At 37.1% G+C, this 1,153,433-nt stretch overlaps 1 long non-coding RNA gene, 1 other non-coding gene and 2 pseudogenes across 2 annotated transcripts; 1 reads left to right on the top strand and 3 right to left on the bottom strand.

Moving 5' to 3' along the window:
• Positions 1-57,659: 57,659 nt before the first annotated feature.
• On the bottom strand, positions 57,660-57,757 carry LOC112129758 (U6 spliceosomal RNA; annotated as a pseudogene).
• A 12,946-nt stretch (positions 57,758-70,703) lies between these two features.
• Positions 70,704-70,763, top strand: LOC112129775 (U7 small nuclear RNA). Its single transcript, XR_002912128.1, has one exon. It is a non-coding gene; the product is annotated as a U7 small nuclear RNA (small nuclear RNA).
• A 986,632-nt stretch (positions 70,764-1,057,395) lies between these two features.
• Positions 1,057,396-1,074,793, bottom strand: LOC129051101 (uncharacterized). Its single transcript, XR_008515149.1, has 2 exons — positions 1,072,754-1,074,793; positions 1,057,396-1,058,128 (listed from the first exon to the last, which is right to left on the bottom strand). It is a non-coding gene; the product is annotated as an uncharacterized LOC129051101 (long non-coding RNA).
• Positions 1,074,794-1,121,439: 46,646 nt separating this feature from the next.
• Positions 1,121,440-1,122,551, bottom strand: LOC100451417 (calmodulin-1-like; annotated as a pseudogene).
• Between the last annotated feature and the right edge of the window lie 30,882 nt (positions 1,122,552-1,153,433).

Genomic DNA, 1,153,433 nt, shown 5'->3' with positions numbered 1-1,153,433 from the left:
GTCTCCAGTTACTCTTTCAGTTAAGGCAAGTGATGTCTTCTGGTGTCCCCTAATTTATAGGAATTTAAAATCCCGCAGAATAAAAGGAAGTGTCCTGGGATATTGTCTTCTCTTAGAGTTAATTTCCAAAGAGAGATTCTGCCTCTCCCGTACCAGATTTCCAAATCCAAAGCCTAGAAGAGATTATAAAGGTAATTTAGTTCAAGGAGCTCTTAGTGAGCAAGTTCATCTTAGAACTAGTGTGAGGATGATTTCAGGAAAAGCCATAAATGAGGGAATGCAATGTCCAGTCTTCAGCATCCCATCTAATGGGAGAAGACTTCCTGAATACAGTATCTTCCTTTATTAAGGAATTTTCTGTATTTATGGGATGCATGTACACTTGTGTTTTCTCTATCTTAGATGCCTGGGTAGAACATGATTCAGTTAAGCAAAAAAAAAAAAAAACTGAAAACAACAAACAACATCCCTAAGACTTACTTCTAATTTTTCCACTCTGTCCTTTCCAATATGTCCTGTTGATTTTGAGGAAAAAAAAAATATCCTAGCTAATATTCATGGATCTCTTACCATTTCCTTTGATCTGAGCTAAGGCCTTTCCAGGCAATATCTACTCTAAATTTCTTTCAAACCTGTCTTCTCATCATCCTGCATTCCAATCCTTAGTGTCCTCTGCCTCGGGACAATTATACTAATTTTGGAATGGGTCATTCTTCTGCCCAAAATCTTTTTCTAAAATATATAAAATATATATCCATGACTATGTAAATATTTACATTTAAATATTATATTTAAATCAATATATAAATATAAACAGCATAGATTTTTAAATAGTATGCAGAAGTAAAAATTGTTAGCTGTTTCTCAGTATTCTAAAGAATAAATTCCAAAATACTCATTAGCCCATTCAGCACCCCACAATCCAGAGCCAGCCTGATCTTCTAGTCTCATTTTCTCTTCTAACACTAACACAAACCTTCAGGTAATGGTCTGGCAACAAGCAGATGGATCACTTTTTCAACACCATTTTGCATACTTTAAAAAATTATTTTCTTTCATCTGGAACATTTTTTATGCCCTCTTTTCTACGTGTCCAAATCCTTACTTCACCTCCAAATATGTTTTAAGTATCACCTTTCTCTCTTTTATATTTTCATAGCGCTTATACTTTTATTAAATACATTAATCAGATATTGTTACATCTTTTGTGGGGCCCAGTACAAAATGAAAAATGCAGGGCCTTTGTTCAAAAACTATTAAGAATTTCAAGATGGTGGCATCGGAGCATTAAACGAAGTATGAGCATGTGGTCCTATCTGGCTGCACAGGTCAGACGCCCAGAAGACAACCCTGGCGAAAAAATAAAAATAAAAATAGAAAGAACACTTATGTTTTAACTAACAGAACATCTAACATGGATTGGGTTAACAGTATTTGTTAGTGAAATTGAACAGTCCAAAATTGGGACTGGCTCCAGGCACAACTGAGTACAGGATCCTATCCCAGGCTCTAAGTTTTGTTGCCCCCACAGTGGGGCAGATTTTCCTGTGCTGTTCTCATGATAGTGAGTAAGTCTCATGAGATTTGATGGTTTTATGAAGGGGTGTTTCCCTGCACTTCTCTCTTGCCTACTGCCATATAAGACATGACTTTGCTCCTCATTCACCTTCAGCCATGATTGTGAGGCCTCCCCAGCCACATGGAACTGTGATCCCATTAAACCTGGTTTTCTTTATAAAGTACCCAGTCTTAGGTATTTCTTTATTAGCAGTGTAGAAACAGACTAATACACTCCCTCTCTGTGATACAAAATAGCCACATTAACTACAGACCTCACAGTCATTTTCAGGTTGCTCTCTTTTCTATTAATTAACTCATAGATAGGTTTATTTTGAATAGAATGAATTAGCCCCAGAGTGTTTTTTGTTGTTCATTCTACTGAGTATTTGTTTTGCTCACATTTTGGAATATTGTATATCAGCTCATCTTGAATGAACATTTTTTTCCTCTCTTGTTTTTACATTTTCTGCCCTATTGGTTGTACTGTTCTTTCTGCCTGTATTTCAATATTCCTAGATTAGTGCTGGGACTTCTATTGTCATCTTCCACCAGTTTATCAATTAGGCTAAGTTTAACGGTTTGACTGATAAATTACAGTATTTCAGTGGCTTAATGCAACAGAAATTCAGCTCTCCTTTCAGCAACAGTCTAACGTAAGTGTGTCTCATCAGAAGACAACCTTCCATACAGGAGTTCAGGGCCTCACAATCCTTTCATCTTGTAAATGTTTGCCATCTCTCATGGTCTCAGAATCTTCTGATGGCAGATGGGAAACAAAGGGATGAGAAGCACAGCAAGATCCTAATCACCGTGTATTGCAAGGGAGACACATCACTTTGGTTGACGTTGCATTGGCAAGAACTGGTCTCCTGGCCCCACTAGGATTCAAGAAGAATTGGGAAGTATGTCTTACTGGCTATGCATCTACTTTTCAGGGACAATTTTTTTTTTTTTTTTTTTTTGAGAGGGAGTCTTGCTCTGTCACCCAGGCTGGAGTTCAGTGGCACAATCTTGGCTCACTGAAACCTCCGCCTCCTGGGTTCAAGCGATTCTCCTGCCTCAGCCTCCTGAGTAGTTGAGATTACAAGTGCCCAACAGCATACCCAGCTAATTTTTGTATTTTTAATAGAGATGGGGGTTTCACCATGTTGGTCAGGCTGGTCTTGAATTCCTGACCTCAAATGATCCACCTGCCTCTGCCTCCCAAAATGCTGGGATTACAGGCATGAGCAACCGCACCCAGCCTCGGGGACAATTTCTTTCCACTTTTTTTGGTCATAGAATTCTAAAGGCTCTTCGACCCTGGTAGTAGCAATTGCTCTTTCTGCCTTTTTTTTCAGGGCCAAGGGAGCCTTGAGTGGTCCCAGATTTCCTGCAGTGAGTCTGGCTCCTTACTGTTTACTTCTCTGGGGGGACTGTTGATCTTTGACTTTACATGATGCAAACTCTAGGCCTTTTCCTCTTGAATCTGAACTCTAGTTTAAGTGCATGCTCTGTTCTTACTGATGAGAATTAGGTCTTAACCCTAGTCATTGAAGTCAGGAGAATGAGATTCATTAATTAGCTCAGAGCAATCACGGCCCATCCCTGAAGCCGAAACCAAGATCAATTTCATCCAAACCAGATGGTTTGAGGGTTTAAGGGGTAATGACGATGATTTTCCCAAGAAACACTAGGGTGAAACAAATGGATGCTAAGCCTCAAAAACAACCTGACCACTCTTATCATTTGCCTAGGTCTATCTGAATTATCTCTGATTGTTGATGTTCCTCATAAGCTTTCTCTGTTTATAAACCATGTCCTGTTCATATTTGGATCCTATGACACCTGGCATTGAGAACTGTAACATAGTAAGAATTCAGGGAAATATTTGTCCAATTGAATTACAACCATTGGAAAGAGATGATGGAGGCCGGGAATGGTGGCTCACGCCTGTAATCACAGCACTTTGGGAAGCAGAGGCCGGAGGATCAAGAGGTCAGGAGTTTGAGACTGTCCTGGCCAACTGGCCAACATGGTGAAACCTCATCTCTGCTAAAAATACAAAAATTAGCTGGGTGTGGTGGCATGTGCCTGTAATCCTAGCTACTTGGGAGGCTGAGGCAGGAGAATGGCTTGAACCTGGGAGGCGGAGGTTGCAGTGAGCTGAGGTCTCGCCACGGCACTCCAGCCTGGTGACAGAGCGAGACTCTGTTTCAAAAAAAAAAAAAAAAAGAAAGAAAAGAAAGAGATGATGGAAGTGGGCAGGCTCTGGTACACTTAGGCTTCCATTAGTGCACATAACGCAGCTATGTGTCTTACCTTTTTTACTTTGGAGTGTAAATGATTATTTTCCTGTTTTCCCATCCAGGATCATTCTAGGCACATTTTTCCATCTTGAACTTCTCATGTAAGGAACTAAACTCACAATAAAGACTGCCTGATCAAAGGAACTTCTAAGCATGCCTTCATCAGGAAAGACCACACTAGGAGTGGTGGTATTCAGCTGAATAAAGTGGGAAGGAATAATAGGAGCAGAATTCCTGCCAAACTAGCTATTCATTGTGCAGTAAAGATGACATTGGCACTATGACAGCCTATCAAAAATGTCATGAGTCCAACCAGAAAATATTTGATTTGGTTTCTGGAGACTCAAACGCCACTGATTAGGATTTGCTCATTGGTGTTTTATTCATCCTCATTGCTACTGAAAACAGTTGGCAATTCATTTGAGGATCCTTTACATATGGCCTGAAGTATATGTGGCATTTAATTGAAAAACCACCAAATAAAGGCTTTTGGGCCATGTAAAGGGGCCACGTGGGTGCCAACTCTGAGCTATACGCCTTCATGGTTTTACCCTAAGTGAATTTTGATTCATGGAGATTCCTGTAATTGAAAAATCATTCTTGCCACATTCCCACAGTAGGCACCTCCAGCCTCTGCTGGCTGGAGCCCCATCAAGGGGGCTAAGGGCAGGGATTTCTGGCTCTAATATTTTCTCCATTAACTTACCAATTTAGGAGACAAAACTCACTCTAAAATTTTATCTCTTATCTGTCAGGAAGAGCAGGAGCTGAGTTTCCTCCCTTGTTTAAAGGAAATCATTGAAGAAGGGAAAGAAGGAAGGAAAGATGGGAGGACGGAAGAAAGGAAGGAAGGAAGGAAGTAATTCCTTGATTCTCTGAAATCTGTTTACATTATCAAGTCACATAATGGGGAGAAATGTCTGAACAGTACATTTGAAAAATTATCTAAATGTTTAACTTTTTATCTGAGCACCTGTATCAGAAGGCTCCCTCATTTATCATCCCATCCTCAAATCCTTCAAAAATTTTTAAAAAGAAATAAAAAGACGTCTTTCTTCTAAAAGCAAATGTGTTCTACGCTACTGGGTTAAAGATCTCAAGAGACCACCTTGACTCCATCTATAAGAGCGCTTCTGTTACTTAAGCCCCTGAGACAGATGGTAAACATTGGTAGTGCATGTACAAAGGATGACAAAAGACAATTCCTCATCTCCCCCTCCAAGTGTAGGACTTGATTTTCAATTTCTTCTTATGGACAAAAACTGTCTGTATCACAGTAAGGAGAGGGAGGAGGGTTGGGAGAGGAGGCTGGAAAAAACTAGCAAAGGGAAAAAAAAATTGGAGAGCCAGCCTGGCACCAAAAATATAATTTAGTGTGCAGGTATTTGATTTGATAGAAAACCTGCATTGATTTAAAAAAATAGGTTCTTGACAAGGTTGTAATTCATTGAGAGAGGCCAAGCCCGCAGCTTAAGTTTGACATCCCCCTCCAACCTAAACCATAACTGGTTTTAGGTGATCCCCTGTGAGGGTAGCATGTTGCAGCTGGCAAAAAAATAAACACTCCAGAGCCCTGTGCTAACAGAATTTTTTTTTTCCTTTTTTTTTTTTTTTTGATTTATGCCACAAGCTAAGGAAAACAGTTACATATTTGTGAGTCCCGGTTTTGTTTGGCCTTTGCAAGCTTGCAAGGACTGGTGTCCTGCTGAGGGAGGGAGACACTGCAAAGGCTGTAGCAGGCAGGAACACAGTGGGTAGCTCACTGGACAAGGCAGCGAGTAGGGAAGTGAAGGGGGCGGGTGGATGATGATAAAGGGAGAGACACGGTTGCTAAAAGGTTTGATTGGCCAGTTTCCTTTTCCTTTCTTTGCCTTAAGGCCACTTGAATCTCAGGTGAAAGGCAAATTCCTTCCGAGATAGAAACTTGAAAATGATTAGCCATCCTTGTTTTCCCCAAGCAGGATCATTCTTTTCCTAGAGCACGGTCAATTGGGAGTTTCCCTCCTTTTTTGATTTCCTGCATGGCACGGTCAACTCAAGCTTGGCAAATGCAAATGGGAACAAGTGAGGAGGGCTTACTTTCCTTCTTCATTGTCTGAGTGGTTCAAACTGTGCCAAGAAAAGGCCATTGTCATATCAGTGTTCTTCTCAGGCTGATACATGGCTCACTTGGTCCTCATTTTGCAGAGCATGTAGGGAGTTTAGAAGCTGATACGGTCTGGCTTTGTGTCTCCACTCAAATCTCTCCTTGAACTGTAGTAATCCCCATGTGTTGTGGGAGGGACCTGATGGGGTGTAATTGAATGACGGGGGTGGGTTTTTCCTGTGCTATTCTCATGATAGTGAATAAGTCTCATGAAATCTGATGGTTTTTTAAGGGGTTTCCCCTTTCACTTGGCTCTCATTTTCTCTTGCCTGCCACCATGTAAGACATGTCTTTCACCTTCCACTATGATTGTGAGGCCTCCCCAGCCATGTGGAACTGTGAATCCATTGAACATCTCTTTCTTTATAAATTATCCAGGCTTGGGTATGTCTTTATTAGCAGCATGAAAACAGACTAATACAAAAGCCCAGCAAGGTTAATTAGCTCAGGGTCCCAAGCTCAAGGACCCAAGGACCAGGTCTAAGGTTTAGGTCCTGGTTTGTCCATCTAGTTGACTTTACACTTGAACACATGCCCATCCCTACTCCCATTTAAAGAATTAAAGAAACAATTGTTAAATGGAATGAGGTACCCTGGACTGGATCCTGGGACAGAATGAGGACGTATATACAAAACTGGTAAAATTCAAGTAAGGACAGCTTTTTAATCAATAGTAATATATCAGTGTTGGGTTTTTATAATTTGGACAATTATCAGCATAATGTAAGATGATAACTGTAGAGGAAATTGTGCAAGGGGTACACAAGATAACTCTGTACTATATTTTCAATTATTTTTATAAATCTAAAATTATTTTTAAAATATTTACTTTTTAAAAGATATAATTACAAAAAAAAAAAAAGCATTTTAGCACTTTTGTCCAGGTTTGTATTAGAACACATCCCCCAGATGGACTCCGTGAGGATCATGCAATTTGCTACTTACTCCCAACAACTGAAATGGTCTTTCTTCTCTCAAACAAAAACTGGGAGGTCCAAACAGAAGGATTTTGACACCCCTAAAGAGATCTTCTAGGGGGTGAAGGTCTTTCAGGGAGTGGAGGGATGCAGGTGGGTGCTCGCTTTATCATTTTTATCTTTAGAGAAGAAAATTTATATTTTGTATATGTATCCAGATTTACAGATGGGGAAATTAAGAGGTTGGTTGCATATCTTTATTTCTTTCAGGGCCAGAAGATTAGTAATGATTAGCCTTGAGTGAATACTATCTTAACCCCAGTGTTTCTTGAAAAAAACATAAATAAGATCTTTCCCCAGGAGCATGTAGCACAACTTTTGAGAGTCGACTGCAGTCATGGCTTACCACCCACGTACTTGCCAAAACCTCTAAATTACTTACATTATTACATCATCCTTCTTTGTGTATGTGCTTGTTGCATTGCATAAATATACCCTCTCTAGCTGGCTTCTTTAATCTTTTCTATCCGCAGCATATATCACTAAAAAAATGACTTCACAGGAGACAAATTATTCCATAATAATGTGCAGAATCATTTGAATCACATTTGGTCTCCATGACAATATGAAAATATAAATGTCTGCTGCATGAAAATGAATAGAAAACTGTGTTATGGTGGTGTTAAAAAACATGAAGTTAATTCAATACTTCAACCAGATTTTTTTTTTTTTTACCACTTTGTTCCCATAAGTACATGATGCAACCTTACTGCCTTTTAAAGTACACACATAGACAGGAAAATGGATATTTTTTCCATCCTATTTGTCTCCTTTTCAGACACAACCACTGATTCACCAGTCTCCGGACAGGCAGCAGCAGCAGCAGGGGCGCCTGTGAACCTGAGTATAGTAAAATTCTAGTATAACAGTGTGTTGAATGTTTACTTTGGCGATGCTGCCCTCTCAAATCCCCCTTTCAACTAGTATTTTAAAATGTGGAAAGACATTAAAATGGAGATAAATTCAAAGCTCTTTCTGAAAGTGAGCGTCTCTTATGCTGAGAATTCTGAACTCTGTCCTCTCTGCTCCATTCAAATTCTCTTCATTTTCATAATTAGCATGGCATGAAAGTTCAAGCTACTACCTGCCTTTTGGCAACTAGCAATTTAACTCTGAAGTAAAAGAGAAAATGGAGGTCAAATACCCTTTTATAACCACTCTTTTTTCATTGCTGACATTTATAATTGGTCCTATGGAAAAAAATAATGGAATTAACTGGAGTTTATCATTGGTCCTTCATAAAGTGTAATATAACTAAGAGCTTAGGTTCTGGAATCAAGCAGCAATTCAACGGAATCCCTAGCCAGCACATTACCGGAGCAAATCAATTGCTCCACTTTCTCCTCTTTCTCTCAGTTTCTTTATATGTAAAATAGGTCTAATAGTAGCAGTAATACAATAGCAGAATTAAATGAGATAATTCATATAAAGCACCTGCTGCAGAGCTCCATAGGCAATATAGGTGCACATGAATTTACCAGGAGATGATTACTAATGCTGTTGAGATTAGTCACTTTTTATTCCCTTAAGTCATACCTACCAGTCAGTGGAGAATAAAAAACTGTCTGTTCTCACAGAGTTTTTATTCTAGTGATGGAGATGGACCAATAAAAAATAAGTCAATATATAATTTTTTCAGTTGGTAAGTGCTATAAAGAAAAATAAACAGAGGTAAGGACTACCGGGTAGGAAATGGTATTTTAGGTAGCATCGCCAGGGAAGAACTTTTTGAGGAGGTGACAGTTGAGTAGAAACCTGCTCAAAGTAAAGGACATCAAGCCAGGTGGATATCTTGCAGGATTATTCTAAGCAGAAGGAACAGAGCATCAAAGCCCACTGAGGAGTGTGGTTGGTAGGTTTATGGAGCATCAAAGGGTCCTCTGTGGCTGGAGCAGATTAAAAGTTGGGAGAGCCGGAGGAGATAAAGTCAGAGGGTGGCACATGTAGACCTGGTGAGCCCTGTGAATGACTTTGGGCCATATTGAGAAAGAAATGGAGGAAGCCATCTAAGGGCTTTGAGCAATGCAGGGATAAGATCCAAATTACATGAATTTAAATCTAAGCAGGGACTGGGGTGAGTGGAAACAGGAAGAACAATGGTAGGACTTTGGCTTCAGTCTAGAAGAGGGCTAATCATGGCTGGGTCTAGGGACCAGTAGACGAGTCAGCAAGGAGTGATCTCATTTGACATTTTCTTTTTTGGGGGAAGAAACAACAGTTTTTGGTTTTGAATCAGATGCTTACTCCCTCTACCTTTATGAGTTACTTTCTTTTAAGTCCTTGTTCAACCTCAGTCAATGAATACTTTCAGGTGACTCAAAACAATCTTATATTTCTCTGGAACCTGTAGTAGAAAGCACAGGTATGCCCCCTTCCAGAATGTGGCTTTTACTAGCAGGGGGTAGCAAGGTTTTAGAAATCAGTGAGTACCAAGGTTGAGGGTCTCCTTTGCCTTTTAGTAACTAAGTGAACTTGGTGAATTAGACGGCAGTAATCATACCAGGTGACATGGTTTCGCTGTGTCCTCACCCAAATCTCATCTTGAATTGTAGCTCCCATAATTCCCACATGTTGTGGGAGCAACCTGGTGGGAGATAATTGAATCATGGGGGTGATTTCTCCCGTTCTGTTTTCATGGTAGTAAGTCTTAAGAGACCTAATGGTTTTATAAGGGGAACCCCCTTTTGCTTGGTTCTCATTCTTTCTTGCTGCCGCCATGTAAGAAGTGCCTTTCACCTTCCACCATGATTGTGAGGCCTCCACAGCCACATGGAACTGTGAGTCCATTGAACCTCTTTTTCTTTATAAATTACCCAGTCTCAGGTATGTCTTTCTCAGCAGCGTGAAAATGGAATAATATACCAGGCAACATCTATTCCACAAAGCATTCATAAGACACTCTGCTAAGCCTGTTATTTTTAATTAACTTGTATTACTATTCCCACAGAGCTTGATGAGATAGGTACCAAATACATTATCTCCACTTTCCAGGCGCAGAAACTGAGGTATAGTGAAGTTCTGTGACTGGCCTAATGTTCTGCAGATAGTAAGTGGCAGAGTATGATTTGTATATCACTGTCTGGCACCAGCCTCCACAATCTTAGGAGTCCGTTTTACTGCCTATAATCCCATGTGTTTCCCTTCAAAAAGTTGTAAGGATGGCATGAGGCAAGTGATGTAATGGGTTTATTTAATATTGATACTATTGTAGCTATCCAATAGACGTTTGTTCCATTTTCCCTCCCCTCTTTAAAATACAGTAATCACGTGACCTCTTTCCTTAGAAATAGGTTCTAAATTTTGGTGGGTCAAGAAGTAGTTTTTACAACTAAGATATGGTCAGAATTCCAAGAGTTGGCCTTCCATTTCTCCTTCCTATGAGGGTGAGAGGGTGATGTGTGTACAGTTCTAAGGGTGACTTTCCAGAGATCTGACAATGACTCAAATGTCAGGAGATAGACAGGACCCTGAAGTCACCACCCATGAGCAGAAATCCCTCACCTGAGTTGGCTGTGCTCATAATACCATCATAAGAGTCTCAGAGAGGGCACTTTTTAAAATCAAATGAGTAACTAATATAAATACACCAAAGAAAAATGGAAATAGTTGTTTATATAACAGTGATAGAAGAAAAGACCTGGAAAAAAATCTTAAAAGTTGTAATTGAATTAGGAAAAAGAAGCAGTGTTACCATCCTTCCCATAGGTAACCTTCCCTAAAGGAAAGATCTGAATATTTGGAAGAAGTGAGTCCTAAAGGGGATTCATCCATCTACCCCTGCTTGCTCTTTCCTGTAGCGCAATTTCCACATTGAAAGAGGACTTCTCCTCATTTTTGTCACTCTGTTGAGAGATTCATCATTGCTGCTTTCCCAAAAAACATAAATACCAAGGTGAGCATTCTTATTCTTTCCATTTTCCTTGAATAAAATATCTTTTTTTCTTTTGGATTTTAATTTGTTTGTTGTTTCTCAAGTCTCTTTCATCATCTGTGAAGGACTCCAAATGCTTCTTGTTCCACTGAACAAAAAAAACAAATATGGCCCTATCACCCCCATCAATCCTGCCTTCTACATCTTCGCATTTGTACGAGAGTTTTCTCTCTCCTTGCTAGTATGGTCTCCCCCTACACACGGAGGGTGTGAGTTAACAAGGAAAAAGTGATAGAGAAGATGAAAGAATAGCTCTTGTTGTAGTTCTTACTTTAAAAAATACAAAAAATAACCAAGCAACCAAATAAACAAAAACATCTTTTCCTTCTTTCATCATTCCAACACAGCCTCATTGAGCTGCTAGAGTCTTCTGTCACTTGGCATTTTTCATCAAGATTACAGGTTTTAAAAAAATTTAAACATGAGAGAATGATAAGATTTATTATTGTTAGAAAAATTGAATAGACTACATCATTAGGTTATGAAGATAAGTTAAGAAAGAAACAGTGAGGTCTCATGAAAGCGAGAAAAAAGCAGAGAAAAATGAGATTCTGATGGAAAGCAGGAGGTAATCTGGAGGCTCTTCAGGGAGAGGGATACGTTAAAATGCTGATTATGTTCAGAATTAGTGCCCAGCAAATGTTATCTACTGTTATTTAGCAAGCACTTCCATTTGTCATAGAACATAATTTATAGTTGGTATGTCTTCTAGAGACCTCAATAAACTCAATACATTTAATTAAGTTTTAACACTGTGGGTATTGAATGAATGTGAGAATCTACTAAGACTGGACTTGGATGTCCTAGTTTTAGCTGGGTTACATAATTCTTTTTTTAAAGTACTATTTTTTCCTTTTCTTATGCATTCCTTTTTCTTTTTTAGCCTAGAAGCATCTTATTTTGCTTGTTTACTGTCTGTGCAATTGTTTGTGAAGAAATTACATGAAAGGACCAAACATGATGATTTAGAAGCAAGATTCTGATTTCCTACTTGGTTGTCTATTTTTGCTCATTCATTTATCTATACATTTAACAGATATTTACTGGCTACTCAAAAGTGATAAACACATCATTTTTAGCCTAATGGATTTGACTGTCTAGTAGGAGCCAGGGGAAGCATAATAAACACTTAAATACATAAATAAATCCTTAGTGTACTAAATACTGTGAAGGAAAGAGTGTGCAGGCACAGTAAGTGTGAGAATGAGGGAAGAATATTCATAGCCTGACTAGGCAGTACCCCTCCAAGGAGCTGACATTTAAACTCAGAACTAAAAGATGGAAAAGTACCAACTATGCCCCGAGTGAAGAATAGATTCAAGCATTGAGTCATGAAAAATATATGGCAAATTGTGGAAACTGGAAAGAGAAGTGTGACTGGGGCGGAGTGAGCAATGGAAGATCTTCCCACAAAGATTCAGGAAATAAATGGAGCAGATTAGGTAAGATGGTATATACTAGACAATACACATCATTTGTTTTCTAAAGTGGGACACTTTCAAGAGTGATGGCAAATGTCAGGACAAACACCAGTTGGCACTATCTCAAGCAAACTAGGAAGTATGACCTGTTAAAGGATCTTGGATTTTGTTTGAACTGTAATGGGAAATCATGGCTGGATTTTCCATTACTTTCCAAAGGTTATGCTGTACATACCCAATAAAAACTCATATATTTGTTGACTCAAAGTTGTGTATTGGAATGCACACAGCTGTGCTCTTCAAAATAGTCCAAAGTTGAAAGCTAGCAGAATATCTTAAAGAATGGGTGGATAATTTCTGGTGTGTTTTGGCAGCAGAATACTACCCAGCAATGAGAATTGAACAAGCTATAACTACTTGCAAAAATATGAATAAGACTAGTCACAAAAATACTTAATGTTTATAAAGTATAAACATAAACACAAAAATTGTATGTGATGCTTCAGGTCAGGAAAAGTGGCTACTTTTAGGGAGAACTACAACTAGGGTCCTATTAAAATTCTGTCTTTTTATTTGGATGTTATATGGGTGTGTTTGTGAAAATCTTTAGTTGTACACTTACTATATATGTACTTTTCTGTATACAGATTTTGCTATACTTAAAAGAAGCAATATATGTTTCCTACCGTATAGAGAACACAGTAAAAGAGGTTAAGAGTAGAGAGTGTCTCAATTTTTACCCATTTATTGTAATTTATTTCTGAGATGTGTTTGATATACAAGAAACATTTTATTCTATAGCAGGGTTTGTGCACCACAGCACTATTGACATTTGTGCCGGATAATCTTTTGTTGTTGTTGGTGGTGGTGGTTGTAGTGGTGGCAGCAAGTAGGATGTTTAGTAGTGTCGCTGGCCTCCACCCACTAGTTATCAGTAGCATTTCCTGCCCTCAGTCTCAACAATCAAATATGTCTTCTAACATTGCCTCATGTCCCTGGAGGCATAAAATTACCCCCATTTGAGAATCACTGAACTGCAGCAATAACAATTTCTGACATTTATTGAGTGCTTACTATGTGCCAGTTTCTTTTCTAAGGGTGTTGCATTTATTCACACATTTTCTTTATCAACATCCCTAAAAACTGTGCCTCATTTTCTTTGTTTCCCAGAGGAGGAAACTGAAGTCCAAATATTTTAAGCATATTTCGCAAGATCCTGTAACTAGTTAGTAGATGACAAAGCCAGGATTTATACCCAGACAGTCCATAGTGTATGTTCTTAGCCAACGCATTTTCCTGCCTTTTGCCTCTTTACCTAACACATGACCAGTGCTGCGTAGGTCATGCTCAGATTAGAGGGATATGCCAAGACCTTCTGATTTCCATGGTGATGTGTCTTCAAACCTGTTCATTCTTTAAAGTTATACAAAGTTAGGATTCATATTTTTAAAAAGTACTATGAGAATCAAGCTTCAAAACCAAGTATTAGTGTGACTCATGGGTTACAACTTAATAAAACTTCAAGAGCTCACAGAGACCAATGTGATTATGGGACAAATTATTCCAGTTATTTAAACAGAGGGGAAATATACTTATGTTTTACAGTTGCCTTGAGTTATATATAAAACCAGCTTCTGGACCTTTAATTACAGACAAAGGCAGAACCAGTATGAGAGCCTCATGAATAAAGCAGTGCCATCCACATCGGAAAAGGCACTTCTATAGCCTCCAGATTCAATGAAAAGCCCTCCCTTTGAAGCATACTCTCTCTCAGATTTGTGCTTAAGGGTTTTTTTTTTTTTTTTTTTCTGTTGCTAAGTAAATATTATCTGGAGTGCATGATATAGTTTGGATATGTGTTCCCACCCAAATTTCGTGTCGAATTGTAATCGCCAATGTCGGAGGTGGGGGCCTGGCGGGAGGTGACTGGATCATGGGGGTGGATTTCTCATGAATGATTTAGCACCATCCCTTTTTGTACTGTCCTTGCAATAGTGAGTGAGTTTTCTTGCGATCTGGTTGTTTAACAGTGTGTGGCATCTCCCCCGTTGCTCTCTCACTTGCTCTTGCTCTGGCCGTGTGACTGTGTCTTCTCCCTCTTCACCTTCCACCAGGATTGTAAGTTTCTTGAGGACTCCCCAGAAGCTCAGAAGATGCCAGCATCATGTTTCCTGTACAGCCTGTGGAACCATGGGCCAATTAAAACTCTTTTTTTCATACATTACCCAGTTTCAGGTATTTCTTTATAGAAATGCAAGAATTGACTAATACAATGCAAGAGAAACAAATATTAAAAACTCTGCATTAAATAAGCAGTATAAATAGAATAATCATGAACAAATATCACCGAATTCTGCTCTCATATATGTTACAAACTTACTTTTTATGAGAAAGTTGGTTATATATTTCACTTACCATGCCTCGGTTGTCCTATGTATTCCTGAGAACTGCAATGCTGCCTCTATTATTGTTTTCTTCCTGTGTGCTGGTCTTCTCAATGCAGACAAATTGTGTTTGAAAAGTTGGTAAGTTAGTTGCTTAGAACTGAAAGGCATACTAAAATAGAAATTTTACAATAAATGGTGTTTAGATTCCCTGACCAGCCACTAAATGCCTCAAAGAAAAAAAGAAAAAGAAAAAAATAGAAAGAGGAGGAAGAGTAAGCATCTCATAAGTTATTGGCATTATTTGTTCTAGTAAGCATTCATGTGTAAATGTGCAAATATACATATACAGTTACATATGTGTGTATGTATTACACACACCTACACACTACATATATTCCTATTGAGACCTGATCCTGTAATTTAAAATTATTGAATGCGTGTGAAAAATGCCATTTTAAAGCTTTGGTTTTTGCAGTTTTTATTGTTGGTAGTATTTTTGGTTTTTCTCCTGGCTGAGGAAGTTGAAATTAATCATTGAGGAAATATGCATCTTTGTTTTTGGAAAAGACACTTTAAGGACTTTTTAAAATATCTCACGGTAAAGAAATATTCTTATTCAGAAGGGAAAGATTGAAAGCAATATGGAGTTAAACTTTTCTCGAAATTACATAAAGTTTGTCTTGCTTGGAGGTGAACACAAAACTCTGCCAAGTGTTTCATTTTAAGAATTAGTATTTTTTTCAGTAGGAATTAAGGAAATGGAAATTAGTTTCCTATAAGAAGAGACAAGCTCAAGGATACCTTTTCTCTGAGGTGAGCACTTTGGGGGTGAATAAGAGATCAGGAGAGAAGCTGTCAAAGTGTGGTTGCCAGATCAACATCATCAAAATCACTTAAGAACTTGTTAGAATTGTGGACTCTCAGGCCTTATTCAAAGAATCAGCATTTTCACAAAATGTCCAAAGACATGTATGCACAGTAACATTTAGAAGGAACCAGCACAAAGGATTTTCTGTGTAGTAGAGATTGGCCTATGGAGTTCAACAACAGTCATATCTAGGATCCATTCTTTTTAAGGTTTACCTTGTGTCTTTGATTTGTGCTGCTGAAACAGAATACCAGAGACTGAGTAATTTATAAAAGACAGAGACTTAGTTCTCACAGTTCTGGTGACTGTGAAGTTCGAAGTCCCAGTGTCTGCTTCTAGCAAGGAACTTCTTTCTGTATCTTCCAATGATGGAAGATGAAATAGCACAGGTATTTGAGAGAGAGCAACAGGAGGGTGTTGAACTTATTCTTTTATGAGGAACCCACTCCTGCAATAAAGGCATAGTCCGTTCATGAGGGCAGAGCCTTCATGACCTAATCATCTCTTAAAGGTCCCACCTCTCAATACTGTTGCATTGGGGATTAAGTTTCCAACACATGAACTTTGTGGGATGCTTTCAAACCATAGTATTCTTCCCCTGGCCCCCAAAATTTATGTTTTTCTCACATGCAAAATACATTAATTCCATCCTAATAGCTCCAAAATGTTAACTTGTTTCAGTACCAACTCAAAAGTCCAAAGTCTAGAGTCTCATCTAAATCAGATATGAAGGAGACGCAAGGCACAATGCATCCTGAGATAAATTCCTCTCCAGCTGTGAGCCTGTAAGATTAGCAAGTTACATGCATTCAAAATACAATGATGAGAGAGGCATAAGATAGACATTTCTATTCTTTTTTTTTTTTATTTTTGAGACAAAATCTTGCTCTGTCGCCCAGGCTGGAGTGCAGTGGTGCAATCTTGGCTCACTGCAAGCTCCGCCTTCCAGGTTCAAGTGATTCTTCTGCCTCAGCTTCCCAAGTAGCTGGGACTACAGGCGCCCACCACCACGCCTGGCTAATGTTTTTCTATTTAGTAGAGATGGGGTTTCACCATGTTAGCCAGGATGGTCTCAATCTCCTGACTTCGTGATCCACCCGCCTTGGCCTCCCAAAGTGCTGGGATTACAGGTATGAGCCACTGCGCCTGGCCGACATCTCTATTTTTAAAAGGAGAAATATGCAAGAAGAAAGGGATGACTTGTCCCAAGTAAGTCCAAAAATCAACAGAGAAAACAATGTTAAGTCTTAAGGCTGGAGAATTTTCTCCTTTGACTCTATGCCTTGTGTGCTGGGCACACTGGGGTGGCAGCTGTACCCCCAAGGTCTCAAGCAGTCTTTCCCCTATGGCTTCGATGGGTTCAGTCCATGGAACAGCTCTCAAAGGTTGGAGTCTCGTACTTGCAGCCTTCCCAGGCTGGAGTTGCACACTGTTGGTCCTACTTCTGGTGTCTCAGGAGCTGCCCCATTCCTATGGCTCTGCCAGGCTTTGTCCCAGTGGAGGTTCTTTGTGGTGGCCCTGCTCCTGCAACAAGTCTCTGCCTGAATCACTGAGCTGTCCCATACATACACTTGAAGTTTAGTGTGAGGCTGCCATGGCCCCACAGCTTGTTCGGTCCATATGTCTGCAAAGCTAGCACCATGTGGATGCTAATGACATGGATGTCACCAAGGCTTATCACTTTCACCTTCCAGAGCTGTGGCAGGAGCCACATCTGGGCCTGTTTGAGCAACAGCTGGGGCAGCTGAGGAGCATGGTGCTGGAATGTGGGGAGCAGAGTCACAAACAAACCCTGGACAGTGAATGCTGAGGTCCATGGGCACCTCTCTGATAACCTGGCCTTCAGGGTCTTAGCTTGCCTTGAAGATCTCTGAAATTCCTTTACGTTTATTTATTCATAGTCTTTATGGATAGAGCCTGGCTTCATTCTATCCATATTAATCCCTTTGGTAAGGCGTCACTTAGCAACACCCTTAATATTCTCTCTTGAGCACACTTTTTGAGTTTTTTCACGGCGAAACTGAGAGTTTTCCAATTATTTCTATTTTGTATTCCTTTTAATTATAAATTCTATCTCTAAATCATTTCTGTTTTATCTCTTTTTACTGTAAGTGCCCAAAAGAAGCCATATTGTACCTTGAATGCTTTGCTGCTTAGATATTTCTTATGCCGGATATCCTAGTTCATTGCACTTAAGCTCTGCTTCCACAAAGTCCTAGGACTTGAACACAATTCCACCAAGTTATTTTCAGGTGTATAATGAAACTGGCTTTTACTCCAGTTTCCAATATCTTGTTCCTCATTTCCATCTGAGGCCTCATCAGAATGGCCTTTACCATCTATATTTCTACCAACATTTGATCTTGACCGCTTAAGTAATCTCTAAGATTTGGGCTCTCTCTCTCTCTCTTTTCTTCTGAGCCCTCACCAGAATTTTCCTTAATACTCCACTCATGGTAATACAGAGTTTTTCAACTTCTTACAGCTTCTACCCATTAGCTGGTTAGTTCCAAAGCTACTTCCACATTTCTAGGTATTTGTTACAGCAAGAGCCCCACTTCCTGGTTTCAATTGTTTGTATTGGTCTGTTTTATGCTGCCATAACAGAACACCAAAGAATAGCAATTTCTAAATAATAGAAATGTATTTCTTATAGTTATTGAGGCTAGGAAGTCCAAGGCTGAGGAGCCCACATCTGGAGACACCTTCTTGCTGTGTCATTCCATGGCAGAAGATGGAAGGGCAAGAAAGCATGTGAGAGAGAAATAAAGAGAGAGAGAGAGGAGAGAGAGAGAGAGAGAGAGAAAGAGGACATGGCCTGAACTCATCCTTTTATCAGGAACCTGCTCCTGTGATAACTAACCCACCCCTGCAATAAAGGCATTAATCCACTCATGAGGGAAGAGCCCTAATTACCTCTTAAAGCTTCCACCTCTCGACACTGTTGCATTGAGGATGCATTTTTCCAACATATAAACTTTGGGGGACATATTCAAACCATAGCATCTAGTTTGTAAATTTTCTGTGTTCTGTTATTTTTCAGGTCTTTAACTCCATGAGGAATTAAGAGGAAGGCCTCACCCATGCTTGAAAAATAACTGCTTCTAGTGAGCATTGTTGGTTCCTATCCAAACATTTTCACTTCCTAACAAGTCTGAGATTCACCTTTGTTCACACCTTCTCAACACAGCCAGCACCTTTTGGGTAAACATAAACCTACCTTAGCTTAAGTGGTGGGTCCTGATTGGTTAAACCATTGAGGATATATTATCAATTGGCCATGGCCATTGGTTCAAGGTTGGATATGTAACTTAAGCCAACCAGTCAGGGCGAGTCTTGGTACTGTACTTTTGAATTCTGGATCAGACACATTCTTTCTCCTGTTTAACAAGAATGAAGAAACACATGGCCTTATTTATATTAGGAGATTTTCATGACCATGGGGTCTGGAAGTGGAAATGGAGGGGAGTCAGACTTAGATAAAGCCAATGTCATGAAGGCAGAGTAAGGCAGTAGAAAAAAGTATGTACTTGGTGACACCTTCTAACTATCAGTTCATGAATGCTAAAGCCCTCCCTATAGATGAACTTTCTGTTATGGAAGTCAACAAATCCCTTTTATTATGTAAGCCAGTTTGAGATAAGTTTTCTTTCACCCACAGCATGAGGAGTCTTAGAGACACAATTGTATAGAAAGAGTGGCATTAGCATGATTGAACATCTATGCTTGAAATACTAAGAAACAGCTTAAAAAGCGTAAACTAGCTGCCTGACTTCAGGGAAGTGGCTGGCTAACTCCAGGAGGCTGGCTGATTGGTTTGTGTAATGCATACACATTTCTTAGAAAGACTATTAAGACTATTTTGGAAGGGCAACTTGTAAAAGGCAAATTTGAACAGAAAGAAAACCCAAAATTCAATCAACCAACTTACCTTCCTTCCTTCCTTCCTTCCTTCCTTCCTTCCTGTTTTCTTTTCCTTTCTTTCTTTCCTTACTTTTTTTAATCACTAAAAGGATCTGTTGTCTTTGAAGGCTAGAGATAGCTGAAAAAGTTAGCTCATATAATGTGAGTGTTACCTTGACTATAGAGTATTTGGTACATGTAAGGGAATGAATAATATTTCAGTTCATCTAATTCCCCTGACCCCTATACCCCATTACCACTTCAACAACACTGAGGAAAAAAAAAAAAAAAAAAAAAGGTTAGTGAGAATAACTACAGTTTCTACTGCTGCAATTGTTCCCAAGGCAGTAACCACTACTCACGGTCTCTTTCCTCCATTACTCTTTCTAGGCTTCTTTCCCCTTCTCTAGCATTTTGGATGATCTGGGTTCTTGCCTGGTAGGGTAACCTAGCTCCTCATCCTGGAGGCCTCTCAGTAACTGAGGTTCTGTGTGTGTGTGTGTGTGTCTGTGTGTCTGTGTGTGTGTTTCTTTTCTTTTCTTTTTTTTTTTTAAGGTGCTTCTCTACTTACAGTTAAAACCTGGACATGGGGATACCAAGAAATGTCCCAGTGGTGCACATATTCTTCCCAGGCCCTATTGTGCAGCAATGGTTTACTTCCTCATGAGTGTGAATTTCTGTGCCTGCTGACTTACTGTCATGAAGATTCCAAAATTTTAGCTTTAATTTTAGCAGAATTCTTACTTTGTTCCCTGCTGGCAGCATCCTCCACTCTGAACCCCAGGACTTCTAGATCATAGAGCCTGAAGTTGCAGGGACGGAAAATACAACACATTCTCCAAATGCATCACTGGTCATGAGTATGAATGAGGACAATCCTTCTTCCCTTGATTCTCAAACTTACGTGTGCTACCTATTGGGAACATAGCAGCACTACATATGAACCATTGGTTTAAGATGTGTGATATATACTTCAATCTAAGGGTTAGTTCCCCATCTTCACAGTGTGTCATCTCCCAGTCAGAGCCTGGGCTAAAATTTCAAGAGGCTATTCTTTCAAACTAGCAGTTTCTAGATGGTGTGGTATATGGCAGGACCGATGAATCCCATGGTCATGTGCTCATTGCCATGTTTTATTTGTTGTAAAGCAGGTCTCTTGTCTGATGTGATGTCATGTAGGAGTCCATGCTGGTAGATCAGATACTCGATGAGACCTGGAAGAATGGCGATGGCTGAAGTACTGCATGCAGAAAATGCAAATCCATAACCACAATATGAGTCAACCCAAACCAAGATGAAATATTGTCCATTCCAAGATGTTACCAAATGGCTGACTGGCATTTGGCAGTAGGGAGGGTAGGCCATAGTCCTAGTCTGTATTGCTCATAGGTCAGCCCTCTACCAGTAGTAGGCTAGGTGAGAAAAAAATCTTTGCTGTTGAGCCTATGCATAGACTCCATCTAAGACACCATAGATGCTCTGCACACAAGTCCATTGCTTAAGCACTGAGATGTCCAAGGGCAGAGGCTAGCTAATATCTACTGGCTGGGTCATTCTGTCAACTTAGTTATTTTTTTCACAGTGGTCTTTGTGCCTTGTCCGACATTCATGCAAAAATGCAAAGATTCTCACTCTTTGTGTTCATTACCATTTGGTCATCCACATGCCTCCTTGCCAGCACTCTTGTCTTCAATCTTCCACACTTTCCAGGTTCCTATCCAACCACCCAAGCCATTTATGACTGCCCTGCCCATGAGACTATGTGTATTCTTATTTCAGGCCTTTTTTTTTTTTTTTGAGACAGTTTCACTCTTGTTGCCCTGGCTGGAGTGCTGTGACACAATCTCAGTTCACTGCCAACTCCACTTCCCAGTTCAAGTGATTCTCCTGCCTCAGCCTCCTGAGTAGCTGAGATTACAGGCACCTGCCACTACACCTGGCTAATTTTTGTATTTTTAGTAGAGACGGAGTTTCACCATGTTGGCCAGGCTGGTCTAGAACTGACCGTAGGTGATCCACATGTCTTGGCCTCCCAAACTGCTGGGATTACAGGTGTGAGCCACCACACCCGGCCATTTCTGGCCATTTTAAAATTCACACAAAGTGAATGACCAAGTGCCCCATTCAAAATTCTGCTCATGAGGAAGGTTTTGCCTTCATCACTATCCTTTAGGGTCACCTCTAAGTGAGACTATAGTCCATTTTTTTATTGATATTGACATACTTAGCCAACTCTTCTGTTATTTGTGTCTGCTGATTTTACTTAAAGGGATTTGCCTTTATATGAGCTTGGCGATATTGATTCTGAGATCACTGGTAGAATTTCATCTCTGTGGCCTAATTGGATATGCCTAAATTGGATATGTTTCCTCCAGAGATTAGTTGATTTTGGCGGTATTAAAAAGTCTCTGCTGAACTGCAGAGTCTCAGCTCATCATCAGAGTTCCAGCTTCAACTTTCTGGTCTCTGTTACCAGAAAGGGGGTCCCAATTCAGACCCCAAAAGAGGGTTCTTGGATTACATGCAAGAAAGAATTCAAGGCCAGTCCATAGAGTAAAGTGAAAGCAAGTTCATTGAGAAAGTAAAGGAATAAAGAGAATGGCTGCTCCATAGACAGAGCCACCCCGAGGGGTGTTGGTTGCCCATTTTTATGGTTATTTCTCGATTATATGCTAAACAAGGGATGGAATATTTATACCTCCCCTGTTTGGACCATATAGGGTAACTTCTGATGTTGCCTTGGCATTTGTAAACTGTCATGGTGCTGGTGGGAGTGTAGCAGTGAGGATGACCAGAGGTCACTCTAGTGGTCATCTTAGTTTTGGTGGGTTTTGGCCAGCTTCTTTACTGGAGCCTGTTTTATCAGCAAGGTCTTTATGATCTATATCTTATGCTGACCTCCAGTCTTTTCCTGTGACTTAGAATGCCTTAGCTTACTGGGAATGCAGCCCAGCAGGCTTTGCCTTATTTCACCCAGCCTCTATTCAAGATGGAGTTGCTCTGATTCAAATGCCTTCGACAACTCTGTAGCTGGTTCAAGCTCAGGGTTCTAATGGCAGTATGAAGCTTGGCTTTTGCCTCCAGGGTAATCCTTTCACCTTCTGTTCTAGATCCAGTCCATACTTTTTGTGAAACTATCAATGTCTCCAAGAGTGAGTCTTATCTAGAGTTTTGGTGTTCCGCAGTGAAAAGATCTACAGAGCAGTGGTTCTCCCAGCACGCAGCTGGAGATCTGAGAACCTGCTGACTGCCTCCTCAAGTGGGTTCCTGACCCCTGACCCCCGAGCAGCCTAACTGGGAGGCATCCCCCAGCAGGGGCAGACTGACACCTCACACGGCCGGCCAGGTACTCCAACAGACCTGCAGCTGAGGGTTCTGTCTGTTAGAAGGAAAACTAACAGAAAGGACATCCACACCAAAAACCCATCGTACATCACCATCATCAAAGACCAAAAGTAGATAAAACCACAAAGATGGGGAAAAAACAGAGCAGAAAAACTGGAAACTCTAAAAACCAGAGTACCTCTCCTCCTCCAAAGGAACGCAGTTCCTCACCAGCAACGGAACAAAGCTGGACGGAGAATGACTTTGACGAGCTGAGAGAAGAAGGCTTCAGACGATCAAATTACTCCGAGCTACGGGAGGATATTCAAAGCAAAGGCAAAGAAGTTGAAAACTTTGAAAAAAATTTAGAAGAATGTATAACTAGAATAACCAATACAGAGAAGTGCTTAAAGGAGCTGATGGAGCTGAAAATCAAGGCTCGAGAACTACGTGAAGAATGCAGAAGCCTCAGGAGCCGATGCGACCAAATGGAAGAAAGGGTATCAGCCCTGGAAGATGAAATGAATGAAATGAAGCGAGAAGAGAAGTTTAGAGAAAAAAGAATAAAAAGAAACGAGCAAAGCCTCCAAGAAATGTGGGACTATGTGAAAAGACCAAATCTACGTCTGATTGGTGTACCTGAAAGTGACGGGGAGAATGGAAACAAGTTGGAAAACACTCTGCAGGATATTATCCAGGAGAACTTCCCCAATCTAGCAAGGCAGGCCAACATTCAGATTCAGGAAATACAGAGAACGCCACAAAGATACTCCTCGAGAAGAGCAACTCCAAGACACATAATTGTCAGATTCACCAAAGTTGAAATGAAGGAAAAAATGTTAAGGGCAGCCAGAGAGAAAGGTCGGGTTACCATCAAAGGGAAGCCCATCAGACTAACAGCGGATCTCTCGGCAGAAACCCTACAAGCCAGAAGAGAGTGGGGGCCAATATTCAACATTCTTAAAGAAAAGAATTTTCAACCCAGAATTTCATATCCTGCCAAACTAAGCTTCATAAGTGAAGGAGAAATAAAATACTTTACAGACAAGCAAATGCTGAGAGATTTTGTCACCACCAGGCCTGCCCTAAAAGAGCTCCTGAAGGAAGTGCTCAACATGGAAAGGCACAACCGGTACCAGCCACTGCAAAATCATACCGAAATGTAAAGACCATCGAGACTAGGAAGAGACTGCATCAACTAACGAGAAAAATATCCAGCTAACATCATAATGACAGGATCAGATTCACACATAACAATATTAACTTTAAATGTAAATGGACTAAATGCTCCAATTAAAAGACACAGACTGGCAAATTGGATAAAGACTCAAGACCCATCAGTGTGCTGTATTCAGGAAACCCATCTCACGTGCAGAGACACACATAGGCTCAAAATAAAAGGATGGAGGAAGATCTACCAAGCAAATGGAAAACAAAAAAAGGCAGGGGTTGCAATCCTAGTCTCTGATAAAACAGACTTTAAACCAACAAAGATCAAAAGAGACAAAGAAGGCCATTACATAATGGTAAAGGGATTAATTCAACAAGAAGAGCTAACTATCCTAAATATATATGCACCCAATACAGGAGCACCCAGATTCATAAAGCAAGTCCTGAGTGACCTACAAAGAGACTTAGACTCCCACACATTAATAATGGGAGACTTTAACACCCCACTGTCAACATTAGACAGATCAACGAGACAGAAAGTCAACAAGGATACCCAGGAATTGAACTCAGCTCTGCACCAAGCAGACCTAATAGACATCTACAGAACTCTCCACCCCAAATCAACAGAATATACATTTTTTTCAGCACCACACCACACCTATTCCAAAATTGACCATATACTTGGAAGTAAAGATCTCCTCAATAAATGTAAAAGAACAGAAATTATAACAAACTGTCTCTCAGATCACAGTGCAATCAAGCTAGAACTCAGGATTAAGAATCTCACTCAAAACCGCTCAACTACGTGGAAACTGAACAACCTGCTCCTGAATGACTACTGGGTACATAACGAAATGAAGGCAGAAATAAAGATGTTCTTTGAAACCAATGAGAACAAAGACACAACATACCAGAATCTCTGGGATGCATTCAAAGCAGTGTGTAGAGGGAAATTTATAGCACTAAATGCCCACAAGAGAAAGCAGGAAAGATCCAAAATTGACACCCTAACATCACAATTAAAAGAACTAGAAAAGCAAGAGCAAACACATTCAAAAGCTAGCAGAAGGCAAGAAATAACTAAAATCAGAGCAGAACAGAAGGAAATAGAGACACAAAAAACCCTTCAAAAAATCAATGAATCCAGGAGCTGGTTTTTTGAAAGGATCAACAAAATTGATAGACCGCTAGCAAGATTAATAAAGAAAAAAAGAGAGAAGAATCAAATAGATGCAATAAAAAATGATAAAGGGGATATCACCACCGATCCCACAGAAATACAAACTACCATCAGAGAATATTACAAACACCTCTATGCAAATAAACTAGAAAATCTAGAAGAAATGGATAAATTCCTCAACACATACACTCTCCCAAGACTAAACCAGGAAGAAGTTGAATCTCTGAATAGACCAATAACAGGAGCTGAAATTGTGGCAATAATCAATAGCTTACCAACCAAAAAAAGTCCAGGACCAGATGGGTTCACAGCCGAATTCTACCAGAGGTACAAGGAGGAGCTGGTACCATTCCTTCTGAAACTATTCCAATCAATAGAAAAAGAGGGAATCCTCCCTAACTCATTTTATGAGGCCAGCATCATCCTGATACCAAAGCCTGGCAGAGACACAACAAAAAAAGAGAATTTTAGACCAATATCCTTGATGAACATTGATGCAAAAATCCTCAATAAGATACTGGCAAACAGAATCCAGCAGCACATCAAAAAGCTTATCCACCATGATCAAGCGGGCTTCATCCCTGGGATGCAAGGCTGGTTCAATATACGCAAATCAATAAATGTAATCCAGCATATAAACAGAACCAAAGACAAAAACCACATGATTATCTCAATAGATGCAGAAAAGGCCTTTGACAAAATTCAACAACCCTTCATGCTAAAAACTCTCAATAAATTAGGAATTGATGGGACGTATCTCAAAATAATAAGAGCTATTTATGACAAACCCACAGCCAATATCGTACTGAATGGGCAAAAACTGGAAGCATTCCCTTTGAAAACTGGCACAAGACAGGGATGCCCTCTCTCGCCACTTCTATTCAACATAGTGTTGGAAGTTCTGGCCAGGGCAATTAGGCAGGAGAAGGAAATCAAGGGTATTCAATTAGGAAAAGAGGAAGTCAAATTGTCCTTGTTTGCAGATGACATGATAGTATATCTAGAAAACCCCATTGTCTCAGCCCAAAATCTCCTTAAGCTGATAAGCAACTTCAGCAAAGTCTCAGGATACAAAATCAATGTGCAAAAATCACAAGCATTCTTATACATCAATAACAGACAAACAGAGAGCCAAATCATGAGTGAACTCCCATTCACAATTGCTTCAAAGAGAATAAAATACCTAGGAATCCAACTTACAAGGGATGTGAAAGACCTCTTCAAGGAGAACTACAAACCACTGCTCAAGGAAATAAAAGAGGATACAAACAAATGGAAGAACATTCCATGCTCATGGGTAGGAAGAATCAATATCATGAAAATGGCCATCCTTCCCAAGGTAATTTACAGATTCAATGCCATCCCCATCAAGCTACCAATGACTTTCTTCACAGAATTGGAAAAAACTACTTTAAAGTTCATATGGAACCAAAAAAGAGCCCGCATCGCCAAGTCAATCCTAAGCCAAAAGAACAAAGCTGGAGGCATCACACTACCTGACTTCAAACTATACTACAAGGCTACAGTAACCAAAACAGCATGGTACTGGTACCAAAACAGAGATATAGATCAATGGAACAGAACAGAGCCGTCAGAAATAACGCCACATATCTACAAGTATCTGATCTTTGACAAACCTGACAAAAACAAGAAATGGGGAAAGGATTCCCTATTTAATAAATGGTGCTGGGAAAACTGGCTAGCCATATGTAGAAAGCTGAAACTGGATCCCTTCCTTACACCTTATACAAAAATCAATTCAAGATGGATTAAAGACTTAAATGTTAGACCTAAAACCATAAAAACCCTAGAAGAAAACCTAGGCATTACCATTCAGGACATAGGCATGGGCAAGGACTTCATGTCTAAAACACCAAAAGCAATGGCAACAAAAGCCAAAATTGACAAATGGGATCTAATTAAACTAAAGAGCTTCTGCACAGCAAAGGAAACTACCATCAGAGTGAACAGGCAACCTACAAAATGGGAGAAAATTTTCGCAACCTACTCATCTGACAAAGGGCTAATATCCAGAATCTACAATGAACTCCAACAAATTTACAAGAAAAAAACAAACAACCCCATCAACAAGTGGGCGAAGGACATGAACAGACACTTCTCAAAAGAAGACATTTATGCAGCCAAAAAACACATGAAAAAATGCTCACCATCACTGGCCATCAGAGAAATGCAAATCAAAACCACAATGAGATACCATCTCACACCAGTTAGAATGGCAATCATGAAAAAGTCAGGAAACAACAGGTGCTGGAGAGGATGTGGAGAAATAGGAACACTTTTACACTGTTGGTGGGACTGTAAACTAGTTCAACCCTTGTGGAAGTCAGTGTGGCGATTCCTCAGGGATCTAGAACTAGAAATTCCATTCGACCCAGCCATCCCATTACTGGGTATATACCCAAAGGACTATAAATCATGCTGCTATAAAGACACATGCACACGTATGTTTATTGCCGCATTATTCACAATAGCAAAGACTTGGAACCAACCCAAATGTCCAACAATGATAGACTGGATTAAGAAAATGTGGCACATATACACCATGGAATACTATGCAGCCATAAAAAATGATGAGTTCACGTCCTTTGTAGGGACATGGATGAAACTGGAAATCATCATTCTCAGTAAACTATCGCAAGAACAAAAAACCAAACACCGCATATTCTCACTCATAGGTGGGAATTGAACAATGAGAACACATGGACACAGGAAGGGGAACATCACACTTTGGGGACTGTTGTGGGGTGGGGGGAGGGGGGAGGGATAGCATTGGGAGATATACCTAATGCTAGATGACAAGTTGGTGGGTGCAGCGCGCCAGCATGGCACATGTATACATATGTAACTTACCTGCACATTGCGCACATGTACCATAAAACCTAAAGTATAATAATGATAATAATAATAATAATAATAAAAGAAAAAAAAAAGTTACAAATAAAAAAAATATTATTATTTTATTAAAAAAAAAAAAAAAAAAAAAAAGAAAAGATCTACAGAGAACTTCAATTAGCATAACAGCAAAAGGAGTGCATTTAAATTTCTAGAGGATAGGCTGGTGTGCGTGGTGGCTCACACCTGTAATCTCAGCATTTTGGGAGGCCAAGGCAGGCAGATCACCTGAGGTAGGGAGTTCCAGAGCAGCCTGACCAACATGGAGAAACCCCGTCTCTACTAAAAATACAAAATTAGCCAGGCGTAGTGGCACATGCCTGTAATCCCAGCTACTTGGGAGGCTGAGGCAGGAGAAATGCTTGAACTCGGGAGGCGGAGGTTGCAGTGAGCTAAGATCACGCCATTGCACTCCAGCCTGGGCAAAAAGAGTGAAACTCTGTCTAAAAAAAAAAAAAATTCTAGAGGATAATTTTGATTGTCATTGAAATAGGTCTATTTCTAAAAGAACAGCCATCATAGGAGATTTAATACTGAAAGAAGTCACTGTTTTCTCTGCAATAGTGTAATAATAGTTCATTTTGTATGCTTTGCATACATTTTCTCATTTAGTCCTCACAAGACTCTTATAAAAAGCTGCATTGCTATTTTTTTAGTAGAGATGGGATTTCACCATGTTGGCCAGGCTGGTCTCAAACTCCTGACCTCAGGTGATCCACCTGCCTTGGCTTCCCAAAGTTCTGAGATTACAGGCATGGGCCACTGTGCCTGGCCATTTCAGGCCACTTTAAAATTCATACAAAGTGAATGACCAAGTGCCCCAGGCAAAATTCTGTCCATTATGAGGGCTTTCCCTTCACCACAGTCCTTTAGGGCAACCTCTAAGTGAGGCTATAGCCCATTTTTTATTGGACTTTTATTGAACTGCTGATTCTAGGTGAGGAACTGGAAACACAGAGAAATCATGTAGTTGGTCAAATGCCACATGACTAACAAATGGTGGACCTGGGCTTTAAACTTAGGTATCCTGACTTCAGAGTTCAGGCCATCCTTCTCTTACTTCAACACATACACATGCCGGCTTTCCCAGTACTCGGATATGAAAAAAAAATGGCATTGGAAAAGACAAGGCCAGAGTCGTCTTAACTGAAGGTGGTATTATTTTATACCATGCATTTAGAACAATCAGATATTTGAATTGCTATAAAAGTTCACTCTGACTATTGATTCATCCATTGCCCCTAGCAATTCCCCAGACCCTCCATTTTAGTATTTCAATTCTTAGGTAAATTTAAACTACATTGAGTGTTACTTAAGTTACTAAAATGTACTGAAATCTTAAATGCACCAAATGTGTCCAGTTTCTACCTCATCTTGTATTCTTACTGCAACCTTTTTAAAAAACACCCCTAACTTACCTTTTAATCTGCATTTTAAAATTTAAAAACAGCTGCAAAGAAAAGAAATAAGAAAAAGCATGAGGTGAGAAAAACAATTATTTTAACAAAAAATATTTTGGATATGAATATTGCAACACCCAGGATAATGATGATGATGATAGAATACTATATCCAAAGGAATAATTTTGGATAGCATCCACTCCAAAGAAATAGCACATACAGCTTTGTTGCCTTGCTCTGAAATAATCAGGAAAGCAGTGTCGGGAAATATTCTAATCTCTCTTCACTATGTTGGTATATTATCAATTTTCTCAATTTTAATTGTTACCCTGTGCCAAAAAATGTTTTTGGCAATGGTTCACCCTCAATCTATGCCAAAAAATCACTGCTGGTGGATAATAATAAAAGGAGGTAGTTGACAGTATAAAGCTGAATATGAAAGAAAGGCTGGGTGTGGTAGCTCATGCCTGTAATCCTAACACTTTGGTAGGCCAACACAGGCAGATCAGTTGAGGCCAGGGGTTCGAGACAACCTGGCCAACATGGTGTAAACCACCCCCGCAACAGTGCCCCCCAACGTCTTTACCGAAAATACAAAAATTAGCCAGGTGTGTTGACGTGCACCTCTTATTTCAGCTACTCAGTAAGTTGAGGCATGAGAATTGCTTGAACCCGAGAGGCAGAGATTGCAGTGAGCCGAGATTGTGCCACTGTACTCCAGCCTGGGTGACAGTGAGTCTCTCTCGAAAAGAAAGAAAGAGAGAAAGAGAGAGAGAGAGTGAGAAAGAGAAATAAAAAGAAAGAAAGAAAGGAAAGAAGGAAAAGAAAAGGAAAGAAAGAAAAGAGAGAGAAGTTAATAAGAAGCAAAATATATTTTGTATACTTGGCTAAAAGAGCAGAATGTCAAGCCACCGGAAATCTGTAGTGATTTTGTAATGTCTGTGGTCTGAAGTAAAATTGTTTATGAAGTTTCTACTAAAGGCACAGCTTTCCACCTTCAGCCACAAGAGGATCTGTGCATTGTTTGTATCTCTTCTGTGGGACACTTTTCCTGACACTTTTGATTCCTCGACTGGTATTTGTATTCCACACTGTAAGCTTTCAACATAGTTTTATAGAACCACTGGACAGCTGGGGGCCAGGTGGGTGGAACAACTCAAACAAATGTTAAACCACCATGACTTAACAGCAAAAAGAAAGCAAAATATCTACAAAAGTAACCAGACCTAGACACGTGGTAAATACTTTCCAGCAATATGTTAAAAAAAAAAAAAAGAAAGAAAGAAAAGAAAAAAATAATGAAAGAAAAACTTTTCCAGAAATCAGTAATTTAAAATGACACTACTGCCTTCATTAAGCTTAACTTAGATTTGAGTTGGAAAGCTGTTGCAACGTGCAAAATGATGGAAAAATATATATGTTTGAAAATCTCAGCAAGAGTAATTTTAAGCCTTCTCTTGAAATTGTGTGAACTTGGAAGAACACAGAAATACATAGATCTAGAAAATGAAATGAAAGCAGTTACGGAACTGTGCCCTAATTTTCCATGCTGAATAGCACTCATGCACACACAAACACACACACACAAACACACACACACACACAATCACTCACTCACATAAAATGGAATAAACTAAGTATACAGTGGGGAAATATATGAACTACTTACCTATGTTTTAGCAATTAAAGGTGTAATACAAAAAACCTTGAGGGAGAATTTGATATTTGTCTTGTGGTCCTTTAAGCAAAAGTATTTTTAATTTTTCTTTTCTTTTTTTTTTTTTTAATGTACAGAGAACTAGCTATAAAAGTAGTACGGTTTTTTGGTCACTGTCTTCTTAAGGAAACCATAACAAGCATGATTGAACAAAGAATAAACTTCAAAGTCTTGCTGTTTGGTAGGAAGTGCTTTTGAACAAAAATTATAAACTTTTGTCAATGAAACCTTTGTGGGAAATCATGAGTGCCTTTCTCCCACCTCTTGTCAACGTCATTAAAATTAAAGGAGCTTTCTCTACCATACAAAAGAATACCAGCACTCAGAAGAGTCTTGTCCTAACAAACCCTCCCTTTGCCCCAAGCATTGTCCTGGCACCGAGTTGAGAAGTGATTTTGTAATATATCACAAATAAAGACACATACATTGACTCCCCCCAACCTACATTTCCTTTTCTTTCTTTTATTTATTTTTTAATCTGTACAGTCCTGTCCTTTAACAGATCTCTAGGAAATTTCTAAAGCAAGGTATTGTAGCGAATGCATGACAGTTGGAAAATAAAAATAAGTTTACATAAGACAATTGCATTTGTCCAGGGCAGTTCATTGTTTCTTCAGCCCTTTTTCACAGGAGCAGAAAATGAATCTATCTTCTGGAATTAGGGGAAAAAAGCATCTCCCACCCCTTTCTCCACCTTTTAGATCCCAGTTGGAATACCCACCGAACAAATCAGATTGGTCAGAAAAAGACCAGACTGGTAGCAGAAACATTCTATTTTGTGGTAGACTGTAGTGCTATTTACGTTGCCTCCAAACTCAGCCTCTCTAGGGCTATATTTGAGGGTTAGAAGAAATAGTTTAGACCAGAGAGGTTTGGCATTAGTCGCCTCATGAAAATATAGAAGGATAAGTGTAAGGAAGTTTGGTTAGGTAGCTATCCACTTCAACTAAAATCTTAACTTGATAAATATCTGTAACGAGGGCAAATCATTAATTTGAACCTGAAGCCAGCATAATTATCATTTCTGTTTCATTTCCCCTTATGATAGTTTACCCCTGAAATATTTTTCCTTCAATTACAGGTTGTTTTGGTCTCCACTGATGGAAATGAGGGTCTACGTTTCACCCTTGACTTGTCAAAACAAAGTTGATGGTATTTTGCAATTATCAGTAATTTTTTTACCTAGGTTTTTAGCCATATATTAGGCAAAGAGTGGGCACAGAACACAAGTCCTATTTTTTGTGCCTTGGTATAAAGACAGTTTTTAATGCAGGAAGTGCGAAGGAGGGCTACTCATGCTGAAGTGGGCACAGTGACTTATGTTTGGAGTAACTGAAAAACGAGAAGGTAACTTACAAGGTGCAACTTGACAATTGACCACCCTGGTGGGGTGAGTTCTTATACATACGGGACCATCCCCTTTCCCCTCACACCCACTCAGCTTTAGATAGTCATGAGACACCTGTAGCAAAGAAGACCACAGTGAACCCTTTATGGAAGAATTAGTCCCAGCCCAGATAATTTTGTCTGCTTAAGTTATAGCTACAGGGTTTTGATCTTCCAGACGGTGATGACGTTGCCACCAAAGGAGACTTTTCTAAAAACCATAATGACTTTGTTTTCCATTGCTTTTCATCATACTTGCCGCTTTCAAGTTTTATTGAGAGCATTTCACCAAATAAGAACAAAAAGAAGTTGTGGAAATTAATCAATTGACCAATAGCATCTTAATGAATTAGTGTAGCACTAAGAAATGACTCCAACTTTGTACACAACAAAATCCAACACTTGTTTACCATGCTAGCTTTGAAAGAATACTAACGATAAGAGAACACTTGACAAAAATAAGCTTTCCCCCTCTGTCTTATAGATATTTATTCCAGGAAAAAGTTGTTGTTGTTGGTGGTGGTGTGTGTGTGTGTGTGTGTGTGTGTGTGTTTTGAAACAGGCTCTTGCTTTGTCACCCAGGATGGAGTGCAGTAGTGCAATCACTGCTCATTGCAGCCTCAACCTCCTGGGCTCAAGCAATCCTCCCGCCTTGGCCTCCCAAAGTGCTAGGATTACAGGAACAAGCTACCACACCCAGTCCAGGAGAAAGTTTTAACTTGCAAAATAACTAGATCTACTTAGAGCAGCCTTAAACTACTTTATTTCAGTAAGTAAAAGTGTCTGAAGAAAGGTGTAACCTGGTGACATGAGTTCATCTTCCTCCAGTTGAAAGAATTAAGATGTTCCAAATTCTTAATTCTATTATTAGACTATATGTAGGCCAGGGAGGAGGAGATTTATGGTGCCTGCTTTTCTTAATCTCCCATGTTTAGTGAAATACTTAAAAATGCCAAGGCATTTAATCATCATATATTGACTTAAGCCTCAGAGTGTTCTTCTAAGAGGGTTTTAGTTCAAAAAGCCTACCTTAAGCACAGGTCTAGACTGAGTAACATGTTTGGCTGAGAAAATCAAGTTCATGGGTGTCAATCCCTAACTCTGACATTCAAAAGCTTACTTCCTATCTCCACCCAAAACTTTTCCAAACTTCACTTAGCAAGCAGTAGGTACAGGCAAGTAGCATGTTTTCACCTATCAGGATTTTCGAAATTTAATTTAATTCAACCCCACCAAAATCTTTTCATCTAATACTTTATTATTAAATGGCATTTAATAATGAAATATAAATACTTTGAAAATATTTCCAGAGTTGACGTGAATTGTTTTCTCCTGCAGGAATCTGTCTAGTTTTTGTAAATTACTTGTTAATGATCATTTTAAAAAATTTTAATGAGAGTAGAAATATTGATGTCTGGTATATTCTGTCAGTCCCTAAATCATTCCTTCTCTAAATTATTTATCTGAGACAGTCCATTACTGTTTATTTGCTTCCTATTAGTGGTTAAGCTTATGATTTTTGATACCTATGATTTAATTATTGTAGGTTATTAAGGCTCCAAGCAAATATGTATGCTTTTCCTGAATCTAAAGTTCAGAAGTCCTTATTTCCTTAGAGTAACATAGTCACAAGAGTTTAGCCATTACCTAAAATAATTATCTTATTTTATATGTGAAGAAATAGGTATCCAGAGATATTAAAGGCTTCCTCAAGGTCAGATATTGGAGAGTGATTCAGTAACAAGAAATGGATCTTTCCTCTCTGCCACCCAGCCAGAAAGATCAGCATGAAAAGGAAGACATTTGCATAGCAGGAGATCAAATTCAGCCTTCCCTGCCTAGAAAGGGCAGTTGGAATGACTAAAGATCAGATGTGTTTTCAGCCTGTTTTGGCATCTGTCCTCTCCAAAATCTGTACAAGTGAGTACATACTGGGTTTTGCATAGCTGGCTCCTGTTTTCTTGCTAATTTTTTCATCTGTAGGCAAACATAATGTAAGAGACCTAATTTCAAATGAAGACTGACAGCAGGCTCCTGGATTCAAACTCGACTTCCGATCAGGTCTATCATTTTCCGAAGTAGACAGTAATGTTTCGCTTGCTCCATTTCCATGTTTACTAGGACACAACATTGTTCCACTTGGTTGCATCAGAAAATATGGGGAGAGTTCTAAAATTGACCTTCCCACATGATCACAGAACTCTGCTCTATCACCAGGGAGTTTACCAGCAAAACAATCTCAAATAAAGTCTGGGATGCCACTAGCAACTGCAGAAAAGTGAACCAATTTCCAAATTGAGATGGGAAGGTTTTGATTATGTTTCAATGAATGTATATATGAATATACATGAATACTGCAATATCATATCTTTTTTTTTTTTTGTATTCCCATGGAAAGTATTGGTTTCAAAAATGCTTGGTGTAAGCAGAAGCATCGCTCACTTCTCTTAGTACCATTGAGACATTTGGCAGCGAGGTGGGATTTGTCTTGGCACCCTCCCTTCTCTTTTGGTGCCTCTCCTTCCCTTTCCCAGGCATTTCATTCCTCACCCCATCAGGTTTTAATCTTGCTCTCATTTTTCAACTACTTCCCTTTAGGTGTTTGTGATCATGGCTTAAAGCGTTCTGACTCCCAGAGGCATTCATATAGAGGTTTTAGAATTTTAATATGGGGCTTAGAAACCTAAAAAGCCATCAGAAAATAAATTATCTGATGACTCCAGGACCAAGCAATGGGAGGAAATCTATGGGTAGGCAGCCCTTAAGCGTTTCTGGGTGCCCCCCAGGTCACAGATATCTGGGCTGCCTGTTCATAAGTTTGGCCCTGGCTTCATATGATGACCTCTAGAATATCTAGGGGGTAGGGGAGCTGTGAATAAGGGTTTCTCCTCCAAAAGAATGGATAGGGCCTGGACCAAAAGAGCAGAAATGTACAAAGTTTTGCTTTTTAAAAAATTAATACATAATATTTTACGTATCTATGAGGGTACATGTAAGTATTTATTACATGCATAGAGTGTGTTATGATCAAGTCAGGGTATTTGGGGTATCCATCACCTTAAGTATTTCTTTTCTTTTTTTTTTTTTTTTTTTTTTAAGACAGGGTCTCACTCTGTCAGTGTGATCTTGGCTCACTGCAACCTCCACCTCCTGGCTCAAGCTGTCTTCCCACCTCAGCCTCCCGAGTAGCTGAAACTACAGGAGTGTGCCACTATGCCCAGCTAATTTTTGCAATTTTTGTAGAGATGGGATTTTACCATGTTGCCCAGGCTGGTCTCCAACTCCTAAACTCAAGCAGTCCGCCTGCCAGGGCCTCCCAAAGTGCTGGGATTACAGGCATAAACCACTGCACCAGGCCTATTTATCATTTCTATGTGTTGGGAACATTTCAAGTGCTCTCTTTAGCTACTTTATAACATACAAAACGTTGTTGCTAACTGCAGTCATCCTACTCTGCTGTGGAACATTAGAACTTACACCTCCTATTTAACTGTATGTTTGTAGCCAATAACCAACCTCTCTTCATCCCCCCTTCCACACACACACCCTTCCCAGCCTCTGGTATCTATCATTCTATTCTCTACTTCCATGAGATTGAACAACTTGAATCATTGTTCTCTTGGGAGAAACCTTCGATTGTTAATACATTAAAAAATAAAATAGTTATATCTTTTCCTACCATAAACTGAAAGAGAAGAGCGGAAGTTTGAGATAGCTTCATAAAAAACAAACAGACAAAAACACACTATAGTACATACTCTCTCTCTTGCTCACTCAAAATCTTATTGTACTGTACCATGGGTAACAGAAACTGCAAAGCAAATCTGAAGATAAAAGGGAGACCTGCTGAACCTCAATTTCTGGAATTAACTGTATTTTGGAACAGGATGGGTGAATTATACTTGAAAATTACAAGCTTCTAAAAAATTTATTGTTAATGCTAATTGCTGCTTTAAACCTTCCTGAGTTACTTGCTACAAAGGCACATAGGATATGTAACATTTTAACCTGGCATGGGAGTTACGGTTCCTCCATTTTTTTTTCTTATTTTCTAATACTTTGGAAGTAATTTTTTTTAATTCCTGAAGTTACATCACAGTAGTTAGATGAGAAAGCATTTCATGAAGTAACTTGGTTTCACCGAGTTTTAAGTTCTCATCATTTCTCATCATACACTTGGTCTGAAAACGGGGACAGCTTTGCATTTAAGCAATGGAGGCAATGGTAAAATAATACCCTCTGGTTTGTACAAATGTCAAATGCAAAGCCCTGGAAATTTGTGGAGCTTTACTGTATCTGGCCTTAAACTCTACTTGTCATGGAAAGCTCTAATAAGAAATAGAACTCATTTTAAGAATGGGCCATGACCTGAATAATCAAAAGAAACTAACTGGATGTCTTAAATTCTCCAAAAAGGAGATTCTCCCCTTTAATTATCTCACCTTCTTTCCTTCTATTTTATTGCTATAAGTCTCTTGATTTATTAAAAATCCATGATGCTTTTAGATTTTATGTAAATAGTAGTTGCAAAAAAGTCATTTCTAACAGAAGAGGCATTATTCATTTTCTCAGGGGAAAAAATAACAACCACTCATTAAACCATGACATCAAATCTAGACTGTCAATGGGATTATTCAAAGCTATACAATGCTTCTTGGTGACTCTTATTTCTATTATTACTGCAATTATTTTTCATTCACAAATGAACTGCAATAGTGAAATACTAGTATAATTCTCCATGACAAAAAAAAAAAAAAAAAAATCTTGGTGACAGCAGTTTTAGTGGTATGAGCCTTGTATCCAAGTTCGGTCTCATGAGTAACCAGGTAAGACAGACCTAATTGCCAACTGTCAGATGAGGACATATACTCCATTAAAATGCCAAAAGAGGTATTTTTAAACATTCTAAACTTGAATTCTGAGGATGATATTGGTAAAATATGAGAAAAGTCCTTCTAAATAAATATTTCAGCCTAGGAACATGAATGATCCAAAAGAAAGATATTGATACCTTTTTTAAAACCACTACAGTGAAATTCTTAACAGGTTTCTTTGTGTTTTTTAATATTTTTCACATTTAAATTTATGTTTGGAGTTTCTTATGCATGTGACAATAGAATATATTCAAGATAAAGTAAAAATGAAAACACACTTAGAAAAAGGTGTGAAATCTGTAGTTTCATATATTCTGAGAATTACACTATCATTATATTTATCTGACAGGGTATTTGACTGTCAAATATTTTGTTGAATAAAATTATATGTATTTCACCTGATCTGTACTTTTTATTTTACTAAAGTATGAAATGAAGTTTCTTTCGATGATTTATTCTTTAGGGCCCTTGTTAACTTCTAGTGGTGATCATACTCTTTCTGTCTATAAACCCTGTGATTACCTGTTTCTGAATTTCTCAAAGGAGAGACATTCTGATTCTACCATGCATTTGTCAGAAGTCATTGAGTCTCTTCTGACAAGTGAAAATAGATCTGACTTATGGCTCCTGTTCTTCATGATTACAAACATTTCTGATAATTGTCTTGAAATGGATCACATCTTTGTATATTACAGAGCATCTTGTTCCAGATATTTTGGAAGTCACTTATGCAAATAGTTATTTTATTTCTATTTTCTACCTTGGATATGGGCTTCAATGTCTCCTGTAGGCCAAATGGCCTCCTTTTGAGAATAACTGACATGTTGTACTTGTATAGGTATAAACATTTTCTGGAAAAATATACAAGAAACTGTAAGTGATTTCTTCTGTAAAATGGCGAAAGGATATCAGCAACTTTTATGTTATACGAAGGTTTTACCTAATGTGTATATTATTTTAATATACTCATGAATACATTCAAAATATGTGTGTGTGTGTGTGTATGTATACACACACACACACACACACACACACACACACATGCTCTCTCAAGTCATTCTGGGCATTAAGTACCCAGAAATTAGTAAATTTTTCTAGTTGTCCTTGATTATAATTCCTTCCTCATACTTTTTTCCTAATTCTCTTTTTCTTTTCAGTCTTGTGAAAAAAAATTCAATGCTACCACATTGATTTCTTTCCTTCCCATGTCCTTGCCATTATTATGACTGGTTACTGCAGGATAAAGATTTCTCTCTTTGTCTGGAACTCGATTGCCTGCCCCTTCCCTCTGTCTTTCTCTGCCGCCAATTATTACTCATTACCCAGTCTCTAAATCTGGGATCATGCCCACATTTTCACAAAGCTTTTAAAATGTACCTTTCTAATCTATAGTGCTCGTTCAAATTTGCAGTGCTTCTTGAAGCTTGAGACCTAGTGGAGTTCAACTAAAATGCCATTAACTTGGACATAGTGGAGCTTTCAGCGGGTGACAGTCAGTAAAATAGCAGCTTCTACTGAAAACAGAACCTGGCAGCTGGGGAATCCCAGAGTAGCAATCCTCATGTCTAAAAATGGTTCCGATATTCCATTTAAAGCGTGTATATTTTTATTTAGAAAATATTTATTTAGCTGTCAGAAACACTTCAAGTAATCACTACTCTTTAAAAGGGCTGGAGTCTGGTTACACCCTCAGACATCATCAGAGCTCTCTGGTTTTTCAAAGCTGAGTATAATGAGCTATAGTTGAAGAACCCTTTATAGTTTCCCATGTGGAATTTTCTTGTCACCTACTGTATACACAACAGGAATCTCTAAATCCTTTGCATCTTCTAAGGTTCTATTCTTGATTTGTCGGCACCCCCTTATCTTTCACAGTAAACAGAGACACGCCTTCAACAAGGAAAAGCAGAGAAGATCAAGGGAACTCAGTGACTCAGTTTAATCTCCTTATGTACCCAGACTGAAAGATTTCAGCAACTACCCAGTCAGACATCTCTTAATGGAGGAAATTAGAGAGCCCCGATAAGATAAGGAGGAGGAGGTAGTAACTGATTAGCTGCAAGGACCTCAGGAAGCGACTGACCATGAGAAAAATCAATGGACATTTTGTTTGGTTCTGTTTCTAAAGCAAGTGGCAACCAAGAGAGCATTTGGAATCAAAGCTAAATCAATAGTCTAGGAAAAGAAATCTAGGTCAGGGGGATTCATAATTGACTAAGCAAACTCAAACCATGACCTAGCTAATCTTTCATTTGCTTCTCTGCCTTCTTTCCTGCTCTCTTAACTTTTTGACTTCATCTTAGAAATTATGTCTTCCAGATATCTGCATTGAATGGGTCTACCTGGAATGATGACACACACACACTCACACATGTATGTGCGTACACACGGTAACACATGGTAATGTAGATTACTAGGTACAAAAATACACACACATATATTTATTTTCCCATCACTTTGGCTCTTGTTTTTATATTTGAGGATTCATTTTACTCAATGGTTTTTCAGGGGTTGCTAATTAATGCTTGTGTTGCAAGCGCTGAATCCTATTCCATTATGCTCTCCTGCCATTCACCATTCCTTATCAAGTCTCTTCATCCTCTCCTATAAATCCTCTGTTCTTCCAATATGTGCATTCACACGTTTACTTTTGCCACAACCAGTGCAGGGTTCTACAATCATAGTATGTGATTAAAACATTCACAGTCTACTGAAATTTATGAAGAATATTGGGCACATAATAATAAAGATGAAAACCCCAGGGATGTGTGGTCGCTAGATCACTCAGTGATCCTTATCCATAAACTGTGATACTATATGCCCTCAGATTCATCAACTACCTCAAATAGCAACATTTCTGAAATCCTTACACCTAGATTGCAATAAGAAAAAAAAGGGATGATGTTTCTCATTTACATCTTATTGTGAGAGTATGGAAATAAAACATAAATATGACTCTCATGAAAAATGAAGAATTGTAAAGTCTAGGTCTAGGCAGGACTTGGTTTAAAACTTATTACCCCTCTTTTTTAAAGATCAATCAGATCATTATTTTTTATGTGGGCATGAATTTGCCGAATAATTTTAGCATAAATTATTTGGTAATTCTCAGGAAAAAGTTGAACTTAAAGAACTCAGTGGAGAAATTTATATTATTTACATTTGTCATTGCATTGCTGAAGACCTGCTAATATATCACTTATTTTGGTGCAATGGACCATTGTATGTAAAAGCTCCTAAGGAAGAAGCTCTCTTGACATTTGCAAAACTTGTTTTCTCTCTGAGACGCTGATCATGCTCAGCTAGAGCTGATTTTAAGTTGATTGATATGAAAAGATGCTCTCTAGCTCCATTCTAAGGTCTCCTCAGAGTACAACTGAGAAGGTCTGTACTTCCCAGAGTAGGACTCGCCTCTTACAAAACTTGGAAAACATTTATTTTATGTTTCAGAGAAACACTAAGTTGAATGAAGCTGTTGATAAAGAAACTGGCCATCTAAACAGTTTAGGTGGTTTATTCCATCTCTATTGGCTACTTTGAAGTATTATATAACCTCTTGGTGATCTGGAAAAGTGATACAAAGAGAAATGCTGGCTAGCCAATGTTAATTTTTGTTCAAAACAGTGAGTCATATACACTGAGATTTCCTCTTTGGGCTGTTTATTCTTGGCATATTGTCTGAGTCTCAATAATTTGATGCAATAATTCCTACTTAGAATGTGGAAAAATGCCTTCCTGGGGTTTACGGAGACCTCCGTTTGTCTTGATTGTTCCTGTTGGAGGGTCTGCTTTGGATGCATTTGGAGGAATAAGTAATCTCATCGGTGGCTACCTGGTGAGGCTGCTTGGTTTTCTTTTTCTCCCCTTTTTACCACCTCTCCATGACATGTATCAACACATTGGCTCATCTGCTATTATTCTAAGAAACAGTTTCTCATCTGTGTTTTCTCATACACTGACCATCCGATTCAGAAGAAGTTCAGAGGTGACCTTCAACTAGAGAAGGCATGAGAGAGGAGGGAAAGGGGAGATGCTGTTAAAAGGTACAAAGTTTTAGTGGTTAGACAGGAGGAAGAAGTTTTAGTGCTCTATTGCTCAGTATGGTAACCATAGTTAATAATAATGTATTGTACATGTCAACATTGCTAAAAGAGCAGATTTCAGATATTATCGCCACAAAAAGCAATAAACGAGGTGATGGATATGTTAATTAGCTTGATTTTAGATATAATAAAACTTCACATTGTACCCCATAAATATATACAATTGTAATTTGTCAATTTTAAAGAGGAAAAAGTGGCCAGGCATGGTGGCTCACGCCTGTAATCCCAGCACTTTGGGAGGCTGAGGCGGACAGATCACAAGGTCAGGAGTTCCAGACCAGCCTGGCCAATGTGGTGAAACCCCGTCTCCACTAAAAATAGAAAAATTAGCTTGGCGTGGTGGCAGGTGCCTGTAGTCCCAGCTGCTCAGGAGGCTGAGGCAGGAGGATCGCTTGAACCCGGGAGGCGGAGGTTGCAGTGAGCTGAGATCACACCATTGTACTCCATTCTGGGTGACAAAGTGAGACTCCATCTCAAAAAAAAAAAAAAAGCTCAGTTGCTCACAGAACTGGGACTATAATAATCTCTCATGTAAAGGACAATTCATCATTTCCTTTCCTGCAAGGAAAACATGAGATACATGTAAACTATTTTCCTGTGTTTAGCCTTTCATGATTTCAAGGGTGTCCTTGGATCTTCAAGACTATAGTCTTGAAGTCTTGATATGCTATATCATCATGCCATCTGCTTATAAGATGAAACTATTTACAAAGTAAGTCACCAACAGGCATCTGGACTGCATTTCTCATCTCTGGACAACCCTGTTCCAATAACCCTGGGCATTAACAAAGCATCGTGGTTGATAAGGTGTGGCATAGGCTATGGAGTCAAGCAGACCTTAACTCAAGTCCAGGTTTTGCAACTCACTAATGTATCAGTTTGGGCCCCTCTCCTCCAACTCATCTGTGAATCTCTTATGAGAACTGAAAGCAATATAAGGCACCTAAGCAAAGGACCTGGCACAGTGAAAGTGGACCACACAGATTTGCAATTACTGTTGTACAGTTAAAAGTCAGTTTGTTGCTGGGAAGACAGTATGATGGTTCCTAAAAAGAAAAAAAATTAAACATAGAATTACCATATGATCCAGAAATTCCACTCCTAAACATATACCCAAAAGAATTGAGGGCAGAGAGTCAAATAGATACTGGGACATCCGTGTGTATAGCAGTATTATTCACAATAGCCCAAAGCTGAAATCCACCCAAATGTCTATTGACAATGAACAAATAAACAAAATATGGCTTATACATACAATGGAATTCCATTCAGCCTTAAAAAGGAATAAAATTCTGACACATGCTACACCACGAATGAACCTTGATGACACCATGCTAAGTTAAATAAGCCAGAGGCAAAAGAACAAATACTGTATGATTCTACCTACATGAGGTGCCTAGAGTAGTCAGATTCATAGAGACATGAAGTAGAATGTTGGTTATCAGGGGCTGAGGGGATGGGGAATAGGGAGTTAGTGCTTAATGGGTAGAGTTGCTGTTTGAGCTGATAAGTCTGGAGATGCATGGTGGTGCCAATTGCACATTGCGAATCTATTTAATGCCACTGAACTGTATATAAAACTGGTTAAAATGATACATTTCATGTTGTATATATTTCTCACAATAAAACTGTTTTTTTCCTTAAAAGTCACTTTGTTAGTCATTTGTAGTCAAAAAAGCTTATTCTTCCAACCTACAGAGGTCCTCACATATCCCATACTTGTCATGATGATGATGATGTTGATGATGATGTTATGGATTCTTAGTTCCTTTTAATTTCTGTTTTGTAGAACTGTAGAAATATAAAGTTGGGGCAGAGGGGAAGAAGTGTATTAGTCTGTGTGATATTGTGGAATGCATATTTGGTCTTCATTCCCATTTCCTGGGATACAACTCCTAAAATCCTTGGGATCTCCAAAGTGCTGCCTTTTGTGTACCTTTGGTCTGATAGGTTCAGGATGGGGCTGGTCACCAGAAAGACCAAGGCAGGATCAGAGGGTTGGGACTTTCAGCCCCACCCACCACCCAACCTCTAGAGAGGGGAGAGGGTCTGAAGGTCAAGTTGATCACCAGTGGCCAATGATATAATGAATCATGCCCATGTAATGAAGCTCTCATAAAAATCTAAGAGGACAGGGTTGGGAAGGCTTCTGGATAGCTGAACAGTTGGAGGCTGACAGGAAGGTAAAGAAGAATTCATGCATGTGCTGGGGGAGTGGCGTACCACAATTCCACCAGACAGCACTTGGGAAGCTTCCATACCTTGCCCCATGTATCTCTTCCTCTGGCTGTTCATTCGTGTCTTTTTTTGTTTTTGTTTTGAGACGGAGTCTTGCTCTGTTGCCCAGGCTGGAGTACAATGGTGTGATCTCGGCTCACTGCCACCTCTGCTTCCTGGGTTCAAGCGATTCTCCTGCCTCAGCCTCCCGAGTAGCTGGGATTACAGTCGCATGCCACCACACCTGGCTGTTTTTTTTTTTGTATTTTAGTAGAGACGGGGTTTCACCATGTTGCCCAGGCTGGTATCGAACTCCTGAGCTCAGGCAATCCACCTGCCTTGGCCTCCCAAAGTGCTATTATTACAGGCGTGAGCCACCGCCCCCAGCGCCATTCGTGTCCTTTAAAATATCCTTCATAATAAACCTGTAATCGTGTTAACCTGAGTTCTATGAGCCGCCCTGGCAAATTAACCCAAAGAAGGGCTTGTGGGAAACCCGGTGAAGCCAGTCAGTCAGAAGTTCCAGAGGCCCAGACTTGTGACTGGGCGAGAGGAGGAAAGTGGTCCTGTGAGACTGTACCCTCATCTTGTGGGATCTGATGCTGTCTTCAGGAAGATGGTGTTGGAGCTGAATTGGAGAATACCCAGCTGGTGTCTGCTGCTTGGTGTTAGGGGAAAATCCCCCACACCTTTGATCATAAAAGTCTTCTTCTGTGTTGATGATCTTTGTGGTGGTGAAGCAGTGTCATTGTCTGGAGTAAATACCGGAGGTTCATTGTCTCACGCCAAGGGAATTGAGGACGCCTACACACACAAGAAGTGAGTTTAGGAGCAGAGGTTAAATAGGCAACAGAGACGGAAAGGAGAACAGCTCTCTCTCTTGCCACAGAGAAGGGCGCCTGAAAGAGAATTCTGGCCTGCAGCAGAGTGCACTGGAGTTTAGTCAGGCTTGAGGAGGTGGTGGCTGATTTACAAAGGGCCCAAAGATTGGTTGGACCAGGTGTGACCTTTATAACCCAAACGGCAGCTGGCTGCCCCACCCTCATCCTCTTATTAGGCAAGTCCGCTTACCACTTGCCTGTCGCCATGTTGTCTGCTCCCTACTTTACACATAGGAAGATGGAGCCGCCATTTTGAACATGCCTAGTCACAGGTAGCCTTATCCTATTGGCATAACTGCCAGCATTCAGCCGTGTAAGCTTCCAGCTTGCTTGTCTCTGTCTGTGGCTCGATTTTACAGGCTGCTCTTTGTTAGAAAAGAAAATGATTTGGGTAATGCTTTTCATTAAAAGGAAGACCTAACCGAGGACTTCCCTACCTTCACTATCTGCCTAAATAATTTCTTTTTAACTCCTATGTCAGTGGTGTGAGAGCAGAGGAAACACACAGTTAGAAAGAGCTTTCCTGAAACAGTTGGCTTAGCTCCGTAAACAAATACCACAGACAGAATGGACTTAAACAACAGGAATTTATTTTCTCACAGTTTTGGAGGCTGGGTGTCCAAGATCAAGCTGGCAGCAGAGGTGGTTTCCTTTGATTGCCACAGGGAAGTATCTAGTCCAAGTCTCTTTCCTCAGCCTGCAGATGGCCACACTGTTGCTGCCTTTTACAACATGATCGTTTCTTCATGCACACACATCTGGTGTCTCTCCATGTGTCCCACTGTCCTCTTCTTATAATGACACCAATTCAGATTGGATTAAGAAACACCCTAATGGCCTTATTTTAATTTAATAATTTTTATTTTTGCCAGGAATTAAACTTTTTATTTGTACAATTCAGATTTTATGAGAACAGCATAGAGATGCCCAGACACATAGATATATTATAAATAAAATATGTATATGTAAAATGAACCAGCCCTTTCTTCTTCCTGCCCCACCTCTTTGTGTCTATCCCCAACCCCAATCCAAAACAAGTTGGGCTCCTGGTTGTAGTTCCCTGAGTGCTAAAATAAAATTTCCTGTCTCCAAATACAGTCACATTTTGACATACGAGGAGTTAGGACTTCAACCTCCTGTAGGAATTTTGGGAGAAATCTGCTTTAGATCATAACAGGGGGGTGGTAATAAGAACATGTATTTTGTATAACTTGTATTTAAAAAATAAATTTAGGCCAGGTGCATTGGCTCATGCCTGTAATCCCAGCACTTTGGGAGGCCGAGGTGGGCAGATCACCGAGGCCAGGAGTTCGAGATAAGACTCGCCAACATGATGAAACCCTATCTCTACTAAAAATACAAAATTTATCTGGGCGCGGTGGTGCATGCTACTCGGGAGGCTGAGGCAGGAGAATCGCTTGAACCTGGGAGGTGGAGGTTGCAGTGAGCTAAAATCGCACCACCGCACTCCAGCCTGGATGACAGAGCAAGACTGCGTCTCAAAAATAAATAAAAAATCAATTCAGTTTTTTACAGTTATTTTTATTTTTCAACAAGAATTACTGAGAGTCTACTGTATCCCAGGCATTTTTCTAGGTTCTGGAACCACAGCGATGAACAAGGCAATTATTTAGTAAGAGAGAAACGTACAATCTACCAATGAATAAAAATATGTAATTCTATGCGGTGATACATGGTATGCAAACAATTAACAAATGGCCACGGTGCTCCTGGTAGAATGGGGGGAGAGTGACAATTAGATAATGAAATCTAGGAAGAGCTCTCTGAAAAAGGGATGTTTTAGTAGTCGGAAAAGAAATGAGGTGGCAGATTTGCCCATATCTAAAACAAGATTACAGAGTCAAAGAACAGCAAGAAGGAAGTCTCCGAGGAAGGATAAGCTTGACACGCTCAAGGGATGGAAAGAAAGTGAATGTGAGTGGACCAGTCTGCAAAGAGAAAAATGGTTGGAGATGAGGAGTTAACAGGGGCCAGATCATGTCGAATCTTGAAGGCTATGAGATAGATTTTCAGTTGATTTGTGTTTTATTCTAAATACAATGTAAGGTATTAGGGGGAATTACAGAGGAGCAACATAATCTGATTTAAATTTTTAATAGATGACATAACTAGACTTTTGAACAAGTATGACTGGTAACAAAATCTATCTTTATACATTATTCTCAGTTTATTTTATTTTCATTTTTTATTTTTAGATAAGGTCTAACTCTGTCACCTAGGCTGGAGTGCGGTGGCACAATCAGGGCTCACTGCAGCCTCAACCTCCTGGGCTCAAGTGATTCTCCTGCCTCAGCCTCCCATATAGCTGGGAACATAGGCATGGGCCACCACACTTGGCTAGTTATTTTTTCTTTTATGTTCTATAGAGACAAAGTCTCATTTTGTTGCTCAGGCTGATCTTGAACTCCTGGACTCAGGCAATCCTCCTGTCTCAGCCTCCCAAAGTGTTGGTATTACAGATGTGAGCCACCGCGCCAGGCCAATTTGCACCATCTTTTTAAAGCCTAGTCAATGGGAATAGTTTTACCCTCATCCTGGAGGAAAACTCTGGCAGGCCACAACTTTCCTGCTCACTGTTTAGTAATAGACAGTTCTATAATTACCTTAAATTGCAAACAGAGTTTCACTTCAGGAAAGCGTCCAGCCCTGTGTAATAATCCAAATCCCAATTTTGACTGAGTGTTCATTTCTATTCTGTCTCCCAGTGCTGACACCATATGGGAAGCTGAACTGGAAAAGAAACAAAATTGACTTATCTCCCCTAACCTGCCACCTCCACATAGCTATGGCAGGTGGATGAGACTTGGTTGGGTGGCTTTGAATTCTCTGGGTCTTAAACAGGGACTTTTTCTCATGAGATACTGTTGTGTTTCCTATATTTCCTATGATAAAGATATTTACACTTCTATTCCTGGTAATCTTTGGACATTCTTGCCAGGCTCCTGGGCATCTGGAAGTCCATATCTGGGTTCTTTCTGCTGAAGGTTTCTTTTTTTCCCTGGAAACTCTATTGGACAAGAGGCAAAGACCCAAACTCTTTTTCTCTTGGACTTTTGCTCAGAATGAGTGAGGGAGATGCAAGATCCTTGCAGCAAGGTGTTTGGGTTTTCTTTTGAAAAACTACACGTGAGGATTTGTCTCACACTCGCTTTGGTACCTGATGTTAATGTCTCAGCAACATTACATCAGAATGTTGTAACATTACATCTGAACATTCTGATGTAATGTTCTGAACATTACATCAGAAACAGAGAGTCTATTTCTTACATATGTCGTATGACTCCAGCTGCTGTGTGAAGACTGCTCCGTATAGGAACAAGAGTGGAAGGAGAAAGACAGGTGGACAGCATTAGCAGTTTGGGTGAGACACAGTGACTGCTTGGAAGGAGACGGTGATGAATAGAAATATTTGGGATGTCTTGAGGATAGAGCTGTAAAAACATATATCGACTTGTCTATTGAGAATGGTCAGTGAGAAAGAGAAATGAAAGCTGACTTTGAACTTCTTGGCTTAAGTCAGCAAACAGAAAAAATAAATATCATTTTCTGAGAAGCATGAAACTGCAGAATATAGCATCTAGGGTGTGGAAGAGGGTGTGTGAAAAAAAGATTCATGAATCAATTGTTCTGTGTATTTTAAGTTTTAGAGTTGGATTTATGAGTTTAGAGTTCAGGGAAGGTTCAGGACTAGAGCTATAAATTTTGAACTCATCAGCAGATAGATGATTTTTAAATCCATAGGATTGAATGAGATTACTTAGGGAAAAAAAGTGTATTTAGCAAAGAGGAGAGGTTCTATGGCTGAGTCCTTTGGACTCTGATGTTTAGAGTTGGATAAGACACAGTGTAGTGAGGGTCATAGAAGGAGAAGATATGTTCATTGTGTTCAGAGAGATGAATAAAGTTATAAGTGAGTGTGGCATATGGAACCCGCCAAAGTCCAGTAGAGAGAGGCCAGGTGATTTGTTTTTGGATTTGGCAAGGAGTTGTTAGTGATCTTGATAACAGTGGTTTCACAGCCGTGTAAAAGCAAATGTGATGGGTGTGGCCTAAAGACAGAGAGAGAAAACAGAACCGTGTGTGTTGAGTCAATTGCACATTTTATCATTATTTTCTTTATTTTTATCCATACTCCTGATAAAAAATGTTAAATAAGAAAGGTTAAAAAAAAAAAACCAAGTAAAAGAACTGTAGGGTCTGTTATCTTCCCTCCTAGGTGGCAACAAATAAAGTTTCATTATATTGTCAATACTTTTTGCCTTCGTGATGAAAACAACCAAGTGCTAAGAAAGAATTCTGGCAAAATTATTTGAAGTCCTTGCTACAGCAGGACTTCTTTTGTTTTGTGTTTCTTTTTTTAAAAAAAATAATTAATAGCTCTGTACATCTATTAGAATGATAAAATCTGAAGTACTAACAATACCAAATACTAGTGAGGATTTGGAGCAATGGAAGCTCTCATTTGTTTCTAGTGGGAATGCAAAATGGTATCACCACTTTGGAAGACAGTTTGGCAGTTTCCTGCAAGACTAAATATACTCTTGTCCTATGAACCAACAACTGCACTCCTTGGCATTAAGGCAAATAAGTTGGAAACTTATATCCATATAAAAACCTATACTCTGATGTTCATAGCAGCTTTATTCATAATTGCCAAAACTTAAAAGCAACTAAGGTGTCTCTCGGTAGGAAGGTGGATAAATAAACTGTGGTACATCAAGACGATGGAATATTATTCAATACTGAAAATAAATGAAGTATCAAGTCATGAAAAGACATGGAAAACATTTAAGCACATATTATTAAATGAAAGAATCTAAGGTGAAAGGCTACATACCATATGATTCCAACTAGATGACATTCTGGAAAAGGCAAAACTATACAGACAGTAAAAAGGTCAGTCGTTGCAAGGGGTGAGAAGGCATATCCAGGTAAACAGGTGGAGTGTGGAAGATATTTAGGGCAGTGAGGACTATGCTGGTTTATAATATAATGGTATAATAATGGTGGATACATGTCATTATACGTTTTTCCATATCCAGAGAATGTACAACACAAAGTGAATTATAATGTAAACTGTGGAATTTGGGTGTTAATAGTGCATCAGTGTATTAGTACATCTGCTCATCAATTGTTACAAATGTTCCACTCTGATGGAGGTTGTTGATAATAGGGTAGGCTATGCCTACAAGGGGGCAAGGGGCAAATGGAGACTTCTCTATACTTACCTTTAGTTTTGTTGTGGACCTAAAACTGCTCTGAAAAATGAAGACTATTAAAAATAATCAGTAGTATTTAAATAATTAGTAGTTGGAGCAAATACTCAGATTACTGAAATATAAGCATTCATTCTGGGCTTGCTAAATTTTAGGAGTAAATGACTGTATACTGTTCCAGCAATTTCATTAAAATGGCTCATTTCTTTTTACTCAAATTAGTGATTTCAGCATACATTAAACCTTAGTGCAGAAAACCTTTTTCCTTTTTAAACAACTTTCTCAATCATCCCACACTGACAAATAATCAGAATTAAGTCACAATTATTTTGAGTTGAAATGTTTGCAGTTATTATAAATGATAATGATGCAGAACCTTTTGAAATATAGAAAGTAACTTTAAGTCAAAAAACATTAAAAAGAAGACATGATTGTCACTGTAAAATATACCAAACTGGGCAACAATTTGCAAAAACTGAAAAGTGAAAATCAATTTTAGAGTGGTGAGATTTCTTTTTCCTTCTCTGTTCCAAAGCAATTTTAATTGATTTTGCTTCCATTGGAAAGTAGTTTTAGTCACTTTCTTGTTAAAAAGGAGTTCATCGTTACGAAAAATTTGGAATATCTGCACGTTTTTATATGATTCTCAGTGCACCAGACACCTATACCTCACGTGGCATGCTTGTTCTTCCTGATACCATTTCTTCTGAGATAATCTGTTTACTAATTGATTTTACTTATTTCTGCAGAACACAGAAGCCATAGCATACATTTTATGTTCAGTGACTCAAGAAATGGCTTAATCGGCCGGGCGCAGTGGCTCACGCCTGTAATCCCAGAACTTTGGGAGGCCGAGATGGGCGGATCACGAGGTCAGGAGGTTGAGACCATCCTGGGTAACACAGTGAAACCCCGTCTCTACTAAAAATACAAAAAAATTAGCCGGGCGTAGTGGCAGGCACCTGTAAGTTCCAGCTACTCCGGAGGCTGAGGCAGGAGAATGGCGTGAACCCGGGAGGCGGAGCTTGCAGTGAGCCAGGATCGCGCCACTGCACTCCAGCCTGGGCGACTGAACGAGACTGCGTCATAAAAAAAAAAAAAAAAAAGAAAAAAGAAATGGCTTAATCATTGCATTCACATATTTGGAGTCCATCGCAGGGTTTCTTTTTCTCTGAGTAAAGACAGTGTGTATATACATATATATTTATATGTCTAATATAAAGATTATTTTATATATACTGAAATATACTCCATTTCAGATAGAAAGTGCCATAGATATATATATATATAGAGAGAGAGAGAGAGAGAGAGCCATATATGTGTGTGTGTGTGTGTGTGTATATATATATATAAAGAGAGAGACAGAGAGATCAATATCTATCTATACAGATATCTATATATTTCCGAAGTACTTTGGGGAAATCCACTCTTAAAGGGTGTCTTTGTGCTGCTATAACAAAATGCCACATACTGGGTAATTTTAAAACAATTAAAATGGATTTCTCACAGTTCTAGACACTGGGTGGTCCGAGATCAAGGAACTAGCTTTTGGTCTCTGGTAAGGGCCCTCTTGCTGTGTTTCACAGGAGAGAATGACGAAGAGCAAGAGGGCCAAACCATGTGTGAAGCCTTCCTTATAAAGGCCTTGATCTTATTTACCAGGGCACTTCCCTTATGACCCAATCACCACCCAAAGACCACACTTCTTGAGACATTTACATTGCAGACTGAGTTTCAGCATGAATATTGGAGGGGACACCATCATTCAAACCACAGCAAAGGGAGTTAGGGATTCTGCAGATGATATCTTCCATCCTTGTTGCATTATCCAAACTCCTCTAGTACTTATCCATGACTCCTAGAATTATTTGCTTCTGCTCCCTTCATTTTCTGTGCTCCAGCTCTGCAAACACGCTTGGCTTCCTTCAAACACATCATATGTTTTTTTCCTAAAAGCCTAAGTGCTCTTCCTGCTGCCTGAAAGACTCCCTGGCTAGTCATTGCCTTGGCCAACACGTATTCAGTGTTCAATATCCAGCTAAAAGCCAACTTCTTAAGTAAGTTTCCCAGACCCTACTGTAGTCAATTAATTATCTGTCCTTTTTAATATCCACTTTTAGATTTAAGCTCTGTGCAGGCTGGTTTGTGTATTGTTGCATTCCAAGGGCCTTGCACAATGCCTGTCATATAGTAGGTGTTCAATAATTATTTATTGAACCAACAGTCAGCGCCAAGCACTCAGACATACTGCCTAGAGAGGTCACAGCAAGAAAATTGACAGGCTCACCATTGTTTCCCGTTATCTATGCTCAGGATCTTTGCAGCTATACTCAATCACACATGCATTGGAAATTAATTTTCTTAGCACTTACTGTTTGAAATCAAGATCTAAACATATACACTACTAAAGTTCTGCTTTTGAAAAGTCATTTCCCAGGTAGAATTTTCTTCACAAATTGACCATTGCTGAGTCTAATAAAAATAATTTATCTATTTTGGAGTTCAGCTTATAAAAGTTTCTGAAATCCAACAGATTTCAGCCATTTCTCGAATACTACAGATGTCTTGCTTTAAAAAAATTACAACACCATATGTGCCCTGTTCCCCTGAGTATGTTTCAGGGAAGTTTTAGCAGTTAAAATAGGTTTTTTCTTTCTTTTGAAACCTAGCATGTGGATTTAGTGCCTATTAAAGTGAGAGAACCGAGCATGGTGGCTTGATTTAGGATTTGAAAAGGAAGCTACACTAAAAGCTTCCCTTCAGATCTCTGCCAAGAGCCCTTCCCGGAACAATTCTCATGCTGAAAATTGTTGATATATCCCTTGGATATATTGTTGTCCGTCTTTTTGCCATGTGGTCACGTAGGCGTGTGGAAGCTCAGGCCATCATTATTCCTTTCAAGAGGGCTGTGTTCAAATGCTATGCCAAATAAGAGCCTATTGAAAAGACAGATATGTTTACTATTTGAATCATTCATTCTCTATTTCCATGACACAAACCCTCTGAAACTACTAAACGCAAGCCTTTAATTTTTAAAAATCCAAATTGTGTGGCAGAGTACACCCAACTCTTAAAAACATAAACCCAGTAGCCACAGACATGTCGTTGTACAAACAAACCTATGTGTGAAGTCTGACACTGCCTGGCTGCTCCATGTAACTAAGACAATATCCCCCTGAAAATGACCTCAATTAGTCCCTGTTGAGGAAAACATTACTCTAATTGTTTTTCATGACATCAGCATTTATTAGCTAGAGATGAAACATTTTCCCAAACAGTTTAAAAAATATATTCAGAGAGAATGCTAAAAATAATGATGATATTTGATCTTCTGGTACTGTTGGACAAAAATATCCAAGGACGCAATACCAAAACAAGACTCAGGAGAGGCCAGGCTCTGCGGCTGCAATGAGGCCCTTGTTCATGGGATGCTTACAGTCCCTGCTTTTGCGTGACTATGAAGGAGGGTTAAAAGATCTCACCAAGGACCTAGCACTAGAATTATGGGGTACATCATTCCAAACCAGGGGTTGGCAAACCACGTGCCCACAGGCCAAATCTGGCCCACTGCCATTGTTTATAAATAAAGTTTTATTAGAACACCACCCCACTACATTGACAATATAGGCATTGTCAGTGGCTGCTTTTGCACTACAATGGTCGTTGAGTAGATGAGAGAGAGACTGCTTGGTCTCGCAAACCCGAAAATATTTGTTCATCTGCCCCTTTACGGAAACAGTTCATTGACCCCATTTCTAGATTAAGAATGGCCCGCCTTTCAAACTATGTTCTTGGGTCATTGAGTTCTAGTCTCCTTGTTATGAGGTAAAAAAGTGGTAGCTCACATGAGGTGGAGTGGAGATGAAGAAGCTCATCCAGATGTATTAAAGAGGAAAGCGTGGATATGGAGATGGTGGTAACCACTATAAATGCCACCAAAAATTGCCTCATGGATTATTTTTGATATATATAGGGATCAACAACGAGGCTAAGATAGTTGGTATATACAGTATGGATTGTGGGTAAAAAGAGACATGGTTAAAAAAAATAGGTTAGTGAGTCAAGAACATCTGCTGCCCATCCATCCTTATTTGACTCTCCTTCCTTTGTCCTGCACCATGGCTGTTCGCCACCCAATCAAGATTCATCTCCATTACCATGGTAACAAGTTGGGGACACTGCTTTTTAAAGTTATTCTAATTCCCTGGTACATGTAATACAGGCATTTTACCTTTTATAACTTCACCACTTAAGGACTGCCTAAGATTTTAATAGCCTAGGATTCCTTCCTATCTTTTTCTGCATGCATGTATGTATGTATTTACCTAAACAGAGTAGTATATTTAGGAGTCAAGTTTTACTACGTTAATATACGTTGGACATTCAACAGCTTTAAAATTAATCTTCTATATCATTTATATTCACAAAATGTAGATGGTTTTGCAGGGAAAATTTTAGATATAGGGACACTAATTTTTGTGTATATAACCCCAAAAGATATTATCAAAGTTTTCAATATTTTTAAATGGGCGGTTCAAAGTCTAATTATATGACATTAATATAAAATGATCAAAGATGGTGAAGAATGAGGCTGCCATTTACTGATCATAGGTAAACTATTTAGCCTTCCTTAATTTCAGTTCCTCTGCCTAACTCAGCATTGTATACCAGTTAACAGTTGGCTATTCCCTATATGCAAAATATTTGCTGTACACAAATAAATGAGACAATTGATGTAACATGCTTGGAATAAAGTGAAAGATGTTAACATACTATTATTAGCTATATTTTATTACAATTATCAGGTCATTTTCACAACTCTGAAGTCAGCCATATGACAAGAAAAGAACTTCAGGATATTTGCCACGTAATTTTGCGTCAGTCTAAATGGAACATTTCCCACCAAAAGTGAAAATAGCTCAGTCTGGCATTTCTCTGGGTTGGGAAGGAAAAAAACAATCATTTGTCAAAGACACTATTTTATGAGGATTTAACTGGGCACAAATTGAATTTGTGGCTTGGCCAGGGAAAGAAATATTTGCAAAACATCTCAAAGATGACAGTGATATCCACATTGCCACTGGTAGCAGTTTAAAAATGATAACATTATGCTGCCACATATTTCTGAGAAAATAGTAAATATTTTAGGGACAATTTTCATATTCAATACATTTCTCCTTCACTGAAAATTCTTGAATCTTTCAGAAGCATGTTAACTCTTTCACAGTGCCATGTAGGAAATTCTTTCTCTACAAAATTAAATGGTATTCAATAGCAAAACTCTGATTTTTTTTTTCTGCTTCCAGTTTGAGGCTTGAATGAGCCTCTCAAATGCTTCATTCCAATGTCATATTAAGTTTGTCTTTAAAGAGATCTTCCTTGTCGAAAACAGTATACTTAGTAAAGTTCAATAATTAAAATGAAGGTGTATTTTCTTTGACTTACGTCGTAAATTATGTGTGTATGAGAGAAAATATAGACTGAAAAAGATATCTGTTGCTATTTCTACTATTAGTGAGATGTGCACAACTGAGGCCAAAATTGAACAAAACTTTATAATTATTCTAGTCAAGTTCAAATGAAGGTTGCTCAGGGGAGTGCCATCTAAGTGGATCTTAATTTACCGGAACTGGTTTCCTCAGTCCTTTTGTTCTCATGATATTTAGTGTGTGGTCCATTCACAGTGATTGGACAATACAATATTTTGAAATAATCCATCACACAGATGTGTGCCAAGATGTATTTGAAATGCATAGGACACTTCCTAGAAAAAACAAAAGGTGTTTTGTACAGATGACATCTGACCACATATCAACTTTGATATGCATCCAAGTAGATCCAACAACATTGCCTACTTTCTCCTAAACCTTTGGAGATGAATATTCTTCCTTTTTTAAAGAAGCATAAATGAAAGTGTTTTCCTCGTCTTAACAATACCTGCTACAACATGGATGGACCTCAAACACATTATGCTAAATGAAAAAAATAAAAAGGCAGATGCAAAAGGCCACATATGACCCAAGTTTATTTATATAAAATATCTGGAATAGGCAGATCTGTAGAGACATAAAATAGATTAGTGTTTGCCTGAAGCTGGGGGTAGGAGCAAAAATTGACCAGAAAGGTTTATGAGGAATCTTTTTTGTGTGGGTGGGGGAACAATGAAAATGTCCTAAAATTGGACTGTTGTGATGGTTGCATAATAGTGTACATTTACTAAAAATAAATTGTACTTTAATAAAGCTATTTAGGAAAAGGACCTGATATTTATTAAGTACTTACCTGAGCCAGGAACAATACTAGGCATTTTAGCTATTCAATTTAATACCCCAAACAACCATCTTCAACAGGCTGTTTTCTCCCTACAAGAAAATGGAGCTCAGAGAGCCATTTTGCCCATGGTCTCACAGAAAACTGAGAGGCAGAGACAATATTTCAACTTGGATGTGCCCGTGTCCAATGTTGTAGTTTGCATTTAAGACTCAGTTCTGTGGCATAGGAAAAAGCAGGTAGTAAACTGGTTTCGGAATTCAGTTTAGTGTATATTGAGTGGCTACTCTATGTTTGGCATTTTGGCACCTTTGGGAGAGAGAAGTTTTAAAAGAGATACATGATGGCTTCTGCCCGTAATGAATCAGCACTTTGGAAGAATAGGAAACAATTAAAAAGTGCCACAAAACCAGTAAGTGCTGCTGGAGATCAGAGGATAAAGGTCATTGTCAGTGGCAGGGGTAGTTAGTAAAGAAGTGACATTTGTAAAGGAGATGCCTAATTTGTGGCACAGAAATACAGGCTAAGGGCTGACCCGTGGAGGAACAGAACCAAATCAAAGCCAGGTCAAAGTCAAATCAAAGGTGGCAGCAAAGTGTGCTGGGACAAGTGAAACCAAAAAAGATTTATTAGATAGAATATCTGGTGGTGACTACATTGGAAGGAGGGACTGGAGAAAGACAGATCAAGTAGGAATGTATTACAGAAAAGAGGTAGCAGGGTATTTGACTCCATGAGAACAAACAGTAAAATCATAGGTATTTTTCCAATATAGGAAAGGCAGGCTAAATATTTATTATTTTATATCAATTTATTCAATTTGGTTCTTTTCATACCCTGCAAGAGAGGCACCTAATTGATAGGAAAACTGAGTCTTAGAAATTAATGTGATTTGCCCAATATCACACACAGCTGAGGCTGAAGACTTTGCCTCTTAACTCCAAATCTAGGGCACTTTATAGCTAGTGTTATAAAATCAAAGGTCTCTAGGAGTCAGGCTGGCATTGTAAATGAGAGAAGCTTATTAGGTAAAGGGGGAAAAAAAGTGGTGTAAACATGATGAGAAATGGCCACTGACATTTTACCTTATTTTCCAGGAGTAATAGGGAATAGTGGAGACTCTGGCAAGCGCCTCATTTTAGAGGGAAATTGCTAGCCATTTCCAAAAGGAGAAGCTTTAGATTTTCAATTGTGAAAGCCAAAAAATGTAGGAGTCATTCTTGACTTTTTGCTTTTTCTCTCTAAAGCCAAGTCCTGGACGCTCTGTCTTCAAAAATATAACCAAAATGTGATCAATTCCTTACAATGCTTTCACTAACTCCAAGCCATCATCATGTCTTTCACTTAAAATATTGCAATGTCCTCCCAGCTATGCTCCCTAATCTTACTCTTGATTATCAAGAGCTTCTCAGACTTCATTTTGCAGCTTTATCAAAAGGCACCTTGAAAAAAGTGAAAATGCCAGCCATAGACTGGGAGGAAATATATATTTTTATTTATTGATTTATTTTAAAGGAACACTTCACAGATTTGGATATCATCCTTGCACAGGGGCCATACTAATCTTCTGTGTATTTTTTCTTTTCTTTTTTTTTTTTTAAATATTTCAATAGGTTTTTAGAGAACAGGTAGTATTTGGTTACATAAATAAGTTTCTTATTGGTGATTTCTGAAATTTTGGTGCATCCATCACCAGAGGAGTGTACAGTGTACCCAATTTGTAGTCTTTTAACCCCACCCTTTCCCCTGAGTCCCCAAAGTCCAATGTATCGTTCTTAGGCCTTTGCATCCTCATAGCCTAGCTCCCACATATGAGTGAGAACATAGGGTTTGATTTTCCATTCCTGAGTTACTTCACTTAGAATAACAGTCTCCAATTCCATCCAGGTTGTTGCGAATGCCGTTATTTCTTTCCTTTTTATGGCTGAGTAGTATTTTATGGCATATGTATATATCACATTTTCTTTTTTTATTATTATACTTCAAGATCTAGGGTACATGTGCACAATGTGCAGGTTTGTTACATAGGTATACATGTGCCATGTTGGTATGCTGCACCCATCAAGTCATCATTTACATTAGGTATTTCTTCTAATGCTATCCCTCCCCCAGTCCCCCACCCCCCGAAAGGCCCTGGTGTGTGATGTTCCCCACCCTGTGTTCATGTGTTCTCATTGTTAAACTCCCACTTATGAGTGAGAACATAATATACCACATTTTCTTTATCTCATTGTTTGATGGGCATTTTGGGCTGGTTCCATATTTTTGCAATTGCAAATTGTGCTGCTATAAACATGTGCGTGCAAGTATCTTTTTCGTATAATGACTTCTTTTCCTTTGGGTAGATAGTAATGGAATTGCTGGATCAAATGGTAGAGCTACTTTTAGATCTTTAAGGACTCTCCACACTGTTTTCCATAGTGGTTGTACTAGTTTATATTCCCACCAACAGTGTAAAAGTGTTCGCTTTTCATGGTATCCATGCCAACATCTGTTATTTTTAAATTTGTTTATTATGGCCATTCTTGCAGAGGTGAGGTGGTATCACATTGTGGTTTTGATTTGCATTTCCCTGATCATTAGTGATGCTGAGCATTTTTCCATATGCCTATTGGCCATTTGTATATCTTCTTTTGGGAATTGTCTATTCATGTCCTTAGCCCATTTTTTGATGGCGTTGTTTGTTTTGTGTTGCTGGTTTGTTTGAGTTCTTTGTAGCTTTTGGATATTAGTCCTTTGTCTGATATATAGATTGTGAACATTTTCCCCCTCTCTGTGGGTTGTCTGTCAACTCTGCTGATGATTTCTTTTGTTGTGCAGAAGCTTTTTTAATTAAGTCCCATCCATTTATCTTTTGTTGCATTTGCTTTTGAGTTATTGTTCATGAAGTCTTTGCCTAAGCCAATGTCTAGAAGGGTTTTTCTGATGTCATCTTCTAGAATCTTTGTGGTTTCAGGTCTTAGACTTAAGTCTTTGATCCATCTTGAGTTGATTTTTTATAAGGTGAGAGATAAGAATCCAGTTTCATTCTTCTACTCGTGGCTCACCAGTTATCCCAGCACTAGTTGTTGAATTGAGTGTCCATTCCCTGTTTCGTTTTCATTTGCTTTGTCAAAGATTAGTTGCCTGTAAGTATTTGGCTTTATCTCTGGGTTTTCTCTTCTGTTTCATTGGTCTGTGTGCCTATTTTTATACCATACTCTTTTTGGTGACTATGGTCTTATAGTATAGTATGAAGTTGGGTAACGTGATGCCTCCAGATTTGTTCTTTTTCCTTAGTCTTGGCTATGTGGACTCTTTTTGGTTCCATATAAATATTAGGATTGTTTTTTCTAGTTCTGTGAAGAATGATGTTAGTATTTTGACAGGAATTGCATTGAGTTTGTAGATTGCTTTTGGCAGTATGGTGATTTTTACAATATTGATTCTACCCATCCATGAGCATGGGATGTGTTTCCATATGTTTGTGTCATCTATGATTTCTTTCAGGCGTGTTTTGTAGTTTTCCTTATAGAGGTCTTTCATGTCCTTGGTTAGGTATATTCCCAAGTATTTTATTTTATTTTATTTTATTTTATTTTATTTTATTTGCAGATATTGTGAAAGGGGTTGAGTTCTTAATTTGATTCTCAGCTTTGTCGCTGTTGGTGTGTAGCAGAGCTACTTATTTGTGTGCATTAACTTTGTATCTGAAAACTTTGCTGAATTCATTTGCCAGCTCTAGGAGCTTTATGGATAAGTCTTTAGGATGTTCTTGGTATTCAATCATATCAGCAATCAGAGACAGTTTGACTTCCTCTTTACCAACTTGGATGCTCTTTTATTTCTTCTTCTTGTCTGATTGCGCTGGTTAGGACTTCCAGTACTGTGTTGAACAGAAGTGGTGAAATGGGCTTCCTTGTCTTGTTCCAGTTCTCAGGGGGTATGCTTTCAACTTTTCCCCATTCAGTATAATGTTGGCTGTGGGTTTGTCATGGATGGCTTTTATTACCTTAATAAATGCTTATTTTGCTGAGGGTTTTAATCATAAAGGGATGTTGGATTTTGTCAAATGCTTTTTCTGCATCTATTGAGCTGATCATGTGATTTTTTTGTTTGTAATTCTGTTTATGTGCTCTATCACATTTATTGACTTTATCCCTGCATCCCTGGTATGAAACCCACTTGAACATAGTGGATTATCTTTTTGATATGCTATTGGATTTGGTTTGCTAGTATTTTGTTGAGGATTTTTCATCTGTGTTCATCAGGGATATTGGTCTGCCATTTTCTTTTTTGTTGTTGTTGTCATGTCCTTCCCTGATTGTGATATTAGGCTGATACTGGCTTCATAGAATGATTTAGGGGGGAATTCCCTCTTTCTCCATCTTTTGGAATATTGTCAGTAGGATTGGTACCAATTCTTTTTTGAATGTCTGATATAATTCAGCTGCGAATCCATCTGGTCCTGGACTTTTCTTCGTTGGCATTTTTTTTTTTTTTTTGAGATGGAATTTTGCTTTTGTTGCACAGGCTGGAGTGCAATGATGTCATCTCAGCTCACTGCAACCTCTGCCTCCCGGGTTCAAGTGATTCTTCTGCTTCAGCCTCCTGGGTAGCTAGGATTACAGGTGTCTGCCACCACCCCCAGCTAATTTTTTGTATTTTTAGTAGAGACAAGGTTTCACCATGTTGGTTAGGCTGATCTCGAACTCCTGACCTCAGGTGATCCACCTGCTTTAGCCTCCCAAAGTGCTGGGATTACAGGTGTGAGCCACCATGCCTGGCCTTGTTGGCAATTTTTAAATTACCATTTCAATCTCACTGCTTGTTATTGGTCTGTTCAGAGATTCTATATCTTCCTGGTTTAATCTAGGAGGGTTGCATATTTCCAGGAGTTTATCCATCTCCTCTAGGTTTTCTAGTCTATGCACATAAAGGTGTTCATAGTAGCCTTGAATTATCTTTTGTATTTCTGTGGTATCGGTTACAATATCTCCCATGTCATTTGAGAGAGCTTATTGGGATCTTTTCTCTTGGTTAATCTCGCTAATGATCTACCAATTTTATTTATCTTTTCAAAGAACCAGCTTTTTGTTTCATTTATCTTTTGTGGTTTTTTGTTTGTTTGTTTGTTTCAATTTCATTTAGTTCTGGTCTGATCTTTGTTATTTCTTTTCTTCTGCTGAGTTTGGGTTTGGATTGTTCTTGTTTCTTCAGTTCCATGAGGTATGACCTTAGATTGTGTATTTGTGCTCTTTCAGACTTTTTGATGTAGGCATTTAATGCTATGAACTTTCATCTTAGCACTGCTTTTGCTGTATCCCAGAGGTTTTGATAGATTGTGTCACTATTATTGTTCAGTTCAAAGAATTTTTAAATTTCCATCTTGCCTTCATTGTTGACCCAATGATCATTCAGGAACAGGTTATTTAATTTCCATGTATTTGCATGGTTTTGAGGGTTCCTTTTGGAGTTGATTTCCAATTTTATTCCACTGTAGCCTGAGAGAATACTTGATATAATTTTGATTTTCTTAAATTTACTGCAACTTGTTTTGTGGCCTATCGTATGGTCTATTGTGGAGACTCTTCCATGTGCTGATGTAATAGAATGTACATTCCACAGTTGTTGGGTAGAATGTTCTGTAAATGTCTGTTAAGTCCGTTTGTTGTAGGGGGCAGTTGAAGTCCATTGTTTCTTTGTTGACTTTCTGTTTTGATGACCTGTCCAGTGCTATCACTGGAGCACTAAAGTCCCCCACTAATATTGTGTTGCCATCTATCTCATTTCCTAGGTTTAGTAGTAATTTTTTATAAATTTGGGAGCTCCAGTGTTAGGTGAATATACATTTAGAATTGTGATATTTTTCCTGTTGGACTAGTCTTTTTGTCATTATACAATGTCCCTCTTTGTCTTTTTAAATTGCCGTTGCTTTACAGTTTGTTTTGTCTGATATAAGAACAGCTACTCCTGTTCACTTTTGGTGTCTGTTCACATGGAATATGTTTTTCCACCCCTTTACCTTAAGTTTATGTGAGTCCTTATGTGTTAGGTGACTATCCTGAAGACAGCAGAAACTTGGTGAATTCTTATCCAACCAATGAATTTCTCAGGTGCTCTTTAAACTTCTTATATTTGGATGTCTAGATTTCTAGCAAGGCCAGGGAAGTTTTCCTCAATTATTCCCTCAAATATGTTTTCCAAATATGTTTGCTGCCATTCTGTATCTTCTAAGTGGAACATTTAGGCCATTTACATTCAATGTTAGTATTGAGGTGCAAAGAGTACTATTCTATTCACTGTGTTATTTGTTGCCTGAATACCTTTTTTTTTTAAATTGTGTTATTGTTATATAGGCCCCATGAGATTTATGCTTTAAGGTTCTATTTTTTTATTGTGTTATTGTTATATAGGTCCTGTGAGATTTATGCTTTAAGGTTCTATTTTAGTGTATGTTGAGGATTTGTTTCAAGATTTAGAGCTCCTTTTATCAGTTCTTGTAGTGCTGGTTGGTAGTAGCAAATTCTCTCAGCATTTATTTGTCTGGAAAAGACTATCCTTCCTTCACTTATGAAGCTTAGTGTTGCTGGAAACAAAATTCTTGGCTGATCATTGTTTTGCTTCAAGAGGCTAAAAATAGGACCCCAATCTCTTCTAGCTTGTAGGGTTTTTGCTGAGAAATCTACTGTTAATATGATAGATTTTCCTTGATAGGTTACCTTATGCTTTTGCCTCACAGCTGTTAAGATTCTTTCCTTCATCTTGACTTTAGATAACCTGATGACTATATGCCTAGGTGATAATCTTTTTGCAATGAATTTCTCAGGTGTTCTTTGAGCTTCTTGTGTTTGGATGTCTAGCTCTCCAGAAAGGCTGGGGAAGTTTTTCTCAATTATTCCCTCAAACATGTTTTCCAAACTTTTAGATTTCTCTGCTTCTTCAGGAACACCAATTACTCTTAGACTTCGACGTTTAACATTTAACATAGTCCCAAACTTCTTGCAGGTTTTGTTCATTTTTTAAAATTCTTTTTTCTTTGTCTTTGGCAAATTGGGTTAATGGGAAAGCCTTGTCTTTGAGCGCTGAGGTTCTTTCTTCTGCTTGTTCGATTCTATTGCTGAGAATTTCCAGTGCATTTTACATTTCCCTAAGTGTGTCCTTGATTTCCAGACATTGTGGTTGTTTTTTACTTATACTGCTTGTTTCACTGGAGCATTTTCCTTTCATATTCTGTATCATGTTTTTGATTTCTTTAAGTTGCACTTCACCTTTCTCCAGTGCCTCCTTGATTAGCTTACTAATCAACTATCTGAATTCTTTTTCTGGCAATCCAGAGATTTCTTCTTGGTTTGGATCCATTGCTGGTGAGCTGGTATGATCTTTTGGGGGTGTCGAAGAACCTTGCTTTGTCATATTACCAGAATTGTTTTTCTGGTTCCTTCTCATTTGGGTAGACTATGTTAGAGGGAAGATCTGGGATTCAAGTGCTGCTGTTCAGATTCTTTTGTCCTATGGGGTGCTCTTTTTGATGTAGTGTTCTCCCCCTTCCCCTAGGAATGGGGCTTCTTGGGAGCCGAACTGTAGTAATTGTTTTTGCTCTTCTGGGTCTCACCACCCAGTGGAGCTACCAGGCTCCGCACTGGTAGTGGGGAGTGTCTGCAAAGAGTCTTGTTATGTGATCCATCTTCAGGTCTTTCAGCCGTGGAACCAGCACCTCTTCTGGTGGAGGTAGCAGGGGAGTGAAGTGGACTCTGTGAGGGTCCTTGGTTGTTTTTTGTTTAGTGTGTTGGTTTTGTGTTGGTTGGTCTCCAGCCAGGAGGTGGCGCTTTCAAGAATGCATCAGCCGTGGTCCTATAGGTAGGATGTAAACTTGCCCTATGGCCACCTGGTTAAGTATTCAGGTTTCTCAGGTGGTGGGCAGGGCCATAGAACTCTTTTGTCTTCAGCTATGTGGCGGAGGTGCAGGGAGGCGGATGAAGGTGGAAGAGAAAGACCACCAGGCAGGGGCAGACATAAGCATGGCTGAGCTCAGCCTCTCCTTGGGCAGAGCTTGCTGTGGCTGCTGTGGGGGATGGGTTCTCTGTCCAATGGAGTTGTATTTCCAGGGCTATTATGGCTGCCTCTGCTGAGTCATACAGGTTTCCAGGGAAGTGGGGAAAAGCTAGCAGTCACAGGCCTCACCCCATTCCCATGCAGCCCTCGATCCTAAAGGCTGGTCTCACTCCCACCATGCCCCTGCAACAGCACCAAGTCTATTTCCAGGCAGCCAGTGACCAGGGCTGAGAACTTGCCCAGACCGCGAGCCTCCCCTTTGTGAAAGCAGGCAGACTCAGTTTTTCGGTATCTCAGGGAGCCTGCAGCGATGATCCAGTTCTTCAAAGGGTCTGTGGATTCTCTTGGCTTTCCTCGTTTTTCCTCTGGTAGTTCTTGGAGCAAAAGTTCACGGTGTGAGTCTCTACACATTGCTGTGTCTGTCTGAGCAGGAGCTGCAAGCTGGTTCTGCCTCCTGTCCACCATCTTCTTTTCTGTATCATTTCAATTTTAGTATATGTGCTACTGAAGCAAGCATGAGGAAATATTTTTAGTATATGAATTCAAAGAAGAAATAGCCAGAATTTATAGATTTAAAAAGCCCCATTACTCAATAATAATAAAAGATAAACAACCCAATTAAAAATGTAGACTGGGCGTGGTGGCTTATGCCTGTAATCTCAGCACTTTGGGAGGCCGAGGCGGGTAGATCACTTGAAGTCAGGAGTTTGAGACCAGCATGGCCATCACGGAGAAACCCATCTCTACTAAAAATACAAAAATTAGTCTGGCGTGGTGGCGTGTGCCTGTAGTCCCAGCTACTCGGGGGGCTGAGGCAGGAGAATCGCTTGAATCCAGGAGGCAGAGGTTGCTGTGAGCCGAGATTGTGCTGCTGCACTCCAGCCTGGGTGACAGAGTGAGACCCTGTCTCAAAAAAAAAAAAAAAAAAAAGAAAAAAAAAATATATACACATATACGTATATATATATGTATATGTATATACGTATATATATGTATATATGTGTGTGTATATATATATACACACACACACACACACACACACATATATGTATGTATAGGCAAAAGGTTGAACAAGTCCTTCACACTTAAGATATCCAACAGCCCAAAGCATATCAAAAACATTATTAAGAAAATGCAAATTAAAACCACACTGAGCTACCACTGCACACCCATCAGCATGATAATTTATAACTCAGGAAAAATATTTGCATAATGTATTTTCTATTGTTTAAAAAAATGACAGATTACGCAACTGAAAACAATATATTTATTATCTCATAATTTCTGTGTGGCAGGAGTTTGAACATAGTTTAGCTGGATTTTCTGCTTTAGGATCTCTTACAATGCTGGAGTCAATATTTCAGCCAGGGCTGGAATGCTCTCTGAAAGCTGATGTGGAAGGGACCTGCCTTTAAGCTCACATGGTATTTGGCAGAACCGAGTTTCTCTAGGCATGCTGGGTTATGAGCTTCAGTCACCCTTAATTCCTTGCATGTTGACCTCTCCAGCACAGAAGCTTGCTTCATGAAGTATGCAGGCCAACAAGAAAATAGAACCTACTAGCAAGATTTAAGATACAACTTTATGTCACCTAAACATGGTGGTAGTGACATCTCATCCCTTTTTCCCACCATTGATTAGAAACGAGTCATAGTCTCACTGGCACTCAAGGGAAGGGGATAGATTGCCCAAGGGTATGAATACAAGGGGGCGAGGATTGTTACGAATCATCTTAGGAACTGCCTACGGCCACAAGGTTTGACAAAGGACTCATATCTAGAATAGTAATGAACTTCTCCACTCAATACAGCTCAATTAAAATATAGAGAAAAGACTGGGAAGGGATTTCTCAAAGAAGATATCTCATAGTCAATAAGCATATGAAGAAGTGTTGTACATTATTAGTCATTAAGGAAATTCAAATGAAAACCACAAAGAGGTTCTACTACACACCCACCAGAATGGCTAAATTTAAGCGACTGACAATACCAACTATTGTCAAAGAAGTAGAGTGACTAGATCTCTCCTTCTAGCTCGTGGGAAAGTAAAATGGCCCAACCACATTGGAAAACACTTTGGCAATTTCTAATAAAGTTAAACACACACCTACCCATGACCCAACCGTTCCACTCATAGGTATTTCTTCTCTAAGAGAAATGAATACTGTACTTGTGTTCACATACATACACACACACAAACACACACACACACTTGAGTTATTATAACTACAAACTAGAAAATGCCAAATGTCCATCAATAGGAGAATATAATTTACAAAATAGTGTATTTATATGAAACACTACACAGCAATTTTTAAGAATAGGCTACTGATAAATACAACAAGAATGAATTTCAAAAAACAGTATACTGAGTAAAAGAAGCCAGAAACAAACAAAATTCATACTGAATAATTTCATTTTTATGAAATTCAAGAGCAAGATATTTTATATATAGTGATGGAAGTCAGAAAAGTTGTTATCTCTAGGAGGGTTTGAGAGAGGGTTTTTGATTCAGAAGGAGCACGTGGAAATTTTCTGGGTGTGATGGAAATAAATGTTCTCTATATTCATCTGGGTAGCAGTTGTGCAGATGTGTGCATAGGTAAATAGTCACTTAAGATGTGTACATTTTCCTGTAAGTATATTTTAGCTCAAAGATTAAAACAGATTGGGAAACATACTTTGACGTGCTTTCAAATCACCTGGAGATCTGGTTAAAATGCACATTCTGATGTAGTAGGCCTGGAATAGGCTTGAGATTTTGCATTATTAACCAGACGCCAGGTGATATTGATGCTTCTGGTAATGCTGGCTCTGTTTGTAGCAAGGTCCTGAAATCTATCTGTCACTGTTTCAGCTATAATTGCTGCATAGGAAACAACCCATACTCAGTGGAGTAAAATAATTATTGTATTATGCTAAAGATTTTGTGGGTCAGCGAATTGAACAGGGCACAACAGGGATGATCTGTCTTTTCTTTGAGGTGCCACAGTATCTAAAGCCTCAGCTGGGAAGAGTCAAATGCTGGGACCTGAAAGCTGGGGCTGGGATCACTTGAATGTGTCTTCCTCACTCACCTGGCTGGCACCTGGGCTGGAAGCATGTGAGTGTTAGAACAACTCCCTGGGGTGACCACAGGAGGCCTTTCTATGGCCTTAGCTACCTTATTTGAAGACTCGGGGGTCTAAACATGAATGCTCTGAATTAATTTTTAAAGAAAGAAAGAGAGAAAGAGAGAGAGAAAGAGAGGGAGGGAGGGAGGGAAGAGAGAAAAGAAAGGGGGAAGAAAAGAAAGGAAAGGAAGGGAGGAAGAAAGGAAGGAGGGAGGAAACAAAGAGAAAGAAGAAGGGAAAGATGAAAGGAAGGAAGAAAAGAGAGAGGAAAGAGAAAGAGAAGAAAGAGAGAAAGAGAAGAAAGGAAAGGAGAGAAGAAAGGAAGGAAAAAAGGAGAGAAGAAAGAGAAAGGAAAGGAGGTAAGGATGGAAAGAAGGAAGGAAGAAAAGAAAGAGGAGAGAGAGAAGGAAGAAGAGAAGGAAGGAAGGAAAGAGGAAGAGAAGAGGAGAAATGGAAGGAAGGAAGGGAAGAAGGGAGGGAAGGAGGGGAAAGAAAGAAAGAGAAAAAGAGAGAGAAAGAAAGAAAGAGAAAGTAAGTTGCCTTGCCTTTTCTGACCTAGCCTTGACAATCACTGAAAGTCTCAAAATTCCCCAGATTTGAGTGAGAGGACACAGATTTTACTTTCCAATGAGAGACATGTCAGGGACACATTGTAGAAAAATATGTGGGATGAGAAACATTTTTATGGCCCTACTTGGAAAATACAACTTTCCACCTCCACAGAGCCTTAACATAAGTCTGATCAAGTTATGTATCTTCTCAAAATCCTGGACTGCCTTCCTATTTCACTCAATAAATCCCCAAACCTTTCCCAAAGCCTGTAAAGATCCAAATGATTGGGCTGGGGCTGCTTCTGTGTCTTTTGCCTGTTCTGATGTCACTTATCAGAGTATTTCCTAAGTACTCAAGGTAAAATAGATGCTCTGTCACTCTGTCATCAGTGCCTCATGTGTTTTTCCTTTTGTTATTTGTATGTTTATTTTTTCCCCACTTAGAAGGTAAGCTTCAGGAGAACAGCGACTTTTTTCTTGCTTGTTGTTGTATTAGAATGAAGAACCATGCCTAGAATACAATAAGTACTCAATATATTTGTCCAGTGAATGAATGAATGGTGCTATTTATTGGTATAGCAATCCTAGTTACTAATCTGTTGACTTCTACTTATGATAAATGAGGTTAATATTTCTGCTTCTCCATCCCCCCAACAGACACTTTTCTTCTCCCATTCTCTTAATGTATTTATATAACAACTTATTATTGTTGTTATTACATGCTTCTGATGTGTTATTTTCAACTTGAGGGTAGATCAGAATTGACTGCAAGGCTTGTTAAAATTCAAAACTGCTGGGCCCTAACCCAGAGAGTTTTTGATTTGGTAGTTCCGGGGTGAGCCTGAGAATTTTCATTTTAATGAGTTCCCAGGTGATGATGCTGATGACAACTATTTGTAATGTTAAAATAATATAAACACTCAAACCTAATGTAAATACTGACATTGACACTGAGCTTTTGGCATTTTTGTTTTTGTTGTTTTTGTTCCCTGATTTTCATATTGATTTGTTTTGTTTTGGCCTCTGAGTTTCATCTTGGAAGCTTTATTCAGAAGAAGCTTGGTGATTCCTGGGTGTACATATATAATTAGGACTGAGACACTAGATAACATATAGAAAAGTCTGTGTGTTTGGTGTTTTTCTATATAGTGATTGGGTGTCATCTTGGATTAAGTTCTCCGAAAGCAAGTGCTAAGGGAGAATTATTATGGAAGTGATCTATTAAGCAAACACCATTGTGATATTGTTAAGAATGGGATTAGCATGGCAGACAAAAGGAAGAAGGCAAGGAAGAGTAAGATTCCAGGCAAAATCCCAACTCCAGTCCAAAGCTACAGGGAAACTGTGGGGTAGGGTATATGAGCTAGGCTCTCACACACCCTCTTGAGTCAGTCACTGGTTAAGTGTCATCTGAGGAGAAGGATAACTCTCAGACATCTTTAGTTCTCTCTTTGGCATACAGGACAAAGAGGCTCCAGTAGGAAAAGTGCCCTTCAAATAGAGTCCCAGGTGCTAGCTCTTAGAAGCAAAAGCACACAAAGGATTGGGGACAGGTTCCCTGATATGATAAAGAGAATCTGAAAGACCTGAAGATGGTGGGGTTGGTAGAGGGACACCAACAATGTTGGCTGCAGAGGTGCTGGGAGGTTTTCTTTGGGGAGTTCTGTAGGAATTTTGTCTGGGTAACAGTGGGGCTATTGGACAGGGGCACATGTTTTGTAGGTCACAGTGCAGACTTCCCCTTAGTCCTACTGTCCTCTATTGTGTCCAGAGTCCTAGAGTGTAGAGACTCATTGGTTCAATTTTTCCACCAAACAAATCTCTTATCTCCTGCTGGGTATTGCCTGGGTTTAGTGGCTTTAGTCAGAATTCAGCAGTTCAATAACTCAGTGGTTTTGAGGAGATAATAGGAAAACCTCTCCAACTCCAGAGGATATTGAGGGGATGAGAAAAAAAAAAACTGGTATTAGTGAGAGCCCTGGCATAGATCATCTTTGACTCACCCAGCAGGGCAAAAGGCCCATGTGTTAAGTGAAACAAGCTTAACAAAAACTGAGGCTCGAAAGTGAGGAAATCCTAATCCACGGCTTCATCCAGTTGTGACATGAACCCGGACCTGAACTTTTCCAGCCATAGTCACCCTATTTTTTTTTAACCTGAAAATCTATTTCAGAGCCACAAAAGGTCAACTTAGGTGCCAATCATATTTAGAGATTCTACTGTGGTATATGAAGAATAAATCAGGAACTTAATCAATGATGGTTATATTTTTAGTCTGGCCATGTTAAAGATTGAAAACATAACTATTTCCTACACAGGAAGGTTGTTACTCAGATTCTTCTATGAGATGCAAAGCTCTGATTGTCTTTGAAGGTTTATTTTCTTAACTTGACATTATTGACTTCTTATATGAAAAAGCCACTTATCCCAATATCTGGAAATTCTACTAGTTGATATTATTATTCCTTAAAATCGTTAACATAATTTGTTCATTTAACAAAAGGATATAATGGGCTTGAATTTGAACGAAAGATATGTATTAGACAGACAGATTAATGTTATTGATACAGCAGTTTGCCATATTGAAAAGTATGAAGATATGAACCAAAGTTACCAGCTATAAAATTTGGACAATTTGCTTGTGTACAAAATAGAAATAACAATACCTAGCTTACAATACAGTTAAACAAGACAATATCTGTAAAGCGTGATGTAGTGCATAGCACGTTGTAGATTTTTAACAAGTTTCAGTTCCCTTCTCTCCATTTGCCCCAAATCTGTCAGAGCACTAATCTCTAACCATCTCTACGCTCTGATACAAAGTTCCCTGTGAAAAGCATTATACAAAGTATTTGGTAACAGCTCTTTTAGAATTTGTCTAGCAAGTTTTCTAGTCTGTACCTGAAAGCCTCAATTAAAAAAGGAACAAAGTATTTAATTACCTCATAGTTCTATAAGAAATTAAGTATTATTAAATATCATATAATATTCATAGCTGTTTTTATCCTTTTGTGTAATCCCAGCAATTGGAATAAGTATAGTGCAGTCAATACAACTACAAGAACACTTAACAGGGTTTAAATAATAACTTCGACATTTTAGGAAATAGTTACTAATACAAGATAAATTTTCTTTTAAAAATTAGACCACATTTAATAATGAGGATGTGATCATCCTATTTTGGGGGGAATTTATGAAAAACAAAATGATGAAATTACCCTTTTCTGCATATGTCTGTTGCTTTACGTTGTCTTTCCTCTCTGCGTCCTCCGTGCTGTATAGCATTGGGAAAGCTAGAGAGAACCAGGCAGCTGGGAGGATGGAACCATCTTCCCACTCTTAGAAATCACCTTTCACATCTGTGGGGACTCAAAGTAAAAGAAAAATGAAAACCCCAGAATCAACAGCAAGTCGTCACTCAGCAATCCTAAGGGAGTTTTCACAGCATGAGAGGGAAGGAAAGGATAGTAGACAAAATAGCCAGTGAGTGATGATGAAGAACAAAGGGAGGGTTAAGGGATTACTGACCTCAAATAGAGAGTTGGTTGAATGAAGAAAGGGCACAATTCAGAGTTTAAGATGTCTGACAGTAGAACTGCTAGTTGTCCCATGCATTACTACTTTTTTAAAAATAATATTTTTTCTTGATAACAAAAGTATGAAAGGTTTTATTACAAAATATAAAACAATGCAATAAAAAAACACAGAACGCAACCATCATTGCCACCCCCCATTTTGTATACTTCTTGCCCTAGTATTTTCTATCAGCCAGTTGGGAAACAGGAAGACAGGCAGGAAACAGAAGACCTGCTTACGTTAGGAAAATCAAAAATGAAAACATGAGATGGTTTGCTTTCAAAGGAACTCATTGCAAAGGTGTAGCTGAATGTAAGGGATCCAGAAGTGGAAAGGCTGTCAGCCAAAGAGATGAGGGGAAGGTTATAGGAAGCTAGAAAGCATCATATGGAACAGGATGCTTTGTGGAAGCATTAAGCCCTCCGACTTTCAGAGACACTGCCAGCGTAAGACACTCTCTCACGGGGAGAGAATCAAGATTATAAATACCTTGACCTCTCATTTATCTTTCCCCAGTTTTCTATGGGGCCTCTGCATTGGCGGGACTCAGCAGTAAGCCAGAGGACATGGAAACCCATTAAGGTTATCCTGTGAGTTTGAGGGAGTCTCCAAGACCACCTTCCATTCAAAAAAAAATTGCTAAAAGTACTCACAGACTGCAGCACAACTGTAATACTTTCGGTTATGGTTTATTACACTAAAGGATGCAGGTCAAAATTAGCAAAGGGAAGAGGCACAGAGGCACATAGAACAAAGTTGAGAAGGGGCCTGGGGTAGAGATTCCAGGTGTCCTCTCCTAGTGGCGTCATGTAGATGGCATTAACTACTTCTAGCAATGATGTGTGACAATATACAGATAAATTACCAAAGAAGAAAGCTCACTTGAGCGTTGGTGTCCAGAGTTTATATTAAGAATTGGCCACTTTTATATACATGACTGCTGTGTGGTTGAACTCAGTCACTAGTGACTCCAGACGTTGAGCTGTTACTGTGGCCCGCCCTATAGCACTATTACCATAAACACTCTGGCATGTCCCTATCACCCCCAGGTAAACAAAGGCATTCTTATCAGGGAGGACATTCCAAGTGCTTAGAGATGACCTCCCAAGAGTTAGGAGGAAAGGGACAAATCTTTCTTTGCACAGAGTTAAATCTTTACTGCACACACTAATATAATCCAGCAAGACTGGCTGCCTACCTAAGTTATAGGGCCCAGTGCAAATAAAAAATTACAGCACCTATTCAAAAATTATTACAATTTCAGGAAAGTGACAAGAGAGCGTTAAACCAAGAGTGAGAGCCTTCTGAGCATGGGGACTTGTGAACAACTGCACAGTTTATGTGCTCAGGGAACCAGCCTTGCAGGTCAGCATCTGCTGTGGTTTGGATATGTTTTGTTTGGCCCTGCCAAGTCTCATGTTGAAATGTTATCCCCAGTGTCAGAGGTGGGGGCCAGGTAGGGGGTGTATGGGTCATGGAAGCAGATCCCTCATGAATGGCTTGGTGCCAGTCTCATGGGAATGAATGAGTTTTCACTCTTAGTTCCTGTAGGAACTGGTTGTTTAAAAGAGCCAGGCACCTCCTCCTCTCTCTCTCTTCCTCTCTGTCGCCATGTGATCTCTGCGCGTGCTTGCTCCCATTCACTTCTGCCATGAGTGGAAGCAGCTTGAGGGCCTCCCCAGAAGCACCATGATTCTTGCACAGCCTGCAGAACTGTGAGAAACATACATCTCTTTTCTTTCTAAATTACTCAGTTTCAGGTATTCCTTTATAGCAACACAAATAAACTAAGACAACCTCCATCAGGCAGAGACCAGTGAGGATGAGAATGGAAAAGTTATACGGGGAGTAGGACAAATGGAAGCTATCTTACTCACCTAGATGATACATACACGTGGTTTTTGAAATTTTTCTGCTATGGAACTTTAAACATATACAAAATAGAACAATAGACTTGGTGTGGTGGCTCACGCCTGTAATCCTAGCACTTTGGGAGGCTGAGGCAGAAGAATCACGAGCCCAGGAGTTGGAGGCCATCCTGGGCAACATAGTGAGACCTTGTCTCTACAAAAAAATTTAAAAATTGGCAAGGCATAGTGGTGCACGCCTGTGGTCCCAGCTACTTGGGAGGCTGAGATGAGAGGATTGCATGAGCCTAGGAATTTGACACTGTAGTGAGCTATTATCATGCCACTTCACTCCAGCCTGGGTGACAGAGTAAGACTTTGCCAAAAAAAAAAGACTTAAAAAATAGAACAATAGTATACCCAATGTACCCATCATCTAGTTTATAAATTATCAACTCATAGCCAGTCTTTTATTCATCTGTACTTCTACCTACTTATTCACCTCATATTTCCAAACAAATCCCAGACTCTTGATTGTTTTAGTCTATAAATATATGTCTTCCAAAAGATAAAAGATAAGAACCACTTTGAAAAACATATGAGCAATCGTGTTCTGAAACCTAGAAAACAATAAAAATATATATATTTTAATATAACCATAGATTTTGAGTATTTTTCATGAATTTGAAAACCATCTAAAACCTCATACTTAGGGACCGCATACTATTTCATTTATTTATTTATTTATTTATTTGCATTTAAGCCACTTCCTTTAAGACCATATTTTAAATAATGCTACGATAACATCTTTTGATTGCATCTAAGGATACTTCCTTAGCATAGATATCTTGAATGGGAAATTGACTCAAGGGACATTGATACATATTTTAAAATTGCTTTCTGGATACCAATTTAAGAAAAAATTTGGGTTAGTCTCTTTGTGGTTCCATTTATTTGCTAATTGGGCATATCTGCACTCATTTATTTGGTGCTAAGTGCTATAGGGGATTGCACAGGGTGAAGGAATAAGCCCCTGCTTTTGAAACATTTATAATCTATTAAGGTAGACAAACTACATCCACAAATAGCAGTATAGTAAGCAAATTTTCTATGAACCACCAGGAAGAAATAGGAAATTATTCTAGGGATTTCGAGAGATTAAAAACCTTTCCAGCTAGAATTATTAACATGGTTGTTGCAAGGGTCAAACATACACTATATATCAAAGCAAGTTGAAAAAATGAAAATATATTCACATGTGTTAGATCTATTTGGTAAACAGCTACCTGAGTTTAGAATCCTTATTTTTTTTTTAACTTTCATCTTTTCAATTAATAGAAAAAAAGTAAAATACTCAAAGGAGCTTGCTGTTTTGCTTCCAAAGGGCAAGCCAGTGACCCAAATAAAAAACATATATGCTCAAGGAACAACAGAAATGGTGTAAAGGCTATGTGATATGGTTTGGCACTGTGTCCCCACCCAAATCTCATCTTGAATTTTAATCCTAATGTGTCAAGGGAGGGACCTTGTCAGAGGTCATTGGATTTTGGGTAGGCAGTTTCTCCTATGCTGTTCTCATGATAGTGAGTTCTCACAAGATCTGATGGTTTAAAAGTGGCACTTCCCCCTTAACTCTCTCTCTCCTGTCACCATGTAAGACATGTCTTGTTTCCCTTCACCTTCTGTCATGATTGTAAGTTTCCTGAGGCCTCCCCAGCCATGGAGAACTGTGAGTCAATCAAACCTCTTTTCTTCATAAATTATCCAATCTCAGGTAGTATCTTTATAGCAGTGTGAGAATGGACTAATATACTATGTCTGACTGCTCTTATCTACAAATTTAGCCCCAGAAGTTAAGCAAATATAAGCAAGCCAAATAATAATAATAAGCTATTTTCTGTTACAATGACATTATGTGTGTGTTTAACTGAACAGATCACTTCTCATAGTTGTTTGGGCATTTTTACCACCTTTTCAATTGCATACAAATTGATGCTTATGGAAAAATACAGAATAACAGTGATGCAAGGCAAGCGAGTCCCAAAATTGGAGCTTAGCCCAGGAGGGTTCTTGGCTTTGCCCAGGAAACAATTCAAGGGCAAGCTGGTGGTGTTAGACAGCAGCTTTGATTGAAGCAGCAGAGCACAGCAGCAGTAGAGATCCTGCTCCTTGTGGAGGAGGGCTACCCCATTGACAGGGCGCCCAGAGTAGCAGCTCAGAGGCGGTACTGTAGTCATATTTGTACCCACTTTTAATTACATGCAAATTAAGTGGCAGATTATCCAGAAATTTCTAAAAAACAGGTGGTAATTTCTGGGTGTTGCCATGGAAAGGGGTGGCAACTCCTAGGTGTTGCCATAGCAATGGTAAACTGTCATGGTGCTGATGGGCATGTCCTAGGGAGAAGTGTTTTCAGAGCCTCTTCCCTGTTTCAGCCGGTCTTCAATCTTGTCTTGTGTCAAGTCTGACCTCATACCTCAACAGGTTGAGAATAAATAAAAAATTTCAGCTAGTAAAGTCTTAGGTGCATTTCTGCTCACAGAGAAAAATTCCAATACATGTGAAGACTGATGATGTGAAATCTGTCTCATTTCTGATAACATTTACTGAAGAAAATTTGGTTCCCCAGGAATCTTTTAAGAGACCTCAATCACATCCTTTTCCTTCCAAATTCTTAGAAGATAATACTTAAATACTTCCCATAGCTAGAGAAAACAGACACAGCTCACAAGACATCGTGGAGTTTAACAGTTGTTAATAAATAGTGATGGAGATAAATAATTAAATTTTTTCTTAAAGAAAATGGACAGATCCCACCAGAATACTGAATTTATTCATTGGGAGGTAATTTTATGTGCCACTGAATGTGGGAAAAGAAACCCTCCAACTGATTCAATCTACCAGTCTCTGGCTTGTTGTTTCGTCTTATCCATATTTCTTTTTGTAAAAAAAAATTCTGTTGATTTTTATATAGTTTTATTAAGATATAATTCATGTGCTATGCAATCCATCCATTCAAAGCACACAAGTCAATAGTTTTTAGTATATTTGTAGAGCTGTGCAGTCATCCATATTACCTTTATGATTATTATTATCCCCAACTACAGGTTAATGAAGTTACTGTTGCCTCCACGATTTAAAAAAAACATGCTTCTTCTAATAAATCAAAAATTCGCAGGCAATATAATACATACGATTCCCTGGCATCGTGAAAAAGAGGTCACTGGACAGCAGAGCATTTTGACAAAACCATCTTGATATCCTTCAATTTAGCTGTTGTACTGCACTGATTATTGTTAGAGTAGCATTTTATTTTAAAGGATAACATTGCAACATCAAATTTTAACCTATTAACCTCTTACAATGACCTGGCAGGGGGCCCATGGTAACACTACAATAGCAATCTGTTTACAATAATTTTATTTTCCTGAAATAAACATAAAAGGCAGCCAAAGCTCTATAGCCTCAGTTTCTTGAGAAGCCAACAGCTGTGATGAAGCTGTTTGATACTTATGTTTGTTTTATTTTGTAATGGGACTTTAATAGAAAACATGAGATAATCTTTATTACCAGACTTTGCAAGAGTTTATATTAGTAGGATTGTGTTTATTTGTTTCTATTTGTTTCTGTTGTTTTTTTGTTATCATACTTGTATGAGAGCTTGTATGCTTGTGAGGCTGTGTGAGTCCATGTGTGTTTTTAAAGATGTCATTTTAAGAGACTTGGGATGTGACAGAAGAAGGTTAGTTATGGAATGAGTCCAAACAGCATGGAGAAAAGGTGAAAATAGTTTTGGTCTTTACCAGGAATAACAGCTACAATTTTAAAAAAATGCAACACTTGAATTTTACCTCCTTGAGAAAGGTATTTTAATCCTTAAACAACATTTTCCTCACATACTCATACATATTAAAAAATATATCTCCATTTAAAAATATTATCCCTGATTTAACTGAAGTAGAGCATCTTAATGTTTTGTTATAAGTATCCAAATTAGTCCTAGGATAATTCTGAAAAATTTTCAAATATGTTAATCCTTTATAAATTGCTAACACTTTGATCGTTTGTAAATTAAACAAAGTAAATTCACTTCTTAAACTAAACTTGATGGATCCATTATAAAGTTTCCTGTTGCATGACATATATATACACATGCACATATACATACATAATTTATAATATATGTAATTAAAACTCAATTTTATTTTAAAATTTAAATTAAAAAATTAAATGGTACATATATATATTTCCTAGTTGTTCTGAAAAAGAATCTATATGTTTATCTATGAATAACCTAAGTGGAGTTGGAGCATGTGCCAGAATCTCTAAATTCAATATAATGCTTACTAGCATGGTAAACCTGCTTTTATGAAATGGTGCAGGCTTCTTAAATTTCACACTTTCCTTATTTCTGCAAAACGATGTATTTCTCTTTATTACATATAGCAAATGCAACCTAAAATGGAAGATGTGACTTCAAAGTTTGGATGTTAAAATGAACATTGCATAAATTGGCTTTATTTGATATTTTGCCTCCTCCTTGAAACTACTTCCATGCCAGGCCTTTCCTCCTCCCTCATTGTGGTAGATTAATTGCATTAATGGTTGTAATCCACTGACCCTCTTTGTTTCTGTGTCCTTGCCCAGTTCTGGTCAGGGGCTGGCCAGGTGACTTGCTTTGGTCAATTAGGTGATTGGAGTCACATCAGGGCAAGCAGAAGCATGAAGTGATGTGTACACGTTTTCTCTCGTGTGCTTGCACTTCTTCCACTGACATAAAAAAAGTGTTCCAAGCTAGAGGATGAGAGATCTATGTGATAGAGCCAGCTTGCCACAGCTGAGGCCATCACAGGTCAATCAGTAGTCAACTGACCCCCAGAAATTTGACAGCTCAGTCAAAAATCAGCAGAGGCACCTAGACAACAAAACCAGTCTTGTGAGCAACAAACACTTATTGCTGTATCCGTCTGAGGTTTTGTGGATGCTAGTGATTGAGCAGTATCATGGCACTAGAACAATACTGACATTCTAACCTAAGGCACTGTTTCAAGAAATTGATTGTATTCGCAACTTACACAACTTGGCCAATACTTACCTTTGTGCAATCTGAGCCTTTAGAAAAAGGTCTTTACCTCTCAGATCTTTAATTTCCTCATCTATAAAATAAAATAACTGAACCACATCAGCTTCATGGTCACTTGTACATCTGTATTATTTGATTGATTGATTTTAAAGGTGATGATTTATTTTAAATGTGCCTTTAGATTCCTTATGCAAAAGTAAATTTATAGTTCTATATTGCTGGCACATTCCTGAGCTATTTGGGGAAATTTTTTTTTTCTCCACTAAAACTTACTTACCCAGAGCTTCCCAACCCCAATGCCCATCGTACACTCCCACCACTATAGACAGAGAGGCGGTATTAGTGGTGGTTAATCTTGATTCCTCTAGAGAAAAACATCTTTTCTTCATTGCCCAGCTTAGAACTGTGTAAACTTGGGCAAGTCACATCGGGTCTCACTGTCTTCATCAGGGAATGCTGGTACTTACCTCAGTGGTTTGCTTTAAAAAAGTGAATGAGCTCATCTGTTTTATTTAATACATGCATTAAGAATTTATAATGGTGCCTGGAACACCTAATATAATTACAGTTTAGCTATTGGAATAGTGATCCTTCCAATTCCCCTGGCTTAAAGATTTTGCTTAGGAACTGAAATAGCTTCATGTCTGAGTAGGAAGTGTGCATTTTTCATAGGACCACATTTAGAGGAGCATGATCAAGACTGGAGGCCTGTTTTCACCAGGAATGATACCGTGAGGCACAAATAAATCACACACTATTATTACCCACTTTGAGAGCTGCCATAGCAGATTTTAAAAGAGCCACTGTCAAATCTCTCCTATGTCAGAAGGAGGCAGTCTGACATAGTTCAAAGAACAAAGAAAACCAGAAGTTGAAAGATCTAGGTTTTATTTCTAGTTATACATTTATTTCTGTTTAGTTAGATATTGCTAGTTATACCCCTTACTGATTTGCAATGGACTCTGATGTGCCTTTGGACAAATCACTGAATCTCATCGAATTGCTATTTTACCGTCTATAAAAATGGAAATAAGTAAGCTGTTGTAAAAATCCCATTGAGATATTGATAATATGCTTCTCCAGTCTGCCAGCCCTGTGCTTCTTAAACCCAGTGGCCTTGGAATTATTAGAGTGCGTTGTAAAAATACAGCTTCCACCAGAGTTAAATTTAGTCTCTCTATATTGTAGAGGTAAGTAAACCTGCATTTTTAACAAGATAATTAGAATGTGGTTTATGGACCACACTTTGGGACTCACTTTTCTGCTTCCTTTCTTTGCTAATTGGAAATATGAATGACATCTGCCATTCCTTGTCTGACATGGTAATAGGCTGATCCAAAAAGATGATGGCTGAGAAGGAGGCACTTTGAGTACAGTAAAGCCCTAGAAACATTCATTACTCTTCTTGTTAAATAAATGCTAAATGCCCCGAAGCTCCCCGGGTCATGCTGACTCCTTAAGCAATAGGGCTTCAGGATGTCTCTAAGCAGAGTTTGTGAGCTGATGAATGGATTCTTATATTGATCTCAGGAGGCTACATGGGAATGAGACTAAAGGTGGCACCAGGCTGTCTAAAAGAACACACTTTTCCTACTGGATTTGTGTTTGACCTCCTCTGCATGGACCATCTCTTTGGATGCTCATAACCACCATGTTATATAAGAACAGCGTCTTGTCGGTGTTTGATTCCAATCTGCTTTCAAATACCTGGGTCCTTTGTATTTCCTTCTGGGAAGGGAAAAATCAAACAAATCAGGAAGCTACTGCTTTGGAGCCTAGGACACTTTCAAAGATTTCTAGGGTGCTACAGGGTTTCATCCTGGCGAACATGGGTCAATTTTAATCACATAGGTCAGGATGAAGCTTGTATGGATAAAATAACACCATACAAATGGTAATGCTAACCCTTCATATAGCTGAGTTGTGGATAACAAAGGCAAGTGAGGCATCTGAGGTTCTTGGATGAGGATGCTTCTTCGCCTCTTAACTTTTTTCCCCTTATCTCTGTTTTCTTCTCTTCACCTTTCTCGTTCTCTGTAATTCTCATTTGTGTCATCAACTTTGTCTTCCTGTCGTTACTTTTTCTTTGTTTTCAGCTCTCCTATTCTTTCCTTTCTTCTTACCATTTATTTTGTCTCCGGTAGACCTGCCTCACTCTTCATTCCATCTCTCACGCCCCCTCCGTTCTCCTGCTCACCCCCTCCCCCACCAACTCTCAGAACTCCACACTGATTTTACAACTCCCCTGACAGGTCTGAAGTTTATTGAAGGGTGAGGGAGGGCACGTCCAGCCTCAGGTTGGGGAAGGGGTGGTGGTTTCCTCCGTGGGGTTCCCCAGTCATCGCGAAAAGGGCAGACAGCTTTCTGGCTCCCGTCTGTCGAATCCCAATCAGAGGTCCGTGTGCTGCTGTGGGTGTCTAAAAGCCACCTTTGGGCATAAAGGATAATAAAAACCTTCAGTCAGACATTCGAGGCAGTGTTCCAAACTGCTAGCTGCCAACTCCCCAGTTAAGAGAGGTCTGGCTCCAGGCCTCTCAAATTAACCCCTTTCCCTCCAGATCTCCACGGAGAGATTTCTGCTATGATGCCTAGCACTGAAGGAGGGAAAAAAGTGAGAAAGTGTGTCGATGAAAGAGAACTTCAGGCAGAATCCAGATTTCAGTGTTGCAACATTTTATTCCGTTTGGACAACGTGTGCTTCACTAAACAAGATGTTGTGAAAGGAGGGTGGTCAATGTGTTTGAAAGAAAAACATTGAAGGGTGGGACGCAGCTTTGCCTAGCTTTTTAAGAGCCATGAGCTGCTTGATATTTTTGGCTTGGAATATATATATGAGCGTGTGTGTGTGTGTGTGGGTGGGTGGGTGGGTGGGTGCGCGCGCGCGTGTGGTTTTTTTTTTCTTTTTAAAAATATGAGGTATTAGGCTCTCTCCCAAAGCATATTCAAGTGAGGCTGCCTCTAAGCCACATACCTCTATTAGGGAAACTTGTCTTGCAAAAAAGGACAAATAAATAAATAAAAAGGAAGGAAGGAAGGAAAGGGACTCCCTTCCTCTGACACACTCACCTACATCCTGGTGGCATTGTGGCTTATTGTCCTCTGTCTACCTCTCTATCTAGAAAGTAGCTTAAGTAGATAGGCTTTGGAATGCTTATGCCTGGGTCAGTGGATTCACTCCACAGCAAAAACCTTAAACATTAAATTTTAAACCTTAAATGTGGATAAGGTCATCCCTATCCATGAGTTCTGCATTCCTGGATTCAAGCAACCATGGATCAAAACTATTTTTAAAAATTGTGCCTCTACCAAACATGTCCAGACATTTTTTTTCTTGTCATTATTCCCTAAACAATACAGTATAACAACTATTTATATAAAATTTACATGGTATTAGGTATTACAAGTAATCCAGAGATGACTTAAAATATACAGGAGGGTGTGCATAGGTAATATGCAAATATTACACCATTTTGTATCTTAAGTCACCATAGATTTTAGTATCTATAGGAGGTTCTGGAACCAATCCTTCATCCATACCAAGGGATGGCTTTATATGGTTAAAAAAAAACTCAGGCCAAAACAGATAGGATATGAGACAGAATGGCAGACATATAAGACTCAGAATTCACACAATGTTCCATTGGTGTTTCCATCTGCCTAATGGCCTGAGTTTGAATATTAGCTCTGCAAGATGTTGGCCCTATTGTTTAATTTCCATTTCTTTACTGGTTAAATGAGGATAACAGTAGAAACGACCTCTCAGGGTTGTAATAAAGACTAACTGAGATAAAATGTGAACATTTTCACCAAGTATCTGACACAAATTAGTTCTCATAAACAACAGTTATTAAATGCTATTTATTATTAATATTATTATCATGATTAGCACAATAACTGTTCTCAGGTCCCTCAGAGGCCTATTGCTGGAGAATGGAAGAACAATTTCACTCCAAGACCATTCCAGGTTGTAGTTTGATAAGCATCCTCCAGCTTAGAAGAAACATATTTAAGTCCAGTCAACTGCCCACCATCCCTCCAGTATTTTGACAGATTCTCTCTAGATACCAACTTTCAATGAAGAAATTAACTCATCTTTAAAATAGCTTCTGCTTTCAGGGAATCAATATTCAGGGTGATTACAGAGGAAGCTCTCAATGGAGATTTTGGTACAATTTGAAACAAATTCTTGTCTCAGGTTAAATTTAGACAATCACTACCCATTAATGGTTACCATAAGCTAGGTTTTAGCTATCAAAAGAAGCATACCTTTGCACAAAAATATGTTTTAATCACCATTCAAAAGAAGATATAGGACTTAAGAATTTAAGTTGAAAATAAGGTAATTTTAAAAGAGACCTGTCTATTTTGGAATAAATTATTCTAACATAAAATCCTCAGAACTACCTTTGTAGCAATATCTTAAAAATTGCCTAAAGAATGAGAATATTAAAGATTTATCTCCTTATAAATCCTTAGCTAATTAAAAAATAATTTTAATTTTAATCTAGTTTATGACCATTGTACTCCTACTCTCAAATGTCCAAGACCTTTAACCTTTAAGCTACAACTGGACTTCCCTCTTTGATTCTGAGGCAATGTCTTTGGGTCTCTTAACTATCCTTTGCCTTGTCAATGCCATCTGTTTTCATAAGAAAATGGTGATTTTATAAAAACATCCACATTTAGGTGTTACCCTTCTTAGTTTTCCATTTGTACATTAGTAAGAGTTTTCATAGACATAACACCTTATCTTAACGAATTTTAAAAGTGGGAGTGTCTAATATCAAATTGAGAAAAAAAATAGACATTTGTTGCAGAGACTTCTAGTTGGTAACACAGAATATTTAACCGGGAATCTTGGTGCTTATCTTTAAGACTACATTCACCAGCCTGCTGTGACGCTCAGTAAATCCAGATGACTAGGTTTTCATCAATGAAGTGTAGCAGAATTGCTTCCTCCAAATGGAATTGTCCCCTCTTTCTTGATGCCTGGAATGTGAATACAGAGGATGCATCTCTAGCATACACCTTGGAGTTCAGCAACATGATAAATGTGTTTATATCAATTATCTGTTATAGCATAACAAACCTCTCCAAACTTACTAATGTAAAAATCACATCTATTTTATAATGTGTGAGGGTTCTGGGGGTCAGGAATTCAAATAGAGCACAGTGGGATGGCTTGTCTTTGACCTATAAAGCTTTATAATGGCTGGGGTTTAAACTGTGAAGTCTTGAATGACTGAGCACTGGAATTACTTGGAGGGTTCTTTAATTAAATGTCCAGTTCACTAAGATGATTTTGAGGCTGGGCTCAGCGAGGACAGTCAACCAGAACATCTACGCATGGGCTGTCCATGTGCTGGGGCTTCTCACAGTGCTAGAGATTCTGAGAGTAGGTACTTCAAGAAAACCAGGCAAAGCTACACGGTCTTTAATGACCTAACTTTGGAAATCACACAGCATTCTGTCTGCTCCACTCTACTGCTTACATGCAAATCACTGAGGCCAGCTCAGATTCAAGAGGACGGATGACTTTTCCCCACCTCTTTACTGGAAATGAGCAAAGTTGTATGCAGAAGAGCATGTGGTGTGGGAATCACCTGTTGTAGTCATCACTGGACACTTCAATGTGCCACCAGGGTGGAACAAAATGATAGGAATGTGGGCCTCTGATAACACTGCAGAGTCACCATAACTGCCCTAAACTGCTAACTCACTGTGTGTGTGTGTGTGTGTGTGTGTGTGTGGTGTGGGTGTGTGTGGGTGTGTAACATAAAGACAGTGAGAGAGACTTTTATCCTATTTAAACTGTTGTTATTTTTATTTTATATAATATGTAGGCAAACCAAATGCTAACTAATAACAGTGGTCACCGACCTCAGATTTTACCACATCAATAATCCATTCAGGTACAGCATCGGCTCAAACATCAACTACCAAGGAAATTAATGTAAATTAGCAGGCAAAATTCAACACCAAATCCATTGCAGTCATTAGACTAATAGCCTTTGCTTTTGCTCCACTGATTCCATTTTTTAAAAAATTTCAGATATTTATCTTAGTGGAGAGCAGTAACTTCTCTGCTGAAATGGCTTGGTGGTATTTCCCATCCAGGGGTGTTGCTGATGGTGTACCAGCACGTTCTGATCCCATTTTTGGAGCTGGAACAATCTAAACTTGTATAGAGAAAGTCTTCATGGGTTTTTGTTGGCATCGGAGAAGTCTAATTACACACACCCAAATACACAAGAGAGAAATGGAAGGCTTTTCCCCATTGACTTGGAAAAGTTGGTGGTTTTGACCTGCAGTGCTTGAATGAGAGATCCAGGCTAATTATGGGATTTTATGTTTAAACGGTTATTTTTCTACAGAACACTCATAGCACATTTGTAAGTTTAATTTTCTTTTGGATCTGTGCTTTTCATGGACTGTCTGCACAGAATTTTTTCGATTTAAGAAGGCACATCAGCTTTTATTCATCAAGAATGGCCTTATGAATGATATGTTTGTATTCTTAGGTAAAATAAAAAGATTGTTCTGGAATTATTTTTAAAGTTATTTTGTAGTTGATTATATCTGTTTTATTCCGTGCCCCTAAAGATAACCAACTTCTTTGTTTGAATCACTTCTACTATTACACCTTCCTTTATAGGTTTCATGAGGTCTGGCACCTGCTTTATTTTATTAAGTGATATTTTTCTAGCATTTTGCACAGTAAATATAGCTGATACTTAATATAAATAAATAAATAATGAGGTCTTGTCATTATTGTTACCAGTCTTCCTATTTAAACTCATAGTAGATCTAGTTTACTCTTGTGTTATAGTGAATTTATATAAATTATCTCAGTGTTTTAGCGAAGAGATAAATATCATTGACATTCTACCTATCAGATCTAGAATAATTGTGACATATTTGATACTCTGATATATTTTTAATTGATTATTAGATCTGAGGAAGAAGCATTAGAGAATCTCCACATTCTATTAACATAGGGAATGGAAATTTTAAATATCTTTCCAAACTAGGGTATGTCATTTTTTTCTAAGTCACAAAGGGGCTCACTCTGCAAGTGGCAGGATTACTGTCCCTGAAATCAACATGAAGGGGGGAAAAAAAACAACAGGAAAAACTGACAATATGCAGTATGCAATCCCATTTCATCCCTCCTCTCTTCTTGTCTTCTCTTCTTTTCTCTTCCTTCCCATAACTCCCTTTTGCTTACTTTATTTAACCTTTCTTCCTTATATTCTTTTATTTTCCTTCTAGAATTACGAAAAAGCTTTTATTTTCTTCTTTTAAAAAACATAACACAAAAGACATTTTCAGAGTAATGAGTGAAGACCATTCAGAAGTATATTGACTAAAAAGTGAAAATTCTTCCCCACCGTGCTCCATTTCCCAATCCCACTCCTCTCTTAGGGGTAACCACTTTTAAGAGTTGGTTGTGCATTTTTCCAGATATCTCCTTTTGCATTTACATAAATATATGTTAGGTGGGAATGGTTTTCGGAAAGAGAAATCAGAAGGGAATTATAGGGATATTCATTGTAAAGAAGGAGGCAGCATCCAGTTGAGTTAGTATAGATCAACAAGATTTTTAAAAAGACAATTAAAACAAGAGTAGAAAACCTCCAGGGAATAGTTTGCATTCTTTTAACTACATATGTTAGGACAGAAAAAAGCAATCAAAGGATTTGACCAAATAGAGTAAAACGCTTGGGAAAGCCACCATCTGCATAATCCATTCCCCTTTGGTCTAGCTTTGAGTCTTTCAGTTTACAGTAATCGCAGCATTCTAGTTAGATAAACCGCATACAAATGCAGTGAACGATAACTGGATGTGGGTGCAGCCACAGACTCTGGTTATCACATTCCTTTCTTTCCCTTCATCCTTCTCACAGAAATTTCAACCAGTAAAAATTTTTATTATTAGGGGATGGAGAATCCTACCCCACTCTCCAAAGGAAATAATGTTATGTGATAATCTTCCCACTTCTTGCATATCCCTGAGCAGGTTAAAAGGAATTCATGGTCAAAATCAGGCAGAGATCACCAGAGGAGTGTCTGTGTTACAGGACTGCCTTTGCTCATGAGCCACAATTTTTGAATAAAAAATTGTCGGCTCTATTTTCATAAAATTAAAAATTGGTTACCTCAGAGAACTAGATGATTTAGAAACATAATTGTTCTAATTCCATGTATATTTGGTAATTTGTGGCAGGAGTCTTCAGCTAAAATGAGCAAGGGAATCTCATTCTACTGAAAATGGTTAATTATATTTTGTTAATGTAAAAATATGCCTACACTTTTGTTCACAGACACAAGCTTATGCAGATAGGTAACAGAAAACCCCGACCACAATTTCTTTGTCTTCCTGAGGTAATATGTTAGTTTTAACATACAACAACCATGACCTTAATTGTAAATGAAGATGAATATCTATATCTATGTACATAAATGGGTAGATAAGTATATTTATATAAATAGAGATATAGATAGAGGTAGATGAATGAGATAGAGATAAGTATACAGAGAGATGCTCAGATTTATGATAGATGAAGAGATAGATAATAGAAATGGTCTGTCTACTGGAGAAATAAATTTTTAAATATACTTCTTCCACACTTGGGATTTTTCCTTTTGATTTTTTAATCTCTCAATATAAATTTTCAACTACAAAGAAACTGTTAAAGAAAGGTCCCCATTTTATAGCTTGATACAATGATATCAGCCAGGATATATTTTTAGAAAGCTTTATTGAAAAGGTGATTCGAGGCCAGGCGCGGTGGCTCACGCCGGTAATCCCAGCACTTTGGGAGGCCAAGGCGGGTTGATCACGAGGTCAGGAGATCGAGACCATCCTGGCTAACATGGTGAAACCCCGTCTCTACTAATAATACAAAAAATTAGCCAGGCGCGGTGGCAGGTGCCTGTAGTCCCAGCTACTTGGGAGGCTGAGGCAGGAGAATGGCGTGAACCCACGAGGCGGAGTTTGCAGTGAGCTGAGATTGTGCCACTGCACTCCAGTCTGGGCGACAGAGGGAGACTCCGTCTCAAAAAAAAAGAAAAGGTGATTGGGGAAATTATCACTAATCTCCCATAAATGTGCCAGGCACTATGCCTGTGTGTGTCATATGTCCTGTCTATCCAATCCACTTACTGTTGGGTGGAAATTATTAATATTCTTTTACCAGAGAGTAAATTATTATTCTGTGACTTAAATTAACTTGCCAAGGTCATGCGCTAACAAGTGACAGAACAGGATTTGAAATCAGGACTTTGTGTCACCAATGTTTGTGCCTTTTTTCACACCGTGCCTTGAAAGAGTCTTAACACAGAATCAAACAAAACAGAAAACAATAGGTCTGAGTGTCCAAAATGCATGATACTGTGACCCGAAAGTTATGAGATAACCTAAAACTAGGAGGAATCGTCACATTCAAGAGAACTTACAATCTGAATTGCATCTTGTTAATTTAAAACACAAACAAGACCAAGTATGTCATATGAATATTTAGGGAATAAAATGAGATAAATATATTCTGAGGAGGAAATGAGGACACACAAATGGCCAAATGCTTCTTTATACCTACTTCGAATTCCCTCAGCCTAACATACTTCCTGGGCCTTCTTGTCCTCACAAAATAATAGGCATTCATTATCGTATTTTGAAAGCCAGATATGATGGAAGGGCATGTTTGGATCTGAGTGATACATTGTACCAGTGACACTCATGTGCCACTTTTGATTATCTCAGTCTCCTGTGTCTAAGGAATTGTTTTGAAGCACAGATTTCATCCAGAAGATAACATGCAAAGCCCAGTGCTGGCCTCTATCACTTTATGAAGCAGTGGCTCGCTTGGTAATGGACCATCTTGAGTTTGATTCGCATCAGTTCCTGCTTCACTTCTTGTTGCTTTCACTCCACCATCCTAGATTACCCCTCCCAAACAAGCATTAAGCTCTTAATATTTGCCTCAGGCTGTATTTTCTGTGGAACTGGGGCCAAGTAGAAGACTCTCTAGAAGAGAGGTTTCTTGATCTATAAATTCATAGAATATGAAACAAACTTGTGGAAATTATAGTGTAATGTGGTCATTTTATAAATGAGGACATTGAAAAAGTTAAGGCTTTGACATCTTGCTCAAAGTCAAAGGACTTGAACCCCAAATCTCCTTGATTCCAATTCTAACGTATTTTATGCCATGTCTAAATGTGTTGCATCAGAATCACTTGGTGGTTTCACTTAGGGTAATTTAATTTCCTGTACCTGAATATTACCCCAGGAATCTTGAAACAAAATGGAGCGGGTGGGGGGCGCCTTAGTCTTTATTTTTATCAGGAACTCATGTTGATCCCAATAAATACTAATCTTCAGAGACAGTAGTCCAATGAGAAACATATCAAAAGTGAAACAAATAATATAAAGCAATTTTATGAATGAAAATCCCATGTAAAAACATATTTCATTTTGTAGGGTCCCCACTCATGTAAAAACTCACAATTTCTAATTACATGTGGCTTATTTAGAAAGGTAGCATTTTCAGTGTAACATAACTCTAGGTTCTCACATGAATGTGATGCATTATGCTGATGTTCTTTTAAAATGGCAAAGAGTATCTCACACCAGTTAGAATGGTGGTCATTAAAAAGTCAGGAAACAACAGATGCTGGAGAGGATGTGGGGAAATAGGAATGCCTTTACACTGTTGGTGGGAGTGTAAATTAATTCAACCATTGTGGAAGAGAGTGTGGTGATTCCTCAAGGACCTAGAACCAGAAATACCATTTGACCCAGCCATCCCATTACTGGGTATATACCCAAAGGATTATAAATCATTCTACTACAAAGACACAAGCACGTGTATGTTTATTGCAGCACTGTTCACAATAGCAAAGACTTGGAACTAACCCAAATGACCATCAGTGATAGACTGGATAAAGGAAATGTGGCACATACACACCATGGAATACTATACAGCCATAAAAAGGATGAGTTTATGTCCTTTGCAGGGACGTGGATGAAGCTGGAAACCATCATTCTCAACAAACTAACACAAGAACAGAAAACCAAACACCACATGTTCTCACTCATAAGTGGGAGTTGAACAATGAGAACACATGGATACAGGGAGGGGAACATCACACACTGGGACCTGTTGGTGGGTGGGGGGCTAGGAAAGGGATAGCATTAGGAGAAATACCTAATGTAGATGATGGGTTGATGGGTGCAGCAACCACAATGGCACATGTATACCCATGTAACAAACCTGCACATTCTGCACATGTACCCCAGAACTTAAAGTATAATAAAAAAAAGAAAGTGGAAAAGAGCAGAACAATTGCATTCAGAAAGCACAGAGTACTTCATAAACTACTGCCAACCTTCATTAAGCATATTCTTTTTTAAAAGACATTGAAATACTTGATATGAAGGATAGTAAGTGAGAATAAATATTTCATGGGAGTCTACCAGGGATTTAATTATTTATAATCTCCAAGTAGCATGGTAATAATCATAGAGTATCAAGAGCAAAGCCAAACTTACATCTATACTATGAATATTTAAGGCTAACAAAGCTGATTTTGGTGACCTACTTCCATAGTAGGGACCAGTTATATTGTAATGAACTGTGAAGATCTGAGATCTTTTTCCTGCTCACAAGCTTGTAAGTTAGCTTACAAACTAGGTGCTGGTTGAAAGCATCCAACTCTTGGGTCAGAGATGAAAGATAGTTCATTACTCACAGCAATAATAGTAGCCATAGTACCAGCATTTTTGCACAGGCTCTCTGAGCTCCGATTCCCATAAGGCGTCATAAAGAGGGCCAGATAACACCTACACACAGTGGACCCTTTTACAGGGGAAGAATTCTGAGCTTAGGGACTCTGAATCTTTTCTAATGAGCAGTAAGCATGCCTGCCTTTTACTTTAGTGGGAGACATTGTCTTTATTATACCAGATATTACCCATAGCTGCCTATTGCTCCAGAGAGAGACATCTTACACTTCAAGTTTGTTTTCTGTACAGGCATCCTTGAAAAGATAGTCCAGAACAGAGGGCAGTTAGTGACTCTGCTTGCAAGACATGAAAGAATGTGAGAGACCTATGGAGAATTGTCTCTCAACACACATTCTCTTTGATAATGATACAGCTGCTTTATCATTCCATAAGATGATTCTTTCATCATGCAAATAAGTATTCAAAAGATCACCTTTCAAGACATGCCATAGTTCTTTCAAGCCCCAGAATGCATTTCAGCAAACTAATGAGAGTAAGGAGAAAAAGTTGCTGTTCTTCTAAAGATAGTACTCTGAAGGGAGAAAAGGAAAACTTTATTGTTTCCATAGTTATTTTGTTAAGGGTCCATTTTTTCCTTTCTTCATCTCTCCATAAAATAATGGAACAAGAGCTGTAATTCTGATACCATGGACAATAAAGAGCTTAGCAGACAAAAGCAGTGAAGAATCACAGTAAAGCTGAGTTGTGAAATCAGACAAAACTGCTCAAATTTAATCTCTGATTCTTATGTGGTGTGAGTTACTAAGCTTGTTAATACTCAGGTTCATCAACTTTATTACAAAGATGACAATATCTACTTTATAGGATTATGTGGATTATGTATGGAAAATGTTTATTGAAATGCATCACATCTGATGCTCGTAGTTGGTAATATTCATGGAAACATGTAAAGAATTTCATTTCTTCATGGAGCGGATTGGAAGTGGCCTCACCAACGTGTCTTCCATAACGCAGATAAAAAAATAGAAATATGGAAAGTTTGAAGGGACTGTGTGATATTGCACTGGGGTAAAAGTCTTTGCAACTGCTTGGGTCTGCTTAGACCACACATACACCTTATTTAGTTTTTCCGTGATAAATTATTTTTATAACAAGGACTGTTGTGTGACTTCAATCCATACCTACTATTCATACCAATGTGGGAGAGCAACTCAAGGGAACCAGTGGGGAACGTGTGAGCACGAGCCAGCACAACAGGATGCTAAATCAATCAAAGAGTTAATAGTAGTCAGTTCTAATTAACCAGATTTTAAAGACCTTGTTTAAAAAAAAATATTCAAGTGTAGCAGCCTGAAGTTGGAGACTCAAATCTCTCGAGATATAGGTACCTCAAGGTAAGGTCTGTTTTTACTTGTGTTAAAAATTTAAAAAGAGAGAATTCAATTTTCCCCAAACAGTTGTCATTTTATTTTCTATGCGTTTACGCTTTTACTCTTAACCACTGATATATATGCTCTTAAATGACAGTGTGTTTCTTTTATCTTACATAAGGCTGCAGTTGATTGAGTCTGCGGGCATCTGCAATTCCTGTCTAGGAGGTTTTATTCCTATTCCCTCACATTAATGTATTTGTAGGTGGATGAGTTTGTATCTTTATGTGCGTATCATGGTTTTAGTAGCAGTAGGAAGAAGGGTGTGTGTATGTGTGTTGCAACTGTCCACCTCCTGCTAGTTGAGACTTTAGCTACGTAGAGTAGGAGGATTTTTGGCACACTTTCCTCTAAAGAAAACACAGTCTGATTTGAGGAGTGCCTACCTCTTACAAGGCCTCGATTGTGTGAGAATGCCAAAAAAGAAACAAATGCAGTTTAATTGCGTCGGATGCTTAGTGACTAGTTCACAAATCTTTTATTTGTTTTTAGAAGTGCTGCAGTGGCACTAAAATTTGTGTGTGCTCAGGGAGATGCAGACGTAACTTACAGTAGGACTTAGAAGCCAGCATAATTACCTGGGCTCCTGTCAACCTAATAAACTAATAGAGGGCTTGAATAAAATCAGGAAAGGGCAAGGATTTAAGAAACTTAAAGAATGAGACTAGACATTGAGTCCTGTTAAATTTTCTTTATGTATGTATTTGAGAGGCCAATGGTCCCATGGAATATGAATTATACATTTCAAATTTGAAAACATTTAAGCTCTATGTAGGAGTTTAAATATTTGTTTAAGGTTTTGGAACCAACGTACCACTCTTACATTTAAGTTTAAGGTTTTGGAACCAACGTACCACTCTTACGTTTTATTTCAGTCACATGGGAGGCTCAAGGACACCTCTCCTACATAAAAAGAAGAGGCTAGAGTTTTCTCACCATGCATAAACACTGAGAAGAAAAGTCTTCTTCGTAGAATGTCCTTGTCCACTTACAGATAACTGGGCACACGTGTCATTTGTTTTATGTCTATAACCCAGGAAAACCTTGGAAAACCCTAACAAAATGTAATAGCTGTGAATAGCTACTGAAAAGGGTCTTTTAATAATTCGAAGAATTTACTTAGTGAGTATATTTACTAAACTAGGAAGCTTAGAACACATTTCCTATCTGATAAAATCAGCCTTTTATACTTGAGATTTTATTTAAAAATTTTAGGATAATACCTTTAGAACTATTTAGTGTTGGAACCATGATTTCTGAACTACAGACTGCAAGGAAGGCCTTTGAGAAATGTTTACATTCCAGTAGGAGAAAAGAATGGATCAATTACTAACTATGTAAATGTACGCACGTGTATAAGTTAATCTAAACATAAACTTGTGATTGTTCTTCTGACTTGCACTTTCCATATAACTAATAACCAAATTTAGTAAATATGAGTCATTTGTTCTACACAGAATATAATGAGTCTATTTAGAATGAGATTCTTAAAGCCATTTGTATAACTGACATTGTGACTGTGGTATATTTTTGTCTTTCTCCATTTCCCTTTTTAATAATAACATCATTTATCCAATCATCCATTCATTCAATAACATTTAAGTGCTTAGTATATTCCAGGAAATATGCTCTGTGTTGGAAATAAAAATAAGACCAGGATGTAGTCCTTTCCTCAAAAATGTCAATGATTAACAGGAGACTCTGATGTATAAATAAATTAAAACACAATGCAAAAAATGATATAAATAAGAACGTGTTCAATGTTTAATGGAAATTCAGAGACAAGATTTCACTCAACCATGGTAGAAATTGGAACTCTCACAATGGAGATGACATTTGGGTTGGATCTTGAGTTACCAGGGCAAGTTTGCCAGATGAAGAATGGAGAAAAATGTGTTAGACTTATAAAATAGGCAAAGTTCACTATAAATTCACTTCATTATAAAATGCTCCAAACAGAATCACTTAAGTTGGATTTAAACAACTCCTATTATATAGTTCCATGTTATAATTTTAGACAGCGGTTTCCTATTTGACACCTCCCTTCTTTGGCACAGTATACTCTTGAAGCCTACATATTTCTGATTCTGTTGTCCTGCCTGGAGAATTTTGTGTGTGTGTGAAGTTCCTTGAAGATGCATGGCCATGCCTGATTTGATTTGCGTCTCTCATACCCACTACCATGCCACCATTATAGCAGGTGCTAAGAAATAATATGTCCAGTAAAGACATAAAGGAATAATTGTTATGGCTCTCAAAATCCCATATAGGTGAGGTCTAGGAATGAAAAACGGATTAGAAGTGTGGTTAGGGGAGTTGTTGTAGAGCTTTTTGCTTAGCAATCATGCTGATTTTACATAGGCTGTGGCTTTAGGGGACGGGAACTGGTGAAAATCTAATACCCTTCTGTAGCCACACTTTGGCTTTGCCATTGGGATAAACAAAAGATTGAGTTAATAAACAGGCATGACTTCCTTTTTATTTTTAAAATATAGAATCTAGAAGTAGGGTCTGTCAAAGCCTAAGATAAATGAGAAGTAATGAAAAGGTTTTCATCAACGCCCAGTGAATGAGTGGAAAGCTAAATGCAAAATGGCAAATTGTGAATACTGCCTGGTATCATTTGCTATGAAGCTATCTGAAGCCCTTTGATTAATCCCTTCATTCTATGACTGTGCATGGGACAAATCAAATGTTCTTGTCACCAAGCAGGGCAGAGAGAGGCTGACCCATCCAGCCAATTTAGTCAATCTAAAGTACACTTGAAGTCTAGATTTTGGCCAAAGTAGTAAGTGAAAATATCCAGGATAAAAATCATATATAGAAAAGAAGTTTTTCATCTGAATTTCATGTAACATCATAGATCACTAAAGCAAAAGGAATTTTAAAATCTAATTTGCTTTTCACAAGGGATTGGGAAACCTGGCAGGATTTTGGGTTCTTCGAGTGTCTTGAGTTATTTCTCAAATATTTTGGGTTCAATAAAATCCAAAATGCATTTTGCCCTGAGCACTTTTCCCCTTAATTTTGAAACCCATGTGTAATCTAAAGGAAATGTAATCCATATGTTTCTGATTCATTTACACTTAACTCATCAAAATATTTTTCTAGGAGCTATTTGATGTTGAAGAAGCATTTTGAGACTTTTTAATAAGCTTTTTAACTGCCCCCCCACCTTAAAACAGAAGGCCATGTTTTGCCAAGGTGAAAAAAGCCCCAATACCAAAATATTTGGGTTCAATTCCAAACTCTCTGAACCACAGAACTTAAGATAGATTCTCAACGTATCCAGTTTTTTCTTCTATCCCATTTTCTGGGGCTGGTTGAGCATGTAAAATTCAGCAGCATTGCTTAAGAGGAAAATGGGACTCCTGTGACTTTACCACAGAATGAAGAGGAAGGATTAAAACAGTGAGCTAACAAAGTTGTGATGTTAATACAAAAACAAAAACAAAAAATAATAAAGGTTAGCTTTCATGGGCCATTGCTTCAGTTATAGGGGGACATGCAGGATTGAGGCAAGCAACTTGTTTCATCTAGGATCATAGTCAAGATTGCCTAGCTGCCATATTTTTGTTGTCGCTGTTTTGGAAGCCAAGTGGAAAATTATAAATGACTTTTTCAAATGTTCCCCAATATAAACTAAATTTCCTAATGAACTGATTTTTGCTATATAGGGGTCCTGTACTCCAAATTCTCCATCACCATTCTTAGTTGCAATGCTTGCAAATCTGGAGTTTTATACTTTCACATTCAAAGCTCACCATATTTCTAGCCCAAGGTGCTCTCTGTGTTAATGTCCACTGGTCTCCAGCACAACCATGACTTCAAAACAATCAGACCATGTGCCATTCCTTCAGCAAATGTTAAGTTTTGCTGGATTTGCTCATGCCATGTTCACCGTCTTCATTTCCACCGTATACATATATAGAAGCTTCCTCTGATCACCACAGGCAGAAGCATTGCTTCTTTTGACTTCATTGTTCCTGATCACAGTTTCTCAACTGTGACATTATTGAGCAACTGGACATTTTGAACAATTGTTCTTTTTTATCTGGACATTCTACCTGTTTGTCCTGTGCCTTGTAAGATTCAGTGTATATACCCAAAGGATTATAAATCATTCTACTATAAATACATATGCATGTGTATATTTATTGCAGCACTGTTTACAATAGCAAAGACTTGGAACCAACCCAAATGCCCATCAATGATAGACTGGATAAAGAAAATGTGGCACATATACACCATGAAATACTATGCAGCCACAAAAAGGATGAGTTTATGTCCTTTGCAGGTACATGGATGAAGCTGGAAACCATCATTCTCAGCAAACTAACACAAGAACAGAAAACTAAACACTGCATGTTCTCACTCATAAGTGGGAGCTGAACAATGGGAACACATGGACACAGGGCGGGGAATATCACACACCAGGGCCTGTTGGGGGGTGGGGGTCTAGGGGAGGGAGAGCATTAGGAGAAATACTTAATGTAGATGATGGGTATGGGTGCAGCAAAACACCATGGCACGTGTATACCTATGTAACAAACCTGCACATTCTACACATGTACTCCAGAACTTATAATAATAATAAAAAAGATTCAGCATCTTTTGCCCTTTCCATCCTCCTGTTTCCAGTAGCACTGTTACAGCAATTGACGATGCCTCCAGATATTGCCGAGTGTCCCTGGGGAGGGGAATAAAATTGCCCCCAGCTGAGAACCACTGCACTAGAACTTTACTGATACCACCTTTTTGGACAATCATAAGTTTGCCTTATATGTACATGCATATATTGGTATATATTTTAAGCTTCTGGGAGACGGGGAGAGTATCATGCTCAACTTTTTATTCAGAACAGTGCGTTCATCAGTGATTTGTATAATCTCTGTTTTTTAGGTTCAATATTTGTTAAATAAAATGCTAAAGTTAAAATACTTAGTCTAATTCTGTTTTCTGCTGGAGTGTAACCAAGCTCTGCTAGAATGTACCCCTGCCTCCGTAAAGCTCCTCTCTATATCTCTGTTTTGCAGTCATTATCTTTTTTTTTTTAACATTTATTTTAGGTCCTGGGTACACATTAAGATTTGTTACATAGGAAAACTCATCTCAAGACGGGGTTGTTGTACAGATTATTTCATCACCCAGGTATTAAGCCTGGTACCCAATTGTTATTTTTCCTGCACCTCCCCTCCTCCTATCCAGAACTTTTAAGTACACCCCAGTGTCTGTTGTTCCCTTCTTTGTGTTCATGAGTTCTCATCATTTAGCTCCCACTTCTAAGTGAGAACATACTGTATTTGGTTTTATGTTCCTGCATTAGTTTGCTAAGGATACATACGCACGCAAATGTTCATTGCAGGAGTTTTCGCAAAAGTAAAGACATGGAATCAACCTAAATGACCATCAATGACAGAGTGGATAAAGAAAATGTAGCACGTATACACCATTGAATACTATGTAGCCATAAAAAGAATGAGATCATGTTTTTTTGCGGGAACATGGATGGAGCTGCAGTCATTGTCTTAAACCCGACTGTTTCAGGCCTTGGTTATCGTAAAATAACCACTCTATGGACTTCTTTCCTCCCAGCTCTTCTGCAGTAAAGGAAAGAGAAGTATAATACATATTTTTTTTCCAATGAGAAGTTAAAATCTAAGTGATTTGGAAACACCTATGACAGTATGTAAATGAAAGTTAGAGAGTAAGATGGAAGTTATTAGTAAGGTTTTCAGATCCGGCAAAATAAAATGCAGGATAACCAGTTAAATTTGAATTTTAGATAAAGAACGAACACTTTTGTTCATACAAGGTATATCCCCTGCAATATTTAGGATATACATATGCTAAAGTTATTCATTGTTTATCTGAAATTTAAATTAAACAGCATTTGTATTTTATTTGGCAACCCTAGTTATCAGTGTAGGGATTCCAGGAAGGGCTGAAATAACCATAGCAAGGTATAGGGACAGGAAATGCCATGATTTGTTTACATAAATTAGAGATGGGTCAGTCTTTAGAGGAGGATGTATATTAGAGAATACCGTAAATATGATTGCCTCTGGAGGGTGGAGGCATTTGATAAAGTTGTATGATACAGATTCATTTACATTTGAAGGAGAAAAATATAGGAACGACTTTTCTCACCTCCTGTTCTCACTATCCATCCTTTCTCATGTGTTAATCTCCCCAGGTGAAATTCCCACAGTCTCTAGACACCTTATTTACATCTGCATGTAACATATTTTCAGTTGTTTATTACCTCTATATCACCCCCCTTTTCAGCTTTATTAAGATATAATTGGCAAACTAAAATTGTGTATATTTATAGTATACAATGTGATGTTCTGAGAGAGATATAGATGCATATACACATGCATAGATATTTAATCAGAAGTGATTAACATATTTATCACTTCATATACCTATCTTTTTATGATAAGAACATTAGAATGCTTAAGATCTCTCTGAACAATTTTTAAATCTACAATGCATTATTTTAAGTATAAGGAATGACACCAGTATCAACAACCACAAGCACCAAATACATCTGTTCTCCAATAAAAGGATCTGAGGCTCCTTGGAGAAATGACTCTTTCTAAGGTGGGGGCAAAAAATGAGCCTAAAGCATCTCATCGTATCAGAAAACAAGAAGTGCTTTTGTAGAATGGAAAAATAGAGATAAAAGCCAGCCAAAGAGCTCCCCATGTCCAAAGCTGGAACAAATTGGGCAACAGAATGAATAACATCATTGGATTGTAACTCAAAGTATGAAATATTCATGATTCCACATTGATATAAATACATGATTGAATAAATAAATAAGTGGGGGAGAGTAGAACTTTCTCCCTTGCAGGAGAATTCTAAATAAATCATGTAGACACTCTGCCCTCAAAAAAGTAGAGCATCACACCCCAATTTTTTAATGTGGGCTGAGCATAATGACTTCATTCCAAAGAGTTCAATGTGGAAAGAGGGGGAAGGGGAGTAACTTTATAGTAAGAAAACTTGAAAGACTCTACAATTAAAACCAGCAGTGCTAATTCATGTTAACAATGTGTACCCTTGATGTAATGTAGTGAAAATGATAATTTACCCCTGTGATTTTCCCTTCCCAAACCCCCAGTCCTATCATGAGGCAAATGTCAGAAGGATATTCCACAGAATACCTGGCAAGTATCAAACTGCCAAGGTCGTCAAAAATGAGGAAAGTCCAAGACATTGTTACAACCAAGAGGAGCCTAGAGATTTAGGATGACTCAACGTAATATGGTGCTATAGATGGGATCCTAGAAAAGAAAGAAAAAAACCTAAGGGAATCAGAATAAAATGTGGAGTTAAGTTAATAATAGTGTAACAACATTGGTTCATTAGTTTTGATCAATGTTCCATGCTAAGGTAAGATGGTAACATTTGCAGAAACCTGGTATGGGGTCTATGGGAGTTCTCTATGCTATCTCAGCAACTTTTCTATAAATGTAAAAGCTGTTACAAAATAAAAATTTATTTTTGAGAGTTAGCAAGCAAATGAGTGAGTGAAAGAGACTGTAAGAAAGACTGAGTAGTGAGGCAGTGAGGCAGGAAGAAAACCAAGAGGAGTAGGTACGATCAGGGAAGACAGTGTTTGGGGATGAGAAAATGATCAAACCTGTCAAGTTCTGTCAAGAGATTTGTTAAGATGAGAAATGATGATTGCTCCCTGGGTTTATCTGAGAAGGGCTTATTTGTCAGAATGATTTCAGTTAAAAAAGACAAACATTTACTTTCAACTCTTTTCAAGCAAAAAGAGCACTTGAGTGGAGTGTTCAAGAAGTTACTCAGGTCCAAAGGAAGATCTGTAAAATGCAGGGCAACCCAAGGACTGGAAATTGAAACTCACCTGGCCTCCTGCTCCCCACATCAGTGTCTGTGTGGCAGGGAATGAGGCCACAGGCTGCTATGGAGTCACATCCTCCGAATCACTCAGGATGGAGCTGGGACTGGTTCAATCACTGTAGCCAGAGTTTCATAAGTAGCTCACTTTGGGTCATCTTATCTCTACATTCAGGGGACCAAGGGTCTGTTAATGAAATCTGGAATAAAGTGTTTAGGGTAATAGTAATGAGAAAAGATTAATTATCACAGGCGGTTATAATCCAATACTGTGTTGTTCATTTCATTGCCCAATTTGTTCCAGGTATTGCCACAGGTGGCTCTTTGGCGGGCTCCTATCTTCGCTTTTTAAAAAGCACTTTCTTACTTTGTGATACTACAAAATGCTTTAGGCTCATCTATATTCCCTGTCTCAGCCCTAGAAACAGTCATTTCTCCAAACCCTAGTACCTTTGATTGGAGAAAAGATTTAGAAAGTAAGATCTGTGTGGTGCGTGTGGTTGTTGATACTTGTGCCATTGCCTCCAGATGCTCTCAGCTAACAGAGCAAGGAAATATATGTATGTATCCTCACCTATGTACATATATATATTTTTGTATCCATGCATCTGTATCTATATTAAGCTCAAATTAGTTCATACCAAAGTTTCCAACTTGAATCCATTGCTACATGGGTTATTCTATTCACCTCCCTTTGCTTGTCTGTAACCTCCCACTGCAACTGTGAATAACCCGGTTCCCACCATTCATCACTCATATCTTAATTTTTCAATTTCAGTATACATGTTTAATAGTTTCAGAATTGCTTACGTGTATTCTTGTGGGGAACAACTTTATCAACTAGAGTATAATACTTATGTACAGTTCCCTTTGCTTTTATTCTTATGGATTCCATTCATTTCCAGATTATTACACTAGCACCTTTTCCTCAAATCCTTCAGTGAAGTTGTTCCATGCACTTTTTATTTATTCATTTATTTATTTTATTTTTTATATATTTTTAAAATTTTACTTTAAGTTCAGGGATACAAGTGCAAAATGTGTACTTTTTTACAGAAGTATATATGTGCCATGGTGGTTTGCTGCACCTATCAACCTGTCATCTAGGTTTTAAGCCCTGCATGCATTAGTTATTGTCCTAATGGTCTCTCTCCTCTTGCCCCCTACCTCCTGACTTGTCCTGGTGTGGTATGTATTGTTGTTCTCCCTGTGTTCATGATACACACTTTTTAATGCAGTTATGTTTTTTTGTAACAATCTGCATTTCATCCTGGGATCCATGACCTCTTAAATCCATTTCCAACAACAACAATAAAACTGCCAGTGCAGTATTTTGAAGGCAAAGGGGAAATGGGTTAAATTACTCCTTTTTTTCAATTTACATGCACTAAGCTTGGCTTTTTCTATAATAGAATTCTAAGAGATTTGAAAAATTCAATTGTCATGAATTTACCATTACAGAATTACACAGAATAGTGTCACCATCCTAAGGAACCCCCTGTGCTTAACTTGTCTCATATTCTCTGCTGGATTCTTCTCTTCTAGTACTCTAAATGTTGTAATGGCCCTAGGCTCATTCCTTGAAGCCCTTCTCTACCTTGTCAATACTTACTCCCTTGGTGACCTAATTTAGACTCAGATCTTTAAATGCTATCTGTATTTTGATGACTCCAAATTTTATACATCTAACCCCAATCTTTTCCATTTCTCCTCAAATTCAGTCTTGCATGCCTAATGGGCATTTAAAACTTTGCAGGCCTGAAATGAAATTCTTCATATCTACACTCTCATTCCAGGTACCAAATCCATAAGACCATCATCTATCTTCTTTAATGCCTCAGTAGTCTTCTAATTTGTTTCTGGCATTCACATTTCTCTTGTAAAACCTATTCTATATAGCAGCCAGTGTTATCTTTATGAAAACATAAATCAATTCATGTCTTACAATATTCAAGCCATCCAATAGCTTTCATCACATTTAGAATAGAATAAAATACCAAATACTTACCATAATCTTCAGGACTCTGTGATTTGGCCTTTGATTTCCTCTTCAAGCTCATCTCCTATGACTCTTCCCTTCCCTCAGTATGTCCTTGTTAACAGTGTTTACTTTGCTGTTTTTCAAACATACTGAGCACATTCTCATACTCACTTCAAAGCACCTATGCACCTGTTATTCTCTCTCTTTGAATACTCCATTCCCTAAGTTTTCACATGCCTTTTTCTCTCTCTTTATTAGTTCTCAGGACAAATGCACCCTCTTCAGTGAGATTTTCCTGGAAAAAAAAATGCATGTGTGTGTGTGTCTCTGTGTGTGTGTGTGTGTGTGTGTGTGTGTGTGTGTGTGTGTGTGGAAAGAGAGAAGTTGAGGGCGGGGAGAGAGAGAGAGAGAGGCAGAGCCAGAGAGAGAGAGAGAGAGTTTATTTACCTGAATCCCGCATTAGAAGTAAATATTTCAAAGGCAGAGACTTTGTCTCCCTTGTCTACCAATATGGTTTGGCTGTATCCCCACCCAAATCTCATCTTGAACTGTAACTCCCATAGTCCTTACATGTCATGGGAGGGTCCCAGTGGGAGTTAATTGAATCGTGGGGGCTGGTTTTTCCCATGCTATTCTCATGACAGTGAATAAGTCTCACGAGATCTGATGGTTTTATAAAAGGGCAGTTCCCCTGCACACACTCTCTTGCCTGCCACCATGTAAGATGTGCCTTTTCTCTTCCTTCACCTTCCACCATGATCATGAGGTCTACCTAGCCATGTGGAACTGTGAGTCCATTAAACCTTCTTTATAAATTACCCTGTCTTTATTAGCAGCATGAGAATGGACTAATACATCCACTATTGAATTCCCTGCCCTTAGAAACTCAAAGAAAGTTTTTTAACAGTTTAAAAATTGGTTGACATTGATAATTCATGAGTCAAGTCTAAACTTGTACACTGCTTTTGAAGACATTGATCAGTAAATTTCATCTGGCTTCCTGTGTTTTTTCTTAGTTCTAACATACCTCTTCTTTCATAATCAAGATTTCTTCATACTATCTCCCACTATCTCATTTCTTTGCTCAACATGAAAAAGGAACTCTGTCTCTCTCTTTATCTCTCTCTCCCTCTCTGTTAAGCCCAGATCCATTCTTATATCAGGAATCAGTCCATCCTTCCTTCAGAAATCAGTTCCAGCTTCACAAACCAAGGGCTTTGCTGTTTGGTTAAAGCTGATCCATTGCTTCCCTGTTCTGAATCCTCATAGTAACCAAGTTTGAAGCAATACTCCAACTGTTTGCTTTTATTTTATTTTAACATCTCTTTCTGGTTTCATGGGCATAATTTTTATCTCTCTGACTAAACTGTAATATTCTTAACCACAAAGAGAGCTTATAAAAATATTTTTATATCTCCCATGGTGACTGCCATGCTTCTGGGCATACAGCAAATGATCAAGAAATACCTTTTGGTTTTAATTCAATTAGCATAGAGGGAAAACAATTTAGAAAATAATATGTAATTTGTATCAAATGTTCACAAGCTTCTTAAATCAATTTGTAGCAAAAACTGGTCCGAAGATTAACCCTTTTTACTTCAAAGTTTTCTTTCAACTCAAAGCATAAACAATTTCTGAAGACAGTTATGGGGTATGGTCTTTAAAGATCACGGTGCACTGATTATCCTCAGCCTAAGCAACTAAAATGACAATCACATTCAATACTGTCCTGAGTACCAACTGTATTTTCTGGCCATTGTGTTAAGTAATTTTAAATGTATTGTTTCATTTACTCCATGCATCCTATAGACATGCTTTTCATTTTTCTTTTAAATAAGAAAATTAAGGATAAGGAAGTTCAAATAAGCTAGCCAAAGGCACACACTGAGGAATAATGACATTGGGATTATAACTTAGGTTAATCTGATTCCAAAATCTACATTCTTTACCATTGAGTTCGTTTCCATTTTGTAGCACTGATGATCAAAGGAAAGTAAAAAGTACTCCCTAACTCTTACATACAATTTGATTGAAAGTTATTGAGTGAAAAATGAAAACAAGTTGAACTCAAGGGTTCTCCCATAAGAATTTCTTATCACTCACTTTCCACAAATACAGCCCTGACATCTTTTATTTTACTTATCTCTTGCTTTTTTTGTTTGTTTGTTTGTTTGAGATGGAGTTTTCGCTCTTACTGCTCAGGCTGGAGTGCAGTGGTGTGATCTTGGCTCACTGCAACCTCTGCCTCCCAGGTTCAAGCAGTTCTCCTGCCTCAGCCTCCTGAATAGCTGGGATTACAGGCACGTGCCACCACACCCAGCTAATTTTTTGTATTTTTAGTAGAGACAGGATTTCTCCATGTTGGTCAGTCTGGTCTCGAATTCCCAACCTCAGGTGATCTGCCCGCCTTGGCCACCCAAAGTGCTGAGATTACAGGTGTAAGCCACTGTGCCCGCCCTTCACTTGCTATTTTTTAAAAAGGCTTTGATGTAAGGTATATTGATTCTACTTTTTCCTCCGTATTCTCACTGCTTCTATTATCACATTCTCAGATTTCTTTTTTCTTGCCTATGTTATTAAAATATCCTACTAACTTCCCTGGCCACCTTCAGTATCTCTCTACTTAATACACCAACATACCCTATAAAGAATAACCACATTAAGGATACTTTTCAGTAGTACATTTCATTGTTAAAAAAATCAATGACTTCCTCTGACAACTGCTGATAAAACATGATCTGGTATTTTCAGATTTCTTTAGGTTTCTGAATTTGTCATCTTTGACTAGAATATTACTGGGATATGTTTATTCAGCTACTATTTATATTTGATTACTTTTCATTTTTTGGTTCCCCAGAGAAGTTAGTACACTGCCGGCACTAGCAAATGCTCAGGAAACACTTACCAAATGGACAAGTGTAACACTGAAAATTTAGGATGATTTTTTCGGATTTGAAAAATACTACCTCCTGTTAAGTAAACTGCAACTCTTTGATTTACTGATAATATAAACCTGTGGTCCAGTTAGAAAAGAAAGTATTCTAGTCTTAATTTCTGATTGTCTAGAAGGAATCTACTTGAGATTCTTGAAGATTCTTCAACATAATTGCTGATACTTCAGAAAATGGTGAAAATAACACATATAATATTCAATTATTGCATTCATATTCTTCATACCCTCTCACTCTCTACTTGTGGTCTTCCCCCAGTGATGACTACCAGATCTAACTAAGGAGGAAAAATTAACCCTGGAAAGGAAGTGTATTGATCTTTTTGAAATTCTCGATTTTAAATGACATTCAAAGGAAAACACATACATTTAAGGGTTTGACACTTCACACAGGAAGATAATTTCACTGACAGGTTTATTCGTGTAGAGAATGAGGATATTTAATGATGGAACACAATTCCACTATGATTAGAAGCATTTGGTATTTCATTTAGCCCCAAATAAATTTCAAATTTGAAACACTTCATTTAGCAGGATATTAATCCCTTAAGACTGGAAAGGAGAGCTAGTGTGAGCAAAACTTTACAGAATGGATCAAGTTAAAAACACACATGCACCCATATACACACACACGTCTGCAATGCCTATGGGAATGGAGACAGCTATGAATGGCTACAGAAGTCGTCCCCGGCTCTGTGCTTATAAGTTTATTGGTATTGTATCCACTTATCCACTTGCTTCGAATAGAGCAGAACACATTGCAATGAATAATTATTTAATCAAGTAATTGCTTTATGCCTCCAACACCACTCCTCTAAAAATCGTGCTGGAAAAAAAAGGACCAGCAAATATGTAAACTGGAACTGATTAGGAGATTAAGTTTCACTAAAAAAAAATTAAAAATTGGAATAAAAACAGCCTGCAAATCCCTCTAAGCCAAGCCCTGTCTCTGAATTACAACACCAGCGCCTGTCGGCTGTGATAATTTCACTTCATTAAGTTCCAGATATAAATAGAGAGACTTTTTTTTTCCATACACCACTTTAAATAAGCATGGACTGAAAACACAGGGGTTATTGATCCACTCAGCTGTTTGTTATTGGGTCTTTGGTCTTGCTTTATTGTTGCATTAGAAACTCAAACACCTATTTCGTGAAGCCAGGGACAATTCACCTCTGTGGAACCATTTTAAAGCTATTGTTTCCATTGCCAAAAAATATTAAAAGAATAAAACTCATCAAGTATGCTACATACTGAAATGCAAAACAGACATGCATGTGCTCTGCATGTAAAGAATGCTGAGATGAGAAATTAAAAAGAGAACAAGTACCAGTGTTTCAGGCACTAGTATCAGTTTGACTATCTTATGCAATGAGATCGTGTAAAATACAGTATTTTTCTGGGATGTTTCTTTTCTCTAAATCAAAGGTTTACATACTATAGATTTTTCAGGTAATGTATAAACCAAGTTTTTTAAACTAACTCTATTTTTTCTTCCCTCAAAACTTTCAAAGAATGATTTTTTTACATGACATACCACGTGGAATACCACTAATTACAATCTTAAAAAGAGAATCTTGGGGCAAAAAGCAAACAAATTCAGAGAACAACAAGAAGTATGGTTTTTTATAGTTTAAGGCTGGGGTCAGCAAACTTTTTCTGTAAAGAAAGCAAAATCAAGAATATTATGTTGGTACTTCTATAACCTTTTCAAATGTGACCCTTTATAAAATGTAAAAGCTATTCTTAGGTTGCAAGGCTTATAAAAACAGGTGGTATGCTGAATTTGGCCTGTGGGCTATAGTTTGCCTACCCCTGGCTTAAGGTATACAAAGATATTGTGCTTTATCATTTTATATATTTATCTGTGGGTTCAAACCTGGTCACTGATTGAGTATGAACATTTAATATGTTTCAACTTTAACCATTTATCTCAGAAAACTCAGGTTTGAAAACATTTTAAGTCATGAAGGAAAATGACTGCAAGGTCTTAACCTAAAGTCAATGGGCATTTGTCTGTATAATGAAACAACTTGGCATCACTTGATACCCACAGACATGATTGGCCAGCTGAGGTTGGCAGCAACCTAGGAGTGAATAACAGAAGGAGACTGTAGATCAACTCTGAGGAGAAAAGTCTGAGTCTTGGGGTGGAGGTTTGAAAGGTGTTGTTCAGGGCCTGACAGAGCTTGTACCTGACTCAAGTCAGTTCGTTCTGTAAATCTCTTATTTTATGAGCATCAGTTTAAAAAACAGTTTCAAGGTGTCAACACCCAAGGACAAGATGTTTCAGGGAATTATTAGGAAGGATCTGTGAGTTAATCAGCCCAGGTTTGTATTGGTCAAGTGGTTATTATGTCCTAGAATTTTATGAAATTAATGAAAATGAACTATGATGCTATTTGTCTTTATATTATATTCCTATAATCACTAATGTTTGGTTAGTTTAGATGGGGGGATAAAACACTTAGGCAGATTTTTATCCTAGTTATGTCTAAACTTTATTAGACAAAAGACAATAAAGAATTAACCTTATTCCAAATTACCAACATTCAAAGATCTTGGAGAAAGTTGCATCAGTGTTTGAAAACATAGCTCCTATAGGCAGCTGCAGAATGTATACTGTAAGTGTCTAAAGGAAGAATGACCCTACCAAAGAAACAGGTAGTATAGAGCTATAGTCCCCTGATTCTGAACCAAGGACCCTGAGGGAGCTATGACAATAACAGCAAGACTTCTGATAATGTATGTGTTCAAAGCACTTCTTATAGACTAATTGTATGGTATACATTTGCCTGGCCTTTAAAACACACACACACACGCACTCACACACACACACATTCTTGCTGATGTAATTGTTAAGATACCATTGATGTCAAATAATTGTCTAATTATAAAAATAATTTATATTGAGTGCCTACTCTACACCGGGCACTGTTGAACATGTTTTATAGGCATTATGCCATTTAATTATCACAGTATTCCAAGAGGTAAATACTATTTCCAAGGTTTGAGGACAAAGAACAGTCAAGGAGAATAAAGAATGGGATGTGTATTAATGTTCACATTGAATTTCCCACAAAGAAGAGAGTCTTTTTTAATGGGCAAGAGAATGTTGGTCTTTTTGGTGGGTTATGTGCATTGCAGAAGGAGAGTTTAAAAGCTGTGACTCATTTGACTGTAAGACACAGCTTTGTAAGCCAGTCTGTAGGTAGCTTCCTAATATGGCTTGCCCATGACAGCAGAATGCCTTGTATTCTTTTCTCTGAAAATTTCTGTGCCATAGTGATACAACACACACACTCACACACACACACACACACAAACACACACACATATGCAATTTTTTTATTGGCTTATATATCTTATGTTTTTGAATCTTTTTTCCCAGAGGTTAATAATTTTGTTTCTACTGATGGGTTTACATTTTGGATTTGGAAAAATAGGTAATTAGATTTTGGAATTTATTCACTAACTCATGAGCCCCTGGCATCCTCTAGGTCAGTACTGACTGTTAACAATAATGCAGGCCACATGTGATTTCAAATGTTCTAGCAGCCATATTAAAGAATAGAAAAACATTAGTGCAATTAGTTTCAAAAATATGTTTTATTTTATCCCAAATATCATCATTTCAGTGAGATATTTTACTTTTTTGTGCCGAGTCTTTAAAATATGGTGTGTATTTTACACTTACAGCACATCTCAATTCAGGTGTTAAATTTCCTTGAAAATACTAGGTCTGTATTTTCATTCCACAAAATGTACTGTTGAAAAACACATTCACATACCCAAGCTGTTTTCTCATAACCGAATCAAGTATTAGACATGAAATTAAGATAAAATAAAATTTAAAATTCAGCTTATTCATTATATTGAATGTATTTGAAGTGTTCAATAGCCCCCTGAGGCCAGGGACTATGAAACTGGACACTGCAGCTCTAGATAACCATTTTTATATTTTTATTATATATTTATTTATTTATTGACACAGAGTCTCGCTGTGTCACCCAGGCTGGAGTGCAGTGGCATTATCTTGGCTCATTGCAACCTCCACCTCCTGGGTTCAAGGGATTCTCCTGCCTCAGCCTCCCAAGTAGCTGGGACTACAGGCACCTGCCACCACGCCTGGCTAATATTTTTCTTTGTATTTTTAGTAGAGACGGGTTTTCACTATGTTGGCCAGGCTGGTCTTGAACTCCTGACTTCGTGATCCTCCCGCCTTGGCCTCCCACAGTACTGGGATTAAAGGCGTGAGCCACCATTCCCAGCGTGGATAACCATTTTAAAACCCTGGCTTTGGATCAGAATCACCTGTAAAGCTTATTGAACATACATATAGTAAGTAGGGGTGAAGAAAGAGCTGACATGAGTTAAGCACTTCTATGCTGGGGACTATACTAAATGTTTTAGTTTTATTGATTATTAGTATCATCATTTTACAGATAAGAAAAATGAGGCACCAAAGGGTTATGTAATTTGCTCAAGGGTACATCACTAAGAAGTGACAGAGGCCCTCCAAAGCCTGTGGTCTTACTCTACTACATACGGTCCCATGCTGTTCTACATGCAGTCTAGAGGTTCTAGTAACTCACAGAAGCAATGATTCACTGTGTCTTGAGTGACATCCTGATGTTTGTATTTTCTATATGACTCACAGCTGATTATAGTGTACATTGCCATTCTATATGACACCACTGTCAGCTTTCTTAAAAACTGAGTAAGGGGTAATAAATATTGACTTAATTTAAATATACTATCCTTCAAAAACTTTTTTTTTAAATTCAACTTTAAGTTCTGGGTTACACGTACAGAACGTGCAGTTTTGTTACATAGGTATACACGTGTCACGGTGGTTTGCAGCATCCATCAACCCGTCTTTTGTTGAGGATCTAAGCATGGTCATTCAAAATAAAAATCATTTGTACCTGGCTGTATATTTGGTGAAATAATAATGCAGACTCAAGGTCTGGTCTTTATTGTTGTATTTGATGAAGTTTCTAATAATTCTCAAAAAGGTTAACTAAATCCTAAAGCAGTTTTAACAACTAATTTCATACTTTTAAGAATCCAGTGCTTCCAGACTATTTTGCAGAAACCATTTAGAAGAAATTGTCTCTGAGTTATGCATTTAGAGGGTAAGATGAAATAACAAACAATAATTTTAAAAAATGAAATTTAAAATGCAGTTTGCTGAGGTGGGCAGATCATGAGGTCAGGAGTTTGAGACCAGCCTGGCCAACATGGTGCAACCCCGTCTCTACTAAAAATACAAGAAATTAGTTGGGCATGGTGGCAGGTGCCTGTAATCCCACCTACTCAAGAGGCTGAGACAGGAGAATCCCTTGAACCCGGGAGGTGGAGGTTGCAGTGAGCTGAGACCGCTCTACTGCACTCCAGCCTGGGTAACAGAGCAAGACTCTGTCTCAAAAAAAAAAAAAAAAAATCTCAGTGTGCTGGCCATGAAAAACTGCTAGATTTGCTTGAAGTTGAGGTCTGTGAATTAAGAACACAACTTTCATTTATTCAGCAACAATTGGAAAGTGCATGTGTTTCCATGGAGATAAGTAAGCCATTTCCTTTCCCACATTAGAAGCACAGGCCTTTCTACCAAGTCTGATTTCCGTCCCTTCACCCACGAGTTTGGTAAGGTTGGGAAGTTTGATCCTAGGAGCTGGCATGGCTCCAGGCAGAACAATAAAAAAAGACATAAATCCTGGGGAAAAGAGGTTAACACCGGTGGGAGGTGTGAAGGTGGAGAGTTGAAATATGGCTACCACTGCACATCTGCAGCATACAGAGCATGCTGAAGTAGAAAGAGCACATCTTAAAGAAAATGTATGTACAACCAATGGTATTCGTAGCACACATGTCAACATGTGTGCTGCTACTAAGGGATCATAGCCCAGTGGCATTCCTGGACTATTGTAGATAATTCCTCATCCTCAATTTTATTATTTCAAGGTGTTATTTACTCAGTTACTCATTGAGTGTTTTGTTCATTCCTTTAGCAACCATTTACTAAGGGCATGCTAAGTGCAAGCAATCACATTAGATTATAGGGTAGAGTAGGGAGTGTGAAGAAGATCCAAAATTGTGTGGGACATGAACCTTACTATGAAGTAGAGAGGCAAAATAAGGCATGGCCAGAAAGAACCATCATATGAGATAGATATTTACAAATGCTAGAAGATTTCAGGTAAAGTGCTCTGAAAATGGGTATGAGTTCATATTTCATTTTGAAATCGAATACAAATAAATCACATGGATAGAAACATTTATTCTATGTTTATTCCATCCTCCCAAAAAAGAGTGATTGACTTGTAAAATTAATTGGCATCCAAAGTGGAATTGCCAAGGATTGAGTTTCCAGAATACTGAAAATGTTAATTAGGATGATTAACTGGCATTCGGATCATTTGCACTAATTAGCACCTCCCAGAATCTGAACTACCAACTGTAGACTCCAGCTTCTTAACTCTGCCATGCCAATATATGAACAACCTGTTAGGCACCTGCTTAGAGTTACCATGATCGACTATGCCAACACAAGGGAAAGGAAGTGGAAAATAGACTAGATTTTTAGATAAAGATATATGTGTGTATTACATATATATTTATATTTTTTTCAGATATATTGTTTCTTGAATTATTTAGAATTTAAAGAATCAACAACCAATTTTTTTTTTTTTTTTTGAGATGGAGTTTTGCTTTTGTCACCCAGGCTGGAGTGCAATGGCACCATCTCCTGCCACTGCAACCTCCGCCTCCTGGGTTCAAGCAATTCTCCAGCCTCAGCCTCCCAAGTAGCTGTGATTACAGGCACCCTCCACCACGCCCAGCTAATTTTTGTTTGTTTGTTTGTTTTTTAGTAGAGACGGAGTTTCCCCATGTTGGCCAGGCTGGTCTCGAGAGTCCCTAACCTCAGGTGATCCACTCGCCTTGGCCTCCCAAAGTGCTGGAATTTCAGGCATGAGCCACTGCGCTCAGCCAACAACCAATTTTTAAATGATCACTTCATTTAATATAGCTTCCTTCAGGTTTCTAGTCTCCCTAGTCCCAGATTTCATCAAATAACATTAAAATTTAAGAAGCTAAAGCAGTGTCTTTTTTCTTTTCTTTTCTTTGTTTCTTTTTCTTTTCTCCTTTTTCCCATTCCTTTTCTTTCCCTCCTCTCTTTTGTACTTTCAGGACCATTGCTAATGAGAGGACTTGGAACTTTTGAATAAAGGACTGATGTGAATTAATCCACTAATGGGGAGGGGGATTGCATTTAGTTTTTAATTATACCATCAAATATTCTAAATCTCCAAATTTAGTAACTTCCAGAATTATTGATAAAAGATGAATTTTATCTGCACCATCACTTATATTTTCCAACTGAATCAGAGTTACTGCTCAGGGTTAGTATAGGTCACTGGGATTGCAGGTATGAACCAAGAGATGTTCAGAGCCACTTAGGAAGCCTTTCGAAAGGGTTATCAAATAGAGTGAAGTTCCTGTATTCACAGCTCTTTGCTTATCTTTATAGCATACTCATTTTCTAATTTGTTGGTTGTATGATGTCAGAGATTGAGACTAGGGCTAGTTCATTTTGAGATGTGATCCTAAGATGCCTGAAGGAGAGGCAGGGATGAATAAAGGGGAAAGAGAGGAAGCTGATTCCTACTGGACCAAATGGAACTTGATCTCATGAGGTGGCCCTCTAAGCAGCTGCATAGAAAGGGATCAAAACCTGAGCGACAGAAGAGAGGAATGTCTCTGTTGATTCCCTTCTCCCATTTGTGGAGTTGTCATATGGGGTGTTCATTTGCATATCCTGGTTCCTGCCTGTGTCACCACGGCTGAGCACATTGCTCAGACATCTCACAGTGCACAGAGGAGAAATCCTAGGGAAGAAAATGAAGCTTAGTTGATGCAGGTACAAGAACATCTGCAAATAACTGGCTCCATAAGGCTGGAGTAAAACAATAGGCCAAGAGGGCATGAAGCCGAGCATAACAGGTACTGCAACACCCACAGCTATCTCCATTGGGACGATGAAGATTTTCCAAGGGCCAGGGCACGTCTCATTCATCTCTGTGTACTTTTCACGATCCTTGCCCAATGTTTTGCATGTAGGAAGTGTTCAAAATACATTTATTCAATTGAATTGTTCCTCTGACATTTTGGGGAAATGCTGGGTTTGTCCCTCACTGTGTCTAGTTATGCCTACATGTTATTTTAACATATTTGTCCACATTTCATTAATTTATTCATCCATTTGAATCTTACTGAATCTATGAGAAAGGAACAGTTGTTTGCAGATGTCCTGGTACCTGCATCAACTAACCTTGGAACACATTGGGATCACAAAGCAAGAAGAAAGGGTCTTTATTCTCAAAATTACATAAAACAGAAAGGCACACACTTAAACAAGTCTTAACCAAAATAATTAACTAAACTGATACGTGCTACTGAGCATATGAAACCTCGTGTGGGGTTAATGAACAATTGTACGTATCAGGTATCATTAAGGCTGAGCCCTGAAAGCTCAGTAGAGGTTGCTCTAGTTCCAATGCAGATTCAGCATAAAACCATAAACCAATTCCCTTCTCTGGATTTTATGGGACAAAAATTAAGCTTAGTTTCTAGAAAAGAAACACAGACCCTGGGATGCCTTTGTGAATACATATTGCTGCTGCAGGATACATTTCTGTAGATTTTTTTTCAAAGTATGACAGGATTCACTCATGAGATATTAAATTATGTTTCTTTTTGTTGTAGCAGATTTGAAAGGATAAAAAATGTAATATTTTTCCTTTTCCCCATGGGTCTGAATGCCAAGTCTTTATATTATTGTTTGAATATCTTGACTCACTCCTGGGGATTTTAACACTTGTTTGTTTCAATAACAGAAGTGAGCAGGCACCTGGAACACATCCTCAGGCCCAGGATTCTCTTTGGAGCCGAGGATAACTGAGCTGGATCCATCTGGGTTGGTCACTAAGAGAGCAGGCATGAGGCTGGTGCTGGAGGTGACTTAGCCCAGGTTGCAGACCCCAAAATGGGGAGGAACAGGATGGCCAGTTATGTAAGTGGTAGAGACATGTCTACTGCACTCCTGCTATGCAGCATCTTGAAAACTGGGAGGATTTCTAATAAAGTTGCCTGTGAACGCTGGGGTCCGCAAGTACAGCCCACTTTGGATTTTGTTTCTCAAAGATTCCCATGATGGACCCAGACTGCTGGTCCTTTCCCATAGTTTTTTCTGCGCTATGGATCACTCCAGGACTTTTATACTACCCTAGAGAGGTAACAGGGCTCCTCTATGGTGACCAGTGCCATTTACTTTCTATCCTTTTAAGAGGAGCTTGAAGGAGAGATAATTTCATGTGGAAAAATCAGAAAAGGCCATTTCTGCCACTTGAGGGCTGTAGAGCAAATTCAAAGCTGCTGCATTAGAACTGAACCATGAAGTCCATTTTGTTTTTGGCTCTGTTAATCAAAGTTGTACTTTTCTTCATCATTTTACAGCCAACCCTTGAACGACACTGGTTTGAATTGAACAAGTCAACTTATCTGTGGATTTTTTTTTCCAATGAATACAGTCGGCCCTCCCTATCCATGGGTTCTGCCTCTGCAACCAACATGGATGCAAAAATACAGTATTCGCTGGATACAAAACCCACAGATATGACTTTTGCTAGAACCAACTGTGGAACTTGAGTATGCAGGGTCCTGAAAACAATTCCCTGAGGATACGGAGGGAGACTGTATTAAGATATGGATTATTTACCATTCATTCTCCCAAAGCGACAGTAATTAGAAGCACCTGATCATGTTCATTACTCCAATAAGCAGAGGTAAATAACCAACTCCTCTTCCTAACATCTATTTGTTACTTCCTGTGCGTGGGAAGTCAGAAGGGAAAGAGTCTCACTATGGACATCATTACCATTTCATCTTCATTATGCCTAGTACAGTTCCTTGCATGTAGCACCATTCAATAGCTGTTTATTAAATGTAGAACGAATCAGTTTATGGAACCAATTGACACTGACAAATGGAAACATGTTTCATTATCTTTGAGGAAAGAAAACACCACCTTCTCCTGACCGTAACTCACAGTCGCTTCCTACTTTCCTTCTTCCTGCCTCATGCAAGGTAGATCCTCAGAAAATTAAAGCCTGAACGTGGGTATGTACCCTTTATTTCCAGGAAGAAACAGGTGAAAAAGGTGAAAGGAAAGGACAAAAAAGAGAAAGAAGAAGAAAATAGGCTGAACCAGGAATGGAGATAGCTTCTGGGAGCTGGCTTTTTCTATCCCAAATGGACTAATAACAACACGAGCAATAGCTTTCTTGAACCCTTATTGAGCCAGAATTTGTTTTAAAATCTTTATATTATTAACTCACTAACCCCTGACAGCAACCCTTTGAGGTATGTAATATTATTATCCCCATCTGATAGATGAAAAAACTGAGCCACAGAGAAGTTGGACACCTCTTTCATGACTACACCATTAGAAAGATTTCATACTGGGATACGTGAAATCAAATACGGCACCATTGTCCATGCTCATAACACCACATTGTGCTGTCTGTCTGCAGAGCAGCACTGTCATTCGGTTCATCAGGTGCATAGTTTGTGCTGGTCACATTACCTATGCCTATTCTATTTAGTCATACCTATTTTATTTAGTCATCAAAACAATGCTTTGAAATAGTTTTTTTATTCCTATTTCAATGATGGGGACGTTGAGACTCAGAAAAAGGATGTGCGTTCTCTATGATTTTCCCCTCTTGTAAGTGGCACACTGGAATTCAAGCTCAGGCTGTCTTATGGCCAAACCCCTGTTCTTTCTCTGTGCCCCAGTGCCTCTTTATGAAAGTACAACAAAATGCCTTCTAATCTATATCTAACTTTATGGGAAGAACTAAAGATCCCCACTACGGCAGTTCAGCTTGCAGTGTTTTAGCTCAAAGTGAGGAATCTTTGGGAATTTTGTTTCTGACTGCCTTTTGGTTCTAGATTTCTGAGAAGTAGACTTATCTCCCTCTTATTGTCTACCATGCATCAACAACCACAATTATCTTGAGTTCATTTAGTCATTCAACTTATTTCCAATATGGGGGGTTAAAATGTATCACTGTTAGCTTTTATATGCAAGCATTTATATTATGGTCATCTGTTAGAAAAACAAGACAAAATTCTTCTTTAGCCCAAGACTGATTCAGAAGATAGGACTTCTGAGTAAAATAGTAAGATTTTTAAAAATTTAAGTATTAAAAAATGTAAGTCTACATTCACACATTTACAGATTACCATTGTACTTCAAATGTTCTTTTCCTTAAAAGCAAATGTGATAAATGGTTTCATTATTATTCCAGTTTAGAAATAGGCATCTACAGAAATCACATTTTAATATATTCCAGATTAGACTGCATGGTATATTTGTAATAAGGACTTGTTTCCAACATTAGTTGGCAGATCACGCATATGAACAATTATCCAAATAGCTATTAGGATATGATTGCACTCATTTCCAGGCAAAGCAAAGTTGCCAGAACGAAGCCTGGCTGCTGGTTGGATTTTGGTTTGACTTTTGGAGAAAGCCACAAGAATTTGTCAGTCATCTTGGCTGTAAGGGAGTCTCCCTGTCTTGAGGCTAGTCTCCTTCCTACTTGAAAATGAGGCAAATGTGTTTCTCTTTTGTTTTATTTTTACAGTTTTACATGATCTAAGAAAAAACAAAGGAAAGGAAAGAGAGGAAAAGAGAGGAGGGCTAGTCTTGCACGGGAAAGTAAAATGAAACATCAAGATTGCAAAGAAGTGAAAGGCTTAAATTAATGGTGTTCTAGGGAAGTGTGGGTACAATGAACACACCTCCATAGCTATGCATAGAGCGTTTTGTGGATATGCTCCATAGTTATATCTCTGCAGAGAGGTCCACGCTTAGTGGAATTTGTAGAATGGATGCCAAAAAGAAATGGTGTTTATAGAAATGGAGAATCAAACTTTTTCCTGTTGCCCATTCATTATGCTTGTGCATAGTTTGGCACTTGGGGACCCTGCTAGTTAATCTGGTCCAACACTTTAACCTAAGAACAGTGACTCCCTTAGACGAGGTGAAGAAAAGCTCCCTTTGTGCTAAGATCTAGGGCTGGTGGAAAGATTATTTAGAAAGCCCATGTGCTGCATAGGAGTGGGGTGATCCCTCCCACAGCTGCATGATGATGGAGGTTTATGACAGGTCTCAAATTCCACTCATCAACCACCAAAACCACTGTCCCTGCCCCAGCTGGAAAGGTCACTGTTCTTCAGACATGGGGATAGGGAAGGGATAAAAGGGCAGAGCAAAAACATTTTTTTCTTTTGATTTAAATTTATTGAAGTCCATCTTGCTGATGACCTCTCCAGTGTACTTTTGATAGTTTGAGTCTGGAAAAGCATGTTATCTGAAAGAATCATCTTTAATGAAAAGGAAATACCATGCACTCAGAGAGGGTTTTTTTTTTTTCCCCCTGACATAAATGAAATGAGGTCATTTTGCTTTGCATAGAATCTAAGGGTCTCCAATAGCCTTCTAGTTGAGACTCTTGCTTCCAGAGACGATTATCAAAGTTAAAATATGTAGCATGGTTGATCAATAGTGAATTTTGTATTCCATTTTGTGTGATTTCTACTAATGCCCTACCTGTCCAGACATTGGAATTTAGAGTGTCAACAGAAGGAAGTCAAGGGATCCTCCCAGACCATTCAATAAATGTCAGATGAAAATGACTATAAACTTATATTCTAACTGTATATTTTCATCTAACATTTATTGAATACTTACCATGTGCTCAAGTACTAAGTTTTACAAACAAATGATCTCTTAGTGCTCACAGTGATACGTTTTGGAAAGCAGGATGATCATCTCCCTTATATAGATAGGGAAATAGGGTATCAGAGAGGTTCAATAGCTTGTCTAAGTGCATAAGGAGATTATGGATGATCTGGAAGCAGACTTAGGCATAGAAACACCTAGTTCAGAGCTATATGGGCTTCTCATAGTTTAATAATGTGGAATGATATACACTTTGAGGAAAATTGAATATACATTATCCTATAAGAATCTCAAAGTAACTGGTTTGGATATACATCATAGAAAGCAGCACCATGACTAAATGGAGACCCTCTGGCTCGAAAATCGAAATGCGCAATTTTGTTACTCTACTATAGTTGTTGTAGCCATCTTCCTTCAGGACCAGAGTATAAGAACATAGGTAAGGATTCCAGAGTGGTTTGAAAAATAGTAATTGCCTCAAAAGGCTTTGGTTCATTTTGTGAAGAGGCAGCTAAGGCCAGAGGTTTTCTGTTTTGTTTCCCTGGAAGAATGAGATGACAGCTATTGAGAAAACAAAGTTATTAGAGGACAATACTAACTTCAAGGAAAAAAAAAAGTCATGTGGTGGATATCCTCCGAGTGAAAGTATACTGAATTTTTTTCTTTCTTTTACGTCTCTTGCTTCCCAAACACCATGAGGTTCCCAGCATTTATATTTTCTTGCAAAAATATAAAACCATCTAATAAAATCTTTATAAATAAAATATTTTGAAAAAAAGTTATATAAAATTAGCAAAATTAGGTTTTCATGACAAGCTTGTCTTAAAAAAAAAGAAAATCTTACCCCAGAGCTCCTTTGTGGCAATCAAAGTTTAAGATAGAAGACATAATAAATCCCTGAGCCCTAACTCTTTTATAGGATTACATCAAATGTTACCAATCATTACATTTCTCTAGAATCTTTTTATTTTTTTCTTTCAAAAATTTCAACCTTGGCCTGGCATTATCTACATTTTCACTGTCAACTAGAGGAAAGGCATTGGGTTCTGCCTGCCCCATGCCCCATGCCCCATTCTTTGCTGACATTTGAAAAATCTCATAGTCATAGGAAGCTTATGTGACTCTCAAGGTCAAAGATATAATAAGCTATAAAGAGAATACACCCTCCTGTTTTATATAAATTCTTCTTAAAATCTGCAATTGCCTGGGGTATAATGATATTCAGCCTGTACTTTCCTTTCTGCTTTGTAACTGCTGCTGAAATTAAACTTGGAAAATAGAGGGAAAAGATTGATATTGTCAGTCATTGGGGTTTGCTTTTGACATTCCTCAAATAATGGGATGTATATGGTTATGCAGAAAGCAGATTGATTTTTCACAATTTTCCCACAGAGGTAATGCGGAACAACAGACTGGAGAAAATTCCATGGTTTCATTGGGGGAACTATTTGCAACACAACTGAAGAAGAAAACAAACTCAAACCATCTTTTTGTGCAATTTTCCTTTCAATATTTTTAAGTAAGAAATTTGTTAACCAATTTGTTTTTATTCCTGTGAGTTTCAGGAATTTGGGAAAATGTTCAGTTTTGTAGAAAGGTTACAGAAAGTCTACCAGTTGGGTGAATCACAGGTGATAACAGTTAAAACAATGGTGATGGTAAAGGAATTTGTGTAATGATTTTCTTCTAAAGATTTAAGATTTATGTTTTAGAATTTCCTTCCCCCCCGCTCCCCCAATTTCTCTCTTCTCTGCCTCCCTACATCTCAGCAGAGGCCAATTAATAATATCAATATATTACTGACATTGAAATAGAGCCAGAGGCCGGGCGTGGTGGCTCACACCTGCAATCCCAGCACTTTGGGAGGCCAAGGCAGGCGGATCATGAGGTCAGGAGATTGAGACCATCCTGGCTAACACGGTGAAACCCCGTCTCTACTAAAAATACAAAAAGATTAGCTGGGCATGGTGGCAGATGCCTGTAGTCCCAGCTACTCAGGAGGCTGAGGCAGGAGAATGGCGTGAACCCGGGAGGTGGAGCTTGCAGTGAGCTGAGATCGTGCCACTGCACTCCAGCCTGGGCAACAGAGTGAGGCTCTGTCTCAAAAAAAAAAAAAGAGCCAGAAATATTGGGGTGTATGCCTAATATCAAACTATTGGTAGTGACAATGCTAGAATCCCTTCTATTTCAACTCACACAGGCTTTTATTGGTACTAAAGAATGGATTGTACCCATTAATTCAATTTCCTATTTCTTTGAAATATCCCCGTCAACTCAGTTGGTTTACAGCATGGTGCTAATGCAGCCAAGGTTACTGGCTTGACCTCTAAATGGTATCTTTAGCTTTGCATTTAGGAAGCTTCATTTTTTTTCTAACTCCAGACAATCAACTTGCCCAGTTTCTTTTGTGATCTGGGTATAGATGGTTCATAGAAAATCAATTTTCACCACTGAAAAAATGAATTCATAGAAACAGTGTCACTAAAATAATCAGCCAAAATTAATGAGTGCTTCCTTTTTTAAATTAACAAACTTTCTTTTTTTCCCACTGAGTAGCTCTGTCTGTATCTCTTATTTCTAGTACAGGAAGAGAATTGTACCTCATTGCCCCAGATCTCTGGGGCTTAGCCTAGCAGAACCAAGAAATCTCAATAAAGAGGTAGTTGTAAAGGTACTGTGTAAATGTAGTTCTGGGCTACTCACAATTTCTAGTTTCAGACTGGGGTGGTCCTCACCATAAGCCCTGCAAAGACTGGGAGCTGAGGATTCTGAAAAATATGAACAACAGAACCTGGTTCATGTGTATACATCGCCCCATTAGAAATTATGAGTCTCATCTTAAATGCACACTTCCCATTTCAGCATCCTGCCTCTCCAAGTGCGTTGCCTTTTCCCAAGGCATGAAAAGTCTTCACATCATTTGTGGCCTCGAAAGAGTTCCAAAGATTTCCACAAGTCTGGTACTCCCAGGTATGCTGTCCCATACTCTGAACAAGAAACATACCTGGAAGAAGGTTGGAGTCACAATGACCTATTTACAATGAGCTTGTGATTAACTGTCCATAGAGGAAGTAGTGTAAATACATTATTGAGAAATCATTGGTCAGTCTATGAGACTTCTAGAGAAGGCAGTTAGAAGGCGATGCTCTGAGTCATATAAACTAATTAGAAAGTCATATAAACTAATTTTTAAAAAATCTGCTAATTCCTCCACCAACTAATTGTGGAGATATTGTTGCACTTAGAACTCCTCTTAGAACTTCCTGCTTCTGATTTGGACATATCCTTCTCTTCGTCTTGGCAAAACCTACTTGGATAACATTTTCTCATGGGGCTATACTCAGCCAGCTTTCATCTTGGCAACTCATTGAAATGCTCAGCTAGCAACTGTGTTTTCCTCCTAAGTGAATCCATTTTAAGTTGAACTTTCTAGAGAAAACAAAGGATTTTTAAAAAACCAACAAATTATCAATGGATAGAAATTTAGAGTCTCAGCAAACTATCACAAGGACAGAAAACCAAACACCGCATGTTCTCACTCATAGGTGGGAGTTGAACAGTGAGAACACATGGACACAGCGAGGGGAAAATCACACACCAGGGCCTATTGGGAGGTGGGGGACTGGGGGAGGGATAGCATTAGGAGAAATACCTAATATAAATGACGAGTTGATGGGTGCAGCAAATCAACATGGCACATGTATACCTATGTAACAAACCTGCACGTTGTGCACATGTACCCCAGAACTTAAAGTATAATAAAAATAAATTTAAAAAAAGAACTCAGAGAATATATGTTGAAGGTGGAAAAATCTTTTTGGGGAGGACCCTGTTTTTTTTGAGACAGAGTCTCTCTCTGTCACCAGGCTGGAGTGCAGTGGCCTAATCTTGGCTCACTGCAACTTCTGCCTCCCAGGTTCAAGAGATTCTCCTGCCTCAGCCTCCTGAGTAGCTGTGATGACAGGCGCACGCCACCATGCCCAGCTAATTTTTGTGTTTTTAGTAGAGATGGGGTTTCACCATGTTGGCCAGGATGGTCTCGATCTCTTGATCTCCTGATCCACCCGCCTTGGCCTCCCAAAGTGCTGGGATTACAGGCGCGAGCCACCATGCCCTGCCAGAAAGGACTCTTAAATTCAGATCATACCAGGTGAAATCGATGTTGTCTCCTACGATTATTCATAAAGCAAGTTCTGTCCACAAACATGCTTGAATTTAAGAAGTTGTTTTAAGGTTGATCACTTTTGAGGGAAAAGTAACTGTTGGCTCTGAGGTCCCTAGGTAGATTGCTCTTCACAATATTTGAAGATAGTTTCAGAAGGGGTTTAGGTTCAGACCCACTTCTTCTGCTTAGAAAACGTCTCCAATATCTTATTCCTAGAGCAGACATGGATTGTCTAGTTTTTCTATTGCTTTGCTGGCAAGTCAGCCAAGTGAGTACATTATTTCATAGTAAAATAAACTTTTCCTTTTTTGTTCCATGGGAAATTACTCAGTTTTTAGTACAGACGTGTCACCCTCACATTTCTCTGAGATTTGCTTCCCTTTATAATTGTGGATCCTGCCGTGTTTAACAGTGATCAAAAGTTACAGAAGCCTGGTTTTTATTTCTCTTCTTTTGTTACTTCCTAATCTCCAATTTCATTTATTTCCCTTCTCCCCTTCCCATCTGTCCAAAGCCCACTAACTATAGTGACTTAGAGTTTTACTCCCATAGATGCACCATGAATGGGTTTGGTGAACGAGATACTTACTCTGTTTTATTGGATTTAGTTTTTCATGAAAAATAGAAATGATCATTTATCCAGTTGTAGAAACACACACCCTTTTTTTGTAGCCTTCAGGAAAACCAAACAACCATTTTGGTATTTTCCCATTTTGAAGGCATGTCAAATTTGCAAGTAACCAGTGCCACAGAAAATTACCTCTAGCAAATCTCTGCCCTTGTACTTCACAGTTCCATAGACAGAAAGAAAAAGAGAAACTGAATTCTTAAAGAACTACCTTGGATGTTTCTTGTAGGTGCTCCGTCATTATTTGCTGTTTTTAATTCTTGTGGCGGTTGAATAAAATGCCCTGCTTTAGATGTTTGATTAATATTTCTCCTTTAGCAAACTGCTTTACACTTAAGATTTTAGATAGATGATGCCATTGACTTTCTCCTTTTTTTTTTTTTTTCCCCGGATGAGTCTCGCTGTTGTCCATGCTGGAGTCCAGTGGTGCGATCTCAGCTCACTGCAACCTCCGTTTCCTGGGTTCAAGCGATTCTCCTGCCTCAGCCTCCTGAGTAGCTGGGATTACAGGTGCCTGCTATCATGCCTGACTAATTTTTGTATTTTTAGTAGATAATTCACCATGTTGGCCAGGCTGGTCTTGAACTCCTGACCTCAGGTGATCTGCCCATCTTAGCCTCCCAAATTGCTGGGATTACAGGCGTGAGCCACTGTGCCTGGCCAGCTGTCCCATTTTTAAAGCATGTGATGGTCATAAAAAGAGCAAGTCAATGGCTTGTTAAAAATATTGATAGGTGCAGCAAACCACCATGGCACATGTATACCTATGTAACAAACCTGCATGTTCTGCATATGTATCCCAGAACTTAAAGTAAAATTAAAAATATGTATATATCTCTGCATTTATCCATTAAAAAATAATATTAAAACAAACAAAAGCCAAAGCAATAGGTTAGTAATACCTGGGTGCCCAGCTAGTTTAGATAACTAGAGGCATACACTAATTGAAGCAAGTTTTGGGGTCAATGTCTCCACGAAGCAGTTAAGTTGAATCTATTCTACTAACACAGCAAATAAGCATTACTCTGAAAATCCATCTTGCTTATACCTGTTATTAATCATTAGAAGTAGTGGTAAGTTTAACTAAATGCTGCAAACCATGCCCCACTATGCCAAATCAAAAAGCAATTCCAATTATGTAGCCTAATGATGATGAATGCAAAGTATCACTGTTGCATATGAAATAAGCATACTGTCAAATAGGTTTCACAGTTTAAATACCTATTGTATGCAATTTCAGAATGCATCAATGTTTCCTTGCAAGCCCATGAGTGGTTCAAAGACAATGTCTTTCATGTATGACTGGTAGATTTAATTGCATTGACTCGTAGATATGAAAGCCCCTTTCTGTATGCTGAATATATGTGCTTAATTAATACTAAAGAGAGATAACAATCCAACACAGTGCTTATGGAGCATGCTGGAATTTCTAATTAATGTACTGGGACACTCAAGAAAGTTAAAAACACAGGGCCTGGCACAGTGGCTCACGCCTGTAATACCAGCACTTTGGGAGGCTGAGGTGGTTAGATGATGAGGTCAGCAGTTTGAGACAAGCCTGACCAACATGGTGAAACCCCATCTCTATTAAAAATACAAAAAAATTAGATGGGCGTGGTGGTAGGTGCCTGTAATCCCAGTGACTTGGGAGGCTGAGGCAGGAGAAACGCTTGAAACTGAAAGGCGGAAGTTGCAGTGAGCCGAGGTTGTGCCACTGCACTCTAGCCTGGGCAATAAGAGCAAAACTCCATCTCAAAAAAAAAAAGAAAGTTAAAAACATATAAATGATCTACCATCGTAGGCAAACTTGTTAAAAGAAATGTATAAGTGTATTTTGGAGGAATGGCTGCATTGGGCCTCCCTCTGTGAAGATTGTTTGAGTAATTGGAAAAGTATGACAGAACTATACTGAACAAGAGACAAACCTGTTTGGAAAAAGAGGAGCCCAGAAGTGTTACTATATCATCCTCAACACCAGGAGTTTTCAAACTTCCTTCATTTCTTATAAGCTGTGGAAACCCTGCCCTTAGGAAGGCAAATACAGCCCGAGTTCCCATCCCAGCTCTTCGCTAGCTGTATCTTACTAAATCACTAAGTATCACTTGTTGCCATTTGCAAAATGGAGAGGATGACAGCAATGCCTGTAACACAGGGTTCTGTGCTTTCCAAAGAGATATCATACTTGAATTACTTAGTAGTGTCATCCACACAGGTGCTCAATAAATATAAATAATTAGAATTAAAAATAGAACTACACATGATTCAGGAATCCCACTACTCAGTGTATATTCAAAAGAAATGAAGTCAGTATGTAGAAGAGATATCTGAACCCTCGTGTTTGTTGCAGCACTATTCACAATAGCCAAGATATGGAATTAATGTGTGTCCATCAACAGATGAATGGGTTTAAAAAATGTGGTATATATACACAATGGAGTACTATTCAGCCATAAAAATAAAGGAAATTCTGTCATTTTTAACAACATGGGTGAACCTGGAGAACATTATGTTAAGTGAAGTAAGCCAGGCACACAAAAGCCAATACCATGTGATCTCACTCATGTGTGGAATCTAAAATAGTTGATGTTATAGAAGAAAAGAGTAGAATGGAAGTGACCAGACACTGGGATGGTTGAGAGCAGTGGTTGAGGAAATGTTTGTGAAAAAATAGGAAATTACAAAATTAGGCAGAAAAAAATAAGTTCAAGAGATCTATTGTACAGCATGGTAACTACAGCTAATGGCAATTAATAGTATTCTTGAAAAATGCTAAGAGAATGAATGTTACATGTTCTAACTACAAAAATGGTGACTATGTGAAGTAATATATATGTTAACTAGCTAGGTTTACCCATTTCACAATGTATGTATACTTCAAAACATCATGTTGTACACAACAAATACATTTTTTTCTGTCAATAAATAAATAATAAATATTTTTTGAAGAATGGAATGAGAATAAACAACACTTGTAGATTGTGAACATGACAACAATCCACAAGATTCAGCTAGAATTTATTAAATAATGGTACATGCCCTGTCTTATCTTCAGGCCACATTATTGCCTTCAAAAAAAAACCAAGAATACTAAATGCCAAAATAAAAAATAAAAGATTATTTATGAAGCTTATCACTGCCTGGCAAGTTTCCATATAGTAGCTAATGAGGACATGAGTAAGTAATTCATTATCCTGCTTGTTAAGTGTGAAATGTTTACCATTTTAATTTGGTTAGTTCTTCCTTTGGTCCAGTGGCTCCACAAATTAATGAGTGCTGCCACTGGTTGTAACTTGTGTCCACCAACTGAATGAAGGTAAATCATTCATTAAGGTATGAGAATAAAACAGATGATGAGTTGATATGGCATCCCTTACTGGCTTCAGAAGCTGAGTGTTGGCAGTTAATAGAGGAAATTTAAAAAGTGTATAGGATCAACTTTTAGAATGTTCAATTAATTAAAATAATATATTGTAAAGCTCAACATCATTCTTGGCACAGACTGAACACCTAACAGATATCATCATCACCATCAATATCATCTCTATGGCTGTCATCATTCAACTGTACCCCACCTGAGTCAAATAGTGTTTTCTTCCCAACAATCCAGAATTCCAAGTTATGTCTATTCAAAAAAAAATGAATGAAGCCTATTTATATGACACCCACACAAATAGACAAGCCATTTCATGACTAGTGTGGCTAAAATCTTTTTTGGACAAATAAACACTGATTTCACCTAGAATTTCAAGTTTTTATAAGATTTAAAAAATGTTTTCTAAGACACAGTGAACTTCATTATATTTCATTATCTTTCTGAATTTCCACACTACACATTTTACAATGAATAAAGTGAGAGGTTGGGATGGCTTTCCTGAAGCAGGATGGAAGAGGTATAGAAAAATGAGGAAATGAATCTAGGGTTGTCAGGTCTGAGGTGTGGTTTGACTCCTATTCTGCCAGTCTCTAATACTTTGGGGGGATTTCTGAAGAGCCAGAGATGATGGTGTAGTGAGGATCTGAAGAGATAGATGATTGATAGATAGATAGATAGATAGATAGATAGATAGATAGATAGATAGATAGATAGACAGATATATACATACATACATAGATGAACAGATAGACAAACAGACTGACAATAGGTAGACCAAAAGATAGAGATAAGTAGATAGAAAGACATAGACTTAGATATATTTATAGAATATCTGCAGTGTCCATTTTATTTTCCTATCGTAGCTCCAGCTAATGCATGAGACTAGCACTTGACAGGTAGAAAAATGAGATAAAACTATCTTAGCACACCAGAAAAGAAAGTTGCTGCTACATTTTGCATTCAGGTGACCGCCAAAATATCTCAAAGACAGAACCCAGAGAAGAGTGTGATGTTTTCATTCTTATGGCACCTTACATTAAGTTCTTAGTCAGATATGCTTTAAACTAAAACAGGAGTAATGTTAGTGGTTATCTGTATTCACTGTGCACTGAAAGCTGTTAAACAAACTGGGTGAGATTTCTTGGCTTGAGGTTGGTGTCATTTCTCCAAGTCCAAGCTTTATTTCCAGAGGCTCATGGTTTTGAATCCCAGTCTGGAGCTGGCATTCTAATTTACCCTCGGCCTGCCACAGCTAAATTGAATTTGCTGTTTCTGGACTCAAGTGCTGAACAAGATCCTGGTGCCTCAGGTAGGGGATGTTTGACAAGAGAGGAAGAAAACTCTGTCTGCTGTCGGCTTTGCTCAGAGAATGGAATCACCCGTTAATATGTGGTGGAACTACAGTGCAGGCATTGAACTCCTGTATGTGACATGTTAATGCACGAGTGTTTAATTTCTTCTATGGAAAAGCAAAGTATATTTCCTTCCATAAGTTTGTCCAAATAGAGCAGATATAAAGTACTAATGGTAAGGTCATAGAATTAGCCCTCCTACATTTCTGGCACCTTGGCAATTTACATTGCTCATGGTTTCCAGTAGATTCCTGAAAACACCCTTTTAGTCAATTTTACATAAATGATGACAGAATAATCATAAATGTAAATTAGGAACAGCATCACAGTCCTTCAAAGGGTAAACATTTAAAAGGTAACTAGTGTATAACATATTTTAAAAACAATCTGCTCTCAGTGGATTGTAAAATAAACCATGGGGGAAATACTGTAGTGAGTGCAGACTGACATATCTTTTCCCCAGATCATTTTCAAAATTAGGTTTGAAATCTTCTGGTTCCTCCTTTCTTTGCTGTCTGCCAAACAATGCCTATATCCCTGTTTTGCCCAGTCTAACTCAATGAAACTCTACAAGATTTTCTTGAACCTCTCTCCATGCCCAAACATTCTTAATATGGGTAGTTCCTACAAATCTCCCCACTAGTGTTCAATGTTTTTCGTTTGATTTTATCCAAGGTAAGATTCAACTATGCCTCTCCCCATCCTCTCTGCTCACCCTGGTGAACTTTGCATAAGAACTTTCACGTATTTTGTAGTGTGAATATGAGATATGGGAGCAGGTTTTTGATGGTGTGGAGTAGAGGAGAAGGGTCAGAATGGAAGGAGGGAGTTGAGGGTGGGGAACAAAGAAGCACACAGTGCCATTTTGCTTATGGCCAGTCATTTTGGGGCTCCATTTGGGAATGAAAAAGACTTAAGTTTTTTTCCTCCTCATTGATAGGGACTACTTATTATTTATATCCCTAGGTAATCCTAAACATTACTGCTTTAAAAGACAGATAATCATCTCTCCTTTAGTTAATCCAGTTTGTACATTTTCATTGGCTGTAACTGAAATAGAAAGATACTGCGTAGGAAGACTATGCATTTGTTTAATATTCTAAATTTTTGTTTTTGCCAGAACTGACTAGGAAGGATTAGATAGGAGCCATTTAATTAGGCAGAGTTACACTAGTTTCTGTTTAATATAAAACATAAAACAATCTTTATTTTATCCTTAGAAGAATTTGATCATTGATTGATAAGGGAGAGAGAAAATCAAGCATTTGGGGAACAAAATGTTTCATAGTCAATACAAATAAATGCATTATAATTAGTTTATCCTTCAGTTTTTAGGGAGTACTAGGGATGTACAAGGGATGCTCAGACTCATGTAATGTGAATACAATGGTGGAACATTTTTCTTATAATTTATTATTAAATTCACCCGTAGTATAGTTGGCCTGACTCTACAGAAATTGTAGTCATATACATTATAGAAGAGCCAAAGGCAGATAAAACGATTATCTAACCCAAGTTTCATTACCCAGTGGTTCCCATTACTGTCCATTTCTTTATACTCTCTGTCTCAGAAATTTTCCCATTCCAGAGTTTTAAACTCTTATTTCAGCATGGAAGACTCTTGGATAAAGCTTGTTTCCAACTTCTCTTGAACTTCAGACCTACATTTACAACGACGCTCTAGACATTTCAATAAAAATGTCCCTTTTTTCCAGCTCTTGTGAACCACAAGTCAGCATTTTTACCCATTATCTAATTGGTGGATTAGACCCAGTTATCAGTACATGTATGTCCTCGGTGAAAAATATCTTAAAATTACAGCATTTGTTATCATTTGAATAGAACTGGTAATTCATTGTAGAGTTTTGATACCAGCATTCTGTCAAAATGGACTCATTTATAGGTTTTATTTCAATTCCCACAATTATTCAGTTGACAAATTTTGTTATCTCTTCCAAAAGAAGCAATTTACTTGATTTTTCTCTTCATTACAGCATCGAAACTTATCTAAAATAGCTTCCAATGCGAACTGCTTTTGTTTCTATTCTTTGGGACATTCAGTTAGCATTTTGTTAGGCACCATTTTTATGATGTCGTTTCAACTTAAAAAATATAACTTAGAATTGTATTATCTTAAAATGTGATCTTATTTCTCCCCTTTGATGTTAGGAGCTTTTATGAATTTCGATCAAGCTGAAGACATCGTGTAGCTCAAATGCGTCCTTTCATCTTGAAACCACTGATTTCACTGAAATCAGTTGCTGATTTAGTGTTAATTGAACCAAATGAGGGTTTATATATTCTTGTTGATATGCTTGTTAACATAATTAGTTGACATTTAAGAAAAAATAGACTGGTGAGAAAGAGTCATCTTGAACAATTTGACTAAGAACGAGGTGAAGATTCCACAGTCTAATAAAATATGGTGTAAAAAAAAGCCATGCTTAGCTATTGCCGCATGAAATTTCTCTTTCGTCTTCAAGTGACTGTTAGACAACATCAGATAAACTGAAATTACTTTTGAACATTTTACCCAGGATTTTTCTAAAAAATTCATTGCCTGAGGTAGTATAGATCTCATTCTGCTTTAGCAGAAATATCTGTGAGATGCTCACAAATTACCCTTCACTTCTGTTTTCCATTCACCTCTGTTTTCTGTTCACCTCTGTACCATTTACCTCTGTACCATTTAATTCTGTTCCCTGAAGAAATCAGCTCACTCAGATAGATACTGTCCCATCAAGAGCACTGAAAAGAATCTAAGGGGAAAAATAGGAAAGAAATCAATTTTTGAAGTTCCTTTTAACCCTACTGTTTTGAGCATTGGTTCTCAAGTTTGGCTAGGATACAAAGATTCATATGTTAATATGTGTTTTTAAATTATTCATTAAAGTACTGAAAACAAATATTATCGTAATGGAAGTTTTAATAAAAGTGGAAAAATTGAATATATCTCAGAAGGCACAGTTAAATACTGCAAGATTTTCTCCAGAAAGATGCAGCTGTACAGTGCTGTGAATCATAGCTGTGTGAGGCTTATCTGCAGAAAAGCAGAGCCAATGGTTTTGGTTATTTTAATACACATGTTATCCCCACCTACAATACTTGTTTAAGACTCATAATTCCCACCTTGCCCTACAATTATGTTGTGCAGACTGTTCTAAAACAGGAGGCACTGCCATTAAAATGTGCACTATGCTTTGGTTCTGCTGAAAATACTAAATGCTTGTGGGCAATCTTAGTGACCACATGCTGAGGCTAGTTACAGAAATTCTCATTCTAGGTGACTGTGTGGCAAATGTACTCTCATGAAACACAAGCACAATTTGGAGTTCCATGTGTTATCCAAGCAAGGACATCCCATAGGCTCCTCAATGACTAACTTAAAAGTGTGAGATGCCATCTGCTGGAAATTGATAATATGGACTATGATATTCTGCAATAATACTTAGGCTTTGTCTATCAGCCAGACAACATTGATGATCTTTGTATTTATGTTCTCCTTCCCCTACTTCAGAAGAATGATGTATACATAGGGTTATTGAACTACTTAGGAAACTTCCTGTATCTCTTTCTTCTAAACAATCTTTCACTCTAAGATATCAATTTAATGTAATGTTAGTTTTTAGGTTGGGAGAGGCTGATGGAAGGAAGAGTAAATATAAGCCATACCCAGTCTATACTCAATGATAAGATACATCTTAATTTCAGAAATGTTAAAATAGGAAAATTTTTACCTTAGCATTTCAGAAAATTAGATACTACAATAGTAACGTTCAACTTACATTAATCATGAGCACAGTTGACACATTCAGCATTACATCATGTAACGTACATCAAATGTAAACACGCTGAATGTTTGCAATTTGGTCAATTAAATAGGGATAATATGTGATGGTGTTTGAGAATGTCTCGCTTATATAGCGCTTACCACTATGATGTAGATATTTGGAGAATTTACAAGTGATCAGACATTATAGTCAACATAGGTCTTGAAATGAGTTAGCCATTCCAAGAACATTCTGTAGTATTAGAATATAGACTGACAAATTCCACATGTGCTTGACACATAGTAGGTGGTTAATAAATACTGACTGACACAGGGGCTCAAAGTTAGTTCTGAGCTGATGGGTCTATTGAGCTTATGGGTTGTTGTTGACCCTTTGGGAGTCTGATATGTGTATTGTTTTAGTTCATTTCTTTATTTGAACAAATACATTGATGCTTTGGAATCTGTTTTGGAATGATGGTGTACCTCATTTTGCTTTTTTGATAATTAAAATTATCAGAAATGTCTTTATTTCTTAAAATGTACCAAATTAAAGGTAACCTACCCATGTAGGTTATCTTATTGGTCAAAGTACACAGATGGCACAACATCCAATTGATGGTTGGGCAAGTCCTCATGATTTACCTGAAAACTATAGAGTTAATGTCATTTAGCTCATGTAAAATAATTCTATTCAAATGATAACATAACTTAATGCTGTAATTTTAAGATATTTTTCACCCAGGAAATACATGTACTGATAACTGGGTCTCATCCAACATATTATAATTGGGTCTGTTTTGAGTCTATTTTAAAAATTTCTATCGATTCTATTTGCAGGCAAATTTGCGAACCAATGCTCAAAACTGTAGGTCTAAAAAGAACTTCAGAAATGGATTTTTTTTTTTTCTATTTTTCACCTTAAGGGATGCTTTTCAGTGTTCTTGTTGGGCCAATCTTTATCTCAGTGGGCTCATTTCTCAGGAAAACAGAAAGAAATGGTACAGAAGTGAACAGAAAACAGAGATGAATGAAAAATAGAGGTGAATGGTAAACAGCTGGGAAGGACAGTTTGTGAGCATGTCACAGATATTTTTGCTGAAACAGAATGAAATCTATGTTAGCTTGGGCTATTGAATCTCTTAGAAAAAGATGAGCAAGGCCGGGCGCAGTGGCTCACACCTATAATCCTATAATCCTAGTACTTTGGGAGGCCAAGGCCGGCGGATCACCTGAGGTCAGGAGTTCGAGACCAGCCTGACCAACATGGAGAAACCCCTTCTACTAAAAATACAAAATTAGCCAGGTGTGGTAGGGCATGCCTGCGATCCCAGCCACTTGGGAAGCTGAGGCAAGAGAATCGCTTGAATCCAGGAGGTGGAGGTTGCAGCAAGCCGAGATCATGCTGTTGCACTCCAGCCTGGACAACAAGAGCAAAAAAACTCCATCTAAACAAAAAAAAGAAAAGAAAAAGATGAGAAAAATGGTCAAAAGTAATTGCAGTTTATCTCTTCTGTATTGTAAAACCTCCAAGTCCCCCAAAAGCTTCTTGATTCTAGGTATAAATCACTATATTAAATTGTAGAAATGTGTGTGTGTATGTGAGTATACACATACTTCTCTTTCTCTATTGCTATATGTTTGTGTGTATATACATATATATGTAATTATATATTATGTTTACATTTATATTTATTCATTTTATACATTTTAAATTTTTTTAAAATTCTTGTGGGTACACATTTATTCATTTTTAATATGAGTCACTTGGCCTACTTTTCAAGTTATACTTGATTTTAGTCTCCTGTATATCACAATAATACATTAGCACTTTTTTCCTTTCTTTTTTTTTTTTGAGACAGAGTCTCATTCTGTTGCCCAGGCTGGAGTGCAATGGCATGATCTTGGCTCACTGCCACCTCCACCTCCCAGATTCAAGCAATTCTCCTGCCTCAGCCTCTCAAGTAGCTGGGATTACAGGTGCCCACCACCACGCCTGGCTAATTTTTGTATTTTTAGTAGAGACGGGGTTTCACCATATTGGCCAGACTGGTCTCGAACCCCTGACCGCAGATGATCCACCTACCTCGGTCTCCCAAAGTCCTGGGGTTGCACGCATGAGCTACCATGCCCTGCCCAGCACTTTTTTCAAGACTATTTTTAGAGCAGTTTTAGATTCACCTCAAAAGAAAGAGGAAAGTACAGAGATCTCCCATATGCTCCCTGCCCCCTAATGTCAACATCCTGCACCAGTATTGTACATTTGTAGAATACTTGAAAGTTTAATATTAACTGTAGTAAATAGTTACAATTTATTTGTTATTCTTTATCCTTTTCTTCAAACTAGTAGAAGTGTTAGCTGCTTAAAGTAAATCAGTCTGAGACAAAGAGGCTTTTTAATAGAAGGCACAGAAGAGGAAGCAAAAAATGTTTTTACTATTCCTTCTAGTTGCTAGATAACTCAACATCAAACCTTATTCCATTTTTCAGAAACTGATTCCATCATCTAAATGGCTAGGTGCAGGCATGCCTGTATTCATTGAGGAAGCCATACTTATATGTAGTTAAACGATTCTTTTGCCATTGTGATATAAAATAGCACTTAATATTCCTTTATAACATTCCCTTATTGCTGTTGGAGTTTGATAAATGGTAGCACTTAGAAATTTGTCTTTCTTGTTTTTCTGTTCTAGTAACCTTAACCGTCTTGGGTCTCAAAGCTAATTCCTCTAGGATGTTTTTCTTCACCTTTATGATAGCTATAAGAGGATGCCAGATTTTTATGTTCCTTAGCCTCCCTGGGTTGTTTCTGCTCCTCAGAAAGGCCTTGATTTGCTACCTTTACCATGTGTGGATGTCCATAGAGAAAAATCATGTGTCTTTATTACATCCCACTGGAAGCTACCTGAGACTCTGTCTCTTACTCTTCACCCAGAGACAGTCTGTACTGCACGAGCTCACCCGTCTCTTTATTAAGACAACATAAGAGGTGGCACTGACAGTTTTTCTCTTCCCCGTGAGCATGGCTGAAATCAAGACTAGAGACTGACAGCTCTTCTCACTGCTTGTGGTTCAACTTGAAACCACAAGGTTCAGAGGCACATGGTTTCCATTCAGTGTCTTTCTCCAGCTAACGCGAACCATTTGTTCAAGCAACTTTGGTGTCTGTTTGAGAATAAGAGATCTGCCTCGATACTCCCCAGACAGTCAAATAAATTCTCTTGGCTTCAAGACAAATTCAGAAAATTCTGCCCAACAATGGCATGTGGTTCAGTTTTTTCGTTTATTTTTGCAACATATGAAGGAACGACCAATAGCGTCCTTGAAAAATCTGAAAATGCCAATCACAAAAGTGGCAAATTAGAGAACCGTTTATTATGGCAAGTTACTATATTACATTTAGAAAAAATGAGAATAAAATAATATGTCAAACAGGAAATAGAATTAGAGGCCTTCCAGAAGCAGAATACCTGTGACTGATATTTTTTCCCCTACTTTTAATTCTCCCATTTAGTTGCATTGAGGGTAAATACTATTCATCAATTTTGAGGGGCAAGGGGAAATCTGAGAAAAGAGTATGTTATTATCTATTCATTTCCAAGATGTGTCTCATTAATCTTTTTACTGTCATGCTGCTGTTTGAAACAATCTATTTGCTTAATTCAAGCCTTTGTTCTGATAGGCCCAAAGCCCATGGCCATTACATTTTTTGCTTGAAACTACTGGGAATGGGAGAAAAGGTGATTGCGTTATAGTTGTAGTAAGATGTAAACATTTATTCCAAGGTATTTTACATTCTTTTTCCCTATTGTAGATTTAAAAGTTGACATTTATAATTAGTTTTTTGTTGTTGTTGTTGTTGTTTTTAAGCATCATTTTAATCTTTTGACACTAAAAATAGCATCGGAAAATACCTAGGAATCAATAATGATAGCCAAATGTTCATATCCAAATGTGGGAATTTGGGATCGTTATTCAAAGATAAACACTTGCTCCACTAAAATATCAACCCAACAATCTAGATTTTAATCCCAGCCACCACTCAATATAGCTATAGTATGCTATGCTTTCACATTTAGTATTTAATTCAACTCAGCAAGTGTCTAATAGGCTCTGGCGGGAGACACAAAGGAAGTTGCTGTCTTAGTCCATTTTGTGCTGCTATAACAGAATACCACAGACTGGGTAATTTATAAAGACTAGAAATGTATTTGGCTCATGATTGTTTTCCTACAGGCTGGGAAAACCAAGAGCATGGTGCCAGCATATGGCCAAGGTCATCCCATGGCGAAGGGCAGAAAGTGAAAGCCAGCATGAGAGGGAGGGAGCAGGAGAGCGAGAAAAGAAGGAATGGGGGGGACAAACTTTTTCTTTTATTAGGAGCTCACTCCTGCAATAACTAACCTACTTCTGAAATGATGGCATTAATCCACTCATGACAGCAGAGCTCTCATGGCCTAATCATTTCTTAAAGGATCTGCCCCCTAATACTGTTACATTGGCAATTAAATTTTAACATGATTTTTGGAGGGGACATTCAAACCATAGAAATGTCTTACTCTCTAAAGGCAGCAAATAGCATAAGTGTGTAAACAATGATCTATGTTGGAAACATTCTAAGTGTTTCCATTACAAACGTAATGGAAAACACGAAACACTTTGTCTTCACAGAAGAGGGGACATTTGAACTGAGACTTGGATGTAAAAGTTCTGGTGAGATAGTTACGGCAGAGTTTTTTGTTTATTTGTTTGTTTTTAAAGAATTTATAAAAATGAAGGATGTGTGACTTTCCTAAGAACACATAGGTCATTTGAAGACCTGGGCCAAGATTAATGATAATTAGTGCTATCTCTGTCTTTACTTTCCCCACAATACTGATGCAGTGTCAACAAAGGCTGCATCATACTCATACTCCAGAAGCTAGACAGGCCTTTGATTTAGAAGGTAAGGCACAGGAGAAATCAATTTAAATTTGGATCAATGTTAACATTAGAGATGTTAAAGGGCAATTACGTCTTTATTGTTATGATTCAGTAAATATTCAACTGAAAATGCTTTTCTTTCTTTTCCTTTCTTTTTTATTGTGGTAAGAACACTCAACATGAGACCTACAGTCTTTATAGATTTTTAAATCTACAATACAGTATTGTTATCTATAAGCACAATGTTGTACAGCAGATCTTTTTTTAAAAAAACAATTGACAGGCCTGGCGTGGTGGCTCACGCCTATAATCCCAACATTTTGGGAGGCCAAGGCAGGTGGATCACCTGAGGTCAGGAGTTCAGGACCAGCCTGGCCAACATGGTGAAACCCTATCTCTACTAAAAGTATAAAAATTAGCTGGGCATGGTGGCAGGCACCTGTAATCCCAGCTACTTGGGAGGCTGAGGCAGGAGAGTCACTTGAACCTGGGAGACTGATGTTGCAGTGAGCCCAGATTGTGCCATTGCACTACAGCCTGGGTGACAAGAGCAAAACTCCATTTCAAAATTATTTAATTAATTAATTAAATAAAAATAAATTTTAAAAAATTGAAAAATTTGCTTGATGTTTTTAATTATGTGTACGTTGTGGAATGGCTCAGTTGAGCTAATTAACATGCATTACCTCACATTCTTACCATTTTTTGTGGTGAGAACACCTAAAATCTACTCTTAGCGATTTTCAAAATACATTGCATTGTTATTAACTATAGTCACCATGTTGTACAATAGACCTCTTGACATTATTCCTCGTATCTAACTCAAATGTATTTTTTGATACAGCAGATCATTAGAATTTATTCATCTTGCGTGACTGAAATTATATATCCCTTGATTAACATTTCTCCATTTCCCTCTGCCCCCAATCTCTGGCAACCACAACTGTCTTCTTTGTTTCTATGAATTAGACTATTTTTGATACCTCATGTAAGTGGAATCTTGCAGTATTAGTCTTTGCATGACTTGCTTGTTTGACTTAGCATAATGCCCCCAAGCTTCATATTGTTGCCTGTATTAGTCCATTCTCACGCTGCTAACAAAGACGTACTCAAGACTAGGTAATTTATAAAGGAAAGAGGTTTAATTGACTCAGTTTAGCTTGGCTGGGAGGCCTCAGGAAACTTACAATCATGGCAGGAGCAGAAGCAAACACATCCTTCACATGGAGGCAGGAAGAGGTGCAGAGCGAAGTGGTGGAAAAGCCCCTTATGAAACCATCAAATCTTGTGAGAACTCACTCACTATCATGAGAACAGCATGGAGGTAACCGCCCCCATGATTCAATTACCTCCCACCAGGTCCCTCCTACAACACGTGGAGATTATGAGAACTGTAGTTCAAGATGAGATTTGGGTGGCGACACAGCCAAACCATATCAGGCATTTGCAAGATTTTCTTGTTTTTGTTGTTGTTGTTGTTGTTGTTGTTGTTTTAGGCTGAATAATCTATTGAATGTATTTTCCACATTTTTAAAAATCCATGAGCATTCAGGCAGTTTCCATGGCTTGGCTATTGTGATAGTGCTGCAATGAACATGTGACATCTTAATTATGTGTGTGTGTTTGTGTGTCTGTATGTGTCTGTGTGTGTATATATATATAAAATGAAAGAGAGATTCATGTGTTGATTAATGAGAAACATTCTAAGAAATGCATTGTTAGGTAATTTCATCATTGCATGACCATCATAGAGTGCACTTACGCAAACCTAGGTGGTATAGCATGCTGCTCACCAAGGCTATATGGCTCACCCAAAGATATTGCTCCTGGACTACAAACCTGTATAGCATGTTACTGTATTGAATACTGTAGGCAACTGTAACACAATGGCAAATAAATATATGTATATCTAAACATAGAAAAGATGGCATAATAATAGATTTAAATATGGCATAAAAGACTTAAAGAATTACTTACTTACCATGGATAGAGCTTGCCAGACTGAAAGTTATTCTGAGGAAGTCAGTGAGTGAGTGGTGAGTGAATGTGAATGCGTAGGACATTACAGTACACTACTGTAGCCTTTTTAAGCACTGTACACTTAGGCTACACAAAAAATAAAAATATGATCTTATGATGGCTACAACATCACTAGGGGATTGGAATTTTTTAGCTCTAACATAATCTTATGAAACCACCATTGTATATATGGTCCATCATTGACCAAAACATCATTATTCTGCATATGACTGTATATGTGTGGTGTGTGTGTGTGTAATTTTTTAAATTTACTAGGCAACTATTGTAATTATTATAACTGCTTCACATATACTATGTCCTTTAAAGTTCCATTACAGCTCTATGTGGATGATTTTTCCCATTTTACAGAGGGGAGCTTAAGGCCCAGAGCTGCTAAGTAACTTGTTCAAGAACATGCATCAAACACTAGTAAAGCCAGCAGTTGTACTTAGAAAGTCTGATGCCTTAACTTCGTCACAACACAGCTTGCATTCTTTTCCTTATGTATGCATTAACCAACGTACGCCATGATTAGGGATGGCTGTTAAGCTCGAAAAAAGGAGAAGATGTGAAGAGTGAGATTTGAATCATATAAGTAAATCTCCATAAATTTGGCTTTTTTAGGTAAAGTGCATTTTCTGAGGTATAACTGATATTGGGCAAATATTCCTTACTTCTTGGGAACAATACAGCATTTTGTGTCCATGCTCTTTGTGATATGATGTAAATTCATGGTGGTAAATTGGGGCTTCTATATTAGTCGGTCACAACAATTTAGTGACTGAGCTTATAAACCCAATATAGGGTAAGTAATATGCATATAGAGGCTTGTCATTAAGAAAGCATTCTTCTGTTAGTTGATCTTTGAAGTGTCATGTCTTAAGTATATCCATATAACAAAGAACACAATATACTAAACCAGTTTAAGTTAAAAAAGAAAAAACAAACTTTTCTGCTATGTGTCTCTATCTCCTAGTTAGGAATAAGTGACCATAAAATCCCCGAAAGTGTGAAACCACAATATATTTCCCTGTTCTATCATTAAAAGCTATTTGCAACATAAGTGGGAATCAGAAGCAGAGGGCTTGGGGAAGGGAGAGTAGCTTTAAGATTATATATAAGGAATTATTTCCCAGCAAGGATTGGTTCTGGGAATTTTGGTTGCTTGTTCTTTAACTGTTATGGGAATCTTGAAGAGACTTCTAATGTTACAACCTCTTAAATTTCTATATAGTACTGTATCATTTATATTAGCAAAATTGAGTTCATAACATCAGAGGCTGATGTCACAAAGTTAATGAAGTGAGTCTGAGACATTGGGAGATGGATATACTGTAGGTACAGTATCAGGAAAACTAACTTGGCAACCTCATAACTAAATGGAAGTACAGATTTAACTTTTATGTCTGTTGTTTAAGCCCGTTGGCCAGGCATCAAGACTAGCATTGGGCTGAGCTGTTCACCAGAGTTTCCAAAGTGTACTGAGTCAGTCTGCTGTAAATGTAAAATCTTTAAGAGTAGAAGCTTGGAAGTGCAAAACTTTTAGACTGTGCAGTGAATTAAGATGGCTAAACTCTGGGGATGATTTTAATGAGAAAAAAAGGCAAATAGAGAAACACCTAATTGGGAATAATTTTGCGTGTGTGAAATATGAAGAGGATATGGGGACATGGGGTGTGTTTATGTACACAGCAAAGTTTGGAGAAAGAAAAGCTTGTTGAATTCAAAGTTCTGTTTATTTTTGACACAGCTGCTTTGCAATCAGTCATTAATCTAGCGTTTTGCTTAATTATGGTAGAAATGTTTTTAAAGAGATTTAAAATGTAAGCAGAGTCATTAAAAGGTTAGGGTGGTAATGGATTTGAATTAAAGGAAGCACTTTTACTCTTTCAGCAACAACATATATAATCTATGATATAGAAACATACTAGCAAATAAGGGACAACACCTGAGAACAGTAATTTGCATTCACCTATACTGCCTAGTATTTTATAAGTATAAAGGTGTTTTAAAATATAATTTTAAGTTCAGCTAAAACAAGAATTTGAAGACTCATTAAGGAATACTTAATGAATTAAGTATAGATTTCAGTAGTTAGTGATTTTACACTGGATACCTCTTATTTATATGAGTATATTTAAGTCATAAAGTAAAGTTGGTATTTTAACTCATGAAATTACACAGCCTCACAGGTATCAAGAGACTTAGTGGGTTGGGTTTTTGTGTTTGCAAGATACTGGTATCCATAGTCTAAATTGAAACAATCCACTGGAGAAGAAAAAGGGGAAAGCATTGCTCAGTGGGAAGTGATGCAAAGCCTTCTGGAAATCCACAAGCTGAAGACGCTTGCCCAATGGAGAACAATTGAAGGAGGTAAAGAGCATTGGAATCAATGTAAGATGGTGATATAATTTATTTTATAACAATTTATATAATATCTCACATTTAGTGCACTCTCCTGTGTGTAGGCATTGTTCTAAGCACTCTAGCTCATTAACTCAGTTAATTTCCTCCAATACTCTAGGGATAAGTATAATTTTTATCTCTGTTTAAGAGATGAGCTGACTTGAAGAATAGAAGGAATAAGTACTCAGCTAAGTAACAGATGTGAGAATTGAAATCAAGACACACTATGTTACAGATGGAAGACTTCAAATGCTCAACATCTGGTAAATGTCTAGTTTCGCTGAAACCAGAATATCTTATATAGTCGCGATTTTCCTTGTAGATTTTATTTTGCTTAAAATGAAGGACTCATGGGTGGAAGCATGAGTTGTACTCAATTTTTATCAGCAAAGGGGAAAAAAGACACACAAATGATGGGAACCTGAAGGAGAGAAAAACAAAACAAAACACAAATGCTATCCACAGCCAAAATGATAAAGAAAAGCATCGATGTGAATATCCAGATAAGACCCCTAGACTTATTAAAGTGGATAAAATATAAACATTAAAATACATAGAGGTTCCCATGAACATTTCTGAAAAGCAGTTCAGCTCAGAAGTTGATAAGTTCTTACAAAACACTATATATACCTTTCAGAAGAAAAGCAAAGGGTAAGAGTAAGCAATTCTCTCCGACTAGCTACAGTATCTAATAAACCCCCAAATGAAACATCATGGCCAGGGAAGTTATCATATAATTTATAGTACACCTAGACAAAAATTGAGTCAACCTTTCTTAAGAGGAGGTGTTTGTCAGTTTTACATTTTTCAAACTAGCAAAGTCTTAACTGTGGTAGTAACGTGCATTGCCATTAACCCAAGTATATACAAATATTTACAGAGGATGTATTAAGTTGAAGCTTGACCAAAGAATATTCTGGAATGGCAACAATGTAAGTTTTACTATATAGTTATTTAGACATTAACAATATACTTTGTTTATTGGGGTTCACATATCAGTTCTTTCTGTGAAGCTGGAGATGATATTTAATCTGCATGGGAGGGTAAATAATCATCTCTCTTCTGGTCTCGTCTAGATTCTTCTTCCGGGTTCCCTTTCCTCATCCCCTACCCTTCTCTTACCCCTTACTATTACTCCTGGACCATCTTCTTTTTGATTCAAGGCCTCTGTTATAATTGCAAATTTTATTTTTATTTATTTATTTTTTTGAGATGGAATCTCCCTCTGCCACCCAGCCTGGAGTACAATGGCGTGAATTTGGCTCACTGCAACCTCTGCTGCTGGGTTTAAGCGATTCTCCTGCCTCAGCCTCCCTAGTAGCTGGGACTAGAGGTGTCCGCCACCACGCCCGGCTAATTTTTGTATTTTTAGTAGAGATGGGGTTCCGTCATGTTGGCCAGGCTGGTCTCGAACTCCTGACCTCAGGTGATCCACCAGCCTTGGCCTCCCAAAGTGCTGGGATTAAGGGCTTGAGCCACTGCGCCCAGCACAAAATATTCTTAAAGTTTGCTTGTACACATTCTCAAAGTCTGTTGTTTAAGTACTCTGCATTTATTAACAGTTTCCCAAGGCAGACTTTCTTGCTAGCTGGCTTTTTGACTCATTATCTGGGAAAGGGCATAAAGTTGTAGATCTAATTTTTTTCCTCTGTGTATCTGGAGCATTCTATCTTATATTATCTCTGTTTTTGATGTTTGGTGTGCTACGGTAATGCCTCAGAATTAAGTTCGCTTTTGTTTGGAGAATTATTTCTTGCTTGGAGAACAAACTGAAAAAAAAAAAAATCACCCTGAAAAAAAAAAATCCCTCATGAAGTAGATCCATGACCCTTTCAATATAACACTGCTGAATACTTATCTCTACTGATGCATACAATTTTGGAAGAGAAAACTTTTAATTTTTTAATGTTAAAAAGTTTTTGATCTCTTTAGAAGAAAGCTTGCTTTAACCTATTGCTGATGATGAGGGAATGAAACAGACTCTTTCATACTGTACTGACAGACTGTCAATGGCAGAAAAAAAAATCCTTTTGGAAAGCCATTTGGCAACATTTGTAAAGACTCTAAGGATGTCCATCTTTCTTGACCCTTTAATGTCACTTCTGGGAATTTATCCTGAGGAAATAATATTAAATACAGAAAAGCTTCATTTAACAAATCAGAGTAATGTTATTTAACATGGCATCCTCACTGAGAAAGAAAACACCATAAGCATTCAATAGTGTGAGAATGGTTGAACGTAAGGTACAATCACAATGAACCATTATGATTAAAAAATTTATATTAACACAAAAAATTTTGGTATAAGGTTTGGGAGAAGGTAATTATGAATTATATATTTAGTATGATCATCAGTATGTAAAATACACATAGAAAGAAGAGCTACTGTGACATTCATCATGAATTTAGACGGTTGCTTTTGGGAAACGGAATAAGGGTGATTTCTTGTATTTTGTGTTTAGCACCATGTCAATAGCAAGTATATTCCATTTAAATAGGGAGTAAAAAAAGCAAGTTCAATTTTTTTAAAAAGTCTTTCTGAGTAAGACTTTTAAGGCCAACTCCCAAAAGGATTTTTTTTTTTTGGTGGTTTTTTTGTTTGTTTGTTTGTTTTGTTTTGTTTTCCTGGGGAGAAAGCAAATTGACTAAAAGGATTTTTGAACAGTGGTGATTAGAAAGCAGTAGCTCCATGAGGCAGCTTTATAAAGACTGACTTGACCTACAGGACTTTGGGGAGAGATGACCTTGAACACCCCAGACAACATTAAACTCCAGGTTACAGCTGACTGGAATCCTGAGGTTTTATTGGCCAAGAGCCAGTCTGCAGCCTGCTCTAACCACCCTAGTATTTTATAACATTGTAAAGACTGTATTGTTCGAAACAGTTCAAAATTTTACACACAACCTGGCAGTCATCCAAAGCCATTTCCAATGGGCCAAAACTATCAGCAGCCACCCACCTCCTTGGCCATGGCTGCCTGATTAATGATGTTCCACCAACAGGGTCCTCCATTAGGACATCTATGCTAGGAAGCCCCAGGACAAATATGCTCTTTGAGACTTGTAAATTGTCTATACATTTTGCAGCTGATTTTTTTTAAACATAGATGGAACGTTAGAAAGTAGAGGTCTGGTGTGGTATGGCTTGAATTGGCTGAATGCAGCACGCTTTAATTCAATAAAAAAGCAAAGGATGCTCTTTGTCACAGACACTGTTCTTGCTTCAGGATATTTGTTACGGCATATAGCCTTTCTAAGCTACTCAAGTTCCACCTCCTCACCCCTTCCCTTTTTTTTTTCCATTCCTCCCTTATCCAGACTTATGGTTTATTTACCTTGTGGGCTAAGAACTAAAGTTTTTAAGAAGCAAACGTAATATTAAATATTCTTCATTGATACTTTCATTTTTGAATGAATAATTTACACATTACTAAGTGTGTGTTAGTCCTTTAAATCAGAACCTTATTTAGGTAACTATGTGGCAGTTCTGTTCTAAGCATTTTACATACATTAACTCAGGTAATCTTTGCAACAAACCTAGTTTGTTACAAACAACCTGGTAGTTATTACTGTTAGCCTCATTTTAGAGATAAGAAAATGCAGGCAAAGAATGGTGAAGAATGTTACCCAAATTTATTCACGTGGTTTGTAATTGATAGAGCTAGAAAATGAGCCAGAGTGGAGAGAACATCTATGTGATTAACCACAACTCTGTTATGCAGCATCTTGTGACTTTCAGTCTCAAATTTTCAAAAGCCTCAAATTTTTCTAACAACCTTCATCAGTGATAGTTAGAATTTTTATGTTCAATATGTACTCAATAGGCCTTTACTAGTTCGTTACGATAGAAAGTCAAAGATAGAAATCACTCATTGAGAAAGAAATTTTGCCAAAGTGTAGTTTAGAGGAGACAGTCTGTCTTCAGACTCTGATACTAGTTTTCTAATCTCTCTGGGGGACACAATCGCTTTGTTTGTTTGTTTATTCTTCTGACTTAGAATATATCTCGTCTTAGTTTCTCAAATTAGTTTTAGTCTAAATGCTACAGAAACTATCAGAAACACATTTATCATTACCATTCATTACATGAAACTTTGTTTCACTTCTAGTAATGTTATTTATTAGGTTGAGCTTGTAAAAATGAAGGAAAGAGAGCTGACTCATTCCCGTGCACTATCTGGGGAGTGGGAAGTGAAAGAAGATTTTACCAATGCCCACTGAGACGTTCCAATCATCTCTGTCAATAGCTTTCTTTCAGTTATATAAAGCTTGACTATGCATTCTTTTAAGCCAAATTGCAGTGTATGACCAAAAAAAAAAAAAAAAAAAGATAACCACCAGGTTCACAAGGAGCATGACCTACCACCATAAAAGGCCCGTATGAACCCTTTATTTTAACTGATATGCAATTGATATGCAAAAATTCACTTTTTTGTTTGTAACATAGTTAACATAATTCCTATATGGAGACATTGTCTTAAGGGTTAGGAATAATACTTGCAGAGTACTTAATGCACTGTCTGGATAAAAGGTAGTGAGTATTTGTGTGTGTGTGTGTGTGTGTGTGTGTGTGTGAATTTCCTTTATCATCAGCCCTATGAAGATGAGGATACAATGATATCTCAAGAGGTAACAGGTACCATAAGTGAAGACAACATTGAGTATGGAATGTTAGTGTTATAGATACTGTCATTAATAATAAAATGAACAACAGTAGAAGTAGGAATATTATACATTGTAGTACCACTCCTTTGAAAAGCTCAGATTTCACAGGCCTGAGGGAAACCATGGTATAGCTTGAAAAAAAAAGTGTTACTTCACTTCTTTTAGAAAGTATTTTGTATTCTGTTTTCCCCTACACTCTTATGCAAGTAAACCATGTTGCTGATGGAGATGAAATGAGGATTAAGGCCTATAGGCAGAATTTTATTGCTGAAGGCTTATACACATTGAAATATAGTAGAGTCTTTTAAGATACTCTGAGTATGGAAGGGATTATCCCAACATTCTTCAAATGTTGATGTGGTACCAGCTCTGTAGAAACAGGCCAGAATTAATGTTACAAGTGCAGACATAAGATAGTAACTCTAAACCTCTATTAACAATCCCTCATATTGTTTCAGGGCTACCATTACAAGCCAGTTAGGAAACCAAGCTTCAATTTTGGTGGCTGGTGTGATTTGTAAGTTGTTTTTCCATAGTGATTATTTTGTCAGGTTAAACCTTACTGCTCAGAAATTTCTGTGCCATAAGCTTGAATGCATCTCGATGTGTTTGCTTGTGCTAGATCAGGGATCACCACTCACTAAATGAAAATCTTTTTGTTATAGATGGAGCGTGAGCAAGAAGCTTACCCACTTGTTTGGATAAAGAACACTTTGAACATTTGCTTATTACAGCCGTCTCAAAACATTAGGGTGGGAGTTAAGTCCACAATTTTGTTTTAAATTAAGTGCTCCTAAAAACCGTGAGACTAATAGCACCAACTAAAGCCAGTTATTTTTCTGGCAAGCAATATGTGAGTTTCCCCTCATTGCTAAGCCAGTAAAATTCAGCACTACTGTGGCAATTTTCCTACTGTTCCAGTTATTGAACTGTGTCTATACAGTACCAAAATAGCTAGATGAAAGGTAAAAACTTCAGTTAGTCATTGGGATGTTGCCAAATAGTAGAACATGCTGTATTATAAGTTATCAAGATGTTTCATTATATTTTCCTCCTTTTACTGTATATCCTGGCACTGTGTAAATGCCAATTTAAACCTCAATCCTAAGGACATTTCATGAATCCATAACACTCAGGGTGAAATAATAGAAAGAACATCAGTTATCTGTTCAAAAAGAGTAATGTCAATGCAGATCTTTGTTTTATTCCTTTTATTTTACACTAAAATTATTTCCTGTTTTGAGTTTGCCAAAAACCATGTATTTTAGATTTCAATCTCTACCTCGCACTTTCTTTAAGCAGCCTACCATATAATTATTTATCCATTTAAGATAGTCAGCTCTCAAAGGATAGAATATGTCCATCGATAATAACAAACGTGTTGAATATTTAGTACATTTCAAGCACTATGCTAGATGGCTAGACATATCACAAAATGAGATATAGTTCCTACTTTCTAGGGATATATTCCATTGGAGAGAACGTACTTATACATATGACTAATAGATGAATTTTAAAATAGAATCGTATTTTCTAAAATAATAAACAAGAATTGCTATTAAATATACCGACAACCTCATGGAATGTGGCAGAAACTCAAAGACTTTGCTAAAGATGTGAGACCGAAGCTGGATTTTACAGGAAACAGGGGACCTTGGCTAGTAAAGAAGAAAACAGAGGACCTTCCAGCCAAAGGGAAGAGTAAGGTGAGGTTGTAGAATGACCATTCATCTTAGTCTGCCAGTGTTAGTATTGATAGTCCTGTGGTCCAGGAAACCTTTCAATCCTAGGCAAACTAGGAGGGTTGATCACCCTACTAGGTAGTGAGTAACAGGACAAGTTCAAGAAACAATGAACAGGTTAAATTGGAAGACTTTTGTTAGGTGGAAATGGAAGAATAAATTGGAAAGAAGTGGTTCAGGCCATATGTGAAGGACATATGGCTCTCATATTGAGGCATTTGAAACTCATTCTACATTCAACAGAGAAAATTGCAAATGATTTTTTATAAGGGTTTCTGAAATCCATGAAGAATTCTTATTGAGAAGCCAGCTAAATTATAGTATGTTAATGTATTTAATTAATGCACTTATTTAACAAATATTTACTGAGCACCTATTATATACTGTTAATTGTTGTAGGCATTTGAATGCAGGAGTAAGAAAAAATTTTTGTTTTCATGGTGCGTACATTTCTGCAGTGGGAATACAACTAACACAGGATTACATAATGATACCTCAGTATAATGCAGAAAAATGAAGTAAGATGAAAGATAGGAAGTGATGGGCAACACAGTACTTTAGAGTACACCGAAAAATACCTCTTTGATAAGGTAGCATTTGAGTAGGGGCCTGAATGCAATAGAGGGATAAGTCATGTGGATAATCATAACTGTGTTTCAGTTAGAAGGAAGGTATGCACAAAGGTCCAAAGGTGGGAATATGTTATATGTGTTTGAAAAACACCAAGAGGGGACCTGTGTCAGCAGAAAAACAAGTGAGGGGAAGAGTGGTAAGCCATTTGGCACTTGTGGTATCCAAATTATTCAGGTCTATAGGCTTTGAGAACTTTTGTTTGATTTTCAGTGAGACTGGGCAGTGAGCAGATTGGAGGCTATTTCATTATTAGCAATGTGCTGGAAGAGAACTCTAGAATAGAAGGTAAGGGTGGATAGTATATTATAAACAGAATGTTAGTACAATATATTTGCAAGAAGGAATTAATTTATGAAACAATGAAACAAGACTATACTTCCAATGAGAAAACATATTACATACTCCAATGGCCCACCCACTGGGGGGGGGTGAAAAATTACTTTATTAAAATGAAGAAGCCAAAATGGTTGCCTATCTTATTAATATCTTTGTAAAAAGCTTTCCAGTCAGATAGGGTACAAAAGTCCAAGAACAACTAATTCTTATATGTTTAAAAAGTTAAGCTGAAAATATTAAATTTATTTTGAATCACTAGGTGATTTTTATTTAATATATCAGAGTGATAGCCACTCCATATTGCAGATTTTGTGTGTTTGATTTTTATCTGGGGAGATTTTAATTAGAACATGAAATTGGGTTTTGTCGAATGCTTTTTCTGCGTTGATTGTTATGATCATGTACATTTTTCATCCTTAGTTTGTTAATAGGGTGTGTTACAGTGATTGGCTTTAAAATATTGAACCAGCCTCACATACCTGGTATATGCCATATTTGATAATGGTGTACAATTCCTTTTATACATTGCTGACTTCTATTTGTTAATATTTTGTTAAGGATTTTTGCATATATTCATGACAGATGTTGGTGCTTAGTTTTCTTTTCTCTTCTTCTTCTTCTCCTTCTTTCTCTCTCCTTCTTCATGATTGTCTTTGTCTATGTTGGTGTCAAGATAATCCTAACCTCATTAAAGCAATTGAGAAAGGTTTCCTCCACTTCTTTTCTGAATAGACTGTGTAGAATTGGTATTAATTCTTCTTTTAAAAGTTTGGTAGAATTGACAAGTAAAACAATTTGGGCCTGGAGATTTCCTTATTTTTTTCCTTAGGAATTTAAAAATCATACATCCATTTTCTTTAACAGTTATGGAGCTACCAAAATATCAAAATTATCTTTTTCATAGTGGCGAATTGTTATAGTTGGTGTTTATTGTAATTTGTGTTTTTTGAGGCATTAACCTATTTCATCTAAGTCATCAAATGTACACAATTGTTCATAGTTTCCCCTCATTATGTTTATAATGTCTGCAGGGTTTGTAGTGATATCTCCTAACTCATTTTTCAGATTAGTAACTTTTGTCTTTTCATCTTGCAAGTCAAAAATGCAGCCGAGAGAATCTTTACTCAATGAATCACTGGTGCTTAAAGTTGAAAACCTTGTGTTTGGCCAGACATGGTGGCTCATGCTTGTAATCCCAGCACTTTGGGAGGCCAAGCTGGGTAGATATCTTAAGGTTAGGAGTTCGAGACCAGCCTGGCCAACATGGTGAAATCCTGTCTCTACTAAAAATAAAAAAATTAGCCAGGCATGGTAGTGAGTGCCTTTAATCCCAGCTACTCAGGAGGTTGAGGCAGGAGAATAGCTTGAACCTGGGAGGCAGAGATTGCAGTGAGCTGAGACTACACCACTGCACTCCAGCCTGGGTGACAGAGAAAGATTCTATCTAAAAAACAAAACAAAACAAAACAAAACAAAAAAAACTTCTGTTTGTGTATCACTTTCACACCAGTGTAATGTTGAAATATCATAAACTGAACCATTATTAAGTCATGGATAACTTGTATTTTCATTTTCATTCAGTTCATTGTATATTTTTCCTTTGAGATTTCCTTCTTCACATTTAGATTCCTTAGAAATGTATTGTTTAGTTTGCAATAATGTACATTTTGCAACTGTTGGTGGAGTTTTTTTTATAAGCATTGATTAGACACTGTTGGTTGATGGTGTCTTTATATTTCCTTGCTGATTTCTTTTTAATTGCAGTATGAATTGTTGAGAGGGGTGTTAATATTTTCCATTAAAGTGTAAATTGCTCTGTTTTTCCATTTTAATTTTTTCAGTTTGAGATTCACATATTTTGCAGCTCTGTTGTCTGCTGCGTATACATTTAAGATTGTTATGTTTTATTGGTTTATTGGTTTATTGAACCTCCTATCATTATACAGTTCCCTTTCTATCTTAGATTTATTTCTTTATCTGATATCAATATAGCAGTCCTTTGTTTCCATTAATATTTGCATAATATATATTTTTCTTTTATTACTGTTAACTTGCCCATAGTCTTAGATTTAGATTGTTTTTTTTTTTCTGTAGACAGTAAATGACTGTGTCATTTTTTTTAAATTTTATCATTATTATACTTTAAGTTTTAGGGTACATGTGCACAACGTGCAGGTTTGTTACATATGTATACATGTGCCATGTTGGTGTGCTGCACCCATTACCTCGTCATTTAGCATTAGGTATATCTCCTAAAGCTATCCCTCCCCCCTACCCCCACCCCACAACAGTCCGCAGAGTGTGATGTTCCCCTTCCTGTGTCCACGTGTTTTCATTGTTCAATTCCCACCTATGAGTGAGAACATGCAGTGTTTGGTTTTTTGTCCTTGCGATCGTTTGCCGAGAATGATGGTTTCCAGTTTCATCCATGTCCCCACAAAGGACATGAACTCATCATTCTTTATGGCTGCATAGTATTCCATGGTGTATATGTGCCACATTTTCTTAATCTAGTCTATCGTTGTTGGACATTTGGGTTGGTTCCAAGTCTTTGCTATTGTGAATAGTGCCGCTATAAACATACATGTGCATGTGTCTTTATAGCAGCATGGTTTATAATCCTTTGGGTATATACCCAGTAATGGGATGGCTGGGTCAAATGGTATTTCTAGTTCTAGATCCCTGAGGAATCGCCACACTGACTTCCACAATGGTTGAACTAGTTTACAGTCCCACCAACAGTGTAAAAGTGTTCCTATTTCTCCACATCCTCTCCAGCACCTGTTGTTTCCTGACTTTTTAATGATCGCCATTCTAACTGGTGTGAGATGGTATCTCATTGTGGTTTTGATTTGCATTTCTCTGATGGTCAGTGATGATGAGCATTTTTTCATGTGTTTTTTGGCTGCATAATGTCTTCTTTTGAGAAGTGTCTGTTCATATCCTTCACCCACTTTTTGATGGGGTTGTTTGTTTTTTTCTTGTAAATTTGTTGGAGTTCATTGTAGAGTCTGGATATTAGCCCTTTGTCAGATGAGTAGGTTGCAAAAATTTTCTCCCATTCTGTAGGTTGCCTGTTCACTCTGATGGTAGTTTCTTTTGCTGTGCAGAAGCTCTTTAGTTTAATTAGATCCCATTTGTCAATTTTGGCTTTTGTTGCCATTGCTTTTGGTGATTTAGACATGAAGTCCTTGCCCATGCCTATGTCCTGAATGGTATTGCCTAGGTTTTCTTCTAGGGTTTTTATGGTTTTAGGTCTAACATGTAAGTCTTTAATCCATCTTGAATTAATTTTTGTATATTGTGTAAGGAAGGGATCCAGTTTCAGCTTTCTACATATTGCTAGCCAGTTTTCCCAGCACCATTTATTAAATAGGGAATCCTTTCCCCATTGCTTGTTTTTGTCAGGTTTGTCAAAGATCAGATAGTTGTAGATATGCAGCATTATTTCTGAGGGCTCTGTTCTGTTCCATTAGTCTATATCTCTGTTTTGGTACCAGTACCATGCTGTTTTGGTTACTGTAGCCTTGTAGTATAGTTTGAAGTCAGGTAGCGTGATGCCTCCCACTTTGTTCTTTTTTGGCTTAGGATTGACTTCTCAATGCAGTCTCTTTTTTGGTTCCATATGAACTTTAAAGTAGTTTTTTCCAATTCTGTGAAGAAAGTCATTGGTAGCTTGATGGGGATGGCATTCAATCTATAAATTACCTTGGGCAGTATGGCCATTTTCACGATATTGATTCTTCCTACCCACGAGCATGGAATGTTCTTCCATTTGTTTGTATCCTCTTTTATTTCATTGAGCAGTGGTTTGTAGTTCTCCTTGAAGAGGTCCTTCACATCACTTGTAAGTTGGATTCCTAAGTATTTTATTCTCTTTGAAGCAATTGTGAACGGGAGTTCACTCATGATTTGGCTCTCTGTTTGTCTGTTATTGGTGTATAAGAATGCTTGTGATTTTTGTACATTGATTTTGTATCCTGAGACTTTGCTGAAGTTGCTTATCAGTTTGAGGAGATTTTGGGCTGAGACGGTGGGGTTTTCTAGATATACAATCATGTCATCTGCAAACAGGGACAATTTGACTTCTTCTTTTCCTAATTGAATACCCATTATTTCCTTCTCCTGCCTGATTGCCCTGGCCAGAACTTCCAACACGACATTGAATAGGAGTGGTGAGAGAGGGCATCCCTGTCTTGTGCCAGTTTTCAAAAGGAATGCTTCCAGTTTTTGCCCATTCAGTATGATATTGGCTGTGGGTTTGTCATAGATAGCTCTTATTATTTTGAGATACGTCCCATCAATACCTAATTCATTGAGAGTTTTTAGCATGAAGGTTGTTGAATTTTGTCAAAGGCCTTTTCTGCATCTATTGAGATAATCATGTGGTTTTTGTCTTTGGTTCTGTTTATGTGCTGGGTTACATTTACTGATTTGTGTATATTGAACCAGCCTTGCATCCCAGGGATGAAGCCCACTTGATCATGGTGGATAAGCTTTTTGATGTGCTGCTGTATTCTGTTTGCCAGTATTTTATTGATGATTTTTGCATCGATGTTCCTCAAGGATATTGGTCTAAAGTTTTCTTTTTTGGTTGTGTCTCTGCCCAGCTTTGGTATCAGGATGATGCTGGCCTCATAAAATGAGTTAGGGAGGATTCCCTCTTTTTCTATTGATTGGAATAGTTTCAGAAGGATTGGTACCAGTTCCTCTTTGTACCTCTGGTAGAATTCGGCTGTGAATCCATCTGGTCCTGGACTTTTTTTGGTTGGTAAGCTATTGATTATTGCCTCAATTTCAGAGCCTGTTATTGGTCTATTCAGAGATTCAACTTCTTCCTGGTTTAGTCTTGGGAGGATGTATGTGTCGAGGAATTTATCCGTTTCTTCTAGATTTTCTAGTTTATTTGTATAGAGGTGTTTATAGTATTCTCTGATGGTAGTTTGTATTTCTGTGGGATCAGTGGTGATATCCCCTTTATCATTTTTTATTGCATCTATTTGATTCTTCTCTCTTTTCTTCTTTACTAGTCTTGCTAGCGGTCTATCAATTTTGTTGATCCTTTCAAAAAACCAGCTCCTGGATTCATTAATTTTTTGAAGGGTTTTTTGTATCTCTATTTCCTTCAGTTCTGCTCTGATCTTAGTTATTTCTTGCCTTCTGCTAGCTTTTGAATGTGGTTGCTCTTGCTTTTCTAGTTCTTTTAATTGCGATGTTAGGGTGTCAATTTTGGATCTTTCCTGCTTTCTCTTGTGGGCATTTAGTGCTATAAATTTCCCTCTGCACACTACTTTGAATGTGTCCCAGAGATTCTGGTATGTTGTGTCTTTGTTTTTGTTGGTTTCAAAGAACATATTTATTTCTGCCTTAATTTCATTATTTACCCAGTAGTCATTCAGGAGCAGGTTGTTCAGTTTCCATGTAGTTGAGCGGTTTTGAGTGAGTTTCTTAATCCTGAGTTCTAGTTTGATTGCCCTGTGGTCTGAGAGACAGTTTGTTATAATTTCTGTTCTTTTACATTTGCTGAGGAGAGCTTTACTTCCAAGTATGTGGTCAATTTTGGAATAGGTGTGGTGTGGTGCTGAAAAGAATGTATATTCTGTTGATTTGGGGTGGAGAGTTCTGTAGATGTCTATTAGGTCTGCTTGGTGCAGAGCTGAGTTCAATTCCTGGGTATCCTTGTTAACTTTCTGTCTCATTGATCTGTCTAATGTTGACAGTGGGGTGTTAAAGTCTCCCATTATTAATGTGTGGGAGTCTAAGTCTCTTTGTAGGTCACTCAGGACTTGCTTTATGAATCTGGGTGCTCCTGTATTGGCTGCATATATATTTAGGATAGTTAGCTCTTCTTGTTGAATTAATCCCTTTACCATTATGTAATGGCCTTCTTTGTCTCTTTTGATCTTTGTTGGTTTAAAGTCTGTTTTATCAGAGACTAGGATTGCAACCCCTGCCTTTTTTTGATTTCCGTTTGCTTGGTAGATCTTCCTCCATCCCTTTATTTTGAGCCTATGTGTGTCTCTGCATGTGAGATGGGTTTCCTGAATGCAGCACACTGATGGGTCTTGAGTCTTTATCCAATTTGCCAGTCTGTGTCTTTTAATTGAAGCATTTAGCCCATTTACATTTAAAGTTAATATTGTTATATGTGAATCTGATCCTGTCATTATGATGTTAGCTGGTTATTTTGCTCGTTAGTTGATGCAGTTTCTTCCTAGCCTTGATAGTCTTTACAATTTGGCATGTTTTTGCAGTGGCTGGTACCGGTTGTTCCTTTCCATGTTTAGGGCTTCCTTCAGGAGCTCTTTTAGGGCAGGCCTGGTGGTGACAGAATCCCTCAGCATTTGCTTGTCTGTAAAGGATTTTATTTCTCCTTCACTTATGAAGCTTAGTTTGGCTGGATATGAAATTCTGGGTTGAAAATTCTTTTCTTTAAGGATGTTGAATATTGGTCCCCACTCTGGCTTGTAGAGTTTCTGCCGAGAGATCAGTTGTTAGTCTGATGGGCTTCCTTTTGTGGGTACCCCAACCTTTCTTTCTGGCTGCCCTTAACATTTTTTCCTTCATTTCAACTTTGGTGAATCTGACAATTATGTGTCTTGGAGTTGCTCTTCTCGAGGAGTATCTTTGTGGTATTCTCTGTGTTTCCTGAATTTGAATGTTGGCCTGCCTTGCTAGATTGGGGAAGTTCTCCTGGATAATATCCTGCAGAGTGTTTTCCAACTTGGTTCCATTCTCCCCATCACTTTCAGGTACACCAATCAGACGTAGATTTGGTCTTTTCACATAGTCCCACATTTCTTGGAGGCTTTGTTCATTTCTTTTTATTCTTTTTTCTCTAAACTTCTCTTCTCGCTTCATTTCATTCATTTCGTTTCCCATCACTGATACCCTTTCTTCCAGTTGATCACATCGGCTACTGAGGCTTCTGCATTCATCACGTAGCTCTCGTGCCTTGGTTTTCAGCTCCATCAGGTCCTTTAAGGACTTCTCTGCATTGGTTATTCTAGTTATCCATTCGTCTAATTTTTTTTCAAAGCTTTTAACTTCTTTGCCATTGGTTCTAATTTCCTCCTGTAGCTTGGAGTAGTTTGATCATCTGAAGCCTTCTTCTCTCAACTTGTCAAAGTCATTCTCTGTCCAGCTTTGTTCTATTGCTGGTGAGGATCTGCGTTCCTTTGGAGGAGGAGAGGCGCTCTGATTTTTAGAGTTTCCAGTTTTTCTGCTGTGTTTTTTCCCATCTTTGTGATTTTATCTACCTTTGGTCTTTGATGATGGTGACGTACAGATGGGTTTTTGGTGTGGATGTCCTTTCTGTTTGTTAGTTTTCCTTCTAACAGACAGGACCTTCAGCTGCAGGTCTGTTGGAGTTTGCTAGAGGTCCACTCCAGACCCTGTTTGCCTGGGTTTCAGCAGTGGTGGCTGCAGAAGAGCGGATATTGGTGAACCGCAGATGCTGCTGCCTGATCATCCCTCTGGAAGTTTTGTCTCAGAGGAGTTACCCGGCCATGTGAGGTGTCAGTCTGCCCCTACTGGGGGGTGCCTCCCAGTTAGGCTACTCGGGGGTCAGGGACCCACTTGAGGAGGCAGTCTGCCCGTTCTCAGATCTCAAGCTGCGTGCTGGGAGAACCACTACTCTCTTCAAAGCTCAGTTGGAAATGCAGAAATCACCCATCTTCTGCATAGCTTAGGCTGGGAGCTGTAGACCGGAGCTGTTCCTATTCAGCCATCCTGGCTCCTCCAATTGTGTCATTTTTATTAATCTACTCTGTCAATTTTCATCTTTTGATTGGTGTATGTCTTAGTCCATTTTGTGTTATTATAACAGAGTATTCAAGACTGGGTAATTTAGAAACAATAGAGGTTTATTTGGTTCATGGTTCTGGAGGCTGGAAAGTCCAAGAGCATGGCATTAGCATCTGATGAAAGCCTTCATATTGGGTCATCCCATAGCAGAAGTTATCTTGTGATAACTTACCCGTTCCTGTGATAATCACATTAATCTATTCCTGAGGGTAGAGCCTTCATAACCTAATCACCTCTTTAAGACCCACCTCCCAACACTGTTACATTATGGATTAAGTTTCCAAACATGAACTTTAGATGACACACTAAACCACAGCAGTATATTTAGATCATTTGCGTTTAAAGTAATTATTAATATGTTAGAGCTTCATCCTGTCATTTAATGTTTTTTTTTTTATCTGTTTGAGCTCTCTGTTTTTTGTTTTGTTGTTTTCTTATTTCTGGCCTCTTGTGGTTTTCTCGAATATTTTTTAGAATTCATTTTTTGTTCATTTGTAGTGGTTTTGAGTACATTTCTTTGTGGAAACTCTTTAGAGATTCCTCTAGATATCGAATTATATATATGTAACTTATCACAGTTTACTGGTTGTGATTTTACCAGTTCAAGTGAGGAGTAGAAATCCTGTCTCCCTTTAAATTGTTTTATCCTGTTCTGCTTATAATCATCCTAAATACTTTCTCTCTGTATATTTAGAACTACATGAGACAATGTTATAAATTTTACTTCAACAGTCAGATAATTTATATATCACAGAAAGAAAAGGAAAGTGTATTGTATTTACCCATTTTTTAATTGTGTTGTTTCTTTTTTACTCATGTCCTAAGATTCTTACTTATATTTTGTTGTTGTTGTTGTTTTGCTTAATGAACTCTCTTGACCCATTATTTTAGAGTAGGTCTGCTGGTGACAAGTTCTCTTCATCTTTTTTCATCTGAGAATGTGTAGATTTCCCCTTCATTCCCAGAGGATGTTTTTTTCTGGGCATAAGACTCTGGGTTAATAGCTCTTTACTTGAAAAATGGTGTGCTACTTCCTTCTGGCCTCCATGGTTTCTGATGAGAAATCCACCGTCCTTTCACATTTTTTCTTTTATGGGTAAGATATAATTTCTCTCTTATTGCTTTTATGATTTTTTTTCTGCACCTTTGGCTTTCAGAAGTTTAATTATATCTGTCCTGGATCTTGTTTTTTGATCCACTTTGAAAATCTCCTTCTTATAATTGATGTATTTAAACCATTGACATTGAAAGTGATTGCTAATATAGTTGGATTGACAGCTACCATATTTGTTACTGTTTTCTAATTGTTGCCCTTTTTCTTTGTTCCCTTTTATGTCTTTTACTCTTTTTCTGCATTTCATGGTTTGAACTGAACATTTTAATGTGACTCCATTTTCACTCTTTCCTTAGCATGTCAGTTATTCTTTTTTTTTCTTTATACCTTTTTTTAGTGGGTGCCCTAAAGTTTGCTATATACATTTACAACTACTGCTTCATGTATAGTATGAATATCTTACAATAACAAAAAATTGTAATTACTCCGTCTTGTCCCTTGTATCATTGATGTCATTCATATAAATACATATGTGTTTATGAATAAATAGATCTATACATATATGCATAGGTACATAAACATCTGTAATTGAATATATTATTGCTATTATTATTTTGAACAAGGTATTATTTGTTAGATCAATTAAGAATAAGAAAAAACATTTTTATTTGCTTATTTTTTCTTTGATGTTCTTCTTTTCTTTGTATAGATCTGTTTCTAGCCTGCATAATCTTCTTTCTCTAAAGAACTTCTTGTAAAATTTCTTGCAAAGCAGGTCTACTGGCAATAAATTCTCAATTTTTGTTCATCTCAGAACCTTTCTTTCTCCTTCACTTAAAAAAATAATTCTATAGAGTACCTAATTCTAAGTTGGTAGCTTCTTTCTCTCAACACTTTAACTATCTAACTCCACTCTCTCCTTACTTGTATGGTTAGTGAAGAAAGGCTGGATATAATTCCTATCTTGTCCCTCTCTCGTTGGGAGGGGCAGGAGTGCCTTGCTATTGCTTCATTCATGACCTCTACTGACACTACAGGGTGGAGGATGGACCAATTTTTGCCAGGCAATGATGAAAATCTTGAGTCTTTATTAGGCCTTCTTTTGACGTCCCCAGTGGGGAATGGGAGGAGTACGTTTCATTACTATTCTTTCAGAGTAGAAGTCCAGGCTCTCTATGTGTTCTCCCCTGACACCAAGGGGAAGGCAAGACTTAGGACTGCCTGATGGAGATGAAACTCTTGGTCTCCTACTCAACTTTCTTTGACGTCACCCCAGAAAAAGATCTGGGCTCCGTAATTACATCCAGGTTGAAGTTTAGGCTTCCCACCTGTCTTTGCTTGTGAGACTAGGGGCAGAGGCCTATTATTTTCTGTGGGTTTTTGCTGGAATATAATAGCTATCGTCTAAAGGTGGGTTTTTTTTTCTGGGTAGGTTGCCCCTTTCTTGGGCTTTTGGCTAGAGAGAGTGGGCTTTATTTTGGCTTCTTTTGCCTGTATTCATTGGCATTTCTGGATTGCTAGCTTCTTTAGCCCAAAGTCTGGGACATATGAGACACAAAGAAATGCGAGGGAACTCACTTCTTTCTGGTTTCTTGGGTCCTAAGTTTCATAGCCAGTCTGCCTTTATCTCTCTACCTTTCAGAGTCTTCTCATGCTTGCATTATATATAATGTGCAGGATTTTTCATTGAGCTTAGAAGGAAAAATAAAAAGTACATTCAGTCCATCTCAGAAGTGGAAATCTCTTTTGTCCGTTTGGATCCAGAGATACATGAACAAAAATATTGAATTGTGTTATTATATAGATATTGTTAAATTTGAGACTAGAAAAATATCTTCTAGTCTCACATCTTCAAATTTTACTTCCTCAAATTCTCAAATCCTGACACCTATCCCAAATTTATGTACCACAGATACAAATATCTGATAGACATATTTACCTAGATGACCCTTCACCACCTGAAAGGCATCACAGTTAAATAGGATAAACATCTAAAACTGAGCTCAGTATTTCCTTTCTATCTTCAGATCACAGTGATTTATTTTCTTGATATTTCATTTTCTGTTCTTAGTGCCACTCTTCCACCACCCACCCAGGCTCAAAAGTCAGATCTGCTCTTGGTCATGCCTCTCCCACTCATCTCCAGTCTACTTCTATTATATGATCAAATCTCAGTCATACCCCCCTTGAATTTCTCCTTACACTTATGCATGGCTTTATATTTATACTGCCACCACATTAGTTAAGATTCTTTGTCATCTAAATATTTATGTCACTCTCAGGTACCTGTTCTGATTCACTTTACAACATATGAGCCTTCGTAAGTCAAATAATCAATCAGTGCCCTTCTTATCTCCAAATGTTTAATTGTTTTGATCTTTTGAGGATCATTAATAAAAAACTCTCCTGCAAAGAGAAGAGTTTCTCTGATCCTAGTAGCTATAGGAGAGCACCACTGCTGACCATAATTCTGAAAGACACAGTCCCAAACGCCGTAATTCCAAATGTTGCGATTCCAAAAGATTAAAATCTCTAACATCTAAATTCCGTAATATCTAAAACCTCAAGAATCACAATCTCAAATTGTTAAAATTTCAAATATCAAAATCCTGAAAGCCAAATTATAAGGAAGGGTTTATTGAGGTTGTAACTGTATGTAGGATAGTGGCTTCATATTGGTTGCGTCGTAGTAAGCAGAAGTGTTGCTTTCTTATTGTCCTTTTTTGCATTTGGTGGAAAAGTCAGATGAGTAAATTGGCCACAATGGCAATGACAAAAACATCAGCTTAAAAATGTGTCACTTGTCTACACTGACATTCTTTCAGTTGATAAAAATCCAGGCGCTTTTAATGAATTAAAGCCACATTTGCCTGAAGAAGTCAGCAAAGTCACTGACTGGTTAGAAAATAATTATGTCCACAGTAGGATAAAAAGGTTTTAACACAATTTTTGCTGTTTGATTACTTGTACTGTTTCTGCCAAATTTGGGGTCTCTATATGAGTACGTGGGAAATGGATTTCTGCATACCCCAAACTACATAGAACCGTGACACAGAAGACAGGAAAATTTAATGGGGAATGCTTATGTTGGTATATATTGAATTGTAGAAGAATTTCATAAAGAATAGCGTCATGTAGAAAATGAATGTGAATATATTCTCCCAGGAAAGCCATGCCCTAAAAGATAAAAAGCAGCTATTCATTGCAATGCAAGACTTATTAATCATAGTTAATGATTATCAAGGCCGGCCAGCTCTTAGGGACTACCTTCATGAAATTGTTCATAATCTATCCCTGTGATATGCATTTACATATGTCAAATTTTATTTTTAGCCAGTTTTAGGGGTTTTGTTTTGTTTTGTTTTTTTCCTTTTATCCCCTGCTATGTTAAGTTGTTAGCATTATTTTGTATAACTTTTATGCTATGTATTTCATTTTCACACCATTTCCAATACTGGAGGTATATATTTTGTAAAGACTCTTGAGAGTTCTAAATCATTTATTCTTTTTTTGGCAAATTTAACTCCATAAAAGTACAGTAAGAGAACACTGACTTTGTGTGTAAGCCTTGTGCACGTATGTAAAAACATTGCCACATGTTAGATAAATGAAGAGATGTCCTTTTTGTACATCTGCATTTGTGAAAAACAAAATTTCTTGAGATCTTGGCTCTTTGAGCAACTGCATATGCAATGATGACCTATCTTTTTTTTTTAATTGATCTTGTCAAGAGACTTAGGATGTCTATCATGATATCTCAGATGATCACAATTATAAAGCTGGGGGCACATAATTAACAACCGTAATGATAGGTGTTTATACATTTTGCTCTGAGTTAATAAATAAGACAAAAGAAAATAATTTGCAAAGTTTTTCTTTCTTTGTTTCCTGTCGTTTCTGTCTCTTTAGTCTCTTTAAAGTGATAATAGTCAACCCAAAAGATTTACAAATATATTAAACTACATGACAGGATATTTATCAAATGAATAAAATGCCCTCCCATTTCCCAAATGCCCATCAATGATAGACCTTATCCCAAATGAATGAAGAAAATGTGGCACATATACACCGTGGAATACTATGCAGCCATAAAAAAGGATGAGTTCATGTCCTTTGCGGGAACATGGATGAAGCTGGAAACCATCATTCTCAGCAAATAACACAGGCACAGAAAACCAAACACTGCATGTTCTCACTGATAAGTGGGAGTTGAACAATGAGAACACATGGACACGGGAGGGGAACATCACACACCAGGGCTTGTTGTGGGGTGAGGGTGTAGAGAAGGCATAGCATTAGGAGAAGTAATGTAGATGACGGGTTGATGGGTGCAGCAAACCACCATGGCACGTGTATACCTATGTAACAAACCTACACATTCTGCATATGTATCCCAGAACTTAAAGTATAAATTAAAAAAATTGCCTAATAGAAATGAGAAAGGCAAAATATAAAAATATCTCTTCTTTCATCAGTGAAAAGGGCAAGTATATTTCTGTCCCTCTAAGGTATGAATGGAGCATGAAGTCTGAGATGATATAATCAGTGACAAAGAACATCATCATCATCATCATCCAACTCACTGGGTTCCAAGTTGTCTCTAGGCAACCACAATATAGCCACATTAATATATCAATCCAAATATGTAATTTTAGAAGAGCACATAACCTTTAAAGAGAGTAGCAGACAAGGTTTTTGCTCAACAGTGACTCATCTTAGTAGATGACTTCTTTTTTGGATTCAACCAAGGAACTCTGAGTAAGTTTGCTTTGCCACGTCCCAAAGAAACCAGGGGTAATTCTCCTTCAGCCTTTGCTGTGAACAGACACTATCAGGTCACCTAAGAAATAGCAATTTGTGGGTTCCTGCTTTACGCAATGATGATCTTGGCTTGCGCAACCCAAATAGAATGTGCCCCAACTCATGAAGTCAAGGCAATGTGGTAAACAGAACCTGTGCCAGCAGGACATCATTTCAGCACCCCCTGGCATATAAAGCATGTTTGGGCAGGGGCATACACATCATAAACTCTATTTTGGTATGGACAACCTGGGAACTCAATGATGACTATGACATAGAACCATTAGCTTCATAGAGACAGCCTCTGATGTTAAAGCAATCCACTTATTAAACTTCTGAAAAGTCTCTGGAACAAATTATTTTAAGACATGAGCAATGTTTAAAACCATCTAGAAACAAAGTAGATGTAAAGTTTTAGATGAAGGGGCTTAAATAAAGCATTTTTATGATATTGTCATTGTGGCGATGATGGTTGGCTTCCAATACAAGGTCTCCTCCACAGTCCTGTCCACTTCCATAAAATCTACCTAAAAATATCCAGAATTGCCTTTCAGGTGTCGATAAACTCTTGCAATATTTGGTACTCTGCTACTGGATATTGCTTTGTAACAATTAGAATTATTTGACTTTATGGTTTTCCCTTAAGGCCCAGATGAAGTATCTTGAAGGTTTAAGAGAAAATGTGAGCTTCTTTCCTCAAGCACGTCCACAGGATATATTTCTATTGAGCACACTCCAGTGTGGCTTCTAACAATATAACTAAATGGCCATAACCTGAAATACAACACATATATGTATGTGTATATATATCTATGTATAAATATATATATCCCTAACACTTTAATAAACTAGCATTTGACCTATCACATTATAAACTAGTTTGCCATAGTAATAATTTAATGCCTACATTTTGTAGAAAACTTTTCAATTAATATTGAGTGCTCAAGGGCAGGGCCAATGAATGACCTTTAAATCTGTTGTACTTAATACCACGCCAGACACATAAAAATGCTCAATAAATGCTTGTTTAAATTGGTTTGACACTGTGCTAGGCCCTTAGGAAAACCAGGTGGTTGCAAATTGCTGACTACCTTAGTTCACAAAATGTAGTTGTACTTGGGGTTTTCTAATACTTGTATAGATTGGATTTAATTACTAGCTACCTTCAGCTCTTTCAGACTCTGTTTTGCATGATTTCTTGATTTCTTCAGAAAGTTCACAACCTCAGATAATTTGGCTAAAGGGTAGTATATTTAGGGGACATTAACATGTTAAAAATCAACAAAATGACGTGGTCTTTTAAACATCATTGTTATTTTGAAAAATATTGAGAAATGTGAAGTCAAGAGCAAGTAAAGAGAGAATAGTAGTTTCGCAGAACCATTCATCATTTTTTATCCCTACCTTTGGCCCAAAGTCATTGGACAGGCATCTCTATCCAGTCATTCCTATGCATTGCACATTGTCCTTGCAGTCTAAGAGCTGTTTTTTGACCAAAAAAAAAAAACAAAAAACAAAAAACACAGTGGATTGTGGATCTCATCTGTTCACATAGTTACATGCAAGAAATATGAACTTAGACACTCAGACTTTGTACCTTGGGTCTTTTTATGCTTTGATTCTCAGCTTTCTGTCTTCAGAGCGGCTTTTTAAAGATAATATTACATCTCTAGGGCCTAGTTCATCCTAACATTAGCTTGTGATGGATAAAACAAATGTGAGATCTTATAATAAATAAATAGCACCATTTCATATGAACCAGAACACTAAGAGATCTAAATACAAAATACAATATGCTCAGAAACATGGGGCCATAACTGCAGACTTAAAAGACGTGCCACAATGAGTTCAGGAATATGATTTAGCAAATGATCCACACCCAAAGGCATTTAAAATAGAGAACTTTTTTTGCTAAAGCAATTTCTAATTGGTGATTTAGATTTGTAAAGAATGCATATGATTTTGTGGAGTCCCACACTGGATCCCACAAAGTAAGTCTGCTAATTAGGTGAAAATATTTTTACCATACTTGACAAACATATGTATTCATATTTTTATATACAGTAGTAATAGCTGGTACCCATGTGTTATTATAGTCTTTAATGGCATTCTGTTTCAGAATAAGTAAAAATGTTGAGATTATGAGGCACTTAAATTTTTAACCACTATCATTCACATTTATAAAATGATATTAAAACCTCATTCATCCACAGGATCACAAGGGAATGAAAGGAAAATAATAAGCTTTCTAAATAGCTGAAGGTTATCTCTTTTGGTGAATTTTATTTAGATTTCAGGATACTTTGAATTGAAACCCTAAAATGTATAAAATCCTTTTCTGTTCTTCTTAAGATGTGTTCTGGACCACGTATATATGCCTTCATCTTTGGGTTAAGTATCTTTGTAATATTTAGGCCAGTGAGGAAAGAAAGAAAGTTCAGTTACCTTGTGTTACAACACAGCATGCTGGTTACATGTGGGTTTATTATTACTTTATTCATTTAAAGTACACTATCTTGTGTACAAAACTGATTTTAATACAAATAGTGCCTACCTTACTGGTTGATGTGAGAGTGAAATAAAAATATCAACATGCAGTGAACCTGGTATATGCTCAATAAATATTAGCTAATTTAACTGCATATTTGTCACAGGCAGGGTTCCCTGGGAAGTGTCCTAAAGATGGGGTTTAGTGTGCAGCATGTGTTATATATATAAATATATATATAGTCTATATATATAGTCTAAAAATATATATACATATATATCCTTTAAATATTCATATATATTCATATATTTATATATATTCATATATTTTTATATACATATATTTTTATATAAATTCATATATTTTTATATATTCATATATATTTATATATATTCATATATATTTATATATATTCATATATATTTATATATTCATATATATTTATATCTATTCATATCTATTCATATATATTCATGTGTATTTATGTATATTCATATATATTCATGTGTATTTATGTATATTCATATATATATTCATATATATATTCATATATATATTCATATATATATTCATATATATATTCATATATATTCATATATATATTCATATATATTCATATATATTCATATATATTCATATATATTCATATATATTCATATATATTCATCTATATGTTCATATATATTTATATATATTCATCTATATATTCATATATTTATATATATTCATCTATATATTCATATATATTTATATATTCATCTATAATTCATATATATTTATATATTCATATGTATATTTATATATTCATATATATTTATATACGTTCATATATATTTGTTTATATATATGTTCATATATATATTCCTATATATATATGTATATATATTTTTTTAAGACAGAGTCTTGCTCTGTCACCCAGGCTGGAGTGCAGTGGTGCATGATCTCGGCTCATGGCAACCTCTGCCTCCTGGGCTCAAGTGATTCTCCTGCCTCAGCCTCCCAAGTAGCTGGATTACAGGCATGTGCCATGCCCAGCTAATTTTTGTATTTTTAGTAGAGATGGGGTTTCGCCATGTTGGTTGACCTGGTCTTGAACTCCTGACCTCAAGTGATCCTGAAGTGGCCTCCCAAAGTGCTGGGATTACAGGCATTGGCCGCCACACCTGGCCTAATAACATTTTTAAAAATCAAAATTAATGCAAAAAATTCCAAGATGAAAAAATATCCAAATTTTAAATAAAGACAGACATTTGTTTGTGTGATGGACCTGTAATGGCAATAGTCATTTCCAAACCGCCGGGTATTGAGTCCCTACCGGGAAGGTTTATGACAGTTGACAGTCGTGTGCAAATAAATTGAGCAATGCAGGACTCTATTTACAGTCTTAAGATTTGGGTTCATTTTGTCTATCTTTTTCACTTAGTTTAAAATATGAGAGGCTATTTTGGTAAGTGTATATGGGGGCAGACATTTTTCCTTTTGCTTTAGGCTCCAATGTGGCTACACAGGGTATTGCTGAGAGTCTGAGCCTATGCCAGCAGCATTCCAGCTTCTGAGTCAACAAGTTCATCATTGAAACAAGATCTGGGAAGCCCATTAGCATGTCCTCTACAACTTCCTATCATCTGAAAGATTGACAATATCATTCAACAGTGAAGTTTTGATTTATAGTAAATAATAAATATAATTGGTTCTAGATTTCAAAATTTATTCCATTTAAAACAGTGACCAAACTTGTTTATCATTTAGCCATGTCATTTTTTAATATATTTGATATGGCTTGATGTTCGCTTTAGGTGATAAATTAGTTTCCCTTTAAAAAAATTGATTGAATGTATGTTAATCACTTAGTGGTCTCTCAGAATTTCAGTTTTCTGCTTTGTAAAATGAAGAAACTATACTAGGTAACTTTTAAAGTCTTACTCTACAACTTTCAGTTTTAACTATTTTATTACTTACTTTTTTTTTTTTTTTTGGACAAGTCTCTCTCTGTTGCCCAGTCTAGAGTGCAATGGTGTGAACATGGGTCATTGCAATTTCAACTCCAGGGCTCAAGCAATCTTTTCATCTCAGCCTACAGAGTACCTGGGACCACAGGCACATACCATCATGCCTGGTTGATATTTTGTTTTATTTTTTGTAGAGATGGGGTCTTGCCATCTTTCTCAGGATGGTCTTTAACTTTAGGGCTCAAGTGATCCTCCCAACACAGCCTTGCTACTTACATTTTTGGAGGTATGCAAAGGTCATCCTTCATGGACAGAAATTCTTTTCTGTCATCGTGAACCCAGCGAAGAATTCATAACTGAACTTCATAGAATTGTTTACTACCCCAAATGTCCCCAAACCATCACACATTATGAATTACTGCTGTTTATTTTAGTTCTCTTATGATAGGGTCATCTGGATATCAACTGTTATTAACTGGTGGAATAATTACTCCTAACTCTAATGATCTTCCCCACTGATCTACCTTACTTTCTTCCAAAGGTCTTGAGATTGGTTAATCAGCTTCTTATAATTGCCTACAAATGTGTTCACTAAAGAGGTAAGAGACTTCTGGAGGGGAAAAAGATTCAAATGAGTTCTGAAACAGTAACTTACTAATATCCTCCCAGAAATGTACACAGTGAAGCAACAAATTAAAGCCCCTAAGAGAGAAATTAAGTGGCAAACAGACCTGTTAAAATTTTGTTTAGTCTTTCATTTTCTGTGTGTTTTCTCCAAGTGGATTCTTTGCTAAATGAACACCTATTATCACACACATCGAGAGAATCTAGTATAAAGTGAAAATATATAACATTTGAGGGAGGGATGTGGAGGCTCTAATTTGAGTGAAGTATATGAAATTCATTGTGCAAAGAGTCATCTTTACTCCATATTTATTGTATTTGCTTAGGATCATTGAGATGACCTGAAAGTTAGCCTCCAGTTTTGTAAAATACACAGGACTCAACTGTCAATTTTATTATAAAAAGCTAAAGTATGAAAATTGGATTAGCAACAATTGGTGACTAATGCTTCTTGTATTACTTGTGTAATCTGTGCTTGTCAGAATTGAATACCCATCAACAATAATTGCTGTTTTTAATTTCACTTGCCTCAAAATATCATCCTATAACTATGAATGTGTTGACTCCATTTGTTCCCATTCCCTAATCTGAAGAAGAGGAAAAATGGTTGATTTCACAAGTGGTTTTAGAAGGAAGTGCAAGAGTTAACTGATGAACAGTATTGAGTTTGTTTGTAGAACTTGTCCTACTAATTACTGTGCCTGAGTAGAATGCTTTGCAGAGAGACAGGCAAGCAACAGAGACATACACATACACACACCGACATACACACGCTTGCATACACACACATATACAAGGAAAGTGTCACAGGGTAATGTCCACCAAGCAAATCATATTTGGGAGCCCACTGTTGTGACTTCACAGTCACATCATATTCTATTGTATGACTGTTCAAAACATGATGTATGGAGTATGTTTTTTAGCCTTGGGTAATTCACCTTTTCTTTAAATACTCATGTCACATTTGTGCTGTTGCCAATGCTTCTCAGACCCTCCAGATGAGGTAAGAAAATAATTACAATAGATAAAAATTTTTCTGTTTTATACAAATAATTTATTGTGGGGAAAGTTACAAAATTAAATATGTATGTATTTCTTTATCAGTCAAATACTCATTTCATAGACCAAAGCACTTGGGTAGACATATATGAATGGGATTGTACTTGAACATAGTAATTTTTTTTTCTGTAAGGGGACACTTTAAGCACTGTGGTTTTAAAAAGCTAAAGCCTGAGCTAAAAATACCCTACTATATTAATAGGAGTCTATTGGCTATACTTAGGAATTCACTGATGCCAAAATAGTTCACCAAAATGCCACAGTGCGTTGCAAGAGAAAATAATAATTAGAACTCAATGAGCAACATAAGTCCTACATTTAACTGGAAATAAATTTTATTTATAAATTGGAAAATCTACATGAAATATATATTATTTAACATTGGACTATTTTTAAAAAATAATTCATTTGTTTACTTATTTGTTTGCTAGGAGCATAAAATCAGAATTTGAATGATATACTTTGCATTCGTGAGTTGTACAGTAGAAACCATTAAGTAAGTTAACAGTGGAATTCCTATGTCATATATATTTAGGTGCACATATAATATATACATGTATGTGTATATCCATATACACATTTATATGCATATATGTATATATATAAAATCCTGTAGCTTGTTTTATCCAAAATGACCTTTCAATAAAAATATGAAAGTCCTGGCATGATAATTAGTTCAAATTAATATCATGCCAAGTGAAAATAGGCAAATTTACTCAATTACTACAGGCTGACCTTTAATTATTCTGATTATTTCTTGTTACTCTCTGAAGTACCCTATTCACTGAAGCAAATTTTACTAAGTTGAAATCATCATTTAAATCTCATTCATATAAATTTAATTTATGCCTGAATCAATTTCTTCCTACTACGCCCAACCCCGCCAAAAAAAAGTTATTGAATAGAGTCATTTTACTTACTTGCTTTTTTGTCATTTGGGCAATAAAATTAATACAGCAGTTGTACTTTGAATTATTAAAGCCCTTCTCAACAGACTGATCTTTTCAACATCGCAGATATGTGTAGAGTCCTGGGCTCACAGTTTTGGGTTCTGTCAAAAAGATGGGAGCCCAGTCTGAGTGTTCCCGTCCTTTTATGCCAGGGCCCTCAATGAATCTCATCCAATCTGGGTCATCTGAAATGATTTATAATAAAACTGACTATATACATGTGGGCAGAGTTTGGAGAAACCATCAAGAGAAATTGCAGTTCCATGGAGCTAGTTGATATAATAGTTAGAAGTCATTTCTGTAACCAAGAGAAAGACATTTTATAAAGAGATTCTTCAGATAACATCAGTAGCTATCTGAGTCACCAGCAAGGAGGGAGCTGGTGAGATAAATATTAAAACCCCACTTTCTTCCCTCCTTCAAATCTCTTGTCAAGGTCTCCCATTGGTTGAACCCACTGGAAGCCAGAGGTCATGGGGACCACTGTTACAATCCTTACAGGTCAGCCTTTCTGGACACAGAATAGGGGGTCGGGGGCAAAGAGAGAAAGCATACTGGGAGTGGAGGGAAGCAAAAGCTATCTAGCATATACAATTATATTTCACTGAATTTTATTAGAAATTCATCCAGAGATGGGCTGAAACTCTTTTGGAAATACAGACTAATCCTTTTGAATCCAGTTTTCACTGAATCGCTTTGTACAGGTAGTAGGAATGTGGATAATGATGGAAGAAAGGGAGATAAAATACTCTAATGGAGGCTTAGTAGCACTTTGAGAGTTTTGAAAAAGTTTCCAATAAATAGCATTATTTATTGGAAATGAAATACAAAATTTTACTCTACCAACCAAGAAACATCATCTTTATAAAGTATTTTTACCCAGTAGAGAATGTGCTCTTGACTGCAGCTCAAATGGAGAACTGGCTCAGCTTTCTTTCACCCAGATGTCCTTGAATCACCTTCACCTCTTGGACTAAAAGTTTCTTTATCTAAAAGTAGATAATACAGAAATCACCTTCATTTCTTCAGAAACTTTTTGGGGAGTAAGTGAGACAATAAATAAGGCAGCAAGTAATATCCTGCAAAGGCTATACAATTTAATGAAAGTTGGTAGACTAGTGAGTGATCCTTACTAGTAAAATACAAAGAAAAAAATCTTTCTTCCTCAAACCTTGGAAGGAAGGTTCGCTCCCATGAATCTTTTTACTTGATTTGAATTTTTCAAGAAAGACCAACATATAAGCTGAAAACAAGAAAGGTGAAGACAGGCCCTCCTGCCATTACACAGTTTCCAAAGTCCCAGTTGTAAAATATGATAATAAGTTATTAATCAATCTTTGTTTATCTTAATGAGATAGCTATTCTCTGTGGGGTTTGTTCATACTGTACAGGAAAAATCCTTCAGAATCTCCCACATGAAGGTTGCAAGTGCAAATAATGGCCAATATTTGTGGAATTTTCTTCTTGGCCAGTTATAAATTTCCTCTGGCTTTAAAGAGCATGAAGTCTTTACAGAAGGTGTCAACAGTGATTTATTATAAGCTGAGTTAATTCTCTCTCAATTTAAAAACCTTGCATACGACATAATCACTTTCTTTCCCACCCCCACCGAGGGAGCTGCTTATTCCACGATTCTCAAGACAGCTTCATCCAGACACTGGTCATGGTGAAATTTCAACTGTTTTCTTTGGAAATTTTTTTGTTGTGGAGGATGGGGCATGGAGTATAATTAGCAAGTATGGTGCTCACCCAAGAAAGCTTCAATATGAGAAAAACTAGGTGTATGTATGTGTGTGTGTGCATGTGTGTGTGTGCTATGAATATATTAATATGTTAATAACTCTCTGTGTACCTGTATGAAACAGGAAAGCTTATCAGCAGCAGAGCAGTGAGAGGCCATACATAAACTCAGCTTTCTGTGATGCTTAGCACTAGTTAGACCTTGACTTTATCGGGTTTGTTGTGCTCTTACTTCTTCTGGGCTCATAAACTGAATAGAGGGAATCCAGAAAAGGGTCAGAGATGAGCTCAGATAACTTCAAAATTGGAAAGTGAGACCCAAAAAGCAGTATCTACGTAGTAGCAAATGTGGAGAGAAGAGAGAGACCTAGCTGGAGGTCGTGAAAACATCTTTAACCACATGAACTTCCTAGACACTAGTGATCTTGTCTCCTCCAGTTCTTCTAGAGATAATTAAATAGAAGTTGAGCATTTAAGACACAGTTGTTATGGCTTAGTTGTTGGTATTGGGGGTAATGAGTACTCCTAAACTGCTCTTCTTAGGATTGTGATCCTTGTACTACAAAGCTTAATAATTATGCTCTGGACCATTTTAATCTGTAACAAGACAAAAATGATGATTCATCCCAATCTTCATTCTGCACCATTTAAGATGCTCAGTATATAACCTGCTTCAACCCAGATATCTATAGGATTCTGTATTTATTTGAGGATATCTATGTTTAGAAATAAAAGACATGTTCTCCTCTATGTATTTCTATAACATTCATTCAATACCAGGCAGTTTTTCTCTTTCCTTCTGAAAACTTTCTGATTTATATGGACACTAGTTTTTTTCTCAGCATCACCTGACTACTTCACTGCAGAAGGAAATAGCAATATGAGAAAAATAACACTCCTGATGTGATAAAAAAAAAACCATTACAAATACTTAAGGCATTTTCAACAACAAAAAAGAAAACCATTGAAGGCTTAGCAAATGATAGAACATGCACGTCTCTATCTCAAGCCAGCAGTGTTACTGTATATATTGGAATGTTTAAGCAGGGACATGTTATAAGAGTGCATTTAAAGCAGGGTTTCTCATTCTCAACACTATTGGCTGTTTGGGCTGGGTTATTCCATGTTGTTGGGCGAGGGTGTCCTTTGAACTGTGGGATGTTTAGCAGCATTCTTGACCTCTAATCAGTAAATGATAATCGCCTACCCTCACCCCACCTACACTCCATGCCTTCACCTCGCTCTCCAGGTTATGACAACCACAGATGTTTCCAGACATGGCCAAATGCCCTTTGTGAGGCAAAAAGGCCCTCATTTGAGAACTAATGATCTAAGTAGACAACACTAACTACTCTTATTTTGTGACTAAAATAAAATAGAAAATTTGGGGCCCTAGGTCATGATGATATATTTTTTTGCCTTGAAACCTTTGCATCAGCAGTTATAATTATCATTAGTATTCGGTAGGCACAATGAAAAGCCCCCAAGAATCTGGATGTGAGGGAACTAAGATTTTTTCCTTAGAGAGTTAAACCCTAATATGAATGCACAGATATGCAGTCACATAGCTGTTTAATTTCCATCATTCCAGGCAGAAAGTCCTTAGCAATTCTCCATTAAATGAAAGCCTGATTTAGAACCTTGAAAGAAGTTTCTAAATTCAGAAAACTGACTGAAACTATTTCTAGCACATGTTGTATCTGGACATCTATAGACGTGTCTTGTGTACAAAAACCTATTGGGAGGATCTTTTAAACTTCTTCCCCACTATGCCAATTTCAGGCTGGCAACAAGATTTGCAAAGAAAATTGACTTTAAACAACATATACGAAAGCCTTTTCTACATCTATTGAGACCATCATGTGGTTTTTGTTTTTTGTTTTGTTTATGTGATGAATCACATTTACTAATCTGTATATGTTGAACCAACCTTGCATTCCAGGCATAAAGCCTACTTGATCATGGCGGATTAGCTTTTTTATGTACTGCTGGATTAAGTTTGCTAGTATTTTGTTGGGAATTTTTGCATCTATGTTCTTCAAGAATATTGGCCTGAATTTAAAAATTTTCTTTTTGTTGTTGTTGTTGTGTCTTTGCCAGGTTTTGGTGTCAGGATGATGCTGGCCTCATGTAATTAGTTAGGGAGGTGTCCCTTCTCAATTTGTTAGAATAGTTTCAGTAGGAATGGTACCAGCTCTTTTTTATACATGTGGCAGAATTCAGCGGTGAACCATCCGGTCCTGGGCTTTTTTTGGTTGGCAGGTTTTTTATTACTGATTCAATTTTGAAGTTTGTTATTGGTCTTTTTAGGGATTCAATTTCTTGCAGGTTCGGCCTCAGGAGGTTCTATATGTCCAGTAATTTATATTTTTCTTCTGGGTTTTTAAACTTTGTGTGCAGAGAGGTATTCATAATAGTCTCTGATGGTGTTTTGTTTTGTTTTGTTTTGTTTTCCTGTGGGGTCAGTGGTAATGTCTCCTTTGTGATTTCTGATTAAATTTATTTGGATATTTCCTCTTTTTTTGCTTTATTAGTCCAGCTAACTATCTATCTTATTTTCAAAAAATCAACTCCTGGATTCATTGATTTTTTTTGTATGGTTTTTCATGTCTCAATTTAGTTTAGCTTTGATTTAGATTATTTCTTGTCTTCTGCTAGCTTTGAGGTTGGTTTGCTCTTGTTTCTCTAGTTCCTCTAGTTTCAATGTTAGATTGTTAATTTGAGATCTTTCTAACTTTTCAATTTGAATGTTTAGTGGTATAAACTTCCCTCTTATCACTGCTTTGTCTGTATTCCAGAGATTCTGATATGTTGTATCTTTGTTTTCATTGATTTCAAAGAATTTCTTGGTTTATGTCCTAATTTATTTGCCCAATAGTCATTCAGGAGCAGATTGTTTAACTTCCATGTCATTATACTGAGTTGAGTGATTTTCTTAGTATTGATTTCTATTTTTATTGCACTGTGGCCTGACACTGCTGGTAGGAATGTAAGTTAGTTCAGCCATTGTGGAAAGCAGTGTGGCAGTTCCTCAAAGAACTTAAAGCAGAATTACCGTTCAACTCAGCAGTCCCATTATTGTGTACATACCCAGAGGAATGTAAATCATTCTACCATAAAGAGACATTCATGCGTGTGTTTATCACAGCATTATTTGCAATAGGAAAGACACTGAATCAATCTAAATGCCCATCATCAGTAGATTGGATAAAGAAAATGTGAGGCATATACACCATGGAATACCATGCAGCCATAAAAAAGAATGAGATCATGTTCTTTGCAGCAACGTGAATGGAGCTCGAGGCCATAATCCAAAGGAAGCTAACACTGGAACAGAAAACCAAATACCACATGTTCTCCCTTATAAGTGGGAATGAAACAACAAAACCACATGGACACAAAGAGGGGACCAACAGCCACCAGGGCCTACTCAAGGGTGGAGGGTGGGAGAAGAGAGAGGATCAAAAACTACCTATAGAGTAGTATGCTTATCACCTGTGTAATCTTTACACCAAATACCCAAACACACAGTTTACCTATATAACAAACCTGCATATGTACCCACAAACAGAAAATAAAAGTTATTTTTTAAAAAGTATACAATGTTGAAGCTTAGCATAAACCCGCCTAAACAGGTATATTTTGACATCTTAATTCCACGTCTGATTTCCTTTCATTCTCAGCTTAAATGTATGCTCTACTAGAAACTGTTTCATCAATAAATTGAAACTTGCTCCTTTCCATGTATTCATCATCTCTAGGAGTGATTCTTTTACTCCAATTCCCTTCATTATGTAATTATGGATCCCAGTATTTTCACAGCCTTATTGAGCCATAACAATCACTTCTAATACTGCTTCTACCAGTTTTAAACTTGATCTCTTACCATGTCTTACCTTTTGATCAATTGTCTCCATTTCCTAATGGCTTGGGTCTGGGAAGTCCAAATATTCCCCTAGAAATTAGCAACAGTAAATTTTAATCCTAGATTTCAAAAGTAGGGGCAGTCTTTACCACAGTGGTGGGATTCGGGGATTAAAGCAGAACAAATGGCATTGGATGTTTCTTTATTCCAAAATAATAAATATATGATCCAAAATGCATGAAATATTTCTCTCCAAATACATTATATAACTAAACAGAGACCACAGCCTAACCATTGTGTTGAATAAAAAAAGATTGCTGTATGTGTGCTCCTGGCATTGCTTCATCAGAAAGAACCATGGCTGAATAAGACAATGTGGATGCCCCTCCTTCTCTGACTTTACAGCCAGAGAGTTACTACTCACATTTTGTAGTTGCCAGAACTTTTCTGCTTAAATCAAAATTAGCTTTGTTACAAATAAGAGAAAGCACTCATTATGTCTTAGGCTAAAAAGGAAATGTGGAAACATGCAAGGGTATTTCATATAACCCAAGACAGGAAGCACCAGAACTGGAGGAAGTCTTCCAAATGGTAGATGCTCCTTCCCTATGTCCAGTTGTGGCTCTGTGCAGGATATCTTCCTTTGGTCCTCCAGGTCTACTCTTTCCTCCTCTTCTCGCAGCTGTCTGCCCCTGGAGCATAATCTATATGAATGCCATCACATGGCTTTCATGCCCTCTGGGTTCTGGTTAGATTCAGCCAATGGAGAGGCTTGGCAGATTAGTGATGATGAGCAGAGTGAGAGTGGAGTATTTGGCACCCTTCTGTAGGTTCCTATCAATTGATTACTTCCCTTAACCACAGACCTATTTTCCTGATCCATATGCAGTTTCATATCATGAATTATTAGAATCTTGCATTTCTCATTACAGCTACTACTCCTTCCACTTATCCTGCTAACTAAGCCCTCCTTAAATTAGCTGTATGTGAGTGCGGCATCTGTTTCCTTCTTGGACCCTAATTGACATACTGATAGAAACTCTTCTCTTTATCTCTATCTCTGTGATTACTGACTCTCTCTAACTCTCTCTCTCTCTGTATGTGTGTGTGTGTGTGTGTGTGTATGTGTCTGTCTCTCTCTCTCTTTTTGTCATTACCCCTCTCCATCACTTTTCTCTATTCTCGTAGATGGAGGAGAAAGAATATCACTTTAGCTCCTTTATATCTTCCCAGTTCTTGTGCCAACAGGACTCAACTGTAATAGCAATAATTAATGGTTTTTTTTTTTTTTTAGTATAGCCCATTCCCTTTTTCTAAACTTAAAATGTATTCTCTCATTAATCCCAACAATAAACCACTAGTTCTATTACCACGTAAATTCACAGATGACAACATTGAGGCATAGAGAAATTGAATAACTTAATTATTCAATAATTAAGTCACGTAATGCACATAACGAGAGGAAGAACCTGAATTCTAACCTAGGCAGACATATTTCAGAATATATATTCTTAACTACCATTTTTGGCAGTTTGATATTTAACTTGGACCATCTTGGGTTGAATGGTCAATATTTATTACTCAACTTGACAATGATGGGTTGATGAGGGGGCAAGACACCATGATTTACTTTCCAATGAGTCGGGCCTTTGGGAGAAAACTTCCTGAATGGGGTACTAGACAAAACAGTAAAATTGACTAAAACATTTCTTATATTTCACTAGCCTGGGTATGTTATCCATACTTTTTCATATCCCTTGAAAAAGTTCCCAAAGAAAATGTGTATTCTGTATCATTGTTTTTAGTGCCTAGTATGGTGCTTCATACATAGTAGATGGCCAATAAATATTTGTTGAATGAATAAATAAGTATAAATACAAATATATGCGTAATGGTATCTCTTGTATACATGTCTTTAACCATTTTCTCCCTCCGGTGATAATGGATATATTATGAAAGTTATATCACAGAATGTGAGAATATTTTATTAATTTCTCCATGTTAGGTAAAATCCAAGTTTCAGTATAGAAGAAGATGATGCGCAGTTAGGAATTATGGCATTGCCACCCTAAGATTCTTATTTTGGATCAAATCTGGAAGTCATAATAAATGCAAGACTGCACAATTATCAACAAGGTAAGATTTTTCAAAAGTGTTGAAACTGTGCAGACTTGTTCTCTCATCTTCCAAGAAAAGATGTTTATATCAACTTAAAGTGAGATGAAAATGCCCCATATTAACGTGTATTATAATGAGGACATTACTAACATTTTAGCCACCAGTAATTAACCAAAGATATTGGGGAGGCAGTAGAGATGGGTGTCCTTAGTGATGGGAGTAAAAATCGGTGGTGGTGGATATTATTGTACCATTTAAAAGGCAGGTCCTCTGTGCTCCTGGGACCCTGGCTGGAGTAGTGGCCCATGCCAAGTTTTTTAAGTAAAGAAGGCCACATGGTAGTTGAGTGAAATTTGATGTTTTGCTTAGTTGTCTCAGACATGTTTACTTTAGTAAAGGGTTATGGAAAGGTTGAATCAATAAACACTTTCTTTTCAGTCAGCAGACTTGCCACGGACATCAGTAGTCATGCTTAAAATGAAACTGGTATTTCTCCATGAATGGAGCCCTTCCTTGTTTCCGTGGAGAAAATGAGATACCATAGATGCTAAGGATCCAGCTAGAGACTTTGATACTTTTCATTTGATTCCACATAAGATTTTGAGAAGCTGGTAAATGAGAACACAAAGAATGAGGTTGTTTTCTGGTCTTTACAGTCATTTTCAATAAGAAATAATAACTGTATTGTGTAAATATTTTATTATTTATATCCACTAACTTGTTCACTGTATCAAAACAAATGAGGATAATTTCTGTAATCTTATAGCCCTAGCTCAAAAATGGATTTTAGGTCTTTTGTTCTAGTTTTACTTTAATCTTTCCATATAGAAAGCCTTTATAAACGAGCACATTTAATTCTCCCTGATAGCATTGTCTTGCCACATGTTTCTAGTAAAAATAACGTGAAAATAGATAAACAAACTAGGAATTTGGAGCCTTAAAAATAGCCATAAAAATAAAAAAAAGATGAAAGAATAAATTTTTTCTGCAAATGCAACTATTAGACAATGAAGATAAATTGGTGAAATGAAATATATTTTTCAAATTTTTCACTTTCCTACTTTCCCAGATTTACCTAATTGATTATGCTGACTGAGTAAAAAGTTCATTTATGTAACCTTAATTCTGAACGTCATATATAAACACATGACAGGCTTGGAATACTCTTGTCTTTTGTGGGCATGACTGGCTGCTGTAATGTACATGCATAACAAAGCCACTGAACAGGGAAGTTGAAAACAATATGATTTTATGGTGTTTGCAGTTTGTTTTTAAAGAACTTTACTTCTTATTATACCTTTGACATCTAGTCACCATTATTAGCCTGAGAGCTTGGTTTTCGGCAGACAAAAGCTTTCAGACATCTTCTTGGACCTAGTTCAACTTGACTATAATAAGGTGTTTATTTAATTTCTTCCCCTGTTTTGCTTATCGGGTACCCACAAAACACAGGTGCAGATCAAGTGCTATAGTTTTCCCCCTTGTTCTTGAAATGGAAGAAAATTATGAGGAAGTATTTAGTGAATTGGAGAAGGCCCAAAAGCTGGCAGGAAAGCTGGGCCATGACACCCAGATTATCATTGCCAGTGAAACCAACCTTGGTGGAATCATCTCATTTGTGCTCCAGAGTTAGACGGCAAAGGCAGTGAAGGCAGAAGAGCCTGGTTATGGACCAGAGATGAATTGGAGGTGTCTGATTCAGGATATGCAGAAAATCCAACAGCTCTGTTCTATCAATATGAAGAAGAGACCAAGATGTTGCTGAAGGAAATATCCTAGCCACTTGGAATGATGCTATCAGAAGAAGTAAAAAAATGATCCTGTATTGCACATTTGAAGTAGGATATTAAGTACAGTAAGAGTGAATAAGTTGCGAATACATTTACAATTTAGTTTTGTAAGCAAATGGTGTTCTCATGATAATTTTTGTGGTTCTTTTAATATTTAATTTTACTTTTCACATTTAATTTTTCTTAGTATTGGTGACAAATTGTCATAAACAATCAACGTTTTAGTCTGGTCTTTCTTTTTAGCCTTTCCACTGTCTTTTTCTCCATGTCACTTTATGAACAGAGGCTGCAGTTTTGAGGGGCTTGGAAAGTTGATGATAATAACCTGGCTGAGGGGCTATAAATAAAAATAATCCTGGAAAGATGAATGTGCAAAGATGTTTATGACAACCTGATAGTGAAAAATTGGAAATGTTTTAAAGTTGAATTGCTGGAGATATGTCAAATAAATCATAGTACAGTTAAATAGAGCAACACTCCGCAGCTATTTAAAACAGTGAGGTACAGCAACAGGCATAGATATGGGAATACACTTAAATCACATTTTAATTTAGCATAGGTTTGAGCATTTTTGAAAAAAAAATAACCAAAATGTTTATAGTATCACATTTCCTAGTGGTAGAATTATGAGTGACTACAAAACTGGCCACAGATTCTTCCAATGTGCATCCTTCTATCAGATATTGGAATCTATTTCTCTGCTCCTTGAATCTGGGTTGCCCATGTGAATGGCTTTTCCAATAGACTATTGACACCAGGGACACAATCAGAGGCTTGAAAAGGGCTTGTACATTGGAACTTGCCTTCTTGCTTCTCCTGGGAACCCTGCTACTGCCACCATGAGAATGCAGCTGGACAAGCCTAATGGATAATGAGACACTTATGGACCAGCCACCTCTAAACAGTCCCCAGAAATGGAGTCACCTAACTTTATGGCAGTAGAAAAATCTCTCAAGTGAGTCCAGCCTAAATTTCTGACCTATGGAAAAGCAAGCTAAATAAATAGTTGCTATTATTTTAAGCCATAAAATTTTGGGATGGTGTGTTATGCAGCAAAACTAATGAAATGCCTATATGTGTGCATGTGTGTTTGAGTGTTTATGTGCATACACATGTTTCTGAAAGGATATAAACCAAAATGTTAGGAATATTTTTCCATTATCCTAGGTAGTGAAATTATGGGTAAATTTCATTCTTCTCTATCTGGGCTTTCTACCTCCCTCCTTCAATAATCAGAGTTTACCCATGTGATTAAAAACAAACAGGTTTTCTTTTTTTTAAAGAAAAAACCTAAAATTGGAACAATTGCCTTAGGAAAAGGAAGATTGATGAACATCGTTGTTTTTTTAAGTATTTCCAAAATGCTTTTTCTTGATAGTCTTATTATATGCTGGCAGATGTTATTGTTTAAAGCATAGGAAAAAATAGATGCTGAGCCTACAGTAGTGCCAATTAAGTTTCTCTCTATGTCTACGTCTCTTTGTCTCTTTGCCTTCTTTACAACAATGAGAAAAATAAAAAACTAAGATGCCTAACACAAATGATGTTTTATAAGTGTCGAAGCTCATATTTCTCATGCTTTGGTTTTGAGCAATCATTTATTAAACATAAAACAAAAGTGAGAAAGAGTGAAAATGAAAAACTATTTGATGCCTGATGGGCTTGATACCAGAATGATAACATAGGTGACTGGAGAAGGTAATGCAACATGAGGTGATATGGTTTAGATCTGTGTCCCCACCCAAATCCCATGTTCAATCATAATCCCCTATGTTAGAGGTGGGGCCTGGTAGAAGGTGATTGTATCATGGGGGTGGATCCTTCATGAATGGTTTAGCACCATCCCCTCAGTGCTGTTCTTATGACGGTGAGTGAGTGACTTCTGACGAGATCTGATTGTTTAAAAGTGTGAGGCACTTCCCCCCTCTCTCTCTTCCTCCTTCCCCGGCCATGTAAGATACCTGCTTTCCCTTTGCCTTTTGCCATGTTTGTAAGTTTCCTGAGGACGCCCCAGAAGCAGAAACCACTATACTTCCTATACAGCCTGCAGAACCATGAGCCAATTAATCCTCTCTTCTTTCTAAATTACCCAGTCTCAGGTATTTCTTTATATTTAGCAGCGTGAGAATAGACTAATACACTAGGCAATGGGTTAAGTGGTGAAAGGAATTTTCAGAGGCAGAAGGGACACTTGCCAGATAAGAACTGGGTAGACTTCTTTTGCACTAGGCCTTGAAAATGGATGTAAAGCTTATTACACTCATCACATTTTTAAAGGATGAGAGAGAATAAAGAAACCACAACAGAAACTCCAAGTGGCCTACCAGTGAACCACAAATATCTTCTGAGTGAATAAGTATTCACTTTTATACTTTACATAATCAGACTGTGTTTTTAAAATTCCCTGAAGATTTGCTATCTCATTCTTCTTGCCAGCTTGACTTGTATCTTGAATGTCCAATTGCTACTTTATAGGCTGGATTATCAGCTCGTTGAGGAATAGTCCCTTCCCAAGGTAATTTTGAACAGATTTCTTCACTTCTGTCTGAACCCTGTTTTTGTATTATCCATGAGGCTTAATCTTCAATTTATATGGAATATGTAGACTATTTCTTTCAGAGTTTAGGAATGCACACTTACCAGGTGCAGGAGGCTGAGTCATTTGCAAAAAGATTGAGCCTAACAGAGAACATCCAATAATTATTGTGTGGATAAGAGCTGAGAGCAAATCTAGCCTGTGTGGTTGGTTTTTCAAATCCTATTCTTAAATCTCGCAGTTAACATTTCTACTTCTTATTTTGGTTATTAGGCCAGTATTTGGGGGTTGGAGTATAGGTTCATTGAGCCAACTACTGTATGCTGTTCTGCTGGGAACATCTTGAAGATTTCATTGCATATACCTCTTATGTCACGGTGTTTGTTTTTCAAACAATTTGACATTTTAAGCCTTCAGCAGCCTGGAAAGTTTACTTTCCAGATGCAATTTCTCTGAACGCCAATTTCCATGTGGTCAATTTCTGCCCCCCTTTCAAACTGTGGGACAAATCCAAATCCCTAGCTGACCATGCTGACTGTCTCTGAAATGCAATTGCCTATCAGGATTTCACCCAGAGACCGCCAAATACAGTTTTCCACAAACTCACCTAGCCAGGCTGGTGGTGTCTGAAGGCTCAGCCAACAGTGAAACCTCACTTATTTTCTTACTGGTACCAAGTCTTTTTATTCCCCCTAAATGTCATATAGGATCCATCTTCTTATGCTGGCACATCAATCTTTTAGTTCTTGGTTTATTTCTTTTGAACATGGAAAATACTAACTTACTACAAGAGATATCTCCCATGCTGTAGACGATAGGTTTCTGGAATCATATACTTCATGTTATTGTTGTTGTTGTCATTTTCTCATGATTTTCAAAGACATTCTTTTTCCTATACTGCTTGCTAATAAGGGAAATTTAATTTAGAACTAGGTGAACAACGAAGTCAAATTTACTCAGATGCAAAATGAGCATAACATAGTATGTGCTGAAAATGTGTAGAGAAAGAAAGTAGATTATTGGTTGCTTGGAGCTGGAAGTGAGAATTTACCTTGATTATGAAGGTCATGCGTGATCTTACCAGGGTGATGAAAATGTTCTAAAACCATATATTATGGTGATGGTTGTACACAGTGCAGTAAATTTGCTAAAATCATTAAGTCGTACATTTAAAATGGGTAAATGTTTAGGTATATACATTATACCTTAATAAAATCATTTAATAAAGGGAAAGTTGTACCTGCATAAGATTCTTTTGATAATTAATCAAAATTGTCTATGGAAAATATCTTCTGGGCTTTAACAAGTACCCCGTAATCTTAACCAAAATCAGTACCATCTTAATAGTAATAAAAGTCATAAAAGTACTGATAGTCCATAAAAGTCAACTCATTTTCAAGATTCCTCTCGCCCTTTGGCAACTATACTTCACACACGCATACTCACACTTACACATACCTTGACCTGTAGATGTGATTCATTTAGGTGCTCTTGGAGTTTAACTTGTTCTCAGCTGTCATCTCGGTTATCTGCTTTCTTATCACACAGTCTAGCACCAAAAGTCTATTATTGAAATAAAAAGGCTTCAATTTCTTCCTTTTAAACTGTGATGGTTAATATTGTATCAACTTGATTGGACCGAAGGATGCAAAGTATTTTTCCTGGGTGTGTTTGTGAGGGTGTTGTCAAAAAAGATTAACATTTGAGTCAGCGGACTGGGAAAGGCAGACCCACCCTCATCAGTCAGGGTGGGCACCATCTAATCAGCTGCCAGTGCAGCCAGGATACAAGCAGACAGAGGAACGTGGAAGGATTAGACTGGCTTAGCCTTCCGGCCTCCATTTTTATCCCGTGCTGGATGCTTCCTGCCCTTGAACATTTGACTCCAAGTTCTTCAACTTGGTCCAAGGGACTCTTGGACCTTCAACCACAGACTGAAGGCTGCACTGTCAGCTTCCCTACTTTTGGGGTTTTGGGACTCAGGCTGTCTTCCTTGGTCCTCAGCTTGCAGATGACCTATTGTGGGACCTCACCTTGTGATCATCTGAGTCAATACTCCTTAATACACTCCCCCTTAGATATACATCTATCCTGTTAGTTCTGTCCCTCTAGAGAACTCTGACTAATACGTAAACCAAATCTTATCTCTTCAAGAATTGTGTATGATTTTTGCTAGACTCAGTCACCATTTTACCAACATACTTCCAAAAGATGAGCGGCCCCTCTAGGTTATTTTTCTCACACTCAAAACTTCAAAGATTTTCATAGCTTTAAACTCCACAAATGCAAAAGTGGATTTCTCTTCATTTCACCTATCCCAATGTTTATTAATATTTTTTTTTCTCCAGAGACCTCAGAATTATCCTTGACTTATTTCTTGCTCCTGACTTACAGAAAGTCCCACAAACCCATTAAGTTTGCTCTTGAATAACTCTCTGTCTCCCTTTTGACTCCTTCCCCACTCTGTTTTTTTAACATCTTATGTAAGGGTGATAGTGAGAAGAAAACACTAATTTCATTGCTCTACCAATTTTGTCTACTATATCCTGATTCTCTTGCCAGATTAATGCTCCTAAATGACAGATTTTTGTCATCTTTCTTCTTCTCATAAACCTTACTTATTCAGTATTGTACTCAATCTACATTTATTAAAAAATGTTAAATCTAAAAACAAAGTCTGAAAACCCTCTCTTTCTCTCTCTTTCTCTGTGTGTGTGTGTGTGTGAGAGAGTGTGTGTGTGTGTGTTAGTGTGCAGGTATACAATATTTCATCCCTCCCTCAAAACTCCGAGTTCACCATAGTGAGGTAGAGAACCTGAGACATCTGTGGTAAAGAAACGCTTTACACGCAGTTTCATACAGAATTTATTGCAGTGTTTTGAACACAGAATACTTTAAAAGCATCTTCAGAATCATCTTGTGCAGGACTGTAGAGTGAAATATTAGGCTAAAAAATATTATCTAGGCGGGGCATGGTGGCTCATGCCTGTAATCCCAGCACTTTGGGAGGCCGAGGCGGGCAGATCACTTGAGGTCAGGTGTTCAAGACCAGCCTGGTTAACATGGTGAAACCCTGTCTCTACTAAAAATATAAAAATTATCCAGATCTGGTGGCGGGTGCCTGTAATCCCAGATGCTTGGAATGTTGAGACAAGAGAATCACTTGAACCCAGGTGGTGGAGGCTGCAGTGAGCAGAGATCATGCCACTGCACTCCAGCCTGGGCAACAGAGTGAGACTCCATCTCATACCACCAAATAAATTATCTAAATATGAGACTCAGTAGGTGAAGAAAATGATTAATTTGACTTTTCTGTATCCCAAGGTGGAAGAATTTTGGTTCACCTCATTCAAATTTGCCCCTGTCCCTGACAGGTTTAAGTCTTTCATGCTTATTCAGCTTGGTTGCATATTTTTTGGAAATTTTATTTCCTTCTCATCTTTTGTGTCCTTGAATCATTTCAGGACATTTCCCTGAGGAGATGGCTATGACGGTAGAACTTACAAGACTTCAGTGGACATAAGGTAAGTATTTTTTCAAATGATTGTTCAAAATTGATTTTTCAAAATGATTGTTCAAAAATGAGCCCAGGTAATCATGCCGGAGTGTGGTAATACAAATACAGAAAATTTGATTTTTCACCAGAGATCCACTCACTTTTTCTAGGTTGGCTACAAGTAACTTAAATTTTAGTTAAGTTAAAATTTAACTTAAATGTCTGCTCTACACCCATTCATATTATGAAGGTAGCATCAATTGTGTAAATACGTGCAGCCAAGGCCAGGTATTGGCCAGATCACTGATGGAATAAAATGATGTCTCACACTGAAAGCAAGACATCATTACTACTTAATCTTTCTAGGAAAACAGTGTCACACAAAAACATTTGAATCTATAATTGGCATCTTTAAAGATGCTTGCCATCTGGACCTCACTCGGTTTAATTAGTCATTGCAGGGTGGCGGTTCTCTTGTAAAAACCTTGCACTCCATTAACCTTGACTTTTCACACATTGACATTTCAAGCCCCTTCTTTGCTTTCATATGGTGGAGTGGACACGTTGCCATTTAATACGAGTCCACCTCGGGGTTCATGAGCCAGACGCTTGTTATTTGGCAAGGCCACTCAGCCCAAGTCTATAAATTCTGGCAGCCAGGAAAGGTTGCAGGCAGCTAAAAATGGCAAGAGAGCAGGAGTCATGGGATTCACCCCACCCTTCCTTTAGAGATTTCCAAATAGCATGGTGAGCAAGGATTGGGAAGGGTAGCCGAGAGAAATAACACATAGTAATGAACCTGAATAAAACCTAAGAGTGATTCATGCACTAAGGCAATTTTATTCAGCTGTGGCCAGCTACTCCAAGATGGATCATTTAGAAATTTCTGTAGCTGAGACATTTTAGACTAGTATACCATTTTTTTTTAACCGTTTAAGTGAAGTACTGTTAAACTTGGGGATAAGGAAATAAGGTTTCCTATATTTCAGGACAGTCTGTAACATTCAATATTGTCCTTCTTATCATTTTCGATTCCCTTTGGTGATTGATTATTTTCTGCAGGTAGATGTCAGGACAATAACCATGGTTGTTCAATAGAATATCTGTACCTGTTTTACACAGTGTTTTTGTTTGTTTCTTTGTTTTTAGTTGGAAGCTATGTAGTGGAAATGACCATATGATATGGTAAGAATGATGTCAAGGTAGTTACAGAAAGATCAACAGTCTTGCCTTTTGTGGTCCAAGGAGAATCTCTATTTGTAGATTGTAAGGATTCTCTTGGGCCTTATTGAAACAAAAAATGTTTTCTCTTATTCTTGTCTTCTAACACTTCATTTCTAACATTATTTCTATGTTTTATTACCACATTTATCATCATGCCTAGTTATTAAGGCAAGCTATGTCTTCTTATAGGACATTGAATCATTTCATTACATTTTTCCTTATTTTATTCCTTTAATAACCACTTATTATGCTAGACTTCTGACAATAATCAAAGTTAGAAAATTTAAGTTTTAAATTTTAACTCTATTCACTGAATCCTGTATATGGAATAACGTCAATAGAGACAGTTGCCAGTTAGCAATAGCGTGGTAGAAATTAAATTTGCTAATGTATGCACAGGATGCCTTTTTGCGATAGTTCTCCAGTGTGCATGGTTAAACCTATCAGTATCCCTAAACATAGCTATCATGCTGGGCATAGATGCAGCTCTAGCAATAACATATTAACTAACCAGTTGATTAATTAGTTCTAGTGTGGTAGCCAGTTGGGATATTTTAGAACTGAAAAAATAAATATACCATGGACCTCCTCAAACAGGCTCCATGCATTATTTAAATCAAGAGGCTAACTACTGCCATGCACTAATGGAATATGATCACTAAGGCAATATGTTCCATCTTTATTTTGTGGACATAATGGCCATGCTTGTGTACATTATGAGGTATAAGTACCTGAAGGAGGGTCACCAAGCAGCTAGGGAGAAGCATGTGAGCATTGGGTGGCTTGGAGTATGGACTTAAGTGAAACTGCAATCAAACCCTAAGATTATTAGAAAGTATTGACACCAAAACCTCTTTACAACTCTTTACAGAGTCTGTATATTTTTATAGCAGTAGACTATGAAGGCACTTTACTTTCAATTTTATACCAGTTATCTGTTGTCACAATAATACTACATAGCAAATCATATCAAATCTGTGTGGCAAAAGACGATAAGAATTTTCAAAATCCTGAGTCTTGGAGTTGGTGGTTTAGTTGGGCTGGACTCACCTGGCTGGATCCCTGGTCTCAGACGGGATCACTTTCATATGTGGCAGTTAAATGACTGTCAGCCAGGGCTGAGATAGCTACTGGGCCTGTTTGCTCAATCTCTAGCAGGAGAGCCAGACATGTTTTTATGGCAAAGGTAGAAAAAGTAGAAGTGCACATGACCTCTTGTGGCCTAGGCTCAGAACTAGTGAACCATCACTTCTATAGCGTTCTATTGACTGAAACATGTCACAGATTCAGAGTGAGCAAATAGAATCTATAGATGTCACCTATTAAAGAAAGAAATTGCAAAATTACATGACAAAGAGTGTGGGAACAACATGGAGTAAAGAACTGTGGCTGATAATTATATGTGTTTATTCTTTATCAGAAATACTTTTATCAGAAAATCTTAATTGTCTCCAACTGTAATTTATTAGGATGTCAAGCTACAGGTAGACATATAAGATGTCGAAAATATAGAATTGGAAAACTTATTAAAGAGGTATCTGTAGAATTGACATACAATTCTGCTCATAGAAAGGGAGAAGAATGCCTTTTCTTAGCTCAATATAGTAAATTCTGCGCCACTTAACAGTAAAATATCAATCAATTTTGGAGATGCCTGGTATCATTTCTAAGAAGAATTGCGAATGTATGCTATGTTAGAACCATGTTCTGGCAGAAGGCTTCCTCTAACCTTGTTGTCCTTTGCTCATTCTCTATTTTTTTTAACATCCTACATTGTTTTCCTTAAAGCAAATTCCTGGTAGGACAAGTAGAGAAACGATCAGTCAATGGGAAACTGGGCTAACTTTTTCTATCAGCCATGAAATATTTTTCAGTGATATAGCTGCAATTTAAAAAGTTGAACATGATGCATGAGTTAACCATATTCTAAGTATTTTATACTAAAGACACCACACCCACTGGAGAAAATCGATTTCAAATATGCGGAGTCTATTGATTATAAACAAGTGAAGTAAGGGCAAAATTTTCCTCAGAATAATTTACAAACACATTTTTATGAAATATTTTATAAAACAATGAGAATAAAGTAAATTACCTTCACAAGTAGGTAAGTAATTGTCCCTGTTTGCCCAGGGCTGAGGGTTTTCAGACACATGGGACTTTCAGGGCTAAAACTTGAAATGTTTTGGGCAGACTGATCGTCAGTCACCCTATTCACAGTATGACTTTTGGAAGAATAGTTAATAATTTAATATTTTGCATGGGTCAAACAAGTTTGATTAAACTGGGTATTAAAGGTATCTATATATCTTTTGCAAATATAGTAGTTTTATTTCATTTTATATGGACAGTTCTAAATTATTCTACTTTACTTTGTTGCCCAAGGTACAAAGTGCAATACAGCATCTTTTACTTACAGGAATATTGACTAAAGGAATAAAAATAAATACTTTGGTAGATAAATGACAGAAATAAGACGTTATTATCTTTAGTAATTAAAAAACTCAATCTAACACATCTATTTTTGTTTTATTCTATGTCAAATAGGGAAATTGTGCTGAAAGATTTCTAAGATGCTTTTGCTATGATGTTCTATAACTCTAAGCTTATATTAAAATGTATTCTCTATTAGAGGAAAAGGTACTTAAGAATTCAGACTCAGTTTTAAAGAGTTAAATAGCACTGCAAAATGTTGCTATTTTAACAGAACATTTTAAACCAACTAAGTGTACTAACTACTGTTATTGTTTATTTTCTTTCTAGTCTAGAGATTTTTTTTTTCATTTTAATCTGCCAGAAGGGACCTTCAGGATTTGAGCCTTAACATTGTTCCTAAGACTTGAATTTATTTTTTAATTAGGGTTAAAATAAAAATAAATGTTCACTTTCTAGAGCTATGCAAGTTTGGGGAAAAAAAGAAACTTCCTCATCTGAAAAGATTTAATGGTAATCTATGCTGTAAAAGAGCATTTTGAAAAATATAAAACAAAGAGCTTTCAAAGTGGTCAAAGGCTAATGTAAAGTGATATATTTCAGACCGGAGAGATGGTGTAACTTACTCCTGTCACTGCTGCCTGTTTATTGTGTTTGTCTGGTTGGCCTGGCAACCAGCTCATGCCATTTCACTCATTTTATAACGTTCCTGTAAATGTTAGGTAGGCCTGGATTTATTATACACTGTCAACACCTAAAATGGAACCCACTGCTTAACGTACTTTATTTGGCTGGATGCCCCTGCCTCCTTGAAAAAAAATCGTGTGTGTGCGTGCGTGCGTGTATGTGTGTGTGTGTTAAAAAAAAAAAAAAAATCTGTAGTGCATCCAAAAGAAATGTAGCCCAGGCAAAATTGAAGTTGGGTGGCATGGGCTGTGTCAAATGAGCACTTGAGCCCAGGAGCCGTTGTGTTGTTGGCTGGGAACATCTGACTCACAATATTTGTGTCTTGGGTTTACAGGGACAGAGGACCAAAGCCATGTTTATTGCTGAATTTATCATCCCCAAAGAAACCAGATGGCAATCACTGTTGTCCAGAAAGGCCTCTGAGCCATTGGAGGGTGAATCATAAGACTATTAGAAGTTGGACAGATTTCTTTTCTTCTTATTAACATGCTAGTTTCTTCTACTTTATGACAAGGCAGTTTTGATGGAGGCTCAAGAGATACAGTCCTGGAAAGGCTGCATTTTGGATAGCCTTCATTAACTTTATATAAACTATTGAGATGATAGCTGGAGCATTAAGGCAGAACCGATAAGAAGCACCAATCTGATTTAGAAATATTAAAGTGAAATGTGGTCCTCAAGCCAAAACCAGTGACGGCCAACTCAGCCCAGCAGTAATGAAAATCACAGACAGGTACCTCTGTTGCTTTGCTCTTGGTCAATCACACATTGAATTAGTGTCCTATTCATTTATTACCCTGTAGGCAGAAGGGGTTGGCTGTTAGCTAGAGTGGACATTTGCTGATAGCTCTGTTCAGTACAAGTGAACAAGTCATTGAATTTAATAATCTTTTTGGCTACCCTAGGATCAATATGGTCATTCAGTCTATTCCCCTGTCACTGTGCATTTTAAACAGGATGATTGTGTGTCTAAGTCAAATAGAAAGTTTGATGGAAATTGTGACACCCTCTTGTTAGGCTTTGCTTGAGGTAATAGTTTTCCAATTTCCTTCCTAGTTGTGCATCTAATCATTATTTAAACATCAGAACAAATGAAAAAGATTCTAAGGAGAAAAATTACCACAAGCATTCAGGCAATTTGAAACCAAAGCTGTTCCAGGTAATTGTTTATTTTTATTAGTTGAATAATTATTCTGACATTGCTCAATATAGTTTGAGATTATAAATCATCTTCTAGAAGAACAGCTTAAAGCTGATTATATCAATTGATTAAACTGCATTTTACTCCCATCCCCACATCCAGCTTACATGTTTTATGAATTACATAGTGAAGGCAAGTTTTTCCTACAAAAGAACATTTTTCCCTCTAATCTCCAGTCTCCAAACCTAATGAACGTGGCATAAACTTTCTGAAGAAAAATTGGAAAATTTGTTTTTAGAGCTCAAAAGAGTATGTGTGCCCTTTGACCCAAGACAAATAGACTTTAGGGAATTATCTTAAGGGAAAAGTAATAATGTGTGTATGTCTCATATGTATGATATATGTATGTATGTATTTGTAATATATGAACCTATTTTACTATTCCATACATCAAGTAGGTTTGTCAAAGTATTAATTACCTTAGACATATATAGAGAGATTTCTCTTTTTACTTATTCATATGATGTGTGATACTAAGTTTTTACTATAAGTCTAGTTTAAATTATTGGGATACACCTTGCTTGTTCATGGTCATTGGTTATTTACATGAGGACATAAATCTTTGGCATTTGTTTTCACTAATGTATCCCATAACCCAGAATGGTAGCTCATAGTACGTGCTCAATGAACATTTGCTGAATGTGTGAATATTGACTAAATTTCCAAGAAATGCCCATTCATGAATGGATAAAATATCATCTTGTATAAAGTGAATTTTTATATAGATCATACATAGTTCGATCACATAAATTTCTATTGTAAAATTCAAAAGTTTTGTTTTGCTTTATTTGACCATATTGGCCTTGCAGCTGTTTTTTGTTTGTTTGTTTGTTTCTTTTTGAGACGGAGTCTTGCTGCGTTGCCAGGCTGGAGTGCAGTGGCGCGATCTCGGCTCATTGCAACCTTCACCTCCTGGGTTCAAGCGATTCTTGTGCCTCAGCCTCCCAAGTAGCTGGGATTACAGGCACACACCACCACGCACAGTGAATTTTTTTTTGTCTTTTTAGTAGAGACGGGGTTTCACCATGCTGGCCAAGATGGTCTTGATCTCCTGACCCTGCGATCCGCCCACCTCAGCCTCCCAAAGTGCTGGGATTACAGGCATGAGCCACCGTGCCTGGCCATGGCTGTTTCTTTTAAATCCTTGGCCCACCCTCACCTTTAGTCTAATGCATTGTTCCCCGTCTGACTGGGATACTGTACTTCTGGATATCCACATAGTTAACCCACTTCCTTCATTTCTGCATCTTGTCAAGGAAGCCTCCCTTGACCACACTATTTGAAATTGTAAGTTCTTCCACCCAAACCTCCAGGCCTTTCTTACCATCCTCTATTTTTTCCATACAATGTATCACTTTCAAGGCCTTTATTTAATGGACTTACTAGTTGATTGTTTGCTCTCTATCTGATTTTATTCTATTTTTATATTGCCCACATTGAGAACAGTATGTGGTATATCATAGATGCTTAATAAATATTTACTGAACAAATAAGTTTTGGAAAAAATACTATAAGTATTGACTGGTATTGTAAAGCATAAGAAAAATGAAAAAGGTCTGTCAACAGAAAACTAGTTTAAATATTGGTTCTAATAGTAACGTGACTTTGGACAAATTATTTAAACATTCTCAACCTCGTTTCTCTAATGCCCACAATACAAATAACAATCCTCACTGCATAGAATTCTTGTAAGCATGAAATAAGGTAAATGGATGCCCACCGTCCAGTGTAATGTCTTGTGCAGAGAAGACACACAATATATACAAATTAATTTTTACTCAACATGTAATAACATTACATTTAATTCCTTTAAAAATGTCATACTTGGGGCTGGGCGTGGTGGCTCACTCCTGTAATCCCAGCACTTTGGGAGGCCAAGACAGGCGGATTGCCTGAGCTCAGGAGTTCACGACCAGCCTGGGCAACACGGTGAAATCCCGTCTCTTCTAAAATACAAAAAAAACTGGGCATGGCGGTGTGTGTCTCTAGTCTCTAGCTACTCAGGAGGCTGAGGCAGGAGAATCACTTGAACCTGGGAGGCAGAGGTTGCAGTGAGCAGAGGTCATACCACTGCACTCCAGCCTGGGCAACAGAGCGAGACTTCATCAAAAAAAAAAGTCATACTTGGAAGAAAAGCATAGCATATAAATTAATAAAAAGTTATAAATGGGAATGTACAGTAATCAGATAAGACATTTTCATACATTAATATGAGAGAAGATCCCTACATATCCTGAGAGATCCATGGAATATGACTGATCCCCATCACACGTTATTGTTTCAAGTATTTGAGGCTAACTGGCTTGTTTTCTCAACCTTAAACAATCCTATGAATTCGAATTTATTCTCCAAGTAATTTTCCCTTTAAGTTATTCACCATTCTGGCCAAACATTACCTGTTTTGTATCCTTCTAAAAATCATGGACATCAAGTGTCATTTGAATAATCTTGCATGTGCAAAAATTTAAAATCAAGCAATCAATCAAAGTTATATAACTCCTTCCCCTTTCCGGGTGGAGATGCAATTTATCCTAAGTACAACAATATTACCGATTCTTTCTGAAAGCTCATATGATGGCATTGAAAATACGTTCACTTTAAGAAAGAGTCTCGGAAGGCTGAGACAGGAGATTCACTTGAACCCGGGAGGCACTGAGCCGAGATCACGCCACTGCACTCCAGCCTGGGAGACAGAGCGATATTCCGTCTCATAAAAAAAGAAAAGAAAAAAAAAAAAAAAGAGAGAGAGAGAGAATCTCATTACATCCTATCTTATCTGCTGGCCCATTCCATTTTGGTTCTTTGTAATTTCTTCAATAAACATGATAAAGAAATTTCTGCAGCTCTGCATTAATGACCACCTATATAATGAGATCAAATCTTAATTGTTGGTGACAAACAGAGTAAACATATGGGTAGTTTGTTTAGGCTTTATTTTGAAATGACTAAATAGCCTGCGAAAACAAAGTTTAACAGGCTCATAAAAGTATGCCGTCTACATAACTAACGTGGACTTTGTTTTTATGTTGCCTATTACAGACTGTAAACAGTAACAGTGGAGTCTATCTTTTATTCCACACTGCTGTAAAATGTTCTGGCTGTGACAACATATATACTAAACACACTTTGCAAAGATGTTGCATTTATTTTTGTATTTAAATGAAAGCAATACACTTAAAAATGTAAGATACAGATAAACTTACATTTGAAATGTACTGGAAATAAAATGGAGAGGAGTTCTAGATTCATAAATACATTGCTACTATATACGGGAACATTCTTGCACTAAAATTTGCATGTTTCAATTTGCTCTTTAATCGGTCTATACACCGAAAATCTGACAGCACAGTGGCAGGGCCGTGTCAAGGGAGTCGTGACTGCTCCTTTTAAATGACCTCACAATTTGCTCACTGGTTTTGGGTAATTGGAACAATTTGCTTGGAGAAACCTGTGAGGAATCAGATGTTAATTGACTTTGTCTTTCTTAATCAGCCCCTCAAAAAACAGGCCTCATTTTCCTGACTGTTTCTTAAGCTGTGTGCTGTGTCCCGTGACACAGTCAAAAGAAAACACACAGGCAGTTGCCTTGGTATCAACTGGCCAAATCTGATTATGACTCTAACTCTGAATGGAGAGATTCCAGGCATTAGCAGAGGGGTTTTTAAAAAATACTCATAAATGTGAAATGATACTAAAAAAGTGATTCTATGATTTACTTACAAGGCAGTAAAAAGGTAACACACATTTAAAATCAGGGTTCAAAACATATTTCGGTTCCATTACTGTGATCTGGAACCATTCAAATATAATATTGAGCTCAAGTTATTTGAAAGACCCTTCTGTTTGAGTCTTTTAGATCATGCTGTGTATCAGAATTAAGCAAGTTTGATATACCTTGTCACTTGACAATAGCTTCCAAATTTCTGCTTTCCCTTTTTGTCCTGCCCCTCTCAAAGCCCAAAGAACAGAGTTAAAGACGTTCTACATTGTCTAGAGTCTAGTAGATAGGTAGATCACTTCTTTTAGGCCAATCCTACAATTAATATTCTTCATTTTTCCGAACCCGTAATGCTAAAAACCCAAGAGGTTTGGTGAAGGATGAAGACAGGAGAACAGGGGAAAATATAGACTAGTTTAAATAATACTGTTTTTTATTCTAAAATAAGTAGGTTATTTTGCATATATCAGCCAATATCCCTTACAGAATTTATTTCATGTAATTTTCATCTTTCTCATGTGAGACAGTTACTATTTTATCTTTCCCGTGTAAATCCCACTTCGGCCACTCAGTAGATCCAAGTCTCGGGGCAGCTGCCTTAGTCTCTCTCTGTCTCAGGTACTTTTAATTCGTATTGTACAGTTAGGTGAATTTACGAATTTCGAGATGTTAAACAACCCTTTCATTACTAGATTAAATCTAGTTTGATGGTAGCGTAATCTCTGTTATGCAACGTCAGATCCAGATGGGTAGTACTTTCTTTGAATTTTTGCATCCAAGTTCATGAATAAATAACTTTTTCCTTTCTTTTCTCCTTCCTTTACTTTTCTTACATGACTTTAAGATCGAGATTATATGGGATTTGTGGCGTGAGTTGAGATTTAGGCTATTCTTTGGAAGATTTGAGTAAGAGTGGTATCATCTTCTACTTGAAATTTTGGGAAAATTTACAAAACACCTTTTTCTTGGTATTCTCTTTGTGAGAATATTTTAATATGTACCAATTTTAAAGTCTAATTATAAGGCTTTTCCAGATAGTCTCCTTAAGTACTAATATTTACAAAATTATCCATTTTATCTAATTCTCAAATTTATTGAAAAAGAGTTGTCGTTTGCATATTCTTCTTAAAATTTCCATTGTATTTATATTTATGCATTATTTCTATTTATAATTATTATTTTTGATTGATCTTGAATTCATACAACAATGTGACAACCTTGTAAGGACCTGATATCCTCCAATTTACATGCTATCAATTTCCTGTGTTTTACTACCGTCCTTTAGAAATCACTTATTTTTATAAATGGTAGCATTAGTATTATTGCATCTAACCAGATACTGTTTGTTTAGATTTAATACATGTTCACCTTTTTAAAAAATATATATTTGTTTTTACATCTTGAATTTCCTCCTAGAAATATTTTTCTTCTCCTTGAAGTATATTTTTAATTTAGTCTATTAGTGGAAAATTTGTTTTCTTATCTGCAAATATTATTTTATCCTTGTTTCTTAAAGATGGATTAATTTAGTAGAGTATTCCAGTCTGATGGGTACTTTCTCAATCAGTTTATTTTGAAGATTCCCCTGATTTCTGACCTCTATGGTTGCTTTTAAGAAATCTGCTCTTGGGCTAATTCTCTTTTTTTTTTCTCTCTCTCTCTTCGCCAATTGTGCTACAAATTTACGATTTTAAATTTTGTTTAATTTAGGGAAGCTCATCTATAATTAAGGGTGCATTTTACTTTCCTTCTCTATTGATTAGTAAGAAACATGCCATTGTTGAATAACAACAAAGAAACAACTTAAACCCCTGTGAAAAAATAATGATTACATGCCTTGTTTAATTTTATATAACTAGATATTAAATACGTATTTAGTATAGTGTATATATACACACATACATATATGTATCTTAACTATTTTTACTATATCATATTTACTTAAACAAATAAATAGTGGAAATCATAAATAGCTTTAAAATACCTGGTGCTGTGGTGGATGTACTTATTTGGGGGTTTCTGTAGTTTAATATTATGCCCAGAAGAATTTTTAAAATATCGTCACCCTCTTGTAATGCTGTATGAACAGGCCATTAAAACACTTTTGAGCCACAGCCAAGTTTTGTGCAACAGGGTTGGGATACTCTCAATAAGTATTTGTGAGTTGGGTGCTTAACTCAATCAAACCTCACCACTTGGTATGGCTGTCCATGACATTCCTCTGCTGTTTATCCAGCATAGTAACTAGTTGTAGAATTCAGTAAAGAAGGGCATGGAAACTTCAGAGGAAGTTCAAAGAAACAAAATGATGATTAAAGGCTTAGAAAATCAGACCTCTGAGAAAAGCTAAAATGAGCTGGGTTTATACAGCCTGAAGAATGAGTAATTGAAGAGATATTTAATAATAGTTCTCAAATTGATCAGGAAACTTAATTAATAATGATGGTGACTGAGAGTCCCCTGCCCCATGAAGCACAGTCAGGGAATATAGCTTGTGAGTTCAGCACGGGGATATCATTTAACCATAGTGAATTGTCTAATGGTAACAATTGTTTAATATGTTAATTAAATTCAGGGCTGGCTCAGAGACCCCCTTTCTGTAGTTTTATGTGAGCCACCATCCCTAATTCCCAAACAGAATAAACTAGGTTTCTCTAGTACTTTGTATATCACCATTATAGCAATAGCTGCAATTCTACAAATACCCCATGAACAATTTAGTGTGGCACATCCTAGAATTTGTTTCCTTATAATAAGTGCCTTGCAACCAGAAGGTACTTAATAGACTGTTACTACATTGAGTTGAGTGGATTTGGAATTACTCTACGAGTGTTATAACTACTGTGCACCACATGTCATGGGAGACTGATCTACCGTTTGAAGCTGGAGCTTTACAAAGTCTTCATAAAAGAGTTGGCAATTGGTGGAAAGGCAAATTAGTAAAACCACTAAGAAAAACAGTATGGAGATTCCTTAAAGAACTAAAATTAAAACTACCATTCAATCCAGAAATCCCGCTACTGGATATCTACCCAAAGGAAAAGAAGGCCGTATATGAAAAAGACCCATGTACATGCATATTCATAGCAGCACAGTTCACAATTGCAAAGATATGGAACCAACCTATGTGCCCATCAACCAAGTGGATAAAGAAAATGTGGTATATATACACCATGGAATACTACTCAGCCATCAACATTCTCAACAAGAATGAAATAATATCTTTTGCAGCAACTCGGATGGAGCTGGGGGCCATTATTCTAAGTGAAGTAACTCAGGAATGGAAAACTAAGTATTGTATGTTCTCACTTATAAGTAGGAGCTAAGCTATAAGGATGCAAAGGAATAAGAATGATTTATTAAACTTCGGGGACTCAGGGGAGGGGGGAAGGTTGGGAGGGGAGTGAGGAATAGAAGACTACATAGTGGGTACAGTGTACATTGCTTGCGTGACAGGTGCACTAAATTCTCAGAGATCACTGCTAAATAACTTACCCGTGTAAACAAAAACCACCTGTACCCCCAAAACCACTGAAATGTTTAAAAAAGAGTTGACATTGAATTGATTATAAAAGGATGAAATATGATATTTTCTTAAAATTAATGAATAAAAGTTATTGGACTGGGCACAGTGGCTCAGCTCTTTGGAAGCTGAAGCGGGCAGATCACCTGAGGTCAGGAGTTTCAGACCAGCCTGACCAACATGGTGAAACCCTGTCTGTACTAAAAATACAAAAAAATAGCCAGGCATGGTGGTGGGCCCCTGTAATCCCAGCTACTCAGGAGGCTGAAGCAGGAGAATCACTTGAACCCTGGAGGCACAGGTTGCAGTGAGCCAAGATTGCGCCACTGCACGATCCACTCCAGCCTGTGAAAGAGTGAGAGTTCATTCAAAAAAAAGTTAATGGAGGGATAGTAAGAGTGGTCAGAGAGAATAGACTGAAAAGTGGACAGGCCTTCCCGGGGATGACCATGTCCATGGAGAAGTAATGGAATATGAGACCGGACAGCAAGGACATGATTATGAAGAAATGTGTCAGGCTAAGGAGTTCGAATACTATGATTCTCATGAATATTTCCCAAAATATGTATGTTATTTAAAATATTCAATCTGAGAAATGTTAATAATGTTTACATAAATAAAAAAAAAAAAACAGGTTTCGTGTTCAACTAATTTGAGACATGAGTGTGTTAAGTAAAATGAACCAGATTTTTCTATTGGGAGATTTCTTCAAGTCATTGTTATGCTAATGAGCATTGTGAATTTTTTTTAAGAGGCTAGGGCAGGCAGTCATTGCAAAATGTATTTAATCACGTGACCCTTTTGTTGTTGAACTCACCACCAGCTTGTTTCACACGGATAAACGCAAGGCAGAGACTCTGAAGATAAATAACAATGATCAAAATGATGCTTAAAGAAGGTTGATCTACTGGTGGAATGCAGGGCCACTTGGATGGAAAAAGAGTCCAGTTACAAGGATCCTGCAAGTGAACATGCATGAAAGGACAATGTGTTTGAATTAGGGTCTTGCAAAGGACAAGCAAGAAGGGCTTGGATGGGAAAGATATATAAAAGGATTGAACAGAGTTAGCAAGTGACTGGGTTAAGCTGTAGGAAGCCAAGAGAATGAAAAATAACTCCAAAATTTTGAGCCTGAGTGGCCGGAAGAATGGTGGTACCATTGACAGAAAGAGGGAATCTAGCCAGCGAATACATTTAGTTATGTGTTTGAGGTGATAGCAGGGAATTAACAACAACATTTCACAGACTCACAGGGTCATAAAAGACCTCACAGGGCTTCCAGTTCATTTTCCTGTAGGCTAGTAAGCCCTCGGTTAACTTACCTCAACTGGTCATGGACCTTTTATACATTATTCTCTGAAAAAACAGGGATTGTACAATATTGCCTTGGGTAAGATTTTGTCATGTCCTCTAAACTAACATAATTTTCTGCAATTACTCAAGGTCTTCTGTTTGTTACTTACAGTAATTTCTGCTTTATTCAGGATGAAGAGTTGTTACTTTTCACATACAAACTTTGGATTGAAATTGGAGGCAGTTATAATTTTTCTCTCTTCTCCCTCTTTCTGGAATCATGGAATTTCTCAGTCCTTTCATAAGTTGTCATTGATAGTTGTAGTGATTAAAAGCTGAGTCATATAGAGATCATATTATGAATAACATACTGAATAGCCTAATAAATGGAAATCTGTTGGAAACCAACACTGAGAATGTAAGTGCTCCTCTTAATTTAGGAAATTCACACCATTTCATTAGAGTTTTACAAAAATATATTCCATATCTTTGTCAATGGTGATCTAGAGACTAAAGGTTTCTAGACAGATTAATAACAGATATCTTTCTCATAAAGTATAGTACTCACAGACATCTAATATATTTAATGATGAGATCTTCTGGGCTCACATACATAATATGTGAAATAATTATATAATCAATTTCATTTTTAAAAAATGTTCTAAGTGTTACTGAACACTAACCACATGAAATAACAATAATAGGATTAAGTAAATTAGACGGTTAAATGTTTTATACCTGCCTACAAGGTTTACTATTTTAAAGTACAACTTTGAATCACATGTGTCCCCAAATTGACTAGAAAGTTTGTTGAAACTGGCCAAATTGAAATCGAACACTTAGCATCACCAAAGATAACACATAAAGAAAATGCAAAAGATAGGACTTAATTCCCTACTTGAATATTCAGTCAGTATTTAAGATTTTGAAATAAATCATCATTATAAAATGTGTATATAGTTTGGAGTTGTTTGAAGAAATTATCATTTTTTTATTAAAAGGAGGGGACTATCTTAGTAATTTCCATGACTTCAGGGATAGGATCCATAGCCACCTTAGACCTACACCTAAGTGCACATTTTGCACTTGGAATCTTTTCTGGTCCTCTCTCCTTTCCTTCCTATTGCAGCAATGCTGGATCTGCCAAAGGTAACTCAGTTTTATCCAGAACTAGAACCAGTAAAAGAGAGCATTGTTGGATGCAGCTGGAGGAATGCTATCTGATATGTCTGTGAGCACATTAAACCTTAGAAACCTGAGAAAGCATCATGCTTCAACTTTCCACCTTTTCTCAATAATGGGCGACCCACGCGTTTAACTGGACTTTGTACCTGGTTTCTGGCTTTTATTGCCTTCCGCTTTTGGCCTGAGACCTATTCCTGAAACCTCATCTCATCATTCAAGGTTCTGAAACTCTTGATTGGTGCCCACCATACTCTTTTCTACCAAGGCAATCTGTGTCTTCTATCCTTTTTATCAACTCATAGGGATTGTCTTGGTTTAAAACTTTCATATACTGAACTCAGAAAATCAGTTCAGTAACACAATAGGGTGTCTATAGTTAATAATAATTTATTCTATATTTTTAAATAACTAAAAGGATAGAATTGGGATGTTCCTAACACAAAGAAATGATAAATACTTGAGGTGATGGATACTCCAATTTCTCTGATTTGATTATGGCATGTACCCTATAAATACGTAGAATGATTAGTTATCTATTATAATAAATTTTTTTTTTTTTTTGAGACAGAGTCCTCGCTCTGTCATCCAGGCTGGAGTGCAGTGGCGTGATCTCGGCTCACTGCAAGCTCCGCCTCCCAGCTTCATGCCATTCTCCTCTCTCCACCTCCAGAGTAGCTAGGACTACAGGCGCCGGCCACCACACCCAGCTAATTTTTTTGTATTTTTAGTAGAGACGGGGTTTCACTGTGTTAGCCAGGATGGTCTCGATCTCCTGACCTCGTGATCCACCCGCCTCGTGATCCCTCCCAAAGTGCTGGGATTACAGGCTTGAGCCACCGCGCCCCCTTCCAAAAGTTGGTCCCTTCCAAAAGGCACTGTGGTGAAGCCTACCATATCCACTCAGATGGACTGTGTTCCTTAATTCAATTATCCTGTTATTGGAGACCCACCATGAGGCTATTAAATATGAAAGTCAGCCAAGTTCAAATTCAAGTAGTTTGTATTGGCCAGGTGCAGTGGCTCACACCTGTAATCCCAGCACTTTGGGAGGCCGAGGTGGGAGGATCACCTGAGGTCAGGAGTTTGACACCAGCCTGATAAACATGGTAAAACCCCGTCTCTACTAAAAATACAAAAATTAGCTGGACGTGGTGGCATTTGCCTGTAGTCCCAGCTACTCGGGAGGCTGGGACAGGAAAATTGCTTGAACCTGGGAGGTGGAGGTTGTAATGAGCCAAGATCATGCCACTGCACTCCAACCTGGGCGACAGGGCAAGACTCCATCTAAAAAAAAAAAAAAATAGCTAGAAGAGAAAAATTCGCATTCCCAATACGAAGAAGTGATAAATATTTAAGGCAATGGGTACCCCAATTACTTGATTTGATAATTAAAATTTGTATGCTGGTATCAAAATATCGCATGTACCGTATAAATACGTGCAACTATTTTGTATCCATAAAAATTTTAAAAATATGTAAAAATCGAGGTTGTTTGGTCTAATGTATATTCTAGATCTTTCCTCATCATAGGAAAAGAGAACACTGGAAGGCTGAATTACATTATAATCTTCAAGAGTTGTACTTCTGTTTTAAGAAATAATATGCCTTAGTGGCAACAAAACATTAGAAAAAAATACCCTTACACTCTGGCTCTCTGTGGTGTCCAGATTTATAACTTTGGTTCCAAGATTTTGATTTTCTAATCTGACATTCTTTTATAGTACAAATATCACACAAAGACATTCTGGAGAATGGCAGAAAAGTGAGCGAAGCCAGAAAAACAACACTTCAAAAGGTCTGTGGAGGTAAATGATAGAGAAAACTGAAAGCTACAGAGTGCGTGTGATTACCAAGAGAGTATTTGGCATCTTGCCATTCTGGAGGCAGAGTGAGAAATGGACCCAGGCAGGTCTGCCCTGCAAAGTCTTGGTGGGACACCTTAACTCTGGGTCCAGATGACAGAGCAGTTCCTTTGAAAGTTAACTAGAAGAAAACCATGCCCTTTTTTCCTTGCAGAAAGATTTTTAGCTCAGCAGTTTTCTACAGTATAAAAATCACCATGTACCGTATGTGCTTACGGGCACACACACACACACACACACACACACACACTCTGTGAAGCACACCATGCTATTGCACTTAAATCCCCTCTGATTAAGCCAGTCCAGTGACACAGAAAAATGCTACTAAATTAACTCAATTGACGAGCAAAACCCATTAAGAACTCAACAGACAGAAAATGATGCATTTTTTTCATCAGCTTGCTCCATATCACCACTGTCTCTCCTCATTTTTTCCCCATGTCTGTAGTTTAAATGAGAATCTTTCTTTCTTTATATAAGAAAGGGGTAAAATAAAAAGTTTTAGGAAAAAGTCAGTTTGTTGGCAAAAACCAACAAGACTTCTGCAATACCAGGGCCAGCCTTTGCATAAGCTCTTTCTTGTGCCCAGAAACATGTAAAAGAACAGAAATCTCTAACAGAGTCCAATCCTGGGTGAATAAATGAAGCCCTTTTCCCAGAGGGTTAGCATAAAGGGTGGCAAGAAGGGAAGACGAAAGGTTTGCTACCGTGAGAATGTTAGGTTGGGCGATATTTTAAGACTTTGGAAAGTGTGAAGAAAGACTGTTTTTTCCATTTCTTCTCCTTTTCTCTCCTACTCTGTTATTTCTCCTTTCCATTGCTTTGGGTTTGGGGGAACAATATAAACATTTAACGATACAGATGTTGCAGTCTTGAAAGTTAGTGCTCAGCAGATGTTACGCTTTTACGAAATTTATCTAGGGAAAAAAGACAAAGATCACCTCACAGACAAAGCTGGACCTGAATATCTGTGGTGAATTTTAAGAGAAGTTTCTGATTAATTCGTCTGTGTCAACATATTTGAATTTTTAAGTGTCGACAGTGTTCTTCAGTTTTAACTTTGACTAATGGGTAAATTGCAGACAGTAATGTGTTACTGGAAAATAGTATGGAAAATTAAGTCTTTTTTTTTTTCAAATTAAATCCTGTTTCTCTATTAGCTCACTTTATTATTTATGAGATGGTTTATCTTTTATGTCTTTTATCATTATTTATCCCTACTTGGCATTGACCACTAACAATCCAAGAGTAAACCATTCTATCTGTTTCTACCCTCTCCATCCCAAGTTGATCTATAAGAAAGTTCTTATATATACTAAAAGCAAACAAATAAAAACTAGGAATCCAGCAGAGAATATTTGGCCAGAAGAGTCATTTTGTGGTGATGAAAGATTCTTTATTTGCTCACAGTTTAGACTTTAATACACTCTCAATTAAGTATTTGAGCTTTTTTTAAAAAATATCTTCCTGAAGGTTTTATAATAAAATCTGATGATGAAAATATCATTGAACTTAATTCTTCACCCTCTAACTCCAAGATCGAAGTAACAGGAAGAAAAAGTATTCTAAAGCACTTAAAGGAGTTGTAATATTTTTAAAAATTGTATTCTCTGTTGTATTTGCTCTTCCAATTTAAACCTCGCTCTTATAGTTTGTTTTACATCATGATTTTTAAATTATTGTTATTATTAATGTCTGAGGAGCTGCTTAGCAGATCTGTAACTGAGACTTGCTTTTAGTAGACACGTGTCCTGGTGGCCTTGTTTTGGTATTCATAAATATTACAGCCAGACTTTTAATAGACATTCTAAACGAAAATAGAACTCAACTGCTAAAATTTAATTTTCTGGGTAAAATAAAAGAAGTAGCAAGAGACTAAAACATTGGCTGGGGCTTGGGGTTCATTTGGGGAGCTCCCATAGGCTATATATCACCATGTGTGGCTTTCATTTTCTTAGTGCAAATTGATTTAATGTGCAACATTATTAGATTAATCAAGTCCCTTTGGAAGAAATGATCTCGCCAAACAGATTTTGTTTAACTCTCTTCCTCTGCTCCACTCTGACCTTGGCAGTAGTTTTTGATCATTAAGAGAAGAATGGGAAAATGGCTAGGGCTGTAGCCATCAACGTCCCCTATTCTTAGTAAGGAAACAAGTCTCTATCCACCTTTACCCGTAAAAAGTTGAAGATTTCCCTGAAAAGCCATATGCTTCATGAATTCTAGGAATGATTCATTGCTCCCTTTTGTTTTCTAAATTGGATTTCTTCTCTATATATTCAGCAATAATACAGTTGGAAATCTTGCTCATTCTTGCACTCATTAACCTCAACAATCAGTTCCTCTTCAAGTTTAGACACCGAAAAACGCCTGTTTATCCAGATAAATTTTTATTTTTATTTTTGTAACAGACAGATAAACCTATATAACCAATCACTCCCTGTTTACATTGAGAGAGAGTAAACGAAGGGCAAATTCTAGTTTTATTTCTTGACAACTGTCCCTACAGTGTAGTGCCTAAAAATGCAGCCTTTGGAGCCAGACTGCCTAGGTTCAAAACCCAGCTTCTTCAGTAACTAGCTAAGAGCTCTTAGGCAAGTTAGTCAACCCTTCTGTGCCTCAGTTTCCTTGTTTATAAAAGGGGAGTAATATGGCAACTTCATTGGATGGTATGAGGATTAAATAAGTTAATATATGTACAATACTCAAATGAGCACCCAACAAATGGTAAGACTATTATTATTGTAGAACTTCATTTCATCAACTTTTCATCTTTTTTCATGTTATTTACACCTATCTTAATACTATAGGTTGCCTTAAACTTATCTTGAATGGAGATTTGATTGCCTGAATTATCTTAACACATAAGTATTAATCTATTAAAACAATCAAATGGCAAATTTTAGCATGTAAAATTTGAAATGATAGAAAATCATAGAGAAAAAATGAAATAAAAATCACCTATAATTCCACTGAGTAGAAATAGGATTTTAGCTTTTTGTATATATATTTATTTTAACCTCTTTATCAAATATTTTATTGTAGGATTTAAATTATATATCCTGATTTTTTTCACTTACAATATATCAAAACTTTCTTTAGTCATTAAATAGTCTTCAAAAACATGTTTTTATGGTCTTCAAATTTCTTTATATAAATGTACCTTTCATATGTTTAACAAGAAGATATTCACTGTAAGTGAATTACTAACAAAAACAAATCAAAGTTGCAACTTCCAGTGAGAAAATTATGTGGCATAATATACCTATAAACTGAGTCAAATGAACACTTCTTCAGTATCAGGTTTCCTTTTTTATAATGCTCTAAGTGGTTGTGAAAACAAAAATGAGTGCCATCAACTGCCTCGGACTCTCCAAATCATCAGGTTCTCAAGCTTCTGGTCACTTATTTTTTCTCCACTCCTGATAGAATTTTATATTGAGCAAACCTTGCTCATAAGAACAGATGCTTATATGTCCAAAGACAGCACAATGCCGAATTGCTTAAGGCTGAGTTTTCCCTGCCATTTACAGTTTCCAGGGGAAAAAAAAAAAAAAGAAAAAATCTCATCACTGTGGCTGAACTGTCTTTTATTTCTCAAAATATAGACTAGCAGTCTTGAAGGTGGTGTTCATCTCTTCTGCCTATACTGCATTGGCCAGAATGCAGTTACAAAGAGACAGGGCTTAGCTGTTGGCCCGGGAGATGACAGAAGTGGTGTGATAGGCATTTAGCAGAGTCTCCGTGGCAAGAATGAGGCATTTTCTATGCAAATGATATACAGTGCAGTCTATTCCCAGGAAGTGGAATTATATATTTTACATTTCATTCTCCATTTGAGGAGCAAAAACAGGAATGAGACAGAAATAAGGATGGGGATATTTCTATGGTGAACTGTTATATATTTGACATTTCTATGGGCTGGTTTTGGTTTCTTTCTTTACATATTTATCTGTTTGGAATTCCACTTTATTTTTCAATTTTACTTCCTGAAAAAGAGTTTTAGATCACTTCCTCAGAAACAAGATACTAGTGCATTTTCTGTATGATCCCAAACTTGTAGATTTCCTGGAATTTATATTGAAAATCCTCTACATTTAGTGTTAGATGAAATACAGGTTGGTCTTATCCAAGCAAATGATTTATCAACCTATTGATGAACTAAGTATAAGAGCACATTTATTCTTTAAAGGAAATGAAGGAAAGATAATTTCTGAGAATATAAGAATAAATTAAAAATTGTTCACTCATCAAAGGACATTTGTTTTAGATGATACTTCTTTATTGTAAAGTTGAGTAAATTAAATAAAGAGTTCAGAATAACCTAAAGGTTTATAATTATTAATAGTTTATATGTGAACTCTGCTTCTTACTTTAAAAGGCAATTGTTTCTTGCAGATTGTAGAAGGGATAAAGAAGTCTGTATATATAATCTATTTTTCTTTATTTTTCTTTTTCCTGGATGATATAGCGTGTAATTCGTGATCTAAGGAACAACTGAAAAGTCTAGCTGTCTGTTTTCTGGCCTCTCAGGTTAAAATTAAGGTCTCTAACATTGCTTTCATGAAGGGTGTTGTTATGTTTTCTGAGGTGAGGCAGGGGAAGAAGTGGTGGACGGTTAATATTTCAAAAAGGTAGCAATTACCTGATAACAGAAAGCGGCGTGGGCTGTGTCTTGTTACCGCTCATTTCAGAGGTGCCAAATCTGCTGTGGACATCATCGTCATTATAGCTTCAGTTGGCTGAGGTCACCTTGGTTCATGTGTTTTATACATTGGTAGCCTTCTCCTTATTACTTGCCAAACAAACCTTTTTATTTTTGCACACGTTTATGTTGATTTTGTGGTTTCTGAAATTGGATTCTGGCTCCTGGAGGCCCGAGTTTCCACAGCAACTGGAGGCCTTATCTGCTACTGGTTTTTGGCAGGCAGACAACCAGGTCTTTCAGTTTACTTTGGAATTTTTTTTTTTTTTTTTTTTTTTTTTGCTTTTTTCTTTAAAAAAAAAAAAAAAAAACTTTTTCGTCTTCTCTCTTATTTTTCCTACACCCTGTCATTTAAGCATCACATAATTAATTGCGTACATCCTGTGCCACATGCAATTGCTACAGCTTTGAAGTCCCAATAGATCATTTTATAGAGCAGTGGGTGCCATTTTAAAGAAAAAAAAAAAAAAAAAAAAGAAAAGCAAAGCAAAGGCCTGGCGCCAGGACATGGCTGTGTGGATTTGAACGTATCCTTCTCCAGGTATGATAAAGAAACCCATGCACCTTCTGTTTGTTTTTCTGCATTTCCTTTCCAAATGGCCTTTTCAATATATAGGAAAGACCTCAGGACTGAGTTTGTTATTTTTCTCTCTGGAGCTAATTCCTTTTCCAAAACCAGCACGAACTGCCTCATTTGGTGCTGAGGTGAGGTTTGCTTTTTTTCTTTCAAATTTGGAAAAAAAAAAAAAACAACGGTCTGATTTAGCATCATGTCATTTAGTGGCTGCTACTGACCCAACGTGAACGGAAAAAACAACAGCCCAATAAGAAAAAAAGTGCCAAGCCTCTTATTTAGACACTATTAAAGTTTAACAACAATAAATGACCTCATCATCTTCATCTTCTTAATGTTTTTAAAAATATATGTACAATTATTTTTTTCAGTGAAAAGAATAGATTTATTAACACAAACTTTCAGCATCTTTTTGGAAAAGATACACTCTTTAGAAGGCAGAAAATGTATAGGTTTTGAGAAAAACATAGAGTCTTTTGTTGAAAGTTTAGTTAGCCTTCACTTTTCTTTACAGAGAGAAAAATGTATGGATATATTTTATTGGCAGTTTTGGTGTCTTCTTAAGGGAAAATCACCCTAACAATGATCTGTCTAGAAAAATAAAGTGAGTCCCATTTTCTTCATAAAGTAAATGTTGCCAGATTCTTTTATTGGTAGACATAAACATTTAACATAGCTAGAATTTAATATTCAGTATGTCTACATTTTTGTTTTAGTATCTTCTTTTTTATATTAGCATTTAAAGAATCTTTTCCTCTGTGTAGATTCTGGATTACTAGCTCTTTGTCAGATACAGAGATTACAAAAATTTTCTCCCATTCTGTAGGTTGCCTGTTCACTCTGATGATAGTTTCTTTTGCTGTGCAGAAGCTCTTTAGTTTCATTACATCCCATTTGTTAATTTTGGCTTTTGTTGCCATTGCTTTTGGTGTTTTAGTCATGAAGCCTTTGCCCATGCCTATGTCCTGAATGATATTGCCTAGGTTTTCTTCTAGGGTTTTTGTGGTTTTAGGTCTTACGTTTCTATTTCATGGAATAGAAAATTCCATGCTCATAGCATGAGATGCTCACCCTGTATGCTCATAGCATGGGATGCTCACCCCCTGTGCTCATGGCATGGGATGCTCACCCTGTATTCTCATAGCCTGGGATGCTTATCCTCTATGCTCATAGCCTGGGATGCTCACCCCGTATTCTCATAGCGTGGGATGCTCACCCTCTATGCTCATGGCATGGGATGCTCTCCCCATATGCTCATAGCATGGGATGCTCACCACCTATGCTCATGGCACGGGATACTCTCCCCATATTCTCATAGTGTGGGATGCTCTCCCCATATGCTCATGGCAGGGGATGCTCACCCTGTATGCTCGTAGCATGGGATGTTCACCCTCCATGCTCATAGCATGAGATGCTCTCCCTGTATGCTCATAGCATGGGATGCTCTCCCCATATTCTCATAGCGTGGGATGTTCATCCTCTATGCTCATGGCATGGGATGCTCATAGCATGAGATGGTCACCTCGTATGCTCATGGCATGGGATGCTCTCCCCATATGCTCATAGCATGGGATGCTGTGCTCTCCCTGTATGCTCATAGCATGAGATGGTCTCCCTGTATGCTCGTAGCCTATGGTGATTCCATGGGCAGACTCCTTTACTCCCTTTTTTGAAAATTTTTAAACATTTTCCTTATCCAAACTTATTTGCCCACTGTCTCATTTTCTCAGGGAATTGCTTCTTTTTTCCAGAGAAAATATAACAAACAGATTATTACTTAATAGCAGTTGGCATTTGACAAGTTATTAAAATTCTCGGGAGGAGCCAAGATGGCCGAATAGGAACAGCTCCAGTCTACAGCTCCCAGCGTGAGCGACGCAGAACACGGGTGATTTCTGCATTTCCAGCTGAGGTACTGAGTTCATCTCACTAGGGAGTGCCAGACAGTGGGCGCAGGTCAGTGGGTGAGTGCACCGTGCGCCAGCCGAAGCAGGGGCGAGGCATTGCCTCACTCAGGAAGTGCAAGGGGTCAGGGAGTTCCCTTTCCAGGGGTGACAGATGGCACCTGGAAAATTGGGCCACTCCCACCCGAATACTGTGCTTTTCTGACGGGTTTAGGAAATGGTGCACCAGGAGATTATAGCCCGCACCTGGCTCAGAGGGTCCTACGCCCACGGAGTCTCGCTGATTGCTAGCACAGCAGTCTGAGATCAAACAGCAAGGCGGCAGCGAGGCTGGGGGAGGGGCGCCCGCCATTGCCCAGGCTCGCTTAGGTAAACAAAGCAGCCTGGAAGCTTGAACTGGGTGGAGCCCACCACAACTCAAGGAGGCCTGCCTGCCTCTGTAGGCTCCACCTCTGGGGGCAGGGCACAGACAAACAAAAAGACAGCAGTAACCTCTGCAGACTTAAATGTCCCTGTCTGACAGCTTTGAGAAGAGCAGTGGTTCTCCCAGCATGCAGCTGGAGATCTGAGAACGGGCAGACTGCCTCCTCAAGTGGGTCCTTGAGCCCTGACCCCTGAGCAGCCTAACTGGGAGGCACCCCCCAGCAGGGGCAGACTGACACCTCACATGGCCGGCTGGGTACTCCAACAGACCTGCAGCTGAGGGTCCTGTCTGTTAGAAGGAAAACTAACAAACAGAAAGGACATCCACACCAAAAACCCATCTGTACATCACCATCATCAAAGACCAAAAGTAGATAAAACCACAAAGATGGGGAAAAAGCAGAGCAGAAAAACTGGAAACTCTAAAAAGCAGAGTGCCTCTCCTCCTCCAAAGGAACGCAGTTCCTCACCAGCAACGGAACAAAGCTGGACGGAGAATGACTTTGATGAGCTGAGAGAAGAAGGCTTCAGACGATCAAATTACTCCAAGCTACAGGAGGCTATTCAAACCAAAGGCAAAGAAGTTGAAAACATTGAAAAAAATTTAGAAGAATGTATAACTAGAATAACCAATACAGAGAAGTGCTTAAAGGAGCTGATGCAGCTGAAAACCAAGGCTCGAGAACTACGTGAAGAATGCAGAAGCCTCAGGAGCCGATGCGATCAAATGGAAGAAAGGGTATCAGCGATGGAAGATGAAATGAATGAAATGAAGCGAGAAGGGAAGTTTAGAGAAAAAAGAATAAAAAGAAATGAGCAAAGCCTCCAAGAAATGTGGGACTATGTGAAAAGACCAAATCTACGTCTGATTGGTGTACCTGAAAGTGACGGGGAGAATGGAACCAAGTTGGAAAACACTCTGCAGGATATTTTCCAGGAGAACTTCCCCAATCTAGCAAGGCAGGCCAACATTCAGATTCAGGAAATACAGAGAACGCCACAAAGATACTCCTCAAGAAGAGCAACTCCAAGACACATAATTGTCAGATTCACCAAAGTTGAAATGAAGGAAAAAATGTTAAGGGCAGCCAGAGAGAAAGGTCGGGTTACCCTCAAAGGGAAGCCCATCAGACTAACAGCGGATCTCTCGGCAGAAACCCTACAAGCCAGAAGAGAGTGGGGGCCAATATTCAACATTCTTAAAGAAAAGAATTTTCAACCCAGAATTTCATATCCAGCCAAACTAAGCTTCATAAGTGAAGGACAAATAAAATACTTTACAGACAAGCGAATGCTGAGAGATTTTGTCACCACCAGGCCTGCCCTAAAAGAGCTCCTGAAGGAAGCCCTAAACATGGAAAGGCACAACCGGTACCAGCCACTGCAAAATCATGCCAAAATGTAAAGACCATCGAGACTAGGAAGAGACTGCATCAACTAACGAGCAAAATAACCAGCTAACATCATAATGACAAGATCAAATTCACACATAACAATATTAACTTTAAATGTAAATGGACTAAATGCTCCAATTAAAAGACACAGACTGGCAAATTGGATAAAGACTCAAGACCCATCAGTGTGCTGTATTCAGGAAACCCATCTCACGTGCAGAGACACACATAGGCTCAAAATAAAAGGATGGAGGAAGATCTACCAAGCAAACAGAAAACAAAAAAAGGCAGGGGTTGCAATCCTAGTCTCTGATAAAACAGACTTTAAACCAACAAAGATCAAAAGAGACAAAGAAGGCCATTACATAATGGTAAAGGGATTAATTCAACAAGAAGAGCTAACTATCCTAAATATATATGCACCCAATACAGGAGCACCCAGATTCATAAAGCAAGTCCTGAGTGACCTACAAAGAGACTTAGACTCCCACACATTAATAATGGGAGACTTTAACACCCCACTGTCAACATTAGACAGAGCAACGAGACAGAAAGTCAACAAGGATACCCAGGAATTGAACTCAGCTCTGCACCAAGCGGACCTAATAGACATCTACAGAACTCTCCACCCCAAATCAACAGAATATACATTTTTTTGAGCACCACACCACACCTATTCCAAAATTGACCACATAGTTGGAAGTAAAGCTCTCCTCAGTAAATGTAAAAGAACAGAAATTATAACAAACTGTCTCTCAGATCACAGTGCAATCAAGCTAGAACTCAGGATTAAGAATCTCACTCAAAACCGCTCAACTACATGGAAACTGAACAACCTGCTCCTGAATGACTACTGGGTACATAACGAAATGAAGGCAGAAATAAAGATGTTATTTGAAACCAATGAGAACCAAGACACAACATACCAGAATCTCTGGGATGCATTCAAAGCAGTGTATAGAGGGAAATTTATAGCACTAAATGCCCATAAAAGAAAGCAGGAAAGATCCAAAATTGACACCCTAACATCACAATTAAAAGAACTAGAAAAGCAAGAGTAAACACATTCAAAAGCTAGCAGAAGGCAAGAAATAACTAAAATCAGAGCAGAACTGAAGGAAATAGAGACACAAAAAAACCCTTCAAAAAATTAATGAATCCAGGAGCTGGTTTTTTGAAAGGATCAACAAAATTGATAGACTGCTAACAAGATTAATAAAGAAAAAAAGAGAGAAGAATCAAATAGATGCAATAAAAAATGATAAAGGGGATATCACCACCGATCCCACAGAAATACAAACTACCATCAGAGAATACTACAAACACCTCTATGCAAATAAACTAGAAAATCTAGAAGAAATGGATAAATTCCTCAACACATACACCCTCCCAAGACTAAACCAGGAAGAAGTTGAATCTCTGAATAGACCAATAACAGGAGCTGAAATTGTGGCAATAATCAATAGCTTACCAACCAAAAAAAGTCCAGGACCAGATGGGTTCACAGCCGAATTCTACCAGAGGTACAAGGAGGAACTGGTACCATTCCTTCTGAAACTATTCCAATCAATAGAAAAAGAGGGAATCCTCCCTAACTCATTTTATGAGGCCAGCATCATCCTGATACCAAAGCCGGGCAGAGACACAACCAAAAAAGAGAATTTTAGACCAATATCCTTGACGAACATTGATGCAAAAATCCTCAATAAAATACTGGCAAACCGAATCCAGCAGCACATCAAAAAGCTTATCCACCATGATCAAGTGGGCTTCATCCCTGGGATGCAAGGCTGGTTCAATATACACAAATCAATAAATGTAATCCAGCATATAAACAGAACCAAAGACAAAAACCACATGATTATCTCAATAGATGCAGAAAAGGCCTTTGACAAAATTCAACAACCCTTCATGCTAAAAACTCTCAATAAATTAGGTATTGATGGGACATATCTCAAAATAATAAGAGCTATCTATGACAAACCCACAGCCAATATCATACTGAATGGGCAAAAACTGGAAGCATTCCCTTTGAAAACTGGCACAAGACAGGGATGCCCTCTCTCACCACTTCTATTCAACATAGTGTTGGAAGTTCTGGCCAGGGCAATTAGGCAGGAGAAGGAAATAAAGGTATTCAATTAGGAAAAGAGGAAGTCAAATTGTCCCTGTTTGCAGACGACATGATTGTATATCTAGAAAACCCCATTGTCTCAGTCCAAAATCTCCTTAAGCTGATAAGCAACTTCAGCAAAGTCTCAGGATACAAAATCAATGTACAAAAATCACAAGCATTCTTATACACCAATAACAGACAAACAGAGAGCCAAATCATGAGTGAACTCCCATTCTCAATTGCTTCAAAGAGAATAAAATACCTAGGAATCCAACTTACAAGGGATGTGAAGGACCTCTTCAAGGAGAACTACAAACCACTGCTCAAGGAAATAAAAGAGGATATAAACAAATGGAAGAACATTCCATGCTCATGGGTAGAAAGAATCAATATCATGAAAATGGCCATACTGCCCAAGGTAATTTATAGATTCAATGCCATCCCCATCAAGCTACCAATGACTTTCTTCACAGAATTGGAAAAAAATACTTTAAAGTTCATATGGAACCAAAAAAGAGCCCGCATCGCCAAGTCAATCCTAAGCCAAAAGAACAAAGCTGGAGGCATCACACTACCTGACTTCAAACTATACTACAAGGCTACAGTAACCAAAACAGCATGGTACTGGTACCAAAACAGAGATATAGATCAATGGAACAGAACAGAGCCGTCAGAAATAATGCCACATATCTACAACTATCTGATCTTTGACAAACCTGAGAAAAACAAGAAATGGGGAAAGGATTCCCTATTTAATAAATGGTGCTGGGAAAACTGGCTAGCCATATGGAGAAAGCTGAAACTGGATCCCTTCCTTACCTTATACAAAAATCAGTTCAAGATGGATTAAAGATTTAAACTTTAGACCTAAAACCATAAAAACCCTAGAAGAAAACCTAGGCATTACCATTCAGGACATAGGCATGGGCAAGGACTTCATGTCTAAAACACCAAAAGCAATGGCAACAAAAGCCAAAATTGACAAATAGGATCTAATTAAACTAAAGAGCTTCTGCACAGCAAAAGAAACTACCATCAGAGTGAACAGGCAACCTGCAGAATGGGAGAAAATTTTTGCAACCTACTCATCTGACAAAGGGCTAATATCTAGAATCTACAATGAACTCCAACAAATTTACAAGAAAAAAACAAACAACCGCATCAAAAAGTGGGCGAAGGACATGAACAGACACTTCTCAAAAGAAGACATTTATGCAGCCAAAAAACACATGAAAAAATGCTCACCATCACTGGCCATCAGAGAAATGCAAATCAAAACCACAATGAGATACCATCTCACACCAGTTAGAATGGCAATCATTAAAAAGTCAGGAAACAACAGGTGCTGGAGAGAATGTGGAGAAATAGGAACACTTTTACACTGTTGGTGGGACTGTAGACTAGTTCAACGCTTGTGGAAGTCAGTGTGGCAATTCCTCAGGGATCTAGAACTAGAAATTCCATTTGACCCAGCCATCCCATTACTGGGTATATACCCAAAGGACTATAAATCATGCTGCTATAAAGACACATGCACATGCATGTTTATTGCGGCATTATTCACAATAGCAAAGACTTGGAACCAAGCCAAATGTCCAACAATGATAGACTGGATTAAGAAAATGTGGCACATATACACCATGGAATACTATGCAGCCATAAAAAATGATGAGTTCATGTCCTCTGTAGGGACATGGATGAAATTGGAGATCATCATTCTCAGTAAACTATCGCAAGAACAAAAAACCAAACACCGCATATTCTCTCTCATAGGTGGGAATTGAACAGTGAGAACACATGGACACAGGAAGGGGAACATCACACTTCGGGGACTGTTGTGGGGTGGGGGGAGGGGGGAGGGATAGCATTGGGAGATATACCTAATGCTAGATGACGAGTTAGTGGGTGCAGCGCACCAGCATGGCACATGTATACATATGTAACTAACCTGCACATTGCGCACATGTACCATAAAACCTAAAGTATAATAATAATAAAATAAATAAATCAATAAATAAAATAAAATTCTCAGAGCCTCAGTCTTCTTTCTATAAATGGAAAGAAATAATGGATCATACTTCAGAGGGCTCTTCTGAACATTGATTATCTTAATGCTCATAAAGTGTGTGGAGTATTGCCTAGAACATCATTTGTGATAGTTAAATATTCAGAGGAACACTGATGAAGTTATTTTTAAGAGTTAAATACTTATATTTCCTGAATATACCTCAGACATCATTATAAATACACTACCTTCCATCTATTGCTGATAACAACCCTAGAGACTAGTAAGTTCTATTACTTAATCAGCTATTATTATTATTATTATTATGTATCACATTTCTAAAAATCATTTTAACCTAGATAATGGCCTAATGTTAGAATTCAGGCTTTATGACAAAGCCCAATAGACATAAACATTATAAACACATAACACAAATATGCCATCACCCAATGGACACCTACCAATTTCCAGTTATAGTATAGCATATATCAGCTATGTATCAATCAATTCAAGAGACCCCAGAAAAATGAGGATGCATAAAATAACAATAATCCTTTGCCATCAGATTATCTATTTTCTAGAGACAGAAAATTATGGAAGAGTAAAGGAGGGTCAGGGAATTGTAAAGACAATAGTAACATGGCTTAATAAGTGTTACAACCTAATAGTTGCAGGATATGATGGGCAACTGGAGTCTTTCTGGATCAGGGAAAGCTTAAAGGAGAATAGGATGCCTAAGCAGAAACCAGAAATGCAAATAAAAATTACCCAGGTCAGAACTGGGGAAGATGTTTCAGGTAAAGAAACTAGGATTTCTAAATCCTCCAATCCCAGATATAAGGGAGTAGAACACTTTGGTTAGTTCAAAAGGGCTAGAACAGAGACGGTAGGAAGGGACTGGTAGTCAGCGAGGCAGCGAGCTATGTAAGGAAGGTTCATGTATCCCAAGCTACAGGGACCCATTTAATCTGTTAAACAAGAGGAAACCATGATCAAGTTTGTATTTTGGAGATTAATCAACAAAGGATGTTTTGAAAGAAGAAAGTTCTAGAGGCATGGAAAACAGGCATAAAGGAAAATAATCCAAGAGAGACAAAATAAAGGTAAGACTCAACTAGGAAGGAGGCTGTGGAGAAAGAGGAAAGAAATGTATAAATGTTAAGAACGATTTGGGAAGTATCATGGTGCTCATTAGAGATGAGAGAGCAAAGAATCTGATGGCTTAGAGTCTTCGTTGAGTTATGTTTATTCTATTGACATTAGGGATGATTTTCAGAATCCTATTAGATAATCCATACCAATATCGATTTGATTAAACCAAATACCACCTTAAAATATAAGGTAAGAAGCTAAAGAACTGTCTATAAAGTAGCACTTCCACTTTATTAATGACAGAGAAGTAGGAATTCTATTTTGTTAGGAGCTAAGAAAAGAATTTGACATTCCATATTAAGAGGCGCTTTTGATGTGAAAATATGGAAACATAACTGTTTTATTCCATTTTCACACTGGTAATTTATAAAAGAAAGAAGTTTAGTTGACTCATAGTTCCACATGGCTGGGAAGGCCTCAGGAAACTTACAATCATGGTTGAAGGGAAAATGGGCACCTTCTCACAAGGCGGCACGAGAGAAAAGAGAAAAGCCCAGGGGAAACTGGTATTTACCAAACCATTAGATCTCATATAAGACTCACTCACTATCATGAGAACAGCATGGGGGAAACCACCCCCATGATCCAATCACCTCCCACTGGGTCCTTCCCCCAACAGCTGGGGATTACGATTCCAGATGAGATTTGGGTGGGAACACAAAGCCAAACCATATCGATAACCTACCTCGAGCAAATATAGATGTTTGATTTTTAACCAATATACAAAACAGTTAACTGCTTTTTATCCTTGTCTTTATTAAATCACTTAGAAGAGGGAAGATCAGGGATGGTGTCAAGTTTTAGCATCATGTCTGATACCATAATTTATAAGAGGTTAATGGATTCAAATTTGGGTTATCAAATAATTTTCTATTCAAAATGGGGCACTTTGAAGTGAGAATGCATGCAATTAATAGTAATACCAGGGCAATAGATACAGACACAGTAATATATATGATCGTCCTAGTGGGTGTTTTTCATAGTATATAAAGTAAGATAACATTTTTAAGTTTTTCAATATCCGTGATGGTTAATTGTATATGTGAACCTGACTGGGCCACAGGGTGCCAAGATATTCTATTAAACATTATTTCTGGGTGTGTCTGTGAGGGTATTTCTGGATGAGATTAACATTTGAACTGGCAGACTGAATAAAGCAGATTGTGCTCCAGAGTGTGGGTGGGGCCTCATGCAATCTGCTGAAGGCCTGAAAAGAATGAAAGGCAGAGTCAGAAAAAATTCCCTCTCTCTGTCTGGGACGTTAGACTTCTCTTGACTTTGGGCTCAGACTTGGTTTGGAACTGACCTCATTGGCTCTCTTACTTCCTAGGCCTTTGAACTGGGACTGGAACTATCCTATTGACTCTCCTGGGTCTGGATTTCTCAGCCTCCATAATCACATGAGTAATTTCTTATAATAAATATCTTTCTATTCATTGTATTGGTTTTGTCTCTCTGAAGAACACTGACCAATTCAACATCCTCCCTGGCACCTAATAAGTACTCTCTAAATATTATATGAATCAAAATAGCTGCCACAAAGTATTTGCATCTCTGTTGGATATAATCTTAAGAGTGGAATTACTGGGTTACAGAATAGGTGAATATTTGACACCATAAGAGGCTGATAAAAATTTTCTGAAATAATTGTACCATTTTAAATTCTCAGCAGCACTGCATGAGAGTTCTATTTTCTCCATATCCTTGCCACACTTGGCTTTATCTGTCTTATCAATTTTAATGGGTGTATAGTAATGTCTCAATGTTGTTATAATTTGCATTTTGTGGGTGATGACCACTTTCATATGCTAATTGGTTATTCCAATAACTTTTATATTAAAATTATCGGCTTTGGAATGAAATAGATTGAAGTAAAATCTCTGCCTTTAACCTTCTCATTTATAAAACAGAAATAGTGCTTGTGTTTATCTCATAGTTTTCTTGTTAGAGTTAATTTAGTAAATGTAAAATGTCTAGAACCTAACCCATGGGAACCTGGCAAAAAATACTAGCTATGATTATTATTATTAAACCAAGAACCAAGGATAAAATATATTTAACCAGTAGAAATACCATTAAACAAGAACCCTATGGATATAGTTTCTGGAACAGATATTAATGACTTGCATTTGTTCTTATTTCTAGAAATAGAGAATAAAACCATGAGCTCTGAAGACATCAGGCAAATACCTCTGGTTTGCTTTCCCAGACAGCTACTTCCTGACTTTTTAACTTCGAGCAAAGTACTTAACCAAATTACTTAACTCTAGTTTCTTTCTATATAAAATGGGAAAAAAGAATCTAGCCCAGGAGGTTGTGAAAATTAAATGAGATCATCCATATAAATCACTTGAAAAAGAGCTTATCTTTTGGTAATTTTAGCACGCATTTTTTTATATGCTTACTAAATACATATTAAGCCCCGTGTTAAGAATCAGGGACATGGTATTCAAATTTATACAGTCAATTAATTCTTAATTTCTCTCTGCCTCTCACTCTCCAATCCTATTAGCTATGCCTCTAAAATATATACCAACTCCAGCAATTTCCCTCCATCTTCACGCTTTTTCTTGATTTCAGCCAACATTTTATTTCACCAAATGACTAGAATAACCTGAAAAATTTCCTGTTTTTTTCCATTTGGGGGCCTCAACAGTTCATCCACGTACTTAAAATTCTCCAATGTCTTTCTTTTGCCCTTGGCTTAAAAGCTCAAACTCTTGTCAAAAAGACCTCTGGGATCTAGTTCCTTGACTCCTTTTTCACTTCATCTTATTCTATTCTCTTTTTCTAAAATCATCTTCTTCTATACTCTCTTTTTAAAAATCATCTTATTCTTTTATCTCCTTTTTAAATCATCTTGTTCTATTCTGTCCTTTTTAAATAATCACATTTGTTTTGTTTTGTTCCTCTAATATACTAAACACATTCCAGACTTGGGGATTTCACACTTTCTATTTCCTCTGAAGCCCTCTTCTCTGAAATTCACACCTGCCTGACCCTTTCACATGAATCATATCTCAGAAGAAACATTGCCACCTTAGCAAGGGCTTCCACAAATATCTCATATAAGGTAGTACCCCTCAATCCCTTGCCTCTCCCTTACCTGCTAAAGTTATGAAAAGAGCATAGCTAACACATCTTGGGGTGTGATCTCTTCTCATTTCTATTACTTTGGCAAAAGCCATTCATATCAAGGAGTAAGTACATGTCAATTACTTGTATTCACCAGATACATTGGTGATTGATTGGGGGGGGGGTGTGTGTGTGTATTACACTTCTACATTTATGGACTTTCCAACCACTAAGTAAGGTCAGTATTACAAGGTATATCAGTGGGATTCGATTTTATTAACTTTGGCATATGGATGGTTAGCATGTGGCCATATGTTTCTCACAAAATATAACATAATCTGAGCATTATAACTAAACAACACACAACGTTGCAATAATTTCTTCCCAGCAACAGTCCATATCCCATTTCTTTCTCAGAGGGTCTGCTTTCATTTCTGTTTCCACCCAAGGTTCACTTGTCTCTAGCAACACCTCTTTTTTTTAAAAAAACAACCTGGAAATATGGGGTGTTATCCTGAGGCTGAAATATTCCATATTTTTTCTTCCACGAAACACTGATTGGCAACAATCTGTGATTGTCTCTCTTTTCCAACCTAGCCTTGAGCCAGGATCAAAATCTTCATGAATAATTCGCAAATAATTAAATTCTTTAGGTTTTGTTCTTATTCACAGGAGCAGAGTAATTTTGGTCTCCTTATGGATTAGATTATCCATAAAGGTTATAATTTAAGCAGTCTCTTTTCAAATGTGATTCCTTTGAATGTGTGGACTGATAGGACTCTGGGCAGAACAGGGTCTTGTTTTCTCTGTAAATAAAAACCTATGAAATTTCAACAAGTCAGCCCTTTTATGCCACACGGAGAGATTGATGACAAACCACATCATATTTCACCTTAATACAACAAGTCCAAAATCACAAATGCACTTTCTTAAAACACTGATTTACTTTTTATTCAGAGCTTATGAGATGTTAGATGACAAGTAAGTTATCTCCTGAATGAGTTCAACCTTCACAAAGGACAATTTTTTGGTGTAAATTATTGTTTTTTAAAATCTTCCAATAGAGAGAACATTTTCAAAATAAACTTTACTAATTTACATTAAAGCAAAAATAACATAGACAGTCAATTATCTACCTGTGTATACACCACTACTCACACATATTAATACAAACATTTGCATTGTGCCTCTTCAGAATCACACATAGAGAAAAACAAAAGCAAAGACAAAGAGTTTAAAATATAAGGGCAGATAAGCAGATAATTACATTACAAAGGCGATATTATTAGCAAATTCATAATATCAGGTTTGAAAAGGATCTATGTTTCTTTTTCTATAGTAGCGTATTAGTTTCTTCTCACATTGCTATGAAGAAATACCCAAGACCAGATAATTTTTAAAGGAAAGAGATTTGGTTGACTCACGGTTCTGCAGGGCTGAGGAGACCTCAGGAAACTTACAATCATGGCAGAAGGCAAAGAAGCAGGCACCTTCTTTACAGGGTGGCAGGACAAAGTGAGTACAAGCAGCAGAAATGCCAGAGGCTTATAAAACCGTCAGGTCTCATGAGACTCACTCATTATCACGAGAACAGCATGGGTGAAACTAACCCCATGATCCGATTACCTCCACCTGGTCCCACCCTTGACACGTGGGGATTATGGAGGCTACAGTTTGAGCTGGGATTTGGATGGGGACACAGAGCCAAACCATACCAAGTAGTGTTTTAATTTGTGTTGTCAGACCTAAACAGCTGCCAGTAATGTGTCCTGCTTTAATCAACCACTCATGACCTTAAAAAAAGGACCTACACTTTTATCAAGTCATTAAGCCTTTACCAAACCTATGTATTCACAGACTCTACCAATATTTTTACCAACTGACACCTATAATCAAAGTAAAGTTCTGAAACTGCTATCTAGGATAGTTTTATCTTTTCCATGTTTTTGAAATTAAATTATTAATCTTGGAATATTAGTGAATCATGGTTCTGGATAAAATATCTCTGTGAAGAGTTATCTTTACAGCGAATGTAGGCTTTAAGGTACTTCTAAACAAAATATATCCCTCATTGTCCTGCCAAAGTTCTCCAAGTTTCTACTTCTTTTCTACCATCCTTTTCTGTTCAAGTATCATATCAAATGATAACAGAAGAGTTCCACTGATGTCCTAGCATGAATGCTTTTATCAGATTAGTTAAATCTGAGGAAAGAAGAACACTGAAGAAGTTTAATATGGGGTAGAGATGCTCTGATTACAAAGAAAGTGATTCTGCAACTAGAAAATCCTGGAGTCTGACAGCTGACAGGGCCAGGGTTTAGACACAGATGCTGATGTATATGCTATAGACATAGATATAGGTGCAGACATAAATGCAGACATTAATATATATAAGAGAAGGAGTGTGTGTGTTTGTGTGTGAGAGTGTGTGTGTGCATAGGTGTGAGTGTGTGCATTTGTGTGTGTTGGGTGGTGGTAAGAAAATGGTGGAAATTAACAACTATAGCAATTTCTGCCTAGCAAGGAGACCAAAAAGAATCTACAAAATTAAAAAATACATCGACATACTTTGCTCTCCTGCCAAGTCTATTAGATGGAGTTCGGCTTTCTTTAGAAACAAACAAATCATAGAATTATTATTGTGATTCTGGGTTGTAACTATTACGACGGGATTAAAAACATTTTCCTGGGGTCTATTACATTTCTTGTTTTCATTCTACATGAATACTTTCTAGAACGTCTTCTGAACTTTTTTAAATGAACTCTAAATTTTATAAAAACGTTTGCCTCATATTTTCTTAAAATGTACTAACATTTTGAATTTTTTGAGAAAAATAATGTTCCACAGAAAACTAAAGGTAAATAAATGTCCAAGAAAATATAATCTATTTCCCATAAAGCTGCTCTTTTCTTATGTGCCCAGGGAATATTAGTAGTGAGCTCATAAAGTTTGGAGCCTCACTGACTGAATTTGAATCCAGGATTTGCCATTTGCTAGTAATGTGAATGTTAGACAAGTGATATTATTTCCACATGCCTCGATTTTCTTATGTGCTTTAGGGATATAATGGCAATACCTATTTCATAGGAACTGTTATTATGATAAACTGAGTTAATATTTGTAAACTGCTTGCCATAGTTCCTCCTATACAATGAGGGCTACTTCAATGTTTGTTAAATAAATCACAGCATGTTCTAGGCCCTCAGAGCAAGAAAATCGAAATCTGATCATTCTTTCTAGATTTTTCATTCTAAATTATCTCCCATATCGAATGGAAGTAGCTGTCACACTTTTCCTTCTCCATTTCACTTCTATTGCTTTAGATCAGGCTTCATTATTTCTCGTGTATAGTATTAAAATCATCTTTTTCTTTTCTTTCTTTTTTTTTTTTTAGACAGCCTCATTCTATCACCCTGGCTGGAGCTCAGTGATGCAACCTTGGCTCACTGCAACCTCCTACTCCCGGGTTCAAGCCATTCTCCTGCCAAAGCATCCCAAGTAGCTGGGATTTACAGGCAAGTGCCACCATAGCTGGCTAATATTTGTATTTTTAGTAGAGACAGGGTTTTACCATGTTGGCCAGGCTGGCCTCGAACTCCTGACCTCAAGTGATCCACCCTCCTTGGCCTCCAAAACCGTCTTCTAATAGGGCTTTCAGTCTCCAACCTCACCCACCTCAGTTGTTAATAGTCCTGCCACCAGTGTGCTCTTTCCATGAAAAAACATCTAACCATATAAAGTTGATTCCATCTTGGCCAATAGCATATCCCTGACTCTTAGCACGGGGCAAGGTATGTGTTAGTAAGCATGCAACACATGCTTGCTACAATTACCAAAAGATAAGCTTTTTTCTAAGTGATTTATATGGATGACCTCATTAATTCTCACAATCTCATGGGCTAGATTCTATCATTTTCCACATTTTATGTAGAAAAAAAGTAAAGTGATTTGGTTAAGTATTTGCTCAATGTTGAACAGTCAGGAAAGCAAATCAGAGGTAGTTTGCTTCTGACTTCTTCAGAGCTCATGCTTTTATTTTCTATTTTTGGAAATAAGAATAAATGCAAGCCATTAGCATATTATTCACTTGACAATGTCTAAAGCCACTTTTGGCTTCCATAGCTTGGTAGGTGCTACTGTTATCTAGTGGGTAGAAGCCAAGGATGCTGCTAAACATCTTTAATGCACAGGACATTTCTAATGGCAAAGAATGATTGGACCCCAAATGTCAGTGGTTCTTAGGTTGAGAAACCTTCGTCTGTTAAAGTGAATCTCTGAGACACCAAGAAACAGTCTCTAAGAAGGCACGTTATCAATGCTGTCTCATTATCTGCCATTCAGTGTTTTTCCTGACTCACTTATTTTTTATTTGTGATACGTTGTGAACATCAAGTAACCAACTAAATGTCTAATATCTAGAAAAATCATATTTGGGCCGGGCGTGATGGCTCACGCCTGTAATCACAGTACTTTGGGAGGCCGAGGAGGGTGGATCACGAGGTCAGGAGTTCAAGACCAGCCTGGCCAAGACGGTGAAACCCTGTCTCTACTAAAAATACAAAAAAAATAGCTGGGTGTGGTGGCAGGCACCTGTAATCCCAGCTACTCGGGAGGCTGAGGCAGGAGAATCGCTTGAACCTGGGAGGTGGAGGTTGCAGTGAGCCGAGATCATGCCACTGCGCTCCAGCCTGGGTGACAGAGCAAGACTCTGTCTCAAAAAATAGAAAAATTGTATTTGGCTCTTCATGACTTTCAGAAACAAGTCAGCTTTTGAATACATTCTCAGAATTATTTTGTCCAGTGTTCTGATGAATTAAGGAATGGGTTAATATTGTGTGGACCCCGAGTGTATTTCAGTCCCCAAAACTGTATTTGTTTTGTTCCTGAAATTGCTTTGTGACTAATATTCTCAGATATTGGAGCCCAAAGTTGTAAACAGAGCATGGAAGTTTTTTAAAGTGCATATAATCGAACATTTTTCAAAAATTGAAATCCTTGATCGCCCAGAGTAGTCTAATCTGGGACCCCCACCTGAAGACTGTCTTGTTATTATAGAAAAGCCTTGTAGGAAAGGTAGTGAGATGGAGGTTTTACTCAAACATTCTGCGGAATACTAATGTGAGTCAAAGGAAGGAAAGATCTGTGTTGTGCTTCTTCCCTACCCCACCTCCCCACCTCACCGAAAAGAAGGGAGACTAAAAAGCAATAAAGCAGAAGGCATTTCCTACAGGTAGCCTTAAATCATTCAACACAGAGGTCTTCAGGGAGCTACCCGGTTCCTCTTTCCCTTCCAGAATGAGCTTTTTGGCTAAATACTCCTCATCCGATGCTCAGTGTCTTCACCTGGCTCTCCAAGGGTTTTCATACAGACTTGTCCTGGCATAACAGCATCCCCACTTCGTCAGAAATGGGTCTTGACCCATGCATCACATTCAAAGACTCTTTCAATTGCTCCCCAGTGGCGGAGGCTGAGGGCTCTGTTTTGCTTGTGATAATGTGCTAATCTCCAAGACCCAACATAAATTCTCTTCTTGCATTGTCATTTGTCAAAGTCGCAATAAGGGGCTGGGGGAAAAAGGAGCGGGAAAGGAGAGGGAGGAAAGTAATGACAGAAAGAAAACTTAGCCTTAGTTTTGTTTTCCCTCGTGCAGAACTTTCCCCTCCAGTCTTCTTAATCTGTAAAACATCTGATGGTGAAGAGAGGGCATGGCAAACACAAATAAATAAATAATCCTCCATGATTCTCCCTTATGGTTTTGTGTTGGGTCAACATTTTAGACAGTTAGTTAAATATAAGCAGGAATGAAGATAATTTACACAGAAGTCCCAAAATGGATGCTTGAAGCTTTGCGAACCTGCGTTCTCCACTCATCATTTGCTCCAATACTATCAAGCTGAGAGTCACATGGTTGTGTGAGGATACTCCATAAGCAACAGTTCAACAAATCTGATATCACATATATGCCTCTAATGACTGGTGCTTTCCTTATGATTTGCCTTTTACAAGTTATCCTGGGTTTGCTACTACAAAAATATTTAGGATAATGATGCTAAACAAGGTAGTGTTTTCTCTCATTGGTGTTAAAACTGAAAAAAAAAAAGAAAAAAGAACAAATGTGAGATTTTCGTTGTTGTTGTTGAACAGCTTTATTAAGGCATATTTTATACACCATAAAGTTTAGAAATTTTAAGTTTGCAATTCAATGATTTTAGTAAATCTATAAAATTCTGCAAGCATCACTACAGTCTAACTGTAACATGTCCATCATCGCCATGAGATCCCTTGTGTCCCTTTGCACCCACTTCTCCTTTCCACTGCCCTTCCCAGGCAACCACTAACTTACTGTCTCCGTAGATTCACATTTTCTGAATATTTCATAGAAATGGAATCATGCGCTAAATACTCTTTTGTGTCTAGCTTCTTTCATTTCGCATAATGATTTTAAGGCTCATCTATGTTGTTGCATGTATGAAGTAAACAAATGAAGTAAAAAGGTACTTCATTCCTTTTTAAATTAACAAATAGTATTTTATCATAATACCTATCATGCTTAGCCATTCATCAGTGGTTGGGAATTTGGGATAAATTTGTTTTGTAAAACATATGCAATGGCAATGTGTCAACATGATATTAAATCAGAGGGCTTGTTTAAAGAAAAACACGTTTAAGCTGCTGAGGCAGAAATTGTTCACTGCGGAAGCCAGCAATCCCTCACCTCCATTCTTGGCCTGTGGGTGGAGGTTTCTCTGCATATACATTTCCAAGAAACCCAAAATACTTACAGTTTAGTTAGTGCACAGTGAAAACTAAGGACAGTCCTAGCTCACAGTCCCAGCTCAGGGTTGTTGGCACCAAATATCAGTGATACGACCAAAGTCTGTTTGGCAAACTTTACATGGCAAATATTCTCTTACTGCCTGTTCAACACTCTTCTGGGAGTTCTAAGAGTATTACATAAATAAAAGAAAGGGATTCCAATCAAATTTGAAGCCAACCAAATAGAACTCAGGAAGTTCTATGCTTAAGACATCATTTTTAGTACACTTAGAAACCAGACAGTTTGTCATTTATTCTAACAACAAACATTATTGTGATAAAAACAGCTTGCTCTAGATTCCCAACACAGAACTTCTGATGGCATAAAATGATTATTACAAGTGTTGAAATTTGTATTATTAATATTACATTAATATTTCTAATATTGAGATACAGGCATCACTGAAAGACAATATACCTTCTCAACTGTACTGGGTTAAGAACGTCTCTTCACTGGAGTAGTGAGTCTGTGACTACAGGAAGCTGCTTCTGGAAAGATGATTCTATTTCTCTTCATATATTCATAGAGACAACAGACAAAAAATTATATTTTTTTTATTCTTAATCCATGGAGAAGTCCTTTAATGTCCAAGTGACATCAGGTGTTTTAGTACAGAGAAAAAGGATCAAACTCAATTTCATTACATACTGAAAAGGCCAAGAATAGAAATAACCCTGATATCATGGTCCTTGAAGTCAATTCTGCTTCCAAGTCCCTGATACTCCTACTATTAATAACACTTACATTAATTTTCTCTTATGGAAACATTGAGAATTCAAGCCTTAATATCTAGAAGTTGCCACTGCAAAGACAGATGTGCCAGGATTATTTCTGTTTTGTTGCCCAGGCTGAGTGTAGTGGTGTGATCTCGGCTCCCTGCAACCTCTGCCTCCTGGGTTCAAGTGATTCTCGTCCCTCAGCCTCCAGAGTAGCTGGGATTACAGGCCTGCACCACCATGCCTGGCTAATTTTTGTATTTTTAGTAGAAACAGGATTTCGCCATGTTGGCCAGGCTGATCTCGAACTCCTTGCCTCCAGTGATCAGCCCACCTTGGCCCCCCAATGTTTTGGGATTACAAGCGTGAGCCACTGTGCCTGGCCATGACAGGATTGTCTTTGACCCTGTCTGATGGAGTTTTATAAAGAGTGGAAAAGTAAAAATAAATGTTTTCTATGTAATTTAGTCTCTATTGGCTCTTTTAATCCTCACTAGTGTTGCATAATTTTTTTATGTAATTTTTTTGTAGGCCAAATATTTACTCCAGTCTGGTTAAAAAACAACCTTTTTAATCACTGATTGGTTTCAGGCATAATATACTATTGAGTGTACAGTGCTCCTTTTTTTGCTAAGAAAGCATGGGAAGCTGCTATTTGCATCTCTTCCTATGTCTTCTACTTAACCATGTTTGTATGCATCATATTACCACAGTGGAAACCCAGTTTGTGAAACATAATTTAGTTTATACCATTAAATGGATGGTTTTGTAGCTCCTGTTGGCAATACCAGAGCTTCCAATAATGAACAAAAAGGCAGCACAAAACTTTGAAGTCAGCTAACCTAGGCAGTCAACGTCTCTCTAGCAGGAACCTTTGTTACATTTTGTCATTTGATATATGGCTGTTATGCACATAAATGTGATATTTGATGTTGGTTAGTTCCTCTCTATTGAGGAAACACAGTTCTATTTTCTAATTCTTAACAACCACGGATGCTTTATCATCAGAGCTGAGCTGAGCACATGGTATCTTAAATCATGGTGTGAAATCGAGCCTTGGCCCTGACGGCTTGCCATGTATCAGCTTGGCGGGCACAACTCCTTGCCTTTGGCCTCATTTTTCAGGGGCCAATGTGCCAATAAGATTTTTACCTCAGGTAATGATTCAAAAGAAAAGCCTAATCATGTTAATGGGATGGGCGACATCTTAGGGGGAAAAATAACAAAATTAAAGTTGATTTTAACCTGCAATGAAAAACAAGCCATGGGGTGTTTCCATGTGAAATCTTGGATGTCATACAACGGATGAAGGGAAAACAACCAAAAGCCAGGGAGGAAAACGGGAGGAGGGAAGAAGGAAAGTTTGCTTGAGTCATTTTCGGCCAAGTCTGCTTCTAACTAAAGGTTCATGGAATGGGTTTAGAATTTCAAAATGCTGTGAACAATCAGCTACACTTGGTGTCAGGGCCTTGAGAAGAAAACCCTTAGAAAGAATCCTTCCTTCTTATTCCTTAGCCTATCTTAAAGGTCAAGTAATCATATCAACAATATTTGAAAAAAAAAGTCACTTCCCTTATTTTTTTTTCTGTTGTAATAAATAAATCACTTACTTCGTGGCAAAGAACCTAAAGAGAGAGACAGGAGTCCAGTGTTGAGGTCTGCAATGTGATTTTTGTGGTCATTAGAAACATAACTTTTCTTTTAAAAAGGAGGAAAAATTGAAAGAAATAGAAACAGAGAGGGAAGAGGAGAAAGGAGAGAAGAGAGTAACAAAGACGGTAAGAGAGGGAAGAGAATAGATTGGGAAGAAGTGAGAACGTGAGGAAGGAAAAGAATAAATAACGTGGAAAAAGAAGCCACCAATACTGTTTCTAGATGTATTATTTTTCCCTTTCATTTTGACTGCTATAGGGGAAAGTGTGCAAAATTATTTTTCTCTCCTTGGTGTAGAGTACAGAACAAGGTGTCTTCTGTCAAATGACTGATTTGTGAAATGCAGAAGAAAAGAATGCAGAGACAGAAGAGTGTTTGTTGAACTAATTTTACAATCAATAAATTAATATTTTTAGTTCTTTGGGATCCAACCAATTCAACTTTGGAAAATGGAAGACTTTAGGTTTTAATTCACTTACACTACAAGGAAAATCTCTCTTTGGTGATTTTATTTTACATTTTATTTCTAATTTTATGATGCGATTTTCTGTTGAATTGGCATGTCTTACAATGCTTGCTATGGAAAACACTTGGTGGAAATGCAAGGAGATTTGCCTGTTCTTATTATGCCTCCCATAAACTATTCATAGAGGGAAGCTTCTGCTGAATTCACTTCGTGATTCATAAACTCCACAACACAGCTGGTAGCCTATGCTTGCCGACAGGCGTCAATGTTTTATCACCCAGAATTCTACACATGTGTTCTTTGGATCCCCTTTCTCTGGTTCTCATTTTGACCTTTCCCCTAAGTGAGTTTGAATTTTAATTTCCTTAATTCTAATCTGGTTCCATGCAATTAATCGCATTCATCATAAGAATTCTCTAAACGGACCCCTTAAGTTTGTATCATTGCTACGAGAAAGTGTGCTTTGTTCTTTACCTATGAACTGTGTTCACTTTGTGTGCAGAGATATAGAAAAAAAAATCCAGCTACTTCTTTAGAAATCAGCTGTCATCTGTGATAAACCATTGAAAAGCCTTTTATTTTGGCAGACTGAAACAATTATGAATCTACGATGGCTATCCTTTCCTTGGTTTTGGTCTTTCTTGATATGATTTGCATGGAGACCTTTTGCCTTAGTAGCCCATCTGTTCTTACTGCTTATTCCCCACTGAAGTCAAGCTTAATGAAGAATGGCTCTCCATAGGTTCATAAGTTTGATTTGCATAGCCATTCGGAGTTTGAATATCCATCAGAATTTCTCTGGCCTGGAAATCAGGTTAGAAATATCAGGAGACTGTGTTCTCATTTCTCGTGGGAGGTTTCTCTAAGTTTCTCTCTCTCTCTCTCTCTCTCCAGTCCAGCTAGAAATAAATTACAAGAAATATCTCTTCTTTCTCCTTTATTTCTTTCATTGGAGTTATCACTCTTGGATGAGACTTGTTTAAACATTTAACTTGATTAACCTGATTATAAATGTGTTAGAACTTATTAAGTGCTGTCAAATACAGTCAAATATTGACTTTGAGTATCATTTGAGGTCAGTTTTATTCCACTTATTTTGGCCTTACTTTTTTTGGAAATGCAAACAAAATAAATTTAAGTTATCAAAGAAGTCCTTTATGTCTACATAACCAATTGTCTTAGAAAAAACAATTAGAAAGGCAAGTCATGATTTTACTAGGTATTCAAAACCTTGGATAGGGTATTCTTCTCTAGCTCTCTTCCTGAAAAATTAAACCAAAAGTATTGTGGGAATTTTGAGGACTGATTTATGAGTTTATAGACACAGAGGCTATGATTTTCCAGAAAAGTCCTTGTTAGGCTAGGTATTATTTGGAACCACGATAGGTCATTCGAGTTATTTTTTGTTGGTTTGTTTTGGCTTTCTCTTACACTAACTTGGGACTACAAGACTGATTGATGGTTTTTAAGAAAAACTAAACTCTTTTTAGTTTTTTGTGTTAGTGATTAACTTTTTTCTGCATGTAAGTATAGGACTTAAAGAACCCATAGGAAGTTCATTATGATTCATCAGGAGTGAAAATTCAGCATTTTTGTGTTAAAGATTAGCAATAAATTTTAAAAGCAATCATTACATCAATGTATATGTTTTGATTAATAATAATGCTAGGCTAGGTGCTATGGCTTACGCTTGTAATTTCAGCATTTTGGGAGGTCAAGGTGGGACAATTGCTTGAGGCCAAGTGATTGAGACCAGCCTGGACAACATAGCAAGACCCCAACTCTACAAAAAATTAAAATATTAGACAGGTGCAATGCTGCATGCTTGTAGTCCTAGCTACTCGGGAGGCTGAGATGGGAAGAAGATGAGCCCAGGAGTTTTAGGTTACAGTGAACTATGATTGCCCCACTGCACTCCATCCTGGCCAACAGAGTAAGACACTGTCTTAAATAATAATAATAATAATGCTAAATGTTAGTTCTGATATTATGATTATATTTAGTAAAATTAAGAGTGATAAAATGATCAAAGTAAATTGTATAAAAATTTTATCATTATTATTATTTTTGAGATGGAATTTCGCTCTAGTCACCCAGGTTGGAGTGCAGTGGTGTGATCTTGGCTGACTGCAACCTCCACCTCTAGAGTTCAAGCGATTCTCCTGCCTCAGCCTCTCAAGTAGCTGGGATTACAGGCACCTGCCACCACACCCAGCTAATTTTTGTATTTTTAGGAGAGACAGGGCTTCATCATGTTGGCCAGGCTGGTCTTGAACTCCTGATGTCAGGTGGTCCACCCACCTCAGTCTCCCAAAGTGCTGGGATAAAGTATAAAGAAATAATTCAATTTTCCTAAATGGATAAACAACAACGACAACAACAAAACTCAAAACAAAACAAACACAAAACAACAAAAAATTTTGTTTTCCAAAACCCCTTCTCACCTTGGTTCTGTCTTGCCCCTCAAGCTAAATAATGTCACTACAGAATTATTTTCAAATAAGCTTTTCTTCACACACTAAAATAGAGAACTGTCCTTTGTCCTTGATTTATTATTAATTTTGAAGGAAGAGTGCTCTAGAATAGCTGCCTTGTTAGGGCTCTAGATGAAAGAAAGTAAATAAGTACACTAAAAATTGCCCTGAGGATATCTTTGTCTGGTTTCAGACAAAAGCACGTGTTCTGTGTATTTTCTTAAAAGTAATTTACTTAAACAAATTATGTAAATGTACTGAATTACATGTTTACATAGTAAATTAAATGATAATACTCAAATTCCCAGATAAGATGTTAATTGCAGCCTCTAAAATATAATTTAAAATAATTATTTTCTCTATTTAATAATTATTATCAAATTATATGGTGCATGCTCTATCTCATATAACAGGAAAAGTAAAACTTAAATATTGCTAAACAACAACCAAAAAGTATCGTATCCAAATAGCCCTTATAACTTTGTAACACAGGAGCAGTTTCATTCTGTTAGAAGATGGTAGTACCTTAAACTGACAAAAACTCAAATAATGTTATGAATTTTGTTTTTGTTTTTATTTTGTAATCATCTATAAGAAAACTCTTAACTTTTTTTTACAGCCCATTAAAGATGTGTTACATTTATAGTCATCAAATGGTTAAAGAACACTAATAATACAGAATAAGTAAGCTATAAGGAGCTGAATTTTGGTATAACACACCAAATTGAAATAAGAAGATATTTGTAAAAACCAGGGGTGTCTTGTCTTTTGGCTTCCCTGGGCCGTGTTAGAAGGAGTTTTGTTTTGGGCCACACATAAAATACACTAACACTAGCAATAGCTGATGAGCACAAAAAAAAAAAAGAAAAAGTCACAAAAGAATCTCATAATGTTTGGTTTTTTGTCCTTGCGATAGTTTACTGAGAATGATGATTTCCAATTTCATCCATGTCCCTACAAAGGACATGAACTCATCATTTTTTACGGCTACATAGTATTCCATGGTGAATATGTGCCACATTTTCTTAAAAACCAAACACCGCATGTTCTCACTCATAGGTGGGAATTGAACAATGAGAACACATGGACACAGGAAGGGGAACATCACACTCTGGGGACTGTTGTGGGGTGGGGGGAGGGGGGAGGGATAGCATTAGGAGATATACCTAATGCTAAATGGCGAGTTAATGGGTGCAGCACACCAGCATGGCACATGTATACATATGTAACTAACCTGCACATTGTGCACGTGTACCCTAAAGCTTAAAGTATAATAATAATAAAATTAAAAAAAAAAGAATCTCATAATGTTTTAAGAAAGTTTACGAATTTGTGTTGTGTCACATTCAAAGCTGTCCTGGGTCACATGCAGCCCATGGGCTATGAGTTGGACAAGCTTGGTATAAACCTAGATACTGGGGACTAGTGTTTGTACTGGGTTCTGAAATAGCATACCTTAAGCAACTTTGTGGCTGAAGTCCATTAGTATTTTTTCTTTTTTTTTTTTTTTTTTTTGAGATGGAGTCGCTCTGTCGCTGAGGCTGGAGTGCAGTGGCACGATTTCGGCTCACCACAACCTCCACCTCCCGGGTTCAAGAGATCCTCCTGCCTCAGCCTCCTGAGTAGGTGGGATTACAGGCATGCACCACCACACCCGGCTAATTTTGTATTTTTAGTAGAGACGGGGTTTCTCCATTTTGGTCAGGCTGGTCTCGAACTCCCGACCTCAGGAGATCCGCCCACCTCAGCCTCCCAAAGTGCTGGGATTACAGGCGTGAGCCACCGCACCCAGCCTAGTATTATTTTAGGCATAATAGTCTTGCTTTCCCCTGACCTTAAAAGAGATAGCTTAATGTTCCGATGTGGCAATATTTCCTCAATTAAATGCTTAATTTAATGAAGTCTCCTTAAAAATTAGTTAATTTATAAGGAGTTAATTTATCATCTAGAGTTACAACTCATATCTAAGAGAGCTAATATTATTTTTTTCAAAACTCACTGTTTTATCAATGGATTTCACTCTACACAGTAAGTAAAGAATATATTTTGTCAACTGTTAAAAAATTCTCCTCTGTCTATATTGCACATCTCTTTAGCTTTATAAACACATGCTTCATTCCAACATTTGTATGGCCAGCATTGCAGAAGCAAATTGACTGGAAATGTGTAATCGCCTTTTGTCCTGCATAAAATCTGTGTGCTCATTAGGTGTGAGAGATAACTGAGCAACCACACCACATATGGGAAGAAAGAAGCATACACACACTTTCCACATTCTGACATGTCCTCATGAACTGGGAACGGGCTCTAGGAAAAGAGTGAAGACAGAAAAATAGTTCCCCATGGAAGAAGTTAAGAATTTCTCTAATAACAGAATGAGTGAGCAAATCAAGAGAACCACAGCTCTGCTACTGTTTAAGAGACTGTAGATAACAATGTAAACACTTCAGGGAAAGAACCATTTATTTCCTCTATTATCTTACTGGGTAACAGTTGTAGTTTGGTGCAGTTAACAGGAGTCCTTTCAAACAGCTTATTTTTTTTCTTGCATTCTGTGTCTCTTAATCAATGAAAGGAATTTACTATATTTCTCTCAGTGAATAAACTGAATTTTAAAAATGTTAAATACTTCCTGATAAGAACCTTAGAAAGTTACAATTCAGGAAAAATGGACTATCTTCTTTCCTGGGAATATTTATTTTGAGAAGACACTGACAAGCAAATATGCATGTTACTTATTTGAAGGAAGAAAAGGAGCTTTTCTCTTTGAGTTATGGATCCCAGGTTTAGCTTTGAATTTTATCAAAACTCATAAGCCATAGTGTGCCTAAAACAGACATCATGTTGGTTAATGAATAGTTCCTGAATCTGGGAATCAATGGACATTAATTAGAGTCCCATTCAACTGCTAACAAGTTAAAAGTCTTTCGATACATTATTTAATCTGTTTAAGCATCATTTTAATAACATGAAGAAGAAAGCAAATCTCAGAGATGAAGTGTATACAATATATATGATATATAATATATAATATAAAAAGACAAAGCTATTTTGAAAAGTTAAAATGCCTATATCTATAATCTATGTGCAGAGTATTACAGGTTTCTAAACCTGTAATACTTTAGAAATCTAAGACAGTAATCCATAAATGTGTTTATATTCTTCATCTTTATGTAGACAAAGCTTTTCCTCATTTGGGTGAATTTCACTACCATATAATGCAAGACACGTAAAATTCATGCCATAAATACATTGTATATTGCACAGGAAAATTTACTTTCATTTTTAACTGAAAAATATTAAAATAAAATCATATACTTATTAGACAGATTCGTAAACCCCAGGATTTCAATATATCTGTTGGCCTAATAATTACAATAAGAAAAAAAGCTGTAATCTATTTATCCCACTGGCCCTATCTAGCCCACCCAATGATTATAGCAGATGTGAATTAAATATAGATATATTTGCAATTAGAGTGAAAGACGACACTGACCATATATGAACACAGACCTGCCAGCTTCATAAACGTTAATGCCATAATAGTCTCAATTTTGCAGTCACCATTGCTGGGATAACATTCGTTTGCTGTCAGCACTCCTATGTTAAAACAAATTAGCTAGATGATTAATGAATATCAAAATCAGCATGTGGATTCTCTGTGCTGAAGTCTTACTCAGTGTGAAATCCACTGGTTTCCAACTTAGTGAGATAATTTCTGGATCAAAATAATTCCCCTATGAACCTCGGAAGCATGTGGAAAAATGCTTCCAACCAACCATGGAATTGCATGGGATTGCTGGGCAGAGTAAGCCCTTTTCTTCATAACAGAGGTGAGGGTTTTATTGTTGTTCCTGTGATGTTTTTCAGACAAAACAGAAAGGGGTTAGTTCATCAAAAAATAAGCAGATTCAATACAGAGTTAAAAAAAAAAAAAAAGCCTGAAGAACAAAAACTGTAATCTTATAGAATGTTTTTCGAACAAATCATATTATGGGCTTTATTAAGAGCTAAAGGCAAAAGTTCATGGATGCCCCGTTACCCCACTTCAACTTGCCAAAAGCCAAAGCCTTTTCGTTTTTTTGTTTTGTTTTATTTTTTTTGACACGGAGTTTTCTTCTTGTTGCCCAGGCTGGAGTGCAATGGCATGATCTTGGCTCACCACAACCTCTGCCTCCCGGGTTCAAGCGATTCTCCTGCCTCAGCCTCCCATGTAGCTGGGATTACAGGTGCACACCACCACGCCTGGCTAATTTTGTATTTTTAGTAGAGACAGAATTTCTCCGTGTTGGCCAGGCTGGTCTCGAACTCCTGACCTCAGGTGATCCACCCGCCTCAGCCTCCCAAAGTGCTGGGATTACAGGCGTGAGCCACCGTGCCCAGCCAAAGCCAAGCCTTTTCAATGTTCTTCTTTGAAACCAATTAGCATCCAGAGATACAATCTAAAAAGGCAAATAAAATTAGCTTTGAGATAAGATTCATAAGCCTATATTATCCACATTTATTAAATAGACATACACACATATATGTATATGTATGTGTGCATATACAAAGTTTTATACATATCAATAGTATATACATAATTATAAAATTATATATAAAAATAAAATTATATATAACTATAACTTTGTTTCATATGTATAAACTTTGTATATGTACACATACATATACATATATAACCATATATATAACTTGTTATATGTTATTACATAAACATCTACATAAACATTGTTTTATATATGTATATAAAACATTTTTATATATATAACATTGTTTTATATGTATATATAAAACATTGTTTTATATATATACATATATACATTTGTATATACATATATATACATATGTATATACATATGTATATATACGTATATATAAAACAATGTTTTTTTATATATATAAAGTTTTTTATATATGTACAGACACACACACAAAATTGGTTAAGATTATCCATCAGATTTCTCTACTATGATTACTGTATTTCCTTTTACAATAAATAAGTATATTGTGGAAAAATAATTTGAGACTATGCATATATCCTGTTTCTCATAATTTTCCTATTATTTTTAGCATCTATTAATGATTCTTGCTTGTAACAATTGTTATGTGTGTACACACTAAATGCTGGTTTTATATTTCCAACGTTCCTTCTATGTTTATTAACTGGAGTTCTAGGGTAATTAAGAGCTTTTCTTTTTCCCTTGGTTATTTATACGTTCAATTATTTATATTAGTTTGAACTTACCAATATTTATTGCATGGGTTATAATCCATCACTATTTATTTTGTTGTTCATAATGCCCCACATTCTACCATTGGGAGCTCCCTCCAGTTGGCTCCTGTGTCATTAGACATGCCTCTAAAATTCTTTGAAAACCTCTGTATTTTTCAGCCCCAGAAGACATTCCAGGTTCATCTTACACTTTCCCTATCCCACTCCCTGCTCCAAGGAGTCTTGGTCCATTTTACTTGAAAATGATATTTAAAAACCAAGACTTGGACTTTAGGTATTTAAAAACCAAGACTTGGGTCTTTGACATACTCCTTGGTCCTGGGATATGACTGTTTTGAGGCCCTCTTAGTTGGTGGAGCTAGGAAATATGTGTGTGTACATGCATATTTGTCTATCTGTCTAGATTTTTTAAAAAAATTCATACACCTCTGATTTCAGTCCAACACCACAAGGTTTATTCTTGCCTTCCCAACTTTCCTTACTTATAACTTATTTCTCCAACAGTATGAAACCTGGCTCCCGTGTTCCACAACAAATTTACCTATTTTTCTGAATCCTACAATACATATAAAATAACTTTTGTCTTACTGACTTGTTTACTAACTTCAGTACAATATTTGCACAAACTTCTTTTGTCTTTAGCCTTACAGTACAGGTACTAGTTACTGAAGTTAGTTCTCTTCTTCCCACCACATTCATTGTGGTTATGTCATTTATTAGTAACAGAGTTATAGGCTCATTTGTTACTGTTTGCATTCCATTTGGGATTCTTCCAAAAAATATGGTTGGTTTTATTTGTTGATTCATTGGGTATGTATATACAAAAAGGCATACTCAGAGAAATGTCACTTTTTTGTCATCTCTAACGCCCTCTCCCTAGATCCCAATCTTTCCGTGCTGTTTAAACCCACCCTCTTCAGGTGATCAGATAAGAATGTTAAAATAGTGATTAAAGCACTCAAGAAATTAAATGACAAAATGGTGAATATCAGCACAGACTGGAAGTTCTACCCAGAGCAGAAGAAGTCATTATTCGAAAAAGATACTTGCACACACATGTTTGTAGCAGCTCAATTCACAAATGCAAAATCATGGAACCAACCCAAATGCCCATCAATCAACGAGTGGATAAAGAAAATGTGATATATAAATATATATACATAAATATATGATGGAATATATATATACACATATATATATGATGGAATACTACTCAGCCATAAAGAGGAATGAATTAACAGCATTTGCAATGACCTGGGTGAGATTAGAGACTATTATTCCAAGTGAAGTAACTCAGGAATGGAAAACCAAACATTGTATGTTCTCACTGATATGTGGGAGCTAAGCTATGAGGACGCAAAGGCATAAGAATGATACAATAGACTTTGGGGATTTGGGGGGAGGAGTGGGAGGGGGTGAGGGGTAAAAGATGACAAATATGGTGTGGTATATACTGGTCGGGTGAAGGATGCACCAGGATCTCACAAATCTCCACTAAAGAACTTACTCATGTAACCAAATACCACCTGTACCCCAATAACTTAAGGAAAAATAAAATTTTTTTAAAAAGAATTAAATGGGATTATCAAACCAAAAGATAGAAAAATTGAAATTAAGAATTCAAAGGCTGAAGGGGTTTCACTACTGATTAGGCTGTTGAAATTGTGAAACATCATTGTTTCTGTCCAAACAATGATGTTAGATAAACTAAAGATTCCTCTTCTTTAATGACATTGAAGGTCTGTAGACACAATGAGGTCTAAATGATTGATGTTGCAGATCACAGCAAGCTCTTTCCAGCTGAGGAATGCCCAGCAGTCATTTTCATGTGAGGGGAAGGAGTAGTTGTCCTCTCTGGTGGCATGTGTGTGCCCTGCAAAAGCCCCTTGGAGTAAGACCTGTTGATGCAGCAGTTGGGAATGCTGTCAGATGACAAATTTTGGCTGTTAATCCCTTTAGGGTATGCTTCAGCTGCAGAAAGCCAACTCGCCCAAAAGCATGCTTTTCTTGGGGTTGTCCATATCCAATGACTGAGACATTTTGGCCCAACCCAGGAAAATTGTGACTGGCCATTTTATTCTAGAACTCTTTGTGGGGTTGGTTGAGGCTATTGGGTCTGCATTGTAGGTTGACTTCCCTTTCTGCCTAAATCTGCTTTTTCCCTCTCCCTTCCAGGGACGTTGGTTTCTAATAAACATTCTATCCATTAGACTGTCTCAGAGATTGCTGCCTGGGGAACTTCACCTGTGGCAGTTAATGCCTGGAGTGTCCAAGAAAGTGAATATTCAAGTCAGGTTTTGGAGCTCAATTGCCTTCTTCCCAGGTGGCAGTGAGGACCCTATCCTTGGTGATATGTGGCACGTAGCTTGTGGCACAAGGTGACAGTCCAGTTGTGAAAACTTTCACTAGTGATGAATGCTGATGGTACACACAGAAGGGAAAGTTCTAGCTGGTGAAATGCATCAGCCAGCCTTTGAAAGGTCCAGAGAAATAGTAACTAAAAAGACAATGGTTGGGAGGCCAAGGTGGGCAGATCATATGAGGTCAGAAGTTCGAGACCTCATGGCCAACATGATGAAACCCCATATCTACTAACAATACAAAAAAAAAACCCAGGCATAGTGGTGGGCACCTGTTATCCCAGCTACTTAGGAGGCTGAGGAAGGAGAATCACTTGGACTTTGGAGGTGGAGGTTGCAATGAGCTGAGATCGTGCCACTGCACTCCAGCCTGGGTGACAAGAGTGAAACTCCTTCTCAATAAATAAATAAATAAATAAATAAATAAATAAATAAATAATAAATAAAATAAAAAAAAAAGAAAGGGGATTAGATGCCTGTTGCTAAACTTTAGAAAAAGATAAGGAAAGACTAAAAGCAGTTAACTGGCAATTGAAAGACCAGTGTAAACATCAGGGTATTTTTTTGTAGGAAGCAAGGAGGCTCTGCCAAGTGGCCTGCAGTGAAAGTGCAGAGAAAGCTGAAGATGGGGCCCAGGACTTAATCATCAGAGGAGCAGAGCTCCTAAGATTAAACTTCCAGCCATGCAGGCTTGCAATGCCAAGGTCAGAAGAACGAGACACTGACACATGGGATGAGATATCTATGTTAAAAACCCTGAACCCTGAAAACCTTAAATATGTACATTTCCCTGAAAGTTCTGGGCCTTCAGAAGGGGCCCATCCTTCCCCATCAAGATCCCCTTCCCTTGTAGACAATCCAAAGGCCTCTCCCTTGTGAGGCAGGGATGTGGCTGAGGATCCGACCGCTCCCTCCTCCCTTGCCATTAGGCCTATCACTAGGGAGAGGTCACAGGATGTCTTAGGCTGAAAATACAGACAATACAGGGCCTAAAAATGGAGGAAAAGGCCTATACCACAAAGGATTGCCATTCCCAGAGAGTGCGTTCTGGCAGGAGCCAGGGGCGCATGTGTGGGGCTGGATTCTGAGTGTGCTTGACAAGGGGAGTTCTGAGCATAAGACTGGATAAGGGAGAGTTTATAATTTATTTGCACTCTCCCAAGATACAGAATGTACTACCCTGCAAAGACTCCTAGAAGCATGGACAAAATGATGGCCTGCACCTCCTCACTTCCCTAGGCTAACTGAAGGAAAATGCCAGAACTACTGTAGCAGACAGTGGAGGAAGGGCTAAAGAATTCAGGGTACAGGGCTTGCTGGAGTGGATATATTATGTAAGGATAAGAAACTCAACAGATGATCATGTCGGATGTAAGGTATGGAAGTTCTGCTATTTACTGAGGTCATCAGGAATGCACTGCATCACTAAGAAACTCAGCAGTGTCCCCTCTGCAGACCAGGGCTGGTGGGAAGCCATTATAGAAAGAGGCATGGCTAGCATTGGGGATGATTGGGAAGCCATTATAGAAAGAGGCATGGCTAGCATTGGGGATGATTAGGCTCTAGAAAGATAGATGCCAGGTCAGAAGCCTGGTGCATGGTACCATAATGAGAGATAAGGTTGAAGGAGCTGTTCCCGACTGTATATGAAGAAGCAGATTTTAGCAGCTCAAGAGTAGACTCCAGTGAACCTGGAGATGTGACGTCCAGATTCCCTTTCAAAGAAGCACTGTTGCTCCAGTTGTTGGGAGCACTGTCAACCCTCTAGAAGTTGCTTCAGCTACAGAGTCACCTTGCCCTTCCCAAAGCAGCCACATTTTATGACTGACTGAGGCAGGAGTATAAAGGTCTGGGCATTTTTGCACGATGTAGGAAAAATCTAACAGGCATTTCAGTTTCATAGCTCTCTGTGTGGCTTGCTGAGGCAGTTGGGCTTGTATTGCGTCTCGACTTCTCCTTCTGCCCAGTCCTGCATTCCATCCTCTTGTACTAGGTTGAATGGTCCCTATCCCCCAATCCCCCCAAAAATGTAAACTCACTTCCTAATCCCTAGAACCTGTGAATGTCAACTTGTTTGGACAAAGGGTCTTTACAAACATGACAAAGTTAAGAATTTGAGGTGAAATGATCCTGGATTATCTGGGTGGGCCCTAAATCCAATGATACGTTCTTATGAAAGACACATATGAGAGAGACATTCAGGGAAAAGAGCAGGCCATGTGAAGGCAGAGATTGAAGTAGCAGCCACAGGTCAAGGAATGGTGGTAGCCAGCAGAACCTGAAAGTGGCAAGGCACGGAGTGTTCCCCAGAGCCTTTGGAGGGAGAGCAGATCCTGTCACACCTTGATTTCTGACTTCTGGCCTCCAGATCCATAAGACAATAAATGTCTGGGGTTTTTTGTTGTTGCTGTTGTTTCTTTGTTTGTTTTGAGGCAGTTTCGCTTTTGTTGCCCAGGTTGGATTGCAATGGCACGATCTGAGCTCACTGCAACCTCCACCTCCCAGGTTCAAGCAATTCTCCTGCCTTAGCCTCGGAGTAGCTGGGATTATAGGCATGCTCCACCACACCTGGCTAATTTTGTATTTTTAGTAGAAACGGGGTTTCTCCATGTTGGTCAGGCTGGTCTCAAACTCCCGACCTCAGGTGTTCTGCCCACCTTGGCCTCCCAAAGTGCTGAGATTACAGGTGTGAGCCACTGCATTTGGCCCAAATGTCTGTTGTCTTAAGCCACCTGGTTTGCAGTACTTTGCTGCAGCAGTCCCAGGACACTAACACACCTCCCTCCACAGGTACGAGCCCAAGGGCACGTCCAATGAACATACTGCACGCGGGCTCCATCTCAGAGCCTGCTTCCCAAGAACTCGGCCTGTGGCATGGGTGGGGCAGTGGCCAGCCACAGTCACAGAGATTTTTCCATAATGAGAAGACACTTGTTGAAGGTTTACCCTAGCTGGAATGACAAGAGAGAATCTGGAAGGTACCAGGGTAGGTAGAATAGTAGCACCTCAAGGATATCCAGGTTCAAATCCATGAAACTTTTGAATATGTTAGGTGCCATGGCAAAGGGGAATTTAGGTTGTTGATGGAATTAAGGCAACTCATCAGCTGACCTTAAAATGCAGAGATTATTCTAGTTAATTCAGTGTAATAACACAGGTCCTTAAAGGTTGAAGAGAGAATTAGACAGCACTAGAGAGATGGCAGTATGAGGACTCACGTTGACATTGTCGGCTCTGAGGAATAAGGTAGGGGCCATCAGGAATGCAGCTCTAGAAGCTGGAAAAAGCAAGGAAATGGATTTTCCCTCAGAGCCTCCAGAAACAAGTGCACCCTGCTGACATCTTGATCCTAGTCCAGTGAAATCTCCATCAGGCTTTTGATCTACCAAAGTCCAAGATAATGAATCTGTGTTGTATTAAGCCACGAAGTTTATGGTAACTTGTTATAGCAGCCAGAGGAACTGGCTCTGTAAAGCTAGCCCCAAATGTAAAGCTAGACCCTCCAGATTCAACCATTTTTTCCTACTTTTTCTGAGTTAGTGGTGATTAGAGCTATCTCTTAGTCTCACTGTGCTTGTGTCATGGACTGGAGAGGTCAGACTTCACCTCCAAAACACTTGAAACTAAAAGATAACTCGAGTTAATTGAATCAGAACCCCAAATACAACCCAGATGACATCCTGAGGAGATCAAACAGATGAACTCCTGGGGAAGCTGGAAAGGAGAAATACATTTTATAGTCTTTAGTAGCTTGGTGAAACATTTGCAGAGCCCTGATGGAGGAATGGGCCTGACCTCACTCTCAAGAGAACCAGTTCTGAGCTGGAACTAACCAAAGCTGCTACTGATCCACTACCCAGCTTAACTCCTAGTGAGATAGAAGAGATCACCCCTTCACTTTAGCTGTTTGACAAAAAAAGGTGTACCATTTTGGGGAAAATTGTTATTTGATTCAGTCTCTTCTCTTTTGTCCGTAATATATATCATAAATTATAAAAAGTATAAGACATATGAAGAAGCAGGAAAATGTTATCTATAATTTAGTTTAAAAAAGCATCCATAGAAGCAGACCTACAGATGCAGATGACATAGATTTTGAAATTAGAGACATGACCTTTAATAATCTCTTTTCTTAGAGAGATATTTAGGAAATAATCTCTTATTTATTTGAAGCTTGTAATTCCCTCAGTTTTTTTTCACCTATCAGAGTGACAAAAAATCCAAAATCTTGACAAGATTGGCAAGATTGTAAGGCAACAGGCACTTTCATACATTGCTGGTTGAGATATAAAATGCTATCTCATGGAGGACAATTTGGCAATACTGAGCTAAACTACTAATGCATGTATTTTTTTTTTTACCTGTGGATTTCACATTTAAGAATATACCCTGAAGACACATGTTTAACAATGTGGAAAAGCATATGCAAAAGTTATTCATTGCAGTATTGTCATTGTAAAATATTGTAAACTACCTAAAGTGTAGAATGAAAAAGACTGCTTTCACTGGCCAAGTCTGAGATAATTTAAGCATTAAGGTAGATAAGAAGAATAATAGTTGGTAGAATAAACTATGGTACATTCATACTATGGGGTACTATTAACTGATTTAAAAAATGAGAAACATCGCTATGAACTGAAAGGGAGATGTTTCCAGAATTTATTTTAAAGTGAAAAATGAAGAAGAACATCTGCAGTATGCTACCTTTTGTGAGAGAAAGAACAGAAAAAAAGAAAAAGTACACATATCTGTATAATTTTGTAAAAAGAAACAGAAGACTGATAATATACAAATGAATGAAACTGGTTACTAATTAGGGAAGGAGATGAAAGGGTAGGGTTGCAGGGGAGGGGAGGAAATGATGTTTCTCTAAGTATATCTTTCTATACAATTTTGACTTTTAATTGTATGCTCATCCTTTACATATCCAATAAAATGAAATTACAAGGGTGGGGGAAAACCCCAAACTAAATGCAAACAGTAACAAGTGAACTTCATGGCTTTCAATGAGTAAAGTAACTTCCCTAAAGAACTTAAAAATTATTTTTATTGTGGTAAAATATACATAACGTAAAGCATATCATTGTAACCATTTTAAATCTGTATCTATTGAAAGATTTTTCTTTTTTAAGAGACAGGGTCAAGGGGGCTGGCAAGATGGTCAAATAGGAATAGCTTCAGTCTGCAGCTCCCAGTGAGATCAACATAGAAGGTGGGTGATTTCTGCATTTCTAACTGAGGTACCCAGCTCATCTCACTGGGACTGGTTAGACAGTGGGTGCAGCCCACGGAGGGCAAGCTGAAGCAGGGTGGGGTGTCGCTTCACCCGGGAAGTGCAAGGGGTTGGGGAACTCCCTCCCCTAGCCAAGAGAAGCCATGAGGGACTGTGCAGTGAGGAACGGTGCATTCCGGCCCAGAAACTGTACTTTTCCCATGGTCTTTGCAACTTGCAGACCAGGAGATTCCCTTGGGTGCCTACACCACCAGGGCCCTGGGTTTCAAGCACAAAACTGGGCAGCCATTTGGGCAGACACTGAGCTAGCTGCAGGAGTATTTTTTCATACCCCAGTGGTGCCTGGAATGCCAGGGAGACACAACTATTCACTCGCCTGGAAAGGGGGCTGAAGCCAGGGAGCCAAGTGGTCTAGCTCAGCAGACCCCACCTCCATGGAGCCCAGCAAGCTAAGATCCACTGGCTTGAAATTCTCGCTGCCAGCACAGCCGTCTGAAGTCGACCTGGGACACTCAAGCTTGGTGGCAGGAGGGGCGTCCACTACTACTGAGGCTTGAGTAGGCGGTTTTCCTCTCACAGTGTAAACAAAGCCACTGGGAAGTTTGGACTGGGCAGAACCCACCACAGCACCACAAAGCTGCTGTAGCTAGGCTGCCTCTCTAGATTCCTCCTCTCTGGGCAGGGCATCTCTGAAAGAAAAGCAGCATCCCCAGTCAGGGGCTTATAGATAAAATTCCCATCTCCCTGGGACAGAGCACCTGGGGGAGGGGGCGGCTGTGGGGGCAGCTTCAGCAGACTTAAACGTTCCTGCCTGCCAGCTCTGAAGAGAGTAACGGATCTCCCAGCACAGCACTTGAGCTCTGTTAAGGGACAGACTGCCTCCTCAAGTGGGGCCCTGACCCCCATGCCTCCTGACTGGGAGACACCCCCCAGCAGGGGTCGACAGACACCTCATACAGGAGAGTTCTGGCTGGCATCTGGCAGGTGCCCCTCTAGGACAAAGCTTCCAGAGGAAGGAACAGGCTGCAATCTTTGCTGTTCTGCAGCCTCTGCTGGTGATACCCAGGCAAACAGGGTCTGGAGTGGACCTCCAGCAAACTTCAGCAGACCTGCAGCAGAGGGGCCTGACTGTTAGAAGGAAAATTAACAAACAGAAAGGAATAGCATCAACATCAACAAAAAGAACATCTGCACAAAAACCCCATCTGAAGGTCACCAGCATCAAAGACAAAAGGTAGATAAATCCCACGAAGATGAGGAGTCCAGCAATTCTAAACAAGCCTGGGCAACATGGCAAAATCCTGTCTCTACAAAAACATACAAAAATTAGCCAGGCATGGTGGTATGCACCTGTAGTCCCAGCTACTTGAGAGGCTGAGGCAGAAGGATTGCTTGAGCCTGGGAGGTAGAGGTTGTAGTGAGCCGAGATCCTGCCACTGCACTCCAGCCTAGGTGACAGAGCAAGATCCTGTCTCAAAAAAAAAAAAAAAAAAAAAAAAAGTTATACATACATACAAATATTAAACTCATTCACACCTACTAACAGTACATGCCACACTGAATGTGTACTTTAGCTGTATCAATGTTATAATATTATGTAACATTACTACACCTCATTAAATATCTCATATTGCTTGTTCTGACACATTATTTTACACCCAGTATTTTCACTCAATTTAGCCTAAAAAGTGGAGGTAAAAGATAATTTCATTTCTTTTAGGCTTGTGTTTATCTGTTATAAAAACCTGGTAAATTAATAAGTAAGAAGAAAACATAGTGTATCTGTTTTTTAATTCCTGGATTAGCTTTCCATCTATTTTATTTTTAGGCTGGAGGGCAGTGGCAGCATCTTGGTTCACTGCAACCTCCGCCTCCCAGGTTGAAGCCATTCTCCTTCCTCAGCCTCCCGAATAGCTGGGATTACAGGTGCTCACCGCCATGCCCAGCTAATTTTTGTGTTTTTAGTAGAGACGGGGTTTCACCATGTTATTTGTTTTTTTTTAAAAAAAAATCAGTGCATACTCATTGTAGTAGATAAAACCATCTCATTGCAATATTGCCTTCTTAAATATTGCTCCTGGTAACTATACCCTGGTGCCTATTAGGTGGCAATGATGTTTGGGCTAAAATCTCAATGGTGTCACGAGTGAAATCAGATAAGAAAGACGTGTGTATTTTCTCTGCTAATGAAATACCCTAAATACTTAGACCCTTTTCATCACACTGTCTCCATTAATAAACAGAAAATATGCATATGTCCGGCTGTTCCTTTACACTTTCTTCTTTATTGCATTTTACTTTTTAAACATCTATCTTTTACTACTTCCTAGATCACATACCTGAATGGAATCAGAGCAAAATTCAACCACAAGTCACTGGCATCTATAATCAAAATATACCTCTAGAGGTTTCTTGTTTGTTTTTCTATCTGTACATATGTGGTCTAGAGGCTTGTGGTATTTAAAAGCATATATGGGTAAAATACCCAGCTCAATAATTTTTGCAAAAACATCTCTTTATTCCAGAAAATACATTCAGCTCTATACATGAGGCAATCTATTCGCATAAATGTTTTGCTTCATCCACAAACACATATTGCAAATAAACAAAAACATATTTAAAAAACATAAAATTCATCAGCAATGGTGAACATCCTAGATCGGGCATGATGTGAAGAATCAGTTTTTATTATTAACTGAATTATGTGAATTCTGAGTCCTCTCTCACTGTCAGAACCCTCTAGAGTATTTAAAAAAATAGAAATATGCTTTTTAATGAGGACAACCAGCATTTCTGCAATCATAGCACAGTGTAATAGTTTGAATGGTAATGCCAGCATATCTATATCCTAGTGAGAAAATAAGATGTAAGCCACTTATTTAGATAGCTAGTGTAATATGATCAACTCCAATATATATATATATCTTTTTTGCTAGAGGGAAATCAAGTTCCTGTTAATCTTCTTTCAAGGCATAAAGAATGAAGAGAAAAATAGTCTCCCTAAGACATTAAAATTTTAAATCATATTTAGTAGGTTCTACTGTATTTGAAATGCCATATTCTCCCTTCCCACACTTCACTTGAAGTTAGGAAATAGATTTACAATTTTCAGTGTTTATTAAACTAATACTGGTCAAAGTTAAACACATTCTTTGTAAAATATAAGTCCCTGGTTCCTTCTGAGTGATTACATAAAGAACTCTTTGGCCCTTTTAAGACATTAGCTTCCATTGTAGCAAAGGTTTTACTTCTCAAGGCCACTAAAGTATAGATTGACTGTTCAGTGGATCTTAAGCCAAATTAGTTTTAATTTCTATTTTATCTTAAAGTGTACACATCCAGAATGTTGTATAGGAGCATCCCTTATAACACTCCCACCACACACATACACACACACTCAACCCCACACACACCAAACCTGCTATACCTAAGAAGTAGCCACAATCCAGTGTTTTTCCTCCCACATTTTCAGTGTTCAGCTAGGTCTCTGAGACTTTCCTGATTTCCACTACACACCTTCCTCATTTCAGCTTGTTTCTGATTTGGAGACACCACAAAATCTTGGGAGAACCTTGTTTGTGTACAGGATTTAGTACTATTTTGCTAGCATTCTTTTCCTATCAACCAAGACACGTTCATTCTGACAAATGCCACCATCCCAACTTAAAGTACGTAAAATGTTGTTATTGTTGAAATTTGTTTCCTTTAAAACAATATTTTACTGTAATTTAGGCAAACAATAAATATGCCTCCTCCCAAGAGTAACACACCAAAGTTATGCACAGAAGAAAACTTATGATATTCTCCTCGGACTCTCTGTCTGTTTCACACCCTCTCTTCCTATAGTCTGTGCTACCTGTGCCTTAATTTACACATGGGTCCTTAGGAACTGGTGCTTGAGAGTGCCTTTTAATATTTTTTATCTTAATTAATCACATTTTTACATCAAGAAAACCTAAAGTTGCCAAGAAAAAGCAGAATTTAAAAGGTTATGAGGTCTGCAAAGGTCTTAACTAACTTCAGACCTTAGGAGAGATTAGATATTTTTTTAAAATTTTATTATTATACTTTATGTTTTAGGGTACATGCGCACAACGTGCAAGTTTGTTACATATGTATACATGTGCCATGTTGGTGTGCTGCACCCATTAACTCATCATTTAGCATTAGGTATATCTCCTAATGCTATCCCTCTCCCCTCCCCCCACCCCACAACAGTCCCTGGTGTGTGATGTTCCCCTTCCTGTGTCCATGTGTTCTCATTGTTCAATTCCCACCTATGGGTGAGAACATGTGGTGTTTGGTTTTTTGTCCTTGCGATAGTTTGCTGAGAATGATGGTTTCCAGTTTCAACCATGTCCCTACAAAGGACGTAAACTCATCATTTTTTATGGCTGCATAGTATTCCACGGTGTATATGTGCCACATTTTCTTTACAGAATATTGCCAAATTCCAGTAGAGAAAGTGTTTTTGTTGAACTGTCTGATCACATAGAATGTGCAGGGATTTCAACATTAGCTATAAGTTAAATGAGCAGTTAGACAAAATTCTTGAGAATAGTGTTTATCTCTGTTTCCTGACTTTGTTACTTCGAGCACAGTACTTTCTCTCTGTGGTTAGGATTTGTCTCTTACCAAAATATAGAGCAGGACTAGATAAACTACAAAGACTTTTCTAACACTAAGACTCCATAATACTATAATTTACTTTCAGCATAGGCATATATACGACTATACATGCTGCTTACCCAAATGACTAATGACATAGTAAATGCTGATATAATCTGGTTTGTTGCCTGGATTTGGAAATATGATTGGTCTATCACAATATATTAGGTATCTAGATCGTACAATTTATGTGGACATACTCATATAGCTTAGTTTTATTTTAAAGCAGATGTTAGTCAATTCTCAATACTATTGGGAGTACATGTCCCATCCTAAAGAGGAAGCTGAATTAAATGACAAAGCAGCTTTCTTGATTAGTACGGTTCCCACATGACACCAAAGAAACCTCCTCCACTCTGTTTATTTGGACTGGAATAGTCTCACTAAAGTCAGAAATGCCTGAAACTGTGTGCTTGCTCTTGAATGGTCAGTTTTTTTGAGTAAAAACTATTTCCCATGCATTATATTTCACTCAGTGACTTGCATGCATTGAGTGTGTTTTGAATCAGAAACTTTCTCAGAATAACTACGATGTTTTTAAATTTCATTAAATGAGTATCATTATTTTAATGTTGAGTTGGAAACCTGAGTTTTAGAAATATTAGGAACCTACATTAAGGCCATGCAGCCATAGAATGGTTGAGCCGGAATTTGACACTTAATCCTGGGTTTCCTCTATCTCACTACACTACCTTTAGACACACAGAGGCTGACAGTCTTCTTTGCTCACCAGGTAGAGACTAACAGTCATGTTCTTCAGTTGAGCTTACCAGACTAACTCCACTTGAGGGACACGCACGCACACACACACACACGTATGCACACACACACATGCAACAAGCAAATTTGTTTATCTTTCAACCCATCTGGAAACACCATGTTATAAGTAAAAGAGAGTTATCAAAAGTTACTAAAGATGTGTCTTGCAATAAATCCCTTTAAAATCAAAAGTGTTTTTATTGAATTCTGTGTTGCGCACATTGAACAACATTAGAGCCATTCTTCAGTGCAGTTAGCTTTTTTGGTGTTGCAAAAGTATGTTTTAAAGAAGAACCATTTGGAAACTTTTATTAAAGCAAAGCAAGCAAGACTGGAAATTGAGGGGAAGCAGGTTGCAATGTTGACGTAGAAAGGTATCACATGTAAGCTCATTTACTTTTTATTTGTTTTAATATTTGCTTATCGCAAAATCTGGAATAATGGGGCTTTGAGGTCCTATGCTAAGGAAATAGAATGAAATTAGAGTGCATTGTGTCAGGGGCACACATTGCCAGCCTCACCAGGAAAGGCAAAGGAATCTGAGAAACCTCAGGACAATTAAACTTTGATTTCCACATCCTTACTGACAATGTGCTACTTACCTGCTATGGGAGTTACGGCTCTTGTCATATCACTGCTCCTATAGAAAGGGAATGGACCAGATGTATGCAATTTAATAAGTTTACATAGGTAACTACTTGGTTATTGATGGCTGGGTGGTGCTGTGTCATTTTGGATAATGAAAAAGCTTGCATTATAAATTAAGGTAAGAAAGAAAGTTTGGATGCATAAGGTAGTAAAAAGAGATTGAACTTTTTTTTGGCATTTATTGAGTTAATTGTGTTTTTTCCCCTTAACATACCCTGAATAGTTATATAATATAAAAAGCTCTTTTTCATATCCCTCAGTGTGTGTTGGGACTCCACATATAGAATACCCCCACCCCCTGCAAAAAAAAATTTAGTCGGTGCCAAAATCTACATTTTCATTTGGCGAACTAGTTAAATCTATTCATAATCTGGTGCCTGAATCAAATTTCAGAGCCGACTAGACTGCCTTGGCTCCTGGTTTCTGTTGCTCGACCTGTCTCCAACTGAATTTAGCTATGATGTTACATCTTTAGCTGTAGAAAATTTCTAATAAGGGTGGCCTGTTTTCCTTTGCCACTGAAGGGTTCATACACAAGATTCAGCATTTCCGAGCAGGGGCCCAGTTGGAGCCATCATGAAGCATTCTTTGGAAAGAAACTCCCTGTTTCTTTAACTTTTTCCCCTTTTTTTTCCCCTCTAAATGTTCACTTTAACGGCTCTAACACTACATAAAACTTATATACTATATAGTGAACAAATTGTATAGAGAGTGTTGTCAGGAATTATGAGAGAAAGCATGAGGATCCAAGGAACTCGTTGTGAAATTGTGCAGGATTTTTATGTTTGTAACACAGGAAGTGCAGGTGAAGACCGATCAGGAGCGAGTTGGGGTGTCCTGTTATCTAGAATGCGAGTAACTTTTTCCTCAAGAAAGATTCAGATGAAGACGGAAAGAGAAGCCAAGTAGAGAAGAGGAAGAAGATTGGAACATCAGTTGCCAGAATACAATGCATTTGGAGACTTAGTTAAAATGAGAAAATAATGAATGGATTGTTGAACATTAAGAGGGTTACTGTAGATCTCAGTTTACTGCAGACAGTCCAAATATGGTATTGTTATCCTGTCTGGTTTATATATTGGAGATAGATCACATGATCACCCTACACGTTGGTCCTCTAGGAAGCCCATGATAAGTACCTATGTTCATGTATTTTTTATCTGATCATAAGAAATATTGGTGAGGTTTTTTTTCTCAAAGCAATGGGAAGGTTTGTTATTCCAGGAAAATATCAAACAGAATGTCACATCACTATTTGTTTAAATACTATTGTGGAATTCTGTTTACCATCATGTTAGACATAGTTATTAGAAATCAAAAGTTGGCAAGATAATAAATGTTTTGGTCTCTGTCACAGTTACCGAACTTGGCCAAAGCAGCTACCAAAAGCAGCCACAGATAATATGTTAACAAATAGGCATAGCTATGTTGCAATAAAACTGTATTTATGGCAGCACAGTGGCTCATGCCTGTAATGTCAGCACTTTGGGAGGCCAAGGTGGGAGGACTACTTGAGCCCAGGAGTTTGAGACCAGCCTAAGTAACATAGTATGATCTTGTCACTACAAAAATTTTTTTTAAAAATTAGCTGAGCGTGGTGGCACAGATGTGTAGTCCCATCTACTTGGAAGGCTGAGGTGGGAGGATCGCTTGAGCCCAGGAGGTCGAGGCTGCAGTGAACTATCATTGTGCCACTGCACTTCAGCCTAGGTGATGGAGTGAGATACTCTCTCTCAAAACAAAACTTTATGTACAAAAAGGATTGGCCAGGTATGGTGGCTCACGCCTGTAATCCCAGCACTTTGGGAGGCCAAGGCTGGTGGATCACCTGAGGTCGAGAGTTCGAGATCAGCCTGACCAACATGGAGAAACCCCATCTCTACTAAAAATACAGAATTAGCCAGGCATGGTGGTGTGTGCCTGTTATCCCAGCTACTTGGGAGGCTGAGGCAGGAGAATCGCTTGAACCCAGGAGGCGGAGGTTGCAGTGAGCTGAGATCGCACCATTGCACACCAGCCTGGGCAAGAAGAGCAAAGTTCTGTCTCAAAAAACAAACAAAAAAAATTACAGGCCATATTTGGCTCGTGGACTATACATTGCTGACCTTTGATTTAGAAGAACATTTAAGGTCATGAGAATATGTTGAGGATATATTGATAACTGCAAAAGCAGACTGTAATGCAATATGAACTATGTTGTTAGTATGTTTATATGAAAAAAACTAAATAACCCACAGTAGCCTAATATATTAACAGAGATTTCCTAGGGTTGTGAAATCACTAGTGATTTAGCTGTGCCTGTGTGTACCCACATAATTTTCTCAGCTTTCTGGGTGTTTAGCGCTGAGAGTTTTTTAACTCTTGTACTAAGGATAAGGGGGGCAAGGAGGGTATGGAAAAGTACCCCAGGTCATATTGTCACTGTTGTGTGCTGATTATCTCTAGACCATGTTGTTATACCTAAGTGTGTAAAAATAGGCACCCAGGTAGGGGATTCAGGCTCCAGCTTTAGCCATCTGGGGTCCTGATACTGTAATTTAACCCCTTCTTGTCTCAGTGTCTTCTTCAGTCTAAGAGGATAATAAAACTTTGTTCATGGAGTGCTCATGAAGACTGGGCTGCTCTATGTAAAGTTTCTAGAATAGTTTCTGACACATATTCAATGAATACAATTCTTTTTATAACCTGTACTGGATAAGAGTATCTCATATTCCTCTCACTGAAGGTTTTAGTGGTTTCCTGCATACATTTTGTAAAAACTTTGATTTTCCCAATTGATAACCATTAAAGAGATACCAACCATGTGTTGTTATTTGTTGATGTTATTAGTATTTCAAATTCTCATAAAGTTGGCCTGGTAATAACACTGAAAGAAAAAAAACAACCAACAGAAACAGACTAATTCTCTATTGTTTATATAATGACATAAATCTTAAATAGCTAAACTTTGAAGGAAGACATCCATGGAGTACTAAATAATACACTCTTAGTATGATTTCCGTTTTAGTACATGCCATGGCTAACTTTTTGTGTCAAAATGACTTGGGCCAAGAGGTGCCCAGATTAAACATCTGCCGGTGTGTCTATGAGGATATTTTCAGATGAGATCAGCTTCTGAATCAGTGGACCCGGTAAAATAAGATTGCTCTCTTCAGTGCAAGTGGGCTTCATCCAATCCATTGGGGATCTGGACAGAGCAAAAGGCAGAGGAAGGAGGAAGACACTTTTTTTGTTGTTTTGTTTTTGTTTTTGTTTTTTGTTTCTTTTCTGCCTTACTGCTTGAGATAGAACATCTCATCTCACTTTCTTCTGCCCTCAGACTGGGATTCGTACCATGAGCTCCTGCCTTTGGACTTCAGTTGAATTACACCACCAGCTTTCCTAGGTTTCTGGCTTGCAGATGGCAGATTATGGAACTGCTCTGCCTCCATCACCATGGGAACCAATTTTTCATAATAATCTCTCTCAATCTCTCTCTCTCTCTCTCTCTCTGTCTCTGTCTCTCTGTCTCTACCCTCCCCTCATTGGTTCTGTTTCTCTGGAGAACTCTGATTAATATAGCACACTTATTAAAAATGTTTTCTAAATGCTATTTTATAGCAAACCTATCACCTTCCTGAGGATTGTAGCCTATGTGAGACTTTTTCACTATATTCCCATATCTGCAATGCCTGGGATCTTACCCTATAAAAAGTTGGAAAGGAGCACACTTTTTTCCCTTATATAACCACAAATATGTACCAGTAAACCTACTAAGAAATTGCTTTCATATTTTGAGCGATGATTTTTTTTCCCTCTTACAGTTTCTCTACAAATATTGTCAGAGAAAGTGCATTAGCACCGCAAAAAGTAGAAATAGTAACCATTTTCTGCTGTATGCAGCAAATGAGTGCGACGCAGAATACTGGGAGTGAAATAAGTGATAGAAAAGTGAACAGTGGTTAAGAAAAGCAGATTCTTATTTGCCAAGGTTAGAATCTCTGCAGCGAGGATAACCCTTATAGAAGAGATTTTTGAACTTTTCTGTTTTGGTATTTTTTTTAAAAAAGTCATTACATTTTTTCTTGCTCATTTTTTCTGATAAAGCTTTTTTAAGCCTTCTCATGGCATTTCTCACATTTACTCTTTTTTGTTACAATTTTTTTCTTTGTAAAATGCCACGTCATTGGTGTGAATCCTTTGGTCAACCTAAACCCTAAGGGCTATAGTAAAAGGTCATAAATGATTCTTCCTGCCAATAAAATTTAAGTTAATTTTCTATAAATTAAGTATCCTTGCTGCCTTTTCTATTCTCAGCCACATTCCTACTTTCCATGTAATTGTCGTTTTCTTCCTCTTTAACATCCTAGTTGGAAATCTTTTGGGTGTTCTCTTTTTCTAAAATCATCACTGTAATAATATTGGTATCTTATATTAGATGAAGAGAGCAAGGGTTTGTGTCTGTCTTGCTCATAATTGTTTCTGCTATGCCCATTGCCTAGCATATGGCACGTTACAGATGCTTGATATAGTTTGGATGCAAATCTCATGTTGAAGTGTAACCTTCGATGTTGGAGGTGAGCCTAGTGGGAAGTGTTTGGGTCATGGGGATGGATGTTTTATGAATGACTTGGTGCCATCGCCATGGTAACGAGTGAGTTCTTGCTCTAGTAGTTCATTTGAGAGCTGGTTGTTTAAAGGAGCCTGGCACCTCCTTCTCCCTCTTGCTCCCTCTCTCACCATGTGACACGCCTGCTCCCCCTTCACCTTCTACCATGATTGTAAGCTTCCTCAGGCCTCACCAGAAGCCAAGTACAGGCCAGCACCATGCTTCCTACACAACCTGCGTAACTGTGAGCCAAATAAGCCTTTTTTAATTTATAAATTACCCAGCCTCCAGTATTCCCTTATCTGCAAAACAGGCTAATACAGTGCTCAATAAATATTTATGAAATAGGCTACACTGAAAAATAACCTTTAAAAACTCATTTATTCTGGCTTAATAATCATTAGGAAATATTATTTAGGTCAGCAGTATTGTTTAGACATCCCAGAATGGCCATCAATTACTGTAAGTTTCTCAATTAATTTGACAGTAAGAATTTTTTGATGAAAAACACAAAAGCAAACCATAAAAACACATTAAAAAAGAAAAAAAGAAGCTGACTATACCGTTTTCTAACTAAATGTGGTAGTCTCTTCCCAAGTTTTTTTTTTATTATTTGTTTTAATGAAAAGAATGGCTGGAATACTAGTGTAACTATAAAGATGACTGATATTGAGGGTTTACATAATGTTTTCACCTGTCCATCTCTGACTGACAGAAAGAAACATCAAATAAATAATCCACATGTAATGAAACAGAGATACATTATTTTTCTTAAATGTTCTTATCCGAACTTCTGGTTGTTTCACTAGGGTCCTAGGGAAATCCAACAGTTCTAGTAAAATGTGGAGCTGAGGAAAAGGAGAGAAGAATATGCATTTATAGTTATGGCTGCTTTTTAAGTAAATCTTCTGTTCCCTTTTTAGAAAATGTAATGAAGGGCAGAGGGCCAGGGAGTGACACTATCTCCATATCCCTCATGGTGCGGGTCCAACATCACCATTTGACAAAGCATTACTTAATTTCTTTAATTCTTTTCTCTGTTTAGCACCCTGCCCTTGCCTGTTGTTTGCTGTTATTCAAATACTATTATAGCTATTCGTGTAAAAGCCTGTCTCCTCTACCAGAACATCAGCTCTATGAGGGCAGGGACAGTCACTTTAATTTTCTATTCAGAGTACTTAGCAAATTACAACATAAATCTCCTTTGAATAAATTCAGCTGTGTAAATCACATGCAACATAGGATTTCCATATATTGAAGTGATCTGTGCAAGTGTCAGTTGAAACACCTGCAGCTGTCCTCTTCTATGACAAGGCAAATCTGTGCTCCTCATAGAAGTAGTTGGCACACTGTGTTTTGACATGGTACCCCATGCCCACATGAACCTCATCTAGGTTTTAAGGTTTGTGTGTCAGCAGGTGGACGCCTATCATATCCCACACACTACCTCCTGACTTTGTATCATGTCCAATGTGGTTATAGTGATCCCAGGAGCAGCCTCACCTGGCTCTCACGTCTTGCTCTCCAGGAACCTACTTAATTTTCTACCAAGAGGACATCTACCTAAATGCCATCTTGGAAATGTGTGTTTACAGAGTTTGGACATGAATTCCTTGGTTGTTTGATGCAGTTTTCAAAGACTCTGGGTCTTCTGAGGCCATTTTTCTCACCTGGAGATGTCAACCATTCTACCCCATGAGCAAAGTTGTCTTTGCTGTTTGTTTCACACAGTTGATACAACACAGCCCCAATCTAGAAGACAAGAAAGGCCCATAGTCCAAACCCAATTTTTACTAATTTAAGCACATTTAACCTGGAGAGAAAGCCAAGAGGCTGGATTGGTTGGGGTCATTTATTCTGCCAAGTTTGGGTGGGTTTGCACTAGCTGAGTGTTCAGTGCCAACCCTGATCAGTATGAACTGGCACAGTAAATTAAGCTACCACACCTTTAATGAACTTAATTCCCTTATTTTGACAGAGTTCCCATTTCCAGTGATTCACTTTACATTTTAGACACTTCTCCTATAGGTGTTTGCCAAAGGCCCTTACTGGCAGCCAAACACTGAATTAGTTAGAAACTAGAGCGAAAAACCATCAAAATCATCATTGCATGTTCTGTAAGCCAATTTTGAACCTTAGCTATTCGGGGTCGGAAGCACTTAGGGTAAGTTTTGAATACTTGCCCCATGTCTTTTCTATTTTTCAAGATTCCATTGCATTTTGTAAGATTCAGGATCCGGGGCTTTGGTCAGGGACGGTGAAGAGTATCAGATCTGCACAGACTCAGCACACTAGGCATTTACCAACGCTAAATACCATCATCAAGAGTTTGACTCTACTGAAAGAGAAGGAAACAGGAGTTATTTGGAGAAAGCAGGTTTGCCAGAATTAGAAGGAGGTACATTTATTCTCAACCATTTGTCTATAATTACAAAATATTTTCGTTTTTGAGGATTAATGAGAGTTGAGGAAATTATCTCAGTTTCTCATTGAGTTTACACAAGAGAGATAGTAATGAGTAACATGATTTCTGTGTACCAGCAGGGTGCCAAGTGTTTTAAAAGCAAGGCCTACATTAACCCTTACAATTTAGTCAAGGTCGAACAGCTATTAAGTGTTAGAACTGAGACTGAAGTTTATATTTATCTGGTTCTGAAACCCATGCCCTTAAATGCTACTCCGGAAGTCATCACACTTTTCATGGTAAGGGCCAGTTAGTAAGTCTTTTAGGATTTGTGGGCCTGGTGTGCTGTGGAAAACACATAGTTCTGCAGTTACAGCACATGGCAGCAGCCATAGCTAATTTGTGAATAAATGAATGTGGTTGTTCCAATAAAACTTTATTTGCAAGAACAGGTGTTAAGCCAGAATGGTCTCATGGATCACAGTTTGCTGACCCCTGTTCCAGTCTATACTCTAAACTTGATGTTTCTCGAAATGTTTCCTTTTCTTTCAACAATTTCTGGAGTACTAGATCATAGAATATTGCATTTCATTAGAGACTGTCTTTCCTGTCCTTTCATTCATTCATCAAATATTTATTGATTACTAATTTAAAATATATATAAATCAATCCCTAAAATTTTCCCTCACTCATTTTGTGTTTTTTTTTCTTAATCGATTGTTTTATCCATCCTTTCTTTCTTGAGAGTACATCAGACTTTCTGTTACCTGCCCTATGCTGCCAAAATTTCAGATTATCAAAAACCTTTTCTCCTTCTTTTTTAAAAAAAACTCACTTTGAGTTTAAGACATTAGGTGACCTTCTTTTGATATAAAGCAGCCAGTCACCTTCCCTTAGATTTCTTCTCAGGTTGTGTATAATCAGCAGTTTGAGAATCTGTAATGGATTTTCCAGGAGGCAACTCTGATGAAAATGTCAACTTTCTAAACAAAGACAGTTGTCAGAACGTTCTTTCAGAAATCCAGGTTATTCACTATTTTCGTCATGTTGAGCTTTCAGCTCTTCAATAGTAAGGGGGCATTGCCACCTGGTGGAAAAAAATATTGAGGGGGTTAGATGGTCACCTGGGGAAAACATGGATAAGCACACTCGACATGAATTGGAGAATTTTATCCTGGAAACATCATTTCAGTGTCGAATGATAGGAAAACAGACCTCTTCCATGTTCAGAACCTAAAACAGTTAAATGAAAGAAAACACAGTTAACAACTGCGTTTAAATGGATACAGGTAATCTTTTTCTAGAATAAAATGACTTGAAAGGTTGTATGTTATTTCTAGTTATTAAAACTCCCCTGGAGCCATTTCTTCCTCATTTATAGAATTTTCCACTCTTTTTCTGTAATTTTCAATTACTTCTTTTACATGGTGTTTTTTGTTGTTGTTGTTGTTGTTCCTATTCTCAGTAATGCTCAGGTTGTCTTCGAGCTACTTTTTAAACTTTTATTCTTCATTAGTGACCTGTATCCGCTGTCCCTAAGTTGTATCTGCCTACTTGCTGTCAAGCACTCTAAAATCTCTCCTTTATTTCTCATTGTCTTCCTAAATCTGCTCTCCAAAGTGTTAAATTTGATTTACTCACGTGGCTGTCTTCAATCCTTATGCTCACTGACCTCTTCATGACCTCAACGTCATCCTCAAAATTCTTCCTTGGTTTCCAGCTGTGTGGTTTCCTAGTTGGATTCTTTCTGCTCTCATCGTTCCTTCTGTATTCATTGAATATGATCACTTTCTCTCTTTGCCTGGCTTTTTATCTGTGAGTCTTAAAGCTAAAACTGTTGCCATCGGATCTGTCTTGTTCATAGTCTCACTTCCTGGATGCATTCATTGATTCTCATGGCTTCCAATAAACATCAGATTACACAAATATCTGCTTTCCTAGGCCTGTCCCTGGACTAACTTTTCTCCCATTCCTATTTTTTTCAGAGGTACCCCAAATTCAGCATGCCCTCACATCAGCTGAAACCCCATCTTACCCAAACTGGGGAGAATGTATTTCTTATCATAATATTATTATTTCCCAATTCCTTCATTTAAATGAAGCCATGCTTTTCGTACTATCTTATGTTAGAAATCTTAGAGCAAGTAAAAAATATCCTCTGCTTTACTGTTTTTATTTCAGTCTGGCATCATGGGTTCTCTTTGCTTTTTTTATTTTTAAATTTTGTGGTTGCATAGTAGGTATATCTATTTACGGGGTACATGAGATGTTTTGATACAGGCATAAAAAGTGAAATAAGCACATCATGGAGAATAGGGTATCCATCCTTGTAAGCATTTATCCTTTGAGTTGTAAACAATCCAGTTACACTCAAGTTTTTTTTTAATGTAGAATTAAGTTATTCTTGACTATAGTCACCATGTTGTGCTATCAAATAGTAGGTCTCTTTTCTTCTTTAGGAGGTTTTATCTTGAGTGTAAACTTCATGAGTAGAAAAGCCTCCCCTCTTTTACTCACCATTGTCTCCTAGCACCCAGCACACAGTTTGGAATATTATACATGGTTAATAAATATTCGCAGATAAATAAGTGGACACATGTCCTCTAACCTTTCTGTTTTCTATTGCCACTGCCAGCTTCTGTGTCCTGATTCTTTTTGCTTCATCCCAGGATACAGGAACATTCTTTAGACTTGTAGCCCTCTACTTTGACTATTCATCAAAATCACATAGGCAGCTCATTAAATACTCAGTTTCCGAGGCCCCATTTCCAAATATTATGATTCAGTAGGACTGGAATCTGGATATTAAACAAGCACAATACTGAACTCATAGTCCTGGATCTTCTCATTCTCTTCTATCTTATTTTGTTCTTATAAACTTCTATGCAAACAGTAGCATTCCATTATAGTCAGTTTACACCCACATTTTCCTCTTTGGCTTTCATTCTTATTGGTCTTCATTTCTCAAACAACCTGGATGCTTCTCAGGATCAGAATTAGACCTGTTTTCAGAGTCCCAGATTTATTTCCTAGCTCCTTAATCTCTTAAGTCATATCTATATCCTGTGGTTTCTGTGACGATCAAATGAGGTAATTCTTTAATGAAATTGACTTGTAAATGCAAACAGTCAGGATGCTTGTCAATTAGGCTGTTGTTTAGGTATTTTGTAACTATTGTAACTACAACAATAGCTACCATGTACCTGCAAGATTATAAATTCAGTGGAATGGTTCTCTTTCATTCCAGAACTCCCTGATGTAGCGTATCCTTTATACCTTTTCTAAAACATCAATTAGTGCTTCTTGGAGCATCACAGGTGGACCAATACCTGAGTATGGAATTTTGTTTGTTGCCTCTGAAAGAGTAAATGTGCAGACAAGACTTTGGAGAAATAAAGCTGATGAAAGCTAATATAGGTTTGTTTTTTACAAAACTAATTTCTATTCAATAGAAGAATGATTGCTGCATTGAGAAACAGAGTGTTCCTCCCTGTATGAAGTAAGCGTCTTAGAAAGGACACGGATGTTGCACACTAATTTCTTAGATTATGAAGTAGTAAATTCATGGAGATCACATGGTTTTTTCACCACTGTATTCTCTAAGTCTGGCTTATAGAAGAAGCTTGATAAACATCTATTGGTTGAGAAATCCAGTCTTCAGTTACGAAATCTTAATCATATGAAAATCTTTCGATGTCTTGCTTTTCATCCTCGTTCTTTTCCAGGGCTATCTATTCCCTACTTTTTTTCTTAATCACATAATCCTATTGCCAGGTAACAATTTACAGTTGCAAAGTGGAAAGCTAATTATAATGAGCTTAAGCTGGCCACATAGCCGTCCTTGGAGGCTTCATTTTATTCTAAACTCTCCAGTGGCTGGAGGTTGCCATGTGACTAAATTTTTACTGATGGAATGTGTTCCAAGTAACTAGAGCTGTGGTCAGCACAAATTGGTGTTCAAATATTGGTTGAATGAATACAGAAACAAGTAGAATGAAAAAAAAGTGAAGTGTGTAACTTCTGCCTCTCGAGGCTGTCTTGTTGAGACTTTGATCCAGCTTTGAACATGCAGATGATCACAGGGCAGAGATTTGCAAACTTTTTCTGTAAAAGGTCAAATAGTGAATATTTTAGAGGCCATAAGGTCACTGAGGTACTCAGCTCTGCTGTTGTAGCATCAAAGGAGTCACAGACAATACAAGAACAACTAGATGTGGCAGTGTTCCAATAAAACTTTATATACAAAAACAGACAGCAGGATGAATTTGAGCTTTGGTTGCAGTTTGCCGACACCTGCTCAAGGGGATAGTGGGTGAATAAAAGACGGAAAAAAGTGGAGTACAGGACAAACCTCATACAGCCAAGCCATCCCATCAACCTGAGCTGCCCAACTCAGAGAAGTGATATAGAGGAGAAATAAATATCTCTCTTTTTTTTATTTTTTGAGATAGAGTCTGGCTCTGTTGCCCAGGCTGGAGTGTGGTGGCGCAATCTCGGCTCACTGCAACCTCTGCCTCCCAGGTTCATGTGATTCTCCTGCCTTAGCCTCCTGAGTAGCTGAGATTACAGGCATGTGCCACCACGCGCGGCTAATTTTTGTATTTTTAGTAGAGATGGGATTTCACCATATTGGTCAGGCTGGTCTCGAACTCCTGACCTCGTGATCCACCTGCCTCGGCCTCCCAAAGTTCTGGGATTACAAGCGTGAGCCACTGCACCGGCCAATATCTCTCTTCTTTAAGTCACTGTATATTGATTTTTTTTGTTATAGCAAAGCTGATTAACCAATGCATACAGGATACATTAAAATGAAGGGCTAACTAAATTCATTGTTTATTATGTTTTATAATTATTATTCTTACTATTATTATTTTAAGCCCATAATACTCCTGGGATAAATTGCCTATGATTAAACATCTGAAGTAGCCACTGCAGGGGCAGGGACACTCAAACCCTATATTGTAGTATTTGATTAACTTACTTTAGTTATTATCACATTCCAATGAATGGGACATTTTAATTCTATTTTGGCAGATGAGACAACAAAGGATGAGATACTTTCAATATCTCATCTAAGATCATAGAACCAGAATGTCTTGAGACTAGGATGTCAACTCAATCCCATCTGATTCCAAAGCCTTTGCTTAACATGGGTAGCTTTGCTACTATTTTGTTTGGATACATGCATTTATTAATATTTTCAGGCCTACTGCAGACTTGAAGGGAAATCCAAGTACCAGGTGTTCTTTATGTTCACCAAATACAAAGTATCTGTAATAATATATAAGCAACCCTTTATCTGGTGTTCATGTCATTTGTACCAGCCTACTAAAGGGTTCACAAAAAGAGATGAGAAATTGTGAGTGCACTGTTCCTGCACTGTCCAGAATGATGGCCCTTGGCCGTATGTGGCTATTCAAATTAATTGAAATTATTTTTAAAAACTCAGTTTTGCTCCAAAATTTCAGCTCCTCAGTTTCACTAACCACATTTAATGTCCTCACTAGCCATCTGTGATGAGTGGACACCACTTTGCACAATGCAGATTATAGGATGTTGCCTCATTAAAGAACATTCCACTGGACAGCACGGCTTTCTCCTCTTTCACTAGATTTGACTCTTTTGGTTTCTATGTAAATTCAGGATCTCACTACTTGACCTTCGGGGCACCCAGATGGTCATTCCATTCGCAGCATCCAGAGGAAGCTGCCCCTGCCTCCAGTTGCCTTGATTTAGTTCCCCCATGGCCCCTTCCGTTTTTTCTTTTTGTGCTCCTCATCCTCATGGCCCTGGCACTTATGTGTTAGAGTTGTCATTCCTTCAGCACTAATTACTTCCCAGCAGGATGGAGCCAGGGTCATCAGTGGTGTAAAAGCAGAAAGAATGAGAAGGAAAAAGAGTCAAGACAATGTGTGGAATCTGCCCTCAGAGTGTGGAATCTGCAAACCAACTGAATGTTCGCACTGTCCATACGAACAATCATCTTAAGTTATTATGCTCAGAGAATGTTTGTATCTCTTTACTATCCCTGCTAGGACCCAGAAGGAAGGGAAAATGTGAAAAACATCCAGCTACCTCAATCTTTAATATTATATGCTTGTGTATATGGTTGTCTTTGTGTGTGTGTGTGTGTGTGTGTGTGTGCATGCACACACGTGTGTTTTCCTGCCCTATAGGGAATGGGAAAGCCCAGCTTAACAGCAAATACTCATCAGCTACACCTGGTCACTCACATAGTGCTTAATTAGTTACAGTGTAGAAAATAAAAAGTGTGGATTTATGCAATGTTTTTGTTAAGGTTGAGCTCACTTTTATTATGGAAACACAACCTCCAGAGTTTATGAAAGTGAAGCTTATGAAAAACACCAATACTTGTTTGAACAGGCTGAGCAACTATGATACCCCTGGTAGCATCCATAATTGTGAACTGAACTTGATTCTGTGCTCTTGGCTGCTAACAGTGTAAAGAATCCTAAAGGCAATTCTAAATGCTTGGCTCACGTATAAGATGCTGGGCTGCTCCTCCCAGTGATATTTCATTAATGAGCCCAGTGGGCTAACCCAGATCAGCACATAGGTTCCTACTATCCATCTCTTATCTTCAGGAATAGGCATTCCAAAGACAAAGACTCATACAGAGATTAGAATTTGTACAGTTCCTTGTTACGGGATTTTTGAGCAGAAAAACACATTTTGGGAAATTTAGCCCCATATTAGAAATCTTGGGACCTTTAAAGTGTTCATCACACAGGCAGGGATTTGGAAGAGTCTGCGGCCTCTTATTTATATCAAGAACTGGTCCAAGGTGTGCTTTGTGATTTGAATGTTTAATGAAATAATTGTTATTTGCCTTCCGGGGTGAGAATTTACTTTCTTTGATTCTCCTTTGGAGTTCTTCGGATTAAGATAAGCTCAAATATTGACAGAACTGGAACTGAGATTAAGGACATATAAAATACATTAGTGCTATACCAAAGGAAGAAGAAGAAAAACCAAAGTGCCTCTCCCACAGCAAATAAGGGCAGCAAAGATTAACAAAATACTGCTGAATTTTACTCCTGTATATGATGAAATGGATTAAGTTTACAGTGGTCTACAGAACAGTATGGATTCTTCACCTTGACACCCCCAAGAACAAACTACAGTATTAGCAGAACTCCCTTTGTATTCATTTTGACTATTTTCTTTTTGGTGTGTATCATAATCTGATGCATAATGAAAACCAGCTGTTGTCCCTCGGCGAAAAAGAGGAAAGGCTCGGTCAAATATTCTAAAAGCAGAGTAGGCAGAGAGTCCACAGCCTAGGATGTCACTTATTAAGTCACTTAAAGAAAGATGGAATTTGATGAGATGGAGGAGAGAAAAGAGTGAATATATTGATACCCTTGTCATCAGAGAATAAATTATCCATGTGCACTGTATATTATTTAAGTCTTCTGATTTTTCTCAGTCAAGTGTTGCATGTTTTGTTAGCTGATTTTCAGATTTATCACAGTTTGCCAAAAAGAAATCTTATTTGTGATAGAAGCAGGATTCAGGATTCAAATGATGACTAATTATTGACAGGGGTAAATAGAGAATTATATGTTTCCAGTTAATATAAATTAATATGTTTAATGTAAGGGAAGGACAGAGAAAAGGGGAGTTCCTATTTCCTCTCATAAAATATTTACTATTCAGGTCCTCACCGGTTCTACCAGTCAAATATTTACTGTCAAAGTCCAGAAGCAAGGTGAGGCATGTGGCCATTCACAGTGCTATGGGCTAAGCTGGCCAGACTGAAGTCAGATCCCCTAAATTTTAGTCTTTGTTTGACATTCTGGCTCTCTGTGTCCATGGAAAAATAGATCACTGAAAAATTTTCTGTCCGCCAATGAGTTATTAAGCAGAAATTAAATGTTTTATAAAGGCTCTTGAAAAACTATGCATGTATATTTGAGGCCTTCAAAAGTCTATGATAAAAGCATGATGGAATTGTTCACTTGGAATTCTTCTTTCATTTACTTATCGAAATCACATTGACATTGCAAAACCTATCTATTCAGCATCTTCAATATCACCTTGGAGTACAGCAAAAATAGATAATGTAGCTTTAAACGTTGTTCAATTTTAGAATATTTTTACCATTCTCCGTATAAAGGTCACATTCATTTTAGAGTTTAAGGTACACTTTCTCCAACAAGCAAATTGTATGATTTACTCGATGAGTTCATGTGGAATCCTAAAGCTCCCCCTTGATTCCTTCTAATGGATAGAAGTGTGAGGGGAAGGAGAAGAGTAGGAATGTGTAAGATAGCATGGGATGAGCTAGGCGTGGCAGCTCATGCCTGTAATCTCAGCACTTTGGGAGGCCAAGGTGGATGGATCACTTGCGGTCAGGAGTTCATGACCAGCCTGGCCAACATGGTGAAACCCCGTCTCTACTACCAAAAAAAAAAAAAAAAAAAAAAAAAAAGCTGGGTGCAGTGGTGCATGCCTGTAGTCCCAGCTTCTTGGGAGGCTGAGGCAGGAGAATTGCTTGAATCCCAGAGGTGGAGGTTGCAGTGAGCCGAGATCATGCCACTGCACTCCAGCCTGGACAACAGAGGGAGAGTCCATCTCAAAAAAAAAAAACAAAAGTTAGCACGGGATGACAATATTAAAAGTGCAGAAAGAGATTCTTCTCTGGCCTTGTGCTGTTTTCATCCATTTCATTCTACCTTCATTTTCATAATCAATTCACATCTAATTTTTTTACATCTAATGTCTTTCTTTCTATAACTGTCCAAAGTAAGCAAATGTGTGCTGTTTGTTGCAACAGGATTGACATGTCTGAAATGACTCTCCTTTCAACACTTCCTAAAGATTTGCGACCTGAGTCAACTTCTTAATAAACTGACCAAAACACCTAACTAGAATCCATCTATTCCTCTGAGGGGTATAAACAAAGCCTTTTTGGAAAGAATATATCGGTTCCGTTACTTCTGTTGGGTAAATGGGAGTTTTTCTCCTGAACATTTCTCTTCTGTTTTAGTGTTTTCAACTGCAGCAATGCGCTAAACAGAGAAAATCCATTCTCAGGACTTTCTGGGATTTGGGTCAAATGTCCCTTGGTTGTCATTCTAATCCTAAGGTTCTTTAAACAAAAGAGCTTTGTCTCAAAACATGGATCAGTTATTTCCTAAATTGGGTGAATAGCTTACCTTAGCTAAGACAGGAAGCCACTTTATTAATGGCATTCAGGACAAATCCACAGCATTAAAACATTTGATATTGCACATAAATACAAATGAGAAATAAATCTGGCTGAGAACAAGGAAAATGCCTATGTCCAATCTCTCTTAAATTCCTTAAAGTTAGGAAAACTATTTCTCCTGATGCTCCAGGTTTTTATAATGTTCTTTGACTTTTTTTTAATTCGTTACATTGTTTTTATTAAAAGCCTATGTCTTAAATACTCCACGTTCTACTTAACTTTTCATTGCGCAATAGCTGCTTGGAGGAATTGTTTTTTTAAAAAAACTCACCAAAAGACATGAATAAAATAATGAAAATATACCTTAGCAAGATTTTTGTAAATTCTGGTTGCTCATACTTCTTGTTACAACACTGACTTATTTCCACTGGGGATATTGGGCTGGAGAGACTTCAAATATCTCCTTGTTTCAGGAACACTGGGAAGGACTGAAAAATAAACAACATTCCCTCAAAGTTAAGCTGTACATTTATCTCTAAGCATTTTCCCATATTCATAGCTTGTTCAGATAAGGAAGCCCAAAATAATGATTTTTTTTTTAAAGACAAGAATTCAATGAAGGGCAGTCCTCTGGTCTTCTGGCCAATGGTGATTCCAATATGGTGCACTGCAGTAATTCCCAAAGTGTGTTTGCAGTTCACCTTGTATGACTTTCTATGCTCTTGTGCACCTTGGAACTCCTGAATCTTCAAGAAAAAATGGCCAGAGGTTCAGTAATTTTAACAAGCTCTTCGTATTATTGTTATGCCTGCCAAATTTTGAGAACCATCGAACTACATAAAAACATACCAAAACACAATTGCAAGCAAAAGCATAAAATAAAGCTTAAGGCATAAAATAAGAAAATAATAAACGTGACTATTTCAAAGTTAAAAAAGTTGTGTAACCACAGATATCATAAGCAAAGTTAAACCATAATATACAAGCAATAAGAGATTAGTATTCAGTATAAAGACCAAAAAGTCAATGAGAAAAATGGCAAATAACTCAGGAGAAAAATTAAGCAAAATATTTGAAAAAGCTTTTCAAAAACTAAACCCAAATATTTAAAGAATGGGAAAAGATGCTCAGTTTCATTGGTAATCAGGGAAATACAAATCAAATTAAAGTAAAATGCCATCTGTGAAACTGCAAAAATTAGGAAGTGTGCTATTACCACTTGTGATCAGAGAGATAGGTAAACAGGAATTTTGATAAAACTCTTAAGGATATTTTAGAACATTTGCTGGAAGGTATGTGGTAATAACTACCAAAACTAAAAATGTGCATGTCTTATAACCCAGAAAGTCTATTTCTATGTATATAATTTATTTTTTAAAAAAACCAACAAAAAACAAAACTCTGAGCCATGTGCAAAACGATGCATGCATGAGGATATTCATGATAGCTCTGACTGCAATTGCCCTAAGTCAGAAATGACCTAAAAGTTCATTAAAGGGAAGAAGGTAAATAAAATATGGGATTTTTATGTGACAGAGTAATGAATAACACTCAAACGAGCTAGAGCCATATGTGTCAGGATGGATCATTTTTAAGAACTAAATTGACATCCTAGGCAACATGGTGAAACCCCATCTCGGGGGGAGGGATAGCATTGGGAGATATACCTAATGCTAGATGACGAGTTGGTGGGTGCAGCGCACCAGCATGGCACATGTATACATATGTAACTTACCTGCACGTTGCGCACATGTACCATAGAGCCTAAAGTATAATAATAATAATAATAATAATAATAATAATAATAATAATAATAATAAAAAGAAAAAAAAAACTGTAAAAAAAAAAAAAAAAAGAAAAATCAAAAAATTAGCCAGGTGTGGTGTCATGTGCCTGTAGTCCCAGATACTGGGAAACTGAAGTGGGAGGGTCACTTGAGCCAAGGAGGTCAAGGCTGCAGTGAGCCGTGATTGTGTCAATGCACTCCAGCCTGGGCAACAGAGCCAGACTCTGTCAAAACAAAACAAAACACTAAATTGAGTGGGAAAAAAAAAAACAAACTAAGAAGAAATGAGTATTTTCTTATTTATGTAAAAGTTAAAGCACAACATGTGTGGGTACATGCACCCATGCAGACCTGAGTAAAGGCACCAAAATGTTAGTATTTTCCACGTAAACAGTAAGGTTGTACATCAAATTCACCATAGCAGTTGCTTCTGGAGAGGGAATGAGAAATGGGGCACAGGAGGGTACTTTAATTTTGAAATATTATAAATAATGAAGTAATACTAGCATGCATTTATTTGCTAATTACATTATGTATAGTATTCCATTTAATTTCATAACAAGTCTATGGGGTAATACTATTAACATCCCTTTTTTACTTTTTTCAAATGTTTTATTTTTGTAGCAGTACACACACAAACACATTTTAAATCTAAAGCTGATTTGGAATAAAACTTTACAGTTTTTATTATTTATGTATATTTCTCTATTTTTGTTTTTATTTTTAACATATATAAGATTGCCTTACAATGCTGATGCATTTCTTCTATTAAAAACACCACCACCACCTAGGTTTTCTCCTCTGCTTCACCTCATGTGCACTATTTCTTACTTACCTTCTTACCCCTACCCCCATTCTCACAAAAAAATCTTTTTATTCTAGGGACAATTCATTTTCATACCTCACATGCCAATTATCTAATGGAACTTAACTCTTTCTAATCTGATTTGGCAATACAGACAAAAATTAAATTCTTCTAATGTTTCAAAAGATACCCAAAGCAATACTTTACTATTCCTCTGCAAATCTCCAAAGTTAATAGACACTAATATGCATCTCTACTCTGTGTCTGCTTTTTAGCAGGTCTCTTAAAAAGAAAATAACATAAATTAGGTTTAATTTCCTAAGCCATGTTATCAGGAGTCACCACTTTTCACTTAAGAGGAATCCCTATATCATATTCGCAAAATGACATATCTGTTCAAATAGATAAACCCTATGGAAGACTTAGTTGGATTCTATTGGGAATAGGATGATTCATTTTACACTGCACGATTGGAAAGATCATTACATAAAACATGGTTGGCTAGTTATCATATTGGGTGAGATTTGAGGTTGCATGACTGGCAAGAAAACTCTATTCCGTCTGAACTTTTCAAAGACAGTCACAGAGCTGCAACTCTCTATACTGAACATGTTTCTGAAATACTGATTGGATTGTAGACAGGCTCAATAAAAATAAGAATTTGAAGTAATAATAAAAAAGTGCCTTTTTTGTTTGTTTGTTTTTGTTTTTGAGATGGAGTTTCGCTCTTGTTTGTCCAGGCTGGAGTGCAATGGTGCGATCTCGGCTCACTGCAAGCTCCGCCTCCTGGGTTCAAGCGATTCTCCTGCCTCAGCCTCCTGAGTAGCTGGGATTACAGGTGCACGCCACCACACCCAGCTAATTTTGTATTTTTAGTAGAGATAGGGTTTCACCAAAAATAATTTCAACTTTTAGATTCAGGGGTACATGTGCAGGTTTGTTAACATGAATATATTGTGTGATTCTGCAGTTTAGGGTACAAATGATCCCTCACCCAGGTACTGAGCATAGTATCCAATAAGTAGTTTTTCAACCCTTGCTCCCTTCCTTCTCTCTTTGGGTGGTTCTCAGTGTCTACTGTTACCATCTTTATGTCCATGAGTATCCTATGTTTAGCTCCCACTTATAAGTGAGAACATACAGTATTTGGTTTTCCATTCCTGCATTAATTTGCTTAAGATAATGACCTCCAGCTGCATCCATGTTACTGCAAAGGAAATGATTTCGTTCTTTTTTATGGCTCGTAGTTTTACATAATGTATATGTACCGCTTTTTTTTTTTTATCCAATTAACTATTGATGGGAGCTTAGGTTGATTCCACATTTTTGCTATTGTAAATAGTGCTGTGACAAATATTCAAATACATGTGTCTTTTTGGTAGAACAATTTCTTTTCTTTTGGATATATACCCAATAATGGGTGTTACTGGGTCAAATCGTAGTTCTGTTTTAAGTTCTTTGAGAAATCTCCAAAATGCTTTCCACAGTGGCTGAACTAGTTTACATTCCCACCAACCATGTATAAGCACTCCTTTTCCTCCACACCTTGCCAACATCTGTTGTTTTTTGACTTTTTAGTAATTGCCATTCTGACTGGTATAAGATAACATCTCATTGTGGTTTTGATTTGCATTCTTCTGATCATTAATGATGTTCAGCCTTTTTCATATGTTTTTTGGCCATTTGTATGTCTTCTTTTGAGAAGTGTCTGTTCATGTCTTTTGCCCACTTTTTAATGGAGTTATTTGCTTTTTGCTTCTTGAATTGTTTACGTTTCTTACAAATTCTGGATATTAGATCTTTATTGGATGCGTAGTTTGTGAATATATTTTCCCATTCTGTAGGTTGTCTGTTCACTCTTTGGCTAGTTTCTTTTGCTGTGCAGAAGATCTTTAGTTTAATTAGGTCCCATTTTTCAATTTTTGTTTTTGTTGCCATTGCTTTTGGGGACTTAGTCATAAATTTTTTTCCAAGACAGATACCCAGAATGGTGTTTCCTAGTTATTCTTCTAAGATTCTTATAGTTTGAGATCTTACATTTAAATCTTTCATCGTTTTGAGTTAATTTTTGTACATGGTAAAGGGTATGGGTCCAGTTATTCTTCTGCATACAGCTAGCCAGCTGTCCCAGCAACATTTATTGAATAGGGAGTTCTTTGCTCATTGCCTAAAAAATAACTTCTTTTCAATACAGACAAGTATTTTGTGCTATATGATAAATTGATTTTGACCTAATTTCTTCCCAAACTTCAAAAAGACAATTTTAATAAATTTCCAAGCAGTGATGCATAATTACCCTCTATAATAACAGGAAACAGAAAAGATATGGATGTATCGAGGCTTGCAGCTCCCTATCACTCTGGATTATAGTCAATGCTGGTCTAAGTAAAGAAAGGCAACTGCTTTCTCCAATGCAGAGAAAACCCAGCCAGCTTTTAGTTACCATTTACTGAAATCAGGCATTATGATATACACACACCTGTGCATACACACAAATGTTTGTGCATGTATGTATATGTGTATATGTACATACCTATATGCATGAATATATGTGTATGTGTGTATTCATATTATTTTAATTCTCCCCAGGTATGCTTTATATCTCTCTTTTTACAGATGAAGAACAATGAGGCTCAAAAGTTTGAGTTCACAGAGATCACAAAGCTTAGTAAGCAACAAAAGGAGAGTTGAAACTGGGTCTGTCTGACTCCGTAGCCTATTTTATCCTGTACATTAGATACATTCATGCATTATGTCACTACCTAAGACATAAAAAATGCATGCAAGCGTATGATCAAGAGAACAAGCAAGAATTGTGAGATAGATTGAGAGAGATTTTTAACCTAAACCCCTTATTTAGTATTTCTGCCATGAAAGAAGTAAGCTAATAAATTTTTCAGAAGAATATTGTAAACATGGCTGTACTCATCACTGATTCAATAAAAGCCAAGCTCCGCAATTAATCTGGCCTAGCTTCTTTCTTTCTGCCTATCCCGAGAGCTCCATTTACTCTCAAAACTTTGTTCCAACAGATGAATGCTGATTTTTTTATTTCAATTTTTCTCCCATTCAAAATGTCTTTGTTCTTCTTTCAATCTTGTAACCCATTATTAGAATAAAAATTCTTCCATAAGACAAGAAGACATCAAGACTTCCTCGCCTTCACATAATATCTAGTATTTGTATATGTCTTGAGGGCTAATGAAATGCTCTCTTCAAGAATGCTCTATTTCTCAACTTACAGAGCCTACTCTATAACAGCCATTCATCCTTCTTATCCTTTCCTATTAGTTGTTCTTTGCTTTTGAATCTGATCACTGAATCCTATTATGGAAATTACTGACCACTTTGAATGTCTTAATCCCTGGAGGCTGGTCAACTCCTCCCAACATTCAACAGGAAGGAGAAATGCACAAAGAAAGAAATCTGAGAGCCTCTACATTTTTTCGACTCTCTTTGGAGTACTACAGATGTATCACTTTGCAAGCAAAAATCAAATGTCCCAGGTCCCTATATTAGCTTTGCTAGGGGAGTTGGTGCAGTCTATTCTGTACACCCACATCATATTCTAGCTCATAACAATCCAAATATGTGTAGTGTTGAAAGAATAATTGGTTTTTCCGCGGTGCTGTTTTCCAAATACTTTTTGTTTCTGTGAAAAAATCTAATGGGTATTTATGCAGATAAGTACCCATAGCTTTGCTAATTTCTCTCCAAACATGAAGCAATTCTTTTAAGGAGGCACTGCCCTACTGTTGCTGTGGATTCAAAACTCAGGTCAGGTGTGTTAAGTTTAACATATTGCCTAAAAGCTGCAGCAGATTGCTGCAGAGGTGATGAAAGACGGTCCAAGTTCTCATAAGAGGCAAACGCACATGGAGAATTAAGTTGCACACAACATGCAACTGAAGTTGCCTCCATTCATGGGACTCATCAAACTTGTGTGATCCCTATTCTTCATGTATTTATTTTTAACTCTGGTAGGCAAGATTAACAACGTAATTATACTACTTAAAAAATAGAGTTTATTTTAAAGATACATGTGGGTCAGAACTACAAAACCAACTCTCCATCTCTTCTCAGTTTGGATGATCTCTCTTTATGCTATCTCAATTGCTTTTAGTGTGCCTGTTCCGTCTTCATCTTAATACATGGTGGCTGATTGTCTCTATTCCTTCTATGCAACTCCCAGAAAAAGTTAACCTTACTGTTGTTCTAGCTTAGCATTACCCCACTTTGTCAGTTCTCTATGCATTTTGGCTATCTCCTGGGCTTTCCTAGGGCCAGATACCTGTCTTCCCAGTATGACCAGTAGCCAGTTCTGTGCAATTTTTTTTTGTTGTTACACTTTTAATTCTGGGGTACATGTGCAGAATGTGCAGGTTTGTTACACAGGTATACACGTGCCATGGTTGTTTGCTGCACCCAACAAATCAACCCATCATCTACATTAGGTATTTCTCCTAATGCTATCCCTCCCCCAGTCCCCCACCCCCCAACAGGCCCCGGTGTGTGATGTTCCCCTCCCTGTGTCTGTGTGTTCTCATTGTTCAACTCCCCAGTTGCAGCACTGTTCACAATAGCAAAGACTTGGAACCAACCCAAATGCCCAGCAATTTTTTAAAGTGCAAATTTAAAAGTAAAAGTCCAGTTCCCATTTGCATAAAACATAAAAACATAAAAAAAGTTGAGTAATGATATAAATGGTTTATGTTCCTGATCACATTCTCTTTTCACCTCTCCCACTTTTTTTACTCCCACCGAATGTGTTCTTAACAATGACTGAAATGTCTAATCATTCAACTTCTCTTTCCTCTAGGCCTTCTGGCCCTCCTAAGTCTCATGTGGCTGTTCCCAGCTGTGATCCAGAGACACGTATTTCAAACATGCTATCATATCACCAGAAGTCTTCATTTATTTCATCTCTCCCTCCCTTGATTATCTCATTTCAGTTTACTGACAAAATGAAATCCATCCATTATGAAATATTTTTATGTATCTCCTCTCCATCTGAGAATTTCTTTCTTAAACCAACTAGTCTTTTCTAGTTCTTATTTTTTAGTTTATGTTTCTTATTTTAAATATACATATGCCTTAATGTTTTTTAAAACCAACCTTTAGCTTGGCCATAATCTCTTTTTTTCCTAATAACTACAAGTTACACTCTATTCGATTACCTCCTATTAGTTTCTACATAACTTTTCTCTTACAGACTTCTTCTGCTAAGTGTACACACATGTTCTAGTCTAACTAATTCCTCACATCTATTAGAGTTTAAAAAATCCTTCCTGGCGGGGCACGGTGGCTCACATCTGTAATCCCAGCACTTTGAGAGGCCGAGGCGAGCAGATCACAAGGTCAAGAGATCGAGATCATCCTGGCCAACATGGTGAAACCCCGCCTCTACTAAAAATACAAAAATTAGCTGGGTGTGGTGGCACACGCCTGTAGTCTCAGCTACTCGGGAGGCTGAGGCAGGAGAATGGCTTGAACCCAGGAGGCGGAGGTTGCAGTGAGCTGAGATCGCGCCACTGCACTCCAGCCTGGGTGACAGAGTGAGACTCCATCTCAAAAAAAAAAAAAAAAAAAGTCACATTTCTTTCTTAGCCTTTAAATCCAAGTCATCTATTATCTGCCTCTGACGTAAGTTCTCAGAATCCTGTCCCATTAGATCTTACCATGTAAGTGCATTTTTGCTATGCTGGAAATTTTGTAAGGCTGAACACAACATTCACTTTCTCATTCTGGAAATATGCTGATCTTTCAGCCGGAAAGTCCTTCATCTCGATTTATAAAATTCTCTCCACTTTTCAACGCTCAGATTGATAGCCAGTTCCATTTTTATACTACAGTCATGCAGTGAATAATGATGTCTTGGTCAATGATGGACTGCATATGTGACAGTGGTAGTATAAAATTATAATACCATACTTTTACTGTACCTTTTTTATGTTTAGATACACGAATACTTAGGTTTGTAGCTTAGGAGCGATAGGCTACACCACATAGCCTAGGTGTATAGTAGGCTGTACCATCTAGATTTGTGTAGGTACATTCTATGATGTTTCCAAATCATGAAATCACCTAACAATGCATTTCTCAGAATATATGTATATCACCATCATTGAGGAATGCATGACTATGGTTGTATCTTCAGTGCTAACAAAAATAACCAGGAAACTGAGGACTGCTCAATCCTTTTCTCACAATAAGGAAAAATATGGTAGGAATATCAATAAGCCTCAGACCCATTAGGATTTGGAGATAGGTCTATATCAGCAGCCTGTTTGAAGGTAGAAAGGACAGGCATTTTCATTTCATAACTAGGGCATTACCTATGTGAAAACCATTTTTTCCCCTATGTCAAGTCTTACGAAACATAGATTTCTTCATCTTCCTGTAGTGGGCTCATTTTTGCTCCTGAATCAGACCTCCTGATTCCCCAGGCACTTCATAAAGGCTTTCGTCTCTTTAATTTCAATCAGCTTTCAATTCTAAGATATGGATATTGTCTTTGTTTCTCTCTACCCAGGTTTTACAGAATTCTGGAAATTAGCCTAAATTGTTAGTAATGTTATAGTCTTTAAATTGCAGTCTCAAAAACTTGACCCCATTGACTGGGTTGATGATATGGTTTGAACGTTTGTCCCCCTCAAATCTCATGTTTAAATGTAATCCCCATTGTTGAAGGTAGGGCGTGGTGCGAGGTGTTTGGGTCATGGGGGCAGATTCCTCATGAATGCCTTGGTGCCCACCTCATGATAATGTGTGAGTTCTCACTCTGAGTTTATAGGAGATCTAGCTGTGTAAAAGAGTGCGGCACCTGCCCCAGCTCTCTCCTTCTCGCCATGTGATATGCCGGATGCCCCTTTGCCTTCCACCATGATTGAAAGCTTCCTGAAGCCTCACCAGAAACAGATGCCTGCATCAGGCTTCATGTACAGACTGCAGGGCCATGAGCCAAAATAAGCCTCTTTTCTTTAAAAATTACCCAATCTCAGATATTCCTTTATGGCAATGCAAGCAGACTAACACAGTTGAATTGTCTCCCAAAATTCGCATCCACATGGAACCTCAACTGCGATCTTACTTGGAAATAGGGCCTTTGCTGATGTAATTAGTTAAGATGAGGTAATCCTAGGCCCTAAATCAGTGGCTGGTATCCTCATAAGAAGGCCATATGAAATGAAGGGAGACACAGGGAAGAATGCCTTGTGAAGATGGAGGCAGAGATTGGAGTTACGTGTTTATAAAGCCAAGTAACACCACGGATTGATGTCAACTACCAAAATCTAGGAAAGAGACATGGTACAGATTCTTCCTGCAGCCACCTTGGTTTTGAACTTCTAGCCTTTGGAACTGTATGGAATTTTTTTTTTTTTTTAATTTAAGCCACCCACTTAATCCATGGCATCAAAGACTTGACACCTAGATTAAATCAGAACACATCTTCTGCAATCTTGTTTGAGTTGTGTGTGTGTGCGTGTGTGTGTGTGTGTGTGTGTGTGTTTAATTCCTGACACATGCCAGAAGGTTGCAACCTTGAACCTTTGGTAATAGACTGAGTAAAATTCTCTGAGAGCCTGGTTTCCTATCCAGCTTCTCTTTCTCACTGCAGAGTTCTTATTTCCTATGTCAGAATGACCCTCAAACTATTCCAGGAGAATATTTATCTGAAGCTTTTATGAAATTCAATTTGGACATCAAAAGCCTGTTCCTTTATTGTCAAACCTCTTGATCAAAACACATTTTTCTGCCTGTTGTAACTTCGTAGTACCCTCTGCCTCCATTATATCATGATCTGCCTTAAGCTGGAGCTAGTAGCCCCAAAATTTTGCACACGCCTGCCTGTACCCCCAATAAAAAAGCCTGATTAAACTCTTATAGGCAAACACCAGCCTTCATTCATATTTGTCTGCAACACAATGCCTTCACTAATAAAGTCATTCAATACCCATGTATTTGCAGCACACATTATAACAGGAACATTTCAAAGTACTTAATAGGTGTTTGGTCAACATGCCTTGGATCAAAATGAATGATATCTAAAGCTTTCCTTTTCTTCATTTTAGCCTGTTGAAAAATGAGCCTAGACTCACTTTACTTTAGTTTAGCTACCCTTCTGGTTAAATTATTTGATATCAGATACCGCTGACATCCCTTCTTTTTCTTTGAAACAGGAAACATGCCAAGAATACGTTAATCTAAACCCATGATGTTTCTACATCTCAAAGAACAGAGAGAAAAGGAAATTGGAGAGAGGCCAGAAGTGACCAACTCTATTCCCTCATTTCTGTGTTATACTCCCTTTGTCTAATCTGCCCTACCCTACCAGGTGGTTTAAGAATTTTATCCTTTCTCCAGACTAGAAGAGGAAGTGGGGGCCGGAATTAGGTGTATACAAATTGTTGGAAAGCCTTTCTGTGGATTTGGAGGGCTGAAGTAGAGTATCATTTTTATAAAGCAGCCCAAGCCTCTAATCTGAGCAGCAAGATTCACACTCATTCTCTGGCATGAGTCCTATCAGGAGGATCACTGAAACCAAGGCTGTAGAAATAAATAATTAATCTCTCCACACAAAGAGGCTAGTAAACAATATTCAATACGTGAATACTGAGTTCTGCCAAGAGGAAGAAGCATATAAACCAGGCGACTGCTGAACGCATTGCCAAAAAGGGAGACTTAACGCATCATTCACTAAAGCTTTCCAAAAACTAAATCAGATCCAAGAACAGACAAACTCCTGCAGAATGACAGTGGTGGAGAAATTGACCTCCCAGCGTTGCAGACTTACATCAGTTTTTCTGATGTTCTTAGTTATATCAGATTCCTTCCAGAATCTTCTAAATACATCAGACGGTCAGACACAACCCCAGACCCTAATAAAAAACCCCGATGCTGGCCTACAGATCTGCGATTTAATGAACTTTCTCCATGATTCTGGTACACGTCCTCATAGAAGAACCACTTAGTACTTCTACCTGGCTCATATTTCTTCCACTATTTACTAAATGTCAACCTTAGGCTAATTTCTTAAATCCGTGTCCAAGGGTTTCTTTAAATGAAGATAATATTACCTTATCATCAATCTATTGTGAGAATTGGGTAAAAGGGTGCATGCAGAGGACCAGGCAGTATAGATGTCACACTGTAAGTGCTTAATACGTGTCTCAGCTTATTATTCTGCAAGAGAAGTTAACTGCTTAATAGATTGTGTAGATATCAAGTGCCCCTCGTGGCACTTTAATCAAAAAAATCTGTTGTTAATTCCTATTGTAAACCTCAATTGCTACATCAGCCAGCTCTTCAAAGGGATAAATATGACATTATTATTTTCTAAATGACTTGTATTTTCTAAATGCTCTTAGAGTGTTTGATCCCCAGGAAGCTATCATCATTAATGATTTCATGAGTATACTGAGTGTAATGTTTAGGTGTAAAGGAAGTGAAAAGTAAACATGAATGCTTCTTTGCTCTTCAAAGATGAAGGTTCTGAGATCAAAGAGCCTGAGTGATGTGACCACATCCCTAAAGATGGTGCCAAATGCTGCCCTACTGATAAGGCTGCTGAGGGAACCATGCACCTGTGTTCTTCTCTTAATACTTACTCTGGGTCTCTGTTGACAAGGAACGTTTTGAAGTTTCTAAGAATTATTTAATAACCCTAATAGTCATTGTTTCTTTAGTGACTCAAGCCTACACCTGTAATGCTCAGGTTTTTCTTTCTTTTTTCAATCAGGGAACATAATTTTTTTTTCTAGTAGTCTCCTAAATAACAGATTGTATAATAAAAAAGGAGAAACTTTCTAAAGAAGGAAGCTATCTGCACTGCTCTGCTGAACTCTAAGCCACCTCTGCTACTAAAACAGATAGTAGCCCCTGTTGGGGTCTCTGGAGCAGGGAAACCCAAGCTGTCATGGAGCATGTATTCAGTAAACAAAGAGGATTCTACAACTTTTGTTTTTCTGGCTAGGTGACTTCAGCCCATCAAAGACAAAGCTAAAATAAAATAATCTGAACGATCACTCTCTATATTCATTTTTTACAAATAGATTTTATTTTTATGGCAATTTTAGGTTCAAAGCATAATTGAGCAGAAAGTACAGAGAGTTCCTATATATCCCCTACTCCTAAACAGCAACAGCCTCCCCCACTATCAATATCACACCCCAGAGTGGTACCTGTGTTGCAATCAATGAACCTACATCGACACATCATCATCAACCGAAAGTCCACAGTTTACATTAAGATTCACTCTTGGTGGTGTACATTCTATGGATTTTCACAAATGCATTTATTTCACAAATGTAAATGACATTTATTTAATATTGTAAATATATTGTTATCTACAATCTAGATACCATTGTCGTGTCACATAGAATAGTTTCACAGCCTTAAACATTCTCTGTGCCCTGCCCATCCATTCTTTCTCCTCATTAACCTCTGGCAACCACTGATCTTACTGACACCATATTTTGTCTTTTCCAGAATGTAATATAGCTAAAAACATTCAGGATGTGGCCTTTTCGGATTGGCTTCTATCACTTAGTAATTATGCATTTAAGGTTCTTTCATGCCTTTTCATAGCTTGATCGCTCATTTCTTTTTGGTACTGAATAATATCTCCATTGTCTGGATGTATTGTAGTTTATCCACTCACCTACTACTCTATTCAGTTTTTCTTTCTTTTTCTTCTTCTCCTTTTTGGTTTTTTGTTTTTTAGAAACAGATTGCCTAATAATGCCAAATGCTACTCTACTGATAAGACTGCTGAGATCTAGATTGTAGATAACAACCTATCTACAATAGTATATAAATGTCATCATGCATTTGTCAAAATCCATAGAATGTACAACACCAGGAGTGAACTCAATGTAAACATGCCTCACTCTGTTGCCCAGGCTGGAATGCAGTGGCACAACCTTGGCTCGCTGCAACCTCAAACTCCTGGGCTCAACCGATCCTCCCACCTCAGCCTCCTGAATAGGTGGAACTACAGGAAGGAGCCATCATGCCCAGCTAATTGTGTTTTAATTTTTTGTAGAGACAGGGTCTCACTATGTTGCCCAAGCTAGTCTCAAACTCCTGGGCTTAAGCAATTCTCCTGCCACTGCCTCCCAAAGTGCTGGGATTACAGGTGTGAGCCACCATGCCTGGTCCTCTATTCAGTTTTAATGCTTAAAATTCTCTTCTCTTTTTCCTCCACTGCTAGGTTTATTAAATTTTGCTTTGCCTTATGTGGTGACTGTGAGAGTCCTGACTCGAAGCTCTTGTGACAGGGAACATTATTGATTGACAGCTATCTTGATCCAACCCTGTGTTTGTATGGAGGTGATGTTGCTGTGGGCTGCCTTCAGCCAATGACTGTGCACAGAAGGGGCTAAGGGACTGATTCCTACCAATAGTAGGGCTCTACAGAGGGTGACTTTTGTGTGAGAACTTCACAGTGGCTTGGCCAAAACTTTCTTGAAACTGAACTGAGGTAGAGACCCTTCTTGCCCAATTCTTCTTCCATTCTTGTCTCCTTCCACAGATATCAGACCTGTTTTGAAATTGGAAAGCTCACCCTACATTCATCTGCTTACTTCTACTATAAAGCTCTTGTATATCTAATCTTATCTTGCTTTATGCTTCTCAGGGCACCTGAACTCACCTAGGTACAATAATTTGGTCTGTCTCTGCAAAAGAACAAATACTTTTCAACATCATAGATTCCATAGACTAGTGTTTCAGCAACTTTATTGTATATACTAGTTGCTAGGAGTCTTGTTAAAATATAGAATCTGATTCAATCAGGATGAGGAATGGCCTGAGTTCCTAACAAGCTCCAAAGTGATGTTGATGTTGCTTGTCCTTGCACCACACTTCGAATAACAGGATTCTAGAAATGTAAAGTTCCTGTATTATAAATTATTCCTTTTGCTCCAGATACTTCAGTTTAAAAGCAATATCCTTAAAATGTTAGTTTCAAGCAAATCTTTTAATAAACCAGGGGAGATATCTAACTGAAGTTATCATCGTGAACGCTTTCACACCTAATCGAAAACTTTTGCCTAGACAAATTTACTGGGCTTAAGGTAACATATTGTATTTCAAAACATAAGGAATAAGTCCTTACTGTAAATAGACACAAGTCCTTGGAAAATTTAATCACAATAGGGATTAGAACAATTTTTCTATCCCCCTTAAAACACACACACACACACACACACACACACACACACACAGAGACAAACATACACACTAAACCTCCCTTTCTTCCATTTTTTATTATACTTTAAGTTCTGGGATACATGTGCAGAATGTGCAGGTTTGTTACATAGGTATACACATGCCATGGTGGTTTGCTGCACCCATCAACCTGTCGTCTACATTAGGTATTTCTCCTGACGCCATACCTCCTCTAGCCCCCCACCCACTGACAGGCCCCGGTGTGTGATGTTCCCCCTCCCTGTCTCCATGTGTCTCATTGTTCAACTCCCACTTACCAGGTGTTTGGTTTTCTGTTCCTGTGTTAGTTTGCTGAGAACGATGGTTTCCAGCTTCATCCACGTCCCTGCAAAGGGCATGAACTCATCTGCTTTTATGGCTGCATAGTATTTCATGGTGTATATGTGCCACATTTTCTTTATCCAGTCTATCATTGACGGGCATTTGGGTTGGTTCCAAGTCTTTGCTATTATGAACAGTGCTGCAATAAACATACATGTGCATGTGTCTTTATAGTAGAATGATTTGTAACCCTTTAGGTACGTACCCAGTAATGGGATTGCTAGGTCAAATGGTATTTCTGGATCCTTGAGGAATCGCCACACTGTCTTCCATAATGGTTGAACTAATTTACACTCCCACTAACAGTGTAAAAGTGTTTCTATCTCTCCACATCCTCTCCAGCATCTGTTGTTTCCTGACTTTTTAATGATCGCCATTCTAACTAGTGTGAGATGGGATTTCATTGTGGTTTTGATTTGCATTTCTCTACTGACCAGTGACAGTGAGTTTTTTCCATATGTTTGTTGGCCACACAAATGTCTTCTTTTGAGAAGTGTCTGTTCATATCCTTTGCCCACTTTTTGATGGGTTTGTTTGCTTTTTTCTTGTAAATTTGTTTAAATTCTTTGTAGATTCTGTATATTAGCCATTTGTCAGATGGATAGATTGCAAAAAATTTCTCCCATTCTGGAGGTTGCCTGTTCACTCTGATGATAGTTTATTTTACTGTGCAGGAGCTCTTTAGTTTAGTTAGATCTCATTTGTCAATTTTGGCTTCTGTTGCCATTGCTTTTGGTGTTTTAGTCATGAAGTTTTTGCCCATGCCTATGTCTTGAATGGTATTGCCTAGGTTTTCTTCTAGGGTTTTTATGGTTTTAGGTCTTATGTTTAAGCCTTTAATCCATCTTAAGTTAATTTTTGTATAAGGTGTAAGGAAGGGGTCCAGTTCCAGTTTTCTGCATATGGCTAGCCAGTTTTCCCAACACCATTTGTTAAATAGAAAATCCTTTCCCCATTGCTTGTTTTTGTCAGGTTTGTCAAAGATCAGATGGTTGTAGATGGGTAGTGTTATTTCTAAGGCCTCTGTTCTGTTCCATTGGTCTATATATCTGTTTTGGTACCAGTACCATGCTGTTTTGGTTACTGTAGCCTTGTAGTGTAGTTTGAAGTCAGGTAACATGATGCCTCCAGCTTTGTTCTTTTTGCTTAGGATTGTCTTGGCTATACGGGCTCTTTATTGGTTCCATATGAAATTTAAAGTAGTTTTTTCTAATTCTGTGAAGAAAGTTAGTGGTAGCTTGATGGGGATTGCACTGAATCTATAAATTACTTTGGGCAGTATGGCCATTTTCACGATATTGATTCTTCCTACCCATGAGCATGGAATGTTTTTTTTTTTTTCCATTTGTTTGTGTCCTCTCCTATTTCCTTGAGCAGTGGTTTGTAGTTCTCCTTTCTTGCTTTCCGGTGGTCTTTGTATCAGCTTGTTGGAAATGAGACTGTGGAAAGCAATGTCATTTAGAAATAATTAATACATTTGCTCATAATTTCTAAATCCTCACATTAGCTGTGAGAGGGTGGGGCATTTTGTTTCCTATAAGAGCTTTCACAAAGCAACTTATTGCCATCCTTTGATGAAGGTGTATTTTACAGGCCTTATCTTATAACTTTCCCAGGTCTGAATAGTCCAAATTCCAGATTTAAATAGGTTTTAAGAAATAGTTGAACTATGCAATATTTTTTCATAAAACTTTTTTCATCTTCCTAGTAATTACGGTTGTTTTATTTTCACTGTTTTATTTTTCTATGCTATCAATTTGGTTAAAGTTTGGTTCCATGGTAAATATATAGAAATCCAAATTAAGAGAATGTTCATATGTCATTCTTTGAATATCATGATGCATGCCACAAACACTATGCCAGAATTTCACCGTCACATATATGTTCACATGGCCTACATAACTTTCCTTTTACCATGAATTATTTCATCAGGAAAAAAATCTCATTTGCTGATCATGTGCAGGGAGATATGTCAACATTTATTAATTTAATCACCAAATACATAATATTTGAAGATAAGTTTATTTGAAAAAAAATTCCATAAAATTATATTAAAATATGATATTTTCTCAAAGGAAAATGATTAAAAAGTATTCATCACCAGATGTCTCTAGAAAGTATTTAGTAGTAATAGTAGTGCTGTCCAATAAATATATAATGTAGCCCACATGCGTAACTTTAAATGTTCTTAGAGCCAAATATTTTTCAAAAGTAAAAAAGGAACAAGCAATGTTAATTTTAATAATGTGTTACTTAACCCAATATATAAAAATATTATCATTTAAACATGTAATCCATATAAAAATTACTCATCAGCTATTTTACGTTCTTATTTTTTTATATTACATCTTTGAAGTTGGCTGTGTGTCTCATACTTACAGGATGTCTCACTGTGAATCAGTCACATTTTGAGTGTGTTATTTAACCCAATATATAAAAATATTATCTTTTAAAAATGTAATCAACATAAAAATCACTGATAAGCTATTTTACATTTTTTTTTTTTGAATTACATCTTCAAAGTCAGCTGTGTATCTCATACTTGTAGGATGTCTCACTGTGAGTCTGTCACATTTTGAGTGCTCAGAAACCACACTTGACTAGTGGCAACTGTATTCAGCAGTGGAAATCTAACAAATGAGATAAGGAAAAGTAAGAAAACCAGAAAAAAAAAGTCAATAATGAGTTAGATCATGACAAAAATTATAGCGATGATAGCAAGACTGTATGTATGTATATATATGTGTGTGTGTGTGTGTGTGTGTCAATATATGGATATATGACATTTGTGACTATTTTTAAGGCTAGAAGAATAAGAAGACAAAGAGAACACAGTCATCAATATTACAACGTTAAGCTACAAAATACAATTATGCTTACATTGGATAAAATACTTTCTATGATTTATTATTCTTTTTGGAAAGAATTTATCTTCCCTGCCATCATGAACATGTGTTTGTAGATCTAATTGAAAGTGCAATTTAGAACATAACAGCAAGTATTTTTTGAGCATGCACTTTGGGCTTAGCACTAGGTTAGAGTTGTGGGAATTTCCAAAACATCAACACATTTCCTATCCAGCAGGTGTGATGTATTGGAAGCAGTCAGAGAAGGCTAGATTTGAATCCTTATGATCAAATTGCTACCTTCTCTAAACTTCATTTATTTCCATAAAATAGGTGTAATAATACTTATATCACAGTGTATGGTATTTATTAAATGAATGCAATGCCTATCTCACAAAATTGACCTTATGGAAACAAGCTGCTTTTTATCTCCATGACTCTATTTGATAGTAGATTTTCATCTACTTTGTGCAGGAAAGATAATGTCTCAAGTACTTCTCAAGCAAGTCAAGACAGCCTTTAATGTAAAGCTTAAATATGTAAGGTATAATAACAGACCCATAGAAGTTTAGAGAATAACAATTGAAGATTATCCAAAGGGAAAGGCGTTTGAATTTTCTTTCATCATCATAAAAATTTAAGGAATAAAATTTGGGGAAGAAAAGATGAGGGGAAGAAAATTCTAGAGAAGAGGATCAAGGCAATAGCTATGCAAGTAGTGGGTGTGGTAGGGTAACCAACTAGGCCAATTTGCTTAGTACAGAGGAGGTCCCCAGAGTGCAGGACTTTCAGTGCTAAAACCCAGACAGTCCTTGGAAAATTGGGATGTTTGGTCACCCTAGCACAAGGTAAAAAGTTTAGTAGGTGCATTGGTAAAGAGAATGAAGAAGCTCAGCTTGATGGAGCAAGGTTTTGATGGGTCTTGAAATACATGTAGGGCAATGTGAAAAACACTAGGGTGTATTGGCCAAACAGATTTAACAAATGTGGAAGAAAAAAATGGTCTATGCATCAAGAGAATTGAGTCTTAGTTCTGGTTTTGCCACCAACTCTGATTCCCCCTCAACTTTTACATCTGGGGACTCATTTTTTTTTCACCTGTAAATAAGGAGGTTGGAGCAGATGACCACCGTAGCCTTGGGTGGCTGGAATCGGTTGTGATTCTACAGATGGCAACAAAGCTCTAATATCCAGAATCTGTAAGGAACTTAAACAAATTTACAAGCAAAAAAACAAAACCCCATTGAACAGTAGGCAAAGGACATGAACAGACACTTTTCCAAAGAAGACACACATGGCCAACGCGTATATAAAAAAACTCTCAATATTGCTAGTCATTAGAGAAAAGCAAATTGAAACCACAATGAGAAACCATCTCACACCCGTCAGAATGGCTATTATTAAAAAGTCAGAAAAATAACACAGGCTGATGAGCTTGCGGAGAAAATGGAATGCTTATACACTGCAGGTGGCAATGGAAATTACTTCAGCCATTGTGGAAAACAGCTTGGCAATTTCTCAAAGAACTAAAACAGAATTACTATGCTACCTAGCAATCCCATTATTGGATATGTACCCAAAGGGATGTATATCATTCTACCTTAAATGTACATGTGCACGTATGCTTATCACAGCACTATTCACAATAGCAAAGACATGGAGTCAACTTAAATGTCCATCAATGGTAGATTGCATTAAAAAACTATGGTACATATACACCATGGAATACTATGCAGCCATAAATAACAAGATAATGTCCTCTGCAGGAACATGGGTAAAGCTGGAGATCATTATCCTAAGCAAACTGACACAGGAACGGACAACCAAATACTGAATGTTCTCACTTTTAAGTGAGAGTTAAACTTTGAATACAAATGGGCACAAAGAAGGGAACAATGGCCACCAGGGCCTACTTGAGGGTGGAGGGTGGGAGGAAGGTGAGGATTGAAAAAGTACATATCCTGTACTATGCTTATTACCTGGGTGACAAAATAATCTGTACCCCAAAACCCTGCACCAGGCAATTTACCTAAATAAGAAACCTGTACATGTACCCCTGAATCTAAAATAAATGTTTTAAAAAGCATCATATTATACACCATAAATATATAGAAGTTTTGGCAATTGAAAAATAAATAATTTATAAAACAGAAGAAATTAAAATAAAATGAAATAGTTACTTCTAGAACAACAAAAAAGGAGCCATCGAAGACTTTCACCATACTGGTGGTCCAAGAAGAAAAGCTGTATATTTAGGTGAGAACACTAGAGTATCATTGCTTTCCCTATCATCTTGGAAGCTTTTTCATACATTTCTCCAGCACTATAACTTGAAAGTCTCCTAGCAATACAGATTGATAACATGTACTCCCGTTTCTTCCATGAATAGCAGTAAAAAACTGTAGGCAGTGGGTTCCTGAATTCTCTAGGGAGAAGTGTCCAAAATCCAGTTAAATTGAAGCTACTTGTTCATTACTTTCAGAACATTAAGGACATTAAGATATAATTATTTCCAAGAATTCAGAAAAAAGATGGCAGAGTAGAATACATCCATGAGCACTTTCCTTGAAAACACACTTTTATGAGTTACTGCCATACTAACAGAACCATCATGCTAGAATTTTGTGTCACTTTCAAAAGGCTGTTTTGACTTCGGAAACTGGAAAGAGAGAAAGAATGATCAAGATGGGAAATGAGGGTGACAACTAGAGACAGACTCTCTAGAGCTAAATAACTCAGTTTTTATCTCATCTGAGTTCACTTCCTTGACTTCTATAAATAGAATAGATTATAAGACTTTTAGCTACTATCTCTTAAGAAGCTTATCTGTTGACTTCCTAGATCTCATTGGCAGAAATACTACTCTAAATTTAGCATTTATAAACATTAATTTAGCCAATATACATTTAGTGCTAGAACTTAATTTCTTGTCAGAATAAAAGTATCATTATAAATTGTCATGGAAGAAAGAGAAAATAGTAATAATGCTTTGGAAAGTTCAACAATGAGAGTAGTCATGCAAAAGAGTGATTGCTCCTGCTCTCCATGTTTAAGGGAAAAAGAAGGAACATCTTAATTACACTAATGGCTTAATTTTTTTCATGTAATTACAAGTTTAAAGTTTTTCTTTGCTGCTAATTTTGTATGAAATATATTTGTGCTAAATATTGCCTTACCATATACCTAGAGATGTTTATTTACACAGATGCAGGATATTTTAATTTAGGGGGAGGGGGTCATTGAAACCAGAACCCAAAGCCAACTGCTCTTCAATTCCAATGGTAATTTGTGGCTTTTCTTAGATTTAGTGGTTACAAAGGAGCCTTAGACTCTGTTGATCATAACCGATACTACACCGCTATTTTATATGAAATTTAAAAAAACAGAGTTCTTACTCTCGTAACCCATTAAATATTTTAGCTCACTTTAAGTGGGTAGAGCAATGGCGGCAAGGAAGAGGTGGGTGGAGGGAATCTGGGTGGTATCACACAAGTGAAACCAAATTTCCACAGAAGGGAACTACTTGTCCAGTTTCTTTATCTTAGCCAAGAAAACAAACTTGGGTCTGCATATAAAATAAAATAAGGTAGTAATAAAATAAATTAGGCAATGAGCCAAGTTTAGAATTCATTTTCTTCTTGTTTTATTTCCATGCGAACATCTATGCAGAAATATTTACTTGTATATATAACATATTTAATTGTATATGTAACATATTGTATATAAATATTGTATATAACAATATTTAATTGTATATGTAACATAATTTATTTAATGAAGTATATGTAAGTTTCTGCAAACAGCGACATTCATACAGATGCTTTTCATGTCACAAATCATAAAAAAAGAAATATTGATCAAGAATAAGGGAATGGGCTCGGAAATATAAACTTTCAGGATGTTTGAAAGTCTCATTTGAATGATATCCTAGCGATGAGATCTTTCATACATTATCTTCACTCTCCTCCACAACTAGCTGAGTGTTCTATGAAAATAAGAAAAACATAAACAGAAAAATCTCAAAATAGTGTCAGTTTATATTCTGACTGAAAAGGAACTAGGTGAAAAAAGGCCAAGAAAGTAAGTCTTAGATAGGTGACATATGTGGGGAAAGAAAATTCCCTTTTATTGCAATGACAGCTTAATCAAGGGCTTGATCATTAAGATTAAATTTTTCAATTTAAATTGAGAAATTTCAATTTAAAATTTTAACTATGGAGCACAGTTTTCTATGAAATATTATCTGAAAGAGCAGTGGCAAGTTTAATTTCATACAAAAGTCTTAAATGTCTATGAATGTTCAGCATTTTTCTATAGAATCCCTAGTAGAGACTTGGAAACTTCTGTGACTTCTTTCAGATGAGGATTCAGACAGTATGAATATGACAACATTTTATCAGATTTTGTTTTCAGGCTGATATAACTGGTATCATATTTTAACTTCCCTTAAAGAAATCATATCTTTGACTCCATGGCTGAAGTATTCAGAAGCTGCATGGCTAATTTTTTGGCTGAAAGAATCATACTCGATTTCATTTATTTTCGTTCAGTGTACAGAAAACATTTCTTGCCATAGTTCTGTCACTAGCTTTCCCCACTTAGCTAAGAAGGAAAAATAACATATTGTTATAACTGGCATATAGCTGTAGCTTTTTTAGAACTCCAAATATTAATTAGACTTGACTAAAACACAAGAGTTCCTGAAATGAAAATTTTGTTGGAGTCGAGGCAACAAAAAGGTTAAAGAGTTAATAAGCATTAAGATTTAAAATAGCCCAGGACAGAATTTCTAAAATGCTATAAAATATTTAAAATTATATGTTTAAAACCTATTGCTTAAAATCAGTATGTTGAAGAGTTATCTGCACCCCATTCTCATCACAGCACTGTTCACAATAGCCAAGACATAGAACCAACCTAAATGTCTATCAATAGACAAATGGATAAAGAAAATGTGGTGTATATACATAATGGAATACTAGTCAGCCATCAAATAATGAAATCCTGTCATTCATGGCAACATGGATGAGCTTGGAGAACATTACGTTAAATCAAATGAGTCAGGCAGAGAAAGACAAATACTGAATGTTCTCACTTATACATGGTAGCTTAAAAAAAGTTATGTTCATAAAATTAGAAAGTAGAATTGTGATTATTAGAGGCTGGAAAAAAGAGAGGTGTTGGGGTGTTGTGGGGGCGGGGGGATAGAGAAAGGATGGTTAACTGATACAAAATTACAGCTAGACAGGAGAAATAAATTCTGGTGTTCTATAGCACTGTGGAATGACTCTAGTTAACAATAATTTATGGTATCATTTCAAACAGCTAGAAGAGAATTCTGAATGTTCTCAACACGAAGAAAGGATAAATGTTTTAGGTGATAGATATGCTAATCAATCATTACACATTGTATACATATATCAAAATATCACTCTGTACCTCCTAAATATGTGCAATTATTATGTGTCAATTAAAAAAATTAAAGATCCGAGCAACCAAAAAATGTTAAGTAGTATGATATCACTATGGTAACCAGTGAGCATGAAAAAAACCTACCTACTTCAACTGTATCCTTTACACATAACTACAGAATGGAGAGTAATCATATTGAGAAAAAAATGGAGAAATGAAATTTCATATAATTATACAATTGCTTGGGCCAAACACGGTATACTGCTTGATAATCAAAAATGACATGTACAGAATATTTAAATGTTGGGTATAAAACTCTCTCTAAAATAGAAAATAAAGTCTGATTGTACGTTGATAATATTCAGCAACATATAAATGAGCCTGTAATTACACGTTTGTTTCTAAAAGTTCCTCTTACTGAATATCAATATTACTGTGTTAGACCCTTTACAATGAAAATCAAACACATAATTCCTATGCTAGAAAGGGATGTTCTAAAATTACTCTTCCATTAACTGATGCCCTAAAATGATAAAGGGTAGGGGTAGACATGCAGAATTATTAAAACACATCAAGAGTAATAGCAAAGAAATTTCTATTTCTTTGGTATAATGCAAATTTCTATTTCGTGGTAAAATGCAAATTATTCTCTTTGAAATCAGGTAGGGAAAGGAAGTCCATCACAACCACATTTGTTTAACATTTTTAGTACAGTACAAGTAAGACAAGTTGGAAATATGCAAGGTATACAAATTAGAAAAAACTACAGAACTGTCTTTCACACACATATGTCCAAAAATATAGATGAGAAAATTTACTAGGAGTAATTGAGCTTAGCAGGTTTGCAAGATTTAAGATTCATGTGCAAAACCCAATTGCATTTCTAGCCACTAGAAACAGAGAATGAGAGAGTTATGGAAAACTTACCCTATTTACCTAAAAACCTATAATTATTCAATCAAAAGATGCAGAAGACCTTTAATATTAAATTTTAAAACTTTATTGAAAAAAGCTAACTAAAAAGAGAGTGAGGAAAACTTAATACTGTAAAGATTTCAAGTTCCCCTGGATATATACAAGATATTTTCAGTCAAAATTTCAACAAGTTTCTTCATAAAATGTGACAATCTGACTCAATGGCATTGAAAAAAGAATCGAGTAACAATAATGACACAATAGGAAAAGGAATAAGTGTTTGTCATGCAAGACATATAAATTTATCATAAAGCTACATTATTTAAGTGTAAATTTTTTTTTACAGTACATTATTTATGTGTAAAGGATACCGTTGAAGTAGGTGGGTTATTTTTTCATGCTTACCGGTTGCCATGGTGATATCATACTACTTAACTTTTTGTGGTTGCTCGGATCTTTAATTTTTTTTGAATGACACATAATAATTGTACATATTTAGGAGATACAGAGTGATATTTTGATATATATATACAGTGTGTAATGATTGATTAGCATATCTATCACCTAAACATTTATCCTTTCTTTGTGTTGAGAAAATTCAGAATTCTCTTCTAATTGTTTGAAACGATACAATAAATTATTGTTAACTAGAGTCTTATTAAGTAGGGTTTGGGGAAATGGTTGGTTTACATCTGCTTTAGCCTGTCTCAGAGCGCATAGCCTTTTGCAGTTCTATATTGATGGGGGAAGTTCTATTTGACTTTTTACCTTCAGCAGCCTTTGGGCTTTGACTTCTGACTCAGTTCTGACTTCTGACCCTTCTCAGTTTGACTTCTGACCCTTCCCTGCCCCCTTGTGGTTGCCAAAGCTAGAGGCCAAGTTTGCCAACATAGGTAAATACCATCAGCACTGCATTCCAGTGCTTTGTTGATATTATCTTAGTTCTATCTTCCCTGTGAATTTTGGCACAGTCACTCCTTAATATCTTGACAGCACGGCAATGTGCTGACATATTGTATTAGCCTGTTTTCATGCTGCTAATAAAGACATACCCAAGACTGGGTAATTTATAAAGGAAAAGCTTTAATTGACTCTCAGCTCCACATGGCTGGGGGGGTGTGGGGGAGCCTCACAATCACGGTGGAAGGCAAATGAGGAGCAAAGTCATGTCTTACATGGCAGCAGGCAAGAGGGCACGTGTAGGGGAACTGCCGTTTTATAGAACCATCAGATCCCCTGAGACTTACGCACTATCATGAGAACAGCACGGGAGAAAAACCCGCCCCCATGATTCAACTGCCTCCCACCAGCTCCCTCCCATGGGGATTGTTACAATTCAAGGTGAGATTTGGGTGAGGACACAGAGCCAAACTATATCCCATATGTTTCAGCAATGGAGCAACTAGAGTGAAGAAACAAACCAACTTATATATGGAATCATGATATTTGACAAAGACGACCTGGCCAATTACTGGGAGAAGGAGGAATTAGTCAATAGACAGCACTAAGCAATTGGCTTCCCGTATGAAAAATAACAAAACGGTATTTCTATTCTATGCCATATGTAAAATGTTGTAGTAGAAAGATTAAAGATTTAAATGTGGACTTCCATTTTAGTATTAATAGGCTATGTTGTTGAGACCAAATCACTCCCTGAAAGCAACTAATGAAGCAGAAAAACTACTTTAGTTGTCATTGAAAACAGAACAGCAATGATAAGATAATAAGGAGTGACACTGACAAAATTAATGGAGAAGCAGGAGCCAAGACAGCTAAGCAAAGCACCAGGACACAGGAACCACTTTTTTCCTGATGGCGATTGCATGCATTGGTAAACTTGGTCTCTAACTTTGGCAACCACTAGGGGGCAGGTAAAGGATATTAACTGGGTTCGATGTCAAGGCCCAGTAGCCTTCCCACTGCCCCCAATAGGAAGTCAAATAGGGAAATTTCTCACATCAATATGGAACCTCCCAGGCTATACAATGTGGAGCAGCACTAAACAGATGTAAGCCAGCTCTTTCCCACCCCCTAGGGAACTGAATAGATCACCTTGGTCAGGAAGAATGGGGTGCTTGTTATCCAAAAGAAAAAAAAGAAATTCAAAAAAATTCCTGCAATAATGTTGCCATGGGTTGACTCTCACAGAACTTTGCAATCCAGCTTCTAGATACCAAGGTGGAGAAGGGACCTTAAGCTGTGCATTTAGCTTGAAGCTTTCTGGGGCTACAGTGTCCCCAGGTGCAGAGCAGAAGCAAATGCAAATCCTTATCCATGTGGTATCTGAGTTCAAATTTTTAAAAACGTTCTTCTCCCATAAGACATTACTTGCCTCTACCCAAAACTTTATGTGACAAGTACAAGAATTTAAGGCATTTGTAAAGTGCTTGGTAGTCCATTTAGATGTGCTACCTGGAGGCAGTGCACAGCCTGGACAACTTTGTACTGCATCCCTAAAGTAAAATCTCATCCTATTTCTCAAGAATGCCCACAAATTGTGTTTAAAGGACAAAATAAGGTGCTATTTTGAAATTTAAATATAACCAATAATCGTGACTAGGTAAATAAACTAAATGTTTCAGTTAAAAGTCAGAGATAATCAGGCCAGATTATAAACATAAATAAATTACATATTGTTTTCAAGGCATATACTTTAAGAACACATAAAGGTTTAAAATAAAGGGGAGAAATATGTACATAAATAGCAAAAAATAACAGAAATAGACTAACTTGTTTTTATATTAGTAACACTTTTTGTGTTAAAGAGAGTCACTTTACAAAGACACAAGCTTCACTTTGCCAGGAAAAAGACAATGTAACCAGTTTAAATGATTATGGCTTAAATGACATAGATTTAAGATACATTAAAACCAAATTAAACATAGATAAAATACATATTATTTACAATTGCATCAAAAGCTGGAAGTACTAAGGAACAGATCTAACAAAAGTGTAAAATATCTCTAAGAAAAAATATAGAACTACTGAGAAATTTAAATAAATAAATAAATAAATGGGATGACAGACAATGTTCATGGAGTGAAACCTTAATATTGTAAAGATTTCAACTCCTCAATCTGATCTCTAGATTAATTCAATCCCGGTAAAAATCCTAATGATTTTCCCATTGGTAGGCCTTGACAAGTAGATTCTAGAATTCACATAAAAGTGAAACAAATTGTAAATAGACACAAACTCTAATAAGAATCGTTAGATAACTTTCTCTTCCTGTTATTAAGCTTTATTTTGAAGCTATAGTGATTAAAACAATGCAGAATTTGTGCAGATAGATATGTAGATAAATGCAAAAATTTGTGATAACCCAGAAATAGACCATATTGTATACACTCATTGTATGACAGTGGTGGTACTGCATAGTTAGGTTAAAAAGTACACATTTTAAAACATTTCGTATTTTAATTTAATTAAAAATTATTTTATTTCATTTTTATTTTTAATTATTGATTCTAGACTTTCAGAAATGTTGCAATATTAGTACTTTTCTAAATAGCCTTCACCTAGATTATCCAAACATTAAACTTTTTAACATACACACCCACACATACACACACACACACACACACACACACTGAACAAAATAAAGATACAAAAGGATGTGCAGAATAGGACTCCATTCATATAAAGTCTAAAGACAGATAAAATTGAACTCAATTTCTGAAAGGTAAGTAGATAAAACAATAGAGGAAAAAAAGAAAATGATTCTCATCAAAGTCAGGATAGCAGTTACCTCAAAGAGGCTGATTATCATCAAAGTCAATATAGCAATCACCTCAAACAGGTGAAGCTATCATAGAAGAGGTATGGGTGATTTTTTTTTTCTTCGAGTGCAGGTAATATTTTATTTCTTTAATTAGATGATGTGGCTTACTTTACTGCACATATATGTTCAATTCATTTTTTCATGTAAAACACATTTCACCATAAAATTTTTAAAAACATTTAAACCAGAAAGAGTGGAACTTGAAACAAAAGGTAACTTTAGTTTTATCAATTCTATAACAATTTAGTTTTATCAATTACTTTAACAAGTAATTCTTTAATACTGGTAAGTTCTACTTTATTAAAAATTTCTTCGGTGAATACCATTCTTAAGATTTTACAAGAACCCTTCTGGCCTGAATTTCGGTGGTACAGTACCCCTTTGTCATGTTATTTATTCATTAATAAACAATTTGTTGCTTGGCTAAATAAGTCAAAAAATACATAATGCAGTTTTTGGCCTGGAGAAATTTACAAATAAACACAATGTTAATTGATTATTAATTCATTAATAAGAAACTAATTAAAGGTAGGACCTAAAGTACAGCCACTAAATCTTCACCAGGCCACTCACCAACCTGCTGACTTTTGTACCCAAATACTTTACCCTCTTGAAAATGGAGGGGAATTATTTACACTCCTGTCTAAAGTCTACCCCATCTAACCTGTGCTACAAGAGCATTACTCAGCAATTATTTCCTTTGGCTACTATATTATCAATTTTTTCTTTCAATCAGAGTCATGCTCATCATAAATCAAACATTTTGTTATTTCTTGCATCCTAAAAAAGCCCTACATATCAAAATTCCAGGAAAATAATCATTGTATTTAATTTTTATCATTTCACATCTTTTAACACTCACTTCAACCAGGCTTTTGCTCTCAGCCCTCCACCAGAACTTCTCCTGTAAAGGTCCGCAGGGACTCAGTGTTGCTAATATCCATGATTAATGATTAGTCCTCATCTTATTTGATCTGTCACCATGCATTTGACCCGGTTGATCACCCTTCATCCTGGAAACACTTGCTTTGTTTGGCTTCCATGATGTCACTCTACCTTGTTTCTTACCTACTTTATTGCCTTCTCATTCTCAATTTCCTTTACTACATCTTTTCATTCCCCTCAATGAAGCGATGTCGTTCGTCTGGGGTAATACCTGAGGTTCGTTGTCCCACGGCCGTGTAAGTTTAATAGGTGAAAGAAAGAGAAGAGCTCTCTGTGCAGACAGGGGTCCCAGAGAAAATGAATTGCTGCTTCTGCAGTGAAATGCAGAAGGTTTTATAGACGAGCTTGAGGAGGCGGTGTTTGATTTACATAGGGCATAAAAGATTGGTCGGACCAGGTGTGCCATTGCCATTTGCATAGCCCGTCAAGAAGCTGGCCACCCCACCCTAATCTTTTATTATGCAGATATGTTCTCTACCTGACCAGCATCATGTTGCCTACCTCTTTACTGTACACGAGGCGACAAAGAAAAGGGAATAAGGGGCCTCCACGTTGAACATACCTGGCTTCCAGGTAGCCCTTTTCTGTTGGCACAACTGCCAGCATTTCCCCCATGCAAGCTTCCGGCTTCCTTATCTATGTTTGCAGCTCGATTTTTCAGGATGCTGTTTGTTAAAAAAAGAAATGATTTGGCCGGGCACAGTGGCTCACGCCTGTAATCCCAGCACTTTGGGAGGCCGAGGCGAGCGGATTGCCTGAGTTCAGGAGTTCGTGACCAGCCTGGGCAACATGGTGAAACCCTGTCTCCACTAAAATACAAAATTTAGCGGGGCGTGGCTGCATGCACCTGTAGTCCCAGCCACTCGGGAGGTTGAGGCAGGAGAATTGCTTGAACCCGGGAGGTGGAGGTTGCAGTGAGCCGAGATCAGGCCACTGCAGTCCAGCCTGGGCGACAGAGTGAGACTCTGTCTCTCAAAAAAAAAAAAAAAAAAAAAGAAAGAAAGAAAAGAAAAAGAAATGATTTGGGGGCTGCTTTTTGTTAGAAGGGAAATTCCGCCAAGGACTCTCTTACCCTCACTATCTGCCTAAATAATTTCTTTTTAGCTCCTGTATCATCAGTTTCTAAACATTGGATGGGTATGTCCCAGAATTCATGGTTATTTTTTTTCTACCTACTTACACTTAATGTCTTGGTGATTTCATCCAGTAGCATGGTTTTAAATCACACCTACATGCTAAGGATGAGCACATTTTTACATTTTCAGCCCAGGATGCGCCACTGAATCCCAGACCTCCGTTTGGATGTCTACTAAACAGAATTACTGAGATTTCTCCAGTAGCGTCCTACCGTCTCACCATCTCAGCCAAATCAAAACTACATCCTTCAAATACCTTCATGTCTTTCTTAATCCCTCCCTTTCTCACACCCCATATCGAATTTGTCAGTATATGCTGTCAACATTTTCTACTCTCTCTAAACAGTACTTACATAATATTTTCTTGGATTATTTCAGTCGACTCTACCTCCAAATTTCTCTCCTTGCTTCTTTTATTCTCCCCTAGAGTCTGATCTCAATACTGCAACTGGTAGGATGTTTCTAAAACAGATTACGCCTCTTCTCATCTCAAAACCCTCAAAATGATTTCACACTTCACTCAGAGTAAAAGCCAGTCTTTTGTTTGTTTGTTTGTTTTGCTTTCATTTTGTTTTGTTTTGGTTTTTAAACTTTTATTAAGTTCAGGGGTACAAGTGCAGGTTTGTTACATAGGTAAACTTGCGTCATGAGGGTTTGTTGTACAGAAGCCTAGTACCCTTTAGTTATTTTACCCGATCTTCTCCCTCCTCCCACCCTCCACTCTCCGAAAGACCCCAGTGTGTGTCACTCTCCTCAATGTGTCCATGTGCTCTCATCATTTAGCTCCCACTTATAAGTAAGAACATGTGGTATTTGTTTTTATGCTTCTGCGTTAGTTTGCTAAGGATAATGAAAAGTCAGTCTTAAACAGCCTACTAAGGATCTATGATCTCGGCTCTGAAGTCGTTTCCCACTTGCTCGCTTTAGTAGAGCCAAGCAGACATATAACTCTTTGCTGCTTGGAGCACAGGCATGACGCCTCCTTAACACCTTTGCACTTCCTCCTCCCTGGCCTGAAATATTTTTCTCCCACATTTCTGTGTGGTTCATTCTCTTGTCGTTCTTGTTTAAATATCAACTTCTCAGGGAAGCAACCTGTTGTAACATTGTGAGTCTCCACTCCCAGTACTCACAATCTTCCATATCCTGCTCTATTGTATCCCTGAACACTGACCAAGATATAACACACAGTATCATTTCCTTATTCACTGTTAGTTGTTCCACCGTTAAATGTATCTGTTATTTTCACTGATGTTTCCCCAGCTCCTAGAAGAATGTCCAACATGTAGAAGATGCTTAAGATATAGTTCAATTAATTAATTGTATTGCTTTATATAAACTGTAAGGCCTTTAAAGTTTGGAGATGGGAGAGACAAGTATTAGGCAGAGGAGTTAAAGAGTTTTGAACGTATACAATTCCTGCTTGCACTTAACATGCCATATGTGGTTGAAATCAAGCAGAAAGAAAAACACCCACATTGGATGGATGGGATGAAAAATAGGCAGAGTTTAGAAGAAACCGTCTTCCTTCAGAATAAGATTTATGGTTTCTAGGCAGGCCCTCATCACCATTTTGGGGTATAAAATAAGAACTTTTTTTTAACTAAGATTCTGATTCTCCAAGAATACTTTTCCTTCCTAAGGTTCTCTTGCCATGATAAATCAAAGACTATGAACAGATTAGCTGTGGCTGAGAAGCCTAGTTGTCTACCTGTATCTGGGACTTTTTTCTTCTACAATAATAACACCTTACTATTTGACTAGACACATGGCCCCCTTAAGTAGTAGCTATAGTTACATTCTCCCTGGAAACTAGGTGCAGTGATTAAGTTCTGGCCAATGGAATATAAGGAAAATTGTGTGTGAGACTTCTAGGACACACCATTAAGGTGTAGGGGCATGCCCTTCTGCTCACTTTTTCAGCATCATGCTGCTTGGAATGCAAAGTGGTAGCTGGGGCTTAAGGAGCCATCCCCGACTATGAGGTATTAGTCCATTATGAAAAATGGCAGGGCAACACAATGGAAAATTCTAGGGTCTCGAATAATTGAGAAGCTGCCAAACCAGCCTCAGGCTTTACTTTTGTGAGAGCAAGAAATAAACCTCTGTGTTTAGGCCACTGGTAATTGGGTTTTCTGACATTTGCTGTTATCACTAAAATTGCTATCTGCTTATCGCTAAAATAGAAGGTAGTAATATTTATTATCACTAAAATCTCTAGTTATCCTAAAAATGGAATTTCTTCTCTCAGATGTCATATAATAATATAAAGCCACTAGTAAAACCCAGTTACTAGCAAAGCTGAGAGAACATTGAACTTGGAGTCCTGGCAGGCTTAGAAACCTCCCACTCTTCCAGTATTAACCCTTCAGTTGATAGATTTTAGAGAGGTTGGGGTGGTCCTATGGGCATGACCAGACTGGCTGGGCCAGGCAAGGAGTTTTCAGGGAACTTGGAGAAGGGGGTCTTTGTCAACCAGTCTAGAAGGTTTCAGTATCTTAGCAACTTGAATGTCTGTGAAAGTAAGGATCATTTCACTGTCAACTTCCTCTTCCTCTAATAATAATGCCATGCAAGTGAAGTAGGAATTCATCTCCTTTGACTTTTATTTATGTGATTTCGGTAGAAGTAATCCCACTCTAGGAACAGGGTGGAATACATGACACTAGGTAAAATCAGTCAGAAAACCCAATTGCTGAATCGATCTCAAGGTCAGTAAATTAAAAACCCAGTAAATAGAAGACACATTATCACTGCTAAAGAAGCACGATCTATGGCCATTTATATTCAATGTTTTAGTGATATAAGCTTGGGACTGCAGGAGTCATAAGTAGAGCTTGAGAATGAAGCCAACACAGTAGAAAGAATACCATTCAGTGCTGAGATGCTGGGTGCCAGTGACAGCTTCTGAATCCTGAATTCAGCCATACCTGAAACTAGGAACTATCTATAGACTTTTAAATATTCAAAATAATAATTTCTCTCTTTCCTCTTAATCTAGGTTGCATTGATTTTCTGCAAATTTGTAACTGAACCATTCCTACCTGGTATAATGTGCAAGAATTTTAACCTTCAGATGCATCAGAAAAGAGCATTCTAGATAGAGAATAGAATGGGCACAGATGCAGAAATGTGGGCATTATTTTTGTAAAAAAGAAAAATCTTGTAGATAGCTGGTAGTAGTTTGAAGAACAAATTAAGACAGGAAAAATTACAGACAACAATATAAATGAAAACACTACTGAAATATTTTAGTTGAGTTGATGATGAGGCTATAAATTAGATAAATGGCAAGTAGAGCCACCATAAGTTGAGATAGATGACGGGAACAAGCTTAGTATGTTATTAAGGGCATGGGAGTTTTACTGTAGCTGGTGTTTAAACCCAGTGATTTCAGTTTCCCATTTCTCTGCTTTGACTACCCAACAACAACTTCCTCTAATGTAGAGAAATATCTGCCACAGAAGGATATCCTATCCTATCCTAAGGAAGATGTGCAGATGTATCACACATCAAGAGTTGGTCATTAAGTCAGTCTGCTACAAAAGCACTTCATTACTGCCACGTAGAGAAGAGATGAGAGAGAAATGGAAAGGGAAAATTTAAAGTTTAATAGAATAATTAAAAATTCACTAAATAATTAGAAGATTAAAAAAGACAAAGAGAAGAAAATGAGGACGGAAAAGTGAAAGACTGACCAAGATGGTTCAACCTCCAAGAAGTGGTATGGGGCCCAATGAGAAATGAAAATGTAGGCTTTTTAAAAAAAATAATGTAAATTTCAAGGTGGCAAGAGCAGAACATTAAATAAATCACAGGGCCCTTGTAAGTGCAAGACCCTATGGATGGCACAGGTTGCCCAACCATGACGTGGCCCTTGTCCAGAAATGGACTGGATGAAGGCAGTTTTTCTTCAATAAATCTTCTGATACATAAATAAAACTTGTTTTGAAAAAAATCCTGAAGTTATTTCCTTGGCATGATCAAACTGCCGTTTGCTAGTTCAATTATGAGAAAGGAGAAGGGTTGTTTTTAAAAAACAAAAACAAAACTTGTTTATGAGAAAAGATACAATAATTCTTTATTTTACTCTACCTACAAATTGCAGCTGACCACCCTGTATTCAATAATAAAACCCCTCATATTTAGCTCCTTAAACTGTCTAACCTCAAATCTGCCATTTGGGCTATGCACTAACAAAAGCCAAAATTGACAAATGGGATCTAATTAAACTAAAGAGCTTCTGCACAGCAAAAGAAACTACCACCAGAGTGAACAGGCAACCTACAAAATGGGAGAAAATTTTCGCAACCTACTCATCTGACAAAGGACTAATATCCAGAATCTACAATGAACTCCAACAAATTTACAAGAAAAAAACAAACAACCCCATCAAAAAGTGGGCGAAGGACATGAACAGACACTTCTCAAAAGAAGACATTTATGCAGCCAAAAAACACATGAAAAAATGCTCACCATCACTGGCCATCAGAGAAATGCAAATCAAAACCACAATGAGATACCATCTCACACCAGTTAGAATGGCAATCTTAAAAAGTCAGGAAACAACAGGTGCTGGAGAGGATGTGGAGAAACAGGAACACTTTTACACTGTTGGTGGGACTGTAAACTAGTTCAACCCTTGTGGAAGTCAGTGTGGCGATTCCTCAGGGATCTAGAACTAGAAATTCCATTTGACCCAGCCATCCCATTACTGAGTATATACCCAAAGGATTGTAAATCATGCTGCTACAAAGACACATGCACACGTATGTTTATTGCGGCACTATTCACAATAGCAAAGACTTGGAACCAACCCAAATGTCCAACAATGATAGACTGGATTAAGAGAATGTGGCACATATACACCATGGAATACTATGCAGCCATAAAAAATGATGAGCTCATGTCCTTTGTAGGGACGTGGATGAAACTGGAAATCATCATTCTCAGTAAACTATCGCAAGAACAAAAAACCAAACACTGCATATTCTCACTCATAGGTGGGAAGTGAACAATGAGAACACATGGACACAGGAAGGGGAACATCACACTCTGGGGACTGTTGTGGGGTGAGAGGAGGGGGGAGGGATAGCATTGGGAGATGTACCTAAAGTATAATAATAATAAATAAATAAAAAGAAAAAAATGATATTTTGAAATGGTTGAAGACTCACAAGAAAAAAAACAAAACAAAACAAAACAAAAACAAATTATGCCTAGTCATAAAAAGGTGGGTACTGACTATTCATTTAACCAACAATCTTGGGAACAGGAGGGAAGGAAAGAAAAGACATGCCTGTTGAGGAATGAGTGCCAGAGTTAATTCCTTGTCAGCTCTAGAAGAAAGTGGAACTATAATACATAAAGTTAAAAATAAAGATGGACATAGAAGCATTTTCTTTAGAAATATACAGATCAATACCATTAGAAACAGCTAAAGTGGCTGCATCTGTTGAGTAGGAATTAAAGGTGAGGGCAAGCAGGGCAAGAAACAGCTGTTTTTCATTATAATCTTTTAGTACTATTCAACTTTTAAAAACTTTTTATTGTGAATTATAACATACACACAGAAAGCTGCATAAAACACATTTGGACAGTTTAACAATATAATAAATGTTTGTGCAACCACCACCCAGGTCAAAAAGTAGAACATTGCCAGCCCCTGAAAGCACCCTCAACCCCTAAACCATCTACTCTCTCTGAGCAAAACCTCCTTCCAACCTTTAAAGCTGATATTAATATGACTTCTGTAATAATAATTTTTGCATTTATTTATATTTTTATCACTTACGTATGCATACCTCAATGATATAGGTTAGCTTTTTGTGGTTTTGACTTTGAATTTTTGAGTGTGCATAGACTTTACTTAAATAAAATTTAAAATTTTTAATGTAATATTTTGCTCCTATGAGTACGAGAACCACCTCCACTATAAAGAATTATTGAGTACACTGGCTTTCCCACATTGATATTTTCATATGAAAAAGGTATTATTACTCATTTCTTCCAGACGCTTGTAAATGTACCTTTACCTTGGAACTGTAAGAAATGGCCACAGATTACACAAGGAGTATTTATATTTCCATAGCATTAATGACCAAGGCATGTTTTTAATATTGCATATGTAAAGCTGTGCTAAAATACAGTTTTAACAATAATTTCAATGAGCCATACATCATTAAAAGGAAAAGAAGACTCTATGACTTGAAGAAAGAATAATGACGAAGACAGGTCACTTAATAAAAAAAAAAAGAATAGCATTTAATATTTAGGTCCATACCACAAATCTGGTATTTTAAAACAGTGGTTTCCTCCTAGAGCAAGTATCAGAGTTGACTTTGTCCATTTAAAAGCAATTCCCGTAAATGCTATCCTCTTCACCATAGAAAGTAAATTGGAATGTCGGATATGGAGAAGTGGTAATAAGCATAGATATTCTAACAAACAAACAATAGATAATTCCACGGCAATATCAACAGACTTTTCAGCCCATCTTATTGTAATGTATTCATTCCTCATCTTAATATACTATCCCAGAGCAGAAGTGTGTTATTGATTTAGGAGGGGAAAAAAGACACTCCCAACATCTTGTTCTACCCCTGGCTTCTTTTCCTATCTTTTTCTGACTTGCTGAATGCCTCAACTGTGTGAACTGAAAGTTTCTCATTTCAGACTTGGTAGAATCTGCTCACTCCATTTCCAACTCTGGCCCTCTTACCTGCATTGGGCTTCAGTGGCTTAGTATTATAAGGTGAACCACTTCATTGCTACCACTTCTCCACCTAGCCAAAATGTGTTCATTGGAACGTATTCTGGATTGTGGAACAAAATGTAACAGGACATAGTCCTGCCATTAGTGGAGGCCAGAGATGTAGAGAAAGAGCCAGCTTGGCTGCGTCAAGGGTGAGTCCTCTTACTGTGGCTAGGGAGGAGCTTTGTCTCGCGGTCAGAGCACAGGCTGGGAGCCATGACTCATGGAGTCAGTTCCTGACTCCCCTCTGACTCACTTCATGACGTTGAGCGAGTCCCTCTACCTTTCTGGGTCTCATTGGCCCCATTTTGTCTAGTTCTTCTGGTCTCCCTGAGATTGCAGACATTTGCATTAATTTATAATTGTGCTAAATACAGTTTTAACAATAATTTCAATGAGCCATATGTCATTAAAAGGAAAAGAAGATTCTATGACTTGAAGAAAAAATAATGATGAAGACAGGTCACTTGATTAAAAAAAAAAAAAGAATAGCATTTAATATTTAGGTCCATATCACAAATCTCGTATTTTAAAACAGTGGTTTCCTCCTAGAGCAAGTATCAGAGTTGACTTTTGTCCATTTGAAAGCAATTCCTGTAAATACCATCCTCTTCACCACAGAGAGTAAATTAGAATGTTGGGCAATTGTATTAAATTGAACCCTTCAGGAGAGCCATTTCAGAAGAAATACTGGTTCTGAGAATCAAGGGAGTTATTTGAGTCAGGGTGTGGAAATAGAGATACTAAGTGACTACTAACCTGTGTGTGTTTGCTAGTTTTTCTTTTTGCTTTTTGAGGTCTACCTAATTTACTTCCACCGGTCAGTGCTACTTAAGGCTACTTGGTGACTTTCACTTAAGGCACATTGTTGATTAAGTTGTGCCTGCAGGCTGGCCGGATACCTCCGTGACCATCTCATTGCCTATCAAAAAAGGATCAAGCTAAGATTCAAGGCCTTCCACACTGAGATCCTAGTCGACTTTCCCTGTTTTATATCCTCTACTCTTTTATGTGTATTTTATGACCTAGATGAGCTGATCTCTTAGCTATTTTTCAAATAAGTAGTATGCCATGAAAGCAAAGACTTTGTTTTATTTGACCTCATAGTCTGGGATTCAACACAATACCTTGTGGATTGTCATTGGTTAATAGATGTTGGGTAAATGAGTAAATGAATGCACAAGTGAATAAATGGATGGATTCAGTTTCCTCCACCCCAAATGTCTTTAAAATATAAATACTACCTGTGTTTTACGGCCCATCTCAAATGACACATCCTCCACAAAGCCTTCCTTGACTCTTCTGTGGGAAATGGCTTTCCCTCCTTTTTTACACCACTTTATCTGCTCTGGTTACATAATGCCATATATTCAATTTACTTTTATATATCATAGCACCCATACCAAAGTCCCTTTAAGGGAAAGAACAAAATGTTTTTAACGTTGTGCTTTCACTAGTAGCATTTTAATAATTATAGTCATATACTGCATAATGGTATTGTGGCCAACCACAGACCATATATATGACAGTGTTTCCATAAGATAATAATTAAACTGAAAAACCCCTTTGGCCTAGTGACATTGTAGCCATCCTAAGGTCCTAGTGGCAATGCATTGCTCATGTATTTGTAGTGATGCTGGTGTAAACAGACCCACTGTGCTGCCAGTTGTGCAAAAGTGTAGCACATACAGTTATATGCAATACTTCATACTTGATAATGATAATAAATGACTATTGTATTAGTCTGTTCTCATGCTGCTAATAAAGACATATGGGAGACTGGCTAATTTATACAGGAAAGAGGTTTAATGGACTCACAGTTCCACATGGCTGGGGAGACCTCACAATCATGGCGGGAGGCAAAGAGGAGCGAAGTCACATCTTACACGGTGGCAGGCAAGAGCACGTGTCCAGGGAAACTCCCGTTTATAAAACCATCATATCTCATGAGACTTATTCACTATCATGAGAACAGCATGGGAAAGACCGGTCCCCATGATTCAATTACCTTTCACTGGGTCCCTTTCATGACAAGTGGGGATTATGGAAACTACAATTCAAGATGAGATTTGCGGTGGACGGGGGACAGAGCCAAACCATAACAACTATGTTATTGATTTATGTATTTACTATACTATACTTTTTATTGTTATTTTAAGGTATACTCCTTCAACTTATAAACAAATAATATTAACTGTAAAATAGCCTCAGATAGGTTCTTATGGATGTATTCCAGAAGAAGGCATTGTTATCGTAGATGACAGCTCCTTGTGTGCTGTTGCCCCTGAAGACCTTCTAGTGGGACAAGATCCAGAGGTAGAAGACAGTGATGATCCTGACCCTGTGTAGGACTAGGTTGATATGTAGATTTGTGTCTTAGTTTTTAGTTTAAAAAGTTAAAAAATTAAATATTAAAAAAAGCTTATAGAATAAGGATATAAAAAAAGAAAATATTTTTGATCACTGTGCAGTATATTTGTGCTTTAAACTAAGGGTTTATAAAAGGGTCAAGAAGTTTTTTAAAAAAGTACAAGTTTATAAAGCAAAATAGTTACAGCAAGTTAAAGTTAATTTATTACTGAAGAAAAGTTTTTATATAAATTTAGTATAGCCTACAGTGTATGGCATTTATAAAGTCTACAGTAGTGCACAGAAATGCCCTAGGCCTTCAAATTCACTTACCATTCACTCACCAACTCACCCAGGGCAACCTCCAGCCCTGCAAGCTCCATTCATGACAAATGCCTTATACAAGTGTACTATTTTTTTTATCTTTTATACCATACTTTTACTGTACCTGTTCTATGTTTAGATATACAAATATGTATCATCGTGTTACAATTACCTGTAGTATTCAGTAGAGTAACATGCTGTACAGATTTGTAGCCTAGGAGCCATAAGCTGTACCATATAACCTAGGTGTGTAGTAGGCTGCACCATGTAGGTTTATGTAAACTCTGATGTTCACACAATAGCAAAATTGCCTAACAACATGTTTCTCATAACGTTTCTCTGTTGTTAGTCAACATATGACTGTATTCTTTGAATCAAGCATGTGTTTGCGTATGAACACTTATGCCTTGAAAATCCTATACCCCTCCCCTTGCTTTTTAGCAATTATTCTTCATCTCTTGATATCATTTGTAATTTGGGAGCTCTGAGATGTAAAGTCAAGGGTTTCTACTCTGTCAAAGAAGGAAATAGGCCCAGAGCTCTAGCCTTTAGACACAAGATTTCTTTGGGTCAAAAGTTTTGGGATGAAGAAATTTAATTTAAATGTATTACTGAAAACACAATGCACTTTTGGCATCTTGAACAGGCTGGTGTTTGTTTTCTTGGAAGTCATTAAGAAATTTGTATTTTTTACTGATTTTCATTCTTTTGATATATCCATTTGCTGTATTTTAGGGCCTAAATTTTCCTAACTAAATTAGTAGTAAAAATCATAGACTCAAAAGAGGCCTTAGAGATTACACACTCTGATCCTTTCATATAACAGAGGAGGAAATTGAGATTCTGGGATAGAATTGGCTTGCTCCAAACAATGTAAAGTGAATGAGAAAAACTCAGCTAACGATCTCATTCTTCTGGACAAGAAAGCAAGACAAACCACAAGACTCGTCAGCTGCTTTCTTACTCATGATGTGCCCTTGATCTTTGGTGTTTTCTTTTCTATTTTCTTAATTTGAGGGATTAAAAATTAGTCTTTTGGTTTTAGCAGTGCTCCTGTGGGGGTCTAAAGCCTGTAGTCCTAACGCTTCTCATATCCATTAGAAAAACACTGTCAGATGGAGTCAGTGAGCATATTCCAGCTCTAGTTCAAAAGCTGGGCAATAAATGAGAAAAGCAACAGTGTGAGTTTTGACTTTCTTGGAAGGCTCATGGTATCTCGGGCCAGATTTGCATCCTTCGTAACTCCACAAGGGAACTCCCAGAAGACATATATTTTCTTTCCTTGACAAATGTCTCAAATTAAAGAGCAACAAAGGAAAATGGCTGAAGCACCAAGGGTGTGATATTTTAAGAGATTTAACTCGGTCTTTGGCTCTTCTGAGCTAAATAGGTCACAGCTCTCCATCGGGAGAACATTTGTCGATCAGTTTGTATAACAGTAGGGCTCCAAGGGCACTGCTAACGGGGTCATCTATTTATCTGAGGTTTAGTGATGAAATAGATGGATTTTCTCTCCACCCTAATTCATTTTTTAAAAAACGTTTCCACTATCTTTTACTTTTCCCCATGGTAGATGATCCTCTTAAGGGAAGCTCAGTGGAGAAGGTCAAACTCCTAGCATTGATGTATGTTCACATTACTCATGTCCAGGAAAGATAAATCTTGTAGGCAATTCATAGAGCAGAGTGAAGACAATTAAGTGAATCAAATGGCATGCTTATTAGCCCTCAAGGCTATGACATTGGAAAAGAGCTCCTTTTTTTCTGTCTCCCAAATAAGGTGCATTAATATTCTTACTCACTGCTATAATATACTCTTATTAGAATAGAAGTTACTACATCTAAAATGCTAAAGTTCTGTAGAGGCACTGTTTCCACAGAGTCTTTTTGTCTACATGAGCAAGAATGGTGATATATTTCATTTAAGGTTACATTATATTTTCATTGCTACTTTTCTGCAAGTGCTGAAAGGATGCTGAATCTGAATGCAAACATGTTGTGTTGAATATAAATTCTAATAATTTTAGATAGGTGTTGAGAGGACTAGTGCAGGGATTTAAAATCTGATGAATGATAATGTGACTGATCTGATGTCAAAGATTACAAGTGAAGTATTTAAAAACGACAAAAAGGTGTCCTTTGCTTCAGGACTTTTTTTTGAACTACCAAGGGACTTTACTCATTTGCCTTGATTTATTCAGTATATGTAATGAGGGTCCACTACCTTCTTTGTGGTTTTTTAGTTCAGTGTTTATTTCTCATTCCCAAGTCCACATCATTCTAGTTAAGAGTCTAATTAAAATGTGGCTAGTATTGATCTTTTCATTTGCAATATTTCTTCACATAATAAGTACCACTAGTTCAGCTCTCTGCCTCTCACATATTTACCCACCTTCCAAAATGCCAAAAGTGATGCAATATACAAAAATAATCATAGCAAACCTTTATAGCATTATACGGCAGACATGAGTAAAAATATTTTCCACCATGAACCCCAAAATTCTTAGTTCTATAACCCCATTCTATTGTGAGTCTCTTCCTATGATTGGCAGAAATGAAGCCAAGTAATTTGGTACAAATAATGGGACAGGGACAGGTTAAAAGTTTGCTCAAAAGCAAAGAAATAATGAGTGAAAGTGCTAGGATTTGAACCCAGACCTTCGATCTCCACAATCTATTCCCCTAACCCTACACTCTGCTGCCTCTCATGAAGAATTAACTTCTTGGTGATAATAGAGTTCAGATACTTCACTGCACTTTCCTAAGTATATTAGGAATAATAATCACTGGATTATTATAAGAAATTTAAAACATTACATTAGTAACAACATGATATTATACTGAACAGGATAGACCCAAAGTATTTCTAAAATTTATTTTTGATAACGCTTTTTCACATTTGGTTGAAAGATGCTTTATCAAGCTGGAAAAATGCCTAATCACAGGCAATTTATAAGCTAGAAAAGGAAAGTCCAATATTACTAATAAGATATAACATGATCACATGCATAGGATATAGCGATAATATTCTCTAATAACTTCATGTGTTATTGTTTTCTCAAGGCAATCATGTATATATCTTATAATAATTACAAGTCCAATTATTGTTGTTTTCTCAAAAATAGTCATGTCTATAATGCATGCTTTCTAAGAATCTAGACCATTCTACTTTTAGCAAAAGGGGAATTGAAGAAACAGTAGTTTGGAACATATCCTATGCTATCTTCTATAAAGTGAAAGCTTAAAATGTTCTACTATTTTAAATGATAATAAATCAACCCAGATGGAGACCACTATTTGTTATATTTGGAATTAATAATAATAAAACTAAATATTACCTTCTGCAATATTCAGAGTGGAATTTAATGGAAATAAAATGATCCTGTGAAGTTTGATTTTTCTACTTTGTACATTGTCATATTTTTGGAAAGGAGATCTCTGTAAGATTACATTACTTGAAAAGTTGAAATAACTGCATTCAAGTGTAAATCAGACTATTTTTCCTGGAGCTAATATCACCTCTGTGGCCTAGTTTTACCTCTGCAGCCTTTTAAAAAATGCACTCAGCCACAGTCTGCTTAAATTAAAGAAAGAAAAAGGAATTTTTTCTTTCTGCCTAAATTTGAAAACAGGCTTACTTGCAATAAGAAAGAAGGGACTTTTACACATTAGTAATGTCCTTCAAAATAGCGGGAAGTTGTCAACGTAAAGAAGAAAACTGGAAAAAGAAGTGAGGGGAAGTTGTTTTTACATCAACGACATTCTTCAGTTTAAACAAAAATACAGTAGAGTTTTTAACCAGAGAACAGCTATCTTTCTTCCCAATATACTTTACGAATTAAAGAATAAACTTATTTGTCTCTCCATTTCAGTATTTCACGGGAACCTTTTAAAAACTAAACATGCATCACCGCTGTTGAAGGAAACCCTTAACTCCCTCTGGTGTTCAGCAGTCCCCATGTAACAGAAGGCATTTATTTTGTAATTTACTGAGACACTGCACTCTGCAAAACTGGACCAAAAGACGGACCTCAAGCTGCAGTCGCTGCTGAGCTCCTGAAGCAACATACCTGAGCTATATTTGGAAATTTCTGTGTAGACAAAACAATGTGCTCTTGGAGGGGAGGGTGTAATGAGGAGTGCAGGAGGCATTATCTGGTTTCACAGTCTATCGTGATCAGATCAACCGAATAATTGCCCATTATTTTCTTTGTAGCCTAGAGCCCAAGGCCGATGTATTTACTTTCAAAGTGAAATGAAGAATTGAGGATAAGTCAGCTCCCCAATGACTTTGTTCCTCATCCATCTCCATTCCAACATGTTTTTAACTTCCCAAATTGCAGTAACCTTAATGAGAGAGCTAGGCCTGAGCACAAAATTGAATTTCTTGACTTCATTTGTGATATAATTAGGAGTGGCTCTGTACTCTTTAAGTAAGGCATTATAATGGCATACAGCCAATGTGTGTGTGTGTGTGTGTGTGTGTTTGTGTGTGTGTGTAGGGATGTGAGTATTTGCATTCTATGTGCACAGGCATCCATGGCAAGGTGGTGGTGGAAATCAACATCTTGGAATGGGAAACTCTAACAGCCGGAATGATAGCAGCAATAACTTTGGTGTGAAACAAATCATTTTAATGTGTGTCATGTCAGATAAATGTGGTAAATTTTAGATTTGATTTAAAATAATTTCTGGGACTTCCATCTCGAACATTCCTCAAATGTTTGTGTTTTTGTTCATCCCCCCAACTTCCAAAATTCTAGAACAGGTCCCAACATCAGTAACTTTCACAAATGGGACCATCTCCAACCCGGTTTATAGCTTCTTTTATAGCTTCCCCTATGCAATCCATCTTCCACAATGCCATCTGAGTGTTCTCCTCAAAGAAAACTCTGGTCAAGTCTTTCTCCTGCTTGAAAACCCTACAGGGGCATCCTATCATCCACAGGAAATTCCCAAGATTCTGTGACCTGGCCTCTACTCACTTTCCCACCTTCACCTTGCTCACTACTTTATAAGGACAAATCACTGGTAAATTGCCCAGATGTGTACCCTGGTCTATTCCCTTCTTCATTGCATGTCACGTTTGCCCTCCTCTTCAAGTTCTCTGTAATCCAACACGTGTCAGCACCTCCATTCTTAGCCTTTCCATTGAAACTGAGCTTGTTCTCCAGCTCCTACAGAGAATGTTTTCTGACTCTGGAGCTGTCACTCATCTGTGCTTCCGCAGGGCACTACGTGTGTTTATCACAGCATCAAACATATTAGATTGAAGTCAACAAGTATATACACCATGTGTATATATGTATATATAACATATATATACCATGTTTATATTCATATATGTGTATAAACATATATGTTGAGTGAAATAAATCATATACAGTATGTGTCTGTACCTATATATTTTATATATGTGTACACACTTATATGTAACATATATACAGTACACCATGTTTATATACATATGTGTAAATATATTGTACATACAAATATATACATATATCCTATGTATATACATATACATATCATTCATATATATGTAACATACACACACACACACACACACACACACACAAATATGTAGCTTATATTTCTGGGACCTTTCCCTGGGACTAGTGGTATATCAAAGGCATGACATAAATTTTGTAAAGAAATTTCTGTACCATTGACAGCTCCACTAACTCTTTGACACTTGCTGGATAATTCTTCAGCTTAATGAGCCCTCTATGTCAGATATCCCTGCAGGGACCACTTAACGTTTACTTTTGCTCTAGGCTAAAAACAGTATGTTTGAAGAAAAACAATAACATGACTTTCCCCTTGAAATTTTTATTTGGTTAAATTTTATAGTTTCCAGACTGTTTTGAATGACTGAAACAGCCACTAAATAAGTGTACATTTTTGTATAAAATTGAGGGTGATTATAACAGATTCTATAGTCACGAGGAACTATATATGTTGGATTAAAAGTAGAATAGAAGCTAAAATTCACAGCAGGAAGAACAATTATCAAATTCATGAGTCAGTTCAACTACAGTTGAAATACATGTCTCTTAAGACTGTCTTTTCGAGAAAGAAGTTGTTATGATTCTGATTCTAATTGACTCTTGAAGGATGATCATTTATTATTTTAAGTAAGACCTTATGTCTTGAAGGTAGTTTAGGACATAAAAATGCTGACTTAGTCTAGTTCCCTGCTGTGAAAGGCAAAATTAGTGAAATTCAAACATGAGGTCACCATTTTATCCTAAGCACGATAACTTAGATGAAAGCAAAGAGATAAAATTAATCTTGGCAGCATAATAATAAATAAAACCTTGTTAACGAATTGACTTCCTTTCTCCAGCTGCTGACGTGAACTTCAAAACAGCCTACAATCATATATGTGCGTCTTATCTGGAACTTAAGTAGGGTGGTTTATTCAATAAATATTTACTGAATATCTGCTAGACTTTCTTTTAGGTTTTTAGGATATAGATGTGGAAGAGGAAAACTAGGACTTCGAGGATTTCATATTTTAGTGGGAAAGGAAAATGGTGGACTCAATAATTGAAATGCAGTGATATCAATGATAACTTTATAAAATGTAGTATGAAAAAGCAGATTAGAAAAATCAGATTCAGCATAAGAGTATCAGGAAGGCGCTCTGGAAAAGATCCTTGTACATTTGAATCTCATTAACTTGTAGAAATGAATATTTTATCTATGTATATACACTTATATGTAACATGTAACATATATACAGTACACCATGTTTATATACATATATGTATAAATGTATTTGTACATACAGATATATAAATATATCTTATGTATATACATATACATATAATTCATGTATAGATAACATACACACACACATATATATGTAGCTTATATTTCTGGGACTCATGCAGAGAATATGGGAAGAGGTTCCAGAAAGAGACAATGCAAGCCCCAAATGTTGAGAAACCCCTTAGAATATGGCACATTCAAGAAATGTCAGTCATGCAGAGAATGTGAGAAGAGGTTCCAGGAAGGGACAAAGCAAGACTAAAATGTTGAGAGACCCCCTTAGAATATGACACATTCAAGAAACGTCAACTCTATAGCTAGAATATTGGATGTTTCATAAGATAAGAGGAGGAGATGAAGTCATAGAAATAGGCAGATGTTAAATGATAGATGCAATGTTATACTGAGTAGTTTTGACATGATTGTGTCTAGGGAACAACAGAAGTATTGCACGCGATAAAAATAATAGGATCATATTTATATTTCTTAACAGCAGTTTGGTGTGATAATCGAATTTACATTAGCAAAAAGAGGCAATTGCATTATTCTGGAGAAGAAATAATGAGGACAATAAATATTAATATAGAGAAGGGACTAGATACGGGAGTCATCTAAAAGTAGATACACACACTACTTCTGTGTGTTTGTGTGTGTGTATGTGTTTGTGTGTGTGTGTGTGTGTGTGTAGGGCTGTGAGCATTTGCATTGTATGTGCACGGGAGTGCATGGTAGGGTGGTGGTGGAAGTCGACATCTTGGAATGAGAAACTCTAACAGCCTGAATGATAGCAGCAATGTGTTGGGTGTGAAACAAATCATGTTACTGTGTTTCATGTCAGATAAATGTTGTAAAATTTAGATTTTATTTAAAGTAATTTCTCAGACATCCATCTCAAACATTTCTTAAATGTGTGTGTTTCTCTTTATTCCAACTTCCAAAATTCTAGAACAGGTCCCAACATCAGTAACTTCCACAAGTGGGACCATCTCCAACCTGGTTTATAGCTTCTTTTATAGCTTCCCCCATGCAATCCATCTTCCACAATGCCATCTGAGTGTTCTCCTCAAACAAAACTCTGGCCATGTCTTTCTCCTGCTTGAAAACCCTACAGGGGCATCCTATCATCCACAAGCAAAACCCAAGGCTCTGTGGCCTGAGAGCCTCATGGTATATGAAGTGGTGATAATGAAGAAGAAATTGTCCCAGATTTCTGGCTTAGGAGGTTTTCTGTATGTTAATGCCATTTCCACAAGCTTAGGAATAAAAGGAATCAGATTTAAAGAGGCAGGAGAAGTAAGAGTGACTGAGTTATAGACATGTTGAGGTTCAGTTACTCTGGGGACTTTCAGTTGACCAAGTTGGTAGAAAGAATAGATACAGTAGCTTAAATTTGGGACAAGAGTATGGGCATATCAGTACTAGTTGAAGTCATGGATGTGGGAATCATTCTAGAAAGACATGTAGAATAAAGCATTCTACTTTAACCATGTGGGACAATGGAGAAAAAGCACAAAATTGTCACCTTCTGCAAAGGGCTTATATTGGTCTGTTCTTACACTATAAAGATACTACCCAAGACTGGGTAATTTAAAAAGGAAGGAGGTTTAATTGGCTCACAGTTCCACATGGCTGGGGAGGCCTCAGGAAATTTAACAACCATGATGAAAGGCAAAGAGGAAGCAAGGCACTTTCTTCACATGGTAGCAGGAGTGAGAAGAGTGCAAGCACAGAAAGCTGCCACTTTTAAAACCATCAGATCTCATGAGACTCACTCACTATCATGAGAACAGCACAGGGGAAACCACTCCCCATAATCCAATCACCTTCCATCAGATTCCTCCATTGATACATGGGAATGACAATTCATGATGAGATTTGGTTAGGGACACAAAGTCTAACCATATCAGGCCTCAAGTGCCAAAGGAAAAACATCATTGACTTAAACAAATAAGTCATTGTTAAATTGAAAATAGTATTTTAACACACTTGTTGTAGATGAACCCAAGATTAAGAGGTTGTATTAGTCCATTCTCATGTTGCTAATAAAGACATACCTGAGACTGGGTAATTTATAAAAGAAAGAGGTTTAATGGACTTACAGTTTCACATGGCTGGGGAGGCCTCACCATCATGGCGGAAGGTGAAGAAAGAGCAAAGGCACGTCTTACATGGAGGCAGGCAAGAGAGCATGCGCAGGGGAACTCCCCTTTATAAAACCATCAGATCTTGTGAGACTTATTCACTATCACGAGAATAGCACGGGAAAAACCTGCCCCCGTCATTCAATTACCTCCCACTGGGTCCCTCCCATGACACCTGGGGATTATTATAATTTAAGGTGAGATTTGGGTGGGGACACAGAGCTAAACCATATCAGAGGTTGAGAAGAGAATTGAATGAGATTAGAAGGTCAACAAGTTTTGATGCTTTGTAATGACATAATTATATGGCAGCGGGATGAGCCTACAGAAAAACAGAGGATCTATAGACCAGGTTGTGAAGGGGCATCATACTTGAAAAGGAGGAGAACTTTATTCTTATCTGACGTAAAGTGGAAAGTGGAGATTCCAATATGTTTTTAATTAGAGGTGGATATAATTTGAGGTTGTTCTCATCAGCTGTCTTCTATTTCTTCAGCAAAGTAGGAAGATAAATCATTTGCTAATATAAGAGTAAATAGTGAGACAAATGAACTGAAAGAGAAATGGATTATCTAGGGAAATAAATTGCTGAGCAAAGTAGATTGGCTACTAGCACAACTGAAGCTTCAACCTCCTGCCTTATTGTTCAGCCGTCCTCTTGAACTTCCTCCTTTCCCTGTTTCTCCCCTTGTGCTTTGTTCCTCTTAGAGGCAAAAGAAAAAAAAAGAAAACAAATAGCAAAAAATAAATAACTCTTTCCATTTCCTCATGTAGAATAAATTAGCCTTTCCAAGATGTTGGACCATGGCCAGCACATGCAGTGACCTGCCTAGAGCTTTGAAACACATGAAATTATGTATTTTCTTACCAAGTTCTTAAGCACTTCTTTGGTTCATTTGGATATTGATGAAGATAAAAGTTATAAATTTTTTTCCAATTAAATTTATATAAGAAGTTCTTTTAAATAAGATGTTAATCCCTTCCTGATGCTATCATTATCTTATCTTTTATTTTATACAAAAATCCATGGAAACATTATCCAAAATTTGTATATGTGAAATATACTTTTAGTTTCAATTGTTAGAAACCATTAAATGGAGATATTTTTACATTGATTTATCATGTCTTAACAGATGAGCAAACTGAGGTTCAATATCTAAAGACAATTCCCATTCTGATTTTATTTCTGAACTGATTTATTTTATTTTATTTTGTTTGGTTAGAGACAGAGTCTCACTCTGTCGTCCAGGCTGGAGTGAGTACAGTGGCACAAACATGGCTCACTGCAGCCTGGAACTCCTGGGCACAAATAATCCTCCCACCTCAGCCTCTCAAGTAGCTGGAACTACAGGTACCTGCCACCACACCAGGCTAATTTTATATTTTTTTATTTATTAATTTATTTTAGTAGAGACAAGATGATGCAACCTTGCCCCAGCTGGTCTTGAACTCCCGAGCTCAAGCTAGGCTCCTGCCTCAGTCTCCTGAAGTGCTGAGATTTCAAGTATGAGCCTCTGCACCTGGCCTAAATTGTTTTACTTTATAGATATTCTAATTCTGAAAATACAGTGAATTTATTATTATAATATGTCATACTATATATGCCTACAGTATTTGTATCATAATAAATTTTATTTAGATATTATGGACAATGAAACTAAACCATAAAAGATTGCCTGCAGCCAGGAAGGTGAAGGGGGTGATAAATTGGGGAAAGAGGAGTAGAAGCAATACAGAGGCTTTGACTTTAAAACAAAAGTTTTGTATCTTGGAACATATTTAACCTTAAGAAGAACCTGTTCACATTACAGGTACACTACTGTGAATACCTTTTTTTTTTTTTTTGAGATGGAGTCTTGCTCTGTTGCCCAGGCTGCAGTACAGTGGCACGATCTCAGCTCACTGCAACCTCCGCCTCCTGGATTCAAGCAATTCTCCTGCCTCAGCCTCCCGAGTAGCTAGGATTACAGGAGTGTGCCACCACGCCCAGCTAATTTTTTTTTTTTTTTTTTTTGTATTTTTAGTAGAGACAGGGTTTCACCGTGTTAGCCAGGGTGGTCTCAATCTCCTGACCTCGTGATCCACCCGCCTCGGCCTCCCAAAGTGCTGAAATTACAGGCGTGAGCCACCGCGCCCAGCCCACGAATACCTTTTAAAGTAGATAATTTTGTTTATCTGTGATTTAAGTTTATCTTTCAGCATGTTACTCAGAGCAGGTTATAAATTTATGACAAACTGAAGGTCAATCGTGACTATTTATTTTACTACTTTTCAAGTGCAAGGCAACCTCAAATATTAAGGCAAAAATAATGTGAAGATAGACAACATTGTTAATATTGGCTCCTCTTATTTTGAACTCCTGAGTCAGCTTTTATCAGGATCTCAAGATTGAAACAAAATTCCAAACTCTTCCTCCCTTTTTTCCTCAACTTCCCAAAAGAGAGAAATAATATACTCAGACGCCTTAGGTGAATCGCTTGCCAGCTCTACCTAGCAAATATAACTAGAGTGTAACATTAACTTTTTTCCTCCATAAATTACCCTTAAAGTATGCATACATTTGGTTGGCCATTTACATCCAAGAAACACCTTCTGTAGAGCGGTTCGTTTCAGCAAAGCTGCCAAGCTGGGGAAACAGAGGTATTATTCAAAGGCTTCAGGCCTCATGTACTGTCCTTTCACTATACTAACAGGAGAAAGCACAGCCTTGAAGAGGCAGATAAAGAAATTCAGAAGATCCAGAGACCGAGTTCACTGACCACATAGAAGCACCAAAACTTTCAGGAACCAAAAGTATAAGCCAATGAGAAAGTATTGAGAAATAATGGTTAAGGGAATTGGAGATGTATCAAAGCCAACGCATTTTTTTTTTTTCTGTATTTCACCATCGGCGTAAGAATTATGAAACTTGGCCTTAAATTATGCCTCTAAATATTTATGTGGCCCTAGCTACTTGGCTTCTTTGTGTCCCATTTTCCTTATTGCTAAAATGAAGAAGTTGTATAAAATGACTTCTAGTTATCTTCAATCTTTATTATTTAGAAGACATACTTTCTTAAATATCAGTTCAAGCTTATTTTTAAATATGAGTGAAAATGTTTCTAGTGATACGTATAAAAGCTACACACTAAATATTATTTGAGAAGTTTCTAAAGATACCTCAGTAATGTGCATTGGGAGAAAAAACCCGCCATTTTAAGAAAGTAAAAAAATAATAACAATTAAGAAAGTGCTTCTGATTTTAAGTTAAGCATAAAGAAGGTAAGACTTCACTTAATAAATAAAAAGGGAAGCTGTTCAGATTCTTTATTCAGCGTTCTTTTCACTTTATTACTTTAATTACATTTTACTACTTATAACCTGATTTATGGCTCTACTCAGCTGTGTATTTATTAATGCAGGAACTCAGCATTCCTCAGGGAATAGACCTATCTTTTGAACCACGCCAATACATCTGACACCCAAATCATCCCACTGGCTGGATCAAATGTAAATTCTAAAATTATACATGGACCGCAACCTGGAGATTTTCAAATTCTTTATCCACAGGTTACTTTTAGTTCTAGATTCTTCCTCCTAGAGGATAGTAAATGCCATTATCAATACTAAATTGTGATTACATTTTCTTCCCATGACACATTAATACTGGTATTATAGTCAATGGGTAATGAATCTAGTACATTGGCATAAATGGACTTAATAGTTTCTATTTTATTTTATTTATTTTATTTTGAGATAAGATCTTGCTCAATTGCCCAGGCTGAAATGCAGTGGCGTAATCATGACTTACTGCAGCCTCAACCTCCCAGGCTCAAGCAGTCCTCCCTCTTCAGCCTCCTGAGTAGCTAGGATAACACTCATGCACCACCGTGCCTGGCTAATTTTTTAATTTTTTTTTTTTGTAGAAATGGGGTCTCCCTGTGTTACCCAAGCTGGTCTCAAACTCCTAGATTCAAAGGATCTTTTTGCCTTGGCTTTCCAAAATGCTAGAATTACAGGCATGAGCCACACACCTGGCATAATAGTTTCTTTGCAGAAAACCTATGAAAATCATAAGCTGGTTTCTTACTTAAAACACAGACCTTAAAGAATCAATCAGGTTATATAATTTAAATTTTCTTATTTAATAATAAATGTTCATGAAACAACCCAAAATTCGTTCAGCACCCATAAGAAAGCCCAAATTATTCTTCCCATATCTACAGTTAGGAAGTAGAGGTATAGGTACCATAAGTATACTGAAAGATCCATTTTTTTCCTCCTACATGTGCAAATAATTGAGATTCTTGGATTCCTCTTTCAACTGTCTGATATTTAGTGGAAGACCACATTTCATGGTGTTTCTGTGGAGGTGGTGTCTCTGTGTTTGTATTCACGTAGATCAGTCTACAGAGGGTATGGATTGTCTTCAACTGCAGGTGATGTGAGTAAAAATGGCCATGATGCCTTCACACCCCATCTACATCATGGAATGAGATTTCCAGCAAGATCTCTGAGTAAATTTCACCCATCATGCCTTGGATGTGGAGTTTTACAATTGGTCTCATCATTTCTTTCCTTCCAATAACTGCTATATTCCATTTCCATCAGTCTATTCTTCCCATACTAAATAATATGAAAGTTTCTGATGACGTGTCAGCTACCCCCAAACAAATAACATCTGTGTGGACCACAGAACTCCACTGCCTGTCATCTCAATTGAACATGCAGTCTTGGAGTCACTTAGAAGAAATATTTAGAGGGCAGGGCACAGTAGTTTATGCCTGTAATCTCAGCACTTTGGGAGGGTGAGGCAGGTGGAGCTCTTGAGGTCAGGAGTTTGAGACCAGCCTGGGCAACATGGTGTGAAACCCTGTCTCTACAAAAAAAAAAAATAGCTGGTCATGGTGGTGCACACCTGTACTCCCAGATACTCAGGAGGGTGAGGTGGGAGGATGGCTTGAACCCAGGAGGCAGAGGTTGTAGTGAGGCCAGATTGCTGCACTGCACTCCAGCCTATGCGACAGAATTAGACTCTGTCAAAAAAAAAAAAAAAGAAAGAAAGAAAAAATGTTTAGAGAAGAGAAAGGAAGAAGGAAAAAAAGCACCAAAGGAATGAAATATAAGGAAGTTTCTCATTCCTCATAGTCTGTTGGCTTTTCCTTACATGTTTGTATGGCAGTTGCTGTGATTAGTCACTTAAAGCCATAAGTCCACGTTCACTGGCATTCCTTCCTGAGCATTAGGCTAAAATACTGAAAATTGAAACTCCCCATCAATGGGTGGTGTTTGGATTAAATTAGATAAGAAAGGAACTGGACAAATTATTCACTGAATCTCTTTCAATATGTATATAAATTCACTATTCTTCACTGTTTTGATTCTTTCAGATAATGAAATGTACTTTCAGAGGTTTCTTATCCCACATATTGATGTGTTCTTGCTTTAGCCACAATGGAGAGAGTCCTGAGGCTTAGAAAAGCATATGGCCCATAAGCAATGTTTTCTTTTCTGGATCATGTGACTGTCCTTGGTTCTTGTTTCTTCCCAGAGTCTTTAAGCCTAAAATTAAGAACTCAATCTTGGAGTGAATGACCAGAGCTGTTTTTTAATACCTAATTAAATTAGCATTTGATGAACATTTAATTGATTAATTAACATTATTTTAGTAACCTGCATTTTATGAGAATTACTTCTGAGAATTATGCTCAATCCCATATGAAACAATTCTTTAGTTATTAAATCAGTAGATTAGAATGTGAATCTCAAGCTACCTTGGTAAGCAAATCACAAAGACTTTTTTTTCCCTACAAAATCATTATGTGTCCTTCACAATCCAGCTTGTGTAAAAATTCTGCAATTATTACTGAGTTCTTTTCTTTTTCTATCCTAAGGGCTGAATATATACCTCTCCAAACAGAATATCTCACGCTGTATTATAACTATTTATTATCTGTCTCCTCCATAGATTCTGTGTAATTTCTTGAAGATAAAAATCTCGTATCAATGTTGGCATGTTCAGAACCCAGCCACATGTCTAGCACTTACAATTTTTGTCTGAAAAAAAAAATATTGGCATACCTCAAACTCCTTCTTTGGTTTTTTCTATACTACATGGTCATTATCATCATCTTCTTCATCAATATAATCAGCTTGATAGTTAAATAATTTTCAATAATATTTATTAAGCTTTTATGGTTTGCCATGAGCTATCTTTAGTGCTTAACTTAGTGTTATTCTGATTCAGATCTTTTCTATTCTCTTCTTCATCATGCTCTGTGCCCTGGGATTTTGACTTTTGCTGAAGGCATCAACCACACTCCCTTTGTTGGTTGGATTCTTTTGGCTTTAGTCAATGGGCAGTCACTGAAAAGGGTCTAAGGGTAGAGACAATAAGAGCAAATGTTTTTTCTCCTTCTTCTTCCTGTGTAGACACCAAGTCTCTCGCAGGAGCTTTGTACCTTCATGACTTAGCACCCCCTCTAGGGTGGTCCTTTTGCATGGTTCCGGTGTCCAGGTCTTCCATCTGATAGTTGCCTCTGACTCTATTTGATCTCTGTGTCCCTTGGGACGTAATAGCTTTCCATAATTGCTGAGTCTCTCCACACTTTCCTGTCCCTTCTCCCGCTTCCCTCACTGTATGTATTTCTTTAAAGTGTCTCCATTTTAAAGTTTGTAGGAAACTATAAACTCTGTTTCCTGACAAGAATCTGATGGATTAAAACTAAGTAATAATAAGTAAACATGCTGCAAAATATTTATAATAACAAATTAAAATTACATAAAATACAAACTATAGGTATATGTGCTATATGTATTCATTTATGTAACCTTATCAGGAAGATGCTGTTAGATTGAGCATTTTATGGTGAAGAGAATTGATACATAGCAGTGTTAAGTAATTTCCCTAAAGATGCACAAGACTATACTTGGCAAAGTCAGTGGCCAGTATACTAACCTATGTATATCTATTTTTTGACTCCAAGGATTCTCAGTCCCTATCTACTCTCCTATGATAAAGCCCTCTGGTCATTATTGATATTATTCATACCTTTTGACTACTTTACATTCTGAGTTCTGTCCCCTCTCCATTAGCATATGAATCTCCAGGGAAAAAAAAAAGTCATACTTTTCCAAGACCTTCCACTTCCTGGGTTTAGTAAATTGGACTATCATGAATTAGATATTTGGTTGTCTGTTATCAATGGCAATGAACTATTGATGGTTAAAAAAAAAATGTTTGGTAAGCTTAATTTGCCTCTATGCTAGCCAAGCAGGTCTGGCTATAAAGTTGGAGTATTTTTTTTTCAGCTGCTTTTTCTTACTCAGTGCACATGGGTTTGGCATTTATTTTTCCTCTCAGTGGGAACACTCAGAGCTGTGGGTGGCCTCTCTTGAAACCTCCTGTTCAAAATGAAGTTGAGGAGGAAGCATGGTGCTTTCTCAACAAAAAAGAGAACATCTGTTCTCTTCCATAGAGAATAAAAATATAGTGAGAATGGACCCAGGGAGAGTTCATTTGTCCCCGCCACCTCCTCAACTCACCAAGTCCATTTTTTTCCCCAAATCTAGTGGTCCCAAAGCAGACAGGGAGGCAGATTATCTGCCTTAAATCATATGCTCTTCCTGCCAGGTGGAGACACTTCGACATGGCATCATCAATTATTGGTCAGTGAAATTGTGTTTCTTTACTGTTTGGGATTTCCAAAGGAAATAAAGAACAATTTTATTTAGCTATTTGTCTTTCCACCTATCCTCCCTTCTCTGAGAAGGAGGATTCCCTCTTCTGTCCAAATTTAATTCTTCTTGCTGTGCTTTGCATCACCTCTCCTCAAACCTCTCTTTAACACTTCTCTTCAATCTTGTAATCAGAGCCACCAACATTTTCTTCTTCTAAACATAAAAATATTCTAAATATACCACTAAAATGGAAAAATATATATATGTCCATAAGTACTCCCATGACACCATATTACTCTTCTACAGCAAAACATTTTGAATGATGATTATTTACTTCCTCTCTGCAATGACTTAACTCCCGATTCACTTCTACCCGGCCATCAGCCTGACTCTGGAACAACCATGCCATGGTTCTCACAAAATTCTGGAGTGTGCTTTTTGACAAAATATCTAGTGGACACTTTTCTATTCTATTGTAACACAACTTTTCTACATGACTTGCCACTCTGGACTTTCTGCTTCTTGAAACTCCATCCTCCCTTGGATTTATTTATTTATTTATTTATTTTATTTTTATTTTTTTATTTTTTTATTTTTTTGAGGCAAAGTCTCTCTCTGTCACCCAGGCTGGAGTACAGTGGCACAATCTCGGCTCACAACCTCTGCCTCCCAGGCTCAAGTGATTCTCCTGCTTCAGCCTCCCTAGTAGCTGGGATTATAGGCACGCGCCACCATGCCCAGCTAATTTTTGTATTTTTAGTAGAGACGGGGTTTCACCATGTTGCCCAGGATGGTCTTGAACTCCTGACTTCGTGATCCACCCGCCTTGGCCTCCCAAAGCGCTGGGATTACAGGCGTGAACCACCGCACCTTGAATGCTATGACACCATTGCTTATGGTCATTTTCAAAACCTCTGTGGTCATTCTTAGTCTTTTCCATGAACAGTTCTTCACACTTGTCTGTTAAATGATAACAATCCTCAATGTTTCCTGAGCATAGTTAAGTTTCTTGCACTACAGAGTTTTGTGCTCAACAAATTTCTTGACACTTGAGAAGCTGCACAAATTAATACATTTGCACAAATTAGCGCATTAAACGTGTTCAAAGCTCATCTCAGCCTGTTTCCCAGAACAAATTTGCGCTGCTTCTCCAACCTTCCTTTCTCAAAAAATGATACAACCCTGTTTCAGCTGCACAGAATAGAAACCTGAGAGTCATGCTAAATTCTCCTTTTCCCTTACCTCCTTACCTAAATTACCCTTAAGCTGATGATGATGTCTATTAAATGTTCTAACATCCATCCCTTATTATGCCTCTCATGTGTTTCTGCTTTCGTTTCAATTCAAGCTTCTCTTGAATTTGTCAAGAGACTTTGCTTTTCCTTTTGGCTTCACTTATGCACTTCTACTCTGTCTTCTGGGTGTAATTAATGTGGTCTCTCCAAAATTTACATACACTGTTGGCATAAACTTGGAAAGCATTGAAATAGAGTCCATCATAGTATTTGATCTTTTGCTTCAACTCACAACGTCACCTTCCACCGTGTAGCTTAATAATTTCATGTGTCAAACTACCTATAGATGGCCTTAAACTACCAAACTACCTTTAAGATGTTTAAGATCTTTTAAGAAATGGTAGAAATGGCTAGAGTTGTAATTGGACCTGAGAAAGGGCAAATCATGAACTCTAAGCCAACTGTATTTGAGATTTGGTTATTGTTAATCATTTTTATCAGGCACGTGTAGCACCATCTAATTAAAACTGACAATTAACAAATATATATATATATATATATATATATATAGAAGTAGAGATATTAAATATTTTCAGCCAAAAAAATGTGTTGGCTGAAATAGTACAGCCTACCTATTTAAAAAAATATATATATATAGCCATCTCAAGTTACTTCTAAATCCAGGAGAAGGATGTCAATAAATATAGCCAAGTTTACATTCACCACATATGTTAATTGTGCACTGTAGCTTTATTCTCTGTTTTTGCATAAAGTGTAACTGAACCCTGGGTAGGTAGTTGTCAGGTATTTATTGAACACCTGAAAACTTAAATGCTCTCTAGATACCTTGTTCCTTAACTTCCTCTCTGGTGCGAGAAATACTTCCAGGTTGACAAGTAGGTGAAGGTTAAAGGCTGAGAAGAAATATCCCTTTAGGCAGAGAGGAAGTGAATGAGCTAGTCTTCTTTGAAATTCTGGAATAATTAGTGTTTCGTGCTCAGGATAACATATATGGCCAGGAATAGATTAGAGGTCATTTCCTCAGAAGGTGTTTATTGCAATCTATCTCCTTTATTAACACCAACTGCAATTTACTAAATAGCACTTGTATGGATGTCATATACAAATTACTTATTTTCCTAAAGACCTCATAAAGAGGAACAATTATTCCTATTTAATCCGTGAATCTCACCTAAGTTAGTTGGTAGAGCAGCTTACAGTTACTTAAACTAAATCCATTGTTAAAACAAGGTGGAAAGAGTAGATCACCAAAATGAACCATTTCTCTCATCATTTAGGGTCAGGGCTTTGGAATACAACCTATAGGAGAAGACTAAGTTAAATTTTAGAAGAAATTTATTGTTAGGTATCCATAAAAACAATATAGGGGAAAAAATGCTTCTTAGATGTCTTTCATTTGAGTTTTTAAAAATTACTTACCTCGGTTCTAAGCAAGACAAAGATGAATAAAACATAGTCCCTGTTTAAAAAAAAATAACAACTCTATTCTCAAACAAAGAACTCAAAGAAAAAAAAAAAGGAAAAGATAGTAATGGAATACTGGAGTTCAAAATGGAGGTAGATATCATCTATAGTTGGAGAAATTAGTCAAGTTTTATGGAGAATGTAGAATTTGAAAAACAAACAATGAAGAATGGGCAAAAAGTTGCAAAGAGATGGAGAAAAACAGACTTACCAATTACAGGAAAAAAATCTTCTATATAAGAATGATAATGAAGTCAGATCTTGGCAAGTAGGGTTTACAGGTCTGGAGTTGGAGGGGAAGATAGCTTGTGCTTGGAAGTGCTTGCCTCAAAAATTTTTATTCACCTTTCAACTGCCTGAGATGACTGAGTCCAGAACAGTCTTACGGCGCAGGCATCTCAAGCTTAGACCAAGACAAACGTGGGACATGATCCCTCAGCCTGTTATTTCCATTTGCAGCTGTCTGCTCTGCAACTTCCTTCTTCACCTGTGGGGTTGACCTGATGCCAGAAGAGCTCAGGGACTCATGAGTTTATATCACACTGAGGGTTGAGTCCTCATTCCAGAGGGGTGGTGGGCAAGCAAATCATCCTCTTGAAGGCACCATATTTCATTTATGGATCTGCATAAAAGTGGGCTGCCAGCATGATGCAAAGCACTGTTTTGTGCTTTCATATTAGACAGAGGCTGAGTTCAGAGCTCTAGGTCAACCGTCCATCATCGATCCTTAGTCTTGAGTCATATGTATAAGCCTAGATATCCACTCTCCCCTCCTGTCAGTGTTCCAACTGCAGTGGGACCTCCAGTCTGTAGCACCCAAGATCAGCAGGGGTGGTGATAAGCGTTCTTTACTCTGTGTGTCCCCTGTCACTGGCACCCAGGGTAAGCATGTCTACCTCCCTGCATGCCTTATGCCATGTGTTAGCATTCAATAAGTGGGCAGCCCTCTCTAAGCATCTAATTAGACAAGGCCCAATTAAACACATCAGGGTGGCAAGTGGGGTTTACAGGTCTGGGGTTGGAGGGGAAGATGTTTTGTGCTTTGGAGTGCTTGCCTCAAAATTTTTAATTCCCCTTTCAACAGCCTGAGATGACTGGTTCCAGAACTGTCTTATGGCATGGGCATCTCAAGCTTAGGCCAGGACTCACGTAGGACCTGTTCCCTGGGCCCTGTTATTTCTGTTTGCAACTGTCTCCTCTGCCACTTCCTACTTCACCTGTGGGGTTGACCTGATGTCCAAAGAGCTGTCAGGGAAGAACGTGATATGGAACTAGAATTGCCAACTCACCTTGTTCTTACATTAATGGAACAATATCAGGTATAGATATGATAAGAAATTCCAGTTGAGGAAGTAAAACAGTGCTCATAAAAGATATGGTCACTGAAAATAGGTGTTGGTCTATATACCAATTAGCACCAAGAGTCTTGCCCATAGTAATGGGGTCTCAGTAACGCCAGGAAGAAGTAAAGACGTAGGTTCTAGGAATAAAAGACAATGACAGATAGACAGTTCTAGCTAAGTGATTCAGTTCCTGGAGTAGGTGAAATCTAGAGCTACCACAAAGAACTAAGCAGGGAACCAAGCCAGGGACACAGCCAGCAAGAAAGACAAGAGTAGAGCTTTCAAGGTTAGAGCCAGAATGGCAACTTGGGTGACTTGATGGTGATACCTGGTTTATTTTATTATACCTCCTTTAACTTCTAGAGCCTAAGGTCAAAAATGGTTCTAGATGAAAAGATAGGGCTGGCTTTACACACAGAGGATGAGTAAGGAAAAAGAAATTTCCTCTATTACGAAGAGAAGACAGATAAAAAAACAAAGCAACGTCTGAGAGACCACATTTAAGTCACCAAAAGTAAATTCACGAGGCATGTCTGAGTATCACCACACATTTGAGAGTACACTTATTTAATGCTTAGAGAGGAAGGATGGATCATATTATAGAACTTTTATATATAGTACTTCCAAGATGTGAATTTGATAGGCAATGGAGAGATTTTTCTTTATAGCAAGAATTAAAAATCACCAATGACCCCCTTTTGATTCATCTCAGTGTTGGTGTAGATTGGGACAAAAAGAATTGGATATAAAGATTAAACCAAAACTTTTATGTCCAATTGATTTTGACAAATCTTCCAAAATAATTCAAAGGAAAAATGAGAGTTGTCTCTACAAATTGTAACTGAATGAACAATTAGATATTGACAAGAAAATAAAATTACCTTTTGCTTTCTCACCATATACAATTACAAGTTTGATACAGATCATGCTTCAAAGTAAAAAGTTGAAGCTATAAAGTTTATATAAGAGAGGTAAGAAAAGTTCACATTATTGAGGTAGGCAAATATTTCTTAGATACGACCTAGAAAGCATTAAGCAATGAAAATTTTATAAATTCAACTTCATCAAAATTAAAAGCATCTGCTCATCAAAAGACACTGTAAAAAATAGTGAACAGGCTAGCCACAGATGGGAGAAAATATCAGCCATACATATATATGACAAAGGACTTGTATTATTGTATCTGGAATATAAACACAATTCTAATAATGCAACAAAACAACCTACTTTTTAACAGTACATGAAGCACTTGAACAGACATTTCAAAAAGGAAAAGATACAAATTCCAATAAGCATACATACAAGTGCTTAACATTATTAGTTACCAAAGAAATGCAAGGTAAATCCACTAAAGATATCTCTACATGTCCATTTGAACGGCTAAGATAAAAAGTCGTACAACACCAAATGTTAGGGAGAATGAGAAGCAACCACAACTTTCTAATGTTCCTATAAGACTATAAAATGCAACAACCACCGTGGAAATCACTGGGACAGTTTCTCATGAAGTTATACACACCTAGTCTATGATCCAGCAATTCCATTTATAGGTAATTTACCCACAATAACAGAAAATATGTCTAACAAAAAACTTGTGCAGGAATATTCATAGGAGTTTTGTTTCTATTAGACAAAAACTGAAGACAGTCTAAATGTCCATCAAGAAAATGTTTAAACATGTTGCAGGCGTCTCATAATTAAATAGCACATGGCAATGAAAAAGAAATGGATGTCTAAAATATGCAGTAATACGGGTGAATCACACAGACATTATGCTGAGTTAAAGAAGCTTGATACAAATGAGCATATACTGTGTCATTTAATTTATATGAAATTCTAGAATAGGCAAAATTAATTTATGGCAAAAGAAATCATAAAAGCTTTTCCCTGTAGAAAGCCAATATGTGGGATTGGAGGCTAGGGATTACGGGGAAAGAGGTTTCACGAAGATGGTGGTGATGTTCTATTTTCTTCACTGGGATGTGGGTCACACGGGTGTATCATTTTGTCAAAGCTCATTGAACTTAAGATCTGTATATTTATTTCAGTGCATGTAAATTAAATCTCAATACAAAATTCAGGCCAGGCATGGTGGCTCATGAGTGTAATCCCAGCACTTTGGGAAGCTGAGGTGGGAGGATCACTTGAGGTCAGGAGTTCAACGCCAGCCTGGCCAACATGGTAAAGCCCTGTCTCTACTAAAAATACAAAATGCCAGGTGTGGTTATGCACACTTGTAATCCTAGCTACTTGGGAGGCTGAGGTGGGAGAATAGCTTGAACCCGGGAGGTGGAGATTGCAGTGAGCCAAGATCCAGCAGTTGCACTACACCCTGGGTGACAGTGCGAGACTCTGTTTCAAAGAAAAAAAAAAATTCAAAGAGAACCTATTTAAACTAAAAAATGTAGCAAATTATAGTAAGATGATTATAAAGCATTTTTCATAAGTTCTATATATTTGTATCTATGAACCTTTCAAAAATTTCTATTATTATTCATAACAGCTTACTTTCAACACTTCTTACAACTGATAAAAACACCTCAGGGACATGGCAATTGAGAAGCAGCAAATCTTGATAATGTAAGGTTTAAATATTCTCACTGTCTCTCTTCTTTTAATCTTTTCTCCCTTCCAGCTTGATGAGAGGTCTGAAAGAAATCAATTACGTGCCTTAATTCATCTCTTGGAATGTAAAGACAAATCACAGCCCACACAAAAATAAATAAATCTCAACTCTGTACAGGGTTTTTCTACGTTTGTGGCAAGGATTAAATCCTACAATGTACTCTAATGTTCCCAACCACTTGGACTAGGCTAAAAATTACTCCAGACTTTTAACACTGTCTTCTTAGGATGTGAAAAATTTCCACATTTACCAAGCCATTTCATGGACATTTGCTGTGCAAATTTGATGAATAGAGACAGCTCTCTGAATAACTGATACCCATATTTTTATAGCAATCAAATAACTTTAAAGGGAGTGTGCTCTAGAGGATATATATATATACATATATATGTATAGATATATAGATATATATATACACTCACACACACACACACACATATACATACAAAACAAACAGCAACAACAAAATTCTAAAACCAGAGTTTATGTAAATTGCTCTGCATTATACAAGTACTAAGGGGAAGTCTTACATTTAAAAACAGCTGTGCTTGAATATAAAACTAATTCCTGTTCTTAGAGTTACTTTGTTACAGTGAATAAATTGAAACAATAAAAATGTATTCATTCATTCACTCAACAAACACTTATTGAGTGCTTACTGAGTACTGTGTTCAGAGTTAAGACAAAAACTAATAAGCTATGACCCTTGCCTTCGATGAGCACCCAGTCTAGTGCAGACATAGATGAATAAATATTCAATATGTTATACTAGAGGCATAAATAAGGTGAAGTGGTGAAAAGACTAATCAATACTCAAGAGATGAACATGCACTTTCTGTAGAAAGATGCTTTTCTTTCTCGTTTTTTTTTTTTTTTTCAGGGTTATTTTCCACGAGGTGGGAATGTTTTCGATTAACAGGGAAGAACTGCACAGTTGTGTGCTGTTTTAGTGGTTGGAGTATGACATAAAGTGACAACCATAAGTTCAAAGTGTGTCTGGCTGTTTGCGGGAATCCCACCTCTAGAGAACTGGCATTTGAGTGTGAGATTACTCATCTGTATTAACTCTTTGGATAAACACTTTCTTGTTAAGTGTAACACAGGCTTTACATTTCCTGACAAAATTGTTTTCAAATTTAAACAGAGTATCTGAACTGGGGTTTATTTTGTAAGACGTATTTGGAAAGAGACAAGTTGCTTCAATACAGCCTTTTCTGCTGCCATTCAGGGTTTTGGGGGCAAAGCTACAGCCCAGAGGCTTGATCCTGAATCCTCAAGAAGAAGAGATCTTACCAGATTCCACGTGTTTTCCGTGGTATTACTGCATTGATGTTTCTGCAACTCCAGTGAGCTTAGTTATCTCTGGGTTGACTTGATTTTTTGCTTTGTGTATCGATTCTGAATGCCAAGCCGGGCTTTCTTCTGATTTCAATTTATTTGCAGCTGCATAGTTCTCTGGAGTAAGAGAATGAGTGCCCAAGGAAGACATAACTATAATAATAAACCTGGGGAACAACAGGGAGAAATCCTAACAAAAATCTAAACTATAACACACTCAACAGAAGATGAGAGAATTAATTTAGAGGATTACCACATCTAACCACCTGTTTCATCCCGTTGCAACTGGCACAAGAGAACTGGCATTTATTCAAATGTTTGTTTGCCATATTTCTTTAAAAGTTTAAGGCATATTTTTATTCTTGTTTTAGTAGATTCACCTATCCATTTACTAACAGTTGAATCTCTAAGGTACTATGTATGTTAGGTACTTTTAGAACTATAAACATTGTACATGTATATATTTTTAAATATCCCAGTAGCAGAAATTTCTGATGAGATTATAAACAAACAAACAAAAACTTCCTTCAAAATAAATAAGTACTTACCTACACACTCATTTTAAGATTGAGCAAACCTCTGTTGTTGAAGACCAGAAGAGGAAAAAAGACACATTTTCGTTCCCTTAGACATGCAAATGATCTTGGGAAAGATTGTCCATTTTATACTATTGGTGTAATAAAAGAGTTAAATTGTCATTTAAGCAATGAGTTTCTTCTAAGAAGTGTGAATATTATTAAATGGCAGAACTTTTGCATTTATAGGTATAAAGAGGAACAAATGGTTAATTGCAGCAACACTATCTTCTTGCCAGGCTGGTGTGTTGGCTATGCATAGGTGGACCTGGTTAAGAAAATGAAGTTATGAGTTCTAAAGGGACAAAACACTGCAGTGGGCTTTTGCTTTCCTTGGGCTTGAAATTCACGATGGGTCCAATCTTATGTAGATCTTGTGGAACAGAGAGGACCCAGCTTCATACATGTAGGTTTTCAGAAGAAAACAGGGCCTTGTCTAAGTGTCAAGAGCTATCGTGGATTTGTGCTCCTCATGAAACTTTTTACCATGAGATCTTGTATGGAACTCTCCATTTCAGGGTTCAACTTCATAGTACAAATATCTAATTAAAACCAAACCAATCCAACAAACAAGAAATGGAAAAAAACTTACAACTGACTTTTGACACACCTTGTTTTGGAATATACGTTCTAAGCAAGAACATCACCCTTTAACGAAGAAGGGAGTTTAGGGAGAGGTCAAGATATAGGAAAGGCCATGAGTTCTTTTGCCAAACTTCTTAAAGTTTTCAAACCAGCCAAGATTGTTTCTGGAGCAAGAAGTGATTCTTGTGACTCATGGGACCCCTGAATTCCTTTTGCTCCATGGGCTTCTCAGACAGCAGACACAGCTCCTATGTGAGGACCCTGAGAAGGGAGGAGCATTTCCTCATGAGCCATGCTCAGGTGGGGCCCCCGAGTAACAGACATTGCATAGAAGACTGACCACCATGACTGGCCAGTCCTTCAAGACATTTATTACTTTGTGTACTTTCCATGTGATTATTCACCTTTGCCCAGAAACTTAAAAGCCAGGAATGACTAAAAAGTGGCACATGACTCCACTATTTCAAAATCTATGAACCAGGTTGTTCCAAAAATTTCATCAACTTCACTTTTCTTCTCTTGTGTTTCTGGCAGTTAGCAATGGCAAAATCGTGGAAAAGACAAGGCTTTCCTCTAATGTGCCTGATTTGCTTGTACTGAGAAACTCATATTCCTTCTCTTTAGCCTTTCTACTATGTACCCTAATTCTGGATTTCCAGCTGAGCTCACCCATCCTAGAAAAGCTCAATGTTTTTGACTTTTCCAAGGTCCCTGCTCCTCACCTCTGAAACCTTAACTCTGAGTATTCCATTTCTGTTGATTCTTATAAACTTCTCTCTGCTGATGATTTGCTAGCTCATACCTTTAATTTGGGAAAGGATTTTTTTTTTCCAGTTTTAGGTAGTAATATCTTTTTTTAAAGTAAGATTTCTTAGGGAAAAAACATAATAACCACACAGTTACTTAGATATCTAAAGAACAGACTGGTTAAATCTCAGAGCAGAAGGGAGTTTGGGGAGCAAGTGAAAAAGTGAGTCCTTAGGTGGCATTCAACAATACGAATAAATGGCTAGCCACTAAAACTACACTCTCTCTTACTCTCATAGTAACTCTCTAAAGTTCAATGATTTACATTCAGTTTGGCTTATACACTCACACATTTAAACCTGGAGAATACAATGCTTCTATATTGTATAAGGTTTTGCAATGAATATGATGATTTGTGTAATTTAACATAAATAATACCTTTTTCAACAATACAATGTGCAGAATTGTATTATTTACATAATCATAAATATGTGTGCATTAAATTAGTTTTTTCCATTTAGTTTATTTAAGCACATAATAGAAGCAAGTTTTCTTATTGGTAGTATTCTTGTCATACAAAACAAATGCACTCAATTTTGTTTTCCTAGAGATGCAGGAAATACCTATTTGAATCTACTCACTCATCCAATTTTGAACCCTGTTATTTATCAGCACATTGTAGGTATGTGAGAAAAAAAATCAGAGGACCTGAATGCACAGGAGATCGTTGCTTTGCTGACCTCCAAAATTCTTAACCTATGCCTCTTTATAGATGAGTTAAGACACAATAGTTAATCATTTCATGACAGTTACCAAGCCAAGTTGATAGTATGTCTTGCTGCTTATCCATGAAAGAGGAGATTGTAATTGTATATAGGTCTCCAGGATACAACTGCTCCCATGTGTTAGCTAGCACTGAGCACCTGTGACTGATATTTGTGTAGAGGATGGGCTTAGAAAATGGGCCTCAGACTCAGCATTTGTGGCCCCTCTATAATCAGCTTTGCCTTTCCCTGACATATATCTAGGTGGCTTCAACATCCCTGGAAATGAGAAGCTAGACGATGAGACAGACAAGGTCCCTGATCTTATTCATCTTATAATCTATTCAGGGGAGAGAAGAATAAATGATGACAAAATTTTTAAAATGACTAAGGGAAGAATAAAAAAGAAAGATTTTAGATGATAGGTACTTTGTAGAGAGGTACAGAATAGTCAGGATTGTCACAGAAAGGCCACAATATCTACTGTGGATTTGAGGGCCAGCAGAGGCCATTGGGATATAGTGATACTTGAGCAGACCCCTGGTTGGCTACATGGAGTCCTGGACCATCAGTTGTAAGGCTATTTCAGATAGTGGGAAAGGCCAGTGCTGGGTCCTTTAGAAGCAGTCAGAGTTCAAGAGTGTAAGGAGCAAAAAGCCAATATGGAAAGGATGGCGGGGTAGGGACTTGTCATATGAAAGAGGCCAGATTACAGATAACTTTGAAAATCAATGTAAGAAATTCAGATTTCATTCTAAGTGGTATGGGAGGGTATCAGTGGGTGCTTAAGGGATGGAAGAATAAGAGATCATCTTCAGATATAATTTAGTCAGTTAACAAAAGCAAACAAAAAGAAAAGATGAATTATTATAGGAAAATTTCTTACCCTCTTTTCACTTAACGACTGACTATATGACAGGGCAGCCTCTTTTAGACCAATCTTCCCCAGTGGTATGCACCACATGGTGTGGATTCGTTAATTTTGTAGTCCATAATTAACTATTTTTTCTTGTCACTGTTATTTTGGCAGCTTCATTGAGGTATAGCTGGTATATAGAAAACCATATGTGTTTAATGTATACAATTTGATTAGTTTAGACATGGATACACCTGTGAAACCACTACCAAAATCAAGGTAAACATCTGTCACCTCCGAAAGTTTCCTTGTGCCCCTTTGGGATTTTGTTGCTCTGTGTGTGTGTGTGTGTGTGTGTGTGTGTGTGTGTGTGTGTGTTATGAAGACCTAACCTGAGATTCCTCGCTTTAACAAACATTTTTTATGTGCACAATACAGTATTGTTAACCGTGGCATCATGTTGCACAGCAGATTTCTAGAATTTACTCATCTTGCATAATTGAATCTTTATACCCATTGAACAATAACTCCCACAATCAACTGGTTTTTAATGGCTTAGTTAAATCACACCTATTTAAGTTATCTGTTAAAAATGTCACTCCTAAAAATAAATAGATGATATATTATAGACAGACAGGCAAACAGATGAACTAATGAATCATCCCTGGTTACTTCTCATTATAAAATTTAAATACTTAGAGGCATGACATAAAGATGAATAATATGAGTTGCCATTTCAGTGAATGTCTCACTTTGTATCTGTTGCTGTGACATGGTCATAAGAAAATCATAAATGAAAAAAATATTCAGACACATTTAAAGCAGAAACTGAAAGATATGTTGACCATTTCCTCTAGTTTTTTTAAAATTCAACTATCTATGGGATCTAAAAATTTAGTTTACATCCATAAGGAATACTGTTGTTATTCTAACCCCCAAAAACACAACATTGGTAAAACATTAAAGCTACAATATTTTCTTTATCTAAATGTTATTATGATTAGTAATAATTATCATTTACTCTCATTCAGAAAAGCAATTTGATTCTGAGCATGCCTAACTTAACATTCTTTTATGCTGTATGTTTCTTCTTTGCCATCAAAAGGAAGGACTGGATCATTTGCTCTCTAAATTTGGATATGAAAAATAATTTGAAAGAAAATATTTTTAAAACTCCAGGGAAACTAGTTTATATCAATAATCACAGATACTTTCCCTGAGTTTGAAATGAAGCAGTGCAGATCTAAGTGTATACATGAAAATCCAAGAATTATTACTAAGAAAACCTATTATTTTTCTCTCCTACTGTAGCAATTGGCTAAAATTAAATATTTGTTTGTTCAGTAATTTATTTAAAATCCACTAAAAAAAGGAACTTGGTTTTTAGAGCAAATTTTTGGTTTATTAAACAAACTTGCATCTGGCCACAAAGTTCTTTGTACCTGCTTAAGTACATTACCTTGAAAAGATGAAAAATGTTTCGTTTTTAGATATCCGTCCATCTAGGCAGAATTTAATGCAGTCTGAATTCTAAATTGTGAAATTTTTAACGTGGAAACGGTACTTACATTTTTGTCACAGATGCCACTGCATTAAGTTTTTGGTAAAAACTTTGAGGACACTTTTATGGCTCCGATGAGGATCGAAGATGCCAGTCTGTCAGTCACCCTGCCAATCAAATTTCATGTTTATGCCTGAGAATACAGATCTCTCCACTCCTGATCTCCGTGGAGATCCTTAAACCAGTCAGAGAAAGTGCTTTTGTCTTCATACTAAAATACTGAAGATTTATGGACTGATAGGTTTAATCCTCCAGAGAGGAGAGAGAGAGAGCCTCAATCCATCTGAATTATTTAAAACCATGAGTATCTCATGCACATGACAATTGGTTTGAAAAATTTAAATTACAATAGAAGGTGTTTGTCTGTAAAGAGATGAATTCAACCACAGATATTTGGGTTGCCTGGGAACAAAAGTCCAGAAAACCCAAGACCCTCGATGAAGAAAAGCTTTACCTTGCACTTTTTAAAAACAGTGCTTCTGAAGCTTTCAGGTCCATCTGACGTACTTGAAAATCTGGTTAAGTTACATATTCTTATTTAGTAAGTTTGGGTTGAGACTTGAGATTTTGTGTTTTTCAAAAGCTCTCAGGAGGTGTTGCTGCTGCTGGTCCATGGATCACACTTTAAATAGCAAGTTCTCAGAATAACAAATGCACTTCAGTATTGAAGATTTAGGGTAACACCGATCCTCAATAAAAAATAGACATCTTCATCTCTTATGGTAGATTTATTCTTAGTCAAGTAACAAACTTTTCCAGATAGGCATGGTGGCTCATACCTGTAATCCCAGCACTTTCAGAGGCCAAGGCCGGAGGATGGCTTCAGCTCAGGAGTTCAAGACCAGCCTGGGCAATATTGTCAGACCCTATTTCTACAAAAGATTTAAAAAGTTAGCAGGATGTGGTGACCTGAGCTTGTAGACCAAGCTACTCAGGGGGCTAAGGTGGGAGGATCCCTTGAGCCCAGGGGATCGAGGAGGCAGTGAGCCGTGGACCCACCACCGCACTCCAGGCTGGATGACACAGAGATACCCTGTTACAAAAACAAAAGGAACCCCTGGGACACTCAATTTACCCATGTAACAAGCCTGCACCAGTACCCCTTGAACCTAAAAAGAAACGTTGGAAGGAACAAATCAAAAACCTTTCCCCTGACAACCACTCAGACTGTAAGAAGCAGGCTAGAGAAAACCACACCTTTATTTCCTAGACTCAGCATCTTATCACAGTGACCCCATCTCCTAGCTCAGACTGTCTTCTTGTGTGTTCCAAGAATCTGGCTTAGAAAGTCATTGCAGATTCATGAACTCTCAACGTACCTACGCACATGAGCGGAAAAACCAGAGCGGGACCAGTATTTCTTCATGGGTTTGGGTACAAAAAGATACCTAATCAGTTAAACGCCAGATGCCTTTGTTACATTTTTTTTCTCAATTGTAACCAAACTCCATACTTACATGAACAACATTTTAATAAGGCGAACTAACATCAGCGCATCCTTCCATGGCAATACGGATCTCTCTATTGAACCTCAACCTGCCCATGAAACTATGTGCCAAAACTTTGGTTTCACAAAAGTGGAAACTTTTATCAAATTGCCAGGAGAAGATGGGGATTTGGGGGCACGGGGGGGAAGAACGTGAAAATTTCCATAATCAAATCCTGAAGAAAATAACTAAAGAGGGCCCATTCTCACTCAAATGCTACTCTCCCACTCAGTCCCCTCTCACAAGGGTTTACAAAGGGCCCTCTTTAATTTGTTGTGTATTTTGCTCCCAGGCATGAATTCCTATTACAAGAGCCAGCCAAGTACACAGCATCATCAATCGTTTCTTCTCTATAAATGCACCAAATTGTTAGAATTCTATCATAATTTTTGGTTTCTTCCCCATTTTGCCATAATACTCCCCATCCTATTCACATCTCCTTCCCAAACTCAAGTAATCTCTAAGTCAATGCTTTCAGTCCCGCTCCCCAGAATACTAGTATCTTCAACTGCGCTGCTGCTCAGCATTCTCTTCCCATGCTATCTAACGGCTACAAATAGGCTTGTCAGGGTGTCTGTCTCTCGCTGACCTGCTTCCATAGAAATCTGACGGAACTCTGTGGGAAGGTCGTGGGGGGAGCAGAAAGGCTGATTAAGCCATTGCTTGCATTGATTTAGTAGCCAGCAGCTTGAACCGATGCTTTATCAACTCTTAAATTCAAACCCTGGCTGGAAACTGAGTTATTCATCAAGAAGGATTAGAAAATGCAAAAGGTCTATAAATTTCACAGACTGATTCTTGTTATCTCCAGAGATTTTCCTGTCACTTAAAAATGATGTCTGGGGTACAATTTGCATCTAAAACGGCCTTGGAAAGAGGCAAAAGGCCAGCACTTCAAACTAATGAATCCTTAGGTTACAGAGAACTGCTCCCAGCCAAATAAAGCAAACCACATTTCTACCAAATTCCAATCGGACCCGACCCGAATCAATGACAAGCTTGCTAGTGGACTTGAGCTTCTTTCTTCCAGGAGGAATGCTAGTATTTTTTTTTCCACACAATTCACATTCATATTTAAGTAAAGGGAAAAGTAGTATATTGGAAACAGAAAAACAGGATGGCGTATCAAGAAAACATGGGTTTTAATGTCAGCGAGGCCACCAAATAGCTCTGTGATGGTAAAGGAGTCATTCCTTCTCTCTGGGCTTTCATTTTACTATTTATAAAATTAAATCTCTAGGGTTCATTCTGTATGGGCTGCATTTCACTATTTATAAAACTAAATATCCAAGGTTTATTCTGCACTGCTATTGAGCAAGTTCCTTTCCGTATTGTTACAAGGCAGTAACGGTGATTTTACAAAACAAGTAATGGCTAGTGATTTTTCTAATAAATTAGAATGTTCACTCTCCGTCCTACAGGGTAGGATGATAAATATTCAATGTTTTTAATCTCTTAAAAATATGTTCTTCTCATTCCCACCACAGATGATGTGATGGTTGTCACAAGTGTGAAATTGTTGCTTGTGGGTAATGCATCTACTGTGTGTGTGTATACATGGATGTATACATTTCCCAGATGAAGTTCTCTAAGTTGTATTTCTAAAAGAGAAAAGACATGCTCTATTCATTTTAAATTATTATTTGGATAAGATTCTATTAGATTCATGCAAAATGTGGGCCTGACTTTTGTATAGCCCAAATGAATACTTCTTTTGCTTAAAGATTCTGATAAGGATGCATTTACGGATAAGAAATATTGTTGCCTAGAGAGATTTTCAATATTTGAACAGAGAAAATAAATAACTAAAGCAAATGCTGCATGTGGAATAACCTAATAACATCACAGGGTACAAATCTTATATACACAGCTTCAAGAAATAGAGGGTTGCTATTTAAGTGAACATCTTATGAGTTATAACTTTGGATTGATTCCATTGACTTAATTTTTATCCCAATTCATGATTTGTAGGGAAACCTATACTGATATCCAATCTCATCACATGAAAGCCCAAAGCACTATAGAAAATGTACACATAATAGAGATTGTCATGTGAGGTCATTTGTAGGGCAAGTTATGTCACTGGGCATTTTCCAGTTGCAAAGAAGGGACACATTCCGGATAGAACATGAGTTTTTTAAAAGTGTCAAGAAAGATCAAAGAAGCTTAGTAATATTTTTTGCAACTAAATAGTGATTTGAGACACATTATTATCTTAATTAATCTGTCCCTACCCAATACCTAACTCATCATAAAAACCAAGGTGCAGAGCAGTGCCCCTTCTTAGACACAGCCTGTCAGAGACCTTAAGTCAAAGTAACATATAATCGTTTTGCATCTTTCCAAAGTCACCAATTTTTACCTCTTTTTGCCTGACCTGACTCAAATTATCTGCCCCTCTCAACTTTCCCACTAAAAGGACTTATTTTTTTGTACATGATAAATATGCTTTATAATCTTACTGAGTGATTGTCATTACTAATTTGCTTTTACAATCTATGTATTTGCTTGTAGAGTGCCATGTCATTACTGTATTTGCTAAAATCTAGAGTTTTGATATATAGTGTCAACAAACAACAATATGTCTAAGTAACCAATGGTCAGAGTATTTGTTGTTGCTGTTTTGGAGAGACAGAGATCTTGTTACCCAGGCTGGTCTGGAACTCCTGGCCTCAAGTGATCCTCCCACCTGGGCCTCCTGAAGTGTTGGAATTATAGGCATGAACCAACACACCTGGCCAGAGCTTTGCTGAATTCCACTCCTGGCCTCAAGCGATCCTCCCACCTGGACCTCCTAAAGTGTTGGAATTATAGGCATGAGCCATCACACCCAGCCAGAACTTTGCTGAATTCTCATCGGTTGAGTTCACAAGTGGTTCAATTACTCCAACCATGTGTTAAAGATGCTCATTCTCTATCTAGTAAGAAACTTGCAGTAACTATTCTTGCAGAGAAGCAATGTTCCCCATGTTTTATATTTTGCATACTATGTAAGACTTTCTAATTTTTTAAAATAAATATCTGACAATGTCCAGCTCAATAAACTCAGTAAATTTGCCATCCCAACTACTACATTTACCCTTAACATTAAAATACTGTATGAAGAGGGTAAACAATCTTTGAATGCAAATAATTCTTGAATTATTAAGTTAGGCTGAGGCTGTTGGTCTAGAGTAGGGCTTGACCTTTTAGTGCTCAAGGTAATGGTCTAATTCATCTTATTATAGAACCATTTCTGGTATATAGTATGTTTAGAGGTCAGAAAAGGTTAATCTGAGAATGTAGACTATAGTATTCGGACAAGACTAAAGAACATTTCAAAGTTGTTTTGGACTGCCGTAGTAACATTCCTGAAACATTTTCATTTTTACTGGAAGACAGAATAATTCTAGTGATGAAAGTGCAGTGCAGATAAGAAGGTAGAGTTAATATCTCAGTGTTTCCTTAAATTCCAAAATGTAAGCATCCACTTGGTCCACCTACCTTCCTGTTATTCTAATATGTTATTCTAAGATAAAGCAGTGGTTTGAGGATTGAAAATGTAAAATTCTGCAATTCTTCTTACGGCATTTAGTTTATAATAGTTTCTTTGGAAATAAAGGCTTTTCAGATCTGTAAAATGAAAACTTTTGTTTTTTACATATTACAATCTATATTTTAAAAAACACAGATGTCCAAAACTCATCTCAGACCCAGAATTTTCACCTCTCTAACAGTACCCTAATAGTACTCATCACATGCATTGAAATTTCACATAGTCTGTGTTTTCTTACTTCAGTTACGGAGAGTTAGTAAGCCTCTTTTCCATGGGTCCCTAACATGATGCAGAAATATCTATGGATTTTTTTATTGCATTTCATCATCAGTATTTGTTTTGTGTTCATGATTTCAACTAGAAGCACATTAACTGGGCTAGGACTCTTTCAGCAAATATTCACCTATGTATTCATTCAAGGATTTTCTAGGCCCCCTTCATCTTAGTTCTGGGAAATATTAGGTATTTAAATTATTATCAACAGAGTATCATCGTACCTGCCCCATTGCAACCATTTACCAAGGATTCCTTAAATGAATAAAGGAGAAAAATATATGCATTCCTCACTTGCCACAAGTGCTTTGTGGACAGCTGTTTGCTCCAGCATATTCAGTAGAAGGCCTGGCACATGATAGATTATTTTGAATATTTCTTGAATAATGTTGAATAAATGAAGAACAAATTAACTCAGAAACTTTCAAATCGAAAGCCCTATTTTTATCCTTGAAGAATTGGTCTTTCCTAATTTTCATTCTCTTTCTCCTTTTTCTTTTTCATTACCCTTGTTGTCCGTATCGTTTGTGTTGGCTTCATGCTCAGTATCAGCCTCATATTTATCAGCAAACATTCACTGAAGGCTTACCATTTTCTTCAATTAGAGTTTTTCAAATCAAATGTATTGATGTCATTGTCCCTGCTCTACTTTGCTATGAAAAGGAAGTGTCTGGTTACCATTGTAAATTCCATTGGGCATTTGATCGCTAACACATAACCCTGAACGTTTTCTCTCTGACCATTTCTCTGCTCTAAAGCAGATCATTAAATTGCTCCCAGGCAGAAAGAACGGGACCAGAACAGCAGGGCACTTTTGTAACAAGACCTTGTAAATTGAAAGCCCTAGATACTTTTCCTACTGTGAGAACCCGCTGAGACTGGTTCCTTTTAACATTGCATTAATAGGCCCTTCAGACCCACTTAATTAAAGACAGTATATCTAGGCAGACTTTCATCGCTTAGAAGGATCACGTGCATGGCAACTCTTAAAAACCAGCACTTATCTTTAAGGTCATTTTATTCTATTGAAACGTACGTCGGTCACATATTTTTGTTAGTTTCCACGTCTTCTGAAAAACATAGTTTCTATCTTACGTATAGGACCATGGACCTGGAATGGGCTGTATTAAGAAATCAATCATGCCCTTGAATTTATACATGTTTTTCCATAACAAAGTCAGATGTGAGGGCCTTCTAGCTGTGATTAACCAAGTCCATTTGTTAAATCCCTGCTGGTTAAAGGAAAGGCTTATAATTGCAAATATCATGGCCATACAGTTACAAACTGGGAGCCTGCTGGGAAATGCAGACCTTAATGTAGAGGTGTCATTAAAACCTCCAAGTCAGTCAAGGTAGTTAATCACTCAATTAGACTCTCATTATCATCTGCCCTGCATCAAAAAGGCTTCCCGCAGTCAAGGAGGGGTTGTAACCAGTCACTCTGACAGGTGATCCCCTCCTCAAATACAATGGCTACAATAGGCCTTGGAGGAGATATCAGCATGATGTGGCCTGTATCTAAGCTGAAACAGACGCCCATGGGAGTTTGGACAGCCCTAACTGAGGAGATCAAAGGCAGGGAAACAGCTGATCCCAGACTGGCTGGTGTCAGCCTGGTGTTTCCTCTGTCAAAGGCAGATGGAGAATCAACTTATTGATTGCTGGCCTTGGTGTTCGTCCTGGAATTAAAGGTCTGGCCTGGGGGAATATTCACGGGGAATGTCTGGCTTTAGAGGCCATGGTAGCACAGATATTAACAATCGCAAGCCCTTGCTTTGCAAAAAAAAAAACCTGCTCGAGAAAATTGGGGGTAAAATTAACATTTTCCCACCACACTGTGACAGGCAAAGAAGAGAAAAAAACAGCAATTGGTATAGCCCAGATCTATTGAAATATTTTCCAAATACAGAGTTGGTCTTTTAGGGTGGAATAATTTACTGGGGAGCCCAATAACTAATTGACGATTCCATGGGGCGATTAACATAATAAATGGAATGTTGTTGAATATGTAACCAACCATATTCTCCAAAATATTTAAGCCATGCTGAAATAGGGGTGTGTATATTGTCCTGACATAGTATTTTAACCTTTTTCCTAAAGAGTCAAATACACCAAAGTTAATTACTTAATGCAAGGAAAGTCTCCAAGGGAAAAGTACAGATGGATTTCAGGATATTCCAAAGGGAATTTGTCAAATTGGTCTTTATTTGTTACTAATTTTGGTAAGTCAAGTAAAAACTATCTTCTACTGCTACTATCTTGAAGATAAATTATCTTAAGGTTCGCAGGACAGTAGAGTAGAAAGGTGTGATCTTTTCCTTGCTATCACAAGGGTCACGGCCACACTTTTGTAACAAAAGACAGGTTAACAAGAGAAAAACATAACAAATTTTTTAATCAAGGTTTTATCTGACATGAGAACCTTCAGACATGAAGACTCAAAGACCCAAGGGAAAACAATCTATGTATATTTTATTTTTTATTTTTTAAGTATTGGTAATACTTTAGTGTTTAGAATGGCTATTTACCCTATATTCCTTTTTTAAAATTATACTTTAAGTTCAGGGATACATGTGCTCAACGTGCAGGTTTATTACTGAGGTATACATGTGCCATGGTGGTTTGCTGCAACTATCAACCTGTCATCCAGGTTTTAAGCCCCGCATGTACTAGGTATTTGTCCTAATGCTCTCCCTCCCCTTGCCCCCGACCCCCTGACAGGCCCCGGTGTGTGATGTTCCCCTCCCTGTGTTTGTGTGTTCTCATTGTTCAATTCCCACTTATGAGTGAGAACATGCGGTGTTTGGTTTTCTGTTCCTGTGTTAGTTTGCTGAGGATGATGGTTTCCAGCTTCATCCATGTCCCTGCAAAGGACATGAACTCATTATTTTTTATGGCTGCATAGTATTCCGTGGTGTATATGTGCCATATTTTATTTATCCAGTCCATCATTGATGGGCATTTGGGTTGGTTCCAAGTCTTTGCTATTGTAAATAGTGCTGCAGTAAATAAACGTGTGCGTATGTCTTTATAGTATAATGATTTATAATCCTTTGGGTATATACCCAGTAATGGGATTGCCGGGTCAAATGGTATCTTTATGTTTAGGTTTGATGCAGAATGGACAGTCCTGTGGAATTGTGATTGGACAAAAATGGAATGATCTAACAGGAATAGACTGAGAGGGGAAAGCAAGCAAGCCCTGTCTGTTCAGATTCTTTATGGCCTTTCTGTGTGACCTTCCCTCTTCCAGGTAGAGGGCAGAACCCCTTCTTCAATGATGGTCTCATCATCTACCTTCAGACAAGATAGGTGAGAGAATTTCTTATGGACAGCCCTTACAGAGAAAGGCAACAGAAGGTTAGAGCAATATTTCTAGGTTTTATGGCTGGCCCTGGGGGACAGGGGTTCTGATTTCTCTGACCTGCCTTGGGGAAAAGGAATTCTAGGTTTTTGGGCTGGCTTGAGAAAGGAAGGGAAACAGGAGAAAGAAGGGCAGGAGGAGGTCAGAACCAGACTTTGCTTCTGAGGCCCTTCCAATGTCCTTCAGTTCAAAGTTCTCATCATACCAAAGCGCCATGCTTTGGGGTATCATTTATTGATCCCTAACCGTACTTATTTATCCATTCAAAAAATGAGTTCTCTGCATGTGCTAAACCCCTGTAGTAATTAAATCACATTATTTCACCATTAATGAAGTTTATAATTTAACTTTTTAAAGATACACTTACAGAAACAGTTTCTCCGCTTCTTAACGTGAGTCTTTTTCCCATAGAATTTAACTCCGTAATGAACTATCCTGATAAACAGGCTCAGTTAGTTGCATTTTACCTTCCCTGCCTCCTTTAAGATAGTTTTTTTTCCAATAAGAACACATGGACACAGGAAGGGGAACATCACACTCTGGGGACTGTTGTGGGGTGGGGGGAGGGGGGAGGGATAGCATTAGGAGATATACCTAATGCTAAATGGCGAGTTAATGGGTACAGCACACCAGCATGGCACATGTATACATATGTAACTAACCTGCACATTGTGCACACGTACCCTAAAACTTAAAGTATAATAATAATTTTAAAAAAAGATAGTTTTTTTCCAAGTATTCCTTTAACACTTTCAATTATTTATGCTAAAAAATGTTTTTAAGAACATCTGTCAAACCAAGCACTCAAGGGATTCTTTTGCACGTGTGTTGTGTTTTGCAAAATAAAGCCTACTGTCAATAAATTTGGAAAATGCTAATTTGCTTTTAATGAACTTTCAATTTAGAATATCTTTAGAGTTACCAAAAAAAAAAAAAAAAAAGGAAAGATAGCACAGAGTGCCCTTATACCTCACATGCTGTTTCCTCTCTTATTAACATCTCACATTAGTATGGTATATTTGTCACCATTAATGAACCAACACTGATAGGTTACTGTTAACTAAAGTACATCGTTTATTCAGGTTTTTCTCACTTCTTACTGAAGTTATTCTTTTGATACTAGGATTCCATTCAATACATCATAACACATTTAATTATTATGACTCCTAAGGACCGTCTTGTCTGTGGCAGGTTCTTGGATCTTTTTTGTTTTTGATGACCTTGATAGTTTTGAGTATTACAGATGGTATTTTGTAGAATGCTGCTTTATTGGTATTTGTTGGAAATTTTTGTTTGTTTATTTAAATTATTAGACTGGGGTTACGAGTTTTGGGAGGAAGACCCCAGAGGTAAAGTGTCATTTACATTACACCATCTCAAGGATGCATCTTACCAACATAGCTTATCTCTGTGGATGTTAGCTTTGATTACCTGGGTGAGATAATGTTTGTCAGATTTCTCCGCCATAAAGTTATTCTTTTACCCCCTGTCTGTACTGTTCTCTTTACAGCAAAGTTAACATAGGCAGCCTAAACATAAGAAGTGAGGAGTTAGGCCGCACTTCCCTGAGGGCAGCGTATCTACATAAATTATTTGAAATCCTTCTGTGTGGGAGATTTGTCTATTCTCCTGCATTTATTTATGTATAAAATAATTAATTGATACCAGTATGCACTCATGGGTTTTTCTTTTATACTTTATGATACAGTCCAACACTATCAACTAGTATGTAGGATTTATAAAAAGTTCCTTCTGCCTTTGGTTTCATGGATTCAACTCATTTCCAAAATTAATTAATGAAGTCAGCACTTTTATCCTCCACCTTCTTGAGTAAGGTTGTTTCATACATTTGTAATTTATTCAGGTTACATTCTGGGATCCTGCAGCTTCCTAAAATAATTTCTTTAAGGATCATTATTTTGTAACACAGTAAGGTTACATTTTGGGATCCTCCAGCTTCCTAAAATAATTTCTTTAAGGATCATTATTTGTGCTGAAAAGGTCTGTGGATTTTCACAAACGTTTAGTGTGCTATGTCCACAATCACAATATTATACAGAATTGTTTCACGACCTTAAAAGTTGGAGTCTCAAAACTGAAGAACTTGGAGTCTGACATTTGAAGGCAGAAAGCATCCAGCACAGGACAAAGATATATATGTGTGTGTGTGTGTGTGTGTGTGTGTGTGTGTGTGTGTGTGTGTGTGTGTGTGTGTGTGTGTGTGTGGAGAGAGAGAGAGATATCTGTCCTATTCTGTCCCTCTAGAGAACCCTAATACACAAGTAAATTATGTACTTTTAGGTTTTCTTATAATCTCAGAGACATGTTATCTTTATTTCTGATAAATATTTAATTGTGAGAGTTACTGAAATTACTTTTTTTCTCTTTGAGAGTGGCAATTTTATTACTTTTCTCTAACAGCTGGTCAGTTAGCTTTCTATTTGTTTATTTTTAAATGACAGATAAAATTGTTTGCATTTATCATGTATAACATTGTTCTGAAGTATATGCATAAATACTTTAAAATTACTTTTATATATCCAGTATCCCATAGCTTCTTTTTATGTGGTAAAATGAATTTTTAATTGATTCAGTGTTTTTGCATAACATAGGATTTGCATTTAAAGTACAAAAATAAAAATAAAAAACAAAACACACAAGTCCTGTAATTGAGGAACTTATATTCTTATTGCAGAGAAAAAATATTTTCAGGTATTGATCAAATAATAGTTTCTAATAATGCATTAAATAATTGATAAAGACTGGAAAATGCTTCAGAATTTTGAAATATTACTTAACCAAAGAATTCTCTCTTTGAAACATTCAGACAAAAAAGCAAGGCAGAACCGCATTGGCTATAAAGGGTAGAAAATTGGGGACCTGCAAATTTGCCTTTACCCTCCTTTTTACCTCACTTCTCTCCCACCAATTGTGGCCCAAAATGTGATTCTAAGGTATATATAAGTCTTTGAGGAACTAATTCCCAAATCTCTGCCATCTATGGTATTTGGGGAAGGTATTGCGGAATGCAGACTAAGATGTTTTGGAAAGGCTCTATCAGAGTAGTTGAAATGTGTATTTTTACCTTAAGGTTTGAGTAGTATTTGGGTAGATGAGCAGATGAATCCAGAAATGCTTAGGAGTGAAACTGACAGTATTAGCAAAAGCAGGAAACATGAGTTTGGCAAAATATAATACAAATAGAAGACAATGCAAGATGCCTTGTTGAAGAAGCTTCATTACTGGGAATGCTGAACTGGAATTAAATTCTGGAGAATTCAAATGTAGTCAGTTTAAAATGGAAGAAATTCTTAAATTATCAAATACAATCTATATTTTAGATTGGTTAATCTAGTAGTGATTTGTAGTAATCATTAAAAATATGAGAGACTGGACATGGTGGCTCATGCCTGTAATCCCAGCACTTTGGGAGGCCAAGACAGGAGGATTGCTTGAGCCCAGGAGTTAGACACCCGCCTGGGGAATAGAGTGAGACCCAATCTCTACAAAATATTAAAAAAAAAAAAAATAGCTGGGCATGGTGGAACACACCTACAGTTCCAGCTACGTGGGAGGCTGAGGTGGGAGGACTCCTTCAGCCTGGAAAGATCAAGGCTGCAGTAAGCTGTGATGACACCACTGCACTCTGGCTGGGGCAACAGAACAAGACTAAGTCTCAAAAAATGAAAAAAAAGAAAAGAAATATAAAAGACTAGAACCCCAAATCCTCTGAGAAGAATGAATTGCGGATTTCTGTCGAGTTCCTAGCCAGCATTTCTTTCTTAGGGTTTTAACTGTCCACTATGCCATGTAATCCTGGGGTCACTTCAATTTTGTGACCTTTTCCTAAGGCCCGAATGAGACCCAAAACCGATCTATTAAGAAGCCCTATTCCTGTAGTCAGAATAATTTTAAGTTATGGACACATGCCCCATGCTATTCTCCCCTGGCAATATTCTGACATTGGAGACAACAATCTTTTACTTGCAATAGTGCTGAAAGAATAGGAAGACAAGCTGTTGGCCAGCCATGTTGAAGAAAGTTGTCCAGGCGTGGTTGCTCACGCCTGTAATCCCAACACTGTGGGAGGCCAAGGTGGGTGAATCACCCGAGGTCAGGAGTTCGAGACCAGCCTGGCCAACATGGTAAAACCCCATCTCTACTAAAAATAAAAACATAAAAAAATAAGAAATTAAGGGACATGGTGGCAGGTGCCTGTAATCCCAGCTACTCAGGAGGCTGAGGCAAGAAAATCGCTTGAACTCGGGAGGTGGAGGTTGCAGTGAGCTGAGATTGCACCATTGCACCCTAGCCTTGGCAACAAGAGTGGAACTCCATCTCAAAAAAAGAAAAAAGAAACTTAACAGTAGTGGGAGTGAATGAGGTTAATCCCTGAGATTATCCCACAGATGAAAAGAATAAAGAGAGAAAAAAACCTTGATGAAATAGTTGGGGTGTTGAGACCCAGCTGAGCCTGAAGTCATTCCATATCAATACTTTTTCTAAAAGCTGTTTTTAATTTTTATTTCTTTAACTAGTCTAAATTGGATTATGCCACCTTAAATTGGTTTGCTGGGTTTAGGCTGGTAACTGCAATAACAACCTAATAGTTATTTACTCAGCACCAACTCTGACAGCTACTGTAGTAGCAACTGTCAAATAATTTATTCTAAACTCATAATTTTATTTAAACTTTATAACACCCATCATAAAAACTAAATAAGATGTAATGTGTTTTTCTTCATTTATAAAAAAGGACAATAAAATCAAGAGAGCTTGAACAACTCCTCCAAATTTGCAAAACTAGTACCTCGAAATTCAGGGACATGAACCCATATCTGTGTGTAAGCAAATTCTATGAGTTTTTGAGAGTAGATGGTTTTGCCTCTGGGAAGCAGAAAGGAAAGTTGATCTAAGAGACTTTGTCAAGAACAGTAAATAAATGATGGGATCCAATGACTGCTGAACATGAAGAGTAAAAAAAAAAAAAAAAAAAAAAGAAGGTTTAGGAATCAAAGAAAATGACATTTAAATCGAAGACATTTAGAAAACTGAAAATCGAGTAGGCTTTTTGGAGAATAGGATGGGATCAATTCAATTTGAAATATGTGGAGTTTCAAGCAATGGTACAACATTTAGGCAGAAGTGGCCATCAGAAAGTAGAGACACAAGAGTGAAGTTCAAATGAACGTGAGAACTAAAGAAGAGCAGACTAATAACCTTGGTGTGGGGAAAGCAAACTTGTAAATTCACTGATCCCTTCTTATTGCTAGAGCTGGTGAGAAGGCTGTCTGTTGCCTTCTATGAGAACCTGGGGCAGCCGGTAGCTATTTCGCCACTGAATTCAGAACACCACTCTGCAATTGAAGATAATGAGGCAACACATAAACAGAGCTGATGGATGGAAGAGGAAGATGACTGTTCAGAAATGCTCAATTAAAAAGAAATCCAGTCCTGTGTTGCAATGTTTATTAAAATGCTGTGGAAACCACAGCTGAGAAGTCCAGGCAAATTTTAAGTAGTTGAACTCACTGAATAATTATAAGAGTCTCAGGCCTTTCTTCCCTTCCTTTATCCGTGCTGGCAAAGTACTCCAGGGCCACCTTATTCTACAGGTATTTTTTCCATAACGAACGAGGTTTCTTAGCACAATAATTTTAAGAGAAATATTTAGTAACTGGAAATTAAAAGTTTTTTTAAACTCTTAAAACTCTTATTTTAATATTTAAATATTTCTTGTCGAGGTTTTCTAATTTAAGAGCTTAGAATGGAAATTAATAAATGCTAATATTCCTCAAATGAATCCATTCAGTGGTTCATTTATTCATTCATTCTTTTCCTAAACTTGCATATTTGTGTGCTTTATGTAAAGATTTGATTAAAAATGTGTAATAATTTATGAAAATTTGTTAATTAACATATGATACATGTTAATATATAAAGAAAATATAATTAACAAATTTTGTTTTCCAATAAGTGAAATAAACAAGCATTTGCTCATAGCACGTTCTTACCTCAGTTGAAATTGAATCTACTACAGTTGTTGAAAGTAATGAAATTATCAACATGTAGGAAAAATGTCTTTACTCCCATAGCCCCAATTCAATACAATTAAAATAAAGGACATTGATAATAGACACTCAAAATCCAAGGTTATCTCATTTACAGTATTTGAATTCATTTATTTATGCTTCATGCATTAAAACCCCTAATAATAATATTTCTTTGCTTCCTTTTTTTTTTCTTTTTGGTACAGAAAGATGTACCTGTTGTAATTGAATGTGAGGAACTGTAAAGAATATGAATCTGTGAAGAGTCCTTCCCAACCCAGCCATAAAATACTAATTTTCAATTGGAATAGAAAAGTAAATACTATAAACTCTGTTCTAATGACATTTAAATAGATTTTAACTGAGTTATTTATTTAAAATATATACAAATGGCATTTCAACTATTCTACAGAAATCAATTTCAGTCACTCATTCACTTTTTCAATTTATAGCTGCCCATGATTGTTTGGTCTTCTCTCTTTAGTCCTTTTGCAAATGGCTTGTTTTGAAACATCTTCATTAACTTTTTAATGTACTTCTCTATCCATCTATTCAAAACAAAAGAAAATAGAACAATACCTTGCAAAGTTGGGAAACTTAATAACTTAGCAAACTACCTATCATATACCCTAGAATCTATCATGCAATTGTTAAATGATATTATCTTTAATAATAATTATTCTTAATAACAAGCACATTATACAAATTGAATAAAATGCCTGCACAGTGTCTGTGTGTTTATTTGGTCCTGGAATGCAGGGGTCAACATAAGCATCTGGGAAGAACCACTAGAACCGTGTCTGAAAGTATATACAGCAAGGCATGGCGGTTGAGAGCAAAGGTTTCAGATTTCAGCTGACTTGGTCTAAATGCTGTTTCTTCTGTTTACTGAGCTGGATGACAGTGGGCAGGTTGATCTTTCTGTACCCCATTTTCTTCATCTGTAAAACGGGCGATAATAATACCATCTCTTAAGGACTCTTAGAGGATTAAATTACTTAATATAGGTAAAATCCTTAGAAGAATAGCTGGCAGAGAATGAATGCTACATCACTATTTTTGAGTGCTTTTATATTAATGTGGCATTCTGAAAGTATCAAGTCATCTTCCTAATCATCATTATTTGCTCTTGGCTTATGACAGCAGAATATGTAAACCTTTTACCTTTAAAACTCCATCAGAGTTTGCCACTAACCATTATTTTTGTTTTCTCTCACTAATGGTAAGAAATACATGCTAAACGCAGTGGCCGTGGGAGTGCAGAAGGAGCACGGAGCTTGTTTTAAGCCAGGACTCCCTGCTGGAGTACATAGGAGAGGCCCAGACGGGGGCAGCTGTCGAGGCAGTGATGTATGACAAATGACTTGCTGCTGCAATGGATCATCAGAGGCTGGCTACACTGGTGACATGTCACAGTCATACATCATCAGAGCAGTGCCTGGCAGGAGCAGCAGCCTGAAAACCACCCTGCCCCATAAATTTTAATACAGCCAAATAAAAAAGCTGTACTTTTCTTTTCTTCTAAATTAAAGATTGACACTCAGGAAAGGAGGGACAGAGGACTCTTTCATATGACCAGGTTGCTTTCCAAGACCCCAGAGGCACTGAGGTCCTCTATTAATATGCACTGTCATCAATGCTCCACAATAAATGAAAAACAAAACAAAACAAAACCGAAACCCCAGGTACCTTAGTTCGACTCAACCAGACTGGACCCAATGTATGACTTCCTGGCACAGTCTGCCCTGTGAGGTAGAGACATCCTATATTAATCTATGGAAAATTGTTAGAAGCAGTGAGTTGCTTTGTTAACTGATTACTTGCCTATAGTCAGCCAATGAGAGTGCATTAAAGTTTGCTATAATCTGTGAGGCATGCTGAGCAGTTTAGATCTCAGTGGAGGTGGATATAGCTAGTCCACTAAACAGCTTTGATAAGTTTTTACCAAAATGGCAATTTCTTTACTAGGTTTTGGGATACAACTGTGAATAAAGCATTCCAGTAGCTTGCTTTTCAGTTGGGTTTAAGAGGAGATACTAAAAACGAACAAAAAATGAGTAAGATATGAATTCCAACTATTGACAAATAAAAATAGGGTGATAAAGAAATAAAAATAGGGTGATGAGATAGAGATCAGGTGTCCGCTTTAACTAAAGTGGTCAGGAAAGCCATCCCTAAAAAGGTTAGTTATGATTTGAGACCTCAATGATAAGAAGCAAACAGTCAAGGAAATTTCAGATAATGAAGTGCCCCAGGCAGAGGGATGGCAAATGCAAAGTCCTGAGACAATAATGGATGTGCCAAATTTAAGTCAGAAGGGAGACACTGTAGCATATGCATAACAAGCTTGGGAAGAATTGAGATAGTAGAGGACAGATGGGTAGACAAGTCTCAGTTCATCTAGTGCCTTGTAAGCCATACTGAGGAGTCTGGATAATCTGATTGTAAACAGAAGGATTTTTTTGTGTGTATGTGTTTTTGTTTGTTTTTTTGCTTTTTTGAGATGGAGTCTCAGTCTGTCACCCAGGCTGGAGTGCAATGGCGCTATCTAGGCTCACTGCAACCTCCACCTCCCAGGTTCAAGCAATTCTCCTGCCTCAGCCTCCTGAGTAGCTGAGACTACAGGCATGTGCCAGCACTTCCGGCTAATTTTTGTATTTTTAGTAGAGACGGGGTTTCACCTTGTTGGTCAGGATGATCTTTATCCCTTGACCTCGTGATCCACCCGCCTCGGCCTCACAAAGTGCTAGCATTACAGGTGTGAGCCACCATGCCCGGCCAATTAGAAGGTTTTAAGCAGGGTAAGGATGTGAGAACACTCCCAATTTGGAAAGAAAAAAAAAATTCTTGTTGCTATGTGAAGCGAATGTTGAGGTGGGTAGCATTGAAGGCAGCGGTAGCAAGACCAAAGGTGGAGAGACTTGTTAGAAAGCTTAACTAGCGTTAACTGGATAAGTCACAATAATCCAGGTAACAGATGATTGACCTTGTGCAGCAATTTTAGCAGTATGATGATAGAAAGTGTTTGGATTTACAAAATATTTTGGAGGCAGAGGCGATGTGACTCATTCATGGAGTAGATGTTTTGCACGACGAAGGGAACAGAACCAGGGAAATGTCTTTAGAGTCTACTTCTACATGACAAAGTGGTGGTAATGTTGTTTACTAAAATGTCTAAAAAACTTTGGAAGAATCTTCTGAGTGAAAATGAATATGTTGCTTTTTGATGGCATTCTGTTGAGATGGAAATTCAGTATCCTAGCAGAATTCTCAAGTACGTAGTCGGATAGAGGACTTTGGAGCTCAGGGGACAGGTCTGGAGATCAAAATTTGAGATTCTTTTTCCTGAGATTTAGGTAAAGCTGTAAAAGAGAGGAAGGCTTGAGGAGGGAGCTCTGGGACATTCTAATATGTTGAGGTTTGGTAAGGGAGAAGGGGCAAATAAAAGAGAGGAAGAAAGGGTGATAAGAAGAGGTAGAAAATCAAGCAAAGTGAGCGTTGGGGTTGAAAAAAACCTAGAGAACAAAGAGTTTCAGGAAGGAGGGACTGGTCATCTGCTCCTGGGCCACTGACACTAAAAGGTAATTTAGAATGAACATGGAGAATGAACATCATCTTCCAAAGGATGAATTTTGTCAGTAACATTATTATCAGAAATGTTTTTAGTGTGATGGTAATGAAAGTCCAATTGGCAAATCTGAGCACAGGAGAGAAGCTGAGGAAGTAGGAATCAGACTATAGACAACTCTTTGGATGGCCATTTCTAGCAAATGAAATGGAGAAATGGAATAGTAACTGAAGGTAGATGTTGGAGTTTATGAAATTTCTCTTAAAGGTGGGTGATATTAAGGCATATTTGAGTAAGGGAGGAGACCACCCCTCATATTGTCTTATGCCCAATTTCTGCCTCCAAAGAAAGAAGAAGTAAAAACTAAAAGGCAGAAATGAAATCCACAAGCAGATAGCCTGCTGCCACACCCTGGGCCTGGTAGTTAAAGATCGACCCCTGAACTAATCGGTTATGTTATCTATAGATTACAGACATTGTATAGAAAAGCACTGTGAAAATCCCTGTCCTGTTCTGTTCTAATTACCGGTGCATGCAGCCCCCAAGTCACGTACCCCCTGCTTGCTCAATCGATCACAACCCTTTCACACGGACCCACTTAGAGTTGTGAGCCCTTAAAAGGGACAGGAATTGCTGACTTGGGGAGCTTGGTTGTTGGAGATGTGAGTCTTGCCGAAGCTCCCGGCTGAATGAAGCCCTTCCTTCCTTAACTTGGTGTCTGAGGGGTTTTGTCTGCGACTTGTCCTGCTACATGAGTACTAATGTAAATGAACCATTAGAAGGTGAGACAGAAGTAAAAGGAGGGAGTTCTAGGAGTGAGGTCCTAACAAGGTATGAAAGTATGGATCCAGAGTATCCATGCTCTTAGATAAGAGCAGAGAAAGTTCATAGATTTTAAAGAGAGAGATGACACAACATGTGATACAGATGCAGGTAGTTTGGTGGATGTGGCAGTAATCAGATAAGGCACTGGATTGGATCTATTTTATTAAATATGAATCAAATTTTCAGCTGAGAATGAGAAAAATTTCAGGAAAGAGACAGTGGAGAAATGTCACCTTTGAGAAGGGAAAATAATTAGATTAAAATGCTAAAATTGTCTGGAAATGTGAGAGGCTTCTCTGGGATTTGTGGTTATGAATTTGTCATGTGTGTTACTTCAAAGAGTATTCAGATTTTCAGATCTAGGCATTGAGTAAATGATTGATTGGGTTAATTAGGGATAGATATTGCCAACATTTGACTGAAGCACAGAGGAGCATAGGAATTCAGAGTATATGCAAGGGACTGGTTATAGTACTAGACCATGGAGGATGGTTGTTTAAAAAGGGAAATGAAGACTCAGATGCAAAGGGATTTTATGCATAGAAAAAACATAATGCTTTTGATGGCTTGGAGGTATGGGTGAATCAGTCAATTTCTGGAGAGAGAGAAGCAGAGTAAGTGAACTGACTAGTAGTTGATGAATGGTCAAAGCAGCAGGGTTTGAAATTAAGATTTTAGAATTGGTGTAGTTACTGGTGATGAAAAGTCTTGAGTGACAATGTGAGTCAATGATTTTTTTAGTGAAATGAGAGAAGAAACATTGCAGAATCTAAAGAAGTGAAGGAATTGGTGGGCTGTTGGTGGTTCATTTAGATGGATATCAGAATTGTCAAGAATGATAGTAAACAAAGAGGTGAAAGGAAGACAGTAATTGAGATGAAAAATATCCACCTGCTAGGTCCTCCTGAATTCAGCACTCCCTACACCTGGGGCCCAGATGATTCCACAGGGCTATCTGTTCCACCCCACACTTGGAGAAAGGACTAAAAAGTGCTTCAAAGAAGGGAAGTTAGGAGCTAGGGCTCAAGCAGTTCCCTATCTGGGGTGTCATAGATGACACTTCTAAATCATTCCAAAGTGTGGAGGGCCTGAGGTCAGGGCTGGGATTACAGGTGTGCGCCACTATGCTTGGCTAATTTTTTTTGTATTTTTAGTAGAGATGGGGGTTTTACCATGTTGGCCAGGCTGGTCTTGAACTCCTGACCTCAGGTGATCTGCTCGCCTCAGCCTCCCAAAGTAGTGGGATTACAGGCGTGAGCCACCGCACCTGGCCAACATTTTAATTTTTTTCTTATGAGAGGGATCACAGTAGGTAAACATCTTTCCTTTCCCGTAAAACACTGGCTTAATTCCTAAAGCATCATTTGCAGACTAATTTATTTCATAGATTTTTGAACCCAATTTGTTTTCGATTGGCAGTATTTCTTTAGGAGAGATCGAGCAGAGAAAGAAAAAGAAATACACGTTTGGGTGAGTAACAGAATTAAGACACACTGGATCCTTTGATAGGTGAGGAGTAGGATTTGTTCAGAGCCAAATACCTCTAGAATTTTGAAAACAAAAAAAGAAACATTAAGGCATTCGAACCTTTTAACTGTGGAGTTGTAATTAATTTAGGACCATTAACATTACATGCGGAAACAACAAAATTCCCCCACAGCATCTCAGTTCTTCAGTGGAAGCATATCCAAAATAAATATTGCCCCTTGATACTGTACCATGAAATACATTTCTAAGAAATCCTTGGCACCTTTTCCCTGAATTTCCAACGTGGTCTGCTAAAGAAACTCTTCAGTGAAACCACATAGGTACTGCTTCAGAAAAAACAACGAAAAAAAAAAAATCCCTGAAACTGCAGCCCCAGAGTGTGTTTTCCAGTCAATTATGAGGATGTGTTAATGTGCTTTGTTTTTGTTTTTGTTTTTGTTTTTGAGACGGAGTCTTGCTCTATCGCCCAGGCTGGAGTGCAGTGGCAGGATCTCGGCTCACTGCAAGCTCCGCCTCCCAGGTTCATGCCATTCTCCTGCCTCAGCCTCCCAAGTAGCTGGGACTACAGGCGCCCGCCACCACGCCCGGCTAATTTTTTTTTGTATTTTTAGTAGAGACAGGGTTTCACCATGTTAGCCAGGATGGTCTCGACCTCCTGACCTCGTGATCCACCGACCTCGGCCTCCCAAAGTGCTAGGATTACAGGCGTGAGCCACCGCGCCCGGCCGATGTATTAATGTTTTTTATATTACTCAAAAGATATTTGCGATAGCATCCGTAGCAAAGGGATTTCTCCCAGTATTTTAGAAGTATTTTTCTAATGATACTGCGTCCTGATCTCTATTCTGTCTGTCTTTGTGTGTCTCTCCTTATGCTTCTCTGTCTTGCTCTCTATTTCCCTCTCTGTCTGTCTCTCCTCCTGTTCAGCCAGTGTCTACAGAATTTGGAAACAAGATATTTCTGCAAACCAAGCAACAGATTCACCCACATTTCAGGATTTTAGAGCATTTATCTTAGCGCTGGATTATGATGTCATTTAAATAAATTATTTAACAACACTGACTCCATTGTTTTTCTTTTAATTTTCGGCAGAGATATGAATTAGGAAAACATTATTTATGGTGGAAGGAATTATGCAGATAAATGGTAAAAAGCATATATTAAGCATATAGATATGTCCCTTTATTTAAAGGAAAATTTACAGATGTTTCAATATTATAATATAGACATAGACATAGAGAATCTGGGTATTTGTTAATGATTCATGGCTCATAGCTCTTATAGCCCTTTCTATAATGTTGGGGAATTTTAAGCCTTAGAAAACAGAATCTCTCTCCCTGACCGTCTCCCACTCTCTTTTCACCTGTTTCTTTTTCTCCCCATGGCAGGAATCTTCCCTTACCTTTCTATCTTGGAGCTGACCATAAAGAAATTATCTGACCCACCATGTCTGATTGAGGGTCATAAGACCCCCATTTCAGGAGAGGTCCTGCCCCATAGCCTAGAGGAAGGAACAATGCACAGAGGCCAAGAAGAATTGGAACAGACAGGACTTGCTGGGTTTCCCCACTCGGTCTGTTAGTGTAAGATCATGCTCTTTCTGTCCAATCATATTTCCACACAGTGGTCAATCATCCCTGTCCAATAAAGTCTCCATAAAAGGCCCAAGAAGGCAGGATTTGGGAGCCACGATTGCGCCGCTGCACTCCAGCCTGGGTGATAGAGGGAGGTTCCATCTCAAAAAAAAGAAAATTAAAATGTCAAAGTTGTCTCTATTATGCAAAGTGTCTTCACTCATAGAAGGGAAAGAAGGAGTGTCTTGTCTTCTTTATGACTAACCATGGCACTTTGTCTACTCTATGTCCTAAGGACACTGACAGTCATACACCAGACCTCACCTGATATTTTACATAGTCAACTATCAGTTATTCACACTAATGGGTAGGGGAAAAAAAAGGGTAGAGGTACAGGGGAGGGACACCACAGTTAACTCTAGAGAGAGAATACTTTTCAAATGGTTCCATTTGATTTTTGGAGTTTTTATTTGAATATGATGGTAGTGATGTGATATGTGGATTTTTTTTTTTCAGTTCTTAAAATAATCTAATGATTCATGTAATGAAGTTTGTTTATTTATTTATTCATTATTTCTTTTTCTTCTTCGTTTTTTTTTTTTTTTGGAGACAGAGTCTCTGTCGCCCAGGCTGGAGGGCAGTGACACTATCTTGGCTCACTGCAACCTCCACCTCCCAGGTTGAAGTGATTCTCCTGCCTCAGCCTCCTGAGTAGCTGGGACTACAGGCGCGTGCCACCAAGCCCGGCTAATTTTTTGTATTTTTAGTAAAGACAGGGTTTCACCACGTTAGCCAGGATGGTCTCGATCTCCTGACCTCATGATCTGCCCACCTCAACCTCCCAAAGTGCTGGAATTATAGGTGTGAGCCATCGCGCCCGGCCATGTAATGAAGTTTAATGAGGAAAAGTCACCTTTCTCATTTTGCCTTTATGCTTAGCTCTTCTCTTATTTCTGTAAAAGAAATTATTTATATATCACTTCTGAGATTGATTATTCCAAACCACCAACCTGAAGAGAAAAGCAGTCTTTTGCAAATGTTGCTGTTTTACACTTTCCCTAGGGCCAGAGATACTTATTTTGGCCTTTGAAAATTTTTCTACTCGCTAGTCTAACCTTAAGTAAATATCCCGTTTGTTTCCACAAACTGCATAATTAGCAGAACCAATGAAAATATTACTATGAATTTAAAAGCAAAATGTCCATGGATATTCTTTAATTCCAATAATCTGCTCCTAGGTCATTAAGAATTCCTTTATAATTCTTAATTCAAAAGTGGGTCATACACTTTGTACATACCAGTCTTCAAAACGAAAGTCATGGCACTGTTGGCAAAGGCTAGGGAATGTCTAGAAAAATAAGGAAACAGATCTCAGAGTTTCCATGTGAGGAGAGATAGATGATTAGTTATATTTCGTCTAGAAAGCAGGAAGACTATGGAGAAGTAATTGATTATTAACTTGAGAGTTGTATGAATAAGTGGAGACTTTTCTCAGTCTTTGGACAGTTATGACATATACTCTAATTTCTGGTTCTCCTGGAAAAGACTGCCCCATAGAGTAAAATTGAGAATTGTTTATCTCTGTAACCCTAGGACCTAGCCCAGTGCAATACACCTCTCATAATTATTGGGGATTTGAATAAAACTAAATGAATTAAATATTTATTGGGCTATATGATGACTCCAGGCATACTCTTAAAACTTGAGATTTGCCAACAGACAGGAGAGTGGTTAAAAAACTCAGAAAATATACTTATATTTCTCTGCAATTTTACACTTAATTCTAATGACAGTAATTATGACTTATTGAATATTTTATCCTACATTCAGCCCATTGCATACTTTATCCCCCAAATCCTTATAAATTAAAGGAAAAAAAGATAAGACAAGAGAACATTTATACACATTTAATATGTTAGAAAACTGAAGCTCAGAGAAGTTATGGAATGCATGCAGTTTCACATAGCTGAGATTTAAATCCAGATCCATCATCTTCCAAAGGCTGGACACTTTCCTTCATATTGTATCATGTTTACATCGATTCTCTTAATTATTTGGCTAAGGATGCTTAGAAGTCTTCTTCATTCCCACTATGTTAGTTTGAAATTGTTTTGGGTATGAAGCTTTGGTTCTGGTTATCTTCGGTAAACAGAATTACAATTTTGATAGTTTCATTTAGGTTGGTGCATACATAAGTGCAGTTTTTGCCATCCTTTTCATCACTATTTTTATAATTTTAATGTTCTATCTCATAAATTTTGCAATTTAATTTCAATGCGGTAAACTGGCAGGTCACAATGTATATTAAGTAAATGGCAGTTTATCAACAGAGGAGGGTTCTTTATTTCCCATAGCAGAAAACAAGTTCTCCTCCAGTCCAAGAATTTCAAATGTTAATCCCACTGTAGGACATGGAGATACTCATTGGTTGTACCCTATGTTGTGTCTAGGATCCTTCAAAAATTTTATTTTCCAAAGGACATTCCTCACCTTTGTTAATGTTTGTCCTACAGTGAGATTTCATTTGTTGTGTCTCTTCACGCTGTCGCCTGGGAGCCCATGAGCATCCTGCTGTAATGAGAACAAATACAGTTAAGATTATTTCCCCACTTTCGAAATTGAAAAATGTAGACCCAGTGAGTGTGAGTGCCTTCTCCATTCTTTAAGTAACTGTATATAAGAATGCTATTCCTAGAGATCTTCTAAGCTCTCGTCACTAAAATTGGAGGAGGACAGATATTTCTTTCCATGTTTTGATGCTTTATGGGGTTTTATAGCCTAAATTATCCATGTTGCTTAAAAATAAATCAATGCCAGCATATTAAAAACAAGAGGAGCTGCTTGTGGGGATAAAATGGACAGAATCTTTCTAGAGGACAATTGTGTAGTATTCATCAGAAGTCTTAACAAATAGTCACTTGGTCCTGCAATTCACAATCTAGGTTATACATTTTTAGAAATAACAGCAACAGGCCGGGCGCGGTGGCTCACACCTGTAATCCCAGCACTTTGGGAGGCCGAGGCAGGCAGATCACAAGGTCAGGAGCTCGAGGCCATCCTGGCCAACATGTTGAAACCCTGTCTATACTAAAAATACAAAAATTGGCTGGGCGTGGTGGTGCGTGTCTGTAATCCCAGCTACTCGAGAGGCTGAGGCAGGAGAATCGCTTGAACCAGGGAGTTGGAGGTTGCAGTGAGCCGAGATCGCGCCACTGCACTCCAGCCTGGAGAAAGAGTGAAGACTCCGTCTCAAACAAAAAAAGAAAAAAGGAAGAAAGAAATAACAGGAATAATATATACAGGCCTGTGCAGAAAAGCTACAAATCATGCTAAACAAAAATTTGAAATATCAGAAGTATAGCTAGTTAACTACATAATACTCATACTAAAGTCCATGTTATAGAGAAAAATATTTTTGTATATGACAAAATGCTCAGAATATAGAATTAACTTGAAAGGCTGTTTTATTTTTTATTTTTTTTGAGACAGTCTCACTGTGTCACCCAGGCTGGAGTGCATGGTGCAATCTCGGCTGACTGCAACCTCCCGGGTTCAAGCAATTCTCATGCCTCAGCCTCCAAGTAGTTGGGATTACAGGCAGGCATCACCACACCCAGCTTATTTTTGTATTTTTTGGTAGAGAAGGGGTTTCGCCATGTTGGCTCGGCTGGTCTCGAACTCCCGACCTCAGGTGATCGGCCCACCTTGGTCTCCCAGAGTGCTGGGATTACAACCATGAGCCACAGCATCAAGCCCCCTTATTTTTTTTAACCATTCACAGCAATATTTTAAATTTGGAAATGCATATTTTAAATTTGGAAATGCATATTTTAAATTTGGAAATGCATATTTTAAAGCAGCAATACAGAAGCATTCATGAAAAATGCATAATCTCTGAAAATTATAAAAACATTTCTGCTACCAACACATTTCTAAATACAAAACTGACAACCATATTTGTTACTTGTGTGTAGCGAGAGAAGTTCATTTCTAAAACAGATAAAATTGTCTTTAGGTGTGAATCGAATGAATAGCAATCTTCTTTTTAAAAAATTTCTTAGTCATTTGTAAGCACTAAACATGCAACAGCTTTAAAGAGGAGAGTCTGCAAAGGAACCAGGGTTGTCTAAGGGCATCCAGGTAAGCCAGAGCTGGGGGTACCTTTAGGTCATCATGTCAGGAGCAGAAGCACCTGCCTTGTGGATCCTGCTGCCATGGTTCTGATGTCCACCATGCCCAGGTCCATGGCATCCTCCCCTGCCACCACTGTCCTGGGCGGCCAGGGTCTCTAGAATTAATCTCCAGCTGAGACATTATATCAGAACATTATATCACTTGCTGGCTTCTGGAAATGATGGTCTACAATCAAATCTTCAGCATGAGCCTTTTCACTCTTTGGTTTATGAAGAACCAATTTCTTCCACTGCTCATCAGCACCTTCACGTGGTTTTTGGACATGAAATTCTACCTCCGCCCGGTCCTTATGTTGGACGGCCTTCCACTCACTCAAAGTCATCCCTTTGGAGCCTCTGCCTTTACCTCCTCAGCTTCATTCTCCTCCTTTTCAATGTCTGCCACTGCATGTTCTTCACCTTCAAGGGTTTTCTTAGTTATATTTGATTGATGCAAGTCACTGCAATGATAAGATAATTGTTTCTGAATGTAAATTTTGGGGACTCTGTTAATCCGTCTTTGACAGTTCCCCAGTTGTGACATCTGCCGCCTACATGTCTGTCCTGGTGCTTCAGGCCAGCTGTGTGGCTTGCACTGCTTTTATATCATACTCATGAGTGCCAGGAGAATCACACCCATCTCCCGGGCCACTCCACGCCCACCGCCCCCTCGACCTCTTCCAAGACCCCCATGGCCTCCACCAGGAAGGCCAGTAATCAGTCTATCAATGGGAAGTCACTAATCAACCTATCAGCTGAAGCTTCTCCTCCTTCCTTTTCTTCAAGTGGCTTTTCAAATCTTCGCTCATGAGGTGGTCACCTTTCTGGTCTTCTCTCAATTATTTTTCCATCCCTCTGAAGTTGTTGATCAGGCCTTCTTCTCAGGCATCTTACTCCCTCTCTCTTAAGTGACAGAGCAGCTGCGTCTCTTCTTTCTTGTCAATCATGATAATTCTTGTCAATCATGCAAATGTTAGGGGGCAGTGGGTTCTTGTTGTCTTTTGGGGCTCTTTTTATCTTTTTGAGACAGGGTCTTGCTCTGTCGCCCAGGCTGGAGTGCAGTGGCATGGTAATAGCTCACCGCAGCCTCAACCTCTTGGACTCAAGGATCCTTCCACTTCAGCCTCCCAAGTAGCTGGGACCACAAGCATGCACCACGATGCTTGGATAACTTTTTACATTTTTGTAGAAACGGGATCTTGCTTTGCTGCCCAGGCTAGTCTTGAACTCCTAGACTCAAGCAATCCTCCCACATCGACCTCTTAAAGCACCGGGATTATAGGCTTGCGCCACCACGGAAAGGCCTTTCTGTGACTTTTTAGGCAGCTGTGTCCCTGATGCCTTGGAGTTGGTCTCAGCTGTGGCCTGAGCTGCACTCTTGGCCCCAGGGCCTCCAACACCGCCCCTCAACAGCTTCTTTCTTCTTATTCTTTCCTACCTTCGGCACCTTGAGGGAGTCCAATTCATGGTCAAATAACTGGTCCAATTGGTGGGTGACCATGCCGCGGAAGCTTTCCTGTAAGGTCCTAGCCATGATGGGGGCTCTGTGGCATGTTCCTCCGGCTATTGTAACAGGCAGCCCTGAAAGACATTCGAAACAGATGATAGAGGATGATCCATTTTTAAGGACTAGGGAATATGTGAACGTGATCATGAGACTCATATGCATGTGAATATTTCCAACTGCTTTTAGCACTGATTTTTGAAGATGCTATTTTAGGTAATCTCCCAAATTCTATTTAAATCATATAATTACTTTTTAATCAGAAAAATAATGATAAATGCTCTATTGGGTCTGATTATAGCATTTAGTGACTTTCCTTGTAGAAACGAGAATCAGGTTGAGCAGCAGAAAAGCAAAAATAGGAATTACAATGGCATATCTTAGATGTGGGAGTCTGCACTTATGTCAGCACGGATAGTTGGCAATGTTCCAAAGCTTGGTGGCCATCTGAACACTAAACTAGAACTTCCCTCCTTTAGTGCCCTGGCAGCTTCTGTGATTGTCCTCTTTTCTTTTTTTCCCCCGTGCTTTTAGGGGCATTCCTTCTTATGGCCCTCCCTTTCTTCTTCTTTTTTTTTTTTTTTCCTTTTTCTTTCTTTTTTGAGACACAATTTTGCTCTTGTCGCGCAGGCTGCAGTGCAATGGCGCGATCTTGGCTCACCACAATCTCAGTCTCCCAGATTCAAGCAATTCTCCTGCCTCTGCCTCCCGAGTAGCTGGGATTACAGGCATGCGCCACCACGCCTGGCTAATTTTGTATTTTTAGTAGAGATGGGGTTTCTCCGTGTTGGTCAGGCTGGTCTCCAACTCCCGACCTCAGGTGATCCCTCCGCCTCGGCCTTCCAAAGTTCTGGGATTACAGACGTGAGCCACCGCTCCCAGCCGGCCCTCCCTTTCAAACTCAACATGCACCCTGATGTAGTTCAGATTATCCACTGGACCGCTTGTCCAGCTAAGGCCAAAGACATGGCTGGCCGTTGCCACATCTGTAAGCCTTTCCTGCATTAGAAGAGTCCAAAGAGTATAAAAAATCCTATTTGTGAAACTGTGTAAAGTTAGAGAAAGCTTTTGTTCACCTGAGTTGTATTGGATCCCACTTACATGAGGTCACATAGTGCCTTGTCATTACTGTACTACCTCAACGTGAATATTGTAATCTCATGTTCTCTATTCTAGAGCTATGAAGCACAAGAATTACACCACAGCTTCCTATTATCTGTAGTGAGCAAATTGTGTGGGTGGAAAACAGATGGAGTCAGAAAAATAGCTTATGATTTTTTTCCATAGGTTGATGATTTACTTTTTATTAATAAGTGTTCTTGTCTTGATTCAGACAGAAACTACAGCTTGTACTAGGACAATAAAAGCCCAATAGAATCCCAATCATATACACATTATGTTCATGGAACTTGGTCCCCAGTGTTTTTAGGATGATGAAAAATCCACATATGTACACATCAACAGCCCATAATGCAGCTCATGCTACAAAAATACTGCTGACTGGTAGTGTTTCCCGTATTTGCATGTCTTTGTAAGATGCAGAAAGAAAAATAAATAAATAGATAGATAAGAAGGTGCCTTCCATGCCACTACATTTGGCCATTCATGACTGTGTCTTCAGGCTTTTCCTGCCATAGGAGGGTCCAGAAAATACGGTAAATAAATAAGCAGAGGGAAATGCCTTCCCATGTCACAACTGCTACTCAGTTTACACACTGCAGCGGAAGACTCAATTTTGCATCTATCATTATTTTAACTGGCAGTTGCTTAGACAATTTTCCAGTTCTTATGAAAGAACTCAAATTATTTATGATGCTGACTCCCCACAATAGTTAATTCCTTAAAATGGCCCTATATAAGAATGGAACACAATTTTATTTTGTGAAGGAGAAAAAAAAAGAAGAAGGGAGCAGGAAAGACTTATATTAAATTTATAAATAAACTATAGAATCTTGGGATCCTGGTTATGCTGTGGCTCCTAAGTACATTTGGGTCACAGAAAAATTCAAATGAATAATATTGTTGCCAAAATTCACGTATCTTTCCTTACACTGAAGATGTTAGCAGTAATTCACCTTTACTGATTGACTTGACTATGTTAAAGTCAAAGAGAAAGGAGTAAAGATTATTCTTGTTCCATGTGGATGAAATTCTTCCGTTTTTTTCTAAGGATGATAAAGAAAACAGGGCTTCTTAGAAACTGAGTCCATCCCCAAAATGATATTGTATACAATGTGAAATCACCATTTTGAAATAGTTTGTTGCTTTTGTAGTGGTAGCAATGACAAATTAAAAACGTTAGAAAAGATATTTTCTCATATTCTGCTCTATAGCAATTAGCTGAATTAAGCCATAGTGTTGTTTGGCCTATGCTAGCCACATAAATATGCATAAAACTGGAATTAACCACACGTTCCTGTCTTGTCCATCCTTATCTTTCCTACTCTATATGAAAATTTATACTCTGGGTTAGTTTTTCTTGTTGCGCTGTTCAGCAAGGGTTTTTACCCCTCACTTCACAAAACGTGGAGAACTTTCAGATTTATGCAGTGCTATATTCTATTTGGTGGTGATTTATTTTTTCTCCTGTTATACTCTGGCTTCCAAAATTTTCAGGCAAAAATCTGTGCACATCCAAAACTGTGGATACCTAACTCATCTTTAAATGAAATTGAAAAAAAAAATAGCCTTCACCTTAAACCATTAGTTTTTGTAACAATGGGGACAAGTCAAATGAAGCTATTTATCTACTTCAAGGTAATACTGAAGTTTCACTTAATTCCTTTCCTTGTCTTCGTTCTCCTTTGAACCATGCCAGTAACTATTTAAGATCAACAAGACTCCATTCATAAGATCTGAAGCCATTTTGCTTTTACAATGCAAAACATAATTTTCTTTTCTTGAGACAGTGTCCCACTCTGTTGCCCATGCTGGAGTGCAATAGCATGGTCTCGGCTCACTGCAACCTCTGTCTCCTGGGTTCAAGCGATTCTTCTGCCTCAGCCTCCTGAGTAGCGAGGATTACATGTGTGTGCCACCACTCCCGGCTAATTTTGGTATTTTTAGTAGAAAAGGGGTTTCACTATGTTGGCTAGGCTGGTCTCGAACTCCTGTGCTGGGATTACAGGCATGAGCCACCACACTCGGCCTCGAACTCAATATTTTACTACACGATGAGAGAAAGTGGCCTGATCTGAACATGTTTCATGGCTGTTTTTCTTTGTTTGATGGCTTTTGCTCAGCTGGTTTTATAGGCAGTAGTTGTGGGTAGTGGGCATATATGTTAAATATGTAATAGCATATTTAAAGGTAATACTAATAAAGTGTTTGCAAAATTAATTATCTAACTCTTCCCACCCCCATACACTTCCTCATTCATTCTTATCTTCCCAAGAGTTTTGTTTTAGGATCATGGACACAGATAGGAAGAGTCCGTTTCTAAGCGTTTTAACTATCTTTACTCACTATAGTGTATCCTAGAGGTAGCCTATATGGAGACTCAGTTTTCCCATACATTGGTTTTCAGACTTGAAGTACTAGAGAGAATGCCATTGCAATGCATATATAAAATACATACCATAAAGCATCCCCAATACATCAGCAAAAGAAGACTGCTGTAACATGATTACATGTAACAATCACAGTTTGCCTGATTGCCTGCAGTAGCTTTCTTCTCTGTTCTCCCTGACTTCAGCCTCTTCCCGTTCCCAGGTTGTCCCACATGCTTCTTCCAGAACAAACCTCCCGGCGTCCTCGAGAATCCAACCTGAGTCTTAACTATGTCCGAGCATGTCATTTAAACTGGTGGAAAGTTGGGACAAAAAATTTATCTCTAAGTGGGCTTAGGAAGCCTCTTAGGAGAAACTTATATTGAGGGAAACAGAATTGAAAAGTAAAGCTTGATCAAATAGTAAAACCTGAGTTGTCAGAGAGATGATTCTGAGTTCAGCCAAGAGCCTACAGTTGTTCTACTGGACTTAATGCCTTCATCCAGAAGAGAGCTATGGACTTAAAGCTAGAAGAAATATTTTCCTATAAAAAGCCTGTATACTTGAAGGGCAAAATAACCATCACTTTGGTATCCTACAAACTGTGGATAACACAAAAGGATTAGGGTTGCTAGCCCTCATTTCTCTGCCACTTACAGCAGACTTTGGACCCAAAATATATTTCAGTGTATGGGTGGAAACATCTGTAGAGAATAAAGAATACTCTGCAGGAATTTTTCTGGACAGAAGTGCTGTCAGAGATAAGAAGGAGACACATACTGCCCCGCAGAGATGCACTGACATTCAATGAGGCACAGTTTCTATTTAACAAAAAAATTGTTATGGCTAATAGTAGGTATATATATTTACGGGGCACATGAGGTAATTTGATAGAGGAATACAATGCATAATAATCACATCAGGGTAAATGGGCTATCTATCACCTTAACTATTTATCACTTCTTTGTGTTACAAACATTCCAATTATACTTGCTTAGTTATTTTTAAATCTACAGTAAATTATTATTGACTGTAATCACCGTGTTGTGCTTCAAATACTAGATCTTCTTCATTCTATCTAACTCTATTTTTGTACCCATTAACTGTCCCCATTCCCCCCACCTCACAACCCTTCCCGGCCTCTGGTAAACACCATTCTATTCTCTGTCTCCATGAGTTCAGTGGTTTTAATTTTTAGCTCCCACCAATGAGAACGTGTGAAGGTTGGCTTTCTTTGCCTGGCTGATTTCACTTAACATAATGTCCTCCAGTTCCATCCATGTTGTTTCAAATGACAGGATCTCATTCTTTTTGTGGTTGAATAGTACTCCATTGTGTATATGTACCACATTTTCTTTATCCATTCATCTGTCAGTGGACACTTTGGTTGCTTCCACATTTTAGCTATTGTGAATAGTGCTGCAATAAACATGGGAGTAATGCACCTGATGTCATCTGATCTTGCTAGCTCAGCAGGGCCAGGCCTGGTTAGTACTTGGATGGGAGTGAGGCACAGTTTCTAGAAGGAAACTGTAGTACCTGCCTGACACCCACCAAGATACCGAGATAGTCTCAGCAAAGCATCCCTGGGCCCCTCCCTGTGGAGGTGGCAATACATGAGAAGCACTTCCTGGTGAATGACCAGAGTTATTAGTGAGCACGTGTGATAAACTCCCCAAGACTCTGAGAAAATATGTGAGGAAGCTTTAGATGGAGCTCAAGTATTGGGTGAGTGTATTAGTCCATTCTCACACTGCTATAAATAAATACATAAGGGTAATTTATAAGGAAAATAGGTTTACTTGGCTTACAATTCTGCAGGCTATACAGGAAGCATGGCTGGGGAGGCCTCAGGAAACTTACAGTCATGTCGGAACGTCAAGGGGAAGCAGGCCCATCTTCACATGCCCAGAGCAGGAGGAAGAAAGAGGGGAAGTGCTACGCACTTTTAAAAACCAGATCTTATGAGACCTCTACCATAAGAACAGCACTAAGGGGATGGTGCTAAACCATTAGAAACTGCCCTCACTAGCCAATCACCTCCCACCAGGCCCCACCTCCAACACTGGGGATTGCGGTTTGACAAGAGATTTAGGTGGGGTCACAGATCCAAACCATATCACTGAGTGTAAAGAAAAGGAGATAGGAAAATTTGCATTTAAAAAATTATAAAATATTTAATCTTATGGAAAAGCATACCCAATATCCACATAAAAGAGATGTTAAATTTTGGCATATTTGCTTCCTGTTCCAATTTTACTTTTTAATGTTTATTTTTAAATAAATAAAACACTAGAGCTGTATCTCCTATTCCCTTCTACTTCCCTGTAGGTAATTACCATCGAGGAGTTGATATATGTGAATCCATAAAGAATATTTAATTATTTTGTTTAAAAAATTTGATAATAGTTTACTACACACACTTTTATAACTGTTTTTATATTCACTTTAAAAAACATATTTGACCTATTTCTTTCACTTAAATTGTTAAACAGTATATCATCATTAGAATTCAAGACACTTAAATGTGTGCTATTACTGTTGATTTGAGCAAACTTACTCATGCAGATCTATGGTGCACTTACCATGTTCAAAATATTCCCAAAACTTCTACTGTTGTATATGTGTAGAGGCCAAACTTTCAGCCTGGCATTTAGATTTGCTCATAATGCCACCTGCAGGTTTTTATCCATTGTTTCTCTCTTCGCCTATGAATAGTAGACCAGGCTGGTGCCACTGAAATGGCCATTCCATGAACTTTTCTTCTGCTGTTTTTTTCTATTTGTATTTTATTTTATTTCAAGACAGAGTCTTGCCCTGTCACCCATGCTGGAGTACAGTGGCACAAGCATAACCCACTGTAGCCTTGAACTTCCAGGCTCAAGAAATCCTTCTGCCTCAGCCTTCCAAGTAGCTGGGACTACAGACTTGCATTACTGCGCCTGGTTAATTTTTTTTTTTTTTTTTTTTTTTTTTTTGAGATGGAGTCTTGCCGTGTCACCCAGGCTGGAGTGCAATGGCATGATGTCGGCTCACTGCAACCTCTGCCTCCCTGGTTCATGCAATTCTCTGCCTCAGCCTCCCGAGTAGCTGGGATTGCAGGTGCCCGCCACCATGCCTGGCTAATTTTTGAATTTTTAGTAGAGATGGGGTTTCATCATCTTGGCTAGGCTGGTCTTGAACTCCTGACCTCGTGTTCCATCCACCTCAGCCTCCCAAAGTGTTGGGATTACAGGCGTGAGCCACCGCACCTGGCCGGCTAATTCTTTTAATAGAGACAAGGTCTTGCTATGCTGCAAGGCTGTGTTTTTTTCTAAAATCCTTCCTTCTGCTTGGGATACCTACTTCTACTCCCCACCCCAAACCAACACCACTATCCATTTGCTGAATCACAATTCAATATTTGAAGCCCAGATTTTCACATTTTTTTTCCCAGTCCCCAGTTGGATTTTATCTTTCTCTCCTCTGTATTTTCATATTTTATCTTTATTAGAAATTTGTTATGCCTGGCCTTATACTTCAGTTATGACACCTGTAAGCCTTCCCAGATTCTAATCTCTGGATCATCCTTAGATCCTTTTACAAAATAAGCATTAAATAAATACTTAATTAAATTGAAAGGGGGCTGTACCCCCAATCTGAAAGTAGCCTTTGTGTTCCTTAAAACTCAGAAGCTGATGATTGAATTATTTATGACATCAGCCATCCTCTCTAAAATAAAGTTGTACAAGAATGCCAAGGAAGCCAGCTGAAAAGTGTTTCAGTCAAAAACATCACAGGATATTGTTGATGGTAAGAGACAACAAGCAGGAGAGAACCCATTTTCTATTCCTGAATTAGACTGGTATACACTGGTGTGTGTGTGTGTGTATGTGTGTGTGTGTATGCATGCACGCACCCATGTTACGACACTCCTTGCTTGGTCAAACACTTCAGTGCGACTATGAGTAATTCACATGGTAAGATATGATTTTGCCCTAGATAGAGCTGCTTGAGTCAGAGTCAAACCTTTTTGGAGGAGGGGAAATCTTGGATTGAGAGCGTGACTGACACAGGCACCCATCCTTGTCTCTGCTCCAGATTACAGGAATCTCTGGTAAGAGCCAAAGCCTGTTATACCATTAGAAAGAAAATCACTCGACTCCCCCAGTCTTTTGCGTCCAATTTATGTCCAATTTGCAGACTTTCAACATTGCAACCTCACAGTTCATAAAATCAAACTCAGCCTGGGCTAAGTCTCCAGGTAATGGATTTAGGATCACGGGAGGTGTTACCTGCAGTTCATGATGGGTAACTTTCTTGTTAACTAAAGTCCCTTTAGCTAAATGAGTTCCAGGTTTTAGTCTCCCCTCTCTCTTTTTTTTTTTTGGCAGGGATTTTTGGGATGGGGGTGGGGCAGGCGTAGAATTTTATTAGGCTGCGCGTGGAGAGCTTTTCATTGAAAAGGCAACAGGAAAAAAAATTGGGATAAGCCAGTCTTTGTATAAACGGAAGGTGGTGAAAGGAAGGCTGTGTGTAGGGGCTAGGGGATCAACCCTCCGGCTCCACTTGGCTACATAGGGACTCCGGGAGACAGCCTGGTGCTCAGAGCGGAGCCTGGGTATTTCCGCAGGTAACTGCAGCTCTGCAGGGAGGGCCCAGGGAGAGAGAAACCGCAGATGCAAGGGGGCTGGGGGAACTTGGTGGGGATACTAGCATCTCTTGTCCACTTCTCTCTGTCCCTGTTCTTAGCAACAAATTCTCTTTCCTCCACTTGCCTTCGGGGAGTTCTAATCATTAGCCAATTGTTGAAAGCAGGTCAATTTAATATTCTAGGTGGGTGTCTGAGCATGTGTCTGAATATACATCGCACACATAAACATATGTATGTGCACACACTAACGATTTAAGGATCTGTTCCAGAAGCCTAAAGGGAAATATCCCTTCCAAGATTAATGGTTCTTCAACTGTCAGTTTCAGTAGTTGGGTTAATTTGATGTCTATGTTTTTAAAACACTCATTTATGGAGTCACTCCATTTAAAAGGCTAATGAAATGCTATTTAATTTGGGCCTTCTGTCATCCCTTAAGCCAAGATCAGCTACTTCTATATTTTGCTTATTTTAAAAATCATTTCCCTTATAAAAATCACATTGCAGCTTGTATTTCATCTCTTCCCTATATGTACACATCTCTTAAACTGGTCACATAGCTTCCTGTTCTATATACCTGGTTTTTCCCCCCTGCAGCTTTCCTGTTAATTAATTAATTTTTCTATTTTTATTTTTATTTTTTTTCTGAAGCTATCAAGCAATCATTTCTTTCTGAAGCTTCTTGATATCTTTTCTGATCTCTTATTATATTATCCTTTTAGATAGAGCTCAGACCACTACGTTGGAGAAAGAATGAGTATTTTACTTAATTTAGTGGACAGATAATTTATTTATGCTTACACAACTATAGTTCCTAGTCTTGGAATTTTCAGAAAAAGAGTTAAGTGGTTAGTTCCACCATTGGCCTTTGGTTGTATATATGGAAACTGCTCCATCATTACCCACAGTTGTTTGCAAATCATAGATTTTCCTATCATAGAGGGATTGTAGTCATGTAGGGCAGAGTTGATATTTTATTCGTTGTTTATTTCAAGACTAACAAATGAGGGCCTATTATGACATTATGGTTTTATGGTATTGTTTCCTGTGCTAGAATTGTATATATATGTATATATATACATACACATTCCACACATAAACATATGTATGTATACTCACTAATGATTTAAGGATCGTTAGTATGTGCACATACATATGTTTAAGGATCTGATATACATATATATATATATATATATATACACCTCACAATCTTTTTTTTAATGGGGAGAGGTTCTTATGATACTATTCTTGTCTCACGTCTCTTGTCAAAGTTTAATGCAGAAAAAAACCCAACTATTTTTCTATTAATATTTCAAAATTTCTGCATAAGTTCACTTAACTTTCCCAATGTTGTAGAAACATTTATCACACAAGTTTGAGAAAAGGCTTTGAGATAACACCCTAGAACACCTTGGAAATATGTGTAACAAAGATTCTGGCACCTCCATTTATCAACATGAATTGAGTCACCTGGGAAAATCATTCAACAAACCAACCATAGAATGACCTTGATGACTGGTTGGAATCTTCTCATGCTGGTGTTGTTTCTCTCTTTTGTGTGGGTGCATGCAAGGGCAGGTCTTCTCTTGATCTACATTTGGAAGCTGTTCTTTGCTCTCCCTGGCTCGTGGCAGGTTCCGCGGGGACGAAGATAGACCTATTAGCTCAATGCCTTGGGTCTGGAAAATAAGCAAGTTTTGTTTCAAAAATTACCACCGTGGAAGGCCTCAATTTCAATGTCCCAATCTGTGAATGTGATGAAAAGAGAAGCTGAAGAACTTATTGGAAAATTTAAGTCGCTTCTTAGCTATGTGCCCTTTGAAAATTAAACTGCTCACTCAGAACTTGGACTCCAGACTCCTGTTTTTTGGTTTGTGTCAGGCATCTGGAGGGAAGCTTTGAGCCAAATGTGGTGTCCTGGGTGGGAAAGGTGGTTAACCTGAACCCCAAACACCTTTCCCTGCCACATGCTCCTGGGTGTCTTAGAGTTTGCCTTTTAAAACCAAGCGTCAGAGAATGTCTACAAGATGAGGTTAGGACAATTATATGGTGGCAGTAGTATCCTATTTTTAAAAAAAGATGGAGAGCCTCTAGGTGTTCAGGGTTTGGCAAACAAACTTAACAAAATATTTTAGATTTGGAAATGTGGAGGACACTCTGTCCCAAGGGTACTTGACTTTTATTTCTGTTAACAAATTTTAACATGAACTTAAAAATTATTGCTTTTAATTCACCAAAGCTATATTTGTTCAGAAATGTATTAGAAAAATAAATATTAGAAAAGAGGAAGCAAGATTATCCGTAGTTAGAGTTAACATGATTGTCTTTAAAAAAAAAAAAAAAGCAAGAGAATCAAGGAGACATAACTAAAAGTAACAAGTATAAGTAGTCGATGGCTAGCTATAACAACAATATAGACACATCAATTGTTTTCCTAAAAATCAAGGTTAACCCTGAATTGAATTTGGGATTAGTCATTCACCAGCTGAAGAAATATTCTCCGCCTTTTGGTGTCTACTTCTTTATCTGTAAATAGAAGTTAATAATATTTCCCATGTCAAACAATTGTTGTGAAAAGCAATTGAAATCGGAAAAATAAAGCATTCAACAATGTACCTCCCATGGGAGTGCCTATTAAACATAAACTATTAGTTTTAAGTAGTTAGAAAATAAAATTAAAATTATCCTATTCAAAACTGCCAATCAAATATTTTTAGAAAAAGCTTTAAAAGATTTATGGGGGAAAAAAAAAGGTGGCACTGATTTAAAAAAAACATTATTTTTTACTATAGGATATGAGGTTTACTTCTACTAATGAAATGACATGCTATGTTTCTAAATTGTGAGACTCAATATTGTAATGACATCCATGTCGACATGTATATACCAGCCATTGATTGAGTGCTTAGTGTCTACTATGTATCAGCCACGTATGATGATTTTATATGTGTTTGTGTGTGTATATGTACGCATATGTGTGCGTATATCTCACTCACTATGCATATTAACTTGAAGAAGGAATTATTTTGCTCATTTCATAAAAGAGGATATTAGGGCTCGAAGAAAAAAAAACATGACTCCTTACAGCTGGTAATTGGATAAAAGTTTATAATTAATTTCTAATCTGAAAAACTAATAGGACTTTGAAATTGCCAAAGTAGTTCAAAGTTAACTGGGAAAAATACATTTATGAAAGCAGCCTAGGGTTGTTTGAAAACAATAACATAAGTAAAATGGTCTTACCAGATACTAAAATATGTAATAAAACCATGAAAGGATATATAACTGGTATAGAATAGAAGAAATAAATAGAAATGAGAATAAATGATGATTTATTCCTTAGCTAGGGTTTACTCTAAAATCAGAGGCTGAGATAAAGGCTTGAATCCAGATAGCTTCTGGCATGTAGGGAATTATTCCAAAGAATAAGAGCAGGGAACTTGGAAGACGGGAACAAGAAAAGAGGAAAATGCAATCTTAAGATGTCTTACTTAACTGATAACTCAATGGAAAACTGGGGCTTGGTCTCACTAATGACACTCTAAGGAGCCATGTAGCATACATCTTCTCCATTGGGGAACAGAAGAGTGGTGTATTAAGTCTCCTGTACAACATTGGTCTGGGATTGCCTTTGATCAAAGGTATTAATTCACTTGCACTTCTAGATTTGTGCGTGTGTCATAGTGGCTGAGTGGTTTCACCAATAATCCTACAATTGTGGCAGAAAAAGAGCTGGGGCTGAAAGGGAGAGATTTCTGTTTTCAGCCAAGAGAAGTTGCCATTCCTATTACAGTCAGCTGCCTTTTCAGCTCAGAAGATGAGCTGAAAAGATGTTATTGTTATGTGGCAAGAGTGGTATTTGATAAAGTTATATGGTTTGTAGTAAAAGTAGTATTTCAAATACTGAAAAACATTGTTTTATTTGAATATAAAATTAGAAATTTAGTTAGAATAGGAATAAAAAATAATTGAAGTCACATAAAGTTAACTTTCATGTTAAATAATTTAAATGGTAGAAAGTAAAAATACAAAAGGATTAGAAGAAAATACTGGTGTATAGTTTTTTTGTTTGCTCATCTGATTGTTTTAGTTTTAGTTTTTAAATAATCTTAGGAACAGAACAGACTATCTAGCCATAATATTTATGATCAAAAACCATGTGTGAAAATATTATAACTCATTCAAAATGTATTTAAATAGTTAATCCAAAACAATTTTTACTCTTCAAAAGTTGCTTTCTTTTTCCAACTAGTCTCATTAAGTTAAGTAAACATATCTAAATTTTGACTATTTTGTTGCCAAGTGCTCACATAAACTCTCTGTACCAATATACTATGTGTAGTATTGTGTGTACAAGTAGTTAGTATCTAAAGAACATATGATCCAAGAGGAATCTAGACTACTCTTAAATATATATCTTAAATCTAGAAGAATTTTTTAAAAAATCAAAGTCAAGTTTGTATTCACAATGTATTAGATTTGTAAATCTGTAAGTAAAATATTGTTGGCCGGGAGTGGTGGCTCACGTCTGTAATCCCAGCACTTTGGGAGGCCGAGGCAGGTGGATCACGAGGTCAGGAGATCGAGACCATCCTGGCTAACACGGTGAAACCCTGTCTCTACTGAAAATACAAAAAAAATTAGCCAGGCATGGTGGTGGGCACCTGTAGTCCTAGCTACTCGGGAGGCTGAGGCAGGAGAATGGCGTGAACCCAGGAGGCAGAGCTTGCAGTGAGCCAAGATCGCGCCACTGCACTCCAGCCTGGGCAACTGAGCAAGACTCCGTCTCAAAAAAAAAAAAATTGTTGCATTTTAAAATTCACCCCCTCAGTTTCACCACTATTTGTATTTTTTAAAAATATAGTCATTTGAGACATTTATTTTTCTGACAAAGATGGCGAAACTGTGATTTAGTTGTAAGGCCTACGTATGCAAAAATAAATTTTAAAAAGTGGAAAGCTCAGGCAATCAATCAATGATCACCATCACCTCTAATTCCCATATCTGATTATGTGCCACCCAAAGCCTTTTGGTCAAAGTTATAAACATATTTGATTAGTTCACCATTTAGCTTTTATCATTTGATGCAATTTATGTTTAGAAGATTGCTTGATTAGTATAGGTGTAGCATAAATACACCTATCTTATCACCTATCACATAGTGATTAAGCACTTTGTAATTGAACTGTTTTTAAAGTATTCTCCACTGAGCAATGAATTTGAAATTTTCTAATTCAGATTCAAAGTTATAAACATATTTGATTAGTTCACCATTTAGCTTTTATCATTTGATGCAATTTATGTTTAGAAGATTGCTTGATTAGTATAGGTGTAGCATAGATAAACCTATCTTATCACCTATCACATAGTGATTAAGCACTTTGTAATTGAACTGTTTTTAAAGTATTCTCCATTGAGCAATGAATTTGAAATTTTCTAATTCAGATTCAAATATTTTTCTTCAACCTCTTGTCCCCCACTACAATCTCATTTTTACAATCAATATAAATTAGAAAATTAAATTCTAGCTTTAAGTCTTCTCAAAGACACTTTAAGTTGCAAGCCAAGATCCAAACAAAAGCAATTTTATACTGTGTCATTTGGCAGAAGAATGCATATAAAAGAGAAATGGCCCTAGCGATGGGCCAAACACTGAGAAATTCCCCAAATAGCATATGTATGGCAGCTTTTTAAAAATTTTCCTAATGTCTTTCTTCATTCAGCTAAGTTTTGTAGCCATGTTTTTCTGAAATGAATTTTATAGTAAATGGGACTGAAGGCCTTTACTTGTGCTCTGTCTCTGTCTTGCTTTTAATCAACTTGGAGGATGATCAAATACATGTGAAGAGTAACCTATCCCAAAACAACTGAAAAATTAGGTGAGAAGAAAAATGGGCCGCAAATTGGTTATCTAGGGCAGCATAAATCCAAAGAAACTTACTTTTTGAATTTTTCAGGTTTCAGACAGAAAGAAAACATGATTTTGGACACAATTTATGATGCTTTTCTTCATGGACCATGAAGGGGGATCTCCTTAGGAAATCATCAACAGCTAGAATTTGTTCTGGCTTGTTTTTCTTTTTCCTTCCAGCTTGTCACGTTCTTTATAATTATTATTTTTTTTTTGCTTACTACTATGCAAAGACTTGAATGTGCAATGCTGTCATACTTTCCACTGAGCTTCAAAGAAACAAAGCAGAATGAAGCTTGTTGTAAACTTTTATTTCCATCTTCTGCTTTATGTAACCTTATTTTAGTAGCTCCAGTAAAATGTAACCACATTAACCAACACTTAATTTGGGCTAAATGATGAAAGAAAGCCAATAATAGCTTAGAAACAAACAAATTCTGAAAATACATGTCTGCCTCTATATCAGATGTTGTCAGGTCACAAATTATTGAAATTATAACACTTGCTGTATAATATGTAAACACACTATGGTGGTGGTATAAATTCAATGCTCCTTAAATATAATAGGCATATGTGTTTTGTTTGTATTAACATTTATTTATCAACCAACAACTACATTGTTGGCAAGTCACTTCAGAATACCCTATATTTGTTTAGTGTTTTACAACATATAAAATGATTTTATAGCAGTTGTTTTATCTGATTCTAATAATTGTCCATGATATGTCATGTTCAAAGCCTGGTAGTGTTGGAGCTATAAATTGATCCTAGCTCCTGTGATTCCTGATCCATAGCATTTCTGGAGTATTCAGGTACCAGATATGTTTATGCTACAAGTAATATACATTGTTGCACTTTACCTATTTAATTGCATGTAGTCAATAACTATTTGTTTAAAATAAGAGCCTGGAATTTTAGCAAATTAATGAAAAAACTAGCATGTGCCAAGGACCTACTATATACCAGGATGTGTTATTTCCGTTCCCATTATGTATTGCTGTGTGACAAACCTTCTACAAACTTAGTGATTTAAAATGATAACTATTCTATTTATGTACTCATGATTCTGCTATTTGGTCACTATTTTGCAAACATAACTTGTTTGCTTCAATGAGATCAGCTGGAATGGCTTAAGGATATGCTTTAAAGATGGCTTCAACTTTCAACAGCAGGTTGATACTGACTGTTCCCTGGGACTCAGCTGTGTCTGTGGCCCAGTAGCTTTGGTTCATACTTATGTCTGGCTTGCTTGGTTCTTCTCCCTTAAATCTCTCTGTGTGGCTAGCTTGGGTTTCCTTACAGGATTGGAATTATCAGGAAGGTTGACTTCCAAAAAGCCAGAAGAGAAGCTTCTTAAGGCTTAGGCTCCAAACTGGAACAGGGTCACTGCTGCTGCCTTCCCTTGACTAATGTGATTCAAAAGGATCTCCAAATTCAGGGGGAAAGGGCAATACCAGAGTGTGGATAACAGGAGTTGTGTTTTCCTTGTGAATATCAATGTATCATATAGAAACTTACACACAAATGTTCATAGTGGATTTATTTATTACACCCCCAAACTGGAAACTATCCAGATGTCCTTCAATGGATGGATTATTATTACTATTGAATATTACTCAACAATGAAAAGAAATGAGTGCAACACTTTGGATTAACCTTAAGGAAATAAGAACGATGAAAAAAAGCCAATCTCAAAAGGATACATACTGTATCATTCCATTTATATAACATAGTGAAATAACATTTCGTAAATATGAAGAACAAATCAGTTGTTTCCTGGGGCCAGAGGATTAAGAATGGAGATAAGTAGGCATGTCTATATAGGGGTAATGGGAAGAAACCTTGTGATAGTGGGAAGAAACCTGGCATAGTGGAATATCTTGATTGTGGTAGTGGTTATAGAAGCTACATGCAGGATAAAATTGCAAGGAGCTACACATACACACAAGTGCATGTATAACTAATAAAACAAGAATAAGTTCTGTGGATTGTACCACTGTCAATTTCCTAGTTGTTAAATTGCATTCTAGTTAGGCAAGGTGTAGACTTTGGGGGAGGCTGGGTGAAGGGTGCATAAAACCTCCTTGTGCATTTCTATGACTTCATGTAAATCTCAGTTTTTAAATTAAAAGCAAATTGGAAGAAGAAGAAGAAGAAGGAGAAGAAGATGGAGGAGGAGAAGGAAGGAGAAAAAGAAGGGAGGAGGAGGAGAAAGAGAAGGAAAATAAGGAGAAGGAGAATGAGAGAAAGAAGAGAAGGAAAAGGAAGAAGAGGAATAGGAGGATGAGGAGAAGGAAGAAGACAAAGAAGAAAAGAGGAAGAAAAAATAAGAAGAAAAGAAAAAAATAAAGAAGAGAAGAAGAAGAGAAGATGGAGAGGGAAGATGGAAGAAGGAAGGGAAGAAGAAGAATATCCTTGGGGTTAAAAAGAGGAAGGGGATGTGCAGCCAAAGGGCCTTGGCTCAACTCCGGGTATATTTTGTAAAGTGTACTTAGACTTTTTGTTTTAATTCAGGTATGGAGAGGCCAACAGATCAGGAGACAGTTGCCATTAAAAATATAGTTTGTTTCTCATAGTTCTCACAAGAAGGGACACTCCATACCATGTGCAGCTATATGGCGAAGCCCCAGGGTCAGTCAGGAGGCAGAAGGAGTATGGGGAAAGCATGGGCCCGAGCCTTTATTGTGATTTCCACAGAAAGGAAGGCTGAAGCAGGGGAAGCAGTTGAGCAGGCTTAGGATTGGAGAGTTTAAATAATTTCGGCAGGCCATGGGCTGTGAGAGTGGTCACTAGTTGTCCAGCACCTGCTGGGGTAATTTATGTCAGAGGGAATGTTGGCTTGATGTGTGAAAGTTTGATAAAGGAGGTAGTTAAATTATAGACTCTGGATTGATTTGTTTGCGTATCAAAGGTATGCACACAAGCAAGTTGTTTGCTGTCTCTAGTTACTAGCTAAGCTAGCCCTCTAAGGTGCAGTCCCTGTCTGGGTCTGCAAGGCTCCATCATGTGAAAGCAAAGTATTGAAAAAAAAAAAAATGATTGATACAGCATGCTACTTCCTAGTGGTCGTACCTCCAGACTGTTTTCGACTCTTAAGGCCTCAGTTTATCCCTCTTTATAATTTGCATAGTAATTGCACCTATCTCATAAAGTTGTCAAAAGGACTAAATACGAAATAAGCCACATAAAGCATTTACAAGAGTGCCCAGCATCCATTAAGCATTCAAATATGCTAATATTGTGCAATCTTGGATTCTTAATAAAACAATATTGGTACAATGGTGAGTTTGGAGGTTTCAATAAATCCTTGCTCAAATAATAATTTATATAACTTTTAATCCCATGTATAGACTTCTGTTCTCATGAAGCAAAACTCTTTTACTCTATCTCATTTCTATTTGAATGCTACTTATACTAAGCTTCAGGATAAGCTCCAGAAGACAATAAATTTTGGTAGTGAAGAAAATCTTAGTACTGTTGTAGGTTATAATGTGCATATAAAACAATTATTCCAAGATGGAAACGGATTTGGAAATTACCAACATAAAGTGCAATAAAAATACATATTCCAACTGTAATCATTAATGTCCTATGGTTTATCTCATGGAAAACACTAACCCTGATCTATGCTATATTTTGAGGAAATAGCTGATTTTCAGGTGCAATATACTCAGGCTACAAGAAAAAACCTGGCTATAGTCAAACATTTAGCTCATTTTCTTTGCATGAAAATAAATCACATTTTGTCAGCTAGAGAAGGTTAAAAGTCAATTGGTAAATGGATGGCTTCACCACTGATCTGTGGAACTTCACAGGGACATCCAGCTAACTATAACACCCCTCACCACTTCATAAATTTAAAACAATCCATAAATAACAACTTACTCCAAATTAGATGGAAGAATGACATTTCAGGAGGTGTGGAGATGAGAAAGATGGGCAGTTCTGTAAAATATGAGAGAGGTCCCATGAGAGATCTCATTAAGTATTGCTTAATTTCAATCAATGTGACAAGTTCGACACAGGCCTGATAAAAACCAAAGACTATAAATTGTCTAAGAAAATTAAGACACAAGTGATCCACTTAAATAATAGTCTAAAGTCAGGTAACTTTACTATAGTACTATATTTTCTGCAATATGGTATGCAATTAATTCTTCCTTAGATAAACAAACTGATTAAAATTTCATTAATGCCGACATTTCACAATAAACCTGGATCCAGCGAACCCCTTTCTTGTTGCTTATTTAAGTCCCTATAATTAATTCTAGATTTATGTCATTTACTGGTCAATGTTACAGTCACCTTACTAACTATTTAAGCAATTTGAAAGCTGTCGGAGCTCACAGGAGCCACTGAAGCAGTAGGTGAGAGCCCACAGTTTTAATCTGATCCTTATTTTGAGAAGTTTTATTTTCCCATGCTGTGGCATTTTCTTTTAGCCAAGTAATTAAATGTTATTGTCTTCATTTTATGTACAACAGTAATTCCAAGATTGGGTTTCCGTTGGACAGACGTGGCAGCACAATTTTGTCCAATACACAGCCTAGAAACATTTTTCCCCTTTTTAATTGTTTTCTCAGTTTCACCCCCAAAGCTATTTTGCCATAATTGATAAATCTAAACTGTGATATTACACAAAGGTCCTAAGAATTATTCACATAATTTGCTTACCCTAATTTGTGTTGTTACTTTCTTCTTTCAACAGGCATTTGTTGAGTTCCCCGAAAGTATTTCAGGGCCACACATAGAAGAGGCTTCCAAAATATCTTCCAGACCTTACATAATTTCCCATTAGCCAGGTAATGGAAGATGAGCAGCCAAATTCAAAACCTTACTCCACACCTGACCCTTGTGATGAGATGGAGTTTTCTTCCAACACTTTTGAACAGGCAGAACTTTCACCAAATTTAAACATTTGTTCATGTACATAAACAGTTTTAAGAATAGCCTTTTAGTAGGACCAAAACAGAAAAAATAAAAAAACATAGTCAGCTAATTTACATTTTTATCTCACATAGGTAGTGTGTTATTATGAATGAGGTGTTTTCAGAATCAGGTGCCCAGTATGTCCTCACTCTTTAAAACAAGTTGTGGGAGAAAACTATTCAGACTTTAAAAACCAGGGATTTGTATGACATCCAAGATCATAGAATATTGTAATTAGACAAGGTTCTCTAGGAACATGGTATTAGTCTGTACTCATGCTGCTGATAAAGACATACCCGAGACTCGGTAATTTACAAAGGAAAGAGGTTTGATTGACTCACAGTTCAGCATGGCTGGGGAGGCCTCAGGAAACTTACAAACATGGCAGAAGGGGAAGCAAACACGTCCTTCTTCACATGGCAGCAGCAAGGAGAAGTGCCAAGAAAAAGGAGGAAGAGCCCCTTATAAAATCATCAGATCTCGTGATAACTCACTCACTATCTTGAGAACAGCATGAGGGTAACCGCCCCCATGATTCAATTACCTCCCACCGGGTCCATCCCATGACACATGGGGATTATGGGAACAACAATTCAAGATGAGACTTTGGTAGGGACACAGCCAAACCATATCAAACATTAAGAAGCTAGAAATGACTACTTTCATTTTCAGTTCATTAGCTTGGACATCAAAGCCTTCCATTATCTGTCGAGAACTAATTTGAACAAAATAAACATTTTGCTCTAGCCAGATGCACAGTTCCCCCATATGCTACGACTTGCATAATTTGTTTGTTTTGCTTCCTAGTCTCAATTATTTTCCCAATTATTCATTCATTAACCAAATTTTTTATATGTTAGAGACTTAATACTAAATCTTCATCATTCTTTTTTCTCTTCTACTTTTTTTAGTTCAAAGCTTTTCTTGATACTCTTCTTCACAGAAGTCTCTTACTAATAGTAGTCATAATAACAATAAAACACTTGATTGTGTGTGATTAAATATGCCTTCCGGTTTTCCTGTATAGATTGGCTTTCAACTACCAGGAGATTGAAACTCATTTTGAAATAAGAACCATGTATCATATTGTGATATTTTTTCCCTTAGAAGCTTACCAAATACTAGGCAGAAAGTAGCTTACAGATATGTACTATTGATTTGTGCACCCATCTCATTGCCTTTTCCCAGGACATAACATCCCTTATAGCAGTGCTAAAAGTCAGTTTTAAAAATAAATGTAAATATACTGTAAGAGAATTACACAAATTTTTTTAAAAAGATATCCATTTAGCAATATTTATGCATGTTTCCTAGGCATTTGAAAAACAAAACCAAGGGCCGGGCGCGGTGGCTCATACCTGTAATCCTAGCACTTTGGGAGTCGGAGGTGGGCGGATCACTAGGTCAGGAGATCGAGACCATCCTGGCTAAAACAGTGAAACCCTGTCTCTACTAAAAATACAAAAAATTAGCTGGGCATGATGGCCGCACCTGTAGTCCCGGCTACTCAGGAGGCTGAGGCAGGAGAATCACTTGAACCTAGGAGGCAGAGGTTGCAGTGAGCTGAGATCACAACACTGCACTCCAGCCTGGGCGACAGAGCAAGACTCTATCTCAAAAAAAAAAAAAAACCCAAAAAATAGTTGTTACAGAATCATGAAAAAATCTTGCGTCTGTTGCAATATCATCAGCAAACTGCATCCACTTTACCTGTCAAGGTTTTCCGTATTCTCCACATCTCAAAATCATTCAATGTTTGAGGACAAATATTTAATGTAGAATAAAATCATTCTGAAATTTTTTAGTTAGATCTGGGGTCAAATCCTACAGCCTTGCTATTTAAAAGATGTGCCACCTTGATGGTGCCATCTTTGTTAAAGGGCACTCACAGTTTACCTTAAATGGAGACCATATTGCTTCCCACAGGGAGTAGTGTTGAAGTCTAAACGGAAATAAGGATTTGCTTTTCTTCTTCAAGCATTACCCTTGTATTATGGTACTTTTTGAAGTAGAGAGCTTAGGGAGAAACATGTGCACACAAACAACGATGGCCTTTCAACTCATTCCTTCCATTCTTTATGCAAAACTTTCATTTCTTTCTTACAGAGCTGTTTTTGTTTTGTTTTGTTTTGTTTTGTTTTGAGAGGGAGTCTCACTCTGTCACCCAGGCTGGTGTGCAGTGGCCCAATCTCGGCCCACTGCAAACTCCACCTCCCGGGTTCCAGCGATTCTCCTGCATCAGCCTCTCAAGTAGCTGGGATTACAGGCGTGCGCCACGACGCCTGGCTAATTTTTCTATTTTTAGTAGAGTAAAAAATTTTCTATTTTTAGTTGGCCAGGCTGGTCATGAACTCCTGACCTCAAGTGTTCCTCCTACCTCGGCCTCCCAAAGTGTTGGGATTACAGGCGTGAGCCACTGTGCCTGGCCAGAGTTGTATTTTTATCTTCCTTTCATCTCCTGCAATAGACAGTCTCAGACATGTGTGCTTCTTTCTTTCTGTCTCCAAATCTTATCTCAAAGGTTTTTTTTTCTCCTCAATTTCTGCCTCTCCACACCTGTTCCATCCCATCTTTGAGGTTAAGATCATTCTTCCATGATTATTAGGTCCTGTTAGACTGTTTCCTTTCTCTGAAGAATTTCATTGTCACTCAGGCTGAGGTTATATGTGTCAGAGGCATTTGAACCAAAGTAACTTCATCTTGAATAGGGGCTGGGTATAATGAGTCTAAGGTCTTAGTCATGAATTCTTTGCCTAGGCCAATGTCCAGAAGAGATTTTCCTAGGTTATCTTCTATAATTTTTATGGCATTGGGTCTTATACTTAAGTATTTGACCCATCTTGGGTTGATTTTTTAAATATGATGAGAGATAGGGATCCAGTTTCATTCTTCTACATGTGGCTATCCAGTTTTCCCAGCACCATGTATTAAATAGGGTATCCTTTCCTCAATTCATGTTTTGTATGCTTTTTTGAAGATCTGTTGCTTTTAAATATTCGACTTTATTTCTGGGTTCTTTATTCTGTTTCATTGGTCTATGTGTCTAGTTTTATATCAGTATCATGCTGTTTTGGTAATTATAGCCTTATAATTTGAAGTCTGGTAATGTGATGCCTCTAGATTTGTTCGTTTTTAGAAGGAAATAATGTCTTTTGCAGCAACATGGATAGAACTGGAGGTCATTAGTCTAAGTAAAGAAACGCAAGAATGAAAAAACAAATACCACTTATTCTTACTTATAAGTGGGAGCAAAGCTACGGCTACGCAAACGCATATAGAGTGATATAATGGGCTTTGGGTCTCCAGGGTGGGGGAGAGGTTAAGAGCGGGGTGAGGGATAAAAAAACTGCATATTGGGTACAATGTACACTCCAGTGATGGGTACACTAAAATCTCAGACTTCACCACTATACAGTTCATCCATGTAATCAAAAACCACTTGTACTCCAAAAGCTATTGAAATAAAGATAAATATTAATTTTAAAAAATGAGGCTGAAACCTACTGGGCTGTGTTCCCAGGAATTTAGGCATTCTTAATCACAGGATAAGATAGGAGGTCAACGGGACTGGTTCCACAGGATACAGATCACAAAGACCTCGCTGATAAAACAGGGTGTGATAAAGAAGGCAGCCAAAACCCACCAGAACCAAGATGGCAACAAAAACAACCTCTGGTTGTCCTCGCTACTCATTATACGCTAATTATAATATATTTGCATGCTAAAAGATACTCCTGCCAGCATCATGACAGTTTACAAATGCCATGGCAACGTCCAGAAGTTACCGTATATAGTCTAAAAAGAAGAGGAGTCCTCAGCTCCTGGAACTCCACACCCCTTTCTCAGAAAACTCATGAATAACCCACCCCTTGTTTAGCATATAATGAAGAAATAACCACACTATACTCGGTCATGCAGCTCATGCCACTGCTCTGTCTTTGGAGTAGCCATCCTTTTATTTCTTTACTTTCCTAATAAACTTGCTTTCACTTGACTCTGTGGACTCGGCCCAAATTCTTGCTTGCTCAAGATTGGAGAAACTTCTCTTGGGGTCTGGATCAGGACCCTTTTCTGGTAACACATGTTCTATAATAGTTAGAGATGCTCTTTTGTGTATGATTGACTACTCATGCCACAAGCATATCACTGAACCTTAAAAAATGATAAGTGCTTCTCGGGTGAGACTCAGAGGTTTTTATTTTTGTTCTCTTTTTTTTTTTTTTAAATGTAGTCTTCCAATGTACATAAATTTTGTAGGCTAGGAATTCATGATACAACCAGAGGGAAGTATTTTCTATTCATTATTTATTCTTATCTCACTTTGTTCTAAAAAGGATTTTAGGTGGCTTCCACGAGAGTGTATCTGAAACTATAGTATAACAAATTATTTTATAATGAATAGCTTTGCATTGTACACTTACACAATGCCATTATATCATGTTCATTCTGTTTAACCTCATGACATCCTATGTGTTAAGAGGCTATATGTCATAGGTTAGAAAAAATTGATTTTGCTCTAAAGTAATAAGTTTTCTTTCCTGTACTGCCTCCCCAATATGCCTCTCATTACTTAGGAAGAACATTTTGCTGTTACTCTAAGCCAGTATTTTAATCGAAGCATCTTTGAGACACTGATCGCCAGTTTAATGAATACACAGAATCTGATTATTTGGGGAGACAAGCGGATTGATGGTGGAGTTGTGATCACAGAACGGTAGTATATCTTAGATGCTTGTCTGCAATATTCCTAATGTATTCCATTTTGAATTTCATGTGGATTGAAGGGAGATGATATTTTTAATAGTGAAAACAAATAGAAAATGAAATTCTGTAAGGAATGGTCAACTGGTTTACATTTGAACTGGTGTTTCTCTCTTTTCAGACTGCACTTGGGATTAAAACAGGTTGATCCACCCTATCATTATGTACAACAGCCAATAACTTCAGAGTTCTCGGAAATAGTGATAATGTAAAAATATATCTACCCAAAATGGGAACTTAGGATTTATTAAGCGGCTTAACTTTGTTGGCATTGATAAATGAGCCTTTCTAAAAAAAGATTTTTTTTTTTAAACTTGTTTCCTAAGTAAGCCAGCTGCAGATGGCTTTGGGGGTTTTTGCAGTGTCATTATGAGAAACCGTCTGTCTAGCTTTCTTTCAAAATCTCCCAAGCTCTGCCCAGGTGTTGAGATTTAAGGATGTGCCATTCCTTCCATCAGCTGCACAGGATGGACTCTCACCCACACTGTCAGCACCTTGTGAACAAGAGAAGGCCCTCTTTGTATACTTCCTCAAGGCACTTCAGTTGGCTATCTCATTCTGTTTCAAATTAACATCAGTGGTAATTTCCGCTGGTTATGCTGTGTAAAAGGAACTCAATATCCTTCAACTGTTCTTTGCTTGCAGGGCACCATGGGAGGCTGTTAAGATATGCAAATTGTGTTGTCTCAATGTACTCTCATGGGTAGTTTTTTTTTCCCCTTCTTCTTAGCAAACCAAAAGGAAATGTTAGAGTTTGGCTCTTAATCCTGGAGGGAAAAAGAACAGTGACTGCAGGTTGTCCCTTTGAATCTTCTGTCAAGGACAGATCATTCCATAATGTAGAATGTTACATTTGGGGAAAGTGGTTTTATGTATTGGGGGGACACGTAAAAAAATAATAAAATTACTAAAGACATCTTTAAACATATTGTGAATTTGTTACTATTGTTTACATATATGCCAATTATTTTGGTAGAAAATGACATTTTTCTAGAGCTTGAATTTCGCAAACATGATCTTGTAGGGGATAAAAAAAAATCTTTTTCTTACGTATTACAAGGTTTATGGTTGAGACCTCTACAACAAAAGACAGTTTAACAAAAGAAAAGCATACACATTTATTTAATAGAATAAATTTTATTTATTTTTTAATGATGTGGGAAACTTCATAAGGAAATGAAGATCTCCCCAAATAGATAAATTTGTATAAGTATTTTTATGCTTAGGTTTGATGAAGAGTGAAATATGATTGGAGGAGAAAACGACATGATCTAATGGTAATAAACTGGGGGTGGTAGGGAGAGATTTAGGAAGGCCTTTTTATTCAGATTCTTCTCTGGGTCTCTGTGTCTTAAGAGAGAAATTTCTTTCATCCAGGTGTAGAGAGAGTACCCCTGGAATGAGGCTCTTATGACCTGCTTCAGTGGAGAATGGCAAGGGGAAGGTGAGATGGCCTTCCTGTTTCTGTTGTTTTCTCAAATGTCAAGGTGCCATATTTTGGAGTAGCCTGTCCTAGGCCCCTTAATCTTCAAGTAGCTTTAAATCACTGTGGTGAACAATCAAGACTTAACACCCTGACCTTAATAGTTAAAAATATAATAGGGTTCAAGACTGGCCCAAGTTCAAGTTTTTTATTCTATTGATTATGTGATCTAAGTTACTTAAAATCTCAAAGTTTCAGTTTTCCTATCTCTATACTCAAGAAATTTGATACCTAGTTAATGATATTATTATAAGTCTAACACAAGGTGATGTTTCTGTCCCAAGGTCATCATGCATTTTAGGAAGGCTTTTATCGTTGTTATTTAATTGCTTTGGGAAAAATAGTTGATTGAATATTCCACATTCTTAGCATTATTTGATAACATTTAATGACATATTTCTGCATCATGGATCTGATCAATTGCATCTGAATTAATTCCATTAACCTGTCATATATTATCAGTAGATTAACTTTTTATATAGTATTTAAATAAGCACAATAATTATGTTTATGCTATAGTGATGTTACAGATGTTACAGTAGGTAGCTAGTCAGACATTAGCAGAGCAGGAGAGGGCTCCCACACCACACACATACCAGGAATGTCAGGTGCCATCAGGTGATGGTCAGGTGGTTGTTAACTGTCTCTCTAAAATACTAATTTGTTGCAACCAGATCCAGGGAAAAGCAGTCTCCCAGTAGATAGAAAAAATCAAAGCTGGTAATCAGTAGCTTCCAGGGAAGATCTCAGGAGTTGGGCCAGTGGGCTCAAGCATGAGATTAAGAGGCAAAATGGTGAAGTTTAACTGGTATATGACCTTCTAGGGACATTTGACCAGTAAGGGAAGAATGCCTCAAGTGAGCATGCATACAGTTCCAGAAAACACACTGTGCATGCTCCCCTCCCAGGTGCTGGCAGGCCACTGCACATGCAGACAGCCCACACCAAGGGAAGAATCATGGAGACAGGACCCTGGGAGTATGCAAATGTGTAAAACCCAAAGTCAAATGTCAAACGGTGCACTTGATCTCTCAAGTCACCCATCTGGCCCTCTTCCAAGTGTACTTTACCTCCTTTCATTCCTGCTCTAAAGCTTTTTAATAAACTTTCACTCCTGTTCTGAAACTTGCCTCAGTCTCTCCTCTGCCTTATGCCCCTCAGTTGAGATTCCTAATATGGTTTGGCTCTGTGTCCCCACCCAAATCTCATCTTGTAGTTCCCATAATTCCCACGTATTGTGGGAGGAACCTGGTGGGAGATGATTGAATCGTGGAGGCAGGTCTTTTCTGTGCTGTTCTCATGATAGTGAATAAGTCTCATGACATCTAACTGCTTTAAAATGGGAGTTTGTCTGCACAAGCTCTCTCTTTACCTGCCACTATCCATGTAAGATGTGACTTGCTCCTCCTTGCCTTCTGCCATGATTGTGAGGCCTCTGTAGCCACTTGGAAGTATGAGTCCAATTAAACCCCTTTGTTTTGTAAATTGCTCAGTCTCAGGTATATCTTTATCAGTGGTGTGAAAATGGACTATTACAATTCCAATCTTTTTGTCCAAGTTAGAATGCTCCTTTGCAGCTTTCCCAGGCCTTGCATTTTGAAATAAAAGCTATGCTAATGGTGCTTTTATTGGTTTTCTTCACAGTAGTCTGTAGGTCTTCTTTTTTCTTCTTTTTTTTTTTTTTTTGAGATGGAGTCTTGTTCTGTCTCCCAGGCTGGAGTGCAATGGCACGATCTCAGCTCACTGCAACCTCTGCCTCCCGGGTTCAAGTAATCCTCCCACATCAGCCTCCTGAGTAGCTGGGATTACAGGCACTCGCCACCATGCCCGGCTAATTTTTGTATTTTTGTAAAGACTGGGTCTCACCATGTTGACCAGGCTGGTCTTGAATTCCTGACCTCAGGTGATCTGCCTGTCTCAGCCTCCCAAAGTGCTGAGATTACAGGTGTGAGCCACCATGCCCAGCTGGTTTTCTTTTTGTTAAGTTTGCGAAATACCCTATACAAGAAGTAGAATATCTTATACTTTATTATCTATCATTGTTTTGAGAGTAATCATCTGCAAGAACAATAACAAATTATAATTACTGATTTTTAAAAAGCAAACTATCTCAGGCAAATATTCATAAATCAGATTGATTTTAGACTCTGGGAGATGACAACTTTACAATTAAGTTTTAGAAATCCCTGTAGCAAAATCTCTCAGTTCAATACGTGCTTTCCTTAAAAGTAAAATGTGTAACCGGTGACACCATTCTTGAATAAAATAAGGTCTGATGTGGAAACAAAATGGGTAAACCAAAGCAACCTAAGCCTAACCCTTGGGGATCAGTTTAGGAGAGACTTGGAGATGTTACAAGTCAAAGAAGCTGCAGTCCAAAGCCATCCAATATGGCGGGTCATCCAAATGCAGCCAGCCTCCTAATTTTTGTACGGCTTATAAGTTAAGAACGGTTTTTTTACATTTCTAAATAGTTGGAAGAAACATGAAAAGAAAAAAATTATATTTTGTGGCATGTGAATATTATATGAAATTCAAAATTCAGTATCCACGAATAAGTTTAATTGGAACACAGCCACATCTATTTGTTTATTTGAGTGAGTGGCTGCTTTTGCCTTACAATAGCAGAGCTCAGTAGTTTTAAAGAGACCATATGGCTTACAAAGCAGAACATATTTACTGTTTGGTCATTTACAGAAAAAAAATTGGCTGACTCCAACTATAGACCAATGGAACTTATATATAGAGCCATTCCAGTACTGTTTACAAAGTTAGTTTTCATTTGTTTGTTTTGATGACATAAGAAAGTTCTTGTATTATAGAGTTCAGAAAATAAAAGGAGCATGGGAAAGAATATGCAGTGTAATATTGATATATAAAATCAAAAATGAGTAAATTACTTAAAAAATACACTTGAATGTTAATAGTACCTGACTTAAGATTGAAATTACACACATTCTCCCTCTTCCACAGGCTTTTCTTCCAATACTTATAAACTAGAAAATCAGAGGAAAGGTGATGAAAACACTTTAAAATGAAACTGATTTGTATGACAGTCTGTTCAATTGTTTCTACACTTTGGTTCTGGTATTTTGAACAAGAAATGTGCATTTAATAACTATTTTCTGCTAATTAATGCTCTAAAGACCACATCCAATTAACTCTCTCTAAAAAATAACTCTTCACTTATTAGAATGAATTTAATAAAAATCAAATTATAGTCTAGTTCTAGTATATGTTTATATCTTATGAGCAAAGTGAATACTGAGATGTTACTGTTATTTTGCTAACCTGGGAAAAGAAATGCTAATGAATTAGTTACAAAATGTAAATCCGGATGTGGAGGGTAGTTATTGCAGTTAAAGAATACATTTTAAGATCAAGTGATTTATTTGTGACTGTTTCTTTATGTATGAAGAAAATCCATTTATATAAATATCAATTTTGTGGTAAGAATTTTCCATTGTTAATGTTTTTTAAAAGGAAAAGGAAAAACAAATGTCTAAATCTTTGCTATAATTCAAGTAAACTCAGAATGATATAGTTCCAGCAGATGTTTACCTATATAAAATAAAATACGGAGATGTGTACGCAGATTGATAAAGATGTGCACATATGTGCATATGTTCAAGGCCAGGTAACTCCACAGATTTATGTATGATGAATTAAAGTTAAAAGAATTGTGCCTTATATATTTGTTTTTCTGATCAAGAGTTGCATTGTCAGTAATTTTGCAAATGGCTATCCAGAGACAACATTTATTATTGGTTACGCTGATGTATTAGGCTATTTTGGTCATTCTTCATTTATAAAGCATTTGTTTGCCTTCATTTTCTCGTGGCAGACTGAGACAAATAGAAACAGGCTTTGATATCATTATAAAGCAAAGTATTTTTCCAAGAAAAAATCAGAACTTTAGAAAGTCAAGTAAGAAATGATTGAGTCTAACAAAAGCTGATCCTTCTTCCAAAAAAATCAGTGGTGATTGCAGACAGCAATTACCAGTATCAATTATTGTTCTTTCACATTCTCTTTACAATATTGCTGTTTATTATTGTTGTGTTTGTTTGTTTGTTTGTTTTTTGCAATTCAAGAACCCAGTGTCCTGGCTGACAAGAAAATATGCCAAAAAATGCAATAAATAGTTGTTTGAATGCTCACTCACTGCAGATAACTCAAAAAAAGATGAACTGTATGAATGAGAGTATCAAATCACATTAGGCCATGCACCTATGTTTTAAAGGAAATCATTAGCTTGTGAAAATAACACACTAAAAGGTTAATTTTGTTTTTTCTTCATCTTATTAGACTAGAGAGAGATAAAGCAGGATATGCAGGGGAGAAAAAGTCATATCTTTTCCTCACTCATCACAAGGTTCACGGCTGAGACCCCATAACAAAAGGCAGGCTGACAAGAAAAAATCACACAAATTTATGTCATAGAAATTTTATTTCACATGGGAGGCTTCATAAATGAAGACTCAAAGACATAAGGAAAAATTGTACTTTTATGGACAGTTATGCAAAGTATCATTGGAGAATAAAAGGGTGTATGCTAATGAAAACAAACTTTGGGGAGCTTAGCAAGTCCTGATTATTCCCATCCTTCTTGGCATCTCTGTGTGACATTTCTTCCATGGAAGTAGAGATCAGGGCATCTGACACATGAGGGTTTTTAGGGTATTACAGTAGGTAGCTTGTCAGATATGAGCAGGGCAGAAAAGGCCCCCTCCACTCCAGGAATGTCAGGCGACCCTCAGGTGATGGTCAGGCTATTGTTAAGTTGTCTCTCTAGAATAATAATTGGTCGCAGCCAGCACCAGGAAAAGGCAGTCTCCAAATACACAGAAACAACTGAAATTGATGGTCAACATCTTCCTGAAAAGATCTCAGCAGTTAAGCAAGTGGGCTCAAGCATGTGCACTAAGAGGCAAAATGGTAGAGTTTAACTGGTATATGACCTTCCCCTAAGAGCACATGACTGGTAAGAGAAAAATGCCTCAAGTGAGCGTTTGCACAATTTCAGTAAACACACTGTGCCTGTGGACCCTCCCAAGTGCTGGCAGGCCACTGTACATGTGGGCAGCCCACCCCAAGGGAAGAATCAGGGGAGAAGTAATGCAACCCTGGAAGCATAGCAGCATATAAGACCCCAAGGCAAAGGTCAAACCATGCACTTGATCCTTCAAGTTGCCCACTTGGCCCTCATCTACTTTACTTATTTCATTCCTGCTCTAAATTTTTAATAAACTTTCACTCTTATTCTAAAACTTGCCTTGATCTCTCACTCTGCCTTATGCCCCTTGGTCGAATTCTTTCCTCTGAGGAGGCAAGAGCTGAGGTTGCTGCAGACCTGTACAGACTCACTGCTGGTAACAACAGGAGAAGGAAGAAGGCCAGATGGACATCTTCCTAGGTTTTTTGGCCTGCTTTGGGGAGAAAGGTGGAGGTAAGCTGAGAGTGGCCTTCCTGCTTCTGCTGTTTTCTCAAATACCAAGGTGCCATATTTTGGGGTAGCTTTTCCTGCACCTCTTCAGATACATGTGACCATATTCCTTTTGTGTTCTGAGGACACTCTTTTTCTCTGAACTTGAATAACAACCTCAGAATTTCCAACAATCAACCCAATCAGCCATGACTATCAGTTGAAGTCAGCCTAAGAGATGGAAGAGATCCTTGAATTGGAGGTGAGCTCCTCAGAGGCCAGGCTTATGTTGCAACCATCCTTTTATCTGCAGAAGGGGTATTCCTAACAAGAAGAGCTAACACTTAGGCAGTGCTTACTATGTATGTACCAGGCACTTTTCAAAGAGCTGTCATTTATAACTCGTTTATGCCTCAGCAAAAACCAGATGGGACTAGGGACTATAATGCCTATTTCACAAATGAAATCACAGGCTCCACAAGGAGTGGTAATATGCTCAAGGCATGGCTGTGAAGTGAGACAATGAGAATTCAAACCACAGTAGCCTGGCTCTAGTGCCTGGGACTACTCACTGCATCACACAGCCTCTGCTGAACATGGTAGCTGTGTCTTAATCATTGAAAGATTCAGCCAACCTTCCTTCCTTTCTTTCTTCCCTCCTTCCTTCCTTCCTTCCTTCCTCCCTCCCTCCTCTTCCTTTCCTCCCTCCCTCTACTTCCTTCTCTCCCTCCCTCCTTCCTTCCTTGCTCCCTCCCTCCCTTCCTCCCCCCTTCCACCTTCTTCCCTCCTTCCACCCTCTCTTCCTTCCTTTCTTCTTCCCTCCATCTTCTTCCTTTCTCCCATCCCCCATCCTTCTTTTTTTCTTCCTTCCTCCCTCCTTTACTTCCTTTCCTCCTTCCTCTTTCCTTCCCTTCCTTCCTTCCTTCCTCCCTCCCTCCCTTCCTTTTTTCCTTCCTTCTTCCCTCCATCTCTCCCTCTCTTCTTTTCTTCCTTCCTTCCTTACTCCCTGATATGGTTTAGCTGTGTCTCCACCCAAATCTCACCCTGAATTGTAATAATCTCCATGTGTCAAGGGCAGGGCCAGGTGGAGATAATTAAATCATGGGGGCAGTTTCCCCCATGCGGTTCTTGTGGTAGTCAATAAGTCTCACGAAATCTGATGGTTTTGTAAATGAGAGTTCCCCTGCACAAGCTCCCTTGCCAGCCACCATGTAAGACATGCCTTGGTTCCTCTTTTGCCTTCCACCATGATTGTGAGGCCTCCCCAGCCATATGGAACTGTGAATCCATTAAACCTCTTTTTCTTTAAAAATTACCCAGTGTCAGGTATGTTTTTATTAGCAGTAAGAATGAACTAATTCCCTCCCACCCTTCCTTCTTTTTCTTTTTCTTTCTTTCTTTCTTTCTCTCTTTCTTTCTTTTTCTTTCTTTCTTTCTTTCTTTTTTTCTTCTTTCTTTCCCTTCCTTCCTTCCCTCCCTCATTCCCTCCTTCCTTTTCTCGTTTAATGGAAGAAAGGCATGTTTAAGACAAAGTGCCCAGAATCATAAAAATTGTAATGTAGCCCTGGTTGCTGATGGGAGGAAATAACTATCAATCTACCTCCTCTCAGCTTCTCCTAACAAGTCATGTTAGTACCCGAATCTAGGAGAAAAAGCAACCTTTTTGGTCTTATTAATAACTGAATCTAAGAAAACAGCAGCTTTTTTGGTAAAATAGTCTCCTTTATTTAATGCTAAAGATGATTGAAAAACTTTTCATATTTCTCTGGTTTCTTATTCTGGGAGCAACCCAGAAATTGTCTGTTTTCTATGAATAGTTATTCTATTAAATAAATGAGAATAACAGATACTAGTAGCAACATATGTAACAATATATCTGAGTGTTGCAAAATATAACTCTGATTTTGTTCAGGGGAAAAAGTTATTATTTCTTTTCAGCCTTTCATGTGATTATTTTAAGTAGCTTTTATTGTTAATAACTTTAATTGTTAAAATAAGAACAGTTTTGATTACTTGCTATATAATGCTAAATTCACTGAAATTTAGTGCAAAAATAATGGCAACTACAAAAGATGTAGCTACTAAATCTTGACCTACTAAATCTTTAGCCTTCCAGAAATTCTCATACATAACATCATTAAGAGTATGGGCTTTGGAATTTGACAGACTAGAACCTCTATATTTGTGACATCCACTAGAGTAGCCACAAGACACATAGGGTGTTTAAATTTAAATTTAAATCAATCAAAACCAAATAAGGTTAGAAATTCAGGTCTGCAGTCACACCAGCCACATTTTAAGTGCTCAATAGTCACGTATAGATACTGGCTCCCATATGAGAAAGAGTGGTTATAGAATATTTCCATCATCACTGCAAGTCCTATTGGAGTAATATCAGAGGTGAACACACATTTTCTGTGAAGAGCCAGAGAGTAAACATTTTAGGTTTTGTGAGCCATATGGTCTTTCTTTTGCAACTACTCAACTCTGCCATTGTAACTTGAAAGCAACCATAGACAAATGTGTAAACAAATTGGGTGTGGCTTTACAAAAATTGGCAGTGACCTGTATTTGGCTCCAAGGTGTAGTGTGTCTAAACCACATCATGCAAGCAGGGCACTAAGCCCTGTATTGGACACACAGTAAACATTCTATACTAATCTTTTTATTGTAAGTTTTTTAAAATAAGAAAATAACTATGAAGTCAGAAAGAAACTAAAAGTCCAAGTTTTTGTAAATACAACTTAGTGTGTTCCAGAAACATACCAGTAATTAATTAGACATGATACTGCAACAAACAAGCAAGCAAACAAACCCTGAAATGTATTTATTGGCATGGAAAGATGTTACTGATCCCTCTGTATACTTTAACAATAATATGTAGGTTATAGGTGTAGTTTGCTTAAAAGAGGACAGGAACACATATATTAATAGTTGCACGTTTTGATGTACTGACATATATGTTTCAATGTCATTTTCTGGTTTATTTATGTTTTTTTAATTTTTTCTACATATAATCTCTGTTACTTTTATAATCAGGTGAAAGAACTAACCGAATAAAAGTAACTGGAGTTTTGGTCTTCTTGCAATTCGTTCCTAGTATCAGTAAGGGAACTGCACTGAGTGAGCTCTGGTCTCACTGGAGCATAGCATTGTCTAGTTCTATTTAGTCTGTTTCTATATACATATTTTATAAACATCATTGGTATGAGACAAAATAATAATAGTGTGAAGGTGGCCAACCATGAAAATCTTGAATAATTTAGGGATACGGTTTAATGGACTGCTGGATTGTTTATGACTTCAAGATAATCATTGGAACTTAGGGGAAAACCTCATAGATAAAAATATCTCTTTTTCTCATTAATATTACCTTCTTTCCATAAATTCAAAAAAAGAGAAATATTTTCCCTCTGTGGACCATGTTCCATCTTTATCAATAACGGGTATGCACATATTATACCGGGGCTTAAGCTATACAAAACCTATGAAACAAACAAACTTCATGTTCCCTGATAATTTATTATTTGAGAAAATGTCTACAACATGTTAGTAGGTATAAAACTAGACTCATTCACTATTCAGATTGGGGTTATAATACAGACAAAACATGCAGGTATGAAATTGAATTTTTAAATTTACATTACAGAGTTTTTTTTAATAAAAACAGATATAAACATATTATGTATGTATATATACCCATGCACACGCTAAAAATACATAGAAAACATTTAAATGTGTATTAAGTAAATGCACAAATAGTGAATTTGAAATGTACCATAAAGATAAATAATTCGGTAAAAATATTTAGTGCACCAGGAAATACAGCATAATCAGAAGTTCTGGCAATACAGAAATCAAACAAAACCTTTTTTTTTTTTCTTTTCTGTTTTTGGAGCTACAGCATGCCAAGAATGATTTAACAATTTTTTTCTACTGAAAATATATGATTTTTTTAATTTTGGTAACCTGATTCCTTTAGTCTGAATTGTTATGAAATTTATCACAAAGGCAAGTATTTAAATAAGTGAAATGTCTATATTTTTATAGTCAAAATTCTTAAGTTAGTGCCTATAATTTTTATACTAAAAAAATTCTGTTAGAGTATAGGTCAGTGTGTATAAGAAAGGGAAACCTGTTTCCCTTTTCGGTTGAGAAAATTTCATTTGGGTAATGGTGTGATTTTCCATCTGCGGCGGTTGTGCAGGCATTAGCCAAGGAGCCTTATAGGAAAAGACGAGATGTTAAGTTTCACCTCAAGATACATTTACAAGTCCTGTTTGGCAGCATTTTCTCTGAGAACAAGCTATGCTATATATTTCAGAGAAATTGAAACCATATGTTGACACCTAAAAATTTTGAGAAGTACCACTGGAGTTTGCAAGAAAACATATAAATATAATCAAATCGTTGTAGAATATGTCTACTTGGACTAACTATAATACCACACTTGTTTTTTGAGAAGCTGTATTAGTGATGTCTTAATGCTTTTAGCTGTAAAACACAGTGATCTAGTTGAAACTGACTGTTTGAGTTAATATTAAACCCTTCATCTTATATTTCTAAATTGAAATGAAAAGATTTAATAGTACCTGCTTCAATTTTAGTAATAATTATGTTTCCTTGCTGATACTTGGCATATAAGGCTTTCCTGTCAAAAGACTGGGGTCTTGGAACAAGATTTAGGCCAAAATGAAGCTTCAGTAAGAAAACACTATTTGGGGCATATTTAGGCTGACAGCTATTTGATGAACTACTACTGTATAGCCATTCTGCTTTCTCCAGTACTGAGGGAAATCACTTTTGTCCACAAATATTGAAAAACAACACACCCAAGGCACTGAATTAAATCTTAAAGGTGGGCAGACATCTTTAAGGACAGACACGTGACCCAGGTCACCTGTCACAATTAAATCTTAATTTAAAGTGAGGCATAGGACAATTCTTCCGCAGCTCCAGGAACGTACCTACTTAGAGGTACATAAAATCAAACATTGTAGAGTATTTCTCCCTTGAATAAAAACATCAATGACGTCCTTGCCATGGTAGGATTTTAGAATTCTATCCACATGGAAAGCATACAAGAGAACCATGGTTATGACTTTTTCTGTGTCAATTTGAATTGGAAATTGTGGGACAGGGACCCCAGGAATGGATGGCCATCATCAGCTGGCTGTGCTATCAGCTGGCTATCACTGTGCCTACAAGGGATCCCCCTTCTTCGTCTTCACCATTAAGTCTGCTCATCTCCAATCTCTTTGCTGCCAGCATCACAGCTGAGTGCCCTCAGTTTGCTATACTTCTGTGTGAATCTTTTCATTAGTGTTAGTTTACTGGACTATTTGAAATAAAAAATAAGGCAATTTTAAATGGGATTTTCAGAAGTTTCTCTTGCACACGTTTACTTTAAATTTTACCGTAGGAACAACCTATTTCTACCTGCAAATCTGGGCCACGTTGCCAATTTTCTGACCTTTGGAATGTCCTTTAATTATCTAGGGTTCTTCCATGTGTTTTAGTTTTGAGTGTGTGTGTGTGTGTGTTTTTCTTTGTTGTTGTTGGTGGTGGTGGTGGTAGTGGTGGTGGTGGGGTATGTATGTGGAACAAACCAAATATTTCTACTTCAATTCTTTGGAAAGGGGGAACTCCCCCATCTCAATCCCGACTCCCACACCATCACCTAACCTAAAGGGCAGTAAAATGTCTTAGTTTCTTCAGTGCAAAGTCACAAAGGGATTGCATTTCCTGAAATTTTATATACTTCTTTTTAATATGCTCATGAGAGAGAAGAGTACTCTCACCATATGGGAGTACACACACATGCACACACACCAAACATAAAGTTTGGACAAATAGTAACTATCTACATTTATTTGAGTACCTAGTATGTACCAGAGAAGTAACTAGGCATCAAATATATCTTATTTAAACCTAACTAAGATCCATGAAAGACATAATCCTCCTTTGATAGATGAGAACACTGAAAATTAAAAATTTAACTACATTGCTCACATTTCCAGAGTTAGAAGATGAGGCAGATCTATTTAAACGTGTAACTGACAACGAAGACTACACTTTCAGTTGTACTATGTATTGCCCAGATTTTACTTCTCGTAGTCCACAATGGCCTTGTAGATGTAAACGGCAGTTAGTTTTACTACCATAAATAGATAAATTCAACAAAAGGACAACATGATTTAAGGTACAGTAGCATAATTTGCAAGAAAGGAAGTAGACAAATGCAGATTCTAAATTGCCTTATTGTAAGGGTTCTTCATGCAAAGGGTTTCTTGAACATTTCAAATCCGTGGAACAGAATTACGAAAAATATTTGAGTATATAGGTGGACACTTTTTCTGGGGAGATGATCAATAGCTTTTATCAGATTATCTACGTGATTTATGGTGTATGTATATATGTATAAATCTTAAAGATCTAGATGGTGCACAGCGATACTCAAACTTTTATCCTAAAGCATTAGAGTTCCACTCTCTCTAGAAATAAGAAGACTCTTCATTCTTAAAGTAACTGCTTCTTATCCTTCTCTGTGTATATAGACTCCAAATGCTCCTCTGATCCCGCATAATGAAATTTCAAGTCATTTGCTGTATCCTTGGAGGTTATTTGATATTGGATCTGGCTTTACAAATGTGAAGGAAACCATTTAAGCTGGATATGTTTTCTTTATTCCTTTTGAGCTTTTTGTTTTATAGTATTGAAATAATATTTAATCATTGCCTTTACCCCTCTTGGAGACTTGGAAACTCTGGGCCTCTAGAACCTGACAGTTATTCTTGATCTTTTTGTGCCTGACGTTTTTGGTTGCCTTAATAGCACATTCATTAATCACTTGTTTCATTTCTTTCAGTCTTGGGATAAACTCAACTTTCACAGCTACTGTTCTAATTTGGCACATGTCCTTAGCTTCTGTATCAGTTTTGAGAAGTTAGGATGACCATCTTTCATTACAATTAGTGTGCATAACTTCCCTCTGTCAGTCAGAAGCTAACTCCCTACCCCACTTTTGGAGCTGCCCACTAAGTTAATTACTCTATAACAAAAACCAATAGCTTCTCAAATAGTTGCAATTCAGAAATTCCTCAAATATCCTAAGACCAGTAATCAAGGTGGCAGTTAACCAAAAACCTTTACCTAATTATCCCTAACTCCCTAATTTGTCCAAGGTGATATTTTTATAGGACTGTGGTATTATACTTTTGAAACCTAAATAATTTGTCATTTTAGTAGCAGATGAAATTTCCACCAAATAGCAAACCATTCAAGACTCACCAATAAATCAATGCATGTATCTTGCACTCTGTGATTTGCTTTACCAACTCATAAGCATGATATCTTACATTATTGATTCTCAATTAAAAACATCAACAAAACTTTATCCAAAGTAAAGTTGCATAGCACTCTTTTTTTTCAAACACAGTAAGGTATTTATTTTCCCAATAAATATTGGGTAAAGAATTTACCATTCTTTTTGTTTAAATTATTCGTAAAATGGGGTCAGTATTGGACTGTTTTGAAAATAATGCTCCCAGCTGGGCGCAGTGGCTTAAGTCTGTAATCCCAGCACTTTGGGAGGCTGAGGCAGGTGGATAACCAGAGGTCAGGAGTTCGAGACAAGCCTGGCCAACATGGTGAAACCCCATCACTACTAAAAATACAAAAATTAGCCTGGCATGGTGGGGGCATGCTTGTAATCCCAGCTACTCAGAAGGCTGAGTCAGGAGAATCGCTTGAACCTGGGAGGCAGAGGTTGCAGTGAGCTGAGATCATACCACTGCACACCAGCCTGGGCAACAAGAGCAAAACTCCATCTCAAAAAAAAAAGAAAAAAGGAAAGGAGAGGAGAGGAGAGGAGAGGGGAGGGGAGGGGAGGAAAGGAAGCTTCCTAAAGTCAGACTCGCATTTGAAATCATGACCCTCCTCTTAGAAGTTGAGCAAGGTTAGATAGTCGCCCAATTTTCTGTTGTTCATTTTCCTAATCTACAAAATAAGAATAATAATGATAATCCATACCCCAGAGGATTGTTGTGTCTTTAAAATGAGAAAACATATGCAACACACTTACAATCCTACTTATTGTATCATAATGAATTTAGCATATTTTATTTAGTATTACTACAATTCCTTTTTGCTAAATAAAAGTGGAAACTAAGAACCACAGAAATAATTAGACAAGTATCCAAAATCTGTTATACCTAACTAATTTTTTTTTTTTTTTTTTGAGACGGAGTCTCGCTCTGTCGCCCAGACTGGAGTGCGGTGGCGTGATCTCAGTGCACTGCCAGCTCTGCCTCTTGGGTTCACATCATTCTCCTGCTTCAGCCTCCCGAGTAGCTGGAACTATAGGCGCCCACCACCACGCCCAGCTAATTTTTTTGTATTTTTAGTAGAGACAGGGTTTCACCGTATTAGCCAGGATGGTCTCGATCTCCTGACCTCGTGATCCACCCGTCTCGGCCTCCCAAAGCACTGGGATTACAGGCGTGAGCATACCTAAATAATTTAATTTGGACAACAAGAAAAGAAAACAAACCAAACCAAAATAAAGACTAAGCATTGACCCAGATAATCTAGCAATAATAACTGAAAGGGTTAATAAGTAAAAAGTTAAAATATTATATGTAGATTTTTGTTTCTATAAATAAATATATACATATACTATGTATCTATAAATACATATATGTAGTTCTGTCTATACATCCAAATATATATCTGTAAATACATACATGTATTTCTTCTTTGAGCAATTCACAGTCTCAATTCTTTGAGTTATTTGAGTTGTTGTCACTCCAACTTACTCCTAGGTTAAAATCCTTAACCAAACTCCTGACCTGAAAAACATAAAAGAAAATTACAGAGCTGAATGTTGAGGTTGCTGAGACTAGAGCATTATTTTCCATCTCAAATAAAAAAAATGAAAGCATGGATGACATAAGAATTTATCCCCCGTTTGAGGCTTGATGCTTGTAGATTCCATTTTCATCCCCTGTGTAAGCAGATAATATATTTGAGATCGTGGTATTTTCAATTCCAATGACATAGATTAGCCCAATGACATATATTAGCCCATTGCCTAACTTCCTCCAAGGAAGTTAAATAATTCAGGGTCAGATCCTAAATTTAATATCTGAAGTTAATAATTACTGTGCTCTAGAATTTGTAAGCTCTAGGTCCTGTTATCTTAGGATTCCTTTTCTGAGTGGAAGTAGTATCCATATTCAATAAAGTGAGCTACTGTGCAGTGCCTTTGAAGAAGCTCATAAAACAGTGGGTTTAATTTGTCTGGGAAATAGAGATGAAAATGTGGTGCAGGTCCCTGATGGAAAATGTGGCTCCGTTATGCCGTGTTCCCACCAGATATCTTGGAAAATGGGCAATATTAACATAGCTCTCTGGAGTACGGCCAGAAAGAAACAGTGGATGTTCTCTTGTAAAAACCCTGAAAGCAGCAAGCAACCCATAAACAGTACGCAGACTGAGTCTGAAAATGGACCATTTTATGTTCCCTAATGGAAGGATAGCTTATTTGTTCATGGATTTATAGCAACAATGTGATGTCATCAAGTGATTTATGGCAAGAAACACAGCAAGTGTCAATATACAATGGGAGGTGGAAACATCCTATTCCCACCAAGAAGCTGGTCCCCATAGGAGGTTGTCTTTGCCTTAGGGTGGGGCGGATGTAGGAAAATGCAGATTGTTCGTGTTACTGGAAATGGGATGAAGGAGTGAGAGATTTACCGGAGCCATCCATCTTAGGAAAGGACTTGAGGAATATAAAATTAGTCTATTTAGAACATAGAAAGGACAATTACAAACCAGATCATCACTCTAATTCTTGACTCATCCAATGAGCAATGTTTAATGCTCCACGGGAAGGTGGAAAGGATACCTACAAAATCCAGGTACACATGTAGCAAATATTCACTTTCAATGGGAATGGGATACTGACAGTATGAACTGGTAGTAATGAAGTATGGCTTTATCTTATTTTTAAATTTGTATACAGTAAAATTTACTATTTTTGATAGTTATAAAAATTTGACAAAAATTAAAAATTATTTAACTGTCACCACAAACTAAACACATTTTCATGATCTCAAAAACTTCTCTAACCTAGTCCCTTTGCAGTTAATCCCTCTCCTCACCCTCAAACCCTTGCAGCCACTGATCGATTTCCAGAATGCCATTTAAATATAATCATATAGTGCATTGACCTCTAAGACTACATACTGTATGCATTTGAGATTCATCCATGTCATTGCATGCATCAATAGTTCATGTTTTCCATTACTGAGTAATATTCCATTGTATGGATGCGCTAGAGTTCATGTATCCATTGCCAGGCTGAAGGACATTTGAGTTGTTTCCAGTTCATGGTGATTTTAGTCAAGCCACTAACGCTATTCATTGTCCAGGTTTTAGTATGATGATAAATTTTCATTTCTCTTGAATAAATACTTAGGAACAGGTTTGCCAATTCATGTGGTAAGTATATAATTACTTTTATAAGGAACAGTCAAACTGTTTTTTTTTTTTTAAGTTGCTGTATGATTTTGCAACCCCACCAGCAATGCAGCCGAGTCCCAGTTCCTCTGCATCCTCACGCACTTGGTATTGCCAGGCATTCATGTTTGTTTATTTTTGTTTCTTGCAATTCTAATGTGTATGTAGTAGTATCTCATTGTGGCTTAATTTGCATTTCCTAATGACTCATTCTGTTAGTCATCTTTTCAGGTGCTTATTTGCAGTCCACATACCTTCTTTGAAGTGTTTGTTTAAAGTTTTTGCTCACTTTTTAATTGGATTGTCTGTTTTTTTATTATTGAGTTTATATATATTCTCTATGATGTCTCTATGGTGTGTTCTAAACACAAAGACTTGAAGGATTTATGATTTACAAATATTTTCTACCAGTCAGCGGCTTGTGCTTTTTTTTCACTTTTAGTTTTATTCAGATAACAGACATTTTTAATTTTGATACCCATTTTACCATTTTTTTCCATTTAATAGAATATGCTTTTGGTATACTATAAGAAACATTTTGCCTGGCCAAAGTTCACAAAGGATTTTTTCCTGTATTTTCTTCAGAAAGTTGTATACTTTCAGGGTTACACTTGGGTCAATGAACCATTATGATTTAATTTTTGTTTAAGGGTGAAGTGTGGGCTAATGATGTCCCAACAGCATTTGTTTGTATTGTTATTATAATGAGCCATTATGAGTTGATTTTTGTTTAAGGGTGAGGTGTGGGCTAAGGTTCATTTTAGTGCATATGATGTCCCAACAGCGTTTGTTGTTATTCCAACATCATTTGTTAAACGTACTATACTTTATGCATTGAACTGGATTTACAATTTTGTCAAAAACAATACATTTGTACTTGTTTGTTTATGAATTTTGTTCTGTTTCATTGATCCATATGTCTATTTTTCAAAAATGTGACATTGTCTTGATTAATGTACCATTATAGAAAGCACTGAAATAAGATACTATTGTCCAACTTTGCTCTTTTTCAAAATTGCTTTGGCTTTTCTATTTTCTTAACTTGTCATAGAAATTTAAGAATAAGATTAACTAAAATCTACAAAAATAATGTTGAAATTTTGAATCTATATGTAACAGAATATAGATGTCATTTGGAGGAGAGTTGATTTTTTAAACAGTAATGAGTCCTCTAATTTAAAATTATGGTATGTATTTCCATTCCATTTAAATTTATTTAATTTAAGAGTATGGCATATATTTCCATTTATTTGGGTCTTTGATGTCTTTCATTGTTTTAGAGTTTTCAGCATACTGCTTCTGTACATATTTGTTAGATTTATGTTTCCCAAGTCATTTTTTTAAATTGTTATCGTAAAAGGTACTTTTTAAAAATTTTCAATTTTGAAATGTTTCTTGCCAGTATATAGAAATCTAATTGATTTTTGTACACTCACTGCAACTTTGTGGCACTGCAAAAGTTACTTATTAATTTGACAAGTATCTATAGAATCCTTGGGGCTTTTTTGTGTAAATGATATTAGTTGCAAATAGTTTTATTTCTTCATTTCCTATATATGCGTATATATACACTTTTTTTTTTTTTTTTTTTTGAGACAGAGTCTCACTCTGTCTTCCAGGCTGGAGTGCAGTGGCACAATCTCGGCTCCCTGCAAGCTCGACTTCCCAGGTTCAAGCGATTCTCCTGCCTCAGCCTCCTGAGTAGCTGGGATTACAGACATGTGCCACTGTGCCTGGCTGATTTTTGCATGTTTAGTAGAGATGGGATTTCACCACATTGCCCGGGCTGGTCTTGAACTCCTGAGCTCAGGCAGTCTGCCCACCTTGGCCTCCCAAAGTGCTGGGAGTATAGGCATGAGCCACTGCACTCAGCCTATATTTCTTTCATTTCATTTTCTTGTGTTATTTCATTGGCTAGGACTTCCAATACAATGATGACTAGGAGTAGAAAGGGGGCACATGCTTTCCTTGTCCCTGATCTTAGAAGGAATACACACATGCTTTCATAATTAAATACAATGTTAGCTTATTTTTTTTAATTCCTATGTATGCCCTGTATCATGTGTAGGAAGTCCTCTAATATTCCCAGCTGGCTGAGAGTTATTATGGCAAGTAAATCTCAAGCCCTGTCAAATGCTATTTCTATTTTTCACATCTGTTGAGATTTTTTTTCTTTTATTCTGCTAATATGGTGAATTATACTGATTTTTGAAGGTTGAACCATCCTTGGATTCCTGAGATAAGTCTCACTTGATAGTATGCATATATTATATATATTATATGTTTTCTAAATGTTGAATTCAATTTGTGACATTTTATGGAGGATTATTCCATCTAGGTTCATAAGTGATACTGGTGTTTGGGCTTTCTGTCTTTTAATGCTTTTGTCTAGTTTTGGCATCAAAGTAATGGTAGCCTCATAAAATGAGCTGGGAACTGCTCCCTCCTATCCCATTTACTGGAAGATATTGTATAGTATTTGAGTTATTTCTTCCTTAAATGTTTGGTAGAATTTGCTAGTGAGACCTTCTAGGATCTGGAGGTTTTTTGTTTTTGTTTTTGAAAGATTTTAATTACAGATTTAATTTATTTAATAGCTATAATATTATTCTTTGGATAATTTATTTTTAAGTGAGTTTCAGTAGCTAATGTTTTCTTTAACAATTGATTGTTTTATAAGATTCTAGGATCCTTTGGATGGTAGGACACAACACAATGACACTAGGCATGTTAGATGAAAGGTATGCCTCTTTGTTACTTACAGCTCCAAATGACAGAAGGCTGCCAGGCAGGGCCACAAAAGGAATTGCTCCCAGGGACAGGGTAACAGTGAGCCAGAACAGTAGGTGTCACAGTAGGGGTCAGCTTAGTATGGTACATAAGGCCAAGTTAGCTAGGTTTCCTGGGCTTCCTGTGGATTGGATAATTTGAATTATTTCATAGGCTCCAGAGCATAGAGGGTGTTTCTAGTTGTTTGTTACCTGGCCCTGGAGTAATAAATAACAGGTGCACAGTAGCCAAGAGTGTTAGTGCCCAGTAAGGGAAATGGTTAGAGTATGGATTTAATCAGCTACTCAAGAGGGGAAATTAACTGTCCTGTAGCCAGGGCCTCAATGTGGGTCAAGTCAGTATTTTTTCAATAACTATTTTACATTGGTCCATTTCATCTGTCAAATTTATACATTAAAAATCTATTTTTATTTTTAAATTAATTTTTTTAAGAGACAGGGATTTTCTGTTTCACCCAGGTTGGAGTGCAATGGTGCCATTATAGCTCACTGTGGCCTCTACTCCTGGGCTCAAGTGATCCTCCTGCCTCAGCCTGCAAGTGAGGACTACAGGTGCATGCCACCATGCCTGGCTATTATTTTAAATCTTTTGTAAAGACAGTGTCTTTCTATGTTGCCCAGTCTGGCCACAAATTCCTAGCCTCAAGGAATCCTTCCTTCTCAGCCTCCCAAAATGCTGGGATTACAGGTATAAGCCACTGTGCCCAGCTGAGTTGTCCAATGTGTAAACATTAAGTCATCTGTGGTATACTTTTATTATCCCTTCGGTGTCTTTTTGATTTACAAGACTATAGTACAATCCGATCTTTTATTCTTGATATTTAAATTTACGTTCCTTCTTTTCTACTTTCTTACCACTCTGAATAGAATTTTATTAATCTTTTCAAAAATTTAGCTTTTCATTTGATTAATTTTCTCTCTTGCTTTTCTGTCTTAAAATTTAAAAGAAATTATCTCATTTATATTACATTCTTCTGCTTGTGTTTTTTCCAGTTTGCTCTTCTCTTTTCTGATTTCTGAGGATGGTAACTTAGATTTTTAACATTTTTAACATTTTTCTTTTTGTTCATGGAGCAATGGGGTCAGCTTAGTATGGCACATGGGGCCAGGTTAGCTAGGTTTCCAGGGCTTCCTGTGGACTGGATAATTTGAATTATTTCATAGGCTCCAGAGCATAGAGGGTATTCCTAGTTGTTTGTTACCCGGTCCTGGAGTAATAAAACACAGGTCTCATTGATTTCCTTTTAGAACAATTATATTCTAGGTACTTTTGAAAAAGAAATTCAGTTTCTACCACATAAAGAGTGAGGCACATATCAATAATACTTTATTGAACAGATACCTAGTTATGAGAGAAAGAATGGCAAAGCCCAATTCCAAAAATCAAGGAGAGCACCAAACCAAAAATGGAGTCACATGTGTCAACACTACAGCATCCTAGGGGCTCACTGGAGGTCTATAGCCCACCCGGAGGAAGAAGGTGTGGCTTTGGACCCACTGGACAGAGTTGATTCTGAGATTCGCACATAAGCCAAATATCTGGAAAGAATTTAATCCTTAGGAAATGAAAACACGCAAAACTCATCCACCAGTGCAAATTGGGACAGTAAACTTGCTGTCTCTCTGGTCAAATTATTCCATGAGAAATTAAAATTATACCAGTTAATAAATTTTATGATCCTTTCCCTAAAAAACAGAGCCTATTAATAAAAAAATTTGCTCAACATATGTCATTACAGAATTACAAATTAAAACAACAATGAAATACCACTATACACCTACTAGAATAAATCCAGAAAACTGACAATACTAAAAGTTGCAATAATGTAGAGCATCAGAATGCTCATTCTTGACTGGTGGGAATGCAAAATGGTACAGCCACTTTAACAAAAAGTTTGACAGTGACTCGGTCAATTTTTGTGTTGCTATAAAGAAATACCTGAGGCTGGGTAATTTGTTAAAAAAAGAGGTTCATATGGCTCACAGTTTTGCAGGCTGTACTAGAAGCATGGTGCCAGGATCTGCTTTTAAGCATCTGGAAACTTCCAGTCATGGCAGAAGGCAAAGGGTAGCTGGTATGTAGAGACCACATGGTGAGAGAAAAAACAAGAGAGAGAGAGGAGGTGGTGCAAGGCACTTTTCAACAACCAGTTCTCGCAGTGACTGAGCGTGAGAATTCACTCCTGCACAAATGAAGATGGCACCAAGCCATTCATGAGCGATCTGCACCCTTCCCAACTCAACACCACACACCAGGGCCTACTTTAACACTGGGGACCAAATTTCAACATGAAACATAGTGGGGCCAAGCCAACCATATCTAAACCATAGCGGACAGTTTGAATCCAAAGCTAAATACACTCTTACCTTATGACTCAGCAGTCAGGCTCCTTGGTATTTACACAGATTAGTTGAAAACGTATGTTCACACAAAAACCTGCACGTAGATATTTGTAGCAGCTTTATTTATAATTATTGCTAACTGGAAACCAGGATGCTCTTTAACAGGTGAATGAATACACAAACTGGGGTACATCCACATAATGGAATACTATTCATCAATAAAAAGAAATGAGCTATCAAGCCACCAAGACACATGGAAAAATCTTAAATACATATTGCTAAATGAAAGAAGTCAGTCTGAGAAGGCTACATAATATATAATTTCAACTCTAGACGTTTCTTGCCTTATGATAGAGTTATATCTCAATAAACCCATCAAAAGTTGAAAATGTTAAGTCAAAAATGCAATTCTTTTTTCTTTCTCTTTTGTTTGAGACAGTCTCACTCTGTCACCCAGGCTGCAGTGCAGTGGTATGATCCCGGCTCACTGCAACCTCTGCCTTCCAGATTCAGGCAATTCCTGTCACAGCCTCCTGAGTAGCTGGGATTACAGGCGCCTGCCACCACACCCGGCTAATTTTTGTATTTTTAGTAGCGTTGGGGTTTCACCATTTTGGCCAGGCTGGTCTTGAACTCCTGACCTCAAGTGATCCGCCCGTCTCGGCCTCCCAAAGTGCTGGGATTACAGGCGTGAGCCACCGCCCCTGGCCCCAAAATGCATTTCATACATCTAACCTACCAAACATCATAGCTTAGCCTAGTCTACCTTAAACATTCTCAGAATACTTAAATTAGCCTACAATTGGGCAAAATTATCTACCCCAAAGCCTATTTTATAATGAAGTGTTGAGTATCTCATGTAACTTATTGAATACACCACACTGTGCAGTATCGGTTGCTTACCCTCGTGATTGCACGGCTACCTGGCTGCTGAGGCTCACCGCTGCTAACCTGCATCACGAGAGTATTGTACCATACATCGCTAGCCTGAGAAAAGAACAAAATTCAAATTCTGAAGTGTAGTTTCTACTGAATGTGAATCACTTTTGCATTATTGTAAAGCTGAAAAAGGGTAAGTAGACCCATCGTAAGTCAGGAACTGTCTGTGTATGACATTCTGGATAGAATAATAAATCTAAAATTAGATTTTGAAAACTAGACATTTTCTAAGTTACACGGGGTTCAAATAAGAAATTTTTAATAGCATAAATAGAAAACAACTCATTCATTAAGTAATCAATAGATAAATTGTAGTGTACTTACAATGTGGGAAAATATCAATCACCAAAATTGATAAATTAACTAGATCAGGTTTACTCTTTGGGGCTTTTTTGGTCAAGATGTGAGTTGAAAAAAAAAAGATGGGAGTTGAGGATATTATGTAAATACTTATTTAACAAGAGAAAAAGCAAATTTCCACAAATTTGGGGTTAGTAAAATTCGAAATATAATCATAAAAATTGAAAGATTTTTGGTTTTTAGTTTGTTTTCTTGTTTATTTGTTTATAAGACAGGTCTACTAATGAGAATAAGATTTCCTTTTGGGGATACAATTTTATTAAGTTAGCATTTCTTATCATCAAATTGATTGCAAATTTTAAATTTTAAAAATACTTTCTGGACCTGAAATCTGTACAAAAACTAATGGTGGGTTAAATTTTGGCCTATGGACCACAGTTTGCCAATCTCTGAACGAGATCAATATGTATCAGCATGATATTGAGCGTAAACACATCTTGTCAAAGGAAGCATACATATTGGTGCCATTCATGCAAATTATTTAAAAATCAAAACATAACCGTTATTATTTACGGGTATGAATATGTAGTAAAGTATAATAACATGGATAGGAAGGACAGATATCAGCTTCAGAATTAGGGCTGAATGCAATTTCTCAGGTTAAACTAATGACTCTAACATTTCTATACCAGAATCCTCTTCTGGGTTTCAGATATTCACTTCAAACACTGCCTGCTGAGTATATCAACTGGGGTTGGCCACAGGAAATTTGAAAGGAATATATACAAAAATAAATGAATCATGTATCTCTTCCACCGCTTCCTGCCAAATTTTTCTTATTCCATCTTGCTTATCTTAATAAATACCACCAATGCCTTCTGAATTTTTGTAATCTGTTTTTTTCTCCCCAAATATTACTGTTATTAATATTTCCTAAATTCAGGTCCTCCTCCTCACTATTCTCTCTCTTGCTCTCTCTTTTATCTCTCTCTCTCTGTCTCTTTCTCCTCTCTCCTCTGCCTTCCCTCCTCCGTTACTAATATCAAAGAAGCCTCGTAATTTTTCTCTATGAAATAAACTTTTCAAAACTCAAATGTGATCCTATCATGCTAGTTCTCAAACTCTCTGATATCTCCTTACCCCAAATAGGATAGTACACAAACTCCTTGCCAGTCTTAAAAGACTTTAACTTTTCTTAACTTTTAAAAATAAAATTTCTAACTTTTAATTATTAACTTTTAACATCCCCCTCTACACACTCATCCAACCCTCACACAATTTACATTCCACAGTTGTAGTCTCAAAATTCCTATGATAACAAACCCCTATCAATAATACATTTTGAAATTATTCCTTGATACAATTTCATTTATTTAAAATATAAGCCTATCTGTATATTTATTCATAAGTACATTAATAAATACACACAAAATAAAAAATTTTAAATATAACCTGAATAAAATATACATACTTTAAAGGTTTATACCTTTAGTATTAAAAACACACACACATACACACACACACATATCCTCTTTTTGTTCTGATCAATACATTAGTATTAGCTAGAATAGAAATAATGTAATTTTATATATTTTGTTTTGTTATCTTAAATCAACACACAACAGTAATACATGTTTGTGGGGTACGTAGTAATATTTTGATACATAGAATGTATTATGATCAGATAGGTTAGTTAGTATATACATTATCTCAAACATTTATGATTTCTTTGTGTTGGGAACATTTGGTATCCTCCTTCTAGCTAACAATGTTTTTAATGGGACCAAGGTGATGGTGTCTGCTGCCATTTCTAACAAGTTATTTGCATTTGTGCACAGATGCTCTGCCTCCATCCTGCTAATAACAAAAGGACTCAGTGCTCTGGACTCAGTGCTCCTATTCAAGTGCAACTCCTGTTCCCATCCCTTCTCCCCTTATCAAGTCATACCTCAAGGAATTGCTTGTCCTCTTTCTAGATTGATGTTCTCCCTCTTTCTGCTGAATTATTTCCATAAGCATATACACATTCTGTAATATCTGCTCTTTGATAATCAAAACAAAAACATCCCTTGACTCCTGTATAGACCAATATCTCTACTCTTCTTTACTGCGAAGCTCCTCCAAGGAGTTTTCTGTACAGATTCTCTTTAGTCCTTCCTCTAGCTTGACCACTGCTCCACTGAAGTTGCACTTGCCAAGGTCACCAATGAACCCCATGTTTCTAAATCCATTGACCAGTTCTTAGTCCACATGGTATTGACCACCTAGCAGCCCTTGAAATGGTTGGCCATTTTCTCCTCATTGACATGTTTTCTTCATCTGACTTCCTGGAAAACCATTCTTTCAGTTTCTTCCAAACTCACTTTCTGATGCCTTGTCTACTTTTCTGGTTCTGTCTCTTCTCTCAGACCTCTCTAAATGACAGAATATACCAGCATCCAATAGGAAATTGAATCTGCACTTTTATCTTGGTTGATCTCATCCATGCTCATGACTTTCCGCCCGAATGTCAATGTACACAGTTACATCTCAAGCCTGGTCCTCTCCACTGGTCTCTAGATTATTCTGGAAAAATATTGACTCAGCACATCCACGTCTGTGTCTGTCAGGCATCTCATTGTTAACAGCTCCAGACAAAAGTCCATATTTCTGACCTCCATGACTTCTTCCTCATTTGTTGCCCTATCTGTAATTGGCAACTTTAATCTTCCCTTTGTTCAGTCTAAGAGCCTCAGGGAGATCGTTGACTTCTCTTTAGTTTCATAAACCATATCCTATCCATCCATAAATCTTTCTGACTGTACCCTCAAAACATCTTATGTGTGTTATGTGTCAATGTGGCTAGATTATGGCGTCCAGATGTTTTCTCAAACACCAGGGTAGGTGTTGCTGTGATAGTACCTTTGTAAAGATGTGATATTTAAATTAGTAGACTTTGAGTAAAGTAGACTGCTGTCCCCAGTGTGAGTGGGCTTCATCCAATCAGTTGAAAGCCTCAAGAAAAAAGACTGAGCACCCCCATAAAGAAGGAATTCTGCCTCCATACTGTCTTCAGACTTGAGAATGCACTATCAACTTTTGCAGGACAGTCTATCTGTGGATCCTTTGTAGGAATCATCTTGAGCCATGTGTCTATATGTCTGAAATCTGAGCAATGTCCTTTACTATCACTGCTGTCACTTTAGTCCAAGTCACCATCACCTCACATGTATTAATGCAATAGCCTGCTGTCTCTCTGCAGTCCCCACAGAATCTGTTGGTCACACAATACTCAGTCATTCACTTTTATAAGGTAAATCAGATATGTGTCTCCTCTGCTCAAAATTCTCTATCCCTATCACCACCACCACCACCATGCAATGGCCTACAAGTTTGTACATGACCTTACTTCACTCTCCTTTGTATTGAGTATCCATCTCTTCCCAGCAGGCTCAACTCCAGCCACATTGACCTCCTTGCATATCCTTGGACACATCAAGAACATTTATTTCTTATTCTCTCTGCTTGGAATGCTCTTCTCTGTACTGTCTGCATGGATAGTTCTCTCATATCCTTTAGGTCTCTGCTCTCAAAGCTTCTATTGATAGCAGATACCTTCCTACCCATTGCATTTCCTATTCTCTTTACTCTGCACATCACTGCAATTACCCTGATGTACGCACATTTGTGTATGCCGATTAAATTTTATTTTTCAAGCAAAAATGACAAATGAGATCTAATTAAAGAGCTTCTGCACAGCAAAAGAAAATATCAACAGAGTAAACAGACAACCTACAGAATGGGAAAAAATTTTTGCAAACTATGCATCTGACAGAGGTCTAATATCCAGAATTTATAAGGAATTAAACACATTTACAAGAAACAAACAAACAACCCCATTAAAAAGCAGGCAAAGGACATGAACAGATCCTTTTCAAAAGAAGACACACGTGTGGCCAACAAGCATATGAAAAAAAGGCTCGGCCGGGTGTGTTGGCTCACGCCTGTAATCCCAGCACTTATTTTGGGAGGCTGAGGTGGGCACATCACCTGAGGTGAGGAGTTTGAAACCAGCCTGGCCAACATGGCGAAACCCCGTTTCTACTAAAAGTGCAAAAATTAACTGGGTGTGGTGGCAGGCGCCTGTAATCTCAGCTGAACTCAGTAGGCTGAGGCAGGAGAATCATTTGAACCTGGGAGGCAGAGGTTGCAGTGAGCCGAGATTGCACCACTGTACTCCAGAATGGGCAACAAGAGCGAGACTCCATCTCAAAAAAAAAAAAAAAGCTCAACATCACTGATTATTAGAGAAATGCAAATCAAAACCATAATGAGATACCATCTAACACCAATCAGAATGACTATTAAAAAATTAAAAAAAAACAAAACAGATGCTGGTGAGGTGTGGAGAAAAAGGAACGCTTTTACAATACTGGTGGGAGTGTAAATTAGTTCAACCATTGTGGAAGACAGTGTGGTGATTCCTCAAAGACCTAAAGTCAGAAGCACTATTTGACCCGGCAATCTCATTACTGGGTATACACTCAAAGAAATATAAATCATTCTATTATAAAGACATATGGATTCACTGCAGCAGTATTCACAGTAACAAAGACGTGGAATCAACCTAAATGTCCATTCGATGATAGTCTGGTTAAAGAAAATGTGTTACATATACACCATAGAATACTATGCAGCCATAGAAAAGAACGAGATCATGTTTTTTGCAGGGACATGGATGAGCTAGAGGCCGTTATCCTTAGCAAATTAAGGCAGGAACAGAAAACCAGATAGCACATGTTCTCGCTTATCAGTTGGAGCTAAATGACGAGAACACATGGACGCATAGAGGGAAACTACACACACTAGGGCCTATAAGAGGGTGGAGGGTGGGAGGAAAGGGAGGATCAGGGAAAAATAACTAATGAGTAAGTACTAGGCTTACGCCTAGGTGATGAAATAATAAGTACAACAAACCCCCATAACATGTTTACCTATGTAACAAACCTGCACATCCTGCACACGTACCCCTGAATTTAAAATAAAAGTAAAAATAAGTAAATAAATTATTTTCTTCCTTAGAGGTGTGGTCTCACTATGTTGCCCAGGCTGGCCTTGAACTCCCAGGCTCAAGCAATTCTCCCACTTCAGCCAATTATTTATTTGCTTCTTGTTTATCTAGCACCCCCAGAACATAACCTCCACAATCCAGGAACTAATCTGTTTTGTTTGATGTTGTGTCCTCAGAACCTACAATGACATACCAACTTACAGAAGGAGCTTGACAGACTAGTTTCTTTCTTTACAAATGAATGAAGAGCAAATGAACACATGACAGCATAGATTAGTCCTGATTAGCTTCTTATGGTTTTTGACATGTAATATGCCTGTGATAGTTATTTTTATGTGTCAACTTGGCTAGACGATGGTGTCCAGATGTTTGGCCAAACACCAGGGTAGATGTTGCTGTGAGAGTACGTTTTATGCATGTGATTCATATTTAAATTAACTAGTAGACTTTGAGTGAAATAGAATACTCTCCCTAGTGTGAGTGGGCTTCATATAATCAGTTGAAAGCCTTAAGAAACAAGACTGAGGAGCCCCAGAAAAAAGGAATTCTTCTAGACTGTCTTCAAACACGACAATGCAGGCTCAACTTTTCCCTGGGTCTCCAGTCTGCCCTGTGGATTTCAGACTTGCTAGCCTCCACCATCATGTGAGCCAATTTCTTAAAATCTCTGTCTTTATGTAAGTGATTTGTACGGATGTGTGTGTGGGGGTGTGTGTTTGTGTGTGTAACCTACTTGTTCTGTTTCTCTGAGAACCCTGATTAATACAATGCTTGATGAAAACTTTGTGCTCAGAGTAAAGGCAGTTTGGGCTCTGTCATTCCTCTTTTGCTGATTCCTATATTCACTAGTAAATACAATAGTAGTAGAGGTGATAGCAACTGACCATAGCATGTACTATGTACTGTTCTAAGATGTACTGTTCTAAGAGGCTAACGTATGCTAGCCCATCTATATTAGTCTGTTCTGACACTGCTAATGTGGACATACCCAGGACTGGGTAATTTATAAAGGAAAGAGATTTAATGGACTCACAGTTCCACACAGCTGGGGAGCCCTCACAATCATGGTGGAAAGCAAAGGGGAAGCAAGACATGTCTTACATGGCTGCAGGCAAGAGAGCTTGTGCAGGGGAACTCCCATTTATAAAACTATCAGATCTCATGAAACTTATTCACTAAGACAATAAAAGTATGAGGGAAACCGCCCCTATGATTCAATTATCTCCACCTGGTCCTGCCCTTGACAAATGGGGATTATTATAATTCAAGATGAGAATTGGGTGGGGACACAGACAAATCATATCACCATCTAATCTCCACCACAATCCTTGAGAAATATGCCAATGTCTGATTTTAAACAGGAGGAAACAGAAACTCAGAGATGCGCACTGTTCAAGCATTCAAAAGTATATCTCATAAGCGGCAAAGGCAGGATTCTAGGCAAGATAGTCTATCTGTGGCTTTCTTGGAGGAATAATCTTAAGCCCTGTGTCCATTTTATGAGGGTCGCATTAGTTAAAAGCAGACAATATAATGTGTAGCTCTGCTTACACAAGCATATTTAATGACACAATGCTTTGCGGTTACTTGAAAGACAGTGGATGATGACACTTTTGCACGCGGGAGCCTACGTTCTTTCTTCCCTTAGGACACCATTCAGACTGCACATGATGTATAACTGACATGTACTCATGTCAACCTATAAATTATAACCACAAATGACAGGTGACTCGGGAAGATACTCATCTTCATCTCTATATTAAGTATCAGCAAGTTCATTGACTCATTTATAAATAAAATATAAACATGAATACATACTCTGTTTCTTCCTGCACTCCAATAGATTGTCCTGCTTACCCCTGTACTCTACTTGGGAGATCTTTGCTTAGACACACTGGTCCTTTTGTTCTCAGATGTGCCAAGTACTTTCTTACCTCCACACTCCTCCATAAGCTTTTCCCTCCAATAACCTTCCTTTCCTTCTTAACATTACACACCGGTTTGGAAAAATAAAACAAAATGTGAAAATTATAACTCTGTATGTGAGGATTCAGTTCAGCAGACCGATTCTAAACAGTTAACTAAATGTGAAACAGTTTCATGCCATATAACAACACTACTGTGGTCTTTTTATAGATAAACAGTGGTCAGATAATTCCTGTACCTCTCCAGCAGATGCAAATAAATTAGTATAGCTCAAAAGGAAATTCACAGTCTGCTAGGGAAGGCAGATCTTCATGTGTTGCAACATCTGTTTGTTTTTCTCTACACTCCTCTTGCAAAAATATATAACCTTGATATCAGAATTAGATTTGAGTCTGGGAATATATATAATTTTCTTCTAAAGCTTTGTTGAGTTTTATCAGAAAATAGTAGTCAAACTGGGTTATTCTTCACCATATAGTTCATCCTCCCCCAAATAGAATAAAACAAAATAAAATAAAACTGGGTGACGTCGTGAACATTTTAATAAATTTACTTAAATTACTTTGTAGATCATTTTAAAGGTTATTTCAAAATAAGCATTATTTCAAGAGACCAGCATAGTTTTTAGTAGTTTTGGCATTGCATTAATGATTAGTTTTAATATTATTTAAATTGTCAGACTAAATTCACCAGACACTGTCTAGTGTAGATTCCCCCCAGCAAGAATTTTCTATCAACACACTAAGTAATTGAAATGTATTGTCTTCTCCACAGAATCAAATGCTATACCGAATATATGAACAAGAGAGGTATATGACAGAATTAAAGCAGTCGTATATATATTTTTAATACAATCACAGCTCTGTTTGACACCTATTGTCCTTAACCACTTTTTAGAACTGTATGACTCCAGTGGACTCACATTTTTCACACCTTTATCTACTCCACAACAGGTGTCAGGGAAAGAGTAGAAGACAAGTGTGTGCCTTAAACCAAACTCATTTTTGGATGTCAAATTTGAGAAGGGGAAAGAGTGTAGAAATGGAGTTTATTCATTAAATTGAAACCACCTTTCCTCTTCCAATTAGAAACACCTTTTACTGTCAATCTCTTCACAGAATTACCTGCTACTATTGCATGTATAGGTTGCAGTTTAAAGAAAAACAACATAGACTAAAATATTAAGCCAAGAATAGCACTAACTGAATAGAAATTTTATTTTATTTTTTTGTAAGAAAATGCCTACAGGATGCTCAAAGGAGATATCAAAATGTTAATAGGTTTCCCATTTTTCCTGCCCTTAAAGATAAACAGAATCTATCCATGAATCAGATATTCTCATTTTGTTCTCATATTTCACATATGAAAAGTATGTATATATGTATACATACTTTTACTGATATATGTATAGTGATATATATAACATATATATTGTATATGTGCTTATATGTAATACATATTATATATATAAATGTTATATATAAACATCAGTTATATATATAACTGATATATAAACAAGTTTGAGTATGTAAGGTTTATAATTGAAGAAATAAAATTTCCCTTTTTTACCTATACTATATATATATATTTTTAAAAGTATTTGGACTTTTATTTTTATGTTGTAAATAGTATTATTTTCTTAACTTGAATTTTTTATTTAATTTTTTTCATAAGTTATTGGGGTACAGGTGGTATTTGGTTACATGAGTAAGTTCTTTAGTGGTGATTTGTGAGATTTTCGTACACCTATCACCTGGGCAGTGTATACTGAACCATATTTGTAGTCTTCTGTTCCTTGCCCTCCTCCCACTCTTACCCCCAAGTCCCCAAAGTCCATTGCTCCATTCTTATGCCTTTGCATCCTCATAGTTTAGCTCCCACATATCAGTGAGAACATACGATGTTTGGTTTTCCATTCCTGAGTTACTTCACTCAGAATAATAGTCTCCAATCTCATCCAGGTCACCGCAAATGCTGTTAATTCATTCCTTTTTATGGCTGTGTAGTATTCCATCGTGTGGAATGGAATACCACAGTTTCTTTACCCACTTGTTGATTAATGGGCATTTGGGCTGGTTCCAGGATTTTACAGTTGTGAATGGTGCTGCTACAAACGTGTGTGCAAGTATCTTTTTCTAATAATGACTTCTTTTCCTCTGGGTAGATACCTAGTAGTGGGATTGCTGGATCAAGTGGTAGTTCTACTTTTAGTTCTTGAAGGAATCTCCACACTGTTTTCCATAGTGGCTGTACGAGTTTACATTCCCACGAGCAGTGTAGAAGCATTCTCGGTTCACTACATCCACCCCAACATCTACAGTCTTTTGATTTTTTTTTTTTTGATTATGGCCGTTCTTGCAGGAATGAGGTGATATTGCATTGTGGTTTTGATTTGGATTTCTCTGATCATTAGTGATGTTGAGCATTTTTTCATATGTTTGTTGGCCATTTGTATATCTTCTTTAGAGAATTGTCTGTTCACGTCCTTAGCCCACGTTTTGATGGGATTGTTGGCTTTTTTCTTACTGATTTGTTTGAATTCATTATAGATTCTGGATATTAGTCCTTTGTCGGATGTACAGATTGTATAGATTGTCGGATGTATAGATGTATAGTGGGGAAGATTTTCTCCTACTCTGTGGGTTGTCTCTTTGCTCTGCTGACTGTTCTTTTTGCTGTGCAAAAGCTTTTTAGTTTAATTAGGTCCCAGCGATTTATCTTTGTTTTTTTTTTGCATTTGCTTTTGGGTTCTTGGTCATGAAATCCTTCCCTAAGCCAATGTCTAGAAGGATTTTTCCAATGTTATCTTCCAGAATTTGTATAGTTTCAGGTCTTAGGTTTAAGTCCTTAATCCATTTTGAGTTGATTTTTCTATAAGGTGAGAGATAAGGATCCAGTTTCATTCTTCCACGTGTGGCTAGCCAGTTATCCCAGCACCATTTGTTGAAAAGGCTGTGCTTTCCCCACTTTATGTTTTTGTTTGCTTTGTCAAAGATCAGTTGGCTGTAAATATTTGGGTTTATTTCTGGGTTCTCTATTCTGTTCCATTGATCTATGTTCTTATTTCTGTACCGGTATCACACTGTTTTGGTGACTATGACCTTATAGTATAGTATAGTTTGAAATCAGGTAGTGTAATGCCTCCAGATTTGTTCTTTTTGCTTAGTCTTGCTTTGGCTATGTGGGCTCTTTCTTGGTTCCACATGAATTTTAAAATTGTGTTTTCTAATTCTGTGAAGAATGTTGGTGGTACTTTGATGGGGATTGCATTGAATTTGTAGATTGCTTTTGGCAGTGTGGTCATCTTCACAATATTGATTCTACCCATCCATGAGCATGGGATGTGTTTCCATTTGTTCATGTTATCTACGTTTTCTTTCAGCAGTGTTTTGTAGTTTTCCTTGTAGAGGTCTTTTGACTCCTTGGTTAGGTATAATCCTGAGTTTCTTTTCTTCTTCTTCTTCTTTTTTTTTTTTTTTTTGCAGCTGTTGTAAAAGGGGTTCAGTTCTTGATTTGATTGTCTGTTTGGTTGCTGTTGGTGTGTAGAAGAGCTACTGATTTGTGTACATTAATCTTGTACCCAGAAACTTTGCTGAATTCTTTTATCAGTTTTAGGAACTTTCTGGAGGAGTCCTTAGGGTTCTCAAAGTGAACAATCATATCATCAACAAACAGTGACAGTTTGGCTTCCTCTTTACCGATTTGGATGGTCTTTATTTCTTTCTCTTATCTACTTGCTCTGGCTAGGACTTCCAGTACTACGTTGAAGAGTAGTGGTGACAGTGGGCATCCTTGTCTTGTTCCAGTTCCCAGAGGGAATGATTTCAACTTTTCCCCATTCAGTATTATGTTGAGTGTAGGTTTATCATAGATAGCTTTTATTACATTATGGTATGTCCCTTATATGCCGATTTTGCAGAGAGTTTTAATCATAAAGTGATGCTGGATTTTGTTGAATGCTTTTTCTGCATCTATTGAAATGATCGTGTGATTTTTGTTTTTAATTCTGTTTACGAGGTGTATCACATTTATTGACTTGCTCGTGTTAAACCATCCCCACCTCCCTGGCATGAAACCCACTTGATCATGGTGAATTATCTTTTTGATATGTTGTTGGATTCAGTTAGCTAGTATTTTGTTCAGGATTTTAGCATCTGTGTTCATCAAGGATATCAGTCTGTAATTTTCTTTTCTGGTTATGTCCTTGCCTGGTTTTGGTATTAGGGTGATGCTAGCTTCATAGAATGAATTAGGGAGAGTGCTTTCTTTCTCTATCTTGTGGAATAGTGTCAAAATGATTGGTACCAATTCTTCTTTGAATGGCTGCTAGAATTTTGCTGTGAATCCACCTGGTCTTGGATAGTTTTTTGGTTGGTACTTTTTAAATTAGCATTTCAATCTTGCTGCTTGTTATTGGTCCGTTCAAGGTATCTAATTCTTCTTGATTTAAGCTAGGAGGGTTGTATTTTTCCAGGAATTTATCCATCTCTTCTAGATTTTCTAGTTTATGTGCATAAAAGTGTTCACAGTAGCCTTGAATGACCTTTGTATTTCAGTGGTGTCAGTTGTAATATCTCTGTTTCATTTCTTAGTGAGGTTATTTGGGTTTTCTCTCTTCATTTCTTCGTTAATCTTACCAATGGTCTATTGATTTTATTTATCTTTTCAAAGAAACAGCTTTTTGTTTCATCTATCTTTTTTGTTTGTTTGTTTGTTTCAATTTCATTTAGTTCTGCTCTAATCTTGATTATTTCCTTTCTTCTGCTGGGTTTGGGTTTGCTTTGTTCTTGCTTCTCTAGTTCCTTGAGGTGTGACATTAGAGTGTCAGTTTGTGCTCTTTCAGTCTTTTTGATGTAGGCATTTAGGGCTATGAACTTTCCTTTTAGCACCGCTTTTGCTATATCCCAGAGGTTTTGATATGTTGTGTCATTATTGCCATTGAGTTCAGAGAATTTTTTAATTTCCATGTTGATTTCATTTTTGACCCAATGCTCATTCAGGAGCAGGTTATTTAATTTCCATGTATTTGCATGGTTTTGAAGGTTCCTTTTGGAGTTGATTTCCAGCTTTATTCCACTGTGGTCTGAGAGAGTGCTTGATATAATTTCAATTTTCTTAAAATTATTGAGGCTCATTTTATGACCTATCCTATGGTCTATCTTGGAGAAAGCTCCATGTGCTGTTGAATAGAATGTGTATTCTGCGGTTGTTGGATGAAATGTTTCGTATGTATCTTGTAAGTCCATTTGTCCCAAGGTACAGTTTAAATCCATTGTTTCTTTGTTGACTTTCTGTCTTGATGACCTTTCTAGTGCCGTCAGAGGAGTACTGAAGTCTCCCACTATTATTGTGTTGCTGTCTATCTCATTTCTTAGGTCTATTAGCAATTGTTTTATAAATGTGAGAGCTCCAGTATTAGGTGCATCTATGTTTAGGATTGTGATATTTTCCTGTTGAACAAGGCCTTTTAGCATTATATAATGTCCCTCTTTGTCTCTTTTAACTGCTGTTGCTTTAAAGTTTGTTTTGTCTGATATAAGAATAGCTACCCCTGTTCAATTTTGGTGTCCATTTGCATGAAATTCATTTTTCCACCACTTTACTTTAAGTTTATGTGAGTCCTTATTTGCTAGGTGAGTCTCTTGAAGGCAGCCAATGGTTGGTGAGTTCTTATCCGTTCTGTGGTTCTGTATATTTTAAGTGGAGCATTTAGGCCATTTACATTCAATGCTAGTATTGAAATTTGAGGTACTGTTGCATTCATCGTGCTCTTTGTTTCCTGTGTACTTTTGTTTATTTGGTTTTTTGTTTTTGCTTTTTAACTTGTGTTTTTGTTTTACAGGTCCTGTGTGATTTATGCTTTAAAGAAGTTCTGTTTTGATGTGTTTCCAGGATTTGTTTCAAGACTTAGAGCTCCTTTTAGCACTTCTTGTAGTGGTGGCTTGGTAATGGCGAATTCTCTCGGCATTTGTTTATCTGAAAAAGACTGTATCTTTCCTTCATATCTGATGCTTAGTTTTGCTGGATACAAAATTCTTGGCTGTCAATTGTTTTGTTTGAGGAGGCAGAAGATAGGGCCCCAATCCCTTCTAGCTTGTAGGGTTTCTGTTGAGAAATCTGCTGTTAATCTGATAGGTTTTCCTTTATAGCTTACCTGGTGCTTCTGCTTCACAGCTCTTAAGATTCTTTCCCTCATCTTACTTTGGATAACCTGATGACAATGTGCCTAGGTGAATATCTTTTTGCGATGAATTTCCAGGATGTTCTTTTTCCTTCTTGTGTTTTGATGTCTAGGTCTCTAGCAAAACCGGGAAAGTTTTCCTCAATTATTCCCCCAAATATGTTTTCCAAGATTTTAGAATTCTCTTCTTCCTCAGGAACACTGATTATTCTTAGGTTTGGTTGTTTAACATAATCTCAGACTTCTTGGAGGCTTTGTTCATATTTTTGTATTATTTTTTCTTTGTCTTTGTTGGATTGGGTTAATTTCAAGACCTTGTTTTTTTATATTACCAGGGTTGGTTTTCTGGTTCCTTCTCATTTGAGTAGGCTCTGTCAGAGGGAAGGTTTAGGGTTGAAGGCTGTTCAGATTCTTTTGTCCCACAGGGTTGTTCCCTTGATGTAGTACTCTCCCCATTTTCCTATGGATGTGGCTTCCGGAGAGCAGAACTGCAGTGATTATTGTCTCTCTTCTGGGTCTAGCTACCCAGTAAGTCTGCCTGGCTCTGGGCTGGTACCAGGGGTTGCCTGCACAGAGTCCTGTGATGTGAACCATCTATGGGTCTCTCAGCTGTGGACACCAGTGCCTGTTCCAGTGGAGGTGGCTGGGGCTTGGGGGTGGGGGGGGGTGGGGGATGGCGTGCAATGGACTCCGTGAGGGTTCTTAGCTTTGGTGGTTTAATGCACTATTTTTGTGCTGGTTGGCCTCCTGCCAGGAGGTGGCACTCTCCAGAGGGCATCAGCTGTGGTAGTATGGGGAGGAACCAGCAGTGGGTGGGGCCCTGGAGCTCCCAAAATTATATGTCCTTTGTCTTCTGCTACCAGGGTGGGTAGGAAAGGACCATCCAGGCGGGGGCGGGGCTAGGTGTGTCTGAGCTCAGTTTCTTCTTGGGCGCATCTTGCTGCGGCTGCTGTGAGGGCCAGGGGTGAGGTTCCCAGGTTACTGGAGTTATGTAGCTAGGAGGATTATGGCTGCCTCTGCTGAGTCATGCAGGTTGTCAGAGAAGTGGGGAAAGCCGGCAGTCACAGGCCTCGCCCAGCTCTCATGCAAACTGAAGGGCCGGTCTTGCTCCCACTGTGCCCCACACACACAACAGCCCCCCAGACCATTTCTAGGCGGAGAGAGATACAGCCTGGAAAACCTTCCCGAGACTACCTGTCTCCCAGGTGCGAAAGAAAAAGGCTTAGTTCTTCCCCCACCTGTGGAGTCTGCACACTGGATTTGTGCCCTCCCAAATCCTGTTCTGGCCGGGAGGCTTCTCACCCCGTTCAAATTGTTACAAAGTTCAGCTGGAGATTTCCTTCTCCCTGTGTACTTTCACTCCCTGCTCCTCTCCCGCTGGATCCCTGTGGTGCCAGGCAGGAATGGCCTGCAAGGCGACCCAGCCAGCTCCCAGGGCCTTTCTGCTGCTTCCTCTACTCATGTATTTCACTCAGCTCTCCAAATTGACTCAGCTCCAGGTAAAGTCAGAAACTTCTGCAAAGAGACCTTAAGCTTCTTCGGTGGGGATGTGTGTTTGGGAGAGGAAGGTCTCCCTTTCCCACTTCTGCAGTTGGGGCACTCACAGTTATGGGGGGAATCTTCCGGGTCCTGCAGGAGCAGTCTGCTCCCCTCAGAGGGTCTGTGGGTCCTCTTGGGATTGCTGGTTTGTTCTTGGAGTTGATCTGGAGCTAAAATTCACATTGCAAGCCCTCACCCGCTGCTCTGTCCAGAGCTGCAATCCAGTCCTGCCTCCTGCCCACCATGATACCCTGCCAGGTCGCCTATACTATATATTTAATCAAAGTTACAAAGACACTAAATGGAGGCGAACATCTTCAAAAGCCAAGATTATACAAATTAATAACTATAAAATATAGTTTTTAAATTTTGTTCGTGTTTAACATGGAATAGTAATTGCTGGAAGCTTGTGGTGTGGAAGTTCTTACCTTTAGTTTCACTCTAAAATCTCCTGATTTTAGATTTGGCTTTCCTTATGCACAAGATCTTAAAATGTTTATTAACTTATTTATGTTTAAGAATGATATATGTCATTTTTGAAATATAACAAATCTGTGTACTTTTATTATAAAGAAGCATTAGGGCACACCGTACTTCGGGTAGAATCTTCTCTATATGGTACCGGAAAGATGGGTACAAAATTAACATCACAAATGTGTCACAGGAATGTTTGAATATATCTAAGCTTAAATATCATAAAGATTTGAAATGATTAAATTATTCTTAAATTTGAATGTTTGACACAATCAACACTTTAAATCATTACATATCAACTACGCATTTGAATTCTTTTCCCTCAGTGTCCAAAACAAAGTACGTAGACATATTTCATTTAGTCTTCAAGTGAGTGCAGGACTTTATGAAAAACCCATAGAAGATTCATAAGAAGTACAGTGATAAAAAAGATAAAGAGCAGGATTTGAGAGAAAAACAAGAGGGTCTTAATTTTATTCAGAGAGAAGAAACAGAACGACCAAAAGAGGAATGAACTATTTTGTTGTTTATAGTTTCAAAAAAAGGTGATCTCTCTATACTGTCTCCATGGGGATGTTAGGTTTGTTACTAGGAAGAATTGTGTATGTGTTTATGTGTGTTCGTATATGGATGTGTTTGTCTGTGTCTGTGGGGTGTGAAGAATGCAGTCTTTCTTCTGTTGATCATATAATCCTCCTTGAAATTATGGATATGGACCAATTTACCATTAAAACTTTTCTCTGACTCTTACGGTAAAGAGAAAAGTGTGACATGGAAGGCGCTGTAAAATGTCCTTTGACAGAAGCCTGAGTGAAACGTATTCGGAACTGGGCCGGCAATGTAGACTGAAGCTATCTTCCTGGCCTGGCTCTACTGCTAGAATGCTAGAATTTTAAGAGAAAGGCAATATCCTCATCAGCACCAAGAAAAAGTGAAAATCATATAACATTGTCATGTTCTGTTTTGTCATTTAATGTAAAATAAAACACCTAAAATTAAAAACCCATATTTTCCTATGCAGCAATAGTTTATTTGTAGAAACTTTGACTATGTTCTAATACATTTGGAAAACTGTAAATCAGGGGGAATGATTGAAACCGTGGCATGGTTGATCCTGCTTCCACAGTGGTGCTTAGTCATCATTGTTCCGGAAAACAATGTATTTGGCTTTTGATTGTTTTAGATCTTTTACTTTTATTTCCTGAGAAATAGATGTATTGATATTGAAGCCAGCTAGTTGAATGATCTGTTTCTGGGCCAAAGGAAATGCAAAAGATTAAGTGCTGAAAGGTAGCTGTTGGGAAATTCAGAAGGTGAATTTTGCTCTTCTGTCAGTTGGCTGATACCAAGCTCACTTGATAATAAGAGCTCTTTAGAGGAACATAAATGTCAGTTTTGCGTCAGCTTGTAACCTGAGGAAAAGTGTGAAAGGGTAGCGCAGCCCTTCCCTCAATTTAAACTTTGTAAAGGGGCTTTTGACTGACTCCCCTTGGTTTGTGGTTTCTGGATCTAGTATTCCAGACCATTGAATGTTTTTTTGTGGGTGTTCAGGCCAAAAGAGACTTATCTGTAGACTCACACCCCCACCCTGTGGTTCTGGCCAACCAATGACGCTGGGTCAGAATGAGTCTCTTAATGGTAACATTTAGCCTATTTCAACACACTTCTCTTAAAGCAGCACGTTCAGCTTGTACTTGAACAGGGGCTTTATTACTTAACTTTTTTTTAAGAAAAATAATATTTATTTCTAAATCTGATAACTCATCTAAATTATTCTGGAATTATCATGGAAAAGTAGAAATAAGTAGTCATACTTTAAACAAGAAAGTTTCACTCATGGGCATCAAGTATTAAAACATTTGTTCAAATGAGAAATAATTCAGATTTAATTTTGAATTCTTAACTTTTATGTTTTCACTGAGGATACAGATCAAAATAATAAAGATAGAAATTAAAGCTAGTATACTAAAGATATAGTAAACTCAGATAGTTAAAGGAGGAAAAATAATATAATTTGTAGAATAATGTTGTAAGACTTAAATTCAGTTTTGGTTGATAATTTTGAATCTTCTTTTAGAATCATTCATTAATTCCAAATACCTTAGCCTATGACTACATTTTAAATTATTGGGGTTCAAATTAAAATGTATGGCAGTTTAATATTCTATTACCTTTCATTTAGAGGGAAGTCCTTTTAGAAGCTAACAAATTACACTGTAATTAAATTTTTAGAGCTAATCAATTAATCCCCTTAGCCGCCATTTGCTTAGTTTACCTGTTGAACTCAGTTGTATCACTTTTATTGAGGGAGCTAGGAATTTCTCCTCCATTGTTCTGACTCGTATCTGGAAGTAAAGAACCTTATTTTTTCTGATGAAGTCTTAACATTCCTAAAATGATTTCCTTTTCCATAAATCTCCCACAGCTCCAAGCCATCAATCACTAAGACCCTTGTCTTATGATAACCACAAGCAAGGTAATATTAATAAAACTGATATTGTAGGGAACAGGCTAGAAAGAAAGGCTGATGTGTTCAATAAGAATCTATTATACTGTGTACCACAATAGCAACCTTTGTTTTTGTTTAAATTATATTTTAAATCCTTGTGAATACAGGCAAAAGCAAATCCTAAATAAGTCGTAACACATAGTGTTCAATTTCTGCTCCTTTTTCTTTTCTTTCCTTCTGTTACCTCTTGGTCATTTCACTTCTCATTACCACCTTTGATTGAACCTCAACTTATGGAAAAGGGTGGCAGAGTGAAGTTCACTAGGCTCTCCTGCTCCTGCTAATGTAGCCCAGAAAGGAGAAAGTGAAGGGCAGGGAGTTGTAGCAGGGTGACAAGAAGGTTTCAGAGCCTATAGAGAGGCAGTATATCTTTGAATGCTTTCTTCCCAATGTGCCTTGATAACTAAGAACTAGGTTATGCTCAAATAAGCACATGCACATAACACTTTTGAGTGGTAAGTAAAAAGCTTTCATTGTTTATTTGTTAATAATTAATGGTTCATGGGAGAAGTGGCCTAGCATTGCCATGGTTTGAATGTGTCCTCTCCAAAATTCAGGTGTTGCCAACTTGAATATTAAGAGGTGGAGTTTTTAAGAGATAATTGGACCATGAGGGGTCCTCCCTGGTAAATGGGATTAAGATCCTTATCAAAGAGGCTTCACCCGGCATTCAGCCAGCTTACCCTTCTGCTCATTCACCACGTGAGGACACAGTGCCTCTTCCCTGCAGAGAATGCAGTATCAAAGCAATGCAGGATCAAGGTGCCATCTTGGAAGCAGAGAGCAGCTCTCCCTGTACAACTGAACCTGCTAGAAGTTTGCCCTTGGACTTTCCAGCCCATAGAACTGTGATACATACATTTCTGTTATTTATAAATTACCCAACCTGTGGCGTTTGGTTATGATAGCTAAAGAGAGAGTGAGACCAGCACCTATAGCATGCCTATATAGAATTCCCATATTTATCATCAAATTTGCATAGGCTTCCCTGTTCCATATCCATAATGCTCCCTGTTATTCTATGATAAGGAGATAGCCATCATTCCCTAGAGTTCACTTCCCTGGTTACGAACCTTAATATTTAGGTCATCCTTGACACTTTTCTTCTTTTCTCTCCCCTTGCCCATTCTCTACTATACTGAATGCATAATCAAGACCTACTGGTTTCTACCTTCTAATATCTCTTACAGATATCTACTTCTTCTCCAATCGCTTTCCTTAGGCTAAGCTGGAATCTGTCTTCTAAGTGACCAACATGTCTCCTAGGTCCATTTTACCATCTGGATTGTCAAATCTATGAAAATAGAAACCAAAGTTGTTTTTGATTCCTCTCTGAATCCCCGGAAACTTCCATAGGACCTGACATGTAGAAAGGGGAAAAATGTGTCAGTATGTATTGCCAATAATTTTTTTAAAGTAACTGGAGAAGATGATTATACCTTTAACTTTTAAATTTCTTTACCTACTAACACACACACACACACACACACACACACACACACATTTTTCTACAGACATACCATGTGGCATGTAGCTAAGAACTGCTGTAGACAGGTCTTGAGATCACAGGTCTTGAGATCACAGTCAACATACATTTCTTGAGATCTAATAGAAAATGTCCTCTCCCTCTTACATGCTTTACACAAAAGCTATTAAACAGCCCTGAAATGACCTGAAACAGGAAGCTTTGGTTCTAGCTACCTGTTTGTAGACTGTACAGTGGGTGGTTAGTGCCCAGCACAGTGCTTTGGGATGGTTAATGCCAGTGCAATCTGATAGTATGTTTACCATTTACTAGGTATGCACCCCTAGACAAATCACTTTGTCTTCCTGAAATTTGGTTATTTCTATTATAAAATTAGAATAAAAATACATAACTTCCAAGGTTTTCTGAGGGTTCAAGACAATATTAATAAAGTGCCCACCACGTTGCCTAGCACAGAGATGCCTAATAAATTTTAGTTGGACTTTTCAAATGACAATCTCTTTAAGTTACAAAATGACTTGTGCTCATCTTTCTGGCAAAAAGAGGTGTTGTGATTATGGGACATTTTTATGCTTCCAAAGGCCATTTACAACTATTCAAGAATCTGCTTAAATATAATGGAGAAATTGGCAGGACAGCTATTATTACTCTCAATTTTTCTAAAAATAAAGACCTAGAGACCCAAAGAATTGCACGAATTTCACAAGGTCATAGAGTGAGTTAGTAACTAAACTTGAAAATGGCCTTAGCCTTTGGGATTTCTCATCGGTTTTTGTCCCTGGTCCCCCAGTAACAAGAGTTTAGTTCATTCCAAAGATGCTTGAACTGTGGGTATAAATGTTTCAATGTACCAAGGCTTTTTGGAACTGTCAATGTTAAGCATATTTTAAGATACAATAAATATTCTGCAATTTCACTACCTGCTTAGCCTAGCCTTTCTATTTAAGGCTGCATTTGGTCCCACATTCATTTACTCATTAAAAGTTATAGAAACAAAACTATGTGTGAGGCACCATGAAGAGATACAAAGGTGTCCCGCTGTCAGTCAAGTGCCCTGCCTTCATTGACTCCTTATAGTCTAAGAATAAATCTGCTAAGATGACCAGCAGCCAACTGAGGGAAAAGACCACCATTAGAGGTTTTCCTTCCAGTAGAATCATCAACCCCCTGGAGATGGGAGATCAGCCTAAAGATACTAAAGACATAGCAATCCACCTTAACCCTATTCCATTTACTTAACCCTATTCCAGCAAATCACCAAATGGAGTGATCTTTTATAGAAGAAAAAAGGAAAAGAAAGGCTAGATAGAAATGAGATCCAGAAAATATTTCTGGGTGGTAGCATGCTGAAGTCCAGATGGAAATTTAGCATTAATTTGGCTAACACTATTTCACTCACAGCACATTTTCAACTATTTATTTTTGTACTGAGCCTCTCCTAGTAAGGTGGGTATCAAATGGAAATTTTTTTCTAATGTGGCATTTCAAATAATAACAATAATAATAAAATCCTGGATCAGGAGCACTTTTTCCATTAGATGCACAAGGAAGCAAAGCAGGAAGCTTGAATGGTCCTATATTTTTTGGCTAATTGAATCTGTTCACATAAATGACATCTCTCCATTTCTTCCTTTAAAACGTTTGTTTTTCTGTCCTTTTAAATGATTGGCTCCAACTTTGAGATGCTTGTTTCTTTAGTGTTGATACCCAAAAATGAATGCAGTCCTCTAATTTATACCGTGGGGGAAAGGAGAGCTGGAGTATGAGAAGTGGATTTTATCCGTCCCATGGTTACATATAGAAATTGATTTTCCAACCATACCAAATGATAAAGTCCATCTTTGATATATTCCTGTCTCACTGCTTTCCAGGTCTTAAGGCATCTGATCTCAGGTCAACTCCCCTTGGAGTGTAATTCAGAACACAGTCCCTTCCCTTTAGAGGTCTCATGCCACAGGGCATGGGTATGTTTTCTTTGGCTAGGACAGACCTTATGAAAGAAATTATTCTGCTGCCTAACTGACAGAGTTGGGCATGGGGTACAGAGGAATGGAGCCTCTCCCAGTGGCCCTTTGCCTGGAATTTGTCCTAAAAGCATGAAACTAAGCAGGATTTGTAGCAGACAGATGTGGATAATATATGCACTACCTTTCCATTCTGGTGTCTGTTTGCATGAGAATGATAAACTGCAGGATTTTAAATGTTGCCCTAGGTAATGGTGAAGTTGTGAACTCTTGGAGAGACGTGGTCCCAGATTTGATGGGAAAATTTATTATGGATGGATCTTCTGGCCAAAGAAACAAACAGAAAACCTCCAAAAAACAGACAGACAAAAAACTCTCATAGTGCCAGATCTGCTGGGGCAAGCTTTCTGAAGATAATAAGCTAAAGATGTTTAGTAGTCCATGAAAAGTATGTATGTGATAAGCAGACAGCAGTCAAATTTGGTGGCTGGTCAACACCGCTTGCTCTAAAACTACCTAAAAACTGGGGCTACTCAGCAGGCCAATGGTGTTTATTCAAATACCTCTTATTACCTGGGCCAACATCTTAACCTAGAATTATTGAAGAGTCCAAGAGTTTGTTTCTTTGGTTCTTTTTTGCTTGTTTCTTTTGGATGAGTTTCCAGGAACAATTACAGTGAAACTATTGTTGTGTAGTGAAAAGAACCCCTTCTTGAGTCATATGAGTTCTAGTCTGGCTCTGCCATTTTAATTGTAAGCAAATTGTTATCTTACATATAAAGTGAGAGAGATGATTTACATGACCTCCAGCTTACCTTTTCACTCTAAAACATTATAGCATCAGTGTCACCAGACTTATCATGGTGAGTCAAATGTAAAAGGTGAGTGTCTAAAATCAGCAATTTGTACCTCCATTGCCTGAAGTCTAGTGGTTTGTGGGAAATATATATTACTGATTACATTATAAGACATTCATTAATTTTTTTGGAATTTAAATTGGAGGTAAAACCTGGGAATTCAGCTGACCTCTTTCTTGCTCTCTGACTAGCACATTTCTTCTAAACCGAGAACTGAACTTCCCATTTGTACACGGCAGCCAGCTGAGGTTCCCAGCTTAGAGCAGGAATTGGCAAATCATGACCCTCAGGCCACATATAGCCTGCAACCACCTGTTTTTGTAAGACCGAAAGCTAAGAATGGTCTCCTCCATATATATTTTTCTCTATATTTTTAAATAGGTGAAAAAATATCAAAACAATAATAATATTGTACAACATGAAACATACATGAAATTCAAATCTCGGTGTCCTTGAATAAAGTTTTATTGGAACACAGCCACACTCATTTGTTTACTGTTATCTATGGATGTTTTCATACCACCACAACAGAATTGAGCAGTAGCATCAGAGACAGTATAGCTTGCAAAGCTGAACATTTTTACTGTCTATCTTATTATTAAAAAAAATTGCCAACCTCTGGTATGGAGGGAGAGTATGAGTTGTCAGAAATACATTAGGAAAGAGAGAAAAGAGAAATAATTACTAAGAAGAAAAACATAAAAGAGGAAAACAATAATGATCACTAAATTGTAATTTCAATAACGTTAGCCATATTTATGTGTAATATTACTAACATTTTGAAAATATAGGAAATATACTATTTTATTATTCCTAGGCCAAAAGAAAGTTATGAAGGAGTAAGATAAGTAAGATATTCTCTATTTTGCTGAAAGATAGCGAGGCCCAGAAAAGTTCAACGTGAATCACACAGCTAGTTAGCCCTCAGAGCCAAGACTATAATCCAGGCTCCTGAAGATTTATTCCAGTAGGCCTGATCTTACAACATACAACAGAAGAGGACTGGGGTGAGAGGGAAGGGTCATTCTGGGAAAACTGAATCAAAGCCTTACTAAAAGACTGAATTCTCACTCTTTTTACAGAATACACTTAAAACCTCAGGTTGACCATATCATCCCATATGTTGGTTCTATTAAAGGTCACACACACACAAATATATGTGTAAAACATTTATGTGATTCTAAAAGATTTACCATTATCCAAAAAACTGTTGACATACAAACCATTTAATTTAGACAACACCCTGTTTTCAATACCTACACAAATACTCAGTAATTTGGGCTATATTTTTATATTCTGTATAGTATGAAACAAAAAGGACAATAATGTTCAGATCTCAAGATTTATATCTTTGAACAAATGAGCAAATACCAAATTAAAAATAAAAACTAACTAAATAAGTTATATATCTAGCAAACTACAGTAATGCCAAAAACTGTCATTTCTGATCCCTACGTCTTGTGAGAAAGTAGCCAATAAATGCAGCCGCGGTCTCTCCCACCTCAGCAATCACCATCAACCCCAAATCCAGAGCAGCTGATACGATTTAGTGGCACAGGAAGAGACAAACATGTGGGAAAGCAAACCCTGAAAGTCAATTGGATTATAAAGTGGAGACTTTTGTGATAAAGGGGACTTAGTTTTACAGCTTAGTTGAGCACGAGTGGGGAGAAAAAAGAAAGAAGAAAAATCACTCTGGGTCTCTTTGCTTAAGTTATTTTGCAGATTTATTGAAGCATGCACGTGGTAGAAGATGACTTCCAGAAGTTAGAATTTTAGCTAAGCCATACTGTGGTGGCTGACTCTCCTGTGCAAACACGACCTCATGCTCTGGGCTCTGAGGTAATGTGAGGTAACTGTTTACACTCAGGAGCGCTTGACAATGTTAATTGCAGGATGCCTCTGGCCCGAGCTGGCATGGCACTCCTGGATCCTCCACTCTGATTAGAGACTTGTGAAATATAACACGTCTTGCCAGGTACATTCACATTTGGGTCAAGCCATTTTTACCAAGTAAAAAGAAGTGGGAAAGTATAGTGGAAATACACACGCACGCACGCGCACACACACACACACACACAGAGTAGGTCGTATTAGCCAATGCCGAGTCTACACAAGCCCACTTGATTAGATATTTTAACTGATCATGACATTCAAAATGATCAAGCCATCCTTCATGGGAGATGTAGCGTTTGGTTGGTTGCTCCTGGCTCTCCACTCTTTGCTGAGGTTAGTGTTTGCTATGGAACATGGAGCCTTGCTTATTGATAATTGGGAACACTTTATTAAATGCCAGTGTACTGGCAAGTTGAAGCAGCTTCACTAATTTCTTGGCCTCTTAATTTATAGCCAAAAAGTCAACAAACAGATCTGAGCTATGCCTACAAGAATCCAAAACAACCGGTGAATATTGTTTGATCCACTTCATCAGTTTGATCGAATTCACAGGTGGCTTAGTGAATCTGGGTAGAAATAGCCACAAGCTTAATTCATAGTAAAACAAAGCATGATCAATTTAAGTAATCCATTGGGAAAAATACAGTCAAGCACTTTGTTTGCTGGAAGGTCATGCTAAAGGGAAATCGCTGTTTACAAAATTTCATGCAGCCCTTTTTGGCTCTGTGTGATGCTGAGAATAAAGTCTTCCTCCCCTGGAATGTCTCAGCATTTCATTTAATACTCATATGTGGGCTAGATACTATCCATGTGTAAGAATTTTGTACTATTTTTCATTCCTTATTAACTTATAATTTTCTCGAAGTAAGGAATGATGATGCATTTTTGTATTACTTATGGCACAATGTCATCCACAGACTAGTTCCTCTAGAAATATGTGATAAAACAAATTAAAATGATTAATGATGGATAGGCAAAGTCTCTTACATATCTTGGGGCTCTTCTGTTGACAGTAATTAATTCAACTATGCTCATAGTAGAGATATCCTTTGTTATAAACATGGTCCTTGTCCTTTCAGGTATACAAATATAAATGGGACACACTTACCAGCTGCAGATAATTTAGGGGAAACCTATTATGAGAAAAAACGTTTTTAACAGAATGTAGAATAGGGTATATCTTATTAGGGAGGTCCAAACAAAGAAGAAGATTCAAAGAAGAAGCTTTGTCATTTAACTTGTTAATTAATTGCTTCTTCGTCTATTAAATATTTATTTTAGTCAATCACGAAAAACATCAATACATGATATTTGTTATCACCTATATAGTGTTTTGTGCTGTAAGCTACTATCAATACATTACAGGTATTAATTCATTAAATCCTCACGATAAATTGGTGAGGTATGTATTACTATCATCTCTATTAGACAGATAAAAAAACCTGGCGAACAGAGAGACGTTAAATAACTCGGGCAGTATCACACAGTACATAATTAGTGGAGCTGGAATTTGATCCCAGGCACTCTGGCTCACGGGTTGTCCTATTAACCAAAATACCGTGTTGACTTGACCCTTGCTCTTTTGGAGTTTATGATCTAGAACAGGGGATGGCAAACATTTCCCATAAAGGGCCAACTAGGAAATATTTTTGGCTTTTTTGGCCAGAGGGTCTCTGTTACTACTCCCAACTCTGCTGTTAAAGTAGGGCAGCCTCCCTAGATAGTGTGGAACCAAATGGGGCATACTGTGTTCTAATAAAACTTTATGTCTAAAAGCAATCAGCTGGTTGAATGGCGCCTGCAGGTTGCAGTTTCCTGACCCTAATCTAGAAGGAAAGAAGTATATAAGCAAGAAAACGCAGAAGGAGTTTACTAGTTGCAATAGGTGTGAGGTTGGGAATGGTCTGAGATAAGAAACCATGGGTCTAGCTAGCATGAGAGAGGAGAGAAGCTAGGCTGATAGAGTGTTCAGAGGAGGTCTCTCAGAAGCAATGGCCTTTAAATAGGGTTTAATGGTGAGCGCTCCAAGCAAGCAAAGAGGAGCCAAAGAAACACCATTCTGGATGGAGGGAATAATAAGATAAAGGCCACAGAGAAGTTAGAAAAATATTGGTGGGGCATTTTCTAAGAGTAAATGGTGTGAACACAAAAGAGAGTGGTGATGTCTTCCAAAAGCGCCAAGCAAGGCCACAGAGGGCCTTGCACACTGTAGCGAGGATGGATACTCCTAAGGGTTCTGGAAAGCCACTGAGGAATCCAAATAGGGCTCAAAAGCAAGGCAAATTGTAGATGTTTTTAAAGGGATAAAGTAGACTTCGGGCTTAGCCTAGGGGCCTAGGTGGAGTTTTGTTTCAACATTAGCTTATAATTTTATGTATAGAAAAGCTAAGGCAGGATATAATACTTTCCAAAAATTGAAACAAAATTATACCTGTTGATGTACTCTACTAAACTCTAAAATTTATCTTATATAATTCTATTTAACTCACCAACAAGAGGACTGCTAGATGCCAGGTGCTGTGCTAAACATTAATGCAAAAACATACATATCTCAAATAAGAGCTCTGTGTGTACTAGAGTTAAATAGGGGCATAGCCAATACAACGTTCATTACTCCCTAAGGGAGTTCAAATCTCAGCTGTGCAGCTTTAGCATATTATGCCTCAGACAGAACAGGATGATAATAAAATATGTGATTTAGAAAGTGAGGATGAGGAAAAAAGATGATATAGACAATGTGAAGTTCCTAGACTAAAAAATTAATGTTAGCTACTTTCATGAAGAGATGATATTTCATAATTATCCTTAAGAAAATATTAGGCATTCACTCTATCTACTAATGAGTACACACACACATATAATTTAATAAAACTAAAAACAGCAATGCATTGTTTGCTAAGCGACAAAACAAATTCTAAAGATGTTTTAAAGCTACAGGATTTCAAAGAAGGGGGAAACCAAAGAAAGCTTCTACAGTGAGGATCTTTTGAGCCCCTGCCTCCTCTGAGACCAGTGACTGTAAATAGCACTAAAGAGGCCAGTGTAGTTTGAGTTTTAAATTTATATTTTGGGAACTATTTGGAACTCAGCTTCTTTCAGATGTATCCTAAACTCACCAAGATTTTTCAGGCCAAGAAAGGGAATACGTAACCTAGGATTTGTACATTTGACCATATGCTGGCAGAATCCATCACAACAGTGTTTAGTATTAGAAAATAATTCAATAGAAGACAAGTCATGCGGATGCTACCCAAACCAACATCATCTATAATTATAACAAAAGAGTCTTAGAGTATAAATGTAATATCACATACAATTTTAGGAAGTAAGATATGGGGAAAAGGCTTAATATTTAGTAATAGATGGTAAATTCTGTAGCATAATTAGGTTTCTCATAAAATGCTTTATCAACATTTCATCTTATACATAAAATTATAATACCAAAGTAGAATGATGTTGCAAACACACATATATCATTAGAAGAGTAATTTTCTCTCTTGAGAGCTTCATAGCATAGAATAATCTGAAGAACAATAGCATATAGATATATTGAAATAAACTGCAAGAATGCCAAAAAATGAGACCTCAGTGGTATAAAATGAAATAAGAGCGATCAAGTTAAATTCATTTTGTTTTTAACGTGTACTTTGAGAATGGCACAGATTACAAAATAGAAACTTGAGAGTAATTTTTGTGGAGGATGTGTTTTGAATCTCATGTAATAAATACATAAAGAAAATTGCCACGAGTTGTGAAAATTATTTTCTTCATTTCAACCAGGAGCTTTGTTCTTTAAAATGATAATGTGGTGTTAAAGGTTTGATTGCAAAATGGCTGTGCTCTGGGGGCAGCTTCTGTGCTGCCTTTGCGGTTTCTGCTGATACAAATTTGATATTTTACAAATGCAGAATATGAAATATATTCCTAACATGTGTTTCATACACTTATAATACACCAAAATGTAAAACAGCATATGCTTGGGACATTTCTTGGCTGTGTGCTTAATGCACTATATCTGGAACCTGTTAAATGTTATTATAGAAATAATTGAAACATTTCGCACAGTTTCATGCAGTGAATTTTGCATGTTAAACTCATACTCCTTTCTTCAGTTATAGAGGACTTTACATGACTGATACACAAATGTTTCTATTAGAATCAGGAACATGGATATGGTATTTCTTTTTATGAACCAGTGTTAGGTAAACTTTGGCGGTAATTCAGACTTAATTTTGCCAACAACCACCTATCACTGAATAGATTCATGAAGAAAGGTTTTTCTACAAATGAATTATATTGAGAATAAGGATAGACACGATTTCTACTTTCACAATTTAAAAATGACATCCCTTATTCCTCTTAAATTCGTTTTTCTCCTTCTATTTCTTTGCTGAATGTTCTTTGTGTATCCTAGTATCACATCAGTATTTTCTCAGTAATAAGTTGTAATATTCAATCATTCACATATAACTTCTGCTTTAATTTTTTATGCCGAGTGTAATCAGTTTCTAGTATGATTTCTGGCTTCAATTTAAACAAATTGGAAGCTTGTAATTCCTATGGAGAATTCAGAAATGAATGGCCTGAGAGTTGATTCCTTTCTCTCGTTTTAATCCAAAATTACATTGAGTGCCCGATTAGGTTGCTGGCAGCTATGGAAAGATTTAGAAAGTCTGAAGTGATTCAATAATAGCTTTAAATTATTATTCATTATTATTACCTTTTTGAGACAGGGTATCACTCTGTCACCCAGGCTCTATTGCAGTGGCACGATCATGGTTCACTGGAGCTTCAACCTCCCCAGGCTCAGATGATTCTTCCCACGCACCCCCTCAGCCTCTGGAGTAGCTGGGATTACAGGTGCATGCCAACATGCCCGGCTAAATTTTATATATTTTTGAAGAGACAGTTTCACCATGTTACCCAGGCTAGTCTTGAACTCCTGGGCTCAAGCAATCTGCCTTAGCCTCCCAAAATGCTGGGATTACAGGCTTGAGCCACCGCACCCTGCCCAATATTAATTTTTTATTTCTGAGAACTGAATGCTACTATTATTTCTAGATCATTTAGAAACTATGTAAAATATGTTTTATCTGTCATTCTCACGACAAACAGCACCATTTATTTTACTGAATACCAATTGTTACCGCTAAAGTATGGTATGAGCCTATATGTACATTTCATTGATAGCAGGCCTCTCCACTTCGGTGGTTCTCCAGGTGGGGTCCCCAGACCACCATCAATATCATCGCTTGGGAACTTCTTAGAAATGCAAACTGACAGGCTCCCCTGGAGACCTACTGAAATGGAAACTGGGGATGAGGCTTGGTAGTCTTTGCTTTACCAGGCCCTCCAGATGATCCAGAAGCATGTTCAAGTTTGAAAAGCACTGCTCTAGAAGGATGGATCCATTTCATCAAGCACTGAGATGATGAGTTTCAACATTCTGCTAGAATCCTCTGTCCAATTACAAGGTCTATGACAGGTTGGAGGGAAAACATTTACATTAAAGTCAAATAGATCTACTAGAGATAGAATAGACAAAAGATAACCAGTCTCAGATTCTGGAAGAAATCTTCTTCTTGCTTTCCCTTGCCCTTGTCTGCATCCCATATTTCCTCTACCAAAATACACTCCCATAAGCGCACGCATGCACACACACACGCACACACAAACACACACACACTTACTTACCTACCCCTAAAAAAAAAAGATAACTTACCCATCCCCCACTTTCATTTAAGATTTTACATAAGACAATCAAGTATCTCAAGAAACAGAAATTTCATTTTCCAGCCAATGTGTGAATATTATCTGGGCCTCACAAAATGTTAGAGAGATTCACAAAAGGTAAGGATCTACTAATTACTTTTTTTTTTTTTTTTACCATGTTTAAGACCTAAAAGTAGGAATAATGAATTTCTTCAAACTTAAAATTGGCCAAATAATTAATTTGTATATTTAAATGTATAGTGGAACTTATGGATTAAAATGATTTGTTTTTATTATTAGAGGGTCTGAAGAATAAGGCATTGCATGAACCCACCTAGAGTTGTGCATATACCTATCTGACAGTTGTTAAAGGTAGTATCGTGTCGTGCCACATGTGGTTAAGAAAGGTGATTCTGAATCTGAATTTCACCACTTTTTAGTTTTGTGATCTACAGCAAATAACATAGACTGCTTGATTTTCTCTTTTCTCCACTACAACATGGAAATAATAAGAAAATCTACTTTATAGCATTGTTAGGCAAAAATAAACAAGATAGTGTTTATAATGCCTGGCACATAATACTTATTTAATAAATGTTAGCTATCACTAAGCTGAATTTTCACTGACCGTCTCTCTTGAGATCACATCCTCATCTTTATTTTATTTCCTTGATTAATGTGCCAAAACATTACTTTGGAAACACACAGCATAAAATTTCCTTTCCACTGAATTTTCAATAAATTATGCGCTTTCACTGTAATGATATGCATTTACTTTAATTCCTCCCTTTGAAAAAACTCCCTTAACATTTATATTAATGAGTCTTTTCAGTAGTTATGAGTCTGGACTGTGCTCTTCCAAAGAAGTTTCCTCATAAATTAGCATTAATTGATGTCCAGTTTTTGGAAAATGTTAGCACACATTATTTATGGCACGTTCTGTTCGTGTGGCGCCTCTTAATGTGAAAAAGAAAAAGTTTTCAAAGGAGGTTCAAATGCTGTTTCCTTTGCTTGCAAAATGGTGAAAGCCACGGGCTTTTCGTCTTTGGCAAACTTTCAGCAATATTTCTAGTTGAAGAGCATGTAAGTGATCTGAAGTCAAGGGCGAATTTGGGATCACTCTCAATGTCGTGGTTTTTTCCACATCCATTTTAAGCCTGCATGAGCTGTGGATGGTGTATCCAAGTGACAAAGACACATCCCTCCAATATTAATAAGAATGCCTTGTATCCAAAATGAAGCCACATTTCAGAAAGGTTGGCATCACTTCTACCAATCCTAGGGTATGATAAAAACACATCAGCACACAAATATATATTTGGTTTTATTCTTCATGGTATATCTATACTTGTGTGTAAATGGACTATTTGTACTTTTCTAAGCATTTTAATAGACTAGAAGGGGGAAGAAAGTAAGAATCCGTAAAAATAAAGTTGTAGTTTGATTTAATTCTATAGAAAAAAGTTAGTTATGTAATACTATAAGCAGAAATCTTCCTAAAAGTTGGGGGCTTTTTCTGAATGTTAAACATCATGGACTAATGGGTATTGGCTAAAGGTTGGTACAGATGTGCTAGAAAGCTGATCCTTAAAGATACAGGCAGTGGGTCATTAGGATCTAACACATAATGAATTCTCAATAATTTGTGTTTGTTATTTTCATTTTTCCTAGTCTTATGTGCTTGGTGATTTTCCTTTTGTGCCCTTTTCAATTCTGTGTATTCGCTGATTTTTGGTAACAAAGACTTAAGAAGGCTCTTGCTTACAGATAAATTCATTTTTCATTATAAGACAATATCGAACTAGTCACTTATCCTAATACAATCAACCACATAAATGTCAATCTATATTGGATTTTCTTGGGAGAAAATCAAGTTCAGCTGAAAGTATTTCCATAAAAATCTAGATTGATGTGATAAACATAGAATGTTATTTGCAGCAAATATAAACCCTGATCAGATGAAAAAGACAGGTCAAAAGACTTTTTATTTTTTATTTTTATTTATTTATTAATTTATTTATTTTGAGACAGAGTCTCACTCTGTCGCCCAGGCCAGAGTGCAGTGGTGCGATCTCAGCTCACTGCAACCTCTGCCTCCTGGGTTCAAGCGATTCTCCTGCCCCAGCCTCCTGAGTAGCTGCTACTACTTGGGAGGCCAAGGCAGGTGGATCATGAGGTCAGGAGTTCGAGACCAGCCTGGCCAATATGGTGAAACCCTGTCTCTACTAAAAATACCAAAGACTACTTTTGAAGTAAGTTCCATTGTAAGCCCAATCTTTGAATAATAAATGAGCCTACAAATAATTGTTTTCCTCTAAATAATTTGTATTTTTATTAAGGAGATGACATATACACAAGAAATGAGAAAAAACTAGAAATGCTGTAGAAGACACTACATAACTTGCTGCTTTGTTGTATTCATAACTATAGAAATTCCAAAGAGATATAAATATTTTTGGCAGTCCACAATTTTTTCAGGATTTGACTCAGAAGAGGGGCTGGTCCCAAAAATACATGACCCTTCCCAGAGTGGGTGCTACCAAAAAGATTATCTCAAAGTCAAAGAGGAAAAATAAACCATATTAACAGTAAGTCAATTATACTAACATAGAGAAAAAACAATTTCTGATGTGAAAACAAAGCAATTGGTTAGAAGCTTAGATAGATAAGCCAAACCCCGAAAGCGTGGATGGGCCAGAAATAAAAAGCCAATATGGGCCGGGCATGGTGGCTCATGCCAGTAATCCCAGCCCTTCGGGAGGCTGAGGTGAGAGGATCACCTGAGGCCAGGAGTTTGAGACCAGCCTGGCCAACATAGTGAAACTCTGACTCTACTAAAAATACAAAAATTAGCCAGATGTGGTGGCATGTGCTTGTAGTCCCAGCTACTTGGGAGGCTGAGGCAGGAGAATTACCTGAACCCAGGAGGTGGAGGTTATAGTGAGCCGAGATCGCACCACTGCACTCCAGCCTGGGTGACAGAGCAAGACTCTGTCTGGAAAAAAAAAAAAAAAAAGCCAATATGAGAAAAACAGAGGCTGGACTGAGGAACATACATGGTGAGCTGCAACGTGGAGTAGGTCCTCCACAATCTTCCCAGAGCTTAATTAAACAGTTATGTTGAGCCTTGCTGAGAGGATACAGAATTTCTGACATGTTTGTGGAAAAAATACTGTTTATAGGTCAGATTTTGTCAGTATCAAAGACTATCGAGGGTAAAAATGGAAATGTTGCAGACACAAAGATTTAGATTTGGATAGTGGTTCTGTCTCTGTTTACTATTTTGCAACGGATTGGGAGGCCATGCAGAGTTCTGGACCTTCTATGTTCTCATCTGTGAGACAGGATGAGTAACACAAACTTTGTAAAATTCTTCTGAGGGTTGGCAATGATGTATAGTTACCACAAGATCTAACACAAAATATATGGTTTTTTTTTCACATTTTCAAAACCTAATTTTTTTAAAAAAGGAGATTCATTTCATTTTAGGTTCAGAGGGTACATGTGCATGTTTGTTACATGGATATATTGCATACTGGTGGTGACTGGGCTTCGAATGTACCCATTATTCAAATATTGAACATTGTATCCAATAGGTAATCAAAATGTTCTTAGTAAATAATGGCTATTTTTATTGTTGTTATTATTATTATTGGCTCAACTTTCTATCCAGTCTTTAAATTCTCATGATAACATAAACATAATTTTACTTTCTAAGCAGTGCTTGAATAACAACTAGAAACTTTTTTTTACTGCCATAAGTCCCCACTCCATCTATTAGAAAAATTTTCTATTAAATTAAAATGTACTCAGGCTACAAATTTTCTGCATTAGTTTAACAATTGGTAAGAAATAAATCTATGGCTAGGCACAGTGACTCATGCCTATCATCTCAGTACTTTGGGAGGCCGAGGCAGGAGGATCACTTGAGCTCAGGAGTTCAAGGCCAGCCTGGGCTACATAGTGAGACCTTATCTCTACTAAAAAATAAAATAATAATAATTACCTGGGCAAGGTGGTGCACACCTGTAGTCCCAGCTACTCGGCAGGCTGAGGCAGGAGGATTGCTTGAGCCCAAGAGATGGAGGCTGCAGTGAGCTATGATCGTGCCACTGCACTCTAACCTTGGTGAGAGTGAGGCCCAGTCTCAAAACAAACAAACAAATAATCAATAAAAAACAGAAAGAAATAAGCCTAAAGTCTTTTTTACACAGTAGCATGTCCAAACTCTGCTTATACTTTTAAGTCTTTGCTTCTGTTTGGCTGTCTTAGCTACATATCACTGTCATCTCATACGCAGGGAACTAAGTGGTTGCTCTCTCTCTCTCTCTCTCTGAGAGTTTATTCTTCTATCTGGTAGAAGTAGTTTTGAAACAAAGTCTTGGTGTGACTTAACCAATCCAGAATAGATATAAGCAATTACTTGTCTTACCTCTGAATAATATCCTTCTAGTAAAAGATAGCCTAAATCACATTAGCTTTCAGACGGCCATATCACAGTATTGATGAAGGCATAGTGTCATCTTAAACCTCTTTCTAGGGGCTAATACATCAATCAATCAATTCTTCCACCATTTAAGATACATCAGTCTAGGGGCTAATATATCAGTCAATCAATTCTTCTGTTCATTTGAGAATGGTAAGTTTTGCTTTCCACATATTTCCAGAGTGAAAAGGCACTTTATTGAATCTACATAGATTTAAGAAACTGAGAGATTCCCTCTCCTACTAGGTTGATATAGTCCCAGATTCCCTGACAGTTGATATGTGAGCTGAGTAGTTACATTATTTTGTCTGTTTTTCATTTGGTTCTACCGAGCAGATCTTATTTGCATCATCTAAGCCCCCTCCTGAACCTAGAGAACAAAAAATTCACTACTTAATAAGAGAATGTAGAGACAGGCGGACTTAACGTGTTGTTTACATACTTCTGCTCTTTTAATTTGTTTTCTCCATGTTCTTCTTGCCTTTTATTTTCAGGTTCTATTTTCCCTTTAACCTTTATAACTAGCCAGGTAAGAAAAATTTAGTAATTTCAAATTTTATAAACTGCATTTCAACAGTAAACAAGAAACAGTGACCACATTCGTGTCATGTTCTAATAAGTATTAGGGTCTGACGTAGATTGGGGTTTTTCCTGACTGCTTTGGGAAGTACTGACGTTTCAGCAATCAGTCTTTACTTAATTTTTAAACTGATTTTCTAGATGTTCTGCACTCGACATTGAACATGAGGGTCATTGTATTCTCTATTAAATGACACGGTTAAAGCTTGAAGCAGAAATTTTTGACTGTAATCAGGCCTAAAGGAAATAGGGAAATTTATCCCAATGAATTGTATTCTTCTTCATTATCATAAAAGGTAAAGAATGTTGATAAAACATGCACATCTGATTACTCACAATTTATTATTCCTATGCTTAAAGACAGAATTTCTGTTAAAGTAGAAGATGCAAACCTCTCCTGGAGAGCTTCAGAAAACTTACATATTAAAAAGGCATTCATCTGCTAGTGATGAAATATTTTTCTAGCTGTGACTGTTCTATGGAACAATTGCTAAAAGCAATTAGAAGTAAAACATACGAGTAAAAACAAATAGTTATTGTCACCAAGGAGAAAGGATATATCCTATATATAGTTCAAGGTAATCATAAGTATTCAATTCATGATACTAATATTTTCAGGACCCAAATTTCTGATCCTTTTCAGAGATTTATTTCCCATGCCATTTAATAGTCCCATTGCCTGGAATCAAGTTCAATCCACAATGTCTAATCTAACAAAAATGTTAATGTAAAAGAAAAACTAACATTTTCCAAAGTGCTCATAGAAGACAGACTTCAACAATATTTCACTTATATTTATGATTACTTATAAACTTCTGGAAATAGTTTCCTCTGGATTTGATAATTTTCAAAAAATAACTAAACACCGAAACAGACGAAATTCTGAAAATGAATTAGGTAAAATTACTGAAGTGTGGGGTTAATTAGAGAAGGAGAAGTAACTCTGGGAATCTGAATCATAAGCTATTTCCAAAGTACGACTTTTCATTTCTTTTAGGAATATAATAGGAACAAGGAGCTGAGAGTATTACCAAGTAGGAACACTGCCAGATGTGCTTAGATAGATGGATAAAAAGTAGTTGTAAATAAAAGGGTGTACTAGCTACATAGAGGTAAATTTAGTTTTAAGAATTCTTGAAAAGTTTTGAAAATAAGAATCAAACATTTTATTCCATAAAATGTTTATTGTTACGATGACACACAATCCAATTCAATCCATTTTCACCATATTTTCAAGAGAGTGAAAAACAAGTAAGTTCTCACCAAAAATACATCTTTTTGTTTTGTTTTGTTTTTTGTTTAGATGGAGTCTCGCTCTGCCGCCCAGGCTGGAGTGCAGTGGTGCAGTCTTGGCTCACTGCAACCTCCGCCTCCCTGGTTCAAGCAGTTCTCCTGCGTCTGCCTCCAAGTAGCTGGCACTGCAGGCATGTGCCACCATGACCGGCTAATTTTTTTTTTTTTTTTTTTTTTTGTATTTTTAGTAGAGACAGGGTGTCACCATGTTAGCCAGGCTGGTCTCTATCTCCTGACCTCAGGTGATCCGCCCTCCTCGGCCTCCCAAAGTGCTGGGATTACAGGTGTGAGCCACTGCTCCCGGCCCTCAAAATACATTTTTATTCGGAAAAGCAAACTTACCAATAGCAGGATGTGCTGAACATACACATTTTATTGAAGGGTGAGCAAATGTGAGTAAACCAGGTCTCACTGAAAGAGCTAAAATCATGAAAAGAAGCATTTAATTGACATTTGGACTGTGGTCATGTAAGGTGTGATTTAACACAAAATTACTGCCATGTTTCCTGTCGTATCTTCTCCCATCCAGCATCTTAAATAGAACTCTTTCTTGCAGCATTTCATCTTACATGTGGTAGTCTATTGACCAACGTTTCTGAGAGCTGTGGTTAAACTCACGTTCTCTGGAAATTCTGGTAGCACCTTGCACAATCCTGGGTAATGTATTTTCTCTGTTTCCTCATCTGTTTAAGTATTAACTCATTTAACCCTCACAACTACGAGAATTTTTTCTCATAGAAAATTTTTTTCAAGTTGTGAGGATTAAATGAGTTAATGTTACAAAATTCTTAGAACAATGTGTGCCACATATTAAGTCCAAATTATCATTTGCCATGAGGCAAATAACCTAGAACAAGCACCCTCGTAGTCTTCCATTTATCCAATGCTCACTATTTGCAAAGTTCTGTGCTCTGCAAATACTTGTAGGAGAGATGCAGAATTTTATACAAACATTTTTATAATTTAAGGTGGTTTTTAATTTAGAAGAGGAGAAATCCTTTCTGCAAATGTCTGTAGAAAATGACTATGGGTTTTGTGTTTGGACAGTCAAAGGTTATTTAATGCAAGACAAGTTTAAGATCATGGAATTTAGTGGGCAAATCACACATATTCTTTGAGCACCTTCCTACTGTCAGGCACTGAGCTAGTAGGTGGCGGATAATGTAAAGATGACATTTTCTCATCTCAAGTTACACTTAGTAAAGCACACAGACCTATAAGCAAATAATTCTACCACAGTGATAAACTAGAATTGAGATATGCACGAGGGAGGATGGAGTGAATTATTTTGGCAGGGAGGAAAGCATTCAGACAAGGATCAGGAGGTGAAGAGAGTTGACCAGGTCTCCAGGAACAAATCCAAGGCAGTGATGGGCATGCTAGGTTGGTGACTCTTGCATACCATGGCCGGGAGGCATGGAAGTCACTGTGGTACACTTTGCACCTGTCAGTAGTCGAACATGGCAGACAGAAAATGAAGGGGTACAGAAGACATGCCTGTAAGTAGACATCTCTGTTCAGAATGATTATTTGTAATTCATATTTCAAATTACAGTAGATATGAGAAAATTATTGCGAAAGACTAGTAGAATAATTTTACCTGTAAGGCCAGAAGTAAATACAGAAGGATTCACCATTACTGCATACACACTAGGCACTATCACTTGAATCTGTCTTCACTGATCTTATTCAAATTCAGGCCTTAATGCTTCCTCAAAGATATTGCTTAAAAATAGGAATTCTTACAAATAAAGGTCTTCAAATATTATTCTCTTTTCTGAAGGAAGAGGTCTATGTGATTTTCTTTCAAGCCACTTTATTTTTGGCAAGATTTAGAGAAAAGCTCTCCTTTAAAAAATATGTTTTCCTTCCTAGAGGCACAATACTCAGACATGAGGAAATATCAGTCAAGAAGACAAAATAAACATGTAATTCATAAGTGCTTTAAGCCAACTAGAATGTATTAAATATTGTAATAAGCCTTAGTTCTTGTGTGCCTGTGCGAGAGAGAGACAGGAAGGAGGGGTGAGGGAGAGAAGGAGAGGAAAAAAAGGTGAGAAAGAAAGAGACAAAGAGGAAAAGGAAGAAAAAGAGGGAAGGAGAAAAGGAAGACAGGAAGAAAGGAAGGAAGGAAGGAAGGAAAAAGCAAGCAAGAAAGAAAGAGAGAAGGAAAGCAAGCAAGAAAGAAAAAGAAAGAAAGAAAAAAAGAAAGAAGGAAAGAAAGAAGGAAGGAAGGAAAAAGCAAGCAAGCAAGCAACAAAGAAAAGAAAGAAAGAAAAAAAGAAAAAGAAGAAAGAAGGAAAAAGGAAGGAAGGAGAAAGAAAGAAGAAAGAAAAAGAAAGAAGAGAGAGAGAAAGACAGAGAAAATCTACTGAAAGGTTTTGGTCTGTGAGGTGGATTATTGGGAATAGTTAGTCCCATTCTCTCCCAGACCATAGCAGGACAGTGTTAGTCAGCTCAGCCAACAAATCCCTCAGTGGGTTGAGGGTTGGCAGATGATCACTGCTTTAGGTTTTGCTCTGTGGTCTGACTCAAATCAAACCTATGTTAGCATGCATGTGTCTAGCCATAATGGAATCTACCATTAGTGCTGGTTCCACCCATAGCAAATGATATTCAAAACATTATCCCCAAATGGAAGACCTGAGATGAGATGGGAAATTGAATAAACTGCAAACCCTTCCTTATTCCAGGCAATTCTAAGTTCAACACGACCATTCCCATTAAAATCAGTCTTATTTGTAAGGTAACTAAGTGCTTAGAAATGTCTTTGGGGATACTTGGTATAATGCAGGTAACCAACCAAACCAAACAAAAACAAAAACCTCTAAAAAGCTATGCCAATAAAACCACAGCCTGCATTCATTTATCTCTTTAGAAAGTAGTTCACTTTCCTCAGAGAAAGGAATTTATTCTAGGACATAGAATGTATCTTGAATCTGAGCAGACGGTTCTGCTTGGCCATAAGAGGGATGGAGATTAATGCCAGTGAACCCTGATACATCCCACAGTTGAGAGATCATGCCTTACAGAGAAGGGCAAATGATATAATTTCTGTCTTATGAAGAACCCCACTTTATAAAAATAATAGCATACAGGCAGCAACATAGCTTAGTGGAGAGAGAACAGATTTTGGAATTGATTAGGCACAGGTTTATATTTCAGCTCTGTCATCAGAGCAGTCACCTAATCACACAGACATATTTTACTTTATTTTTTTAGAGACAGTGTCTTATTCTGTTGCCCAGAATGGGGTGCAGTGGTGCTATCATAGCTCGCTGTAATCTCGAACTCCCAGACTCAAGCGATCCTCCCAGCCCTGGAGTAGCTGAGGATACAGGTGTGTGCCACCACGTCTGGCTAATTTTTCTATTGTTTGTGGAGATGGGGTCCCACCACGTCACCCAGTCTTGAACTCCTAGGCCGAAGCAGTCTTCCTGCCTCGGCCTCCCAAAGTGCTAAGATTACAGGGTGAGTCACCGCATCCTGCTCACAAAGACAGATTTGAAAGACAAAACTTTTGTTAAGTGCCTATTAGAGTACTTGGCACATGGCAAACCCCAAATGCTAGTCATTTTTATACAAATCTAAAAAAATGATACAACATCAAAAATAATGATCCTATATAAACAGTATGTAGGAACTGATGCAGAGTAAAGAGAATGGGACTAATATAAAAGGCAAATTTCAATAAATTTCAGGAAATTAGCAAAGGCAAACTCAAAGGCAATAGGCAAAAATGTAAGGACCACCCACTCGCCACTCCTCTGCTTTCCCTAAGAATCTGCAGAATTATTGAGAGAAGATTTGCCCCTGCATGGAAAATGTCTTTCCCCCTAGTTTTATTTAAATGGAAAACAAAGATGACCTCCAAGGACCCTGCAGTTAGGTCAGCAAAGTGCTGAGGATGCCTCTGGCACATACTGCTGAATATGTAAATATGGAGGTTCCTAGCATGTGGTTGGCCACTAATTAGTTGTAATTATGTATGTTGACTTTATGTATGTGATGATGATTTAATTTCTGGAAGCTTCACTTTCCTTATCTGTAAAATGAGGAGAATGAGCAATGTGATCTAAATTCTCATTGTGCTCTGAGAAACAATGACTGTTATCAAGGATCAGAAAGGTAAATGATGAAGCAAAAAAATCATAGAGAGCGATGGAACAGGAGTCTGTAGATAGCAAAGGTGAAAATTATGCAGCTCCCAGTCAATTCCAGCACGATGCTAACCCTTGTAACATAGCGAAGTGCTGTTTTCCATTTGTCTATATATCCTTAGGCAATACTTGCTTATTTTAAGAAGCCCATTTTATCTTATACATTCTGTGTGCACATACAAGTACATATCATATTATGTGACCCTGAGGCCTACCTAAATGTATAGAACTTGTTCAGCTGGCAGGAAAAAAAATAATAAAAATATTCCCATTTGCTTTGTTTAAAAGATGTAGACATTTTTCTTTTATTTATTTGTTTTAATTCAAGAGAAAACCAGAAAATGTAGCCAGACAGTAGCTGTGTCTTTTGGCAGTAGAAATAATCTAATAAAAGCATCACATTTCAAAGGGGGAGGGGGAGACCCATCTCAGACATTAGTAACGTCATTTTAGCCCCAAATATATTTCATTCTGGGTTTATATTTTTTGGACTCTCACAGCTTATGATGATTTTATCCAAAGTTCATGCCACCAGAGTTGGAATTTTTAATACAAACATTTAGACCAGGCAGTGATTGGCAGTTCTGACTGTTAATACCCCGTAGTAGGTCTTCTACCATGGTCAGAAGTTAAGATTTATTTTGACAAGCTTTCTCTTGGTTTTGTAGACTAGAAGCTTTACAATGGCGGTTACCCCATGACTATATATCTGGCATAGGTTATTAGAATTCATAGCAAAATGGTAGACAGCCTTCTCCCATACAACCAGAGCCCGCAGATACTGGAACACGATATTAATGAAGTTATTTCCAGTTATTACCTTCTTTAATGGGTAGAATCTGGACATTGGATTTGAATTACAACCAGACAATAAGTGGCCATGAATGTCAGCCTCTCAATTTAAGAAGACTCCTGATTAAAAACAACAACAACAAAAACTGACTTTTTCCTAAGCTCGCTGTCAATTCCTCGTCTCCAAAAGAATCATTTGGTAGCTTTTTTCACACACACACACACAAAATTTACATAGATTTTGAATTAAGGCTGCTGAGATTTCTTCAAAAATTGCTAAGTTAGGGCCGGGCATGGTGGCTCACACCTGTAATCCCAGCACTTTGGGAGGCCAAGGTGGGCAGATCACCTGAGGTCAGCAGTTTCAGACCAGTCTGACCAACATGGTAAAACCCTGTCTCTTAAAAATACAATAATTAGCCAGGCTTGGTGGCGCACACCTGTAGTCCCAGTGATTGGGGAGGCTGAGACAGGAGAATCGCTTGAACCTGGGAGGCAGAGATTGAAGTGAGCTGCGATCGCATCACTGCATTCCAGCCTGGGCAACAGACTGTATCTCAAAGAAAGAAAAAAAAAATTGTTAAGTGAGGGTAATGTTTCTCAAAGTGATGATTTGAAGAGGCTTCATTAGTAGAATAATGGAGATTGTATAACAGATTGTTATGTATAGCAGGATGAAGAAAAGGGACCATATTATGATTCTTATAATAAGATTACTCACTCATTTTTTTAATGTATGGGGCTCTAGTCTTTAATAGTGTCTTCATGAAAAACACAATAAAGCTCAGAATATACATGCATTTAATATTCAATTAAATATTTAATATATTATATATTTAATACATATTCAATATATTATATATTTAATACATATTTAATATATACTTAATGTATAGATATTTAACTTAGTGATGACTTTGTCATTAGGCAAAAATCAATCTTTACTTCTTAGACATCCATCAAGATTGTGCTGATGACCGTTGGTGGTGTCCAGGGTCTTCTGAGGGATAAGCTAAGTCCAATAGAAGTTCTTGTGAGCGGAGGATCCTGGGCTGGTCCAAACATTGTGCCTAAATGATGATAAAATGAAGTGTCATTGGTGTTAATTCTACGACTATTGAGTGTTTATTACACAACAGATTGGCGTGCTATGCTTCATGAGACTAAGCATGTACTCTTTAAAAAAGGAATTATAAGAGAGATCTCAATGTGTTTAGACAAGGTAATCTTTATAGTTTGAAATAATCCTGAGATGTAGGATTCTGAAATCTTAATCAAGGAGATTCAATAAAATATGACTTTTATCTGCTTATCAGTAATCAGAATTGAATTGATTTCTTATTGATACAGGAAAAATCAAACAAGAATAATAGTCATTCAACAATTATTTTAAAAATATGTATTTGTGATGATTATTATTAGATTTTATCTTGATTGGATTGAAGAATGCCTAGATAGCTGGTAAAGTATTTTTTCTGAATGTATCTGTGAGGGTGTTGCCATTGATATGTGAGTTAGTGGACTGGGAGAGGAAGATCCACCCTCGATGTGGGTGACCACCATCCAATTGGCTGCCAGCATAGCTAGAACAAAGCAGGCAGAAGAAGGTGGGATAGCCTTGCTTGCTGAGTCTTCTGGCTTCCTTCTTTCTCCCATGCTGGGTGCTTCCTTCCATTCCTCCTGCCCTTGGACACCAGAATCCAGGTTCTTTGACCTTTGGACTCTGAGACTTGCACCAGTGGCTTGCTGGGGGCTCTCGACCCTTCAATCACAGGCTGAAATCTGCACTGTCAGCTTCCCTGGTTTGAGGCTTTTGGACTTAGACTGAGGCACTACCCACTTTCTTCCCCAGCTTGCAGATGGTCTATCATGGGACTTCACCTTATAATTGTGTGGTGAGCCAATTATCCCTAATAAACATATATTAGGAAGATAATATATAAGCAGTGACCTGAGCTGTACTTTGGGGCCTTTGAGCCAGGGCTGGAGCTGGAGCTGGAGCAGCTGGGATGCAAGGAGTGTCCTGGGGCTGTGCAGAGCAGTGGGCCCTGGGCCTAGGCCAAGAAACCATTCTTCCCTCCTAGGCCTCCAGGCCTGTGATGAGAGGGGCTGTTGGGAAGACCTCTGAATTGTCTATGAGTTCTGTCTCTCTGGAGAACCCTGACTAATACGGCATTGGTCATTTGTTTATGTGCAGACTCTGCCTGCTGCTGGGAATATATCAACAAATATAATAGACATTGCCTCTTCCTTTGTAGTATTTTTATATTTTATGTGGGGAAACCAAACATCAAGTCAGTAACAAATAAGACAATCACAGATTGTACAAAACTATAAATGACACAAATAAAATAATTCAATAGAGACCAAATGAGTAAGGCCAGCTAAAGATAGAATAAGAGACAGCTTTTCTAAGGAGGGTAAAAATGAGCTACCTATAAGATCTTGGAATTTAGCATTTGGAGTTCAAAGAGATGAAGCAACAAGTGAGCATTCACTTGGAATGAAAATATTTGATCTATTTGATCAAGAAAGCAGTGAGAACAGAGACAGAGCTTGATGGGGGAGGAGCGAGGAAATGGGGTGGTACAGATTAGAAAGGCAAGCAAAGACAAGCCATTCAAACTTTTTAGACCAATGTAAGACCTTCTTTTTTTTTTAATTGTACAATAAAGCCTTTGAACATCTTCAAACAGAAAAATGAAATGGCCTGAGTCTCAGTTTTAAAGGTTACTGTGGATGTAGAATGGGCCAAAGACAACAAAAATGGAAAGCAAGGAGATTCACAAGAGACCCCCATCCCTATCTGTGTTTAAATGATGGTAGCTTAGACTACAGTGCTACTAGTGCACTAATAAAGAAAATAATTGCAGATTTAGTACATATCAAAGAGATAGAATTAACAAAATTTTGATTAGATATAAGGGTAAGACTATGAATTAAATGAATGCTAGTTGCTTACTGTCGTAGCACAGAAGTTGAATGCTTGCTCACATGAAGTCTAATCAGCAGCTGTTATTAGTCTGTTCTTGCATTGCTATAAAGAAATAACTGAGACTGGACAATTTATAAAGAAAAGAGGTTTAATTGAATCATGGCTCTTCAGGCTCTACAGGAAGCATCGTGGCTTCTGCTTCTGGGGAGGCCTCAGGAAAATTCAAATCATGGTGGAAGGCAAAGGAGGAGTAAGGGTCTCACATGGCAGGAGCAGGAGCAAGAGCGAGAGACAGAGGGGAGGTGCCACACACTTTTAAACAACCAGATCTCCTGAGAACCCACTCACTATCATGAGAACAGCACCTAAGGGATGGTGCTAAACTATTTATAAGAATCCAGCCCTATGATCCAACCACCTCTCACAAGGCCTCTCCTCCAACATGGGAACTACCATTCAACATGAGATTTGGGAGGTGAAAAATACCCAAACTCTATTATTCCACCCCCACCCCTCCCAAATCTCATGTCTTTCTCACATTTCAAAATACAATCATGCCTTCCCAATAGTCCCCCAAAGTTTTAACTCCTTCTAGCATTAACTCAATAGTCCAGAGTCCAAAGTGTCATCTGAAATAAGGCAAATCCCTTTTACCTATGAGCCTGTAAAATATAAAACAAGTTAGTCACTTCCAAGATGCAATGGAGTTAGGTATTGGGTAATCATTTTCATTCCCAAAGAGAGAAATTGGTCAAAAGAAAGAAGCTACAGGCCCCAGCCAAGTTCAAAATCCAGCAGGGAAGTAATTAAATCTTAAAGCTCCAAAATAACCTTCTTTAACTTCATGTCCCATGTCCAGGGCACACTAGTGTGAGGGATGGTCTCCCAAGGCCTTGAGCAGCTCTTTCCCTGTGGCTTTGCAGGGTTTGGCTCCCAAAGCTGCTCTCATGGGCTGGAGTTGAGTCTCTGTTGATTTTCCAGGCACAGGGTGCAAATTGTCAGTGGATCTACCATTCCTTAGTCTGGAGGATAATGGCCCTCCTCTCACAGCTCCACTAGGCAGTGCCCCAGTGGGGACTCTGTGTGGGGTCTCCAACCCCAAATTTCCCCCTTTACTACCCTAGTAAAGGCTTTCCATGAGGTCTCCTCACCTGTAGCAGGTTTCTGCTTGGACACTCAGGCTTTTCTAGATGCTTTGACATCTAGGTGGAGACTCTGAATCCTCAACTTTTGCACTGTGTGCACCCACAGGCTTAACACCATGTGCAAGCCACCAAGGCTTATGGCTTGCACCCTCTGAAGCAGTGGCCTGAGCAGTACTTTGGCTCCTTTGAGCCAGGGCTGGAGCTGGAGCTGGAGCAGCTGGGATGCAAGGAACACTGTCCTGGGGCTGTGCAGAGCAGCGGGCCCTGGGCCTGGTGCAGGAAGCCATTCTTCCCTCCTAGGCCTCCAGGCCTGTGATGAGAGGGGCTGCTGGGAAGCTCTCTGAATTGCCTTCAAGGCCCTTTCCCTATTGTTTTGACTATCATCACTTGCCTCCTTTTTTGATTATGCAAATTTCTTTAGCAAATAGTTTCTCAACAGACTGCTTGAATTCCTCTCTCAAAAAAGCTTTTTCTTTCTCTCCCACATGGCCAGGCTACAAATTTTCTAAACTTTTATGCTCTGCTTCCCTTTGAAATATAAGCTCCAACTTCAAGTCATTCCTTTGATCTTGCATCTGATCGTAGGTTTTTAGAAGCAGCCAGGCAAAATCTTGAATACTGCAGCTTAGAAATTTCTTCTACCAAATACCCTAGGTCATCACTCTCAAGTTCAAACCTTCATAGATCCCTAGGACATGAACATAATGCAGCCAATTTCGTTGCTAATGAATAACAAAAGTGACCTTTACTCCAGTTCCCAATAAGTTCCTCATTTTCATCTGAGACCTTGTCAGCCCAAACTTCACTGTCACTTGATGTTGGTCACAACCATGTAACTAGTCTCCAAGAAGTTCTAAACATTCGCCCATCTTCCAGTCTTCTCCTGAGCCCTCCACACTCTTCCAGACTCTGCCTGTTACCCAATTCCAAAGTTGTTTCCACATTTTCAAGTATGTTTAGAGCAATGCCCCACTCCTTGATAACAATTTTCTGCATTAGTTTGTTCTCGCATTGCTATAAAGAAATACCCGAGACTGGGTAATTTATGAATAAAAGTGCTTTAACTGGCTCATGAATCTGCAGGCTGTACAGGAAGCATAGTGGCTTTGGCTTCTGGAGGAGGCCTCAGGAAGCTTCCAATCATGGTGCAAGGCAAAGGGGGAATAAGTATCTCACACTGCATGTGCAGGAGCAAGAGCAAGAGAGAGAGGGGAGGTGCCACATGCTTTTAAACAAAAAGATCTCCTGAGAACTCACTCACTGTCATGAGAACAGCACCAAGGGGATGGTGCTAAACCATTCATGATAATCCACCCCGATGATCCACCACCTCCCACCAACATTGGGGATTACAATTCAGCATAAGATTTGGGTGTGGATACATATCTAAACTATATCAGCAGTGGAGAGGAATAGGGTTCTATTTGAGTAGTAGCTTTGTTCCCAGTCATTCATGAGAGAGGGTCTGTTATTTTCAAAATAATGGTTTACAAAGTTATTTTGTATGTCAGCAGTCAACACCCAGCTGTAAGGCAGAGAAAGAGAACATAAAGAATGCACACCCCCTTTTTAAAAACTTTAGCCAAAATGTTTTGACCTACTTCACTTTTGCTTCCATATCTTTGGTAGAACTAGTCACTTGACCCTACCAAGATGCAAAGGGAGATGAAAAAAGTAGTTCTTGGTTGAACAGTTGTTCTCCGTAGCAACTTTGCACCACGGACTACAGAGCCATCTCTGCCATAACAACTGAAGAAACACCCATCACCATCTTCAGAATCATATATGTTTCTGATTTTAAAAATTGGGTTGCAAGTTTTTTATTTAAATTCAGTTTTGCCTGTAAATTAAAGCTGTATAATTTTCAGATTGGAGAAGGCATTTGTGTTAAAGAAGCAAACTCTGAACACTTACTTAGAGAGTGTTCTACGTAGGACTTCAGAATAATAATGTTCAATGCTGAGAATGTCAAGCTGTGCTGTTGTGAAGACATAATCCTAAACAAACTAACTTATTCATTTTTTATTGTAATTTATTAGATTGAAATAAATTGTATAAGTCCTAAGCCATCATACTTATTCAATGAGATATTTTTCACCATTTAAGTTGGCAAACTAGACTTCACATTATGTACCAAAATACAAGTATTATTTGCCCAGGATATCTCAATGCTTGATATCATTTGTCTACTGTTCCCTCTGTCCATTTTGCACTTAGATGACTTGAAAATTAACAGTGTAATTTCATCCAATTATAATCAGCTAGCCATTGACTAACAAGTTCTCCTTGGCTATCACATTCAGTATTTTACTTGTACATTGTTGAATATGTGACTAGGAAATAGGCAATAAAAATTGCACTTCTAAAAAGATAACTAAATGTTTATTCCTTACATCACTAACTTCAAGAGAGATATTATTGTCTAAACTATTTTTCTTCTTGTCCTAGGCTTGAAGTTTCATGTATATTAAGATTACTATAATAAGGCTTTCATTGCAGAAAAACTGAAACTTACCTATTAGTTTTTTATTATTGTCTTTGTCAGACATACTAGATTTTTCTACCAAATCCCAAAGCATTCAAATTTATACAAATTATTCATTTCCCAAAAAGGAGTTTTGACCTTATTAAGTATTGTTTTCATCTAAAGCTATTTCATAGTCCTAGGGTGTTCTATCAGACTGGTAAGAAGTTTAGAGTTTCTACTTCACTCATTGGAAAGAAACACATGTATTTATTCATTTTTTCAAACCAACGTGAATTAAAGCTGTGTCATTGATATGGTTTCGCTATGTCCCCACCCAAATCTCATCTTGAATTGTAGCTCCCATAATCCCCATGTGTTGTGGGAGGGACCTGGTGGGAAGTAATTGAATCATGGGGGTAGTTTTTCCCATGCTGTTCTCATGATAGTGCATAAGTCGCACGAGATCTGATGGCTTTCTAAAGGGCAGTTCCCCGGCACATGCTCTCTTGCCTGTGCCATGCAAGACACGTCTTTGCTCCTCCTTCTCCTTCCGCCATGATTGTGAGGCCTCCCCAGCCATGTGGACCTGTGAGTGCATTAAACCTGTTTTTCTTTATAAATCACCCAGTCTAGGATATTTCTTCATAGCAGTATGAAAATGGACTAATACAATTATATTTTTAAAAAGACTCTTTTAACACATAGAAAAAATGTACACACAAATAAAGTAAGGTGTGCAGAGTACTTAGCAGAGTTATTGGCTCTTAGCACTCAATCAAATAAATCAATCTTTTATAATAAAAATTATTTGTGTTATTAATCATAACAATAGTCAAATAATGAAAATAAGTATTTGCAATATTATATTTCTTATTGCCTTTATTAAAGTGAATAATGAAAAAGCTGCCTCTAGCCTCTAGTACACTTTTTTCGTGTGTGAAAAGGGCCCCATGTTTTAGGCAGACACATCTCCATTGTCACCTGGCTTATGGAAATGATATCACTTTTACATTACACAAAAATGAAATTCAATTAGCCAACTCATCCATATTTTGATAGAGGTAGAATCTTGTTTTCATCCTATTGTCCCAAGGCCCTTTGTAGATTTAGGTTGAACTTGCATAATACTGACATTAGCAATTAAGTGGCTGAGTCTACTAGTAACTAAGTGAACAGAATCATCAACTAGGTACAAAGTTGAGGTAGATATAATTTATGAGCATTAACAATCCCAGTGCTTTGGTTTTATGTAATTATTGAATCAACATCTATTTATTGAGCATCTGCTGTGCAGGAATGCTAGGGTATATGCTTGTGAGCAATGGTGAAAAACACAGACCCCATCCAAGATTTCAGGGTCCTAAATAACTTTAGTAGTTTTCAAGATGATATTGAAGAAAAAGTCCCTGAAAACTAGGATCAAATGCAGTAAGTGTTAGAGACAACTAATTCTCCCTTTGTGTCTTTCTGGAGAGCAATAAGTAAAATGTCCAAATTGTGAAGGCTTCATTTTCTGGCTATTGTGTGAGAGTGCTATATTTAGCAAATAAAAATACAGGACATCCAGTTAAATTTGAATTTCAGACGAACAACATTTTTTTGTGGTATATTGCATGTTATATTTGTATTTTATTTGGCAAATCTTTGCGGGGAGGAAAATCCTTTCCAAGCCAGTATGTTGCAACAGTAAACACTATGATGTTTTCCCAAGTTACAATTTAGAAAGAACATTTATATCAATTGTTTTAATGGGTGATTTCAAATCCTTACTGGTTAGAATTTTTTTTAGCATTAAAATATAAATGTGTTATGGGAGTGGATTTTTTAAGAAATACAATTTTTTAGATGATGAACTTGCTATTATAGCACCCATAGGCATGTTTGTAATAAACTTTCAAGGCATATAAATGATCTAATTTGTGAAAATATGTTTTTGATCTGTTGGGATTTGTTTCAAATATGGCCATTACCTCAATGTAACTGATTGGCCACCCAAACCTCATTCATTTCACAGCATGAAATGAAGTGATGATGGTCCCTGGAAAATACAGCATATACTTGAGACAGATTCATGAGCTAGCTATAGATGCTTATTCCCAGAGAGCAATCCATTGCTGGCTTCTGCTCAAAACGTGTAGGAATCTGTTCCACATCCTTCAAGGGTGTCCAATCTTTTGGCTTCCCTGGGCCACATGGGACGAAGAATTGTCTTGGGCCACACATAAAATACACTAACACTAACAATAGCTGATGAGCTATATATATATATATATATATACACATACACACACACACAAAATATATATTAACATATATAAATTATATTTATATATTGTGATATATATATCACGATATATATGTATCATGATATAGATATATGTATATATAGCAAAAAAAATCTCACAATGTTTTAAGAAAGTTTACAAATTTGTGTTGTGCTGCATTCAAAGCTATCCTGGACCCCATGCAGCCTGAGGGCTATGCGTTGGACAAGCTTGCTCTAGATTATCTTGTTGGAATCTGATGCCTCAGGTGGAATATCTACATAAAGATGACCCCTTTTCCTCCCAATCTACTTTGAAATAATTTTAAGGACATAGGAACATAATAGCTGCTATAAATTGCATGTCCACAATGTAGTCAGGGAAGTTAACTAAGTGGAAAAGAATATATAAAGGATATAAAACCTCTCATTGTTAATTGTAGCTGCAGATTACCCAATGGAAGGCTTACACCTGACTTATCAATACTTTTTTTCTAACCTATTCTATTGAAATAGTAAAACAAAACAACAACATGACTTCTAAAAATATTTCAAATAAAAATATCCTAATTCTGTTTTAAAGACAATTTCTCAAAACCTTTAAAATTAAGGTATAGTACATGTAACATAAAATTTACCATGTTAACCTTTTTTTTTTTTTTTTTTTTTTTTTTTTTTTTTTTTGAGATGGAGTCTCGCTGTGTCGCCAGGCTGGAGTGCAGTCGCACAATTTCGGCTTGTTGCAACCTCCGCCTCTGGGGTTCAAAAGGTTCTCCTGCCTCAGCCTCCCGAGTAGCTGGGACTACAGGTGTGCACCACCACACCTGGCTAATTTTTGTATTTTTAGTAGAGATTGGGTTTCACCATGTTGGCCAGGATGGTCTCAATCTCTTAACCTTGTGATCTGCCTGCCTCAGCCTCCCAAAGTGTTGGGATTACAGGCATGAGCGACGGCACCTGACCCATGTTAACCATTTTTAAGTGCACGTTGGCCTTAAGTACATTCACATTGTTGGGCTACCATGACCACTCTTCATCCACAGAACCCTTTCATCCTGCAAAACTGAAACTCTGTGCCTGTTATAGGACAATTCCTCTGCCTTCCTCCTGCTGGCAACCACCATTCTACTTTCTGTCCCTATGAATTTGACTATTTTAAGTACCTAATTTAAGTGGAGTCTGTCCTTTTGCAACTGGCTTATTTCACTTAGCATAGACCCCTAAAGGTTCATCCATGTTACAGTTTGTGTCAGAATTAACTTCTTTTTGAAGGCTGAATAATACTCCATTGTATGTATATACCACATTTTGTTTATCCATCCATCTGTTGTTGGATACTGCGTTGCTTGTATCTTTTCTCTGTTTGAGTACTTGCTTTCAATTCTTTCGGGCAAACACCCAGAAGTGGAATTGCTGGATTATATTGGTAATTTCATTATTAATATCTGAGGAACCACCATTCTGCTTTTTATAGTAGCTGCACCATTTTACATTCCCACCAGCAGTCACAAGATTTCTGATATTTCTGCATCGTCTCCAACACTTGTTATTTTGTGTTTATTTTATAGTAGACATCCTAATGGGTGTGAGATGATATCCCATTGTGGTTTTGATTTGCATTTCCTTAGTGATTAGTGATGTTGAGCATCTTTTCATGTGCACATTGGCCATCTGTATGTCTTCTTTGGAGAAATGTTTATGCAAATCCTTTGTCCATTTATTAATTCAGTTATTTGCTGATGTTGATTCGTAGGGGTTCTTTATGTATTCTGGATATTAATCCCTTATCAGGTATATCATTTGTCAATAGTTTTCCCATTCTTTTTTTTTTGAGATGGAGTCTCGCTCTGTCGCCCAGGCTGGAGTGCAGTGGCGTGATCTCGGCTCACTGCAAGCTCTGTCTCCCAGGTTTATGCCATTCTCCTGCCTCAGCCTCCTGAGTAACTGGGACTACAGACGCCCACCACCACACCTGGCTAATTTTTTGTATTTTTAATAGAGATGGGGTTTCACTGTGTTAGCCAGGATGGTCTCGATCTCCTGACCTCGTGATCCACCCTCCTCAGCCTCCCAAAGTGCTGGGATTACAGGCGTGAGCCACCGCACCCGGCCAATAGTTTTCCCATTCTATGTGTTGTCTTTCAATTCTGTTGATTGTGTCCTTTAATGCACGGAATTTTACAATTTTTATGTAGTCCAGTTCATCTGTTTCCTTCTGTTGCACATGCTTTTTCTGTCATATCCAATATATCATTACTAAATCCAAATGTATGAAGCTTTTCCCTTTTATGTTTTCTTCCACAAGTTTTATGCTTTTCAGTCTTACATTTAAGTCATGAATTTATTTTGAATTAATTTTTCTATGTAGTGTAAAGTCAAAATTTTTAAATCATGAATTTGAATTGACATTGAAAATCATTTAGTTCACAGATGGATTGGATTTCAACATTATTTAGCTTAATACCTGAACTAACAACTCAATTGCTTCTAAAATAATCTTAGAACATTCTCTCAACACTGGCTATGTCCTGCTTTTTCTTCAAATTTCATTTTAAGTATTATCTATTCTGTAAGTATTCCAGGACATCTTACTCTCCAACAAATACTCATCTCAAGAGGAAACGCCCAAACATCTCACCTTTGATCTCTTCTAAATTTCCAATCATAATGTACCGTGTTTTTTAGATGATTTTATTTTTTAGAGCAGTTTTAGGTTAACAGCGAAATTGAGAGGAGGAAGGTACAGAGATTTCTCATATACCACTGTCCTCTACATGTGCAGCTTATATTATCCCCATTATCAACATTCTTCACCAGAGTGGCACACTGGTTACAAGTGATGAGCCTAAACTGGCACACCCTAATCACTCAAAGTTCACTGTTTAAATTAGGATTCACTATTGGTGGTGTATATTCTATGGATCTGGAAAAATGTATGATAACATATATCTACCATTATCCTATTGTGCAAGTATTTTCACTGCCCCCTAAATCCTCCTGCTTCACCTGTTCATCACCGCCCCCCAACCTCTGGCAACCACTGATCTTTTCACTGTCTCCATAGTTTCTTCTTTTCCAGAATGTCATATAGTCTGAATTATCCAATATGTAGCCTTTTTAGACTTGCTTCCTTCATGTAATAATACATATTTAAGGTTCCTGTATGTCCTTATGGTTTGATAACTCATGTCTTTTTAGTGCTGAATAATATTTAATTGTCCACAGCTTATTTATCTACTTATTTGCTGAAGGATATTTTGGTTGCTTACACGTTTTGGAAATTATGAATAAGGCTGCTATAAACATACATGCACACGTTTTTGTGTGACCATATGTTTTCAACTCCTTTGAGTAAATACCAAGAAGTACACTTGCCAGATCATATAGTAAGAGTATGTTTAGTTTTGTAAGAAAGTGCCAAACTGGCAGGGCACAGTGGCTCATGCCCGTAATCACAGCACTTTGGAAAGCCGAGGCAAGAGGATCACTTGAACCCAGGAGTTTAAGACCAGCATGGGCAACATAGTGAAATGCCATCTATACTAAAAATAAAAATAAAATAGCCTGCTGTGTTGACATGTGCCTGTAGTTACAGCTGCTTGGGAGGCTGAGGTAGGAGGATAGCTTGAGCCCAGAAAGTCAAGGCTGCCGTGAGCCATAATTATGCCACTGCACTCCAGCCTGGGCAATAGAGTGAGACCCTGGGAAGGAAGGCAGGAAGGGGGAAGGGAGGGAGGGAGGGAGGGAGGGAGGGAGGAAGGAAACTGTCAAACTGTTTGCCAAAATGGCTACACAATTTTTATTCCCACCAGCAATGAATGAGAGCCCCTGTTGCTCCACATCCTCATAAGTATTTAGTATTGACAGTGTTAACCATTAATAGTTACGTAGTGGTATCAAATTGTTGTTTTAATTTTCATTTTTCCGATGACATATGATGTAGAGCACCTTTTCTATGCTTTTTGTCATCTGTGTAGCTTCTTTGGTGAAATATCTTTTAAAATTTTTGACCCATTTTTTCATCGGTTCGTTTCTTACTATTGGGTTTTTAGAGTTGTTTGTATATTTTGGATAGCAGTCCTTTGTCAGATATGTCTTTTCAAATATTTTCTCCCAGTTTGTGGATTGTCTTCTCATTCTCTTGACATTGTCTTTTGCAAAGGAGGAGTTTTTAATTTTAATGGAGTCCCCCTTATCAATTATTTCTTTCATGGATTCTGCCTTTGATGTCATATCTAAAATGTCATTGCCATAGCCAAGGTCATCTAGGTTTTCACCTAAGTTATCTTCCAGGAGTTTTATAGTGTTGCATTTTACATTTAGGCCCATGATATGTTTTGAGTTAATTTGTATAAAAGGAACAAGATCTGTGTCTAAATTCATTTTTTAAATGTAGATTTCATATACTTTACCTTTAATTCTCTTTGCCTTCCTAAAAATTTTAAACCTTTAGGCAAAGATTATATCTTATTTATCTTTATATTCCCCAATTCTATTCCAGAGTTCACAACCCAAATAAATGTATGATGGTGACCTTCTAGATGCCATACTTATAAAGTGTACTATTCAATTTTTGACTCAGTTAAATTATTAAAAAATTTCCTTCTCTTTAGTTAACACAGTATTCGTCCTTCTCTCTTAGATACCTACACAGATCATATAAAGTTCATCTTCTTTATAAGAGCCCTCCAATTATTTTAACAGAGCTATTTTCGTCTTGCCCAGTGTCAAATCTTCAGTTGCAAAACAAACATCTTCAGATCCTTTCCAGGCTCTTAATCAACCCTGTAATTCTCTTATGGATTTGTATGTTCAGAGTTGGGGGGAGTGACAAGTTATTTTCCTCGGAATTTTTAATGGTAAAAATACAGAAGCAAACATAAAATTCTGACAAATTCACACAAACTATTTGAAGTCACAAATTTAGAAAATTACTTCTGAACCAGAAGAAGGAGAATCCATATACAAAAGATGCATTTGCAACTATTTGAATTTTTTAAATGAACCCAATTAATATTTCATAGTTTGTAAATTTTTATTTTAGGTATGTGTAAAATAAAAATTATAACTTGTCCATATCTCTCAGGTCACTATCACCTTAGGTAGGTGTGCAACCTTCTTTGAAAATGTATGTTAATTTTCCCAAGAAATTAGCTCATTTTCATGATAGAAATTGATAAAATATTTGAAACCACCAATGTGGAGTCTCTCTATCCTTCTGTTAATTGCCTAAACCTAATGTATCATAATATCATTCTCCACTTTTCATTTTTATTTCATCTCTTTTCAGTCTTTCCATGTAACCTTAACATGTATATGTTTGTTCTCTGTGCTTATTGTGAACAAAATGCATAAGCAGTTAAAGAATTCCAGGTGAACTTAATTCAGCACTCATCTATTTACAGTTGTTTTTATTTGCTTTTTAAAATCTTACTGCTTTGGGAGGAAAAAATACCAACAAGCTCTAAGTTTGCAGTGACAAATGTAGACTTCATCTCAAATTCATGTATGGGTGACATTTGCATGTTGATTTCTTTGCCGCCCTAATGGTTAAATTTCAAAGCACATCTTTCCTTTTATCTTCAGCTGAATGAGACATCAAAATAAGGGCCAGATAAAGGCGGAAGTCCTTTGTCTGAAACTGCCCAGGCCTGGCCAGCTGTGATGAAAACTGTCTGATGTTTCACAGGCTTCTTGTCTGGCCTCAAGCTGGTATTTGCTTCTTTTATTTTGGAGGTTTTAAAGGAATATTGCATTCTAGCACACAGTGTCATAATGGACAATGGAAGGCCTGTGCATGGTGGTATCTGAATATATACATGTTAGATTATTTATTAGATAATAAGCCACTGGTCACACAGGGGATATGTGCCATATTTTATTATAATCATGACAATTTCTAAGGCCAAACTAATGTTTGGTTGTATCACAGTATCACAGCTAATGAGAGAGTCTCCTTTACTGATAAATCTAACCTTCATGTTTAATTTTCCAATGTAGGTAATGAGATCAAGTGCTTTGGTTTAGTGTGCTTATTTTTAAATATAAAATCGATTACTAGTAGCATCTGCAAATAGTATACTACGTGATGATAAGAAAGAGGGGTAGACAAACTGGAGTATGTTAAATTATATTTGGTCAATTTTTAATAAGAAATAATAGTGATTTGCTCTAAGCAGCAAGTAAATTAAGGCAGCTCACTTAAAAAAAAATCAAATAAGCCAGTGGTTGGCCATTAAGGTCATGAAGTATTTCCTTAGTTTTTTTTTTTTTTTTTTTTAACTTCATGTAAATATCTTCTTAATTTGGGGGATAGAATAGATATGTACAGGAGTAAAAGTGTGCTACAGTTATCTGAACCTGTAGCATTATTTATATTATAGTTCAACCTTTCTTAAGAGAAAAAAGCAATAATTATTTCAGAATATTTTGCTTTCTAAAATAGCAGAAGGGCAAGTACATATAATACATTATAAATTATCTTGAGTCCAAAATCGTTAAGATAACTTGACAATTGCGCATACTGGATCCTTAACTGTTTTTGGACCTCACTACTTGATGCTCCATTGATGAAATAAGGCTGACTCACTTCCTTAGGCCACAGTCTTGTGTTTTTCTCATGCTGAGAAGTCCAATCTACTTAGTGAGACCTCAAGACCTGGCACTCTGCCTCCAGTCCAACTTCCTGTTCCTTCCAGCCTGTCTAGTCACATACACAGCACACACATGTCACGTGGGACTGTCATTTCTTCTTCCCAGAACCTACCCTGTGCTCTTCCACCTCAGCACTTTTGCTCAAAATGTCTCCACAGATGGAGTATTCATCAGCCCCATTTTGTCTGTTACAATCCTGACTATTCTTTGCGTCCAACTGAACTGCCTGGTCCTTCATGAAGTTTGTCACAACCCTGCTTTCTTCTTCTTTATTTTATCATAGACTTGTTTGTGGTTCTTTCATATTATCATAGACTTGTTTGTGGTTCTTTCTTAGCAATAATTCACCAACATGGTGAAACCCTGTATCTACCTAAAAATACAAAAATTAGCCAGGTGTGGTGGTGGGCACCTGTAATCCCAGCTACTCAGAGGCTGGGGCAGGAGAATCTCTTGAACCCAGGAGGCGGAGGTTGCAGTGAGCCGAGATCGTGCCATTGCACTCCAGCCTGGGCAACAAGAGTGAAACTCTGTCTCAAAAAAAAAAAGAAAGAAAAAAAAAATAATGGCATTCACAGCAACCTGGATGGAGTTGGAGACCATTATTCTAAGTGAAGTAACTCAGGGATGAAAAACCAAACACAGTATGTTCTCTAATTGCTTTTTAATAATAGTCTACTAGGGCTCACTTGTACATTTTTCAGGATAACCATAAAAAGGTTTTGTTCTATGGGGCATATTTTGCATACATTTCATGGCAGAATCACTGCAAGCTTCATCCAGTGTCCCTAAAAATACTTTTACCTACCTGTGCTGAAGACTATTACAAAATTGATTAGTATCTTTGGTGCATAAACTGAAGTTTATACCATAATGTATGCTTTCAATCAATCAATTAAATTTATTTTAACATAGACTCTTCAGATTGAAGGAACATGAAAAAAAACCCTAGGATAATCATCTGCCTCCTCCTTCCCAAGTCTTATCAAATGGTTGTCCAACCCGTGCTTAAAATGTTGGTGCTCACTATATTTGAGGAACAATCTCTTGACCACATGATGTGAAGTTTTGCCTGTTATTCATTGGAAACGGCCTGGCAGAATTGGATTCCTCTACATCTTTCTATACACAAGATACTGGAATAATCTCCATCCCCATACTAAATGGAGGATGTCTGGGGGAGTGGGATTTTTTTTTTTCTTTGAGACAGATCTTGGCTCATTGCAACCTCTGCCTCCCAGTTTCAAGTGATTCTCTTGCCTCAGCCTCCCAAGTAGCTGGGATTACAGGCACCCACAACCACACCTGGTTAATTTTTGTATTTTTAAGTAGAGATGGGTTTTCACCATGTCGATCAGGCTGGTCTTGAACTCCCGACCTCAAGTGATCCGCCCGCCTCAGCTTCCCAAAGTGCTGGGATTACAGGTGTGAGCCACTGCATCCAGCCTATTTAGTTTCTTTTCATGACTGAGTAGTATTCCATGGTGTGTACGTATATATCACATTTTTAAAATTCACTTGTTGATTAATGAGCATTTGGGCTGGTTCCATGTTTTTGCAATTGTGAACTGTGCTGCTATAAACCTATCTGTGCAAGTGTCTTTTTCATATAATGACTTTTTTTCCTCTGGCTAGATACCCAGTAGTGGAATTGCTTGATCAAATGGTAAATCTACTTTTAATTCCTTAAGAAATCTTCATATTGTTTTCTACAGTGGTTGTACTAGTTTACATTTCCACCAGCAGTAAAAAAGTCTTCCCTTTTTACCACATCCATGCCAACATCTATTATTTTTTTATTTTTTGATTATAGTCATTCTTGGCATTTTCCTGATAATTAGTGATGTTGAACATTTTTTTATATAAGTGGGAACTAACCTATGAAGATGCAAAGGCATTAAGAATGATACAGTGGACCTTGGGGCTCAGGGGAAGGGTGGGAGGGGGTGAGGGATAAAAGACTACACACTGGGTACAGTGCGCAGTGCTCAGGTGATGGCTGCACCAAAATCTCAGAAATCTCCACTGAAGAACTTATCCACGTAACCAAACATCACCTGTATCGCAAAAACGATTGAAATAAAAAAGAAAAGAAAAGAAAGCACCTAGCACAGTGCCTATCACATAAGACAACCCCCCTACCCCCGAAAAAAAGGCCAGGTGCGGTGGCTCCCACCTGTAATCCCAGGATTTTGGGAGGCCAAGGCGGGCAGATCATGAGGTCAGGAGATGGACACCATCCTGGCCAACATGGTGAAATACCATCTCTACTCAAAATACAAAAAATTAGCTGGGTGTGGTGGCGTGCCCCTGTAGTCCCAGCTACTTGGCAGGCTGAGGCAGGAGAATCACTTGAACCCAGGAGGCAGAGCTTGCAGTGAGCCAAGATCACGCCACTGCACTCCAGCCTGGGTAACAGAGTGAGACTCCGTCTCAAAAAAATAAATAAATAAATAAAAATAAACAAACAGAGAAATTAAAGTTTGAATTTCAGTCTATGAATTACATCTTTTATTTTCTAGTATTGATTTTTGCTAATTAGAATGAGTCCTTATTAAATAAAACAGTTCCCCCAAGGAATACTGTACATCTTTACCATGCCTTTTAATCTTTCTCAACAAATAAATTGTATTTCTTTATGGTATTGCTTTTACTTTTACTTGCTAATATTTTTCATAGCAAATGCTTATGGAAATGGGAAGTTAATAAAACAGATTAGATTACAGTGAAAACAAAGGGTATTAGAAAAGCATCTTGATAGTACCTTATTTTGTTTGACTCATTATTAAGAACATAGAATTTTTAAAATTAGGAATATTAAAGAATATTCAATCAAATATCACATTTTAATAAAACATAATTTCTCAGGTTGTGTGTTCTACAGAAAGAGAAATGATGAGAGTATAAATTTTATTTTATTCTGGACTTTGATTAATTAAAGTCAGAAGTATAATATTTATATCTGATTAGTTAATGTAGTATCTGTGAAGTCCCTGAAACATATTTCTTTAAATATTAGATATCTGCTGAGAATTGTATCAATAGTATCCCTTCATAAGTATATTTTATTTTTCCCAAGTCTTCAAATAGTCGATGACACATCATATAAATTTGACTTAAGATCTTGCCTTGCTTCCTTCTCTCCCTCAGCAGAGAATATTGCACATGGTTATGTACATTTTCAAAAAAAGGAAGAGAGAGAGGTATAGAGGAGGAGGAGCTGCAGGTTAATATTCAACCCCCAAAATTTAAAGAACTATGACTTGAAAAATTAAATGTGTTTCTAGTTATTAATAACACCTAAGGGGTACAAGGATATCATAAGCATTGCTTGAAACTAAAATGTGTGAACTTGCTGATTTTTTATGCATCTGCTATATACTGAGTTTACCTAGTTTCCCAGCAGCCAATATAGTATGTAACCCACCCGTTTCATAAATCTTTTGCTGCATGGTAAATCTTCCCCAAATTTAGTGGATTATAGCAACATCACTTTATAATTTTTCATTATTCCATTTGTTGACAATCTAGATGATCTTTTGTTGGCATCCTTTGGGGTTGCTCATGATGCTGTGGTCATGTGACAGCTATGCTGGCACTCCAGTGTCCAAGATGGTCTCAATCAGCTGTCTGATTGTACTTGCTACCACTGTGGGTTTCTGGTTGTTCTCTATGTGACCTCTCATCTTCTAATAGACTGGACTGGGATTCTTCACAGTCTTGTGATCTCAGGGTTCCATCAGCTAAATCCTGGACTCGGTTCCATCAGCTAAATCCTGGACTCTAGAACTCTTATAACTTTACTTCTACCACATTTATTTATTAAAACAAGTCACAAGACCAGTTCAGATTCAAGGAGTCAGTAAAATAGACTCCACCTCATCGTAGGAAAAGGGGTAAAGACACTTAATGACGGTGTATAAAAACAGTGAGCTATGGTTTACTGAGGATCATTATGATGATTATCTACAGCAGTGCCATCTCTGGCCTCAATGAGTCCTACTCTCTCACACGTAAAATGCACTCACTCCTGCTTCTCAAGACCCCTTCAAATATCACCTAATCAACACCAGATTCAGGCTCTGAGTCTGGGATCTCATCACCTAAATCAGGTCCAGATGTGGATTACATGCCCCACACACTCAACCTACAACAGTGAGATGGAGACAAGTAACTGCAATAGACAATCCCACTCTGAAAACAGAACCAGGAGCTGCATAGTAAACACTGGTTGATATGGTTGATAACAATTCTCCTTTTCCGAAGTCAGGGAATAGTTTTTGATTAAGGCTGAATTATTCTCCCTGGAATCGATTCTCTAATCTATTCTTCTTCTTTATTCTTGGCTCTGTCCTCTCAGCCTGCTTCCTTTCCATAGAAAGTTGACAGCCCAGAGGCCTCTTCTCATTTTGAACTACCATTTAGTCTAAAACAATACAGCATGCTTAAACTTGGTGGGTTTCCTATGTATGAAATTATGTACCACTCTATTACATAAAGCCATGCCAAATTCATCCTAAAGCATGCCATTTTACATTTGGGAGCTGTTGGGAAATAATAGCCTTGAAATAGAAGCCCCTTTTTCTACCTGAGAGGTTCTAGGGAGCCCCACCTTAAACCTTTCTGAGATTTTCACAAGTGGTATTATGGACATACCCTTGAGCCAATCTTTTCTTAGGCATTTCTTAATTGACAGTATTTTACTGGCTGGAGAGAATACCCTGGGATTTCTCTATTTCTTCTAAATTATGCATATAAACCGAACTTCTTTTTTAGAGTGTTTTTTTTTTTTTTTTAAATATTAAAGGAGCCAACTGACACTTCATTTAGCCTGATATTCTCCTTGGTAAGATTTACAAGTTCATTAGGTGTATTTTCTATCTTCTGCTTTAATGTAGGATAAAACTATGTGAATTATTCTGCTGGTGTAGGACACAGGTTGCCTTTCCTGCAGCCTAAGATAATAATTTCCTCACTACTTTTCTTGCCTCCAGTAGCAGTCTCCCTGCTTCTCTTCCACTTGCCACTTGCCACCTGAGCTAAAAGATAATGCCAAATGGTTTAGGTTTTTTAAAGGCAACAACCCACTTCCAGGTATTAATTTCTGTTTCAGTTACCTTTTGCTGCATAAGAGATCACCTCGAAACTGAGTGACTTAAAACAATACTGATTTTTTATTTCTCATGATTCTGTACCTTAGCAATGTGGGAAGTTCTTCTGCTGGTTCTTCCTGAGATCACTCATGTGGCTGCAGTCTTTTGATGACTACACTCAAGCTGCAGGTTCTGACATGGTATCAATCAAAGTTTTTGCTATTTCATTTGGCTATGAGCAGGAGCTCCTTGGTTTTCCTATAGTTAACCTTCCATTCTCTATTAGGCTTGGATTAAATTTCACCTTATGGTGGTTTCAGGGTTTTAAAACAGTAAGGGACAAACCTGCAAAATCTGTTGAGATTCACACAAGACTTCTGCCACGTTATAATGGGTTAAGCAAGTCACAAAGCCAGTGAAGTGGATGATAAAATACAACTCAGATACTATGTCACATTACAAAGGTTCTGGGTACATGAAGATGGGATTTCTTAGAGGTCATGAGTATAACAATCTATCTGTCACTCTACCTTTCTCCTTCAAAGCACCTCTGAAAGTGTATGAAATTATGAATACTTTTTTAAAAGACTGCATTTTTAGAGCAGTTTTAGGTTGAGAACAAGATTGAGGGGACAATACAGAGATTCCCCTGCCCTCAAATATGCATAGCCTCCCCCATTATTAATATCCATCACCAAAGTGGAACATTGGTTACAATTGGTGAACCTACAATGATACATCATAATTACCCAAAGTCCATGGTTTACATTAGGGAGAATTCTGTGTGTTGTACATTCTATGAATTTGAATAAATGTATAATGACAAGTATCCATCATTATGGTACCATGCAAAGTATTTTCCCTGCCCTAAAAATCCTTTGTGCTTTGCCTGCTTACCACCTCCTCCGTCCTAAGCCCTGGCAAACACTGATCTTTTTACTGTCTTCATAGCTTTGCCTTCTCCAGAATGTCATATAGTCTGAATTATCCTGAACGTAGGCTTCTTTCACATAGTAATATGCATTTAAGGTTCCTCCATGTTTATTCATGGATTGATAACTCATTTCTTTATAGCATTGAATTATAATAATATACCATTGCCTGAGTGTATCACAGTTTGTTTATCCATTAAGGACATCTTGGTTGCTTCCAAGTTTTTGGCAATTATAAATGAAGTTGTTATAAATATTCATGTGCAAATTTTCTTGTGGACATACAATGACAATAATGTATATACCAAAGTTATTGGGTAAATACCAAGAGGCGTAATTGCTGGTTTATTGGGTAAGTATGTTTAATTTTTTAAGAAACTGCCAAACTCTATTCCAAAGTGCCTGTGCCATTTTGCATTGCCATCACAATGAATAAGAGTTCCTATTGCTCTGTATCTTTGCCTGCATTTTATATTGTCAGTACTGTAGGTTTGAGGCATTCTAATGGATGTGTAATGGTGTCTTTTTGTTGTTTTAATTTGCATTTTCCTGATGACATGTGATGTGGAACATCTTTTTATATGCTTTTTTTTGTCATCTATATATCTCCTATGGTGAAGTGTCTGTTAAGACCTTTGGCCCAGTTTTTAATTGAGGTTTTTTTTTTTATTATTATTGTTGAGTTGGTAAGAATTCTTTGTATACTTCAAATAGCAGTCCTTTATCAGATGTGTCTTTCGCAGATATTTTTTCCCAGTCTGTGGCTTGTCTTCTCCTTCCCTTGACATTGTCTTTTGCAGAGGAGGAGGTTTTAATTTTAATGAAGTCAAGCTTATCAATTATTTCTTTCATGGGTTGTGCCTTTTGTGTTGTATCCAAAAAGTCACCACCATATCTAAGGTCATCTAGGCTTTTTCCTATGCTAACCTCTAGGAGTTTTATAATGTATTTTACATTTATGTCTATGATCCATTTTTAGTTTTTTTTTTTTTTTTTTTTTTTTGGGGGGGGCAGGTTCTGGCTCTGTCATCCAGGCTGGAGTGCAGTGGCTTGATCTTGGCTTACTGCAACTTCTCCCAAGTAGCTGGGACTACCAGTGTACAGCATTGCAATGCCTGGCTAATTTCCGTATTTTTTGTAGAGAAGGAATTTTGCCATGTTGCCCAGGGTGGTCTCAAACTCCTGAGCTCCAGCAATCTGCCCGCCTCACCTCCCAAAGTGTCGAGATTACAGGCAGAAGCCACCACCCACCCCGGTTTAGTTAACTTTTTGAAGTATTACTTTTTAAAATTAACTGTGAGATTCTAGATCAGTGACACGATTGGCCCTGATTAATTTTGAAAATGAAAATAATTTCCTGATTGATTGACTTCAACATATCATTCACATATGTAGGATTATAGAGTTTTAGGACAGTGAAGGTAATAAGGTGATATCTAGCACAAATTCACTTCTTATTCTTGAATCCTTTCCATCATTTCACTGTGACTGTTTTTGCCCAGATCTGCAAGTGTCAACACTCTGCTGCTCTAAGAAATTTTCATCTGAGCCCACCTACTACTATTGTTCCTCTTGTTCCTGCTCCTCCTACTCCTCCCCCTCCTACTATGAAGCAGCAGCCTTTCCTCATTGCCTTTTATGCGCCAATTTCTTTTCATGCATTAGCTTTATTCAACAACTTCATAAAATATATATTATGATTAAACCCATGGATATGAGATTTAGAAACATCAAGAAGTAGGCTATAAATGTGGGCTTATCTATACTCAGTCTGAGTTCTCCCTACTTTCCCTAGAGAATATTATAAAAGTCTCTTGGATTATAAAGGAAGAATATGAGGAAAGCAGTTGACCAGAAAAAATAAGTATTTACTAAGCACCTGCAAATGTCAGACAGCGAAATACAGCACTTCAGTATAATGTCCATTTTGGTCTCAGTTTTCCAACTCACTCTACCTACTTTTGCCTCCTCCGTATGTCAAAATTATAAACCTTCCTTATCATGTCACACATAGTTTTCAATAAATGTTTATTTCTCATCCTTAACCCAGAAAACTCAGAGTTGAATATCTGTGTACTGTTTTTCCTCTTCATCATTTTCCACCTTTCCCCCCACCCCTCGATTATATAAGTGCAGCATGAGGCATTCAGATTTAGGAATTTATGAATATGACATTATATTTGTAATAGTTCTGACCTCTGGGTCTTAGGTTTGTTGTTGATGTTGTTGGTGCTGTTTTAAATCAGTATAGTTAGGTGTTTGGATCATCTTTTAGGAAAACTTCCAGGAAAGATGCCTTCAGGATCTGGGTTGGTACTTCTGGGACCAGCACTGGCAGCTTCTGCTTCTGAGTAGGAATGGAAAAGAGAACAGGTGATCAATGCAGAGGCCAGGGACAAGTCAGTGAACATAAATAACAAAGGAGGAAAGAAGAAGGAATGTAAACTGTCAAGGGGCATTATTTCTTTTTTTTTTTTTTTTTTGGTCCTCTTTCTCTTTTTTGTTAAAGAAAAGAAAAAAATCTTTCTGGCAGCTTTGTAGCACCATCTCAATCTCTTTGCATCTGCTGTTATGCTCACTCAGATTCAGGAAAGTCACACGTATCATTTTCAAAAGGCACAGAAAAGAAAATATTGCAAACTGACAGCCCTTTTAGGAAATCCACTTCGGACTTGGAATTTAAGACAAAGTGAAGTAGAGACTTACACAATCCTCCAGTGGATTTTGATTTGAATACTAAATCTCTTCAACACTGCATTTTCTCTGTAGTTACTTTGGATTTTGATTTGACTACTAAGGCTCTTCAATACTGCACTGCATTTTCTCTGTATAAAGCATGTGTGCGCACAGACACACACACACACACACACACACACACTCACACACAAAGAGGAGGAATGGCTCCAAGATCTCTTTATTTAACACTTTGCACCACTGCAGAGAATATTCAGGCAAAGAATACTGGGAAATAACGTGAGTTTCATTTTCATCTCCATCTCCATCTAGTGGTTCCTGCTGTGATCTGATGTGTGATCTGCTGTGATCAGGGTGCTGATGGGAAGAACAGTCCAGCACCCTGGAAGAAAGAGAAAGGATCTTCACAGCAGAAACCACTGTATGGAAATTAAAATGAAATTGGAATTCACATTATTTCCTAATGAATACTGGAAGCCTGATTTTTCTAAGGGCATCCGTTCTCCATTTTACTCTCCATGTGTAAACATTTGACATTTAAAACAATTGAAGAGGAAAGATCTAATTTTGAAATTTTCTCATGAAAATCTACCTTTTCTTCTTGCCTTTCCTAAAAAGAAAGTAACTATATAAAGGAGCTATGATAATAGAAGTTAGAAAAGCTAAAAATCCTTTGTATATTATAGTATTTCTATATCCTTGTTAAAATTTGGTTTCAGTAAATGAAAACATGACCATTCTATCCTACTGAGTTGTCTTGTCTTGAAGAATAAGCAGGTGACCCTGCGAGGCATGCAAAATGGAAACATATTCTACAATGGGAAAAAGAAAACGATACGGACACAGGTATCTCATGGGCCCCCAGGAAGTAACCTGTGGCACAAAGAATCAATTTTCTCTATTTCTGTCTCTGGGGCCTTATATACTCTCTTCTCTGCTTCATTTTGTTCATTGGTTTTTTTAAATCTCAAAAGAGCCTTCCCTTCTCTCAAATGCTGATTAGAGCCTTTGGAAGCTAATTTTAAATTCTCATAAATGAAATTCTGATGGTTCCGGCTCGAGCCAGATTTCTACTCTTGGTCCCCACAGCTATGGCTATGGGGAGATAGGGCCACACGACCTGATGTCCCTTCAGTGGGGAGGCAGATGGTCAGATGAAGAACTTTGGGCAGATTTTTTTCTAAAGGTAACAGAGTAAGAAAAAATATAATTGATGGAGGAAATAACTGATATTTCTGGTGCATATCACCTTTTATCTTTCCAGCTATATGTTTCGTTACCATCTTATTGCTGAGTAATAAACAACTCCAAAACGCATAGCATAAAACTACAATTGTTTATTTTTCATGTGTCCATGGGTCAGCCAGGGCAGTTTTGCTGTTCTGGGCCAGGCTTGGCCAATCTTGCCTGGGCTCATTCATGAAGCTGCTGCTAGTTGGCCAGCTGACTGGGGGCTTGCGGGTCTAGGATACCCTCACAGTAGATCCACTCATTTTCTACTCATGTGGCCCCTCATTCTCCAGCAGACTACCTGAGTGAGTTTACACTCATGGCAGAAGGCGTCTTAGGGAAGGACAGACAGAAAGAGAGAGAGAGTAAAACAAAGCACAGCCTCTTGAGGCCTAGTTTCAGAACTGGCATGATAATGTTTCAGAGCATTTCACTGGCCAAAGCATATCTCCAGGCCAGCTCTAATTCGAGCATTTCATTGGTCAAAGTGTATCATCTCCAGGCCAGCTCTAACTCCAGGTTGGAGAAATAGATTCCACTTCTTCCTGGGAGGGGCTGCAAAGTGACATCTCAAAGGGTGTTGTGGCTAGAGGGAGGTCATTAATTTGTGTCACCAATGCAATAATCTATAACACTTGCATCTTTATTTACGTCATCCACTTATCATTAAACCCCAAGCTATTCTCTCCTTTTAAGTTTTCTCTTCTTTCACAGGGGCCATGTCTTCTTGGATTCTCTTCAGGAAGCTAAAAGTTTTCCAGTTATTTTTCTTTTTTATAATCTTTTTAAGATACGTACACCTGCTAATATCTTCAGGATGATGTTTCTTTTATTTTATCCCACAATATTTACACTTTGTCTTTATTACTTCTTTAAATATAGTTTTTTTGTTCATTTATAGTATTGGTTAAGAGTATTTATTTATTTATTTGAGACGGAGTCTGTCACTGTTGCCCAGGCTGGAGCACAGTGGCGCAATCTCGGCTCACTGCAACCTCTGCCTCCCAGGTTCAAGCAATTCTCCTGCCTCAACCTCCTGAGTAGCCAGGATTACAGGCGCCCGCCACCATGCCCAGCTCATTTTTTGTACTTTTAGTAGAGACTGGGTTTCCCCATGTTGGCCAGGCTGGTCTCGAACTCCTGACTTCATGATTCGCCCGCCTCGGCCTCCCAGAGAGCTGGGATTATAGCCGTGAGCCACTGCTCCCAGCCAAGAGTAGAGTTTAATTAGAATTATACTGCCTGTGTTCAAATCATACCTTCACCACTTACTGCCTGTGTCACTTTCAGCAAATTACTTTGACTTAAATTCTCTTTGTCTCAGTCTCCTCATCAGTAAGATGGGAATAAGCATACCCACCTCATCGTGTTTTATGAAGGTAAAACGATTAACTATCAGCACCAAAAATAGTACCTGTCACATAGTAATTTTCAGTAACTGTTATTATTATGATTATTGTCATTATTATTTTATCAATCATCTTTAAGTGGACAAAAATATTTCCAGACTCAGTGCTTTGATTGAGCAGACTGGCCTTTGGCTTGCCATTTTTTTTTACTCAGCAAACTTTTCAGATCTGCAGCTGAAGAATTAGATCAGGGGTCCCAAACCCCAGAGCCACAGACTGGTACCAGTCTGTTTTGGGAACCAGGCTGGACAGCAGGAGGTGAGTGGTGGGTGAGCAAGCGAAGCTTCATCTGTATTTACAGCCCTCCCTATCGGTAACGTTACTGCCTGACCTCTGCCTCCTGTCAGATCAGCAGCCACATTAGATTCTCATAGGAGCGCAAACCCTATTGTGAACCGCACAGGTGAGGGATCTAGGTTGTGCGTTCCTTACGAGAATCTAACGCCTGATGATCTGTCACTGTCTCCCATCACCCATAGATGGGACCATCTAGTTGTAGGAAAACAAGCTCAGGGCTCCCACTGATTCTACATTATGGTGAGTTGTATAATTATTTCATTCTGTAGTACAATGTAACAATTATAGAAGTAAAGTGCATAATAAATGTAATGCACTGGAATCATCACGAAACCATCCCCCATCCCTGGTTCGTGCAGAAATTGTCTCCCATGAAATTGGTCCCTGGTGCCAAACAGGCTGGGGACTGCCGAGCTAGATACTGTGCAGAGATCCCAGCATCTTTTTATGATCAATTCAATTCCCATTCACCTTAGGCTGTGTCTTCTTAGGAGCTTTGTTACTGGGTCTACACTGTCAAGACTGCAGCATTCCACCTTGACTGCAGGTCTCTCTTGCCCTGGTTCTCTCTTATGCAGATTGCTTTGGGACTTTCAAATACTAGAACATACAGGATGAAGGCATCAAAGAGGGGAAAGGGGGAAGAGCATCACCTACAGAGATCCTTGATCAGAAGCAGGTCCTGCTTCTCTGCCAGGGTAATGTGGATCAGGTTTGGTGGCCTTCTATCATCTCTCATTCTGTCAAGGTTGCTCTATGTCACAAGATGGCACGCACACAGGGCACCAATTGGTTAATACACTCAGCCCTGTCTGACTTCCAATTATTGAAAATTCCTTCCAGATTCAGGCCTTGGGTTGTCTGTCAATCTTAGTTTATGGGGTCATAAATTTACATCTTTTCTGCCCTCACATAGTTCTTTTAGTGAGAGTTCGGGAGAGGCTTTGTCCAAGGCTTCTAGACAGAGGCCATTTTTAAACCAGAAACTTGGTTCACCTAATTGTCAAGTTTATTTGACTCTTGTTTTTATTCAACCTAAAAATTTGGATGTGAACATTATCCAGGAATAACTCCTTCTTAAGTAAATACAGTATGTTATTGAATAAGAAGCATATAGAATTTTAAACTAAGAATTCTAAGGTTTCCAGAAAACAGGTTACCCTCTCATGGAGTTTTCTTTTAGGGGTAAGTGACTTGTGACCCCCCCTAATGAAAACAAACTCTAAGATGTCAATGGTGATAGTTGGGTATTATTTTTGTTTAAGAATTTTAAATATCGTAGGTATAAGACTCTTGTAGCACAAGTAATATTAACTATTTGCACATCTCTGAATTATGGGTTTTTTCCCCCTTTTTAACAGGGGGGAGTTGGGGGGTTGATTCAAAGAAGAGGTGAAGAAATATATCTTCCTGTCTGAAAACAAAAAAATTCTAAAATAGATATTTTTAACTTGTGCAGTTTTTAGTTTCTAAATCTGTCACTAATATGGGAATCATTTTTGTGTGTGGCTGGCTGTTATTTATGAAAAAGTTGTATTTTATGAAATGTTGATTTTTCGAAATGTTCTTTGACAAGTTTCTTTGGAATACTGTTTATGCTGACTCTGTACTTTATTAAACGACACAGGAAGAGGTAACTTTATAGAAGGAAATACATCTGCAAAAAATGTTCATAAGTTGCTTAACCCTTAAAGAAATTAGAGCCAAAGTTAATTCTAATGCTTGCATTTAAATGAATAATAAAGTATAAATTCTTGCCTATTAAGAAATCTATTTGGTGGTCCCGGCTACCAGTATTTCCTTGTTGCAAACTGATAAACCTGAAAAAATAGATTTATTGAGGGATATATATTTGTTAATTCTGACTCTTAGAAACACGCTCATTTTCGTGTAGACAAACAAATGCTGATGGAATGATGAGTCCAACCAAATTCAGAGAGTTTTTTAGTCATATTTATAAAACCAACTACATATAAAATTGACTAAAAACAATACCATCACCACCAATGAAACCACGACCACCATCAATGAAAAGTAACCTGATGGTAAAATAAATTTTAACTTTTTTATGACTTGGTTCAACATTATAAAAACTCCCTGATATAAGCAGCTTAATAGAACTCCATCTCTGAAACAGAATTGGACAGGATCTAACAGTTTTATTTTTTTAAAGGATATAATTGTGTACATTTCTTACTTATTCATCCCATGAATATTTTCTAGGTGAGAACTATGCTCACTAGACTGTATTCTAGGAGCATCTTCAGTCAGGTCTCTATTACATGGGGTTAATTTGCTAATATTATTTCTCACTTCTACAGAAAAATTGTTAATCCATCTTTATGTACATTCAAAGTTTCTGTTCTCAAATAGAATTGTCTTTGTCTCTCTCTTTTATAATAATTACATTTAAAGTTTGTCTCCTATATGAAACTTCACTCTCATTAATTACCTTTACTACATTGCTACTTTAATTATTATTGCTTAGTGTTATCACATTTTCCAAGAATTATCCTAATTTCCATGAAACACAGCATAGCTTTGAAAGTTTATTTTAGATTATATTCTGCCATGGAAAATTTTTTTGACAGTATTCATATTTTCTGGGAAAAATGCATTTACATAGTTTGGAAACCATATGTGTATTTCTGGGAACAATAAGGGAGATATCTGAGATTGGAATGTGTTGGGAAATCTATACCATGTACTCACGTAATTATGGGGTTTGGTCAAACAGACCAAAGATACCGACTGGCCAAAAAGCTTTTAAACCTTCATATTATTTGTGTTGGGTACTGTTTGGAATCTGGTGAGAGAGGTTACAACTCCCGGAAGAACTAATTTTCAATGTGGATTTTATCTTAGAACAAAAAGTAAATTTTTATGGGTAATTTTTGGGCTGTAGAAATGTTTCAAACTCTTGCACTTCCTATTTTTACTCATCTAATCAAATAGTTTTTGGGTACTTACCATGTTCTATGTAATTTGCTGGGTACTGGAGATTTGATGATGGAGAAAACAGATACCCCTTCCCTAAAGAAGGCACTAACTTACCATGTGTCATTAAAATTCTTTCTTTGGTCTTGAATTTCTTTATAGAAAAAAAATGATCTATGAATTCCATACTTATCATGAAATTATGTCGAAGAGTAGGTAGTTTTAGAATAATTTATTGGAAGTGAGAAAGACAAGTTGTAGAAGGCAATGTTTGGAACTTAACGATTTACATCAGAAATAACACGTGTTAAAAAGTATGCGTAATTCTAACAGACTTAAAATAAATCTAAAAAAAAAAAAAACCCACAACACATAAATAATATATCAGGAATTCAATAAAACAGAAAAATGCTACATCAAATATCACTTGGATAATAGACAAGATCAACCCCCTCTCCATTCTGTTGGCATTTGTAAGGATGATCTGAAACCAAACAGACTGATAAAAGTTTGTGGCTAGCTTTCTCTGCTCTTCCTCTTCACCCCTCATTTGATTTTTTAATTCTATCCCAAACAAACGTGTAATTTTTCAAATACATTATTTTAATCATTGTTATTTAAATGGTCATTTTGAAACTAACATTTCTTAAACAATTTTAGTGCCTTTCTTACCTTTGTTCATATTCTTATCTAAACTCCAGAAACCATTAGCTATATTAGCTATATGATAGAAAATTTGAACATCATCTGTACGGAGAAAATGATTCCAAGGTCTTAGCTCAACAAAATGCTGCCCACATATAGAATTTCTGACTAGCATTTTAATCAATAGATAAGTATATTAACATATATGATCAGATGCATATACATTTCATTACAAAATAAGAAATGCAACTTAACCTGACGGATACGTAATATTTTTACATATACACATGCATACACACACACAGCAAAAACTTGCTGTGACTCCTTTTTTGGGGATTTGGGGTCTGTCACTTATATTGCTATGACTAAATCTTTAAATCAAGGTGGGGTGGCATTTTGGTGGTCAATGGCTGTGTGAAACTAAGCTTCTGTACATTAACAAATTGAGGCAATCTATAATAACACAATGGAACAATGATTTTTGTCCCATTTTTCTCAAAAAATAAAATGGTCTCATTTAGAAAGGATGAAGAAGAAAATGTAATTTAAAATTACCTGGATCATGATATTCTACATGCATATTTGCCACAGAAAAGCAATACTAGTTAGATGAATTAACATGATTTTCTTTGAGTCTCTCACCTTTTTCATTTGTGTTTGTGGGGTTTGGATGGCTCTCCTTGATATAAATTAGCTTTTTGTCTCCATGCCTCTAGGACGTTTCACTTTCTTTACGACCAAACTTGAAGCAAGTAGGATAAAGTATATGTCATAAAATATGCAATGACTTAACTGATTAGTGAGGTGATCTTTCCTAGTCCTGTGCCAATATATATTCAGAATAATAAATCCTATGTAACATCATGCATCACCAGCTTTACTTTGGTTTTCTTTGGTAAAACCAAGCATTTATACAGTAGAAAGATGGTTGAGAGAGTGTTTTTCTGTTACCATATTTTATCAGCAACCTTTTAATCTCTATTAGAGTTGATAATATGGGATTCATATTTAACTGGAATAGATAGATTATCAATTCATCTATGTTGGCCAGACTGGTCTCAGACTGGTCTCAAACTCCTGGCTTCAAGCAATCTATCTGCCTCAACCTCCCAAAGTGCTGAGATTAGGGGCATGAACCACCACACCTGGCCAAAGTTAATGATTTTGATCTTCTTTCTGTCAAGCACAAATCAAAATTGTTAATTATAAGCCAAATTGGCCAATTTAAATCAATCTTTCCTTTCTTTCTTTCTCTTTCTCTCTCTCTCTCTTTCTTTCTTTCTTTCTTCCATTTTCTACTCCCTAGAATAAAAATAATCATGGATTAGGCAAAAGGTCAAGAAGAAAGATAAGGGCTTGGATGTTTAGAAAACTATATTTTAAGATCTTTCAATTAGTTTAAAATTGATTATCTTTCTACTTTTCTAGTGAATACTAAATTTCTCATAAACACAAGACCTCTTAAAATATAAACAACAAAATGAAAGATAAAAATCTGTACGGTTTAGCTCTAATTTTCTAAAAATTAATTTTTATTATTTTTCATCTTACAAATATGTGCTACACTAGATGCTTTAGATTTTAATATAATTTCATAATTTCCCATATACTCTGTTCCAGACAGTTCCAACGTATAGGTCTGCGTAGCTAATTGCCTTTCTTGATTCCCTTTCAGATTTTCAAACAGTGTTTACAATTAATCATATTTTTTTTTTGTTACTTGTTTGTTCCACTTCTTTGCTTTTAATGTCCCTTCCTTAGATGTCTCAGCCAAGAAGTGTATCACATTGACACCGACTTAACTCATGACTGCAAGCTGGCCTTCCAATCCATTAGTGCCCTCCACAAGTCAAGTGTTGGACCACAGGAAATGAAAAAGTAGAGCTTTGGTTTACATATGTTGACGTGAACAACTCAGTTGCACCCGTTATGAGAGTAACTGCTCAGCTCATGATGAGTGAATAGGTCATCCAGCAAGAAACAGAAAACACAGAAATGGACCTTCTTTGGGAGCAGGGTAGCAAGGTGCTGACAGCTTAATGAATGACTTGTCTGTTATGACAGTAGGACACCTAGCAATGCCAAGAGCAAATATTTGAAAGAATATGCAATGCAGGAAATGTATGTATGTTCTATATATAGGACACTTAGATTGCCTGTATCACTAACAGATGGGCAGCATTTGAGAAATCTTATTTTATAATGTGCAACATCACTCCTGTCAGATACACTTTGAGATTTGGAGATTAATGGAGCATGGCACTCAGAGTAAAATGGGAATTCCATTGTATGTACTGAGGGATTGGGGGTTTTAGGGATAGATGAGCTCAACAGAGAATACTGTCCATATTTTTTACAGGTATAACTCTGATTTCATTTATAATTTAATAATAAACAGCTGCAGACGCCATGTCAGATGAAATACGTAAGTAGATAATTTTGTGATGTGTCTTTGGATAACATTAAATAGTGAAACCATGGCTAAAGGAGCCAAGTGATTAGATGGATGAGGAGTTTACTTTTTCTTTCTAAACCGAGAAATCTATCAACATCAATTTTGAAGGGCAATAAAATGAGTTAGCTTGCAAAAAATGATATTATTTATAAATGGACTCACTTTGGAGCTAAGACTCAGATAATTATAATTAAATCAACTGAGATAGGTGACTGAGAGATGGTTCTTTTAATTTATTTTCATTTTTATTTATTTATTTATTTTTGAGACGGAATCTCACTTTGTTGCCCAGGCTGGAGTGCAGTGGCACGATCTCGGCTTACTGCAACATCCGCCTCCTGGGTTCAAGCGATTCTCCTGTCTCAGCCTCCCCAGTAGCTGGGACTACAGGCGCGTGCCACTTAATTTTTTGTATTTTTAGTAGAGGCAGGGTTTCACTGTGTTTGCCAGGATGGTCTCCATCTCCTGACCTCGTAATCTGCCCTCCTTGGCCTCCCAAAGTGCGGAGATTACCGGAGTGAGCCACTGCGCCTGGCGGAGAGATGGTTCCTGAATAGATTCTGACACTCTTATTCACTCTGGAATGGTCTCTTGTAAATACATTTGTTAACCATAGTAAATAAGCATGGAGACAAAGTTAGGCCCATCATCTATTAGACATTAATGGCTATTTTGGAGTCTCGTGGTTAACAAACATATGTACTGTAGACTAGATTCTGAGATATTTCTTATTACAGAGGTCAAGAAGAGGATGGGTAACTGGTAAATACTTGAAACCCCCAGTTATTCATTGAAATTTCATGAGTGCTAACTCATTAGCCAGATCCTATCATAGACAAGCCTCTCTCTCTCCTCATCACTGTGTTCATCCCCACTCATCATTCATTAGTTTTTACTGGCAAATGGCTCAGTACCAGGTGCTTTGCTGCATGTCCTAGTGAATGGCATATTGCCTTTAGAAATGCTCTGTGTCAAAATTCTAAAAGAAAAAATATATGGATTACTGTTCTTAGCTTTCCATTCATTCTCTAGCAACTCTGTTAACATCATGGGCTTCTCAGAGCATGGCTGAGGAGGCATTTCTTCCAGCCACACAACAATTCCACAGAAATAAAGAAGGGCCCAAGCTAGTAAGATCTCACATGAAACTGGTAAAATATGGGTTTGCCACAGCTGTTAGGTCACTTTCTCTGTGCAGCCAGGTCTCAACATCTGGTGCAAACTACTTGGCTGAGGCAACAGAATGGTATCTGGCTTTCAAATCATCAAGGCACAATCACTTGGCCTCACGAAGTGATCTAATTAGATAAGAGATCTCAACACTATTGAAACATGGTTACTATGATGTTTGCAATATAATAGGTCTCTATAGTTCAGGCTAACTGGCCTCAGCCTAAAGGTTTATCTTTTGGTCGTTTTTTCAATATATGCCTTAAGTAAACTATCACAAAACTGACCACATAAATAAGCATAAAATAAATTTTATGTAAAAAATGTGGTTCTTCCTTTCTCACTGTGAGCCTTAACTCTCTGCAAGAAACAGCTCTGCCACAGCATTATCTCAGAGCCCCGCAATGGAGCCCTCCCTGACTCTTCACGTTATCCCTGTGGGTTTACCCGGTCGGTCCCTGGGCATTGTCAATTATTTATGAATATTGCCTCTCATTTCTATTCTCTCTGGTTTCATTCCAGGTCAGGTCTTCATAATCAGGGGCTTAATCAAAATTATATATGGTATATTTATTTAAACATTCTTGAAGACTCTTGTTAGAGAACATCATGGTATAAGTAAGTCTCTTGTTTGCAATTCAGCTGAATGAAGACTTAAGCCATATGTCTATATAGATAGATAAACACTATGGCAAGTGAGAGTCTGAGATGATAGGGCTATCCCATGATGAAAGGGTTTGTTGGCTCTCAAAAGATGGCAGCAGCATAGAGCTGGAAGTAGAGGTGTAATGTTAGAGACAGTGGTTCTCCCACAGTATACCCTGTAATAACAGTTGTAAATTATTCTTTTCTATTTGCCTCCCTTGGGTTGAGCCTGAACAAAAAAATTATAAATATATGAACACAGTCAAATGACAGGCAATATATTTTGCAACACTTATGGGAGGGAAAGAGCTAATTTTCTTAATTTAAAAAACTCATACAAGTCACTGAAATAAAACAAAATCATCCAGTAGAAATATGGCCAAGGCACAGGAACAGATAGCTCCCACGGATTTAAAGATAAGATAAATTGAACTCAAAGAGGAAAGTGTCCCAAATCAAAATTAAAACTATGCATTTTTATTTTCTTATAAATTAGTAAGGATCAGAAAGTGTAGTGTTAGAAGGTACACAACTATACTCACATGTTGCAGGGAATATAAACTTTTATGAAGTACAATTTGTCAAAAGTTAGTTATAAAAATTTAAATAGACATATTTTGGTAAAGAATTCCACTTGGCTATAGATTAGATGTGCATGGAAACATATGTACGAGAATGTATATGTATTTTTGCTTATGAGTTTAAAAGACTAAGAAACAACCTGAACATCCAGCAATAGGGGATTTCTAAATAACGGTAACTCCGTTGAATGAAATAGTATGCAGTTTCAGCTGTCAAAAAGAATAAGGAGGCTCTGTACATACCAAGACAAACTGACTTCCACGATAAGGTGAAAAATGCAAAATACAGAATAGTGTGTATAAAATTCAAGTTGTGTTAAAAAGGAAAGTTATTACCAATTTTAGCATATGCCCATATTATCCATGGATGTTTACACAAAAACTTGGTAATAGTGTGACTACATCTTGGGTGCAGAAGTAAAGGGCTAGAAGTCATTGGCAGAAAGAAAATATAATTTTCACTGAATACTTATTTGTTGCCTTTAAAATTTTCACCTTTGCATGTATTCATGTAACCTTTCAAAAAATTGAAATACACATGTACAATGCATGTATACTTATTTGTATATTTTATATATTAATATAGTGCATATTTATTACAAATTATATATGATAATATACAATTAATAAAATACATGTAAAATAAAAAACTCTCAGCCTTTTCCATGGTGTCATTTGGAGGTATCACAAAGTGTCTGATTCATGCTGGGAATAACGTGATAAAGGGAGGAGAATCACAAGCATGTGGAAATACCTTTCAGCTACAGTAGCTCTTGAGAGAACGGAACTCAATCGGCAGGACAAAGACCAGAAATTCACAGTCACATGGTGCTAGAGACGGCAAGCAGTAACCTGATAAGGTTATACATGTGGTGGTTTCATTTAAGCATTCTCAGAAACTGTAGTAGGAGAAAAACTTTTGTAATGTCTTTTCATGTTTTGCAGTTAAGCTAGATGAAGACTGAAATCATTGTTTACAATTAATTCTCGTATGCCCCATTTTGTAAACATTGCTGGAAATAAGTACTCTCCTAAAAGCAGGAGGCGCGGGCATGCTAAAATGAGGCTGGCTCAACAAAGGCCAACCAAGAATTTGGAGGGAACGGGGCTGTTGTGTTCCAGATGACAAGTCACATGTTGTCATCCAGTTTATCTAATTGTATAGTGCCCTCTGAGTTTGTGCCCCCTTATGTATGTTAAATTCTGTCTAATGATTCAGTCATATTGTTTTTCAAAATTCAAAATATCTTTATGTTTCTGTAAGGGTCTGTGCTTGACACATGTCCCTGCCTGTTGAAATGACCATTTTAAAATTCCCTTTTCTACAGTGCTCAGTATTAAGAAAAATGTGGAGAAACTGTACTGGCATACGATTTATCTATGTACAATTCACCTAAAGTTTAGGAAGAAAGGAATCTGATCAAAGAGAGTTACCATGAGATCTTGATGAACAATAACTGGGCAATTTCTTATTCTCTCAAATCTGGTTGGTCGGAAATTTATATCTAAGAGCAAATTATTAGTCTCTAACTGATAGAAACTTAAGTTATAGGAAATGATGTATCTTCTTGGTAAGAGGGGAACTGCTGCACTTGCTGTATTCTGCCGCTTGCCTGTAAAAATCATGATGGTAGAGATAGACGTTTTGATTCTCACTTGTTTTTATTTTTTGCTATTGATTTTGATTTCTGCCTTTCCTTCTTCCCTCTAGCTCTTTTCCTATTAAGAAAGAGGATTTAACCACAGATCTATTTCTCCCATTCTGTTAGTTTTCTACTTTGACCCAGTGATCATTATCATCTTGCTTCATTATAAAAAGGGAACAAAGAGAACTTTGTAAAAAGAAGGGCCAACCTCCCATAAATACCACTGTTTTTCAGGAAAGCTGCGTACACTGGATGGCTAGCAGGGGTCAGTTAATCAAGTTTCTCTGTAATGAGATCACAGATGTCTAACTATCCCAGCTACTCAGGAGGCTGAGGCAGGAGAGTTGCATGAACCCGGGAGGCGGAGGTTGCAGTGAGCAGAGATTGCACCGCTGCACTCCAGACTAAGCAACAGAGTGAGACTCCGTCTCAAAAAACAAAAAACAAAACAAAAAAAACTTCTTGTAACATGTTAGGATGCACTTTTCTGACCTTAGACTTAAAAGTATCATTGCAGAAAGCAAATCTTTTCCCTCTCTTTTCAGAATTCTGCTCCAATTCCTAGTCTCAAAATTAGTTTATACCAAATGCAGATGACAATTAGAATCTCCGCAGCATCTGGGGATTCAGCCGAACAACTTTCATGGCTACTGCTTTGAGTCATGAGCCCGACACACTCTGCTTTTGGTTATTTCTGCTCTCCTTTAGTTGTTTACTTTTTCTCATGTGCATAATCCCTTTCAGCAGGCTCCATTTCTATCCCACTCACCCTGGCTGCCGCACCTTCTAACCATTACACTGCACCCTTGGAAACCTCATTCCATCATCTACAATTGCCCTGCATCTTCAAAATTCTAGGAAAAGAGTGCCTTACTTTTTACGTTTCCCATTTATTTATTTATTTCCATAGAGAAAAGATCTCACTTTGTTGACCAGGCTCGTCTTGTACTCCTAGCCCCAAGTGATCATCTTGCTTTGGCCTCCCCAAGTGCTGGGATTACAGGCACGAGCCACCATGCCCGGTTTCCACTCCTTAACTTACATAATAGTAGCAACATCGTTTCTCTTTTATTGTCCTTTTATGTGAAGGCTACTCATTCTTTCAGGCCTCACATGCCATGGGACTGAGAAGCACTGTGGCAAATGTCCTAGCCCTCACGACCTTCTTCGGGCCATCTGTATTTCTGCAAATGCATTTCCCTCCCGTCCTCCACACCAACTCCTCCAAACTTCCACCACCTTCTCTGAGAAAACTCCGCCCCTTTCTCTCACCAGGTGTCTTGCCATTTGCTCACTCACCTCTTCAGCTTGCTGCCCGACTACTCACCAGAATGAATTGCTCTGTGCCCCTCCTCGTCGCTCTTGGAAGAAGTCAGTTCCTTTCTTCAAAATTATACTGATGATACATCCACCTTTGCTTTCCATCCCATTCCTTTCTGAATCAGAAAAAAACTCAGGAACTGGGTTTCTTTAGTAAAATGTCTCATTCCTGCATGCTTTCGCTTCTTCCTTAGCCTTTTGGCCTCTATCAGCTAAAAAAAAAACAACAAAACACCAAAAAAAAAAAAAATGAAACCGAACTCTTTCCCCCTACCTCTTTACACTTTCAGTCCCTGATTGAGCTAAAAATCTAGCATTGTCACTGGATTCCTGTGCCTCTTTATCCAAATCATTATTTATCCAGTTCTATAAACCAGTGCTTTTTAAATTTCAAAGTGCTTCTGATTTAGTTGGAGATTTTGCTGGAAAGCAGATCCTGATTTGCTTGGTCTGAAGTGTGGCCGAGTTTCTGCATTTCTAAGACGTTCTCAAGCACTGCGGCCACTACTACTCTACATATCACCCTTGAAGTGGGGATAAAAGAAAGATAGATGCCTCCAAAATACTTTGTAAGATTTTAAGAGCAATTTTCAAAAGAGTAACACGCATATATTTTTCATAAATTATATCCAATTACATTGAGAGAATGTTTTAATCCTAATACAGATAAAGCAATCACCATAATTATACTGATCACTTACTAGGTATTTCATTAAGTTATGGTATTTCATTAATCTAGATGAACAAAATGGGCTTTAAAGAGGTTAAACTGCAGGTCAAACTGACAAAAAAATAAAAATGGTTTGCATAACTATTGTTATAGTAATAAGAATCCATATGTCTTAAAATATTTTAAATTCATACTCCAGTTCCCCTTTTATTTGTCACCTTACTTCCCTATTTCCCTTTAATAATGTAACTTGACTTTAGAAATTAACTCTTTTGTTTTTAGAGAGAACAAACAATTTTCAGTTTCTCTAAAGAATAGTAATACAGTAAACAAAGCATTTAACTAGACAATATGCTAATAAATTAAAATATAATCACATTCTGAGGTCAGATTGATGAGGTTGGAATCATGGCTTTACCTCCTAATGTGTGATCAAATTACTTAACTTCTCTGTGCCTCAATTTTCTCATAAAATGTAAGTCAGTAATAAAACCTTCTCATAGGCTGTGATGAAATGAAATTAAACCTCTAAAACACTTATAAAATTAACTAACACATGGCAAGTGATTAATGCATGTGTGTAGTTATTATTATTACTATTATTATTACTAAGGCATTTTTAAAATTCTGCTCCTGGGATGGTGTCTGTGATTACCCTACTGGGACAGAAAAGCAAGATTTAGCCAAATGATCCATCATCTGGGTTTGTTAGTTTTGTCTGCAGACGGAGTCTGAAGAAATCCCTTGGTACTTGAAATTCTACAGACCAATTTCTCCCCCATCTCTAATCCTCTCCAAGAAGATACAGCAGTTAATGAATTAGCTTGATCTATCTCCTAAGCTGTACTGTCATCAGCAAATTACCCCAAAGAATATTATAAATGGACGTTACAAATTAGAAATCGTGTCCTTAAATTACTTCCTTCCTCCTTCCATTCTCTTATTTCAAAACCTTGCAAATCTACTACCAATCAACTTTGCTCAGTTGGACAAAATGTAATCAGGCATTTCTTATTTAGAATTGCATATGAAAAGCTATGTAGTAGGATTTGTAGATTTGTTTGCTAAGATTATCCAATGATTTCAACTGTAACAATTATTTAAAAAAAAAAAAACACCTGATCATCCTGCCGTCAGAGGATTATTATAGGATTAGAATCACTGATACTTTGAATCTCTGTGATTCTTACTGATTTCACTTACGATTTGCCTGAGTTGATGTAATTGGCAGACTCACATTTCTTTTCTACCTTACTGCTAAAGGGGATTCATATATGCACAAAATCATTTTTTATACTTACAAAGATATAAAGGTCATAGTGTCTACTAGCAAACTTGGAAGGTGATTTCCTTATACTGACAGATACGAAACAAGTTTGCATTTTCTTTTGACAAATGGTAAATTTACAAAACTGGGGCTGCCCTTGAAGTTAATGAAATAAAAGACTTTATTTTTTTCTATTAGGTGAGCCTCAGAAAGTTAAGTGTCTTGCCTAATATCACAGAGGGGCAGTTAGGGCAGAAACAGTAGATCAATGTTTGTTTTATATGGTTACATTGCTTCTGAATGAACCCCCAACACCCAACATTTAATTTGACTTCATTTTAGCAATCATTCACAATTTGGGATAAAATCAACATAGCAAAGAAATACATAATTACCACTGTCATTTAATTTTGATGAAAATGTGGTTTGCATTATTGTTTTGTCAGGGTGCATTTTGTTTACAGCTTTCTTAGTTCACTTAGGGCTGCCTATACAAATGTCTGCACAGGAAATATTCACACACAGCTATTGCTGCCCTGCTATGGCCTATGTTGGTTCAGATTCCAAATGTTTTCATCTATGTAAGTTTCCTTTCGATGAAACTGTGAAAAATGGAGGCTAAGTCTATTAAAGAAGGAAGAACACAGTCCTAGGCCATTACTGTCTTCCAGGAGTCCCAGTACAATAATTTCAGGGAATAGAGGAGAAAAAAAACAAAACCCACAAGAATAAAGAGAATGGGTCAGTAGACAATAAAGATAGAATGTCAGGGCATAAAAGTAAGATAGAGTAATGATAAATGACTTAGCAAGATAAAAAAAGCTGAATTTTGGTTTGCTACTGGGAAAAGCTATGAAGTAATCTCATGTTCATTGCAGAACTTCTCCTCAGATCTGAAATTGGAAACAAAAGAAATTCTGGAGAAGAGGGTAAAGGAAATATTACCACAGGGGAATTGGTTGACTATTTGAAAAGGAAGAAATAGTTTGATAACCAGATCCTCTTGCTAGTATGCACAGCCTAGAGATTGTAGAGTCAGTATTTCAGCTGAATATTGGAGATGCATTCGCTGGAGAGTAAATCAAATGGCCTCTAGCCTAGGAAACAACAGTAAAAGCTAACAGTCAGCAATGAGAGCATCATGTGGAAAAAAGGCATTGATTACACGTTTGTGACGTGAATGTTTAGATTCCCAGATTTCTACTCTACTTCCAGAATTCTGGCAACAAGTTCCCATCAGTCAGATTCAGCTACACAGCAAATGACCCAAAATGTAGTTGGTTAGAACAGTCATTGTATTTTACTTATGATTCTGTGGGTCAGCTGGGCAGTTCTTTTGAGAAAACATGTGGAATGTATGCAAGACAAATGTGGTGTTATTTTAAATTTTCAGAAAGCAAAGACATCTTGTGTGAATTAAAAATATGGTTACAAAGTGAAAACTTCAATAGACAACAAAATTGAAGAAAGCAACCAGAAAGTAGAATATACAAGTGCTGAATAATAGAAGAATGAAGAAAATAAAATTATAGCAATAATCTCTAGTTCCAGCTGCTAGATAGAGGGAATTTCAGAATGAAAAATAATGAAACAGAGAATGTTAGTATTTCAATTAAGACACAGACTGGGGCCAGTAAACCTTTTCTGTAAAGGACCAGATACTAAATATATTAGGGTTTATGAGACACATTTCATCTGTTGCATATTCTTTGTTTAGTGGTTTGCTTGCCTTTACAACCCTTTACAAATGTAAAACTATTTTTTAGATTACTGGCTATAAACAAATATGTTACAAACTAGATTTGGCCCTGATTGGGCAGTAATTTGACAACTGCTGGTATAGAGAATTACACAAGCTTTTCTCCTGCCAAAACAATAACAACAACAACAATAATAATATAAACTACAGGCATCTTCTATCTGTACATGCACAGAAATGTGAAGGAACTAAATATTACTGGAAGCTCTCTCCCAGGATAAGCAAAGATCAAAAGCTGCTCACCCATGTGAGACCATTGTCCAAGAACTGGGAAAATACCAGTAGAATACTGGGCCTGACAAAGGCAAAGGATGTCTGCTAGATCAAGGAAAGAACAATAGATATTTCAACAGCCATGCAGACCACCATGACCTGCTAGAACTCTGGAAGTCTTGAAATCAAAGCTACTTTTTTACCCACTGAATCTCTACCATGGAACTTTGGTGCATTATGGCGTATATGGAGAGCAAGCCTAGAGTTGGACTGGAAAGATGTAGAGATATTTCCATCTTATAATGTAAGAGCATGAGAAAAAGGTTTTAAAAAAGCAGTGAAAAGATGCTGCCTGACATTGACTGAGATGTTGCAATCTCAACCAGACATTGCTAATACTAGCAAGGCATTAAATTACTAGCACAAGTATGTTAAAGAAAATAGAGAAAAAATATATACAAAATGAAGGAAAGGATGGCTGGAAATGTCCAATAGAGAAAAGAAATTCATTTATTAGAAGGATCAAGTGAAAACTCTAAAACTGAAAAATATAATCCTTAAACATCATAGAATAAACTTAACAGACAACATACAGCCAAAGAAAGGACCAGTGAACTTAAAAATGGGTAAATAGAAAATGATCAAAGGTGAAAATAGGGAGAAAATGTATGTATTAAGAATAAAAATAAACAAAAAACAAAAATACCAGAACCAAGTGGGAGAGACATATAGGATAATAATAAACAGTATAACACACACGTAATTGAAGATCCAAAGGAAACAAAAAGAAAAAGAAGAGAGAGCTATTTTTTAAGTGTTATTTTATTTGTATAAATGTATGGGATACAAGTATAATTCTGTTGCATGGATATATTGTCTTGGTGAAGTCGAGCTATTAGTGTATCCATCACTGGTTGAATTGGCTTTGGTAAAGAATTTCCCAACACTCTTTAAACTCTTCATCTCAAAGATCCAAGAAGTTCAATGAATTCTGAATATAATACAAAACAACATCTAGGCTCATCATTGTGAAATGTCTGAAAAATATAATCTTAAAAGAAGGAGCAAAACAAGCACATTGCATTCAAGGAAAAAACCGTAAAGTTGACTGTTTTGCTCTATAAACGACACTATGAAAGCAAAAAGATAATGGAATAACATCTTTAAATTGCCGAAAGAATACAAAAAGCAAAAAACCCGGCAACTCTAGAAAAAAAATTCCTCAAAAATGGTGATAAAATATCTTAACACGTTTTGAAATTGAAAGAGAAACAGTACACCAGACATGATTCTACATTTTTTTAAGGGAAACTATTCATTAGAGGTTCTAAATGTACAGTTTTAAAAGAATATTTGTTTAAAAAAAAAAACAGCTTTAAAAGAAAAAGAAATTCAAGGAATAGTGAATCTAATATAGTGTGATAAAATAAGAACATCTTTAAAAAAGGAAGTAGAAACAAATCTGAATGGTTGATTTAGAAGTAGCCACTTTTGTGACGTTAAATGCTTATTCTTATGAAAAACTGTACATTTTACTCATTGTACTAAATCAAAATGGTAAAACCCCGTCTCTACTAAAAATACAAAGATTAGCCAGGCGTGGTGGGCACCTGCAATCCCAGCTACTCGGGAGGCTGAGGTAGGAGAACTGCTTGAACCCGGGAGGTGGAGGTTGCAGTGAGCCAAGATCATGCCACTGCACTCCAGCCTGGTGACAGAAAGTCCTCATTAGATTGTGAACCTCTTTGAACTCTCATTTTCCTATTTACATACTAAATGGAGACAAGTGAGCAAGTATTTTGACGATTTTGTATTCAAATTGACCTCATTCAAATTTGGAATAGGTACACTTGTATTCTAAGTTTAGAATTAGCCAGCTAATTGCCTCTTCATCATAACAAAGCAAGCCAAAATCTAGCCTCAATTTTGACATGGTGTTTCTTAGCAGTCCCTTTCCAACCCATCACTGGCTGTGTGGACTTCTTTAAGACACCTAAATATTTTCCATTCTTTAAAATCTCTACTTGGACTCCTTACATGAAAGAGTGCCCAAAGGAAGACAATTGTATTTTTGAACTCCAGAGGTAGTTCAGGAGAACCATTGCTAGAGTCAGCTCTTATGCTACCCTGATGGTTTTTTCAGTACAGGAGACACTGGTTTGGTCTCCAAAAGATGGTAAACAATACTTGATCTTTCTCAGTTTAGAGAACTACTGTCAATTCACAACCACTCATAAAAGTTATACGTAACATCAGTTCTATGTAATGGGCTGTTCATCTCCAATGAGAGCTTGACTTTGATGTACTTGGATGTACTGGCCTGGCTTTTGCTATGGTTTATATGAATTCTTATAAGAAATCAAAGGACTGGAGGTCATTTCCTTCTTGTAGCTTATGAAAGAACAGTTGGTTTTGCAGGAGATAAACCCAACATCTCTATACCTCTACTCACTCCTCTTCATGTTCTCGTCAAACCCCAACCTCATGTGATGACACAGATATCATCTACCAAAGATGCCCACACCTGCTCTCCAGTAGAGAAAAACCGCGCTCTATCTGGGCAGTCCTCAGCTACAAGCTTGTCTTATCTTCACACACCACCATCCTGACCCTGTGAGACAAGGACTATCAACAGTGCTGGGCACTGGTAAAGCCAGCATTCCCCTCTTGACTGATAACAGGGAGATGCATGAATTGGTCTTTTCAGCCAATCTCATGGTGTCCAGCCAGAGCTTATCTTCAGTATTAAGGAAGGAAAAGCTGAAGTTGGCTAAAAGCTTTTCTTTATTCTCTCTTGCCTTGATATTCTATAAGTCACCAGGGGAGCTAAATATTGCAAAATCCTGTCATGAAAGAGCAGGCTGATAAACTGAAAAATAAAAACAGATGTGGAGCAAAGAAGGCTTATGGACATTTGTTTCTTGCTTTGGACTGGTTCAAGTGCTGGGAATCTTTATTCCTACTCCCACTAAGAAAAATCTAATATTTCCTCTGCTCCTGACTATCACAATCCTTGGATAATTCACATCTTTGGATAATCACCTCTCCCACATTGAAGTCAAAATAAAGTGATGGGAAAATGCAAAATAAAAATAATAAGTGACATTTATTGCATGTGTATGTGCCAAACACTCTGCAGGCAGTATTTCATTTAAACAGGGAGAAAGCCTGCAGCTCATATTCTAAGGCCTGATGGCCTGGAGTCAAATCCTAGCTTTAGTGCTTACTAGCTGAGTGACCTTGAGCAAGTTACTCAACTCGTTTTTGTCTCAGTTTCCTTACCTGTGCAAGGAGAATAACAATACTTTTACCACCCACTTAAGGTTCTTGAATGGATTAAAAAGTTAATAATTAAAAATTGCTAAAAACAGTGTCTGCCATATTGTAAACCTTCAATATGAATAGACTGTTAATCTTATTATATGCAATGAAATTGGTAGTGTTATCAATCCTTATATTTTATATGAAGAACTAAATCCCAGCGAGATTAGGTCACACGTGAATTATTATGCAGAATTGGAATCAAAGCCCTCATCTGTTGGATTCCACAGCTCAAATACTTAACCATGATGCCATATAGTAGAACTTTCAAGGCAGTCGAAATGGAGATGCCACCAACCTATGAACACCACTGTGATTTCTACATATGTTAGGCAAATATATAATTCAGCCCCTAGTCTTGATGTTTTACTTTCACAGATTTGAATATGAATTCTACAGATTTCCCCTCAGCTTTCTATTTGCTACATGAAGACATGGCTGCTATTAGCACCCTAGGATATGAGGAATCAAAATGATGTCAGGGCCAGGTCTGGTGGCTCACACCTGTAATCTCAGCACTTTGGGAAGCCGAGATGGGTGGATTGCCTGAGGTCAGGAGTTCAAGACCAACCTGGCCAACATAGTGAAACCCCATCTCTACTAAAACTACAAAAGTTAGCCAGGCGTGGTGGCATGCACCTATAATCTCAGCCACTTGGGAGGCTGAGGCAGAAGAACTGTTGAACCCAGGGGTTCAGAGCTTGCAGTGAGCTGAGATCCCACCACTGTACTCCAGCCTGGGAGACAGAGCGAGACACCATCTGAAAAAAAAAAAAAAAATGCCACCAGTTTTGCAAAGGCACTAATATCTAAGTACCCTAAGAGTGGAGTGTTTATCACATGGAAGGACTAACTAGAAAAGGTGGATACTACATCATCATCACCCTGCTTCACCTGAGATTTATCATATCAAATTTTATTGGCTACAAGTTACAGAAGACCCAATTCATAATAATGGATTGATTATAAAGTGTTTATTATCTCACATGACAAGAATTTATAAGAACGGATGTTTCCAGGGTTCAGGTGATTTAGTAAGACAAGGATGTTATTTTCATCCTTTCCCCTCATCACATGTAGCTTATTTCCTCTTATCTCCAGCCCTGTCCTCATATGTGGCATGATGGCTATAAGATCAGTTTGATTTTTTTTTTTTTTTATTTTGAAACAGGGCCTTGCTCTGTTTCTCAGACTGGAGTACAGTGATGTGATCATAGCTCACTCCAGCCTTGAATTCCTGGGCTCGAGCCATCCTCCTGCCTTAGCTTCCCAAGTAGCTGGGATTACAGGCATGCACAACCACACTCAGCTAATTTTTAAAATTTTTGTAGAGACAAGGGTCTCACTCTGTTGCCCAGGCTAGTCTTGAACTCCTGAGTTCAAACTATCCTCCTGCCTCAGTCTCCCAAAGTGCTGGGATTACAGGTGTGAGCCATTGCGCCCAGCCTCAGATCGATTTTTAACTGAGCTCATGACCTCCCTTAAAATCAGCTTAGATGTGGGACTAATTTCTTACCACTGCTATATGAAAGTGGAATGTGCATCTTTCAGAAGGGCCCTTTCTTCCTACTTTCCTCCTTGCTGCTTTTTCTACCCTTGAGGGACAGCAGAACGGAAATCAGGAGACAGCCCGCATTCATCATGACAGGATCTACTATATCAACACTGAATTGCTTATTATTACATGAAGGAAAGTGACATTTTAATCTCATTTAAGCAACTGCTACTTGGATTCTCTTCTATTTGAATCTCAATCAGTATCCTACTGATAGTATCTCTGCTAGTTTCCCCAATAATCCACAGTCAGTATTGCAATTAGAATAATGACTTAAGGCCGGGTGCGGTGGCTCATGCCTGTAATTCCAGCACTTTGGGAGGCTAAGGCGGATGGATCACAAGGTCAGGAGTTCAAGACCAGCCTGGCCAATATGGTGAAACCCCATCTCTACTAAAAATACAAAAAAAATTAGCCGGGCATGGTGGAAGCACGCCTGTAATCCCAGCTACTCAGAAGGCTGAGGCAGGAGAATTGCTTAAACCCGGGAGGCAGAGGTTGTGGTGAGCTGAGATCATGCCACTGCACTCCAGCCTGGGTGACAGAGGGAGACTCCGTCTCAACAACAACAACAAAAAAATGACTTAAGTAGAAATCAATTAATTCCACTGTCCAATGGCTACCACCATTTTGACTGCACTTAGAATCCATAATCTGTCCCCTGCCTACTTTCTATACATGTCCTACCTACCCCTTGACTCTTACTGCATCTTGTCAGTCCTGACCTTCTTTCTGTTCTCCAGGAAAGAAAGCAAAAAGAAAAGGAAAGAAAAGAAAAGAAAAGGGAAGAGGAGAGGAGAGGAGAGGAAATAAAAGCAGAAAAGAAAAGAAAAGAAATATCATCCCCACTCTAGGAGTTTATGCTTCCTGTTCTTTCCCTCCGTCCTGTTTTCCCAAAAAGCTTTATATAATCATCTTCCTAATTCAGAACTGACCTCAGCCACCATCTTCTCAATAAGATCTTTCTTATTTCTTGATCACCCTTTCTCAATCACCCCTCATCATTACTCATAACACTGCTTTATTGCCTCATGGCTCTTAACTGTACCTGAAAGTTTCTTTTCTAGTTATTTGGTTATTTGTTATATTACATGTCTTCCACCATTAGAGTGTAAGCTCCAGGAAAACTAGGAGCTCATATACCTAGACATATCTGTCTTGTAAAAACACAGCTCAAAGTAGTTTGTATTTTGTCTAGCTCTTAGGTTAATTTTCTGGATTTATTTTCATGCCATTTCATAAGCATTCAGATTGCTGGAGGGTGCCTGTTAGCTGGAGTCTTATTACATAAATGATTTTGTGTTCCCCCTTTATATGTGACGAAGATTTCAAATAGACCACACTTAAGTTACTCTCGTAATAAAAAACTAAGAGAATTTTTAAATAAAACCATAAAGAAACTTAGAAGGATTGGGGGGGGTAAGGAGATAATTGGGAGAATAAACATCCAAAATGATGTCTAATTTGGTTGAAAATAACCAGGATCTACTGCATGACGCTGGGAAAAGATTACTGAAGCTCTTGACTCCTGGCCTGATTTGCAGTCTGACCTTAGGACGCCTGTTAAAATTCTCTGAAGTTGGATGGACACTTCCTAATAAATGCATTGAGAATCTTTAGATACAACAATTTCAAGTCAAGCTTGGAAGCCTTTTCTGTATGTTTTTAGTTATCTTTAAAAATTAAAAACAGCTCTGCCTGCACTTGTCTTGTTTCAGCATGGAAACATTCCCAGCAAGTGCTTGGATGAAACAAAATAATCATTTGGAACAGGACAATTGAAAAAATGAACTGTGCCTTTTAGCTGCTTGATGACAATCCAATTGTACTGATTTTTTAAAATTAATTTTTTTATTAAATCAGTTTACAATAATGTATTTTTTAAAATGTACTCTTTCCTTATTCATTTCGCATCTGTTTTTTCTTTTTTCTTTTTTTTTTTTGGTCCATATACTATGGATTTGGCAAGATGGAGCTATAGTTTCTGTATTTGGACGATGAACAGATAAAGAGATGTTCCATATAGAATGCAATGTTTGTTTTTGAAAATTTTACATACTTGCATTCAGTCCTACGATTATATAGATGTTTTCTGCCAGCTTTCTAATGTTTCAAGCCTATTTGCACTCTATTATTTTTCTCTAAGCAGACTTAACCTTAGAAACTGAATAATGACATCCTTCCTAGAAGAAAAAAAAGTTTCCTCAAATTACTTCAGAGGACTTCCGCTGATGTTTTATTTTCAAAAAACCTTGAGGCAAATAGCCACTTTCGAACTTTGCACTTTGCCCTCTGAGTTTCACAACCTGGAGAAAGATCAATACCAGAGTCAAAAGTGTCAGCAAAAATGAAAATGATATGCACAAATTGTTATTTATACAAGTCCCCTGATTTTGTTTACTGAGTTTAATATAAACTATGCCTTTTGATTAAAAGCAAATGTTCAAGTTCTCTGTAGGGACCTGCTGTTCTAGATGATTATATCTTGTAAGGAAAACTGCAAAGGGCAAGAATTAGCATAGAAAAGTAGATGGCTAGCAGGAATTCCTCTGGTATTAAATATACTAAATAGCAGAAGATAATGACTGAGCCATGTGGCTATGTGTGGCAGAAAAGAGGAGAGAATAATTACAACAGACATAATGCTCTATTTCTTAAGGCCTTCTGACATACATATTATTCAAAACTGTTGGTATAGTATACCAAAATTAATACAAATTATCATCCTTTTGCATTAGCTACTTTAAGTCTTGAAATTCACCACAAAATAAGACAATCAAATACGCACACAAAGATGTTATCTTTAGTGCTGTTGGCACTTTAGTTCTTAGAGAAATACTAAAATAAAAAGCCAAAAAAAAGAAAAAAATTAAATGATTTTTTTCATTTTTCATAGAATTTAATGAATCAGCTTAAAGTATTTTATGGGATATTTCTTTAAATGAGAAAACTATCATTGTATACAGATACGTGAGAAAACCAAGATACTAAAACTGCATACCCAAAGTGATTCATCATTTGTAAAATCTTTAAATTTTATGTAGATTAAAATATACAAATAAGCCTAGAAGAAAAGATACAAAATTAATGAGCTTTCTCTGGAGTTGGGCCTATATTTCTTATTTTCCTTATTATACATTTTTATTTTTTAAATGTTTCCTCAAAGTGTAAGCATTATTTTTGTCATTAAGAGATAATTGTCAAAATGGGTGCTATGCTGTTGATATTTATTTCTAGGCACAAAAAGGAAATGCTATTGAACTTATTAAGATTCTACATCTTTTATAGAATCTGACGAGGCATATGGCAATGAATTCCCTACTCGTTTGCTCCCTTTTGGGGTTTCCCACTACTAAGATAGCAAACCTTAACTACTTAAAAGTATTAATGAACATCTATGATGGACTGTCGTTTTAAAAAAGATTTAGCTTAAATTTTTTTGAATGATACATAATATACATTTATTTTTGGCTTTAGATAGTGCTAGGAATTTTAGAAGTTTGTAATTCTTGTCCTCAAGGAGTTTATACTCTTGCTGGGGAAAACAGACCTGCTGTATGAAGTATTTACAGAATAATTAATGGACAATTTGTGTGGTCCTAACCAATTGTGTGGTGAGGTTCCTGAGTTTATTCCTCTTCTCATATGAAGTTAATATGTAAGATAATGGCAGATATTTTGTGGAGTTAATTAAGAAGAACATATATAGTTAAGCCACAATCAAATTTATTAATGCTGTGTTTAGTGTAGCTCAAATTAATTTCTCTAAAATATGGGAAGTGAAATACATGCATCTTCTGTTTAATTTTAGCTCTCAGGGAATACAAATAAAAACATCCTGATTTTATCATTCAACAAATGTTTAAGATATTTCAATGAAGATAAAATGTTAAATCAAATAAAGATTAAAGCTCAGATGAGAGCTCTTTCAAACAACCTATTGTCAGTTTAGTGACTCGTATCCATCAGAGGAATGTTGTGAGCCATTAAAAAGAGTGTCTGTGCTTTGTAAGTGAATCTTCTGTGTCATGCCCTCAGGGCTTATGGTGATATGTTACCTTTGTATGAGTTCTAACTTAAAAACAAAATGGCACAAACAAAAACACCAAATAGTTTACGAATAGGGAGACAAAATTAAAATTAGTGGGGGAAAAAAGGCTCAATATCTGTAAGTAATTAAATATCACATTCGTTCTTTGGAATTTAGCAGCCAAGAGATCATGTTTCAGTCCATTAATTTGTTCTTTTATTGCTCACTGTAGGAAACAAAGAATGAAAACCAGTTTCCAGATTTCCATCTTAATTAATCCATAATATCCTGACCAGTAAAATAATCTTCCATTATCAAATTTCGACCAAAGATTGCGACTTTTCTGGTAAGGGTGCCAAGAAGAAATATTTCGAAATAAAACAATAAACAATAAAATGTAACTTGCACCTGGAATTGAAAAAACAACTATGGATTGACCAGCTGTGCAGAGTATAGCAAAGAATAATTGCCTTGTAACAATTTTATAATAAGATATCATCCATGTTACTGTGCATAGGATTTCAAAGGAAATGATAGTACATATATTTAGCACCCATTATAAATTAAATTGGTGCCTTAATCTTTGCTTAGTTGTCATATTTTACTCTGATTTTACATATATATAATATATGGAGATATATACATGTATATATGGAGATATATACATGTATATATGGATATATATACATGTATATATGGAGATTTTTACATATATATACTTTACAGATATATATTTATATATTTTACATACATATATGGAGATTTTACATATTTTATATATATATGTATATATATATATATATATATATGATTTGGCTGCCCAATATCTTAATAACAAGAAACAACAAAAAACTTAGTTTAATGCTTCTGTTTTCCTACATATAAACAATGTGTGATTATAAACATGCACTGAAGGCAATAATGCCCCTTTAACATGACCTTTAATTTACCTTTGCTTATACAGAAGTCATTTCCTATACCAAAGAATAAGTCAGCTGCAATACTGAATGTACAGCTGAAAATTCATTTCGTTTCTTTTAAATGAAATGGGCAACTGAGTATTCCCAAGAGTGATATTAATAGGTCACTTAAACATTAGGTGGCTGGGCTGCCCAGAAAAAGTGTTTCGGCATGGCTTCTTTTGTGAGTGCCTCATTTTTATAAACCATAATCTATTGTTCCTTTCCTTCAAGAAACTGGACAAAATGTCTATCATAGCTTAAAGAGATTTTCATATTTTATGTACTTTTGTTTACCATTTGTCCAATGTCACCATGAGTCTTAGGGTAAGAGAACAAAACAGAGTGCCGGAAATAAACCTTATGCAAAGCAGTTCAAAGGAAGGGCCCTGTAGTGCCTACTGCGGGGTACCAGTGAGCACTTCATTTCCCAGTATTGCTTTGCCTCTTACTAGTAAAGAAAGTTGCTTATAAAATAAACCACACACACTGACGGAACTCACAATTGGAACATTTAAATGATTATTTGCTTCTCTTTCTACCAGCTTGTAAAACATTATTTTCTTATTCTTCCTTAAATGGTCTTCGCTAATTACATACCATGACCCTTGCCCTCCAAGTGCCTTCATTTATGGCAGTGCATTCCTTTTCAGGGCAACACATTGGCCTGGTTTATAGGATGCTGCTACCAGGCCTTCCCTCCTGACTTTTACTTCGCTAGGTCATAAGTCTAACTCACCACACACAACCTAGCAAAATAATCCATTTTTTCAGCAGAGGTAGGTAACTCAATTGCATCCTGAGAAATAAGGCAAAATAATATGACTGATTATATGTGACTAGAATAATGCAAAATAATATATCCCTCTTTGGAATATCAACCATATCAATATAGAAATACTTTGGTGATTTCTTTCCTAAAAGACAGAAAATGAAAATAAAAATTCAACCTAGGAATTTATAATTGAATTACCATTGCGGAGCCATTTCTAGAGGGATTATAGAAATAAGATTTGAGTTGACTTCTTAAACAGTCTGCAGATTGGAAGTTTATAAACTGTTTTGAAATTTATAATCTCAGTTTTGTGTGATTCTAAACTGGCAATGACATTAGAGGATGGAAGTGAGATTCCATGTTAATCTAAGTGTACCGGGGTAAAACGTTGTTGAGATGATGTCGTACCTATCTTTCATTTACCTCAGACATAATACAAGATTGAAACTTTTTCAGTTGTATATTTGTCAAATTGTTGAATTCAGCACAACTTGGTTTTCAGGCTCTGAATATTGAATTGATTGAGACAAATTGACCAAATAGAGATTGCTATTAAAATATAACTATAAAATTGAATCATTCAGAAACAAACTAAACATTTCTATGCACAGGGCCATATTATTTTAACCATTATTGCTATCCCTCAAAGTTCTGGTAAATTTATCACAATTATTTATTGACTTCAAATGAAACTGTTTTAGGAAGTTGAACTATTCAGTTAATTACATAAGGCTCTTAATACATTTCCTATAGCTAGACATATCTACAGCATGAACATAAATACAAATTTTTGTCAATTGCTAAATGAAATAATTGTAGTTTTCATACAACTGTGACTGAGTAAGAAATATACAACAAAAGGGGAAGGTGTTTTTGGCATGCCGTTATATCTATATGTACCTAACATCATGTAAAACTACATAATGTGTGCCATTCTAATTCAATTTCTATTACAACCAGTACCTTTACTTAGAAAACTAGGATGCCTGAATTTCTGTGAAGTTAAATTTATTGAATCAAAGTGTTTTGTTTAAGCAGCAATATAATTAACTTAAAAGTATTTTCATTTAAGTATGTTAAAAATCTAGATTTAAACAAATAAGCATCTATAATTCATTTGAGTATCACTGTAACTTCATTAAAGAGTATATAGTTATATAAAATATTATGTATATTATAACTATTATACAAAAATATTTACATATGAAATTTACAACAATTTGATTTGCAAGCATATTTTCCACTTGAGCATTATATACATGTCAAATGCCTTCCCCATGTCCCCATGATATTTGACTTTATGTTGATATGGTGTTTTCATCAGTAACATTTTAACATGTGATGACTTCATAGTACAGGTGGAGCAATCTTTGCTGGCCATTTCCTTGAGGATAGTGTAGTAAGGGTGACAAGTGTTAAAATTCTGAGATACTTTTTCATATGATGGCTTGGGGTCCCTCTCCCCACCCATGTACCAGTGATGTGGGCTCTCAGAAAAGAGGCCATTTACTTGCCCTGTTGTCAGCGCATCTGGAGGCCTTGTCAAAACAATCTAATTTTACTCTGTAACTTTTTGACATTGGTATTTATTGCACCTGTCTTTGGGCATGATTTATGACCTGTCTGGTGAATATTTCTCCTCATGTTGGAGTTTACAATATGAGATAAGTGAAGCATTTAAAGGCCTTTGTGTGCTTCAAAATGGGAAATGGACATTTTGCACGCACAGCTCACCACCTTTCCTCTTTCCTCAACCTCATCGTCACCTCAAAAATGGCCACTGTGATACACCTTTCACTCAGTTCTTCAGAGAAAGAAGACAAAGATTATGTAAGACTACATTTTCCATAATCTATTTTGCAGAGGAATTATGCATCAATAAATTCTAATGAGTGGCAAGGAAATTCACCATGGGGGAGACAGTCAATGGAAAACATGTGTTTGTTGTAAGGAGAGCCCAGTGACCTTTTGTCTTTGTAATGGTATCCTGGCTGGGACTCATCAGTGTTTCTATGTGTCACCAGAAAACACACTTACCATTGGCAAAATTGCACATATTTTTAAAGCAGCCATTTTAATTAAATTGCTTAACTATGCTGTAATCAAGAAAACTTTCTTTCCTTGAGCCATCCCCTCTGGGTCTTGGTATTAGGTTACGATTGTTTAGCAATTCTTCTTAATCTCATAAAGCACGTGCCTCAGATGTTTTTTTTTCTATGTTCTCGTAAGAAAATGTTTTAAGTCCCTCAATTTCTACTCTCCAAAGTTCAAAAGAATGTGATCTACTTTAAGAAACTTCTCGAATTACTAATAAATTCTAATATTTCTGAAGAAAAATTTTGAGATATGTGACTAGAATCTGTTTCTGTGCCTCCTTCTTCAGGCCTGCAAACTCTTTCTTTTCTTTTAACACAGTGGAAACTAAATTATCTTGAAATAACATGAAATACGATTTATGTGTTTGTACAATTATACATTTTTTTACTTCAAATTAAGTAAAACAGATTAAAATTTACTGTGTTTTAATGATATTTTAAAAGAAAACATAGATTGCCCTGTCCTAAGCACTTTTATTTTTTTCCACCATCATCCTACCTAGAATGAAGACTCAACCTCAACCTTTCTGGAACTTTCCTGCCTGGCTATATACTTTCTTTTGAGTGACAAAAATCTGTCAAAATATTGTATATGCTTAATTTAAAATTGTTAGTATGTTCATTTCCAAGATGTCCCCAAGAGCTCACAATTTGTTTACTATATCACTATGTTATTTAAGTGTAGTCATAATTGGCACCAGCTTCTGTAGGTTACCTTTATTTTGATCAGATAGCACATATACACTTAAACATTTATTAATTTAAATGTGTTTCAAAAACTCATTACAGAAGCCTTCAAATAATAAGTGGGTTGAACTTCATTCACTCAATTTGATTTGAAAATTGAGAACTCTGACACTGTTTTAAATAGAAAACTCAATTTTCTGTACACTGGTAATTCAGACAAAAAATTATACCATTAAAAGAGAAGATAATTAATTATTGCCTTCTATGATAACTCCTTTTTTTTTTTTTTTTTTTTTTTTTTGGAGACAGAGTCTTGCTCTATCACCCAGGCTGGAGTACAGTGGCATGATCTCGGCTCACTGCAAGCTCCGCTTCCCAGGTTCATGCCATTCTCCTGCCTCAGCCTCCCGAGTAGCTGGGACTACAGGTGCCTGCCACCATGCCCAGCTAACTTTTTTTTTTATTTTTAGTAGAGACAGGGTTTTACCATGTTAGCCAGGATGGTCTTGATCTCCTTACCTCATTATCCACCCGCCTCGGCCTCCCAAAATGCTGGGATTACAGGTGTGAGCCACCACACCCAGCCGATAACTCCTTAAAGCTTCAGCAGTAGGGGGTGTATAAGCAATAGTCCTTGCAGCAAGGAATCCTGTATTCTGTGCCCTTCATATCTTTACTATCCACCTCTCAACAACAAACACCTCAAGTTTCTTAACATTTTTACCCAGAAATGATAATCTAACTCTTTAATCATTTTTGTTGTATTTCTCTCAATCCTCTCAAAATTCTCCATATCATTCAGTGGTGGTGGTGGTAGTAGCTGGACCCAAAAATGGAAAAACCTGCCAGGGTTGAGCATAGATGGACAATTACTTCACGGTTCCTACGTACAGCACTTATATATATATATCAATAACTTTGTAGCTGATACAGTGTTAATCTATCTTACAGACACATTCAGTGTGATGCCCCAATTTTCTTCTGGACACTTAAACATTAAGACTAGTCCCTACCATATTCTTGTGGTGCAACTATATTTTACTCCTGTGAAAAGTTCTGCAACATTTTCCTTTTCAGAAGATGAAGGACTTTGTTCCTTGGCAAATGCAAATGAGGAAGAGACACTATATTTGTCAACTATAATATGTTAATCACTGCAGTGAAATATATGCTATCCATTTTATGGTCAGCTCTTGCCATTTCTTGTTAGTCCATCTCCAATCCAGAAAACATAAGAAGTCCCTCTCCATGCAGTGATAGAATTTCCTTCTTGAATGTACTCATCTTTAACAAGTTGGACTCTGCCAATGTGTTGCCAAGCCAGTGACATCAGCACTGGCAGGACATAAAATTGAGATTAGAAGTGGCCCCATGACATCACCCTCTTGTTTCTATCGAACAGATGGTTTCTGTATATTGTGCAATTTTAGATCATTATTCATGGTTTGGGTCAGTATAATTCAGGAAGCCAAAAAACTGCCAAGAAAAATTGACCTGGAACCAGTTCAAAGACTTAAAATGATTTTATTGATTAGATGACTAAGTTTTCATTTTCCAGAAGAACATCGTGAATCATCAATATATGATAATACCTGAGTCATTTTGCATGCAGTGCAATGTTTAGAACTTCGAAACAAGATCATCTTTCAGGGGTTAACCTTAAAGAAATGTGATAATAAGATAGCTGAGGGACTTTGTTGGGTACAAATGAACGTGGGCCAGAACTATTGACTGAGGCAAGTGGTTTGTTTGAACTGGATGGTTATTTATTTTCACCTTATACTTGTGGACTTCACATCCTCCTCACAGCTCAGCTCAGAGATAGTAAAGAGGTATGTTTTAAACAAGCCAGACAGGAAGCTATTTTGTAAGGCCTTGTTCAGGCATTATACCAAAACAAGAAGATAAAGCATGATTTGGCTGGCTGAGAACTTGGAGAATAAAATCGTGTTCAAAACAAAACAAAACAAAACCTAAATGTGTTCAGAGAAAGCTTTACAAGAGACCATAAGTCTCATCTATTCTTTCTTTAAAAAACTGGAAGGAATTTTAGTAATAACACATTTAACACAGAGTAAATACTAGCTATTTTTTTAAAGATATATCTCATTATATTCATTAGATTATCACTGCCACAGGGCAAATCTCTTGCATGAGCTGTTGTGAATTTGTTCCTAAACAAATTCATTCTATGCCCAAACCTCTACCCATCTATGCCTCCATTCCATCCTGCTGCCTAAGTGCTGTTCCATGTCTTTGAACGTGTTACTATCTTACTTTAAATTAGTAAGACCGTTGTTGCCACCCACTTGAGTATAAATTTATGCATTAAGAAAATCAGGTCTTTTTTCTATTTCTGTGTGGATTTCTCCTTCCATCCTGTGATGGTGTATACCTGGCAAAGTTATGCACACTTTTCACAACCCTGTTTAACAAGCCTCTGTTAGGATAATTCACTCTTGACATCACAAGCAATGCAGCTTTATTAGAAGGCTGTAAATTATTAAACTCTCTGGATAGGGGCTTATTCCTTGTCTTTGTTCCTAAAGTTTAAAATTTATAACTGGGTATAAAAGATGAGCTCTTCCTACTACCCTATTGAGATTTAGGCTTCATGGTCTACATAACTGAGTTAACATATTGCTGTGTTTCATGTTCTATCATGATTTGCGTAGTTACATTCCTCCCCTCACTCCCTATGGTCAGAGCAGAGTTTTGTAATGACAGAAGCATTATAAGGAAGAGGAGGTGCTGGAGAGGTGGGAGTAGAGAAATACTTGGGATCCACTTTGGAGCTGTGTGACTGCCAAGATGTTATTTTCTACATTAGATTTTGAAATACACCATAATCATCTTCACATTTTGGGTGCCTACTGTAGTGCTAGGCACATATTCACTACCTAGTAAATGTTTGTGAAAAGAATGCTGAATTGGCATTTTCACGTTGTATTTAAGTGGGAAGGCTCCAGCTTTAGTCTGTCCAGGCTGATACATTTACAACTTCTGTGACATAAGGTATATTAGTCCATTCTCACACTGCTATAAAGATGCTACTTGAGACTGAGTAATTTGTAAACAAAAGAGGTTTCATTAACTCACAGCTCCACTTAGCTGGGGAGGCCTCAGGAAACTTACAATCATGGTGGAAAGCAAAGGGGAAGAAAGGTACGTCTTACATGGCAGCAGGAGAGAAAGAAAGAAGGAGCAAAGGGGAAGTGCCACACTTTAAAACCATCCGTTCTTGTGAGAATTCCGTCACTATCATGAGAGGAGAATGAGGGAAACTGCTCCCATGATCGAATCACCTCCCACCACATCTCTCCCTCCACACATGGGGATTGCAATTAGAGATGAGATTTGGGAGGGGGCACAAGGTAAAACCATATTCTTTCACCCCAGCCCCTCCCAAATCTCATGTTCTTCTCACATTTCAAAACAAAATCATGCCTTCACAACAGTCCCCCAAAGTCTCAACTCATTCCAGCATTAACTCAAAGACCAAGTCCAAAGTTTCATCCGAGACAAGGCAAGTCCCTTCTGCCTAGGATCCTGTAAAATCAAAAGCAAGCTAGTTACTTCCAAGATACAATGGGGGTACAGCTATTAGGTAAATGTTCCCATTCCAAATGGGAGAAATTGGCCAAAACAAAGGGGCCACGGACCCCATGCAAGTCCAAAACCTAGCAAGCCATTTCTTAAAGCTCCAAAATCATCTCCTCTGACTCCATGTCTCACATCCAGGGCACATTGATGCAAAGAGTGGGCTCCCATGGCCTTGGGCAACTCTGCCCCTGTGACTCTGCAGGATTCAGGCCCTGAAGCTGCTTTCACAGGCTGGTGTTGAGTGCCTGTGGCTTTTTCAGGTGCATGGTATAAGCTGTTGGTGTATCTACCTTTCTGGGGACTAGAGGGCAGTGGCCTTCTTCTCACAGCTGAGTGTGGGGGCTCCAACCCCACATTTCCCTTCCACACTGTTCTAGCAGAGGTGCTCCATGAGGGCTGTGCCCCTGAAGCAGACTTCTGCCTGGACATCTAGGCATGTATCCTCTGAAATCTAAGCAGAGATTCCCAAAGCTCAACTCTTGTCTTCTGCACACCTGCAGGCATAACACCACACGTAAGACACCAAGGCTTGGGGCTTGCACCCTCTGAAGCAATGGCCCGAGCTGTACCTTGGCCCCCTTTAGCCATGGCTGTAGCTGGAGTGGCTGGGACACAGGACACCAAGTCTGGAGGCTGCACAGGGCAGTGGGGCCATGGGCCTGGCCCACAGAACCATTTTTTTTCTCCTAAGCCTACAGGCCTCTGATGGGAGGGGCTGGCGTGAAGATCTCTGACATGCCTTGGAGACATTTTCCCCATTGTCTTGGCTATTAACATTCGGCTCCTTGTTACTTATGCAAATTTCTGCAGCTGATGGCTTGATTTCCTCCCCAGAAAATAGGTTTTCATTTTCTACCACATGGTCAGGCTGCAAATTTTCAAAACCTTTATGCTCTTCTTTCCTTTTAAACATAAGTTTCAATATCAAACCATCTCTTTGTGAATGCATATAACTGAATGCTTTCAGAATAAGCCAGGTAACCTCTTGAATGCTTTTCTGCTTAGAAATTTCTTCTGCCAGATACCCTAAATCATCTCTCTCAAGTTCAAACTTCCACATAACTCTAGGGAAGGGGTAAGTGACCTTTGATCTACTTCCCAATACGTTCCTCATCTCCAGCTGAGACCACCTCAGCCTGGACTTCATTATTCATATCACTATCAGCATTTTGGTCAAAACCATTCAACAAGTCTCCAGGAAGTTCCCAACTTTCCAGCATCTTCCTGTCTTCTTCTGAGCCTTCCAAACTGTTCTAGCCTCTGCCCGTTACCCAGTTCCAATATTGCTTAGACATTTTCAGGTATCTTTATAGAAATGCCCCAAACTCCGAATGACATGGTTTGGCTTTGTATCTCCACCCAAATCTCCTCTAGAATTGTAATCCTCACATGTTGAGTGAGGGACCTGGTGGGAGGTGATTGGATCATGGGGGTGGTTTTCCCCATGCTGTTTTCACTATAGTGAGGGAGTTCTCATGAGTTCTGATGATTTTAAAGTGTGGCACTTCTCCTTTCCTCCTTTTCTCCCTCCTGCAGCCATGTAAGGTGTGCCTTTCTTTTCCTTAGTCTTCCACCATAATTGTAAGCTTACAGCAGCCTCCCCAGCCATGCAGAACTGTAAGTCAATGAAAGCTCTTGTGTTTATAAATTACCTAGTCTCAGGTGGTACCTTTATAGCAGTGTGAGAAAGGACTAATACACATGGCAAGTCACTTATGCTAGCTAAACATCAGGCTCCTCATCTGCAATTTGAGAGAGTGTAGTATAATGAGTCACATTGACTGACTACATGTTAATCATAAGTTTGAGATCATTCTTGGTACTTTATGCATTTTAACTTATCTGATGTCTATATAAGTCCTAAGATGTAAGGGCTATCTTTTAAATCTACATTTACATATGAAAAAACTGAGGCTCAAGCAGGTGAAATGACTTGCCCAAGCTCAAGAGCTGAGGGGCAAACCCAGGCAGTATGCTTACAAAGATGGCATGTATGGATACTATGCCACATTGCCCAGTTGTTAGGTTTCAATGCAATGTAGATGTAAGTCACTTGACACATAATGCCGTCAAAAATATAAGTTCTTATTGTTGCTGAATTCCATCATCTACAATTGAAGATGCAAGACAAAATTCTCCCTAGACCCTGACTAGTTGCACCATTCTATATAAAACCTGTGGTAATGGTTACATTGTTATAGTAGCAATGACACAGGAAATAAAAGATTTGGCACAGTGATGGAGTCATCATTGAAGCTATTTTTCCTCCAATTTCTCTCAAAACTTATGCTATGAATAAATCACATGGTTTCTTTAAAGGTATTGATGGAGGCCAGGCACAGTGGCTCACGCCTGTAATCCCAGCACTTTGGGAGGCTGAGGCTGGTGGATCACGAGGTCAGGAGTTCAAGACCAGCCTGGCCAAGATGGTGAAACCCTATCTCTACTAAAAATACAAAAATTAGCTAGGCGATCACCTATAATCCCAGCTATTTGGGAGGCTGAGGCAGAGAAATGCTTGAACCAGGGAGGCAGAGGGTGCAGTGAGCTGAGATGGTGCCATTGCACTCCAGCCTGGGCAACAGAGTGAGACTCCATCTCAGGAAAAAAAAAAAAGATATTGATTGAAATGCCATGATTCTATTTATTATATATAAGTCTACGTGTATATATACATATATACACATGTGTATCTATATTATGTGTGTATATACACATTATATACACGTAGATACACGTGTGTGTGTATACACGTAGATACACGTGTGTGTGTATACACGTAGATACACGTGTGTGTGTATACACGTAGATACACGTGTGTATACACATATACATGTATATATAGATATACATATATGTATACATATATATCTGTATATGTGTATACACATATATCTGTGTATATACATATATCTGTATATACGTACACATATATATCTGTATATACGTACACATATATATCTGTATATACGTACACATATATATCTGTATATACGTACACATATATATCTGTATATACGTACACATATATATCTGTATATACGTACACATATATATCTGTATATACGTACACATATATATCTGTATATACGTACACATATATATCTGTATATATGTATGCAGATATACATACATACGTATACATGTATATACACACACATATATGTATATCTGCAACTGACTTATGTAATATTATACCTATTTTGAATATGCCTATAATAAGATAACCGTGAGCTAACAAGTAAGAAAGAAATTCTGTGCATCTAAAGCTTAATCACCCTATGTAAACCTTTCAGTTTTTGTATCATGTTATATTTTAAATCTCATTTCCAGGTCCTATTAGATAGAATATCTGGTGGTTACAGGAACCACTGAAAGTAAGAATATAGTTTTCTGTAGGAATGATGAAATATATCTTATATTACTTACATAAAGGAAGCTTCAATCATAGGTAATAATAGGTTCAGAAATGTTCGATTTTTTTTATTGCAACATGACACATCACCTTGTTTAACTCTAATGTACTCCAGCTATAATACACTGGCAACATTCTCTCACCAAGCAATCAAACAATTTACCACTTCAGTTCATCACTTACACACTTGCCTCCTCTCCCTACCTCCCACCTATCCAACCCCATGATGTAAGCAATAACAACATTACATTGAATTAAGCTCCAGAATGAAATCAGTATAAAAAGAAGAAAATGTTTTAAATGGTAGTGCTGATTGGGGAGAAGAGGACATAGGAATTCAAGTAGCTTATTTGGGTATTCTTTTTCCAAAGGCTCTCTTTGCTCTGAGGGGAACTGAACATATGTTTATTATTCAATTTGATTTTTTCCCCAGTTATGGCAGGAAGGACACTGTCTGGGCATGCCTCATCCCTCAGCCCTATTTCTCTGAACATTACCAGTATCACAGATAGTGTTAGAAGCAGTACCAAGAAATTTGTTTCCTGGGATTTTTTGTTTGTCTCTCTGGAATAGAGATCTTATCTATTTATGTATGCCTTTGCCCCTTCTTCCTTTATTATAATAATTATTATTATTTTTGAGACAGGGTCTCACCCTGTCACCCAGGCTGAAGTGCAGTGATGTGATCAGGGCTCACTGCAGCCTCAAACTCCTGGGCTCAAGCAATCCTCCCACCTTAGCCTCCCAAGTAGCTGGGGCTACAAGAACGTGCCTCCACATTTGGCTACATTTTTTATTTTTTTGTAGAGACTGGGATCTCGCTCTGTTGCCCAGGCTAGTCTTAAACTCCTGGGCTCAGCGTAGCCAACATGATGAAACCCCTTCTCTACTAAAAATACAAAAATTAGCCAGGCATGGTGGCACACACCTGTAATCCCAGCTACTCCAGAGGCTGAGGCAGGAGAATCTCTTGAACCAGGGAGGCAGAGGCTGCAGTGAGCCGCGATTGCACCACCACACTCCAGCCTGGGCAACAGAGCAAGACCCTGTCTCAAAAACAAAACAAAACCAAACCCTCCTGGGCTCAGGAGATCCTCTTGCCTTGGCCTTCCAAGGTGTTCAGGTTACAGACATGAGCCACTGTGCCTGGCTGACTCTCTCCCGCTTCTTTAAAACACTGTTTTCAGGATCGCATTTACATATATATAGGAATACTCCTCCTCCAGGATGATTCCTTAGGGACTTGGTCTTTGCCTTTGTATCTACTCTGGACCATTCCTAAACTTGTGTAACTAACTAAACACTGTTTCAAAATGTCCTTATTTCCTACTCACGTGGCATGTCTTTTTCAGTCTTCAAAAAAGGTAACAGACACTACATGAACACTGACTGATCTTTCTTCTTTGTTTCTGCAGAAATAGAAATGAAATCACCTAGCACTGGAAAAATGAAACAACTCTTAGCTGGTAACTTGGTTTGATGTACAAACAGGTGAGGAAAGAAAGAGAAACATTCAAAAAAAGTTTATCTGTGAATGACTTTTTTAGAATTCTTTACAAAAGATGATCTAAAGATTAAAATTGTATGCTTGAGGGAGATGGCTGTGTTTGTATATTACATTGACCCTGACTACTGACTGATAAGCTATTGTAGATCCTGCTTGCCATTAAATTTCACATTTTGAATCTGAAAAAAAAAAAAATAGGCTAAACGGAGGAGTGCTTTATGTCACATCTCCTGTAGATCAATGAATAAATAAACTGTAATACTTTCCTTCCAGGAGCCTAAAAAGGCCTTTTACATTCTAAAAACGACTTTTTAAGAGTCACTTGTCTGTAAGGATTCAAGGTTTCATTTGCATGGTCAAAGTAGAAAAATATTTTATTAGAGGGGGACCTTCTCAAATATATTCTCTATTTTCTCCTGTCCTCCAATTCATGCTAAAGTTATAAAGAGAACTGAAAAACAAAAGAAAACCAAACAGAACAACAACAAAACCCTCCTTTCTTCCTTCATCACTACCAACCGCAGCCAAAACATTGCAGTGAGGAAAATACCTGCAGCCTCTGGGAGCTTTGATAGAATCAAGACCAGTGAGATGTGCCAGGCCTTTTTCCTTTCTCCCAGATGGTGTCGTTTGCGACTTTCACATTTGGCTTTTAATGGACAAGCAAGAAAGCCTGCCAGTAAAGCAGTGAAGCAAACTAAGAAAACAAACAAACAAAAGCAATCACGCCCTAGACACGGAGGCCAATGACAGGTATGATTGATCAGGTGACCAGCTGGAAGCTGTCACCACCAGGTTGAGAGAAACAGGCAGAGTTTGGCATGTTTCACGGGCCAGAGATTATCATGGGGTATTAGGTAGTTAGCGTTCTTCGGCAAACAAAGAAATGGAAAGAATGGAGTTTGCTTTGCCTGGGCCACATAACTCAAAAGCAATACTTACCACATGATCCACCTGGTATAAAGGATACTTGCCTGGGTCACATGTCTCATAAGCAATGTTTACCACATGATTCACCTTACATAAAGGATAGTTGAAACTAAACATATCATATTTCCTCTTGGAAAAGCTTCCTAGAGAAATTCGTACTGTGCACCACTGTATTCCTCTTCTGTCTGTATTTTTGTGTTCAGAGACAGGCTGAATACTTTTTCCTTGCTAAAATAAGTATACATTTTGGCATGTAATAACCTCAGCAGCCATACAATCCATTGGGAAGCAACCTCAAGTTTAAATACTTAAATTCTAATTGTGGTGTAATTTCCTTGTTGCTTAACTGAGGAAAACAGAAGCCCTACTAATTCGATAGTCTTGAAACAAGTGGAATAATACCACATACACTTGATTTTAAGATGTCATGGATTATAAGGCTCACAGAAAGTTTTTGAAGAAATAACACCTTTTTGCACATTAAGTAAACATATTGATTTAAAAATTAATCTCATTCTTTAAAAAATATTAAAATGTGAATAAAAGGTACACATTGCAATTAAAGAAATAAGATCTACATGAAAATATTTTATAAACCACAAAGTGCTAGATACATGAAAGATATTACCAACAATTCAGTCTTAATGTGAGCGTGTTAATAATATGGAATTAATAATATCCTGCTTGCTGTAGACAGTAGCCTTCAATAACACAGTGTCTTCACACACACAAACAGAAACACATCAAGAACAGCATAAACTTAAGATCTTAGTGTACGTCAGCTCATGTATACTAAAAATGAAAATAATAAAAAAAAAACCCCTTACAAATTTTACTTCATCAGAATGCAAGTAAATATCAATTTAACAAACACATCCTGAAAGCCTCAACCTGATTCCATTTCAACCAACACACACATATTTGGTGAGTAAATTATTGATCGAACACATCCTATAATATTTATTCCTGGTTTTTGTTAAGCACCCAATTTGTATTTACAAATACAGTATTTGTTTTCAAAGAATTAGGATGAAACAGAAGATAATCAAATGACACTGTACGATTGACTAAGAGACAGATCATCAATATCTCCTCAGTATGGCCAAATTCTGGTATCTTGCCAAAATATTTTGGTAAAATACTGGGAAATAAAGCTACGTGCCTACATTACTGGTTCCCAAACTTGGCTCCTTCCAAGGATCCCCTGAAACAGATAAAACACATTCAGTGTTTCTCGTCTACCCTTGGAGACGCTGAAGCACTGTGTCCGAGTGGGGTCCCAGGATTTTCAATGTTTATCAGGTGATTCTAATGAGAGATGGAGACTGTTGTAGTAACAATTCACATTAACCTTCTAGACTCATTAGTAATGTAACAATATGGAAAAATGTTATTTTGAAGGAGAATGTATTTTTTTCTTTAATGTTGAAGAAATATTTGCTACATCACTTGGCAAGGGTGGGAGAAATGCTCATGGGAAATTTTTGAGGAAAAAAAGATGGTCCTGGGCTACATTCTAAGCTTATTCTTGCTGGGTAGGGTACATAAACTCAGAGCATGAGATAAATTATTATGGACAAAAGAGGAAATGTTTTAAAGATTGCAAATGGGAAGAAAATACGGGTAAAAGGAAAATGTTCTTAGTTTAGTGCCTTACCTGTACATATTTGCTAAATTTAGTAGTTATTGTTGTTGTTAGTATTATTACCCCTAACATCATATGTGGATAACAAAAGTCAGTAACATATTAGGGTCTAAAGATGTCATCAAAGGGACTGATCTAATGACTGGCAAAGTTCAAGGATCCTTAAACTCAGTGGCCATTGACCATGAACATGTACCATAAAGAAAGACTAAAACAGAAGCATTTCTTTAAATAATCTGTTGGAACAGCCAAATGTCTTTGTCAATTTAAAGTTGAATCAAAACTGTCCGGTATATCCCAAAACAATGATGAATCTTTGGAAATGCAAGCAGACATTTCAAAAGAAATGATTTCATACTTGATTGTCTTCAGGAAGCTAGAGTTAATGGTAATGTAATAATGCTTTCTTAAATGTCAAAGGATAAATAATTGACCCCCTTCGAATATTGCTACTTTCCTTCTGTTTTTCCCCAGTGATTGATATTCTTTAATCTATTTAATTATATTTTAAAATAAATTTTACATGCAATTTTTAAACTTTTATTTCATAAATTGCTAACCAGATTTTAGGTTCCAAAAACTCTAAAACAGTGTATTGAAAATGTAATCTTTGTAGAGTCAAGAATAATTAAAAAATTGCACTTTTACTGACCATTAACCAGGGGAAAGAAGTTCTTTTGGGATAAGGAGTGTTACTGAAAAAGGTCATGCTGCCTGTGACTTTTGTAGTTCACAGATTTCAGGTAACTGGTGCTCTGCAGTACGAGTGAAAAAAAATACTTGTTTTTAAGACAAGGTATGGAGCAAAATATTGTCAAAATAGTGTTTTTCAAGGTGTATTTATTTTTATTTTTAATGAAACAAAATTACTGCCAGCTGTGCTGTGTTCTCACTCAACCCATTACATTTTAATGAATCTTACAATAAGATGATTAATTCTACACTCTTGGAGACTTTTGGCTGAATGTTGTTGATTAAGCAATTACATTAATCCACTTCTGTTTGTTTTTTTGCAAGCCCAATGATGAAGGTAATTTTTCCCCCTGTGGAATAATCTCACTAGAATTATTAGGCATGTGTGAAAGGAGTTTTATACATGTTTCCAAGGGCTTCAGTTGCTATTATTAACCAATTTTAAGCTGCAAATTACAATCAACCTGTTTTATTCCAGCTGATAAAGTTCACAACATCAATTTGTTTAATTTCTGATCTTAGGCATTGACATTATACACTGGCGTTAAAATAATATCATAGTTTTTTGGCATGGAATAACTTACATAAAAACACAACAGAAATTGATCTACTATTTGACTTAGCAAAACATACACTTTTTTTTTTGCTTTCAAAAATGATTAAAATGTAGGGAATAATACAAATAAAGGTTTTAGAAATGTAGTAGAAAATGTTAGAAGTAGGATTATGGTTTAGAGTAGGTAGATCAGTTTGGGTGTTGGTTGGGGACCCCTGTGGGTTTGCAGAATTAGCAAGATATTTATTGTGGACCTGATAGGACAGGCAACAGGAGAGGTGTCTACCTGACATGGAGAGATACCGGAAGGTTTGGGTTATAAGAAATTTAATAGTGGAGATAACTGCCTCCGCATTTCTTGTGATGGCAAATGGTAGCACATACAAGAATCAGAATAGAGGTAACACAAATGATTGGATTATTTGATGCTTATTTTGCCTACCTTTTTTCTTCTTTTACTGTAGAAGATCAAAGATATGAATAGTTTTTTATTTCATGTAACTCGTTATATTAGGCTGCATCATACAAAAGAACCAATGTTCAATCATTTTTAATTAACTAAAATGGCAATTTATAGGGTTAAAAATAATAACTATACAAAGTAATTCTGTCATACAGGCTTATTGCCTTCTTACTTGGTTCTTCTTTTGTTGTTGCTGTTACAGGATAAAATGTATCAGCTTTTGAGAGTTCATTGATTTTCCTTTCCCCTTTTCTGACTACAGAGGACTCTGCCTTGAATGACTATTTGCTCTCGAGAAAGTTCAGGGCTTCTGTGATAGAGAATAAGGATAGAAATGGGAGAGAATAGGGAGAAAAAACAAAAACACCTCTCTGAATGTGAAACACAGATGTTTTATTTTAGTGAAGTTGAAGAGAAAAGTGAAGCTGAAGAGAAAATTGCACAAAGCACAGCTGCATTGTGCAAGAAAAATTATTTGTTGAAAGAAAAATAAATTTGATATTAGGCAGTTTTGCTAAGGATTATATATCCATTTTATTTCCTTAAAAAATATAGGTGAAGGGCTGGGCACGGTGGCTCACGCCTATAATCCCTGCACTTTGGGAGGCCGAGGCAGGTGGATCACAAGGCAGGAGATCGAGACCATCCTGGCTAACACAGTGAAACCCCATCTCTACTAAAAATACAAAAAATTAGCCGGGCATGGTGGCGTGTGCCTGTAGTCCCAGCTACTCAGGAGGCTGAGGCAGAAGAATGGCATGAACCCGGGAGGCGGAGCTTGCAGTGAGCTGAGATCACACCACTGCACTCCAGCCTGGGCGACAGAGTGAGACTCCGTCTCAAAAAAAAAAAAAACAGGTGAAGAATTTGGATTATACTAGCTTCAAAGCATGCACTTACTAAATTTGAAAGACATTTAATTATATATGCATGACATTATTCTTTTCTCCTTCTGTCTATAAAATTTTTTTTAGTTTGTCTAAATTTAAGGAATACAAGTGCGATTTTGTTACATGGAAATATTGCACAGAGGTGAAGTCTGGGTCTTTCATGTATTCATCACCCAGATAATATATATTAAATAATCTTATATAATTTAAAATAATGTAAAATTAAATTTTACATTGTATTATTCATATCTTATACACATGCTATTGCATGAAATACACATTCAAAAATACATATTACGACATAGGGGCTCAAAACTCACAGGCATGTCTAGTCCTAATTATGGACCTACTTGCAACATATGCTCTAAAATACATGTTATTTGACCCTCCTGTTTCTGGCAATAGCTTCTCATATTTCCTTTGAATTAAGAAAATTTCTGTTGATAAATTTCTTACATTCAAACCATTACATCCCATCACCTTAGCAAACTGTCTGTTAGACTTTACTATAAGACTTGGGAGAGTCCTTAAATTATATTATATTAATACATAATTAATAATAGCTACCCTTTTAATAGTTTATTCAATAAATATTTATTGGGCGGGTGCAGTGGCTCATGCCTGTAATCCCAGCACTCTGGAAGGTCGAGGTGTGCAGATCATGAGGTCAGGAGTTTGAAACCAGCCTGTCCAACATGGTGAAACCCCATCTCTGCTAAAAATACAAAAATTAGCTAGGCGTGGTAGCGGGCACCTGTAATCCCAGCTACTCAGGAAGCTGAGGCAGGAGAATTGCTTGAACCCAGGAGGCAGAGGTTGCAGTGAGCTGAGATTGCGTCACTGCACTCCAGCCTGGAGACAGAGCAAGACTCAGTCTCAAATAAATAAATAAATAAACATTTATTTATTATTTACTCTATCCTTAGCACTGTAACATGAGCTAAGAATTTTCCTACATATAGGAGAAAGGACAGTCCCTGCTTTTAGTGAGTTTTAATGACTTTCTTCTGGATTGAATAGGGTGAGGTCTTCAATATGCTTCACAGAGATAAACAAGAATGTATACTTACTAGCTACTGTGAAATGGGATGAAGTAGATTTTCCTATGACATACAATATCCTGAATACAGAAAGAATGATATGGGCGGAAGGAGGAAGATTTTCTTTCCACTGTACCTTAACAAAAATTGAACAGTTTAAAACATTTTCATTTTCCTTTTCTTTTGGGACTGCATTGGTGTGTTAGGCTGAATAAGAATTAGTCCTTTATTTTTCAATGAAAGTAATGAACATTCTTTCTCTGCAAAATAAATGGTTATATTCATAGGCATAGAATATGGGTAAGCCCCAAATTAGCTTTTCTGTTACCTCCCATTCTTTTGAGAATGAATAGAGGAGAGAGGGAAGTATTGGGTTGCTCATTCCCACGACTGGCAGGATGGGGCAGCACCTATCCTGGCAGAGGAAGAGTCACATGTTTAGAAAGATGGTTCCTGTCTCCTCTCGACTGACAAGGACCCTGACTTCTGTGACTGGGTTTCAGCAATTGCAACACATCACATTATGGCCATAGCATATGCCTTGCCTTTTCACTTAGGGCTGTCTCAGAAGTTCAGAAATTGGTACCATTTTCTTTTAAGACCTCCTGAACACAGTTCTCACTCTTTCTGGGTCCACAAACTATATCAATGATGAGCAAATAATTAAAAGTGTGTTTCCCAAAGCACTTAAGGGTGGCTGGACACTGAGAAGCACTTTAAAAACCACACCAGGAACGTTTCATATCTTATGTATATTTTAAACATAGCATGGGCATTGAATTTTTAAATTCAGAAATAGTGTATCATGCAGCTACACTCCAGAGTTCTATAAACTTTAAGTATCCTACTGGATAAATTGGTGACCAGAAAAAGAAAATTCCCCTACAAAGTGTCTTTGGATACATTGTTTCTACAACCTAAAATGAACATTGCAGCAGGGTGCACTTTTCAAGCCCATTTGTTATTATATTAATTATGACAAATTGATTATAGAAGATAGAATTTGAATTTACAGTTTTAACATAAAAAGAGATTTATTAGATTTATTTAAAAGGTACTGAGGAAACTCAATAATCTAAGCAAGCATTGAACATCCAGCCAAAATAAAGAGAAGCATTCAGCTGTTGCACCTTAGAAAAAAAAAAATAGGTCGAAGTACTTAAGTACTGTCAAAATACTCACTGTTCATCTCTAAGTATTAGCTGTGTTGATCTTTCTCCCTAGACTAACTTTCTCTATCTGGTAGACATGTTAGCCAAGAGTTCCTAAGTTTTATGTCTTATAAAGAAGTTTCTTATTTCCACGTTCCAAAGTTCCATTAAAGTGACTCATCAAGTCAACTGGAGTCAGATTGTACCTTATGTCGGATAAATATGATCAGTGCTGGAGTCATATAAAACATGAAAGGTAAGTCAGTAGAACCTCTAAGAACAAAATGAGTAAAAGAAATGCTGTCAGCAGAAGGATTTGTTGTTGCCTGAGTGAGGGAGAAGATATCTGGGCACTGACAAGAACCTCCCATTGGCTAGACCCAACTGGAAGCCAGGAGTTAAGAGAAAAGAGTGCACTGTATTCTGTCTGATACCTTGTGGTAGAGATTAGGAAAGAGAAGATAAAAGGGTCTGGGGTAAAGGGAGGCAGAGTAATTAGTTCCCATAGTCAATATGATATATATGTGAGATGGTTTGGCTATGTCCCCACCCAAATCTCATCTTGAATTGTGACTCCCATAATTTCCATGTGTTGTGGAAAGGAGCCAGTGGGAGATAATTGAATCATGGGGGCAGTTTCCCCCATACTGTTCTCATGGTAGTGAGTAAGTCTCATGAGATCTGATGGTTTTATAAGGGGAAACCCCTTTGCTTGGTTCTCGTTTTCCCTCATCTGCTGCCATGTAAGACGTGACTTTCGCCTTCTGCCATGATTCTGAGGCCTCCCCAGCCATGTGGAACTGTGAGTCCATTAAACCTCTTTTACTTTATAAATTACCCAGTTTCAGGTATGTTTTCATCAGCAGTGTGAAAATGGACTAATACAATATGGGAGACTTTTACCTATTAGACTAGAATTTGTTAACAATAATTGTTAACCTGGCCCCTTTCTGGCCCTATGATAGAGAGGATTATAAATGGAAAAAGACTCAAGAAGCTTCTTTTTTATAGTTAAAATTTATTCTAGTTGAACAAGGAGGAGTATTTTGAATGCCAGGTGCTATTAATGTCAGTGTTGGTATCGTTTATACCTGCTATTAATTTTAGTTTCCTCCACATTTCTACGGTTGTACACCAGTGACTTTTAGGTTAGTGTTCTGTCTCAAGAAAGCAATACTAGTGGATGGCCTGCTTGTTCCCTCCTATTCTACTGTTACCAACCCAGACTTTGAAAATATAGCATTTAACTCCATAGTGATTATTTTATTTAATCCAGTAGGAGTCATATTTTGGTCCTTTGCATTCTTAGAAAGGAAAGGTGAATTCCTTAAAGAATTAGGAAGAGAATACCATTCTCTTCCTGCACATAATTCAAAGGGCTTGCTGAATCATTGCAGTAATATTAGAACCTGTGAAAACCCCATTGGACATGAGAAGGTGTTGAAGGGATAGGAAAGGAGAAATGGACTTGAAAGGTTTCTTCCCATCTGGTGATTCCCCCAATGACCAAGCTAAAAGAGGACCGGGAAGAGAAAAGCCTCAAGTAATATTATGAGAGTCGTGTTTTCCACTCATGTTCAGGAAACCACTGAGACAAAAGACACCCAGCAGCAGCCACATGGCTCGGGGACTTGGAAAAACATGCTACTTCCTCTGTTGTTTCCTCACAATATTCGTGCCCTCTCTCAATTTGTTTTTGTAAGGAAATAATTAAAGATACAGATTTTTTTAAAAAGACTGACCAGTCGCTCTTTAAATGTTAAAAAAAAACCCTCTTTTTCAATGAAATTATTTCAGTGCTTTCTGTTTTGTTCTTCAGACAAAAAAAAAAAAAAATCAGTTTTCTTTATCTGGACACTAAAGAGAAGATTGGTTTACATCTCCTTAGAGGAAAATACCCAAGGAAACTTTTGCCAGCTTAATGCATTAGTCTGAGATTTTTATGTCATGTGGTTATGAGGTGTAAGGCTACTTTAAATCAAAGTACTCTTTCTTATGCCACTCTTGAGCTATATGAAAATACATGAATTTCATACTTCATATTTCTTATCTTCTAATCAGTTTTTTTTGTCAACTGCTACTTTTAACACAGTAAATGCTAAGAGTATTGAAAAGTAATATAATCTACATTGCAAGTTTATTAGGACTTCATTCTTTCTGTGAGTCAGCAGATCTCTGCATACATAACTCTTTTTTCATTAAAAACTATTAATAGAATACGAAGTGGCACCTCTTCAATAAAGCCACCAAAGATAAAACCTTACTAAAAATTTAGTAGGCATTGAGTATACTAAACTATTATATGTAGTACATATTCATGTAGTTGTAGGCAAGAAAAATAAAATTCTACAGATTTCATTGAGAGATAAGATTTTGTATCAGATTGAAAAACATAAAAGCTTCGCATGTTCTATATTTATTCCATCTAACTGCTGATCTCAAAGAATAGTAAAAACTCTAAGGTTTCTAATACAGAGGGAATTTTTGTTTGGTTTTCTTTGCCTCACACACAAAATATTATCCTTCATCATTGTAATATATATTGATCCATCATTTTAGAAAATAACATGAAAATACATTTTCTTTAGTCTTTCGTCTATTTTTGTTTTCTGATGAGAAATCTGCAGTCTCTCAAATAGCTGCTTTCTTATATGTAATTTGTCATCTCATTCCCCTCACCCACCCTTTAGCTACTTTCAATTTTTTTCTTTGTTTTTGATTTTCAGCAGTTTGGTTATGATTTACCTGCATATAGATTTTTAAAGTACATCTTATTTGGGGTTCGCTGAGCTTCTTCATTCTGTAAACTTTATTTTACCAAATTTTACTAAATTTGCAAAATTATCAGCCATTAATTCTTTAGGTATTTTTGTACTATATTGTTTCTTTTTTTTTTTAAACTTTGATGTCATAAATATTAGACTCTTAGAATTGTCTCACAGGTTCCCAAGGCTGGTTTTCTTTTTTTTTCCAAATATTTTTCTTTCTGTTTCTCAGACTGGATAATTTTTATTGATGTATTTCACTCTTTTCACAATTAACTCCATTTTGCTATTAATTTTAACATTTCAGTTATTTAAATTTCGATTATTTTTAGATTCTAATATTTCTATTTTTCATATCTTCTACATCTTTGCTGAGACTATCTTTCCATTCGTTTTAAGAGTATTTTCTCTACTTCCTGGAGCATGGTTATACTAAGCTTCATAAGTGAAGGAGAAATAAAATCCTTTACAGACAAGCAAATGCTGAGAGATTTTGTCACCACCAGGCCTGCCCTAAAAGAGCTCCTGAAGGAAGCACTAAACATGGAAAGGAACAACCGGTACCAGCCAATGCAAAAACATGCCAAATTGTAAAGACCATCGAGGCTAGAAAGAAACTGCATCAACTAACGAGCCAAATAACCAGCTAACATCATAATGACAGGATGAAATTCACACATAACAATATTAACCTTAAATGTAAATGGGCTAAATGCTCCAATTAAAAGACACAGACTGGCAAATTGGATAAAGAGTCAAGACTCATCAGTGTGCTGTATTCAGGAAACCCATCTCATGTGCAGAGACACACATAGGCTCAAAATAAAGGGATGGAGGAAGATCTACCAAGCAAATGGAAAACAAAAAAAGGCAGGGGTTGCAATCCTAGTCTCTGATAAAACAGACTTTAAACCAACAAAGATCAAAAGAGACAAAGAAGGCCATTACATAGTGGTAAAGGGATCAATTCAACAAGAAGAGCTAACTATCCTAAATATATATGCAGCCAATACAGGAGCACCCAGATTCATAAAGCAAGTCCTTAGAGACCTAGAAAGAGACTTAGACTCCCACACAATAATAATGCAAGACTTTAACACCCCACTGTCAACATTAGACAGATCAATGAGACAGAAAGTTAACAAGGATATCCAGGAACTGAACTCAGCTCTGCACCAAGCGGACCTAATAGACATCTACAGAACTCTCCACCCCAAATCAACAGAATATACATTCTTCTCAGCACCACACCACACTTATTCCAAAATTGATCACTTAGTTGGAAGGTTATAATAGTTGCTTTAAATTATTTTTCTAATGATTTCAACATTGGTGTTATCTGTTTATTTTCCTCAAAGTTATTGAGATTTTCCTGCTTCTTTATATGTCAAGTAATAGTGGATTGTATCCTTAAAAATTTTAATATTGTGGTAGGAGATTTTGAATCTTTTAAAAGTCCTATGGATTGTTTTAGCAAACAATCAACTCAAACAATCAGTTGGGTTCCACACGATGAGCTATAACCTATCCTTCAATATTGGTTCAGTTTCTAAAACCTCTACAGGACTCTTCAGTTGTTTTCCATGTGTGTACCAACTAGGAAGAAATCTGAGTCTTTTTAGTATTATCTCGACACTCTTGAGATTTTATTAATGCTTTTCGATTATTTTTCCATATTTTAGTTCTGATTGGATGATCTCCATTGATGTATCTTTGAGTTCACTGACTTTTCACTCTGTCATTTTAATTTTGCCATTGAGTCTATCTAGTGAATATTTAATTTTGATTATGTTGGTTTGACTTGTAACACCAAAAAATTGAGATGCTGATATGGTTTGGATGTTTTGTCCCCTCCAAGTCTCATGTTGAAATGTGACCTCCAATGTTGGAGGTGGGATTAGTGGGAGGTGTTTGGGTCATGGGGGCAGATCCCTCCTGAATGGCTTGGTGTTGTCCTTGTGGTAATGGGTGAATTCTCATTCTATGAGTTCACTTGAGATCTAGTCGTTTAGAAGAACCTGGCACCTCTTCCCTCTCTCTCTTGCTCCCTCGCTCATCATGTGACATGCTGGCTCGCCTTCATTTTCCATTATGATTAGAAGCTTCCTGAGGCCTCATCAGAAGCAAATGCTGGTGCCATGCTTCATGGACAGCCTGCAGAACTCTGAGCTGAATAAACCTGTTTTCTTTATAAATTACCCAGCCTCTGCTATTTCTTTATAGCAATGCAAATGGACAAATACGGCTTAAAAATATGACAATCAGAAAGTGAAAGGTAAACAATCCAAAACTTTAGGGACTCATATTCTGGGTGAAGTTTAAGGGTGCAAGTGTCTGAGTATATCAAAATATCTCCTCAAAGGTAAAGGAAAGTTTTCTGAAATTTTACTGCCTACGACTCAAAAAGATGGGTACTATATAGCGGAACATTTTGGAGTGGGATAAAAGAGCAAGATACAACACACTTGAGTACGCTAATCCAAAATATTTATCTCATTAACCTCCAAATACCATTTTGGTCATTTGTTTCCTGGGATCACTCCTCATATAAATTTATATAACAATCAGCACCCAGATGAGAAGTAGAAAGTGCACATGTTATTTAAACAGAGAAAATAAAGAATTGGATATTAATTGTTGAAGAACAGAAAGGACACAGAGAAAACACTAAGAAATCATGGGTGTATTAACAGTAGTAAGGAGTTGCCACCTCTATGACTAGGGGAACACTAGATGTGTTCCCACTTAACACTTGAAGAGTGGGACCCGGAGACCTCTGAGGATGGGTTGCTGCTCTGCTGCTAAGGATGCCACTAAACTTAGATTAGTGAGTTCAGTGCCATTGTGGGACTGACCTGAGACCTTGTGGGAGGAGGAGCTGGACAGTTAATGAGAAGGAGGCACATTGAAGCTGATCTGTAAGTGCTGGAAGATGGAAAACTGGATTAAACTTCTGCTAGTGGAATGGTTGCAGGGGCAAAGCCAGGGCGAAGCTGACAAGTAGAGAAAACAGAAAAAAAGCTAACAGGATGCTGGTGTAAAAAGGCAAGTCTCTTTTCATCTTCCAATCTTCCAGTTCACTTGTATTGGCAGAGCCTATTAAGGAGCCAGCTGCAGAGAAGGAATGTGGGTGGCAGAGATCTGCCTTTCCATTGCCAAATGAAGTAGAGAATTATAGACTTGGGTGAAAGGCACTAGCCCAGTAAATGGCACACTGTGTCATGACTACTCATGACAGCTTATATGTGAACAATTAACTTAGTTTCATAATATTGGCTGGGCGCGGTGGCTTAGGCCTATAATCCCAGCACTTTGGGAGGCCGAGGCAGGTAGATTATCTGAGGTCAGGAGCTTGAGACCAGCCTGGCTAACATGGTGAAACCCCGTCTCTACTAAAAATACAAAAATTAGCTGGGGATGGCGGCAGGTATGTGTAATCTCAGCTACTCTGGAGGCTGAGGCAGGAGAATTGCTTGAACCTGGGAGGTGGAGTTTGCAGTGAGCCAAGATCGTGTCATTGCACTCCAGCCTGGGCAACAAGAGTGAAACTCAGTCTCAATAATAATAATAATAATATTGTGTGTGTCCAGCTGAAGATGTAATTTTAAAATTAATACATTTAGGAAAATAAAAACAAACAGTAAAATAAGAAAAAAAACTGGCTGTTTTTGTCATTTGCCTCTCAAGTATTAGGTTGCTGAATTTAGAGTAATTGCATGTTTGATAGCTAAATTTTGGATTGAGAACAATTGTAGCAGGAAATTAATAGTGATCAAAGTAATTTTCCCAGAAAGTTGAACAGTGTTTTTCCTGTGGTGCCGTGTATTCCCTGGCAGGGTGCTACATGCCACATGGGTGCAAAATCAGGGGCTTACAGTGATAAATGTGAATCTCAGTGTGAAGGCTTGCCTACTCATGAGATAGAGTGTGTTATATTTTACTCCAGTACCAACAAATATACATTGAAAATATACATCTAAGAAGATGACCTAGATTTTGGACCTTACCTGAAAAGCACCTGGTAGACCAAGCCCATCTCATTGTTAAGGTAAAACACAACTAGAGGCTATGAATTATGTAGTTTTATTTATTCATTAATTGCTCTAATCCTCAGCTCGTTCAGTTGTAATGTATGTGTCTTCAAACTTGATATTTTGAATGTCAAGGGTTACTCCATCCTATGCCATCACTTTCATGTAATTCCTAAATTATGGAATATGTTTTTTCTTTGTTTTTAGGTATCCTTCTTTATTAATAACAGACCTTATTTTTGAGAGTCCCAAATTCAACACATTTCCTTGAAACTTTAGAGGTAGTTACACACATCTCTAAACTAGACATGACCATTACTCACTAACAGTATGAATAGTGGAGCCAGAACTTGGCTATTATGCCTCCAGATCAGACCTATAACCATTTTTCCTCTAATATATGATGAGTGTCCATTTCTAAGAGCTCTTCTACTCCCTCTGGCTTATCGTCTTGGTGTTGCCATCATTGTTACTTTTCCATTGATTTACTTAGGCCAAGAGAGCTTTTGCAGAATAAGGAAGATAATACTTTATTTCTCTCTTTTGGGTAAAGTCAAAGATGCCCTGGATTAGTGTTGCCTGGCCTCTGCACAGCATAAAGGCCAACTCTTTCATTTCAAACACATATAACCCATTCTCCCATTATGCATATGTACCTGCAGGGTGTCAAGGACATGGGGGAATGCCAATGTCTTCACATGCCATACAATCCCTCCACTGCTCAGAAAGACTCACTTATTCCATATGGCTAACACTTCAAACAAAACCGCTTGAGATTTTCATAGAAATTGCATTAAATTGGGAAATTATTTGCATACACTTCTGTTGTTTGTGCAGCCTAGGAATACACCGCTTTATTGTTTGTGGCTGGCTGGTAGGTTATACCCTTATAGGCTGCCTTGTTGGAACTACATTATGAAGGAAATCAACAGATTCCCTCTGATTGGGTTTATGCAAAGTCAGGGACAGCAAGAAATTAAAGACTGAGAGAAAGGGGAAGTCAGTGCATTTATTGCTTTGACTCCGTCACCCTTTGGGCACACCATTGGGTTGCCTCCATCATTCCACTGAAAGCCATAGCAGCTGTGGGTTTCTCCATGTGGATGCCTTCTCTATATTCTAGTAACCACTCCTAGGTGTAAATAGAAACGGTACCCTCTGCAACTCAATGTTATGGAGTATATGATCACACTTTGGTTGCCTTCATTCTTCACCCAGCAGCCATAAATCACACACAAGCTTAAAGCCTTCCACTGACTTCCGTTAAACTTAGAATAACATACACACCACAAACTACATCTACAAAGTGCAACCAGACTTGACTCATCCACCTTTCCAGACTCTCACTGCCACCATTTAAAGGCCTCATCCTGGTCTCTTAAAACCCAGCAATATCTGCTCCCGATTATATCCCCAACACCTTATCCCACTTTCCATTTCAGTTTCTACTTTCCAATGATTTTGTTTTTCTGCCATTTCCTTAAACACACTGAAACTTTTCTTGATGAAGAAAAGTTCATCCTTGCTATTACTACTTCCTAAATGCTCTTCCCTGTTTCTTTCCAAATTAGCTCATTCTCATCCTTCAGGTCTCTGCCCAGTAGTCACTGCCTCTGAAGGATCTTTCTGAACATCTTAAGTTGACCACCCCAATTATTTTTGATTATATCATCATCTTATTTTATTTCGTTTATGACATTACATAACAACCATAATCATTTTTCACTTATTTAGTGATGGTCTTCCCTAATGAGAATATAAGCTTCATTCATGCAATAATCTTGCTATTGGGGTTTACCATTGTAGCCTCGCAAAACAAACCTGGACTAATAGATGGCACTCAATACCTGTTTCTTGAGTGCAATTCTAGTATAATGTACTTTGCAATGAAAGGCATTTATCTCTCTTCAGCAAAAGTATGTGTTAGGTAGAAATCATTACTGATCCTCTCTACTCAAATTTTTCCATAACCACACTGCTCTCTAAGGTCTGTTATTTACAACCACACTTATTGTTTCTGCTTCCAGCTCCAGATGCTGATGTTGGGGTGAGGATTGTGATATAGTTTCGCTATGTCCTCACCCAAATCTCATCTTGAAATATAATTCCCATAATTCCCATTGTGGTGTGAGGGACCTGGTGGGAGATAATTAAATCATGGCAGCCGTTTCCCCCATACTGTTCTCATGGTAGTGAATAAGTCTCGTGAAATATAATGGTTTTATAATGGGTAACCGCTTTGGCTTGACTCTGACTCTTCTCTTGTCTGCCGCCAAGTGAGATGTGCATTTCGCCTTCTGCCATTATTGTGAGGCCACGTAGCACTGTAGGTCCATTAAACCTCTTTCTTTTGTAAATTTCCCAGTCTTGGTATCTTTATCAACAGTGTGAAAACAGACTAATACAGATGGGAAGTGGGCAAGCAGAGACTAGAGTGAAGTTCTTCTGGGATTTTTTTCCAGGTTGTGCCTTTACAGGTAAAGAATTAAACATTGCAGAAATCCCTTGATGTATCCAGTATAAATATAGTTCCCTCTCTTAGCTTAGAACCCTGAAGACATTATCTCTCCTATTTTTCTCTTCTATTGGTTTCATCTTTGGGTATCTGAAAGGGTTTATAGGCCTCTCTGCTGAAGCTATAACCCCATAATTCATCTGGAATATGAATACTGGGCACTCAATAGTTGTTTACTCAATAGCTGTTTGCAAAATTCAAATGGACAGAAATTTGTATTCTTACTTAAAACTTACCCCAGATATTTTCTGTGGCACATGCTTTTAGAAGGTTTTATTTGACAATTTTTAGGGTATTTGTATTAGTCAGTGTTCTCCAGAGGGACAGAACTAATAGGATGTATGTATATATGGAAGGGAGTTTATTAAGGAGAATTAACTCCCATGATCACAAGGCGAAGTCCCACGATAGGCCATCTGCAAGCTGAGGAAGAAAGAAGCCAGTAGTGGCTCAATCTGAGTCCAAAAGCCTCAAAAGTAGGAAGCTGACAGTGCAGCCTTCAGTCTGTGGTCCAAGGGCCAAGAGCCCCTGGCAAACCACTAGTGTAAGTTCAAGAGTCCAAAGACTGAAGAACCTGCAGTCTGATGTCCAAGGGCAGAAAGCATTCAGCACAGGAGAAAGATGAAAGCCAGCAGTCTCAGCAAACCAGCTTATCTCACCTTCTCATACCTGCTTTGTTCTAGCCCTGCTGGCAGCCAATTGGATGGTGCTCACTCACACTGAAGGTGAGTCTCCCTCTCCCAGTTCGCTGACTCAAATGTTAATCCACTCTGGCAACACCCTCACAGATACACCAGGAACAATACTTTATCAGCTATTTAGGCCTCCTTCAATCCAATCAAATTGACACCTAATATTAACATCACAGTATTCTATATCACTAGAGAAACATCAAACTAACTCTTATAACTAACTCCTAATCTATGAGCAATTTTGAGTTTAAGCATCAGAAAGCATCAGGATGATAATTAAGTCTCTAATTTTAATTTTAAAACATTTTATGTTTTAAAAAACTTAAATGTTTGACTTGTTCAGATTATAGGGATCCACAATTGCACTGGTGTATTTTCCGGGGATGGGCAAAGTGGCAGGGGATATGATACCTATTATTAAAGAGTAGCTTGCTCCCATGACTATTGTGTTCTTTTCCTTTTATTTGTTCCTCTGATATTTGACACAAATTAACAATTTTCTGATTGTTCAGAAAGAATGTATTTGTCAATATTTCAGTTATTTATAATAATCTATACATTCTTGTGAAGCAGTATTTAGTATACTTATCCATGTTGAAGGAAGCAAATGAATTTATATTTGACATCTCTATGAAAATGAAAGCATTGTCTGTAATAAAGTATTTGTACATAATTATATGTAAAATATTTGTATGTACTATTATATATAAAGTATTTATACATAATTATGTGTGTGTAAATGTATATGCATATACATATCTATTATTGTTAGGATCAAGTTCATTCTCAGCTAAGTCTGTGTTTAACTTTTCCAACAGGCCTCCACAATAATAAAATTGTCAAGCCATTTTTCCTTAACAATTACTGACTCCAGCTATAAATCCCTAAACTGGTCAATAACCTATAACCCAGCACCTTTCGAAATGGAATGTGGGATATTTATGCTCCCCCTGAGAATAGCTTGTATATAAAGTCCCAAACAGCAGAGTGTGCTGACCAGGACCACCATTCCTGAGCAATAACACAAACACAATAGCATCGGCGTCTTCCCTTCTGTCTTCCCTCCCCCACCTGTAACGTCTGAGACCACTTTTCTTGGAAGGCTTGAATCGCACCCAACTTAACATATTAGGTGCTAGCTTAGCACAGGCGGCACTAAACCACACCACAGCTCGTTAACCTTTAGACTATAAAAAAAGAAAAAAAAATCTTGCAGAAATGTCAGTTTTACTTTCCATTTCAATAACAGGGTTTAGGGTTAACAAAGAAAGAAAACACAAAACCTCAGACTGTGTGGTCATTATTATTAAGAATTGTTCATTTCATAATTAGTTTTTAAGTCATAAAGCATCTGAGGAAAATTAGCTTCTAATTGTACATTTTATTTAAAATTCATTATGTCAGGTTTTTCAAAAATATATTAGTCTAACTTAAATATAATGTAAAGTTGAGTAATCCCTTTACAATATACTGGAGATTTTTTCAAAAATATTAAGCACATATAAGACCATTTTCCTAATACGTTCTCTGACCATTAAACAAATATTTCTTAAGTGTTACGTGCTAGGCACAGCTTAAAAATCACTGAAATACAGTGGAGAATAAAACAGACAGAAGCTGCTGTCCTCAGGGTGCTTACATGCATTTTAGTGTTTTGCATCATCCTCTAATATATGCTTATATGTGTCTTTCCCTTCAGGATGAGGGTAAATTTGACAATGGTCAAAGTCCAAAATACGTGATTCCCATTCTGGTTTGTTTGACATATACCTCGTTTCAAAGAAAAAAATCATTTTGTACATTAAAGATTAAAGTATTTGTATTGTCCTAGAAGCACGAAGATAAGCAGCGAATATTGAGATATCTAAATGCTTCTCCCTACGTGTACTCTATCATGTGCCACACTGTCCCCAAGAGACAGGTCACAGACAGGAGGAGATATGTGCTCTAGAAAAATAAGTGTGTCAGCTCAGTAGCTCCAGACAGCAGTATATTGGAGGCCTTAACTAGTAGCAGAGTGTACACACATATGCATACACGGACATATATGTATGTATACACATATATACATATACATAATCTAAGTCACTGTGACAAGTCAGTGTTTATATATGTAAGTCAGTATATAGATTAACACAATTGATTATTACACAAAATGGGGGTTACAGGACCCAATCCCCTACACAGTCAAAAATCTGCATATAACTTTTGACTCTCCAAAACCTTGACTACTAGTAGCCTACTGTTAACTGGAAGCCTTACTGATAATATAAACAATTAACACATATTTTGTATGTTATATATTCTTACAATGAAGTAAGCTAGAGAAAAGAAAATGTTACTAAAAGAATTCTAAGAAAGAGAAAATATATTTATTATTCATTAAGTGGAAGTGGATCATCATAAAGGTCTTTGTCTTCATTGTCTTCATGTTGAGAAAGATGAGAAAGAAGAGGAGAGGTTGGGCTTGTGGTCTTCGGGGTGGCAGAGGCAGAAGAAAATCTGTGTAGAAGTGGACCCATGCAGTTCAAACCCGTGTTATTCAAGGGTCACCTGTATATACATCTCTCTCTCTCTGTATGTACATATACAGATATGTATACATGTATATGGAAAGAGAGAGAGAGAGAGAGAGAGAGTGTGTGTGTGTGTGTGTGTGTGTGTGTGTGTGTGGAGAGAGAGAGAGAAAGAGGGACAGAGAGCACTTATTACATATCAGGCACTGTGCTAATTGCTAAGGGTATTGGAAACATAAAAGGGCAGGGCTCACACCTGTAATCCCAGCACTTTGGGAGGCCAAGGTGGGCGGATCATGAGGTCAGGAGATCAAGACCATTCTGGCCAACATGGTGAAACACCGTCTGTAATAAAAATACAGAAATTAGCCAGGTGTGGTGGCATGCACCTGTAGTCCCAGCTACTCGGGAGGTTGAGGCAGGAGAATCACTTGAATCAGGAGGCAGAGGTTGTAGTGAGCCAAGATCACACCACTGCACTCCAGCCTGGCGACAAAGTGAGACTCTGTCTCAAAAAAATAAAAATAAAATAAAAAATAAAAATAAAAGAAGACAAGTCCCACAATTTTCACTCTAGTTGGGGAAGTGATAGTTATAGGTTAGGGTCCTGTGTTGATTATTATGGGAGGCTTAGACACATGGTTAGCTAAGAGAAGTCTTCTAAGAAAATAAAGCACCTGATTTGGATTAATTTTTTTGGCACCTACCATGTGCTAGGAGCCTGAATGAAATTTTAGTCTAATGTGCTTTGCAGTGGAAGGCAAATATTTTTTGTTCAACAAAGGCGTTGGTAATCAATAATGAATAACATGGTCATGGTTCTTGCCCGAAGGAGACAAAAGTATAGTGAGGAGATGAGACACTTTTAACTACAGAAAATTATACCTACATCTCAACCGTGGAGAGGCAGGCTTGGCCAAGTGCAGCATAGGTAGAGAAGTCCTGGCCGAGGGGGCAATTGAGCAAAGACTAAAGAACGGATAGAAATGGCAAGATTACACAGACTGAGCATAAATAATTTAGTGTTGCTAATGTGTAAACACAAGCAAAGAATGGAGAGATTTCCTGTATTCTTGAGAATTATTCTGTCATACATGTAAGAGAACCAGACTGAGAGTCAGAAGACCTGAGCTCTAGTTCCAGAAGAAAGATCTTGGGGAAGTCACCGCACGTTAATAATCTAGGCATTTCAGAATAATCTGGGGAGAGAATAATAGTTTTAAAATAAGTGTGGAGTATGCATGACTCCAGGGTCATCCCCTGCCCTTCAGTCCTGTCTCAACTGAAGCTTCTTTTCACTCACCTACTTGATATGACAAAAATGATGAAAACATTTATTGCTAACTTCAGGATGGTTGCAAAAAATGAATGAAATAATGAATGTGAAATTGTATTCAAATATTAATCAATAACGCTGTTGCTTAGAAATGGATATATAAAATAGACACCAAGATTTATCAAGATTTATACCGGGAAATTTAAATCTGCTTTATGGAGAAAGATAAAGCAGTTCTAATTAACATGTTCCAAAGCAATTCAAAATATCTATTGTGCTCTTGGCCACTGGATGTCTATTTAGATAGAAGGGTGCTTAGTGTTTTTGTCCAGGGTGGAAAAAAGAAATAGTATGCCCTTTAGAATTTTTTTTAGTCTTCTGGGATCTACTTTTTGTAATTGAGAGACCAAAAAAAAAAGACAGATATTTAAAACTTATCTTTGGAAAGGAAGATGAAATGTCATAATGTTGTCAGTTCTCCTAATAATAAGTGGTGTATCAGATGCAATCTTATTTGAAACTCAGTGGGATTTTTCTCATAATGTCATATATTTTTACTAAATTTTACTAATATGGAAAAAATAAGTAATTTAGTTTATCCAAGGTTATTCTAAAAGGATAAATGATAATATGTGTGTATATATACATAAAAATGAAAAACTAAGAGTAAATTAAAATGACCGTTTAGCCAATATATTCATCAGTAGCATCAGTAGCTTTCTAAGCTTTGAGATTGGCTTTGAAAACACTATATGAAAAAAAATGATGAAAATAGATTATATTTTTAAAATAACTAAAAATTTTGGTGAGAAAATGTCAAAATTCTGGGAATAAAGCAAATAATGGGTTGAGAAAAAATAATTGCATACATAGCAAATTTTATCTCCTTATATAAAAAATGTAAATGGCACCAATAATGATGTCACATTTTACCCTTATTAAAGTGACCAATTTAAAAAGTAAATTCCAACCAGGCAAAGGTACAGTTATACAGTATCTTCCTACATTATTTGAAGAGTATAAATTGCTATAGCCCTGTGGAAAGTAATTTGAAGTATGCAGTAAAAATAACAGTATTAATTGTTGTGATTTGGTAAACATTCTATGAATGTATCCTAAGGAAACAACTTAAAAGCAAAAGAAATTATACACATGAAGGCATTGATTACAACATTACTTGGAAATAAATGAGAACCAATCTCGTTTGCAAAAGTAGGATAATTCAAAAGCCAGGTAATGTAATTAAATAACAGTATAGTGCTTTTACTTAATGGTATTTTTTGTGAGCACTATTGGAATAATAATTAAAAGCTTTAGTGATAGGAAAATGCATACATAATTTACATGAGAAAGCAAAATTAAAAACTGTATATAGGCCGGGCACAGTGGCTTATGCCTATAATCCCACCAGTTTAGGAGGCAAGGCTGAGGTGGGTGGATCACCTGAGGTCAGGAGTTCAAGACCAGCCTGACCAACATGGTGAAACCCTATCTCAACTAAAAATACAAAATTAGCTGAGCATGGTGGCACATGCCTGTAAACCCAGCTACTTGGGAGGCTGAGACAGGAGAATCACTTGAACCTGGGAGGCGGAGGTTGCAGTGAGCCGAGATTGTGCCATTACACACCAGCCCGGGCAACAAGAGCGAAGCTCCATCTCAAAAACAAAACAAAACAAAACAACTGTATAAAGATACTATGATTGCACTTCAGTAAGGACAATAAATGCAATTAATAGAAATACTTCAAAAACTGGTTCTTAATAACACTAAAAAAATCAAATAAATAATTTTTAATAAAAAATCTGTAGAAAGGATGCATTATTTTGAAAACTAGTAAATAAAGAAAAGCATCAAACATTTATCTTGACACTTCTGTATAAAGTATACTTGGGGTAGCTAATAGTTGACATATTTTTATATAGGAGTGTTCTAGCTAATTTAAAAAATAAAACCAGGAATTCAAATCAGTCACTTGTGTGCCTTGAAGGACTTTGAGACCTATATCAGTTAAAGGACTTTCAGCTGTGAGGAACAGAACCAACAGTGGTTTTCTTGAGCAAAGATAAAACAAGTAGGAGATTGGAGGTTGAAAGAATTGATGGAAAGTTGGAAAACCAGGCTTAGAAAGTAACCCAGGCTACTTCAGACATCCAAGAAGCAGGAAGCCATTCAACTATCTTTTAGGAGTCACATTCTGACCAGGATTCTGAGGCTCTGTGACCCTGCTGCTTCTGCATATGAATTTTAACCTCTCTCCATCTCTGTCATACCTGTTCAAGATTCAAATCCTGGACATAAGCATCTACATTTTTGAGCCTAGAGGTCATGTGCACATATGTTTCTCTAGGAGAGTGGTTAAAACAAGGAAGGCTCTCATACTTCCTGATTCTGTAAAATGGAGAAGACAATGCCTTATGCCAATACCAAAAAGCTAACACATGTTCACTGTGCAATTTGTTAACCAAAGAACAATAAATAATAGAAGACACCAGAAGAACAGAAGAAATTCCATGCCTGCTAGGTACAGGATATGAGACATCTCATTTGTGTCATCATTTAATCTTCACATCTCCAAACTCTTCATGAAAGATACTCTTGTTACCTTTCACATAAACTCACAATTCAGGAGAATAAGTGAGGTCGCTCATGTGAAATTAGTAAGGCCAAGGTTTAAATCTAAGTCTTTATAACCACGAAATTCAGCTGCTGTGGGAATCCAGAACGAAGAAATTATATGCAATCGATAGATTCACTCAACGGATGACATTTACTTCAAACCTTGAAAGCTGAGTAAAAGTTTTGACATCTACCAATAGGGAAGGAGAATATCAGAGAGCGGGAACAACATGAGCAAGAATAGAAGAAGGAGTAAAGTTTGAATGTCTTGGGAAAAATATTGAGAACACAGATTGAGGTTAAGACTAAGTTTTAGAAACCTTTGAAGGGCAGTCTAAGAAAAGAATTTGGTCTTGACTCTGAGCATTCCTGGGAACCACTAGGTAATCTTGGACAGTGTGGGTAATATTATCAGAACTATGCTTCAGGAACACCAATTTGACAAAATTTTTATGAAATTATCAGCTGATATACACTAATCTTATTAAAAGGATGTGGCTGGTGCTTTCCACTCTATTCAAAGACACAAAGCAGTGTTCCTTATATGTCTTGTACTGAAATAATCTTGAAGGAAAACCCTTCCCGTGGGTAACTTTAATATAAATAGCCACCTTTCAACTCGTATTAAGGTAAAAAATCACACATATAGCAATATTTGCTTTTTTGAACAGCTAACATTTTATTTAAATTAAAAGTGGTAGTTGAGCATATAAAAATTTCTAAGGATGCTTCTTGTTTAATGTAGACCTAATATTTTATTTAGAGAACAAGGAATGAAACCAAGGAAGATAGAATGACGTTAAAGACGTCGAATTTTAAATTACTGACAAAGCTAAAAAAAACTCTAATTTAGCAATCTGGACTCTCAATTCCAATTATGTCTTATTTTACCATACAATTGCTGTCTTCTCTCCTGGCTGCCCTGGGACAAAAACAATCTCATAGAAACTGCTGCAGGTAACTGAACATTCTTTTATAATTTAAAAATCGTCTCTTATATTCCTTTTGCATTTTATTTATCCAAGTTTTGTAAAAGTTGACAAGGACATCATCTTAAAAACATCTAACCGAATCTGACTCCAAAAACTATATCTTGAAACCTGACTTATAGGTTGTAAAATTATCAACAGATCAGCAAACTGGCCATTTAGATATTTAATTCCAATGAGAGATGAAAAATCATAGGAAATTACATGACTTTTATCTTTCTACATAGAAATAGCAAAGGAAGATTTATTTCTAAACCACCTAGTTTCTTAACCAAAAAAAAAAAAAAAAAAAAAAAAAAAAAAAACCTCAAAATACATGTCAAGGGAGCATTTTAGGTTTTTAAATAGAAATTATCAATATGATCTGTCATCATTATTTACTACATGTGCTGCCCATTTATTTTTCTTTGAAAACAAAAGAAATTTAATCTTCCTTATTTTCTTTACTTAGCTAACTATATGGCATAGTATTTTGAAAGGGTTAAATAATTTCCTTCTCTTCTGCACATTTATTTTTTTTCTTTTTGTGTGTGAGGTTCCCCACTAACCATAGCTCTGTCCAAAAGGAAATTAAAATGAAATACATAAGGCATGCTGGGACTTCACACTTCAGAGACTTACAAAGCAATATGGCCTGGTTAAATTGATTGTCACTTTAACTGCCCACAGCTACTCTTCAGGAAGGGGGCTTACGGTTTTACGGTTCTTAACGGGACCATATCCCTTTTCCAATAGCTTAATTTAGGTTGTGCTGAAATTCCTATTAAAATCAGAGTCATTAATATTTCATTAAAAATACCCATGATGTCAGAAGCAGTCATTCTGAGCCTGCCAAATTTCAAAGAAAACTACTCTTTCTTTGTCGGGTTGTGCTAACATCCTGATATCTAAATTCACATTTACATTTTTTCATCAACCTGAACAAAAAACAAAAATGAAAGAAGGAATATATCAAATGACTCCCATTGTCTGGTGCCTTCTGTGTTTTGACGTCTTCAGATGATACCACTTGCTCTTGACAATATGATCTTAAAACCCGACTTCAAGGATGTGAAATTATCAACAGATCAGCAGGCTCACCATTTAGATATTTTACTTTTGCACCACAAAATTAGAGCGTTTGACAAACAGATATGGGGTTTCTCTGTGTCAAGTGTACTGAAGGATTTTATTTTAACAAAAGTCCTCTAGCCAGAGCCACCTTAAAATCACAGAGCTGTCACATGAATGCATATATAAAATCCCAATCTTAACTAAAATGCATTGTCATGGACTTAGACAATTACTTGTAGATATTCATTATTCTTTGCTATTTGATTTAGAGAAAACTTGTGACAGAGTCTGGTTGAAATCTTCGATTTTTAGTGTTTGGTTTTAGAGAGAACATGACTGCCCAAATAGCCAGATAAAAATGTGATGGATCTCTTACTCAACTGAGTTAACACTCATTCCCAAACCTGACTCATTCTCTTGGCCTTCCAGCCCAGTTCATCTTCACTGTATCACATTCTACATCTTCACCTGCCCTATGACTTCTAAATATTCACATTTTCAACATGATGACTTTCTCTATGTTCTGTATATGCAGTTCTCTGTTCTAGAATACCTTTTCTTTTCCACCCCTTCTTCCACACATGCTTTAGGATCAGCTAAGATGCTATTTCTTCAGCTGGGAACTCTGCTGAATGATCTCATGGCCTATAGCCTTTCCCCAACAACAGCCAGTGACTACTGTTAGACCAGGGATTTTCTATGGCTTGTTTGCAATTGTCTCCTTAGCACTTAACATGGTGCCTGGCATACACTAGCTCCTCCTCATGGTGTGTTGTTCTTGATAAACCTAATGTAAGAGATTCAGAAAAAAAAGCATATGGGTTGCTTCCAATACTAAGAAATGGATGAGACAGGTAGCTTTCTGGCAAAGTTTACAGAATGGCCAAAACTTTGCCACAAACAGAAATGCACAAAGCATATTCTGAGGTGGCAAGTGACTTTCCCAAATTGCAGCAATGACAGATAAGGCAGAAATGTAAGTAAGGCTCAAGTATGAATTTTAAGTGCAATATGAAAAAAATGCCTCTCCTTTCTGGGTTCCTCTTCATTGTTTTAATGGACCTAAATATGATTTGCAACTTATTCCCTTGATATTCCTTTTAGTTAAGAACAATTGGTGGAGGACAACATAATGTACAGACTCCTCAAATTAGAGCACTATCTTACCTGAATAGAAATCATTCATACCATCAACTGGGAAATATTGCTCAAACCCAGTGGTACAGGCTCTGCCATTTTCTTTCTAACCTTTTCCCCTTCAGTGCCCAAGAAAATCACTTCATTTCATTCTCGGAGAAAATGTAAGAAAATAAAAACCTACATGCTCTCGAATATTCCAGAAAGTTAATATTTAAATTTCATTCAGAAATTTTCCATTGCACATAGGGAATGAGCTATCTAAAAGAAGTTCAGCCCAAAGAAGGCATTTTTTAACTTAAAATTGAGATTTCCCACTATGTTTCTCAATAAGAATGAATTGAATTTTATACTAAAATGTTCATATTCTTTAAGTAATACATAATTATGGCTGAAAAAGTAATTAATACAAATAATTTTTTAAAATCAATCAAAATGTTTCAATGGCACATGAAGGATTAGTCTCTGGATACATGTATCAAGAAAGAGGAAGCATTCTGATTCAGGCTCATTTCGAAAAATGGAATGAAGAATGTACTTATAAGAAGAAAATGAAATTATTAGCCAGTTGAATCCTAAAGGAAAAAAGGAGAAAAGAGAAAGGAAGTAGTCCGTAGGCTTTTCTGGTCCAAGCAATGACGCAAAATTAGATGTGATGACTATGTGTAACCATTTGAATTATATAAGCATTACAGAAGAATAAAAAAAAATGTTAAAATAGAAGAGAGTACATGATAATAAAATAAGAAGTGTGGTCTGAATAAAAGTAGGAAGCACTCTGAAATGTGGTATCTTGGTTCCTCTATTTTATAAGTAAAAGTTAGATAAAACCACATTTTTATAATATTTAGTTACTTACTTGATCAAGTAGATATACGGGATTATCTAAACCTGCCAAACTGATGTCCCAGTCAAGCATCTCTTTATTTCTAAAATGGTAGGGCAATAACAAAAAGGACAGCCTAATCTTGTCTCTCTCTCTCTCTTTTTTTTTTTTTTTTGATTGAATGAAAAGAGGAAATGCTCAGAAGTTCACAAGAGACAGAGCAGCCATAAACTCTCAGTTTGATCTCCAGGCCAAAGACATGTAGATAAATTCAGATTCAGCTAGGGCAGGATTAACACAAGATATGATTGAATCGGAGCAAAGACAGCCAGTCCAGACTCCCCTGCCTGATTTCTGGCACTCAATCCATTTTGATTGTACCTTAGCCAGGGCCTGTAATGCATTGAACATCTGCTTAACTATATTCTGTATTGTAGTAAAATCAAAAGGCGGTGCAGTGGGGGCAGTGCTCGCATTCAGCAGTTTCCCTGCTTAGATTGCTCACTGGATTTGCTGATAAAGGGAAAGAAAGAAATAATAGAGGAAGAGAAGAAAAGAGAAGAGAAAAAAAATCAGATGCATAAAACATAATTAAAACATATTTTAAAGCATCATTTGGCTAGAATGACTCAGAACACAAGAAAATTATACTAACTACAGAATCTTCATTTTAATACTTCTAGATTAAAACCTCATTTTCATCTGGTAAGTGTATTTGACAGGTAGATTGTTCTTTTCTCACAAGTGCTAAGTAGCAATATAATTCAGTCCTGCAGTAGGCAAACTTTTTCTGTAAAGGGGATAGTATTTTAGGATGTGCAGGCCAGACGGTCTCTTTCACAATGATACCACTTTGCTTGTATAGGGCAAAAGCAACCACAGACAACATGTTAAAGAAAAAATGATGTGATTGTGTTTCGATAAAACTTTATTTAAAAATGGCCAGACCAATTTGATATGCCTGCAGTCATCTGCCAAACCTGGTTTAGGCAATTGCCTTTATCATGCATCATGTAGAAACTTGGAATCCGCAAGCCTTTGACATACAAGGAGGAAAGTAAAGTAATTTTTTTTGCATATTGACAGAGATCCAAACTTTACAATTTCAAATCAAATCTCAAAAAAATCGAGTGGCATACACACGGTGAAAGAGCTAGTAAATGCTTAAAGCAGGATTCTAGCATGATTTGTCAAACTCCAAAATCTGTACTTTTATAAGTTCATCCTGCTACTCTCTTCAAGTAATTGGTCAAAATTTAATAAGCAAATCAGGAAGTAATTAAGCATGCCTACTTTAAAAAGATGCGTTTTGTAAAATTCCCATGCCCCTCCAGACATATGCTTAAGAAAATACATGTTTGGGAAATAATCAGGACCCAGAACTGTTCACAAAATTTAGTTCAAATGCTCCATTCTTAGTGAAAAATTTTATTTGCACAAAAGATTATGCATAAGTATTTTTCTTCACTGTTTCATGAAATATATTTTCCAGTTTATACCTTGTCCTTTATTTTTATGGTATTTTTTGAAATATGAAAAAATATGTAAAATTGAAAATTTTTAAATTATTTCTATTACGATTTATTTTCCTCCTTTGGCTTTTGTGGAAAAGGAGGAAAAACTGGAAAGACCACTCCGAAGACCAGATACATATTCACCAATAGTTTATTCTAATTTTAAAAATTACCTTATGATTTTAACAGTCTGAAATTTATCTTGATACATGATTTCAAATAGGAGTAAAACTAATTTTTTCCATAAGTCACTAATTGTGACTGTTTATTCAATAAACTGTCCCTTTTCAAAGGGTTTGAAAGGGCTTATTTTTATTAAATACTATTTATATCTTTATTAAATACTAAAGTTTTGTATACGTAGTGTGATGGTTAATATTGAGTGTCAACTTGATTAGATTGAAGGATACAAAGTATTGGGTATGTCTGTGAGGGTGTTGTCAAAGGAGATTAACATTTGAGTCAGTGGGATGGGAAAGGCAGACTCACCCTTAACCTGGCTGGGCACAAGCTAATCAGCTGCCAGCACAGCTAGAATATAAGCAGGCAGAAAAATGTGAAAAGACAGACTGGCCTAGCCTCCCAGCCTACATCTTTCTCCTGTGCTGGATGCTTCCTGCTCTTGAACATCAGACTCCAAGTTCTTCAGTTTTGGAACTTGGACTGGCTCTCCTTGCTCCTCAGCCTGCAGACTGCCTTTTGTAGGACCTTGTGATCATGTGAGTTAATACTTAATAAACTCATATATATATATATATATATATATATACACACACACATATACACACACACACACACACACACACACACACATATATATTCCATTAGTTCTGTCCCTCTAGAGAACCCTGGCTAATAGAGATTTTGGTACCAGGAGTGGTTCTAGAGGAACAGAATATTAAGGATGAAGTTCTTTCACTGATTTTGGGGTTTCTGGAGTTGGCTGCTTAATATGATTAGACCCAAAAATGCTAAGGACTCTACTTCTAATAGTATGGAGAACACTGATAGTCCTTGGCATGAACTGTTTACAGAGTTATGCAAAATAAATGCATTTGACACTCCTGATTCATCGCTCATGAGAGCCAAGGAGTTTAGTGACTCTGTACATAATACCTTTGACCATATGTGGAGAGCCAAGGAACATAATGAAGCTGGTTGGTTGCTCCTAAGTTCAGTGGACAAAGTGATGAAAGAAAATGATGAACTCAGGGATTCTGCCTCCCAGCTTTAGAAGCAGATACTGAACCTCAAATCTGCTAAGATTGCCCTGAGTGAGTCTTATGTCCTGTAGAGAAACAGCTGAAATTGTGGAAAAACAGACACAAGCTCTTATCATTCGAGTGGCTGACCTGCAAGGAAAGGTGCATGCACAGCCTCACCAGGTGTCTACTGTTAAAGTGAGGGCACTGATTGGAAAAGAATGGAACCCTGCAACTTGGAATGGGGATGTGTGGGAGGACCCTGATGAAGCTGGGGATACTGAGTTTGTAAACTCTGATGAACCTTTTTGCCAGAACAAACAGCTTCCCCATCCCCAGTAGTGGCAACATCCTCTTCCTGATCCATGCTGCTATCAGCCTTTCCACCTTTGTCGAAGGAGATAAACCCTGTGCTCCCTGAGGCAACAGTGATGGCCTCCCATGAGGCAGTTGCCAGGCAAGATAATGTTGATTCTCCTCAGGAGCCATCCCCAACACTCCTGTCTGCTTCTAGGCCTATAACTAGACTAAAGTTCTGGTGGGCCCATAGAGACGGGACTGAGAGTGTGACCCATGAGGAAGTGTGCTACACTTGAAAAGAAGTGCTTGAGTTTTCTAATTTATATAAACAGGGATCTGGAGAACAGGCATGGGAATAGATATTAAGGGTGTGGGATGATGGTGAAAGAAACATAGAGTTGGATCAGGCTGAATTTATTGATTTGGGCCCACTAAGTAAGGACTCTGCATTTAATGTTGCAGCTTGGGGAGTTAAAAAAGGTTCTAAAAGTTTATTTGTTTGGTTAGCTGAAATATGGATTAAAAGTTCGCCCACTGTGAGTGAGGTGGAAATGCCTGATCTCCCTTGGTTTAATGTAGAGGAAGGGATCCAAAGGCTTAGGGAGATTGGGATGGTGGAGTAGATTAGTCACTTTAGACCTACTCATCCCAGCTGGGAAGGTCCAGAAGATATACCCTTGACCAATGTCTGGTGAAATAGATTTGTGAGGGCAGCACCTGCATCTTTGAAGAGCCCTGTAATTGCTCTTCTCTGTATGTCAGATCTAACAGTGGGAACTGCAGTCACTCAACTACAAAATTTAAAAACAATGGAAATAATTGGATGCCAAGGCGGCAGGGACCAAGTGGCAGCACTCAAACGTCAAAGGCAAGGTGGGCATAGCTACTGTAATGAACAGCAGAGGCAAAGTGGCAATCAGAATAGTCTGACTCATGCAGAGCTATGGTATTGGCTAATTAATCACTGTGTTCCTAGAAGTGAAATTGATAGGAAACCTACTGCACTCCTACTTAATTTATATACACAGAAAACTTAGAGGTCGAATGGACAAAAGACTAATTTGAATTATAAAAACAGAGAATCACGCCCCTTCAATCAATTTCCAGACTTGAGCCAGTTTATAGACCCAGAACCCCTTTACTGAAGGGGAGGCTGGGTCTCCTTTAGGGTGGACACCACTACATTACTGACAATTTACGCAGTCAATCTTTATAGAGCAAGGCCCTGCCATCTTCTGCAGATAACTACCAGAACAGCACTTGGCCCATTATTTGGCTTTGGTGGAAACTGAACATTTGACTATGGGTCCTCAAGTCACCAAGTGACCTGAACTGCCTATCATGAACTGAGTGCTTTCTGATCCATCTAGCCATTAAGTGGGTTGTGCACAGCAGCATTCCATCATCAAATGGAAGTGGTATATACGTGATCAGGCTCAAGCAGGTCCTGAAGGCACAAGTAAGTTACATGAGGAAGTGGCTCAAATGCCCATAGTCTCCACTCTTGCCACCCTACCTCCTCTCCCCCATCCTACACTGATGGCCTCAGAGGAGCTCCCTATGATCAGTTGACAGAGGAAGAGAAGACTAGGGCCTGGTTCACAGATGGTTCTGCATAATATGCAGGCACCACCCGAAAGTGGACAGCTGCAGCACTACAGCCCCTTTCTAGGACATCCCTGAAGGACAGTGGTAAAGGGAAATCTCCCGAGTGGGCAGAAATTCGAGCAGTGTACCTGGTTGTACACTTTGCATGGAAGAAGAAACGGCCAGATGTGCGATGATAAACTCATTCATGGGCTGTAGCCAATGGGTTTGGCTGGACGGTCAGGACTTGGAAGAAGCATGATCGGAAAATTGGTGACAAAGAAATTTGGGGAAGAGGTATGTGGACGGACCTCTCTGAGTGGTCAAAAACTGTGAAGATATTTGTATCCCATGTGAGTGCTCACCAACAGGTGATCTCAGCAGAGGAGGATTTTAATAATCAAGGAGATAGGATGACTTGTTTTGTGGACACCACTCAGCCTCTTTCCAAACGCACCCCTGTTATCACCCAATGGGCCCATGAACCAAGTGTCCATGGTGGCAGGGATGGAGGTTACACATGTGCTCAGCAACATGGACTTCCACTCACCAAGGCTGACCTGGCTACAGCCACTGCTGAGTGCCCAATTTGCCAGCAGCAGAGACCAACACTGAGCCCTCGATATGGCACCATTCTTCAGGGTGATCTGCTGGTGGCAGGTTGATTATATTGAACCTCTACCAACATGGAAAGAGCAGAGGTTTGTCCCCACTGGACTAGACACTGACTCCAGATATGGGTTTGCCTATCCTGCACACAATGCTTCTGCCAAGACTACCGTCTGTGAACTCACAGAATGCGTTATTCACCTTCATGGTATTCCACACAGCATTGCCTCTAACCAAGTCACTCACTTTATGGCTAAAGAAGTGCAGCAGTGGACTCACACTCATGGAATTCACTGGCCTTACCATGTTCTCCATCATCCTGAAGCAGCTGGATTGATAGATGGTGGAATGACCTTTTGAAGTCACAATTACAACCCAACTAGGTGACAATACTTTGGAGGATTGGGGCAAAGTTCTCCAGAAGGCCCTATACGCTCTGACTCAGCATCCAATATGTGGTACTATTTCTCCCATAGCCAGGATTCACGGGTCTAGAAATCAAGGGGTGGAAGTGGCACCACTCACCATCACCCCTACTGATCCACTAGCTAAATTTTTGCTTCCTGTTTCCACGACATTACGTTCCGCTGGCCTAAAGGTCTTAGTCCAGAGGGAGGAACGCTGGCACCAGGAGACAAGACAACGATTCCATTAAACTGGAATTTAAGATTGCCACCTGGACACTTTGGGCTCCTCCTACCTTGAAGTCAACAGGCTAAGAAGGGAGTTACAGTGTTGGCTGGGGTGACTGACCCAGACTATCAAGATGAAATCGATCTACTGCTCCGCAGCGGAGGTAGGAAGACTGTGCCTGGAATACAGGGGATCCATTAGGGCATCTTTTAGTATTACCATGTCCTGTGATTAAGGTCAATGGGAAACTATAATAGCCCAATCCAGGGAGGACTACAAATTACCAGACCCTTCAGGAATGAAGGTTTGGGTCACACCAACAGGAAAAAAAAAAAAAAGGCACGACCTGCTGAGGTGCTTGCTGGAGGCAAAGGGAAGAGAATACAGAATGGGTGGTAGAAGAAGGTAGTCATCAATACCAGTTATGACCACATGACCAGCTGCAGAAATGAGGACTGTAATTGTCATGAGTATTTCCTCCTTTTTTTGGTAAACATAGTTGTGCATAAGAAAGTATCTTCATTTTATTTCCTTTCTCCTTTATCATATGACATAAAATTTATTGACTTCACATCAGCATTTAAGTATTGTTAACTTTATGTAATAATACTTGGGTTGGGGATTGGTGCCTTTCCAGTTGTAGGAAGTATAGTTGTATTATGTTAGGCATAATTATGACCTTATTCTTTTCTTCATTTGAAGATTATGTACGATCTCAGGAGATGTGTATGGGTTCAAGTTAACAAGGGGTGGACTTATGATGGTTAATACTGTGTGTCAACTTAATTGGATTGAAGGATTCAAAGTATTCATCCTGGGTGTGTCTGTAAGGGTGTTGCCAAAGGAGATTAACACTTGAGTCAGTGGGCTGGGAAAGGCAGACCCACCCTTAATCTGTTTGGACACCACCTAATCAGCTGCCAGTTTGACCAGAATATAAAGTAGGCAGAAAAACGTGAAAAGCCTAGACTGGTGTAGCCTCCCAGCCTACATCTTTTTCCTGTGCTGGATGCTTCCTGCCCTCAAACACTGGACTCTAAGTTCTTCAGTTTTGGAACTCAGACTGGCTCTTCTTGCTCCTCAGCCTGCAGATGGCCTATTGTGGGACCTTGTGATCATGTTAATTAATACTCAATAAACTCTCTTATATATAAAAATATATAAATATGTATATAAATATATAAATATATATTAATACATTAATATATTATTATATAAATATAAATATATATTAATATATTAATATATTTATATAATAATATATTAATACATTTACATAATAATATATTAGTATATATTTATATAATAATATATTAGTATATATTTTTATATATAATATATTAATATATATTATATATATAAATATATGTGTATGTGTGTGTGTGTATTCTATTAGTTCTGTCCCTCTAGAGAACCCTGACTAAAACACCTAGCTTGGAAACTGTTTGAGAAATTTATTTTTAATTTCACTAATAAATGTTATGTCTTCTATAGCATCAAATTTCTACTTACTGCAACTCTATAATACTTAAACATTGCTTTATCCCTCAAACCTCACTAACTCTTCTCACCTGTTTATTATCCAAACCTCATTTTAGGTTTTATTTGTATTGCTTACTTTTTGTAATTCCTTTAACCTAGGCACAGATCAAATGCTTCCTGACAGAATGACAAGTTGAAGCATGACTATTAAGATGTTATATGTTAGTTGACTGAAAGGAAAATAAAAAGAGATGGGCAAGGGCTCTATGTGGGAAGTGCCAGCCTGTTGCTGGTCTTCAGCTGTTATGCATCATGCACTGAGGTCCACTCTTGTGGAACCAGCCACCATCTCTTCCCATTTGGATCAATCTTTACCTTTCTTGCCTCAAAGGTAACGAGGTCTTGTGGATTTAAATATTTCACTTGCAGGGGCTCAACAATTGTTTTTTTCCAATCACAGTTATTTGTTTCCTGCCAAAGAATTAGAATTAGGAGATTATACATTGGTCTGCTTGAGATTACTATTTTGCAAGAGGATGATGAGGTTAGCATGAGAAGGCTAAACTAGACTGCTTCTTCTAACTCTAGCCAATGTGCTTTTATGTTGTTGATGGTTCTCCACCAAGAGGAATGTATTAGTCCTTTTTCACACTGCTAGTAAAGGCATACCCGAGACTGGACAATTTACAAAAGAAAGAGGTTTATTGGACTTACAGTTCCATGTGGCTGGGGAGGCCTCACAATCATGGTGGGAGGTGAAAGGCACGTCCCACATGGCAGCAGACAAGAGAAGAGGGCGTGTGCAGGGAAACTCCCATATTTGAAATCATCAGATCTCCTGAGACTCACTCACTATCAGGAGAACAGGGCAGGAAAAATCTAACCCCATAATTCAGTCACCTCTCACTGGCTCCCTCCCACAATATGTGGAAATTCAAGATGAGATTTGAGTGGGGACACAGCCAAACCATATCAAGGAAGAAAGGCTCAAAGAACATTCCAAATGACTGCAAATACCTCCACTGATGACCTCACTAACTTAGAGGAATAGTAGCAAATGTTTTAAGATATTGTTCTCTACCTTTACTACTTTGCTCTATTCTGCTCTTTCTCGTAGGGAGCCAATTATGGACTTCTTGCTAATTCTTTCAATTGGGTGCAATTCATTCCACACTTTTCACTATTTATGTTTGGCTGAGGGCCCTTAACTTGTTTCATTGACTGTACTTACCATTGACTGTACAAATACATTGTTGCTATATTTACTCCATAAATCTCATTTTATTTTTGAAGAGGAGGTTTTAAAAATTTAAACTCCCATGTTGTCTCATTTCTTGCAAGTTTATGAATTGCATTTTTTTACTTATATGAGTTTTTGTCTTTTATTGAGGAGTTTTATCCTATTTGTATTTATTGTCATCACTAATACATTTACCATTTGGATATCAAGTTTCATTATTCCTATCTTATGTTTCTGGCTGTTTTCTTTTTTACTTTTTTAGTATGAGTTATAATTTGTTTGCCTTGAATATTTAATACGATTTTTAGTTACACAAATGGTCACCTTTTATTTTGTTGAAAACAACACAGTTGAACTTAATCTTTTCTGTTTACCAGTGTCAGTGACAAAGTAGTATCTATTTATTCCTCCCTATTTAAAATGAGGGAAGTAGCACATTTTTATTTATTCTTTAAATTCCAGTTGCCCAGTTTTGGGGATATGACCCAGTAATTTAGAATCTGTTTATGATTTACATTTTATGTGTCTGCTATTATAAGAATTAGTTGTTTTTTGTTTTATAATTACATTTGTAATGCTTGTTTTTCTATGACTAGTTTAAATAGTTTTTGTGCTTTCCACCTATAATGCTTTCTAGAAACTGTCCACTTTTGAAGTATTTATTGTGATGCAGTTAGCTAAAGGATATCTTCAATTAGTGCTTTCAGAGAAAGTATAGGAGCCTGTCTTGCCATTATATTCATATTTGAATTGTACTTTGTTTGATAATAGGTATCTTTTGAAGTAACCTATTTCCTTCAAATCTTGAATTCTTGTGTTTAATGCTGAGGAGAAGGCATTGAAAGGAGCCTGATTTTTTGTTATTATTAGTAGCAAACTTTGCTTTATTTATGTTGTTACACTCTTGGATTCTTCTTCTTATTCTTTTGAGATGCAGTTGTCTATATCAGTCTATTTTGATTAATTTTGCCTGATATATAGTGTGCCTATATATTCTCCAGATTTGGGTCTTTTACCCAGGATTATATCTTATTCTATTTTCATTATTACTTCTGTTCCATATTATCCAGTCTCGTTTTCTGGAATTCCAGTATTCTATATACTCCTCTCTACTTTCTATCACTATTACTTAATATATCTTATTTAAGACATTCTAACTTGGATTTTTTGTTAGAGCAACCCAACTTCATATGAATAGATACAATAGATATACATTTTCAGTGCCACTTCAGCAGCACAAAGCGTTAAGACAAGTCGGCATTTTCAACAGTGGCAGTTTATCTCTTCTTGCTTGGGGAAAATGCCTTACTGGGGACAGCTATCAATGGTCCCTGTTCTGTTTTGCTTGCCTTCACTCCCTGTACACAGTATGTCTGTCTCTGATATTCTTTTTGGTGCTGCTGTCTGAAATATCAGTGACAGGGTCTGCCTGATCAAGAAGAAGTTCATTGTCTTTCAGACTTTCTGCCTGGCATATTTCTCTCACAGATTCTTCCAAATATGTTTCTCATCTGGGACACAAAAGAAAACTCATTTGGAGCACTTGATCTCAATCCCAAGCCCTATTTTGGCCATAAGTCTCCACCACGCTCTTTCTGAGTTGGGCATGTTAGAAGGATTTTAACAGAATTTTCTCCAAATTAATCTTGTCTAAACTATTTTATCGGAAGAAAGATTTAGTAATTTAGTGTCTTCCTTTAATCTCGTCATATCTTTATCCAGTTTTCATGGGAAAGTTTCAGCATGCAGATAGTATTTTTTGTTGTTGTTGTTGTTGTTGTTGGATTCTCTCTCTGTCACCCAGGCTGGAGTGCAGTGGCGCAATCTTGGCTCACTGCAACCTCTGCCTCCTGGGTTCAAGCAATTCTCCTGCCTCAGCCTCCTGAGTAGCTAAAACTACAGGCATGTGCCACCACACCTGTACAATTTTTGTATTTTTAGTAGGGATGGGGTTTCACCACATTGGCAAGGCTGGTCTTAAACTCCTGACCTCAAGTGATCAGCCAGCCTCGGCCTCCCAAAGTGCTGGGATTTCAGGCGTGAGCCACTGTGCCTGGCCAGAGATAGTAAACTTAGAATCCTATTAATTCTATCTCTTACAATAAAGCAAAGCAGAGAGAGTAAGAGAATCTCCTTTGGATATTTTAAATGTTTAAATCTAAGTTTTGAACCTGGCATTATTTAGACATCTGTGTTCAAATTACTGACTTTTTAAGAACACTGTTTTAAGAAATTTATTTTAATTGACAAGGAAAAATTACATATATAGTACTTATGGTATACAGCATGATATTGTGTTACATGTACACACAGTGGAATGGCTATGTGGCTATGTCAAGCTATGTAACATATGCCTTACTTCAAATATGTATCATTTTCTTTTGTAATGAGAAGACTTTAAATGTACTGTCTTAGCAATTTTCAAATATTAAATATGTTACTATTAACTGTAGTCACTATGATGTACAATTGATCTCTTGAACTTATGCCTCATATGTAATGGAAATACTATGTGTCCGTGGAATTCACATGTTCCCAATCCCCAGACCACCTCGCCAGCCTCTGGTAAACACAATTTTGCTCTCTGTTTCTGTGACTTACTGAAAACTCTTTACCCTTAGTACTAATGAGCAATCATTGGTGTTCAATTAACAGTGAGGTCTCTGACAAAAAAAGAGATATTAGTTATAAATAAATGCGTTTTTTGTTTGTTTTTTTTTTTTTTTGAGACAGAGTCTTGTTCTGTCGCTCAAGCTAGAATGCAGTGGTGTGATCTTGGCTCACAGCAACCTCTGCCTCCCAGGTTCAAGCGATTCTCCCACCTTAGCCTCCGGAGGAGCTGGATTACAGGCATGCAACACCAGGCCCAGCTAATTTTTTGTATTTTTAGTAGAGACAGTGTTTCATCATGTTGGTCTGGCTAATCTCCAACTCCTGACCTCAAGTGATCCATCCACTTCGGCATCCCAAAGTGGTGGGATTACAGGCATGAGTCACCGCCCAGCCTAAAATGTCCTTTTTAAAGACAAAAACAAAAACAAAAAAAAACACTGGCTACTAAAAATGTAAAATCACACATGTGGCCTTCACGTGTGACCCATGTTTGGTTTTCATAAGACCAGCACTATGTAGAAAACTAGCAAAGTCATGGTGTGTCTAGGACAGACTGAGAGAAAGGAAGAAAAACCAGAGAGCACAACGGAGGGCTGACCATAGTCCAGATGGAGAAGCGGCCTGTCGACCGTTGCAAAGATGTCAGCTTTCATTCTGAGTGAACTGCACATCCAAACCATTACCGCATCTGAAGGAGAGAACATTTGTGCCGACATCATATTTAAAAGGGTCTCTCTGTTTGGTGGTTTGTGCCTGGACACCAATGAAGCAAAGGTAAAGTCAGGAAAATGAGTTTAAAGGCTATTTTATTAATCGAGTCAAGAGATGATGGTAACTAGGATCAGAACAATCAGTAAGAGAAAACATGTTCTGGAAATCACAACAAATATAAAACGGATGAAAAATAAGAGGAAAAAATAATGAAAATAGGAATAACTCTAGGAGGCTCAGAGAGGGGATAAAACAACCCCATCAAAAAGTGGGCAAAGGATATGAACAGACACTTCTCAAAAGAAGACATTTATGCAGCCAAAAGACACATGAAAAATGCTCATCATCACTGGCCATCAGAGAAATGCAAATCAAAACCACAATGAGATACCATCTCACACCAGTTAGAATGGCAATCATTAAAAAGTCAGGAAACAACAGGTGCTGGAGAGGATGTGGAGAAATAGGAACACTTTTACACTGTTGGTGGGACTGTAAACTAGTTCAACCATTGTGGAAGTCAGTGTGGCGATTCCTCAGGGATCTAAAACTAGAAATACCATTTGACCCAGCCATCCCATTACTGGGTAGATACCCAAAGGACTATAAATCATGCTACTATAAAGACACATGCACACGTATGTTTATTGTGGCACTATTCACAATAGCAAAGACTTGGAACCAACCCAAATGTCCATCAATGATAGACTGGATTAGGAAAATGTGGCACATATACACCATGGAATACTATGCAGCCATAAAAAAGGATGGGTTCCTGTCCTTTGTAGGGACATGGATGAAAGTGGAAATCATCATTCTCAGTAAACTATCGCAAGGACAAAAAACCAAACACCGCATGTTCTCACTCATAGATGGGAATTGAACAATGAGAACACATGGACACAGGAAGGGGAACGTCACACTCTGGGGACTGTTGTGGGGTGTGGGGAGGGGGGAGGGATAGCATTAGGAGATATACCTAATGTTAAATGACGAGTTAATGGGTGCAGCACACCAGCATGGCACATGTATACATATGTAACTAACCTGCACATTGTGCACATGTACCCTAAAACTTAAAGTATAATAATAAAAAAAAAATAAAATAAAATAAAAATAAAAATAAAAAAATAAATAATAATAATGATAATAATGATAGACAATTTCCCAAACCTGAAAATGAGTCTTCAGTTTGGAAAAGCCACTAATTGAAAAAGCAATTATCAATAAGATGCACTGTTTTGTAATTCAGACATTCAAAAAATAAAATGGATATACTAAAAACATATGGAGGAGGAATAAAACAGATCACCTACTAAGAATTTGAAATTAGACTTCTCAGTGGAAACTTTGAATACTAGTAGACTATTGAGTACTAGTAGAGTATCTCAAGCACAGAAGAAAGCCTAAGGAGAATAATTTTGCACCAGGAGTCCGCAGCAGCTAGTGCAAAGAAGGAGGCAAAACTCAGTGTGTATTAAGGGATAGGGGGTGAAATTAACAGCATGCTAGTATCTGTGCTTTCAATATTAGAAAAACTTAGTGACAGGAGCTTGATGGGATTTTTAAAACAAAGGTATAAACATATTTAAGCAAATATAAAATCAATAAGTGAGGAAATTTGAAAAGTAGCATGTAAGCAGTGAATTAGACCATAAACACTGATAACAGATTAAATCCCCAAACTGTGATAATATTATATTGATACAGTGGGAGAAGGGGACACATGAGTATACAACAAAGTTAAACCCTTATCTCCTATTACAGGAATTTGACAGATAACATCTGAAATTGATGAATATGTATGAGTTAAACCCTTATCTCCTATTACAGGAATTTGACAGATAACATCTGAAATTGATGAATATGTATGAATACAAATTTATACAAAATATAAGCACATTACTATTTCCTAAACATATTTAAAAATATAAACAGACCGGGCATGGTGGCTTACGCATGTAATCCATGCACTTTGGGAGGCTGAGGCAGGTGGATCATGAGGTCAGGAGTTCGAGACCAGCCTGGCCAACACGGTGAAACCCCATCTGTACTAAAATTACAAAAATTAGCCAGGCGCAGTGGCAGGCGCCTATAATCCCAGCTACTCAGGAGGCTGAGACAGGAGAATTGCTTGAACCCTGGAGGCGGAGGTTGCACTGAGCCAAGATCACGCCACTGCACTCCAATTTGGGTGACAGAGCAAAACTCCACCTCGAAATATATATATATATTTACGTATATATGTAAATATATGTAAATATATATGTAAATATATATATACACACATAAACATAGATAAAATGAAGGTAAACAGCAAAAGAAATAGAAAAGATTTGTCTCTCAGAAGCAGGATTAGGTGTTCAGAAAGCATGGCATTTTTCTTAGAAACATTTGGTACTGTTTGTTGTCAATTTTGTGAGATGGATTGGATTATTAGTGTCAGTTATTCACTCCTTTGTAACAACTACATTCTCACATAACTGTAGACCCCCCGCTCATGTATAGAGAAATGTTCCTGACACTGCTACAGGACTTGGATGTACACCCATGTAACTTTCTTTAGCCAGTGGAATGGAATGGTAGGGGGCATTAGACACACATAGGCTTTAAGCATATTTTTGGTATTTTGTTTGCCTACTTGTGCTTCTCAGATCCACCAGGAAGAGAACAGGATGCTACTGGCCCAAGGAGAATGTAGAAACCTGTGGTGTCAACTTGAACCCAACTTTACTATGTAGTGAAGCCCAGCTTCTTCCAGTCAAGTCTGAGGAGCCATAGTTGGTCAACCCATGAGTAAGAAAATGAGTGGCAGCTGCTATAAGCCAAGAAAAATATGGTTGGTGTAAGACACTGAGAGCTTTGAAGTTGATTAATCAAAATTAACTAATACTCTACACATTTATGATACATACACCATGAGAAAATTCATCAAAACAAATTTCATGCTAATTAAAAATAATAATAACAAAAAACGAATCAGTGGGAAAGTTAGGATTCCACACACTGGAACTTCACCTGCTCAAATAAAGTAGTCATATATCTATCTGTTTACTTCATTATGACAACATTCAAATCTGTTCTCAGCCAGGAGTGATGGCTCATGTCTATAAGCTTAATGTTTTGGGAGGCTGAGGTGGGAGGATTGCTTGAGCCCAGGAGTTTGAGACCAGCCTTGGCAACATAATAAGACCCTGCCTCCACAAAAGATTAAAAAATTAGCTGGGTATGGTGGCTCATGCCTGTGGTCCCAGCTACTTGGGAGGCTGAGGCAGGAGGATCGTTTCAGCCCAGGAGATCGAGGCTGCAGTCAGCCATAATTGAGCCACTGCACTTCAGGCTGGGCAACAGAGCCAGACCCTGTGTCCAAAAAAAAAAAAGAAAAAAAAGTAAAAGAAAGGAAAATTTTAAAAAAGAAAAGAAAAAAAAAATCTATTCTCTTCCCAGGAATAGCGTAAGTGACTCAGCATAAGCAATTGGCTGGGTCACTGTTATCCAAAAAACCTGGAAATTATACAGATTATAAACATTCTTTGTTTGGATCTGTGACCTTCTCTTTTTCAGAAGGCTGCTCTCTATTTCTGGACCTGCAGCAATTTCACCCTCAAGCTTTTCAAACCAGTTTCCCTGTTCTGGGAGTGTTGCTATCTGCTTCCATCCGGTGTTCCCCTATCCCACTGTTGAAAGGGAAATCAATTCCATTAGTTTAGAGCAGTGCAATATCACACGGTGGAAGAGGCCAGGGAGAGATTCAGGGGCACAGATCATGAGGGGATTGAATGGGTTTTGAAGGGAAGATAAGCATGGGATGCATAAAACAGAGTACATAGGGGTCTCCTTTCTACCTTAGGAAGTAGAAAACCACTTTTAAGATCCCCAAAAGGAAATCAATGGCTTTCTCCCGCATGGTGAAACTTTCTTGTCTTAACAGGAATGACATAAATAACACTTTTATTATAAGGAAGAATCGGCCTCTTATTAAGACTCATAAATCAACAGTTATTTTATTTTCACAATGTGACCCCCAAATGTAATTTTAACATGAAACATATTTTAAATGGCATGTGGTTATACATAATTTATATTTGTTTATATATATGGTACTGAGATATCTACTTATGTTTGAATACATATTGTATTATTTGGGGGAATACATTATTTTGCTGTATATAAAAAGCTAGATATAGTGGAAAAATATGCGGCTTTAAATGTATTAGAGTGTTGAGAAGCATTAAAGGCAGAGAGGCCTGGGGTCAAATTCTAGCTGCACATTTTATAAATTACGATCTTGTTTGTTTTTTTCTCACTGTAAACGTGGCGTTATCACAGTGTCTGGCACAGAATATGTGTTCAATATGTATTTGTTTGATAATGAGTAATAGATGAGATACTTGAAGTTTTAAAAGGGTAAGTGACTTCTCTGAGCTCAGACAATCTGTGGCACACACAGGATAGAAACCAGCCCACTTGTCTCCTCATTGAGTCGTCTTTTAATCAAACTTAGACACTTGTATTAGCTTATAACTTTTGTGTCTAATCGTTGAAACCAAGTTTAAATTGAAACTAAAGAGAATATGGGAATTTAATTACAGGTCCCTAGAATATTTCTTAAGTCAACCCAGCCCTGGGAAAAATAAGAAAACAGGTGTGTCCCTGAAACATCTAGCAACAAGGTGTGCATGCTTCCAGGGAATTTTCTCTTCCATGGTCTTCTGCTTTTCTCTATAAAGTGTGGCAGCGTCATCCTGTCATCTCACGACAAAATACCTTTCTCTTCATGAAGTAAATTATCACGGATAATACCTCGACTGTTGATACTTGTGATGGTTAATTTGTGTCAGCTTGACTGGGTCACAGGAGTCCAGATATTTAATTAAACATTATTCTGGATGTGTCTCTAAGGGTCTTTCTAGATGCGATTAACATTTGAACCAGTAGACTGAAAAGAGCAGATTGTCCTACCCAATGTGAGTGGACCTCATCCAATCTAATCAAGCTTGTCTAGAATCAAAAGGTTGAACCAAGGAGAATTTTCTCTCTCTCTTTACTGTCTTTGAGTTGGAACAGATTGGTCTTCTTTTGCTTTGGACACAGATTCAAACTGGAGCTACACTATCAGCTCTCCTGGGCCTCTAGCTTGTCAACTGCAGACCTCGGAATGTAGCAGCCTCATAACCACATAAGCCAAATCCTCATTTTATATGTATTTTATGTGTGTATCTCCTATTGGTTAGAATAGATCTATTTCTCTGGAGAACTGAGTCTCTGGACTAACACAATACCTCATTGTTTGGGAATCTTCTTAACTGGAGGAAGCTTCCCCGATAATTTTTGTTTCATTCCAAAATACTGCCAAAGAAAGAATGTCATTGGCCAAGCTTGGGTGAAGTGCCCAACCCAAGACAATCAGCTGTTGCACATGCACCCTGTCCTTCTAATCACTGCCCCTCAAGGAATATGACTGTGTAGATGTGACTACGGAAAGAGATACATCATAATGCAGTACATCACGTGGTGAACAAGTAGTTTACTGTGGTAAAGCCACCTAGTGGGCAAAGGGAGTTTTCTCATGCACTCTTACTTCTCATGGTTCCAATGCCTGGCTTACTCTTAGTGGAGAGTTTTAAGTGATCAGGAGAAATGTAGGGATCTTGACCAGACCAGGTCGTATCTCTGTGGGACTTCCAGGACTTAGGCTATGAACGATGAAGGCTGGGAAAGGTCATCAACAACAGCAGCATTGCCTGTGGGTTTCTGGCACACCTATTGACAACGTTGGTGACAATAGTCTTTGAGACAACCAACACCAGCAGGCTGAAGTCTTTTAGTTGAGCATTTGATGATGATACAGTTTGGCTCTGTGTCCCACTCAAATCTCATCTCTTATTTTAATTCCCATTCTCCCCGTGTCAAGGGAGAAACCTGGCGGGAGCTGACTGTATCTTAGGGCTGGTGTCCTCCATGCTGTTCTTATGATAGCGAGTGAGTTCTCACGAGAGCTAATGCTTTTAAAAGCATTTGTCATTTCCACTGCTTGCACTTCTCTCTCACCTGCCACCATGTAAGACGTGCCTACTTCCCCTTCCACCCCAGATCTCCCCAGACATTCAAAAGTGTGAGTCCATTGAACCTCTTTTCTTTATAAATGACCCAGTCCTAGGTGTTTCTTTATAGCAGTGTGAAAACAGACAAATACACATAGCATGGGGTTCAAAGAGAATACAGAAGCAGTTGCAAAATATAACCTCAGTGGGGTAGAAGAGCTCCTAGGTTATTGTCCACTTAGCTCAGAGGCCATGCACGCACCTACATGGCTCAGAATGCAAAGTTTCCAAGGTATGACAGGTCCCATATGAGGTTATTCAGTAGGCTTGCACCAGCTCCAAATTATATTTTTATGTGTCCACAGGACACAGAAACATGCCTGCAAAAGGAATTCTTAGAAAAAGCCTTGATTTTCCTAGAGTAAATGTGCAAGTTTAACTCAATAACTGTATTAACTAGGCCATATGGATGTGCAGAGAAAAATTTTCCGTAGTTAAATATGTTACCTCTAAGCCCTAGTCAGCCATCACACAAATATGTAAACAGACATAAGAAGAAACGTGAGAAAGTGCAAAATGTGAATTTAACGAAAGTCCATGTTTTCCCAAAACCCAAAGGAAAATTACTTTATTATTTATTTATTCTTACTTTACTTTTTTTTTCTAAAATATATTTGAAGCTGCAAAAGGTGAGGATTAAGATAATGAAAGCCATCTTTCATTTATACTTGTTTTGCTGCCTATATATAACAAATTAAGTGTGTTCACAATAGGTATATTTTTAGTTTACCATAGAACAATAGTGATCAGACTGGTGATATTTATTTATTTAAAACATTGAAATAGTTGTAACTAAAGCATGTTAAAAAATACAAACCTCTGGGGCAATATTTTGAACATTTTATATATTCTCACTAATGGCTTCAACCTCACAGAAGCAGTCTGAAAAGTCTTCACTTACCTCTCACTTATGCCATGTCAACATTTATAGGCAACTGGGTAGCTCTTACCTAAGACGTGTCAAACGGAATCTGTGGCCACATGACAAAAATGAAGTAAATGTTAACAATGACAACAGAAAGCTTAAAATATTTTTTGGCAAATATTCTTACTGCTTCAACAAAGTATCTTCAGTAGTAAATTAATGCTTATTAGGACGGATGGTTCTAGACACTTAAAATGATTGTGTTAGTTATTCCATGATCCTGTGATTTTAAACACTGTGTGGGTGAAGTGGAGAAGAGTGATAGTTAACAGCTTTGTCTTTAAGCATCGAGGGCATATTTTAATTACTGAATTATCATAAGCATACATTTCTCTATAATCAGTTTGCTGGGGGTTTGTCACCTATAAAAAATTCACTTGTGAGGGTAAAGCAGCCAACTGGTCAAAGACTTTATTTGATAAGAAATCGTCAATTGACATGTTTTTAGAGATATAGTTCATGAGATATTATATTTTATCCTTTAATTTCATATCCTTTTTGAAAGAAAATTACTAAAGCATAATACTTTTTAGTGTTTTATAAACTACATGATCACATCAGTATAATATGTCATGTTACATTTTTGATAGCAGAATGAGATTTTCTTAAAATTGACCAATACACTTAGTTTTCCTAAGTTCTTCTTAGGACTAAGAAGACTAAGTTTCTGTAATGGATCAGGGCCTAGACAAATAAGTTGGTACATGTACTATGTGTATTTTTTTTTTGCACTTACGTAATATGTTTTCTTATTAACCTGTTTTCATAGATTAATTTTATTTAGTTATGTTTAGATAACAGACAATATCCAAGAATCTATGCAGAAAAAATCGTTTCTTATAATAAGAGTCTGAGCAAAATATCTTTGCAAATGAACTCAAATATACTCTAGGTTGGGAGAGTAAGGAAACCTATAGATCAGAAATCAAGATTGTCAGCAAATTTATATCAACATGATTCTCACAGTCATTTATAGAATTTCACAGCACCCCCTTCTGATGGTTGCCTGAAGCATAAATCTGGGTTCCAGATGAGTAATTAGCATAGAAGTGTGGGCCTAGACACTTTAGAAGAGCATCCTTCCCAATAAGTCAGCTTTCAGAGGGCAAAAAATCATACCTGAAAGAGGTTATAGGTGAACCCTGAATGAAGACGTGGGGGAAATAGGTGCTGTCAGCAACAGTCTGCCTGTTTCAAGTGTTGCATTTGTAGGACTCAGTAGGAAAGTACCCGATTATCCAGCTGGAATATAAGGCTAGGCATATGGCTCCATGGCCACTCCTCTGCTTGTTCAGTAGGACCATGAACAAGATGGCCATATGGGACTAGTCCTAAGCCAAACAGTATGGGCTCCCTTTAATTAAACCTAATGGAGAAGACTTCATCATGGAATGCCCAAATTATAGGCAGCAGAGGCCTATGAAGAGCTCTTGATGATACTATGCTCTAGAAGAGACCAGCCAGCTATTTGGTGGAAGATTGATTATATTAGACTCCTTCTACACTGCTGTGAGTCTGTGATCCATTTTTACCAGAATTGGCTGGATGTTGGCTTTCCTTCTCTGCCCATAATACCTCTGCCAGCACCACTACCCAAGGGCTTAAAGAATACTTGATGGAATATTAATGGAAGGGAAAGCAGTAATTGGGGCAGCATCTCAAACAATTGAGAAGTTGGGGGAAGTAATATTTACAAGAAAAATACAATCCAGTGGTTATTTCCGTGCACCATCGATGCACTGGAGAAGAACAACGAAAAGCTATTCTTAACTAATCACTAATTTAACACTAATTGCAAAATCAGATAAAGAGATGTTTAACTTCTGTGTAATGCAATTACCATAGACATATTTAAGAGTTGGCCAAATCTACACCTCGGTGCCTTGGCCTGTTGGGGAGACATTATGTAAGTTTCTAGAACTACACTTACTGCTGCTTGCCAAGGTAGTACACCAAGAGCAATATTTGATTTCTGCTTCAGGCTAGGACATAGAAAACTGGAAAGTGTCATACTCATTTTAAAGTAAAAATATTAAAGATAATAAAAATAAAAATCATGAATTTTCTTCCCTCCCTCCCTCCCTCCTTCCTTCCTTCCTTCTGTCCATCCATCCGTCCTTCCTTCCTTCCTTTCCTTCCTTTCTTTCTTTCGTCAGAGTCATGGTGGTTTGCTGTACCTATCAACCCATCACCTAGGTATTAAGTCCCATATGCATTAGCTATTTATCCTGATGCTTTCCCTACCCTCACTCCCCGCAACAGGCCCCAGTGTGTGTTGCTTCCCTCCCTGTGTCCATGTGTTCTCATTGTTCAGCTCCCACTTACAAGTGAGAACATGTGATTCTTGGTTTTCTGTTCCTGCGTTAGTCCGTCAAGGTTAATGGCTTCCAGATACATCCATGTCCCTACGAGGGACATAATCTTGCTCCTTTTTATGGCCACATAGTATTCCACGGTGTATATTTATCACATTATAAAACTTCTCTCTTAATTAGCACCTTTCCTTCAGCCATTGGGGGAGGTATAGTAAATCTTGTCACACTCCCACTTAGAAAGCACATGTAGAACTCATTTTTGTGTTGTTTCCTTTTTGGGGGAGTAGGAGGGGAGGAAAGATAAAAGAAAAACTCTCCTCCACCTTAGGAGTGGGGGATAGGACAAGAAGGAAACATTTTATAACCCAGGATCTTATACAAATACCTTCAGAATTCTGAGAATGTTGGAGCAGGGTCAGGAAATGATCTCCCACAAAAACCCTCCATAGACATAAGGCAGAATTTAGGAGCCACAAAGAGAAAAAGAGGGTTCCTGGGAAGGACTCATTCCTGTTGCTTGAGTTCACAGAGTCTAACTAAGACCAAGAAAACAGAGCAAGTGCCTCTGCCCCATCACTAGAAATGTCAAGTAGTGTTGGAGGAGGGACAAGATTGTGACTCAGGTACACCAGACCAGCTGACAGCCTTGGGTGGGGCATGAACATTGAGGAAAATCCCTCTAAACATACTACTACAAAAATAGGGCATTTTTAGAGGATTTGAAGCTTTTGGCTTTCAAATGAGGGCAATTTGACTCACAGGGAAATTTTGACAATATTTGGAGATCCTTTTAATTGGCACACCTGGGAATGGAAAAGTGCTACCAGCATTGAGTGGATAGAGGCCAGGGATACTGCAGAACCTTCTAGAGTACACAGGACTACCATGACCACTGCCACCACCGTCACCAACAAAGAATTCTCCAGACAAAAATGTCAGTGACACCAAGGTTCTAAAACTCTGAAAGAAGGCAACCACAGTAACACTAAAACTCAAACTTAGCCATACTCCTTATTAAATTGACTCCTACTTTCCCCTCCTTAATAAGTATAGCCCGATAAGCAAGTAAACAAGGAGCATGCATTTCCCAGTTTAAATACTGCGTAAACCACACAATATATACTATTATGTTTTACTGTTCTATGCCAATTGTGTTACAATTAATTAAAAATTATGAGACACATACACACACACACACACTCACTTTAGAAAACGCATTGTAAAAGACAAAACAATCAGCAGAACTAGAATGAAAATTGACACAGATGGTTGAAAAGCCAGATAAATATTTTAAAATATGTATAATATAATTATGTTGCTATATCATAAAAAGCTAGACACAAATGCATGAAAAGATGGGAATTTCAGCAGAGAGAAGCAAGCTTTAAGAAAGAATACATTGAAGAAGCTAAAATGAAAAACAAACCAAAAATAACAATATAAGAGAGGAAGAATTCTTCATGCATATTCACTAGTAAACTTGACACATCCCGGGAAAGGATACATGAATTTGAAGATAGATAAATAGAAATAACACAAAAAGAAACAGGAAGTAAAAAGAATGGGCAAAACTACACAGATCATTTAAGAGCTGTGGGACAATATCAAATGGCCCAACCTACGTGTAATTGAAGTTCCTTCAGAAGAGAGAGAAGAGGGAAAATTTAAAGAGATAATAACCAATAATTATTTTAAAAGAATGAATTAAATATAGACATGATGAAATTACATAACAAAAGGCAAGATCCAACAATATATTGTCTACGAAAAACCATTAGAAATGTAAAACCTTAGAGTGACTAAAGTAAAAGGAACCACGTTATAAACAAAAAACAAAAAAGTTGGAATTACTATATTCATATCAGATAAATTAGACTGGATAAAAGGAATATTACCAGAAACAATGAGGGACATTACAAAATGATAACAAGGTTAGTTCACCAAAGATATAATTTAAATATGTATGCACCTTAAAACAGGACATCAAAATACATCGAACAAAAATGGATAGAGCAGGAGAAAGAGACAAATCCACAATTATGATTGGAAACTTAAACATTTCTCCTTCAGTATTTAATAATAAAGTAGACAGGTAACCTATGAAATAATAGAAGACCTGAATCAGACTGTCACCCAACTTAGCCTAATTGATAGTGAACACTGCTCAACAACACAGAACACATTCAAGCACACATGGAGAATTCACCATGATAGGTCATATTTTTTGCCATTAAACAAACTCAACAGTTTAAAACTGTTGAAACTATGCAAAGTATGTTTTCTATCCAAAATGGAATTTAGCTAAAAATCAGTAACAGAAAGATATTTGGGAAATCCTTAATGTTTGGAAATTGAGTAACATTGCATCTGAAGAACTGATGGGTCAAAATTAAACGACAAGTGAATATTTAGTTGAGTGAAAATTAAAATGAACATAAAGCATTTCTGGAATGCAGCTAAAACAAAGCTCACTCCACTTTTGTGATGGTCTGGGTGGACTCTGGCAGCCCCTCATCTCAGTAGAACTGCCTGCCTTCTCCTTTCTGTCCTTCTGTTTCTTGGGCACCATCTGGGAGGCCTGTGGCAACTGCTCAGAGATTCTTACAGATGAGAATCTTGAAGGTGAAAGGAATCAAGTTCCATAGAGCAATTCATGCGTATTGGAGGCGCAAAAGATCAGATTCCAACCCTTAAGAAACACTATCAAAGGAGAGTCTACTCATTTTTTCAGAAGGTCTCCAAGCAAGATTGATACACAATTGCCCTGGAAATGGCAAGATCAATAGCATGTGTCAGGATTGGCAGTCCCTCTTTTTCTGTCACACTATTCTCATGCTTCTACTCTCATCAATTGCAATCAATTCCCAAAATAAACCTACAAGCAATGCAGCCCCTCAGGCTGTGTTTCTTGACAGAACTCAGGATAAGAAAAGATTACAATTATTTTTCCTTTGACTACTCCTTTCACATATTGCTATTTGTTACTATTACAGATAATGTGGTGGTGGACATCATTTTATATATATATACACACCTATACATACCTCCCCCCTCCCCAAACACACATATCTTTGTCACACACACATGCATATGTATTAGATTCACGGGACTAGCATGTTAGGTAAAAGCATTCATGAATTTCATATTTTGACAAATAATGCAAATTTTAACAGTTGTAACTGTTTATATTCTCACCAAAACTCTGGGTGGCTTGCTATTTAATGTTTTGCCCTTTCTTTTCAATTTCATTTTAGATTCCTTGATAGCAAAGACTAAGTTCTCTATGTTATGTCCCCTGTAGTAGCATAGTATCTATTGGAAATATGTTCACGGGCTGAAAGGTTGTATAGAAGTAAATACTTTTTCTACAGAGGAGAGAACAGGTAGGATGCAAAAGTCAAACGTGCCAACATTTAGGGGTCCTATCAAAACAGAGCAGGCCAATCAGTGGAGGTTCACACTCCAGGTAACTGGCCTAACTTTTACAAATTTTCTAGCCTCTAATATTCATTTAATTGAAATACACACTCACTAATTATGAACATAGCAAATTATGGAAAATAACAAAATGATTTTGGAATTATTTATTTTCTTACGAGGCAGCCTCATAGTTAATCATCCAGATTTTTCAAAAGAATTTATTTATGAGAATTTAGTAATACAGTAGTAGTATTTTCACAATATACTTGATGGGTGGGTAATTCTCTAAGAAAAATAAAAGTCATAAATATTAAAATTTATAAAGGCTCAATTGCTCCAAACTTTTCTGTTACAGAAAAGTAGTTAAAATCTTAGCTGCTGCTGACTTTCCCCTGGGGACAAAATTTTTACTGGAAAGGTGGTTGGACTATGGAAACATTTACCAGCTGCAGGTATAATACTGTGTCTGTTGTCAGACTCACAATTTCATTGGTTTATTTCTGGAGGATTATTTAGATGGCTGTGGTCTTATATCCAGGCCCCGAGGAAAGAAAAAAAGACAGAAAAAAAAAAGAAAAAGGAGCCTATGAGGTGTGCCTTCTCACTACAGAATAATGATTTGTTATGTGTTTGTCTGAGTTAAATATAGCAGCCAGTCATCTTGCACAGTTCTATATTATATTATGCTACCCCCCCCCAAAAAAAAAACATTTGTTTGGATAGTAGACGTAGTCTCAATAAAAACCATAGCTCATTTCTCCATTTCTACATTTATTTAAGGTAGATTTGCAGAGCTTATGATGATATAAATTTTACCAATTAATCAATAAGAATTGAAATTTGTTTGACTCATTAATGCCATCACCTTTTACTCAAATTTGTTATTATTTTCACAACAGTGATTTTGAATGTGACATTCCTAATGGCAGTAGCAATTATTTGGGAGGGTGAGGTGGCTGACTGTTCACTCCCCTGGGTTATTAATCAATTGGTGGGTTGAGGGCAAAAATTAGTTAGGGATTACAAAAACCCTCCTTCGTTATATTAAATGGCTCACTGAAAACAAATAACCTCACCTGCATTAATTTCATGAGTTCAAAGATTTAAGAAATTGAATTTAATTTCTTACAAGTGATTTTCAGTTCCCAAGCTGAGATCAACATAGTCTTCAAAAGCAGCCTATGTCTCAAGGAAAGTCTGGGACTTCAATTTATGCTGCCTTTTCTAGTTGCATCAGGCATTTGCTAGACCCAAAGTCTTTATGATTTGATTAAAACTAAGGTGTTCTTTTTATTATTACACTTTAAGTTCTAGGGTACGTGTGCACAACGTGCAGGTTTGTTACATAGGTATATATGTGCCATGTTGGTTGGCTGCACCCATCAACTCTTCATTTACATTCGGTATTTCTCCTAATGCTGTTCTTCCCCCAGCCCCCGACCCCATGATAGGCCCCAGTGTGTGATGTTTCCCACCCTGTATCCAAGTGTTCTCCTTGTTCAATTCCCACCTATGAGTGAGAACATGCGGTCTTTGGTTTTCTGTCCTTGTGATAGTTTGCTGAGAATGATGGTTTCCAGTTTCATCCACGTCCCTGCAAAGGACATGAACTCATCCTTTTTTATGGCTGCATAGTATTCCATGGTGTATATGTGCCACATTTTCTTAATCCAGTCTATCATTGATGGACATTTGGGTTGGTTACAAGTCTTTGCTATTGTGAATAGTGCCGCAATAAACATACGTGTACATGTGTCTTTATAGCAGCATGATTTATAATCCTTTGGGTATATACCCATTAATGGGATTGCTCTTAGTCTTTGTGATCATATAATGTTTGAAGTCAAGAGAACCAGATCCTGATGTATATTGATTGTTGTAAAATAGCTGATAAGTTAAAACTTTGATAGCAGATCCAAAAACCTTGTCTGAATTTTGTAATAAGACTGTAGTGTGTCATTATAATGTTTCATCCCTGTATTTAAATCATTGCTATATTTTTCAGAAAAAGATAAAGTATAATGGATATATTTAACAATTTTCCTTAGATATACATTTTGCTAGTCTTACAAATTGAGCACAGAACATATTTGTGTCTACCACCATAACTGTAATATTAATAGGGAAAAATGATCACTTTGCTTTGTGCACCCTACTTGTAAAGGTCCAATAAAGCTTTCAATAGGTCACCTTTATTTCTGTTTTTAAAATAGTTATGAATTTTGTTGATTACTAGGAAATATACTATCATCTTTATTACAAAAGAGAAGATAATAAAAATAAATCATTTATGACTCTAGCATTTCAAGACCACTGCTATATATAAGATTATATGAATATGTACACACGTACTTATCTTTTGCAAAATTTATTTCACTTTGATGTAAAAATTGATTTTACATTATACTGATTTTACATAAAAATACACATATTGGCTTAACTCTTAATTTTATATCATGAGCATGTCATCTTTACTTTAATGTTCTCAAAAGTGATTTAATCATTTACTTAATTTTAAAATCTTCTCTTCTATGCATTTTTTCTCTTTTACTCTTCGGAAGAGTAATGGACATAATAAGATGATTGACTTCAGTAATATTCAGACCTAGGCCAACATTTAATGTTTGCTGCTATTATTTGCATCCTATAATTTTAAAATAAAAGTCCTCCAATTAATTTCTATGATCTCAGCATTCAACGTTAATAAACTTTACATCAAATAATACTATTAGTTTTTCTCACTGGTATGTAAGTCAGCAGGGCAGTGGGAACGTTTGATGATTAGATTACACTGGTGAGCATCAACTTTAATTTTTGTGTCTTTGAAAAATCATCCTGCAGGTATCGCCCTTCAACAAAATTTAATTTGCCATTGGTCTTGCCCAAGCATTTTGCTAGTATTCCCACTACTTTCTTGAAGTTATCCATCTTTTTATTTCTGATTACACACATTCACTACTGTGAGCTGTCTCTGCCCATGGTAAGGTAAGTTGCTCTTTGTAGATATGGAATTACATGCCACACATTTTAAACAAAGAGTGTTTAAAGACCTAGATCCTAAATGCATTTACTTACCAACTCTGTAAATACAAAATAGACGTTCTATTCCATAATTAATGTTCTTGACTCTGAGCTTTCTATCCCCCAATGAAGTTATAGAAAAAATTCTTTGAAAATGAATGGAATGGCCCAAATGTTGTTATATTTACCTTGTTAACTCTATGTGATTTTAGGGGGCTGATATCATCAATTATGGATGTAAGTATTTTAAAAATATTAAATACTTCTTTGTCATAGTCATTTTATGTTACAGAAATGATTATGGACATGCATGGATTTATTGGTTAGAATGTTCCACATAAAATTGTTTATGAAATTTAAACATTCAAATAAAAAACAAATGACATCTCCAATAATATTAGAGAAATTGCATAATTTATGGTTTTGTGAAATTTAGTAAATGAATCCTAATATAAGGAAAGATTTCATGAGAGAATAATGAAAAGAGGGTTAAAAACAGAATGTGCATTGTGGTCCAATTTTATATGCATAATGCATAACTATTTTAATAAACACAAACATTGGAGTTATTTTCTTTAATGTACAATGAATCAGAAATTCAACATAATATTGCCAAATAAGCTTGGTTTTCTCCATTAGCTCATTGTATGGATTCTGGCATTGTCAATGATAACATTTATATAACCCTTGAGATTTGTCCCTCAATCTTTTACAAACGTGACAGTAATAAAAGAAGTTCAGTATTAGTTTATTACGTGGATAAAGAACAATAGAGTTCAGTATTGAAAGCTTTCTTCCTTTGTATGACATGCAGAATACTGCCCCCCTTCCAATGTGCATGTCCAAATTCCCAGAATCTGTGAATGTGTTACCTTACGTGGCAGAAAGAACTTTGCAGATGTTATTAAGTTAATGGTGTTGAGATGGGGAGATTATCCTGGATTATCTGGGTGGGCCCAGTGGAATCACAGGCATCCTTCAAGTGTGTTGGGGTAAACAGAGCAGGACAGTCAGAGTTGGAGAAGGAGAGATGATATGTATGATGACGGAAGCAGAGGAAGCAGAGGTCAGAGTGAGGAAATTGTTGGATGGAGGCCATAAACCAAGGCATGCGGGCAGTCTCCAGACGATAAAGAAAGGAAGGACCATAAAACCTAAAGTATAATAATAATAATAATAATAATAATAAAAGAAAAAAAAAAAAAAGAAAGGAAGGAAATGGATTCTCCCCTGGAGCCTCTAAAAGAAACATAACTCTGCCAACTCCTTGATTTTAGGACTTGTGACCTCCACAACTGTAAGACAATACATCGGTGTTGATTTAGGCCACTAAGTTTGTGGTACTTTGTTAGTGCAGCAACAAGAAACTAATACGCTTTGGAAGCCAGAACTTGCTTCTGAATTCCTTGGCAGTTCCACCATAGAATCCGTTTACTTAACACTCATTACATTTAACAGAGTTTAACTGAGCAAAGAACAATTCACAATTCTGGCAGCCTCCTCCCACACATCCTGCAACCAGAATAGGTTCAGAACAATGTCAGCTGCTGCACGCTTGGAGATGACCTACAGACAGGAAAAGGAAAGTGACACACAGAAAAGGAAGTGAGGTCCAGAAACAGCCGTGGTCATTACACCTCAGTGTTTGCCTTATTTGCACATGGTTTGAACAGTTGGCCACCTGTGAGTGGTCAAAGTATGGCTGCTGGGATTGGCTGAGACGTGACTTCTCATTAACAAGGGTAAGTTACACTCTGTTTACACACCCAGTTAGTTTACAGTTCACTCTGTATGAGAAACACTTAGGCCCAACTTAAAATACGTACAGGGGCAGCTCTAGGTTAAATTTAATTTAACAAATTATATCAGACATTCAGAAAGACCTTGTCTGACTTTTTTTTCTTTAACTCTGCAAGGATGGCTTCAGATATTTTCCCAAAAATAAGCACTCACAATCACCATCTGGCTCATTTATATATGTATATGTATACACACACACACAAATACACACACATATATATAGATTTTATATATATTTTGTAAATGTGGGTATTCATGGCGTCTTTGTTAGCATTTGAAGCTTTTATATATTTTTATATATAAAATATATATTTATATAACATATTCTATTTATTTATATATACATATATAAATCATATATTTATATAGTATATATACATATATAAATCATATATTTATATAGTATATATACATAACATCATATTTATATAATATATTATTTGTATATATTTATATAAAATATTTATTTATTTATATATAAAAAATACATATAAAAGCTTCAAAAGAAGCCATGACGACCACATGTACAAACCAGAGCCAGGGAGATGTTCCATTCCCAGAAGGAATGTGAATAAGACAGCACCCAGCAAGGCAGCTCTCAGCCAGGGATTCCCCACATTTCAATCAGCTATGTGCCAGCACTTTAAAGCAGCTACCTTAAGGGCAGGCGAAAATGTGGTTATAAGCTGTGTGATGACAGTTGCCCATACTTTATGAAGAGAGCAGTGCCTTCAACATACATCTGCTACATACTAGATGATTGTTGATTTGTAAATTGCTACAGTAGAATTAGGCACAATTTCTTACTGCACCACAATACACCTCGGGATATCTCTTGTGTTTCTCTTTAAGATTTAATCACAAAACCATTTGTTCAATGAAGAAATCGTGGAAAACAACAAAATGCTTATGGCAAAAATAAATAGCCTGTAATACTGACTATTAACATTTCACTTGCTGTCTCTTTCTGTCTTGTTTTTTTTCTATTTATGTATGTAAATACATGAAGAAACAAAATTACCTCTGATAATGGCATCACACTGTGTTACCTACTATTCTGAATTCTATTACTATCATTCAGTTGTTAAATATTATCCAACTCTGGTCCTCCAACTTTGGCATGTATCAGAATCACCTGGAAGCCTTGTTAAAACACATATTATGGGGTAGCAGACTTCGAGTTCTGTAGGTCTAGGCTACGGCTCCTAGAAGTTGCACTAAGTTCCCAGGTGATGTGGTTATTGCTGATCCAGAGACCCCACTTGGAGAATCACTCCTCTAGATAGGAGACTATTAGCTGACATAGAAAAATATTTTATATTTCTGTTATCTCTATTTCCTATTTCCAATTAATGTTTATACTGTTATAATTTGCCTACTCAGTATGTTTGGAGGGTCCCAGGATTATACACTATGTTCAGTTGGTATGGAAGAATAGCCCTCGTTCAGAAAATTCAAAAACAAAACACTTTGCTTCAACTAAATGGGCATTTCAGTTAATCAAGGCCTGTAAATAATTGAGATAACTTGGGTCAAACTCCAACTACCTTCGCATGTATAAACTGAAATTCTATGTATGATGGTAATTGTTTTTCAAGGAATTCCATTTAAATAAAAAGAGGTTGAATTTCCTAACATGTGTTTTCCAGGTAGTTTTTTAAACAGGTCTTTTTTAAGTTAACTGAATTTTTTTTTCTAATGTGAATCAACCGAAAGTGCTGGCTGGAAGCCTCAGGATGTAGAAAACCCAACCTGTTCTGGTTGCACAATCCAAATGTAAACAGCCTTCCTTGTCGTTTGTTGGCATAGTGTTTGGGACACCAAGTTATTTCACCTTATTGAAATCTCTCTCATGAAAAATGCATGGAACAGCCTTCACACTTCTGCCAAAACCTCATGTATTTACCTCACTCAGGGGCGGTGAAGATTTGTGTGTAAACATATAGAAAGCCTTTGTAGTTCTGAGGCAAGCATAAAATGATACTCCTACTGCCCATAGGAAAAAGCATCACATAGATAAACTTTGCACTGGCACCCTATTTCCTCCTAAAATCTTTCCAGAACATTCCTGCCTTTACCTGTGCTGTCTCTACTCATAGCATATCCCTAGGCTGAGCCTACCCAATGTGACAAGGCATTATTTAGTTGGCTTCAACTTGGATGGGAGGAATTGAGACTTTGTGGTTCTGGGTAAACCAGCAGCCTCTTATCTAAATCCAAAATGTAGAACAAAGTATTCAGAAATGTTTCTTCTATAAATTGTGAGCTTATTGATAGGGCAGCTCATATAAAATCATACATATTAAATCGTATTTGATTACTGACTTACAAAACAATCACCTTTACTGAATAAAACATTATGTGAAATTAAACCTGAAATATGAGATTCACAGCATAGAAAATATGATAAAGGAATGTAGTGCTTGTGAAACTTTTCAGCCATCATCATTTAATCGAAGGGAGTGAAAATGGGCAGTGATAGTTCTTTGGCCTCAACACAAAGAAAAACACAAAATGCCTACTAGATAGCTGACCTTTAAGAAAAACAAAGTATTTACATACATATTTTAAAATTTTAATTAATATATATCTCAAGTTAATCATCTAAATTAACTATCCAATCTGATTTCCCATCCCCTCCTGCCTATACGCCATTGAACTCGACAAGCCTCAAATGGGTTTATTCTGTAGCTTCTTGCAATACACAATTGAGAAGTGTCATCACGCAGTTTTAGAGTACCAGCTTTGGATTCAGACAGATCTAGATCCTAATCTCATTGCTTCCATTGTATTCCATAGTGTTCTTTGCATACCATCTAGGATCACCGGGTGGTTTTCATCTGGGTCAGCTCCCGTTGCTATAATCCTAATAGCCAGCATCAGTGTCTCTTTGCCTAAAGACTCCTAATGCTATATCAGCCCTTCTCAGAGTGCAGTGCACTTGGAAATGTGTCAAAAGTAAAAATTACTGAGTCTCACCCCAGATCTACTGAATGTGAAACTATTTTAACAAGCCTTCCAGCTGATTCTGATTTGCTGAAGTTTGAGACCCACTGGACCACACACTTTGGGGACACAGAGAACCTTCATGCGGGGCCTGGCATTTCATATACTCCCTTGTCTCTCCTGCCAACTCCTCACTGATGATGCTCAGGTAGGGAGGAATGAATAGCCCAGTCCTCTTGTCCCTTACTGGGACAACTTTAATGTGTGAACTACACAGTTTTGAGAACTTCCCTATAGGGTGATGCTTTGTGGGAGTTTGCTAAATACATGCCTCTTACTTGGCATTTGTTGGCATAGAGAATGCCTTCTTTTCTCCTCTGTCTCACTTCCCTGATTTTCCACTGGTAGTTCTTGGGGAATAGTCTTTTAAAAGCAAACAAATCAACTTTTATATGAATCCTCTGCTTCTTGGGAATTCAAGAGAATAGAAACAGAGAGAGAGAGAGAGAGAGAGAGAGAGAGAATCTGGCCCCAGTTCCTGACACAGAGCTCCTTAAACTCTTGTAATCTGAGTGCTAGAGATTCTAGGAACATCTTTTTTTTCTAACATTCAGCCTTTGACCTTGGTTCCTGACACAGAGCTTCTAAATTCCTTGGAAGTTTCTGGGTGATAGGATCATCTTTTGTTCTAATTAGGTGCCTCTTGGTAGGCTCCTGAATAGCTCCTGGATGTGGGCTGGTCACCAGAAATATCAAGCCATGATCAGAATCTGTGCAACTTTCAGCTCCACCCCCACCTCATCTTCCAGAAATGGGAAAGGAGCTACAATTAAAATAATAATCCATCTTGCCTTCATGATGAAACCTCCATGAAAATCCCTAAAGCACAGAGTTACAAGGTCCTCTGGGTTGGTGAACACATCCATGTGCTGGGAGGCTGGCACATTCCAGCTCCACAGGGACAGAAACTTCTGCACTGGGTGTCATGACAGACCCCTGTCAACTCTAGTAGGAATGCCACAAGGTTCAAGAGGCTGAAAAAGAGACCCAGAGCAGGCCAGGTGCAGTGGCTCATGCCTATAATCCCAGTACTTTGGGAGGCCAAGGTGGGTGGATCACCTGAGGTCAGGAGTTCGAGATCAGCCTGGTTAACACGGTGAAACCCCATCTCTACTAAAAATATAAAAATTAGCCCAGCGCCTGTAATCCCAACAACTTGGGGGGCTGAGGCATAAGAATTGCTTGAACCCAGGAAGCAGAGGTTTCAGTGAGCTGAGATTGCACCACTGCACTCTAGCCTGTGGGATAGAGCAAGACTATTAAAAAAAAAAAAAAAAAAAAGACCCAGAACCAGCAAACAAGACAGAATTTATTGAGAGGAACTTACATACAGGGAGGTCCAGTGCCAGCAGGCAGTAGAGGGGAACCACCACGGCTTGTTAAAACCATGCAGTTTACATAACAATCTCTACCTGATAGCCTTCATTTAACCCCAAACAAAGGGTCTCAACTTCCTGTATGACTCATGTTCCACAGGATGGGCTGGGGGTTCAAATGCTCCTCATAGATAAGAAATAAATCTCCAGGCTTGCTGCTCCTGGATTCCATAGCTTGGAACTCCAAACACATATTCAAGTGCATCTGCCATATAGGGTCATTCTATAAGTTACCGCTGTCAGGTGCATCTGCCATACAGGGATCCTGCTGAACTTCTCCCTATGTACTTCCACCTGGCTGTTTATCTGTTACTGTATCCTTTATAATAAACCAGCAAGCACAGTTAAATGTTTCTCTGAGTTCTGTGAGTCAGATTAGCAAATTCTGAACCAGAAGAGAGGGTCATGGAAACTCACTATTTGTATCCAGTTGTTCAGAAATATGGGAGGCCTGGACTAGTGCTTGGCATGTGAAGTAGAGGACAGTCTTAAAGTGAGACTGAGCCCTTCACTTTGTAGACTTCAACACTAACTCCAAGTAGATAATATCAGAATTGAATTGATTGCAAGACACTCAGCTGGTGTCTGGACAACTGGAGAATTAGCTGGTGTAGAAAAACACAAAAACACCCACAAACACACCCTTCTTATAGGCTACCTCCCTCAAATTATTTAACTCTTGGTCTCTTGGTGTCTTTATCTGAGACAATATCTACCTCAAATAGCACTTGTATACCAAATAAGATAGGGCAGTCTTTGGAGCATGGTTAGCACTCACTGATGGCTTCTCCTCACCCTTTCCTCATCTCCCATCTCATATCCTCTCCTTTCCATTCATTGGTGCTATGATTATTATTGTCATCATTATCATCATTACCATCATGATTATATTTATAAATAGTACTTTGGAATTAAGATCAATTAATTCAATTTACGTTAAGAACTATTTTATTATAACAACAAAAAAACTGTTTAAATGTGCACAGAAATAAAGCCACTACTGAAATCTAGCACACCACTGAGAAAGAAAATCGAAAAAGACCATCCTGACATTTGGAAGTTGGCATAATACCCATCCTAGGCCATGCCATTATATCTAGCTTAACTGATCTCAGAAAATACCAGACTTAGACAAGGTTATCCTGAGTCTATGACAAAAGAGATAAAACAAGGCTACTTCATAATTTTGCCTAAGAACCAATTAAAAAATAAAAGAAAATCACAGTGCCACCCACAAAATACCAAACGTCTCTCTCTCTTACCTAAATGATAGGCTGCTACTTTACCGACTGTAGCTTTATCTTTGTTTTAGTCCCCTCTTCGTATGGGTAAGATTCTTTGAGATAGTCATAAAATTGTCCTGCTTTCTGGAAGCATTAAACTTAGAGCAAACTCATTTCTTAGACCCTCTCCCAAATTACCCAACCAAAGTATAAATTCTGTATCACATTCTCTCTAAAACCCTCTTTCAAAGACACCCTCAGATCCCCATGGTGCATGTTCTCCCTTTTTGCAACCAAAAGTAAATCTAACTAATTTAACTACAGCTGTGCTTCTGGTGGTCTTTGTCTGGAAGGCACTGTCATCACTCAGAAGAAGATGTAAAGAAGTAGTGCTTCGTTTTCACGGAGACAAATTTATAAGCAAATATAAGGAAGTTGGTAGGGCTTTCAGTTTTGAATTGTTTTTCCTTGTTTGTTTTCTGTGACACTAGTCTTATTTGTTGTTTAACTTCTTTCTTCTGCACTGTCTATAGATTTTATATTTACCGTTATTTGTTTTAATTTTAAATGAGATACAGATACATTTTAAATGATATAATGATATTGAAATATTATACTAATAATGCTATTAAGACAACACTGCCTCCTTTTCTCCTCTTCAGTAAACAATGAGAAAAATATAAAATATGATTCCAATTCCTAGAAAATTATAATCTACATGACATGACAAATATGTATGCACTATAGATAATAATACAAATATGCATATTCTTGTTTCAAAAGTCCTACAGGAAATCAGGAAACGACAAATACATCGTGAAGATTTATGACCACAAGCATGAAATGCTGAAATTAAATCCTTAGGAATAATGGTCCTACAGGGAGATACTAGGTGAATAGAAATCAGGAGAGATTGTTGACTATATTGCTTCGTAACTGCAACTAGGGAGACCATTTAGAAGGTAATCTCTGAGTCTTTGTTGAAAATTTAGATCATTCAATGTCTCATCAATTTTGCAAATTGAAGGTACATTAAACTGAGAGCAGATACTTGAGATTTCATGTATATAGCAGAATTTTAAAGATGAACCCCCAAGTTTCCCATCTCCTGTTATTCAACCAAACACTAACCTAAGCTAGGTACTGCTATGAAGAAGTTTGTAAATGTAATTAAGTTTACTAATCAGCTGATTTTAAAGTAGGGTGATAATTATAGGTTATCTGGGTGCCCAATAGTAGTATGAGTCCCCTTTAAAGCCGAAAAGTCACTCAGAGAGATGCGGCAGGGAGATCAGAAGTATGATAAGCATTTGACAGACCCCTCATTACTAAATGGGGTCTACTTAGAGAACATGAGAAGAAAGACCAGCCCCTGCTGACAGTCAGCAAGGAAATGGGAACTGCAATCCTACCAAACTACATTTGATCAATGGCCTGGATGAGCTTGGAAAAACATTCTTCCCAAAGCACCTCCATCAGAACCCTGGCAATTGACACCTTGATTGTGTTCTTGTGAAATCTGGAACAGAGAAGCCTGCTGAGCCAATCCAGACTTCTGAATGGCAGATCTGTGAGATGATTTTTTAAGCTGTTAAGTCTGTGGTGATCTGTAACAGCAGCAACAGAAAACTAGTCATATGCATGTATGTGTATATATATATACATATTTAAGTATTATTTTTCTTTTCCTCCTTTGCACATGGAAAAAAGACTTTTAAAAAAAGATAGCAACTGAGCTCTTCCACCACATCCAATTCAAATACCTCCACCTCCATCTCCAATATTATCTCCACCTCCACCACTACCTCCATCATCAAGGACTCCTCCATAATTACTACTATGCCATCAATATTTCCACCTCCAATAACTATATCACCATAACTTCCCCCACTACCACCTCTACCACCACCATCTCCACCTCTAATGGCACCATCATGACTTAGACAACCATCTGCTTTATACACAACCCCACAATCCTCTCCCTTATTTTCACTCCCACTGCCATTTTCACAATCACTACCACCACCTCTGTCTCCCCTTTAAGCATCAATACCCCCATCAGCATCATTTCCACTATCACCTCCAATCACCACTGCAACGGCTCCTTCGCTACCATCTCTATCCTCATTATTTATCAGCAAAGAAACTAGAAGGAACAGCTGTTTTCCCCAACTCACATGGACTTCCACATAACTCCTAAAGTTACTTTACAGTTTGCAAGTTGCTATTTCCTTGATTAAAAGGGAACCTAAGTATCAACAAGCTTTATCACTTACATTCACTTTATGTTTTAAATATCAGGAAAATAGAGAAAAGTAAAGACTTGGAATATGACTCCCATAAATGAAATCATTTCACTTCTGAAAACTATGAAGACTACGGAGATACTGACCTTCACTAGATAATTTAAATTCTCCTACACACCATAGCTCAGCTGTACATTAATTGGAAAAGCTAAGCAAGCAGAAAGTAGGATTTTATATGCTAAATTCCAGGAACCATTTTATGAGTGACTGTGGTAAAAAATCCATCTATTTACCTATAATATTTCTTTGCCAATTTATGTGCCATTCTCATCCAAGTTCAATTTAAATTATAAAATTCAGTATTTTTATGTTTCAGGTAAGAAAAGTTCATATGTAGTAGATAAATGCAAACATGATATAGCAGATCCATGCCATCTATGCCTCTTTTATCTACAGTGTGGAGGACAGTTAGGCTGAGATGCTTTTTGCCCAATTGTCCTGGAAACCAAATGTGAACATTTATAATATTGTTGGCAAGGTGAGTGGTGTACTTGGTGGTCATGGAAATAAATGATGTTAACTGGGCTGAGCTGGGATGGTGCCCATGGTTTTATTCTCATAAACACAATGCGCTAACCAACTGTTGCTCATTCAAAGCCAACTGTGGAGGGAAGCCTTCTCCAAATTTCCTTCACCCACCATGACAGACTTGGCTGCAGATCTGCTTTCATGCTTGGTTAAGTTGGGGGAAGGTTAGCCAAGTCAGTGTCTCATCAGTGACCTTAACATTATGGCTTACTCTGCCCATGGCGGTCATCCCCAGTAAAACATTCAGAGACTCTTTTGTCACTTACACGCAGTTGGTCTACTCCTTATGAGGTAGTGTCTCCAAGGTCAGAATTCAACACATATTAACTCAAAGGTACGTCAGGTGGAATCCACATTGTGAAATCATCATCTGGGTTAATAAATCTCTTCTGAAGGATTAATTATGCTTTCCTTAGAGACAAGGCAGGAATATACACTTTGTCACTGTAACTGGTCCTTAGACTATTTTAACAAACATAAACTACTGCTCTAGCTTTTTAAATGACTAAACTTTATTTTAATAAAAACACATCAAATGATTTTTGCAAATATTTTTTCTTCACCCTATGCACAGCTTATAGAATTCCAACCATACTACCAGTCTTTGGTTAAACAAAGTAGATTATTATGAATGCAAATATTCGATACATTAAATGTGAGTTGAAATTACATTCACTTTTAATGGCTCTACACTCAGGAAGAAGCTTTTACTTACAAGAAAATAACCTTTAAAAATGTCCCTGACTCTGTAAGGGAAATGGGATCATTTGCCCATAAATACACACAACATCCCTGTTTAAAAATAAATATCCTAAATATTGCCTGCCACAACTCAAATCCTATCATTAGCAAGAAATTCTTATAAAGAGGCATTTCATTAAATTAATACATGTGAGATGGCATTAGGCATGTACTATACTTTAGGGAAGAAAAAATAGATAAATAAGTGAGTGGAAGGGATGTTTTGCATCACATGATGTATATTCCAACATTTTCTCCAATATGAAAATAACTCTGACCACTTGGCTGATGAAAAACTAGACCTTAGCAAATATGGCTAGACCCTGAACAGTCGTGTTCAACACATGGGTGGCAAAACCAGAAAACAAGCAGTGCCTGCTTAAGTTTTAAAGAAAAGTGGTATATTGACTAAATCAGAAAAATAATTTAAAAGAAAATGAAACTATAAATAATAATTAAATGTAAGTGAGCAAGGAAAGAGGTAATTTACTATAAACAGGATATTTAGCATTTTGAAAAAAAAAGAAAAACATTATTGGGTATCAATAAACTATTTATCTGAGTTTTCATTTGTAGGTATTTATTAGCCACCTTGACCACCTTAAGAGAGAGAGTGAGGGAGAGAGGGAGAGAAAGAGGTGGAACCCATATTCTTTTATAACCCAATATCAGAAGTGATATACCATCACTTCTGCCATATATGGGTCAAACAGAGTAGATTATTATGAATCTTGTACAATGTGGGGGAAATAGACAGGTTGTGAATACCAGGAGGTAGAGATCATTGGAAACCATCTTGTAGGCTGGCCACTTGGATTCATGTCTTTTTTATTCATTTACTGTTTTTTGTGGAGTTTTGGGAGGAAGAAAACATGAATGCATTCATCATGTATAACCATAATCTATGGTAGGTTTTTAAGGCAGGACATGAGGAAGACATAGGGGTTAGTTCATCAATGGGGGAAAATTGTCACAACAAATGATTTTTAGATTTGGGCCCATCTCCACAATGGAAAAAATGAAAAACCTTGAAATACCAAACAGACAAAAACATAACCAAATTTATTCCACATCAATTGAATTACTCATAGAAAATCTGACAGTTATCCACATACTACCTGCTATTCTAAAACCCTGACTAACACAGATGAAATTCTACCTACAATTTCTATTAAAGGAATGCTAGACATTTAAACTAAATTTTCTGGGACTAGCTGTTTTCTGCATTTTTTACTTTTTATGTTGTTAAGAAGAAAGCTTTGGCCAGAGGCAATGTTTCTGGAATGAGAACATGATATACAGATGCTTTTCTCAACGATATGAAGACAATATGTTCTTAATAATGTAAAAATTACAAATTGATCGGTTAAATCAGCCTTTGTAAAGGTAGAGACTGAAGATAATAGGAGGTATAATATTTGATGAAGCCCATTTGTAACCATTTTACTTTTAGCAATGGGATGAGTGACTAATGTAATAAGAACAAAACATACACTAAGATTTTATATAATCTTACGATAATGACAAATGTTATGCTACAAAACTATCGACCCTTTCACCGTTGGTTTTTATGCATCACAATTCTTTTGGTTTTTAATAGCTCAAATCACATTGAAATTGTACTTCTAGCTGGCAAAATATCTAAAATAGTGTTTTGTTTTAGTATCTTACTGTGAATAGAAAGGTTAATTTTATGAAAAAACTAGCAAATCAATTTAACTTTTAATGAAACTGGTTTATATGGCCATCATCTGAAAATCTGTATCATTTGCAACATTGACAAGCATTATTACCACATGATGCTCTCAGGGTCTTTGGAAGCTGAAAATTCTGATGTAATCGTATTTGGTGTGTTTCCACCAGAAAATTTATTATTGTACTGCTTTTGTACTGCTGTTCTCAATAAATTTGCAATCCATTCACTAGCTCTCCATTTTATAGATACATAGATATGATTTATGCACACATGGATATGATATCAAAAGAAATATAGACATATGTGAAGTAGATACAGACATGGTCACAGACTTGTCTAGGTATAGAGAGGATATTTTGAAACAACAAATAATGCATTTCTTCCAGGTAATTTTTAGTGGTCCTTAGCTGTTTGTGATTCACTAATATGATGGCTTTAATAGCTTCAAAACAAGAGTCAAATGCTGCCTAGAATGAAGAAATGCTTGCTAAGTTTTACATTTCAAACAATATCATATAATATTAGCAGTGTCAATAAGCTAAAGATGCTGTTGACTTTCAAGAGTATTGATCCTGAGAGAAAAAAAAACTTTTAACTTTTCTATACAAATCAAGAGCAAAAGCTAGCATTGTTCTTACATAGAAAAATACGTGACAATGTTTCCTCCAAATGAAAACTCTGACCAAGTTGAGGAGAATCTAGGAAGATATGCTTGTTTTCTCTGCAGTCATTCCCTGAAAAGTGTCCCACTACCCTCGGCCTCCTTGGGCTGAGAGTCATATTGAAATTCTGTGATTTAGAACAGAGGAACCCACGGCTTTGCATCCTAGCACGTTTGTGAAGAGACCTACTCTAGAAAGAAGTATATAGCCCACTGTGAATGGAATAATGGAGACCTAGGGGAATACAGCCAAGAGAACCTCATAGCTAAGATTTCCAAGCTTCGAGGATTGAGGACATGGCATATAGTCTGATTACCAGAGGCTGTAGCAAACTAAGTAGATACTAGCCCATGGCAAAGAGAACCAGATGGCATTACCTCTGATGGGCATCAGATGTCAGTGGTTTAATTTTTTCAAGATTCAACTTGCTCATTTGTAATATGGGTTCATTAATAAATACTTGATAAACTTGTGAAAAAACACAAAATTATTTAAAATAACACTTCTCAATGACTGATACACTGGTTATCATTTGAAACGAACTCAATAAACATCAATTTTCCCTTTTCATTTCTGCATACAGGTAGTGCTTTGCTACTGACTTTTGTGACCTTTCGCTTTTTAATAGATTCATTAGAATAATTGAGAAGCCGAAATCCTGAGTGGCAGACTTCAAACTTAAGAAGTAGAACCTACACTGTCCATCATCCTGAAATAATGTCACACACAGTAGTCCCATCAACACACTGCTTTCATTATAACTAAATTACTTCTAAGCATGAAGCTACAACATCACTTTTATTTATTTATTTATTTATTTATTTATTTATTTGAAATGGAGTCTTGCTCTGTTGCCTAGGCTGGAGTGCAGTGGCACAATCTTGGCTCACTGCAACCTCCACCTCCCAGGTTCAAGTGATTCTCCTGCCTCAGCCTCCTGAGTAGATGGGATTACAAGCACGCGCGACCACACCCGGCTAATTTTTGCATTTTTAGTAGAGATGGGGTTTCACCAGGTTGCCCAAGCTGGTCTCAAGCTCCTGACCTCAAGTGATTCACCTGCCTCTGCCTCCTAAAGTGCTGGGATTACAGGCATGAGCCACCGCACCAGGCCACATCTCTTTATTTGTTTTAAATTTAATCCTCAATGAAAAACTGCCAAAGGCAAATTAGTTGTGTGGATATTTGCATATCTGTAGTAATAGATCGTGAGAGGGTAATAACTCTTTTAGGCAGATTTCTGAAGGAAGTGATGATGAGCTCAAAAGGGTTAAGTGAGAAGAGATTAAAGAAGCGTGCTATGGAGGTGGAGCCCTCATGAATGAGATTCGTACCCTTGCAAAAGGGACCTCAGAGAGCTTTCTCAGCTTCTTTTCTCCATGTGAAGATGCAAGGAGAATTGGCAGTCTGCACACCAGAAGAGGGCCCTCACCAGAATCTGACCTTGCCGTCACCCTGATTTTGAACTTCCAGCCTCCAGAACTGCAAGAAATAAATTTCTAAGTCACCTAGTCTATGATACCATGTAATAATAATCAGAACTGATTAAGAGCAGGCATCTGTTTTTAGAGGTGTGGGTAGAGTGAAAGGAGCCACCAAGGATGGTGAAATGGCCGTGGATGAACACCACTCAGGCATCCGTGATGGTTAATACTGAGTGTCAACTTGATTAGATTGAAGGATGCAAAGTATTGGTCATGGGTGTGTCTGTGAGGGTGTCGCCAAAGGAGATTAACATTTGAGTCAGTAGGCTGGGAAAGGCAGACCCACTCTTAATCTGGGTGGGCACCATCTAATCAATTGCCAGAGAGGCTAGAATATAAAGTAGGCAGAAGAAGGTGAAAAGACTAGACTGGCTTAGCCTCCCAGCCTACAACTTTCTGCCATGCTGGATGCTTCCTGCCCTCAAACATCAGACTCCAAGTTCTTCAGCTTTGGGAGTGGCTTCCTTGCTCCTCAGCTTGCAAACAGCCTATTGTGGGACCTTGTGATTGTGTGAGTTAATACTCCTTAATAAACTCACATATATATATATATATATATATATATATATATATATATCTCCATCCTATTAGTTCTGTCCTTCTAGAGAATCCTAACTAACACAGCATCCCTGAGCAAAAGGGCAAAGCAAGAGAAAGGCATTACTTGCTCCAAGTGAGAGCTGTAGCCATGGCAGAGGGGCTGCCCTTTAGGAGCTGTGGCCATAGGTAGAGGGACATAGATACTGCTAATACTGCAGCCATTGGTGACATACTGGGGACATAGAACCCTTCTCTCCTGCTTTCTCTTCTCCTCTCAGTGCTTCCCTTCGTCAAAACCATTGGGAAGCTCAAGCACCAAGAAGCCCAGGTAAGACAATACTGCGAGCTTAGTCCCCAGGTGCAGAAGGAAAAGAGGGCAGAGAATAGAATCCATAACCAGCCCAAGAACCAGCTTGTCTCTATTTTAAGAGTAGGAGCAACTGAGACATAGAATAGCTCATTCACAAAAGCAGGAATAGATGATTCACTTAATAATTTCTAGGACACGGCTGTATCCACGCTAACTGGGATGTGCTAGCTGGCATTTTGTTTTGTGGCATTTTAATGGATGGGTGTATCTCAGATTTGTATAAATGCCTTTGGTCTGGGTGGTCAGTGAAACATCTAACCAAAACTCATCATATTTGTTCCTGGAAAACTGACAGATTTTTAAGTCGTGTTCATTCAGGCAAAGATTCCTAATTTTTTGCTTGATCTGCCAAAGACCCAAACTGTAATGGAATCACCTGCTCTATTCTCTGTCCCACAGTACTATTTAATTAAAATGTAAGAATTAATGAAAGCATCATACTTGAATACATTTATCAGAATGTGTATTTTTATATTCATTAACCTTTATGCTTTGATAGCCTTATATGTGGTAAATTTATTATCATCAGAAAAAAACTTTAAAAATCAATTTCATGTTGGTATAAACTAGATTTAAAGAATATAGGTTGCACCTATTTGCACAGCATAGAATTATATATCTTATTGATGCTTGAACAGTTTTTTTGCCTAAATATGTGAAGGAAATGATTATTAATTACAGCAGACAACCTAAAAGTAAATTTATTTATTTTTCAGCATAATGCCCTGAGTGACACAATGTACTCAATACCTCTCAGTAGTGTTTCCTTGTTTTTTAAAAAAAGTCAAACTTCGGGTACATAAGTTATATAAAGACATTGATTAGATAGTGGAAGGCAATTATGCTTAGATATGTTAACTCATTATTTTATAGACATGATACAGGGTCTGCTTTAACCTCTTTAACCTCTATTACAGACACAGCTGGCAATGTTTTAATAGACCACGCCACATTATATCAAATATTTATACTTTGGGAAATATGATTTGAACCATACAAAGTTTTAACATTTGTAGTAACAGAAATGGCTATACAGCAAAGTGCCAATATAACTGTATCATTCCTCAAGAATTTTCTTAGCTGTTTAGTAGCTAAAGTATTTGAACATTAAGTTATGTAGTGGTATGGAGTAGCAAGAGTCCATGGGATTCTGGAACATTCATTTTATGTTTTTTAAATTTTATTATTAATTAATGTATAACAATTATATATATGAGGTACAGAGTGCTATTTTTATGCATATATATAATGTAAAATAACCAAATCAGGGTAGTTAGTATACCTGTCACCTTAAATATCATTTATTTGTGTTTGGAGAATTCAAAATTCTTTCTTCTAGCTATTTGAAAACAAACAATAAATTATTGTTAACTCTATTCACCCTATGGTGCTATAGAACATTAGAACTTACTCCTCCCACCTAGATGTAATTTTGTATCTCTTAACCAATCTCTAGCCTCCTCTCTCCTGTGCACTTCCAAGCCCCTAATAGCCACAGTTTACTCTCTACTTCTAGGAGATCAACTTTTATACCTCCTACATAGGAGTGATAACATGTGGTATTTATCTTTCTGTGCCTGACTTATTTTCCTTAAAATAAAGTCCCCCAGGCTCATTTATGTTGCCGAAAATGACAGGATTTCATTCGTTTTTATAGCTAAATAGCAATGCATTGTGCATACATACTACATTTTCTTCATCCATCTGTTGATGGACACTTAGGTTGATTCTGTATTTTGGCTATTGTAAATAGTACTGCAATAAACATGGTGGTGCTCTTTGGTATACTGACTTCCATTCTTTTGGATAAATACCTAGTGATACAGTGATTTTAGCTCCTTTGGACGAATACCAAGTGGTTCTATTTTTAGTTTTTGAGGAACTTCCATACCGTTCGTTATAATGGCTGTAATAATTTACACTCTCAAGAACAGCATTTAAGAGTTCCTTTTTCTCTGCATCCTTGCCAGCATCTGTCATTTTTTTTTCTTTTCGATAATAGTCGTAATATTTATTTTAACTGGGGTGAGTTGATAACTTGTTGTGGTTTTGATTTTCATTTCCCTGATGATGAATGATGTTGAATATTTGTCATACACTTGTTGGCCATTGTATGTCTTCTTTTGAGAAAAGTCTATTCAGATCCTTTGTCTATCTTTTAATCAGATTTTCTGTTGCGTTGAGTTCCTTGTATATTCCTACACTGAAATTTGTGTAGTTTGTGGAATAGTCACTTCTTCCAATTTTATGGAGTAGCTCTTTAAGGGAAGACTTTCTCCTATAGACATGTCCTATAGCGTCTGCTGGGTAGAGTGCTTTGGGTTTGGTTCTGGGTGGATGTAGTGTGTAGTTTCCTTATGATTTCTTCATCTGTAATCAATGTTGGCAGTGTCTGCTAGTGCCTCAGTGGCCTAGGCTGCAGCTGTTTGAAGAGGCTGTGGTGAGGCTTTGTTGGGGATCAGGGAAGGAGTGCCACAGGTGCATGGAAGCTCCATTACTAGCAAGGGTGGAAATGTTGGTGGCAGCAGGCCTTATTTGGCTAGACCTTGGAGCCCTGAAGCCTGCACATGGACACACAGCTGCTTCAGCACTGAAGGGGTCAAGATCACTAACAGTGGTGGTATGCTCTGGGCATGCCAGTCTTTGGGACACGGTGCAGCACACATGAGTATGAGGAGGTTTTGTTCTGGGGTGAACAGGGGTGACCTGGACCCAGGCAGGCCAGTCTTATGGCCCCTGGAGAGTGCCAGCCAGCCTTACTGCTAGAGGAAGTGAAATTCTCAGCATTGGTGACCGGGCCCGGGCAGGCAGCTTTCAGGTTAAGAGGAGCACGCACATGAACTGCCTCTGGCCCAGGGGCAAAATACCTGCTGTGTGAGACTGTCTGTGCCCAAAATGCAATGTGCTGTGTGGGCACAAGAAAGGGGACATGGCTGCACAGGTGAGTTCAGCTGGTGTTGTGAAATTTTAGCCCTTTTTGTGGTGGGATGTCCCTAGGGTCCCAGGAGTGTGGAGATGCAGAGGCTATTGAGCCCCAGGGCAGAATGCAGTCTGATGGTAGCTTCATTCTCAAAATTGTGACATGCTATGTGGCAGCCTGAGTCCTGGGGGTTGGGAAAAACCGATTCCTCTCTGGATCAATGCAGTCATGTGGTCTCCAGGCAGTTCCCCCACTGGGCTCAGGGTCTGCAGGGGCTGTGGGCTGTCTTGCAGCTAGGATTGCAGGAGTTTGTAGTGAGAATGCGTACTTTGACAGATCACCTCTTACCTTTTCCTGCAATGAGAAATTCCTCCCAGCTCTGAGCTGATCCCAGCCAGAGATGCCTTGCTTCCCTCTCTGTGCTGCCATCCTGAGTCGCTGGGCCTCAGAAGGTCTGTGTTACTTTGCTAAACTCCAGTTTTGTCCCTTAGACTATTCCATACGTGGTGACCTGGTTGTTGTTTCTTTCTTTATAGAAGAGGCGAGTGCTGGGTGCCTCTAGTCAACCATGTTGATGACATCCTTTCTAGAAAACACCCTGATACCTTGTGCCTGTGCTTCCGAGGTGGCTGACGCTGTACCTGTGCTTCCGAGGTGGCTGACATTGTGCCTGTGCTTCCGAGGTGGCTGACATTGTGCCTGTGCTTCCGAGGTGGCTGACTTCTAACTGAGTGCAGTGGAGACCCTGTGGTGCTTTACAGAACAGATGGCAGTGCTGCCCAAGCTCAGAACACAGCTGGACGGATCCCCATTTTTAAAATATTGCTTTTAAAGTTCCTTGGTCTATTTTAAGTCTTAGACAATAGAGCACTAATTTGTGTCCACAGCCAGGGAAAAAGCACCCCAAATACTCATGTTATGTCACTTTCAGTACCACAATTCAAATAGTGAAAGACGATGCTTCCATGTACCACTTATAGGTCTCTACTAGTGATTTTTCTCTCATTTCAACCTAGCTTCACATATTTTTGTGGTATAGCTAACTCAACACTGATTCTATATAAAATATATTATCTAAGATAGTCTTTAAAAAATATTTGAATTCCACTGGGATTTGTTTAAAACCCTACACAAATAATTACCTCTTACTAAAAACACTGAGTTTGGCAAGTGAAATTTTGTAATAAGGTGAAGATTCAATAAAATCTTGTCTCAAACTAATAGGCTCTGGCAACTTTTATTTTTTTTTCTGTAAATTCTGTCTATGGCACTACTGCTATTAGGCCAAATAGATGTCCTCTGCAATAATGGTCGTAATGGTACAATGACAGATGGCAAGCCATGGGGGCCAGACTACTGTCTGGAAAGGAGCACAAAATTTTAACTCTGTCTCCCTTTGTCTACCAAGGCCCCAATAGTCTTGACTTTCTTTCTTTCTTCTTTTTTTTAACATATGCTATACTTGTCTAGGTCTGGGGTTGGCAAACTTTCTGCAAAGAGCCAGACAGTAAATATTTTTGGCTTTTTATACCAGACAGTCTCTGTCACATGTACTCAATTTTGCTGTTGTAGCATAAAAGTCACAATAGACAATACGTATATGAACGAGTCTAGCTGTTTTCAAATAAAACTTTATTTATAAAAACAGGCAGACAGCCAATATGGCCCCCATTTATAGTTTGCCAACTTGTCGTCTAAATCATCCTTATCTAAAGTGTCAAGATTACAGAGAAAGAGGTGAAACCTCTCTTAGCTGTCTTTGAAAACTAAAGGAGGTAGATTATGACCATCTATAGGTGTATGAGCTATTAGAAAGAGGCCTAAAACATTGTTCTTTATTAGGCAACTGCCTAGCAGAAGAAAGTTTCTGTATGTAATTACTTGTGATACTTCTAAAACTCACCATCATCTGGCACATTTTAAATGTCCTAGTTTCTGGTACATGCATCATAATCTTTTCCTCTGATATTGTCAGTTCCCAGAATTTTGGAATCCAGTCCCAAATCTCAATCTTGCTTCCATCATATCAAAACCTGAATATATTTTAATTTGGGAAATATTTGGAATTTTATATTTCCCCTTCATGGAAACAAATGACAGACTGCAACAAGGCAAAGTTTTTGTTGTTTTAACTTTAGAAATAATTAACTCCTATACTAGGTTTACTGTTTTCTGAAATACCTATCTTCCACGAATTTGGAAAGAGAATGGAAATTTAACATCACAGGCCAGCTAAAGGTGACTTTTATGATCATGTGTTTTTTGTTTACTGTCTCTGAAACTTACTGTTCTTATCTGTGAGATGGAAATAATAAATTATTTTTAAAACATGTAAGTGAATTTTACATGTAAGGTGCTTAGAAAAAGTTCATTCCATGCAGTATGCTGAGTAAATAGTTGCTAATGTATTTAATTAGCTAGAGAAAGAATGACATATCATTGAGTGACATGTGACATAACCCTATTTCATCTTCAGGCATTTTAAAACTAAAAATTGTGTGGTATCCTCCCCTTAGAGAATCTCATTAGATAAGATCTCTTATCAATACCAATTATGAGCAAAATTAGAGACACAAATTAGGTATAAGACTTTTAATTTTTGAATTCTTGGTGTTTAGGTTGTTCATAATAGTTACCTTATTCATGATGATATTGGTTATACATTTTATTGAGAAAGATGTCCTAAGATTTTCATGTCAATTAACCCACAAAGTCACCTGGAGTAAGACTTTGCATATTGTGGCATAAGCACTCTCATAGTAAACAGTAATTTACTTATATGAACACTGCCATAGGCCCCTTTCTGGGACCCCCCACTCTGCACCACAGAAATAAATAGAGTCAGGTGATTCAAGTGTGTTTCTCAGGATTTTGTGTGAATCATTACTTATCCTATTCACTGGGTGGACAAGGGACATCGACAGTTTGGATTAAAGGCTTCACAATGGCTGTCTGCACCACGAAGTGTCCCATTCACAAATCTGACAAGGAATTTCCTCAAGGGTTACTGGTTGTTTTGTCCTAATGCATTGCAGTTTACCTTTTTTGGCATTTATATTTTGTAGGTAATTTTGAGCTGGAGAGTCTTGAAACCATTTGACTTGTGGAAGAAAATTGCTTGGAGCACTATGAAAATATCATTGAGACCATGTGGTTTTTAAACTCTTTTGCACTGTACTCTGTTTCTCAATTATTTCCAGCTGTGTCTAGCCACTAAGCGTACCTTTACAGCCTGACTTTTTTTTTTTTATAGCTGTGGAGTACCATTTTCTGTTTAGTTGTTTAAGTGAATGTTGAATGTCAGGTAGCTGTGGAAGATTCAGCTCTATTCCAAGATATACCTACTCTTTCTCCTGGCACTTAATACTTCTCTGCTTTTCCTGATTTTATATTTTTGACAAGAGTAGGAAGTGAAAATAGGATGAAAGCTCATTAATTTACACTCCATTCATTTACTCTTTGTAAATGTAGATGCAGATAAAATTTCACTTATATTATCTACGAAAAAAGATGTAGAAATGAAAATCCATAGTTAAATAAGGATATTAATCTCCTGTTGGAATCATGACTTTTTAAAGTCATTAACAGCATGCATCCATTTGCCTGTTAGTCATGTCATGAATGAATTTCCTGCCTTAGTTAAGGTAAATTTGTTAATCAGTAACTTGCATTGTTTCCTGTTCTATTTTTCTTAAAACTATTCTAAAACTTAGGCATCTAACCTGTTTCAAAGTGCTTCATAACCCTTCCACTCTATGTTGAAATTTTGATAAAGATAACTGTCTTTACTATACAAATCAAATGTATAAGTATCAAGAATATAGGATGGTTGCCTATTCTGAGGGGTGATATTGAAGATATTTAATGACTGTTAGAGCATGGGCAACAACCAATCAGAAACAGATGTCCTGTCCAATCAGAATGGACACCAGCCACTTCAACAGGTGCTTACCAGCTGCCAGTCTGCCTTGCCTGCTCCCTAGGGAGGTCTGCAGCTGCTTTCAGACCAAAAAGATTAAAAAGGAATAGAAAATATGTAATAAAGTACCTTCTCTATAACCGGAGTTTGTCCACATCTCTTTCTACCATTGTAAGTCCTATTTTGACTACTGTTATGAGGGCATTCTCATGAAACCAAGACTCTTAATTAACTTCCTAACTCTACAGAAAATCTGAGTCATAAACTGATGCTGTGTAATGTTCTAAGGGAAAGAGATGTTCTCTATTCCCAACATTGAACAAGTTTAGATACTCAGTAGCAACATGGGAGGGACATTATATTAGCTTCACCTGGAAGGTGACTTCATCACTGCTTAAAGTTGGTTTCAAAAGCAACACAAATGTATAAAAACTAAAATTAATAAAAACTAAAGTTTAATAATGCATTCCAAGGAAACAATAGATCATTTTAATATTTTCTATCCTTCTGCTCCTCACATCCTAGTGAAAATAAGAGAGGCTGATACATTTTTTTAAAATTCCCCAAATTAAGTACGTGAGTACAGACACACACAGTATTTATTTTTACACACATATGAGCGAAGCCTACACATAATTCTGTATGTTATTTCTCTAAATTTAGCTTAAATTCTAGCAGAAAATTCTATATGGTGCAGAAAATAACATTCATCCCTGATGATAAATTTAGTAACCAAAAGTTGGCAGAATATTAATAGATGCAAGAGGTCATTGCTCTCTTGCAACCACTAAAGACATGTTCTCTGTTATAAACATTTGAACAAGGTTTAAATTTGGTAGATTATTTATAAAATGAGAGCTTTTCAGCCATTCCTCTCCAACATCCTAGGAGAATGGCCATCCCTTTCATCTCTGTATCCTTAGAGATGTATAATGTGCTATAAGCATGCCTCTTAAACACCATATTTGCCGAGACAGCATAAGCAAAACTCCTTTGTAGTCAGGTGTTACACAAGCCCATGCATTCCACAAGAGTGAAATGACCCATTCACTTATCCTTTTGCTTATTTATTCCACAACATTTTATTGAGTGTCTACTTGGTGCCGGAGGATTCTGATGCTACTTTGATAAATGCAATCTCACCTCTGTCTCCTAGAACTGCATTCTCTAAAGGCAGAGGAAAAACAAGTGTAAATAAAAATCTACCTAAATGGAAATATGTGCTATGATTACAATAGAACAAGATGCTATTTGAGTACAAAGAAATAGAAGCTAAGTGTTTTAGGGTAGAGGAGAAGACAGTAGTTGTCCCTGAGGGTTCCTGAGGAGGTTTTGCTGAGGCAGCAAAAAAATAGCAAAGCTATTAGGTCTTGAGAGCCTGTCACGTAACTCAATTTGACATAATATAATTTAGTCCTCTATTATGCCTTTAAAATTAAAATAAAGCTTCAAGTTTCTCCAAAGTGGTCATATATATAAATAAGAATAGAATTATTTTTACAAAAAAATAGCTTAGAGTCCAGGAATACATTATTTCTTTACACCAGGGAATAGTTGATTGGGGTTTAACCCGAAGAGCCTCTTGAACTTCAGTCAGGAAGGCAGGACTGGAGCAAACTCGTGAAGTCAGTGGACTGTGTCCTTGATATCAGTGTACTCCAATATCCTCTTTCAGTTTCTTTCTCCCTCTTGGGTCTGCCCCTAATGTTGTCAAGGTCTCAATTTTAACCTATCATCTTAGTTTTGCAACTTAAATTTGCAATATAGAAATGCAAATTTAATCTATCAAAATTGTTTTCCTTTATATTTAATTTACATGAAACCATGCTGTAGTGAAGGCTTAGTGGTTCCCATTTCAATATTTTCCTAAGAATCTGATGACATGGAAATTACTTTTAACCTGGAATTTTAGGTGCTAAAAGCTTGGCTTGTGAGGAAAGATGTAAGTTAATTAATTATGAGAGTTTATATATATAAGAAGTGTATGCATGCGTGCACATATACACATATACACATATGTATGTGTAGTTTGAATAACATGATATACAATGTAGATATATAGTATATAACACGCCCATATATATAACTGACTGTAATACAAGATTGCTGTTTAATTATTATAACACTAAAAATTTACATCATGCAAAATAATTTGAAAGTGATTGTGTTTTTTATATGGAACAAGTCCACTTATTCCATTTTATTTCAGAGCTCCCAACTGTTTAAAAGAAAATTAATCACAGCAAAAATTTCTGTCAGATACTCCAAAGGGGCCTCTAATTCTTTTTTCTTTTGGTTATGCTGCACAATTTCAACTAGCACTTTTTAGAAAATGGGTGGAGCGGAAACTTTGAACTCAGTGGAAGACAGATACAAAATGTCTCAAACACTCTAATTGTTTTTCTGAGAAATTTAGTAATTATAGAGAAGTCTGTTTATTTTAGTGGCTTCTTATCACCACATGCAACTCACTTTACGACATTTTCTCAAGGGACCTCCATGACATCATGGAGTAGCTCCAGTGCTTTCTGATACTTTAAAATTCTGTCACAGCCAGTTTTCAGTATGGCATAGAATTGTGGGATGCCTAGAGCAGTCTCCACAAAGCTCCCTTACACACATTCAAATACGTATATATGTCTATTTATGTGTGTGTGTATATATATACTATATAATATTTTAAAATATACAGTACAAAATATAAAAATAAAACATTACACATAGATACATAATTTGCAACGCGAGGAAGCGGAGGCAGTGAAGGTTGTGCTTGATTTAAATCACTATGGTATCTGGAGAGCCTGAGAGGTCACTTCTCCAGAGCAGCTGGTCTAAATGAGGAACTTGCCCAGACAAACGGCATAGGCCAGGTACTCTTCCCCCTGCCTGGCAATGTCTTGGCATGCAACCAGTCTATCTAGTGAATGCATGAATAGTGAAGGAATGATTGAATAAACAAGTACCTAAATACATAAGCGAATGATTGATTGAGTAAATATTGACCTATCAGAGGATGGGGAGCACGGAAGTGTACAAACAGTACCAGAGTCCTAGGAACTGCCCTGCTTGAGAATTTCGCTAAATAATGGTTTGTCATATTTCTCTGGAGGTGGCTCTAGTTTTACCAATTGTTTCTAATGTTCAAAGTTTTATCCCAAGAGAATGATATATCCAGTGATGATGTACTTTTAGCACTGGGACCAATGGATTAGAGAGACGTGGAGGGATTGGGAAAGGAGGAACATTCTTTTGCATTTAAATCATATGACATATTTGGCCATTTTCTCCACAACCTTGAAAGAATAACCTTAGATTCCCTTTAAGTAGATGAAAACTACTCTGTGAAAAAACAGAAATCAATTCCCTTTGTACCAGGAATGTCAAGTTCCCTAGGGCTCTTCACTGGCTTTTACCTTTACACACGTGTACCACTATGTACATTTCACAAAATGAGGAGATAATAGACACATCCAGAAGCAACGGAGGCTGAGTGTCGGGCTGAGAGGTCATTTTAGGTTGCGGCTTGGGAACTTTGACCCCAGGCACAATGTACAGCACCGCACTAGCGATTTTCTCATTTCCACTGAAAGCACTGGTCCGCTTGCGACGGGAATATCAAGTGTTACTATGGGTTGCTGCAGCTGCGAGCCATTATTTCCAGTGGCAGTGGAAATCCATTGAAAGATCTCCTGGGAGATGGTGCAAAATGCTATGGTGGGTTTAATATTAACCCTTGCCACCGCTGTAGCTAAGACTTCCGGCAAAGACCAAATTTTACTGGTCAGCTGCTGCCAAGTTTTAGAAAAAAACAGACTTCATCACATGCAAGCTCGATTTTGAGATGGAAAACAAGTGCCTTCTAATGCAACACTAGGCCCCTTGGAAGCCTTTTGTCTGCATTTGACAGTTTCACACCCCACAATGTCTGTTTCATAGAGGTCTAGAAAGCTTTCTAGGAGAGGAAAGCCTGTAATGAGGAATGCAGCGCAACTCAGACAAACCAAATGCGTTTTTCTTTATAGTTCAATATGTGCCTTAAAAATAGAGGGGAAAAAACTATATTACATTACCAGACACACTAATATTTTATTTCCACATCTACTTTTTGGCCCTTACTTAATTTGAAACTTCTCTATTATTTTGTTTCCTTTATTATTTAGGTAAATTTGCATTCTTAATCCCTGTTCACTTTTTTTTTTTCTCTTTAAGGTGAACATTTATAAGAGGATGATAAAGTCCTGAAAAACACACAATCATGACAAATACAAGAAGTACTCTACTCCTGACTGTTCACAAAACTAAATAATTTCAGACTCGCGATGCCTTTATTGTAGGTCTAAGAATTTGTATGTCAGTTATGTATTTCCATTTCGATATAATTTCTACAATTAACTAGCTGCTCTTAATTGGTAGACATAGTCACATGACCAGAAAAGTGGGCTTAAACCAGGGTTTCTCAACTTATGTATTATGACATTTTCGACTGAACAATTCTTTGTCATGGGGTGGGCCTGTGGGACAGGCTTTTCTGTCCATTGTAAGATGATTCCAACATCTTTTGCCTCTACTCACTAGACGCCAGTTAGCACCTCTCCCTCCAGGTGACAGCCAAAAATGTTTCCAGGCAGTGCCATCTATCATCTAGGAGCAAAATCTTTCCAGGTTAAGAACCACTGGCTTAGAAGGAAGTTAGAGTACAAAATTCTTTTTAAAAAATATCTGGAGGCCGGGCACGGTGGCTCATGCCCGTAATTCCAGCACTTTGGGAGGCCGAGGCAGGCAGATCACGAGTTCAGGCGATCAAGGCCATCTTGGCCAACACGGTGAAACCCTGTCTTTAACCTAAAAATACAAAAATATTAGCCGGGCGTGGTGGCGGGCACCTGTAGTCCCAGCTACTCAGGAGGCTGAGGCAGGAGAATGGCGTGAACCCGGGAGGCGGAGCTTGCAGTGAGCCGAGATCGCGCCACTGCACTCCAGCCTGAACGACAGTGCAAGACTCCGTCTCAAAATAAATAAATAAATAAATAAATAAATATAAATAATCTGTAAACCACGTCCTTATGGGCAAGGATATTTTATGCACATGATATAAATACCTGTTCTCAAATCCTTAATGGTTCTGATTCCTACTCAGCCTTCACTCTCCTTTTGTTCTCCTTTTGGTAGACTTCAAAGAGGAACATCCTGAGCCCTTTTCCTTACCTACTAACTATTGAAATCCTCAGGTGGTTCCCAGCTTGGCTTTTCATTTTCACTTAGAATTAAAGCCTTCAACACTATAACTGAGCTCACAGCTGCAGGCTAACTCTGATATCTCAGACTGGCACTCCCTCTTGCACGTGGCTATCCAGGGAAGCACCAGATGGGAGCAGATGGAGAGCATCGGCTGTCCAGGAGTCACCAGTAAGTTGCAGCCCCTTCCTCATGTGCAGAAAGAAGATAGCAGAAAGAAGATATTACAAGCGGCTGGTATACCCCAGTATAGCAGCCGCAACAGAGCTGGTCCCTGTCATTCTCAATGAGAAGAATATTCTCATGCATTTTGATTTTAAAGAAAACTCACCTTTCTTTTATTTTACCATTTGTCTGTAAACATAGCAGACATAGCTTGCCCTTTAAGCCAAAGTTACTTCTACCAACTAGTACTGTTTCCACCCAGCTTTGGATTTAGATTGCTCTGGGAATAGAGTTCCTCAAAACTGCTTTCTAAAAGATCCTGTATTCCCACAAGAACATGACATTGTAAAACAGCAATTTCAGCTGAAAGTTAACAAGGTTTTAAGGTAGTTAAAAATCTGTGAAAGGCTGACTCCCAGTGTGAAATACAAAACCTGTGAAATTCAAATGTGCAGGAATGCTTTCATTTACTCAGAGCTATGATTAAGGCTGAAAATGCTTCTTTGTTTAAAAATAATCCACAGGCCAGAGTGTAAAGAAATGTAGGATTCTTAAACTTACTATTTATTTTTTCTTTGGCTAATTATGAGCTGAAAATAGTTCAATGTATATATAGTTAGGTGTTTTCATTTGTATACACTTTCTATATGCTTCCTTTGTATTCCCTCTCTCTCTCTCTCTCTCTCTCTCTCTATTTATATACACACACACATGCACAGATGTGTGTATACATATATTATACTTAATATACAATATAATTATAGATTAAGCATGATGTATACAGTTATTTAGACACACATATGAAGGGTTTAGTAGCTTAAAAGAACATGTTATGTTGCACTGGAATGAGCACTAAGGCACGCATCTGCAAAGAGGATTCAGTTCTCAGCATGCTATGTCATGGTGATCTAATAACTACCAACGTTAATCAATATTTCAGCCAATTCTAAGTTTTCACACATATAATATTAGAATACTAATATTCTGATTTTCCTCTACCTCCTCCAAAAATATAAAAGGCCTTTAAAAACTGCAAGGTCTATAAATATATAGAAATAGATATTTATATAGCTACCTAAGCTAATATTTTCCAAAAAAATCGAAAAGACAATTACTCTATGCAATAAATTCTGTATTCATTCTGTATTTGGTGTCAAATATCTAGTTATTTTATAAGCCATGCCAAAGTTCTTATATCAGTATGATAAAATAAATCAGTATACAGCAGATTGAAAACTAGAATTTATGGAAGTAGGGTAAGAACTTCTACTCACAAGAAGACTTTTCATTAATATTAGCTTCCCCGAACTTTGTGAGATTTTTAAATATTTTGTACCTAGCTTTCAAATTTAGTTACTAAATGTATGGCTATGAATAATATAATGAAATACTGAATTTATTTTTTAAGTTTTGTACAGTAGCAGAAAACATATCTGAAAATATTTTGGGGCATATGAATATTGAAAAATGGCATTTATTCTAAAGTCTGTCTCACCTTAACAAAAGGACCAAGAGGGTTTCATTATAAGCAAAAGCATGCACATGTAATAATCACATAAATAAAAGTCTCAAACTCTACCTTCCTTTCTTTATGCTATTAAAATATAGTCATTAAAATATGTATCTCATCTCTTAGAGCATACCGTCAATATTCTTCCTTCCCTTTTAAGACTTTTAAATTGTAGTTACTAGCTGTTTACTCAGATTAGTGAACGGACCTAATTTCAAAGACAGAGGTTTTAAGTCAAAAGACTCAACTGATACCATAGAACACTTTGGGCTTTAGAATTAATTTTCAATTTGTAGGCAACTACATTTTCAGTTGTATTATTTATCTACAAGGAAAAATAAATGAATCATGGTAAATCTATATGATATAATAGTTTGTACCCACTTAAAATCATATAGTGATAACATAAAGATGGGAAAGTCTAGAAAACATAATATTTGGTAAGAATAAGAAAATTATAAAATTCTGTAGCTGGTATAATCCAACATTATATATGTGTATATACACAGATATATGAAATATATATTAATATGTATAAAAATACATACCAACATATGTGAGATGTATGTTATAATAAATGTATATTGATGTTAAATAAATATTCTCATACAGGTATAAAAAAGGAGGGAAGAAATCACCATTCTGACAGCAGTCTGGTAGAAGTACGGGTCATTAAATTTTGTTTATATTGGTTATCTGTGTTTTCTAAATGCGCTACAATCATTATTTATTATTTTTCAATCAGAAAATAAAAAATATATTAAATAAAATATTATAATCTTAAAATACATAAAGAAGAAACCAATTTCATTAGAATATAAAAAAATTCAGATTTTAGGTGTTAATTCTAGAACTAATCCAAATGTGATGATAATATATATTTCTGCCTCCAAATGTGTTTTGAAGAAGTAAAGTACAAACTCAGTTAAAAAACAAAAAGAACACAAGAGTTGTGACAGAGAATAAAGAAGACAGTGTATTAAAAGGTTTCTTAAAATCAGACTTTTTGGCTACATTTTTCCAAAGAGTCAAATTTAGCTTAATTTTTAAATAAGTGTCCAAGTCATAACAAAAAGGTTTCACTTTTAACTCTAACGGATGTATTTTATTCAAAGTACAAGGACTTTAAAAAATTTGGGGAATGAGACCCATACAAATATTATTTCTATTTCTTTTCAGATGATCTAAAAAATTCAAATCTTTATGTAAACCTCACTGGCAAAAATAATTAGAGCTTTGCTGTCATTTAAAATTGTTGAAAATATTACATAAGAAAATACAAACTGTCATTAAGAGAATAATATTTTACAAAACAGTACAATGACATTCCTTTGAGTTATACAGATAATGAACATAAATTGTCTAATTTGAAAGGTTTCTGTTTACTAACTAGCTTTTTGTTTAAGTGTAATTTTTGTAGGATTAATGATTAAGGGTTAAGTCACAGGCTCTATAGGAATATTGCCTTTACTAAAGTTTCTGATTTTTTTTTTTTAATTCTTAATGAATCCAAAAAGGGGGGGTGGGAGAGGTGGGGCCACATATGGTGTCAATACACTTTAATTAAGTGCAATAATTCCCCCTTTCCTGAGGTAGCTATGTTAAGACAGATTTCTCTTCAGAGATTTACATTCTGGGCATCTATTTTTCAGCACAGCCATCAAATTCATCTGTGGAATTTCACTGCCCCCTGTTGGAATCCTGTAAAAGTTCAGATGGCTTTCCATCTTAAAAATCAGAAATTTGGGGGTTCAGCTTCTTAATTTTGATGTTTTCAGCTTTTAACATAAATCTTTCAAAGATAAAAAGTTTGAAAAATTTCAAAGTTAAGTAAAGGTTGCTTAAATTTACAACACACAAATGTCACTCAGAAACATTTCTTTATGTGTTGAAAATAAGCTTAGATTTTTTATAACCATCTCATTATGTGTAAATACTATTTAAAAAAAAAAGTTTGCCTGCTAAGACAAAATGAAGAAAAATGTCTTTGAAGTACAATAATGCCATTTTTCCCTCTGTCAGGCACCAAACAGAAAATATAATAATTTAAGAAAACTAATTATACATTATATTATTGTATTTTTATTTTTAGCTAAATATCATAGACTAAATTCCTTTGAAAATTAAGGTTCATTAAAATCTGAAATTCATTTTATGTGTGGCATTCACTGAATTAAATTTTCCAACATTGACCCTTGTTTCAGTGGGGAACTTAGGAGATGGATGCCTTTGATCTGCGGAGCAGATGGTGATCCCCACTCTTCTAGCAGAAATCCTCCACAAATATACAACAAGAAGTGACCTGGAAAAGTCACTTCATGGCGGAGTAAAGAAGTGGCCAGAGGTGGACTCAGAAGTGCCCAAAGCTATGTGGCTGGAGGCATTGTTACTGATTGGGTATCAGTTTTTAATTCATTGGATACTGCTTTTCAACTAAAATTTAAAAATCTCTCCTCCCTTTTCAACATCTGGTTTAGCAATTCCTTGAGAGACAAAACAGCCCTTTCTCTCTCATCCCATCTATTAAAATGTACCTAGGTCCTGAGACAGAAACGAATGATCATGTCAGAGCTGAATACTTCTATTCCAGTATTCTGCTAGAAATAAGTCCTAAAGCCCTAAAATCAAAATATTACAGTAGGACAATCTTCGACAGTGCAATTGATGGAAAATTAGCTTGGTTTCCTGTTATATCCCACAAAGTAATTTGTTACATCAAAATGTATAAAAATATTGTAATCAGTTCAGTGTATTTATTTAAAGAACAAAATAACAATTTAAGTCCTTATATCTTATCCCTTCGTGGCTGCTAAATATTTTAATTCATAGTAAACTATTTTAAACATTTTCTTTAAAGCATGTTGAAACAATATTTACCATATTGAAAATGCAAGAAGACCTAAACTTGGATGTATTCATACTAATTAAATGTTGCAATATAGGGATAGACATTTATAATCACACATGTATTTTAACTATAAATAAATTTTTATTAACTTAGTCATCGTATGCCTTTTTTTATCAGTGCAAACTTTTCTAAAACAAGCAAAGCTCTTTTAATATTATGAAATCTTAGCCTGAATAACTACTTTTACATCTTCTTTTTTGGTTCCCCCATTTAAGTGAAATATAACAAAGCAGGAAAAAAATTGAGAATAATTTTTTTACAAATACAGATTTATCTGTAAGTTGTTAGATATCTGCCATATGATCAATGTTTACTCAGGTCTCTCATTTACCAAGGCTAACATACTTGCATCTCTGCAGAAGTGTAGTTGACATATCATATACAGGTACCATCATTGTTAGAAGAGAGAGATATCAATGTCTTTCATTAAAAATAAATAAATAGATAAAGACTAGGCCAGGCACAGTGGCTTATGCCTGTAATCCTAGCACTTTGGGAGACTGAAGCAGGCAGATTGCTTGAGCCCAGGAGTTTGAGACCAGCCTGGGCAGTAAGGCAAAACCTCTTCTCTACTAAAAATACAAACATTAGCCAGGCATGGTGGTACATGCCTGTAGTCTCAGCTACCAGGGAGGCTGAGGTCGGAGAATCGCCCGAGCCCAGGAAGTTGAGACTGTAGTGAGCCAGTATTACACCGCTGTATGCCAGCCTAGGTAACAGGAGTTAGATCTTGTCTGAAAGAGAACAAAAGAAACTAAAATCCAAGTTTGTAAACTATAAGGTAGATTATTACTGTGTATCTCCACAAACATATGTCTTGCATGTATGGGTAATGGTGTCAAAATATGGGTTGAGTCAATGTCAATAATCTTATATAAGTTGTAAAAACTTGTAACACTATGTGTAATTTAAAAGAAAGTTTTATTATTAGAGGGAATAGTTAGTATTCTAAAGATAATCATATTGGCTTAAATACAAAGTGTTATTGTTGAAAACTGTGTGAAATCAAAATTCGTGAATATTCTAAATATCATTTTACGCAGGTCCCAAAGTTTATCTAAATTGTCCTCATTTAAAATCAAACTTGCTTCCATCTGTAGGTAAAAGCGTATTATTTAGTGACTGCTAGAGGACAGAGTAGAAGGAAATGCATCACAAAAAGTTTTCAAGCTCTCCTATAGTTAAAGAGAGAAGAAAAATATTTCTTTAATTTGGAAGTTATCTTTGGGCGATGGGGTTTTGCATATATAATACAGAGTTTTCTTATAGCTGTATAGTCAAGACTTACTGGGCTGGAGTGAAACAGAGATGCTTATATTCCTAACTTCTCACCACCTTCTAGAACTATGCTTCACGTAACAATTCATCCACAGAAAATTTCAATCAAGCTTCACCTCAGAGAGCAAGAACAGAATGAGTTTTACCTTCTCCCCTCACTCTCTCATTCTCCTATTTTACGGATTTTTCTTAACATTATCTTATCATTACAAACCCTATCCTATGCACTAAAAACAATTGAAAATAAACTCATCCACTGCACTACTTATCTATTCCTTTTAGCAATTATAAGACATAGAAATACAGAGTGGCACCAATTCCTACAAGAACTGTGAAGTTTCTGTTGAAATATCCATGCAGGAAGGCTGTGCTACCTCTAGGCATGATGGGAGTTCTTTACTTCTTGCCTTCTTTATGTGTTCTTAGTCTCAAGCACACATACAGTCTGGGTATCACTACTACATTTGGCCTGTCTGGGTCCATACTGTTTCCTATTTAAATTTTAACCAAAATAGATAATGAAAAAAAATAGTACTATAAATACTCTACCTTCATTTCAGGAAAGATAGATTATGAATTTTCCAAAGGAATTTAATGAAATGAAAAATTAAGAGTCTATTATATTCCATTAGGCCTTTTATAGACATTGTTTCATGTGATTCTTGTCAAGAGTTCTCTAAGTCATTATTATTTTCATTTTGCTAATGAGGGAACCGAGGTTCTGATGGGGGAAGTGATTTGCCAAGGATTAGTTAGTAGTTGAAGTTGAAGGACAGATGCAATTTTAAGACCTAGACTTTTTTCGTTTTAACTACAATCTTCTTACTCCATTATCTTGTATTTTTCCCACTTTCCCACAAAAATCTCTTACCCCCTCTCCATCAAAAGACCCTATATAAAGTATTTTACCAAGCAAGATTTTAGACCTTTCAGAGAACATTCTGGGAACATTCCTAATATATTCCTTAGGAAATACAAATTTAGAAAGAAAAGAATGGGTTCTTATATGTAGGATGTCCAAGAATTAATTTTTGCCTAGCCAGCTCAAACACGGTATCTTCCAATTTTACGTTTTCACTCAGCAGTCGATATTGGCACCAATGTCGCTGAGTTATAAAGAAGTTATCCTGGGTTTTGCTGTCTTCCCTGCCCCATGACAAGTCTACCCTTGAGCTTCAAAGTACCTTACAAGTCATCACATTCACCTGCATTGCTCTGGCATCCTTGGAAATCTTAACATTGCTCTGAATCGTTGCTAGGTACTGTGTGTAAATGAATTATATTTACCACCCCATGTTTTTATGAGCTACATGTGGTGAACTCATGACTCTCTTTGCTAGCTTCTACTAGAGGCCTTGGTGCGGTGGGGCTGGGAACACAGAAGTCTGATGGAGGGTGCCATCTTGAACCCGCTGATTTAAAAACAATCCTTTAGCTTCCTGTTTCTTTTGTGCTTATATGATGAGTTTTTAATTCTTGTCTGAGGGATACCATTAATTCTTGGTTCACCTGAAGAACAAAGATGACTTAACTATTCGGTTGGTGCAAAAATAATTGCAGAAATGGCAAAAACCGCAATTACTTTTACACCAACTTAATAAATGATAAAGTGTCTTTGGCCCAACCGTAACTACTTTCCTCAATTCTTTGATAACATTGTCCTGACTCTGATTTTCCACAGGTCCCTGATTTACACCCTCGTGACACATTCTATTTCAATAATTAAAATGAAATGCTATGTCGTTTTAATTACCCACATTAACAGACTACTATTTGTAAACTTCAAAGTGATTTTTAAATTGGCCGTTGTTAGAAGAGGCAGGCAAGTTTTTTTGTGGGGGCTTATTTCAAACAAATCTACTTAAATTTGCAAGAGTTGGGTATAATTACTACTGGTATTTTTACCTCTCTCTTGTTTTACAGGGTATATCAAGGACCATTTAAAAACATTTTATTTTTAGCTTAAAAAAAGTTGTCTCAAACTATATAATATCTTTTTACTTGATAATATCTGAAAAGTGCTAATAATTTAACAAAACATTGTGCAATGTATAAAGCTTTTACTATAATAGGATGACTTTTAAGTTTCATTCTTTGCAATGCAAGGGATTCACAGTTACCGTCTGCAATGTGCAACAGCCCTATTTTATAGTCATATTGCTTAAAATATCTATGCATGCTATAAATCCACATCAAATAAAAATAAAATTGAAGATAAAACACATTATTCAGCATGATAATTGAGGAAAAAATAGTTTATTCTGATTTTTCTACAAACTGTCGTGAAGCACATATTTGTATTGCTAATAGACTTTTTCCAGGAAACTATATTTTATGCCTGGTATTATTGAATCCAAGTTCAGTTGTCCAGTTCTCAGGCTTACAGACTCCATCCTTTGCTCAAGAGATGTCATAAATATATATCTTTGGTCACGAGTAGAACCAAAATATTTGTGGAGAGAAGAGCAGAATAATCTATTAATCATTACAAATAGGAAAGAGTATTACTAGTTAAAAAAAGCTCTCCTACTGTATTGACAATTTATATTACATGTTTTAACACTGGTAGCTGAGTAGTTCCATATTTGTGGACAAGGTACAGCATATTACATTAAATATGAAACATTGAGTTGCTTTCGTAAACTCTCAGGGAAATTAGCAAAACTCTCAGTCAACAGGAGCAGTATGCTTAATAAAAGGTAGCTAACTTGTTTCCTAAGATTACTTTACTATTTACAAGAGAGATTTTTTAAATAAAAGGATCTTATTTTCTAAATGGTTTCCATGGCTTTATTTTGTTTGTTTTGTATTTTCTTGGCACATGGATTAAATTATCTGAGACTAGAGGAAATGAAGATGGTAACAATCCAATAATTCCTCTTCAATGAACAGCATTTAAAATTCAGTAACCATCTACGTTTAATTTCTTCCTCGTTAGAAACAGGGAAGTAGTGAGATGGGGAAAGGGGCCTGATGTAAGAACATTGCAGCTCATTCTTAAACATCGTGGTATTTTTCTTGAAACAGAAGGTAGTAATCAATGAGAAGTTATTCAATGTGGTTCAGCTCATATAATACTTTCCTGGTGTTAGTCTAACCACTATTGCTTTGCACCTTTTTTTTTTTTTTTTTTTTTAAACCTTAGTAGACTCTTTAAGGTCACATCTGTTAGGGCACATAATGGTTTTTAATCACACTTTTCTAAATGACTAGAACACAAGTATGTGAGCGGAGCAGCACTTAAACCGAAGCCTGATCCCTGTTGTAGGATATTTGGGTGGTGATTTTCAGGAGGATTGAATGCAAAATGGCAGAGACCTCTGCTGAACCCATGCCAGTTGATATACAGCTGAACAATCAAATGCAAGCAAACCCCCACTCTGAATAAGTCTCCTTTCCCAAAGGAGGATCGTGGAGAACAGTTTCAATTTTAAGGAAGCAATGAAGGCTAGAATAATATATTATCTTTACAGACCCTTGTCTTCAATTCCAAACACCTCTAATGCACCTTAAATCCACATCAGATCAGTTTCAACCAAATTATAATAAGTATTCACAGTACACTGCCTTTTCCCCAAATTTGAATTAGGTGCTAAAAACAAATTTTTCTTCTTTTTCAACTTACATTTAACTTGAGTCATTGATGATGTGCTACTGACTTTTGCTATATAGCTTGGAACAAAATCATATACTATAGTCCATATCTAAGTATACTTCCAGTAGTTACTTATATTCTAGGGATATAGACAAAAAGAGCTGATACTTATTTAGAATTCTATTTTATTCAATAAATTACACTATTCTAGACAGTAAGGAAATAGCAGCTACAAACAATAAGGATCTTGTTGTCATGAAGCTTCTAATCTATATATATTTCATTGGACTTGAAAATAAAAACAAACTAGATAATTTCAAATGGTGATAAATCTGATTAGGCAATCAAAATAGAGTGGGCCGGGCGCGGCGTCTCACGCCTGTAATCCCAGCACTTTGGGAGGCCGAAGCGGGCGGATCACGAGGTCAGGAGATGGAGACCATCCTGGCTAACACGGTGAAACCCCGTTTCTATTAAACAAAATACAAAAAATTAGCCGGGCGTGGTGGCGGGCGCCTGTAGTCCCAGCTACTCTGGAGGCTGAGGCAGGAGAATGGCGTGAACCCGGGAGGCGGAGCTTGCAGTGAGCCGAGATCGCGCCACTGCACTCCAGCCTGGGCGACAGAGCGAGGCTCCGTCTCAAAAAACAAAACAAAACAAAACAATACAGTGATGTAAAAGGGAATGACTGAAGGAAGCTGCTTATGTTTATCTTCAGGAAAGATATCTTGAAGACATGACATGTGCATTGAGACCTGAATGATAACAAAAGGTCAACTTTGAGAAGATTTGAGGGCAAGTATAAGAATAAAATTTTATGGCACAAACAAACATGTTAGAGAAACAATCTGAAAAGGGCACTGTGGCTGGGCCATAATGAATGAGGAAAAGGGCATTTCTAGGTGAACTCTAGTTTGCATAAGGCCTTGGAGGACACAGTGGGTTTTTCATGTGGGCAGTCAACATGGTTGAACAGCGCTCTACTATCCAACGTGTTTGGCTGTAGTAATAGTTTCTGTTTTAACTAAAGACAAGCTGAGATCACCATAGGCAATTCTATTCTTAGGTGCTAATATATTACATACCTAAATGAGGCAGATTACATTATTTTAAAGTCATATTAATATATTTTTAATTCACAAAATATCATCTAGTTGCAATAGCAATCTTAAAAATGTTATACCACTAATTTACTAATTCAGTTATATTTAAGTAACATTAACAGCATGTTAGGAGGGAAAAATAATGAAAGGAATAAATTTCTTTCCTTAAAGAGCTTATAATAAACACATTAAAGTCATTGAGGTCAATAGAATATAAAACTTGCTCTGATCTTTTCTTCCTAAATTTTAAAGTTTAGTTTAGTCCTTTGAGCTACTGAATGGACAAATGACTAAAATTGACATGAGACATTTGCAGCTCTGAGAATAAAACACTGGTTTTCCATATGTCCATAGCAATTATAGCCAAGAATATCAGTAAGTTAACCTGGCCATGTGCTATGGTTTGAATATTTGTACTCACCAAAACTCATGTTGAAATGTAAGCCCCAGTGTGGCATTATTGAGAGATGGGGCCTTAAGAGGTAATTGGGTCATGACGGCTCTGCATTAATGGGATAATAGACTAATGGGTTATCATGGGAGTGGGACTGGTGACTTTAGAAGAAGAGAAAGAGAGACCTGAGCTTGCACACAGCTGCCTCATCATGCAATGCCTTGCACTGCCTCAGGACTCTGCAGAGAGCTCTCATCAGCAAGAAGACCCTCACCAGATGCAGCCCCTTGACTTGGACATCTCAGACTTCATAAGTGTATGAAATAAATTCCTTTCTTTCTAAGTCATCCAATTTCAGCTATTCTGTTTTTAGCAACAAAAATCAGACTATGACAGAAAATTGGTGCTAAGAAGTAGAATGTTGCTGATAATGAACACCTAAAAATGTAGTAGCTTTGGAGTTAAGTGGTAGGTGGAAGTTGGAAGAATTTGAAGGAACAGGCTAGATTCTGATGAGGGCTTAGAAGATAAGAAAACTAGAGAAAGTCTGGAATTTCTTAGAGATTGATGAAGTGGTTGTGACCAGAATGTTTATAGAAATATGGACAGTAAAGGCCAGTCTGATGGAGTTTCAGATAGCACTGTGGAACAAGGTATTAGAAACTGGAGTAAAGACCATCCTTGTTATGAATTGGCAAAGAAATTCGCTGAACTATGTCCATGCCTGAGGACTTTGTAGAAGCCAGAACTCACGAGTGATACACTCAGGTATCTGGCAGAATAAATTTCTAAGCAAAATTTATAAGAAGCTGCATGGTTACTTCTGGCCACTAATGGTGAGACTTAAGAGCAAAGTGATAATTTAAAAACAAAATTTATAAATAAAAGAAAAGCAGTGAAGTAAGACTTAGAATATTCTCTGCTTGGTCATGTAAAGAGTGAAAACTGTTTTAAGGTTTGGAAACCATGGGTGTAGCCCTGCAGCCATTTGCTAAAGGGATTAGCATGGGCAGAAGGATACAGTTCCTATTCCTCCAGACAATGGAAGAAAGACCCCAGAGGCATTTCAGAGTTCTTTGATGCTGCTTCTCCCATCACAAGCCCAGAGGCCTACAAGAGCAGAATGCTTTCAGGGAATAGAACTAGGCCACTCTCCATGGACTTAGGTTCCCTGTCTACGGCTATCTCAAGACAGTTCCCACATCCCACCCATGGCTCTGATGGCTCCAGGTGTAGCTCCTGCTGCATCTCTAGAAGGTACAAGTCATATACCTTGGTGGCGTTCACCTGCTGCTAATCCTGCAGGGTTACAGAAAGCAAGAGCTGCAGAGGCTTCATAGCCACACTTCAAAGGATGTTGTAGAAAGCCTGGGGGCTCAGCCAAAGACTTGTGTTGGGGCAGAGCCACCACAAAGAGCCCCTACTAGAGCAACGTTGAGCAGAAAGGTGACTAAGGTGCCACAGAGACTCTCCACCAGAACAATGTATAGTGTTGCCATGGGAAGAGATCACCACCAGGCCCCCAGAACTGCGAAGTCCCTAACAACATGCAAAACCCACCTGGGAAAGAAAGCTTCAGGCACTCAACTCAACCTATGTAAGCAGCTGCTTGGGTTGCATCCATCAAAGCCACAGGGACAGGGCTGCCTGAGGCCTTCCAACCCCCACCCCAGTGTGTCCAAAAGGCGATACGTGCAGTCAAAAGAGATTATTCCCTAGCTTTAAGATTTAATGTCTTCCCTGGTGGGTTTCAGTCTTGCTTGGAGCAAGTGTGTGTGTGTGTGTGTAGAGAGAGAGAGAGAGAGCCCAATTTTAAAAACTGAAAAATGTTATTATAATTGGGTGCCAATTGGATGCACTGATAATTTCTTGATGACCTATTATCTGAAAGGAAAGTAGTGTTCTGTGCAAAAGTAATGATAAGAAAAAGATGATTTATATCCTTACGAGTTTTACAAGAGAAGACAGTCAAGTTAGCCATTAGAAAACCGTATTATAACTACTCTTAGTAAGATAAGAGCTCATGAGACCACATAAAGAATTTGAGGCTCATGACATGAAAAGATCAAGGAGATCAAGCTATGAAAAGCTTTGGTGGCAGAAGATGAGAAGAATAATTCTCTTTGGAGAAAATCAAATGGAGCTTTAGGCAAGAGAACTTGGAATCACCCAGGCAGTCTTGATAAGGATAGGTGAACATGGGAAGGAAAAGGAAATTTCAGGCAGAGGAAACAGCAGAAGCAAATTTATTACCATTATCTATATATATATTTTTTCCTTTTTTACTTATTAAAGAATCTGGTAGGACAACTTATGACAATGTTCTATTCAGCACAATGCAAATATTCAAAGTCAATCATTCTTCAGGATGATATATTTTTCCGTGTGGATAAGCTTTTCCCACAGTACCAAGATGTAACACTGCAGAAAGATTCTCTTTCCACCATTTGTTTCACTGTTCATATCACTATACATTAAACAGGAGAAATAAAGAAGATGAAGCATAAGTAGATCAATGTTCTTGATTCCTAGTTGATAGTTTGACATGGTGGGAGCTTTGACTATTAATTATAAAGTAACATGATGGATATTCCAATCATTGAAAAGACTAAAAGGCCTAAATAATTCTTTAAAAAACAAACAGATCTTTTAAAGAAACAAACACAAAATTTTGAGTAGTTTTATTCCCATAAGGTAGCAAGCTACCTAGCCAAAAAATGCTGCAACTCTTATTAATTATACTCAACTCATTTTTGAAGACTTAACTCTTTTTAGTAATTTTGTGAACATTAGCAAAGCTTTATTTCTAGTTTTAAAACTTTTCGTCTAACTAGTTTTCATGTCACGATAATTCATTTGATCTGAAATATGAACAATAATTCTGATGCTTTTCTCTAAACCCACTGCAAAATTCCTTGCTTTGAGGGGCGTCTTCTATAACTGGCAGACAACAATCTGGCTTTAATTGCTAATTCATCTCTACATTGGAAACTCTGCAATTTTTTCTTTAATTTTTCAGGTGAAAATTTGCTAATAAAAAAAATAAATGGGCCGGACGCGGTGCTCACACCTGTAATCCCAGCACTTTGGGAGGCCGAAGTGGGCGGATCACGAGGTCAAGAGATTGAGACCAGTCTGGCCAACATAGTGAAACCCTGTCTCTACTAAAAATACAAAACATTAGCCAGGTGTGCTGGTGTGCTCCTGTAATCCCAGCTACTCGGGAGGCTGAGGCAGGAGAATTGCGTGAACCTGGGAGGCAGAGGTTGCAGTTAGCCGAGATGGTGCCACTGCACTCCAGCCTGGCAACAGCTCTACCCCGAAAATAAATAAATAAATAAACAAACAAACAAACAAAAACAAACAAAAAAGCATTTTTTTTGTGGGTGGCGGGAGGGAAGGTCATATTATGTGGACGAAAAAAGCAGACAGAAAGGTCACAGTGCTCCTTAAGCAGGAAATCAAAGGTAGTCAATTTGAATGAGAGCTGCTTAAAGTGGAGACAAGTGATAAAACAGTTATGTTAGGAGATGCACTGGTAGCTAGATTAATTTCCAGAATCCTATGGGTGCATTTTTCAACTGATATCCTTTAAATAACCTTTAATTTTTGTGTGTTAAAATCTCTATTATAACAGGGAAAATTGAGGAAGACACTTATTAAAAAGAGGCAGCAGCACATGTGGTATTATTTTTACAGCCATTCAGTGTGTTGATATAAAGTAATACATTTGAGTCAAACATCATCTGTGTGAGTAGTTAAAGTGAAAACTGATCTGACTTTGCACTGTGGCCCAACTGGCTGTCCAATTAGCAAAATGATTAGCCAGGTTAATATCAACAGACCCATTCCTGTGTCAATCTGACAGTTATATTGCTACACAGATTTCAGCCTTTCCCTTAGGGCCTGGCCATGATCCATATATATATCCTTATGGGTATGTATGGATATACCCCTAATGAAGCACCAGTCATTGGTGTAGGAAACATACTTGTGCCTCTGATAGAAATCCAATGACAAAAATACTTCAACGGTTTTCCAAAACTTGAGAGACTTTTCTTTAGAAACATCTCTAGTTAATACAGCCCACCTCCAAATTATCTTCTAGAAGAGTTTGTAATAGAAGAGTTGGTTGTCTAACAAATGGCTTTGAACTTAGAATATGTCTTTGGCCTGCAGTTATAGTGAAAAAGAATAGTTTAACTAAAAGCCATTTAATACTGCTATTTGCATATTACCTCCATTTAAAACTCTTAACTCCTGTAAATGATTTGTTTTGTTTTGTTTTTTGAGACAGAGTCTCGCTCTGTCTCCCAGGCCGGAGTGCAGTGGCACAATCTTGGCTCACTGCAAGCTCTGCCTCCTGGGTTCACCCCATTCTCCTGCCTCAGCCTCCTCAATAGCTAGGACTACAGGCGCCCAGCACCACGCCTGACTATTTTTTTTTTCTTTTTTTTTTGTATTTTTAGTAGAGATGGGGTAACACGTCCCTGACGTGTTAGCCAGGATGGTCTTGATCTCCTGTCTTGATCTCCTGACCTCGTGATCTGCCTGTCTCTGCCTCCCAAAGTGCTGGATTATAGGCGTGAGCCAATGCACCCAGCCTGTAAATGTATTTTTTAAATAAATGCTTGTAAATTGTTTTCCTATTGATACAATTGCCAAATGTGGATTTCTTGACAAGTTTTGCCTTGATATTCTGGACATTTTCCAGACAATCTATCTGACTGGCATAGAGACCACAAAGCTGGATAAAATACACCTTTATTTTGATCTTTTGAATTTCACCAAAGAAAGTAGAATTAACAGCTTCATGTGAGGCAAAACTAAGATTCTTAAATCTTACTAATACTACAGCAGACTTTCTTAACCTGAGACTTAGGATGGACTCAAGGAGCTATGGAATGCTCCCTAAAAGTGCATGCCACATTTGTGTGTGTGTATGTTATTACGTGCATATCTCTGGGTCGACAGATTATTAGTTTTCAAGTTCTCAAAAGGGTCTGTGGCTCACAGAAGTTTAATAACCCTGCTTTGAAGGGCTTATCAGATAGAAGTCAAATCCCCAAGGAGAGGGTGCTGGAATCTCCCATTTGGCCCTGCTGATCCTCTGTCTTTTCCCCACACTGCCTCTGAGCCAGGGAAACTGGCCTGTAGGATGACATCACCTGGCTCCTATTAGGATTCCTGTCAATGGAGAACAATGGTGGAATATTAGAGGAAAAGGGGAAGGTCCACCTGGTATGTCCTCCTCTGGCTCCATCCATGTTGGGTTAACACATGGCTGTGACCTTCCCTTGAGGATCACAGGTCCTACCCGGCAGTGCTGTTATCACAGCTCTCTGTCTCCCTCTCTCTTTTACACATTCAGGTCCAAGGATTTTAACAAAACTCTACTCTTACTAGTCCCAAAGTATTACATTATTTTTTTTTTGCCTTCCCCGACACCCTGCTCACACCTTTGTAAATAGTCACAGTGAATGAACCATCTCTTTCTTTCCACCATCTCAATTGACAAGCAGGTGAACTCATTATAAGCAACACCTCCTTTCTTTTGATGAAATGGATGGGGTGTGTAAGGAGAAAAGTCCCGTGACAGGTAAAAAGGATGATCGTATTAGAGCAATAGATAATAATTATCACTTTAGGCGGCACCTGAAAGTAGATTGTAATGAGCAGAATCATTATTGAAATTAAAAGGTGGGGGAAAACATAGATTAATTTTCTCATGGTACAGAAGACATAAGTGAAATGATATATTAACAAGGCAAAAATGATATTAACCTCAAATAATACAACAAAGAACTTGGACATCTTACAAAGTGGCATTGACTTCACCTAGTTTTACTATAATGGATTTAAGTTATTGAATAATAATTATTAATGGAAAATGTATGTGACAATAAAGCCATTGAGAAGTCCCATTTTAACCAAGTTTCACCCATTGTGAGACAACGTAACAATATGTGCCTCCTAATTTAGTGCAATGATACATACACAAAAGCCATTTGTTTCTATAGTCCTTACTAAAATTAGTAGTCTTTCAATCAGTATATCTTCACTATGTCTAAATGAGAAAATATTTAGAAAACAGAAAATTGAAAGGAAAAAAGAAGTGCCTCCTATAAGCATACTAGCCAGAAATAAGGTCTGCCATTTTAATTCTGTATCTATGTACACACACATATGTGTGTGTATATATGTATACATGTAGTATGTGTATATATATTTTATATATATATGTATATCTTTGAAAACACATATAAATATGTGAATGCATAACTTAAAACAGCAATCCCCAACCTTTTTGGCACCAGGGACTGGTTTCTTGGAAGACAATTTTTCCATGGGGTTGCGGGATGGTTTCTGGATGAAACTGTTCCATCTCAAATCATTAGGCACTAGTTAGTCTCATAGGGTTGTGCAACCTAGATCCCTCACATGTGCAGTTCACAATAGGGTTTGTGCTTCTGTGAGAATCTAATGCCACTGCTGACCTGACTGACAGGAGGCGGAGCTCAGGCAGTAACGCTTGCCTGCCTGCCACTCACCTCCTGCTGTGCTACTGGGTTCCTAATAGGCCACAGAACTCTGCCAGTCCGTGGCTTGGAGGTTGGGAACCCCTGATTTAGAAGATAAATGTTTTTTAATGCACAAAAATTAATTACTACATCTAAAGTTTATTTAATTTTATAACACTTTTGTGTATATATGTGCTCATTTTATATTTAGCTGCATTTTTGTAAAGAGTACAGAACTTACTGGAGTACTTCAAAACCATATTTTATACTTTCTTTTAACTAAAAGGCTGAGAAGCGATCTATATTTTAATTTCTTAAAATAATATATACATTTTTGTATTTTTAAATAATCTTTTTATTAGGAATCTTTACTCAGGATTTTTGTTGTCGTTGTTGTTTTTGAGACAGAGTCTCACTCTGTCCCCCAGGCTACAGAGCAGTGATCTTGGCTCACTGCAACCTCCACCTCCAGGGCTCAAATGATTCTCATGCCTCAGCCTCCTGAGTAGCTGGTCCAACAGGCCCGCACCACTGCCTCTGGCCAGTTTCTGTATCTATTTTGTTTAGATAAAGGGTTTTTCCAGGTTGCCCAGGCTGGTCTTGAACTCCTGAGCTCAAGTGATCCTCCCACTCAGCTTCCCAAAGTGCTAGGATTACAGGCGTGACCCACCGCTACTGGCCCTTTACTCAGTTTTGTTGACAAAATTGTTATTCTTAATTTTAAGGTTCAGATTCTGGGATGTATACAAATGAATAACAATGTTCCAACCTGTTTATTCTTTCAGTAGTCCTGCATCGAGCTTGACAAATTAAATAGATATTTCAAATAAACATCTATGCAAAATTATTACATGCTCTCTAAGGGGAGCTTAAATAACAAAGATGTGAATAGGTTCGAAAATTACTTTGGAAAAGTGGTATTGTTCAATGAATTTAATGTTGTGGATTACTCCAGCCTTTTTGCAGTGTCAAAATGAATGTAATAGGTTACATTTTTTCTTTCTAAAACTTTCTCAGGATGGAGATATATTCAACTACTTTGGTATCTGCACAATAGCTATATCAGTTAGCTTTTATTTCTAGAATTATTTTACATTCTTTATTTTTAGAATTACTTTAGGAGGTAGATAACGTTAAACTGTCTCACAATTGGTAAAACTTGGTTACAGTTGGCCTACCCAACGGCTTTATCGTAACATATATTTTTCCAGTTTTATCATGTATTTTACATACAGAACACCACATATAGGTAAACTAAATTATTTTTGTCCTTTGAACTAAAGCCATTGCTTTTGTGTGTTGCATTTAGAAATGATGAGAGTGCAGATTAACAGCACTTTTTTCTCTGACTATAAACTTGAGTGTTGGATTCAGCAAAATTTGTTTCCAAATATATTTAAACTCAACCTAACTAAATACCATTCACACTTTTTAAACAATGGAAATGACACAAGCCGTGGTTTGTTTTAATCCAAACCATTCCAATACAAATCCCATTTGTATCATACTAGATACCAGTTGTTCACTAACTTTCTTTTATTAATATCTATATGCAAATGCATGGGCTCACAGAAAATCAGACATCTTATTAGATGCATCCAAGTCCTTTTCAAATAATATATTTCCTAAAGTAGTTTCATCTGGGCTATGTCAACAGAGATCACTCCATACGTCTTAGTTTGCGAAGACAGGGATTGAAATGTACTCTTAGCCAATGTGTAGAATAGAAATAGCCCATGATTCACAGCCTGGGTTTTATTGAGAAAGCAAAATGATGTATTTCATTGTTAGGTAACAAAAATCTATATTGTATAAAATGTCTGTAATCTGAGTTCTTCCCCACCACCCCCTAAAGTGACATTGACTGAAATCTCTCCATAAAGAGAATTGGGCTATTGCTTCTAGTTCAAATGCATACCCCTTCATTTCCTCTAATTTTATACAATGTAAATAAATACTCTGTAGTGTTCAGAGGCTACTGGAAAACTCTGAATGCCTATCATGTGTTCTAAATAAGGCCCTCTTGAATAAAGAATTACCTTTGAGCTAAGAAAAGTAATAGTTGCTAAGCAGAAAGGTCAACAAGAGCAAGTGGGCTTTTTCCTGTATTTGTCTGTGAGAATAAACATATGGAGGAAAATGTCCTTCTATAAAAGAATTCAAACAAAGCAAAAGTCTTCAGAAAATAGATTGCCATGGAAAGTTTATTTAAACTTAAGACTCCCGCATGGAATTAGCCATGTTAGACTGCATTGAATTGAATGAATAATTCCATTCCAATATGGTCCACTTTCTTTTAATTTCTGTGAGTAATGTTTGGAATATTTGTGCCCAGCAGTATATGAGACATTTCAACATCAGCAAATTGGAGCACAAGAAATAAGACCCTGAAGAAATGAGCCCACAACTTTAGTGCTAGTCAGAAATGTTCAGAAACTCTTAAAATAAAGGATGTAAATGTAACTCAAAACAATGCTGAGAGCAAAGTATAATATCTGAGGTTTCATATATATAAATATACATATAAATACATAAATTATATATATTTATATATAAAACCTGCTAAAATATATGTATATTTTTAAAAACTAGATTACAAATGTACAGCATTCATTAGAATCTTATAAATTTTATATTTTAAAATTTGTTTCTGTAGAAAACATTTAATATAATTGTTATGGTGTTTCCCAGAACACAAAAAGCAAAATAAAATGGAAAGATTATTAATTGGGAGTACCTAGGTTTGTAACTCCAGACAATTACAACTGCTGTCTTTCCCGACAAAGTGCATCTGCTCTTCCTTCTATTGTTCTATCCTGAATAATCTCCATTAAATCTTTGTTTCTCACATATGATACATTCCTTTGCAAGTTTTGACCAACCTTTTTAACAGGGTGATATAGAAAAATAGGGCTTTCTGGGTTTCAGGCAAACAGGTCCTGATGAACGATTTCTCAATTTACTCATGAAAAATTAATCATGATTTAGAGATGTTAAAAACTTTTAGTAGTATTAAAAATTAAAAGGGAAACTTTACATCGTTAGAATCTGGAGTGATTTTCATCTATCTTTAAAGAGTTGGATTTAAAAAAAAAAATGATGACGGACTGACACTATGCCTAATGCAAAACCTGAACAAGGAAAACAGTTCACTCTTTCCCCTTCATTTTCTCAAAAGTGGCCCTGACTTTAAGACCAAGATCTGGGCTAGCTAAAAAACAGGGCAGCCGTCACTCAATTCTCTGGCCACCACGGTTCCAGTGAAAAAGAAGGGTGAAGACTAATAAGAATACATCTAAAAGGTCCAGTCACCATAAATATAAAGCGAGTGGGCTTGCCCTGCCATATATCAAAACATATGGTTAAACTATATTAATTTAAATAGTATGGCACTCAAGCAAGAATATATGGACTAATCAATCGTGCAGAAGAGATATCTGAAAAATAAGCTATATGGATATACCAATTTAGTTCTATTTTTAAAGGTGGAGTAACCAAATCTATAGGGAAGGAAATGATTAACCAATGGTTGATTGGACTTGGATAATTTTGAACAGCGTACTGTCAGAGCACCACCACAAACCACAGATCAAAATCAATTCCACATTGTTTCAACAATAAAAAGGGACCCAAAAATAATTCAAAGAGGCTGGGCGTGGTGGCTCATGCCTGTAATCCCAGCACTTTGGGAGGCCAAGGCAGGTGGATTACCTGAGGTCAGGAGTTTGAGACCAGTCTTGCCAACATGGTGAAACCCTGTCTCTGTTAAAAACACAAAAATTAGCTGGGTATGTTTGTGTGCACCTGTAGTCCCAGCTACTCAGGAGGCTGAGGCAGGAGAATCACTTGAACCCAGGAGGCGGAGGTTGCAATGTGCCGAGACTACGCCACTGCTTTCCAGCCTGGGTGACAGAGTGAGACTCCAACTAAAAAAAACAAAAAACAAAAAACAAAAAAAAACTTGAAGAAAATGTAGCTAAATATTTACTTGTATAGAATTAGGAAAGATTATCTCAGCATTAAAAACAAAGGAAAAAATATCACTGGTGAAGAGAATGCACACAGGAAAGTTAAATGAAGAATTATAAGGCTATCTTATTTTAAATGGTAAGTCAAACTATAAACTCTAGGAGAACATACAGTCCATAAAGTTTGCTAATAAGTAAACAAGGGAAACTTACACCCAGGAGACATAAAATGGGGAAAACACATAAATAGGTAATTGACAGATAAAACATTCACATTTGGAAAAAATGTTCTAAAAAAGACTTTTAAAATTGCTCTTTGAGGAACTAATGCCAGCTAAATATTAATACACAATACATTTTCAACAATAAATTGACAAATATTGAAAATGAATTAGGCATTCTCATATAATATTGAAAAATTGAAAATGTAAATTTAGGATACCATTCTGCAAGTAATTGGATAATATATATCAGTCAGACTTAAAGTTGGCCTATTAACCCTATTTCTAAAAACCTATCCTAAGAAAACGAACAGAGATTGGCCAAATACTTAAGTAAAAGGATGTTATTGTGCATCTTTATTTATAACAGAAATACAGTAGAAACAAAAATTCAAAATAAAACTGATTAAATAAATTTAAAAAGGCATTCAGTCAAAAATTATGCAACTATTATAATGACAAATTTAAAACATATTTAAATGTAAAGATTTGGCTAAGAGTTACTTTTTTCTAATTTATATTAAGAATTTGGCATTTTGAACATAGGTTTTTTTTTTAAACCATGCAGATTCCATATTCTCCATCCTCTCCTCCCTTGTACTTAGACTTATTATGACAGGTGGAATGTCAGGTTTACAAAGCTAAATGCTTGTCTTGTTTATTTTGTTGTCATTTTTTGTTTTGTTCTTTCTTGTTCCCTTCCCTGCCTCCACAATACACACTTACACACAAAACAAACAAAAACAAACAAACAAAGAGAAAAAAAAAACACTTAAAGCATTTCAACTTCAGCACAGAGGCTGTGGTAGGCACACAATATCCAGCGAATGAATGAAGAGATGGAATAAATAATACAGGCAACATTTTGAACTGCAGATTGGTGCAAATGTAATTGTGGTTTTTGCCATTACTGATAATATCAGATGATTCTGTTTTGCAAAAGCTTAAACTGTTGAGTGCTTGCCTTTGACAACTAAAAAGAAAAACCTCTTCCTAGAAAAAACAGTTTTTAAGAAACTCATTATGGGGTTTTATATGTGTGTTTCTGTTTGTTTATAAAATTGTGGTATCTAATAGAATGTATTTTCCCTTTTTTGTAGATAGAGTTTTGTCGTTTTTGTGTCAAAGATAGAAACACACCAAAAGCATGCTCTCATGCTCTTCCTGTATTTTCTCTGCCTTCAGTGCCTCAATTTTAAAAATAAAAGACGGCAATACAGTTTATTTCTGTGTCCCACCTAATTCTAAAATATTTAAAAGGATGTAGTGGCATCTTATCACAGATGTTTATCTTGTGCAAATCCTGGCAAAGGATAATCAAAGATTCTTAATAAAATATTTGTCAGCCAGATCTGGAGAATGATTTTTGACCTTACAAAAGCAGACAAACAAACAAAAAGGTCACCTACAATTACAGTTGCACATATTAGTCAAAATATCCCTAATATAGGTGTTTATTTTAGTCCAAAGAATATGACTCCACTATAGATGTGAATTTTGTAAGATATTTTAGAGAAAACCAATATAATATAAAATGCTACTTCTTCCTGCTAAGATTTGGCAATCTAATAATAGAACTCAAACCTGGGTACGTACTGAAATAATGGAAAGACTGATGAATGAAAGCATGCAATAATAAAAGTGCAGCGGAGGCGGGGAGGTAGCCTACAGGAGGGGGTGAAACATAACGAGGCACATAGGGAAGTCTCCTACAACCATGTATGTTCGAGCTGTCTTACTTCTGAATGAGAGCTGATTCCCAAACATTCCAAGAAGATAGGTTATTAAAGGAGTGAAAGGGCTTATTCCAGACGGAAGGAAGATTGTGAGTTGTGAAGACAAGTAGGTATTAATTAGTATGGTGTCTTTTTTTTTTTTTTTTGCATTTTTTCTTTTTTTCCTTCTTTTAAAATTTTTAAGTTCAGGGTTACAAGTGCAGGTTTGTTGTATAGGTAAATTTAGCCATGGGGGTTCCTTGTACACATTATTTTGTCATCCAGGTATTAAGCCTCGTACCCATTAGTTATTTTTCCTGATCCTCTCCTTCCTCCCACCCTCCACCCTTCACCCTCCCAAAGACCCCTGTATGTGTTGTTCCCCTCTATAAGTCCACGTGTTCTCAACATTTAGCTCCCACTTATAAGTGAGAACATGTGGTATTTGGTTTTCTGTTCCTTTGTTAGTTTGCTAAGAATGATGGCCTCCAGCTCCATCCATGTCCCTGCAAAGGACATGATCCTGTTCTTTTTTATGGCTGCATAGTATTCCATGGTATATATATATATACACCACATTTTCTTTATCCAGTCTATCCTATGGAACCAAAAAAGAGCATGATGTCTTTAAGCAGCTACAAGCAGTTTGTTGTCATGGGATCATGGTTTGTGTAGGGGGTACATGGAAGATAAATGATTGATAAAATTGGAAACCACCAAAGCCACTTTTCATAAGGCTAAGAGCTTATATTGGACTTTATTCTTCACGGGTCATAGGGATTTACTGCAGGGTTTTAAGCTGAGGATTGATATAATCATAGCTGAGTGGTTTTAAGATAATGGCGAACATGTTTCCAGGGGTGCTACCTGAGTCAGGAGTGCCAGTTAGGAGACAGTAGTCTTTGGGAACGCAAATGAAATCAAGGTGGTAGACATCTCTAAAGGACAGTAGGAGATGTTCTTAAGAAATTTACTAGTTCTTCCTTTAAATCCATTCCACATTTTAGGACTTGCGTATTACTCAAATACGGTTTTATACAATGAAACACTTTTTATTTATAAAGAATTTGATTACATCCTTAATACATTAAAAATTTCAGAACTCCTCTATTGAATAAAAAAGCCAATATTGTTTAATAACTTTTTCAAAAAATTAAAAATGATATTAGCATTTATATAAAGCATCATGGTTTCCAGGTAGTATGTTCCTTTGATAGGGAGTGAATTAAAATTAGTGTTTCTTGTGAGCATGCATCTTTTGAAGCATCTCTGGAGTAAATAACAGTAAAATAATTTGGACTATAGTTTATCATGGTTCTGTTCTGGAGGAGATTTTTGCCTTTCTTATTAGGGTTTATCTAAAACTACATCATGGATTATTTTCTGCTCCCACCTTATGTGATCTGGCTATTAGTGTAAAACCAAGCTCGGTGTTAGTTACCTTATGTCCACTCTTGATTTTTTAATTGGTTTAGGCACCAGAGAGATTTCCAATAGCCTGAGGTATTTAAAGTGTACTAATTTTTCAGAGTTGGAAATCAGAGCTTTCAATAAATTAATCATTTCCCAATTTGAGTGTTAAGTCCTTACACAAGTCCCTGGAAAGAGAATAAGACACTGAAATAATTTTGGTAGCATAAATTCAGCCCATCAGTATTTCTCATTTATCGGAACCAGGCGGAATCTGTATGTGGTTTGGATGGGCTACAAGAGTCAGTCTTTTCTAATCCTGTTTCTGTCCTAGAGTCATGCAGAACTCTAAAGATAGAAACAGAAGAGAGGTTTAACGTGAGCCATTTGCTTTTGGTGCTTAGAAAGGGGGTTTGGGTGCTTCAGAAACTGCGCACATTTCATTTTAGAGATCTGCATGGTAATTGGATGCACATTGAAAGGTATTTATAGTTTTGATAAAATACACAGTTGTCTCAACTTTTGCCCAGAACCAGAAACCAAATAGGATGTACGCCTTCATTTGGAGAGTTCATTTATGCATTTCTCAATTTGAACATTCCCCTCTACTAATGAAACATTAAGAACTTGTGGTTAACTCGAGATGAAAATTTGGAGTGGCTACCGTTTGAATAAAATTATTTTCTTATGTTTTCATACAATCGCTTAATGAGCTGTATCCCATGAGGTCATATTGGAGACCCACAACAGTTAAACCTAAATAGCCAATGGAAGCCTGTCTTTCTATCAAGAACATTAGTTTTTAAAGCTTTGTTTGCTCTCCCCACTCTCCTGCCGCTCCCCGCAGCTCGTTAGGAATAGGACATTTGGCTCCATGTTTAAAACCAGAAATGGAAAGTTGTTTTGGTTTTCCTTAATAAAGTCTTCACAAATTTGATTTTTAACTTATAGAAGAGAGTTTTCCATTAAGCCTTCCTTTTTTTTCCATTTAAGGAAGGCAGCAAAGTCGGCTGTACAGAAGCCTGTAATTAAAAACAAAGATTCTCTAGTTTCCCACTTACTCAAATATACATTACGCTTCTTGAATATTGAGTTTTAAATTTTTTCTTGATGCATTATACTTGGTATAATATAATGCAATTAGGAGTCCTGGCATGATGTTGGAGTGTGGAGTCAGTTACCTAAGAGTGAAAATGGCAGGGACATTATATTGGATGCTAGGTGCCTACTAACGTATATAATTATGTTGGTTTTGGACATGAAAGTGAAATGTCATAGATTCTTGTCTAGGCTGGAATGCAGTAGCACAATCATAGCTCACTGCAGCCTCAAACTCCTAGGCTCAAGCGATCTTCCCACCTTAGTCTCCTGAGTAGCTAGGACTACAGGCACATGCCACCATGCTTGGGCAATTTTTAAATTTTTTTTGTAGAGACAGGATCTCGCTATGTTGACCAGGCTGGTCTCAAACTCCTGACCTCAAGCTATCCTCCAGCCTTGGCCTCCCAAAGTGCTGGAATTACAGGCATGACCCACCATGCTCAGACAATATGGGACGATTATAATGAACAGTGTCTACAATTTAGTGGAAAGCACTGGATTTGGGTTTGGGAAAAACTGGACGCCTCTGTTAGCTGCAGCTTCTGATGTTCTTTCCTAAGCTTAAATTCTTTTAACACATCATTTCATTTAATCATCAACAAATCTCTGTAGTACTTTGTATCTCCACTTTATAAATAAGATAATTGAGGTTTAGTGAAGTTAAGTAATTTTCTGCAGGCCCCAGAGCCTGCAGGTGGAGAGACTGGTCCAGCTAAGTGTCATTTCAAAGTCCTTGCTCTTTGTGACCACAGAACTGGCATGAGAATGGGAAGCTCCTGCTGCCACTAGCCAGTGATGCACACTTGGCTAATTTGTTTAAAAGTTCTAATCATTCTCTTTGTTATATGCAAATTAGCAGCAATACTCTCTGTTCCACAGGGTATTAGGTATATTAAACGAAATGACATGAAAGTACTTAGCAGCATGTTATCTAATGTATCTTGGAAGTCAGTAAATATTTGTTTAGTTTGGAGAAATACATATCTATGACTTCAAAAGATAAAAAATTGCTGAAGGAAGACAATAATTTGTGTAGAACGGCCTAGATAATTAATGGTGTGACAAGAACTAAAGGTATATTTGGACCAGAGAATCTGGGAAATAAGAAGAAAGTGTATTTGCTTTCATTTGGACCCAAGAAAGTATTAAGGTACAGTGAAGACAGAAAAAAATGGACAACTGCTTTTCACAATATTAGTTGACTTACTGAATTAGAAGGTGTCTTTCCACATGTAAAATGGACAATGTCAGGCTTGAAAATGTATTAGTAGCTCAGGAATTCAACAACCAGACACTATTTCATTCTGAAGAACAAAATTAGAAATCCCCATTAATTTACTCTTTGCAGACTGGAGAGTACATAAAAAATACCCAAAGTAGAATTTCATCATGAATTTATGGTGTTTTTCTTTGCTGTACAGTTTGGCTCTTTCCGAAAGCTGCAAATGTGAATATAGGTTATAATGGAGCTTAGAAGAAGATGAGGAAGAAGAAGGAGGAGGAGCAGGAGGAGGAGAGGAAGAAAAATGATTGCTGCAGGATACTATACCATTGTAAAAGTAGATCATTTTTATGACCAAATGGGGAAAATGGGGTCCAAGAATAAACTATTATACAAAGAAGTTTAAACATTTAAAAATTAACTATATAAATTGCTATTCATATGGAAAGAATGAGCTTTTGTTCAGAATAATTCTTTACTGGAGGAAGGAGGACTCTGTGTGTGTGTGTGTGTGTGTGTGTGTGTGTGTGTGTGTGTGCGCGCGCGCATGCATATATGTATAAATGCATATATATGGTTTATATATATTAATTCTCATTAATTTTTAAGAATAGAAGGGAACACCTTTTTTTTTTTGAGATGGAGTTTCATTCTTGTTGCCCAGGCTGGAGTGCAATGGCGCAATCTCAGCTCACTGCAACCTCCGCCTCCCAGGTCCAAGTGATTCTCTTGCCTCAGCCTCCCAAGTAGCTGAGATTACAGGCACATGCTACCAAGCCTGGCTAATTTTTGTATTTTTAGTAGAGACGGGGTTTCACCATGTTGGCTAGGCTGGTCTCTAACTCCTGACCTCAGGAGATCCGCCCGCCTCGACCTCCCAAAGTGCTGGGATTACAGGCATGAGCCACCGCACCTGGCCTAGAAAGGAACACATTTCTAAATAATTTTACTATTGGTCTAATCTATTACTTCTATTTGCTATTTTGCCTTGATTAAGTTATACTTAGGTTTCTCCCATTTTGCATCCTAGACAATATTGCATGCTAGACAAAACTACAGATGCTTTCTGTAGCCTATCTCTAGATCTCTCTAGTTAAGCAGGGAGAGCGAACCCAGGTTCAGGCTGCCACGCTCTGCCATTTTTCATCCTGCATCTATGTTATAAGTGACTCTGTGTCCACAGATGGTCATTATTGTCTCCTCCTGGGTGCTAGAGGACTCCAGGTAGCTTTGGATCTAACATGTGCCACTGCCAAGGTAATTCTGAAATTAAAAGTTATTTTGCATTTAGATGCAGATTTAGGTTTTGTAAGGTCTCAAGCTTATACAATTCTGAGGACTCTCCTTAAGAAATGTTTTAAAAACTACAAATGCAAAAATAGATGTGAATGTTAATGTATATTTAGAATGAGAAAGAAGTCACACATTACAAATTTTAAAAGACTCATTAAAAAAATTTTAAATTGATTTTAGCTTGATTTTAAATATGACTCAATAAAGAAACAGCAATTTATTACCTGAGATGTAAGCAACAGGGTAAAGACATTGTTTCATGAAAATTAAAGTACAGGAGTCTCCTTCACATGCAGATATTTGCTTTGCAAGATATCTATTGTGAGACCTAGAGAAACTTATGTAAAAGTCCATAATTGGTGCATAGATGTTATTTTCCAAGAATGCTTGTGCTATAAAAGCAACTGAAGTCTGCACCAAAGCTATGCCATTTGTAACTTAAACTATGAAGATTCAATTTCTCTTTTCATATCTAATTTGAAAAACTTAAATTTTACTCCCTTCTTGACCTGACAATAGGCTACCAGGCAGAAAAACATAATTCTAACACCATTTAGGTAGTTGTATAACATCACAACTTTTACACACAAATGAGACCAAATAAACTCAGATGTTCTATTTTGTGTATAACCATTGCTGAAATTGCTCTGTAATATATGCTAGACATTCAATACCCAGAATGACTGAAATTTTAAAAACATTTTAAAGTAAACCAAAATTGGTACTTTGGAAACATTTTGTAATGTATCTTAAGATGTATACATGCAAATTTTATGGACTTCATTAAACCTTAAGTGGATATGATAAACATCTATTAAACATAATTCAGCATATTTATATTCTTTAATCAGGGGCTTCTGAGTCTTTAAAAATAATTATTTAGTATTAGATTTAATGATCCAAAACATTATATATTTCACTGTTTTCATTCCACTAAGAGTAATACTTAAATTCTCTGATAGATCTGCTCAACTTAATATTGTTTTATCAATTATTACTTCATTTAACATAAATGTAAGACTGATTTTAAACAGAAACAATTTGATACATTTTAATTCTTAGTGTCATTCTTCAGAAAGCTCCTCCTTGCCCAAATATTCTTAAAATACATTTTTCATGTGAGTAGAGAAAGCTGGAGGAATCTATACCTCATGGTGTTCAACTCTACAAGTGCTTTTTCCCCTTTAAAGAATAATAAATCCAAACAGCCTTCTGTTTCCTTTCACTGTTATAATGTGAAATATAAACAAGAAATCTCTATTTTATCTATAATATCTCTCACTAATCCTAATTCAATTTTTTTATTTTAAAATTATGACTTAAGCTTCAAGGATTCAATAAATTTACTTCCATGTCTTCTGATAACATATGTGTTCAGGTTTTGGTGGTATATATGCTTTCTAGAACAGCAGAAGTAACTGTAGATTCTAGCATCAACAACCAAATAAACATTCATTTGCATCAGCTGGGTTTCAAAATGTGTTGCTGCCACAGGCAGATTCGGTAATTTTTTTGAGTTTCATAAAATCTTAGACATCGAAAGATACAAAGGGAGAAAAACTGGATATGTATCATTTGGAGGTGACTTTCTTCTTATATGTAAAATTGTTTACCAAAGAAAAAACATGTTTATTTAAATTTCATCGTGTTTTTATTATTGTTGTTTATTTAAAAAAAAAAACCGTTTTAGTTTGAAATGATTTTACACGTACAGAGAAGTTGCAAAGATAGTAAGGTTCCCATACATCCTTAACGTACACCCCATAATGTTCCCATACACCCCATAATGTTATCATTTTGTATGGGCCGTCTCATTTTTGTCAAAACTAAGAAAGCAACACTCACACATTACTATTAACTAAACCTTAAACTTGATTCAAATTTCACCACTGTTTCCATTAATATCCTTTTTCTGTTCTAGGATACAATTCAGAATACCACACAGCATTTAGTTGTCTTATCTCCATAGTCTCCTTTGGTCTATAACAGTTTCTCAGTCTTTCTTTAAAGTTTCCATGACCTTGACATTCTCGCAAAATGAATACAATGTATCAAGGCTAGATGAAAGTCCTGAAGCCAGGTAGGGCCCTCCTGAGGAAGAGTGAATGGCAATGCTAAATGTACAATTTGCTGAGGTGATTTTGGAAGCTATCTGTAGCCTAAACATTAGGTAGCTTGAGGAAAGTTTGAATAAGTTTTTACATCTGAATTCCTTACTGTAGTTGCTTCTATGATTTGTAGCTAGGCTAGGAAATCCTGAACCTTTTCCAGTGGTCCAGAGCTGTAGATTTTCCATTGTTTTGATGCCGAAAGTGCTGAATGCAAATGGAAAAGTATAATGAACACATCTGAAAATTGAAAGTATATAATTTGAGGTTGCATTGCTTTCAAAACTTTAAAAGTCTACTCCTGCCAAGAAAAGAAGTCGTAGCATTACACTTCTATTTCTAAAGAGAAGTGAAGCCAATACCTATAAGACATATGTCTTTATTTACTCAAACATAAATCAAATGGTTCAGGAACTTGTGCAAGTAAATCGGATTCCATTTGTATGTTTTTCCTGACACATAAATCTAGCTGCATGCAGAATGACATGAATAATTCAGGAACTGAGCTCCCAGAGTGGATAATCTTTCACTGGAAACCTGGGACTGATGGCTTACCTGACAGAAATGGGCTTGGTACCATGGAGATAAATGCAAGAACACACATAAGCAATCTATGTGTATCTATTTTTTCTCCTGTTGGATTTTTATATTCTGAGACACATGAAAGTAGTGTCAAGCCAGTGTTGTTTCCTTATTTAATGCATTAAATAATAATAATAATAATAAACATTGGTCACTGTCATTATGATTACTGAATCTTTTTTTTTTTGAGACGGAGTCTTGCTCTGTCGCCCAGGCTGGAGTGCAGTGGCACGATCTCGGCTCACTGCAAGCTCCGTCTCCCGGGTTCACGCCATTCTCCTGCCTCAGCCTCCCGAGTAGCAGGGACTACAGGCGCCTGCCACCAGGCCCACCTAATTTTTTGTATTTTTAGTAGAGACGGGGTTTCACCGTGTTAGCCAGGATAGTCTCAATCTCCTGACCTCGTGATCCACCTGCCTCGGCCTCCCAAAGTGCTGGGATTACAGGAGTGAGCCACCATGCCCGGCCTGATTACTGATTCGTTTATGCTGATTGCACTACTCATGGCAACCCTGTATACTATTGTTACTATCATGTTAAGATGAAGAAGATGAGGGACTGGGGATTTTCATAACTTATTAAAGATCATACCCTTGAGCAAGGGCAGAGTGAAATCTGGTCTGTCTCACTCCATAGGCATAAACATAACTAAATATAAATTCCTATTTTGAACTCAAGATGGTCTTTGATGGCTTATGGTAGTAAGATAAAGCAAGCTGACAGAGGTAAAAGGAATAAATAAGTTAGAACAAGACCCTGAGTGTATAAAGAACAAATCCTGTGCTCAGACTACAAAGCTAAGTTAAAGCACACTATAGGATTATTTTCTCAGCAGTAGAAAGAGCAAGTCTACACAAACTAATATTCAGATCCCATTTATCACTTATGTGTCTGAACAGTTCAGGAAAAAAATAAATCTTGATACCATAACTAAGGTTATAAAGGCCTTTATTCATTGACTAAGTCTATCAACAAGATTGTATCAAAATCTATCAAAAATCTTAATAAAAGGATGTCCTCCCTTCCCACTTCTATTTAATGTTTTATTATAGGTTCTAGCCAATGCAATTGGCCAAGGAAAAGAAAGATAATGTATTATGATTATTTGGGAAGAAGCAAAATTATCTCTATTTACAGGTAACAGGATCTTGTATATAGATAATTCTAAGGAATGCACACACACAAATAAGATCTTATAACAACTGCCACAGATGATTTTAACAAATGACTAAAATCAAGATTTTTATCAGAGAAGAGTGTTTCTTGAATTTGGAGTTCCTAATGTCTTTTCTTGGCTTCTCTTGAACTTCTCAGAAAATTTTCACTTTAAACATAGTTGCAGTGTTATTTCTAATGTCAACTGGCAGCATGGATGATTTCATAGTTGCTGTTGGAAACCATTCCCAGAGTGGCTGATTACTTTCTACAATGGAAAACCGTTTCTTTGTGCTCATTTTGATCTTTTATCCCTACTTTTCTCCAACGTGTTCAGTAAATAGGGCAAACTTGAGATGTTAAAACTGTCAGCATTGAAACTCTACTCACTTTCATTGGTTCCTTTAACCAGTTGAACCTTCCAGTCAAATGAAATGGCAAGAGTTATTTTTTCTCCTTTATTTCTAATCCTAAGTAGTTATGAAAAAGTTTCTCAAAATCTCATTCTGGGACTTTACCAAAGCTGTATGTGTTCAAGCCAATCACATAGTAGTGGAACATAAGGAAACATATTTTTAATAAAAAATAATAGCAAGTTTCATCAGAAGGTATTGAATACTTTCCAAATAGAGTCAGTCACCAGTGGAAAGGAGCTAAAATTATAAAGCAACTGAAGAAGATTGGAACTGTGGATTTGGAATGCATTCTGAGAGTTAGGAGAACCAAAATCATAAGTGTGTTAAGATTGTCACAATGTATGCTTTGATATTCACAAAGATGCTAAGAGCCCGGAACACATGAGGGAAGAGTGAGCTAATCACACCAAATTTGGAGTTACCAACGTGTCAGTGGTGATTGTGTCCTTTGGAATGAATGGGATACTAAACATATTACATAAAGTGATAAAAGAGGGCACATGTCATCATCTTGAGCAATACCTAAATTTCAATGTGCAAAAGAAACAAGGAAGAAGTCAGAAAATCAGTAGAAAAATATATTAGTGGCAAAAAATGCAATTACTTTTGCACCAATGTAATAGAAATATTGCATCCGAACATTTAGGAAAAGTGTGGTTCAACTGAAGATCCACAATGTCATACGCTCTTAGGAGATCAAATAAGAGAAGAGATGCTGCATTTAATGGTCTTTTGAATTGGTGACAATTGGCAAGTTAAAAGGTCACAGGTCTTCCCTTTCTTACTGAGATCCAAGTGTTATTTTTAAATAAACATTGAGATTGCTCCAAGACTCTGTTTAATCTCCAGAGTCTCGCAAAATTTTATTCTGACAATGTGTGCCGTTGCTTTTTTTGCTCTTATAGAGGAGAGAAGTTTTGAAGGTGCTCATTCTGCTTCTTCACTGATGTCTCACCTATATTTTGTGTTGCTATCCTCATTTGTTTATCCATCTTTTTAGATGACTGCACTTAATCTGTCATTTATCTGTAATGTGCAGCTGTAATCACGGCAGCACTGTTTCCATCAATCCCTTTCCCTGTCTTATTCATGTTCTTCACTACTTCTTTTATTTATTACTTAGATAAGTGGTGACCAAAGAAAGGTGTGCGTATTTTAGGATATGCTCAAAACGATCTTGCAGTCACAAAAAAAGGAAGACATTCTGGGAAAGTTATTTTATCCTTTTGTTTCATTTGCATGTGTTTGATCATATATGTGTCTATACCTTCTCATCCTATAGTAATCACTGTTATTTATAGAAAATAACCAAAGTTCTTTGCTTGGTAATTTTTAAATAATTTAAATATCATTCTATCATATGTATCATGCTTTTCCAGCCCAGTGGTTTAAAAATACCGTTTAAATGTATACCCGAATAAGTTAACTCTGTATTTCTGTTCAACATTTCATACTGTAAATAATACATTATATGTAAAAAAAAAACTCCAGAATTTTTTTTCTCGAATGATCTACCTTAGCTAGGTTTCTATCAGTAGAAGTAAATGATGAAAATATAGCTGCTGACCAATGTATATGTTTTAAACAGTTAACTAATGGTGAGGTAAATTCGTGAGAACTTTGCTTTCACATAGGATAAAAATGTCACACATACCAAAAAACCTAAAGTAGAAATTTTTAAGTTTGTCATTTTGAAATGGGTGTACTGCAGCTTTATTTTGAGGTTATATTTAATCTTCAGGGAAAAAAAACAGAGTATCATTTTGTGAAATGTGGTAATGACTTTAGTGCACAGCACATTTGATGTTTGTGGCACCATCTTGATGTGTCACTGTAAAATTGCTTTGGTTTTATTTCACTAACTTCAAAAAGATCACTTGTCATCGTGCCTCTAAAGAAACATTTGCTCCCTCAGAATCTTTGTTATTATGCCAACTAGACTGTTATTTCTGCTCTTCTTTGCAAAGAACTATAAGATAAAGGCCTAATTAATAAATTCAAAATTGAGAAAGATCGAGGGGTTCTTCTCTTATAATCTCTTTGTATCAGTAGAAATGTACAGAGAAAATCTATTTTAATATTTCAACATCTGGTTGGTTATCAGTAGAGATTAAGACAAATTAGTACAGCAAGGGTATAAAATAAGTATGCTCGAAACACAGAATGATGTCACACTAAAAAGTGAATTCTCTTTATAGAGTTGAAAAGGTAATTAAAAGGTTATTTTTTTGAGGCTTTAGTAACATTTCATCTAATGTGAAGCCAATGTGCACCAGGTCATATGCAGGCCAGCCTAGAATGAAGTCACAGAAATGAAAATGAAGATGGAATGGGAGATAATTTAATTAGGATTTCTTAAGATAATATTTAATTTCATGAAGGATTTTAAGGCTGTAAGATTGTTTCCTCACATCACAAGCGACATGGAATATGAACATTTTCAGGTTCTTCCCAGCCACCAGGATTGTCTGGAATTCACAACCTCCAAAAGACACAATACCAGTTATAATAAGAATCCACAGAATATTAGCGGCATGCAAATGGATTTGATTAATAACAAAATGTAAGGTGATATTTCTATAAGTATCTAATCCAATGATTTTTGAAAGGTCCTGTCCTTGATCTCATTTTTTTTCCTGGAAATGGTGATTTGGTGCTGAACTTCGTTTGATAAGAAATTAATGCCTAAAGTATACAAGAAAAAAAGTGTGTGTCTTTGTGTGTGGCATGTGAAAACTTTGAGGAAGAAAAATAAGGATCAGGGAACCAATCTCTGAAACAGTATAGGTCACAAGTGTGCATTAAAGTAGGATTTATTTATAACCTTGAAATATTGAATAAGGAAAAGTCCTTGGGGGTGATAGTTTTGCAACTCTTTAGCTTATTGCTTGGGATTTTGAGATTTTTCACTTAGATGGGTATACACATTTGGAAATGCAATGTCACATTTTTAATGAAATGCAATGTCACTCACTCACACTTGGGAGTGAGCATGATATTCTAGAAAGAAAAAGAAACCTGCATTTAGATGCCAAGCACCTTATAAAACTCTTAGAATTTATTACGGTTCCACTTTTACAGATGGGGAAACTGAGACTGAGACTAGGCTCTTTGCCTGTTACACCGCTATAAGTGGTGGAAACAGAATTCAAATCTCAATCTACCTTTAAGCCTATACATCAGATTACCTCTCTTCTCTGAATTAAAGACTAGAGATCAAAATTCCAAATGGTAACCCATTTGAGTGGGTGCCTTTTTACTCTGCCTTGACATCTTGCTGCTGTATATTCAGAAAGTCAGGAGAATGATAGTGCGCATTGCCTTTAGCTAGAGGACCACGTCACTTTTTCTCCATTTTCCCCTCCAAACCCATCCTCTCCCATTCTCTGTCCTGTCCTGTATCCTGAGATGCTTGTGCCCTAGGGATGCATCACCAAACTTCCTTACCTCCTGGCTTCTGATTTAGCTTGGCTAATAGGGGAATAAGGAGAGAATAACCTGAGCATTTCTTCTCTGTTCCATCTCAACTTCAGTACTTAGGTTGTGATTGTGATTATGTTTCCCAAAATTTTGGATGCTATTGGGAGGCCCCTCTTTCTCCCCTCTTTCCCTGTCACTAGATCCTGATGAATAATCTCCCCCTGTGCTCACTGAGGCCTGGAAGTGGTAACACATCCCAGTGCTGCTAGTCCCTGGAAGTCTCGGCATCCCTGATCAGCTACCTGATCCCTGCCCGCTCTGTAAATAGTCCTTCATGAAATTCTTTTCAATATACCCATTGCGTGCATCTAGTCTTTCCTTTTGGAATCCTGAATGTAATATGACTATTAGAAGATTAAAAATTTCTTGGGCTGGGTGCAGTGGCTCATGCCTGTAATTTCCAGCACTTTGGGAGGCTAAGATGGGCGGATCACTGAAGTCAGGAGTTCCACACCAGCCTGGTCAACATGGTGAAACCCCCCGTCTCCACTAAAAATACCAAAAAAAAAAAAAAAAAAAAAATTAGCTAGATGTGGTGATGCACTCCAGCAATCCCAGCTAACTGGGAGGCTGAGATAGAAGAATATCTTGAATCTGGGAGGTGGAGGTTGCAGTGAGCCTAGGTTGTACCACTGCACTCCAGCCTAGGAGACAGAGACTCCATCTCAAGAAAGAAAATAAAACTCTGCAAATAGAGGCTCTTCAATGTTTCCTTGTTTTAGTTATTGTTTAGGCTAGTAATACAAACAGATTCCAAAAATGCTCAGAATCTTTTTTCTCTTCTACTGTACAGCAGGAAAAATTTATATTTACTATTCTTTCAATTCTTCCAGCGACCTATCTTCTTCTCTGACACTATATCTATCAATTGGCAAATTTTTACATCTAATTTGAGTATACACGAATCTACCACTTGTTAAAGCAAGCTAAACATGGCCTAAGAAGGACTACGTTCTTCTGTATTTGAGTCTTTGTGAAGGAACAGTAACCTAACTTAATAGGTAGACAAGACTGAAAATCTAACTTAGCAGTATGCATCTGTAACAATAGCTGAGTCTTCGCCAATTGCAGCAGCCATACTTCAACCATTCATACACTGTGTTCAAATCAAGCAAACGCCAACCTGTAACCAATACAGTTGTTTCTGTACCTCACCTCCAAGTTCTGTACATCACTTTCCTTCTTTTGTCTATAAATTTGTTCTGACCACAAGACATCCCTGGAGTCTCTCTGAATCTACTGTGATTCTGGAGGCTGCCTGATTTGTGGCAGATTTTTTTTTCTGTCAATTAAATCCTGTTAAATTTAATGTGTCTAAAATTTTCTTTTAACATCTTGTAAACCTCTTCATCAAAAAGAATTTTAGAAAAGTATATGAAAGTTCGTTCAAGTCTCTGCCATATTTGATAAGCAATCTCATAATGTGGATGGAGCACCTGAGCCTTCTGAGCTGGGCTGTCGTGTTGCCATTACCAGAAGGGCACATCACAGTTGTCATCTTTCTTGAAATTTCAGGGGCAGGTTCACTTGTTAACACTCACTCTTTAAAAGATGTTTCCCCTGTGATTTCTGTTATCCTTCACTCTCTTGGTTTTCTTATCTCTTTGGCCACCCATTCCCATTACTTTGTGGATCATCATCTTGCACCTGTTCTTTTAGTCTTGAAATAGTTCAGGTCTCTGGCTTTGAAAATTCCAAAAATCATCCAGAGAGGATGCAGCATGATCTTTGTATGTACCTTCTAGCCCTTTTACTTGGAATCCAGGCCCATTATTTCAAATTATTTTGACTACTTAACATCTGCATTTAGACTTCTCTCTGGTATCTATAACTCAATTTATGTAAAACTGAACTCATACTCTTCTTTCTTCTACCAAAGAAAAAAATAAATAAGAAAAAAAGGAAAAAATAAAACAACCGCCATTACAGCAACAACTCAATGAAATATTTCATAACATGTTGAAGACCTTGGATTTTTGCTGGCAGGAGACAGTGTACAATGGGCAGATCCTATGCAGGAGGAATGGGAAGGATCTTCATATTTACATTTTGAAGTGATTACTTTGCCAATTTTCAATAGTTTTGAAGAAAAGATGACTGTTGGCAGACAGGTCATATGAGATATGTTTTAAAGGTTTGAGGTAAAACACAATGAAGATGTGAAGAGAGGTATCAAAATAGGGACAGAGAAGAGTGCATGAATTTGAGAGATATTTAAAAGATAAATCAATAGAACTTGATAACTGACTAGATTTAAGGACTAAGGAAGAGATAAGCTTTTATTACCTAGGAAAAGGATGTTGTGACCAGGTGAAATAGAGAATACAAAATAAGTAAGTCTAAAAGTAAAGGGGGAAAATAGCTGTTTTCTTTCTCTTTCTCTCTCCTTCCTTTCCTCTGTCTTTCTTCTTATTTCTTCCTTTTTTCTACTTATTTTTAAATTTTTCTTTCTTTATGTTTGAAATACCTGTATGAAATGCTAAGAAAGTAGCTGAAATTTCCACTGTATTAGTCTGGATGTCAGAGAAAATCTGATTTCAGCTTAAAAAGCAGATGCAGGAGTAATGAGTATACAGAGGATAGTGCAATTATGCCATAATTAGCTCACAAAGGGAAGGAAACTGTGCCAAATGGGAAAAACAGCAGCCAAAGACAGAACTCTGAGGACTACAGCACCCACAGAGTGGTTAATGAAGAAAAAGCTGTAAAGCCTGAGATTCAGGTAACTTAAGCATTTGTTCCAAGCCTTGTACACAATTATGGGAAAAGCAACAGACAGAACGTGACTCTAGATTCCCACACAAGTTCTCTTTCCGCTGAACACTAATTTGTCCTCGTTCTGTTAAACGCTAAATTGTAGCATAGGGGACTTCAGAAATTTCAGCTATGTCTACACTAATATTTTACCATCATTTATCAAGCACCTAATGGATAATTCAGTTTTCGCACTGTAAGAAACTACTCTAAAACTTAGCCACTTGGGATAGTAATATGGATTGATTTTCACAAACGTGTAGGGCAATTGGGGATTTCTTCAACTGTAACTGGTTTGGCTGAAGCTGGATGGTCTCACTAGCACTCTGGTGATTGGCTCAAGACCAACTAAGGTGATGAGAAGTCTAGGCTACGTGTCTCTCATCCTCTGCCAGGTTAGCCAAGACCCACTCACATGGTAATGGTCAGAGTTCCTGGGCCCCAGCATGCAAGCACGTTGCAAGTCTGTGCTTGCATCAAGTTTGTTGTCCCCCCCATTAGCTAAAACCAGAGTTAGACTGGGAGGGACCAAATCAAGTGTGTAGGCAGAGGGAGAAGCATCATGTCAGCCACTTTTGCTATCTACCACAGGTGTCCAGATTTGCAATCACTGCCCATCTTTGAAAGACTGGATAAAGAAAGTGTGGCACTTATATACCATGGAATACTATACAGCCATAAAAAAGAATGAGTTCATGTCCTTTGCAGGGACATGGATGAAGTTGGAAACCATCATTCTCAGCAAACTAACACAGGAACAGAAAACCAAAAACCACATGTTCTCACTCATAAGCGGGAATTGAACAATGAGAACACAAGGACACAGGCAGGGGAACACCACATACTGGGGCTTGTCGGGGGGTGGGGGACAAGGAGAGGGAGCGCATTAGGACAAATACCTAATGCATGCAGGGCTTAAAACCTAGATGACGGGTTGATGGGTGCAGCAAACCACCATGGCCCATGTATACCTATGTAACAAACCTGCATGTTCTACACATGTATCCCAGAACTTAAAGTAAAATTAAAACAACAAAACTAAACCATATCATTTATACCACTCTTTCAGGCCTGACTATAGGTTCTGTCTTTCCATGTGAGTCTCTGAACCTTCATTAACATATATCATGCTACTCAAAGTTTCACAGTAAAGGTGAGGTATTTATTTTTCCTAATTAAAGCATATTTTACCAATGTGGAAATATTAGACTTTGGAATCTGAAACTTTTTATAACAGATTAAACAATTTTTCTTTTTTTTTCAACTTTTATTTTAGATTTGGGGTTACATGTGAAGGTTTGTTAACTGGGTATACTGTGTGACGCTGAGGTTTGGGGTACGAATGGCACCATCACCCAGGTTCTGACCACAGTACCCAACAGCTAGTTTTTCAGCCACATTTTTTTAAAGAAGAAATAGTCGAAACTATTAAGAATGGTCTATTTTATAAAAAGATAAATTCTTGGCATTTTAAATTCATAACAAGTTTAGGAAATTTGCAATCAGTCTCTGTAGTTTTCAAACAGGTCTGAGCAGAGTTAATATTTAATAAATGTAAAAAGAAATAATTCTTCCTGAATCGCCTAATTCAGAATGCTCACACTGGGGACGGGCTGTACAAAATGTCTCCAGTACTGAAAATCCCCTATATTTTATTTTACTTACAAGTGGTGACAAACATCTTGAAAACAAATATCTTTCAAGGAAATCTGATGGAACAAAAAGTATTTTGTTCCAAATGTAAGGAATAAATCTTGTAAATTTTAAGTGGTTTCCCGAACAAGAAGTGTATGGAAAACGCCAAAAATGGTGTTTTTTTTTTTTCTAGGCATTTCTTCAAGAGCAGAATTTCAAAGACTTAAAAAGGTTTTGTTTTTGTTTTGTTTTACTTCTTAAACTACTAGCTCATTTATGGCAGACATTTAGAGCTTTTTAAAGATGTAGTGTGGATGCATTATGCTGGCCTCACTGGCTATGCTTATAGATATACCACATGCTGAACGATGTTATTTAATTATTTATACACAAAAAATTGCTCTAAAGATAATTGGATTAGTTGTGAAAATATTTCTGTCTTTCAGAAACATCTTTAGTCTCCAGTCAGTCTTGTGGTGAACATCAGGATTACTGAGTGTTCTGATGAAATAACCATAGTTATTACATGAAGAAGGAAAGAACAATTCTAAAAATCCATATATTGTAATTAGCATGTGCCACAATTATGCAAAATATGGTTTTCACCTATTTTGAATGAGCAGTTGAATCTTGAGCACCCCTTTACTGAGAGGTGCTACCTTGTTGTCAAATGCCTAGGTTTAAATGTTAGATTCAACATTTCCAGTAGAGTAGCTTTAGCCTCATCTGTTATATTTTTTGAGATTCTGTCTCTTAATGCAATAGGGGTATCTAAGCAATAAGTATTTTTAATATTTCTAATTGTTTTCTAGATTCTCATTTCAAATACCAAAGTTAAATTATTTTATTACAATGGTTTTGTTTTGTTTTTATTTTGAGACAGAGTATCACTAGAGTGCAGTGGCGTAATCTCGGCTCACTGCAACCTCTGCCTCCCAGGTTCAAGCGATTCTCTTGCCTCAGCCTCTTGAGTAGCTGGGATTACAGGCGTGTGCCACCACACCCAGCTTATCTAAATGTTTTTGAAAGGAAGTCACTTTTATCTATGTACATTCATATGCAATTTCAAATTACACATGAAAATATGTGCAGAAAGTAGATATCCAAGTGGGACCATTGTAAACATCAGAAATCTCAGGTGGATAAAAATCCAGGAAAAAGAGATACAGCATTACTTTTTTGTGATAAAGCCTGTAACTGAAAGACCAAATGTTACATACATAGCTTGTTTAGTCTTGAGACTAATATTATAAACCAATTAACTATCAATCAAAGGAGTTTTAATGAATAGACATACAAATTAGATGCTCTGCTGTAGACATTCTTACAAGGTCAATAGTTTATAAACGGATCAATAAATGCCAAGGCAGGTGAATCACAAGGTCAAGAGGTCGAGACAATCCTGGCCAACATGGCGAAACTCCATCTCTACTAAAAATACAAAAATTAGCTAGGCACAGTGGCACATGCTTGTAATCCCAGCTACTCGGGAGGCTGAGGTGGGAGCATTGCTTGAACCTGGAAGGCAGAGGTTGCAGTGAGCAGAGATGGTGCCACTGCACTCCCGCCTGGCGACAGAGCGAGACTCCGTCTCAAAAAAAAAGAAAAAAAATGCATGTCCACTTCTCTTCCTTGTTACTGCATGGTGCCATTTATTCTCTCCACAAAATTGCCAACCACTTCCTAATTTGTCTTTCCTTCTCCCTCTTGCCCAAATTAATGCAGTCATTGGTTCTCCACAGTGCAGTTAGAACGATTTTTCTTTTTTTACAGCTAAATTAGATCTTGTCAATTGGTAGTTGAGTTTCTTCCACATCTTTTTATTGCTCTAAGAAGAAAAACACTTAATAAATCATTAGCTCCTTGTGTGGTCTAATCCATACTAAACTCCTAATCTCTACACTGTAGTGAGGCTACAATCCTCAGCTCCAGCCAGAGATTGCTTAATTTAGATTGCAGCTGTGCCAGTTACTAGACGTGAGTTGACCTTATGTAAATTTATTAACCTCGCTGAACCTGGGTATTCATAAATGGGGCAAGCATCTACCTCACTAGAGGACAAAATGAACACAAAATGAAGCTGTGCATTTAAAACATTTCCACCAAAGCTATGTGCTCTGTGAATATGAAATCTCCCACTATCAAGCCTCACCATCTTCTTTTTAGCCTCTATATCCTTTGCCCAGTTCCTAAGGAATGCTGTGTGCCCTCCTGGCACAGAAACTCTGTGTGTGCTGTTTCTTTCTGAGGAAGCTCTTCCCTTACCTTCTGAACTCTCGTTGCATCTGTAGCACCCAACCCAAGCATTTCTTCCCAACAGAAGCTTTGATCCCTGACTCCACCTGCACTTTATCTCCCTTATCAGAACAGTAGTTGAACAGTCATTGATTTCATCATCTGAATAATGTCTGGCTCTCCTGAGACACTGTGGCTCCTTGAAAGCAAGGATTGAATTTGGTCACCTTTGCATCTCCGATATCCAGCACTGTGCTTAAAAATATGTATTGAATGAATAAATCCATGAGTTAATTAAATGGAATCAAACAAGTACAAATATTAAATGAATATGTGAACACGAACTTTAGCTTAGTATGGTCCAATGAATTCTATAGACCAAAATGAAATGTGAATTCTATTTGCATGTTTTTTCCTCCTGTCCATCACATTAAAAGGATGTTAGTGATAATGACAGTGATGATGATCATACCCAGCTCTCAAACATGCCTAATATATTTGAAGCGCTAAATGCATTTTGCATATATTAACTTATTTCATATTAGATAATAGCTACAAAAATTTCAAGTTTCTTGATTGTTAATTTTATACCACTGAATTATAACCCATTTCAAAATATTAACAAATTGATTTTAGTGTATTATTATTTTGAACATGTCAACTTGTCCAGAAATCTTGGAAAGTCTTGGAAAAAAATCATAATGTTAAGGTAAGAACTCAGACTTCTGGGGCAGAGAACATGTATGTACTCAGGTCAGGAATAAAACACACAAAACAATTCAGTGGGTCTTCACTATAAATAAACTATTAATAAATGTCGAATGCTACCATTAGAATATCCTTAGAATTTTAGATATGAGGAATAATAAAATATTCCTTAATTATATATATAGGTATATGTGTGTGTGTGTATATGTGTGTGTGTGTGTGTGTGTGTGTGTGTGTGTATTGCATATTCACTCTATGGCAAAGTCTTTACAAACATTTATTATATTATTCAATCCTCAAAACATCCTTACAGACTTTTTCCCATCTAATTACACAAGAGGATAAATGTAGTAGTATCAGCAAGGCTTCATAACTAGCCCCAGGTCACCCATCTTGTAAAGTGCTGTTTGAATTGAGTTTTCTCTGACTCTGAAACCCATGATGTTCTAACTGTACTTCCGACTACACTACGCTGGAAGAATGGAAATGGCTGGGATATGGATACAGTTGGTTATTTTCCTTTGCTCTTTTCAAATCAGTCAAGTTTAGATTAAGTTGTGTTATCTCTGCTGAGCTACTAACTGGGAGTCCAAACAGTTCTACTCCTTCACAGCTGTGTGAGCAGAGAGATATCTCTCAGACCAGATTATTTCCAAGTCTCTTATTATCTTGAAAGAGACAGGTTAGAACACATTTATTATATTTGATAAATATATAAATTATATTTGAGGTATAAGTAGATACATATTTTGACACTCAACAGCATAATTCAGTTTATGAAGAGGAAAAGACAACAGAAAAGAGAAAAACCTCATGAGCAAACACAAACAACATTCAAATCCAAACTAAATATGGATGGGAGACTCAATAATGATCACTGCACCGACCAAAAGGCAATCCTTAATTTTGCAAAAATATTTGCAGTGTAAATTTTTGGTCAGTTGGGGACTGGCTGCATTTTTCAAAAGCCACAAAATCATAACCATAGGAGTATTTTAAATGTCTATGATAACTACTTAGTGGTTCAGAAACTACAACTTTATAATTCAAACTTCCAAGGAAAATGGTTTGTTCTAAGTTTAAAAAAATCATGGAAGGTAAGCAATACAGGATTTTTTTTTTCAAATCTATTTACAAAAAGAAAAAATATGTAAGAAATATGCATTAAAGCTTTTCAATTTATAGTTTATTTTAAGCTAATATTTTCCCTTTTCTCAGTAACATACTATTAAGTTGTAGAGTGGGATAGTGTTGAGGGAGATATTTACATAATTTAATGTGCTACATGAATTGGTTGGTACAGGGAAAATTCTCTGCCATTTTTATTATTCAAATAATTTGGACAAAGTATCTCTGATCAAATTGCTTGACTAAATTAGGATGTCTATCTCCAACTTGCAAGATAATTTTGAAATGTACACTTCCAACTTGGCACAAGTATTTCAAAGAAAGCCCTCTCTTCCATGATAATTGTATTCCTCAACTCATTCAACAGTTTACTCTACAAATTTGTTCTTCACTAAGCACAAATGAGAGACGTGGCTTTGAAGACAAAGGGCAATAATCACAATGAAATTAACAGGCCAGAAAGCTAAGTCTTGTTTACAGTTAAATCTCAGTAGTTTGGAATGGAATGGAGACAACTCTCCAACTTTAGAAAGTTTTACTTACACTTGAAAGTATAAAATAATCTTCCACCACCATAAAACGCTTGCTGAGGAGGTAATTTAAAAGTTAAAAACAAAATGCCTGACACTTTATTTATTTATCAACAAATTAAATAAAGGACAAGAACATCCTGACGTTCTCCTAATTTCTCCACACTTGAAAGATCCCGAGAGTAAGTGATGAGTATAATTTAGCTCCCATCCTTTGTTGTAAAGGCAGTCATTTAAGCCATGAGACGTATTTGTTAGTTCTAAACATAAAACACAACGCATTGGCTTGTTTGAGATTCTGTTGTGATCATCCAACCAGTGCCACTTAGAATCACGCTTGGCTTTGAAGCCAAGAAGAGAAAAAAACACCAAAAATAAGAACTGAGTATAAGAGATGGTTTTGGAGCCAAGTAATCAAGAATAATTGTGAAGAAGTCATCTGAGGGCTACATGCAAACATATAAGCATTGTACATGTGCACAGTCTTATGTTCCTTGGGTTTAAATAAAATAATAAACAGATGTTGGTAAAAAAGTTTCAGGTCTTGGGTTGGCATCTAAGGGAAAGATAAAAGTGAAGAAACCACAACAGAAAAGAATACTAAGAATTGTACAACACAACCTTTAGTTTAAAATGCTGCCTGGCTAGAAAAGAACATTGCAGCCTATTCTAATTTACCACCACACACTTCAGAAACAGTTAAAGCAACAAAATAAAACAGAAAAAATAAAAATGCATATCATTTAAAAATTAAGACTGACAGCAACACTATTATTAATATAAGGACCTAAGAGGGTTTTTCATAAAATTCAAAATCTGTTGCTCTGTAGAGAATTATAAGCAAGTCTAATAAAATAGACCAAATCCTCAGACTTCAAAGAAGGGAAGCAAACTCTTTTTCTCCCCTGTATTCTCTCCTTGGTTCTGGTATCTTCCATTTATGATTAATAGTTACATTAACATTTTCCAATAATTGTTGCTATAGAGATATCATTGCTTAAATCTCTGTCATTTCAAACATAATAAAGTGCTGTCAAAAAGATATTTTTCTTAAGCTTGTTATTAACATTTGGAGTAGAAATTTAAGGGTTTGGCAAGTATTTGTGCAATAGAGGAGATCTGTAAGTCACTGTACTAACTGGCTGCCAAGTATTTGCTGAAGACCTACAGAAACATAGACCTGCATATACCTAGCAAGTTCTCCAGTCCTGCCATACCTAATGGTACTCAGTTAAATGATAATAGACAAAAATAAATAAATTAAATAAATAAAGGTAATGGTCCATTCTGAATTAGACTACCTTTGATATTGGCTGAAATGTATTAAAAGATCAGTAGACAAGTTCTGAGACCACCACATACAACACTGCCTCCTACCTCTGCCAGGTGGGGAGGAAAATTGTTACATGCTTTAAGGGATTGGTATTTGCAGCAGAGTAGAAGTAATCTGATTGCACCATCAGAAAAACATTTGAACATTCCAAGTTTCTGCCCCTTTACCCCTCTGAAAAATAATAACACTAATAAATAAAAATAACAAGGAAAAGAAACGGGAAACTTGGGGCAGCGGTGGGAAAATGGGAAACTTGATGTCCCATTGGAGTTGTCAGTATGAATGAGCTAGACAAAGAAGAATAATCCAGTTAAAAAAAGGTAAGGAAACTACAACAAAACACTTTGAGCAAGTGAGTTCACACACACACACACACACACACACAAAGAATATATTTCACAGGAAGTACAGCAGAGAGGTAAAGAGAGACCTTCAGAGAATTAGAAGGAGCTGTTCCTTGCGTAAAGAAATGCAATAGAAATTTCAAGCCTAGAGAGGAAAAAATGGTTCCATGCCCATCTAATTTATGTAGGCAAAACTGTATCTTGACAGCAAATATGACTTTTGGAAAATAGAGTTAATTAGACTTTACATTTTATTGTAGACAAACTGAAAATTTTTTTCTGCTTACCTCCTTCTTTTTCCTACCGCTCATTTTGACTGCGTCTTTTCAATCAGTTTCTCTCTTTCCCTCTGCTTCTCTCTTCTTCATTCATGGGTCTCTTAATAGAAAATGTAGATAATTTAGTGATCTTCACTATGTATTGCCTGGAAATCACCAGCCTAAATTCATTATTCCTCTAACCCATTTAATTTCCTTCCAGTTCTACGCGTCTATGTTTAGCTTATAATCTTCCAATTATCATTCAATTTCCTGGTACTTTGATACTAAGAAGAGAGTGCTCTGCATATTAGACATAAAAATAGGGTCACTGGAATGTCTACCCTTCATAAATTCAAATGTTGACCTTTACCTACCCAACTATGTTCTGAAAACTCACTTGGAAATTTTTGTCACTCAAATCAGTAAGGACACAAAATCCTGCTCTTGGCTGTAGTCAACTGTATTGAGAGTAGATCTATTTTAACCCGGTGCCCTGGATATTATGGTCCTTGATACTCAGGTTCTCCCTTGATGAGCAAACACAGTCTCTGCACTTATCTCAGATGTCTCTCCCTGTGCTATACATTCCTGAAGACAGTGTTTGGTATTTGCTCTCTATATGAAGTACCACAGCTTCAGTTGAGAGGTAGCCTCAGCTTCTCTGCCCAGTTACAGCCAAATGCATATACCTCGTTCCCCTTCTCCACTTGAGAAGAGGAGCCAGTGTCTTTTGAATTTCAAACAATCTTATGTGAGTTTCGTTTCAGAGAATTATGTCCTTACGGTACCTAGGGATGAGCTTAGACTGTCTCCTGAGGTAAACATTTTTTTTTTTTTTTTTTTTTTAGACAGAGTCTCACTCTGTCACCCCGGCTGGAGTACAGTGGCACGATCTCAGCTCACTGTGGCCTCTGCCTCCTTAGTTCAAGTGATTCTTGTGCCTCAGCCTCCCGAGTTACTGGGATTACGGGCACCCACCACCACGCCTGGCTAAATTTTGTCCTTCGTCACATGGTGGCAGGAAGGAAAAGTGCTGAGCAAAACGGGGAAAAGCCCCTTATAAAACCATCAGATCTTGTGAGAACTCACTCTTAAGAACAGTAGCATGGGGGTAACCACCCCCATGATTCAATTACCTCCCACCAGGTCCCTCCCACAACACATGGGGATTATGGGAACTACAATTCAAGATGAGATTTGGGTGGGGACACAGCCAAAATATATCAGGAGCTCAAACAACTCAGTAGGAAAATACTCTGGCAAACATATGGCAAACAGACATGTGAAAAGGTGCTCAACATCATTGATCATCAGAGAAATAAAAGCAAATCAAAACTGCAATGAAATATCATCTTACTCCCATTAAAATGTCTTGTGTCTAAAAAGACAGCCAAAAGCAAATGCTGGCAAGGATGTGGATAAAAGGTAACCCTCATACAATGCAGGTGGGAATGTAAATTAGTACAATCACTTTGGAGAACAGCTGGGAGGTTCCTCAAAAAAAAAAAAAAAAAAACTAAAACTAAAACTAGAGCTCCATATGATCCAGCAATCCCACTGCTGGGTACATACCCAAAAGAAATCAGTACATCAAAGAGAAATCTGCACTCCTATGTTTGTTGCAGCACTGTTCACCATACCTAAGGTTTGGAAGCAATCTATGTGTTCATCAACAGATGAATGGATAAAGAAAATATGGTACATAGACATAATGGAGTACTATTCAGCCATAAAAATGAATGAGGTCCTATTATTTGCAACAACATGCATGAAAGTGGAGGTCATTGTGTTAAGTGAAATAAACCAAGCACAAAAAGATAAACATTGCATGTTCTTACTAATTTGTGAGATCTAAAAATCAAAACAATTGAACTCATGAACATAGGTAAAGGATAGTTACCAGAGGTTTGGAAGCATAATGCAGTGTTGGGGGAAGGTGGGGATAGTTAATGGGTACAAAAAACACAGAAAGAATAAATAAGACTTACTATTTGATAGCACAGCAGGATAACAATAGTCAATAATAATTGCCCATTTTAAAGCAACTTAAAGACTGTAATTGAATTATTTGTAACACAAAGGATAGATGCACAAGGGAATGGATATTCCATTCTCGATGATGTGATTATTATGCACTGGAGGCCTGTATCAAAACATCTCATGTGCCCTATAAATATATAATCTACTATGTACCAACAAAAAGTAGAAATTTAAAAAAATTAAACATTCTTGGAAACTTAATATGAACTTCCTTTCTGGATTATAGTATTTTTGGAACTGTGCTCTGTATCACTTTTTTGCTACAAATGCTTACTCCATTAATTGGTTCATACTTAGCCTAAGGAATTTTGACTGTTGTTTTACAAAGTATTTTTTAATTTCTGGGACACCTATCTGACCATCTAAAGTCAATGGACCATCCAGTTTGACCTTACCAATTACATCTATGTTGGAAGCAACTCCACAGTAGAACTTATACTGTTTATTTGAATGGTCTACATTTCTTAACAAACACAGCAGGTTCACATTGATTGTGATTAGAACAAGAATCTAAATGTTCCTGGTTCTTTTGTACAACTTGCTCAGAGAGTTGGACTGTTTGTTATTGTTAAGAATTATTTCAGATTAATTGTGACCCTAAATTAAAGCTGGTATTTTTAAATAGAGATGCTTTCCATATTAGAATACATATTGAAGTAATTGCTCTTTCCTTTCTCAAAGTCAGTGTTGTTTTCCCAATTTTTCTTACATTAAGTTACTTAACTGGCAACAAGAAAAATCTGGTATAAAACAATTATTGTGCTATAATCTTCTTGAGAAATGATAATTATTATATCTAATCAACATGACTTATGTTACTATGGGTACTTGAAGTTATGTGATACAGAATATGCTTGTTTACCTGGAGATGAAATATATTATTAACATTCTGGTTGAAGTTCTTTACATGAACTAAGCAGTTATCCCCAAAGACATTGTATTTATGAACTCACTTTATATTAAAATATCATGTACATGTTTATCTGTTTTGTCCATAATAAACATGGACATGTCATTTCCTTAGCCCAGAATTTTTTATGAAGCTGTTGGGACATTTCACGGAAAACTGACTCGACATCTCAGAATTACATTATTCTAAAATAAGTCCTCCTTGATGTTACTCTCAATGATTTAGGCAGTGCATTAATATCATAGTTTCCCTTAATACTGTGTCATAGCTATATAAAGCAATATGTGATTGAACAAGGGGTTCCTCAACTGAATTTTGATGAGCTATTGCTGTTGCCTTCACCTTGATCTGCCACGTGGCCATAAGCTCCCTTTGCGATTTACTTTGCCATTCTTTTTCTCCATATAGCCTTTTCTCAAACTGAGAAAAACTATTTGCCACTGTCTGCATACAGCCCACATTGTTTTACCTTCATGCCTTTGCTTGGTTTTCCTGCCTACATAAAATACCTTCATTCACTCAATCCGAAATTCACTAAGCTCTACAATGTACTAAACCGTGTTCCAGCTTGAGAACAAAGAAGGAAGATGCTCAAGGTCCCTGCTCTTAAGGAGTTTGCCTTCTAGTAAAGGAGATACACAATAATCAAATAGACAAATACACGCTGTAATTTCAGATAGAGAGAATGCAATGAAGACAATAAAGCACAGGAATAAATCAGAAGAAAACAAAGCAGAGGAGATGAGAATTTCTGGTCTAGAATGACTGTCAGGAATGGCTGCTCTGAAAGAGTGAGAATTATGCAGAGGGCTAAATTGTAAAGGAGGGCTAAGTAGATGTAGTAAGTCAGGGTTCTCTAAAGGGACCAAACCAATAAGACATATGTATATATGAAGGGGGTTTATTAGGAGAATTGACTCGCGATCACAAGGTGAAGTCCCACAATAGGCTGTCTGCAAGCTAAGGGGCAAGAAAGCCAGTCCGAGTCCCAAAAGCTCAAAAGTAGGGGAGCTGACAGTGTAGCTTCAGTCTGTGGCCGAAGGCCCAAGAGCCCCTGGCAAACTACTGGTCTAAGTCCAAGAGTCCAAAAGCTGAAGAACTTGGAGTTCAATGTTTGAGGGCAGGAAGCATCCTGCATGCGAGAAAGATGAAGCCTGAAAGACTCAGCAGGTCTGCTCTTTCTACCTTCTTCTGCCTGCTTTATTCTTAGCCATGCTGGCAGCTGATTAGATGGTGCCCACCCAGATTGAGGGTGGGTCTGCCTCTCCCAGTCCACTGACTCAAATGTTAATCTCCTTTGGCTACATATTCACAAGCACATCCAGAAACAATTCTTTGCATCCTTCAATCCAATCAAGTTGACCCTCAATATTAACAATCACAGCAGGGTAAGGACTGAGACTGAGGAGAGAAGAGCTTGCTAGGCAGAAAGAGAAACATGTATAAAGCTTGTAAGACAGGAACAAACTTGATATGGTGGATAACCAGTCAGAAGGTCAGTGTAGCTGTATCCATAGTTAAGGAGAGAAAGAGTCAAGGGAAATATTTGGTATAAAATCTTGAAGGCCACACTAAGGAATTTCCTTTTTATTGCAAGTATAAATGAAAAGCTTTAGCAAGAGACTTAAGCAATCTGATTGACATTCTTAAAAGACCATGTTCATTGCTGTGTACAGAACAGAATGGTTGGGAGAAATATTAAAATATGGCAAGAGTCCAGACAGAGATGATGGCAGCGTGAATTTAGGATGATAGCCAAAGAGTTAGTAAGAGGTGATTAGATTTAAGCCAGGCTTTGGGGATAGAGCCCACATGGCTTGTTGGTGTATTACATATGGGAATGACAAAAATAGACTTGACCAGAATTATGTTGATAATTATGTTGATTGTTTCGCCTGAGCAACCAGTTGAATGACAGTTCCCGTAACTGCCAGAGGAGGAGTATATTTTGTGGATGGGAAGCACGGTTCTATTTTGTGAATGTTTATGAGAGATCAATTAGCTATTATCTCAGTATAAATAATTATATATCTATATTCACAAATATCTAGATGGAACCTCTCTCTCTCTCTCTCTCCCCCTACCTCCCTCTTGTTTTCTGTCATCCATTTCCACTTCCTACTAAATTGTTTATTTGTATATATGTCTTATTAATCTGTATTAGAAAGTATTCACTAACTTCAAGTCTTCAATAAATGAAAGTCAGCCAATATATGAAGAAGATGAAGAAGAAAAAAATGATGGATTCATCTAAAAACACAAAGATATTTGATATGACTTGCTCTCAGGAAGACCTAGAATCATGTCATTGAAGTCCATGATTTCTTTAACTAAAATTCCCTTTGTGCATTTGCTTCATTGTTCTTTATTAGAAGACCAGAAGATTCTTTGGTCTTCTGTTTTTTAAATAATATTTCTACTGCAAATGTGAAAGATGTTTGCTCACAGCTGCAAAGTGCGCATATTCAAAATCTCTTCAAAAATAGATTCAGAAAATGAATCTATTTCTGTTTCAATGATAAATTCTTAGAGATAGATAGAATTATTTTGCTTTGGTTTTCATCAGTTGCTTATCCCTGGCCCAAATAACACTGTAAACACTTTATGGCTGGAGATATGTTTGCTGTAACTGTGTAAATCCTCTAAAGTTTAGTGAGTATGCCATGGGTAATTTTCTATGGGACAGAACAAATGAAAGAATAAACTAATGATCAAATGAATGAATGGATGAATGAATGGCTTCAGGGTATAAATGACACAATTGAGGAGAAACATGGGAAATTCACTATACTAAAAGACAACAGAGTGAAATTTTAAATCCTTAATTATGTTGAAAGTTCCACTTACAGTAGAAAGTAGAAGTTTGTTAGAGACAATTACTTCCGTCACAATACCAGACTAACTAACAGTCATACTTTTCTTTCAAATCATCAAAGAACGGTGGATGCAAAGAAGCCTGAAATAACTAAATTACAAAAATGGATGAGGAGTTCTTCATAGGTAAGCAAAAAGCAGGGGCTTCTTTTGTACTTGGAGCAATATTTTAGTCTTAGCATGAGCAGCAGAGGGAGAGGCAGGCCTGATAATCAGAAAATAGTCCATGAGACCATGAGAAACCAGCTGAAATTTAAACACTGTATGGGTTGACATGATGGATTGGAATTTAAAAGATCTCCAAAAGCAAACATCAATCTCCCATCTGACAATTATCTCTCATGAGGATTTTGCTGAGTTTATATCAACGGGAAGAATGAGAGAGCAGAGGAAAACAGTACAGTCTCACATTGTGCCTGAGCCCGGGCACTGCTAGCGTTGAATAAAGAGGTAAACTAAAACTCACGCTGCAACTCAGCTGTCTGCCAGTTCAAATCTTGTAGGATCAAAATGCTCAACTCCCTTTGCTACAATACAGGGTGTTATGGACTGAGAGGAAGGAGAAATATAGATCTCTTTCACTGCAATTTAAACTTTACACTAGTTAAATGACCCAATGCTAGTCTAGCTCTACTCATGGTGAAATCTAAATGATCAATCCCTCACCCTAGCTGCCTGAAAGGGAAAAGGTATGGAAACTCTGGAAGAAAGAAAACAAAACGTGTTGTCTAGTTTAGTCTATTCTATATTTTTGTTCAAAATGTCCTGCAAATAAGCAGAAATCAAAAGACATACAAAAAGACAGGTTAAACTGACCCAAAAATGAAAAAAAACAGCAAATACAAGCAGACACAAAGATGAAGTGGATGTTTTAATTAATAGGACTTAAACAAATCTAAATATGTCAAATAGCTAAGAGGCAAATAATTTACCAAATGGTAAAAGCCCTAAAAAATGACTGAATTAAAATTCTAGAAGAAAAAAATTCAATATCTGAAATTAAAAATTTATCAAATGATTTTAATCAGTAAACTTGAAGACAATTTAATACATGTTACTTGCATTAAAACTTTGAGACAAAGAAAAAATAGCTAAACAGAGCGTCATAGACATGTTAGGACCATGTCAAATAATCTAAACACATAATTGGTGTCCCTGAAGTGAAAGAGCATGGGCACGGAAGTATTTGAAGACATACCTGCGAAAATTTTTCTATATGTAGTGATTGAAATCAGTGCACATCTCAGAAGCTCAGGGAATCCCAAACACGATAAATACATAAACAAAACCAACAAATAAAAACCCATCATTCCTACATGTAGCATAGTCAAATTCAGAAAATCATAGATAAGAAAAATATTTTGAAAGAAATCTGAGAAAAGTAGACACATTACATTTAGGAAATAACAATAAGAGATAATTGATGTCTTATAAACCCAAAGCATTTTCAATCTAATTTTGTATTTGATTAGCTAATACAAAAGTGTCACTGCATTTTTTTTTTTTTTTTTTTTTTTTTTTTTTTTTTTTTGAGACAGAGTTTTTCTCTTGTTGCCCAGGCTGGAGTGCAATGGCATGATCTTGACTCACGGCAACCTCCTCCTCCTGGGTTCAAGTGATTCTCCTTCCTCAGCCTCCTGAGTAGCTGGGATTACAGACACCACCACACCCAGCCAATTTTTTGTATTTTTGTATTTTTAGTAGACATGGGGTTTCACCATGTTGCCTAGGCTGGTCTCAAACTCCTGACCTCAGATGACCTACTGGTCTCAGCCTCCCAAAATAGTGGGATTACAGGCGTGAGCCACCGTGCCTGGTCTCACTGCATTTTTAACTGTATTTGTTTATAAAAAGTAATAGAGACATAGCCCAAATTAGATGAAATTGTATCTTGGGAATCTGTCTCACTTTTTCCCCCATTGTCTCCCTCCCACCAAAACATACAAAATGGGTTCAATATATGCAGATGCTTATTAAAGAGTGATGATATTTAGTTCATATTATAAGTTCAGGAGACTGGTGGCAGAGAGAAAAAAAAACATCAAATGCCTTAGTTATGCTTTCATTGTAGTCATTAATTTAAGCTTTTAATTGAAAGATATTGCCTTAATTTTTCCATTGAAGAAAGATGGAAATATTTGAAAATAATGAAACTTCAGGTGGAGAAATTGTAGAACTTAGAATCAATGGCTATAGGTTTTAGCATTTTGATGGTGGTTTTGATGTTTTGACATTAACGTGATTTTTTTCAGGGGACAGTGTTGACCATGCTATGAATGATGGTATATTTTATAAGGTGGAAATCTGGAGTTCTATGCTTTTTTTTGTATAGTGTTTTTGAAAATAATAATAACAAGTGACATTGTTTGTTCTCAGCCTGTTACCTTATAGGAGTAGAAAGTAAAACAGTGAATTCTCATTTTGATTTCTTTTTTATTTTTTCATATAAATATGCAAAATTGGGCATTCTTTACTCCAAGAGAGGACAGAAGTAATTTTATTGTTTTATCAATGATGTATTGGAAGCATTATGTGTTTTGATGGAATGAGCTATATTTGTGAAACATGTGGTTTTTAAATCCATAATATAACAAATTTGGTTATAATCTGTGCTTTAACAGATTATGAAGTATTCTACTTTTTCTTTTCTTTAAACAAGATTATTCCTCTAGAGCTGTTTGCTATTCCAGATATACTCTATCTAATTATTATATTAACTTTGCACAGTATTTCAACTGGATCAAGAATTAAATAGACCATTTCATTTAGAAATCTGTTGTTAAATTTTTAATTTTCATGATCAAAAATCAAATGTATAAATAAATATGTAATTAATTAATTTAGGAAGACTCACTACTATGCTCCCAACCACCACCAAGCTTGTCTAGTGTTTTGTAGACTGAATTTCTTATATTTATATATATATAATTCACTATATATTATGACTAATTTTTGTGGCTCAAACTTTACGCTTCTTCAATTATCTCGGTTATGAAAACTAAAACCAGCACTGTCACCAAAACAAAATAACTATTAGAGGGCCTAGAGAGAAATATATTAAAAAAACAAAAATAAATTAAAATATATGAACAGTTATGGATATGGGGAAATACAAATAGAAAAATAAAGTAAAATAAAGGACAAAGTTCACAGGAAAGAAAAATGTCAAATCAGCTTTTACATCTAGTGGTTGATTACAAATATGGCTATGAGAATCCCACCAATCAAAACAAAGACTTAAATAGGGTCATAGTGTCCATTATTTAAAAATAAACTTCTAAGAGGAGTACAGATTTTGGAACAACAAAATTAGAAAGAAATACTGCAGAATGGCACTAAGAAAGGAGCCACTGCTGTATAGTTACAGATGATAAACTACAGTAAATCACAGTATAGTGGACCCTGTCTTTCACATACAACAGAGGGCTGTATTTTTCTAACATTCCTCAGAAAAGCAAAGAAGTATACATTCAATGCTCAGCTCAATAAAAGCAATTCTATGAGGAGCCAAAATTATTAGGTGGAAAAATATAGACCTCCCCTAGACTAACATAATGCAAAGATAAAATTTTGGGCCAGGCATGGTGGCACATGCCTCTAATACCAGCACTTTGGGAGGCCGAGGCAGGCAGATCATGAGGTCAAGAGATCGAGACCATCCTGGCCAACATAGTGAAACTCCATCTCTACTAAAAATACAGAAATTCGCTGGGCGTAGTGGCACGTGCCTGTAGTCCCAGCTACTTGGGAGGCTGAGGCAGGAGAATCACTTGAACCAGGGAGGCAGAGGTTGCAGTGAGCGAAGATCGCGCCACTGCACTCCAGCCTGGTGACAGAGTGAGATTCCATTTCAAAAAAAAAAAAAAAGAGAGAGAGAGAGATAAAATTTTAAGTCCTTGGTGAAATTGAAGCAGTCCATGCATTATAGGTAATCATCAACAGACTCATATTTAAGTTTATTTTTATCAATGGTATTATTTTTAATTGACCATTTGACAAAACATTCTTGAATGAGATTATATTTTCTGGCTGGAATACGAAAGAGGGGAAACTTTATTTCCAAATAAAGGCAAATCCATATTCTTTGACTATCAAATTAGTTGATAATAGAGTTAATATCAACTTATAAAATAAAGTGCTTATAGGTGTCAGGATTAGATAGTAGACTACACTGAAAGATAAAGAAATGCTGACTCTCAATGGGTCAGCACAGTAAGAATTTCTTTCGATGCCAATCTGGAAGCTTCCCTAGTGGATTGCTTCCAAGACCATGTTGCTACTGGGCGAGACGGAAGTCTTGGCTTTCATGGACACTATGGAAGAGAAAGAGGAGTCTGAAAGATTCTGAAGAATGGTTTTTACATGTTGCCCAATAGGATTAACATCACATCTGTCCACATTTTACCTGCTAGGAAAATTGTTCTAACAAAAATATAAGGAAGGCTGGGAGGCTAAAAAATGTAGTCTTTCAGTGGGTTCTGGGAAGAGGAAACGGTGTTGGGAACATAAAGCATTTTCTTTGTTGTTGTTCTTAACCAGAAAATGTACCTGAATAGATTTTTAACTCACTTGTAAAAAAAACTAAGATGACTTCGATGCATAGATTAATGTTGATGAACAAGTCCCCGTAGATCCACATTAACAGGTTTCTATAACCATGGCTACAATACATTTCCCTAAAGAGGTTTTTGCATAACAGAAAAGAGACGAAACGTTGTCTCCGTAACCCCTCCAAAAAATAGAATATGTAATTTGTCTAGTATATTTAGGTAATAAATCAATAATCTTAATGTGTAACTGAAAATAAAACAAATTGTTATAAACTTCAGTTTGGCTTTCTTCATAAACTGAGATACAAAGATGTCTTAATGTAAGTTTTATAAGTCTAATCACTCTTATAAAGCTTTTATCAGTAACCAAAGCAGCTATTAAATAATGTCGACATTATGTTGGAAGATTCTGATCTGCCCATTTTTCCAACTAGTTTATTGCAGAATAGTGTTTAAAATAAGAGCAGAGATTTCCAAATAACTATTGTTAATTATCTGGTAGGAAATCGTGCTTCTTCTGATACTGTAAAGAATAAAAAATCTTGCATCCAAATAATGGATAATATGAAATTTCCAGAAAGCAACAATGATAACCGATTTATCAAAAGTGAGGAGTATTCATTACTGAAATGTCTCAAAATTTCACAAGATCATTGTGACCACAGAGCTCACTATTGACCATAGATAAAACGGCCATCTTATTTTACTGTATGTATGTATGTATGTATTTAATTTCTTTGTGTTTGGTCATGAAGGTTATTGTAGAAAACCTGCAAACCCTTAAGAAAGACAACCTGACAAATATTCCCATAATCCCAACATTCAGAGGCAACTGTGGAATTTTGTTTTATCCGATAATTTATTCATAGTTTATATCATGATGATAGATATTATTGCTGGCTCCTAAATATTGGCTAAACATTTTGACAAAGAATTTCCTATTTCATTTATATAATTATGTAAATATTACTCCTGTGTAAGAGACACCATATAATTATATCATAATTTACTTAACCATTCTCCTAATATTGGACATTTAGATATTAGGATATTTTACTATATTTATTAAGATAGTATTCATCATGGTAGTCTTATCAGAGTTCCCAGAAGAAAATTTCTGGGTCCAAATGTATCAGCATTTTCAAAGTTTGGAGTATGTATTGCAAATTTGTGTTCTATTCATGTTTCTCTATCTTCTCTCTGGAATTCCTAGTGGGTTTTTTTTGCTCTTAAAAAGTGTACAAATCTTAAACTAGTTAAAATATCTTTTCTGTCCTTTAGATGTAGAACTTTTCATGCTCTACAGTTTATAACAAAACTTTGTATATGATTTAATTTATGCTTCATAAACATGCTTTGCAAGATTAGGATGATATTTCCATTTTCACAAGGGAAGGAAGAGGGATGTTAAATTTCTTGCTTCTGGTTCTAAGACTAATAAATAACACGGTCAGAATTTGGATCTCTAGCTCCTGCCTCCTACTCCAAGGCGTTTTCAATTACGATAGGACTACAAGGTACAGTGATTCATGAGAATTCAAACTGCTTACCTTTTGTAATAAAATGCAGCAACATTGGTCCTCACTTTCAAAAGGGAAAGCAACATTATGTCAGATATAATTTAAATGTAATAACAATTGCTTAACTTGCAAGGCAGTGAGAACATGTGGTACCCTTTTATAGAGACTTTGTTTTTAAAAGTTAAACTACATCAGCTTTTCCTCAGCGCTGTATCTGCGATTCCTGAGGAAAACTTAGAATCAAAAACGCTTTTCAAAAAATCAAGTACTTGTTTTTTTTCATGTTTTGTAGGTTTTCTTTGAATTATGAAAAGAAAATCCTTCTAATGTATGCATAAACAAAACCAGCTTTTGTCACTAGCACCCTGTAGAAACCAAAGATGAACATTAAATTACTCTGAGCACATGGCTACTTGCCAGTAATTATTCAATACGAGGTTTAACCAAGTTTATCTAGAATACGAGGACAATGTATACACAGCTAAAGGGAAAGACATGGTTACAGTAATTATCTGGCATATTCCCACAGTATAGACAGTCAGTCTGTCTCATTCAGAGTAAAGAATAATGACTGAGCACATTTCTTTTGCCAAAAGGAGTTATTTGGCAAATCACCTCAATGTGCCTCATCAGACGAACATTAAATCTACAAGATGCCAAAAGAGAAAGAAAACATGACTTCCTTGGTATTGGAAAGCATACAGAAAGCACAGCCTACGGGAAGGACACTCTAGAAGAGAATGGGCCAGAATCAGGGAAATTGCCTTAACATTCTGTGATCCTTTCTGGGGCTTGTGAATTGAGATTCTAGAGTCTCTTCGTCATACCTCTCTTACTGCTTCATCAATTCTTCCCATGAAGCTTCTGGTCTTTTCTTAAATGTCTTTTTTGCTAGGTAATAAAGATCTAACTTCTCTATAGACAGTGGTTCCCCTTTATCCAAAACCCCCAGTGGATGTATGAAACTGCAGATAATACCGAACTTTATATACAGAGAGTCTCTAACTTATGATTGTTCAATTTAATGATTTTTCCACTTTACTATGGTGCAAAAGCATTGTTTTTCTCTTCAGTACAGTATTCAATGAATCATGAGATAGTCAACATTTTATTATAAAGTATGCTTTGCACTAGATGACTTTGCCTAACTAGGCTAATGTAAGTGTTCTGAGCACATTTAAGGTAGGCAAGATTGATCTATGATGTTTGGTAGTTTAGGTGTATTAAATGCGTTTTTACTTAATAATTTCGGTGGATAATGCATTTATCTGGACATAACCCCATCGTAAGTCAAGGAGCATCTGTATACATGTTTATTTTGATCTGATAACCAAGACACAATTAAGTGACTAACTTGAAGAAGGCTCATACAACATGGATATGCGGGACAAAGGGAAGATTTACATCCTGGGCAGGACGGAGGGGTGTGGTATGAGAGTTCATCACACTCTTGAGAATGGCGCACAATTTAAAACATATGAATTGCTTATTACTGGAATTTTCTATGTAATGTTTTTTGACTATGGTTGATCACAAGTAACTGAAACCATGGAAAGCAAAATTGAAGATGAGGGGTGGGATACTATAATTCCAGAGCTATAGTTTATCTGATGACTAATTCAATACATTATATAATCCCATCTTGAAATTTTCTTTTGTGTTGCACATAAGAAGAAGAGACTGATTGAGAAGCACCAGGCTTGTTTACTGTTGACAACAATAATACATATCTCAGTACCCTCTGCAGATAATCAATACCCTTTCTAGTTTGTTTTCCCCTTTGCTCCAATTTCCTTGAGATTATTTTTAAAGGAAGCAACACTGATTTACTATCGTATAAATGTTACTTCTATGGACAAGAGTGTTATTCATTCTAAATATAAGAATTTTCTTAAGTTCAGGAGTACATGAGCAGATTTGTTACATGAGTAAACTTGTGACATGGGGGTTTATTGTACAGATTACTTCATCACCAAGGTATTAAACCTAGTACCCAATAGTTATTTTTCCTGATCCTCTCCTTCCTCCCACCCTCCACTCTCTGATAAGACCCAGTGTGTGTTGTTCCATTCCTAAAACCAACACAGAAATGATAGCTATTCTTTTTCTTGCTTAACAGATAATATTTCTGAAAGATTCCATTAGATTTTTCTTTGGTCGTTTATTTTGGTATAGCAGATTGATCAATGGGTTGGATTCTAGAGGCAATTTCTCCAGGCTCATATATTTCCTTCACTGTTTATTAACTATATGTCTTATCTTTCTTGGCGGTAATTTTCTCATTTTCATAAGAGAGATAATGGTTTCTGCCATGTAGGAATTCTGTGAAGAATATATAAGATGATTTATACAAAAGCTTAATATTGAGCCAGATGCATGGAAATGTGTTAAGACATATTCATGATTAGAGGTAGTAGCATGTCAAACATACACACTCGCTAGACTTAGATTTATTGTGGGATCTTACGCAAATTACTACTTCATGTTACTTGTTCTAGTTTTCCTTGTCTATAAATTAGAGAGATAGTACTGACCCCACAGGTAGTTAGGTGATATGAGAACTAAATGAGTCCATTCATACAAAGTGTTGTAACATTTTGTGGCTCATGCATGGTAAGTGCTCACAAAATTAACTACTGCAAATATTATTTATCCATCCGTGCTAAAAGAATTTTCCAGGATAAATGGAAAACAAGATGAAAAAACATGAAACTCTACATTAAAAAGGGCATATTTAATTGTGAATTATTTATAAACACTGCTGCATTTGAATATACAGAAAAATAAAATTTAAATATCTCAACACAGAAAACATTATCACTAAACATACTGTCAGTGTCTCCCATGGGGTGAATTGTAAAAGACTGTAGATGATTATCAGCCCCAATCTCTGCCTTCTGCTTCCAAGAAGTCAATTTTAGGTTTGAGTTATAAAAAGCATTTAGAAGCACTTTAAAGTCCACTTTTCTAATTTCCATTGTCTATTTGCCCAAATTTTAAAGAAAGGCTACTATATACAAAGTCATTTAAAAAAAATGAGTTCGATTTTTTTTTTATCATAGCGTACTTTTTGGCTCCTGACTGGACCCAGGCGGATATGCCTATCTTTTGAGATTCAAATGAGGATTCGAACTCTGTTCCTTTTGAAGAGACGTTCCTAATACTGTTTCTAGCCCCTACCTGGAATCAGGGGTTGGGACACACATTTTGCTTTCCCAATCCCTATTCAGTTTTTAGATCCTGGTTCTACTGTCTTGATTCAGTGTGTAGATGGTCTGCCACCTTGGTATATAGCCAAATATTAAGTTCTTGTTTCTCATCTCCAAGTCCACCTTTTAATATTCTGCCCTGTGATATTGTGCAGACCATATTTCTCCTTTGCCATCTGCCTGTCTGCTACCTATAACGCAGTAGATGGCACTAAGGGGAGACTGGAAGCCTGGGGACTCATGAGTTCTGTTTGCTCCCTGTTGTTAAAAGCACCACTCCCATAACAGGTCTTCATGCCAACAGCAGCATGTGCTCACAGTTCCCAGCTTCATCTAGCTTGCTGGGTCTAGTTTCCACCTTCATTAGCACTCCCAGAACCCACTCAGAAGGTTGCCTCAGAGGTATCCACCAGACAGCACCCCTTCTTAGACGTCTGAGTAGAAGCTTTCACTTTCAGGAGCTCTCTCCTGTGAATTCCAGAGGTATGGAGCTGAAACACGTCCTCTTCTCCTTGTGTAGGTCCCAGCTGCCCAGTCCTCTCCTCTAAACTTCTAGTATTTGAAAATGTTCAACAACTTCTTCCCTTTCTTCCTGCATCTTGACCAAGATAGCCTTCACATTCCTCTCACCTTCACTAAACTTTAGACAGATTACATCATGACCATAAGCTTCTGACCTCTCTTTTCTTAGAGTATTTACAGTAAAATGCTGGCAATGGTAAATTCTTTCTTTGCCCCTTTTACAACCCAGAAATGTCTTTCTCAAAGACCTGGGAGCCACCTCCCTTGAAATCTAATCATTAAGGAAGACAAGTGTCCCTTTTTCCCATTCTTTGTGGGAGGGTAGGAGGCTAACCTCAACAAACAACAATTAGCAAACACAGATGCTCTAACGACTTGACCAACTTCCCCTTCTAGCTACATTTCCACTAGTTTATCCCAGAAATTAAAAACCCTCCTGTTTCTGCAGAAACAAAAAGTGGGAGGGTTGAATTCAGTGCTGTTCTGAAGTCTCTCTCCTTTATTGCTATAACCCAAATAAAGTCTGTCTTGTCCATTTTAACAAGTGTTTAGTACAATTTCACTTTGATAATCGTTTCTCACAGTATCATCTCAGCGTTTCCCCTTTGCCTTTTCTATCCTCCCATACCTGAATAATTGATTCTTTGTATTAAATCCTGTTAAAAAAACAAACAAACAAACAAATATTCCTGTCTGGAACCTTCCCGATACGGTGTGCCATCCTTTTTTAGCTGTCAACAGGTGGAGGACTCATCATTTATCACTTACTTCTAAAAAAAAAAAAAAAAAAAGACACCCCCTCCCCTCAAAAATTCAAACACAGAAAACTGGTAATAAAAGGCTGTTTTATATAATCAGGTTTAAAAATATTGGTGGGTAGAAATGTTTGTATCATACTGATGCCAAGAACATAATACTGAAGAGTATTAGCAATATGGTTTGGCTCTGTGTCTCCACCCAAATCTTCTGTTGAATTGTGATCCCAAGTGTTGGAGGTGGGGCCTGGTGGGAGGTGATTGGATCATGGGGGTGGTTTCTAATGGTTTAGCACCATTGCCCTAATGCTGTCTCATGATAGAGTTCTCATGAGATGTGGTTGTTTTATTCCTATTTCAAAGTCTTTAAACTTTTTTCATTAAATATTTTGTTTACTAAACTAAAATTACTTATGCATACAAATATTTCTGAACTTCCATGGTATTTTCAGTTAGTATCACATAATTTACCACTTGCTTGGACACTCCTAATTATATTATTGATTCTTGCATATATCTTGCCTCACACACTATGTTGTAATTTCTCATTTTAAAATTGCCTCCTATTCATTCCATTGGTGGGGAAAGGATTTCTCTACAGTGTTATGGGAATGGCAAAATACTAATACTTCATACTGGACAAGTGAGATCAACAGCAGTGTATTAGTTACATATACTCACACACCAGGGGAGAAAGAAACCATGCCACACAGGGCCACATGGAGCCTGTGCTCAGCAAAAGAGCTCCTTCATTCTCTTTCTTCCTCCAGCTCCCACCATGTAAGAGGTGTTGCTTCCCCTTTGCTTTCTGCCATGATCATATATTTCCTGAGGCCTCCCCAGCCATGCTGCCTGTACAGCTTGCAAAACTGCGAGTCAATTAAACCTCTTTTCTTTATAAATTACCCTGTCTCAGGTATTTCTTTACAGCAGTGAGAGAATAGACTAATACAACTAGTTATATGCTTCAAAGTCCCTTGCTCATTTCAATAAACTTGACCTCTAGGTTCTAATATGGATAATTAGCTTGCTTTTCCCCTCCCTTCAGGAGGACAACAGAATACACAAATATTTTCTGATGCAGCATAAGTCAGCTCTTGGATTTGTTCCGCTCCTGCCTTTGTCTCCATCTGGCACCTCTTCTCTCACCTAAATGACTAACCACTGCATTTGCCTAAAGAAAAATAGAGTCCCAAAGGGGAATTTTAAGAAGACAAACCCGGCCAGGTGTGGTGGCTCATGCCTGTAATCCCAGCACTTTGGGAGACCAAGGTAGGCAGATCACAGGGTCAGGAGCTCGAGACCCAGCTGGCCAACATGGTGAAACCCCATCTTTACTAAAAACGTACAAAAATTAGCTAGGCATGGTGGCGGGCGCCTGTAATCCTGTGTCAGGAATTGATTCCTTCCAGTGGGTTCTTGGTCTCCCTGACTTCAAGAATGAATCCGCGGACCCTCGCGGTGAGTGTTACAGCTCTTACAGGTGGTGTGTCCGAAGTTTCTTCCTTCCAGTGGGTTTGTGGTGTTGCTTGACTTCCGGAGCGAACCTGCAGACCTTCACAGTGAGTGTTACAGCTCTTAAACGTGGCAGGACAGAGTTGGAGTTATTTGTTCCTCCTGGTGGGTTCTGGTCTCACTGACTTCAGGAGTGAAGCCCCAGACCTGAGCATTACAGCTCATAAACTTAGTGGGCACCTAGAGTGACCATCAGCCAGATTTATTGTGAAGAGTGAAAGAACAAAGCTTCCACACCCCGGCAGGAAACCCAAGCAGGTTGCCCAGGCTGGCTCAGGTGGCCAGCTTTTATTCCCTTATTTGGCCCCACCCACATCCTGCTGATTGGTCCATTATACAGAATGCTCATTGGTCCATTTTACAGAGTGCTGATTGGTGCGTTTACAAAACTTTAGCTATACACAGAGCACTGATTGGTGCACTTACAATCCTTTAGCTAGACAGAAAAGTTCTCCAAGTCCCCACCCGACCCAGAAGCCCAGCCAGCTTCACCTCTCAATCCCATGTACTGGGGAGGCTGAGGTGGGAGAACTGCTTGAACCCAGGAGGCAGAGGTTGCAGTCAACAGAGATGGCACCACTGCACTCCAGCCTGGGCGACAGAGCTCCGTCTCTGGGGAAAAAAAAAAAAAAAAAAAAAAAAGACAAACCATACAAATAAACTCTTGTCAATAAGCAGGCAATTCACAGAAATGTTTGATTTGTTGTGTAGTCACTATCACTACCCTCCAGCTGTTTTTTAAAGGCATGATGAACCAACTATTGTGGTTTTAAGCAAAGTGGTGGAGAGGAAGTTCTACTGCTATAAAAAGAAAACCAATCACAATGTTTCTAAATTTTGCTTCAGTTGTGCTTTAGACCAGTTGATATAAAGCAAAAAGTAAAATGTTAAAAATCTTGTAAGCTCTCGGCTCCCTTTTTTTTGGTAGTGCAATTTATGTTTCCTCTTAGCTCCTCTAACTGCTGTGATTTGAAACCTTTCTAATTGACTTCTTAGAATCACCGTGGTGCAATTTAAAGGCAACGTTTTGCAGTTAAGAAAAAGAAAGAGGAATTGAAAGGGGTGTATTTATAACCTTGGTCATAGGTATCCTAGGAGTGTTTCTGTTTTAATAATTAATTAGCTTATCAGTTCAGAAATGTTAAAATGACTTTTGGAATCCTGTGCTCTGAGGCTGTTGGCACCATGCATATTTCCTGACTGGTTTCCTTAACTTTCCGTTGAATTTTTTTCTCCTTGAAACTAAAATCATTTAATGAAATCTGACACTTCAAGGCCACCGACTGATCTTCTGAGCAGAAGGTATGCAAAGGTGGCCAACTTCATTAAATTATAGCCCCTGTCCAGGTTAGGAGACATCATTTTAAGGCAGACAAAGTGCAATGCAGCCAGGAATGCTAAGAGACATAACTAATAACACGGAAAAAAAGAATAATGTGAAAAAATCTGAAGGGAAAAAAAGTTCAACACACAGAAAAGCGAAGATCAGGAGGTGGGGGAAGGAAAAGGCACACGTGCAATTTTTTTCCCACTTATTCTATTTCCTTTATGTTCCCTAGTTCAGGGCCGCTGGTAGAAGATTGATACATTTATTAATTCTCCATGCAGAAAGACAAACAGTGGACTCAGTCCATTGGGATTGCAATGTCTGGCCCCAAGTGTCCCTGTGGAATCTTCCAAAGTTGCCTAATGGTCTTTGACCAACACAGACCCATTTAAGAAATACAGTATCCATTTTCTAAAATCTCACTCAGACTCATACATAAAATAAAATCATCCTGTCACAATGCACTGGCTTTCCCTCCAGTTCTTCCTTTTATTTCTCTTGGTTAATTTAAAACACAGGGCTGGGAAAAGAAAAGGAAGAAAAAACAATTTAAAGGATGTTCAAGATAGTCTTTGTAATATGATTTTTTCCCATTCAAATTGCAAGAATGTAGTCAAATACACCATTTATTTCTGTATAAAGTGATAATTTTGCTTTCTCTTTTAGAAACTATTTGAACAAACATTCATACAAATATTTTCACTTATTTTACCTGTTTTTTAAACTTAAGACCTGACTGAGGGCACTGCAAATTATGCAATCTATTTTATTAGGGTTAAAACTGATATCATAAAAGGGTGGAAATTTTGGTTTATCTGTTTAATATTTTTGCTGTCTTTCATTTTTAGAACTCATCTTGGATATTAGATGCTTATTAGTTTAAATAAATTTCCACATATTAGATGAAGTATACATGAAATATTAGTAACATAGCAGGTATTTTCCTTTTCTATAGTTCCTAGTACAATTCTAATAAAGAGAAACAACTAAAGAAAAAAAAATTCAGATGATCAGAAGTGATTCTGATTTTAAGTCTTGAAAATAGGTAAATTTAGTTCAATTATTTGAGATACTTTTATGTAAAATTCTGAGTTTGTCAGCGTAAGATAAGAATAACTGTTATGTCTGTTTTACAGAGCACTTAGATTTTGTGAAGGATAATATATTAGGATATAATTAGAAATTAAAAAATCATCTTTTGAGATCAATTTATATGTGAATCCTAGAAAAAAACATGCTTTTTAGTTTGCATTTTGGATGATGAATTGGAAAGGTTGTTATTTTACTAAAGTGTTCTGTTATGTCTATTTGTGTTATTAAGTGAGATGAGATAACGTATATACAGTATCCAACTCTGTTTTAAAAGGATAGAATATATCATTTCAAGTAATAAGGTCCATTTATCTAAACTTTATATTTGTTTGGGTTGGTTCCTGAAATAGACCATGAAACCAACTTTCTTATAAGATTTGAAAAAAAATCATAACTGAACATAGAAGAATATCTAACAAATTTTTAGTTAACTACATTAAATATAAAATTATGACTATAATTTTATGTATAAATTTATTTTACCTTTTTCATTTTGTAAGACCCATATTTTGGTAAAGAATGATATATTTGGTGGGTAGATGAAATATCATATTTGTATATATATGTACCCAAGCCTATTATAAAGTAAAATATAACTACATTATATATATGCATGTGTAGTTATATATATTTGTATAGTTATATTTGTTAAATATAAAATAAATATTCACAAAAAGACTTTGTGAGGTTATCCACCCTAAAATATAGCTTGTTGAGAGAGTACTGTACTGGTTGTAAGCCCTTAGATTTTGAGGATAATTGTTTAGAAAGTCAATATGTACAATTTTTTAAAAAGTTTGAATTCCTACCTCACTCCATATGCCAAACAGTTAAATTCAAATAGAAATCATTTAATGAAATAAGAGCAAATACAGGTGATGTTTTAAAATAAACTCTAAGTGAAAATCTCTATTTAAGAATATCATTAAACCAAATAATAAAAACAGAAGTTTAAATTCATCATTCTAACTGAATTAAAACTTAAATTTGTACACAAAAAAAAAAAGGAAAAGAAAATTTGGTAATGAGGACTTTGATGCTGAGCAGGTGTTCCAACATCACTGCAACCACAACACAAGAATCACTTAAGAATTCTCTACCCTGAACTCCCAGACATATTCAAGGAAAAGGTGCTCTGCCAGCTAGAGGACTCTCTCTGTTGTAATAAATAGCGTCAAACATAACAAAGTCTTCAGAAAACTGGAATAATTCAGGCAGGAAGATAGTAACATAGTGAACAAATCAAAGACCGAGGCCAGAAAGATGTTAACATTTGTCCAACCTCTGCTCTATCAATTATCAGCTCCAACACAACAATATATGAACATATATCATCTCTATTTCTCATGTAATCATTCATAAATACCTCCAAGATATTTAATATATAGTTTTGTATAGGTAACATAGAGGGATGGATACTGGGGACATACCCCAGCACCTCCTGAGTGATAGGAGTTTAATGTATTTTGGTGACCAGCTGTCCCTTGCCTTAGGTTTCTGATTTGCATTAAACAAATAGAGAGGAATTTTAGGTATAAAATAGTATCAAAGAGACAATGGGGAACACGTAAGGAAAGAACTAGACAAAATTCTGAATCAGCCAAGATGTAGTAACTCAGCTTTCGGCAAAGAGAACAAGACAGATGTGATGGAGGGAAAATGGCACAGAGTTTCACAGCAGGTTGACATGATTGTGTATGATGAGCAGCGTGGCCTTGGCTGCCCTCAGCCTCATTATATTTACCTGCCTGAAGGAGCAAGTGATAAATGATCCATAAGATAAAATAGCATTGTTTTTGAAACATCAGGATCTTAGAAATACTGGGTTCAAACTCTCTTTTTATGTAGGATCCAGTATCAGGGCGTCAAGGGTTGGCATGGATTTAGGCCCCTTCAGTTGGTATGGATATCTACCAGAGTAAAAATCGCAAGTTTCTAAGTCAGGTAAGCCAATCTATAGTCTATCAAAACCTCATCAGGCAAGAAAGAATCCAGATGGGTCATGGGCTCATAAAACCAAGAAGAAAACTAATGAGAGCTCTCAATTTGGCAAAGTCCCCATCCTTAACAGAAAGCTTTTGTTTGGAAGCATAGAACAAGACAGGGTTGTTTGTTGTGTGGAACTCAGTGTCTCAAAGAACTTTCCCTGGGCATGGTAAAACCAGGTTAATTAATTAAACAACCATTTATTGACACCTGCTATACAGGGTAGATTAATGCTGACACAGTTACACTCTTGGCTGAGAGAAAGTGTTGCTACTAAATTAAGAATAAAGACTGTGTGAACTGTTTCCATTTTATTTCAATTTGCAACTGAAATTTTATCTTTACTTTTTAATTATACTTTAATTTCTGGGATACATGTGCAGAACGTGCAGGTTTGTTACATAGGTATACATCTGCCATGGTGGTTTGCCGCACCCATCAACTGTCATCTAAGTTTTAAGCATTAGGCATTTGTCCTAAACATCACACACCGAGGCAACTGAATTTTTTACTGGGCATGTATTTTTTACTGGGCATGTATTTTTCGCAAATTCTTAGGGCAGCACCAGGCATATATCCCTCAGAACTTTCCCTCAAGCCTCAGACTACTTTTCCAGAATATTGGTTAGACACTACTCACTCCAAATATCAAATCATCTCTCCTTCATCACGCATGGTAAACCAGCACCGATGTTTGTGCTTCAGAATTTGTATATCCAAAACTATTACGATAATCTGAAAAAAACTGTGAGTGTTATACACACGCACACGTGTACTTTTTTTCTGTCAGTTTCTCACTTCGCATTGTGCACATAGAGCCTCATTTTAGATAATGCAGTACACGTTTATTTAGGTCTACCATATTCAAGGCACCATCTCATCCTTGGATATAACAGCTTGAGGATTCCTCTTTGATTTAAAGCCTCTTCTCTGCTAAGTTTAACACAGAAATTTAACCTGTACCAGATTCCTTGGTATTGGAAACCACATGATAATTTCTGAACCAAAACACATTGACAATTTTTTGGATCCGTCATCATCATCACTCACCTGCTCTGTTCACTCTTCTAATGCTTCACTGGTCCTCAGCTATTCTTCTTTCTGGTCTTTCCATAAGCTTCCTATTTCTTCTGTCCAGACAGCTCCTACCCCAGACAAAGCAGGAACTCTCTCTCATATGCTTCAAGCCCACGTGTTAAAGTTACTTTTAAAGTGAGGCCTTCATAATCACTTTGTTTAAAAGTGTAAAAATCTCTTCCCTTAAACTTTTTCTCTTCGTTGAGTGTTTTAATCCATATCAATTAACATATTGCAACATGCTGTATAATTTGGTCATTTTATTTTTTTCCTTTACTGGAATGTAAGCTGCACAAAGGTAGGGATTTTTGTCTTTTATTGTACAACGAGGTGTTTCAGTACTTAGAAGTATATATGACACAGTGGCAATTCAATAAGTATTTGTAGAATAATGAATAAACCATCATCAGCCATGTCTCAGAAACTGTCTTATAGCCCTAATATGAGTTAAAACAATTTTCTTGAGTTTTGATAATAAAAATAAAAAGCATTGAAATTCCCCACTCTGAAGACTTTTTTTTTTATTGGGGGTAGGGGTTGGCATCAGGCTTAAATCTACATTTTAAAATAAATTACTTTTGGAGATGAGATTCTCTGAAATGTGTAATGGATGTATGGAAGAAAAGGCATAATGCAACTGCAGAATCATCTAAGTAATAGAAAAATAATTGGGGGGATATTATCTTGATATTTTAAAATTTGAAGATCTGGCAAAGGAATAAAGATAACATTTTAAAAAGTTGCTAATCATGACTATTTTTAATTTCCAAAAGTGTGGAGGGGCATAAGTCAAGAAGGATACCATTAGCTCAAACACTTGCCCTGTGTGCCGTCTCAAGCATGCTAATAGAAGTTTCCATGTTTTAGAACTTGGCAGGGAAATCCTTATAAAAATAAAAGTGATCCACTGTAAGTTTCCTGCAACTGGAGCCTCTATAAGTTATGTTCTTGTCTCTAAGCCAGATCAGGGTGGCAATGAAAATATTTGGAGGTAGTCCTGGCACATAACTTTTGACATTTAGGTAAAATTCACTGGGAAAAGAGTCATTTTAGGTTAACCTGAATCTGAAGGCTCATTATATTAGAGACATAAGCATTCATTTTTGCAGCTCTACGTTTGGTCTTCAAGCCAAATGTAGATGTTACTGTGGTCCTAGACGTAAAGTCACAGAATATGTTTAACCATCATGCCTAGAATAATGCTCACTTTTTGCTGCTCTAAAGCCCTAGATTTAAATATATCTGTCTATATAGATAGGTTATATATTATAATATTAGGATATATATATATTTTTCCTTTTTTTAATCAAAGGACTCCAATTCATTTTACCTTAAAAATGTGAAGTTTTATATATACGCTTCTGTATATTCATTTTCCTGGAGTAGACTTTCGTCCTTTTATCCTATCCAAATTGGGAACATCCCAGTCAGAGGGTGTGCAGGGCAGAGTCAATGATAGCTGAATCTTTCTAGCAGCTAGGTAAATGTCTTTGCCCTAGCCAGTTAAATGTCCCTACTGAGGGCTGTGCACATTTGTTCATTCTCTCAGGAAGCAGGTTCAGGCAGAGCTTTTTCCCAGTGGCTACAATGTAATTAAGACCCTACAGCTGATGACGGTATCAGGGGCAATGGCACCAACCAAGCTGGCAAATGCCATGGGATGATGATCTGGGGGAGGTGTCCAAATCGTTTCATCACATGTCATGGCATTGGTGATGCGGGTATACCTCAGAGATATTGTGGGTTCAGGCCCAGACCACCTCAGTAAAGCAAATATCACAACAAACAAGTCACACAAATTTTTTGGTTTCCCGGTGCATAAAAAAAAAGTTATGTTTGTACTACACCATAGTCTATTAAGTGTACAATGGCATTATGTCTAAACAATGTACATACTTTGGTTAAAAATATTTCATTGCTGAAAATGCTAAGAATCTTCAAAGCTATTATTGAGTCATGATCTTTTGCTGGTGGAGGTCATGCCTCATTGTTGATGGCTGCCGATTGATGAGAGAAGGGGTTGCTGAAAGTTTGCATGGCTGTGACAGTTTCTTAAAATAAGATAACAATGAAGTTTACTGCATTGATTGACTATTCCTTTCTGAAACGCATGCTTGATAGCATTTTATCCACAGCAGAACTGATTTCCAAGTTGGAATCAATCCTCTCAAACCTTGCCACAGCTTTATTAACTAAGAAGTTTATGTAATATTTTAAGTTCTTTTTTGTTATTTCCATAATGTTCACAGGAGTGGATTCCATCTCAAAAAACTCTGCTTATTCATAAGAAGCAATTCCTATCCATTACAATTTAATCATGAGATTGCAGAAATTCAGCCACGTCTTCAGCCTCCACTTCTAATTCTAGTTCTCTTGCTAGTTCCATCACATCTGCAGTTACTTCCCCTCCACTGATGTCTTGAACTCCTCAGAGGGTTGGAATCAACTTCTCCAAAACTCCTGCTAATGTGGATATTTTGTCCTCCTCCCGTGAATCACAAATGTTCTTAATGGTATCTAGAATGGTAAAGCCTTTCCAGAAGATTTTCAATTTACTTTGGCCAGGTCCATCAGAGGAATATGGCACCTATAGCCTTATGAAATTTATTTTTAAGTAGGAAGACTTGAAAGTCAAAATTACCCTTTGACAACAGGCTTCAGAGTGAATATTGTGTTAGCAGAAATAAAAACAATATTCATCTCCTTGTACATTGGCAGCAGACTTCTTAAGTGACCAGGTACATGGTCAAGAAGCAGTAATATTTTGAAACAAATCTTTTTTTTCAAAGCAGTAGCTCCCAACAATGGGCTTAAAATATTCAGTAAGCCATGATGTAAACAGATATGTTGTCCTCCAGGCTTTGTTGTTCCATTTATGAGCACAGGCAGAGTAAATTTAGACACTTGGATTTGCTAAATGGGTATTGGCTTCAACTTAAAGGTCACAAGCTATGCTTACCACCTAACAGAAGACTCACCCTGTCTGTTGAAGCTTTGAAGCCAGGTATTGACTTCTCATCTATAGTTGTGAAAGTCCTAGATGGTATCTTCTTCCAATATTAGGCTGTTTTATCTACTTTGAAAATTTGTTTTTTTAGTGTATCCACTTCCATCAACTATCTTAGCTAGATTTTCTGAATAACTTACTGCACCTTCTACATTATACCTGCTGCTTCACCTTGCACTTTTATGTTGTAGAAACAGTTTCTTAAACTTTATGAACCAACACTTAACCAGCTTCATACTTTTCTTCTGCAGCTTCTTCACCTCTTTAGGCCTTCATAGAACTGAATAGAGTTAGGGCCATGCTGTGAATTAGGCTTTCATTTTAGGGGATGTGGTAGCTGGTTTTATCTGCTATCCAGACCACTCAAACTTTCTCCACATCAGCCATAAAGCTGTTTCACTTTCTTATCAATTGTGTGTTCATTGGAGTAGCACTTTTAATTTCCTTTGAGAATATTTTCTTTGCATTCACAAATTTTCAAACTGGTGCAGGAGGCCTAGCTTTTGGCCTATCTCAGCTTCTGACAGGCCTTCCTCCCTAAGTTTAATCATTCCTAGCTTTTGATTTAAAGTGAAAGACAAGCGACTCTTCCTTTCACTTGGATACTGACAGGCCATTGTAGAGTTATTAATTGGCCAAATTTCAATATTGTTTTATTTCTGGAAATAGGGAGGCCCAAGAAGAGGGAGAAAGATGGAGAAACAGGCAGTGATTGGAGCAGTTAGAACACATACAACATTGGTCAATTAAGGTCACTGTCTTACATGGGTAGGGTTTGCAGCACCTCAAAACAATTACTATAACAACATCAAAGATCACTGATCGCAGATCACAGATTACTATAATGGATATAATCATAATGAAAAAGCTCAAGCAATTTACAGATTCAATGCTATTCCTGTCAAACTACCAATGATATTCTTCACAGAGCTAGAAAAAAAAAAACTATCTTAAAATTCAAATGGAACCAAAGAAGAGCCTGGATAGCCAAGGCAATTCTAAGCAAAAAGAACAAATCTGGAGGCATCACATTACTCGACTTCAAACTACACTACAGGGCTACAGTAACTGAAACAATATGGTACTGGTACAAAACAGACACATAGACCAATGGAACAGAATAGAGAGCCCAGAAATAAGGCCACACACCTACAGCCATATGATTTTCAACAAAGCTGACAAAAACAAGCAATGAGGGAAGGAGCCTCTATTCAATAAATAGTGCTGGGATAACTAGATAGCCATATGCAAAAGATTGAAACTGGATCCCTTCCTTACACATGCACAAAAATGAACTCAAGATGGATTAAAGACTTAAATGTAAAACCCGAAACTATGACAATCCTAGAAGAAAGCCTAGGCAATATCATTCTGGACATAGGAACTGATGAAGATTTCATGATGAAGACACCAAAAGCAATTGTAACAAAAGCAAAAATTGATAAATGAGATAAACTTACGAGCTTCTGTACAGCAAAAGAAGCTGCCAACAGAGTAAAGAGACAATGGGAGAAAATATTTGCAAACCATGCATCTGAAAAAGATCTAATATCCAGCATCTATAGCAAACTTAAACAAATTTACAAAAGAAAACGAACCCCGTTAAAAAGTGGGCAAAGGACATGAAGAGACACTTCTCAAAAGAAGACATACATGTGGCCAACAAGCATAGGGAAAAAAGGACACTATCACTGATCATTAGAGAAATATAAAACAAAACCACAATGAGATACCATCTTACACCAGTCAAAATGGCTACTATTAAAAGGTCAAAAAATAAAAGATGCCGGCCAGGTTGTGGAGAAAAGGGAACCCTTACACACTGTTGGTGGGAGCATAAACTAGTTCAAACATTGTGGAAAGCAGTATGGTAATACCTCAAAGAACTGAAAGCAGAACTACCATTTGACCCAGTAATTCAATTACTGGGTATATACCCACAGTAATATAAAGCATTCTACCATAAAGACACATGCATAAGAATGTTCATTGAAGCACTATTCACAATAGCAAAGACATGGAATCAACCCAAATACCCATCAGTGGTAGACTGGATGAAGAAAATGTGGTACATACACACTATGGAATACTACACAGTCAGAAAAAAGAATAAGATCATGTACTTTGCAGGAACATGGGTAGAGATGGAGGCCATCATCCTTAGCAAACCCACGCAGCAACAGAAAACCAAATACCACATATTCTCACTGATAAGTGGGAGCTAAATGATAACAACTAATGAACACAAAGAAGGAAACCACAGACACTGGGGCCTACTTAAGGGTGGAAGTTAAGAGGAGGGAGAGGAACAGAAAAATAACTATGGGGTACTAGGCTTACTACTTGGGTGATGAAATAATCTGTACAACAAACTCCCGTGACATGAGTTTATCTATTTAACAAACCTGCATGGATACTCCTGAACCTAAAAGTTTTTTTAAAAAAGAAAAAAGCTCTAAATAGGAATTATCAAAATGTGACTCAGAGGCACAAAGTGAGCACATGGTACTGGAAAAATGGTGCTGACAGACTTGCTCAACAAAGGATTGCCACAAACCTTCTATTTGTGAAAACACAGTACCGGCAAGGAACATGTGTAATTGACTTCCCTCTATCTCTGCCTGAACCTTATTCTCCATCTTTCTGTCAATGATGAGAACTACCTAAAACCCTTGCAATAACTTTATTGTCCACCTAAGTTAGTCAAATATGAATGTTGTTGCTTGTAAGCAAATATTCAGATAAGTGCAATATAATATGAATGCATTTTTCTCTGTACTTAATAAGGATAAAGCTGTTTATATGGCCTCTGTTGCAAAAACGTATTTTATTATATATGTTAAATTATATATATTATATAATTTAATGTTATATAATTTAATGTTATAATTATATATCATTTTATATGTAATAAAATAATATATAAAATTTTGTAGGCCTTTATTGTATTTTCTCTCTGAAGATATTCCCATTTTACATATTCTTTTAATAATTACTTGTACATTTTCCTAAAGTGTCACAAGCGCATTAACTGATTCTGTTATATTTTAGTGGTTTCATTGTTCATCATTATTTCTCTTCTAGCATGTCTTTTTCATCTTGGTTTATTTTTCAACCAGTGGAGTACTCTTTTCAGGAAGGGTAATTTGGGTTTAGTCTGTTCCCTTGCATTTCTGAAAATGTCTTATATTTTCTTTACACCTAAGCAATAGTTTAAATAAACAGAAAATTATTGAGTCTTTCTTTAAACCTTACATTTCTTTATATTATACTTCATTATTCCCTGAACTTTAGTTCTGCGAGGAGAAATCTCATGTCCACCTACTTCTTGTTTTCATTTGTATTTTTCTTTGACACCCTTATCTGTAGGTTTTTATAATTTTTTCCCATTTATCTGTGAAATTTTTTAAAAGAATATGATGTTTGTATTCTTATGTGTTCTGTAGCTTTTCGTTGTCATTTTTGGCATTAGCTGTGATTAAGGTTCACATTGATTTTCACTGTGGAGACTATTTTTCTTTTGCTGTTTTGTGTATTGCTTTTGTTTTGCATGCTATGTATTTTCCTTTCTGCAATTTCTTTTTGTTTATTTTTGTTCTGTTTTTGAGACAGAGTCTCACTCGATTGCCCAGGCTGGAGTGCAGTGGTGCAATCTCCACTCACTGCAACCTCTGCTTCCTAGGTTCAAGCAATTCTCCTGCCTTAGCCCCCCAAGTAGTTGGCATTACAGGTGCCTGCCACCATGCTCAGATAATTTTTTTTGTATTTTTAGTAGAGATGGGGTTTCACCATGTTGGCCAACCTGATATCAAACTCCTGACCTCAGGTGATCCACCCACCTTGGCCTCCCAAAGTGCTGGGATTACAGATGTGAGCCACCGCGCCCGGCCTGCAATTTCTATTATATGTGTACTGGATCTCTTTTATCTGTTCTTGTCTCTGACTTTTATCTTCATTCTGTAGTACTCATTTCTTCATTCTTTCTTCAAATTCTGAAATAATTTCTTCAGCTTCTCTTTGCTTCACATCTCTGCAGTCTATCTAACGCTCTCTGACTTCTTTACATTTTGATTGAGCTATCAATTTCTATTTCAGTAGCCTTCCTCTATCTTAATATTTCTTTTCATGACTACTATCTCTAGTTTAGTAAGCAGAGTATCATTCTGAGTCTTTGTGAAAGGTGAATTCAACATTTTATAACATTTGCTCTTATACCCCAAACAGTCCTATTCTTCGAAACTGAAATATACTTTCAGTTTCATGTAAATGGTTGTTCAATATTGAGCAATGAGATGATGTCAGAAACCATTTTGAATCTTTTTTCCAAAATGTTGGTTCAGATAAAGGAGGAGAAAGGAAACATTAATATTCAGCCTAGCTTTATTTTGTCAAATTGCAAGTCTGACAGCCTAAAGGAATCTGGAGGGAACAAGACAGGAGACTTGAAGTAAGCTGCCTTTTGGTGTCAAAAAGATCTGTTTTCATTAATATGCAGGCAACTTGCAATGAGCCGTGGAAGGCCACACCTTCTCTAATTTGCTTTTCATTAGGAGTATGGTACGACAGATCCTTCAAATCGCTTTAGGCACATCTGTGGAAGTGAAGTTTGAGGCCTGAGTGAAGAGGAGGCAGGGCCAGAAAGCCTTTGGCTCCCTGAAGATTTGAAACAAACAAAAATGTCTAATGCAAAATTTTAAGTTGTGAATTAAACATAAAATATCACATGAATTATATCCTTAATTTAGTAGCCAGGACTTTGAGCAATAGGGCGAATGTATTAGCAGTCACCAATCTATTGTTTTTATGCATTTAAAAATCTACATAAGGCCAGGCGTGGGGGCTCACACCTGTAAATCCCAACACTTTGGGAGGCCGAGGCAGGCAGATTACCTGAGGTCAGGAGTTTGAGAACAGACTGGTCAACATGGTGAGACCCTGTCTCTATTAAAAATACAAAAAAATTAGCCGGGCGTGGTGTTGCACTCCTGTAATCCCGGCTACTCAGGAGGCTGAGGCAGGAGGATCACTTGAACCCAAGAGGCTGAGGTTGCAGTGAGCGGAGATCATGCCATTGTACTTCAGCCTGGGCAACAAGAGCGAAACTCTGTTCAAAAAAAACAACAAAAAACAAAAAACAAAAAACAAACTACTTAAGGAGATATTTTTAAGTATGCATAAAATTATGCTATTATATTATTTCAATTCTGCTTAAGCCTGTTTTATTTTACAAACAACTATATATAAATTATTCTTCTGTTGGCTTCAGCCTAAATAAAGGTGTTTCCTACTCCTTCACTTATTTGGCAGATATAGTTGCTGTTGGAAAGTTGCAGAATAGACCACTATCTTAAGGAGCAAATGAAGTTGAAGTCTTTAGAACTGAGTGTTTTAAGTCAGAGCTTTATATAATGCAATCCCAGAAAATGATTGCCTCAGAGTCGAACCTTTTAATTAGTAGACTGATGATGAAGCAAAGATGGGGATTTTTAGTTTCAGAAAAAGTGAACACTATAGCAAAGTCAAGAGCTAGACATTTCCAACGCACTAAGAAACATGGGGAAAAAGCATCTCCATCATCTAACATAGTTTGTAGTTGGGGCTGCAAAGAAATGAATATTCTGACAAAAGCCCATCACTCTGTAAGTCACTGAAGATTTCAACATTGTGGAACGTTGTTCAAGAATCAGGAAATATCTACCAAAGAGAAACGAAACTATAAGAGGTTGGGAAGAGACTTAGGAAAGAGATCACCACTGCTCTGGTTTTTAGATATCTGCATCATGAGTTGTTTGGTCTGGAGTTCGTAAAGGTGAATGTAAGTGACACTGATAAGCTTCCAGGAAGAGATACAACTGTCCCTCACTTGCTTATTTCATTACTCAGAGCCATACTAGACTTCTGCTGACCCAGACAGACCCATGAATGGAGTATCACACACTCATGGGAGCATGAGACAGAATGTTCAACAAATGAATGATGCTAAAGAGAGCTCTGAGTCTATAACCTTGCTCATGCATCTTCTGTTACTATTCTAGAGCATAGCATTTTTCCTGTTACTGACAACAAAGATAAAAGTGTGTTGTGATAATGAGACATTCGAATGAATTGCTTTTAGATTTAGGTGAAGACGAAATAACATGATCCTGGGGCTTCTAAGGGCACATTGTGGTGCATAAAGCCTCCTGCTTCTTTAATTCCAGAAGTGAGAACTATAAGGGGTCTCTGAGTCTATTGTGTCATGGACTATGTCTCTAAAAAGTCAACACGATCACTCGGTTTTTTACCTTTGCAAATTATAGCAACTCCTGATTTTGTTTTTAAAGAAATCTATTTTTTAATGGCTGTTGACAACATTGTGTTGTCCCTAAGATTTTATTAATAAAAAAGATAAGATATGATGACGAGTTTTAGAGTTAATATTAAATTTGCTGAAGACACAAAATAAATAAACAAAAAGATTCGTTTCCATTAAGACCAGGTTAAGCTCATCAACAAACTTTTCAGGTTAACCTCATAAACAAACTTTTCATGAATAAAACTTAATCATTTTCAAGAGATCCTATGATCAATGTTTGATCAAGTCAAGCTGAAAATTTTAAATTTCCTTAAGCGATCACGCCATGTATAATTTAATTCCTCTAAATTTATCAAACACACTTACATATGTAACACATTGACTTTTCTGTTGCATCTAAAAAGCAAAACTAGAGCAAAACTCTCCAAAATATTTAACAACTTAATAATCTAAATGCATACATATGATGAAACCCAGGTTGGTTTGAACCTCGCAATACAGATTAAATATTTAGCCAAGTTCTCTTAAAATCTCAGTTCTTATGAAGTCCTCAGCCATAGCTAGGTTGCATACAAAATAATAAACTCCTTAAGAAAAGAAACTACTGGTACATTAAAAAAATAATTAACAACCCACACAGTGTTAGACATAGCAAGTGTTTAAAATGTCTACTAATTGAAATTCTTGATTTTACTTATAAGAAAACAAATTCTTGATTTTACTTATAAGAAAATATCTAACTTCACAACACAAGAATTTTTATCCAATTGCCTTCTACCATTTTAAAAAATGTAATTTTCCAAACTTAGTGAGTCAAGTTTACCATAATGAGTCAAAAATTCTAGTGATTTAAGTATAAACTGTGATTTTGCAATATACAGCATTACTATACCTTAAAAAGAAACATGTTAGTATGAAAGTATTTTCACATGGTTTTGAAATATGTTTTGTAAATATAACTCAATCTGATTTCTTTACAAATAAATCATTTTAATAAAAAAGAATATAGTAACTGAATTTACTAGGAAACAACTAATTTTCACACTATAACGGATCAAGGGCTTTTCTGTATTTTGTTAAGCCTGAATTAGTTAGAATGTCAGGAACCACAACACTTTTAGAAATACCAAGTCTCCAATTTTGCCTAAAATTGGAGTCCTAGCTATGGCTGAGGACTTCATAAGAACTGAGATTTTAAGAGAACTTGGCTAAATATTTAATCTGTATTGCGAGGTTCAAACCAACTTGGGTTTCATCATATGTATGCATTTAGATTATTAAGTTGTTAAATATTTTGGAGACTTTTGCTCTTTAGTTTCTAAACATCGGATTTCCACTGTCTCAGCAACTGTGGCCTTTTTCTTGTTCCTCACTTTGAAATGGAGAATTAGTGTAGATATTTTCCCCATAATCCCTGTAACTATCTTTCATTTGTGAACCAACTAAGAAATCAACTTCAGTAAATAAATGTTTGCATATGTTCTAACTTACTAATATATAGAAGAAATAAAAAGAATCCATAAAATATTCTAGTGCAAAGGTCAGTTACTCAATTATTTATTTTAAATTGGAATGCCAAGGCTACTCTATTACATTATCTTAAAAGTCATATTTTCTTTAAATATTACAAAACCTGTGAATACCAGTACAGATTGTTCCACAAAATGGATTAGTATCATGGGTGCAATTTACTTTGCATATTTATAGATCTGCTCAGCATTTTCAGAATTAAGAGACTGATCATTTATACAAATGTTTATATCATTTTTAAAATGTTAGATTCCATCTCACTAGGCTGAAGTCTTTCCTGAGAGGAGATTTTTGAGTGGAATGCGGACTTGCAAGGTAATTATTCACCTGGCCTTTGCTGGAAGCTTAAGGTCATTATTGCCTCATTGTGAAGATTCAGACTCCAAGGGCATGTACTCCAGATGGGTTGCTCTTATGACACAAAATCCCTGAATGAAAGTTACAACACTAACCTACTTCCTTTTTAATTCAAATTTGTGCAAGTTATTTATTTACTTGTTGGAATGCTACTAATCTAATATTTACTGCCTGATTCTATCCAAATTATTTTCATAGTATTCTCGGCATATGGCTCCCAGCTCTTGTCAATAGTAAAATGTGATTCAGTTTAGATTTCGCCTATATTTCTTGTCTTTCTCTGGCTTTGTGAGTCTCACTAATGACATTTAACAGTCTCCCGAATCACCACCAATGTTTTATATATCTTATAAAGGTAATCAAAGTTAACTGCTTTCAAAATGGGACTTATAGGAAACTATCCATAGGACAAGTGCTATAAATGAATGGTTAGCAATGAACCCCAAAGTGACAGAATCCAGTGTGCAGCTTTTAGCTATTTAGAATTCTTTTTTTTTTTTTTTTTTTTTGAGACGGAGTCTCACTCTATCACCCAGACTGGAGTGCAGTGGCACAATATTGCCTCACTGCAACCTCAGCCGCCCAGGTTCAACTGATTCTCCTGCCTCAGCCTCCCAAGCAGCTGGAATTACAGGTGCCTGCTACCACACACGGCTACTTTTGTATTTTTAGTAGAGACGGGGTTTTACCATCTTGGCCAGGCTGGTCTTGAACTCCTGACCTCGTGATCTGCCCGCCTCGGCCTCCTAAAGTGCTGGGATTACAGGCGTGAGCCACAGCACCCAGCCTAGAATTCTTTTTACTTAAATTACCTGGATGGAAAATGATGTTTCATCCAACACCCAAACCACCAAACCACAGGTGTTTAAGTGAGTCTTGAACTTCTATTAGTTTTCTATTCAAATAGATTCTTTGGAGTACCAAGCAAATACTAGGCAAAACATACAACACCAGTATTTAGGAGGTATATTTTAGAGTTGGCAGCTCTTCTCACCTCTTTTCCTCTCTCCAGGGTATACAAACATAAATCACTTTAATTTTTTTTTTCTGAGAATTTATATGCTAAATTTTCTGCGTCTCAAAAACGTTGAACCATTTATTCACACAAGGCATATTTTCATCTTTGGTCTTTCCACCTATATGCCCCTCTGAAATATTCTAATTATAAAATAATGTAGCCAGAACATTTTCATTATTGTTTCTCCATCATCTCTGGCACTATTCTCAGGGTTTGTAGTAAGGGTTTTTTATATGACTCTTCTCTCCTTTATACCTAACAATAGTAGTCTTGAGTTCAAGTTGACAATCAAATTCATGAGACACACAGTAGTCTTCACCTAGCACCAAGTTTACTTGGTATTGAGAGAGAATAAAGACTGGCAACAATAGAGGTCATACAGAGATAGCAATGCAGTGTTCATGGAACTTCTAGGCACAATTGCCATCAACATGTCACCCTACATGGAAGACATATAACTGGAGAGACCACACAGGCAGGCATGGATCACCTTTGTTCAAGGAAGCCATAAATTCTAGGTCCCTTCAACACTCATATGTTTTAAACCAGTGGTCTCCAACCTTTTTGGACTAGGGACCAGTTTCATGGAAAACAATTTTTCCATAGACCAGGGTAGGGAAAGGGTTTCAGGATGAATCAAGGGCATTACATTTATTGTGCATTTTATTTCTATTATTATGTAATAATATATAATGAAATAATTATATACCTCACCATCATGTAGAATCAGTGGGAGCCCTAAGCTTATTTTCCACAATTGGATGGTCTCATCTGGGGTTGATGGGAGACACTGACAGATCATCAGGCATTAGATTCTCATAAGGAGCACACAACCTAGATCCCTCGCGTGCGCAGTTCACAATTGAGTTTGTGCTCCCATGAGAATCTAATGCCACTGCTGATTTGACAGGAGGTGGAGCTCAGTCAGTAATGCCAGCAATGGGGAGTGGCTGTAAATACAGATGAAGCTTCGCTCTCTCACCCGTCATTCACCTCTTGCTGTGTGGCCTGGTTCTTAACAGGTTGTGGACTAGTGTCAGTCCCTGGCCCAGGGGTTGGGGACCCCTGCTTTAAACCACACAGCTCCCTCAACCTCAGGGGTACATAACTAGTGATCATTCTGTGATACAGCTGCATCTCATCAATATCTGTTACTCCTTACTTGATAAACAACCCTGACAATGAAGTAGAAGATTTTGGTCTGGAACATAGTAATCTTAGCTCCTTAATCTTGGAAACCTCAGTCAATGTGACCGAGAAGATTTAATCAAGGCATCTAGCTATACACCCTTTTTTTTCAGCGAACATTCTTTAAAAGACTTCATCCTGATCTTTTTAAAATTGATAGTTTGTAGATTAATCTTACTTGCCTTCTATCTCTCTTTGATAGTCTTTTTCATCTCCTTAAGTACCACTGGTTTCCACATTTGCTCAGTAGTTTTATTTATGTTTTAGTCTCTTCAATTTCCTTATTTTAAATCCCAGTTTCTAAGAGTTATAGGCACATGGATTTTTTTTTTTTTTTTTTTTTTTTTGAGACAAGGTCTCACTCTGTCACCCAGGCTGGAGTGCAATGACATAATCTTGGCTCACTGCAACCGCTGCCTCCCAGGCTCAAACAATCCTCCTGCCTCAGCCTCCCAAGTAGCTGGGACCACAGGTGTGTGCCACCATGCCCAGCTAATTTTTTTTTTTTTTTTTGTAGAGATGGGGTTTTGCCACGTAGCCCAGGCTGGTCTCAAACTCTTGAGCTCAAGCCATCCTCTTGTGTTGGTCTCCCAAAGCGCTAGTACTACAGATGTCAGCCACTCCGCCTGGATGGCATATGGATTTTTATGAAGGAGCCTCAAGAGGAAGTTTTTATCAGTTATTTGTTTTTGCTCCTAAATTTTGCTCCTAAATTTCTAACTCACATGGAGGCTTAGGTTACTTCTCAGAGTTCCTTGTTTCTTTGTTTCCCGAAAAGCGGGAGCACACAAGGCCTGCAAGTACTATTGCATTCCCAACTAGCCCAGGAAGTATTAAGCTGCTCTACGTGAAATATCCCCACAGCTTCATTGCCCAGGTTTCTTCTCAGTTGACTCGCCACTCCAGGTATTCAGAAGTGTATAAATGAATAGACACCACTCATCCAAATACAGTAACGGTACTTGATGTACATCTCTGGGAATATCTCAGTCTCATTTGGTTGGTCTAGTTATTTCAGCAATTGAGTGCATAAATATGCCCCATTCAAATTAGACCATGTAAACCATTCACACTCATAAGGGTGTTTGTCTCTCTTGGGCTGGGTCAGGCTAACCATAGTGCTGCTTGCTGAAGGCAGCCCCGGGATAAATGATGTTTATCTTGCCTATGAGAAGGATAAGTGCTTCCAACACAAGGTGAAGCTCAAAGTAGAAATATGCAGACACAGGACAGGCAGGGTAAATAATGGTCTCTAAACTTTCACTATTCCATAAGAAGTTTGCTTAGGTAAGATATGTCTAGCCTCATCGTGGGTCGTTGTTATGTAAATGTAGTCACTAAATTCCTGCCTCCTTGCATATGTCTAGAGGAACTGGAAAGAAACAAGCATTATCCAACATATTTCTGATAGCTCAAGTTTGCATTTTCAGGTATACTAGAACGAGAAACATGACGTTTTTGCATGACGAATTTTGGGGGAAATTGCATATCAAAGGCCTCATGCCCCTCCCTGGTGATCCAGCTCAGCTCATCGCTGGGCTACATACAGGACAGCCATCTAGGTCACCCAGGAAACCAACTAGGTTTTTTTTCCTCAATAATCCCCTAAAGTGTCCATTGTGCAAAACGTACTGTCCTCTTCAGGCACCTGACCATCATCATAAAGTCCCACCAACCCTTGTCCCTGGCACGTACTGCTTTCTATAAAGCCTGGCAGCCAAACCAAATATAATTTAATCTGTATGCTCTGTGAGCAAACGGAGAACCTCTCAATTGCTCTCCAGGAACTGTATTGGTTGTTGAACAATTTAGTACATTAAACGTTGTATTTTTAGGGTGAGGCAAACAGGTGGCAAATTATTTTTTCACCAAATGAGGATTTGGTCTTTTCAAATTATATCTCCTGGTATATAAGATTTGAAAAACAGCCACCCAGAATTACTATTTGCCAGTTAAAAAAAATTAGATGTCTCTATATCAATTAGCTAATACTTCATGAAACACTAGAACGGACCTTAGTATTATTTCCCTACCTTTTCCCCCACTCATGTATTCCATAAATTATTTTATATTAAAATATCCTATGCAATACATTTGCTAGGAAATTATATTTTCAGTCTCATTTCTTTCATATGCAGTCCATCTTAAGGCTTACAATTGCTTCTACGTGAATTATAATTTTGTGTCTTCCCCAGCTACCCTAAGAGTCAATGCAAGGCAACTATTGCTTTCACTTTACCAGAGAGAAAACTAATATTTTAAAGTGACAGACCTGGGGACTAGAACTCTGTAGTAAAAAGTAATAATACTGGAATAGAAGATTCTTATATAGTGTATCTAGTGAAACATTCAGACATTACACTGCTTCCTACTGAACAGAAAACTGTAAAAGACAAATCACTATAATTTCAAAAATTTTAAAAAGAAACATCAGTGATTAAAAGAATTCCAGCAAATATGAGTGGATAGATCAAAAAAAAAAAAAAAAAAAAAAAAAACACCAAAAAAAACCCAAGACCTGACCTCAGAAACAGGAAAAAAGAAAGGAAATTGTGCAGCACAGTAAGGTTTACCCCATCCTGCATTTTCGTTATGCCGTTGTTTAATTTTTTTAGTCAAAGCCATTCATCTTCCAGGGGATCAAATAAGCTGGGTGGTAAAAAAACAGATGGAAGCAAGGGAACAGCGTTATGGGGTAAAGGGTGGTGGGGAGTTTGGTGATTCAGGCTGGTGAGATTTGTTGCTTCAATCTCACCACAATGATCAAGGAAAAATATTGTTTTTTCATACAAAGTGAAAATCAGAAATGTGGGCTTCCCCTTAGCAGCACTGCGCACTGGGGATTCTGCGTAAGAAAATCAATTCTCCTTTACTCGAAGATCCATATCGGTTTCAAAGCCATTTATTTTCCTTTTCCTCTCAAGATAACAGGTAGTGTGGATGGGGTGAATTATCAATATAATATCTATTTCTAGAAGCACAAGTTTGTAGCTACTTCTGGAATAGTAGATAGATTACAAGAAAGAGTCAGAAGTAACAGACATAAAATTTATTTTACTTTGCCCCACTCATACATATGAATGCTTCTGTGTATTATTAAAATTACTGCAAAGTTCTGTTATAACTAATGCAAATTTCCCATCCGAAGACTACAATGACATTCATTATTGTTAAGAGTATGAACACATTTTGATTTTCTTCCATATCAGAAATGGGGCAGGGTTTTCAGAGAAGGTACATTATTTCATTAACAGTACCTCCACTCCTTCAGCATTATAAAAAGGTATTCTTTTTTGGCGGGGGTTGGGGGGCGGTGCAGATTAACTGAGGCCTTTTTCCTGGTATGCGTATGTCAATGAATTGGTTTCCTGACACACTTTATACATCCAAACGCAATTTGAAGAAGTTGCGGCAGAGGTACCGGAAATATGGAGTCTCTTGCCTCCCGGAGACTAATTTACATGGAAAAGACTATTTTTAAAACAGAAAGAATGAAGACATTTTTAATTGGCAAGTTGTAATACCCTATTATGAAAGTGAAAATCCTATATACGATGCAGATTTTATAATGCAATGCATCTTGTGAGTACTTTCAACATCTGACCAACTCTAAGAAACTGTCTTAACAAATGTTGCTAAACTAGACAGGGAAAAAAGCTAGTTTCAATATGGGAAGGGTATTTAAATGGAGACTAATTTTTTTCAGTGTCAATAAAAATGTGAATTTATGACTTGAGTTTTATGTTGCTTCCCTGTATAATTGTGGAAATTCTGGTAATGAATATTTGGACATTGAAAAAAGCTGTATTATGATGAAATAGAAAGTAATTTATTACAGGTTTCCACCCAATTAAAACATTCAAGTGTCTGAAACTTTAAGCCTGTTATTCATATTGAACAAGTTATTCATATTGTTGCTGTTGTTTATCCCAATTGGAAAGACTGAAACAAGTAAAATTTCTTTAATTAAGGTTCACTGATTAGATCCCTTATGCAACACTTTTCTCAGCAAATGAGATAAAATTCTCTCAGCCACTAATGTTTAATCTACACTACTCATTCCAATTCTGAGACTGCCATTGACGTCAGTAGAAATCCTTGATACGAAATAAAAATATATAAAAAAGAAGAAGTATAAAAGGACTCTGTATGTTCATGTTTATAGTACGTTACAGATGTATGTACAGGGCTCTTTGCAAATTGGTCTACTTAAATAAAATGTGTGCTTTTGCTTGTACAAATACAGTTTACTTATAAGATGAATTAAGTACCATTAAGGAAAAAAAAAAAAAACCTTCAGTAGCTATAAGTACCTTGAATTTTCCTTTTTTTCAGAGTATCATCTCTAACCCTGGAAATATTTTTCTCATGAAGTTGCATCCAAATATTTGTTTAAAAGTGACCCACGGTTTCCACCTAATGACAAAGTATTCGCACTGACAAGTCCATACTTAAATGATACTAGAACATGGCTCAGTGTTATTGACACATTATTTTTAGAGAAGAAATTTTCTACCTTGAAAAGTACTTAGAATAGTAATTTCCTTCTGTTAGGATCAGAGAGAACTATAAATTTGAGAAAAATTATACTTCTATAAAGTTGTTTAACTGAAGGAATAACATAGATGTTATAGACAGATGCAAAATTTTAATAATGGTAACTTGGCACTGTGGAAAATTAAAACATGCATTTATTGTCAAAAATTTAGGGACATCTTATAATGTCAAATGTGTTAGAACTTAATGGTTAATATTTTTCCAAAATCATAATGAACCCTTTTTATCTATCTTCATTCTAATTGTAAGTTAAGAAGTCTCCTTTGCTATGTATGTGACCTTAGAAGTCATTCAACCTCTCTGATTCTCACTACCCTTAACTACAAAAATGAGGATATCATAATATACCTCAGAGGGTCCCTGTGATGATTAGATGGATAAAGCACACAGCCAGGTCAATTTGTTTATATATAGTATACATGCATTAATTAACTATGTCTAGTCATATTTTCAGACCTGGGCACATAGTGTATTTTCACATCTCTCAGATTAAGAACGTCAAATGTTGGTACACTCTTTGGCAACATATTTTAAGTATCATTTTGTCTCTATAATCTGAATTTTTCCAGGAAAAGCCATTTTTTTCAATAAAATGCCCAGATCATTGTCTCCATTTCCAAATAGTAAAATACACTTAGTTTAAGCAAAAGCCAGTCTCCATAGAGTAAAATTAACAAGAAATATTGGTAGCTAACCTACTTCACATGTGGCAACCACAATTACATTTCACACTGGAGTTTGTTTGCTTTTTTTTTGCCTGCCCTGAATGGATTCCACAGTAGCTGGGAACTTGCAAAATTATTGCCAGTTATAACTAGAGGAAAAAATATATTGAGTTTAACTTCATTACAGCTACAGCACTTGTATCAACAGGGCCCGACATAAAATGGGAAAGCTGCCGAAATTCATCAAGTGACGTTACTGTTTAGGATAGGTGGTGGGAACTGTTGCTGCTCCTGGTTCCAGATCTTCTACTGACGCTGCTTCTGTGGTCTTCTGTCTCAGCAGACTGTCACGTTGGAGACTGAGTGCCTGACCATGAAGGAGAGGAATCTAACACACCGAGGTTGGAGCTGGCCAGTCTGAGGAAGTCAGAGATGGCAGGAAGAAATGCTAAGTATGTACGTCTAGGCAGGCTGGCAAGATCCAGGGTGAAACAGGTTAACAAAGGAGTATTAGTGACCAAATGTAAACACTGATTCTAGTTCAGAACCTTTAATTTATACATGTGTTTATTCCCTAAGCATTTATTGAGTGCCTGATATTCATAAGGCACTGAATTTATAGTATTGATGTAGACTAAGGCAAGGTTCCTCAGCTTCAGTGTTACTGATATTTGGGGCCAGGTAATTCTTTGCTGGGAGAGGCGAAGGCCTTTTCTGTGCATGGACAGATGCATAGCAAGCATCAGTGGCCATTACTCAGTATATATCAATAACAAGACCACTCCCCAGTTGTGTCAACTAAAAAATGTCTCTAGATATTGTCAAACATCACCTGGGGGGCAAATTCTTCCCCCATTGGAAGTCACTGGACCGGAGGGACCAAAAATAACATCTTGCAGTGGAGTCTTCAGGAGCCTAGAAGAGCTTTTAGAGCTCTGGTTGCTGATGTTGGTATGCCATTCTGGGCCCACATTATATCCAGAAAGTTGTCTGATAAAAACAGGAGAATCACTTTCTTCTGGGATTCTTAGTGGTGACTCATAAAAATTTCACCAGATAAGCAGGTACAAAATGCAGAGCTTCTCCTTCTCTCAAGCTAATCTTGCATTAAAGATATTTCTCAACTTAATGGTGTCATTATATTGTCCACTCGAAATAATTGAAGATTACGTAATGCTGAACTCCGGGATATTGACTTTGTATGAAACTGGGCTTTCAGAGAGGTGAGAAATCACTTGAGTAATTGGAAACGAAAAGTGTAGAAAAAGAATCTAATTTAAGATGAATAGTGTGATCAAATTCGCTGTGATAAGGAGGACTGACTAAAGAGAAATGTACACGTTGGCGAATAATGAGAAATAACCTTAGAAATAGAAGCAAGTTAATCAAAACACCTCCACAGCACTTTGTTCTCTTGATCTTGACATAGAAAATCCCTGAAGGAAACACTTAATTCAGGACATTGACTCCTTCAATTGAAGCTCAACCATCTTTGAAATCTCCAGACATAATCTCCAAGCAGTTCAGTCAAAACCACTATCACCATGCTGGAGGATCTGATGTCACTTCCACCATGGAGGAGAAACCTGAGCCTGACTGCGTTGGACTTTCTGATCAGTTCACACAAGAGACTCCAGTTCAAGGCTAACAATATCTGACATGTAAAGTAAACACAGTTTGCAGCCTGTTTGTTGCAACGAGCAGGACTGCAAGCTGAGAAGAGTCCATGCGCTGGGATCATGTGAGCACAATTCTCCATTATGATTAATGAGGAAGTTGAATTGCAGTGCCCCCACTCTGAGAACAGTGGCTGTCAAAAGAATTCAACACAAAAAGCTGTAAAACAGAACATTAAAACAAGCACTGGGCTGAAATGTACCTCCAGGGGCAGGGAAGGGGCGGGTGGTGAGGTGAGTTAATTTGTTTTTATTTGTAGGTCTCATTCCAAAAGGCGATGTTTGGTTTTGCCTCCTGAACTGGTGCTGGAGAAGAGACATGGCCCATGAAACAGCGGTGGACCTTACCAAGCAGAACTAGAAGATATTTGTCAGAGTTCCAGACATTCGCAAACAACTCCCCAGATTCCCTGAGTTTGTTGTTATTAAAAGTGGGTTTAAGGCTGATGAAAGCTCCCAGGTCAGTAGCCTCTGAAAAGTGTAGTTGAACAGCAGGGAAGATACAGCAACTACACCCTCCAGTGCAAAGATAACCCCCCTTTCTTCCAGGCGTGGCCCCCTGCTGAGCCCTAGGCTTTTGGCAACGGATTTCAACCTTGATTTGCTGGATCCTAGGGGAAGAGAAAGTTATTCCAACTTCATGACACATTCATGCTAGACCTTTATTTCTATAAAACGGCCACTGCTTGCCAGTGACCCTTAAGGTGTCTAATGAGGAACAGGAAAATGAGGAGCAGGAGTTCACATATGTGGAGAAATAAACAAAATAGGAGCTATGAGTCGATGCAACTGCTAATATATATATAACATAACACTGTGCTTCCAATAAGACTAATAGGTCTTTCCTCATCTTAAATGCTCACAACTTCCCATCAGGCTAAAATCATCCAACAGCTTGTTCCTTATATAGTCTTTTTTGTTAGTAGATTATAGTTCTTTAGAAAATTACTGATAAATTTCACCTTTCCTCAAAAATAATTTATTATTTTTACCAATAATGGCTTTAGAGCTATCCAATAACTTGTTATAGTTCTTTAGAAAATTACTGATAATTTCACCTTTTCTCAAAAATAATTTATTTTTTACCAAAAATGGCTTTAGAGCTATCAATAACAAATGGCGTTGTTTGCATTTCTTTGCTCTTCTCCAACCTGAAAACTTAGGCATCAATATCATTTTCTGATTTTTAAAGTCTCTTCTTTTTAGTGTTTTCATCTGAAGTGTTTTTCTTTAGTCTTAATAATCTGTGCCTAACAACTTATGTGCTGAGTAAATACTCTGTCCATGTTACCTGACTCTGGGTGCACATTAGGATATATTTCAAAACTCCTTACCACTTTTTCAGAAGTCTATGGTTTATATTATTTATATTAATTGGTTCATTCTTTATTAATTGAATGACTAATAATGGATTGCAACCACAGGAGAATTGTTTTGGACCTAAATTCTAGAAGTTCCCAACATAGTAATGATTCATAATTTTACTAACACTTGAGCTCTTCCTGTCTATCCTGTGCTCCAATATGCTCACTTAAAGACACTCCACTCCCAGAACACACACACACACACAAAGCCACCTGAGTTATCATTGCTGTTGCTAGCATTCCCTTCTTCACACCTCCTTAATTAGAGCAGGGCAATGTGAAATAACACATATTTGACCACTGGGGCAACATCTGTCTTGCTGGTGTAAAGAGTGGAAGGGGAGAAGTTATGTAAAATATGATGTTTATGGAGAAGGAGAAGGTTGAGGAGTAAAAGTAGCCAGGACAAAAATTAGCTGGGCATGGTGGTGTGTGCCTGCGGTGTCAGCTACTCAGGAGGCTGAGCCCCAGAGGTCCAGGCTGCAGTGAACTGCGATGGCACCATTATACTCCAGCACCCGGGTGACAGAGCAAGACCATGTCTCAAAAAGAAAGAAAGAAAAAAAAAAGATTAGAGAAGATATTTTGTAAGTGAGAGCTACTTAAGAGAAATAATTTCTAGGAACTAATTTCTCAAAAAATGCTAGCCTTCTCCAAAATCTTTCTTTTTTTTTTTTTTAAGATGGAATTTCACTCTGTCACCCAGGCTGGAATGCAGTGGTACAGTCTTGGCTCACTGCAAGCTCCATCTCCCGGGTTCACGCCGTTCTCCTGCCTCAGCCTCCCGAGTAGCTGGGACTACAGGCCCCCGCCACCACGCCTGGCTAATTTTTTGTATTTTTAGTAGAGACGGGGTTTCACTGTGTTAGCCAGGATGGTCTTGATCTCCTGACCTTGTGATCTGCCTGCCTCGGCCTCCCTAACAGCTGGGATTACAGGCATGAGCCACCGCACCCGGCCTCTCCAAAATATTTCTAAACAGAGCATGTTTTGTTTTTCATTTAACTTTTGGCGAAAACCTTAGAGAAGGTTCTACGTGTAGATGTAGGCCCATATTTGAGTTAGCACAACTTTGAAAATACAGCATCTTCTAAGACTTTCACTTTAGTGAGAACAAGTTAAATCAATTCTCTGAATAATAACACGAAATCAGCTTGGAGGATTGGACTTTTGATGAGAGAGAAATACAGGCAATGCTCCTGAAATTGAGTAAACATAGGTAACAGAGTACATTTGTGGTAGAAGACTAATCACTTTTGTACTCTACAGCCACTCTAGCAAAGATGAGTGCGGGAAGAAGACTAAATTGGTTCCTTTAAAGCCCTTTGAATCCTTAGTTTGTTGTAAACTCAATTGCTTCTTGGATTTAGTCCTTCAGCATTATCTGTGATGCACTTAATGAAAGGCCATAGACTGGAAAGGAAACCACGTAAAACAGAGCAACCACTGCTCAGCCTAGAGACAAGTTCACTACTATGTACGTAAGATTAAGATGAACCAAACTGCATTGGAAATATCTTGCGTTTTCTGACATGCTCAAAATTCTAATTTCATTAGCGAAAGGGAAATGTCAGCCAAGTTGAGCTGCAAAGACATTGATATCCAGAGTTTTTTTTTTTTACTTTTCTCTAATTACTAATGTATTTAAAATACATTAACAGGTTCATTTCCTCAAGAGATTCAAGATTGAATTACCTCTGGCCATTTATCTGTATGAGTTCCTGTACCAGAATGTAAGTAGCCATCCTTCTATTGTTATTGTTTTAAACCATTGTAAGTGATTTTAACAAAAACACAAAGGAAAAATTATTTTTTACACTTATGTAAAATTTTCAAAGAAATACATGAGCATCACGATAAGTTCTGAATTCCTTTGGCTTATTTCCTGCCACTTCCCACAATTAGGTTCTATGAAAGGAATGACTTACATGCTAGTTAGGAAAATTTGTTTGATTTATTTATGATGATTAATACTTTATTTTTATTTACTTGTCTCTGATCTTAACAGTGTGGGTCTCCCAGGTCACTGCTATCACAATAATCTATCAGAAAAATTGAAGTCTCCTGGGTTTAAACAAATACATGTTTGTTACTTTTTTGCTAGGTGTTTTCTGTTGTGTTGAGTTCCCCAGTTCACAAGTACAATACTCTGTCAGGAAAGAGGAACTTCTCCTTGTTATGAAATGAGTCAGTAAAGACTGCAAGAGCCCCAAAACCTGAGTTCTTATAAAAACACTTAAATAACCTAATATTTAGTGTTATCCAGATAATAACGAAATATAATAAAAAGTATATATTGGCAGTGCAAGAATCTTTAACTAGGATGGCATAAATTCAGTTGAGGAAGAAGATGAATCTTTTGCAAAAGAATGAAAATTATTGATTACAGAGCTGGAATAATTTTATGTGCACTAAACACAAATTAAGAGAAAGGGAGCAGGATGCATTGTTATTCACCCAAATGCCTCTGAATGCAAATAATTAAAGTCATACTTCTGAAAATGCACCTTGCCCCAACGAATCTATACTTTCTTGGAAAAGAAGGCAAAATCAAGTGAATGCTATATGAGAAAAGCCTTGAGGTAGAGTTATTCTGTTCACTGAGTAGGGAGGAATGAATTCATTTGTACCATTTAAATGTGAGGAAAAGGACTGCAAAATCTTGGTGGTCTGGGTGGGCTCAATGTATCTGGTATCCATTAAGATCCAAAATTTACTCGAACCTACAGATTAATTCTCCTGCAGGAACTGAGGCAAACCAATAGCAGCTGAAAGTTAATCAAGCACTGATCTCTCCCAATCCTTCTAATCACAGCCAGCTGTGATTTCAAACCTTTGCACTGAGGTCCTCTGGGGCAGATATCCACAAGCCCTGGAGTGAGCACCCTCAACTTTTGAAGGGCAAGAAAGAAGTTAATAAAATAAAACTTAATGCCTCCAATCAAGGAGCTGAAGAATAGGATCGGGATGGCCTACAGCTTTTTCTGTATTAATCTCTTCCCTCTCTTCCAGCTGCCTATCCCTGGAAGGCATATGGTTTCTTCCGAATGTTTGCCGGTAATCCTTTATTTAAAAGGCTAATACAATTGAGGACAGTTGGTTACTCACTGGGGCCTCTCTACTTGTCTCAGGAGAAGGGATTATTTATAGTGTCTAACGAAATTCTCCTAATTTTTATTGATATGATCATGGAATTCTTGAGTTTGTGTAATAAATGCCATCCAAATGAAGATGAACATTCTTATCTTAGGCTTAAAGAAGTCAAAATGTATTCTGAGTACAACTATCTGAGCCCAACCAGTTAGTATGCTTTAATTAAACACAAAGCCATACAATTTGCAAAGAATCTTACTGTAAAGTTGGTGGTTTTGTGATTTTACTTTTAGTTTATTGATGTTACAAGCACACAATATTGTGACAGATAAAATTCTGTAATTATCTAGCTCTTCTTATTGTCTCTTCCTATCCACAAGGCCTAGTACCTATATATACTTCATTCAGAGCCAGTTCTCTTCCCCTGGGACTGATCTTTCCTGCTATTCAGCTAAAAAACCTGAGCCTTCTCTCTCTGCTGACAGAATCCTGAAACTACTTGTATATCTTCTTTTCCAAGTATCTGTAACACCTCCGGACATCTTTTCTCTCTCTCTTGGTTACCCATTGTCACTTTTGGCACACTTTTGAGTTAGGACCCTAAATATATATAGCACTTATTGTCTATTGCCTTGAGCTTTAGATAACATGTTTTGTATATTAGATTGTCTATTAGATTTCCTTCTATCATTAAAAATAGATTTATCTCCCCAGAATCAGCTATATTTAATTTTTTGGATTTATTTCCAGTTCTGGCTTTCCTAACATGCCCCATTTTCTCACGTTTAACAAGCATTTACAGCCATGTTCTAAGAAATGACATGCTCCACGTTAAGTCTTCTCAAATAAGTCTGGTCCCCAGTGACCCTAACAACATAATATAGCAGAATTCACCAAAGCATCATGCAAGTAGACAGTGAGGCCTCTATATCTTCTAATGCAATTAAGGATTCAACTATAAAATGAAGTCATAATGGATAAACTGAATTCTAACCTACCTAATTATAAAAAGAGAATGGATATAAGATTATTGATTACATTAACATATCTGATTGTCTGTGAGTGATAATTCAGGCACATATGTGTAACTCTTATCTTGAATTCACCCACCTATAATTCTAATAATCAAAGGAATATACAAAAGATTGAGAGAAGCCCAGTATCTGATTTAGAAATAAGGGAATGCTACCATTTATGTAGAAAATTTTCAAAAAATTACTTCATCATATACAAATAAAGCACAGATAAATGAACCCATCATTCACTGCATGAACGGAAGCTGATTAAATTGAAATTACATGGGAGATATGACTCCAGCAGAACCACATCAAAATCTCCTATCTCAAAACTGCAAAATTTGTGGGGGCCATGGCAGGATGTGGGACCATTGGTCAGCCACAAATTCAGATTCTTGCCAATATCCTGGAGAACTCTCCAGCACAGAGGATTGAGAGGAAAGGAAAGATCCCACAGAAAAGCTCCCTCCTGCTTTTTATTTGATACAGACAGAAGTGGTAGGGAGAGCAAAGTCTTGGCTGCACCTGTTCTCAATCATAGAAGCCAGGCCTGACAGATAATGAGGGCGCTGCCCCAAGAAACTTTGATCACCACAACAAACACAAGAAACCTATATAATCTCCCAATACTTGACAAGTAGAGGCACATGGGGATGGGTAGAGCAAAAGGAATCAAATACGTAGAAAAAGAGCAGTTTAAAACAGCAGTTTCAAGTCAACATGACAGATTGAACACATGTATTTGCTTCCTTTTCTTCCCCAAATCCTATTGAAATGACAATAAAGCTGCTTAAAAATAGTGAATCCCTGGCAGTAGCAAGAATAAAGGGTACTGTTAGTGATTCAAAAATGGGAAAATTTTCTGAAAGCACAGACATGTGGTCTAAGTTAGATAGATAAACTAGAACAGAAGTGAAACCTGAGGCTGAGTCGATGCTCCTTTCTTCCACACTCTAGAGGGGCTGGTTGCAAGGTTCGACCAGGTTAGCGCAGAGGCGACCCAGCTATGAGGCAGGGAGCATCCGCGTCCACGCAAGAGCAGCTACATAGCCTCCCTTCCTCTCCTCCAGGAATATGAGTCAGGTGCCCGCTGCTGTTGTTCCCAGGTGAATCCCTGAAACCTGCTCTCTAAATTAAGCAGAGGAATTGTGGGGAGTGGCCTGTTGTGTAGATTCAAGCCTGGAAGAAGGAGCAGAAATGAAGATAGTTCTCTATTTCCTAATAGATCAATTGGGGGAAAAAAAAAGGAGAAAGGTAAAAACAGACAGCAACATGCCATCCAGAAGTGAGTTACATTAAAGAAGCCTAACGTCAAGTATATTATTTAATGTCAATTTACCTATTACAGCTGTAACTAATCACCTCAAATTCAGCTGCTTAAAACAACACAAATGTATTACCTTACTGGTCTCAAGTCAGAAATCTGAAATGGGTTGCAATGGGCTAAAATGGAGGCCTCAGCAGAGCGGTCCATCCAGAGGCCCCAGGGCAGATTCTGTTCCCTGACTTTTCTAATTTCTGGGGGCGGAATACATTCCTTGGCTCATGGCCCCTTCCTCCATCTTCAAAGCCACAACATAGCATCTGCAAATCTCTCTGACTCTAGCCTTCCAGTCTCCCTCTCTGATTTATAAGGACTCTTATGATCACACTGGGCCCCTCCTAGATCATTCAGGATAATCCCTATCTCGGGATCTTTAACTTAATCAGATATTCCACATCCTTGTTGCCATTTAACTTAATCAGAATTTCCAAGTTTTTTGCAATTGCCATTTAGGTAATCCACTGTCAGATCCTGGGGTCCAGGTCCAGCCCATGCTGCAGTCCAAGGCGAGTGGGTGGATGAGCAGAAAGAACACTCCAGAGGGCCATACGCAGGTGAATATGGTTTTATTCATAGCAGTTGTTTTCATCAACAGCTTTCTCACTAGCCGCTTACTCTTACACTGTTTGCCCTGTCTAGGCTGCTTGAGCCAGCCACCCTCACACACAGCTGCGTGGCCAGCTCTCCCTTGCCTTCAGGATCAGCAGCTTAACTCTTTCTCTGGGCACAAGCCAACTGAGCTGTGTCCTAGCTCCCTCCTGTCTGTCTGCACAGACGGACAACTTTGGCTCTCTCTTTCTCTGGGCACCCAGGCACCCACCATGTTAAGCCACACTGAGCCGAGCTGAGCCCCAAGAGCCTAAGAGCCATGTTGCTTGTGCACAGTGTCAACAGGGCAGTTATACCTTTTACAGACAATAGTGGCTCCAAGCCAAGTATGAACTTACACAAACAGGTGATATAACAAGTGGAGGTGTGTGCCTGCACACCAAACTCATTGACTCATGCAGGCCTGGATATCCACCTCAGCCTTTTCTTTGACCAAAGCACATCCATATACCTTACACTCCACCCCACAGGCCGAGGGAGACATAGGTTTTGGATACACAGGTTTGACACACATTAGCCTGACCGTAGGCTTTGGGCATACAGGCCAGATATACACAGGCTTGACACAGTAGCTTGACACACAGGCTTTAGGCACACAGGTCCATGACATACATAAGCCTCAATAAACTGCCCAGCTATTGATGCAGATTACCACAGGTGTCACCCTTTTGGTGATTATTATTCACACTGCCCTGAGTTAGCTCATTAGCTACTCTGTTTACACCTGGTTTCAAACCATATGGTGTTAGTACTAGGCTGGGCTGCAACAACAGTCGGGCTGCAACAACAGTCAGGCAGCAGAAGCACCCCGGCTAGACCTATCTGTATACCATACCCTGTTAGGAATGGGGGGATGCCCATCCTAACAGTGAAGGCTCAGGGTCTAGGGGTGCCTCAGGCCCCATGGCCTTATCTTGAATTAAGACTACAGGTCCCAAGACTTCTTGTAATTCTGCTGCTAATGGACTCATATTCAGCATACTCCGCTGCTGTAAGTAGGTGTCCCACTTTGCTAAAGCGGATGTCTGTGCCATCCCTGTCCAGGGGGTTGTTACACATGAACATACCCATTCTGCTATTGGTAAATCCTCCACACAATGACTGCAACTTACCCTGCCATGCTCTTATGAGCCTGAAGGGCAGCATATACAGTTACTAACTGCTTTTCCAGCCCAGGGGGTCGTTACCCATGAATGCAACCATCCTGCTATTACTAACTGCTTCTTTATTAAGGAACACTAGAGCTCAGCTCCCTTCCACAGCTGGGACTAACAATAGCCTAGTGGCGCACCCAAGCGCTCCATGCACGGCTATGCCCTAGCCCAAACTATCTGTGGTTACACGCACATCAAGTTTAAATGGGCACCCCTGGTTAACTACCCATAGGGCTTGTGCCTGCTAAATAGCCTGCTTGGCTACCAGGAAAGACTGTTTCAGCTGCATCATCCCAATCCCAGGCAAGAGGGGCGTTGCCACTTCTAAACCTGCAAGAAAATCAGAGGTTAATATAACATCACCAACAAAACCATGACATACGATGGTGCTATGCATATAGCCCTGCAGCAACACTGTGAAAGTCCATTGTCAGCCTCCCATGAAGGCAAACTGTTTCTGGATCTTGATGGACTGTCCAGTTCCATTGCTCAGCGGTCCATTAAGTTTGTGATAGACAGCGCAGTTGCCAAGCTGTGCAAAACATCCACCCCCAGAATCTTCTCAGGCATGGGAGACACATACACAGTGCATAAGTGGAGAGCCAAGTGGCCAATGCCAAGGTGCAGCGACACTGGTTTCACTTTCACTGACCAGCTTTCATAGCCATTAATAAATGCAGCTCTGCCTGGAAACTTATCTGGGTTCAGAGACCAGTGGATGGCCGAGCACACATGTGGCACTCGTCGTCCAGTGCCCCGCAAGCCAGGCACCTTGGCCAGTTGTCTTATCAAACAGAAAAGGCTTCATATCTCTGCCTGTCTGCAAATAGTCCTTGAGCTGCAGTGTCCTGGTTGGACTAGGTTGCACAGCCACATCCTTCTCCTGGATGACTTGCACTAAGTTTGTACGTGACTGCCGACATTACTTGCTTAAACTCCCACAACTCAGTGGGGGTGTAGTCACTATGAAGTGTGCTCCAACACGATAGGCAGGTATGGTCCCTGGGCTCTCCCCGTGGAGCCCAACAGCTGCTCATTCTTTATTTTTTGGCAGATTACTGGATGAGCCTGCAACAGAGGTTTTTCCTCCTCCCTGCATTACCTCCTGCAGGGACTGGGCATGTACTTCCTGCAACCCAGTCACAACACCCATCTGACTCTGCTGGCAAAGGCACATTTTCCTTGGTGCTATGCACTTCCAGGTGCTTCAGCCCCTTCTCCACACTCGCAGGAAACCCATCCACTGCCTCCCACGTTTCCACTGAGGCCCATCCAAGCAGCACCACTGCCACCAGGTACCACAGTTCATGCTGCGGCCACACAGCCAACCAAGGAGCCCTCAGGGGCTGAAGACCCACTCGCCTCATCCCATCCTCATCGCCAATTGTCAGATCCCGGGATCCAGGTCCACCCCATGCTGCAGTCCGAGGGGAGTGGGTGGATGAGCAGAAGGAACACTCGGGGGGGCCATAGGCAGGTGAATATGGTTTTATTCACAGCAGTTTTCATCAACAGCTTTCTCACTAGCAGCTTACTCTTACACTGTTTGCCCTGTCTAGGCTGCTTAAGCCAGCCACCCTCACACACAGCTGTGCGGCCGGCTCTCCCTTGCCTTCCGGGTCAGCAGCTTAACTCTTTCTCTCTCCGGGCACAAGCAAGCCAAGCTGTGTCCTTGCTCCCTCCTGTCCAACTGCAAGAAGGACAGCTTCGGCTCTCTCTTTCTCTGGGTGCCTGTGTGCCCACCACATTAAGCCATGTTGAGCCAAACCACACCCCAAGAGCCATGTCGCTTGAGCACAGCGTCAACAGGGCAGTTATACCTTTTATAGCCAACAGTGGCTCCAAGCCAAGTATGAACTTACACAAACAGGTTATATAACAAATGGAGGTGTGCGCAGGTGCGCGCCAAACTCGCCGATTCATGCAGGCATCTTAGATATGTGCCTTGGCCTCTTCCTTGACCAAAGCACATCCATGTACCTTACACCCACACATCCCAATGGCGAGGACATGACCATCTGTGAACACTGATAGCCATTGTTCTGCCTATTTGACAGTTTAGAAACTGCCTTAGTTCTCTCTGTTCATACAATATAAACGGAAATGGGAGGATTGTTGCTAAAACCCATAGTTATTGGGGTAAACAAGATCTGAACAGCATCAAAAGGAACCCAAATAAGTTGCCTATGCAGACATCATAGCTCATCATTCCCCTATGATTAGTTAACAATTTAAAAGAAAAAATATTAGTCATATGTTGTAAGATAAATTCATTAATGTAATTAGGGTGTACTGTATGCCTGGGACAGAGGATAAAATAGAGAAATAGAATTACAAATTCTCAGCATCATGAATTTTGTATTCTGTTACAGTATATAAAGAAAACTAATTGATTTATTCATTTACTTCTTCAACAAATCCTTATTGAATATCTTTGATGTGCCAAGAGCTGTCCTAGCCAGCAGTATTGTAACGGTGAGCAAAACAAAGTCCCTGCCCTCATAAATTTATGTTGTGGAATGAGGAGACAGACATATAGTCTAATGTATAGACATATGTTACCTGTAATATGTTTTATGTATTTCTATATACACACACACATATTTTAGTGTATCAGGTGGTAATCATTGTTATAAAGAGAAATCAATTAGCATAATAGGTGTTTTGATGATTATCATATAATTTATTAGTCCAGTTTATTAAATTGTGAGAGTAATAGATGTTATGAATTATCATGGCATGATAATGGGCATAATCTGAGACTATCCTGGGCAGATTAGAAAGTATGGGAATTCCAGCTGAGTGTGCATGTGTTTGTATTTATGTGTGTTTATGTGTGTGTTGAGGAACGTAGCAGAAGTGTTTTTGAACAACGATCTGATGGAACAGAGGGAGACAGCCATGCATAAGTTAAATAAAGAAGGAGAGAAAATTTAGGTAATTGGTAGCACTACATGCAGTCTTAAAACAGGCTGCTTGTAGTGCTACCTATGCTGCAAGTGCTTGTAGTGCTAAAACAAGAGATTGAGGGCTACTTTAAATCAAGGTTGGGAAAAGTCTTAGTAAAAAGGTGACATTTATGTTGGATCTGAGTGACAGGAAGAAACCATCCATGAAAATATCAGGGAAAAAAACTTCCATGAGCTTCCTCTTCTAGTTATGGCTGGTAAACTCCCGTTGGACTAACTGTCCTAGAGATAACAACTATAAATTCTAGACAAAATACAAAAAACAATTCCCTGAAGGCATTGGAAAGCAATGGAAACAAGGAAGAATTAAGTTGAGGTTGACCCTAGAAGGAAGGAAATGATACTGAAAGTTATTTTTGTATTCACTGCCTCCAGCCTGAGGGCACGTATCATTCTTGATCATGGGTATGGGAGTGATGGCTAAAACTTCTACAGAAAACCCATAATGATTCTTGTTTCAAGATCCAGAGGACAGAGCTGGGGCGTTTTACAAGAATTACAAGCTCCAAATGTAAAGTCAATATGCCATGATTTACAGCAACAGGTGGAATTTACTCTTTCTTAGTGTTTGGGATCTGGTTCCTTTCCTTCTTCTTTCTTCGTTGTAGAAAATACAGAAACTCCAGATAAAGATCACAGTTCCCAAATTCCCTGCAAGTATATATAGTCATATTGCTTCTTTCTTTCTTTTCAACTTTTAAGTTAAAAAAGTTAAAAAGTTAACTTTTTACATAGGTAATAGATACCTTATTTACAACAAAATAGTTTTGTTACATAGGTAGACGTGTGTCATGTGGGTCTGTTGGACAAATTATGTCATCATCCAGGTATTAAGCCTAGTATCTACTAGTTAGTTTTTTTGATCCTCTTCCTCCTCCCATCCTCTACCCTTTTATAGGCCCCAGTGTGTGTTGTTCCCCTCTATGTGTCCATGTGTTCTCATCATTCGGCTCTCACTTATAAGCAAGAACATGTTGTATTTGGTCTTCTGTTCCTGCCTTAGTTTGTTAAGGATAATGACCTCCAGCTCCATCCATGTCCCTGCAAAGGACATTGATCTCATTCTTTTTTATGGCTGTATAGTATTCCATGTTGTATGTGTATCAAATTTGCTTTATCCAATCTACCATTGATAGGCATTTAGGTTGATTCCATGTTTTTGCTATTGTAAATAGTGCTGCAGTGAACATATGTGTGCATGTGTCTTCATCATACAACAATGTATATTCCTTTGGGTAAATACCCAGTAATGGAATTGCTAGGTCAAAGGGTATTTCTGTCTTTAGGTTTTTTGAGGAATCATCACACTGTCTTCCACAATGGTTGAACTAATTTAAATCCCCACCAACAGTGTATAAGTGTTCCTTTTTCTCCACAATCTCACCAACATCTGTTATTTTTTGACTTTTTAATGATAGCCATTCTGACTGGTATGAGACGGTATCTCATTGTGATTTTGATTTGCATTACTCTAATAATTAGTGATGTTTAGCTTTTTTTCATATGATTGTTAGCCACACATGTTACTTATTTCTAATTAATGGGATGTGAGTAGAAGTAGTATGACAATGTCAAAAAGTATCCTTGAAGGGTTAAGAGCCGTGTACCCTTCCCAACCTCTGGCTCTGTCCTCATGGCTAAAAAGTGAATATGAAACTGAGCATGAATTCATCTACCTATCTCTGGATTTTGCTTATGTAAGAGAGAAATACATTTTCATTGTTAATACCCTATTATTAGGGGCCCTCTGCTACTCACAAACAAAACCCCTGTTTTTACTCATTCTTAAATTATTTTCATGTTGCTTTTATTAAATCAATTATAAATGCTAAGTATAAAATTATAATTATTTTCCTTCAACTCCTTTGATGAACATTGTTGTTCTGAAAATGCTATATTCCAGAGAAAATGCTGTAATGATTTAGCACAAAATGATTCATAACTTTTTAATATACATAATATACATGCTTATCGCCTCTAAAACCTTTACAAACACATACAGCATATACAAAATGTTTGCTCTTTGGAGATGCTATGTTTGTTTGTGCCATGCTATGTTGAATGTATGTAGCACGGTGGAAATCTCATAATAAGATACCTCTATTATGTGATCATTTTCCTGGAATTGCAGAGTAGGAACTTAAATTTGTTACTGTATATTATTTCGTTTAATAGTCAAGGTTTTCTGGATATTATACAATGAAATAAAAATACAGGAATAAATAGTAGATTGGTATGTCAGTAAAATTGCCACTATCATCTATAAGCCATGATTTCAGAGATATTCCTGTTTGTCAGAGTAACTTCATAGTTTCCATGGGAGAGCTCAGTAATAATCTGAATTTATAAATGTTAAATTTAAAAAATAAATATAGTAATAAGATACTCCTTTGCTTGTTTCATATAGTAGGACTTCTAGTAAGATTTTGTGTTAGTTATGTTTTCCTATGAAGAATTTAAAAATCATGGAGGTAGCATAGAATAAGTCTTAAACTAAAATGTATCCAATTTTTACCTGATCAAAAACAGGTTTAATATAGAACAAATTTAAAGGATTAACTTTTTAAGAGAAAAGATTTTGTTCTTGAACATTGCAATATTCATATAATATGTTTATATATTAAACTTAAAAATGTGGCTTCTTTTAAACTATGTTGATCATGCCAAATTGATAAAGTACAGGGTAGTTATATTACATTACTTGTAACGAGTATAAAAGGAGTCATTTGAATGATTTAGTTAACCTATTAAATATGCAATCTCTGTGCAAATTTTTCTAAGAAGTTGCCAAAACCTAGTTATGTCATTTAAGGCATTCTATAATTATCTCCCAGATCCCCTTTCAGATAGCCTCTGGCTACATGCTACACGATGACTGTTTCCATTTTGCACAAATGGTTATTAATAAAAGCTAAATCATCTTTTTCTCCACACATCAAAATCTCAAAGAAATCAGGGTTATCCATAGTGAATCATCATTTCATAAAAACTGATGGACCCATGATGGTAACAAAGTCCTTTTAAATTGTTGTCAGCTAGCTGCCTTTTTAAGTAAAGGGAAGTTAAAGCACATTATCCTAAATTACTTCCTCCTGGAAATGCTACAGCTTTATATTTGATATCACTTAAATCAATTAGGCAGCTGTAAGCATACTCTTTTTTTTTTTTTTTTTTTTTAAGACAGAGTCTCGCTCTGTCATCCAGGCTGGAGTGCAGTGGCACGACCTCAGCTCACTACAACATCTGCCTCCCGGGTTCAAGCAATTCTCCTGCCTCAGTCTCCCAAGTAGCTGGGATTTCAGAAACCCGCCACCATGCCCAGCTAGTTTTTGTGTTTTTAGTAGAGACGGGGTTTTATCATGTTGGCTATGCTGGTCTCAAACTCCTGACCTCAGGTGATCCACCCACCTCGGCCTCCCAAAGTGCTGGGATTACAGATGTGAGCCACCGCTCCTGGCCGGCTGTAAGCATAGTCTTTTGAACAACTTAAAGTCATAGCTAGGCTATACATTTTATTTCTTTCATGAATGTTCTGTCTGACATTGAAGTTGAGAAGGAAATGACAGTGTTTCCAGTGTAACTATTAACTCTGGGTCAATTCAGTTTTTCAGTGTGCTGTTGCTTCCTTCTGACGTGGTCAATGCTGACTTTTCTCTCATCAAATATTCCCTGAGGACTAAATAAAAAGAATGGCATGGGATAAATATTAACTAATTAATTAATTAAGCCTCAGGTCTTGCAAATCCTTAACATTGTGATGGGAATGTGAACACATCTCAGTGATTTTGAGAGTAAAAAAAGAGCAAAGCTTGCCAACCTCCACTAAAATATGGAAAAAGGAAGCATTTGTGCTTCTCTAGTTCATTGTAGCCAGCGTGCTTTGTAGTTCTGCCCCAAAGAAGGTTGTCTTAAATTTATGAGGATTTAACCCCCTGATTCTGTCCATTGGAAAAAAAAATCCCTGTTTCTGTTCATTTATCACGTTCTGCCAGCCTCATCATTCTTTTAACATGTTAAAAACAAAGGCTACAGAATAAGCAGAATAAAGACCTAATAATCAGTTGAAATTATTATTTTAAGAATGTATAAGACATTGTTGTGTTTGACTAGCATCCACTTGTGATGAATATGCAATGACAATTTTGAACGACAAACGTTCTATTTTGAAAATTCCAGTCACGTCTCTAATAGATCATTCTGATTATTCATAACAAGATAGGTAAAACTGGGTAAAATCAAGTAATGTGATGTTATGAAGTGCTAATGGGTGAATCTTTGATAAGCAAGGAAGACATGTCTACATTTTTTGGTAAGACAATTAACAGCCAGATTCTAAATCTGTTCTTTTCAGATCTGCTTTGTTGATATGTTATTATTGTGCTTTGGTACTTTAGAGAAAATAATAAAAAAAAAAAAACTTTTCTTAAAAACTTGAAGACCTAGATAATAAAATATAAAATGTCTTTGTATTTTTCTCGCCCTCAGGGGTTTTTAGCCTCGTGTGTGTATTAATCTGTAAGGTCAAATAGCTCATAGTGTGTTTTACTGAAATAAATACTGTTTGATTCCTTCTGCGGCATGTGCACACCCAAAAATGTCTAACAAAGCATTCTTGAATAACCTCTAGTGGGCATCAGCTAAATATATTATGATCACAGTTAATCTGAAATATGGCAAAAATAATTTAAAGTAAAAAATGGCCAATGTGTGCCTTACAGGTAGGCAATGGGATGTAATTTTAAAGTGTTGGTGAGAAATGGAAAACCTTTGAAGCTAAGTGGAAGCTGATGATGACTCTTTATCTTATAAACACATTGTATTTATTAAGCCCCCACGGCTTTCTGAAGCATAACTAAAAGAAGATTATAGCTGGATTTTAAGAATTCTATCCTACCAAAGTCACTTATATTCTACAGTAGAATGCAGTTAGTTTAGGTGATGATATTTTCTCATGGATAAACGGAGCTCATAAGCAATTCAGACCTGTCCATAGGGCTGATAGAACTGAATATGTTCTTAAATTGAAGAAACATCCTAGTTAGAGTATAAGATGCATGTTTTACGTGAATAGGCTACATTCCAACATCGCCTAAACATGCCTTTAATTTTTTTTTTTTTTAAAAAACGTTCTTTTCCTTCAGAATGAAAAAGTCTGCTTCCATTTATTTCAGGCGACTGGAAGACAATGAAGCAGAAGGAAAAATTTAACACTGGCACGGCACTGTCTTGGAGCTAATCGTTTTTCACCAAACACACATATGTAGCAGCGAAACATCCTTAAAATGTAAAACATCTTGGTTTTTTAATAACCCCTTGTGGTATGTTTTTACTTTAGCAATAATTGTATTTTCTTTTTTGCACATTTTATTTAACAACATTGCAGTGCCAGATAATCGGTTCCATGTGTTCAGGGCACTAGCAAAGTGCCTAACGGAGAAACAATTAACTTTATTGGGCTCCTGTTATTGGCAGACACAGCCTTACACCCTTACTTGTTCATGGTGCTGAGCCACATATGAGCTGCAAAGAATTTGGTGTCCTAAGTAATCATGCAGCAACCTGAATTTAGAGCCAAGTTGTCATTAAAAAAAAAAAAAATCATCATCATGAACTAGAAACAGAAGTTAAAATCCATGACAAGATCAGAAGATAAAGTTCACTTAAGTAACAAAAAGTGCAATGATTAGTCCAGGGCCTGGAGCCAATGGTTGATGAGCAAGCTTGGACTTTTGCTAAAGAAGAACATGCAGTATGATTTGAAGCAAATATGAGCACTGTGACTGTAATGCAAGCTTAGCTCTTTCAGTAATAGGCACTGAAACAATGGTTAAATGCAGTTAAGTGCAAGGAGCAACATAGTTAGGTTTTATCAAACATTAACACTTGTACTGGAGAGTCCATAAAATTCTAATTGGCCTCTTCTGCGGAAAGCAGCCCCAAGAGGTTCTTTATGTACAAAGCAGCTCTGACTCATGCCATGAGTGCTGTGAGAAAATAAACCCTGCTAGCATAGCTGCCATTGATTTGTCCAGGGAATGATGCTCAAGCTACAGAAAGGATAAATAGGTCGGGCATGTGGTAGCACAACTACCTCTGCAATGACACAGCCTAAAACTCAGCATTGCGTTGGACAAATGGACCTGGACAAATTGTCTCTTATGAAAAGTGAGCATGGCAAGTATAACTGGGCAGGGAATATCATTTGGGCTCAGATAATATCCTAAATAAATCTGAGATATGAGTCTGTTTCTTCATGAAGCACATGATCTATCTCAGGCTGAGAAGGGCACCTGGAGTGCATGTTACCCTACCTTTGTTGTGTACTCTTATTTAAAAAAAAAAACTCTCAATATAGGAGATAAGCTGAAAAGGTCTCTCTTCTTTCAGAATTTACTTAATACATATTATGTCTGCAAGGCATTCATCTGGGCCTTGGCAGAGAAAAACCTGTCAATGAATAGACCCATAAGATGGGACTGTAGAGTCCAAAGGAGGGACGTGTTTGGAGAAAGTCTCATTCACCCCAATATGTTTTGCTCTGCTGATTCCTTCACAGTTGGGAGCAGCACAACATTCAAAGCAACTTTGGGGAATTTAGACAGCTGAAAGAATACTGGCAGGTAAAGGAGGAATAAAGAGGTGGTGAAGACATATGATATTTTTATCCTGCGTTGTTCCTCTTGAGCACTACTAGGTGGGCACATAATATATTTCATTATTTAAGAACAAGAGTTACCCTTTTATTGTTAGAAATGACACTTGTGACCTATACTACTATTTCTGGAAGTGTGACCCCACTGAACTCTAATATGCTTGGAGATGATCCAAAGATTTTTCCTGTGAATGCTGAAATTAACAGTCTTTCCAAAGTTAAGAAAAATAATTCATGGGTAAAATTATTTTAGTTTTAGAGTTTTCCACGAGTTAACCTCAAATAGTCTGTACCTATCATGTATGTCTGAGTCACAATTGTTGAAATCAGACTTGTGATATGATTACACATGTAGTTTCATTTTTTGTTTTTTATTTTTAGGATACTGATATTCCATAATACTCTACATATGAGATTTCCAAGTTGTGGTCACTATGAGAATACGAGGCTCAGACTATCCCTCAAGAGAGGGTCTGCTGACAGGATTATAGGAGGCTGATGTCCTCCAGCTGCCTCATCTTGTGAATGTAAGCCATACTCCCTCTGTCCCTAAGCACAGTGTGGGTACTAGTGTACACGGTGAGGGTGCCAGAGCTGAGCCATTCCTTTTAAATGCAGGACTCCACTTACAGGCCATTTTTTCTCTGGGGATCCTCATTAGCCTGGCTGAGATTTTCTCAGAGCTGCACAAGCTTTCCCACCCTACCCTTCTTCCTTCCCTCTCTCCTTTCACAGATGTCAGACCTGTGTCTGCCAACTTCTAGTCTCTCTTCATTTTCTCCATCAAAGGTGTTTCTCCAATAAATCTTTTTCATATCTAATTTCATCTTGACATCTTTTCATAGAGGAATTAAATCAATATTCTGATACTCAGGTATTCTTTCTCAGTTTTAAGAATTACCTATCTGCAGTATAAGTTTTGAAAAAAAGGATGAGGCCCCACATGGTAGCTCACACCTGTAATCCTAGCACTTTGGGAGGCCCAGGTGGGTGGATTGCTTGAGCTCAGGAAATCGAGAACAGCCTGTACAACATGGTGAAACTCTGTTTCTACAAAAAATACAAAAATTAGCTGGGTGTGGAGGCGTGCGCCTGTGGTCCCGGCTACTCAAGAGGCTGGGGTAGAAGGATCACTTGAGCCTGGGAGGTGGAGGTTGCAGTGAGCCAAGATTGCTCCACTGCACTCCAGCTTGGGAAAGACGGTCAGGCTCTGTCTAAAAAGATAAAAGTAAAAATGACATTACTCTATACTATTGAATAAGCTGTTACTTGAAGAAAATTGAAAAAATACCTAATGCCACAAATAACTTCAGATGGACTGGTACAGACTAGTTACAGCAAGAAAACATTTTAAAAGAAATATAGGGATATATATATATATATATATATATATATATATAAAAAATATAGGAATATAATATTCAGAGTCACAGGGCTGGAAAACACATTATAGAGGGATCCAGAGTGTCTAAGTGTCTAATTTAAATAAAATTCTCTATCATATACCAAAATAAGATGTACCTTTCATACCTCAGCAGTCTCCTATAAGTAACTGATCCTCATTTCTATGAGATATTCTATCAAGGAAAATAATAAAATGCTTTATATGTTATCTATGTTTACCAACATCCTCATAGTTACACAGTAGTTATGCATGAAATATCCTCATATCCCTAGACATAGCATGGCTTATAAACAAGTTCAGCTTAAACTGTCTGCCATAAATCTTTACTATGACACAGAGTTACCCAAATAGTTACATCACCATGTTTAGAAATTTTTCTAAGTTATTAGGGTTGGTCCTGGCTCATAGTTTAGTATTCTCTCTCTTCAGCCACTAATACCATGTTTTTCTGAAAGTGGATCTCATTAAGCATAACCCTCCTCTCAAACTACTTCACCCTCTATCTGGAGAAACGATCTTACTTAAACTCCTGTGATTCTTTAAACAGATGAAACATGCACTAAATCTGTCTCAAAATGAAGTGCCTAAACTAATTAAGCTAAAAATATTCTTAAATTCTCTTGGTCTTCTCTTCCAACCACCCGGAAGACATTGGGGTTTCTAGCAGCCCCAGGAAAACAAGAATCTTTTCTTATCCTCAGGGTGATGTGAGAAGGGAAATTGATTTCATATTATATTTAGCACTTCATTGATTCTGTCTCCCCCGTTGAGAGACCCTGTTAGGACTAAACAAAAGACATCACTTTTATGAACTGCCTATAACTCTATGTCTTTGTTGGATTATGGAAAAGTCTGCCAGTGTGGAAAGCTCGAATTCAGAGTGCTCAGTGAGGCTTGCCCAGTGGAGGCCAACTCAGTAAATCATATCTGACAGCCTTTTGTTAAAGAACTTTCTCAACGCTCACTGTGTCCCCCTGTACTGGCCCCAGTAGCTCACCCCCACACCGTACCCACAGCTATTGGAACTTGCATTGGTATTTACTCAGGACGATTTCATGGTCCTTGCCAGCACTGACTTACCTAATACTGATGAGCCTAGCTATAGGCCCCAGTCTTTGCAAATAATTTAAAGAAGCCTCAGAAGTCTTTTTGTTGGATTTGTTCTACAGTGATAGCACTTGCAATTTTCTTTTGGCCTCTTGCTGGTAAGAGTTCGATCATGAATGAAGGAAGATAAAACTCAAATGTGACTGCTTTCCACACACTATTTCCACTACCTTTTGATAGTAATAAAGTGTTGCAAAAATAACGCATGCCCCTGTAGAGACTCAGAAACCATTTTACCATGGCCGCTTTTATACATCTCAATAGATGAGATTGTCAGTGACTCCAGTTAAGGTGCCACCAACTGTACTTAAGTAGGTTATAAAGTGAAAATTATTTCCTTGAGTATTATTTTTTATAGCCACTGAGAGAGTGACTTTACCTCTACCTGGATATGTGAGGAAATGAGGTCACTCTAAAATTTCTACCCATCTCTCAGTCCCACCTCTCACCCTTGATGTCTGTTTGTAGACGAAAACAGACCCCTGTATTTGTCTTTTTTTGTTTGTTTGTTTTTGTGTTTTTTTGGAGATGGAGTTTCACTCTTGTTGCCCAGACTGGAGTGCAGTGGCGCAATCTCGGCTCACTGCAACCTCTGCCTCCCGGGTCCAAGCGATTCTCCTGCCTCAACTTCCCGAGTAGCTGGGATTACAGGCACCCACCACCATGCCTGGCTAATTTTTTTGTATATTTAGTAGATACAGGGTTTCACCACGTTGGCCAGGCAGGCCAGGCTGGTCTCGAACTCCTGAACTCAGGTGATCCATCCACCTCAGCCTCCCAAAGTGCTGGGATTACAGGCATGAGCCACTGCGCCCAGCCTGCCTGTATTTGTCATATTGCCATTTCGTCTAACATAGCAGCAATATCACCTTTGTAGTCTGTGAGAAGCTGTGCCCACTGTCTATACTTTTTCATACAAGTCATATCCACCTAACTTTATGTTAAAGAGCTGCTTTAATCTTTATATGTATGTAGTTTTGGCATCACCAGAGCCATCGTAAATTACCAATATTCTCAGATTTTATATACATACAACAGTAAAATAGTTTAACTCGTCTTTTTCTAAAAGAGCCATTTCAGAAAAAGTATTGTTAAAGAATGGAAATTGTAAACCCTGTGATCATAGACCAACATGGTAAAGATATTTGAGACAGTTTTTCCAAAACATTTTGCTCTTGTTGGAAAAAACATCAATATAGATGAAAATTAGATGGTAATATTGTAAGTTGGTTAGTTCTTAGATGGACAGGAAAGCTACGGACATGCTCCATGAGCATGGTTTCCTGTGCTCATAGCTCCCTGTCTATACTCAAATTCTTAATGCTATAGTTTGTCTCTCCTTTTAGCTTTTTTACATAATGAAATTTGTAACAATAAAATTGCACAGGGCTGGGCGTGGTGGCTCATGTCTATAATCCCAGCACTTTGGGAGGCCGAGGCAGGCGGATCACGAGGTCAGGAGATGGAGACCATCCTGGCTAACACGGTGAAACCCGTCTCTACTAAAAAAATACAAAAAATTAGCCGGGTGTGGTGGCGGGTACCTGTAGTCCCAGCTACTCGGGAGGATGAGACAGAATCACTTGAACCTGGGAGGCAGAGCTTGCAGTGAGCCGAGATGGTGCCACTGCACTCCACCCCGGGCAACAGAGCAAGACTCCGTCCCAGGACCAAAACAAAAACATTGCACAGAAGCCAAAAGCACACATAATGGGTTTAGTTAATGCCAGTTGGCCAGGAGTGAATCATAGAGTCTCTCTTTGAATTTCAGGAGCTCTGCATTAAAGGCTACTAAGGTGCTGTTCCCATGGGGGAAGCACGTGGATCACTGAGAAAATTACCTTTATAATTTGGACTGAGGAATACTGAGTATTTTAGGCTTTTTTTTTTCTTAAATTATCCAGTCTTCCTCTCTCCATTAATTTAATAATATAAGAGGTATTTACTTTCTTTGCCACTTCTAACAATAATTGCACATCAAGGACTGAATTAGGACCATTTCTTTTGAATCAAAATCACCACCCAGTATCAGGTCCCTAAATGGTCTGCTGCCCCAAATAAAAGCCTTAGAATCCAAATGGAAAAGGTAAAAATTCTGATTTTGCACTTAGCCATTGAAACATTGGGAAAGCCACTTAACCTGTTTAAGCTTCATGGGGCTGAAGAATCATACCTGTCACCCTGACTAACCGGGTTGTTACTGAAATGAATGAGATAATCTACAGGGAAGTAATTTGTTATATGTCATGTAAATATCACGTGTTATATTTATAGAAAATACGTTTTGTATTGTTCAAATACTAAATAATCTCAAATCTTTTTTTAAAACTATAATCACTCTTTCTCCATCTCTAGAAGTGCTTTGCAGTTTTAATAATCAGGAAGGGAAAAACAACTTAAAATGTTGTGCACTATATTAAAAATAAAGTACGTTGAATGGTTGTTGAAAGCAGACCATGAACTGAATCTTCCCTGCAGCCAGTTTTTATAAATACAGCTTTATTGGACTGAAGCTACACCTATTAATTTACATATTGTCTATGGCTGCTTCCAAACTCCAAGGGCAGAATTCAGTCATGGCAACGGAGACCATATGGCCTGCAAAGCCAGAAATATTTACTGTCTGGCCCTTTACAGAAAATTTTGACCAATTCTTGGATTAATAGCACAAAAAGGGAACAAAACAGTTTCATTTAAAAATGCCCTTTGCATCTATTAAATATTTTGTAGATTTGTACTTTAAAGATCTTGCTAAAGCTATTGGGAGTTGGTGAGAAAATGTATGATGTTACACACACATAAAATGTGTGTTTGCCTGAAAATGTGCACCTTGTCTGACTGCAAATTTGGTTACATTCAATGGCTTAAATATTCTGACACTGAGCCAGAAGGATTCCATGGTGATACTGAAAGCAGTGCCTGCCTCACAAATGAAACCAATTGCAGCTGTCAGCCACTGTCACTTTGGCTTAATTATTAAAATAAAGACAATTGGTTTTGAGCACACAGAACATTGGAGATTTGAAGATAATTGTTATGAAATAATTCTGCCTAGAAAACTAGTAACAGTACATGATTTTTATTGTGTGCCTGTCAGTGCAAAAATCTGACTGTCAAGCCCACTTTAAATATGGACACAAATAATAGGAGGTTGGCCTGCGTCTTTTAATTGGTAAACTGATAAAAGAAACACACACACACACACACACACACACACACACACCTGCAGAGGAGCAGGCAAATAACGTTTAAGTACAGTGCAAAAACACTATTTCTTTAAGTGAAAAACTCAATATAAAAAAAGAGATTTTGTAGGGGTAGAAATCTGTACAATTATTTTAACATTGGGAGAGTATCTGTCCTTGGCTTTTTTTTTTTCTTTTTTTTTTTTTTCTCAGCACAGATGTTCATCTGCATCCCATCTGATCTGAATATTCGGCTTTCTTGGCACACAACTCTTTATCTCCACTGTGTGTCCTTCCTCTGGGCCAAACTCCAGTGTCACAGATGTGCAGAGAGAGAAAGGAAAGAGAATATTAGGGATAGAAAGGCTGAGCTCAAATTAATCAACAGGTCCTTATGAGTACTGTTTATTTCCCTAAATTCCCACCTGCACTGTTACAGTCTAATAGCCAGACAAATCTGGCAACCAATCTCCAATCCGTGAAAGGATTTTTTAGAAATTTATACATTACGGAAGTAAGCCTTATAAAAGTTGAGCTCAGGATAAACCCATCCGTAAATGCTTTATGTATTTACTTATTTTGCATAAAAATGGGGATTCTAATTCAAAATTTAGTGTTCCTTGCAGTAAATTTGAAAATCTGATACAGTCAATAGAATCATACTTTCTAAATGCCACTTCTTGAATCTAACACTAGATAGTATCAAAGAATCATTTGCCATTCTTCTGTTCTGGTGGATGAAAGGCTTTAGGCAGTGGCTATTTAGTCAACATTCATAAATTTTGACTTTTCTAATCTCTCATCCAACCAGTGAAAATTTCCCCAAGTAGCTCTTTTTTTTGTTTGTTTAAAGAGATATTTGGATTTTCTCAATGCACACATTTGTGCTATACACGATTATACATTAGTCTTGTTATGTTTTATTATGTTGTCTGCTTTTTTATCCCCTACAATAAGACTTAGCAATTTTTCGTTCTGTAAAGGGTGAAATATGATCTCTGTTGAAACTCAATTTGCAATCGTAGGACCAAAGTAGTCATAGATAATATATAAATGTGTAGACGTGGCTGTGTTCCAATAAAACTTTACAATACAGTCAGTGGGCTGGACTGAGCCCCACAGGCCATTGTTTGATAACAGTGCTGTGCTATATTCTATGTTTTTGAGGACAGTTTATTTTCCTGGAAACTATTTCCATCAATTAATACTTTCCTTCAGCCTGAAGAACTTTTTCCAGCATCCTTAAAATGTTGATGACCATTAATTCTCTCAGCTTTTGTTTGGCTGGCATTGTCTTCGCATCTCCATCATTTGTGAAGGATATTTTCACTGAGTACAGAATTTCAGGTCAATTTCTGTTTTTCTTCTGTTACTTCACATTTGTTGTTCGATTGTTTTCTAGCACCCATTACTACAGATAAGAAGTCAACTGTTTTTATATAATCGGTCCCCGAATTGTCATCTGTTTTGTTTTTTGGCTCTGGCACATTATAAAATGTTTCTTTATCTTAGCTTTTTATGATAGCAGTATAATTTTGATATGTCTGGATATGAGTTTTTTTGTATTTATTCTTCTTGGCATTTATTGAGCTCCTTGGATATGAAAGGTGATTTTTTTTGCTTTTCCAGAGGAGGAAATTTCTTCAAAAAATTATTTTCTGCCCCTTCTTTTTCTCCTTCCTAATACACCACTGCCTGTGTGTTAGACCACTTCATATTTTTGCATAGGTCACTGAGGCTCTGTTAATTTTATTTATTTTTCTTTTTAATTGCTTTTTAAAGTTATGTATATTTTATTTAAATAATTGTAACAAATAATAATTGTATATATTTATGTGGTACAGTGTGATCTTTTGATACACACACACAGTGGAATAATTAAATCAAGCTAATTAACATATGCATCACCAAACCTACTCATTCTTTTGCGGTGAGAACCTTTAAAAATCTACTCTCAGCAATTTTTAAATATGTTATACTGTTATTAACTATATTCACCAGTTTCAGTTAGACAAAAGGAATAAGTTCTGCTAATTTTCTGTCAATCTTTTTCTTTCTGTATTTTAAAATATATATCTTCTGTTGATGTTTTTAAGTTGACTAACTTTTTTTTTGTAATCAGCATCCAAACTGCCCTTAAACCCAGTTATTTTTTTTTTTAATTTTAGATATTGGACTGCTGAGTTCTATAATTTCAGGTTTTTTTTTTTAGTTTTAATTTCTCTATTGAGATTTCTCATCTGTTCACTCATTGTCACTTTTTTTTTTCCTTTAGGTACTTGAACTTTAAATGGCTTTATCAGTTAATTACAATATCTGGGATATTGCATGATCTATTTGTATTGACTTTTTTTTAAAAGTCACATTTTCGTGTTCTTTTTTTTTTTTTTTTTCCACATGCCTAGTAATTTGTATCGTATTCTGGACATTACAGTGATGTGTTATAAGACATCTGTATTGTGCCAACTTTCTTTCTTGACAATATGTTCAATAATGGCAGATCCTACTGTCATTGTGAGGCTTGATTTTATTATTTTTTATGACATAATGATTTCAATTTTAAGTTGATACTTAGGATGTGGCCTTTATTTTAGAATGTAGTCTTTATTAATCGTTGTTAATTTTCTTGGATCTCACTTGAATATATTAGTTTATTAGAGAGGTTTCTCTACTCTTCCTGGACCAAAATTCTATCATCCATGCCTAAAAGGCCTTTGGTATCATGATTCTGCCATCTTCTCTGTAAGAAAAAATTTCTGCTGTCTCACAGTTGTTTATCCTATGCCTGTACAACGTCTCTCAGTCAAGACCCCATGGTAAATTCTCATGCAGACTTCTGGGTCCTTTACTTTATGTAGCCCCTATTTTCTGGGATCCTGCTCAGCAAATTTCACTTGTTTTAGTGGCCTGGAACTCATATTTGCCTTATCAGCTCAGAGGTATTGCTTCACTACTTGAGCTCTAATTTGATCTGCCTTGAGGTATGAACATATCCCCAGGCAGAGAGCCAGGGAATATGTTTACCTTCTCTTAAGAATTGGAGGCCGGGTTTGGTGGCACACACCTGTAATCCCAGCACTTTGGGAGGCCGAGGTGGGCAGATCACCTGAGGTCAGGACATCGAGACCAGCCTGGCCAACATGGCGAAACCCTGTCTCTACTAAAAATACAAAAATTAGCTGGGCATGGTGGCACACACCTGTAATCCAAGCTACTTGGGAGGCTGAGGCAGGAGAATTGCTTGAAACCGGGAGGCAGAGATGAAGTGAGCCAAGGTTGCGCCACTGAACTCCAGCCTGCGCGACAGAGCAAGACTGTCTCAAAAAAAAAAAAAAAAAAATTGTAGACTTGAATTTCCTGTTATCCAATGCCTGAAAACCATTGGTTTCTATATTTTGCCACTATTTATAATTTTTTTTACTGTGGACAGACAAGTCATGAGCAAAAAATTAAAGGAGGATCTAGTATCAAATTGTCAATTAATATTCATCTGAAAATAGATGAAATATAAAGAATGCATCTATGTCTAAAAAGTGGTAAGAAATTTAAATGAGAAAATATAAATTAAAAAATATTGTGAAGTGAGAAAGCTCACTAGTAGTTAAAAAACAGAGTTTTTCAGAAAAAGACATACATGCAGTCACCAAGCATATGAAAAAAAGCTCAGTATCACTGATCATTAGAGAAATGCAAATCAAAACCACAATGAGATACCATCTCAAGCCAGTCAGAATAACTATTATTAAAAAGTCAAAAAATAACACATGTTGGTGAGGTTGTGGAGAAAAGAGAATGCTTATACACTGTTAGTGGGAGTGCAAATTAGTTCAACCATTGTGGAAAACAGTATGGTGATTCCTCAAACTGCTAAAAGCAGAACTATCATTCAACCCAGCAATCCCATTACTGGGTATAAACCCAGAGGAATATAAATCATTATACCATAAATACACACGCATGTGTATGTTCACTGCAGCATTATTCACAATAGCAAAAACATGGAATCAACCCAAATGCCCATCAGTCGCAGATTGTATAAATAAAATGTGGTACATATACACCATGAAATACTATGCAGCCATAAAGAATGAGATCATGTCTTTTGCAGGAACATCGATGGAGTTCATGGCTATTATCCTTAGCAAACTAACACAGGAACAGAAAATCAAATACTGCATGTTTTCACTTATAAGTGGAAACTAAATGATGGGAACTCATGAACACAAAGAAAGAAACAACACACACGGGGGTCTACTTGAGGTTGAAGGGTAGGAGGATGGAGAAGAGCAGAAAAAATAACTGTTGTGTACTAGGCTTAATACCTGGGGCATGAAATAATCTACACAACAAACCTCTATGACATGAGTTTGCCTATATAAAAAAACTTCCCAGGTCCCCCTGAATCAAAAATAAATGTTTAAAAAAGCAAAAAAAAAAAAAAAAAAAAAAAAAACCTCACACTTTCAGTCTTTTCAGATAGCTTGCTGAGTGTTTATGAGCAAGTTGAGTAATGAGAACATAAATTTTTGTGTCTGTATTTGCAAAATGATTATCATATACCTGTCCTATCTGCTACACAGGCTTTTAGATATGACATAGCATAGTTTTTACAGGGATAGCTAGACTTATAATCTCACTACTACAAGATTTTGGACAAGTTATCTATCCTCTCTGATCCTCATTTTTTTCTATAATTAGGATAATAGTAATTGTCTCATAATGATATTAAATATTAAAATAATTAAATAATTTTTGATAATTCCCTTATAATAATTGGTACATGGTAAACACTCAAGAAATATTAACTATTATATCAATATACTATTATATAAGTATCATACATATAAATTATATTAGTAAAGTTGTGATTGCAATAAATTACAATGTATAAGTAAATAATACAATGATAAATTGAATGTTATTAATACTACATTGTATAATCATAAGACTATTTTCTTATATTTGAAATGACAAATGAAAGTAAACATTTTAAAAATTTATTCTTCTTTAGTCAGGTGAGGTGGCTTATGCCTGTAATCCCAGGACTTTGGGAGACCCAGGTGGATGGATCACTTGAGTCCAAGAGTTCAAGACCAACCTGGGCAACATGGTGAAATACAAAACAAATGAGCTGGCCATGGTGGTATGTGCCTGTGGTCCCAAGTACTTGGGAGGCTGAGATGGTAGGATGGCTTGAGCCCAGCAGGCGGAGGTTACAGTGAGCCAAGACTGCACCAGTGCACTCCAGCCTGGGTGACACAGTGAGACATTGTCTCAAAAAAACAAAACATAAAACAAGCAAATAAACATTTATTCTGCTTTGATTCTGGCTGTCTACATATATAATTAGATCCTAACCTATCAAAAAGAATTTTGATACTACTTATCAAATAATGGGAGTCCTTAGAAAAGTATCTGAAAGACAGACAAAGCAACCAGGGAGGAGACCACAGGGTACTGAGTAAAATCATCACAAACAATAAGTAGGTAACAGCCAAAAAAAGGAGAAATGCTTTTATTTACATACTTAAATTTTAAAATATTGTTTTCTTATATTTTATTACTTCCTAAAGAGTTTTTTGTGTTTATTATTTTTTGGCTCTAGTGATAAGGCCTCAGCTTAAACTATTCTCTAGCTTTCTTATGGAAGCACAGAAATTAAGAAAAAAAATAAAAACATTTGGGATCCATTATTGTGCCCTATTTGTCCATTTGAAGTGTGATGCCTCTCCAGTTGTCATGTTGTTATTCTAGTAATTTCCTGTGCTTATTCTCTCAGCTCCCCTTCTCTTTCTCTCTCACCCTTTTTAAAAAAATAATCCTCAATACTAATTAAAGGAGAACTTTATCACTGAGAATTTCTGAAGAGAATGCTGAATTTTACAGGATGAGGGAAAAGTTTGAGGTTGCATAAACAAGCAAAAAAAATGCTAACTCACATAACAGAATTTGTATGAACACATTCTGATGATCTCTTTTTGCATGGGTTTTGAATTTTGGTTTTGCCTTATTGAAAACAATCTTAAGCAGAAGATAGTAATAATAGTGCTAAATAGCTGTTCACTGAAACATTATCTATATAATAAACTTTTGAGGATTAAATGCTAAAAGTAAAAGCAAACTAAAATCTGTGAGAATGCTGAGTTACACGTTGTGTAAGCCAAATAGAATTTAGAACTCATAGGATTCATATAAATTTCACTCGAGACCTCGTAGTTCACGGAAGGGTCAACCTAAAGATCTTGCCAACTGTAGAATAACACTTTAAGAATATGGGAGACCCTAGTAATATGTCTGAAGGAAAAGCTACGGAGTGGCAGTTCCTTGGGCTTCAGTAATCTATCTAAACTTTAAGACTTTAAAAATAAATAATGTACTTTTTTATTTTGGAGAGCCCTGGTTGCTTTGCTTATAGTCAATTTTTTAAAAGTCTCATTAACTTTGTTGTTTTTTGTAGGCAACATCTTTGTTTTGTCAGATATCTAATGCAATAAGAAGCACTATCCAAGTTTCCAGAAAGTGTGAGCACACACGTTGTAATGATTTAGGGTTGAACTGCCTCTAAGTTTTAATTATGAGTTTAAGACAAAGACTGAAATTGACATTTTGCATTTTCAGCAAGACAGTAAGAACTGCAAATGCTTTATGCTACACTCATTAAATTGTGGCCACTTTGATGAATTAAGTAATAGTAGCAATAATATTTTAATGTTAAATTAAATATTTAAAATGTTAAGACTAACATTTTAATATTATTTCAATTTTAAATAAAAAATATTTAATGTTAAAATATATTTAATACTAGTATATTTAACACTGACATCACATTGTGAAACCACTAACTATGAAAATTCTCTAAATGATATTGTGAAATGGGCATTAATCTTAGTTTTCTCATCTGAAACATGCAGAATACAAAAATGTATTCATCAACACATAACAAATAGCAAAGTCTTCTGATTCCAAACCTGCTTTCTTCTCCCATTTGTCTGTATTCAGCACTGTGATTATTTTCTTTGTAGCATATACAACACCTAGCATAGAAGCATACCCAAGGTGTTAGTAAACATGTGTTGATGGATGCATTTACTTTGATACAGATAGAAAATGCTTGAAACATACGTTTGATTAACAAATACTTATTAAAAACTTGTTATTCAGCAGATTTCAACACAAAAATAGATTGTTAAGCTCTGCATGTAGCTGAAGACATGGACAAGAAAGAAAATTATAATGCATATAAAATGTGTTTTGATATAAAGGCAAATATAAGGATGCCTTGGTACTGTAAAAGGAAAATTCGGCTTAGGGATGGGGTTGATTAGGATGCTCTAAGCTGAAGAAATAATATAAAGGAATGCTATATACAGTGGTGCATATGTAAAGGTGAACCAGCATGTTCCAGGAACAAGTCAGTTTGCTGATATTTAAGGTGCAAGTGGATGAATGGAGAATATGAAACCAGCAGAGAATTTGATCATAAAGTATTAGTGAGCTTTGTAAGTATATACATACTTACAGAAATACATACTGCAACAAAAATAAAATACATCAAAATGTTAATAAAGACCATCACTGGATGTCAGAATTGGGGGTGGTTTTTAAATTTTACAAATGTTAAATGTTTGAAAATGTTTTATAAACATTTTACACTGTTTATATTTGTGAAAAGCAATATAGATTATTTAAAATCAGGAGCCAGTGAGACAAAATAAGTACAAGATTAACAACAAAAACAAAAAATAATATGTGGAAGGTACCAGCAAAACTTCAAAACTCAATTGTTTAGAGACAGCAAAAAAAAAAAAAAAAAAAGAAAGAAAGAGACACAGATGGGGATTGGTGTATGTTAGCCCAAAATATTCTGCTTTGAGATAAGGCTTATTTTAAGCTGACTGCAATTTAGGAATAGCAAATACAGAAAAAGCTCTCTGTCCGCCACCTTTCTGTCTAAAAGCGGGGCATAAATTTTCCTTTGTAAATGTAACACAAAGTTCCATTTGTAAAGGTATCTTTCTTTTTTGTATCAGAAAGAGGAGGACAACTCTGTCAGTGGAGATACCTCTTATCAACGGAGAAAGCACTTGAGTCTACATAACACTTCTTACTAAATAACCCTTATATTCCATTAATTTTCCTCATACTTACATTTCCACAATTTACATGCCCTAGAAGTTCAGTGCCCTCCCTTCCTTTGTATAGTTACTTCTCCACAATTTATCATCCTTTGTTAAGATGGTATATGAGACCCAAATTCTAGCCATTTCCTTTTGACACATTTCTATGTGAATACCTGTACATACATATGTAATTCAATCTGTTTTTTTCCTTGCTAATCTATCTTTTGTGAGTTTACCTCACAGGTCCACAACTACTAGATCTAACAAGCTAGAAGTATAAGGATAGTTATCTACTAAATTGCAAAAACATAATGAGAGAAACAAAGGGAGGGTAAATATGCATATTCCCATTTTTTCAATTAGGCTTGTTGGTGTATCTGGAAATCTAACACAAAAGTCTATGATGCAGAATCTTGGTAAGAAATTCGCATACCCATGTGAATAGAAAGGCAGAACAATATTTTGTCACAAGGTCAAAGTTGAGCTGGGGTATCAAGGGATAACTTCATGATGACTAAACTACAATACATGTGAAATAATAGGCACATAAATCTTGTGGTGTAATTTTGAAATCTAACATATAATGAACCTAAAACCCAGAAAATATTAATAAGGGCATTTAGAGAGTTGAAAAAAATAAAGTAACTGAAAAGAAAAATTTAAAGTAAGTCTCAAGAGATAAAAGAGGAGGGAAAATATTAAGCAACACTTACAAATACACCAGGTATCGAAAAGAGTAAGACTGGAAGAAAGTTATTTTGTAGGATAGAAAATATCATTAGAAAATGATAGATATAAGAGATTTATCAGGTCATCTGAGAAAATAAGAAAGTGATGAAGGTTTGAATCTCATAAATGAAATTATTAAAGATAACCTTAATAAATATCAAAGCCAATATCAACAAATGTCAAAGGACTATATAATATCAATTGTAGAAAATATAATCAAGTGGGTTACTCGATAACATTAATTTTATTAGACAGAAATTTCCAAGATATTTATTACTGTGGAATTTACCCATCATGTCTATGAAAAATAGAGAGAGACACATTCAGCATTCAAATAGAAATCACTGAGTCACATTTAAAACACATAAAACCTTTTGTATGAAAAGTCAGGCCCTGGTTCACATCTAATGTCCAATCTTTAAGCCATCCATTTGCATTGAGTGCTATTATTTCTTTATTACTAGGCATGACCATGAGTAAAATGCATTTACATATAATGTGATAAAAACTATGAAAGATGTCATAGCAACCATGTTTGAAAATTAGTTCTAGCCCATTTGATGAAAACTTCCATTATTGTAATAAACAAAGAAATAGGTTAAAATTCCTAACTATGGAGGCATATGAGTGTGGATGTTTCCTGTTATACATTAAAATAAGCTCCCTCTTTGTACTCAAAAAGAGATTGCTAAGGTTAAGATGCCTATATCTGGGGATTATTTCATTCCAGGTCTCTGATTCAATTAACAATTTCTTCTAATAACAATGGCAATAATAATTATATCCAATATTTATTGTAGACTCACTGTGGTCAGGCATTAATCTAAGCTTTCTAAATAAGTGTGATCAGTTAGTGTGCATGTCTTTCAATTCTCACAATAATTAAAAGAGGTACATGCTATGATTTTCACAGTTTTAAAGGGCAAAACAAAAAAAAATCAAATAACTTTAAATCGAGTAAGTTAGTTGAGTTGAAACTCAGACCCAATCAACACCTAAATTCATGGTTTTCATCATACATCATACCTCCTTCTCACATATTAGGAACTTTATAATACTAAAAAAATTAGAAATAGCCTGTCCAGGAAACAGAGTTGGAAATAATTGGCCAATCCAAATAATTCTATCATTCAGCCTAATACAAACTGCTCAGGATATTAAAAGACTTATTTAGAAGCACTGTGTTAAAGAGGTCACAAATCAGATGAAAGAAGACTGGTTTTACCCTGTAGTCAGTAGAATGAGGTTCTGTAATTCAATGTGCAACGGGCCAGTCGTATATGTCCTTACAAATTTAAGCAGTGCACACATGCCATATGTGTGTGCACGTGTGCGTGTGTGTGTGTGTGTGTGTGTGTGTGTGTCTGTATGCAGGGCAAGGGTCTTCTCTTTTTTTTCTTTCTTTTCTTCTTTATTTTCTCCAGGCAAGAGTTTGATGCCAAGCCTGTTTACAAAGTTCAGCTTTGGGGTCGTGAGAATTTTGCTGCAAACAACTGGCAGTTTTATGTTCCTGAGACTCACAAAGCTTTCATCCTTTTCCTGGTCTTTCTTTACCGTCATGTCTCTTAACCTCTTCTTCTTGACCTGCCCCAACTATTGTTTAGAATCATACAGGGGAAATCTGGATACAGAAAGCTAGAAATTCACCTTATTACCTGAATTTTATTGCTGGAACACATCTGACAATATTTCAGTCAATTTTTCCTGTAATGGGATCTATTCAGGCAGTCAGATAATAGTCTCCTTTTGAGCAAGCTAGATCTCTGGAGATAAATATAATACAAGTATTAGAGAGATATGGCTCTATAGAGGTTTTTCTACAATCAAACAAAAAAAAGTAATGAGAAGGGGATAACTTAGTAGTCTTAAAAATGATTCCCTGTTTTGTGTCAGACTTACTTCACACACAAATCAGTAAATTGTGATTTCAGTTGATAACTTCAAAAATAATAATAAAGAAATTCTCATGGAAAGAATGGTCTCTATAAGACAGAGATCTAGAAGGAAGTCTTTCTTAAGTAAAGGTCAGGCCACAATTTCCGGCACTGGGTATATTGTACTCTCAGGCAATTCATGACTTCAAGACACCAACTAGCTTTCAGGAGTAAAAATAAACAAACAAAAAACTGAATAGACGGTCTTCAACATACATACAAACTGTTTTGGATTTGTTTTTACACTAGCTGTTTGAAACTTGGAACATGTTTTTCCCATGAAAAGAATAATATAAATTGTGGCTAGGTTCTTAAGATACTTAAAAAGAAGGCTATTTAACTAATAATGTCTTTGAAATAGAGCACAAATGGCATTAACCCTACATTCAGTTTGTGGTTACAAGTGAGTACGGGGAACCACTGAATGAAAGAATATGGGAAAAGAAATTTTTCCCATTTTGATATGCAGTACTGAATCATCTACAGATATAGCAAAATAGCATTTGTTGATGGCTTTTTGTCTTTGTGTTTTGAAGTTTGAAAAAATAAGAAAATTTAGTATCACCATAAAATTAGAAACCAGCAATAACCGCCATTAATATATTGGTAAATGAATAAAAAGAAGCCAGTTGCAAACAAAATACATGGTATAAATTGTTTGCCTCTCCCTCTCTTTTTCTCACTATTTGCATAAAAAAATTTTGGAAAGATGAAACAAATTTTATTTTATTTTTTATTTGTAAAAGTTACATTCTGTTACAATCGTTGTTTGGGATATCCATGATGATTTTCTGGGTATGAAGATTTCAAATTGTATTTGCTTAGACAGAGTATCTGTTATTTAAGCCTTTTGATAGATATTCCCAAGTAGCTCTCTAGCAAAGTGATTCTAAGTTGCATTCTCACCAGAAGGTCACACAAGTAGCTGTGTAAAAATTTTGTAATAGGTTTGTTTGTTTTCAGGACTATTTTATTTTCCTTTCCACCCCTTCCCCACTTCGGCTGCATTTTTTGTCTCCTACCTAAAAGGACCTGGTGCATTCTAGATTCTCAAAGCTTCTCTTGTACCCCACACTGTGGGGTATTACACCATTACTCTATTACACCATTACTATGACTCTATTACACCATTACTCAGAAATTGCCGCTTATTCAAAACTCCCACTGGAGTTCCAAAACTTGCATCTCATTATCTGTAAAAATTCCCCAATGAAGGGCATTCACAGAGCTAAGATTTGTTTTAGGCATGTGTCCACGTTTTGAGGTTTAAATATTTTTACAGCCTGTTTTATCCATAATTCCATGTATACTAAAAGTACTATTTCAAAGGAACAGCTGAAGGAATGGATTAAAAACTACATGGTGGCTAGAAATGGTGAATTATCCTGAGAGAATAGATTTCAATAGCTTTAAGATATTTGTATGTTTCGTTGAGATCGCCCATTTCTAAGACATAATCAAGGATGTGATCAATGACTTATGTAAAGGAGTTTCATTCAGGGTTGTTTAAAATATCAGATAAAACTAGACACAAATGCCAATTATAACACATTTATGCGAAGGAATAAACACTTCTAATCATACCACATATGAAGGATGCTAATGGCATACAGAATGACAGTGATACAGAATTAAGTAAAAACTGCAATATAAGAGTTCACAGCCTCATGAATTTGTTAAAATTAGATGTATGAACAGATCCATCAAACAGATCCATAGATAAATTTATCCTGATTAGTAGTCATTTTGGATGTTGACTATATACAGCAATTTTGGTTCTCTATTTCAAATTGCTTTACAAAGATTTCCTGTATCTCTCAAAATTCAAGCTATGAAATACAATTTAACAAAATTTTATAGTTGATAATAAACTCTCTCGAGCCTGTCTCTAAGAATTTTTGTGTAGTGGATGAAAACTTGCTATAAAACAAAAATTCAAGTAGTATGAGTGGATCTTTTTTGCCTTTGCCATTTTTCCTCCCTGAATGGGGCAGGTGCTTGTTTTATTTATTTAGTTATTTATTTTCCTCCCCTCTATTGCATAGAATAAAGATAAATAAATACACACAAGCCCCTTGTCATTGCTATGCTGGGCAACAGGCATTTCAACTGGGGTTTATGAGGTAATAAATTATTGTTCCCTGTCCTGGCAAGTTACTTTTTTGAAAGGCCACATCCGGTCCTTGGGGCACCAGCTTTTATTATGCATTTCATATTGAACCGAAGGTCAAATTAATTGACCTTATCTATGTGAAAAACCAGCTGGTTGCCTAGAGAAATAAAATCTTTTACAGAGAGTTTCGGGACAAGAAAAAAAAAAAAAAAACAGGAAATCTCAATCCCATGGCAGCTGGAACCTTCAATTAGAAAAAGAGTAAATTTGGAGGAACTTAATTTTTGAATGATCAGTTAGAATCAATAACAATTACATTTTCTCTAAGGAATGGTAGAGCCAATGAGACCCCACATGTTATCTGCATCTTCATGCATATTTTACATATCACAAATTTGAGGGACAGCAGAAGAGAAGAACGGTTCATTTGGTGGACTCTGAGGCCTAATGTGGCAACCCATTTTATGGGAATAAGAAAACCATCCAGGTTCTGAAAGAAATTATTCCTGAGGTAAAAGAATCAAAGTTAGGGCAAATCTCCATCTCCCCCAACCCAAATGCAAAATGGATACTCTGTACCTTCTGAAATATAGTGGCTTAATAGAATAGAAGCGGAGGCTAATTCATTTTTCTAAAACTTCTGTACCTCCACTTCCTCATCTGGTAAATGGGATAATAATTCTTGAATCTCATCATTATATGTATGAATCAAATCAGACAATATAGAAAAAATCTTAGCACTTAAGTTCTGGCAATAAGCAATGAAAATGTTAGTCTTCTATATTACTTAAAAGAAGAAGTAAAATGATTATCACTGGGTTCACTCAGAACAATAAAATATAATTTTTCTCTACCTGTAATAGAGCAAAATAAATACATTTTTCTCTACCTGTAATAGGCAAAAATAAATAACTAAATAAGTAAGCTTGTGTCACCAATTTCTTAATGTATTGCTTTATTTCTCTTCTTTTCAGTTATGCACGCAAACATAGCCCTTGACATATTTAATGTGAAAAATGATTTAGAATGGCAAGGATAGGTATTTTGACACCATTGACAATTTGTGACTCTAATATGTTAATTTGATTCAAATATGTAAACTTAGCACGTGTCTGAAGAAATAGTGAGATGGGGGATATTGATTAGGCTTCCTTGAATAAATTCTGCTAGGGATACCTCATACCAATCCTTGTGTCTCTTATTTTAATGACTGAGCAAAACTCCTGACTCTTCTCTCTGAAAAAAAAAATTATTTTAAATTAATCTTATGTAAACAAAGAGGACAAATCAGATACGATGAATGAGATTTTTATGCTGCATCAAAGCCCACGTCAGGTGGAGGCCTGCTGTATCATCTAGTATGGAAAAGATTAAGCCACACAATACACATCTGCTTGGTGAAACGCTGAAAAAGTTAATGGCTGTGAAAAAGAGTTTGAACCCCTAGCTGAGGTCAGAAATGGGGTGATTTAGTGACTTCAGTAAACAGACTTTCAATGGGGGTAAAATGAAGTTTGGTTTTATTTGCCCAGTACATATAGAACACCAATAAAGTTTTTGGTGCTCAAAGATAAGTTCAAAGCCACTTAGAAAGTGAACTATTTGTAAAAATCAGTCAATTGTTAAATCCATAATTAATAACTTCATCTTTTAATCTTATCAAACCCAGGATGTAATTTTAGAAATGGAGACCTAAAGATGAAATTACTCAGCCAACTTAGAAAAAAACATAGAAGAAACAGATGACCCTTTACGCCAGAACACTGAGCACACAAAGGTTGAACCACTCTGAAACTAACAGAGCTGACTTTCATGCCTTTTCTAAATTCATATGGAAGGGAATGTGATCTTCCTATGCCAATTCATATGCAAAGTTGATTTAACTTTACAAAACTATGGCAATGAATATGCTCTTTTAAATTCTTAGTTTTTGTTTATCAGGTGGGATTTGAGGTTCAGGACAAAGAAAGTCAAATCAAAAGAAGAAAATGACAGAAGTCAGTAAAAAAAAATCAAAAGATTAATTTTGGAACTGAGAATTTGGTGAAGAGCAGGATTAAGTAAAACTAGATGCCTCTGAAAAGAAGGATTTTCATAATTTCAAAGATGTAATGATAAAAATTCTTTCTACTTGGTAGAAAGGACTGATAACATATCTCCAGAAACGCATGTATGGATGAGGGCATAGAAATATTCTTTTATGAGACGCTTTGCTGGATCTTGAGCCATAAGGTAGATCTGTTGGCTTACAATATTTACTGGAGGAATCTGACCCAGTAACAGTGGCTGATATTTCAAAGGCATTTGTATTTCCTTATGAGTCTTGGAGAAGGAGCAAGCATGGTGTCTTTGGGGGTGTAAAAAGACCAACTTGGGGATCTGGAGCTGATCAGATTTCCTTGGCCTCCGTGTCTCCACGTTTCCTGGTGGAAAGCAGGAACGTGCGTGAGCTGCTTTGACTCCAAGTACCCCAGGAACCGTCAGTGAACCTGAAAGCCCCCACATCTGGCTATAGCTTACTCTTGTTTGCTTTAAGTTCTGCACACAGACGACCACCCGGACTGTGAATTCAGGGATGGCCCAGCCTTCTTTATGCACGGCCAGCGAGGTGCAGAGTCTGAAGGCTCACCTGGTCTGAGGGTGAGGTCCACCACATTTTCAACTTGCCTTTGTTTTTGTTAGTATTACTCCTTTTGAAAGGGATTTCTGCAGGGGAAAGCATGCATTCATCATCATCTCTCCTTGGCTTATTCCTTCTCCATTATGTATAAACTATGTCCCAGCAACGAAATGGTCAGTCCTTTACAGCAATACCCCAGACACATAACACTGAAGAACAGATACTTCTGATTTAGATACCTCCAATAGCAATTTACTTCCAAGGAGTTTCATTTAGCTTTATGATGGCTCAGATTTTTTTTTTGTTCCAAAAAAAATTTTCTATCTAGGAGTATAAATTGAATAGAAAAACAGATTTCCAAAGAATCTTAGAGAACGATTAAGTACAGTATACTGCACTTAAAAACCAATATCTGAGCATGAGATAAACACACACTGTAGAAAAGAACAATGACCTGAATGATCGGGTAGTTAATAGTTAGAATAATGAGTTACTCTTTAGTTTTTCAGAAACTGATTAGTGGTTTTTTTTTTGTTGTGGATGTTGTTGTTGTCCTAGAAAGCCATCAGTTTTTGTTGTTTGTTTTGTTTTAATAGCAAATAAACAGAACTGAGAAAAAAGTAATTAAGCAATGGTCCTTAAAAAATAGACAATGAAATTTCTACCATTTTTTTTTCTTTTGTTTAAAAAAATATTTTCTATGAAAACCCTGAAATTCCAAGGACATAGCATCAAAACTACTAGTAAAAGGTGAAATTTTTTACTTATTAGAGTATTTTGCCTATCCTAAAACAAACTTGGCATATTTCTAAATACAAATGACAGAATATTTTACATATTAAAATATAATAAATATGTATATAATATATGTATATAATACATGTAATATGTAAATATATAATACGTGTGTGTATATATATACATACGCCTTATGCCTTTAAGTACGATATTGAATAACCAAAATTTTCTGTTGTATAAAGGAAAAGAGAGCAAAAATAGAACAACCAAATCACCAACCGCATTTTACACTTTCTTCCTTTATATTCAATATATGTATTAGACAACACAGGTTGGAAAAAAATATGGGTTATACTGAGGACTCACAGTACTACTGTGTCTTCAGCCACATTTTCAGCATCTCAGTCTTCTCCCTGCTGAATCGCTCAGAACCGCTGTGCCTCTTCTCTTTTGTTGCCCTGGTAGATCCATGGAAGTCTACCTCACTGCCTTCTACCTAAAGAGTCCTGGCTGGCAGAATTCTTCCAGAGTTTGATTACCTACCTTATCTTTCTGGATCGTTAAGTGCCTATAAGTCATACTCCAGGTGTCCTTTGATGAAAAATGCTGTTTTGTAATTGTCCAAAGGCTGGCAAGAATTTTTAACAACTGTGTATATTCGTTATTATTAGAAAATTGGTAAGGAGAAGCAATGTTCTTCTGAGCAGACAGGACTAATTCAGAGTGCCCCGCATTCCTGGTAAAGAGCTCTTTCCACACCTAAACGTCAAAGCACTAGAGGTCTTGATGTATTAGATGTGAGCCCTGGAAAAACGCCACTTATTGGAATTTTTGTTCCAAATAACCAGAATTAAGATTAAATGGATAGGTATGGACATAAGAAAAGAAATCATGAAGGAGAATGTTGTAGTTCATCACTGATGAGGAAATCAAATGAATCTGTTTAAGATTTGTAGCATCACTGCGTCTGTGGTCATCAGTCAACATGGACAGCATTACTCAAATGTTGTCTAAATTTTAATTGCAGAGAATATGTGGACCAGTAAGTAAAAACATGTAGACCCTATTCTTAGAAATAAGTAGGGTTGCCTGTTATTATAATCTCTTAGTAATATAAGTTTTAGTTTTAGAATGATACTTCCTAAAATATTGATGGCAGGTGCTCTCTATTTAAAAGATTATGTATGATTAATCCTTTTTTGGTCTAATTTCTCAGGCCTCAAAAGTCTTTTTAACTGAAAAGCAGGCAATGATGCACTTTACACCAGACACATCTCTAAAAACTTGCATAACTCAGAAAATGGACAAAGGCAAATCATTATTTATTTCAGTAGCCCATGAGCATCTTACAGAATGTGGTATGTGAAAGTAACAGATCAAATTGTGACTGAATCACTAGATTTCACCTTAAATTGTGTCTAATATAATATTTTTGAAAAAATTCTGGTTCTTCTCACACCTGTATCAATCTTTATTGAAAGAGTCTATACAGAGAGTTGAGAATGTGATTGACATAAAATTAGACATAACAAATGCCTGATTATTCAAAGTAATGAAAGAAACAAGGATTAGAAACTACAAAGCAAGCCTCATTTATGGATAGAAAGACACTGCAATTCCATTTTTATTTTTAAAATTTGCCTTCCTAATTAGATATTGCACTGGGTGACACTAGAAAGTGCTTTTATTTCCTGAATGGTAGAAAGTGTCATCAAGACGGTAGCAGGGAGAATGCAGATTGGGCTGTTAAATGGTAGCATTCAGTCTAAATGGTTCTCCTGTACTTCGAATATCACCCATACTGAAAGCACTGACAGCATCATACTGATCAGTTTAGCTTTCCATGCCTTGGTAGTTTCAGACATTGCAGGCTACACTTATGTCTGGGCTAAGATAAATGTCCGTTAATTCTCCAGATGTTGCTATCTGTTCAACTTTTATCCATGTGCACTTATATCCATGTCTGGAAATGTTTAAATAAATGGTAAATTTTTTTTCACTTTATTTCTGGATATCTCAGTATCCTGGAGTCCTGTCCACAGCCAATTTATATCTTTCTTGATTTTCATCATAATACTGGGAATTCTTCCTCTTACTGTGTATAATAACATCATATCATAACATTAAAAACTGTTTGTTTTCCAAGGGTAGTGTTTAAACCTCCCAGTGAAGAACTGATTTTAACTGATGTGCTGATGCTTCCATCTGGTGGCTGAAGTGGAGAATACACTCTTCTCATGTTGAAAACTAAAGAAAATTATTCATTGGTGTTCTATAATTCAGTGACTTGAGCATTTTCCATGTGCTACCCGCAGTAAACAAAACAAGATGAGTAAAAGTCTCATTTTTGATGTAATAATAATAATATAATTAATTTAGAAATCACTTCAGTATACTTACAGAAAAATATAATTATTACTTTATATTTAGTTTTTATTAAGCATTTTATTTTTAGAATAATTTTATATTTACAGAAAAGTTGCAGAAATAAAACAGAGTTCACGTATAAGTATAATCCAGCTTCCACTTACGCTAATAGCTTACATGACTGTGGAACATTTGTCAAAGCTCAGAACTTGACTTTGGTTACGTTACTATTAAATACGGTTACGTTACTATTAAATATTTCTATTGACTACTTTCAGACCTCATTTGTATTTCACTAGTTTTTCCACCAGTTTTCCACTTTTCTGTTCCAGGATCCAGTCCAAGTTAGCACATTGCACTTTCTATGATGTCTTCTTAATCTCTTCTGGTTCATTTGTTTCAATGTGCCAGATTTTCATACCTTTCCACAGTTATTATTTTGATAGTAATAGAACAATAACATGATCAACAAGAAAGTGAGTACACTATGTGTAGGTATGAGCCAATTAATCATTATATTCTTATGTGCTGATTTTCAAGGTTTGAAAGATTTTAAGAATATTGGGGAAATGACAATGTTTGAGAATATAGACTAAAACTATGCTGAGTTCATTTAAAACTATAAATCTAGGAACAAAATCATCTTTGTTTCTTTCTGGTTGACCTTTGGGCATCTCTAACACGGTGCTGTCATTCAACGGCTTGAATGAGTCAAGTGCTAAGTGACCAAACTGCTACTTAAAGAGAAAGGTGAATGGGAGGAAGAAGGAAACAAGTATTACACATAAGGAGATTAAAAGACAGAATGACATGTTAAAATATATATATCAACATCATTTCAGTGTCCAAATGTAGGCCTGTATTTAGGGAGACTCAATCTCTTTAGCCCCAGTGACTTATACCTTTCCAGGTATTCAGAGTCTAAACCATTTGTTTGGCAAATTATGATTTCTCACCTAGCGAGAATACATTGTTACTTTTATATTTAACTCACAAAAACTAAGTTGTCCAACCCACCCTTTTGTAATTACTTGTAAATAAGAATAATTCCTCTTAATTTTACCCTGTTATATGCTTAGCATAAATATACACAGAAAGACAAAATTATTTATTTCACTCATTCATTAATTTCATCATTCATCCCACAAATAGTTAATATATACCACGTGGAAGGCATTGCTCCAGTTGCCAGGCATGTAGAAAGAAAAATACAACAGCCCTGATCTCATGAAGCTTCACAGATTCTGAGTTGAAAATAAAAACCTTTTGATTGAACATGAAAGAAAACACCTGTCTACACCATTATCTTTCTTCTTTTCAATGCATTTGTTCTGTCACTACTTTTCATAAGAAAGCCCAAGAGTATTTAAAAAAACTGTTTTATGATCAAATAGATAAACTTGAAATATTCAAATGTAAGACTAAATAAACTGACTACCTCTAATTATATCACATAACTTGATTTTTGAGTTATACAAGATGTGTAAAGAGATTCTGCTGTCAGAAAAGTAGAACCATTTGGTAACTAGCACTTGCATTTTTAGGAAAAAAAGATAGAAATGCAAAGAAAATTATGACTAAGTGTTTTGGATAAAATTAAGATTACCTAGTAATTTAGTTTATGATAAAGGAGATATTTAAATAAGGGAAGAAAGGATGAACTCATCAATACATATGGATGAAAAAAATTCCTTTCTTTCAGAAAAGAAGTAACAGACTTTTTCTAAACCACAAAACCTACATAAAAACAAGTTTTTGATCAACTACATGGTGTTGAGGGGAGAGGACACCACTCAACACCTAGAAAAAAAATCTGAATTTATTACTTAAATAAGAGAGGCTATGTTTTTTAGACACCATTTCCCTGATTTCAAAGCAGGAAGCTTATTTTGTATGAGGATTTGGAAGAGGTAGAGCTCAGGGACTGGCCGGCTTTCAAAGTCAGGAGCTGGTTGATCTCGGCAGTGGAAATGTGCTTATTCAGGCAAGCTATTTGTTGTTTTTTCACAAACAGGGTCGTGGTCTGTTGCCCAGATGGAGTGCAGTGATGTGATCATAGCTCACTGCAGCCTCAAGCTCCTGGGCTCAAGAGATCCTCCTGCCTCAGCCTCCCAAATAGCTGAGACTACAGGTGTGAGGCACTACACCCTGCTCAGGTAAGTCTATTGTTGATTGGCCAGTTTTCAGAAATGTGTTCATGGAGTAAGGCTTTTGCTCACCATCTGACTTTGAAAAATAGGTGACTTCCCTGACTGACTGATTTTCAGAAACATGATCACTGACTACAATGGCCATCAGTCTTGAAACAGATTCTACAAATAACATAATTAAGAATGGGGAAAAGATCTGAATACATACTTAACCAAAAAAGAGACACACAATGGCAGATAATCCTGGGGGAAAAGGACACTCAACGCTGTTAGTCATTAGAGAAGTGCAAACTAAAACTGCAAGGGCATACCACTACACATGCATTACACTTGCTACAATGGAAAAGACTGATCATAATAAATAATGGAAAGGACATGGAGAAACCGGAACCCTCATAAAATGATGGTCAGAATGTAAAATGCTACAATTGCTTTGGAAAACAACTTGGCAGTTTATTAAACTGTTAAACATATGCCTTTCATATGGTCCAGCCACTCCGCTTCCAGATATTTAACAGAGAAAACTGAAAGCATGTTTATACCCAGGCCCATATACAAATGTTTACAGCAGCTTTATTTGCAATGGCAAAAAGTGGAAACAACACAACTGTTCAAAACAAGTCTGGGTAAAAAAAGTTTGCGCTATAGCTATATGATTAAATACTACTAAACAATGAAAAGGAATGAGCTACTGATACACGCAACAAGACAGATAAATCTCAGTAGTTTAGTTGTGCTTAGTAAAAGACATAAAAGGGTGCATATTGCATGCTTCTATTTATATAAGTTTCCAGAAATGCAAACTAACTTTTAGTGACAGAAAAAGATTGACACTTATCTGTAGACGGGTGTGGAGGGTGGTGGAAGAGATTACAAAGAAGACTGAGAAAACTTTTGGGGTGATAGATACGTTTATCTTCTTGACTGTAATGATGGTTTTACAGGTAGATATCTATTTTAAAACTTATCAAATTGTGCATAATAAATATGTGCACTTTATGTTAATTAGACATCAATAGAAATGCTAAAATTATGACCCCAATTTGATCATTACACATTGTATTCATCTATCAAAATATTACATATATCCCATAAATATGTACAAGTACTAGATATCAATAACAAACTATAGATGAATATATTTATAAGGATATATTGGCCAGGCACGGTGACTCATGCACGTAATCCCAGCACTTTGGGAAGCTGAGGAGGGCGGATCACCTAAGGTCGGGAGTACAAGACCAGCCTGACCAACATAAAAAAACCCTGCCTCTACTAAAAGTACAAAATTAGCAGGATGTGGCGGTGCATGCTTGTAATCCCAGCTACTCAGGAGGCTGAGGCAGGAGAATTGCTTGAACCTGGGAGGCGGAGGTTGTGGTGAGCCGAGATCGTGCCATTGTACTCCAGCCTGAGCGATAAGAGCAAAACTCTGTCTAAAATGTATATATATATGTGTGTATATATATATATAAAGACAAATAAGGACTTCCTAAGAAAAAACCAAAATGCCAAAGACATAAAGTAAAACTATCCTGATTATAAAGTTTTTAAAGTTTAAGTCAGATTTGGATACATAAAGAAGAAATACTGTGAACAATGTTAGCATGGAAAAATTGAAATTGAAGAAAATATTTGCAAAATATTTAATAGAAAAATGAATAGTATATGAATATACAACAAGCTCTTATAAATTAGTATAATGGTAATAAACAATAATAGAAAACGGGAGCAGGCTATGTCAGAGGGATTCTGACTAGCCAATAGCATATGGAAAGATATTCAACATCAGTAGGAACATCGCATAAAACAACATATGTCTATTGGACCATTTGAAAATTACCCAGTTACTTGCTTGTCTTCCTTCCAAATACAATCTAAGGGCAAGGTGTCTTGCTCTTGGTATCATTTAATCCCCATTATTTAGCCCCATGTCTGAGAAATAGAGATTTAAAAATGATTTATTCAATGCAGTCACCCCTCTTCCCTCTGTCTTTTATGACAAAGCCTCTATTTTCTTTATTTTTGGGCTCTCTTCAGGATCTTGTGTTTCCTCTTCCCCCCTTTTCAAAATCTGTGAAAAATAAGGGAAGGGTTTCTTTTCTTTGACACACCTGTTCTAGTCTTTGTCTCCTGACTATCATCAGGTCTTGAAAGCAATGTATGTTCTGTTACTGAATATTTTTGACTGCTGTTCCAAGGCTCACTGACATCATTATGTAATGGAACAATATATCTAACGAACCAATCTCTGATTTTCTTTTCTTAAAATTCATTTTTTAATGTGCACAATAAAACTCACATTTTTGGTATTAAGTCCCAACTTTGTCTTACCATTTCCATCCATCAAGTAGCAAACATCATCAGTTTTCCCACCTAAGTATCTCTGAAATGAATATGTCTGTTTTTTTCCCAGTCTGCCATCACTACCACATATTAGCAAACAACTGCAACAGCCCCTTTCCCAGATTCCCCTGGGTCCACTATTGCTCCCACCCATTGATTCTCAGTGAAACCAGTTGGTGTGATCTTTGCATATGCAAACATGCCATTTTCCTTCCTGAGCTATGGAATAGTGACTGTTTGATCATAAGGAATAAAATCCTTAACGTAGCTTAGAGGGCTTCCCTAATCTACCACTGACAACACATCTAATGTAGTAATTTTCTGTTGCTGTCATAACAAATGACCACAAATTTACTGGCCTAAAACAGCAAAAAGTTATTATCTTATAGTTATTGAAGCCAGCAGTCCAACGGGAGTCTCACTGTGGTAAACATCAAGGTGTCCACAGGGCGGCATTCTTTTCTGTAGGTTCCATAGGATAATTCACTTTCTTGACTTTTCTAGCTTTCAGAGGCCACCTGGATTCTTTGGCCCTTGACTGCAGCATTTGTCTTTAAAGCCAACAGTCATGGGCCAATTCTCTGTCATTTGCTGAATCTCTCCTCCCTCTTCTAATTCACTCCTCTGACTCGTTCTTCTCCCTCCTTTCCCTACTTCTTTTTTTTTTAATTTTATTATTATTATACTTTAAGTTTTAGGATACATGTGCACAACGTGCAGGTTAGTTACATATGTATACATGTGCCATGTTAGTGTGCTGCACCCATTAACTCCTCATTTAGCATTAGGTATATCTCCTAATGCTATCCCTCTCCCCTCCCCCCACCCCACAACAGTCCCCGGTGTGTGATGTTCCCCTTCCTGTGTCCATGTGTTCTCATTGTTCAATTCCCACCTATGAGTGAGAACATGCAGTGTTTGGTTTTTTGTCCTTGTGATAGTTTGCTGAGAATGATGGTTTCCAGCTTCATCCATGTCCCTACAAAGGACATGAACTCATCATTTTTTATGGCTGCATAATACTCCATGGTGTATATGTGCCACATTTTCTTAATCCAGTCTATCATTGTTGGACATTTGGGTTGGTTCCAAGTCTTTGCTATTGTGAATAAGACCTCAAGTGGTTTCACTGAACCCACCTCAACAGTCCAGGGTCATTTCCCCATTGTAGTCAGAGGATTAGCAATCTTATTCCATCTGCAACCTCAATTCTCTTTTGTCATGTAGTGTATTCACAGGTTCCAGGATTAGATTGTTAATATCTTGGGGAGTGGGCCTGGCCTCATTTAATAACTACTCTACTTTACGGTCTATCTATGTAAAACTCCCTTCTGATTTCAGGGGAAAGGATGGTGCTTGGTGCTGGGCTTCACACTGTTCCCAGTGCAGCAAAAGTTCTTCCTCTCAGCCATTCATCTTTCCTCCTACCTGGTTAACTCTCATTCTTACTTCATTCTTTATATTTAATGCCACTTTGTCATGGAGGTCACGTTTGACTTTTCCAACCTTCAATATCAGGGCAAATCCCTTTGTTTTAGCACGATCTACTCCTTCTTTTCATTACGTTCCTCGCATTTGTATCACTTCCCTTGTGAAATGCAATTTTCATGTTACAACAGAGTCAAAAACATTCATTAACAGAGCATAATTGCTGTAAAAAACCTGATGACAGTCAAGAGACACAGAATAAAACAGGTGTGCCCAAGAGTAGAAACCCTTCCCTTTTAGTTCATAGATTTTGAAAAGGGGAAGAGGAAGAAAAGATCCTGAAGAGAGCCAGGGACAATATCTGCCTTGTCTACTCTGGTATCCCAGCACCTAGCAGGATACCTGGCAAATGAGTAGTGAGTACCTTAGGTTTTGAAATGAATTTTTTACTCCTTATCTCAAATCATCATATTCCCTCTGCCTTGATTCTACTTCTTCTACCACTCTACTCGCCCAAGTTTTACTCTGCCTGGCTAATTTCTACCACCCTTTTAATACTCAACTGTAGTGTTTTCTTTTTTTGTAAGTATCTCTCAATGCACCACTCTGAGCTAGGCGGTTCAGCCAAAGGATTTCTAGAACATCTCTCAGTCATGGCTCTGACATTGTAATAGCATTCATCGTCAGTTCTACCTTGAGGACAGACAATATATTCTTATTAAGCCATGTGCCTCCAGGGACTGACACAGTGCCTATACATGGAAAGCACTCAGTAAAAGGTGGAAATAATCAATTAACGAGTTTCTTCTTATGAAAATAAAATTGCATCCATTTATTTGCAAAACAAAATCAAAGTTGTTGAATAATGTGTATGCTGATAAAAAACTCTTCTTTCTCTTTCTCTCCGTGTGTGTGTGTGTTTTTAAATTAATTTGTTTTATTTATTTGCCATGAACCCATGGCTAGAATAAAATTCATTACACTTGAAAATGTAATATAGCTGTGCTACCACGAGATGGCAGGGGAGTATCGTGCTCGCCATGTGCATGCATATTATATAAGTATTTTATATATATATATATATGCAGTATATACACACATATGTATTATATTTCATGTTTTTTTCCCTGAATAATCAGTACCTATTAGTGTAGAATAAATTACTAACACATGAATCCTGTTCTAAGTATATTACACAGAGGAAAATTCTAGCTAACCTTTTCACTCTGCTTTGAGTAAAATTCAAGGTATAATCACTTTCCCAATTCTTTGTTTTCTTTCCTAGAACTCTAGTACGTACCATTTGATGCATGGCTGCTATGAACCAGGAATCAGTTCCATAGATAGTTAATATCTATGGTTTTCCAAGGGGAAACTGAAGCTAAGAAATGTTAGCTATCTTACCTAAAATCACTTGATATAATTTTGAGCTTAGCATTTAAACCTAGGTCTTTATATAATTTAATTTCAAAATTACCATTATTTCTGCTAGGCCATTCTGCCTCCATAGCTCTGTGTGTGTGTGTGTGTGTGTGTGTGTGTGTGTGCACGCGTGTGTGTGTGCGCGCATGTGTGTGTATGTTCTCTTTCATAGTCCTATCTTTTTACTATTGTCTGTTGTTGAAAGGTAAAATTACGATCCAAGCAAAAGATTTTTCCTCAATCAAAACTTTGAAATGGACTTGCCCTCTCTGTCCAAATCCCAACCCTTTTATATTCAGTAGTCTCATCAAGATGGACCAAGCTAGGGAATGTCCTGTGTCTTCCTCAGAGCTGCAGGAGTTCAGGGGGTAATGATGATGCCTAAACTGAAGTCAAGAGATCTGACGTCAAATAGCTTGTGATCAGCAGAGCTGAGAAAGATAACACTTTTAAAAGCAATTCTACTTGGACATGGTGAAGTTGGGAAGAATTCTCTTGCAAATAAACATATAACTAACAAATTTGATATCCAAGCATTTTATACATTAGGTATGGATTTTTAAAATAAAGATTTAGAGATGAATGGCTTGTTTTAACTGTAGCAGATTTTGGACACAGTCAGTAGTCATTTAGAAACCTGGGGGCACCATTTTCCAGAGATTCTAAATTTGGCTTCTTATTTTTGGATTAGATGACTCTCAAAGTCTCCAGAACACAGATAAGTGAAAGAAAGAATTTATATATTAGATAGATATCAAGGAGCTTGAATATTTACTTTTGTGATTCTGAGCAATAAGATTGACATACATGAATTTTAAGAGTCTGTAGAAGAAGCACAATATGGTACAGAGACAATGACAAATGTCTTTACTTGAAACAATTAAAAAGAGATTTCACTAATGCTGTGCCAACGTTTTAGGAAGCAGTTGGAAAAGTCTCATAATTAAGGATAAGTCAGATATCTCAATACAAGCAGACTCAGTCTATCTTCGTTGAAAGCTGAAGTTTAGCTCATCTTGCAGTCTGTCAATGGTTAAAACAATTGTCAGGGCCTCTCAACCAGCTCAAACATACACACAAAGTAAGTACAGGGATGCATTAGAAAATTAATGTTTGCAGCAATGTATTATCAACTAGTAAAATTAAACTAATGAATAATGTTGCTTCACCAGTGATTGGGAGAAGAGAAATAGCAACTCACTGAGAAATTTATTTACTCGATAATGGAAAATTGCATTTTATAGATTTTAATGGATATCTAATAATGTTGCTTTTATTAAATATGTAAATTGCAGATTTAACAATGCATGAGATAAATCGGACATTAATTATAATTAAAAGTGTTGAATATTCCAGAAGTTATAGTTTGTTTTTCTTAGAAAAATAGTAATGTTCAATATTAAAATTTTAATCTTAAAGAGAAAAAAACACCCTTTAATTGTCTCTCAAATTCCCTGAGCCCTACCACGATGTAATGCTTTTCCAGTAGCAGATTAAGCCATATTCTCCCATCTATATGGAGGGAAGCAAACAGATAGTTTTAAAAGCAATATGAAATTTCCTGTTCCACAGAGAGTAATAGCATAATGTATGAAGTTGAGCCTCCAACTGTCCAGCACTGGACCAGACCCATTCAAGTTGTGCTGTAACGGTGAAGAGGTACAAGGTGAACTACCACACTCCATCAATTCTCCAAAAACGGGTGAGATGGAACATGTGTCACTGGTAGTTTAATTTTCTCACTTTCCTGACTGCTGTGCAGCTGTTAGCAGGCTGGCTGTGGCTTTACCCCTCCTGTTAGAAGAGGGCACCTTAGAAACCTCGAGGAAGGCACAGAAGAGTGGAGGTTGTTTGTATGGAAATGGAAAGTTCACTGAATCCCTGCAGTATTAGAACGTTCATGGCTTACACGGTGCATCCTAACATGTCCTGCAGGATGTGATGTTCAAATAAATTTAGCACAACTTTTAAAACTTAAATTCACTGTAAAGAAAAGGACAGGCTAAGCGGGGTGGCTCATGCCTGTAATCCCAACACTTTGGGAGGCCGAGGCAGGATTGCTTGAGCCCAGGAGTTTGAGACCACCTTGGGCAACATGGTAAAACCCCATCTCTATAAAATATAAAAATAAATAGCCAGGCATGGTGGAATTTCTCTGTAGTATCAGCTACTTTGGAGGTTGAGGGGAGAGGATCGCTTGAGCCCGGGAGGTCGAGGCTGTAGTAAGCTATGATCGTGTCATTGTACCCCAGTCTCGGCAACAAGCATGATCATGTTTCTATCCACACACACAAAGAAGAAAAAGTACGAATAGGAAAGAGAGGCTAATCGTTTTCAGAAGCAGGAATCCTCTGCATTGAGTTATTAATTTTAATGACTTCTGTTTAGTGCCGCTAGCTAATGGGCCTCTTCCAAAACCTGAGGATTTTGCTGCGGTTTTTGCTTAAATAATATAATACTGTTGAAGGAATAAAACAATGAAACAATGTTTTCCTCCAGATCATTAGCATTGGAGTAAATAAATAAAACAAGGCAAAACAAAATCTTAAATATCCTCTGATGATGTCTTTTAAACCGTCATTTGTCTGGGATTAATAAAAGTAACTACTCATTAATAGTAATGAAAACATTGTTTCTGGGAAAACAGCACATCTAATTTGTAGGCATTTTAGGCTTGAAGGTGAACATGATCTTTGGCAAAAGGATCCTTTAGAGAATTCTTCATCATGATTAAAGTAATAAAATTATTAATACAAATAAAATGATTAAACAGTTGATGGTTTTCTCATGAAATAACAGAACAGCTGGGGTTGACCTGGTAAGATTTTAGGCAACGCTGGTCACTAATGACTTTCAGTTTTCGTATTAATAGCCCCAAGAATGATCTGGAGGAAGTAAACTTCTTACAAATCCATGTTTTCTAATTAAGTCCATTACATACACACACAATAGCTTGTTGACTTGCTTTCCTACTCCAATATTATTCAGAACTGCATGTTCTAAGCTATACCAGTCTTTTTATGCAAAACCATCGTTTGGCGTTATCCCCATTTGTACTTAAAACTACTAGCCTTGTGAAGACATCTTTCCAAAGATGAAAACTTAATAATTTACAGAATGACTATAGACACAGTTCTATTCTCATGCTGAATTGTTGGTTCCCACTTTCTCCTCCCTTCCCCTTGTCATCTGTTTCTGATTCTAATACAGTCTTCACTAAGATCAGTATATTTTCATGCTCTGAATTTTTGAGTTTTTTGGAATTTCTTTTTTCCTGATCCACAGAGCAATATTTCAGTTAAATTCTTAATAAGTGTGTGCTTTTTAGTTGACCTCCAAATTTTCTTAATCAAGAAAAGGCAGAGAAATGTTGGGCTTATTTCAAATTATTTTTTTCAGATAATCACTATATATTATGCATAATTTTATATAACTCTGCTAGACACTACAGTAAGAATAGAAACAAAACCTCAGTTCTCTCTTGTGTTCTGCATTACTAAAATTAATGGAGGTGTTTTCAATTTAAGAATTTTAAAAATTCTTAAAAAGGATGGGTATTTTCTAGTCAATCCAAGTACTTTCTAAAAACAGTAAAGATTGGAACATTTTTCAAGGAGTCTGAGAAGACTAGTTCTCACACTGAGAGGACAGTAAATTTAGCCAGCCTATAGGGGGAAATGAATTGCAGTGTTTTAAGGAACTCATAGTCCTGTAGAACATTCCCTGAAAGCCTTATTTCTGTTTAGAAAAACTGTATTTCTTACTCTCCATCAGACTTTTTCAGGTATGTTTATCATCATAAAGTCAATCACCAAACAAAATGATTTTTACTGAAAAGAAGAGAGGCTTTAAAGTGAGACTTAATTGTGAATGCTTTGTCCTCTCATTTGACAATATGGTGCATTGGGGTCTGACTTTCATCCAAGGAAATCTTAAGGGAAAAATAGAAAGTTATAGAAGCTGCTTTGGCTGGTGGAACAGGGGTGAATTGCTTGTTTATTTCAGGAGTAACTGTACTTCCCTTCCATGATAGGCCAAGGAATATGTCACTGTTTTTCTAAAACCCAATGCAGACTTTCGTTGCAGAGAGAACTGGCCCAGAGCTATTGAAGTTCTGCCCAAAAGGACTATCAGGAAGAGGAAAATGGGACTCCAATATCCGAGAGGTGAGATGTGCTATGAAGTGAGCCGCCCAAGGGCCAGGCTTTTGGAAGGGAAACATCTGAAGAGGAGGCAGGGCACACACCTAGAATTTGAATTGGAGGGCCCAAGTTGAATCTCCTCCAGTGAACCTAGGAAAGCACCCATGTTAGACACTGTTCATGCATCATATCAGATCCACTAAACCTCTTTGTCTCTGATTTTGGCCACAGCTTCAGTGATGGGCTGTGCATGGGCCCCAAAAGGCTTCCTGCACGTGCCTCTTGGCAACACCATACATCAATCCCATCCAGCATTCCTGTTGCCCATCCCTGTGACATGGCAGAAAATTATTTTGTGATCATTCTTGTTTGTCCTGGAACTCTAAGAGAGCTAATGTCTCATGGGATGAAACTTTGGATAAATGTACATAGAAACCAACAAACAAAAGCTTCTCCTTCCTCTGCTGAAGGACTGATCCTAAAGCTCATGCCACTCAGCTTTCCAGAAGATCCCATAGGAGTGAACATCCAGCCATCCTGACATTGACCATCTTGAAACAACCTTATTTTGAACCTGCCTTGTTTCACTACCCCTGTCCCTCACTTTCGGGGTTACAGTTCCCAATAAATTATGCAGGTTCTGCATTCTCATAATGCAGGTTAAAACAGAATCCTTGAGATTAAGAGAAGTCTGAGTTGGCACAAAACTCATCCAAATAAGAAATTTCTCATCCCCATTCCCATATTTCATGCTCCACGCCCCACTTCTTAAGTACTAACCACTCCCATTCAAACTAATAACTGGAGGAAGACTCAAGCAGGAGAGAGGAAGTGCTGTGTCACTGTTGGCAATGGTGTGGCCAATTTCAACAGCCCAGCTAGGGAAGGGAAGAGAATTTAACATTAAGTCAATCCAGACATGTGAATGTTACAGACACCTGGACACTTCAGCTTCCAAGTTGAATCTGAGTTGTTACCTAAAGTGATTTAGAGAAACTGTTCAATACCTCCAAGCAGGCAGAAACTCAAGGGCCCGCCCGACTTTCCATCTAGAGTCATGGGAAAGCCATGTCACTGAATAGAGTTTGAAAGGGAGGTTGGGAATGGAACTCAAGTTCCGTGTGTTTATAACTCATTGATCTTGCTTTCTCAACACATAAGTTACTTGACATTGGATGAGTTACTTGGTTTCTTAAGTATCCAGCTTTAAAAATGAATTAAACACACCTTGCCTCATTAGAATCGTAATGAATAAGATCATTTAGGTAAGCACAGCAAAGCACCATGAACATTCAATCACTGTTAGCATCCTTCCTTCCCCAAACATTTACATCCCATTATTCGCTGATCTAATAGTAACACTGAAGAATTGTTAGAAAGGTTAGTTTATTAGCTAAAAAAAAAAGTAAATAGAAGTTAATGCTTAGAAATGGCTGAAGTTGAAAGGCATTTATCTCTGGTTATCAGGCAAATCACTTAATATTTCTCATGTCCAGTTTTGTGGGCTGGCAACCTGTGCTCAGTCCTCAGAAGGGCCCTGTGCCTCGTTTAATGCTCTCCTGTTACTGTCTTGAAATTCTTAATAATTTAATCCTTCAACTTGTGTTTTGTAAGTAAAGTCTAACGGGACAATGGCGCCTATGTGTGAGCAGAGGAGATATGCACACTTTGAATGTTCCCTGTAGTTCTGTACTTCCCCATTGCCTTATAGCATTTGCAATGCTGCATGACACAAAATTCTAGTAGACTCACAATGCCTGAGAGTCTAGAAAGACTCAAGAGTACAGGTAAGCATGTACCATTCCCAAGGGAGTGAGCAGGGACTCTGACATCCCTAAAGTCCACATATTCCATTCAAACCAGAAGTTGCTTTCCAGTGGAGAAATAAGACAATGGCCTTCTGGGAAACATAGAGGAAGAAGGAACCTATGATAGCCATTGTAACTCCTGTTACTTCCCTCCATGTGCCAGCCAACCACTTAGGCTGGAAATGAAGACAACATTGGAATATAGGAGTAGCCATGATCTCTTTACCTTTAAGTCCTTCTTTATTCACCAGTAAACTGAAGATAGAGAGGGTTGATGGGATGTGTATGTTTCCGGAAGTAAAATACAAACAGAAGAGGTGGTTTTCTGCAGCATTTTCACTCTTCTGATAAGAAGGAAATGGGTAGGCATGTACAACCTACAAAATAGGAAGTGGATAGTGTCAGTGATTCTGTGTAACCAACAAAATGCATTTACATTCATATTAAAAGCTGGCATTTCACGACATAAAGACAAAAAGGGAAATTAATGCTAATAATTATGTTTTAAAATTTTCTTTTCTTAGAATTACACTAAATCAATAACATGAAGCAAATAAAGACACCATGACAATTTCAGAGAATTCAGGGGGAGAAAGAAAAAAGTTTCTGTTAGTACTCTTAATAACATCTTTTTCTGCTTTCTGAAACAGAGGTCCTTAGTTTTGTTCTCTACTGGGCCCCTGGTGTTTGTTCGCTTATCTATAAAATGAAGTATTTGTACAAGAATGCCTCTTAGGGTCCCCCATTCTATGCGGTGTTTCCACTAGAAAAATTGGCTTCCCCTCTGAATGACCACAACCCGCCAAAAGAAAGCCCCTCTGTTGAGACGGCCAACAGATGGCGCCTTTGTGCTGAGAAAAAGGTACCCCTTCTTCGGGAAGTAGTAGCCTGGCTCCTGGGTGCACAGTTTGGTTAGGGGAGGCCAAACTGCATTTTAAGGTTCCATTTGCTTCATTGGCTGGGTGCCTTTATGCAGAACAAATTGCACAGCATTACATGGCAGTTTTGGTTCCATCCATTCAAATATTTTCCTCTTACTATTGGCAACTTTGACTTTACCTTTTTAATTTCTACCCCTATTTTGTGAATCACGGTTCAAAGAATGGCTGCTATAAACATGTGTTTTGTTTCTGTGCTAAAGAGAGAACAGAGCCAGGTTGAAATGATGCTACATGCATTGTCATCTGAGTTTTGGCAATTCTAGCTAGTCCAAGGGGTAGCTGGATGAAATGTTATTAACTTTTGGGGAAATAGTAGGAATTATATGAAAACATAACCCAGTTGACCTTTATTCTTTGCTGTTGGTGTTCTTTTTTGTTGTTTGGTTCAAAATAAAAATAAAAACATACTTCTTTGGAAGTATGTTTGAAACAGAAGGACTCTTTCGATGATAGCAGTTAAATATGTATCAGTGCCTTTCAAGTGGAAGATGAGACAAAACACTGGGTCTCTTGATTTCATTAAAAATTCACTACGTTCGCTTTCAGGGCAGGTCTGTTGACTAATTAGATGCTCTCGACTCTAAACTATTACCTTCTGCCCTGGTACCTTGCTCTCCCTAGGGAAGTTTAATTTAAGTATATTGCTGGTCTTTGCTTTCCTCCCACACTGTTGTGAAGTGTTGCTATGAGGCAGCTGAACAGCTGCTGTGCCTTTCCCCAGAAGTGGCAGCATTCCAATAGTGGGCAAAGTGAGTTATGTAAAGACAGTTTTTCAGGTTTCCTAGGAAACTAGTGATGGTGGTCCAGTTTGGATTTGACATGGAAACAAGAAGATTAAGTCTAACTTTGGAGGGGCCGGGGGTGGTGAGGGGCAGAACGCTCTGGAGGCTACTTCCACACTAGTTTGCTGCATTTTTATTTTGAAAGTATATAAGAAATTTGGCTTAGGAGGGCTGCAATAGTCTAAACAATAAAACAGCAGCCCTAGACTGAAGTTCATGACCTCACCCACGTCTTCACAGTGCCCTAAACTGACTTAGTCCATTAGAAATGAGGGAGAAATTAAATCCAGCAGGTGTCCCCTACTGAATTTATAAAACCAAGCAGAATAGAGGTTCTAGCTACCATTTGATTAATCAAATATGTAAAATGCCAAACTGGGCTAATTCAGCCCTAATCTTCCTATAATGAACTCATTCCATTTAACTACAATATAGACAGAACTAACTTTGTACTTAGTACTGTGTTAGATTTTGAGAGAACAGAGGGATTATAATGAGAATATACCTTGTTAGAGCCCAAAGATTAGTGAAAGAAATAAGAGAAACTGACACCATACTGTAATATAGTAAACAGCTCAGGAACATATGGGAACCAATCAGGAACTCTTTCTAATGAGGTTTCCCTGATTCTCACTGGATATTTCTGACACATCGACTATAGCATGATACTTGTTAAATGCTGGAGAAGGCTGGCGCTGTGGCTCATGCATGTAATCCCAACACTTTGGGAGGCCAAGGGGGCAGATCACGAGGTCAGGATATTGAGACCATCCTGGCTATCACGATGAAACCCCATCTCTACTAAAAATTCAAAAAATTAGCTGGATGTGGTGGCGCATGCCTGTAGTCCTAGCTACTCGGGAGGCTGAGGCAGGAGAATCGCTTGAACGCTGGAGGTGGAGGTTGCAGTGAGCCGAGATTGCGCCACTGTACTCCAGCCTGGGTGACAGAGCGAGACTCCATCTCAAAAAAAAAAAAAAAAAAAAAAGGCCGGAGAAAAGTCATTTAGAGTTGGTTCTAAAAATAACTATCCACATGATACCAAACAAAAAAAAATGTCAAACATCCAGTTGCTTTGTTACATTATGCCCAGTAATTCATGGGCCAAAATATATTTTGCTGAAGTGGCTCACCACAGATGGAATGGACTGGAAGTTTTGGAAGCACGAACATAACTAATAAGGCAGTCATGACTTTTTAAGAACCTTCTGTCTGAAGAAATGAACACTACCTAGAAACACTGATGATAAAAAAGAAGGTTCAAAGAACTTCAGAAATGCACAAATATTAAATTTTTACAAAGTTATAAGAATTTACGATTTATTGTCATTATCAATATTATATTCCAATTTGCTTCAGAGCACTTTTTATTACACTGAAGAGAAGAATTTATTTTGGCACCTGCCTCCAGTGACTGACAATTTGCTTTTATAAATAATTCATGTATTCCTTTTTCAATATTTTAATAATTAAAATACAAACAAACCTTTATATATTCTTGTTCGATTTGATTTATTTGTTATTGTTCACTCCAAAAACAAAGAAGTAGACATTTCTAAAACAGAATTACTATTTGGCCCAGCAATCCCATTACTGTGTACGTACCCAAAGGAATATACCATAAAGACACATGCATCCATGTGTTCATTGCAGCACTATTTACAATAGCATAGACATGGAATCAGCCTAAATGCCCATCAATGGAAGACTGGATTAAAAAATGTGGTGCATATACACTATAGAAAACTATGCCACCATAAAAAGAAATGAGATAATGTCTTTTGTAGAAACACGGATGGAGCTGGAGGCCATTAGCAAACTAACACAGGAACAGAAAACCAAACACCGAATGTTCTCACTTAAAAGTGGGAGCTAAATGAAGAGAACACATGGATGCAAACAGGGGAACAACAGACACTAGGGCCTACTTGAGGGTGGAGGGTGAGATGAGAGAGACAGAAAATAACTACTGGGTACTAGGTTTAGTACCTGGGTGACAAAATAATCTATACAACACACCCTCATGACACGAGTTTACCTATATAACAAACCTGCACATGTATGCCTGAACCCAAAATAAAAGTTAAACATAAATAAGTAGAAATTTCTTTTTTTTTTTTCTTTTTTTTGAGGAGTCTCACTCTGTCACCCAGGCTGGAGTGCAGTGGCGCGATCTCGGCTCCTCCCAGGTTCACACCATTCTCCTGCCTCAGCCTCCCAAGTAGCTGGGACTACAGGCGCCCGCCACCATGCTCGGCTAATTTGTTTTGTATTTTTAGTAGAGACGGGGTTTCACCATGTTAGCCAGGATGGTCTCAATCTCCTGACCTCATGATCTGCCTGCCTCGGCCTCCCAAAGTGCTCGGATTACAGGCGTGAGCCACAGCGCCCGGCCCCAGAAATTTCTTTTTAATGGATCTTGAAATAGAAGAATTAGGATTTAGTGGCTTTGATTGATAGATTTAGTAAACATTGTTTTTTTCCTATGATCCTATGTCTTCATTTTTGGCAAAAATAGACAAAAAGTATTTACCATTTGAATTTATCACATGAGAGTGTAGTGTGAATCGTATCTCCTTTGTTATTACCAAGAATTGATCAGAGTCATTTGTTTCCTCCTTTTCTTTTCCTCTTCCTGCTTTCAAAATGCACAATAATACTTTAGGTGTTGTCTAGGTCTTCACATATAATTTAGCCAGAGTTGAGTAACTCTGTGAGGATGTTCTGGCTTTCCCAACAAAGGTCTCCAGAACTCTCTTCTCCATTATATATTTCTTTTGGCAAACGCTCGTGGCCTAAATCCAAAGATTCTAACTATTGCACTTGGGAGATCACATTCTTATAAATTATCCCTTTTCAAAGAAGGCTAGGGGATATGTGGCTTCTGGTTTGTAAATATGTACTGTTAGTTCTGCTCATTTTGAAAATATGAATTTGTTCCAACGTAATTGGTATATTATCATCAGTTTGAGGATAACATAAATTTTGCATTTGTTTACATGAGTTTTCGTCCATGAGAAGCAGTAGGTAAACACAGAAAACTGCACTCAGCTGAAGGGAGCCACCTAGAAATACACAAAGCACACAAATGCACACACCTCACGAGGACCACAAGCCACACCCATCTACATCTGGCATTATAGCTTTCTGTCTGGTTTCAGAGGATGCTCCTTCCCTCGCTTCACAATAACTCAGAGCTGTCCGCTTCCACAAGCAAACTCCAGGTGCCATATATTGAATGTGATATGTGTTTCTTAACCACTTAACATGGATAAAACTGTGCTACCATTTTTGTTTTAATTCCCACTTTTATCTTAGATACAGAATGTGCTGCCATCTTTATTATATTTCTATCTTTTTAAAAAATGTGTCACTGATTATGAGTGTTATGTGCCTAAGCCGAGTTATCCAAAGCTCTGTGGTTTTAATTGCTTGACATTACACAGAGCAGCGATTCTTAGGAACACATATGTTGCATTATAGCAGAAATGACTGTACATGCAAGCTGACTAGCCAGGAGTGGGGGAAGGGGTGTGTAATAAATATTAGGAAAGAGTGGAACTAAGACACTCACCGAGCATTTGTCATATAATGTTAAACGTGTAGGTACTGGTGATAGGCTAATAAGCATGCTGTCCTAAGCCTTTTACATGCAGTACCAAGTCAATCATCATGGCAAACTTATTAAATGGGCATTGCTGTGTGGGGAGAATGCTTTCCGCCCACTTTTGAAACTATTGTTCATGTGAAAGATAATGCATGAGTAGAACACCTCCAGCTTCTCACCACTCAAGGTGCTGACTGCTCATGCTCCTTCCTGAGCCCTGAGATGTTCACTCTGTCTCTTCCCACTCATTCTTCCCTCTCCCTCCAACCTCCATCTGGTGTGTTCTGTTGGACTAGATGACTCTCATCAGCTCTCCCAAGGACCCACATCCAGTCCCTGGGAAGCACTTGTGCTTCTTTGTTCTTGGAAATAACTGGAAAAGCAGGGCAATCCCCATAGAGAAGCATCTCTATAGACCATTCAGAAGATCTCTCATGCTCCAGGATTATCAGGCACAGGGAGGATTTCAGTTGGCTATGCCCCTCACGCATGGGAATCACCTCTCCAAATTACACTTTGGAAACCACTGGAAGGATTAAGGTGAGGTGGATGGGCCAACCGCTCATGCTGGAGATGGCATCAGATGAGACTCATGCAGTATTCTCCAAAGAATGTATTGTCATAAAATTTCTTTCTCCTTATTCTCTGGACTCTTTTATATTCTCAAAATAGGCTAAGAGAATTTATTGTGTTGAAACAGGTTTGATGTGTCCATTGGAAATCTGCACATGGTGATTTGTGACTTCCTGATATATTCTATCTCTCAATCTTTTTAGATCAGAGAATATACAGAGAATGAGGGTATCAATTCCCACACATCCCTGGAGACTCAAGCAGAAATATTGAGCAATAAAACAAAGAGAATAATTAGAGAAGCTGAAGATCTCCATGAAGAGGTTTTTGATGTGGGTAAGAAATATGGTTTGGGGCCATGAGTTTAGTGTGTGGGAAGAGCATTCTTATCTTGGTGCTTTGTAAAGGCATATACTAGCCCAGGCAGATTTTTTCCCTCGACCCTTGGCTCTTAGCTCCTGTGGACAGGCCATAAGGCTTCAATCAGCTGTGCTAAATGTTTGGTGATGCTTATTGTGGCTTTTTCCAGAGTGAAGTAGCCATTTTCATAATATCAGCGGTATACGCATGAGTAGCTTCAAGTGAATGGTTCTCAGGCTTTACATGTCTCTGCCAATGAGGCTTAACCTCTACGCAAGGCCCTGACCTTGAGCAGAGGAGGGCTTCTGAAGATGTGTAGGCAACTCAGGCCTCAGGCAGGGCATGCAAACAATGTTATAGCTTCTGTGCAGTCATGGCAACCTTATAAGGACCTCAGCAAATGCTGGCCGCATAGATGTTGAAGATTCAGGCTGTGTTTGGATCTCAGCAGTCACCAACTTGCATTTATCTGCTGCAGAAAGCCTCAATGGCAAGTTCCTATAGCTTACCCTAGAAGTAGTGCTTGAATAGCATAAAATGTGTCCCAAAAAAGCAGTTTGTGCACTGACCTTTTAGATGTAAGAGGGTTAAGCTACATTTTTTGGTGCCAGACTGAGTTCTATGTGCATATAATAAGATTCAATCTTTAAAGTGTAGATACTGTAGATCAGACAACAAAGAAATCGAGAAAGAACAAAGATTGCACTCCTGTGGCTGGGCTACAGACTTCATAACCACCTCCCAACATGTGGTCTTAGGGTGGCTCTGACTGGGGTGAAAATTTTCCCTAGAAGCCTGGTGTCTTGGACATAAGTAATTCAAAAACAGGAGGCAGTGGAAAGGGTCACATTGATAAATGCAAAGGCTGACTCAATTTGGAACCTGGGTGGCAAGAACATGAAACTCAAGGTGTAAGCATAAATGAACAGATTTTGAAAATATGGATATAAAAGAAAAAATAACACCAAAAAAATGATCTTGGAGCTGGGACTGCACCATTGCAAAAACTTTAACTCACCAAGAAAGCAGTGATGTCTGAGAGAACAAGGAGTGATAGCAAATGCACAGTTCCAAGGGAACCATCTGCAAGGAGCTTCCTCCCAACTGAGCAAGGTTACAGATTGCAGATTCTGGGCAACTGGTGTGAACTGAGTGGCACTCGGCTAAAGATAAACCAAAGGCGTTCTTCTTTTGCTCAGATAACAAGCTGGGGTATCTTCTCCAGCTTTTGGCAATACCAAGTGCTAGGTTCTAGGAATATAATGTTTCTCAGAGTAAGTCTCTTGTTTTCTAAATATCTTGGTGATAATTATGTGGCTTTATTTCTATTGGACTCTAAAAAGAAAATCATGCGCACCAGAGTCTTGTTGTCGAATTAATTTAACTTCCAAAGTCCTGAAGAAAATTGAACCTATTCCTGAGAAAACAGCCCAGGTTGCATCTGCTGAAGGAAAACTAACTCTATATTGCCATCACATGCCCTTTAGTTAAGTCAGAGAAGAGTAAGAAGCAGGTTTGACATTGTGGAAGACAGTGTGGTGATTCCTCAAAGACCTAAACACAGAAATACCATTTGACCCAGCAATCCCAATACTGGGTATACACCCAAAGGAATATAAGTCATTCTTTTATAAAGACACAAGCACATGTATGTTCATTGCAGGACTATTTACAACAGCAAAGATATAGAATCTACCAAAATGCCCATGAATGACAGACTGGATAAAGAAAATGTGGTACACATACACCATGGAATACAATGCAGCCACAAAAAGAAATGAGATCACATCATTTGCAGGGACATGGACGGAGCTGGAGGCCATTATCCTTAGCAAACTAACACAGGAACAGAAAACCAAGTACCACATGTTCTCACTTGTAAGTGGGAGCTAAATGATGAGAACACATAGACACATAGAGAGTAACAATACATACTAGGACCTATCAGAGGGTGGAGGGTGAGAGGAGGGAGAGGATCAAGAAAAACAGTAATGAGTACTAGGCTTAGTATCTGGGTGATAAAATAATCTGTACAACAAACCCCCGTGACACAATTTCACCTATGCAACAAACTGCACTTATACACCTGAATTTAAAATAAAAGTTGAAAATAAAAAAGGCAGGGTTGGATCCATTTTATTATATATGTATGTAAATAAATACATATATATACACATACAGTCATGCAATGCTTAATGATGGGGATACATTCTGAGAAATGCATCCTAAGGTGATGTTGTCGTTGTGCGAACATCATAGAGTGTACTTACACAAACCTAGATGGTAGAGGCTACTATACACCTAGGTTGTATGGTATAGCCTACTGCTCCTAGGCTATAAGCCTGTATATGACTGCATGGAATACTGTCGGTAATTGTAACACAATGGTATTTATGTATCTAAATATAGAAAAAGTACAGTAAAAATACTCCACGAAAAATGAAATATAGTACACCTGTATAGCACACTGGTAGACCATGAATGGAGCTTATAGGACTGGAGGTTGCTCTGGGTGAGTCTGTGAGTGAGTGGTAGTGAATGTGAAGGTCTAGGAGACTACTGTACACTACTTTAGACTTTATAAACACAGTACACTTAGGATACACTAAATGTATTTAAAATATTTTTCTTCAACGATAAATTAACCTTAGCTTACTGTAACTTTTTTACTTTATAAACTTTCTCACGTTTTTTAACTTTTTGACTTTTTTTATAATAACGCTTAGTTTAAAACACACATTGTACAGCTGTACAAAAAATATTTTTTCTTTACGTACTTATTCTATACGCTTTCTTTTTATTTTTTAATTTTAAAACTTTTTTGTTAAAGACTAAAACACAAACACACACATTAGCCTGAGACAACACACAGTCATGATCATCAATATCACTGTTTTTCTTCTTCACCTCTTGTCCCGCTGTCTTCAGGGGCAATAACATGCATGAAACTGACATTTCTATGATAACAATGCCTTCTTCTGGAATCCCTCCTACAAGGACCTGCCTGAGGCTGTTTTGCAGTTAACATATTTTTTGTAAGTAGGAGTATACTTTAAAATAACCATAAAAATATAACATAGTAAATACATAAACCAGTAACATAGTAATTTATTATAACAGTCTAGTATTATGTACTATACATAGTTGCCTGTGCTAGACTTTTGTAAGACTGGCAGAGCAATAGTTGTGTTTATACCAGCATCACCACAAACATGTGAGTAATGCATTGTGATATGACTACAAAGGCTAAGAAGTCAGCAGGCTATAGGAATTTTTCAGCTCCATTATAATCTTTTTTTTTTTTTTTTCAGTAACTACTTGTTTTATTTTACATTTCTCTGATTCTGAGTGAGGATGAACATTCTTTACATAGTTAGCTTTTCGGATATTTGAATTTCTTTTATGAATTGCTCTTTAACATTTCTTTTTCCATCCTTTCCATTGAGAAGTTCTTCGTATTCTTGATTTTTTTTTTCTTTTTATTATTATTATTATTATTATTATACTTTAGGCTCTATGGTACATGTGCGCAACGTGCAGGTAAGTTACATATGTATACATGTGCCATGCTGGTGCGCTGCACCCACCAACTCGTCATCTAGCATTAGGTGTATCTCCCAATGCTATTCCTCCCCCCTCCCCCCACCCCACAACAGTCCCCGAAGTGTGATGTTCCCCTTCCTGTGTCCATGTGTTCTCATTGTTCAATTCCCACCTATGAGTGAGAATATGCGGTGTTTGGTTTTTTGTTCTTGCGATAGTTTACTGAGAATGATGATTTCCAATTTCATCCATGTCCCTACAAAGGACGTGAACTCATCATTTTTTATGGCTGCATAGTATTCCATGGTGTATATGTGCCACATTTTCTTAATCCAGTCTATCATTGTTGGACATTTGGGTTGGTTCCAAGTCTTTGCTATTGTGAATAATGCCGCAATAAACATACGTGTGCATGTGTCTTTATAGCAGCATGATTTATAGTCCTTTGGGTATATACCCAGTAATGGGATGGCTGGGTCAAATGGAATTTCTAGTTCTAGATCCCGGAGGAATCGCCACACTGACTTCCACAAGGGTTGAACTAGTTTACAGTCCCACCAACAGTGTAAAAGTGTTCCTATTTCTCCACATCCTCTCCTCCATTATAATCTTATGGGACTACTTTCATACATGTGGTCCATCCTTGACTGAAACGTCACATGACCATATATATATATATATATATATATATATATATATATATATATAATCTTACATTTGCAAAATTATCTGTAATTTGCAAATAAAAAAGAATTCGATGGGGGGTTCTTTTGGACTATTATATATAAGAAACAAACTTTAACAAGCAAAACACTACTTGAATCAACTTCTTTCTGGAATCTCTAGTTGGGAGAAATTTTATTATTGACTCATGAGGTTTACATTCAAACTTTTTGCAGTGCCCTAGTAGGCTACATTGAATAATATGGCTGGACATAGTTCGAGGTTAAGAAAGACATCAGGTTACGAATTTTCAGCTTTGGGTAAAATACCACCTTAGAGTCCATTTATTTAACATTTTATTGTGACTCATTCCAGAGTCTTCTGGGAACAAAATGTAAAACAGCCACTTGTAGGTCTAGGAGACAACCCAGTGGAGGTATGGCCGGTATTGGAAAAGTACAAGAACCTGGACACAAGGCTGTTGTAAAAAAAATGCTGCTCTCCTTCCCTGAGTGGGTGGCGCTTACTGACTGACGATGAGTGCAATGTCTAGACACAAAGGGTTAAGACCTCAGAAGCCTGGGGGAAAATTATGGGGGAATAGTTCTTTCCAGCCCCTGAAGTTTCCCCCGATATAAACACTTCTGTCTTTTTCTAACCCTTAATCACTATTCTACCAGAAGTAATAAGATGATTCATCAAACTAGTAAATTTGAGGACAATAATTTGGGTGTACTGACTTCAGCTCTTCCTTTTTTCTTTTATTTACTTCTTCTCCTCCTCTCCCATCAAAAAGTCAGTAGGTGACGTACCTCCATGCCCGATGTGTAACCTTTGTGGTCTTTGCATTTCAGGTCTGGTCTGGCATGTGCAGGTGGTTAAGTGTCTCAGTCTCATATTTACTTGGTAGGTTTATTTGGCTCAGACACTAAGCTACATCATCTCACTTAGTAGTTATCATGAATCAAGGTCAAAATTTTGACCCCATCTGCTTTATTTTTTTTTAACACTTTCTCAACATTTTTAGAACATGGATGGGAAAGAGGGATGCTATTTATTAAGCCTGCTGAATTCCTAGAAAACTGACATGAATCCCAGTTTGCAGATGAAAAGATTGAGTCTTTGAGTGTGAACAAGTCAACCAAGTTCACGTCATTAGCAAAGGAAAGGGGCCCATATTTGAAGCCACCTGTCTGGTTCTATAACCTACCCTCATAGCCACCTTGCTGATTTTTTGTTCTTTTCTTGTTCCTGGGTTGAACACATACTTTATTTCCTCATTAATGAAATCAGGTTCTTTCTTTCAACTAATTAAGTACTTATTTGGTAAGAAAACGAACTAGAATGAGTAGAAGGTCTCAGAATCCATTGCTCTCCTAAGCTAATGTTAACTCAAACAGAGATTGAGAAATGGAAAGAGGGAACAGGAAGAAAAGAGCAAAAGAAGAAACTTGGGAGCTGGAGAAGAGGAAGTTTGGGAGGATGGGGTTATTGCAAATGTCTATTTATGCTTCTAACTCCCCATGGTGAGGAAATGATCCTGAAAAATGACAACAATTTCTCTTCAAGTAACTTGTGTGGTAAAAGTGGAAAAAATAAGGGGCTTGGTTAAGTATTATGTATGTTGTTAATTACCACACACACACACACACACACACACACACATATACATATATACACACACACACACATAATTATTTTTTATACAGGGTCTCACACTGCCACCCAGACTGGAGTGCAGTGGCATGATCTCTGCTCACTTCAGCCTCCACTTCCTGGGTTCAAGTGATTCTCATGCCTCAGCCTCCTGAGTAGCTGGGACTACAGGCATGCATCATCATGCCGGGCTAATTTTTTGTATTTTTTGGTACAGATGGGGTTTCAGGGTGAAACCAGCCAGACTGGTTTTGAACTCCTGACCTCAAGTGATCCTCCTGCCTTGGCCTCCCAAAGTGCTGGGATTACAGGCATGAGTCACCATGCCCAGCCCATTTATATTTATTTGTAGTGATGGATTAAAAATGATATAAGACATCTTTGTCTCTGACATAGTTTTTAAAGAACATTTCTTTATGGTCTATATTCATCTTCGTGCATTGAATGAGCTATGCAAAAATGTTCAAACTGAACGCAAGACTGGCCTAAATCAGAGAATGGGAACAACCTTTTCAGCCTCATGGAGCTGCTGCTGCCAGATAGCTCATTAGAAGTCAATCAACTAGAAACCACCAGGAATTGAGTAAGGATTTTTTTTTTTTCATTTCTTAACACAGAGGAATGGTTTAAGCAGTTAGACAGAAGGGCCAAGAAGCATCCTTTCAAAATAACTGGTGTTGTTAAGTATTCCTGCTGCCTTAGGATTGACAGTAAAGGGGAGAAGAAGTCCAGAATTACAGAATCCATGCAGCAACTTAGAAAGGTTTGCAGAAGATAATTATATATCATTATATATGTTTGCAGAATATAATATATATTAATATATATAGTTATATATAATATATACTTATATCTACTAACATATAACAATTATATAAGATATATACACTAATATATTAGTATATATATTATATATGATATATACTAATACATCAGTATATATTATATTAGTATATATATAATATATAAACTCTATATAAATATATGTATACTAAGATATATGTATACTGATACATATATAGGTGTACATATACACACATATATACTTATATATATACATATACACATATATACATAAGTTTTGAAAGGTTTTGTGTATATATGTAGGCTTTGTCCCATCTCCAGAAAGTGACCTACCTTCATATCTGGCAAATCCCTTTTGTACTAGAGAACAATTCTGACACGAATTGTTTGTGTTTTGATTTATTCACGCTTCTCACAGGGAAAATGTTTTAAAAATGTATTTCATTTTTTAATTACCGATTGGGTACAACATACACTATTTGAGTGACAGGTACACTTAAAGCCCAGAATTCACCGTGCCACAATTCATCCATGTAACCAAAAATCCACTTGTACTCCTAAGGCGATTGGAATAAAATTTAAACAAATAAACAATTAAAAAATACATTTCTTTTTTGCTTGCTGCTACCATGTCATTTGGCTTGCTTGTGCTATGACAGCACATAGCCAGTTTAATTTCTAAGAATTTGCTGGCCCTGACTCCAAGGAAGGGGGGTCTCTGAGAGTAAGTCAAGTCTCACTTTGTTGTCTTGGTGTCCCTTGTTCTCACAGGGACACTCCAGCAATGTTTTGTTCCTCTTTTCCTATAACCTAGGAAAAGAAGTTTCCTTGATGATTACAGTTCTGCATCCCCTTTTTCGAGCTCAGTCTTACATAGGAAGAAAATATTCTTGCCTAATAGCGCCAACACTCTTGTAAGAACAAAATAGTCTTTCAGGTAACTTGATTTAGCCAGCATGGTAAGCGTGACGACGTTAATGAAATAATAAATGATAGGTTGTAATACCATACTTACCAGTTTCTAATCTGACTCATCCTCATATTAGCCATGAAACCCTAGGTATGTCATGTTAACCTTTCCACACCTTATTTTTCCCATTTTAACAACCTTAATAACAATAGTATGTACTAATTGGGTTCACGTGAAGATTAAGTGAGAAGGCAGCTTGGAGAGTGCTTAGAATAAATTATATATTCACTAAGTGTTAGCTATTTTTGCTAAAAAAAATTAGTTTGCAACATGTACTATGGAGAAAATAATATATCAGACTTTTTCAATACAATCTGTATTTTAAAACTAAACATTTGAGTAAATGAAGACATTTTATTTATTTGGATATTTTGAAAGGGTTGTAAAGTGATGAATTTGGGGTCAGTTTCTGTATTGTTCATCTATTTTGAGTGATACAAAAATGGTTGGTCTGCTCCTAAGAGCTCAAGGCAATTCCATACTCCTTTGTTAGGCCAGCCTGGCTCTTGTCCCAGCACCTAGAGCTGATCAACCAGCTGACTGAGGCACACAGAAGATCCCAGTCACAGAGATAAAATAGGTTTTGAGACAGTGTCCCATTGAGGAGCACATTATCATTCATCTATTCATTTCAAAACAGAGTGCTTCACATTCCCTTCATAACAACAACAACAAAAAAGACAAAGCACAATAAAGTATTGTTCTCAGTTGTTGGTTTGTTGTTTTTTAATAAATCAAGAATTATTTGTTAGGCTATCCTTGCAAAAGAGGAGTAAACATCAAAATTAATTGTAATATTTTGCAGGCTCAAGAAGAATAAAATATAAAATGGGATCACAATAGCCAAGCACATAAATACAGTGATTTGGAAGTTAAGGGAACAAAAAGTCTGAGTTTTTAAAATTAAATTATTTTAAAGTGTCCACCTTGCTGGTGCAGTTACCATTGGGTTATCAACTGCATTGATTAACTCAACTCAGAGGCCTTGTACCATCTTGTTACGTATTAATTTTAACTGTTCTGGCTCTATTTTTTTGTCAAGCATCCTGCTTTACATTGGGTATAACTTTCATAAACAATAAATAAGAACATTAGAACTTAAGCTGAAACTCTCTTATTTTTTATGGTACCAATGGTCACAATGAGTTTCTTCAAAAGTTAGCGTGAGGTTCACATCATGAGTTAAATGAGTTTCAGGTACTGATGGGAGGATCATGTTTCAGTGACTGATCTGAATCCAATGAAATGGCTTGTAACAAAAGGTAGTCTATGGAATACTGTGGGTAGGAAGATTTAACATAATAGAGAGATTTGCTTATATGCATAAAGGCCTTCTAGGGTAATGGAAACAACAGGGCAAGCATGCCTAAAGAAGCAAGATGTTGAAACAAACAAACAAACAAAAAACACTAGCATGTGGAATAAAAAAACATATATTCTAATCCCACCTTTTCTTCTTACTAGGGATTAATGATCAAGGGTTGAGTCTTTTCTATAATTAACCTCATTTTTCTCCACTGTAAAGGAAGCAGAGAAAATCTCAAGTATTAACTGAAGGACCATAATTCCAAAAATGTTAAAGTACACTTTAAAACGAGACATTTTCATACAGTAAAGCATGTGACAGGGTGGAAAAAACATAGCGTTGAGAGCAAGATGAATCTGGCTTCATGTTCAAGCCCACTACTTATTTACTGAATGACCTTTCTAGACTTTTGCTCATCAGCAAAATGGAGATGTTTGGAGGTTTGCTGTAAGGCTTAAAAGGCATATGAAGCTCCCAACATGGTGTTTATACCCATTGGCTGCTCAGTAAATATTAGTCTCCATTCTTTTATGCCATTATTACATAAGAAGATCAAGAAAACTTTATGGATTAAAGATTTGCTTAGTCATACCCTTCTCCTCAGAAATACCTTGCATATTTTCCCTGACCTCAGGAGAAGGGTGACAAAGAATTGGAAGACTCAGAAAGAAGTTGCGTATGAAAGAAATGAAAGATACGTTGTGTTATTGTAGTTAATAAAGAAGCAATTTAAAAGTTATCTATCTGCAAATCATCTTCCAGTTCATGCACACTGACTAGCTTGGAGTAAGGCTACTCAATGTTAGAGTTTGTAAATGCTTTTGCAAATAGATAAGAGAGATTTTTAATTAAGATATTAAGTAGTCACAAAAGAAGAAAGAAATTATGGCATTCACTGAATTATTGTTTCCATGATTTTAATTTGATTTCTATATTCTCTTTCACAGATATTAAAAAGGTTAATTTCACCAGATTCCTTTAGCAGGTTAAACTGTTAAAAATTTAGAATTATTGTACTTCAGGTAAATGAGGTTTTGGTATATCAAGTTTAAACTCTTTTGTACATGTATAAAGTGCAATTGCCACTTGCAAATTTAAAAGCCTACTTTTTTTGTCATGATTTATTTTTCATTCCTCTTCAGTAAGTGGTTTTTTGGGGATTTAATTTAACTTATGCTTAAAGAGTTAGAAATAAAATATTTGTTTTTGCAAAAATAAGAGATAGTTAAAAGGGACACCTGTGCCTACATTGAAGTTTAACTGTTATTTAGATATGAACATTCAATGATGTCTTTGCTTCTTATATAGATATTCTTAAACTCTTTATAGAATCAGAAATTATATTTTTATATAAATTTTAAAGGAAAGCATAGGTTTGGTAAATCTCCAGATTATCACAAGTTAATAAACTCTAACTTGATAAAGCTTTTCAAAAATACTCATCTACAAAAGACAGAACTTTCCGCAAGTGTGTTAATGGCTTCAAAAGCTGTCAAATGTTTGCAAAGAAAGAGGTCCTATGGTCCAATGTATTTGGGAAATACTTCACTAAAAAAAGAGGAATAAATGTATTCCACAGAACTTACAAGAACCTTTAATCTGCTAACATATACTTTGATTTCCTAAGTAAATCCTAAGATTCCTAAGATCTAGTGTGTGTTGTTTCCCAAATGTATATAAGCATGAAAGTCAATTTGAGCATTCTGTGAAGTTAGAAATCAACAGAACACGTCTTGGAAAAGGCTATTCTGGGCCTTTAATTCAAACATTGTCAACACATTATAAATATGCAATTACTTTGGATTTATTCTAAATAATTAGAACAGCATTCATGATACTCTGGGAAATGATAATTTTAAATTAATCTCAAAAAGTAACAGGTCAAATCATAAGGTCAGTTGCACTGAGCATTTCTCCAAGGAAAAAATTGCCCCTTTACATCAGAATTATCTAAGAGACTAAGAAAAAAATCAATGTAATTTTCCACATTAAAGTATAAAGAAAAAAGTATAAACATATGAATAGATCTAGAGAAAGCATTTGAGAAAATTTAGCACACACTTATACAAAAACAAGTAGAAATAGAAGAAAACTTTCATAAATGAATTGTATATGATAAAACAGATTAATTTTAAGAGGGATCTACCCCAATCTTGGTGCCTGATGGATTCTATAGGTCAAAATAACTATATGTCATTTTGCAAAATAATAGAATGAATTTGTATATTAAATACAAGCAATATTTTTCATGAATTATTTTAGTATAGAAATATTTTTAGAGAAAATATAAATGTTAAATTTTGCTTTGACTGTTTTGGATTTTTGTCATCGTTATTTTGTGTTCATTTGGGTAGCTTCTAGGAAAAATCTAGAGTACTGTATTCATGGATAAACTCTTAATTAAAAAATTATGTTCAGCCATGTTGAACACCAAGTTCCTTTTTAATTTTCATTTTTCCAAGTACAATATGAGACAGACCTACAATGTACAATGCAAAGGCTGAGCTGCTTTGTTTCAAGTGGGAAAACAGAACCAACCTGGATTACCTTTTGAGAATCCCTGCAGGAGTGACCTTTGAGAATCTTCTGCAGATCACAAGGTTATAGCTAACAAAGTTTGATAACTATTTATGCAGAGAAAGTTTTAGAACATGGGAACGGGAGGAGGGAGCTAAAGAGAGGATTGCTTGGCTCGGAGAGTCTTCATTTTCTTAATGGAATAATAATATGTGCTTTAGCCCTTTGGGGATAATGGGAATGAGCAAATTTGTGACTATAAAATATCCTGCAGTTTGAGAGTACTTTGTTTTCAATGCCTTGTTGGCAAATATATACTTAAAGTTGAATCACTTGAGATATTCTATTTCTTTTCAAGATGTATGTGGGGAGAATGCGATAAAAGGAATATTTAAAATGTGCAAATGAGAAAAGAGAGAAATTTTAAACTAGGACTCTGTTTGCTTAAACACAAAACTGCTTCTGTTGCTTTTGAAGACAGAAGTTAAGCTTGAAAATCAGAACGTGACAGTGTTACCACAGGTGGGGTGCAGACAGAAAAATAGCAGGGGTTTGGATTTTGGATTGGGGTGAAAATTGAATGTATATGCAAATTAACTGAGTTATAAAAATATATTTATATCCAAAGCAAACATTTTGAAAGGATAAGGGGGAAGCTCATCAGACATATCCAACCACTGTAATTTAACGTTTTTAAAAGAAAATAAGGATTCATTTAGAACTTTCAAAATTGCTTTCGGTTATGACTACATTTACTTTCACATTACAATCCAAAATAATTCATTTTTAAATACATTGAAATTATATATTAGAGTTTTCCCATCTTCATTTTAAAAGATAAAAAAATTGCAAAATAAAACCATGCTATTGGAAAGTAAATACACATATATGCACACACACGCACAATGGGAGCAAGGTAACTAATATGAGACAGTAATAAAGTGGGGTGGAAAAATAAGTGATAAGCATTAGGAAATAATTATTAAGCTTCAGTGATTATTAATGAATAGCAGGGGGAGCCAAATGAACTACAAGTTTATCAAAGGACCTAAGGAACTGAGCAATGCTTTATTGTCCTGAAGGGCATTCACTTCAGTCATTTCTATCTACAGGGATTTTCAATTAACTTCCTGCAAGTTGAAGCTGATGTTCTTGCTAAAAAAAGTGACATTTCTTGAGAAATACATTTTATGCCTTTTTTGTTGGAGGCAGTTGTTCTTAGATATTGCATTAGAAGTACATATGTTGCCTGTATTAATATTCTTAATTCAAAGAAGCTTTAAAAATAAGCAAACATTTTACTTACACCTGAAAAATTTAAAGACAGAGTGAGCTCTAAGTTTGGTTTGATACAAAGTTTACTAGGATTCTAAGTCCATTTCACCGCCCTTTTTCTGAAGTTTGGCTCATATTACAGCAAGATGGCTACTGACAGCAGTGTTGCCATCTATAGGTTTCCTTATGTGACTAAACAGGGAAGCAGAGAGTACTGTTATTCTAGGGACCTTGCAAAGTATTCAAGGGCATGGAGGAAATGCATGTGTTTTTGTTTTTTTCTTAGTGTGTTTTTCCAGATAATGTGAAGATGTACTGTCCTATGATTTATGGTACAAAAAAGAAAGCTCAGGCATTTAACCAGTAGGAACAAGTCTATTACTACTCACGAAAAGAAGAAACAAAAAAAAAGTTCCTCCAACACGACAGAAGGGATTAGGATACGCATATTCAAGACTAAGGGGCCAACTTACCAAGAATTTCCAAAATTGTTCATTGTGATCCAGTTTTACTGATTCACATGAGAATATGCTATTATCAAAAGACCTTGGTCATGCATAGCATTAAAGTTTTGGATAAGAAAGGAAATACTATAAAGCAGCAGGTTAAATTATATTTTATTTTCGATGATGTACTATTTGATACTTAAAAGAAGATGTGCAGCATATATGTATGTTATCAGCAAAATCCAACAGACATTTATAGTGGGGCCCATCAGAGGGTAGAGGAGGGGAGGAGGGAGACGATCAGGAAAAATAACTAATGTGTACTGGGCTTAATACCTGGGTGATGAAATAATCTGTACAACAAACCACCATAACACAAGTCTATCTATGTAACAAACCCTCACTTGAACCGTTGAACTTAAAGTAAAAGTTACAAAACAAAGCAAAAACCCTAAGTTTGTCTACAGTGACCTGTAGTACCCCCAAAAGCCTCTGTGACCTCCCTGGACCTCCCCATCTGCGCTCTCATTCCCTCACTAAAACTTTGCCTTTCCTCACACACATCAGACATAGCTCCATCGTATGGCACCTACTAGCTTTGAAAAGCAATTTTCCCAGGTAGCCTCAAGGCTTTCTCTCTTACCTCCTTCTAGACTTTACTTAACCATTCCCAACTAAGCTTGCCCTGAGCAACTTCTGTAACATGGAACCATGACTAGCCACCTAACTCTAGCACTTTCAATCTTTTTTTTTTTTTAAACTTGGCTCTGCCTTTCTTCCTTTTATTTCTACAGAACCATTTTCCTAAAATAAGATATAATTATCTTTTTATTATAAATATTTTTGCTTGTCTGACACTGCCAACTAGAATGTATACTTCAAAAAAAGGCAGTAATCTTTGGCTATTTTGTTCACTGATGACTACAAGGGCACAGAATACCACCTGACATTTTATAGAGATCAATAAATATTTGTTGAATAAATGAATGATGAAATTAAGTACCTACACAAATGCTAGATGACCATACTACATAGATAACATACAGCTCATTTTTGAGGGGAAGAGAAGGCTAAAATTCTCACGATGCTTTCATTTTTATAAGCCTATTTTTTCATGACTTCTGTTTCAAATAAACACCAGAATTGCACTTTGACCTGGTCCTCAAACAGTTTTTTTCTTTGATAAAAGAGTTTAAGCTTGAAAGTGATGAATTAATGAGAATAAGTGAATATCACATTCTATATTTTTAGAACATTCAGTTGAAGGCAATCATGGAAAGGAAAGGCTGTCTCTAATAACTATTCTGTCAACTCAGAAAGACCTGTCTGGATCCAGGGAGCCAAAGGGACAGCCTGTTGCTCACACTATCTCAAGCCCAGAAGCTTTATAGGGTATGCCCGCAGGGACCAGTGAATGATTTCCTTTTCTGTGAATCAATAAAAGAATATTAATCAAGTTGCCTTAAAATTGGCCAGTCATGAGGGGTCACCGCCATAAAACCTGGGCTGATTTAATTGAATTGTGATATTTACTGAATTCTTTTAACATACTGAAACACATGGGGAATATTTACTAAATTGTAAAATAAAAATCCCTTACTTTTTTATTCTGAAGACAACTGTGATTAAGAATTTTTTCATCATTTCATATTCTGAAAATAAATTTCTTCTTATTCCTACCTTCTTTGGTAATGTTAACAAGAACCTATTTAGAGCACTAGGTAAGAACCAAGCATTGACAGATTTTTTATTTTTATTTTTTGAGACAGGGTCTCACTCCGTCACCCAGGCTGGTGTGCAGTGGTGTGATGTCAACCTCCTGGACTTAGGCAATCCTCTTGCCTCAGCCCCCCAAGTAGCTGCGACTACAGGTGCACGCCACCACACCCAGCTAATTTTTCTTTTTTTTTTTTTTTTTTTTTTTTTTTTTTGTAGAGATAGCATTTCACTATGTTGCCCAGGCTGGTCTTAAACTCCTGAGCTCAAATGATCCACCTGCCTCGGCTCCCAAAGTGCTGCGATTACAGGCATGAGCCACCACACCTGGCTGGGAGAGATTTTAGTTAACCAGGAAGCAAAGGCTGGAACCTTCAGTCACTCAATGCAAGACCTGAACCCAGACCTCAAGCTGGGACAGAGCAGTGTTTATGTTCATATCCTAAGTCACTGACTATTCCAGAGGCTTCAGTAGAGAGAGACTGAATTGTAACTGAAGAGACCAATTCATCGGAAGTCCTCTGTGTGCTGTGGAGAACACCAGTCCATATACACTAAATAAGGGGAGTCTACCCGGATAGCGTCCTTGAGGTGTGAATGTTACTGAAGAGGGTAGTGGTTAGACTTGGAGGGTGGAAATAGATCAAAGCCATCTGAGTATGGACTGCAGGTCTTTTGAACGCACCTGTTGGGAGATTTGGATATCCCCTTTGGAAAAAAGCTTTAGAATGAACTGCATCCTGAAACAGTAGAGCCTGGTTTGGTTGTAACAAACGCATGCACTAATATGTGAAGTTAGGAGAGAGGCTGAAAAGGACTCTTATGATTACTAAGTCCTGACTCTAGCCAGAGGCTTATGTTTGAGGCACACAACCATAGAAAAACATTGCCTTTCCTGACCTAAGCCCCCCTAGTAAGGATTCCAATGCCATCTCTGAGTTATTTATTCCCTTCAATTGAAGATGAGTTTTGTCTCTTAAAATTATTTGGAAAGAGGTATAAGAATCTCAGATTCATCATCGAGTTGAGAAAGGGTCAGATGCAATAACAAAAAAGGGCAGTGTGTAAACATAAAACTGGGAGCTTACTCCACTTCTAAATTAGCCTTTTAAAATTGCAGACAGTAAATTATCATAATGGAATGGCTCTGAGGCTTCTCTGATTTCAATAATGTGCTTCTCTTCTGCTTGAATGTGCCTTCCTCAAAATGCCAGCCAGACCCAAGATTCCAGTTCTTAAGGATGTAAGGCTGGGAAGGGTTGTTGAGACTGCACCCTGCCATGTGGCAGGCGGAATAGCGCCCCAATTCCAATAGCTTCAATTTGGTTTAGCTTCTAAGTCTCATGTTTAGACTTAATTTTGCTTGTAATTAAAATTAAACAAACAACAATGACTTTTGCCTCTGACACAGCCACCCTCTTTTTTAGCAGGTAAGGAAGTTGCTCATGAGTTCAAAGCAGGAGTAGCATACAGATAGGGTTGCTTCCACCATTTAGTTTTTCAGCATATAAAAAGACCTGGGCCGGGCGCGGTGGCTCACACATGTAATCCCAGCACTTTGGGAGGCCGAGACGGGCGGATCACGAGGTCAGGAGATCGAGACCATCCTGGCTAACACGGTGAAACCCCATCTCTGCTAAAAATACAAATATAATTAGCCGGGAGTAGTGGCGGGTGCCTGTAGTCCCAGCTACTCGGGAGGCTGAGGCAGGAGAATGGCGTGAACCCAGGAGGCGGAGCTTGCAGTGAGCCGAGATCGCACCACTGCACTCTGGCCTGGGTGACAGAGCGAGACTCCATCTCAAAAAAAAAAAAAAAAAAAAAAAAAAAAAATTCCTGAAATGGCTCAGATGTGAAGAGAAGTGAATTTAAGAACTATATGGGCCTTCCGCTTGGTCAAACAATGTCATAAGTACCAATGAAGGACAAGAATGTCAGTAGCTTGAAGAAGGGGTGAAGCCAATAGCATTGGAAATTCCTCAAGGTACTGCAACTGTTATCAACCTGAAAAACTGATGCCCCACAGGAGCGAGTAGTCTTGGTTTGCAAGGGCTCTTCTGGATCAGGAATCAAAGAGATCAATATAAGCTTTAAGTCTAATAATTGAAAGAGTACAATGTGATGATTTGTTATGAAAATAACAATCTTATTTTTATGTTACAAATGGGAGATGTCATTGCACCAAATGCTATGCTTTGACTGGCTGGCACATCCATACCAATTATCCAGGCAATAGAGACATAGCACTGAAGTCTGCGAAAATACTACATGTCTTTTTTATTTGCTTGGTTCCTTACTGATGTTTTGTAGCTCTGTTACACCACAGTTTTATTTTCTTCTTGTTTTATGATTGCAATTTTGTGAGAGCAATGGGTTTTAAAACAGTAGATATCCTTAGTTAAATTTGGATTCTTAGGATTTAATTTTCTACTTTCTTCAACTGAGGACACAAATCCCCTTTGCTCAATGATGTCTTGACACAAAGATGTCTGAACCACACAGAAGTATCCTTTATTTTGCTTGTTTGATTGACAACTTCATTTTGTTTGTAGGTTTTGCTTTCCAACTTATCTGGTCCTTATCAAAAGGTGTCCATTGTTAACCAAAAATAAGATCACTGGATACAATTCTCAATGATGAAACCTCCAAAATGGGACTGTTAGATATTTAGTAGGCCTCCATTCCATAAGATGGAATAGTATTAGGCAAGCTAATTGAAAGGGAAATCACCAAGAAGGAATTATATAACCTTATCCAAATTTATCCTAGAATCTTGTTCTTCAGAGGCCTCATTGTCTAATTCAGGAGTTCCCAACCCCTAGGCCACAGACTAGTGCTGGTCCGTGATGGCATGTTAAGAACTGGGCCGCACAGCAGGAGATGAGTGGTGGGCTAGCAAGCAAAGCTTCATCTGTATTTACAGCCACTCCCCATTGCTTGCATTACCACCTGAGCTCCACCTCCTGACAGATCAGCAGCAGCATTAGATTCTCACAGGAGTGCAAACCCTACTATGAACTGCACATGAAAGGGATCTAGGTTGCACGCTCCTTATGAGTATCCAATGCCTGATGATCTGTCACTGTCTCCCATCACCCCCAGATGGGACCATCTAGTTGCAGGAAAAGAAGCTCAGGGCTCCCACTGATTCTACATTATGGTGAGTTGTACAACCGTTTTATTATATATTACGATGTAATAATAATAGAAATAAAGTGCACAACAAATGTAATGTATTTGAATCATCCGCAAACCTCCCCAACACCTGGTCTGTGGTTAGACTGTCTTCCATGAAACTGGTCCCTGGTGCCAAAATGACTAGGAGCCTCTGGTCTTACTTCCATGATGCTATTAGACATCCTTAGGTCAAACAGACTTCCAAAGGATCTAGAAAGCTAAACTGGTCTCCATTTTCAATTTGCCCATCTTAGCCATTGCTACTGGGCAGTGTATATATGTGTAATTGCAGACCAAAGAGCTCCTGATACTTCTAAGGGTGACTTTGTCTTTGATATGTGTCCTCTCTCAAGAAAATATTAGTTTTGAAGCCTGATATGGGTTTCCTTTTTAGATTTTTTATTATTTTTTAAATTTGTGTGGGTACTGAGTAGATACATATGTGTAAACATATATATTTATAAATAAATATGTAATAAATAAATATATAAATATTTAATAAATAAATATTTATATATTATTAATTATTAATTGTTATTAATATTTTATATTATATAAATATATAAATAAATGTAAACATATTTATTTATTTATGGGGTAAATGAGATGTTTTGATACAGACATGCAATGTGAAATAAGCACATCATGGAGAATGGGCTATCCATCCCCTCAAGCATTTATCCTTTGAGTTACAAACAATCCAATCACATTCTTTATTTTAAAATATACAATTATTATTGACTTTGAGCCATAGATGAGGATGAAATAGCTTTAACTTAGAGGATTAGGTGAGCAAAGAGACAAAGAATCAAATGATTGCTAAAGATTCCATCCCCCTTTTTAAACTCCTTTCTACTTATTTTCTCAGTCTTTCTTGTACATGCAAGCTCATTCTTTATGCTATTTCTGTCTTAAGTAGGAAAACCTTTGGCCTCTTCTACCTTGTAAAAGAAAATATTACTCCTCATGCTGTGACTCCCTAGAGTTACTATTCATTTTATTTGACACCCCAATTTCTCAAACATGTGTTTGCCCTAATTGCCTTCATTTCCATGTGTCAGAACCCTGGCTCCATAGCAAGGTTTCCGCTCCCCTTATTTTACCAAAATGATATTAACAAGGTTGACTGTGGCATACAAACTATCAAATATAGTATCATTTTTTTCAGGGCTTTTTGATCGTTTAGTATTTGTACGTAACTTCTTGGAACTATTTTCTTCGGTTCCAACAATGCACTGTTTTATGTCTTTGGAACCTGGCCATTTCTGTTTTATTTTTTTCTCCTTCTTCCAAATTCTAAGGTTTAGCTTGACATAATCTTTTCTTCATTAAAACTAAATGTATCATGGAATTATCCATCATCTCAATATCCATAATTCTTTATTGAAATTATTCCTAAATATGATTTTTTCATACAGTGGGAATGAGGACTTCCTTGATTTCATTTTCCTTAATCCATTACTTCATACTGAATTAATCATCAAGTTCTGATGATTTTTTTCTATATACTGCTTCTCATAGCTTTTCTTTATTTTTCACCATTAGTGTTTGTTCCATAGTTTTATTATATCATAGAGCAATAAAACTTCTAACTTTCATATTCCACATACGCTGAAGTTTTGATCACGTTAGAATCATTACTGATTTCTATAGTTACTAAAATTCCTTCTCATCTAGTCAGATTTCCTTATAATGCAAAGTAAGCTGTTTGTTATTCAATAAATAATTATTTATTGAGTGGATAGTAAATGTCCTACCTGGGCATAATGGTAACTTATGTATAATAATTACAACCCTAACTTTGGATATAGAAACTAAGACATAATCCCTCAGCATGTAAATACAGATGTCTAGTGACTCATTATGGCACTTATTATTGGTGCTATTATAACAATTATCTTTTGATGGTTTCACATTGGGTATGATCCAACATCTTATGGGAACAATTTTAAAAGGTGGTTTCCAGGAATAGCATGAGGAAGAAGCCATGGATTTTTGAAGTTCTCTGGTTATACAAGCTTTACCCAGTCATCATCTCCTAGGTAGTTTTCCTTTTATAAATAATCTTAGTTTCAAGTAGAAAGAAATGTGTTTTCTCTGTCTTGCCATAGACAACAATTGCCTCCGTCTTTCCAAAATAGATATCCATTTCCTCTGCAATGTTTTATATTAACTATCTGAAATTAAACGAAAGTTATATGTTTAATGTTCTTGTATACAACAGCAAAAGAGAAATGAGTTTCTTTTTTAATGTATTATTTAATATGAGTAAATCTTGATTTATGAGGATTGTTAGAGAAAAAATGCACATTATATCCAATAGCCCAAACTAGCCTTAGTAGACTCTATAAATCATTAATTCTTATGCAAAATGTATTTATTTCAGCTGTGCATAATTACCACTCTTAAATTGAAAAATAATATACCAGAAATTTGTTTTCACCCACAGAAAAAGGAAAGCATACTAGCAAAAAATGCTCTTTTAATGTAGAATTCATAAAAATTGGCGTGTGTATAGTGGATTTCCTAAATACCAATCAAACTTATCAGTAAGTATTTAAGAAGTATAATGAAGTCTGGATTTTGTATTATTTTGAAAAGAGTTGGTTGACAAGAACAATTAATGTGTATCGTTATGCCAGGCAATGCTTTAAGATGAGGTCAGCAAACTGTTTCTTTGTAAAAGGCTAGCTAATAAATATTTCAGGTTTTGTGAGTTATCCAGTCGATTGCAACTACTCAAATATAGTTGCCTTTTTAATAGCAAAGCAGCCATATTTATTATGTAAGCAAATGGATATGGTTGTGTTCCAATAAAACTTTATTTATAAAAATAGGCAGTGAACAGGATTTGGCCTATGGACCATATCTGCTGAGCCCTCATCAAAGTACTTTATTTCTAGAATTTCATTTAATGTAATTGCCTTAACACCTGCCTATGGTAGAAACTATTCACTTATCTCATTCTTAAATTAATTTTATGATTAATAAACAGCAGAATTTTAGTGTTTAAGAAACACAGAATGATATAAATTAAGTGACATTCAACTATGCAGGTGTTATTTATTATGCTAATTTTACATATAAAGAAACCGAGGCTCAGAAGCAGATAATTTGCCCAAATTGCATGGCTGATAATCCATGGCAGAGAGCCAGGATTCACATTCTGACTTTTAGTAAAAGGAACAACAGACAACACAATATTAGATAAAGAGTTGGGTGTTCAGGACTGTAAGTCAATACATAAACAGAATGAGAAATGAGGTAGAACTTACAAGAAATTCACAGGATCAGGAAACTTGGTAAGATGGTACATATCCAATGGAACAAAAACAGAGCTGGAGATTCCCAGAGCCAGCTTATAATATCGTAATTCTTTTTTATTTAGGTTCATTTAGATAAACCAGAACAGAGAATTATTTCCCAAAGTATCCTCTTTCTTATTTTTAGTGCATAACTGAATGCTTTGCAGAGTAAACAAGGAAATATTTACTTGTTCCCCCACCCCCAGCTACTGCAATTGGGTCATATTAGTAATCAGGTTCACTGAAAGTGTCTCCATAAATAGAATAAAATGGAAAGTTGAGGCATTATCTGCTCTAGAACCCTGAGCAAGTCTTTTAATCCCTTTGTGACCTCAGAAATAAAACAAAGGGGTTTGAGATAAATCATCCTAGAGATGCCGTTTGGCTTAAAATGTTTCTGATTACAAATTTTTAAGGCAGTAAACTCAGATCTACCTCACATTTAAAACTGTGTTGGAATATTTCAGATAAAAGATTTTTTTAATGTCATCATTTAATACTTCATACTATTTCACTATTAAGCCTTAAGAAACAACATAAAGATAATATAATATGTTCAGCCACTTTTTTCTCTGAATAATGCTAACCCCCTCTTACATTCCCCACCTCATTCTGAGACTCTAATTACAGGTTATTTAACACATTATAAGTATGTTCTATATGTCTCTTATGTGCTTTTCTATTCTTTTTCTTTTTCTCTGTGCTTCAGTTTGTATATTTTACATTGATCCGGTTCAGAATCCATTGTTAACCTATCATTTGAGTTCTTAAGTTCATAGGTCACATTTTTGTTTCTAGACTGTTGTTCTAAATCTACTTATAGATTCTAATTTTCCACTGAAATTCCTCATTTTTCAGTCAATATTTTTTCCTTTTCTTCTTTTTCTTTTGTATATTAATCTTAAGTATCTTAAGTTCTTATCTGCTAACCTCAAAATCAGAATCTGCTTGTATTTTTGTTTGTTTCTTTGTGATATTGGCATATGCTCCTATTGCACAAGTAGAATAATTATTAATTGCATGCTGTTTATGTACTATAAAAAATACAGGCATTAGATGACGTAACTTTCACCAGAAGAGGTTTGGAAATTGATCACTTAATCCAATCGGGGCCTGAACATGGGTAAGGTTGGTTGCAGTCCTTAGGACTCAGTCTCCTTGTGGCTTACCCTTCATCCTTAACACTTGGCCGTTTGAGGATTTTGGTTGAGAGTTTGGGGAGTGTGTCTGTGTCTCCAGCACTCCAAGACTGTAGGAGTTTTGCTGTGTTTTCCAAAATCTTTTGCTTTATTTTCTTTAGTCTCTTGCGACAGGAAGCTTCAGAACGTGAGGCATGTCTTCGGGAGAAAACCAACTCTGGGTTTTAGACCCCATTAAGTCTCTGATTTTGTCACTGTATCTTTGCACAACTACCAAAACCTCTACTGACTTTTTTTTTGAGACAGAGTTTCACTGGACCTTTTTTTTTTTGAGACAGAGTTTCACTCTGTCATCTAGACTAGAGTGCAGTGGCGCAGTCTCGGCTCACTGCAACCTCTGCCTCCCGGGTTCAAGGGATTCTCTTGCCGCAGCCTCCCAAGTAGCTGGGATTACAGGCGCATACCACCATGCCTGGATAATTTTTATATTTTTAGTAGAGAGGGGGTTTCACCATGTTGGTCAGGTTGGTCTTGAACTCCTGACCTCATGATCTGCCCACCTCAGCCTCCCAAAGTGCTGGGATTACAGTTGTGAACCACTGCACCCGGCCTCTACTGACTTCTTATTCCCCAGGAAATGTCTAATGCCTGGGCGAAGCCAGTATTCTCCACTTCTGCCAATTCTGAATGGGCAAATGCAACCTGGAAAAGGCCAGTGCACATCCTCATTCACCTTTGAACAGCTCTATTCTCTCTGGAGTTTCAGTCACTTTAATCCCCATTATTTCTTTTGTCCTCTAATTGCTTTAGAAATACAACTTTCGTAATTTATTCAGCTATACTTATTGTTTCAGTAGAAACCCTGGCCTACATAGAAGCAGAAGGGAAGTTTTTTAATCTGATAAAGGTTATTTTCAAAATTCTACAAGTATACATCATGCTAATGCTACAGTTTCAAAAACTTACATCCTGAGATCAAAAACTAGAGTAGGATGTCATTTATCACCACATCTCTTCAGTATTATATTGAAGGACTTTGAAATTGGGTAGAGAATCCTGAGGAAGAAGAGAGTTGGAAGATTCATCCTGCAGGATAGCAAGACATATGAAGACTTAATACATTGTTGTATTACCAGAAGGAAAGAAAAAATAAACCAATGGAACAGATTGGAAAATCCAGAAACAGATGCATACATATAGAATTAACTTATTTACAGCAAGATATCATACTAGGGAAGGTGCAGTAAGGGAAATGTGGTCTTTTCAATATATTGCACCAGATCACTTATATATTTATGTTCTATATTTATGTAGATTAATGAACACGAAAATGTTTCCACCTTACAGTTTAGAAATGTTAAAAAAATTCTATAATATAAATAAATTATGATTCTGGAGTTGTACAAGTGTTTCTTAAATAGAAGAGGGAAAGCACTAACCATAAAAGAGAGAATTGTGAGATTAGACTTTTAAAATTACGTTCTTCTCAACAAAGCTGGAGGCATCACGCTACCTGACTTCAAACTATACTACAAGGCTACAGTAACCAAAACAGCATGGTACTGGCACCAAAACAGAGATATAGATCAATAGAACAGAACAGAGCCCTCAGAAATAATGCCGCATATCTACAACCATCTGATCTTTGACAAACCTGACAAAAACAAGCAATGGGGAAAGGATTCCCCATTTAATAAATGGTGCTGGGAAAACTGGCTAGCCATATGTAGAAAGCTGAAACTGGATCCCTTCCTTACACCTTATACAAAAATCAATTCAAGATGGATTAAAGACTTAAATGTTAGACCTAAAACCATAAAAACCCTAGAAGAAAACCTAGGCAATACCATTCAGGACATAGGCATGGGCAAGGACTTCATGTCTAAAACACCAAAAGCAATGGCAACAAAAGCCAAAATTGACAAATGAGATCTAATTAAACTCAAGAGCTTCTGCACAGCAAAAGAAACTACCACCAGAGTGAACGGGCAACCTACAAAATGGGAGAAAATTTTCGCAACCTACTCATCTGACAAAGGGCTAATATCCAGAATCTACAATGAACTCAAACAAATTTACAAGAAAAAAATAAACAACCTCATCAAAAGGTGGGCAAAGGATATGAACAGACACTTCTCAAAAGAAGACATTTATGCAGCCAAAAAACACATGAAAAAATGCTCATCATCACTGGCCATCAGAGAAATGCAAATCAAAACCACAATGAGATACCATCTCACACCAGTTAGAATGGCAATCATTAAAAAGTCAGGAAACAACAGGTGCTGGAGAGGATGTGGAGAAATAGGAACACTTTTACACTGTTGGTGGGACTGTAAACTAGTTCAACCATTGTGGAAGTCAGTGTGGCAATTCCTCAGGGATCTAGAACTAGAAATTCCATTTGACCCAGCCATCCCATTACTGGGTATATACCCAAAGGATTATAAATCATGCTGCTATAAAGACACACGCACACGTATGTTTATTGCAGCACTATTCACAATAGCAAAGACTTGGAACCAAGCCAAATGTCCAACAATGATAGACTGGATTAAGAAAATGTGGCACATATACACCATGGAATACTATGCAGCCATAAAAAATGATGAGTTCATGTCCTTTGTAGGGACATGGATGAAACTGGAAACCATCATTCTCAGCAAACGATCGTAAGGACAAAAAACCAAACACCGCATGTTCTCACTCATAGGTGGGAATTGAACAATGAGAACATGTGGACACAGGAAGGGGAACATCACACTCGGGGGACTGTTGTGGGGTGGGGGGAGGGGGGAGGGATAGCATTAGGAGATATACCTAATGTTAAATCACGAGTTAATGGGTGCAACACACCAACATGGCACATGTATACATATGTAACAAACCTGCACATTGTGCACATGTACCCTAAAACTTAAAGTATAATAATAATAAAATTCAAAAACATAAATTAAAAAAATAAATAAAATAAAATTAAATTAAATTAAGTTCTTAACTAAAACTCAATATTAAAAGTAAACATGGAAGCCATAGGTTGAGAGAATATGTATCTATATATGAATAATATAAAATATATGATATATAGGTGATAGAGACATACTTCTTACACATTACTTCATCTAAGAATATAAAAAACTCAATTTTTTAGAAAAAGGGAGAATATTGAGTGAGCACTTTACTAAATATGAACACAAACTACATAAAAAGATGCCAATATGCTTATAAAAGATGTACATTATTAGTTGCTAGGAAAATAAAAATCCAATTTTAATTAAGCCATAATAGCAAAAATTAAAAATAAGTGTCAATATATAATATTGTCAAGACAGTGTAGCAACTACAATTTTCATATACTGCTGGTGGAATTTAAAAACTAGTACAACCAATTTGGGAAAACTGATAGTCTAATGAATTTGAACATGTTTATACTCTAAGATCCAGAGGTTCTATTTACATATATAACACACATGTGCTCCAACTGATGTCTAAAAATATTTGTAGCAAATTATTCATAATATCATGAAACTGAAAACAATGCAAGTGTTCATCTATAGTGAAATGAATAAATTGTGATGTATTCATACAATAGAATATCATACAGGGATGAGAATCCTATAGTAATGTTACATGTAACATGGATGAATCTCACAGACATGATTTTGGGAAAAAGAAGCCAGATACAAAAATGTGTGTACTATAAGATTTTATTTATATAAATTTCAAATAAAAGAACAAACTAATCTCTGATGACAGAAGTCATAATAATAGTCACTTTAGTGAGGGACAGGGCAAGAAGGAAGGACTCTGGAGTACTGACAATATTCTCTATTTTGATTTTAGTGGTTAAAGAATTATTCATTTTGTAAAATGTATCAAGGTGTAATTTAAGATCTGTTCATTTTATTTATGTGTCATAATTGAATAACAAAAGTTTACTAAAAGATGAGCTAGAAAGAGGAGTTGTATCCCTATCACAGACTCAGTGTGTAGTGAAGTAGAATTAATGGACTCAGCCCTCATTGTGACATTAACAGAAGTGACTCAGATTTGCCTGAATACAATCAACACAAGAATAGATATGTACAAAAGGAATCGCATGAATTATTATAAAAATGTTACCTGACAGCATGCAACTACGTGATACCTTTCTTTCTTTGTTCCTTTTTCAATAAATGCAGGCTGAATATGTAAAATGAAAGTCTGTTTACTTTTAAATACATGAAATTTATAGTCATTTATTAAACAAAAGATTAAATAGATAAGAGAAAATATTAGAAAAGACTGAGTCTTTTTTTTAAACATGTGATTGAGTGTTCTGTGTTTGTGTGTGAGAAAGAAAACAAAAAGAAAAGGGAAAGAAACAGATCACTCAACAATTTTTTTCAGTGATAATATTCATCAAAGACAAGTACAACTATACGAATATATGAATATAAATTATTAAATTTTGCAATACAGATGTTTTTATTGGGCACAGGCAGACTATATCTTTAAATTAATGCAGATAAAATAAGCAATGGCACATGAAATTAGCAGAACTCTTTATATTCTTTTTTTCTATAAAATCAAGTGATTGTGCAAGTTTGCCATTATACTCACTGGGTGTCGAAATAATGAAAGTTCACTCATTCTAAAATGCTAGTTAGTGTATTTGGTTTGTTTTTAATATTATATTATTATATTAATAATATTTTCTTTAGTCAAAACAAACATTGAATTTTTTTTAGTGCACTTCTCATCACTTTGACTTAAAAATAATTAATTTTAAAGTGATGACTATAACACTCTAGGGAATAAGCTTTTCTGGAACTGCGCATTCCAAAATTCTTATTAATTAGATAAAAATGAAGTCATACTCTTTCTTCTCTTTTTGTCTAATTAATGGTTAAGTAATGGATTTTTAAAGAGCATAATTAGATGCAAACTTCTTACTGTTCTTATAAAGTCTTTATCCCAATTTAGCTATCGAATACCTGTTTAATAATTTTTCATTTTGCCTTTGGGTAGAGTATATTGCTCAAATTTTGGAAGAGCCTTCTAGCTTTTCAAATAACATTTATGCACTCCATGGAGATCTGGTAAGACCCAATCAGTAAACATCTTTTAAAATGGATTATTTAGTGTTCTTTTGTAAAATATCCAACAGCCTTTGCTCTCGACCTACTGTGTGAACTCTGTATCAGAAACTTACAGAGATTCAAGTGAGGACATGAAAAAGTGGACTTTATGGCTGAATGAGGTGGCTCAGGCCTGTAATCCCAGCACTTTGGGAGGCCAAGGTGGGTGCATCACTGGAGGTCAGGAGTTCAAAACTAGCCTGACCAACATCGTGAAACCCTGTCTCTACTAAAAAAAAAAACCCCAAAAATTAGCCAGGTGTAATGGCAGGCACCTGTAGTCCCAGCTACTTGTGAGGCTGAGACAGGAGAATTGCTTGAATACTGGAGGTGGAGGTTGCAGTGAGCCAAGATTGTGCCACTGCACTTGCCTGGGCGACAAGAGTGAAACTCCTTCTCAAAAAAAAAAAAAAAAAAAAATGTGGACTTTACAATTTGCTTGCTATAATAATACTAGCTAACATTTATACATTTCTTATTTTTGTGCCTGGCACTGTTCTAAACATTCTACATATATTCATTTATTTCTTGCAATAACACATAAGAAACCTACATTTTATAGATGAAAAAATGGAGGCATAATTATATAAATTGACGAAGGTGACAGAACTAATAAATGGCAACGTTTGAAATTTGAAACTATGACAGGCTCTAGATATTATGTGCTGTATAATGTGATTATACAACTATGATATGCCAAGAGAAAATTAGAAAGTGGGCCAGGCGCAGTGGCTCACGCCTATAATCCCAGCACTTTGGGAGGCTGCGGTAGGCAGATCATGAGGTGAAGAAATTGAGACCATCCTGGCCAACATGGTGAAACCCCAACTCTACTAAAAATACAAAAATTAGCCAGGCGTGGTGGCGCATGCCTGTAATCCCAGCTACTTGGGAGGCTGAGGCAGGAGAATCGCGTGGACCCAGGAGTTGGAGGTTGCAGTAAGCCGAGAGATCATGCCACTGCCCTCCAGCCTGGGTGACAAGAGCGAAAGAAACTCCATCTCAAAAGAAAAAAAAAAAAGAAGAAAAGAAAATTAGAAAGTAATATAAGGATACACACAAAAAAATTTCTAACCTCTTTTCATAAGTTCTAGTAATATGGAAAAAGTAATACCAAATACTCCGTTTCATTTAACAATTTATACTTTTACAGTGTTCACACAAATATTTGATAATAGCAGAGGATAATATTTATTAAAAATAAAGGACAGTCATGGTGGCTCACGCCTGTAATCCAGCACTTTGGGAGGCCGAGCCAGGCAGATCACGAGGTGAGGAGATCGAGACCATCATAGCTAACACAGTGAAACCCCATCTCTACTAAAAATACAAAAAATTAGCTGGGCGTGGTGGCGGGCGCCTGTAGTCCCAGCTACTCGGGAGGCTGAGGCAGGAGAATGGCACGAACCCGGGAGGCAGAGCTTGCAGTGAGCTGAGATCACGCCACTGCACTCCAGCCTGGGCAACAGAGCGAGACTCTGTCTCAAAAATAAATAAATAAATAAATAAATACCTGTACAGATTACTACAATAAATGAGACTTCTTCCAAAAAACCGATTATGGAAAACAACTTCCTTTTATTGGAAAACAAGTATTTTGAACAGATTATATAACCTGAAAATGATTCTATCAGGACATGAGCAGTCTCCTGCATTATAGTTCTGCTTTAGAATTTTATATTAAAATCCTTCTAAAAATTTAGCTATATTTCAAACTGCAGTACAATCCACCTTCCATATCCAAAGCGTCCACATTCATGGATTCAACCAACCACGGATCAAAATTAGCAAAAAGATAAAAATAAACAATGGCCAGGTGCTGTGGCTCACGCCTGTAATCCCAGCACTTTGGGAGGCCAAGATGGTGGATCACGAGGTCAAGAAATGGAGACCATCCTGGCTAACATGGTGAAACCCCGTCTCTACTAAAAATACAAAAAATTAGCTGGGCATGGTGGCGGGCGCCTGTAATCCCAGCTACTCGGGAGGCTGAGGCACGAGAATCGCTTGAACCTGGGAGGCAGAGGTTGCAGTGAGCTGAATCGCACCACTGCACTCGAGCCTGGGCGACAGAGCAAGACTACGTCTCAAAAAAATAATAATAATAAAATAAAATAGAAAAATAAAAATAAAATAAAATAACAACAATAATTAAAAATAAAAATAAAAAAGTCAATACAGCCTAATAACTATTTACAGATTAGGAACTATAGGTAATCTAGACATAACTTAATTTAAAGTATACGGGAGAATGTGCATAGGTTATATGCAAATATTATGTCACTTTATATGAGACTTAAGCAATCTTCAATTTTGGCATCCACAGGGTGTCCTGGAACCAGTCCCCCGAGGATGCCAAAGAAAAACCATACTTTATGCCTAAGCTACCAAATAAATGCTTACACACACATACACACACACACACACACATTGTAATGTGGAGATGCGTGTGTGTGTGTATTTTTCTCACAAAAAGAGCTATGAAAAACCAGATTCTTAAACTGAAGTCTATAATCTTGAAACACAGAAAATATAATTTATAAAATTATGTTAATTATTGGATTCGATGCATTACATAGGAAGTAGAAAATGACATTTTTCAACAGAAACATTTTTTCTTCTTCCTCAGTGAAGGGAGTTAACGCAGTGTTGGGAGACACACCATCAGTATCTCCTGCTTCTTTGTGTTTTTGGGCCACGGCCATTCTCAGGATTGTACTTGCAGTGAACAACCTTGAGAGATGAGGCACTATCACTCCACACCTCACACCTCCAAAGTGCAGCCTTGCTTACTGCTTGCTTTAAAAGTACAGCAGTGTTTTGTAGTTTTCCCTGTAATGACCTTTCACGTCCTTGGATAGCTGTATTCCTAGGTATTTTGTTATTTTTGTGACTAATGTAAATGGGATTGTGTTATTGATTTGACTCTCAGCTTAAACATTATTGATGTATAGAAATGCTACTGATTTTTTTAACATTGATTTTGTATCCTGAAACTTTAGAAGGCATTTATCAGTTCTAAGAGCCTTTTGGCAGAGTCTTTCGGGTTTTCTGTTACCAGCAGAGAGACAGTTCGACTTCTCTTTCTGCTTGGATGACTTTTATTTGTTTCTCTTGCCTGATTGCTCTGGCTAGGACCTCCAGTACCATATGCTCATGTAACGAATGTGCACCAGTATCCACCGAATCTAAAATAAAAGTTGAAATTTTTTTTTAAAGTACAGGTTTTCAAGATCCCTATATTATTGTAGCTTACACTCCAGCAAGAGAGGCACAAGATAAACATGAAAAATAACTACACAAACCTAAGCAAACATTAATTTCCACAAAGTGATATGTTCTATAAAAACAACAGAGTGTAATTCAATAGAAACAAAGCAAAACCATATTGAAGCAGTGGATTATTTGTTTACTTTCCATATGGGCATGGAAGGGAAAAGTAAGAAGGTCAAGAAGACATGGCTTGGTCCTGGCGTGGTGGCTCACACCTATAATACCAGCACTTTGGGAGGCCAAGGCAGGCAGATCACATGAGGCCAGGAGTTCAAGACCAACCTGGTTGATATGGTGAAACCCTGTCTCTACTAAAAATACAAAAATTAGCCAGGTGTGGTGGTGCACATCTGTAATCCCAGCTACCGTGGTTAGTGGAGATTGAGACCATAGATCAGGTCACAGTGGAAAGCTGTTCTAATTAGAGACTGAATGAGGAGAAAGAATAAGTCATACTTTTCTAGATAGGGGTGCAGTGAGCATAAAAGTCCTAAGTGGTAGAATGAGATTCATGGGTTGGAAGAAAAAAAAACACAGACCTAAGTGGCTTGAGCCATAATAGCAAAGCATAATATTGGAACAGAAGACACAGATTAGGACACATAGAACTGGATGGATGATGAAGGCACTGAATTTAATTCTAAATGTAAACGAAGGCCATTGGAAGACCAAGCAAAGTGTTTAACAAGATTTGACTTTACGTTTCACAGAAGATAACTAGTCAGTCTCTGAATGTACTTTTTTTTTGTCTTCTTCTACCTTTCATCCATACAGGGAAGGTTTGACAAGGTAAAAATGAATGAATATATCTTTTTAAATTCAGTTAATTCAGAATCACTCCTTTTCAAGATGACAACAAAATAAAATAATTCAAGAAATAAAATAAGTCAACAGAAAGGCCAAGAGAAACTGTTGTAAGTTAGTAAAACTTTGTTTTTTATTCCACTTCCTGCCAAAAAAGCAGGAGTTCTGAGCATGATCATGTTACGTCTTAGCTAAATGGAACATGAACATCTGAAAAATAATTAAGTCACAAAAGCATCCACCATTTCTTTTTTTTGAAAAAAAAAACAATGAAAACTGTTCATCAAATATAACCTTATTGCTCTGAAAAACAAATCAGAATATTACAATATAATCAATATAAGATGACTACCCCTATTTTTTCCTTTTCAAAAAGGAAAGACATGTCTATAGGATTTTCAGTTTTTTGAAAAAAATGAGAAATTATCTAATTGTCACTCTTATTGAGGCAGAAATAATTTGAGCTTAATATTACGACTAGAATTCCTTACCATACTTACCCTGGTGTGATTCATATGCATTGTGTATCTGTATCAAAATAGGGCATGCACCCCATAAAAATTTAAAAGAAAACTAGAAATCTTGGCTTTGATTTAATAAAATGCTTCTTGACATTAGTGCAAAACAAAATAGAATAACATCATAATAAAGTTGGAAGGACAAAATAACTGGGTTATAGACTCATTATGGGATATGCTCATGAATGAAATTAATACCCATTTTTTTCCTAGGAGGTTTAGATTTACAATTTGAAAGAAACAGGTTGTGCTTTGTGACCGCTGGCATTCCATAATTCAAAGTTTGAAAAGAAGCATGACTTCAGGGCAGGTAAGAAAGTACCAGGCCATTTTGGTAGGGAAGTGATGGCAAATTTACCTTTCCCTTGGGGAGCACTATTATGCTTATAAACACCTACCCACTAATACACAAGATCCAGTTAAACTTGTTAAGATCCAGTTAAACCAGTGTGGGAGCATAATTGTTTAAGGGTCCTATTTTATCTGAAAACTTATACTCTTACTCTTCAGTTCCCATCCTAAAGTAAGCCCAGCCATAGTTCTTGGTCCACAGAGTTACTGTGGGGGTGCAAACAATTTAACTCAATAATGCTCAATAATGTCCTTTTGTTATTTTCTTTTTTTTAACCTGGACTTTAATGTCTAAATAACATAAAGATTCTGAGTTTAGAATAATTATGATTAGCCATTTAATGCTTTAAAAGTGCTGCTTGATTGAATTTCCATTATCAAAATTTAGTGTTCCAAGACTATCTAGTATAGTAATTTCACACAGTGCATCATTTTGTGTTAATCTTTTTCTGGCAGGCAGCCTGTAAGATGATCCCCAGTGATCTCTGCCTTCTGGTATCTGTGCCTTGTTTAATCACTTCACCTCGCTGTACCTGGTAACTCATTTCTAATGAATAGAATATGAATAGAATACTACAAAAGTGATGGGATGTCATTTCCAAGTGTAGGTTATAAAATGACTGTGGCTTCTGTCTTGTCACTTCCTCTCATTTGCTGCCTCTTAAGACCCTCTAGCTGAGGAAGCCATCTGTCATGTTCTGTGCTCTGTGTGGTGGCCCACGGGAGTGAGCTTGCGAGTTGATCCTTCTCTGGTCAAGCACTGAGATGACTGCAGCCTTGGCTGGCAATCTCATTGCAACTTTATGAGAGACTCAGAGCTAGAGATACCCAACAAAGCCATATCTACAGAAGCTGTGAAATAATAAATAACTGTTATTTCAGGCCACTAAAACCGGGAGTAATTTGGTACACAGTAAAAAAAATGCAGTCTTTTAAAATATTGTTGTTAAAGCACTTTCATTAAGAATTTGTTATATAAATAACAATTAAGAAGTGCCTATGTATTCATGGATTCCTAAAATTTCATGAAATTTACCCATTCATTCTTACCCCTTTTGCTGTATTTACTTTCATTATCCATGGGTTTATTTTGTACTGTAATATTTATTTGGGAGTACAATTTGATGGTACAATTAAATCCCCTAATTTTTGACAACATTCTGCTTTTAATAAATGTTCAATACAAGGTACTCCTCACATGCTTTCTGAATCTGAATATGGTTATTTAAAATAAATAACAATATACCAACAAATTATGTTATCTACTACCAGCATAAATGTAAATTAAAAAAAGAAAAATAACTCTATTTCCTAATGCCTCTTGTTTATCCAGTCACTGCTCAAAAATTCAGAAATAATAATATAATAATTTTGTTCTTGCTTAATAATCTGGAGAAACAGTAATGCCCACTCAATTGCAATCAAGTAATAGAAACTTGAACTTGGGAATGGCCATCAAGCCTTCTTGTTTATTATTGTCTCTACTTTCCATTTTTGGATGATGGATTGGTTCAAGAAATGCATATTTTGTGATAAGAGCCAGACTTCTCCCTGGGTTGTGTTCCTTTCTGACTACTGCTTTCAAATACAGTTCTGTGCTATATTAAATCCAATGAACAAGCTTATTTTTGTAAAGCCTGTAAGGCTAAACTTGCTCCTAACATGTTGCTAACACAACAGCTTCAAGCACACTATTTTACATACATTTTATCTAAGAACTACATGTGAAAATAATATTTAGTATCAATAAGATATTGATAGTGACAGGAGGCAGCCAAATGCCTAGGTAGATAGGGGTGGGTACCCAGTGAAACCCCACCTCCAAGCTGAAGACAGTTTAAAGCCTGAAAGCCAAAATACAAGTTAAATCTTTGGACTGGATTGAGAACTTGTCTTCCTGCTTGGCATGCTTTCCCCTGATGGATGCCCACCCTTCACCTGTTTTACATATTTACATATTCCCTTTCCTAATTGGTTTTCTACACTGTTGTGCCCACCTTTGAGTGATGCTTTTTACTTTAAACTTTTTTGAATACTCACAAACCAATCAGCATGCACTCGCCATCCCGTGCCTATAAAGACCATGGACTAAGTCGGTAGAGGAGAAGATGACCTGAGTTCAGGGAAGAGACAACCTGACTTCAGGGAAGATGACTTGCCCTTCCCATCCCTTCTCCAGCTCTCCTCTCCACTGAGGGCCATTTTCATTGCTCAATAAAATTCTCCACCTTCACCATCTTTCAACCGTCTTTGTGACCTCATTCTTCTTGGACACCAGACAAGAGCTTGGGACCCACTGAGTGCGGGTACCCAGAAAGGCTGTCACACCAGCCTTTTGCCCTTGCCAACAGAGGGGAGCTGCCCCACACAATGAAGCAAGGGGCCAATTAGCTGCTAACACACCGCCATCTGCAAACAGTGGAACTAAAGGAACACTGTAACACCCCTTCTGGGGCTTCAGGGTTGCAGGCACCCTCAGCTGGGTGCCACCACATTCCCCTTGAGGTGACACACCTGGGCTGGCCACAGGCCCTGTATGGAGCTCGTTTCTGTGTAGGTGCTGGAGTGGCCTGCTGAATTCCACACCGGCTCACTCACGTGCTCCCTCCTGCAAGGTGTTGAGTGCCAGGGGCCGAGTAGAGAGGGCAACCCTGCAGTGAGTCTGGCAAAGGGCCCAAGAAAAATCCTGCATCAATGTTACTATATATATTTCTAAAAGTCAAAGGTTATAGGAAAGCCAAGTAAGCCTTCTAGGATTAATCATCAGGAAAATCAAGTCACCTAAACTTTTACATTTAAATTATCTCCACCACACCCTTCTTTCTACCTGATGGCCAATGATGAACTGTGAATTTTTTTTTTTTTTTTTTTTTTTGAGACAGAGTCTCGCTCTGTCGCCCAGGCTGAAGTGCAGTGGCGCGATCTCAGCTCACTGCAAGCTCCGCCTCCCGGGTTCACACCATTCTCCTGCCTCATCCTCCCGAGTAGCTGGGAGTGAATTTTTAAGATTATATAAATGAGTGTTTTTTCTAGAAAAAAAAAGTTTCAAGTTTCAAGGCTTCCAACTGCTCTTCCCTCCAAAACTCTAATTAAATAGATCAAAAATAGACAAAAGAAAAGTTTATGAAGGTGAAAATGGTAGGGCTGGCTTATAAGTTTATATTTTAAATTCTTGATATGGGAATATATATTTATAGCCAAATTTTTCTCCAATTGTCTTTGATTTCCATTTGCAATTCGCAGTAAAAGTAATATCAAAATAATTTCCACAATATTTTATTTGCTTTTGGCATGAGATTAAAACACAGAGATGAGACTTTCCCAAAACAAAATTTGATCCTGATAATAAATACCTAAAATATAATTTATATGTAAAACAAAATTTATTCAATAACCTTGTGGTAAAATACAAGAACCTACTTTAATCACTTTTAGCTGAATACACAGGTTCATCTCTAAGACTGCAGGGTGAAGAGAAGATGAGGATAAAAGTGTCAAATCAGAAGTTTTGAGATCTAAAAGTAGATAGTTGAAGAAGGTTACATGATCCCTTGTGCAGATTTCAATCTGCATTAAATTTGTTAAATGTAAAAAAAAAGGGCTGTTGTTTTGGTTTCAAGTGGCAGACAGGATATATGCTACACATTTCAAAATAAGAAAGGAGATATTTGTGATAACTGTCTGTATCACTAAGATCCACTAAAGAAGTTTGGAAAAAGAAACCACAGCACAGGATGAATTTAGGAAGGCAAAGATGCTGAGAGAAGACAGGAGGAGTGAGGACCAGGACCAACGAAAGAATATAAAGCTGTTAAAGAGTTTGGGGTAAGTGTTAGGCATTGTCACTGCCTTGGAGAAGGTGGGTGTAGGGAGATTCCCGCCTAATGGGAGCTAGTGCTCTCAGTAGAGGGACACAGCCAACACAGGGAACAAAGAAAAGAGAGAGAGAGAGAAGAAATCAATGGCCATTTTCTCACTCACCTCTTGCTCCCTGTACTCTTAACAGAGCTTCCCACTGTGAAACCAACTGGAACCCAAAGAGCAAGGGATGTTGTAGACCTTAGGGGTCAGCTGGGTGATGCCCAGAGGGGAATAAAAAAAAAAGTAGTAGATCTAGATGGAAAAAGAAAAGAAATCCAGCAAAGTGACGTGACTTGAAGCATTGGTAGGAGAAGCATCAATACCAGTGAGATGCATAGCAGAGTGTGTGGTAAAAAGTAAAGGCTCAATTACTGATACTCATAATATTATTAGTTATCATTATCCTTTTGTGAAAAACAAACGAGATTTAAAAAAAGGAAAAAAAAATAAGAGGAGGAGGAAGGGGGGACTTTTCAAATTCACTGTGTTGGGTATTTTTGACTAAGTGTTGGTAAAATCATGAGGCCAGAAAATGCATTTAAATCTGTTCAGTCCTTTTATGTACTGAATATTAATTAACTTAATGACTTTCTTAATATCATGAAGGGGAGTTTCTTCTTCTCTAATGCCGCAAAGAACAGTTTATCTTGACTCTTTGACTCATTGCCACCTATAGCATTTTGAAATGAGAAGAAAAATCTTTTCATGTGAACTAAGGTATCTATTTTTAAATAACTGCCATTTTAAATGGATTTCATTAGGATGAGTCCTAAATATAAGTTTTCTTAAATAACTTTTAATGACAAATATCTTTTGCTTCTGTACTTCAAATAGAAATAAACATTTTAAAATATCTTTCACAATTTTTGAACAATTCCATGGATGTTTCAGTATGCATAAGCAAGAATAATCAATACATTTCATAAATGAACAATATAGCTCAGAATTATAGTTCATAATAATCATTTTATGTAAACTTGGAAACAAGAAACAAAATACGTGCCAGAAAAGCATAGGATTAAAACCCCACACTTCTGAAATATATTTGATTTCAGAACCAGAAATGTTACATGTGGGAGAAATACTTGAGAAACTTTTGTGTCTTAATACTTTTGACACTTCAACACCTTATGTTGACAAAATGAATATTATACAGTGTTACAAAAGTTATCTAAAATGAAATAATTGGTATGTGAAAATTAGGAAATATTGCAATCTCTAATGTTTCTGTTATTTTCTTCATATAGAGAAAGCCTGCATGTTAAATTTTTCAAGACCTACTATCTTACTAAAGTTTTGTTAGAATGGAAAAAACGTTCTATTGGCACTTGCTAAATTCATTCTTTGTGTACAGCAGTAATATCTCAAGACACATACTTATCTGCTTCTGATAGTTGGTGAACATGCAGAGTTGGACTTGGCTCCAGGGATTAACACCTGTGTATCTACTGATTTAATCAGTGGTTTCTTGTGTTGATCATTAGAGTATTGGCAACAAGACTCATCCTTATATCAATGTTTATTTAGAATGGCATCATGGCAATGCTGAATTCTCACCATAAGTAGTTGGGAGAGAGAAAAAGGAACCAGGGGCAAGGGAGAGAGGAAGGAAAAGATTTAGAAAGGACATCTAAATGTAATAAGGTTTATTGGCTCTTCTCTTTGCTTGGTTTTTGGTACTGTGTTTTCCTCTGAATCTTAAATGACACTCATGACCAATCTGTTTTCTGATCAATTTTTAAACTGAATCAGTGTTTATGAAAACAAATGGAGTGCTTTGATTTGAAAAACTTCCTCTGTACAGCTGATTGTGTTATAACACCCAGGCATTAATCTGTGCTGGGGCCTCTAATGGTACCAACAGTTAATCTTATATGTGTTGGTATCCTTGCTCTTGTGCTTCCAGACTTAATATTCTTTTATTACAGTCAATAGAAGGAAGAGAAAGAATTCTCAGTATAGATGCACATTAAAGAATTTACTGACTCTATTCCTGGAATATAGTTCTGATACTGACTCTGTAACTTCATCTCAAATTGTGCTTTTCCTATGTCTTCTATCCCAAAATACATAGATATGCAAACACATTTTGTTGTTGCTGGTGAGGTGATTGTATTGGATGGCAGTAAAGAATAATTTTGACATTAGGGAAAAATATTTCTGTCTATTGTGAGATGACTCTTTAAATAGAGTTCTTGATAGCTCTTTATATACACCAGCTGAGAGGCATCCTTACAAGCCCAAGTCTGGAAACTCAAGATGACGGTTGTGTTAGTCAGTTTTTGCATTGCTATAAATGAATACCTGAGACCGAAAAATTTATAAAGAAAAGAGTTTTAATTGGGTCATAATTCTGCAGGGTGTACAGGAAGTATAGTGGCCTCTGCTTCTGGGGAGGTCTCAGGAAGCTTCCAATCATGGTGGAAGGCAAAGGGAAACAGGCACATCTTACATGGCTGGAGCAGGAGGAACAGAAAGAAGGGGAAGATGCCACACACTTTTAAGCAACCAGATCTCATCTCATGAGAACTCTATTATGAAAACAGCACCAAAGGGATGGTGCTAAACCATTCATGAACAATCCACCCCCATGATCCAATCAGCTATTATCAGGTCCCAGCTCCAACACTGAGGATTACAACTGAACATGATATTTGGGTGGGGACACAGATCCAAACCATATCAATGGTCAGTGTGAAATATTTGTCCATTGTAATAGTCTGTCCTCACACTGCTAATAAAGACATACTCAAGACTGGGTAACTTATAAAGAAAAGAGGTTTAATTGACTCACAGTTCCACATGGCTGGGGAGGCCTCAATCGTAGTAGAAGAGCAAGAGACATCTTACATGGCGGCAGACGAGAGAGAGCATGTGCAGGGGAACTCCTCTTTATAAAACCATCAGATCTCATAAGACTTATTTACTATCACAACAAAAGCATGGGAAAGACCCACCCCCATGATTCAATTACCTTCAACTGGGACTCTCCCATGACACATGGAAATTGTTGGAACTACAATTCAAGATGAGATTTGGGTGGGGACACAGCCAAACCATAGTATCCGTTCACCCCTCTTTAGGCCCAGGATTGTATTTGGAGATACACTGTCTATTCTAGATGAGCAGATGCACATTCAATGTGTTACCTATTCGCTACATGGATAAATTAATTGGTTGATTGATTGTTTCTTTCTTTTTTCAAAAAGCAATTAGGCAATTTGGAAATTTAAAGTTAAGCTAGAAATAAAACCTTACTTGTTAAATCTTACAGTCTCATGGGAGAAAGAACATATCAATAAATATATAGCTAGCACATACCTATCATGAATCTTAGAAGACAGATACTAAATTAATAAATGTAAATAAATAATGACATACACGCTAGAAGGAAAGTATGTATATGCTAATGGGAGTGATATAGATAGGAGTGAGGAGTGGATGCTTTGATGGGGGAAAGAGAAAAGCTCAGAATTTAACAAAAAAGTTCTAAACTAATCTATGGAGGATACGACATTTGCTGGTTGCTAAACTGGGGTAGCTTTTTCAACAGAAGGCATAATATATGCAAGCATGGAAGGCTCATGATGTGTCTGAAGAACTGCAAACAGGCTAGTATGTCTTTTATCCAGAGGACATAATAGAGAGTGGCTGTAGACATGATTCAAGAGGCACTCAAGTACCGAATGATGGAGAGACTTGTTCGTTATGTTAACTTATTTGAGCTTTAGCAGAAGAAGATGTGTAACTATGAAAGGTATCAAAGGAAAACAATGGCATTTTCAGCTTTGAATTTGGAATGATTACTCTGAGAGAATGTGGACCAATGATATGTTAGATAGATCTTCTTTCTCTTTACCATTTTTGGAGTCAAAAGAATAAAGTACAAGGCTATGTTGGCTGAAAAACCCCTGTCAACAGGCTCATATAGGTACTCTCATTTTATACATGGGAAAATTGAGACTTACCAAGGCCGCATACGTTTATGTCATAAACAGGAGAATCAGGCCTCTCTGATTCCAAAGTCTGAGTATGTTTTTTACTAAACCACAGTGCTTACCTAATGTTACCGTTTCGTCCTTAGAATCACCCTCCCTCTTTGAACTCTCTTATGGTGTTTATTTTGTTCTACCTTGAATTACTTAAAACTGATGCCTTCTTTTAAGCCGCATATTTTGAGAGAAAGGGCTATGCATTGCCCGTCTTTTAAAATTATTGGTGTTTTAGCACATTTTCTTATACTAATAGGTGCTTGACACACCTATTAAGTAAATATATGAATAAATTTAAGTAAATATAAATGTCATCAAACATGAGCTGAGCAATTCAGCCCTCTCTCGTTTGTGTTAGTAAAAATGTCATTAGGTAGAGAGGGATAGTGTTAAAAAACCTTATATTGTTTAAAGGATAACTAATAAAAGCTTTCTTGCTTTCAGGCCACAGATTCCTCACATGGTATGAGCACTTCAGTGGTCAAAGTGTCAGGGTGTTAGAGAATCCATACTCCATTTAAATTCATTTAATTCTTTATCAGTTTCTTAAATTCAAGATAACAAAGCAATTTTCTTTCTTCAAATTTATCACGGAGGTAATTACTGTCAGGTGTCTTGAAGAGGTAATGTGGATTAGTATCACAAATGATTATTCAAATTCTGGAAAGACACTCTTAGTAGTAACTTCACATTCCATTTAAGAAAATGCAAGACAATTTATAACCTTTCTTACATAAGCCAATTAACAAAAAACTCTTATTCTTTAATTTATTTTTATAACATAATACCATATGTACTTTGGATGATAATGATTCACAAGAGATGCATTTCTTCATTTATTCCTTTAGCATATGCTTATTGGGTGCCTATTCTGTGGTAAGCTCTGCTAAGTGAACAGAACTATACTTACTCGTTGCCTTAATCGAGCTTATATTATGGGAGAAGTTCAGTGTAGTGCAGGAAGAGGTGTGGATAAGATGGTAAGAAATATTAAAAACTTCAAAAATACAATAAGCACAAATCAACAGTCCACAGGGCCCTAAATGAGAGAGTCCTTGGCTGGTTAGCAAGAAAGTGATTTGAAAGATTAGCCAACTCATCTGTACCTCAGCAAGAGTTGTTGGAGCACTTTGAAAATGAAGAGCATACCATTGTTATGGGCGGCTCTTTGTTCTTAGAGCGCCCAAGATGGGGTGGGCGGCTCCCAAGATGGCAGCAAGCCTTTTGTTCTCTGACCTGGGGGTCTTGGCCTCATGGATTCCAAGGAATGGAACGTTGGACCATGCAGTGAGTGTTACAGCTCTATTAGAAGCCATGGGTCGTGGAAGAGAACTGTGGAACCCAGCAACTCGTGTTCAGCTCGATTAGGATGAACCCGGACACTTAGCTGCACAGTAACAATGGCGACCCTCTAGCCCAAACGGGAGCGGCAATGGGCGCCTCACTGGATCAGAAGCATAGCAGACACCCTGCTGGATCTGGATGGGTGGAAGTCAATCGTGGGTCTGGGACAGCAGTGATCAGCAGTGGTGAATGGCGAGCGAAAGCTCAGCTCGAGCCATAACAAACACAGACCAGAAGAGTGTGCAGTTGCAAGATTTAACAGAGTGAAAACAGAGCTCCCATACAAGCGAGGGGACCCAAAGGGGGTTGCCACTCCCTGCTCGAATGCCTGGGTTTATATCCCGATCATTGTTCCTCCCCCTGTGCTCCCAGGCGGTACATGATTTGACTATTCCTTTACCTCCTGCTTTTAGTCTAATTTGTATTTTAGTGAGCCCTCTTTACTACCTGATTGGTCGGGTGTGAGCTGAGTTACAAGCCCCGTGTTTAAAGATAGCTGTGGTCACATTTCCCAGCTAAGGTTAAGAATTCTTAGTCGGCCTAGGAAATCCAGCTAGTCCTGTCTCTCACCATGGAAACTGACCACTGAAGATGGTGGAGTATAGCAGGCTCCAAAACCCAGTGAAATGAATCAAAGGTAGTAAAAGATAGGAAGGAAGAAGGAGCACCAACACACCTGCAGAAAAGTGAGCAACTAACCATAATCTTGTAAAAAAGAGGGGTTGAAAAAAGAAAAAAAAAAGGCTGGTACTTTTTATAATAGCTTTAAAAACTCCAGAAACAGTCCAGAAAAGAGTAAAATATTAAAATTTTTATTTAGAGTTTTAGTTCTGGGGAAGGAGAATACACGAGGGATGGAAAGGGGTTGTATATTAGTTCGTTTTCACGCTGCTTATAACGACATACCCAAGACTAGGAAGAAAAAGAGGTTTAATTGGACTTACAGTTCCACATGGCTGAGGAGGCCTCAGAATCATGGCAGGAGGCAAAAAACACTTCTTACATGGTGACAGCAAGAGAAAATGAGGAAGATGCAAAAGGGGAAACCCCTGATAAAACCGTCAGATCTCGCGAGACTTATTTCACTACCACGAGAACAGTATGGGAGATACCACCCCCATGAATCAAATTATCTCCCACCAGGTCCCTCCCACAACATGTGGGAATTATGGGAGTACAATTCAAGATGAGATTTGGGCGGGGACACAGCCAAACCATATCAGGCAGATAGGCACCTTGTGGAAAACCAAGAAGAATCATCAGAGTAGACCCACCCACTTCTGTAACAAGACCGCTCCGGAGGTTGGCTGTGCTGCCAGGGGAGAATAAACTCGTGGTGGAAGTGGACAGAATGCACTCTTCACTGCTTGGAATGGGCACTGGCACAGGATGTTCAGACCCCAGAAGAAAGACAAGAATAAATGTCCATGAGCAAGAACTGAAAGTGGTTTTTGAGGCTCTCTGGCTACACCCACCACTATTTCCTCAGAGAACAGAATGGAGGTAAGAAATCAACTCCCAAGATGCTAGTAAAGTGCAAGATGCAAGTCCAGAGTGGGAAAGACCAACTAAAGTTTGGGTGTACCAGGGCAGAAACAAGGATGTTCAGCAAAGAGAATCTTGTTCAATGTCAACAACTATATAAAAAGGAAAGTTCTGATATACATGCAAACATCATACACACACATGAATAAATAAACACAAGACATACAACACATACACATAAAAATTCTGTTTAAAAGTGACCAAAATCTTGAAGAAAATGTAAGCCCTGGTACATGGTAGAGAAATAGTTGCCCTATGAATACTTTAAATGATTAAAAAAACTTAATGAAAATTCAATAAAACACATTCCAAAACACTAGACTATTTTAAAAATTATTTCATAAACCGTAAAATATTTGAAAAGACCAGCAATTATTAAAATATAATAAATACATTAATAACATGTAGAAACCAGAATAAGATAGCCAAAACCTTCATTAATGTCATGATGTTGAAAACTGAGGTAATGGCAATAAAAAAAAAATAGTGATTCTCACAACTACAGAGATGATAGCTTCAGAAGATAAAAACAGTATGGTCTAAGAATCCTTGGCATCCTTAATATAAAGTATCCAACAAATGTGGCAGAACTATTCTGAATATAATGCAGGCAATTGTTTCTGGAACCAAGGAGAAAATGAATTCACACATTTTCTTCTGTGTTAGAAAAAGAAAAAACATAAAATAATTGGCACTAAAGCATATTCTGGTTAAGTTTTTGAACATCAATGATAAAGAAAGACTAGTTTAAGTATCAGTAAAAATAGAGCAAGTCACCCACGAGGGATAAATATCTTGCTAGCTTTGGACTCCCCTGCAACTTTCAGTGCCAGAGAAATTAGATTACTGTCTATAAAATTCAGAAGAGAACCAAATCTGACCAAGAATATATTCTAACCAAGCAAAATGTTATCCAGTAAATAAGGCAAAATGAAATATTAGGTCTTCCAAATTTAATATGTATTTAAAATATATAAACTTCTTGATGTTTATATCCAGCCAACCAAGAGATCAAGACAAAGAAGTTAAAAGCAGAGAATAAATGATAAAAACGTGATGGTAAGCACTAATTTCATTTGAATATAGAAGATTAAACAACTGCATCATTTTAGCTCAAGAATAAAGTGCAAAATGATAAACTATGATGAATTAAAAGTAATTACAGCAATTAGAATGGGAGAGAAAGGGGAGAGGTGGAAGTAGCTGCATATTACCTATTTTCTTCTAGAATAAAATTAATTGGTAATACTTAAAACATGGATAGATAGATAGATATGAAGCTATAATGATGTAGATATTGCAGTAGGCAGGATTCCAAGAGAGCCTCTAATATATTCACCCTGTAATGTTAATGTATAATATCCTGTATAACTCCTTTTTTTGAGTTGGATATGTTGAGATGTCACTCCTGTGATTAGATGATGTTATGTGGAAAATGTGAAGAAGTTTTGAAGATGTAACCTCTTTTCTCCTTTAAATTGTTTGTATCTGAATTTGTGTCTTCTTCACACTACTAACAATAAAATTATATTTGTTATTGTAATTGCTAGTAGTGGTTTTGGTGATCAAGTTTGAGCCAAAATCAGTAGCTTTTTAGAATTCTTATGCTTTCTGTGTATTTTCACAACCAAGCAACAAATACACTGAGAGAAGTATAAAATAGACATTTGAAAATGAGGATGTCCTTTAGTATTCATTGACCCGGAGACAAATAGGTGAGCATGAGGATTTTAGGACCTCCCGGAAGTGATGTCACTGAGATTCCAATTTTAACTTCCTAAGTATTTTTAGTTAGGAGAATCTAGAGGGATAGCCTCAACTTAGCTGCTGGTAGAAAAAAGAAGAAAAAATGATACCAAGGTACTTAATGAAGGTCTCACAAGGAGGGAGGGATTCAGAGCTGGTTCTCCAAGATCTACACAAAGGTCGAAGCATAGGTGGCTGGTGTCTGCATAGTATATGGCTGTGTTTGAAAGCCATAGTACATGGCTGGTTTCTGCACAGGTTGTAGCTGCTCTGAATCCCTCCCTTCTGGTTGGGAGAATGCTTGGAAAAAAAGGATGGCCATTGGAGCATGAACCAAAAGATCTCTCATTTTGGGACACTGCAAGAGCATCAGTGCTATTTACTGCTCTTTCCAGGGTATAGATCCTCAAGGGCAGCCCTGAGTGTATCAACTGAAGCAAAGATGCTAATAAACAGGTTGGATTTTGCAGATATCTGTCTTTTGGCTTTCATTCCACATTTAGAATTAAAAATGATTGTTTTTAGACAGAAAAACCATTGGTGTTGCTGGACATATGATGTGATAGAGAGAAAAAGAGATAAATAGGGAGGGAAATATATAGACAGGTAGAGATAGATAGATAGATAGATAGATAGAGATGCATGCATACATATATACACACTATTGTTCAATTCTTGTAACCATAGGGGGAACTTCAAGGAGGAAAGTCTATACTTTCTGCCAAACAGGGGCATCAATAAAATGATGTAACAATATATGTGGCAGCACTTATATCTTAAACTTGTGAACTATTTCCTATTGGTTACCTAAAAAAATTCTGGAACGACTTGTCACTCTGTTTAACTCGAATCTATACTATCTCCACTCAGAAATTCAGAAGCAGTGCATTATCCTTTTTTTCTATATATCTACAACTTCTTTTTACTTTAAAATTTCCCATAAAGAATTGTATTTTCTAGCGTCTTTGTAAGTAAGGCCCTCCCAGCTAACTTTCCAGTCTCCTAGCCAATCTTTGCTGATATTTTAAGCTTTAGCAACACAGAACTTCTTACATTTCTCTGAAAGCATTTTCCTTACCTAGTGCAATTTCTTGTGCTGTCCTCCATGTTCTTGCCTCCCCTTGACATGAGGCTGGACAGCTCCAGGTACAGTCTACTACAATGCACTCAATATTCACCTTAGGTTTGAAGGGTTTCCTAAACTGATTGATTCCTCATACCTAGGCTAGATTTAGTGTCTTTTTTCTAATTGTTCCCAGGTGCAGTCTCCACCATTGCATGGGGTCATATTTTATGTTTTTTGCATGTTTTTGTGTTTTTTTGCATGTTTTTGTGTTTTTGTGTGTTTTGTGCATGTTTTTGCAGGTTTTGTGCATGTTTTTTGCATGTTTTTCGCATGTTTTATGTTATTTGCATGTTTTTGTGTGCTGAAAACAGTGTCTTACACATAAATACTTTCTTAACATTGACTGAATCAGTAAATGAATGAAGGGACTCATGGCTTTATCTTTTCTGCATAAACTATTCCACTTCCTTTATACTTTTCACATAGAAAACTTATTAGGCAACTGGAAATATGCAATTCAAATTATTGCCTATGCTACCTTTTTTGGTAGGATTTTTCATATGTAATTATGCTTGCTTTAAATTGCTTTACTTTGAATTGAAAGAAAATTCAAAACAAATAAGTTTATGTTTGAACAACTCTCTCTGTTTATTTAACTATTGAAACACTTGGAATGAAACCACATAGCTCATGTATTTGTTTGTTAAAAATATGCACTTTTAAATTCTCATCCATATTTTACTTTGAGTAATTCTACTTGACCAGGAAATTCAGTATATTATTTTTCAAACTCAAGAATTCATGTAGTTCATTCTCACAGGAGGAGTCACTATTTTGATAAATACATTGTGACATAATTGAAGTCAACTGCACTTTGGTGATAATGGTAGTTATTAACTTCTCTAAAAATGCTAGAAACATTGTGAGAAAGCAAATGTGCATGGGTCATGATTTTATTTTATTTTGTCGTCATTATAAGCTAATGATGGGAAAGAACCAAACTACTATGTACTGGATCAATGTGCAAGAAAAATGTGCATGTTTCCAAGACTTAGCAAATATAATCTTTAGAATTGCTTCTATAATCATTTTGAAATATTAGACAAATCACTATAGCTCTCTGGCAAAAGTAATCATAGGAATCAGTTTTTTCCAGAGTTTTAGCTTCAAATATACCTAGTACTACCTTGGCATATCTAATTTTTACTAAGAAAACAAAGTTAAGGCAAACTGCAATCAGGTTTAGGATACCTTTAATTTTGAAAGAAAAGTAAATCATAATCATCTATCTAGACTTTAGCCAATAAGATTACCTACAATGAGAGTGACCGATAAATACTATACAACACTGAAGAAATAGTTAAGCCTCATTAAGTGAGATTAGTGTGGGCCAAGGAAGGAGACTAGAAAGCAAGAGGTGGTAATAAAGAGAAGGACATAATTCTTCATTCTCAAAAATGGTTAAGAATTATAATTTGTAATTATATGTAAGATGTAAATTCTCACTATGAGAATACATTATCACTAGTGAGCTGCCCATTGAGTTCCCATTTAATATTGATTAAATTGAATTGGAAATCATTCTAGTATTCCAGATAGTTGCGGGATACTATTTCACAGCAAAGTTCTGAAATCAAGAAGTTAAATATGTTTGTGAAATCTAAGACAAATATATTATCTTTTGTATCCTAAATCTAAGAAACCACTGGCATAGCGCTAAAAGTAAACTTAGATTTGTTTTATGAAGTTAGATTTTTGCAGGTCTGAACTGAAAAAAAAAATTCTTCATGAAGTCAAACTCTTTGAGATTTGCCAAAGCAAAAAATGGTATCACATCAGACTTAAAATAGATGCCAGACACAGAGGTCTAAATATCTTCCTTCCTATTCACTGCCATGTACTCATACCTGCCAATTTCTTTTTAAATTTGTCTATTGAATATAAAATGTGTTGTGTAAGGGAAAAATGAGACACTGGGAACATCATAGCTTACAGAGTTCTTGTATTTGCCAGCTATCATGCTCTGAATTAGACTGTTTTGTTCAAACTAATTTTATAATATTTGTCATAGATTATCTTACCAGCAATGCATTATTTTCACCTAGAAGACCATACTCAGCACATGATAGATTACATAAAACATTTGGGGTTAAAAAATTATTTGGAAGATGGTATTATGCTTTGCATTTTCTTTTGGAGACAGATACATGTCTATATAGTTGAAAAAGATAAATGCCATAAATAGTGCACAGATTATAATTTCTACAGTAAACCTCAAGAGTGACAGGACCCATTAGGTATTTCAAAGGTCAAGGAGACTTCTGATTGAGAATACAGATTGAACAAAAGCAATAAAAATTCTGAGGAATTTATGCATATTTAATTTTCCCCATGAGAAGAGCTTTAATATGGAAAAAATAAGAGATGTCTTCCTTTCCAAGCAATTGGGTAGGACATTAAAATGGATACATCTTCAGTTTTTTCAAAATATGGGAAAAATTGCCATTGGCATTCTCTTCTGAGACATGGATGACAATAGATGGGTTTTTAACAACAGCTCAGCCTTCCAAATAAATGCACATGTCTATCTGAAATGGTGTGAAATCTTTGGACACATTTGTTATCAGCACTAAGGTCTACCATTATAATTTCAGAAAACATTGTTTTTCCCATTATGTTATTTACCAGAATTTAAATATTGTATTATCAGGAATGAATTTGAAAAGAATGGAAAAATGCTGTTTTCCTTTTACTCATGTAAATTCAACCTGAAATGTTAGCTGTGTAAATTATTAGCCAAAAAGGGCACATGTGGTTTAACTCCAAGTATAGGATAGGAATGGTAGTGCTTCAAAAACTAATTTACAAGTTAAAATAATACCAAAGTGCAGATGAAAAATTCAGAAAGCATGTACTCATTTTAAATGGGAAAAATTAGTCTGGCCTATATGAAATGGACAGTTCCTATGTTTCATTAAGAATTATCAGGCTGGGCGCAGCGGCTCACACTTGTAATCCCAGCACTTTGGGAGGCCGAGGCAGGCTGATCACCTGAAGTCAGGAGTTTGAGACCAGCGTGGCCATTACGGTGAAACCCTGTCTCTACTAAAAATACAAAAATCACTCGGACATAGTGACGGGCGCCTGTGATTCCAGCTACTCACAAGGCTGAGGCCAGAGAATCCCTTGAACCCGGAAGGTGGAGGTTACAGTGAGCCAAGATCATGCCACTGCATTCCAGCCTGGGCTAAAGAGCAAGACTCCATCCTAAAAAAAAAAAAAAAAAAAAAAAAAAAAAAAATTAATCTAGATAATGTTACATAGTAAAATCTTATAATTTGATGGTTTAATCAAGTGTCCCTATTTTATCATGAACGAAATGTCCTACTTGTCTTTAAAATATCCATTACATAAAATTATGCCATTTAAAAGACCATTTCCCAGAAGTTTTATATTTAATAAAGGAGCATTCATTTAATTGTGTGCACAGAGAGGTCCCAGAAAAAAATGGTCCTACTGAAAATGAAACTCTGCTGTAAAGTTATTTTTCCAAAGGCTGAATCTACAATATATTTTTGCTCACTCCTATTTGAATTGAGAGTGTCTATTTGAACATGGAGTGGGGATAGCTAAAACAAGCAATGGTGGAAGAAGTTAATCCACTCTATAGTATTCAGCCTTATCAACAGGGCTTAAGGACAGCTTCTGATCAGCATTATGGTGTCTTTGATTTATGGTGTTTACTGCAGAGTCTGAGTTGCTGCCCTGGAAAATAATATTTCTTCTATAAAGTATAACTAATAATATATATCAAATCCCTCTTGTGTACCATTTACTGTTGTATACCATTTAAGTAGACAAAGTGCTTTAATGTAGAATAATCAAAGATTTCTGAAGATATCTGTGTGGGACTGAACTGATCAATTTCATTGGGTTGGTTTGTTTCTCAGACTGTTTATATAGCTTCTTACTAGAACATAGATGAAAATGATGGGCTTAACAGTGGATAAATTAAGTAGAAAACACAGATACTTTTTCGCTTTCTTTCCATTCCATTTTCAGCTCTTTACCTGTTCTTTACTTTAATGAACTGGATCTCCACAGTAAGATATGCATAGTTTTAAAATTCTTCTTCTTCTGACTCATGAACATGGGTGTATTTCCTAGTGGAAAGTTGGAGTCGAAATGAAAGAACTCAATTATTGTCATCCTTTGATAGGGCTCACATTAGCATACACACACTCCCAGATGTAGAATAACTATTCCAACATAAAAAGTAACTTATTTATATTTAAAGATACTTTATTAGTCTTTATCACTGAGCATTTTTTTTTCTAACACATAAAACACATCTCCAAATGATTTAGGTTAGCTGAAGACAGTTCAAAAGTATGTTAATCAGATGATTTTTTTTTTTTTTTTTTTTGAGACGGAATCTCGCTCTGTTGCCCAGGCTGGAGTGCAGTGACGCTATCTCGGCTCACTGCAGACTCTGCCTCCCAGGTTCAAGTGATTCTGCTGCCTCAGCCTCCGGGGTAGCTGGGATTACAGGCACGGGCCACCACAACCAGCTAATTTTTGTATATTTAGTAGAGACAGGGTTTCACCATGTTGGCCAGGCTGGTCTCGAACTCCTGACCTCAGGTGATCCACCCACCTCAGCCTCCCAAGGTGCCAGGATTATAGGCGTGAGCCACCTTGCCCAGCCAGATGATGTATTCTTACTTCTTTATTTTTTAAATGAGAAAAATGAGACTGAGAAAACAGAAATAACTTTCTCTTAGATACATAGCATAACAGCATCTTAAGTTGAAACCTCCTAAACGTTTCTGCTTATACAATAATGCTCAACTCACAAACAATTTTGGGAATTCCTTCTTGGATTTGCCTTTAGAGCCATTTAGAAGACGAAAAGAATCTAGTTGCATAGGTATCCATTAGTCTGTATGCTTTGGTTTTTGCCAAAGTAATACTTCTTAACTCAATCCCCTACTTACTCATCAACCTTGGCTATGTTGGGACCTCCTTGTGGGCAAGTATCATATTATATTCCAACAGTACTTTAGTACAATAATTGTTGCATTGTTGAATTGATTATATATTGATAAAATATATGCATAGTATATGCATTCTTTTGTTCATAACTGAAACTAAAAGGGTATGGACTGAAATATTCTTGATTAAAATTATTCTGAGGTCTTCTCTTGCCAAAAACTTGAAAGTCAATCTATATATGTTTGTGTTTAGGATATTATTATTACTCATAGATTAATTTTGAGACTCTAAAAACAGCCTATATGAATGAAATGCTAATCTAACTGACTGAACACCTAAAGGTGTTAATGACTGGATTAGAATATTTTTCTATTATTGTTATTTCATGCCTGAAACATCCAGTGCTTTGGACTTATGTTTCTATAAATAGCACAAAAAGAGTCTTTACAGAAGATCCTAAAATGAATGTGTGGATTTCAAAGAATGTTTTCCGATGGAAAGAAAGTGTAAATCTTTTATGTAGTTGAGTGCTAAAACAGATAATTGATCAATGTTAACAGGTGGAACCAAAACAAATGGTCCTAACTTATGCCCCTGTAAATATATTAAACAAAAGGCTGCTTTTCTAATGAATCAAGAAAATTAATACAAGATTGTTTTGCTTAACCACTCAGTGTCCCATACTGGAAGTCAGAAAGTCTAAGAGAATATTCTTTGGTATATTTGAAAAGTCTAGGTCATATATTTTGCCTGGAACTCCTTATGGAGAACTATGCTTGCCATTTTTAGAAAATAACTGTGGTTACTTGGGCCAGTGTCAGGGCAACACTTTCCAAAATACAATGACGAGGAAGATTTACACATCTCAAAGATATTTGAAGTTGATGGAGTCTGTAGCTACTTAAAGATCAGCAGCTCGTATTAGATTATATAGAATTGGGTTATAATCTGGGCCCACTGATTGTGAATATTCTGAACTCACTCATTTTCTTCACCGATCTCAAATGCCACGATGCTTAATCTTTCCCATTCCAGTCCTTCTTCTCTAGATATAGGTTGCTCAGCCTTCTTAAAACTGTCACCTACCATTGCATATTACTCTCTGGACATTGATTGACAAGCACAGGATGTGGTGACATTATTATTGTCTATTATTAAATGGGCAATACATATAGGTAAACCAGAATATGCCAAGCCATTACTAAAGGGTCAATAAATGTGAGTCGTTCTTATCACATGCTCCCCACTGCTCTGGCTTAGCTGTTGAATCAATCTTTTATATATAATGCTGATTGTCAAATCAAATGTCTACTTTGGGCTTTTAGTTTTCTCTGGGGGGGATTATTTATCTTTTTTTTTCTACTTTTATTTTAGGTTCAGGGGGTACAGGTGCAGATTTGTTACATGGATCAATTGAACTCTTCTCAATTCAATCTTCACCTAATCTGTATTTCAGCAGTTGATTCCTTAGACACAAAATAAAGAATTGTCCATGAGTCATTTCTAATTTCCAAGGTGGGTGGATCACCTGAGGTCAGGAGTTCAAGACCAGCCTGGCCAACATGATGAAACCCTGTCTCTACTAAAAATACAAAAAATTAGCTGGACACGGTGGCAGGCACCTGTATTCCTAGCTACTTGGGAGGCTGAGGCAGGAGAATCACTTGAGCCAGGGAGGCACAGGTTGCAGTTTGCTGAGATCGCACCACAGCACTCCAACCTGGGTGACAAGAGCAAAACTCCGTCTCAAAAAAAAAAAAAAAAAAAAAAAAAAAGTAAAGACTGAGCTACTGAGCTATTCAAATTGTTAAAATTATTTCCTACTTGATGTTATAAAGTACTACGCAAGCTTCAAAGAAGAGATACATGACATCATCAAGTTGAACAGGCATGCTTTTTTGTGTTTTCTCGTGGCTTCCTTCATAGTACTTAGCATAATTCTGAGTATGTTATACAGTATGCTTAAGCGCTTTTTTGAGGATGAATGAATTAGATGGAATAAAAAGAAACAGTGAAAGAGTGAACCAAGAAATGAAGAGGACTCTCTACGGTAACGTCCTACAGACAAGGGACAGATTCTCAAAATCCTGGATAAATGTTTTGGGGGCAGAGATTTACTGTATAAGAAACTGAGATGACCACATTGAAAACTGAGAGGGTTTTTCAAGATATAGGAAATACATTTCAGTTCAATTAAAATCAGACAAAGTAAAATGTTCAAAGAATTCTTCTCTTTAATCCCCCTGATGTCTTAAAATTACTTTCTTCTTACATTTTCCATAAATTATTATTAAATCTATCATACATGGTAAACTGGATTATAAAGAGATGTTTTCTCCTTATATAAGTGATGGTCTTCACAAACAGAAAAATAAACTATGCCATAGATGTCATAACAGGTCTGTGCTCCATCAGTTCGACACTGCTTAGAACTGATAAAAATAGAAAACTAAAACACAATGGCTTAAATAGATTAGAAGTTTATTTTTCTCTCACATAAATTAAGTTTAGAAGTAGACCACCCAAAGCTAGTGTGGCAAGCACATGGTGATTGAAAACTCAGGCTCCTTGTAGCTCTTCTTTCACTGTTTCTTGCACTTTCAAATTGGCTTCCTTATTCCCAAAAGGAGGAGCAAAATGAACTTTTCACACAAATCTACTCTCTTGGAGCTTTCCGGAAGCCCTCATTCATGGGACACTCATTCATATTTCATTGGCTAAAGCCTAATCACATGGTCACCTACAGCCTCAAGTGAGGCTAGGAAATGTTTTTAAGGTAAATCACTGTCTCCTCCAACAAACTGAAGGGATGTTAATAAAAAAAAGTCAGTAGAAAGTAGTAGGGAATGTTTGCGCCTTACATGTTGTCTTTTTTTTCTTTGTTTGAATGTTTATGTTAATCTATCCCCTTTATTTTTTCTGGAACCTGCTGTAGAAGTGGCTGTTTTCTGGAGCATGACAGCTATTGAGGAACCTGGTTGCCAACCAACTTTGCCTCGTGTAGCCCTAGCAGTTGACTTGCTGCTCAATATAGGCCTTCGCTGTGGTGTCATTCTTCTTTCGATTATACTCTAAATCATTTATCATTTCACATAATTTAATTCACAAAATGAAAAGCACTCAAAAGTACTATAAGATTATTCCACAGTTGCTTATCTTTACTAATCTCTTTCCATCTACTCTTGGTTATTCATTAATTGTCAACTCTATTTGACTCCATTTATGAATTATTTTCAATTAGTAAATATTCCTAGAAGTAAATTTAAAATATATATATTTTTCTCAATGACGCAAAGAAAAAGGAAACTCTGTCTGTCTTTCATTAAGTTACTTGGCCCACACACAACAGTCTACATTATATAATTTTAAGGTACAATTTGTTTAACGCTCTAGAATCACAATGGCCATCTTGGCAAATCCCTCATCCAAAATATGTATCTCATTTGAAGACTTCCAGGCTCTTTTTCCCTAATATTTTCAAACTTGATTTACTTCCTGCTTGAAGAGGCAGAAATTTCCATTTTTGGATGCTTCATAATTGGAAGTTCTTCTTATAGTATAACAATTTGCTCTGTCACTGTTACTACTAGCCTTGCTTCCATTTATATTCTGGGCATTTGACTGAACTGAGTCATGCATTTGGATGATGTGAGATCACAAAAAAAATTACTTTCCTGAGTGAGTACTATGGTCCATAATGTCTGTACTGTTTATATATTCTCAAGTTTGAAGGTTTCATATACTGGACAGTCTTAATTTGTCCTACACTAACATTAAACAAAACCAGAACCTTGTGGTAAAGTTTGTTGAAACAACAAAAGTACTTCATTATTTGTAAAATCTCTGGCCCAGAAATATAGTGAATGTCATAGTTAAAAGCTATGTGAGGAATTTCACTTAATAAAATATTTTTACCTCTATTTTCTCAGTATTTCTTGCCTATCTACTTCATGCCATTTATTATGTCTAAATTGTCTGACCTTTTTCTGACTTTTTGAACTTAGGATGTTTCTATAATTAAAAAAATATGTCTCAAGAAAATGAAGCGATAAAACTATTTGTGTCTCTTCTACAACCATATCTCATTTGTGTCCATAATGTAACACAAATCACAAATATGGAGACAAGTTTGTCTGTGTATTACTTGTGTACCTAGGAAAATAATTTATTTTTTTCCACGGATGTTAAGCATTGCTAAGTGAAAAATAGTCCTTCCAGAGTCTCTGGATTATGTTTTTCTATGACATAGTACCCTAGCACTTTCCCTGATGGAACCCACCCTCTTTGCAATGAACTGTAGTCACTTAAGTAATCTTCTTTAAGACTAAATACTAGAACAGATGGTCCAGACAAGCATTAAGTTCAGCTGCCCATTCCATAACAACTGTACTGCTTTAAATGATTAGGGGAATTGTGGAAGCCAGGAAATGTTTATTGTTTTGGAAAGAGGGTGGGCCAGGATGGGATTTCACTTTCACTTTTTCCTAGAGGAAAGTATTCATCCAACAGATTTTATGTGACATATCAGAACCACAGTCTACATTTGCCAACTGTCAAGACATCCAACGGTTAAGGCAACTGGGAAAGGTAGCAATAAAATAAATTGACTCCCAGCCAAACAAATGCCAATTATAGTTTGTTTTAAGAGTGCTAGAAAGGATGGCAGAGAGCCAACAGCATGGTAGATGGACAGGGGCTGCTTTAAGGGCACATAACAAAGGCTATGGCCTGTGAAATTCCAAAGAGACATGATTGGCACATTGGCACATATTGTGGGGGGAGGGTGGCCAGGCTCTCCAGGCTCTCTCAAAGATGGGTCTGTGCCAATCAAACAGTTCTTTCATTTATAGTGCAAAGTCTTTATCATGGGAGTTGTGGGACTATGGGAATGGTTTACAGTAGTCCCCTTTTATCCCTGGTTTCAGTTTCCATGGTTTTAGTTACCCACAGTCAACTAGTAAGATATTTTGGGAGAAAGACCACATTCACACAACTTCTATTACAAACTATTGTCATAATTTTTATATTTTTAGTGATTGTTGTTAATCTGTTACTGTGTCCAATTTATACTTAAATTTAGTTGTAGATGTGTATGTATAGAAAAAAAAAACAGGGTATATATAGGGTTCAGTACCCACGGCTTCAGGATCCACTGGGGATCTTGGAACATATCCCCCATGGATAAGGGGAAACTACTGTATTCTAGGTGTTGGCATGCTTTTAATTAGGAGAATCACAATTTACTGATCACTAGCTTGGCTTTGTCAATGGGCAATCAAAACCACATTTGAAGAAGACAATGGGAAAAAAGTGTTCTCTGGTGTGGCTAACTTTCTGGTTCAGAATAAAATGAAGCTACTGCAAACTTCAAAAGGCAACCTGTATCTGGTTACCTTTAGGTAGGCACAAATAATTGTATCGCATTAAAAAGTAAAGATGCAATGGTTCTTACATGATGTCTGAAGGCTTTTCTTTGTTAAAGAGATCATAAGAGTATTTGATTAGCATTTTGGCATTGAGTGGTCATATTGACTGATGTTTTTTCCTAAATGTAATCCATCAAACTATTGTATTTCATTGAAGAACAAAATCTATTTAATTGGAGGAGATGTTGCAGGGTGTGCACGATAGGTAGCGGATGCCACATTTACAAATAAGAAATAAGAACATTCTTTAAGTTGCTTTGCAGGTGAATTTTTATATGGTCTATGTTAGCAAAATTTAAAAATGGAAGGTTAGCACTAAAGTAGAATTCCAACCATGTAAAGCAGAAACGCATTTTATCAAGTACTTTATACATTCAAGTGGAATATCTTAGTAAGTCTTCCCCCCCAAAAAAAGGGAATTTTACTTTCTGAAATATATGCATGCATTCCTGAAAAGTTGCATAAAGAATCATTTTTATAGATTAAGTGCATTATGAAAGTTCATTACTTACAGGTACATTATAATGATTTGAGGAAAGCTGATATTCATTGAATCTACTTAAATAAAGCACACTTTGGTGAGGCATATATTTTAGGTTTTATTTCTTTGGTTCAACCAAGATATTCATGCCAATACATAGATAAATTTAGTAAGTGAAAGGACTACTTAGAGGACTTTACATCAACATTATTTTATTAGGTAAGTACAAAATTAATTATTAATTAATTTTGCCACCCAAAGCATAGATTAAAGATATGTAATTTTTCACAAGGTAATAAGACCAAGGCAAGCAATTATGGCAAATGCATCTGAGACAATCTTGCTTACTCAAGGCATTTTGTACAAAGGAAATAAATGTTCTTTCAATGCTTTGAAATATTGTCAGAATGACATAGTTGTACAACAAAACATCAGACTTGCAGGCAGTGGAGCTCTCAGATGTGCTAAGGATGACATAGAATAGACCAGAAGATCTCATCCTTGGCTACTCATTGTAACTACTTGGGGAGATTTAAATAGTACTGATATCTGGTGTTCATGCCTAGAGATCCTGACTTAATTGGTCTTAGGCATGTCAAGGGCATGGCAATTTTGAAAGCTCCCTTGGTGATGCAAATGTGCAGCCACAGCAGAGGATCTCTGGTTTAGATTGATCTAGCAATTCTTACATTTCTCTATGTGTAAGAGTCTCTTACATGCTTGTTAAAAAGTGCGTCTAGGCCGGGCATGATGGCTCGTGTCTGTGATCCCAGCACTTTGGGAGGCCAAGGCAAGCAGATCACCTGAGGTCAGGAGTTCCAGGCCAGCCTGGCCAGCATGGCAGAACCCTATCTCTACTAAAATAAAAATACAAAAATTAGCCGGGCTTGATGGCAGGTGCCTGTAATCCCAGCTACGTGAGAGGCTGAGGCACGAGAATCGCTTGAACCCAGGAGGCGGAAGTTACAGTGAACTGAGATCATGCCACTGCATTCAACCTGGGCGACACAGCAAGACTCCATCTCAAAAAAAAAAAAAAAAAAAAAATGTGCCTAATCAGCTACCCAGGGGATTTCCGTTCAGGTGGTCCTTGAGCCATACTCTAGGAAAAACAAAGCAAAAACCTCTTGTCTTGTTTTAGCTTATTTTTTAAGTCCTGGGCTTCTCACTTGGTGATGCCAATCTAAGCTATGTGAAAGTTCACTCAGAGTGCATAATTCTCAATTTTGGCAGTTCCCATCATTCATGAAACAAAAACTTTCACAAAAGCTTCTGTACAATTGTGTTGCCACATGCAATGCCAAGGGCAATTCCAGATTCCCATAAGTTAGGCAAGTCTCCAGCCACCACCCCCCCATCAAAAAAAAAAAGGCCAAAATAATGAAGTAGATTACACTCAGAAATAAACTACTAAATTCATGAAAGATCTTTTCTAAATTATTTTTACTTTAAAATTTTATTTTAAAAATGTATTGTCTATGACTCAACAATTCCACTCTCAGATGTTTATCCTAGAAAAATAAAAACATGTGTCTCCCAAAAAAACTTGTTCAAGAATTTTTCTAGCATTTTTATTTATAATAACCAAATATCAGAAAAAAACTAAATGTTTATTAACAAGTGAATGGAGAAATAAATTGTGGTATGTGTATACAATGGAAGACTACTAAGTTAAAAAATAAAAATTAGAAAACATACAAGCAACTGATAGGCAAATAACATGAACTAATTCTCAAAGACATTATTTTGAATGAGGGAAGTATGAGACAAAAGAGAACATACTACATGAATCAATTTATATGAAGTTCTAAAATAGATAAAATCCATGGTGATAGAGTACAAGAGGATTGACCAAATATAGTGAGAGGAAAGGTTATGAGAAGATGGAAACATTTTATGTTTTGATTGGGGTGGTGGTAACACCCCACAACATATGTGTTATGGAAATGTACTCAAAAACTACAATAACTAATATGTTGCCCTTAAAAACACATAGTACCTTTCTAAAGACATTTCTAATGATTTTTCAAAAGAAATGCATGTAAGGCCAGATTGAAATTCAAGTGTTTCCTCTGTCAATCCCTTTTTAAAGGCAGTATTATAGCTAAATCACTACATTAAAAAAATCTTTAAAGAGGTTTTTCAGTTCAGGGAAGAGCATAGAATATTAGCCTAACATATGAATCAGTTGTTCCAATTCTTTTATTTTAGAGATGAGGGAACTCAAGCCTGCGATAATATATTCCAGGGCATCACCCTGGAAGTTGCTGGTGTTGCTTTTTGCACTCAGCTTTTGTGACAATACATCTACTACTCTTTCTAATGCACATTCTATTCTAGATCACATTAATAATTAGGAATACTTAGCTAATACCTAATATGTGTGTCTTATCAAATCTCAGATATTCATGAAATACCTCTAACATGTCACCTTAAAAATATGTCATAGCTTTTCTCCATTGATTGATTAGTAAGTGGGTCACATATTTAAACTCACAGTACAACTTGGAGAGAGATATATATATATATAATATATATATTATATATTATATATATATTCTATTATCTTTATTTTGTGAATCACTTACCTAGCCTTCTGTCTTTAACCCTGCCTCATCGGTAGCGGAGTAAAATAATATAACTAATATACAATTGGGTAACTCAAACTAATTTTTAAGGTGATTCTTAGTTTTTCTTGAGAAAACACTTGATTTCCTATAAAACCTTATAATGACAAAAAAGGGAAGTCAATATGAGCTTACTTTCTATATCTGCATAAAGAATACATATACAGTATAAACACACATACTCACATACTGCATGTTAGAAGATGAATTAATATTTTAACATGCAGCATTTTTCATGAATACTTTATATAATAAATCTTAATTTTCTCACACAAACAGATGTCCCAATTGTACATTCATAAAGACAAAAAACCTTATAAATAAAATAGCAAAAGAAGAAACATCACATTAATAATTATAAAAATCTCAGCCATGATAGAATTAGTTATACAGAAAACAGATATTCAGATTCGGTTGTATTCCAGGCACAAGACTTTACAGTGGGGATAAATAAGGTCCTTGTCATCACAGTTCGAGGTCCGGTAAACATACAAATTGATTAGTACTTACCAAGGAATGTGGTAACTGCTAAGCTGAAGGAAACACATGGTGCTTTTGGAGGAAGTAGGAGAGATCTCTAACCAGATTGGGGAGAACATGTAAGAAGGAGACCAAGTGGGGAATTTAATGAATAATAAGAAAACTGTGGATAATTAGTGAGGTGTACATGAATATATAAAAGTTTGGGTAAGGAATCGAAAAGAAAGATAAGCCAAGAGAAGTCAGAAAAGTCGATATGAAAAATTGGGTTAGCTATGTTAAAGATTAGGGGGATGTTATCTGTTTGAAATGGTGAGCCTTTTAGAGTATAAACTTTTTGGGCATGAGATTTTTATGATTATATTTTTGTTTTAGAAAGACCACTTCAGATGCCATCTTTAAAATACGTATGCACATACTCAAATGCATATACTTAAGTAGCATCAAATAAAATGTCTCATGATCACTTTCTGTCACTACCATTTCTCCCTTTAATAGCAAAGAGTAATTTTGTACAACTTTGTTTATTCTATAAGGGGTATTATACAATATGTATACTCTTGAGTCTGGCTTCTTTTACTCAACGTGATGTTTTGAGATTCGTCCATGTTGTTGCATACAATTACAAATAATTTACTGCCATTGTTGGATATTACTCTAATGTATGATTAGACAACAATTTATATATCCATTCTATTGTCAATAAATATTTGCGTAGTTTTTACTTCATAGTGGACTGTTAGAACTATTAATTTTAATTCTTTGAAATAAAAATCAATCTTGGATGTCACAATATTTATAAGTTCAACTTTCCTCCAAGCTGGCCAAGCTACCATGTGCCCACACCTTGGGCTAGGGTAGCAGGCCGACCCACCTCCAGCACTCAGTTCATTTCCCAGGGGCCAAGCTGCTGCATCCTTATGTTCTCAGCCAGAGAAACAGTCTAGCAAATGCATCCAATGTGGCCTTTCCTCTGAATTGGATAACCTGCCACATGTCTGCATGCCTGTACCCCTGGTAAGGGAAATATCTCACTGACCTTACTCTCATGAGAATTTACATGTCTGTAGCCTGAGAATCAGCCCAGTAGGCCCAGTAGGTCCAGCTGGCAAAGCTACACCACGAGGATCACAAACTTCCACAACCTAGGCCACTTAGACACTTGCAAACATCTTGTTAACATAAAATATAACCTAAGAAATTGCATGAAAACTAAACTGTATTACTGTGTCAACCCAGAACCAAAACCAATGCATCTTACCCAGCCAATATGCTAGAGCTCATCTACAGGAATAAGTCTTTTCCTACAAAAGCTACTCCATAAAACTGAAAGGGACAAGTGTGCCACCAGATGTGCAGATATCAACATAGGGACACAAGAAATGTAAACAAGCAAAAAAAAAAAAAAAATGACCACCTCAAAGAAACATAATAATTCTCTAGTGACAGACCCCAAAGGAAAGAAAATTTATGAAATACCAGAAAAATAATTAAAAAGAATGATTTAAGGAAACTATACAAGATACAAGAGAATACAGATAGACAATAGAGCAAAAAAAAAAAAAAAAATGATTTGGGTCAGGCACGGTAGCTCACACCTGTAATTCCAGCACTTTGGGAGGCTGAAGTGGGAAGGTCACTTGAGGTCAGGAGTTCCAGACCAGCCTGGCCAACATGGTGAAACCCTGTCTCTACTAAAAATACAAGAATTAGCCAAGTATGGTGGCACGCGCCTGTAGTCATAGCTACTTGGGAGACTGAGGCAGAAGAATCACTTGTACCCTGTAGGCAGAGGTTGCACTTGAACCCGGTAGGCAGAGGTTGCAGTGAGCTGAGATCGCGCCACCGTACTCCAGCCTGGGTGACAGAGTGAGACTCCATCTCAAAAAAAAGAAAAAGAAAAAATTCATGATTTGAAAGAAAAATTCAACAACAAGACAGATACCTTTAAGGGAACTAAACAAAAACCTTGGAGCCAAAGAACATAATGAAAAACAACAACAAAAAAAATACAATCAATAGCTTTAATAAGAGACTAAATCAAAAAGAAGAATTTCTGAACCTGAAGACAAGGCTTCTAATGTTTATGGCAGCACTATTTACAACAGCCAAGATATGGAAATGACCTCAATGCCCATCTACAGGTGAATGGATAAGGAAAATGTTTATATATATATGTGTGTCTGTGTGTGCGTCTATATATATATATATATATATGTACAATAACAAATTAGAAACCCCAAAGGACACAGATAAATTCCTGGATACATATAACCTACAAGACTGAACAAAGAAATAAAAAGCTTTTACATATAGATGTGATTGTATATATACATATATAATTATATTATTTTCCATAATGGCTATACACACACATATATATACACACACACATATATATATACAAACAACTATATTATAAATACATATTACTCCATTATATATAATTATAATATAGAATGGAATATTCAGTCATTAAAAAAGAATAACATTCTATCATTAGTGGCAATGTGGATGAATCTGTAGGACACTGTGTTAAGTGAACTAAGCCAGGTTCAGAAAGATAAACACTGCATGTTCTCACTCATATATGGAAGCTAAAATGTCAATCTCATAGAAGTAGAGAGTAGAATAGTGGTTACTAGAGGATAAAAAGTGAGCAGGGATAAGGAGACGTTGTTTAACAAAAACAAAATTACAGCAAGATAGAAGGAATAAGTTCTAGTGTTTCACAGCATTTGTAAGGTGACCGTAGTTAACAATTTATTCTATTTTTTTAGCAACCAGAAGAGAGAATTTTGAATGTTATCAACACAAAGAGATAATAAGTATTTAAGGTTTGGATTTGCTAATTACCCTGATTTGATCATTACACATTGCACACATGTATCAAAATATCACACTGGTCCCCATAAATCTGTACAATTATATGTCAATTAAAATAATAAAAGTTTATTAAAGTTATTAAAGTTTTGGTGAGGCTTTTATATTTTTATTTTCTGGGCATATTTATTTTTTGCACTGGGATCAAGAGTTTAATTAAAAATCATTATTGTGAACCAGTTATATGCCAGTAACTGCACTGGACAAATGTGTGAAAGTATACTGTTTTAAGTGTTTCTTTTTAAGAGAAATCTACAGATCTGCTAAATATCCCTTTCTCCCTTTCTCCCTCCTTTCCCCCCTCCCTCATTCCCTCCCTCCAGCTCTCTTCTTTCCTTCCTTCCTTTTTTTCCTTCATTCTTTTTTTCTTTTTCTTTTTCTTTTTCTTTTAACTCAAGAGAAATACTAGTGCCTCAGTGAATATATGCTGGACTGCCAGTGGTTAAAGCTGCTTCAGAAACAATTATTAGCATTTGTAAACCTAGAGATTCCTTCATTTCATAACTGGAAGCCAAATACAATGGTCAGTTAAATTGATGTCCAGCTGAAAATAAACATAACGAATTCCAAAAGGTTGCAATCAAAGGTTTTCCTTATAAACGGGCGATCAAATGCAAGTGCTTTCATATAGGAAAGCCAACTGTACACAGGAAAGTGAAGGGACTCCTAACAACACACAAAATCACATTCACTTAAATTTTTTTCTCTATTATAATTGGTTTTAGATGTCTACATTTTCAAACTGGAAAATGACAGGGTTTTCAGATCACATTTCAAAGTCATTTTAGGATATTAGGGTGTTTTTAACAAGGTTCCACTAACTGTATTTTACAGAACCATTCACCTCTATAGTGATAATTCAACTTAATACAGTTCCCGGGATTTGCATAATACAAACTTTCTTATTTAAAATGTAGAAAAAAATGAAAATAGAAAATACAAACAAATTTAAAAAACAAAAAAATGTTTTAAAGATACCTTTTATTTTGCTCTGAATCTAAATTTGCTCCAATTTAACAACATCCTCCAACCCACCCACCACTCTTCCCACCATCAAATCAAAATCACCGTATGATTTGTTAGAAAATGAATTTTCAGAAAGATCTAGGCACGAACTATAAGAGCTTTTCAGATTTCTCCTCCTTTGATTTATTCATAAATATTTGTTAAACATATATTATGCTGTTTGCATTGTATGAATGTATATTCTAGCTTTACATATCTAGCTAAATAAAGATCTAGCTATAAATAAGGGGTTGTCAGAAGCTTTATGGAAAATGTTTATTTTGCAAAACCTATGTATAGATTTCAAAAAAAATTTTGCACCAAATAAACTTGTACCAATTTGTTACAACATGACTGAATAGGATCTAATTTGAGGCACTAAGAATTACAAAACATGAGTTTGAAATGATTCCCTATCAAAGCAATATGAATTCTTCCAAAATTGAAGCAAGAACAAACATCAAATTTATGGTAAAGCTTGGGTGAAAGAATGGCAAAATCATTGTTACTTTATGAAAAGTTTATGGAAACAATGTCCCAAATAAATCAGTAATTTATAAATGAGTAACTCATTTTAAATTGTCAATGAAATGATGTTGAAGATGAGCCCATAGCAGCAGACCATCGACATCAGTTTGCAAGAAAAAAATTAATTTTGTTTATGCCTTAATTGAAGAGAACCAACAATTAACAGCAGAACCAATAGCCAACACAATAGATATTTCAACTCATTTAGTTTACACAGTTTTTTTCTTTCTTTTCTTTTTTTAAATTTTTCTTTGAGACGGAGTTTCGCTCTTGTCACCCAGGCTGGAGTGTAATCTCAGCTCACTGCAACCTCTGCCTCCCTGGTTCAAGCGCTTCTCCTGCCTCAGACTCCCGAGTAGCTGGGATTACAGGTGCCCACCACCACATCCACCCTGATAATTCTTTGTATTTTTAGTAGAGATGGGGTTTGGCCACGTTGGGCAGGCTGGTCTCGAACTCCTGACCTCAGGTGATCCGCCTGCCTAGGCCTCCCAAAGTGCTGGGATTACAGGCGTGAGCCACACAATTTTGACTGAAAAATTAAAGGTGAGTAAACTTTCCCCTTGATAGGTACCAAAACTGTTGTGCACAAATCAGCTGCAGACAAGAACAGAGCTTTCAATGAAAATTTTAAACAAATAGGATCAAGATCCTGAAGTATTTCTTTGAAGAATTGTAACAGGAGAGGAAACATGGCTTTATTAGTGAGTCCTGCTGTCAAAGCACAATCAAAATAATGGCTACCAAGAAGTAGAAGTGGTCCAGTCATAGCCAAAGTAGACCAACCAAGAGCAAAGATCACGACAACAGTTTTTTGAGACGCTTGAGGCATTTTGTTTGTTGATTTGCTGGAGGGCCGAAGAATAATAACATCTGCTTATGATAAGAGTGTTATGAGAAAGCCAAAGCTTTAGCAGAAAAACACACAGGAAAGCTTCACCAAAGAGTGCTTCTCCACCATGACAATGCTCCTGCTCATCCCTCTAATAAACAAGGACAATTTTACGAGAGTTTTAATGGGAAATCATTAAGTATCCGTGTTACAGTCCTAATCTGGATCCTTCTAACTTCTTTTTGTTTTCTGATCCTAAAACAAAAAAATTTAAGGTACTTATTTTTCTTCAGCTAATATGAAAAAAACACCGCATTGACATGGTTAAATTCCAAGGACCATCCGTTTTTTAGAGGTGGACTAAATGGCAGGTATCGTCACTTACAAAAGTGTCCTGAACTTGAGGAAGCTTATGTTGACAAAGCTTGTATTTCTAATTTTTATCTTTAATTCAATTTTTCTCTGAAATTTTTATCTAAGTCCTCTTGCATATGTCATACACATATATCTATAAGACTTAATCAGAACTCTAATTTTATGGAATGTAGGTCCTTAAAATCTGTTGCTTAAGGAACATCTAATTTTCATTGAAGTGCCCTTTTGTTCCTGGATTCCTGTTCTTTGTTAACAGTGTCAGTCACAACTATTTACACTTGATACAATTTAATGACAGTTTGCCATGAGAATGGCCAGGCTCTCTTTCTGTCTCCCAGACACAACAAAGAGGGAAACAGACAAGTTGGTTAGATCCTGGCCAGGCATCATTCAATGTATTACTGTGTGATCACCCTTTTAAAGTAATTGTGTGGTTTGAAGTTTCTTTTAGAAATTCCCCTTCAAGTGGCAAAAGGCTTTTCTATCAAAATACCAAGAAGGAGCGGGACCTCAGAGCCATCCCAAGTGGAGTCACTATCTTCCAAATCTCAGAAGTATTCTGACGACAGAGGCATAGTGGAAAAGTTCCTGAAAAGTGATGGAGAAAAACCGGGAGAAAGCCGACTTCTCAACCATTTGCAAAACTGATTAAATAAGGCTTTTTTTTTTTCTTTCTGGTTCAGGGGCTGACACCTTTAACTAACGATCAGGGCATCTTGAATACAGCTCTGACGAATGACACTTAAGATCCCAGTTATTCTTGTAATTGGCATTCTGTGATTTCTTCAATCTGTTTTCTTTAGTACGATTTTTAAAAAGTGTAACCACCAGAGGGCGTAGGATATTACATTTCAAAGGGCTTAAATTTGTGTTTCAGCCACTAACTCAATCTCCCTAAGCAAGCTTGAAAGGTGGAACCCGCTGCTATGCAATGGAGCCTTTTTCGTGTTCTTCTTGCCCAGCCCTTTCATGCCGAACACAAGTCCTTCACCAAATCCGCTACCTCTTTAAAGATTCCATCAGCAGCATCATGTCTGCTGTTTGCCAAAGAGGTTTTCTTACCAAATAGATTGAACTTTTTTTTTTCCTTCTACTTTCATTAAATTAAGCTATCCCTTATTCCTTGATTTGGGTCACCTAAAGTTCAAGGCAATAGTGAATTATTTCAGAGCTCTTTGGTTTGTATGCTTATACCAACAAGACATTCCTCTACCTAAAACTCAGGGAAAGCATTTGTAAAGCCATTTTCCCAGGTGCTCACTAACCACATTTCCCTGTTGCTTTATGAACATTCTCACCCGGTTCCTGTGTGTGTGCATGTGTGTATACAGCTTTACACTGGCTCATCACTTCTCTGCTAACCCTTCAGACTTAGCGCCCCAGGTCAAGTTTAGCAGCTTACATTTTGACAGACTTGAAAATTCTTATTTGCGTCGCTACATCACTCAAAAGTGACTCTCAACTCTTAGTTTCATATAATCTCCTCCAGACCGTTGAATGCCTGTGTCTAGCAGATCCATGCCTTACCGAATTCATGTACCCTTACTAGGCAATGGGCTCTTTAAAAAGCTCAAATATGGCACGCAAGGTGGTGTTGCTGGTCTATGTTACTTTAAAACCTTTAAATAATATGCTTTGGTAAAGTGTCATAGGCAACTGTTTTGGGGCAAAGAAGACCTTGAGTGACTTGACAGGCTTCTTCCTGTCTTATTTTGAAGGTACTCCTCCTTTAAATTGTATTTACTATGTTACATTATTATGACGTTATCCAGGTTATGGTGGACATCATCCCTGTGTCTGCTGTCGGCATCAAGACCCACTACTCCCATTCTCCCTTGTAAGGAATGATGGCTTCTGCCTCTAATACCTTCTACTTCTCAGCACATCAATGCTCTGGAGGAGGATGGTACATTGATGATCCATGGGTTGCTGCTCCATGACACCTTATGGAGCGGTTGTGTCCAAAGTCAGGGTATATTAGAATCATTTAGAGTACTTTTAAATATGTAGACAGCTGAGCCTAATTCAGTAATACTGGGGAAGAGTTAAGGGCTCTGTATTTTCAACAGGCATACAAAAATTGTTATGACGTACTGTGGGAGACACTTTCTATTATTGTTATAACATCTATACCTGGTAACAGAGGCTCAATTAATAGGTCAAGAGCAGGGAGACATCAAGAACTTAAAGAAAATAGGCCCTGTCACTCTACTTTCAGAGGATGAATCATGATTGGCCTAAACCAGGGTACCATTTAGGGTAAGGGTAGCTACTATAACAGATGGACCCCTAAAATCTCCTTGAATTAACAAAATAAAAAATTCACTTACTCTTCACATAGCAACAAAAGGGGGTACTTGTCAGGTAATGTTCATGAACATCTTACGGCTCTCCACCTTCTCCCCTGGCCTCAGCTTTTTTCCAGCTTCCATACACACACACACACACACGCACACACACGCACACACACACACACGCTCACACACGTGCACACACACGCGCGCACACACACGCTCACACACACGCACACACACGTACACACGCGCACACACACGCACACATACACACATACACACATACACACATACACACACGCACACACATACACACACGCACACATACACACGCACACACACACGCACACATACACACGCGCGCACACGCACACATACACGCATACACACGCACACACATACACACACGCGCGCACACGCACGCACACACACGCACACATGCACACACATACACGCACACACGCACACGCACACATACACACCCGCACACACGCGCACATACATACACACACGCACACACGCACGCACACACACACGCACACATACACGCACACACACGCGCACATACATACACACACACGCACGCACACACACGCACGCACATTCATGCACGCACACACGCACACATGCGCGCACACACGCACACAAGCGCACACACGCATACACGCGCGCGCGCATACACACGCACACGCGCACGCACGCACACGCGCATGCACGCGCACACACACGTGCACACACACACACACGCACACAGACACACACGTGCGCACACACACGTGCGCGCACACACACAGACACACACACACAGAGTGAGATACAGAGAGAGAGGGAACAAGGAAAAAGGGGACGCCCACTCATTCACTGCTTCAGCCTGGAGGACCCAATAACTACCATGCATATTCTATTGGCAGCACCTAGTCACATGGCTCTACCTAGATTCCAGAAAAGCTTGGAAATGTGCCTTCTTCGCAGCCATTCTACACCATGAAAAGAAACAGAAATCTTTGATAGGCAGGTGGTCACCCTGGCCATGACTAGTCGTGGTAATCTTGTTACCCTTTTCCAAAGATGTATTGATGGTAGCCATGTGACTAAATCCTGTCTAGTGCGATTTAAGAGGAAAGTTCCTAGGAATGTTTTTTGTTTTTCTCGTAGAAGGGAAAGACTCCACTAATATGACTTTTAACCCCTTTTTACTTCCTCTTTTCTCCCCTCTGGAAGGAAGATGCAGTCATAGAGACATAGCAATCATCTAGTAACCATGAGGGAAATGTAGAGAAGCCAACACACAAAACTTAGTGTAGTTTAAAAAAATAAACAAAAAAATTCTGTTCTTGATTGTGTCTCTCAGCTACTTAGTCTTGAATATTTATCCCTAGAACCTTCTATCCCTAGAATTAATCCTGACCATTACTTAAACATATAGCTCCAATTTTTTAAAGATATTTAATGTATTAGTCCTAGAAGATGGTAGTCGACAGATCATAATTTGAGAAATACTGATCCAAAGCATTTCAACCCACCCTGACATCCAACATGTGGTAGACACTACATGGGAAATGCTACCCAGCTGTTCTATGAAATGTTCAAAGCTTAAGTGGCCTAAAAGGACATCTTATCACAGCTATAAACATCACTTCCTATTGACTTTCTTGACTAACTTGTGCATGCTATCCTATATTCCAGTGTTCCACTCCAAAAGTCTTGGATGGGGAAGCCAAATAGATTGTCTAGGAACTGCAAGAGCCATGGCAACATCATGAAGGACTTGGTTTGTTGGGGTGGGGAGGAATGGGGGATTGAGGCATAAAATATTAGCGATCATGGGAGAAAAATCTTCATCATAGAAAATACTTGCCAGTACTCCTGTCCATTCAGACAACTCTGACTGGGATGAGAGTTGGGAGATGAGAGAGGATGCGTACTGAGTGTGGATATGTGTTCCTGTTTTCCCAAGGTGGACCTGGCTCTGTATTTCTCTGCTTTGTGGATCACATCCCCTTTCATTGTCAAATCACATAGTTCCCCCTTTGGATCCACAGGATATGCCTTATATGTGCAGGGAAGACTCCATCTATATTTATAGAAACTATGTTTAAAAATTCCAAATCACATGCTCTTCGGTTCAGAGAATTCTTTCAGTTCTCCACATGCTAGCTCCATGTAGTTCTAGACGCCCTAGGCCAGGGCTTCCCATGATATCCCGGGGTAACAAGCAAACAATTTTAGGTACATGGTACCCTGTACTCGGGAAAAACAAATGAGATTGAGTAAGTCTCATTACAAGATCCATCCCAAGGTCTGAGCGAATCAACATCTCAGCACATTTGAACCCGCACATGGGCATCCTATGTACCACACACACTGGAAGGAAAGCTGTGCTGTAGGCTCACATCTTGTCTCCACATCCCTCAATATTTCCAGTTAGTAATATTTCTCCTGAACGCCTGATTCATAGTCAGAAATACCCTAAGTAGGGAACCATTACTAGAATAACACAGACTTCAGACTACTCAGGCTACCACCTTGCCCTGTCCAGACATTATAACCCACGTAGGTCTCCAGCTCTGGCTGATGAAGGAGGTCCAACGAAGCCAATTTATGCAACGGTGCTGCAGGTGTTCCCCTTTCCTGCCAAAGTTAAAGAGTAGCAGTGCCTTTTGAAGATAAAGCTTCAAAGGAATAATTCACTCAAAGATGGTTTTTCAGTTGCCTTAGGCAGGGCTGAATTTGTCTCGCACCATTTACATAAAACTAAATAAAAATGTGTCTTCCTTCCTACTCATAGGGACTGTTTTACAACTAAACTTTTCAAAAGGCCAGAAGCTCATCATTTGGCTCTAACACGGCAAACTTTCTTACTCGTTGCCTATTTCAGCAATCCCTGCGCCTCAGTTTGATCCTCTGTTGATTTAAGGATTGGATTAAATGTTTCCAAAATTTGTGAGAGGAGGTAGAGTGAATTTGGGCTTGATTTCAGTTTTGCCATTTAGTCAGATGGTATGTAACCCTGGAAAGTCACTGAATTTCTTTAAGTGTCCATTTTCTCATCAGTAATAAAATGAAGATAATCCACATACTTATCCTATGGATATGTAAGAATCATAAATCAATTTGCTAAATTGGCTGAATGTAATAGGACACAATTGTTACAGGAAAGGGGTCCCAATCCAGATCCCAAGAGAGGGTCTTGGGTCTCGCTCAAGAAAGACGAATTCAGGGAGAATCCACAGAGTAAAGTGAAAGCAAGTTTATTAAGAAAGTAAAGGAATAAAAGAATGGCTACTCCATAGACAGAGCAGACCCAAGGGCTGCTGGTTGCTTATTTTTATGGTTATTCCTTGATGATATGCTAAACAAGGGGTGGATTATTCATGCCTCCCCTTTTTAGACCATATAGGGTAACTTCCTGATGTTGCCTTGGCATTTGTAAACTGTCATGGCACTGGTGGGAGTGTAGCAGTGAGGATGACCAGAGGTCACTCTTGTGACCATTTTGGTTTTGGTGGGTTTTAACCAGCTTTTTAATTGCAACCTGTTTTATCAGCAAGGTCTTTATGACCTGTATCTTGTGCCAACCTCCTATCCCATCTGTGATTTAGAATGCCTAAGCATCTGGGAATGCAGCCTAGTAGATTTCTGCCTCATTTTACCTAGCCCCTACTCAAAATGGAGTTGCTCTGGTTCAAACACTTCTGACGCAATTGAAAAGGAATCTTTAAAGCTATACACTAGGGGCCAGGTGCGGTGGCTCATGCTTGTACTCCTAGCACTTTTGGAGGTCAAGGCGGGTGGACTTCCTGAGCTCAGGAGTTCAAGACCAGCCTGGGGAACACGGTGAAGCGCCTGGCTCTACTAAGAATACAAAAAATTATTTGGGCAGGGCAGCCTGCACCTGTAATCCCAGCTACTCGGGAGACTGAGACAGGAGAATTGCTTGAACGTGGGAGACAGAGGCTGCAGTGAGCCAAAATCACACCATTGCACTCCAGCCTGTGCAACAGAGTGAGACTCTGTCTCAAACAAACAAACAAACAAAAACTATATGGTAGGATCTTCCTTATGTCTCCCTTACATTTATCATTATGTTTAGCTCTAAGAACAATATCGTATTTTAATTGTTAGAAATTCCCATCCAGTATAAAAAAAATAAGCAAATGAATAAATAGATATCACCCCCACACCCCCACCAACACACACATATATAGATACCAGTTCAGGCCCAGTTTGTGGTCTGTAGGTATTAGGGAGAACTGTAGCTCTTCCAGACATGTCTGACCCAGAGTAACTTTGTCTTTAGCTGTTTTACATTTAAACTCCTAGGAAAAATGTTACTTTCATAAATGTTGCTGTAGCTAATAACATTCGGAGTCTAGAGAATTAAGAAGCATCACTATATAACATATCACCTAAGCCAGGTACTTTTGAGGGTCCTGGGAAGTAGCAGAAAAATTACAAGACATCACTGTAATTCAGGACTGTCCCAGGTAAACTGGGAATTGCACATCGTAGGTTGAAGTGGAGGTATCAGAATAACATTCAGTGGTGAATCTCAGAAACCCAAACTAACAGTGGCTTAAACAAAATAGAATAAAATTTTGTTTCTATGATTAATTTTTAACAATCCTTTTCTCAAATGACATTGTCCACGGCTGATAATATGAAGCCATGCAGATCCCAGGTTCATTTCTGGTCTGAAATGATTGATTGAGCCCCAGCCATAAAGGATGAAGATCTTGCCCTAAACCTTTGAAAAAATGTTGCACATAACACTTTGCTTACATTCCATTAGCCAGAACTAGTTACAATACCATATCTAACTATAAGAAAGTGATTCTCTGGCTATAAAAGTAAAAGAGACAATATTTGTAGAAACTAGCATTTTTTTTTTTTTGCCATTATAACATTTACCATTAGGTATGTGAATGGGCCAGATGTCTACTCAATATTACAGAAAAAATGGCAAAACCCTGTCTCTACTAAAAATACAAAAAAAATTAGCCGGGCGTGGTGGTGCATGGCTTGTAATCCCAGCTACTTGGGAGGCTGAGGCAAGAGAATCGCTTGAACCCAGGAGGCAGAGGCTGCAGTGAGCCGATATCACGCCACTGTTCTCCAGCCTGGGCAACAGAGTGACTCCATCTCAAAAAAAAAAAGAAAAAAAAGTCAGGTAAGAAAGTGTAATTTGGTCCTTTTAATTATTTTACAATGTTCACTCTAACATTTGTTGCTACTCTCAGATGTTCAGTAGATAACTATTATTGAAATACAGTTCTTTTTGTTCCAAAAGCTTAAAATACTTGTAGTGAAAGAAATTAACAATGCGTAACAAAGAAGCATACACACGCAGACCACACACACACACACACACACACACCGTGCACGGAGTGTGTGATGTATCCTAAGTATTCCAGGGATGAGATAACATACTGTGTTCTGAAAAGGAAAGTGTTTGCTACTACTTGGACTTTGTTTTGGACCTACAGAGAGAATGCTTTGGTTACAAGAAGAATAAGGAGGCAGATAATACAAACGGGAGCAATAACTGAGTAGAAGTACAATAGCAAAGTGAGCCCAGTGGGAGAAAATAATGAACTTAGAGCATAGAGTACTTGTTAAGAAGTGGAGGTGAGGCCGGGCGCAGTGGCTCACGCCCGTAATCCTAGCAGATTGGGAGACCAGCCTGGGCAACACGGTGAAAACCTGTCTCTACTAAAATACAAAAAATTAGCCAGGTGTGGCAGCGTGGGCCTGTCGTCCCAGCTACTTGGGAGGCGGAGGCAGGAGAATTGCTTGAACCCGGGAGGTGGAGAGATGGAGGTTGCAGTGAGCCGAGATTAGGCCACTGCACTCCAGCCTGGGTGACAGAGTGAGACTCCGTCTCCAAAAAAAAAAAAAAAAAAAAGAAAGAAAGAAGAAGTGGAGGTGGAAGTAAAAGGAATGTAAAAGGAATGCATGGATACAGCAGACTTCAATTCTCCCACAAGTACCTATTGGCAGAGCTTTTGCATATATCTACATAAATTATGCAACCATTTGTGTGCATTCTGGTCACCAAAATAAAATAACTTATCAAACATTTAAATATATGAGAAAATTCCTAACGTTTTTCATCAATGGAGCTCTGTATCCATTATCATGTGAATAACTTTATGTACAGTGATCTCACACACATTCTTTAAGTAAAACATTCCCCTTTGCTATTTTGGAGACTCATATCTTCTAACACGTGTTCTGAGATGAAGAAAAAGGTTGTAGGTTGAAGGTTCTGAGATGAAGAAAAAGGTTGTAGGATGAAGCTGAGATTCTTCAATGCCTTTGCCTGGCAATTTGTCAAACATGTTGTGCAAAGGAGAACTTCTCAAGATGTGGTTGGAGAAACTGATTTTGTAGAGGAAGCAAACAGAAATAACTCCCACATTCAATGACAAGAATAGTTAGTTCAGTCCTCTCAGTCCTGTTTTTGCTCATTCTGCCAAAATCAAGAAGCTCCAAGAAACACATTTTTGAAAACCTAAAGAGAAATCTCTCTTTTTTTTTTCCTACTGCTTTACATTTGAAATTCAATTCCATCTTTTCTTTAGCTAAGTAATTAAAATGCTACGCCCAAACATGGATAAACCTAGCTTGATATTTTGGGTCAATAAAATCAGAAATAGGAGAACAAAATTCAAACACTAACTTTAGGGTCACACTTGTATTTTCTATGAATATTTGTCTACATTACTTTTTAATTTCCACTAAAGATGGTCATATTCTTTCCTCAATGGATCAGATACTTTTCCAGGAAATAATTCCCAGCTATTAGCCAACAAGGAAGGCAAAAGTGAAATGGCAACATCAAAGAATCTCAAATAAGAAATTACATTTTTCTGCTGCAGATCAAATAAAATTAAGTCATTTGACACATTGCATCCTGAATTATGATCCATATCTTTTTCTTTTCCTGGTTTAAGAAGAGGTTTTTTGAAAAATATTACAAGGCCAAGCACGGTGGCTCATGCCTCCAATCTCAATGTTTTGGAAGGCTGAGGCAGGAGGATCACTTGAGCCCAGGAGGTCCAGGCTGCAGTGAGCCATAACCACACCACTGCACTCTAGCCTGGGTGACAGAGTGAGATTGTCTCAAAAAAAGGAAAATAATTTTAAAAGAAATATTACAATATTTTAATTTTAATGTTTATTTTTGCTTATTTGTTGTTCAAGAGGCAATTATAGCAATTTGTTTCTAAATGTAAAGGTTATGCATGTTATTCAGTTTCATGTTATTGTTCAGTTTCAAAATCAAGACATCTAACTCCTTTTTCTAAAGATGATTATTTTGCAATAAATGTCCTTAATGAAGAGGGATTTAGTGGCAAAATACATATGAAACTAGTAAACTCTCAGCTTTTTTAAAATTCATTAGATTAAAAAATTTCACTTCCTATTGAATTTTCACCTAAACCAGCAATATGGTTTTTTCTAGTTTAGAAGCAAAGTATACATGTGTTTTTAAAAATGTATTTGGATTTTGTTTTGCATAAGGTATTCTGAAGCATTTATTTTAATAAAACAAAATGAAGTAAAAATAATGAATACCTGCCTGCTTTGAAGCACAATATGTATGAAATACTGGAATTTAATGACCTCCCTATAAAAAGGTTGGCTAAATTTTCAAACTGCCAAGTTATGTGGCAGAGTTTCCTGAAATGCCAATGCTTATCAGCTTTTACTATTATCTTGGATTACACCCCCCTTTCTCTTGCACCCCTCTGCAAAGCAACTTCAAGATTATCCTCTGGGGCAATTGAACCATGCTCTATACACTTGAAATTGTCCATGGATTTTTAAGGAATTTGCCTTTTAAATTGAGGGATAGAGAAAGAAAATCTTGCAAAACAAAGACAAATACATATGTGGGAAGGAAACAGAAATGATAGCTTGCATCTTTGGTCTAGATGAACATCATTTACTCCCACTGAGAAGTTACACTGGGAAAGGTATGCACCCAACCAGAAAGGGAATCAACCAGAATTTTAAAGATATTAGCTACATATATCTGCATCAGCCACCGCTATGGTGAAACAATAAACGCTCTAGCTTATCTAAAACACTGTTAATTCTGGCTTTCTTTTTGCTTTGAGTCTTTCTGACTTCACTAAATTGTTGAGAAAAGAAGATGAGTTGACTGACCTGACTGTTCATGAAAGGAAGGCTCTGATAAGAACAGACCTATAAATGTTTTCTTGGTTGATATTAGCAAATGACACTGGCGGCCAAGTCCTCCACAGAAGAAAATCTAGGCTGAGAGTGGCTTATTGTTTTTTTATTGAGTATAGGTCCCAGAATACCTTCTTAGTCATGATGATTTGCCAAGTCAACAGCTGTGTTTGCCCTTCAGCTTCCTTCAAATTTACCACCATAATATCTGCTGTCAGAGCCAATATATAAGCTCATTTTCCCCATTTTTTTAATTACACAGGAAACTACCATCACATGCAAATATACTTGCAAGATATTAAACATCACGTTTATTTAGCCAGATTTCAGAGTGAGAGAGAGACATGGAAAAAGTTGTTTGACTCATTGAATTTATTATAGTCAAAGAACCCTATGGCAAAGGCTGATAAACATGATGTATGATTCTGTTTTTATTTTTCTCCAGCTTAGAATGCATCAATCTGCTGAGGCATTTTAAGGATTTGAATTGCTTTGCCAATATTTATTTGAGATGCGGCTAGAAACTAAAAGTGGATTATGAAGCCAGGAAAAGTAGAACAGCAACATTTACTGGGCTAAATAGATGCAGGACAAGTCAACCCACAAGACAAAGATAAAAATAAGTGAAAATAGGTCGGGGTGGTGGCTCACGCCTGTAATCCCAAGACTTTGGGAGGCCAAGGCAAGTGGATCAACTGAGGTCAGGAGTTTGAGACCAGCCTGACCAACATGGGGAAACCCTGTCTCTACTAAAAATACAAAATTTGCCAGGTGTGGTGGTGCATGCCTGTAATCCCAGCTACTTGGGAGGCTGAGGCAGGAGAATCGCCTGAACCCGGGAGGCGGAGGTTGTGGTGAGCCGAGATCACACCATTGCACTCCAGCCTGGGCAACAAGGTGAAACTCCATCTCAAAAAAAAAAAAAAAAGTGAAAATAAAACTGTTAGTAACATGTGTTATTTAGTTCACAAATGCAATTGTATGTTTTCTTAAGTTGAATATACAGCATTCTATAGCAATACTACATATATCAGTATAATTTTTTTAGGGGTGAACATTATGCCCACTGAAAATAATTGTGCAGTGAAAACAAATGAGGTTTTATGCAATTTTGGATAAAAAAGACCCAGGGATACCTTCTCGTTATAAGATCTTCTTCTAAAATGTATTTGACTGAAATTAATTTAAAATGTCTTAAAAAATAAATAAACCTAGCACTTTGGGAGGTCAAGGCAAGTGGATTGCTTGAGCTCAGGAGCTCAAGGCCAGCCTGGGCAACATGGCAAAACCCCATCTCTACCAAAACCACAAAAATTAGTCGGGCGTGGTGCCACATGCCTGTGGTCCCAGCTACTCAAGAGGCTGAGGTGGGAGGATCACTTGAGCCTGGGAGGCAGAGGTTGCAGACAGCTGCGATCACACCACTGCACTCTAGCCTGGCTGACAGAGTGAGACCCCCATCTCAAAAAAAAAAAAAAGACAAAACATAACAAACTCTTCTGTCTATTGCTGATCTGTTTTCTCAGTTTATATTACTGTAATGTCATAGTAATTTGGTGGAACACCCAAAAAGGAACCCTATGTTAAAGCCCCATAAACATCTAACTTTACTGAAAGAAATGGAAGGCACCCAAAAAATAATGATATAGTTTGGCTCTCTGTCCCCACCGAAATCTCATCTCAAATTGTAATCCCTACATATTAAGGGAGGGACCTGGTGGGAGGTAACTGGATCATGGGAGCGGTTTCCCCCATGCTCTTCTCATGATAGTGAGTAAGTTCTCACAAGATCTGATGGTTTTATAAGGGATTCTTTGCCCTTCACTCACTCTTTCTCTGGCCTGCTACCAAGTAAGATGTGCCTGCTTTCCCTTCTGCCATGATTGTAAGTTTCCTGAGGCCTCCCTAGCCATGCAGAACCATGAGTCAATTAAACCTCTTTCTTTATATATTACCCAGTCTCAGGGAAGTTCTTTATGGCAGTGTGAAAACAGACTAATACAGATGGAGACAGATGTCAAGAGCAGTTGGCTGAGATGGACTTCATTCCTTCCGGGAAAATAGAATGTTGTGATTTTTCTACGTCTGGAATTGGAAGAACTGACTATGAGAAATAGCTTCTACCCTAGCCAGGCATGTAGAGGTAGTGTTCTGATTAAAACTCAGTAATGGGGTCTTCATCCAGTTATACAGAAAGGAAAATGTGGGCAAACAGAGCGCTGATGTGGGAAAAAGTGGGAAACCAGAGCACTGGTCAGAGCTTTCCAAGGCAGGGCACCCTGCGGAACCTGGAACCAGCCTTCAATGGTCAGGGAGAGACCTCAATTTGGTTATTAGCCCTTGTCTACATTCTGAATGGAATGAGAATTCCTGAAAGTTATTGTAATTCAAAGATATCGAACTTTCTTGCAAAGTGTTTTTCAGGGTTCCTACCTAGGCCTAGCTTCCACCTGGTATGTATGTGGCCAACATATCTAGACCCATTATCTCCCACTCATATTGAGTAGTTATATTTCAGTAGCAATGGTCACAAAGCATTCCTGAGACTCTTTTAGGTTAATGATCCAAGAAGAATTACCACTGCTATTTGAGAATAAGAGGCCACTGAGAGAGATGGAGAAAGGAAATTATAAAGCACTCCAAACATCCATCCCCATTCCATACTTAATTTAAATTCCAAGAGTTTATTGTTCCAGTTGTCCAGTTGGTGAATTATAATAATTACAATAATGACAATTAGAAGAGTTTTAATTTAAATCTCTGTTGTAATCTTGAGGTTCTGTGGCTTGGACAATGCTTCTTACCATAGATAGAAGTTATAGCTAGTGAAATTCTTGAATTCATTCAAAGTGCAATGAAAACCAAAGAAATTCATATAAATCCAATTAACATTAGCATTAGAGTTGGGCTCAGTCATTTTTCCAGTACAAGTTAGCTACCACCTGAAGTAATAATTCCATATCTAAGTGGAATATAATAACTATTCATAAAAAGTTAATATATGTAATACATCCTGATATTTACAAACATCTGTTGAGGACCTGCTCTAGACCCAGTGTTGTGGGTCTAGGGATAAACACACCAGATTTGAATACTCTTGTTCTGAAGCTTATATTCTGGTTGAAGAGACAGAACGCATGGGAAGAAATATACAAACCAAGATATTTCTAATTTTGCTTAGTGGTATAAAGGAAATGTATGTGTAGAGAAAAATTGAAGGTAAGGCCATAGGATGATTGAAAATTCTGAACTGCCCCAGTAACTTATATTTACTGGTTTGGCAATTGGGTAGGACTAGAGATAGTTTACCTGACTTGTAACAGAGACTATGAAAATAAAGAGTAACAAAAATGTTTTCTGAGAAAATATTATTTGCCAGGAGCTGTATGTTATCTCATTTAAATGTATTATTACACCCATTTCACAGCTGAGTAAGAAGCTCTACAAAGTTAAGATCCAAGGTACAAGAGAGTAAGTAATAGAACTGGAATTTGAATTTCGGTCTATTTTATGTCCAAATTCTTCACATGATTCCTTCTTTCCCATGAAAAAGAAAGGAAACATTTCCATCAGTAAATCTTATTTTAAACCTATAAAAATGATGACAATTTGGGATTTCCAGCACAGTATATATTTATGCAAACATACATAAATTAACCACCTCACTATCTGACAGCATAAAACTTAATTGAAAAAAGTAGTCAATAAATTACGTTATGAAGACTGAAAATTGTAGACTACAGTTGTTCTTCCTACTTGGGTGCCCTTTTCAAAAGACAAATGATAAAACTTCTATTTTCAGACAAATTCCAAGGAGATAGCTCTGAGATGACTCCTGGGTTGGTTTATGTTAAAATAAACTGTTTTAAACAATTCTTTCTTTATTGAGGAGGCAAGTAATAAATATAGACCCAGAGGTTCCCTCTCTTTCTTTTTTCTCTTTTTATGTTAAGTATCACATTTTAATTGAAGTGTTAAATCCCCAAGGTTGACAAACCAAATATGGAACTTTTTATTAAGTAAACTACTTTAGAGGGATGTAACATAAATTAAAAGTAACTACCAATTATAATAACCCTTTTTCATTGTTCAAGATGATTTCAGGACTTATCACTAAATTTCCTTAGAAATACAGAGCTCCAGCTGGGAGCGGTGGCTCACGCCTGTAATCCCAGCACTTTGGGAGGCCAAGGCGGGTGGATCACGAGGTCATGAGATCGAGACCATCCTGGCTAACACGGTGAAACCCCATCTCTACTGAAAATACAAAACATTAGCCGGGTGTGGTGGCGGGCGCCTGTAGTCCCAGCTACTTGGGAGGCTGAGGCAGGAGAATGGCATGAACCCAGGAGGCGGAGCTTGCAGTGAGCCAAGATCACACCACTGCACTCTAGCCTGGGCGACAGACTGAAACTCTGTCTGAAAAAAAAAAATAAGAAAGAAATACAGAGCTCCTCCACATCTGAATTTTCATCAAACAAAAACTTTGCTGACTCTACCATCTTTTCCCTAATTAATTCATGATATATCTGATATCTATTAATTATCCTCAAGGAAAGCAATGGAAAGTTGAGAGAGCCAGTAAGCATTTCAGTCACCACAGAACCTTTAGAAACTTTCGTCAGCTACATTAGCCTAAGTCTCTCCAAACATACCTATTTTATTCTCCTTTACCAGGCATCTTTATTATGTATATTTCCTCTCCTCTGGTAATATTCTTTTTCATATGAATTAATTCCACAGGTGACAACAGAATAGAACAACATCAAGAATAATAACGCCTATTGCATGCCCACTAAGGCAAGCAGACTGCATATCTATGTACCCCTCAATAACAACAAAAAAGAAAAAGAAAAAAATGTATAAAAGAAAAGGCAATAAAATTTGTTTGCATAGTAGGGTTTATTTCTACTGTTTTAGTTTTGAGGCAACTGAAGCTCAGAAAATTTTAAAAGACTAAATGATTTTCCCAAGAATATGTAGCCAAAGTGTTATGAAATCAGAATTTAAATCAACATCTGCCTGGGGCCAAAGACTGACATTTTTAAATCATACTGAATTGTCTTTCAGATCTGTAAAATATATATAATAATGTGCCCCTTGGGTAGTTGTTAAGATAATTAAGATGTTTATAAGGCACTTAGCTTAATTTTGGAAAATGGGAGACATTCAAAAAATGGTAAATCGATTTTGGTATCTAGAAATGGAGAGTTGCTATATGAAATAAATGCCAAAAATGTAGAACTGGCTTTGGAAATGGGTAAGGGGCAGAGGCCGGAAGAATAATGAGGAGTATAGTAGGAAAAAAACTTGTATTATCTTAAAGAATGTCTAGATCATTGTAAACAGGGATGTTAAATTGCTGGTGACGAAGACACAGAAAGAAGTGGGGAGTATAGTAGAGAAAAGCTATATCATCTTAGAAAGTAACTAAATCATCACAAATAGAGTTTTAGTAGAAATGTGAGTGTTAAAACACTGCTAGTGAGGGCTCAGAAGGCGACGGAAACTATGTATTGTGAAGTGGAGGAAAAGGCATCCTTGCTACGTAGTGACAGGAAATGTAGCCAAATTTTATCATGGGGTTAGGTGGAAAGCAACACTTGTAAATGATGACTTTGGATATTTACCTGAAGAGATTTCCAAGCAGTGTAGAAGGGGCAACCCAATTATTTCTCACTGTTTATGATAAAAGATGAGAGGAAAGCATAAGTTAAGGAAAGGTCTGTTAAGCAAACAGGAACCAGGACTTTATGATTTGAGAAATTATCAACCTATACAGACTTCAAATTAGTTTTATTGCCAGGAACATGAGCTCTGAAGAGAAACTCAAGAGTCGGGCTGGATAACACTTTGCCAGTGCCTCACAAGGATCTGAAAGAGTATTCAGTCAAATAAAAGGATCTTTGAAGAGATTAGGCGTGTGGATAATGAATTCCACCAGGCATCTCAGCAGAAGGCAAGAATGGAGATGTGATTATCCAGAAAACATTTGTGAAGAAGCCTTGTGTCTAATGAAGTGAATCTCCAGATATAAATGGGAGATCCATAAAGCTTTTGATAATGTTATAACAACACAAACACTGCAGCTTGTACAGAAAGGGGCAAAGTGAAGATGAAATGAAAGAAGGCTGTGGAACCACCCCACTTCTCCCCATCCTCCACCCTTCCGCCCCCATCTTCCACCCCCCCACCCTCCAGCCCCCACCCTCCACTCCCACCACCCCCACCCTCCACCCTGCCACACTCCACCCTCCACCCCCCCAACCCCCACCCTCCAGCCCCCACCCTACGCCCCCACCCTCCACACCTCCACCCCCACCCCCACCTTCCACACCTCCACCCCCACCCCCACCTTCCACCTTCCCGGTCCCCGGCTATTGGCAGGAAACAGGCTGATAAAACTACTCAGCCGCAAATACCCTTCAAAAAAAAGGAAGGATAACACCAAGGGCAAAGCCACAGGCCCAGAAGGCAAATACTCAAGCCATGGAGGTTTATTTCCAGAAATTTGATTCCCATGGTATTTGCCCAGCTGGATTTTAAAATTGCTTGGAACATGTGACTTCTTTTTTCCTTCTATTTTATGTCCTTTGGATCAGAAATGTCCATAACTGTTATCCTATGCCTGCTCCACCATTGCATTTTTGGGAGCAGATAACTTGTTTTTTAGTTTCACAAGTTTACAGATGGAGATAAACTTTTCCCCATTATGCTTTATACTCAGAACCTCATCCAAACCTAATTTAGGTGATGTCGATGATGAGATTTGGAACTGCAGGGACTTTGAGAATTTGACCTGAAAAGACTTAGATAAGATTTTGGATTTGAGTTGATGGTGTAATGCATTGAGACTTTGGGGTACCTTGGGAAGGAGCAAGTGTATTTTGTATGTGGGGCAAACGTGAATCTTTTGGGGCCAGATTGCATCCTGTGGAGCAGGCTGAATAATGATTCCCAAAGATGTCATGTCCTTTTCCCTGAAACCTGTGAATACATCACATTACATTATAAAACAGGCTTTGCAAAAGTGATTAAACTAGGATTTTGAGATGGGGAAATTATCCAACTGGTCCCAATTAATCAGGAGTCTTTGTAAGCGGTAGGCAGTAGTTCAGAATAAAAGGAAATGATGTCATGACAGAAGCAGAGATTGAAGTGTTGTGCTTTGCAAATGGAGAAAGGGATCACAAACCAGAGAATGCATGTGACCTCCAGAATTTGGAAGAGTTAAGAAAACAGATTCTCCCATTTAGCCTCCAAAAGACACGCAGCTCTGCAGATATCTTGATGTTAGTCCGTAAGACCCATTTAAGACTTCTGACCTCCAGAACTGTAAGACAATAAACTTGCATTTTTTTCAACCCCTGAAGTTGTAGTAATTTGTTACAGTGATAATAGAAAATGAATACAATATAATAATTGTTATTGTGCCTTGTAATTAATACACTTAGTGATTGTGATTGATATCCTTTTATATACATTATTCAGATTATTATTTTCTTTCTTTCTTTCTTTCTTTCTTTTTTTTTTTTTAAGATAGGGTCTTGCTCTGTCACCCAGGCTGGAGTGCAGTGGTGCCATCACAGCTCGTTGCAACCTCCGCCTCCCAAGCTCAAGCCCTCCTCCCACCTCAGCTTCAAGGAGTAGCTGGAACTACAGGCATGTGCCACCACTCCTGGCTAATTTTTATATTTGTAGTAGAGATGGAGTTTTGCCGTGTTGCTCAGGCTGATCTCAAACTCCTGAGCTCAAGGGATCTGCCCACCTCAGACTCCCAAAGTGCTGGGATTACAAGCATGAGCCACGACACCTGGCTTACTATTTTATTAAACAGAAAATACTGAGCAGAAAGGGGATATTTCATTATGAAAGATCCTGATTTTGTTTGTTGCCTGATATTGTGTTGCAATAAAGTGAGATACATATTAATTGGCCCCAAATAGAATATTTTAAAGATTTAATATTTGGTTTCTGTAACAGTTTTTAAAAAATATTTTCATCCTTATCAGTTCAAACTTCTTGCTAACATAATTTTGCCTCCAGTAGTCCCTTTTTTCCTTTGCAATTTAGAACAAATCTACAAGTATTTGAGTAGCTACAGTAGCAGAGTTACTAATGTTTTTTCTAAAATTGAAGTGGAAATACAATTTTATAAGGAGATTTTTATTTGACTAAATAAAATTGACAAAAATGTGTGTAAAATAAAAAATAGACATGGTGAGTTTCTGAAAGAAATACGTATATGGAACTTTGGAGGTGGTCTGAATTACAGAAGCTAGATGTCTTAATAGTTGAAACATTCTTCTTAAAAATTCTTGGATTGCACATTCCTATCACTACATACTTTAAGCACAAACAGAATATATAAGAATGTAAATTCTTATATTTACATACTGTATACACTTATTATGTTATGCATATTATATCTCATATACACAAAAATTTAATGAAAGAAATAAAGAAAAATTGAAATGAACCTCTTTCCTATTTTCTTCTCATACCCCTATAGCTCATTTTAGAAACCTACAGGAATGTACACAGCCAGTTGGAAGATTGCCGTTTGTAAAACTTGGAGGTAGAGGCAAGCAGTTCTTTTTTTATATTGTTTGTTTGAGCGAATCAATTCACTAAAAGCAGATCAAAGACTCAGCATTGTTTCTGGAAATTAGAAAGAGCTTAACAAACTTTAAGGTAGTAGTTGTGGTTATTATTTTTGCTTAAGAAAACTTATACGACTTTTTAATTGTGATATTTTTCCTGGGTTTCAGTTCTACTTGAGGAAAAAAAGTGACTTTAGGAGAAGCAAAAAATTCATCATTCTTGAGTAATGCATTTATTTTAAATTTTGACAGACTTTCCCTACCTACAGTATCTATCTCAGTCACACTGACATTGTTCTGATCATTCTGCCTTCCACCAACATTTGTGATTTTCTTGTTAGTTTCGTTCATATTTTAATATAGGTTTTGTATTTGCGTGTGTTCTTCCATAAGATAGTTCTAAAGGACAGAAAAGCATTTCTTTATTCTATACACTCCCAGTCCTGTTTGTAACATAAGCTAAAATATAAATGTTTTCTTAGTCAGGTTTTAAATTATAACCAGCATTTCTTAGGATGACAAGATACTATTGCTTTAGTGAGAGGCACACTTGACATTTATGGGAAGAAAAGAAAAGGTATTCTTCTGTTTTCTCCATCTTCCCTGCCTTCTAGGTTCTCAGCAAGCATTATCAACAAACCCTTATTTATTTTTAAAAGCTATAGCTCTTAATAAATTGCAAACTATTACAGAAATTTTTTTAATAAAGTGTTTTCCTTTTGTGGGAAAAGTCCCATCAATTCACTTAATGGTAGCAGAATGTTTTAGTGGAAAGAGAGATTGCTAGCTTCTAATACTTGAGTCTAAGAGATTTTTAGTCCTTTGTGTTTTGAAACTAGCATTTCCTTCTTTAATCTTCCACCCCCTCCTATAAACACACCCACTCAGAGCAGTCAGGTGTAAAATTAGAAGGAACAGAAATAATAAAAGAATGGAAAATATGAGATAACATTTCTAAAAATAATTCTTGTTACAGAAGCAGACCATTTTGAAACCAGTAAGAGGGCATTAAGTCCTCTCCAGACTGAATTTCTCAATTGTCCTTCATGGGTGCTGCCGTTAGTGGTAGACTGGGACCTTGCATTTCTCAATAACCTTCCGGTGTCAATCACCTGTGATTTTTTAAGATTGCCTAATATGATGTCAAATTTCTTTTTATATCCAAGTTAAGTACATGTTCCCACTATACTTCCTTCATTGCTTCTTTCTTCCTCTTACTGCCACTCTTTACCCCTGCCTGATATGCAGCGTCAGCCTTTAGTGAAGTTAAGTTGTGAAATTTGTAAATTATCTTTAGGCTTCTTCATTTTTTAGCACTTCCCTACAGCAAGTTGATGAGATGTCCTATAGGAAAATTATTAAGCTCGTTTTCTGTATTTCCTAATAATTACAACTAGAATAAATTGTAAAGTGTTTTTTGTTGTTGTTTTGTTGTTGTTGTTTTTGTTTTTTGTTTTTTGATTTTTTTCTTTTTGAGACAGGGTTTCATTCTATTGCCCAGGCTGGAGTGCAGTGGCATAAATATAGCTCATTGCAGTCTCAACTTCCAAAACTCAAGTGATCCTCCTAAGTAGCTGGGACTACCGGCACACACCACCACACCCAGCTTATTTTTTATATATTGTAGAGACAAGATCTCGCCATGTTGCCCAGGCTTATCTCGAACTCCTGGACTCAACCAATCCTCCCATCTTCACCTCCCAAAGGGCTATAATAGGTTTGAGCCACTGTGTCCAGGAGAGAGAAATTACTGGAAAAGAGAATTTAGATTAGAAAGAGAAAACCCTGTTTAATAATAGACACCATCCAAGAATAAGAAGCCTGACCTGGGTAAAGTGAGAACACAAAAGAGTTTCCAAGTGACTACTTAAAAGGGTAGCTGGGGAGGGTTTATGTAACACATGTGAGCTGGAACCCAGGAAGTTAAAAGACATATACATTGCACTGTACTTATTAGGATAGTAATACATTCTCACTGAAAAAAGTAAAGTAAGTCAGAGTTGTAGGAAAAAAGGGAAAAAATAAAAACTCTAAAACATACATTTTCTTTTTTCTGTTCCCTGAAACTACAACTCATTTAGTGTGTATCAACTCACGCTTTTTCTTTTCTTTTTTTGAGATGGAGTCTTACTCTGTCACCCAGGCTGGAGTGAAGTGGCAGGATCTCGGTTCACTGCAACCTCCACCTCCCGGGTTCAAACGATTATTGTGCCTCAGCATCCAGAGCAGCTGGGGCTACAGGAGCATGCCACCATGCCCAGCTAATTTTTTGTATTTTTAGCAGAGATGGGGTTTCACCATGTTGGCCAGGCCGGTCTTGAACTCCTGACCTCAGGTGATCCTCTTGCATTGGCCTCTCAAAGTGCTGGGATTACAGGCGTGAGCCACCATTCCTGGCCCATCTCACTCTTTTTCTACGTTTAAATAAATATATCATATTACAACAGCTAGAGGAATCATTGTCAAGCACAGTTTACTAGTCTTGTGTTCAAAACTTCCCTATGGCTTCCTGCTGCATGCAGAATACAAGGCAAAGTCCAGGGAGGAGTTGGCCTCCCTACTAATCCCCTGCCTCCCAACCTCACTTCCTCTGCATTAGCTGCACTATTCCTCAAGGTCTGGGACACACAAAACTCTCTCCAGGCATCAGGCCTCCTGCAAGTGTTATTTCTTCCTGCCTGGATTACTCTTTCTCTAGTATTCATCTTTATCTTTATGTAACCCCTTCATCTTTATGTCTTTGCTCAGATATCATTTTATCATTGATTTTTGGTTTTCCTACTCTTACTATTCTACCTATTTTTATAAAGGGATTCAAAACCTGTGTCACTGCTGCAACCATCTTCCCAGAAACCTACTGCTTGCTTGCTTGCTTTTAATTCAACCAACAGATAGGACTCATGCTAATATAATTCATGTTCTGAAATCTTTTCTTCCAGCAAACCCTTTTACAATTTCACTTGGCCTTAAGATTTTATCATGGAGTCATTCACTTGGCAATGTCTTCCTTTTCTCTCCTTTTTATTGACATTCTCAGCTTGCCACTTTTCCTGCCCAGAACCCCTCTGATGGTGATGCAGGGCAAGCGAATCCCCAAATTGAGACTCGGCATGGGAGGGATTTTGCCTTTGCCCAGGAAGGAATTCAAGGGCAATCCAGTGGTGTTAGACGGCGACCTTCTTTTTTTTTTTTGAGATGGAGTTTCGCTCTTGTTGTCCAGGCTGAAGTGCCATGGTATGATCGTGACTCACTGCAACCTCCGCCTCCTGGGTTCAAGTGATTCTCCTGCCTCAGCCACCTAAGTAGTTGGGATTACAGGCATGTGCTATCACACCTGGCTAAATTTTTTTTGTATTTTTTTAGTAAAGACAGGGTTTCTCCATGTTGGTCAGGCTCGTCTCAAACTCCCGACCTCAGGTGATCCGCCCGCCTCGGCCTTCCAGAGTGCGGGGATTACAAGCATGAGCCGCCACCGCACCCAGCTTAGACAGCAACCTTTATTGAAGTAGCAGTGCGCAGCAGCAGCAGAGGTCCTGCTCCTGGCAGAGCGGGCCTACACCATAGCCAATGTGCCCGGGGAAGCAGCTCAAGGGCAGTTCTGCAGTCAAATTTATGCTCACTTTTAATTACATGCAAATTAAGGGGCAGGTTGTTCAGACTTTTCTAGAAAAAAGCTTGTATTTTTCAGGTCATTGCCTTGGAAAGGGGTGGTGAACTCTGGGTGTTGCCATGACAATGGAAAACTGAGATGGCACTGGTGGATGTGTCTCCTGGAGAGATGCTTTCACCTTTTCCTTGTTTCAGGTATTCTTCAATCTGGTCTGGAGTCCAGTCCCCGCCTCCTACCTCAACTGTGTGTTCTGTGCTAGTCTTGCTGATTATGGATTATGTCTTTCTGTATTTTCCTTCCTATCAAGTATATCTGTTTCTGTGGGAAATTTATCCCAAATGACAGATCCATCGAGGAAAAAAAAATCTAAAAAACTCACCTATTTTCTTAATAATCCAAAGGAATGCATTTCAAACGGTGGGATTCAGACATCAAAAGCAGGCATTTCTCTTGCTTCCTATAATGTATTTTTTTGTACCTACCAGCCAAGGAATAGAGAAAGATCTTCAGTCTTGGAAAATATTTCCTCTTTCATTACATCCAGGGAAATTCAAAAGATTTGGAATCCATCATGATTTCTCAAATATTCACTATCACTTAAAGTACATGTTTCATACAGATATGAAAGGTCAACAAGAAAGATGGCTTTCCAGTCCTTAACTCTTTTGGAGTAGTTACCTTTTCATCCAGTTCCTGAAAGCAAGAAACCAGAGAGTAAAAACAGTGTGTGCTCTTGACAGCTGCAGTACTGAGATAACTGCAATTCCACAGGAAGAGACACGTCATAAGAATTGATACAGTGACTCGAATTAACTGAGGTAATCTTGACACTGATCATTGTGTTATCTTCCTACAGTTACATACTGCTGAATTCCTTTTCTTCTATTTTAAAATGTTAACTAATTTGTTTAATACTTCTTCTTTGCCAGAGCAAAATTAGAGAGAAGTAAAGTTTTCTTTGACCCCTAGCATCTCTCTGCTATTCTTTTTGATAATATTTATAGTTCTATTGGCCTCCATTACAATAATTCCCCCTGTTTTTTTGGGTAAATGAAATAGAACATCTAATACTAATAGACTGGCATCCATGATGTTTCCAAGATAGGAAGAATTATTAGAGAATTTATAAATGTTTCAAAATTAGGCAATAATACTTAAGATTATTTTTCTAAAAAAAAAAAAAGCTAATACCTTGATTTCCTAATATGAAGTAAGATTTTTTTTTTTTTTTTTTACGTTTCAACTGTCAAATAAAACTCTCAAATTTTCCTGGTGTGTTAGTTCAAAATAAATGTGCACTTGTTTCATTGTCACAAGATTCTCTAACTATCCTCTCCATATTTATTTCACTAATATGATAAGCATTGACGTCAACACTCTTTCCTTGCTTCCAACTCTGTTCACTCCATGACGGTACCAAATCGTTTCCTGAATGAGAGAAAAAATCATAAATATTTGATTGTGGTCGAATCATTATGTCAAGTGCTTCCTGATTGTCTCTTTGAACTGTTTATTTTTTGCTTTTTAATGGGCCGTGGTTTGGTAAGAGTGTGTTGAATGAATGAGATTTTTGGATGTTGACATTAATCATGCCATTTGGAATATTTCAAACATGAGTTTAATTTTACCCGGCCTAATATTTTTATTTTCCGCAGGTTGCAGTATATTACTTCTAATATACAGCAAATATTCATTTGTTTTATACTTACGAATTTTATTTTCACTTTGTATCCAACTTAATGGCTATTGAGGTATAAATTAGTTGTTTTTAAGGTACTCTGTTCAATGGCCTGTACCAGCCAAAGAAAGCTTCTAGCCATTTACCTTTGACTATGGTATTTTACTCCAAGAAATTTCAAGTTTAGTTTTAGGAGAAACAAATCTTCCAGAACCTTGATAGCTTCTAATGGAATTGTTCAGCATCATAATATACTAGCTAATTTTTAAAAGGCAGTTTGGAACGTCTTAGGATTCAGAAAAAGATTATTTAAAATGAAAATACTAAATACTACTCAGCATTTATCTAACGTTAATGCTAACACTAGACTTCAGTATGAAAGTTCATGCAGCCAAGCTGGGACTGAAAATACCTGTAAAATATTCACAGTAGTATAATTAATAGGATGATTTCCAAATGGGACACATGTATTTTAAAATTATAATAATAATAATAATTACTTTTCAAATAAAGCTCTCAGTTTTGCTAAATCATAATAGTGGATTCTTCTACAATAACCTTCATTCAAAAACATGTACATGTCTAAGAAGTAAATTAGATTTCTGTAAATTACTCGATTTTCACTTTATTGATATAAACTCTAAAATTGATAATTAAATCAGAATTCTCTGTTAAGAACTATATCTAAATTAGTGATGACCTGTTTGATGGAAAAATGGACTTTTTATTGTTCAAAAGCAAAACATAAATTTTAAAGGCTATTCTCACAAAGCACATAAGTTATAAAACATAGCAGAGAGTCAAATATCCAACTCCAATCCATATCAGTCCTCTAACATAGTTAAAACTCAAAGATCCAAGTTTCAATCTGTAAAACTCTGGGGCCCCTCACAGCATTTTTAGGGATTATTTGAATTTTAAAATGTTAAATTCTGACTTTACAATACTAGCAAGAACTGCGGTTTATGAAAAATAAATTAAAATTCTGGTGTGCTTGTCCACCAGTATTATTCACTCCTTACCCCTCCCAATTCACTCTCTGCCTGCTTTCTGCCTATTGAGCTTAATTCTAAGGACTGCACAACCTAGGGTCTTTATCATCGGTTTTTGCTGAGATCACCCAGTGAGAGTTACCAGGCAGAATAAATAGTAGTCTTATATCCCCTTCCACTTTTTGGCTGGGTGGTCTGTCTTTAACCATAGCTTTTGCAGGATAACCCTTCTCCATCGTCTGTAACTGTCGTAAGATTCGAGTAACACAACTTCCTCCCCTCTTATCTGCAGGCTTAGGAAGTTTCTGGCTGAGCTTCCTACTATTGGCGAGTCTCTGGGCACTCTGCCATCCCTTCATGATTCTGTTGAACCTACCCTTACATCAGCAAATATTTCTTTTATTGAACTCTCTTCAATTAGCTCTTTGAGTTAATTAATTGTGTCATCTGTTCTCTGCCAGAATTCTGCCTAGTATACCTGGTTTGGTATTCCTCATTGCCACCACCATATAAATTGGTCACTCAGCCACTCAGCACCATTCCTTCCATCAGTAGTGTAATAATAACGATAATACCAGCAAAATGATACTAGCTTACTACATGCCAGAGTGAGTGCTTCAGGCATGCTAGAAAATCTGCCAGGTATTTTATCGTTATTATCTCAATTACATGCTCACAGGCATCCTAGGAAACAACTACAATAGTTATTTCCAATTTATAGATGAAGTAAGTAACTTAACTGAAGTCTTGGCCAGTAAATTGTGAAGCAGAGCTTCAACCCTTGAACACTGACTGTAGAAATTATACTTTGAACTGCTTGACTCTCATTCTTGTCTGTAACCAGCTTCCTAAATGGCTGAAGTGACTGGTGAAACGAGGAGATTTTTACCTTAAAATCTGAGCATTCACTTTGAATCTAAGCATTCCCTTAATCTTAAAAAACCAAGCATTCCTTTTATCTTAAAATTTTATACCTCCATGATTAAAATATGACATCCAAAATACTAAAATTAAACGAAGAAGCATCTCTACTATGAATAAGATATATTATCTACAAATAGTTGGTAACTTGGAAGCACAGAGTGACTGGCATACAATCTGAACATATGTGCTATTGGACAGAGAAGATCTCATAAAAACGACTATTTCTCACATAAACAAGGATGGCAGCGACGAGACTCAGACTTGTGGAATGTAGCTAAAGGCTCCAAAGTTGTAGGGGAGTAGTGGAAAAAGGAAGGACAGACCAAAAGAGAATCCATCAGTAGCAGCTCTTCAGAGTTTGATAGCCTGGGTCGGAGGATACACACCACCTGTTTTGCATGCTTGTCCAAGGCCTGTCATTCTAATTCAAGCTTCCATTTTATTTTCCCCAATATCATCCACAACAGTATTTGTGAGTTTAATGAAAGGCTGAAGGACTACATTCTTTAGAGCAATGGCCCTGAGAGATTTGTATTATCATCATCAAGAATCACTTTTAGTCTAAGGATTTTAGAAATAGAACCAAAATAATCCACTGCTTTGGGTTGGATTGGTATCATCTTTTTAAAGAATGCCTTGCAATTCTGTACTTTAACGTCAGACTTTCCTTATACATTGTATTCTTTCAATTTTTCTTTTCTTTTCTATTTTTTTCCTTTCTCTGATTTACTTATTCTCTCATCTTTAAGACTTTCGTTCCCTGAGCCTCAGCTGATACGAATTTCAGGAATCGGAGCTACCTATCAGTTGAACTCTTCACCGATGACAACAGTAATGACAAGAGCACCTGGAAGTCCTGTTCTCCAAGGTGAGTAATGCCATCCCTTATTGTGTTCCCAGCCTTTTATGTTCTCCCTTCTGATCAGGAAACAATGTTTCTCATTCAATTTTAAAAGTCAACAGATTAGAATGCAAGTCAGACAAAAGCAATGCTGTACGACCGTCCAGTTCCAACTCAGCTTTTACGACGAGGCCTTTGTACCCCTTGGACAAAGGTGTATTTAGAATTTGAATTTAAAAATGTGCCTGTACTAATACGATTTCCATCTGATGTAAACAAGTATCGTTCCCTCAAACAGCACTTCTCTTTAAAATAAATAGTAGCATGATATATTTAAGGATTTTTTTTTCTGCTTTGACTATTAGAACAAAAAACAAAGAGCTGCCTAGATAGTCAAAAAACAGTGGGACATCTGTTCTTGCCAGTTAAGGCATCTCTTTAATCACTTGGAAAGAAAAACACTGATGTTAATTTTTAAGACATGTTGTCAAAAGTGAATAAAATGAATAAAGCCTTGGGAGTACCTAGTACTAAGGAAAATGGCATGAGAGCCTAAATCAGAATGGAGACTCACAGAGAAAACCCCATTTCTCCCATTATGTGTTAACCAAGTGTTTCCAAAAAGGCATAGATTTGCCTTTTTGATTATAATAGGTGTTTATTTTGATGAGTTTTAGAAAATATTTAAATAACCCACTGAATTTAGGATTTCACTATACTGAGGTTATGAGACAAAGAAATAATTTACATTACATTAAGTTTCACTTTAGAGATAATGTCAGTACCCACGAAATTAACAAATAGCAAACACATGATTGTATATGGTTGACAGAAATTTAGGCACCATGTTCTATCCTAAGCATTAGATATACATTGCCACCTAATTTTAAGGCAAAACAAACCTGCTCTATTATAGGAGCATATATTAAGATATTCTGAAGTGAACACACGTGTTAAAGCCTCAGTTGCATTGTCATGCTTTAGCATTTCATTGGTTCACAAATAGTGATTCGTACACAAAAAGTCATTCATTTTAAGAGAAAATTATGTTTTCTTTAAAAAAATCAAAAACAGGAAATAAAAACATTTTATTAGAAACAACAGCAACAAAAAATTTCCTTGGCGGAATGCTAGACTGCTGGTCTTGTCATCACTTTGTAAAATCACTCTTGCTTTTGTGGAAATGGTTTTTCCACAGTGCAAAGATCTGATCTGGTTTATTTCAAAAGGTCAGGCTTGATTTTTGAACACCAATGTCTGTCTTTCTGTCTGTCCACCAAAGCGCTGGACTTCATTTTTTATGTGAACAAAATGAAAACGAATGTGGAAGAAATGTGGAAAGGGATGAGCTGTAAGTCATTCTTCGCTCTTTGAAGAAATAAAGATATTCTTCCACGATGGTTGAGGGGAAAACAGTCGGTAAAATTCCAGAATACCAAGTCACAAAGCAGAGGTACTGGGGATTTTAGATGTTGATAGAATCCGGAGTGACAAAAAAAAAGTTGGCAGCAAAGGAAGAGGAAAGGAAAGAGAGTCCTGTGACAAGTTACTGTTCCAAATAATTCCAGTGGCCACCCTTTCCTCACCCACCCTCATGTAGAAAAAAAATGGGGAAAAATGCAGACCACTGGGCAGCTCATCTAAGCTTCTTTGGGCTGAAAATCTATGGTGGAAATTTCATATAAAAGGGTTATTTTATGAGATTATCTGTCTTTCATTTTTATTAAAGTGGCCAAACATTCCCCTAAATAGACCTTTCCCTGGAATCTTGGAGTTTGGATTCCTGTCCTGGAAGCAAAATGCATAGAGACTGATTACAGTGGAAGACACACACACACACGTACACACACACACACACGTCTCGAAACAAACATTACCTAAACTCTGATTTTTAAAAAAAATTTTCTGTCTTACTCAGTTCCACTTCATTCTTTTTCATTCAAATCCTGAAGAATTCTAACATATTTTATATTATAAATTGGCCTGAAAGGAGTCTATGTTGTGTATATTAGTTGGCATTATGCAGAATCCCAAGAAATAAGATGTATTCACATTTATTTCTAAAAGGTGCTTATACTTCAAGGCTGGGCACAGTGGCTTGCACCTGTAATCCCATCACTTAGAGAGGCCAATACAGGAGGATTGCTTGATCCTAGGAGTCTGAGACCAGCTTGGGCAACATCGTGAGGCCCCGCTTCTACAAAAAATTTAAGAAACAAATTAGCCTGGCATGGTGGTGTATGCTTGTAGTACTAGCTACCCAGGAGACTGAGGCAGAAGGATCAACTGAGCCCAGGAGGTCGAGGCTGCAATGAACCATGATGGTGTCACTGCACTCCTGCCTGGGCAACAGAGTGAGACCCTGTCTCAAAAAAAAAAAAAAAAAAGTTAACTTTCAGAAAGACTTCCAAAATTGTATCAGGCTTCCTTTGTTTTAGACCTTTAAAAGGTGGAATGATATTTATACATTTTAATTTGTGATCTGTTACTACCAAAGCATTATAAAGGCATAAAGTCCTAGTTTCTATTAATGTCTCTTTATTTCAACAATGATTGATTTTTCTAACTTTAAAATTCCCCAACACAATAAAAGACACACTCTCTTGTCATGAGTCATGTTATCACTGTGATTCAGGAAGTTTATTACAAAACTAACTAAAGACACACAGCATATACAAGGAAATGATATGTTTGTTTAAGCAATTGGAGTTAGGAAAAATGGGGAAAATACATTTGTTTGTCATTGGTAAACAGCAGTCTCAAAACATAGATGATCAATCTTTGAAATAAGTAGTAATTCTGAGAACTATAAAGATAGGAGAATAAATTTTCTTTCCATCCATCCTCCGGACAATCATTTTCCTAGGCTCTTCAGAAAATAATATGTTGGATGTTGAAAATGGATGTAGTACATATGGGAACCAATAAAGTTGGATTAGAAAATGATCCTAGGCTATTTTCACATTGGGTATTGAACTGTCCTGTAACGTCATAAAGAAGGATGTGTGAAATCCAGCTGCTGAAACAATGTCTGGTGGCAGGACTACTCCTGCACTCCTCTGCTATCTCTCTACACAGTTCTTTTATGCACTTGCCTCTTTGATCCTCTCATTTTTAAATCCCCTTCCACTTAAGGTATCTTTGCATCATGTCTCTATTACTTATTAGTGTTCATCTTGGAATATCTTAGTTTTGAATTCCGTGTGTGTGTGTGTGTGTGTGTGTAAAAGAGAAAGAGAGCAAGAGAGAGATTCCTGCAGTATAAACTTTCTAAGGTCCTTAGTATGACACCTGGTCTGGTTCAGAGCAATGAATAAAGAGGGATCATACTAAATCCTGGAACAAAGCAGCAGAGCGTGGTGCTATGACCATGCGGCATGAAATTTCTGTCTGAGCACCCATCTTGAAAGGGTGGGAACATAATTGATAGTATCTTTATAAATCAGGTACCCAAGTGCTGGTGGAGTAACCTTCCTCATGAAGATTCCTGGGAAACAGAGAGTGAGGTATTCATTTGATTTTTATTGTATAAGTACGTCAAATGATTGTGCTAAAACAAAAAATCACTACCTGGGTTCTTTTATCTTTCTTTTAATTTTAATTTTTAGTTTTGGGGTACTTGTGCAGGATGTGCAGGTTTGTTACATAGGTAAATGTGTGCCATGGTGGTTTGCTGAACCTATCGACCCATCACCCAGGTATTAAGTCCAGCATGCATTAGCTATTTTTCCTAATGCTTCCTCTCCCCCTCCCACACCCCAAAAGGCCCCAGTGTGTGTACCTGGGGTTCTTTAGTGTTATAAAGGTTAGGTACATGACCTGATAATTCCAACAATACTTTCCCACTTGTTTCCACTCTAATTTTTACTATTTTTTGCTGTCCTTTCAACTTCTATACCCCACTGTCTCGGTTAGGCAACCTAAAATAACATACTGGAGGAGGTTATTAAAGAAGAATTAGTCTACTGGGAAGTTTACATTCGCATTTACTGTGGGGTTCTTTGGGAATTTAAAAGCTGATAGATATCACTGGATGCCACCTCAATTTCACGGATGCTCTGTAAGTTATTGCAATTTTTCACCCGTTATACACAGCAGGGACTGAGTGGATCACGGCATGGAAAGCCAAATAGTAAAAGTAATAACTTTTTCCAGGTAGTTTCATAAGACCATTTTTTTCCCACTAACTTCCCAGAGGCAATGATCTTATCAATCTGCTCCTTCAATCTTTGCTGTTATGCCCACTCACTTCCCCTGTCTGCAGCTTTTCCTTCCCAGTTTAGAATTCATCCCTGGGCTTACAGATCTCATGACCAATCAAGGCTTATAACTTTTTTTTTTTTTTAAGCTGGAGTCTTGCTCTGTGTCCTAGGCTGGAGAGCAGTGGCGTGATCTGGGCTCACTGCAACTTCCAGCCCCCGGGTTCAAGTGACTCTCCTGCCTCGGCCTCCCGAGTAGCTGGGACTACAGTTGTGTGCCACCACACCCGGCTACTTTTTGTATTTTTAATGGAGACGTGGTTTCACCTGCCAGGCTGTTCTTGAATTCCTGGCCTCAGGTGATCTGCCCGCCTCGGCCTCCCGAAGTGCTGGGATTACAGGCATGAGCCATCGCGCCCAGCCCAACGCTTATAACTTTTGCCAAATTCTCCAGTTTATCAACTTTATATCTACTTCAAGACTTCTTAATTCATAAGTAATGAAGATATGCAATAAAAGAATAATGATCATCATCACAGTCATGTTAATATAAGACTAGCTGTATGAGTTTTAGGAAACATATTTAGGCTCAACGGGTGGGACCATATGCTAATATGTCCCTAATCACTCACAGAGAGTCTTTAATTCACAGTGGTTTCCCAGTGGGTCTTATTCATTTTAACGTGATTTCACTATTAACTAGCTGCATTGTATGCATTATATATTATTTACCTGCTACAGTACTTAAACTATTACTTTTAATAAACGTTAAAACTGGAAGAGGGCAGAATGCAAAATAGTATGTAGTCCAAAAAGGCTGTGATAAATGTAAAAGCATTAAGGAAATACATAAAGCAGTGGCTTACAGTCCAAATCTCTATACCACCTATGTTCCGATTTATGATACTATTTAAATTGGTAATTTCTTCAAAGGAACAATTCTGGGGGGTTCTAACTTGCGAGACCCAGAAGGGAAGGTGTAGTTTAGAAATCTGTATTTAGAAGTTTCCAAGTTTATTCTAATTACAATCATGTCAAGGAAACAGTGGTCTCAAGTAAAGGACAATGCCGAGGCTGAGTTAGAAAACACACTGGTAGGTTTTAATGATCCATTGTTTAACAAGAGAGGACTGGATGCCTGGAGAGGCGTACCGCCCCCAAAAAACAGCAAAAGCAAGGAGAGGTTAAATACTGACAAATTTTAGCTAACTTATACTTTTCATAGTAGCTGATCTCATTATGGTATGTCAGTTCTTTTGGTCTACACAGTTTCAAGGATGAAAGTAAGCCTTAGGTTTAGCTACTTGAAACTCAGATACTATTCAGTCTGTCACATCAGTCTGGGCAAATTATTCATTTGATAAGAAAAAGAACTACCAAATGATCACATAAAATGGAATATTCTGTAAAGCGCATTTAGCATATTATGTCCCTGAATATAATCCCAATGGAAAATGTAATCAGAGGGCCTTTTAGTAATCAGAGGGCCAAATAGCAGAAGCTTGTTTAATGGAACCAAAATAGGCACAAAACTCTTTGATTAAGACTCTGTCTCAAATGCACCATACAAGGATGCACTCTGCTCATGTATATTTCTTTTTATTTATTTATTTTTAGATGGAGTCTCGCTCTGTCACCCAGGCTGTAGAACAGTGGTGCGATCTCGACTCACTGCAAGCTCCGCCTCCCGGGTTCACGCAATTCTCCTGCCTCAGCCTCCTGAGTAGCTGGGACTACAGGCCCGCGCCACCATGCCCGGCTAAATTTTTTTATTTTTTATTTTTAGTAGAGATGGGGTTTCACCATGTTAGCCAGGGTGGTCTCAATCTCCTGACCTCATGATCCGCCCGCCTCGGCCTCCCAAAGTGCTGGGATTACAGGTGTGAGCCACCAAGCCATATTTCTAAGACTCAATTTCTTCCATGTTCTCAGGCTGAACATTTTTCGTTGTTCTAACTGATGTATTTTTTATATAGATTTTAATATTTTATTTTAATTTGTTTCTTTTTCCCTTCTTAAAAAATGTCCCATTCTGCTTATGTGCAGATTGTAATATTTTATATTAGGCTAGTGGTATAGACCATAGAAACATCTGACTTGCAAATATCTCCACCCTGATTTATTTCGTGTTTCTCTGAAAGCATAAATCCTTTTGTCATGTTAATTTACCAACATCCTGAGGTTAAATTATCTCATGTGCTTGTGAAGAGAACATTAAGGATAAATCCCAGAGTAACTCCCCTCTTGGCTTGACATGGTCCCAAATCTACCAGACAGGACCAGCTACATAATTTGCAGGGCCCAGTGAAAAATGCAAATGTAGGACCCCTTATCAAAAAGAAGAGAAAAAATGCCTTGGAGATATTAAAATAGAAAACTTTTTCTTTAAAATATATAAACTTACAAAATGTAATAGGGATAACAGCGATACATAAGTATATCATAACAATGTAAACTTGCGAATTACAAAAAAGTGATTTTTGAGGTCATAATTTTATATAATAAACTAAATAATAATACTTTGTAATGTAGTATCTTAATAAGAAAATGTTTTTGGTTCACTTTTCTGCAAAAATATTTGTTCCTCAAAATGTAAATACTTTTAGCAGCTACATTTTCAACTGGTATGATTGAAAGCGGTATTAGTTGCTCTTGGAAAATTCAAGTTTGCAAATATTTTTTGAAAATTTTTAATTTTGAGAAGAATCTCTCTGCTAGTGTAACTATTACTGGAGCTATTAGAAGTATTTTGTAGGCTGTGACAACTTGAGGATACATTTAAAATAAGTTATTTCAAAATATAAATTCTCCCAGAAAAATCCTCCTTAAAAAATTTAACTATTCATAGAATTGATTTTTATGGAAGTTTGAATTTAATTTAAATTGTGAATTTTATTGTGAATTTATACAATCGCCTTGTAATATATTTCCTTTGATATCCTACAATTTGTTGAGTCTTATAAGCTGAAAGTGGCTTCATGATTTGCATATAATTCAAAATTCCTACTTACGCATTCTATCACTTTATCTTGATTAAAGGAAAATATTAAGTTGTCCTTCTTGTTAGTAATTGATCTATAGGAGCTTCAAACAAAAATAGTGCTCTTTTCAGTTGAATGCAATAATCTTTCAATTTAATTTCTGTTATTGGCGGAATCGTGTTCCCTCCCAAATTTACATGTTGAAGTCGTAAACCCTCTAATTCTTAATGTGACTATATTTGGAAACAGGGCCTTTAAAGAAGTAATTAGCTCTTTAGTTTAATTAGATCCCATCTGTCAATTTTGGCTTTTGTTGCCATTGCTTTTGGCGTTTTAGACATGAAATCCTTGCCCATGCCTATGTCCTGAATGGTAATGCCTAGGTTTTCTTCTAGGGTTTTTATGGTTTTAGGTCTAACATTTTAGTCTTTAATCCATCTTGAATTAATTTTTGTATAAGGTGTAAGGAAGGGATCCAGCTTCAGCTTTCTACATATGGCTAGCCAGTTTTCCCAGCACCATTTATTAAATAGGGAATTGTTTCCCCATTTCTTGTTTTTGTCACGTTTGTCAAAGATCAGATGGTTGTAGACATGCGGCATTATTTCTGAGGGCTCTGTTCTATTAAAGAGCTTCTGCACAGCAAAAGAAACTACCATCAGAGTGAACAGGCAACCTACAGAATGGGAGAAAATTTTTGCAATCCACTCATCTGACAAAGGGCTAATATCCAGAACCTACAATGAACTCAAACAAATTCACAAGAAAAAAACAAACAACCCCATCAAAAAGCGGGTGAAGGATATGAACAGACATTTCTCGAAAGAAGACATTTATGCAGCCAAAAGACACATGAAAAAATGCTCATCATCACTGGCCATCAGAGAAATGCAAATCAAAACCACAATGAGATACCATCTCACACCAGTTAGAATGGCGATCATTAAAAAGTCAGGAAACAACAGGTGCTGGAGAGGATGTGGAGAAATAGGAACACTTGTACACTGTTGGTGGGACTGTAAACTAGTTCAACCATTGTGGAAGTCAGTGTGGCGATTCCTCAGGGATCTAGAACTAGAAATACCATTTGACCCAGCCATCCCATTACTGGGTATATACCCAAAGGATTATAAATCATGCTGCTATAAACACACATGCACACGTATGTTTATTGCGGCACTATTCACAATAGCAAAGACTTGGAACCAAGCCAAATGTCCAACAATGATAGACTGGATTAAGAAAATGTGGCACATATACACCATGGAATACCATGCAGCCATAAAAAAGGATGAGTTCATGTCCTTTGTAGGGACATGGATGAAGCTGGAAACCATCATTCTCAGCAAACTATCGCAAGGACAAAAACCAAACACCGCATGTTCTCACTCATAGGTGGGAATTGAACAATGAGAACACATGGACACAGGAAGGGGAACATCACACACTGGGGCCTGTTGTGGGGTGGGGGGAGGGGGGAGGGATAGCATTAGGAGATATACCTAATGTTAAATGACGAGTTAATGGGTGCAGCACACCAGCATGGCACATGTATACATATGTAACTAACCTGCACGTTGTGCACATGTACCCTAAAACTTAAAGTATAATAATAAAAAAAGATATTAAAAAAAGAAGTAATTAAGGTAAAATGAGTTCATATGAGTCCTTAATTCAATATATTTTGTGTCTTTATAAGAAGAGATCAGGACACAAGCACACACAGGAAGATCAAGTAAAGACACAGAGAGGGGAAAACGGCATTTACAAGCTGAGGAGAGGGGACGTAGAAGAAACAATCCTAAGGATACCTTACTCTTGGACTTCTTGTCTCCAGATTTGTGATGAAATACATTTTTGTTGTTTCAGGTACCTGATTTGTGATAGTTTATTATAGCATCCCTAGCAAACTAATGAAATTTCTATTGCTAAACCTATGGATATTTGCTTTGAAATGTTGCAGCAGTTTGCAAACCTGAAGATTTCCTACCTTCTTTAAAGTAACAACCATATGCTGTTTATGTTCTTAGAATCTTGGTTCTTAAAAATAACAGTGCAGTGTCAAAAGAATGTTTTATATGTTCATTTTCTCTGACACTAAAAATCGTATTTTATTCTTGTTAGCATACCATAAAAATTCACACGCTGCTGGTATTTATATTGAAATTGCACTGAATCTATAGAAGAAACTGGGTAGAATAAACATCATTAGAATATTGATACTTTCTATCAGTGAGATTGTCTCCCTTTATTTAGGTCTATTTTAATGTCTGCATATTAGTTTTACAAATTTCCCCTTAAAGGGCTTTTGTAGGATCTATGCATAGATAACTGTTGATTCTCTGAATTATATCTTTAATTTTTTTGTCTGTTTGTCTCAGGTGTATACAATTGCATTTGATTTCTCTCATCAATTATAGATCCAACAAAATTGTTTCTCTTTTCATAATTTTCCTATGCTTTTTCTCCTATACTTTTATATAGCCAAGTATAGAATGTGTTAATATAGCAGATGTTATTCCTTTTCATTTTTATACCATTTACATTCTTTTTTCTTTTCTTTTATTTTTTCGAGATGGACTCTTGCTCTGTCATCCAGGCTGGAGTGCAGTGGTGCGATCTCAACTCACTGCAACCTCCGCCTCCTGGGTTCAAGTGATTCTCCTGCCTCAGCCTCCTAAGTAGTTGGAATTACAGGCATGTACCACCACACCAGCTAATTTTTGTATTTTTAGTAGAGATGGGGTTTTGCCATGTTGGCCAGGCTGGTCTCAAACTCCTGACCTCAAGTGACCTACCCACGTCGGCCTACCAAATTGTTGGTATTACAGGCGTTAGTCACCGCACCTGCCTTTTTTATTTTCTTAAGTGCCTTAGTTAGAACCCCAACTAGAATGTCAAATAAAAATGATAATGATAAACATGTGTTTTGTTACATATTAAAAAGGAAATATTTTTAATGTTTCATTAGTAAGCTTTTTTATTTCTTAAGATATAGGTTATATCCTCTAGCATGTTTTAAGATTTTAATGTCTTTCCCTAGTTTGAAATCAGAATTTTCTTCCATGATCTTTTTTTAAGTTTTCAATTGACACGTAATAACTGTGTACATTTATGGCATACAGAGTTATGTTTTGATACATACAAGGTATAGTGATCAGATCAGGGCAATTATTTTTTTTCTCTTTTTTTTTCTTTTTTTTTTTTAGTATATCCATCATCTCAAATATTTATCATTTCTTTGTGTGGAAACATTTAATATCTTCCAGCTATTTAAAGGTATCTATTACTGTCAACTACGGTCATCCTAGGATGCTATAAAACACTAGAACTGGTGCCTTCAGGACCTTTTATTCTTATTGTAGAACTGAGGGGCATGAGGTTTAAAGAGATTACATGATTTGCCCAAGTTGAAATCATAATTTCAAAAGGATATTTTCAAATGCAAATCAGCCATTCATTCTTGGGATAAACTTCAATTGGTCTTGATGTTTTACCTTTTTCACTTAATGTTGCATTATATTAGCTATTTTGTAAAAATTTATGAACTTATGTTTATATATACAATTGGCCTATCTACCATATAGATGTCATTTTCTCTTTTCATTTTGTTTATTATATTCTTCAATGCATTAATAGTTTATATTTTATGATTTGAAGTCTGTCAGTATATTCCTTTTTAAAATCCATTTGGATATAATGCTTATAAAAGCCCTCTCAAGCCCAGAATTATAAATTCTACTTTTTTTTTTCCAAATACTTTGGTGGTTTTATATTTCTTCTTACCATTTTTATCTGTATCAGGTCTGTAATTTAGTCTTTGATAAAACAATTAATGGATAACCTCTTTATTCCCACTGAAGTGCAATCCATATGATTATTAACCCTTATATATAGTCATGTACTACATAATGACATTTTGGTGAACAACAGACTGCATATACTACAGTGGTCCCATAAGATTGTCATACCATATGTTTACTGTACATTTTCTATGTTTAGATACACAGATACTTGCCATTGCGTTGCAATTGCTTATTATGGTATTCAGTACAGTAACATGCTGTACAGGTTTGTAGCTTTGGAGCAAGAGGCTATATCATATAGCCTTGGTGTGCACTAGGCTATATCATCTAGGTTTGTGTAAGTACAGTCTATGATCTTCACACAACAGAACTGTCTGCCAATACATTTCTCAGAATGTTCTCCTGTTATTAAGTTATGCATGACTGTGTATACCTGGGTATATTAGTTACCTGTTACTGCATAGAGCAAGTGATGCAGAAGAAAGCGTGGCAAAAGCCATAATGTCTTTCATGGCCTAACACCAGAAGCCACATGGTCATTTCAACAATATCCTATTTTTCACGCGGTCAGCACTATTCCAAGTCGGAGGAGAAGACATCAGAACATGAACAAATACCAGGAGACAAGGAGCATGTGGGGGCCATCTTGAAAGCTGGCTGCCATGTTGTATCTATTAATGACTATCCATTTTTTTTCCATTAAACTGAATACCCATTGTGAGTCCAAACATACAGTATTTTATTACTTAATAAGATAATTTCTCTCAAATTATTTCTTTGTTGCATTTTTCATTTACTTAGTCTTTTAGATAAATTTTAGAATCATTTTGTCAGTTGTAAAAACTTGGGAAGAATTTCTTACATATAAAATTCACATATTTTAAGTGGGTGGGGACATTTATTGGCACTGCTCTGACCTATATTAAAATATGAAGAACTGACATCTTGAGAATATTATGGCTTCCAACCCACAACTTGAATATCTTTCCCTTAATTTTTCTATTTGATTTTTCAGTACATTTTATTTTCATTAGTTAACCGAATTTTTGTTACATTTATTCCTAGGTATTTTGTATTTGCTTCCATTGTGAAGGAGATTTCTTTCCATTATTTTTGTAACCTTTAATATTGTTCTGCAAAAAAAAAAAAAAAACTCTTGCTTTTTCAACTGCTTTAGTGTTTGGAATGGCTTCACATATAAGCCTTTTGAATTTTCCCAATAACTCTATTATCTACAAATTATGATAATTTTATCACTGCCACTTTATTTTTTAACCTGTGATTTAATATTAAGTTCCCATAAATTGAATAGCACTTTAGGAACAAAAGTCAATGTGTTTGCCATCTGCAACTTCCTCTTTTCTGTTATTAAGAGGTAATGATTACAACTGAGAAACACTTACGTAGCACTTATTTTCCAGGAGGCACTTCTTTAACTACTTTACGTTGGTTAACACTGTATTCCTAACCATAACTTTATGAGGTGAACACTCCCAATTTTACAATGAGAAAATGGGGGCACCGAAAAGTAAGGTAATTAATTAAAGTCACAGACCTATTAAGTAGCAGAGATAAGATTCCAGTCTTAGTAATCTGGCTCCTTACTTGGTTCCTGTAACCATTAAGCTATGTCACCTCTCAAGGAACCATCTCTGTGGCATCTGAAATCTTAAGAAAGGCACCCAAACACTCGTTTGGGTGTAAAGAACTTGACAACTCCTGCTTTGTTAGGGAGTTCATTCCCATCTTAAAGATGTATTAGATCAGAAATTGAAACTGAAGGGAACCCTAGAGACCAACTAGCCCTACTAGGTAGACTACAGATAAGGGAGAATTAAGAGGAAATCCACAGGGAAACTGTTTTTCCTAAAGTCTTACAAGTACCTAATGGAAGCAACTGGGCTATTTAAAGATGACTGAGGTGGAATTATAACTCATGCATTTCTACTGATATGTAATTAAATGCTCTTCTATTCAGAGTGATCAGTAATCAATAGAAATGATGGGAGACTGAAATCTAATGGAAAATGATGGAAAGATTTGAATTTTTGTTCCCGGAGAGAATAACCCTAATCCCTGGTCCTTAAGAATGGGCAGCACAAACACTCTTAGGAGATTTTAAAGTTATAGCAGTCTCTATTTGTGCAGAAGCGTCAGCTGTTTTCAAAGTATGTGAATGTTTCTTTATTTTAGGCAGAGGATACAAAACAAAAATAAAATACAGATAAACACAAAACCTTTAAGTTGTCTTAAAAAAAAATCTGGGCTTATTTAAATTTTCAGACAGAGCTAAGCCTGATATTCCAGCTTTCAATAAGGTTCACAGTGTTGGTTGTGATTCTTGATTTTTTTTTAACTTTTTAATCACTATTTTGATCATTGTTTTTTTGTTCATAGTGTTTGGTGAGGAGGGGGAGTTTTACCAGTCCTACTGGAAAGAACGTGTTGTTCTTTCATAAACACATGGAAATTCTTATTTTCACTAACTTGCTTTTTCTTTCCATGGAAGACTCTTTGGAAACATAGCATCTCATTTGGAATGGCAACTAGTGGTGGAAATCCATTTTTAGCCTTTAGCCCATCATTTCTGCATGGCCAATATTCAACTCTGGAAAGATGGCATCAACCAATTCCTCAAAAAGCAGTCCATTAAAATACTTCTGGGTTACCAATCTCTTGTTACCATTTATTCCTACAAGAAGGAAGGGGTTAATTATTTCACTCTATTTTCTTTGAGTCTTTCTAATTCAATTTCCAGGTGTACAAAATTGGCCCTTAATAAACAAAGTACTGCAATGATTACTGGTCTTCCATAACCAATTTTCTCCTTTTACTCTAATCTGGATTATAAATTAAATAATAAACCTATTAGTAATCTCACTAGAAACAAGTGTAAAATGGTCAAATGACATACAGTTTTGATTTCCTCAGTGCGTAAATTAGATCAAGTGCATGAATTGATTGGAACTCTGAACTTTTCCCCTTTAAAAAGTATATTAGGGGAAAACAGATTTGGATAAAATTCTATGTTTAAAATATTCTGCATTAACAATTTAGACAACTTCTTTGGTAAAGAGAATGGAAAGTTGGCATGGAGCTCCAAAATATATACTGCAAACCGTGGCAAAATATCCAGTCTATTTTACACATTGTCCACATATGGACATGCAGTATTTTATAGAGTTTTATGAAATTCCCAACATTAGAGGCAATGTATATTTTTGTAAGTGACAAGTAATAAGTCATTCTTTGCATATATTATGAAAAAGAACATTAGAAACTGGATATTGTGGGTTTTTTTAAACTCTGGTCTGTATAGAACTGCAATAAATATTCAGTTCATTTTTCAGGTAAAAAGTAACTCCAAAATGAATAAAGTAAACCACAAATTAAAAAATTCACTAGAAAATTTGAATTGTGTAGGAAATTGATCTTTCTCTTTGTAAAACCACTTCCTTCACATTGTTTAGACTTTTTCAATAATTTGTAGGTTGTGTATGTGTGCACGTATGTACATGTGCATGCTTTAATTAGCATCAGTATTAGCATTTTCAGCAGATATAGAGACTTGTATTTGTTTTGGAGAAATGTCTGTCAATCAACAAATATAATTAGACTAAATATTCTCTTAGATCAATATGTGTATGTGTATACATTTAGTCTGTTTGAATATCAATTTATTGGTATGTCAAATCCTTAGCAGAAATCACTTTGCTTTAATATAGTCTACTTGTTATGAGTCAGATACTTTTAGTTTAATGTTCAGTTTATAATGTGATATGAAGGATGGGGTGAAAAATCTCTTTTCATAGATCAATGGTAGGCTAGAATAACATTGTATATATATACATATATATACACACACACACATGCACATACATATACAATATCTTATGTATATATATGTATATACATCTGCCTAAGTTATAGGATTTGTTATATAAACATATAATTTTTATTAAACATGTAAACATGGGGAATTTACAATGTTTTTCAGAATTTCTAGTGATTTGTTTGCCCTTTGTGCTCATTAATATTCCCCACACACAGAAATGTAGCTATTATTCCTAGTCTTAAAAACCAGTAGTCTGTTACACACACTTAGCAAAATACAAAGTATAAAATGTAAAGGGATGAAAATTAAAACACAATGGAAATACCCCCATTTTTCTATGCTTTGGAAGATGTGAAACAAAGAAACAAACAAAATAACAACACTGTAAGAGTCCCCACTTTTATAAACATTACCAACAAGGTAAAGATGTTATCATCAGCAGTGCCATCACATTTATACAGAATTGGAATGGAGGTATAGATTGATTTTTTAATTGTATTATCTATAAACAGAAACTCTTAACTTGCCAACATAGTATCAATAAATTAAAAGAATCAAGTAAATCAAATAGTAAATTTGATTTTCTATCTATATAATATTTCCTTTTACTTTCCAAGGTGCTTTTATGTAAATCAGTTATTTTGTATCAGCTTTCTTAGATAAGTAATATAGATATTATCAATATTCTGGATTCTAGGTATTGTAAGTGGATTAAAGCATCTTTATAAAGCAACGTAACTATGATTGCTGAACTTTCTACAATTATGTGACAAGGAGAGAGAAGGTATTCTCTTGTCTTTAGAGAAGAAAACAGAGGTTTTGAGTAGAATAGGTTGTATGGTCATGTGTGGCCAAGCTAGCACTAGAAATGTAGTCATCTAACCTCCAGTCTAATTTCCATTATCCAGAGATTACCCACATTTCATTCCACATTTCTCCAAAAGTGTATAACCTATGTTAGCCAAAGATAAACTAGCTTCTTCCTCAGAATCCTTTAGGCCCTCAATGTGCATAAGAATCTCTGAGAGAGGGAATTAGCATGAAATGGGATCTTAAAAACTTTTTTTTCTCCTTCTCATTGACTTCCTGTTAAAATCTTGTGGAACTGGTGTTTAGCTAAGAATGATTTGAGAAAGAAAGCACTCTATCTTTGGAAGTAAAAATAGAAAAAACCATTTTTTCTTTTAAAGTGTTTTGTTAAGGTTTTGGAAAAGTAGTGCCCGACGTGCTGAAAGCAAAGAATGAAACTCAAGGGCATTGTTCCCACTTTTTCTGGAGCTGTTGTTTTCTGAGAAATCCTGAGAGTTCCTGGGAGATACTTTCAGACTCCTAGACCTGGCTCCGGAGTCCAGAGAAGCTCCTCTTTTGTAGAATTTATTCTTATTATTACCTTTTTTCAGCATCTGTATTGTTTTCCTAGGGCTGCCATAGCAAATTACAACAAACTTAGTGGCTTAAGACAACAGAAATTTATTCACTCATAGTCGTGGAGTGTCGAATCTGAAATCAAGGTTGTTGGTGGGCCCACACTCCCTCTGAAGGCTGTAGGGAAGAATTCTTCCCTGCCTCTTCTTAGCTTCTGGTCAATCCTGGCAATCTTTGGCTTTCTTTGGCTCCTAGTTGCACCTTTCCAATCTCTGTCACTGTGTTTGCATGGCCTTCTTCTCTGTGTGTCCTCTACTCTTCTTAGAAAGACACCAGTCTTGGATTTAGGACCCACACTTACCCAGTGTGAACTCATTTTTATTGGCAAAGGCCCTGTTTCCAAATAAGGCCACATTCTAAAGCTCCAAGAAGACATGAATTTTAGGGGACACTGTTCAACCCACTACAGCTTCCAAAACGCATAATTAAAGGAAAGTTGCAGCAACTAAAAATAAAGTTTAAAAATGATAGTTTTAGACAGAGAAAGCAGAGCAACTTCTTAAATTATCATGCAGCAAAACAATAACAAAGAGAATTCATTTAACTACATAAAGAAATGGGACATTGCTGGATATAATTCTGTTCCTGTTTTGCTTAAAAGAGAAATCTAAGTTCATACTAAGATCCACATTATCTTTGCCTAAAACTTTGCACTGATGTCTTTGAATGGCAAGTAACCTGTTTTTGCAGTGATTTTCACATTGCTTAAAAATGGACACTATTGCATCAGTCACCATGTTATTTGCCATGTCAATAAAAATGATTTACTAATCCAAAATGCATACCAGAAGAGCAGAATTTAACCCTCTCTTTCTTAGATAGACAGATAGATAGATCATAGATAGGTAATGGAAGAGGTTGCTGTGATACAGTTGTTTCAGATACAGAAAAGCCATCTGCATAAGCATTACAGAAATCTTAGCATTGGGAGTTATTTGCATAGAAGTATAAACCACAAATAAATTATTGGTGAATTTTATTGAATAGAAACTGTTATTTCCTATTATTTCTTGATATAATTTCTCATAGAGAAACATAAGGGAGTATAAATACATTATGTTTCTTGTTCTAAATCAGTGGTTTTCAAACTTGAGCCTGCATCAGATTCATAGAGTTTGTTCATGACAAGATTGCTGGGCCCTACTCCCAAAGTTTAAGATTCAGTAGATCTGGAGTGGAGCTCAACAATTATTTGCCCTTCAACAAATTCTTGAGGTGATGTTGATGTTACTAGATTGGGACCACACTTTGAGAACCACTGGTTTAGATGCATCAGTTAAACATCAAATTAAATGGAATAAAATAGTCATGAAATACCAACTCAACTTTAACCCTTTCTGAGGATTTCTTAAAATTGTCTTTCCTCCATCGAGATGATAAAAACTCTAAATTGCATATGTCAATACTCAGTAGTAATGCAACTCAAGAGCTGCACAGAGACATTTGAAAAGGATACTCACAGGGATTAAAAAAAAAAATAAGGAAAAAAAACCTCATAGAATTTCCACATTTTGGTGAGATCTTTATGTTTCTTTAACAGTTCCATATGTATTTTTTTTTTCCAGACAGAGTCTTGCTCTGTTGCCCAGGCTGCAGTGTGGTGGTGTGATCTTGGCTCACTGCAACCCCGCCTCCCAGGTTCAAGTGATTCTCCTGTCTCAGCCTCCCAAGTAGCTGGGATTACAGGTGCACGTCACCACACCCTGCTAAATTTTTTTTGCATTTTTAGTAGAGATGGGATTTCACCATGTTGGCCAGGCTGGTCGCAAATTCCTGACCTCAGGTGATCCACCCACCTCAGCCCTCAAAGTGCTGGGATTACAGTGTAATATTTTTTCATTGTATTAACTGTAAATTAACTCATTATTGAGTGAATCATTAGCAAATGCATGAATACATGCAAAGTACTAAGAAGGGGGTCCGGCAAATAATGAAAACTTTGTGTTAATTCTCATTATGGAAATACTCATACAACATAGACTATTAAATAAATCCTTCAATTTCTCCTCTGCTTCTGGCAATCCTGCTTTTCATATATAGAATGTTGGAAGTCTGCCATGTATGCCTCTAGATTTTATCACACACTTACACACACACACACACACACACACTTGTTTTTCTATAGTTGGGTTATTTAAAATATTTCTATTATTTTTGCACCTTGCAGTTCTCACTTAAATATCATGACACCCTTACTATGATAGTAAAATGTTCTTAATTTTTATGTAGTTTTATCATTATTTTTATGTAGTTATTATGCTAATTTTATTAGTATTACATAAAATCAATGTGTACATGTATTTTTAAAAATAAGTGTGAGGGGCCGGGTGCAGTGGCTCACGTCTGTAATCCCAGCACTTTGGGAAACTGAGGTGGATAGATCACGAGGTCAGGAGTTCAAGACCAGCCTGGCCAACATAGTGAAACCCCATCTCTACTAAAAATACAAAAAAAATTAATCGAGCGTGGTGGCAGGTGCCTGTAGTCCCAGCTACTTGGGAGGCTGAGGCAGGAGAATCGCTTTAACCCGGGAGGCAGAGGTTGCAGTGAGCTGAGATCACAGCACTGCACTCCAGCCTGTGCGACACAGAGAGACTCTGTCTCAAACAAACAAACAAATTAAAAAACAACATAAGTGTGAGGGCTTATATAAAATGCAGTAAGTTTCCTTTCTCTTCCACTTCCTCTCCAACCATGGCGCCAGCCTTTTTGACAGAAGCAATCTCAGTTTTAGTTTTTTTCTTTTCTTTTTCATAAAAGCAATTAGCACACTGATATTTTTCTTTTTTTAAAAAATATATTGGCGATATACCCTAATTTCCTGATTTTGTAGAATTTAATCAGCCAATGTTGGACTAGTGTAATAATCTTTTTTGGATGGCCATATAACTTTAGAAATGTAACCCCTCTGGAGAAAAGCTGTCAATTCCAAACAAAATAAGCTCTCCATCGCCATTTCAAATAGGACAAAATCCTTTGTGAAAGATACTTTCTTAGTGTAGACAGAAAAAAGAATCAACCTTATTCTTAACCACCCAAGCAGTTAAAAGTAAGAATAAACTTTGAATTATACATTAAATGTTGTTTATAAACCTTCTAGATGGACTTATGTGTCGGGTTCATGTGAACGAAAAAAAATAGAATCAAGCTTTTCTGAAAAAACAAAAACACGATATAGATTCTGTTTGGCTTCCAGAAAGTGAATAACAATTACACTGCAGCAGAACATAAGTGCTATAAATCTCAACTCTATTTCAAGTTTAAACTTTCAACCAAACATGGCAAAGTATAAACATAACTGCTCTTCAGGCCTTAAAACCTTGTTGGTTGAAATGAAAAAGAGGAAAAAACAAGTCTTTAATTTTGTTTTATAAACATGAGGAGAAAAATGGAAACCTTTTATCTGAAATTATTATGACATTTTTACAATATTTAAAGTGGGGGTTCTCAAATGCCTGACTGAAGTTCATTCCAGCAAATCAAGGGTTTACACATGTTAAAATGTCTGTGAGATTAGGATAGTCTCTTAGACACTCAGGTTTATCTTGTAATGTTCAGGTAAATTTACATAGCAGAGTTCTTTGAAATTTCTAGATCGTCTTTTCTCTTTCATCCCAACCTCAGTGGAATCCTTTCATATCCACTCCAACCTCTTTATCTGCACCTGTATGATAGAAAAGCTTGATGTTTTGACAATGTCTCCTGTTAGATACAGAAAAGAGAGATTAAAAAAATAAATCAGAGCTGGATGCTACATGGGGGAAGGGAGGTTGTCTTAGATCTAAAAATAACAGCTCAATATTGTAGAACATAATGGTTTAAGACCAACATTTTAAATAAAGCTTTTTTTCTTACACTTTTTTTTCCCTTATAATATATGTGCTGGTCTATAGCTATAGTCTTCATATTAGTTTAGTTTTTTCCTATCCTTTCTTCCTGTAATTTAATCTAATTGTTAAGAGTCTTACGATGTCAGAAAAATTTTCCAGGTCTTGGAAATAGGTGGGCATGAGAGACTACTGCGTGCCCTTTCAGTGGAGATCTGGGCATTGTCTTGAGGCCCCTCCCTAGGGATTGTCTGATTCTACAAAGGTGTGCATGTGTGACTGATTTGCCATTATTAGCTATTTGACCGTTCTGAAGGGGTAGAGTATGTGGGAAATTAGAAGCAATGCAAATGTTTCCTGCTCATTGCAATGCAAATTAACTTTCTCTGTTAGAAAATATGCATTCCACGAATCATGTTCTCATTTGAACCAGTTTTAACCTTTTAGTATTTTCATCATTAATTAATGAGTTGAATGAAATATTTTGTATGTGTTTACTGTATATGTAACAATTTAACTTTTTAAGAACGTTAACAGTTGTCAGTCATTGGAGGCTCTATATTTCTTGAAGGTTAGAAATCACTTACTAAGCAGCTAATTACAGGACACAGAAATCATAAAAGCTGAACTTCTCACTTATTCTTTGGACTCAGCATTTCTTGTCTTTCAGGAAAACAATTGTCTGCACATTTATATTTGAAGCAATTCAAATCTTAATTTCAAGTTTCTTTAGAAAATGAAAAACGGAGGCTACTACATTCTTAATGCACAGCTAAACTTCTAAATATTATCTTTCTTCTAACTCTGCCACAAAGGTGAGATCTCTGTCTTTTTGCTCCTCCTCCCCTCCTCTCTGCTTTCAAGTTCAAGCCGTTGCAGCAGAACAACTTAGAACTCAAGCACTAGCTCTAGTATCCCCACACTCCAGGTCCGGCTCTCAAAATCGGCATTAGGTTGGTGCAAAAGTAATTGTGATTTCTGCCATTAGTAATGACAAAATAAAATGCCAAAGTAATGGCAAAGCAATTACTAATGGCAAAACCGCAATTACTTTTGCACCAGCCTAATAGCTGTAAGTCTTTAAGAAGACTGCTTAACTACTCTCTGGCCCAGTTCCCTTTCTTATTTATAAAAATGGGATGACGATGCTAAAAATAATAGTAACAATAATTCTGTTGTCAGAAAAATTTAATCAGCTACTAAATGTAAGTGCACTTCGAGAAGTACTTGATGCATTGGAACCTCGATGAATGGGAACTGTGGCTTAGGGCTCTTCCACTAGTAAGAACAGACTAGATCTAATGTTTAAGTCTTTAATCCATCTTGAATTAATTTTTGTATAAGGTGTAAGGAAGGGATCCAGTTTCAGCTTTCTACATATGGCTAGCCAGTTTTCCCAGCACCATTTATTAAATAGGGAATCCTTTCCCCATTGCTTGTTTTTCTCAGGTTTGTCAAAGATCAGATAGTTGTAGATATGTGGTGTTATTTCTGAGGGCTCTGTTCTGTTCCGTTGATCTATTAGACCTAAAACCATAAAAACCCTAGAAGAAAACCTAGGCATTACCATTCAGGACATAGGCATGGGCAAGGACTTCATGTCTAAAACATCAAAAGCAATGGCAACAAAAGCCATAATTGACAAATGGGATCTAATTAAACTCAAGAGCTTCTGCACAGCAAAAGAAACTACCATCAGAGTGAATGGGCAACCTACAAAATGGGAGAAAATTTTCGCAAACTACTCATCTGACCAAGGGCTAACATCCAGAATCTACAAAGAACTCAAACAAATTTACAAGAAAAAAACAAACAACCCCATCAAAAAGTGGGCGAAGGACATGAACAGACACTTCTCAAAAGAAGACATTTATGCAGCCAAAAAACACATGAAAAAATGCTCACCATCACTGACCATCAGAGAAATGCAAATCAAAACCACAATGAGATACCATCTCACACCAGTTAGAATGGCAATCATTAAAAAGTCAGGGAACAACAGGTGCTATGATGTGGAGAAACAGGAACACTTTTACACTGTTGGTGGGACTGTAAACTAGTTCAACCATTGTGGAAGTCAGTGTGGTGATTCCTCAGGGATCTAGAACTAGAAATACCATTTGACCCAGGCATCCTGTTACTGGGTATATACCCAAAGGACTATAAATCATGCGGCTATAAAGACACATGCACACGTATGTTTATTGCGGCACTATTCACAATAGCAAAGACTTGGAACCAACCCAAATGTCCAACAATGATAGACTGGATTAAGAAAATGTGGCACATATACACCATGGAATACTATGTAGCCATAAAAAATGATGAGTTCATGTCCTTTGTAGGGACATGGATGAAATTGGAAATCATCATTCTCAGTAAACTATCGCAAGGACAAAAAACCAAACACCGCATGTTCTCACTCATAGGTGGGAATTGAACAATGACAACACATGGACACAGGAAGGGGATCATCACACTCTGGGGGCTGTTGTGGGGTGGGGGGAGGGGGGAGGGATAGCATTAGGAGATATACCTAATGCTAAATGACCAGTTAATGGGTGCAGCACACCAGCATGGCACATGTATACATATATAACTAACCTGCACATTGTGCACATGTACCCTAAAACTTAAAGTGTAATAACAATAAAATAAAAAAAAGAAATATTCAAAAAATAAAATAAAATAAAATAGAATGTTGAATGCCAAAAAAAAAAAGAACAGACTAGAATGTATTTTCTGTACAGGACCTTCTAATATTCTATGTCTGAATATATGACTCTAATCTTGAAGAGTCATCTTTCAAATTTAGCAATACTTTTAACAGTCCTGGATCAAGATTGTGATTTCTTAAAGTATTTAACCAAAATAAATTAAAGCTCCACAACTTCTAAACTAATGCCCAAACCCTGACAGGTAACTTCTTTATGAAGCAGCACTCCTGTATCTCAGTGTCTTCTAAGTGCAAAGCTCTTTAACGTTAACGTTAACCAAATTTTCAACACTTAAAAAAATTACTGCACCAAAAATAAAACCAAGATTTTCTCATTATCTTTGACTCCATATAAGTTCTGCAATTGTGCCTTGGTTCTTTTATTTATATTTAAAATAAACATAGTTTCAGTCACATGGTTCCTCTCATCTCAAATATTCAATATTAAATCTTTTGCAAGAAGTTTTCTGTCTTCTTTCTCTATGCTCTCAGAAATCTTTGAACTTCTTTAATTCTAGCATATAACAGTTTTTCTTCTTTGCATTCTCAGTAAGTTTTGTTGCTGATTCCCTAGGGTGAGGACTTTGTTTTCTGATCTGTATGTACATAATAGGCATGCAATAAATATTTGTAGATTGAATACAGAGAGGAGAAGGTGGATACATGAACTATGGGACTAACATGATTTCTATTCCTTTTCCTATGCAAATCCCATCCTCCCGTTGATGTCTTTTTGGAATTTCAACTCATAAATGAAGACCTCCTTGTTTATCCTAGACCTCAGGAATATTTTTTTCCTAACAATTTCTCCAGAATTAGAATCCACATTTATTTTTCTCCTTCTCTTCCTTCTTTGTATTATTATTATGATGCACTCTTGAACTGAGTAAGTCTTCCTTCTACCCAACCCCTGCGAAAGTTTATAAGACTATAAGATTCAGGTGCATAAGGACAATGAGCTATAACTTGGTACCATCCTCAATTACTCATGCAGTATTACATTCAGTGTAGGCATTCAATAAGTTCAGGCTTAGTGAAGGTTGTCACTTTTCCTATCAGCTCAGCAGGGAGCAAGGAGCCTCTTTGAAAGTAAGAAGCCAGGACTTAGGACCCTCCAAGGAATGTGTGATTTAATTAACCTTTTCAGGCTTCAGAGTAATTAGTTGCTGATCAGCAATATTATTATTTTGAGTTTCCAAATTATAAGCACCATTAACTATAAACAACTACATTCTTAGAAAAAAATAGAGGAGGAAGTACAGGCAAATAATGCAGAAGTTAAGAAAGTAGGAACACACAGGCATTCAGTGCAGATGAAAAGACAGAAGGCTCAGAGTGCATTTGAAACTAACATTGAGAAAGTGACTGCTGATAAGCAGATGTGCACACAGCCTTACCCAATAAAAAGAGAAAGTTATGTTTTGACTGTAGGAACATTTGTTCTACAGGACTGCTGCACTTTTGAAAGTCTTGGATTATTATTTACAAATATACTTACATAGTATAAAAACAAAATGACACACAGGAATAAAAGCTAAGAAGTAGCCCGGCTCCAGAGCCCAGGTCTAAGTTCTGATTCCTAAGCTCTCTTTTGTTCTTTGGGTTTAGATTGTTTTTCTTTCAGCCAAGGGATGAAAAAGAGTAACAGACAGGCAAGGTTCCCATTTTCACCACAAAATGTAGGATACCCCACTACCATTAACTACAGTATACTTTCTATATTTCTTTTTCAAGAGAAGTGTTGGATTAAGAAATATACAGGCTCATCAAACAAAGACAGAATTCTGGCTACCATTTGGACCTCACAAGATATTTTTGGAAAGAAATCCTGGAACTGTGAGTGGAAAAAGGACAATCTAAGAGCAAGACCCATCAATGAAAACCAAATCCACAAGCACGTTTGATTCTGAAATCCCATCTCAGGTCTATAAAGTTTTTTTAAAAAGTATTTTTCATTTTTCTTGTATTATGTCAATCACTTGTTAGACATCAGAAAATAATTATCCTTTTTATTTTCAAAGTTTCTGAAATTATAAAGAGAAAACTGAGTAAAACAATAACAGGCTTGTTATTTGGCAGAGGATAAAACGTGACTTCGAAAAATAGTAAGACCTTTAAAAAATGTGAAAATGAAAACAATGCCTAGACTAGGACTGAGACACAATCTTTCACAGATAAACAATTTCATAGGCTTGACTGCACTAACATTCATCATTTTCTTAGGTTGGGCCTCAAAAGTCAAAGTAAATATAAATCTATGTCAGCCTTGCAGCAAAACGTAATTTTTTAGAAATAAGTTAAAAGTAAAGCTATTCAAATTTTTATACTTTATTTGGCATAAGTGACAGCATGCGATTCTTTTGAGTTTTATATTTTATTTTACATGTTTCAGTTTATTTATCATTGAGTGAGTACCCATTGCTTCTATTATTACTTAATCGAAGAAAACTTTGAGACATGTGTGTCATGAAAGCATTACCATATTTCTTATGCATCAGTGCCAATTTCAAAAGCTTCAATTGCCTGAATTTGGATAAAAATGCAGTTTCAACATCATTACCATCATTATTACAATCACTGTGTTTAAAAAAATTAAGATACTAATGTAAAAAGAACATTTATGAAATAACTGAGAAAGTGGCAGCCGTTCCTTTAGATCCCACTTAAGGTTTCTGCTTTTGAGATGCTGACTCTAAAGGTGCATTAGTTGGTTGCGTTATTAATCTGTTTGCCCTTCCACCCACAGTTGAATGTACAGAGAGCCTCAGATCTAGTGACCTGTTCACCCATCCTTAAAATAGCTTCCTTATATTGCTTTTAGAATGAAAAGCAATAGGAACAATGTAATGGAATGAGGATGTGCTATGGGGTCAGACTGACCTGGAAGCAAATCCCAGCTCTTTAACAATTATATAATCTCTCTCAACCTTAGTTGGTTCATCCGTGAAATTGGGATATGAAGACTGGCCCTGCTGCAAAGTTTCAAGGGTTTGAAATAATGTAGGTAGTGTTCAGCAGATAATAAGCTAGTTTTAAGATAGCATTTCAACGTGTTTGGTCACAACAATTGATTGATTAGGTAGAAACTTCTGTTCTACATGATTCTTTTGTGCTTATGTCCGGTCTAGGGTTTCCTGGACAAGATAATATATGAAGTCATCAAACATGAGTTTCCTCTGGAGATGTATGGGAATACTCCCCGGAACACTGGTACCTTCAATTGCTGGCAAACAAAGATCAGACTCATTTTATCGAAATAATGAAAATAATGTAATCTAAAAAGAATTTCTGTTTTCCCCAATGCCTCATTCCCCAAGAAAAGACAAAATCTATTGCCAAACTGTAGTATTGCTAACAAGCTATGGGAAAGAGAGGAAAATCCAGCACCTTCCAGAAGATATTTTACAAACAGTGGAATCACTTTAATTATTTTCAAAACAAAACAAAAGGTCTGCAATATTCCCAGGAAGTATTTTGGGTGGGAATATTTAACCCACTTATTGAATGGATAGTTTGGACCTTTGCATAATCTTAACATAAAATTTAGGTGTACTCAAATTTCCAAGTAGAAAACGTGGCATAGGAATTCTACCTAAACTTGTGATGCACAGGAGCAAACTTTTGTAAAGAATAACTAAATATATCTAAAGACATATAATTTACTGCATATTATAACATATATTACATAATTCTTGAAAACGAAAATATTTAAATTTGCCCAGCACCTATGAATACCTCTAGGATTATCACAAAGACGTATCATTTTCTTTGTTTCTCAATTTAATAATATAAAGGTAATTGGCATCAAATGTCAATCTCATCTAACATAATTGATTTGCTTTTCAATGCTTCTGATAAGAACAAACTAGTGCACACATTTACGTCTTTAATTCATATTGCCCTGAAATTTTCAGAGTCACGTGTATTCCTGTTTCAGAGCAATTAATTTACATCTAAGATAATTCCTAAGAGTTATTGAGAATTCTCAAAATTGATGTAGCCTATCAATCACACCACCTGCCAAAAACAAAAACAAAGACCTTAACATTTGCAGAATATTAGAAGCAGCCTAATTTTAGAGAGATTATCCATAATCCTTTAAGTGAGTTGTGTTTCTCTCATAAAAAAAAAAGAAGTGAATTACTGTATTTCAGTGGGTAAATGAAACTTTCTCTGAAAACTGTGTTGCTATATAAACAAAAATGGGTTTATCTAGTTAATCGGCTTCACATATATTTTTATCTTTTGGTTTTTTATTTAGTGTTATTAAGGTATAATTGACAAATAAAAATTGTAGACTATATGTTCAGGGTGTACAAGGTGATGTTTTAGTATATGTATATATTTTTAATGATTAACATAATAAAGCTAATTAACATATCCATCACCTTACAGTTAACTTTTCTTTGGGTAAGAATATTCAAAATAGAATCTCTTAGCAAAATTCAATTATACAATGCATTATTATTAACTATAGTCACTACTTTGTAAGCTGAGTTTCCAGAACTTACTCATCTTGTAAGTGCAAGTTTATACCCTTGACCCAACACGCCCCTTTTTCCTGCACCCCTCAGCCTCTGGCACCCCCCATTCTACTCTCTGTTTTCTATGAGTTAAACTATTTTAGATTGCACATGTAAGTGAGATCCTACAGTATTTGTCTTCCTGTACCTGGCTTATTTCACTTAATATAAGGTCCTCCAGCTTTATTCATGTTGTCACAAATGTCAGAATTTCCGTCTTTTTTTAAAAGACTGAATATTGGTACAGCCATTATGAAAAACAGTATAAAGATTTCTCAAAAAATTAGAAATTGAACCACCATACAATCCAGCAATTCTGCTGCTTGGTGTGTGTCCTAAAGAAATCAAATCACTAACTTTTAAGAGATATCTGCACCTCCATGTTCATCGTAGCATTATTCACATTAGCCAAGATATGGAATAAACCTGAGTGCTCTTCTGCACATGAATGGATAAAGACAATGTGTGTGTGTTGGGGGGCGGGGGGTATGTATGTGCATGTGTAGGAAGATTACTCGACTTTAAAATACACTTTAAATGGGCCGGGCGCGGTGGCTCACGCCTGTAATCCCAGCACTTTGGGAGGCCGAGGCGGGCGGATCTCGAGGTCAGGAGATCGAGACCATCCTGGCTAACACGGTGAAACCCCATCTCTACTAAAAAAAAAAAAAAAATACAAAAAATTAGCCGGGCGCGGTGGCCGGTGCCTGTAGTCCCAGCTACTCGGGAGGCTGGGGCAGGAGAATGGCGTGAACCCGGGAGGCGGAGCTTGCAGTGAGCCGAGATCTCGCCACTGCACTCCAGCCTGGGCGAAAGAGCGAGACTCTGTCTCAAAACAAAACAAAACAAAACAACAACAACAACAACAAAAAATATATATATATGTGTGTATATATATATTTTTAAATGAAGTATAATTTGCAAACGTGAAGCAGACATTCTATTTAACTGTTTCAAATGTGGTCCACAAAAAGAGAAACGGAAGGACAACTGCATGAAGGATAAGGGAAAAGCATCCATAGAATAAAGGTAAAGGAGGAGAAAACTAAGTTCACTGCAGAATGACTTCTTTTTTGACCATGTCTTTAGAGTTTATGGATTTAGGAATATGCCAAAGGAGAAATGTTACCATTTGAAATGTCCATGTCGGTTCTCAGCCTGCAGGTGCCTGTTCCTCAGAGAACCTCATGGAGATTTATGTCCTCCTCATTAGGCCACATGATGCCATGTTCTATTATGACTAACATCCTTATTGTGTGTACAAAATATGTGAGACAAAAGTCCACACCCCCTCTTTGATTCTAATTAACTCTGTTGTCTGGTACTTAGCATTAAGACTCTCTGGCTTAACGTCCCTACTTTAAAATGGAAATAATGATGTATCCGTAAGACCTAGGGACCATTCTGAGGAAAAATTGTAAGTACTCTAGTTCCAGAGACCAGTGACAGTCCCCTGTTACAGTTTCAATGGGATTCTTTTATCCATTTTATTTTTCCTATCTAACATTAGGATTCGGTTCTCATTTTCCCCATGGACACCACTTTTTTATAGTGACATAAATATATTTTCTCTTTCTTTTAAAATTGTTTTCAGGTTTTTTGTTTGGTTTTTGAGATAGGGTCTCACTCTGTCACCCAAGCTGGAGTGGAGTGGTGTGATTATGGCTCACTGCAGCCTCAACCTTCAGGCTCAGGTGGTCTTCCTGTCTCAGCCTCCTGAGTAGATGGGACCACAGGCATGCACCACCATGCCTGCCTAGTTTTTTATTTTATTTTTTTTTGTAGAGATGGGTTTTGCCATGTTGTCCAGGCTGGTCTTGAACTCCTGGGCTCAAGGGATTCCTTTGCCTTGGCCTCCCAAAGTGTTGGGATTACAGGCATGAGCCACCACACCTGGCCCATTTTCAGGTTTCTTAAGTTGCAATTAACGAATAAAAGTTTTATATATTTATGGGGTACAATGTGATGTTTTGCAACATGTATATATTGTGAAATGATGAAATAAAATTAATGAACATATTCATCCCTTCACATAAATTTTGCAGTAATAACATTTAAGATCTCTCTCAGCAATTTTCAAGTATACAATACAGTATTACTAACACTAGTGACCATACTGTCACTATGTGAATAGATCTCCAGATCTTATTCACCCTGCATAAATGAAACTTTGACCCCTTTGACTAACATCTCCCCATGTCCCTCCAGCTCTTTGCCAGCCTCTGGAACTCACCATTCTACTATCTTTTCAGGAATTAGACTTTTTAAGATTCCACATACAAATGAGATCATGTAGTACGTGTCTTCTGTGTTGGCCTATTTCTCGCATAACATAATGTTCTCCAGCTTCCTCCATGTTGTTAACAATGTCAGGATTTTCTTCTTTGTAAAGGATAAAAGTATTTATTCCATTGCATGCACACATGCACGTGTGTACACGTGCACACACACACACACACACACACTGCATTTTCTTTATCCATTCTTCCGTTGATGAACATTTAAGTTTACTCTGTATTGTGGCTTTTGTGAATAATTATGCAATTAACGTGGAAGCCCAGGTATCTCTTTCAGATAGTGATTTTATTTCCTTTGTATGTATACCCAAAAGTGGAATTGCTGGATCATATGGCAGTTCTATTTTTAATTTCCTTTCTAAATTCTGTACTACTTCTCTATTTCTGTGGTATACAAATTACAATAGTTCTCTTGGCTGCTGAGGACATTTTCTTGTATTCATTTATAGATTTGACAACGCCTACCCTCTTCCCCAGACTCTTCATATATATTGCACACCATGATAAAGCATTTTGAGCAATTGAATGGAAGGACTCCTAGATAACGCAGAAGACAAAAAGGAAACTCATCTTGGACGGAAAAGAAAATGAATCATCAGAGACAAGATAAATGCATACAATAAATATAATATTGTACCCCAGGGGACAACAGAGGCATTGCACCTAATGGCCATAGAGTATAATAAAGCCATAAAAATAAAATAAAATGATGCACTATTCCCAGTGCATCGACCCACCCACAAGTTGCTAGCAGCACTACCAAAATAGATGACATTTCCATGATGCATGGACCACCAATGAGGCTCACAGAGATATGATGTATTTATGGTTTTCTCATTTATCTTTTAAAGACAGCATAGGAATGTGACTGTGAATGTAGAAAGTACATTCAAAATCCTAGGAAAACTTAAGCTGCACAAAATTTATAGTCAAATGAGCATGCTACTACTAAGACCTAAACTGGCTGTTATTAAAAGAGAGGTAATAAAATGAATGCGTCTTAAGGATAATTACCTCTTTTCAAAAAAAATATAGTTTCCAAATACATGTATATACACATACACACACTTTAAAAATTTTGAAATATAATAAAGAAATAAATATTGCATAAACATAAAATAGTGTCATATTCAGTTTAATGGACTGCAGAAAAGAAAATCTGTGTAGCTTACACCTAAGTCAAGGAACAGAACATTTCTGTATTCCAGAAGCTTCCATGGGTCCCTTCCCTATTATAAATCACTCCCTCTCTCCTAGTGGCAACGATGTTCCTAATTTTTTAATAGCTTCATCGAGGTGTGATTAACTACACATACTTAAAGTCTGCAATTTGATCAATTTCAACATATGTAGATACTTGTAAATCAATGATCATAATCAACACAATAAACATATACATTAGCCCTAAACCTTTATCTATGCCCCATTATAAACCTCACTATCCCTTTTCCCCCATGCCCCCCAGGTATTCAGTAATCTCTCTTCTGTCCTTATATTTTAGTCTGAATATCCTAGAATTTTCTATAAATAGAATCATACAGTTTGTACTCCTTTCATTGTCTGCTTCTTTCACTTGGCACAATTGTTCTGAGATACAACCATGTTGTTGTATTTGTTAATAGTTCATTGTTTTTCATTGTTGAATGATATTCTCGTGTGTGTGTATGTGTGTGTGTGTGAGTGTGTGTGTGTGTATTATCCATTTACCTGTTAATGTGCAAATGTATTGCTGCCAGTTTGGGATCCTTATAAATTTAGGTATATATGGACACATGCTTTCCCTTGGGTAAATACCAAGGAATGCAATGGCTGGGTTATATTGCAAACTAATTTTTAAAGATTTAGATAACCATCAAATGGCTCTCCAATGTAGTTATATCTGTTAACATTCCCAGCAACAGTGAATGAGAGTTACAGTTATTCCATATCTTTGCCAACAATTGGTATGGTCAGTCTTTTGAATTTTAGCATACGATATGAAACATGTTATTGATAGTGTTTTTTATTGCAAATGTAAATGTAGTCCTAATTATTCAGTTCTTTTGAAGCCCAGATCCTAGTAGAGAGATTCATTCTTTGCTTCTCGCACCTACTGTACATAGCCCTGTTCCAAGTGGATTACTCTTGCCAGTCCACCTTCCCAGACAGATCTCTTAGTTCTAAGTTTTAAAATGTGAACCATTGTTCTAAAATCTCCCATCTCACCAATCACACCATAGCTCTTACAGTACGTGGGATGATGAATACACTATTTGCCATCACGTCCTATAAGTCTCATAAGTGCATCTGTACATAGATCATATTATTACAACAAAAATTTGTGAATGAAAAATATAAAACAATTTATCATCTGGCTGTATAACATTTATTTTAATATCTTGAAATCAGAATAATAATAACACACTAGTGAAAACATGGAGATGATATATTAGGAGAATAGGAAGTGTATTTTAATTTTTTCTAAAACAATTGCATATTTTAATAGAAATATGAATAAAATGTATTTGGTTCCATATATTGAGTGTATATTGATATTCACACATTTGCTCATGATTACTTTCTAAAACTACCTATAAAAATTTAGCCACAGTATCAGATTATTACAAGAGTTGGACACTGCAATTAGTAGAATAGTGAAATTATTAAATGCAGAGAAACATATATACCTTTTTTATCAAGAGAATAAGGAAGGTTCAGTTTTATTGTTGCTATAGAGTTTCCATTTGTTGGCTTTTGATAAGAGCTTGGGTGATATATTCTGACCTCCAAAAGAAGGGTATAAATCCTCATTTCAAAGCTCATAGCAACAAATGTTATTGTCCTACATATTTAAAAAGCTTAGGAAAAACAAGACAAAGTTAAATTTCCTCATGATAGAAAAGAACATATGTGCCCTTCCAAACCGATAAAACTGAGATGAAGAGGCTAAGAGAAAGCAAAGTCTTTTTAAATTCAAAAGATAAAAAATATTCACGTTCACAATGCCAGACCATATTTTCCTGCATTCTGTAAATTATTTTCCTAATTCATATAAATTTTACCAGTTATTCCTTTTTAATATTTGTGATAAAATCATCTACCTAATCATAACTATGAAAGGAGGGTCCAATGACCTAAGACATTGTGATGTCCAAAGAGATGCTAATGTTAAGTTTGTACATTTTTGCTTATTGTTGATGAGTCCATTTAGCCAGTAAATAAATTTCATTTCTCTACCTTTGATATCCCAATTTGTAGGCTACTTAAGTGTTCTGTACTTTATGTCATTTGAAAAGGGAAAACCAATATATAAATCTTGTCCAGGATTTATATATTTGTCCAGGATATCTTAAAAGTTGAAAGATATGTTTAAATTATTAATTTTTTCTCATCTTACAAAGGATTACAACAAAATACAGATAATGGGGTTTTTCCTAACTTAAAAAATTAGTAGGATTTTTTTCACTGCTGCCTTTATTAAAACTAGCATGTCTAGAAAGAACTGTCTTATCAAATATCTGAAATAACCATAAACTTCTATATTGTTTTTAGTCACATTAACATGAAAATATTTAAAAAGTAAACGGACTAAGCTCTACTGTCTATTTCTCCAGAATAACACTTTCGAAAACTAGAAACGCAAACAAACATCTTTAAAATCTGAGTTTCGTATACCACTTGCTTTATGCACATTCTTTCAATAAGTTTATTTTAGAGCTAAAATGATAGGAGAATATGTCTCCCTGGAAAACAAAATAAAGCACTATTTTGCAATTGCAGGACTTTTCTGGGGGAAATGCATGAGAAGAAAAAAACAAACTGTGATAAAAAAGTTGACAAGAAATTTAAGGTCCACTGAAGCAAATGTGAACAGACATAAAAAAGTGGTATTTTACTGGATAAAGATGTATTTTGTTAAGACACATTGAAATACTTCTGTTAAAATAATTACATCCCATTTAAATGAGTAATATTATTAATTAATGTGAAGAACACAAACTTTTGGAAACAAAAGACCTAGATCTGTAAATCAACTTTTACTATCAGTTATACAGTCTTGACAATTTATTCCAGAAAATATGATTCCATTAGTGCATGTAAAGAAAAAAATCACACCTCAAATTGGTTTGAATAAAAAGACTGAAAAAAAATATCACCAACAATTTAGAAATAAGAAAATCCTAGGGTGGGGTTGGATCAATTTTCAACAATATCAGGTCAGATTCTTTCCAGCTTATCTGACACACTTCCACTCTCAAAGTGTCTTTAGGAAGGTTTCCAACAAAGACAAATAATCGCTACAGCAGTTTAGAGAATCATGTCTAGAGTTAACCATGCACCCCCTCCAAAAAAAAAAAAAGAAAAATGAACATCGGTCAATAAAAAGATGAATAATATATTTTTAAGTCAAAAATACTCTCTGTGAGCACTGAATTCAAATTAACTATAGTCCCAAGGTTAAAACAAATGGACAATTGTAGTTATAGACAGAAAGTAGATATAGACCCAACAGCACGGAAACAATGAAATGAAAACCAAGTTGGGAGGGGATGGGGGAAAAATTGGGGTTGAGAACATTTATAATATTTTTTGTTTTATTTATTAGGTTAGTCTGGTATCATCTGAAAGTGATCAATAATGCAAAAGATGTATATTTTAAGGTATAAAATAGAACACAAAAATAACTGAAAATTTGAGTGACAACTAAATGTCTAAATGGAAATATTGTTTATCTTATTACTAATAGAAGAAATCAGTATATATTGTGTAAAGATACAGAATATAAATTGCATCATGTGTAATGTATTATATATAATTATACTTAACTATTAAAAATGCTTTCCAAATTATCAGAAAAAAGCCACAAACACAAAAATATAATCAAAAATTTTTAAAAACAGAATATGTAAAAGGGGAGTTAAAAACAGAAAGCAAAGCATAAATGTGATGACTGTCATAAGATCAACTGTGTCTGCTTTATCAATATTTTATTAAAATGATAATATAAGAAAAAATAGATTAAGTCTCAAAGTGAATACTATATGTGATAAGCAGAGGATCTTTTTAAAGGATTTTGACTTAGAAGGCTGGGAATAAGAGTTTGTGCAGAGGCCTAAGAATAAAGACGTGTCAAAATAAGCAGCAAATGCTTAAATTCTCATTTAGCTCTCCATCTTAACCTACCAATTAATCTTAGCAATAACTGCACGATTTTAACCTAAACCAAAACATAATGTATCCTATTACTTTTAAGTAGTTCAGTATTTTCATATTATAAAAATAATATATAATCACACATAATATTTTTTCCAAAAGAACAAATGGAAGGAAAATGCCTCTTCATTGCCCAAATAAAATGTGCTCACTGCACATGATTTAGGAAGTGGTGCATTATTCATTTTTTATGGTGAAATAATATCATTTATACCATTTGCTTCTGTTGGCTTATGAATATTTTTGTTCTTCTTGGATTCTTAAAAAATGCCTCTATTAGATGAATGATGATTGCTAGGAAATTCTAATAAGAAGTAACATTAAAAATGGTATTACAATTGTAGTGATATGGATCTAAAATTCCTGTTGTCCATTGATCTAACAAAATTGCTTATATTGACATTTTGATGATGGCTGTAGTCTCACATCTATCTGTTGAAAACTAAAACAGAAGTAGGAAAAAAAACCTCCCCAAACACATCCAGTTGCTCCCTTATTTGAACATTTACATTGAGAAGAAGTCAAAAAAGAGCACACTGAGCAGCTCAAATTTTAACATCTCCAAAAGCTGACCAACGGTGGATATTAAGAAATTCAACTATGGGGAATCTCTTGTAGACTCAGATTCCATGCTATTAAAACTCATTTTACTGATAATACTCATATTATGTCTTTGGTCTTATGAACATAAATCAAGCTGGACATAAAGAATTACTTTATGACATTGCTGTATATATGTAGTTCTAGCCCACTAGAGACATTTCTGCCACTCATTGTTTTCTAGTGATAAAAATAAATGTAATTACTTTCTTGGCTGCAGCTCACTATATGTATTTTTTTCTAATTGTCAGGGTAATATGCTTTTCTAATAATGAGTTCATGCTCCAAATGGTGGTTGGTGCTAGACCATTTCTTGGAGAACACAGGAAATGATATACAATATACCTATGTTGGGAACTCAGAAAATAGTTTTGTGAAATGATAACGTTAAGGTCCCAATGATAGTAAAAGTCTAAATCTATTGGGAGGTTATCATATTGTTGAAATATTGGATGTATCATCATTATCCAAATAAGAGTGTTTTTTTAAAAAGACTAAGGTGGAAAAGAGTCAATGAAAAAAAAAGAAGTTAAATTCTACAGCCTAGAAGAAAAACAAGAAAACACAGAGAACAAAAAAGTGATGATCATCATATCCTATTACATTTATTTAGTGATATTATGTATTTATAATAAAAATAAACCTATTATTTCTCCCAAATTTGGAGTGGCAAAAACTAAGGCATGGAGAAGTTATGTGTCATATAGGTTTTATTGAACAGAAAGAGAGCCTGAAACAAGGATTCTGGTGTATGTAATTTATGGAGGAGTGCTCTCAGAACAGGGGTGAACAAATTAAGAAAGGAAGGGAAAAAAGAGCCAATCAAGAATGTGGTGTCGCCCAGAGATGAATTTTAACATGATCCTGAGTGGCCTTTTGGGGCATAAATTACACCCCAGAGATGGACTTAATTTGAGGCATGAGCACTAGTCTTATATGTTGCCATCTCAACCATCAGGTGAGATGGCTCTCACTCATCTGAAGGCAGTTCTCCAGAGAAGGGGCAGCTTTGTGGTATTAGTGGCTAATGCTCACAGTAGCTGGGGACACTGGCTCAGAAAAGGAGATCTTGTTGGTGGCACAGACAAAATCCATTCCATGAGATGATTTGCTCAATGCCACCAGCTAGTTAGCAGTGGAATTAATATATAAATGAAGCATTCTGACTTCAGATCTTGAGCTCTTAGCCACCAACGTAAATATAAAAAGTCCTTAATAGGACTTAATTCTCATCAGCATATAATTTAGTAATTTTAAAAAATGACTTTCTAACAGCCAGATGCTCATCATCAATGGTATATAAAAAATTTCCAGGAGGCTAAATGTTCATGTGCATTTACATGATGGCAGGAATAATTTCGATCAGAATTTATCTCATCATTATTAAATAAGTATTTGTTATGCATCTTCAATATATTATGCACCATTCTGGGTACTGGAGATTCCATGGTGAACCAACTGACAAGGTTTCTCCTTTTTCTAGAATTTATATTCTATCGAGAAAACAATAATAAGTAAAATAAATACATATATGCAATATAATATAAATAAGATATTTTGAATCAAAATAAAACAGTGTAAGGGGTTAGAGAATTATTGTGGATTTTTAAATTTTAGGAGTGAGAAGAATATACTAGGAAATGTTATCTTTGTTTTCTTTCCAACAACTCTGGGCCCGACGGAAATATATTTTCCCCCCTAGAGCAACGCCTAGGAAATTATTTTATCTCAATATCCCAAATGCTCAGTTCCCTATCATCAGCAAGATAAAGGTTATGGATTCTTGGAAATAGTCAAATGCAGTGTTTCACTACGGAACTAATTTTTGGTGGGAGTTTTCCACCAGCTGTTGACAGTATCTCATCAATGCATTCAGAGTATTTGAGAAAAAATATGAAACTCTTCTTTCAATCAATTAAAAATAAAAATCAAATTCCAATTTCTCTTTAGGGAAAATAAAATAGATTCCCATGTGCAGTAATCTACCTTGGAGCTAATGCTGTTTCAGTCAGAATTCAGGTTTCAGGCTATTTATGATGATCCAAGACGTCAGTGATGATATTATCAAGTTGTCTTTGAAAGAATATCATGTATAGCTATTTTAAGTTGATAGTGGCAGTAGCTGTATTTTTTTGTTGTTGTTTCAAATAGTTAATCTATAAAGTAGTGAAGTGAAAACTGAAGACAGTGTGCAAGGAATAAGAAGAGTAGAAAATGAGTCTATTATCTGGACCTAAAATTCTTTAACTACGTTAATATTTATTATATTCTCTTTAGTTTGAGAATCACATGATGTTATATAACAGAAAACCATAAGCTTTTAGCCCATTAATTTAGCTTTGCTGAGAGATCATCAAACTGAAAGCCAGAATGAATAAACACATACACAAATGCACACACACATGCTTAAGAAGACAGATTATGGCATAGGCACTTTAAAGAGGTAAAGCCCTGAGCTGTAGCCTGCTTATTATGGTTAAAAACTAGAAACGTTTGCAAACCATTCACCTTGAAAACACTAAGCATACAAAATACAATCCCTGTTGGAGTCATTTCCTATCCAATTAATATTTGTTCCATATCTTGTTACCATGAAAGCTTTACAGCTAGTTTACAAGATGTACCCCTGAGACATCTTGGTTTTAAGAGATTTTTGTTAGTTGCTGTGAAATGTAACCTACTTTTTATGACTCCACTTATGGGACTCTGTGACTTAGCTAGTATATACATGATTTGAATTTACCTACTCAAGAAACATCAAAGGGCTTTTTCTCCCTTTTTCCATTCATGTTTGATTGTAATAAAAAGTATACTCTTAACAGATCCCTTTTCTAAAAACAAATAATAAAAGATTTTATCCAACAAAGTAACCTTTTAGATACTGTATTTACTATTTGTTTGCATCTATTGGTTTAAACATCTTATGATAAGGGATGATACTCCATAAGAAAATATGTTTAGAAATAATTAGATACAGAGAAAATGTTTCTTTCCTAACAGAATGTCAATAAGGAAGAGTCAATTATAATCTATGCTGCTTCAAAAAGCCAGAAATAAAATAATAGTTAAAAGAACTGGAGCTAAGATAAGAGGATCATTATTTAATGAAATCGTGTTTGCAGTGCCCTGACCAGAATCCCAGATTCGGGACCCAAACACATTCCTGGTCTTCACTCTAGGTGTTGGATGCGATGACTTCAGAACAACTGAGTTCTTTCCCAGGATGGCCCTTGGCTGAAGAGAGCTGCCTCACCCAAGTTTATACTTTCTCCCTGGGAAAGCTCATTCCAGGGGTTTATCTATGCAGTAGGTCTGCTCTCTTTGCCCTGACTTGAGGTATCTTTTCTTTTTTTTAAATTTATTTATTTTTATTTTTTAAACGGACAGATAAGACTGTATGTAATTATTGTGTACAACATGATGTTTTGAAGCATATATTTACAAAGTCAGATGACTAAAACTAGCTAACTGACATGTACATTACCTCACATAATTATTATATTATTTTGGAGGGAGAACACTCAACATCCACTCTCTTAGCATTTTTTAAGAATATGCTGTGATTAACTACAGCTACTGATGGCAGTGGCGGGCCATCTGGAATGGCCATGATGCTGACTGCAGCCGGGAGGCATGGCCGGGCCCCCACTCTCCACTGAGCAAGCAGAAGCCTCGTCCTCCTCAGGTTCCACTGAAGATGCCCTGGTGGGCTCCAGACTTTGGAGTCTCTGAGCTTTGGGGGGCCTGGGAAGGCCCCCCTTTCCCCCCGACAAGCTTGGAAGTGCCTGCTCCCATTGCCTGGTTTCTCGCTGCTGTCAGTGCCCACTTTGATTTCAGAGGCATGGCCAGAGCTGTACACTCCACAGAGCCCATGGGAGCCCGGGACAAGAGGGAGCCCTGCCCTTCTAAGTTGGCTGGACAGGAACTCCCCAAGTGTGGGTGCAGCTGCAGCCTATCCAAGCACAGCTGTGGATCCAGACATCTCTGTGCTCTTGGGGGCCCAGGAAGGCCTCCCAGCCCCCCAGCAACAGGTTCATAAGTGCCTGCTCCCACAGTCTGGCCTCTCCCCACTCCAGGTGCCCAGTCTGATCATGGAACAAGGTTGGGGCCAAGCCCAGTGCTGTCACAGCCCAGCTAGGTAGGCACACACTCAAGATAGTGCTGAGACACCAGCCCTCAGCTGCCTCATCTCCCTCTGGACTTTGGGCACCAACAAGCATGAGAAGTACCTGAGGGCAGCTCGGCACTGGCCTGCAGGTGCCCCTTGGTGCAAGTAGCCTGGGTGCCATGGACAGTGGCAGGAGGCAGACAGGCTTCTGGGCAAAAGTGGGTGGTCCCCAGTGAGGCCTGACCTTGAGCCCAGGGAGGGCCTGAAGGGGCTGGGGGCCAGGCTGCCAGTCCTGCAAACTGGAGTGGGAACTTGTGGTGCCTTTTGAGCATGCCCATGGACCAAGTGGCATGTGCTTCCACCCCTCTGAGGCCCATAAAAGCCTCAGGCTCAGCCACTGCAAAGAGGAGCTACGCTCTCCAGGGCCTCCTCCCTGCTGAGAGGAGCAGATATTGGGACAACCAGTTCCAGAGAGGAGCTACCCTCTCCAGGGCCTCCTCTCTGCTGAGAGCTGCAGATAACAGGATGGCCAGCTGCAGAGAGGAGCTACCCTCTCTGCTGAGAGCTGAATACTTGGGAAGACCTGCCTGCAGAAAGGAGCTACCCACTACAGGTCTCCTCTGGGCTGTTCTAACACTCAATAAAGCTTCTCTTCATCTTCCTCACTATCCACTTGTCCACACACCTCATTCTTCTCAGATGCAGGACAAGAGCTCTAGCAAAGGTGCCACCAGCCATAGAGGTTTCCAACCAGAAAAGCAACACCCCAAAGATCCCAAAACATTACCATGTTGTATAATAGATCTCTCAAACTTCCTCCTGTCTAAATGGAATTTTGTATCCTTTAATTAACATCTCTCTAACCCTCCTCCCCCAACCACCCCAGCCCCTGATTACCACCATTCTATTCTCTATGTCAATAAGATCAGCTTTTTAAGATTCCACACATAAGTGAGATCATGCAATATTTGTCTTTCTGTGCTGAGCTTATTTTATTTAATGTAATGTCCTCCAGGTATATCCATGTTGTCCCAAATGATAAGATTTGCTTCCTTTTATGGCTTCAAAATATTCCATTGTGTGTATATATCACATTTCATTTATCCATTCATCTGTTGATGGACACTCAGGTTTACTCTATATCTTGGCTGTTGTAAATTATGCTGCAGTAAACATGGTAACCCAGATATCTCTTCAACATACTGATTTCATTTGGTTTGGATATATACCCAATAGTAGAATTGCTAAATCATATTGTAGTTCTATTTTTAATTTTTTGAGAAAAATCCATACTTTTTTTTCATAATGGCTATACTCTTTTATATTCTCACAGTGTGCAAGAGTTCCTTTTCCTTCACCTTTTTTTTTTTTTTGGAGACTGGGTCTCACTTTGTCACCCAGGCTGTAGTGTAGTGGCCCAATCTCAGTTCATTGTAGTCTCCACTTCCCAGATTCAAGCTATTCTCCTGCCTCAGCCCCCCAAGTAGCTGATAATACAGGTTCACACCACCACGCCTAATTTTTGGATTTTTTTGTAAAGATGGGGTTTCGCCATGTTGCCCAGGTTGGTCTTGAACTCCTGGACTCAAGCAACCCCCCTGCTTCATCCTCCCAAAGTGCTGGGATTATAGGCATAAGCCATCATGCTCAGCCCTTTTCTTCATCTTTAAGGAGTCATTCAGACTTTGGAGCTCCTGTGGGGTTGGTGGAAGCCATTGTTGTACCTACATCTCTTTTCCAACTTGCCTTCTGCTTAGTCCTGCTATCCTTGTTTCTTACAGGTGACAATCTCAAGAGATGTCACCAGTAAATTTTTTGAATACAAATCTTCATCTAAGAGTATGTTTCTTGGTGAATTTGACCTACAAAATATGAGTTATATGAAACAGGCAGCACTTTATCATGAACATATCTGACTCACATTTCATCTAAGATTAAAAATATCATTTCTGTCATAGAACATTTGTTTTAATCAGTATGCAAAAATTGTGCTTGCCACCATTCTCTACATCAAGTTTTCATTCAACTCTAAAAATTGTGGTAAATTTTATGACCGTAGGAGAAACCAGTGTTTTCAGTTTTCTGATCAGAATCCCTGCATCAGGACTCAGACATATTCCTGACACCCATTCTAGGTGCCAAGAGTGATACCTAGGTTGCCTTAGTTGTAGTCAAATGGCTAGAAGCCAGTTGCAGGTCCCAACTGTACTACAAGAGTGCTAATACTAGAAGACAGTAGTTATTAGGGAGAGAGGATTGTTCTCAGGGTCTGTCTGAGATTGGTTGACTATGTCACGATTCTCCATTTTTGGATTTGAGCTCCACCCCTGCATTCTTAGAGCCTCTCAGATTTGCTCAAATATGAAACTCTAGCCTCTTGGTCAAGGTTGGGTTGGGGAGGAGGGTGAAAGACCATTACCTGATTCTGCAAGCTTTGGAATTTCAAAGGTTTTCTGTTAAGTGCAACCACTTTCTATATATTCAGTATTGCACCTTAACTCACCCTAGGAATTACCTGTTTTCTCTAAGAGGCTGAGTTTGCATGAACTTTTTAGGGTCTGGTGGCCTACTTCTTTATCAAATTCCCATCAGACACCTAATAGTGTAAATTCTTATTCCCTGCTGAGTCAGTTCCTCTCCTGCATTTGTGATTTAATCAAAGTCTGCTGAAATTTCTGAATTGCAGTTGAGTCCACTTAAATTCCCTTTTATCTTTGTGGGGCTATTCCTTCTTTTTATGTTGTTTTGCCATTATTTTAATGAGGCTAGAGGTGGGGGAGACAACGGAAACATGTATGGTACCTGTGTCATATTTAACTGGCTGTTTCTCTTTCAAATGTTGGATTTTGTCTTTCTTCATGCTGCTCCAGTTTTCCCTGTACCCAAATGACCCCTGGGACAAGACCAGGATCATTTCTACATACCCCCACAATACAAGAAGCATCTTTAACTATTTTTGCCTTATCAAATACAGAAGTAAAATTTAAACAAACAACAATGACAAAGATGAATAAATAACTGCAACTGGGTGCGGAAATATTTAGGGCAAGGAGCAGTTACAGTCAGAGCCAGTATCATCTTCAAGAGGAATGTGATGGGGAGTTTTAAAGCCTGCAATGCCTATGTCCTTCTGAGGAAGCTCATTTCTAAGCCAAAGAGATACTCCTGCCCTCTGGCCTTCAATAGGTCACTATTACATATGAGGCAATAGTTTGTCATATTTCACAAAATTAAACTATGCAAACTTTGTAAATACAACACATGATATATCAATAAGGTTGAACTGTTACAAGTTGACTGCTATCCTTTTCTAAGTACGAGAGGATCAATAGGACTGCATTCCTTTTTATTGTGTATCAGCATCTCTGCTCAAAATCACAAATGACCAAATGTATAATATGCTCATAATCATGATCTTCCCTTAAAAAAAGGCAAAATAATATCAACAAAGGAAATGCAAATCAAGCAAGAGGAAAAATGATTGTGCAGACTTAGTTCTGATAAACACAACCAACTTTAAGTGCTAGAAACTCTGTATAAGATGTCCTGAGTACCCTCTGTTTTGGTCAGTTTGGGCTGTAACAATATACCATAGACTTACAAACAACAGAAATTTATTTCTCACAATTCTGGAAGCTGGGAAGTCTGATATCAAGGTGGTGGAAGACTTAGTGTCTGGTGAAGGTCATCGGTAACTTCAGGTGGCAGAAAGATAAACAAGCTCCCTTGTTCCACTTTTATGAGGGCACCAATCCCATTCATTAGGAGACACCTTCATGATGAAATCGCTTCTCAAAGGTCACACTCCTGATACCATCACCTTGAGGATTAGAATTGCAACATATGTATCTTTGCAGGGACATAATTATTCAGACCACAGCACCTTCCTCACTCCAAATCAACTGGCATGTACTGGGTTTGAACTTATGTAACTAAAATCCTATTGAGGTGAAAGTTTCATGGTACACAAGCAAGCCAGGTGTCCCAAAGTAAATTCAAGTTTCCATTTCTTGGGCTAGAGAGAATGCTTACAGATTTAACATGGCAGTTTTTCTAGGTCCCAGTATTAAGGATTTTTAAATATATTGAGATCCATTCTCATTCATTGTCTTAAGAGTTACGGTAATATATGCAACATATGGGAGTATGCATATGTGTTTGTGTGTGTGAGAGTGTGTGTGTGTGTGTGTGTGTGTGTGTGTGTGTATGTGTGTATTTGAGGAAAGTTTATCTTTCAATTATTATTTGCTGACTATGCATCTAACAACAATTATCTGCATGTTTCATATGAGAACAAAGGAAGAAATTCAAGAACATGATTTGGCCAAGTTGGTGCTACTCTGATTAAGTCCTCTGGTTCCAATATTTATAGTCTTATCACAAATAGTTCAAGGCTCATAAAGAGATGGGTCTAAAAAAACCCCACTATTCTGCTTTTGTAATTAACATAAAGGCTTATAGGGACCATAGATTATTCTCATGGTACCCTTGTGAGTAAATAGTCTCAGACTGATTCAGCTGACCTGTCGCAGAAGCTCAAATTGAAACAAGAAATTATGACCCCAGGTCGGCATCTCTGTTAAATTGAGAACGTTCTGTTTTCTATTTGCTGTAAGCTACATCTCGAAACTTCAAAATGTACTTTAAAAATTTCCATGTTCTTATTCAGCAATTTAGAAACCCTCGGATGATTTTTTTTTCTGTTGACTATCAAATTCATACAGTGAATACTAATCTTAGTTTCAGAAATAAATGCAAATCCTAGCATTTCTTTAATCTGGTATGTCTTTTAAGTGAGCTGTTGAAACTTAGAAAGGAAGAAAAAGTGACTGTACCCAGTGATTATTTGGAAAAAAGAATGACCTCAAAAACTTGAAGTTAAATGCATGAAAGGAAATACATCATATATTTTTTTCCTTTGGGTGATGACAGGACTTAAAATGCAAAATGCTACACTTGCCTGGAAAAACTACCTATTTAAAAAAAATTAGATTTTAAACGATCTCCTGGGTACTACTATGTTACTCAGGACTGTCGACACAGAGAAATGAGGCATTCCACTTACTGAAATGTTGAGAAATGGCCCAAACAGTGCCAAGTGCATGTCCCTTACTGTGAACCATTCCCCCATTCCCTGCACTCTGGCCCAATTACGAGCAATAGCCATTACTATGCCAAATATGGAGAGCTGAGCTGCCAGGCCAGAAGTGTCCCTTGATGGTTTCCCACATACTCATTCAAGAGAACGAACATACAATTGTTTACTGTGATAAAATGATACTTTATTCACTCTTGTAAAAGCCGTCTGAAAGAATCTTCAAACTTTCCAGCACCATTTGAATGGTGATATGTATTATTTAATCTGTGCCAAACTCAAAGTTACAAAGCCTTATTCCTGGCAATGACTACAAAAAATTTCCATTTACTATGAAAACTGAAAGAACACACAAAGTTTCAGTCTTCTTTTCTGGGGTGTTTTCAATGGATTAATACAATGTGTTATTTCTGAATAAATACATCCTTCTGTTCTTTTACGGAATCCTTTTTTATATTAGAATCACAAATAATGTATAAGGATAGATAAAATTAATATTATTTAGTACATAAAACTCTACTCATAGAAAGAATATTAAAATATGTATTTTGACTGATTATAAATGATCATTTAGTATGGCAAATTTAGAAAACAGAGGAAAATAAAAATATGACAGCAAAATATAACCTGAAATTCCTACATTCAGAATTAGAAGCAGTGTCATCATTTCTGTGCATTTATTTTCAAATGTGTGTGCATGTGTACGCACACATTCTTTGTATATATGCTTCTGCGTATTTACATCATCACAATTTTTAAAATCACACTGTGTAAATTAATATTTAAGTTTACATTTATGAACAAAATTTGTAAGGTACCTGAAATCTTGTGTGCAGATAAATTTTGCAAAATGCTTTAGTCAGAAAACATTTATTTATAATCATAAATAATGGTCAAACAATGCAATAAGCATTGGTCAAGCAATGTTATAGAGTAATGTATATGTAATGACTTAAAAAGTCTTTATATCTTAAGGCCATTTTATTCAGATCAGAATATTTGATTTAATGTATAGAAGTTCTGACCTTCATTTATCTGCTTCTGTAAGATAAATCAAATAAGTTGAAGACATCACATATTTTTCTTACTAGGCCTCAATAGATTCAAAATATTTCTTTATTATTATACAATTTACATACACCAAATTGCACCCATTTTAACCATCAGTTCAATGAGTTTTGACACATATGTACAATTGTGCGATCACCTCCCTTACCAAGATATAGAATATCTCCATCATTCCAAATAGCTCCCTTATGCCTCTCTGCAGTGACTTTCCACCCACAACTAGCCCAACTCACTGTTGGGCTGCTTTCTGTCATTATGTACTAGTTTTACAAAGGACTTGTGAAATGCAGTTTATTTTATAAATAGTCCCAGATGGACCCCTAATCAAGAAAGAATTTCAGTTAAGCCAAGAGGTCACTATGAGAATTAAATTCTAAAAGTAAAGAGAAATATAAAATTTCTTACTGTTCTTCCCAGCATCAGATATTAGCCATTAGAGAAAAATACCATTTTGTGAATAACAGACAAGAATATAAGGATTTGCCTTGTTCTTATTTGTAGTCTCCTTTAATACTTAATGATGAAACAATGCATTATTTTAATAGTCTACAGATAACATATAATCTTTGTTTCTTCTCAGTAAGTCGAATTTTGAAAATTAGTAATTTCAATTATTACATTAGACAATGGTGGGAAGACATGTTTTGCCTCTGGTTTGTCCAAGTCCAAAGTATTTCACCTTTAGTAGACACATTTCTCAGCCGCAAATGTCATATACACATACACACCCTAAAACAGAATGCAACACTTTCTTTAAGGCAATGAAAAGAAACGTTTGTTTGCTTTGGGAGTATGATTTCTAAACCATGGATCCTTTTAAATTTTTGATGAGATAATTCTTTGTTGGGAGTTGAGGGGTTGAGGAAGGCAGGAAGTTTACTACATGCCTGGTCTCTACTCACTAGATGCCCATAACAAGCCCCCTCCAGCCATGCTAATCAAAAATGTCTCTGGATACTGCCAGTTGTCCTCTGATAGCAAAATCACCCCTTTGGAGAACTACTTTATACAGTGTTGGGAGTGTACTTTTCCTTTTTTTAAATTATATTAGGATAGCAATAAGCCAGGAAATCTATAGAATCAACATGCAGCTTATAAAAGTATTACATTCATGTACTCATACATTAACATTCTTTGCATACAAAGATACTAATGGTGTGCTCATAAATACAGTGGCAATATGTACTGTGGGAATGACAGATAAAGCTGGAATTATTTAACTTATCTATTTGCTTTTTAATAAGAAATGTGATGGAAAGATTTGAGAGGCAGTAGCCTGTCTTAAAATTCACTAGGAAAAGCTTCCAGAAGGCAGAATAATAATTTTTTCTTGTGCAGCAATAATACACAATAAGACAATCATAAGTTGTATTGAAGTTTGATTTGTATGTGAAACAAGTAGTTCACCTGAAACATTTAAATCACCAAAACACTGTGGCTCTGTTTCCTCTATGTAGGAGCAGACAGAGCAGATTTCCCCTGACTTGGCCCATTATGTACAAAGGTAACACGTTCAGTCATGGCAGCGCAAAGCACTTGGAGAAACAAACAAACAAGAGCAAGCCATTGAAATTTTGTGATGGAGGAAGCCCTCTATTAGATCACAAAAGTCAGTATCAGCAGCTTATATTTAGCAAATTGTTCAGAACAGTGCTTGTGACTTCATATCAGTACAAATTAGAGATAACCTTTCACTATAATAAACAATTAGATCATCACTCCTGAAATACACATATGAAATTAAGATTAATGTCCATATTTTAAATTCCTTTAATACATCTCTATTTTTCCCTTGACTCAGAATTCAAATTATTTTACCATGAGAGGAAATACTTCAGGACAATTTACACTCTTGTGCTTGATAACTAAGTTCTTCTGAAATCCCCCATTGGAAATTGACTTATGCCTTACCAAGTAAATAGGGTGCTGAGAAAAGTATTTTACCCTTTTACTCAGATGATCATGTTTGCCCTCAGCAATTTCCAAATAAGAACTTACTCATCTTGGCCGGGCGTGGTGGCTCATGCCTGTAATCCCAGCACTTTGGGAGGCCGAGGCGGGTGGATCACGAGGTCAAGAGATTGAGACCATCCTGGCTAACACGGTGAAATCCCGTCTCTACTAAAAATACAAAAAATTAGCCGGGTGTGGTGGCAGGTGCCTGTAGTCCCAGCTACTCGGGAAGCTGAGGCAGGAGAATGGCGTGAACCCGGGAGGTGGAGCTTGCAGTGAGCCAAGGTCATGCCACTGCACTCCAGCCTGGGCTACAGAGCAAGACTCCATCTCAAAAAAAATAAAAATAAAAAATAAAAAAAATAAAAAAAAACTTACTCATCTTATAACCTATGCTCCTATGCTGTTGTCATAGTTGCCATCTCAATATACCGAGTAGAGGTGTCCACACCATTTTTTTAGTAGAGTAGCCTTTTTAATAAGTTATTTTCCATTTAAGTCTTCATAATGATCTTAAAGTTGCTACGTGGGAAAGAGTTCAATGTTCCAACTTTATTTTTCTTCTAATTCCTGATACTATTCTATTAATAAAAATAATTTAAAGAGTATTTCAAACTTCCACCTCCAGTCACACACACAAACACAATTACAATTTGATAGTCTGTTTTCCCTGCTCAACTCTTTTGCTTATATATACTAATTTAAATATCAAATTCACAGACTAAAGAATTAATGGTATGCATTAATGAATGTATTAATTATTCACTCCTTCATGAAAAACTAAGACTATTTCTTTTACTCTTAAAAGCATAGATAGCCTTAAATAGAATGGATTTATATCAAAGGGGATTCCCTAACATGTGACATGACACTTTACTCTGGCTGTTTTTAGAACTTCCTTTTTGTCTTTGAATTTTGACAGTTTGACTATAATATGACTCAGACTGTACCTTTTTTGGGTTGAATCTGTTTGGGAATCTTGAGTTTCCTGTTCCTGAATGTTTATATCTCTCCTAAGACTTAGAAAAATTTCAACTATTATTTTATTAAATAGGTTTTTGATATAGTTTGGATATGTGTCCCCACCCAAATCTCATGGCAAATTGTAATCCCTGATAAAAGAAAAACTTTAGCTGAATTAAATTTAAAGGAGTTTAATTGAACAATGAATGATTCACAAATTAGGCAGCCCCCAGAATCACAGCAGATTCACAGACTCCAGTGCAGCCACATGCTGGAAAAAGATTTAGACACAAAAAGGGAAAGGACATACAAAAATTGGAAATGAGGTACAGAATGGCTGGACCAGTTACAGGTTGGCATTTGCCTGATTTGAACACAGTTTGAGCACTTAAAAGTGTACGAATGGTTGAAGTATGGCCACTCGGAATGGCCAAGACTCGGCTATTATTGCAGGTGCATACTCCTCAGTTAAGTTTTCAATTTTGTCTACCTATTAAGTGAGATTGCAGTTCGTCCACAAGGACTCAACTATAGAAGTAGAGTTCTTCTCAGGCCATAGTTTACTCTAATATCCCCAGTGTTGGAGGCTGGGCCTCATGGGAGGTTATTGGATCATGAGGGTGAATTTCTCATGAATGGTTTAGCACTATCCCCTTAATGCCGTTGTCATAATAGTAAGTAAGTCCTCATGAGATCTGATTATTTAAAAGTGTGGACCAACTCCTCCCTTGCTCTCTCTCTGTCTCCTGATCTGGCCTGTGATGTGTCTGCTCCCCCTTCACCTTCCACCATGATTGTAAGTTTTCTGAGGCCTCTCCAGAAACTGAGCAGATGCTACTATGTTTCCCATACAGCCTCTGGAACCATGAGCCAATTAAACTTCTTTTCTTTGCAAATTACCCAGTCTCAGGTATTTCTTTATAGCCATGTGAATATGAACTAATACAGTTTTCTATACATTTTTTCATCTCTTCTTTTTCTGGATCACCCAAAATGCAAATATTTGTTTGCTTAATAGTGTCCCATATGTCATGTAGGCTTTCTCTTTTTTTTTTTAAATTATTTTCTGCTTTTTTTGTCTGACTGTGCTATTTCTAAGGGTCCATCTTCAAGTTCAAAAATTCTTTCTTCTGCTTGATCTCGGCTATTGTTGAAATTCTCAATTTTATTTTTTATTCCATTCTTTGAATTCTTCAGTTCCAAGAATTCTGATTGGTTATACTCTCTTTCTCTCGCTCTCATACACACATATATATATAGTGTGTGTGTGTATATATATATATATATATATATATATATTTGTTGAATTTCTCAAATTATAAATTGTTTTTCTATTGTCACTGAATTGTCTATCTGTGTTCTCTTGAATCTTGCTAAGTTTTTTAAGATCATTATTTTACATTCTTTTTTATACATCTTATAATTTTATTTTCTTTAGGGACTATCATTGAGAAATTATTAGGTTGCTTTGGAATTATCATGTTCTTTTGCTTGTTCAAGTTTCTTATGTCCCTACATTGACATCTGTACATCTGATGTAACAGTCATTTCTTCCAGTTTCATGAGGTAGGTTTTTTAGGGAAAGATTTTTTCCTGTATGTGTGTTTCATGGTGTCTGTTAGGTAGGATGTTTTTGCTTTGGTTCTGGATAGACAGAGTAATGTGGTCTCCATAGAATTTTTTCAGCTATAGTCAATGTCAATAATGTTTGTTAATGCCTCACAATGGCCTGAGCTTTGGTTTTTTGTGAGGGTTGTGGCTCAGCTTTGCTGGGGATGGGAATGCCAAGTAGGCTGATCCTCAGGCTCCCGAGTGGCATGTGCAGGTGCTGGTGGTGGCAGTGCAGGCCCAGGGTAGATTGGTCCTCAGGCTCCCGGGTGTCACATGAGGATGCAGGGCAGTCCAACTGCTGGAGGGGCAGGCTCACTGGCAGTGTTGGCAGCAGGTCTGAGGTGGGGGCCTGGCAGCAGGCCCTGAAGCCACTGTTTGGTTCATGCACATGCTGGTGGTGCAATGGAATGCCCAGGCATCCAACTTCTTGTGCCCCTGGGTGGTGTGCATGTGCACTGGTAGTGTGGCAGCAGGCCCTGAGAAGCTGGTCCTTGAGCCTCTGGGTAGTGTGTGTGGGCATGCAATGTTCCTGCCACTGGAGGCGGCAGGTTTGCAGGCAACGGTGGTGGATAACTCTGGGTAAGTTGATCTTTGGGCCACTGGGTGACATATGTGAATACTGGTGGTGGCAGTGGTGGGCCCAGATGAGCCAGTCCTTGGACCCTTCAACCACACACACAGTTGTGTACTAGATCTGCCACTGGAGGGTGGGGCCTTGGTGGCTGGCAATGGTGAGCTCTGGGTAGGCAGCTCTCAGGCTCTGGGGAGCCAGGTGTTGGCTCCCTCTATACTTGGGGCAGCCTCCCTGCTGTGCTGGACCACCTATTTCCCTAGGTGCAGGGTGCTGTGGAGACTCAAGTGTTGTCGTAGATGTACCTCTAGGTCCAGCTGGTGTCACACAAGGCTGCAGCCCTCTGTGTAGATGTGAAGGAATGCTGGTAGGGCCCCTAAAATATGGAGATGAAGGAGCTATTGGGCCTAGAGTAGGATGCACTCTGGTGGTGCTTCTGCTCCCAAAATTCAGATGTGCTACAGCAGCCTGGATCCTGGGTGTAGGAAGGCCTATCATGAATTTCTTCTCTGAAGAAATGCAGTTGCATGAACTTCAAGCAGCTCCCTGCACTGGTCCCAGGGCCATGAGCATTGAGGGGCTCACCCACAACTAGGATTGCTTGTCTCTGTGGCAGGAACTGGGTTTCTGTGAATCTCCTACTTACCTTTTCCCTGTGATGGGGAATCCCTCAACTATGCTGCCATTTTGAATTTTTGTGCCTCAGGGAGTCTTGTCACTTCCTTGCTGAATTCCAGTGTTCTCCCCTAGACACTCAATTCAACCTGTGGTTTTCTGTTTCTTCTTTTGGTCTTTGTGGAGGAGATGCAGGCAGGGTGCCTCTAGTCAGTTGTCTAGATCTTAGAAATCATTTTTTAAATTTTATCAAATTAGATAAACCAGAAGTGAACTGGAAATTAAAATATGTTAAAAACAGCAGCCATAATGGGGTCATCCTTTAATAAGTTTTTATCTAATCTAGTACCTATGAATGAGAACCATTAACACTGCCATGATAATTCAAGTCTGGGAAGACACAGCTGTTGGTTCGAAATTTTAAGAAAAGTTTCATGGAAGTAATTGGACCTTAAAGAATCATAGGGATTTCAAAGTATCAAGAAAAGATGTTAGGAAAGTCTTGGAAAGTGGCAGGTAAGAAGGAAATAACAGAAATTTAAAATCATACCAGGGCCATTCAGAGGGCAGATGGGGGGAGGAGGGAGAGGATTAGGAAAAAATAACTAATGGGTACTAGGCTTGAAACCTGGGTGATGAAATAATCTGTACAGCAAACCCCCATGACACAAGTTTACCTATGTAACAAACCTGCACTTGTACCCCTGAACTTGAAATAAAAGTTAAACTATAAAACAAACAAATTCACAGAAATAAAAAACAAAACAAAACAAAAAAACACCTCTGTTCTACTTGAGAAGATATTAACTAGACTTTTGTTTTTGGCTTCTTTCATAACCTGTTCACGATAAGAGGAAATCTTGTTAAAATTAAATCTTCTAAGCATGGGCCTTGCAGATGTGGAAAAAATGTTATAGAAAGATATTTTCAATTCCTTCTTGGCTAAATGTACATATTTGTAGCCAACATAAAAGAAAGAGGAGGAAAGAAAAAAAATTGTTTTCTTATGCCTTAGAGTAAAAAGAATTATCTCAATGTTCTCTCTTCCAACAAGTGGTGACCTGGCAGTATAGAAAGGTGCCTCCTGGTAGAACACATTCTGCAAGACTTTTGTACTTACATAAAATGAAAAAGAAAGTCTATGGTTTAGTGACTAATATTTATATGAATCCAGATTTTATGATGCCACATGAATTACCGTTGAGATGACAATAGAACTCAACCTATGTAAATATATTTTACCCCAGTCCTCTGAAACAGAAATTTGTCTCAAATTAACACACTGACTTTGTTACCTGTGAAGATCCAACATCTTTGAATTAGATGTTATCATGGCTAACTAGGGAATTGAATTCAAAATAACGTCATTTCTGAAGCAGAAAAAAGAAATAACAGAGACCTATGTTCGTTTCCTCTACACCGTGTCATCTACAAACAGTGGAAAACAGCCCATAGACTTGAATTTAAAATAACTTTTAAAAAATATATACAAGTAACTAGTCAAGAGAGAACAATATCAGACAGGCCAAGAGTGTGAAAAAAAAAAAAAAAAGAAAATTACTCTTTTGGAAAATGTAACACCTAGAAAGTAGATCTTATAAAATAAAGACACAAGAAATAAAAACCTAACTAGCCTAAATCTATACAAGAAATAAAAGCCTAACCAACAATATGGTGACTCCAGTTGGAAAGATCATATGTTGCCTTTCTACAGATTTTAAAAGCAGAAATTTCAGGGAATGTAGGTTGGGAGGGAAAGGATTCAGAACTCGTCACAGCAATTAGACATAGATCAGATTAATATTAAAGCAGCATTCCTCAAAACAATTTGTGGTTTGACTTACCAATTAATTGTAACTTTTCAAGATATTCTACCCAAATATAGTATTTTAAATTATAACTCTGAGATGGATTAATATGATTTAAAATGGATTAATATGATTTAAGAATTATTCAATAACCCTTACTATGTGCAAGTTATTGATAAAACTATTAATTGTTTAGAACTTGTTTCTCAAAATTGCCACTGTGTATAACATTTTTATTTTCATTTATAAAAACTGACTTAAGTCAAAGCGATTAATTATTTTCTACAATGACCTGTGTTAGCCAAGTATATTTAGGTTATTATCAAATAACCTAAATATAGTGTAACCTGAATCAAGTGTAACTAGTTTAAGGTTAAAATAAAAAATAAGAGTATATTTGGGAGTCCAGAACTAGAATGCTGCAAAATGGAACTAAGCAATAGAAACATTAAGGAGCTGAGGGAGACATTTGTTATTTTTCTGGACTTGTTCCTCATTTTCACTTTTTTACAGATAGGCATTTTTTGCTGCTATTAAATTGAGATGAGACGCCATACCATCTCAGAATTGGGACACGGCAACCTCAGGAACCTTTCCTCGCCTCTCTTCTGATAGCAGCCCAGGCTGGAGATAACCTCAGAGCCCTCATTTCAAGCTTCACAGAGAGTAGGTCTCCACCAGCTCCACTTTTGTCAAGTGCTACTTTCATCCAATCAACTATGTTCTACTTTGGATGGGGAGACATATTCCAATGGGTAACATGAACAGGAAAAAAAAAAAAAAAAAAGCTATTTGTAGCTAAGCAAACATCACCAATAGTGTCTCATTTTTTTCAAGTTGAAAAAAAAATAAGACTCAGGCATTTATATAATTGGTCAAGACCCCACAGTTGGTAGCAGAGTTAATTTTAGTCCAATATTCTTACTATTATAGCTCCAACTTCAAGATGCCTGTTTATTAAGTGAAAGAAATATGTAAAATCATACCTAACCTAAGATAAATTGCTGCTCCTGCTTTCTTTTGTCCAAAAGGTTGATATCTTAATATTGTACAAATTTACTTATTATATCAGAAAGATTTAGCTCTTTTTCCCTCCTTTTCCCATTCCTGTGTGTGTGTGTGTGTGTGTGTTTGCGTGTGTGTGTGTGTGTGTGTGTGTGTGTTATGGTTGAAGAGGAAGAATGTGGCTGTTTTGAAATATTTATCATTGAAATAATATTTATCACGGCATTATCAGCAGGTGACCTGTTAGGTGTTCTTATCACCAAAGTACAATTCAATTTCCTTTAGACTTTAATGCAAATGTGGAGTTTCTATCCTCAAAATGGTATTTCAAACATATATTTGGATATTTTACTACTTATTTGAAAAAAGATGAAAAGACAAATTCTTTGACAGCACAGTTTAAAATTCTAAATCCTGAGGACATGATCCTGAAGCTCCCTACTAAAAGAAAAAATTTTCCTAGGGATTTTACAGTATTTGGTAAATCCTCTTTGCCTTTTAACACGGTGCATGAGTCTCTATTTCTTAGCAATTCTGCTTCTACGGATATTGGGGATTTAAGAATGTAAACATAGGAATGGACAATAAGTATAGTTTGTTAAAATATCCAGATCTTGAAAGGTGATTTTGAAGGATTATTCTGCCAATTAGTAAGTATTTCTGAAATGACACAGCAGACAGGAGATAATTCATTGAAATGTCATCCATCCACCCTTTCCCCTTACGTCACGAGGTGTTTAAATAACTTTGTGAAGCAAGGAGGAAACAGCTGTGCTAAAATTGTGGATTTTATGTCTTTCACTGTTATGTGTGAAGCTGCCAAAATGAAAGTATTAATGAAATTGAGACTACGTGAGGTTAGAGTATGCAAACGAGCTCATTCTTTGGGCGGGGGCTCTAATGTGCTCTTTTTCTTTTTCACTGTTCACACTGAATACTGAGGGCTATTATGTCAAGAACTGTATTTTTTAGCTTAATTCCTAAATCTGGAGTCATGATTGAGCTAAACTAATAGAATAATTCAGTATAGGGTCTGGCCAGTAGCTTATTTTCCCTATGGCTATTCTACTCATTGAATATAAATCGAAAGCATGTAAAACACTTTCAACGTATTTGGGTGGGTGGGGTACAATTTAGTACAGGGACAGGAGAATATTTTCTAAGTAAAATAATAGATCTCAAGATACTCTAGGGTTTTAAGATCAGACCCAGAAAACTAGACACATAAGATACATACATACATATATCCATATATACATACATACATAGAAAATGAATCAATGGAGAGGTTTGTAATGATCACTATAAAATGAAAGTATAAGAAAAGTGAGGTCCCAATCTCAATAGAAACAAGTTTAGCTTCCTGGAATCTTAAATCGCATCTCCAAAAACAACATTCAACACCCAGTGAAACAAACATATTAGCCAACCTTCAGTATGAATACACAAACAAAAATAATAGCATTTAATTTAGAAACTATTTAGAGAAGGCATCAGCAAATTTTAGACTAATATCCAGTGGTTACAGGATTATAGACTTTTAGCACCAATAAAAAGCTTAGAATTTAAACCACCACATCGTTGAAGATGGGGGAACCATAATTCAAAGAATTCGATTTACTTAAACAAGATCATACAGCTGCTGAATGACAGAGCAAAATTTATATCTTATGTCTATTCTATTTCCAGTGTTGTTTCTATAAAACTAGGTTGATGTTTTATGTCTGGCACTACACTTTCCACTACAAGAAAAGCAATACTTCAAGGAGAAAATAAATCATGTATCTTTTACTACTGAGATTTAACAGACATGGAGGAAAGGTGATTTTTGTTATCAAATTTATAATGTATTTGGGTATATAAATAAAACAAAATAAGTGTTGGTAGGATCCAGAAAAATGAGTATTATAAATCTGTAGCTACATTATAATTTGTTCAACATTATTTTGTTTGCCTTACTTTCTAGTTATAATCAGTGTTTAGAACTGATATACTAATCTAGTAATTAGGTGTGGTTGAGTGAGTAATTCAAAGAAGAAATAGAGAGAATACTGTAATGATGTCAATGCTTACAACTGACCAAAAGAAAAATGAAAAAAAAAATTAGCCTGCTAGAATAAGTTGATTTGGAATTCATCCCACAAAAACTAACATGCATTTATTCTCTTCATTCCTTCTTCCTTTTAACACTTAGAAAATATTGCAAAAAAATACATATACAATAATTATCTAAAGAAAGACATTGGGAATACTGCCTAAGAAAATGACCAAAAGTACATTTGCAAACATAAATCAACACAAGGCTTGTAAAAACACAAAAGAAGGACTGCATTCTTGGGCATCAAACCAGAGGGGTGTTGGTTGCTTCAGAAACTATTTCTCCATTGTGTCTTTTAAATTACCAATAACCCCGGCCATACACTTTTCAAACATCAATAACTAAATGCACATGTTAATGTAATCTTGAAACACCAGAAACAAAATCAGGCAGTTTCATATACAACATACCTTATCTATGCCAAGCAAAAACAGAAAGGGTAGATTAAAAAAAAACTAGCATCCATTAAGTATGTACTATATCTCAGACATTTAGTCCTCATAACACCAACTACAATATCCACTTTACAGAGAAAGCTCAGAGAGCTTGCGGGTTTTCTTTCCCCTAGAGTTCATATAGCAGAAAGTTGATGTCAAGATTCAAACCTAGGTTCACTTGAGTCCAAAGTATAAGGTCTTTTCAGTATACTTTTCTGTGAAATGATAGATAAATTTCTGGTCTCTCTCTGTCTTTTCTTGCAGGCTTGAAATGACATGGTGATATTTTGAAAAGAAGTTATTTTATTCACTCTAGATAAATTTACAGTTAATAAGATTTCCTTACCAGAATGATGGAATTAGGAAGCTGACAAATCATTTCCTCAAACAAATGTGAACCATAACGCTGAACAAAACTGTCAATCATTTCAGATTGCTAAAAATCTGGAAATCAAGCAAAGCTGTATATTAATGTAAGAAGCATTCATGCTTGAGTGCTACTATATTTGGGTAAGACTGGCACGAGCCTGTGGTGTTCTTGCCCAGGACTGCTCCCATGCCCCTAACTATCTCTGTCCATGATATTCCAACTAGGGAGGGACAGGCTGCAAAAAACAGCAGTGTCCCTGTTCTGCCAGTAAGGGCACACAGGATTTAGAGCACTATTATTAAAGGTGTGTGATGGTTAATATGACACGTCAAGTTGACTGGGTCGTAGGGTGCCCAGATAGTTGGTTAAACATTATCTCTGGGTGTGTCTTGAGGACATTTTCAGAAGAGATTAGCATTTAAATCATTAGACTGAGTAAAGCAGAGTCCTCTTTAATGTGAGTGGGCATCATCCAATCTGGTGAGGGCTTGAATACAACAGAAGGTGGAGAAAGAGAGAGAATTTCTTTTCTGCCTGATTGCTTCAGCTAAGACATTAGTCTTCTACCCTCAGACTGGGATCGACATCATTGCTGCTCCTCGTTCTCAGGCCTTTGGGTATGAACTGGAACTACACAGATCCTGGAACTCCTCAGCCTCTGAAGTCTGGTAAAACACTCCTTACAATAAAGCTCTCTTCCTTTCTGTCTCTGGCCCTCTCTCTGTTTCTCTCTCTCCATATATATACAGATGGATACACAGATAGATAGATATGTGGAGATATATAGAGTAAGTCCTCACAATGTTGACAGGTTCTTGGAAACTGCTACTTTAAGTGAAACAATATGACAAAACCAGTTTCTCATTTACATTATAACTAAACAACATTGAAAAAATGAAGTTCTTTGAGAATCTGCTATATGTATTCAAGGACCACTATATATATAAAATGTATATCTATATATATGTCACATGTATATACTGTGGTACATATATATCACATACACACACATACATATATATGTATTGTGATATATATGTATATTTACATATATGTGCAGGTGTGTACGTGTGTGTGTGTGTGAGATATGCATTTAGTCATGCACTGCATAATGATGTTTTGGCTAACAACAAACTGCATATACTATGGTGGTCTCATAAGATTATAATGGAGCTGAATAATTCCTATTGCCTAGTGACTGTAACTATCATAACATCACAGAGTTACACATTACTCATGTTTTTGGTGATGCTGGTATAAACAAACCCACTGTGCTGACAATCCTAAATAGTACAGCACATACAACTATATACAGTACATAATATTGATAATGATCATAAACAACTATGTTACTGGTTTATGTATTTACTATATTAAACTTTCAATCATTATTTTAGATATATTCCCTCTACTTATTAGAAAAAAAAGTTAACTGTAAAACAGCCTCAGGGAGGTCCTTCAGAGGATGTTCCAGAAGAAGGCATTGTTATTATAGGAGATGACAGCTCCGTGCACGGTATTGTTCCAAAAGACCTTCCAGTGGCACAAGATGTGACGATGAAAGACAGTGATATTGATGATTCTGACACTGTGTAGACTTAGGCTAATGTGTGTATTTGTACCTTAGTTTTAAACAAAAAACTTTAAGAAGTAAAAAAAAAAAAATGTTCAAAGTACACAAAATCTTGTAGAACAACAATATACGGAAAGAAAATATTTTTGTACAGCTGACCATGTTTTTGTGTTTTAAGCTAAGCGTTATTACAAAAGAGTGAAAAAGCTTTAAAAATTAAAATATTGATAAAGTAAAAATAAGTTGCAGTAGTGATATGGCTTGGCTCTGTGTCCCCACCCAAATCTTATCTTGTAGCTTCCATAATTCCCACGTGGTGTGGGAGGGATCCGGTGGAAGGTGATTGAATCATGGGGGCAGGTCTTTCCCATGCTGTTCTCATGATGGTGAATGGGTCTCACGAGATCTGATGGTTTTAAAAACGGGAGTTTCTCTTCACAAGCTCCTCTTTTGCCTGCCACCATCCAGGTAAGATGTGACTTGCTCCTCCTTGTCTTCCACCATGATTGTGAGGCCTCTGCAGCCATGTGGAATTGGAAGTCTAATTAAACCTCTTTCTTTTGTAAATTGCCCAGTCTTGGTATGTCTTTATCAGCAGCATGAAAACAGACTATTACAAGTGGCTAATTTATTATTGAGGAAGAAAAATACTCTTAATTTAGTGTTGCCTAAGTGTACAATGTTTGTAATGTCTACAGTACTGTATAGTAATATTGTAGGCCTTCACATTCACTCACCACCTACTCACTGACTCACACAAAACAACTTCCAGTTTTGTAACCTCCATTTACGGTAAGTGCCCTATACAGGTGTACCATCTTTTATACCATATTTTTACTTTACCTTTTTAATGTTTTGATATGTTTACATACATAAACACTTACCATTGTGTTACAATTGTCTGCAGTATTCAGTACAATAACGTACTGCACAGGTTTGTAGCCTAGAAGCCATAGAATATACCATACAGCCTAGATGTGTAATAGGCTATACCATCTAGGTCTGTGTGAGTACGCTCTATGATGTTTGTACAACAAGGGAATCACCTAAACAAAACGTTTCTCAGAGTGTATCCCTGTTGTTAAATGATGCATAATTGTACACACATACACACACACATATATGTGTACATACTATAATGGTTAATTTTATGTGTCAATTTGATGGGGCTAAAGAATGCTCAGATGGCTGGAAAAATGTTACATCTAAGTATCTCTGTGTGTGTGTTTCTAGAAGAGATCAGCATTTGAGTCAGTAAATTGAGTACAGAAGATCTGTCGTCACCAATACTGATGGGCAGCATCTAATCCACTGAGGGACCAAATAGAACAAAAATGCAGAATAAGGACAAATCCTCTTTCTCTCTCTCCTCTTGAGCTGAGAAATCCATTTCTTCTTTCCTCGGACATTGAAGCACCCAGTCCTTAGGCCTTTGGACTCTGGCTTATACCAGTGCTTCCCCCAGCCCCCATCTTTGGACATGGACTGAATTACAACTCCACCAGATTTCCTCTTTCTTTGGCCTGCAAATGGCATATCATGGGACTTCTTGGCCAACATAATTGTGTGAACCAATCCCCACAATGAATTCTATCTGTCTGTCTGTCTGTCTATCTATCTATCTATCTATCTATCTATCTATCTATCTATCTTCTATTGGTTCCATTTCTCTGAGAACCCTGACTAATGTGAGTGGTTATCTTGGTGGCAAGTGAAAAGGGAAGTCCAGTAGCTCTGCTAGCTTAAATTTGAATTGCTAGATATTAAATAAGGAGCTCCAGTAAGTAAGGCAGACTTAATGGGATCGGTAAGTGTTCTGCATACCCAGCTTTAACCAGAAGTTGTGTGCGTGTGCAGTAGGGGCTAGAATGAACCCAAGCAACTCACATATCCCTGGCTTATGAAGCCAGTGCACATGCTCAGGAGACACAAAAGAGAGCTTGATGGAAAGTAAAATGGGCAGACTTCTTAAAACAGCCTGATGTTTGAATGTGCTCTCCAGCCCATACAGAGTCATCAGCAGGGAGTGGAAAACTTTCCTGGCTTTAGCTGTTTGAATGTAACCTCTAACTAATCTTCGGCTGAACAGTAAACTGTGCAGACACCAGGCCACCCCTAGGAAAAAAGGCTTAAACATAAAAACAAGACACAATAATAACATCAGGAAAAAATTCCTGCAGAAACAGCAGCCATACATTTTGGCAGAGACAGACTTCTCAGATTTAAAAATGAGAAACAAAAGCCAAAAAAACACTCATGAAGGAAAAAAGTAAAAATCAATAGCAAATATTAAAAGAATCAAAAAGTAATATTATACTGCTATATTATCTAAAAATATAATCCTCAATTGAAATTATGTGAAGAAAGAAGAAAGTATGACTCATACTCAGGAAAAACAAAGCAATCAATAGAAAATGTGTGACTGAACACCCCACCACCACCAACCCACCAATTTTGGATTTAGCAAAGACTTCAAAGGACCTATGTTAAATATATGTTAAAATAACTTTATAGTATGGCTATTTTCATGATATTGATTTTTCCTATCCATGAGCATGGAATGTATTTCCATTTGTTTGTGCCCTCTCTGATTTCCTTGAGCAGTGGTTTGTAGTTCTCCTTGAAGAGGTCTTTTATTTCCCTTGTTGGCTCTATTCCTAGGTATTTTATTCTCTTTGTAGCAATTGTGAGTAGGAATTCATTCATCATTTAGCTTTCTGCTTGTCTACTGTTGGTGTATAGAAAAGAAGACATTTATGTGGCCAAAAAACATGAAAAAAGCTCAGTATCACTGATCACTAGACAAATGCAAATCAAAAGCACAGTGGGATACCATCTCACACCAGTCAGAATGGCAAAAATACCTAGGAATCCAACTTACAAGGGATGTGAAGGACCTCTTCAAGGAGAACTACAAACCATTGCTCAATGAAATAAAAGAGGATACAAACAAATGGAAGAACATTCCATGCTCATGGGTAGGAAGAATCAATATCGTCAAAATGGCCATACTGCCAAAGGTAATTTATAGATTCAATGCCATCCCCATCAAGCTACCAATGACTTTCTTCACAGAATTGGAAAAAACTACTTTAAAGTTCATATGGAACCAAAAAAGAGACCGCATCACCAAGTCAATCCTAAGCCAAAAGAACAAAGCTGGAAGCATCACGCTACCTGACTTCAAACTATACTACAAGGCTACAGTAACCAAAACAGCATGGTACTGGTACCAAAACAGAGATATAGATCAACGGAACAGAACAGAGCCCTCAGAAATAATGCCTCATATCTACAACCATCTGATCGTTGACAAACCTGACAAAAACAAGCAATGGGGAAAGGATTCCCTATTTAATAAATGGTGCTGGGAAAACTGACTAGCTGTATGTAGAAAGCTGAAACTGGATCCCTTCCTTACACCTTATATAAAAATTGATTAAAGACTTACATGTTAGACCTAAAACCATAAAAACCCTAGAAGAAAACCTAGGCAATACCATTCAGGACATAGGCATGGGCAAGGACTTCATGTCTAAAACACCAAAAGCAATGGTAACAAAAGCCAAAATTGACAAATGGGATCTAATTAAACTCAAGAGCTTCTGCACAGCAAAAGAAACTACCAGCAGAGTGAACAGGCAACCTACAAAATGGAAGAAAATTTTTGCAACCTACTCATCTGAGAAAGGGCTAATATCCAGAATCTACAATGAACTCAAACAGATTTACAAGAAAAAACCAAACAACCCTATCAAAAAGTGGGCAAAGGATAGGAACAGACACTTCCTCGAAGAAGACATTTATGCAGCCAAAAGACACATGAAAAAATGCTCACCATCACTGGCCATCAGAGAAATGCAAATCAAAACCACAGTGAGATACCATCTCACACCAGTTAGAATGGCAATCATTAAAAAGTCAGGAAACAACAGGTGCTGGAGAGGATGTGGAGAAATAGGAACACTTTTACACTGTTGGTGGGACTGTAAACTAGTTCAACCATTGTGGAAGTCAGTGTGGCGATTCCTCAGGGATCTAGAACTAGAAATACCATTTGACCCAGCCATCCCATTACTGGGTAGATACCCAAAGGATTATAAATCATGCTGCTATAAAGACACATGCACACGTATGTTTATTGCGGCACTATTCACAATAGCAAAGACTTGGAACCAACCCAAATGTCCAACAATGATAGACTGGATTAAGAAAATGTGGCACATATACACCATGGAATACTATGCAGCCATAAAAAATGATGAGCTCATGTCCTTTGTAGGGACATGGATGAAACTGGAAACCATCATTCTCAGCAAACTATCGCAAGGACAAAAAACCAAACACTTCATGTTCTCACTCATAGGTGGGAATTGAACAATGAGAACACATGGACACAGGAAGGGGAACATCACACTCCGGGGACTGTTGTGGGGTGGGGGGAGGGAAGAGGGATAGCATTAGGAGATATACCTAATGCTAAATGACGAGTTAATAGGTGCAGCACACCAACATGGCACATGTATACATATGTAACAAACCTGCACATTGTGCACATGTACCCTAAAACTTAGAGTATAATAATAATAAAATTATAAAAAAAAAGAAACAACAGATGCTGGTGAGGCTGTGGAAACAGGAACACCTTTACACTTTTGGAGGGAATATAAATTAGTTCAACCATTGTGGAAGACAGTGTGGTGATTTCTGAAAGACCTAAAACCAGAAACACCATTTGACCCAGCAATTCCATTACTGGGTATACATCCAAAGGAATATAAATCATTCTATTATAAATGAACATGCACGTGTATGTTGATTGCAGCACCATTTACAATAGCAAAGACATGGAATCAACCCAAATGTCCATCAATGAAGACTGGATAAAGAAAATGTGGTATATATACACCATAGAATACTATGCAGCAGTAAAAGGAATGAAGTCATGTCCTTTGCAGGGACATGGATGGAGATGGAAGCCATTATCCTCAGCAAACTATTGCAGGAACAGAAAAGCAAACACCACATGTTCTCACTTAAAAGTGGGAGCTGGACAATGAGAACGCATGGACACAAGGGGGGGAGCAATGCACACTGGGGCCTGTCAGTGGGTGAGGAGAGGGGTAGGGAGGGCACCAGGAAAAATAGCTAATACATGTTGGGCTTGATACCTAGGTGATGATGGGTTGATAGGTGCAGCAAACCATCATGGCACACATTTACCTGTGTCACAAATCTGCACATCCTGCACATGTATCCTGGAACTTAAAATAAAATAAAACAAAACAAAATAAAAATAAATAAATAAAGTAACTCTAAAAAGCATGTTTAAAGAATTAAAGGCAAGTCTAATGATAATGACTCAATGAATAGAGGCTCTTATGAAAGAGATAACAATTATAAAAAGCAAATGGAAATTTTCATGGAAAAGTAAAACAAAAGGAAAAATTCAAAAGAAGCTTCATTAATGATTCATGTGGTCAGGAAAAAAAAGAACCAATTATTCTGAAGATAGATCAGCATAAACTATCTGAAAATAAAACAGAAGAAAAAACAGGAAAAATAAACAGAATCTCAGAGATCTGTGGAACATTATTAGGCATACATATGTGTAATAGGAGTCCCATAACAAAAGAAGAGGGTAAAAGCAGGGAAGTATTTGAAGAAATAATGGCCCCAAACTCCCAAAATGTAAGGAAAGTCAATAATCTGCTGATCCAAGAAGCTCAGTAAACCCTTCTTTTCTCCTTCCCTCCCTTCATCCCTCTGTCCCTCCCTCCCTCCCTTCCTTCCCTTCCTTTCTTTCCTTCCTTCCTCCCTCCTTCACTTCCTCCATCCCTCCCTTTCTTTTCTTTCTTTCTTCCTTCTTCTTTCTGTTTCTTTTCTTTTTCTTTCTTGCTTCCTTTCCCTTCCTTCCTTCCTTCTTCTTTCCTTCTTTTTCTTTCTTTATTTCTCTCTCTCTTTTAATGTAAACTCTACATTTTTATAGGCATCTGTAAAATAATTCAGGCACGTATACCAGGCTTACAACTATTTGCAAAATATGTAGGCAGATATATTATTGGATCAAAACACTCAATGTCAAAGAAATAGCTATTGAAGAGGTAAGATCATGGTACCTCTGTTTATCTGTTTCCACTGGACATTACCACCAGCTTTTCCTAACGTTTCCTCTTCAATGCAGAGGAGGAAATGGGAGCTACATTTTCCAGAATTTGCTTCTGCATATGGTTCCTGAAATAGAGCTAGAGTTTATGAAAGGCAGAGGTTGAAGGTCAATTGGGAAGTCTGGAAAGAATAAGAGGCAGGGGGTTACGGGACTGGACAGAATGTTTGAAGTGATTTCCAAGTGAACTTTTGATAATCATCCACATTGGAGCCTCAGACTGGTAAAAGTCATTAGGAGATACCCAGGAGTTCTTGAGGTCTGCAGAAATTTTCAGTTAAGCTACTGAGAATCACTTACTTTGATGCTGAAGCTAAGACTTTGGATAATAGTTTCTTTAGGCTTCATTTGTCTACCCCTTCAATAGTTGTTTAAGCCTCTAATCTCTTATATTAAAACTCTTCACAATTTGAAAAAAATGCAATAATATTTCAGTCTTAAAATCATAGTTTATTTTACATTCACATAGTTCATACAATCCCTCAATTGTTAGAATGCCTCTAAGTCACCATTACAAGAATAACCATCACTGTACTTTCCACATGTAGGATAGAAAACTCCATTTCAATAAAAATATGATCTCCAGATCTTGTAACGAATGCCATCCTCAAAATGAGGCAACTTAAGTCACCATATTTTTTTCTCCTGGAGAATATTTATCTTTTCTAAACATAGTATCCAAATGGCTGCTCTAATTCTTCACTTCATTTTGTCTCACCATGTAAATTTTGGCCACAGGAGTTTTTTTTTTTTAAACTATTTGAATTTACCCAGAGATGCTAATTTTGGAGATGACTAGAGCTAGATATCAGCAAGTAGCAAAGGCAAAAATCTGAGTTCTACAAAAGGTACAGGTTTTAAAATAAAACCCATTGGTAAGAATTAAAATTCCTTTTTCCACAATATTTTAAAATATATTTAAATTGTCAATGTCCTGTAACTATCAACTCTGTTTCATTTGCCATCTCTGTACTAGAATGCAAGTAAAGGGAAGGTAGATGTTGATGCGTTTGTGTTACAGAAATGCATAGGCGATAACCAGAATAAACACTCCATAACGCATCTACTCATTGCCAGCTTCTATGAAAAGGAATGCTATTATTGTAACTCTGTTGCTTAATAATTTTGAATAATTAATCATTTATAAAGTTCTTGAATTCTCAAACCTAGTACTTTATTCCTTCATCATAGTATGATAGAAACTGAGGTAATAAAAAGGTGTTTTTTCAATGACTTAATGACAATGTACAAAGAAAAATCTATTTAACCACTTGGACTTAGAGAATCTGGTCGTTACTTCTCAAGACAGGTTGACAGAGGCCAGGCGCGATGGCTCATGCCTGTAATCCTAGCACTTTGGGAGGCCGAAGTGGGCGGATTGCCTGAGCTCAGGAGTTCGAGACCAGCCTGGGCAAAAATGGTGAAACCCAATCTCTACTAAAATACATAGAATTAGCTGGGCGTGGCAGTGTGTGCCTGTAGTCCCAGCTACTCGGGAGGCTGTGGCAGAAGAATCGCTTGAACCCGGGAGGTGGAAGTTGCAGTGAGCCAAGATCGCGCCACTGGACTCCAGCCTGAGCAACATAGTGAGACTCCGCCTCCAAAAAAAAAAAAAAAAAAAAAGACAGGTTGACAGAGAGAAGTTAGTAGCATTCTCTTGCAATTGCTATGAGAATGAGCATGTTGTGAAGACTTTTTTTCCCTTTTAAATAGACTTTATTTTCTAGACTTGTTTTAAGTTCACAGAAAAAAAATGAGCAGAAGGTACAGAGATTTCCCATATATCCCTGCCTTCACACACACAAAACTTCCATCACTATCAACATCCTGCATCACAATGGTACATTTGTTACAACTGATCAATCTACACCAATGCAGCATTATCACTCAAAGTCCATAGTTTACATTAGGGTTACCCTCGGTGTTGTGCATTCTGTGGGTTTTGCCAAATACACAATGATGTGTATCAACAATTTATAGTATAATACAGAAGAGTTTCACTGCCTCAAAAAATCCTTGGTGCTTCACCTATTCATCCCTCCTTCCACTTCCCCTGGAAACCACTGGTCTTTTTATGGTCTCTATAGTTTTGTCTTTTGCAGAATATCATATAGTCAGGATCACACAGTATGTTGCCTTTTCAGATTGGTCTCTTTCACTTAGTAGTATACATTTTAGCTTTCTCCATGTCTTCTCATGGCTTGACAGCTCATTTATTTTAGCACTGAATAATATTCCATTGCCTGTATGTACTACAGTTTATTTATTCATTCAGCTACTAAAGGATATCTTGGTTGCTTCTAAGTTTTGGCAATTATGAATAAAGCTGCTATAAGCATCTGTATATAGGTTGATATGTAGAGTAGACACAGGTTTTCAGCTCCTTTGGGTAAACACCAAGAAGCATGATTATTGGATTATATAGTAAGAATATGTTTAGTGTTGTAGGAAACTGCCAAACTGTCTTCCAAAGTGGCTGTACCATTTTGCGTTCTCACCAGCAATAAACGAGAGTTCCTGTTGCACCACACTCTCACTAGCATTTGATGTTGTCACTGTTCTGGGTGGCCGTTAAAAAACAGAGGTTAAGGAATTTTAATGAATTCTAAAAACTTTCAAATTTTGCCATGTTTCCACTTTTCTTTAAATCAGAAAGAATTATAGAAATACCCTACCCTCAATCCTTGTATAAAGGATTGTATAAAATTAACATATTATCATAGGAATGTCATATTTCCTACCCCCAAAAACCTAGGAATCCAGGTTATGGTAGTTTGGCTGTTAGGAACTTGAAACAAGTTTGCTTTGTAAGTCTTCACATTCTAGAATATTTTACACAGAAACACTAGCTTAAACCTAAAACAAATAATAAAAAATAAAAATTAAATTAAAAAACTTCCATAAATTATTTAAAAAAAGATAACCACAACCATGGCTGTTCTGACTCAGTTTGCAATTTATGAAAGATGTCAAAATTTTATCTTCCAGCCAGGAACTGTGGCTCATGCTGTAATCCTAGCACTTTGGGAGGCCTAGGTGGGTGGATCACCTGAGGTCAGGAGTTTGAGACCAGCCTGGCCAACATGGTGAAACCCCATGTCTACTAAAAATACAAAAATTAGCTGGGCATGGTGGCAGACGCCTGTAATCTCAGCTACTCAGGAGGCTGAGGCAGGAGAATTGCTTGAACCTGGGAGGCAGAGGTTGCAGTGAGCCGAGATTGAGCCACTGCACTCCAGCCTGGTCGACAAAGCAAGACTCCCTCTGGAAAAAAAAAAAAAAAAAAAGTATCTTCCCTACCATATATAATTCATTCTCCAAACAGCATAATAGTAGTATAAAATCAATACTAACTTAAAACAAACATTATTATGTGTATATATGTATACATATTTGAAAAAAAATTCTACAAAGCTACCAGAAACTAACATTAAGAAACATTTAAATCCCAGCTATGTCCAACCCTATTTTGACTTCCTTCCAAAAGAGAACGACTAGGCATTCAGAGCATACTTTGTAAGTATCAAAAAGGTGTACAAGACCTGCTCAAATAAAAATTACTTTTCTGGAAACTGCATCAGGTATGAATAGGTGGAATATCACTTATCCCCTAAATGGCGTTATAAGCCTCAGGCTGGTGTAATAAGGAACAGTGTAAATTGGTAAAGCCCTTTAAAAAACAATTTAGAAATGTATATATGCAGCCATGAAAGATGCAAATTCGGGGGGGAGGCAATAATTTCATTCTTGTTCTCTTCCAAAAGATTCAGATTTGAAAATTCTAGAGTGTAAATTAAAATTCTCCCGTCCTCCATGCTGCCAGTTACCAAGGCTGTCATGCTATTTGGTGTTACTTCTATTACCTTTCATAAAAGATTTGACTTAGCAAGGAAGCACATTTCTTAACTGCTTCACTTGTAAGTAGGCTAAGTTGTGATAATTTGCTATTAGAATGATAGTGGTACTTTTAACATGGCCATAAAGACAGATTTTGTATAAGCATAGCTACCATATAGAAAATAGGGCACTTCTGTTCAATGGCCCTCAGAAATTTTTATTTACTAAGGTTTATCATTTATTTATAATTTTTTTCGAAAAAAATCACAGAACAATACTTTGGAAAGAATAAAGTCCAAAAATTTTCAAGGCTGAGCTGAAAATTTTGCCTTCTCAATGGATCCCCTCCCCTCCCCCACTTCCCACTCCCCACTTCTTCCCCTTACCCCTCCCCTCCTCTCACCTCCCCTCCACTTCCCTCCTTTTGTTTTTTGGATAAGGAGCTAGGAATGTGAGGCAATTCATTTAATTTCTTTTATTTTTTTGGTTGAGGGGCTGGGATTGTGAAGGCAAGTCATTTAACCTGAACTTTAATTTCTTCTCCTGTAAAAAGAGGTAACAAAATCCACCCTGAGCAAACTTGTGATGGTCAATAAGCTATTAGTTCTGAACTCACTGTGATTATTCTTAAGAAAGTGAACAGTTTCTAAGTAAGCAAACTGGATGCTTTGCAGTTATACTGTGCTTATAAAAAGTGTGGAGAACTGCTGTAGGTATTCAGTGTCCTTAGCAGATTATTCCTTATCATCAAAGCTAAGAAATGGTGCAGAATTCCAAATACAATTGTTTCCATTTTTTTTTTTATGTATCCTTCCAGGAAAGGCATGGTGTTGCATCTGTCATTAAAAATTAATTAAAAATTTTTTAAAAATCTTAAGAAACATGGGGAGCTAATATGCAAACACAAGTTGTTTTAAATAATTCCGATTTCCCCCTCTCTGCTGTCCAGCTTTAGGAAAGCAATAAAAGGCCTAAATCCTTTGCCCAAGAAAACCTTTCTATCCCTAACGTCCCTTTGACAGTGACATCGAGATTCAACTGTGACGAGGTATATTAGGATGTCTTTTATCATCTAGAGTTGCTGTACTCATTTATGTGGAATCCTAGAGCAGGCTCAGGCAAAGCTCACAGGACATCTTGTTCTTTCCAAAAAGGCTTCAATTAAATGTTGGAAATGTAAAGGCAATAGCTCAGTTCCCTTAGATGTGGCAGTTCTCATAGCTATGGGGTTGGACCCACTGTTCTTTAGTACATAATACCGTACTTACAAAGTTATAATTTTCAGGGTTCTAAGGATTGATTTCATATTAAACTGTTTCCATGCATTTGTGTTAAAATAAACACTTTAATTTTCTGATATTTCCAAGGAGCTGCTACATATAATCTAATGGGAAAAGATAACAAAATTCAATAAATTCAATGTAGGAAGGTTCTGGGGCATAAGCCTATCCAATATAATATTGGGAGATAAGGAGAAAGGGTATTGGGAATTACATAGACCTGATTTCAATATGGACTCTATGAGGCTGACTCTATGAGGCTGTTCTGGTTTATCAGGTGCTATGGGCTGAATGTTTATGTCCCTGCAACATTCATATGTTGAAACTTAACCCCCAAGGTATTAAGGTGTTGGTTTTAAGAGGTGCTACCTTTCGAAGGTGATGTGGTTTGGCTGTGTCCCCACCCAAATCTCATCTGGAATTCCCATGTGTTGTGGGAGGGACCCAGTGGGAGGTAATTGCATGGGGGTAGGTCTTTCCTGTGCTGTTCTCATGATAGTGAATAAGTCTCACAAGATCTGATGGTTTTATAAAGGGGAGTTTCCCTGCACCATCTCTTTTCTCTTGTCTGCCCCCATGCGAGATGTGCATTTCACCTTCCACCATGATTGTGAGGCCTCCTCAGCCATGTGGAACTGTAAGTCCACTAAAACTCTTTCTTTAGTAAATTGCCCAGTCTCGGGTATGTGTCAGCAGCATGAAAATGGACTAATACAGAAGGTGATTAGGTCATAAGGGCCCCATCCTCATGAATGGGATGAGTGCCCTTATTTTAGAAAGGCTGAGGGAGCTTGTTTTTTCTTTCTGCCAAGCGAGGACTCAGAAAAGAAAGAGCCATCTGGGAGACCTGGGGTCTTACCAGACACCAGATCTGCTGGTGCCTAGACCCTGGACGTCCCAGCTTCCAGAATTGTGAGCAATACTTTCTGTTATTAAAATTTCTCAATCAAAGGTATTTTAATACAGTAGTCAAAATAGACTGAGACCCCAGAGATTAAATTTTCCTGGAAAAAAATTTTCAGTGCTAAAACCCGGAAAATTCTAAGCAAATCAGGATGAGTTGGTCACCAAAACAGCACCACTTTCTTGGGCTTATCTCTTAACCTCTTTGAATGAAAACTGTTCTTTCATTTGTTAAATAGCAATGAAGTATACTTTTGTTTCCTTGGGTGATTTTGAAGATGAGATCAAACTAATAACCACAGTCATTTATTACGTGCTGTGTGTCATGTTCTGTCAGTATTTATGTCCTTAATTTTATTTAAACCTTAAAGCTTAATAAAGTGGCCAACGGCTCCATTCTCTCTGCTTGTGTTTGAGTTCTGGCTCCACCAGTCACTAGCTGTAAAATCTGGGCATAGCCTTTAGCCTCTAAAACATTTTTCTCAACTGTAAAATTGTAAATCTCAACTGTAAAATTGTAATAGTTTCAACTTCAGTGTTGCTGTTTGGACAGAGAAAACAGACATGATCCCTATCCTATGAAGCTTACTTTTTCATGGGGAGACTAACCCCAAAAACTAAAAAGTAAATAGGTAATCTGGAATGTGATAAGCACCTTGAAAAAAACATACGTTTTGTAATAGAAAACCACTTCCAATGATGCAGTGGAGGGAGGGGCTACTTTAGAGTGTCATGTAAAGAGAGCCCGTCTGAATAAATAATATTTGTACTAAACTTGAAACATGAGAAATGGACTGGTTATAGGAAGAGCAAGCGGATCATTCCTGGCAGAAGAAATGGCAAGTGAAAAAGGCCTGAGGCAAGGATACTTTTACTGTAGCACAGGAATGTCAAGGAAGTTGGTAAGGTTTGAATGTTGACCAAAGAAAGGAATGCCATGCCATCTTGGGAATATGGTTTGGCAACGAACAGAAGCACTGATAATTAATGACACAAATCATAGGCAACAGAGGATCAGGCCTTCTTTCTGTTTATCCCAGACAGTGAAATAATTCTCAAACGGTAGCCAAGTGTCAGCAACATCTAATATAAAATGACCCAGAACTATCTACAGAAATAGATACAACTTATCAAACTTTCACATGCAGCATTACCTAAGCATTTGGGGAGGAAAGTGGGTGGGATGTGTGGTGTGGGTGAAGGAGCTGTAAGAACCCACTCTCCTCTTTCACTTAAATATGCTTAACTCTTTTTACCAGGATAAAATAAAAGCACTGGCTACTTCTGAGGAAGCAAATAGAAATTGATGTTTTGTTTTGCTTTCTTAGAAATTTTTCTGATTTTAGGGCTGGACACAGTGGCTCATGCCTATAATCCCAGCACTTTGGGAGTCTGAGGCAGGCAGATCACTTGAGGTCAGGAGTTCGAGACTACCCTGGCCAACATAGTGAAACTGGGTCTCTACTAAAAATACAAAATTAGCCAGACGTGGTGGTACACGCCCTTAATCCCAGCTACTTGGGAGGCTGAAGCAGGAGAATCACTTGAACCCAGGAGGCGGAGGTTACAGTGAGCTGAGATAGCACCACTGCACTCCAGCCTAGGAGATAAGAGCAAAACTCTGTCCCCCCTGCCAAAAAATTCTGATTTTATAAACTATGAACTTTAATGCCTCAGGCTTCACTTTTTCTAAAGAAAATATCATTCCATTGCTCCTCTCTCTGCTGAAAAATTAGATTTCCAATGAAAAGCAAATATAAGCCTTTTTATTATGGAGGTATGTGCTCTTGGGGCTAATATGAAATAATTACCTCTCCCCTCAGAAATTTACATCAACCAAATATTACAGCAACTGCCATTCCACCACTAGCGATCACCTGAGGCTAACAGAGGATTCTCCATAAAAATGCACATAGTACTAGGTTGACACCTAAAATCTATTTTTGGTTCTAGGCCAAAAATAGATTTTAGGTGTCAACCTAGTACTAAGTTGAAAGTGAGCTGCTCTCTGATGACAACAGTAGGTTGGAAGAAGTTGAAAGAAGAATGAGAAGCATCTTAGAGAGATGGTTTAGATAAAGAGTGCATAAAACACATTTCAGAAAATGAAGGTAGAGAGTGAGTCAGATGGTTCTTAAAATGAGGGCAGCAGATGGGAGATTAAAGGAGATCCAGGGCAAATGGTTAGTGTTTAATTATTCATGTAAAATCTTATTATATCAGCCAAAGCTGTTCTAAGGTTCCTGACAAATTTGAAGTCTCTGATACTGTGATTCTGTGAATTACAAACTTGCATTTACAAAATCCTCACTGGGTTTTAACCTTCAGATGTTCCTATCCTTTACCAAAAAAATACTAGTAGCAGTGATTAACATGACCTGGCCATTTCCAGAACCACAGATACACAACACACACACACACATACACGTATGTACATGTGTATGTTTGTATGTGTATTTTTTGAATATCTGTCATTCTAATACCTGTTTTGACTCTTCTATGTTCTTTTAAAGTTTTTATCCAAATGTTAAACACAAATTATTTAGTTAGCTGTAGATATGATAAATCATAGTTTGGATTCATTTTTAACTTTTGACTATGATCTAATTTTAGACTTTTAGAAAAGTTGTAAAATTAATACCAAATCTTCCCATAACCCTTCACTCAGCATCCCCTAATTTGAGCTTCTTACATAATCATATTAAAATGATCAAAACCAAGTGTAATACTATCAGTATAATACTCTAATTCAGAATCCCACATCACATGGCTCCTTGATTACTTCCAACTGTAACAGTGCTTCATCTTTCCTTGTCTTTTGTCATCCTGACACACTTGACAACTACTGGGCATTTATTTTGTAGAAGGTCTCTAATTATGAGTTGTCTGAAGCTTTTCATGCTTGGAATAAGGCTATACACTTTTGGCAGAAGTAAAGTTGTGTCTTCCTCAGTGCATCATATCATGGGATTTGTGATATTATGTCTTACTGGGTAATGTTAACCTGACCTCTTGGTTAAGGTGTTATCTGCTGGGTTCATCCACTATAAAGTTACTATTTTCCCGTTGTACCTTAGGCAAGATAATAAATAATCTGAGGAAGATACTTTGAGGCCATGTAAATATTCAGTTCTCAAAAATGTGCTCAACGATTTTAGGATTCGTTGATCGGTCTTGTCTGCAACAATAACTATGGTGTTTGTCCAGTGGTAATTTTTTGTTTTTCTTCTTTTTATATGTATCAATAGAATTTTTCTGCGACAAACAACAGACTCCTTTCTGCAATTTCTTTACTTGCTCAGTTATTCAGATTAGTATGGGCTCATGGATATTTATTCTGTCCTGTGGCTTATGGTCCAATACTATTAGTTATTTTGTTGCTCAGATTGTTGTTCCATATTTGGCCATTAGAATTCCCTTCAAGTTGGCTTCTATGTCCTTTGCAAATGTCCCATCGTTTTCCAAAAACTCCCTTATTATGGCATTGCAAGTTGTTCCGGCTCACCTTGTACTTTCCTGGCCCAATCCCTGGAATCAACCACTTCCACAATGAGCCCTGGTTCCTTTGACAGAAGAATGGTGTTTAGGGACCAAAATCTGGATGCTAGTTGTGCTCATTGTTCCTGGAGTTTCACTGCTCCCAGCCCTCTCAGCAGAGATAGGAAATGTATGTGTGTATGCCAACCCACACAGGCACACACACACACACACACACACACATCTGTATTTGTGTATACATATGTGTATCTATGCATATATATTTATGTTTGTGGAGGTGTGTTATGTGTGCATATTTGTTATTTGACTATGATGTACACTTAAAGTTGTTACAGAATTGCTAACTCACACTTCTGTGAGAAATATAGAGTATTTGTTTATAGATCTGTTTATCTCTTGACTTACAGAATCCAGTCAAAACATTGTTTCTAAAGTTATCTATGTCAGTTATTGTCTTCTCCATTCCCCCAGTGTGGACTGTATTTGTAATATAGTCAGACTCATTTGGTACTGTTTTATTGCATTTCTAGGTTCTTGCCCTATATTGTGGTTAATTTTAATAACTACATAATTGGGAAATATGTGACATATTACTGTAATTCTAAGAGCCAGAGCTCTACAAAAGAATACACACAAAGTTGTGCTACTACCTCCTCCTCTCTACTACCCCATACTCACTTATCACTTCTTTCTATTACTTTCAATGACCCCTCTTTATGTACCAACTTTTTAATTTCTGGTTTATTTTTTCTATACTCTCTGTTGTGTAAATGAGTAGATTCATGTGTAGTTTTTTTGATTTTCTTCGTTACATAAACAGTAGCATATGCAAGGTAATAGTTTATGTATTTTTTCCTTATCAGTCTATTTGGAAATCATTCCCCATTAGTCCACAGAGATTCTGCACATTTTTTAAAATAGCTTCATTGCCCTTGATTAAGTGGATATACTGTAATTTATTCAATCATTTTTCTAGGTATGGACATATAGGTTTTTGCAATATTTTGCAATCAAACAATGCTGCAAGGAATAACCTTGGAGATATGCATTTTTCAGGGTAGGTTCCTAAAGGTGTATCTTCAGGGTAGGAAGATACACCCCAAAATCGGAATTGTTGAGTCAAAAGACAAGTGCATATATAGTTTTATTAGATAGTGCTAAATTTCCTTTCAGAGTGATTGTGCAAAGTTGCATATTTGTCAGCAAAGCACGGCAATGCCAATTTCCTCATAGCCTCTCTCACAGAGCAGTTATGGGTTCACAGCAAAATTGGACAGAGAGTTCAGAAATTTCCCGTATCAGTGGTCCCCAACCTTTTTGGCACCAGGGACCAGTTTCCTGGAAGGCAATTTTTCCACGGGGGTGTACGGTTTAGGGATAAAACTGTTCCACCTTCAGATCGTCAGGCATTAGGTTCTCGTAAGGAGCATGTAACTTAGACCCCCCGCATGGGCAGTTCACAATAAAGTTTGCATTTCTATGAGAATCTATTGCTGCTGAGGAACCGACAGGAGGTGGAGCTCAGGCGATAATGCTTGCTGGCCCACTGCTCACTTCCTGCTGTGCAGCCCAGTTCCTAACAGGTCACAGACTTGACCTGTCTGAGGCCCAGGGGTTGGAGCCCTGCCCTATATAACCTCTGCCTTATAGAGGAATACCCTCTCCCTTGATCATCATCCCCCACCCTAGTGATACATTTGTTACAACTGATGAACCTACATTAATACATCATTATCACCCAAAGCCCATAGTTAGGGTTCACTTTTAGTTTTGTATAGGAGTTTGGACAAACATACAAGGGTATGTATCCACCATTATGGTATGACACAGAAGTTTCGCTGCCCTAAACATCCCCTGTTCTCTGCCTATTCATCCTTCCTTCCCCAAAACCCCTGCCAACCACTGATATTTTTACTCTCTTTATAGTTTTGTCCTTTCGAGAATGTCGTATAGTTGGGATCATACAGTGGATAGCCTTTGAAGATTGGCTTCTTCCACTTAGTAATATGCATTTATGTTTCCTCCATAAATGCATTAATGAGACTTTTTAGCACTGAATATTTCCCTTGTTTTAGTGCACCACAGTTTATCCATTCACTTACTGAAGGACATCTTGATTACTTCCAAGTTGCTACATACATTGTGTATAGGATTTTGTGTGAAAATGTTTTCATCTCCTTTGGGAAAATACCAAGGAGCGTGATTATTGGATCATATATTGTATGTGACACTATTTTAATGTCAGTCCAATAGATAAAACTGATATCCCTGTTTTAACTTATACTTCCCTAATTATCAGCAAATTTTAATATTTTCTTGAATGTTGGATGCCCATTTTTAAATATTATTTTCGAAATTGTCATTTCATATCTTTTTCCTATTTCTGTCAGGTCATTTGCCCCTAAAATATTTGTTCCTCAGTTTTTCAGAATTTTTAATACATAAGAATATTAGCCATTTGTCTTAGATATATGTTGCAATTACTTTCTCCCAGTTTACAAATTGTCTTTTTTGACTTTGCTTTCAGTGGTTTTTGGCATGCAAATTTTTCATTTTTATGTAGGGAAATTTACCAATCTTTCTTTTATTGCATTTGGATTTTTATTCACAGAAAGTCTTCTTTTATCCCAAGGTCAAGAAGGAACTCATCCATATTATCATATATGAATTAAACATTTTGTTTTGTTTTTTACATTTATATCCTTGCTTTATTCTTGTATACAGTATGAAACATAAATGCAGTTTTATTAAATCAATCAAAATGGTTATCCACTTATGCTAGCACAATTAAAAATGAGACTTTCTTCACCACAGAGATTTGAGAGGCTACCTTTATCATTTATTAAATTTCCATATGTATTCAGTCTATTTCCGAACTTTCTGTTCTTTCCCACTGGTCTATTTGTCTGTTCATGTACTGATACCACAATTTTTAACTAAGGAAACTTTACTGTACATCTGATTGTAGCTAATTCACCTAGTCATTTTTTTCAAATTTTGTGTATATTTTCCTGGATGTTTTTGCATTTTTTAATATAAATAAACTATTTTCAGCTTATCTAACTCTATAGATAACTTGCTAAATTGATAGGATTTATAAATTAATTTAGGAAGTTCTGACTGACATACTTGTAATGCTGAATTTTCCCAAGCAAATGTTTGCAATGTAATTACAAAAACTTGTAATGTTGAATTTTCCCAAGCAAATGCTTTTGCATTTGTTTAAGTCTACTCTTACGTTCTTCAATAGTGTTTAAAATATTTTCTCACATGGGTTTTGCACATTTTTTGCTGTACTTATTCTGAGTATTTAATCTTCATTGATTCTACTTTATTTTTAAATCTTTTTAATGTTTAAGCATTTTCATATTGTTACACGGGGTACATTATAATTATTTCAATAGTTTTGCAATATTTTATTAGATTTATACGATTCTAATGTGAGGATTTTTGCTTCTTCTGACTCTAACTACATATAATGCTGTATTAAGCTACTTTCTATAATTTTTTTCTTATCTTAGGATAACTTCCAGAAACGGGTTGTTATTTTTTGAAATGCAATTTAAAGGGTTGTTTCAATCTACAGTGTCAATGACATTCAATAACTTTTCCAGCTTTTTCATATCTTTAGCATTGATCAAGGATCAATTTTAAATTTTGTTGATAGGGACAAAATATCACTTATTTTTAGCTTTGAGTAATTTTGATGTCTAACATTGCTTATCATATTTATGAGTTTTCTGTCTTCTAGCTTGAATGGTTTATTAATTTGGTCTAGTTTAAAATGTTTATGGCACTTAATGTAATTTTAAAAGGCTAAACAATTTGTTAAGCTTAACCTAATAACTTTGTGCTTAAAAAAATCAAATATTCTCCCAGAAATATAAAAACAAAACCGTCATTTAAAATGTGTTCTTTAATGTGTGTTATATATAAATGTATTCATATTTTAGATACGTGACTTTAGTTTCAAACTGAAATATAGCCTTTGGCTCCATTCTTGGCCCTTATCAATATTTAGCCTTATTTTGAGTTACTGCTTCTAAACCCCTACTGAATTTTCTTCTGCATATAAATTATCTGGAAAACTTGTTCATATGAATTATTTCACTTCATTCTGAATCTTGTTTCCCTATTCAGTCAACTGTTAATGTATTAGAGATGAACTGTTTTTGGTCCTTTATTAGTCTGTATAAAATCTAAACAAGTGCTGAAATTAAAACAAACACCTTGAATGTATGCTCCCTATTATACATGTGATGTGTGCAATCAAGGTAAGTTTTGGAATGTCCTAGTTCTTCTTCACTGCTAGGTAAGTCAGTTAATTATTTGCCACTCTGTCTGTCCCTTAGTCTATGGGTCCCCAAACCTATAAAAATTAGTTGTGTATCTTTAATATAGAGTTAATGCAGTTTTATCCATATCTCTGAACTAAACTTTGCCTAGGATCAGACTTTATGCACCCTCATATCAGAAAGAACAATCTGTTTTGGAAGATTATGGTATTTCTGAACTGAACAATGTGTGCTTTTCATCCCAAAGGACTGAAAATGTCATCTGTTCAAACTGAAATTTTTCAATCCATTACACTGTTAAGCCAAGATTTTTCTGTTGTACACCAAGGTGGAAATACCGTGTTTCTACACACCAAGATGAAGGAGAGACTGACAGTTGTGTGGATTTGTTGGAGTGTGTGTATGTGTGGGGTGTGTGTGTGAGAGAGAGAGTGTGCTCACAGGAAAACATTCTTCAATTCACACAATAGGAACAATAGTTGGAAGTGTTCTTACACACAATAACTTGTGTAGTCGCCAACCAATGTCCTTCAAGAACACTTTCCCATGCTTCTTACCAATAAAGGCTAAGAATTTTAAGCTACTCACGAAATAAATGAATGCAAGTATTGAAGCATCTCTCTGTAAATTTATTGCTGGCTTCTTTGTATTGTTACTAATGTGTCATGAGATGATCTGCACTATTAATATGGCACTGCACATTTGTGTAAGTCTTTATAGTTTACTAATGTTTCACATAACTCACTTCATTTCATCTTCATAAAACTATCAAGACACTCTATAAACCTGATTACATATTTCAGGAAAAATTATTCATTCACTCATTTAATCATCTATATCCATTGAAGCATTAGTCCACTTAATCATTAAATATTCATTCATTCATCTTTTTCTTCATTCAATTATTATTTATACCATGCCATATATACAACTGATGTAAGATGACTGGAAATATAGATTATTTAGACCAGTGCCTCTTAAGTTTTAATGAGCACATGAATAACCTTGAGAAGCTTGTTCAGATTTGTCATTTCTAATAGGCTACCTGATGCTGTAGATGCTGCTGGTCCATGGGTCACCTTTTGAGTAGTAAGGCTTAGATGGTCTTCTCTCTTCTTGAGGGGTCCTTGGGAGAGGAGATATAACACATACTGGACATTCAGTAACTAAAATTAGCTTCCCAAGCTCCCACTTGTGTCTGAGAGAGTGTGGTTTGGGAAGTGTTTAATACTCTTAGACATGGCATGTACTATTTCTGTATAACAGGATTTTATTTTCAATTCTGTTTTCAAGAAAAAAGTAGATTTGCCAACTAAAGTTCTTATATCCGTCCAACTCATCTTCAGAATACAAATAAACACTGAAAATAAACACTGATCCAATAGAGAGACGAGAGTACTCCCAAAGACCACAGTCCTATAATGTTAATCTGCTGCACTTGTTTCAGCAATAAATCAGCAAATATTAAGAAGCATCTGTGGTCAATGAGAATTATCTTGATGCCAGAAACTGTGCTCTCCAAAGTATGTGGGTCACACAGCCTGAATGTCCCAGAGCCATTCTTTATCACCCAGCTCAAGAGCTGGCTCCAGTCACTTAAAGAAGGAAACGGATTCCGAAATCAGCTCTATGTACCTTGTCATGTGTTTTTAATAAATATGTGTGATTCTTATTATAGAGGATGGTTTCAGTGAATTGAAAACCACCTGTTATTTTGCTTTTCCTTTTCCTATATCTCTTTTTTTCATAAAGCTTCATTTTAAAGAAAACTTCTGCCAGTTATTATATGTATATGCCTGGAGAGTCACACCCTAACTGAGTATAAGAATCAAGCTCTGCAGTTGGGAAACTAGAGTTTGTGGTCCAAATGTGGCCAAGCACCTGTGTTTGCAAAAAAAAAAAATAAAGAAAAAAAAGTTTTATTGTAACATACGCACATACATTCATTTACGTATTGTCTATGACTTCTTTTATACTACATGCCACAGGCAGCATGTGGTCCACAAAGCAAAAATATTTACCATCTGGCCTTTACAGGAAAAGTTTGCTGCTCCCAGTCAAGATAATGGTAAAAATCTAGATTAAATATCCTTTCTTGTAAAATTCCATATCATTAGGGCTGTTGCTGCACGGTTGGCTGATACACTGTAAACACTGTGTATGTTTGCACATGCACACACACACTCACTCATACCCACTAGGAGAAGACACATATATATTCCTAGTAAATAATAACTTTTTGATCTTTTTTCCATTGTATAAATAATAAATCTACTTCCAAGGAATCATCTTAAGCAAAAAGGGTGGGATACTGAGGGCTTTTAAAAAGTCCTTTGACATTCAAAGTCAGTTATCACGATATAGTGTTCCCAGAGATTATGCATATGCATGAAGCAATTAAATACAAAAATGAAAATACAACTGCCACAGATTTAACACACAAATCCTGGGATAACATTTAAGTTTGATCAATGCAGCACAGGAAACAAGGCAGAATTCTCTGTGCCCTCTTACCAACTCTCCTTCCTCTTACCCACCTTCCCAACACCTAAAAAGTGATTCTGACTCATGTTTTTAAGGTGTCTGGGAACAAATACAGGAAGGGTAATAACAACAAACAACAGGAGGACAAGAAACATAATTGAGGTGCATTTAACCTAATGGGAACATGAATGAAGATTGTGTCCTTTCTGTTATAATGTGATTGTTCGCGTCCTTCAGAGTATCCTGAAAACACAACCAGGGAAAACCCATGCCAAAGAAGGCAGAGAATCCCACGGGGTCAGAAAAAAATAACATTGCTTTGTAGAGGTTGAGGAATACATGAGAGGAATGAGAGTTTTGTGGGTCTCTAGTCACTGTCAAGATCTGGTAAATTATGCACCAGTGCTACATGAATCTTCTGCTATGATGTTATTATCCATGTGGCTATATCTCAGACTCGAGTTGAGCTATGACATAATCACCACTAAAAGCCAATTTGTTTACTAAACTAATAGCTTCTCTGCTGCGGTTAGCCAATTTGTTTCCTAAACTAATAGCTTCTCTGCTGCAGTTATCTAAGTGTCCTTTTTTGTTGCCCTCCTAATATCAATACATTTTATCTTGTTGCTGTCTAAATCTGACATTAAGTCTGTGTGTGAGATTCAGAATATTTTCAGAATGCCTTCAACCTGCTTGAATCCAAGAGTATTCAAATACCAAGACCAGCCTGGCGTGGTGTTCCAAAAAGATGACAAAACTTGAATGCTAAAAGAATTTGTTTTCTAGTCTACTGAGAACATTTTGCCCAGCTTCTATTATCTTCATATGAGAATACTATCAAGATATTGATTAAGCAAGGTGCACATCAGTCACTTTCATCTCAAACCCTGGCCAAATGAAAGAGAAGACTCCTTCCACCTGGGGCTCAACTTAGCTCAATTTCAAAGTGATTGCAGAAATTAGAGTACAAACATCAGTTTACCAGTGGAGTAGAATTAATATATCTGGCACCTACTCAGTGTCTATTTGATTGTGAGTGATTCTTGTGTGCCCCCAAACTTCTTCATTTCCAATCTGCTGGCTCAGGCCATGAGATGGGTCTGGTCCCCTGGTTTCCTTGAAACCCCTGAATTGCTTTTGGCACTGGAGCAATGTTGTGATCTCAAGCCTGCTTGCCACCTTCTCTAAGTAGCTGAATTCTGCTTATTGTGCTTCCAAATGCAGCTTTTCTCCTATGACTTACTTGATTATCTAGGATGAGATAATAACTAGACAATACCATTCAAGACTTAGGCATGGGCAAAGACTTCATGACTAAAACACCAAAAGCAATGGCAACAAAAGCCAAAACTGACAAATGGGATCTAATTAAACTAAAGAGCTTCTGCGCAGCGAAAGAAACTAGCATCAGAGTGAACAGGCAATCTACAGAACGGGAGAAAATTTTTGCAATCTATCCATCTGACAAAGGGCTAATATACATAATCTACAAGGAACATTAACAAATTTACAAGAAAAAAACAACCAACTGCCTCAAAAAGTGGGCAAAGGTTATGAACAGACACTTCTCAAAAGAAGACATTTATGCGGCCAACAATCATATGAAAAAAAGCTCATCATCACTGGTCAATAGAGAAATGCAAATCAAAACCACAGTGAGATATCATCTAACGCCAGTTAGAATGGCGATCATTAAAAAGTCAGGAAACAACAGATGCTAGAGAGGATGTGGAGAAACAGGAACACTTTTACACTGTTGGTGGGAGTGTAAATTAGTTCAACCATTGTGGAAGACAGTGTGGCGATTCCTCAAGGATCTAGAACCAGAAATACCATTTGACCCAGCAATCCCATTACTGGGTATATACCCAAAGGAATATAAATCATTCTACTATAAAGACACATGCACACTTATGTTTACTATGGCACTGTTCACAACAGCAAAGACTTGGAACCAACCCAAATGCCCATCAATGATAGATTGGATAAAGAAAATGTGGCACATACACACTGTGGAATACTGTGCAGCCATACAAAAATAAAATGAGTTCATGTCCTTTGCGGGGACTTGGATGAAGTTGGAAACCATCGTTCTCGGCAAACTAACCCAGGAACAGAAAACCAAACACCGCATGTTCTCACTCATAAGTGGGAGTTGAACAATGAGAACACATGGATACAGGGAGGGGAACATCACACACCTGGGCCCGTCGGGGGATGGGGGGCTAGGGGAGGGATAGCATTAGGAGAAATACCTAATGTAGATGAAGGGTTAATGGGTGCAGCAAACCAACATGGCACATGTACACCTATGTAACAAATCTGCACGTTCTGCACATGTACCCCAGAACTTAAAGTATAATTTTTTTTAAAAAGTAATCTTTCTCCCCTAGGCTTCTGCTGCCGTATTTCACATTCTAAATTTACCTCCTCAGTTATCAAGATTGCCCAACCCAAGCCTAGTTCTACCGTTGTTCTAAGACTTCTACATTGATTCCCCTGTCATCTGCATAAAGGGCATTCCTACCAGATTATCAGCTGTCTTAGCTCCTACTTGACCAATGAAGCTGTGCCATTATACTGACAACTTGTTCTTTGCTCCAAGTTTCCTAATTTATAAGTCAGGCTTTCTTACAGAGAGCAAGCCATTGAAAATAAAATTTTCCTGAAGGATCTTACTCAAAAGAATATCAATCTGTAAAGATTCTTGGTTACAATCCACAGAACCTGATTATGGTCAATTTAAGAAGAAAAGAAACTAATTACAGGGATATGGGTAGTTCACAGCTTAGAGAACCAGGTGCCAAAAATGACTGGCAATCAACGTAGGCAAGAAATATGAGTATTGCATTGCCCAAGGTGGAAGAAGCATGGGCACAGTCACCCCGAGAACATTCTCGTTAGGTGACTTTTGATGGTACCACACTTCTGGTACTGCCGCCATTAAATGCTAAAGCCCATCACATCCAAAGTCCTGGTGCTGCTGCCTTTGCCACACACCTCACAATTCTCACAGCCACTATTACCATTGCCACCATGAATAATGTTTATCCCCATAAAATTAAAGTGCTCCGCCAAGATTCAAAGTCCAGGGTGAGTGCAGCTGGTTGGCTTGTGCTCTAGCTGTCAAGGGTGAGAGAAGTGGCGTTTCTAGAAAGGGAACTGGGGTTCTGGTTTTTACCCAGATTCAGACAATGGGGAATTTCTTAGAAAAAGGAGAATGGTCTTCAGATGGGGTAAATCCACTCATTCCCTCCCCGACCAATACTACAATTGGACTTGTGGTTGTCAGAATAATGGCCCTCAAAGATGCTTATATTCTAATCCCTGAAACCTGTGAGTATACTACATATTGTAACATATGTAGGATACATACTACATGGCAAAGGGAAATTAAGGTTGCAAATGGATTGAAGGTGGCAAGTCAGCTGATCTTAAAATAGATTATCCTGGATTCTCTGGGCAAACCTAACATAATCACAAGGGTCTTTAAAAGTGGAAAAGAGTCAGAAAGGAAGGTCAGAGTGATTGTCACATGAGGAGGTCTTTGAAGGTGGAGGAAGGGGTCTGTGAATCAAGCCATGCAGACTGTTTCTAGAAGCTGAAAAAGCAAGGAAGCAGGTTCTGCCCTATAGCTTCCAGAAGGAAATGCCGTCCTGTCAACACCCCGAGTTTAGCCTAGTAAGACCCATGTCAGACTCTGACTGCAGAACTGTGAGGTAATAAATTTTGTGTTGTTTTAAGCCACTAACTTCGTGGTAATTTGTGACAGCAGCAACAGAAAACTAATGCAGGAGTCTTTGACTTATGTTCCTTTGGAGCTAATTAAATTTTCTATCCCAGGTGGCATTTTTTGTTTTCCTAAACAGCCATTAACTTACATTTAATTGACAGACAAAGACTTAGGCTATTTTGTTGCTATGGATTTTTCCCCCTACAATTGTGAGAAGGGATTCCAGTTTTAATACCTACTCAAAAATTATATTTCTTACAATAATATTTAACCAATGTATGAAAAGAGCTTAGCACATTCAAAAAGCAAAGAACAGCTTCAGATAACAGTGATGCTAAACAGGCAACCAAAAGATTATTTCAAATACTCAGTACTATAGGGCAGTCTAGCTCTTAAAATTTTTTTTAAATGTTTAATTGACTAAAAATAGCTGTATACATCTATGGGGTACAATGTGATATTTTGATATATGTATACATTATCAAAAGATTAAATAAATCTAATTAATATATCCATCAGCCCACCTACTTATCTTTTTTAATGATCTTTAAAATCTACTCTTTCATTAATTTTGAAATATACATTGTGTTATTATTAATAATTGTTACCATCCTGTGCAACAGATCCCTAATTTTACTCCTCTTAACTGGAACTTTATGCTCTTTAATCCCTTTCAGTGAAAGAGAGCTGTGTTTGACCTCATAGACTTTTAAAATTTCTTAATTCCTTTGCAAGTTACTGATTTTTAAAGGGCAGAAGGCGGCAGGTAATGATTTCTTATAGAGACCGAATAGTGAAAACTGGTGAAGACAGTTTTTCCTGCTGTCCCCCCCGCAATTGCCCACCATAAGTTATGAATTGCAGAGTGCGTGATTTGGTAAATTAGAGACACATATGTAGTTTTAGAAAGCTGTTCATCCTTGGTCTGATTCACTATTATGGTTTCTTGATCAGTGATCAACACATTTTCTGTAAAAGGCCAGATAATAAGTATCTTTGGACTTGCGTGCCAGAAGGTCCCTGTCATAATACTCAATTCTGTTGTAGCAAGGATACAGCAATGTTCAGTACACAAAGGAGTCTGAGGTGCAGCCTAGACGTCACAATTTCTAATAGTTCCCATGTCATTCTAACTAGCACCCAAGGTTAATAAACACTGCCTTAAGAAACGGCTCCTTGCCAGGTGCCGTGGCTCACACCTGTAATCCCAGCACTTTGGGAGGCTGAGGTCAGGAGTTCAAAACCAGCCTGGCCAACATGGTGAAACCCCAACTCTACTAAAAATACCAAAATTAGCCAGGCATGGTGGTGGGCACCTGTAATCCCAGATACTCAGGAGGCTGAGGCAGGAGAATCACTTGAACCCGGGAAGTGGAGGTTGCAGTGAGCTGAGATTGCACCACTGCATTCCAGCCCGGGCAACAGAGCAAGACTCCATCTCAAAAAAAAAAAAAAGAAAAGAAAAGAAAAGAAAAGAAATAGCTCCTAAACCAGATGAACAAACATCAGAATAATCTGGAGACACACAGGTACAGTGAGAAAATATGCAGTCATACAGGATCTTGCCATATCAAATGACTCAATTTCTGATGGAAAGGTCAGGCAATATTTAGCATTTTCAAATTCTCTATAGGGAAATTGGATGTTTAAAAACCACGTTCTTAAAGAAAATGGAATATGTGCCACTAATCATTTCTTTCTTTGCTGTTTACATGTATCTTCTGCATTAAGTAATAATTTTCTCCAAGCACCTGCAGATTATAACAAAGATAGTTTGGAGGTGATGGCTTAAGAATTTAAAAATCTTAAATTCTGTTATCTGGATTTTGAAGGAATATCAGGCGCGTGGCTGGGCCGACTGAGTTATTTTCCTGAAGCAAGGAGAAAGTTTAGCCTATCTTTATTTTGATATAGCATTCAGAAGGTCTATAAAATAGTATCTAAGGACTGAAAATGGGCACAGAAGGGGAAGAAGAAGGGCTCCTTGGAATAGATGCTCCAATCTACTTTGAGAAGACTGAGGAAAACATTATCCTGCTGTGAGTTATTTTAAAACATACTGGTCTTGGCCGGGTGCGGTGGCTCGTGCCTGTAATCTCAGCACTTTGGGAGCTGAGGCAGGTGGATCACGAGGTCAGGAGTTTGAGACCAGTCTAACCAACACGGTGAAACCCCGTCTCTACTAAAAATACAAAAATTAGCCAGGCATGGTGGCACGTGCCTGTAATCCCAGCCACTCAGGAGCCTGAGGCAGGAGAATCACTTGAACCTGGGAGGCAGAGGTTGCAGTAAACTGAGATCCCGTCATTACACTCCAGCCTGGGTGACAGAGCCAGACTCCATTTCAAAAAAAAAAAAAAACAAAAAACAAAAACATATTGGTCTCTGTGTTATCTTTAACAAACTTTCTGTTGCATGTATGTACGTCATATATTTTTTAAAATTTAGTCATAGGACTTAAAAAAAAGACCACTGGAGATGAGCACTGCTTTTTGCATCTGTAAAGGCCAGGGATGGGGTCTTATTTATTTTTGAATACTAAACACTTAATAAAAGTACCTAGAATATAGTAGGCTCAATGAAAGATTACTTAGTGAATGAATTTAGGAAGGACAAAATTCCACATGGAGGACAAGATGCATTTTTAGAATGCCAAAATTCTGGAAGAGTTTTAGGGGGCTGAGTCATGGATATTTCTTTGTCCAAAAGGGCAGGTTTCCAAACAAGTTCCACACATATGTTGCATTGTCCTTGGAGGAACATAAATGTAACAGCAGACTATATAGACATGGCTAAATAGTCTGCATGGTCCCTCTTGCTGACTGACATTCCTGGAAATCCCACGCAAAGCATCTCTCTTTCTTCCTCTCCATATCTTTAAGATAAAAACATACTCAAGATTTACTGTGAAGAATTTTGCAGAACACTTGATCGAATAATAGAGTTCTTAGTTACTTTCATTTGATTTTTGAAAATGGGTAGTTAAAGCTCTCTTCCTTTCAGGCTGGAACAGTAGCTCACTCCCATTTGGGTCTTGAATCATAGGGAAGAAATTGACCCATTTTCAGAATTTCAGTGCCTTAGTTATTTATGGCTGCCTATAAACCCATTCTTCTTCACCTCCTTGGACAGCAATCGCAAGGCTCAGGTGCCAAACTGGGAAACGTAATGTATTTTTCCAGGAGCAGCTGGCTTCTTGGGAGCACTCTGGCAATGATATGGTCCCCTTTGAAACCGCCTACTTCATTGACTTGTGTTTTTAAGATGCATGATAAACTGTTTGGGCTGCTGTGCTGTTGTACATGCTATTTTCCTTTGACTCACCTCTAAATAATGAGGAATTGATATCCATTTAATCCACATGGAGAAAAAGCTACTGAGTACAACTGAAAAAAAAAAAACAGTCCATATATGGAATATCCACATATTTATATCTTAATGCTGGAAGGGACATAGGGGCCACCTAGTCCAACATCCTACCCAGTGCAGGAATTTCCTCCATAATGACCCTGAGCAGGAATCAATCAACATCTGCTTAAAAGTTTCTGGAGACAGGGCAATTACCACTTCTTAAATCAAACCATGTTATCACTGGATTCCTCTAATTGTTTAAAAGTCCTTCCTAATACTGAGATGAAAGCTGCCTCCCCACAGTGTTTTGCACCAGTCCCAGACCTGTGTTTAGAGCAGCACAGAATAAATCTGATCCCTCTTCAACCTAAAAGCTTCCCAAATGTTTCTCAACCTGTATTCTTCATTTTCCAATGTCACCATCTCCAGTTATTTCAACTACTCCTATTGCCTAGTCAGAAAAGCCTGTCAGTGTACATTTTTAAATATGTCATCTACTTTCAGAATTTCATTGGGATTTACTACTGCTTGTCATTGGAACATTATAATTCTATCAGTCTAGATTCTTAACACTTGAACTTCCTGTTAGCAGTCTACACATTGCTGGCTTCAGTTATTCAGGAACTATGCTAAACTCTTGTATGTCTTCTCTCTAGTAGTGTCTCAACACCCTCAAGAGAGGTACCATTATAATTCTCAATTACATTCGAGAAAAGTGATGGTCAGAGAGGTTCAGAAATCTGCTCACAGCTAGTTCTTTCTGACTATAAAACCCTTAATTAATAAACTATATTGTCTCTCTTAAAATAAATGACAACTAAAACTGAGTTATTTTTAAAATAAGTTGCTGTCAGACCAGAATCTCTTCTTCCTTTTTATTGCTTCCTGTGTGGTTCCTTAGTGGCAATCGTATAATAGGAAACTTTATCATGATAATTCACTTCCACATACAATTAATGAATTTAATTCTTACAGCAAATCTATAGGATTTAGTTTCATTTAACTGTATTTTCTAGGTTGAAACTTGAAGCTCAGAGCTTCCCAAAGTCACACTGCCAGTAATGGAATCATCACTGAGCCTGTTTCTATTGACCATTTTGTCTTTTGATTATTAATTACTGTTTGCTGCTTCTTTGCACATATATTGTACTTTTAATTGATTGTTGGATATTGTAGGTGGGACATTATGGATGTTCTGTATTATGTCATCTTCCTATAATTATTTTCAAGTTTTTTTTCTGGCTGGCAGTTAGATTGCCAGCGAGTCAACTTGACCTGTCATGTCTTGGTTTTAGACTTTACTAAAGATGAGAGGCTAGGTGTGGTGGCTCACAACTGTAATCCCAGCACTTTGAGAGGCTAAGGTGGGTGGATCACCTGAGATCAGGAGTTCAAGACCAGCCTGGCCAACATGGTGAAACCCTGTCTCTACTAAAAATACAAAAATTAGCCTGGCATGGTGGGAGGCACCTGTAATCCCAGCTACTCAGGAAGCTGAGGTGGGAGAATTGCTTGAACCTGAGAGGTGCAGGTTGCAGTGTGCCAAGATTGCACCACTGCACTCCAGCCTGGACAACAGACCAAGACTCCATCCATCTCAAAAAGGAAAAAAAAAAAAAGATTAGAAATTTTGGCTTTAAATTTACATATAGAAAACTATCCTTTCTCATAAACATGGCTTTTCTGGGACCTCAAGTATATTCCCAAGGAATTCACCAAGGTGTCTCTACTATAACTATGGCTGAACTCTGTATCTTCCCAGATGGTCCAACCATGAAATCTCTTCCCAGTTTTCTGGCACACAGCAAATATACTCCCTGCTAGGTGTTGCTGAGTGTTGCCCTGAACATACATATGTTTTAAGTTGTATATGATGTTAGCTATAGGATTTTTGTGGATATTTTTTATTGAGTTGAGAAAGTTCCTCTCTATTACTAATTTACCTAGAGTTTTTATTGTGAATTGGTGTTAGATTTCATCAAGTGTGTTTTATGCAGCTATTGATATGATCATGTGATTTTTTTCCTTCTTAAGCCTGTTGATGTGATGGGGTACATTAGCGGATTTTAAATTGTTGAACCAGCTTTACATATCTGAAATACATCCCACTTGGTCATGGTTTATACTTATTTCTATATATTGTGAAATTTTATTTGCCAATATTTTATTGAAGATTTTTACATCTATGTTCAAAAGCTAACTTTTTAAAACTTTTATTTTAGGTTTGGGGTACATGTGCAGGTTTGTAATATAGGTAAACTCATGTCATAAGGGTTTATTATACAGATTATTTCATTACTTTTATTCCATGTCACAGATTATTCCATGTCTTTGTATTGTGAATACTGCTGCGATGAAGATACACATGCATGAGTCTTTATAGTAGAATGATTTATATTCCTTTGGATATGTACCCAGTAATGAAATTATTGGGTCAAATGATAGTTCTGTTTTTAACTCTTTGAGGAATCAGCACACTGCCAGAAGCTCACTTTTTATACTCATCTAGAAATCAGTACATCCAATCTTGGAGCATAATTGTGGAGGGTTTCAGAATGACAGAAGTATGACAAGCAGTGTGTGTCATCTATTTATATTTATTTGAGTGGGATTACTGAGGGCTATTGGGGAGGGAAAAAAATGAGTTCGTGAACAACAGCCATGCCCTATTTGAAGAGTTTAAGGAGATAAACCCATATATTTGTCTGGAAATCAGTCAAAATTTCAAAACATTAGAAATATAATACATAAGAGAATTCAATACAAAGGTACAAGGATAATATATTGATGTAATCCAGTCAATTAAGTGATTATTCACATAAATAACTAAAGAATGATAAAAAGCTGTTAATGAGTATTACATTTAGACATAAAAATTTTAAACTGGTAGAATTATTATCATAAAAGAGAATGTAAACATACAAAATTTGAAAATATAAAATTAAAGGGCCCAGCCTCTTAGAGTTGTTTCTATTTATTAGAAACAACAATTCCATTTTGAAAAACGAGTAACTCTTGTCCTAAAGAAATCATTATCTGAAATTATTAAATCCTTCAGCTTTATTTGTATTCTTTCCTTCTATTAAATTCCAGAAAACTAAATTTAATGCTCACTGTTAAAAATAGCAAGGACATTTTGTTGGACACACTATCTTCCTTCTTCCTCACTGCCTACCCATGATCCTGTTCACCTTCTTTAACAGGGCACCTGTTCCTGAGGGTGCTAGGCTCATCTTCTGCTCTAAGGAATTTCATGTTTGATATAAGGCAATCTGTGGTGGTCTTATCATCTTTGTGAAGTGCCAAGAAGACCCGATTCAGGAAAAGTCTGCTGGGGAAAAGTTTTTATCCCATTCAAAATAAACAAAAGGTGGGAAATTCAATTTTCTGTTTGTAGTACTTACAGCCCTACACTATCTCAGCTGTGACACATTCAAACTCCATGACTTTGAGTAAACTGTGGTTGTTTTAACTTCTCTGTACTTTAATTCTTCATGTAACTGGTGATAATACAAAAAACCTATCTCATGAGGTTGTAATAAATATTAAACATGTAAAACGCTTAGAAAAGTACCTGGCAGATACCAAACCCAATGTGTTTAATATTATTACTATTACAATTATTATGAGCATTCTAGGAAACTACCTGAATTAATGATCAGCTGTTACTATATTTTCCTCTCAGGCATTTTAAATTTATCTCTGTACCTTCCATTTTATTTATTTATTAATCTTTGCTAAAAGTGCTGAAAATAAAATTCAGTTTTAATGGCGCTGCCTTTTCTCTGTCATATATGAGGCTGACATCAGCTTCTAGGCAATGCTTTTAAAATCTTATTATTCTCCTTTGGAACTTTTTGGCCCTTACTGGATTTTCCTCTGACTCTATTTCACCTCCACCCTCTCAAATTTATCTTTTTTAAAAATATGAGGTCAGTCTGTGCTTGGATTATCTTCTAAAAAGTTTTTCAGAATTTATCTAGTAGCTATGATGACTAATCCTTCTGTCCCTAATTGGTTCTCATTGGAATTGTGATTTTAAAATCAGAATTATATCTCTTTTTTTTTTTTTTTATGAATCTCTCTGCCATGGGATCATACCTATTTTTTCTCTATGAACATTTTGAAATCTGCTTTCCCAAAGCCAAGGTCACATCCAAATCTGCCCAGCAAAAATAATTATAATGATTATAGGAAAAGCAGATGTTTGAGAAAATAGAAACCATTTTAGAGACCTGTCAGTTTGTCCAATAGGAGGGTAAGAGAGGGACATGCCTGTCATTTTAACACTGTCTGCAGGTGGAAGTTGAAGATGAATGAGTATTGAATCACTGACTTGCTGGCTTGTAAAGAAGAATCTTGATTGGGTGACAAGCCCTAGCTATTCTCTGTATTACAAGCTCCTTTCACAACCAAGGTCAGCAGGGAGGGGGCATTGCGATATGAATGACACGGAGTCTCTCTATTCAGAAATATTCCACAAAGAATATTCCCCATTTATGGAACCCTTACTATATGCCAGGCATTGTAATGAGAACTTGACATCAATAACTCATTTGAACCATTTTACAAGTGACACAGGATCTGAAAAATATTTTCAGGGGCACACAGCTAGTAAGTTAGGAGCTGTCGGATTTGAACTCCTGACTGCTTAAATCTAACATCTGTGCTCTCTGCATGTGTCACGTGTTTTATAAAATACTCATTTTAGGTGCACTTTCAAAATAAAGTCTTTTCTGGGAGTGGCAGAAGTGCCAAAGGTTTTGCACATCTTAGGTTCTTGACATTTTAGTTTATATTTCTGACACCAAGTTTGAATTTGATACAATGGTGAGCTCTTTGCATACAATGTTTCCCAAACACTAAATTCATACACACAAAAAGGGTCTCTCCAATCCACCACTAGCCACTAAAAAGAAAAAACACAGAACATTTCTATTCAGATTGACTTTGGAATCATGATTTTTCCTAAACATCTGAAGAGTAAACTGATTTTTTGGGGAACATACCATTTAATTTTTTCCCCTGACTTCAAGGGTGATCATTAAACTATCACAAAGAAGTAATCAGGATCTTTTCATCTCCTAAGGCATATACAGCAGGTACAAAGGACAAGACAAAACACCAAGTAAGAGAACACTACACAAACACATCAAACACCTTGGAAAAATTACAATAATTAAAGTTATATTAAATGTTAATGCATTTTGATTGTGGGGTATATGTGAGTATATCCTCAAGTACAAGTATATACGATCTTTTTAAATTAGCGTAAGAAAAGGAAAAAAAAAACTAACATTAACATGCTTTTACAAACAAACACCTGTATTCATTTTCCACCTTGAACATTCATGGCCAGAAAAGCAAATCTCACCAGAACTACCGTTTTTTGTTTACTCTTTGTGCCTGTTGTGAAGAGGAAGTAACAAAGTTGTTTGCTCCAGGATCATGGGAACTGATTGGCATTTTTATATGAAAAATGAAGACTGTTTTCCTTGTTTCTAGGCTGATCATATTTACTAAACTGTAATAATACACACCAAAGTATTGTGTATCAAACTGTAACTGGAGTGTGTGTGTGTGAGAGTGTGTGTGTGTGTGTGTAACAGGGAGAAAGAAATAGATGGGCAGAGAAAAATAATAATACATAGCTAATTTTAAAAGAGTGATACTATTGTTTGGGCAGATGAAACAATCTTTCAATACCAATTGTCCTGAAATCTGGTTTTAATTGAATATAACTGAATGGTATTCTCTCTGAAAGATAACAAATATATTCAAGCATTTTTAATCTGGCTTCCTCTGACTGCTATAGTAACTCAAAAATAACTGATCAGTTCTTGCCTCTTACTTGGAATTGCCATGGAATTTATCATCTAAAATGGGACACTTTTGAGCACATATATGAGGGTGCTATTTTTAACCAGATTAATACAATAAGCTTAAACTGCAACAAATCCAGAAAATCAAGCAGGCTGGCTCACTCTACTCATGTTAAACTTTTGTTTTGTTACAGCTTTTTTCTGCAACATAGAGGTAAAAGAAGCATTTTATATTCCTTCTTATGTTTGCCCACATATATGTGTTGTGTGTATAGGGTGTATCTTTTGATATGTTTATACTGGAACTGATGCTGTATGCCCAGAGCATATAAAAATAGATTGACAGACACATAAAAATACAATGCATAGGTAATTTTTTCCTAAGCCTTAATTTAGCTAGTGGGCTGGAAAATGTCAACATGCAAGGGGTTAAAGAACAGCTGATGCCTCATGGAAACTTGGTAAAACATTCTATTTATAAACAATTCTATTTGGATATCACATTTTCTATAATGCTATTGGCTTGTTTTATTTTTATACCTTAGAAAGTTTCCATGAAAGAGTATGGGCTCAAGGTTATCTTTCTTATGCTTATTTTGGCTTATTTGATTCTGAATGCATCAGGCTTTTCTAATTTGTTTAATTGCTCTAAAATCAAATGTGTTTTCATATGAATTCTACAAGATAAACTCACAATGAATAGTATCTACAAAAATATTGAATCTACATACTTTTGTTTTTGTTTTAACTAAGGTGTATCACATCTACAACATGTAAAATCTTAGAAATGTTATATTACATAAGCACAAACAATGGCTTCTAATCAAGCTTCAAATAATAAGACCTAGTGCCTGATAATTAGGGTGGCTATAGTTTCCAGTAATCGAATATATGTTTCAAAATAGCTAGAAGAGAATACTTCAAATGTTTCTAGCGTAAAGAAAAGCCAATTTAAGGTTATATCACAATTCCACTGATTTTATATTTACAAATCCTATCAGTGTAATAAATTATCACAACTTCAAAAACATGTACATTATATATTACAAAAATCATCTAAATAAATTATACTTCTCAGACTTTGTGAAGAATTCTGTACCATAAAAGCAGACCAATATGAAACATAAACCTTTGGTTACAGAAAGAATGCTAGCAACTCAGAAAACTGCTAGGACCCTGATTTTTAAAATAGATTTGAAAAATAGTGTGATTGCTTAGAAATGTATGTTATCAGCACCACTTCAAAGGACCTTTTGAAGTTTGACAACCTGTGATTGAAAGAACTTCCCTATATGAGTATAATAATCCACATTTTTTGAACGGGTCTCACTGTATATAAGGAAGGCTGCATTTTGTTGTTTTGGGGAACTGCGGGATAGAATCACCCAACTTTTGCTCAGTGAGACTCTCTTAATTTTTTCCTTAATTCAGACAACCAGAAGAGCCTAGCTTTAAGTTTGGATCTATGGTGTTATTTTCCATTATGACTTATATTAAAGTTTCTTTATAATCTTGGCCCCAATTTCTCTTGTCTTCTTATTTCTTTCACTTCTCTTTATGCACTAAACATCATGGGTAAAAATAAACTTCCCCTAAGTCACAAACAGACACTCTTTTATCTCTATGCTTTTGCTCAAGCATTCCTTCTGCTGGAAAATATGTATGTCTTTATCTCCTACTTTTATCTTTATGTCAGGATGTCTGGAATTAGTTAGGTGTCCCTCCCTCACAAAGCCATTTGTGATCACAGCGTTTGTGTTTTCTCTAGGTTCATCCTGAACATAGATGAGCTGCTAAGACAGTGAGCGGAAATTAAAAGGGGTGAAGATAATTATGGAAATAGCAATAAAGCAATAAAGAGCAAAATCAACTTTCTAAAACTGCAAATAAGTCCATGGAAGGGCAGTTTCAACGAATTCTGCTTGAAGCTAGAGAAAATGACAATTAGAAAAGTCTGGTACACATGGAGAAATAAAGATAGATTCCATGTACAAGAGATTCTCCTTCCTACACAAAAGGGTGCAAAGACTGGAGCAGTATCAAATATAAGATATAAAATTCCCTCAATTGAAAAATCTGAAGTAATACAAAGAACTCTCTATGTTGAAAGAGAAAATAATCTTGCTTTTCTCTGGCTCTCTCTCTTTCTCTCTCTCTCTCTCTTTCACACACACACACACACACACACACACACACACATACATACAGAGTATACACCAAATTAAGAAAAAAAGATTTATATCCTGGTAATAAACCTTGGGAATTTTTTTTATGTTTTTACCTATCTGGACTGGATAACTTTTTATCCTTCTCTACTAATTTTATTAATATTGAAAATTCACAGTGAAAACTTCAAAGTCTATTTCAGATCTTTTAGGAAATCCATCAGTCAGCATTTACCACAAAAATAAGTGACCCAAAGTCAGATTTTTTCCATTTTTGATACTCTTTGTCAAAACCTCTAAAATCCAAATAAATATGAGGACTTTGTTTTTTGTTAGTGTGTGGTTGCATGTTTGAAAAGCAAATCCTCTGATCTAAATCCAGACTCATTTCTTGGGGACTTGCAGTTGTTAATACCTTTTCTAAAGTTCCTTTGATACAGCTTAATTTTTATTCTTTAACATGAATCCTTTCAGTATAGATTCTGCATAAGGCTACTTTTCTTCCCACTGATGTCTTTATTTCGTATGATTATGGAGTTTTTCCTTGAGAGGACCTGTATTGTTTGGCACATTTTTCTTTTTGTTTTAAGATTTCCTTTTGCTGAGATCCCAAGGGCTTAATTTAGAGTTTGCAGAAATTGAATGGAAATGATTTGCCACATATATAAAAGAAAATGCATGAAAACTGAATGCTACTTCCTGTCATAAATATTGTTGGTGCCTTCGTATACCCTCAGAATTCACCTTAGTTTGTTTACTATAAATACCTGTGAACTGTTGCCTGAGGGTTTATTTCTGGGCCAGGATAAGCAATCTGCCTGTACACAAAGTAATGAGTTCCCAGAAGCAGCCCTTAACCAGTAATGTACAGGGAGTTGGCTTATTTTATCCCAGATTCTCTGCCCTAACTTGGAATAACTTTAAGGTACATCTTGTATGTTTTATAAGCATTCCCCAGAAGGAATGATCTCCATGCATCCACAGTGGTAACAGGCTTGATAACACATCATTTACTGGCTTTTGGTTTTCTTCCCTTCCTTGTGTATACTCTCTCATCAGTGTTTCCTGGGAATACCTATCAAATAAAAGTACTTGCACTACAATTTTTGCCTCAGGGTTAGATTCTTGAGAAACCGAAGCTGAGCAGCTCACATTAGAAGTGGTCTTGGGAAGTAGCCCTTCAAGATGAAATTCTGGAACTGGACCAGGCACTAGAGCATAGAGATGTGAATGGCACAGAGCTATACTGCTTGGTTTCTAGGGCAAATTCCAGTACGACTGACTAAGAAAACTCATTGGCACACTGGTAAACTAGCTCTGTGGGGGCAAAAAGATCCTATTTGTAATGTTTGCCAATGTCCATGTTGTACATACTCCTGTCATGGCCAGCTTCAAGCTATCAATGTGATGCCACTGAAAGTGAAGCTGGGAAGAGTTGCACATCTCAGCTTTCATGGACCAGCAGGGCTCATGAAAAGCAAGGCTCATTTCAGGAGCAAGGTCACACCATCTTCAGCAGAGAAGTACTCACTGTCTAGGAAGCAGTCAAAAATTTGAACTGGCCCTTGTTAGAAACTGAGCGCCTAACCATGACATAAAAGGACTTAAAAAACAACTGCCCATCATGCACTGGTCATAAGATCGTTCAGACATTAGCCTAATCCAGAATGCACAAAAGAAATTATATCAACAAGTTTCCCAGATCTCCATGTCACCTAAAAAGTTTCCACTAGTACCTCTCCCTCAACCTCTATGGCCTTGTTGATGGAGGACATAAACTCAGGTCTGACCTGTTATGTTGGCAAAAGCCAGAAACGCACTGAGGATATCCCATCTTGTGGTATCTGTGAAAGACAGTGGTAAAGTGAAGTTCTACAAAGAAACATATCTTTGAGATGCACACCTGGTCATGAATTTGGTATGGAGAAAGAAGCAGACTCAAGTAAGGACATAAATGGTCTTCTGGGCAATGATGAATGGCTTAGCTGGTTGAGCAGGCACCTGGAAGGCACAATGTTGGAAGATTAGCTACAAAAATGTCTATATAAAGGCATGTGGCTAGACCTGTCAGATTGGACAGAGTGTGTGAATCTTTGAGCATTAAGCCACAAAGAGTTCATTGCAACCAGGAGTTACAGTGATTCATACAGGGAGGGCACCAAACCTCTGACCTTGACCACCCCAGTACTTGCACCCAAGAGTGGAGCAATAGGGATGGAGGCCACACCTGAGCCCAAAATCATGGTTTTCTTTTCTTCAAGGCTGATGTTTTTATAGCCACACAAATCATCTGACTTGTCAGCAACTAAAATATACCGTTATCCCTTGAGAAGACCTACCAGTCACTAGGATTAAGTCATATTCTAAGGGTAGATTAGCCTTTGGTGCTTGTAATTCCTAAGCCAGCACCATTATCTGGGGAATCACAGAGTGTCTGATTTATTGTTGTAATATCCTTCATGTCATCATTTCTGATCACCGTCTCACTTTATGGAATGAGATGTGATAGTGAGTATAAAATCATGTCACCCATTTGCCATCTACATACCATGTAGCCTAGAAGTTGCCAGTCAGATGGAAAGGACCACATTATGACTATCTTGGACCCAAAATACTTACCTCCAATAGAAAAAAATATAGACTTACAGACACATGTATGTATATATATTTTATTATTTTGTTAGTATAAAGATGAATATAGTCAAGACTAGATTCAAGATTATATATTCATTATTATATTAATTTGTTTCTTCTGATTTTAAAAGATACTACAATTAAAGCATTTCATGGATCCCTAAATACTGTAGGCCCTAGGTACTGTACTTATTGTACCTTATAGATAAGCTGACTACGCCGGTAAGAATATTGGAATGGCTCTGAAAAGTATAGCTAAGGTGCCATGTCAGGGAAGACACTCTGCAGGGCTGCAATTTTTACATTTAAGAAACAGTTTACTCTTTTAACAAATGGCCAGTGTAAGGGTCTGTGTCCCTGAAGACTGAAACACATGAATCTGGGAACCAAGGATGCAAATAGGAGTAACATCTTCTGCCAATGACACACATTATAGTTTACTTCTGATTTTGGAGTGAGAAGCATGTTACAGTAGAGAATTTTAAAATATTTGAGGGTTGGAATGGCCTTTAAGGGTATGGGAGAAATAGGTGAACAAGTCACACAGTTACTTAGTGATGCTGGGTCCATCTGAGATTAGATAACCTTTCATCACAGCACACATTTGCTTCCTTGAGTAAAATTTCCTTGAAAGGCACTCACAAGCTCTGGAGTGAGAGCAGAAAATTCAAATGTCTGAAGGATTCATTGATGAGATTTTGAAAGTCAATAAAACCAGTTATTAGCCTGAACTAATTTGACATGATATATCATCAGTATTGGCTACACTGGGGAAGAAGTAAAATTAGGAGAGAGTTGATAAAAGCAAGAACTTAATGAGGTAAAGGACCTTGGTAAGGCAAATGGGGTCAGAAAGTGAGTTACGTGGATGCCTAGAAGGAAAGTGGAAGAATAACTAAAGTGAAAGTATAGATTGGAATACTGAAGATGAAGAATTCATAAGTAGGTAGTTTTATATTTTAACAATATTCAAAGTATGGTGATGAGAAAGGGTAATGGACTTTGCCTACATAACACCTCAGCTATTCAGGTGTTTGAATACCCTATTTACAATACTTGGAGATAAGGTTCATTTGTAAATATGAAATTAAAGGAAGTGTGTGCCTAAGGTATTAATGGTCAGTTATATAAAGTGCCCTGGGATGTTAAAAAAAATTTGGAAAATTTATTAAAATTCTGACAGTCTACCAACATCAAGATGGTTTAATTCATCATTTAAGAAATCATATATTGATCAAGAAACAATTGTTGATCCCTCAAAGAGCTGTGAGTCAATCCTGAGACTGAAATGGAACAGCAAGGAAATTTGAAATACACAAAAGTCCACAAATGAACCAAAGTTCAATTTCTCAATGAGTAGTGTGAGAAGAAAAAATAACTGCCTTGCAGGATTGTTACACAGACCAATAATATAAAAGCTTCTGAAAGAGCTCATAGAAGACATCTAACATTTTAATTTATGTATTCATTCAATAAATGTCTTCTCATACTTCCTATGCCCAGCAATATAATAGGTACTTGTGACATGCAGAAAGGACTCCATTCTTAAGTAGCTTGAAGTCTATCTAGGGGTTGAAGTGGACAGTTTTCATATTAATTCTTCGTGACCCAGCATGGAGCACCTCTTTCTCAGGGATGCCTCATCAACTGAATACGTTGAGTCCCTGGGTGCATGCTTCCATAGCAACCTGTACTCCTGCTTTTATCACATTTTAAAAGAATTACTTGTTAATGTCAATGTTTCTCATAACCCTTGTTCTATCTATTAGGATATGCATTCTGAAGCTGGGCTACACTGGTGATCATAGGCAAGTTACTTAAACTCTCTGGGACTCAGCTGCCTCATTTATACAATGGTGATAGCAACAGTATCTACCACTTCATAGAGTTGTTGCTCAGGTCAATTAATTCATAGATGTGTATTGTTCATAAGAAATAAAAGAAATAATATATTGACCATGTAATAATTGTTGATCCCTCTTAGGAAACTCTTTACTAAGTCAAGTTCAATGGACAAAGCATTGTATTCAGAGCCAGAAAATTCATATTCTAGACCTCATTGCTCCAACTCAATTGTAGATATCAGAAAATCAAGTTTACTTGCTTGATAAAATATTGGGGCTTTAGTCTAATCTGACACTCTGAAAAAGTGTCTTTACATCCCGATAGCTAACTCAAATAGCTCGTTTAAGTGGAAATACTTTAAAGAAAAGGATCATTATTTCATGCATCTTTATAATGTCCTCTGTCCTAAGCACTGTCTGGCCCATGATGGGTGCTCATAAATGTTTGTTAAATCGAACAGAATATCATCAGATCAAGCTTCACAGAAGGTCATGGGCTTAGACCCAGGTGCAGACAGTGTAATGTAAACCTCATGGGAAACTGTCAAAGCACAGCTCTCATGCTATGACGTAAGAATTCTTTGGCAAATGACTTTCTCCGTGATCTCATGGCTTATTTGTAGAAAGGAAAAAACCAGGTGTCCTGACTACTGTTCCACTGACTCCAAAAGGAGTACATCAAATACATTTTTCAGACAATAACCTGGAACATAATGATGGCCAAAAACAACTTCTGTGATAATAACTTGATTCTATGATAGCAAATATTAAGGTAATATATACAGACAAGTCAAACTGACAAATTTCTACCTTCTCTCTAATAATAAATCAAAATGGCTAACAGAAGAAAAGCAATCATGAGTTAATGACTTTATGTCATGTCTCAAAAAGGTTGATCATTATACAACCTTCTCTACCTAAAAGAATATTGAGTAATGACATCTTTAACAGTTGCATTTCAGATAGGTACCACAATTCATTTAATCAAATCCTCTATATCAACAAACACTTAGGTTATTCTTAATTTTTTAAAATGTAAACATCCTTAATATATAAATAGCTTTTAAAAATTAATAGTAAAAACAAAAATATTAATACTGAAGAATGACCTTCATAAATAATTGCATGCATATATTTGAGCATTGGTTCTATTATGTCTTTAAGCAATAGTCTAGAGATATGAATATGAGTTGAGGAATGTTCAGTTTGCATTTTTGTTATTTTTATTTTAATTTTGATAGTTTTGGGGGAACAGGTGGGTTTTGGTTAGATGGATAAGTTCTTTAGTGTTGGTTTCTGAAATATTGGTGCACCCATTATCCGAGCAGTATACACTGTACAAATTGTAGTCTTTTATCCCTCACACCCTCCCACCCCTTCCCCCTGAGTCCCCAAAGTTCTTTCTTGTGCTTTTGCAACTTCATAGCTTAACTCCCATTTATACGTAAGAACATATGATATTTGGTTTTCCATTCCTGAATTACTTCACTCTGAATAATAGCCTCCAACTCCATCCAAGTTGCTTCAAAGCCATTATTTCATTCTCTCTCTTTTTTTTTTTTTTTTTTTTTTTGAGACGGAGTCCCGCTCTGTCACCCAGGCTGGAGTGCAGTGGCACGATCTCGACTCACTGCAACCTCTGCCTCCCAGGTTCAAGCAATTCTCCTGCCTCACTGCAACCACTGCCTCCCGGGTTCAAACAATTCTCCTGCCTCAGCCTTCTAAGTAGCTGGAATTATAGGCGCCCGCCACCATGCCCAGCTAATTTTTGTATTTTTAGTAGAGACAGGGTTTCACCATGTTGGTCAGGCTGGTCTCGAACCCCTGACCTCGTGACCCACCCACCTTGGCCTCCCAAAGTGCTGGGATTACAGGCGTGGGCCACTGCGCCTGGCCCTTTTCACTGAGTAATATTCCATGGACTATATATATCACATTTAGGCTGGTTCCATATTTTTGCAATTGGGAAATGTGCTGCTAACTTGTCTCAAGAAATTTCTCCTAGAAGAGACTGTATCCCCATTCTCCTACCAACAATTTTATTATTTACCTTTTTATTGTGTCAATCTAATAGACTAATTAATCATCCTTAGTTGGTTTAACTTGCTTTTATTTAGTCACCACCAAGGGTGACTATCTTTTCACTAGGTTCTTGTTTAGGTCTCAGCTTAAGTATCAACTCCTCAGAGATGCCTTCTCTGAGTCTTTATCTAAAAAGCAGCCTCCTTGGTGTCATAGCGTCGTTTTCCTTTTCATTTAAAAAAATTATATGTTCATGTTTATTTTTCTTGAGCATTTTTTATGATTAATAAGTATTTTAATAAGATTTAATCACCACATCATATTACCTTTAATAATGATAGGCTCACATTGTTGAGAGCTATATGTTTTTCCTGTTACCATTTCATTTAATCCACATAGCAACTCTGTGGGATAGGTACTATTATTATCTACATGTTACAGATGAGGAAGCTGAAAGGTTACCTGACTGGCCAAAAATATCACAGCGCTAGAATACAGTGCAGATGTCTGTGGCCTAGAGAAGTTAAGTTGCCTAAAAGGACACACAGCTAGTAAACTGAAGATACAACTCAGCTGCAATTTAGCCCACTCACTGACTAATCATTATAATTTATCTGCAGATATCTCTTTTCTAGATGTTTTCATTAGGATTCAGAATCAGGTTCTTGAAGCCACTTCCAAAAATTCCCTTTCACTTCAAACCACAAGGCTATCCTCAATTAGGAACTAATAATAGACTAGCAAAAAGGGTAAGAATATTTTACTTAGCCCATTATTCTCAGAGAAAGAATGGTAAAGGGGACTCAGTTTATTCTATGAAGTATTCCTTATTGAAAATTATGTACATGTTACATTCAACAACATAAGGGAATTTTCAAATGTAAATATTCAACCGATCATACATACGGCTTTGTCCTATTTTTTGGTTTCTCTTTCACTGACTGCTTCAGTTCATTCTAAGTAAGCCTGGGAAAACATTTTTTTTTAATTCCTATTAATCATAGTGTTAACCCTAGGGGTTAAGACAGAGTATTTTGAAATGATATTTTTCCTAACCAGGGGGAAGGCCACAGGAGCCAGAATGACTTGGGTTTCCAAACACAAAAAGTATAAATAAAATCAAACATTATCACACTATCAAACATTCATAAATCCTTTCACAATCATGCTGCCACATTTCCTTTACTCTTTCATTTTTTTTCCTGTTTCCTCTTTAAAACATTGCCAATAACTTAACTCCATTACTGACTTTGACTTTTTTCATACCAAAAAAATTCCATGTGTACGGTTTTCCAGAGTTTATGAATTTGACAAGTTTACTTCCTTATCATCTTTTCTCCCTTATGGCACCTGTAAGAACCCTTTAGCTTTAAATCTTACCATCATTTCTCAATGATAGCTTCTTTTACTACCTCAGGCTTCCATGCAAAACCAGATGGAAAAAGAGAACCCTCTAGAGTTTTATTGATCATATCACTTTTAAAAGTCTTATTTGGATATTCACTTAAAAAGAAAGTGTTAATGCGATGATCTAAAAGTTTGCAAATCTCACTTAGGCTATTTAACATCTAGTGTTTAAAAATCTTCATCTCTGGGAGGGTCTAAAAGTACATAACGCAAGGAAAAGAGAGTCTTACTCTTTGCCTTCCCATATATTGACATTGTCAATCCCTTAGGGCCACAAAGAAAGAACAGTATCCTCTAAACCACCCCTTCTTTGTTCTACCACCTCATTGCTCATTAAAGTCACTTTTAAAACTATCAGAAAATACCTCATTAAAGTCACTTTTAAAACTATCAGAAAATAGCTAAATGTTCCACTCAAAAGATTACGTAATTATATACTTCACAACGTGGTCTTTCCAGGTGAGTGGATAAAGAAGCTTTGCATAGTAAATCCCATAAGCAGACCAGCAAAATCATCTAAAACAAAATTAGATGATAATTCCTCCAGCCCTGTTAGTGGAATTGCTTTAGTTTTAATACAGCACAATGTGTTCCAAATTCTAAAACATAATTCAAAATAAACAAAATATTATCAATAAGTAATTTTCCCTGAATCAGTTCTCTGGATCCAGACATGTCATTTGGTCTAATTTATGCTTTCACCTACCCACCACAGGATGAAGAGTGTTTCCAGCAAGCACATTTGTTTTTAGACTTTAAATTCAAAAAATGCAGCCATCCAGGAGTTTAAATGAATTCCCTGAAATGGACAGAGTCCAAACTGTGATGATTATAGAAGTAAAGCTCAAATAATCATCTTATAACCTTTATATCCAGTTTGGCTCAATTCTACTGAGAACTGTGAGACACAGTTCTGGTGATAAGTAGATTAGATGATAAGCATCTGTTTGCCTGTCTTCTCTGACTTAGAAAAATACTGAGGAAAGACCATTTCTACGAATTTAATAATAATTGTGTTGCTTTTGGTTTCCTCCCTTTGCTTGTAACTCCAGAGAAAAACACCTCATTATCCACAACCCTTCCAAATTCCTTTGGATGCTTCACAACCACTGGCTTCTATTTAATTTCTTTTGGATCTTTCAAAGTGTTAAGTATTTGGCTCCTCTATATATGAATATCTAATTATCCTAAGCACTGCTGAACTTCTAAAGTACCTACTTTTCTTTCTTTGATTTGCAGTTCTCTATACCGACTTCTTCAGTTCAACATCAAATGCCCCTGAATCCTCTTAAAAGCCAGTCTACAATTGGAACTCAATTTCTCCCTTCTCTGGTTTCGTATTGCCTGCATTGTAGGTCTTTTGAAGATAATTCTTTAAACCTCCTTGCATGTTAAGCAATAGACAAGTGCACAAAGAAGCAATTGAATTTGAGAAAAATTAACTAAAATAGCAGGCAGTACAACATAGTGATTAAGAAAATGACATTGGCAGCCGGGTGCGGTGGCTCGCACCTGTAATACCAGCACTTTGGGAGGCCGAGGCAGGCAGATCATCTGAGTTCAGGAGTTCGAGACCAGCTTGGCCAACATGGTGAGAACCCATCTCTAATAAAAATACAAAAATTAGCTGGGCGTGGTGGCAGGTGCCTGTAATCCCACCTACTCAGGAGGCTGAGCCAGGAGAATCGCTTGAACCTGGGAGGCGGAGGTTGCAGTAAGCTGAGATCGTGCCACTGCACTTCAGCCTGGGCAACAGAGTGAGACTCTGTCTCAAAAAAAAAAAAAAAAAAAAAGGAGAGAAAATGACATTGGCGTTCACACTGCCTGGGTTCAGGTGTGGCTTTGCTACTTCCAGGCTATGTGATCTCGAGCACATTATTTTCTCTAGACTTCAGCTTCCTCATACCTAAAACAAACATAATTATAGTAACTATCTTACAGATTAATGGTGAGACAAAGAAAATCCACATCAATAACCCAGCAAATTTTCTGGCACATAATACACCTTTATCGTTTTTATTAATAATGGCAATATAGAACCAGAAATTCCATTTGACCCAGCAATCCCATTACTGGGTATATACCCAAAGGATTATAAATCATTCTACTATAAAGACACATGCACATGTATGTTTATTGCAGCACTGTTCATAGTAGCAAAGACTTAGAACCAACCCAAATGCCCATCAATGATAGACTGGATAAAGAAAATGTGGCACATATACACCATGGAATACTATGCAGCCATAAAAAAGAATGAGTTCATGTCCTTTGCAGGCACCTGGATGAAGCTGGAAACTACCATTCTCAGCAAACTAACCTGGGAACAGAAAACCAAACATCACATGTTCTCACTCATAAGTGGGAGTTGAACAATGAGGATACATGGGCACAAGGAGGGGAACATCACACACAGGGGCTTGTTGGGGGGTCAGGGGCAAGGGGAGGGAGAGCATTAGGACAAATACCTAATGTAGATGATGGGTAGATGGGTGCAGCAAACCACCATGGCACATGTATACCTATGTAACAAACCTGCATGTTCCACACATGTATCCCAGAACTTAAAGTATAATAAAAATTTTTTTAAATCTTTCTCCCCTAGGCTTCTGCTGCTGTATTTCACATTCTAAATTTACCTCCTCAGTTATCAAGATTGCCCAACCCAAGCCTAGTTCTACCGTTGTTCTAAGACTTCTACATTGATTCCCCTGTCATCTGCATAAAGGGCATTCCTACCAGATTATCAGCTGTCTTAGCTCCTACTTGACCAATGAAGCTGTGCCATTATACTGACAACTTGTTCTTTGCTCCAAGTTTCCTAATTTATAAGTCAGGCTTTCTTACAGAGAGCAAGCCATTGAAAATAAAATTTTCCTGAAGGATCTTACTCAAAAGAATATCAATCCGTAAAGATTCTTGGTTACAATCCACAGAACCTGATTATGGTCAATTTAAGAAGAAAAGAAACGAATTACAGGGATATGGGTAGTTCACAGCTTAGAGAATCAGGTGCCAAAAATGACTGATAATCAATGTAGGCAAGAAATATGAGTATTGCGTTGCCCAAGGTGGAAGAAGCATGGGCACAGTCACCCCGAGAACATTCTCGTTAGGTGACTTTTGATGGTACCACACTTCTGGTACTGCCGCCATTAAATGTTCAAGCACACCACATCTAAATCCCTGGTGCTGCTACCTTTGCCACACACCTCACAATTCTCACAGCCACTATTACCATTGCCACCATGAATAATGTTTACCTCCATAAAATTAAAGTGCTCCGCCAAGATTCAATGGATGAACCTGGAAACCATCATCCTCAGCAAACTAACACAGGAACAGAAAACCAAACATCACACGTTCTCACTCATAAGTGGGAGCTGAACAATGAGAACACATGGACACAGGGAGGGGAACATCACACACAGGGTCCTGTCAGGGGGTGGGGGGCAATGGGAGGGAGAGCATTAGGACAAATACCTAATGCATGTGGGGCTTAAAACCTAGATGGTGGGTTGTTAGGTGCAGCAAACCACCATGGCACATGTATACCTATGTAACAAACCTGCACGTTCTGCACATGTATCCCAGAACTTAAAGTAAAATTTAAAAAAAAAAGAAAGTCATGAAAATATTAGGAAATGGTAAGTTTCTCTTTACCCGCATCATCCACTTGGAATCTGTTAAGTATTTCTATGTATCAATTACTTGTAAAGTATAAAGAAAATATATAGACTTGGCCCCTGTATTTGCTGTAATAGAAGTCTATTTGTAACCGAAAAGACAAATTAATACCTAATTCAAGAGTACTTTGTTTTGTGTGTATCACATGCACTTTAAGCCACTAAAAGTCAAAGCAGGGAAGACATAGAATGTATCTGAATATTAACTTGATTCACTAACAAGAAATTCATGACCTTACCTTTTCAAAAATCCTGGAATTTCAATAATTGTAACTGGACAAAGAACAAGCGGACATTTAGAATGTGTTATGTTTGCTAATTTTCAGTGATACTGTTGAACCACATTGAATCTCCAGCAGTCCATACAGTAACCAAATCCAATAGAGATTGGCATTCTTGTTATTTTAACGACAAAATAATCACTGCCAAGTTAATACTCAAGGGTTGGAAACGGCATGTCACTATTTGTTCCACTTGGAGTGCAACAGAAAGGAGAATACCCTGTTCTGAGGCCTGCAGTGCTTTATTAGGGACATAATTATGAATATAGAATGATAAATATTACTGACAGCTGTATGGTTATTTTAATTTATAGTCATGTAATCACTAAGAGTGTTATTCATGCTTTCTAATGCTTGCATAGCATATATTCTTGTTAATGCCAAAAGAAAAAGAATTATCCCTAAGAATATATAGATATACTATGGCCTAAAAGAACATTTAACGGGAAATTGAACTAAAATGGCTTTCAATTAAATTAGATTTTTTGTACTAAGAATATTTTTGGTTGTGGAGAATTGAAATTGGCTCTATTAAAATAATACCAAATACCTAAACAACAGAAAAATATTTTTGGTTCTCTTGAATCATCTTGGAATCTCTATCTGTTTCATATAGAGATATTTCCATGCGTAAGTATTTTTTTTAAACTATAAAGACGGTAGCAGTTTGAGCACTGCTGGTATCAGGTGGGCACTGCTTTCTCAATACTTTTAAAAGGTGCATGCTTTTATGACACGTTACCTCTGTCCACATCTTTTGGTGTAATGGGATCTTTTCTATGCCATTATTCATCAAAGAGTTTATTCTCCAAGTGTACTCCAGGTATTCAATCCCTAAATTATGATTCCCACCCATTACCTGCCCATTTTTCAAAGGCACCGGAAACATTTTAGTATTAAACTGTCTCTATTTGTCAAGTAATAATATGGAAACAATATAATGATTGTCATCTTTGAGATAACAAAAAATAGGCCATTTTTCTTTGTTATATGGGGAACTTTCAACAAACCCAGTGTTCATTCCCAAATAACACCAATGCCATATGTTAATTGAGGAGGCCTTTGAGTGGAAATATGAAGTCACAGCCTTGTTGCTTCCTGTTTGTAAATACATGGAGTGGAATCTAATTAGACTCCAGAGGAAATGTTGCCCAGGGAATTTATCTGTAATACATGAAGGTGCTTAGACAATTCAAGGCTGTGCTGAAAGAGGTTGGCATTGTCATGTTATGTGATATGCCTATTTTTATTTCTCTCTAAAGCTTACTAAATAAACGAAGCTCCAACAAAGAATATGGACAGCAGGATGATTTCAGTTACATGTCTCAAGTATAAACAAGATGAATTTTTCTAGCGTAAAGCACCTGCTTCATTGTGCTTAATAAACAAAACTAGAGTGCTATTAAAGTGCATTCATTTTAATTGTGATTGAGTGAACATGATCTGCTGTGGTATTTGCCTTTGTATAAAATGTTCTCCTTGTAGTGATACTTAGTCATTTTGGCATACAACATTTCAGGGGACATTAAATTACCATGGTGGAAGATTGACAATGGTCCCTGAGTCATCCGAACAAGAACTGGAAAATATTTTTCAAGCTACCTTTTCATTCTGCTAATTAAATAGAATTATACTAATCTTCTGCTATAATATATAAAACCCACTAAAGGTGAGTGAGTTAAATTTCTCCTGTAATTATATGAACTTCAAAGACTAATACATCCCTGGTAATAAGTGGTTTTGTGACTCCAAGATACATGAGCCATGGTACAGAAAAGAAATGAATAATGTTTTAATCCATATGAAATTATTAACTTTAAGATAAAAGAGTGGAATGTTATTTCAAAAGGCCATCATAATTCCATTGTACAGATGAGATCTGAAACTCTTGTCTGCTAACCACATATATAGAATACTGTTTATTTCATATATGACAAATGATATTATATAGCAGCACAGTAAAACACTTACATATAAAAAATCTACTTAGAACACATCATTTAAAGCTCAATATTTGTTTGCTTCTCCAGAGACTATATATAGAGTATTAAATTTTAAAACTAATTCGTCTGATATATTCTGAGGTTTTCGAAGCCTTAATAGAAAAATTACAATTAAATCCCATCTAGTTGGATCTTGCTAATTACAAAATTATAAAAATTTAGAGAAGATAAGCTAAAATGTACATTTGTGCTATATATGGAGGGGAAAGTTTTCAATGGAATTTAGGATAAAGATGGAAGGGAAATGTTTAACCTCTTTAATAAAGACTTCTTAATTTTTAAAGTTTGTGTTAATAACATTTTTTTCCTATCCATACCAACAGCAAATGCAGTGTTAAAATCATTCTTACCTAAAAGCAGTTTTGGCATATAACACTATAAGCAATTACTGTATATGTTTAATATTATACAGTTAGAAATTACTTCATATTTTTGAAAATGACAGAAATATGCAAATATACACAGAGTTTAAAACATATACAAGTCAGCACTTTCAAGCACGATTTTTATTTCAAATCTTATGTTTAATTAGAAGTATATTTTTATTTTGTGGCTCAGTCTAATTTATCTATATCCAGGAGAATGAAAAAAGATTAGGAGAATGATCTCCAGACAAAAATCAGATTGCCTTAGTTTGAATCCTGACTCTGACACTAGCTAGCAATTTCACATTAAGCATGTTACTTAGTCTCTCTGGAACTCACCTTTCTAATTCATAAAATAAAGATAATAATAATACCTACTTCATAGTGTTCCTATGAGGATTACATGAATTAATATAGGCACAGCCTTAGAACAGGGGCTGAAACATAGTAAGATGTGTATTTGCTACTATTATTAACTACTAGTAGTAAGCATTAGGAAAAAAAGAAAATAAAGTGAGAAAGAACGCAGAGAAGATGGAAAAAGGAGGGAGAGAAGGAAAAAGAAAACAGCCTTCCTTTGAGAGGAAGATCTACACGTACTGGTGCCAGGATCAATATATTTTGTTGGAATCAGTCTCAATTTTCCATTTTATTTTGCTCTTACAGAATAAGTCCAAGTTTCCATAAGGTGTGTTGAACTTCTGAGGAGAGCAAATTAAAAGGGTCTGCTGGATTCTGCTTTTGAATGCAATGTATTTATTAAATCAGAGAAATGGTGCATGACACATACTAATAGTGCTGTCAGATATAAAGAGATTATGGCTTTGATCAACCACCAGAAGATATATCTAAAACAGTGTGTGTGTGTGTGTGTGTGTGTGTGTGTGTGTGTGTGTGTGTGTGTGTTGCATCTATGTTCTCCTTCTTGGATCCTCTCTCAGGAAATAAAGGCTACATCAGAGGGACATGCGGCAGGGCTAAGGGATAGGGCTCTGGCCAAGGATAGAACAAAATGTATTGGTACACACATGGATTGAACTTGCTGCCTTACAGTCATCGATATGTTCTTCCATCCAATGAAGCTAGACAGCCACGAGGCAATAAAATGCTAATCTGAATTGCTTTAACTTATTTTGTATTTAGGTTGGTTCAAAAGTAATTGCATTTTTTGCAATTAAAAGTATTGCAAAAACCGCAATTACTTTCATTTTCTTCCATTAAACTACATCAGTAAAAACAATTTCATAGTAGCTTATCTCAAAATATGAAGCATGTTCTTCATATACGTTTGACTTATTAATCATCTTTTCACCAGAATTTAGATCACATGACATGTATGTGGTAACTCAAATGTTATTAAAATGACATAAGCTATTGCTTAATGTGGGGTACTTTGTGTTCATACAGCTCTTAATAAATAGAAATAAAGAAGCAGATATCCAGACAGATTGAATAGAAAAGCCCTGAACACAAGCATAATTTACTTGTTCTGCTTTCATTTTGCAGACACATTTTCCTGTCCAGTGGCAGAAATGTAAATTATAAAGCCTCCACACAAAAATTTGTGTAGGGTTTCCTATAGTCCTAGTTTTATAAATAAACAGATGTCCAGGAGAGTCAAATCTTCTTTAGGCTTCTTTAGCAACAATTTCAATGAGAAACTACTTATAAGAGCCAATAAAGAAAAACTGAATAGCAAATAGGGATTGCCCCTCTTTCTCCAACTTCTTTTAACATTTTTCTCTTCCTTCTATCATTTTTTGAATATATATTTAATTCTCTACCTCCCATATGGATAAATAAAACTCAACATATTTTAGAGATGATAATTCCTGGGTAACTAAAGTATATAAATATTTTCACCAAATATATGTTTTTATTATTATTATCCTTCACCCAAGTATAGGAAACACATAGGTTCACTACCCCAGTGGGACAGCATTAGATTTGCTGCTGAATCTTTCCCAAACATTCTGTGGCATTCAAGCGTGTAAGTAAGAAAAAAAACTGGGGTACCTGGCAATATAACTGGTGAATGCTCATAATCAGCCTGCCATTTAATTTTTATCTTGAGAAAACAAACAAGCAAGTGAAAATCTCTCTCGTCCTTTCCTATTTAATTTGTTTTTATTTTTCTGCTTCTCTGCCAGTATGCAATCATCAAGGACTTAATATTTTGGAAATGGTTCAAAATTCATCTATCCAAATATAGGTTAAGAAATGGTCCAAAATTTACGCATTCAAGAATAGGCTTATGTATGCCCATAAAGTATGCCTTTAATCTAGGCTTATTTAAGTTTCTGGTGATACAAATAGCACTGCAGAGAAAAATGGGCAAATGCAACATGTCATTCTGGTTGCAGAAATTTGAAAACTTTAATAAGGATTCTTTATCTAGTGTCAGCAAACCTCCATATCTAAGAGAATTTGAAGGACAAAAATATTGTCACTTGTCCAAGAAGAGAAGTCAGACTACTGTTTTATTCAAACACTTACATAATGTAACTGCACAAAATCTGTTGCCTGAATAAACTCCTCGGTTAGGTATTAGACTGTTATGTACAAAAAATTCTGTAAACTTTACATAATCACAAGAGAGCTGTGTAGATGTAACATAGGCCTTAATTATATTTTTCAGCAAGTTCATTTCCTCCAAATTTTTATTTTTTGGAAATTAAGAAGGTACAAAACTTAATTTTTTAAAAATTATCTTGATGGTCAAGAAAAAAGAGTTTGGGACAGATAAAAGGGATGAGAGTAATTCTTAATACCAATGATTCCTGGACACCCTTTGGGGAAAATACTTGACATAGTTGACAAATAACATTAACGACACCCCCACTTCAAAGGATAGAGAATCTCACCAGCAGCTTTATTTTGCTGTGCACTGTTCTTTGAGAGTACTGGTTGCTTATTGATCCAAATTGCCTCTCTGTTGCTGTTATTAAGCTCTATAAAGAATGACTCATAATAGCTCCTTATCTAATGCTGTCCTACTGGGGTAATGAAGAGTTTAGTTCCAACCAATGGATCATGTTAAATTACTGTTTTCTTGGATATTGGGGCTACACTTTGCATAACAGGGTAGCAAGCCACTTTAAAAGCCACTAAATCAACTCATTCTCTGTTTTACTTGGAGCCTGAGTCATGGTGCACCCTGTTGACTCATCCTTTACCAAGGGTTCAGCTTTAAGAAATGGCTAGTGGCCAAAAGAACATATTTCTGCAAAAGGGATGGTGTATCTGTGGTTTGCAAATTCCTAGGGCAGATCATATGATTCTAGGTTTAATATTTACTTTAGAGTAAAATGCTGTGATTCTTTCCCTCTGATTCAACTTTTTAAAGGTTTGGGTCTACTTTTGTGTCTTCACCTCTGGGCCCTGGGTAAACAGAACTCTGTTTTACAAAGTTACCCAAAAAGTTCAATGAATAAATAAATAATGCTTCCTGAAGAAGCCACAGCTTAGAGGTCTATTAGGCAATAATGTAACCACTGGGCACATTTGACATAAGCAGATAGATGGACATGCAAACCAGCGAGCTCAAAATAAAACCAGCTAATGAAAATAAATTCCTGAGTGTGTGAAGGGGCCTTTTAGCTTCTTATTTCTCAGGTTAGTTTTCTAGAAAAATATATTAAATGCAACTGGAACCAGGGAAGCAATTTTTATTTCAAATAAGGTGGAATTCAAGCAATGTTATGAAACCTTATCTGCATTTTGGCAGCACCTACAGAACCTTATATAATATTAATACCTGAGTCCCAGCTTCAGAGAGTCTTACATATTTGGTCTAGCATGCAATATGGGCATCAGGGGTTCTAAAATTTCCCCAGGTATTCCAACAGGCAGCCAAGGAAGACAGCTACTGAAATAGTGAAGGGAAGAGGATATAAAATGGCAGGCAGAGAGAAAACAGATTGTGGAACTCAGGGATTTAAGAAAAACATTTGTAATAACAAAAGGAAAGCAACCTGGAACCAAGCCACATGTCATGTGAACAACGGGACTAATCAACTGTGTTATATTCATAACCATGCCTTGTAGTTCAGTGGTAAAATAACAAATGGTCTCCACCTATATAAACCTACATCAATGCATCTTACAAACATAAGATTGATTGGGGGAAAAAACACTTCAGGAGAAAACATTTTAAACATTGTCATTTATGCAGTGTTCAAAATGTGCAAAATATCTGTTTTAGGAACACATTCATTTATTTTCAAGGTATTAAGGAAAGTGAGGGACTCATGAATACAAAATTTAGGGTAGTAGTTACCTTTTGGAGAAGAATACTTGGGGGCTTCAACACGGTTGGTAATATTCTATGTTTTAAGTCGGGTAGTAAATATAATTTTTAAAGGGAAAACGTATCTATAAAACTTGTAATAATTCCTTTGTGATTTCTTTCATTTATTTCACCTTAAGAGCCTATGACTCACTAAAAGCACGAGTTAACCTAACAGAATGAAGATGTGTTAGTACAGTTTGAAGGTGTGACTGTAAACAGGGAAAGAAAATCAAAATGTTATATAAGGTGAGAGAATATGAACTAAAATGTAGCTCTCAGGAATTCTTCAAAAGTACTTGTCTCTGAAATTACTGGGGCAGAGGGTACAGAGAGACAAAGAGCAAGGAGAAGGGACAGAGAAAAGGAGAGAGCAAGGGGAGAAGATTGATTTTGCCTCATTTAAGCTGAAAATGAGGGAAAATCATTTTCAAGGTGAACATACATTTCAACTCTTGAGTGATTGAATATAGTAGTCTTTGGACTTTGTAGTTAAGCATTAGAGAGCCTGGGTGCAGATTTAACCTCTCCACGCCCTAGGTTTTCTTGCATGTTAAATGGCAATAATAACAGTCAAAAATGCAAAGCACCTGGACTAACACAGATAGATTGCCCAATAAATGTTGGCTATTATTTTGTTTTTGCCATTCAGATGCCATTTGGCTCCATACCTTCTTACTTTTGTATCTTTGGTTTCTCCTAGGCCTACCTGGATGGAAAACTGAGAACCTATTAGTTCTGCCGAGAACTCTTCATTGAATATATTGTATGAGCGTAGAGAAGGGTTTGCCATTGTATACCCCAAAGCAACAACTTCAACATTCTTAGCTATATTGCCCATTGAGCTTCCTTAATAATTGTACTATGGTGGGCATTACCCAAATTCTTTGACACCTGTCTTTTCTAGATAGGTCCTTTATTACACAAAACTTGTTCCCTTACAATGCCTACCCCCAAAACGTGCAAAGAAAATGGAATCAATGCATTCTATAAAGTAGACACTCAGTGTGGTCCTTGGACTAGCAGCATCAGCATCACCTAGGAGCTTTTTTGAAATACAGACTCAGGCCTACTACAGCTATACTGAATCAGAATGTGCATTTTAAGAAATCCCCACGTGTTTTCTATACACTGCAATGTTTGTCTTCACCATAAAATAGGTGGCCACACAGGAAAAGGAAGCACCATTACTCTCCTTTGAAGATTTCTCAGCTACTTTTTTTTTTTTTACTTTAACATGCAATTGCAGTCTTAGTCACAACTCTAGATAACTTATCAAAACACTTTTTCTATAAAAATATAACAATAATATTCTTCACAAGAGGAATTCTGAAAAATAAAATTCTATCTGATATTTACTATTCAATAAATGAGAATTCTAAAAAATAAATTTCTATCTGATATTTATCATTATTTGATAAACCCACTGTAGATCCTTAAGTACTGAATAAAAGAATTATGAGCCATTCATTTTTCTTCCTCTCTCTGGCTCCTTCTTTCATTGACCCATTGCTATCATCCTAGCCAAACAAGAAAGACAAACCTTAGAATAAGAAGCAGCCTGTAAGTTTATTTTGTTCCCACTGATTAAAGCTATGTGGCAGCTTTACTTGCTGATCCTAATTGAGATGACTTGAAGTTCAACCTGTTTAGGTATAAATATATTACTGGCAGAGAATGAAAGCAGAAAGTTCATTTCTAATCTCCCTAGGGTAGATAATCCTGTTCAGAGCGATTGTAATCAACTTTTCTTTCTGAAGAAGAAATATTGACTTAGAAGATTATTTCTAAGTAAGTCAATATATATCACCATCTGGTACCTGTACGGAGTTTTACTTTTGAGTAAACTTACCCTTTGGTTGTCTGTCATCTGCCTATTTCACCTTCTTGCCCTATATTTTTATCAATAATAAGATAATCTGCGCCTCACCAATAATCCAACAAAGAGTTTATCATTGAGCTAATCTTATATACTAAATGAAAAAAGGAAAATGAAGTTGCTGGAAGATAACCGTAAGAATAGTTTGCTTCTGGAAATATCAGATATCTACATTTATTCTATTTTATCTAAGCAAATGAGGTGTTTTGTCTTGCTTTGATTTTTTTTTTTTTTTTTTGGTTTTCCATTGATTCTGAAAATTATGGAGTAGGCTTTTTAGGTATTCTGAAATTCTTTAACCTACATTCTTGCTCTTCTGATGGCTATTTTACTATATGATCATTACCTTCACTGCGTCGTTTCAATTTTGTTTTATGTATTGGAGCTTGAAACCAGGTTATTTTTATACAACACCCTTTCTTGAAGAGGTCATGCAGTATTCAGCTCCACACTTGAATAAGCTGTTAATTGTTTCTTTTTAAAATTTATTTATTCCAGATACACAGAAGCTTATTGAATATCTATGTACACAGCATTATATGTTGACTACAAAAGCAAACCTCTGTGCCTCTCTCATCCAGCCCATTCATCTGTGGCTGATGCTGCTCATCCAGACTAAGAGGGCACAGGTGGCCTGAAGGTTCTCACCTTGCAGTAGAATTATTTTAATCCCTGGATCTTATTTTTTTCCACTGAGCTCCAGAATGACGGGCTGGTGGGAGGTGTACAAGGAAGGGAATGAGGAGGGTATCCTGGCAGTTTGCAAAGTCCTTGGTATCCTAGGACTTAACATCTAAATAAAGTGGGCTTTCAGCTCAAGCCCTATTTAAAAAGGAAAAAAAAATTCTTCTGCAGATGAAACAAATGCCAGATGGAAACTACTCTGCTGACTTTCTCCAAACAGGCCTGCAGCTGTTACTTCTTCCACAACTTTTTCCAGTGAAATTTTTAGGCTTCACCTGTTGACGGACATGACAGAATTTTACTTCCCTCCCCCACTTCATCCCTGTCCTCTTCTCAACTTCCCCCGGAAAGGAGAGCAGCCTGAACTCCTAGGAAGCACAGCTCAGAGTGACAGCCTTGAACACGCCCTTGTTATATCTTTTGCAGATGTAAATGGGGACATTTCCTTCAGGGCTGGAAGACTGTGGGTACTTCTGACTCTTGGTACATTGGGCCCACTGCTCAGGGGCCTAAGGCAAGCGGCAGAAAAGTAGACTCCCTTTCCTCCTGGCTGTTTCTCTGTGTCACTCTTTAAAAATTATTTTTCATAACTTAGCTGAGGCTTTCCCCCAGGAGCTGAGTAATAACCACCGTTTAGGTATAGCAGAAATAGATATGGACCCTCCAGTTAGAACAAAATGGGAAAACCTGGGGTTTTGAATCAGATCCCAGCTGTAAAGGGCAGCGTTTTTTTCAACTGCAATTGACTTTGAGGGAGAAAGAAGAACAAAAAAGATTCTAAGCAAGAAAAAAAGAATTATTTCTCCTGGTTTAGACAGATGACTACAGCCACACTGGTTTATATCACTGAGTATCGTTGCTTTTTTTTTAAAGATAATTAGTTCTATTGACACAGAATTTGATATTCAGAAATGATCTCCTAATAGATCTTCAAGCATCTGCTATCAGAGAAAAATGAGAGAACATTGAAACACAGAAAACTGATAGATAACACACTGAAAACTAGCAATATAATAAAGTTAATTAAAACTCAAACAAATACTGGGTGCAAGTTATGTAACATTTCACATGCTGTTAATAGAGCCTACAATTCTATAATGATTTTCATGATAAGTCCCACTTAGATTTCTCTGGTTAACTCACTGTCTTTTGAATTGAAATAGTATTTCTAAAACTTTTTAATGCCTCTCAAATTTGTCATCACTGCCTCCCAATTCCTCAACCTTGGCTGGATGATCTTATCTCCTACCTCATGGACAAAGCAGAACCCGTAACACAGAAAACCTCTCATCACCCCTCCATCCACCATATGAATTCACACACATGCATAACTGTCTTATGCCATCCCCAGCCCCTTCTCTTCTGACAAGTGGAAGGGCTGGCTTCACATACACCTGGTAACCTGTTCACTCTTCACCTTTCTAGCAACCTTACCTTACTAGGTTTCCCTTTTCTCAGATGTATGACCAATATCTCTGTGCCAACTGACTCATTCCCGCCTACTTTTATGCATTATCATTTTCTATTAAACAACAAACAAAACTTCAACTAAACATCACCCTTCCGCTACCCACCTCGTTTCTTTTTGGCATATGGGATTGGGCACCTTAACCCATCTCTCTCTCTCTCTCTCTCTGTGTGTGTGTGTGTGTGTGTGTGTGTGTGTGTATGTGACATATTAATATATATTACAAGAAATATTTGTGTGTTAAATCTCTTGACCATTCTTTACTTCTTACTAAGAGCTCCTCAAGGGAGAAAGAATGAGTTTAGGAGAAGAACCTAGCATGCTAGGCTCCACATGACCACTCTTTACTTCTTACTAAGAACTCCTCAAGGAAGAAAGGATGAATTTAGGAGAAGGAATCTAGCAGGCTAAGTTCAGCACCTGTGTTAGTCTGTTCTCACGTCACTATGAGGAAATACCCAAGACTAGGTAATTTATAAAAGAAAGAGGTTTAATTGACTCAAAGTTCCGCATTCCTGGGCCGCAGGAAACTTACAATCATGACGGAAGTGGAAGCAACATGCCCTTCTTCACATGGTGGCAGAAGAGAGAAGAATGAGAACCAAGCAAAGGGGGAAACCCTTTATAAAACCATCAGATCTTATAAGAACTTACTATCATGAGAATAGCATGGAAGAAACCACCCCCATGATTCAATTACCTCCCTCCCATGAAACTTGGAAATTATGGAAACTACAATTCAAGATAAGATTTGGGTGGGGACACAGCCAAACCATGTTATTGTGCCCCTGGTTCCTCCAAAATCTCATGTCCTCACATTTCAAAACACAATCATGTCTTCCCAACAGTCCCCCAAAGTCTCAACTCATTCCAGCATTAACTCAGAATTCCAAGTCCAAAGTCTCATCTGAGACAAGGCAAGTCTCCTCTGCCTGTAAGCCTGTAAAATGAAAAGCAAGTTAGTTATTTCCCAGATACAATGGAGGTACAGGCATTTGATAAATAAACCTATTCCAAATGGGATAAATTGGCTAAAACGACAGGGCTACAGACTCCATGCAAGTTCCTAGTCCAGCCAAAGCTTCAAATTGATCTTCTTTGACTCCATGTCTCACTATCATGAGAGTAGCATGCAAGAAACCACCCCATGATTCAATTGCCTCCCACTAGGTCCCTCCCATGACACATGGGGATTAAAGGAACTACAATTGAAGATATTTGGGTGGGGACATAGCCAAACCATATCAGCACCAAATAGAGAAGAAGAATATAAACCACTGACACAGACAAAAGACATAGCAGGAAGAAATGCTCTTATAGCTTAGAATATTCAAAAAGTGAAGACAGTGAGTGTTTTATAATGCACATGCCAGAAATATTGGTCTTCAACAGACTCTAGGCATGAAAGCTGCAGATACAGCCCCAGCTGCCTGCCTTTGGGAATTCATGGTAGTCATTTTCTCTAGACAAGCTGACTATGGAGATGAGAGAAAGCCTTTGCTTTTAGGTATGTTTTTTTAGTTCTAGTATACATAGAAAAACATGGAACATCAGATCTTGTGGCACAGGTATAGAACAGCCTCCTCATGGGGGAAAAGTCCTGTACCAAGGTACCAGAAAGATGGCTTAGTTTCACAAAAAAGGGAGCCTCAGTGATAAGGTTTGGCTGTGTCCCACCCAAGTCTCATCTTGAATTGTCGCTCCCATAATTCCTTCATTCTGTGGGAGGGACCCAGTGGAAGATGATTAAATCATGGGGGCCGTTTCCCCCATACTGTTCTTGTGGTAATGAATAAGTCTCAAGAGATCTGATGGTTTTATAAGGGGAAACTCCTTTCCCCTGGCTCTCACTCTTCTATTGTCTGCCACCATGTGAGATGTGGCTTACACCTTCTGCCATGATTGTGAGGCCTCCCCAGCCACGTGGAACTGTAAGTTCATTAAACGTCTTTCTTTTGTAAACTGCCCAGTCTCAGGTATGTCTTTATCAGCAGCATGAAAATGGAGTAATACATTCAGTTAAAACCTGTTGCCTGCAGCAGCCAAAATTGCCAATCATCTTTGTAAATTTGGTATCTTAACCAGTCTATAATTTTCATATTAATAAATGGGGTTGATAATGACACTGCCTTCCTTACAAGGTCATACAAGGCACCTTAGTGACACTGCCTTCCTTATTAAACACATACAAGGCACCTTAGTGTCTGCCACCTATTAAACTATCAAATTCCAGCTATATTATTTTATATAATTGCTCCTTTAATCAAGGAAACCATATGCATAGACTAATTTTATCAACACTTTCCCACACACAAACTGTATGTAGTGTCATAATTAACAGACGCATAGGAGATTTCTTCCAGGAGGTTTAATTCCAACTCATGAAAATGAGACAATTGACATAGTCCGACAATAACTTGGTGCATCCCAAAGAAACTGAAATGAATATATTTTTCTGTGTAACTCATATTGGTCTCCGTTATGGTGTTTGACTATAGGAGTGTAGGTGAAATATACCACTTTGGAATATCATTGCACTTTCTGCTCTAGGGCTTAGAGATTAGCTTGTTTTCTAGATTATATAAGGTTGCAGTCAAGTCTGTGTAACTTATTTCCTATTAACTCAGAGAGCGTTGAGTCAGTGTCTGAAACACTGAAAGATCTTACCCATTCCTTGTGAAGAGATGCTGTGCGGCAACAGCTAAATAAAATTCCCTATCAAAATAAGTTATATTCCCATTGAAGTAAAACCTTCTGGCTGCGGCTGGACATAATAAGATAATTTTTAGTTTAACTTCATTTAGTAGGATATTGACCTATGAGTTATGAACTTTATCTCATATTTGGGCTTTTATATATCCTTATGCACTTTAAAATGAACGAGAGTTTATATTGAAATTTTGGAAGCCTTTATGCGGATGCATTATATTGCACATCTCTATTCTGCCATCAAACTTTATTTCATAACCTCCGTTGAGCTTCAGACAATATGCCTGGAAATAACTTAAGTTGGGAAACAAAGGATGAAATGATTTGTATTTATTTTAAAAATAGTCTTAGAAATTAATAAAGACAGAAAACCCAAGGGAAAAAGTACTTCACTAAAGAAGATATTAAATGATGAATACACATAGAAGGATGAGTTTATTAGTCATAAGGGATATGTAAATTAAATTCGTAATTGAGATACCATTACGTGCCCACCAGTATGTCTAAACTTTAAAACGTATTCTCAATATCAAATATTGACTGGCATGTAGAGGAACTGGTGGAAGTACATACCCTACCTTTGGGCAAGTAAGTTGGTACAACCCCATTGAAAAACTTCATGGCAGTACCTATAAAACTAAACATAAGGACCCTATCGGACCTGGTAATTTCATTCCTAGGTTTACAACAACACAAATCAAGCATATGTTCACTGAAAGATGTCTACAAGGATATTCATAGCATTACTATTTCTAATAGCCCCACACTAGAAAAAACACAACAATTTTTTTTCAGCCTTGACCAAGGCTGAATCTTCAAAGTATCAAACAAAATGCTTTTAACTTTAAAACCCTCAGAGACTTCACTTAATCTCTCTACAAAGTCTTACAGAGAACAAGAAATGAGTTTCCTGTCTTGTATAATCACATCATCAATAAAGTAGTCTTGCCAAAATCATCAAACCAGAATCTTATCAAGTCTATGCACCCAACCCAACCACCAATATTTAGGAAATAAAAAGGGACATATTAAATTTCACCATGGAAATACCATCATCCAAATCAGGGCTATGGAGAACTGTACAGATCAGAGATCTGGTTTGTTCAGCAAATAAAATTTAAGTAAAAAAGAAAGAGAAAGTTCGTCTTACCAATTCTCCAGGCTAAACAGTTGTTTTGTGTGTTTTTCTGTGTCAGTGTTATGTTATATAGTAAAAACACTGTTAAAAATCTGTCACTGTGCTAGTCTCTGGGGATGCAGAGATAAATTTTTCAAGATCCGTTTCCTCAAAGGGAATGTGAAAATGTAATCGCTGAGAGTAACATCATGTTATAGGTTCTATAAAGCATGCTGTTCAGGACACAAGAGGGAGGATCCAGTTATCTAGGAATACAGACAACACATAGGTTGTCTCCATAGTAACCTGGTTATAATTCAGACGAAATTGAGGAACACAAACTATTATGCAATCCCATTTCCCAGGTACATCAATGACATGTACCCTAATCAATCTCTAATGATCTCATAGGCAAGGACCATATAGACAGAACGGATATGCCTCTCCAATTCTATCACATGTAGAGTATAACTTGCCTGTCTACAAACTCAATTGCAGTTAATTATAATTTCCCACTGCAGGCAGTAGATGTGTGTCTAGAATTCTCTTCTCCCGTTTTTTTCTTTTTCTTAACTGCTTACTTTAATTTTCCGTGGGTTTAAAAATGTAAGACTTTAGTGAAAGGACTTTTTAACTCTCTGTCTATTCCAAATGTCTATTCTAGACAAATTATATTTCTGTTAGCCAGCAGTTTTGTGAACGTGACATTTAGGTCATTTTATCTTTTTTATTATATTTTAAATGAGAATATTCTTACTACCACGTTCTTGTGAGTCACTTAAAACTTTGAAGTTTCCTTAAGATGTATCTTTAATTAATGCCATGTCAGAACTGACAATGAATGGAATCACAGTTTTAAAATTGAACTCAGAAGAGATTGTTTTCCTCTCTATTGTTTTGAGAAATGTTCTACCTACTAACTAAATTCTCCAAATGGTCACAGTGAAGAGAGTTAGCCAAGGAGCTGTATTCAAGGAGGTTTGGTAATTTGTCAAGGGAAATCTACAAAAGTCCTATGGCTGCCTTTGTTCTTTCACTCAGTAAATATCTGAAAGACAAATACGGTCCACATTTATAACTCTGGGACTAAGTACTAGCGATATAATTATGAAAAGCAAACTTGCAAACACACACATGCACATATACAGACTCTGCTCTCTAAAAACATGGCATCAGATGAGGGTTGCAGAGTGGTAAGTGGACAATTATGTTGCCACATATTCTGAACTCATGGAAACAAACCCTGGAAACACACCCAAGATAGCACCTTTGTGGAATGTCTGTAAGGCATACAACACAAAGGCGCTGTATGGCTGCAGAAAAATAGGACACAGTCCTTGGTCTCCAGAAATTTATACATTTGGGAGATAAAAGAAAGTCAGGAAGCAGCAATTAACATTTCAGAACAGTACAAGATAAGTGTAAAGCGAGTGCTAAAACTTTTTTAATGTAATCAGAATTCATAGAAGGGAGCCCCTGGTCTCTTATAAAGACTTAGGAGAGGAAGTAAGACTTAGATTTGTGATTGAGTATGTGGGCAACAGATGAGGACAATAAGGCCAATGGCTATGTATAGAATTATGAGGTTCCAGTTCCTGGCCATTGGGACAACTGATTTGTTTTTATTTATCATTATTTTGATTTCATGCTATTAAAACCATAAATAGAATTATTGACTTGAGTAACATGAGGTATGTTCTAGGTGTCAGTTAATGGACACAATATTTGCAAGAGTAGGACTCTCTTACTAATTCTCCAAACTGCAGAGATGGCATGCCATGTGTACGTAATAGCCTTAATGTGTTCAGGAAAATATTATTGGATTAAAAGCCAGACATTTTTAATTTAATAGAGCTACAATAGAAAGAGTCACAAATGACTCACCCAATTGCCTCTTCGTGGCTCAATGTTCATTTAACACCAATATAAAAATAGTAAAACATCATACATAGAATTTAACCTAAGTGCTTTACAAATGAGCATTAGAACAGGTTTTAAAGATAATTCAGGGGGACATCAACTGAAAGACTATATAAGCACTTTGGAGGAAATCAAAGTAAGACAAGGGAAAGGAATTATGACGGAAATGCAAGCAATTAAATACTGCAGTACTCATTTGGGCATATGGACTTAAATATGCTGCAAGTCCTTCTCCATCTGGATTTTAATAAGCTTTGAGTTATTGCCAATAAAATACCAAGAAGGCCCCTTCCGGCATTCATGGGCATCTGCCCACATGGTTTAAACAGGCAGCTGATGGGTTACAGTTGCTATTGAGGGCAAGATAAAGAAGGATGCCAACATTTCAAAGTGGACAAAGGTTTCACAAACTTTGCCTAGCCACAGCTTTTAACTGGACTCTAGCCTCAACTAAAATTATTTGCTTGGGTATCATTTAAAATAACTCTACAAGACCGAATCCTTTCTCACATTTTAAGTGGACATGTTCACGTGTTCAACTTGTCATCTTAAGTTTGAATAGTAGTATAGAATATATTTTTAGTAAATCTTGGTATTTTAATTAACAGTCTATCCCCACTCTTTTAATTTAATGTATAGAATATAAATTCCAAAGTGCTTTGATAAGCATCTTTAAGCAGTATATGAAGTAGCCTTTCTATATCCTGAAATATGATATAACTTTTTGCTGCTTATATTCATATTTTTGTTTCACTTCCCCAAGATAATTTTATTCTAAAATTCAATAGTTTGTTCTTTTGGTTTTATTTTCACCATTTTAGAGGGTGTATAGTAGAATTGCATGGTGATTGTAATTTGTATTCCCCTCGCTATTAAGTTTTATTATTTTTTTAAAAATTGGCGAATTATCAAAAGTTTAATTACTACATTATTTTTACATATTTTATAAAAAGTCACTGTTATTGCATGTATGTGATAATTTTTATATTGAAGTCATTGACATCCCCCCAAAACCTTTACTATTTAGCTTTTCATGCATTTATATATGTATGTATGTAAATACCAATAGATAGTTACAATTCAACTCTCAAACCATCTCCAGGCCCTACTTTATTTTTCATTTCTGATATTTAAGAATGACCTCAGGGTGAATACCAAGATGCAATGAAGGTACTGGTTTCAAGCATCATTTACTGACAAAAAGAAAATTAAAATGGTAATTCGTGGACTTATGAAAAAGGTATGAAGTTTCAAAAGTCCAAATATCAAATGTCATGTTTTGTCATCGTGCCCTTTGAAATAAAGGCAAAGTAGATTTGTTAAAATATACAGCATTTAAACTTAATTCATCTCTTTGTGGATTAAACAATGATTCCAATTCAGCAGCCTGGAGTTTTGATTGTAGCTTTGTCACTGGTTAAATTGTTTAGGCATCAGGTTTCTCCATCTGTAATATGAAGTAGTAGAGGTGCTGACACTGCCAATCAGCAGATAGCATCGGCTCTACTCACATATTGTGAGGCCTTAGAGGTCATATGGACTAAGTGTAGCCTGCTCAAAGGCTTCCTTCCTGCCTATCCTTCTAAGGAACACTCAACATTTTTTATAAATTAAATCTGGAATATTTATTTATCAATACACTGTATGCTTTATCACGTTTAACAAATTTAGTATTTGTAAGAACTCCATTTGTTTTCCAAAGAAATGTTTTTCTGGATTAATGTTTCGCATTTCTGGAACCCACACTATATAAACTCACTAAAATAGTTCTAAAAGAGACTGGTTGGAACAGAAACTACCATATGGCGAATGGTGGGGGAGAAAAAAAACAGAACTAAAAACTAGCAATGGCTTAAAGAAAGGTAAGGCAGAAGAGACATAAAGCCATCTTCAAATATTTGATAGGTTAATATATGCAAAGTAGATTAGACTTACTTTTATTGCTAGGGTACATGGCTCTGAGGACAACAAAATTCACGGCCTTGGGTTAGATTTATAGGGATATTTGATGTAAATAAGATATTTTCAAGAAATATTTTCCAATCATGTTTCCTTTCCTTGAAGACATTCAAGGAAATGATGAAGGGAGGTTGTCATCACATCTATGGGATTGGTGAAAGAATCCTGCCTTTTGGAAGGTGAACTATTTGTAGCAAGGACTAGAGATCCCGTTTGCCCAATTATTCCTGGTTAAATGACCAAGGGACCATATACCCATCAAAAGACCTCAAAGAGATTAAGGGGCTGATTCTCCTTAGAGCCATAAGCCCTACTGCAGGGATAGCATATTTGTTTGGTTTACCATTATTGTATTAAGCATACACTGTTAAAATGGGTAGAATGAATAAATGGTCTCCAATGGCTGTTCAACTATGATGCTCTGTTAATTTATGAATTATGTTTAAAAACATCCACTGGCACTTCAGCAGACCTAGAAGAATGGAAAACATAATTTTATCCATAAGCTTATGGAAAAATGTATTTCAAATAATTCATATCAGAAGTGTAGAGTTAGAATATTAAATCTATCTGCAAACATAAATTCTGACTTAATCTGGCACCTACAGAATGATGACCTGGATGAACTGTTATGAGTTGAAGTGTGTGCCCAACCAAATTCACAGGTTGAAGTCCTAAAACACAGTACCTAAGAACGTGGCTTTATTTGGAGCTAGGGTCTTTGCAGAGATAATCAAGTTAAAATGTAGTCATTAGGGCGGGCACGAACTGGATATGTCTGGTGTCTTTGTACAAAGAGAAAATTGGAGCACAGAGGGAAAACAATGAGAAGAGACATAGAAGATGGCCAACCAGCCAAGGAGAGAAGGAACCAATCCTGCCAACATCTTGATTTCGGACTCTAGCCTCCAGAATTGTGAGACAGTAAATTTCTGCCAGTGAAATCACCCAGTTTACAGTAGTTTGTCATGGTAGTGTTTGCAAAGGAATACAGACTGTAATATCAAACTCTATGATTGACCATTAAATAAGAATTTTTTGCCAAGCACGGTGGCTCACGCCTGTAATCCCAGCACTTTGGGAGGCCGAGGCAGGCAGATCAACTGAGGTCAGGAGTTCGAGACCAGCCTGGCCAACATGGTGAAACCCTGTCTGTACTAAAAATACTAAAATTAGCTGGGTGTGGTGGCAGGTGCCTGTAATCCCAGCTACTCGGGAGGCTGAGGCAGGAGAATCGCTTGAACCGGGGAGGCAGAGGTTGCAGTGAGCCGAGATTGTGCCATTGCACTCCAGCCTGGGAGACAAGAGTGAGACTTCGTCTCAATTAAAACAAAAAAAAAAAAAAAAAAAGAATTTTTTTAGAAATAAATGTTTGTATATATTCACATTCTGAAAAATCCTAATTTCATCACTGTGGATGGAATCTATGGTAAGATCAAGAAGAATAAAACGTGATTATAGAGTTTATTTCTAAACGTGGACTAAAAAACTCGTAAAAGAGTGAGGTAGGCATTGAGGCAAAGGCATATGGGAATTTTGATTTCTGTAGTACAAGTGGGGTCTAAAGTGTTCCATGCAGGGTTTAGCATATACAGAGCAATATGTTAGAAGGAAAACTGAGTCTGTCTCAAAGTCAGTACTCTGGGCCTACCTAATTGTCTACTGGCTTATCCACACAACCTGCAATATGTCCACTCTCACTGTAGCAGAGCAACCCAAGTATCACTATAAGTCCAGGCTCTGGATGACAGCATCCCAACAATTTTAAAATTCTTGCAGAGATAAGGTAAAATAATAACCACAAACATTTTTTGGACAAAAATGGCATAAGTGAAACAAAGACAGGTATTTATAAAATATAAGCAATTTGAAATCTAGAAATAAAAATTGCAGTCATTGAAATAAAAGACTCCGTAGATGGCATACTCTCAAAAAGACATTTTCAAAGAGAAAATCAGAGAACTGAAGAATAGTATGGATAAATTCACCCAAAATTCAGGACGGTTATAAAGAATGCTTTAAAAAATTATTAAAGACACAAAAGAGAGAATTGAAGCCAATAGATAAATGTATACATATATACATGCATAATACGCAGACAATAAGATTTCATGAAAAGAAAATATAAATGATGGGAGAAGCAAAACTCAAAGATATTTGTTAACAATTTCTAATGAAACTGATATTACAAAATAGGCCATTGTAAGGACTATAGCACTGTCTAAAAGGATTATTCATTAATAAATTCATTATTTTTTTAAAAGCTGGGTGAGCCAAACAAAATACGAATGCTAGACAAATTTGACTAGATCACTACCAGTTTTCAAAACCTTCAGTAAACACCACTTCTAAAGAATAAAAATAGATGATGAAACCATACAAACCCCATAAAAGTTCACCATAATTAATAGAGTAATAGCTCTTAAATTTCAGCTTGAGTTATTCTAAATGCTAGAGGCTTTTTGAAATCATAAATATGCTCAGTTGTTGTTAGAGAGCCTTTACTTGTATAGCATCGGCAGGAACATTTTGAAATACTGTGAATCTGTTTCAGACATGCCACAGTGTGTGATATTGGCAGTAATGCACTACATTTATCGCAAATGCCCAGGAGTCTAAGAAGTTGATTTGTTGTTAAGGAAACCCTCACTAAAGAGTTCTTTTTCTCTCCTTTTTTTTCCCTCTACCCCCACCTCCATTACATAAAGGAAGAGGAACTTAGCTACTGGTCATGAACTCTGTGTAATAAAACAACTCTGAACTTTTGTCCCAACTGTCTTCATTCATGAGTGTAATTTATGTGTGTGCCACCGTCACCAGTAAGGTTTAGAGATTTATAGTTTGCAATTTACATCATATCGGTTCTATTTTCCTTTAGTTTAATTTTTTCTCATAACAAGGAGTAAAGCCAGAGAAAAAGCCGAGTTTTAACAGAAAATTTGGGTCAACCCCAAATCCCTAAATGAACTTCTAAACCAAAAGTATATATTTAAACTACTCATGTGTGAGATTCCAGATTAAGTAAATTCCTTACCATAGCTAATATGCATATATATATATATATATATATATATATATATATTAGTTCATTTTCACGTTGCTGATAAAGACATACCCAAGACTGGGAAGAAAAAGAGGTTTAGTTGGACTTACAGTTCCACACGGCTGGAAAGGCCTCAGAATCATGGCTGGAGGTGAAAGGCATTTTTTTTTTTTTTTTTTTTTTGAGACGGAGTCTGGCTCTTGTTGCCCAGGCTGGAGTGCAGTGGCGCCATCTCGGTTCACTGCCACCTGCGCCTCCCAGGTTTCAGTGATTCTCCTGCCTCAGCCGCCTGAGTAGCTGGGACTACAGGCGAGAGTCACCATGCCCGGCTAATTTTTTCTTTTTTTTTTTTTTTTTTTTAGTAGAGACGGGGTTTCACCATACTGGCCAGGCTGGTCGTCAACTCCTGACCTCAGGTGATCCGCCGGCCTCGCTCACCACGGCCTCCCAAAGTGCTGGGATTACAGGGGCCCGGCCGGGAAAAGACACTTCCAACACGGCAGTGACAAAAGAAAATGAGGAAGAAGCCAAAGCGGAAACCCCTGATAAACCCATCAGATCTGGTGAGATTTTTTCACTATCACGAGAATAGCATGGGAAAGACCAGCCCCCATGATTCAATTACCTCCACCTGGGTTCTTCCCGCAACGTGTAAGAATTCTGGGAGATACAATTCAAATTGAGATTTGGGTGCGGACACAGGCAAACCATATTAATATGTGATTGTGATTAAGCAATATATTTTGTCATTTTTTTCTTTATATTTAAAAGCAATCAGCCCAGCCCAGGTGCAGTGGCTCACACCTGGAATCCCAGCACTTTGGGAGGCCCAGGCAGGGGGATCATTCGAGGCCAGGAGTTCAAGACCAGCCTGGCCAATATGGTGAAACCCTGTCTCTACTAAAAATACAAAAATTAGTTGCATATGATGGCATGCACCTGTAATCCCACCTACTTGGGTGTCTGAGGCAGGAGAATCGCTTGAACCCAGGAGGCAGAGGTTGATGTGAGCCAAGATCGTGGCACTGCACTCCAGCCTGGGCGACAGAATGAGAATCTGTCTCAAAAAAAAAAAAAAAAAAAAGTAATTAGCCCATCTGTAGTTCTATAGAAAAAATGAAGGACTATAGTTTTAGTTCAAGTTTTGGAAATTACCACATTTTGTTTTTAAGATTCAGAGACTTTTATTAAACCAAAACATTTGGAATTATAATCTATAATCTGAAAGATTAAAACATACATATCAGATCTTATTTATTTTTAAATAATTTATAAATTTCCTCTCTGAGAGAAATGTGCTGCCCGTGCCAACTAAAAAAAAAAAAGAAACTCATTTGGCTTAAACTAATTCAAACACTGTGAGACACAGATTTTTAGTCGTAACTCTAAACATATGAATTTTGAGTAAGTACTAAATTTGGAGAATGCAATTTTAGTAACAACAACAACAAAAAAGTTTGCCACAGCCAAATCTTCCCACAGTGCAAAATGAATCCATTTTGCTTCTCAAATAGGCTAGCCCATAACTTTGTAACTGGGAGAGAAACTTCAGATTCTGGGCAATTAACACTGACGGTTACAGTTTACATGACATACACTACTACATCTATATATCTCTTTAAGAGGATTACTAGTTGAACTGAATCAGAGTTCAACTTAAGATGGAAACTCATTGTATAGTTGTCATTTTTCTAATATTGCAAGAATTACCTGATAGGGTTGATGTCTAGAGAGTTAAGTATGTTTGTTAAATAAATCTGCATTTACATGCTAATAAAACAAGTGTGAACGCCTTCACACCCACTAGATGCATAGTAGAAATATAAGATAACGTGGATATATATAGGCACATATATTTGAATGCATATCTTTTCATCTTTTAAAAACTACATTTTACTGCTTAGGATTAAGAAGAACCAACCTTTGGTATGAGCAAGTGGGGCCCAAGCTTGAGCATTGAACTTCAGATGGTTTTTCAGGGCACAAGTGCACACATAGAATTCATTTGCAAACACATGGGTGCCTGACTCAGAAGCCTGATCCAGCAGACACAGCACTCTCTCTGGTCCTAAACATTTGTGCCCATAACTAACACCTTTCAGACCCCACAAAAACACATCTCTGCATCTTCTGTACTCTGTTCTTGTATTTAAAGTCCACTAAGTCAAAATGCAGTGATCTTTGGGTTTGGGCCAAAATCAATGTAAGGGACAGAGGCTTCCTCAGAGAAGAGAGTAATTGAACAGCAAAATTCTTCAAAAAGAAGACAAAGTAATTAAGTAATTATCTTACCAAATCTGCCTTTTGAGATAGTTGGAGAGCAATAAATTATTGGATGAACAAAGTAGCCTTTGTTTAGTAGTGCTGAGATTCCAGTTTTTCACTTCTCATGCTCCAAATCATGACTCTGCAGGTATTCACAACAGCTGCGTAATTCCAAAAGTTATCGTACTTTGAATTTCTATTAATAAATATCTAGATCTAGTAAAACAATGATGAATCTTAATGCCAGTTCTTTACATGTCAAATACATAGGCTTTGAATGCTCAATTCTTAATAAACAAATTTAACAAAACTTAAATTTTCAAAAGATAAATTAAAATTTCATTTGTTTAAATGATTCTGATTTTAAGTTGTGATATTTACTAATTATAATATGTATTTTACCTTTTAATTTTATATATGTTTTTGAATATTTTAGAAGAAAAATAACTTTCAAAAACGTTTAAGACAATGTTGTTTAAAATGTATTTTGGATTGTGTTAATATGAATGTAGTTCTTAATTATTAAAATAATTATTAAGTAATAAAAACACTTTAAAATACAAAAGATTTTTATATTTTAAAATATAAAACACAAACTTTCACTGCATTTATATTTAATTTATAAAACTTTAAATCATATTTATCAGTAGTGTATCAATAAGGTGAAAGTATTGATTATATAAACATAATAACTTTTTACTAGAATGAAAGCAATAAAAATAAATGCTATTAAAATGCATAATTATTTTTGAATTATATATATCTTTATTACATTACTCAAAGATTGCTAGCTTATGAACAGAACAGCAGACATGTACAGTAATAAGTAAATTGACCCATCTTTGGTATTTTGCCAACTTTCAGTCATATAAAAGCTAAATCTTTGAACGCATCTTTCAATTTTGTAATTCTGAAGATATATTTGTCAAGAATAGAAGATAGAACAGATTTTATTTAACAATTTGTTAGCTTGATATGTAACTTTTAAATATTTGACATATGGTATGTGGGCCTCCTTTCTGCTCTTGCTCCAGGCCCTGTAAATGTTAGAAACAATCCTGGTATTAAAGATTTAGAGATTATGTCTAAAGACTAGTACTTAAAAATGTATAAGCCAGTTTCGTAAATATATCATGCGGTCAAGCAATGGGAGGGCATGCCTGTCCTTCCACAGAATTATGACATATGAATATGTTATATTATTATTTATATTATACTAATATAACATATTAGTATATTATTTATGCTAATTTAGTTTTTGCAGAATGAGAAAAAGTCTTACAGCACATTCCAGAATACACCAGTCATAGAGCAGGTGCCACATCTTAAGGAAAATCACCAAATCTCCAAAATTCTTTCTATTTGGGATACCCTGTTTGTGTCTCCACATCTACTCTCTACTGTTTATCTGGCTTGTTGATGAGCACTTAGGTTGATTCTGTATCTTGGCTCTTGTGAACAATGCTGCAATGACCGTGAGAGTGCAATGCAGATATCTCTTTCTTTCTTTTTTTTTTTTTTTTTGAGACAGAGTCTCACTCTGTTGTCCAGGCTGGAGTGCAGTGGCACAATCTTGGCTCACTGCAACCTCCACCTCCCGGGTTCACTCCATTCTCCTGCCTCAGCCTCACGAGTAGCTGGGACTACAGGCACCCACCACCATGCCTGGCTAATTTTTGTATTTTTGGTAGAGACAGGGTTTCACCATGTTGACCAGGATGGTCTCGATCTCCTGACCTTGTGATCCGCCTGCCTCAGCCTCCCAAAGTGCTGGGATTACAAGCGTGAGCCACCGCACCCGGCAGATATTTCTTATACTGACTGATTTCTTTTCCTCTGGGTGTGCGCCTAGTCGTTGGATTGCTGAATCACATGATTGTTCTGTTTTAATTTTTAAACTCCCCCATTTTTAATTTCCTCTAATTACCCAATTTGTAGGTATTAACTCTCTCCCACCAGCACTCTGATTAATATACTTTCTAGTAACATAGGTGTGACCTTGACCATTGTCTTTTAGTTTTTGAGCTGTGATTCATTGTCCAAGTCACAGGTCTTGCATGTTCTACAGATAACTTAAGAACAAGAGAATAGAATGTCTCTTTGTAGCATATGCGCCTTAAACATTTTTCAAGCCAGTTCTCTTTGGGGAGTGCTCTAGCACTGAGAACAGACTCTGTCCTTTACAAGCACTTAAATAGTTATTGAATCAATAGTAAAGACAAGACAAGGTCCCTCATAATGAAGGGTGAATGTTGCTTCCTTTCCTGAGTCAGTTCCTTTCATATAATGAAGAGTCTCCATGTCATCTCTCATCCTTTATATGGACATGGGTGATTATGGTATAGGGGAGGGAAAGAAACTGGTGGAAGAGAGATGAAAGTAATTGAAAGGAACATTTAAAATGCATCACATCAAAATGTTTGTGAAAAGCCTGTCTTTCAGAGATTAGGATTTGAATATTGTCTGACTCTCAAACCATGGTGGTTTTACATAGTGTACACGTTATATATTTCCTAGTCTTCATATTACTTCATTGTAAATTATTAATATGAGGCTAATTCATTTAGAGGAAAATTAATCTGGTAGGTGCCTTTCATTCCTCTATTAATTTTTCCCATTACCTTTTCATTGTTCATACTTAATATCATTGAATATGTTAAATGAGACAATTACGTAATTTATATTTTTCTGTACAACACTTCTGGGCAAATCACATTTTCAAATGGAGCCATGCATGGTAACTTAAGTATATATTAATAATATATTTTATTTATTTATTTATTTATTTATTGAGACGGAATCTCGCTCTGTCACCCAGGCTGGAGTGCAGAGGTGCAATCTCGGCTCACTGCAGCCTCTGCCTCCCTGGTTCAGGTGATTCTCCTTCCTCAGCCTCCTGAGTAGCTGAGATTACAGGTGCATGCCACCATGCCTGGCTAATTTTTTGTATTTTTTGGTAAAGGTGGGGTTTCACCACATTGGCCAGGCTGGTCTCAAACTCCTGGCCTCAAGTGTTCCGCCTGCCTTGGCTTCCCGAAGTGCTGGGATTACAGGCACAAGCCACTGCATCTGGCCAAAAATATATTTTTATTAGCAGTTTTATCATCATTTTTTCCCTAGAATTTTATATTTTTATATTATTGGTATATAAAAAGTTAAAATATAAAGGGTCTCCTTAGCAAGTTGTCATGTTGCCTAAGCCATTATTTTCTGATTTTATATTTGTGAATTATTCTTCCTATAACTTTTACCCTTTTATTCTTCTTGTTTTCTTTCTAGCCTCTTTAGATAAATGTTTCTTGAATTATTTTCACTTTGTGATTAATAAGAGTAGCTGAATTACTTAATGTTGTAAATTCTAACCTTGGCTATAACCCACAGTGTTCAAATTGCTGCTAATTACTAAATATACTGTAATTGCAAGTTTAATTTTCTCAGGAATCCAAGATTTATTTACAAGTGTTTTCTAATTTCTAAAAACTTGAGGAGAAGTTGTAACTTGTTTGTTTATAAGGTCTAAGTGCATTACATTTTAATCAGAGAACACTGGTTACATTTTGCTTTAATATATTGACTGCTTTTAGGCCTTTAATACGTTCCACTGATCAAATTCTGTGGACATAGTAAAAGCTTATATATGTGTTATTGAGCTTTTTAGAATATATTATTCAGATTCATTCTTCCTTTCCCTAAAGATTAGGTACCTGTTCATAGATAGGTGTATATATAGATAAATATACGTGTGTGTCTCATCTGTTGCTTTATATATTTCATGCATTTCATCTGTTGAGCACTTAAATGAAAATTTAGCAGTGAAGCCTTCCCTGATTCTTCACTGATAAAACAGAAGCCTCCCTGACATCTCCATTTCCTTTATGCCGCTTCATTTTTCTCCTTAGCATTTATCTCAACTGCTATTTAAAGTCTTAATATTCTGTGTTCTCCTCCTAGAATGAATATGGGAGCTTGATTCCTCAGCAGCTACTACAGTTAGCAGGTGTTCAAATACATTTGTTATTTTGTTTTGTTTTATTGTGTGTTTGTTTTGTTTACTGTTTATTGCTAAATGAGAGAATGCAAACCAACTCATTATTCAACCCATAAACTTAGGTAACTATTAAAGGGAATTCAGTTAATAATTACATAAAATCCTTTTATAACAGGAACTATTAATCTAAACCTTCTATTATGAACTCTCCTCATCTGGTTAAGTTGGTTCAGTTAGTAAAAGGCTTGTTTATGCTTTTTCTATTTCAACTCATATTTAATTAGGTATAAATCTATTTGGCCTCATTTTTATTTCGTTGATAGCTTCAGCATTCTCTATTTTTGCAATGACTTCAACATTTTTAAATGGTCAGACCCATCGAACCTTAAAATTTCTTTTTACTCTGACTCCTTTCTTGTGTGCAATAGTATCTCAATCATTCAGTGTGGAAGACAGCTATACTCTTTTACCTGCCAGTAATGGTTTCTTCCTTCTTTTGATGTATCACCATTCCGTAATTCTCAGTCCATGCAATCGGGTGGGACTAGGCTATGCCACCCCTTCCAGCCTGAGTTCCCTTAGGAAACCATTTTTCCAGACCTGGCCAACCAGCATATGATGTGTCATTACCTATAAGGATTAAGCAGTTACCCTGCCTTCCACAAGCAGATTAATATGAGGTGCGCTTGGAGAGTAAAGTGTTAGGTTATGCAGTAGCTAATGGAAGTGAACATCACATGGACAATTATACTTTAGGGCTGACAATGATTCAAAATTTAAGAACTCAGTCCAGGGCTTCACTGAGAGGAATAGAACTGCAGGGAGAATGAAAACACAGACTTATCAAGTCCTCTCTGATAAGGTCAGGTTCATGTAAGGAAAAGAGTGGGGCTCTGAAATCTCACTTGGCTCTAGGAGTGGGAGATTTCCCAGATTCTCCAGAACTCTCCCAGGCAGTTCAAACAGCTCCTTCCCCTTTTGTAGAAGACAGCAGCCTCCCCTTGCCTGGAGACAATGCAAAGACCACACCTAGAGTGAGGTCATGTAAGGTCATAAAGCCTTTTCTCACCTTTATCCATGGCCTCCAATAATTAGAGTCGGGTCTTAGCATAGACTGAGGAGGGAGATACAATCCCTACTCTAGGAGGAATGCAGTACACAACAAAAGAATGACAGGACCTGGCTCACCTGATCCAGGAGAGCATATATAGGAGTGGAAGGATGTTAGATTGAGACATTGGCAGAATGTAAGGCTGGACAAGAGATAACTTATTAAAGCATTCTCCTGACACTTTTAGTTTAAAATCCTGGCAAAAATAGCCAGAGGAGTCGGGCGCGGTGGCTCACGCCTATAATCCCAGCACTTTCGGAGGCCAAGGTGGGTGGATCACCTGAGGTCAGGAGTTTGAGACCAGCCTGACCAACATGGAGAAACCCCGTCTCTACTAAAAATACAAAATTAGCCGGGCATGTTGGCACATGACTGTAATCCCACCTACTTGGGAGGCTGAGGCAGGAGAATCATTTGAACCCTGGAGGCAGAGATTGCAGTGAGCCAAGATTGCGCCATTGCACTCCAGCCTGGGCAACAAGAGCAAAACTCCGTCTCCAAACATATATATATATGTATATACACATATATACATATATATACACATATACATATATACATATACATATATACACATATACATATATACATATCCATATATACACACACACATATATATACATATATATATACACACATATATATATAAAGCCAGAGGAGTATATTCTGGCAGCCAGAATGTCTCCTTGAAGCTTGGACATTAGAAAGATCAAAGGTAAATGAGATGGATATGCCACTGTGACTTTGGCAGAAGAAGGGGTCAAAAATCTCCTTAGAGTATGGGTATATTAAAATATATTGATTATGTGAGAGGAGAGTGTCCACCACGTGACTATGTCCCCAGGAGGAGCCCAAAGGACATTCTCTTTACTGAGTCATTAGAGAATGCACGAAAAAGGGATCCCTGGTATCTTTAAGGTGATTGCTGGGATCGATGGCTTCTTTCCAGAATTGGAAGCAGGGCATGCTAGAAATCTGACCTCTTTGGGGCTGCACTGCTAATAGAGGCCAGGTGGATGTGATCAGTACAATGATAATGAGGACAAAGTGGCAATTACATTACCCTGAGCCACAGGTATCTATGGTGATGACTAATAGATCAGTGTTTCAGGATGAGATAGGTGGGCAGCTGATGATAAATTATATCACCAGAAAAAAAATCAGAAACTAATAAATGGAAAGTCACTATAATGTTTCCAGATCAAATGAATTCACAAACATTGCACTCATTGATTGGTCCCCTTAATGAAGAAAAATTTGAGATTTCATGAAGGATGTTGGTTGCCAGGCTTGAACTAACCTTAGTAATGGAAGAGTCAAAACTCCATCACAAGGCTAGGCATGGTGTCTGATGCCTGTAATTACAGCACTTTGGGAGGTCAAGCTGGGAGATTGCTTGAGCTCAGGAGTTTAAGACCAGCCTGGGCAACTTAGTGAGACCTCGTCTCTACTAAAAAAAAAAAAAAATTACCTGGGCGTGGTGGCACACACCTGTAGTCCCGGCTAGTTGGGAAGCTGAGGTGGGAGGATTGCTTGAGCCTGGCAGGTTGAGGCTGCAGTGAACTGTGATCATGCGACTGCATTCCAGCCTTGGAGACAGAGTGACACCCTGTTTGAAATGAAATGAACACCCAGCACAGTCCTTGTTAGAGTGAAAGCTTATGGAGGCCAGAATAAATTTGGTCCTTGGTCCATCAGTGGATCAGTGGATCACATCGCTCAGCAGACTCATCCAGTAGTTGTTTCCTCTGTCCTCAGTTGTATATTTAGGATGGATATATTCAGGTGCTAGTAGAATCCTTCACTCATAAAGTAAGAGTCATTATGGTAGGAAATATCAATTGGATGTCCCTGAAACTGCTTTTTCTCCTCAGCCGAGATAGTAAATTGGAAGCAGTATTAGCACTACCCTTGAGGACTTAAATGAGACAGAGTTGGTGGTCCCATTATATTCCAATTCGATTCAGCAGTATAACCCTCGCAGAAACCAAATGGCTTATGTAGGAGTAAAATGGGCTAACACCAATTTAATCAAGTGAAACATTCAATCATGTTTATAGATGGGTTATTGTCACTAAAAATGCATGCATGATCATGAAGATACCATAAGCTTTGAATAATGTGTTGAGACTGAAAACTTAAAATGATGGTAACTGAGAATAGCACCAAAGCCCTAAACTTTGGTCACACTCTCGTCTACGTAAGAACGTGACCAAAAGGGGGAAATTGTTAAATAAAATGACGGGAGGCCATTGTTTTGGACTGAGCTCATGCGCTAGGCCCCAACAGACCAGACCAAATCAAAATGGAGTCATTCATGCTCAGTGTGACATCATCAAATGGAAACTTTAAGAAAGAAGATAGATCCCATAACAAACCATTTTTTTCTCCTAAAATCAGGAAATTCCAGCATAATAAGGAAGTCCTGTCTGCTATAACCCTTACCAGAAAAGTAACCTGAAGTAATCTGATGTTAACCAATCGAGTTTTTTAGTTGTTTCATTTCCTTGTTCCCACCTCACAAAATCCACTGTTCTGCTATTTTCCAGTGAGATTTGAAAGCAAATAAGTCAATTTATGATGGTGACAGATTGACATCAATGCCTAAAGTTTTGGTCAATTTCTCAATTTTGACCAAAATTTTGGGAAGTTGACCAAATGGGAGAATTGTAAAGTTTAGCCTAATGCTGCCTCCTTATATATTTTATGTTTGGCCTAAAGGTTTCTCCATACACAGTGAACTGTAACCTAATGGGATGTGGAAATATACTGTGTCCCATTGTTATAACCAGTAGCCAAGTTCCAGCCAGTCACAGAAGCTGAGTTTCAGCCAATCACAGGTGGCTGACTGTTCAAACCATTTTCAAATAAGGCAGACTCTGATCTGTAACCAATCCAGCTGTTTCTGTGTCTCACCTCCTTTTTCTGTCCACAAGCGTTACCGGGCCATGTGGCAGCCCCAGAGTCTCTCTGTACCTATTCTGATGATGAGCTGTATTTTGCTCAGTTAAACTGTTACATTTAATTTGTCAACAGTTTTTCTTTTAGCACAATAAACACTTGGTATCCAGCTTCCAATTTGGTAAATGTGTTTTTCTCAATTCCCGTGGTGATTCCGTTCTCTGTGATACCATCCTCAATGACCTTCACCATCTTGACATTTTGTAGAACATCACACTAGCCAATTGTATTGACAATGACACGCCAATTAAATCCAATTAGCATGAAGTGGTAAGTGGCCTTGGTAAAACACATGTTCCATTTGATGAATGGTAAACCCACAAATACTCAGAGAACTGATTTATCAGTCCAATTGTCTGAATCAATCCAGAATATTACTTCTCTCCCTTTTGTATATAACAAATTGTTGCATCTTGTGGCCTCCTAAAAGGAAAAGATGTGTATGGGGGTGTGTGTACGTGTACACACACATATGCATATATACATACATAAATGAATAACAGGCATTCAACTTATAACAGTAATTATTTTCATATGACAGAATGATTACCTTTATTTGGTAAATGTATTATATATTTTGTTTCAGACATAACAGATTTCAGTAGGAGACCTTAAGGGAAGAGAAAAAATGTAAAAATGTATGCTTCTCTATTTTTTCTCATAATTAAAAATAAAACTGTTTAATTTTCCTGTTTAAAATTTGTTTTAATATTTGAATCATAATATCCATTATTCCCTCCACTTTTCCCATTCATAGTCTTGCACTTAAACAACAAGTTGCCCCTTATTTGTAACTTTTTGTGTTCTTAATATGATTTTTTGTTGTTATTTTGTTTTGGAAAATGCATAATCCCATGTATAATACATCATTCCTGCTTATTTAGCCAAATTTTATTAGAGCTGAATATGGTCTTTCACTGGACAGATGTAAATCTTTATATTAAGGTTATTTTTTTAAACCACTCAATGAGTCTGTTACAAACCTTTAATTGTATTTGTAAGTATTATATAAATAATCAAAGTAGTCCTTTAATACAGCTGATATTGTGTTTGTTAAAACTGTATTCAAACTGTTGAGAATTTTTGTCAGAAGTCTTCCTATACACACAAATTGGTTCCAGAACGCTTGTTAATGAGGTGCAAACTTTTTATGTATGTACAGCATTGTTGTTCTGTTCTTTATCCTGTTTAAGTCACACTTAGAAAACTCAGCTCCTAATTTCCTCCCTTCAAAAGGGATTGTTGTTGTTGTTTCAATTTTTAGCTAATTTCCTTTATTTATACTGCCTTTGTCATGTGTTGATAATGTTGACCAACTTCAGATATTTACAGATTTGAAACAGCTGCAAACATATAATTAGATCTTATCAACTTTGGCCATATGTTTGCGAACAAAACTCTCTTCCCTCTGCCACCAAAGAGCTAAAAACACTTAGGAATTTGGCAAGCTTACAGACTTCAGTATTCTAACTCTTCCTTCTAGGATCCTAGATCTTAATGAGCTTCCTAAAACTAATCTATGTAAAATACTCTCATAAACTTCAAGGAAGTCCACGATCTATCTTTTTAGAATGGTGTTATCCAATTTAGATAAAGGTTGCACTTATGCTATCTGGTGATGCCCTTCACAATAAACGCTTTACCTATTACTACTGAATTAATGACAGTGAGGATCACCTAATTTGCTAAATTCTTCAGCGTTTTTACACCTCCTAGAAAAAGAGCAATTTGTAATAAAACCTCTCATGCATACTCATAACTTGCTTTACAGGGCAAGGATCCCATTTCTGCAAGCTGAAATGAATGTATCTGGCAATCTTCCATTCCACTTCTGTTTGTCTTGTTAGGCTCTTGAAATGTAGCTTTGATTTTCATCAGTTATAACAGTGTCAGGCTTTTTTTTTTTTTTTTTTTTTTTTTGAGATGGAGTCTCGCTCTGTCGCCCAGGCTGGAGTGTAGTGGCGCGATCTCTGCTCACTGCAAGCTCCGCCTCCCAGGTTCACACCATTCTCCTGCCTCAGCCTCCTGAGTAGCTGGGACTACAGGCGCCCCGCCCGCCACCAAGCCCGGCTAATTTTTTGTATTTTTAGTAGGGACGGGGTTTCACCATGTTAGCCAGGATGGTCTCGATCTCCTGACCTCGTGATCCACCCGCCTCGGCCTCCCAGAGTGCTGGGATTACAGGCATGAGGCACCGCGTCCAGCCTTTTTTTTTTGAGATGGAGTCTGGCTCTGTCGCCCAGGCTGGAGTGCAGTGGCGCGATCTCAGCTCACTGCAAGCTACGCCTCCCGGGTTCACGCCGTTCTCCTGCCTCAGCCTCCCAAGTAGCTGGGACTACAGGCATGAGCCACGGCACCTGGCCGGCATTTTTCTTTTAATATTGTGAATGCATACAGCATGTTTCAATAGAACAGACTCTATGACATTCAGGTACTTAATAAATTCCATTTCATTAGGGAAACTGCCATCTTCCTACCTACACCTCCTATTAGTAGATAACAACTCGGATTTTAATCAGCTTACTCTGCTGGTTAAAAGTTTGTACTAACTGGTATGAGTCATTACCTTGTTGAGATTTTATTCCTTTTTTCCTATTTAACAATCATTTCTTAGCAAAACTGAATTAGTGATAAACTGCGTTTGGAAGAAGGGTAGAGATGTTTTATCCTTGCTTGCTTTAACACAGCATAAAATCAAATAAAAATAAAATGAAAAGCAAATGAAACTGCAAAGGTAATGGAAATCAAGGGAAAGATTACATAAAGAAGTACAGAAAAGCAATTTCAGAAACAAAGAGTTCAATCAAAATTCAAATTCATTAAAACATTTCTAGGTCAAAAATCTGCAGTCAAATAACCCAGAATAAATGCACTGGGCTAAGCTGAATTGCTGTTTTCGTTAAAAAATGGCATGTGATTTTGACCTGCATAATGAACTTTGCAGGAAGATGACAACTGTTAAAATAATGAAACATTTGTTGCAAGAAACTAGGAAAGAGGAATAAAGGAAAAGCATGAGGAAATAGCAAAGCTTGTCTGTAGGCTACAAAAATAAAGTTTACATCAAAATTTTTGCCTCACTTTGGGTGGATCACAGAACCATGTCTATTAAAGAGCTTTAATAAATGTTCATGTTTAAATGCAACCCTCATAGTCTTAGTAGTTAGTAGAGATGTCAAGGAAATAAACAGATTTTATAGCTCAATTTAGTTTTAAGCATGAATAAATTCATACTGTCTTCCTTTCTTCCTAGGGCTGTGGGTGGAATGGAGGATGGGGAACAGAGGAGAGATACTAGGTGGAGGCACATTTGAACAAAGCTGAATTTAGCTTAGATTTTAATTCACTTGTGTGGGTGCGCTTCTTCCGAGAAGACAGAATCCAAATGATCTTCTGGGACAAATGTTAACCATAATGAAAGCAAGACAAGTTCTAGAACCACTAGAAAAAATAAGTACCTGAACCTCTCATTTCAAGTCAAGTAGCCCATTTCTTGTGTAAACCAGTTGATCTAATAGTGTTCATTGTAGGCACTTATCTTCCTTCACGCTCTCTAAGTCACCTACTTCAGGACTTAACTCATAGAGTTCTTTAGAGAAACAATTACTTGAAGATTGACATGCCTTTCTCTGACGTATTTTTAACACAAATAATATAATGACACTTCTTGAATCTTCCTGGGTGTTTTCAGTACTTGTAACAGAAAGCTCTCTTTGCAAATTCAGAATAGAAGACACATTAAAAGGCAAATAGCAAACAAAAAAAGTCTATAGCAAAGGAGAGTCAGAAACTGTTTTTATACAAAGAGCTGTTACACCGTAAATTGCCTATTAGTAAACAATGAAGAATATGTGTGTGGCAGGGTTTGCTGTTGCTCAGGAATACCCAGTTCCCCTCTCTCCCTGTGGTTTTGGATTTAGGTGAACCACATGACTAGTTCTGACCAATGGATTGCAAGAGGAAGACGGGGTGTTCCCTCCAGGCTGAGGCAGTGAGAAGTCAGCATGGGACCCTCTCTTCCCCTGACACAGCAACCCTGGAAGCCGTGTCTTCCAACTGACAGAGCTGCAAGTAGTTGGAGACAGGCAGTTCTGTACTCCTACCTGAAGGAAGTGCCCAAGAGAGCAGTTAGATCTCACATGGGTTTACATAAATGAAAAATAAATGTTAACGAGTTAAGACACTGATATTTAGTGGCTACTGCTTATCACAGCATGAGACAATCCCTTACTGTTTATTCAAAACATAAATATAAAATTATAAAATTCACAATTCAGAAATATAACTAGTAAACAATTATCCAACATGACCTGTTAAAAGTAGATGTGCAAATTTTAAAAAGACATATTAATTTATTGTTTAACACTTTTTTGAAAAATCATAATACCCCTATATGACTAGGTGTGGTAAAATAGACACTTTCATGCATTTGCTGATGAAGTCATAAGTAGGTGAAATATTATTGGCATTTTTTTCATTAAAAAGTCTCATAGCTTTGATCCAACACATACATTTCTGAGAAGACAAAAAAAAAAATCAAAAGCTACAGAGAAGGCTTTATACAAAATATGTTTATTTCAGCATTAATCATTGTAGGGAACAAAAGGAAACCATTTGAAATGAGAGGCAATATGGGATTTAAATAAACCATACTAAATCAATATGATTAATATCAATCAGCCATTGAAATAGAGTTCCTGAAAGCCATAGGTAACACAATTTTTAAAAAATTTATTTTTCTCCATTTTTTTCTAAGTAACAGTAACTAAAGGGTTGTGTTCTGGGAAAGTATATTTACAATAAATCTAATTAAATTGCTCTGAACAGGAAAGGAGAAAGAGATGGAGATAGGAATAATTGCTAGAAAGAGGACAACCGATAACCTGGCTATTGCCTGGGGTGAGGTCGAAGGAAAAAAAAGAACTCCTGAATGGCAAAGAGAATGAGAAAAACTAATGTGATGGAAAATTCTGAAGCATTAGAAACAGGAAGTACAACGTAAGTCGTCTCCTTCATTGGCCAAGGAAAATATTTGTCGAGTTCTACCTTACTACCGTTTATATAAATGAACTATTTGGAGAATATTGGGGGAGAGATGCTGAGGTTTATGTTTAAATTTTATAAATGTGAAAACAGAGGTAGCATGTATAGAATCTGATTAGTGTAATAGAATGGAGAATTGGAAAAGTCTGCACAAATTGCATTAAAACAAATACAAATAATAAATAAATATTAGAACTATCTGGAAATTAGCATGAAATACAACACCCAAAATGTAAATATCCTCCTGCCTCCTCTTAGAGAACTAAATTTTCTCAGTGGTGACACCACATGCAGGGCTGAAACTTAACTACTGTATGTAATCCTACCGAAAGAAATATGAAATCAAATAATCTTGGAAAGAGAGGAGGAACACTGCAGAGGAAGCTAAGAATTGACAATAGAAGAGACTCCTGTAGCCACATTTAAAGAGGGAATGGAACCCTACAGAGATTAGGAACCAGATTAGGAACTTGTCTGGTACTAGATTAGCTCAGCTATGGCAGCTCTGACTCCAGCAAGGAATGCCTGCATTGACTGGTTTTTTTTTTTTTGGTTTTAGTTTTGTTTCTTTTATTTTATTTTAGATTCAGGGGGTATATGTGCAGGTTTGTTATATGGGTATATTGCATGATGCTGAGGTTTGGATTTATAATGATCCCATCCTCTAAGTCATGAACATTACACCAAACAGGTAGTTTTTCAATCCTTTCTCCACTCCCTGCCTCCCCCCTTTAAAAATCCCCAGAGTTTATTATTCTCATCTCTGTGTCTTTGTGTACCCAATGTTTAGCTTCCACTTATAAATGAGAACATACAGTATTTGATTTTCTTTTTCTGCTTTAATTTGCTTAGGATAATGACCTCCAGCTGCATTCATATTGCTGCAAAGGACATGATTTTGCTCCTTTTTAGGACTGCATACTATTCCATGGTGTATATGTACTACATTTTCTTTATCTGGTCCACTGTTGATGGCTAACTCGGTTGATTCCATGTCTTTGCTATTGTGAATAGTGATGCAATAAACATAGGAGTGCAAGTGTCTTTTTGGTGCAATGACTTATTTCCCTTTGGGTACATACCCAGAAATGGGATTGACTAACTTGACTGCCATTAGGTGTTCCACCGGATGGAAGATATGACAGCTTTGTTGCTTGTTTTGATGGAAAGCTATGGATAGCTTTTTTTTTTTCACTTCTACTTTTAGAAATTATTGGAATATTCTTTAGCATAAAATATAGAATTTTATAATGAAATATAATTTTAATATTCATGGCTGGGTGAGCAGGGTCAGGGATAATGAAGAAGATAATGAGTTTAAGAAGAGACCATTAAGTCGGCAACAGTAAAATTGTGTTTGCCTGTCTCACTGTCTTCCATTTTAGGTCTTGTTCTCAAGTTTTCTAGCTTCAAATCTGAGATGATCCCATCTGACCTTCGCCTTTAATAAGTTTATAGCCCATGTATTTTCAAAAAACAACTTTAAATGACAGACAGTAAAACATATTTAAAGCAGGACCCTTAAATAAACAGTTGGTTGAGTTCAGAAACCATGAACGAATGCGAGGGCATAAAGACGCTTGTCTTCCTGGGTTACTCTAAAGTTCCTTTTCTCTGTAAATGTCCCTTTTTCCTACGAAGTGACCCTTCATTGATGGTGCTGGACTATGTGACCTGGCTGTAATTGATTGGACCATGTGCAACCTCTTACCCTAGCTGGGCCAGTCCATTTCTCTCTGCATGGAATTTGGAATCGCAACTGGGAGACAGAATTAGGAAAGAGAGCTGGAATTATAATAAGGAAGGAGCAAGAGGAGAAAAAGCAAACCTGGCTTGGGGGAGAAAGACAGAGAAAGAGTTAGAATGAGAGAGAGAGAAGCCGACTCTGAGAAAGAACAGACTGAAGACACAGAGTCTTGAGATATTTCTAGTATTATGTCCTTTGCTGAGGCCCAACACTGCTAACTCTACCACTGTGTTATTTGATCAACCCATTTATCTATTTTTACTCAAGCTGACTCAAGTTATTTTATGTTAATTGCAGCTAATGATTGCTAAACCATGCTGACAGAGAATTGTGTCAGAAACTAGAGAGAAAATTCTAATATGCTAAGTTAACTGGAAGCCTTTACAAAAGAGAAAAATAATAGATTCTATACTATTTATCATTCTATACAAGGTAACATGCAAATTAAAATAATAAATACTAAACCACAGAATAAATTTATGATTTACTTTTACTGTATTTATTAACTGATACAATGAATGTATAATGTACATTTTAATAATAAAATATGCTTAGTCATTTAATATAGGCTTAAGAAAACAAATAAAAAATCTCCAGTGATACTCAGCAGGCCGTTTAAGGGTTTACTTCTGTCTTCAAAGTATTAATATCTGTGTTTTTGCCTATAACAATGAGAATACAAACTGAAGTTTTCCAAAAGCACTAACTAGTTTTTTCAAAAATGAAAAACAGATTTGTTTATGCTTATTATACTCAAAATTATGAAGGTAAGTTAATTTGTAAATAATTTAGAATATTTATACATAAAGAAAGCAGAATTGTTCCTTCTTAATTCCTATTAAATAGAAAGTTTCATTTCTTTGGACATTCTGATATTATCATACCTTATTTCAAGAGTCCTGATACTTTATCAGAATACTTCCATTTTTTTATGTGGAATTGAGTAAAATGTATTTTCTATTATAATTTTTAACTAAAAATAGAAGAAATAAATGATGACTTAAATTTGAATTAAATCTGGAAACATTTATATTTCCTTCTCAATTTTCTTTTAGTTCCATCAGGCAGAGAGAATAAAACATTTAGGCGACGTTAAGGCGGATATTTTCAAAGAGAGAAAAAGTGAAGATGCCACTCAAATAAAATTTTAAGCTGGGGATAATATGAATCCTTCTTTTTGGAAAGCGGATACTTTGTAAGCAATAATGTTTCAATTCAGAGATGCCTTTGTTCCAGAAGTTTTTGGCCCTTGATGACCTTTTAGCTTATTCATGCAAATGCATGAATACATCTTCCTATGTATACAGGGTGGTCGACCCTCTTTTCATTTATCTTATAAATGTAGGATCCTGTTTCTTTCTAGTTCTTTCAGATAGCCATTTGCTGGCCCTGGTTCTTAAATTTTCTCTGGTTTGTTTTTAGAGTTATTTCCTTCTCCAGCATGAAGACTTCTAAAAACCATAATGTAGTAGATTTAGCCAAAAAATTCTTCTTTTTTTTTATTTATTTAATTTTGTAATCTAGACATTCATTGGTCTTCACATAAAACTTCTTAGTTTCAACTTTTTGCTCCTATTTGGTTAACTTTGGGCAGATTATTTTAACTTGCCTCTGTTTATTCAATTGGAAAATGGAAAGACTAATTGAGCAATTTTCATTAGCTGTTGAGAGAGTGAAATGAGGAAATACATAAACAAAGATTGAAACCGCCTTCCCGAAGATGATGACAGGGAGAGAGGTCTGGCATGGCTGACTCCATCTTGCTTCTAGCCTCACAGGCTCGCTGTCCTCTCTCATTCCTGGATGTAAGCCAGCCTAACCATGGGAGGAATTTAGTTTATAGTTTAACTTTAAAGCAAGCATGATCATAGTCCCTCCCTAAAACTGATCCCCTCCTTCTTTCGGGATTGAAACTGCATTTGTAAAACTAATGAGAAGCCAGGAGATTAGTATTATGAGAGGAGCCCAAATTCTGTTAAGATATAGGTATAGCTAAATGTGCCATCGTCCCCTAGTTTGCCTTTCCACAATCCTTTCTTGCTCAGGAGCCATATCATATGGCCAGAAGTCACAAGACTTGTGACTTCCCCAATTGCTCCTACAGATAACATCACTATTGTAGAACCTAAAATTGGTCTTTTGAGGTGTTTTTTAGACTTTTGCATTCTGGCAACTGACCCCACCTGGACCTGTAACTCATGACTCAACTGGTCCTGTGGTTCCCACTCAGAGGTGGACTCAGCACACGAGGACTATTTTCTCCTTTCTGTGACTTCATCCCCAACCAGTCAAGATTACCCATTCCTTAGACCTCTGCCCACCAAATTACCCATAAAAACCCTAGCCTCAGAGTTCCCGGGGAGCCTGATTTGAATGACAACTCCAGTCCTTCCGATTAGCTGCCTTGCGTTAATTAAATTCTTTACTGTAACACCACAGTCTTGGTAAATTGGTTTTGTCTGTGCAGTGGGCAAGATGAATCCATCAAGTAATTACAAAATGTGGAGAGAAATGGAGGTCAGGAGTTTGAGACCAGCCTGGCCAACATGGTAAAATCTCGTCTCTACTAAAAGTACAAAAATTATACCCCTGTAATTCCAGCTACATAGGAGGCTGAGGCAGGAGAAGCCCTTGAACCTGGGAGGCAGAGGTTGCAGTGAGCCAAGATCACACCACTGCACTCCATCATGGGTGACAGAGTGAGTGAGACTCTGTCTCAAAACAAACAGAACAAAACAAAAAAACTATGCAGGTAAATAATATACTTAAAGGGCAAAGTGAATTTGCTCCATTGGCTATTACCAGGCATAGACAATATCAAGAATAGCTAATATTTTCTATTCATAATAGGGAATAGTCAGTCAGGGTCAAGGCAAAAAATAAATGAGTAAATTGCGGAGAATTTTTTTAAAGGGAACATTTAAAAATATATACAGCACAGTTAAAATCAACTCACAGGGAGGTGAAGCACTGGAGCTGACCACAGTGGAAAGCTGTTACCAGCATAGGTTTAAAGGAGTGCGATGAGGGAATGGCTATGCAAAGTCAGAGAAAACTGTGGGATAGGACTGAGAAGAGCTATGACCTTTGCAAGAGAAAACCAATCACTGATAAACCACAGCTTGGCAGTGACACAACCAAGAAAATTAAGAGCTGACTTTACTTTCCTCTCACCCTCTGGGCACCAGCTAACGCTCCCATGGCCTGAATCCAACTGGAAGTCAGAGGGCAAAAGGGACTTCACGATGAAAGCTGCAAAAGCCATCCCCTCAGGCACAAACAAAGTGAGCAATGGGGAAGAGTAAATCTGGAGGTGCTATAGGAAACTATCCAGTCCATTACCTGATTCACTCCTCAGCATCCAGCCTTATTGTTTTCCCAATGATTCATGGCCCAACAAGGAGAACCCACAAATTCCATTCAACAATCATCATCTGTGTGATGGTTAAGGGATGGCCAGATAGCTGGTAAACGTTATTCCTGGGTGTGTATGTGAAGGTGTTTCCAGAAAAGACTAGCATTTGAATTGGCCAACTGAGTAAAGCAGATATCCCTCAGCAATGTGAGTGGGCACCATCCAATTCTTTGAGGGCCTAAATAGAACACAAAGGTGGAGGAAGGGTGATATGGTTTAGCTGTGTCCCCACCCAAATCTCATTTTGAATTGTAGTTTCCATAATCCCTACGTGTCCCAGGAGGGAACAGGTGGAGATAACTGAATCAGGGAGGCAGTTTCCCCATCCTGTTCTCATGATAGTGAGTGAGTTCTCACGAGATCAGATGGCTTTATAAGGGGCTTCCCCACCCTCCCCCAACCTTCGCTCTGCCTCGCTCCTTGCTGCTACTGTAAGAAGAAGGACGTGGTTTCTTCACCTTCTTTCATGATTGTAAGTTTCCTGAGGCTTCCCCAGACCTGCTGACCTGTGAGTCAATTAAACCTTTCTTTGATAAAGTACCCAGTCTCGGGTATGTCTTTATTAGACTAATACAAAGGGCGAATTTACCCTCTCTGTTTAAGCTGAGACATCCATCTTATTCTGCCCTTGGACGTCAGAGCTCCTGGTTCTCAGGCCTTCAAACATGGATCAGGCCTTCTGACTCTGACTGGGATTTACAACATTGGCCCCCAATTATCAGGCCGTAGTTCTCAGACTGCATTTATACCACCAGATTTCTTGGATCTCCAACTTTTGTACAGCAAATCATGCGATTTGTCAAGTTCCATAACCACATGAGCCAATTCCTATAAAAAAATTTCCTCTTATGTCTGAGTCTGTATCATCTATAGCTATATCATTTCTATCTATATCTTTATCCTGTATATCTATCTTTATCTCCTATTGGTTCTGGTTTTCTCCAAAACCCTGACTAATACAATGGGTGATGTTAATTTGGACACAATCCTACTTAAAACCTAAAGCTTGAGTCACCACCAGTGTTATTCATATAAAAGGGAGAATAGAAACAATTAACACGAAACATGCCTGCTAGAGTTCTCACTTCTTCAGCTGGGGATGGGGTCCAAGTTGATTATTCCATCAAGTGTTCCCAGCTGCTCTGCCTTCCAAAAATCTTCCCATTTTATTCTCCGCCAAAATGTACTTGTTTTGCTAATCTGATTGACATATGATAATTGTGCCATGATTAATTCTTTAAATTCACTATCTGTGTACTTATCCATATATAATAACTATGTACAAGATGCTTACTACATCAATATTAACTTTCTTTAGAAATGCATATTTTAGCATGCATTACCAAAGACATTGCATCAACCAAAAGAAATGAGTTTTTGAGGTGTAGTATAAGTAAGTCAATAAGCTATTTAAGGACAAAAATTGTTTCTGATGCTTCCCAATTGTAGCCCTTAGGCAGTCAACTGTACCTTCAGTTTAAGTGTACACCTTAGGCAGTCATTGTACTTTCAGTTATCCCCTCAAAGATATGTCCAGTTTTAATTTTATATTGCAAAGGTAACATATTTAGTATTGCCTTTACTTGTGAAATACTTGCTATCGTATATCTCCACTGTGACATGCTGAATGCTCTGCAGCAGAAGTTGCAAACTCCGTGAGAGTAAGTACTTTTTCTATTGTGTTCAGAGCTATAAGTCCGACGTTTACGACAGTGTCTGGCACATAGGAGGCCCTCAATAGATATTTGCTTAAAATAGAGGCAAGCTAAGTAGACAAAAATGACTAAAGACACCTGGTACATAATAGGCAGTGACCATGATGACATCTAACTGAAAAATGCATCATCTAATTCAAAGTATTAAAATGCACATATTTTTACTTGTGAACCAAACAAAATGCATTTATGGACCAAATCTTGCCAGTGGTTTGTATAACAGACACATGACACTATAGCAATGTTACCAACACCATTATGCAGAGTGACCATGGGCAAACTACCTAATAAGTTAAGCCTCAATTCTCTCAACTATGAAATTGATAAGAAATAATATCTACACAATGGGTTCGATTAAAGGGTTAAGTAAGATTTATCATAATTCCTAGCATATAATTAGTGTTCAATAGTGATAATAATATTAATGCTAGTAACAGCTCATGTTTACTGGGTATTTTACATGTTCCAGCCACTATTCTAAGTTATCAGCTCCACATTAACTTATTTAAATTGAAACAAAACAAAACAAAAACAGGATTGATTGGAGCCCAGGGTAAGAACCTGGGCTCCTTACTGCTATGCTCAATAAATAAAAATAATTGTCTGGACTAGAACTTCTTCTAAACCACTGTAGTGACATTCAGATCTCACAAGAATTGTTCTTGCTAGGAGAAGCTGCATGCATCATTTCTGAAAAGTTCCTTGATTTGGAAATACATTTAAACGATATGTATATATGTGAAGATTCCCATATGTGGCGGCACCTTATGAGAATTCCCTGACCTTTTCTGGTCTTTCATCAAGCCACAAAACGTTCACATACAATAGAGAATGGAGGAAGGGGAGGAAAGGAAATGAAGGGGAAAAATCAGGTCCTCTGCTCAGATGGCACCAATGGCCTCCCAGGAGTGTGATGCAAATTGCTAAGCTGTTTCCTCTTCATCTCCCTGGGGCTGGCTGCAGAGCCAGGCAGGTCTCCTCACTTTTAAAGATGTGCTGGGGCTTCAAGTTTGACATTGTGCCTGCTTTTGTTTTTCTAGTGAGGACACTTAAGTACTTTGGGATTTTTGATGTGAGACAATTAGGAGCCTAGAATACCATTAGCTAGAAGAGGAGCAAAGCTGGCAGAAGTGGAGGCTGCAGAAGATGTTTGTTGCCAGACTTCTGCCTCTGTAATGAGGAGCTTCAAGCAGCTTTGCCATGCGATTGAGATAGAGTGCGCAAGATGCCCAATTAGGAGCAAATGACTGCAGTCTTCAGGGAAAGTGGTGAATTGGAATTCTCAGATGTAAATAGAAATGGAAGATTGATTATAACATTTTGAAAAAGGAATTTTGTATCACAGTATTATGAGTTTCAAAGCAAAAAGTTTAATAAAAATGCTGCCTGTTAGCTTCAGGGATATAAAATTTATTTATGCAAAAAAATTTTTTAAAAAGCTACCCCGCTTTTTAAAGTTTTTAAAGCTATAGTCTAGTTCTTATAACAGCTGCATTCTATACACAATTTGGAATAATATATGCGAAATTTATACAACATTAATTTTAAAAATCAACAAAAAGTCGATAAATCTAACCACAGTGCCTTTACCATAAATAAGATAATATTAGAAATTTCTGCAGAACTCTTACGAGGATTCAATGAGGCAACTCAGGCATTTATCAAATATTTATGGGCCATATCCTGTGTCAAACATTGTTTCAAGTACTTGGAATATATCAGTGAACAAATGTATTTATTCCCTGTAATCGACGAACTTACATTCTGATGGGGGCTGAAAGGCAACTACAAAACATATGTTATGCAACAAGTAAATTATTTAGCATGTTAGAGGGTGATAAGTAGAGATGAACAGAGAAAGGGGGGCAATACAGAATTCCTGGGGGACAGTCAAAAGGAAAGTTGAATTTTAACAGCAGTTAACTCTTGGAAAAGGTGACATTTGAGCAAAACAAATTCAAGAAGGTCAAAGGGATAGCAATGAAGATATCTAGGAGTAGAGAGTTCCAGGTGGAGAAAACAGCCAGTATTAGGATGTAAGTTGAAAACATGCTTTGGATGTTTGAGGCAAAGCTTTGAGGTCAACATGTATGGAGCTATGGAAGAAAAAGAGGAGAAAGGGATGGAATCAAAGAATGGATAGAGGATCAGGTCATAGAGCACTCAAAGTCTATTGAGAGGACTCTGATTTTACTGTGAGTAAAGTAGGAAACAGTCACAAGATTTCAGCAGAGGAAGTACATGATTTGAGTGTGGTTTAAAAGCATCCCTCCAACTGCTGTGTTGAGAACAAGCTTCTGAGCAGAAGCAGGGAATTTGTTGAAAGCTAGCATAGTCATTTCAGCAAGAGATCAAGGTAGTCCAGTCGAAGGTGGTGATAATGCAGACAGAACTGAAACAATGAGCCTGGTCTGAAATTCATACTTCATACCTCTCGGCTCTCAGTTACTGTCATTTTAAGGAAGTGGGTGATAAAATGATTTGTCTTGTTAGTTGTCTTTCCCAGAAAGGCTGGTACAGTTTGTGAATAATATGGAGATGTTTTCTGGACTTCAAAATTCTTCTTCCCCTCTGAGATTTAGCTCAGCTCAATCCTGAATCTAATCAAAGTAAACGGTGTTTAGATTTTTTTTTTTATTCTCAGAAGTTTATGATCACTAGTTTTTATGACTCTCCCATAAATCTGCCAATCTGGGAGTCTGTTTTATATAGCCTTTTGGCTGTAGACCATTGAAAATAAAGGCTTAACTCCCATCCATATTTTTGGCCTCAACTAAATTTTTCTATATCTTTGTTTACACTAATTTATTACTATTTCCATCTCTTCCTAGATACTTTTTTGTCATTCTTTTCTCACTACAGGTTTAAAGTATTTTAATTCATTGAAATTGTAATGTAATATATCATCACTCAGTATCCTCTCTTGACATTAAAATGATAATAAATATGTGAAACAGATGCTGTCTACATATTCCTTTTAGCCATGAGTTTAGGCATATATGAGGTAAAACTTGCAAGAAGTTAATACCACCTAGCACATACTAAAATATGGCTTTAAGAAAGATTTTATAAGTTGAAATGCATGCACCATTTTATACAGGTATGTTTAACAGATGTATGAAACAAAGCTAATAATTTTTCTCAGAATGGAAATTTTAATAATTTGTAGCCACCTTTAAGAAGCAAGGACTTTGTTCTAGGGAGGCATGAGCAGTTTGATAAATCTGAATATATTATGTACATATCTTTGAACTTCATGCATTTTCAAGGGGACCAAAATATATAATGTCACCCCCTAAATTCAAGATAATTTATTCATTTATTCATTCAACAACTATTATATGTTGAATGCTTATTATGTTTCAGGTACTCTTGCAAGGACTAACATTAAAATGTTGAAGATGCACTGGAATACTTGCTGCTTTCACAGAGCTTACCATCTAGGGAAAGAGCCTGGAGGGGACATTAATAACGTAATCACACTAATGAGCATGCCACTACAAGCAGAGGAAAATGCTTTTAGAGAAAACATATCACCATTCTATGAGAATAAATTTCGTAGAAAATAAAAGAAAGTCAGTGTTTATGTATGGATTCTTATCAAATGGAACTTGGTTGTTAAGGTTGACTTACAAATATTTAAAAAACTGCAAATGAGAAATGTGTTAAAAATCACCTTGCAAGACTTACGGTCATTCAAGATATCATTTCCCAAGCAGGACACTACACTCAAATATATTGGTAATTTTTTTCTAACAAGAAGATGTCCTGACAAAAGAAGCGCCAATTCACAGTTTACATTTACTTCTATTCTATTTGTGGGTTTTCATACCATTTATCCGTTTCATGGTCATTTGCTAAGCTCTCATTCACAGAAGCCTGTGGGACTCCCTCTGATTATTGTTAATATTTTTACCAAATTGGAAAAATATGCAAGAAAGTTAAAGTGTGCTTATCTCCGCCCAAAATGCCTCTGGCAAATCAAATGTCTTTATCTTTGGTTGCCTACTAGGCTATTTGATGGAAAATGTACTAAAAATTGAGGATACAACATAAATAAGGTTGAGGAATTCATGGCTCAAAGAAATAAGTGACTTCCCTAAGAACTCACAGCTAGTAAGAAGTGAATTGGAAATTCCAGCTGCGGTTTGTCTGACTCCAACGCTCTTGTACTTTCCATATTCAGAATATTATCTTCATAACAACAAGGACCACTTTTTTCCTTTCCAGACTGAGTATCTTTAAGGAGCATCTAGTTTATATGATGAAAAATAGCAACAATAAACAAAAAACTACTAGGACAAAAGTTATGTATACCCTAAAGGGCACAATCTCTTATTCTAAGACATTATTGTTGACAAGTCACAAAAGCTGGTTTCCAAAGTACAAACACTTCTGTGCTGCATGAAACACAAGAGGAGGAAAAGCAGTTTAGTTCAAAAAGGCCTAACACAAAAACGGAAAAAAACACCCACATCTTGGCAATGCCAGTCTCTCATTCCTGCTCATCTTTGCCTCATTTTCTTTTCTTCTGAAAATCAGCTTCCCCTGTTTCAGTACTCACATGGCTAAACATGGCTACCCTTGCAGCTTCCTTGTTTGCTTCTTGTGCATGCCAGCAACCATCACAGACCAACTAGCCTATCTCAGTAACAATTCAACATTTCTAGGAGACAGAATCTGACTGGCCTGGTCTTGGTCACAGGTTCACCTGAATTCAGGAAGCTGTGTCTGGGGAATGGAAGACTTAGTACACTACAACTGATAGGAACCCAGTCTCTCACAGGGATGGTGATCAGAGAGAAGAAATGCAACAAGAAATAGACAGAGACTCCATTAGGTGGCCTGGTTGTTGCGTGGTTTAGAAGGCAAGTTTTGGCCGGGCGCAGTGGCTCATGCCTGTAATCCCAACACTTTGGGAGGTCGAGGTGGGCAGATCATCTGAGGTCGGGGGTTTGAGACCAGCCTGACTAACATGGAGAAACCCCATCTCTACTAAAAACAAAAAAATACAAAATTAGCCGAGCATGTTGGCGTATGTCTGTAATTCCAGCTACTCAGGAAGCTGAGGCAGGAGAATCGCTTGAACCTGGGAGGCGGAGATTGCGGGGAGCAGAGATCGCACCATTGCACTCCAGCCTGGGCAACAAGAAAACTCCGTCTCAAAAAAATAGGCAAGTTTTAAAAGATATGATATAAAAATGAATGCAATTGAGTGACATACAGTTAGACCATGAAGAATCAATAAAACTGTTATGAAAATTTTTGGGTGAAATAAGGAGAGGAGGAGAAAATGAAAATTTGATGAGGGAGAGAATTAAAGTCAAGATATTATCAAGAGTGAAGAAAAGTGTGAATACAGAGATGCAGTGAGAGTTCCCAGGGCAGTGAGAAATTAAACTGAGGATGCTAGTAAGGATCAAATAAAAAAGGTTCATCATAGAACCCAGTCTCTACTAAAAATAGAAAAATTAGCCAGACATGGTGGTGCACGCCTGTAATTCCAGCTACTCAGGAGGCTGAGGCACGAGTATCGCTTGAACCTGGGAGGCAGAGGTTGCAGTGAGCCAAGATTATGCCACTACACTCCAGCCTGGGCAACAGAGCGAGACTCTGTCTCACAAAAAAGAAAAAAAGAAATGGAAATTTCAAGTATGTCTTCAAAGGTGAGTTATAGTAGATATTACAAGCCCAGGTTAAAAAATGAGAAATTGTTATAAGTTTGGGGTTAAAATTATCTGATGCAAATGGATTTTAGAAAAGATAACCTGGGAAAAGTGTCCCAGTAACAGTGTAGGTAATCTTGTAATACTGCATTGTAGTCTAAAGTATGCAAAATATCAATATCAGTAAATTCAGGACATGAAAAAAAAACAGCTTTTGGAAACTATGTGTAATGCAAGCTTGCATTGAAGGTCTGTTAAGGTTATGCTTTGTTTAAGTGACCATATCATTAAATGGTAAGTTGATAACTTTGCCTGAGTTTAGACACAGCTTGTGGAAAAATAAATGAGGGAACAAGATCACTGAGAATTTTCAAACTCTTTTTTTAAAGTCACGCATTTTTTTTTCTTTAAGAAAAGTGAGGAGCAGTGCCTCTGCGTAGTGTTCCTTTCATAAGCAGCAAGTGTCTACCAAGTCCACCCAGGATTCGGTTAGTACATAATTGTGAGGCAGTTTGTGTATGATTAAGAGAATTGGTTTATCGGCTGTTTGTTCCAAACAAGCATGCATTTCAAGATGCAGAAAATCCCTAAGTTATTTTCCTTGAGGCTAAGTACTTTTTGTTTATTTTTTCTTAAAACAAAATCGTTCAGCAACTGTTGGAGGGTGGAAAATGAATAGTGCTAGTCAACTCTGTAAGAAATATGTCCAGAATGCTAACTCCAATCACTCTGAAACACATATTTTTCATTCCTGTAACATCCTGCCATCCTGTAGTTTGCATCCTGTTCTAATGTGTGCAAATCCTCCATCGTCTTGGATCTTTTTCACAAAAACAACCCTACCTTTCCACTCTAATGGATATCTGAAACACCCATTCCCAAAAGGCATCTCCTGTACAACCCTCTGTTCTTTGATTCTCCACTATCTTCTCCGGAGAGGTCTGCCCAGCTCGTGTTCTCATTTCTAAATAACTGTTCAACTTTCCTAACCCAATCATCTTTCCTCTTGTTAAATACATAGTGTCCACTAAAAGATGCTTTAACCATTTACTTGATTATTATAAAGAGCCAGGCTCCAGGACACACGCTCATCTCTCTCTACCATTTCAGCAATGGGCTCATGTCTTTCTTCTCCGCTGAGTCCCCTGATGTCATCTGTAGTGAATCTGAGTGATGGTCATGAACTATACCCCAAACTCATAGTTCTGTAATTTTTTTTTTTTTTTTGAGATGGAGTCTTGCTCTGTCACCCAGGCTGGAGTGCAGTGGCGTGATCTCAGCTCACTGCAAGCTCTGCCTCCCAGATTCATGCCATTCTCCTGCCTCAGCCTCCCGAGTAGCTGGGACTACAGGCGCCCGCCACCACACCTGGCTAATTTTTTGTATTTTTAGTAGAGATGGGGTTTCACCGTGTTAGCCAGGATGATCTCGATCTCCTGGCCTCGTGATCCACCCACCTTGGCCTCCCAAAGTGCTGGGATTACAGGCATGAGCCACCGCGGCCAGCCCGGGAAGAACATTTATATAAATAAACCTTGAGTGTGCTCTACAGAGGAAGGCAGACACGCTATAAAACTGATTAGGGAGAGGTTGGTTGATAGGATGTATTCTCAAGATTCAGGATTCAACTTCTTGGCAAGAGCTTCTGGAGTTGGTGTACTTGGTCTTAATAGCTAGAATGATCATTGAAGACTTAGGGGAAAAAATAAATGGCTGATGTTAAATGATATAGTCTCCAGAAATGCCTTAGCAACTTTTTGAAGAAGGGACCAAAAAACTCAGATAAATAAGCATGCTGAAATTAATCTACTCTAAGAAACATAAGAATACTCCAGCTACTAACATGGATGAACCTGAAAGACATTAAGCTAAGTGACACAAGCCGGACACAGAGAAATACTGCATGATCTCATGTATATGTGGAATCTAGAAAAGTTGAACTCATAAAAGTAGATTACGAAATGGTGGTTGCTGGGGGAGTGGGGAAAATGGAGAGATGTTGGTTGAAGCAAACAAAATTTCAGTTATGCAGGATGAATAAGATCTACAGATCTAATATACAGCATGGCGACGATAGTGAATGACATCATATTGTATACTGAAATCTGCTAAGAGAGTAGATCTTAAGCATTACCAACACACATACACAATGGGAACTATGTGAGGTCATGGGCATGTTAATTAGCTTGGTTGTGGTAATCACTTCACAATGTGTATGTATATCATAACATCACATTATACATCTTAAATATATATAATTGTGTCATGATAAAGCTAGAAATAAATAACACACCAACTGACCATGTTCCTCAGAAGAGCAGTTTTTACAAACATCTGACTATGAGCATTAAAATGCAATATTTTTTGGATGAAAGGCATGCTGGCATTTTAAAAATACTTAGGAAACAACTTGTATTTATTACATAATAAATATAGAAGATATAAAATAAAGCCAAGAACATAATAGAGGTTAAGTATACTAATCTCATAATGCTAAAAAAGGCTGCCAACAACTAATTTTTTTCTTCTGTAAATTGCATATATTTGCGATAATGTAACTGTAAATTTATGCATTGCCATTAATATTATATCATGACTATTACTCTATAACATAGTCTTAATAGTCACAATTGTAATGGCAATATAATATTCCACTATCTAGGTTCCATGATTTACTTAATCATTGCTTACAGTTTTTTTCTCTTATAATAGTTAATTTCATTAAGTATTTTTCTACATGTTTTGTTATGCCCTCAGGATAAAGTTATACACTTTTTTCTGTAAGCGTGTCTCTCTTATATCTTATCATATCCTCACCAGCAATAGCTATTCATTCACTATCTCTCTCTTATTAATTTTTGCCCATTGGAAAGCAGAATTGTAATATTTTATTGTTAGCTAAATAGCATTTATTTTAGTGCTTATTAGTTTTAATATTCTGAAATTCATTTTTTACTCATCTTTAGTGAATAGAACTCTGGATAGTGAATAAATATCTCATATCCTTTATCTTCTTATCTACTGAGTGTTCTTATTATCAGTTTGTACATATTGTTTGTATAGTATGAATATTTCTCTTTGCCTTATATATGGGGGAAAAAAGTCCTCATTTGTTTACCATTTCAAATGATCCATCCTTTCCTTCTATGTGTAGACAATCATTTCTGATGCAAAAATTTGACAGTCATTTCAATTTTAAAAAACATTTAATTGTTTAAATTTTGATCTTTTATTCATCATTTGAACTTTATCTTGGTACATGATATAACGTCTCTAGTTATTTCCACTTGTTTTCACACCTTTGAACACAAAACCAATTTTCCTAGAATGGTTATTTAACATTCTTAAATGCATTTTAATGAATACAATTATTATTTTTTCTGATATCACTTAATGATATGAGAAAAATAATATCAGAAAAAATATTTTTTCTGATATCTGAGATTTTCTTTATTGTATCTATTGTTTTCTGTTATGGCATTGATTTTAAACAATCAGGGGATTATTCATACATATTGTTGTAATGACTTTTTTGAAGATTAAGTTGTTTTTGGTACAATTAAGGGTATCAAAAGACTGAACTCAACACTTACTAGGCACATTTAAATCAAGTGATGCTACCACACTGAAATTTCTCATGGTCTCTAACACCATGAGACCATGTTTTTCTCACTTCACATCGTTTTCCTTGAGCACTATGCCATCTTTGAGTAAACTGAATTCATACTAATAGCTCCCTTTTAAATATTTGGGATTCAACATTCTTACACATTTCAATAAACTTGTGTTCTTTCTTTGACTTGACTCAATGTTACGCTTCTCACTTACTACTAACCCACACACCTCAGCTGTCCATGTAACAGGTACTGCCCTGAGAGCATATGTATATTCTGATAGAGCAAACTTAATCTTACTCATGGATCAGAGTCTGATAAGATGAGAATATTTATAACAATCAAATCCTTCCACTGAGAACAACTACAAAAGCTAGATAAAACTTTTTCATAAGCTATTAGAAAGCTTCGGGAAGCAATCAATGCAGAAAGATTGCTTTGAAGATCCAAGATGCTGAAAGAGAGAAGGTACACTAGGGTGAGTCAGCCAGGCTCTGCCACTTTTCCATACAGGCTCATCCATAAGCAGTCAAGGGGCTAAGAGGCAAAATAAGAAGAGTGGCTCAGAATCTTGAACAGCATTACAATAGCAGCATCACAATTGTATTTCAGCAGTATTACAAATACAAAGACTGGAGGTCAGGGCTACCAAGGCAGCAAGGACTTGAGGGGCCAAGATCCCGAAGAAAGGGACCCTAAGTTATGAGTCTCACATTCTGCATTAATATTACGCATAGACATTTGCTAATGCCAAAAGTGGGCAATGGGGCAGCAGGCATACAGTAGCAGTTACAGGCCAAATAGCAATGCAGCTGCTAGCAGATACATGATGCTGTGAAAATAATAATTGGGGGTTAGGTCAGGCTTTTAGTTGAGACACCTTGAGGTCTACAAATCAGGAGGACAGGCACTCCTAGAAACAGACACACTATTACAGATGCTAAAACTTAGTCTGCCATGAAAAAGTTAATACTTTCTGCAGAAATGAAGTATTATCCAAAATTCTCCATAATTGTTCACACACAGTAGCTGACATCCAATTAAAATCTTGAGGCATCCTATAAAATAGGACAATAAACACAGAAAATAGAGGCAGATTCTGAGGTGATCTAGGCATTGGAGTCTTCAGATAGAACATTTAAGATAATGATATTAACATATTCAGAAAGCTAGAAATGAAAATTCCAAAGCTGAAAACATATACTGTAATTAAAATTAAGCACTCAACTAACTGTAGTAGGTTAGAAGAGAAGAAAGGATGAGTCTGCTAGAAGATAGGTAAAATATCAGACTAAAACTCAGAGAAAATACAGAAAATGACAGAAAATATACATAGAACATTCTAGAACAGCCTAAAATACGTGTAGTTTGATTCTCAGAATTATGAGTTAAAAAGAATGGGTCAGAGCGATGTATCAGCCCAAAGATTCAAACTTTAGCCAACAACAGAATAACAACGAAATCATATACAGGTATAGGAAAAGAAAACTGCTGAAAAGAAAGACAAACTTTTAAAAGCACCTAGAACAAAGGACAAACTTTTCTCAAAGGAAAAATAATGTTTGCTATTTGACTTTGACAGAAAATATAGCAGCCATGTTTTGACAGAAAACATGGCAGCTGTAAGTTTGATATATGACTTTTTGACAGAAAATATGGCACCCACAATGTTCTCACTTAATGAGAACATGATGTGCCTGTTCCCACAAAAATGTTAACCCATTATCCTGTATTGAGCAACATTTTCTTAAAATGCAGGAGGAATAAAGATATTTTCAGAAAAACAAATATTAAGACAATTTGTCACCATCAGATGAACATAAAATTAAATATTAGGAGTACTTTCTAAACAGAAGAAGTATGATCCAAACTGGAAGCTCTAAAATTAGGAACTAAAGAGCAAAAGGATGGTATTGTATAGATGAATCTAAAATTTTGATTTTAAATAACAATATTGCCATATGGGGATTAAAATTATATATATAATAAAAACATATCATAAAAGTGGCATAAAAGCCAATGAAGTCAGTTTTGTAAAGATCTTACATTGTCCACAAAGTGGTAAGAGCACTGATTCATAGTTATGAATGCATGTTGTACACTGAAAGATGCTAATTGAATAGCAAAATAATGTGTGACTAGCTAATAGGAAAAATATAAGAAATATTTGATTACTTACAAAGAAAACATGAAGAATATATAATTACTGACAATATACTAAATATAAAATAATATCTCAACATGGAAATATGATTGAAAAATAATGTCAAAAATATATAATGTAATTATTTTCATATAATGGAATATTATACAACAATGGAACTACAAAGTCTATGATAAAGATAAAATAAGTAAATTACAGAAACATAATGTTGAGAAAAGATGCCTGATGCAAAAGATTCTAAATGCATGAGATTATAAAAGAAAACTAAAATATGAACTACTATTTAAAATGGTGATTAATTCTGTGAGAAAGTTAAGTGTAGGGATGGAGTGAGGAAATTTCTGGGGTGCTGGTATGCTTGATATTTTGATATGGGTCCTGGTTACACAGTCTTATCTTGTGAAATTTCATTAAACTGCACATCTGTGATTTGTGCAATTTGCTGAATCTATTTTATACTAATTAAAATAAGAAACTTTACCAATAAAACAATGAGTGCTATATTTCTAAAGATTTCAGATCCCACCGAGTATTCTTTGAAATACAAAAAACCAGTGTTGTCACTATTAGCTCTCAGCAGCACAATCTGTTCCTTTTTTCTGCTTCTTTATCTTTTCTCCCATCCCAGCTCTATGAAATAGTTTGTTATGTGTTAGACCAGTCCCCACTTAAGTCTCTTTAAAAAAATTTAGTAGTGTCTTCACTAAAGGAAAATCCATCTACATATATTTTAAAAGCTGGTAATTGGTTTATCTGATAAGCCAGGACATACGTATTGCTCACAGTGATGATGATGATCGTTATTTTTAATAACATTTATTGAACACTTCATTTATACCACGTATTGTTCCAATCACTCACATACATTACCGTGTTATCCCTTGCAAAAATCCTATGATATAAGAACATGCTTCAAAAGACACCAATAGCCCAGCTAAGCCAGAATTACGTTGATTTAATATATTCAGGGCACTTGAAAAAATAATATAAAACATGTTTATAACTGAATAAGAGGATTGTTATATGTATAAAAATCACTTTAGTAATATGAAAATCATTTTCTCAAACACCTTTCCAATTCCTGGCACCCATTTCTTACTCTGCAGTAGCTTTAAAAATGGTTTGTTCTGGCAGGGTACAGTGGCTCCCGCCTGTAATCCCAGCAGTTTGGGAGGCCAAGGCAGGCAGATCACAAGGTCAAGAGATCAAGACCATCCTGGCCAACATGGTGAAACCCCATCTCTACTAAAAAAAAAATAAATAAATACAAAAATTAGCTGGGCCTGGTGGCACGTGCCTGTAGTGTTAGCTACTCGGGAGACTGAGGCAGGATCCAGGAGGTGGAGGTTGCAATGAGCCAAGATTGCGCCACTGCACTCCAGCCTGGCGACAGAGCAAGACTCTGTCTCAAAAAAAAAAAAAAAAAAAAAGGTTTGTTCTGAATGTAAGTTCCTTCATTAGCTTCTCTGCCATTACCTCATCATTTTCTTCCTGGCCATGTTATTTTCCTTTTTGTTTTGGGACTAAAGGAAGTATTGTACCTTGCAGGAATTTTTCACATCATACCTATAAATTAGAATATGGTAATATTTTAAACCTCATTAATATTGTCACTTGGTAATTTTTTAAAAAAGAATCTGTTGCTGAGAAGAAAAACTGCTTAATAAAATAGCCATATTGATCTCAATTTTATAATAACCTTTGCTCAAATAAAATGTTTGCTCTCCAAGAGTACCAAAGAATAAGCAAGGGCTTTTTATCAAGACATTAAACTTAATATAATTAGATGTTTATATGGTTTCCTGGCATTGGAGACAGATGGGAAAACAGACCTTAGTAAGGTCATGGCCATTATCACTAATCATTACCTCTTCACATTTCTCTTTGCTTTACTAATGGGAATTTCCCAAAGGCGACCCTTTGTCATTTTAACTGTGGTTTGCACTTGAGTGGTTTTAGAAAATTATTTTTCTGATATATTTTTTAAAAAAATATTCCTACCAGTCCTCTATCTACTCTTAGCTGCCACTAAGCCTCTTCTCATCCCCTTTTCCTATGTCATTAATTAATTGACTTAAAAATAAGCCAACTGCATCTATGATGAACTGAATTCTAGAAACAAGCCTCACACCTGTTGTTAGCTCTCTTCTTAATGATTTAACTGCAGTTCATGAATGTGCTCCTAATGGTTGTTAAGGAAACCAGAAATTATTAACTCATAAAGTAAAGACTTATTAGTGTGTTACTGCTTCCTCCAAATTGTTCTCATTTGATCTCTTTGCTAGAAGGTGGGGAAAAACGAATGGCTACTCTTGAAAAACAATTAATTATTCCAAGAGATGCATTCATATATGTTCTGATAGGCTGATTCTCCTGAAATATCAAGTTGTAAAGTTTACTCTAGGTTTACAGAACATCCAAATAACTGAATAATTTAGCCAATTTGATTCATGTTGTGACAACACACTCACACATCATTTATAGGAATTGCTCTTGTTAAACAAAATATATAGGAGGAGCTTAACTTTTACCTTATATTCAAAAATCATTTCTACTTTGGTAAAAATTAAGGTATGGTTTTAAAGTTCAATAGCATATGATAATAATACTAGCCGGTATTTACCAAGTGCTTACTAGTAGCTGGGCAAATATACTGAATACTTGATACCATATCATGTTCACAAAAAAATTTATTAAGCATAAACTATTATTTCCCCATTTTCTTGATTAGGCAACAAAGCTGTAAGAAGTTTAGGTATCTTGCCCCGGGCCACTCATTTGGTGAAAGTCAGAGACAAGTTTAGACGCAGATATGTTAGACTCCAGTATTTACCCTTGCAACCACTTATCTGAGACTTCTAGCTCCTCTGGAACTCCTACCCAGTTATTGGTTGCTATGCTGGAGAATTGCATTATAATTGTGCTGTAAGCACATTGGAGTTTTTAAAAAAATCATATATGTAAAATGAAAACTGGCAGCATTGTGGGTTGTTTTGTTTTGTTTCCAGCTATTAAGGCCTTTTGCATTCAGGCCGAGAAGAGGTAGAGTTGGGCTTAGCCAGGTTAGCATTTGCTAGGAAAATCTAGGAAGGTTTTCTTGAAAAGAGGGTCAAGGGAGTTTTAAAGTCTGGTTTCTAAGCTGTGTGAAGAGGAGAGTAAGGTGGGTGGAGTGATAGAGAAGTAGTGATAGGGTCTTGGTAAAATAGGTGGAGTTGCCTCATACGCCTCGCAGAGCATGCGACAGGGGTGTGATTCGCTTCTTCGGTGCCCTGCTGCTGAAGCCCTTAGGGGGAGCATGCAGACAGGCAGTCGTGGGGAGTGTTTTTGGGCTCCAACCCCACAGCAGCATCTAGGGTTGAGTGCTTACAGCTCCTGAGGCCCCAGTGGGTGTGTGTTAACAGTACACTCTTTCAGTTTTGCCACCTTCAAGCAGCTTGTGTAAGTCAGCTCCATTAGACCCTCTGCCTTATAGCAAGGACAGATGGCTTTCTGTATCCTGGGGATCTTTCCCTAGTGTACCGGAAAAATCAGATCACACACAGGCTTGGAGGACGGGTACAAGGTTTTACTGAGTGGTGGAGGTAGCTCTCAGTGAGGTGGATGGGGAGCCAAAAGGCGGATGGAGTGGGAAGGTCGTCTTCCCCTGGAGTCGGGCTGCTCAGTGGCCAGATTCTCCTCCAACCAACCCCAACTGAATTCTGCATCGTCCCACTGTTGATGGCCTGCTGGTGTCTGCTGGTGTCTGTCGGTGTGTTGTTCTGCTCCTTTCAGTGTCCCACCACTTGGGTCTGTGCCCACTAGGGTCTCAGGTTTTTATGGGCACAGGATAGGGGGCATGGCAGACCAGAGTGGTCTTGGAAAGTGCAACATTTCAGCATGAAAACAGGAGTGCCTGTTTCACTTAGGTCTGTGGGCAGAGGACCGAAGGTGGAGCCCTTACCAGGGACCCCACCATTTTCTACCCAGCCCTTCCCTGCTCTATTCCGGTATCATTGGGTCGTCCATATAGATGGTGAAGGCACCAAGAATGTTGGCAAGCATAATAGAAAAAAGAAAGACAGTTGGCCAGATGCTGAAATTTTTCAATGAGAAAAAGAGAATAGTAGAAAGTTTATTAAATAATCACCACAAAAAGCATTGTAGGTGGAATAGTCTGATGGCTTTCGAGGATATTTTGAGGAAGAAGGGAACAGGTATACAGATACAGCTGTCAGAAGCAAAGCAAACACCAAAATCACTTTACATTATAGTTGTACTTGGTTAGCGAATGGAGCAATAGCCACCATTTGAGAGGTATGTAGGGAAGACAGTATCCTTAGGGGAACTAAGTCTATTTTTTTTTTTTTTTTTTTGAGACAGAATCTCGCTCTCTTGCCAGGCTGGAGTACAGTTGTGAGATCTCAGCCTGCTGCAACCTCCACCTCCCGGGTTCAAGCGATTCTCCTGCCTCAACCTCCCAAGTAGCTGGGAGTAGAGGCACGCACCACCACACCCAGCTAATTTTTGTATTTTTGGTAGAGACAGGGTTTCACCATGTTGGCCAGGATGGTCTTGATCTCTTGACCTCGTGATCTACCAAAAGTGCCGTGATTACAGGCATGAGCCACCGCGCCCAGCCCTAAGTCTATTTTTTTTAAAAAAAGCTTTATTTTATGTTTGGGGGTACATGTGAAGGTTTGTGACATAGGTAATCTCCTCTCATGGGGGTTTGCTGTACAGATTATTTCATCACTTATGTATTAAACCCCTTACCAAGCAGTTGTATTTTTTGCTCCTTTCCCACCTCCCACCCTCCACCTTCAAGTAGACCCCAGTGTCTGTTGTTTCCTCTTTGTGTTCTTACGTTCTCATAATTTAACTCCCACTTATAACTGAGAACATGTGGTAGTTGGTTTTCTGTTCCTGCATAAGTTCACTAAGGACAATAGCCTCCAGCTCCATCCATGTTCCCGCCAAAGACACGATCTCGTTTTTGCTATAGCTGCATAGTATTCCATGGTGTATATGAACCACATTTTCTTTATCCAATCTGTCATTGATGGGCATTTAGGTTGATTCCATGTCTTTGCTATTGCAAATGTTCAATGAACATTCACATGCATGTGTCTTTATGGGAGAATTATTTATGTTCCTCTGGGTATATATCCAGTAATGGGATTGCTGAGTCAAATGATATTTCTGCTTTTAGCTCTTTGAGAAATAGCCACACTGTCTTCCAGAATGGTTAAACTAATTTACACTCCCACCAAAAGTGTATAAGCATTCCCTTTTCTCTGCAGCCTCACCAGCATCTGTTATTTTTTGACTTTTTAATAATAGCCCTTCTGACTGGTATGAGATGGTATCTCATTGTGGTTTTGATTTGCATTTCTCTAATGACCAGTGGTTTGAACTGTTTTTTTTTTTTATATATATACTTGTTGGCTGCATGATATACCATCTTTTGAAAAGTGTCTGTTCATGTCCTTTGTCCAAGTTTTAATGGAATTGTTTGTTTTTCCCTTGTAAATTTGTTTAAATCCTTATAGATACTGGATATTAGACCTTTGTCAGATGCATAGCTTGGAAATAGTTTCTCCCATTCTCTAGGTTGTCTGTTTGGTCTTTTGATTGTTTCTTTTGTTTTACGGAAACTCTTAAGTTTAGTTAGATCACAATTGTCAATTTTTGCTTTCATTGCAATTCTACTTGGTGTTTTTGGGCTGTTCCTACGTCCAGGGTGACATTGCCAAGGTTGATTCTCCAGAGGTTTTTTTTTTTTTAGTTTGAGATGTATACATTTAAGCTTTTAATCCATCTTGATTTGATTTTTATATATTGTATAAGGAAGGGGTACAGTTTCAGTCTTCTGCATATGGCTAGCCAGTTCTCCCAGCACCATTTATTGAATAGGGTATTCTTTTCCCAGTGCTTGTAGTTGTCAGCTTTGTTGAAGAACAGATTGTTGTACATGTGTGGCCTTATTCTGGGCTCTCTATTCTGTCCCATCAGTCTAGGTGCCTGTTTTTGTACCAGTTTCTAATAGAGGAATGGTTCTCAAAATGTGGTCCCAAAACCAGCAACATCAGCATCACCTGGGAACTTGAGGAAAATGCAAATTCTAGGTCCTTAACACAGGCCTACTAAATTAGAGAGACTAAGAGTAGAGACCCTCACCTGTGCTCTAACAAGCATTCAGGTGATTCTGGAGATGCATAAGTTTACAAAGCATTTGTGCTAAAGCAAGATGAGAAGAATTTTTAGATAAAAGGATTAACCTATTGGAGTGTTTTCTTGTGGCAGGGTATAAGATTTCAGAGGTCAGAGCGGGAGGGTTGGAAGAGTGATAGAACCAAGGGAGATAGAGGCATATACATATCAAGATGGTGATGGATATCAGGGGACTTGGACTTCTGCTGGCAATTGGGATTGGGACCATTCATCCCCAGACTTTTAGAGGAAGGTAGAAAATCAGTGACAATTATAGTTTTAGGAGATGCAAGAACCCATCCTGTAAGGAAAATGTGAAGCTCTGAGCACCTGCCTTGAATGTAATGTCTTCTGTGATTTCTTACCAGGATCAGAAGTAGAATCAGTTCAAGGATTGTAAAACAAAGGAAAGGAAACATGGTCAAAGGAAACCAAGATTTCTAAATTCAAATCCCCCTTTTGTATTGTACTATTCCATCCATTGATATCACCTTTAACTAGTTAGAAGCTGCACGATATGGTGTCTACTTTACTCAACATGCACCAAATATACCACAGAGCTAATTCATAGATTTTCGCCCGAGTTTGTCCAACCTGCTTTATTTTTTTGTTGTTGTTTTTCTGTTTTGTTTTGTTTTAGGCTTTTAGCAGCTGAAAGCCATGGTGTTTAGTTTCCATTTCTAGTGATAAATGGAAAAGAGGGATGAGGAAGGGGCTATACTGGCTCAACCAAAAACAGAAACTAAGAACTAATGACTGTATTCTCTCCCTTGGACACCCCTGCAAACCCATATGGATGGGAATAGAATAAATTAATAAATCAATTTTCCTCTTCTAGAAAAAGCGAAGAAATTTGTTAAAATCGGATGAAGGAATCTCAGGCTTCAAACAAAATCAGCATGGATCAATAATAATCAAAAGATAAGAAGGACTGATCCTATAAGCCAACCTTCTTAGAACGGATTCCCAGTATCTGAGTAAAAATGTAGTTTTTTGGAAACAGTCAATGCATCAAAACGATGCTTAATGTCCCTAGAGGGATATGAATCTATAGTACAGCCTTCAATCTTCACTCTTCTGCAATAACTGATTTGTACAACAGCTAGTGTTGTTCATCAATAACTCCCTAAGTGTCTTTCAATTCTTTATCATGCTGACTCCAAGTCATACGTTTCCATCCTAATCAATGATAATCAATGTTTGCTTTCCTAAAAAGGAGCTTGACTGCAGACACATCTTTAGAGAGAGAGTTCTATTTAAATGTCTTTAAAGAGCAAGAAGCCATAGTGTATAAAGGAACAAGTTGTAGAAAAATATTAGTAATTGAAAATAGGACAAGTACTAGTTATGGGCAATAATTTAGTCAATAAAAGCTGAAGATAATGTTTGTATATACTCCCAGTTTTCAACTAAACCAACTGGATCCTCTGATAGCCATTATGCTCAAACCACTCACCAGAACCAGTTTTCCACTGGCCAGCCTTGCATCAATCCATCTTCTGGGCTGCTGAAAGGGTATGTTCCAATAGGCTCAAGAAGACAAGGAAGGTCCAAGTCTTTGCTGTTCTTTGGTTTTCTATATGTACATGTGTGTTCATGTTTGCAGGGACACACACACACACACAGACACACACACACACCCTGCATTTACCAGTATCATTCAAAACTTCTTAGTGATCACCCACTGGCTGTCTAAGGACAGAGGGTAATATCCTCCTAACAGAGATGCTATGGTCTGAATGTGTTCCCCAAAACTCATGTGTTGGAAACTGAATACACACCCAGTGCAACAGTATTGGGAGGTGAGGCTTAATGGAAGGTGTTAAATCATTAAGGCTCCACCTTCACTAATGAACTAATGCTGCTATTAAAAGGGCTTGCAGGAGTGGGTTTTCTCTCAAGCACTTTTCTGCCATGTGAGGACATTGGGTTTATCCCCACTTGTCCTTCTGCCTTCTGCCATGTGAGGAGGGCATAGCAAGGAGGCCCTCACCAGATGTTGGTGTCTTGAGTTTGAACTTCCCAGCCTCCAGAACTGTGAGGAATAAATTTATGTTCTTTATAAATCACTCAGTCTATGGTAGTCCATTACAGCAGCATAAAACAATCCAAGATAAGATAATTTCACAAAAGGACAAAATACACTTAAATAACAGAAATCAGGTAACAGTAGCAAAGCTAATATAAATGTATGCTTTCCTAATGGCTCAAAGTGCTTAATGCTTCATTTCTTTTGATTTATTCTTCTTTATATCAGATACTGTACTATGACTCTTCACAGAAAAAAAAATTGTTTTGTCCAAAAGGTCATTTCCCAATTAGCAAGTTAAAAAACAAAAACAAGGCCTAGAGAGCTTCTTACAGTGGTCGAAGTCACATAGCCAATTACAGATAATGAAAGTGTATGGATAAACTCTATTTGGCTCTAAAAGCTGTTTGTACTTTTCCTACTATTGTCTTAAGAAAACATGCTGTCTTAAGATGCACATGCCATAGGGAAGAATCAATATCATCATTATGGGTAAAATTTACTAAGAACTTTCTCTGTTCTAGGCACCGTTTTAAATGCTTACATGCACTAACTTATTTAAATCATACCACAACTGAAATAGAATAGTATATATATCTTGTACATGATAGAAATAAGGCACAGAGAATAACTTGTCTAAGGTCACATACCTGTACTACAGCTGAGACAGAGTAAAATTTAAACAGGTGACATAGGAATAGGCAGTTTGGCTATTTGTAATTAACAATAAAGACGCTGAAGCTAAACCCCTGGGGTTAAAATCAAGGCTCTACCCCTTACAGCTGTGTTACCATAGGGCCACTAATTAAGCACTCTACACTTCGATTTGCTCTTCTATAAAAACAGGCATAATAATAGTACCCATTTCACTAATGGATTTGTGAAGTTAATATTAGAAGTGTGTAGAACAGTGGTTAGCACTAGTCCTTAATAAAACAATAGCAGCATCCACACCATCTACTAACCCATGGAGGCACATGCCCAAAATACTGCTACTCTTCAGGACTGGATCATGGGTATGTCTCATTTGTAACACCGTAGTCCCTAAAGATAGAGGGCAAGACCCTTTAGAAAACGTTCTTCAACACAAAGACCTCTCAATTATACTTGATGCTGTCCCCACGCAAATGTAATCTCTTCTGCCCTCAAAGATCTGTGGAGAAATACTAAAAATTCTTTTCTACCCACCCTCATTATTTATAGAGGGTGTGTGTGTGTGTGTGTGTGTGTGTGTGTGTGTGTGTGTATGTGTTCTCAGCCTCACCATTACTAACATTCGGGGTCAGATCATTCTTTATTATGGTGGGTAGGGGGGCGGATTTCCTGTGCGTGGTAGAATATTTAGGGAGTTATTGATGAACAACACTAGCTTTTGTACAAATCAGTTATTGCAGAAGAGTGAAGACTGAAGGATGTAATACCGACTCATATCCCTCTAGGGTCATTAAGCATCGTTTTGATGCATGGACTGTTTCCAAAAAGTTACATTTTTACTCAGATACAGGGAATCCATTGGTCTTTACCCACTTAGATAAAAGTAGCACAGATTTTTCCCCCCAGTTGTGACAATCAATCAAAAAATGCCTCTAGATGCTACCAAATAACCCTCTGTTGGGCAGAGTGCCCCCCACACTGTTAAGAACTACTGCTCTATACCAAAGACCAAGTCCCTTCTCTGCTTGTGATCCATGAGTCATCTAGTATGTTCTGGAAGGGACATCCACCCAGACTCTTCAGGTTGCCATTATGTTTAAGTTACCTATGTATTTGCCAGTAGGGTCCAGCCCAGTAACTGGCATATAGCAGGTACTCAGGAGGCATTGGTTGAATGTCAAATATTGGAATTGTGTTAATTATACAGCAGAATTAAAATGTGGTCATGTTGATATTAAATTAGATAGAGCATATTTATGTTCCGTGCCCAATCTTTGAAATCAAAGGTCAGATTATACATACCAACCTCTTAACATTAAACAAAGTGGTTCTTTACAACAAGGGCAAAAATGACTTCTGTTTACAGTAGGGACAGACCTCTTAAGTGGCTTCAGTTACTTATGAAGATTATCATCCACCCATCCCAGAGTTCGGAGAGGTGTACTTAAATTTTATTCCTAAGCCATCACATCACTTCCCACTATTAGGAGCAGGAAAGCACCTGTCCATTAGAACAGCAGTCAAGATTTCTAAACAGAATAGTAGAGAGGGTGGTGAGGGAAATTAGTTTCACTATTTGCCACATATGTGTATTTCTATCCTGAAGACTTGAGCTCAGAGCAGCTAGACTACTATAGTATTTAATCCAACCCATTTTTTTTTCTTGAGTTACGAATTTTACTGATTCTGCTAGCTGATTAAGCAGGAATAAATTGGTGGGAGATGAGTGATACATACATTGTAATATTATACTTTACACTTGTGAATACTATTCTCTCCCATTCTTGGAGTGATTGGCTGAATTATCATAAAGAATTAAGCCAAACCCTCCCTTCTCTTCCACTTAAGAATTGTATGATACTTTTGACTCAGAAAATCACTAAGCACTTTTTCAATCTTTAAAGAGGCAGAGGGAAGAGGGAGAGAGGCATGGAGGCATCACATTTGTTATCATGAGTCACACTTGATGTGAGCTCTGCTCTTTTTCAGCAGTTAAGAAATTAGTACTTTTTTTTTTTTTTTTAAAGAAAACAGGCTGAAACATTTGCTGCTTTTGAAAGGTAATTTAGCACTGTCAAGCTTATGACATGTCAGAATTCAGCATAGGAATTTTGTTTATTTAATCCAAAATCAGAATGTCAAGCACATTTTGGAGAAATAATAACAGGAAGAGTCCCCTGTCTCTAGAAAGAGAGCTGCCAAACTTTGAAGCAATTTACGTAAACATTGTAATCAGCTCTTGCAAAAAATTTCCACCTTACAAAGCTAGTTGTTACTAACTTGCTCTATCATAAAAAATGTTTTCAGGGAAAGTGAAACTGGAACTGAAAAGTTCAAAAAATGATGATCTAAGAAATAAAAACCCACTCTAGAAGAGTCTTTATATTGGATTCTCTTTGATAGGCATAAGAGAAAAAAATCGTACTTTCAATTTTTTTTCCCAAGGATTCAGTACGCTGAAAAATCAAAACACTTAGTAAATTGTGTAACTCCTCTGGTGCTAGAACTCAAAGAATTACAGTAATGTTTTTCAAAAGAGTATATACTGAATAAGGGAACCCACAAAAAATCCATGGAACTTGTATTGTACATTTTGATTAGAAACTAAATCTTTTAAACAGATAAGCTCCAGTTATTTAACTAGTCATGTAGGCGCCCAAGTCGCACCATCTTGTAGGCAAAGTAAACACCTTTCACATTTAATTTTGTAAAATAAACTTTCTTCTATGGCTTTAGAGTTGCAAACAGATTTGGGTCTACTTGGAAATTCAAAGTGAAATATCATACTGTCACTGTGCCCCAGTGTTAAAAGAGAAATTAAAATAATGTTGGAAAAGACTAGCCAGAGGGAAAATAATTTCTTGGTGCCATACTGCCTTCTCTTTCTCCACACCAAATCCCACCCAAAAGCCACAAGACGTTCGCTGTCCTCTATGCCTCTCTCTGCTTGTCTCAAGGAGCCCTTTTAGTGTGGCTCCCTAGCCAACTCTCCCCTTTCCAGAGAGCGCTTCTTGTTTTAGATCCATCCCTCCTTCCTTTTTATCTTTCCTCATCCCAATTATTGTGACCCAGGATCCCAAAGCAATGCTTGATATGTTGATGAATGAATTCTAAATTATCTAACAATTGCTTAGGCATTTACATAATAAGCACTTGTTAAGTACAACTAATAATAGCTTTTGGGTTATCTTTTTCATGGGTGTTTGCTCTTTACTTAAAGACTCTTGGAAATCCTAGTACCTTAAATATTCATTGTATAGCCTGATGAATAAGAGGGGGCTTGAGTATGAATTCTGGTTTACTTGTGCTAACTCTGTGACTTTGGACACATCATAGGGTATTTCTGTGTCTCATTTTCCTTATCAGTGAAATGAGATAACAATGATATGGATGTTCTTCTTATAGGGCTGTTTTGAGAACTCATTAAGATAAATCACATAAGTTATTCATAATAGCAACTGACGTATAATATACACAAATAAGCATTACATATTCTTCATAATCTGGAAAACTGGGTCATTAGTGGTAAATGCCAGTCTCTATGGGAAACAATTTAAAGATACTTCTTGCAAAGGGAGATTGCATAATAACCCCATCTCATAACATAGTTAACAATAATTTTCATGGCTCTGTGTAAGAATGGCTCTAACGATACTCTTCAGAAATCTGTAGTAGTAGAAATTGGCATGAATGGGATTCATTATTGATATGGTTAGGCTTTGTGTTTCCACCCAAATCTCATCTTGAATTGTAATCCCCATAATCCCCACGTGTCAAGGGAAAGACCAGGTGGAGGTAATTGAATCATGGGGGTGGTTTCCTACATGCTGTTCTCGCGATAGTGAGTGAGTTCTCACGAGATATGATGGTTTTATAAGGGGCTCTTCCCTCTTCGCTCAGCACTTCTTCCTGTCGCCTTGTGAAGTGGGTACCTTGCTTCCCCTTCGCCTGCTGCCATGATTCTAAGATGCCTGAGGCTTCCCCAGCCATGTGGAACTGTGAGTCAATTAAATCTCTTTCCTTTATAAATTACCCATTCTTTATAGCAGTATGAAAACAGGCTAATACAATTATTTTAATAAACAACCCAGCTAACCTTCAGTGGCTGTAATTGTAAGAGTAACCATCCTATAACATTATAAGGAGAGAGGTTTGTAATATTTGTAAAGACAAATGTTGAAAGATATGTTAGATCACTTTTGCCTGATATTATTAAATATGCTCATCATTATGGGGGTGGAGTGTAAAACTAACATAAAAACAATTCTCATCAACATCTATGGGCCAAATTTGTTTTTATTTAAAAAAGAAATAATGAGATTCTGATATACCATTCATTGCTATAGATTCTGATGATTTCTAACAGCCATGAGATACGCTGAATTAATCAATTAATTAATTTCCCTTTCTACACTGGTATAGAAGAAGAAAAAAATGTTATTTGCTAGAAATTAAGAAAAATATATGTCTCGATACCTTAGTAAGTGAAGTGCAAAAGATGAAGAAGAAGAAAAAGCATTAGGAAAGCTTAAAGTAAATTAAGAACTTCTAGACTTCATTCCAGAGCAAGAAGGATGAGCACATGACTGTCACCATGTTTCTGGTGGAGCAATAGTTATATTTAAATTTGAATTTTAAATGTATATATTCTTAGCAGTTGTCTAGCCCCTCAATAGTCTGTGTAAGAGATTGCATTGTCCAAGAAGAGATGAAATTTGGGGTAAAAGATGTTTATTTTATGGCTCAGCCCCTGTGAAAAGAAGGAGGAGGAGACAGGACTGGATAGAGGGAAAAGTCAGCTTGGATGTCAGCCAGACAAAGCCTCAGCCCACCCTTTGGGGAGCTTAGCTCAGGAGTATCACTGGTCAACCCAGCCATGATGGGTCATTGGATCAGTGGCACCAGGGCATTGCCTGACCAAGGGCGAGGCAGCTGTCTGCAGCTGAGGCAGACACTGAAGGAGCTAACAGTCGGTTGACTGTACTCCCTGTAGCTGGACAGCCAGTCCTTCCTTCAAGGGCTGTGTCGTTGTTGTGAGGCTGTGTTTGCCACGAGCTGTTAATTACTCATTTGATTTTTAAAAATCATTTTACCACAGAGTTTTAGTAAACACTTGTTTAAAAATTTTTTTCAACTTAATTTATATTTTTTAAGAGACAGGGCCTCACTCTGTTATCTAGGCTACAGTGCAGTGGTACAATCACAGCTTACTACAGCCTTGAACTCCTGGGCTTAAGCCATCCTCCTCACTCAGCCTCCCAAGTAGCTGGGACTACAGGTGCATGCCACAATGCCCAGCTTGTTTTTACTTTTTTGTAGAGACGGAATCTTGCTGTGTTGCCCAGGCTAGTCTCAAACTCCCGAGCTCAGGTGATCCTCCTGCCTTGGCCTCTGAACATGCTGGGATTACAGGCATGAGCCACTGTTCTCAGGCTCCAGTTTCTTCATCCATGTAAAATTACAAAATAATATGCTAGTGTTTTGGTTCCAAGCAAATATAATATATCCCTATCTAAGAAGAGGTGTTAATCAGGGTTATCAATACTAGCTGCTATAACTACAATAATAATATAAAATAAGCCAGTGGAAAGTCCAACTGGCCTTCAGCAGCTGGGCTTACACCAATGATCTGGGAATCCTGGCCTTTTCCCTCTAATGGTACCATTAGTTGGCGTCCTTTACTGGATCTTCCATATTCAGCCAGCCAACTGGCAGAGAGAGCAAGGAAAGTCACGTATGGCCTGACCATCATAGACATCACTTCTTCCCTAGCCTCAAACTTACCACATAGGAGGCTGGATATAGGCTTCTTATGTGTCCAGGAAAACAAAATAGAATAGAATCAATAAGCATCTAGCCAGTCTCTGCCACAGAGTTGTACAGTGAGCATATGTTTCTGAATGTTTACTTATGATAGTCCCAATCTATTCTAAAATTATTAAAATTTCAAAATATTGCCATTATTTGGAGAACAGTGTCAGGGGAAGATTAGTTTAATCCAAATGAATTTAGTGTCATGAGTTTATATGTAAATATTCCAGTATGCATCAATGTGCTGAATATTTCTAATAGAATTAGCTAAATTTAGAATTGGGACTCATTTAGAAAGGAGTCAATCATAATTCTACGGCTTGACATTGATGTAGATTCTAATAAGTGTGTAGTTTTGGGGGGACCATGTGACAACAATCCCAATACCTTCCTTTTGGTGGACTCCAGGTTAAGAAAGATTTGCTCTTAAGAATAGAAGAGCTCCTAACTTCATGCTTGATAAAATAAAATACATATGCATCTTTATTATCCCATTTAATTTTGCCTCTCTAGGCTGCAAATTCAATCAAGTCAGGAGTCACATCTATCCATTCACTATAATATACCCTGAGCCACTGCTGTCCTCAGCTGACCTCCCACAGGCTTGCCAGAACAAATTTTGTCCATTTCATCCCAGCTCTACATTCAGTACCATCATGTCGGCAGCTTGAAGTTAACCGTACTGGGTGCCTAAGGTATTTGGGTTGCTATAACCAACTATCATAAACTGATTAGCTTATAAACAGTGGAAACTTAGTTCTTACAGTTCTGGAGGCTGGGAAGTCAAAGATAAGGCACCAGCAGATTTGGCATTTGGTATCTGCCTTTCCTCATAGATGACTGTCTTCTCACTGTAACCCCACATGGAGGAAAGCGTCAGTATCTCTTTGGGGTCTCTTTGATAAAGGCATGAATCTTATTCATGAGGGCAACCCTTCAAGACCTAATCACCTCACAAAGGTCCTGCCTTAGTCCATTTTTTACCACTACAACAAAATACCACAGACTGGCCGATTTACAAAGAACAAAAATCTGTTTTTAAGTGTTCTGGAGGCTGAAAAGTTTAAGATCAGGGTGCCAGCGAGTTTAGTCTGTGGTTAGAAGACGGCACCTGGTTGCCACATCCTCAGGAGAGGAGGAATGCTGTGTTCTCACATGGCAGAAAGGAGAAAGAGATGGACCCATTCCTGCAAGCCCTTTTTCATGGCAACCTTAATCCATTGATGAGGGTAGAACCCCCATGATCTAAACACCTCTCATTCCCATGAGTTCCCGCCTCCCAACACTGTTGCATTAGGAGTTAAATTTCTAACCCACAAAATTTGGAGGGCACATTTAGACCATAGCAGTCTCTATCTCCTAATACCATTATGTTGGTGATTAGATTTCAACATGTGAATTTTGGAGGAACACAAGCATTCAGGCCATAGCTGTGGGAGTATTTGCTACACAAAAATCCCCCAACATTACTGATGAGAGCTTCCCCCAACCTTGGAGAGTTGATACACATCATTGACACAACTTACTACTTATTTGGCAGCAGCATAATTGTCTCAGGACAGGCTAGATTATGCTATGGTTACAAATATTCCCCAAATCTCAGGGTCTCAACAAAACAACAACAGTGTATTTCTTGTTCATATTATGTGTGCTACACAAGGTGATTGTACTCACTGTGGTCTGTTAGGGTAACAGGTTGACAGAGACATCTCCTTGTCATGGCTTCTTTAATCACAGCCGACAAGAGAAAGGGGAGTCCTGAAGCCTCTATCCAGAACTGACTCATGCCATTTCTCTTATTTAATTGACCTAAACAAGTCATTAGCCACATCTAACCCGATGATGGCAAAGAAATGAAATCCTTCCATGTGCCTTAAGTAGGAATGAACTAGAATTATTTGATAAACAACAGTACTAATGGCAATGGAGTAGCATTCAGTAAATAAGAGCATATCCTTGGTAAATAAACTCAGGTTCAGGTGACAGTTTAACTTCCTACCTGGTGGGTGACTTTGGCCAGCTAGTTAACTTCCCTATACTTTAGTCTTTTTAGCTCTAATATGCATCATAATAATTGATACAGTGTGTATTAATTAGGCCTTTCAACCTTTTCTATATTTTGGAACACAGAGGAAATGATACTTAACACCAAACAGTAGATTAAAAAGATGCTGCTATTTGTGGCCAGAGGCAAGTTGCCTGGGTATTCTGGCTTCTCTGAGGCCAGAGAAGATCAATATTTAGGCACACTTGTAATTTATGCTATGCCAAGGGTGTGCCCAGTACACAGGAAAAGTACATAGCTCAATAAATCTTAGTTTCTGCTACTATTATTTTATTAGTAGCTCAATTAATATTAAATGAATATATGGATATGAGCCACACAAAGAATGTGAGGTTGATAATATTATTTTCCCTTTATAGATGGAGAAACTGAAGATCAGTGGGGTTAGCCTTTACCCAAGTCCTGGATGTGTAGGAGCCATTTTGAGTGGTTCAATCTGAGAACTCTGACTTCAGATCCAGTGCCTGACAATGAAGCCATAGCTTCCACACTTACTTACATGAGAGAATATAGCAATTGTGTACAGTATGAGAAATCAACTTGAAGTTGATTCCACTTGCCTCCCTTAAATAATCAAGTTCCCTGAGGCTCTTATAGGACATTTATATTTACTTTTGTTTAAAGACTATTTTTAGAACATTTCTAAATTTTAAAATGAGGGTATCACCTCTATTTGGCCTGAAAATATATGGGAAATGGCTTTTTCCTTTAAGATAGATGATATCAAGGAGATGTGTTAAGTTCAGACTGCCCAATGTTTTAGGCAACTTTAAACTCACTCAAAGAAAGAAATGTACTGTTTACCCCATCACTATGCTTCTCTTAGTGGCTTCTCTTGCCAATCCACAGCAGTAGATAAGGCAGGGCGTTTCAATTCCATTCAACTCTACATGACATATGCATTATTGGAGATTTCTTAAAGTTGCCCTAAAAGGGAGGAAAAAGTTCATAGAAAATTTATCACCGTTATCCTAATTACAAGAAGGGGCAGATTTATTAGATCGTTATGTTTAACAAAACCCCGGTGGTTTCAATAACCTATAAGCTCAGCAACCAGGAAGTGATTTCACTGGTTGCCTGAGTGAGAATGAATTATGTTTGTTATCCCAAGAGGGCTTGTATATTTTCCAATGCAATGAGACACTATTTCTTTTTCTTTTGCTCAAGAAAACATAGAATTGAAAGAATTTTAATATCATTCTACTTCATTACCTTGATCAGAGTGAAGATTAAACCTGTCTCTAGATCTGTTAAAATGATTGTAAATCTGATTCCCTTTCTTCTCCTTACCTCACTCGAGCCCCAAATCTCAAGGGTAACAGGAAATAGAGACTAAAACAAAGTCTATCTTCAAAGCTTTCAGCACTATATCTGCACCATGGGAAAGGAAACATTTGATAAAGGAATTAAAACAGAAATATTAATGGATTGGGGTGGGAGAAGGGAAGTTTTAATTCTGCCTGGTTACCTTGCAAGGTCATGCTGAACTTTGCAAACTTCACTTAAACTGCAGAATTACATTGGAGGTGTAGGAATATGATTTAGCATTTCTTTACACTTAAAAACACGCAGGAGTTCATTAAATGGAATTTGGATTGCCTGTAAGATGTCACTCAGTAAAACTGATTCAATTTTTTTTGAATTTTTTTCCACCTCAGATCTAGAATTTTATTGCCATATCTCTTATTAACACAGTAACATGTGATTCATGAAGTACAGCCTTTAAACACCTCCATAAATGAGTCAAACACATTGAAATACATACTAATGACATTTACAACAGAATCCAGTATACAAGAGCAGAACAGTTTCACTCACATACAAGAAATCTTTCAATCCTTTTCTGCCATTAAGAAGCAAAAGAAATAGAAACCTTTTCAGGATGGCCATTGTGTATTCAAAGGCATTGCTTCATTACAGTCTTTAAATCTGCTTCAAACAGATCACACTGAACACCTTAAATATATACCACCTTTATTTGTCAATTTAAAATTAATTTTGAAAGCGGCTTCAATTTTTATAAATTGTGGATTTTGATTTTTGTGTTCCTGTACCAAGAAGCTCACTTTTTCATTTGAAAATTGGAGTTGGCTTGGATATTTTGATTTCCCTATGTTATTGCAGCAGAGAAAAATAAATAAAATGTATTTCAGATAATACGCTGAATGTTAATACATATTCTTTCTTCTTACAATGAACTGGGAAAACCCCTGGAGACCGTGCCTGATAAGGATGTGAGATGACAGAGACAGGAGGGCCCCACACAAGAGGCTTCAGGACCTCTTTGCAAAGAGCACAGAACCCGACTGCAGGCAGCAAAAAGAGGCTCAGAACCCTCTTCTGCTGATGGCCAGATCAGCTGATCTGCTGATCAGCAAGAAAGCACATCTTGCAGAGTTTCATTTTTCTTATCTACAAAGTGGAGCAATAAGATTTACCTCTTAGGACATCTGGGAGCATTAACTGTGCTTATTTCAGTCAAGTACTTAGTTTAATATGATGCCTGCAACAGAATGGCTGTATTAGACAGAATAATGCTCTGCCAAAGACGTCTACATTCTAATCCCTGGAACCTGCTAATATGGCTCCTCACTTGACAAAGGAAAATGAAGGTTGGAGATGGAATTAAGGTGGCTAATTAAATGGGTCATCCAGACAAGTCTAAAGGATCACAAGCACCATTAAATGTGTAAGAAGGAAGTCAGAGTGAGGCAGGGCAAGTCTTGATTGGCCATTGCAGACTTTGAAGACGGAGAAGTAGCATAGGACAAGTAACGTGGGAAGCCTCTTAAAGCTGGAGAAGGCAAGAAAATAGTTCTCATTTAGCCCAGTGAAACCTATTTCATACTTCTGATCTCCCGAAAAATAAAGCAATATATTTCATTTGTTTTACACCCTCAAGTTTATGGCAATTTATTACTGCAGCAATGAGAAACTAAGACACTGGCTAACCAACAAATAGAACAATTTTTTTTTTTTTTTTTTGAGACAAGCTCTTGCTCTGTCACCCAGAGTGTAGTGAAGTGGCACAATCATAGCTCACTGCAATCTCAAACTCCTGGGTTTAAATAATCCTTTCACCTCAGTCTCCCAAGTAGCTGGGACTTCAGACACACCACCATGCTGGGCTAATTATACATATATACTTACAGATTAAGTCTCCCTGTGTTGTCCAGGCTGTTCTCAAACTCCTGGGCTTAAGCCATGCTCATACCTCAGCTTCCTAAAGTGCCAGGGTTACAGGCATGAGCCACCATATCTGACTCCAAATAGAACTTTTGATAGTGAACAAAGTAAGTTTTATGTGAGAATAACAAGTTGTGTCTGATGTGACTCCTTGAGAGTGGATCTTCTTTGGAAGGTTGAACAGAATGTAAAAGAAAATCAAATTTCAAAATTAAGACAGTTCTTCTGGCTGGCATGGTGGCTCATCCCTATAATCCCAGCATTTTCGGAGGCCAAGGCAGGCGGATCATTTGAGCCTTGGGGTTCAAGACCAGCTTGGGCAATATGATGAGACCCATCTCTGAACAAACAAACAGACTAGAGAGGAACATAAACACAGAAACAAGACAGTTCTTCAAGAAATGAAGTATCAAGGAAAGGGTTCTGTCTTGCCAGATCACACCAACATTTTCTGAACAAATAGGCGTTTGACATAAGTTTCACTTAATAAAACTTCCAATGAATCAGCTAATAATTCTAAAAGCTCCCTTTTTTGAGCACTTAAATGTGCCCAGTTCTTTACAGGCCTGTTTGGCAATTACAACAGCCTCATGAGTTGATTGCTATTGTACTTATTTTGTACATACAAAACAGGTCCAGATAAGTAATTTGTCAAAACAAATACAGTAAATAAATGACAGACCCAAGATTCAAACTTTTCTGTCATCCAAAAGCCCATGTTATTCTGTGCTGTTACAGGTATGTGACTTTCAAGGACAAACCATTTATTTGTGTAACAAGTATGCCTATATGCCAGGCACAGTGTTACTATAGCTGTAATGATAAGCTAAAGATACATGTACTCTGTATTCACAAATGATTAAATCAGCAATATCATAACATATGACCAATATAATGTTGAGGGAAATACAAGGTTATAGAACTATAATAGGAGAATCTGACCCATTAAAATTACAGAATAATGAAAGGTGTTCTGAAGTCAAATTCAGGACATGGAGGGTGAGTGGGAGAGAGTTAAGCAAAATGGAATGGGAGGAAGTAACAGAATAATAGACCTGAAGGCCAAAAAAAAAAAAAATGTGCCGAATGAAAGTTGAGAATAAATGGAAGGTAGATGAGAAGGGTGAGAAGTGATAATAAGTGGGGCTGAAGTGGTGCTAGGAGGGTATAAGAACGGAAGCCTGTGTTCCCATCTTATCCCAAGGGCAATGTAAGTGTAAGAAGATAATGGAATAATCAGATTTGCATTTTTGGTAGACTCTTCTGATTGGTGTGTGGGATGGATTAGCAAGGGAGTATACGCTTCGTTATGCCGCTGCCACAGGTAGTATGACAAGGTAATGGCAATGAAGGTAGAAAGAAATTATAACATTTGAGAAAAGCTTGGTAAGCAGAATTAACAGAACTGCATTAAGAGGGATAATTTTGTTTTAAAATAAAAGAAGTTGCACGGAACCAGATTTCTGGTTTAGTTAATTTATACAGAGCAATGAGCAGCAGCCTTTTGGGAGAGGACAATAATGATTTCTTTTTGGGCAAGTGGAGATTAAGATACCTACAAAACTTTTAAAGAGGCAAGTCCACTAGAAGTTAAGCCAAAACCACAGGCTTGATTTTAAAATAGACTTATTAACTGAATGTAGAGTGTGTTTTTTTAGTATGTAGATAGTAATTAAATCCATAAGTGGATGATATAATCTAAGTGTTAAAGTGAGGACTAAATAGATCTAAGGGCAGAGCCCTGAAAACCAGCAGCCTTTAATGAGTGAGCAGAGGAAAGAGAACCTGCAAAAGAAATATAAGCAGGAAGAGAGAAAAATAAGGGCCTAGAAGGGGAGAAGACAGAGGAGGAAAGTAAGTCAAGAATCATGGAGTGGGTGTTTACTAGAGTTTGAAACTCAAGGAGAATGTTTGATTGTTTTCCATGATTATTTATGTCAAATGTCTACACTTACCAATCCCTTTACCTAAGATGTTCTTCGTGCATCTGCATCTCCCCTCCCCAGCCTTCCATAGAGCTCATTCATCTTTGAAGCTACACCTGAAAATTTCCTTCCTCTGAAGCAAGGCAGGACCTTCTGCTATATGTTCAGTAGCACCCTGGTCTTTTCCTTCAAAGAACCATCAGAATCATGGTAGGTTAGAAATAAGTAAATAAATACATATCCGGCTAGTGCCTTGCTCCTGGTTCTATTTTCAGGGCCCTCTCTGCAGTGCCTGGCATAGAGCAGAAACTCAGTAAATGAAGTCTGTGTGTTTCATATACGAATAACTAGTAACTGCTCAATAAGCATTTGTTATGTTGAGGCAGTATTGAAATTAAGTGTATATACTCTACAGCCATATTGCCTGTGTTCTAATCCCATCTGAGCCACTTCTTAGCTATGTGATTTTGAGCTATTACTTAACCGTATAATCCTGCAAACTAAGCAGAAAATCTCTTGGATTCTATTTATGAGTTGTTAATTTTCTCTGTAAGATTTTGAGTCTTTATAATTTCACTCTAAAATCAGTCTTTTATAAAATGACCCCATAGATGATGATCTCTGCCCTAGCTTCCCCCACAGAGTTACAATGAGGATTACAGATGATAATGTACCTGAAAGTGTTTATAAGTTATGAAAACAAAAACAAAAACAATGCTCAATTACTGCAGCATTGATTAGCGCAACTGGCACCTGAAATGATCTTTGATCTATGTCTGGGTTTACTGTTGGTTTAGTTTTAATGACGGCTTCACACTCTGTTGTTTGAACAGCGATTCTCAGACTTGGAGTGGAGCAGGTTGATTTAGTAATAGCTTAATTGTATGTGTATAATAAGGCTTGGCAGTTTCAATAATATTCACCATGATAAAACAGTGGAGAAAGACAAGTCCCCCTGGGTAGATCTAAAAGTCTAAAATAGTAACAACAATTACTCAATTTTTCTGGCCTTGGAGAGCCATGCTATGTCTGAAAAGCAGTAGAAAGAGGTCCTGATTTCAGAAACATGTGGCCTCTGTTTTGAATCAAAGTGTGATTACTCGGCATGATCTAAAGCTTTTTTGTCACACACACAACAACATACTCCTGGTACAAATACATCATAGGCCTGTTTTAGTATAAGAATGCAATTTGAGCCATTTATCTTTTTAAAAGAGGGCCAAGTTGCTCTATAAGCAACTGATATGGTTCAGATCTGTGTCCCAGCCAAATCTCATGTTGAAATGTAATCCCCAGTGTTGAAAGTGGGGCCTGGTGGGAGGTGCTTGGATCATGGGGGTGAATCACTCATGAATGGCTTAGCACCACCCCTTGGTGATGAGTGAATTCATATGAGATTTGGTGGTTTAAAAGTGCGTGGCACCTCCCACCCCTACTCTCTTGCTCCCGCTTTTTCCATGTTATATGCCTGCTCATGCTTCAGCTTCTACCATGAGTAAAAGCTCCCTGAGGCCCCCACTGCCCACCCCACCAACAAGCCAAGCAGATGTGGGTACCATGCTTGTACAGCCTGCAGTGCCGTGAGCCAATTAAACCTCTTTTGTTTATAAATTACTCAGCCTCGGGTATTTCTTTATACTAATGCGCGGCTGACCTAATAGAGCAACTAACTCTATCCCCAATTTTGAATCTCCTCTGTGCAACAGTACAACGATGCAGATTATTGACTGTAGGAAGAACTAAAATCTGTGACAAAAGAGTAATTTTATGTTTGATGCCAGCTCACTTCAAAGTGGCATGTGATTGCCAATCCTCCTGCCTGCCTCACTCATATGCACACAGACATGGAGTTTTACTGTCATCCTTTATGCCCAAGAGAAAAAAAAAAGTTGTAGATAAACATTAATTTCAAGCACTCTACACAGGAGTCAGCAAACTTTTCCTGTAAAGTGCTAGAAACTGAGTCTTTTAGGTTTTGCAGGCCGTACCGTCTCTGTCACAACTATTCAACTCCACCGTTGTAGTGCAAAAGCACTACACATATATCTAAGCAAGTGACTGCAATTGTTTCTCAATAAAACTTTATTTACAAAAACCGACAGCAGGTCAGATTTGGCCCATGGGCTATGGTTTGTCAACCTCAGCTCAACAGCAACATGTTACCCTTTTGAACATTAACATATAAAATATGTTTATAATCTGTGGCATTCATAGGTATAGAATCCTTCAGGATGTAACATTTACACCCTGGGCTTACTGTTTTCAAAGAAATCCAGGGCATGCCCTAATTTTTTAATTAATTTTTTTAAATTATACTTTAAGTTCTGGGGTACATGTGCAGAACGTGGAGGTTTGTTACATAGGTATACACGTGCCATGGTGGTTTGCTGCACCCATCATCCCATTATGTACATTAGGTATTTCTCCTAACGCTATCCCTCCCCTAGCCCCCCAACCCCCGACAGGCCCCAGTGTGTGATGTTCCCCTCCCTGTGTCCATGTGTTCTCATTGTTCAACTCCCACTTATGAGTGAGAACATGTAGTGTTTGGTTTTTTGTCCTTGCAATAGTTTGCTCAGAATGATGGTTTCCAGCATCATCCATGTCCCTGCAAAGGACATGAACTCATCCTTTTTTATGGCTGCATAGTATTCCATGGTGTATATGTGCCACATTTTCTTTATCCAGTCTATCATTGATGGGCTTTTGGGTTGGTTCCAAGTATTTGCTATTGTGAACAGTGCTACAATAAACATACATGTGCATGTGTCTTTAGAGTAGAATGATTTATAATCCTTTGGGTGTATACCCAGTAATGGGATTGCTGGGTCAACTGGTATTTCTAGTTCTAGATCCTTGCCTGATTTTAGCATCAAAATGTTATCTCCCAGCCGACTGCTTTCACTCAGAAGTGGTACTTCATCTAAATGCATACCCTGATTTTAAATTTAAAATTTGTCACAGTGGCATAGTTAATCTGATTAACTTGTTTAAAAGGTAAGTTAAGGAGATTTTTTTAAATGTTGAATATTCAGTGGAATAAGTAAGTCACTGTAGATAATCCACTAAGTAATCAAAAATCTCTATGCCTTTTTGCCTTCTCTTTTACTGTTTGCCTTCTAAATAGCAAGGAACTTGTCAATTAGTTTAGAAGGTATTAATCTGAAATCAATATAAAGTCTCTAACAATTACATTAACATCTCACTTCTCTGTCAGTAGGCAAATTATCATTGCATTTTAGGCATCTGAAATGAACAGAAGATTCACCACCTGCCTTCTTTCATGAGAAATCCTCTTCTTATAAAATTATTTAACTTTCATTACTGAAAGAAAATGACTTTATGATTTAGCCCATTGACCCTAAGTACTAGAAATTCTCTGTGAATCTTCACCAGAATCTTCAGCTTATTATATGAAGTACTACGGAGATTGTTAATAGAGATGTAGATGAAAAATAGACTTCTTTTTTTTGCTAATCTTTTTTTGTTGTTGTTGTTCTTGACCATTTCTGTTGCTCTATGTTGTGAGAAAACAACTGGAAATTTTAAAAGGAAAAGATATCCATATGAATGGATGAGAAAAGGAAGCCAAACAGAAAATAAGGAGCACTGAGAAGAGGTTGGGTCTACCTACTGCCCAGTGCCAGAGATTCTTAGACTACATTAATGGGATTGTTTTTACAATTATTCCCAACATGATAAAACCTTTAGTTTTCCATTTCAAGAGCTTTTTCCCTTTCAGGAAATTGAAGACGCTAATAATGGGAAGGTTAATTCTTTCCCCTTTGTACACAGGTCAGGCATGACTGGAGACAGATGCAAGCTAGTTTTTTTCCATTATTGTTTTTATGAAATCCAGCTCAGGGTCTTATTCTGCTTGAGCGGTAATCTGATACAGGTGAGTGTTGATGCGGGTTCTCTGACCTACCTTGTTGCAGAACAGCTGTAGCTTCAGTCTGTCTGAACTTGATAAAGAACCTCGGTGCCCTTAAAGATCTGACTGGTCTAAGCAGTCAGGACCAGATAGTGCCTGCACCATTCTCGGAGCTCCCATATGTTATGTAATAAAATATTGATAGTTATTTCACCACCATTCTAGAAGAATCATAGCTTTTTGACCTGTGTCAGAAATCTAACTAAAGGCTAAGGCTGGTTACATTTATGATAGATATACAAGTAATACAAGTACCTTTACAGTACTTAAAAGAGAATAACACAACACTGTTTTTCCTTTTTTCAAGATGGAGTCTTGCTCTGTCACCCAGGCTGGAGTGCAATGGCACCATCTCTGCTCACTGCAACCTTTGCCTCTTGGGTTCAAGCGATTCTCCTGCCTCAGCCTCCCGAGCAGCTGGGACTACAGGGGCCCACCACCACACCTGGCTAATTTTGTATTTTTAGTAGAGACGAGGTTTCACCACACTGGTCAGGCTGGTCTTGAACTCCTGACCTCAGGTGATCCTCCACCTCTGCCTCCCAAACTGCTGGGATTACAGGAGGGAGCTACCCGGCCACAGAACTATTTTTCAGGAAGACAAAAATCTGAAATTAGTCATTGCTTTGAAGTTTGCTTAAGGGGAATGGGCAGGAGAAAACAAAGGGGAAAATTTTTAAATGGAAGCCTCCACCTCCCCTCCCCATTCTTTTTCTTTGTAAATTACTTCCCAGTTAATGGTGAGAACATGAACTTCCTAGAAGAAACAGAGACCTTGGTTTACTTCAGGTCACCAATCCTCTCTTGGCACAAATCTCTTGAACTGCAAGTCACATTTCTCAGTTAAATATTTTTTAGCTGCACTGCAGCTGACTTCATACAGTCTTTATGTTGTGGACCATCAGATATCTACATCTGACTATGTTTCTTTTCTAGTTTTCACATCAGACAGTGGCAGTAAAAATTGATGGAATTTTAAAATTTTAAACTATGATCAGTTGCTAAGTTAGCTGTGAGTCTGTGAAACCAGGCACTGGCAGTTATAGGCAGGTACCCAACCAGGAAATTATAGATGAGCAGGAAGAACTGCCAGGCAAGACGATCTTGAAATTTATGAGTCAAAAGAATCAAAAAGTTTTCGGTCCATTTAATCCCACTCGTGGTGTTAAAATTTATGATTCAAAAAAATCAAAAAGTTTTCTGTCCATTTAATTCCACTCATGGTGTTAAATCTATGCAAATACATAGATTTAATGTAATTTCATTCTGTTGTACTGTGCGATCAGTTAACCGTCAAAAACTCTTTACAAAACTGCCATGAAATAAGCGGGAGCTAAATGATGAGAACACATGGACACATAGAGGGGAACAACCCACACTGAGGCCTGTTGGAGGGTGGAGGGTGGGAGGAGAGAGAGGGCCACGAAAAAAAACTAATAGATACTAGGCTTAATACCCAGGTGAGGAAATAATCTGTACAACAAACCCCCATGAGACACGCTTAAGTATGTAACAAATCTGCACATCCTGCACATGTGCCCCTGAACTTAAACTAAAAGTTAAAAAAAAAAAAAAATAGAAATTCTAATTCTCTTCACCCAACAGACTCATTTTCATTCAGCTGGGGAAACGCATTCACATGACCAGGTGTTTTTGCCTCTGACTGGGCAATTTGAGTAATGGCAAGAAAAGCGGAAGTCTCAGTTGGAAATTATAAGTAGAGAGAGAAGCAGATCATTCTCCAATTTTTCTGCAAGGTAGATTGTGTTACATTCTCATGTCAATGACTTGGACTGAATACAAAATGAGATGTCGAAAACTGCCAAGATATATCTCTTGTTCTCCTTTTTTAACAGTAAGTGTCACCGGATGGCCGTCATTAAACACAAGTTACTCGTTTATCTTCCTTTTTAGACGAACGCGATCTGTTATCCTACTAGGGCCTTTTTTCAAAAAGACAGGCACTGCAAGTCTTGGCATTGCCTGCACCTTACTCCAGTCTTGCTTCTGACAGCAGACGGGCATTATCCCCTAGCAGATGGAAGATTTGGCTTATGTTAGATTCTTTATTGGTGTGTCTCTGGTGCATGCACGGAGACGTTTTTAAAAGCAAGGTGATCGTTGACACAACATAAGTCTGCTGTTCTAATTTGGAAGAATGAGAACTACGATTGAACCACAATCAATAAACAAACAGGAATGGCTGTCTGCAAAACTTCCTGATTAGACTTGGGAGTGTTACATTCACTGATCTGAAAATTAGCATAGCTGTTTCACTCATGTGGATGGACAAATTTAAATGAATCAATACTTTCCTTGGACTAGAACACCCCTATATGTGTCTACTGCCACCAACAGATATTCAGAAAAGCCTTAAGTTAGTTCTTATTTCTTTCCTACGACTGTTAATTATAATAATTCAGATTTTTGTGCCCACTCAATTCATTTTATATGAGTCATTCTGAAATGGCTTACCACTTTCATAAAAATAGGTAATGCCTAGCATCTGTATTTAGTAGGCCCAATAAATTTTAATCTAAACAGAAGTTAATTTATTACCTCTAAGAGTTTAAATGCTTTGATTTTTGAAGAGCAAGGTATAAACAGATTTAAGGCTACTAGAAAAAATGAGTTTTCTATAAAAATTAGTTAAAATTGATTGTGTATAGATGATATTTAGACATATTTGTGTCAAGAATCTTCAATCAACATTAAAATGGAAAGTAAGAATTTAAAGTTGACCCTCAACATCATTTTCTCCTCCTGCCTCAGGTGGAAGTTTCTCACCCAGAAACACATACACACACACACACACACACACACACACACAAACTTGTACACCCATACATACATGGCAACTCATATACACACATTGATAGTTCTGATACTCTTGCATAGCACTGCATGGGTTCAAACCTGCTAAATATTCACATTAGCAAGGTTCTGTGTAGAGTGCAGACCCTGTAAAATAACTAGATAATAGACTAATTTGACCCCATTACCTCTAGCACCTAATCATATTTATGTTTAAGCAACATGCAGCTACAGATGTCATATTACAAAGAATATCACTTATTCTTTTCTATTGCACATATTCTAAAAATTAAATCTGAATGTTCCATGTTTATAGTTGTTTTAGTTATTGCAATGGCTTTCCAAATGGAGTTATAATAGCCATCCTTTCCACTCTCAAATTTAGTCTCTGCATTGCTAATGAAGTAGTCTTTATGCATGCAGGATTTGATCAATGAGGTCCCCTGCTTTCAAATCCCTCTGGTTCCAAATTTCTTTCAAAATGAAGTACCACTTCCTAAAGTATAGAGTCCATGGCATTTTGCAAACTGATTCTACTGTATCTGTCCTGGCTCATGGCTTGCTATAAACTTTGCTAATCCTGCTCCTTTGCGTCTCTTATGGTCTTAAGGGAGACAAAATAATTTACAGCAACTCAAGCATGCCATGCAATATATGTTGAGTGCTTCCCATGCAAAGTATGCACCTATGCAATAGATTGATTGAGTACTTTCTGTATGCCTTGTTCTGTAGTCAACATGGGATAAATAAACAAGAAAATATGGGAAAAGAGATACATGATTCTTCTAAAGGCTGTTTTGATGTCCCCATGTTGTTTTGACCTGGCCCAAAACATGAATTATTGGATTTTTACATTTTCATGATTTTTATCTTGACCTGTATAGAAATTATCTTACCACATTCCTGGGCTTCACGCCATTGCCCTCACCATCACCCCACTGAAGGGAAAAATGACAGCAAGGGATAGGGAGAGGTTCATACATGGAGTGCCCAATGGAACATAGAGTTAGGCACCATTTACATTCATCTGGCACATTTGTTTTTCAGATAAAACCATCAGTTAACTGTTCCTCCTCCAAGAGTTACTTCTCCCTGGAATTGTGTGCATCTCAAGTTCTCTAGGTCTTTCCTTAAAGTTATATATTGTTGAATGAAGGATAGCTGGACTACAATATGATTTATTTTTCTTGTGTCCAGAGTACAATGACTAAGCGTCTTCTAAGATTTTACTATTGCACATATGTTTAATATCATTAAGGTCTTACATGATAAATCTTGGGGACAGAATTGAAATTTTGTAAATACTAACTCAGTTTGAATTGGGCTTTTGAAAATATCTCCATCACTTTTAATTTTTAAAAGGGATATATTGTCTAGTAAAAAATTCAAATAATTAAAAATAACTGAAAATAATCTAAAGTAGGAACGGGGTTAAGGGCAGTGTTTTGTATACATTACTTCATAATAAAAAGGGATTTTTTGCACATTGATGGGCCATTGTGATGAATCCTGCTTCAGTTAGGTTCAGGAGAGTCGTGTATAATTGTAAGTGTGTAGTAAATTTGGATAAATTATCTTTTTCTCATATTTTCTTGTTTATCCCATGTTTACTAAAGAACAAGGCATACAGAAAGTACTCAATCCATATATTACATGGGTGCATATTTTGCTTGGGGAATCTTACATAAGGAGACTGCCAAAGTGCTATGAGAAAAAAAAAAATCACCTAACTACTCTTTGTGGGAAGAGAAAAGGACTCAGAGCAAACAAAAGAAAAAGGTAACCATTAAATTACAGCTTGAGGTCTAGTCAGAGATTTACCAACAATTTGAGAAGGAGGAAGGACATTCTATGCCAAGGTAACAAGCCTGCACAAAGACCTCAATAGAGGAAAGAGTCTTTCATTTTACACTCTTCATTTTCATTTTAATGGAAAAAGAATGATTTTCCATTAAAATCATTCTAAAGAATGATTTAGTGTAATCGAACATTGAGCTTTATCAAGGTCCAGATGGGATTTCTGGCAGATCCAATTTACGTGTTCTGAGTTTCAATAGATTCACACAAAAAGTAAGACAGCAAATCTTAGAAAAGTCAACTTTATCAAAACAGCTTACAGTATAAAATGTCACTTTGGTAGGCTGACAATTGTCCCCAAAGATATATCTCAATTCTACTAACCTGTGACTATGTTGCCTTATGTAATAAAAGAGATTTTGCAGATGTGATTAAATGAAAGATCTTGAGATTTTGAGATTATCCTGGATTAACTGGGTGGGCCCGACATAATCACAAAAGTTCTTATAACTAGGTAGGCATGAAGGTCAAAATCAGAGAGATGTGAAGTTGGAAGCAGAGACTGGACTGAAGTCCTTTGGTGGTGGTAGAAGGGGCCACAAGTCAATTAATAAAGGTAGCCACTATAAGCTAGATAAAGCAAGGAAATAGATTTTCCCCTAAAATCTCTAGAAGAAACACAGTTCTGCCAATATTTTGATTTTAGCCCAAAAGATCTACTTCAGACTTCGACCTCCAAAACAGTATGATAATAAATTTTTGTTATTCTAAGCCACTAAGTTTGTGGTAATTTATGACAAGAGAAATAGGAAACTAATACACTCACTGCATTGGATATCTTGTTTTTTCTGCTTTGTTTTACCATTGTTTTGGCCATTGATGTTTTTCTTAGAGTACTTAAGAGACTCGAAAGTACATAAAGAATGTACGTGGTGCAATACTTGCTAGCATATTTCTCCTTGTGTTTTCACTTTTGTGAAACAAGGCACATCTACTAAAAATAACTTTGAGAAAAGGAGTTCAAGACCAGCCTGGGCAACGTAGTGAGACCCCATCTCTAAAAAAGAAAGTAAAAATTACCCTGGCATGGTGGCATGTACCTATAGTCCCAGCTACTCTGGAGGCTAAGGCATGAGTGTTGCTGGAGTCCATGAGTTCAAGGCTGGGGTGAGCTATGATCACACCACTGTACTCTACTGCTCTCTAGCCTGGGCAACAGAGCAAGACCCCATCTCTAGAAACAAAACAAAACAAAACAAAATCTCCAAAGGGTTATAGTAATGATCAGTGATACAGATCTTTGAACAGAGTAAATGACTATTTGGGATAGAGAACCCTAAGTCAGTAGCTTTCACTAATGGAAACTTATGATGGCTAGCACAATTGTGAAGAAAATGTTGATATGAGGTGGATAGAAGCTATCAAAACAAAAAGTAACTGAACCATACACAGACCAGTAGCTGCTTCCTAATTCCTCATAGTGAAATTTCTTTGAGTAGTGGAAGACAAGAGAGATACTTGTTTATTCATGGCCTGTCTTGAGATTAATGGCCTATACATTTTAATTGTTTGCTAGTTGCTGGTATATTTTTCAAGATGGCAGGGATTCAATACTTTTAGAGGTAATAAATTGTTCAATTGTGCTAAGTATATTTAACAAATGGAGGAAAAAATAAAAATCTGGATATCATCGTCACAACAAAAGTGCATTGATAGTTACTGAGTATATGCTTACCAAAGTACCAGGATGTTGTAGGACCATAGCTTATGAATATTTACTCAAACAATCCAGACTGTTTTGCTTGAGGTGATCTTCAAGTACCCTTGCTAGTGGGTAGTTTACTCAGCCTAAATAAGTTGATTTGGGAAAATAATTAAAAATCTCTAGTATGGTAGGCTACTTCCTTGAGAGTATACAAATGCAGGATTCTTTCAGCTGGCCAGCGTGCTTGAATTCTATCTCTCAGCTCTTGGGCTTAGCCATGAGCATTCCATAAAAGGCTGACACCCTCTGTGTTCTGTAACTTCCTGGAACTTTTCTGCAGTGCCTTCCAAGCTAACAATTCTTAACCCACCCTTTCACCCTCAGGTTGAAATGCAATTTTTGTTTTAGCCATTTTTTTTTTTTTTTTGAGACGGCATCTCGCTCTGTCACCCAGGCTGGAGTGCAGTGGCATGATCTTGGCTCACTGCAAACTCTGCCTCCCAGGTTCAAGTGATTCTCCTGCCTCAGTCTCCCCAGTAGCTGGGATTACAGGTGCGCACCACCACATCTGGCTAATTTCTGTATTTTTAGTAGAAACAGTGTCTTACCATGTTGGCCAGGCTGGTCTTGAACTCCTGACCTCAGGTGATCTGTCCACCTCGGCCTCCCAAAGTGCTGGGACCACAAGTGTGAGCCACTACACTCGGTGTTCTTGCCAATTATATGTTTTAGATGCCATGGTAGCATTTTACCCATTCCTACTTACTCTGCCTTTCAGTTCTCTTACACACTTGTGCCAAAAATGAATTTGCTCTTCACTCCCTGCTTCTTCATCACAATCATCCAATAAAATGTACTCCATTCCCAGCTCTGGCTCTTGAAACACAAACCTGGGCCAAACCCTCAGCCCTCAGTTGTTCTAAGGAAGAGATCAGACCCCACGTACATGGCTCAAAAATGGAGAAGGTCTATTGGTGACACAGATGAAAGATCAATGATTTTTCTCAAAACTCAGTATAACTTAATGAGAGTGATTTTGAAACTTTAGATATTCAGAAAGGAAAAGAAAGAGAGGTGGAGTAAGGATTCAGAAAGGCTAAATTGGACCTAAAGTCTGACCCTGTTCAAAATGCCAGATTCTCCAATGTATGTGGGTGTGTCTGAAAGAGGAACATGAAGGCCTGTGGTCTGGTACACGTTGGCCTAAGAAGTCACATCTGGCTAGTGGGATATTAAAAATGTTACTCCAATGTGTAAGTTACAGCTGAAGTCAAGGAGATGCAGCCTCTTACCTTCCAGCCATTGGGTAACATTAGAAAGTACAAAAATCACTCCAGTGGGGAGACTCAGTTGCTCTACAAAGGCTCTGCCTTACTAGGTTTCTAACCTAGTAAGATCACAAGTCACCATGTCAGGCTACTATTTGGCATAAGCCATCATCCTGACCCAATAGAGTTTTGCTTGAATAGGTGGAGTCTGGATTTATCTTTCTCTAGCCATGTTTCATTTTGTGATTTTTGAATAGAGATAAAGAGAAAAGAGATTGGGAAGTAGGAAGAGGATTGGGAGCAGGATCCAGGTTTAGAGTTTCGTGCCATTGAAGGTCAGAGGCAGAGAGAGTCGAGTGTGGTGGCAGTGTGGAAATAGCAGCTCAGAAATCTACCTGGAGACATGGGGAATGCAGTAGTGATTAACATTGGAGCTGAGTCCCAGGTTTCTTAGGATGTGACATTGGACCACCTGGACCACAAGTTTGTAGGGGCAAAGTCCAAGACATCTGAATCGTATTAAGTACTCAGCAGGTCTTTCCTGTATACTGAGGTTTCAGGACCTCTCGCCTACTGAAATGTGAGTGGAAAAGTGAATACAAGGCATGCAGTTGGCAGAAGGCACAGGAATTTGCGAGGAGGAGTGATTGAAAATGGCACATACTCTATACTCTGCATAGTAAGTAAATTTTAAAATATATTCGATTATGTATTTATAATATATTTTACTTTAACTTATAATTCTGTGGGCAATATATTCTATTCCAAAGGTAGAATAAGGTGTTACGAAGTGTAGTGGACATAAAGTCAGAGGTCCCGGATTACAGTCCTAGTGTGCCATTTGTTGGCTTCATGGGGTTGGCAAACCACTTGGCAAATCTCAGAGACTGTTGTAAGGACAAGCGAACTCATATGCATGGGTAGACTTCCAAAAATATGCACACAAAATGATGATGATTATTTTCTTTGTACTGTTAACATTTCTAACTAGTAATATATTATTTTGTAGACAACAAGCTTAGTCCTATAGAAACATATTTTACTAAAAAAAGGAAATAAGATTTATTTTTCTAAAAGGTAAAATAGAGAAAATTTCAGATAATAGAAAGCACTGCAAATTCTGTCTGCAAGTATTTTCCTATCTCTGTATCTCTGCAGAATAAGGCAACAGCTAGACAAGAAGATAATAGGAGACACTTTAGGGTGTTATGTGCTGTATATTTTAAAGCTTGACATAAAACATTCTCCTTTCTCAGCAGCTCAGATAAGCAACTCCCGTGACTTCTGAAGCATTATCCAAGAGCTGATGGGCTGGATGCCCAAGAGTCCCTCTAAATAATTGAGTGCCCGTGGTCTAGCTCCAGAAAGCACAATTATGTTCTCCAGAAAGGCATTGATTTGCCAAGTCTAGTTACACTCTTAAGAGTTATCCACTTCGCTTAACAAGACGCCCTTTATGGAAAAGGAAAGAACATTCTACTCATTTATCAGTAGATATTGCACAAATACCCTTCCTGGCAGCTGTTGCAATTTGGTATTGTATGTGCTAATTCAGATTTTTAAAAATTCATTTCACTCCCTGTCTAACATCCCTAGGCGTGGACACTTTGAGTAAGACCTTCAACCCACCGCTGCCACCCCTTGCTGTCATACTCTCCAATAGATTGGGGTTTCCCCCACTTGGCAACTTTCTAAATTATTTTTTGCTTGCTTAAGGAAATGATAGAGAAAGAAAAGGAAGACTATCATAAGTCTGTAGGATGGAGAACAGAGAATTCAGAAGCTGTCGTCAAGTGTAGCACATCTTTGGATAAATTACGAGAAGGAAAACAGTAATATTAGTAATAATACTATTTAGATTGTAGGTGCTTGTGTTACAGAAAGTATGCTGAATGATCTATAGACATACTTTCACTTACATATTCCAGCAATCTCATGAAATAAAAATGAGATGGAAGCCAGTACAGAAAGGTATAGTGACTTGCCCAAAGTTCCACAGCAGTAAATCACAGTCAGAATATCAACTCAGTCTGAGTCCAGAATAAATATTTAGCTATTTCATACAGTTATTGTGCTAATTACTTGGAATTATTTAGAATTTCTCCAAAAGCTAAATGTTACTCATCCCTGTTGGTACAATTTGGCCAGTGGGCAGCTGGTTCTCAAGGAGATGATTAGTCTGCTTAATCCGATAATTAAATTGTGGATTTTTCTGGCTAAGTAATGTTCTGTGATATGTACTATTTTTAAAAGTGATTCCTGTAGCTATAATTTTCCTAGCCTAGACTGGTTAGAGATACACACACAAAAAATATTCAGTTATAGGTGGAAAACCCGATTAACCACCAAGACAATATCACTTTAAGAATATTCACCTAAGGAATTCATAACAAATTGGAAATGAACTGTTGAAATTGTAAGATGTTCTTTGATTGCTGGGAATATAATTAATACATCTCATCTAGAATGGGAGGGAAAAACATCTTGAGTCTTAGCTAATTAAAGGATAGATATAACCTTGGTCACGGAGTTGAAAAGAACTTGTCACTCCACCTTTAGGCCACTGGTATTTGGAAACATCATTCTTTTCGTGGTTGAAAACAATTTTCTTCAGTCATGGTGTTATAGTAACAAGGCTTGAATTATCAAGGGTTTTCATCACTGCAGGAATTGTGCTAAATACTTTACTTGCATTACCTTGTTTTAAACTTATAATGTCTGTTGGGTCCATTTCACGGATTAGGAAATGAAGGCAGAAGTATTAAGTGATTTGTCTAACTTCACATTCCTAGTAAGTGGCAGAGCCAGGTTTCAATTCTAGGACTCCTGATAGCTGTGTGTCTGTATTACTTAATGAGTAGGTCCTGATGCCTCCAGTCATATTATAGGGTAGGGATGTTGATTAGGAGTCAAGGGATCTAGGATTTGGTTTCAAATCTGCCACCCACCAGTCAGGAAATACCATACAAGTTACCTACCACCCACTTTCAGATCCAGACAACACCTGCCCCACTTCTCCCACAGTTTGCTTCCATTGCATAACAGAGTTTTCTTACATGAAGGATTTGATAACTCATAAGGATAGTTAGACTTTCAAAAATATTTTCAACTAAAACCCAATTAAATTAATCTTTTGGTCTTCATCCAACATGATTAGACTTGAACTGCATATTATGGAAAAGGCTACCACTTTGGTAAAAAAAAAAAGATATGTAGGAAAGAACATCCCAGAAAAGAGGAATGATGTGAGCAAAAGTATATAATGATTTTGTAGCCCCTCCCCCAAAATACTGAATAAGAATAGAGTTCAATGTAGGCATTTGATAATTGACATGCGATGTAGTTTGGATTTAACCTGTAGGACAAGTGAAAACACTGAAGATCTTTTCATATGACGGTTGTGTTCTAGGCCATTGCCTGTTTTGTGGTAGTGTTGTCTAGGACAAAGTAGGAGAGGGAAAGAGGAAGGCCGAGCAGACCAATAATCCAACTGCTGCACTACTTGAGGTATGAAGTGATCAGCTAGAGAAATGGCCGTGAAAGGGACTGGACAGATGTGAGGGGGAATATGAGGGCCCTGTGTAGATTCTGGAGACTGGGCAGTTATCCTAAGGGAGAGAAATAAAGGAATAAGGAAGATTTAAGAATTTTAAGGCCGGGCGCAGTGGCTCACGCCTGTAATCCCAGCACTTTGGGAGGCCGAGGCGGGCGGATCATGAGGTCAGTAGATTGAGACCATCTTGGCTAACATGGTGAAACCCCGTCTCTACCAAAAAATAGAAAAAATTAGCCGGTCATGATGGCGGGCGCCTGTAGTCCCAGCTACTCTACTCGGGAGGCTGAGGCAGGAGAATGGCGTGAACCCGGAAGGCAGAGCTTGCAGTGAGCTGAGATCGTGCCACTGCACTCCAGCCTGGGCGACACAGCGAGACTCCGTCTCAAAAAAAAAAAGAATTTTGAGCCTGAGTGAGTATATGGGAAAAAGAGATGAAATGGGAAAAAACAAATTGGTGTAGAAATTTCCATCAGGAAGAAAGATGATGGTGGAAATCTTTTGTAGAGATGGTAAATGGGCAGTTGAAGGTGGAGAATCAAAACAGCTTGAATCCCAGGGAAAACTATGTGAAGCCATCTGGGTATTGGTATGTTTAACAGCAAAGCCATGAGAACAGCTGAGTTTCCAAGTCTGCCAAAGAGTGACTGGGCAAGGCATGCAGCTCAGTGTATCTCTGTTTTTGAAGGATTGGAGAAGGAACAATTCACAAGAAGTTAAAAAAAAAATGGGTCTTGATTAAAAAGATTCATTAATCTGAAATTATATGACATGTATGTATATATATAGATATATACACATGTATATATAATGTATATATACATTATATATGTATATATACACATATATAATATATATACACATATATACTCATACAGACACACATGTGTATATATATATATAAAATATGTGTGTCTGTATGAGTATATATTTATGACAATTCCAGAATGAAAGATGAGGAGGAAAATATAAACAAGAATCAACTAAACTCAGGTACTTTTACCACCTTTGTTAATACCCGTGTGTTTTTCTTAATATCTGAACAGGGGCCACTTTCTATAGGTAGACAAATTGTTAGAAATGTCTTCTATGCCCAAATGCATTTGTTTTTCCCAATGAATAATTTTCCTTTATGCCTATTTTGGCATTGCTCATTACATAATTTCCCTCATCATCATCTCATTTTGCTTCCAGAAACATATTCTCAAGTGCCTGTCTACGTAATAAAAACTGTCTATGGATGCTACCCAACTCTTGATTATGTGCAGAATTGCTGAGCTGTAATGCTGCTTCTGACTCTAATACTTCTAATGCATCTTGGAATTATACCAGCATTAACCATTTATAAAATACCAACTGCCGCTTAATATTTTGAAATTTATGTGATTGCATTTCACTTCTTGCCAAAACAACAGGCCTTTCTGAGATCATTTTTTCTTTTTTGGTTTCTGGGAGAATATAATATTGAGACCCATGATCAGTTGTCAGGTGCAGGCTAGTGGTAGTTTTTTTTTCCTAAATGATTTTATGATATTGAAGAATTGCCTCAGGTCAGAATGTTCTGCAGAGATTAATATGTGAAAGCATATATTTTATATGGTGACCTTTCACCCCGTTCCACTTTTCAGTGTCTATGTAAAGTTTAGTAATATAGTACTTAATGAGGAAATGTAACATTGCATTGAAAAGGCAAATAGTGGATCTATTTTGCACTTGGAAGATGCAAAATGAGATTGGGATAATAGGTTCGAGCCCCTTCTCCTCTTTTTTTTTTTTTTAATATTTAAGCTAGAATCAAAGGTAGAGAATATCATGGTGAAGCATGGTCTGCCACTGATCACAGAGTGATAAGTAGTATTTCTCAATCGCTCAGGCCATTTCTACATACATAAAGGTGGGATTCAACATGCTATGGACACTTAGTCATAGATAAGTTCAATTGAATATTTAGACTTCCTTATGAGCTTTGAGCTAAATAATCCCAGTCTGTTATTTTCTTTGATTGCTGTAATATTCATTTGTGACACAGAAAAGTATTTCAAAACAATGTATTTATTGGGTCTTCAATAAAAGAAAGATTTCTCTGAACTCGAGGTGGTCAATCAGGTTTTGTAATCTAAAGAATCATTACAAATATTGAGCAAGCAAATAAAAAGGAAACAATATTTTATCCTATTAGAAAAAAGAAAGAAACAATTGATTCTGCTTATATTCATTCTATAGCAAAAGTCCGGAGATGTAACCGTGTCAATTGATTGCTTCCATAATAGCTATTTTTAGTCAATCGATAGGCAGACACATTTAGCATTTATGGAGTTGAACATGGTACCAGTTTCTGGGGATAAAAACCAACTCTAGAATAACTCACGTTCTATGCAGGTCAGAAGGAATAAAGGAAGGCTTCCTTGTAGAAGAATTTGGGTGGGGTTTCAACAGGCAATTAAAAGCTTTTCTGGAGGGTAATGGGAAGAAGAAATAAAATTCTAGCAAAAGGAAACAATGTGTATAAAGGCTTGGAAATTTCTTTTTGTTAAATGTATTTGTTCGTTTCACATACTAAGAGTCAGAGAATAGAAATAGGGAGAATTGGCCGGTTGTGGTGGCTCACGCCTGTAATCCCAGCACTTTGGGAGGCCAAGGCGGGTGGATCATGAGGTCAGGAGTTCAAGACCAGCCTGACCAACATGGTGAAACTCCATCTCTATTAAAAATACAAAAATTATCCCGGTGTGGTGGCACGTGCCTATAGTCCCAGCTACTCCAGAGGCTGAGGCAGGAGAAACGCTTGAACCCAGGAGGCTGAGGTTGCAATGAGCCGAGATCATGCCACTGCACTCCAGCCTGGGTGATAGAGTGAGACTCCATCTCAAAACAAAAAAAAAACGAAAAAAAACACACAAAGAAATAAGGAGAATGATGAGGGAATGTCAGTAGAAAACATTAAGGAAGTTCTGATATTTTAGTGCCTCACTCGAGATAAAGTAATTGCCCTACTCATAAAATTATGATGTAAACATGAAGGACATTTAAACATGGTTCCTGGAGAAATGTCTGACGTGCAGAGAACACTTTATCTTCAAGATTTTAATAAAAGCTGTTAGGGTAAATATTACTACTCAGCCAATCAACTTAACCTTGAAGTTGAGCTTCAAGATCATGACACCTGTTACTTAAATCAGTCCAAGCATAGTTAAGTTCATGGCATTTGCCTAAGGAACAGCCTGTATGTGAAGGAATCTCATAGATTAGTCCTCCAATATAAAATAAATCCTTTGTAGATCTGACTGTTTGAGATGTCAAATTTTAAACTTGAAGAATCTCTTGAACCACTGATTCAGGATTCTGCCTGCGTGCCTCCTCAAACATTTTGCTCTCAGAGCTCTGGGGTAAGTCAGGTTGGGGCTACAGAAGACCTATGACAAAAACCCCCTTGTCCTTCCCTACCATCCAGAATGTTCACATACAGCCACCACTGCACACTGAAAAACATATGTAATTCAGGCATGACCATGTGTAGCTAAAATTCTAAAAGGACTTCATAAAACTACCTGAATCAGCAGAATAATGACTCATCCAAAATGCTCAAACCTTAATAGGGCAAAAAGAGACGGCTTCATTGTGACTATGGTGACAGGCCTCAAGATGGGGAGATTATTCTGGATTACTCTGGTGAGCCCAATCTAGTCAAATGAGTTCTTAAAACTGGAAGAGGGGCCGGGTGCGGTGGCTCACACCTGTAATCCCAGCACTTTGGGAGGCTGAGTTGGGTGGATCACGAGGTCAGGAGATCGAGACCATCCTGGCCAACATGGTGAAACCCCGTCTTTACTAAAAATACAAAAAATAAGCCAGGTGTAGTGGCACGTGTCTGTAGTCCCAGCTACTCCGGAGGCTGAGGCAAGAGAATCGCCTGAACCAGGGAGGTGGAGGTTGCAGTGAGCCAAGATTGTGCCATCACACTCCAGCCTGAGCGCAGAGTGAGACTCCATTCAAAAAAAAGAAAAACAAAACTGGAAGAGGAAGGCAGAAGGTTGAGGCTAAAGATGGCAGCATGAGAAGGACTGGAAGTGGCCTTGGTGTTCTGAGATGCCGTGACCAAGTGCAAAGGCCCAAGAGATCCCCCTGGGAGAAAAGGGTGGCCTCAAGCCAACAGCTGGTAAGGAAATGTGGCCTTCAGTCCTATAACTGCATAAAAATGAATTCCGCCAACATCTGAATGAAGAAGAAAGAGGCTCCACCCCTATCGCCTATAGAAAGGAAACCAGCCCTGTAACTCGTTGGTCTTAACTGAGTGAAGTTGTGTCAGACTCTTGAGCCGCAGAAATGCAAGGTCATATATTTATGTTGTTTTAAGCCACTACGTTTTTGGTAATTTGTTATGACTGCCTAGAATCCTAATATACCACCAAAATGTGTGGCAAAGTAATTATTCTATTGACATTTAAGAAAGGGATGGGAAGGATACAATTTTTAGGAAGAGTTCTACTGAAGTGAAATTTGAGCTAGCTTTGAAGGACTCTGGAATGTGGACAGGGTTTAGGAGGAAATAGTCATTCCTTCCCAAGCAAAGTTCACAGAGAAGAATCTGAGGAGAGGCCTCTGACTAAAGCAGAAGGCTTGTGTGGGGAAGGAGTTGGAATGAACTCTGGATTAGAAATGTGTTCTGGAGGGCTTTGCCTACAACATGAGAAATTTGAGCTATCGGAGGAAATTCTTATTTCAGCTCACCCCTATAGAGAAGCTATTTGAGTTTATCTGCTTGCTGCCTAATATGCACTGACATCATTGCATCTTGCTGCCTTCTCACACGCCTCTTCAGCAACATCAAGGACAACAACCAACAAAAAGAATTCACATTTATTGAGTGATGACTAAATACTATGCACTATACTAGGAACTGTATTCATGTTATATACTAAATCCTCAAATCCTGTTTTTAAATGAATTCATTGAGGCTTAGAGAGATTCAGTTAACTCACATTAGGACACAGAACTACCAGGGACAAATCCAGTGTTCAAATCTAGAGCCCAGAGTCTCAGCTGTTTTATGTAAGGCCATCTATGAGCATCAGATTTGCATTTCATTTTTCTTGCCTGGAGACTATTTTATTCATGTGTGTTTTATTAGGCATCTCTAGATACAATAAAGATTATGCATGCTGACATATGTATAATCAACTGTTTTAAAAATGAAACTGAAAAATAGATCCAGTCATTCAGTCCAGAGAGAGGCTTACAATGACCACAGCATGATTCATCCAAAAATTGTTAATACATTATGGCCAAAAACTCCAGCTGGTTACAAAAATGATTCAAGGATCAAATATAAACCTAAGCAAATTTGCATCTGAGTCTAAAAAAACACCTGGCATTTATGCAACTATAGAGACTACTATGCCCACAGTTTCATCTGTAGTGAAGTGCAGCTGGGACCCCAGCGTTGAATAGGTTAATAGAATTGCTTTTGTTTTATTCCGTTGAAATATCTCTCTTTGCTCCCATCATTCTGTATAGATTGTCATGACCGGAGGTAAACTGAACATCTGAAAAGGACCTAATTAACATTGTGCGCAAGTGAAAGAATAAATGAATAAATGAATAAAAGAATGAATGAGTGAATACGGATGCTGAGAACTGAGATGTGACATCTCCATACTGGCAGAAGCTCCGAAAGAAACAGTCATCACTTCCTGTCCTACTGCACGCCATGTGTTAGGCAGTGCTTTGCTGAAATCCAGAATATAAAGTTAAAATTTATGAGTTAAAAGTTTGAACTTTTGAGTGAGGTGTAATTAAGCACATATTAGTTTGTAGAATCCTAAATGTCAGTGCATCTAAACAAAGTATATCTATTTTTATTTGAAAGCAAAAAATGATGACACATTTTTAGAGAATTAAAAGGTAATAAACTGATCATTGAAATTAAATTAATTTTTAATGGTAAAATTAATTTGTGTGAAGTAGAAAGAATGTGGCTCATAATGTTTTATTGATGATGCATAAAAATGATCATAAGTCATTACTCATTCACTTGAAAGCCAGCATTATTCCAGGAGAATAAATTTCTGTTGTTTTTGTTTGATTGGATTTGATTTATAATTGTGTTTGATTAGGTAATATAAGTAAATATAAGAAATGTCAAAAGGTTAATCCTCTCATCCTCATCCATTGCTACTTTATTTTTCCTCTAGAGGCCATTATAGTTTCTTTTGTATCCTTTCAGATAGCTGTAGTATATCTATACTATGCCTATAAATCCACCTATCTAAAACCTAACCATATGCATAGGGTATTTATTACTATAAAAGTCAGCAAGAGATGGTGGATATAAACCTACTTTTTCACAGCTAATTAGAAGGATAACATTAACTTGAAGTACCATTTGACCCAGCAATCCCATTACTGGGTATATACTCAAAGGATTATAAATCATGCTACTGTAAAGACATATGCACACGTATGTTTATTGCAGCACTATTAACAATAGCAAAGACTTGGAACCAACCCAAATGTCCATCAATAATAGACTGGATTAAGAAAATGTGGCACATATACACCATGGAATACTACACAGCCATAAAAATGGATGAGTTTATGTCCTTTGCAGGGACGTGGATGAAGCTGGAAACCAACATTCTCAGCAAACTATCACAAGTACAGAAAACCAAACACCACATGTTCTCACTCATAGGTGGGAAATGAACAATGAGAACACTTGGACACAGGGTGGGGAACATCACACACCAGGGCCTGTTCAGGGCTAGGGGGCTGGGGGAGGGATAGCTAGGAGATATACCTAATGTAAATGACGAGTTGATGAGTGCAGCAAACCAACATGGCACATGTATACCTTTGTAACAAACCTGCACGTTGTGCACATGTACCATAGAACTTAAAGTATAATTTAAAAAATTTATGTGGCTATGAATGACAATAAACAGAGCTGATGGAGTATGCATTATTGCTATTGTTTAGCCTCTGTACTGGGCAAATAGATTGTATGGTAGTTAAAATCATGGGCTCAAAAACCAGACTCCAGCAATGAGCTGTGTCACTACTCTATGCCTTGATGTGTAAAAATGTGAATTCAAACAGTGACACCTGAGAGGATTACTGAGACAAATCAGGCAAGCAAATTTTAGAACAAGTCAATAAAAATTGATAGGGAAGAGAAAAGAAAGACAGCAAAGGTGGGTCAGTGAGTGTTCCGGTGTGTGCATGTGTCTCTAAACTCAGAGTGCTTTGAAAAAAATCTTTATAATTACATTGCCCATTTGCTTTCAGAAAATGAGATTATTTATTCATTTTTCAATCTCAATTCATTTTCAATTAGAAAGCTCATTTACACATTTGGAATTTGTCACAATCACAAGGATGTGGAACCAACCTGTGTGCCCATTGACCAATGAATAGATAAAGAAAATGTGGTATATATACACCATGGAATACTACTCAGCCATAAAAAGGAATGAAATAGTGTCTTTTCCACAACTTGGATGCAACCGGAGGCCATTATTCTAAGTGAAATAACTCAGAATACCATTATGTTCTCACGCATAAGTGGGGGCTAAGTTATGAGGATGCAAAAACATCCAGAGTGATATAACAGACTGACTCTAAGGACTCATGGAGTGGGGTGAAGAATAAAAGACAACATATTGGGTACAGTGTACACTGCTCGGGTAAGGAGTACACTAAAAATCTCAGAATTCACCACTAGAAAACTCATCCAGGTAACCAGCAACCACCTATGCCCCCCAAACTATTGAAATAACAAATTTGGAATTTGAGATTTAAAACTTGATTCAAATACATCTTATTTTTTTCCCAGCAATGTATTGAAGTAATGAATGAAATCATGTTAGAGTTTTCAAACCTCAAAGGCTTAGACTCTAAGTGATAGGTCAACAAGCTATTGCTTTCCTATGGTTCTAGCTTTTGCACTAATTTACCGCTCCAGGCCATTATGACTTCTTTTTCTTTAGAATCCCATTGTACTTCTTTAACCTTGCTTCGTCTGCTCTCTCGCATTTGATGATTAACAATAGAGGACAAAAATCTAATATATATTTTTTAAATACCCAGGTTTCTCTTTCTCAACCGCAGCACATCAATATGAAAATCTCTTTAAAGGCAAGAAAAAATGCTTTCAACAGGAACAAGTGGACATCAAAGCACACGTCTCTGCCACATCGGTCGTCATCGCTACAACCAGCCATGCTTCCATTTCTTTCATATTACCAAATGTAGTGCTGACAGAGAGATGGGAGAAACTTAACCTTTTGGCAAACAGTAGATAGATGTCAAAATAGAACCAAGCAAATATATCCAGTTCCCCATAACCTCTCCTCAAAGGACCTCACTAAAGTTGATATTACCTTGGCTCCCGTGACAACCCCCTGACAAAGATAAATAGGTGTCAAATATGCATTTGCTCCTAAGGCCTCTGGGAATTGCTACTGAACACAAATGTGAAATTCAGGCTGAGTTAATCTCCTGATATGCCACTTAACGAAAAAGCCGCAGACTGTGGGCTTGCCAACCTCAGCAGCCGCTAGTCGTGCTTCTGTAGGGCTGTCAGCACTCTCTAAAAAAGTAGGTTGATAAAATTAAGCAAGCAGTTTCTGCTGGCGTTTTCACACCCCATGAAACACATGTTCTGTTTATAATGCAAACATGACTTCAGAGTTATGGGATCTTTTAAGGATTTATGCTGATTAAAAGATTTCTGATCTCAGGATTATGGTCTCAAAATGTAAAACTTGGTTGAGAGCCTACAGCAAGCAAGTTAGGGCTCTTCTCTGAAGAGAAGTTTAGACAAATATCTAGCAAATTTGAGCCACAAAGTTAATCCTTCTACAAAAAGCAGTACTTTCCTTTGCCCTTCGAACACTCTAAAATAAATTTCTGGTCCCCGACTTAACATAGGTGCAACAATCAAATTCTGTTTAGTAGGGGTATTGTCTGCTGTGGAGAGAAAAAGAGCCTGAAGTGGAAGCTATTTTGGGGGTCACTTTTGCTTTTATATAATGTGATGATACCAAATAAAAACAAAATTATTGTACCTAAGACAAATTCCACCAAATGTATGTATTAGTTACACTCAGTGTAGTACAGTAATTAAGAGTTAAGCTTTAAAATCTGATGGCCTGGCCAGGCGTGGTGGCTCACATCTGTAATCCCAGCACTTTGGGAGGCCGAGGCGGGTGGGTCACAAGGTCAGGAGATTGAGACCATCCTGGCTAACACGGTGAAACCCCGTCTCTACTAAAAATACAAAAAATTAGCTGGTTGTGGTGGCGGGCACTTGTAGTCCCAGCTACTCAGGAGGCTGAGGCAGCAGAATGGCATGAACCCGGAAGGCAGAGCTTACAGTGAGCCAAGATCGTGCCACTGCACTCCAGCCTGGGCGACAGAGAGAGACTCTGTCTCAAAAAAAAAAAAAAAAAAAAATCTGATGGCCTTTATCTGTTGGTCTTATTTTTATCTGGTTTAAAATGGGGACGACAATAGTAGTATATGCTTCATTGAGTACATATGAAGATTAAAGGAAATCATATCTAAAAAGCAAAGCTCACAGCACAAGATGAGACATATATTGCATAGTCCATATATAATAATAAAATATATGCTATATGAATGTAGAATAAAGCAGTCAGTAGGACTCAAGACTTCTAGCATATATTTACTGCACATATTCTGTATCCTATATGGTAAAATTACTCTGTTAGGATGGAGAAACTAAAGAAAGGAGAAAGTTATAGGTTCACAGAAGATTATAGGTTCTGCAGAAAAACCAATAGTGTAGCAGAGAGATTGCTAAGATTCAATATTCTGTTTTCTCCATGTCTCTGAATGTCTCTTTTCTCTCCAGAAAGGAAAAGAGCTGAGAAAATGGTTATATTCATGTTAAATAGAGCTCAGAACAGAAGGAGATTATAACCTTTTCCTTTGGCCAACAGAGTTAAGTCAAATTTTTCCTCTTCCTCTCTTGCTGTTTTAGGTACTAATCCAAAGTCTCAAAATCATACTCTGACTGTCTCCTTGCACTGTCCTCTGATAGCAAAATGTCATGTAAAGGGAATAGACATAGGCCAGAAACCTTGGGGGTGAGCCTAGCTGTGCAGCTTATTAGCGCATGACACAGAACCCTCTGATCCACAGCTTCCTCACTGAGCGTGGAGGTTTAGCTGACTTGTGGCTGTTCACATCCAGGCACTTGGCTATCTAAGTATAAAAAAAATTGTTTTTGCTGTATTTTATTATTTTTCCTTTCCAGAAAAGTTCTTTTATATTTATAAATGTCATAGTACATAGCTGAAAAATGACTGATAAACTAACCTGAAAATGTGTAGGCTATAATCTCAGGCTGCTTTGAGTTTTTGTTTTCTTAGAGAATTCTGGAGGCCCAGGCTCTGTGTTGTTTTTTTTTTTAAATTTTCACATAATTTGTTCAGAAAAGAAGCACAATGTGAAAATGCCTTAATCTTGGACAAAGCTGTCCTACTTTCTATAAAAAAGGGAATATTAAAATGTGACAATTGTGATTATTGAGAGAGTTTAGTATAGCTGTGTCCTCTGTCAAAAACACTCCTGTTAAAATCATTGTTTTTTCCATCCAACCTCATAGGTTCTTAGGAAGTCATAGGCAATGGGAATGACTCTTGAAGGTCAGTTTTCTTAAATCAACCATACCTTCTCTGTTCACCTTCTATCTAACTCGCCTGTCTTGCTTTCTCTTTAAACTTTACATGACTGAAATTCAATGAATCAACCTACTCTGAAAGCCCATTTCCTGGTCCCCAGTGGGCTCTATTTGAACTTTATTACTTTTAAAATATACATCATGCTTCCAGTAACATGAAAAGAAAATGACCTCAGAGTGGCAGCCTCTGAGTTTAAAAGATTTGGACTCTAGAGCAGAAACTCTCTTGTTATGCTCCTCAACTGAAAAGGCTGTAAAGCCTCACTGAATGTATGTTGAAGAGTTTTTATTTTCCTGTAAAAAAAAAAAAAAAATAGAGGATGTTTATATCTTTGCTGAAATCCTAAAAAGACCCAAGTAGGAAATTTTCCATTCCAAGTCTCTGTTCCTGTTGTGTCATTTTAAGTAGAATAAATGAACAGGATCTGATCAGTCTTGTGAATGTGAAATAACTCTTAAGTGATGGCAAACAGCACAACCACCCCACCTTCTATCTGCATCACTAGTCTCCAGGGGTCCCCTGGAACACTGCCCATGGATCATCATTCCTCCCTTCCCATCCCTACAGTTGGTTTGCAATGAGGCTGATACATGGAGCTCAGGCATTTGTGGCACTCGGCCTCCAAAGCATTCTGGACTGGACTGGGGGTGAAGGGGGTGATTCAGAGCCAAAGCACGGCTCTGCTGCCGGAGGTCCAGTACTGACGGCTGCTGCCTGGGTTTGCCTAGTAAGGGCTGCAGTCTCATTTCAACAGTAAAAATATTAGGGAGGAAGAGAAGTTGAAGTTCCTAAACCTACCCTCATAAACCATCACCTCTGACTGTCTACCCTTCAGTCCTGCTGAGTGGATTTGGATGCCTCTCGCTGACCCCATTCATGTTCTAAATAAGCAAATGGATTCTTGGTTTAGAAATATCAGGTTGTATGGAAGTGAACTGATCTAACTTAATTGTTGTGAGGACAAGGCCTGACATCTGTGGGCAGGGAGTAGAGTCTCTATGAAAAGTGCCCATTTCTGCAATCAGTTACCTAAAGAACAAGCCAAGTATCTGTCAGTCTTAAATGGGTAGGGTACCTCTGTGGGAGGTGAGAGGAAGCCTCAGTGTCTCTCTCAGTTGGGCTAAGGAGCACCTAGGCATCTAAGATTGTGCCCTGGATATCACATATTAAATATGGGATTCAGCACACAGAACAGTGGTTCTTTTTGGGGTCATAAGTCTCAACTCTGGGGGCTCTACCTAGAAAAAAATGCATGTAACTATAAGCATCCCTATTTTGCAAATAATTTCAGGTATTTGCAGGATCACTGAGACCCATTCCTTGGACCCCAAAGTAAGAAAGATGTGAGATGCTGGAACCTGGCAAAGGGGAAACTGAAAGTTTCCATTTGGATATAATGATCCTGCGACTCAGACAAGGAAGCCAGATTTTCTTGTTCCATGGTGATTTCCCTGTAGAAAAGATTTTCAATGTAAAGAAAATTTCAAAGAAAAGGCCTTTGTTATGTTTCAGATTCAATTTAGTTGACATGGCAAAATCAAGGGAAATATTCTTGGCGAAGAGGAAGCTCCCTCCCTTTCCCTTCCCTCCATCCCTGGGCCAGTACATTACATGGCTGTAATCCAGAGAATTTTAGAGACAGGGTTTGTCCCTAATACCTGATACTAAACTCTGATTTCTTTGCTAATCTTGGGATAGCTGAGTCATAGTATATAGGCTAACTTTTCACATTTTGGGTTCGCTTGTTTGTTTGTTTGTTCTAAAAATTTCCTGCTCAGTGTCTCCTGGTTGCCTATAAACCTGATTTCCAAACTCCTCATGATACAGTTTAAATAGCAGGTATCCCTACTGCCTTATCTGTAAACACTCAGCATCTCAAACTTACCCTTCAGTCAAAGGTCAAATTAATTACTCATATATCAGAAAACATTGAAATTCCAGTTGTGTGTGTTGGGGGAGCAGGGATGAGGGTGGGGGGGATGTGTGTTTTGGTTTCATTCACCATCCAGTTCCTAGGGCTTTACCTCAACCCTTGTTTCTCCTAAACTGACTCTTTTCAAAAAGCTGAATTCTAACGTTTCTACAAAGCCTTCCAGAACAACTTCACTCCCACCCTAAGATGATCCCTCTTGCCTCAAAACCTAATAATACGTATTTCCTAAATTTATTTAGTAATTAATATAATCAATAGTACATATCCTTTTCACAATGGCCTTAAACTATAATTCAAAACTTTACTTTTTTTTTTTTTTTTGGTTTCCCCAACTATGTTTCAGTCTTCTTTAAGTAATGAATATGTGGTAAGTGTTCTCATAATGCAGTGCCTGGCAAAGTATCTGAACTTTTTAATGTACAAAGATATGTGCAGATTGTTTCACTGCTTTGTAGAGAAATTATTTATTTCCTAACTCTTGGTAAATGTTCTACAGTAGCATTTAACACCCAGACTCCCTGACAAAAAAACACATAGTACATAAAAACATCAATGCCACTTTCTGCCAATTGACACCAAGGACAAATGCATTTTGTTTCAAGATGCTCTAAATTTTATTGTTATTAACAGTTATTTCAATATAAAATTTTTGCTTTTAGAATGCAGGTCATGCACCAAATTTGAATTTGAATTTACAAAAAATAATAGTCTCATTACACCTATCTTTTACAAATTATTATTGTCCATCTTCTATGCCACTGCCCTAGTGCTGAATGGTTACCTTAATTTGTATTGTGTTCTTCTAGCAAATTCCCTATGACTATTAACGAATACTTCCAATTCTCTTCCACTTCCCAGAAATGATTCATCTTCTCTCACTTTCAATAAATCTTTGGTTCTTTACTGAGAAAATTCAAATCATATTAGTTATCTGTTGCTGTATAACAATCACCCTAACTCAGTGACTTTAAACGATAACCACTTAATGTGCTTATGACTCTGTGGACTGGTTTGCCAGGACTCAGTGGGAATGCCTATCTCTTCTCCATGTGCCGGCAGCTGGGCTTGGTCAGGTGGATGCAATCTAGGCTGGAGGATCCAAAATGGCTTCTCTCATGATCTTGTTCCTGTGCTGGGTAGCTGGAATATTGAAGCCAATCACTTCTCGTGGTATTTCATTTTCTGTGGTCTTCTACCCCTTGTGGACTTTCACCCTTCAGAATGTCACATTCTCCATCTGGTCTCTCTAGCAGGGTAGCCAAAATTATTTACATGGTTGATCAAGACTCGAAAAAAAGTAGAGTCTGCCAAAAGTCTTATGGCCTAGAAATATAAATACAGGAAGAAATACATGTAGGAATTTAATACATGCTAAATTCTATGATCTGAATTATTGAGTAAACTGATATACTTTCGTAAATGATGTTGAAGCCATGAATTAATCATTAGGAAAAAGAAATCTAGCTGCATCAAAGATTATAATGTAATAATTTAAAACTTAACCATAAAAAATACTTTTTTCCCTCACAATGTGATAGAAAGTTTAAACTTGAAATTTTTAAAAAAGACATAAATGAGAACTCGAACTGGTTTGACAGAACTTATAATATTCAAGCTGTAAAATGGATACCAAAACCTGGTACTCCTCCTCCACTTAGAATGGCCAAATCTGTAAGAAAATGTTGCTTCCACCCTAAGAAGGAGAAAAACAAAGGCCAGATAATTTATAAAATCATAACCTTTTTTTGAGTTTATTAGAGACCAGAAGTTGCACAGCAACCAGGTGAATTGAATTCCAAAGTATAGCAGCTAACAGCCGCTCTGAGGAGAGATGGAACAAAAGAGCAGTTGAGCACAGTATGAGAGGGAGAATGAGCCCCCATAATAGCAGGTAAGAAGAAAACAGCCAGATCTTTAGTGAGCTCAAAAAGCCAACACGATAGTTAGAATAGCTAGGAGCCCCAGGCTTGCAGGGAGTCCACACTCACTTCCGATTTCCTTTTCATGAGACTCTACTGGTGCTCTTGGGAAAGATTAGGGGCAGGGCAGGAGACCTAAGAAAGGAGAGCCTTCCTCAGTGGTACTCAGCATGAAACCTCACCCTTGAAACCCCACTTCCTTGAAACCTCTCCTACAAAGTGAATGTCTTGTCATTGTGGTAGGGCAGGCAACCTTCCTGTCCCCAAGGCTCAGATAAAAACCCACCACCTCTGAAAGAGGAGCGAAACAAGAGCCATCTGCTATAGAAGGACATATGCTACCAAGGATAGAAATCCCTTCTGCCCACAGTCCTAATCAAAGGTAAAGGAGAGGAAGAAAGAAAAAAAAAAAAACAATACAGAGATAAAGCAGTCAACAAAATGAGATTTAGATATTATTAGGCTGATGTATGTTAACATATCTAATGGGAAACATGAGCAACATGTATGAACGGATGGGAAAGTATTACAAATAAAATAAAATGGAAATGCTAAGGGGAAAATAAACAACCTAACATCAGAAATAAAGACGTGTTCCATGAGTTTATCAGCAGATGTGATGATGATCAAGGAGTCAATGAACTTGAAGATTGGTCACATATATTATCCAAACAGAAAAAAATAGAGAGAGAGCTATAGGAAAGATTAAAGAGTTCAACATATAGACAATATCAGTCCCAATAAAAGAAAAGATATTTGAAGAGAGAATGAGAATGAATTTCCCAATTTTAAGGGAAAACAAACCACAGATTGATAAATTTCAGAGAACTCCAAGCGGTTTTTAAAAAAAGATGCAGACACGTCATAGCCAGACTGCACAAAACTAAGTATAAAGAGGGAATCTCATGACAAAACAAGACTAAAGAATCATTACATATAGAAAAGCAAAGATAAGAATAGTAACAGGATTCTTTCAGAAACTGTACAAACCAGTTTAAAGATGGAACAACATCTTTAAAATTGGGGTGAAATTTCAATCCAGAATAGTTAATCACAGTGAAAATATCTTCCAAAACTGGAGGGTATGTAAAGCTTTTAATTTTTTCAGATACACAAAGACTGTAAGATTATATTGGTAGAGTCCTGTATTATAAGAAAGGTCAATGAATGTTACACTAGCAGAAGATTATAGAATCAGATGAAAATTTTGACCTATTCAAAAGAAAGGAAGAATATCAGAAATAATTTTTTGAAAGAGGATATTTTAAAACCAAAAGCATGGTTTTGTTTGTTTACCATTTATATACTCCTTAAAGAGAAATTGGATTTCTAAATAAAAACTACAATATGTTGTGGAGCTTATCCCATTTTTAGTAGTTATGATGCCAATAGCATGAGGGATGGGAGGGAGAGAATGAAAATGTTTTAAGGTTTTTTGTTTTATGATAAATGGGATGATATTAGAAAATAAATAACAAGTTAAAGATCTATATTTTAAATAATACAGCAACTGGAAAATACATAAAAAGAAGAAATAAGCCAATGATGAAAATTAAGAAAATTGTAAAAATTCTTAATGCAAAATAATATGGAAAAAATGGAACAAAAAGACATAAGACAACAAATCAGTAGCAAAATAGTAGATTCAAATATTATATCAACAATTACATTAAATACTCAATATCTATACACTCCAATTAGAAAACAGAGATTGTCAGATGGGAAAAAAGAAAGACTTATTATGCTGTCAATAAGACAGTCACATAAATTGTTTAAAAGTAAACAGATGAAAAAAGCTCATGCAAGTTCTAAGCAAAAGAAAGCTAAAGTAGCCCTATAAGATCAGAAAAGCAGACTTCAAACTGTTACAAAATTTAAAACGTTCAGTACATATCAAGTGTACTATTCTGGTGTGAGACGTTGACAGTAGGAGAGACTGTTGTATGTGTGGGAACAAAGGGTACATGGGAACTGTCTGTACTTTCTGTTCAATTTCGCTGTGAACCTAAAGCTGATTTAAAAAATAAAGTTTATTAAAAATGATCATGAAGAAGGAACCATGCGTAATGATAAATGGGTGAAAAAATGAGTAAGAGATAATATTCCTAAATATGTGGGTACTTAATCCCAGAACTTCAAAATATATAAAGCAAACACAGGTAAAACTAAAAAGGAAAAAGAGACAAATCCACAACTATAGTTGGAGACTTCACCACACCTCTCTCAGAAATTTATAGAGCAAGAATATAATAAATTAATAAGGAAAGAGAAGATCTAAACCATGCTATCAACCATCTTGACCTAATTGAGGTTTATAGAAAGGCACTGCACCCAGCAATAGTACAATGGACATTATTACTAAGAGCATACTATTTACCAAGGCAAAACATACTCTGTGCCTCAAAACAAAGCTTTAAAATGTACAGGAATTAAAACTATACAAAATATGTTCTCTGAACTACATGGGAATCAACCTAGAAATAAATAAGAGAAAGATATTTGGAAAATACTAACGTTTTGTATATTAAACTACCAAACTGTAATGATACATGGGTCAAAGAAGAAACCACAAGAAAATTTAGGAAAAAGTTAGTTGAATGAAAATTGAACAAAATATCAACATTTGTGGGATGCAATCAAAGTGGTACTTAGAAGGGTATTTATAGCAATAATTGCTTCTACTAAAACATAAAGATTCAAGTCAATGATCTAGGCTTACCTCTTAGAAACTGAAAAAAGAAGAGCAAATTAAACACAAAGTAAGCAGAAAAAAAGAATACTAACATTAATAGAAAAAAGATCAAAGAAAGAGAAAACACATAAGGAATAAAAAAACAACAAAACCAAAAGCTGTTTGAAAAAAAATCAAATGATACACCTCTATCCATACTGATCAAGAAGTATAATAATTTATAAATATCAGTGCTGAAAGACTGCATATTGCTACAGATCTTATTTTAACATGTCAATAAGGTAATATTACAAAAAAATGTTTGTGTCAAGAAATCTGATAACATATGAAATGAATGAGTCATTTGAATTATGCTACTGTCAAAGCTCACTCAAGAAGAAATTGTCCCCATTAAATAAATTAAATTTAAAATTTACAATTTTCCCACACAGAAAGCTCTAGGCCCAGATGGTTGCACTGGTAAATTTTAGCAAAACATTTAAGGAAATACAATAGTAATCAGACCAATCATATAGACAAAAAAAAAAGGAAGAAACACTCTCCAACTTATTTTATGAAGCCAGCATTCCCGTTAAGAAAATCAATCAATGACATTATGAAAACAAAACACAAGCCAATGTTTTCCCTGAAGATAGAAATATTTTCATATACAATTTTAGCAAATTGAATCCACCAATAAATAAAAAAAGATAACACAACAGAACATACTGGCATTGATCTCAGGAATGCAAAGTTGGTTTAATATTAATGAGAGGAATCAGTGCACTAGACAGTTTAAGCGAAGTAAAAAGAAAAACTACATCAATACATGCAAAATAATACTTCACAAAATTCAATGTCTACTTATTAAAAAACTTTCAGCAGACTAGAAATAGAGTGAAATTCCTGAACTTAATTAAGGACATCTATGAAAAACCTACAAGAAACCTCATACTTAATGTGAACGACTGAATACAATCCTCCTACAATGGGGAAAAAGCCAGGGATGTTTACTCTGCCCATTTTTATTTAACATTGTACTGGAGGTTCTATCACTGCAATAAAGCAAAGAGGATAAATAAAGGCAATAGATTGGAAAAGAAGAAGTAAAACACTTTGTTCACAGAACACATTATCATTTACATAGGAAAACAACAAAGAATTTACAAAAGAGCTACCAGGACTAAGAAGTGAGATTAACAATGTTTGAGGATGAAAGATAATATGCTGCATTTCTACATATCACTGTAAACACTTAAAATGGAACCTAGAACAGCATCAACAATTACAATAGCCTCAAACTCAGGAAAGAATTAAAAATAAATTTGACAAGAGATGTGCAAGATTTATATGCCAAAACTACAAAATATTGGTGCGAAGAGCTAATTGTTAAAAAGATACATATATGAAAAAATAATCACATATTCATTGATCAGAAAGAAGACTCTGCATGATTAAGATGCCATTTCTCCCCATTTCAATCTATAGATTGAACCTAATACTTTGAAAAGTCCTTCCAGGCTTTTTATGACAATTGACAAGCTGATTCAAAAAAATTATGTGGAAATACAAACGACCTAGAATAAGCAAAACCATTTTGAAAAAAACATTTAAAAAAAAGTTGGAGGAAACCCAATGCCTATTTCAAGGCTCAGTATAAAGTTGCATAATTAGGACTTGGTGGTAGTAACACTGTAATAGACATACATGTGAATGGAACAGAATGATTATTTTGTTTTCAGATAAATTTGCTGTCCATTTCTTTTAAAAAAATAATTCATAGGCCGGGCGCAATGGGTCACACCTGTAATCCCAGCACTTTGGGAGGCCGAGGTGGGCAGATCACGAGGTCAGGAGATCGAGACCATCCTGGCTAACACGGTGAAAACCCGTCTCTACTAAAAATATAAAAAATTAGCTGGGCGTGGTGGCGGGCGCCTGCAGTCCCAGCTACTCGGGAGGCTGAGGCAGCAGAGTGGCGTGAACCCGGGAGGCGGAGGTTGCAGTGAGACGAGATCGCGCCACTGCACTCCAGCCTGAGCGATACAGCGAGACTCCGTCTCAAAATAATAATAATTCACTTCCGTTTAAGCCATTCATCCAACTCTCTTCTGTACTCCTTTACACAGCTGACTTTCACAACAGCCCTCCTCCTGGGAGCTTCCTCTCTCCCGTCTCTACAGAAACTGCTTCTCTTTCAGGGGATTTCTGAAGCTTTTTTGCCAAACCCAATGACTACATTCTCTCAAAATGAATTTTCCCTTTTCTGAGAAAGTTGACAGAATTTGTCACCTCTTCCTTTTTGAAGCTCTCATTTCAGCTTCTAACATCATGTTTTTCTGGGGTTTTTTTTCCCCCCAAGGTTACGTGCTTAGCTCTCTACTTTGCAAGTTCTTTTCAATTTGGTTTCTATATCTTCAGTCGTCACCTTCGTAAACCATTCTCAAATTACCAAATGCAGCCTCAACTCGTTTAGCAAAATTCACTCCATAGTTTTGTCCTTCGAGTGTCTATGATAAAGTCTTCATATGGATAACCTGTCCTCTCTTTACATGCTCCAAATATGCTTATCATTTTTATTTACATACACCTACACATTCTTAATTTCTCTCTATATATTGCTGTCACTCTTACACTCTGTCTTGGCTAATATGATACAATTTCCTCTGCTTCAAAAATTGGAAGGGAATCGCCATCTATTCCTGAATGAGTCGGTTGCTAATGGTGATCGAGGCTTCTTGAACATTTCTCACCTTCATTTTATTCTCCTTCTTTTTTTTTTTTTTTTTTTTTTGAGGCGGAGTCTCACTCTGTCGCCCAGGCTGAAGTGTAGTGGTGCGATCTCCACTCACTGCAACCTCCACCTCCTGGGTTCAAGCAATTCTCTGCCTCAGCCTGCCGAGTAGCTGGGATTACAGGTACCCGCCACCATGCCTGGCTAATTTTTTTTTTTTTTTTTTTTTTTTTTTTTTTTTTTGGTAGAGACAAGGTTTCACCATCTTGGCCAGGCTGTTCTTGAACTCCTGACTTGTGATCCACCCTCCTTGGCCTCCCAAAGTGCTGGATTACAGGCGTGAGCCACCACTCCTGGCCTATTCCCTTTCTTATCAAGCTTCCAACTTGGCCATTTTCTTGCTCAGAGAACTTCAATTGCAATACTTTCACATTATTTTACTTATTTACATCATCTCCAATTATGGCACTACTCAGTACACAAACATTTCATATTCCAGCCTCATCTGTGCAGATATTTACTCCTTAATTATTCCTGAGTTAAAAAAGATTTATTTTTATTGTTCTGCCACTAGATGACTTAAAAAAAAAAAAACTCTAGAGTAGGAAACAAATGTGAAAACAAGTAACTATAATGTAATATAGGAGGCAGTATAAAAGCAACTTTAATTTGGCAAGATAAGTGAGGGCTAATTGCCTCTTTATTAAAGGTAGTAAAAGATACAAAGAGGAGATGATATCTAATGTGGCCCTGAAGAGTTACAGGATGGGCCGGGCACGGTGGCTCATGCCTGTAATCCCAGCACTTTGGGAGGCCGAGGCAGGCGGATCACAAGGTCAGGAGTTTGAGACCAGCCTGGCCAATATGGTGAAACCCCATCTCTAGTAAAAATACAAAAATAGCCTGGCGTGGTGGCAGGCTCCTGTAATCCCAGCTATTTGGGAGGCTGAGGCAGGAGAATCACTTAAACCCAGGAGGCGGAGGTTGCAGTGAGCCGAGATCATGCCACTGCACTTACAGGATGGATTGTAGTAAATGATAAAGAAGGGATTTGAACAGAGGAATAAAATGTTAACATCTGCAAAGTCCTCATGCCTGACAGCCCATGATGTATCGTGGCAAAAATGGAGTTCAGAACTTCTAGTGGCCTTCTCTCATAACTGAGAAAGACCACATGCTGCCTGTGCTCCTAGGTCCATCAGCAAATCTTTTTCATCTTCTAATTCTAATTCATACTGATCCCTACCTTCTTTTATAAAGTCTTATGAATGGCTTATTTCACCTTATTTCAAGAATTTCACTATGAACTATTTTGCATTAGCCACAGCCTGTGCTATTTTGGTGGTAATATTGTGGGTGTTTCCTGTCCAGATTGTAATAATCTGAGGATGAGAAATAGTGATTTACTTTTCTCCTGTCCCCTCCTTTTACTCCCTCCTTCTGTCTGCCACACTGCCATGCAGATAAAAACTCGCTGCAATTATTACGGATTTGGCTTTCTATACTTGGGAAGTAGAAGTAACATAGACGTTATTAACTTCAGTGGTCTTCAACCCTGGTTACTCCTTAGAATCACTTGGGTAGATTTAACATATAATGATTTATGTAATGTCTGAATACCATCCTCTTTTCAATTAAATCCGAGCTCTTGAGCAAGAAGCTGAGCATTGATGCATCTGTATCTTTATCTATCTATGTATATGTATATGTGTGTGTGTGTATATATATATATAAAACTCATATCTACAACTATATGTGAGCCTGATAGATAAGGTTGGAAAGTCTTGATATATATATTTTTAAATAATTTATTGATATATAATGTTGTATGTATTTGGGGGTACTTGTGATATTTTGCGATGTGTATACAATATGATCAAATCAGGGTAATTAAGATATCCATCACCTCAAATATTTATCATTTCTTTGTGTTGGGAATATTATAATTCTGCTCTTCTAGCTATTCTGAAATATATAGTATATCATTGTTAAATATAATTTCCCAACTATACTCTCAAATACTAGAGCATATTACTTCTCTCAACCTGTTTATTTGTACCCATTAATTAACTTCTCTTTGTTCCCCTCTCTCCTCCCTTCCCAAGCTTTGGTAACCACTATTTCACTCTCTGCCTCTATGAAATCTGCCTTTTTTCTCTCACATATGAGTGAGAACAAGCAATATTTGTCTTTCTGTGCCTGGGTTATTTCATTTAACATAATTATCTCTGGTTTCATCCATGTTGTTTCCTGTCATAGGATTTCATGCTTTTTCATGGCTGAATAGTATTCCATTTTGTGTATAGGCCACATTTTCTTTATTCATTCATCAATTGATGGACAGTTTGGTTCCATATTTTGGCTCTTGTGAATAGGGCCACTATAAACATGAGTGAGTGTGTCAACATCTCTTCAATATGCTGATTTCCTTTCTTTTGGATATATTCTTACCAGCAGAATTGCTGGATCATACACTCTTTTATAGATGGGAATCTTGAATCTAGGAGAGGTAAAATAATTTAAGCCAAGTCACTTAATTTGAGGCAAAGCTGCAAATGGGAGCCATATCTCCTGACTCCTGGTAGGAAACTTTGATTTATGCCCTGCTTTCTCTCATGAACCAACTCTATTCTCCTTTTGAATGAGATGATTAAATTCTCCCCATTTCAGTGAACCTTTGAGACATCAAACCTATTTTAAAGAAGATAACAGTATATGACATTCTTTAGTTATTGCAGTCTCCCTTCCCCAACGTGCCAGGCTATTTTTACCAAAGTACATTTGGGGTACGTGCAAAACCCAGAAATAAAGAACTACTAAAGTGGATCCTACTTCCAAAAGAAAAGCGTAAAGTTATAAATCTATGGAGAAAACTTCATTGGAAGAAAGTCTATCTTAGGTCATATAAAAGCAGCTCCAAAGTTACATGAGGAAACAGAGAACCGGCTGAAACTCCTCCAAAATGCCACATGGCACAGCCCAAGCCAAAGCAACAAGGGTGTCCTTCATATGACACTTGAGTGGCTCTGATAAACTATAGCAGGTGGGAGCAATGTGAGCAGATGGAAATAGAGCCATGGGACTGAGTGGTTTTATATATGTATGTATTTATTTATTTGTGATTGCTATGGACTATTAATATAGTTCTATGTTTGTTCTCATTAAGTACCTTGAATGCAGAGTCCCATTGTTACCTCATTGTTTCCCAGTCATGAGAAGTAGGACATTCAGAACTTTACTTCTCTAAATCTCATTGTAAACTACCTGGCTTTCTTTTTCCTTTATCCCCTTTGATGCATTGTCTAATATATTTCAATTCCCAAGGATTCTTTCCCCTGTGAATTTTTTTTTTCTGTAGAGGTCATTGCTTAATCCCTCAAAAGTTTGCAATTTCTCAACATTATTTCCTCTTTGGCTCACAGTGGTAGAGAATGTTTCTTTTAAGTTCTCCATTTACAAGAGAAACTGGAAATACTAAAATACCCTGTAGTGTGTTTTTCTTAAACTGAAGTAAACATGCCCTCAGGGAGTAGGTATTGACCTGGTGTCTTTTTTATACATGTTGTAATTTCATAGACACTGGTTGAAAGTAAAGAACACCAAGAAAGTCCTTATTTACCCTAATGAAGAGATGAAAGGGAATGAGTTATTGAAATGGCATAGGTAAAAGATTTCTATAATTTTTGGATTGGGAAACTTTTTTTTTGCATTTAAGCATAATGTATCTGCGGGCTTTGTGGTATAAAATATAGCTTCAGGTAAAATATTGAAGATAATATCTAAATATTTGACCAATAAATAGCCACAAGTTGCCTAACCATGTACACTAATCCCCCCTCCTCAACTAGAGGAAAAGGGTATAAGCTGAGAAAACCACTGACGTCTCAGCCTATAGAAGTAAACACCTGCAATGTATTTAGGACTAGGGGCAGTAATTGGTGAAGTATTCGAGTTCCAGATCCCTGCTCGAATGGATATTGAATCTAAATTTAGATAAATTAAAGAACAAGCTCTCAAAAGAGGGTATGATTTAGCAAGCTACTTCGGGTATTGTCAATATAATTAAAAGCCCATTTGCCACAAATTTGCTATCAGAAAAAAAAAATGCCTACAGAAAACCGAGAATTTTCTTCTTTCAGTTGGAGATTTTCTATCTCTGACCTTCATTGTCCCCATTGTTCATTCACTTTTTTTAAAAATATGCAGTAGGAAAACTTTAGCTCTCTATCTTCTCATAAGTAAATTTATCTTGTGTTTATAACACTTTGAATATTGAGAGGATTTCAAGTTTCTTATGATCAGAAGCTCTGAAAAATAAATTTATTTATTCGTTATTGCTATTGACTATTAATAGAGGTAATTATTCCTAAAAAATCTTAAGAAATTACCTTAACCTTTCCTAAGTATGAGTTTCTTTTTCTTTTCTTTTTTCTTTTTTTTTTTTAAGTTCCAGAGTACATGTGCAGGAAGTACAGGTTTGTTACATAGGTAAACTTGTAGCATGGTGGTTTGCTGTACCTATCAACCCATCATCTAGGTATTAAGCCCAGCGTGCATTAGCTCTGTTCCCTAATGCTCTCCTTCCCTCCATCCTCTCCAGACAGGTCCCACTGTGCATTGTTCCCTTCTCTGTGTCCATGTATTCTCATTCAGCTCTCACTTACAGGTGAGAACATGTGGTGTTTGGTTTTCTGTTTCTGTGTTAGTTTGCTGAGGATAATGGCTTTCAGCTTCATCCATGTCCCTGCAAAGGACATCATCTCATTCCTTTTTCTGGATGCATAGTATTCCATGGTGTATATGTACCACATTTTCTTTATCCAGTCTATCATTGATGGACATTTAGGTTGATTCCATGTCTGTGCTATTGTGAATACTGCTGCAATGAACATATGTGTGCATGTAACTTTATACTAAAATGATTTATATTCCTTTGGGTATATACCCAGTAATGGGATTGCTAGGTCAAAAGGTATTTCCGGTTCTAAATCTTTGAGGAATGGCACCCTGTCTTCCACAACAGTTGAACTAATTTACATTCCCACCAACAGTGTAAAAGCATTCCAATTTCTCTGCAATCTTGTCAGCATCTGTTGTTTCCTGACTTTTTAATAATCACCATTCTGACTGGGGTGAGATGATATCTCATTGTGGTTTTGGTTTGCATTTCTAAGCATGAATTTCTTGATCACTGTAAGTGATAGGAATACTTGTAGTACCCGAATCATATCGTTGTTTTGAGAATTCACTTGAATCACTGATTTAGATGATTAATGACTGACATGTAGTAAGCACTCAGTTGATAATGTAATGATGATGACAACCAATTTTAGTTAAGTAATAAAATATATTACTAAATTATAGGTGGAATAAATTTATAGTAGAAATATCTCTTCATTTCTAATTACTTTTAAAATAACGCAATACATCTGATTTCCCCTGATGTTAAAATTGACAATACTGAGATAAATATTAAAAGTTGAAATATCATTTTGAATTTGATGTAAGAATATCAATCAATCAATCGAGATTGTTGATTGACTATAATCAATCAACAGGTATGTGAAGTACATTTATATCTGTCAATCTTGGATTTTGATACATAAGGCATGTGAAATTACAAGAAATTGATTTGAGCAAAACACACTCAATATAGCCTCCCTTTATAACCTTGGTCTAAATTACAGCACTTTGCAGTAGATTTAAGGCTCTTGAGTAGCTGAGAAGAGTGATTCATTTCTTGACGTCACATTAGAAAGAAGTAATTAGTTATAGGCTACAGCACATGGTTCCTGACATTGTTCAATAAAACACATGTGTGATTTGAATACAATTATATTCACACAAATATTGTCCCACAATGTTGCATGACACAAAATTGGAAGCTATAGCCAACATAAGATACAAAAGATCAAAATTCCACGCACCAGATTGGAGCAGTGACATTTAAGAGAACAAATAAAAAGTGTAACATTCTAATTTTAAAATAGTCACTGAACAGATACAGGATAAGTCAAACTTCCCAAACAGAAATCCAGGGAACACTACAGTTATCCAAGATATTAATGCAGCACCACCCCTTCCCTCCACAACTATACAGTAAAATGTAGTCATTTGCCCTCCCTCCTAGGAAGATACTATAATGCCTCCATCTAAATAAATAAGTAAACATTAAGTAAATAAGTAAGTAGTTGAAATAAGCCAAAACACAAAGAGCAAACAAAAAGCAGATGTCAGAAGACTCTTCTAGTTTCCATCATCTGTTACTGACATCAGCATTTACACACATCCCGTACCATTGCTATACTTAGAAACATTTTGGACCCTTTTCTATCTCACCTCACAATCCAGTGATTCACAAAAAGTTAGGAAGCAGTTTTCTTCTCTCAATCTCATCTGCCCAAACTTTAATTCTGGCTACAATCCTCATTCCTTGGGGTTTCTCCTGATTTATTGTTCTCTTCTCTAGAATCTCATTGTTACAGCCCTTTCTTCTAAAATGCACACTGAATCCTAGCATTTCCCTGCTTAGAATTCTTCTGTAAATATCTATAACCTAACACCTAAGTCTAAATGCTTTTGCCTGTCATTAAAAGCCTTTTTAACCTCTGCTCCAGCCACTTATATCCATGCGCAACTGTGTTGAACTGTTTACATATTTCCCCGAATATTCTGATCTTTTACAAGCCAATTCCCTTTGCATTCTTTAGTCTGCCTAGAATTACCCTCATTCCCTCTATCTTACTTTGTCAGGCTTCAAATCTAATGTCAAAAACCAGATCTATAAAAAAAAAATGACATGTTCTATTCTTTGTCTTTCTCTGGCCATGTATACAAGTTTTGTAATTTTTTTTTTTTTTTTTTTGAGACAGAGTCTTGCTCTGTCGCCCAGGCTGGAGTGCAGTGGCACAATCTCAGCTCACTGCAAGCTCCGCCTCCCAGGTTCATGCCATTCTCCTGCCTCAGCCTCCGGAGTAGCTGGGACTACAGGCGCCGGCCACCACACCCAGCTAATTTTTTCACGCCCGGCTAATTTTTTTTTTTTTTTCTTATTTTTAGTAGAGACAGGGTTTCACCATTCACAGGATGGTCTTCATCTCCTGACCTTGTGATCCACCCGCCTCGGCCTCCCAAAGTGCTGGGATTACAGGCATGAGCCACCGTGCTCCGCTATGTTTTGTAATTTAAATATTAGTTTGTATGCCTTTTTCTAAGACAATGAAAATTGTAGAGATTTATATCACAATGACATAACCTCAGCTGCTGTAGAATAACTGCCACATTGGAGGTATGTAATAAAGATTTGGAAAATTAATGCATTAATTGATGGGATGGGCATATCTGATAATTCAGATAAAAGGATTCTTCAAGTTGTATATTAAAATTAAGAGACTGTCATTGATTAGGTCATCTCTACACTGTAATTCTATGGGGCAATTATATTTATTTGTTTTGAGCCAACAAAAGAAGACTCAGAATTTGGCGAAGAATTACATATGACTAGCCCCTCAATATGCTTTTCCCTTGGAATGTGATTACATTTTCTAAATTCTACAAGAAGAAGCATGCATTTAACTCCCACATTGGAAAGCCCTGAACTAATTTTAAGAAAATCCCAGAAGAAGCTGTAGTCATTAATTTTGATATTGATGTTTCAGAGAGAAAAACTGATCAATGAGTCTGCATATGGTTACAAAACAACAGGCACATTTCCAAGACAGGAATGCAGATGGCCACAATTTCATCCACGACTTATTCCCATTCTTGATCAAACAATTGCCAGAGAAATACTATTTTTAATTGAACAAGTGATTCATGTCTCTGGAATACAGAACATGAATTTCACTTGGTGCAAATAACCAGCTAGGAAAGGCTCAGAAAATACACGAGTTAGTGTCCCTATCAGCCCTGAGTGTCCTGGCTTTGAAAGAACATTACATTGAGTCAGCAGTTCTTAAGTACATTTCTAGAAAACTCTCTGAAAGACTTATAAATTGATTTGCTGTTGGGAAATTTCCTTCTGTTGGGTTTTATAATTTTAATCTACTAAATGGCAATTCCCAAGAAATACAGCATCTCACCAAGGCAGTAAAACCATTGGATTGGTTGGTTTCCAAGGGTACTGAAGCTAAAGTAGACTCATTTTGAAATGACTCTTTTGCCTGGAATCATAGAAAATAATAAAGATGAGGAAGTCTCCAATAAATTGCATTTATCATAGCAGCTCATTTAGAAGTTGAGGCTCTTAGATTATAAATTTTCAAAGATCCCTGATATTTTATCATCACGAGCTTGAACACCATACTGTATTTCTTGTTCTATGATGGGATGATATCAAGATTTTTTTTTAATAAATATTTTAGATAGAGTTCTCCTGTTGGGAAGGAGGGACACGAAGTTGAGCAATGAAGACAGAAAGAGAAACTCTGAGCTGAGCAATGAAGAACGAGAGACTGAACTGAGAAAAAATACAGCGCTACTCATCCAGAGCTGTATTTTCACCTATTTGAACTCTGCACAGCCACTGATCTTGGTGCAGAACTGTCTAAATCACACTCTGAAGGGAGAGTCACAAAAAATATCTGAAGAAACAACGTTCTGCCCAGGCCAATTGGGTAAATTACCTTTGTGCTTTTCCATGACTTGCTCTTGCCAGATGGAATACTTGGCCCTGAAGACAGTGGCATTAGAGCAGATTTTGGAGCAGTGGGGTTTTTAAAAATGATTTACTTTTTCCTTCCACAGACAGTTACTCTGCCACAGATGGCTTCTCTGAATGATGAGCCCAGAGTCTTTTCCATCATATTTTGCCATTGTAAAAGTCTGTCTGCTGTAGTTTCTCTATTTGCTCTGTGTATCCAAGAGAATATGGAAGAAATTTTACAATGAAGATCAAATTTTGGCACTTTCCATGTATAAACTTGAGGACTTCAGAGATGGCTCTGTGACTCTGATGAGTTGAAATATTTCCTTTCCTTCCATGCCTGTTCCTATTATGAAATTCTATCTTTTACAACTAATGTCAATAGGGAAAAGAACTCAACTAGAAAATAGTGAATATTTATAGTTGCCTTCTTTCCCTAGACTTGCAAGCAACCTTTGATTGTGTTTATATAAATGCTTAGTACTTTACTATTAACCTTCCCAAATAGACTAAGACCTAATTAGAAATCCCATATTGACAACCAAAAGAGGAATTATGGTAAGAAAAATGCTTCTGTTAAAACTTAGCCGTGTTAGCAATGTATGCAAGGTAGCAGCTGCCCAATTTCTGCGAAGGAAAACCTGTCTTTGGAAAATAATCTTAACTTTTCTTTTATAAATTATCACGCACTATAAATGCAAATCTCTAAAAATTCCCTAAGACATTGTGGATTTTTAGTTTCATTTTCTAGATAAGTAAATTGAGAATTAGAAAAATAAAGCAACTTACCCAAAAGCACTCCAGTAGTTTGCAGGAAAGACAATAGATTTATCACAGGGTTATTTACTTGAGAGTTCTGCATTCTAGCATCGCATATCCTTTCCATATTAATCACATGTAGGATACAGGAATAAATGTTAATTTAATGTGCAAGAAAAATGATAGTGATACATTCTTTGATGTCATTAGCAGAGTAAAATATACAGAATGATATGCCTGGCATGGTGCACTTCTACAGGGGGATATGTAATGGAGAAAATAACAACGATAACTGCAGGATGTGATTCCAATGCATGAAACTCAGCCAGAATTGGAGCCCGTCAGAGCAAAATGGAACACAAGCAATCATCTAATTACATTGAACAGATTTGGCAAGAGAGGACAAGAATGAACATGACAGTTAATTATGAATAATTATTTAACTTCTATCTGTCATAACTGTGAGAGTTACAAATAGCCTGACAATATGGGATCTTTGAAAGAGTATAAATGTATTAATACTTTTACATATTGATCTGTTGTATATTTTGGGTAGCTGAAGTTAGATTGTTTTAAAAATTAGATGACTTTATTGGAAAATATGAAAGTGTGTGTGTGTGCACTGTCTCGCACTAGCCAACCAAAATAAAAACTGCAGTGAGTAGTAGCATAGCAGAGTTTTTGATAGTCATGACCCAACTCTGTAATTTTTGGTAAGTCACTTTTCTTCGTTGGTGGTAAGTTGCTTCATAAGCATGGTGACGCAATGGCATTACACCTAAATTTCTTCATTTGTAAACTGAGAGTAACAGGAACAAAATGATTATGAGAAATACATGAGAGATAAAACACTTAGTACAGTCCTTGTGACATGTGACATAGGTCAAGTTAATATTCACTATTATTATTTTTGTTATAAATTTGATGAGCTCATTGAACCAGATATCCTTCAAGGTACTTTTAAACACCCAACAATCTTTGTTTTCCATCTTGTGGTCCCTTGGTCCATTTAAAAAAAAAAATCTCTGTATATTTCCCCTACCTTGTTATATGAGGAGAGCCATATATCTCATTTGTCATTAATATCCCTCCCTAAGGAACAATATATGCTTGTATTCATTTGCAAAACATAGGAAAATAGTGATCTCCTTTTAATCAGTGAGTCATAAAAACATGGAAGATGAGTGGAGATGAGATAGAATAATCCAAAATTATAAAATCATCACTTATATAGCCCCATCAGGTTTGGGCCTGATATCATTCCCATAATTTATAAACAATGGCCTGTCTTTTAGATTTTTAGCTTCTTGTTCACCTTTTGCTACTGATATTATCTGTGTATTTATTCAACAAATGTATTTAAAATAAATGTTATTATGCATCTTTAAGGTATACAATATTATGTTGTGGGATACATTTAGATTGTAAAAATGTTACTATAGTGGAGCAAATTAACATGTTCATCGTCTCACATAGTTTCCCATTTCTTTGTTGTTTTTGTGGCAAGAGCAGCAAAAATCTATTCATTGGTCATGAATCCAAAAATCCAGTACAATTTTATTACTCTAGTCTTCATATTGTGCATTAGATCTTCAGACTTGTTCTTCCCACATATCCGCCATTTTGTATCCCCTGCCCTGCATCTCCTTGTTTCCTGCTAATTGTACCTGCTTGCTCTGCAACAGGCACCATCCTTGACACTTAGATATGCAGTAAGAAAGACAGGTACAATTCCTGCTGTTATAGAACTTAGAGTTTACAGAGATGAGAGACTCTCCTGATGTATCCATAAATGTGCTGAGAGTGAGCACCAGAGAGTGCTATGTAAACGTATTTCTGGGAAGGCAGAGAGAACCAAACTTCTATTTTTCTATGGAAATAGAAGAAATGCAGCTCTGGAAAAATAATAGTTAAGCTGAGTGAGAGGTGAAGGATGTATAGGACTTAGTTGAAGAAAGAAAGTGTTGGGGTCAGAATACTTCAAAGAGAGAAAACCAAGAACAAAGGCCCTGAGGCAGCCCAGAGTGAGGTAAGCGTGATGAACTGAAAAATGCCCATTATGACAGTAGAACAGGTAAAAGGAATGTGATTAATATCTTGGTATATAAACCTTTATTCCAATTCCTAAGAATTTATTATTAGATTGCTTAAAGTGAAATAACTAAATTGATGCATGTTCCAAAAGTTTCCTGATATGGCAAAAGTACTTCTCAGAAAGTTTATACCAATTTTTTATTTCTATAAACTGTATATATGATGATCTTTCTCACCTTATCCTTAGAATTAGTAAGTATTCCTTTTTTTTCTTTCTTTTTTTTTTTTTTTGGAGACAGAGTCTGTCTCTGTTGCCGAGGCTGGAGTGTAGTGGCATGATCTCAGCTCACTGCAACCTCTGCCTCCTGGGTTAAAGTGATTCTCCTGCCTCAGCCTTCCTGAGTAGCTGGGATTACAGGCACATGCCACCACACCTGGCTAATTTTTGTACTCTTAGTAGAGACAGGGTTTCCCCATGTTGGCCAGGCTGGTCTTGAACTCCTAATCTCAAGCGATCCACCTGCCTTGGCCTCCCAAAGTGCTGGGGTTACAGGTGTGAGCCACCGTGCCTGGCTAGTGTTCTATTTTTTAAAAGATGAACTGGTTTAACATGCTGTATTAGTCTGTTCTCACGCTGCTAATAAAGACATACCTGAGACTGGGTAATTTATGAAGGAAAGGGGTTTAACGGTCTCAAAGTACCACATGGCTGAAGAGACTTCACAATCATGGTGGAAGGCAAGGAGGAGCAAGTCACGTCTTACATGGATGGTGGCAGGCAAAGAGAGAATGACAGCCAAGCAAAAGGGGTTTTCCCTTATAAAACCGTCAGATCTTGTGACACCACGAAACTGTGTGTGGGAAGCTGCCCCCATGATTCAATGATCTCCCACCAGGTCCCTCCCACAACATGTGGGAATTATGGGAGCTACAATTCAAGATGAGATTTGGGTGGGGACACAGCGAAACCATATCACATGCTAACCATTATAGTGAAAAGTTAGCAATATCTTTTTAGATTTAACACAAAAGCTGCTTACTTCCTCTACATTTTTTTTCTGATTACTCATCTAAAATAGCTTCTATATGGCATATTTCCCCATGATTCAGATATTCATTTTATACTACATTATATTGCAATTTTAAATGCTTTTTTTGTTTTCTTAATATTACTCAATGTACTTTTTTTTCAGTTAAATTAAAAGCCCCACAGAGCAGTTCAATACATTTCAATTCAATCAATAGTTTTCTAATTCCTACTTTGTAAAAGGGGTAGTACGAAGCACTGAGAAAGATAAAAACACAAAAATACACAGTCTTTGTTCTCAGAAAGTTCACAGTTTAGTTGGAGGAAGTTAAAACTTGCACAGTTAGCAATGACAGAGGCTAACCTTGTTTCTTATTTCTTCATACAGTAAGTAATGACAATTACTGATTAATAAAGAATACAATAAAATTTAATAGTAATGTATTAGAACTCAGGACAGGGGGAATTTAATAATGGTCAGGGATACCGGGGAAATACGTATGGATCAGATGTTAGAGCTAAGGTTTGACGAATCAGTAGGAAAAGTGTCCATAAGTGGAAAGAGAATACCATTTACAGTAGGAAATGAAGGTCACATGCAATTAAAAAGTGACCTGTTCATTGAGGCTGAGGCTGGCGCGGTGGCTCATGCCTGTAATCCCAGCAATTTGGGAGGCCGAGGTGGGCAGATCATGAGGTCAGGAGTTCGAGACCAGCCTGGCCAACATGGTGCAACCCCATCTCTACTAAAAATACAAAAATTACCTGGGCATGGTGGCGGGCACCTGTAATCCCAGCTACTCAGGAGGCTGAAGCAGCAGAATCACATGAAACCAGAAGGCGGAGGTTGCAGTGAGCCGAGATCACGCCACTGCACTCCAGCCTGGGCAACAAGAGCAAAACTCCGTCGCAAAGAAAAAAAAAAAGTGACCTATTCATTGAGGCTGAATGAAATTTATTGATCTTATATAGAAAGAATTTACATGAAGAATCCTGAAGGAAATGCTAAGTTAGGACTTTATTCTGTGATTAATGGTTAATCCCTAAAAGTTTTGGAAAACAGGAGGGTGATGGTTCCCCATGAACAAAAGTCTATAGAATTTTTATGGTTGTTGTAATATTCACAGATTTAAAAATTTCAAAGGACACAATTAAATTCTTATTTCTACCCATCATTGCCAAGCACAGGTTGTCTTTGTGGCAAATAAGTATATAAAAAATAATAAATTCCCTTAGGGCCTGCTCCAAAGACAACCTTAAACTGCCTCTAATAAGATCAAAATGTTTTTAAGTAGGGATGATTGTATGAGTGAGTCTCCCACAACAGTGTGCAAAAGTTCCCTTCTCTCCATATCCTTACCACACTTGTTATCTTTCATCATTCTGATAATAAGTGTGAGGTGGTATCTCATTATGGTTTTCATTTGTATTTCTCTAAAGATTAATGATGTTGAGCATTTCTTCATCAGACATTTGTATGTTCCTTTCTCCATTTTTAAATCATGTTATTTGTTTCATTGTTATTGAGTTGTTTGAGTCTCATATATTTTGAATATTAATTCCTTATCAGATGTATAGTTTACAAATACTTTCTTCCATTCTGTAGGTTGTCTCTTGGGTTTGTTAATTGTTTCCTTTGCTGTGCAGAAGCTTTTTAGTTTGATGAAGTCCAATTTGTCTAGTTTTGCTTTTGTGGTGCTTTCAAGGGCACATCCAAAAAAATCATTGCCCAGACTCACATTGTGAAGCTTTTCTTCTAATGCTTTTGTAGTTTTCTTCTAATGCTTTTACGGTTTTGGGTCTTATATGTAACTCTTTAATACATTTTTAGTTGATTTTTGCATATCGTGTGAAATAAGGGTCAAATTTCATTCTTCTGCCTGTAGATATCCAGTTTTCCTAGAATCATTTATAGAAGAGACTGTCCTTTTCCCACTGTGTGTTCTTGGCACCTTTGTCAAAAATCAATTGGCCTAGGTTTGTGGGCTTATATCTGGGCTCTCTATCCTGTTCCATCAGCTAATATGTCTGTTTTTATGCCAGTATCATACTTTCTTGACTGCAATAGCTTTATAGTATGTTTTGAAATCCAGTAATATGATGCCTCCAGCTTTGTTCTTTTTGCCCAATATTGTTTTGGCTCTTGGAGGTCTTTTGTGGTTTCAGACAAATTTAAGAATTTTTTTCTATATGTGTGAAAAACGGCATTGAAATTTTGATAGGGATTGTATTGAATCTATATATTGCTTTGGGTTGTTATGGACATCTAAAGAATATTAATTATTGTAATCCAAGAACATAGGATAACTTCCCATTTATGTATGTTTTCTTCATTATCTTTCATTACTGTTTTATTTTTGTCAGTATACAGATCTTTCACCACCTTAATTAAATTTATACATAAGTAAATTAGTACAGTCATATGGCAAATGATATGGAGGTTTATAAAAAACCTAAAAATAGAAATATCATATGGTCCAGCAATCCCAGTTCTGGGTAAAAAAGTCAAAGGAATAAAAATCGATATGCTAAAGAGATATCTGCACTCCTATATTCATTGCAGCGTTATTCATAATAGTTAAGATATGGAATCACCCCATGTGCCCATCAACAGATGAATGGATAAATAAATGTGGTATACATACACAGTGGAATATTCAGCCATAAAAAGAAGGACATCCTGTCATTTGCAACTACATGGGTGAACTTGGAGGACATTATGCTAAGTGCAATAAGCCAGGCATAGAAAGATAAATACTTCATGATCTCTTATATATGGAAGCTTAAAATGTTGAACTTACAGAAGTAGAAATAGAAAGGTGGTTACTACAGGCTGGGGTAAGGAGGAAGGGAATAGGGAGTTGTTGGCCAATGAGTACAAAATTCAGTTAGACAGGAGGAATATATTATTGCGATCTAGTGCCACAACAGGGTGATTATAGTCAATAATGACATATTATATATATTACAGTAGTTAGGAGAGTACATTTTAAAGGTCTCCTCCCAAAAATTAATAAATAAAAAGTAAGTGAGGTGATGGACATGTTAACTAGCTGGACTTAAATCATTCTACCTTGTGTACATATATAAAACATCACATTTTCCCCATAAATATATACAATTATGATTTCCAATTAAAATAATATTAACCTAAAAAGTTTAAAAAAAAATCAAAAGAGTGAATCTCTCCCTGTCAGCAGGTGGGCAAATCAGGTGACAAAAAAGACAATGATTCATCTGATTTTGAATTTACCCACTGTTTGTTAGCAGCATTCACAAAAGAGTGGGGGAATTGGATTGCTAACCCAGACATCTGCTGCTTTCATAGCTCTCTGTTATTCCAAATATAGGACAGTGTGATCTGACAACTATAAATGAGGAGGATCTAGGAAATAATTTCTTGGGAGCAGGTGGGAAAATGAATACGCTTACCTGGATGCACGTTCTCCTGGAGGGTTACGTTTTATTCTATCATTCAGACATCCATTCAACAAATATTTAAGAACTTCCTATAAAAATGTATTTTGTGAGATGATACAGTGAATATGATGATCATTACATAGAACAGACCCTCTGTTATTTTATAACTTAATAGAAGAAAATTGTCTTTTTAGAAAGTGCCACATATTCGTTGGACTGATTCATATTAACTTGATGTTGTAGTTTTCAAAGACTTACTTTCTCTGCAAAATACTCACAGACTTCTCCCCCTACAACCTTCTCTCTATTCTAATTGTCTGTTTGGCCCTAGAGAGTGGAAAAACTAATTGACTTTTCCTATGCCTCTCTGAGCAGATCAGGTTGATATGGGTTGCAGCTGTGGCTTAATTTGTGAATGTGCAATAGAAAATAAAACACTTATTGGATTACAGCCCCTGACCAACTGTTTGGCAAAATAGCAGCATTGGCCAAAAATATGGGAGTTGTACAGTAATTAGAGAAATGATTACAACTTCCAGAGGGGTATCCTGGTTTTATCAATGTGGAGATTTTGCTGTAATTTGTTTTAAATACATCCCCAGCCTTTGTTTTTAGGATGAAGTCAGTCTCACAGTCTTCCAGATTTTGCTTTCTTTGAAACATTCATTTTCTCTACCCCTGTATCAGAGACTCTAACCAATCTTTTGTTCATATACGTAAATGAAAATGTAGACTACAGTCTTTTCTTCTCTGTTTGGTAAATGCTATTTAGTAAAATCTGTTTGCCTTTTAATCCGTCAGATTAGAGAAAAACTCAATTACAAACATCTCTGTGTCCTGGATTGGCAAACCACTGTAAGTTTAGGATAGATGTCTTCAAAGGGACCCAATAACTTATCATGTGAAAGGACACAAGCTGGTATTCTTTCCTGGATACTATTTCTGCACCAGCCAGGAGTAGTCATTGTTTCTTTTTCTCGCTCTTCCTCCTCTCCTTCCTTTCTTTCTCATTCCAGCTATCCCTGCAGTATTACTACAACTGAGGCTGAATCTGCAAATTGAGAAAAAATATACTAGCTAGTGCCTTCTCCATCTTTGCACTGATGACCCTCCCATCATATCCTGGGGTATCCATTGCTGCATGCTCCCTCTGCCATTCTCACCCCCAACTAGTAAGTTACCTCCACTCACAGTGGTCTCCTGACTCCAAACTTTGTCTATTAATTTATAGTTGTAGAAAGCTTAGAGAGGCACAAGAGAGAACCTTTCAACTATAGAGATGCATATACTCTAATGCCAACTTGTAAATATGTAGTGTCTCTATCCCTGGACATCTCTAAAAGAAGACTTTGAATATACTTACAGAGCCTATTTCCCAAATGGATTTCTAGTTGTCGAGACCAGCTCGGTGGGGGAGACCCTAACCCAGCGGCACTAGAGGAATTAAAGACACACACACAGAAATATAGAGGTGTGGAGTGGGAAATCAGGGGTCTCACAGCCTTCAGAGCTGACAGCCTCGAACAGAGATTTACCCACATATTTGTTAACAGCAAGCCAGTGATAAGCATTGTTGCTATAGATTATAGATTAAGTAAAAGTATTCCTTGTGGGAAACAAAGGGATGGGTTTGGCTAGTTATCTGCAGCAGGAGCATGTCCTTAAGACACAGATCACTCATGCTATTGTTTGTGGTTTAAGAACACCTTTAAGTGGTTTTCCGCCCTGGGTGGGCCAGGTGTTCCTTGCTCTCCTTCCGGTAAACCCACAACCTTCCAGCGTGGGCATCATGCCCATCACAAACATGTCACAGTGCTGTAGAGATTTTGTTTATGGCCAGTTTTGGGGCCTTTATGGCCAGATTTTGGGGGGCCTGTTCCCAACACCAATGACTAACAATAAAGGATGCAATAATACTTGAAAACATGCATTGCCTACTTTGGCCAGTTTAAGCAATTTATGTAATTACAACTATGTATATTTTAACACATTATAAAAAGAACAGATAAAACTTACTTTTTATGTTTTACTCCAATTTTATGTTAATTGAAATAAAAGCAACACTCTGATGAAAACACTCAAAGATGATGTGTTGAAAATTGTGTTTATACTGTAATAAAAATGAATAGGTTATCATGCCTTTCACAAATTTTTGTTTCTAGAAATTCAAAAGGGATGAGTTTGTTAAGGACATATTTGATGGTGCTAGTGTTTTTTTTGTGTGTGTTTCTTTGGCAAATGTATACTGAAAAAAAGAGACGGATATTGCAGGGAAAGAGAGAAGAAATAGGGATGAACAAAATTAATTTGAAGATCAAATGATATATCTAAGTTACCCAGCACTTATTTTAGTAGCTGATTCATGCTCAATATAGTCGGCTGTTCACCCACACAACTCTGAGAAATGAGAATAGTGAATAGAATAGCTCCATAAGCTGGCAGAGACAGATGAAGAGGGTTATTAAGCAAAAACCTTTAGGAAACCTACATAGGTCTATCATTGTGCGCTAGATAGGGGTTACCTGAAATAATGACTTTAGCATTCTTCCTCTTTTGAAAATTATTTTATTTTTGCAGTTTGAGGCATTGCTGGTCAAGATCTATGAAAAAAGACTCATGATGTGATAAACACACATTTTATTAATGCTTATTTTAAAATATTAACATAAACTATCCCTACTATCATATTCTGTTAAATGAGACAAATATGGGTGATATCTCATTTAGCCTCTTTCAGTAACCCAGCAACCTAGTAACCTCTGATCACAAAAGAAGCAAATTCAATCACATATTTTCCAACATCTGCCTTGGGTCTAGCATTGTAGGATTCAGGGTAGGGATAGAGTTGAGGCAGGAGAGAGGAAGCATACTCCTGACAGGCCTAAGCATATAGCACTTTTAAAAAAGTTAACTTGAAGCTACTTATAATAAAAATTCCAAATACTGTAAAATGCAAACTATTAAATTAAGAGAAGGCATAAAATATTCAAGAAGCAATAAAATGCTAAAATTGACCTTTTGGAGCTAGATGCAGTTGGAAATCATAGAAAATCAAGATAAATGTAGACTGGGGATATAATCCTGTTTTAGACGGGTGACTATGTTTTTGAATTGATATAATAATTCATTTTGTTAAATAGGTTACTTGGATTGCTGCTATTGTTATTATAAACCAGGTGTTTTTAACATTGTTTCACTGTTTGCAAAGACTAAAGGAAGAGGAATATGGATCGGGAAAAGATGGAATACAGGATGAGTGAGCTAAGGTGAGAAGTGGATTCAGGATTCTTGTAGCGCAAGCCAAAGGTTTTTATTCTAGATTCAAATCACATTGAGTAAGATAATCAGATGATGAAGATGGTGTTTTAGCTTTTATTTTTCCCTGAAGCTCTTTATTCATGATACAGCTGGAGCCCTTGTCATATTACACTTTTTTTTTCTTTTTTTCTGTTTTTTGAGACAGAGTCTCCATTTGTCACCTAGGCTGGAGTGCAGTGGCGTGACAATGGCTCACTGAAACCTCTGCCTCCAGGACTCAAGTAATCCTCCCACCTCAGCCTCCCGAGTAGCTAGGCCCACCATTGCACGCCACCACACCCAGCTAATTTTTGTATTTTTGGTAAAGAAGACAGGGTTTCATCATGTTGGCCAGGCTAGTATTGAACTCTTGGCCTCAAGTGATCTGCCGGTTTCAGCCTCCCAAATTGCTGGGATTACAGGCATGAGCCACTGCACCCAGCCTATGTTACGCTTTCTTTGTTCAGGGATGGAGAAGTGTTGTTCCTCTGTGTCCCACCTCTACACTGGAATGTGAGCTATGGAGTGTCAAATAGCACGTCTTATTTCTCCATGGATCCCAGTTTCTTAACAACATGTCTGGTCTGTCGTAGATGCTCAATTCCTGGCTTAGGGGATAAGTCAGATAAAAGCTGGCTAGTAAGTTCTGTCTATTTCTACAATGGATTTAGGTGGATTGGTGGTGACATTGGGAAAAATCCAATGGTAACCCAATAAATCAAGAGTTACAAATGATATACTAATGAGAACCATTTGCTTTCATTTTAATGAGCTCTCAAATATTGAATAAGGAGATATGTGGTGTGATAAAGAATAATGTCACATGTGTTGCCCATGTTAATTAGTGTCTACCCACTTTTCATGGGTAGACTGACCTATCAAAACACTATCACACTGACTACACTTTCTTAATTTAGCAAAATTTTTATTGTAACTCCTTTGCAAGTGAGACAACAAAAGCACCTGTTTTTCTATACACTTTGGGTCCTTCTTAAACATGGTTTTAAAAAATCTTACAATAACTTTGAGAAAATTGTTATTAATCTCAATTGAAGACAACTAGAACTCAGAGAGATTTCAAAACATGTCTAAAGTCTTACATGTGGTAAATTGTAAAGCTAGGATTTGAATCTGTGTTTGTTCTAACATCATGTTCCTACTCTTCCACACCATCTGCCAAGGAAGAAATGATATCTGCAAGGATCACCAGTGGCTGAGTCTGATCCCTATCCTCAAGCACCAGAATGCACCATCCCTGTGGAGAGTCAGTTGCCTGCTTAGAGAACAGCAGGAACACTTCATAGCAGACTTTGGAGGGTGACTGTGAGGTATGATTGATAATCCCTCTCATTCTCTATGGGGAAATGCGTTGCTTGTTCAGACCTCAGCAAGATCTTAGGAAACCTGGTTTTTTCACTGAAGGAGCTTGCATATTGCTGTTGCTCACATTTCCTTGTCAGAGTTTATGAGAATTTTCAATACAACAAAGGCCAGAGTTCCTGTCCACAAAGCAGATTACAATCTATCAGTGTGAGAGGGACAATGCAGCTGGTGCGGCACAGACTCGGTCCTTATTCATAAACACTTTGTTGGCCTTCAAGCACTTGTTACCGACAGCAGGGCATGTTTATACAGCTCCTTCCAAAAATAAAATTGAAGGAAAAAAATAAGTAAATTCATAATGTAGCACTTTCCCAATCTCAAAAACATAGAGATATTTTTGTTTTGGATTTGGAAACGTTTCCCATTGAGAAATCAGGTCCCAGATACAAGAGAAAAGAATGGATTCTAAGTACAGTAAAAGCCGTGAACCACGGAAAAGAATGAAGTGTCCTCCACAGACAAAGAGAAGCTACGTAGATGATTAGCTTAGGTTTATTTAACTCTAGATTTCTTTATTCTATAACATTCAGGTGCCTGAGTCATAAAAACACAGGAAGCAATCAAACATTAAATTGTAGATCTAATATTGATCTGAAAATGTGTCATTGACTTGTTTATATGTACATGCTTAAGAAAAGATGCCACAGATTCAAATCAGTTGAACTCGTTAGCCCTGTTGACTCACTGGTCAATTAACTGACGTTTTCTCTATTGATGTTTCACTCAATCCTAGACAGAAATAGAGTTCAGTGTTAAAAAAAAAAAATCAATACCTTCCAATGTCACTGAACCAAACTACTCAAATCAGCTTTCTGTTTGTAACTTCACTGATTCTTATTTTTAGTTTTCATTATACAAGAAATAAATTTGCCTCATAATTTTAAAATACAGAAATAAAGAAAATAAAACCAAAATATATTTGATTATACCCAATTTAACTGCCCTCTGCAGAAGGCATCACTATTTGTAGTTTGCTGTGGATCTTTTCAAACTGCGTGCTATATACGTGTTTTGTGTTTTGAATATCTTCATCTTCGTAATATATTATTGTGTAACTTGCTTACGTATTCTTAACAACTTATCTTAGAAAACTTTAATCCTTTTAAATGACTGTATGGTCATCTGTATTGTGGGTATACTCTAGTTCATTTTACTATCCTAATTATTAATAGGCATTTAGTTTGTGTCTAATTTTTGCTAGTGCTTATAGTACTACAAGAGAGATCCTTATAATATCCTATGTCAGAAATTCACAGAAAATCTGATTGTTTAACTTAGCTATAGAAGGTATGTATCATTAACTTAAACTGTAGGATATAGAAAAGTTGTTATAGATAATTATAGCTAACTTTTGCTGAGTACTAATTATTTCTAGTTTAAGTTCCTTTCACACATTAACTAATTGGCTTTTAAATGACTGTACAAGGTAGCTACTATTATTAGCCTTATTTTACATACTGGGAAATTGAGTCATAGAGTGGCTAATTATCTTTGCTAAAAGTCATAAAACTAGTAAATGGTAAAAATGGAGATTTGAACCCACACAAAGCCCTGGTCACTATACTGCTAGCTGTTATACCGGATTGACCCTCAGTGTGAGTATATAAGGAACTAGTAAAGTAATTTGACACTCTTTTGGGGGAACTTTGGTGTCTACAGTTGGTTTTTGATGGGAAGAGGGTCTATGGGATTCATGTGGTGACATTTCACGTATACAAGGAGTGTAAATTAGAAAGGAGCATGAAACTTCAGTCAACCCAGGTGAACAAGATTTATAGAGTGGCTAAGGAAATTAAAATTTTAAAAATATTCATGAATTCCGATGACACAGTTTTATTCTTTACACATGTGTCCCTGGAAGGTACTTTACCAAACTTACATTTTAAGGATGTGGAGAAACTGGAGTACCTCCAGGAGAAAGGAAAAATGAATTAAGTGATAGAAAGGAAGTACTAAGAACAAAAGCCAAGAAAATCAGGCTTGTTCATTCACTCGGTGACTGTTTATTGAGTATTAACCACATACATGGCCCTGTTCCAGATGCAGTGGCAGAAATGAAGTTGAAATGCTTTAAACATGGCATCTCTAGCAATTTGCTTGTTGTACAGTAATGGAGATGAGACTTGAGAATAAATATTGGCAGTATGATGTAGATATTATATAAACAAGATGAACGGATGATATGAAACATTTATGGAACACCTACTTTGTGGTAGACACCATCCAAGGAGTCATCTCATTTTAATTCCCACAAGGAGCCATTTTCACAGCTAAGGAAACAGATGCTCTGTTATTAAATAGCGTGCTAAGACACATGCATAGTAACTTTGATTCAAACTTAGGTCTGCCTCACTCCAAAGCTCAAGTGTTTCTTAGTTCCACTCCCACTCCTAACATTATGTAGAAAAGAGAAGATAACTGGGAAACAATTACTCTTTTAAATCAAATGAAGAGTTCTTATAAGAGGTCCATAGAACAGAAGGTTATGCCAGAGAGATTTCAGAAGGATACACTGAAGAGCTCTGTGTTGGATGAAAGACACTCTCTAAAGGGAAGTCTCATCCTAAAAAAGCGTATGGTTAGGGCTGATATTTGGATGGTATACTCTCGAAGACTTGCATTCCTCATTAAAATATTAAATTGCATATTGAGTACTATATAAACCACTCGAGTGAAGGGGGTACTAAAATCTCAGAATTCATCACTATATTATTCATTCATGTAACCAAAAACCACTTGCACCCCAAAAGCTATTGAAATAAAAAAAATTTTTTAATAAATAATACCATTTACACTGTATATATATATATCTCCAAACTGCTTGATACGTAACAGCTGTCCTCAGTCCCCTGACTATCTCTCAATACCCCCACTACGTGGACCCCATGCCTGGCTTAGCCCCATCCCCTCCCCATTATCCAGCAACAAATGTGCCCTCCAGAATCCTGCTTCAGAGAAACTGCAGAGCCATTCCAATTGTTGGTGCCCCTGCCTTACCAGTTGTTATCATTTTGAATACTATTCCTGCGCATAACCACCTGAACCCCAGGCAGAAGAACTGTCTCATATTCTTGCTTCTGGTCTTTTTCACATCCATAAACATTATCTTATGTTACTCAGTAGGCAATTTGTAAGTCTGAATTCCCATTAGGTCCTGAATTCAAGCCACAGAAATTGTATTTTTTGAAACACACATTTTGGTGTCATCATTCTGTTCTCCTTCCCATTTCTATTCACATGCCCAAAGAATATTCAGAGTATGGATTCTAATCTTAATGATCCTAAATTTGACCTTAATAGAGTCATATATAAGAGTGATCTGCATAGCCTGAGAGAATCCACTATGACTTAAATCATGAACTATTAATATTTTAGTTTGAAATATACACAAGACAATAGAAACAATGCCATAAAACATGGAAGAACATCTTAATGTGTCCAATAAGTACCAAATATCACATAACTCAGTTTCCCAACTTTTATTTTTTTTAATCCAGTTATAAGGGAAAAAGGAAGAACTCTGAGTTTCTCAATAAATATTCAATGAATGATGACTTTCCTCATTAGCTCATATTCCATACATGGAGTATGAGGAATAAAAGAATAGTCTAAGTAGGCGACATGACCAGAAGCAGCCAGTGGAATCCCACAGGGGTTAATTTATTCATCTCTCTTGCCTCTAAGGCCAAGAATCTTTTTTCTAACTCATAAAAGATAAATATTCCCAAAGAGATTGGGGAGGAGAAAGGCAAATTGGTGCAATGGAGCCAAAATTTTAACTATTCTGCAGATAGGACTTCTGGAGAATTCAAGAAAGTTTATTGCAGTGTGTTCATGAAAACACGTAGCACATGGGTTAGAACACAGGTCTGTTTGCTGGGGCTAGGAAAATCAAAGGAAATAAATGCATATGAACTGAGCTATTAGGCCACCTTGCTATCTTTCTCATATAGAGGAAAACAAATAGTTCTAAATTTCCAGTGCAATCCTGAGTCTATTCATGTACAATCATTTTTAGTTACTTTTATCTTGCTCTTACAATACCCTTTAGAATGGCTTATTTGATATTACCTCTTACTCATTAGCTTCCATCTCTGTCTGGCTGCAGAGTGAAATAAACTAAATTACTTGAGCAAGTCAAGACAAAATTGCATAAAACTGAGGAATATAAATGCCGGCTCTACCTTCTCCAGGACATGATGCACTTTCCCTCTGACACAGTATGGAATCTTGTACTTCTCCATTCTGGTTCTCCATATCTCTACCCGATGTGGTAGAAACTATCATCTTGAAATGACTCGTGAATTCTGCTTTTGTAAGCTATTTAGTGGTCCTTTCTATTCTATTCCCCCTAATACTCTCACATTCACACGCACATTCACGTAGACACAGAACTCTTTTAACTCTTGTTGCTATCTAGCCTTCTGCTGCCAGTACCTGGTAAAGAATTGTTTCAAGGGAATGTAGAATTAAACTCCCTGTTATAGTTCTTGATTTGAACTTTGAATTCAAATTATACATTAACTGGGTGACTTAGGCCAGAAACCATCTCTTCATTTGGAACAACACAATGTGATGACTAGATGAGGCTATTTTAGGCATACAGTCTAGCACAATGCAAGGTACATGGTATTATCCTATAATACTGTCTAGTGCTGCTGTTATTGTCCTACCAACAACAAAACCTTTCATCAAGATGGATATTCTATTGTGCATTTAACTTCTCAGTAAAACACGAGACAAAAAAAAATTATATGCGAAGTTAAAAAGCCCACTGACCGGGTGCAGTGGCTCATGCCTGTAATCCAGGCACTCTGGAGGCTGAGGCAGGAGGATCACTTGAGCTCAGCAGCTCAAGGCCAACCTGGGAAACACAGGCAGACCCCATGCCCGGGAGGCCAAGGCTATACTGAGCCATAATTGCACACCGTACTCCAGCCTAGGTGACAGAGTGAGTCTTTATTTTGAAAAATAATAATAAAAATAATTACAGTAAAAAAATTAAAAGCACAATGAAAAGAGTTTGATTTCTAACACAGAGACAACACAGAATCATAGATTATAGCTGGAAGGTAATGTAGATAGAACTTTTCTATTTTTGAGGTGAGAAAATTGAGGCTGCATATTAAACGAATAAGGACGCTGATTCCTGTATTATTTCAGCTACTACAAAACTAAAATAATCTGCTGCATTCTAACCATCAAGATAGGATGATCTAGAAGAAATGTTACATCCTGAATAGATATCCTTGGCTGCTAGGAAACTTCTGTGTCATTTTCTTATAGCTGCCTGTCTCTGGCCAGTATGTGTCCAAAGAAATCTAGTTCATTTTAATCTTAGCCAGCATAAGTCATATCTCAATAAGGTAATCAAGAACTATTTTAAAAGATACATTACATCTGAGGTTTTAAAATGTAAATTGCTTTACATTTAAATTTTAAATCTTAAATTATGTATTGTTTCTTATGGCATGGGCAAATTTTATTCTCATTAAGATGTCTACGTAGGTAAATGTTTAAATATAAAATCATTTCTGAATTTATTCAAAGATGACCAGTTTTTAGTAGCAGAAAAAGTTGTGTTTCTTTGGAGCACACGTGCACATCCTTTATGCATAACCACAACTCACACATATACTGTCTTACATAAACATGCATTCACAAGTGTGTGTACACATGTGTCCTCATACATGCGCACACATGCTCACACACTAATACATCCTCACACACACACAGCAATGTATTCAAACACACACAGAGTTACACATATTTATGCAGTCATTATATGTGTGTATATATATATATGTATAATGTCACACACATTTATGCAGTCAAATAAATATATATTTGAGACAGGGTCTCACTCTGTCGCCTAGGCTGGAGTGCAGTGGTGCGATTATGACTCACTGTATCCTTGACATCCCGGGCTCAAGCGATCCTCCTGCCTCAGCCTCCTGAGTAGTTGGGACTACAGGCACATGCACCACACCTGGCTAATTTTTGTATTTTTTGTAGAGATGGGGTTTCACCATATTGCCCAGATTGGTCTCGAACTCCTGGACTCAAGCAATCTGCCTGCCTCAGCCTCCCGAGGTGCTGGGATTACAGGCATGAGCCACCATGCCAAGTTCATTATATGTTGATTATCCAAGAGCTACTAGAAAACTTAAACCAAATCTATGGTCCATGTCTAACATTAATACTAAATGGTATGGTATTTATTTTTATATTAGTTAACATTATCATTGTTCTTGTCTTTGTACTTGATTTTTGGTCTGATTCCTCCTAGTATTTATTGTTTTCCTTTTTGTTATGCATAATATTATAAGTTTATCAAGTTCTGTGGAGTAAGACAGTGAATGAATTAATGAAGATTGATAGGGTAGGGCTATAGCACACACAATCTGTCAGACTGCACTTGACTCTTGGTGTTCTGGAAAGATCACTTAATTAGGAGTCACATGTAGCATAAAAGAGTACTGCCTGTCTTCACAAATACAAAATTAAGGATCTCTGATTTATAGCATGTCCCCTTCCATCTGCCAATTTATTAGGAGAATCCCTTCCTTTGTTCAACAAACTGTCTTCACAATTAATTATAACCTATAGAACTTAAGTATAAAACAGCTACTTGTAAATGCACTGTAATGAAACAGTTAGTGTCATAAAAATGCTGTTTGAAATGGAATGTGAATATATTTGACATATTTTTTTTTTTTTTTTTTTTTTTTTTTTTTGAGACAGAGTCTCGCTCTGTCGCCCAGGCTGGAGTGCAGTGGCCTGATCTCGGCTCACTGCAAGCTCCACCTCCTGGGTTCACGCCATTCTCCTGCCTCAGCCTCCCAAGTAGCTGGGACTACAGGTGACCACCACCATGCCCGGCTAATTTTTTTGTATTTTTAGTAGAGATGGGGTTTCACGGTGTTCGCCAGGATGGTCTCGATCTCCTGACCTTGTGATCTGCCCACCTCAGCCTCCCAAAGTGCTGGGATTACAGGCATGAGCCACCGTGCCCGGCCGACAATATTTTTTTAATAAGTGTGACTCACCTGGACTTTAGCAGTGCAGATTCAGTTGCCTAACTCTCTCAAAAGGGAGTGAGACTATCTCCCATCAAGACTCCCCATATGGCATTCTGTCCCTGGAGCATCCTAAAATGACAGGGCCCTCATCTCCTTCTTGCCACTGATGTTGTACTTGCTGAGACCTGCCCAAGGAATTATTATTTCTCTGTAACAAGAAAACTCAAGACCAGTTTCTAGGAGCCCCAGGGGTTTTCAGAACAGTGTCCACCCTGCTTTCTCATTATCAGTATATGCCCATCTGCCCTAAGTAGAGGAACAAAGTGACCCAGCTCTCTCTGTTCTCTTCATATTCCTCTACTTTTCTTCCTTAGGTCAAGGAAAAAGGTAAGCAGTATTAATTCTTTCTTTTGTTTTTGTCTTAACATAGGAGTCTGTTTTCTCTGCATAAAGACCCATTTATGGGGAATAAAGGAAACCTAATGGATCTACTTTTGAAATCTGAAAAAAAAAGAAAGTCTTTGATCCAATTAGCACATCCATTAAGTAGCTGAGCAACCTGCAGCAAATTACCAGGACATTCAGGATTGTCGTTCCCAAGATTAGTGATCCTCTAGCTAAGCTCTCTTAAATCCCTTCCAGGTTTATTTAAGAATCTGTAACCCTATCCCAGTATCCCGTTTCTAATCCAGGCCTTTAGCTTGTAGATGAAGACAAAAATAATTTCTTTGGAGAGTGTGTCACATGCAACTCTATTCTCAGGAAGGACAAGGGATCTTCCCATTTGAAGTTACACGTCATTCGCTAATGTCTCAACGTACATCCACTGTCAAGAATTACAAAGTGGAGGATTTAAAATAAACCTTAGGAATGACGTCTTCACTCCACATGTTTCCCAGTGTGAGTCTAAGCTCATTGAGATTTGTCCACTAACTTTTGGGAGATGGCTTGAATACTGGTCTGCACACAGAATCCAAAGAGACAAAAATATGGTCTCTATAGTTCTTCCACGTTTCTGACTTATTTTTCTTTAATTTTGCTTCTTTATTTTTCTTTACTGTTAAAAAACACACCATTGCCACCGTTTGATTTAATTATAATTGCTATAAAGGAAGACTGCAAATATGTGACATGCTGTGAGACATTGTCATTTGAGTCTGTTTGAAAGCTATTTTAGATCGTTCACTCTTTGGGAGGGGAATTCAAGATGAGCTTCTTATTGGATGGACACCCAAGGTAAAAGACAACATAGATGATTCCTCACGAAAGAATGAGGGAGCATACCTATTACCAACTCTCAGAAAGCATAGCCTGAGCCTTAGGCATGTTAGAGAGGGAAGAGAGCTCTAGGCCTGGGTTATTCTAGTAATGCAAGGGAAGCAGCTCCGTTCTTGTAACTGGATGGGGCCTTGAGACCACTTAGATCTTTATTCAAAGGTCAGCTGCCTTATTCTGCTACTTCCTGCCTCCCATTTCCTTTTTCTTATGGAAGACAAAGCTTAAAACTAAAGGAGTGATTTGAGACACAGAGAGAAACATGAAAACATATGGCTTACCAAGGCAATGCTTACTCAGTAGCTGGTGAATTTTTCCTCAAGTTTAACAGGTCTTTTCACACATATTAGAAAAAGTTTCACATTTTTCCAAAAAAGCAGCAGCAACCTTCCAAGCCTTCGAGTGCTATTGCCTACTCAAGCCTGGGCTGTCTCAGGCTGAAACAGTTGTCTCCTGTTCAGTCTGATGAATGGGCCAGCAGGATGAAACATCCTGGGAGAAAAGTGTGACCAAGAACTCGAATTCTGGAGCACAAGGAGCATAGCTAGTCTTTGTGGTCTTCTCCTATGTGTCTATCGCTTTATTCCAAACCCCATGTTAATCCTGAAGGGAGCCAGGAGAACTTTCTGCACATTTGAAGACAAATATGCTGAAATGGAAATCAATCAATTCCTACCCTAGCAACTTGATCACAATGATATATTTTACACAAAGTCTAGTGAATAAGTCTGTTTCTTTTTAGAGTGCAATGCCCCGTTGGTGTTTGTTTGATATGAGATGCCATCTAGTCCTTGGATCCTGCTTCCTTATTCCCTGACCTCTTCCTTGAATTTCCCAGCGCTTCTTATTTTTTCCATGCTATTTTTTGTTAAATTTAAATCTAATTAACTGAATTTTGAAAATATTATAATCATTAAAAGTCACTGAGATTGCCAAGGGCTACCCAAATAGCTATGTGACTGATTTTGAGCAGGAATCAGCAAAGCACAGCTAACTGGCCAAAATCCAGCCCACCCCCAAAGAATGTTTTTACAGTGTTCAATGATTTTTTAAATTAAAAGAAGAACAATACTTATTAATATGTAAGAAGCATATGCAATTGAAATATCAATGTACAGAATTAAAACTTATTGAAACACTGTCATCACACTCATTTGTTTAATATTGCCTAAGACTGCCTTTCTGCTACAATAGCAGAATTGAGTTGCTGCAACAGAGACCATGTGGACCAAAAAGCCTGAAGTATTTACTCTCTTGCTGTATATTAGTCTGTTCTCACACAGCTATAAAGACATACCCAATACTGGGTAATTTATAAAGAAAGAAGGTTTAATTTTGCTCACTAGTCTGGAGGCTGTACAGGCCTCTGCTTCTGGGGAGCCCTCAGAAAACTTACAATCATGGTGGAAGGCAAAGGAGAAGCAAGCACATCTTCACATGGCCAGTAGGAGAGAGAGAGCAAAGGGGAAGGTGCCACTCACCTTCAAACAACTAGCTCTCATGAGAACTCTATCACAAGACAGCACTAGGGGGATGGTGCTAAACCATTAGAAACAACCCATACGATCCAATCGATCCAATCACCACCCACTAGGCCCCACTTCCAACACTGGGATCACAATTCAACATGAGGTTTAAGTGGGGACACAGAACCAAACCACATCATGCTGCATTAGTTAGGGTTATCGAGAGAAACAGAACCAATAGTATATAGATAGATAGGTTGATTGCTAGAAATATTTTTTATGAGGAATTAGCTCATATGATTATATGGAGACTGATAAGTGCCACAATTTGTCATCTGCAAGCTGGAGGTCTGGTGGTGGAGTTCCAGTTCATGCATGAAAGCCTGGAAACCAGGGGAGGCAACAGTGTAAATCCAGGTTTGAGTACTAAAGCTTATAACCAGGAGTGTATATGTTTGGAGGAAGGAGAAGATGGATGTCCCAGCTCAAACAAAGAGCTAATTTGTCTTTCCTCCACCTTTTAGACTTTTTCAGGCCCTCAAGGGATTGGATCATGCCCACCCATATTGGTGACTGTGGTCTTCTTTACATAGTCTACCAATTCAAATGCTAACCTTTTTCAGAAGCACTCTCATAGACACACTTGAAAAGTAATGTTTAACCAGGAATTTGGGTATTCCCTAGCCCAGTAAGTTGACACATAAAATTGGCCATCACCTTTGTCCTTTATAGAACAAGTTTATTGGTCACTGGTTTATAGATTCACCTATATTTAACTATGTGAGTTGAATACTTCTCAAAAATAAGGGTGTTAAGAACCTGCAGGATTAATGGAATTTAAAGTTACAGTTTGCTTCAGCTGTCGGATTCTCTCATAATTCTCAGGTGTCTCTGGAGAAAAGCTGAGTTTTGCATTCAGAAATGTATTGTGCAAAAAAAGATACATGGAGTTCCAAGACATGCTGTATCATCTACCGATGCCTGGGAGTTGAATAGAAAGGGCATGATCATATGTATACTTTGAGGCCAGAGTATCTTTGCTCTAAAAAATTGAGTAAAGTCTTGGTTGAAGACATTAACAGTAGAAATGTGTGTATCTCTCTTTATGGTGTACGGATTCCTCTGAAAAATGTTGTGCTTAAAATGATTGTTTTTAGCGAATTAAGTAATAACTTTTATGAAGCAGAGAATCTATGTATTTAGGTTCCTTCTTTTTGCATTTTGTAGACTGTGTTGTCTCATGTTGCATAACAAATTATTACAAACTTAGCAACTTAAAACAACACCCATTTATTATTTCACATTTATGCATAGCTTAGCTGGTCCTCTGCTTCAGGGTCTCAAAAGGCTCCAATCAGTGTTTTGGCTGGGGCTGCAGTTTAATTCCAAGGTTCATTCGGAGAGGATCCCCTTCCATGCACATGTGGTTGTTGGCAAAATTCAGTCACTTGTTGAGGGTGGACAGTGGGCCTCAGTTTTTGCAGGCTATTGGCTAGAGGTTACCCTCATTTCTTTCTTGTGTGAGTTTCTCTGTAGGGTAGCTTACAATATAGCAGCTTCCTTTATTGAAGCTAGTAGTGAATATAGTCTTCTAGCAAGACAACTTATGAATCAGCTTAAATACTATAATTTTGGAAGTGATAGCCCATCACCTTTTCTGTGTACTTTTATAAGCAAATCACAGGTTCCCCTCACATTTAAGGGGAAGGGGACATGAAGTGGGTACAAGTACCAAGAGTGGGAATAACTAGGAACCACTTTAAAAACTGTCCACAACATAAATGAAAATTATTTTTGCTTCTGACCAGAGACGTTCTCGATGAGAGGTATAAAAATGTGAGAATTATAAAAGAAGTTCAAAGGAGAACTATTGATTTCATTTCTCCCTTGTTTGATTAAAATTAGCCTTTGTCAATTTTTAAACATTAAAAATCAAAGACTTAAGGTGTTAAGATTTTCCTGACTTTATTTATTTATTTGTTTGTTTGGTTGGTTGGTTGGTTGTTTGAGACAGAGTCGCTCTGTCACCCACTCTGGAGTGCATTGGTGTGAGCTCGGCTCACTGCAACCTGCGCCTCCTGGGTTCAAGTGATTCTCCTGCCTCAGCCTCCCAAGTAGCTGGGACTACAGGTATCCACCATGTCTGGCTAATTTCTGTATTTTTAGTAGAGGCGAGGTTTCTCCATGTTGGCCAGGCCGGTCTTGAGCTCCTGACTGACCTCAAGTGATCCACCCACCTCGGCCTCCCAAAGTGCTGGGATTACAGGCCTGACTGGCTTTAATTTGTTCTCTCCTTAGTTCCCTCATCACACCATGGTACATCCTTCTATCCCAGCATTAACACAGTGATTGCTAAACATCAACTGGCACATCTAGCTCCCTCATTATATTCTGAATTCTTTGGGGGCAGAGTCTTCAAGTTGATCATTGTGACCCTGCAGGGCAAAAAATAAACCCTCAATAAATGCTTGCTGAATGTTTGAATGAATGAACAAATAAATGAATTTAATTTTCCACATACCTTTTTCTCTTTGATCCAAACTTTACAATAGCCTAGTATGATGTAAATAATAATTTACTTATATATTTATTTTATGTATTCATCATATAAATTTACATATACTTTTCCAAATACTGTATACGCATCACATTTGTATTTGCAAATATGCAAATATTATGGAAACATTTTTATTTCCAAATATTGCAAAATCTGGAGTTTCCGGAGACTTCACAGGGCCAGAAGTTAAAACCATAAATTTAAATTCCTTATTTAAATTCCTTATTTTTTCTCCTAGAGCTGGAACCTGATTGTTGGCCTTATCTTTGAACTGCTAGCCAACTGATCTTGATTACAAAGATCATGTATGTCAAGCCACATGTTCGTCTCTAATATGTGGTATAAAGAAATAGGGAAGGACATGTGGTCACAGAGTTCTTTGATGGTGATGGGGGTGGGAAGGGTTGAAGCATTTGTGTTTTTCATAGTTGGAATCCAGAATGTTCTGAAATGAACAAAAAATGAATTTGTTTTAGCAGCTTCTCCGCTGGGGTAAGGAATGCTGATTCTTAAAAGAACTTGGGAGAGAATGTTTTGGTGAACTTGTATACTGTACCATAAATATTTTTGCTAAAATTATAGAATTGTCTGTCTCCTTTCAAATTGCATCAGGATCCAGGCAAGACCGATGAGTTTTTAATGTGGAAATTTCATGCACACGTTTCAGCTTCTTCCTTTTTTTCTTCGACTTTGCCAAGTTGTTTTATGTTTAGTAAAGACTGATTTATCGGTGCTTTTTTGGCCTACCTGATGTGTTATACAACTCTTTACCACATTCAGGGATACAACTATCAGTTTGCAAGCTTGCTTTGTTGTAGCCCAAAAGAGCTTTAATAGATTCGGGCTGATTTATTTACTGTGCTGAACGATTTTTGCATAGCCTAAAGCCTGATTCTTCTCTTCCATTTCTTCTTTGAAATTACAGAAAAAATTAATGAGACACAGTCACAGTCTGACTTGTTCTGTTCCTCAGGGTGCAGAATAAACAGATTCTGATCTGCTGCTGTTTGGAAACTGCAAAATGGTAGAAATTCCTATTTTGGGTGACTGGAGAGGGGAAGCTCTTGAAGCATGATTTTTTTTTTTTCTTTCCAGTAAAGCGTGAGTAAGACAGAAAAGAGAACCCAGAAGAACAATCTGCAAAAGTAAATATATTCCTCTTTGGTAACCATAAATAGCAGAGGAAGATGTTGAGAGGCACTGGTGCTTTTAAGTGGAAGGCACTGCAACCAGGGTCACTATGCCTGGCTTCCACATGGTGGTTTACCCTCTGTGGAGAGACTTCAGATATGGTTTCAATTCTGATGAAGGTAGTTGACGTGAATGCTTGTTGGGTCAACATCCCAGTGATGTATCTATCCTCTTCTTCTCTCTGAGCATTGCCAAGAATAGGATCCAGGTCAGCACCGGAGAAAGCGTTTGCTCCAAGTTCTCATCAAACAGAATTTCCACTTGTTCTCCAAACAATAAATCCTGAAAGGAGCATCTCGCACGCACTTAAGTTTGCTGAGATGACTGTTCAGCGGCACACATCGTTCCCTGGCATCATTGCAACATGAGCTATATTTATAATCCAATGTTTCATCTAATGTTCAATAGCACATGGTGAGTAAAGAACCTCCTAATATTAGTGAGAAGAAATATAAAGTTATAAACCCAGGCTAATAAATAAGGCATCATTTTGGGGGTGTTATGGGCTGAATTGTGTCCCTGCAAAATTCCTGTGTTGAAGTCCTAATTCTCAATATCTCAGAAGGTAACTATATTTGCAGACAGAGTCTTGAAAGAGGTAATCAAGGTTAAATGAGATCGTTAGGGTGGGCACTAATCTGTTATGATTGGTGTCTTTATTAGAAGAAGAGATGAGGATGCAGAAAATACAGGCGAAGGGACAACTATGTGAGGACACAATGAGAAGGCGGCCATCTTCTAGCCACCACAAGAGGCCTCAGAAGAAGCTGACCCTATGACACTTCAGTCTCAGACATCTAGCCTCCAGAATTCAGAGGAAATTAATTTCTGCTCCTTAAACCACCCAGTCTGTAGTAGTTTGTTATCGCAGTCCTAGCAAACTAATACGGGAAATAAGTCTTCTAGTGAAGTTACCTTCCTCAGGCAAAATTACTTGTTCTGTGTGAGATTCCAGTTAGATCTCATCATGCCATGTGGCTTTAGTTTTTCCTATAGTTGCCATTTATTTGTTTAAGTGGCTTGATGCATACGATTTTCCTTGACTTTCTGCTGTTTATCCTGGCATCAAGAAGACTGCATACTGACCTTCAATGGGTAGAAGAAAGCATTCACAAGCCAGCCATGGTGGCTCATGTCTGTAATCTCAGCAGTTTGTGAAGCCGAGGTGGGTGGATCCATTGAGCCAGGGAGATGGAGGTTGCAGTGAGCCAAGATCATGCCATTGCATTCCAGCCTGGGCTATGGGCCTGGCTAAGAAAGAGAGAGAGAGGGGGAGAGAGAGAGAGGGGAAGGAAGGAAGGAAGGAAGGAAGGAAGGAAGGAAGGAAGGAAGGAAGGAAGGAAGGAGGAAAGGAAGGAAGGAAAGAAAGAAGGAAGGAGAGAGAGAAAAGAAAGAAAGGAAAGAAATGAAAGGAAAGAAAGAGAAAGAAAGAAAGAAAGGCAGGCAGGAAAGAAGGCAGGCAGGAATGGAGGAAGGAAGAAGGGAAGAAAGGAAGAAAGGGAGAAAGGGAGAAAGAGAAAGAAATAATTAACAAAAAGATCCACAGGACAATTTTCTTAGAGGGGATTATATTGATGAAAATAATACCAATTCAGGTGGAAAATAACCATTGTTTTGGGACCTACATGGATATGCTAAATCATATTACCTAAGACCCCATGCTCCTAAAAGAAATGGCTACTTGTCCTATAGTGGAAAAAGCAATAAACTGGAAGTAAATAGCTTAAGTGAAATTTCTTTAACTCTCTGAAGTACCATACAACTCTCTCTTTAACTCTCTGAAGTACCATACAAATGCAGTTCGCTTTCCCTTGGGAGTCTGTTCATTGACCTTGGGATGTAAGTGGGACTTGCTTTATTCTTTTCTTTTTTTTTTTTTTCTTTGAGGCAGAGTCTCGCTCTGTTGCCTAGGCTGGAGTGCAGTGGCGCAATCGGCTCACTGCAACCTCTGCTTCCCAGGTTCAAGCAATTCTCCTGTCTCAGCCTCCCAAGTAGCTGGGATTACAGGTGCACAATGCAATACCTGGCTAATTTTTTGTATTTTAGTGGAGACAGGGTTTCACCGTGTTGCCCAGCCAAGGAGACAACAATTTTAAGTATTTAAGGGATTTGTAAACTAAGTACAGTTGTGCATTGCTTAATGACAAAGATGCATTCTGAGAAATGCATTGTTAGTTGATTTTATCGTTGTGTGAACATCATAGAGTGTACTTACACAAACCTGTATGCTATAACCTCCTACACACCTAGGCTGTATAGTATGGCCTATTGCTTTTAGCTTACAAATGGTGATCAGCATTCAGCATGTTACTGTACTGAATACTGTAGGCAATTGTAATACAATGGCAACTATTTATGTATGTAAACAGAGAAAAATTAGAGTAAGTATGGCATTATAATCTTATGGAACTTCATTTTATATGTGGTTTGTGGTTGACTGAAATGTTATGTGACACATGACTGTTTTTGAACCTCAGACTCAGGTCTTCTGACTTGAAGGTATATACATTTCCCATCTCTCCACATTAACTCTGTACATTCAGTATATTCAGTGGGGGAAATGTATAAAAAGCACATAGCGTATGCCTATCATATAGTAAATGGTCAGTAATATTAGGTGAAATTAATATCGTTATTATAGTAAAAGTTTCAATTAATAAGCCAGATATTTGCTAAGCATTAGTCAGCCTTAGTTCATTTATTACTTAATGAGGGGTCTTAACTCAAATAATTCTTTTGTTAGTCTTGATAAAAATATTTAAAAAATACACTCACCTATTTTATTGGAGTACAATATCATATGTGTAATTTTTATTTTATTACATTCATTAGCTATAATTCAATTTTTAAATCTGCACAGTAAAATATGTCATTATGGAAAAGTATGAGGTGGTTTGAACCTCTTGTGACTAAGAGTTCTATCTGAAATATGTAGTTTGATTTAAAAAAATAGCAAATATTCTGTAGGCACTGTGTAACCAATGAAATTTGAGGGGATTAATTTTTTTTACATTTAATAAGCATGTACTAGAATCTTATTATGTGCCCCAACCTATAATAGGCATTAGAAAATTGCATAAAAATAATATTTGAGGAAGGTGAATGTGGAGCAATGAGAAATATACATGGAAGGAAAAGATGAAAAGAAATCACTATGAGGTGTCATCTCATTCACGTTTAACATTAGTGTGGTCATAAAATAGCTAATATTTTGCCAATTACCTATGAAGCACCACAAACTTCACGTTATTATGAAAAGACCCAAAATTTTGATATAGAGCAAAAATATTACAAGATCATACAAAAGCATTGTTTAACAGCTTGCTTAAGGGTTATCTGATATTCCAGGGAATATATATGTGCTTGACTTACTCTTTGTTACTGCTTATGTTCTGCATTCTGTAATGTCAAATGTTAACTTGTAAAGAATTGAAAAGATGCAAATATTTTTGTTCTGTAGTCAAGATAGCCTCGAATGCTACCGTTTTCTTCCCCTTTACAATAATCAGTTCTGTATCTAATGTTACCATCTTACTTCAGCCTCTTTTTCCTCCACTAGTAATATATTTGTCAGTGTCTCATAGTCTCATTTGAATGAGCATATCGTTCCACTGGTTCCCTCATTAGTAAGCTAAAGAGACCTAATATTGCTCACTGTTATGCTCTGTTGGAGGAGAGCCATTTTTCAACATTTTGAAAATTATACTTTGTAAATATATAAAGTCTTTCAAAAACTGACTCTACTGATAAATATAATAACCCCTTTTGTACAGCTTTGGTGAACATAAAGCAAATTGTCCCAAGTCACAAAATTAAGTGACTTAATGGAATATTATAGTACATATCTTTTATTTTTCTCTGCCCAAAGGTGATTATTCTCCCTCCTTGATTTTCCTATGGGGAACCTCTGTCAACCACTTTGATTTATATGGTTTGGAAGAGGCTAACCCTGTGCTGCACCTTTCTCCTTAGCCACTAAGGGCTTTACTGCCCAAATTACAACGTTCAAGCATTGCTATGAATGAAGAACAATCTCAGTGTTCATCTCCATGCCAAGTGTCTTCTAGTTACTTTAGAAGGAACCCAAAAGATAGAGCACATGTGTAGTTGAAAACTCTGTGAAAGAATACCAAAATCTGGGACAAGAGTGCTATTCATAGATGTTCTCAGAGCTTCAGTTCTTATCAAGCTGCAAGATACTGGGTTGCAACAACTCTGCCTATATGTGCTTGTTTATATCCATTGTGAACAACTCCTTCATTTCCTGGTTTTCACTGCCTGTACCATAGAAGCCTAAGTCCTACTCAATAGAACAGACAGTATAGAACAGTTCCCCTCCTACCACCATCAATATGATTCTCCTGTCTGCCTGAAAGCTTACCCAAACCAGAACCTCTTCCTCTTGCCCCAGTTACTAAGCAAAAGACAGACAGACAACAACTCTCTTTAACTGAAATAGTCCCTGTTAATTCTGGCCTGCAAAATATGCCTTTATGATAATCAAGTGAAATAAGAAATGAGTTATCAAATACAGACATTATATTACTGATTTTTCCCACTGCCTTCATGAATAGTATTGATTTGGGCTGTTTTAGTCAGTATTGAATATGGAATTAATTGCCAAATATTGTATCAGTAGGCTGGATTATGTTACACTGCACTGCAAGCAGGAAGACTGATAACATGTATTTTGTATTCAGGGATCGGGATGTGCTGCAGATCTAACATCTCTGTTCTACTGTGATCTCCTGAAATTATGATCCCGAGTCTCTGGATATGATAAGAGGTGTGTTTGAGCTGGAGTGAGGAATGAGGAATGAACGTGGCAGCTAGGGCGGCTGAAGGATTATCTCTGCCTCTCTGCCTATTTTTTTAAATTTATTTATTTTTTTGAGATGGAGTCTCTCTCTGTTGCCCAGGGTGGAGTGCAGTGGCGTGATCTCGGCTCACTGCAACTTCTGCCTCCCGGGTTCAAACAATTCTCTGCCTCAGCCTCCTGAGGAGCTGGGATTACAGGTGCCTGCCACCACTCCCGGCTAATTTTTGTATTTTTAGTAGAGATGGGGTTTCACCGTCTTGGCCAGGCTGGTCTTGAACTCCTGGACTCATGATCCACCCGCCTTGGCCTCCCAAAGTGCTGGGATTATAGGTGTGAGCCACCACACCCGGCCACCTCTGCCTATTTTATTAGCAATAGCCTGAAATTGCTAGATGAAAAGTGGATGATGAAGATACCTCCAACTTCTTCACATCCTTAAATCCAACACCCTTTCATAACCATCTCACTGAGGCCCTTTATTCCTCCACAAATGTGAAAGACGGCTGGAGATTTTGGGTGCTCAAAGGAGAGCATTAAGCGAAATGCATTCATAAACCACTTGAAATGCAATTTTTAGCCCCTCTACTAGAAAACTTTATTTAATACCTAGTTTTCTACATAAAGAGTGACTATTTTGAAGAATGGTGTTTGGTGAGCATATCGTGCAATGGAAATCTTGTTGGAATTTTAATGCATTTGTGTAACAGCTAGTTTTAAATATTTGTCAGATAATTCCAATATCAGTGTTATCCCAGTGGTGGTCTCTGTTAATTATCTCTTTCCATTTTAGTTGAGATTTTCCTAATTTGAATATGCTTATTAATTTTTGGTCATATGCTAGTCATTTTGAATATTATGTAATGAGATGTTGGGTCTATTTTTATTCTTATGAAAAATGTTGATTTTTGTTTTCTTTTAGCAAGCAATTAACCTGGATAGGTTCAAGCAGAAAATTCTAATCCTCCGTCTACAAACTGTAGTTATGAAGTCAATTTGAGTTTCAAAGTCTTTGCGTTATGATTTGGATATGTCCTATGTGTGTGGTGGCCTTTCTCTTGGTTCACTTCTCAAAGTGATATATGACTTGAATAAGAACTATGAAATCACAGGTCAGAGTTATCCCAGGAGTTTATAAACAGTTTTATGAGGTCACTTTTCTGAGCTCTAACATCTCTGTGATCTCCTTGGTAATTTTTTTTTCTTTTTTTCACTGAGGCTCATCTTTTCAGTCCTCCACTCAGAAAGCTGGGCTTTAATTCCCCTGTTCTTTTATGAACTTTCATGATTGCCTCCATACTGGTTCTAAAAGGTGAGACAATACATTGAAAGAGAGAGAGAGAAATACAAAGGGAGGTTCCCCACCCCTTTAGGATCACAGCCTGCTAATCAGAGTAAAAGATCCGTCCCTAGAATTTTGGCTCTTGCTTGCCCCCAGTAGATTAACATTGGATTGCTTTTGGACTGAAGGGTGAAAGAATGAAGAAAAAATAAATAAATAAAAATAAACAAATAGGATTTACTGTATTATCTTTCATTAACAATTCTCTTTCCCTTTCCTAAAGCAGAACTGGAATTCTTTTCCTCCAGCTCTCCCTGTCTGTGCCAATGTCCATTTTGGTTTTTAGGTTGTATTGCATTCAGGTTGGAGATTGGAGAAAAAAATTGTATACTCACCATAGATTCGATGATATATTGAATTCTTATCTTTCCCCACAATTTACCTTCTTCCATTGAGTTTCTGTAGTTTTTAAATAACTTCTCCATGCACTTGGTCAGTTCAGGGTTCGTAGTTGCATTAAGTGTAAGAAACAGAGTGTTGTATAGTTACTGCAATTTACCTGGAAGAAGAAACTTAGTTGAGATTTAAATATATTCCTAATTATTGTGTGGATAGAGGGGTTGAATTTTTAAAATTTAATATTGTACTAAGTTTACAGTGGAGCATCTTAGTTTATACTAGTCATATACACATTGGTGATCTTGATCTATATTACACAGCTATGAGAGATGGAATATGGCATGCACTGCCAGTGCCACACCTGTATAACTTAACACAATTGAGGTTTTACTGAGAATTACTTTATAACCTTACCTTACTGTTATTGTAAACACTTAAGACTCTGCTCAAAGGTAATCTGGGAGTGTCAGAAAGTGAATGGTCCAGAATCAGTCATGAGACAATAATAAAAGTTAGGGCATGAATATCCATCATCCCCTATTTCTTAGGGTTGGGAAGGGTAGTTCTAAAGTATTCTAAACCAGATTTTAAGAGTTCCTCAGTAAGATCAAACTCGAACCACCTATGGTGGTAACTAGCTGAATAATGTACACTTTATTGGTTTCCTTTATTTCTCTGTCTAATTATCTCCCCTACTAGTGTTTCCCGAGAACGCATCCCAAATAAACTGGTAATATTACATTGGGGAATTCAAACTATCAATTATCCATATTGGTTAGACTATTCAATCAATTTGAATAGGCTTTTTAAAGGAAATTTTCCATGTGAGTTCAAATCAAATTTTAATTGCATTACGAATTGCTTCAATAAAATAATTGAGTAATCTTTTAGAAAAATAGGAAAATTCTTTCTTTATAGATCTTAAGAGTTCTCAATGACAATGAAGATTTTCATAGATAATATACGATGTAATTTCATTTTTATCAGAGAACAAACACATACATCTTAAAATATTTATATTCAGGCATGTAATCTAGTGTATACATATATTGGTCATATACCAATAGATTGATAAGAAAAGTAGCTGGTCCAGTGATTCATACCTGTAATCCCAGCAACTCAGGAGGCTGAGACTAGAGGATCTCTTGAGGTCAGGAGATTGAGACCAGCCTGGGCAATATAGAGATACTCCATCTCTAAAAAAAATTTGAAAACTTAGCTAGGCATTATGGTGCATGTCTACAGTCCCAGCTTCTTGGGAGGCTGAGGCAGGGAGATCCTTTGAGCCCAGGAGTTTGAGGCTGCAGTGAGCCATGATCACACCACTGCACTCCAGCCTAGGGAACACAGCAAGACCTAGACTCTAAAAAATAAACAAACAACAAGAAAAACTATTTGCTAAAGGTGTATTAATTGTAGAATTCTCATTTGGCATAAAAGTGCCCCAAATTTGATTCTAAACCAGTCACAACCTAGTTACAAAATAGTACTATGCAGTGGAGAATCTAATGGTTTAGGAGTCAGACACCCTTTTTACTAGTGTGTTCTTGGGCATGTTACTTCACTTCTCTAGTATTCATTTTATTCATGTATAATGCCAGGGTGTTGAACTTAAAACAAAATTTCTTAGTCTATGGTCCATGGATTTCTAGTGGTCTTACGCATAGATTTCCATTAGTGAACTGCTGAAATTAGTGGATATGGAAATGTTTGCAACCTCCAAAAGCTGCTAACTGCTAGAATTACTCAACATGTTAACATTCTTTTATTCTGTGAGTCTATCTAAAGACACAAAAGACATTCTTTTCTCAAAGTTATCCAGAAACAAGAATTAGGGCAGAATATTTTTGATAAAAGTATACACAATGAATAAGACTGTAGAACAAAAAAACAGGCCAAGAGAATGAAGAGAATGTAAAGCTAAAAAAGGACATTTAAAGTCATGAAATATATTCTTATGAACCCTCGTTTATGTAAGATGACTTTGGAAAGAGATGTTTTAAAGTGGGTTTTAGGTGACAGTTGTTTAGACAGTTGTTAGGTGACTCAGCCGCAGACAAAAGAATACTCCAAAGATATATTATTTTTTGCTAATGAGTGACTAGTGAGTAAAGTAGTTAAGATGATCACATCTGCAAAATATTCTAGGTGCAAGGTCAGAGAATATGAGTAAATAGCATTAGTGAAATAGTCAAACAAAAACATAATCCGTGCAGAGAGGACAACCACTATAATGGCTTAAGGAGGGAACAGGCACCCCACATGTGAGAAAGAAGGCTAATATGGTCAGGATAGGCAGTGTAAAAAATATGAGAGGTGGGCAGGAGCTGGACCACATAGAACCCTGCAATTCAGGATTTTATTCCAACTCCCATTAGGGAATCTGTTTATCTGTTTAGAGTATTTTAAGGCAAGGAATGAAATGCTCAGATGTTTAAAAGCTCACTCGATGTTGTATGAAAGAAAGTGATAACTCCTTATTTTTTTATTCAATTATGATTGATTGAGTGTATATCTTATGTCATACATTGTGTTAGGTGTTCGGAATGAAAGGATGAATGAGTCCTTAAGAGGTTCTTAGTGAGAGGGACAAAGCAGATGCGTAATTATATCATTACCATTGAGGATGATAAAGGCTATTTGAAATGTGTAAATAATTAGCTCCCAAATCAATTCCTTCTTCAATGATTTTTGTATGTGTTACCCATGTCCCTAACATCAGAATCATCTTTGCTTTTACAAATATTCAGCAGTATATCAGAATAGGATGTGGGCTGGGATTTAGGGAGGAGAAGATAAAACAAAGAAAGGAAGGGCACATACTCATTCGTTCCATTTCCTTCTTTCTGAAGCATGAGCATGGAAGTTTACAAGTCCATTACATCTTATCTAAAACAGAAGTAGTAGTGAAATAGAAAGAGTAGTAGCAGTATTAGTACTACTTGTCGTAAAAGTAGGATTAGTACTAATAATCACTTGTTCATTTGCATGGTACTGCGCAGTTATATGCTTTTATGCACAGCCTTTTTTATTCTCAATACTACATGGTGTAATAATAAGATAAGATATTTTACTATCTCTATTTCACAACTGAAAAAACAGACATGGAAGAGTTATTTCAGTAGCTTTCAAGCTGTTTAAATGAAAACCCAGGGTAAGGAATGCATTTTGCTTTGTGACACAGAAAACACACGTCTATGTATTTGGAGGCAATGCCTGCAAAATTATCGTAAGGGCTTGATTCTGGCTTACAGGTGCCAAATATCAGGGACTTTTGCTAAATTTGTGAATCTCAAGGAATGTACCCAAATTCATGTGCATGTGTTCATGTGCATGTGTACATGTGCACACACAGATATGTAAAATTCAATTTTATTTTTAAAACATTTATGTGCTTAAATCAGTCACAATATTCAATTTATGTAAGTCATTAGTTAATAATGACTGCATTAGTTAATGAGTTAATGTTAAATAAAATCTTTGACATGCATTTATATTTATATAGATGTCAACTTTTTGACATTTTGAAAATTATTTGTTGACAGTTAGATTCTGTTTTAATTAACACTGTCATAAGTGTGAATATAGAACAAGCTTCTTCAAATAAAGGGAAATAAAGAACTGGCTTAACATAATGGCTTTCACAAATTAAGGGCTACTTCTAATCAATAACAGTTGGCCATAGGACCATAAATGGAACCAGATCATTAGCTTTGCTAATAGTCCTTTTTGACAGGCCTTACCACATGTTCCTTGTAGGTCATAGATTACATAGAGAATCTTTCCACAAACACCTGCTCATCTTAGATGTCACACATTCCACTGGCTGCCCTGAGATGCAGGGGAATTTTTATTTTTAAAGGTCGTGATAATTTTCCTTTCTACTCTAGAGCTAACAACTCTACCCTGCCAAATGGTCATAAATGAAACATATTTCCAAAAGGTTATATGTACCTCTTATAGTCTTATAACCAACGTTCCTGCTTTCACCATTGCCATCTGTATTCAATTTCCATAGAAGAGTAACTTTTAAAAAACAATCAAATATAATCATGAACCTCCAAAGCTTCCCTATACACTTAGAATAAAATAATGACTCATAAAGCCCTACATGATCTGCCTCCCGCCTACCTCTGACTTCATAGACTTCTCATTGCTCATATTTCAATCACAACAGCTTGTTTCTGTCTCTAACACCCTTACCCCAGTGTTAGGGGCTTTGTCCCAGCTGCTCCAATTACAAACAAAGCTGTGCCATCATTTTCATGGATGTTTCTTTCTTATCGTTCCGACCTGTATTTGTGTCCTATTGCTGCTGTAACAAATTATCACAAAGTCAGTGGGTTAAAACAATGCAAATTTACCATTTTACATTTCTATAGGTTATGAACCAGACACAGGTCTTGCTGGCCAAGATATAGGTATCAGCAGAGCTACATTCCTTTCTGGAGTCTCTAGAGACTCCAGAATCTATTTCCTGACTTTTCACAGCTTCTAGAGGCCACCCACATTCCTTGGCTGACGGTCCCCTTCCTCCACCTTCAAAGCCAATTTAGTTGTATTTCTCCCATCCTCTCCCACAGTCACATTTCTCTCTGAAAGCGAGGGAATGAGAAACCTCTGCTGATTTCAAGAAGGCATGTGATTAGATTGGACCCACATGGATAACCCAGGATACTCTCCCTAGCTCAAGGTGCTTAGTTTGATGGCATCTGCAAATATCCTTTTGCCATGTAAAGTAACGTATTCTCAACTTCCAAAAATTAGGATGTGTCCATTTTAAGGTAGGGGTGAGGCATCACTGTCCTGCCCACCACATGGGTGGAGTCCAAATTTTCATCTCTTCAAAGAGACATTTCCTGACAATCACTGTGATTGCCACTGAATCACTCCTTACAGTATTGCTCTGTTTGATCTGACCAACACTTTTACTGCCTGATGTTTTATTGATTTTTTTTATTACCTCCCTTGACCAGAATATTAGTTCTTCTAGAATAAGAAGTTCATATGTCATACTTATCGATATGTCTCCAGCGTCTGAAATGCCAATTGCATAGTAAGCTCAACTGATAATTGTAGAACATGCAAGTCTTCACTTCATAGTATAGTTATGAGATTTACAAAAAATAGCATAAAAACAAAGCAACAGTAGCAATAATAGAAGTCAATTCTTGCAGCCTAGGAATTCACCACTGACTTCAGCACAGTAGCCTTTGTTCAATGACCTGGTACATGGCAATTGTGACTAGTATTCACTGCCTTTCATGAGGCAGGAAATGTAATCCTTATTTGACAGAGGAGGATTCTAAACTAAATCAAGAGGTTAAGAGTATTTTTTCAATATTTCAAAGTCAACAAATGGAGGAGTTGGGATTCTGCATTCAGGCATTGAATTACAAAACCGAAGAAATTAACCAGTAAAGCACACATATATTGCTGGAGAGGGAGGAGTTTGTCTTTGTAAACTTCAAAACACATTACTTGGTTCTTGTTTGGTGAGTGAAGAATGTTTGTCTATATATTGGCCTACTTGAATACGAGGCTGAATATGAGACTGATGGATTTGGGGGTTTGGTTTGTGTGTGTGTGTGTGTGTGTGTGTGTGTGTGTATGTATGTAATAGCTTTATTTACTTGTCAATGATGTGAGCTAATTGTTTACTGAATTAGATAACAGCTTTTAAGTACTGGAAAAATATTTTTGTTTTTGTGCTAGCTGCAGTATAACAGCTACAGGAACAACACTTATGATAGTTTACATTATTAACATTTCTGCTATTATTTTCTTAAATCTGGGAAATCAACAAAACAATAAACCAAATACAGATTTTTTAGTGTTTGCTAATTTTCTTGGGTGAGTTTTTGCTACCAATGTGGCATCACTGAAGGTGGGGTCGTGAAGGGGTATGTAAAGCAGCACACTATTCTTGTGTTTCTTGATGATACAACTAGCTTAATCAAGATGGCTGCATTTGATTCTGTAATAGACATACTGTAATCCTAAGCATTGCTCATGTTTAACAGATTTTTCCACCCCTTTTGTGATAATATGTAATGATGCTTGTTTTATAGCTTGTACTAGAAATGTTTCTTTCTTGTGTAACCATCAATTTCATATTGAATGGGTGAGCCTTAACAGTTTTTCAGATAAGTATTACTCAAAATGTTTTGTTCTTTATAGAATAAAAGCCTTATGACATTGTGAAGGATTATAGACAGTGTAGGTTACTGTTACTAGGAAACAGGTGAGTAAAGGAAGAAGCGGCTTGAGGCAATAAGTAGGATTAAGAGTTGTTTGTTTTTAAGAGAGAAAGAATGGATGTGTTGATTGATAGGTTGTTTGAGTAGCTAGAAAGTGTCAGTGAAGATTTGAAGACATGAGAAAGACAGAAGAAAATTGTTGTAGACATATATAGAAATGGGATAAGGTAAAAAAAACATGGAATAAACTTTTAATGGAAGACTAAAGTTATATAAAAGATGTATAAGAGTACTATTATGTATGTTAAAGGAGTCATGAAGAATAGCAATACTCATAATTTGAAAAAGAGGCAATCAGTTTGATCGTGAATTTTCTTCAGCAGCCCAATATTACCAAATAGAAAAACAGTCAAAACAGAATTTTTCATTTCTAAAGTAAATCAAGAGACTAGGAATACTTTTTCCACATTTCAAAGTCAATAGTAAATAAACGTTTATTTAGCTCTTGCTTTGTATTGACACTGGGTTAGCTACTAAGAATTTAAAGACAAATATGGCGTGGCTCTGCCTTGGGGATCAGCTCGGGGAGCAAGCAAGCAACAGACATGAACACCACAAAGTGAGGAAAACCACAAAGGGGAGAATCTTCCACCTTCAATGACTTCAGGGTACTTCCCTAGGGGTCTTGGAACATATCACCCATGGATAAGGGAGGACTAGGATGCATATTTTAAATCCTTACTCTTCACTTTCCAGCTAGTGAAAATTACTTTACCCCTGAAGCTTATTCATCTATTCCTGAAAAAGAGATGACAATAACATTCCCTTCATGCTAAGTACTTATCCCGGTGCCTGGCAGTTAATTCGCACTCCAGGATTGTTAGGTAATATTTATAAGGTACAAAGGAGGTCAGTAAGGGAGCCAGTGACAATTGTAGAGCCATATAGGGGAAAGAGCGTAGAAGACAATTGGTGGCTAAGAGTGTTCTGCATCGTGGAATAGAAGAATACTTTAAGAAAGAGATAACATGGGCCAGAATTGAGTAATGCCACTTAGAATGTGGCTGAGTGGGAGGTTGGAAGAAATATTTTGGAGACAGAAGCAACAGGACTTGGCAAATGGATAGTGTGGGCATGTGAGGGAGGGGGGATGATATCTCCGGGCTTTGAACCTCTGTGACTAGAATGGCGATGCCATTGGCAAAAGTAATATTAATACATTTAGGGGAAAGTTCAAGCTGAAAAAGGGTCGTGGAGAATCAGGGTTTGCTTTTGTTGAAAATGTAGTCACTTGTTAACGCTGGTCAAGTATTCAAGTGGAGATACCCTGTGGAGAGTTGGAAGGGTGAGTGAGACCAGAGAGATTAAGCAGTGTGGCAAAGACCAGGTGATGCTCACCAGTTCTAGCTGTTCCTCCTTGTTGCTCAGAAAGAGCACACTTGCCAGCATTCTTTGCACTATTTGCAGCCATGTGACCAGGTTGGCCAAGGAATGGGTGCAGAGGCAAGGTACACCATTTCCAGAGCTGTAGTTAAAACGTATGCATCATTCTACTTTTTCCTTCCTGCACAATTCACATGATTGGAAGTGAAGTATATTGAGAAACCAAAGCCCGACAAAGGAAGAAGCTCATATCCCTGAATCACATTCAGGGGCATTGCCAACTTCAGTACCAGACTGGGATAGAAGCAAACAAACAAACAAGAAACAAGTTTTTCTTTCTTTAAGTCAATGATATTTGGAGGTTTATTTCTACCTAGCCTACTATGACTAAGAAAACAGTCAATTTTAGAGACCTACATTAGAACTATCTTCTAATCAACTGTACTACTTCCCAAATAAAAATCTGTGTGCTGGCTGCATGTGAATTATCTGGTAGTGTGTGGGAGGTCTTTTAGAAACAAATATTCCTGGGTCCCAAACTGGACATGCTGGTTTAGAAGCCACAGTGAGAGGCCTTGAAATTTTATTAAGAAGCAATCTAGGTGATTCTTCTCTAAGAAAATAATGGAAGTAATTAACTGGAGCAGATTATCAAGAGGGAGAAAATAGGAGTAAAAGTAAGGGCCAAACTAATGACTTTGAAGAATACCTGCTTTTTTGTTATGAAAGGAGGAAATGAGCTAGAGATAATTTTAAAAAATTAAGAAGTCAATAAGGAAAGTAGAAGATAAGAGAAAATTTTAACTATGTGATCGACGATGTCAAATATTTTACCTGAGTGCGTCTCAAACAATAATGTGTGTAAGAATGACCTGGGTAGCTTGTTAAACACAGATTCTAATTCTGTAGGCCAGAGGTAAGTCTAGAGACTACATTTCTACAAAGCTCCTAGTTGGCAATAATGATCTGGTCCACAGACCACACTTTCAGTAGGAAGACTTTAGAACAACTGATAAGGATTAACAAAGAATGAGCTGTTGTAATTTTTTTTTTTTTTACTAGGATGCCAGTGGTGATTGTTAAAAATGAGGGTTTTTTTCAGGAGGTGGAGCTTGCAGTGAGCTGAGATCGCGCCACTGCGCTCCGGCCTGGACAGTGTGAGAGTCCGTTTCAAAAAAAAAAAAAAAAAGGTTTTTTTTGTTTTTTTTCTTTAAGGCAGTAAAGGAAGAAGCCAGATGTCATGGATTAAAGGTGCGGGTAATGATGAAATGGAGGCATTTATTATAGACTATATTTTCTTGAAAATTGAGACAAAAGAGAAAAGAAACAAAAAGAATCACAAAAGGGCAGCAGGGTTGTGAACAGAAAAACTATTTAATTCAAAGAATATTGTGGGATGAGATAAACTAGTACCTGCTAATAAAAAGTTAATAAAGTATATTACACATTTACCATTTATTGCTTTGAAAGATATAGAATATATTTTACTTTCCTTAACAAAGATCAATCAATAATATTCCCCCTTATATTATAAAGACCTTAAACTATTTATTATCTTATATTCATCTTAAATATCATTGTTTTCTAGTACTTTATTTCGACATTGCTTTCCTTAACCTATCAAATTACTTACTGTTGCTTTATGTGCACTTTGGTTTAGATTTACCCACATGTTTACCATCTTTTTTCTCAGCATGTTGTCTTGGTAATTAATTATTTCCAGGTGGATGCATTATCCTTCTTCCTAAGTAGTCTTGCTACTTGAAATGTGGTGGTTGGGTCGACAGTATGGGTATCACCTGGGAGCTCAGTGGAAATATAAAAATATCACAACCTAGATCTATTGAATCTAGAAACTGTGGCTTGGCATGGTGGATCCCTCCTGTAACCCCAGCGCTTTGGGAGGCCAAAGCAGATGATCCCTTGAGGCCAGGAGTTCAAGACCAGCCTGGGCAAGATAGTGAGACACCCTCCCCCACCACACATACAAAATAAAAAATTTATCCAGGCCTGGTGGTGTGTGCCTGTAGTCTTCACTACTTGGAAGGCTAAGGCAAGAGGATTGCTTGAGCCCAAGACTTTGAATGGCAGTAAGCTATGATAGTGCCACTGAATTCCCACCTGGGTAACAGAAGAAGATCCTTTCTCTAAAAACAAACAAAGAAACAAACCCCCACATTAACAAGATCACTAGGTGACTTACAGCCACGAAACTTTGAGAAGTCCTAGGTGGGACCTGAGATACTGCATTTCTAACACCATTCGGATAATGTCCATGCTACTGGTCTTGGTCCAAGAGACACAGTTTGCAGCAAGGCTTGAGGGTCATTTAGTATCATTTGCTATTAGTAAATAATCTCAGGCTTTGATGTTTGAAAAAATCTTTATGTTTATCTTGGAGTTAGTGCTTAATGGGACATGATATTTGAGGTTGAGAGTTTTTATTTATTTATTTATTTCATTTTAGAGATAGTCCTCTTCTGATCTGTTGAGAAAATTTTCTTTCTTTCTTTCTTTCTTTTTTTTTTTTTTTTTTGAGATGGAGTCTTGCTCTTTCACCCAGGCTGGAGTGCAGTGGCGTGATCTCAGCTTCACTGCAACCTCTGCCTCCTGGGTCCAAGTGCTTCTTCTGCCTCAGCCTCCCAAGTAGCTGGGATTACAGGTATGCATCAACATGCCTGGCTAATTTTTTTATTTTTATTACAGACAGGGTTTCACCATGTTGGCCAGGCTGGTCTCCAACTCCGTACCTCAAGTGACCCTCCCACCTTGGCCTACCAAAGTGCTGGGATTACAAGCGTGAGCCACTGTACTGGGCTGAGAAATTTTCTATTCATATGATTAACCTTCCTTGTAGGTAACCTCTCTTTTTCTCTCTTGATGTTCTCCTCGTTATCTTTGAGATTTTATTGTTTCCTTACTAATCATTTAATAGTGAATTTCTTTTTATTTTTATTGCTTCAAATCTATTGTGATTCTAGAATCGAAAATTTGGTCTGTAAACAATTCTGAAATGTTCTTATTTATTTTCTAGGTGAATATTGCCTTCCCCACGTTTTTCCTATTCTCTCCTTTTAGAATTTCTTTTAAACATTTCTTATATCTTATATAAGATCCTTAGTGTCTCTTAATCTCTCTTTTATATTTTGTACAGTTTGCCTGTATGTATTTCATTATAAATAATTTCTTGAGATTTACTTTCTGGTTCACTAATTCTCTCTTCAGCTGTGCCTTATTATGTATTTAAAATTTATATTGAGTTTAGTTCTCATTATTAAATACCTATGTTTTCCGTTTTTCTCTATGCATATCTTCTTAGTTTTTTCAATGTTATCATGTTCTGTTTTACTTATTTTAGAACCTTGTATTTTTTTCTCAAATAATTTTGAATGTATTTACATTTTAGTCTGCATTCATTATTTCTCTACTAAAGGTTTTTGGAAGTCTAATATGTTCTTTATGCAAGATCTTGCCTGTGGTGACTTGTTTCCTTGAGCAGTATTTAAACTTTAGTGTACACAGTTTACCCTTGAACACTACAAGCTTGAACTCTGTGGGTCAACTTAATACAATGAGTTCTTTTTTCAACCAAATGTGGATAAAAAATACAGCATTCAAAAGATGAGAAACCCATATAGAGAGCCAACTTTTAATATCCACAGCTTCCACAGGGCTGACTGTGGGACTTGTGTATTCATGGACTTGGGTACGTTGAGGTCTAGAAACCAGTGTTTCAGTGTACCAAGAGATGATTGTAGTTCAATTGTGCAGCATCTCATGAAAGTGAGTATTTTGATTCAGTAAGTCTAGGGGAAGTCCTAGATTCTTAATTTCTAACAAGCTCTCAATTGATGCTAATGCTGCTGATCCATATGTCATTCTTCCAGTAGCAAGTTCTAGAGTTTTTGTTTTTCTATTATTTACTTACTTAGCTTGAAAGAGATTCATGTTGGAGAATTTATTTGTGACCTGAATTTAAAACCCTTCTGAAGAATGTTTTAACCTCTGTCAGGGGCATTAACCTGGGACTATTGTGTGTATATCCACGTGCACATGCTGATTCTTTTTTTTTTTTTTTTTTTTGGCTTGTGGTTTCTAGGACCTTTCAAGTGGTATAAATTTGGATGCCAAATTTGCATTAGAGTTAGGTAATTGTTATCAGCTCTCAGAGGAGAGTTTTCTCTGTCCCTTTTCCTCCAATCTAGGGCCAATATGAGAAAGCAAGATGCTGTGCCATATCCCTTTGCTGGTGGTCAGACTCTTTCTACTGTACTCTCTCAGTGAAGGTGTAATCCTTCAAAGATTTTATTCGAGGGTGTCAGGCCGAACTCTCCACCTTGTATGGACCCAAGGACTTCTCTTCCAATTTATTCATTAAACCCAAGTTCTCAGGACATCCCAACAGTAAGTAGAGGCTTATTCTATGGGTTCTAGATTTCCTTTCATTTCTGACTTCTGGTTATGTTTCTTATGTTTTATCTAGTATTCCTAGATGTTTCATATTGAAATGTATTGTATTTGAAGATATCTGATATTCAGTATCATTGGAATATAAAACTTTTAAACATTTTAGAAGGATTTCTAAACAAAATAGAATTTTTTAAATATATATATGTCTAATATTAATGGTTAAAATCCTAAGAATCTGGAAGGTCTCAATTCTAAGGGACTCCTAAATAGATAGAATTTTACTTTATTTAGGTTTTTGTTAACTAAACTTTACCATTATTACACTGAATTTTTCCCCTTTTTAACCAGTTGTGTTGGCGTAGTATAGACACAGCCTGAATCATTGTGAGGAATGGAAATTGGGTTTGACTCTATAAAAAGCCAAAAAAAAAAAAAAAAAGAGATGTGATGCCATGGAGACTGGTGATATTTTCTCTCTCTCCTAGGGAGAGATTCAACCAAAGTGATGAACAAATTTAATTTAAGATTACTAAACCCAACTACAGGTATATCAACTGTGGGCATTTGCAAATGTGTCTGGCTCTGGTAACTAAGATACTCTTGAAGAGATTATTCTACCAATACTTTATTCTAGTTTCATGAAAATGAACAGGCTAGTAAAGCAATAGTACAGGCACTTTCTCTCTCATCTCTTCAGATGCTTTAATTTTTCTTAAATTGTTTTATAAAAAATAAAATTAAACAAAATGTAAGCAAGAAAGTGCCCCTGAACTTGAAATGCCTTGGGCAATCATGAATGTGGAATATGCTGGGATCCAGGCCCATAGAAAAGAAGAAAGCTGGGTCCAAGTGATCTAGAAGCTTGGGAGAATAAAATGGATTTAGAGGTTCATGCTTCAGACTGTTTCTAGAATGTCCAGTGTTGTGCTCAAAAGAGACCTTAGACCCAAGGATAATTCAAGTAACCTTTGGTAACAAAGCAGAATAGAAAGGCTGAGAGAGCTACTCTCCAGAAAGAAGAAAAAGTATTAGTAGGAAGGCCATGCTAAGAGTGACAATTTGAAATACAAAAAACAGGAATATATCCAAGGTAATCGATTATTTCCGCCTGAATTTCAGGGATGAGCTCATGGAATAGAGATGATACAGTTGAGTAGTTCAATGTGAAAGCTCTAGAGGTAGTCTAACTGGCTTCAAATTCCATTTTCACCACTTATAATGTGTGTGATATTGCACAATTCATTTAACTTTGCTAAATCTCAGTTTCTCCATCTGCAAAAGAGAGGTAATAAACCTTACAAAGAGAGGTTTATTACAAAAGAGAGGTAATAAACCTTACAAAGTTGTAGAAATAATTAAGTAAGATCATAACACAAAGTGCTTAGCAAAGTGCCTGGTGTCTCGTATGTGCACAAATATAATTTTATTTATTTATTTTTTTGTATTTTGAGACAGGGTTTCACCCTGTCACCCAGGCTGGAGTGCAGTGGCACAGCCAAGACTCTCTTTCAGCCTCAACCCTTCTGGGCTCATCAAGTATAATTCAAAATGATGATAATGATAATGATGGTGGTGGTGGTAGCATTATGGTCTAGCTAGGGTCTGACCAAGAAAGCTGGGGATAAGATATAGCTGGAGTTGTTTGGTTGTCCATTCATTCATTTAATCATTCATCAACATTTAATACATACCAGATACTGTACTAGGTATCTGGAATTTGGAAACAAACCCCAGGCACAGTTTTACAAATGTATTACAAATGGAAAGCTTTATTACTAGTCACCACTCCTCACTGGTGTAACCTACTCAATCCACCAACAGTAAGGCTACTGTTAGATCACACATGGTATTAAGACTGGATCCACTAATACATTTCCTTACTTGTTACAACTGACTTGGAAATGAAGCAAAGGTTGGTGGCAGTGACAGCAATGTATGGCAGCAGGAAACAGTACTGAAGTCTGAAATAACTGTGGCTAATTCTGGATTACTCGGTCTTCTCCAGGAGCCCGACTCTTCATAAAGGATATGCTGGTACTACAAAAAAATGCCCCAAAGTGTCTTGGAGTCTCATGCTTATGTGAGTGTTGGTTTCACCACATTCTAGTTTTGGAAACTTTAACTTATGAATTATCCTCCCCGATCTTTAGTTCTTTTATTCTATTCAGGACAGTGAAGTTAGCTGAGCTAATTGAAAAGTATACAGAAGAGTGGATAACAGTGGATGTGCTGAGTATTTCCACATCCAATCTCTACTGTCTTTTACCTAATCCATATGAATACTGAATCAAAGGGCTTCCTTGCCTCTGATTTCTAGTTGATTGTGGCTAGGAGGAGGCACAGGATTGTTGAGAGGAGGATGATATCAGAATAGTTATCTCTCTACACATTTCATATGGACTGTGTCTTTTTAATAAAGTTCATAATTCCTATCAAAGGTCCTCTCAGTGTAGCTCTCTCAAAATTCGTACAATCGTTTTATTCCTGCATCCCTAAGGTAGTTATGTTTTATCTCTCTCCCTAGCTCCAAGTACTGAAGTATCTTTTGCCATAGATTCTGACCCTGTACACATCTTTGTAATAGTCCCTTTGTGAAATGCACTCCAAATTCCCCCATTTATTTTTGCCTCTTGTTTCTTGCCATCTTCTTGACCTCACCATATGGCTCTGCTAGTTCAGTCGGGATTTATATTTGCTTCCCTCTCTTACTAGCCATGTGAACTTTGGCAAATTAACTAACCTTTCTTGCCTCAATTCCCTATCTATTGTTTTGAGCTAAGGATCATTGTGAGGATTATATAGTGCATAATAAGAATTTTGTACATGATAATTATTGAGAGGTATGAACCATTTTGACAGATCTCAACTACTCTGCACCTGGAAGATTAGTTAATGACAACAATTTTATTTAAACCTAGATTGGCGCCCCACTTGCTGTTATGGGAGAATAGGGAAAGAATTATTTTGCAAAAGAAAATAATATCCAATTTTAAAATAAATTAAAATTGACACAGACATTTTTGGTAGCCAGCCTCCAAGGTGACCTCCAGAGATTCTCATCCCCTAGTCTTCATGCCTTCCTGCAGTCCCCTCCCATGTTGAATAGGGTTTGTCTGTGAAATCGGTAGGATATTACAGATGATTTGTGAATTTGAAGTCTGGTCATAAAAGACATGGTGGCTTCTATGCTTGCTTTTCTTTGGATTACCCTTTCAGAGGGATGTCAGGTGCCATGTCATGAGGACACACAAGCAGCCTTATGAAGAAGTCCAAGTGGCAAGGAAATAAGTCCTCTTGCCAATAGCCAGTACCAGCCTCCCAGCATGTGAGTGAGCTATCCCGGGCTTCGGCCCCAGCCAAGCCTTCAGATGACTGCAGATGCAGCGACATCTTGACTGTACCATCATGAGAGACCCTAAACCAGAATCATCCATCCAAATCAGTCAATTCCTGATCTGCCAGACCATGTGAGATAATACATATGTATTGATACCTTAAGCCACTATGTATTTATTAATTTATTATACAACAATAAATAATTATGTTCTCTGTATTCCAATGTATCTGTTGAATACTCAGGAATCTGTGATTTTAAAAGGCAAAGCACGAACTTTGATAATAATTAATTTTAAATTCCTGAATCGTATGGGAATTAAGCCACAATGATCTATTATCCTAATGAGGAAAATAAGCATGGTTTTTCTTTCTCACTCTTGAGTAATTAACTACTTCATCTTGGTCTGGGTTTATTGAGTCTATCTGTAGTCATAAAACAGCTTCCACTATTACCCCGGAGATCCCCTTTTGTAATGTAGTAATTCTTGGCCACAGCAAAGCTACTTGATGAGTTTAGTATTGTTTTACATTTCCTCATATTCTCTACTGTTTCAGTACTACATTTATTTTATTGTACCACGTAATTATTTTCATTAATGTTTAAACTTTCAGTGACGTGTGCTTCTAATCCTGTCATGCTCTTACACACAGCTTAGACAAAGCCTATTTATTTGGCCTCTATAATTTATCCTTTAATCTTCATTTACAAATCAGTTGGTTCATCTTCTTTCCTGGTTATTCCAGTTCTTTGAACTCATTCCAGATCTATCAGGAGAAAAGGAGTTCCCTACTGAGAAATGTAGTTTTACCACAACTTTATCTCAGCAATGCACTGAATACTCATTTGTAATAGCTTTCACTTACTTTGCAAGGCAAAGCAACTCCTAAGAATAAGAAATATTTGTACTTTTTTTTTTAAATTATTACCTCTTGTGAAAACGTGCTTCAGTAAAACATGATTGGGCTACCAAAGGTTCGAGTTATTGAAAGGGTAGCTCCCACCTAGAACTGAAAATTGCTATTCATGTGCCAGTGCAAAATCAAAAGTAAAAGGTAAACAAAAATAATCAGTTCCCTATGACTACAAGTTTTAATTTTATGGTATCTGTTCTATGGAAGATTTCCTCCAAAGTAGCTTTGAAGTAAGCTACTTTCCACAAAAAAAAATTCTTCTAGTATTTTTGTCAAAGATTCTAAGCATGTGGCTTACCAGTATATATTACCTTTGCATTGCTCTACAAACACATATTTTGTTCAGGCAGTTTACATCATTTTGTTTTATTCGAAATAGTATGGCTTCATAGCAAAGTGATTTGGAATTCAGGAACCCTGAGCTTTCATATCTTCATTCTGTTTTTGTTTTGTCTTGTGGGGGTTTTGGAGGTAAATTGTTATTTTATACTAGAAAACAAATATACAACTTGGAATGGATTTGAGGCAAATTCTGCCATAAGCAGATTTTCTTTAAGTGCCTAAACAAAGTTTAAAAAGCAAGTAACAATAAAGCAAAATGCAAAATGTTTCTGGTATAGGACCAGTAATATAAAAAAAAAAGTGTATGCGTACCTGGATAATACACCCCTTTTACAATAGTGCAAGTTTTAGGTACATGTTGTTGACAGTCAATTGTGTACAGAGTTACAACTCCACACTTCAACAACAACATGCTGCAGTTTCTAAGGAAAACTAAAAAAAAAGGCACAACCCAGATGTTCCCCCTTTGACCAACTCCATCTAAGTTTAGCTGTGCAGAAGGGCTTAGATATATCTAGAGTAAGCCACATGTAACATGTTACTTGATCAATTTTCTAAAATAAGTTTTCAGGACAATGACAGTAAGATAAGAGAAGAAAACATGGAGGAATGGAGTCCTAGTTACTATGCATGCATTTTTTGACAGTAGGAAGAAACCTTTTAGAGATAAATTATAAACAAAGAAAAAGGAAAATAAACAATTTTGTACCAGAAACGTAACATATTCTGTACAAGGTCTTCACTTTGCTGTCATCATTTGTACAAACTCTTCCTAGTTTACTTGACCATCATCATCAATACCTGCTTCCCTGATGATTTAATCAACCTTGTCATCTGTTAGCTTCTCTCCAGGGTTTGTCATCACATGGCGAAGTTCTGCTGCGCTGATATAGCCATTGCCATCCTTATCAAACACAAGGAATGCTTCTCTAACTTCTTCTTCACTTTGTGTGTCTTTCATTTTTCTTGCCATCATTGTCAGAAATTCAGGAGAGTCCGTTGTTCTATTACCATCAGCATCTACTTCATTAATCATGTCTAGTAACCCTGCTTTCGTGGGATTCTACCCAAGAGACCTCATGATCGTTTCCAATTCCTTTGTTGTTATAGTTCCATCATCGTCTCTGTCAAATAGTGAAAAAGCTTCCATGAATTCTGGAATCTGCTCTTCAGTCAGTTTGGTCTGCCATGCTGCAACTCCTACCGGTTTTCGAGACGTGACCACACAACCACTCCCATATCTTCATTCTCACCAATGAAATCTCACCCTGGGGCATGCCATTTACCTTCTGTTCTCTTCAACGTGTTCATAACTAAAATGGAAATGTACCCACTCTTCCTTTCTCAAGGAAATACTGTCGGAAAAATGTAAGACATCTTATCTACAAATAAATATACTTTAAAAAACATAAATACAGTATACTATAAAGTACATTTGTAACATATATAAATATACTTTAAATATAATGACAGTTTTCTAATACTCTAAAATAAGTCAATGATATTGAAATAAAATCCAGTTATATACAAAGGTCACTAACATTACAATAGAGATAGTTGAGATTAGAATATTAGGAGAAAATAAAGATTAACACACATGTTCAGGTAGATTAACCTTCATGTTCTCATGGTGGATATTTATTAGGCTATAATACTAGGCTGAAGTATCTCAAATTCATATCCTTTTACACAATAAAGAGCATAATTTTATATAACAAGATGAATACAAGAGGTTAAAATAATGTCTTTGTCATGGTGAGCATTCCACTTCAAAGTTATAAATCTGCATCCATCCTAAGAACATTGTTCCTTAGCTCAGAGAATTCTCCCTGTCCCCATCCAGTGGGGACACTTCGGCGTGCTAAACTGAGTCAGTGCTTTCAGGGTGACCTGTGAGACACACAGGCACCAAGTGAAATAACTGCCATTCTGAACTCACAAGCCTTGTAGAAAATGTGTTTTATTCTCTGAGCTCAATGTCTCCTATTTAAAGATAGTACAGGCAAAATAGATTTTTGGTCTCATAATGTGTTACATGAGATAACACATGTAAATCTTTACACATCATGTCTAGAACAGAATAAGTCTCAATACATAATGATAGTAAGAATCATTGATTTTCTCATGTAAAGACCAGCCTTTCTATAAAATACTGAAAAATAATAAACTAATAGGAAATATCATTTCTTATGGACAACTATGCAGTCATTAACATAGGAAATATTTTTAATAGGATCAATATGTACCTCCCACTAGTATAATTCTTGTAACTGTCCTTTAAAATCACTAACATCAACCACAACTTGTCACTTTTTCTCTTGTTTAGTCCACTGCTAAGAGAGAATAGAACATTAATATTTTTATACTTTATATATTATTTTTTAACTCATAATTTCAAGCTTGGTTCTCAAAGGGTTAGAAACAAGTTGGAAACATAGGGGAATAAAACAAAGCAAAAAGAAGAAAAAAAAACAAAAAAGCCCAAGATATAGATAGGTCTGTACTTAATGGGAGAAGATAAAATGAAACCAGATGGAGATTTTATACCTCTATTTTTGTTTCACTTCATGAAGCAGATAACTTAAAACATGTTTTTCAACATTGGTCTTCTAATCTTCTCTGTCACCTTCCACCAAAATGTTAGGCTGGCAAAGGTTCTGTGTGTACCTCCTCCTTTATCACCCTTTGCTTTAGAGAAACATATGTTTTTATGACCAAGCTCTGAAATGATCACTGAAAGAAGCTGGGTAAATATTTTCAAGATAAGCCTGGAGATCTTACTGTCTCTAAATCATCAACAGACAAAAGGGAGAGAGAGAGTTTCCTATTCAAACATGTTGCTCAAGAGCTAATGGGAGTAGTATTATGATTGATAGGCCAGAATCTTTGTCTTTAGGGAAAGTAACAGGAGCACTTAATGGGATAGGAGCTGACCAATATTTACACTGGAGGTGAAGCCACATTTTATTTCATCTGGGGTCAAATATTACTGAATGTGAAATACATTCCTTAGATGAATGTTGCCCTCTCTTCACCCCAGCCAGGGTGTCTGAGATTCTCATGAACTCTTGCAATCAATCTCCATTTGTAATACTCCCAAGATTCAAAGTTTAGCAACTAAGGAGGATTACACGGCTGCTTCATTCTAAGGGGGGTGGATACCAAACTACAGGTAAATAAAGCTTATTACTCAAACTCTAAAAGCAGTGAATGTTCTAAGTCGCGTCCCAACCACATGAGTGCACAATGCCTATTAAAGTAAAATGGTCTCTTCATAAATCAAGATATTGGGCGAATATTTCAGACTTAACATAATAGCAATATGATTCTGCCAGCAATGGTTGTGACTGAATTAAAAAGATAAGGTGTTGTTTTTACAACTATTTTAGCTATTAAGTAGGAGATGATTTTATTTTACTTTCATATTCTGATATTTAAAACAGAAGTTTCAAATCGATAACACTGTCAGCAACTTCTTTTCTTATCTGGTTTGTGATACCTTTAGTACATTAAAGTGAAAAGAACCAGGCAATCCTTGAGATTAAACAGAAAGAGCTTTTTATTCAGGGCATGCTTCTTTGGAAGACCCCTCAAGGCTAAATCCTTACTTTCAGTTTGAGAATCAGTCACTGTAAGTAAAGGAATGGAAGCTTCCTCAGGCTAATGATGCTATCATATTTACACCAGGATTGAAGATCAGCACCAAAGTGTCGTCTATTCTCCTTTCAGCCTCAGCTTCTTTGCTTCCCATTAAAAAAAAAAGCACTCCAATCAGGGTTTTGTTTTTGCCGTTCCACCCAAACTGCTCTTATCGTTGTCATCCATGACTTCTGTATTATATGCTGTGGCCAATTATTTTATTTGATACAATTGATCACTTCCTTCCCCTGGATTTCCAGGACATTATATTCACATAGTTTTATCTTTCTGGGATTTTCCAGTGGTGTTTGCTTATTCCTCCTCATCTTCCCAACCTGTAAATATAGGCAAGCTCAGGGGATCAGATTTTGAACTTCTTTTCTGTCTATACTCACTCACTTAGAAATGCTGATGACACATAAATGTATACCCCAGCCAAGACTTCCCCATAGAGATCTCAACTCATACTTCCAGCTACCTATCTGAAGTCTTCACCGAGGCGCACAATGGGAGTCTCAAATTTAAAATGTCTAGAATTGCTCAAGACTTAAATGTAAAACCCAAAACCATAAAAACCCTAGAAGAAAACCTAAGCAATACCATTCAGGACATAGGCCTGGGCAAAGACTTGATGGAAACACCAAAAGCAATTGCAACAAAAGCCAAAACGGACAAGTAGAATCTAATTAAACTAAAGAGCTTCTCCACAGCAAAAGAAACTAGCATCAGAGTGAACAGGCAACCTACAGAACGGGAGAAAAAATTCGCAATCTATCCATCTGACAAATGTCTAATATCCAGAATCTACAAGGAACTTAAACAAATTTACAAGAAAAAAAAAACATCAAAAAGTGGGTGAAGGATATGAACAGGCACTTCTCAAAAGAAGACATTTATGCAGCCAACAAGCATATGAAAAAAAGCGCATCATCACTGGTCATTAGAGAAATACAAATCGAAACCATGACGAGATACCATCTCATGCCAGTCAGAATGACAATTATTAAAATGTCAGGAAACAATAGATGCTGGCGAGGCTGTGGAGAAATAGGAACGCTTTTACACTGTAGGTGGGAATGTAAATTAGTTCAACCATTGTGAAAGACAGTGTGGCGATTCCTCAGGGATCTAGAACCAGAAATACCATCTGACCCAGCAATCCCATTACTGGGTATATACCCAAAGGAATATAAATCATTCTGCTAGAAAGACACAAGCACACATACGTTTATTGCAGCAATATTGACTATAGCAATGACATGAAACCAACCCAAATGCTCATCAATGATAGACTGGATACAGAAATATGGTACATATACACCATGGAATACTATGCAGTCATAAAAGAGAATGAGATCATGTCTTTGCAGGGACATGGATGAAGCTGGAAGCCATCATCCTCAGCAAACTAACACAGGAACAGAAAACCAAACACTGCAATTCTCACTCATAAGTGGGAGTTGAACAGTGAAAACACATGGACACAGCAGGAGGGGAACAACACACACCAGGGCCTGTTGGGGGGTGGGGACAAGGGGAGCGAGAGCATTAGGACAAATATTTAATGCATACAGGGCTTAAAATCTAGATGATGGGTTGACAGATGCAGCAAACCACCATGGCATAGGTATACCTATGTAACAAACCTGCACATTCTGCACATGTATCCTAGAACTTAAAGTAAAATTTTTAAAAAAGGATGTCTAGAAACTTCTGATCTTGTATTCAAAATCTTTCCTACTTCAGTTAATGACAAGTCTCCTTTCACTTTCATCTAAATATCATGGACTCATTCTTGACTCCTCTCTTTATCCTATATCTCATGTCTAATGGCAAATATTGTTGGCTCCAACTACAAAATGTTCCACTGACTCTGCTTTTGACCGTCTCCATGGTCATCACTGTGGCCACTGACCACTGTCTTCCTGGTTTCTGCAAGAGGCCACTGTTTCTGATCTCCCTACTTCCTCTGTTTCTGCTTTACAGACTTCTCCAAACTGCAGCCAAAAGCATCCTGAAAAAAATATGTTTGACTGTGTCGTTCCATATTAATACATTAGTTTATGCTCTTGCTTTTCCATCCCATGAAACTTTATGATCTCGTGGAACTTAGATATTCATATAGGTGACTCAACTGTAGTCTCAAAGTCCACTGACTTTTTAATATTCTAAGTTCCTCCCTTCTTCAAAACACTCATCTTCATCACAGCATCTTGTGATGCTTCACTTGAAATAGTCTTATTAACTCTGATCCTTTAAACTCCAATACTAGTCTTCCTAATAACAACATTCAACTTTCATTCAACAAACTTTTTTTAAACATTAATTATCTTAACCCTTGGAGATACAACAATGTGCCTAAAAGGTAAGTCTCTGCTTTCGTGGAGCAAATTTCCCAGTGGAGGGAAACACAGCTATCTAAAATAATATCTTTGCAAAACTGTATAATTACAAACTGAGATAAGTAAGAAGAGAGTAAAATATAGGGTGCTATGAAAACTTGCAGCAGGATAACTAAACATAGTCTGGAGTGTAAGGGAAGAATTCCAGAATAAGTCATGTATTAGTTAGGGTTCTCTAGAGGGACAGAACTAATGGAATATATATATATCCCTATATATATACATATATATATATATATGGAGTTCATTAAGTATTAACTCACACAATCAAAAGATCCCACAAGAGGCCATCTGTAGGCTGAGGAGCAAGGAGAGTCAGCCCAAGTTCCAAAACTGAAGAACTTGGAGTCTGATGTTCAAGGGCAGGAAGCATCCAGCATGGGAGAAAGATGTAGGCTGGGAAGCTAGGCCAGTCTCTCTTTTCACATTTTTCTGCCTGCTTATATTCTAGTTGTGCTGACAGCCAATTAGATTGTACCCACCCAGGTTAATGGTGGGTTTGACTTTCCCATCCCACTGACTCAAATGTTATGGGTTTACCTTTCCCAGCCCACTGACTCAAATGTTAATCTCTTTTGGCAACACCCTCACAGAAACACCCAGGATAAATTCTTTGTATCCTTCAATTCAATCAAGTTGACATTCAGTATTAAGTATCACAAGTTATTATTGAATTGAATACAGGATGAGTAAGAGTTAACCAGATAAAAATTATTTGCAGGGAAGAGGGTATCCTCACTCAGAGAACAATGTTGATGAAACCTCTCTCCTCTGGAACATCATGGTCACCAAGAATGGGAAGAGAATCTGGAAACCATGCAGGAGCACTTGAGGCTTCCTTTGACAGTTTCATAGGTTAATATTTTCCTTTAGGCTGATGGACTTCGCTTTTCTTATAAGTCAGTTCTGCTGGCAATGAATTCTACCGGCTTTTTATGCCTAGGAAATCTTTATTTTTGTCTTCATTTTTGAAGAATTCATTTTACTAGATATAGGATTCTATGTTGATAGCTATTTTTGCTTTTTGTTGCTCTTCCAACACCTGAAAGATGACAGGTCTTTGTCTCCTGGCTATCATTGTTTCTGTTGAGAAATCAGCAGTCTTTCTTACCATTGTTGTCCTGTATATAATGTGTCTTCTTCCCCTTACTGAATGCCTTTAAGGTTTGTCTTCCGTAGTTCCTTCTCTTTTTTTTTAGAAATTTGTTTATGATGGTCATTGCTGTGGTTTTCCTTCCATTTATTCCATGTGGGGAAAGTTGTTGCTTTCCTGAATCTGCTAGTTTATATATTTTTAGCAAATTTGGAAATATTTTCATTGCTATTTCATCAAGTACCTTTTCAGCCCTAAATACCTCTTTTTGGTACTCTGATTATATGTACATTGGGTTATTTGATATTGATTATTTTGATATTGTCATATGGGTCACTGAGCCATGGTTCAGTGTTTTTGCCAGGTATAGATATAGATATAAATATAGATATTTCTCTTTGTACTTTTGCCTGGATAGTTTTTATTTTTCTAAAGTTTACTGATTTTTTTAATAGGGCAATTTTTATTATGTAAAAACTAAACCAAGGAAAAAAAAAAGCAAAGCAAAACTCTGATGTACTTCTGGAATCATAAAATTCAGTCACTAATTCAACTAATTCTTTCACATTTTATTCCAACCATATGTATTATCCCTTAGAAAAAATCTTTCCCTGAAATATAAACCCATATATATTTGGTTTAAATGTTACTCTACAAATTTGGGAGCGGGATAAATATCATAGTACTTTAGTTTTTCAGTTTGTTTGTTTACTTTTTTCTCAATATGTTCATTATAAAAATTTAGAAGATAGAGAAGGGCAAATAAATCGCAATCTAATTACAAAGAAACTACCCACTTAGAACATTTTATTTAAATATAAATAATATAAAATTTATCATTTTAATCATTTTTAAGTGTAAAGCTCTATGTCATTAAGTATATTCATAATGTTGTACAAATATTATCACTATCCACCTTCAAAACTTTTTCATCATTTACAGTTGAAACTCCAATGTCATTAAACACTAACTTCCTATTGTCCCCTCTCCCCAGTCCCTGGACACCACCATTTCACTTTCTGTCTCCATGAACTTGACAAGTCTCCATAGCTCATTTAGGTGGAATTCTGCAATATTTGTCTTCAAAGTTTATCCATGCTGTAAATATGTTAGAATTTCATTCCTTTTTAAGGCTGAATAATATTCCATTATATGTATATACCACATTTTGTTTATCCATTCATCCACTGATGAACTCTTTGGTTGCTTCCACCTTTTGGCTATTATGAATAATGTCACAATAAACACATGTGTGCAAATATCTGTTCAAGTCCATGCTTTTGTTTCTTTTTAGTAGATACTCAGAAATTACTGGATTATGTGATTTACATTTAAATTTACTGGATTATGTGATCTACATTTAAATTTTTGAGAAATCAAGCTTACTTATCTTTTTTTCTGCAGTTTCTAAACAACGGTGCAATATAGTGAATTTTTCACTCCCATATCATATTTTGAAGTTCTAAAGGTTTCATGTTTCTTTTTTTATAATTTCCATTTTATCAATTGTCTCATTTTTCCTGCATTGTTGTTATATTTACTTTAAAATTATTTAGCATATCTATAATTGTACTTTTAAAGCATTTGATTTTTAGTTTTATTGTCTAATTTCTGAATCTGTTTATATTTACTGACTTCTTTTTCTTTGTTAGCATCACATTTACTTGCTTTATTGTAGATTTAATTATTTTGGTTATGATGTTTCTTGCTGTGGTTTTCTTTTTGTTTATCCTGCCTGGGTCGTATTGAGCTTCTAGGACCTGTCAGTTTATATTTTTAAACAAATTTACCATTAATATATGATGGACATATGGATGTCAAGTTATTGTGTGTTTGGATTTTGTTCACTCCTTCTTGAATTTTGTTCTGGAGGAGGAGTTAGTTTACGTGCACATCGGTGTGATTCTTTAAAGATTTGCTTTTAAGCTTTGTTAGGGTTCATCTAGAGGTGCCCTTTTCCTAATGAGTGAATTTGCTGGCACATCTACTGAATGCTTATGCTCTTCAACAAGATTTTTCACTCTACCTAGTAGAAAATTAAAGATCTCATAGCCTTGTCCAAGATTTGACCATTACAGCTTACAGCTCCCCAGGATCTTTTCTTTACTCAGTAAGTTATTTTTCGCCTAGACTTCTGGAGTATCTTCCTACATGTGTGAACTTACTATTCAGCCAAATACTCGATAGGATGCCTGTGAATATTTTAGGAGCTCCTTCACTACACATTTCTTTCTTTCTACAGCTGTGCCCCACAAATTCCAGCTGCATCCCTAGCCCTGAACTCCATCCCTCTTTAAGCAAGCCCTTTGTTTTCTGATCGGGCTTCTCCTTCTTGCACTGCACTGCAGAAAATGCCTTCAGGCACAAAGCTGGGGAAACCCTGGTGGTCATCATTTCCCTTCTCTCAGGGTTCACAGAACGGCTTTACATGATCTAGCGTCTATAATTTCTATAATCCAGCATCTATAACAATCAGATTACCTACAACATCTGTAACATTTTTACAGATTTTGGTCTGGTTTTATGATTGTTTACAAGGGGAGATTGAATGCAGTGCAGTTACTCCATCATGACCAGAAGATGCAATCTCTCTTTTCTGTTTTCATTCTCGGTTTCTATTGTTAGTTTTATAATTCTACTCTCATCTTAAATGTTCTGCAGTGGATTATTTTTGGCCTTCTCCTCATTTGATTCACTCTCTGGAATGATCTCATCTGCTCCCATGGCCTCAATTTTCGTTAATATTCTAAGGGTCCCTTAAATCTATATCTTCTGGCAAGCTTCTCTTGCCTATAATTCATGATAATCAATCTCCCATTGGACCTTATTATTTAGAAGTCCTAAGACATCTCCAAGTCTGCATCCAAAACTGAATTCATCATCTCTTTCATGGGCTTTCTTCCTGTATTTTTATTGCAGTGAAGAGAGACACACCATCCATCAGACACAAAAGGAAAAACCTGGGGTTTATTCAAGCCTTCTGTTTCTAAGTTCTTACATCTAATAAGTTATTGATATGGTTTGGCTGTGTCTCCACCCAAATCTCATCTTGAATTGTAGCTCCCACAATTCCCACGTGTCATGGGAGGGAGCTAGTGGGAGGTAATTTAATCATTGGGGTGGGTATTTCCCATTCTGTTCTTTTGATAGTGAATAAGTCTCACAAGATCTGATGGTTTTATAAAGGGGAGTTCCCGTGCACAAGCTTTCTCTTGCCTACCATCATGATTGTGAGACCTCTCCAGCCATGTGGAACTGTGAGTCAATGAAACCTCGTTCCTTTATAAATTACCTAGTGTCGGGTATGTCTTCAGTAGCAGCATGAGAACAAATTAATACAGTTACCAACTCCTATAGATTCTACTTATTTAATATTTCGCAAAATCACTTCCTGCTCTCTACCCTTACTGCACTATCAACCTGGATCCGCCTAATTTATCCCATGAGTCACTGCATTGTTCTACAAGTTTACTCTCACAGAACATTCTCTAAGTTCCAGGCACTGTTCTAAGCAATTTTGCATATATTCACTCTTCTAATTCTTATAAAATTTTACAGCATTATTACTATTATTATTACAGAAAAAAAGAACCAGGACACAGAGAGAACTTCTGCAAGGATTGCACAGCTATTATTTAGAACAGCCAGGATAGGTGGTCTTTTCCCCAGAGTCTTTGATCTTAACTGCTGGGATATACTGCTTCTCAAATTGTTTTTGTTGTTTTGCGTGTGTGTGTGTGTGTTTGCCTTCATTCTATTCATTCTTCACATTGACTTTTCTGAAGTGTGAGTATGATCATTCTTCTCCAATTATAATATTTCACTATATTCTCATTTTCAAGGTAAAATACAACCATTAAATCCTTTATGCACTCTACTTATCCAGGAACAAGAATATCTTCACTTTCTGTCCATTTTTCTTCACTCTAATCTCTTTTCATGACAAAGCCACAGTTTGGATATTTAGAGGAAGTATTTCCTCACATCTTCTCCTTTAGCCACGTATGGGTTTTGAGCTCACATTTTGTGTTCCCTAATCCTGAAGGTTTACTGATACTTTACTATTTATCATATTATTTAAATAATCTGCCATACCTTACACTGTCAAAGACCAGGGATGGGTCTTTTACGCTTGTGTTTTGTTCCCAAATCTAGCAGAGTTGTTGAAACATTGTAAGTGCCATTGTAACTTGCCATTAAAGTGAATGAATGACTGAATTAATAAAACAATGCATATAACCAGCTGCACTCATCCTAACTCAAACTTCTCTAAAGACTTAATGTTGCCACTAAGTGAAGTGCTAGACACAGTGAATGGATATTCCTTTTAATGAAAAGATGAGTCATCTTCAGTTGAATTGCTTCTAGATTTCCAGATGCCAGTGTCTTGACGCTCCCTGTAGTTGAATGGTATTACATCATTAGTTTTTCTCAGAAAAGCATCTCTAATGATGGAATACTTAAGAGTAACAATTAGGTTTTCTAGTAGAGAATCCTCTTTAAAAATGGAGGAAAAGGAGGTGGCAGAGGTGGTTTGAAAGGCAGAGGTCACAAGTTGATTTATCTTTGTTTAGAGTGAAGTTTGGGAAGCAGCCACTAAAGTTCTTCTATTAACATGTGCGTTATCAGGCCGGGCACAGTGGCTCAAACCTGTAATCCCAGCACTTTGGGAAGCAGAGGCGGGAGGACCATCTAAGGTCAGGAGTTCGAGACCAGCCTGACCAACATGTGAAACCCCGTCTCTACTAAAAATTCAAAATTAGCTGGGTGTGGTGGTGCATGCCTGTAATCCCAGCTGCTCGGGAGGCTGAGGCATGAGAATCACTTGAACCCAGGAGGCAGAGGTTGCAGTGAGCCAAGATCGCACCATTGGACTCCAGCCTGAGCAATAAGAGTGAAACTCTGTCAAAAAAAAAAACAAGTGCATTATCTATCTTCATCAGTCTAAAAAACAAAACAAAACAAAACAAAACAAAAAAACCCTGGGTGCACAATTCTAAGTCATGGTCTAAAATCTTAGATAAAACATGAAGCAGGGTAGACTAGTCTCACAAATCTTTCCCTTTTGACACCTTACCTACACTCTTTCCTATCACCCCACCACTTAACCCCTGGAGTGTGGCATCCCCTCTTCTCTGTTCGTATCCATGTATGCAGAAAAGTTCAGAAACCCATCTAGCTAAAGAATTAGTAAACTTAAATGTTTTGTGAATCTTATTTTATTTTCTCCCTAGTAGGCAAGATAAGATTCAAGACTATAAATTCTATGAGGCATCATGTTCCTGCAAGGGAAATTCAGCCAACAGGTAACCAAAAGAAGTTGCTTCTGCTTACCTTTCTTACGTACCTATATTTCTTTCACATACTTCTTTTAAAGTATACTTCCTTAAAAAAATGGGAGAATAACTATCTCTGCTAGAAATTGCCCTGATAAATCCTTTTCTTTAAAGGTATCTATTACCAACAATTTCCTACCATTTATAACAATTTGTTATTAACCTTGTGATTTTATTGGGTATGACACCAGCTATATGGGGCAGATAAATGGATTTTGTTTGCCAACCCCTATAGTTCAATGTAATTTATTTACAGAGCTGATTTCCCCCTAAACTCTTGATGATTTCCCCTCTGTCTCCAATAACAAGCCACAAAGGAGTCTTTGCTAACATCCTGTCCATGGCTGGATTCAACACATTGACTTTTGCTCTTTCCCATCTTTTGTGGACATAGTAAAATACACAATCAGTCAATATCCACAGGAGAGGCTTCATATAGATAATTTTGAAAAAGAAGGTTGGGCCAGCAGCAAACCAAGCCAAATGGCTGTAAATTCACTCAGCATCCTGTATGGCATCAGTCTCAATTCCACACATCCTAGTGAAAGTCAAGTGAAATGCGCTACATCATGTAGCCATATCTTTATTCACACTTAGATCCAGTCTTCTTGATATATGATAGTCTTGCTCTGTCTCTCTGCTTGTATCTCTCTCCCTCTCTGTTTCCCTTTCTCTGTCTCTGTGTATGTGTGTTTGTGTCTGTCTCTCTCTTTCTCTCTTTTTCTTTCTCATCTATGTCTCCGTCTCTTTCTCATGCGTACACACACATGCGTGCGCACACACACATGCATGCGCGCACACACACACACTCATCATTGTCTCCTTCTTGTTCTTTCCACAATACACAAGGTTTCATGTTGGATCTGCCATTTGGCAATGTGCTATACTCCTTTACCTTTTCCTCGTTTTCTAAGCTTGCTAGTGATTGTGAAATGATTACAGTTATGAAACTTTAATCATCATTAACCTCATCCAAAAAAAGTGAAACAATGTGTGACATGTTTCTATCCATCTATGTTATGGTTACATAAACATAGCTTTTATTAATTTTACAGACCTCATCTCTGCTTTAAGAGTGATTTTTTTTTTGCCTTCTTATAGATTTATAAAGAACCTAGCAAATAAATACAAGTGTGTAAAAATATGCTTTTATTTCTTCTTTCTGACACTGGACAAATGGTTATTTCATAGGGTGGTTATGTCTTCTCTGATATTTTTAGTGTAATGATTATCTGAGGGAATATACTTACTAGCTTTAATGAAGAGACAGTTGTTAAATCAAAGGATTTCTACTCTTTATTTGCTAATAGAGCTTTCCCCAGTAGTGGTAGAAAAGGCATCCATGTTTTAGAAAAATGCTCAGGATTCTCTCTCATCTGCTCCAAAGAGGAAGAATTGACATTTATCTAGTATCCTTTTTCCAGTCCATTTCTATTTTATTTTCAGAGCTTCTATGAGCAATTCAGAGCTACTTCGGTCAGTATTCTAAAACCAAACAAACCCAGACCAGCCTGGGAAACATGGCAAAACCCCATCTACACCAAAAATACAAAAATTTAGCTGGGCATGGTGGTGCACATCTGTGGTCCCAGCTACTCCGGAGGCTTAGGTGGGAGGAATGCACGAGACTGGGAGGTGGAGGCGGCAGTGAGCAGAGATCGCACCACTGCACTGCAACCTGGGTGAAAGAGTAAGACCCTATCTCAAAAAACAAAACTATAAAATGTTATATTTTAAATAATTGTGCTTGTGTATGTGTGTGTGTGTGTGTGTGTGTGTGTGCCTCAAACAGAAGCTTTTGATCTGAAGAGCAGATGTGTCTTTGTGCACATATATGCTCATTGGGCCAAAAGTCAGGAGATCTGAGTTCTACTGTGAGCTCTACTTTTTTATGTGTGATTCTGAAAAAAAAAATCCCTTAAATTTCATTTGATGCGGTGTCTCCTCTCTGAAGTGAGGGGGTGGAATTCTTGCTTTTCTTTCATTACCAAGCTCTTTTATACACAACCCTTCGATGGTTTGACAAGTGTTGGCATGTGATATGTTTAAGGCACAGATATCATGTGCTATCCTTTAGTATATAATGTAGAAATATGATGTCTTAAGCCCTGCTCAGTATATTGTGTTAAATCCTTAAAACAAAGTTTATCCAGACTCACCTTACTCCTATTTGAACCCAAAATTATAGGATTCTAAGGCTCCGGAGTTAACTTACTCCTAGCCCTCATTTTGGTCACAAGGTGTAATCTAATCCTCCCAAACTGTGGAATACTGAAAATCACACAAGAGCTGAAAAATGCCAAAACAAACATGTTTTTAACAGATTCAGGGAAAGCAGAAATACAGTGGTGTTTTCCCCAGGAAATTATCTGCACTGTCCAAACCCAGTTACAGCAGGTTTTTTCTGGCCTGGGCTTTTGACCATCAAATGGAACTACTTTGCTCCAGAGAGAATTCTGCAGCGGCCAGCAGGGAGGCTGGGATACATGCAGTGCCCCTTCTGATTCTCCTTGCTGAGGTCTGAGCTCAAGCGATGCTGCAAATTCACTCCGATTCCCCCGTCCAAAGAGTTTCTTAAATGATATTTCCTAGACCACTACAGCAGTTTATAGTCTGTTGTTTTAACAACCGCATCTCCCTTTCCCAGGGTCAAGTGCCTGGTCATAAGGAGAAAATGCCAACATCATTTATTTTATTACCTGGTTCACTCCTGAGTCACACTGGTGAATGAGTTGGAAATGATTTGGTGCCTAAATAACCATGACGGTTTATATGTGAAGATGTCATTCACGCAGTGGACAAACCTCAGTCAGAAGATTATTTTCCATGTGCTTATGTAAATGCGGAGCACATATTTGAAAAATTATTTTAAAAATCATTTGAATGGAAACATTATATATATTTAATATTAATATTAATATTTAATATTATTTAATATTTAATTATATATATAAAATAAAGATGGCAATGAATACTTGGTTCACCACATGTATTATTTATTCTGTAGATAGTCCAGAGAACACTTTCAAATGCTGCTTGCTGGCTGGGCACTGTGGCTCCGGCCTGTAATCCCAGCACTCGGAGGCCGAGGTGGGCAGATCACTTGATGCCAGAAGTTCGAGACCAGCCTGGCCAACATGGTGAAACCCCATCTCTACTAAAAATACAAAAATTAGCTGGGCATGGTGGCGCAAGCCTGTAGTCCCAGCTACTTGGGAGGCTGAGGTGGGAGGATCACTTGAACCCTGGAGGTGGAGGTTGTAGTAAGCTGAGATCACACCACTGCACTCCAGCCTGGGCGACAGAGTGAGTCTCTGTCTCAAAAAAAATAAATGCTGCTTGCCTTCTGCCCACTCCTCTGATTTTTGAACGCCACTATTTCCTCCTCTCTGTCCCTCACCAAGCTTCTCCTGTAGCTTGTACATGTTTGGAGAATGCAAATTCACTTCAATATTAACATAATTTGGAAGGCAAACCCAGCACCAAAGCATATGTGCTTTATAAGCATGAACAACTTTTGAATTTTCTTCTGTCTGAAATTTTCTCCATCAACGTTCCTCTCTACTTATACAGGTAAATAATGGTTGATGTGGATAAGTGGGTGCATACACATGTGTGTACATGAAGACAAATTGCATTGTTTAAGATGGCTGTACTGGGAAAGTAACATTTAATACTAGAGTAAACATTTATACCTATTTACTAAAACTAGATGTGAAAACATATCTTCCAAGGGAAGTTACTCTCTTTTCCCAACCATTCTACCCAAAAAGATGTCCCAGAGATATTGGCAAAAAAAATGATCAGATGAGTCAATAATTGTCCACGTGAATGGTTGAATAAATTCTATAGCAGCTGATGAGAGATCATGTTGGTTTTTACCATGCTCTAGAATATGCCTACCTGCGAGTTTTTTAATTATGAGAGCTAATATCCCAAGGAAATTTCACCTATGAGATGAAATTTTTAGGCAATTGAACTTGTTCTTGCTGTTTGGGATATGGAAATTAGGCAAAGTCAGGCAACCTACTAAGTTTCCTTCTGTTAACAGAAGGGGGAAGGTGATGAATTGGGACTGTGTGAAACTTTCTTTGAACACGTGCAAAAATGTATCTAAACTGGGAAATTGAAGAACCTAGACTGATATTAAATGTAATACATTTATTTCAATGCAATTGCATCATTGGGAATCTAATTAATCAAAAGAAGTGCACTGAACATTTGATTAAGGGATAAAGGCATGTGCCTAGAGTGGTCCTGCCTTGGTTTTGTGTTTCTTTCAGTTCTTTGATATCCCTTTCAAGACATCATTCAGCCCTGAGCTGGGTGACCAAACCATATGAGAGCCTGCACTTTCTAATCATATGATTCTAGAACATTAATGGTAACATTCTTAGAAAACATACATCGATATTGTGATTGCAATAGGATCTTGAGCTCAGCAGCCTGTGTTTTTTGTTTTTTTTGTTTTGTTTTGTTTTCCTGCATACACTTCTGTAATATCAACTGTAAAAATCAACACACTTTGTACTTGCCAAATTGGAAGTTATCAAGACAGAAGCTGGCATTCTTTTCTGCAGCAAAATACCTTATTCAGACTCAGCTCCGCCACTAAACTGGCCAGGCAGGCTTTCTCCTGGCAGACTCTCAGAAATATCAGTATTCCTTTCTCTCTTTGCTCTCTCAGAACTTCCACTCCCAGGAAGGAAATAACCACACTATTTGCAAAAGATTAAGGTGTTCATTTTACTATGTAAAAGATGTCTCCATGCCATAATTATCATTGTAAAAGAAGTATATAATAAGAATAATAATTTCCTGTTTGTCCCATCAATTGAGCTTTTCATGTTCTTTGATAAGTAGAGTGAAGATTTTGCGGAAAAGAAAATGATGTTAATATTAGAGGTTACCAGGAGTGAGACTTGTTTTATTTTAATGCTGCTTATTTTACTTTATCTCTTTCCAATTCTGGCAAGGAAATGAGAAATTGTTGTCTTAAAAATTCAATGTCATGACATTTCAGCTCCATTGGTTTTTGGTAAATAACTTGTTGCTGAAGAGAGAGGTTGCTGGAAGACTCTCAGAGTCAGTTCCATTTTAACCAAGAACTGCTAGCCTTGATGTGGGTTGGATCATTTTTGAGTCTGAGGCTAAATGCCTTCTTGGTTCCTTTTGAAAAAATACTGATTTAAGGGGACTGATATTGTGTCATCACTATTCAACAGCTTAAAATAAATGGTTAAGAGTCTGGAAGTGTGGTTGAGCGTTGCCTGTGCTGGCATTGTGTAAAAGAAGGAGCTGTATTTAATTTGTATACTTGAATTAAAATGAGATCAAGGATTCTCCGAAGTGTAACCAAACAGAATTGCCTACAGTCTTGTTTTGATAACTAAATGATAGATGATTTCTGTTATTATGTTTGCCACATACTTAATAATACTAATAAATTGTGTGCATTTTGGAAATTTCTTTTGGATTAGGACACTGGAAAGCTCTACATCTTGCTGCTAATGATCAGCCTCTAAAAATTCAGAGAGAGGAAGGATCACAATCCATGTGTAGTGTATACAATGTATACAACAGTGCAAAGATGAACTACAAACACCACTCAAGATAAATTATTATATGTTTCCACATTGATCCATGCACTGGTCATTATACATCTGAACTCCTAAAGTAGTGTCATGATCAAGGGGTAATTCTTGAAGATAAATATGGTGTCACCAACCTCAAAAGTGGAATGACCACACAGAGGACTATCTTTTGATTAACTTGAGGAGGAATTTTTTTTTCGAGATGGAGTCTCACTCTGTGGCCAGGCTGGACTGCAGTGGTGAGATCTCGGCTCACTGCAACTTCTGACTCCCTGGTTCAAGCGATTCTCCTGCCTCAGCCTCCCGAGTAGCTGGGATTACAGGCATGCACCACCACGCCCAGTTAATTTTTGTATTTTTAGTAGGGACGGGGTTTCACCATGTTGGCCAGCATGGTCTCGATCTCCTGACCTCATGATCCACCCACCTCAGCCTCCCAAAATGGTAGGATTACAGGCTTAAACCACTGCGCCTGGCCTAGGAGGAAAATTTTTACCCTCCAACCTGGGCTTAACTTTACCCAGTGGCCAACTTTTTGAGTCCAGCAGAGAATGATTGATTAAACTTTACAGAGTTTCGAGTTTTATAAGAAAATAAACATGGACCAAGTAAAAGCATATTAATGACTTAAAATAAATTTTCTTCACATTTGAAAAAAACAAAGCAATATCTATAAGCCTCTTTAGTGACAATGTTTTATATGAGAGGGAATAATATATTTATATCATATATATTATAATAATATAATTATATATATATTCCCCAGCTTAAAAAGTATGATAAAACTCATTCATTATAGTGACATATTAAACAATTATAGCTGCTTCATCAGACAGTCAAAAGAACAGATTGCTCTCCTTTGTTTCTGAAAAGTTATGTGCCATTATTCTTAGTGATTCTGATAAATTAGACATATGTCAAACTCAGTTTGAGGCAGGTATATGTACTCATACAGGACAATTGCCCTTGACTTAGTTATCATTGGCTTCCTCTGGGTTTATAAAGGCCAGCTCTCAAAACCACTGACTCATTTAAAAAGAGCATCCTATGTACTCTAATTTAGATTTAGGAAAAAGCAGGAAACCAGTGGTTTTAGTAATTTAGGAGCCATAACAGTTTTCCCAAAGCTGAGCTTAAATTAGATAAGATTGTATTGTCATTATCGTCAATGCCAACAGAAATTCAAACACCACTAATTCATTCCATTAGACTCTTCGATGGTCAATTAAATAAGGTCTAATTAGCAGGTGATATTGCGGATTTTATGTGCAAATATACCCAGCCAGACTTGGTTTTACAAGTTGTATTAAATATTTGAATCGTTGCTAAGTTGCTTATTAGGTACCAGATTTTGGAAACTGCTAGAAGGGGGAGATTAATGTTTTGGAACCATATTCTGAAGACTATACCCAGAAGGCTGTCATAACCAATGCTGTTTTATAGGAGTGTTCATAGATTTGTGCCGCCCTTTGGTGAACCACAGAAGAGGATAAGTCATTGTGTTATGTAATACACAGTGGCTTCAACAAGCCATTAAGGCAATTCTTAGAAAGGACCTCAGATTTTTGGTCTTATTGAATAACTCCATGATTGGCACTCAATAACACAATAAGAATACTGCTACATCCTAGAAGAGAGAAACATAACTATATTCTGAGGCCAGAGATTTTGGTCTACTGGGAAAAAAAACAAAAATCAAGAAACCTCATGTAGTAGTTAAAACGTGAATTATTAAAGTCATCCAGGTTTAGGTTCAAATCTCAGTTCTACGTGTTTTAAGCAGTGTGATTTTGGTCAAATCACCAAAATTTTCTGATCTTCTGTTTCTGTATCTGTTATATGAAGGTGTTCACAGTACTGCTTTCCATTGTTATTGTGAGCATTGAATTAGATGTGTAAAGGACTTAGCACAAAATAAGGTGCACTCAATAAATTATAGCTATTATGATTTCTTAGTCCCAAGATTCCTGGAATAGAATGTGGCTTTAAAAAAAATATGAAGAACACTGTAGTCCTGCAGAAAGGGAAAAATGGAGATTTTAGTTCATTGTGACTTATTGACCTCCAGGGAATTGTTTACAATGTATGTGGGTATGTTGAAAATGAGAGCTGTGCCAGTCCTCTCAACTCAACAAATTGCAGCTGGTCTAAGCTGGTGCAAAAGGAAGGACTGTTTCCTCTAGGAAGAGTCTTAACTCTATTTAAGATAAGTCTGTGTAAGCATTCTACTTAATAGTCAGTCTTACTAGTTAAATGCCAGCTATAAAAATATGTATATAACCCAAAATATAAGTGTTTGATGTTTGGGCAGTATCCTTATCATTTGCAATGATGTTCATAGGATGCGTTAGGGATTATCACTGCCATAGTTTACACGTGAATGCAGGAAAAGTCTAACTTGCTTATCTTAAAGTTACTTGGTTTTATCATCCATCCTTTATATATTTATTTACTTTGTAGCTTTGCTTGGTTAAAAATGTAAATGAATACAACACAGATTAAGTCCATGGATTTATGAGAATGGATATATCATTAGATTCTTTCCAAAGTGAGTGTTGAGTTAGGTATCTGATGGAATAGAAGGGTCATTCAAGGTAAGGGGCTGACTCAAAGTGTTTCCATAACAAGCCCCAAGTTTTATATTTCATTGTAATGTTAATTGTAGAAGTCAGATGCTAAAGTAATTGCTTATCCCCTTACCCCTCATCCAACCTTGTTTGGCAACATTGTAAAAGGAAGCATGCATATACAAATGATGGAGTCCATTGAGATTCTGATTCAGAAGGAAACAGTCTGCCTCAGCCAATGCCTTTAAGATCTGTGAGGTCAATTTTCTGGGAAATTGAAGACTTGTCTTTGAATTGACATTTGTTTCTAGGCACAAAGCATTTCTGTATAATCAGAATGACTTGTAGAGTAAAGAAGAGTTGGAGAAGATTGTTCAGAAATGTCAAGAGGATCATAGAAAGTGAAGAAAATGAATAAACCCCAGAGAGCTGCTCCCTGAAAAAGCACATGTATAAGGGAGGTTCATTTTGCAGTGAACAGTCTGACATATAAGACATTAGTATGAATGGAAAGAGTCTAAACTAGACCAAACTCACAGAAAGGCATGGTATACCATGTACAGAGTATTTCCTAAAATATAATGAAAGGGACACATTGGGGATGAAGATGAGTCCAGGCAGGTTTGACCACGGCTTATATGTAATAACCCATGCTAAATTCGATTTAAAAAAATCATTCAGAAAACAATTACAAAAGGCATGGGCCATTTGATTTGATCTTATCAATTTAGAACTTTGACCTAAGTTATTACAAAATGCTGTGCAATAACCTAATGGAAGAATGATATTTCTCCCTCCAATTGAGAGTTAAATATTTTCTAGATTATACTTTATAGGCAAGAATAACATGTATGATGGAAGATTGTAGAAGTATGCATTTCTGACATAGAAACACATCAGTGGTACTACCCTTAGGTTTGAGAAACACCAATTAGTCTCTGTGCCAAGGTCATACTTAAGAGGACCCAATTCTGTCCCTTGTCTGGATGTACCCTTCCTCGTGAAGCAGAGAGAATAAGGGAACAGGCCCTCCTAGGAACTATGCTTCTTTTCTAGACTATATTCCAGGAATCTAGAATCATTGAATTTCTTGCCCTAAGAGCTAGAGCCTACTTCTAGGTTAATCCTCTAAGACCATCACCCATAGATATACCCCATAACCCTAGGTCCAAGTAGACCAAGGTAGCTATAATGTATAAGGGTGGAGACGTTGAGGAGTGTAAAAGGATCTTGTGCCTTATAGGTGAATAGCTGTACAGGCACACCTGCAAGTACCCTCACGGTTGCCGCAGAACCAGAAGTAAGAGACACACCAGGTGAGCCTACAGCCAGGCCCTAGGGACTGTCACTTCCTTACTCCTCTGTGCCGACGGGAAACTGCAAAGAATCTGAGAATTCTAAATTCGAGCTTGACTATCCACATTGTTAAAAAGCTATAAGCTATATTTGTCAAGACTGTTGAATGGAAAAGACTTTATCTAATCATTTTGACTTCGTTTATAATTTAAATATTTAGATATACAGTATATGGCCTTCCATATTAATTCTCACCCTGTATCCCACAGATGTTAGGAAACTGCATTCTTCTTGTTTGCATTTGTCTTTGATCCAAGATAATTGATCGTTGGTGCATTCAGAGGGCTGCTAGACCAAGCTGAAGGCTTTGAGGGACTAGAAAAGGCTCAAAACGTATTCATATCTCTCAAATAAAATACAAGAAAAGTCCAATCTGTTCTTTCAGGATGTATCTAGGCACTGAGGAAACAATATTGTCCAGACCTGTGTCTCCAACTCATCATGTCTATTGACGGTAAGAATAACTATTGATAGGAAGTCAAGCAAAGTTGTATATTTCCAGTAATTTTTTTTCACCTCATCTCTGAAAACCAGAGAGTGATATTTTTGTTGATATAGTCTTCACTGATTTAGTGCCAGAACTCATGAGAACTAGTTTCTGTTGCTGAATTTATTTTAGTTTATGTGGCTGAAAATGCCTTAAGGAGTTTGGGAGATTTTTTTTTTTTTTTTCTGATTTTGAGCATGATACACAAACATTTTAAAGTACTCTTTACATTTGAGGTTGGATGTTAACATAATTTCTCCTATAAGAGTCTTGAAATCTGCATGACTGATGATAATTATTCTTGATGTCACCTTCTGAAATGAAGCAATGGAATCGAGGGGCATGTTATGACAATGGTGATTAATGGTTTTTCCTCTGAGCACTACATCTTGTCTTTATGTTTGCTCTGGCAGGGAAAGATTTAACTGGATAACTCACTTCCCTAGAAGGGTTTTTAGTTTTCAAATGAAAAGAGTAGCCATGAACCTGCCTGTGCATCCATTAATATCTTCAAAACACAGGACCTCCATTTTTGTTTTTCATTGCCTTCCCAATGCACAGCATACTCAGCACTAATAGAGTTTATAAAACCTGTGTTTTGCCCCACCGTTGTGCAGGACCTTAGAATCGTAAGCCTTAATACTGTAGCATGAAGAACAAAATCAATAATAGCATTGGAAAAATTCCCATCACTTTGCTGTATTAGATTAAACAGATAATTTGGTTGTTCATAGAAGCACAATCCACACAATACCCTACCTCTTATAAATCTGAGACTCAGTGACAGAAGTACTACGAGTGAGCATCTGACTCTTCTGCAATTAAGATAATACTAACATCTCATACTAATTTTTGCCTCGTGGTTCAAAATGTGGACTTTGCACGTGTTGATTTGTCAAAAGTGGGCTTATTCTCTTCCCTTGGTCAAAGTGGAGATAAATCCTTATTTTGATTCCTCTGATTGCCCCCGAAAGACAGCCGAGTTTTGACAGCGACTCTGCCAAAATGCACTCCCATCTGTAAAATAAATTGGGAAATTTTTTTCTTGGAAGTCTTATTAAAGAGAAGCATTGAAATATTTAAGGACTTTCAAAAAAATAAACAGTCTGGGTTACTTTGTTCTACACTTTCGTCTGTTTCAACTAGATTAACTTAAACTCTATAAGAAAAGTATCTGCCTGCTTCCTAGTTCTAAAACTTTGTAAATATTTGCTAATCTTTGTTGAATAAATCATTTAACTTTCAGCTGAATTAATAGTTGCTGACCATTTATACAGGATATTGGCAATTTTTTTCTTTAAAGGATCAGGCAGTAAATGTTTTAGGTTTTGTGGGCTACATGTGGTCTCTGGCCACAACTACTTAACTAGCATTGTAGCTTGAAAACAGCCGTGAATAACATGTAAACACATGCGTATGGCTGTGTTTCCATAAAATATTATTTGTAAAAACAAGAAATTAGTTTCCAGACTCCTGATCTATAAACCTGTAAAACCATAAGAATGAATACTTTTTGATCCTTGACTATCTCATTCATAAATTGGATCAAGAACTTTTTAGAACAGTATCCTGAGGCATATATAATCCTCAGCAATGGCCACTTAAGGGATTTTTTTGAGAAAATAAACATGTTTTCCAATGGATTATATCTAAACTATATAGCCCATAAGGGTAACAACTGTCCAGAAAGCAACACATTTTTCAGTAAAATGTTAATTATAACTAATGATACCCAATTCTAGATGCTGTGCTAAGTTCTTTGCAAGCTTTAATCTGTTAAAACCCAGCAAGAATTCCATTGGATGATTTTATTAGCTAATACCACATGCTGATATCAAGTAATATCTCAATAAACTATGATTTTTGACTCTTTCATAAAAAGAACTCCATCTGAAAATAGACAAAGTGGATGAAAATAATACCCTTTTTCTTTTTACTGTATAATTGTATCAACTTGATAACATAACAAAAAGAGGAAGTTAAAGTGAAATTTTCAGGCTGGATACTTGTTGTCACATAAAGGATCTTTTACTCAACTCTTCATCAAAAAAGTAAGAGAAAGAGAAAGAAGGAAGGAGGGAAGGAAGGAAGGAAGAGAGGGAGGGAGGGAGAGAGAGAGAAAGAAAAATGGAAAGAAAGAAAAGAAAGAAAGAAAAGAAAAGAGAGAGAAAGCAAGAAATTTCTATGAGCAAAACTGTTTACTGGGGCATTTTGAGACAGGTGGGTTGGGGGATGAAAAGAATATAGTTAAGTAGCTCTCCATATTTAAGCCATTTATAAAAAGCTACATTACAAACAAAAATATGTTTGGTGGAGTAGACTGGAGTTATTTGCATCTGAATGGCACTGGGAAACAACTTTTTCATATATCATATTAATATAATCATTATAATGTGATTGAGGGCAATAGAATATTACATGAAGCTATACAAGAGTGCTATTTTATTTAAAAAAAAAAAACACTGAACTGGTCTGAAGTAAGGACAAACTGTCCAAAAATATTGAGAAAGTAACCTAACACATGTTATTCAATGGATTAATACATTAGAAGAACACTACCAGTTACTGAAAAGTGAACTAAGTTGAATAGATAGAGCAAATACAGAAATTTTCCAAGTGAATCACATGTTTATTTAGAACAATTGTCATTTCAAATGGTTTGTAATCTCTAGGATTTAAGGGATCTGCTTTTATGTGTCTCATCTAAATTTCATGTATTAGCTGATGAAACACAGAGGCCTTTTCATAAAGATATTTGTTTTATCCCTTCTTGAACTTCAATGGGAAAGCATCAATACCAAATTTATCCCCTTTTGAATTTGAATGGGAGAGCATCAATACAAAATTTCACTTTCTTTCTTACATATCTGCTAACAAATGGGCTTCTTTACTTTTAGATGTAAATAGCTTTCCTGAAGAAATTCTAGTTTAAGAATAATTGAAAGCCAAAGACCATGTTAGTGCTGTGAGCTGAAGGAATGGAGAAGTTTTTTCAGTTTAAAACAAAGTTTGGTGAAGAAGGTTTCCAAGGCATTGATTTGGCAATTGCGTTGGCTTCAAAGCAAAATCACAAATTTGAGTTAATTATCACACCTTTCATTTTGGAGCAAAACTGAAGTCTGTATAATTCAGAAAATAGGTGTTTATCAAAATTGATTTTTTAAAATTGTTTTTATGTGTCTCTCAGGTTTTATACATATACATAATATTATTCTGGGTTTTATACATGAACATATATAGTAAAATAGTAAGTATGAAAGTTAGATCCAACTTTAGCCACAGGAATTCTTTGATCTAACTTACTAGGTCTTATCTTGCTATTTCCTACAAACCGGAAACTGGATCTCAGTTTAATTTAGAGTTAAAACAATAAATAAATAAGTCATTTACATATGTTAGGAACTCAACTATCGTTTTTGGTTAATTTGTTGATTTTAATAAATCCTCTGAAGTAATTTGAACCTCATCTAGGTAAGATATTTACTGAAACATTGTGAATCACTTACCGTAATTAATTTAGGAATTTATTTATGTCTTGCTATGTCAACAGGCAAGTCTGGGGAACAGAGAAAGCCTTTTTTTTCCTATAATTCAAATTATTATTTGAATAATATTGTATTTTGTGTTTCTTCATCAGAGTAGAAAAGCGGGGCATGCTAAGAGAAAGGGTATGAGGTAGCCAGCTCAAAGCTCATTTTTTTCCCCTCAGCCAGACGGAAATATGCACAAATGTGCCTGTTTCTTTTCTCATCTGAACTTTGAAGGTTGACCTTACAGAGTTAGGGAATTACAGACACCACAAAGAATCAGGTAATAAAGCGAAGAGTGTCTGGGTGGTGTACACACACTTTAAAAAAGAACGTGTCACAATAGGAAGAAAATAAAGAAATGTCTTATAGGCATTTCTATTTTTAAATGATGCCACACTGTGCCATATAATGAAAGATCTTCAGAACACATAAAATTAGTCATAATGGAAACTCCTTTTATTGAATGGCATGGAAAATGGCCTGGGGCTACTAGAGAATAGGCATAGTCACATGTTATCAGACTGCATTGCTGTCAGCTTATCCAAAATCCAGTATTCAGAGTTGACTTTAACTCTCATAAATCACATTGCAAAAATATTTTCAGGAATTATCACAAATCATCTTATTGAAATAAAAATGCACCATCCATAAAAATAATCAAATACCCAATCAATGTTACAATGCAATGGGGTTTCTTGCCATGTTCCTTTTAAGCAATGGGCTCCTCCAGGGTATTGAAAACGAGTCCTCAATTAATGAAGACGTACAAGTTTATCCTGTAAAATACATGCAAATGCACAATATTTTTGGTAGAGTGATGAGATTCAGAAGTTTAAAAATTTAAACAAATTTTGATGATAAATTTTAACTGTTGATATTTTGTCATATTTCTTCAAGATCAGAGAGCTTGTTTAGATAAAACTTTACCAGCCACTGTAAGGAACCATACATACAAGCACTGAGTCCCACACTTAAAAATCTTATGCTCCAATAAAAGAAACAGAAAATATATCATTTAATACACACACACAGTGTCACATTCATATACACACTAGAACATAGACAAAAGAAAATAATTACAAACCGGAAACTGGATCTCAGTTTAAGTTAGAGTTAAAATGATAAATAAATAAGTCATTTACATATGTTAGGAACTCAAGTATCATTTTTGGTTAATTTTGTTGATTTTAATAAATCCTCCCAATAGCATCCCAATATAAATATCTGAAGATAAATATATTTCACATGCTGAGAAGCCACTACATCCATGAAAACCTTGATATTATGTCACACTTATTACATTTATTATTTTAATTATAAAATGTTATAATTTATTAATTCATCTTGATAACAAACTATATTAGTCCATTTTCATACCGCTATGAAGAAATACGCAAGATCGGGTACTTTATAAAGAAAAAGAGGTTTAGTGGACTCACAGTTCCACATGGCTGGGGAGGCCTAACAATCATGGCTGAGGGTGAAGGAGGAGCAAAGACATGTCTTATATGACAGCAAGCAAGAGAGCCTGTGCAGGGGAACTGCGCTTTATTAAACCATCAGATCTTGTGAGACTTATTCACTGTCATGAGAATGGCACAGGAAAAACCCACCTCTCAATGATTCAATTACCTCCCACCAGGACCCTCCCATGACATGTGGGGATTTTGGGAGCTAAAAGTCAAGTTGAGATTTGGGTGAGGGCACAGCCAAACCATATCATTCAACCCCTGGCCCCTCTCAAGTCTCATGTCCTCACATTTCAAAACCAATCATGCCTTCCCAACCGTCCCCTAAAGTCTTAACTCATTTCAGCCTGAACTCAAAAGTCCAAGTCCAAAGTTGGATCCGAGACAAGGCAAGTCTCTTTCACCTATGAGCCTGTAAAATCAAAAACAAGTTAGTCACTTCCTAGATACAATGGGGGTACAGGCATTGGATAAATACACCCATTCCAAATGGAAGAAATTGGCTAAAACAAAGCAGCTACAGGCCTCATGCAACTCCAAAGTCCAGCAGGCAGCCAAATCTTAAAGCTCCGAAATGATCTCCTTTGACTCCATGTCTCACATCCAGGTCACACCGATGCAAGAGGTGGGCTTCCACAGCCTTGGGAAGCTGCGCCCCTGTGGCTTTGCTGGGTACAGCCTCCCTCCTGGCTGCTTTCATAGGCTGATGTTGAGTGTCTGCCACTTTTCCAGGTGCATAGTACAAGCTGTCAGTGGATCTACCATTCTGGGGTTTCTGGAGGATGGTGGCCATCTTCCCACAGCTCCACTAGGCAGTGCTCCAGTGGGGACTCTGTGTGCTCCCATCACACATTTTCCTTCTGCACTACCCTAGCAGGAGATTCTCTATGAGGGCTCTGCCCCTGCAGCACTCCTCTGCCTGGACATCCAGGCATTTCTATACATCCTCTGAAATCTAGGTGGAGGTTCCCAAACCTCAATTCTTGACTTCTGTGCACCTGTAGGTTCCTCGCCACATGTAAGCTGTCAAGGCTTAGGGCTTTCCCTTTCTGAAGCCAATGGCCTGTCCTATACCTTGGCCCCTTTTAGCCGTGGCTGGAGCTGCTGGGATGCAGGGCACCAAGTCCTGAGACTGCACAAGGCAGCAAGGCCCTGGACTCAGCCCAGGAAACCATTTTTGCCTCCTAGGCCTTTGGGCCTGTGATAGGAGGGGCTGCTGGACATGCCCTGGAGACATTTTCCTCATTGTCTTGGTGATTAGCTTTTAGATCCTGGCTTATGCAAGTTTCTGCTGCTGCCTTGATTTCTCCTCAAAAATGTTTTCTTCTTTTCTACTGCATAATCAGGCTGCAAATTTTCCAAACTTTTATGCTCTGCTTCCTCTTGAACACTGCTGCTTAGAACTTTCTTTCACCAGACACCCTAAATCATCTCTCTCGAGTTCAAAGTTCCACAGATCTTTAGGGTGGGACAAAAGGTCACCAGTTTCTTTGCATAGCAAAAGCAACCTTTACTCCCATCTCCAAGAAGCTCCTCATCTCCATCTGAGACCACCTCAGCCTGGAATTTATTGTCCATATCACTATCAGCATTTTGGTCAAAGCCATTCAACAAGCCTCTAAGAAGTTCCAAACTTTCCCACATTTTCCTGTCTTCCTCTGAGCCCTCCAAACTGTTCCAGTCTCTACCTGTTACTCAGTTCCAAAGTTGCTTCCACATTTTCGGGTGTCTTTACAGCAGCACCCCACCCTACTATTACCAATTTACTGTATTAGTCCACTTTCATACTGCTATGAAGAAATACCCAAGAGTGGCCAGGCGCGGTGGCTCACACCTGTAATTCCAGCACTTTGGGAGGCCGAGGCAGGTGGATCACGAGGTCAGGATATTGAGACCATCCTGGCTAACACGGTGAAACCCCGTCTCTACTAAAAATACAAAAAATTAGCCGGGTGTGGTGGCGGGCGCCTGTAAGTCCCAGCTACTCAGGAGGCTGAGGCAGGAGAATGGCGTGAACCCAGGAGGCAGGAGGCAGAGCTTGCAGTGAGCCGAGATTGCGCCACTGCACTCCAGCCTGGGTGACAGAGCGAGAATCTGTCTCAAAAAAAAAAAAAAAAGAAAAAGAAATACCCAAGAGTGGGTAATTTATTAATTTATAAAGAAAACTGGGTTTAATGGACTCACAGTTCCACATAGCTGAGGAGGCCTCACAATCATGGCTAAAGGCAAAGGAGGAGCAAAGGCACTTCTTACATTGTAGCAGGCAAGAGAGTGTGTACAGGGGAACTGTCCTTTATAAAGCCCTCAGACCTTATGAGACTTATTCACTATCAGTAGAATGGCATGGGAAAAACCTGTCCCCATGATTCAATTACCTCCCACCAGGTCGCTCCCAGGACACGTGGGCATTATGGGAGCTACAATTCAAGATGAGATTTGGGTGGAGATGCAGCCAAACCATATCACAAACTGTTCTGAGAATTCTATATATTGAGTCCTAAAGTCAATTTAAAGTAGTGATTTGGGCCACCACAGCTGCTGCACTTTATGAATCTTTGTCTTTCCTTACTTCAAATTAATAGAATACAGCAAGATCAAAGATGAGCTGGAGCTTTCACTGTCACTATGTGAAGAAAGACTTTTAAAGAGGGAATCCTTAGGACAAGCAAAGGTTTCATGTACTATATTGGGCCTGCAAAGCTGATGGAGCCTTCCAAAGTCCATTGCTTTTTAAGCTGTGTTTGTGTACCATGAGTGGGAAACAGACATTGCCTGGAATAAATGTGGGTGGTGGGGGGGCCAGTGGGAAGTGTATAATTATAATAATTATAAAGGCGTTTGAAGAAGGCTTCCAAAATTGGCAACCCAGAAATTGTGACATTTGTATTTGACTGGTCATAAAACAAGAAACCAATGAACTCTACTACAATTTACCTGAATCTTACTACATTTTCATTATCACAATGGCTTTTAGTATTTGCTAGAGAGATTATTAAATATTTGTCTAGATGATACAATGGCAAATTCAGAAATAAATGATTCACAACCATTCAATGTAGCAAAGTACTTATGAGCTCAGTCTCTAGTATGCTATATATCCCTACAATACTTAACTAGTGTCTGTCTAGAGTCAAATTCCTACATTTAACCTTTTCACCTGTAAGAAATTTAAAAAGCTTTAATATCATATGGTGCATTCAGTTATTAATGTAAAATGTAAATTACTGCAAAATGACGATAATAAAAGTAGCTAATTCATGCAGTTATTCTAAGGATTAAATGTGAAAATACATCTAATATATTTGACAAGGATCAATAAATGTTAATCATTATTTTTAATTTTATTTATAATATCGCCACTGCCACTACTATTCAGTGCAATTGATTTATGTACACCTCTGACAGCAAATAAATTTTCTTCTTTTTTTCTTCTTCTTTTTTTTTTTTTTTGAGATGAAGTCTTGCTCTGTCGCCTAGGCTGGAGTCCAGTGGCATGATCTCGGCTCACTGCAACCTCCGCCCCCCGAGTTCAAGCAGTTCTTCGCCTCAGCCTCCCTAGTAGCTAGGATTACAGGTGACTGCCACCACGCCTGGCTAATTTTTGTATTTTTAGTAGAGACGAGGTTTCACCATGTTGGCCAGACTGGTCTCGAACTCCTGACCTCTTGATCCACCCACCTCAGCCTCCCAAAGTGCTGCGATTACAGGCGTGAGCCACCGAGCCCGGCTGGAAATAAATTTTCTTGTACAGAAATCTGGTTCCTTGAATTTTTCTCCCATTAATTCTAATGTAGTGCCTCAGGGTTTATATAAATAAATAAAGCCAATCTTGTACATGGTGCATTCAGTTATTAACATGCCCCTGGTGCAACTTTTTTGTTTTGGTTCTGCTCTAGGATATCCTCAAACTTAAATACAGAGAGAGAGTGTGTCAGAGGCAAATGGAGAGAGACAGAGAGAGAGAGAGAGAGAGACAGAGTGAGAGAGAGGAGGAGAGAGAGAAAAAAAGGAATAAAGAGGCAGAGAGAAGAAGAGAAGCAAGAAGGGAAGAAGAGGGAGAGGAGAGGCTTTCTATTTTACTGTTGTCTTGTGTTTTCTAGATATGTCTACATTCTTTAAATATCCTTCCATTGACGTGATCCCTTCATTATTCTGTTCAGTTTTTTCTGACGGTATTTTAATTTTTTGCTGCATCTCTTGGAGATGTTACCCTGTACAGGAGAATTACCCTGTACAGAAACAATTTTCCCAGGTGTTCTAAAGTGTTTAAAAATAACTGTGGAGCATGGCAAAGAGCCTGAGAAGGGAGTAATCAGTTGTCAAATCTGGTCATTGTTGTCCTAGCTGTAGAAGTGTTTCTTTTCCAGTCTCTTTGTGCATAGTCATTTTTTCTCTTTAAACATAAATTATTAAATTTGTTTGCCATGAAAGTTTAATGGGAAATTACATAAAAATTTGTTTGTTTGTTTGCAGGGAGGGAGAGATTTTTTTCTTTTAATGTTAGGAACAAGAGCTCCCAGAATGGTGAGGTGTTGAAATGCATGTAAGTAAGTAGGTAATGTGGATAAAGTTTGATCGATAGGTTTGCGCATGTGTTTAAAATAAAGAGAAATAGCAAAGTTCCTGGATAACTTATTATGTCAATTTAGTGGTCAGGAAAATTCCAAGAATGATGT

Source organism: Pongo abelii, chromosome 19 (genome assembly GCF_028885655.2).
Source record: "Pongo abelii isolate AG06213 chromosome 19, NHGRI_mPonAbe1-v2.0_pri, whole genome shotgun sequence".
Taxonomy (NCBI): Eukaryota; Metazoa; Chordata; class Mammalia; order Primates; family Hominidae; genus Pongo; species Pongo abelii.
Note: the sequence above shows the minus strand (reverse complement) of the source record. Positions and strands in the feature narration are given on the sequence as shown.